Raw genomic sequence first — 1108925 nt, 5'->3', positions numbered from 1 at the left:
ATTTTTAGTTTAACAGCATAGCTGAAAAACGAAGAACCAACCAAACAACCAACCGTCCTCTACCCACTGAAAGGAAAGTAAAGGCGAATCAGGGAGCTTCCAAATCTGGTGAAGCAGCTTAAAACGCGAGAGGGGAGGGGGAAGGGGAGGCACACGACTGTTGAGAACGTAACACTCTAATGCACAAGGCCAAGGATCCTGACAAATTCTCAAAGTCTCAACATATACCAACAAGAACCGTATTATTAGAAATATAAAGGCACAGAGATATAAATGCATAGAGATATAAACTACATGGTATTAAAAACAGACCTTGCTACATAAACATATAGTAAGTAAATTTTATCGCTTTATGAGAATAACCATATAAGGAAAGAAACCAGAAGACCCCACTGCTGTCATCTTGCAAAGGATCAGAATTCAGCACCTAGAGGGCCCCACCCACCCTCCATGCTGTGTGTCTCTATAAGCAATAACATGCAATTTGCATATAATTAAACCCACAAGCGGCTCTGAATATGAGATCTAGGCAGAAAAAGTAGAAGCAAAGACAACAGCAGCTAGCATTTGGTAGAAAAGCAAGAAAAGATTTCTTTTTTTTTTTTTTTTGCGATACGTGGCCCTCTCACTGTGTGGCCTCTCCCACTGCGGAGCACAGGCCCCGACGTGCAGGCTCAGCGGCCATGGCCCGCAGGCCTAGCCGCTCCGCGGCATATGGGATCCCTGGAACTGGCACGAACCCGTGTCCCCTGCATCGGCAGGTGGACTCCCAACCGATGCGCCACCAGGGAAGCCCCAAGAGAAGATTTTTGAAAAGCTTCCAGTTCAAGTCAGAATTAAGGATAAATTTCAACAGCTTGGCATAGCTCTGGATATTTTGCTGTTCTCTGAAAAAAGAAGAAAATCTATCATAAGCATGTTCATGTGAGAAAAATACTGTGTGTGTTTAGGTTTTTTAGCCATGCCCAAGTGACTTTCAATTTTGTACACTGTTCAAGGGCAGAGTGTATATTGGTTAGCATGTGCTCATAGCTGGCGCATCTCCAAAAATGCTTCACAAAGGCTGCCAGCTCGTGGACATCTTCGATGGTGACAGCGTTATGCAGAGAGGCCCGAATGCCACCCACGGACCCAGAAGAACCACCGATGCAGCCGCTAAGAGCAGGAGCACCGGGTTGAGCATCACGACGACCCTCCTTCCCGTCAACAGCTCCTGCGAGGGTCGCAGCACCTGACACCACCGTGTCCAACCTCCCACCTGAAAGCCAACGCAGGTGGCCAGGAGCATCACACATCTCAGTCATTAGAAAATTCCTTCCTAACGCTCACAGGTAACCTAGGTTAGCTCAAGCCTTTGATGAGCCTGCCGTGCAGGGGACAGGGAGCGGGCAGCTATTCTCATGCGTGAGAACATACATCTTCCATGGGGCTTACAGAATTAACTACTCTCTCTGATGTTCAGGGGAGCAACAGTGTCTGTTCTTACACTGAACACGCTTGTGCCAGCTGCACCAGACATGGGATGGCACCCTTTGTGCTGTCAGAGCAGAGATTTTCAAAGGTAATTCTGACCAAAGCTCCTAGAAAGTGTGCCCCCCCATGCTCTCGGCCATGGAACCCTAAGCAGCAGCAGGAGAACCCCCGTAACAAATGGTCTTTCCCAACGAGTTACAGTACCTGCTACTCCAGGATGGGCAGCCTCCTACATGTGTTTCCTTCAGCGTCTGAAAACTAAACCAGTTCTCTGACAAGCTTCTGGATGGGACGTGTACTCACCAACTATGCCCTTTCAGGGAGATCATACTGAGTTCAAGAGCTTTGTCGAGAAATCTTTTTTCTAAAGGATCATCTCCTTTGGTGTTGCCAATGCGGAATGGAATATTCATCTTGCTTCTATTCTGGGGCACCACTGGACATCTGAAAAACATGTTTCTTGTTCCAGCTTTTTTTCTGTAATGTGCAACTGCCATTAACAAAGTAACAGAAAAGTTTTAAAAACCATTTTCCAGATGCAAACAAGAGATTAAAAAAAAGATCTGTGGCAGGACATTTATAATTTACATCGGGAGACCATTCTTGCATATGGAACAGTGAGCTAACATTCTCTTATTCGACTCATACTTAATTTCCAAGAGCCTCAGTTTCCTCATCTGAATATTGGGAATAATAATAATATCTCCAATTTATACTAGTTATGACAATTCAATGCTACAACATATATGAAGCTTCCAACCCATGGCAGTCACACAGCAATGTGAATGACCCTTTCTCTACAAGGCTGCAGAGAAAAACAATAAGTTGGTCCGAATAGTGGCTGTAAGCTTTAAAAATAATGAGCAGCAGCTGTCAAAGCACTTAAAACACTGTATTGTCCCGAGCTGTGTGACCTTGAACAGGTGACTCAATCTCTCTGTTGTGCCTCTCTGATGTGAGGACTAAATGGCCACAAATTCTCTGCAGCCCTCCCAGCAAGAGGTGGGGCCTAGTGCTCCACACCTTTTGAATCTGGGCTGGCCTTGCGGACTTGCCTTGACCAAGAGACTGCAACAGGAGTGATGCTGTGCAACTTCCAAGCTGAGGCCTCAAGGGGCATGCAGCTCCTCTACCTGCCCTCTGAAAATATCACTGCCATGTAAGCAAGCCCGAGCTAGCCTGCTGGAAATAACAGGCCCAGCCCACAGCCAGCACCAGCTGCCAGACAGATGAGGGGGGCCATTTAGACTCTAGGTGGATCACCAGATGACTTTGGTTGAATAAGTGATCTCAGATGAGACCAGCAGCAGAAACCACCCCACTAAGCCCAGCCCCACCTGCTGACTGAAAACAATCCTGAGCACAAGAAATGGCTGTGGTTTTCAGTCACTGTCTTGAAGTGTTCTGTGATGCAAAAGTAGATAACTGATAGAATTTAGAACAGTGTCTGGAACACATTCAATGCTATGTATGTATCTATTGAAGCCAATAAATCTGTCTCTTTATTCTCCACACCTTGCAAAGGCCTCATACAGACTCTCAAAAATGAATGGGTCACGTTTCACCTAGGGTATGTTTGTATTGGACTTCAGATTCTCATTTGGAAAGTAAGCAAGCCAAAATTATCTTCCACTGACAACCAAAGGAGACAAACAGAAGAAGAGCTGGCATGCTATTCTGGATTACAGGGAAAATATGTAATAACTCTCTAAATTTTCTCAAACACATCCTGTCATTCTTCCACTTCTACAGGGTGGATTCATTAAAAGTAAACAAGACAGAAAAGCAGTGTGATGAAGCCCCCGTTCAAAGCTATGCTCGCCCCTCAGGGCACACACATAATTCCTGTGAAAGTTAATAGGAGTCAAGTGCACATGGACAGAGAGAAGAGACACAAGCAGGGAAACCAACTATCTGGTAATAGGCTTTGAGCCTGAATTCTGGGCCCCCCTTGGCACAGCTAGTAGGTATCCTGGTTGACATTTACATTAAAAATTTAGTGTCTACACTCTTTGATATTCTGCTGCCTCAGACACCCCAGGTGACAGTCCAATGATAGAGCTGGAGCAGCTAAAAGGACACGTGATTTAAGGGGAAAACATATTACAAGGGGGAAGAATTAGGAACCTGCATTTACAAAGAATCTGTATTTACAGTCATCCCACACACATTTACCCATCCTACTGTGAACGTAGGTGGTACCATGACAGCAACAACGTCATAACAACTAGAAATTGAAGATTAACCTTGCACGGTACCCGAGAGCGTCCCTGGTGTGGGGCTGAGGGAAGAAAACGATGAAGGGGAATCAGCTGCTCACAACCTGGCAAAACGGCTGTGGAGGGAATTCAAAAGCCACAGGACCAGCGCTGTGGAAGCACAGAGCTGAGCAAGTAACTCTGCCAGACAGAAGGCTGAAGGTTTCAGAGGAAGGGAGGTGGGAGGGGCAGGACAGGGGGAGATGAAGGAAGGGCATCTGGCACAGAGCTGTCTCTGCCAAGGCACGGGGGACCCCAGCAAGTTCTCTGCAGCACCTGGGGTGCTGGGTGCCTGGCTGGGGGCAGGACTGCAGACCGCAGAGGGCCCTGCAGACACGCTCTCCTGGGAACTGGATCGATGGGATCAACGAGGAGCATGCAGGTCTGCACAACAAGGAGCTCTGTGTTTTCGAAAAAGCACTATGACCGACATAGGGGCTGGAGGTGGGGACCCTGGGGGAGAGGCCTGCTAGAAAGCTCCCACAAAGAACTTCTAGGTCCACAGAATCAGGGCTTGTGACCAAGACAGGGACGCTGGGGAGTTTCAAGCATGGGCAGTAAATGCAAATGTCAATAGGGACCCAAGGGTCATAGAAATGAGTATAACAGGCCCAACACGACAGACTCAGCACAAACTCCCTATGTTACCTGGTAACTGTGAGGGCCCGTTCTTTACTCCCACAGAGAAACAGAGTCTCCCTTTTACTTAAAACATATGGCCCTCCCAGTGTGTTTTTCCCACTTTCAGAGACACGGGGATTATGAAATAAGACATCTGCAGTTAAGTCATCTTCCCATGTTCCACTAAGGGGTCCAATTGTGTGTATTAAACCCTGTGAGCCACACGGAGCACTGCCGTGGGCTGTGCTGGGCCACCGCTCCCAGGCGTTATCACCAAATCCCAGAGCGGGGGCAGGGCCTGTGGCCTGAAGGAGTTGGGGGCAGGGAGAAGGTGCCAGGCTGACAGAGCGCCAGCACGGGGCCGGGTGGGCGTGGAAGCAGCGGGTAATCCTGGGACTATAAAGCTTCCAGGACAGAGTCTGAGCAGTGCTGCCCAGGGAGTCCATGATGGAAGCTGATGAGGATGGTTGTGACCGAAAAAGCAGTACCACAGTCAGTCTCAGAAATTTAGAAAATCCTGAATTAACAGGCCTACAAGGGTTTCTTGACTCAACTTCCTAGAGCGTCTCAAGAGCTCTGGTGAATCGTGAACTCCCAAGAGGATAATTCATACAGGAACACAGTTTTCCCCAAATGCATGTGGCTGAAAAACCCACTGCAGCTCTGGGATGAGTATTCTAGAATGCCCACTGAGAAACCCCGGGACTTCCCAAGGTACCAGAGGGGTGTGTGTGAGGGGAAAGGCTTCACCTCAGCAGGAAACAGCAGCTCACAAAGGTGGTGAGGGTTTAGAGGGCGCAAGAAAACCGCAGGCGGTTGGCAAGGGATGACAAGATGCTCCTTTCAGTGGTGTCTGCTGCAAAAGACAAACCAGAAACAAGAAAGGGTGTGAAGAGTGCATCCTGAGGTGAGAGAAGCCCACAAAAGAGTCACCAGGCCTCTCCTGACTGCCTAATTTTTTAAATAAAAAATTAAGTCTAAATTTGCACACGATTAGGAAAACTAGACTAAAAATACAAAGATCTATTCCCTTCCATTGAGGTGGTTGCCATTAATAGTCTTTTGTGCATTTTCAGGATCAGATACACAAATGTGTACACATGTATATATGCATGTTTCAATATGTACATATATACATATATAGTATTTACAAATACAAACACTGTGGGTTTCTAAGTGGAATAAGAGACATGTCCTTTTCTACACCTGCTCTTTTCCCTTTGGACCTGATGACGTATCAGGTCATCTTCCCAGCCTGCTCACAGGCTTTCCCCGAGCTCCACACACACGTTCCTCCCTACCACGGATGGATCCTCATTTCCTTCATCAGACCCCTCCCGAAGGACATCCAGGTTGTCGCTAGAGTTTCCCCATTACGTAAGTCTCCCTCATCGGACTTGCGGGTGCCTGTTTGATGCACGCTCTGTGCAAGGCAGAGTACTGGCAGAGGGCAGGTGCCTAGAAGTAAACGTCTTTGGTCAAAGAGCAAGAGAGTTTTGAACTTTGATGGATGCTGCAAGCCTCGCTCCAAATTTGAACACATTTGTTATACTTAACATACGCAAAGTGTGTTTGGTCCCTCGTCTACACCAGATGTTATCAGTCTTTATAATTTCTGCCCATCAGAGGGAAGAAAACCCCATGGTTTTAACCTGCATTTCCTAAAGAAGTTGGCCCCTCTTCATTTGTGTAGTAGCCAGCTGTGTTTCTTCTGAGTGGTTTGCTCATACAGTTAGAAACCACCCACTGCCTTTATAAAATTTGGTTATCCTTTTTCATTTATTGGTGGGTTCTTCTCTCTATCAACAGTCACCTTTATATGTTAATACACTACCAAACTTTTGTGTCTGTCATTTTGTTTTGTTTATGTCTTGAACTGTAGAAAAGTTTTAAATTTTCATGTAATTAAATATCTTTCAGTTTATGGCTTCCGAGTTTTATGGCTTACTTAGGAAGGCTTCTGTACTCCCTACACTTACACAGAAATTCTCTCCTGTATTGTGTATTTGCTTATTGCATTTAGCTGCATTTGCATCTTTTCGACTGACTAGAATTTGTGTATGCTGTGATGCCAATATCTAATTTCTGTTTAAATGAATTAGCAATGCTTCAATCAGTCAATTAGACAAAAAGTCAAGTTAGACTTTAAAATTGTCTAAGTTAAAATACAATTCTCAAGTAAACAGGGACCAGTTTCTGGACTTTTCCACCGATCTGTCTTTCCCTCTACCAGTGCCAGTGGCTTTATATGTTGATGGATCCTATGTTAACATTATATTTTATTAATGTTAACATGTATGTTTAAAATATTTCATCTATCCTTTTGCACTGACTTTTTCAGGTGAACACTGAACTGACTTCTAGATATTTACTAATTTTTGTGACTATTACGAATGGGATCTTTCCTTGTTTTCTATTGTTAATTCTGGCTTACGGGAAAGTAACTGACTTTTACATATTTAGAGACAACTGATCACAATTCTGAACATGATCATTTCTAGTTTTTCCACTGATTCGTATATTTGGAAAAAAAAAACCATCATTATCATCTGTGATTTTTGTTCTTTCTTTAGTAAATAAAGCCTCTGGAACCAGCCCCCGCCAACTCTCCGCATGTTCTTATCCTGCCTGATCCACTTCCCTGCTGTACCTGACCCTAATCTGTCTGCGGTGCTGTACAACACTGTCTGTTCACAGGGCTCTGATGACAAGAAAAGCTATTCATATCTGTAAAGCGCCAAGACCTCTGCCTGCTTTATTTTATTTTGGGGTTGTCACTAGGCACATCACATGCTTCCCTCTCTTTCCCAAGGCCTGCACCCCACGTGAAAGGGAGAAAAGGTGACCTCATATCTGGATATGGATTTTGTCACTTCACGAGCTTTATCATAGTAAAATTAATATCTAATACATATTAAACACTATGTGTCAGGAACATTCTAGGTGCATTCCATAAGAACCACAAATAATACTGACAGCTAACCATTCAGGAAATAATTAAACGTTGAGGCATAATAATTAAGGATGTTTTAATTTTAGCCCACCGGACATATAAGGGGTATACGTTCTAGTAGCATTAAAAAAAAAGAAAGAGTTGCCGATTCTAAGAGTAGCTTTTCCTTTTCGACCACCTCCCAAAATTATAGTTCTCTTTTTCTGTCTAGCAGCTTTGGATGGTTCCTTCACCGATGGAGAACTTATCCATTGGTACTGAGAGAGAAATGATAAATATGCCATTTAAGTTACAGGTAATTGAGGAGGGTTTGATCTTCACGGCAAATTAAGATATTTTAAGTTAATAAAAGGTCTTCAATCTGCATTTCTGGGAAGCTAAATTAAAGCATCACACACCATTTTCAAAAACAGAAAAGCCATTTCAGTTGAATAAAAACTTAGTTTTAAGATGGCAGATCCACCAGCCGTGGTTCACTAAAGACCACCTAGAGGGGTGGGATACGGAGGGTGGGAGGGAGGGTGACACAAGAGGGAAGAGATATGGGAACATATGTATATGTATAACTGATTCACTTTGTTGTAAAGGAGAAACTAACACACTATTGTAAAACAGTTATTCTCAAATAAAGATGTTATTAAAAATAAAAATAAAAATAAAAATAAAAACATAAGATGGCAGAAAGTACCTTGATAATTTTCTTTTAAGAAGGAAAGAAAAACAAGCCACTAAAGAGAAATTCTTGGGCTTCCCTGGTGGCACAGTGGTTGAGAGTCTGCCTGCCAATGCACGGGACACGGGCTCGTGCCCCAGTCCAGGAAGATCCCACATGCCACGGAGCAGCTAGGCCCGTGGCCCATGGCCACTGAGCCTGCGCGTCCAGAGCCGGTGCTCTGCAATGGGAGAGGCCACAACAGTGAGAGGCCAGCGTATCGCAAAAAATAAAATAAAATAAAATAAAACCAACAAAGAGAAATCCTTCTGAGAGAATTAAAACATGTTATATAGCTCTGATTTGGCACTCCTTCCATTCTGCAGACCTTTTTTCATAACTGCTTTCATCACAGAATGATTTAAAGTCAAATAAATTGAAATTAGAGTAATTATTTCCCAATGAGTGGCTATTTCCATTTAAAACCAAAAGCCAACTAATTATTGATTTCCCCATAAAATTAAATATGAAATCTACATTATGCACTTGTACACTTATTTCCTCCTTTGTGTATGCTAGTTTCTTCCTCAGAAACCTAAGATGACATACTGCAGACTGCCCACAGTGGCTATGATTTTGGCAGCAGCAAAGGTCAACTTTAAACATTTTGCATCTAAGGTGGCTTTGGATACCTTTGGATAGAAAGTAGAGTCTGAGCACTGTCCAGACACTTAGATACCTAAAGGGCATCTAAGAGAGCAAACCAAAGTTCTGATATTCCCGCAAAAGCTGCTCCTCCCATCGGCCCCCTTCTTCTAAGTGATACCACCCAGTTGCACACATAATCATCAATGACTTGTCTCCGTGTTACTATTTCCTTCATACCCCACATCCAATCTATCGGCAAGCCTTGTTAGCTATACCCTCAAAACACAACCTGAATTCAAGCACTTTTCACTTGCTCCAAACTTCCAACCGAAGCTAAGCCAGAAACATCTCTTATTTGGACCACTGTGATAGTCTCCCAACTGGTCTCCCTGTTTCTCTTCTTTATCCCCCCAAGTTCTTTCTCTCTACCAGCTCACCTTATTCAGATACTATTTGGATCATGCCTTTTTCCACTTCAATACCCACTACTCATTTAGAATAATCCAAATCTGTACTCTGGCCTTCGAGACGTTATAAGATCAGACCCCTGGCTAGCACCCTGACCTCACGTCATACCACACTCTTCTTCACTCAGTCTTCTGGCCATGTCGGCCTCCTTGCTTCTCCTGAAATACTCCACCCACCTACATGCCTGCACACTCACGGCCTCCTTGTCCTGGAATGTGCTTACCCCGGATCTTCCGTGGCTTGCTCCTCTCTTCATTCAGGTCTCCGTGCAAGTGCCACTTCTCCAGTGACGCTGTCCCCTAACACACCTATCCAATGGAGTCCTACCTGCCCCCCCTCACTCTCCTTACATTAAGATATTTCCGCACTTCCTACTATCTCAAATTATGTTACTTATCTGTTTATTCATTGCCATCTGAACTCCTTCACTAGGATGTAAGCTCCATGAGGGCAAGACTTTTGTCTGTCTGGTTCACTGCTTTAGCCCTAGTGCCTAAACCTGTATCAGGCACACAGAAGATATTAAAAAAAATACCTGTGAATCTGACAAATGAATAAAGTACTCCTTGCAAGAATTCAGAGGTTGCACAGGAAAGAAATAATGCTCTCGGTGGAAGCAGGCTTAGTATCTAGGGTCACCTCTATTCAGAGTAGAGATAAGAATTTACAAGTATAATTCACTTTAATTACAACATCATCTGCTAAAAACATAAGGGAAGTGCAACACTAGAAAAGTACAGTTGAAACTTGAACAACATGGGTTTGTACCTCGCGGGTCCATTGACACATGGATGTTTTTTTCAATAAATATGTACTATCGTCCTTCACGATCCAAGGTTGGTTGAATCCACAGATGCGGAACCACTGACTATAAACTTCTACCCAGATTTTCAACTGCGTAGGGGTCGGCACCCCTAACCCCATGTTGTTCAAGGGCCAACTGTATATGATGAGGAAAGTTGAACACAGTAAGTTTTAAAAACTGTCAATACGTGACCAAATTCTTTTTGTTTTGCTATGTGTTAATCAATTTTAAAAAGTGACCACAGACCAACCGGTGGATTTTTTCTTATTACCAGAACGAGCAGAGTTCTGTTGGTTTCAAGGGCCTTTAGTAAAGCCTATGCTCCTTCACTGGTGAGGCCACAGTGCTGCAGGTCAAGTGCTTTTGATGAAAGATAAAAGGTCACTTGCTAACTCTACAGATTTAACATATAGACAACTCTCAGTTTCTCACGTGTGGAAGAGTCCTGCACAACACAAGTCATGGCAGGCTTGTAATTTGGGGTATGGAAAAACAACAGAAACCTATACGCACACACATAATGCATAATCCAATTTAAAAACCTCTTCTTGGATGTGCAATGATAACCCTGGCTTTAGTACCAATAAATCACCCAACATAGTTTACAATTACAGAACTGTATAACTGTATACAGAAGAAGAACTGTATATAACCTATGAGCAAAAAGCATCACAAAATGAATCTCAGTTCATAATTAGCAAGGGCGGCAGTGGCACGTAAACCTCACGAGCAAAAACTGGTGGAGGTCAGAGATGCACGCCATTCTTTGGATCATGATCTTCAGCTCTAAATCACACTTGAAACTACTTAAAAGGAGAAAACAAAATAGAAGAAATGTAATAAGTGTTAGTTTTAGAGCAAAAAAGACAAGTCTAAGAGGATACAAATAATAACAAATTCAAACAATGTGTGAACAGACAATACATACTAAAAACCTATCATGAAAGCATGATGGTCAAGAACTCTCTCCATAAAGAGTCAGACAAAAACCAGAAAAACTGATCATGAGTTCTAGTCGTTCTGGGGCTGAACAAACTACTCATTTAAACCAAAGGGATCATCACCAAAGCACAGGTATTTAAAACTATTCCATGAAAGGAAACTATGGTGAGTCATTTTTAAGTGTTGTGTGGACTATCACGTTAAAGTAACTGGAGTCTTTCAACACCCCCATGACACACAGAAATAGCAAGTCAGACATACGGATCTGACAGGATATGATACAAGCCTTACAAGCTCTCACTACAGAAGAATGGACACACGCTCTAATTAACCAAATAGCCAGATTAATACAAACAGCCAGTAAACCTCACCAGTAAATCAAATGAATACAAAATAAAACAAAATGTGGTTATTCTCCTATCAGATTAAGCCAAGATTCTGTACGAAGAGCCTTGAAATAATGTCTATACCCTTTTGATCCAACAGCTCTCTTTCTAAGAATTTAACCAAAAGAAATAGTCAGAGATATAGGTAAGGATATATATCAGAGTACTATTTGTAAGTGAAAAACTCGACAAAGCTTATATACAGGAATGGATAAGCTATGTGCACTGTGGCATACTCACATAATGGAATACTGAACAATCACAAAAAACGATGCAGGAGATGCAAATTTACTGACTTGCCAAAATGCTCATACTAAATTAACTGAAAAAAGTTATAAAATTGGGAGTAATCCTACTGGCACAGAAAATGGAGAGGTACTCACTTCTGTAGTTTTACATTTTTTTACAAGTGCTACAAGCCAGTGTTTGTGAGAGTCAGGCTTCACGTCCACTGTTGGGGTGGACTACAAACTGGCATAGCATTTCTGGATGGTAACTCGGCGATGTGTATCAAAAGTCTTACAAGTATGTCACACTCAGGTCATTCCACTTCTAGTTCCTTACTCTACAGAAGTAATCCCGATGGACACAGAGATGTATATACAACGTATTCACAACGTTTCTGACAGGGAAAATCAAACTGTCTAAATCGAATGGTAAAGAACTGATTAAACTATGGGACATCAATAAGATGGAATACTACATGATACATCATTAAATGAAAAAAGCAGGAATATGAAATAGCAAGTATATTACAATTTTATTTTTTTTATCCCCAAGTGGACAAAATATATTTATAGAAAAAAAAAAAGACTGAAAGTATACACACCAAAATGAACAGTGATTATGTCTGCGTATTAAGATTATAGGTAATTGTTCTCTTGTAACTGTGCATTTTCTATAAAGAATATATGCAGGGCTTCCCTGGTGGCGTAGTGGTTGAGAATCCGCCTGCCGATTCAGGGGACACGGGTTCGTTCCCCGGTCCGGGAAGTTCCCACGTGCCGCGGAGCGGCTGGGCGCGTGAGCCATGGCCTCTGAGCCTGTGCGTCTGGAGCCTGTGCTCCGCAACGGGAGAGGCCACAACAGTGAGAGGCCCGCGTACCACAAAAAAAAAAAAAAAGAATATATGCAACTCGTAGAGAAAGTTTACGAGCAAAATAAAACCTATCAGAAAAATAAGGCTTTAAAAAAATCCTATCACAACAGTATCATGCCAAAAGCTAAGCATATATCATATTAAAAATTCAATAGTTTCAATTTTAGAATTGACCTCCAAGCCACAAATCCTCACTAAGAGATTCCGCAAAAGCACTTGCACCCAGTTTCTGTTGCAACTACTCAACCCCACTGGCGTAGGGTGAAAGTAGCCATAGCTACCATGTAAACAATGGGTGCAACTATGTTCCAAAAACACTTTCTAAACAATGGATGCGACTACGTTCCAAAAACACTTTCTCTACCAGGCGACGGGCTGGATCTGGCCCACCAGCCATACTTTGCCCATCCCTGATCTGCACCATCAAACTATTAAAAAGGCTTCGTGTCAAATTATTAAATAACTTTAGGCCTAAATACAGTCATTATAACCACTGTTAAGTTGTTAAGGCATTATTTTTAAAACTATATTTACAAATTGCTGATGTAGTGATTTTTATTAGCTTATAAACTACAGCAGCTGGTAAACACTTGATTCATTTAAGTCTTGAAGACTAGAATGGCATAATTTTTCACAGTATCACAATCAACGTTTTCAGTCAATAAAAATACATACAAATATTATGAGGTATTATATATTAAATCTCTTATTTCTAAAATTAAGTGGACTATCTTTACTAAATGGTAGAATCCCAAACTGAAAACTGGTCATATTCTTTCAACAAAATGAAAGCTGCACTCACATGTGTCAAAAGACAAAAATTAACTGCCATCTGTATCAATATATTAATGTGCGTCAATCACATATGTTTTCATGAAAGTTCAAACATAAAAAAAATCACCTTTAAGATCTTGGCCATGTGATCTGCTCCCTGCCATGTCACATTACACCCCATGAAGTTTACTGTCTTCAGAGAGATAGAGTTCTTTACACCTTGCCAAATAACTAAAAGGGAAAAACACACATACACACACACACAATATACATTTGTCAATCTTGACTCATTTGCTTTTCTTGAGTCAATTGGAGGTTTATAGCCACATTCTTAAAATCATTAACTGCAGTCTTCCCAAACAGGTAACTGATGAACAGATGCATTCTAAAACTTGTCAGTAACAAAGTGTTATTCCAGTTAACAGCAGCAGTTTAATTGTATTTAGATACTAAAACTGAATACACTGAACACTGCAAACTTTATTCCCAACCACTCAGTAAAATACTACATACCTTTTGAGACATAGGAAAAAAAAGAAATACCTAAAAATCTTAAGACTCTTCCTATTTTCATTTCCAATGATACTTCCCAATCTTGATGATCAATCAGCGATTTAAATGTCAATTATATAGCCAGTATTTTATTAGCTGCTATGCAGTATACTAGAGCCATAGAAGAGAGAGGACCTCAAACCCTATGCTCCCTCAAATTGAAAGGCAGGCTTCCTGACCCCTCCAGACCACTACTGGACACAGGGAACACACACTAATGTTTCAGGACTCCAACTAACAGTCACCTGCTTTGTGATTACTTCCATGACACACCCCCACTAACACCACTGAGTTTGCTGCTCTTATGCGACGTGACATATATTTCCTATTTTAAGACATACAACAGTGCGTTATAATCATGATTGCAGATACATGTTCTAACAATTTAAAGATCACGATGACTTTTTTGCGCTTTACATCTTGCTATTTCCCTTCCCATAATATTTCTTGAAGAGAAACATTAAAATACAGACAAACAGGGCTTCCCTGGTGGCGCAGTGGTTGAGAACCTGCCTGCCGATGCAGGGGGCACAGGTTAGTGTCCCGGTCCGGGAAGATCCCACACGCCTCGGAGCGGCTGGGCCCGTGAGCCATGGTCACTAAGCCTGCGCGTCCGGAGTCTGTGCTCCGCAACGGGAGAGGCCACAACAGTGAGAGGCCCGCGTACCGAAAAACAAAACAAAACAAACAAACAAAAAATACAGACAAACACAAAAAACAGAAAATATACAAAATGTGTGGTTTGTGGCTTAACAAGAAACTTAAGTAAAATCAGTTCTGACAGTAGCCAGCATGATAAACTTCCACGGTACAAAGGAGAATGGATCAAGATTTGAGCAGGCACAGGAGACACTCCAGGCATGAACAACACCAAGAAAAGGTACACAGGAAATAACGTGGTGTGTAGGAAATCACGAGACCAGTCTGATGAGAAGAGACTTAAACAAGACTGAAACTCAATTTCTAAACCTCCATCGCGGAGATGGCTTAAAGATGGCGGAAGAGTAAGACGCGGCGATCTCCTTCCTCCTCACACAGACAAGAGAAATACATCTACACGTGGAACTTCTCCTATAGAACACACACCGAACACTGGCGGAAGACCTCAGACCTCCCAAAAGGCAAGAAACTCCCCACCTACCTGGGTAGGGCAAAAGAAAAAAGAATAAACAGAGACAAAGAATAGGCACGGGACCTACACCAGTGGGAGGGAGCCGTGAAGGAGGAAAGATTCCCACACACTAGAAGCCCCTTTGCGGGCGGAGACTGCGGGTGGCGGAGGGGGAAGCTCCGGGGCCACGGAGGAGAGCGCAGCCACAGGGTGCGGAGGGCAAAGCGGGGAGATTACCGCAGCAGATCGGTGCTGACGGGCACTCACCAGCCCGAGAGGCTTGTCTGCTCCCCCGCCAGAGCGGGCGGGGCCTGGGAGCTGAGGCTCGGGCTTCAGTCGGATCCCAGGGAAAGGTATGGAGTTGGTAGAGTAAAAACAGCCTGAAGGGGTTAGTGCGCCACGGCTGGCCGGGAGGGAGTCCGGTTGAAGTGTGGAGCTTCCAAAGAGGCAAGAGACCTTTTCTTCCCTCTTTGCTTCCTGGGCGCGAGGAGAGGGGATTAAGCGCCCCGCTTAAAGGAGCCCCAGAAAAGGGCGCGGAGCTGCCGAAGAAACAAGAGACTATTTCTTGCCTTTTTGCTTCCTCGGGCGCGAGGAGAGGGGATTAAGAGCACCGTGTAAAGGAGCTCCAGAAACGGGCACGAGCCGCGGCTGTCAGCACGGACAGTAGAGACGGGTGTGGGACGCTAAGGTTGCTGCTCCCGCCAACAAGAGGCCTGTGTGTGAGCACAGGTCACTCTCCACACCGCCCCTCCCGGCAGCCCGTGCAGCCCGCCACTTCCGGGATCCCGGAATCCAGGGACAGCTTCCCCAGGAGAACGCACGGCAGGCCTCGGGCCGGTGCAGCGTCACGCCAGCCTCTGACGTCACAGGCTCGCCCCGCATCTGTGCCCCTCCCTCCCCCCTGCCTGAGTGAGCCGGAGCCCCCCAATCAGCTGCTCCTTTAACCCCGTCCTGTCTGAGCAAAGGGCAGATGCCCTCGGACGACCTACACGCAGAGGCGGGGCCAAGTCCAAAGCTGAACCCCAGGAGCTGTGTGAACAAAGAGGAGAGGGGGAGGTCTCTCCCAGCAGCCTCAGAAGCAGCGGATTAAAGCTCCACAATCAACTTGAAGTGCCCTGCATCTGTGGAAAACCTGAATAGACAGCGAATCATCCCAAGTTGAGGAGGTGGACTTTGGGAGCAAGATATACTATTATTTTACCCTTTTTACTTTCTGTGAGTGTGTATGGGTGTGCTGCTGTGTGAGATTTTGTCTGTATAGCTTTGCTCTCACCATTTGTCCTAGGGTTAGACTGACCCGTTTTTCTGTTTTTTATTAATAGAAATTTTTCTTCTTAATGATTATTTTTTTATTTTAATAACTATACTTTATCCTACTTTATTTGTCTTCTCCCTTTCTTTCTTCCTTTCTTCCTTCCTTTCATCCCTCCTTCCCTTTCTTCCTTCCTTCCTCCCTTTCTTCCTCTCCTCCTTCCTTCCTTCGTTTCTTGCTTTCTTCCTTCCTTCATCATTACCTTATTTCCTTCCTCCCTTCCTTTCTTCCTTTCTCCCTTCCCTCCCTCCCTCCTTCCTTCCTTCCTTCCTTCTTTCATTTCTATTTTTTCTCCCTTTTATTTTGAGCCGTGTGGATTAAAGGCTCTTGGCGCCCCTGCCAAGCACCAGGGCTGTGTCTCTGAAGTGGGAGAACCAACTTCAGGACACTGGTCCACAAGAGACCTCCCAGCTCCACGCAATGTCAAACGGTGAAAATCTCCCAGAGATCTCCATCTCAACACCAATACCCAGCTTCACTCAAGGACCAGCAACGAACACTGCTGGGCACCCCATCCCCAGCAAAGAGCAGGACAGATCTAAGGCCCCTTCCGCGGAGCGGCTGGGCCCTCTCTCCTTAGCAGAGAGGCTGCCTAAAATCATAATAAGGCTACCAACATCCCCAAACACACCACCAGACGTGGACCTGCCCACCAAAAAGACAAGATCCAGCCTCATCCACCGGAACAGAGCCACTAGTCCCCCCAACCAGGAAACCCAATCAACCCACTGAACCAACGTTCGCCACTGGGGACAGCCACCAAAAACAACGGGAACTATGAACCTGCAGTCTGCAAAAAGGAGACCCCAAACACACTAAGATACGCAAAATGAGAAGACAGAAAAACACACAGCAGATGAAGGAGCAAGATAAAAACCCACCAGTCCTAACAAATGCAGAGGAAATAGGCAGTCTACCTGAAAAAGAATTCAGAATAATGATAGTAAAAATGATTCAAAATCGTGGAAATAGAATAGACAAATTTCAAGAAACAGTTAACAAGGACCTAGATGAAATAAAGAGGAAGCAAGCAATGATGAGCAACACAATAAATGGAATGAAAAATACTCTAGATGGGATCAATAGCAGAATAACTGAGGCAGAAGGACGGATAAGTGACCTGGAAGATAAAACAGTGGCAATAACTACTGCACGGCAGAGTAAAGAAAAAAGAATGAAAAGAACTGAGGAGAGTCTCAGAGACCTCTGGGACAACATTAAACACACCAACATTCGAATTATAGGGGTGCCAGAAGAAGAAGAGAGAAAGAAAGGGACTGAGAAAATATTTGAAGAGATTAGAGTTGAAAACTTCCCTAGTATAGGAAAGGAAATAGTCAATCAAGTCCAGGAAGCACAGAGAGTCCCATACAGGATAAACCCAAGGATAAACATGCCAAGACACATAATAATCAAACTGTCAAAAATTAAGTACATAGAAAACATATTAAAAGCAGCAAGGGAAAAACAACAAATAACACAAAAGGGAATCCCCATAAGGTTAACATCTGATCTTTCAGCAGAAACTCTACAAGCCAGAAGGGAGTGGCAGGACATATTTAAAGTGATGAAGGAAAAAAAAAAAAACTACAAGCAAGATTACTCTACCCAGCAAGGATCTCATTCAGATTTGATGGAGAAATTAAAACCTTTACAGACAAGCAAAAGCTGAGAGAGTTCAGCACCACCAAACAAGGTCTACAACAAATGCTAAAGGAACTTCTCTAGGCAAGAAACACAAGAGAAGGGAAAGACCTACAAGAACAACCCGAAACAATTAAGTAAATCGTAACAGGAACATACATATCGATAACTACCTTAAATGTAAATGGATTAAATGCTCCCACCAAAAGACACAGACTGGATGAATGGATACAAAAACAAGACCCATATATATGCTGTCTACAAGAGACCCATTTCAAACCTAGGGACACATACAGACTGAAAGTAAGGGGATGGAAAAAGATATTCCATGCAAATGGAAATCAGAAGAAAGCTGGAGTAGCAATTCTCATATCAGACAAAATAGACTTTAAAATAAAAACTATTACAAGAGACAAAGAAGGACACTACATAATGATCAAGGGATCGAACTATTTATGCACCCAACATAGGAGCACCTCAATACATAAGGCAAATACTAACAACGTTAAAAGGGGAAATCGACACTAACACAATCATAGTAGGGGACTTTAACACCCCACTTTCACCAATGGACAGATCATCCAAAATGAAAATAAATAAGGAAACACAAGCTTTAAATGATACATTACACAAGATGGACCTAATTGATATTTATAGGACATTCCATCCAAAAACAACAGAATACACATTTTTCTCAAGTGCTCATGGAACATTCTCCAGGATCGATCATATATTGGGTCACAAATCTAGCCTTGGCAAATTTAAGAAAATTGAAATCGTATCAAGTATCTTTTCCGACCACAATGCTATGAGACTAGATATCAATTACAGGAAAAGATCTGTAAAAAATACAAACACATGGAGGCTAAACAATACACTACTTAATAACGAAGTGATCACTGAAGAAATCAAAGAGGAAATCAAAAAATACTTAGAAACAAATGACAATGGAGACACGACGACCCAAAACCTATGGGATACAGCAAAAGCAGTTCTAAGAGGGAAGTTTATAGCAATATAATCATACCTTAAGAAACAGGAAACATCTCGAATAAACAACCTAACTTTGCACTTAAAGCAATTAGAGAAAGAAGAACAAAAAACCCCCAAATTTAGCAGAAGGAAAGAAATCATAAAGATCAGATCAGAAATAAATGAAAAAGAAGTGAAGGAAACAATAGCAAAGATCAATCAAACTAAAAGCTGGTTCTTTGAGAAGATAAATAAAATTGATAAACCATTAGCCAGACTCATCAAGAAAAAAAGGGAGAAGACTCAAATCAATAGAATTAGAAATGGAAAAGGAGATGTAACAACTGACACTGCAGAAATACAAAAGATTATTAGAGATTACTACAAGCAACTCTATGCCAATAAAAAGGAAAACCTGGAAGAAATGGACAAATTCTTAGAAATGCACAACCTGCCGAGACTGAACCAGGAAGAAATAGAAAATATGAACAGACCAATCACAAGCACTGAAATTGAAACTGTGATTAAAAATCTTCCAACAAACAAAAGCCCAGGACCAGATGGCTTCACAGGCGAATTCTATCAAACATTTAGAAAAGAGCTAACAGCTATCCTTCTCATACTCTTCCAAAAGATAGAAGAGGGAGGAACACTCCCAAACTCATTCTATGAGGCCACCATCACCCTGATACCAAAACCAGACAAAGACGTCACAAAGAAAGAAAACTACAGGCCAATATCACTGATGAACATAGATGCAAAAATCCTCAACAAAATACTAGCAAACAGAATCCAACAGCACATTAAAAGGATCATACACCATGGTCAAGTGGGGTTTATTCCAGGAATGCAAGGATACTTCAATATACGCAAATCAATCAACGTGATACACCATATCAACAAACTGAAGGAGAAAAACCATATGATCATCTCAATAGATGCAGAGAAAGCTTTTGACAAAATTCAACACCCATTTATGATAAAAACCCTGCAGAAAGTAGGCATACAGGGAACTTTCCTCAACATAATAAAGGCCATATATGACAAACCCACAGCTAGCATCGTTCTCAATGGTGAAAAACTGAAACCATTTCCACTAAGATCAGGAACAAGACAAGGTGGCCCACTCTCACCACTCTTATTCAACCTAGCTTTGGAAGTTCTAGCCACAGCAATCAGAGAAGAAAAAGAAATAAAACGAATCCAAATAGGAAAAGAAGAAGTAAAGCTGTCACTGTTTGCAGATGACATGATACTATACATAGAGAATCCTAAGGATGCTACCAGAAAACTACTAGAGCTAATCAATGAATTTGGTAAAGTTGCAGGATACAAAATTAATGCACAGAAATCTCTGGCATTCTTATACAATAATGATGAAACATCTGAGAGTGAAATTAAGAAAACACTCCCATTTACGATTGCAACAAAAAGAATAAAATATCTAGGAATAAACCTACCTAAGGAGACAAAGACTTGTATGCAGAAAACTATAAGACACTGATGAAAGAAATTAAAGATGATACAAATAGGTGGAGAAATATACCATGTTCTTGGATTTGAAGAATCAACATTGTGAAAATGACTCTATTACCCAAAGCAATCTACAGATTCAATGCAATCCCTATCAAATTACCACTGGCATTTTTTACAGAACTAGAACAAAAAATTTCACAATTTGTATGGAAACACAAAAGACCCCAAATAGCCCAAGCAATCTTGAGAACGAAAAATGGAGCTGGAGGAATCAGGCTCCCTGACTTCAGACTAGACTACAAGGACTACAGTAATCAAGACAGTATGGTACTGGCACAAAAACAGAAATATAGATCAATGGAACAGGATAGAAAGCCCAGAGTTATACCCACACATATATGGTCACCTTATCTTTGATAAAGGAGGGAAGGATATACAGTGGAGAAAAGACAGCCTCTTCAATAAGTGGTGCTGGTAAAACTGGACAGGTATATGTAAAAGTATGAAATTAGAACACTCCCTAACACCATACACAAAAATAAACTCAAAATGGGTTAAAGACCTAAATGTAAGGCCAGACACTCTCAAACTCTTAGAGGAAAACATAGGCAGAACACTCTATGACATCAATCACAGCAAGATCCTTTTTGACCCATCTCCTAGAGAAATGGAAATAAAAACAAAAATAAACAAATGGCACCTAATGAAACTTAAAACCTTTTGCACAGCAAAGGATACCATAAACAAGACCAAAAGACAATCCTCAGAATGGGAGAAAATATTTGCAAATGAAGCAACTGACAAAGGATTAATATCCAAAATTTATAAGCAACTCATGCAGCTCAATAACAAAAAACAAACAACCCAATCCAAAAATGGGCAGAAGAACTAAATAGACATTTCTCCAAAGAAGATATACAGATTGCCAACAAACACATGAAAGGATGCTCAACATCATTAATCATTAGAGAAATGCAAATCAAAACTACAATGAGATATCATCTCACACCGGTCAGAATGGCCATCATCAAAAAATCTAGAAACAATAAATGCTGGAGAGGGTGTGGAGAAAAGGGAACCCTCTTGCACTGCTGGTGGGAATGTAAATTGATACAGCCACTATGGAGAACAGTATGGAGTTTCCTTAAAATACTACAAATAGAACTACCATACGGCCCCGCAATCCAACTACTGGTCATATACCCTGAGAAAACCATAATTCAAGAAGAGTCATGTACGAAAATGTTCATTGCAGCTCTATTTACGATAGCCAGGACATGGAAGCAACCTAAGTGTCCATCAACAGATGAATGGATAAAGATGTGGCACATATATACAATGGAATATTACTCAGCCATAAAAAGAAATGAAACTGAGTTATTTATAATGAGGTGGATAGACCTGGAGTCTGTCATACAGAGTGAAGTAAGTCAGAAGGAGAAAAAAAATACCGTATGCTAACACATATATATGGAATCTAAGGAAAAAATATCATGAAGAGATTAGTGATAGGATGGGAATAAAACACAGACCTACTAGAGCATGGACTTGAGGGTATGGGGAGGGGGAAGGGTAAGTGGTGACGATGTGAGAGAGTGGCAGGGACATATACACACTATCAAATGTAAATTAGATCGCTAGTGGGAAGCTGCCGCATAGCACAGGGAGATCACCTCTGTGCTTTGTGACCACCTAGAGGGGCGGGATAGGGAGGGTGCGAGGGAGGGTGATGCAAGAGGGAAGAGATATGGGAACATATGTATATGTATAACTGATTCATTTTGTTGTAAAGCAGAAACTATCACACCATTGTAAAACAGTTATACTCCAATAAAGATGTTAAAAAAATAAAGTTGGACAACTCAAAAAGAAGAAAATATTGCATATTTTTACATCAATTGTTAAGATGAACAGAATCCTACGTAAATATAATTATAAATAGCTATACATACTCATACGTGTAATGTATCATTAAAATATATATAGTTTTATATATGTATTATATTTATATTATATAATACAATTGTCTTATACTAATACATTATATATTGTGTTACATAGAATATATTAACTAGTGTACTATATCAGACAATAATTATTATATATTTATATATTATGATAGAATTGTTTTATAATCAATATTACAGGATATATCATATTAATATTATAAACATATTAATCATATAATTACATTTCATTACTCATATATTTTGTATATAATATATGCTAGACAAAAATATATATTAATATAATACATAATTGTTATAGATTAATATATATATTGGTATATTACCTTTACACATCATTATAATATTTAATATTGGTATATTCATATTATATTTAATATATACATAGCTAGTGCTCTTTAAAGCCATCTGCTACAAGTAGAATAAGACCAAGAGTATGGCAAAAGAAAATTCTAAAAATATTAGATTACTTATATTCATTTGTATGTCATTTTCCTGGAATCTGCATATGGCTATTAGAGAGCACACACAGCAAAATCAACAAAAAGTGCCCAGGAGGACATGGGATCCTTTATTCATTGGAACCTCAAAGGAAACACAGTGCTCTTCAGTCCCCCATCAAAGAGCCAAGAGCAAACCTTGAAGCACCCGGTAAAAGCCAATTCAAACAAAAAAGATTTTCCTCTTAAACTTGAAAAAGATAAGTTCCTAAGATACCCCCTACATCAACCACCGAAGCTCATTTGGCAGTAAAAACAATAATGTTCACCAAACAACCAGAAACCCAAAGCAATAGTTGTTTTATCAAAAACAAAAAACTGCATCTGATTACTGTCTTTCCTGTTGGAAAGAAGGGGGTGGGAAGTGGGCAGAAGACCTGAGAGGAAAGATAAAAAGAAAAGGAAAAGGAAAATAAAAGTTTCCAGTTTGACACTCAAGCTGTCTTCTGCATCCATTTCGTCAAGACCACCAAGCCAATGTGGAGGCTTTTTCCTCTTTCCCTTTTCTTTTCATGAGACTGATCACAACCAGCACAGCAGATTCCATCGAATTAAGGGATGCTGTTGCCTACGTGTGTGAATGTGCTGTGAGTAAAGTACTGGAGTAGAGAACACCTATGGAAACGTCCTCATGAATGTCCATGTGGCTGAGCAGGAAGGTAACCTGTCATAGATGTGCTAAAGAAGAAGAGCTGGGTTTTAGTTTATTTACTTTTCCCTGGACTCTGTTGAATGACTGTCATCTACAAGTTCAGGCTACTTTTGCTGAGGATTAATGCACTGGGAGAGCTGAGAGAAAACTGAATAGTAGAGCTGTCTTTTTCTGGACCAGTTCACCTTACTTTCCCAAACTCGAAGTCTTTCCCTAATTCTTTCTCCTTTTTATTGGAGTAAAATGAACATAACACAAAAGTCACCATTTTGATCATTTTACAATTCACTGTACCATTCAGGGGAAGTTAGTACTGTCACGATGCTGTGAAACTGTCACCACTGCCTAGCTGCAACACATTTTCATCACCCCAAGGAGGAAACATACACCCATTTTAAGGAGTCATTCCCTATTTCCCTCTGTTCCAAACCCCTGGCAAACACTAATGTATAATATTTTCCATGTGTATGGATTTGCCACTGCTGGACATTTTGTATAAATGGAACCATACAATGTGAAGCCTTTCGTGCCTAACTTCTTTCACTGAGTTGTATCCATGATGTAGCATGTATCAGTAATCAATTCACTTTTATGGCTGAATTCCCTGATCCTGTTTGCTTCATACTGTTTGAATACAAAATGAAAAATATGTTGAGGGCTTTCCTGGTGGCACAGTGGTTGAGAGTCCGCCTGCCGATGCAGGGGACACGGGTTCGTGTCCCCGTCCAGGAAGATCCCACATGCTGCGGAGCGGCTGGGCCCGTGAGCCATGGCCGCTGAGCCTGCGCATCCGGAGCCTGTGCTCCGCAACGGGAGAGGCCACAACAGTGAGAGGCCCGCGTACCGCAAAAAAAAAAAAAAAAAAAAAAAAAGTGTTGAGAGTGAAGCTCTGTTTTAATGGCACATCTATGAGGCCAATTCATTTAAAGAAGGTGAAAATGGAGATATTGTTGTGAAATGATAATCGTTGAGAAGCCTCAACCAATTGGATAATGAAAAGTTTGGGAAATGTTGCAAAAAATTATCTGCTTTATCTTAAAAGCCTTTTAAACAAGGATTCAGGAGACTGTCTTTTTCTTGCAGGTAACTTCAATGAGTCAGAAGGAAATAACTGCCCTTTAAAAGAGATTTTGAAAGGATTCTATTTATTCTTAATAGACGAATGGAGTACAGGTAGATCACATCCAATATGGACTCCCTGTCCAAACACTGTTTATCATTCTAGCCACCCCTATCGAATTATATTTCTTGAGAGTAAGGCAGCTGAATTCCTGCATACTACTTTTTAAAATTCATCTATGAAATCCATTAATACAGTATAAACAAGAGATGTTCATGTTTTCAGTGCAGTTCAAATATCAGGTATAAAGAACCCCAGTAAGAAAAAGAATCCTATATCTCTTGAGCGAATGTGGTCAGCTCTGGGGTGCTTAGCTAGCTGAAAGACACTTTCATTGTTAAGAGGATAGAGGCTGTTTAAGAGGAATGAGAGCCCCCAAAATTTTAACTACATGTATGTGTTAAGAACAGTTCTAGGTTATCTCATATTCTATATCAGTCAAGGCTCACCATTTTACATATGTGAAAAGCAAAGTTAAAAGTGTTTGAGTAGGGCTTCCCTGGTGGTGCAGTGGTTAAGAATCTGCCTGCCAGTGCGGGGGACATGGGTTTGAGCCCTAGTCCATGAAGATCCCACATGCCAGGGAGCAACTAAGACGATGTGCCACAACTACTGAGCCTGTGCTCTGGAGTCCATGAACCACAACTACTGAAGCCCACACACCTAGACCCCGTGCTCAGCAACAAAGAGAAGCCACCACAATAAGAAGCCTGCGCACCGTAACAAAGAGTAGCCCCCACTCACCGCAACAAAGAGTAGCCCCCACTCACCCCAACTAGAGAAAGCCTGCGCCTAGCAAGAAAGAGGCACGCAGCCAAAAATAAATAAATCTATTTTTTTAAAGTGTTTTAGGAACTTACTAAAAGGCACGTAATCAGTAAATCTGAGCAAGAATTCAGTCCCAAATCTGTCACACTGAAGTTTAAGCTAATACTTGAGATTAATAAAAACAGCACTAAATTAAAAGTTCAGAGATTTTTTTTAATTTCAGACTCTTTCACTAACGCTCTTTGGAGAGAAATCATTTCATTTATATGGGCCTTAGTTTTCACAACTATAATAGTTGGAAGCTTGACTAGGTGATCTGTATGTAGTCTTCCAATTCTAAAATCTTCCACTAATTTGGATTCCTACAATAATTGCCCTTGCAATACATGCATGCTGCCACCAAGTAGCAGTAGAGACTATTAGTTCCTTTTTTCTCCCTAGTGGGGAGTGCATTTTGACATCAGACATATCCATCAATAGTACAACCTGTTAATAGAACTATAAAATAACAAAATAATCTGGTATTATTTCCTGTAAAGCAGAAGCTTTACATTGTCTGGGAATCGTATCAGAATCACCAGTGGGTTTGTTTTGTTGTTGTTGTTTTTTAACATCTTTATTGGAGTATAATTGCTTTACAATGATGTGTTAAATTTCTGCTTTATAACACCTGTAGGTTTTTAAACAGAACCCATTGAATGAGAATCTTCAGAGACAGGACATGGGCATCTGGACTTTTGGGCTCCCATCATCTGTATATTTTATTTTATTTTATATTTTTCCTATGTACAATATTTGTCACATCCTCTTGAATCTTTAGAAGTTTCTTTTTGTTTTAAAATTTTAGAATATTCCGTCATTTTCACCTACTTTTCATAAGGTGTTATCTGTTATGCTTATTCGATCTTGTGCTTCTCCTGGTTAAGACTTCTTTTTTACCTTTTTTTTTGTTTTTGGGGCCCTGCCTCATGGCTTGCAGGATCTTAGTTCCCTGACCGGGAATTGGACCCCAGGGCCCCAGCAGTGAAAGCGCCAAGTTCTAACCACTGGACCATCAGGGAATTCCCAAGACTTCTGTTTTAAATGACTCTTTCTTCCAATCTAATTCATTCTTGGGATCAGCTTCATGTTTGAACATTAAACCAACCTTGCATTACAAGAATAAAACTACTATGATTGTGATATATGATTGTTTTACATATCATGGATACAGTTTGTGCTTCTGTTTACACATTTTGTATGCATGTTCAAAAGAGAAATTGGCCTGTGATTCTATTCTTGTAATATTCTTTTTAGTTTTGATCTGAAGCTTATGTTGGCCTTATAAATATTTTGAGCAATATATACTTTTCTGTTTCCTGGAAGATTTTTATGTAAGATTACCAATATTTCTTCCCTAAATATTTGGAAGAATTTACTTGGAAAGCCATTTATCCCTGGAAATCATTTTCTGTAAAGGTACTTAATTGTACAAACAACTTTTGGAGTAGCTATAGGTTTTTTAGATATTTTTTCTTTCTTGGGTTAGTCTTGTTAGCTTGCATTTTTAAAGAATTTGTCATTTTGGATGAATTTTGAAATTTATAAATATATAATCATCATAAGTTTAACAGCTTTATTGGGATGTAATTTACATACCATAATTTCAACACTTTAATGTATACAATTCAGTGGTTCTCAGTGTAACCACTAAAAGACTTGTGTAACCATCACAACAATCTAATTTTAGATTTCTGTCCCCTCACAAAAATCCCATTACACATTAACAAGGTTTATTCATTCTCCTCAACCCTCTCAGCCCTAGGCAACCACTAATCTACTTCCTGTCTCTACGATTTGCTACTCATTTACATTTAGTTTTTATTACTGATATGGTAGGATTTATTTATGTCTATCATTTTACCTTTGGTTTTCTACGTCTCATGTTTTTGTTTTTTTGTTATTGTTGTTCCTCCATTTTCCTTTTATAGTAAGTAGATATTTTCTACTGTCACATGTAATTCCTTTAATGATTTTTAACCACATTGCTTGAGTAATGGCTGTGCTAGGGCTTATGTAATACATCTCAGAATCTCTTCAGATTTTTACTAGCTTCATTTCAGTGAGAAACAGAAACTGTACTTTTAGAGAGCTGTATGCCTTCCCCTCTTTTTTGTTTTCCATTCCATTTATACATGTTACATACTTTACAACATATTATCATAATGATTACTTCTCACAAGCTTACTTTTTAAAGGAGCTTAGAGAAGAAAGTAGGGCAAATAAATATTTTTGAGTTTGTTGGGTTAATCTATTTACCAACTCTGGTTCTCTTCCTTTCTTCCTGCGGATTCAGCTTATGATCTACTGTCATTTTTATTCTAATACAGCTTTGTTCTCACTGCCTTCTTTCTGCCATATCATCAAATATATGATATTTCTTTATGTTATACACAGAACAATCCAAATATAGTCATATTGTTTATGCACTTACTTTTTAACTTAGTTAAGAGAAGAAAGGAGAAGAAATTTGAAATTACTTTATCTTTTATAATTCCCTACACAACTGCTCTAGTCAGCATTCTTTTTTTTGTTTTTATGGCTTGAGTTACTGTCTGCTATCATTTGAAGAACTTCCACTAGTATTGCTTGTGAAGCCCGTCTGCTAACAACGAATTCACTCAGTTTCTGTTTCTGTTTCTGTGTTATGGTACAGTATTGATGATAAGTTGTGGAGTGGTAGGAAAAACTAAAATGCGATGTACTGTATGATGTATGTTTTACTGAAGTGGCTTGGTCAAATTATAACGATTTATGATAGAAATCACATAAAGCAAGCATCACAATTCTCCAGGAATGTTCTGTAGAATGCTAATGTTAATGATGAATATGTGAATCCCAAATCTTTCATTTGTATTGACCTTATCTCATTAATTCTTCTCCCAACAATACCATAACTAGCGTTGAGTTCTAAAGTGTACCTTCCTCTTTTCCCATAGAAATGGTCCCACAAATTCAAAAAGTTCTCAAAGGTGAAAGCGGGCACACGACGTTTATCACGTTTGCAAATGCCAATGAAAATGCTCAGGTAACACTGTCCAAAATGCAATATTCTTCTGTGAGAGCAAACAAATACACATATTCTAAATACAGCTTAGATCTGTGACATGTTTTGGCCAATGAAGTGTGAGAAGACATGATGGCCTTAAATGAGCAGCAGAGGCCTTAAATGGGCTGGTGCGGTTGGACTCACCACTTATGTTTCAGTGAACTTTGTGAGAAGACAGGGCCTGGGAGCTGCGGCCTCACACTTGGGCTCCAGAAGCAGATGTGTGTGACAGACCTCAAACTGACCCGAAACACGGAGCAAAACCAGCCATCTAGAGGTCTAAAAGAGAGCCACTGCAGCTAGCCCATAAGTCCAAGAAAAATAAATTCTTGTTTATGTAACTGAGTTTAGTGCAATTTGTTCCAAAGCATTATCACAGCAAGAGCTGACTAACACAACATCCTCCAAATCATGGCTATGTAAATGGCTGCCACCATGCCTACACGTAAGGCAATTGTGTACTCAAATAGTGAGAATTCTTGAACTCTTGGTGCCTCTCCAACACAATGTACATGGCTAAATTTCCACAAATAAGTTCACTAATATACCACAAAGATCTCCCTGAACTTTTATTAAATGTAATGCAAAGTTCTTTCTTTTCATTTTCTGCTTCTACATCGTTAAAATGATTTTTATCAATGTAAAACGGCTCTTGATGTTTGGCTTTTGTCGTTAGAGTGTTTTGAACCCCTTGGCTTTTCAGCTGCTAGGCTGTAAGATTTCAATCAGCAAATGCCCCAAGGAGAAAAGCTGCACCAAATGTCAAACTTGCGTCTGTGTTTCCCTTCTCTCCAGAACTTGGCCCACATGTCTTGGTGTCTCTCTAACATTCAGATGCCAGCAAACAGATGTTTTCTTACTTTATCAGGTTTTCTAAAATTTCTTTAGACTTCACCTGATCTTATGTTATTATTCAACTATCATCTCAATTACCCCTAGGAAGAAAATTTACAATTTTTAGAGAAAAGGGAACCCTGGTACACTGTTGGTAGGAATGTAAACTGGTGCAGCCGCTGTGGAAAACAGTATGGAGGGTTCCTAAAAAACTAAAAATAGAACTAGCACATAACCTCGCAACTCCACTCCTGGGTATAAATCCAAAAAGAACAAAAACACGTGTTTTCAAAAACATGTATTTGAAAAGATACATGCACCCCAATGTTCAGATCCTCAGCATTTACAATTACCAAGATATGGAAGCAACCTAAGTGTCATCAAGAGATGAATGGATAAAGAAGATGCGGTACATATAACCAATGGCATACTACTCAGCCTTAACAAAGAACGAAATTTTGCCATTTGCAGTGACATAGATGGGCTTGGAGGGCATTGTGGTAAGTTAAATGAGTCAAACAAAAACAAACACTGTAGGATACCACCTATATATGGAATCTAAAAAATACAACAATCTACCAAATATAACAAAAAAGGTGAGTCACAGACACAGAGAACAAACTAATAGTTGCCAGTGCAGAGGGGGAGGAGGGGGCAATACAGGGGTGGGGAAGTGAGAGATGTAAACTACTGGGTGTACGATAGGCTCAACGATGTATTGTACAACACAGGGAATAGAGCCAAAATTTTGTAATAACTATAAATGTAAAATAACCTTTTAAAAGTATATAAAATATTTTTTAAAAAGAAATCATATTGAAAATTGGAAACAATTTAAATGTCCATCAACAGGAAAATGCACATATAAATTATTGTATTTCCCTACATGGGAATCCTACATAGTGAGGAAAGTACATGAACTAGACAGACCTTTACGTGTCAGCATGGATGAACCTAGCAAACATAACACTAAAAAAGCAAGTAACAAGAGAAAACATAGTAGAATACTATATGTGGTTTAAGAATACTTAAACATGTAGCCTAAATAGAAAGACATCCATGGCAGTGATGGAGACCAAGTTCAGAAGAGTGGTTGCCCAGGGTCAGCTGGGGAGTGGCTGTGTTTGGGAAAGTGGGTACAGCAGGCTGTTCAACAGGAATGGTAATGGTTCACTTCACACCCTGGCTGGAGGACGGATGAGTGTCTGCAATGTGATGTGAGCACGCTGCATGTAAAAGCCATTGCTGACCACATCTAGGGGATCTGATGTGCAGGAGATGGTAGTGGGTGGAGGCATCCAGAAGGTGGTGGTAGAAGAGGAACGTTGTACACGTAACGCCTAAGGCCTGACCAGAGGATGACCACTGTTCTAGAAACTGGACACAAATCCAACTTCTTCGGCCAATGTTAAAAGACAAACTGAGGCATATTTTAAATTTTAACACTTTATGTGCATAAAAATAGATTCAATTCAGGCATCACCAAAGCAGAAGTGGTGAGGAGCTCTCCAGCCACAGGAGCTGCAGGGATTTTTCTTTTAAAAGCGCAGAAGCAAAGCAAGGAAATGACTGACTTGCTATAGCTTTCAAGCCTAGTTGGTGGTTTGTGACTGGTTGTCCTCAGCGGTGTTCGTCACCCTGAGGCGTTGACAGCCTTAGATTTTGGTTGGTTTACCTAGGCGGCCGCATCACTAGAGCCACCGCAAGCTAAGGGCCTCCTTGCAGGGTTAATTTACTAACATCAATTGTCTGAGTCCTTCCTCTTACTCAGTCACTTCACTTCCTACGCCTCAGTTTCTCTTCTGTAAAGTGGATATTCAGTAGTAAATTATCTGTGGAGGTGTCAGTACAAAACAAAGTGATTATTAGTAACCACGATCATGTCCTGAATGCAGGAAACACGTCACCATTTGCCAGCCACTGTGTCAAGTCAGCAGAAACTACAGAAATTAAGAGCTCGCCGCAGAAATTCACGCAGCCTTGCACCAGGTAACGGACCACAGGCAGACGTTCACTCAGCCTTTCCTGTGTCCCTCCCGGAGTGCAAATTCTCTCCTGGGCGGGGCGAGCACAGACTCTTACCGGGAGTTTACTTTTAAAATGCGTTGATACGACCAGGTCTCACTTTTGTGTGGATGAGTCAGCAAACGCTTTTTGGAAACCCCAAATTCTCCACACCTCCGTCCTTTCGCGCTGCCCTAGTCTCGAAAATCCCGCACCTGCTCCTCAGTCCGAGTCACCGTGGGAGGCGGGGCTGCGTACGGACGCACGGCGAGCGGACAGACGTCCTCGAGCACGCTGGCTTAAACCCCAGCCACGCGGCGCGGAGGTCGTTGATGTCGGCGCCAACAGCAGGCCACGCGGGGTCGCGGGAGCGCGGCATGGAGGGGCTGGTCTAGCTGGTGCCCGTGGCCCAATGCCTTCTGGCTGCGACGCGGGTCCTGCGCACGCTGTGGGGCCGCAGCCGCCGGGCGGTGGGCGCACGAGGGGCCGGTAGGCGAGTCGGGGCCCCCAGGCAGGTGTGGGCATCGTGTCCGCAGCCAGCGTCCCCGAGGCCGCGCTCGGGCCATGATCACTCGTTGAAGCCACGCTGGGACAGCGCGGCCAACCTCTTCTCGCGCTGTGAGGACCTGTGCGTGCTGCAGGACTCGCTGCCTCTGCCCGCCATGCGCGCTTCCCTGCAGGAGGGCCTGCTGCAGTTAACGCCGACCACCTCCGCGGGGTGGACTGGGCGCCGCTCCTGAGCACCCTCTGCCCCTGATCTGTATCCAGAGCTTCTTACTGCCATGGCTTGGCGAGACAGGTTTGTACTTCCCGCTTACAGGGGCCTTCGTGTGGGCGCTGAGAAGCGGTGTTTTAGATGGTACCAGGTAGAGAGCGGGCACTCGAACCGGTGCCTAGTGCCTGGGTGTGCGTGCACTAGACGCTGCGTTCGGCCTAGGACTCCTGCCAGCTCGGTGACCCCGGCCTAGTGCCTTAAGGCTTCTAGGTCTCAGTGTTCTCATCTGTAGCATGGGCTTAACAGGACCCAGTCTCTATGGTGGTTACAGGGATGCACTGTGTTCATGCTTCTAGACTCTACAATGTACAACACTTAGCACAGTTTGGAGCATCGTTAATTGTTGCTCAGATGTTACCTGGTCTGTTGAATGATTTTGCCTGGTACACACCAAAGCGATTAGGAAATGGATATATCCCAGCTCCATTTCCTTTCCATTAAAACAGGGCTTAGGAAAAAAAGTCTTTTTTCAATAGTTGTATCATATAGTGCAAAGATCACGGGTGTAAAGGCAGCTTAGGGTTTAAATTCCAGGGCTTATGCTGTCTGTGGCCTGGGCAGGTTTCTTTTGCACTACAATCCCCACACTTGTAAAATGATACTAATAAGCACTCTTTCTGTGGGTTCTTAGAGTTAATTAAGCAGGTTATGTTTGTAAAGTATTCTGGCACTTGACTGAGTTGTCAGAACCAAGGGCTGCTGGAGGCGATGCTTCTGCCCTAGGTAATCTTCCCTTCTACTGGGTGGCAGGTAAACACAATCACAGTAGTCAGTGCTCTGGAAGAAGTGAGTTCTGGTGCTACAGAGCACAGAGTCTCGTTTTTCTTTAATTTAATTTTTATTTTATATTGGAGTATACTTGATTGACAATATTGTATTAGTTTCAGGTGTACAGCAAAGTGATTCAGTTACACATGTATCTATTTCTTTTCAGATTCTTTTCCCATACAGTTTATTACAGGATATGGAGTAGAGTTCCCTGTGCTATGAAGTAAGTCCTTGTTGATTATCTATTTTATATGTAGTCGTGTGTATATGTTAATGCCAAACTCCTAATTTATCCCCCCCATCTTTCCTCTTTGCAGAGCACAGAATCTTGGAAGGGAAAGTTCAGGGTAGGTTTCTTGAAGGAGGTGCCATCCTTTCTAAGGATATGTAGAAGCTCCTGGGGTGGCAGGAGAGAGCAGTGTGTGTTAAAGTTTGAGAAATATAAGCAAATATGGGAAAACTAATTACAGGACTAGAACGCCGGGTTTGGGAAAGAAATGAGAGTTGATCCTGGAAACGTAGTGGGGCCCAACACAAAGGGGCCTTGTTTGTCCTTTCAGAAGTTTGGATGTTTGTGCTGAAGGCTGTGGGAAACACCAAAGAACAGTGAAATGGAATTCTGGCTTAGAGGCTCACTTGGACCTCCATGTGGAAGGCAGTTGATGGGGGGTGCCGGGTGAATTGTAATCCAAGGGTCCCACTTAAGTTATAACAGGTGGGACTGGATTTTGCAGATCTGAGAGAGAATGGGTGAGGCCTGGTGACCAGTTAGAAAAGGGAGGGCAGCAAGTGTGGGTGACAGTTTACTGCTGCATCTTTTTGAGAGATACAGAGCACAGTAGAAAGGGGTTTGGGGTGGCGAGAGGATCTTACTTCATCTTCAGTGCTTTAGAGGGTCCTGGTAGACAGGTCTGGGCCCAAGGTACAGATTGGGGCTTTTTGGGAGGACAGGTGTTTGAAGGCATGGTAGATACTTAGGTGATCCACAAGAAGATCCAAAGAAATATAGGTCTGATAGTTTTTTAAGTGGGTATATTTGAGGATGTTTATAAACTGACAGAAAGTAGCCAGCAGAGAAAGGGTGTGAAGATCTAGGAGAGGACATGATTATTCATTTGTTTTCGAAAATCTGAATACTTATCGTGTGCCTGGCCCTTTTCTAGGATCTGGGGTTCACACCACCTGTTATCTCTTCTTCCAGGACAGTTCAATTCATCCCCTGGTGAAGAGGAGTCAGATTATTCTTTGCATCCCATTCAGGTGTAAGAACTGTTCTGTACCTCTGATGGGACTTTACCTAACCAGGGTAATAAGTTAGAAATCAAAAGAAATTAGATCTGGAAGGGACCTTAAAGGCCACTGTACTTAATTTTGCCTAATATTTTGCATTGACTGTAAGAAATATTTATTGTAGAGCCCATTCTCTTCAGAGTTCCTTCACTGAAGTTTCTTTTTGTCTTGCGTCCAGTGGGTCTATCTTGTAAAATTTGGCCTCCTCCTAAATTTGTTTCTTCATCCATATTACATTTTGCCCAGACTATGGCCGAAACTCCTGGGTGGTTTCGCGGCCCCTGGGCTCAGTTACTCTAAGTTCATCTGCCTACTCGAGTTAAGTAAAATCCTAAGATAAAAAGATATGCCTAAAATAATGCTGCTAATGGCTTGCCCACACAGAGTTAGTGCATACTACCTGCCCAGCGTGTGCTCTGCACAGAGGCCTGTAGTCTGAATTGTGTTCGGCCAAGCCTCATAGGGCTCTTTGCCCTGAGGAAGGGGAGCTTTTTGTGATCACTCCCTTTATCTAATCAGTCCTTCAGCAGCGGGGTGCCTTTTTCTAATCAGCGGAGGCACCCTTACTCAGCCAGTGGTAGCCCCAGTCCTCATCACCTGTGGGACACAGTCCATGCTCTCTCCTAGGCTTGCTTAGGCCAGCATCTCTATTTTCCTTTCTGTCTGTTCTCACAGTTGGACCCCTGGCCTTTAAGTCATCGCCACCTGCAGTATTTACTGTGCCCAGCAGTTGTCAGCCTTGAGTGTCTTTGCACAGATGCTCCCTGTGCAGTTAATGCACTTCTTACTCCAACTCTGCATGGTCTCATCTTTCTGCATTGTACTTCAGGGTTATCATGGAGCTGTCACTTAGACATAACTTTTTGCCTCCATAGGAACCTCTGTGCATAAAGGTTATGTTTCTTTATCTCATGTGATTGAAATTTTGAGTTTATACATCTCCCTCCTTAATGAAGGCTTTAAGGGCAGGAGTCGTTTCGAATCCTTAGCACAGAGCAGATGCTTCTTTTTAATTTAGATGCTTTTTAATGATGATAAAATATATGGTTTAAATCACTCATTTTACAATAATTTTGGTTTAGGTTTTGACAGAAATAAAGTTTACAGTAGTCATGTTCCTGCGATAAGAAATAAAGATGTGACCTTCTAGTTGTGTAAAGCTCTTAAATGCTGAGTAAGTGCGTCGGTGCACTAAGGAACGTGGAGCTACATGGCTAGTTGTGAGAGAGAGAGACTTAACTATGTTAACAAAGGTAAGCCTTCATTGTGTCCTGCCAACATTTGATAGTTGCTTTTGGGGCAAACTATAGCAATAAAATTTTAAACTTGTTCTCCCCATTAAAGGGAATGAATAAATCAGCCACTTTGGTGCACCTGTGTCTTGCGAATTGTCCACTTGGAGATAGAGGTTTAGCAAGTGAATTTCAGTCTTGTTTAAGTCCCTTCTCATTAGACAGGCCTCATGATTTCCTACACACCACGTTACTTCCTGTCTACCTTTTCTTGGTGTTGTTCATGCCTGGAGTGTCTCCTGTGCCTGCTCAAACCTTGGTCCATTCTCCTTTGTACCGTGGAAGTTTGTCATGCCGGATACTGTCAGAACTAATTTTACTTAAGTTTGTGGTAAGCCACATACCACCCATTTTGTATATTTTCTGTTTTTTGTTTTTGTTTGTATTTTTTGTTTGTTTGTTTTGTTTTGTTTTTCGGTATGCGGGCCTCTCCCTGTCGTGGCCTCTCCAGTTGCGGATCGCAGGCTCCGGACGCGCAGGCCCAGTGGCCATGGCTCACGGGCCCAGCCACTCCACGGCATGTGGGATCTTCCCAGCCCGGGGCACGAACCCGTGTCCCCTGCATCGGCAGGTGGATTCTCAACCACTGCACCACCAGGGAAGCCCTGTTTGTCTGTATTTTAATGTTTCTCTCCAAGAAATATTATGGGCAGGGAAATAGCAAGATGTAAAGAGCAAAAAAGTCATCATGACCTTTAAATTGTTAGAACATGTATCTGCAATCATAATTATAACACACTGTGGTGTGTGTTAAAATAGGAAATATATGTCACGTCCCATAAGAGCAGCAAACTCAGTGGTGTTAGTGGGGGTGTGTCATGGAAGTAATCACAAAGCAGGTGACTGTTAGTTGGAGTCCTGAAACATTAGTGTGTGTTCCCTGTGTCCAGTAGTGGTCTGGAGGGGTCAGGAAGCCTGCCTTTCAATTTGAGGGAGCAGAGGGTTTGAGGTCCTCTCTCTTCTATGGCTCTAGTATACTGCATAGCAGCTGATAAAATACTGGGTTTATAATTGACATTTAAATCGCTGATTGATCATCAAGATTGGGAAGTATCATTGGAAATGAAAATAGGAAGAGTCTTCAGATTTTTAGGTTTTTCTTTTTTTTCCTATGTCTCAAAAGGTATGTAGTATTTTACTGAGTGGTTGGGAATACAGTTTGCAGTGTTCAGTGTATTCAGTTTTAGTATCTAAATACAATTAAACTGCTGCTGTTAACTGGAATAACACTTTGTTACTGACAAGTTTTAGAATGCATCTGTTCATCAGTTACCTGTTTGGGAAGACTGTAGTTAATGATTTTAAGAATGTGGCTATAAACCTCCAATTGACTCAAGAAAAGCAAATGAGTCAAGATTGACAAATGTATATTGTGTGTGTGTGTGTGTGTGTGTGTTTTTCCCTTTTAGTTATTTGGCAAGGTGTAAAGAACTCTATCTCTCTGAAGACAGTAAACTTCATGGGGTGTAATCTGACATGGCAGGGAGCAGATCACATGGCCAAGATCTTAAAGGTGATTTTTTTATGTTTGAACTTTCATGAAAACATACGTGATTGAAGCACATTAATATATTGATACAGATGGCAGTTTATTTTTGTCTTTTGACACATGTGAGTGCAGCTTTCGTTGTGTTGAAAGAATATGACCAGTTTTCAGTTTGGGATTCTACCATTTAGTAAAGATAGTCCACTTAATTTTAGAAATAAGAGATTTAATATATAATGCATAATAATATTTTTATGTATTTTTATTTACTGAAAATGTTGATTGTGATACTGTGAAAAAATTATGCCATTTTAGTCTTCAAGACTTAAATGAATCAAGTGTTTACCAGCTGCTGTAGTTTATAAGCTAATAAAAATCTCTACATCAGCAATTTGTAAATATAGTTTTTAAAATAATGCCTTAACAACTTAACAGTGGTTATAATGACTGTATTTAGGGCTAAAGTTATTTAATAATTTGACACGAAGCCTTTTTAATAGTTTGATGGTGCAGATCAGGGATGGGCAAAGTATGGCTGGTGGGCCAGATCCAGCCCGTCGCCTGGTAGAGAAAGTGTTTTTGGAACGTAGTCGCATCCATTGTTTAGAAAGTGTTTTTGGAACATAGTTGCACCCATTGTTTACATGGTAGCTATGGCTACCTTCACCCTACGCCAGTGGGGTTGCGTAGTTGCAACAGATACTGTATAGCCCACAAGGCTGGAAATGTTTAAATTTAGATTTTAAAAATTGAAAAATTCTTTGATCCTATAGAGGGCAAGTCCAGTGACCCCTGGGATTGAAAACAGTCAAGAACACAGGTGCCGAAGCCAAATGGCCTAGGTTCCAGTTCCCTTTCTCCCATTTCATAGCTAGTGACCATGAACCAATCACTTAACCTCTGTGCCTCATTATGAGGTTGAAATGAACTAATTTGTATAAATAGTTTGTAATTGATTGCTGTTATTAGCAATCACTAATTTGTAAGTGATTGCTGTTATTTTTGCTTGGAGCTTTTAGAAGTTACTGTTAATAGAAAAATGACACTCATAATTTTCATTTTAGAGTGTCAAAGGCACTTTGAGTCCTTTATTTTCTCAAGAATGTGATAAGACTTTTTTCATTTAAACTCAGTGTTCCCTAATACCAAAATTTATTTTATGAATATAAAGAATTGAATGTCTTTAAGACAAGACTTGTGGTGAAATGTGAAACCATTATTTTCCCAAGGCACATCAAACTGGCTGTGCATAGTCCAGGCCTCTAAAGTCTGTGTGCATACCCTAGGAAGCATGTGAGATCCGTTTTGTAATACAGTTTTTAAAATAATGCCTTGGACTTCCCTGGTGGTCCAACAGTTAAGACTCTGCGCTCCCAGTGCAGGGGGCCCGTGTTTGATCCCTGCTCAAGGAACTGGATCCTACATGCATGCCATAACTAAGAGCCCGCATGCCACAAATAAAAGATCTGGCATGCCGCAACTAAAGATCCGACACAGCCAAATAAATAAATATTTAATAATAATAATAATAATAATAAAATGTCTTAGATTTAGGAAAAGAAAACATTAGAACTTATTTGCCTTTGTATCATTTTAAAAATATCTGTGTGGTTTATAATATACATACATTATATGTATAGAACTTTGTGTATATAATTTGTTAATAAATAAGATGCATATTAAAAAGTTTTCTTATGGGTTACCCTACCCAGTCAGGTGTTTGGAGACCATTGGAGGACAGAATGATGACATTTAGAGCCTCAGCAATCATAGAATTTAGGACCCATTCCCTGACTTAGAAGCTAAGGAAAATAATTCCTAGACTGTCATTGAGTTGTCCAGCTTTACATAACTGTTCAGAAACAGGTCATCCAGTGGCTGGAATCTAATCACTGACAGACTAGAATCTAGGTCACTGGACTCGTAAACCAGAATGACTTTTTAATTTCTCAGCTTGATTCCCCTGCCATATATGCTTGATATGTGTGTGTGTGTGATTCTCTGATGTAATAAGCCATACTCAGTAGGCACACCCTGTTTCCTTATTCAAGCATCTTAATTTCATCCCGTGAAATCTGTGAAGTATCAGACCACCAGAAGGCATGCAGACACCTGGGCTGAGAGTTTTCCTTCCAGGAGATCTGATCTTGACTGTATGGCTGGTTTGAGGTGCATCACTCTGAACTAAGACACGCTCATGGGTGACCTGGGTGCAAGTGCTTTTGCGGAATCTCTTAGTGAGGTTTTGTGGCTTGGAGGTCAATTCTAAAATTGAAAATATTGAACTTTTAATATGATATATGCTTAGCTTTTGGCATGATACTGTTGTGATAGGATTTTTTTTGTAAAGCCTCATTTTTCTGATAGGTTTTATTTTGCTTGTAAACTGTCTCTACAAGTTGCATATATTCTTTTTTTAACATCTTTATTGGACTCTAATTGCTTTACAATGGTGTGTTAGTTTCTGCTTTATAATAAAGTGAATCAGTTATACATATTCATATGATCCCGTATCTCTTCCATCTTGCATCACCCTCTCTCCCACCCTCCCTATCCCAGCCCTCTAGGTGGTCACAAAGCACAGAGGTGATCTCCCTGTGCTATGCGGCAGCTTCCCACTAGCGATCTAATTTACATTTGGTAGTGTATGTATGTCCATGCCACTCTCTCACTTTGTCACAGCTTACCCTTCCACCTCCCCATATCCTCAAGTCCATGCTCTATTGGGTCTGTGTTTTATTCCCCTCCTACCACTAGTCTCTTCATGACATTTTTTTTCTTAGATTCCATATATGTGTTAGCATACGGTATTTGTTTTTCTCCTTCTGGCTTACTTCACTTTGTATGACAGACTCCAGGTCCATCCACCTCATTAAAAATAACTCAGTTTCATTTCTTTTTATGGCTGAGTAATATTCCATTGTATATATGTGCCACATCTTTATCCATTCATCTCTTGATGGACACTTAGGTTGCTTCCATGTCCTGGCTATCGTAAATAGAGCTGCAATGAACATCTTGGTACATGACTCTTTTTTTTTTTTTTTTTCGGTACGTTGGCCTCTCACTGCTGTGGCGTCTCCCGTTGCGGAGCGCAGGCTCCAGACGCGCAGGCTCAGCGGCGATGGCTCCCGAGCCTAGCCGCTCCATGGCACGTGGGATCTCCCCGGACCGGGGCACGAACTCGTGTCCCCCGCATCGGCAGGCGGACTCTCAACCACTGCACCACCAGGGAAGCTCTCTTCTTTTATTTAACAGTTTTCAAAATAATGAGTTGATTCACAAATATCCTCCAGTGATGACCAATTTTTAAAAATTTATTTATTCATATCACCGTGGACTCCGTTACAGTTATTATTCTAAATGAGGCCCTGTTTTTGGCTAGTTGGAGCTTCTCAGTGACTCCTGAGTCCTTTTGATATGACATCAGTTGTTTTTAGACTTTTTCAGTGGTCAGAGCTGGGAGATATGTATGTTTGTTTTCAATATAAAATATGTCATAGGTTCGTACTGCTACTTTCCATTTAAATTCAGAACTACAGAATTTTTACTTATCCTTTTCTGTCTTCTATTGATAGTCGACTTTCTCCCACGCCGAGAATACCAGTTCTCAACAATGCCTGAAATTTTCTCTATTTCCTAATTTGAGTCCAAGTTCTTCTGACTCTATTATACTATTCTACTTAAATCACAGCCGCTTTGTGGCCCTTGAAATATAAGATAGAACATAAATGTAGGTAGAACTGTTTATATCCTTTTGAGTTACATGTACATTCATTCACATAGATTTGCTTTTCCTTTTGCATGCCTAGTAACTGTGATTTTTCTGCAGTTTCAATGAAAATCAAGTGATACTTACTGGTTAAAGCAGCTTTGGAAAAAATGGCTCTCATCAGAATGACTGACATACTAAGTTTAATGTACTCTCTTGGTTTATATTCTGCCTTCTCTAATTAAATTTTTATTCTTTCCTGACAAATGAAGCAATACATATTTTCATGGTTTTGCCTTAAAGGACTTACCAGAAACTATTCGTTATTTAAGAATTTGTACAATTGGGCATCAGGTGCCAGATGATGACACAATTTTTAAATTCCCATGTGCTATTAATGGTTTTGTGAAAGAAAATAAAGATAATGGTGAGTTGTTTCTGTTTTTTTTTCCTTTACCTGAACTTTGGTATGCATTTTGAGTGGGGTTGGGGATTTTTAACATTTTTAATAGTTCTGACATTAAGCCTGTTGTGTTTGGTAACAGTAAGGTGGAAATGTCTGAAGGTGCTGATAGGGTATGGTGTTTTTCCTGTTTATGGTCACAAACAATTTAGTTTAGTTTGGAAAGTGATTTTTGTGGAAATATGAACTGAAGTAGCTTACTTACCTCTTTTTTAAAAATTTGAATGGAAAATACATAAAAAGATAAAAATGTTTTTTGTCCTATTTATTGGTTGAGATGTGGAAGAAAAGGTTAAGCCTCTCAGGTTCTTAGCGTATATAAAAGAGAAAAGAAAAAGCAAAGGTTCAGAGTGGGACAGATCCGTAGAAGCAAAACAAAAGAGAGTGGACCAGAAGAGTGGCTTCCTTATCATGTGTTTAAGATATTTTTGCTGCTTTTACCCTTTGGGTACAAGTGAGGGAGAACACTACCACCTCTTGTCCGTATCTTCAGACAGGAAGAGCTGCAAAGGCTGGCGTTTTCTTGTTTCTGCTTTAAGATCTACTCTGTTGATAGTGGGTCTTAATACTGTCTCAATTGTAAGGCTCCGCCTGCCTTTTTCTAGCATCTAACTGTCAGAAGGAACATGGTATTTGCTGTGTTTTAAGACTGAGGAATCTTTCGTCTTTGGAACACCAGTGACCCACAGGAGAAGGTGTTCATCTTGTCCTCTTTCTAAATTTAGGCCGAGGAGTGTGCACTTTATTAAATAAACCTGACAGACAGTAAATATTCCATGTATATATAAAATGATGCACATATATACATAAAACAGGGAGTAGGGGAGAAGGAATAGAGATGGAGCTGGGAAGATAGGGGATAGGAGATGAGAGAGAGAAGGAGAGACTGGAATTTCAAGATAAATTTTCATTCTATAACCTGGATGCTTAATGCAGGTACTAGCTCTTAAACATCTTAAGACCTATACACAGATCTTCCCTGTACTTTAGCTTTAAAACTTGAGAGGCTTGTCCTTGCCCATGATAAGCAGGGTGTCTACAAAGGAGGCAAATTATCTGATTTGTGTAAACTGTAGTCACAGAAATGTTACCCCTTAAGATGTTAGGGTGCAGCTGCTGGCCCTCTCACTTCCTCCAGGCTCCTTTGTGTGTGTTCTGTCTGTTCCGCGTGGGCTAGAAGATCCTTACGAGTGCATGAGGACACGTTTGTAAACCTTGATTGTGCACATGTTATATATACCAAATGTAGTCCATTGCATATTCTGACTCGTGTGTGGGTGTTCTGCATGCAGTGGGCTAACTTCACCATGCTCTCTGCCATTGCAGTCTCAGGACCTTAGTTATGATCCGTTGGTGGTTTTCTCTGCTCTAAGCCCCTCCCACAGATGCCAGGCTCACTGATAAAGAGGAGGAGACTCTACTATCCACTCCCTAGAATTGGTAGAGACTCAGAAAATAAATTGTTTTAGTAAACACCGAGAGGCTTATAGGTTTGTTGTTAGGGCACGTGGATACAGAGGTGACTAGAAGTCTTTGTTCAGTAGCAACTTACAGTTATCTAGGAAGGTAAACATGTAGTGACTATAAAGTGGGTTAATTATAATAAAAGAATCAAGTGCAGCAGGAAAATAGAGGAAAAATCGAGGAAGGCCTGACCGAGGAGACATCATTTGAGCTGGGCTTGGGGGAAGAGGATTTTGCCTGAATGAGGAAAGGACAGCCCAGGTATTGGGAAAAGGTACTAAAGGCACAGGGCTTGAACTTGTGCTCTGGAGGGGCAGCCTCTGGTTTGACTAGAGTGTAGTGTGAAAGGGCAAATAATTCATACATTCATTTTCAGCAAATATTTGTATAACACCTTCTAAGTTGAAGGCACTGTTCTAGGAAGTAGGAAAAGAACAAAGTTCTTGCCCTTACGTACTTTACGTTCTAGTGGGGGAGAGAGATAAATAAATAAGTAAATATATGGAGTGTCAAGTGGTGCTAATTCATTGGAAAATAACAACACATGATGAAGAGGTGAGGGCATGTGGTAGGTGATCAGGGACACCTGTTTTATAGACAGACTTATTGGTATCCACTGTACCCATGGTTTAAACAGGACTGGCTACCTCATCTGCAGGTGAGTTGCCAACCCCAAGAGGCAGACCATGTTTAAATTGTTCTGTTTACAATAGTAATGCAAGCTAATGTAAGCTGAATGCAAAAACTGCAGTCAGAGAAATGTATGAAGTGGAAGGCAATTTTGCCTCCTACTCAGAGGTTGCCACCAGTCATAATTTAGCACATATGTTTTCAGACGTAAAAATGCAGATGTAACCATATACGATGCTCCCTTGTTATCTGCAGCGGGATTGGTTTTAGGACTCCCCATGGATGCCAAAATCCTCAGATGCTCATTTTTCCATATGTAAAATGGTGTAGTATAATTGGCCTTCCATATCTGCAGGATATGGAACCGTTGGATATACAGAACTGACTGTACATGTGATTGAATGGTATAGTATTCAGACATTTTGGTGTATAATTTAATATATGGTGGACAGCTTCCTAGGAAAATATTTGGAGATGTCATTATTTATTTATTATTATTTTTCCCTCCAAATTTGCTTTATGTAGTTGGATATAAATTAATGAACAAAAATTTCAGCAAGATACATGTAACAATTTAATAGAACCAGATATTCTAATTCTTTGAGTTTTTCTCAAACTCATCATGGGGTTATAAGAAAATTGACCAACATGCATACTACTACAATTAAATGTCAAATGTTTAAGTGCTTATGACATACTAAATTCTTGTATAATGAACTTATGAAGAACCCTTCAAGAGACTTGTGTTTTGTATGTAGAAAAGTGTTGAGTTAAATATTCAACTCAATATAAAATAATAAGAAACACTTCTGATTTGTTAGGTTGAGATTGCTTCTCCTTGTAGTAATGAAAAATTTTTTAGCTGTAGTATCACTGGGCTGAACAAATATGTCACCTTCGAGTACATAAGGAAAAATAAACACATGCTAAATGGGTAAAACATTACAACTCCATCTTTCCTAGACCATCTCTACTTCTAACACTTCAGAAGCTTAGAGATTCAGAGTGTTCTTACGTTAATTGCAAGAAAAATATAAAGGAGAAATTCCTTCTTTTTTGAGATCACAACTGTGAAGTCGTGATTATACAAATTCTGCATTTGTGTGCAAAAGGTGAAACACATTTATCTTAATTTTCCCTGCTTAGAATTGTCAGTCAACTAGCAGGACTTTCCTTCCAAGAAACAGAGACTGAGATGTGTTTTATAGGACTTCAGTAACCTCAGCACTACAATAAGAAAACATGCAGTATCCTTTTGCTGTGGTTCAAGACAACAGGGAAGGAGGTCACAGGAAAGAATAAGTCAAAATTGTTACAACTGAGAAACTTTTCTCAGTTTAACCATGGTGCCTCTTTCATTTTCACATAAGCATGGTGGCATAATTCAAGCTCAATAAATCAGAATTCTTAATGTTGAAAATTTACCTTGACTTTTAATTATCACCATATTAACAACCAAAATGATTAGATGAAACACATAAGAAAGGGTAATGTTAAACCCCCATTTACTAGAGTTAGTTTCTGGACACATTAACTCATTTTTTAATGAGAAGAGGAACCATGAATCTCAGTTTGCTTACAAGCTAGGAGATCACTTTGAATTCTGCCTTTCTTAACTGCCAGTAGATACAGCACTTGTAACAGGTTATAAATGAACTGGTTTTCAAGCACAGAGCCAGCCCCAACAGTAAGAGTACACTATTTAAGAAGACCTAAGGCAATGAATTCCATTTCCAATGGAAAAAAAGAATCATATGGTCTTGGACAAACAATTCTGAATGGTTTACTTAACAGTTCCTTAGTAGTTCTTCCTTGCTCATAGAACTTTATGATTTTTTGAGGAGTGAAGCATTCAGCTTTAGTGGATAAATCCTTGTTAGGCTGAGACAATCATTATTCTATCCCTCTTTGCCATGAATTGTCTTATGAATGGTCATATCAATCTGATTTGGCAAATGAGTAATTAGGGGAAGGCTGTTATTATGCTTATGAGAATGATATTTTTCTCTGAAAAAAGATAAATAATATGCATTAGGTAAATGAGCATTTGGGGTCTTTTTCTGCTCACTCCTTGTTTTGTGAGAATATGATTCTTGGTTTTACAGCAGCCATCTTGTAACCCTGAGATGATCATATGCCAATAATGGCAAATGGTAGATTAGAAAGAACCAGCAAAGACAGAAAACAGCAACATCAATAGTAACAACAATCACAGCCAAGGAACAATGGGACCTTAACTTGTGGAGTTCCTATAAAGTAAAAGATAAATGCTCTATGTTTATTCTAAAAAAAAGAACTATGCAAACAAGCTTAAAACTAGTTTTTTTGTGCCAGTGTTGTAAAATGTAGCTGTAAATAATACCTTGACCCAAATGCCAGTAACTTCAGAAAAGAATTTGGGTAGGGGGAAGAAGAAAGTTATCTCACTTAGGAAAAACAACTACTATCTTTATCCTAATCTTCGACACAGAAGTGAAATATATGTAGCTGCTGTAACAATTTACACAATTCCTATGTACTGGAGAAATAACAATATCTAAATACAATTATATTTTTAAACACTGGGTGATGGCTTTACATAGAAATAGCATCCTACTTTTCCCCCTAAATTTCTAAAAGATCACGTACTTATCCCCAACATCTGCAGCCGTTCAGGAATTTTTAGGAAACTTTCATGCATGATCTTAATTCCCAATCCGTGGCTCCTTGGGCTCAACGACAAAAGACGAAAACCACCAAAAATGATGGTTCCCTTGAAGTCAGGTGAGAGACACTGGCTCAGTTAGTCTTGTAGGACAGAAGCAGTGCTGCATCAACTGTCTCCATGCAGGAGGGGCACGTGAAGGGTCTCATCAGCCAGTCACCTGTACAGCCCAGGTGATCTGCATACACAGCAGTAATCCAATTGGGTTTGCATAAACAAAGTCCATCATACAGATCCCACACTCCCAGATCTTTTAAAAAAATATTTGTTTTATTTAATTCATTAATTTATTGGTTTGCACCGTGTCTTACTTGCAGCCGGTGGGCTCCTTAGTTGTGGCATGCCAACTCTTAGTTGCGGCATGCCTGTGGGATCTAGTTCCCTGACCAGGGAATGAACCCGGGCCCCCTGCTTGGGAGTGTGGAATCTTTACCCACTGCACCACCAGGGAAGTCCCCCGGATCCTTTCTTCTGATCCATTTCTTCCAGGGTCATAAACTCCTTCAGGCTGATGCTGTACGAAGCCTATTCTTTGAGCTATCCTAATTTGTTCCTCTCATCTGAGTGGCTGGGCATGTCTGGCTAGGTGTTGGATGATAGACCAAAACTGGAACTTGATCCAGATATGGCAGTAGCGGCTCCTGATCCAGCTCCGTCCCCTTGCCAAAGCTAGCCCAGTCAGACTGAGACTTGTGAGGCATGGAGATGTGATCCGAAGTGGGGGAATTAAGGCAGTTCCCCATCTTCCGGGGCTTGAGTGTGTGATCTGTTGTGTGCTGTTTTGACAGTCTCCCAACCTCATTCTTTTTTAAAAAATAATTAATTAATTTTATTTATTTATTTTTGAATTTTTAAAACTTATTTATTTTTTATACAGCAGGTTCTTATTAGTTATGTATTTTATACATATTAGTGTATATATGTCAATCCCAATCTCCCATTTCATCTCACCACCACCGACCCCCGCCCTGCCCCACTTTCCCCCCTTGGCGTCCATACGTTTGTTCTCTACATCTGAGTCTCTTTTCTGCCTTGCAAACCGGTTCATCTGTACCATTTTTCTAGATTCCACATATATGCATTAATATACAGTATTTTTTTCTCTTTCTGACTTACTTCACTCTGTATGACAGTCTCTAGGTCCATCCACGTCTCTACAAATGACCCAATTTCATTCTCTTTTTTTGTGGTACGCGGGTCTCTCACTGTTGTGGCCTGTCCTGTTCCGGAGCACAGGCTCCGCACGCACAGACTCAGCGGCCATGGCTCACAGGCCCAGCCGCTCTGTGCATCAGGGATCCTCCCAGACTGGGGCACGAACCCGTGTCCCCTGCATCGGCAGGCGGATTCTCAACCACTGCGCCACCAGGGAAGCCCCAATTTCATTCTTTTTTATCGCTGAGTAATATTCCATTGTGTATATGTACCACATCTTCTTTGTCCTTTCATCTGTCGATGGGCATTTAGGTTGCTTCCATGACCTAGCTATTGTGAATAGTGCTGCAATGAACATTGGGGTGCATATGTCTTTTTGAATTATGGTTTTCTCTGGGTATATGCCCAGTAGTGGGATTGTTGGATCATATGGTAATTCTATTTTTAGTTTTTAAGGAACCTCCATACTGTTCTCCATAGTGGCTGTATCAGTTTACATTCCCACCAGCAGTGCAAGAGGGTTCCCTTTCCTCACACCCTCACCAGCATTTGTTGTTTGTAGATTTTCTGATGATGCCCATTCTAACCGGTGTGAGGTGATACCTCATTGTATTTTTGATTTGCATTACTTTAATACTGAGTGATTTTGACCAGCTTTTCATGTGCCTCTTGGCCATCTGTATGTCTTCTTTGGAGAAATGTCTAGTTAGGTCTTCTGCCCATTTTTTGATTGGTTTGTTTGTTTTTTTAATAGTGAGCTGCATGACCTATTTATATATTTGGGAGATTAATCCTTTGTTGATTCATTTGCAAATATTTTCTCCCATTCTGAGGGTTGTCTTGTGGTCTTGTTCATAGTTTCCTCTGCTGTGCAAAAGCTTTTAAGTTTCATTAGGTCTCATTTGTTTATTTTTTTAAGGCTGCATTGTTCCTTTGGTTATTGATGAGCATATAAAAGTCAGAAGTTTTTGATATTATAAAACGTCCAAGTAGTGAACATTCCTGTGTGAACATCTTTGAATATATATGCTTTGTCTCAGTTAACTTCACTCAGAATTGAACTTCTGCATCAAAGAGTTTATGCCCTTATGCTTTTTGTGGATGTTGATACACTGTACCAATTTATGGTTGTTCATGCAGGAAATACTTATTGAGCATCTGTTATGTTTAAGCACTGTTCTGGGTGCTAGCAAAATGACTTGTGAAATTTTGTGAGTGAAGAGACTTGACCTGACCTTTGTGAATTCTAAGAGTGCAGAGAGGGAATAGATAGTCAAGAATCATACTCTGCATGTCGAATTACAACTCTGACAAGTGCCAAGGAGAGGGACATGGTACCATGAGAGCATATTTTAGGGAGCATTTGATCTCATCATGGAGTTTAGAGAAGGTTTATTCAGGGATGTTTCAGCTGATATCTGAAGGATGAGTCGGTATTAACCAGATAGGGACGTTGGGGAGGGATTTCTGAGCATAAGGAATAGCACAAGACCCTATAAGAGGAAAGCATATGCTGTGTGGGAGGAACTGGCCGGGATGGTGGGGCTGTTGGGGGAGCATGTCATGATGATGGAGCTGCAAGTGTGGGTAGGAGCTCGATCGTGCAGGCTTATGTTTAAGGTTTCAGACTTTAAGAGGAATAGAAAACCATTGAACTTTCTTGTGGACGGTGAGTGTGTGGAACATTACCAATTGCACTTTCAACCTGTCGTTTTGCTACCGAGTGGAGAATACACTGTGGGGAGAAAGAGTGGAAGCGAGGAAACAAGTTAGGAGACTTTTGTAGAAATTGGGCATAATGGTGGCTTGGACCAGGGTGTGGTGGTCATTTTGGTGGAAAGATGTGGACAGATGCTAGAGGTATGTAGGCAGTATCATTGTTAGCACTGGTTGTGGGTTGACGGTGAGGGTGAGGGAGAAATAGCTGTCAGTGACGGTGATTCCTAAGCTTCTGGCTCCTATGGTTGGTTAGATAGGGTTTTTTAGATATGATGTAAATCTTGATCCTAATTTGTCTTTTGTTATTTGTCGGTTCGTGATGAATACTCTGTCATATTAAGTCTCCTGTTTTGAGTGTACAAAGCATTTTGACTGAAACTGACTGTTGTATGTTATCAGATAACTTTTTAACATCTGCCAGTTTGGTCCTGTATTTTATTCTCTTTCATTTATTAATTAAATTGTTGTATTAATGTAAATAATTATATTAATAGATTGTCTAAAGTTGCATTATCCTTGCATCCTTGGAATAAAGCCTTTTTGTAGTCATGGTATATATCATTGTTTAATAATTATTGATTAGATGTGCTGATATTTTCTTAGGATTTTTATATCTATATTTGTAAAGCGAAATTGGACCATTTTTGCAAAAACTTGATTTTCTTTTCTTTTTATTTACAAATGACTTGAATTTTGTTGTTTTGTAGATATTTGATTGATGTAGAAGGCATGTGGCCAGATGATGCAATTGAATGTAAGTATCAGGGTTGTCACTACTTTTCCCTTTTTATAAAATATGAAGGTAGAAGTGTAGGAGAATGTCTCAAATTTTGGAAAAAGAGAAAAGTTTGTAATTCATTTGTCCTGACATAGCATAACCTTTTACCAAAAGTTGATAAAGGAATGTATCTGGAAAAAGCGAGATATAACAGCCTGAATAATTAGTCAGTGGATTTCAGCTTGTTTTTCTTTTATAAATTTTTTAAATTAATTTACTGAGTTTTGATATTATATCCACTGCATCACCAAGGAAGTCCCTTTTTCTTTCTTCCTTCCTTCCTTCCTTTCTTTCAAGCTGCAAGTCATTTTAAATACATGACTTCTTACTAAAAGTCTCCAGTTCATATAACCAAGGGATTTATAACTTCTCCTTTAAAAGATTTATTCCTGGGACTTCCCTGGTGGTCCAGTGGTTCAGACTCTGCACTTCCAGTGCAGCAGGCATGGGTTCAATCCCTAGTTGGGGAGCTAAGATCCCACATGCTGTGCAGACAAAGAAATTTTTTAAAAAAGTTATATTCCTGTATTATTGAATTTAGTGGTTTAGGTTTTGTTTGAATATTTAGAAGATTTCAATTTATTTACCAGGAACAAACAAAACATCATGTAAAAATAGTTTTCCAGAAAGTATTTCCATCATTCTCTTCTTCCCTTTCTCGTGCAGACTGGTGTTTTATCTTTACAAGTTCTGCGTCGTTCCATAAGAAAGCTGCTCTTCTTCTGGTTTCATAAGAGATGGTGAACAATGGTAAAATATCCAGTTTACCTAAATTTCTTGAGTCCACTTCGGGGAGCAAATGATGGGGTGGGATGTTGGGACAGAGTGAGAGCTACAGATTCTGGTGAGACTGAGAGTCAGTCACAAAAATTCCTGGGCTGTGGTGAAGGGAGAACAAATATAAATCAAGTTCCTGCTGGTGGACAGGAAGCCACAGTGAAGAAGAATGGTGTGTAGCTGGGCTGTGTAATTGGGCCCATAAGTGCTGTGTCTTCTGATGGTAATTATGAACAGAAACCAAATAATAATTCCTAATAACATGTAGGTGACCAATCTTTGAGAGCTGAGGCAGAGAGAAGGAGAGACGGCATTATACCTTGTCTCTGGTTCATTGAGTTTCCCAGGCTGATTTGTGACCAATCTTGGGTGAAATCATAACTAAATCATTTTTGCTAAGGTGATCAGCTTTCATGGGGTCCTTTGTCTGCACTCTGTCCAATGAAAAAGCCCACTGATGAAACAGCCATGAAGAACATGTTTCCTCATGGCCTCGCACCTCCATTTCAAAGTGCTTTAAAACTTCTTTTCATCCAAAAATCAATGACAGAAAAGGATTGGGATCAAATCCCGTACAGACGTAGTGAAAGAAAAAAGAGAATAAGGAGCAGAATAGCATCTCTTCAGACAATAAAATCAAGTTGGAAAAGACAGGTCCACAAACCAGATCAAAACTGTAACCTGGTATTTCACAGTGGGCTTTTAAAAGATGTTAGGAAAAAGAATGCAAAAGTTGAAAGAACATGGATTGAGGAGGGAATGGGAAGTTATTGTTTAATGGCTATAGAGTCCCTGTTGGGGATGGTGAAAAAGTTCTGGAAATGGTAAATGCTGATAAATGCCACCTTTGGGTGTTTGGTTTTAGTTGATCTTCTTCCATGTAAGGGTTTGGAGAGATTCAGAGACTGTGCGGCTGCCTCCATCTTTCTGAGGTCCTGCTCAATCTTTTTTGACATAATTATTTTGAAATTGGAGAGTGGTGATGTTTGCACAGCATTGTGAATGTATTTAATGTCACTGAATTGTATACTTGAAAATGGTTGAAATACTACATTTTGTTTTATGTGTATTTTACCATAATAAAAAAAGATGAAAGAACAGCATAAACCAGAATTAGGTAAGATGATAGAACTCAGGACAGAATTCAAAATAAAAGAAAAAAAATTCAGAAATGAAGACTACATTTAAAATAATACAAGAGTGGGTACTTCCCGGGTTGTCCAGTGGTTAAAAATCTGTCTTCCAGTGCAGGGAATACACGTTGGATCCCTGGTTGGGGAACTGACATCCCACATGCTGCAGGGCAAGTAAGCCCGCACGCAGTAACTACTGAGCCCACGTGCTCTGGAGCCCACGCGCCACAACTAGAGAGCCCACGAGGCACAGGGAAGACCCCATGCACTGCAATGAAGAGCCTGCGTGCTGCACCTAATACCTGACACCACAAAAACTAAACAAATAAATAAATTAAATAAATTAAATAAAATAATATGAGTGAATGAACATACTGGATAATGCCTTAAGAGAAACAAACAAGAAAAGGAAAAAAAAATTTAATCAAAAAGAAGATAAAAATAATTTTAGAGAAATGGCAAACATAAAACAGGCAAAAATAGGACAGCTCTGAAAAGAGTAATATAAATAGGTGTAAGAATCTATTATACCATAAAAGTGACATTTAAAATCAGTGGGACAGATTAGTCAATCAATTGTGATACATACATGTTGGGGTATAAATATTTCTCTGGAAGGATCCACAGCACGACAAAAGCAGATGTCTCTGAGGAGGGAAACGTGTGGCTGGGGAAAGTGGGACAAAGGGTGACTTTTCATTGAATTGTCTTGTGTATGTACCTTTTCTAATGTTCTGTCATGTGAATCTGTTACCTCTGAAGTTCGCTGAGTTCAAACCCCAGTTCCCCAAATTGCTAGCTCTTAATCCTGGGCAAACTCTTCACACTCTCCAAGCCTCTTTATCTGTGAAATAAGGTCAGTAACTTAGCCTGGTGCTGCCTGGCACAGAATAAACTCTCAATAAATGGAGTTTATTAGTGAAAAAACCCCAAATGCCCATCAGTGCAGGAATGGATTTTTTAAATGGGGTGTATATGTGAAATATACAGTCATGAAAAGGAATGAAGTACTGACACATGCTACAACATGGACGAACTTGAAAACATCATGTTAAGGGAAAGAAGCCAAACAACAGTGGTCATATGTGTATTATTTCATGAAATGTCCAGAAAAGGCAAAACCATAGTGACAGAAAGCAAATGAATGGTTGCAGGGACTGAAGGAGGAGGGGATGAAGAGGGCCTGCTGATGGTTACGGGGGCTTCTTTTTAGGGTGATGAAAACGTGATGGTTTAGATGACGCTGATGGTTGCATAGGCTTGTGAATGTACGAAATGACACTGAATTTGCAGTTTCAGAAGGTGAATTTTATGGCATGTGAGTGACATCTCAGAAAAATAATTTTGAAAATGAAAATTGCCAGATTTCCCATAGTTCCTATCCACTGTCTCCATCTCTCCCTTCTTCCCACTGCATTCCTTTTGACGCCCACCCCTGCCGCTCTCTCCCACCCTCACTCCCTCGAGCTGCCCCACGAGGCCTCCCAGGGAGCCCCTGAAACACTGGGCGCCTGCGTCCTGTGGCTGTTGGAGCGGCTGCCCAGTGTGTGTGCCCCCACCACTCTCACCCGTGAGAGTGGCCGCTTCCCTCGCATTCTTCTCGTGCGTTTCAGCTGATGGTGATGTTTACAGAAGGCAGCATGTGCCCTGTTCCATGGAGGAAGCCCCTCAACTTAATATTTAGGCCCGTCCAGAAGTTTAATCTCATCCACCAGTAACCTCAGGATGCTGTGCTCTGAAAGCCAGGTTGGCCACCTGCGGGCACTTGCAAATACTGAGGACTTCGGAGGCATTTGGGCCTCCAATTGAGGCCTTGTACCTCCACATGCAATGTGACCTCAGCCCTCTGCTGCACTTCTCTAAGGGAAGTGGCACAGGAATACTGACCTTGCCTGTTGTTGCCAGGATTAACTGAGTAGTGCATTGGCTGCCCTGGTGCTTAGGTGTTGAGTACATGGTGATGTACATACCAGGCCCTACTGGTGGGCCTCCTGATGCAGCAGTTCCCTTGGCTCTGCCCCTGTCGTCAGCTGCCCCTAGGATAACTCGGAGCCCGAGCCACTTCTCTGGTAGATTTCCCTATTCCCCCACTATGGTCACACCTGCATAAGGCAACTCAAACCTTTCAGAGATGTGTCCTGAACCTCTTCTTTCCATACATACCTATCTGGTGGTTGTGAGACTTAAGGCCAACCTCCCCAAGAGACTTTTTCTGTTTCTCCTAGTAAACCTAGACTCATCTTCTGTCATCTTCAACTCTACTCAAATTTTGTTCTTTCAACCCTGACCTCTGGCCCTGCTTTTTACTTCTGCCATTTCATCCTCACTCCTGCTTCCTTTCATAAATCCATAAATCTCTTGGCCTTCCTAGCCCTGGGCCAAGTTCCTTCCTCTTTCCTCAGTTTTCACCCCTTTCCTCCCGTTTCCTTCCTTCTCCCATCCAACTTTCAGTCCTTCCTTTCACATGCAGACTTTGATTCCAACCCCATCAAAAACATACACGTCACAGTTAGTAGCATCTCAAAATTCAAAAGGTTTATTACTCATCTATTAATCCTATTACATTTATTTCTTCAGTTTTATTGTTTTTAAATATATCAAAATAAATAGAGAAATTTATACCTATCTTATCTATATATGGAAGAACAGCTGGTACCCAAGGTGTCACCAACAATCCTAGCAGCTCTTACTGTACGTATCCGTAGTAGTCAGCAATTTCCATTTCTTTTTCCCTCTCAATGAAAAACATCAGTTTCCCCAGAGAGGTGTATTTCGCAGCATTCTCACGTTCTTGTTGAGCCGCCTCTTCATGGCCTCCCGCTCTGGCCTCTGCTCTTGTTCGATGGGCTTTGACATTACTGGCTCAGGAACATTGGGTTGCCTCCATTGAATTTGGTGCTTCCTGAAGTCTTGGAATAGAAATGGGGTTTGGAGCTCCGGTGGGGACTGGTGCTTAGTCAGAGCAGGGGGAACAGGCTCCCGCTTAGAGAAGTGGAAGGTGAAGTTTTGTACGGTGCAGGCCTCGGAGCAGCAGACGGACGGACACTAGGCTGGGTATGGTCGGTCCAACCCGCTTGGGTTGGGTTGGTCGCAGTTGGCTGAGCTGGTTTGGCGGGACCTGGCAAAGAGGCCGGAGGTGGCTGGGGTGAACTCACTGCAGCAGGTTGAGCTGGGTTAGTAGCAGCAGGCTGGGCACGGTCAGCCACAGCAGGCCGATGTGAGGCCAGAGACTGTGGCCTCCGAGGAGCAGGTCGAGCTTGAGGCTTGTCCCAGGCAGAAAAAGGCAGAGGCATCCAGTTGACCTTCCCAGGAGGAGGCAGCTCATACTGGGATGGAGATGGACACTCTTTTTCAGCACTGCTGTCTGGTTTCTGGGCTTGGCCTTGAGTTTTCTCAGGACCCTGACCCTCACGTGGGGTATGCCGCCATGGCTGGATCGCTGGGGGTGGCTGGCGGTCTTTAGGGTTGATTGAATTTCCCAAGACCCGACAGGAAGAGAGCCCAGTGTTCTTATCATTCTTCTTCCCCAGTGCGTGAAAAACCGTCACAGACTCCAGCATGCGCGTGGCTAGGGAGGTTCGAGGCTTTTTAAAGTTCTCTTGGATAAGCTCAGTTTGGTGTTTCTTTCGCTTTGTCTTGGGAATTGTTGGGTTCTCTTCTGCCTTGACTTTGTTCCCTGACTTTTTATTCTCTAATGTAACACATAAGGAAAAAAAAAAAACACGCTTTGTGAGACAGTCAGTGATTTGTCCAGAGTCACACAGATAGTAAATGTCAAAGTAAAACTGAACTTAGGTCTCCGGAATTCTAGTTCAATATTCTCCCTCATTATTCCATGCTATTTTGAATCTACTACTAAATTTAGGGGCAAAATAAATGTAATGAAAAACTTTAAAAAGTTTCTTTTCTTGGGCTTCCCTGGTGGCTCAGTGGTTTAGAGTCCACCTGCCGATGCAGGAGACAACGGGTTCGTGCCCCGGTCCGGGAAGATCCCACATGCCGCGGAGCAACTAAGCCCGTGAGCCATGGCTGCTGAGCCTGCACGTCCGGAGCCTGTGCTCTGCAACGGGAGAGGCCACAACAATGAGAGGTCCATGTACCACACACACACAAAAAAGTTTCTTTTCTTACCTGCCATGGTCAGAGAAGAAGAGGAAACATCAACTGCAGATACAAGGGATGAGGAGACAACACTAGAGGATGTCTGAGTGGCTGCAGCTGAACGGCACATGTGTCCAGTCCAAAGGTCACTGGTTACTGGTCACTGGTCACTTGTGATGATGCAAATTTGTTTACAAACAACTCCATGGAAACCCCAAGAGTCTACCAAGTGGTAGTAGGTTAGGTAGGAGAACGATGTCACAAAGCATGCAGTTTACAGGTATGAGATAGCTAATAGGGAGGTCCGATCCCCAACAGGAAGGTGGGATTGGGTGAAGAGAGTGTAGGAGAGCTAAAACAACACCTAAATTTCTGAGCTCCGGGAAGGAAATCCTAGAAGACAGATTTACCTTCCCCAGGCTCTCACATTAGGGAAATCATTGCAACATTTCTTACAGATGTTCATTAATATAATTAACTAACAGTTACAGAGGGAGAGACAGAGGGAGAGGGAGATGGAGGGAAAGTGAGAAGGAGGGAAAGTGATGGAGGGAGGTAGAGGGTGAGGGAGAGAAGGAGGAGAGAGGGAGAGGGAGGGAGGAAGAGACCTCTCTCTCCCTCTCTCCCCCCTCCCTCTCCCTCTGCCTCTCTCCCTCTCCCTTGTCTCTGCCTCTCCCTCCATCTCTCCCTTTCTTGGAGGTAGTGAGGGAGATGGAGAGATGGAGGGAGAAGGAGAGGGAGAGTTGGAGGGAGAGGGAGGGAGGGAAAGGGAAAGAGGGAGGGAGAGAGGGAGAGATGGAGGGAGGGAGAGACATCTTTCGCTCCCTCCCTCTATCCCTCTCTCCCTCTCCCTCCTCTCTCTTCCTCTCCCTCTCCCCCTCTCCCTCCCCCTCCTTCCCTCTTTAGAGAGGGAAGGAGGGGGAGGGAGAGGGGGAGAGGGAGGGAGGGAGGGAGAGACGTCTTTTGCTCCCTCTGTCTATCCCTCTCTCCCTCCCTCTCCTGCTCTCTCTCCCTCTCCCTCCACCTCCTTCCCTCTCCATAGAGGGAAGGAGGTGGAGGGAGAGGGAGAGGGATAGAGGGAGGGGGAGAGGGAAAGGGAACAAAATAGAGGGAGAGCGGAACAGAGAAGAGGGACAGGGAGAGAGTGACATGGAGAGAAGGAGAGGGAAGAGGGAGAGGGAAAGAGGGAGAAGAAAGAGGGAAAGGGAGAGGGACATGGAGAGGGAGAGGCAAGAGGGAGAGGGAGAGAGAGGGAGAGGGAGAGGGAAGTGGGAAAGGGAGATGGAAAGAGGGAGAGAGGGAGAGGGAAGTGGGAGAGAAAAGAGGGAGAGACAGAGAGGGAGGGGGGAGGGAGAGGGAGAGGCAGAGAGGGACAGGGAGCCAGGGAGGGAGAGACGGAGGAGAGGAAACAGGGAGAAAAGAGAGAAAGAACACACCATCTACATTTCTGTCAAATGACACCCGGGATCCTTACACAACCAGAAGAAAATAACACAGCGAGGCACTTTCTCAGCTGGAACCGGAACTGCACACAGGGCCAAACACCACCAGGCTAGCCACACATGTCCAGCTGCGCCCCATCCCCGTGAGTCCGGTCACCAGGGCTCTGAGTGTCTGCTCCTGGGAGCTGGGGTTCACCCTCTTGCCCAGGAGGCCGGGCCAAGACAGCAGGGCCCTGGGCTGGACACAAAGGGGGAAAAGCATCCCCACAGGACAGCTTGTGGGAGCAGATTCAGCTGCCAGATTCTGGAGGCCCGGGATCACCCTGTGGCCCGTGAAACCCAGGAGGCACGAGCGTCTTGCATCGCGATTCCTGTCCGTTGGACTGTAAAGTTTATGTAGGGAATCTTGGAAACAGTGGTAAGAAGACTGAATTCGAATGAGCTTTAGGCTATTATGGACCACTCTGCAGTGTGTGCGTTGCTAAAAACCCTCCCAGCTTCGCACTTGTTGAATGTGAAGATCCCCGAGATGCAGCCGATGTTGTCCAAGACCGTTGAATTAGGTCACAAGTCCCCTCTGTGATTGCTGTACATGAATACATAGCTCTTTGGAATATTTTTTGGAAATTGAGATGATCAATATACCAATGTCCTGCCAGATTAAGAGTAACTTGTAGAGCTGAATTTTGCGTTACTGTGCAATATTTTTTTCATGCTGTCATTTGTAATATGTTTTGTGAGAATCCTTGGGATTAAAGTTTTGGTTCTAAAAGAAAAAAAGAAAAGAATCCACCTGCCAATGCAGGGGACACGGGTTCAAGCCCTGGTCCGGGAAGATCCCACGTGCCACAGATCAACTAAGCCCGTGGGCCACAACTACTGAGCCTGCGCTCTAGATCCTGGGAGCCACAACTACTGAGCCCCCATGCCACAACTACAGAAGCCTGCACGTCTAGAGTCCGTGCTCTGAAACAAAAGAAGCCGCCCTAATGAGAAGCATGTGCCCACAACGAAGAGGAGCCCCCGCTCGCCACAACTAGAGAAAGCCCGCGTGCAGCAACGGAAACTGAACACAGCAAAAAAAAAAGAAAAAGAAAAAAAAAAGATGATACTGGCCAGGTTATCACGAGTAAAATCGTTTGTCAACAAGTCCTGTTGATGGTGTGTATCCTTGATGTGACCTGAGGAGAATGGCATTTTTATCTCTGTCTGAATCTTCCACCCCAAACCCCATAACTCCAGACCAACCATAAGAAAAACATCATAAAATAAAGAGACAAACAAATTGAGGGACCAAATACCTGACCAGTCCTCCTCCAAACTTTCAAGGTATCAAAACCCATCTGAGAAATGTCATAGCCCAGAGGAGACTGGGAGAGAAAAAAGATGTTAGGGGAAAACTAGGGAAATTCTAATAAAGTGTGGACTTTAGTTAATAATAATGTATCCATCTTGATTCCTTAGTTGGATAAACATGTCGTACTAACGTACTAACATGTTGGAAATAGGGGTACTGGGTCGGGGTCCACGGCACTCTGTACACTCTGTACAGATCTGCGCAACTTCTTTGTGACTCTAAGCTATTCTAAAATTAAGCAAGTACTAAACAGAGATAAGAAAGTGATTTCCCTGATTTGAACACGCCTGAGTTTCTTTTCATGGTCACATTTTTGCTCTCTGGATGTGTCTTGGAATCAGTAGCAAAGGAGAGTTGCCAGCCCCTGGGAAGATGTGGCTGGTTTGCAGGTGGCTTGCTCTGGAGCTGCAGACCACGGTGGGAAGTCTGCAGCCCTGGGCTGCACTTAGAACCATGGGAGGGGATGGGCCAGCTCAGTTAGGGATGGAACCTATAAATAAACCTTTTTTTCTTTTCCATTATGGCTTATCACAGGATATTGAATAGAGTTCCCTGTGCTAGACAGTAGGACCTTGTAGTTTATCCATCCTATATTTAATACTTTGCACCTGCTAACCCCAAACTCCCAATCCAACCCTCCCTCACTCTTTCTCCCCCTTGGCAACCACAAGTCTGTTCTCTATGTCTGTGAGTCTGTTTTTGTTTCATAGACGAGTTCATTTGTGTCGTATTTTAGATTTCACATATAAGTGAGATCATATGATATTTGTCTTTCTCTTCTGACTTACTTCACTTCGTAAGATAATATCTAGGTCCATCCACGTTGCTGCAAATAGCATTATTTCATTCTTTTTATGGCTGAATAATATTCCATTGTATGTATGTACCACATCTTCTTTATCCATTCATCCATCAGTGGACACTTAAGTAGCTTCCACGTCTTGGCTATTGTAAATAGTGCTGCAATGAACATTGGGGTGCATATATCTTTTCTTTCTTTTTTCTTTCTATTTCCCTTTCTTTCTTTCTTCTTTCCTTCCTTCCTTCTATCTCTTTCTTTCTCTCTCTCTCTCTCTCTCTCTCTCCCTCCCTCCCTCCCTCCCTCCCTCCCTCCCTCCCTCCCTCCCTCCCTCCCTCTCGCTCGCTCGCTCTCTCTCTCTCTCTCTCTCTCTCTCTCTCTCTCTCTCTCTCTCTCTCTCTCTCTCTCTCTTTCTTTTTTGTCACAAGGCATGTGGGATCTTAGTTCCCTGACCAGAGATGGAACCCATGCCCCCTGCACTGGAAACATGGAGTCGTAACCACTGGACCACCAGGGAAATCCCAGGGGTGTATGTATATTTTTTAATTAGAGTTTTCTCTGGATCTCTGCCCAGGAGTGGAATTGCGGGACCCTATGGCAGCTGTATATGTTCTCTGCAAGTCTCACATCGATCACCTGCACTCCAATCCTTGCTCTCAACGTCATCTTAGGGGAACCCAACCTGCGACAGGGACCTTGACAAGAAGAAATGGCTGAGGGAAAAGCTACCTGCACAGGGAGGAGATAGAGGCCATCGCCCCTGGGGTTCAGTGGGGAGAGTGTGCAGAGATTTGTCATTTCACCCCCGATACTCATCTCAGCCCTCCTGGCTGCCCCACTCTAGGTCACCTCGGGATACAGAGGTGACCCGGTTCGAGTCCCTGAGTGTGCAGGAATCTAGGGGCACCAGTGGGTCTGGATACTATTAGTGCAGGGTCTCCCCCACAGCACTGGGGTTATTTGGGGCAGGTCATCCTCTGCTGGTGGCCCCTCCTGGGCACTGTGTGGGGTTCAGCAGCATCCCTGGCCCCACCCATTTTATTCCAGGGGCCCCTCCCCGCCAGTTGTGACAAGCACAGATTTTCCCCAGACATCACCGAAGAACTGGGTGAGGCGGGGGCAGGATGGCCCTGGGGAAGGACAGCTGTGTTGAAGCAACCAGCCTGGCCCAGGGTAAGGTCTGCCCCAATCCCGTCAGCACATGCATTTAGAACTGCCCCTTCCCTCCCCACCTACCCTGCCCTGCAGTTGTCTCCGAGACATCATCCGCATGTAATAAATCACACCTCAGTTGACTGTTTGCTGCCCTCGCTAGAACGTGAGCTCTTTGAGGACAGGGATGCTGTTCCATCCCCAGCACCTAGAAGAGTGTCTGCTGTGTAGTAGATGCTTCCTAAATACTTGCTGAATAAAGGAGTTGAATAAAGGGATGAGTGGATGAATGAATGAAGGTTACAATGGAAGGAGCGGAGAGGTTCCCTTTCTGGTTCTTGGGGGTTGGGAGATCAAGTGAAAGGTCCGTCCTAAATAGGCTGACCAGCGTTCTGGGGTTCCCGGGGACTGAGGGTTTCCCCAGAGTTCCAGCGCTCAAACCTGAGCGGTCCTGGGCAAACTGGGGGCGGGTGTGGGTCACCCTCTCTAAACACAGTAACAATACCAACTGCAATAGCAAGGGCCAATGACCTCTACGGTCTTGCTGACCAGGGACAGTTCTTTACCTGGTGGGGAAGGGTGGGCCGGGATTGGAATTCTGGTGATCCAGGGCGGGTGAGGAGGGCACACCCCGGGCTTGTGTAGGGGAGTCCAGGAAGGTTCTGGAGGAAGTGACAGTGACACAGGAGGGAGGGAGGAGTCTAAGGAAAGACGTCGCACAGGATAACGTGTGTCAATGGCCCTGGGCCCAAGGTCACACCTGACCAGGGCTTGCTTTTTTCTTTTTTCTCATTTACTTTTTCCCACATGGATATGCAATTGTCCTAATGCCATTTATTGAAAAGTCCTTAATTTCCCCACTTTCTGTCATATCAAGTGCTCATATATCTGTTTCTGGACCTTTATGCTTTATACCATAGAGCTATGCATCCCATCCTTGCACCACTAGGGCTGTTTCATCACTATAACTTTATTTTTTATTCATTTATTCTTGGGGCCATGCTGTGCGGCATGTGGGATCTTATCTCCCTGACCAGGGATGGAACCCGCGCCCCCTGCAGTGGGAGCTTGGAGTCTTAATCACTGGACCTCCAGGGAAGTCCCCAGGGCTTGCTGTGACATCCATCGAATGGTGGCGGGTGGGAGCAGCTGTCTGTGAGCCATCCTGTGTAGAAATGCAGGGTGGAGGGGAGGACAGCGGGATCTGGATCGGGAGGGGAAGAGGTGGAGGAGGGAGAGAGGGTGGGCGGGTGAGAGACAGAGAGTTTCCAGAGACAGTAGCTCTGGCCATGTCCTAGGGCACGAACGCTGAAAATAGCTCCTAGTGCCCGGAGCCTTGGAGCGGGAGACTGGGAGCCAGGGTGACTGGCTCTCCTCCCTGGTGTGTGTGTGTGTGTGTGGGGGTGGCTCTGGGCTTCTCAGGCTGGGAATGGGGTGCACAGAGCAGGGACCCTTCTCTCTGGGACATCGCGGGCCATCCTTAGCTCACAAAGCTGAGCCACTCCTGGCCCGACGAGTGGGGGGCTTATCCTCCCTGTCCCCTGGGTCATACCCCCTCACACGCAGCTTCCCCTTGTGTGCTCCCAGGAACCAAGAGGATCTGTTTTTTAAAGATTTGGGGGAGGGGGTAAGCATACAAACAAGAGCAGAATGGATACTTTTTCAGAATGTGAATGGCTATGTGTAACCCCACCTCCACCAGGGTAACCAGTCCTGACCTCTAGCACCCTTGACGAGTCAGCCTTGGTCTGGGCTTGCGGACCCACAGAAGCTTCCTCATCCCCTCTTTCAGACCCCGTCTCTCCTTCAGTGTTTTTGTGAGAAGCACCCGGGGAAGTGGGACTGCTAGGCTGTACCGTTGCTAGAACTCCACCTGGGCTCCACCAGGCTCCAGCCCCCTGCCCTGTGCACCTCTCTGACCCTGAGGCACCTCAACTGGTAGGAGCGGCATCACCTTCCCTCCCTGGACTTGTGACACTTAAGGGAGACACCGAAAGGACAAGCGTTTGGCTCCCTGACTGGCAAAGAGCAGGTGCTCAATTGTCATAAGTGTCCGTATCAGTGAGGGTTCCCCAGACAAAAAGAATCCATAGGGTGTGTGTGTGTATACACACACACACAGACGTACATATGTACACGTATACAAAAATATACAGCTGTGTATATATGTAGTATGCATACACACACATACACATATAGTGTATACAATACACACATATATACACATATGTATAATGCATAGTTTGTATATATACAGTATGTATACACACATAATATATACAATACACACATACGTATACACCATACGTACACACATATAAAATGCATAGTTTGTATATATACAGGATGCACACATAAATATAACATGCAATATACACACCTAGGTACATATATATCATACACATATACACATACAAAGTTATTTAGGTGTGTATATACATACACTATACATATATACACATATAATATACACAATACATGCATGTACATACATATAGACACACATTCACATCTACATATAAAAGCATATAGCATAAAAATATACATGTACTGAATATATAAATTCATCATATATACATACATATATATAAGATATGTACACATACATATATACAATATATACCCACACATACACACCTATATGGAAATATGCGCCTGTACATACACATATAAATACATACGCAAGTGTGTATATATATAGTACATAATATATACATATAATACCTATACGACATATGCACATACAGGTATACAACATATAGACACACCTATATATATAAATATACACTGTATACATACATATATACAGTGTACATATACTGTATATATTCACACACCCATATATCAATATATGGGTGTGTGTATATATACAGCATGTTCACATTTATAATATGTATACTATATATAGATACACATACATGTATACAATATATACACACAAATATATAGGCTTGTATGTATACTGTATATAGTACTTACACATATACTACAAACGCATGCACATATAAACATGTGTATACATATATATATAACATGTATACACATATACAGATTAATAGGCTTGTATATATTCAGTATTTTTACATATGTAATTTTGTTTTAAGGAGTGGACTCATGTGACCTTGGGGCAGGCAAGTCAGGGCAGGACTCTGGGCTGGAGACACAGGGAAGAGCTGATGTCCCAAGCCCACTGGAGGAACAGCACCCTCTTCCTATGGAACCTCATTTTCCTCTCCCGTCCTTCAACTGATGCACGAGGCCCACCCACGCCGAGACATTGACAATCTCCTTTTCGCAAAGAGGACCAATTTCAGTGTGAATCTCTTCTGAAAAATACCTTCCTGGCCACATCTGGAATAATGTTTGTGGTTGCCGGGGCCCCACGCAGTGCGCACATGAGATTAACCATCGCCGTGCTGATGATGACACTTTATTTTCTCCCTTGACCATTGTCACTACTATTCCAATTAAAATGGCAGTGCCATGAGGGCAGGACATTTCCTTTTTTGCCAGTACTGAGCGTCCAGGGTCTGGTGCCTAGCACAGGCTAAATACACGGCATTTTTGTGAACAGACGCCGGGATTCCGGCTGTCATATTTAATGAGGAATTATAGTCTTATTTTGGGGCCGGGGGGGGGGGGTCACGGTACGTCAAGGGCGGGAGTCGAACCCGCCACTCCAGGCCCTGAGGGGTCTCGGGCCGGTGGGGGTGGACGGGGGCAGCCGAAGACGTGCGTGCGTGCGTGAGAGCGGGCGAGTCCACGGGGCGGGGCGCGCGCGCCGCGAGTGGTTCATCCAGGCCCTCGGCTCATTGTGCTCGCCTCACGCCGGCCCGAGTTCGCGGCAGCGCTGGAGGCCCCGGGCCTGTGACCACAAAGAGGGAGCCGGGGGCCAGAAGGGAGCGCGGCGGCGGCGGCGGCGGCTAAGGCCCAGGCCAGGCCCCCTCCCCTCAGCCTCCCGCCCGCCCGCCCTTCTGCCCCGCCTCCGCCGGCGGCGCCGCGGCCCTCTTCCTACCGCCAGACTAGCACGGTGCGGGGGCCGCGCGCGAAGACATGGCAGAGAAGCTGGAGCTGAGGTTGTAGTCGCCCGTGGGGACCGAGCCCGCTGTCTGCCCGTGGCCACTGCCGGTGTACGTAAGTGCCGCCCGTCCCCTCCTCCGGGACCCCCGCCCCTCTTCCCCCAGGGCACGCGCTGAGCCCACCGAGAAACGGAGCGAGTCGAGTCGCCAGACCCTCTTTGGAGCCCCCCTTCCTGCCCCGCCGTGGTTCTCCGCGGCCGCTTGCAGCCCCCGCGTGCAGGGTGGGCAGAGGGGAGCCGGCGCCGGCCGGGGGCGCGGAGTCGGCCGCGGGGACCCCCCGCTTCTGAGGGCCGCCCGAGCCTGGCTCCGGTTGGCTCTGCAGGCCTGGGGACCCTGGTCCTGGACTGCCGGCGGGGTGACCCTTATGTACTTTATGATCTGACATGTAGGCTTTGTTTTTCCTGGTAGTTTATTCTTGGCGCTGTCAACGTGCTTAGTTTTTTTTTTTTTTTTTTTTTTTAATTTTTGAGGACACGCTTTCCTCCCTCTCTCCAGTTTTTTGTGTTTTTGTTTTGTTTTAGTTAGGCATTTTGTCCCTGTGATCTTGAGTGGCCTTTGGAAAATGACATGCCAAACGGAAATTTACACAGGCGTCCAGTGGTTCCAGAAATGCAGGGTGTCCGGCCAGGTGGGCACCGGCCTCTCGTCCCCGGTGGCGGCGTGGTGCGCGTGTTCTTGTCTCAGGGTTTACGCTTGGGCCCTGCAGCCCACCTTCGGGATGGAAAGCGCAGCGGGCGCCTTGGGCCGGCGCCTTTGTGGCGCCCTTTGGTGCGCTTGGCCTGCAGGGGACCGGCCTCCAGGGGACCCGGCGGGGAAGCCCGCGCGACCCGCCCCTCGCGCGGGCTCCGTGTGTGTTAGTTTGTGGAAACTGTGTCGCAGCCGTGGGCGGGGTCGGGACGCTGGGACCGCCTGGGAGCCGATGTTGACTCCAGGCCCCTGTTCTCCCTCAGTTATCTGAGGTCCGAGGGTTTCCAGCCCGCCACTGCGCACTGGCGCGTTCTATTTTGCTCTTCCTGTGCCCGGAGGCGCGGCTGAGCCTGGGCTCTGGCTGTTCCGGTTGGGTAACTTCGGGTGGCCCGGGTGGGCGGCCTGAGCAGTGGGCAGGGCGCGGAGACATCCCAGGGGAGGGAAACTGAAAGTGGGGAGAACCTTCAGAACTCCAGCTGATCCACTTGCCTCGCCTCCCCGCCCCTCTTACTGCACTTGTCATGTATGGGTTGGCTGGCCGGCGCATTTTTCAAAATGTAATCATTTGTTTATCCTTCGTAGCCGTGAAGCATAGTTCACTTGTTCACAGTTGTAGCACTTTTGACAGATGATCGTCATCAGGTGGCAGAGCAATCCTGTCATCCCATTTGCTGCCCTTTGGCGCCAGCTTGCCTCTAGCCTCTTGGCCGCTAATCTCCTCTCTGTCCCTAAGGTTTTGGCTTTTCCAGAAAGTCGGGTAAAGGGAACAACAGAACGTAGCTTTTTGATTCTGGCTGCTTTGGCTCAGCAAAACCTATGCGAGATTCATGCCTGGTTGGTTTGTTGTTGTTGTTGTTGTTTTAAATATTTATTTAGTTAGTTATTTACTTGGCTGTGCCGGGTCTTAGTTGAGGCACATGGGATCTTCATTGCCGTGTGCAGTATCTTTTAATTGCGGTGTGTGGGATCTAGTTCCCTGAGCAGGGATGGACCCCGGGCCCCCTGCATTGGGAGCGCAGAGTCTTAGCCACTGGACCACCAGGGAAGTCCATCATCCCTGTTGTTGCAGGTATGAGACGCCACTCACTTTTCTGGCTGTGTTGTATTCCATTTTCTGTTTGTCCATTCGCCTGCGGGTGGCAGGACTTGTGGGATGTTTCCAGTTTTGAGCTGATCAGGAATCAAGCTGCTGTAAACATCCCAGGGCAGGTTTCCACGTGAACTTGGGTTTTACCTCACTTGAGAAAATACTCAGGAGTGGGACTGGGGTCTGTGCTAAGTGTATGTTTAACAACACTTGTGCATCTTAGAAATTGGTTATTTTTCAGTAGTGGAAGAGCTTAGAAATGGTGTGAAGTAGGGATCAAAGTTCATACTTTTGCATATGGCTATCTAGACACAATATCCATGTCCTACATGCTTCCAGCAGCATTTCTCAAGAAGACTATCCTTTCTCCTCAAAATTGGCTTTGCAGCTCTGTTGAAAAATCAATTGTCCTTATATGTGTGGATATGTTTCTGGGATCTATGTTCTATTTGATTGACTTCTTATATCTGACTCTTGGTTATAATATATTCTTTCACTGATTTCTTTTCACTTGCTCATGTAAATAGTCTCCCAGTAATATAGCCTTACCATTTTACTGGACATACCTAGGTATACCTGAAATGCATTTGATAAATCGATGGAACTTGCACTCAAACTAGGGTTACTTTCCAAAAACACTGAAAATGTTGAGGTGTAAACACGATGTCTTCTATAGCCTGCCTGCCTCAACCAAGTGTATGTTAACACATCCCCACAAGGTATTTTGCATATGTATGGCGCTGTTGAGTCTGGGGAGTATGAGAGTGGTATGTCCTGTCTATCCCAAAAGATGATCATAGGACACAAAGGAAACATTAAGGAAATAGATAGGAAGAGTCAAATGCCAAATGTTCAAATATTTCTCATGTGTTTTTATTATTTACATTGAGATAAATAAGCAAATTATTGTAAAATAAAATACAAAAATGTAGAGAATAATTCAAAATGCTCTCTGGACAGATGAACAAGATACTAGGAATAAATAGAGGAATTTTCTGGAACCAGCTTGTCTTTCCATTTTTTTAATCACCATTGAGTGATGGGGTTGTGTTTTATTCAGTCTATTGTACTTGTGGTTGTGAATAAGATGGAACTCCTCTCAAAAAGAGAAATGAGCACAGAATATATGTTGACAGCTTTTCTAAAACATTTTTTCACGTTCTGACTCATTTTTCTTTGTATTGGCATTTCAAGGGATTTTGATTTTTAATTTGACTCTTAAGAAACCTTGATAACTTCAGTGAAATCCCATGAAGATAATATAAACAACTGCAATGGAAAATGAAAAGATGATAATAGCAACCAGCACTGTGATATTTCTTGTCAGTGTTCTTTAGAATTTAGAATAGTAACAAATCCCATATTAATTTGACTTTTTGAACTTTGGCCTTTACTTTGGTGGAAGAAGTTCCTTTCACTTTGCTTATTATCTGTTTGCAGTTAAGAACAATTAATGACCATACTTTGATTTGATCATCTTAAAGTAGTATGGAGGGAGGATAGTTATGCAACTATTTATATATCTATGGGTTCAAGGAAGTTTAAAGGCTTGATATTTGAATGCTGTGGAATGTAGCCTCCTTTCCCAGAGGGAAATGAACATATACATGTGTACTTAATGTAGTTTAAAATAAAGCAACACCTGTTGGTAGAGGCATCTTCTATTCCAGGCATGTTTAGGTATAGGGAAGGGGAACAAGAGTTATAAAACATAATTCTTGTCTATAAGGAGTTTACAGTTTAGGGGGGCTGAGGGCACTCCATGACTCAACGAGGATGAGCCTGATGCAGGTGGCTACAAGGTCACCTTTGGATAAACTCTGCTTTAGGAAAGACCAGCCTACTCTTATTCTGTTAAACTCTTTAATGCGGTGTCCAATAAACCTGAATATCAAGCTCAAATGCCACTTTAGAAATGTTTCCAGGGGGGCTAACAGCCAACAAGTTAATATGATTCCTACACACTTGACACAACTCACCAGAGGTCTTGAATTCGGTGAGCATATGGACCTCCTTTAAGAAAGATCACCATTTAAACTTGGAATGCTAAGTTCTAAGAGAATGAAGTAAGTAATAAGTGATATTCAGGTTCAGAGGTGGAAGAGAAAAGAGGTCTCACCTTGAGTAGAACATTATGTTGGATTCTCCAAAGTGGCAAACAATAAGGAGAACACTAACCAAGTAAGACTCTGAAGAAGTTGAGAATTAAGATGAAAGCCTAAGATGGAGGTCAAAATGTCCCCTAGATTTAAGGGTACACTTAGGCTGAAAGGGAAACTATTGAAAAAGATGTAGAAAATGCTAAATATTTCACAAAAATTTATTAGAACTAATAAAACAACTTAGCAAAGTTTGTTTGCAGAATATGAAATCAACATATACTCATCACTTGCATTTCTGCACATTAGCAATGAACCATCCGAAAAAGAAATTAGGAGAACAATTCCATGTACAATAGCATCAAAAAGAATAAAATACTTAGGAAGAAGCTTAACCAAAGACATGATAGACTTGTACACTGAAAACCACAGCGTTATTGAAAGAAATTAAGGAAGACATAAATCAATGGAAAGACATCCCATGTTCATGAACTATTGTTTAAATGTCCATATTACACAAAACTACCTACAGATTTAATGCTATGCCTATCAAAATCCCCTATTTTTTGCAGAAATAAAGGAAACGACTCCAAACTTGATATGTAACCACAAAGGACCCTCCATAACCAAAGCAAGCTTGAAGACCTCACACTTTCTTTGGAAATGAAGTGTCCTTGTTATTGTGGGTTAAAAATCCAAAGTCCTAAAAGTCCATAAATTTTCCTCCTACATTTACATTTTGGTTCAGTCTCAGTGACAGGGCTTTCAGTGCCTGGGTGGCATTGAGGGATCCTTCAATATCTGTAGCTTGGACATCTGTCACTGACATGGTGTGGGTATCTCAGAGCCTGGGCTCTTTTACCAGTTGATCAAGTCCGGCATGAACCATGCTCAGGAGGGCCCCACGCTTGCTTGGTTTCATGCTCTGCTATTTCTGTCTTGAAATTCTTGATGATTTTATCTTTGAACTTACGTTTTGTAAGTAAAGTTTACGGGAGAATAAAATATACCCATGAGCAGAGGAGACATGTGCAATATGTGTGTGTCTACCACAATTCCAGCTGCCGTATTCACATCTAGTTTTTACCCTGCTTATGGTGTGCTTTCCATGACATGCTTATTTGGTACCCATTTGGAGTCTTACTGAGTTCCACCAGAATTCTGTGCTACTGGTCACATCCAAGACTAAGTGAAGGTGTTAACAGCTCCGCGAGGCATTCTTTCCATTTGAATCTGAACTTACTGCTAACACAGAAAGAAAGCAGTTGTGTTTTAAGAAACAAGAATGTCCAAGGAATCTTATCATATCCTTGCTTACTCGTTTTACTTCCCAATATTAGCCAAACACTTCTGCTGAAAAAGATGACATATATGAAAAAGAGAAGAGAGAACAACCCACAGAACCCATTTAGGGCTCACCCTAATCTAGCATGATGTCATCTTATCTCGATTCTATCTGAAAAGAGACTTGACTTGGGCACATTGACAGGTTCCAGGTGAACATGAATTTGGGGAGGACACTATGCACCCCAGTGCAAATACTTTCAACAACACTTTTTATTTGCAGTTTCAACAAGAGGCACTCTATTTTCATTTTGCACTGGAGCCCACAAACTATGTCACTTCTGACTGTTAGAGCCCGTGTTGGAAAATGGGGCTTCACGACATAGCCAAGTGAGTCTGTCAACTGAATGCTAGAATTATCCAGACTTACCCACTTTGTTGCAGCAAGGTGGTTCCCGGCAAACCCATGTGAGAGGGGCGTGTCCACAGTAGAGCAGAGAACTTTTGTCTCCTATCACCAGACTCACTCCCAAGATGAAGGAAAGAAGAGCTTAGCAAAGCATGGCCAGTTATTCTTCCCAACTTTGCCCGTCAAGTCGGTCACCTCACCTAGCCAGTGTCAGTGACTATAAGAGCAGGGAGGTTAAAAGTTATACTAATCAAATTCCCTTCCCATGGTGGTACTTACATGATACTAGTATGTGATGTGAGGCTAACAACTTACTAAATACCTGCAAGCCAGATCAGTATCTCATTTCTCTCTACTTCCATGGAAATCAAGGGACCCATAGCTACTGCAGGTTAGAGTGGGTGGTGTGAGATTGGGGGAAGCGTGGTAAGACACATTTTGGTATCAGTAAAATGTTGACCTGTTAAAATATTCAGTTCCAACATTCAATTCGATTTAGGCAAACCCTTAGTTAAGTTTTTGCTGGTTCCGAGCCTATGTAACCTATTTTCTCTCCCTAGTTCCAGCCATTTAACTTTAGCTTGCAGGTTCAGCATCATCTTAACCTCTAAAAGAATCTTACATGTAGGAGGAAGAAACTAAAGGGCTCTATTTCAACACTAAGGAACATCAGGCCCTACCCTGACCTAAACCTTGATTCTGATACTTAGGGTATTGTCTTGTCCCATATACCCACTTCCTGCATTTTGAACCCATCAGGTTAACCGAGACCTGTCTTGGTGTAACATTCCCAGTTCATCTACCCCTGAGGCTCTCCTGAATTCTTCCGATTGTGACATTGTGATTGATTTAAATACTGGAATCCCTCAAACCTTTGCATGGTTCCTGAGGCCCTATCAGATACTGGTAGATTTGGTTAGTGTCAAATACTTAGCTGTCTGATTCTCCAAATATCCTTTGCTCCTATATTTTCCATTCCAGCATACTACATACCCATGAAGGCATTGTTTTATCTCATGTTGGACCTACTCCCATCCAGAGACCTACACTTTGCTAGTTCCCATACTTTCTGGAAACCCTGTTATGGCCAGGTCTGGATTTTTTGGTGTTCCCCCCCAAAGCCTGTACCTTTTAGCAAGCTGGCTATAAGACCCACATAGATTTTCTAGTTTCTGATAGATTTATGTCACAATTTGTACATTGTCATGTGTGTAGATATTTGTATCATTTGTACTTTTTGGCCAGTACGTGCCTATTGGATATTTTTCATAAATTGCAAAAGAATATTATATGACTTAGCACCAAATTGAATGTGCCTAATTGTAAGTTTGTAAACTCTGTTGAGCTGACATGTATCTTTTCTTTATCCAAATAGTAATTTACTAATATTGTCCCATTTGTAATTATGTGGAAGTTTTCAGAATTGTAAATAAGTGCTTGTGGATTGAAACTTGGTTAGACGATGACTGTCCCAGATACGTTGAAGCTAGTGACCTTCTTACTCATTCATTCACTCATTCAATAATTGTGACCTTCCTGACTCCGTTTACCCAGCTCAAATGGTTGTGAAGGTTACTAACAGTGTATGTATGATACTTTCAGAAATTAGAAACTAAAAAGTAAAACTAACAGAAAACATTTCCTATTATAAATAACAATGGAATTTAGTATGCTATTATACCTTCAGACCCTACTGTAGGACATGCTGTTCTTTGCTGTTCCACTTGTGGCAGGATTCATAGTTTTTCTAAGGGGTACAGATCACTATGCCTGATACTGTGAGCAAATGTTATACGTTAGCTCCACTCTTGTCTCTCTCAGGCATTTTTTGGTATTGTGTAAAACGTAAATACATACTGTCAACCTCCTGAATGCTACCAGGCACATAATAGGAACCCAATAAATGTTTCACTGTGAGTGGAGTATAAGTTGATAGAATATTTTCGAATGTTGATTAGGCAGATTAGATTGATTGAAAATCTTTCAATATTTTATGTTTGCATCTCTTTCATTCCAGAAATTCTATGTCTAGAAATTTATATATAGCTATATACATGTATAAAGATGTTCACATTGCAGCCTATCTGTAACAGAGGACAGAAACAAACAAAAAACCCCCAACTGAAAACAACTAAAAGTCCATGAATGTTGGACTGGCCATGTAATGTTACGCAGCTATTAAAGAGAATAGAATGGATGTACACATAAATTGACTGGGAAAATCACTATCCAAGACAGATTGTAGACTATGTATAGGATGCTGCTCTTCTATAAAATACAGGATATCCATTACGTACAAATACTTACATACAAGATACAACAAGTGTGAATGTAAGCACTTGGGAAATATCTGAAAGAATCACACAAGAATCTGGGAGAGTGGGACAACTTTCCATGTCCCTTATGACTGGAATTCCGAAGGATACACACACGAACTAATAGACCTCTCCTGCCATCCTCCGGCTTCGCAGGGAATTGCAGGCGTCCGAGTCCTCTACTAATCAAACGTCTCAGTCGGCCGGTGTGATGACGTCATCGCGACTGGAAGTGGCGCATGCGCAGTAGAAGGCGGTCCGCGAGCTGCGTGTGTTTGTGCCTAGGCACCTGTGGTTCGGGGCCTTGTTCTGGCACCCGGGTCGCCGGGTTGGCGGCTTTGTCATTCGTGGCGTTGGGTGGGCGACATCTTGGGGGGTCACATGAGCCAGTGGCATCATGCCCGTGAGCGCTGGAGTCAGGATCGCGGCTTTTCCGGCCGGACGTTCATCGGCCAAGAGGAAGGGCGGAAAGGACATCCCGGAAAGGTAATACGCCTTGGCCCGTGGGCGTTGCGTGTAGAGCTCAGAGCCCCAGGGCCTGGGCTTCGTCTCTTGTGCTGTCTCCTGTCACTGTTGGCCCCGCGCGCTGCCCCGTCCGCGTCCGTGCTGTGCTAGGGGATTTTGGTCGTCTCGCGGCTCAGTTCACAGTAGCTGAAAGCGACAGTGTGTGATGTTCTGATTTGCCCCCATCGTTTTAAAAGGGAGGCTCTAGTCATTGCTCCTCGGGTAAAATGCAGAGGGACTGCTTTTGAAGATGGGACTGTCAGTGTTGCGGACACTCCTTAATTACCAAAATAGAATCCCCTTCAATTCCTCAAGCTGTGTTGTTTTGGCACAGAAAATGTGAGTAAGAGGAACTGGAAGTAAGTTTGAGTGAAAAAACGCACCGGTACCGCCGAATTTTCAATCAAAACAGTTGATCTGTGTTGTCTCTAGGAATTATAAAGGGCGTACTGTTGCTTCCTAACCGGTGTCATTTGAGAGATCTACCTCTGTACGTTCAAATGATTAATTTGGAGACTTTGCTCATGTGTGCAGTAAACCCTTTAATTCCCTAAGACCTTCCTTTCCTCCATGTCATACCCCATAAAGCCCGCTTCAGTTTATCTCCTGAATTTCTTTTGAATCTGTCAACTCTTCCTCAACATCTAATACTGAACTTGCCTGTCGGTTGCAATTAGGTCCTAACTAGCGTCCATATTTCTTGTTTCCTTCCAGTCCGTTCTTCACACAAGAAACCTTAACAGCAAGTTGGAGCATTGCTCATAACCATCGCTCCAAAACATTGTTGTGAGAATAGAAAACCAACTGTTGGCCTTCAAGTCTCTGCGTGGTCTAGAATCCTCTCTGCTTCTCTAGCCCCATCTTGTGCCACTTTTGTCCTCACTTTCTATGCTTCAGACACACTGAATTAACCTTAGTTCTAACTCATCTTACAGAACTCAGTTCAGATATTAGTTTTCACTGTGATTCCTAGCATTAAGGAATTTTGTTATCAGGTTTTGTATGAGGACTAAAAATAAACTGTGAAGTGGAAGAATTGAGTTTAAACTATTTCAGTCAACAGGCATGTATTCATGATACCTTAGAAGTCAACACCGGGCTAGGTTTTATCAGGGATACAGAAGTTCTGGCCGTCTCTGGTTTTAGATATCTCTTATTTGTTGAGACCTTTGCATTGTTTAGTTGCCTTTTATCTGTTTTCAAGACGGGAAAACAGGAACAAGGGAAGTATAGGTTATTACTGGGGGGGGGGGTTGAATAAGTGGAGCAGCACAATGCAAAGCAGAAAGAGGAGAGAGACCTAGTATAGAGGGATATGGTTTCCATTTTCAAGGCGCGTTCATCCTATGCAGGGAGACAGCCTAAGATAAAATTTGCCTAACAAACAATATATTATTAGGTGGAAAGAGTATCTCCCAGTGGGACAGCGGATGCCTGGGACTCGTTGCATTGTTTTCAAAGTTCCTTTAAAAAAGGTAAGCGAAAGTTAATACCGTATGCTTCCAGAAATCTGAATTCACCATATAGAGCCCTGGCTCTCAACCCTGTCATAGTCCATTTTCCCTTTTTATAGCAAATACTTTTTAATACCTCCTTTACTATCCAGAAATGGAATTCATAGATAAATACAGCCTACTTTTGTATTTAGTGTAAAAAAAAACCCAATGGAATGCCCTAACTATAAATAAAGAAGAAAATACTTTATAAGAAACTAATATGTTTCTCAGTATGTAAATGTTTGGGGATGACTATACTAGAAATAAAGAAATAGTCAGGTACTTGTACCATGAATGCAATAAACTATGGACTTTGATTGATAATGACGTGTCTGTGTTGGTTCACGAATTCTAAGAAATGAAGCACACTGGTATGGCACGTCGATAATGGGGAAGGCTGTGTGGGGTGAAGGAGAGAGGGTATAAGTGGGAACTGTGTGCTTTTTACTCAGTTTTGCTGTGAATCTCAAAGTGCTCTAAAAGTAGTCTACTAATTTAAAAAGAAAAGTGTGTTGCTGGCACTTGAATAACCAAACAGATCAATGGAACAGAGTACATATATAAGGCAAATACATAAAAGAATATTTAGCAGTGAAAGCCATCCTTCATATAGGTGGATATTCAAGAAGTGTTTATGTGTCTATTTACAGGCACTCTGCTTGGAGCTGGCGATACAGTGGTAGGCAAAATTGATGTGGTCCCTGCCTTCTGGGAGTTTACAGTCTGGTTAGGAGACCAACATGAAATAAACAAACAGAAGTAAATGTCTAGAAGTGAGCTTATTTTCTTGTGTCTAATCTCTCTGGAAGAAAGGATTGTAATATCGCTTGTAAATTCCAGAGCAGGAAACTTTACTTGGAATCTCATATGTTAGCATCACAGGGTTTGAATAAATGGATAATATAATAAAGGATTTTAAACACATGTTCTTTCTTATTTTATTCTTTCTGACAGAGTTTTGAAATGAATCTTGCTCCAAAATGTTTTTCCCGCTTGTTAAAAAATAACAAACTCCAAGAACAGAATGAAGAAATTGGGCTGATTATTGACTTAACATATACTCGCCGCTATTATAAGCCAGAAGTAAATGGAACCCGTAATTGAAAATGACCTTCTTTCTGATACTGTAATAATTCATAGTAATTCAGTACTTATCATCTTATGCTAAGGTGAATCCTGTTCTTCTTTCATGGGTTCAAAACAGGAAGCTAGTGGTTTCCTTAAATACACATTTCTAATTCCTGTTTCAAAATGAGATGAAAGATACGAATTGAACTATCGTATTTGGCAGTAGACTCTAGATGTGCTTAAGAAATTCTATAAGCTTCCATGTTCTATATTTTGAAAATGAAGTAAATTTTAGTAAGAATAGTAGTAGCCTGAAAGGAAAGAAAGGTATGTCCATTATGTCTTTAGCACTTATTTTCAGCAGTAGCCTGAGCATGTTTAAGCATCACAGTAAAAGACAATTGTTCTCTAAGTTTTATGCTTTCTTTTCCTAATACCTTCTGATACAGTACAGAAACCCATATATTCTCTTGGCCCATGTAGGACATACCAGTGCCAAAGAATTATCCTTCTTCTGACGTGTTCCATGGCCTTGGGAGACAGTAACACCTAATGTTTGTTAATATTTGTATAGCAGTTTGCCATTTAGAAAGTTGTTTCATATCCATTGACTTAGCTAATCTTCACAAGAATCCTTTGCTGTTGAAGTGGAAGTAGTACTGATATCTCCTACTGAGTGCTTACTCTGCACTAAGCTCAGAGGATAGACAACTACAATTACTAATTTTACAGACGACGAAACTGACTCTCAGAAAAGGAAGAATTGAAATTTCAACTCAGTTATTCCTCTATTTTTATTGTGGTAAAATATACGTAAATCCTATTTATTTTAACCATTTATAAATATGCAGTTCAGTGGCATTAACTACAGTCACAGTGTTGTGTAACCATCACCACTGTGTATAACCAAAACTTTTACATCATCCTCAACAAAAACTTTGTAACCATCAAACAGTAAGCACCCCGTTTTTCCTCCCACCAGCCCTTGGTAACCTCTATTCCATTTTCTGTCTCTATGAATTTGCCTGTTCTAGGTACCTCGTGTAAGTTGAATCTACAATATTTGTCCTTCTATGTCTGGCTTATTTCACTAAACCTAGTGTCTTCAAGGTTCATCCATCTTATAGCATGGAACAAAACGCCATTCCTTTTTTGGCGTAATAAATCCCACTGTGTGTATAATGTAGTTTGTTATTCATTGGTTGATTGACACTTGGGTTGTTGCCACCGTGTAATTATTGTGAATCAGGCTGCTATGATCATTGGTGTACAGATATTTGTTCAAATCCCTGCTTTCAGTTCTCTTAGATATGCAGTGTAGGTAGTAGCAGAGTTGTTGTATCATATGGTAGCTCTACGTTCAACCTTTGAGCCGCTTCCAAACTGTTTTCTACAGGGTCATCTTGTTTTTAAACAATGATCACAAATTTTAAACATCTACAAAAGTATACAAAATACTGTGAATGTTCCTTGTATACCCATGAACTCATCCAGCTTTAATATTTACCAACTGATGGCTGTCACATTTTATCTATACCCCCACCTGTTTCACCCTATTCCATAGTATCTTGAAGCAGCTCCAAGACAACATGTAATTACACGTATACATTTTTGGTATGTATATTTAAAATATAGGACTTGTATTCCTTAATATCATTTTTAATATTACATACCCAGTGAGTGCTCAAATTTGCAGTTGTCTCCTAAATGTCATAAAAAGTTGTTTTTAAGAATTTTGAATTAGATCCAAATAAGGTCCTCACTTTGCCGTTGATTGTTAGGTCTCTGAGGTCTTAGTTAATCTATAGGTTCTCCCTCCATGTCTCTCTCACTTTTTTTTTCCTCCTTGAATTTTATCTTTAAAGAAACCAGGTAATTTGTCCCATCTAGATTTGTTGATTACATTCCATGTGTTGTTAACATAACCTTCCATCCTTTTATTTTCTGTAAATTGGTTGTTGATCAGAATGAAGCTTGCATGTTTTGTTCTGGCAAGACAGTTTCATAGGTGGTGATGTGTTCTTCCATGGAGACATATAATTGTCTCTTTCTGTGATATTAGCAGTCACAGATGATTCATACCTCCATCCATTAATTCAGTTGAGGCTTCAAAAACTGGTGAATTCTGTTGTTCTTTTTTCACTTATTAGCTGGGTATATTTCTATCAGGAGAAGATTCCGTTCATCAACTACTTGGTTGCCCAGTTGTAGAGGCATAATTCCCTCTTTTTTTTTTCCAGTACGCAGGCCTCTCACCGTGGTGGCCCCTCCCGTTGCGGAGCACAGGCTTCCGACGCGCAGGCTCAGAGGCCATGGCTCACGGGGTCTAGTCGTTCCGCGGCATGTGGGATCTTCCCGGACCGGGGCACGAACCCGTGTCCCCTGCATCAGCAGGTGGACTCTCAACCACTGCACCACCAGGGAAGCCCTCTTCTTTTATTTAGCAGTTTTCAAAGTAATGAGTTGATTTACAAATATCCTCCAGTGGTGACCAATCTTTTTAAATGTATTTATTCATATCACCGTGGACTCCATTACAGTTATTATTCTGAATGAGGCCCTGTTTTTGGCTAGTTGGAGCTTCTCAGTGACTCCTGAGTCCTTTTGATATGACATCAGTTGTTTCTAGACTTTTTCAGTGGTCAGAGCTGGGAGATATGTATGTTTGTTATTAATATAAAATATGTCATAGGTACATACTGCTACTTTCCATTTAAATTCAGAACTACAGAATTTTTACTTATCCTTTTCTGTCTTCTATTGATAGTCTACTGTCTCCCACCCCGAGAATACCAGTTCTCAACAATGCCTGAAATTTGCTCTATTTCCTATTTCGAATCCAAGTTCTTCTGACTCTATTCTACTATTCTACTTAAATCACAGCCGCTTTGTGGCCCTTGAAATATAAGATAGAACATAAATGTAGGTGGAACTGTTTATATCCTTTTGAGTTACATGTGCATTCATTCACATAGATTTGCTTTTCCTTTTGCATGCCTAGTAACTGTCCATTCTGCAGTTTTAATGAAAATCAAGTGATACTTACTGGTTAAAGCAGCTTTGGAAAAAATGGCTCTCATCAGAATGACTGACATATTAAGTTTAATGTACTCTCTTGGTTTATATTCTGCCTTCTCTAATTAAATTTTTATTCTTTCCTGACAAATGAAGTAATACATATTTTCATGGTTTTGCCTTATAGGACTTACCAGAAACTATTCGTTATTTAAGAATTTGTACAATTGGGCTTCAGGTGCCAGATGATGACACTATTTTTAAATTCCCATGTGCTGTTAATGGGTTTTTGAAAGAAAATAAAGATAATGGTGAGTTGTTTCTGTTTTTTTTTCCTTTACCTGAACTTTGGTATGCATTTTGAGTGGGGTTGGGGATTTTTAACATTTTTAATAGTTCTGACATTAGGCCTGTTGTGTTTGGTAACATTAAGGTGGAAATGTCTGATGGTGCTGATAGGGTATGGTGTTTTTCCTGTTTATGGTCACAAACAACTTAGTTTAGTTTGGAAGGTGATTTGTGTGAGAAGTATGAACTGAAGTAGCTTACTTACTCTTTTTTAAAAATTTGAATGGAAAATACATAAAAAGATAAAAATGTTCTTTTGTCTTATTTATTGGTTGAGATGTGGAAGAAAAGGTTAAGCCTCTCAGGTTCTTAGCGTATATAAAAGAGAAAAGAAAAAGCAAAGGTTCGGCGTGGGACACATCCCTAGAAGCAAAACAAAAGAGAGTGGACCAGAAGAGTGGCTTCGTTATCATATGTGTTTAAGATATTTTTGCTGCTTTTACCCTTTGGGTGCAAGTGAGGGAGAACACTGCCACCTCTTGTACGTATCTTCAGACAGGAAGAGCTTAGAAGGCTGGTGTTTTCTTGTTTCTGCTTTAAGATCTACTCTGTTGTTAGTAGGTCTTAATAGCGTCTGAATTGTAAGGATCCGCCTGCCTTTTTCTAGCATCTAACTGTCAGAAGGAACATGGTATTGGCTGTGTTTTCAGACTGAGGAACCTTTCGTCTGTGGAACACCAGTGACCCACAGGAGAAGGTGTTCATCTTGTCCTCTTTCTAAATTTAGCCTGAGGAGTGTGCACTTTATTAAATAAACCTGACAGACAGTACATATTCCGTGTATTTATAAAATGATGCACATATATACATAAAACAGGGAGTAGGGGAGAAGGAATAGAGATGGAGGTGGGAAGATAGGGGATAGGAGTTGAGAGAGAGAAGGAGACACTGGAATTTCAAGATAAATTTTCATTCTGTAACCTGGTTGCTTAATGCAGGTACTAGCTCTTAAACATCTTTAGACCTATACACAGATCTTCCCTGTACTTTAGCTTTAAAACTTGAGAGGCTTGTCCTTGCCTGTGATAAGCAGGGTGTCAAGAAAGGAGGCAAATTATCTGATTTGTGTAAACTGTAGTCACAGAAATGTTACCCCTTAGGATGTTAGGGTACAGCTGCTGGACTTCTTACTTCCTCCAGGCTCCTTTGTGTGTGTTCTGTCTGTTCCACATGGGCTAGAAGATCCTTACGAGTGCCTGAGAACACGTTTGTAAACCTTGATTGTTCACATGTTATACCAAGTGTAGTCCATTGCATATGCTGACTCGTGTGTGGGTCTTCTGCATGCAGTGGGCTAACTTCACCATGCTCTCAGCCATTGCAGTCTCAGGACCTTAGTTATGATCCGTTGGTGGTTTCCTCTGCTCTAAGCCCCTCCCACAGATGCCAGCCTCACTGATAATGAGGAGGAGACTCTACTATCCACTCCCTAGAATTGGTAGAGACTCAGAAAATAAATTGTTTTAGTAAACACCGAGAGCCTTATAGGTTTGTTGTTAGGGCACGTGGATACAGAGGTGACTAGAAGTCTTTGTTCAGTAGCAACTTGCAGTTATCTACAAAGGTAAACATGTAGTGACTATAAATGGGTTACTTATCATAAAAGAATCAAGTGCAGCAGGAAACTAGAGGAAAAATCGAGGAAGGCCTTACCGAGGAGACATCATTTGAGCTGGGTTTGGGGGAAGAGGATTTTGCCGGAATGAGGAAAGGACAACCCAGGTATTGGGAACAGGTACAGAAGGCACAGGGCTTGAACTTGTGCTCTGGTGGGGCAGCCTCTGGTTTGACTAGAGGGTAGTGTGAAAGGGCAAAGAATTCATACATTCATTTTCAGCAAATATTTGTATAACACCTTCTAAGTTGAAGGCACTGTTCTAGGAAGTAGGAAAGTAGGAAAAGAACAAAGTTCTTTCCCTTATGTACTTTATGTTCTAGTGGGGGAGAGAGATAAATAAATAAGTAAATATATGGAGTGTCAAGTGGTGCTAAATTCATTGGAAAATAACAAAACGAGAGGAAGAGGTGAGGGCATGTGGTAGGTGATCAGGGACACCTGTTTTATAGACAGACTTATGGGTGTCCACTGTACCCATGGTTTAAACAGGACTGGCTACCTCATCTGCAGGTGAGTTGCCAACCCCAAGAGGCAGACCGTGTTTAAATTGTTCTGTTTCCAATAGAAATGTAAGCTAATGTAAGCTGAATGCAAAAACTGCAGTCAGAGAAATGTATGAAGTGGAAGGCAATTTTGCGCCCTACTCAGAGGTGACCACCAGTAATAATTTAGCACATATTTTTTCAGATGTAAAAATGCAGATGTAAGCATATACGATATTCCCTTGGTATCTGCAGGAGGATTGGTTTTAGGACTCCCCATGGATACCAAAATCCTCGGATGCTCACCTCCCGTATGTAAAATGGTGTAGTATAATTGGCCTTCCATATCTGCAGGATATGGTACCGTTGGATATACAGAACTGACTGTACATGTGATTGAATGGTATAGTATTCAGACATTTTGGTTTATAATTTAATATATGGTGGACATCTTCCTAGGAAAATATTTGGAGACATCATTCTTATTTATTTATTATTATTTTTCCCTCCAAATTTGCTTTATGTAGTTGGATATAAATTAATGAACAGTTAAATGTCAAATCTTTAAGTGCTTATGACATACTAAATTCTTGTATAATGAACTTATGAAGAACCCTTCAAGAGACTTGTGTTTTGTATGTAAGAAAGTGTTAAGAGTCAAATATTCAACTCAATATAAAATAATAAGAAACACTTCTGATTTGTTAGGTTGAGATTGCTTCTCCTTGTAGTAATGAATGATTTTTTTAGCTGTAGTATCACTGAGCTGAACAAATATGTCACCTTCGAGTACATAAGGAATAATACACACATGCTAAATGGGTAAAACATTACAACTCCATCTTTCCTAGACCATCTCTACTTCTAACACTTCAGAAGCTTAGAGATTCGGAGTGTTCTTACCTAAATTGCAAGAAAAATATAAAGGAGAAATTCCTTCTTTTTTGAGATCACAACTGTGAAGTCGTGATTATACAAATTCTGCATTTGTGTGCAAAACATGAAACACATTTATCTTCATTCTCCCTGCTTAGAATTGTCAGTCACCTAGTAGGACTTTCCTTCCAAGAAACAGAGACTGAGATGTGTTTTATATGACTTAAGTAACCTCAGCACTACAATAAGAAGACATGCAGTATCCTTTTGCTGTGGTTCAAAACAACAGGGAAGGAGGTCACAGGAAAGAATAAGTCAAAATTGTTACAACTGAGAAACTTTTCTCAGTTTAACCATGGTGCCTCTTTCATTTTTACATAAGCATGGTGGCATAATTCAAGCTCAATAAATCAGAATTCTTAATGTGGAAAATTTACCTTGACTTTTAATTATCACCATATTAACAACCAAAATAATTAGATGAAACACATAAGAAAGGGTACTGTTAAACCCGTTTACTAGAGTTAGTTTCTGGACACATTAACTCATTTTTTAATGAGAAGAGGGACAAAGAATCTCGGTTTGCTTACAAGCTAGGAGATCACTTTGAATTCTGCCTTTCTTAACTGCCAGTAGACATCGCACTTGTAACAGGTTATAAATAAACTGGTTTTCAAGCACAGAGCCAGCCCCAACAGTAAGAGTACACTATTTAAGAAGACCTAAGGCAATGAATTCCATTTCCAATGGAAAAAAAGAATCATATGGTCTTGGACAAACAATTCTGAATGGTTTACTTTAACAGTTCCTTAGTAGTTCTTCCTTGCTCATAGAACTTTATGATTTTTTGAGGAGTGAAGCATTCAGCTTCAGTGGATAAATCCTTCTTAGGCTGAGACAATCATTATCCTATCCCTCTTTGCCATGAATTGTCTTATGAATGGTCATATCAATCTGTTTTGGCAAATGAGTAATTAAGGGAAGGCTGTTATTGTTCTTATGAGAATGATATTTTTCTCTGTAAAAAGATAAATAATATGCATTTGGAAAATGAGTATTCAGACTCTTTTTCTGCTCCCTCCTTGTTTTGTGAGAATATGATTCTTGGTTTTACAGCAGCCATCTTGTGACCCTGAGATGATCATATGCCAATAATGGCAAATGGTAGATTAGAAAGAACCAGCAAAGACAGAAAACAGCAACCTCAATAGTAACAACAATCACAGCCAAAGAACAATGGGACCTTAACTTGTGGAGTTCCTATAAAGTAAAAAATAAATGCTCTATGTTTATTCAAAAAAAAGAAGTATGCAAACAAGCATAAAACTAGTTTTTTTGTGCCAGTGTTGTAAAATGTAGCTTTAAATAAAACCTTGACCCAAATGCCAGTAACTTCAGAAAGGAATTTGGGTAGGGGGAAGAAGAAAGTTATCTCACTTAGGAAAAACAACCACTATCTTTATTCTAATCTTCGACACACAAGTTAAACATATGTAGCTGCTGTAACACTTTACACAATTCCTATGTACTGGAGCAATAACAAGATCTAAATACAATTATATTTTTAAACACTGGGTGAAGGCTTTACATAAAAATAGCATCCTACTTTTCCCCCTAAATTTCTAAAATATCACATACTTTTCCCCAACATCTGCAACCGTTCAGGAATTTTTAGGAAACTTTCATGCATGATCTTAATTCCCAATCCCTGGCCCTTTGGGCTCAACGACAAAAGATCAAAACCAGCAAAAATGATAGTTCGCTTGAAGTCAGGTGAGAGACACTGGCTCAGTTAGTCTCGTAGGACAGAAGCAGTGCTGCATCAACTGTCTCCATGCAGGAGGGGCACGTGAAGGGTCTCATCAGCCAGTCACCTGTACAGCCCAGGTGATCTGCGTACACAGCAGTAATCAAATTGGGTTTGCATAAACAAAGTCCATCATACAGATCCCATACTCCCAGATCTTTAAAAAAAATATTTGTTTTATTTGATTAATTAATTTGTTTGCACCGTGTCTTACTTGCAGCCGGTGGGCTCCTTAGTTGTGGCATGCCAACTCTTAGTTGCGGCATGCCTGTGGGATCTAGTTCCCTGACCAGGGAATGAACCCGGACCCCCTGCTTGGGAGTGTGGAGTCTTTACCCACTGCACCACCAGGGAAGTCCCCCGGATCCTTTCTTCTGATCCATTTCTTCCAGGGTCATAAACTCCTTCAGGCTGATGCCGTATGAGGCCTATTCTTTGAGCTATCCTAATTTGTTCCTCTCAGCTGAGTGGCTAGGCATGTCTGGCTCGGTGTTGGATGATAAACCCAAACTGGAACTTGATCCAGATATGGCAGTAGCGGCTCCTGATCCAGCTCCGTCCCCTTGCCAAAGCTAGCCCAGTCAGACTGAGACTTGTGAGGCATGGAGATGTGATCCGAAGTGGGGGAATTAAGGCAGTTCCCCATCTTCCGGGGCTTGAGTGTGTGATCTGTTGTGTGCTGTTTTGATAGTCTTCCAACCTCATTCTTTTTTAAAAATAATTAATTAACTAATTAATTTTATTTATTTATTTTTGAATTTTTAAAACTTATTTATTTTTTATACAGCAGGTTCTTATTAGTTATCTATTTTATACATATTAGTGTATATATGTCAATCCCAATCTCCCATTTCATCTCACCACCACCGACCCCCACCCTGCCCCACTTTCCCCCCTTGGTGTCCATACGTTTGTTCTCTACATCTGAGTCTCTTTTCTGCCTTGCAAACCAGTTCACCTGTACCATTTTTCTAGATTCCACATATATGCATTAATATACAATATTTGTTTTTCTCTTTCTGACTTACTTCACTCTGTATGACAGTCTCTAGGTCCATCCACATCTCTACAAATGACCCAATTTCATTCTTTTTTTTTGTGGTACGCGGGCCTCTCACTGTTGTTGCCTCTCCCGTTGCGGAGCACAGGCTCCAGACGCACAGACTCAGCGGCCATGGCTCACAGGCCCAGCCGCTCTGTGCATCAGGGATCCTCCCAGACTGGGACACGAACCCGTGTCCCCTGCATCGGCAGGCGGACTCTCAACCACTGCGCCACCAGGGAAGCCCCAATTTCGTTCTTTTTTACCACTGAGTAATATTCCATTGTGTATATGTACCACATCTTCTTTGTCCTTTCATCTGTCGATGGGCATTTAGGTTGCTTCCATGACCTAGCTATTGTGAATAGTGCTGCAATGAACAATGGGGTGCATATGTCTTTTTGAATTATGGTTTTCTCTGGGTATATGCCCAGTAGTGGGATTGCTGGATCCTATGGTAATTCTATTTTTAGTTTTTAAGGAACCTCCATAGTGTTCTCCATAGTGGCTGTATCAGATTACATTCCCACCAGCAGTGCAAGAGGGTTCCCTTTCCTCACACCCTCTCCAGCATTTGTTGTTTGTAGATTTTCTGACGATGCCCATTCTAACCGGTGTGAGTTGATACCTCATTGTAGTTTTGATTTGCATTCCTTTAGTAATGAGTGATTGTTGAGCAGCTTTTCATGTGCCTCTTGGCCATCTGTATGTCTTCTTTGGAGAAATGTCTAGTTAGGTCTTCTGCCCATTTTTTGATTGGGTTGTTTGTTTTTTTAATAGTGAGCTGCATGACCTATTTATATATTTGGGAGATTAATCCTTTGTTGATTCATTTGCAAATATTTTCTCCCATTCTGAGAGTTGTCTTGTGGTCTTGTTCATAGTTTCCTCTGCTGTGCAAAAGCTTTTAAGTTTCATTAGGTCTCATTTGTTTATTTTTTTAAGGCTGCATTGTTCCTTTGCTTATTGATGAACATATAAAAGTCAGAAGTTTTTGATGTTATAAAACATCCAAGTAATGAACATTCCTGTGTGAACATCTTTGAATATATATGCTTTGTCTCAGTTAACTTCACTCAGAATTGGACTTCTGCATCAAAGAGTTTATGCCCTTATGCCTTTTGTGGATGTTGCTACCCTGTACCAATTTATGGTTGTTCATGCAGGAAATACTTATTGAGCATCTGTTATGTTTAAGCACTGTGCTGGGTGCTAGCAAAACGACTTGTGAAATTCTGTGAGTGAAGAGACTTGACCTGCCCTTTGTGAATTCTAACAGTGCAGAGAGGGAATAGATAGTCAAGAATCATACTCTGCATGTCGAATTACAACTCTGACAAGTGCCAAGGAGAGGGACATGGTACTATGAGAGCATATTTTAGGGAGCATTTGATCTCATCATGGAGTTTAGAGAAGGTTTATTCAGGGATGTTTCAGCTGATATCTGAAGGATGAGTAGGTATTAACCAGATAGGGACGTTTGAGAGAGATTTCTGAGCATAAGGAATAGCACAAGACCCTATAAGAGGAAAGCATATGCTGTGTGGGAGGAACTGGCCAGGGAGGTGGGGCTGTTGGGGGAGCATGTCATGATGATGGAGCTGCAAGTGTGGGTAGGAGCTCGATCGTGCAGGCTTATGTTTAAGGTTTCAGACTTTAAGAGGAATAGAAAACCATTGAACTTTCTTGTGGAAGGTGAGTGTGTGGAACATACCCAATTGCACTTTCAACCTGTCGTTTTGCTACCGAGTGGAGAATACACTGCGGGGAGAAAGAGTGGAAGCGAGGATACAAGTTAGGAGACTTTTGTAGAAATTGGGCATAATGGTGGCTTGGACCAGGGTATGATGGTCATTTTGGTGGAAAGATGTGGACAGATGCTAGAGGTATGTAGGCAGTATCATTGTTAACACTGTTGGTGGGTTGAGGATGAGGATGAGGGAGAAATAGCTGTCAGTGACGGTGATTCCTAAGCTTCTGGCTCCTATGGTTGGTTAGATAGGGTTTTTTAGATATGATGCTAATATTGATCCTAATTTGTTTTTTGTTATTTGTTGCTTCTTGATGAATACTCTGTCATATTAAGTCTCCTGTTTTGAGTGTACAAAGCATTTTGACTAAAACTGAGTGTTGTATGTTATCAGATAACTTTTTAACATCTGCCAGTTTGGTCCTGTATTTTATTCTCTTTCATTTATTAATTAAATTGTATTAATGTAAATAATTATATTAATAGATTGTCTAAAGTTGCATTATCCTTGCATCCTTGGAATAAAGCCTTTTTGTAGTCATGGTATATATCATTGTTTAATAATTATTGATTAGATGTGCTGATATTTTCTTAGGAGAAATTGGACCTTTTTTGAAAAAACTTGAGTTTCTTTTCTTTTTATTTACAAATGACTCGAATTTTGTTGTTTTGTAGATATTTGATTGATACAGAAGGCATGTGACCAGATGATGTAATTGAATGTAAGTATAACGGTTGTCACTACTTTTCCCTGTTTATAAAATTTGAAGATAGAAGTGTAGGGGAATTTCTCAAATTTTGGAAAAAGAGAAAAGTTTGTAATCCATTTGTCCTGACATAACATAAACTTTTACCAAAAGTTTATAAAGGGATATATCTGGAAATAGCGAGATATAACAGCCTGAATAATTAGTCAGTGGATTTCAGCATTTTTTTTTCTTTTTAACATTTTTAAAATTAATATACTGATTTTTGATATTATATCCACTTCACCAAGGAATCCCCTTTTTCTTTATGCCTTCCTTCTTTCTTTCCTTCCTTCCTTCCTTCCTTCCTTCTTCCTTCCTTTCTTTAAAGCTCCAAGTCATTTAAAATACATGACTTCTTACTAAATATCTCCAGTTCGTATAACCAAGGCATTTATAACTTTTCCTTTTATTCCTGGGACTTCCCTGGTGGTCCAGTGGTTCAGACTCTGCTCTTCCAGTGCAGCAGGCGTGGGTTCAATCCCTAGTTGGGGAGCTAAGGTCCCAAATGCTGTGCAGCCAAAGAATATTCTTTTAAAAAGTTATATTCCTGTATTATTGAATAGTGGTTTAGAATTTGTTTTAATGTTTAGAAGATTTCAATTTATTTATCAGGAATAAACAAAACATCATGTAAAAATAGTTTTCCAGAAGGTATTTCCATCATTCTCTTCTTTCCTTTCTCCTGCAGACTGGTGTTTTATCTTTACAAGTTGTCCATCATTCCATAAGAAAGCTGCTTTTTTTCTGGTTTCATAAGAGATGGTGAACAGTGGTAAAATATCCAGTTTACCTAAATTTCTTGAGTACACTTCAGGGAGCAAATGATGGGGTGGGATGTTGGGGCAGAGTGAGAGCTACAGATTCTGGTGAGACTGAGAGTCAGTCACAAAAATTCCTGGGCTGTGGTGAAGGGAGAACAAATATAAATCAAGTTCCTGCTGGTGGACAGGAAGCCACAGTGAAGAAGAATGGTGTGTAGCTGGGCTGTGTAATTGGGCCCATAAGTGCTGTGTCTTCTGATGGTAATTATGAACAGAAACCAAATAATAATTACTGCTAACATGTAGGTAACCCATCCTTGAGAGCTGAGGCAGAGAGAAGGAGAGACGGCATTATACCTTGTCTCTGGTTCATTGAGTTTCCCAGGCTGATTTGTGACCAATCTTGGGTGAAATCATAACTACATCATTTTTGCTAAGGTGGTCAGCTTCCGTGGGGTCCTTTCTCTGCACTCTGTCCAATGATAAAGCCCACTGGTTTGTGCCTCCTGGAAAACAGTTATTCCAAAACAGTATAACTGAAGCATTGATGGAACAGCCATGAAGAACGTGTTTCCACATGGCCTCACACCTCCGTTTCAAAGTGCTTTAAAACTTCTTTTCATCCAAAAATCAATCACAGAAAAGGATTGGGATCAAATCCCATACAGACGTAGTGAAAGAAAAAAGAGAATAAGGAGCAGAATAGCATCTCTTCAGACAATAAAATCAAGTTGGAAAAGACAGGTCAACAAACCAGATGAAAACTGTAACCTTTCAGAGTGGCCTTTGAAAAGATGTGAGGAAAAAGAATGCAAAAGTTGAAAGAACATGGATCGAGGAGGGAATGGGAAGTTATTGTTTAATGGCTATAGAGTCGCTGTTTGGGTTGGCGAAAAAGTTCTGGAAATGGTAAATGCTGATAAATGCCACCTATGGGTGTTTGGTTTTAGTTGATCTTCTTCCATGTAAGGGATTGGAGAGATTCAGAGACTATGCAGCTGCCTCCATCCTTCTGAGGTCCTGCTCAATCTTCTTTGACATAATTATTTTGAATTTGGAGAGTGGTGATGTTTGCACAGCACTGTGAATGTATTTAATGGCACTGAATTGTATACTTGAAAATGGTTGAAATACTAAATTTTGTTTTATGTGTATTTTACCATAATAAAAAAAAAAGATGAAAGAACAGCATAAACCAGAATTAGGTAAGATGATAGAACTCAGGACAGAATTCAAAATAAAAGAAAAAAAATCAGAAATGAAGACTAAATTTAAAATAATATAAGAGTGGGTACTTCCCTGGTTGTCCAGTGGTTAAAAATCTGCCTTCCAGTGCAGGGAATACACGTTCGATCCCTGGTTGGGGAACTGAGATCCTACATGCTGCAGGGCAACTAAGCCCGCACGCCGCAACTACTGAGCCCATGTGCTCTGGAGCCCACGCGCCACAACTAGAGAGCCCACGAGGCACAGGGAAGACCCCATGCACTGCAACGAAGAGCCTGTGTGCTGCACCTAATACTCGACACTGCCAAAAATAAATAAATTAATTAAATAAATTAAATAAAATAATACGATTGAATGAACTTAATGCATAATGCCTTAAGAGAAACAAAGAAGAAAAGGAATTTTTTTAATCAAAAAGAAGATAAAAAAATTTTTAGAGAAATGGCAAAGATAAAAGATAGGCAAAAAAGAGTCAGGACAGCACTGAAAAGAGTAATATAAATTGGTATAAGAATCTATTATACCATAAAAGTGACATTTAAAATTAGTGGGACAGATTAGTCAATCAGTTGTGATTACATACATGCTGGGGTATAAATATTTCTTTGGAAGGATCCACAGCACGACAAAAGCAGATGTCTCTGAGGAGGGAAACGTGTGGCTGGAGAACGTGGGGAAAAGGGTGACTTTTCATTGAATTCCCGTGTACCTTTTCTAAAGTTCTGTCACGTGCATCTGTTAACTCTGAAGTTTGCCTGAGTTCAAACCCCAGTTCCCCAGGTTGCTACCTGTTAATCTTGAACAAACTCTTCACACTCTCCAAGCCTCTTTTCATCTGTGAAGTAAGGTCTTAGTAACTTAGCCTGGTGCTGCCTGGCACAGAGTAAACTCTCAATAAATGGAGATTATTAGTGAAAAAAACCCAAATGCCCATCAGTGGATGAATGAATGTGTTTTTTTTTTTTTTTTTTTTTTTTTTTTTTTTTTGTTACGCGGGCCTCTCACTGCTGTGGCCTCTCCCATTGCGGAGCGCAGGCTCCGGACGCACAGGCTCAGTGGCCATGGCTCACGGGCCCAGCCGCTCCACGGCAGGTGGGATCTTCCTGGACCGGGGCACGAACCCGTGTCCCCTGCATCGGCAGGCGGACTCTCAACCACTGCGCCACCAGGGAAGCCCTGAATGAACGTTTTAAATGTGGTGTATATGTGAAATATTATACAGTCATAAAAAGGAATGACGTAATGACACATGCCACGACATGGATGAACTTGAAAACATTTTGCTAATGGAAGGAAGCCAGAAAAATGGTCACATTTGTATTATTTCATGAAATGTCCAGAAAAGGCAAAACCGTAGTGACAGAAAGCAAATGAATGGTTGCAGGGACGGAAGGAGGAGGGGATGAAGAGGGCCTGCTGATGGTTATGGGGGCTTCTTTTTCGGGTGATGAAAACATGATGGGTTAGATGATGGTGATGGTTGCATAGGCTTGTGAATGTACGAAATGACACTGAATTTGCAGTTTCAGAAGGTGAATTTTATGGCATGTGAATGACATCTCAAAAAATAATTTTGAAAATGAAAATTGCCAGAGTTCCCATAGTTCCTATCCACTGTCTCCATCTCTCCCTTCTCCCCACTGCATTCCTTTTGACGCCCACCCCTGCCGCTCTCTCCCATCCTCACTCCCTCGAGCTGCCCCACGAGGCCTCACAGGGAGCCCCTGAGACACTGGGCGCCTGCGTCCTATGGCTGTTGGAGTAGCTGCCCAGTGTGTGTGCCCCCACCACTCTCACCCGTGAGAGTGGCCGCTTCCCTCGCATTGTTCTCGTGCGTTTCAGCTGATGGTGATGTTTACAGAAGGCAGCACGTGCCCTGGTCCATGGAGGAAGCCCCTCAAGTTCATATTTAGGCCCGTCCAGAAGTTTAATCTCATCCACCAGTAACCTCAGTATGCTGTGCTCTGAAAGCCAGGTTGGCCACCTGCGGGCACTTGCAAATACTGAGGACTTCGGAGGCATTTGGGCCTCCAATTGAGGCCTTGTACCTCCACATGCGATGTGACCTCAGCCCTCTGCTGCACCTCTCTAAGTGAAGTGGCACAGGAATACTGACCTTGCCTGTTGTTGCCAGGATTAACTGAGTAGTGCATTGGCTGCCCTGGTGCTTAGGTGTTGAGTACATGGTGATGTACATACCAGGCCCTACTGGTGGGCCTCCTGATGCAGCAGTTCCCTTGGCTCTGCCTCTGTCGTCAGCTGCCCCTAGGATAACTCGGAGCCCGAGCCACTTCTCTGGTAGATTTCCCTATTCCCCCACTATGGTCACACCTGCATAAGGCAACTCAACCCTTTCAGAGATGTGTCCTGAACCTCTTCTTTCCATACATACCTATCTGGTGGTTGTGAGACTTAAGGCCAACCTCCCCAAGAGACTTTTTCTGTTTCTCCTAGGAAACCTAGACTCATTTTCTGTCATCTTCAACTCTACTCAAATTTTGTTCTTTCAACTCTGACCTCTGGCCCTGCTTTTTACTTCTGCCATTTCATCCTCACTCCTGCTTCCTTTCATAAATCCATAAATCTCTTTTGGCCTTCCTAGCCCTGGGCCATGTTCCTTCCTCTTTCCTCAGTTTTTATCCATTTTTTCCCCTTTCCTTGCCTCTCCCATCCAACTTTGAGCCCTTCCTTTCACATGCAGACTTTGATTGCAAACCCTTCCAAACAAAAACACGCCACAGTTAGCAGCATTTCAAAATTCAAAAGATGTATTACTCATCTATTAATTCGATTACATTTATTCAGTTTTATTGTTTTTAAATATATCAAAATAGAGAAATTTATACCTATCTTCTTTATCTATATATGGAAGAACAGGTGGTACCCAAGGTGTCACCAACAATCCTAGCAGCTCTTACTGTACGTATCCGTAGTAGTCAGCAATTTCCATTTCTTTTTCCCTCTCAGTGAAAAACGTCAGTTTCCCCAGAGAGGTGTATTTGGCAGCATTCTCACGTTCTTGTTGAGCCGCCTCTTCATGGCCTCCCGCTCTGGCCTCTGCTCTTGTTCGATGGGCTTTGACATTACTGGCTCAGGAACATTGGATTGCCTCCATTGAATTTGGTGCTTCCTGAAGTCTTGGAATAGAAATGGGGTTTGGAGCTCCGGTGGGGACTGGCGCTTAGTCAGAGCAGGGGGAACAGGCTCCCGCTGGAGAGAAGTGCAAGGTGAAGTTTTGTACGGTGCAGGCCTCGGAGCAGCAGACGGACGGACACTAGGCTGGGTATGGTCGGTCCAACCCGCTTGGGTTGGGTTGGTCGCAGTTGGCTGAGCTGGTTTGGCGGGACCTGGCAAAGAGGCAGGAGGTGGCTGGGGTGAACTCACTGCAGCAGGTTGAGCTGGGCTAGTAGCAGCAGGCTGGGCACGGTCAGCCACAGCAGGCCGATGTGAGGCCAGAGACTGTGGCCTCCGAGGAGCAGGTCGAGCTTGAGGCTTGTCCCAGGCAGAAAAAGGCAGAGGCATCCAGTTGACCTTCCCAGGAGGAGGCAGCTCATACTGGGATGGAGATGGACACTCTTTTTCAGCACTGCTGTCTGGTTTCTGGGCTTGGCCTTGAGTTTTCTCAGGACCCTGACCCTCACGTGGGGTATGCCGCCATGGCTGGATCGCTGGGGGTGGCTGGCGGTCTTTAGGGTTGATTGAATTTCCCAAGACCCGACAGGAAGAGAGCCCAGTGTTCTTATCATTCTTCTTCCCCAGTGAGTGAAAAACCGTCACAGACTCCAGCATGCGCGTGGCTAGGGACGTTCGAGGCTTTTTAAAGCTCTCTTGGATAACCTCAGTTTGGTGTTTCTTTCGCTTCGTCTTGGGAATTGTTGGCTTCTCTTCTGCCTTGACTTTCTTCCCTGACTTTTTATTCTCTAATGTAACAGATAAGGAAAAAAACACGCTTTGTGAGACAGTCAGTGATTTGTCCAACGTCACACAGATAGTAAATGTCAAAATCAAAACTGAACTTAGGTCTCCAGACTTCTAGTTCAATACTTTCCCTCATTATTCCATGCTATTTTGAATCCACTACTAAATGTAGGGGCAAAATAAATGTAATGAAAAACTTTCAAAAGTTTCTTTTCTCACCTGACATGGTCAGAGAAGAAGAGGAAACATCAACTGCAGATACAAGGGATGAGGAGACAACACTAGAGGATGTCTGAGTGGCTGCAGCTGAACGGCGCATGTGTCCAGTACAAAGGTCACTGGTTACTGGTCACTGGTCACTTGTGATGATCCAAATTTATTTACAAACAACTCCACAGAAACCCCAAGACTCTACCAAGTGGTAGTAGGTTTGGTAGGAGAGGGATGTCACAAAGCAGGCAGTTTACAGGTATGAGATAGCCAATAGGGAGGTCCGATCCCCAACAGGAAGGCAGGATTGGGTGAAGAGAGTGTAGGAGAGCTATAACAACACCTAAATTTCTGAGCTCCGGGGTGGAAATCCTAGAAGACAAATTTACCTCCCCCAGACTCTTAACATTAGGGAAATCATTGCAACATTTCTTACAGACGTTCATTGATATAATTAACAGTTACTTATATTCTACAGAGTATTATATTTTATGTATCATATACTTAGATATATATATGTATATTTATCATTAATATCCTTAGGAAGGAAAGAGCCATCAACTTTGAACTATTACAGTTGTTCTGAAATCATATCTGTCTAATTAGTGAACTTAGAGCAGTTTTTAAGGAGCAAAAGTAGGGATGAAGACGCTCTTTCTGTAACTTGGTTAAAGAGTAGGGTGAAGTTTGTTGAGTGTACCTTGTGGAGAATGTTGTGGTCCAAGGCTCTTTTAATTTCATCTCCTTGACTCCTACCTTCCTTGAGCTGGGCTAGGCTGGGCCCGGTGGGACTTGCGACTTACATTTCTCTTCTGCTTTCTTTTTTTTTTTTTTTTCATTATGGGCATTGTTTCTTGGACAAGCCTAGATCTTGCATTCTTACCTTCATGGATGTTACTTCCTGTCAACTTCCAGCAGCAGGAGTCTTCTTCTCAGTGCTTGATGCTTCACAAAATACACTCAGCCCGTTGGAAGCAAATACCAGAGAGCAAGGAAACAGAGCTGGTTGCAAACATTTCCTCTTCCAGCCTGTGGTTGCAATTCTTTTGCCCATAATTTGCTACCTCCAGTTCCTTGGGCCACACAAGTATCCTGCCATCCAGCTCTTTTATGTGTGAGAGACATTCTAAATACTGTCCCTTTTTCTTTGCACAGAAGTATATACAGTGTGGCAGTTACTGTAATCTCCTACCCCTTGCAAACAGCCACTCTAGAATCTCAGACCTCTAGGATTCTCCATCTTGCATGCTTGGGTGCAAGGCCAAGCAAAATGAAGAGGAGAATAATTAGAGAAAGAAGAGGACATTCGTGGAGAATTGGGAGCAGGTAAGGTGAAAAGGCACAGGAGAAAAGAGATTCGTGTAGATTTTTTGTTTTCTGTGGGAAACAAGTTGACACACTTTGGCCTCATTTTGTATTACCAGAACAGACAGTTATAGATATATTTAAGTAGCTCGATAGTGCAGCAACTGCCGTGAATTCTGTACACTAAAGAGAACAGTCTTACATATATTTTTCATTTTGTTTTATGTCATATTACCTTATTTATAGCATTCACTGGTATGTTTGTAAAATACAGATTTTTCTAAATGCTCTGGTTTTGTCTACAGGGTTATTTCCTTGTCATATTTTTAAGGACTTCAACATTGTAAGACATATTGCATGTTTTTCTCTTGACGATGGTTTATCTTGATGCATCATGAACTAACTTGACCTGTTGGATTTTGTGGAGAAACTGTAAAGAGGGTCTGTGAAAAAGGCATTGTGGTGAGTCGCATTATGCACCGAAGCATAAGGAGCTGATATGTGCCATCAGCCCAACTTGGCCTGGATTGCCTCTGTTTTAGTTGCCCTGGTTAGTGCTTTTCTCCCTCACCACGCTTGTGACTGTGATAGTGTCAGTAAGGGCTGAGTTGCTAATGATTTATATGTGAGGTAAGCTGGTTTGAGGGAGGAAATCTATGGATCTAGTCATTTTCGTTGGTGGTCAGCTTTCAGGGGTGTAAAGATTGATCTTTCTGGGGACTTTTCCAGTACCAGGAAGATATCCCATAGATGGGACCTCCAAAGACACACATTTAATTTTTAGGCCTGTTTTTCCTATTATGAGATATGAGTTTTTTCCCTGATGGGGATGATGCTTCTCTGAGAAGAAATTGTGAAAGGTATTGTAGTATAGAGATGTGGCTTAAGCTTTTAAGTTTTTCTCAGGGTTTTTCCCCTAAGCTTCCTACTTCAGAAGGCCTGTTTACATGATACTACTATGTGACCTGAGGCTAACAACTTACTAAATACCTGCAAGCCAGATCAGTGTCTCTTTTCTCTATATTTCCATGGACATCAAGGGACCCATAGCTACTGCAGGTTAGGGTGGGTGGTGTGAGATTGGGGCAAGTGTGGTATGACAAATTTTGGTATCACTCAAATGTTTGCCTATTAAAATACTCAGTTCCAACATTCAATTCGATGTAGGCAAACCCTTAGTTAGGCTTTCCTTGGTTCCAAGCCTATGTAACCTATTTTCTCTCCCTAGTTCCAGCCATTTAACTTTAGCTTGCAGGCTCAGCCTCATCTTAACCTCTAAAAGAATCTTACATGTAGGAGGAAGAAACTAAAGAGCTCTATTTCAACACTTAGGAACATCAAGCTCTACCCTGACCTAAACCTTTATTCTTATAGTTAGGGTACTGTCTTGTCCGGTATACCCACTTTCTGCATTTTAAACCCATCAACTTAACCGAGACCTGGCTTGGTGTAACATAGCCTGTTCATCTACCCCTGAGGCTGTCCTTAATTCTTCCCATTGTCACATTTTGATTTAATTAAATACTGGAATCCCTCAAACCCTTGCATGTTTCCTGATGCGGTATCAGATACTGGTCGATTTTGTTAGTGTCAAATACTTAGCTGTCTGATTCTCCAAATATGCCTTCCTCCTATATTTTCCATCCCAGCATACTACATACCCATGAAGGCATTGTTATATCTCATGTTGGACCCACTCCCATCCAGAGGCCTACTCTATGCTAGTTCCCATACTTTCTGGAAATCTTGTTATGGCCAGGTCTGGATTTTTTTGTGCTCCCACCCAAAGCCTGTATCTTTTAGCAAGCTGGAACTATAAGACCAACACAGATTTTCTAGTTTCTGATAGATTTATGTCACAATTTGTACATTGTCATGTGTGTAGATATTTGTATCATTTGTACTTTTTGGCCATTACATGCCTATTGGATATTTTTCATAAATTGCAAAAGAATATTATATGACTTAGCACCAAATTGAATGTGCCTAATTGTAAGTTTGTAAACTCTGTTGAGCTAGCATGTATCTTTTCTTTATCCAAATAGTAATTTACTAATATTGTCCCATTTGTAATTATGTGGAAGTTTTCAGAATTGTAAATAAATGCTTGTGGATTGAAACTTGGTTAGACGATGACTGTCCCAGATACGTTGAAGCTAGTGACCTTCTTACTCATTCATTCACTCATTCAATAATTGTGACCTTCCTGACTCCGTTTACCCAGCTCAAATGGTTGTGAAGGTTACTAACCGTGTATGTAAGATACTTTCAGAAATTAGAAACTAAAAAGTAAAACTAACAAAAAACATTTCCTATTATAAATAACAATGGAATTTAGTATGCTATTATACATTCAGACCCTACTGTAGGACATGCTGTTCTTTGCTGTTCCATTTGAGGCAGGATTCACAGTTTTTCTAACGGGTACAGATCACTATGCCTGATACTGTGAGCAAATGTTATACTTGAGCTCCACTCTTATCTCTCTCAGGCTTTTTTTGGTATTGTGTAACATGTAAATACATACTGTCAACCTCCAGCATGATACCAGGCACATAATGGAAACCCAATAAATGTTTCACTGTGAGTGGAGTATAAGTTGATAGAATATTTTCGAAGGTTGATTAGGCAGATTAGATTGATTGAAAATCTTTCAATATTTTTTACTTTTTTTTTCTTTTCTTTTTTTGTGGTATGCGGGCCTCTCACTGTTGTGGCCTCTCCCGTCGCAGAGCACAGGTTCCGGACGCACAGGCTCAGTGGCCATGGCTCACGGGCCCAGCCGATCCACGGCATGTGGGATGTTCCCGGACCGGGGCACGAACCCATGTCCCCTGCATCAGCAGGCGGAGTCTCAAACCCTGCGCCACCAGGGATGTCCCTACATTTATGAATTTTAAATGTGTTACATTTGTCTTGCAGAGGTCTTCTAGAATGCAGAGCCTGAGGCAAGGATTAAAATGCTGGTATTTTGGGGGGGTTGTATGTAAAAACAGAGTTGTGAGGGTGAGGAACAGGCTTCACAATGAGACAAAAAGACACACAGGTTGTTTGGTATATATGTTCACTCAGCAAGCTGGACTTTCTTTGGGAGGCTTGAAAGGAAAAACCATTCCTGAGAGTAATCCACAGAAGGGAGAAAGAAGCGGGAATTTGCTGCCAGGCTTCCTCCTGTCTTATGCATTTCATTAATCAATCAAGGCTCCTTCCATGGGAGACAACTGCTCTACACTTCTGTTCATCATCTCACCCTTCTCTAGCAGCTCAGAAAGCCAGAGTTGTGGCCTGATATGTAGCATCTCCTCCAACTCTAACATGGAGGGATGGCTGAGAATGGAGAGGGCTTGGTATGGAGGCCCGGAGTTTCACCTGGGCTCTAGTCAGCTCAGAGAGTGCTAATTAGGTTTGCTGGCAAAGGCAAAACAGGGGAGTGTGGTCCAGGGGGCAGATGGCACCTTCAGAGAGGGGGAGGAGGTTGAGGGAATCTGAGACCATTCTTAGAAGCTGTGTTTCCCATAACAGGAGCTATAAATGAAATAAATGCTAAATAGTGATACACGGTACCTTGTAGAAAAAGGAGTAATTCAGTAGGGGGGTAGGGTTGGGAGAGAAGGCTTTACTGAGGAGAGGGGGCTTCAAGAATGATTTGTGCACAGAGGCTATAGGAGAGCCATTGTAGCCAAGGGAACAACCTGAAAGAGAAAGATACTGCGGCATAAACATGTATAATGTTGTGGTCAAGAAATGGCCGGCACACTGAAGCATGGAGTGGAACACGGCAGAGGCTTTGAAAACTCAGCTGGGAGTCAGATCACACAGGGCCCTGACAAGGAGTTGGAAAGGGATTCTGAAGGCCGTAAGCCATTAAAGATTTCCCAGAGGGGAATAACATTAATGAGCTTGTTTTAGGACATAATTCTGGGGCAGTTGTTAGAATTACATTAGAAAGGTGGTTCAGACAGGATCTAGATAGGGCCTACCTCCAGAGCAGGAGTGTGTGTAGTTGATTTTGTGGGTCCAAATCATGACTTAGGGCACTGAATGGCCTGCACTCCTGGGACATGATGCATAAAAATCAAGCTTACCAGACTGAGGTTAAACCCAAAACCAATTTAATTGGCAAAGTCTCATTACACTGGCTAGACTGAACTCATGCCTATATCTCTACGCTTTACTCAAACCCTACCAAGAAGATAAGACACCTAAACATTAAGAACACAAGAGAATGGGAGGGATGATGAATGGTAGACACACACACACACACATACAAACACACACACAAACACACAGAGAGAGAGAGAGAGAGCGCAATAAAAATGTCAAAGATATTAACTCTCAGAATGGAGAAAAATAAAACCTCATTGTGTGCAGCAAGGGGAAACTAAACAAAAAAGTCAAGGTGATTGAGCACCTTACTACAAGTCTACCATACACTTCCATCAGCCCTGAGTGCCTCAATCTTAAGTACTAAATGACAGGCAAAGATCACCAGATATTTCAAGATCACATCTAAAAGGAGAGAAAGGCATCAACAAACAGGACAACACAAAAACAGCTGACAGGGAACAAAAGAAACTTAAAAATTGATAACTTTAGAGAGAGACAAGATAATGCATTCATTTAAAACAATAAAAGAATGAAATGCCTGGGAAAAAAACATTCAGAAAAGAAGAGCTAGCTCTTGGAGATTAAAAACATATAGCAGGGGGCTTCCCTGGTGGCAAGTGGTTAAGAATCCGCCTGCCAATGCAGGAGACATGGGTTTGAGCTCTGGTCCGGGAAGATCCCACATGCCGTGGAGCAGCTAAGCCCGTGCACCACAACTATTGAGCCTGCACTCTAGAGCCCACGAGCCACAACTACTGAGCCCATGGGCCACAACTACTGAGGCCCTCGTGCCCTAGAGCCCATGCTCGGCAACAAGAGAAGCCACCACAATGAGAAGCCCACGTGGCGCAACGAGGAGGAGCCCCCACTCCCTGCAACTAGAGAAAGCCTGCGTGCAGCAACAAAGACCCAATGCAGCCAAAATTAACTAAATAAATAAATTTATTTTAAAAAATATATAGCAGAAGAAATATGTATATAATATGTAGCAGAAAACCTAAACAATCAACAGAAGGGTGGAAATAAAGCTGAGAAAATTCTTCTGATTTAAAAAAAAGAAAGGAAAGATTAAAACTGGAAAATAAAAGAAAAAAATATAATTAACTTAGAGGTACATTTCAGAAAATCCAATAGTCCACCAGTAGAAGTTCCCCAAAAAGAAAATAGAAAAGATAAAGCGAAAAGAAAATTTCCCAGAACTGATGCACATAGCCTGCCAGACTGGAAGACCTCACTTAGTATCTAGCATTATGAATTTAAAAAATACCCACGCTAAGTCATAGCATGAACTTTCAGGACACCTGAAACAAAGATCCTAAAGTTGCAGAAAGAAAAATTACAGGTCACAAATAAAAGTTCTGCAATCGGAATAGCACAAGGCTTCAAACAGCAACAATGAACTCTGGAAAACAATGAATAAATGCATTTTAAAGTGCTTACCTACAATTGTTCAGTCTATCAAACTACTAGTGCAGTGGAAGAATAAAATAAACCCATTTCAGACATGCAAAAGCCTCAAAAATTTACATCCCATTAATCCTTGGGAAACCATGGAAGGATATGCTCCACCAAAGAGGGAAGTAAACCATGAACGCAGCCGCTGTGGATCCAGGACACAGAAGAGGGGCATAAGAAAGGAGCAGGGTGAAGGCAAAGAGAAATCTCAGGGCAAGAGCTACGGCTCAGGTGTAGAAAACAACCGACGTGCCTGTCACATGTTGAGCTGTGCTCCTGCGGAAGTCATATGTTGAAGTTATCCTAACCATCTGGACTTCAGAATGTGACCGTACTTGGAGATGGCATCTTTAAAGAGGTAAGTTTAGATGAGGTCATTAGGGTGGGCACTAATCCACTATGACTGGTATCCTTATAAGGAAAGGAAATCTGCACGTAGACACAGAGGGAAGACCATGTGAAGACCAAGGGAGAAGATGGCCATTTACAAGCCAAGGAGAGAGGCCTCAGAAGAAACCAGCCCTGCCAACACCTTGATCTTGGACTTCTGGCCTCCAGTACTGTGAGAAAATAAACATCTGTTATGTAAGCCACCCAGTCTGTGGTACTTTTTTATGGCAGCCCTGGCAAACTAAAAACAGTGCCCAACCTAGAACAGGTCAAGAACAAGTCCAATCAATCCAGGAAAGATTTCAAACAGAAAAGAATCTGATGTGTTTACCCTGTCCACACTGAGAAATGTGACAGTGGTGTTAGAGGTTTGGAGGATGAATTAGTGATAGGTTCAGAGGAAAAGACGCAAACAAAACTGAAAACGGTGTAAAGAATGGAGACATACTCGTACACGATGGTTCAGAGGTGAATGATACTTACCTAGCAAATAACATAAACTTAGAATACTGATTTCACCAAAAGTTGGGAAATAACTATCCTGAAAAGATGAGGGGAACAGAAGTGTGTACGTGGACAGATGATGGGAAAGAGCTAAATTCTCATCTTCCACAGTAGGAAGTCAATAGATAGTATCAGAAACTGAAAAATCAAGACGTGGTAATATAAGCCTAGTATTTAAATATGGAGGCAAATATTAGAAAATAATGCTAAAATACTTAAAGTGGTTGCCTTTGGGTAGAAAATAATGCAAAACTACTTAAAGTGATTGCCCTGGGGAGTGACAATCAGGGGATAGGGCAGGGGTGCTGATGGGAAGACTACTCTTTTTCACAGAAATCTCGGTAGAACTATTTGAATTTTAAACTATTGGGTTGGCCCAAAAGTTCGTTTGGGTTTTCCGTAGCATCCTGCAGAAAAACCCAAACAAACTTTTGGGCCAACCCAATACTTAACCTGTGGTTTTTTTAAATAAAAATAAAAAATTTAAAAGCTTAGACAGACCACTAAAGACCTTTCACAAAGGTTGCTCATCCCTTTAGCCAGAGGACTTTCAGTGGTGTGACGTGAGCAGAAGCCAGAAACACAGTGTGCTGAAGAGCAAATGAGACACGAGATGGCAAACAGAGACTGGTTTTCAATAAGCTGTGTTGATAAATGAAATGGGATGGGGACAGAGAGGACAACACGATCAAAGAAGGTTTTCAAAGGTGGCAGTGCTTAAGGTGACACTTGTGCTGGCAAAGTCCTCCTCAGAAACTGCTTGCCAAGGAACTCCTTAAAACTATTCGATTAGCTGGACTCCCATGCCTGTCCCTGGTGGCGCTTTTTTTTTTTTTGCCTCACCAGTTGTCTTGCTGCTCCAGTATCTTTCCAAGGGAGAGTTCACAATGTATGTGAAGGAACAATTCCACAGAGCAGCCTTCTGGCAAGAAGAACTCTTGTATCTCTGTTAAATGTGGCGGGCAGAAAAACACTTTCTGAGCCACCACCTAGATGAAAGGTAGCAACCTGACTGAGCTCATCAGACACAGACCAGGGAGTAGCTGAGTTAGAGCACTTCCTCAGGGTCAGGTTCCGCAGGATGTTCATTTATAACACAGAACAGAGAAAACAACTATCATATGCAGTATCAGACTTTCCATGATACAACGCTTCAAAATCAGAGACTTAAACAATGAAGCCAACTTGCCCAAGTATTCATCAAATATTTACCAAGGCTTATGATGTCATGACAGTTAGACCCTTTCTTGAGCAAACAAAGGTTTCTGGCTTCCTCTGCAACTAAAAATAATGAACAGCTCCCACGTGATCCAGCTGTGTGTTCCAGAGGTAAACTAGCAGAAGGGGCAACTTAGAAAAAGTCAAGGTCAAGGCACCATTCCGCTGTGAGAGGCAAGTGGAGAAAGACTGCAGCAGGTTACGTTCACCAAAGAAGCAACAACACGAGGAGCCATGCAGGTCTCCCCAGATATTCCAGGCTTCAAATGTCGCACCCTATTCTGTTCATCAAGCAACCTTTATAGTCTACAGAAGTTTTCAAGTTTTCTGAGTAGCTCCACCCAGTTCATAACAATTACCCTGCCAGGTAAATTACCCAGCATTGAGCATTTACGTTTGTCAATTGGTCTCTCCTCAATTGACAATCAATCCCTAAAAGTTTATCCAGTGTTAGATGGCATATCTGACAATTCAGTGAAAGGAAATTGGTCAAGTCCAACAATAGACTGCCAAAAGAAAGAAACAAATGTCTAATCACAAAACTACTACAACTAATTACAAATAGTGATTAGGTTCTAAAGAGATTATCTCCTAGGTAGATTTTAATAGAAATCTTGAACAGTTTTTTTGAGAGGGGTGAAGATACCCTGATGATTGGGTAATAACAGAACATGACAAAAACACTAAAAATTTTCTGCACACACAACACTAACATTACAAGTCTATTCAGAAGGAAATACACCAGAAGAGGAAGATAGAATTTTAAAAAATAATTTACAAGGGATGCTCTTTATTACTTTTTATCAGTTCTAAAATATCATCCTCCTTTAAAAAAATTTAAGACCGGAATGACAGATTATTTCCTTCACTGTTGTAAATACTGCAAATTTATCAGCCGAGCTAAGTATGAACATAATTTTTCCTTAAGCTCAAACACATAAGGGAGCACTAAAAGAGATTATAAACCTCATTTGACCTGATCTTATAAAAAGTCACTCTGGCTGTCTTCAGTCCTGTTCTGTATCTAGATAGGTTTCCACAGTAGGCTTGTGTCACTTGGTCCGTCTATAAGAGGTCGGATAGGGTAGTCTGTAGTAACCGCCAGGATACCACCTTCTGTTCTGCGCTGCTTGACTGGCATTTGGCTTTACATTCCAAGAGTACCTCCTGTGTAAACGGTCCTCTCCGTGGGGACCAGGAGGAGGAACATGGCCTCTCTGGTAAATGTTCTGATTCTGTGAAAATTTTCTTAAACAAAAGTAATACACCATTATTCGTTTTCATCAATATACATAACAAGTTTTATAAAATTATACATAGATACTCTGGTTCTACTGTTGTCTACCTGTGTGATTTTAGCAGATAAAATTGCTTAATTTTGGATTTTGTAGTTCTTTATAAAATAGAGCTAATAATACCTTCCATCTTCATGGATTGTTTTGAAGGTAAATTAAGATGCTATACTTCAGTTACCCACCACAATGCCTCGGCACACTGTAGGTTCCCAGAAGCCTTTCCACCTTTCCCTATAGAGATAAATGCGCATACTATTCTAATCAGATAAATTCTCTCCAAGTGTGGCAAGGTTGACAGGAAACAGAATAAGCTATTTATTTTTGAAACCAGGAGCCTAATTTCACTTTGTAACTAAATACATATATAAATTAATTATAACATGTAGAAATTCTAACCATGGCACATGCAACAAACTTGGAAAGTTAAAATTTAATTGTCTCAAAAGCAACATCAGTAAATCTAATATAATCATACAAAAGAAAATTTGGAAATCTGAGAAAAGTAAACACCCCCCAAAACCCCTCAATCCCACTTAATCTAAGTAAACTGGTTAATATTTACTTTTGGTCTTTTTCCCCCTAGCATCTTTTTTAGACTGCTGAATCATAACCTATTATTTTCACTTATCATAAGTAAGCTATCACTTTCAATGGCTTTATAAAATATCATACTATGGATATAATAATTTACTTAGCTATTCTTCATCGTTAGAAATGCAAACTGCTACCAATTTTTCCACTACTGTAAAAAATGCTGGGATTAACATCCCAGAACATATACAACTGTATCCGAAGCCCCTAGTCCAGGGTCTGATACATAGTAGGGAGTTTGAGGAATGTGCTGAATGATTAAATGCATGTAGATTTTTCCATATTTTTAAGTATTTCTGTAACCTCATGGCGGAATTACTAGGTATGAACATTTTTATGGCTATTACAGTTATGTTTCAAAAGGGCTATATCATTTTTCAGCGGCCCTGGCAACATAAGCAACACCTGTTTGAAATGTTTACATCTGCTAAAAATGCCAAACATCTTTTTGAAAACTGAAAGTTTACAATGTGCTAAAGTACTTTATTAACTCATGTAATAATCAACAACAATCCCAAGGTATATGTTATTAACATTTTACTTATAATATTATTAACATTTCCATCTAACTGGTAAGAAAATAGGAATTTAGAGATCTTACTCAAGACCACGTACAGGGTGAACAGCAGAGCCAGGAAGCACACCCAGGTCCAGCCGGACAATCAATACACTGGACTACCTTGTCAAACACTTGCTAAATTAATAGCCAAATAGCAAACACTGTTGTTGTTTTAATTGTATTGAGGTTTTTCCTGTTTCCCAAGTAAAAGTATGTTTGTGATTTATGTGTTCAACCCCTTTGCAAGTTTCTCTACTGGAATTTTACCATTTTCCCTATAATTTGTATTTACTCTTTAAATAAAGCAACCTTCTTTATTCTGAAGACTATACCACTATTAATGCAGCCTAAGAATGTAAGATCCTTTCTGACACTCACATCAAATTATTGGTTTAAACTAAGTTTCAGAATCAATGAAAATTTCTAAGTCCTCTTCCCAACTGCCTCTGAAAAATCACCTATTCCCCCTCCTACACTTGATTTTCCAGCCCTAAATGCAAACTATGGAACATACAATACCTCCTGGTTGACACTGATCAGCAAGAAAACACCAGTTCTTCACAGTATAATGTGTTTGCACTAATTTATAGTATTAATTTCTATTTCAATTCTAGAAAAAGGGAAAGCAGAGATACCTTTCTGATTGCTGCAAATCTTGGGTCTGGGTATGGAAATGCTGAGATGTTAGGTAACCTGGCGTCCGAGGTAGGTTATACTTCGGTCCTTGGTTAACAGAATTATTAGCTGTGTGAACTGGTTCCATCATGTGCTCTGAGTCTTCAAAACCACTTGCTCTGGATACACTGGAATCCCGATTCCTCAAACAGAATGTTTCCACAAAATATTACTGGTCTGCAAATTCAGTAGCCAATTTAGGACTATATTTTGGCCCGTGAAAATAACAATTCCATCCGCCCCCCCATTCCTATTTGTTTAGGTTTCCTCGAGCAAGGTACAAGAAGAAGGGATATGTGCAACTTAAATGATATAAGAATAGATCTTCCTAACCACAAATATCACATATAATATGCAACTTACTTTCTGATGGGACCATTCTGAAGGTCTTCAATGAAGTTTTGTCTTTCTAAGCGATGTCCACGGCTCCTATTGAATACTGAGGAGTGGATGAACTGTTAGAATAACTGTACAAAGAGCAAATCTTTCCCAGAGAGAGCAGTTCAAAGCTGAAATCCAGGGACTTCCCTGGTGGCGCAGTGGTTAAGAATCCGCCTGCCAGGGGGCTTCCCTGGTGGCGCAGTGGTTGAGAGTCTGCCTGCAGATGCAGGGGATACGGGTTCGTGCCCCCGTCCGGGAAGATCCCACATGCCGGCGAGCAGCTGGGCCCATGAGCCATGGCCGCTAAGCCTGCGTGTCTGGAGCCTGTGCTCCACAATGGGAGAAGCCACAACAGTGAGAGGCCCGCGTACCAGAAAAAAAAAAAAAAAAAAAAAAAAAAACCCCTGGGGAATATTAAGAGACCTAAAGGGAAGTAAAATTTTGAAACTTCACTTGAAGTAATAAAACACTGATTCCAGTAGGCTATGGTAAGTTACATATGTATAGTGTAATGCCAAAAGCAAGCACTAAGAAAACTATGCAAACAGCATACACAAATGATTATAAATAAATTAAATTAAAATGGACTTACTAAAAAATGTTTAAGTCACCCACAAGAAGGCAAAATAAGAGACAGACAGGATTGAGAAACTAAGGTAAAAGACAAAACAAAAAATAAAATGGTAGACCTAATCTTTAACATAGCAATAATTACATTAACTGTAAATGATCCAAATAACCAAATCAAAGACAGAGATTGGAAGAGTAGATTAAAAAATCACAAGCATGTTGCAACTATATACTGTCTATAAGAAGCTTACTTTAAACATCATGATATAGGTAGTTCAAAGTAAAAGGATGAAAATGATATATCATGTGAACGTTAATCAGAAAAAGCAGGAATGGCTATATTGATATCAGATAAAGTAGATTTCAGAGCAAAGGAAATTATTGGGGGCAGAGGGTCATTACATAAAGATAACAGGAATAATCCATAGATGACCTAGTGATACTAAATGTGTGTGCACCAAACAACAGAACTTCAAAATACATGAAGCAAACACTGAAAAAGGTAAAAGGAGAAAATTTTAAATCCACAATTATTATTTGAGACTTCAACACAGCAATTTATAGAACTATCAGAGAGAAAAATCAGCAAGGATATGGAAAAAATGAAAACATTGTCAATCAGCAGGATATAACTGATGTTTGAAGAACACACTCAATAAGAACAGAATACATATTCAAGTGTCCGTGGAACAGTCACTCATATACCATATACTGGGCGATAAAAAAACATGAGTAGAATTAAAAGAATTAAAATCATAGAGAGTATGTTCTCTAGCCATAATGGAATCAGACTACAAATCAGTAACAGAAAGACAACAGGAAAATCTTCAATCACATGAAAGCTAAACATCACAATTCCACATAGCTCCTGGGTGAAAAAGACAGCATCAAGGAAAAATTATTTAATGCATAGAATAAAAGAAAATGGAGATATAACAGATCAAAGTTTGTGGAATGAAGTGAAAGCAATGCTGAAAGAGGAGTCTATAGCACTAAATTGGGAAAGGAAATATTTCAAAGCAATAATCTAATTTTCTATATTAAAATAGTATAAAAGGAAGAGGAAAAACACTCAACAAGCAGAAAGAAGGAAATAATAAAGATGAGACAGAAATCCATGAAACTGAAAACATCGAAATAGAGGGGAAAATCAGTGAAACAAAAGGCTGGTTCTTTGAAATAAACAATCTAATCAATAAACATCTAGCAAGACTGATAAAGATAAAAAGAGAGATGGCACAAATCACATATATCAGAAATGCAACCAGGGATACCATGACATATCGTGCAGGTTAATAAGGGACAAGTTATTATGAACAAGTCTACACTATATATTCAAAAATGTAGATGAAATGGACCAATGCTTCTACACCCCAAACTACCAAAACTCAGCCAAGATGAAATAGATAATCTCAATTTTCCTGTAACCATTTGAAACACTGATTTTTCATTTAAAAACTCCCAAAAGAGATCACCTCTGTGCTTTGTGACCACCTAGAGGGGTGGGATAGGGAGGGTGGGAGAGAGGGTGATGCAAGAGGGAAGAGATATGGGAACATATGTATATGTATAACTGATTCACTTTGTTGTAAAGGAAAAACTAACACACTATTGTAAAACAGTTATACTCCAATAAAGATGTTTAAAAAAAAGACTCCCAAAAGAAATATTCAGGCTTAGATGTTTCACTTTTACCCAAGACTTAAAGAATTAACACCAATTTTACATGAGTAGATAAAAGACAGAAGTAGAGGGAACAGTTCCTAATTAATTTTATGAAGCCAGTATTACCTTGATACCAAAACCAGACAGGGATAGTATAGAAAGAAGAAAACTACAGACCAATATTTTTTTTATGAATTGGCTGCAAAAATCCTCAGCCAAATATTAGTAAATTAAATCCAGAAATATATAAAGAGAATAATATACCATGATCAAGTGGTATTTATTCCAGTTATGCAAAGTTGGTTAAGTATTTGAAAATCAAACAGTGTAATCCACCATATCCTATAGATTAAGGGGGGAAAGTCATGTGAGCCTATCCATTAATGCAGAGAAAGAATTTGACAAACTCCAATCCCATTCATGATTTTAAAGAAAGAAGAAAAAAAACTCCAAGCAAACTAGGAATAGTTTGAAACTCATAGAGATGATCTACAAACAACCTATACCAACATGATATTTAACTGTGAAAGACTGAATGCTTTCTCCGTCAGATCAGAAACAAGGCACCGATATCTGCTCTCACCACTTTTATTAAATATATTACTGGAGGGACTAGTAAGAAAATAAAGCAAAAATAAATAAATACATAAATTTAAAAGTTAAAGTTTTAAAAAGTTTATTTAAAAGAAAAAAGGACTATTCCTACTATGTAAAATAGGAAGGAATATATCCTACTGAATGTTGAATAGTAATATATCCTATTATATTGATTAAGGAAAAGTAAAACTGTCTCTATCTGAAGATGAGATGAAAATCTAAATGGAGAAAATGCCAAGGAAAACACAAAAAGCTGGAGAAATAATATTAGTTTGTCAATGTTTTAAGAGTACAAAATCAACAGAATTTTATCAAATTATATATTAATAACAAATGTGTAGAAGCTTAAATAAAAATATGTGATGCCATTTACAACTGACCAAAATAAATACTTAAATATAAGCCCAATAAGACATTTATAGGACCTGTATACTGAAAATTACAAAATGCTGATGAAGAAAAATTGAAAAGTCCCAAACAAATAGGGAGACATACTTTGTTCATGGATTAGAAAACACAACGTAATGAAGATGTCAATTCTCCCCAAGTTAAGAGGCTTAACACAATTACTCTTTAAATGCCCTCAAGGTTTCTGTGGATATAGACAAGCTTATTCTAAGATTTATATAGTAAGAAGAGGCTGAAGAATAGCTAAAACAATTTGTAAAGGAAGATTCAAATGGGAGGAATTAACCTATCCAATTTCAAGATTTTGCAGTAATGATGGAGGGTAGATACATAGATCAATGGAATGGAATAGAGAACCCAGAAATAGACTGACATAAATACATTTAACTTGTTTTTGACAGCAGTGCAAAAGCTATCAAGAAAGAATAGACTTTTCAAAAAATGGTACTGAAACAGTTGGATATCCCTCAACAAAAACAAACAAACAAAAAATGAACCTTAACCTAAACCTCCACACCTTACACAACAACTAAATCAAAGTGGATCATAATCGTAAATGTAAAAGCAGGACATTTTTAGGGAAAAAAAAGGAGAAAATCTTTGGCATCTAGAACTAGGTGAATAATTCTTAGACTTGACACGGAAAGTATGATCAATAAAAGCAAAAACTGATAAACTGGATCTCATCAAAATGAGTTAAAAATGCTTCCTAGAAGATCCTTTTAAGTGGATGAAAACTCAAATTACACAGTGGGAAAACATATTTGAAAATCCCATATGAGACAAATGACTTGTATACAAAGTCATTTGTCATATACATATATGTCATATACAAAGAACTCTCCAAACAACTTAAAAACATCCAACTAGAAAATAGGCAGAAGACAGGAACAGACATTTCATGGAAGAGAATATACACATGGCAAAGAAGCACATGAAAAGATGTTCAACATCATTAGCCATTAGGGAAATGCAAATTAAGACCATAATGACATATCAGAGAATAACTAAAATTAAAGTATAGTGACAATATCAAATGCTGGCGAGTACGTAGAAAAATTACATCACTGGTGGAAAAATAAAATGGTTTAGCCACTCTGAGAAACAGCTTGACAGTCTCTTTTCATCCTAAAAGTAGATTCACCCTACAACGCAGTAATTGTACTCTTGAGCATTTATCCAAAAGAAACAAAAACTTAATGAAGTTCCCACAGAAACTTACATAGAAATGTTCCTAGCAGTTTTATTTTTAATAGCCAAAAACTGGCAACTACCCAAATGTCTTTCAATGGATGAATGTGGAAACAATTTGTGATAAAATCTTACGATAGAATACTACCGAGCAACAAAAAGGAACAAATTATTAATATAGGCAAAAATTGAAATGAACTTCAAGGGAATGATGCCGAGGGAAAAATTTAAAAGGCCAATCTCCGAAGATTAAGTAATTGATGATTATGTTTACTTATTATTCTTAAAATAACAAAACTGTGGCGATGGAGAACAGATAAGAAGTTGCCAAGGGTTAGAGATGGGGGTAGAAGGTACAGCGGGGGAACTCTGTGAGGCTTTTGTGGTCCCAGGACAAATAATACAGCAATCTTGGTTTTAATCCCTAAAGATTTTTAAAAGCAATTCCTAATAAGAGGTGTCCAGATATTTAGCAATGGCAGCAGATCAGAGGTATAGCTCCCCAACATGACAACTTCAAAAGGGATCCTACGAATTCAATGCAGATGTTGATTTTAAAAAGGCCAGTCACAATACTTAAATGGTATATATCTTAACGCTATTATTCTAAGTATCCAGCTATACCAGATCGACTAGCAGGATTTTCTGTACATTCAATCTTATTTAAGACAGTAAATCTTATAAGACAGTGAAAAAAAGAAAAAGAAAACAACACAAACCTCAGCTACTGTTGGATATTCTCACAGGAAGATGAGGTGAAAATATGTAGCCGCGGTTCAAAAGCTTAAGCGGTGTCACCTAAATTTGGCTGCACATTAGAATCATCTGAAGCACTTTTTACAAACCCTCACACCGACGGTTGGTCATGCTAGAGCAATACAATCATTTTAAATCTCCCCAGACGACGCCAATGTCTAGCCAGAACTGAGAACCAGTGGACTAAGCAGAAGGGGATGTTTCCACAAAGATTTCTTAACAATAAGTCCTTTCACCCAATCAGATTTACCTCCCCACAAAGGGGCAAACAAGGCTAGATGTTGTCCATACTTGCTTAGCTTTAATTAGCACTTGTGACTTGCCCAGAAGCTAGATCCTGTTTCCCCTAAATTTCATGTTATTGCCTAAGTTTTTCAAACCCAGGGCTAAGGGCTTTGCCGGGATGAGATTTTAAGTGCTCACATAGGGGAAGTCCCTGGCAAACCAGGACAGCGGTCACTCTACATTGACATGTAAAGCATCCTCCATAACCCTGCCAGTGCTCCCAGATACTAGTCTGTGCCAACCAGTGGAGCAAAGGCGTTCTCCGTGACTACCACGGCACATGCTGCTGGACTTGCCTTGGCTGGTCCCGATCTTTTCCAGGCGCCGCTCCCCTTCCCCTGCTGGTGGACGCTTTGGCCAGCTGACAATGCAGATATGTTCAAACTTTAAGGTGAAGAAAAATCATCTGGAGGGCCTGTTATAACAGAGATCACTGAGCCCCACCAGAGTTGCTGATTCCATAGGGCTGGGACAGGGCCCTAAAACTGGAATATCGAACACATTATCAGGGGACGCTGCTAAAGCTGGTCAGGTTGTCACCGAATGCAGGTTCGTGTGTCTGAAGCACAGTGAGGCCAAACATACCTAAAGGTTGGAGTGTGGAGCAGAGACAGGTTTGTTGCAGCATCGAGCAAGGAGAGGGGTTGGCCCGTGTTCCAAAAAACCCTGAAATCTCCAAAGGATTTCAGCAAAGCATTTTTAAAGGCCAGGTGAGGGAGGGACGTCCCAGGGAATGTGATTACCTCATGCACAATCCTCTGACTGGTTGATGTTGAGGCCACAGGGCAGGTAACATTATCCATCCTTAGGTGCCAGAAGGTCTGGGGGCTACGTGCTCATGATCATCAAGGAGTTAATTTCTTCCATTGGGTGGTGGTTTTTAGCATCTGAAAACCCAAGAAATATGCCTGAGATACTATTGTCTGAGTACTTCAGAGAGGAACTACAGCAGAGGATATGGGGGATGGGTCTGTCCTAGGAAGGCCCCATAGGGTACTGCTTGCTTACAAGGGGACCATACTTTGAGAACCACTGCTCTACTGGCTTGGAATGTTAAGAAAGTAACGGAAGAATCCCTCCCCAGATCTAGATTCTAGTATCGCCAGCTATTCTGGTGGGGGGAAGGGTAAGTTTTGTCCTTGCTTGGACTTCTTGTTCATTTATATCGAAGCCTATTTGAGGCAGTGCGCTCGGCGGTCCTGCACAGCTGTCTTTTGCTTCAACGGTGTTTGCAATGAACAGACCCAGGGACGCTCCTTGCTCCAGCCCCCGACCACCCTCCTACCTTTCTTCCAGTTGCAACCTTTAGAATCAGCCACTCACCTATGCTCAGCCTCCAGGACAGGCCAACACCGTTTTGTGAGCTTAAATCCTTGTCACTGATCAACCACAAGTTCCCAGCTTCCTCAGAATTATTCCATCGAGGTGGAGGCCGCTGTCCACCGCCTGTTCAGCCTGCATCTGTGGACACTTACCTCTCTCTGAGCTTCTGTTTCGACAGCAGCAATGGGACTCTGGACAGTGTGGGCCACATTTGGCGCCAACTGGCTGAGGAGGAGTGCGAGGGCGCCCAGCGCCTCTTGAAAATGCAAAACCAGTGCTGCGGCCGCGCCCTCTTCCAGGATGCGCGGAAGCCTTCTCAACATGAGCGGGGTAGAACCCAGGACGCTGTGGAAGCCGCCATTCTTAGGGAGAAGAACCTGAACCAGGCACTATGGGATCTGCGCGCCCTGGGCTCTGCCCGCGCGGACTCCCACCTCTGTGACTTCCTGGAGAGCCGCTTCCTGGAGGAGCAGGTGAAACTCATCAAGAAGATGGGCGACCACCTACCTGACCAAGCTCCGCAGGCTGGCTGGTCCGCAGGTTGTGCTGGGCGAGCATCTCTTTGAAAGGCTCACCCTCGAGCACAAACAGGAGTCTCTGAAGTCCAGCGGCCTCTGAGGAGCCCCTCTGGCGTCACAGCTTCCGCCTGAAGCCCCGCTCTGCAGCCACGAGGCAGCTTTGTAACCGCCCTGGAGCCCTCTCCCAAGCCTTGGACCAAATGGAAACAATAAAGCTTTTTGCAGAAGAAAAAAACAGCCTATTTGAAACACAAACAGAATTATGAGAAAAAAAGAAATATATATATATATATATACACACACATATATTCACGTTCTCTTAACATATGAATTGCCCCACTTTATCTGTGTGAAATCAGTTTGTTCCCCTCATTGGGCTGGTTCTCAAGCTTTGCTGCTCATTTGAATTCCCTAAAGAGCTTTTAAGAAAAACATTGGCGTCTGGGTCCCAGCCCCAGAGATTTGGATTCAGGAGGTGTAGGGAGGAGCCTGGCACGGGGAGGTCTCAGAGGCCCCCAGGTGATTCTAATGTGCAGCAACTTTGTGAACCACCTCTTGGCTTCAAGCCAGCTAGCAATCAGATATTAAATCTAAGACACATGGGCTAGTGCGTGAGCTCCGTGGCTAGGTGTATTTCATTTTCTTCTTCCTGGAAGATTCGTGCCAGGGAAAATGATTGATAGTTGTAGTACTTCTCTGAAATGGATTGAAATTTCCAATTAGCGTGAACAGGGGACGGTGAGTGGGTGAATGCAATAAGGTGTATCATTTACGTATTGCCCTATGTGTATGGCTAGAAGCTTTTGCAACTGAGGTCTGCCCTGCTTTTCATGCTAATGGTAATGCTTGTCCTCCTAATGCAGCTGTAAACTTTCTAAGCCCATAGGTAGACAGCATCACAAAATATTTACCCCTCCCCACTGGCCCACTCTCAAGCTTCACTCCCCTTCCCCAATTCACAAATGTACATCAATGTGCTTGAGACCAATATCAACATATTGACCTTCAATTCTTCTACTTTGCAGCTTCCCTCTTATCAGGAGATGTCAGCATTTCGTGCAAGGACAAATGCTTGCCTCTTGGTGACTAATGTAGACAATGCCTCCAAGAGGCAAATAGCCCTTAGGGAGGGGGAAAAAGTCTTTCAAAAAGTTGACGCCCAGAGGAGGCATTTTCAGTCATCTCAGCTTAGAGGTCAAATATCCAAAAATTTTTTTAAAAGGTTAAAAAGAAGAAGAAGAAGAAAGCAAGGAAGAAAAGAAGGAAACAATTTTCTTATCTCATAGTAAAAAGGCAGTTTTCCTTAAAAAAAAGACTTAAGCCTTAAATTCTCTTTCCTAATCAAAATGTGCTTTTCCTTCTTTAGACCATTCCTCTTATATCCTGTATTATTCATGATGTTTAATTCTTGAAATAGCACGTGGCTGAAAACAGAAGCTCACGTCTTGTCCACTATGAATTAAATCTTTTCCTAGGACCCGTCTACAATGTACAATTTGGGGTCTGCCAACATAAGTATTTTCTCTGAAATAAGTTACAGCACTTTGCCTTTTCAATATATAGTGATACAATATATTGTTAACACAATATAGTTAATATAGTCAGTATAGTCAGTACAACTATAACGCACGTGATATGATGCCGCTTTGGTGATTTTCTTCATCCATGTAATTCTGAAATTTGACAGTATAGTTTTCATTTTCTAATGAGCTGAGTATTACCTTTGCAAGGACAGAAAAATAAAATAAATTCATAATATTCTTGTGTGGTTTGTCCCTGGGGTGGATTACCATAATGGGGGGATATCTGAGCCTTTCCCCAAGTCATTAAGAAACCTCCAGCGAGCAGCCCCTTGTCTTCTCCAGGGAGTGGGGGGAAAGGATCTTTAATCATCATAATCCTGGGAGGAGAAATCTCAGAAATAAGACAACTGCTTCTGTGCCTTGTTGTTTTGCAGAATAGCAATGATTGCTTTAGCAGCTTCTATTGCCGTATGTGTACAATAAGTAGATGAACATGAAACTGAATGAACGCATAATAGAAGGATAAACCCACCCAGCTTAACAAATCCACTCTCTCACCTGCTGTGCCCTGAAACATGAAAGAATCACGGGATCATAAGGATTAATAAAATAACAGTCTCTGTTAACAATATTGACAGGAGGTATAAGGATAATTTGTCCGATTTGGGACCAACAGCTTAACCGCTTAATTCTTTTTTTTAAGGGCAAATCATTCATGTATTGTTTAAAGATTGCAAGAGAACATCTGAATTTCGGGAGCACAATTTAAATGTTTTACTTTTTTGATGAAGCAGAGTATAATAGAAAAAACAATTAGTTTCCAGTAATATCTATATCTCTATGCAGAATTAAGTCTTCCACAGACATGTTACCTGGAAACAAAACCCTGTTACAATAAGCAAAGCTTCAACCAGAGCGGCTACTTTTCGGGCCAGGGGAAAGGTTCATCCCTATAGGAGGATGATGTGCTGTGTAAAATGGCTGCAAGGTCACAGCCTTGAGGGCGTTGGAAGCCTATTATCCTATTCCACATTAAGTAGTTTGGTGAACTTCAAACGTCCGTTCATCTGCAACCAAGCTGGCAACCTTTAACTGATATTTCAAGCAGGTAAAAAATAAATTAAAAGAAATCCCTACACTGATGTTCCTTCATTTACACTGTTAAATGGTTCATTAACATGTAATTCTGTTTAAGAATTACATTTGAGACTCCTTGCTCAGATTTTGGATCACAGTACAAATCTTTCAGAGATTCAAGTTCTGATTAATCAATAATTTGTCAGCTAGGATACATTCAGGCAACAGCTGCAACTACAGAACAGGTGCACTGCCTCAGCTCCTTGAAAAGACAAAATCTTGCGCAATACTAGCAGAAAAAGTATCTGTTACCAGACAGCATATGTGCAGTACAGCAAGACAAAAACATATATTCATATGTTGGCTTGTTTAAGCCTCAAGCCCTCGATCTTTGTTGAAATACAATAATTTCATTCCTATGGTTTTCAATACCAAAAACGCAACCTCCAGGAGGGCTAAAGTCTAATTTGTACTCCAAACCAAGTAGCAGTGCAGTTTGCTACTACTGAGGCTGAATCCATAAAGACTTCAAGACCACGTCCAGAAGACAAGTTATTATATATAATACCCTAAAAGTTCTGAAACATGATTATCATATACAGAGCTGGTCCTTCAGAGCTTTTTACCTATAACATGTTTTTTGGTGCCAGTTATTTAATGTACTGGAGATAACTGTGACTTACCGATCAAATAGTTGAATACTTAAACTTACCTGGGATTTCATTTCTGCTGAAAGAAAAAGGAAGAACAGGACTCACTTAAAAAAAACAAACTTTAGAAATGAAAGTAAAAATCTTACCACACACTGTCACTTTTGGAGGCAGCATACAGGGGCAGTGAACGGTAAAACACTGGTGAAACAGGTCAAAACTCTAGGCCCCAAATCCATTATTATTATCATCGGTGACAGTACCACCACTGCGCCCTTCATAATTACTCATCACTCCTAAGATTCTTCACTTGGCACCAGACGTTGTGTTTAAGAGAAACACTCTGGGAGGTTTTGAATGAGACTTGTTTTTTTGTTAGCCAAGTTACAGGACAATTTTTAACGTGGGGAGAAGGGAAGAAGGAAACGGACCAGAAAAAGAATTTAAGCCATCATCTAGAAACCAACAGAGCACCGATAGTTCCAAACATTATGCCAGACACTAAAATCACTGATCTAGGCTCAAGTGGTTTATAAAACCTATAAAAAGACTACACCAGCAAAGTCCCCATTTATCTGTAGAGCTCAGAAACTAAAACAAGGAATATTTTAGCTTAAAACCTTATCTCAAGAGAATCATATACACTTCACATGAAGAAAAATACCTGAAACCAAACATTTTTAAAAGCTCCAATACCCAAAATATAAGAAAAAAATAATTCAGAAGACTCAATCAATCCCTGATAATCACAAACGGCTGGGCAATCTCTATCTCCCTTCCACACTTACCATCCATCCCATGGAAGACCAAGGGAGATGAGACCTCCCAGACGTACGCAACACTTGGCCGCTGCAAAGTTCTCTGGAGACTCCTTGCGGAACAGCAGCTTCGCATCTCTTGTGTCTCTCCCTATCATGATCATGCAGGAAGCAAGGAGGCTATGCTACAAGGCTGTGCTATTTCTTATCATTGTCTGTCACCCATGTGCAACACGGGTGTTGCACAGAGAAGTAAAAAGTTGTACAGAGAAGTAAAAAGTAGTTCCCTTCCCCCGGAACGTTGAGGCTGACGTACAGGGGTAATCCTCCCATGCACACAGTCATTACTTAGGCCGACTCAGTGACTTCAACAGGCTTCATCATGTGATCAGGTTTGTTGCCAGCTGCATAATGCTCCCACATCTGTAGATAGAGCTGCTCTAGTTCCATTGTGTATTGTTTGGTGTTGAACAGAGGGCTAGATATTCTCTGCTTCCAGAATTTGCCACGAATTTTCTTCAGGTATTCTAGGTCAGTTCCCAGTTTCACAGCTATGTCTTCATAGTCTTGTCTATTTTTAGCAATAAGCTCAGGACAGCCTAAACAAGTGAGCTGGGAAGCTGCAACTCGGGAAGCGAGAGTCTCTCCTGGCATAGTCACCATGGGTGTCCCTGCCCAAAGGACATCCATCCCTGTGGTGTGTCCATTACAGAGTGGAGTGTCCAAGCAGACATCAGCCAGCTGGCCTCTGCGAACATGTTCCTCTTTAGGAGCAACAGGTGAAAAGATGATACGGTTCTGGGGAAGGCCCAGATTTTGTGCGTACCGTTGAATATTAGGTTCTCCTAGCGCTGGAAAACGCAACAGCCACAGTACACTATTGGGAACACGCTTCAGAATGCTTGCCCACATCTTCAAAGTAGATGGGTCAATTTTATATAACTGATTAAAGTTACAGTACACAATGGCATCTTCCGGTAACCCGTACTGAGAACGTGTGGTTACAATAATGGTACGGGGAACCTCCTCTCCAGTGGCAGCCTTATTGTTGATCTGGGGAGTTGCCAGTCCATTGCTAATACTGAATCCATTAATTGTTATCTGAATTTGTCCTCTGTTAATCATGTCAATAACTGCTTCTGCAATAGAATTCATAGAAATGACAGGCATATTAAGAGCCGTATTACTGCTGTCTGTGTTGTCTTCTCCATCAGGACATTTCATCTTGACTACTTTCACATCTGGTAGACTATCAAGAAATGCTTTGAGGTCGATGCCATTCAGCACAATCCGATTGTCATAAATGTGCCCATTGGACTTAAAATCGATGACCGCTTTTTTCTTCAGGTGAGGGAACATATTAGCGTGATCACCAATAAAGAAAGTACGGGGCATATAAGCCAGTTTCTCAGAATACTGCTCAGCAACTTCAGCAGGTGAAGTTTCCTGATCAGTGATGATATAATCCATGAAAAGCGCGCCACTAGTCCCAGGGTACCCCAGCCACATTGCCTGAATAGGAGCTGGCCTGAGAGCAAAGAGTTCATTTCGAGCACCCCTGGTATAACCATTCATATTTACAAGGATGTGTATACCATCTTGATGGATGCGATCAGCTGCTTTTCCATCGCATGGAATCTGAGAAAGATCAATGAAATGATGGGCTTCTGACATCACCTTCACTCGGAAGTTTGTGCCATCATCTGGGCTCAGGGCATAACAGAATACCTCAAATTTGTCAGAGTTGTGCATGCCTGGAATAGACTGCATAAGATGAGAAGTAGGATGATTCCCAAAGTCAGAACTCACGTATCCTACACGCAGTCGGCCACCACTGAGCCGCAAGTCTTTTGGATGTTCATACGGTGGTTTGTGAAGGACATTTATATTATCCAAGCAGGCGTTCCCATGCCTCTCAGCAATAGCCTTTCTGAAGCCATGAGAAAGAGGATACAGCATACTATGATGAGGTTGCACGGAAGGCAACCTGTTCTTCTCTAACTGGTCAGCCACAATGCCGACCAACTTCTTCATTCGCTCATCATAGTCTGTCCAATCACAGACAAGCTGCAGGCAATGAGCCAAATTACAATAAGCGTCAGGTAAATCAGGTTGAAGTTTCAGAGCGGTGCGATAAGAAGCAATTGCTTCTGGAATATTCCATGAATCCTTGTGAATGGCAGCCAGATTGCTGTGGGCATCCACAAATGCAGGGTTAATCTGAATGGCACGAATATAACACTGCAAGGCTCCCTGGACATCCTGCATCTCCATTAGAGTGTTTCCCATATTATAGTAGGCCTCAGAAAAGGTAGGACTGATTCGAATAGCCTCCTGATAATGCATCAGAGCTTCCTGCAGTTGTCCCTGCTGCTTCAATACACTTGCTAAATTTGAATGGGCAACAGCAAACTCTGGGAAGACTTCTAAGGCTTTATGATACAAGCGAAGTGCCTCTTCAATGTTTCCCTGTTCTCTTTTGATATTGGCTAGGTTATTCAGAGAGTCTGCATGGGTGGGGCACAGCCCGAGAGCTGTATTATAACAATCTTCTGCTTCGGCACCACTGCCCTTCTCTTTGAGAGCATTGGCTAGGTTGCAGTAAGCATCAGGGAAATGGGGTTGCAATTCAATAGCTCGCCTGTAGGTGTCTATTGCCAGATCTATCAGGCCTTGCTCATAGTATGCATAAGCCAGGTTGCCATGTACCCCTGCATGATTTGGGCTCAAGCTTAGAGCAAAAAGGTAAGCTGCCACAGCTCTGTCAAAAATCCGTGCCTCTTTGAAGGCATTTCCTAAATTGATATAAGCATCCAGAAAATGGGGGTCAAGGGTGACAGCCTTTTCAAAGTGATGAATTGCAAGCCAAATCTCCCCTTGTGCATTGAAAACACAGCCAAGATTACTCCAAGTTACTGCAAAGTTCGGTTGCGTCTCAATTGCTTTCAGATAACATGCCTTGGCTTCTTCCAAGCGACCCAGGGCTTTGAGCAGGTTCCCCAGGTCACTGAGAACACAGTACAAATCAGGATTGCACTGAAGAGCAGAGACGTAAGCTTGTGCTGCCCCTTCCAAGTCACCTGCTGCTACCAAAGCGGCTGCCAGGTTAATATAACCATCGATGAAATCTGGCTTGAGATGCACTGCATACCGGTAATGCTCAATTGCTTCCTGCAACTGCCTTCCTTCTCTGTACACATTCCCCAAATTCGAATAGGCTTCTGCCAGAAGAGGGTTCTGTTTGATTGCCAGAGTACTAAAGTGGGCAGATCTGTCCAGACTTCGACACTGGAAGTGTATAGATGAAAGTAATAAAAGTACATCAGTATTGTCTGGCTCTTGTCTCCAGAGCTGCATGCAGTATCTCTCAGCTGCCTCAAAATCTCCCGCCTGATATTCTCGATGTGCCAACTCAGCTAACCCTTGGAAGGTTAGTTTCGTTGGCTCTGTGCTGTCGGCCACGTTGCCCACGGAAGACGCCATCTGGAGCTTCTGGAGGGAGAGAGAAAAGGGGATCATTGAGTCCCGCTGCCGCCACTACTGGCAAGAGTGTTTCTAGAGGGAGCAAATACGAGGGCAGCAGCCATACCACTGCTTTGACAGGCTTAAGCAGCGGCAACAGTTACAGGCACCGAACCTTAGGAACTCTGGGTTGGCCATCTACCTCTCACGGTCTTGAAATCTTAATTCTTAACCCTGCCTTCTTCCACCATTTTTTCTCCTATTCAGGGAATAAAAATTACCTATCCACTTGCCTTAGAAGAAATCAAAAGTCAGTAGTAGTCCAAACACGTTTTAAAATTGTGTTTTCTGTCCAGTTGGAAATGAAATAGATGATTGAATTTTCTTCATCATTCATATAGTCAATGTGGAAAACATTAGTGCCGTGAATTTCAATACAGTAAGATGAAAAATTTTAAATTGGCCTTCCCAAACCAGTAATAAGTAACCGGTATTGTATATAATGCTAAAATCTTAGAGACTGAGCTTGATATTTATTTTATTTTTTTTTTTGCGGTATGCGGGCCTCTCACTGTTGTGGCCTCTCCCGTTGCGGAGCACAGGCTGTGGACGCACAGGCTCAGCGGCCATGGCTCATGGGCCCAGCCGCTCCGCGGCATGTGGGATCTTCCCGTACCGGGGCATGAACCCGTGTCCCCTGCGTCGGCAGGCGGACTCTCAACCACTGAGCCACCAGGGAAGCCCCTATTTATTTACTTTTATTTTGTCTGCGTTGGGTCTTCAGTGCTGCGTGCGGCTTTTCTCTAGTTGCGGTGAGCGGGGGCTACTCTTTGTTGCGGTGCATGGGCTTCTCATTACAGTAGCTTCTATTATTGTTCCACAACTCTATGGGTTGCTTTTTAGGTCCTATGAAGAACCCTAGAAATTAGTTCATGTAATTATAGGTTTTTGCAAAATTGTCAGAAGTGAGATATTTTAACTTCCATCAGGTAAGACCAGCGTCTCTTTCTTTGCCAATCTTTCTTCTATCATATTCAGCTACGTTGGATCATACTGGAATGGCCACAGGCTTTTTTGAAATCTGGCTAAGGAGATGTTTTAAGTGAGGCTATTATGTGATTTTCAGACACCACCATATGTCATTGACTATATACTATCCCATTACAGGAATAACTTCCAGTACTCTTACTGACTACTCGACTGACTTAACTAGCGCAAGACACAGAAGCATAAGGACAAAAACCACCTTACAGTACAGCCATGTCTTGCACTTCACAGCTCTCAAAGCATGTGCATTTGAAGAAAAAAAAAAGAACTGAAAAGTATAAAACCAGAAGCTTTTCTGTGGAAAATTATTTCAATCATCAGGCATGTGAAAGAGAAGTCAAAGATTCAGTTCTCATCAATGCTTCGTCAAAACGGAAATTTTCTTCTGTCAAGAATATACTCCAGGGGCTTCCCTGGTGGCACAGTGGTTAAGAAGTCGCCTGCCAATGCAGGGGACACGGGTTCGAGCCCTGGTCCGGGAAGATCCCACATGCCACGGAGCAACTAATCCCGTGCACCACAACTAGAGAGCCTGCGCTCTAGAGCCCGTGAGCCACAACTACTGAGCCTGTGAGCCACAATTACTGAAGCCTGAATGCCTAGAGCGCGTGCTCTGCAACAAGAGAAGCCACCTCAGTGAGAAGCCTGTGCACCACAACAAAGAGTAGCCCCCACTCACTGCAACTAGAGAAAGCCCGCACACAGCAACCAAGATCCAACACAGCCATAAATAATTAAATAAATAAAAGAATATACTCCATCAGTAATGTGTGTAATGGAATGGTGTGAATGAGTATTTTATCAGAATTCCTGTAATGCACAAACCTATAGCAGTACTGAAGTCAGTAATGCATTTATAATAGTAAATATTTATGAGGAAGTAATCCATAGAGATTTTCTCAAAGTTAACAATGAAAATTAATGTGACATTAACAATAATAAATTGTGAAGCTGAAATAAACTTTTCTAAACTATTAATAACTAAAAGCAAATTCTAATCAACCATGTTAAAAGTAATCTATGTCTATAAACAACAAAGTTTATTTCTTAAAGTTTTATTTCTAAAATACATAAATTGTCATATGAGGAGGCAGTAAAAGAATTTATAGCTAGGGCTTCCCTGGTGGTGCAGTGGTTGGGAATCCGCCTGCCGATGCAGGGGACACGGGTTCGTGCCCCGGTCTGGGAAGATCCCACATTCCGCGGAGTGGCTGGGCCCGTGAGCCACGGCCACTGAGCCTGCGCGTTCAGAGCCTGTGCTCCGCGGCGGGAGAGGCCACAACTGTGAGAGGCCCGCATATCACAAAAAGAAAAAAAAAAGAATTTATAGCTAAAAGAGTGGGGAAAAGTTTTATACAGACACATCTGGCAGTAGTTAACTTTTTTTTGTTTTGTGCGGTACGCGGGCCTCTCACTGTTGTGGCCTCTCCCGTTGCAGAGCACAGGCTCCAGATGCGCAGGCTCAGCGGCCACGGCTCACGGGCCCAGCCGCTCCGCAGCCTGTGGGATCTTCTCAGACTGGGGCACGAACCCGTGTCCCCTGCATCGGCAGGCGGACTCTCAATCACTGCGCCACCAGGGAAGCCCGGTAGTTAATTTTTAAATGTAATTTTTCTAGATTTTGTGACACCTATAGTATTGATATTTGAAAGCATTTAAAAAATTGTAATTTGAAGATTTGTTACTGCCAGGTAAAATAAAATAGTTTGAAGCAAAACAACGTTTCCACTGAGAAAAACAAAAAATGCCAAATAAAATAGACAGCCTTCAATCAAAAAGTTCTAGACATACCAAGAGATAGAATCATATGACAAAAATTTTAAGAAAAGAACAGATAATACAAAAATATTTATATAAGATACTGTGTATCTTTATCAGGAAAAGTCTTTATCAAGAAAAGACTTTAAAACCATCAGAAATAATATTATATTTTATTTATTTGTATATTTTATTTATATATAGACATTTATATATTTATATAAAGAACTTAAAGATAAAGCCCTAGTTAAGGCAGTGACAATAGCAGTAGCAGTGGGAGTGAAAAGAAATGCTTACATTCAAGCATATTTTGTCAGTAAAAGTCCAAGATCAAATGTCTGACTGCACACATGGGATGGATAGACAGAGTGGGAAAAATCAAAGTTAACTACAGAGGTTCTAGCGAAGATGGGGTTGCCATCACCCAACCCAAGGGGTTGCGATCATCCGCAAGGTCGAGGAGACTCAAAGGGAAGGTCATGCATGGTCAGAGGAAAAGTTAATTGGTGGGAAAATAAGACTCCCAGTCTCTCTATCTCCTTCTACCAGTTTTTTAAAACATCTTTATTGGAGTATAATTGCTTTACAATGGTGTGATAGTTTCTGCTTTATAACAAAGTAAATCAGTTATATGTATACATATGTCCCCATATCTCTTCCCTCTTGCATCTCCCTCCCTCCCACCCTCCCCATCCCACCCCTCTAGGTGGTCACAAAGCACCGAGCTGATTTCCCCGTGCTATGCGGCTGCTTCCCACTAGCTATCTATTCCTTACACCAGTTTTGTTTTCCTGCTCATATACATAGCAGCATTTCATTCAAAAGGAAAGTCATTGATCTGACTGGTCAAAATAAAAAACACAGTTCAAGGGCTTCCCTGGTGGTGCAGTGGTTGCGAGTCCGCCTGCCGATGCAGGGGACACGGGTTCGTGCCCCGGTCCGGGAGGATCCAACATGCCGCGGAGCGGCTGGGCCCGTGAGCCATGGCCGCTGAGCCTGCGCATCCGGAGCCTGTGCTCCACAACGGGAGAGGCCACAGAGGTGAGAGGCCCGTGTACCGCAAAAAAAAAAAAAAAAAAAAAAAAAACACAGTTCAAGGCACATTTACAGTGGTTAGTAATTTAGAATTACTAACCACAATTTAGAAAGTCATGTTCCCAGTTTCCCTCTTCCTACACCGTGGAACACATTGGCCATTTCTCCAAAGCTTCCACTCCATAGAGCGGACCAGAGATGACATTAGCCCAGAACTGAGAGCTTGGCACGACATGGTGTCAGCCCCACCTAGAGCTCTGGCATAATTTATAACCCAACCCAGCTCTACACACAGCTCTGCATGGAATCTTGGGACTAAACTCAGCCATCATAATGTGATTCTGTTTTGCATTTGGTTTTCTTCCTTGCTTCACTTTCCCTGGCCACTCTGACAAACAAACTGTCAGGCATTCCTGGGCCACTCACTAACTTTATTCCATGTAATGTCATCCAGATTCCCAAGAAAATTACTAACAATAAGGAGGGAAATTGGGAACATGGTGAGTTTCAGATGCCTGAAATATACAGGTAATTGAATCCAGTTAAGTAGCAAATTATTTGGATCTCTAATATGCCAGTAGAATAGCAGACTAAGCTCAATTTAATGTACTCTTACTGGAGACACACGTAAACTCTGGGTGAATTTTGAAAAAGTGAAAAGCACATAGCTGAGATTAAAAGAAAGAAAGGAACACCTGCATGTTTCAGAAAGTAACAGAGAACTTAAATCTAGAGAAATAAGAGCGGACTGATGTCTATGGGTTCTGTTCCTTAGTATAGGCCTTACGTAAATAGGGGCTGGAGCTAGAAATCTCACATTACCTTGAGGCCAGGAATTTAGACTGAGGAAGGAACAATATTGAGAAGTTGGTACAGATATCCTACAGAAAGTTCATGAGGAACTGCTTAGTCCATTAAGAGGGCCAAGGGAGGTGGTGAGGAAGACTGATATCTCTTTAAACCCTTCAGGTACAGAAAACATCAACACCTCTGAAAAGTAGGCCTGTCCTTCCCAGAGTTGTGATGGCCAGCTTGTCACTAACCTGTAGGGCCCTGTATGGATCAGAAACTGCAAGGAGAGTAATTCAAAGAAAAACAGATGCAGGATGGCTGTGGCAATAAATCCTAGGACCCTATCAGAAAGAAAATTAAAACCACTCTGAAGGGAAATTTTAACAAACCAGAGCAGATAGTATCCTAACCAGAATAGAATAATAATTCTGAGGAAGTTACTTGAGTTATTTAAGTAATAGTCAATGCATTTCCATGGCCAGGCCCTTTTGAAGAATTCTAAAACATATACAAACAATTCATTTACATCTTATATATCCCACCATCCAGAGCAAAATTCACTTCAGAACTGTACTGGTGGAAACTGGGCAGCACTATGGAGAAAATACAAAGGTGTTTACCATCAAAAACCGTGAAGGGAAGAAAGATAATGTCGAATTTTTAATTATTCTGTGGTTTATTTAAATCTTTTGGAAACCTAAAATAGAGAAAACCTAGGAGGAAATGAAGATTTACATATTTAGAGGTTTATCAACTCATCTATCAAAGCTTTATTAATCTCTTCTTTGAATAACATTCCCGAGAGGTATAAATGTGTCCAGTGATAGGGTTGAATAAGCCTGAGAGAACTTCAATTGTTTCCTATTCTTGGTCAGCTATTAAGACCTTTCAGGAGCATCTTGATTTTCATGGCATCATCCAACAAAAAGCAGGATAGTTTACAGAAAGTCCTGGTCCACTTTTTGGCTTGCTTTTGTGTTTATGTTTTTGTTTTTTTCACATTGGGCGGTTCCATTAGGCTACCTATTGCAGACTCCCTCATTCATGTATGCATTCATTCAAACAATATTTACTGAGTTGAGATATTTAATTAACACTCAATAAATGATGCTTAGATGAATGAATGCGCTTTTTATCAAAGTAAGTGTTAAGTACTGAGAAAAATTACAGAATGTATGATCCCAGACCCACAAAAGCTTATAACTGTGTTGAGGATATAACATATGCTGAGGAAATAAGTAATATATCATATTGGACAGTTTCTAAGTTCAAAAATGAGTTCTTACAAATAATCAGAGCCTAAGGAGGACAAAGAAGGGGCAGTTCATTATGGGTTGAATCTATCAATAAATGTACATTTCAGATGAGATTTGAGATTGACCTTAAAGAAAGAAGAGGACTCAGCTATAGGAACAGAGAACAAAAAAGGCATGGTGATAGCATGTGCATAGATAGTGTGGCCAACATTTATGTTCTTCATTAAAGATAGTCAGAGATAACCCAAACGTAACTGTTTCCATGGGTCCATTCTCAGTATCCAAACAAAACGGCAAATCCTATCTTAGCAAAACTACTGAAAAACACAGTCTTTAACAAAGAGATTGTGAAGGAAAGGGGGAGAGAAAGGCTTGCATCCCACACCACACAACAAAACTTATTTACTTATTTGTCTAATTTTCTCCCTCTAAAAATTTCCTCTCCCTCTCTCTGTACGTCTCTCTTCTCCCACATCTGGCCACACTCTACCAGCCATCTTTCCAGATCTTTCCAGAACTCTCTATCCTAGTTTCATTGTGCCACATTTTAAACATCTCACAGGTCTCCAGGATGAATCCCCATCACTTATTCCACAAAGACAAACAAAGGACACTTCTCAGGATCACATTTCTTTGAAGGAAGAGTCATGAGGAGTGATTATAAATAATATAAGGTGGAGAGTAGTGACGTAAAATACCATTTTTCTTCTTAGAATGTGAATACAGGGAACTTTGGGAAACTAGAAAATCTAGAAAGGATTCATTGATAATTATTTATTTTCAATGAATGAAATAAAATGTAATAATACAGCTACACTCTGACAGGTGAACTTTTTCAAAAGGTGCTTTCACACCTTCACTATTGGGATGTGTTTGATAAACACATGTTTCCTTCTTTACTTTCTTCTTTCTTTGCAGATACTGGCACCAAACTTTCAAACAATACGAACCTTCCCATAAGTCCCTTGCCAGGCAAGATTAAGGGAAAACAATCCAAACAGATTTTTGAAGAAGATAACTGGTTGAAAGCACAGGAAAAGTGTTGGGTTTCTCTTTTTCATCAGTCACATAAAGAGTAATGTGGGAACTGGTTTAAAAAGTCTCTCTCCATGAGGGGCTAAGGTTAAGATTAGAACTTCTGAGGGCAGAAGAGCAAAACAACCACAACAATCCACGTATTTTCAAGAGCTGCCCTTTGGATGTGAGGGATTCATTTTTTGCACTATTTTTTCAGCAACCCAACTGGTGTCTTTATTAAATGACATAAGAGAATACAGTGTGGCCAAGAAGACTTAGATTTCCTTAGCCCCAAGTCAGATATTCTCAATTGACTGTCCACTCAAATTAAAAAGAGAGGGCTTCCCTGGTGGTGCACTGGTTGAGAGTCTGCCTGCCGACGCAGAGGACATGGGTTTGTGTCCTGGTCCAGGAAGATCCCACATGCCGTGGAGCGGCTGGACCCGTGAGCCATGGCCACTGAGCCTGTGCGTCTGGAGCCTGTGCTCTGCAACGGGAGAGGCCACAACAGCGAGAGGCCCATGTAACGCAAAACAAACAAACAAAAAAACACATTTTTTCAGCAACGGCAATAACGCGGTGACTATACTGCTCAATTCCTCACAGTGTCAGCATTAAATACATTAAAAGGGTCAGTTAAAATATCTGTCTGATTGCTTCTGACATAACCCCGAGATCTCTTTTGTTTCTGTACTGCATCAATTATAATGTGGAACATTAAGACACATCATTTCTAAACACTAACAAGGAATGTAGCAACAAGTGGCAGACAATCAAGGGGAATTTTGCCATAGCATGGTACTTATTCTGTTACAAGCAGGAATGCAAACCCAAAGGATGTAATTTAGAGGAAACTCTGTCCTGTCTATTCTCTAGGAACTAGAACAAGGAGACTGAGAGAAGATGATTCTGGGTAAATCAAACCGTTTTCTCCTAATTACAGCTGAATAATAGGGAGCAAACTCCCATGAAAGGTTGTGATCTGCTTGAAGAAAGCTAGGAGGTTGCCCTAGTTAGGGTCTTCCATATACAGTTATTCAAGCTCAGACTTGATCATCTGTCAGGGATGCTACAGTAGGGAGAGTTTCGCCATAGCTGTGAGACTCGGCAAGATCACTTCCAACTCTGAAACCTACAGTTTTAATTTAATCACCAACACCAGCCGTCATTAAGAGCGACCTCAAATAACTCCAAATCTGTTCATCTACTCACATATTCTTTACACAGTCAGCAGACCTCGAGTGATTACTACATGCCAGACACAGTTCTAAGACCCAGAATAAGGGATAAGAAAGGTAACAACCTCTGTCACTGTGGGACTTGAGTTCTCTGTGAAGAAGTTCCTCTAAATACAGAGAGACACCAAATATAATATTTGTTTTTATTATTATTCTGGGAAAGAAGTAAGGTAATCTGATAAACTGGGACTAAGTTAGGCTAGTAGGACAATCAAGGAAAAATATCTTTAAGAGATGAGTGCCAAAGAATAGAAAGGAATCATTTATGGAAATATTTTCTGGAAATAATATTTCTAAAACATGGAACAGCAAATACAAAGGCTCTGAGGCAAGATGAAGCTTACCTACAATCAAGGAACAAAAAGAAGCTAAAAGGTTAGGTCAGGAGATAACCAAACAAATTTACACCAGCTGGTCCCTAACTTCAAGTCTACGTGGATATATTCTTGAGGTGAGTTAGACATATATATCATCCAAAAAACAAAAAATAGTTGACTCCAAAATTACCCTGGAAATTCTGAGTGAGACTCTTTACGAAGGCACAACCATATTAAAGATCACAACCATCATTCTCCAAACTCCACTCTGGCCATCACTTGCAGGCATTTAACGGGGGTGTTTCATATCCTCTCTAAACTATTGGGCAGGAAGAACAAACATCCCAGCACATCTGCACTGCGCACCTAGTGTCTCACAATTGAAAAGTAGCTGGAGCTCACCCTGCTGATGGCTTTGCCAGTTTTTTTTTTTTTTTTTTTTTTTTTTACCTTTTATTAAGAGTCCCATCTCTTTTAAGAACTGGGATATATTTTTTGAGGGAAATAGACTATAGGAAAATTCAACTGACAGAGATCATACTGTACTTGACTTTTCTGTTCTTTGCTACATTTATTTGTTGAGACAAATATCTCTTCTTAGCCTTTTTAAAATGGCTCTGTTCAATATAATGGACACACGGTACACTGCACATATTTAAAGAACACAATTTAAGTTCTAAAATATGCATATACCCATGGACCTGCCAACACAATCAAGAAAAGGAACATATCCATCACTTGCAAGTGTTTTTTTGTTTTTTTTTTTTTACGGTACGCGGGCCTGTCACTGTTGTGGCCTCTCCTGTTGCGGAGCACAGGCTCCAGACACGCAGGCTTAGCGGCCACGTCTCACGGGCCCAGCCACTCTGCGGTATGAGGGATCTTCACGGACCGGGGCACGAACCCGTGTCCCCTGCATCGTCAGGCGGACTCTCAACCACTGCACCACCAGGGAAGCCCATTTGCAAGTGTTTTTATGCCTCATTCATAAAGCCCCCTTTTTTCCCTCACATTCCACCCCTCCACATCCCCAAGTGACCACTGACTGATATGCTTTGTATCGTTAGAGATGTGTTTGCATTTTTCTAGAAATTTATATAAATGGATTCACACAGTGAGGACTCTTATCTAGCTTCTTTCACACAATGTAATTATTTTGAGAGTAATTCATATTTTTGTGGCTATCAATAGTTTATCTCTTTACTTTGCTGAGGAGTGTTTCACTGTATGAGTATACCACAGTACGTTTATTCATTAGCCTGTTGATGGGTGCTCGAGGTTGTTACAATTCTATTAAAAAATGAAGATGCTATGATGATCCATGTACAAGCCTTTGTATGAACATATGCTTTCATTTTTCTTGCATAAATATCTAGGTGCAGAAAGGCTGTATCATACAGTAGGTGTATGTTCAACTTATAAAGAAAGAGCCAGGGGCTTCCCTGGTGGCGCAGTGGTTGAGAGTCCACCTGCCGATGCAGGGGACACGGGTTCGTGCCCCGGTTCGGGAAGATCCCACGTGCTGCAGGGCGGTTGGGCCCGTGAGCCATGGCCGCTGAGCCTGTGTTCCGCAACAGGAGAGGCCACAACAGTGAGAGGCCTACATATCACAAAAAAAAGAAAGAAAGATCCAAACCGTTGACTGAAGTGACTGTACCATTTTCCTTCCCACTAGCAGTGTAAAAGACTTCCAGTTCCTACACTGCCTCACCAATACTTGGTGTGGTTGGACTTTCCTAATTTGAGCCATTCAATAGTTGTGTAGTGGTATCTCTTGGGGCTTTCATTTTCATTTAGCTAAAAATTGATTACATTGAGCAACTTCATGTGCTTATTTGCAAGTGTACACCTCCTTGGCAGAATCTCATTTTAAATAATTTACCCATATTGTTAATTTTAAAAAATTTTTCTAATTACTGAGTTTTGAGAGTTATATACGTGTTGGAGACACAAGTATTTTCAGGTATATAATTTGTAAATATTTTCTTCCAAACTGTGGCTTCTCTTTTATTAATAATGGCTTCCAAAGATGAAACCCAATTTATCACTTTTTTTCTTTTATGGATCTTGTTTTTGGTGTCATCTCTAGGAAATCTTTGCTTAACCCAAGGTCAAAAAGATTTTGTCCAGGGCTTCCCTGGTGGCGCAGTGGTTGAGAGTCCGCCTGCCGATGCAGGGGACACGGGTTCGTGCCCTGGTCCGGGAGGATCCCACGTGCCGCGGAGCGGCTGGGCCCGTGGGCCATGGCCGCTGAGCCTGTGCGTCCGGATCCTGTGCTCCGCGGCGGGAGAGGCCACGACAGTGAGAGGCCCGCATACCGCAAAAAAAAAAAAAAAAATTTTGTCCAAGTTTTTCGGTTTTGTTTTTTTTTGGTGGTATGCGGGCCTCTCACTGTTGTGGCCTCTCTCGTTGCGGAGCACAGGCTCTGGACGCGCAGGATCAGCGGCCATGACTCACGGGCCCAGCTTCTCCACGGCATGTGGGATCCTCCTGGACCGGGGCACGAACCCATGTCCCCTGCATCGGCAGGCAGACTCTCAACCACTGTGCCACCAGGGAAGCCCTGTCCAAGTTTTATTAGAGATTTATTTTTTGATCTACATTTAGTTAATTCTTTATATGGTGTGAAGTAGGGATCAAAGGTCATACTTTGGCATATGGCTATCTAGACACAATATCCATGTGCTATGTGCTTCCAGCAGCATTTCTCAAGAAGACTATCCTTTCTCCTCAAAATTGGCTTTGCAGCTCTGTTGAAAAATCAATTGTCCTTATATGTGTGGATATGTTTCTGGGATCTACATTCTATTTGATTGACTTACTATATCTGACTCTTGGTTATAATATATTCTTTCACTGATGTCTTTTCACTTGCTCATGTAAATAGTCTCCCAGTAATATAGCCTTACCATTTTACTGGACATACCTAGGTATACCTGAAATGAATTTGATAAATCGATGGAACTTGCACTCAAACTAGGGTTACTTTCCAAAAACACTGAAAATGTTGAGGTGTAAACACGATGTCTTCTATAGCCTGCCTGCCTCAACCAAGTGTATGTTAACACATCCCCACGAGGTATTTTGCATGTGTATGGCGCTATTGAGTCTGGGGAGTATGAGAGTGGTATGTCCTGTCTATCCCAAAAGATGATCATAGGACACAAAGGAAACATTAAGGAAATAGATAGGAAGAGTCAAATGCCAAATGTTCAAATATTTCTCATGTGTTTTTAATATTTACATTGAGATAAATAAGCAAATTATTGTAAAATAAAATACAAACATTTAGAGAATATTTCAAAATGCTCTTTTTTGCCAGATGCAACAAGATACTAGGAATAAATAGAGGAATTTTCTGGAACCAGCTTGTCTTTCCTTTTTTTATCACCATTGAGTGATGGGGTTGTATTTTATTCAGTCTATTGTACATGTGGGTGTGAAAAAGATACAACTTCTCTCAAAAAGAGAAACGAGCAAAGAATATATGTTGTCAACTTGTCTAAAACATTTCTTCATGTTCTGACTCATTTTTCTTTGTATTGGCATTTCAAGGGATTTTGTTTTTAAATTTGACTATTAAGAAACCTTGATAACTTCAGTGAAATACCATGAAGATAATATAAACAACTGTAATGGAAAATGCAAAGATGATCATAGCAACCAGCACTGATATTTCTTGTCAGTGTTCTTTACAATTTAGAATAGTACCAAATCCCATATTAATTTGACTTTTTGAACTTTGGCCTTTACTTTGGTGGAAGAAGTTCCTTTCACTTTGCCTATTATCTGTTTGGAATTAAAAACAATTTATGGGCTTCCCTGGTGGCGCAGTGGTTGAGAATCTGCCTGCCGATGCAGGGGACACGGGTTCGTGCCCCAGTCTGGGAAGATCCCACATGCCGCGGAGCGGCTGGGCCCTTGAGCCATGGCCGCTGAGCCTGTGCATCCGGAGCCTGTACTCCGCGCAATGGGAGAGGCCACAACAGTGAGAGGCCCGTGTACGACAAAAAACAAACAAACAAAAAAAACCAATTTATGACCATACTTTGATATGATCATCTTAGAGTTGTATCGAGGGAGGATAGTTATGCAAATACCTATATATCTGTGGGTTCAAGGAAGTGTAAAGGCTTGATATTTGAATCCTGTGGAATGTGGCCTCCTTTCCCAGAGGGAAATGAACATATATATGTACTTAATGTAGTTTAAAATAAAGCAACACCTGTTCGTAGAGGCATCTTCTATTCCAGGCATGTTTAGGTATAGGGAAGGGGAACAAGAGCTATAAAACATAATTCTTGTCTATAAGGAGTTTACAGTTTAGGGGGGCTGAGGGCACTCCATGACTCAACGAGGATCAGCCTGATGCAGGTGGCTACAAGGTCACCTTTGGATAAACTCTGCTTTAGGAAAGACCAGCCTACTCTTACTCTGTTAAACTCTTTAATGCGGTGTCCAATAAACCTGAATATCAAGCACAAATGCCACTTTAGAAATGTTTCCAGGGGGGCTAACAGCCAACAAGTTAATATGATTCCTACACACTTGACACAACTCACCAGAGGTCTTGAATTCGGTGAGCATATGGACCTCCTTTAAGAAAGATCACCAGTTAAACTTGGAATGTTAAGTTCTAAGAGAATGAAGTAAGTAATAAGTGATATTCAGGTTCAGAGGTGGAAGAGAAAAGAGGTCTCACCTTGAGTAGAACATTTTGTTGGATTCTCCAAAGTGGCAAACAATAAGGAGAACACTAACTAACTAAGACTCTGAATAAGTTGAGAAATAAGATGAAAGCCTAAGATGAGGGTCAAAATGTCCCCTAGATTTAAGGATACACTTAGGTTGAAAGGGAAACTATTGAAAAAGATGTAGAAAATGCTAAATATTTCACAAAATATTTATTAGAACAAAAACCTATTAGAATAAACCAACTTAGCAAAGTTTGTTTGCAGAATATGAAAGCAACATACACGCATCACTTGCATTTCTGTACATTAACAATGAACAATCCAGAAAAGAAATTAGGAGAACAATTCCATTACAAAACCATCAAAAAGAATAAAATACTTAGGGATAAGCTTAACCAAACACATGAAAGACTTGTACACTGAAAACTACAGCATTACTGACAGAAATTAAGGAAGACATAAAGAAATGGAGAGACATCCATGTTCATGAACTATTGTTAAAATGTCCATTTTACACAAAGCTATCTACAGATTTAATGCAATGCCTATCAAAATCCCCTAGTTTTGCAGAAATAGAAGAAACTACTCCAAAATTGATATGTAACCACGAAGGACCCTCAATAACCAAAGCAAACTTGAAGACCTCACACTTCCTTTTGAAATGAAGTTTTCTTGTTATTGTGGGTTAAAAATCCAAAGTCCTAAGTGTCCATAGATTATCCTCCTAAATTTATATTTAAATTTAAATTTATATTTAAAGCTCTGTCATTCTCAATGACAGGGCTTGCAGGGCCTGAGTGGCATTGAGGGCTCCTTCAATATCTGTAGCATGGACTCCTGTCACTGACATGCTGTGGGTATCTCACAGCCTTGGCTGTTTTACCAGTTTACCAAGTCCAGGATGAACCATGCTCAGAAAGGGCCCCATGCTTGCTTGGTTTCATGCTCTGCTATTGCTGTCTTGACATTCTTAATGATTTTATCTTTGAACTTACGTTTTGTAAGTAAAGTTTACGGGACAATAAAATATACCCATGAGCGGAGGAGACATGTGCAATATGTGTGTGTCTACCACAATTCCTGCTGCCCTATTCACATCTAGTTTTCACCCTGCTTACGGTGTGCTTTCCATGACATGCTTATCTGGTACCCATTTGGAGTCTTACTGAGTTCCACCAGAATTCTGTGCTACTGGTCACATCCAAGACTAAGTCAAGGTGTTAACAGCTCTGGAGGCCATGCTTTCCATTTGAATCTGAACTTACTTCTAACAGAAAGAAAGTAGTTGTTTTTTAAGAAACAAGAATGTCCAAGGAATCTGATCATATCCTTGCTTACTCGTTTTACTTCCCAATATTAGCCAAACACTTCTGCTGAAAAAGATGACATATATGAAAAAGAGAAGAGAGAACAACCCACAGAACCCATTTAGGGCTCACCCTAATCTAGCATGATGTCATCTTATCTCGATTCTATCTGAAAAGAGACTTGACTTGGGCACATTGACAGGTTCCAGGTGAACATGAATTTGGGGAGGACACTATGCACCCCAGTGCAAATACTTTCAACAACACTTTTTCTTTGCAGTTTCAACAAGAGGCACTCTATTTTCATTTTGCACTGGAGCCCACACATTATGTCACTTCTGACTGTTAGAGCCCGTGTTGCAAAATGGGGCTTCACGACATAGCCAAGTGAGTCTGTCAACTGAATGCTAGAATTATCCAGACTTACCCACTTTGTTGCAGCAAGGTGGTTCCAGGCAAACCCATGTGAGAGGGGCGTGTCCACAGTGGAGCAGAGAACTTTTGTCTCCTATCACCAGACTGACTCCCAAGATGAAGGAAAGAAGAGCTTAGCAAAGCATGGCCAGTTATTCTTCCTAACTTTGCCCGTCAAGTCGGTCACCTCACCTAGCCAGTGTCAGTGACTATAAGAGCAGGGAGGTTAAAAGTTATACTAATCAAATTCCCTTCACATGGTGGTACCATTAGGAACGAGAAGGGAAATTGTCACTAGTGGTCCCCTGTTTTTTTCAATCTCTTAACCCACTCAACGATGCCTTTAAGCCTGTAATTAACAGAATATGGCTCTCCCTTCAGGAAAAACAGACCTTTACCAGGACAGTCCTGCTCACACTTTTATGGGGCTACTCACTTGAGTGACCTCCTGGAACTGCTGGTGGACGACTTCGAGCTTCATCCCAAAAGTCTCTGATATGGGTGAGAAATTGCTTTAATTTAAATTAACTCCAAGGCTACTCATATCCAATGACCAGAAACAACTTTTTGTTCTACCAGCCATCCACATCACAGGTAACCAGAGACATCTGATGAGGTTAAATGACAAACTAAGATTAAATACATAAAAGCATCCAGTAGTACAATTCAGAAATCATAGAAATGTTGCAAATTTAAAAGTACACCTTTGCCAGTATCAAATTCTTCACAGAGAAATTAAAAGGGCTCACATTAAACGCTCTTATGAATTAAGGTCCCGAAGTATTAAAGCCCAAGCTTGAAATCAAGTGTCCTTGTTACTGTGGGTTGAAAATCCAAAGTCCTAAATGTCCATAAACCATCCTCCCAAATGTACATTTTGTTCATGCTCAGTGACAGGGCTTTCATTGCCTGAATGGGACTGAGGGCTCCTTCAGTATCTGTAGCTTGCACTTCCGTCACTGACACGGGTGTGGGTCTCGCAGGGCCTTGGCTGTTTTATCAGTTTATCAAGTCTCTCATGAACCGTGCTTTTAAAGAGTCTAAAGAGTTACTAAGATACAATCTGATTTTACAGCACTATCCCCAAAATTTAAAAACAATATCAAAAGAAAGCCAAACCCCCACTCCTAGAAGAGTGAAACTAGGCACATTTTTGTTCCCAGAATCCAGTACAGAATTTGACCAAAGAACATAGAAGAAACTCAATGGCATTTGGGACAAAGATAAAGTCTCTTTGGTTTTAGCCTCACTAGGATGTTCATTCGTTTATGCCATTTAACTGCAATTTCTGACCTGTGAACTTCGAACCAGGAGGAATCTTTTAGCCTGACGTTGGTTAGTCACTATGAATTTGCCACGTGCAGGCACAGCCCTGAGCATCTGTCACACATGGACTCTTGAGTTATCCTTCCTCTGTGATGACCCTGTGGTTCACACTGCAGTACTGAACTGATTATGGGTTCAGTCGAGTGACATTACACCTCCAGTTCTGATGCGTAGATTTGACAGACGTATGCCGCCATGGCCATTTTCACTGCCTCCTGCTACGGACCTGCATAGACCAAAGGCGGCTGCCTTTAAGAGAACCTTGCTTTCTCCAACATAATTGACAAATCCAGTGTCAGCTTGGGTCCACATGTAAAGGGAGTCACTTGAGCCTACGGTAGACCGTATGTGTCAATGCCGACAAGTTCTAGAAAACGTTTCCCTTACAATTGAGTCTTTGTCTCAGTCAAGCCTGCTTGGGAAAAACTGTACCTGAAGAGTAAGGCAAGGTGGACGGCTGCCTGAGACTTTCCTACCCTGTGAACTCCTGCACACTCTCAAGTCAAGTGCCAGGTAAAGGCTCTGTATACTAAAGACCCTCCAGGTGCCTTATTCATTCCGCTCCACGTATCGCTTGGTCACCTGCAACTCCCTAACGCCCTTTTCTGTCAGACCTTTACTTAAGTGGCTCGAAAGAAACAGCCACTCTCCCACGCCATAAGCTGCAGCCATCAGCCAAAATCAAAGTATCGTATGGCTGGTGTAGTGGGTTGGATGGTGGCCCCCCAAAGAATATATCCATGTCCTAATCCTTGACTGTTACCTCATTGGAAAATAAAGGTTTTGCAAATGTTATTAAGGACCTTGAGATGGGATTTCCATCCTATATTACCTGGATGGGTCCCAAACAGACTGACAATTGTCCTCATTATACAAGCAGGGCAGAGGGACACGTGAGACAGACAGAAGAGAACATACAGACACAGAACGGGGGATGTGAGGACAGAGACAAACACTGAGTGAGGTGGCCTCAAGCTGAGGAAGCTGGCAACCACCAGAAGCCGAGAGAGGCACGCGACAGAATCTCCCCTAGAGCATCTGTAGGGAGAGCAGCCTTGCTGACACCTTGATATCACACATCTGGCCTCTACAACTGTGAGATAGCAAATTTCTATTGTGTTAAGCCTCCAAGTTTATTAGTCTCCCAGCAAGCACGGGACACTTATACAGCAGGCATTAAACCTTTTCTAGGCTTCAGCAGTTTACTGCACAACCCTAAATATTTTCAAACAGTCAGAGGTCTCAACATCCCACCATACATTAAAGACCAGGGCACTAGACTACCTTCCTTAGCAGTACCAAAATATTTTCCACATGGACACTTTACTCTCCAAAATGTCTGCTCCTTTCTTTTTATTTCTCAGTGCTCCCAGGTAATGCACCAAATGTTAGGGTCTTCTAATGACCTTCCAGCAAGTACAATGCCTTAATTCCATTTGGTTTGGAATAAATTAGGAAATAAGAGAAAAGAGGGAGGGCCGGATATTCCTGTTACTGCTGATAACCCTGGCTTGAGAATCCAGTTTGAATGAAATGATCACATAACTGAACCCCAGAATTGGGCAGACTTACTAACTAGTAACACACAGAATGAGAGAAACAGAAGACACTCACTCACACTCTCAAGGGAGAGGACAGAATTAGTCAAGGCAAGCATGCTCACTGAATTCTTTTCAAGCTTTCTATATAAGTTACTTGATCATCCTGGGGCAGAGTCAGTAAAGAAGCAGGGCTGAGATGACCCTAGCAGCTCTCTTGACAGGACTGAAACATCAGGAGCAGGGAAGGAACATTCCCTCACTCCCCACCACCACCACCGCCAGCAGTAAAAAGTGATCATCCACATGGACCATGTAAAAGAAATCAGAAACTACGCTAACTCTGATTCACTCTTCGTATACCCACAGCTAATCAGGAGCCTTGTGCAAAAGCATCTTGAGTAGTTGCTAATAAAACTCTTTAGAAGCAGACCCCTCCGCATGCCTCAAAGGGAAGATGCAGACCTGTATGCTTCAGGATTTTCTCACCAAAACCCCACACAATTTCTGTACTACTCCAGCCACGTATGGCCTAGCCCTACCCTCATACCTGTTTTTCTTGGTTTATTAATAAAGAAACACAGGTGGAAATAAAGAAGAGATATCAGGTAGAAAGCTATAATAGTGGGGAAAATAATATAAGTGAAGTCAAGTACCACCACCATTTACTAGTAGTGAACTTTCAGCACCAACATTAACATGTTTTCCTGTTCTATCTGTAAATAATAACTAATATGTATATAACAATTTTCAATTTAATCAAATCTCATTTTTATAACTAACTACTTCACAACAAGTAACACGCTAAGGCAACATCAATAGATGAAAAAAGGTAGTCCCTGGCCCCAAGGAACGTTGCCCAGGGGAAAACAGAGTTATGTAAACATACAAATACAATACAGTGTAGCGAGTGCAACAATCAGGCATGCAGGAGTGCAAGGGTAGCAAAAAGGAGCGTGCGGTCACAACACTAAAAAGAAGACTGCACAGAAGACATAATACGTACATTGAGTTTTGAAAAATGAAGTGCGTTTCCCAGGTGCCCCATAGGGAGAAAGGAATTCTTGGAGGAGGGAAAAGGATAAAGGAAGGCAGTGAATTGTTCATAGAATCCAGAAGTGAAGTAGGCAATGGCAGGAGAAATGATTGGACACAGGCATCATGAATACTTGTGTGTCTGCATTTTAGCAAGTCCATTCTAAAGGAAACTTTGAGGATCAACTCGGGGGTGGGGGGCCGCGGGGGACAGAACTAGTCATTCCTGCCAGAAACACTGGAACCACTTTCTACCAAGCCACCAAATAAAACGACTTCAAAGGCAACATGGTATCACAGGAAGGGCTTGATTTTTTGTTTGTTTGTTTTTAGTTCATTAGGCCTCACTTAAAATTCTGATTCCACAATGCACTTGCTTTGGGATCTTGAACAACACTCATAACCTCTGCAAGTTTCAGTACCGTAAGTTTATGTGATTACCTTCATCTGTAATATCCCTGCGCTGCAATCTTAATGGAAATTCAAGTTCAGGTCAAAGACAAGTTTCTCTGTGACTTCTCCTCTGAATTGATTCAAAAGCCGTTCTCTCCTGTCCTCATTTGGCTTCTCTAATGTAATCTCATAAGAACTTCTATGACCTCTTTGGTTTTTTGTTGTTGTGGTTGTCTGTTGGTTGTTTTTTAATTGAAGTATGGTTGATTTACAATGTTGGGTTACTTTCAGGTGTACAGCACAGTGATTCCCTTTACACATTCTTTTCCCTTCTAAGTTATTACCAAATATTGAGTAGAGTTCGCTGTGCCATAGAGGAGATCCTTGCTGTATCTATTCTATGCCTTCTTTGAATGACATAGTACTTGTTGTCTGTATCATTTGTATGTCTGTGGTTGCTTTGTGACTGAAAATGAAATTTTTCTATTTGTTCATGTCCTGGCCCTTCCTTAAAAATATGTTCATTTATCTATTTCATATTCATTGACTACATCTTAGACACGGTGTTAACTTCTGCTTCTAGATGTTAATAAAATATAGACCTTCCTGCTCAAAAGGTCACAGTATTTGTGGGAAAACAAAAAAATGCACAACCTATGTCTCAAAGAGCTTTGTACTTCCCAAAGACAACACACCTAGTAGGTACAATAAATACACGTATCATACGTAAATGTATAAATAGTTAATGGGATTAAAAACTAGAAATAACTGCTTTTCGATTCTGAGGAAATGATGATTATATTTCACCAGGAGCTCAATACCACTCTGAGAATGAGGGCTTCACCCCCGTCCTGACTCAATGCATCGCTTTCCTATATAAAAATACACAAGTCTGTACATACGCTCTAGCAAAAGGCTTATCTGGCATGAATTTCAGATAGCAAGAAGAAAAATTCAAGAGGTTCAGAGAAGCATCCAGAAGCTCACATGATTACCTGGCACTAATGCAACTTGCTTGACAGGAAAATAGAGCTGGAAATCTCACAAAATTAGATGATCTTTGAAGAATTTCAAAACCGCTTGCTATTCACTGGAAATCCTAGAAGAACAGCTTCTTTTAAATGTACTGATAATATGCTTTACAGCTTAATATTCAGCAGCCTATGTTTTGGCTAAGTCAGCTTCAGGAAACTTGTCGTTTAGCTCCATTTACTTTGGAACCTCTGGTTCCAAACATCTACTTCTGTGCTCAGTCATCATCTGTAAAATGGAAGCAACTCTAAAAAAACATAGTTACAGAGATGTTGCACAGTTTCATGTGTCATTGTCTTCATTTGTTTCACAATACCAATAACATCTAAGCTACTACTGAAAGAGTGCTATGTTATTTGGGGTCATCTAGTGCAGCTCTGTCAAAGTAAAGAAAAGGAAAGGGGTCTAGAATAACTATAATTTTCCCAAGGGGACACAATTATTTTACGGTAAATCTGGGACAAGAACCCTGATCTCTTTGATCCCATTCCATTGTTCTTTCATTGGGTTCTGAACAAGCCAGAGAAATCAAGAGAAATAAAACTCCTATGGGCTATGTCCCTGGTACAGGACTTGGCAAGATTGGAATTGGAGCACTACATATTAAGAGGTATCTGGGAAATTCTTCCAACTAATTGAGATATACAGACCAGGTACATAGAAAACAGTACATTTTCTGAAGATGATTCTGTGGCATGAACAGAACTGGTAACCGAAGGGGTGTGTGTGCTGGAGTTCCAAACAGGATGGGTGAATTCTTGTTTTCTGGCACCTTGAAGACTCCACCCCAATATGCACATTAAAATAAAAATTAACATTTGAACTGTGTCATATTTAATCCTGCATGCTCGTGTAAGTCAACAAAATATTCTATATATCACTTAAGTTGTCACTTACTTTTTAACTAGATTTTTAATTTCTAAAAGTCTTTTCAAACACAAAACAGAGGTTGCAAAATGGTATATGGGAAGCTGCAGAGATGAAATAAACGTATTTCATTCAGCATAAAGATGAATATCCAAACAACTTCTTCAGAGCCAAAAGTGTCCAAATCCACTGTCTTCAGTTTGTAGTCAAGGCTTCCGAAAAAATATGCTAATGGATTCCTAATTACCCAAATGCCCCGTATCTGTTTCACTAAGTATCATTATATATCATGGAAAGTTTTCTCAGTGACAGAGAAAGACATCCTGGCTGAACATCCCCCTGCCCGTGACTCAGAGATGATGGTCTTCAAGCTACCTTGAAGGCGTTGGAGCCCACTTTATCCATTACTAATAGTAATGGAGGAAAACACTTAATATTCTGTTTGCTCTGTAGTTGTTAAATCACTTCTTCCCTTCATTAAAATGGATGGCCCATGGGCTTCCCTGGTGGCGCAGTGGTTGCGAGTCCGCCTGCCGATGCAGGGGACGCGGGTTCGTGCCCCGGTCCGGGAGGATCCCACATGCCGCGGAGCGGCTGGGCCCGTGGGCTGTGGCCGCTGAGGCTGCGCATCCGGAGCCTGTGCCCCGCAGTGGGAGAGGCCACAACAGTGAGAGGCCCGCGTACCGCAAAAAAAAAAAAAAAAAAAGGATGGCCCATAATTGAGTCAGTTTCCATAATTGGAAACTGAACAAATTTTGTTGGTTTTATTAATGTCATAGGTTTCTAGGGAGGGTCTACTCAATAACTAAGTCTAGTTTCAGTTACAAATAAATTATAATGTAACTTTGAATAAATTAAGCTCATCATAAAGGAAGGATACTGATAGTTGCTACTACCCCTTCACTGAGGGGCTCTTGTAAAACACTAAATAAAGTAACACAGGTGTATATGCGTGCATATATTTTCAATGATATTTGTACACATTTAAAAAGACCTCTACAGAATGCATTCTAAAACTCTTGAAGCTGTGTGTCCCTAGTTCCCAGGTCTCTCATTAAAACTACTTACATGAACAAAATCGTATCTATTAGGAGAGCTATCAGAGTGCTCCAAATACTACTTCTTGCACTACCTGTCCCAACCCGTTGCCTTCCTCTTCCCATTAGTCCTCAATTTAGAAACCCCGGAAATGTGTTCATTAATTTATGAACATATTTCTTCATTCAGCCAAGAAAACTGATTGATCCCTTCCCAAATTGCAGGCACCATTCTTCACTATGTTTCATAGGCATGTTCAGGAAACACAGCAGTGATGAACACAGATGAATAAACCCTCTCGAGCTGAGGGGGGAGACAAAAGTCAAGAAGCCAATATAAAATCATAAGTATACATATGTAAATAGAAATTAAATAAATGGATAGAATAACTAGTATATCAGGGAAGTGCTGGAGAAAAACAGCAAGCAGGGAAGGGAGATGGAGATTGTTAGCTGGTAGGAGGAGGCTGCGATCTGAAACGAAGTGATCCATGAGGGCTTTCTGGGAAAGATAAAATGTAAGCGGGAACTTCAGGTTGTGAGAGGGGGCAAGGAGCGCATGCACCTGGGAAGTGAAGAGTCCAAGCAGAGGGAACAGGCAGACGGAAAGGCAATGAGGAAAGGGTGGGCTTGGAGGATCCAAGCAGCAGAAAGGATGTCAGAGTGTGGAAAACACAGCGAGCAAAGTGGAGAGGAGAAGGAAATAGTCAGAGAGCAAACAGAGGTCCAGATTTCTAGGGCTGTGGAGGCACTTTGAGGACTTTGCTTTTTCTGTGAAGAAGCCATTGAAGAGATGTGAGTGACATGAACTGACTTATGTTTTAACAGGATCTCTCTGGATGCCATGTTGATTAGAGACTGTAGGAGAATAAGGACAAGCCCCAGAAGACCAATAGTTGAATCAAAGAAGTGATTACTCAAAAATGCGCTTCCTCCTCAGTGAGGACGCAGAGCAGGGATCCGCACATAATGGCCACAAATCACATCAGGCGCTCAGCCTGGATCTGTGGGACTGTGAGCTAATAATGGTTCTCACGCTTAGAAAGCTTGTTGAAGAAGAAAGAGGACGAGAAGTTACAGAAACTGTATATGGCTCACAAAGCCTAAGATATTTAAAATCCAGAAAATGCTTTCCAACACCTGATGTAAAGCATGTGGCTGGTAGGAGGCGCTCAACAAAATTTGGAAGAGGAATACATGAGTCAATTAGTGCCTGAAAACATTGTAAAGTGATAGGTGTCAAGAAACATTTATGCCTTCAACATTAACCTTCACAAATGATGCCATTTCCATTGAGCTTTTGAAAAATATATTCTGGCTTTCAAAACAATAAACCAGAAGGCATTTCCTCACATAAGCAAGGTCATAAACAACTGTCACGTAAAGTTGAAATAGCAACAAATCAAATAATAACAAAAACATTTTTATACATTTTTAAACCTTACAAAGGTTTATTTCATGTTCATTATCTAATTTAATCCTCAAATCAACGCCATGAGATAGTTATTACTTTCCCATTAGAAACAACCACATAGTAAATCCTTAGTGATTGCTCAAGAAAAGCTGAAATCTGGACTGTTACATCTATTAATGCCCAGGTTGGGTTTTTCCCATGGGAACATTGGATTCTAAAATCAACAGGGATTTTCAGATCCAGATGGCAGGCTAGGAAACATCTTTACTTTCTGTTCCTCCTGAAACCATATTGAAATAAAACTGTAGAAATACCAAAATTAATCAACCAATAAAAGCCAAGACACTTTGGAAGTCATCAACCACAGAAAGATGTCAACACACTTCGAGAAGGCAAACAGTGAAATGGAGGAGCCATGAATAAAATAATGAAGAAAAGACTACCCTAAGTAAGGTCTGCACAAAGCCAGTCAGCTTTTGCTGAGCTCTGGTTATAGTAAAGGGCAGAGGAAAGAAGAGGGGCTGAAAACAAGGAGAAAAAAGTCATTTTAGGAAAAAAAGTTCATTTAATGAGCTCCAGGCAACACTCAGCCTGCTGCCATACTAACTCGTGAATTACAATGCATTGTTGGTAAGCAAGACAAGAAAACAGGGAACAATCAAAACAAACAAAAATCAAGACACTGTTTCTTACTGAACTCTTCCCAAATGAGATCAAGGAATGATGGTTCAATGCCACAGCTGTAAATCATTTCTGCTCTTGGGGAGCTTAGAAAGGGCTTAGAATATTTACCCTTTCTTTTCAGACAGAATTTAGGTCTGAGCAAAAGCTTTTGTGGCCTCCAACCCCTACAGTGTATTGGGGATGGAAGTCCAAATTTGCTGTGACATACCATAAAAAGAATCTCATCAACAGAGGGTCACACTAATTTTGGAATATATGAATTATGCCCAGTGTTACTTTAAATAGATTTTAAACAAAAATATATAAATACATTTTTGCTCATCTATATGATTCTGGGTTCTGAAACTTCTACATGTCACATGTGTGATATATAACACACAATGTCAGCCCCAGGAGGCAGAAAACACTCCAGTGAAGCAAGGCAAAGAAATGAGTTTTAAACAAGGTAAAGTGCTGTGTAGACCAGGATTGTTCAATTCTTTCCTGTCATGCTGAAGCTTCCAGCTCCTGAATAACAACACATGTTTCCCTTGTCCTAGACACCCAAGAGTACGTCTCCTCTCTTGGGCATAAGAATTTCTAGAGTTACATATGTGTAGTCAAGGGTGGACCCAGCTGGCAGACTCACAATGACCAAATTGTGTTGATCGTACTTTAAACTTTCATAGCTCGACGCTCAAGTTGCAATAAATGATATATTTGCTTTCTAGACATGAATGAGATGCCTTACTGGATATACTCCAGGAAGGCCAGAGAAACTGGTTTCTAATCCAAACGGAAAAATTCACTGGTGAATTTCTTTCAGGATAGCCCATGATTTATCTAGAATATAATCTTTACATATCTGGATCCTTCAAACTAGACAAAGGGAAAATCCTAGCTTCAAGCCTCACTTAGAAATGTGGAATGGTGCTATGCTCACAACTGGTGGTCCCTGACCTGTATCTTCTGAGATTAGAACCCACTGTGATGGATAACCAAGTCATGCATTGAACAAAAGAAGACCTCCTACAGGGCAGTGTAGCTGTTCCTTACAGGTATGGCACTTAGGCCTAAGTACCATAAGGACTACAAGAAAAAAAGGAAAACAAGTAACACATGAAGCATATATGATAAGGAGGCGCCACAGTCCAGAGCACGAGCTCTGGAATCACACAGGCTTGGTTCGAATCCCGGCTAAGCCACTACCATCTGTATACCCTGAAGAACAGTCGAAGGTTTAAATGTTGTTTTACCAAACTTCAAAAAATAAGTGAAGAAAGAACCTATCTGCCAGGAAGGGACATTGTGGGGTGCAGCATCCAGTCAGGTCAGGCTCTGCATCCCCTGCTCAGAAACCTTCACCGCCTGGCTCATGGTGATGCTGGCAGCTGAGCAGCCCTGGAGGAGGTGCTCCAGACTCCAGGCCTCGCAGAGAAGCTGGGGAGGTCCCCGGAGGAGGCTGGCCACACCCTGGCAACTCTGGGTGCCTCCTGCCCTCAGCTCTGAGCAGGCTCTACTCTCTGGCCCCGTGGTGGGGAACGGCTGGCCGATACATACGCAGGGCTGAGGGGCCTGCAGATCTGGTGCCCAGGCAGGGTGAGCTCTGGACGAGAAGGCTTCCACAGTCCCCAACAGTCTCTGCACGGTGGCCCGTCTGGTGCTAAACACCTGCCACACACAGCGAGAAGTCCCAGACGCTAGAAAGTCCAGAAGGGGCCCCGCCCTTTGCCCTTGGGCCGGGGTTTCTCCAGGGGCTGGGTTTGCATGTGCTCCCCCACCCCCGCCTCACCCCCTGCCCCGCCCACCCTTTCTCTGTGATGCGTACAATGGACATGTCACAGAGCCAGGCTGAGCCTTCCAGTGTCCAGTGCGTGCTGGATCTTGAGAAGAGTTAGAAGCTAGGGAGAAGCTCTTCCACTTTTACTCTCTGCTCTCAGATCAGGCAGGCAGCAGCTCTGATATGGAAGCGATGGACACCACACCTCCTTCCCAGGCTATTATTTTCCATTCCGCTCCTGTTTTCCCCAGCACCCCATTTATGGCTTTGGCGGGCACCGATGCCTCAGCAGGCAGCATCTCTGACCCCGAACCTATGGACACCACACCTCCTTCCCAGGCTTTTATTTTCCATTCCGCTCCTGTTTTCCCCAGCACCCCATTTACAGCTTCGGCGGGCACCGATGCCTCAGCAGGCAGCACCTCTGACCCCGAACCTATGGACACCACACCTCCTTCCCAGGCTTTTATTTTCCATTCCGCTCCTGTTTTCCCCAGCACCCCATTTACGGCTTTGGCGGGCACCGATGCCTCAGCAGGCAGCACCTCTGACCCCGAACCTATGGACACCACACCTCCTTCCCAGGCTTTTATTTTCCATTCCGCTCCTGTTTTCCCCAGCACCCCACTTACGGCTTTGGCGGGCACCGATGCCTCAGCAGGCAGCACCTCTGACCCCGAACCTATGGACACCACACCTCCTTCCCAGGCTTTTATTTTCCATTCCACTCCTGTTTTCCCCAGCACCCCATTTACGGCTTAGGCCGGCACCGGTGCCTCAGCAGGCAGCACCTCTGACAGCAAAGCTATGGGCACCACACCTCCTTCCCAGGCTGTCATTTGCCAGTCTGCCCCGTCTCCAAGGAGAACCACTACCCATTTCACACCGCTGTTCCAAGATATGAGAACACACCACCCAGTGGTAGCAATGCCTCAGCCCATGCCTCGACTCATTTACCTGCAACACCGGACAACAGATAGACCAACACTTCAAAGTTATGACAGAAAGTTGAGTAAGTTATACACTTGCAACTTCATTGATTATTATTAACGAGCACAACTGTAGTGCTTAGACTGTAACAAGTACTATTCTAAGTGCTTAGCAAATATTAACTCACTTGCCTCATAATGGCAACCTTATAGCTAGGTACTATTCATAATATTCACCTTTTTGGGGGGAAACTGAGGCCCAGAGAGGCTGAATAGCTTGCTTAATGCCACACAGTAAGTTGGTGGCAAAAACCCAGGATTAAAACCAGACTGTCTAGACTTTCATCACTTTGCGGTGTCCCCTTCTTATAAGTTGTGGTTAGGGAAGGGACTAAATTGACAAGACTCTGAACTAAAAGGAGAAGGGAGAAATGAGAAAGTGAGTGATCCTAGAAACTAGAGAAGATTTAGCCTCAACGGTATTTAGTTCAATGGTATTATTCAGTCTACTACAAGGGAGATACTATTATCTTTCTCAGATGCAGGAAATGAAGTTTAAGGAAGAATTTGTCTTAGGTCTACAACTGCCAGAGTAGAGATTTAAATTCTGCCAGTGAGACTTTAGGACACACTCTAAACAACTTTAATCTGTGTCCTTAACTACTGCATAATCCTTGCTTAAGAGTCACACTTAAGTATCAAGACCCAATTGAATACAACACTATGTACTGTCTCCTCTTTCACTTTATTTGCCTGGTGTGTTCATGAATCTTGCCAGGAGCAGAAGAGTTCAGAAAATGGTTATGCACGTTTGCTAACAGAAAGCATTTACTGTTTGATGTGCACGGAATAACGGAAGGCTTTTTAAAATAAAATATGTCACCAAGTAGTCAAGTGTCACGACAGAGCTAGCCCCGTGGGAGTCATGAGGAGACTAAAATTATCTCCAGTTGTGCAGGTAAGAAAAGTTTAACTAAAGGCAGGTGTAGTTGAGCCAAGCCCTACAGCACAGAAGTAGGAATTTGGATATTCACGAATGGGACAAAAGACATTTGAGGCATGGGAAACAGTTTAATGCAGAATGGATGAGAAATATGCATTAGACCTATTCTACATCAACTGGCTTATTAACTCAGTAAATCAGATTTAGTCAGTCAAAGTAGCTTGAGCTGATTACTTATCCAGGGGATAGCTGTTCAGAGTAATTTTTGTCATAGAACAGGAAATAAAATTGTTGAACTACAGCTTTAGGCTTGCTAAGTGAAATAGATTGCTCTAGATGATTTTCAAGTGACTTACTTGGTACTATTCACAAAATTGGGGGTTAACAATTGCTTAAGAAAACAAAGAGAATTGATTTGAAATAGTACTTGAAGGAGTTACTGTGTAAAGTATCTGTTCAGTAGCTCATGGTAAATGGATGTTTATAATCTCCATTGGACAACCAACTACCTTTTTGCAAGTGGTAATGTGAATTGCTGTTGCATACACTATAGTAATGACCACCTATCTAATTTGCTGTCCAAACCAGAAATCTTCTAACAATACTGGTCTCCTAATAAAAATAAGCACGGAGGTAACACACACTGGGTGTCTCCCATGTGCCTGTGCATGCATCTATATCTCACTGAACCACCAGAACAGCCCCCAAGAGAGGGACTCCGAGTGTCCCCATGCTGCTGGTGGAGAAACAGGCACAGGAAGGTTCAATAGTCTATCTAGCTGAGATCACACAGAGGGTGGGAGAGCCCATTTTTAAACCATCTGCCTCCAATTCCAGGTGCCAGGAGCCAGACTCAGCCTACAGCTCTCTTCTGCTCGTCTGGAGGTGAAACCATGTGTCATGATTAGTCAAATCCTGTCTTCACTCATCAAAGTAGCTTGAACACTTGCACGTCTTTGCCCCAGTATTGTCCAGGAACTTGGAATCAGCTCTGCCTAGTTAGGCTGAGCCTGTTAATACTGGAGAGGACCACCGATCTTCCCCCTGGGCAAGTGCCTTTTGACCTCCTGCCATCAGAGGGCCGAAAACTCCAGCCAGAGAATGTGCTGAGCCCTGTTGCCTAGTTACGCCAGCTCAGAACGATGATGAGCACACCTTTTTCCAATCACCTTTCCTCATGCTCCCCATGCCTCATACTGCCCTGCCTCTTTATTCTTTGTCCCATAGATACCCCAAGCCCCTTGCCTTTGGGGAGGCGGATTTGAGACCTATTCTCACGTCACTTCCTCACTTGGTTGCCTGCCTCGTGAATAAAGCTCCTCTTTGCTGCAAACCTCAGCATCTCAGTATTTTGGCTTGCTGTGCCTCAGACAAAATGGTTGGGAGCAGTGGTAAAGGTCCCTTGCCTGCGAAGGAAACTGGTTACTAGTGGTCATGCTGCCGATGTTTTCTCCTCCCGGGGGGGCAGACGTCCTGCTATTCCGGAAAGGGAGGAAGGCAGGAGCTGGACCCTTGCTCTCAGTGTCACCGTCACGTAGGAGCTCGTTAGAAGCACAGAATCCAGGCCCCACCCAGAACTACTGAATAACAGCCTGCATTTAACAAAATCCACGAGAGGCATACCCATATTCAAGTTGGAGAGGCTCCAAAGCTGGAGTCCAAGGAGCTCACCCCTAGGGTCATCCCCTCCTCTGCAGCCAATGAAAACCAAGCAGAGATTCATCCCGAGTGTACTCTGCCTCAGTCACTTGGATATCACGTGAGCTCATTTAATCTTCCCCAGAACCTGCAAATGAGACTGAGGGTCAGAGTGGTCAAGCACCCAAGGTTCCATAAAAGAACATGACCAAGGCTCACTGGAGCCCAGACCTCCAAAGAAGAAGGCCCTTGGGCACAGCATGGCACCACAGCAGCCCAAACCGTGGGCCTGGAGGGTAGGCCATGGTCCCCATGCACAGTTCACACCATTCGACAGATGCCCACAGCAGACCACAAGGCAATATGAGAAGTAAGTTCTGATTGTGGAATGTCTGAATTTTGAGATTTAAAGAAAATCTCTGTTTTGGGGGGCTGGTTAAAACAGTTCTACAAAGGAGTAAAGAGAAGGAATCTCAAGGCCCCTTCTGGACTTAGAATTTAATGCCTATTTATTGAGAACCTCTCCGTGCATTTGCTCAGTCCTATGTCAAGACGAACGTCTCTGAGCCCTAGAAGCTTAGGTTCTAAAAAGGCCACAGAAATGGGTGAGACCTAAAAAAATGCGAGAACAATGCAACGGCCTTAATCAGACTGTCTTTGCTTTGCTTTGCTTATAAGTCACTGACTTTAAACTGAATATGGTGTCATGTCTTTATTTTTCTTGAAGTTTTTTTTTTAAAGATTTTCTTCCATGGTAAGACTTTTATATTGTATTTTTCTTAAAGTGGAGTGTGGTACATTTACCCTCCAACAGATGATTGCTTATAACTCACCTCGCTTTATTAAGTATACCGCTAGAGGCTTCTATGCCCCTACTAAGAAAAATGCATTTTCAGGCCCATTCAAACCAATGAAAATCCAAGTTTTCAGAGCACAAGGTAATGAAAATTCTCTCCATCGGCATCTTTTACTACTTTTAATCTGTTGACAGACCCTAAGTGTCTCAGAGGAAAGGTACTGTAGCGGGAATTGTCATCGTTAACAGCATTCCATACAGGTAACTCTTGATTGTTCCAATTTCCCCCAAATTTGGACACATTTACTCCCTCTATAACATCTCTAGGGTGTGCGAAAGAAAAAAAAGAGGCTTGTACAATTTATGTCTCAAAATATACACATAAATATTTTGCACATACAAACAGGGAAACCTTGTAAATAATGGATGGGGAGCAATGTAATGTCGATAATGGAACTACTCATTTCGAAAGAGAACACTGTCACCAAGTGTCCCCTCACCAAAACTGACTGGGAATGTTTAGGGGACGCCAAAGCAGAGGTGGAGATTTATAGGAACCTGGGATGTTTGAAAAATGGTTTTGTACGACCTCCTTGAGGAAGGCACCAAGCACCATCCAAAATTGCAAAAATGGCTCCAGGTTGACTCCTTGTGTCCTCACTCTTTGCAATGTGACATTCCAACTTCTCCCATCAAGAGGCAGAGTTGATTTCCCCACCCTTGAAGTTAGGTGATGTGCCATGGCCAATAGAAAGCAGCAGAAACAATGGTGGACCAGTTCAGAGCCAGGTCCCTCTGGGCTTCTACTCTCCCTCTCGGAGCCCTGCTGCCCCCGTGGGTACAAGCCCCAGTTACTAGCTGGGGCCTAAGAGGCATGTGGCCCAGTCAGGCCCCAGCTGCCCCCACAGATGTAGCAGCAATTCCAGCCATGATAAGCAGGGTTGTGAGGAAGAATTAAGAGCATAAGCCTATGCTAACATCTATAAACCACTCTGTCAACCTACGACATTATTTTTCAAAAGCATTTTTGTTATTTTGAATCCCTGCCTGGACATATTGAAAACAGCACTTCAATGACTGTTGGAGAGCAAAGGATGCAACCTGAAATTGAGAGTCAAAGATATTAGTTTATCCAGATTCACAAATTTGTATAAATTACTAGAAAATCATCTGAAGAAAAATAGACACGAATGAAAAAACAGTCCAAAGAACACGGGTGAAGAAACATCTGCATTTAACACCAACTAGTACATCAAAGATGTAATGGAAAGTATATGTTTGGTTCTCTGTATAATGCTGTATAATTTTCATCACAAAAGCATTACTTGATTTGTACATACTTGGAAGCAAACAAAGCATTAAGGTTATCTGCTGGGGTGCAAACTGGCCCCTATACACAGAGGACAACGAGAGACTGAAGAAAGAGGCAGCCCACTCCAGACTAGTCAGTGGCAGTTTCAACAAGCAAGGGAACCTGCTTACAAAGCTTGCCTTGGTCAGCTGAAAGACAAACAGATCTCAGCACCCACGCGCCAGAATCTTGAGTTTACACAGAGATCTTAACAGGGTTCAGTCACATATACTGTCCACATGGTCTCAAGAACACGTTCCTCTCTCAAGGCTGAGTTTTTGAAAAGGGTTCCCACTGTGGGAACGGTGGGCAGAATGTATATTCCAAGGTCGGGGGAGGGGGGGAGGAGTCTCTGATTGCCCGGGTCCAGCTCTCGGGTCAACTGGCAGTTATGCCCTCTCAGTGGCGTCCTCTGACATTTCAGCAAGGAAGGACGCCAGAAAAAGACAGCCTAGGGCAGAAACCACTCAACTTCTTGTCACGAATGCCAGGGCAACCCAAGCAAGTGGATATACAAGCCTACGTAGGGCCTGGAAGTAGGAAGCATTGGGGGACTACACCTGGGCCGGTACTGACCTCCCTCCCCAAAGGGACAAGGAGAGCAGAAACCTGGATGGAGTCAAGAGAGAGAACCAAGAAAGGCAAGGCTGGATATGGAGCAACATGTGGATTCAGGAGCATGTGTCTCACAACTGCCGGGGCTCTGCACACCAGCTGCATCCCCGTTCTCCTTGACCCTCATTGGTATAATTAACTCAGGGTGGGCTCATTCCGGCTGCCAAGTCACTTCCACCTGTCCATGGAGTTGACAGTTACTTGCTCACAGTGAACCAACCTCCCTGGACCTAACAGCTACCGCAGGAGGCGGTAGTGGAGAGCAAGGTGACGACAACGACCAGATGCGAAGGAGGAAGAGACGCTCATTGGACCGACTGGGGGGGTTGATGGTGTGGGGTTACGTCTGCAGAGCTAAAGGGGCCAGATGTAGAAAAGGGAAGGGGAATTGTGAGGATATAGTCAAGCCCCATCGTATGGATATTTCATCCATATGTTGTATACAAATTCCATTAAATTTGCTCTGAATGAAAAAGAGAGAAGAAAGTTATCCTTTCAACCGTGTCAGTGACTTCATTTACCATCTCATTGGATGAGCTCAGAGCCCAGGGTCAGAGGGAAATGGGAGCTGTGAGTCTGCCATCTCTCAGGAAGTCTCAGGCCTCAGAGCCAAACTACCTCACCTTTCGCACTTTGCAAGCAACGTTACTCCTAAGTGCGAGTCACCCTCTTCATCGGGTTCTCCAAGAAACAGCAATCTCTCCCAATGAGAGAGGAAAAATGGGCTACTTTGGCTTTTTGAGGCACAATATGTAGTTCTCCAAAATGGTACCTGCCTGGGGGGGTTTTCAAGAAAATTAACCGTCAGTAGTGATTTGTTTGTCATCACATAACGTACCCAGATGTGCTGAGAAAGAAGAAAGGACAAACGAATCAAGGGCAGCTGATCCAAGGAGGCAAGGGGCAACTTCCACAGCCTACGTGGAAAGCTAGAGAAAGGGAACGTCCAGCTGGTGGGAGCTGAAGACAGAGGCCAGTCCTCCTTGGGCTCGGGATGCCACCCTCTCTTCCTACATCTTCACGCTCTCCTTCTCTGTTGGCCCCTCCCAGCCAGAGTTAAAGAGCCACAAGGAAATGCCCTCCTCCACTCTATTCTCCTGTCCTTCTATCCACCCCTCCCTTCTTTCCCTTTGTCATCAATTTCTTGACTTGCCCCCCATTGCTCCCCTCCCATCTACACTGCGATCTGGTTTCTGCCCCACTACTCTCATGAAACGGATCTCCTTGAAGCCCCCAATGATTTCTCCGTTGACAAGTCCAGGGGACTACTTCTCAATCCTTATCTATGTGACCGCCAAGCCGAGTTATATCTTTATTTTATTCTATTCTATTTTATTTTATTTTTTTGCGGTACGCGGGCCCCTCACTGCTGCGCCCTCTCCCGTTGCAGAGCACAGCCTCCGGACGTGCAGGCTCAGCAGCCATGGCTCCCGGGCCCAGTCCCTCCGCGGCATGTGGGATCTTCCCGGACCAGGGCACGAACCCGTGTCCCCTGCATCGGCAGGCGGACTCTCAACCACTGCGCTGCCAGGGAAGCCCCCGACTTATATCTTAAACAACGTCTCTGTCTTGAAAATCTCTTCCCTTGGCTTCTGCGCCATCCAACCCTCCTGACCGTTTTCTGTCTCTTGGCACCCTCCCAGTCTCTTGTTGAGCTGATCTTCCTTGGGGTATTTCTCAGGGCTCTGCATTAGGCTCTCTGCTCTTCATCCTCTATGCCATCTCCCTCAAGGACCTCATCCTCTCCCCTAGTTTCCATCACCAGCTAAGTCTGTCTCCATCCAAGACCACTCTCTGCACCTTTCAATCTATATATGACTTCCTGTTAAACGTCTCCATTTAAATGTCTCATAAGGCACCTCAAATCCAACACGTCCATATTACTGAATGTCCACTCAGAAAAACAGCCCGTGACAGGTAGTTCAATACGACAAATTTCACATGGTGATGAAAAAGCTAAAAGGCCAAATGGGGGCTTCCCTGGTAGTGCAGTGGTTGAGAGTCCGCCTGCCAATGCAGGGCACACGGGTTCGTGCCCCGGTTCGGGAGGATCCCACATGCCGCGGATCGGCTGGGCCCGTGAGCCATGGCAGCTGAGCCTGCATGTCCGGAGCCTGTGCTCCATCCGCAACGGGAGAAGCCACGACAGTGAGGCCCGCCTACCGCAAGAAAAATTTAAAAAATAAATAAATAAAAGGCCAAATGGGATGGTGAGACATCCCAGAGTCACAGCAGAGGAAACCACGCCCACCCCACTGCTGGGCTGGGGGGCAAAGAAGGAAGTGGTGTTGCCACAGCTGCCAGGCAGGAGCTGGCAGCCCAGAGGGAGGGGCTGCCTGGTGGGGCAGCCACTCAGAGCACAGCGGCCACCAGCCCTGCTGCGGCTGCCCAAACAGAGAGCGGAGGGCGGAGGGCGAGGGAAAATACGTTGGCTTCTCCCATCGCCCTGCCCTCCAACCTCCGGCCAATGCTCTCCATTGGCTGAACCTACTTGGAAAAGAGCTGGTGAGGAAATCTGGGCGATGGGGTTTGCAGGATCAGCCCTGTGACACGGAGCAGAGCAGTGGACAGGCAGGGAGCCGGCCTGAGGCAAACAGGTAAAGGGCAGCGCAGTGCCCACTTCTCCTACCTCTCCTGTCCCACTGAGGGGAACCACCTTCATACACGACCTTTCTCTTCCCTCATCTCCCGCATCTACCCATCCCTCCTCTAAGTAGCGCATCCATTCCTCTCTCTCCCTCACAGCCACGGCCATCACTCACTCTCGTTACTGCAGCAGGGCACCGCTCTGCCTTCTCCTGTCTCCAGCCCCCCTCTTCGAATCAGTCACTACACTCCAGCCACAAGGAGTTTTCTCCAATGCGCACCTGACGTCACTCTGCCGCTTCAAGTCCTACAATGGCTGGCCCCTTGTGCTTAGGATCCAGTCCACATTCCATGGCAGGACTTCATCGCGTCTCCAGTCTCCCCTCCCCTGACATACTCCTCCACCCTCCATATTCCCACATCCTGAACCTCAGGCCCCTGAATTTCCTGGGGCACCTATCAAGTCAGGGCCTTCACACGTGCTATTCTGTCTTCACAGAGCCCTCCCCTATCCTCCACCTCTTCTGGCTTAACCCCTCTTGTGTTGGCCTCAATGGCAGTGCTTCTACGAAGACTTCCCTGGTCCTCCTCACCTGTGTTCCCTTGCACCCAACACTTTCCCCGGTGCTAGGGTTATCAGATTTAACACATACACCGTGCAAGTTTAACCGGGTGTCCTGTATTTTATCTGCAACCCTACCTGATAGGCACTTGTCCCAGAGTAGGACAACTGCATGTTGGCATTTTAATTTCCCTACTAGGCTCCAAATCGCTTAAGGACAATGATCTTGCCAATACGATTCCCCATTTCACTAACTAACTAGGTAAGGTTGGATGAATGGATCAGTGACTTGCGGATGGGAGTTTTTACTTGAAATCTTATACAACTAGACTTCAGCCCTAAACAGGAGAGATGCTTAAGAGACTAAAAGGAGGCTAATGACAATGACTCAGCCAAGTGGCGGCTCCTCGGTTAGTTCTGGGCCAGCCTCTCAGGGTGTAAGAGAAGAACCTGGAGGTGGAAACGGTACACTAAAGGGAAATGACCAGAAGGTATGACTGGAAATGCTTACTTAAAGCTTTCAGCCTGCACAAAGCTAACAGACTAACTTCAGCTGGTTTGGGGATGGCTCTAGCTCAGTTCTGAGTCCTTCACACAGCTGGAAAGTTTATGCTCCTGCTGCTGGGGTTAAAACAGTGGAGAAGGCCAGGAGCGTGGTGCCCAGGACCATCGTCCTCGTTTTACCTTGCAATGGTTTTCCAATAGAAAGCTCAAATCTCGCTATTTTCAGACCCGGGACCCCAGGGCAAGTAAGGAACAAATATGAAAACGGTAAGAAAGGTGGAAGAAAAGCAAATTAGAGCACACCATCTAAAGAGGCAGCCTCTACTGGCTGCAGACAAACCTCCATGCTGAAATGCAGGCCCACATTTTCTCCCCCTTCAAAAAAAGACAGGAATTAAGATGTTAACGCTTCACCTCATGAGTTTTGTTTTAACGTGCCCATTAAGTCAATAAGTATTACATGGTTCAAAAAGAGCACAACTATACGTTTATTACTCCGTGTGGGCTTCCAACACTGTACCGTGGAATCAACATGTGTCTCCAGGCTGAGATTCCCCTCAACCTGCAAACCTCAGGCAGATGCTGATTCAAATCCCAGAAGCCTCGAGTTGAAAATCACCATCTGAGATGCTCTGCGGAGTCTAGGGAAGCATTTGCTAATTTGCTCTGGGGCGAAATCTTCTATCAATATCAATCAGGCATGAATGCAGATAATTTTCCCATGCTATCAATATAGCCATCTATATGTTTAGTCAACATTTATTGAATATTGCATAGGGACGGTTTGGTGGTCAGTAAGTAGTGGAAAGAGGCCCGGAAAAAAAGGGGGTACACTCAGGCTTGAAATCCAGCAGGTACGTGCCTCTGCTGCCATACCAGTTATTGATATACTTATCTACGACTTCCATCCTAGTTGGTTAACAGTCTCCACCCCAGCCCTAACCCTGTGGGCCTCAGACCCCAGCAGTGGGCCACTCATCTGTGGCCACCTACAGCGAGCTGCTGCTTTCCTGCAGTCATCCTCTTTTGGCCACTTGTAATTTTGCCCTCTTCAGGGGACCATACTAGTTGTTCAATATTTTGAGCATCACACACCAACTCTCCTAAGAGAGAGTAAAGTGATAAATGTTCCCCCAAATGCTCACGTGGCCTTTGTCTCTCCCTAACCTCTTTTCTTGATTAACTCCTGCTCAACCATTCAGATCTCAACTCAAATGTCACTTCCCATTCCGCTGTCTGGACTGTGTCTCCCTGACATTTACTCTCACAGCTCTGTTCTTTCACTTCGTATCTTGTATCCATTTGCTTATTTGTTTGTCTGCCTCCCTGATGAAGCTGTAAGCTCCATAAAGGCCACAAAAAGCAGAACTTATTTGGCAAGCTGCACAGGCTCCTATATGGTTTAGGTGGGACTGGCCAGCTACCCAGCTCCAAGGATGGGTCCTGTTGTATTCCAGCCAGTTAGCATGTCCCTTCCTCCGGGTCCTACTCATGGGCACAGGGACGAGCACCTGACCTAAGGCAGCCCAAGCAGACTGAGGCTGGACACTCTGGTGAGGAAAGCAGAGCTACAGACCTGTTCTGAAGAGGCAATGTCACCAATGTGGTTATCCTGAAGCATGACACGAAGGAGGACAAAGACGCCGAGTCCTAGAAAGGAGGCTCCAAAGAATACACACCATGGGCCTCTGGAGTAAACCAGATCTGGGCTGGCCCTTGTCTTTGGACTGTTCAGTTACATCAACCAATAATTTTTGTTTGTTTGTTTGTTCACTTTAGCCAGTTGGGACCAAGGTTTCTATCTATTGTGACCAACAAAATCCTAACTGATACGTCTTGCCCCTGTATGCACAAGAACCTTGCTCATGGAAGACACCATATCTTGAACAATATGACATTGGGAGAACTGGAGATGGCTTAATGGGGGAGGCGACTGGGTAACATCAGCTGGAGCCTTAATTTGAACATAGTTCTTTAGAAAATATGTTAGACTGCCTAGATTTAAATTCATTAGAAATTCAGAAGTATTTTCCCCAGTGTGTTTTACAGCAGAATTGCTCCTACCCGAGGTTATTAACCTGCTCACCTGTCATTTCCTAAGAACTCCTAAAGATTTCTGCTTCAACCCCTGGACTTTCAACCTAAAGAACCTATGGTTTTAAACTGGAGGAAGGGAACAGGAAAGAATGATTCAGCCTCTAGCCGCTTTTTATTCTGCTGGATAAGATCATTATTTTTTTTCCCCCAGAATGACTTGTAACTTCCTACATTACTTACGTTTCAACTTCAAGTTTCATTTCTTGGGATGCCTACAGCTCTTCACCTGGCTAGATGGAAGCCAAGATTTTACTTTTCTCTTGGGGCCTATTCTGCTGGGCTAGAGTCATTAGAAGCAACTTTCACTTTAGATTGTTATAGATATATTTCACATCTTTTAAAGCATCATCAGGCTATGTGGTTCACGATCTGGTTATTAGATTAAAGGTCTGTGTGGCCAAAGGGCTGTACTTCTACAACTCTTGAGAAATCAACAACCTTGACTAGACAGGGAAGGAAAAGTCTGCAAGTTGGTCCCTATATCCCGATCAGGGGATTCTTTTCCTCCTTCCCTGATTCACCAAAAAGCACACTTGCCCCTACTGTTCACATTCTCAAAATATGTTTGTTACTCTCAGAGCTCCTGGAATATATGTCCTCCAACAGTTGCCTTTTGTCAATGAACTGTGCTGCACACCTCTGCTGCTTATATTTTAGGATTTTTTTTTCCTTCGGGAGAAAGAAGAGTGGCTTGTTAAAACTACTGGTGGGAAGTAAGCATTAAGAATCACTTCACCTTCTTCATCAAATAAATCCACCTGAATTACTGGTTCTATGAACCAGACATGTAAGTCAAAAGTTTGATGAAGAACAGAATACTTTGAGTCTCAAACTATCTCTCCATAAATTACTTATTAACTACAAAGGGACAAATAATAACTTGACAGTGGAGAAAGTTCATGGGCACCACCTTAACCAAGATGCTAATGAGACAGAGGGCCATCAGGTGGCTCCTGTAAGGATGCACAGAGAGACACACTGTCACCTCTGTGGACCCCCATCCAAAGCACATCACATGAAACATCCATGAGGAAACAGTGGACAAACCCAGACCAAGGATCATTCTACACAACAACCAGCCTATACTCGTCACAAACTCTCAATAATAGGAAGAACAAAGAGGCTGAAGAATTACTTCATACTTAGACCAAAGTGACATGAGAACTAAGTGCAGCGCATGATTGTAGACTGGTTCCTGGCCTGAAAAAATTAGCCATTAAGGGTGTTACTGGAATAAGTGGCAAAATTTGAATATGGACGGTACATCAGTCAACAGTATCAATGTTAAATTTCTGACTTAGACCACTGTGCTGTGGTTTGGTAAGAAAATTTTGTTTCATTTAGGAAGTAATCACTATTTCCAGGGAAAAGGGCACAATGTCTCCTTACCCTTAAGGGGTTCAGGAGAAAAAAAACATGTATATATGGAGAGACAGTGAATGCCAAAGCAAATAAAGCTAAATAGTAATAATTGGTGAATCTAGGTAAAGCACATACAACAGTTCTTTGTACTAATCTTGCAACTTTTCTTTATGTTTGAAAATATATCTATAAGTATATATCTACATCTATATAGATACATAAAATCAACACACACCATTCAAAATAAAATGCGTCAACCTAAAATCCAGCCTATTCTTCAGGGATTGTTGGCAATCGGAAGAGAAACAAAGGCTAGGATACCAAAAGGGATTGGGTCAGTAGATTCATTCATTAGGAGGACCCTGAGTACATTTCTACTAACTTAAATTATGCTTTCATTTGAATAAAACATTTTGGACTGCCTTCAACTTAGTGCCAATTACTTACACATTTAAACACTCAAAGTGTGAACTCCATACTTTTCCCCAAGTGAGGCGCAAGGCTGTCAGTATTCTCGTGTGCTAACAATTAAGCAAGGCCAATTTCTATAACCTAACTATAGGACTTCTGGGTACGTAAACTTTACTCAGATGCCCAGTTCCCTATTTTCTTAGAAAATCCAATTTGCTCTGGGATTTCAAACACCACAGGCTCTTGTTTTTGTCACAACAAATGAACTATTTTATTCTTTAGATTCTTAAAAAGAAATGCAATGAATCTTTGCTCACTGCTAGCTTTTCTACCTCTCTCCCAATATCTCTTTGATCAAGCTTTTCCACCCACTCTGGAATAATCCAGGGGTAATTAGAACTTCTTACCTCCTTTAGCCCAAAAGGAGCCAATTCATCACAAACTGTCATGGATTCTGATTCTAAATTACCAAGAGCACAATTTCTAACAGAGGCAGGGAATCTTCTTTGCAATTAAAGTGATTGATTTCTTTGCAGACACAGTAGCATTTCACTTTTTAGTTCTGTTCATTCGGATCAAATGTGAGAAAATTCTTCCTCATTTTATTTTCCTTCCAAAGAACACGATACAACAAACATTAATCCCAGAGTGATACAAGGCCAGACCTGCAAGGGACTTAGGCAGAGCTGGACAACTATCAATGGGTCTTGTCCATTTTACGGGGTCTCAGTGGCTCCTTAAGCTCTAAAGGGGAAAAAAGGGACTAATTATTTGTTACATCACATAGTTCACCTAAGGGCTTGCCAAACCTTCCAGCATCTGCTAAGTTGTGACGAGACAGCATTAGATGTTTAGGTAAACATAGACTAGCACGGAACAGAACAATTTTGTTTCTTGTGCAGGCAAAGAACAGAGCCACAGTGCTGGGGATGAAGCGGTGTGTGGAGGTAAACATAAGCAACGTGGGAGCAAATCTGTTCTTTCTCACTTAGGTGGTAGGATCATGATTATGTGCTGTCACATTGTGAAAGACAAAAATAGTCAAAAGCAGTTTGGGAGAAGGAGGAGGACACTGCGGAGGCTCTAAAGGAACGTGAGGCCACCAAGGCTGACACAGATCTCCCAAGGCCGGAAAGACCCCTGTCTGTCCACTTTGCTTTTACTCTTAAAGACTGGCCAGGGCTACCCTGGTGGCGCAGTGGTTGAGAATCCGCCTGCCGATGCAGGGGACACGGGTTCGTGCCCCGGTCCGGGAAGATCCCACATGCCACGGAGTGGCTGGGCCCATGAGCCATGGCCGCTGAGCCTGCACGTCCGGAGCCTCTGCTCCACAACGGGAGAAGCTACAACAGTGAGAGGCCCGCGTACCACAAAAAAAAAAAAAAAAAAAAAAAAAGACTGGCCAGTTGTGGCTCCCGCAGCCTGTTGACCTGGGGCCTGCATCCTTATCTCCCCTTCCCCTCTCTCCACGTGGTTAGCAGACTGCCGTCCGTTCACTCACTTGAGACATACAAAGGTCAAGGTTTTCGCTCCATGAGTACCTTCCAGCGATCCGTGCTCCAGACAACAGTGACTATCCTTTCTCCTGGTGTGAATGCAGTGGCTCACCGTTTTCCAAACACTTTCGCACATATGTAAAGAAGAGTCTGGGAGGCCTCCAAGATTTTAAATTTTAGTAAAGAATGAAATTACATAGTAAGCTTTTGAAAAATGAAAACATCCACGTATGTGAGATTGTACCTCTGCCTTTACTGCAGGCTGTTTGTGAAGTGCAGGAAGCCCTGCCTTTCCATTCATTAAACAGACAGTAGTTGAGCACCTTCTAAGGGCAAGGCAGGGTGCCAGGTGATGGAGGTGGAGAAACAGGGCTTAGTCCTTGCTCTGATGGGGAAGGCACGTAAGCAGACACCCTCGGCACAGGAAAACACAGAATGAAGGGGCTGTGATGAGATAAACGGGTCACGCTTATAAGAACAAAGGAAAAGAGCATCCTTCCAATGCAGGAGACACAAACAAGGGCAGGAGGTTGGCAGGTGTCTTGAAGGAACGTCAGTCTTGCTGAGTCGGGGCAGGAACTCCAGGCTTACCCGACGTAGCATGGGCATATATGCACGCCACATTCCAAGAACCAGAAACACAAGAAAGAAGCCAGACCAGACACCACAAAGTTGTGACTGGTAGGCTCAGAAGTCTGGGCTTTTTTACGCACCAAGGAGAAGCACGAAGGGGAAGTGACCGTCCAACGGGCTGTGCTGCTCGGGGCAGGGAGGGGCAGAGGAGGCTGCTGACATGATCCGCGGAGCACTGACAGAGCTGGCTGTGGCAACGGGAATGGAAATAAGCGGAGATTCAAGAGACTTGGGGCCGGTACAAACCACAGGGACTTGTGACCATCAGATGAATGGATGAGGAAGGAGGCAAAATAGACTCTGAGCACTATTATATGTGAACACTTGGATGGCGTCCATGGACTGTCCGGCTTTTGCTGTTGAAACATTTACTGTCTTTAAACAGTCACATCCTGCACTGAGCCCTTGTTTTCAGCTTTCAAACATCCCCGAGATAAGTCAGGGAGTTATTTCAATCCTCCTTTTTAGAGATGAGAGAACCAAGACTGGCAAGGTTGAGCCCTAAGCAGGAAACCCAACTAACCCAACCAATTGGTGCAGAGCTGGGACGAAAGATCAGTATAGTCCTCATTACACAATACAACGAAACACGAAGACAGCTCCAAACTGTCCTAGCGGCATGTTTCCAGCCTAAGTGGGACAAAGTTCATACAACTTTATACCGTGAGCTGTGTTGTAAGGTGGTTTGTTGACAATGTCCATTCGAAAAGCCAACGGAAAGCTACCAGTATGCTGAATCATTAAAACCATGGATGTATAGGATTCAAGTCTTACACCTTTCTGAACAAACTACCCTTCACAGACGCTATTTTTAGACTCACGTTTTCCCAACATAAAGTTCATAAAAGAACAATCTGTCTAAAAAGCATGTAAAGAAATTCATTCAAAAAGGTTTAGATGTTTTAGGACTTTAATGTCCTTCACACGGTCAACATAAAACACTGACAATGGATGAACAATAGGGGAAAAGACTCTTCAGCAAAGATCTTCCCGAACTCACGGCATCACTGGTCAAACACCACAAAGAGAACAGTCACATGAACAAACAGTAAGGGAGTTTAACAGAGATTTTTAGTTTAACAGCATAGCTGAAAAACGAAGAACCAACCAACCAACCGTTCTTCTACCCACTGAAAGGAAAGTAAAGGCGAATCAGGGAGCTTCCAAATCTGGTGAAGCAGCTTAAAACGTGAGAGGGGAGGGGGAAGGGGAGGCACACAGCTGTTGAGAACGTAATACAATAATGCACAAGGTCAAGGATCCTAACAAATTCTCAAAGTCTCAACATATACCAACAAGAACCGTATTATTAAAAATATAAAGGCACAGAGATATAAATGCATAGAGATATAAACTACATGGTATGAAAAACAGACCTTGCTATATAAACATATAGTAAGTCACTTTTATCGCTTTATGAGAATAACCATATAAAGAAAGAAACCAGAAGACCCCACTGCTGTCATCTTGCAAAGGATCAGAATTCAGCACCTAGAGGGCCCCACCCACCCTCCATGCTGTGTGTCTGTATGTCTCTATAAACAATAACCTGCAATTTGCATATAATTAAACCCACAGGGGGCTCTGAATATGAGACCTACGCAGAAAAAGTAGAAGCAAAGACAACTGCAGCTAGAATTTGGTAGAAAAGCAAGAAAAGATTTTTTTTTTTTTTTTGCGATACGTGGCCCTCTCACTGTTGTGGCCTCTCCCACTGCGGAGCACAGGCCCCGACGTGCAGGCTCAGAGGCCATGGCCCACAGGCCTAGCCGCTCCGCGACATATGGGATCCCCGGACCGGGGCACGAACCCGTGTCCCCTGAATCGGCAGACAGACTCCCAACCGCTGCGCCACCAGGGAAGCCCCAAGAGAAGTTTTTTTAAAAGCTTCCAGTTCAAGTCATAATTAAGGTTAAGTTTCAACAGTTTGGCATAGCTGTGGATGTTTTGCTGTTCTCTGAAAAAAGAAGAAAATCTATCATAAGCATGTTCATTCGAGAAAAATACTGTGTGTGTTTAGGTTTTGTAGCCATGCCCAAGTGACTTTCAATTTTGTACACTGTTCAAGGACAGAGTGTATATTGGTTAGCATGTGCTCATAGCTGGTGCATCTCCAAAAAATGCTTCACAAAGGCTGCCAGCTTCTGGACATCTTCGATGGTGACAGCGTTATGCAGAGAGGCCCGAATGCCTCCCACGGATCCAGAAGAACCACCGATGCAGCCGCTAAGAGCAGGAGCACCGGGTTGAGCATCACGACGACCCTCCTTCCCCTCAACAGCTCGTGCGAGGGTCGCAGCACCTGACACCACCGTGTCCAACCTCCCACCTGAAAGCCAACGCAGGTGGCCAGGAGCATCACACATCTCAGTCATTAGAAAATTCCTTCCTAACGCTCACAGGTAACCTAGGTTAGCTCAAGCCTTCGATGAGCCTGCCGTGCAGGGGGCAGGGAGCGGGCAGCTATTCTCATGTGTGAGAACATACATCTTCCATGGGGCTTACAGAATTAACTACTCTCTCTGATGTTCAGGGGAGCAACAGTGTCTGTTCTTACACTGAACCGGCTTCTGCCAGCTGCACCAGAGATGGGATGGCACCCTTTGTGCTCTCAGAGCAGAGATTTTCAAAGGTAATTCTGACCAAAGCTCCTAGAAAGTGTGGCCCCCCCATGCTCTCGGCCATGGAACCATATTAAGGGGTCTGTAACCAGCAGCAGGAGAACCCCCGTAACAAATGGTCTTTCCCAACGAGTTACAGTACCTGCTACTCCAGGATGGGCAGCCTCCTACATGTGTTTCCTTCAGCGTCTGAAAAGTAAACCAGTTCTCTGACAAGCTTCTGGATGGGACGTGTACTCACCAACTATGCCCTTTCAGGGAGATCATATTGAGTTCAAGAGCTTTGTCGAGAAATCTTTTTTCTAAAGAATCATCTCCTTTGGTGTTGCCAATGAGGAATGGAATATTCATCTTGCTTCTATTTTGGGGCGCCACTGGACATCTGAAAAAGATGTTTTTTGTTCCAGCTTTTTTTCTGTAATGTGCAACTGCCATTAATAAAGCAACAGAAAAGTTTTAAAAACCATTTTCAGATGCAAACAAGAGATTAAAAAAAACATCTGTGCCAGGACATTTATAATTTACATAGGGAGACCACTCTTGCATATGGAACAGTGAGCTAACATTCTCGTATTCGACTCATACTTAATTTCCAAGAGCCTCAGTTTCCTCATCTGAATATTGGGAATCATAATAATATCTCCATTTCATACTAGTTATGACAATTCAGTGCTACAACATAAATGAAGCTTCCAACCCATGGCACTCACACAGCAATGTGAATAACCCTTTCTCTCCAAGGCTGCAGAGAAAAACAATAAGTTGTTCCAAATAGTGGGTGTAAAATATAAAAATAACAAGCAGCGTCTTTCAAAGCACTTAAAACACTGTATTGTCCCAAGCTGTGTGACCTTGAACAGGTGACTCAATCTCTCTGTTGTGCCTCTCTGATGTGAGGACTAAATGGCCACAAATTCTCTGCAGCCCTCCCAGCAAGAGGTGGGGCCTAGTGCTCCACACCTTTTGAATCTGGGCTGGCCTTGCGGACTCACCTTGACCAAGAGACTGCAACAGGAGTGATGCTGTGCAACTTCCAAGCTGAGGCCTCAAGGGGCATGCAGCTCCTCTACCTGCCCTCTGAAAATATCACTGCCATGTAACCAAGCCCAAGCTAGCCTGCTGGAAATAACAGGCCCAACCCACAGCCAGCACCAGCTGCCAGACAGATGAGGGGAGCCATTTAGACTCTAGGTGGATCACCAGATGACTTTGGTTGAATAAGTGATCTCAGATGAGACCAGCAGCAGAAACCACCCCACTAAGCCCAGCCCCACCTGCTGACTGAAAAGAATCCTGAGCACAAGAAATGGCTGTGGTTTTCAGTCACTGTCTTGAAGTGTTCTGTGATGCAAAAGTAGATAACTGATAGAATTTAGAACAGTGTCTGGAACACATTCAATGCTAGGTACATATCTATTGAAGTCCATAAATCTGTCTCTTTATTCTCAGCACCTTGCACAGGGCTCATACAGACTCTGAAAAATGAATGGGTCACGTTTCTCCTCGGATACGTTTGTATTGGACTTCAGATTCTCATTTGGAAAGTAAGCAAGCCAAAATTATCTCCCACTGACAACCAAAGAAGACAAACAGAAGAAGAGCTGGCATGCTATTCTGGATTGCAGGGAAAATATGTAATAACTCTGTCCATTTTCTCAAACACATCCTGTCATTCTTCCACTTCTACAGGGTGGGATTCATTTAAAGTAAACAAGACAGAAAAGCAGTGTGAGGAAGCCCCCATTCAAAGCTATGCTCGCCCCTCAGGGCACACATATAATTCCTGTTAAAGTTAATAGGAGTCAAGTGCACGGCGACAGACAGAAGAGACACAAGCAGGGAAACCAACTATCTGCTAATAGGCTGTGAGCCTGAATTCTGGGCCCCCCTTTGCACAGCTAGTAGGTATCCTGGTTGACATTTACATTAAAAATTTAGTGTCTACCCTCTTTGATATTCTGCTGCCTCAGGCTCCCCAGGTGACAGTCCAATGATAGAGCTGGAGCAGCTAAAACGACACGTAATTTAAGGGGACAATATATTACAAGGGGGAAGAATTAGGAACCTGCATTTACAAAGAATCTGTATTTACAGTCATCCCCCACACATTTAGCCATCCTACTGTGAACGTAGGTGGTACCATGACAGCAACAACGTCATAACAACTAGAAATTGAAGATTAACTTTGCACGGTGCCCGAGAGCGTCCCTGGTGTGGGGCTGAGGGAAGAAAACGATGAAGGGGAATCAGCTGCTCACAACCTGGCAAAACGGCTGTGGAGGGAATTCAAAGGCCACAGGACCAGCGCTGTGGAAGCACAGAGCTGAGCAAGTAACTCTGCCAGACAGAAGGCTGAAGGTTTCAGAGGAAGGGAGGTGGGAGGGGCAGGACAGGGGGAGACGAAGGAAGGGCATCTGGCAGAGAGCTGTCTCTGCCAAGGCACGGGGCACCCCAGCAAGTTCTCTGCAGCACCTGGGGTGCAGGGTGCCTGGCTGGGGGCAGGACTGCAGACCACAGAGGGCCCTGCAGACACGCTCTCCTGGGAACTGGATCGATCGGATCAACGAGGAGCATGCAGGTCTGCACAACAAGGAGCTCTGTGTTTTCGAAAAAGCACTACGACCGCCATAGGGGCTGGAGGTGGGGACACTGGGGGAGAGGCCTGCTAGAAAGCTCCCACAAAGAACTTCTAGGTCCACAGAATCAGGGCTCGTGACTAAGACAGGGACGCTGGGGAGTTTCAAGCATGGGCAGTAAATGCAAATGTCAATAGGGACCCAAGGGTCATAGAAATGAGTATAACAGGCCCAACACGACAGACTCAGCACAAACTCCCTATGTTACCTGTTAGCTGTGAGGGACTGTTCTTTACTCCCACAGAGAAACAGAGTCTCCCTTTTACTTAAAACATATGGCCCTCCCAGTGTGTTTCTCCCACTTTCAGAGACACGGGGATTATGAAATAAGACACCTGCATTTAAATCATCTTCCCATGTTCCACTAAGGGCTCCAATTGTGTGTATTAACCCCTGTGAGCCACACGGAGCAACTCCGTGGGCTGTGCTGGGCCACCGCTCCCAGGCGTTATCACCAAATCCCAGAGCGGGGGCAGGGCCTGCGGCCTGAATGAGTTGGGGGCAGGGAGAAGGTGCCAGGCTGACAGAGTGACAGCACGGGGTCAGGTGGGCGTGGAAGCAGCGGGTAATCCTGGGACTGTAAAACTTCCAGGACAGAGTCTGAGCAGCGCTGCCCAGGGAGTCTATGATGGAAGCTGATGAGGATGGTTGTGACCGAAAAAGCAGTACCACAGTCAGTCACAGAAATTTAGGAAATCCTGAATTAACAGAGCTATAAGGGTTTCTTGACTCAACTTCCTAGACCGTCTCAAGAGCTCTGGTGAATCGTGGACTCCCAAGAGGATAATTCATATAGGAACACAGTTTTCCCCAAATGCATGTGGCTGAAAAACCCACTGCATCTCTGGGATGAGTATTCTAGAATGCCCACTGAGAAACCCCGGGACTTCCCAAGGTAGGGGAAAGGCACCACCTCAGCAGGAAACAGCAGCTCACAAAGGTGGTGAGGGTTTAGAGGGCGCAAGAAAACCGCAGGCGGTTGGCAAGGGATGACAAGATGCTACTTTCAGTGGTGTCTGCTGCAAAAGACAAACCAGAAACAAGAAAGGGCACGGAGAGTGCATCCTGAGGTGAGAGAAGCCCACAAAAGAGTCACGAGGCCTCTCCTGACTGCCTAATTTTTTACATAAAAATTTAACTCTAAATTTGCCCACGATTAGGAAAACTAGACTAAAAATACAAAGATCTATTCCCTTCCATAGAGGTGGTTGCCATTAACAGTCTTTTGTGCATTTTCAGGATCAGATACACAAATGTGTACACATGAATATATGCGTGTTTCAATATGTACATACATACATATATAGTATTTACAAATACACTGTGGGTTTCTAAGTGGAATAATAGACATGTCCTTTTCTACACCTGCTCTTTTTCCTTTGGACCTGATGACGTATCAGGCCATCTTCCCAGTCTGCTCACAGGCCTTCCCCGAGCTCCACACACACGTTCCTCCCTACCACGGATGGATCCTCATTTCCTTCATCAGACCCCCCCCGAAGGACATCAAGGTTGTCGCTAGAGTTTCCCCATTACGTAAGTCTCCCTCATCGGACTTGCGGGTGCCTGTTTGATGCACGCTCTGTGCAAGGCAGAGTACTGGCAGAGGGCAGGTGCCTAGAAGTAAAAGTCTTTGGTCAAAGAGCAAGAGAGTTTTGAACTTTGATGGATGCTGCAAGCCTCACTCCAAATTTGAACACATTTGTTATACTTAACATATGCAACGTGTGTTTGGTCCCTCGTCTACACCAGATGTTATCAGTCTTTAGAATTTCTGCCCATCAGAGGGAAGAAAATCCCATGGTTTTAACCTGCATTTCCTAAAGAAGTTGGCCCCTCTTCATCTGTCTAGTAGCCAGCTGTGTTTCTTCTGAGTGGTTTGCTCATACAGTTAGAAACCACCCACTGCCTTTATAAAATTTGGTTATCCTTTTGCATTTATTGGTGGGTTCTTCTCTGTATCAACAGTCACCATTATATGTTAATACACTACCAAACTTTTGTGTCTGTCATTTTGTTTTGTTTATGTCTTGAACTGTAGAAAAGTTTTACATTTTCATGTAATTAAATACCTTTGAGTTTATGGCTTCCGAGTTTTATGGCTTACTTAGGAAGGCTTCTGTACTCCCTACACTTACACAGAAATTCTCTCCTATATTGTGTATTTGCTTCTTGCATTTAGCTGCATTTGCATCTTTTCGACTGACTAGAATTTGTGTATGCTGTGATGCCAATAGCTAATTTCTGTTTAAATGAATTAGCAATGCTTCAATCAGTCAATTAAACAAAAAGTCAAGTTAGACTTTAAAATTGTCTAAGTTAAAATACAATTCTCAAGTAAACAGGGACCAGTTTCTGGACTTTTCCACCGATCTGTCTTTCCCTCTGCCAGTGCCAGTGGCTTTATATGTTGATGGATCATATGTTAACATTATATTTTATTAATGTTAACATGTATGTTTAAAATATTTCATCTATCCTTTTGCACTGACTTTTTCAGGTGAACACTGAACTGACTTCTAGATATTTACTAATTTTTGTGACTATTACGAATGGGATCTTTCCTCGTTTTTTATTGTTATTTCTGGCTTATGGGAAAGTAGCTGACTTTACATATTTAGACACAACTGATCACAATTCTGAACATGATCATTTCTAATTTTTCCACTGATTCGTATATTTGGGAAAAAAAAAGCCCATCATTATCATCTGTGATTTTTGTTGTTTCTTTAGTAAATAAAGCCTCTGGAACCAGCCCCCGCCAACTCTCCGCATGTTCTTATCCTGCCTGATCCACTTCCCCGCTGTACCTGACCCTAATCTGTCTGCGCTGCTGTACAACACTGTCTGTTCACAGGGCTCTGATGACAAGAAAAGCTATTCATATCTGTAAAGCGCCAAGGGCTCTGCCTGCTTTATTTTATTTTGGGGTTGTCACTAGACACATCACATGCTTCCCTCTCTTTCACAAGGCCTGCACCCCACGTGAAAGGGAGAAAAGGTGACCTCATATCTTGATATGGATTTTGTCACTTCAAGAGCTTTATCATAGTAGAATTAATATCTAATACATATTAAACACTATGTGTCAGGAACCTCCTAGGTGCGTTCCATAAGAACCACAAATAATACTGACAGCTAACCATTCAGGAAATAATTAAACATTGAGGCATAACAATTAAGGCTGTTTTAATTTTAGCCCACCGGACATATAAGGGGTATAAGTTCTAGTAGCATTAAAAAAAAAGAAAGAGTTGCCAATTCTAAGAGTAGCTTTTCCTTTTCGACCACTTCCCAAAATTATAGTTCTCTTTTTCTGTCTAGCAGCTTTGGATGGTTCCTTCACCGATGGAGAACTTATCCACTGGTACTGAGAGAGAAATGATAAATATGCCATTTAAGTTACAGGTAATTGAGGAGGGTTTGATCTTCACTGCAAATTAAGATATTTTAAGTTAATAAAAGGTCTTCAATCTGCATTTCTGGGAAGCTAAATTAAAGCATCACACACCATTTTCAAAAACAGAAAAGCCATTTCATTTGAATAAAAACTTAGTTTTAAGATGGCAGGAAGTAACTTGATAATTTTCTTTTAAGAAAGAAAGAAAAACAAGCCATTAAAGAGAAATTCTTCCGAGAGAATTAAAACATGTTATATAGCTCTGACTTGGCACTCCTTCCATTCTGCAGACCTTTTTACATAACTGCTTTCATCACAGAATGATTTAAAGTCAAATAAATTGAAATTAGAGTAATTATTTCCCAATGAGTGGCTATTTCCATTTAAAACAAAAAGCCAACTATTATTGCTTTTCTCATAAAATTAAATATGGAATCTACATTATGCAATTGTACACTTATTTCCTCCTTTGTGTATTCTAGTTTCTTCCTCACAAACTTAAGATGACATACTGCAGACTGCCCACAGTGGGTAAGATTTTGGCAGGAGCAAAGGTCAACTTTAAACATTTTGCATCTAAAGTGGCTTTGGATACCTTTGGATAGAAAGTACAGCCTGAGCACTGTCCAGACACTTAGATACCCAAAGGGCATCTAAGATAGCAAACCAAAGTCCTGATATTCCTGCAAAAGCTGCTCCTCCCATCGGCCCCCTCCTTCTAAGTGATACCACCCAGTTGCACACATAATCATCAACGACTTGTCTCCGTGTTACTATTTCCTTCATACCCCACATCCAATCTATCGGCAAGCCTTGTTAGCTACACCCTCAAATCACAACCTGAATTCAAGCGCTTTTCACTTGCTCCAAACTTCCGACCGAAGCTAAGCCAGAAACATCTCTTATTTGGGCCACTGTGATAGTCTCCCAACTGGTCTCCCTGTTTCTCTTCTTTTTCCCCCCAAGTCCATTCTCTCTACCAGCTCACCTTATTCATATACTATTTGGATCATGCCTTTTTCCAGTTCAATACCCACTACTCATTTAGAATAATCCAAATCTGTACTCTGGCCTTCGAGACGTTATAAGATCAGACCCCTGGCTAGCACCCTGACCTCATGTCATACCACACTCTTCTTCACTCAGTCCTCTGGCCATGTCGGCCTCCTTGCTTCTCCTGAAATACTCCACCCACCCACAAGCCTGCACACTCACGGCCTCCTTGTCCTGGAATGTGCTTACCCCGGATCTTCCGTGGCTTGCTCCTCTCTTCATTCAGGTCTCCGTGCAAGTGCCACTTCTCCAGTGACGCTGTCCCCTAACAGACCTATCCAATGGAGTCCTACCCGCCCCCCCTCACTCTCCTTACATTAAGATATTTAGGCACTTCCTACTATCTCAAATTATGTTACTTATCTGTTTATTCATTGCCATCTGAACTCCTTCACTAGGATGTAAGCTCCATGAGGGCAAGACTTTTGTCTGTCTGGTTCACTGCTTTAGCCCTAGTGCCTAAACCTGTATCTGGCACACAGAAGATATTAAAAAAAATTACCTGTGAATCTGACAAATGAACAAAGTACTCCTTGCAAGAATTCAGAGGTTGCACAGGAAAGAAATAATGCTCTCGGTGGAAGCAGGCTTAGTATCTAGGGTCACCTCTATTCAGAGTAGAGATAAGAATTTACAAGTATAATTCACTTTAATTACAACATCATCTGCTAAAAACATAAGGGAAGTGAAAAACTAGAAAAGTACAGTTGAAGCTTCAACAACATGGGTTTGTACCTCGCGGGTCCATTGACACACGGATGTTTTTTCAATAAATATGTACTATCGTCCTACACGATCCAAGGTTGGTTGAATCCACAGATGCGGAACCACTGACTATAAACTTCTACCCAGATTTTCAACTGCGTAGGGGTCGGCACCCCTAACCCCATGTTGTTCAAGGGCCAACTGTATATGATGAGGAAAGTTGATCACAGTAAGTTTTAAAAACTGTCAATACGTGAACAAATTCTTTTTGTTTTGCTATATGTTAATCAATTTTAAAACAGTGACCACATACCAACAGGTGGATTTTTTCTTATTACCAGAACAAGCAGAGTTCTGTTGGTTTCAAGGGCCTTTAGTAAAGCCTTTGCTCCTTCACTGGTGAGGCCACAGTGTTGCAGGTCAAGTGCTTTTGATGAAAGACAAAAGGTCACTGGCTAACTCTACAGATTTAACATATAGACAACTCTCAGTTTCTCACGTGTGGAAGAGTCCTGCACAACACAAGTCATGGCAGGATTGTAATTTGGGGTATGGAAAAACAACAGAAACCTATACGCACACACATAATGCATAATCCAATTTAAAAACCTCTTCTTGGATGTGCAATGATAACCCTGGCTTTAGTACCAATAAATCACCCAACATAGTTTACAATTACAGAACTGTATAACTGTATACAGAAGAACTGTATATAACCTATGAGCAAAAAGCATCACAAAATGAATCTCAGTTCATAATTAGCAAGGGCGGCACTGGCACGTAAACCTCACGAGCAAAAACTGGTGGAGCTCAGAGATGCACGGCATTCTTTGGATCATGATCTTCAGCTCTAAATCACACTTGAAACTACTTAAAAGGGGAAAACAAAATAGAAGAAATGTAATAAGTGTTAGTTTTAGAGCAAAAAAGACAAGTCTAAGAGGATACAAATAATAACAAATTCAAACAATGTGTGAACAGACAATCCATACTAAAAACCTATCATGAAAGCATGATGCTCAAGAACTCTCTCCATAAAAAGTCAGACAAAAACCAGAAAAACTGATCATGAGTTCTAGTCGTTCTGGGGCTGAACAAACTACTCATTTAAACCAAAGGGATCATCACCAAAGCACAGGTATTTAAAACTATTCCATGAAAGGAAACTATGGTGAGTCTTTTTTTAAGCGTTGTGTGGACCATCACGTTAAAGTAACTGGAGTCTTTCAACACCCCCATGACACACAGAAATAGCAAGTCAGACATACGGATCTGACAGGATATGATACAAGCCTTACAAGCTCTCACTACAGAAGAATGGACACACGCTCTAATTAACCAAATAGCCAGATTAATACAAACAGCCAGTAAACCTCACCAGTAAATCAAATGAATACAAAATAAAACAAAATGTGGTTATTCTCCTATCAGATTAAGCCAAGATTCTGTACGAAGAGCCTTGAAATAATGTCTATACCCTTTTGATCCAACAGCTCTCTTTCTAAGAATTTAACAAAAACAAATAGTCAGAGATATAGGTAAGGATATATATCAGAGTACTATTTGTAAGTGAAAAACTCGACAAAGCTTATATACAAGAATGGATAAGCTATGTGCACTGTGGCATACTCACATAATGGAATACTGAACAATCGCAAAAAACGATGCAGGAGATGCAAATTTACTGACATGCCAAAATGCTCATACTAAATTAACTGAAAAAAGTTACAAAATTGGGAGTAATCCTACTGGCACAGAAAATGGAGAGGTACTCACTTTTGTAGTTTTACATTTTTTTACAAGTGCTACAAGCCAGTGTTTGTGAGAGGCAGGCTTCACGTCCACTGTTGGGGTGGACTACAAACTGGCATAGCATTTCTGGATGGTAACTCGGCGATGTGTATCAAAAGTCTTACAAGTATGTCACACTCAGGTCATTCCACTTCTAGTTGCTTACTCTACAGAAGTAATCCCGATGGACACAGAGACGTATATACAACGTATTCACAATGTTTCTGACAGGGAAAAGCAAACTGTCTAAATCGAATGGCAAAGAACTGATTAAACTATGGGACATCAATATGATGGAATACTACGATACATCATTAAATGAAAAAAGCAGGAATATGAAATAGCAAGTATACTACAATTTTATTTTTTTATCCCCAAGTGGACAAAATATATTCATAGAAAAAAAAGACTGAAAGTATACCCACCAAAATGAACAGTGATTATGTCTGGGTATTAAGATTATAGGTAATTGTTCTCTTGTAACTCTGCATTTTCTATAAAGAATATATGCAACTCATAGAGAAAGTTTACGAGCAAAATAAAACCTATCAGAAAAATGAGGCTTTAAAAAAATCCTATCACAACAGTATCATGCCAAAAGCTAAGCATATATCATATTAAAAATTCAATATTTTCAATTTTAGAATTGACCTCCAAGCCACAAATCCTCACTAAGAGATTCCGTAAAAGCACTTGCACCCAGGTCACCCATGAGCGTGTTGTAGTTCAGAGTGACGTGCCTCAAACCAGCCATACAGTCAAAATCAGATCTCCTGGAAGGAAAACTCTCAGCCCAGGTGTCTGCATGCCTTCTGGTGGTCTGATACTTCACAGATTTCACGGGATGAAATTAAGATGCTTGAATAAGGAAACAGGGTGTGCCTACTGAGTATGGCTTATTACGTCAGAGATTTACACACACACACACATATCAAGCATATATGGCAGGGGAATCAAGCTGAGAAATTAAACAGTCAGTTCTGGTTTACGAGTCCAGTGACCCAGATTCTAGTCCGTCAGAGATTAGATTCCAGCCACTGGATGACCTGTTTCTGAACAGTTATGTAAAGCTGGACAACTCAATGACAGTCTAGGAATTATTTTCCTTAACTTCTAAGTCAGGGAATTGGTCCTAAATTCTATGACTGCTGAGGCTCTAAATGTCATCATTCTGTCCTCCAATGGTCTCCAAACACCGGACTGGATAGGGTAACCCATAAGAAAACTTTTTAATATGCATCTTATTTATTAACAAATTATATACACCAAGTTCTATACATATAATGTATGTACATTGTTTATAAACCACACAGATAGTTTTAAAATGATACAAAGGCAAATAGGTTCTAATATTTTCTTTTCCTAAATCTAAGGCATTATTTTAATATTATTTTAAAATATTTATTTGTTTATTTGGCTGTGCCAGATCTCCAGTTGCGGTATGCCAGATCTTTTAGTTGTGGCATGCGGGCTCTTAGTTACGGCATGCGTGTGGGATCCAGTTCCTCTGAGCAGGGATCGAACCTGGGCCTCCTGCATTGGGAGCGCAGAGTCTTAACTGTTGGACCACCAGGGAAGTCCAAGGCATTATTTTAAAAACTGTGTTACAAAACGGATCTCACGTGCTACCTAGGGTATGCACACAGACTTTAGAGGCCTGGACTATGCACAGCCAGTTTGATGTGCCTTGGGAAAAATAATGGTTTCACATTTCACCACAAGTCTTGTCTTAAAGACATTCAATTCTTTATATTCATAAAATAAATTTTGGTAATAGAGAACACTGACTGTAAATGAAAAAATCTTATCACATTCTTGAGAAAATAAAGGACTCAAAGTGCCTTTGACACTCTAAAACGAAAATTATGAGTGTCATTTTTCTATTAACAGTAACTTCTAAAAGCTCCAAGCAAAAATAACAACAATTACTTACAAATTAGTGATTGCTAATAACAGCAATCAATGATTGTAATTAATTACTGTAATAAATCAAAAACTATTTATACAAATTAGTTCATTTAAACCTCATAATGAGGCAGAGAGTTTAAGTGATTGGTTCATGGTCACTAGCTATGAAATGGGAGAAAGGGCACAGGAACCTAGGCCATTTGGCTTCGGCACCCATTCTCTTGACTGTTTTCAATCCCAGGGGTCAACGGACTTGCCCTCTATAGGATCAAAGAATTTTTCAATTTTTAAAATCTAAATTTAAACATTTCCAGCTTTGTGGGCTATACAGTTTCTGTTGCAACTACGCAACCCCACTGGCGTAGGGTGAAGGTAGCCATAGCTACCATGTAAACAACGGGTGCCACTATGTTGCAAAAACACTTTCTTTACCAGGTGACAGGCTGGATCTGGCCCACCAGCCATAGTTCGCCTATCCCTGATCTGCACCATCAAACTATTAAAAAGGCTTCGTGTCAAATTATTAAATAACTTTAGGCCTAAATACAGTCATTATAACCACTGTAAAGTTGTTAAGGCATTATTTAAAAAACTATATTTACAAATTGCTGATGTAGTGATTTTTATTAGCTTATAAACTACAGCAGCTGGTAAACACTTGATTCATTTAAGTCTTGAAGACTAGAATGGCATAATTTTTCACAGTATCACAATCAACGTTTTCAGTAAATAAAAATACATAAAAATATTATGATGTATTATATATTAAATCTCTTATTTCTAAAATTAAGTGGACTATCTTTACTAAATGGTAGAATCCCAAACTGAAAACTGGTCATATTCTTTCAACAAAATGAAAGCTGCACTCACATGTGCCAAAAGACAAAAATTAACTGCCATCTGTATCAATATATTAATGTGCTTCAATCACATATGTTTTCATGAAAGTTCAAACATAAAAAAATCACCTTTAAGTTCTTGGCCATGTGATCTGCTCCCTGCCATGTCACATTACACCCCATGAAGTTTACTGTCTTCAGAGAGATAGAGTTCTTTACACCTTTGCAAATAACTAAAAGGGAAAAACACACACACACACACACAATAAGATGAAGAGCCTATACATTTGTCAATCTTGACTTATTTGCTTTTCCTAAGTCTATTGGAGGTTTATAGCCACATTTGTAAAATCATTAACTGCAGTCTTCCCAAATAGGTAACTGATGAACAGATGCATTCTAAAATTGTCAGTAACAAAGTGTTCTTCCAGTTAACAGCAGCAGTTTAATTGTATTTAGATATTAAACCTGAATACACTGAATACTGCAAACTTTATTCCTAACCACTCAGTAAAACACTACATACCTTTTGAGACATAGGAAAAAAAAAGAAAAACCTAAAAATCTTAAGACTCTTCCTATTTTCATTTCCAATAATACTTCCCAATCTTGATGATCAATCAGTGATTTAAATGTCAACTATAAACCCAGTATTTTATTAGCTGCTATGCAGTATACTAGAGCCATAGAAGAGAGAGGACCTCAAACCCTCTGCTCCCTCAAATTGAAAGGCAGGCTTCCTGACCCCTCCAGACCACTACTGGACACAGGCAACACACACTAATGTTTCAGGACTCCAACTAACAGTCACCTGCTTTGTGATTACTTCCATGACACACCCCCACTAACACCACTGAGTTTGCTGCTCTTATGGGACGTGACATATATTTCCTATTTTAACACAAACCACAGTGCGTTATAATTATGATTGCAGATACATATTCTAACAATTTAAAGATCACGATGACATTTTTGCTCTTTACATCTTGCTATTTCCCTTCCCATAACATTTCTTGAAGAGAAACATTAAAATACAGACAAACAGGGCTTCCCTGGTGGCACAGTGGTTGAGAATCCGCCTGCCGATGAAGGGGACACAGGTTCCTGTCCCGGTCTGGGAAGATCCCACATGCCGCGGAGCGGCTGGGCCTGTGAGCCATGGCCGCTGAGCCTGCGCGTCCGGAGCCTGTGCTCCGCAGTGGGAGAGGCCACAACAGTGAGAGGCCCGCATACCGAAAAACAAAACAAAACAAACTAACAAACAAAAATACAGACAAACACAAAAAACAGAAAATATACAAAATGTGTGGTTTGTGGCTTAACAGAAACTTAAGTAAATCAGTTGTGACAGTAGCCAGCATGACAAACTTCCACGGTACAAAGGAGAATGGACCAAGGTTTTAGCAGGCACAGGAGACACTCCAGGCATGAACAACACCAAGAGAAGGTACACAGGAAGTAACGTGGTGTGTAGGAAATCATGAGGCCAGTCTAATGGGAAGGGACTTAAACAAGACTGAAATTCACTTTCTAAACCTCTATCTCCAAGTGGACAATTCGCAAGACACAGGTGCACCAAAGTGGCTGATTTATTCAATCCCTTTAATGGGGAGAACAAGTTTAAATTTTTATTGCTATAGTTTGCCCCAAAAGCAACTATCAAATGTTGGCAGGACACAATGAAGGCTTACCTTTGTTAACATAGTTAAGTCTCTCTCTCTCACAACTAGCCATGTAGCTCCATGTTCCTTAGCGCACCGACGCACTTACTCAGAATTTAAGAGCTTTACACAACTAGAAGGTCACATCTTTACTTCTTATCGCAGGAACATGACTTCTGTAAACTTTATTTCTGTCACAAGCTAAACCAAAACTATTGTAAAATGAGTGATTTAAACCATATATATTATCACCATTAAAAAGCATCTAAATAAAAAAAAAAGCATCTGCTCTGTGCTAAGGATTGGAAACGACTCCTGCCCTTAAACCTTCATTAAGGAGATGTATAAACTCAAAATTTCAATCACATGAGATAAAGTACCATAACCTTTATGCACAGAGGTTCCTATGGAGGCAAAAAGTTATATCTAAGGGACGGCTTCATGATAACCCTGAAGTACAATGCAGAAAGATGAGACCATGCAGAGTTGGAGTACAAGGTACATTAACTGCACAGGGAGCATCTGTGCAAAGACACTCAAGGCTGACACCTGCTGGGCACAGTAAATACTGCAGGTGGTGATGACTTAGAGGCCAGGGGTCCAACTGTGAGAACAGATAGAAAGGAAAATAGAGATGCTGGCCTAAGCAAGCCTGGGAGACAGCATGGACTGTATCCCACAGGTGATGAGGCCCGGGGCTACCAATGGCTGAGTAAGGGTGCCTCCGCTGATTAGAAAAAGGCACCCCGCTGCTGAAGGACTGATTACATAAAGGGAGTGATCACAAAAAGCTCCCCTTCCTCAGGGTCAAAGAGCCCCAGGAGGCTTAGCAGAGCACAGTTCAGACTACAGGCCTCTGTGCAGAGCACACGCTGGGCGGCTAGTATGCACTAACTCTGTGTGGGCAAGCCATTAGCAGCATTATTTTAAGCGTATCTTCTTACGTTAGAAGATCATTTAACCTGAGTAGGCAGATGAACTCAGAGGAACTGAGCCCAGGGGCCGTGAAACCACCCAGGAGCTTCTGCCATAGTCTGGGCAAAATGTAATATAGATGGAGAAGCAAATTTAGGAGGAGGCCAAAATCCACAAGCTAGACTCACTGGATGAAAAACATAAAGTTCAGTGAAGGACCTCTGAAGAGAATGGGCTCTGCAATCAACTTTTCTTACATTCAATATAAAATATTAGGCAAAATTAAGTACCGTGGCCTTTCAGGTCCCTTCCAGCTCTAACTTCTTTTAATTTCTAACTTATTTCTCTGGTTAAGTAAAGTCCCTTCAGAGGTACAGAACAGTTCCTACACCTGAATGGGATGCAAAGAATAATCTGACTTCTCTTCACCAGGGGATGAGTTGAACTGTCCTTGCAGAAGAGATAACAGATGGTATCTGTTATCTGGGTGTGAACAGATGTTATGTATAATCTGGGTGTGAACCCCAGATCCTAGAAAAGGGCCAGGCACACGACAAGTATTCAGCTTTCTGAAAACAAATGAACCATCATTTTCTCTCCTCAATCTTCACACCCTTCCTCTGCTGGCTACTTTCTCTCAACTTATAAACATCCTCAAATATACTCACTTAAAAAACTCTCAGACCTATGATTCTTTGTATCATCTTGTGGGTAACCTAAGAATCTCGCATGCCTTCAAACACCTGTCCTCGCAAAAAGCCCAGATCTGAACCTTGGGCCCAGACCCATCTATGAGGGCCCTCTAAAGCACGGAAGATGGAGTAAGATCCTCTCCCCACCCCCAATCCCTTCCTACTGAGCTCTGTATCGCACAAAAAGATGCAGCTGTAAACTGTCACCCACGTTTGCTGCCCTTCCTTTTCCAGCTGGTCACCAGGCCCCACCCATTCTCTCTCGGATCTCCAAAATCCAGTCCATCCTTTTATAACTTAAGTGGGACCCTTAGATTACAATTCACCCTGCACCCAATCAACTGCCTTCCACATGGAGGTCCGAGTGTGTTCTAAACCAGAAGTCCATCTCATTGTTCTTTAGGGTTTCCCACAGCCTTCAGGATAAACATCCAAACTTCCGACAGGACAGCCAAGGCCCCTTTCTGTTGGGCCCCACTAAGTTTCCAGTATCAACTCTCATTTCTTTCCCAAGCCCTGAGTTCCAGTCCAGTACATTAGTTTTGCCATATTTTTATATATTTCTCAACCTTTGACACACTGCTCCCTCCTGCCACCCCAGGAGGTTCTACTCTCCTTAGAAAGGATGCCACCTCCTCCAAGAAGCCTAACCTGAACTTTCCCTTTTAGGATTCTGTGCTCTGCCAAGGGGAAAGGTGGGGTGGAGGGATAAATTAGGAGTTTGGGATTAACATATACACACGGCTATATATAAAATACGTAATCAACAAGGGCCAACTGCATAGCACTGGGAACTCTACTCCACATCCTGTAATAACCTGCATGGGAAAAGAATCTGAAAAAGAATGGATATATGTATAACTGAATAACTTTGCTGTACACCTAAAACTAACACAATATTGTAAATCAACTACACCCCAACGTAAAATAAAAATTAAATTAAAAACAAAATGATTCTGTGCTCTGCAACACCAGAACTCACTTCTTCCAGGGCACTGACTACTATGCTTGTGTCTACCTGCTGCCCAGTAGAAGGGGAGATTACCTAGGGCAGAAGCATCGTCTCCAGCAGCCCTTGGTTCTGACAACTCAGTCAAGTGCCAGGATACTTTACACACATAACCTGCTTAATTAATTCTAAGAACACACAGAAAGAGTGGCTTTTAATGTCACTTTACAAGTGTGGGGATTGCAGTTCAAAAGTAACCTGCCCAGGCCACAGAGAGCATAAGCCCTTCAATTCAAACACTAAGCTTCCTTCACACTGGTGCTCTTTCTACTATATGATACGACTATTGAAAAAAAGATTTTTTTCCCTGAGCCTTGTTTTAATGGAAAGGGAATGAAGCTGGGATATATCCATTTCCTAATCGCTTTGGTCTGTACCAGACAAAGTCATTCAACAGACCAGGTAACATCTGTGCAACAATTAACGATGCTCCAAACTGTGCGAAGTGTTCTACATTGTAGAGCCTACAAGCATGAACACAGTGCATCCTTGTAACTGCCACAGAGACTAGGTCCTGTTCAGCCCATGCTACAGATGAGAACACTGAGACCTAGAAGCTTTAAGGCACTCGGCCGGCCGGGGTCACCGAGCTGGCAGGAGTCCTAGGCCGCACGCCCCGTCTAGTGCACGCACACCCGGGCACTGGGCACCGGTTCGAGTGCCCACCCTTCACCTTGCACCATCTAAAACCCCGCTCCGCAGCGCCCACACGAGAGCCCCTGGAAGCGGGAACTACAAACCTGTCTCGCCAAGCCGTGGCTGGAAGAAGCTCTGGATACAGATCAAGGGCAGACGGTGCCCAGGAGCGACGCCCAGTCCACCCCGCGGAGGCGGTCGGCTTTAAGTCCAGCAGGCCCTCCCGCAGGGAAGTGCACAGGGCGAGCAGAGGCAGCGAGTCCTGCAGCTCGCACAGGTCCTCACAGCGCGAGAAGAGATCGGCCACGCAGTTCCGGCGCACCTTCACCGAGTGGTCATGGCCCGAGCGCGGCCTCGGGGACGCTGGCTGCGGACACGATGCCCACACCCGCCTGGGGGCCCCGGCTCGCCTCCCGGCCCCTCGGGTGCCCACTGCCCGGCGGCTGCGGCCCCGCAGCGTGCGCAGGACCCGCGTCGCAGCCAGGCGACATAGGGCCACGGGCCGCAGCTATGCCAGCCCCTCCATGCCACGGCGCAGCGCAGGCCCATGGCGCCAGCCTCATCGCCCGACGTGCGCGCGCGGGGCTGCGTTCAAACCGGCGGGCGGCCCCGTGGGGGCGGGGCTCGTGGACGTCTGCGCGCTCGCCCTGCGTCTGCACGCATCCCCGCCTCCCATGGGGACCCGGCCTGAGGAGCAGGGGCGTGAGCTTTGAGACTAGGGCGGCCCGAAAGGTAGGCGATGTGGAGAATTTGGGGTTTCCAAAAAGCGTTTGCTGACTGATCCAAAGAAAAGTGAAACATGGTTGTATCAATGCATTTTAAAAGTAGTAAAACTCCCCATAAGTGTCTGTGCTCTCCCCGCCCAGGAGAGAGCGTGCACTCCGTGAGGGACACATGAAAGGCTGAATGAACGTCTGCCTGTGGTCCCTTACCTGGTGCACGAGTGTGTGAATTTCTGCGGAGAGCTCTTAATTTCTGTAGTTTCTGCTGACTTGACACGGTGGTTGGCAAGTGGTGACTTACTCCATGCATTCAGGACATGATCGTGGTTACTAATAATCACTTTGTTCTCTCTGCGCATGTCTGTGACTTAATATTTTCTTTTTGTAAAGACACCAGTCATATTGGACTAGAGCCCACACGTTTGACCTCATTTTACCTCAATTACCTATTTAAGGGCCTTATCTCCAAATACAGTCATATTAGGAGGTATTGGGGGTTAAGACTTCCACATATGAACTTGAGCAGGACACAATTCAGCTGACACTAGAAGGTGAGAGTACTTTAGCAAGTAAGTAACTATTTTTTAAAGTGAGTTGCTTAAAGATATGAATTTACTCAAGAAGAACAAGAAGAAATTACATAACACTGTACGTTATACAAAGATATTAAATTAATTATAATGACATCCCGTGAGATCCGCATTAAGTTAGACTAAGCAAGATGAAGCAACTTATCCAGAATTGTATAGTTAGTACTTTCCAGAATTTAAACCAGGTATTTTCCCAGTTCCATTCTCACATTATATTTTCGTTTCATTATTTGAAATGAATCTTGAGTCTTCATTTTGCTTAGTTTCTGAAGTTATATGGGGACAGAATGGAGTTGGATATTTTCAGTGACATTCACACATGGGGAAGGAAATTGAGTCCAGAAGCTTCCGCGATGTTTCCATGGAGAATGCTAACAACAGAACCAGAAACACCGTTATCCTTTTGGTTCAGTCATGTTTTGTAACACACTCCAAGAATTAATTTTAAGAGGCCCAATGTTTACCAAACTTTCACCAAAGGGCTTTTGTGGGGTCCTCTAGTAATATCTAAGAGACTTCTTACTTTCACATTCCAAGCCACTTAAGACCACGAGTTCTGATTGTTCTTTGTGAGAAAATCAAGTGACAATCATAGCTCGTAATTTAGGATGGTTTCTTCAGGGCCCAGGCAAAACCTAATACACAGTAATAATCATTGTTAATTGCATCTTTGACAATGATCAGTCGGGTATCAAAGAGGTGTATAAATTGGGAGAAATTATGAATCAAAGAGAAACATAGGCCACAGATATTTAATTAATGCTCAATTATGTATGAGTTTAACTTTGGTTAAGTTAATTTTCCTTCCTCTAGACAATTTCCAATTCATCTCCACAAAGAGACCAGAATAATCACCTTCCCATACAAGATTTATTCTGTTCCTTTAATTAAGAGCCTACAGTGACTTCTACATTCACTCCACCAAGTTTTGCTAGGAGAGAAAAGGAGCCATTATATTTTGTCTTGAATTAGATATGCCACCATACTTGACTTAGCTCATCTTACCGGAAGCACTTTGAGGGCAGATCCTACAGTCCTGTCCTACATCCTCTACAGAATCAAGCCAAGGGAGTCACACATAGTTACAGCTGGAAAAACACTTGTTCTGGGTTGATATTTTTAGCCTTTACCACCAAGACTTTATCACCAAGACCTATCTTTACAGTCTCTAAACAGAAGACCTTCTTGCCTTCCGTTTTCATATTGACTAGGAATGTAAAGGGAAGAACTGAGAAGTAGCCTTAGTCTGCTAGCAGCCAGCCCAGATAAGTCATCTGTGGAGGTACTGTTTCTTTCAAAAGATATAAACATAAGAGGAAGTCCTAGAGTTTGTAACAACTGTGCAAAATACAATTCCATGAAAACCTAGAAATCCAGATGCAGATCAGTAATATATTGGTTAAATAAGCTGTTATGTTCATGCAATGGACAAGTGTACAGACATTAAGAAGAACGAGATACTCTTTCCTATGAGATTCTCTTTTCACTGAACTCATCAGTGCCGCAAAAACGATGTTACATAATAGTTTTTCTTTAACATTATATCAGGCATCTTCATCTTGTCCTGCATTTATTGCCAGTGTTACTAAAGTTTATCATTTACCTCTTTCTCTTTTAGATATATAATTTCTTCTTACTGTGGAAGCATTCGTCAATCCCTATTTTACTATTTCTTTTAAATTAGAAATGAATATTGAATTTTATAAAATATCTTTGGGGGATGGATATTTCAAGTGATTGTACAGTTTTGTTCTCTTTTGACCTTGTTATATGGTAAATTATAATTTGTTATTTTATATTATGCTATTTATTATATATGGTATTATGTTTACTAATTACATTTATTATATTATAATTCCATTATAATTAAGGTAGCATTTTCCCTCAGATAGACAAAACAACCAGTGGAATAGGAAGCATCTTAAAATTAGATGCAAGAGCATAAGGGATTTGAGATGAAAGTAAAATTGACATTTTGTATCAGTAGCAAAACTTATTCAACAAAAGTGGGAAAATATGGCTATCATTAACAAATTCTAGATATAGCAACTAGTTGAAAGTAAAAAACATAATGGAACTAAAAGTATCAGAAACCTGGGAGACTTGACATGAATTATTCATGACGAACACCTTTCTAAGATACCAAGAGAAAAGGACACATTTAATTATATAAGAATTAAAATTTTCCTCATGGCACAATGCACTACAAAGGTCAGAAAACAAGCAACAGAAATTGGGAAATATATTTAGAAATGGATATGCTTTCTTGACAACTTTTGGGAGAAGCACATGTTTCTTTGTCCTTTAACCTGTTATGTGGGTATTAATGTATAACGTAAGTGCATGGTTCCTTTCCTTTAACCTGTCATGTGAGATTTAATCTGTATGGTAAGCGCATGGTTCCTTTCCTTTCATCTGTAATGTGAGTGTCAACGTGAGGCACTGTTTCCAAGCACAGACTTTGGATGTTCCTGTACTGGTCCCATCACTGACCATCCACAAAAACTTACAAATGTTGCTTTACTTTCCTGGGGGTTAGAGTCTTAGCTAAGAAATGGAAGCAAAATAGAACTTTCCCCCAGGGATGATAGAAGGTTTAAAGGAGTAAATATGTAAGAGACATAGCACAGTGCCTAGTACAAGAGAGATCAATGTAAGTACTTATCAATTTTTTAAAGAGACAGATGAAAGAAATAAAATGTGGTCATTTCAATCTATTGATATATATTCTTTTTTTTTTTTTTTTTTTTTTTGCGTTACGCGGGCCTCTCACTGTCGTGGCCTCTCCCGTTGCGGAGCACAGGCTCCGGACACGCAGGCTCAGCGGCCATGGCTCACGGGCGTAGCCGCTCCGCAGCATGTGGGATCTTCCTGGACCAGGGCATGAACCCGCGTCCCCTGCATCGGCAGGCGGACTCGCAACCACTGTGCCACCAGGGAAACCCTGATATATATTCTTGACATTAAACTGTGTTTTCATTCTTTGGATGACCTAACTTGCTCATGCTTTTTCTTACTCTAGTGAACTTAGGTAGCTAAAGTCATAGTTTAAAATTTTTGCTTTTATATTTACAAGTAACGTTGACCTGTAAATTTCTTTTTCCTTACAGTCCTAATCTATTTTCAGTATTAGGATTATATAGACTTCATAAGATGAATAAAGGAGCATTCTTCCTTTGCTACTCTCTAGAAGTTTTTCTTTTTTAATACTGATGTTATCTGTTTAATAGTAGTTTGATAGAACTCCCCACCCAAACGATCTGGGTGGGTCTGGTATTTTCTTGGTGAAAAATTGTCAACTACTGACTTTATTTCTTTACTGGTGAAAGAACTCCAGCTATGTATTTCCTCTTGTGGCAGTTTTGGTAAACTTTAGGAGCTAGGAAATTGTCCACTTTACAGAAATGTTCAAATTTACTGGCATTTCATATCTTCTCTGTTTGTATTCTCTGCTAGAACATCGTCCTGATTCTTTCTGTGTATTATTTACTTTTGGTTTTGTTTTGCTTAATCAAAGTGTGTTTTGAAAATCTTTTCAAAGAATATTCTTTTGACTTACTAAATCACCTCAATTTTATACTTTTTTCTGTTTTATTAATTTCTGCTCATATCTTTATTATCTATGTTCTCAGGGTTTATTGTTTGGCTCTTCTGATGTCAATTAAAACACTTGGTTATTAATTTTAAGAAATCGTTTTAGTTATAAATAGTTGAACTTTTTGAAGACTCCAGCTTAGTTGTAAGTATCTATGGGTCAGCACCTCCACATTGTTGCTGGCCTAAGCCTTAGTGCACCCTATAGCAATGTATATATTGACATTTTTCCCCCTCGACTTTCTGTGTTTTGCTACTTGTCACTTTTCTTTGGAGAGAAGCCCTGTGAAATAGCCTTTAGTTATTTTACAGCCAATAAGTGTTTAAAATATGTGTATTTTTTAAAGATAAATCGACTTACATAGTTACGCAGAAAATCTGATTTGCCATATTTTTAAAAACAGCATAATTTCACTCTTCTCCATGATTAATCTGCTGTTTTACACAACCTTTGAGTTTTTAGCTTTATCAATGACATGTACTTTACAAATGTTTTAAAGAGCCTACCCACTCTTTTAAAACATCCTGTTCCTTGTTTCAGTTCTATTATTGTGTCTATTTTCTGCCTTGCACCTGATAATTCCAACATCTGATGGATGGCCTTGGGAATCTAATTCTGGTATTGATTGTTTTTGCTGATTCTCTCCCATTGTAGCTGATTTCTTCATTATTGTGTAAATTTAGATCATAAGCTCAGCTTGAGCTAAACTTTATCTGTGGGAAGCTATAGGCCCGGGTTGAAGGTCTCCCTCTGCAGAGAGTGTTTAGTTCTGTGTTTGGGATACCACCGATCTGGGAGCATTTTACAGTAATTTCTTACCTTCTGTTCGCAAGACCACAGATAACTTTGCATCCCAAACACTGTGAACACAGATCTGGGGTTCACAATTCTCAAGATTTCCTACCTGTTTCCTACCCAGAGCGGAGGCCAAGAGAATTTGGTCTTAGTCTCCCTTTGCCAGCAGATTTTTTTTTTTTTTTTTTTTTACTGGCACTCCCTTTCATTAAAGGTGAAGCTAGGGATAGATAGGCTTAGTTCTAACTTCCCATCTAGTAGGGATGGAGTCTTATCTCCTGCCTCCCATGTGGTCATGGACACTTTAATCAAGAAGTCTCTATGTCAGGGCAGGGGTGTCATTAAACTATGGCCTGTATTCCAAATCCACACAGCCGCCTATTTTTTATGGCCTATGAGCTATGAATAATGTTCACATTTTAACTGGTAACATTTTAAATGGTTACTTAAGTACCTAAATAATATCCTCAATTTTGACTCTTTGGTCCACAAAGCCTAAAATATTTGCTATTTCGCTCTATAAAAACAGGATTTGCAGCTTCTGTTGTAAGCTACCAAGATCTACAATCCACTCTTAATATAGCTAGAACTCTCACACATGTACTCCCCTTCTTCCAGGGGTCCTGGAAATTTCTACTGCACACTTCAGAAATCACATATGCACTTAAAAATAAGTTGTGTACATTTAACCTAGCATACCTAACCCTTTTCTTTTAGGAGAGTTTTTCAAGTAATCTTGACCAGCGTATTCTTCAGAGCTTCATTAATGATGGCAAAAAAATAAAACAACTTAACATTCAACAAATGGGAATTGTTCATAACAATTATAGAAGCACATACAGTATAAAACTATAAACTGTTATTGAAACAGTTTAGAGACATAACTAGTTTTATTCCTCGAGAATTATGTTTATTTAGGTCTCTTTTGTTTAAATAAGAATATTTCTGTGTATGTATGTATATAATCATGTATTTATAGACACATACATTATTTATATGATATATTTATATAAATATGTGAAATACATACCTATACACATACTTTTTATTTATACTTGTATACATACACAGGAATATAATTATCTCTATCATATATTTATATACATTGAACTGAAAACTGGTAGTATACATATATATTGTGTATAAATGTGTGTATATGTGCATGTGTAGAAAAACAGGTTGAGAGATATGTAAGCATGATTTAGACAGGGTTCAAGATTTTAAAAGTCGTTATGTGTAGGTAGTGAGATTATGGCCCATTTGATTTAAAACATTGCATATTTTTACATCAACTGTTATGAACAGATTCCTATATAAATAAAATTATAAATAGTTATACATCCTTGTATGTGTAATGTATAATTAAAAATATATACTTTTATGTAAGTATTATATTTATATTATTAATATACTTGTCTTATAATAATACATTATATATTGTGTTATATAGAATACATTAAATATAACACATTATATCAGATAATTATATACTTATATGTTATGATAGAATTGTTTTATCATCTATTACATGATATACCATATTAATATTGTGAACATATTAAACATATAAATACATTGCATTAGTCATATATTTTGTGTACAATATATGCTATGCAAAATACATGTTAATATAATACATAATAGTTATACATTAATTTAAACAGTAATATATTACATGTATACAGCAACATAATATTTAATATTGGTATATATATTATAGTTAATATATACATAGCTAATGTTCTTTAAAGCCATATGCAACAAGAAGTAGAATGGGACCAGGAGTATGGCCAAAGCAGATTCTAAAAATATTAGATTATTTATATTCATTTATATGTCATTTTCCTGGAACTTGCATCTGGCTATTAGAGAGCACACACAGCAAAATCACGATAAAGTACCCAGGAGGACACGGGATCCTTTATTTACTGGGACCTTAAAGGAAACACAGTGCTATTCAGTCCCCCATCAAAGAGCTAAGAGCAAATCTTGAAGCACCCAGTAAAAGCCAATTCAAACACAAAGGCTTTTCCACTTAAACTTGAAAAAGTTAAGTTCCCAAGAGACCCCCTACATCAAGCATCGAAGCTCATTTGGCAGTAAAAACAATAACATTCAGCGAACAACAAGAAATCTAAAATAATAGTTGTTTTAACAACAACAACAACAAAATCCAGCAGCTAATAAGTGTCTTTCCTGTTTGAAAGAAGGCAGTGGGAAGTGGACAGAAGACCTGAGAGGAAAGATAAAAAGAAGAGGAAAAGGAAAATAAAAGTTTCCAGTTTAACAATCAAGCTGTCTTCTGCATCCATTTCATCCCAAGACCACCAAGTCAACTTGGAGGCTTTTTCCTCCTTCCCTTTTCATGAGACTGATCATAACCAGCACAGCAGATTCCATCAAATTAAGGGATGCTGTTGCCTACATGTGTGAATGTGCTGTGAGTAAAGTACTGGAGTAGAGGACACCTAAATGGAAACGGCCTCATGAATGTCCATGTGGCTGAACAGGAAGGTAACCTGTCATAGATGTGCTAAAGAAGAAGAGCTGGGTTTTAGTTTATTTACTTTTCCCTGGACTCTGTTGAATGACTGTCATCTACAAGTTCAGGCTACTTTTTGCTGAGGATTAATGCACTGGGAGAGCTGAGAGCAAACTGAATAGTAGAGCTGTCTTTTTCTGGGCCAGTTCACCTTACTTTCCCAAACTCGAAGTCTTTCCCTAATTCTTTCTCCTTTTTATTGTAGTAAAATGAACATAACACAAAATTTACCATTTTGATCATTTTACAATTCACTGTACAATTCAGTGGAATTTAGTACTGTCACAATGCTGTGAAACTGTCACCACTGCCTAGTTGCAACACATTTTCATCACCCCAAAAGGAAACCTACACCCATTTTAAGCAGTCATTCCCTATTTCCCTCTGTTCCAAACCCCTGGCAACCACTCATGTATAATATTTTCCGTTGTGTATGGATTTGCCACTGCTGGACATTTCGTATAAATGGAACCATACAATGTGTGGCATTTCATGTCTGATTTCTTTCACTTAGTTGCATCCATGATGTAACATGTATCAGTAATCCATTCACTTTTATGGCTGAATTCCCTGATCCTGTTTTCTTCATACTGTTTGATTACAAACTTGAAAATATGTTGAGGCTGAAGCTCTGTTTTAATGGCACATCTATGAGGCCAATTCATTTAAAGAAGGTGAAAATGGAGATATTGTTGTGAAATGATAATTGTTGAGAAGCCTCAGCTAATTTGATAATGAAAATTTGGGAAATGTTGCAAAAATTATTTGCTTTATATTAAAAACCTTTTAAACAAGGATTCAGGAGATTGTCTTTTTCTTGCAGGTAACTTAAATGAGGCAGAAGAAAATAACTGCCCTTTAAAACAGATTTTGAAAGGATTCTATTTATTCTTAATAGACGAATGAGAGTACAGGTAGTTCATATCCAATATGGACTCCCTGTCCAAACACTGTTTATCGTTCTAGCCACCACTATCGAATTATATTTCTTGAGAGTAAGGCAGCTGAATTCCTGCATACTACTTTTAAAAATTCATCTATGAAATCCATTAATACAGTATCAACAAGAGATGTTCATGTTTTCAGTGCAGTTCAAATATCAGGTATAAAGAACCCCCCAGTAAGGAAAAGAATCCTATATCTCTTGCCAGAATGTGGTCAGCTCTGGGGTGCTTTGCTAGCTGAAAGACACTTTTATTGTGAACAGAATAGAGGTTGTTTAAGAGGGATGAGTGGCAAAATCTTTTAAGTACTTGTTTGTGTTAAAAACAGTGCTAGGCTATCTCATACTCTATAAAAGTGAAGGCTCACCATTTTACATATGTGAAAAGCGAAGTTAAAAGCGTTTTAGTAACTTACTAAAAGGCACGCAACGACTAAATTCAAGCAAGAATTCAATCCCAAATCTGTCACACTGAAGGTTGAGCTAATATTGACATTAATAAAAATAGCTCTAAATTAAAAGTTCAGAGGTATTTTTTAATTTCGCACTCTTTCACTAACCCTCTTTGGAGATAAATCATTTCATTTATATGGGCCTTAGTTTTCACAACTATAATAGTTGGAAGTGTGACTAGGTGACCTCTATGTAGTCTTCCAATTCTAAAATGTTCCATTAATTTGGATTCCTAGAATAATTGCCCTTGCAATACATGCATGCTGCCACCAAGTTGCAGTAGAGAGTACTAGTTCCTTTTTTAACCCTAGTGGGGAGTGCATTTTGACCTCAGACTTATCTGTGAATAGTACAACCTGTTAATATAACTATAAAATAACAAAATAATATGGTAGTATTCCCTGTAAAGCAGAAGCTTTACACGGTGTCTATGAATCGTATCAGAATCACCTGTAGGTTTTTAAACATAGAGGAAATCCAGATCCCACTGAATGAGGATTTTCAGAGATGGGACTTGGGTTTCTGGAATTCGGGGCTCCCATCATTTGTATATTTTATTTTATTTTATTTTTTGCCTATGTACAACATTTGTCACATCCTCTTTTTTTAAATTGATTTGTGTGTGTGTCACATCCTCTTGAATCTTTAGCTATTTCTGTTTGTTTTAAAAGTTTCAAATATTCCATAATCTTCACCTACTTTTCATAAGGCGTTATCTGTTATGTTTATTCACTCTTGTGCTTCTCCTAGTTAAAACTTCTTTTTTTGGGGGGGCCCTGCCTCATGTCTTGCAGGGTCTTAGTTCCCTGACCGGGGATTGAACCCCAGGCCCCCAGCAGTGAAAGCGCCAAGTCCTAACCACTGGACCACCATGGAATTCCCAAGACTTCTTTTTTTTGTGTGTGTGTGTGGTACGCGGGCCTCTCACTGTTGTGGCCTCTCCCGTTGAGGAGCACAGGCTCTGGACGCACAGGCTCAGCGGCCATGGCTCATGGGCCCAGCTGCTCCATGGCATGTGGGATATTCCCGGACCGGGGCACGAACCCGTGTCCCCTGCATCGGCAGGCGGATTCTCAACCACTGCGCCACCAGGGAAGCCCAAGACTTCTTTTTTAAATGACTTTTTTCCCCACTCTAATTCATTCCTGGGATCAGTTTCATGTGGGAACATTAAACCAACCTTGCATTACTAGAAGAAAGCCACTTTGATTGTGATATATTACTGTTTTACATACCATGGATACAGTTTGTGCTTTTGTTTACAAATTTTGCATGCATGTTCAAAAGAGAAACTGGCCTATGATTCTCTTCTTGTAATATTTTTACTTTTGATCTGAAGCTTATGTTGGCCTTATAAAAATTTTGAGCAATATATTATTTTCTGTTTCCTGGAAGGGTTTTACCTAAGATTACTAATATTTCTTCCCTAAATATTTGGAAGAATTTACTTGGAAAGCCATTTATCCCTGGAAATCATTTTCTGTAAAGGTACTTAATTATACAAACAACTTTTGGAGTAGATATAGAAGTTTTTAGATATTTCTTTTCTTGGTTTAGTCTTGTTAGGTTGCCTGTTTTAAGAATTTGTAATTTTGGATGAATTTTCAAATTTATAAATATAAAAGTATAATTTTAACAGCTTTATTGGGATGTAATTTACATACCATAATTTAACCCTTTAATGAATACAATTCAGTGGTTCTTAGTGTAAGCACTAAAAGACGTGTGTAACCATCACAACAATCCAACTTTAGATTTCTGTCCCCCCACAAAGAAACCCATTACACATTAACAATGTGTTTTCATTCTCTCAACCCTCTCAGCTCTAGGCAACCACTAATCTCCTTTCTGTCTCTACAGATTTGCTTGTATGGGCATTTCATATAAATGGGACCATACAATATGTGATCTTTTGAGAATGGCTGCTTTTCTTTACATAATGCTTTCATGGTTCATCCATGTTGTAACATGGATCAATATTTCATTCCTTTTATAGCTGAATGCTATTCCATTGTACGGATATTCCACATTTTGTTTATTCATTTTTCAGATTGACATTTGAATTTTTTCCACCTTTTTTTTTAGAAATATGCTTCTACGAACATTCACGTACAAGCTTTTGTGCAGACATAAGTTTTTATTTCTCTTAGGTATATATTTAGTAGTGGAACTGCTGGGTCATAGGGTAACTCTATGTTTAACACCTGTAAGAACTGTCAAGCTGTTTTGTAAAATGGCCGCACATTAGGTCAAATGGCTCAGACTGTATTTTCTATCCAAAGGTATCCAAAGCTACTTTAGATGCAAAATGTTTCAAGTTGACCTTTGCTGCTGCCCAAATCGTAGCCACTGTGGGCAGTCTGCAAGATGGCATCTTAGGTTTCTGAGGAAGAAATTTGAATACACAAAGGGGGAAATAAGTGTACAATTGCATAATGTAGATTTCATATTTAATTTTAAGGGAAAAGCAATAATTACTTGGCTTTGGGTTTTAAATGGAAATAGCCACTCATTGGGAAATAATTACTCTAATTTCCATTTATTTGACTTTAAATCATTCTGTGATGAAAGCAGTTATGAAAAATGGTCTCCAAATTGGAAGGAGTGCCAAGTCAGAGGTATATAACATGTTTTAATTCTCTCAGAAGAATTTCTCTTTAATGGCTTGTGTTTTTCTTTCCTTCTTAAAAGAAAATTATCAAGGTACTTTCTGCCATCTTAAAACTAAGTTTTTATTCAAATGAAATGGCTTTTCTGTTTCTGAAAATGGTGTGTGATGCTTTAATGTAGGCTTCCCAGAAATGCAGATTGAAGAACTTTTATTAACTTAAAATATCCTTATTTTGAATGAAGATCAAACCCTCTCAATTACCTGTAACTAAAATGGGATATTTATCATTTCTCTCTCAGTACCAGTGGATAACTTCTCCATTGGTGAAGGAACCATCCAAAGCTGCTAGACACAAAAAGAACCATAATTTTGGAAAGTGGTCGCAAAGGAAAACCTACTATTAGAATTGGTAACTCTTTCTTTTCCTTAATGCTACTAGAACTTATACCCCTTATATTTTCCATTGTGCTCAAATTAAAACAGCCTTAATGGTTATTCCTTAACGGTTAACTGTCAATATTATTTGTGGTTCTTATGGAACGCACCTAGGAGGCTCCTGACACATAGTGTTTAATATGCATTAGATATTAATTTTACTATGATAAAGCTCTTGAAGTGACAAAATCCATATCCAGATATGCGGTCACCTTTTCTCCCTTTCACGTGGGGTGCAGGCCTTGTGAAAGAGAGGGAAGCATGTGATGTGTCTAGTGACAACCCCAAAATAAAATAAAGCAGGCAGATCCCTTGGCGCTTTACAGATATGAATAGCTTTTCTTGTCATCAGAGTCCTGTGAACAGACAGTGTTTTACAGCAGCGCAGACAGATTAGGGTCAGGTACAGCGGGGAAGTGGATCAGGCAGGATAAGAACATGCGGAGAGTTGGCGGGGGCTGGTTCCAGAGGAAGCAACAAAAATCACACATGATAATGATTGTTTTTTTTTCCAAATGCAGGAATCAGTGGATAAACTAGAAATGATCATGTTCAGAATTGTGATGAGTTGTGTCTAAATATGTAAAAGTCAGTTACTTTCCCGTAAGCCAGAACTAACAATAGAAAACAAGGAAAGATCCCATTCGTAATAGTCACAAAAATTAGTAAATATCTAGAAGTCAGTACAGTGTTCACCTGAAAAAGTCAGTGCAAAAGGGTAGATGAAATATTTTAAACATACATGTTAACATTAATAAAATATAATGTTAACATATGATCCATCAACATATAAAGCCACTGGCACTGGCAGAGGGAAAGACAGATCGGTGGAAAAGTCCAGAAACTGGTCCCTGTTTACTTAAGAATTGTATTTTAACTTAGACAATTTTAAAGTCTAACTTGACTTTTTGTTTAATTGACTGATTGAAGCATTGCTAATTCATTTAAACAGAAATTAGATATTGGCATCACAGCATACACAAATTCTAGTCAGTCGAAAAGATGCAAATGCAGCTAAATGCAAGAAGCAAATACACAATACAGGTGAGAATTTCTGTGTAAGTGTAGGGAGTACAGAAGCCTTCCTAAGTAAGCCATAAAACTCGGAAGCCATAAACTCAAAGGTATTTAATTACATGAAAATGGAAAACTTTTCTACAGTTCAAGACATAAACAAAACAAAATGACAGACACAAAAGTTTGGTAGTGTATTAACATATAATGGTGACTGTTGATACAGAGAAGAACCCACCAATAAATGCAAAAGGATAACCAAATTTTATAAAGGCAGTGGGTGGTTTCTAACTGTATGAGCAAACCACTCAGAAGAAACACAGCTGGCTACTAGACAGATGAAGAGGGGCCAACTTCTTTAGGAAATGCAGGTTAAAACCATGGGGTTTTCTTCCCTCTGATGGGCAGAAATTCTAAAGACTGATAACATCTGGTGTAGACGAGGGACCAAACACACGTTGCATATGTTAAGTATAACAAATGTGTTCAAATTTGGAGCGAGGCTTGCAGCATCCATCAAAGTTCAAAACTCTCTTGCTCTTTGACCAAAGACTTTTACTTCTAGGCACCTGCCCTCTGCCAGTACTCTGCCTTGCACAGAGCGTGCATCAAACAGGCACCCGCAAGTCCGATGAGGGAGACTTACGTAATGGGGAAACTCTAGCGACAACCTGGATGTCCTTCGGGGGGGGTCTGATGAAGGAAATGAGGATCCATCCGTGGTAGGGAGGAACGTGTGTGTGGAGCTCGGGGAAGGCCTGTGAGCAGACTGGGAAGATGCCCTGATACGTCATCAGGTCCAAAGGGAAAAGAGCAGGTGTAGAAAAGGACATGTCTATTATTCCACTTAGAAACCCACAGTGTTTGTATTTGTAAATACTATATATGTATATGTGTACATATTGAAACACACATATATGCATGTGTACACATTTGTGTATCTGAACCTGAAAGTGCACAAAAGACTGTTAATGGCAACCACCTCTATGGAAGGGAATAGATCTTTGTATTTTTAGTCTAGTTTTCCTAATCGTGGGCAAATTTAGAGTTAAATTTTTATGTAAAAAATTCGGCAGTCAGGAGAGGCCTAGTGACTCTTTTGTGGGCTTCTCTCACCTCAGGATGCACTCTTCGCGCCCTTTCTTGTTTCTGGTTTGTCTTTTGCAGCAGACACCACTGAAAGGAGCGTCTTGTCATCCCTTGCCAACCGCCTGCGGTTTTCTTGCGCCCTCTAAACCCTCACCACCTTTGTGAGCTGCTGTTTCCTGCTGAGGTGGTGCCTTTCCCCTCACACACACCCCTCTGGTACCTTGGGAAGTCCTGGGGTTTCTCAGTGGGCATTCTAGAATACTCATCCCAGAGATGCAGTGGGTTTTTCAGCCACATGCATTTCGGGAAAACTGTGTTCCTATATGAATTATCCTCTTGGGAGTTCACGATTCACCAGAGCACTTGAGATGCTCTAGGAAGTTGAGTCAAGAAACCCTTGTAGCCCTGTTAATTCAGGATTTCCTAAATTTCTATGACTGACTGTGGTACTGCTTTTTCGGTCACAACCATCCTCATCAGCTTCCATCATAGACTCCCTGGGGAGCGCTGCTCAGACTCTGTACTGGAAGCTTTACAGTCCCAGGATTACCCGCTGCTTCCACGCCCACCCGGCCCCGTGCTGGCGCTCTGTCAGCCTGGCACCTTCTCCCTGCCCCCAACTCATTCAGGCCACAGGCCCTGCCCCCGCTCTGGGATTTGGTGATAACGCCTGGGAGCGGTGGCCCAGCACAGCCCACGGCAGTGCTCCGTGTGGCTCACAGGGTTTAATACACACAATTGGAGCCCTTAGTGGAATATGGGAAGATGACTTAACTGCAGGTGTCTTATTTCATAATCCCCGTGTCTCTGAAAGTGGGAAAAACACACTGGGAGGGCCATATGTTTTAAGTAAAAGGGAGACTCTGTTTCTCTGTGGGAGTAAAGAACGGGCCCTCACAGTTACCAGGTAACATAGGGAGTTTGTGCTGAGTCTGTCGTGTTGGGCCTGTTATACTCATTTCTATGACCCTTGGGTCCCTATTGACATTTGCATTTACTGCCCATGCTTGAAACTTCCCAGCGTCCCTGTCTTGGTAAGGAGCCCTGATTCTGTGGACCTAGAAGTTCTTTGTGGGAGCTTTCTAGCAGGCCTCTCCCCCAGGTTCCCCACCTCCAGCCCCTATGTCGGTCATAGTGCTTTTTCGAAAACACAGAGCTCCTTGTTGTGCAGAACTGCATGCTCCTCGTTGATCCGATCGACCCAGTTCCCAGGAGAGCGTGTCTGCAGGGCCCTCTGTGGTCTGCAGTCCTGCCCCCAGCCAGGCACCCTGCACCCCAGGTGCTGCAGAGAACTTGCTGGGATCCCCCATGCCTTGGCAGAGACAGCTCTCTGCCAGATGCCCTTCCTTCGTCTCCCCCTGTCCTGCCCCTCCCACCTCCCTTCCTCTGAAACCTTCAGCCTTCTGTGTGGCAGAGTTACTTGCTCAGCTCTGTGCTTCCACAGCGCTTGTCGTGTGGCATTTGAATTCCCTCCACAGCCGTTTTGCCAGGTTGTGAGCAGCTGATTCCCCTTCATCGTTTTCTTCCCTCAGCCCCACACCAGGGACGCTCTCGGGCACCGTGCAAATTTAATCTTCAATTTCTAGTTGTTATGACATTGTTGCTGTCATGGTACCACCTACGTTCACAGTAGGATGGGTAAATGTGGGGGGGACGACTGTAAATACAGATTCTTTGTAAATGCAGGTTCCTAATTCTTCCCCCTTGTAATATGTTTTCCCCTTAAATCACGTGTCGTTTTAGCTGCTCCAGCTCCATCATTGGACTGTCACCTGGGGAGCCTGAGGCAGCAGAATATCAAAGAGGGTAGACACTACATTTTTAATGTAAATGTCAACCAGGATACCTCCTAGCTGTGCAAAGGGGGGCCCAGAATTCAGGCTCACAGCCTATTAGCAGATAGTTGGTTTCCCTGCTTGTGTCTCTTCTGTCTGTCCACGTGCACTTGACTCCTATTAACTTTCACAGGAATTATGTGTTTGCCCTGAGGGGCGAGCATATCTTTGAATGGGGGTTTCCTCACACTGCTTTTCTGTCTTGTTTACTTTTAATGAATCCCACCCTGTAGAAGTGGAAGAATGACAGGATGTGTTTGAGAAAATGGACAGAGTTATTACATATTTTCCCTGCAATCCAGAATAGCATGCCAGCTCTTCTTCTGTTTGTCTCCTTTGGTTGTCAGTGGAAGATAATTTTGGCTTGCTTACTTTCCAAATGAGAATCTGAAGTCCAATACAAACGTATCCGAGGAGAAACTTGACACATTCATTTTTGAGAGTCTGTATGAGGCCTGTGCAAGGTGCAGAGAATAAAGAGACAGGTTTATTGACTTCAGTAGATATGTACATAGCATTGAATGTGTTCCAGACACTGTTCTAAATTCTATCAGTTATCTACTTTTGCATCACAGAACACTTGAAGACAGTGACTGAAAACCACAGCCATTTCTTGTGCTCAGGATTGTTTTCAGTCAGCAGGTGGGGCTGGGCTTAGTGGGGTGGTTTCTGCTGCTGGTCTCATCTGAGATCACTTATTCAACCAAAGTCATCTGGTGATCCACCTAGAGTCTAAATGCCCCCCACCCCCCGTCATCTGTCTGGCAGCTGGTGCTGGCTGTGGGCTGGGCCTGTTATTTCCAGCAGGCTAGCTCGGGCTTGCTTACATGGCAGTGATATTTTCAGAGGGCAGGTAGAGGAGCTGCATGCCCATTGAGGCCTCAGCTTGGAAGTTGCACAGCATCACTCCTGTTGCAGTCTCTTGGTCAAGGCGAGTCCGCAAGGCCAGCCCAGATTCAAAAGGTGTGGAGCACTAGGCCCCACCTCTTGCTGGGAGGGCTGCAGAGAATTTGTGGCCATTTAGTCCTCACATCAAGAGAGGCACAACAGAGAGATTGAGTCACCTGTTCAAGGTCACACAGCTCGGGACAATACAGTGTTTTAAGTGCTTTGACAGCTGCTGCTCATTATTTTTAAATCTTACAGCCACTATTCGGACCAACTTATTGTTTTTCTCTGCAGCCTTATAGAGAAAGGGTCATTCACATTGCTGTGTGACGGCCGTGGGTTGGAAGCTTCATATATGTTGTAGCACTGAATTGTCATAACTAGTATGAAATGGAGATATTATTATTATTCCCGATATTCAGATGAGGAAACTGAGGCTCTTGGAAATTAAGTATGAGTCGAATAAGAGAATGTTAGTTAGCTCACTGTTCCAGATGCAAGAGTGGTCTCCCTATGTAAATTATAAATGTCCTGGCACAGACCTTTTCTTTAATCTCTTGTTTGCATCTGGAAAATGGTTTTTAAAACTTTTCTGTTGCTTTGTTAATGGCAGTTGCACATTACAGAAAAAAATCTGGAACAAAAAACATGTTTTCCAGATGTCCAGTGGCGCCCCAGAATAGAAGCAAGATGAATATTCCATTCCGCATTGGCAACACCAAAGGACATGATTCTTTAGAAAAAAGATTTCTCGACAAAGCTCTTGAACTCAATATGATCTCCCTGAAAAGGCATAGGTGGTGAGTACACGTCCCATCCAGAAGCTTGTCAGAGAATTGGTTTAGTTTTCAGACGCTGAAGGAAACACATGTAGGAGGCTGCCCATCCTGGAGTAGCAGGTACTGTAACTCGTTGCGAAAGACCATTTGTTACGGGGGTTCTCCTGCTGCTGCTTACAGACCCCTTAGCACGGTTCCACGGCTGAGAGCATGGGGGGCCACACCTTCTAGGAGCTTTGGTCAGAATTACCTTTGAAAATCTCTGCTCTGACAGCACAAAGGGTGCCATCCCATGTCTGGTGCAGCTGGCAGAAGCCGGTTCAGTGTAAGAACAGACACTGTTGCTCCCCTGAACATCAGAGAGAGTAGTTAATTCTGTAAGCCCCATGGAAGATGTATGTTCTCACGCATGAGAATAGCTGCCCGCTCCCTGCCCCCTGCACGGCAGGCTCATCGAAGGCTTGAGCTAACCTAGGTTACCTGTGAGCGTTAGAAAGGAATTTTCTAATGACTGAGATGTGTGATGCTCCTGGCCACCTGCGTTGGCTTTCAGGTGGGAGGTTGGACACGGTGGTGTCAGGTGCTGCGACCCTCGCAGGAGCTGTTGACGGGAAGGAGGGTCGTCGTGATGCTCAACCCGGTGCTCCTGCTCTTAGCGGCTGCATCGGTGGTTCTTCTGGGTCCGTGGGAGGCATTCGGGCCTCTCTGCATAACGCTGTCACCATCGAAGATGTCCAGAAGCTGGCAGCCTTTGTGAAGCATTTTTTGGAGATGCACCAGCTATGAGCACATGCTAACCAATATACACTCTGCCCTTGAACAGTGTACAAAATTGAAAGTCACTTGGGCATGGCTAAAAAACCTAAACACCCACAGTATTTTTCTCGAATGAACATGCTTATGATAGATTTTCTTCTTTTTTCAGAGAACAGCAGAACATCCACAGCTATGCCAAGCTGTTGAAACTTAACCTTAATTCTAACTTGAACTGGAAGCTTTTCAAAAATCTTCTCTTGGGGCTTCCCTGGTGGCGCATCGGTTGAGAGTCCACCTGCCGATGCAGGGGACACGGGTTCGTGCCCCGGTCCGGGGATCCCATATGCCGCGGAGCGGCTAGGCCTGCGGGCCATGGCCGCTGAGCCTGCACGTCGGGGCCTGTGCTCCGCAGTGGGAGAGGCCACAACAGTGAGAGGACCATGTTTTGCAAAAAAAAAAAAATATATATTTTCTTGCTTTTCTACCAAATTCTAGCTCCTGTTGTCTTTGCTTCTACATTTTCTGCCTAGATGTCATATTCAGAGCCGCCTGTGGGTTTAATTATATGCCCATTGCAGGTTATTGTGGGGCCCTCTAGGTGCTGAATTCTGATCCTTTGCAAGATGACAGCAGTGGGGTCTTCTGGTTTCTTTCCTTATATGGTTATTCTCATAAAGTAATAAAAGTGACTTACTATATGTTTATATGGCAAGGTCTGTTTTTCATACCATGTAGTTTATATCTCTATGCATTTATATCTCTGTGCCTTTATATTTCTAATAATACGGTTCTTGTTGGTATATGTTGAGACTTTGAGAATTTGTTAGGATCCTTGACCTTGTGCATTATAGTATTACGTTCTCAACAGCTGTGTGCCTCCCCTTCCCCCTCCCCTCTCGCGTTTTAAGCTGCTTCACCAGATTTGGAAGCTCCCTGATTCGCCTTTACTTTCCTTTCAGTGGGTAGAAGAACGGTTGGTTGGTTGGTTGGTTGGTTGGTTCTTCGTTTTTCAGCTATGCTATTAAACGAAAAATCTCTGTTAAACTCCCTTACTGTTTGTTCACGTGACTGTTCTCTTTCTGGTGTTTGACCAGTGATGCCCTGAGTTCGGGAAGATCTTTGCTGAAGAGTCTTTTCCCCTATTGTTCATCCATTGTCAGTGTTTTATGTTGACCATGTGAGGGACATTAAAGTCCTAAAACATCTAAACCTTTTTGAATGAATTTCTTTCCATGTTTTTTAGACAGATTGTTCTCTTATGAAATTTAGGTTGGGAAAACGTGAGTCTAAAAATAGCGTCTGTGAAGGGTAGTTTGTTCAGAAAGGTGTAAGACTTGAATCCTGTACATCCATGGTTTTAATGATTCAGCATACTGGTAGCTTTCCGTTGGCTTTTGGAATGGACATTGTCTACAAACCACCTTACAACACAGCTCACGGTATGAAGTTGTATGAACTTTGTCCCACTTAGGCTGGAAACATGCCGCTAGGACAGTTTGGAGCTGTCTTCGTGTTTCGTTGTATTGTGTAATGAGGACTATACTGATCTTTCGTCCCAGGTCTGCACCAATTGCTTGGGTTAGTTGGGTTTCCTGCTTAGGGCTCAACCTTGCCAGTCTTGGTTCTCTCATCTCTAAAAAGGAGGATTGAAATAACTCCCTGACTTATCTTGGGGATGTTTGAAAGCTGAAAACAAGGGCTCAGTGCAGGATGTGACTGTTTAAAGACAGTAAATGTTTCAACAGCAAAAGCCGGACAGTCCATGGACGCCATCCAAGTGTTCACATATAATAGTGCTCAGAGTCTATTTTGCCTCCTTCCTCATCCATTCATCTGATGGTCACAAGTCCCTGTGGTTTGTACCGGCCCCAAGTCTCTTGAATCTCCGCTTATTTCCATTCCCGTTGCCACAGCCAGCTCTGTCAGCGCTCCGCGGATCATGTCAGCAGCCTCCTCTGCCCCTCCCTGCCCCGAGCAGCACAGCCCGTTGGACGGTCACTTCCCCTTCGTGCTTCTCCTTGGTGCGTAAAAAAGCCCAGACTTCTGAGCCTAACAGTCACAGCTTTGTGGTGTCTGGTCTGGCTTCTTCTTTCTTGTGTTTCTGGTTCTTGGAATGTGGCGTGCATATATGCCCATGCTACGTCGGGTAAGCCTGGAGTTCCTGCCCCGACTCAGCAAGACTGACGTTCCTTCAAGACACCTGCCAACCTCCTGCCCTTGTTTGTGTCTCCTGCATTGGAAGGATGCTCTTTTCCTTTGTTCTTATAAGCGTGACCCGTTTATCTCATCACAGCCCCTTCATTCTGTGTTTTCCTGTGCCGAGGGTGTCTGCTTACGTGCCTTCCCCATCAGAGCAAGGACTAAGCCCTGTTTCTCCACCTCCATCACCTGGCACCCTGCCTTGCCCTTAGAAGGTGCTCAACTACTGTCTGTTTAATGAATGGAAAGGCAGGGCTTCCTGCACTTCACAAACAGCCTGCAGTAAAGGCAGAGGTACAATCTCACATACGTGGATGTTTTCATTTTTCAAAAGCTTACTATGTAATTTCATTCTTTACTAAAATTTAAAATCTTGGAGGCCTCCCAGACTCTTCTTTACATATGTGCGAAAGTGTTTGGAAAACGGTGAGCCACTGCATTCACACCAGGAGAAAGGATAGTCACTGTTGTCTGGAGCACGGATCGCTGGAAGGTACTCATGGAGCGAAAACCTTGACCTTTGTATGTCTCAAGTGAGTGAACGGATGCCAGTCTGCTGACCACGTGGAGAGAGGGGAAGGGGAGATAAGGATGCAGGCCCCAGGTCAACAGGCTGCGGGAGCCACAACTGGCCAGTCTTTAAGAGGAAAAGCAAAGTGGACAGACAGGTGTCTTTCCGGCCTTGGGAGATCTGTGTCAGCCTTGGTGGCCTCTCGTTCCTTTAGAGCCTCCGGAGTGTCCTCCTCCTTCTCCCAAACTGTTTTTGACTAGTTTTGTCTTTCACAATGTGACAGCACATAATCATGTTCCTACCACCGAAGTGAGAAAAAACAGATTTGTTCCCACGTTGCTTATGTTTACCTCCACACACCGCTTCATCCCTAGCACTGTGGCTCTGTTCTTTGCCTGCACAAGAAACAAAATTGTTCTGTTCCATGCTAGTCTATGTTTACCTAAACATCTAATGCTGTCTCGTCACAACTTAGCAGATGCTGGAAGGTTTGGCAAGCCCTTAGGTGAACTATGTGATGTAACAAATAATTAGTCGCTTTTTTCCCCTTTAGATCTTAAGGAGCCACTGAGACCCCGTAAAATGGACAAGATCCATTGATAGATGTCCAGCTCTGCCTAAGTCCCTTGCAGGTCTGGCCTTGTATCATTCTGGGATTAATGTTTGTTGTATCATGTTGTTTGGAAGGAAAATAAAATGAGGAAGAATTTTCTCACATTTGATCCGAATGAACAGAACTAAAAAGTGAAATGCTACTGCGTCTGCAAAGAAATCAATCACTTTAATTACAAAGAAGATTCCCTGCCTCTGTTAGAAATTGCGCTCTTGGTAATTTAGAATCAGAATCCATGACAGTTTGTGATGAATTGGCTCCTTTGGGGCTAAAGGAGGTAAGAAGTTCTAATTACCCCTGGATTATTCCAGAGTGGATAAAAAAAAGTAAAAAGTAAAACTAACAAAAAGCATTTCTTATATAAATAACAATGGAATTTAGTATGCTATTATACCTTCAGACCTACTGTAGGACATGCTGTTCTGTGCTGTTCCACTTGAGGCAGGATTCACAGTTTTTCTAACGGGTACAGATCACTATGCCTGATACTGTGAGCAAATGTTATACTTGAGCTCCACTCTTACCTTTATCAGGCTATTTTTGGTATTGTTTAAAGTGTAAATACATACTGTCAACCTCCAGCATGATACCAGGCACATATTAGAAACCCAATAAATGTTTCACTGTGAATGGAGTATAAGTTGATAGAATATTTTCGAAGGTTGATTAGGCAGATTAGATTGATTGAAAAATCTTTCAATATTTTTTTCTTTTTTCTTTCTTTCTTTATTTATTTGCGGTACACGGGCCTCTCACTGTTGTGGCCTCTCCCGTCGCGGAGCACAGGCTCTGGACGCGCAGGCTCAGCAGCCATGGCTCACGGGCCCAGCCGATCCACGGCATGTGGGATGTTCCCGGACCGGGGCACGAACCCATGTCCCCTGCATCGGCAGGCGGACTCTCAACCACTGTGCCACCAGGGAAGCCCCTGAAATCTTTCAATATTTTAAGTTTGCATCTCTTTCATTCCAGAAATTCTATGTCTACACATTTATATATAGCTATATACATTTCTAAAGAGGTTCACATTGCAGCCTATCTGTAACAGAGGAAAAAACCAAAAGAACCCCGAAGTGAAAACAACTAAAAGTCCATCAGTATTGCACTGGCCATGTAAATTATGTAATGTGACGCAGCTATTAAACAGAAGAGAATGGATGTACGCACAAATTGGGAAAATCACTATCCAAGACAGATTGTAGACTAGGTATAGTATGCTGCTCTTCTATAAAATACAGGCTATCCATTACGTAGAAATACTTACATACAAGATGCAACAAGTGTGAACGTAAGCACCTGGGAAATATCTGAAAGAACCACACAAGAAACTGGGAGAGTGGGACAACTTTCCATGTCCCTTATCATGGGAATTCTGAAGGATATACACACGAACTAATGGACCTCTGCTGCCATCGTCCGGCTAAGTGTGGAATTGCAGGCGTCCGAGTCCTCTTTACTAATCAAGCGTCTGAGTCGGCCGGCGTGATGATGTCATCTCTACGGGCGGTGGCGCATGCGCAGTAGAAGGAGGTGCGCAAGGTAAGTTGGCTTGTACCTAGGCGCCTGTGGTTCGGGTCCTTGTGCTGGCACTGGGGGCGCCGCCTTGACGACTTAGGCACTCTTGGTGTTGGGTGGGCGGCATGTTGAGCCAGTGGCATCATGCCCGAGGGCGCTGGGGTCAGGGTCGCGGCTTTTCCGGACGTTCGTCGGCCAAGAGGAAGGAAAGCACATCCCGGAAAGGTAATAGACCTTGGCCCCTGGGCGTTGCGGGTGGAGCTCAGAGCCCCTGGGCGTGGGCTTTGTCTCTTGTGCTGTCTGTCTGCTGTCACTGTTGCCCCCGCGCGCTGCCCCGTCCGCGCTGTGCTAGAGGGTATTGGTCGTCTCGCGGCTCACTTCACAGTAGCTGAAAGCGACGGTGTGTGATGTTCTGATTTCCCCCCATCGTTTTAAAAGGGAGGCTCTGGCCATTGCTCCTCGGGTAACATGCAGAGGGACTGCTTTTGAAGATGGGGCTGTCAGTGTTGCAGACACTCCTTAATTACCAAAATAGAATCCCCTTCAATTCCTCAAGCTGTGTTGTTTTGGCACAGAAAATGTGAGTAAGAGGAAGTGGAAGTAAGTTTGAGTGAAAAAACGCACCGGTACCGCCAAATTTTCCATCGAAACAGTTGATCTGTGTTGTCTCTAGGAATTATAAAGGGCGTACTGTTGCTTCCTAACCGGTGTCATTTGAGAGATCTACCTCTGTACGTGCAAAAGATTAATTTTGAGACTTTGCTCATGTGTGCAGTAAACCCTTTAATTCCCGAAGATTTTCCTTTCCTCCATGTCATACCCCATAAAGCCCGCTTCAGTTTATCTCCTGAATTTCTTTTGAATCTGTCAACTCTTCCTCAACATCTAATACTGAACTTGCCTGTCGGTTGCAATTAGGTCTTAACTAGCGTCCATATTTCTTGTTTCCTTCCAGTCCATTCTTCACACAAGAAACCTTAACAGCAAGTTGGAGCATTGCTCATAACCATCGCTCCAAAACATTCTTTTGAGAATAGAAAACCAACTGTTGACCTTCAGGTCTCTGCGTGGTCTAGAATCCTCTCTGCTTCTCTAGCACCATCTTGTGCCACTTTTGTCCTCACTTTCTATGCTTCAGACACACTGAATTAACCTTAGTTCTAACTCATCTTACAGAAGTCAGTTCAGATATTAGTTTTCACTGTGATTCCTAGCATTAAGGAATTTTGTTATCAGGTTTTGTATGAGGACTAAAAATAAACTGGGAAGTGGAAGAATTGAGTTTAAACTATTTCAGTCAACACGCATGCATTCATGATACCTTAGAAGTCAACACCGGGCTAGGTTTTATCAGGGATACAGAAGTTGTGGGCGTCTCTGGTTTTAGATATCCCTTATTTGTTGAGACCTTTGCATTGTTTAGTTGCCTTTTATCTGTTTTCAAGATGGGAAAACAGGAACAAGGGAAGTATAGGTTATTAGTAGGTGGGGTTGAATAAGTGGAGCAGCAAAATGCAAAGCAGAAAGAGGAGAGAGACCTAGTATAGAGGGATATGATTTCCATTTTCAAGGAGCGTTTATCCTATGCAGGGAGACAGCCTAAGATAAAATTTGCCTAACAAAAACTATATTATTAGGTGGAAAGACTGTCTCCCAGTGGGACAGTGGATGCCCTGGGACTCGTTGCATTGCTTTCAAAGTTCCTTTAAAAAAGGTAAGCGAAAGTTAATACCATATGCTTCCAGAAATCTGAATTTACCATATAGAGCCCTGGCTCTCAACTCTGTCGTAGTCCATTTTCCCTTTTTATAGCAAATACTTTTTAATACCTCCTTTACTATCCAGAAATGGAATTCATAGATAAATACAGCCTACTTTTGTATTTAATATAAAAAAAACCAATGGAATGCCCTAACTATAAATAAAGAACAAAATACTTTTTAAGAAAGTAATATGTATCTCAGTATGTAAATGTTTGGGGATGACTATACTAGAAATAAAGAAATAGTCAGTTACTTGTACCATGAATGCAATAAACTATGGACTTTGATTGATAATGACGTGTCTGTGTTGGTTCACGAATTCTAACAAATGAAGCACACTGGTATGGCACGTCGATAACGGGGAAGGTTGTGTGGGGTGAAGGAGAGAGGGTATAAGTGGGAACTGTGTACTTTTTACTCAGTTTTCTGTGAATCTGAAACTGCTCTAAAAGTAGTCTACTAATTTAAAAAGAAAAGTGTGTTGCTGGCACTTGAATAACCAAACAGATCAATGGAACAGAGTACATAAATAAGGCAAATACATAAAAAAATATTTAGCAGTGAAAGCCATCCTTCATATAGGTAGATATTCAGGAAGTATTTATGTGTCTATTTACAGGCACTCTGCTTGGAGCTGGCGATACAGTGGTAGGCAAAATTGATGGGGTCCCTGCCTTCTGGGAGTTTACAGTCTGGTTTGGAGACTAACATGAAATAAACAAACATAGAAATAAATGTCTAGAAGTGGGCTTATTTTTTTGTGTCTAATCTCTCTAGGGGAAAGGATTGAAATACCGCTTGTAAATTCCAGAGGAGGAAACTTTACTTTGAATCTCATATGTTAGCATCACAGGGTTTGAATAAATGGATAATATAATAAAGGATTTTAAACACATGTTCGTTCTTACTTTATTCTTTCTGACAGAGTTTTGAAAGGAATCTTGCTCCAGAATAATGTTTTTCCCCCTTGGATCTTTTTTTTACAAACTCCAAGAATAGAGTGAAGAACTTGGGCTGACTTAACATATACTCGCTGCTATTACAAGCCAGAGGTAAATGGAACCCTTAATTGAAAATGACCTTCTTTCTGATACTGTAATAATTCATAGTATTTCAGTGCTTATCATCTTATGGTAAGGTGAATCCTGGCCTTCTTTCATGGGTTCAAAAAGGGAAGCTAGTGTTTTCCTTAAATACACATTTCTAATTCCTGTTTCAAAATGAGATGAAAGGCATGAATTGAACTATAGTATTTGGCAGTAGGCTCTAGATATGCTTAAGAAATTCTATAAGCTTCCATGTTCTATATTTTGAAAATGAAGTGAACTTTTAGTAAGAATAGTAGTAGCCTGAAAGGAAAGAATGGTATGTCCATTATGTCTTTAGCACTTACTTTCAGCAGTTACCTGAGTATGTTTAAGCATCACAGTGAAAGACAATTGTTGTCTAAGTTTTATGCTTTCTTTTCCTAATACCTTCTGATATAGTACAGAAACCCATATATTCTCTTGGCCCATGTAGGACATGCCAGTGCAAAGGAATTATCCTTCTTCTGTCCTGTTCCATGGCCTTGGGAGAGAGTAACACCTAATGTTTGTTAATATTTGTATAGCAGTTTGCCATTTAGAAAGTTGTTTCATATCCACTGACTTAGTTAATCTTCACAAGAATCCTTTGCTGTTGAAGTGGAAGTAGTACTGATATCTCCTACTGTGTGCTTACTCTGCACTAAGCTCAGAGGATAGACAACTACAGTTACTAATTTTGCAGACGATGAAACTGACTCTTGGAAAAGGAAGAATTGAAATTTCAAATCAGTTATTCCTCATTTTTATTATTTTTTTTATTTTTATATATATATATATTTTGTGGTAGGCGGGCCTCTCACTGTTGTGGCCTCTCCCGTTGCGGAGCACAGGCTCCAGACGCGCAGGCTTAGCAGCCATGGATCACGGGCCCAGCCGCTCCGCGGCATGTGGGATCCTCCCGGACCGGGGCAGGAACCCGCGTCCCCCGCATCGGCAGGCAGACTCTCAACCACTGCGCCACCAGGGAAGCCCCCTCTTTTTTTATTGTGGTAAAATATACGTAAATCCTATTTATTTTAACCATTTATAAATATGCAGTTCAGTGGCATTAAATACAGTCACAGTGTTGTGTAACCATCACCACTGTCTACAACCCAAACTTTTTCATCATCCTCAACAAAAACTCTGTAACCACCAAACAGTAACAACCCCATTTTCCCTCCCACCAGCCTTTAGTCACCTCTATTCCATTTTCTGTCTGTATGAATTTGCCTGTTCTAGGTACCTCGTGTAAGTTGAATGTACAATACTTGTCCTTCTATGTCTGGCTTATTTCACTAAACCTAGTGTTTTCAAGGTTAATCCATGTTATAGCATGGAACAAAACGCCATTCCTTTTTGGGCTTAATAAATCCCACTGTGTGTATAATGTAGTTTGTTATTCATTGGTTGATTGACACGGGTTGTTTCCACCTTGTAGCTATTGTGAATCATGCTGCTCTGATCATTGGTGTACAGCTATTTGTTCAAATCCCTGCTTTCAGTTCTGTTAGATATGCAGTGTAGGTAGTAGCAGAGTTGTTGGATCATATGGTAGCTGTACATTTAACCTTTGAGAAACTGCCAAACTTTTCTACCGTGTCGTCTTGTTTTTAAACAATTATCACAAATTTTAAACATATACGAAAGTACACAAAATACTGTGAATGTTCCTTGTATACCCATGAACTCATCCAGCTTTAATATTTACCAACTGATGGCTGTCACATTTTATCTATACCCCCACCTGTTTCACCCTATTCCATAGTATCTTGAAGCAGCTCCGAGACAACATGTAATTACATCTATACATATTTGGTATGTATATTTAAAATATAGGACTTGTATTCCTTAATATAATTTTTTAGTATTAAATACCCAGTGAGTGCTCAAATTGGCAGTTGTCTCCTAAATGTCACAAAAAATGTTTTTAAGAATTTTGAATTAGATCCAAATAAGGTCCACACTTTGCTGTTGATTTTTAGCTCTCTGAAGTCTTATTTAATCTATAGGTTCTCCCTCCATGTCTCTCACTTTTTTTTCTTCCTTGAATTTTATATTTAAAGAAACCAGGTAATTTGTCCCATCTAGATTTTGATAATTACACTTCATGTGTGGTTACCATATTCTTCAATCCTTTTATTTCCTGTAAATTTGTCGTTGATCAGAATGAAGCTTGCATGTTTTGTTTTGTCAAGACAGTTTCATAGGTGGTGATGTGTTCTTCCATGGAGACATATAATTGTCTCTTTCTGTGATATTAGCAGTCACAGATGATTTATACCTCCATCCATTAATTCAGTTGAGGCTTCAAAAACTGGTGAATTCTGTTGTTCTTTTTTCACTTATTAGCTGGGTATATTTCTATCAGGAGAAGATTCCGTTCATCAACTACTTGGTTGCCCAGTTGTAGAGGCATGATTCTCTTTTTTTTTCCCGGTACATGGGCCTCTCACTTGTGGTCCCTCCCATTGCGGAGCACAGGCTCCGGACACACAGGCTCAGCGGCCATGGCTCACGGGCCTAGCCACTCCGCGGCATGTGGGATCTCCCCGGACAGGGGCACGAACCCGTGTCCCCTGCATCGGCAGGCGGACTCTCAACCACTGCGCCACCAGGGAAGCCCTCTTCTTTTATTTAACAGTTTTCAAAATAATTGATTCACAAATATCCTCCAGTGGTGGTGACCAATTTTTTAAAATTTATTTATTCATATCACCGTAGGCTCCGTTACAGTTATTATTCTGAATGAGGCCCTGTTTTTGGCTAGTTGGAGCTTCTCAGTGACTCCTGATTCCTTTTGATATGACATCAGTTGTTTCTAGACTTTTTCAGTGGTCAGAGCTGGGAGATATGTATGTTTGTTTTAAATATAAAATATGTCATAGGTTCATACTGCTACTTTCCATTTAAATTCAGAACTACAGAATTTTCATTTATCCTTTTCTGTCTTCTATTGATAGTCTACTTTCTCCCATCCCGAGAATACCAATTCTCAACAATGCCTGAAATTTGCTCTATTTCCTAATTTGAATCCAAGGTCTTCTGACTCTATTTTACTATTCTACTTAAATCGCAGCCGCTTTGTGGCCCTTGAAATGTAAGATAGAACATAAATGTGGGTAGAACTGTTTATATCCTTTTGAGTTACATGTGCATTCATCATTCACATAGATTTGCTTTTCCTTTTGCATGCCTAGTAACTGTCCATTCTGCAGTTTTAATGAAAATCAGGTGATACTTACTGGTTAAAGCAGCTTTGGAAAAAATGTCTCTCATCAGAATGACTGACATACTAAGTTTAATGTACTCTCTTGGTTTCTATTCTGCCTTCTCTGATTAATTATTTATTCTTTCATTACAAATGATGTAATACATATTTGCATGGTTTTGCCTTATAGGACTTACCAGAAACTAGTCCTTATTTAAGAATTTGTGCAATTGGGCATCAGGTGCCAAATGATGACACTATTTTTAAATTCCCATGTGCTGTTAATGGGTTTATGAAAGAAAATAACGATAATGGTGAGTTGTTTCTGTTTTTTCTTCTTTACCTGAACTTTGGTATGCATTTTGAGTGGGGTTGGGGATTTTTAACATTTTTAATAGTTCTGGCATTAGGCCTGTTGTGTTTGGTAACATTAAGGTGGGAATGTCTGATGGTGCTAATAGAGTATGGTGTTTTTCCTGTTTATGGTGACAAACAATTTAATTTAGTTTGGAAAGTGATTTTTGTGAAAAATATGAACTGAACTAGCTTACTTATCTCTTTTTTTAAAAAAAAAAGAGATAAGTATATATCTTCCATTTGAGATAAGTATGTATTTTCCATTTGAATGGAAAATACATAAAAAAGATTAAAATGTTCTTTTGTCCTATTTATTGGTTGAGAGGTGGAAGAAAAGGTTAAGACTCTCAGGTTCTCAGCGTATATTAAAGAGAAAACAAAAAGCAAAGGTTCAGAGTGGGACAGATCCCTAGAAGCAAAACAAAAGAGAGTGGACCAGAAGAGTGGCTTCCTCATCATATGCGTTTAAGATATTTTTGCTGCTTTGTAACTTTGGGTGCAAGTGAGGGAGAACACTACCACCTCTTGTACGTATCTTCAGACAGGAAGAGCTTAAAAGGCTGGTGTTTTCTTGTTTCCGCTTTAAGATCTACTCTGTTGTTAGTGGGTCTTAATAGCGTCTGAATTGTAAGGACCCACTTGCCTTTTTCTAGCATCTAACTGTCAGAAGGAACATGGTGTTTGCCGTGTTTTGAGACTGAGGAATCTTTCGTGTTTGGAACACCAGTGACTCACATGAGAAAGTGTTCATTTTGTCCTCTTTCTAAATTTAGCCTGAGGAGTGAGCACTTTATTAAATAAATCTAACAGACAGTAAGTATTCCGTGTATTTATAAAATGATGGACATATATACATAAAACAGGGAGTAGGGGAGAAGGAATAGAGATGGAGGTGGGAAGATAGGAGATAGGAGGTGAGATAGAGAGGGAGAGACTGGAATTTCAAGATAAATTTTCATTCTATAACCTGGATGCTTAATGCAGGTACTAGCTCTTAAACATCTTAAGACCTATACACAGATCTTCCCTGTACTTTAGCTTTAAAACTTGAGAGGCTTGTCCTTGCCCGTGATAAGCAGGGTGTCTACAAAGGAGGCAAATTATCTGATTTGTGTAAACTGTAGTCACAGATATGTTACCCCTTAAGATGTTAGGGTGCAGCTGCTGGCCCTCTCACTTCCTCCAGGCTCGTTTGTGTGTGTTCTGTCTGTTCCGCGTGGGCTAGAAGATCCTTACGAGTGCCTGAGAACACGTTTGTAAACCTTGATTGTGCACATGTTATACCAAGTGTAGTCCATTGCATATGCTGACTCATGTGTGGGTGTTCTGCATGCAGTGGGCTAACTTCACCATGCTCTCAGCCACTGCAGTCTCAGGACCTTAGTTATGATCCGTTGGTGGTTTCCTCTGCTCTAAGCCCTTCCCACAAATGCCAGGCTCACTGATAAAGAGGAGGAGACTCTACTATCCACTCCCTAGAATTGGTAGAGACTCCGAAAATAAATTGTTTTAGTAAACACCGAGAGGCTTATAGGTTTGTTGTTAGGGCACGGGAATACAGAGGTGACTAGAAGTCTTTGTTCAGTAGCAACTTACAGTTATCTAGGAAGGTAAACATGTAGTGACTATAAAGTAGGTTAATTATAATAAAAGATTCAACTGCAGCAGGAATATAGAGGAAAAATCGAGAAGGCCTGACCAAGGAGACATCATTTGAACTGGGCTTGGGGGAAGAGGATTTTGCCTGAATGAGGAAAGGACAGCCCAGGTATTGGGAAAAGGTACTAAAGGCACAGGGCTTGAACTTGTGCTCGGGAGGGGCAGCCTCTGGTGTGACTAGAGTGTAGTGTGAAAGGGCAAAGAATTCATACATTCATTTTCAGCAAATATTTGTATAACACCTTCTAAGTTGAATGCACTGTTCTAGGAAGTAGGAAAAGAACAAAGTTCTTGCCCTTACGTACTTTACGTTCTAGTGGGGGAGAGAGATAAATAAATAAGTAAATATATGGAGTGTCAAGTGGTGCTAAATTCATTGGAAAATAACACAACATGATGAAGCGGTGAGGGCATGTGGTAGGTGATCAGGGACACCTGTTTTATAGACAGACTTATTGGTGTCCACTGTACCCATGGTTTAAACAGGACTGGCTACCTCATCTGCAGGTGAGTTGCCAACCCCAAGAAGCAGACCATGGGGCTTCCCTGGTGGCGCAGTGGTTGAGAATCCGCCTGCCGATGCAGGGGACACGGGTTCGTGCCCTGGTCCGGGAAGATCCCACATGCCGCGGAGCAACTAAGCCCGTGAGCCATGGCTGCTAGGCCTGCGCATCCGGAGCCTGTGCTCCGCAATGGGAGAGGCCACAACAGTGAGAGGCCCGCATACCGCAAAAAAAAAAAAAAAAAAAAAAAAAAGCAGACCATGTTTAGATTGTTCTGTTTACAATAGTAATGTAAGCTAATGTAAGCTGAATGCAAAAACTGCAGTCAGAGAAATGTATGAAGTGGAAGGCAATTTTGCCTCCTACTCAGAGGCTGCCACGAGTAATAATTTAGCACATATGTTTTCAGATGTAAAAATGCAGATGTAAGCATATATGATGGTCCCTTGGTATCTGCAGGGGGATTGGTTTTAGGACTCCCCATGGATGCCAAAATCCTCAGATGCTCATTTTACCGTATGTAAAATGGTGTAGTATAATTGGCCTTCCATATCTGCAGGATATGGAACCGTTGGATATACAGAACTGACTGTACATGTGATTGAATGGTATAGTATTCAGACATTTTGGTTTATAATTTAATATATGGTGGACAGCTTCCTAGGAAAATATTTGGAGATGTCATTCTTATTTATTAATTATTATTTTTCCCTCCAGATTTGCTTTATGTAGTTGGATATAAATTAATGAACAAAAATTTCAGCAAGATACATGTAACAATTTAATAGAACCAGATATTCTAATTCTTTCAGTTTTTCTCAAACTCATCATGGGGTCGTAAGAAACTTAACCAACATGCATACTATTACAATTAAATGTCAAATCTGTAACTGCTTATGACATACTAAATTCTTGTATAATGAACTTATGAAGAATCCTTCAAGAGACTTGTGTTTTGTATGTAGAAGTGTGTTAAGAGTAAAATATTCAACTCAATATAAAATAATAAGAAACACTTCTGATTTTTTAGGTTGAGATTCCTTCTCCGTGTACTAATGAATGATTTTTTTAGCTGTAGTATCACTGAGCTGAACAAATATGTCACCTTCGAGTACATAAGGAAAAATACACACATGCTAAATGGGTAAAACATTACAACTCCATCTTTCCTAGACCATCTCTACTTCTAACACTTCAGAAGCTTAGAGATTCAGAGTGTTCTTACCTTAATTGCAAGAAAAATATAAAGGAGAAATTCCTTCTTTTTTGAGATCACAACTGTGAAGTCGTGATTATACAAATTCTGCATTTGTGTGCAAAAGGTGAAACACATTTATCTTAATTCTCCCTGCTTAGAATTGTCAGTCAACTAGCAGGACTTTCCTTCCAAGAAACAGAGACTGAGATATGTTTTATAGGACTTCAGTAAGCTCAGCACTACAATAAGAAGACATGCAGTATCCTTCTGCTGTGGTTCAAGACAACAGGGAAGGAGGTCACAGGAAAGAATAAGTCAAAATTGTTACAACTGAGAAACTTTTCTCAGTTTAACCATGGTGCCTCTTTCATTTTTACATAAGCATGGTGGCATAATTCAAGCTCAATAAATCAGAATTCTTAATGTGGAAAATTTACCTTGACTTTTAATTATCACCATATTAACAACCAAAATGATTAGATGAAACACATAAGAAAGGGTAATGTTAAACCCCAATTTACTAGAGGTGGTTTCTCGACAACATTAACTCATTTTTTTCATGAGAAGAGGGACAATGAATCTCGGTTTGCTTACAAGCTAGGAGATCACTTTGAATTCTGCCTTTCTTAACTGCCAGTGGATATCGCACTTGTAACAGGTTATAAATAAACTGGTTTTCAAGCACAGAGCCAGCCCCAACAGTAAGAGTACACTATTTAAGAAGACCTAAGGAAATGAATTCCATTTCCAATGGAAAAAAAGAATCATATGGTCTTGGACAAACAATTCTGAATGGTTTACTTAACAGTTCCTTAGTAGTTCTTCCTTGCTCATAGAACTTTATGATTTTTTGAGGAGTGAAGCATTCAGCTTTAGTGGATAAATCCTTGTTAGGCTGAGACAATCATTATCCTATCCCTCTTTGCCATGAATTGTCTTATGAATGGTCATATCAATCTGTTTTGGCAAATGAGTAATTAGGGGAAGGCTGTTATTGTGCTTATGAGAATGATATTTTTCTCTGAAAAAAGATAAATAATATGCATTAGGTAAATGAGCATTCAGGCTCTTTTTCTGCTCACTCCTTGTTTTCTGAGAATATGATTCTTGGTTTTACAGCAGCCATCTTGTGACCCTGAGATGATTATGTGCCAATAATGGCAAATGGTAGATTAGAAAGAACCAGCAAAGACAGAAAACAGCAACCTCAATAGTAACAACAATCACAGCCAAAGAACAATGGGACCTTAACTTGTGGAGTTCCTATAAAGTAAAAAATAAATGCTCTATATTTATTCTAAAAATAAAGAACTATGCAAACAAGCTTAAAACTAGTTTTTTTGTGCCAGTGTTGTAAACTGTAGCTTTAAATAAAACCTTGACCCAAATGCCAGTAACTTCAGAAAAGAATTTGGGTAGGGGGAAGAAGAAAGTTATCTCACTTAGGAAAAACAACCACTATCTTTATCCTAATCTTCGACACAGAAGTGAAACATATGTAGCTGCTGTAACACTTTACACAATTCCTATGTACTGGAGCAATAACAAGATCTAAATACAATTATATTTTTAAACACTGGGTGAAGGCTTTACATAGAAATAGCATCCTACTTTTCCCCCTAAATTTCTAAAAGATCACATACTTTTCCCCAACATCTGCAACCATTCAGGAATTTTTAGGAAACTTTCATGCATGATCTTAATTCCCAATCCGTGGCTCCTTGGGCTCAACGACAAAAGACCAAAACCACCACAAATGATGGTTCACTTGAAGTCAGGTGAGAGACACTGGCTCAGTTAGTCTCGTAGGACAGAAGCAGTGCTGCATCAACTGTCTCCATGCAGGAGGGGCACGTGAAGGGTCTCATCAGCCAGTCACCTGTACAGCCCAGGTGATCTGCATACACAGCAGTAATCAAATTGGGTTTGCATAAACAAAGTCCATCATACAGATCCAACACTCCCAGATCTTTTTTAAAAATATTTGTTTTATTTAATTAATTAATTTATTGGTTTGCACCGTGTCTTACTTGCAGCCGGTGGGCTCCTTAGTTGTGGCATGCAAACTCTTAGTTGCGGCATGCATGTGGGATCTAGTTCCCTGACCAGGGAATGAACCCGGGCCCCCTGCTTGGGAGTGTGGAGTCTTTACCCACTGCACCACCAGGGAAGTCCCCCGGATCCTTTCTTCTGATCCATTTCTTCCAGGGTCATAAACTCCTTCAGGCTGATGCTGTTTGAGGCCTATTCTTTGAGCTATCCTAATTTGTTCCTCTCATCTGAGTGGCTGGGCATGTCTGGCTAGGTGTTGGATGATAGACCCAAACTGGAACTTGATCCAGATATGGCAGTAGCGGCTCCTGATCCAGCTCCGTCCCCTTGCCAAAGCTAGCCCAGTCAGACTGAGACTTGTGAGGCATGGAGATGTGATCCGAAGTGGGGGAATTAAGGCAGTTCCCCATCTTCCGGGGCTTGAGTGTGTGATCTGTTGTGTGCTGTTTTGACAGTCTTCCAACCTCATTCTTTTTTAAAAATAATTAATTAACTAATTAATTTTATTTATTTATTTTTGAATTTTTAAAACTTATTTATTTTTTATACAGCAGGTTCTTATTAGTTATCTATTTTATACATATTAGTGTATATATGTCAATCCCAATCTCCCATTTCATCTCACCACCACCGACCCCCGCCCTGCCCCACTTTCCCCCCTTGGTGTCCATACGTTTGTTCTCTACATCTGAGTCTCTTTTCTGCCTTGCAAACCGGTTCACCTGTACCATTTTTCTAGATTCCACATATATGCATTAATATACAATATTTTTTTTCTCTTTCTGACTTACTTCACTCTGTATGACAGTCTCTAGGTCCATCCACATCTCTACAAATGACCCAATTTCATTCTCTTTTTTTTTGTGGTACGCGGGCCTCTCACTGTTGTGTCCTGTCCCGTTGCGGAGCACAGGCTTCGGACGCAAAGACTCAGCCGCCATGGCTCACAGGCCCAGCCGCTCTGCGCATCAGGGATCCTCCCAGACTGGGGCACGAACCCATGTCTCCTGCATCGGCAGGCGGATTCTCAACCACTGCGCCACCAGGGAAGCCCCAATTTCGTTCTTTTTCAGGTGCATATGTCTTTTTGAATTATGGTTTTCTCTGGGTATATGCCCAGTAGTGGGATTGCTGGATCATATGGTAATTCTATTTTTAGTTTTTAAGGAACCTCCATACTGTTCTCCATAGTGGCTGTATCAGATTACATTCCCACCAGCAGTGCAAGAGGGTTCCCTTTCCTCACACCCTCACCAGCATTTGTTGTTTGTAGATTTTCTGACGATGCCCATTCTAACCGGTGTGAGGTGATACCTCATTGTATTTTTTTTTTTTTTTTTTTTTTTTTTTTTTTTTTTTTTTTTGCTGTATGCGGGCCTCTCACTGCTGTGGCCTCTCCCGTTGCGGAGCACAGGCTCCGGACGCGCAGGCTCAGCGGCCATGGCTCACGGGCTTAGTTGCTCCGCGGCATGTGGGATCTTCCCGGACCAGGGCACGAACCCGTGACCCCTGCATCGGCAGGCGGATTCTCAACCACTGCGCCACCAGGGAAGCCCCTCATTGTATTTTTGATTTGCATTACTTTAATAATGAGTGATTTTGAGCAGCTTTTCATGTGCCTCTTGGCCATCTGTATGTCTTCTTTGAAGAAATGTCTATTTAGGTCTTCGGCCCATTTTTTGATTGGGTTGTTTGTTTTTTTAATAGTGAGCTGCATGACCTATTTATATATTTGGGAGATTATTCCTTTGTTGATTCATTTGCAAATATTTTCTCCCATTCTGAGGGTTGTCTTGTGGTCTTGTTCATAGTTTCCTCTGCTGTGCAAAAGCTTTTAAGTTTCATTAGGTCTCATTTATTTATTTTTTAAGGCTGCATTGTTCCTTTGCTTATTGATGAACATATAAAAGTCAGAAGTTTTTGATATTATAAAATGTCAAATTAGTGAACATTCCTGTGTGAACATCTTTGAATATATATGCTTTGTCTCAGTTAACTTCACTCAGAATTGGACTTCTGCATCAAAGAGTTTATGCCCTTATGCCTTTTGTGGATGTTGCTACCCTGTACCAGCTTATGGTTGTTCATGCAGGAAATACTTATTGAGCATCTGTTATGTTAAGCACTGTGCTGGGTGCTAGCAAAACGACTTGTGAAATTTTGTGAGTGAAGATACTTGACCTGCCCTTTGTGAATTCTAACAGTGCAGAGAGGGACTAGATAGTCAAGAATCATACTCTGCATGTCGAATTACAACTCTGACAAGTGCCAAGGAGAGGGACATGGTACCATGAGAGCATATTTTAGGGAGCATTTGATCTCATCATGGAGTTTAGAGAAGGTTTATTCAGGGATGTTTCAGCTGATATCTGAAGGATGAGTCGGTATTAACCAGATAGGGACGTTGGGGAGAGATTTCTGAGCATAAGGAATAGCACAAGACCCTATAAGAGGAAAGCATATGCTGTGTGGGAGGAACTGGCCGGGATGGTGGGGCTGTTGGGGGAGCATGTCATGATGATGGAGCTGCAAGTGTGGGTAGGAGCTCGATCGTGCAGGCTTATGTTTAAGGTTTCAGACTTTTAAGAGGAATAGAAAACCATTGAACTTTCTTGTGGAAGGTGAGTGTGTGGAACATACCCAATTGCACTTTCAACCTGTCGTTTTGCTACCGAGTGGAGAATACACTGCGGGGAAAAAGAGTGGAAGCGAGGAAACAAGTTAGGAGACTTTTGTAGAAATTGGGCATAATGGTGGCTTGGACCAGCGTATGGTGGTCATTTTGGTGTAAAGTTGTGGACTGATGCTAGAGGTATGTAGGCAGTATCACTGTTAGCACTGGTGGTGGGTTGACGGTGAGGGTGAGGGAGAAATATCTGTCAGTGACGGTGATTCCTAAGCTTCTGGCTCCTATGGTTGGTTAGCTAGGGTTTTTTAGATATGATGTTAATCTTGATCCTAATTTGTCTTTTGTTATTTGTTGGTTCGTGATGAATACTCTGTCATATTAAGTCTCCTGTTTTGAGTGTACAAAGCATTTTGACCGAAACTGACTGTTGTATGTTATCAGATAACTTTTTAACATCTGCCAGTTTGGTCCTGTATTTTATTCTCTTTCATTTATTAATTAAATTGTTGTATTAATGTAAATAATTATATTAATAGATTGTCTAAAGTTGCATTATCCTTGCATCCTTGGAATAAAGCCTTTTTGTAGTCATGGTATATATCATTCTTTAATAATTATTGATTAGATGTGCTGATATTTTCTTAGGATTTTTATATCTATATTTGTAAGCGAAATTGGACCATTTTTGCAAAAACTTGATTTTCTTTTCTTTTTATTTACAAATGACTTGAATTTTGTTGTTTTGTAGATATTTGATTGATGTAGAAGGCATGTGGCCAGATGATGCAATTGAATGTAAGTATCAGGGTTGTCACTACTTTTCCCTTTTTATAAAATATGAAGGTAGAAGTGTAGGAGAATTTCTCAAATTTTGGAAAAAGAGAAAAGTTTGTAATTCATTTGTCCTGACATAGCATAACCTTTTATCAAAAGTTGATAAAGGAATGTATCTGGAAAAAGCGAGATATAACAGCCTGAATAATTAGTCAGTGGATTTCAGCTTGTTTTTCTTTCTTAAATTTTTTAAATTAATTTACTGAGTTTTGATATTATATCCACTGCACCACCAAGAAAGTCCCTTTTTCTTTCTTCCTTCCTTCCTTCCTTTCTTTAAAGCTCCAAGTCATTTAAAATACATGACTTCTTACTAAAAATCTCCAGTTCATATAAGCAAGGGATTTATAACTTCTCCTTTAAAAGATTTATTCCTGGGACTTCCCTGGTGGTCCAGTGGTTCAGACTCTGCACTTCCAGTGCAGCAGGCGTGGGTTCAATCCCTAGTTGGGGAGCTAAGGTCCCACATGCTGTGCAGACAAAGAAATTTTTTTAAAAAGTTATATTCCTGTATTATTGAATTTAGTGGTTTAGGTTTTGTTTGAATATTTAGAAGATTTCAATTTATTTACCAGGAACAAACAAAACATCATGTAAAATTAGTTTTCCAGAAAGTATTTCCATCATTCTCTTCTTCCCTGTCTCGTGCAGACTGGTGTTTTATCTTTACAAGTTCTGCGTTGTTCCATCAGAAAGCTGCTCTTCTTTTGGTTTCACAAGAGATGGTGAACAATGGTAAAATATCCAGTTTACCTAAATTTCTAGAGTACACTTCAGGGAGCAAATGATGGGGTGGGATGTTGGGGCCGAGTGAGAGCTACAGATTCTGGTGAGACTGAGAGTCAGTCACAAAAATTCCTGGGCTGTGGTGAAGGGAGAACAAATATAAATCAGGTTCCTGCTGGTGGGCAGGAAGCCAAAGTGAAGAAGAACGGTGTGTAGCTGGGCTGTGTAATTGGGCCCATAAGTGCTGTGTCTTCTGATGGTAATTATGAACAGAAACCAAATAATAATTACTGCTAACATGTAGGTGACCAATCCTTGAGAGCTGAGGCAGAGAGAAGGAGAGACGGCATTATACCTTGTCTCTGGTTCATTGAGTTTCCCAGGCTGATTTGTGACCAATCTTGGGTGAAATCATAACTACATCATTTTTGCTAAGGTGATCAGCTTTCGTGGGGTCCTTTCTCTGCACTCTGTCCAATGAAAAAGCCCACTGGTTTGTGCCTCCTAGAAAACAGTTATTCCAAAACAGTATAAGTGAAGCACTGATGAAACAGCCATGAAGAACGTGTTTCCACATGGCCTCGCACCTCCATTTCAAAGTGCTTTAAAACTTCTTTTCATCCAAAAATCAATCACAGAAATGGATTGGGATCAAATCCCGTACAGACGTAGTGAAAGAAAAGAGAATAAGGAGCAGAATAGCATCTCTTCAGACAATAAAATCAAGTTGGAAAAGACAGGTCCACAAACCAGATCAAAACTGTAACCTGGTATTTCACAGTGGGCTTTTAAAAGATGTTAGGGAAAAGAATGCAAAAGTTGAAAGAACATGGATTGAGGAGGGAATGGGAAGTTATTGTTTAATAGCTATAGAGTCTCTGTTGGGGATGGTGAATAAGTTCTGGAAATGGTAAATGCTGATAAATGCCACCTTTGGGTGTTTGGTTTTAGTTGATCTTCTTCCATGTAAGGGTTTGGAGAGATTCAGAGACTATGCGGCTGCCTCCATCCTTCTGAGGTCCTGCTCAATCTTCTTTGACATAATTATTTTGAATTTGGAGAGTGGTGATGTTTGCACAGCATTGTGAATGTATTTAATGGCACTGAATTGTATACTTGAAAATGGTTGAAATACTACATTTCGTTTTATGTGTATTTTACCATAATAAAAAAAAGATGAAAGTGCAGCATAAACCAGAATTAGGTAAGATGATAGAACTCAGGACAGAATTCAAAATAAAAGAAAAAATTTCAGAAATGAGGACTAAATTTAAAATAATACAAGAGTGGGTACTTCCCTGGTTGTCCAGTGGTTAAAAATCTGCCTTCCAGTGCAGGGAATGCACGTTCGATCCCTGGTTGGGGAACTGAGATCCCACATGCTGCAGGGCAACTAAGCCCGCACGCCGCAACTCCTGAGCCCATGTGCTCTGGAGCCCACGCGCCACAAGTAGAGAGCCCACTAGCCGCAAGGAAGAGACCATGCACTGCAACGAACAGCCTGCGTGCTGCACCTAATACTCGACACTGCCAAAAATAAATAAATAAATTAATTAAATAAATTAAATTAAATAATACGATTGAATGAACATAATGCATAAAGCCTTAAGAGAAACAAAGAAGAAAAGGAATTTTTTTTAAATCAAAAAGAAGGTAAAAAAATTTTTAGAGAAATGGCAAAGATAAAAGATAGGCAAAAAAGAGTCAGGACAGCACTGAAAAGAGTAATATAAATAGGTATAAGAATCTATTATACCATAAAAGTGACATTTAAAATCAGTGGGACAGTGCTCGCTTCGGCAGCACATATACTAAAATCAGTGGGACAGATTAGTCAATCAATTGTGATACATACATGTTGGGGTATAAATATTTCTCTGGAAGGATCCACAGCATGACAAAAGCAGTTGTCTCTGAGGAGGGAAATGTGTGGCTGGGGAAAGTGGGAAAAAGGGTGACTTTTCATTGAATTGTCTTGTGTTCCTTTTCTAATGTTCTGTCATGTGAATCTGTTACCTCTGAAGTTCGCTGAGTTCAAACCCCAGTTCCCCAAATTGCTAGCTCTTAATCCTGGGCAAACTCTTCACACTCTCCAAGCCTCTTTATCTGTGAAATAAGGTCAGTAACTTAACCTGGTGCTGCCTGCCACAGAATAAACTCTCAACAAATGGAGATTATTAGGTAAAAACCCCAAATGCCCATCAGTGCAGGAATGGATTTTTTAAATGGGGTGTATATGTGAAATATTATACAGTCATGAAAAGGAATGAAGTACTGACACATGCTACGACATGGACGAACTTGAAAACATTATGCTAATTGAAAGAAGCCAAACACAGTGGTCATATGTGTATTATTTCATGAAATGTCCAGAAAAGGCAAAACCGTAGTGACAGAAAGCAAATGAATGGTTGCAGGGACTGAAGGAGGAGGGGATGAAGAGGGCCTGCTGATGGTTACGGGGGATTGTTTTTCCGGTGATAAAAACGTGATGGGTTAGATGACGCTGATGGTTGCATAGGCTTGTGAATGTACGAAATGACACTGAATTTGCAGTTTCCGCAGGTGAATTTTACGGCATGTGAATGACATCTCAGAAAAATAATTTTGAAAATGAAAATTGCCAGATTTCCCATAGTTCCTATCCACTGTCACCATCTCTCCCTTCTCCCCACTGCATTCCTTTTGACGCCCACCCCTGCCGCTCTCTCCCACCCTCACTCCCTCGAGCTGCCCCACGAGGCCTCCCAGGGAGCCCCTGAAGCACTGGGCGCCTGCCTCCTGTGGCTGTTGGAGCGGCTGCCCAGTGTGTGTGCCCCCACCACTCTCACCCGTGAGAGTGGCCGCTTCCCTCGCATTGTTCTCGTGCGTTTCAGCTGATGGTGATGTTCACAGAAGGCAGCACGTGCCCTGGTCCATGGAGGAAGCCCCTCAACTTAATATTTAGGCCCGTCCAGAAGTTTAATCTCATCCACCAGTAACCTCAGGATGCTGTGCTCTGAAAGCCAGGTTGGCCACCTGCGGGCACTTGCAAATACTGAGGACTTCGGAGGCATTTGGGCCTCCAATTGAGGCCTTGTACCTCCACATGCGATGTGACCTCAGCCCTCTGCTGCACCTCTCTAAGTGAAGTGGCACAGGAATACTGACCTTGCCTGTTGTTGCCAGGATTAACTGAGTAGTGCATTGGCTGCCCTGGTGCTTAGGTGTTGAGTACATGGTGATGTACATACCAGGCCCTACTGGTGGGCCTCCTGATGCAGCAGTTCCCTTGGCTCTGCCCCTGTCGTCAGCTGCCCCTAGGATAACTCGGAGCCCGAGCCACTTCTCTGGTAGATTTCCCTATTCCTCCACTATAGTCACAGCTGCATAAGGCAACTCAAACCTTTCAGAGATGTGTCCTGAACCTCTTCTTTCCATACATACCTATCTGGTGGTTGTGAGACTTAAGGCCAACCTCCCCAAGAGACTTTTTCTGTTTCTCCTAGGAAACCTAGACTCATCTTCTGTCATCTTCAACTCTACTCAAATTTTGTTCTTTCAACCCTGACCTCTGACCCTGCTTTTTACTTCTGCCATTTCATCCTCACTCCTGCTTCCTTTCATAAATCCATAAATCTCTTTTGGCCTTCCTAGCCCTGGGCCAAGTTCCTTCCTCTTTCCTCAGTTTTTACCCCTTTCCTCCCATTTCTTTCCTTCTCCCATCCAACTTTCAGTCCTTCCTTTCACATGCAGACTTTGATTCCAACCCCATCAAAAACATACACGTCACAGTTAGCAGCATCTCAAAATTCAAAAGGTTTATTACTCATCTATTAATCCTATTACATTCATTTCTTCAGTTTTATTGTTTTTAAATATATCAAAATAACTAGAGAAATTTATACCTATCTTATCTATATATGGAAGAACAGCTGGTACCCAAGGTGTCACCAACAATCCTAGCAGCTCTTACTGTACGTATCCGTAGTAGTCAGCAATTTCCAATTCTTTTTCCCTCTTAGTGAAAAATATCAGTTTCCCCAGAGAGATGTATTTGGCAGCATTCTCACGTTCTTGTTGAGCCGCCTCTTCATGGCCGCCTGCTCTGGCCTCTGCTCTTGTTCGATGGGCGTTGACATTACTGGCTCAGGAACATTGGGTTGCCTCCATTGAATTTGGTGCTTCCTGCAGTCTTGGAATAGAAATGGGGTTTGGAGCTCCGGTGGGGACTGGCGCTTAGTCAGAGCAGGGGGAACAGGCTCCCGCTGGAGAGAAGTGGAAGGTGAAGTTTTGTACGGTGCAGGCCTCGGAGCAGCAGACGGACGGACACTAGGCTGGGTATGGTCGGTCCAACCCGGTTGGGTTGGGTTGGTCGCAGTTGGCTGAGCTGGTTTGGCGGGACCTGGCAAAGAGGCAGGAGGTGGCTGGGGTGAACTCACTGCAGCAGGTTGAGCTGGGTTAGTAGCAGCAGGCTGGGCACGGTCAGCCACAGCAGGCCGATGTGAGGCCAGAGACTGTGGCCTCTGAGGAGCAGGTCGAGCTTGAGGCTTGTCCCAGGCAGAAAAAGGCAGAGGCATCCAGTTGACCTTCCCAGGAGGAGGCAGCTCATACTGGGATGGAGATGGACACTCTTTTTCAGCACTGCTGTCTGGTTTCTGGGCTTGGCCTTGAGTTCTCAGGACCCTGACCCTCACGTGGGGTATGCCGCCATGGCTGGATCGCTGGGGGTGGCTGGCGGTCTTTAGGGTTGATTGAATTTCCCAAGACCCGACAGGAAGAGAGCCCAGTTTTCTTATCATTCTTCTTCCCCAGTGCGTGAAAAACTGTCACAGACTCCAGCATGCGCGTGGCTAGGGAGGTTCGAGGCTTTTTAAAGCTCTCTTGGGTAAGCTCAGTTTGGTGTTTCTTTTGCTTCGTCTTGGGAATTGTTGGCTTCTCTTCTGCCTTGACTTTGTTCCCTGACTTTTTATTCTCTAATGTAACAGATAAGGAAAAAAAAACACGCTTTGTGAGACAGTCAGTGATTTGTCCAAAGTCACACAGATAGTAAATGTCAAAATCAAAACTGAACTTAGGTCTCCAGACTTCTAGTTCAATACTTTCCCTCATTATTCCATGCTATTTTGAATCCACTACTAAATGTAGGGGCAAAATAAATGTAATGAAAAACTTTCAAAAGTTTCTTTTCTCACCTGACATGGTCAGAGAAGAAGAGGAAACATCAACTGCAGATACAAGGGATGAGGAGACAACACTAGAGGATGTCTGAGTGGCTGCAGCTGAACGGCGCATGTGTCCAGTACAAAGGTCACTGGTTACTGGTCACTGGTCACTTGTGATGATCCAAATTTATTTACAAACAACTCCACGGAAACCCCAAGACTCTACCAAGTGGTAGTAGGTTTGGTAGGAGAGGGATGTCACAAAGCAGGCAGTTTACAGTTATGAGATAGCCAATAGGGAGGTCCGATCCCCAACAGGAAGGCGGGATTGGATGAAGAGAGTGTAGGAGAGCTATAACAACACCTAAATTTCTGAGCTCCAGGGAGGAAATCCTAGAAGACAAATTTACCTCCTCCAGGCTCTTAACATTAGGGAAATCATTGCAACATTTCTTACAGATGTTCATTGATATAATTAACAGTTACTTATATTCTACAGAGTATTATATTTTATGTATCATATACTTAGATATATATATATATATCTTATTAATATGCTTAGGAAGGAAATAGCCGTCAAGTTTGAACTGTTACAGTTGTTCTGAAATCATATCTGTCTAATTAGTGAACTTAGAGCAGTTTTCAAGGAGCAAAAGTAGGGATGAAGAAGCTCTTTCTGTAACTTGGTTAAAGAGTAGGGTGAAGTTTGTTGAGTGTACCTTGTGGAGAATGTTGTGGTCCAAGGCTTTTTTAGTTTCATCTCCTTGACTCCTACCTTCCTTGGGCTGGGCTAGGCTGGGCCCGGTGGGACGTGCCACCTACATTTCTCTTCTGCTTTCTTTTTTTTTTTTCATTATGGGCATTGTTTCTAGGACAAGCCTAGATCTTGCATTCTTACCTTCATGGATGTTACTTCCTGTCAACTTCCAGCAGCCAGGAGTCTTCTTTTCAGTGCTTGATGCTTCACAAAATAGACTCAGCCCGTTGGAAGCAAATACCAGAGAGCAAGGAAACAGAGCTGGTTGCAAACCTTTCCTCTTCCAGCCTTTGGTTGCAATTCTTTTGCCCATAATTTGCTACCTCCAGTTCCTTGGGCCACACAGGTATCCTGCCATCCACTCTTTTACGTGTGAGAGACATTCTAGATACTGTCCCTTTTTCTTTGCACAGAAGTATATACAGTGTGGCAGTTACTGTAATCTCCTACCCCTTGCAAACAGCCACTCTAGAATCTGGGACCTCTAGGATTCTCTGTCTTGCATCCTTGGGTGCAAGGCCAAACAAAATGAAGAGGAGAATAATTAGAGAAAGAAGAGGACATTCGTGGAGAATTGGGAGCAGGTAAGGTGAAAAGGCACAGGAGAAAAGAGATTCATGTGGATTTTTTGTTTTCTGTGGGAAACAAGTTGACACACTTTGGCCTCATTTTGTATTACCAGAACAGTTATAGATATATTTAAGTAGCTTGATAGTGCAGCAACTGCCGTGAATTCTGTACACTAAAGAGAACAGTCTTACATATATTTTTCATTTTGTTTTATGTCATATTACCTTATTTATAGCATTCACTGGTATGTTTGTAAAATACAGATTTTTTAAATGCTTTGGTTTTATCTACAGGGTTATTTCCATGTCATATTTTTAAGGACTTCAACATTGTGAGACATAATGTGTGTTTTTCTCTTGACGATGGTTTATGTTGAAGCATCATGAACTAACTTGACCTGTTGGATTTTGTGGAGAAACTGTAAAGAGAGTCTGTGAGAAAGGCATTGTGGTGAGTCGCCTTATGCACCCAAGCGTAAGGAGCTGATATGTGCCATCAGCCCAACTTGGCCTGGATTGCCTCTGTTTTAGTTGCCCTGGTTAGTGCTTTTCTCCCTCACCACGCTTGTGACTGTGATAGTGTCAGTAAGGGCTGAGTTGCTAATGATTTATATGTGAGGTAAGCTGGTTTGAGGGAGGAAATCTATGGATCTAGTCATTTTCCTTGGTGGTCAGCTTTCAGGGGTGCAAAGATTGATCTTTCTGGGGACTTTTCTAGTACCAGGAAGATATCCCATAGATGGGACCTCCAAAGACACACATTTAATTTTTAGGCCTGTTTTTCCTATTATGAGATATGAGTTTTTTCCCTGATGGGGATGATGCTTCTCTGAGAAGAAATTGTGAAAGGTATTGTAGTATAGAGATGTGGCTTAAGCTTTTAAGTTTTTCTCAGGGTTTTTCCCCTAAGCTTCCTACTTCAGAAGGCCTATTTACATGATACTACTATGTGACCTGAGGCTAACAACTTACTAAATACCTGCAAGCCAGATCAGTGTCTCTTTTCTCTATATTTCCATGGACATCAAGGGACCCATAGCTACTGCAGGTTAGGGTGGGTGGTGTGAGATTGGGGCAAGTGTGGTATGACAAATTTTGGTATCACTCAAATGTTTGCCTATTAAAATACTCAGTTCCAACATTCAATTCGATGTAGGCAAACCCTTAGTTAGGCTCTCCTTGGTTCCAAGCCTATGTAACCTATTTTCTCTCCCTAGTTCCAGCCATTTAACTTTAGCTTGCAGGCTCAGCCTCATCTTAACCTCTAAAAGAATCTTACATGTAGGAGGAAGAAACTAAAGAGCTCTATTTCAACACTTAGGAACATCAAGCTCTACCCTGACCTAAACCTTTATTCTTATAGTTAGGGTATTGTCTTGTCCGGTATACCCACTTCCTGCATTTTGAACCCATCAGGTTAACCGAGACCTGGCTTGGTGTAACATAGCCAGTTCATCTACCCCTGAGGCTGTCCTTAATTCTTCCCATTGTCACATTTTGATTTAATTAAATACTGGAATCCCTCAAACCCTTGCATGTTTCCTGATGCCGTAGATACTGGTCGATTTTGTTAGTGTCAAATACTTAGCTGTCTGATTCTCCAAATATGCCTTCCTCCTATATTTTCCATCCCAGCATACTACATACCCATGAAAGCATTGTTATATCTCATGTTGGACCCACTCCCATCCAGAGGCCTACTCTATGCTAGTTCCCATACTTTCTGGAAACCTTGTTATGGCCAGGTCTGGATTTTTTTGTGTTCCCACCCAAAGCCTGTATCTTTTAGCAAGCTGGAACTATAAGACCAACACAGATTTTCTAGTTTCTGATAGATTTATGTCACAATTTGTACATTGTCATTTGTGTAGATATTTGTATCATTTGTACTTTTTGTCCATTACATGCCTATTGGATATTTTTCATAAATTGCAAAAGAATATTATATGACTTAGCACCAAATTGAATGTGCCTAATTGTAAGTTTGTAAACTCTGTTGAGCTAGCATGTATCTTTTCTTTATCCAAATAGTAATTTACTAATATTGTCCCATTTGTAATTATGTGGAAGTTTTCAGAATTGTAAATAAATGCTTGTGGATTGAAACTTGGTTAGACGATGACTGTCCCAGATACGTTGAAGCTAGTGACCTTCTTACTCATTCATTCACTCATTGAATAATTGTGACCTTCCTGACTCCGTTTACCCAGCTCAAATGGTTGTGAAGGTTACTAACCGTGTATGTAAGATACTTTCAGAAATTAGAAACTAAAAAGTAAAACTAACAAAAAACATTTCCTATTATAAATAACAATGGAATTTAGTATGCTATTATACATTCAGACCTACTGTAGGACATGCTGTTCTTTGCTGTTCCATTTGAGGCAGGATTCACAGTTTTTCTAACGGGTACAGATCACTATGCCTGATACTGTGAGCAAATGTTATACTTGAGCTCCACTCTTATCTCTCTCAGGCTTTTTTTGGTATTGTGTAAAATGTAAATACATACTGTCAACCTCCAGCATGATACCAGGCACATAATGGAAACCCAATAAATGTTTCACTGTGAGTGGAGTATAAGTTGATAGAATATTTTCGAAGGTTGATTAGGCAGATTAGATTGATTGAAAATCTTTCAATATTTTTTACTTTTTTTTTCTTTTCTTTTTTTGTGGCATGCGGGCCTCTCACTGTTGTGGCCTCTCCCGTCGCGGAGCACAGGTTCCGGACGCACAGGCTCAGTGGCCATGGCTCACAGGCCCAGCCGATCCACGGCATGTGGGATGTTCCTGGACCGGGGCACGAACCCATGTCCCCTGCATCAGCAGGCGGAGTCTCAAACCCTGCGCCACCAGGGATGTCCCTACATTTATGAATTTTTAATGTGTTACATTTGTCTTGCAGAGGTCTTCTAGAATGCAGAGCCTGAGGCAAGGATTAAAATGCTGGTATTTTGGGGGGGTTGTATGTAAAAACAGAGTTGTGAGGGTGAGGAACAGGCTTCACAATGAGACAAAAAGACACACAGGTTGTTTGGTATATATGTTCACTCAGCAAGCTGGACTTTCTTTGGGAGGCTTGAAAGGAAAAACCATTCCTGAGAGTAATCCAAAGAAGGGAGAAAGAAGCAGGAATTTGCTGCCAGGCTTCCTCCTGTCTTATGCATTTCATTAATCAATCAAGCCTCCTTCCATGGGAGACAACTCCTCTACACTTCTGTTCATCATCTCACCCTTCTCTAGCAGCACAGAAAGCCAGAGTTGTGGCCTGATATGTAGCATCTCCTCCAACTCTAACATGGAGGGATGGCTGAGAATGGAGAGGGCTTGGTATGGAGGCCCGGAGTTTCACCTGGGCTCTAGTCAGCTCAGAGAGTGCTAATTAGGTTTGCTGGCAAAGGCAAAACAGGGGAGTGTGGTCCAGGGGGCAGATGGCACCTTCAGAGAGGGGGAGGAGGTTGAGGGAATCTGAGACCATTCTTAGAAGCTGTGTTTCCCATAACAGGAGCTATAAATGAAATAAATGCTAAATAGTGATACACGGTACCTTGTAGAAAAAGGAGTAATTCAGTAGGGGGGTAGGGTTGGGAGAGAAGGCTTTACTGAGGAGAGGGGGCTTCAAGAATGATTTGTGCACAGAGGCTATAGGAGAGCCATTGTAGCCAAGGGAACAACCTGAAAGAGAAAGATACTGCGGCATAAACATGTATAATGTTGTGGTCAAGAAATGGCCGGCACACTGAAGCATGGAGTGGAACACGGCAGAGGCTTTGAAAACTCAGCTGGGAGTCAGATCACACAGGGCCCTGACAAGGAGTTGGAAAGGGATTCTGAAGGCCGTAAGCCATTAAAGATTTCCCAGAGGGGAATAACATTAATGAGCTTGTTTTAGGACATAATTCTGGGGCAGTTGTTAGAATTACATTAGAAAGGTGGTTCAGACAGGATCTAGATAGGGCCTACCTCCAGAGCAGGAGTGTTTGTAGTTGATTTTGTGGGTCCAAATCATGACTTAGGGCACTGAATGGCCTACACTCCTGGGACATGATGCATAAAAATCAAGCTTACCAGACTGAGGTTAAACCCAAAACCAATTTAATTGGCAAAGTCTCATTACACTGGCTAGACTGAACTCATGCCTATATCTCTACGCTTTACTCAAACCCTACCAAGAAGATAGGACACCTAAACATTAAGAACACAAGAGAATGGGAGGGATGATGAATGGTAGACACACACACACACACACACAAACACACACACAGAGAGAGAGAGAGAGAGAGCAATAAAAATGTCAAAGATATTAACTCTCAGAATGGAGAAAAATAAAACCTCATTGTGTGCAGCAAGGGGAAACTAAACAAAAAAGTCAAGGTGACTGAGCACCTTACTACAAGTCTACCATACACTTCCATCAGCCCTGAGTGCCTCAATCTTAAGTACTAAATGACAGGCAAGGATCACCAGATATTTCAAGATCACATCTAAAAGGAGAGAAAGGCATCAACAAACAGGACAACACAAAAACAGCTGACAGGGAACAAAAGAAACTTAAAAATTGATAACTTTAGAGAGAGACAAGATAATGCATTCATTTAAAACAATAAAAGAATGAAATGCCTGGGAAAAAACATTCAGAAAATAAGAGCTAGCTCTTGGAGATTAAAAACATATAGCAGGGGGCTTCCCTGGTGGAACAGTGGTTAAGAATCCGCCTGCCAATGCAGGAGACATGGGTTTGAGCTCTGGTCCGGGAAGATCCCACATGCTGTGGAGCAACTAAGCCCGTGCACCACAACTACTGAGCCTGCGCTCTAGAGCCCACGAGCCACAACTACTGAGCCCATGGGCCACAACTACTGAGGCCCTCGTGCCCTAGAGCCCATGCTCGGCAACAAGAGAAGCCACCACAATGAGAAGCCCACGTGGTGCAACGAGGAGGAGCCCCCGCTCCCTGCAACTAGAGAAAGCCTGCGTGCAGCAACAAAGACCCAATGCAGCCAAAATTAACTAAATAAATAAATTTATTTTAAAAAATATATAGCAGAAGAAATATGTATATAATATGTAGCAGAAAACCTAAACAATCAACAGAAGGGTGGAAATAAAGCTGAGAAAATTCTTCTGATTTAAAAAAAAGAAAGGAAAGATTAAAACTGGAAAATAAAAGAAAAAAATATAATTAACTTAGAGGTACATTTCAGAAAATCCAATAGTCCACCAGTAGAAGTTCCCCAAAAAGAAAATAGAAAAGATAAAGCGAAAAGAAAATTTCCCAGAACTGATGCACATAGCCTGCCAGACTGGAAGACCTCACTTAGTATCTAGCATTATGAATTTAAAAAATACCCACGCTAAGTCATATCATGAACTTTCAGGACACCTGAAACAAAGATCCTAAAGTTGCAGAAAGAAAAATTACAGGTCACAAATAAAAGTTCTGGAATCGGAATAGCAGAAGGCTTCAAACGGCAACAATGAACTCTGGAAAACAATGAATAAATGCATTTTAAAGTGCTTACCTACAATTGTACAGTCTATCAAACTACTAGTGCAGTGGAAGAATAAAATAAACCCATTTCAGACATGCAAAAGCCTGAAAAATTTACATCCCATTAATCCTTGGGAAACCATGGAAGGATATGCTCCACCAAACAGGGAAGTAAACCATGAACGCAGCCGCTGTGGATCCAGGACACAGAAGAGGGGCATAAGAAAGGAGCAGGGTGAAGGCAAAGAGAAATCTCAGGGCAAGAGCTACGGCTCAGGTGTAGAAAACAACCGACGTGCCTGTCACATGTTGAGCTGTGCTCCTGCGGAAGACATATGTTGAAGTTATCCTAACCACCTGGACTTCAGAATGTGACTGTACTTGCAGATGGCATCTTTAAAGAGGTAAGTTTAGATGAGGTCATTAGGGTGGGCACTAATCCACTATGACTGGTATCCTTATAAGGAAAGGAAATCTGCACGTAGACACAGAGGGAAGACCATGTGAAGACCAAGGGAGAAGGTGGCCATTTACAAGCCAAGGAGAGAGGCCTCAGAAGAAACCAGCCCTGCCAACACCTTGATCTTGGACTTCTGGCCTCCAGTACTGTGAGAAAATGAACATCTGTTATGTAAGCCACCCAGTCTGTGGTACTTTTTAATGGCAGCCCTGGCAAACTAAAAACAGTGCCCAACCTAGAACAGGTCAAGAACAAGTCCAATCAATCCAGGAAAGATTTCAAACAGAAAAGAATCTGATGTGTTTACCCTGTCCACACTGAGAAATGTGACAGTGGTGTTAGAGGTTTGGAGGATGAATTAGTGATAGGTTCAGAGGAAAAGACGCAAACAAAACTGAAAACGGTGTAAAGAATGGAGACATACTCGTACACGATGGTTCAGAGGTGAATGATACTTACCTAGCAAATAACATAAACTTAGAATACTGATTTCACCAAAAGTTGGGAAATAACTATCCTGAAAAGATGAGGGGAACAGAAGTGTGTACGTGGACAGATGATGGGAAAGAGCTAAATTCTCATCTTCCACAGTAGGAAGTCAATAGATAGTATCAGAAACTGAAAAATCAAGACGTGGTAATATAAGCCTAGTATTTAAATATGGAGGCAAATATTAGAAAATAATGCTAAAATACTTAAAGTGGTTGCCTTTGGGTAGAAAATAATGCAAAACTACTTAAAGTGATTGCCCTGGGGAGTGACAATCAGGGGATAGGGCAGGGGTGCTGATGGGAAGACTACTCTTTTTCACAGAAATCTCGGTAGAACTATTTGAATTTTAAACTATTGGGTTGGCCCAAAAGTTCGTTTGGGTTTTCCGTAGCATCCTGCGGAAAAACCCAAACAAACTTTTGGGCCAACCCAATACTTAACCTGTGTTTTTTTTTAATAAAAATAAAAAATTTAAAAGCTTAGACAGACCACTAAAGACCTTTCACAAAGGTTGCTCGTCCCTTTAGCCAGAGGACTTTCAGTGGTGTGACGTGAGCAGAAGCCAGAAACACAGTGTGCTGAAGAGCAAATGAGACACGAGATGGCAAACGGAGACTGGTTTTCAATAAGCTGTGTTGATAAATGAAATGGGATGGGGACAGAGAGGACAACACGATCAAAGAAGGTTTTCAAAGGTGGCAGTGCTTAAGATGACACTGGTGCTGGCAAAGTCCTCCTCAGAAACTGCTTGCCAAGGAACTCCTTAAAACTATTCGATTAGCTAGACTCCCATGCCTGTCCCTGGTGGCGCTTTTTTTTTTTTTTGCCTCACCAGTTGTCTTGCTGCTCCAGTATCTTTCCAAGGGAGAGTTCACAATGTATGTGAAGGAACAATTCCACAGAGCAGCCTTCTGGCAAGAAGAACTCTTGTATCTCTGTTAAATGTGGCGGGCAGAAAAACACTTTCTGAGCCACCACCTAGATGAGAGGTAGCAACCTGACTGAGCTCATCAGACACAGACCAGGGAGTAGCTGAGTTAGAGCACTTCCTCAGGGTCAGGTTCCGCAGGATGTTCATTTATAACACAGAACAGAGAAAACAAGTATCATATGCAGTATCAGACTTTCCATGATACAACGCTTCAAAATCAGAGACTCAAACAATGAAGCCAACTTGCCCAAGTATTCATCAAATATTTACCAAGGCTTATGATGTCATGACAGTTAGACCCTTTCTTGAGCAAACAAAGGTTTCTGGCTTCCTCTGCAACTAAAAATAATGAACAGCTCCCACGTGATCCAGCTGTGTGTTCCAGAGGTAAACTAGCAGAAGGGGCAACTTAGAAAAAGTCAAGGTCAAGGCACCATTCCACTGTGAGAGGCAAGTGGAGAAAGACTGCAGCAGGTTACGTTCACCAAAGAAGCAACAACACGAGGAGCCATGCAGGTCTCCCCAGATATTCCAGGCTTCAAATGTCGCACCCTATTCTGTTCATCAAGCAACCTTTATAGTCTACAGAAGTTTTCAAGTTTTCTGAGTAGCTCCACCCAGTTCATAACAATTACCCTGCCAGGTAAATTACCCAGCATTGAGCATTTACGTTTGTCAATTGGTCTCTCCTCAATTGACAATCAATCCCTAAAAGTTTATCCAGTGTTAGATGGCATATCTGACAATTCAGTGAAAGGAAATTGGTCAAGTCCAACAATAGACTGCCAAAAGAAAGAAACAAATGTCTAATCACAAAACTACTACAACTAATTACAAATAGTGATTAGATTCTAAAGAGATTATCTCCTAGGTAGATTTTAATAGAAATCTTGAACAGTTTTTTTGGGAGGGGTGAAGATACCCTGATGATTGGGTAATAACAGAACATGACAAAAACACTAAAAATTTTCTGCACACACAACACTAACATTACAAGTCTATTCAGAAGGAAATACACCAGAAGAGGAAGATAGAATTTTAAAAAATAATTTACAAGGGATGCTCTTTATTACTTTTTATCAGTTCTAAAATATCATCCTCCTTTAAAAAAATTTAAGACCGGAATGACAGATTATTTCCTTCACTGTTGTAAATACTGCAAATTTATCAGCAGCGCTAAGTATCAACATAATTTTTCCTTAAGCTCAAACACATAAGGGAGCACTAAAAGAGATTATAAACCTCATTTGACCTGATCTTATAAAAAGTCACTCTGGCTGTCTTCAGTCCTGTTCTGTCTCTAGATAGGTTTCCACAGTAGGCTTGTGTCACTTGGTCCATCTATAAGAGGTCGGATAGGGTAGTCTGTAGTAACCGCCAGGATACCACCTTCTGTTCTGCGCTGCTTGACTGGCATTTGGCTTTACATTCCAAGAGTACCTCCTGTGTAAACGGTCCTCTCCGTGGGGACCAGGAGGAGGAATATGGCCTCTCTGGTAAATGTTCTGATTCTGTGAAAATTTTCTTAAACAAAAGTAATACACCATTATTCGTTTTCATCAATATACATAATAAGCTTTATAAAATTATACATAGATACTCTGGTTCTACTGTTGTCTACCTGTGTGATTTTAGCAGATAAAATTTCTTAGCTTTTGGATTTTGTAGTTCTTTATAAAATAGAGCTAATAATACCTTCCATCTTCATGGATTGTTTTGAAGGTAAATTATGATGATATACTTCAATTACCCACCACAATGCCTCGGCACACTGTAGGTTCCCAGAAGCCTTTCCACCTTTCCCTATAGAGATAAATGCGCATATACTATTCTAATCAGATACATTCTCTCCAAGTGTGGCAAGGTTGACATGAAACAGAATAAGCTATTTATTTTTGAAACCAGGAGCCTACTTTCACTTTGTAACTAAATACATATATAAATTAATTATAACATGTAGAAATTCTAACCATGGCATATGCAACAAACTTGGAAAGTTAAAATTTAATTGTTTCAAAAGCAACATCAGTAAATCTAATATAATCATACAAAAGAAAATTTGGAAATCTGAGAAAAGTAAACACCCCCCAAAACCCCTCAATCCCACTTAATCTAAGTAAACTGGTTAATATTTACTTTTGGTCTTTTTCCCCCTAGCATCTTGTTTAGACTGCTGAATCATAACCTATTATTTTCACTTATCATAATAAGTAAGCTATCACTTTCAATGGCTTTATAAAATATCATACTATGGATATAATAATTTACTTAGCTATTCTTCATCGTTAGAAATGCAAACTGCTACCAATTTTTCCACTACTGTAAAAAATGCTGGGATTAACATCCCAGAACATATACAACTGTATCCGAAGCCCCTAGTCCAGGGTCTGATACATAGTAGGGAGTTTGAGGAATGTGCTGAATGATTAAATGCATGTAGATTTTTCCATATTTTTAAGTATTTCTGTAACCTCATGGCGGAATTACTAGGTATGAACATTTTTATGGCTATTACAGTTATGTTTCAAAAGGGCTATATCATTTTTCAGCGCCCCTGGCAACATAAGCAACACCTGTTTGAAATGTTTACATCTGCTAAAAATGCCAAACATCTTTTTGAAAACTGAAAGTTTACAATGTGCTAAAGTACTTTATTAACTCATGTAATAATCAACAACAATCCCAAGGTATATGTTATTAAATTTTACTTATAATATTATTAACATTCCCATCTAACTGGTAAGAAAATAGGAATTTAGAGATCTTACTCAAGACCACATACAGGGTGAACAGCAGAGCCAGGATGCACACCCAGGTCCAGCCGGACAATCAATACACTGGACTACCTTGTCAAACACTTGCTAAATTAACAGCCAAATAGCAAACACTGTTGTTGTTTTAATTGTATTGAGGTTTTTCCTGTTTCCCAAGTAAAAGTATGTTTGTGATTTATGTGTTCAACCCCTTTGCAAGTTTCTCTACTGGAATTTTACCATTTTCCCTATAATTTGTTTTACTCTTTAAATAAAGCAACCTTCTTTATTCTGAAGACTATACCACTATTAATGCAGCCTAAGAATGTAAGATCCTTTCTGACACTCACATCAAATTATTGGTTTAAACTAAGTTTAAGAATCAATGAAAATTTCTAAGTGCTCTTCCCAACTGCCCTTGAAAAATCACCTATTCCCCCTCCTATACTTGATTTTCCAGCCCTAAATGCAAACTATGGAACATACAATACCTCCTGGTTGACACTGATCAGCAAGAAAACACCAGTTCTTCACGGTATAATGTGTTTGCACTAATTTATAGTATTAATTTCTATTTCAATTCTAGAAAAAGTGAAAGCAGAGATACCTTTCTGATTGCTGCAAATCTTGGGTCTGGGTATGGAAATGCCGAGATGTTAGGTAACCTGGGGTCCGAGGTAGGTTATACTTCGGTCCTTGGTTAACAGACTTATTAGCTGTGTGAACTGGTTCCATCATGTGCTCTGAGTCTTCAAAGCCACTTGTTCTGGATACACTGGAATCCCGATTCCTCAAACAGCATGTTTCCACAAAATATTACTGGTCTGCAAATTCAGTAGCCAATTTAGGACTATATTTTGGCCCGTGAAAATAACAATTCCATCCGCCCCCCCCCATTCCTATTTGTTTAGGTTTCCTCGAGCAAGTAAACAAGGTACAAGAAGAAGGGATATGTGCAACTTAAATGATATAAGAATAGATCTTCCTAACCACAAATATCACATATAATATGCAACTTACTTTCTGATGGGACCATTCTGAAGGTCTTCAATGAAGTTTTGTCTTTCTAAGCAATGTCCACGGCTCCTATTGAATACTGAGGAGTGGATGAACTGTTAGAATAACTGTACAAAGAGCAAATCTTTCCCAGAGAGAGCAGTTCAAAGCTGAAATCCAGGGACTTCCCTGGTGGCACAGTGGTTAAGAATCCGCCTGCCAGGGGGCTTCCCTGGTGGCGCAGTGGTTGAGAGTCTGCCTGCAGATGCAGGGGATACGGGTTCGTGCCCCGGTCCGGGAAGATCCCACATGCCGGCGAGCGGCTGGGACCATGAGCCATGGCCGCTAAGCCTGCGTGTCTGGAGCCTGTGCTCCACAATGGGAGAAGCCACAACAGTGAGAGGCCGCGTACCAGAAAAAAAAAAAAAAAACAGAAAAAAAACCCTGGGGAATATTAAGAGACCTAAAGGGAAGTAAAATTTTGAAACTTCACTTGAAGTAATAAAACACTGATTCCAGTAGGCTATGGTAAGTTACATATGTATAGTGTAATGCCAAAAGCAAGCACTAAGAAAACTATGCAAACAGCATACACAAATGATTATAAATAAATTAAGTTAAAATGGACTTACTAAAAAATGTTTAAGTCACCCACAAGAAGGCAAAATAAGAGAAAGACAGGATTGAGAAACTAATGTAAAAGACAAAACAAAAAATAAAATGGTAGACCTAATCTTTAACATAGCAATAATTACATTAACTGTAAATGATCCAAATAACCAAATCAAAGACAGAGATTGGAAGAGTAGATTAAAAAATCACAAGCATGTTGCAACTATATACTGTCTATAAGAAGCTTACTTTAAACATCATGATATAGGTAGTTCAAAGTAAAAGGATGAAAATGATATATCATGTGAACGTTAATCAGAAAAAGCAGGAATGGCTATATTGATATCAGATAAAGTAGATTTCAGAGCAAAGGAAATTATTGGGGGCAGAGGGTCATTACATAAAGATAACAGGAATAATCCATAGATGACCTAGTGATACTAAATGTGTGTGCACCAAACAACAGAACTTCAAAATACATGAAGCAAACACTGAAAAAGGTAAAAGGAGAAAATTTTAAATCCACAATTATTATTTGACACTTCAACACAGCAATTTATAGAACTATCAGAGAGAAAAATCAGCAAGGATATGGAAAAAATGAAAACATTGTCAATCAGCAGGATATAACTGATGTTTGAAGAACACACTCAATAAGAACAGAATACATATTCAAGTGTCCGTGGAACAGTCACTCATATACCATATACTGGGCAATAAAAAAACATGAGTAGAATTAAAAGAATTAAAATCATAGAGAGTATGTTCTCTAGCCATAATGGAATCAGACTACAAATCAGTAACAGAAAGACAACAGGAAAATCTTCAATCACATGAAAGCTAAACATCACAATTCCACATAGCTCCTGGGTGAAAAAGACAGCATCAAGGAAAAATTATTTAATGCATAGAATAAAAGAAAATGGAGATATAACAGATCAAATTTGTGGAATGAAGTGAAAGCAATGCTGAAAGAGGAGTCTATAGCACTAAATTGGGAAAGGAAATATTTCAAAGCAATAATCTAATTTTCTATATTAAAACAGTATAAAAGGAAGAGGAAAAACACTAAACAAGCAGAAAGAAGGAAATAATAGAGATGAGACAGAAATCCATGAAACTGAAAACATCGAAATAGAGGGGAAAATCAGTGAAACAAAAGGCTGGTTCTTTGAAATAAACAATCTAATCAATAAACATCTAGCAAGACTGATAAAGATAAAAAGAGAGATGGCACAAATCACATATATCAGAAATGCAACCAGGGATACCATGACATATCCTGCAGGTTAATAAGGGACAAGCTATTATGAACAAGTCTACACTATATATTCAAAAATGTAGATGAAATGGACCAATGCTTCTACACCCCAAACTACCAAAACTCAGCCAAGATGAAATAGATAATCTCAATTTTCCTGTAACCATTTGAAACACTGATTTTTCATTTAAAAACTCCCAAAAGAGATCACCTCTGTGCTTTGTGACCACCTAGAGGGGTGGGATAGGGAGGGTGGGAGAGAGGGTGATGCAAGAGGGAAGAGATATGGGAACATATGTATATGTATAACTGATTCACTTTGTTGTAAAGGAAAAACTAACACACCATTGTAAAACAGTTATACTCCAATAAAGATGTTTAAAAAAAAACTCCCAAAGAAATATTCAGGCTTAGATGTTTCACTTTTACCCAAGACTTAAAGAATTAACACCAATTTTACATGAGTAGATAAAAGACAGAAGTAGAGGGAACAGTTCCTAATGAATTTTATGAAGCCAGTATTACCTTGATACCAAAACCAGACAGGGATAGTATAGAAAGAAGAAAACTACAGACCAATATTTTTTATGAATTGGCTGCAAAAATCCTCATCCAAATATTAGTAAATTAAATCCAGAAATATATAAAGAGAATAATATACCATGATCAAGTGGTATTTATTCCAGTTATGCAAAGTTGGTTAAGTATTTGAAAATCAAACAGTGTAATCCACCATATCCTATAGATTAAGGGGGGAAAGTCATGTGAGCCTATCCATTAATGCAGAGAAAGCATTTGACAAACTCCAATCCCATTCATGATTTTAAAGAAAGAAGAAAAAAAACTCCAAGCAAACTAGGAATAGTTTGAAACTCATAGAGATGATCTACAAACAACCTATACCAACATTATATTTAACTGTGAAAGACTGAATGCTTTCTCTGTCAGATCAGAAACAAGGCACCGATATCTGCTCTCACCACTTTTATTAAATATATTACTGGAGGGTCTAGTAAGAAAATAAAGCAAAAATAAATAAATAAATACATAAATTTAAAAGTTAAAGTTTTAAAAAGTTTATTTAAAAGAAAAAAGGACTATTCCTACTATGTAAAATAGGAAGGAATATATCCTACTGAGTGTTGAATAGTAATATATCCTATTATATTGATTAAGGAAAAGTAAAACTGTCTCTATCTGAAGATGAGATGAAAATCTAAATGGAGAAAATGCCAAAGAAAACACAAAAAGCTTGAGAAATAATATTAGTTTGTCAATGTTTTAGAGTACAAAATCAACACAATTTTATCAAATTATATATTAATAACAAATGTGTAGAAGCTTAAATAAAAATATGTGATGCCATTTACAACTGACCTAAATAAATACTTAAATATAAGCCCAATAAGACATTTATAGGACCTGTATACTGAAGATTACAAAATGCTGATGAAGAAAAATTGAAAAGTCCCAAACAAATAGGGAGACATACCTTGTTCATGGATTAGAAAACACAACGTAATGAAGATGTCAATTCTCCCCAAGTTAAGAGGCTTAACACAATTACTGTTTAAATGCCCTCAAGGTTTCTGTGGATATAGACAAGCTTATTCTAAGATTTATATAGTAAGAAGAGGCTGAAGAATAGCTAAAACAATTTGTAAAGGAAGATTAAATTGGGAGGAATTAACCTACCCAATTTCAAGATTTTGCAGTAATGATGGAGGGTAGATACATAGATCAATGGAATGGAATAGAGAACCCAGAAATAGACTGACATAAATACATTTAATTTGTTTTTGACAGCAGTGCAAAAGCTATCAAGAAAGAATAGACTTTTCAAAAAATGGTACTGAAACAGTTGGATATCCCTCAACAAAAACAGACAAACAAAAAATGAACCTTAACCTAAACCTCCACACCTTACACAACAACTAAATCAAAGTGGATCATAATCGTAAATGTAAAAGCAGGACATTTTTAGGGAAAAAAAGGAGAAAATCTTTGGCGTCTAGAACTAGGTGAATAATTCTTAGACTTGACATGGAAAATATGATCAATAAAAGCAAAAACTGATAAACTGGATCTCATCAAAATGAGTTAAAAATGCTTCCTAGAAGATCCTTTTAAGTGGATGAAAACTCAAATTACACAGTGGGAAAACATATTTGAAAATCCGATATGAGACAAATGACTTGTATACAAAGTCATTTCTCATATACATATATGTCATATACAAAGAACTCTCCAAACAACTTAAAAACATCCAACTAGAAAAATAGGCAGAAGACAGGAACAGACATTTCATGGAAGAGAATATACACATGGCAAAGGAGCACATGAAAAGATGTTCAACATCATTAGCCATTAGGGAAATGCAAATTAAGACCATAATGACATATCAGAGAATAACTAAAATTAAAGTATAGTGACAATATCAAATGCTGGTGAGTACGTAGAAAAATTACATCACTGGTGGAAAAATAAAATGGTTTAGCCACTCTGAGAAACAGCTTGACAGTCTCTTTTCATCCTAAAAGTAGATTCACCCTACAACGCAGTAATTGTACTCTTGAGCATTTATCCAAAAGAAACAAAAACTTAATGAAGTTCCCACAGAAACTTACATAGAAATGTTCCTAGCAGTTTTATTTTTAATAGCCAAAAACTGGCAACTACCCAAATGTCTTTCAATGGATGAATGTGGAAACAATTTGTGATATGATAAAATCTTACGATAGAATACTACCGAGCAACAAAAAGGAACAAATTATTAATATAGGCAAAAATTGAAATGAACTTCAAGGGAATGATGCCGAGGGAAAAATTTAAAAGGCCAATCTCCGAAGATTAAGTAATTGATGATTATGTTTACTTATTATTCTTAAAATAACAAAACTGTGGTGATGGAGAACAGATAAGAAGTTGCCAAGGGTTAGAGATGGGGGTAGAAGGTACAGCGGGGGAACTCTGTGAGGCTTTTGTGGTCCCAGGACAAATAATACAGCAATCTTGGTTTTAATCCCTAAAGATTTTTAAAAGCAATTCCTAATAAGAGGTGTCCAGATATTTAGCAATGGCAGCAGATCAGAGGTATAGCTCCCCAACATGACAACTTCAAAAGGGATCCTACGAATTCAATGCAGATGTTGATTTTAAAAAGGCCAGTCACAATACTTAAATGGTATATATCTTAACGCTATTATTCTAAGTATCCAGCTATACCAGAAGGACTAGCAGGATTTTCTGTACATTCAATCTTATTTAAGACAGTAAATCTTATAAGACAGTGAAAAAAAGAAAAAGAAAACAACACAAACCTCAGCTACTGTTGGATATTCTCACAGGAAGATGAGGTGAAAATATGTAGCCGCGGTTCAAAAGCTTAAGCGGTGTCACCTAAATTTGGCTGCACATTAGAATCATCTGAAGCACTTTTTACAAACCCTCACACCGACGGTTGGTCATCCTAGAGCAATACAATCATTTTAAATCTCCCCAGACGACGCCAATGTCTAGCCAGAACTGAGAACCAGTGGACTAAGCAGAAGGGGATGTTTCCACAAAGATTTCTTAACAATAAGTCCTTTCACCCAATCAGATTTACCTCCCCACAAAGGGGCAAACAAGGCTAGATGTTGTCCATACTTGCTTAGCTTTAATTAGCACTTGTGACTTGCCCAGAACCTAGATCGTGTTTCCCCTAAATTTCATGTTATTGCCTAAGTTTTTCAAACCCAGGGCTAAGGGCTTTGCCGGGATGAGATTTTAAGTGCTCACACAGGGGAAGTCCCTGGCAAACCAGGACAGCGGTCACTCTACATTGACATGTAAAGCATCCTCCATAACCCTGCCAGTGCTCCCAGATACTAGTCTGTGCCAACCAGTGGAGCAAAGGCGTTCTCCGTTACTACCACGGCACATGCTGCTGGACTTGCCTTGGCTGGTCCCGATCTTTTCCAGGCGCCGCTCCCCTTCCCCTGCTGGTGGACGCTTTGGCCAGCTGACAATGCAGATATGTTCAAACTTTAAGGTGAAGAAAAATCATCTGGAGGGCCTGTTATAACAGAGATCACTGCGCCCCACCAGAGTTGCTGATTCCATAGGGCTGGGACAGGGCCCTAAAACTGGAATATCGAACACATTATCAGGGGACGCTGCTAAAGCTGGTCAGGTTGTCACCGAATGCAGGTTCGTGTGTCTGAAGCACAGTGAGGCCAAACATACCTAAAGGTTGGAGTGTGGAGCAGAGACAGGTTTGTTGCAGCATCGAGCAAGGAGAGGGGTTGGCCCGTGTTCCAAAAAACCCTGAAATCTCCAAAGGATTTCAGCAAAGCATTTTTAAAGGCCAGGTGAGGGAGGGACGTCCCAGGGAATGTGATTACCTCGTGCACAATCCTCTGACTGGTTGATGTTGAGGCCACAGGGCAGGTAACATTATCCATCCTTAGGTGCCAGAAGGTCTGGGGGCTACGTGCTCATGATCATCAAGGAGTTAATTTCTTCCATTGGGTGGTGGTTTTTAGCATCTGAAAACCCAAGAAATATGCCTGAGATACTATTGTCTGAGTACTTCAGAGAGGAACTACAGCAGAGGAGATGGGGGATGGGTCTGTCCTAGGAAGGCCCCATAGGGTACTGCTTGCTTACAAGGGGACCATACTTTGAGAACCACTGCTCTACTGGCTTGGAATGTTAAGAAAGTAACGGAATAATCCCTCCCCAGATCTAGATTCTAGTATCGCCAGCTATTCTGGTGGGGGGAAGGGTAAGTTTTGTCCTTGCTTGGACTTCTTGTTCATTTATATAGAAGCCTATTTGAGGCAGTGCGCTCGGCGGTCCTGCACAGCTGTCTTTTGCTTCAACGGTGTTTGCAATGAACAGACCCAGGGACACTCCTTGCTCCAGCCCCCGACCACCCTCCTACCTTTCTTCCAGTCGCAACCTTTAGAATCAGCCACTCACCTATGCTCAGCCTCCAGGACAGGCCAACACCGTTTTGTGAGCTTAAATCCTTGTCACTGATCAACCACAAGTTCCCAGCTTCCTCAGAATTATTCCATCGAGGTGGAGGCCGCTGTCCACCGCCTGTTCAGCCTGTATCTGTGGACACTTACTTCTCTCTGAGCTTCTGTTTCGACAGCAGCAATGGGACTCTGGACAGTGTGGGCCACATTTGGCGCCAACTGGCTGAGGAGGAGTGCGAGGGCGCCCAGCGCCTCTTGAAAATGCAAAACCAGTGCTGTGGCCGCGCCCTCTTCCAGGATGCGCGGAAGCCTTCTCAACATGAGCGGGGTAGAACCCAGGACGCTGTGGAAGCCGCCATTCTTAGGGAGAAGAACCTGAACCAGGCACTATGGGATCTGCGCGCCCTGGGCTCTGCCCGTGCGGACTCCCACCTCTGTGACTTCCTGGAGAGCCGCTTCCTGGAGGAGCAGGTGAAACTCATCAAGAAGATGGGCGACCACCTACCTGACCAAGCTCCGCAGGCTGGCTGGTCCACGCAGGTTGTGCTGGGCGAGCATCTCTTTGAAAGGCTCACCCTCGAGCACAAACAGGAGTCTCTGAAGTCCAGCGGCCTCTGAGGAGCCCCTCTGGCGTCAGAGCTTCCGCCTGAAGCCCCGCTCTGCAGCCACGAGGCAGCTTTGTAACCGCCCTGGAGCCCTCTCCCAAGCCTTGGACCAAATGGAAACAATAAAGCTTTTTGCAGAAGAAAAAAACAGCCTATTTGAAACACAAACAGAATTATGAGAAAAAAAGAAATATATATATATATATATACACACACATATATTCACGTTCTCTTAACATATGAATTGCCCCACTTTATCTGTGTGAAATCAGTTTGTTCCCCTCATTGGGCTGGTTCTCAAGCTTTGCTGCTCATTTGAATTCCCTAAAGAGCTTTTAAGAAAAACATTGGCGTCTGGGTCCCAGCCCCAGAGATTTGGATTCAGGAGGTGTAGGGAGGAGCCTGGCACGGGGAGGTCTCAGAGGCCCCCAGGTGATTCTAATGTGCAGCAACTTTGTGAACCACCTCTTGGCTTCAAGCCAGCTAGCAATCAGATATTAAATCTAAGACACATGGGCTAGTGCGTGAGCTCCGTGGCTAGGTGTATTTCATTTTCTTCTTCCTGGAAGATTCGTGCCAGGGAAAATGATTGATAGTTGTAGTACTTCTCTGAAATGGATTGAAATTTCCAATTAGCGTGAACAGGGGACGGTGAGTGGGTGAATGCAATAAGGTGTATCATTTACGTATTGCCCTATGTGTATGGCTAGAAGCTTTTGCAACTGAGGTCTGCCCTGCTTTTCATGCTAATGGTAATGCTTGTCCTCCTAATGCAGCTGTAAACTTTCTAAGCCCATAGGTAGACAGCATCACAAAATATTTACCCCTCCCCACTGGCCCACTCTCAAGCTTCACTCCCCTTCCCCAATTCACAAATGTACATCAATGTGCTTGAGACCAATATCAACATATTGACCTTCAATTCTTCTACTTTGCAGCTTCCCTCTTATCAGGAGATGTCAGCATTTCGTGCAAGGACAAATGCTTGCCTCTTGGTGACTAATGTAGACAATGCCTCCAAGAGGCAAATAGCCCTTAGGGAGGGGGAAAAAGTCTTTCAAAAAGTTGACGCCCAGAGGAGGCATTTTCAGTCATCTCAGCTTAGAGGTCAAATATCCAAAAATTTTTTTAAAAGGTTAAAAAGAAGAAGAAGAAGAAAGCAAGGAAGAAAAGAAGGAAACAATTTTCTTATCTCATAGTAAAAAGGCAGTTTTCCTTAAAAAAAAGACTTAAGCCTTAAATTCTCTTTCCTAATCAAAATGTGCTTTTCCTTCTTTAGACCATTCCTCTTATATCCTGTATTATTCATGATGTTTAATTCTTGAAATAGCACGTGGCTGAAAACAGAAGCTCACGTCTTGTCCACTATGAATTAAATCTTTTCCTAGGACCCGTCTACAATGTACAATTTGGGGTCTGCCAACATAAGTATTTTCTCTGAAATAAGTTACAGCATTTTGCCTTTGCAATATATAGTGATACAATATATTGTTAACACAATATAGTTAATATAGTCAGTATAGTCAGTACAACTATAACGCACGTGATATGATGCCGCTTTGGTGATTTTCTTCATCCATGTAATTCTGAAATTTGACAGTATAGTTTTCATTTTCTAATGAGCTGAGTATTACCTTTGCAAGGATAGAAAAATAAAATAAATTCATAATATTCTTGTGTGGTTTGTCCCTGGGGTGGATTACCATAATGGGGGGATATCTGAGCCTTTCCCCAAGTCATTAAGAAACCTCCAGCGAGCAGCCCCTTGTCTTCTCCAGGGAGTGGGGGGAAAGGATCTTTAATCATCATAATCCTGGGAGGAGAAATCTCAGAAATAAGACAACTGCTTCTGTGCCTTGTTGTTTTGCAGAATAGCAATGATTGCTTTAGCAGCTTCTATTGCCGTATGTGTACAATAAGTAGATGAACATGAAACTGAATGAACGCATAATAGAAGGATAAACCCACCCAGCTTAACAAATCCACTCTCTCACCTGCTGTGCCCTGAAACATGAAAGAATCACGGGATCATAAGGATTAATAAAATAACAGTCTCTGTTAACAATATTGACAGGAGGTATAAGGATAATTTGTCCGATTTGGGACCAACAGCTTAACCGCTTAATTCTTTTTTTTAAGGGCAAATCATTCATGTATTGTTTAAAGATTGCAAGAGAACATCTGAATTTCGGGAGCACAATTTAAATGTTTTACTTTTTTGATGAAGCAGAGTATAATAGAAAAAACAATTAGTTTCCAGTAATATCTATATCTCTATGCAGAATTAAGTCTTCCACAGACATGTTACCTGGAAACAAAACCCTGTTACAATAAGCAAAGCTTCAACCAGAGCGGCTACTTTTCGGGCCAGGGGAAAGGTTCATCCCTATAGGAGGATGATGTGCTGTGTAAAATGGCTGCAAGGTCACAGCCTTGAGGGCGTTGGAAGCCTATTATCCTATTCCACATTAAGTAGTTTGGTGAACTTCAAACGTCCGTTCATCTGCAACCAAGCTGGCAACCTTTAACTGATATTTCAAGCAGGTAAAAAATAAATTAAAAGAAATCCCTACACTGATGTTCCTTCATTTACACTGTTAAATGGTTCATTAACATGTAATTCTGTTTAAGAATTACATTTGAGACTCCTTGCTCAGATTTTGGATCACAGTACAAATCTTTCAGAGATTCAAGTTCTGATTAATCAATAATTTGTCAGCTAGGATACATTCAGGCAACAGCTGCAACTACAGAACAGGTGCACTGCCTCAGCTCCTTGAAAAGACAAAATCTTGCGCAATACTAGCAGAAAAAGTATCTGTTACCAGACAGCATATGTGCAGTACAGCAAGACAAAAACATATATTCATATGTTGGCTTGTTTAAGCCTCAAGCCCTCGATCTTTGTTGAAATACAATAATTTCATTCCTATGGTTTTCAATACCAAAAACGCAACCTCCAGGAGGGCTAAAGTCTAATTTGTACTCCAAACCAAGTAGCAGTGCAGTTTGCTACTACTGAGGCTGAATCCATAAAGACTTCAAGACCACGTCCAGAAGACAAGTTATTATATATAATACCCTAAAAGTTCTGAAACATGATTATCATATACAGAGCTGGTCCTTCAGAGCTTTTTACCTATAACATGTTTTTTGGTGACAGTTATTTAATGTACTGGAGATAACTGTGACTTACCGATCAAATAGTTGAATACTTAAACTTACCTGGGATTTCATTTCTGCTGAAAGAAAAAGGAAGAACAGGACTCACTTAAAAAAAACAAACTTTAGAAATGAAAGTAAAAATGTTACCACACACTGTCACTTTTGGAGGCAGCATACAGGGGCAGTCAACAGTAAAACACTGGTGAAACAGGTCAAAACTCTAGGCCCCAAATCCATTATTATTATCATCGGTGACAGTACCACCACTGCGCCCTTCATAATTACTCATCACTCCTAAGATTCTTCACTTGGCACCAGACGTTGTGTTTAAGAGAAACACTCTGGGAGGTTTTGAATCAGACTTGTTTTTTTGTTAGCCAAGTTACAGGACAATTTTTAACGTGGGGAGAAGGGAAGAAGGAAACGGACCAGAAAAAGAATTTAAGCCATCATCTAGAAACCAACAGAGCACCGATAGTTCCAAACATTATGTCAGACACTAAAATGACTGATCTAGGCTCAAGTGGTTTATAAAACCTATAAAAAGACTACACCAGCAAAGTCCCCATTTATCTGTAGAGCTCAGAAACTAAAACAAGGAATATTTTAGCTTAAAACCTTATCTCAAGAGAATCATATACACTTCACATGAAGAAAAATACCTGAAACCAAACATTTTTAAAAGCTCCAATACCCAAAATATAAGAAAAAATAATTCAGAAGACTCAATCAATCCCTGATAATCAAAAATGGCTGGGCAATCTCTATCTCCCTTCCACACTTACCATCCATCCCATGGAAGACCAAGGGAGATGAGACCTCCCAGACGTACGCAACACTTGGCCGCTGCAAAGTTCTCTGGAGACTCCTTGCGGAACAGCAGCTTCGCATCTCTTGTGTCTCTCCCTATCATGATCATGCAGGAAGCAAGGAGGCTATGCTACAAGGCTGTGCTATTTCTTATCATTGTCTGTCACCCATGTGCAACACGGGTGTTGCACAGAGAAGTAAAAAGTTGTACAGAGAAGTAAAAAGTAGTTCCCTTCCCCCGGAACGTTGAGGCTGACGTACAGGGGTAATTCTCCCATGCACACAGTCATTACTTAGGCCGACTCAGTGACTTCAACAGGCTTCATCATGTGATCAGGTTTGTTGCCAGCTGCATAATGCTCCCACATCTGTAGATAGAGCTGCTCTAGTTCCATTGTGTATTGTTTGGTGTTGAACAGAGGGCTAGATATTCTCTGCTTCCAGAATTTGCCACGAATTTTCTTCAGGTATTCTAGGTCAGTTCCCAGTTTCACAGCTATGTCTTCATAGTCTTGTCTATTTTTAGCAATAAGCTCAGGACAGCCTAAACAAGTGAGCTGGGAAGCTGCAACTCGGGAAGCGAGAGTCTCTCCTGGCATAGTCACCATGGGTGTCCCTGCCCAAAGGACATCCATCCCTGTGGTGTGTCCATTACAGAGTGGAGTGTCCAAGCAGACATCAGCCAGCTGGCCTCTGCGAACATGTTCCTCTTTAGGAGCAACAGGTGAAAAGATGATACGGTTCTGGGGAAGGCCCAGATTTTGTGCGTACCGTTGAATATTAGGTTCTCCTACTGCTGGAAAACGCAACAGCCACAGTACACTATTGGGAACACGCTTCAGAATACTTGCCCACATCTGCAAAGTAGGTGGGTCAATTTTATATAACTGATTAAAGTTACAGTACACAATGGCATCTTCCGGTAACCCGTACTGAGAACGTGTGGTTACAATAATGGTACGGGGAACCTCCTCTCCAGTGGCAGCCTTATTGTTGATCTGGGGAGTTGCCAGTCCATTGCTAATACTGAATCCATTAATTGTTATCTGAATTTGTCCTCTGTTAATCATGTCAATAACTGCTTCTGCAATAGAATTCATAGAAATGACAGGCATATTAAGAGCCGTATTACTGCTGTCTGTGTTGTCTTCTCCATCAGGACATTTCATCTTGACTACTTTCACATCTGGTAGACTATCAAGAAATGCTTTGAGGTCGATGCCATTCAGCACAATCCGATTGTCATAAATGTGCCCATTGGACTTAAAATCGATGACCGCTTTTTTCTTCAGGTGAGGGAACATATTAGCGTGATCACCAATAAAGAAAGTACGGGGCATATAAGCCAGTTTCTCAGAATACTGCTCAGCAACTTCAGCAGGTGAAGTTTCCTGATCAGTGATGATATAATCCATGAAAAGCGCGCCACTAGTCCCAGGGTACCCCAGCCACATTGCCTGAATAGGAGCTGGCCTGAGAGCAAAGAGTTCATTTCGAGCACCCCTGGTATAACCATTCATATTTACAAGGATGTGTATACCATCTTGATGGATGCGATCAGCTGCTTTTCCATCGCATGGAATCTGAGAAAGATCAATGAAATGATGGGCTTCTGACATCACCTTCACTCGGAAGTTTGTGCCATCATCTGGGCTCAGGGCATAACAGAATACCTCAAATTTGTCAGAGTTGTGCATGCCTGGAATAGACTGCATAAGATGAGAAGTAGGATGATTCCCAAAGTCAGAACTCACGTATCCTACACGCAGTCGGCCACCACTGAGCCGCAAGTCTTTTGGATGTTCATACGGTGGTTTGTGAAGGACATTTATATTATCCAAGCAGGCGTTCCCATGCCTCTCAGCGATAGCCTTTCTGAAGCCATGAGAAAGAGGATACAGCATACTATGATGAGGTTGCACGGAAGGCAACCTGTTCTTCTCTAACTGGTCAGCCACAATGCCGACCAACTTCTTCATTCGCTCATCATAGTCTGTCCAATCACAGACAAGCTGCAGGCAATGAGCCAAATTACAATAAGCGTCAGGTAAATCAGGTTGAAGTTTCAGAGCGGTGCGATAAGAAGCAATTGCTTCTGGAATATTCCATGAATCCTTGTGAATGGCAGCCAGATTGCTGTGGGCATCCACAAATGCAGGGTTAATCTGAATGGCACGAATATAACACTGCAAGGCTCCCTGGACATCCTGCATCTCCATTAGAGTGTTTCCCATATTATAGTAGGCCTCAGAAAAGGTAGGACTGATTCGAATAGCCTCCTGATAATGCATCAGAGCTTCCTGCAGTTGTCCCTGCTGCTTCAATACACTTGCTAAATTTGAATGGGCAACAGCAAACTCTGGGAAGACTTCTAAGGCTTTATGATACAAGCGAAGTGCCTCTTCAATGTTTCCCTGTTCTCTTTTGATATTGGCTAGGTTATTCAGAGAGTCTGCATGGGTGGGGCACAGCCCGAGAGCTGTATTATAACAATCTTCTGCTTCGGCACCACTGCCCTTCTCTTTGAGAGCGTTGGCTAGGTTGCAGTAAGCATCAGGGAAATGGGGTTGCAATTCAATAGCTCGCCTGTAGGTGTCTATTGCCAGATCTATCAGGCCTTGCTCATAGTATGCATAAGCCAGGTTGCCATGTACCCCTGCATGATTTGGGCTCAAGCTTAGAGCAAAAAGGTAAGCTGCCACAGCTCTGTCAAAAATCCGTGCCTCTTTGAAGGCATTTCCTAAATTGATATAAGCATCCAGAAAATGGGGGTCAAGGGTGACAGCCTTTTCAAAGTGATGAATTGCAAGCCAAATCTCCCCTTGTGCATTGAAAACACAGCCAAGATTACTCCAAGTTACTGCAAAGTTCGGTTGCGTCTCAATTGCTTTCAGATAACATGCCTTGGCTTCTTCCAAGCGACCCAGGGCTTTGAGCAGGTTCCCCAGGTCACTGAGAACACAGTACAAATCAGGATTGCACTGAAGAGCAGAGACGTAAGCTTGTGCTGCCCCTTCCAAGTCACCTGCTGCTACCAAAGCGGCTGCCAGGTTAATATAACCATCGATGAAATCTGGCTTGAGATGCACTGCATACCGGTAATGCTCAATTGCTTCCTGCAACTGCCTTCCTTCTCTGTACACATTCCCCAAATTCGAATAGGCTTCTGCCAGAAGAGGGTTCTGTTTGATTGCCAGAGTACTAAAGTGGGCAGATCTGTCCAGACTTCGACACTGGAAGTGTATAGATGAAAGTAATAAAAGTACATCAGTATTGTCTGGCTCTTGTCTCCAGAGCTGCATGCAGTATCTCTCAGCTGCCTCAAAATCTCCCGCCTGATATTCTCGATGTGCCAACTCAGCTAACCCTTGGAAGGTTAGTTTCGTTGGCTCTGTGCTGTCGGCCACGTTGCCCACGGAAGACGCCATCTGGAGCTTCTGGAGGGAGAGAGAAAAGGGGATCATTGAGTCCCGCTGCCGCCACTACTGGCAAGAGTGTTTCTAGAGGGAGCAAATACGAGGGCAGCAGCCATACCACTGCTTTGACAGGCTTAAGCAGCGGCAACAGTTACAGGCACCGAACCTTAGGAACTCTGGTTGGCCATCTACCTCTCACGGTCTTGAAATCTTAATTCTTAACCCTGCCTTCTTCCACCATTTTTTCTCCGATTCAGGGAATAAAAATTACCTATCCACTTGCCTTAGAAGAAATCAAAAGTCAGTAGTAGTCCAAACACGTTTTAAAATTGTGTTTTCTGTCCAGTTGGAAATGAAATAGATGATTGAATTTTCTTCATCATTCATATAGTCAATGTGGAAAACATTAGTGCCGTGAATTTCAATACAGTAAGATGAAAAATTTTAAATTGGCCTTCCCAAACCAGTAATAAGTAACCGGTATTGTATATAATGCTAAAATCTTAGAGACTGAGCTTGATATTTATTTTATTTTTTTTTTTTGCGGTATGCGGGCCTCTCACTGTTGTGGCCTCTCCCGTTGCGGAGCACAGGCTGTGGACGCACAGGCTCAGCGGCCATGGCTCATGGGCCCAGCCGCTCCGCGGCATGTGGGATCTTCCCGTACCGGGCATGAACCCGTGTCCCCTGCGTCGGCAGGCGGACTCTCAACCACTGAGCCACCAGGGAAGCCCCTATTTATTTACTTTTATTTTGTCTGCGTTGGGTCTTCAGTGCTGCGTGCGGCTTTTCTCTAGTTGCGGTGAGCGGGGGCTACTCTTTGTTGCGGTGCATGGGCTTCTCATTACAGTAGCTTCTATTATTGTTCCACAACTCTATGGGTTGCTTTTTAGGTCCTATGAAGAACCCTAGAAATTAGTTCATGTAATTATAGGTTTTTGCAAAATTGTCAGAAGTGAGATATTTTAACTTCCATCAGGTAAGACCAGCGTCTCTTTCTTTGCCAATCTTTCTTCTATCATATTCAGCTACGTTGGATCATACTGGAATGGCCACAGGCTTTTTTGAAATCTGGCTAAGGAGATGTTTTAAGTGAGGCTATTATGTGATTTTCAGACACCACCATATGTCATTGACTATATACTATCCCATTACAGGAATAACTTCCAGTACTCTTACTGACTACTCGACTGACTTAACTAGCGCAAGACACAGAAGCATAAGGACAAAAACCACCTTACAGTACAGCCATGTCTTGCACTTCACAGCTCTCAAAGCATGTGCATTTGAAGAAAAAAAAAAGAACTGAAAAGTATAAAACCAGAAGCTTTTCTGTGGAAAATTATTTCAATCATCAGGCATGTGAAAGAGAAGTCAAAGATTCAGTTCTCATCAATGCTTCGTCAAAACGGAAATTTTCTTCTGTCAAGAATATACTCCAGGGGCTTCCCTGGTGGCACAGTGGTTAAGAAGTCGCCTGCCAATGCAGGGGACACGGGTTCGAGCCCTGGTCCGGGAAGATCCCACATGCCACGGAGCAACTAATCCCGTGCACCACAACTAGAGAGCCTGCGCTCTAGAGCCCGTGAGCCACAACTACTGAGCCTGTGAGCCACAATTACTGAAGCCTGAATGCCTAGAGCGCGTGCTCTGCAACAAGAGAAGCCACCTCAGTGAGAAGCCTGTGCACCACAACAAAGAGTAGCCCCCACTCACTGCAACTAGAGAAAGCCCGCACACAGCAACCAAGATCCAACACAGCCATAAATAATTAAATAAATAAAAGAATATACTCCATCAGTAATGTGTGTAATGGAATGGTGTGAATGAGTATTTTATCAGAATTCCTGTAATGCACAAACCTATAGCAGTACTGAAGTCAGTAATGCATTTATAATAGTAAATATTTATGAGGAAGTAATCCATAGAGATTTTCTCAAAGTTAACAATGAAAATTAATGTGACATTAACAATAATAAATTGTGAAGCTGAAATAAACTTTTCTAAACTATTAATAACTAAAAGCAAATTCTAATCAACCATGTTAAAAGTAATCTATGTCTATAAACAACAAAGTTTATTTCTTAAAGTTTTATTTCTAAAATACATAAATTGTCATATGAGGAGGCAGTAAAAGAATTTATAGCTAGGGCTTCCCTGGTGGTGCAGTGGTTGGGAATCCGCCTGCCGATGCAGGGGACACGGGTTCGTGCCCCGGTCTGGGAAGATCCCACATTCCGCGGAGCGGCTGGGCCCGTGAGCCACGGCCACTGAGCCTGCGCGTTCAGAGCCTGTGCTCCGCGGCGGGAGAGGCCACAACTGTGAGAGGCCCGCATATCACAAAAAGAAAAAAAAAAAGAATTTATAGCTAAAAGAGTGGGGAAAAGTTTTATACAGACACATCTGGCAGTAGTTAACTTTTTTTTGTTTTGTGCGGTACGCGGGCCTCTCACTGTTGTGGCCTCTCCCGTTGCAGAGCACAGGCTCCAGATGCGCAGGCTCAGCGGCCACGGCTCACGGGCCCAGCCGCTCCGCAGCCTGTGGGATCTTCTCAGACTGGGGCACGAACCCGTGTCCCCTGCATCGGCAGGCGGACTCTCAATCACTGCGCCACCAGGGAAGCCCGGTAGTTAATTTTTAAATGTAATTTTTCTAGATTTTGTGACACCTATAGTATTGATATTTGAAAGCATTTAAAAAATTGTAATTTGAAGATTTGTTACTGCCAGGTAAAATAAAATAGTTTGAAGCAAAACAACGTTTCCACTGAGAAAAACAAAAAATGCCAAATAAAATAGACAGCCTTCAATCAAAAAGTTCTAGACATACCAAGAGATAGAATCATATGACAAAAATTTTAAGAAAAGAACAGATAATACAAAAATATTTATATAAGATACTGTGTATCTTTATCAGGAAAAGTCTTTATCAAGAAAAGACTTTAAAACCATCAGAAATAATATTATATTTTATTTATTTGTATATTTTATTTATATATAGACATTTATATATTTATATAAAGAACTTAAAGATAAAGCCCTAGTTAAGGCAGTGACAATAGCAGTAGCAGTGGGAGTGAAAAGAAATGCTTACATTCAAGCATATTTTGTCAGTAAAAGTCCAAGATCAAATGTCTGACTGCACACATGGGATGGATAGACAGAGTGGGAAAAATCAAAGTTAACTACAGAGGTTCTAGCGAAGATGGGGTTGCCATCACCCAACCCAAGGGGTTGCGATCATCCGCAAGGTCGAGGAGACTCAAAGGGAAGGTCATGCATGGTCAGAGGAAAAGTTAATTGGTGGGAAAATAAGACTCCCAGTCTCTCTATCTCCTTCTACCAGTTTTTTAAAACATCTTTATTGGAGTATAATTGCTTTACAATGGTGTGATAGTTTCTGCTTTATAACAAAGTAAATCAGTTATATGTATACATATGTCCCCATATCTCTTCCCTCTTGCATCTCCCTCCCTCCCACCCTCCCCATCCCACCCCTCTAGGTGGTCACAAAGCACCGAGCTGATTTCCCCGTGCTATGCGGCTGCTTCCCACTAGCTATCTATTCCTTACACCAGTTTTGTTTTCCTGCTCATATACATAGCAGCATTTCATTCAAAAGGAAAGTCATTGATCTGACTGGTCAAAATAAAAAACACAGTTCAAGGGCTTCCCTGGTGGTGCAGTGGTTGCGAGTCCGCCTGCCGATGCAGGGGACACGGGTTCGTGCCCCGGTCCGGGAGGATCCAACATGCCGCGGAGCGGCTGGGCCCGTGAGCCATGGCCGCTGAGCCTGCGCGTCCGGAGCCTGTGCTCCACAACGGGAGAGGCCACAGAGGTGAGAGGCCCGTGTACCGCAAAAAAAAAAAAAAAAAAAAACACAGTTCAAGGCACATTTACAGTGGTTAGTAATTTAGAATTACTAACCACAATTTAGAAAGTCATGTTCCCAGTTTCCCTCTTCCTACACCGTGGAACACATTGGCCATTTCTCCAAAGCTTCCACTCCATAGAGCGGACCAGAGATGACATTAGCCCAGAACTGAGAGCTTGGCACGACATGGTGTCAGCCCCACCTAGAGCTCTGGCATAATTTATAACCCAACCCAGCTCTACACACAGCTCTGCATGGAATCTTGGGACTAAACTCAGCCATCATAATGTGATTCTGTTTTGCATTTGGTTTTCTTCCTTGCTTCACTTTCCCTGGCCACTCTGACAAACAAACTGTCAGGCATTCCTGGGCCACTCACTAACTTTATTCCATGTAATGTCATCCAGATTCCCAAGAAAATTACTAACAATAAGGAGGGAAATTGGGAACATGGTGAGTTTCAGATGCCTGAAATATACAGGTAATTGAATCCAGTTAAGTAGCAAATTATTTGGATCTCTAATATGCCAGTAGAATAGCAGACTAAGCTCAATTTAATGTACTCTTACTGGAGACACACGTAAACTCTGGGTGAATTTTGAAAAAGTGAAAAGCACATAGCTGAGATTAAAAGAAAGAAAGGAACACCTGCATGTTTCAGAAAGTAACAGAGAACTTAAATCTAGAGAAATAAGAGCGGACTGATGTCTATGGGTTCTGTTCCTTAGTATAGGCCTTACGTAAATAGGGGCTGGAGCTAGAAATCTCACATTACCTTGAGGCCAGGAATTTAGACTGAGGAAGGAACAATATTGAGAAGTTGGTACAGATATCCTACAGAAAGTTCATGAGGAACTGCTTAGTCCATTAAGAGGGCCAAGGGAGGTGGTGAGGAAGACTGATATCTCTTTAAACCCTTCAGGTACAGAAAACATCAACACCTCTGAAAAGTAGGCCTGTCCTTCCCAGAGTTGTGATGGCCAGCTTGTCACTAACCTGTAGGGCCCTGTATGGATCAGAAACTGCAAGGAGAGTAATTCAAAGAAAAACAGATGCAGGATGGCTGTGGCAATAAATCCTAGGACCCTATCAGAAAGAAAATTAAAACCACTCTGAAGGGAAATTTTAACAAACCAGAGCAGATAGTATCCTAACCAGAATAGAATAATAATTCTGAGGAAGTTACTTGAGTTATTTAAGTAATAGTCAATGCATTTCCATGGCCAGGCCCTTTTGAAGAATTCTAAAACATATACAAACAATTCATTTACATCTTATATATCCCACCATCCAGAGCAAAATTCACTTCAGAACTGTACTGGTGGAAACTGGGCAGCACTATGGAGAAAATACAAAGGTGTTTACCATCAAAAACCGTGAAGGGAAGAAAGATAATGTCGAATTTTTAATTATCCTGTGGTTTATTTAAATCTTTTGGAAACCTAAAATAGAGAAAACCTAGGAGGAAATGAAGATTTACATATTTAGAGGTTTATCAACTCATCTATCAAAGCTTTATTAATCTCTTCTTTGAATAACATTCCCGAGAGGTATAAATGTGTCCAGTGATAGGGTTGAATAAGCCTGAGAGAACTTCAATTGTTTCCTATTCTTGGTCAGCTATTAAGACCTTTCAGGAGCATCTTGATTTTCATGGCATCATCCAACAAAAAGCAGGATAGTTTACAGAAAGTCCTGGTCCACTTTTTGGCTTGCTTTTGTGTTTATGTTTTTGTTTTTTTCACATTGGGCGGTTCCATTAGGCTACCTATTGCAGACTCCCTCATTCATGTATGCATTCATTCAAACAATATTTACTGAGTTGAGATATTTAATTAACACTCAATAAATGATGCTTAGATGAATGAATGCGCTTTTTATCAAAGTAAGTGTTAAGTACTGAGAAAAATTACAGAATGTATGATCCCAGACCCACAAAAGCTTATAACTGTGTTGAGGATATAACATATGCTGAGGAAATAAGTAATATATCATATTGGACAGTTTCTAAGTTCAAAAATGAGTTCTTACAAATAATCAGAGCCTAAGGAGGACAAAGAAGGGGCAGTTCATTATGGGTTGAATCTATCAATAAATGTACATTTCAGATGAGATTTGAGATTGACCTTAAAGAAAGAAGAGGACTCAGCTATAGGAACAGAGAACAAAAAAGGCATGGTGATAGCATGTGCATAGATAGTGTGGCCAACATTTATGTTCTTCATTAAAGATAGTCAGAGATAACCCAAACGTAACTGTTTCCATGGGTCCATTCTCAGTATCCAAACAAAACGGCAAATCCTATCTTAGCAAAACTACTGAAAAACACAGTCTTTAACAAAGAGATTGTGAAGGAAAGGGGGAGAGAAAGGCTTGCATCCCACACCACACAACAAAACTTATTTACTTATTTGTCTAATTTTCTCCCTCTAAAAATTTCCTCTCCCTCTCTCTGTACGTCTCTCTTCTCCCACATCTGGCCACACTCTACCAGCCATCTTTCCAGATCTTTCCAGAACTCTCTATCCTAGTTTCATTGTGCCACATTTTAAACATCTCACAGGTCTCCAGGATGAATCCCCATCACTTATTCCACAAAGACAAACAAAGGACACTTCTCAGGATCACATTTCTTTGAAGGAAGAGTCATGAGGAGTGATTATAAATAATATAAGGTGGAGAGTAGTGACGTAAAATACCATTTTTCTTCTTAGAATGTGAATACAGGGAACTTTGGGAAACTAGAAAATCTAGAAAGGATTCATTGATAATTATTTATTTTCAATGAATGAAATAAAATGTAATAATACAGCTACACTCTGACAGGTGAACTTTTTCAAAAGGTGCTTTCACACCTTCACTATTGGGATGTGTTTGATAAACACATGTTTCCTTCTTTACTTTCTTCTTTCTTTGCAGATACTGGCACCAAACTTTCAAACAATACGAACCTTCCCATAAGTCCCTTGCCAGGCAAGATTAAGGGAAAACAATCCAAACAGATTTTTGAAGAAGATAACTGGTTGAAAGCACAGGAAAAGTGTTGGGTTTCTCTTTTTCATCAGTCACATAAAGAGTAATGTGGGAACTGGTTTAAAAAGTCTCTCTCCATGAGGGGCTAAGGTTAAGATTAGAACTTCTGAGGGCAGAAGAGCAAAACAACCACAACAATCCACGTATTTTCAAGAGCTGCCCTTTGGATGTGAGGGATTCATTTTTTGCACTATTTTTTCAGCAACCCAACTGGTGTCTTTATTAAATGACATAAGAGAATACAGTGTGGCCAAGAAGACTTAGATTTCCTTAGCCCCAAGTCAGATATTCTCAATTGACTGTCCACTCAAATTAAAAAGAGAGGGCTTCCCTGGTGGTGCACTGGTTGAGAGTCTGCCTGCCGACGCAGAGGACATGGGTTTGTGTCCTGGTCCAGGAAGATCCCACATGCCGTGGAGCGGCTGGACCCGTGAGCCATGGCCACTGAGCCTGTGCGTCTGGAGCCTGTGCTCTGCAACGGGAGAGGCCACAACAGCGAGAGGCCCATGTAACGCAAAACAAACAAACAAAAAAACACATTTTTTCAGCAACGGCAATAACGCGGTGACTATACTGCTCAATTCCTCACAGTGTCAGCATTAAATACATTAAAAGGGTCAGTTAAAATATCTGTCTGATTGCTTCTGACATAACCCCGAGATCTCTTTTGTTTCTGTACTGCATCAATTATAATGTGGAACATTAAGACACATCATTTCTAAACACTAACAAGGAATGTAGCAACAAGTGGCAGACAATCAAGGGGAATTTTGCCATAGCATGGTACTTATTCTGTTACAAGCAGGAATGCAAACCCAAAGGATGTAATTTAGAGGAAACTCTGTCCTGTCTATTCTCTAGGAACTAGAACAAGGAGACTGAGAGAAGATGATTCTGGGTAAATCAAACCGTTTTCTCCTAATTACAGCTGAATAATAGGGAGCAAACTCCCATGAAAGGTTGTGATCTGCTTGAAGAAAGCTAGGAGGTTGCCCTAGTTAGGGTCTTCCATATACAGTTATTCAAGCTCAGACTTGATCATCTGTCAGGGATGCTACAGTAGGGAGAGTTTCGCCATAGCTGTGAGACTCGGCAAGATCACTTCCAACTCTGAAACCTACAGTTTTAATTTAATCACCAACACCAGCCGTCATTAAGAGCGACCTCAAATAACTCCAAATCTGTTCATCTACTCACATATTCTTTACACAGTCAGCAGACCTCGAGTGATTACTACATGCCAGACACAGTTCTAAGACCCAGAATAAGGGATAAGAAAGGTAACAACCTCTGTCACTGTGGGACTTGAGTTCTCTGTGAAGACGTTCCTCTAAATACAGAGAGACACCAAATATAATATTTGTTTTTATTATTATTCTGGGAAAGAAGTAAGGTAATCTGATAAACTGGGACTAAGTTAGGCTAGTAGGACAATCAAGGAAAAATATCTTTAAGAGATGAGTGCCAAAGAATAGAAAGGAATCATTTATGGAAATATTTTCTGGAAATAATATTTCTAAAACATGGAACAGCAAATACAAAGGCTCTGAGGCAAGATGAAGCTTACCTACAATCAAGGAACAAAAAGAAGCTAAAAGGTTAGGTCAGGAGATAACCAAACAAATTTACACCAGCTGGTCCCTAACTTCAAGTCTACGTGGATATATTCTTGAGGTGAGTTAGACATATATATCATCCAAAAAACAAAAAATAGTTGACTCCAAAATTACCCTGGAAATTCTGAGTGAGACTCTTTACGAAGGCACAACCATATTAAAGATCACAACCATCATTCTCCAAACTCCACTCTGGCCATCACTTGCAGGCATTTAACGGGGGTGTTTCATATCCTCTCTAAACTATTGGGCAGGAAGAACAAACATCCCAGCACATCTGCACTGCGCACCTAGTGTCTCACAATTGAAAAGTAGCTGGAGCTCACCCTGCTGATGGCTTTGCCAGTTTTTTTTTTTTTTTTTTTTTTTTTTTACCTTTTATTAAGAGTCCCATCTCTTTTAAGAACTGGGATATATTTTTTGAGGGAAATAGACTATAGGAAAATTCAACTGACAGAGATCATACTGTACTTGACTTTTCTGTTCTTTGCTTCATTTATTTGTTGAGACAAATATCTCTTCTTAGCCTTTTTAAAATGGCTCTGTTCAATATAATGGACACACGGTACACTGCACATATTTAAAGAACACAATTTAAGTTCTAAAATATGCATATACCCATGGACCTGCCAACACAATCAAGAAAAGGAACATATCCATCACTTGCAAGTGTTTTTTTGGTTTTTTTTTTTTACGGTACGCGGGCCTGTCACTGTTGTGGCCTCTCCTGTTGCGGAGCACAGGCTCCAGACGCGCAGGCTTAGCGGCCACATCTCACGGGCCCAGCCACTCTGCGGTATGTGGGATCTTCACGGACCGGGGCACGAACCCGTGTCCCCTGCATCGTCAGGCGAACTCTCAACCACTGCGCCACCAGGGAAGCCCATTTGCAAGTGTTTTTATGCCTCATTCATAAAGCCCCCTTTTTTCCCTCACATTCCACCCCTCCACATCCCCAAGTGACCACTGACTGATATGCTTTGTATCGTTAGAGATGTGTTTGCATTTTTCTAGAAATTTATATAAATGGATTCACACAGTGAGGACTCTTATCTAGCTTCTTTCACACAATGTAATTATTTTGAGAGTAATTCATATTTTTGTGGCTATCAATAGTTTATCTCTTTACTTTGCTGAGGAGTGTTTCACTGTATGAGTATACCACAGTACGTTTATTCATTAGCCTGTTGATGGGTGCTCGAGGTTGTTACAATTCTATTAAAAAATGAAGATGCTATGATGATCCATGTACAAGCCTTTGTATGAACATATGCTTTCATTTTTCTTGCATAAATATCTAGGTGCAGAAAGGCTGTATCATACAGTAGGTGTATGTTCAACTTATAAAGAAAGAGCCAGGGGCTTCCCTGGTGGCGCAGTGGTTGAGAGTCCACCTGCCGATGCAGGGGACACGGGTTCGTGCCCCGGTTCGGGAAGATCCCACGTGCTGCAGGGCGGTTGGGCCCATGAGCCATGGCCGCTGAGCCTGTGTTCCGCAACAGGAGAGGCCACAACAGTGAGAGGCCTACATATCACAAAAAAAAGAAAGAAAGATCCAAACCGTTGACTGAAGTGACTGTACCATTTTCCTTCCCACTAGCAGTGTAAAAGACTTCCAGTTCCTACACTGCCTCACCAATACTTGGTGTGGTTGGACTTTCCTAATTTGAGCCATTCAATAGATGTGTAGTGGTATCTCTTGGGGCTTTCATTTTCATTTAGCTAAAAATTGATTACATTGAGCAACTTCATGTGCTTATTTGCAAGTGTACACCTCCTTGGCAGAATCTCATTTTAAATAATTTACCCATATTGTTAATTTTAAAAAATTTTTCTAATTACTGAGTTTTGAGAGTTATATACGTGTTGGAGACACAAGTATTTTCAGGTATATAATTTGTAAATATTTTCTTCCAAACTGTGGCTTCTCTTTTATTAATAATGGCTTCCAAAGATGAAACCCAATTTATCACTTTTTTTCTTTTATGGATCTTGTTTTTGGTGTCATCTCTAGGAAATCTTTGCTTAACCCAAGGTCAAAAAGATTTTGTCCAGGGCTTCCCTGGTGGCGCAGTGGTTGAGAGTCCGCCTGCCGATGCAGGGGACACGGGTTCGTGCCCTGGTCCGGGAGGATCCCACGTGCCGCGGAGTGGCTGGGCCCGTGGGCCATGGCCGCTGAGCCTGTGCGTCCGGATCCTGTGCTCCGCGGCGGGAGAGGCCACGACAGTGAGAGGCCCGCATACCGAAAAAAAAAAAAAAAACAAAACAAAAAATTTGTCCAAGTTTTTCGGTTTTGTTTTTTTTTGGCGGTATGCGGGCCTCTCACTGTTGTGGCCTCTCTTGTTGCGGAGCACAGGCTCTGGACGCGCAGGATCAGCGGCCATGACTCACGGGCCCAGCTTCTCCACGGCATGTGGGATCCTCCTGGACCGGGGCACGAACCCGTGTCCCCTGCATCGTCAGGCAGACTCTCAACCACTGTGCCACCAGGGAAGCCCTGTCCAAGTTTTATTAGAGATTTATTTTTTGATCTACATTTAGTTAATTCTTTATATGGTGTGAAGTAGGGATCAAAGGTCATACTTTGGCATATGGCTATCTAGACACAATATCCATGTGCTATGTGCTTCCAGCAGCATTTCTCAAGAAGACTATCCTTTCTCCTCAAAATTGGCTTTGCAGCTCTGTTGAAAAATCAATTGTCCTTATATGTGTGGATATGTTTCTGGGATCTACATTCTATTTGATTGACTTACTATATCTGACTCTTGGTTATAATATATTCTTTCACTGATTTCTTTTCACTTGCTCATGTAAATAGTCTCCCAGTAATATAGCCTTACCATTTTACTGGACATACCTAGGTATACCTGAAATGCATTTGATAAATCGATGGAACTTGCACTCAAACTAGGGTTACTTTCCAAAAACACTGAAAATGTTGAGGTGTAAACACGATGTCTTCTATAGCCTGCCTGCCTCAACCAAGTGTATGTTAACACATCCCCACGAGGTATTTTGCATGTGTATGGCGCTGTTGAGTCTGGGGAGTATGAGAGTGGTATGTCCTGTCTATCCCAAAAGATGATCATAGGACACAAAGGAAACATTAAGGAAATAGATAGGAAGAGTCAAATGCCAAATGTTCAAATATTTCTCATGTGTTTTTAATATTTACATTGAGATAAATAAGCAAATTATTGTAAAATAAAATACAAACATTTAGAGAATATTTCAAAATGCTCTTTATGGCCAGATGAACAAGATACTAGAAATAAATAGTGGAATTTTCTGGAACCAGCTTGTCTTTCCATTTTTTTAATCACCATTGAGTGATGGGGTTGTGTTTTATTCAGTCTATTGTACATGTGGGTGTGAAAAAGATACAACTTCTCTCAAAAAGAGAAACGAGCAAAGAATATATGTTGTCAACTTGTCTAAAACATTTCTTCATGTTCTGACTCATTTTTCTTTGTATTGGCATTTCAAGGGATTTTGTTTTTAAATTTGACTATTAAGAAACCTTGATAACTTCAGTGAAATCCCATGAAGATAATATAAACAACTGTAATGGAAAATGCAAAGATGATCATAGCAACCAGCACTGATATTTCTTGTCAGTGTTCTTTACAATTTAGAATAGTAACAAATCCCATATTAATTTGACTTTTTGAACTTTGGCCTTTACTTTGGTGGAAGAAGTTCCTTTCACTTTGCTTATTATCTGTTTGCAATTAAAAACAATTTATGGGCTTCCCTGGTGGCGCAGTGGTTGAGAATCTGCCTGCCGATGCAGGGGACACGGGTTCGTGCCCCAGTCTGGGAAGATCCCACATGCCACGGAGCGGCTGGGCCCTTGAGCCATGGCCGCTGAGCCTGTGCATCCGGAGCCTGTACTCCGCGCAATGGGAGAGGCCACAACAGTGAGAGGCCCGTGTATGACAAAAAACAAACAAACAAAAAAAACCAATTTATGACCGTACTTTGATACGATCATCTTAGAGTTGTATCGAGGGAGGATAGTTATGCAAATACGTATATATCTGTGGGTTCAAGGAAGTTTAAAGGCTTGATACTTGAATCCTGTGGAATGTAGCCTCCTTTCCCAGAGGGAAATGAACATATATATGTACTTAATGTAGTTTAAAATAAAGCAACACCTGTTCGTAGAGGCATCTTCTATTCCAGGCATGTTTAGGTATAGGGAAGGGGAACAAGAGCTATAAAACATAATTCTTGTTTATAAGGAGTTTACAGTTTAGGGGGGCTGAGGGCACTCCATGACTCAACGAGGATCAGCCTGATGCAGGTGGCTACAAGGTCACCTTTGGATAAACTCGGCTTTAGGAAAGACCAGCCTACTCTTACTCTGTTAAACTCTTTAATGCGGTGTCCAATAAACCTGAATATCAAGCACAAATGCCACTTTAGAAATGTTTCCAGGGGGGCTAACAGCCAACAAGTTAATATGATTCCTACACACTTGACACAACTCACCAGAGGTCTTGAATTCGGTGAGCATATGGACCTCCTTTAAGAAAGATCACCAGTTAAACTTGGAATGCTAAGTTCTAAGAGAATGAAGTAAGTAATAAGTGATATTCAGGTTCAGAGGTGGAAGAGAAAAGAGGTCTCACCTTGAGTAGAACATTTTGTTGGATTCTCCAAAGTGGCAAACAATAAGGAGAACACTAACTAACTAAGACTCTGAATAAGTTGAGAAATAAGATGAAAGCCTAAGATGAGGGTCAAAATGTCCCCTAGATTTAAGGATACACTTAGGTTGAAAGGGAAACTATTGAAAAAGATGTAGAAAATGCTAAATATTTCACAAAATATTTATTAGAACAAAAACCTATTAGAATAAACCAACTTAGCAAAGTTTGTTTGCAGAATATGAAAGCAACATACACGCATCACTTGCATTTCTGTACATTAACAATGAACAATCCAGAAAAGAAATTAGGAGAACAATTCCATTACAAAACCATCAAAAAGAATAAAATACTTAGGGATAAGCTTAACCAAACACATGAAAGACTTGTACACTGAAAACTACAGCATTATTGACAGAAATTAAGGAAGACATAAAGAAATGGAGAGACATCCATGTTCATGAACTATTGTTAAAATGTCCATTTTACACAAAGCTATCTACAGATTTAATGCAATGCCTATCAAAATCCCCTAGTTTTGCAGAAATAGAAGAAACTACTCCAAAATTGATATGTAACCACGAAGGACCCTCAATAACCAAAGCAAACTTGAAGACCTCACACTTCCTTTTGAAATGAAGTTTTCTTGTTATTGTGGGTTAAAAATCCAAAGTCCTAAGTGTCCATAGATTATCCTCCTAAATTTATATTTAAATTTAAATTTATATTTAAAGCTCTGTCATTCTCAATGACAGGGCTTGCAGGGCCTGAGTGGCATTGAGGGCTCCTTCAATATCTGTAGCATGGACTCCTGTCACTGACATGCTGTGGGTATCTCACAGCCTTGGCTGTTTTACCAGTTTACCAAGTCCAGGGTGAACCATGCTCAGAAAGGGCCCCATGCTTGCTTGGTTTCATGCTCTGCTATTGCTGTCTTGACATCCTTAATGATTTTATCTTTGAACTTACGTTTTGTAAGTAAAGTTTACGGGACAATAAAATATACCCATGAGCGGAGGAGACATGTGCAATATGTGTGTGTCTACCACAATTCCTGCTGCCCTATTCACATCTAGTTTTCACCCTGCTTACGGTGTGCTTTCCATGACATGCTTATCTGATACCCATTTGGAGTCTTACTGAGTTCCACCAGAATTCTGTGCTACTGGTCACATCCAAGACTAAGTCAAGGTGTTAACAGCTCTGGAGGCCATGCTTTCCATTTGAATCTGAACTTACTTCTAACAGAAAGAAAGTAGTTGTTTTTTAAGAAACAAGAATGTCCAAGGAATCTGATCATATCCTTGCTTACTCGTTTTACTTCCCAATATTAGCCAAACACTTCTGCTGAAAAAGATGACATATATGAAAAAGAGAAGACACAACAACCCACAGAACCCATTTAGGGCTCACCCTCATCTAGTATGATGTCATCTTATCTCGATTGTATCTGAAAAAAGAATTTACTTGGGCACATTCACAGGTTCCAGGTGAACATGAATGTGGGGAGGACACTATGTACCCCAGTGCAAATACTTTCAACAACACTTTTTCTTTGCAGTTTCAACAAGAGGCACTCTATTTTCATTTTGCACTGGAGCCCACACATTATGTCACTTCTGACTGTTAGAGCCCGTGTTGCAAAATGGGGCTTCACGACATAGCCAAGTGAGTCTGTCAACTGAATGCTAGAATTATCCAGACTTACCCACTTTGTTGCAGCAAGGTGGTTCCAGGCAAACCCATGTGAGAGGGGCGTGTCCACAGTGGAGCAGAGAACTTTTGTCTCCTATCACCAGACTCACTCCCAAGATGAAGGAAAGAAGAGCTTAGCAAAGCATGGCCAGTTATTCTTCCTAACTTTGCCCGTCAAGTCGGTCACCTCACCTAGCCAGTGTCAGTGACTATAAGAGCAGGGAGGTTAAAAGTTATACTAATCAAATTCCCTTCACATGGTGGTACCATTAGGAACGAGAAGGGAAATTGTCACTAGTGGTCCCCTGTTTTTTTCAATCTCTTAACCCACTCAACGATGCCTTTAAGCCTGTAATTAACGGAATATGGCTCTCCCTTCAGGAAAAACAGACCTTTACCAGGACAGTCCTGCTCACACTTTTATGGGGCTACTCACTTGAGTGACCTCCTGGAACTGCTGGTGGATGACTTCGAGCTTCATCCCAAAAGTCTCTGATATGGGTGAGAAATTGCTTTAATTTAAATTAACTCCAAGGCTACTCATATCCAATGACCAGAAACAACTTTTTGTTCTACCAGCCATCCACATCACAGGTAACCAGAGACATCTGATGAGGTTAAATGACAAACTAAGATTAAATACATAAAAGCATCCAGTAGTACAATTCAGAAATCATAGAAATGTTGCAAATTTAAAAGTACACCTTTGCCAGTATCAAATTCTTCACAGAGAAATTAAAAGGGCTCACATTAAACGCTCTTATGAATTAAGGTCCCGAAGTATTAAAGCCCAAGCTTGAAATCAAGTGTCCTTGTTACTGTGGGTTGAAAATCCAAAGTCCTAAATGTTCATAAACCATCCTCCCAAATGTACATTTTGTTCATGCTCAGTGACAGGGCTTTCATTGCCTGAATGGGACTGAGGGCTCCTTCAGTATCTGTAGCTTGCACTTCCGTCACTGACACGGGTGTGGGTCTCGCAGGGCCTTGGCTGTTTTATCAGTTTATCAAGTCTCTCATGAACCGTGCTTTTAAAGAGTCTAAAGAGTTACTAAGATACAATCTGATTTTACAGCACTATCCCCAAAATTTAAAAACAATATCAAAAGAAATCCAATCCCCCACTCCTAGAAGAGTGAAACTAGGCACATTTTTGTTCCCAGAATCCAGTACAGAATTTGACCAAAGAACATAGAAGAAACTCAATGGCATTTGGGACAAAGATAAAGTCTCTTTGGTTTTAGCCTCACTAGGATGTTCATTCGTTTATGCCATTTAACTGCAATTTCTGACCTGTGAACTTCGAACCAGGAGGAATCTTTTAGCCTGACGTTGGTTTGTCACTATGAATTTGCCACGTGCAGGCACAGCCCTGAGCATCTGTCACACATGGACTCTTGAGTTATCCTTCCTCTGTGATGACCCTGTGGTTCACACTGCAGTACTGAACTGATTATGGGTTCAGTCGAGTGACATTACACCTCCAGTTCTGATGCGTAGATTTGACAGACGTATGCCGCCATGGCCATTTTCACTGCCTCCTGCTACGGACCTGCATAGACCAAAGGCGGCTGCCTTTAAGAGAACCTTGCTTTCTCCAACATAATTGACAAATCCAGTGTCAGCTTGGGTCCACATGTAAAGGGAGTCACTTGAGCCTACGGTAGACCGTATGTGTCAATGCCGACAAGTTCTAGAAAACGTTTCCCTTACAATTGAGTCTTTGTCTCAGTCAAGCCTGCTTGGGAAAAACTGTACCTGAAGAGTAAGGCAAGGTGGACGGCTGCCTGAGACTTTCCTACCCTGTGAACTCCTGCACACTCTCAAGTCAAGTGCCAGGTAAAGGCTCTGTATACTAAAGACCCTCCAGGTGCCTTATTCATTCCGCTCCACGTATCGCTTGGTCACCTGCAACTCCCTAACGCCCTTTTCTGTCAGACCTTTACTTAAGTGGCTCGAAAGAAACAGCCACTCTCCCACGCCATAAGCTGCAGCCATCAGCCAAAATCAAAGTATCGTATGGCTGGTGTAGTGGGTTGGATGGTGGCCCCCCAAAGTATATATCCATGTCCTAATCCTTGACTGTTACCTCATTGGAAAATAAAGGTTTTGCAAATGTTATTAAGGACCTTGAGATGGGATTTCCATCCTATATTACCTGGATGGGTCCCAAACAGACTGACAATTGTCCTCATTATACAAGCAGGGCAGAGGGACACGTGAGACAGACAGAAGAGAACATACAGACACAGAACGGGGGATGTGAGGACAGAGACAAACACTGAGTGAGGTGGCCTCAAGCCGAGGAAGCTGGCAACCACCAGAAGCCGAGAGAGGCACGCGACACAATCTCCCCTAGAGCATCTGTAGGGAGAGCAGCCTTGCTGACACCTTGATATCACACATCTGGCCTCTACAACTGTGAGATAGCAAATTTCTATTGTGTTAAGCCTCCAAGTTTATTAGTCTCCCAGCAAGCACGGGACACTTATACAGCATGCATTAAACCTTTTCTAGGCTTCAGCAGTTTACTGCACAACCCTAAATATTTTCAAACAGTCAGAGGTCTCAACATCCCACCATACATTAAAGACCAGGGCACTAGACTACCTTCCTTAGCAGTACCAAAATATTTTCCACATGGACACTTTACTCTCCAAAATGTCTGCTCCTTTCTTTTTATTTCTCAGTGCTCCCAGGTAATGCACCAAATGTTAGGGTCTTCTAATGACCTTCCAGCAAGTACAATGCCTTAATTCCATTTGGTTTGGAATAAATTAGGAAATAAGAGAAAAGAGGGAGGGCCGGATATTCCTGTTACTGCTGATAACCCTGGCTTGAGAATCCAGTTTGAATGAAATGATCACATAACTGAACCCCAGAATTGGGCAGACTTACTAACTAGTAACACACAGAATGAGAGAAACAGAAGACACTCACTCACACTCTCAAGGGAGACGACAGAATTAGTCAAGGCAAGCATGCTCACTGAATTCTTTTCAAGCTTTCTATATAAGTCACTTGATCATCCTGGGGCAGAGTCAGTAAAGAAGCAGGGCTGAGATGACCCTAGCAGCTCTCTTGACAGGACTGAAACATCAGGAGCAGGAAAGGAACATTCCCTCACTCCCCACCACCACCACCGCCAGCAGTAAAAAGTGATCATCCACATGGACAATGTAAAAGAAATCAGAAACTACGCTAACTCTGATTCACTCTTCGTATACCCACAGCTAAGCAGGAGCCTTGTGCAAAAGCATCTTGAGTAGTTGTTAATAAAACTCTTTAGAAGCAGACCCCTCCGCATGCCTCAAAGGGAAGATGCAGACCTGTATGCTTCAGGATTTTCTCACCAAAACCCCACACAATTTCTGTACTACTCCAGCCACGTATCGCCTAGCCCTACCCTCATACCTGTTTTTCTTGGTTTAGTAATAAAGAAACACAGATGGAAATAAAGAAGAGATATCAGGTAGAAAGCTATAATAGTGGGGAAAATAATATAAGTGAAGTCAAGTACCACCACCATTTACTAGTAGTGAACTTTCAGCACCAACATTAACATTTTTTCCTGTTCTATCTGTAAATAATAACTAATATGTATATAACAATTTTCAATTTAATCAAATCTCATTTTTATAACTAACTACTTCACAACAAGTAACACGCTAAGGCAACATCAATAGATGAAAATAGGTAGAAAATAGATGAAAAAAGGTAGTCCCTGGCCCCAAGGAACGTTGCCCAGGGGAAAACAGAGTTATGTAAACATACAATACAGTGTAGCGAGTGCAACAATCAGGCATGCAGGAGTGCAAGGGTAGCAAAAAGGAGCGTGCGGTCACAACACTAAAAAGAAGACTGCACAGAAGACATAATACGTACATTGAGTTTTGAAAAATGAAGTGCGTTTCCCAGGTGCCCCATAGGGAGAAAGGAATTCTTGGAGGAGGGAAAAGGATAAATGAAGGCACTGAATTGTTCATAGAATCGAGAAGTGAAGTAGGCAATGGCAGGAGAAATGATTGGACACAGGCATCATGAATACTTGTGTGTCTGCATTTTAGCAAGTCCATTCTAAAGGAAACTTTGAGGATCAACTCGGGGGTGGGGGGCCGTGGGGGGACAGAACTAGTCACTCCTGCCAGAAACACTGGAACCACTTTCTACCAAGCCACCAAATAAAACGACTTCAAAGGCAACATGGTATCACAGGAAAGGCTTGATTTTTTGTTTGTTTGTTTTTAGTTCATTAGGCCTCACTTAAAATTCTGATTCCACAATGCACTTGCTTTGGGATCTTGAACAACACTCATAACCTCTGCAAGTTTCAGTACCGTAAGTTTATGTGATTACCTTCATCTGTAATATCCCTGCGCTGCAATCTTAATGGAAATTCAAGTTCAGGTCAAAGACAAGTTTCTCTGTGACTTCTCCTCTGAATTGATTCAAAAGCCGTTCTCTCCTGTCCTCATTTGGCTTCTCTAATGGAATCTCATAAGAACTTCTATGACCTCTTTGTTTTTTTGTTGTTGTGGTTGTCTGTTGGTTGTTTTTTAATTGAAGTATGGTTGATTTACAATGTTGGGTTACTTTCAGGTGTACAGCACAGTGATTCCCTTTACACATTCTTTTCCCTTCTAAGTTATTACCAAATATTGAGTAGAGTTCGCTGTGCCATAGAGGAGATCCTTGCTGTATCTATTCTATGCCTTCTTTGAATGACATAGCACTTGTTGTCTGTATCATTTGTATGTCTGTGGTTGCTTTGTGACTGAAAATGAAATGTTTCTATTTGTTCATGTCCTGGCCCTTCCTTAAAAATATGTTCATTTATCTATTTCATATTCATTGACTACATCTTAGACACGGTGTTAACTTCTGCTTCTAGATGTTAGTAAAATATAGACCTTCCTGCTCAAAAGGTCACAGTATTTGTGGGAAAACAAAAAAAATGCACAACCTATGTCTCAAAGAGCTTTGTACTTCCCAAAGACAACACACGTAGTAGGTAAAATAAATACATGTATCATACGTAAATGTATAAATAGTTAATGGGATTAAAAACTAGAAATAACTGCTTTTCGATTCTGAGGAAATGATGATTATATTTCACCAGGAGCTCAATACCACTCTGAGAATGAGGGCTTAACCCCCGTCCTGACTCAATGCATCGCTTTCCTATATAAAAATACACAAGTCTGTACATACGCTCTAGCAAAAGGCTTATCTGGCATGAATTTCAGATAGCAAGAAGAAAAATTCAAGAGGTTCAGAGAAGCATCCAGAAGCTCACATGATTACCTGGCACTAATGCAACTTGCTTGACAGGAAAACAGAGCTGGAAATCTCACAAAATTAGATGATCTTTGAAGAATTTCAAAACCGCTTGCTATTCACTGGAAATCCTAGAAGAACAGCTTCTTTTAAATGTACTGATAATATGCTTTACAGCTTAATATTCAGCAGCCTATGTTTTGGCTAAGTCAGCTTCAGGAAAGAAGGAAACTTGTCGTTTAGCTCCATTTACTTTGGAACCTCTGGTTCCAAACATCTACTTCTGTGCTCAGTCATCATCTGTAAAATGGAAGCAACTCTAAAAAAACATAGTTACAGAGATGTTGCACAGTTTCATGTGTCATTGTCTTCATTTGTTTCACAATACCAATAACATCTAAGCTACTACTGAAAGAGTGCTATGTTATTTGGGGTCATCTAGTGCAGCTCTGTCAAAGTAAAGAAAAGGAAAGGGGTCTAGAATAACTATAATTTTCCCAAGGGGACACAATTATTTTACGGTAAATCTGGGACAAGAACCCTGATCTCTTTGATCCCATTCCATTGTTCTTTCATTGGGTTCTGAACAAGCCAGAGAAATCAAGAGAAATAAAACTCCTATGGCCTATGTCACTGGGACAGGACTTGGCAAGATTGGAATTGGAGCACTACATATTAAGAGGTATCTGGGAAATTCTTCCAACTAATTGAGATATACAGACCAGGTACATAGAAAACAGTACATTTTCTGAAGATGATTCTGTGGCATGAACAGAACTGGTAACCGAAGGGGTGTGTGTGCTGGAGTTCCAAACAGGATGGGTGAATTCTTGTTTTCTGGCACCTTGAAGACTCCACCCCAATATGCACATTAAAATAAAAATTAACATTTGAACTGTGTCATATTTAATCCTGCATGCTCGTGTAAGTCAACAAAATATTCTATATATCACTTAAGTTGTCACTTACTTTTTAACTAGATTTTTAATTTCTAAAAGTCTTTTCAAACACAAAACAGAGGTTGCAAAATGGTATATGGGAAGCTGCAGAGATGAAATAAACGTATTTCATTCAGCATAAAGATGAATATCCAAACAACTTCTTCAGAGCCGAAAGTGTCCAAATCCACTGTCTTCAGTTTGTAGTCAAGGCTTCCGAAAAAATATGCTAATGGATTCCTAATTACCCAAATGCCCCGTATCTGTTTCACTAAGTATCATTATATATCATGGAAAGTTTTCTCAGTGACAGAGAAAGACATCCTGGCTGAACATCCCCCTGCCCGTGACTCAAAGATGATGGTCTTCAAGCTACCTTGAAGGCGTTGGAGCCCACTTTATCCATTACTAATAGTAATGGAGGAAAACACTTAATATTCTGTTTGCTCTGTAGTTGTTAAATCACTTCTTCCCTTCATTAAAATGGATGGCCCATGGGCTTCCCTGGTGGCGCAGTGGTTGCGAGTCCGCCTGCCGATGCAGGGGACGCGGGTTCGTGCCCCGGTCCCGGAGGATCCCACATGCCGCGGAGCGGCTGGGCCCGTGGGCCGTGGCCGCTGAGCCTGCGCGTCCGGAGCCTGTGCTCCGCAGTGGGAGAGGCCACAACAGTGAGAGGCCCGCGTACCGCAAAAAAAAAAAAGGATGGCCCATAATTGAGTCAGTTTCCATAATTGGAAACTGAACAAATTTTGTTGGTTTTATTAATGTCATAGGTTTCTAGGGAGGGTCTACTCAATAACTAAGTCTAGTTTCAGTTACAAATAAATTATAATGTAACTTTGAATAAATTAAGCTCATCATAAAGGAAGGATACTGATAGTTGCTACTACCCCTTCACTGAGGGGCTCTTGTAAAACACTAAATAAAGTAACACAGGTGTATATGCGTGCATATATTTTCAATGATATTTGTACACATTTAAAAAGACCTCTACAGAATGCATTCTAAAACTCTTGAAGCTGTGTGTCCCTAGTTCCCAGGTCTCTCATTAAAACTACTTACATGAACAAAATCGTATCTATTAGGAGAGCTATCAGAGTGCTCCAAATACTACTTCTTGCACTACCTGTCCCAACCCGTTGCCTTCCTCTTCCCATTAGTCCTCAATTTAGAAACCCCGGAAATGTGTTCATTAATTTATGAACATATTTCTTCATTCAGCCAAGAAAACTGATTGATCCCTTCCCAAATTGCAGGCACCATTCTTCACTATGTTTCATAGGCATGTTCAGGAAACACAGCAGTGATGAACACAGATGAATAAACCCTCTCGAGCTGAGGGGGGAGACAAAAGTCAAGAAGCCAATATAAAATCATAAGTATACATATGTAAATAGAAATTAAATAAATGGATAGAATAACTAGTATATCAGGGAAGTGCTGGAGAAAAACAGCAAGCAGGGAAGGGAGATGGAGATTGTTAGCTGGTAGGAGGAGGCTGCGATCTGAAACGAAGTGATCCATGAGGGCTTTCTGGGAAAGATAAAATGTAAGCCGGAACTTCAGGTTGTGAGAGGGAGCAAGGAGCGCACGCACCTGGGAAGTGAAGGGTCCAAGCAGAGGGAACACGCAGACGGAAAGGCAATGAGGAAAGGGTGGGCTTGGAGGATCCAAGCAGCAGAAAGGATGTCAGAGTGTGGAAAACACAGCGAGCAAAGTGGAGAGGAGAAGGAAATAGTCAGAGAGCAAACAGAGGTCCAGATTTCTAGGGCTGTGGAGGCACTTTGAGGACTTTGCTTTTTCTGTGAAGAAGCCATTGAAGAGATGTGAGTGACATGAACTGACTTATGTTTTAACAGGATCTCTCTGGATGCCATGTTGATTAGAGACTGTAGGAGAATAAGGACAAGCCCCAGAAGACCAATAGTTGAATCAAAGAAGTGATTACTCAAAAATGCGCTTCCTCCTCAGTGAGGACGCAGAGCAGGGATCCGCACATAATGGCCACAAATCACATCAGGCGCTCAGCCTGGATCTGTGGGACTGTGAGCTAATAATGGTTCTCACGCTTAGAAAGCTTGTTGAAGAAGAAAGAGGACGAGAAGTTACAGAAACTGTATATGGCTCACAAAGCCTAAGATATTTAAAATCCAGAAAATGCTTTCCAACACCTGATGTAAAGCATGTGGCTGGTAGGAGGCGCTCAACAAAATTTGGAAGAGGAATACATGAGTCAATTAGTGCCTGAAAACATTGTAAAGTGATAGGTGTCAAGAAACATTTATGCCTTCAACATTAACCTTCACAAATGATGCCATTTCCATTGAGCTTTTGAAAAATATATTCTGGCTTTCAAAACAATAAACCAGAAGGCATTTCCTCACATAAGCAAGGTCATAAACAACTGTCACGTAAAGTTGAAATAGCAACACATCAAATAATAACAAAAACATTTTTATACATTTTTAAACCTTACAAAGGTTTATTTCATGTTCATTATCTAATTTAATCCTCAAATCAACGCCATGAGATAGTTATTACTTTCCCATTAGAAACAACCACATAGTAAATCCTTAGTGATTGCTCAAGAAAAGCTGAAATCTGGAGTGTTACATCTATTAATGCCCAGGTTGGGTTTTTCCCATGGGAACATTGGATTCTAAAATCAACAGGGATTTTCAGATCCAGATGGCAGGCTAGGAAACATCTTTACTTTCTGTTCCTCCTGAAACCATATTGAAATAAAACTGTAGAAATACCAAAATTAATCAACCAATAAAAGCCAAGACACTTTGGAAGTCATCAACCACAGAAAGATGTCAACACACTTCGAGAAGGCAAACAGTGAAATGGAGGAGCCATGAATAAAATAATGAAGAAAAGACTACCCTAAGTAAGGTCTGCACAAAGCCAGTCAGCTTTTGCTGAGCTCTGGTTATAGTAAAGGGCAGAGGAAAGAAGAGGGGCTGAAAACAAGGAGAAAAAAGTCATTTTAGGAAAAAAAGTTCATTTAACGAGCTCCAGGCAACACTCAGCCTGCTGCCATACTAACTCGTGAATTACAATGCATTGTTGGTAAGCAAGACAAGAAAACAGGGAACAATCAAAACAAACAAAAATCAAGACACTGTTTCTTACTGAACTCTTCCCAAATGAGATCAAGGAATGATGGTTCAATGCCACAGCTGTAAATCATTTCTGCTCTTGGGGAGCTTAGAAAGGGCTTAGAATATTTACCCTTTCTTTTCAGACAGAATTTAGGTCTGAGCAAAAGCGTTTGTGGCCTCCAACCCTACAGTTTATTGGGGATGGAAGTCCAAATTTGCTGTGACATACCATAAAAAGAATCTCATCAACAGAGGGTCACACTAATTTTGGAATATATGAATTATGCCCAGTGTTACTTTAAATAGATTTTAAACAAAAATATATAAATACATTTTTGCTCATCTATATGATTCTGGGTTCTGAAACTTCTACATGTCACATGTGTGATATATAACACACAATGTCAGCCCCAGGAGGCAGAAAACACTCCAGTGAAGCAAGGCAAAGAAATGAGTTTTAAACAAGGTAAAGTGCTGTGTAGACCAGGATTGTTCAATTCTTTCCTGTCATGCTGAAGCTTCCAGCTCCTGAATAACAACACGTTTCCCTTGTCCTAGACACCCAAGAGTACGTCTCCTCTCTTGGGCATAAGAATTTCTAGAGTTACATATGTGTAGTCAAGGGTGGACCCAGCTGGCAGACTCACAATGACCAAATTGTGTTGATCGTACTTTAAACTTTCATAGCTCGACGCTCAAGTTGCAATAAATGATATATTTGCTTTCTAGACATGAATGAGATGCCTTACTGGATATACTCCAGGAAGGCCAGAGAAACTGGTTTCTAATCCAAACGGAAAAATTCACTGGTGAATTTCTTTCAGGATAGCCCATGATTTATCTAGAATATAATCTTTACATATCTGGATCCTTCAAACTAGACAAAGGGAAAATCCTAGCTTCAATCCTCACTGAGAAATGTGGAATGGTGCTATGCTCACAACTGGTGGTCCCTGACCTGTATCTTCTGAGATTAGAACCCAGTGTGATGGATAACCAAGTCATGCATTGAACAAAAGAAGACCTCCTACAGGGCAGTGTAGCTGTTCCTTACAGGTATGGCACTTAGGCCTAAGTACCATAAGGACTACAAGAAAAAAAGGAAAACAAGTAACACATGAAGCATATATGATAAGGAGGCACCACAGTCCAGAGCACGAGCTCTGGAATCACACAGGCTTGGTTCGAATCCCGGCTAAGCCACTACCATCTGTATACCCTGAAGAACAGTCGAAGGTTTAAATGTTGTTTTACCAAATTTCAAAAAAGAAGTGAAGAAAGAACCTATCTGCCAGGAAGGGACATCGTGGGGTGCAGCATGCAGTCAGGTCAGGCTCTGCATCCCCTGCTCAGAAACCTTCACCGCCTGGCTCATGGTGATGCTGGCAGCTGAGCAGCCCTGGAGGAGGTGCTCCAGTCTCCAGGCCTCGCAGAGAAGCTGGGGAGGTCCCCGGAGGAGGCTGGCCACACCCTGGCAACTCTGGGTGCCTCCTGCCCTCAGCTCTGAGCAGGCTCTACTCTCTGGCCCCGTGGTGGGGAACGGCTGGCCGATACATACGCAGGGCTGAGGGGCCTGCAGATCTGGTGCCCAGGCAGGGTGAGCTCTGGACGAGAAGGCTTCCACAGTCCCCAACAGTCTCTGCACGGTGGCCCGTCTGGTGCTAAACACCTGCCACACACAGCGAGAAGTCCCAGACGCTAGAAAGTCCAGAAGGGGCCCCGCCCTTTGCCCTTGGGCCGGGGTTTCTCCAGGGGCTGGGTTTGCATGTGCTCCCCCACCCCCGCCTCACCCCCTGCCCCGCCCACCCTTTCTCTGTGATGCGTACAATGGACATGTCACAGAGCCAGGCTGAGCCTTCCAGTGTCCAGTGCGTGCTGGATCTTGAGAAGAGTTAGAAGCTAGGGAGAAGCTCTTCCACTTTTACTCTCTGCTCTCAGATCAGGCAGGCAGCAGCTCTGATATGGAAGCGATGGACACCACACCTCCTTCCCAGGCTATTATTTTCCATTCCGCTCCTGTTTTCCCCAGCACCCCATTTATGGCTTTGGCGGGCACCGATGCCTCAGCAGGCAGCATCTCTGACCCCGAACCTATGGACACCACACCTCCTTCCCAGGCTTTTATTTTCCATTCCGCTCCTGTTTTCCCCAGCACCCCATTTACAGCTTCGGCGGGCACCGATGCCTCAGCAGGCAGCACCTCTGACCCCGAACCTATGGACACCACACCTCCTTCCCAGGCTTTTATTTTCCATTCCGCTCCTGTTTTCCCCAGCACCCCATTTACGGCTTTGGCGGGCACCGATGCCTCAGCAGGCAGCACCTCTGACCCCGAACCTATGGACACCACACCTCCTTCCCAGGCTTTTATTTTCCATTCCGCTCCTGTTTTCCCCAGCACCCCATTTACGGCTTTGGCGGGCACCGATGCCTCAGCAGGCAGCACCTCTGACCCCGAACCTATGGACACCACACCTCCTTCCCAGGCTTTTATTTTCCATTCCGCTCCTGTTTTCCCCAGCACCCCATTTACGGCTTTGGCGGGCACCGATGCCTCAGCAGGCAGCACCTCTGACCCCGAACCTATGGACACCACACCTCCTTCCCAGGCTTTTATTTTCCATTCCACTCCTGTTTTCCCCAGCACCCCATTTACGGCTTAGGCCGGCACCGGTGCCTCAGCAGGCAGCACCTCTGACAGCAAAGCTATGGGCACCACACCTCCTTCCCAGGCTGTCATCTGCCAGTCTGCCCCGTCTCCAAGGAGAACCACTACCCATTTCACACCACTGTTCCAAGATATGAGAACACACCACCCAGTGGTAGCAATGCCTCAGCCCATGCCTCGACTCATTTACCTGCAACACCGGACAACAGATAGACCAACACTTCAAAGTTATGACAGAAAGTTGAGTAAGTTATACACTTGCAACTTCATTGATTATTATTAACGAGCACAACTGTAGTGCTTAGACTGTAACAAGTACTAATCTAAATGCTTAGCAAATATTAACTCACTTGCCTCATAATGGCAACCTTATAGGTAGGTACTATTCATAATATTCACCTTTTTGGGGGGAAACTGAGGCCCAGAGAGGCTGAATAGCTTGCTTAATGCCACACAGTAAGTTGGTGGCAAAAACCCAGGATTAAAACCAGACTGTCTAGACTTTCATCACTTTGCGGTGTCCCCTTCTTATAAGTTGTGGTTAGGGAAGGGACTAAATTGACAAGACTCTGAACTAAAAGGAGAAGGGAGAAATGAGAAAGTGAGTGATCCTAGAAACTAGAGAAGATTTAGCCTCAACGGTATTTAGTTCAATGGTATTATTCAGTCTACTACAAGGGAGATACTATTATCTTTCTCAGATGCAGGAAATGAAGTTTAAGGAAGAATTTGTCTTAGGTCTACAACTGCCAGAGTAGAGATTTAAATTCTGCCAGTGAGACTTTAGGACACACTCTAAACAACTTTAATCTGTGTCCTTAACTACTGCATAATCCTTGCTTAAGAGTCACACTTAAGTATCAAGACCCAATTGAATACAACACTATGTACTGTCTCCTCTTTCACTTTATTTGCCTGGTGTGTTCATGAATCTTGCCAGGAGCAGAAGAGTTCAGAAAATGGTTATGCACGTTTGCTAACAGAAAGCATTTACTGTTTGATGTGCACGGAATAACGGAAGGCTTTTTAAAATAAAATATGTCACCAAGTAGTCAAGTGTCACGACAGAGCTAGCCCCGTGGGAGTCATGAGGAGACTAAAATTATCTCCAGTTGTGCAGGTAAGAAAAGTTTAACTAAAGGCAGGTGTAGTTGAGCCAAGCCCTACAGCACAGAAGTAGGAATTTGGATATGCACGAATGGGACAAAAGACATTTGAGGCATGGGAAACAGTTTAATGCAGAATGGATGAGAAATATGCATTAGACCTATTCTACATCAACTGGCTTATTAACTCAGTAAATCAGATTTAGTCAGTCAAAGTAGCTTGAGCTGATTACTTATCCAGGGGATAGCTGTTCAGAGTAATTTTTGTCATAGAACAGGAAATAAAATTGTTGAACTACAGCTTTAGGCTTGCTAAGTGAAATAGATTGCTCTAGATGATTTTCAAGTGACTTACTTGGTATTATTCACAAAATTGGGGGTTAACAATTGCTTAAGAAAACAAAGAGAATTGATTTGAAATAGTACTTGAAGGAGTTACTGTGTAAAGTATCTGTTCAGTAGCTCATGGTAAATGGATGTTTATAATCTCCATTGGACAACCAACTACCTTTTTGCAAGTGGTAATGTGAATTGCTGTTGCATACACTATAGTAATGACCACCTATCTAATTTGCTGTCCAAACCAGAAATCTTCTAACAATACTGGTCTCCTAATAAAAATAAGCACGGAGGTAACACACACTGGGTGTCTCCCATGTGCCTGTGCATGCATCTATATCTCACTGAACCCCCAGAACAGCCCCCAAGAGAGGGACTCCGAGTGTCCCCATGCTGCTGGTGGAGAAACAGGCACAGGAAGGTTCAATAGTCTATCTAGCTGAGATCACACAGAGGGTGGGAGAGCCCATTTTTAAACCATCTGCCTCCAATTCCAGGTGCCAGGAGCCAGACTCAGCCTACAGCTCTCTTCTGCTCGTCTGGAGGTGAAACCATGTGTCATGATTAGTCAAATCCTGTCTTCACTCATCAAAGGAGCTTGAAAACTTGCACGTCTTTGCCCCAGTATTGTCCAGGAACTTGGAATCAGCTCTGCCTAGTTAGGCTGAGCCTGTTAAGACTGGAGAGGACCACCGATCTTCCCCCTGGGCAAGTGCCTTTTGACCTCCTGCCATCAGAGGGCCGAAAACTCCAGCCAGAGAATGTGCTGAGCCCTGTTGCCTAGTTACGCCAGCTCAGAACGATGATGAGCACACCTTTTTCCAATCACCTTTCCTCATGCTCCCCATGCCTCATACTGCCCTGCCTCTTTATTCTTTGTCCCATAGATACCCCAAGCCCCTTGCCTTTGGGGAGGCGGATTTGAGACCTATTCTCATGTCACTTCCTCACTTGGTTGGCTGCCTCGTGAATAAAGCTCCTCTTTGCTGCAAACCTCAGCATCTCAGTATTTTGGCTTGCTGTGCCTCAGACAAAATGGTTGGGAGCAGTGGTAAAGGTCCCTTGCCTGCGAAGGAAACTGGTTACTAGTGGTCATGCTGCCGATGTTTTCTCCTCCCGGGGGGGCAGACGTCCTGCTATTCCGGAAAGGGAGGAAGGCAGGAGCTGGACCCTTGCTCTCAGTGTCACCGTCACGTAGGAGCTCGTTAGAAGCACAGAATCCAGGCCCCACCCAGAACTACTGAATAACAGCCTGCATTTAACAAAATCCACGAGAGGCATACCCATATTCAAGTTGGAGAGGCTCCAAAGCTGGAGTCCAAGGAGCTCACCCCTAGGGTCATCCCCTCCTCTGCAGCCAATGAAAACCAAGCAGAGATTCATCCCGAGTGTACTCTGCCTCAGTCACTTGGATATCACGTGAGCTCATTTAATCCTCCCCAGAACCTGCAAATGAGACTGAGGGTCAGAGTGGTCAAGCACCCAAGGTTCCATAAAAGAACATGACCAAGGCTCACTGGAGCCCAGACCTCCAAAGAAGAAGGCCCTTGGGCACAGCATGGCACCACAGCAGCCCAAACCGTGGGCCTGGAGGGTAGGCCATGGTCCCCATGCACAGTTCACACCATTCGACAGATGCCCACAGCAGACCACAAGGCAATATGAGAAGTAAGTTCTGATTGTGGAATGTCTGAATTTTGAGATTTAAAGAAAATCTCTGTTTTGGGGGGCTGGTTAAAACAGTTCTACAAAGGAGTAAAGAGAAGGAATCTCAAGGCCCCTTCTGGACTTAGAATTTAATGCCTATTTATTGAGAACCTCTCCGTGCATTTGCTCAGTCCTACGTCAAGACGAACGTCTCTGAGCCCTAGAAGCTTAGGTTCTAAAAAGGCCACAGAAATGGGTGAGACCTAAAAAAATGCGAGAACAATGCAACGGCCTTAATCAGACTGGCTTTGCTTTGCTTTGCTTATAAGTCACTGACTTTAAACTGAATATGGTGTCATGTCTTTATTTTTCTTGAAGTGTTTTTTTAAAGATTTTCTTCCATGGTAAGACTTTTATATTGTATTTTTCTTAAAGTGGAGTGTGGTACATTTACCCTCCAACAGATGATTGCTTATAACTCACCTCGCTTTATTAAGTATACCGCTAGAGGCTTCTATGCCCCTACTAAGAAAAATGCATTTTCAGGCCCATTCAAACCAATGAAAATCCAAGTTTTCAGAGCACAAGGTAATGAAAATTCTCTCCATCAGCATCTTTTACTACTTTTAATCTGTTGACAGACCCTAAGTGTCTCAGAGGAAAGGTACTGTAGCGGGAATTGTCATCGTTAACAGCATTCCATACAGGTAACTCTTGACTGTTCCAATTTCCCCCAAATTTGGACACATTTACTCCCTCTATAACATCTCTAGGGTGTGCAAAAGAAAAAAAAGAGGCCTGTACAATTTATGTCTCAAAATATACACATAAATATTTTGCACATACAAACAGGGAAACCTTGTAAATAATGGATGGGGAGCAATGTAATGTCGATAATGGAACTACTCATTTCGAAAGAGAACACTGTCACCAAGTGTCCCCTCACCAAAACTGACTGGGAATTTTTAGGGGCCGCCAAAGCAGAGGTGGAGATTTATAGGAACCTGGGATGTTTGAAAAATGGTTTTGTACGACCTCCTTGAGGAAGGCACCAAGCACCATCCAAATTGCAAAAATGGCTCCAGGTTGACTCCTTGTGTCCTCACTCTTTGCAATGTGACATTCCAACTTCTCCCATCAAGAGGCAGAGTTGATTTCCCCACCCTTGAAGTTAGGTGATGTGCCATGGCCAATAGAAAGCAGCAGAAACAATGGTGGACCAGTTCAGAGCCAGGTCCCTCTGGGCTTCTACTCTCCCTCTCGGAGCCCTGCTGCCCCGTGGGTACAAGCCCCAGTTACTAGCTGGGGCCTAAGAGGCATGTGGCCCAGTCAGGCCCCAGCTGCCCCCACAGGTGTAGCAGCAATTCCAGCCATGATAAGCAGGGTTGTGAGGAAGAATTAAGAGCATAAGCCTATGCTATCATCTATAAACCACTCTGTCAACCTACGACATTATTTTTCAAAAGCATTTTTGTTATTTTGAATCCCTGCCTGGACATATTGAAAACAGCACTTCAATGACTGTTGGAGAGCAAAGGATGCAACCTGAAATTGAGAGTCAAAGATATTAGTTTTTCCAGATTCACAAATTTGTATAAATTACTAGAAAATCATCTGAAGAAAAATAGACATGAATGAAAAAACAGTCCAAAGAACACGGGTGAAGAAACATCTGCATTTAACACCAACTAGTACATCAAAGATGTAATGGAAAGTATATGTTTGGTTCTCTGTATAATGCTGTATAATTTTCATCACAAAAGCATTACTTGATTTGTACATACTTGGAAGCAAACAAAGCATTAAGGTTATCTGCTGGGGTGCAAACTGGTCCCTATACACAGAGGACAACGAGAGACTGAAGAAAGAGGCAGCCCACTCCAGACTAGTCAGTGGCAGTTTCAACAAGCAAGGGAACCTGCTTACAAAGCTTGCCTTGGTCAGCTGAAAGACAAACAGATCTCAGCACCCACGCGCCAGAATCTTGAGTTTACACAGAGATCTTAACAGGGTTCAGTCACATATACTGTCCACATGGTCTCAAGAACACGTTCCTCTCTCAAGGCTGAGTTTTTGAAAAGGGTTCCCACTGTGGGAACGGTGGGCAGAATGTATATTCCAAGGTCGGGGGAGGGGGGGAGGAGTCTCTGATTGCCCGGGTCCAGCTCTCGGGTCAACTGGCGGTTATGCCCTCTCAGTGGCGTCCTCTGACATTTCAGCAAGGAAGGACGCCAGAAAAAGACAGCCTAGGGCAGAAACCACTCAACTTCTTGTCACGAATGCCAGGGCAACCCAAGCAAGTGGATATACAAGCCTACGTAGGGCCTGGAAGTAGGAAGCATTGGGGGACTACACCTGGGCCGGTACTGACCTCCCTCCCCAAAGGGACAAGGAGAGCAGAAACCTGGATGGAGTCAAGAGAGAGAACCAAGAAAGGCAAGGCTGGATATGGAGCAACATGTGGATTCAGGAGCATGTGTCTCACAACTGCCGGGGCTCTGCACACCAGCTGCATCCCCGTTCTCCTTGACCCTCATTGGTATAATTAACTCAGGGTGGGCTCATTCCGGCTGCCAAGTCACTTCCACCTGTCCATGGAGTTGACAGTTACTTGCTCACAGTGAACCAACCTCCCTGGACCTAACAGCTACCGCAGGAGGCGGTAGTGGAGAGCAAGGTGACGACAACGACCAGATGCGAAGGAGGAAGAGACGCTCAGTGGACCGACTGGGGCGGTTGATGGTGTGGGGTTAAGTCTGCAGAGCTAAAGGGGCCAGATGTAGAAAAGGGAAGGGGAATTGTGAGGATATAGTCAAGCCCCATCGTATGGATATTTCATCCATATGTTGTATACAAATTCCATTAAATTTGCTCTGAATGAAAAAGAGAGAAGAAAGTTATCCTTTCAACCGTGTCAGTGACTTCATTTACCATCTCATTGGATGAGCTCAGAGCCCAGGGTCAGAGGGAAATGGGAGCTGTGAGTCTGCCATCTCTCAGGAAGTCTCAGGCCTCAGAGCCAAACTACCTCACCTTTCGCACTTTGCAAGCAACGTTACTCCTAAGTGCGAGTCACCCTCTTCATCGGGTTCTCCAAGAAACAGCAATCTCTCCCAATGAGAGAGGAAAAATGGGCTACTTTGGCTTTTTGAGGCACAATATGTAGTTCTCCAAAATGGTACCTGCCTGGGGGGGTTTTCAAGAAAATTAACCGTCAGTAGTGATTTGTTTGTCATCACATAACGTACCCAGATGTGCTGAGAAAGAAGAAAGGACAAACGAATCAAGGGCAGCTGATCCAAGGAGGCAAGGGGCAACTTCCACAGCCTACGTGGAAAGCTAGAGAAAGGGAACGTCCAGCTGGTGGGAGCTGAAGACAGAGGCCAGTCCTCCTTGGGCTCGGGATGCCACCCTCTCTTCCTACATCTTCACGCTCTCCTTCTCTGTTGGCCCCTCCCAGCCAGAGTTAAAGAGCCACAAGGAAATGCCCTCCTCCACTCTATTCTCCTGTCCTTCTATCCACCCCTCCCTTCTTTCCCTTTGCCATCAATTTCTTGACTTGCCCCCCATTGCTCCCCTCCCATCTACACTGCGATCTGGTTTCTGCCCCACTACTCTCATGAAACGGATCTCCTTGAAGCCCCCAATGATTTCTCCGTTGACAAGTCCAGGGGACTACTTCTCAATCCTTATCTATGTGACCGCCAAGCCGAGTTATATCTTTATTTTATTCTATTCTATTTTATTTTATTTTTTTGCGGTACGCGGGCCCCTCACTGCTGCGCCCTCTCCCGTTGCGGAGCACAGGCTCCGGACGTGCAGGCTCAGCAGCCATGGCTCCCGGGCCCAGTCCCTCCGCGGCATGTGGGATCTGCCCGGACCGGGGCACGAACCCGTGTCCCCTGCATCAGCAGGCGGACTCTCAACCACTGCGCTGCCAGGGAAGCCCCCGACTTATATCTTAAACAACGTCTCTGTCTTGAAAATCTCTTCCCTTGGCTTCTGCGCCATCCAACCCTCCTGACCGTTTTCTGTCTCTTGGCACCCTCCCAGTCTCTTGTTGAGCTGATCTTCCTTGGGGTATTTCTCAGGGCTCTGTATTAGGCTCTCTGCTCTTCATCCTCTATGCCATCTCCCTCAAGGACCTCATCCTCTCCCCTAGTTTCCATCACCAGCTAAGTCTGTCTCCATCCAAGACCACTCTCTGCACCTTTCAATCTATATATGACTTCCTGTTAAACGTCTCCATTTAAATGTCTCATAAGGCACCTCAAATCCAACACGTCCATATTACTGAATGTCCACTCAGAAAAACAGCCCGTGACAGGTAGTTCAATACGACAAATTTCACATGGTGATGAAAAAGCTAAAAGGCCAAATGGGGGCTTCCCTGGTAGTGCAGTGGTTGAGAGTCCGCCTGCCAATGCAGGGCACACGGGTTCGTGCCCCGGTTCGGGAGGATCCCACATGCCGCGGATCGGCTGGGCCCGTGAGCCATGGCAGCTGAGCCTGCATGTCCGGAGCCTGTGCTCCATCCGCAACGGGAGAAGCCACGACAGTGAGGCCCGCCTACCGCAAGAAAAATTTAAAAAATAAATAAATAAAAGGCCAAATGGGATGGTGAGACATCCCAGAGTCACAGCAGAGGAAACCACGCCCACCCCACTGCTGGGCTGGGGGGCAAAGAAGGAAGTGGTGTTGCCACAGCTGCCAGGCAGGAGCTGGCAGCCCAGAGGGAGGGGCTGCCTGGTGGGGCAGCCACTCAGAGCACAGCGGCCACCAGCCCTGCTGCGGCTGCCCAAACAGAGAGCGGAGGGCGGAGGGCGAGGGAAAATACGTTGGCTTCTCCCATCGCCCTGCCCTCCAACCTCCGGCCAATGCTCTCCATTGGCTGAACCTACTTGGAAAAGAGCTGGTGAGGAAATCTGGGCGATGGGGTTTGCAGGATCAGCCCTGTGACACGGAGCAGAGCAGTGGACAGGCAGGGAGCCGGCCTGAGGCAAACAGGTAAAGGGCAGCGCAGTGCCCACTTCTCCTACCTCTCCTGTCCCACTGAGGGGAACCACCTTCATACACGACCTTTCTCTTCCCTCATCTCCCGCATCTACCCATCCCTCCTCTAAGTAGCGCATCCATTCCTCTCTCTCCCTCACAGCCACGGCCATCACTCACTCTCGTTACTGCAGCAGGGCACCGCTCTGCCTTCTCCTGTCTCAAGCCCCCCTCTTCGAATCAGTCACTACACTCCAGCCACAAGGAGTTTTCTCCAATGTGTATCTGACGTCACTCTGCCGCTTCAAGTCCTACAATGGCTGGCCCCTTGTGCTTAGGATCCAGTCCACATTCCATGGCAGGACTTCATCGCGTCTCCAGTCTCCCCTCCCCTGACATACTCCTCCACCCTCCATATTCCCACATCCTGAACCTCAGGCCCCTGAATTTCCTGGGGCACCTATCAAGTCAGGGCCTTCACATGTGCTATTCTGTCTTCACAGAGCCCTCCCCTATCCTCCACCTCTTCTGGCTTAACCCCTCTCGTGTTGGCCTCAATGGCAGTGCTTCTACGAAGACTTCCCTGGTCCTCCTCACCTGTGTTCCCTTGCACCCAACACTTTCCCCGGTGCTAGGGTTATCAGATTTAACACATACACCGTGCAAGTTTAACCGGGTGTCCTGTATTTTATCTGCAACCCTACCTGATAGGCACTTGTCCCAGAGTAGGACAACTGCATGTTGGCATTTTAATTTCCCTACTAGGCTCCAAATCGCTTAAGGACAATGATCTTGCCAATACGATTCCCCATTTCACTAACTAACTAGGTAAGGTTGGATGAATGGATCAGTGACTTGCGGATGGGAGTTTTTACTTGAAATCTTATACAACTAGACTTCAGCCCTAAACAGGAGAGATGCTTAAGAGACTAAAAGGAGGCTAATGACAATGACTCACCCAAGTGGCGGCTCCTCGGTTAGTTCTGGGCCAGCCTCTCAGGGTGTAAGAGAAGAACCTGGAGGTGGAAACGGTACACTAAAGGGAAATGACCAGAAGGTATGACTGGAAATGCTTACTTAAAGCTTTCAGCCTGCACAAAGCTAACAGACTAACTTCAGCTGGTTTGGGGATGGCTCTAGCTCAGTTCTGAGTCCTTCACACAGCTGGAAAGTTTATGCTCCTGCTGCTGGGGTTAAAACAGTGGAGAAGGCCAGAAGCGTGGTGCCCAGGACCATCGTCCTCGTTTTACCTTGCAATGGTTTTCCAATAGAAAGCTCAAATCTCGCTAATTTCAGACCCGGGACCCCAGGGCAAGTAAGGAACAAATATGAAAACGGTGAGAAAGGTGGAAGAAAAGCAAATTAGAGCACATCATTTAAAGAGGCAGCCTCTACTGGCTGCAGACAAACCTCCATGCTGAAATGCAGGCCCACATTTTCTCCCCCTTCAAAAAAAGACAGGAATCAAGATGTTAACGCTTCACCTCATGAGTTTTGTTTAAACGTGCCCATTATGTCAATAAGTATTACATGGTTCAAAAAGAGCACAACTATACGTTTATTACTCCGTGTGGGCCTCCAACACTGTACCGTGGAATCAACATGTGTCTCCAGGCTGAGATTCCCCTCAACCTGCAAACCTCAGGCAGATGCTGATTCAAATCCCAGAAGCCTCGAGTTGAAAATCACCATCTGAGATGCTCTGCGGAGTCTAGGGAAGCATTTGCTAATTTGCTCTGGGGCGAAATCTTCTATCAATATCAATCAGGCATGAATGCAGATAATTTTCCCATGCTATCAATATAGCCATCTATATGTTTATTCATATATTCATGTTTATTCATGATATTCATTTATTGAATATCGCATAGGGACCGTTTGGTGGTCAGTAAGTAGTGGAAAGAGGCCCGGAAAAAAAGGGGGTACACTCAGGCTTGAAATCCAGCAGGTACGTGCCTCTGCTGCCATACCAGTTATTGATATACTTATCTACGACTTCCATCCTAGTTGGTTAACAGTCTCCGCCCCAGCCCTAACCCTGTGGGCCTCAGACCCCAGCAGTGGGCCACTCATCTGTGGCCACCTACAGCGAGCTGCTGCTTTCCTGCAGTCATCCTCTTTTGGCCACTTGTAATTTTGCCCTCTTCAGGGGACCATACTAGTTGTTCAATATTTTGAGCATCACACACCAACTCTCCTAAGAGAGAGTAAAGTGATAAATGTTCCCCCAAATGCTCACGTGGCCTTTGTCTCTCCCTAACCTCTTTTCTTGATTAACTCCTGCTCAACCATTCAGATCTCAACTCAAATGTCACTTCCCATTCCGCTGTCTGGACTGTGTCTCCCTGACATTTACTCTCACAGCTCTGTTCTTTCACTTCGTATCTTGTATCCATTTGCTTATTTGTTTGTCTGCCTCCCTGATGAAGCTGTAAGCTCCATAAAGGCAACAAAAAGCAGAACTTATTTGGCAAACTACACAGGCTCCTATATGGTTTAGGTGGGACTGGCCAGCTACCCAGCTCCAAGGATGGGTCCTGTTGTATTCCAGCCAGTTAGCATGTCCCTTCCTCCGGGTCCTACTCATGGGCACAGGGACGAGCACCTGACCTAAGGCACCCCAAGCAGAGTGAGGCTGGACACTCTGGCGAGGAAAGCAGAGCTACAGACCTGTTCTGAAGAGGCAATGTCACCAATGTGCTTATCCTGAAGCATGACACGAAGGAGGACAAAGACGCCGAGTCCTAGAAAGGAGGCTCCAAAGAATACACACCATGGGCCTCTGGAGTAAACCAGATCTGGGCTGGCCCTTGTCTTTGGACTGTTCAGTTACATCAACCAATAATTTTTGGTTGTTTGTTTGTTCACTTTAGCCAGTTGGGACCAAAGTTTCTATCTATTGTGACCAACAAAATCCTAACTGATATGTCTTGCCCCTGTATGCACAAGAACCTTGCTCATGGAAGACACCATATCTTGAACAATATGACATTGGGAGAACTGGAGATGGCTTAATGGGGGAGGCGACTGGGTAACATCAGCTGGAGCCTTAATTTGAACATAGTTCTTTAGAAAATATGTTAGACTGCCTAGATTTAAATTCATTAGAAATTCAGAAGTATTTTCCCCAGTGTCTTTTACAGCAGAATTGCTCCTACCCGAGGTTATTAACCTGCTCACCTGTCATTTCCTAAGAACTCCTAAAGATTTCTGCTTCAACCCCTGGACTTTCAACCTAAAGAACCTATGGTTTTAAACTGGAGGAAGGGAACAGGAAAGAATGATTCAGCCTCTAGCCGCTTTTTATTCTGCTGGATAAGATCATTATTTTTTTTCCCCCAGAATGACTTGTAACTTCCTACATTTCTTACGTTTCAACTTCAAGTTTCATTTCTTGGGATGCCTACAGCTCTTCACCTGGCTAGATGGAAGCCAAGATTTTACTTTTCTCTTGGGGCCTATTCTGCTGGGCTAGAGTCATTAGAAGCAACTTTCACTTTAGATTGTTATAGATATATTTCACATCTTTTAAAGCATCATCAGACTATGTGGTTCACGATCTGGTTATTAGATTAAAGGTCTGTGTGGCCAAAGGGCTGTCCTTCTACAACTCTTGAGAAATCAACAACCTTGACTAGACAGGGAAGGAAAAGTCTGCAAGTTGGTCCCTATATCCCGATCAGGGGATTCTTTTCCTCCTTCCCTGATTCACCAAAAAGCACACTTGCCCCTACTGTTCACATTCTCAAAATATGTTTGTTACTCTCAGAGCTCCTGGAATATATGTCCTCCAACAGTTGCCTTTTGTCAATGAACTGTGCTGCACACCTCTGCTGCTTATATTTTAGGATTTTTTTTTCCTTCGGGAGAAAGAAGAGTGGCTTGTTAAAACTACTAGTGGGAAGTAAGCATTAAGAATCACTTCACCTTCTTCATCAAATAAATCCACCTGAATTACTGGTTCTATGAACCAGATATGTAAGTCAAAAGTTTGATGAAGAACAGAATACTTTGAGTCTCAAACTATCTCTCCATAAATTACTTATTAACTACAAAGGGACAAATAATAACTTGACAGTGGAGAAAGTTCGTGGGCACCACCTTAACCAAGATGCTAATGAGACAGAGGGCCATCAGGGGGCTCCTGTAAGGATGCACAGAGAGACACACTGTCACCTCTGTGGACCCCCATCCAAAGCACATCACATGAAACATCCATGAGGAAACAGTGGACAAACCCAGACCAAGGATCATTCTACACAACAACCAGCCTATACTCGTCACAAACTCTCAATAATAGGAAGAACAAAGAGGCTGAAGAATTACTTCATACTTAGACCAAAGTGACATGAGAACTAAGTGCAGCGCATGATTGTAGACTGGTTCCTGGCCTGAAAAAATTAGCCATTAAGGGTGTTACTGGAATAAGTGGCAAAATTTGAATATGGACGGTACATCAGTCAACAGTATTAATGTTAAATTTCTGACTTAGACCACTGTGCTGTGGTTTGGTAAGAAAATTTTGTTTCATTTAGGAAGTAATCACTATTTCCAGGGAAAAGGGCACAATGTCTCCTTACCCTTAAGGGGTTCAGGAGAAAAAAAAAACATGTATATATGGAGAGACAGTGAATGCCAAAGCAAATAAAGCTAAATAGTAATAATTGGTGAATCTAGGTAAAGCACATACAACAGTTCTTTGTACTAATCTTGCAACTTTTCTTTAAGTTTGAAAATATATCTATAAGTATATATCTACATCTATATAGATACATAAAATCAACACACACCATTCAAAATAAAATGCGTCAACCTAAAATCCAGCCTATTCTTCAGGGATTGTTGGCAATCGGAAGAGAAACAAAGGCTAGGATACCAAAAGGGATTGGGTCAGTAGATTCATTCATTAGGAGGACCCTGAGTACATTTCTACTAACTTAAATTATGCTTTCATTTGAATAAAACATTTTGGACTGCCTTCAACTTAGTGCCAATTACTTACACATTTAAACACTCAAAGTGTGAACTCCATACTTTTCCCCAGTGAGGCGCAAGGCTGTCAGTATTCTCGTGTGCTAACAATTAAGCAAGGCCAATTTCTATAACCTAACTATAGGACTTCTGGGTACGTAAACTTTTCTCAGATGCCCAGTTCCCTATTTTCTTAGAAAATCCAATTTGCTTGGGGATTTCAAACACCACAGGCTCTTGTTTTTGTCACAACAAATGAACTATTTTATTCTTTAGATTCTTAAAAAGAAATGCAATGAATCTTTGCTCACTGCTAGTTTTTCTAGCTCTCTCCCAATATCTCTTTGATCAAGCTTTTCCACCCACTCTGGAATAATCCAGGGGTAATTAGAACTTCTTACCTCCTTTAGCCCAAAAGGAGCCAATTCATCACAAACTGTCATGGATTCTGATTCTAAATTACCAAGAGCACAATTTCTAACAGAGGCAGGGAATCTTCTTTGCAATTAAAGTGATTGATTTCTTTGCAGACACAGTAGCATTTCACTTTTTAGTTCTGTTCATTCGGATCAAATGTGAGGAAATTCTTCCTCATTTTATTTTCCTTCCAAAGAACACGATACAACAAACATTAATCCCAGAGTGATACAAGGCCAGACCTGCAAGGGACTTAGGCAGAGCTGGACAACTATCAATGGGTCTTGTCCATTTTACGGGGTCTCAGTGGCTCCTTAAGCTCTAAAGGGGAAAAAAGGGACTAATTATTTGTTACATCACATAGTTCACCTAAGGGCTTGCCAAACCTTCCAGCATCTGCTAAGTTGTGACGAGACAGCATTAGATGTTTAGGTAAACATAGACTAGCACAGAACAGAACAATTTTGTTTCTTGTGCAGGCAAAGAACAGAGCCACAGTGCTGGAGATGAAGCGGTGTGTGGAGGTAAACATAAACAACGTGGGAGCAAATCTGTTCTTTCTCACTTAGGTGGTAGGAACATGATTATGTGCTGTCACATTGTGAAAGACAAAAATAGTCAAAAGCAGTCTGGGAGAAGGAGGAGGACACTGCGGAGGCTCTAAAGGAACGTGAGGCCACCAAGGCTGACACAGATCTCCCAAGGCCGGAAAGACCCCTGTCTGTCCACTTTGCTTTTACTCTTAAAGACTGGCCAGGGCTTCCCTGGTGGCGCAGTGGTTGAGAATCCGCCTGCCGATGCAGGGGACACGGGTTCGTGTCCCGGTCCGGGAAGATCCCACATGCCGCGGAGTGGCTGGGCCCGTGAGCCATGGCCGCTAAGCCTGCGCGTCCGGAGCCTCTGCTCCGCAATGGGAGAAGCCACAACAGTGAGAGGCCCGCGTACCACAAAAAAAAAAAAAAAAAAAAAGACTGGCCAGTTGTGGCTCCCGCAGCCTGTTGATCTGGGGCCTGCATCCTTATCTCCCCTTCACCTCTCTCCACGTGGTCAGCAGACTGGCGTCCGTTCACTCACTTGAGACATACAAAGGTCAAGGTTTTCGCTCCATGAGTACCTTCCAGTGATCCGTGCTCCAGACAACAGTGACTATCCTTTGTCCTGGTGTGAATGCAGTGGCTCACCGTTTTCCAAACACTTTCGCACATATGGAAAGAAGAGTCTGGGAGCCCTCCAAGATTTTAAAGTTTTGTAAAAAATGAAATTACATAGTAAGCTTTTGAAAAATGAAAACATCCACGTATGTGAGATTGTACCTCTGCCTTTACTGCAGGCTGTTTGTGAAGTGCAGGAAGCCCTGCCTTTCCATTCATTAAACAGACAGTAGTTGAGCACCTTCTAAGGGCAAGGCAGGGTGCCAGGTGGTGGAGGTGGAGAAACAGGGCTTAGTCCTTGCTCTGATGGGGAAGGCACGTAAGCAGACACCCTCGGTACAGGAAAACACAGAATGAAGGGGCTGTGATGAGATAAACGGGTCACGCTTATAAGAACAAAGGAAAAGAGCATCCTTCCAATGCAGGAGACACAAACAAGGGCAGGAGGTTGGCAGGTGTCTTGAAGGAACGTCAGTCTTGCTCAGTCGGGGCAGGAACTCCAGGCTTACCCGACGTAGCATGGGCATATATGCACGCCACATTCCAAGAACCAGAAACACAAGAAAGAAGAAGCCAGACCAGACACCACAAAGCTGTGACTGTTAGGCTCAGAAGTCTGGGCTTTTTTACGCACCAAGGAGGAGCACGAAGGGGAAGTGACCGTCCAACGGGCTGTGCTGGTCGGGGCAGGGAGGGGCAGAGGAGGCTGCTGACATGATCCGCGGAGCGCTGACAGAGCTGGCTGTGGCAACGGGAATGGAAATAAGCGGAGATTCAAGAGACTTGGGGCCGGTACAAACCACAGGGACTTGTGACCATCAGATGAATGGATGAGGAAGGAGGCAAAATAGACTCTGAGCACTATTATATGTGAACACTTGGATGGCGTCCATGGACTGTCCGGCTTTTGCTGTTGAAACATTTACTGTGTTTAAACAGTCACATCCTGCACTGAGCCCTTGTTTTCAGCTTTCAAACATCCCCGAGATAAGTCAGGGAGTTATTTCAATCCTCCTTTTTAGAGATGAGAGAACCAAGACTGGCAAGGTTGAGCCCTAAGCAGGAAACCCAACTAACCCAACCAATTGGTGCAGAACTCCGACGAAAGATCAGTATAGTCCTCATTACACAATACAACGAAACACGAAGACAGCTCAAAACTGTCCTAGCGGCATGTTTCCAGCCTAAGTGGGACAAAGTTCATACAACTTTATACTGTGAGCTGTGTTGTAAGGTGGTTGGTAGACAATGTCCATTCCAAAAGCCAACGGAAAGCTACCAACCAGTATGCTGAATCTTTAAAAACATGGATATACAGGATTCAAGTCTTACACCTTTCTGAACAAAATACCCTTCACAGATGCTATTTTTAGACTCAAGTTTTCCCAACCTAAAGTTCATAAGAGAACAATTTGTCTAAAAAGCATGTAAAGAAATTCATTGACAAAGGTTTAGATGTTTTAGGACTTTAATGTCCTTCACACGGTCAACATAAAACACTGACAATAAATGAACAATAGGGGAAAAGACTCTTCAGCAAAGATCTTCCCGAACTCACAGCATCACTGGTCAAACACCAGAAAGAGAACAGTCACGTGAACAAACAGTAAGGGAGTTAAACAGAGATTTTTAGTTTAACAGCATAGCTGAAAAATGAAGAACCAACCAACCAACCAACCAACCAACCGTTCTTCTACCCACTGAAAGGAAAGTAAAGGCGAATCAGGGAGCTTCCAAATCTGGTGAAGCAGCTTAAAACGCGAGAGGGGAGGGGGAAGGGGAGGCACACAGCTGTTGAGAACGGAACACTCTAATGCACAAGGTCAAGGATCCTGACAAATTCTCAAAGTCTCAACATATACCAACAAGAACCGTATTATTAGAAATATAAAGGCACAGAGATATAAATGCATAGAGATATAAACTACATGGTATTAAAAATAGACCTTGCTACATAAACATATAGTAAGTCACTTTTATCGCTTTATGAGAATAACCATATAAGGAAAGAAACCAGAAGACCCCACTGCTGTCATCTTGCAAAGGATCAGAATTCAGCACCTAGAGGGCCCCACCCACCCTCCATGCTGTGTGTCTTTGTGTCTCTATAAACAGTAACCTGCAATTTGCATATAATTAAACCCACAGGAGGCTCTGAATATGAGACCTACGCAGAAAAAGTAGAAGCAAAGACAACTGCAGCTAGAATTTAGTAGAAAAGCAAGAAAAGATTTTTTTTTTTTTGCGATACGTGGCCCTCTCACTGTTGTGGCCTCTCCCACTGCGGAGCACAGGCTGCGGATGTGCAGGCTCAGCGGCCATGGCCCACAGGCCTAGCCGCTCCGCGACATATGGGATCGCCGGACCGGGCCACGAACCCGTGTCCCCTGAATCGGCAGGCAGACTCCCAACAACTGCGCCACCAGGAAAGCCCCAAGAGAAGTTTTTTTAAAAGCTTCCAGTTCAAGTCATAATTAAGGTTAAGTTTCAACAGCTTGGCATAGCTGTGGATGTTCTGCTGTTCTCTGAAAAAAGAAGAAAATCTATCATAAGCATGTTCGTTCGAGAAAAATACTGTGTGTGTTTAGGTTTTTTAGCCATGCCCAAGTGACTTTCAATTTTGTACACTGTTCAAGGGCAGAGTGTATATTGGTTAGCATGTGCTCATAGCTGGTGCATCTCCAAAAAATGCTTCACAAAGGCTGCCAGCTTCTGGACATCTTCGATGGTGACAGCGTTATGCAGAGAGGCCCGAATGCCTCCCACGGACCCAGAAGAACCACCGATGCAGCCGCTAAGAGCAGGAGCACCGGGTTGAGCATCACGACGACCCTCCTTCCTGTCAACAGCTCCTGCGAGGGTCGCAGCACCTGACACCACCGTGTCCAACCTCCCACCTGAAAGCCAACGCAGGTGGCCAGGAGCATCACACATCTCAGTCATTAGAAAATTCCTTCCTAACGCTCACAGGTAACCTAGGTTAGCTCAAGCCTTCGATGAGCCTGCCGTGCAGGGGACAGGGAGCGGGCAGCTATTCTCATGCGTGAGAACATACATCTTCCATGGGGCTTACAGAATTAACTACTCTCTCTGATGTTCAGGGGAGCAACAGTGTCTGTTCTTACACTGAACCGGCTTCTGCCAGCTGCACCAGAGATGGGATGGCACCCTTTGTGCTGTCAGAGCAGAGATTTTCAAAGGTAATTCTGACCAAAGCTCCTAGAAAGTGTGGCCCACCCCATGCTCTCGGCCATGGAACCGTATTAAGGGGTCTGTAAGCAGAAGCAGGAGAACCCCCGTAACAAATGGTCTTTCTCAACGAGTTACAGTACCTGCTACTCCAGGATGGGCAGCCTCCTACATGTGTTTCCTTCAGCGTCTGAAAACTAAACCAGTTCTCTGACAAGCTTCTGGATGGGACGTGTACTCACCAACTATGCCCTTTCAGGGAGATCATACTGAGTTCAAGAGCTTTGTCGAGAAATCTTTTTTCTAAAGAATCATCTCCTTTGGTGTTGCCAATGCGAAATGAATATTCATCTTGCTTCTATTCAGGGGCACCACTGGACATCTGGAAAACATGTTTCTTGTTCCAGCTTTTTTTCTGTAATGTGCAACTGCCATTAACAAAGTAACAGAAAAGTTTTAAAAACCATTTTCCAGATGCAAACAAGAGATTAAAAAAAGATCTGTGGCAGGACATTTATAATTTACATAGGGAGACCATTCTTGCATATGGAACAGTGAGCTAACATTCTCTTATTCGACTCATACTTAATTTCCAAGAGCCTCAGTTTCCTCATCTGAATATTGGGAATCATAATAATATCTCCATTTTATACTAGTTATGACAATTCAATGCTACAACATATATGAAGCTTCCAACCCATGGCAGTCACACAGCAATGTGAATGACCCTTTCTCTACAAGGCTGCAGAGAAAAACAATAAGTTGGTCCAAATAGTGGCTGTAAGCTATAAAAATAATGAGCAGCAGCTGTCAAAGCACTTAAAACACTGTATTGTCCCGAGCTGTGTGACCTTGAACAGGTTACTCAATCTCTCTGTTGTGCCTCTCTGATGTGAGGACTAAATGGCCACAAATTCTCTGCAGCCCTCCCAGCAAGAGGTGGGGCCTAGCGCTCCACACCTTTTGAATCTGGGCTGGCCTTGCGGACTCGCCTTGACCAAGAGACTGCAACAGGAGTGATGCTGTGCAACTTCCAAGCTGAGGCCTCAAGGGGCATGCAGCTCCTCTACCTGCCCTCTGAAAATATCACTGCCATGTAAGCAAGCCCGAGCTAGCCTGCTGGAAATAACAGGCCCAACCCACAGCCAGCACCAGCTGCCAGACAGATGAGGGGGGCCATTTAGACTCTAGGTGGATCACCAGATGACTTTGGTTGAATAAGTGATATCAGATGAGACCAGCAGCAGAAACCACCCCACTAAGCCCAGCCCCACCTGCTGACTGAAAACAATCCTGAGCACAAGAAATGGCTGTGGTTTTCAGTCACTGTCTTGAAGTGTTCTGTGATGCAAAAGTAGATAACTGATAGAATTTAGAACAGTGTCTGGAACACATTCAATGCTAGGTACATATCTATTGAAGTCCATAAATCTGTCTCTTTATTCTCCGCACCTTGCACAGGGCTCATACAGACTCTCAAAAAGGAATGGGTCACGTTTCTCCTTGGATACGTTTGTATTGGACTTCAGATTCTCATTTGGAAAGTAAGCAAGCCAAAATTATCTTCCACTGACAACCAAAGAAGACAAACAGAAGAAGAGCTGGCATGCTATTCTGGATTACAGGGAAAATATGTAATAACTCTGTCCATTTTCTCAAACACATCCTGTCATTCTTCCACTTCTACAGGTTGGGATTCATTAAAAATAAACAAGACAGAAAAGCAGTGTGAGGAAGCCCCCATTCAAAGCTATGCTCGCCCCTCAGGGCACACATATAATTCCTGTTAAAGTTAATAGGAGTCAAGTGCACGGCGACAGAGAGAAGAGACACAAGCAGGGAAACCAACTATCTGCTAATAGGCTTTGAGCCTGAATTCTGGGCCCCCCCTTGGCACAGCTAGTAGGTATCCTGGTTGACATTTACATTAAAAATTTAGTGTCTACCCTCTTTGATATTCTGCTGCCTCAGGCACCCCAGGTGACAGTCTAATGATAGACCTGGAGCAGCTAAAAGGACACGTGATTTAAGAGGAAAACATATTACAAGGGGGAAGAATTAGGAACCTGCATTTACAAAGAATCTGTATTTACAGTCGTCCCCCCCACATTTACCCATCCTACTGTGAACGTAGGTGGTACCATGACAGCAACAACGTCATAACAACTAGAAATTGAAGATTAAATTTGCACGGTGCCCGAGAGCGTCCCTGGTGTGGGGCTGAGGGAAGAAAACGATGAAGGGGAATCAGCTGCTCACAACCTGGCAAAACGGCTGTGGAGGGAATTCAAATGCCACACGACAAGCGCTGTGGAAGCACAGAGCTGAGCAAGTAACTCTGCCACACAGAAGGCTGAAGGTTTCAGAGGAAGGGAGGTGGGAGGGGCAGGACAGGGGGAGACGAAGGAAGGGCATCTGGCAGAGAGCTGTCTCTGCCAAGGCACGGGGCACCCCAGCAAGTTCTCTGCAGCACCTGGGGTGCAGGGTGCCTGGCTGGGGGCAGGACTGCAGACCGCAGAGGGCCCTGCAGACACGCTCTCCTGGGAACTGGATCGATCGGATCAACGAGGAGCATGCAGGTCTGCACAACAAGGAGCTCTGTGTTTTCGAAAAAGCACTACGACCGCCATAGGGGCTGGAGGTGGGGACACTGGGGGAGAGGCCTGCTAGAAAGCTCCCACAAAGAACTTCTAGGTCCACAGAATCAGGGCTCGTGACCAAGACAGGGACGCTGGGGAGTTTCAAGCATGGGCAGTAAATGCAAATGTCAATAGGGACCCAAGGGTCATAGAAATGAGTATAACAGGCCCAACACGACAGACTCAGCACAAACTCCCTATGTTACCTGGTAACTGTGAGGGACTGTTCTTTACTCCCACAGAGAAACAGAGTCTCCCTTTTACTTAAAACATATGGCCCTCCCAGTGTGTTTCTCCCACTTTCAGAGACACGGGGATTATGAAATAAGACACCTGCAGTTAAGTCATCTTCCCATGTTCCACTAAGGACTCCAATTGTGTGTATTAAACCCTGTGAGCCACACGGAGCACTGCTGTGGGCTGTGCTGGGCCACCGCTCCCAGGCGTTATCACCAAATCCCAGAGCGGGGGCAGGGCCTGTGGCCTGAATGAGTTAGGGGCAGGGGGAAGGTGCCAGGCTGACAGAGCGCCAGCACGGGGCCGGGTGGGCGTGGAAGCAGCGGGTAATCCTGGGACTGTAAAGCTTCCAGGACAGAGTCTGAGCAGCGCTGCCCAGGGAGTCTATGATGGAAGCTGATGAGGATGGTTGTGACCGAAAAAGCAGTACCACAGTCAGTCACAGAAATTTAGGAAATCCTGAATTAACAGGGCTACAAGGGTTTCTTGACTCAACTTCCTAGACCATCTCAAGAGCTCTGGTGAATCGTGGACTTCCAAGAGGATAATTCATATAGGAACACAGTTTTCCCCAAATGCATGTGGCTGAAAAACCCACTGCATCTCTGGGATGAGTATTCTAGAATGCCCACTGAGAAACCCCGGGACTTCCCAAGGTATCAGAGGGGTGTGTGTGAGGGGAAAGGCTCCACCTCAGCAGGAAACAGCAGCTCACAAAGGTGGTGAGGGTTTAGAGGGCGCAAGAATACCGCAGGCGGTAGGCAGCGGATGACAAGATGCTACTTTCAGTGGTGTCTGCTGCAAAAGACAAACCAGAAACAAGAAAGGGCACGGAGAGTGCATCCTGAGGTGAGAGAAGCCCACAAAAGAGTCACTAGGCCTCTCCTGACTGCCTAATTTTTACATAAAAATTTAACTCTAAATTTGCACACGATTAGGAAAACTAGACTAAAAATACAAAGATCTATTCCCTTCCATAGAGGTGGTTGCCATTAACAGTCTTTTGTGCACTTTCAGGATCAGATACACAAATGTGTACACATGTATATATGTGTGTTTCAATATGTACATATATACATATATAGTATTTACAAATACAAACACTGTGGGTTTCTAAGTGGAATAATAGACATGTCCTTTTCTACACCTGCTCTTTTCCCTTTGGACCTGATGACGTATCAGGCCGTCTTCCCAGTCTGCTCACAGGCCTTCCCCGAGCTCCACACACACGTTCCTCCCTACCACGGATGGATCCTCATTTCCTTGATCAGACGCCCCCCGAAGGACATCCAGGTTGTCGCTAGAGTTTCCCCATTAGGTAAGTCTCCCTCATCGGACTTGCGAGTGCCTGTTTGATGCACGCTTCTGTGCAAGGCAGAGTACTGGCAGAGGGCAGGTGCCTAGAAGTAAAAGTCTTTGGTCAAAGAGCAAGAGAGTTTTGAACTTTGATGGATGCTGCAAGCCTCGCTCCAAATTTGAACACATTTGTTATACTTAACATACGCAAAGTGTGTTTGGTCCCTCGTCTACACCAGATGTTATCAGTCTTTAGAATTTCTGCCCATCAGAGGGAAGAAAATCCCATGGTTTTAACCTGCATTTCCTAAAGAAGTTGGCCCCTCTTCATTTGTGTAGTAGCCAGCTGTGTTTCTTCTGAGTGGTTTGCTCATACAGTTAGAAACCACCCCCTGCCTTTATAAAATTTGGTTATCCTTTTTCATTTATTGGTGGGTTCTTCTCTGTATCAACAGTCACCATTATATGTTAATACACTACCAAACTTTTGTGTCTGTCATTTTGTTTTGTTTATGTCTCGAACTAACTGTAGAAAACTTTTAAATTTTCATGTAATTAAATATCGTTCAGTTTATGGCCTCCGAGTTTTATGGCTTACTTAGGAAGGCTTCTGTACTCCCTACACTTACACAGAAATTCTCTCCTGTATTGTGTATTTGCTTCTTGCATTTAGCTTCATTTGCATCTTTTCGACTGACTAGAATTTGTGTATGCTGTGATGCCAATATCTAATTTCTATTTAAATGAATTAGCAATGCTTCAATCAGTCAATTAGACAAAAAGTCAAGTTAGACTTTAAAATTGTCTAAGTTAAAATACAATTCTCAAGTAAACAGGGACCAGTTTCTGGACTTTTCCACTGATCTGTCTTTCCCTCTGCCAGTGGCTTTATATGTTGATGGGTAATAGGATAATATTATATTTTATTAATGTTAACACTTATGTTTAAAATATTTCATCTATCCTTTTGAACTGACTTTTTCAGGTGAACACTGAACTGACTTCTAGATATTTACTAATTTTTGTGACTATTACTAATGGGATCTTTCCTCGTTTTTTATTGTTATTTCTGGCTTATGGGAAAGTAGCTGACTTTACATATTTAGACACAACTGATCACAATTCTGAACATGATCATTTCTAATTTTTCCACTGATTCGTATATTTGGGAAAAAAAACCCCATCATTATCATCTGTGATTTTTGTTGTTTCTTTAGTAAATAAAGCCACTGGAACCAGCCCCCGCCAACTCTCCGCATGTTCTTATCCTGCCTGATCCACTTCCCTGCTGTACCTGACCCTAATCTGTCTGCGCTGCTGTACTACACTGTCTGTTTACAGGGCTCTGATGACAAGAAAAGCTATTCATATCTGTAAAGCGCCAAGACCTCTGCCTGCTTTATTTTATTTTGGGGTTGTCACTAGACACATCACATGCTTCCCTCTCTTTCCCAAGGCCTGCACCCCACGTGAAAGGGAGAAAAGGTGACCTAATATCTTGATATGGATTTTGTCACTTCAAGAGCTTTATCATAGTAGAATTAATATCTAATACATATTAAACACTATGTGTCAGGAACCTCCTAGGTGCGTTCCATAAGAACCACAAATAATACTGATAGCTAACCATTCAGGAAATAATTAAACGTTGAGGCATAACAATTAAGGCTGTTTTAATTTTAGCCCACCGGACATATAAGGGGTATAAGTTCTAGTAGCATTAAAAAAAAAGAAAGAGTTGCCAATTCTAAGAGTAGCTTTTCCTTTTCGACCACTTCCCAAAATTATAGTTCTCCTTTTCTGTCTAGCAGCTTTGGATGGTTCCTTCACCGATGGAGAACTTATCCACTGGTACTGAGAGAGAAATGATAAATATGCCATTTAAGTTACAGGTAATTGAGGAGGGTTTGATCTTCACTGCAAATTAAGACATTTTAAGTTAATAAAAGGTCTTCAATCTGCATTTCTGGGAAGCTAAATTAAAGCATCACACACCATTTTCAAAAACAGAAAAGCCATTTCATTTGAATAAAAACTTAGTTTTAAGATGGCAGGACGTACCTTGATAATTTTCTTTTAAGAAGGAAAGAAAAACAAGCCATTAAAGAGAAATTCTTCCGAGAGAATTAACACATGTTATATAGCTCTGACTTGGCACTCCTTCCATTCTGCAGACCTTTTTACATAACTGCTTTCATCACAGAATGATTTCAAGTCAAATAAATTGAAATTAGAGTAATTATTTCCCAATGAGTGGCTATTTCCATTTAAAACAAAAAGCCAACTATTATTGCTTTTCTCATAAAATTAAATATGGAATCTACATTATGCAATTGTACACTTATTTCCTCCTTTGTGTATTCTAGTTTCTTCCTCAGAAACCTAAGATGACATACTGCAGACTGCCCACAGTGGGTAAGATTTTGGCAGGAGCAAAGGTCAACTTTAAACATTTTGCATCTAAAGTGGCTTTGGATACCTTTGGATAGAAAGTAGAGTCTGAGCACTGTCCAGACACTTAGATACCTAAAGGGCATCTAAGATAGCAAACCAAAGTCCTGATATTCCCGCAAAAGCTGCTCCTCCCATTGGCCCCCTTCTTCTAAGTGATACCACCCAGTTGCACACATAATCATCAATGACTTGTCTCCGTGTTACTATTTCCTTCATACCCCACATCCAATCTATCGGCAAGCCTTGTTAGCTACACCCTCAAAACACAACCTGAATTCAAGCGCTTTTCACTTGCTCCAAACTTCCAACCGAAGCTAAGCCAGAAACATCTCTTATTTGGACCACTGCGATAGTCTCCCAACTGGTCTCCCTGTTTCTCTTCTTTATCCCCCCAAGTCCATTCTCTCTACCAGCTCACCTTATTCAGATACTATTTGGATCATGCCTCTTTCCAGTTCAATACCCACTACTCATTTAGAATAATCCAAATCTGTACTCTGGCCTTCGAGACGTTATAAGATCAGACCCCTGGCTAGCACCCTGACCTCATGTCATACCACACTCTTCTTCACTCAGTCCTCTGGCCATGTCGGCCTCCTTGCTTCTCCTGAAATACTCCACCCACCCACAAGCCTGCACACTCACGGCCTCCTTGTCCTGGAATGTGCTTACCCCGGATCTTCCGTGGCTTGCTCCTCTCTTCATTCAGGTCTCCGTGCAAGTGCCACTTCTCCAGTGACGCTGTCCCCTAACAGACCTATCCAATGGAGTCCTACCCGCCCCTCCTCACTCTCCTTACATTAAGATATTTAGGCACTTCCTACTATCTCAAATTATGTTACTTATCTGTTTATTCATTGCCATCTGAACTCCTTCACTAGGATGTAAGCTCCATGAGGGCAAGACTTTTGTCTGTCTGGTTCACTGCTTTAGCCCTAGTGCCTAAACCTGTATCTGGCACACAGAAGATATTAAAAAAAATTACCTGTGAATCTGACAAATGAACAAAGTACTCCTTGCAAGAATTCAGAGGTTGCAGAGGAAACAAATAATGCTCTCGGTGGAAGCAGGCTTAGTATCTAGGGTCACCTCTATTCAGAGTAGAGATAAGAAGAATTTACAAGTATAATTCACTTTAATCAGTACATCATCTGCTAAAAACATAAGGGAAGTGCAAAACTAGAAAAGTACAGTCGAAGCTTCAACAACATGGGTTTGTACCTCGCGGGTCCATTGACACACGGATGTTTTTTCAATAAATATGTACTATCGTCCTACACGATCCAAGGTTGGTTGAATCCACAGATGCGGAACCACTGACTATAAACTTCTACCCAGATTTTCAACTGCGTAGGGGTCGGCACCCCTAACCCCATGTTGTTCAAGGGCCAACTGTACATGATGAGGAAAGTTGAACACAGTAAGTTTTAAAAACTGTCAATACGTGAACAAATCTTTTTGTTTTGCTATATGTTAATCAATTTAAAAACAGTGACCACATACCAACAGGTGGATTTTTTCTTATTACCAGAACGAGCAGAGTTCTGCTGGTTTCAAGGGCCTTTAGTAAAGCCTTTGCTCCTTCACTGGTGAGGCCACAGTGTTGCAGGTCAAGTGCTTTTGATGAAAGACAAAAGGTCACTGGCTAACTCTACAGATTTAACATATAGACAACTCTCAGTTTCTCACGTGTGGAAGAGTCCTGCACAACACAAGTCATGGCAGGCTTGTAATTTGGGGTATGGAAAAACAACAGAAACCTATACGCACACACATAATGCATAATCCAATTTAAAAACCTCTTCTTGGATGTGCAATGATAACCCTGGCTTAGTACCAATAAATCACCCAACATAGTTTACAATTACAGAACTGTATAACTGTATACAGAAGAAGAACTGTATATAACCTATGAGCAAAAAGCATCACAAAATGAATCTCAGCTCATAATTAGCAAGGGCGGCAGTGGCATGTAAACCTCACGAGTAAAAACTGGTGGAGGTCAGAGATGCATGGCATTCTGTGGATCATGATCTTCAGCTCTAAATCACACTTGAAACTACTTAAAAGGGGAAAACAAAATAGAAGAAATGTAATAAGTGTTAGTTTTAGAGCAAAAAAGACAAGTCTAAGAGGATACAAATAATAACAAATTCAAACAATGTGTGAACAGACAATACATACTAAAAACCTATCATGAAAGCATGATGGTCAAGAACTCTCTCCATAAAAAGTCAGACAAAAACCAGAAAAACTGATCATGAGTTCTAGTCGTTCTGGGGCTGAACAAACTACTCATTTAAACCAAAGGGATCATCACCAAAGCACAGGTATTTAAAACTATTACATGAAAGGAAACTATGGTGAGTCTTTTTTTTAAGTGTTGTGCGGACCATCACATTAAAGTAACTGGAGTCTTTCAACACCCCCATGACACACAGAAATAGCAAGTCAGACATACGGATCTGACAGGATATGATACAAGCCTTACAAGCTCTCACTACAGAAGAATGGACACACGCTCTAATTAACCAAATAGCCAGATTAATACAAACAGCCAGTAAACCTCACCAGTAAATCAAATGAATACAAAATAAAACAAAATGTGGTTATTCTCCTATCAGATTAAGCCAAGATTCTGTACGAAGAGCCTTGAAATAATGTCTATACCCTTTTGATCCAACAGCTCTCTTTCTAAGAATTTAACCAAAAGAAATAGTCAGAGATATAGGTAAGGATATATATCAGAGTACTATTTGTAAGTGAAAAACTCGACAAAGCTTATATACAAGAATGGATAAGCTATGTGCACTGTGGCATACTCACATAATGGAATACTGAACAATCGCAAAAAACGATGCAGGAGATGCAAATTTACTGACATGCCAAAATGCTCATACTAAATTAACTGAAAAAAGTTACAAAATTGGGAGTAATCCTACTGGCACAGAAGATGGAGAGGTACTCACTTTTGTAGTTTTACATTTTTTTACAAGTGCTGCAAGCCAGTGTTTGTGAGAGGCAGGCTTCACATCCACTGTTGGGGTGGACTACAAACTGGCATAGCATTTCTGGATGGTAACTCGGCGATGTGTATCAAAAGTCTTACAAGTATGTCACACTCAGGTCATTCCTCTTCTAGTTCCTTACTCTACAGAAGTAATCCCGATGGACACAGAGACGTATATACAACGTATTCACAATGATTCTGACAGGGAAAAGCAAACTGTCTAAATCGAATGGCAAAGAACTGATTAAACTATGGGACATCAATAAGATGGAATACTACATGATACATCATTAAATGAAAAAAGCAGGAATATGAAATAGCAAGTATACTACAATTTTATTTTTGTTATCCCCAAGTGGACAAAATATATTCATAGAAAAAAAAGACTGAAAGTATACCCACCAAAATGAACAGTGATTATGTCTGGGTATTAAGATTATAGGTAATTGTACTCTTGTAACTCTGCATTTTCTATAAAGAATATATGCAACTCATAGGCAAAGTTTACGAGCAAAATAAAACCTAACGGAAAAATGAGGCTTTAAAACAATCCTATCACAACAGTATCATGCCAAATGCTAAGCATATATCATATTAAAAATTCAATAGTTTCAATTTTAGAATTGACCTCCAAGCCACAAATCCTCACTAAGAGATTCCGCAAAAGCTCTTGCACCCAGGTCACCAATGAGCGTGTTGTAGTTCAGAGTGACGTGCCTCAAACTAGCCATACAGTCAAGATCAGATCTCCTGGAAGGAAAACTCTCAGGCCAGGTGTCTGCATGCCTTCTGGTGGTCTGATACTTCACAGATTTCACGGGATGAAATTAAGATGCATGAATAAGGAAACAGGGTGTGCCTACTGAGTATGGCTTATTACGTCAGAGATTTACACACACACACATATCAAGCATATATGGAGGGGGAATCAAGCTGAGAAATTAAACAGTCATTCTGGTTTACGAGTCCAGTGACCCAGATTCTAGTCCGTCAGTGATTAGATTCCAGCCACTGGATGACCTGTTTCTGAACAGTTATATAAAGCTGGACAACTCAATGACAGTCTAGGAATTATCTTCCCTAACTTCTAAGTCAGGGAATTGGTCCTAAATTCTATGACTGCTGAGGCTCTAAATGTCATCATTCTGTCCTCCAATGGTCTCCAAACACCGGACTGGGTAGGGTAACCCATAAGAAAACTTTTTAATATGCATCTTATTTATTAACAAATTATATACACGAAGTTCTATACATATAATGTATGTACATTATAAACCACACAGATAGTTTGAAAATGATACAAAGGCAAATAGGTTCTAATATTTTCTTTTCCTAAATCTAAGGCATTATTTTAATATTATTTTAAAATATTTATTTATTTATTTGGCTGTGCCGGATCTCCAGTTGCGGCATGCCAGATCTTTTAGTTGTGGCATGCGGGCTCTTAGTTACGGCATGCGTGTGGGATCTAGTTCCTCTGAGCAGGGATCGAACCTGGGCCTCCTGCATTGGGAGCGCAGAGTCTTAACTGTTGGACCACCAGGGAAGTCCAAGGCATTATTTTAAAAACTGTGTTACAAAATGGATCTCACGTGCTACCTAGGGTATGCACACAGACTTTAGAGGCCTGGACTATGCACAGCCAGTTTGATGTGCCTTGGGAAAAATAATGGTTTCACATTTCACCACAAGTCTTGTCTTAAAGACATTCAATTCTTTATATTCATAAAATAAATTTTGGTAATAGAGAACACTGACTTTAAATGAAAAAATCTTATCACATTCTTGAGAAAATAAAGGACTCAAAGTGCCTTTGACACTCTAAAACGAAAATTATGAGTGTCATTTTTCTATTAACAGTAACTTCTAAAAGCTCCAAGCAAAAATAACAGCAATCACTTACACATTAGTGATTGCTAATAACAGCAATCAATGACTGTAATTAATTACTGTAATAAATCAAAAACTATTTATATAAATTAGTTCATTTAAACCTCATAATGAGGCACAGAGTTTAAGTGATTGGTTCATGGTCACTAGCTATGAAATGGGAGAAAGGGAACTGGAACCTAGGCCATTTGGCTTCGGCACCCGTGCTCTTGACTGTTTTCAATCCCAGGGGTCAACGGACTTGCCCTCTATAGGATCAAAGAATTTTTCAATTTTTAAAATCTAAATTTAAACATTTCCAGCTTTGTGGGCTATACAGTTTCTGTTGCAATTACGCAACCCCACTGGCGTAGGGTGAAGGTAGCCATAGCTACCATGTAAACAACGGGTGCCACTATGTTCCAAAAACACTTTCTTTACCAGGTGACAGGCTGGATCTGGCCCACCAGCCATAGTTCGCCCATCCCTGATCTGCACCATCAAACTATTAAAAAGGCTTCGTGTCAAATTATTAAATAACTTTAGTCCTAAATACAGTCATTATAACCACTGTAAAGTTGTTAAGGCATTATTTTTAAAACTATATTTACAAGTTGCTGATGTAGTGATTTTTATTAGCTTATAAACTACAGCAGCTGGTAAACACTTGATTGATTTAAGTCTTGAAGACTAGAATGGCATAATTTTTCACAGTATCACAATCAACATTTTCAGTAAATAAAAATACATAAAAATATTATGAGGTATTATATATTAAATCTCTTATTTCTAAAATTAAGTGGACTATCTTTACTAAATGGTAGAATCCCAAACTGAAAACTGGTCATATTCTTTCAACAAAATGAAAGCTGCACTCACATGTGTCAAAAGACAAAAATTAACTTCCATCTGTATCAATATATTAATGTGCTTCAATCACATATGTTTTCATGAAAGTTCAAACATAAAAAAATCACCTTTAAGTTCTTGGCCATGTGATCTGCTCCCTGCCATGTCATATTACACCCCATGAAGTTTACTGTCTTCAGAGAGATAGAGTTCTTTACATCTTTGCAAATAACTAAAAGGGAAAAACACACACACACACACAATAAGATGAAGAGCCTATACATTTGTCAATCTTGACTTATTTGCTTTTCTTGAGTCTATTGGAGGTTTATAGCCACATTCATAAAATCATTAACTACAGTCTTCCCAAATAGGTAACTGATGAACAGATGCATTCTAAAATTGTCAGTAACAAAGTGTTCTTCCAGTTAACAGCAGCAGTTTAATTGTATTTAGATATTAAACGTGAATACACTGAATACTGCAAACTTTATTCCCAACCACTCAGTAAAACACTACATACCTTTTGAGACATAGGAAAAAAAAAGAAAAACCTAAAAATCTTAAGACTCTTCCTATTTTCATTTCCAATGATACTTCCCAATCTTGATGATCAATCAGTGATTTAAATGTCAATTATAAACCCAGTATTTTATCACCTGCTATGAAGTATACTAGAGCCACAGAAGAGAGAGGACCTCAAACCCTCTGCTTCCTCAAATTGAAAGGCAGGCTTCCTGACCCCTCCAGACCACTACTGGACACAGGGAACACACACTAATGTTTCAGGAATCCAACTAACAGTCACCAGCTTTGTAATTACTTCCATGACACACCCCCACTAACACCACTGAGTTTGCTGCTCTTACGGGACATGACATATATTTCCTATTTTAACACATACCACAGTGTGTTATAATTATGATTGCAGATACATGTTCTAACAATTTAAAGATCACGATGACATTTTTGCTCTTTACATCTTGCTATTTCCCTTCCCATAACATTTCTTGAAGAGAAACATTAAAATACACACAAACAGGGCTTCCCTGGTGGCGCAGTGGTTGAGAATCCGCCTGTCGATGCAGGGGACACAGGTTTGTGTCCCGGTCTGGGAAGATCCCGCATGCCGTGGAGCGGCTGGGCCTGTGAGCCATGGCCACTGAGCCTGCGCGTCCGGAGCCTGTGCTCCGCAGTGGGAGAGGCCACAACAGTGAGAGGCCTGCATACCGAAAAACAAAACAAAACAAACAAACAAACAAAAATACAGACAAACACAAAATACAGAAAATATACAAAATGTGTGGTTTGTGGCTTAACAGAAACTTAAGTAAATCAGTTGTGACAGTAGCCAGCATGACAAACTTCCACGGTACAAAGGAGAATGGACCAAGTTTTGAGCAGGCACAGGAGACACTCCAGGCATGAACAACACCAAGAAAAGGTACACAGGAAATAATGTGGTGTGTAGGAAATCATGAGGCCAGTCTAATGAGAAGGGACTTAAACAAGACTGAAACTCACTTTCTAAACCTCTATCTCCAAGTGGACAATTCGCAAGACACAGGTGCACCAAAGTGGCTGATTTATTCAATCCCTTTAATGGGGAGAACAAGTTTAAAATTTTATTGCTATAGTTTGCCCCAAAAGCAACTATCAAATGTTGGCAGGACACAATGAAGGCTTACCTTTGTTAACATAGTTAAGTCTCTCTCTCTCACAACTAGCCATGTAGTTCCACGTTCCTTAGCGCACCGACGCACTTACTCAGAATTTAAGAGCTTTACACAACTAGAAGGTCACATCTTTACTTCTTATCGCAGGAACATGACTTCTGTAAACTTTATTTCTGTCACAACCTAAACCAAAATTATTGTAAAATGAGTGATTTAAACCATATATTTTATCACCATTAAAAAGCATCTAAATAAAAAAAAAAGCATCTGCTCTGTGCTAAGGATTGGAAACGACTCCTGCCCTTAAACCTTCATTAAGGAGATGTATAAACTCAAAATTTCAATCACATGAGATAAAGTACCATAACCTTTATGCACAGAGGTTCCTATGGAGGCAAAAAGTTATATCTAAGTGACGGCTTCATGATAATCCTGAAGTACAATGTAGAAAGATGAGACCATGCAGAGTTGGAGTACAAGGTACATTAACTGCACAGGGAGCATCTGTGCAAAGACACTCAAGGCTGACACCTGCTGGGCACAGTAAATACTGCAGGTGGCGATGACTTAAAGGCCAGGGGTCCAACTGTGAGAACAGACAGAAAGGAAAATAGAGATGCTGGCCTAAGCAAGCCTGGGAGACAGCATGGACTGTATCCCACAGGTGATGAGGCCCGGGGCTACCAATGGCTGAGTAAGGGTGCCCCGCTGCTGAAGGACTGATTAGATAAAGGGAGTGATCACAAAAAGCTCCCCTTCCTCAGGGTCAAAGAGCCCCAGGAGGCTTAGCAGAGCACAGTTCAGACTACAGGCCTCTGTGCAGAGCACACGCTGGGCGGCTAGTATGCACTAACTCTGTGTGGGTAAGCCATTAGCAGCATTATTTTAAGCGTATCTTCTTACGTTAGAAGATCACTCAACCTGAGTAGGCAGATGAACTCAGAGGAACTGAGCCCAGGGGCCGTGAAACCACCCAGGAGCTTCTGCCATAGTCCAGGCAAAATGTAATATGGATGAAGAAGCAAATTTAGGAGGAGGCCAAAATCCACAAGCTAGACTCACTGGATGAAAAACATAAAGTTCAGTGAAGGACCTCTGAAGAGAATGGGCTCTGCAATCAACTTTTCTTACATTCAATATAAAATATTAGGCAAAATTAAGTACCGTGGCCTTTCAGGTCCCTTCCAGCTCTAATTTCTTTTAATTTCTAACTTATTTCTCTGGTTAAGTAAAGTCCCTTCAGAGGTACAGAACAGTTCCTACACCTGAATGGGATGCAAAGAATAATCTGACTTCTCTTCACCAGGGGATGAGTTGAACTGTCCTTGCAGAAGAGATAACAGATGGTATCTGTTATATGGGTGTGAACAGATGTTACGTATGATCTGGGTGTGAACCCCAGATCCTAGAAAAGGGCCAGGCACACGACAAGTATTCAGCTTTCTGAAAACAAATGAACCATCATTTTCTCTCCTCAATCTTCACACCCTTCCTCTGCTCGCTACTTTCTCTCAACTTATAAACATCCTCAAATATACTCACTTAAAAAACTCTCAGACCTATGATTCTTTGTATCATCTTGTGGGTAACCTACGAATCTCGCATGCCTTCAAACACCTGTCCTCGCAAAAAGCCCAGATCTGAACCTTGGGCCCAGACCCATCTATGAGGGCCCTCTAAAGCACGGAAGATGGAGTAAGATCCTCTCCCCACCCCCAATCCCTTCCTACTGAGCTCTGTATCGCACAAAAAGATGCAGCTGTAAACTGTCACCCACGTTTGCTGCCCTTCCTTTTCCAGCTGGTCACCAGGCCCCACCCATTCTCTCTCGGATCTCCAAAATCCAGTCCATCCTTTTATAACTTAAGGGGACCCTTAGATTACAATTCACCCTGCACCCAATCAACTGCCTTCCACATGGAGGTCCGAGTGTGTTCTAAACCAGAAGTCCATCTCATTGTTCTTTAGGGTTTCCCACAGCCTTCAGGATAAACATCCAAACTTCCGACAGGACAGCCAAGGCCCCTTTCTGTTGGGCCCCACTAGGTTTCCAGTATCAACTCTCATTTCTTTCCCAAGCCCTGAGTTCCAGTCCAGTACATTAGTTTTGCCATATTTTTATATATTTCTCAACCTTTGACACACTGCTCCCTCCTGCCACCCCAGGAGGTTCTACTCTCCTTAGAAAGGATGCCACCTCCTCCAAGAAGCCTAACCTGAACTTTCCCTTTTAGAATTCTGTGCTCTGCCAAGGGGAAAGGTGGGGTGGAGGGATAAATTAGGAGTCTGGGATTAACATATACACACGGCTATATATAAAATAGGAAATCAGCAAGGGCTAACTGCATAGCACTGGGAACTCTACTCCATATCCTGTAATAACCTGCACGGGAAAAGAATCTGAAAAAGAATGGATATATGTATAACTGAATAACTTTGCTGTACACCTAAAACTAACACAATATTGTAAATCAACTACACCCCAATGTAAAATAAAAATTAAATTAAAAAACAAAATGATTCTGTGCTCTGCAACACCAGAACTCACTTCTTCCAGGGCACTGACTACTATGCTTGTGTCTACCTGCTGCCCAGTAGAAGGGGAGATTACCTAGGGCAGAAGCATCGTCTCCAGCAGCCCTCGGTTCTGACAACTCAGTCAAGTGCCAGGATACTTTACACACATAACCTGCTTAATTAATTCTAAGAACACACAGAAAGAGTGGCTTTTAATGTCACTTTACAAGTGTGGGGATTGCAGTTCAAAAGTAACCTGCCCAGGCCACAGAGAGCATAAGCCCTGGAATTCAAACACTAAGCTGCCTTCACACTGGTGCTCTTTCTACTATATGATACGACTACTGAAAAAAAGATTTTTTTTTCCCTGAGCCCTGTTTTAATGGAAAGGGAATGAAGCTGGGATATATCCATTTCCTAATCGCTTTGGTCTGTACCAGACAAAGTCATTCAACAGACCAGGTAACATCTGTGCAACAATTAACGATGCTCCAAACTGTGCGAAGTGTTCTACATTGTAGAGCCTACAAGCATGAACACAGTGCATCCCTGTAACCGCCACAGAGACTGGGTCCTGTTCAGCCCATGCTACAGATGAGAACACTGAGACCTAGAAGCCTTAAGGCACTCGGCCGACCGCGGTCACCGAGCTGGCAGGAGTCCTAGGCCGCACGGCCCGTCTAGTGCACGCACACCCGGGCACTGGGCACCGGTTCGAGTGCCCACCCTTCACCTTGCACCATCTAAAACCCCACTCCGCAGCGCCCACACGAGAGCCCCTGGAAGCGGGAACTACAAACCTGTCTCGCCAAACCGTGGCTGGAAGAAGCTCTGGATACAGATCAAGGGCAGACGGTGCCCAGGAGCGACGCCCAGTCCACCCCGCGGAGGCGGTCGGCTTTAAGTCCAGCAGGCCCTCCCGCAGGCAAGTGCACAGGGCGAGCAGAGACAGCGAGTCCTGCAGCTCGCACAGGTCCTCACAGCGCGAGAAGAGGTCGGCCGCGCACTTCCGGCGCACCTTCACCGAGTGGTCATGGCCCGAGCGCGGCCTCGGGGACGCTGGCTGCGGACACGATGCCCACACCCGCCTGGGGGCCCCGGCTCGCCTCCCGGCCCCTCGGGTGCCCACTGCCCGGCGGCTGCGGCCCCGCAGCGTGCGCAGGACCCGCGTCGCAGCCAGGCGACATAGGGCCACGGGCCGCAGCTATGCCAGCCCCTCCATGCCACGGCGCAGCGCAGGCCCATGGCGCCAGCCTCATCGCCCGACGTGCGCGCGCGGGGCTGCGTTCAAACCGGCGGGCGGCCCCGTGGGGGCGGGGCTCGTGGACGTCTGCGCGCTCGCCCTGCGTCTGCACGCAACCCCGCCTCCCATGGGGACCCGGCCTGAGGAGCAGGGGCGTGAGCTTTGAGTCTAGGGCGGCCCGAAAGGTAGGCGATGTGGAGAATTTGGGGTTTCCAAAAAGCGTTTGCTGACTGATCCAAAGAAAAGTGAAACATGGTTGTATCAATGCATTTTAAAAGTAGTAAAACTCCCCATAAGTGTCTGTGCTCTCCCCGCCCAGGAGAGAGCGTGCACTCCGTGAGGGACACATGAAAGGCTGAATGAACGTCTGCCTGTGGTCCCTTACCTGGTGCACGAGTGTGTGAATTTCTGCGGAGAGCTCTTAATTTCTGTAGTTTCTGCTGACTTGACACGGTGGTTGGCAAGTGGTGACTTACTCCATGCATTCAGGACATGATCGTGGTTACTAATAATCACTTTGTTCTCTCTGCGCATGTCTGTGACTTAATATTTTCTTTTTGTAAAGACACCAGTCATATTGGACTAGAGCCCACACGTTTGACCTCATTTTACCTCAATTACCTATTTAAGGGCCTTATCTCCAAATACAGTCATATTAGGAGGTATTGGGGGTTAAGACTTCCACATATGAACTTGAGCAGGACACAATTCAGCTGACACTAGAAGGTGAGAGTACTTTAGCAAGTAAGTAACTATTTTTTAAAGTGAGTTGCTTAAAGATATGAATTTACTCAAGAAGAACAAGAAGAAATTACATAACACTGTACGTTATACAAAGATATTAAATTAATTTTAATGACATCCCGTGAGATCCGCATTAAGTTAGACTAAGCAAGATGAAGCAACTTATCCAGAATTGTATAGTTAGTACTTTCCAGAATTTAAACCAGGTATTTTCCCAGTTCCATTCTCATATTATATTTTCATTTCATTATTTGAAATGAATCTTGAGTCTTCATTTTGCTTAGTTTCTGAAGTAATATGGGGACAGAATGGAGTTGGATATTTTCAGTGACATTCACACATGGGGAAGGAAATTGAGTCCAGAAGCTTCCGCGATGTTTCCATGGAGAATGCTAACAACAGAACCAGAAACACCGTTATCCTTTTGGTTCAGTCATGTTTCGTAACACACTCCAAGAATTAATTTTAAGAGGCCGAATGTTTTCCAAACTTTCACCAAAGGGCTTTTGTGGGGTCCTCGAGTAATATCTAAGAGACTTCTTACTTTCACATTCCAAGCCACTTAAGACCACGAGTTCTGATTGTTCTTTGTGAGAAAATCAAGTGACAATCATAGCTCGTAATTTAGGATGGTTTCTTCAGGGCCCAGGCAAAACCTAATACACAGTAATAATCATTGTTAATTGCATCTTTGACAATGATCAGTCGGGTATCAAAGAGGTGTATAAATTGGGAGAAATTATGAATCAAAGAGAAACATAGGCCACAGATATTTAATTAATGCTCAATTATGTATGAGTTTAACTTTGGTTAAGCTAATTTTCCTTCCTCTAGACAATTTCCAATTCATCTCCACAAAGAGACCAGAATAATCACCTTCCAATACAAGATTTATTCTGTTCCTTTAATTAAGAGCCTACAGTGACTTCTACATTCACTCCACGAAGTTTTACTAGGAGAGAAAAGGAGCCATTATATTTTGTCTTGAATTAGATATGCCACCATACTTGACTTAGCTCATCTTACCGGAAGCACTTTGAGGGCAGATCCTACAGTCCTGTCTTACATCCTCTACAGAATCAAGCCAAGGGAATCACACATAGTTACAGCTGGAAAAACACTTGTTCTGGGTTGATATTTTTAGCCTTTGCCACCAAGACTTTATCACCAAGACCTATCTTTACAGTCTCTAAACAGAAGACCTTCTTGCCTTCCGTTTTCATATTGACTAGGAATGTAAAGGGAAGAACTGAGAAGTAGCCTTAGTCTGCTAGCAGCCAGCCCAGATAAGTCATCTGTGGAGATACTGTTTCTTTCAAAAGATATAAACATAAGAGGAAGTCCTAGAGTTTGTAACAACTGTGCAAAATACAATTCCACGAAAACCTAGAAGTCCAGATGCAGATCAGTAACATATTGGTTAAATAAGCTGTTATGTTCATGCAGTGGACAAGTGTACAGACATTAAGAAGAACGAAATACTTTTCTATGACATTCTCTTTTCACTGAACTCATCAGTGCCACAAAAACGATGTTACATCATAGTTTTTCTTTAACATTATATCAGGCATCTTCATCTTGTCCTGCATTTATTGCCAGTGTTACTAAAGTTTATCATTTACCTCTTTCTCTTTTAGATATATAATTTCTTCTTACTGTGGAAGCATTCGTCAATCCCTATTTTACTATTTCTTTTAAATTAGAAATGAATATTGAATTTTATAAAATATCTTTGGGGGATGGATATTTCAAGTGATTGTACAGTTTTGTTCTCTTTTGACCTTGTTATATGGTAAATTATAATTTGTTATTTTATATTATGCTATTTATTATATATGGTATTATGTTTACTAATTACATTTATTATATTATAATTCCATTATAATTAAGGTAGCATTTTCCCTCAGATAGACAAAACAACCAGTGGAATAGGAAGCATCTTAAAATTAGATGCAAGAGCATAAGGGATTTGAGATGAAAGTAAAATTGACATTTTGGATCAGTAGCAAAACTTATTCAACAAAAGTGGGAAAATATGGCTATCATTAACAAATTCTAGATATAGCAACTAGTTGAAAGTAAAAAACATAATGGAACTAAAAGTATCAGAAACCTGGGAGACTTGACATGAATTATTCATGACGAACACCTTTCTAAGATACCAAGAGAAAAGGACACATTTAATTATATAAGAATTAAAATTTTCCTCATGGCACAATGCACTACAAAGGTCAGAAAACAAGCAACAGAAATTGGGAAATATATTTAGAAATGGATATGCTTTCTTGACAACTTTTGGGAGAAGCACATGTTTCTTTGTCCTTTAACCTGTTATGTGGGTATTAATGTATAACGTAAGTGCATGGTTCCTTTCCTTTAACCTGTCATGTGAGATTTAATCTGTATGGTAAGCGCATGGTTCCTTTCCTTTCATCTGTAATGTGAGTGTCAACGTGAGGCACTGTTTCCAAGCACAGACTTTGGATGTTCCTGTACTGGTCCCATCACTGACCATCCACAAAAACTTACAAATGTTGCTTTACTTTCCTGGGGGTTAGAGTCTTAGCTAAGAAATGGAAGCAAAATAGAACTTTCCCCCAGGGATGATAGAAGGTTTAAAGGAGTAAATATGTAAGAGACTTAGCACAGTGCCTAGTACAAGAGAGATCAATGTAAGTACTTATCAATTTTTCAAAGAGACAGATGAAAGAAATAAAATGTGGTGATTTCAATCTATTGATATATATTCTTGACATTAAATTGCGTTTTCATTCTTTGGATGACCTAACTTGCTCATGCTTTTTCTTACTCTAGTGAACTTGGGTAGCTAAAATCATAGTTTAAAATTTTTGCTTTTATATTTACAAGTAACTTTGACCTGTAAATTTCTTTTTCCTTACAGTCCTAATGTATTTTCAGTATTAGGATTATATAGACTTCATAAGATGAATAAAGGAGCATTCTTCCTTTGCTACTCTCTAGAAGTTTTTCTTTTTTAATACTGATGTTATCTGTTTAATAGTAGTTTGATAGAACTCCCCACCCAAACGATCTGGGTGGGTCTGGTATTTTCTTCGTGAAAAATTGTCAACTACTGACTTTATTTCTTTACTGGTGAAAGAACTCCAGCTATGTATTTCCTCTTGTGGCAGTTTTGGTAAACTTTAGGAGCTAGGAAATTGTCCACTTTACAGAAATGTTCAAATTTACTGGCATTTCATATCTTCTCTGTTTGTATTCTCTGCTAGAACATCGTCCTGATTCTTTCTGTGTATTATTTACTTTTGTTTTTGTTTTGCTTAATCAAAGTGTGTTTTGAAAATCTTTTCAAAGAATATTCTTTTGACTTACTAAATCACCTCAATTTTACACTTTTTTCTGTTTTATTAAGTTCTGCTCATATCTTTATTATCTAGTTTATCTATGTTCTCAGGGTTTATTGTTTGGCTCTTCTGATGTCAATTAAAACACTTGGTTATTAATTTTAAGAAATCGTTTTAGTTATAAATAGTTGAACTTTTTGAAGACTCCAGCTTAGTTGTAAGTATCTATGGGTCGGCACCTCCACATTGTTGCTGGCCTAAGCCTTAGTGCACCCTATAGCAATGTATATATTGACATTTTTCCCCCTGGACTTTCTGTGTTTTGCTACTTGTCACTTTTCTTTGGAGAGAAGCCCTGTGAAATAGCCTTTAGTTATTTTACAGCCAATAAGTGTTTAAAATATGTGTATTTTTTAAAGATAAATCGACTTATATAATTAGGCAGAAAATCTGATTTGCCATATTTTTAAAAACAGCATAATTTCACTCTTCTCCATGATTAATCTGCTGTTTTACACAACCTTTGAGTTTTTAGCTTTATCAATGACATGTACTTTACAAATGTTTTAAAGAGCCTACCCACTCTTTTAAAACATCCTGTTCATTGTTTCAGTTCTATTATTGTGTCTATTTTCTGCCTTGCAACTGATAATTCCAACATTGAATGGATGGCCTTGGGAATCTAACTCTGGTATTGATTGTTTTTGCTGAATCTCTCCCATTGTAGCTGATTTCTTCATTATTGTGTAAATTTAGATCATAAGCTCAGCTTGAGCTAAACTTTATCTGTGGGAAGCTATAGGCCCGGGTTGAAGGTCTCCCTCTGCAGAGAGTGTTTAGTTCTGTGTTTGGGATACCACCGATCTGGGAGCATTTTACGGTAATTTCTTACCTTCTGTTCGCAAGACCACAGATAACTTTGCATCCCAAACACTGTGAACACATATCTGGGGTTCAGAATTCTCAAGATTTCCTACCTGTTTCCTACCCAGAGCGGAGGCCAAGAGAATTTGGTCTTAGTCTCCCTTTGCAAGCAGATATATATATATTTTTTTTACTGGCACACCCTTTCATTAAAGGTGAAGCTGGGGATAGATAGGCTTAGTTCTAACTTCCCATCTAGTAGGGATGGAGACTTATCTCCTGCCTCCCATGTGGTCATGGACACTTTAACAAGAAGTCTCTATGTCAGGGCAGGTGTGTCATTAAACTATGGCCTGTATTCCAAATCCAGACAGCTGCCTATTTTTTATGGCCTATGAGCTATGAATAATGTTCACATTTTAACTGGTAATATTTTAACTGGTTACTTAAGTACCTAAATAATTTCCTCAATTTTGACTCTTTGGTCCACAAAGCCTAAAATATTTGCTATTTCGCTCCATAAAAACAGGATTTCCAGCTTCTGTTGTAAGCTATCAAGATCTACAATCCACTCCTAATATAGCTAGAACTCTGACACATGTACTCCCCTTCTTCCAGCGGTCCTGGAAATTTCTGCTGCACACTTCAAAAATCACACATGCACTTAAAAATAAGTTGTGTACATTTAACCTAGCATACCTAACCCTTTTCTTTTAGGAGAGTTTTTCAAGTAATCTTGCCCACCATATTCTTCAGAGCTTCATTAATAATGGCAAAAAATGGAAACAACTAAACATTCAACAAATGGGAATTGTTCATAACAATTATAGAAGCACATACAGTAGAAAACTATAAACTGTTATTGAAACAGTGAGACATAACTAGTTTTATTCCTCGAGAATTATGTTTATTTAGGTCTCTTTTGTTTAAATAAGAATATTTCTGTGTATGTATGTATATAATCATGTATTTATATACACATACATTATTTACATGATATATTTATATTAATATGTGAAATACATACCTATACACATACTTTTTATTTATACTTGTATACATACACAGGAATATAATTATCTATATCATATATTTATATACATTGAACTGAAAACTGGTAGTATACATATATATTGTGTATAAATGTGTGTATATGTGCATGTGTAGAAAAACAGGTTGAGAGATATGTAAGCATGATTTAGACAGGGTTCAAGATTTTAAAAGTCATTATGTGTAGGTAGTGAGATTATGGCCCATTTGATTTAAAACATTGCATATTTTTACATCAACTGTTATGAACAGATTCCTATATAAATAAAATTATAAATAGTTATACATACTTGTATGTGTAATGTATAATTAAAAAATATATACTTTTATGTAAGTATTATATTTATATTATTAATATACTTGTCTTACAATAATACATTATATATTGTGTTATATAGAATACATTAAATATAACACATTATATCAGATAATTATATACTTATATGTTATGATAGAATTGTTTTATCATCTATTACATGATATATCATATTAATATTGTGACCATATTAAACATATAAATACATTGCATTAGTCATATATTTTGTGTACAATATATGCTATGGAAAATACACGTTAATATTATACATAATGGTTATACATTAATTTAAACAGTAATATATTACATGTATACAGCAACATAATATTTAATATTGGTATATATATTATAGTTAATATATACATAGCTAATGCTCTTTAAAGCCATATGCAACAAAAAGTAGAATGGGACCAGGAGTATGGCCAAAGCAAATTCTAAAAATATTAGATTATTTATATTCATTTAAATGTCATTTTCCTGGAACTTGCATCTGGCTATTAGAGAGCACACACAGCAAAATCACGATAAAGTACCCAGGAGGACACGGGATCCTTTATTTACTGGGACCTTAAAGGAAACACAGTGCTATTCAGTCCCCCATCAAAGAGCTAAGAGCAAATCTTGAAGCACCCAGTAAAAGCCAATTCAAACACAAAGGCTTTTCCACTTAAACTTGAAAAAAAGTTAAGTTCCCAAGAGACCCCCTACATCAAGCACCGAAGCTCATTTGGCAGGAAAAACAATAACATTCAGCGAACAACAAGAAATCTAAAACAATGGTTGTTTTAACAACAACAAAAAAAAATCCAGCAGCTAATTAGTGTCTTTCCTGTTTGAAAGAAGGGGGTGAGAAGTGGACAGAAGACCTGATAGGAAAGATAAAAAGAAGAGGAAAAGGAAAGTAAAAGTTTCCAGTTTGACAATCAAGGTGTCTTCTGCATCCGTTTCATCCCAAGACCACCAAGTCAACGTGGAGGCTTTTTCCTCCTTCCCTTTTCATGAGACTGATCATAACCAGCACAGCAGATTCCATCGAATTAAGGGATGCTGTTGCCTACATGTGTGAATGTGCTGTGAGTAAAGTACTGGAGTAGAGGACACCTAAATGGAAACGGCCTCATGAATGTCCATGTGGCTGAACAGGAAGGTAACCTGTCATAGATGTGCTAAAGAAGAAGAGCTGGGTTTTAGTTTATTTACTTTCCCCTGGACTCTGTTGAATGACTGTCATCTACAAGTTCAGGCTACTTTTTGCTGAGGATTGATGCACTGGGAGAGCTGAGAGAAAACTGAATAGTAGAACTGTCTTTTTCTGGGCCAGTTCACCTTACTTTCCCAAACTCGAAGTCTTTCCCTATTTCTTTCTCCTTTTTATTGTAGTAAAATGAACATAACATAAAATTTACCATTTTGATCATTTTACAATTCACTGGACAATTCAGTGGAATTTAGTACTGTCACAATGCTGTGAAACTGTCACCACTGCCTAGTTGCAACACATTTTCATCACCCCAAAAGGAAACCTACACCCATTTTAAGCAGTCATTCCCTATTTCCCTCTCTTCCAAACCCCTGGCAAACACTCATGTATAATATTTTTCGTTGTGTATGGATTTGCCACTGCTGGACATTTAGTATAAATGGAACCATACAATGTGTGGCATTTCATGTCTGATTTCTTTCACTTAGTTGCATCCATGATGTAACATGTATCAGTAATCCATTCACTTTTATGGCTGAATTCCCTGATCCTGTTTTCTTCATACTGTTTGATTACAAACTTGAAAATATGTTGAGGCTGAAGCTCTGTTTTAATGGCTCATCTATGAGGCCAATTCATTTAAAGAAGGTGAAAATGGAGATATTGTTGTGAAATGATAATTGTTGAGAAGCCTCAGCTAATTTGATAATGAAAATTTGGGAAATGTTGCAAAAATTATTTGCTTTATATTAAAAACCTTTTAAACAAGGATTCAGGAGATTGTCTTTTTCTTGCAGGTAACTTAAATGAGGCAGAAGAAAATAACTGCCCTTTAAAACAGATTTTGAAAGGATTCTATTTATTCTTAATAGACGAATGAGAGTACAGGTAGTTCATATCCAATATGGACTCCCTGTCCAAACACTGTTTATCGTTCTAGCCACCACTATCGAATTATATTTCTTGAGAGTAAGGCAGCTGAATTCCTGCATACTACTTTTAAAAATTCATCTATGAAATCCATTAATACAGTATCAACAAGAGATGTTCATGTTTTCAGTGCAGTTCAAATATCAGGTATAAAGAACCCCCCAGTAAGGAAAAGAATCCTATATCTCTTGCCAGAATGTGGTCAGCTCTGGGGTGCTTTGCTAGCTGAAAGACACTTTTATTGTGAACAGAATAGAGGTTGTTTAAGAGGGATGAGTGGCAAAATCTTTTAAGTACTTGTTTGTGTTAAAAACAGTGCTAGGCTATCTCATACTCTATAAAAGTGAAGGCTCACCATTTTACGTATGTGAAAAGTGAAGTTAAAAGCGTTTTAGTAACTTACTAAAAGGCACACAACCACTAAATTCAAGCAAGAATTCAATCCCAAATCTGTCACACTGAAGGTTGAACTAATATTGACATTAATAAAAATAGTTCTAAATTAAAAGTTCAGAGGTATTTTTAAATTTCGCACTCTTTCACTAACCCTCTTTGGAGATAAATCATTTCATTTATATGGGCCTTAGTTTTCACAACTATAATAGTTGGAAGCTTGACTAGATGATCTGTATGTAGTCTTCCGATTCTAAAATCTTCCACTAATTTGGATTCCTACAATAATTGCCCTTGCAATACATGCATGCTGCCACCAAGTAGCAGTAGAGAGTACTAGTTCCTTTTTTAACCCTAGTGGGGAGTGCATTTTGACCTCAGACTTATCTGTGAATAGTACAACAATAGAACTATAAAATAACAAAATAATATGGTAGTATTCCCTGTAAAGCAGAAGCTTTACACTGTGTCTATGAATCGTATCAGAATCACCTGTAGGTTTTTAAACATAGAGGAAATCCAGATCCCACTGAATGAGGATTTTCAGAGATGGGACTTGGGTTTCTGGAATTTGGGGCTCCCATCATTTGTATATTTTATTTTATTTTATTTTTTCCTATGTACAACATTTGTCACATCCTCTTTTTTTAAATTGATTTGTGTGTGTGTCACATCCTGTTGAATCTTTAGCTATTTCTGTTTGTTTTAAAAGTTTCAAATATTCCATAATCTTCACCTACTTTTCATAAGCCGTTGCCTGTTATGTTTATTCACTCTTGTGCTTCTCCTAGTTAAAACTTCTTTTTTTCTGGGGGCCCTGCCTCATGTCTTGCAGGGTCTTAGTTCCCTGACCGGGGATTGAACCCCAGGCCCCCAGCAGTGAAAGCGCCAAGTCCTAACCACTGGACCACCATGGAATTCCCAAGACTTCTTTTTTAAATGACTTTTTTCCCCACTCTAATTCATTCCTGGGATCAGTTTCATGTGGGAACATTAAACCAACCTTGCATTACTAGAAGAAAGCCACTTTGATTGTGATAGATTACTGTTTTACATACATACATGGATACTGTTTGTGCTTTTGTTTACAAATTTTGCATGCATGTTCAAAGGAGAAACTGGCCTATGATTCTCTTCTTGTAATATTTTTACTTTTGATCTGAAGCTTATGTTGGCCTTATAAAAATTTTGAGCAATATATTATTTTCTGTTTCCTGGAAGGGTTTTACCTAAGATTACTAATATTTCTTCCCTAAATATTTGGAAGAATTTACTTGGAAAGCCATTTATCCCTGGAAATCATTTTCTGAAAAGGTACTTAATTATACAAACAACTTTTGGAGTAGATATAGAAGTTTTTAGATATTTCTTTTCTTGGTTTAGTCTTGTTAGGTTGCCCGTTTTAAGAATTTGTAATTTTGGATGAATTTTCAAATTTATAAATATAAAAGTATAATTTTAACAGCTTTATTGGGATGTAATTTACATACCATAATTTAACCCTTTAATGAATACAATTCAGTGGTTCTTAGTGTAAGCACTAAAAGACGTGTGTAACCATCACAACAATCCAACTTTAGATTTCTGTCCCCCCACAAAGAAACCCATTACACATTAACAATGTGTTTTCATTCTCTCAACCCTCTCAGCTCTAGGCAACCACTAATCTCCTTTCTGTCTCTACAGATTTGCTCGTATGGGCATTTCATATAAATGGGACCATACAATATGTGATCTTTTGAGAATGGCTGCTTTTCTTTACATAATGCTTTCATGGTTCATCCATGTTGTAACATGGATCAATATTTCATTCCTTTTATAGCTGAATGCTATTCTATTGTACGGATATTCCACATTTTGTTTATTCATTTTTCAGATTGACATTTGAATTTTTTCCACCTTTTTTTTAGAAATATGCTTCTACGAACATTCACATACAAGCTTTTGTGCAGACATAAGTTTTTATTTCTCTTAGGTATATATTTAGTAATGGAACTGCTGGGTCATAGGGTAACTCTATGTTTAACACCGGTAGGAACTGTCGAGCTGTTTTGTAAAATGGCCGCACAGTAGGTCAAATGGCTCAGACTGTATTTTCTATCCAAAGGTATCCAAAGCTACTTTAGATGCAAAATGTTTCAAGTTGACCTTTGCTGCTGCCCAAATCGTAGCCACTGTGGGCAGTCTGCAAGATGGCATCTTAGGTTTCTGAGGAAGAAATTTGAATACACAAAGGGGGAAATAAGTGTACAATTGCATAATGTAGATTTCATATTTAATTTTAAGGGAAAAGCAATAATTACTTGGCTTTGGGTTTTAAATGGAAATAGCCACTCATTGGGAAATAATTACTCTAATTTCAATTTATTTTACTTGAAATCATTCTGTGATGAAAGCAGTTATGAAAAAAGGTCTCCAAAATGGAAGGAGTGCCAAGTCAGAGGTATATAACATGTTTTAATTCTCTCAGAAGAATTTCTCTTTAATGACTTGATTTTCTTTCTTCTTAAAAGAAAATTATTAAGGTACTTTCTGCCATCTTAAAACTAAGTTTTTATTCAAATGAAATGGCTTTTCTGTTTCTGAAAATGGTGTGTGATGCTTTAATGTAGGCTTCCCAGAAATGCAGATTGAAGACCTTTTATTAACTTAAAATATCTTTATTTTGAATGAAGATCAAACCCTCCTCAGTTACCTGTGACTAAAATGGGATATTTATCATTTCTCTCTCAGAAGCAGTGGATAACTTCTCCATCGGTGAAGGAACCATCCAAAGCTGCTAGACACAAAAAGAACCATAATTTTGGAAAGTGGTCGCAAAGGAAAAACTACTATTAGAATTGGTAACTCTTTCTTTTCCTTAATGCTACTAGAACTTATACCCCTTATATTTTCCATTGTGCTCAAATTAAAACAGCCTTAATGGTTATTCCTTAACGGTTAGCTGTCAGTATTGTTTGTGGTTCTTATGGAACGCACCTAGGAGGTTCCTGACACATAGTGTTTAATATGTACTATATATTAATTTTACTGTGATAAAGTTCTTGAAGTGACAAAATCCATATCCAGATATGAGGTCACCTTTTCTCCCTTTCACGTGGGGTGCAGGCCTTGGGAAAGAGAGGGAAGCATGTGATGTGTCTAGTGACAACCCCAAAATAAAATAAAGCAGGCAGAGCCCTTGGCGCTTTACAGATATGAATAGCTTTTCTTGTCATCAGAGCCCTGTGAACAGACAGTGTTGTACAGCAGCGCACACAGGTTAGGGTCAGGTACAGCGGGGAAGTGGATCAGGCAGGATAAGAACATGCGGAGAGTCGGCGGGGGCTGGTTCCAGAGGCTTTATTTACTAAAGAAACAACAAAAATCACAGATGATAATGATGGGTTTTTTTCAGAAATATACGTATCAGTGGAAAAACTAGAAATGATCATGTTCAGAATTGTGATCAGTTGTGTCTAAATATGTAAAAGTCAGTTACTTTCCCGTAAGCCAGAAATAAAAATAAAAAACAAGGAAAGATCCCATTCGTAATAGTCACAAAAATTAGTAAATATCTAGAAGTCAGTTCAGTGTTCACCTGAAAAAGTCAGTGCAAAAGGATAGATGAAATATTTTAAACATACATGTTAACATTAATAAAATATAATGTTAACATATGATCCATCAACATATAAAGCCACTGGCACTGGCAGAGGGAAAGACAGATCGGTGGAAAACTCCAGAAACTGGTCCCTGTTTCCTTGAGAATTGTATTTTAACTTAGACAATTTTAAAGTCTAACTTGACTTTTTGTCTAATTGACTGATTGAAGCATTGCTAATTCATTTAAACAGAAATTAGATATTGGCATCACAGCATACACAAATTCTAGTCAGTCGAAAAGATGCCAATGCAGCTAAATGCAAGAAGCAAATACACAATACAGGAGACAATTTCTGTGTAAGTGTAGGGAGTACAGAAGGCTTCCTAAGTAAGCCATAAAACTCGGAAGCCATAAACTAAAAGGTATTTAATTACATGAAAATGTAAAACTTTTGTACAGTTCAAGACATAAACAAAACAAAATGACAGACACAAAAGTTTGGTAGTGTATTAACATATAATGGTGACTGTTGATACAGAGAAGAACCCACCAATAAATGAAAAAGGATAACCAAATTTTATAAAGGCAGGGGGTGGTTTCTAACTGTATGAGCAAACCACTCAGAAGAAACACAGCTGGCTACTACACAGATGAAGAGGGGCCAACTTCTTTAGGAAATGCAGGTTAAAACCATGGGATTTTCTTCCCCTCTGATGGGCAGAAATTCTAAAGACTGATAACATCTGGTGTAGACGAGGGACCAAACACACTTTGCGTATGTTAAGTATAACAAATGTGTTCAAATTTGGAGCGAGGCTTGCAGCATCCATCAAAGTTCAAAACTCTCTTGCTCTTTGACCAAAGACTTTTACTTCTAGGCACCTGCCCTCTGCCAGTACTCTGCCTTGCACAGAAGCGTGCATCAAACAGGCACCCGCAAGTCCGATGAGGGAGACTTACGTAATGGGGAAACTCTAGCGACAACCTGGATGTCCTTCGGGGGGGTCTGATGAAGGAAATGAGGATCCATCCGTGGTAGGGAGGAACGTGTGTGTGGAGCTCGGGGAAGGCCTGTGAGCAGACTGGGAAGATGGCCTGATACGTCATCAGGTCCAAAGGGAAAAGAGCAGGTGTAGAAAAGGACATGTCTCTTATTCCACTTAGAAACCCACAGTGTTTGTATTTGAAATACTATATATGTATATATGTACATATTGAAACACGCATATATACATGTGTACACATTTGTGTATCTGATCCTGAAAGTGCACAAAAGACTGTTAATGGCAACCACCTCTATGGAAGGGAATAGATCTTTGTATTTTTAGTCTAGTTTTCCTAATCGTGTGCAAATTTAGAGTTAAATTTTTATGTAAAAAATTAGGCAGTCAGGAGAGGCCTCGTGACTCTTTTGTGGGCTTCTCTCACCTCAGGATGCACTCTTCACGCCCTTTCTTGTTTCTGGTTTGTCTTTTGCAGCAGACACCACTGAAAGTAGCATCTTGTCATCCCTTGCCAACCGCCTGCGTTTTTCTTGCGCCCTCTAAACCCTCACCACCTTTGTGAGCTGCTGTTTCCTGCTGAGGTGGTGCCTTTCCCCTCACACACACCCCTCTGGTACCTTGGGAAGTCCCGGGGTTTCTCAGTGGGCATTCTAGAATACTCATCCCAGAGATGCAGTGGGTTTTTCAGCCACATGCATTTGGGGAAAACTGTGTTCCTATATGAATTATCCTCTTGGGAGTTCACGATTCACCAGAGCACTTGAGATGCTCTAGGAAGTTGAGTCAAGAAATCCTTGTAGGCCTGTTAATTCAGGATTTCCTAAATTTCTATGACTGACTGTGGTACTGCTTTTTCGGTCACAACCATCCTCATCAGCTTCCATCATAGACTCCCTGGGCAGCGCTGCTCAGACTCTGTCCTGGAAGCTTTATAGTCCCAGGATTACCCGCTGCTTCCACGCCCACCCGGCCCCGTGCTGGCGCTCTGTCAGCCTGGCACCTTCTCCCTGCCCCCAACTCGTTCAGGCCACAGGCCCTGCCCCCGCTCTGGGATTTGGTGATAACGCCTGGGAGCGGTGGCCCAGCACAGCCCACGGCAGTGCTCCGTGTGGCTCACAGGGTTCAATACACACAATTGGACCCCTTAGTGGAACATGGGAAGATGACTTAACTGCAGGTGTCTTATTTCATAATCCCCGTGTCTCTGAAACTGGGAAAAACACACTGGGAGGGCCATATGTTTTAAGTAAAAGGGAGACTCTGTTTCTCTGTGGGAGTAAAGAACGGGCCCTCACAGTTAACAGGTAACATAGGGAGTTTGTGCTGAGTCTGTCGTGTTGGGCCTGTTATACTCATTTCTATGACCCTTGGGTCCCTGTTGACATTTGCATTTACTGCCCATGCTTGAAACTCCCCACCGTCCCTGTCTTGGTCATGAGCCCTGATTCTGTGGACCTAGAAGTTCTTTGTGGGAGCTTTCTAGCAGCCCTCTCCCCCAGGGTCCCCACCTCCAGCCCCTATGGCAGTCGTAGTGCTTTTTCGAAAACACAGAGCTCCTTGTTGTGCAGACCTGCATGCTCCTCGTTGATCCGATCGATCCAGTTCCCAGGAGAGCGTGTCTGCAGGGCCCTCTGCGGTCTGCAGTCCTGCCCCCAGCCAGGCACCCAGCACCCCAGGTGCTGCAGAGAACTTGCTGGGGTGCCCCGTGCCTTGGCAGAGACAGCTCTCTGCCAGATGCCCTTCCTTCGTCTCCCCCTGTCCTGCCCCTCCCACCTCCCTTCCTCTGAAACCTTCAGCCTTCTGTGTGGCAGAGTTACTTGCTCAGCTCTGTGCTTCCACAGCGCTTGTCGTGTGGCATTTGAATTCCCTCCACAGCCGTTTTGCCAGGTTGTGAGCAGCTGATTCCCCTTCATCGTTTTCTTCCTTCACTCAGACCCACACCAGGGACGCTCTCGGGCACCGTGCAAATTTAATCTTCAATTTCTAGTTGTTATGACATTGTTGCTGTCATGGTACCACCTACGTTCACAGTAGGATGGGTAAATGTGGGGGGGATGACTGTAAATACAGATTCTTTGTAAATGCAGGTTCCTAATTCTTCCCCCTTGTAATATGTTTTCCCCTTAAATCACGTGTCGTTTTAGCTGCTCCAGCTCTATCATTGGACTGTCACCTGGGGTGCCTGAGGCAGCAGAATATCAAAGAGGGTAGACACTACATTTTTAATGTAAATGTCAACCAGGATACCTACTAGCTGTGCAATAGGTACTAGCTGGGCCCAGAATTCAGACTCAAAGCCTATTACCAGATAGTTGGTTTCCCTGCTTGTGTCTCTTCTGTCTGTCGACGTGCACTTGACTCCTATTAACTTTAACAGGAATTATATGTGTGCCCTGAGGGGCGAGCATAGCTTTGAATGGGGGCTTCCACACACTGCTTTTCTGTCTTGTTTACTTTTAATGAATCCCACCCTGTAGAAGTGGAAGAATGACAGGATGTGTTTGAGAAAATGGAGAGAGTTATTACATGTTTTCCCTGTAATCCAGAATAGCATGCCAGCTCTTCTTCTGTTTGTCTCCTTTGGTTGTCAGTGGAAGATAATTTTGGCTTGCTTACTTTCCAAATGAGAATCTGAAGTCCAATACAAACGTATCTGAGGAGAAACGTGACCCATTCATTTTTGAGCGTCTGTATGAGCCCTGTGCAAGGTGCGGAGAATAAAGAGACAGATTTATTGACTTCAATAGATATGTACATAGCACTGAATGTGTTCCAGACACTGTTCTAAATTCTATCAGTTATCTACTTTTGCATCACAGAACACTTCAAGACAGTGACTGAAAACCACAGCCATTTCTTGTGCTCAGGATTGTTTTCAGTCAGCAGGTGGGGCTGAGCTTAGTGGGGTGGTTTCTGCTGCTGGTCTCATCTGAGATCACTTATTCAACCAAAGTCATCTGGTGATCCACCTAGAGTCTAAATGCCCCGCACCCCCCCGTCATCTGTCTGGCAGCTGGTGCTGGCTGTGGGTTGGGCCTGTTATTTCCAGCAGGCTAGCTCGGGCTTGCTTACATGGCAGTGATATTTTCAGAGGGCAGGTAGAGGAGCTGCATGCCCCTTGAGGCCTCAGCTTGGAAGTTGCACAGCATCACTCCTGTTGCAGTCTCTTGGTCAAGGCGAGTCCGCAAGGCCAGCCCAGATTCAAAAGGTGTGGAGCACTAGGCCCCACCTCTTGCTGGGAGGGCTGCAGAGAATTTGTGGCCATTTAGTCCTCACATCAGAGAGGCACAACAGAGAGATGAGTAACCTGTTCAAGGTCACACAGCTCGGGACAATACAGTGTTTTAAGTGCTTTGACAGTTGCTGCTCATTATCTTTAAATCTTACAGCCACTATTCGGACCAACTTATTGTTTTTCTCTGCATCCTTGTAGAGAAAGGGTCATTCACATTGCTGTGTGACTGCCATGGGTTGGAAGCTTCATATATGTTGTAGCACTGAATTGTCATAACTAGTATGAAATGGAGATATTATTATGATTCCCAATATTCAGATGAGGAAACTGAGGCTCTTGGAAATTAAGTATGAGTCGAATAAGAGAATGTTAGCTCACTGTTCCATATGCAAGAGTGGTCTCCCTATGTAAATTATAAATGTCCTGGCACAGACCTTTTTTTTAATCTCTTGTTTGCATCTGGAAAATGGTTTTTAAAACTTTTCTGTTGCTTTGTTAATGGCAGTTGCACATTACAGAAAAAAATCTGGAACAAAAAACATGTTTTCCAGATGTCCAGTGGCGCCCCAGAATAGAAGCAAGATGAATATTCCATTCCGCATTGGCAACACCTAAGGAGATGATTCCTTAGAAAAAAGATTTCTCGACAAAGCTCTTGAACTCAGTATGATCTCCCTGAAAGCGCATAGTTGGTGAGTACACGTCCCATCCAGAAGCTTGTCAGAGAACTGGTTTAGTTTTCAGACGCTGAAGGAAACACATGTAGGAAGCTGCCCATCCTGGAGTAGCAGGTACTGTAACTTGTTGGGAAAGACCATTTGTTACGGGGGTTCTCCTGCTGCTGCTTACAGACCCCTTAGCACGGTTCCACGGCCGAGAGCATGGGGGGGGCCACACCTTCTAGGAACTTTGGTCAGAATTACCTTTGAAAATCTCTGCTCTGACAGCACAAAGGGTGCCATCCCATCTCTGGTGCAGCTGGCAGAAGCCGGTTCAGTGTAAGAACAGACACTGTTGCTCCCCTGAACATCAGAGAGAGTAGTTAATTCTGTAAGCCCCATGGAAGATGTATGTTCTCACGCATGAGAATAGCTGCCCGCTCCCTGCCCCCTGCACGGCAGGCTCATCGAAGGCTTGAGCTAACCTAGGTTACCTGTGAGCGTTAGAAAGGAATTTTCTAATGACTGAGATGTGTGATGCTCCTGGCCACCTGCGTTGGCTTTCAGGTGGGAGGTTGGACACGGTGGTGTCAGGTGCTGCGACCCTCGCAGGAGCTGTTGACGGGAAGGAGGGTCGTCGTGATGCTCAACCCGGTGCTCCTGCTCTTAACGGCTGCATCAGTGGTTCTTCTGGGTCCGTGGGAGGCATTCGGGCCTCTCTGCATAACGCTGTCACCATCGAAGATGTCCAGAAGCTGGCAGCCTTTGTGAAGCATTTTTTGGAGATGCACCAGCTATGAGCACATGCTAACCAATATACACTCTGCCCTTGAACAGTGTACAAAATTGAAAGTCACTTGGGCATGGCTAAAAAACCTAAACACCCACAGTATTTTTCTCGAATGAACATGCTTATGATAGATTTTCTTCTTTTTTCAGAGAACAGCAGAACATCCACAGCTATGCCAAGCTGTTGAAACTTAACCTTAATTCTAACTTGAACTGGAAGCTTTTCAAAAATCTTCTCTAGGGGCTTCCCTGGTGGCGCATCGGTTGGGAGTCCACCTGCCGATGCAGGGGAAACGGGTTCGTGCCCCGGTCCGGGGATCCCATATGCCGCTGAGCGGCTAGGCCTGTGGGCCACGGCTGCTGAGCCTGCACGTCGGGGCCTGTGCTCCGCAGTGGGAGAGGCCACAACAGTGAGAGGGCCACGTATCGCAAAAAAAAAAAAAGAAATCTTTTCTTGCTTTTCTACCAAATTCTAGCTGCTGTTGTCTTTGCTTCTACTTTATCTGCCTAGATCTCATATTCAGAGCCACCTGTGGGTTTAATTATATGCCCATTGCAGGTTATTGTGGGGCCCTCTAGGTGCTGAATTCTGATCCTTTGCAAGATGACAGCAGTGGGGTCTTCTGGTTTCTTTCCTTATATGGTTATTCTCATAAAGCGATAAAAGTGACTTACTATATGTTTATGTAGCAAGGTCTGTTTTTAATACCATGTAGTTTATATCTCTATGCATTTATATCTCTGTGCCTTTATATTTCTAATAATACGGTTCTTGTTGGTATATGTTGAGACTTTGAGAATTTGTCAGGATCCTTGACCTTGTGCATTAGAGTGTTCCGTTCTCAACAGCTGTGTGCCTCCCCTTCCCCCTCCCCTCTCGCGTTTTAAGCTGCTTCACCAGATTTGGAAGCTCCCTGATTCGCCTTTACTTTCCTTTCAGTGGGTAGAAGAACGGTTGGTTGGTTGGTTGGTTGGTTGGTTCTTCATTTTTCAGCTATGCTGTTAAACTAAAAATCTCTGTTTAACTCCCTTACTGTTTGTTCACGTGACTGTTCTCTTTCTGGTGTTTGACCAGTGATGCTGTGAGTTCGGGAAGATCTCTGCTGAAGAGTCTTTTCCCCTATTGTTCATTTATTGTCAGTGTTTTATGTTGACCGTGTGAAGGACATTAAAGTCCTAAAACATCTAAACCTTTGTCAATGAATTTCTTTACATGCTTTTTAGACAAATTGTTCTCTTATGAACTTTAGGTTGGGAAAACTTGAGTCTAAAAATAGCATCTGTGAAGGGTATTTTGTTCAGAAAGGTGTAAGACTTGAATCCTGTATATCCATGTTTTTAAAGATTCAGCATACTGGTTGGTAGCTTTCCGTTGGCTTTTGGAATGGACATTGTCTACCAACCACCTTACAACACAGCTCACAGTATAAAGTTGTATGAACTTTGTCCCACTTAGGCTGGAAACATGCCGCTAGGACAGTTTTGAGCTGTCTTCGTGTTTCGTTGTATTGTGTAATGAGGACTATACTGATCTTTCGTCCCAGCTCTGCACCAATTGGTTGGGTTAGTTGCGTTTGTTGCTTAGGGCTCAACCTTGCCAGTCTTGGTTCTCTCATCTCTAAAAAGGAGGATTGAAATAACTCCCTGACTTATCTCGGGGATGTTTGAAAGCTGAAAACAAGGGCTCAGTGCAGGATGTGACTGTTTAAACACAGTAAATGTTTCAACAGCAAAAGCCGGACAGTCCATGGACGCCATCCAAGTGTTCACATATAATAGTGCTCAGAGTCTATTTTGCCTCCTTCCTCATCCATTCATCTGATGGTCACAAGTCCCTGTGGTTTGTACCGGCCCCAAGTCTCTTGAATCTCCGCTTATTTCCATTCCCGTTGCCACAGCCAGCTCTGTCAGCGCTCCGCGGATCATGTCAGCAGCCTCCTCTGCCCCTCCCTGCCCCGACCAGCACAGCCCGTTGGACGGTCACTTCCCCTTCGTGCTCCTCCTTGGTGCGTAAAAAAGCCCAGACTTCTGAGCCTAACAGTCACAGCTTTGTGGTGTCTGGTCTGGCTTCTTCTTTCTTGTGTTTCTGGTTCTTGGAATGTGGCGTGCATATATGCCCATGCTACGTCAGGTAAGCCTGGAGTTCCTGCCCCGACTGAGCAAGACTGACGTTCCTTCAAGACACCTGCCAACCTCCTGCCCTTGTTTGTGTCTCCTGCATTGGAAGGATGCTCTTTTCCTTTGTTCTTATAAGCGTGACCCGTTTATCTCATCACAGCCCCTTCATTCTGTGTTTTCCTGTGCCGAGGGTGTCTGCTTACGTGCCTTCCCCATCAGAGCAAGGACTAAGCCCTGTTTCTCCACCTCCAGGACCTGGCACCCTGCCTTGCCCTTAGAAGGTGCTCAAATACTGTTTGTTTAATGAATGGAAAGGCAGGGCTTCCTGAATTTCACAAACAGCCTGCAGTAAAGGCAGAGGTACAATCTCACATACGTGGATGTTTTAATTTTTCAAAAGCTTACTATGTAATTTCATTTTTTACTAAAATTTAAAATCTTGGAGGGCTCCCAGACTCTTCTTTACATATGTGCGAAAGTGTTTGGAAAACGGTGAGCCACTGCATTCACACCAGTAGAAAGGAGAGTCACTGTTGTCTGGAGCACGGCTCGCTGGGAGGTACTCATGGAGCGAAAACCTTGACCTTTGTATGTCTCAAGTGAGTGAACGGACGCCAGTCTGCTGACCACGTGGAGAGAGGGGAAGGGGAGATAAGGATGCAGGCCCCAGGTCAACGGGCTGGGGGAGCCACAACTGGCCAGTCTTTAAGATGAAAAGCAAAGTGGACAGACAGGTGTTTTTCCGGCCTTGGGAGATCTGTGTCAGCCTTGGTGGCCTCACATTCCTTTAGAGCCTCCAGAGTGTCCTCCTCCTTCTCCCAAACTGCTTTTGACTATTTTTGTCTTTCACAATGTGTCAGCACATAATCATGTTCCTACCACCTAAGTGAGAAAGAACAGATTTGCTCCCACGTTGCTTATGTTTACCTCCACACACCGCTTCATCCCCAGCACTGTGGCTCTGTTCTTTGCCTGCACAAGAAACAAAATTGTTCTGTTCCGCGCTAGTCTATGTTTATCTAAACATCTAATGCTGTCTCGTCACAACTTAGCAGATGCTGGAAGGTTTGGCAAGCCCTTAGGTGAACTATGTGATGTGACAAATAATTAGTCCCTTTTTTCCCCTTTAGAGCTTAAGGAGCCGCTGAGACCCCGTAAAATGGACAAGACCCATTGATAGATGTCTAGCTCTGCCTAAGGCCCTTGCAGGTCTGGTCTTGTATCACTCTGGGATTAATGTTTGTTGTATCGTGTTCTTTGGAAGGAAAATAAAATGAGGAAGAATTTTCTCACATTTGATCCGAATGAACAGAACTAAAAAGTGAAATGCTACTGCATCTGAGAAGAAGTCAATCACTTTAATTGCAAAGAAGATTCCCTGCCTCTGTTAGAAATTGCGCTCTTGGTAATTTAGAATCAGAATCCATGACAGTTTGTGATGAATTGGCTCCTTTTGGGCTAAAGAAGGTAAGAAGTTCTGATTACCCCTGGATTATTCCAGAGTGGGTAAAAAAAAGTTAAAAGTAAAACTAACAAAAAGCATTTCCTATTATAAATAACAATGGAATTTAGTATGCTATTATACCTTCAGACCTACTGTAGGACATGCTGTTCTTTGCTGTTCCACTTGAGGCAGGATTCACAGTTTTTCTAAAGGGTACAGATCACTATGCCTGATACTGTGAGCAAATGCTATACTTGAGCTCCACTCTTGTCTCTCTCAGGCTTTTTTTGGTATTGTGTAACATGTAAATACATACTGTCAACCTCCAGCATGATACCAGGCACATAATAGAAACCCAATAAATGTTTCACTGTGAGTGGAATATAAGTTGATAGAATATTTTCGAAGGTTGATTAGGCAGATTAGATTGATTGAAAATCTTTCAATATATATATATTTTTTGGTGGTACGCGGGCGTCTCATTGTTGTGGCCTCTCCCGTCGCGGAGCACAGGCTCTGGACGCGCAGGCTCAGAGGCCATGGCTCACGGGTCTAGCTGCTCCGCGGTATGTGGGATCTTCCCAGACAGGGGCACGAACCCATGTCCCCTGCATCGGCAGGCGGACTCTCAACCACTGTGCCAGGGAAGTCCCTGAAAACAGGGAAGTCCCTGAAATATTTCAATATTTTAAGTTTTCATCTCTTTCATTCCAGAAATTCTATGTCTAGAAATTTATATATAGCTATATACATTTATAAAGAGGTTCACATTGCAGCCTTTCTGTAACAGAGGAAAAAACGAAAAAAACCCCGAACTGAAAACAACTAAAAGTCCATCAGTATTGCACTGGCCATGTAAATTATGTAATGTGACACAGCTATTAAACAGAAAAGAATGGATGTACGCACAAATTGGGAAAATCACTATCCAAGAGAGATTGTAGACTATGTATAGTATGCTGCTCTTCTATAAAATACAGGCTATCCATTACGTAGAAATACTTACATACAAGATGCAACAAGTGTGAACGTAAGCACCTGGGAAATATCTGAAAGAACCACACAAGAAACTGGGAGAGTGGAACAACTTTCCATGTCCTTTATCATGGGAATTCAGAAGGGTACACACACGAACTAATGGGCCTCTGCTGCCATCGTCCGCTTAAGGGGGGAATTGCAGGCGTCCGAGTCCTCTTTACTAATCAAGCGTCTGAGTCGGCCGGCGTGATGACGTCATCCCGAGGGGCGGTGGCGCATGCGCAGTAGAAGGAGGTCCGCGAGGTACGCGGGCTTCAACCTAGGCGCCTGTGGTTCGGTTCCTTGTGCTGACACTGGGGGCGCCGGGTTGACGACTTAGGCACTCTTGGTGTTGGGTGGGCGGCATGTTGAGGGTCACATGAGCCAGTGGCATCATGCCCGAGGGCGGTGGGGTCAGGTTCGCGGCTTTTCCGGACGTTCGTCGGCCAAGAGGAAAGAACGCACATCCCGGAAAGGTAATACACTTGGCCCCTGGGCGTTGCGGGTGGAGCTCAGAGGCCCTGGGCCTGGGCTTTGTCTTTTCTCTCTCCTGTCACTGTTGCCCCGCGCGCTGACCCGTCCGCGCTCTGCTAGAGGGTATTGGTCGTCTCCCGGCTCAGTTCACAGTAGCTGAAAGCGACGGTGTGTGATGTTCTGATTTCCCCCCATCGTTTTAAAAGGGAGGCTCTGGCCATTGCTCCTCGGGTAACATGCAGAGGGACTGCTTTTGAAGATGGGACTGTCAGTGTTGCGGACACTCCTTAATTACCAAAATAGAATTCCCTCAATTCCTCAAGCTGTGTTGTTTTGGCACAGAAAATGTGAGTAAGAGGAACTGGAAGTAAGTTTGAGTGAAAAAACGCGCCGGTACCGCCGAATTTTCCATCGAAACAGTTGATCTGTGTTGTCTCTAGGAATTATAAAGGGCGTACTGTTGCTTCCTAACCGGTGTCATTTGAGAGATCTACCTCTGTACGTTCAAATGATTCATTTGGAGACTTTGCTCGTGTGTGCAGTAAACCCTTTAATTCCCTAAGACCTTCCTTTCCTCCATGTCATACCCCATAAAGCCCGCTTCAGTTTATCTCCTGAATTTCTTTTGAATCTGTCAACTCTTCCTCAACATCTAATACTGAACTTGCCTGTCGGTTGCAATTAGGTCTTAACTAGCGTCCATATTTCTTGTTTCCTTCCAGTCCATTCTTCACACAAGAAACCTTAACAGCAAGTTGGAGCATTGCTCATAACCATCGCTCCAAAACATTGTTTTGAGAATAGAAAACCAACTGTTGGCCTTCAAGTCTCTGCGTGGTCTAGAATCCTCTCTGCTTCTCTAGCCCCATCTTGTGCCACTTTTGCCCTCACTTTCTATGCTTCAGACACACTGAATTAACCTTAGTTCTAACTCATCTTACAGAACTCAGTTCAGATACTAGTTTTCACTGTGAATCCTAGCATTAAGGAATTTTGTTATCAGGTTTTGTATGAGGACTAAAAATAAACTGGGAAGTGGAAGAATTGAGTTTAAACTATTTCAGTCAACACGCGTGTATTCATGATACCTTAGTAGTCAACACCGGGCTAGGTTTTATCAGGGATACAGAAGTTCTGGGCGTCTCTGGTTTTAGATATCCCTTATTTGTTGAGACCTTTGCATTGTTCAGTTGCCTTTTATCTGTTGTCAAGACGGGAAAACAGGAACAAGGGAAGTATAGGTTATTACTGGGGGGGGGGGTTGAATAAGTGGAGCAGCACAATGCAAAGCAGAAAGAGGAGAGAGACCTAGTATAGAGGGATATGATTTCCATTTTCAAGGCGCGTTCATCCTATGCAGGGAGACAGCCTAAGATAAAATTTGCCTAACAAACAATATATTATTAGGTGGAAAGAGTATCTCCCAGTGGGACAGCGGATGCCTGGGACTCGTTGCATTGCTTTCAAAGTTCCTTTAAAAAAGGTAAGTGAAAGTTAATACCGTATGCTTCCAGAAATCTGAATTCACCATATAGAGCCCTGGCTCTCAACCCTGTCGTAGTCCATTTTCCCTTTTTATAGCAAATACTTTTTAATACCTCCTTTAGTATCCAGAAATGGAATTCATAGATAAATACAGCCTACTTTTGTATTTAGTGTTAAAAAAAAACCCAATGGAATGCCCTAACTATAAATAAAGAAGAAAATACTTTATAAGAAAGTAATATGTACCTCAGTATGTAAATGTTTGGGGATGAATATACTAGAAATAAAGAAATAGTCAGGTACTTGTACCATGAATGCAATAAACTATGGACTTTGATTGATAATGACGTGTCAGTGTTGGTTCACGAATTCTAAGAAATGAAGCACACTGGTATGGCACGTCGATAATGGGGAAGGCTGTGTGGGGTGAAGGAGAGAGGGTATAAGTGGGAACTGTGTGCTTTTTACTCAGTTTTGCTGTGAATCTCAAAGTGCTCTAAAAGTAGTCTACTAATTTAAAAAGAAAAGTGTGTTGCTGGCACTTGAATAACCAAACAGATCAATGGAACAGAGTACATAAATAAGGCAAATACATAAAAGAATACTTAGCAGTGAAAGCCATCCTTCATATAGGTAGATATTCAAGAAGTGTTTATGTGTCTATTTACAGGCACTCTGCTTGGAGCTGGCGATACAGTGGTAGGCAAAATTGATGTGGTCCCTGCCTTCTGGGAGTTTACAGTCTGGTTAGGAGACCAACATGAAATAAACAAACATAGAAGTAAATGTCTAGAAGTGAGCTTATTTTCTTGTGTCTAATCTCTCTGGAAGAAAGGATTGTAATATCGCTTGTAAATTCCAGAGGAGGAAACTTTACTTTGAATCTCATATGTTAGCATCACAGGGTTTGAATAAATGGATAATATAATAAAGGATTTTAAACACATGTTCTTTCTTATTTTATTCTTTCTGACAGAGTTTTGAAGTGAATCTTGCTCCAGAATGCTTTTCCTGCTTGGATCTTTTTTAACAAACACCAAGAACAGAATGAAGAACTTGGGCTGATTATTGACTTAACATATACTCGCCGCTATTATAAGCCAGAGGTAAATGGAACCCGTAATTGAAAATGACCTTCTTTCTGATACTGTAATAATTCATAGTAATTCAGTACTTATCATCTTATGCTAAGGTGAATCCTGTTCTTCTTTCATGGGTTCAAAACAGGAAGCTAGTGGTTTCCTTAAATACACATTTCTAATTCCTGTTTCAAAATGAGATGAAAGATATGAATTGAACTATCGTATTTGGCAGTAGACTCTAGATATGCTTAAGAAATTCTATAAGCTTCCATGTTCTATGTTTTGAAAATGAAGTAAATTTTAGTAAGAATAGTAGTAGCCTGAAAGGAAAGAAAGGTATGTCCATTATGTCTTTAGCACTTATTTTCAGCAGTAGCCTGAGCATGTTTAAGCATCACAGTAAAAGACAATTGTTCTCTAAGTTTTATGCTTTCTTTTCCTAATACCTTCTGATACAGTACAGAAACCCATATATTCTCTTGGCCCATGTAGGACATACCAGTGCAAAGGAATTATCCTTCTTCTGACCTGTTCCATGGCCTTGGGAGACAGTAACACCTAATGTTTGTTAATATTTGTATAGCAGTTTGCCATTTAGAAAGTTGTTTCATATCCACTGACTTCGCTAATCTTCACAAGAATCCTTTGCTGTTGAAGTGGAAGTAGTACTGATATCTCCTACTGAGTGCTTACTCTGCACTAAGCTCAGAGGATAGACAACTACAGTTACTAATTTTACAGACGACGAAACTGACTCTCAGAAAAGGAAGAATTGAAATTTCAACTCAGTTATTCCTCTATTTTTATTGTGGTAAAATATACGTAAATCCTATTTATTTTAACCATTTATAAATATGCAGTTCAGTGGCATTAACTACAGTCACAGTGTTGTGTAACCATCACCACCGTGTATAACCAAAAGTTTTACATCATCCTCAACAAAAACTCTGTAACCATCAAACAGTAAGCACCCCGTTTTTCCTCCCACCAGCCCTTGGTAACCTCTATTCCATTTTCTGTCTCTATGAATTTGCCTGTTCTAGGTACCTCGTGTAAGTGGAATCTACAATATTTGTCCTTCTATGTCTGGCTTATTTCACTAAACCTAGTGTCTTCAAGGTTCATCCATCTTATAGCATGGAACAAAACGCCATTCCTTTTTTGGCGTAATAAATCCCACTGTGTGTATAATGTAGTTTGTTATTCATTGGTTGATTGACACTTGGGTTGTTGCCACCGTGTAATTATTGTGAATCAGCCTGCTATGATCATTGGTGTACAGATATTTGTTCAAATCCCTGCTTTCAGTTCTCTTAGATATGCAGTGTAGGTAGTAGCAGAGTTGTTGTATCATATGGTAGCTCTACGTTCAACCTTTGAGCCACTTCCAAACTGTTTTCTACAGGGTCATCTTGTTTTTAAACAATGATCACAAATTTTAAACATCTACAAAAGTATACAAAATACTGTGAATGTTCCTTGTATACCCATGAACTCATCCAGCTTTAATATTTACCAACTGATGGCTGTCACATTTTATCTATACCCCCACCTGTTTCACCCTATTCCATAGTATCTTGAAGCAGCTCCAAGACAACATGTAATTACACCTATACATTTTTGGTATGTATATTTAAAATATAGGACTTGTATTCCTTAATATCATTTTTAATATTACATACCCAGTGAGTGCTCAAATTTGCAGTTTTCTCCTAAATGTCATAAAAAGTTGTTTTTAAGAATTTTGAATTAGATCCAAATAAGGTCCTCACTTTGCCGTTGATTGTTAGGTCTCTGAGGTCTTAGTTAATCTATAGGTTCTCCCTCCATGTCTCTCTCACTTTTTTTTTCCTCCTTGAATTTTATCTTTAAAGAAACCAGGTAATTTGTCCCATCTAGATTTGTTGATTACATTCCATGTGTTGTTAACATAACCTTCCATCCTTTTATTTTCTGTAAATTGGTTGTTGATCAGAATGAAGCTTGCATGTTTTGTTCTGGCAAGACAGTTTCATAGGTGGTGATGTGTTCTTCCATGGAGACATATAATTGTCTCTTTCTGTGATATTAGCAGTCACAGATGATTCATACCTCCATCCATTAATTCAGTTGAGGCTTCAAAAACTGGTGAATTCTGTTGTTCTTTTTTCACTTATTAGCTGGGTATATTTCTATCAGGAGAAGATTCCGTTCATCAACTACTTGGTTGCCCAGTTGTAGAGGCATAATTCCCTCTTTTTTTTTTCCAGTACGCAGGCCTCTCACCGTGGTGGCCCCTCCCGTTGCGGAGCACAGGCTCCCGACGCGCAGGCTCAGAGGCCATGGCTCACGGGGTCTAGTCGTTCCGCGGCATGTGGGATCTTCCCGGACCGGGGCACGAACCCGTGTCCCCTGCATCAGCAGGTGGACTCTCAACCACTGCACCACCAGGGAAGCCCTCTTCTTTTATTTAGCAGTTTTCAAAGTAATGAGTTGATTTACAAATATCCTCCAGTGGTGACCAATCTTTTTAAATGTATTTATTCATATCACCGTGGACTCCATTACAGTTATTATTCTGAATGAGGCCCTGTTTTTGGCTAGTTGGAGCTTCTCAGTGACTCCTGAGTCCTTTTGATATGACATCAGTTGTTTCTAGACTTTTTCAGTGGTCAGAGCTGGGAGATATGTATGTTTGTTATTAATATAAAATATGTCATAGGTACATACTGCTACTTTCCATTTAAATTCAGAACTACAGAATTTTCACTTATCCTTTTCTGTCTTCTATTGATAGTCTACTGTCTCCCACCCCGAGAATACCAGTTCTCAACAATGCCTGAAATTTGCTCTATTTCCTATTTCGAATCCAAGTTCTTCTGACTCTATTCTACTATTCTACTTTAATCACAGCCGCTTTGTGGCCCTTGAAATATAAGATAGAACATAAATGTAGGTGGAACTGTTTATATCTTTTTGAGTTACATGTGCATTCATTCACATAGATTTGCTTTTCCTTTTGCATGCCTAGTAACTGTCCATTCTGCAGTTTTAATGAAAATCAAGTGATACTTACTGGTTAAAGCAGCTTTGGAAAAAATGGCTCTCATCAGAATGACTGACATATTAAGTTTAATGTACTCTCTTGGTTTATATTCTGCCTTCTCTAATTAAATTTTTATTCTTTCCTGACAAATGAAGTAATACATATTTTCATGGTTTTGCCTTATAGGACTTACCAGAAACTATTCGTTATTTAAGAATTTGTACAATTGGGCTTCAGGTGCCAGATGATGACACTATTTTTAAATTCCCATGTGCTGTTAATGGGTTTTTGAAAGAAAATAAAGATAATGGTGAGTTGTTTCTGTTTTTTTTTCCTTTACCTGAACTTTGGTATGCATTTTGAGTGGGGTTGGGGATTTTTAACATTTTTAATAGTTCTGACATTAGGCCTGTTGTGTTTGGTAACATTAAGGTGGAAATGTCTGAAGGTGCTGATAGGGTATGGTGTTTTTCCTGTTTATGGTCACAAACAACTTAGTTTAGTTTGGAAGGTGATTTGTGTGAGAAGTATGAACTGAAGTAGCTTACTTACTCTTTTTAAAAAATTTGAATGGAAAATACATAAAAAGATAAAAATGTTCTTTTGTCTTATTTATTGGTTGAGATGTGGAAGAAAAGGTTAAGCCTCTCAGGTTCTTAGCGTATATAAAAGAGAAAAGAAAAAGCAAAGGTTCGGCGTGGGACACATCCCTAGAAGCAAAACAAAAGAGAGTGGACCAGAAGAGTGGCTTCGTTATCATATGTGTTTAAGATATTTTTGCTGCTTTTACCCTTTGGGTGCAAGTGAGGGAGAACACTGCCACCTCTTGTACGTATCTTCAGACAGGAAGAGCTTAGAAGGCTGGTGTTTTCTTGTTTCTGCTTTAAGATCTACTCTGTTGTTAGTAGGTCTTAATAGCGTCTGAATTGTAAGGATCCGCCTGCCTTTTTCTAGCATCTAACTGTCAGAAGGAACATGGTATTGGCTGTGTTTTCAGACTGAGGAACCTTTCGTCTGTGGAACACCAGTGACCCACAGGAGAAGGTGTTCATCTTGTCCTCTTTCTAAATTTAGCCTGAGGAGTGTGCACTTTATTAAATAAACCTGACAGAGAGTAAATATTCCGTGTATATATAAAATGATGCACATATATACATAAAACAGGGAGTAGGGGAGAAGGAATAGAGACGGAGGTGGGAAGATAGGGGATAGGAGTTGAGAGAGAGAAGGAGACACTGGAATTTCAAGATAAATTTTCATTCTGTAACCTGGTTGCTTAATGCAGGTACTAGCTCTTAAACATCTTTAGACCTATACACAGATCTTCCCTGTACTTTAGCTTTAAAACTTGAGAGGCTTGTCCTTGCCTGTGATAAGCAGGGTGTCAAGAAAGGAGGCAAATTATCTGATTTGTGTAAACTGTAGTCACAGAAATGTTACCCCTTAGGATGTTAGGGTACAGCTGCTGGACTTCTTACTTCCTCCAGGCTCCTTTGTGTGTGTTCTGTCTGTTCCACGTGGGCTAGAAGATCCTTACGAGTGCCTGAGAACACGTTTGTAAACCTTGATTGTTCACATGTTATACCAAGTGTAGTCCATTGCATATGCTGACTCGTGTGTGGGTCTTCTGCATGCAGTGGGCTAACTTCACCATGCTCTCTGCCATTGCAGTCTCAGGACCTTAGTTATGATCCGTTGGTGGTTTCCTCTGCTCTAAGCCCCTCCCACAGATGCCAGCCTCACTGATAATGAGGAGGAGACTCTACTATCCACTCCCTAGAATTGGTAGAGACTCAGAAAATAAATTGTTTTAGTAAACACCGAGAGCCTTATAGGTTTGTTGTTAGGGCACGTGGATACAGAGGTGACTAGAAGTCTTTGTTCAGTAGCAACTTGCAGTTATCTACAAAGGTAAACATGTAGTGACTATAAATGGGTTACTTATCATAAAAGAATCAAGTGCAGCAGGAAACTAGAGGAAAAATCGAGGAAGGCCTTACCGAGGAGACATCATTTGAGCTGGGTTTGGGGGAAGAGGATTTTGCCGGAATGAGGAAAGGACAACCCAGGTATTGGGAACAGGTACAGAAGGCACAGGGCTTGAACGTGTGCTCTGGAGGGGCAGCCTCTGGTTTGACTAGAGGGTAGTGTGAAAGGGCAAAGAATTCATACATTCATTTTCAGCAAATATTTGTATAACACCTTCTAAGTTGAAGGCACTGTTCTAGGAAGTAGGAAAGTAGGAAAAGAACAAAGTTCTTTCCCTTACGTACTTTATGTTCTAGTGGGGGAGAGAGATAAATAAATAAGTAAATATATGGAGTGTCAAGTGGTGCTAAATTCATTGGAAAATAACAAAACGGGAGGAAGAGTTGAGGGCATGTGGTAGGTGATCAGGGACACCTGTTTTATAGACAGACTTATTGGTGTCCACTGTACCCATGGTTTAAACAGGACTGGCTACCTCATCTGCAGGTGAGTTGCCAACCCCAAGAGGCAGACCATGTTTAAATTGTTCTGTTTCCAATAGAAATGTAAGCTAACGTAAGCTGAATGCAAAAAATAGAGTCAGAGAAATGTATGAAGTGGAAGGCAATTTTGCGCCCTACTCAGAGGTGACCACCAGTAATAATTTAGCACATATTTTTTCAGATTTAAAAATGCAGATGTAAGCATATACGATATTCCCTTGGTATCTGCAGGAGGATTGGTTTTAGGACTCCCCATGGATACCAAAATCCTCGGATGCTCACCTCCCGTATGTAAAATGGTGTAGTATAATTGGCCTTCCATATCTGCAGGATATGGAACCGTTGGATATACAGAACTGACTGTACATGTGATTGAATGGTATAGTATTCAGACATTTTGGTTTATAATTTAATATATGGTGGACATCTTCCTAGGAAAATATTTGGAGACATCATTCTTTCTTATTTAATTATTAATTTTCCCTCCAAATTTGCTTTATGTAGTTGGATATAAATTAATGAACAGTTAAATGTCAAATCTTTAAGTGCTTATGACATACTAAATTCTTGTATAATGAACTTATGAAGAACCCTTCAAGAGACTTGTGTTTTGTATGTAAGAAAGTGTTAAGAGTCAAATATTCAACTCAATATAAAATAATAAGAAACACTTCTGATTAGTTAGGTTGAGATTGCTTCTCCGTGTAGTAATGAATGATTTTTTTAGCTGTAGTATCACTGAGCTGAACAAATATGTCACCTTCAAGTACATAAGGAAAAATACACACATGCTAAATGGGTAAAACATTACAACTCCATCTTTCCTAGACCATCTCTACTTCTAACACTTCAGAAGCTTAGAGATACAGAGTGTTCTTACCTTAATTGCAAGAAAAATATAAAGGAGAAATTCCTTCTTTTTTGAGGTCACAACTGTGAAGTCGTGATTATACAAATTCTGCGTTTGTGTGCAAAACATGAAACACATTTATCTTCATTCTCCCTGCTTAGAATTGTCAGTCACCTAGTAGGACTTTCCTTCCAAGAAACAGAGACTGAGATGTGTTGTATATGACTTCAGTAAGCTCAGCACTACAATAAGAAGACATGCAGTATCCTTTTGCTGTGGTTCAAGACAGCAGGGAAGGAGGTCACAGGAAAGAATAAGTCAAAATTGTTACAACTGAGAAACTTTTCTCAGTTTAACCATGGTGCCTCTTTCATTTTTACATAAGCATGGTGGCATAATTCAAGCTCAATAAATCAGAATTCTTAATGTTGAAAATTTACCTTGACTTTTAATTATCACCATATTAACAACCAAAATGATTAGATGAAACACATAAGAAAGGGTAATGTTAAACCCGTTTACCAGAGTTAGTTTCTGGACACAGTAACTCATTTTTTCATGAGAAGAGGGACAATGAATCTCGGTTTGCTTACAAGCTAGGAGATCACTTTGAATTCTGCCTTTCTTAACTGCCAGTAGATATCGCACTTGTAACAGGTTATAAATAAACTGGTTTTCAAGCACAGAGCCAGCCCCAACAGTAAGAGTACACTATTTAAGAAGACCTAAGGCAATGAATTCCATTTCCAATGGAAAAAAAGAATCATATGGTCTTGGACAAACAATTCTGAATGGTTTGCTTTAACAGTTCCTTAGTAGTTCTTCCTTGCTCATAGAACTTTATGATTTTTTGAGGAGTGAAGCATTCAGCTTTAGTGGATAAATCCTTGTTAGGCTGAGACAATCATTATCCTATCCCTCTTTGCCATGAATTGTCTTATGAATGGTGATATCAATCTGTTTTGGCAAATGAGTAATTAGGGGAAGGCTGTTATTGTGCTTATGAGAATGATATTTTTCTCTGAAAAAAGATAAATAATATGCATTTGGAAAATGAGTATTCAGACTCTTTTTCTGCTCCCTCCTTGTTTTGTGAGAATATGATTCTTGGTTTTACAGCAGCCATCTTGTGACCCTGAGATGATCATATGCCAATAATGGCAAATGGTAGATTAGAAAGAACCAGCAAAGACAGAAAACAGCAACCTCAATAGTAACAACAATCACAGCCAAAGAACAATGGGACCTTAACTTGTGGAGTTCCTATAAAGTAAAAAATAAATGCTCTATGTTTATTCTAAAAAAAAGAACTATGCAAACAAGCTTAAAACTAGTTTTTTTGTGCCAGTGTTATAAAATGTAGCTTTAAATAAAACCTTGACCCAAATGCCAGTAACTTCAGAAAAGAATTTGGGTAGGGGGAAGAAGAAAGTTATCTCACTTAGGAAAAACAACCACTATCTTTATCCTAATCTTCCACACACGAGTGAAACATATGTAGCTGCTGTAACACTTTACACAATTCCTATGTACTGGAGCAATAACAAGATCTAAATACAATTATATTTTTAAACACTGGGTGAAGACTTTACATAAAAATAGCATCCTACTTTTCACCCTAAATTTCTAAAAGATCACATACTTTTCCCCAACATCTGCAGCTGTTCAGGAGTTTTTAGGACAGTTTCATGCATGATCTTAATTCCCAGTCCCTGGCTCTTTGGGCTCAACGACAAAAGATCAAAACCACCAAAAATGATGGTTCACTTGAAGTCGGGTGAGAGACACTGGCTCACTTAGTCTCGTAGGACAGAAGCAGTGCTGCATCAACTGTCTCCATGCAGGAGGGGCATGTGAAGGCTCTCATCAGCCAGTCGCCTGTACAGCCCAGGTGATCTGCATACACAGCAGTAATCAAATTGGGTTTGCATAAACAAAGTCCATCATACAGATCCCACACTCCCAGATCTTTAAAAAAAATATTTGTTTTATTTAATTCATTAATTTATTGGTTTGCACCGTGTCTTACTTGCAGCCGGTGGGCTCCTTAGTTGTGGCATGCAAACTCTTAGTTGCGGCATGCCTGTGGGATCTAGTTCCCTGACCAGGGAATGAACCCGGGCCCCCTGCTTGGGAGTGTGGAGTCTTTACCCACTGCACCACCAGGGAAGTCCCCCGGATCCTTTCTTCTGATCCATTTCTTCCAGGGTCATAAACTCCTTCAGGCTGATGCTGTTTGAGGCCTATTCTTTGAGCTATCCTAATTTGTTCCTCTCAGCTGAGTGGCTGGGCATGTCTGGCTAGGTGTTGGATGATAGACCCAAACTGGAACTTGATCCAGATGTGGCAGCAGCGGCTCCTGATCCAGCTCCGTCCCCTTGCCAAAGCTAGCCCAGTCAGACTGAGACTTGTGAGGCATGGAGATGTGATCCGAAGTGGGGGAATTAAGGCAGTTCCCCATCTTCCGGGGCTTGAGTGTGTGATCTGTTGTGTGCTGTTTTGACAGTCTTCCAACCTCATTCTTTTTTAAAAATAATTAATTAACTAATTAATTTTATTTATTTATTTTTGAATTTTTAAAACTTATTTATTTTTTATACAGCAGGTTCTTTTTTTTGCGGTATGCGGGCCTCTCACTGTTGTGGCCTGTCCCGTTGCAGAGCACAGGCTCCAGACGCGCACGCTCAGCGGCCATTGCTCACGGGCCCAGCTGCTCCACGGCATGCGGGATCTTCCCGGACCGGGGCACGAACCCGTGTCCTCTGCATCGGCAGGCGGATTCTCAACCACTGCGCCACCGGAGAAGCCCCAGGTTCTTATTAGTTATCTATTTTATACATATTAGTGTATATATGTCAATCCCAATCTTCCATTTCATCTCACCACCACCGACCCCCTTCCTGCCCCACTTTCCCCCCTTGGTGTCCATACGTTTGTTCTCTACATCTGTGTCTCTTTTCTGCCTTGCAAACCTGTTCACCTGTACCATTTTTCTAGATTCCACATATATGCATTAATATACAATATTTGTTTTTCTCTTTCTGACTTACTTCACTCTGTATGACAATCTCTTGGTCCATCCACGTCTCTACAAATGACCCAATTTCGTTCATTTTTTTTGTGTGCTATGCGGGCCTCTCACTGTTGTGGCCTGTCCCGTTGCGGAGCACAGGCTTCGGACGCACAGACTCAGCGGCCATGGCTCACAGGCCCAGCCGCTCTGTGCATCAGGGATCCTCCCAGACTGGGGCACGAACCCGTGTCCCCTGCATCGGCAGGTGGATTCTCAACCACTGCGCCACCAGGGAAGCCCCAATTTCGTTCTTTTTTTATCGCTGAGTAATATTCCATTGTGTATATGTACCACATCTTCTTTGTCCTTTCATCTGTCGATGGGCATTTAGGTTGCTTCCATGACCTAGCTATTGTGAATAGTGCTGCAGTGAACATTGGGGTGCATATGTCTTTTTGAATTATGGTTTTCTCTGGGTATATGCCCAGTAGTGGGATTGCTGGATCATATGGTAATTCTATTTTTAGTTTTTAAGTAACCTCCATACTGTTCTCCATAGTGGCTGTATCAGTTTACATTCCCACCAGCAGTGCAAGAGGGTTCCCTTTCCTCACACCCTCTCCAACATTTGTTGTTTGTAGATTTTCTGATGATGCCCATTCTAACCGGTGTGAGGTGATACCTTGTTGTAGTTTTGATTTGCATTACTTTAATAATGAGTGATGTTGAGCAGCTTTTCATGTGCCTCTTGGCCATCTGTACGTCTTCTTTGGAGAAATGTCTATTTAGGTCTTCTGCCCATTTTTTGATTGGGTTGTTTGTTTTTTTAATAGTGAGCTGCCTGACCTATTTATATATTTGGGAGATTAATCCTTTGTTGATTCATTTGCAAATATTTTCTCCTATTCTGAGGGTTGTCTTTTGGTCTTGTTTATAGTTTCCTTTGCTGTGCAAAAGCTTTTAAGTTTCATTAGGTCTCATTTGTTTATTTTTTTAAGGCTGCATTGTTCCTTTGCTTATTGATGAACATATAAAAGTCAGAAGTTTTTGGTGTTATAAAACGTCCAAGTAATGAATATTCCTGTGTGAACATCTTTGAATATATATGCTTTGTCTCAGTTAACTTCACTCAGAATTGGACTTCTGCATCAAAGTGTTTATGCCCTTATGCTTTTTGTGGATGTTGCTACACTGTACCAATTTATGGTTGTTCATGCAGGAAATACTTATTGAGCATCTGTTATGTTAAGCACTGTGCTGGGTGCTAGCAAAACGACTTGTGAAATTTTGTGAGTGAAGAGACTTGATCTGCCCTTTGTGAATTCTAACAGTGCAGAGAGGGAATAGATAGTCAAGAATCATACTCTGCATGTCGAATTACAACTCTGACAAGTGCCAAGGAGAGGGACATGCTACCATGAGAGCATATTTTAGGGACCATTTGATCTCAACATGGAGTTTAGAGAAGGTTTATTCAGGGATGTTTCAGCTGATATCTGAAGGATGAGTCGGTATTAACCAGATAGGGATGTTGGGGAGAGATTTCTGAGCATAAGGAATAGCACAAGACCCTATAAGAGGAAAGCATATGGTGTGTGGGAGGAACTGGCCGGGAAGGTGGGGCTGTTGGGGGAGCATGTCATGATGATGGAGCTGCAAGTGTGGGTAGGAGCTCGATCGTGCAGGCTTATGTTTAAGGTTTCAGACTTTAAGAGGAATAGAAAACCATTGAACTTTCTTGTGGAAGGTGAGTGTGTGGAACATACCCAATTGCACTTTCAACCTGTCGTTTTGCTACCGAATGGAGAATACACTGCGGGGAGAAAGAGTGGAAGCGAGGAAACAAGTTAGGAGACTTTTGTAGAAATTGGGCATAATGGTGGCTTGGAGCAGGGTGTGGTGGTCATTTTGGTGGAAAGATGTGGACAGATGCTAGAAGTATGTAGGCAGTATCACTGTTAGCACTGGTGGTGGGTTGACGGTGAGGGTGAGGGAGAAATAGCTGTCAGTGACGGTGATTCCTAAGCTTCTGGCTCCTATGGTTGGTTAGCTAGGGTTTTTTAGATAGGATGTTAATCTTGATCCTAATTTGTCTTTTGTTATTTGTTGGTTCGTGATGAATACTCTGTCATATTAAGTCTCCTGTTTTGAGTGTACAAAGCATTTTGACTGAAACTGACTGTTGTATGTTATCAGATAACTTTTTAACATCTGCCAGTTTGGTCCTGTATTTTATTCTCTTTCATTTATTAATTAAATTGTTGTATTAATGTAAATAATTATATTAATAGATTGTCTAAAGTTGCATTATCCTTGCATCCTTGGAATAAAGCCTTTTTGTAGTCATGGTATATATCATTGTTTAATAATTATTGATTAGATGTGCTGATATTTTCTTAGGATTTTTATATCTATATTTGTAAAGCGAAATTGGACCATTTTTGCAAAAACTTGATTTTCTTTTCTTTTTATTTACAAATGGCTTGAATTTTGTTGTTTTGTAGGTATTTGATTGATGTAGAAGGCATGTGGCCAGATGATGCAATTGAATGTAAGTATCAGGGTTGTCACTACTTTTCCCTTTTTATAAAATATGAAGGTAGAAGTGTAGGGGAATTTCTCAAATTTTGGAAAAAGAGAAAAGTTTGTAATTCATTTGTCCTGACATAGCATAACCTTTTACCAAAAGTTGATAAAGGAATGTATCTGGAAATAGCGAGATATAACAGCCTGAATAATTAGTCAGTGGACTTCAGCTTTTTTTCTTTTTTAAATTTTTAAAATTAATTTACTGAGTTTTGATATTATATCCACTGCACCACCAAGGAAGTCCCTTTTTCTTTCTTCCTTCCTTCCTTCTTTTCTTTCAAGCTCCAAGTCATTTAAAATACATGACTTCTTACTAAAAATCTCCAGTTCATATGACCAAGGGATTTATAACTTCTCCTTTAAAAGATTTATTCCTGGGACTTCCCTGGTAGTCCAGTGCTTCAGACTCTGCACTTCCAGTGCAGCAGGCGTGGGTTCAATCCCTAGTTGGGGAGCTAAGATCCCACATGCTGTGCAGCCAAAGAATTTTTTTTAAAAAGTTATATTCCTGTATTATTGAATTTAGTGGTTTAGGTTTTGTTTGAACATTTAGAAGATTTCAATTTATTTACCAGGAACAAACAAAACATCATGTAAAATAGTTTTCCAGAAAGTATTTCCATCATTCTCTTCTTCCCTTTCTCGTGCAGACTGGTGTTTTATCCTGACAAGCTCTGCGTCATTCCATAAGAAAGCTGCTCTTCTTTTGGTTTCACAAGAGATGGTGAACAATGGTAAAATATCCAGTTTACCTAAGTTTCTAGAGTACACTTCAGGGAGCAAATGATGGGGTGGGATGTTGGGGCAGAGTGAGAGCTACAGATTCTGGTGAGACTGAGAGTCAGTCACAAAAATTACTGGGCTGTGGTGAAGGGAGAACAAATATAAATCAAGTTCCTGCTGGTGGACAGGAAGCCACAGTGAAGAAGAATGGTGTGTAGCTGGGCTGTGTAATTGGGCCCATAAGTGCTGTGTCTTCTGATGGTAATTATGAACAGAAACCAAATAATAATTACTGCTAACATGTAGGTGACCAATCCTTGAGAGCTGAGGCAGAGAGAAGGAGAGATGGCATTATACCTTGTCTCTGGTTCATTGAGTTTCCCAGGCTGATTTGTGACCAATCTTGGGTGAAATCATAACTACATCATTTTTGCTAAGGTGATCAGCTTTCGTGGGGTCCTTTCTCTGCACTCTGTCCAATGATAAAGCCCACTGGTTTGTGCCTCCTGGAAAACAGTTATTCCAAAACAGTATAACTGAAGCATTGATGGAACAGCCGTGAAGAACGTGTTTCCACATGGCCTCACACCTGCGTTTCAAAGTGCTTTAAAACTTTTTTCATCCAAAAATCAATAACAGGAAAGGATTGGGATCAAATCCCGTACAGACGTAGTGAAAGAAAAAAGAGAATAAGGAGCAGAATAGCATCTCTTCAGACAATAAAATCAAGTTGGAAAAGACAGGTCCACAAACCAGATCAAAACTGTAACCTGTTATTTCACAGTGGGCTTTTAAAAGATGTTAGGAAAAAGAATGCAAAAGTTGAAAGAACATGGATTGAGGAGGGAATGGGAAGTTATTGTTTAATGGCTATAGAGTCTCTGTTGGGGATGGTGAAAAAGTTCTGGAAATGCTAAATGCTGATAAATACAACCTATGGGTGTTTGGTTTTAGTTGATCTTCTTCCATGTAAGGGTTTGGAGAGATTCAGAGACTATGCGGCTGCCTCCATCTTTCTGAGGTCCTGCTCAATCTTTTTTGACATAATTATTTTGAATTTGGAGAGTGGTGATGTTTGCACAGCACTGTGAATGTATTTAATGGCACTGAATTGTATACTTGAAAATGGTTGAAATACTACATTTTGTTTTATGTGTATTTTACCATAATAAAAAAAGATGAAAGAACAGCATAAACCAGAATTAGGTGAGATGATAGAACTCAGGACAGAATTCAAAGTAAAAGAAAAATAATTCAGAAATGAAGACTACATTTATAATAATACATAGTGGGTACTTCCCGGGTTGTCCAGTGGTTAAAAATCTGTCTTCCAGTGTAGGGAATACATGTTGGATCCCCGGTTGGGAAACTGACATCCCACATGCTGCAGGGCAAGTAAGCCTGCACGCCGCAACTACTGAGCCCACGTGCTCTGGAGCCCACGCGCCACAACTAGAGAGCCCACGAGGCACAGGGAAGACCCCATGCACTGCAACGAAGAGCCTGCGTGCTGCACCTAATACCTGACAACACAAAAACTAAACAAATAAATTAATTAAATAAATTAAATAAAATAATACGAGTGAATGAACATAATGGATAATGCCTTAAGAGAAACAAACAAGAAAAGGAAAAAAAAATTTAATCAAAAAGAAGATAAAAAGAATTTTATAGAAATGGCAAACATAAAACAGGCAAAAATAGGACAGCTCTGAAAAGAGTAATATAAATAGGTGTAAGAATCTATTATACCATAAAAGTGACATTTAAAATCAGTGGGACAGATTAGTCAATCAATTGTGATACATACATGTTGGGGTATAAATATTTCTCTGGAAGGATCCACAGCATGACAAAAGCAGATGTCTCTGAGGAGGGAAACGTGTGGCTGGGGAAAGTGGGAAAAAGGGTGACTTTTCATTGAATTGTCTTGTGTATGTACCTTTTCTAATGTTCTGTCATGTGAATCTGTTACCTCTGAAGTTCGCTGAGTTCAAACCCCAGTTCCCCAAATTGCTAGCTCTTAATCCTGGGCAAACTCTTCACACTCTCCAAGCCTCTTTATCTGTGAAATAAGGTCAGTAACTTAGCCTGGTGCTGCCTGGCACAGAATAAACTCTCAATAAATGGAGTTTATTAGTGAAAAAACCCCAAATGCCCATCAGTGCAGGAATGGATTTTTTAAATGGGGTGTATATGTGAAATATACAGTCATGAAAAGGAATGAAGTACTGACACGTGCTACGACATGGACGAACTTGAAAACATTATGTTAAGGGAAAGAAGCCAAACACAGTGGTCATATGTGTATTATTTCATGAAATGTCCAGAAAAGCCAAAACCGTAGTGACAGAAAGCAAATGAATGGTTGCAGGGACTGAAGGAGGATGGGATTAAGAGGGCCTTCTGATGGTTACGGGGGCTTGTTTTTCCGGTGATGAAAACGTGATGGGTTAGATGACGCTGATGGTTGCATAGGCTTGTGAATGTACGAACTGACACTGAATTTGCAGTTTCAGAAGGTGAATTTTATGGCATGTGAATGACATCTCAGAAAAATAATTTTGAAAATGAAAATTGCCAGATTTCCCATAGTCACTATCCACTGTCTCCATCTCTCCCTTCTCCCCACTGCATTCCTTTTGACGCCCACCCCTGCCACTCTCTCCCACCCTCACTCCCTCGAGCTGCCCCACGAGGCCTCCCAGGGAGCCCCTGAAGCGCTGGGTGCCTGCGTCCTGTGGCTGTTGGAGCGGCTGCCCAGTGTGTGTGCCCCCACCACTCTCACCCGTGAGAGTGGCCGCTTCCCTCGCATTCTTCTCGTGCGTTTCAGCCGCGGGTGATGTTTACAGAAGGCAGCATGTGCCCTGGTCCATGGAGGAAGCCCCTCAACTTAATATTTAGGCCCATCCAGAAGTTTAATCTCATCCACCAGTAACCTCAGGATGCTGTGCTCTGAAAGCCAGGTTGGCCACCTGCGGGCACTTGCAAATACTGAGGACTTCGGAGGCATTTGGGCCTCCAATTGAGGCCTTGTACCTCCACATGCGATGTGACCTCAGCGCTCTGCTGCACCTCTCTAAGTGAAGTGGCACAGGAATACTGACCTTGTCTGTTGTTGCCAGGATTAACTGAGTAGTGCATTGGCTGCCCTGGTGCTTAGGTGTTGAGTACATGGTGATGTACATACCAGGCCCTATTGGTGGGCCTCCTGATGCAGCAGTTCCCTTGGCTCTGCCCCTGTCGTCAGCTGCCCCTAGGATAACTCGGAGCCCGAGCCACTTCTCTGGTAGATTTCCCTATTCCCCCACTATGGTCACACCTGCATAAGGCAACTCAAACCTTTCAGAGATGTGTCCTGAACCTCTTCTTTTCATAAATACCTATCTGGTGGTTGTGAGACTTAAGGCCAACCTCCCCAAGAGACTTTTTCTGTTTCTCCTAGGAAGCCTAGACTCATCTTCTGTCATCTTCAACTCTACTCAAATTTTGTTCTTTCAACCCTGACCTCTGACCCTGCTTACTTCTGCCATTTCATCCTCACTCCTGCTTCCTTTCATAAATCCATAAATCTCTTTTGGCCTTCCTACCCCTGGGCCAAGTTCCTTCCTCTTTCCTCAGTTTTTACCCCTTTCTTCCCGTTTCCTTCCTTCTCCCATCCAACTTTCAGTCCTTCCTTTCACATGCAGACTTTGATTCTAACCCCATCAAAAACATACACGTCACAGTTAGCAGCATCTCAAAATTCAAAAGGTTTATTACTCATCTATTAATTCTATTACATTTATTTCTTCAGTTTTATTGTTTTTAAATATATCAAAATAAATAGAGAAATTTATACCTATCTTATCTATATATGGAAGAACAGCTGGTACCCAAGGTGTCACCAACAATCCTAGCAGCTCTTACTGTACGTATCCGTAGTAGTCAGCAATTTCCATTTCTTTTTCCCTCTCAATGAAAAACGTCAGTTTCCCCAGAGAGGTGTATTTGGCAGCATTCTCACGTTCTTGTTGAGCCGCCTCTTCATGGCCGCCCGCTCTGGCCTCTGCTCTTGTTCGATGGGCGTTGACATTACTGGCTCAGGAACATTGGGTTGCCTCCACTGAATTTGGTGCTTCCTGAAGTCTTGGAATAGAAATGGGGTTTGGAGCTCCGGTGAGGACTGGTGCTTAGTCAGAGCAGGGGGAAGAGGCTCCTGCTGGAGAGAAGTGCAAGGTGAAGTTTTGTACGGTGCAGGCCTCGGAGCAGCAGACGGACGGACACTAGGCTGGGTATGGTTGGTCCAACCCGGTTGGGTTGGGTTGGTCGCAGTTGGCTGAGCTGGTTTGGCGGGACCTGGCAAAGAGGCAGGAGGTGGCTGGGGTGAACTCACTGCAGCAGGTTGAGCTGGGTTAGTAGAAGCAGGCTGGGCACGGTCAGCCACAGCAGGCTGATGTGAGGCCAGAGACTGTGGCCTCCGAGGAGCAGGTCGAGCTTGAGGCTTGTCCCAGGCAGAAAAAGGCAGAGGCATCCAGTTGACCTTCCCAGGAGGAGGCAGCTCATACTGGGATGGAGATGGACACTCTTTTTCAGCACTGCTGTCTGGTTTCTGGGCTTGGCCTTGAGTTTTCTCAGGACCCTGACCCTCACGTGGGGTATGCCGCCATGGCTGGATCGCTGGGGGTGGCTGGCGGTCTTTAGGGTTGATTGAATTTCCCAAGACCCGACAGGAAGAGAGCTCAGTGTTCTTATCATTCTTCTTCCCCAGTGCATGAAAAACCGTCACAGACTCCAGCATGCGCGTGGCTAGGGAGGTTCGAGGCTTTTTAAAGCTCTCTTGTGTAAGCTCAGTTTGGTGTTTCTTTCGCTTTGTCTTGGGAATTATTGGCTTCTCTTCTGCCTTGACTTTGTTCCCTGACTTTTTATTCTCTAATGTAACAGATAAGGAAAAAAAACACGCTTTGTGAGACAGTCAGTGATTTGTCCAAAGTCACACAGATAGTAAATGTCAAAATCAAAACTGAACTTAGGTCTCCAGACTTCTAGTTCAATACTTTCCCTCATTATTCCATGCTATTTTGAATCCACTACTAAATGTAGGGGCAAAATAAATGTAATGAAAAACTTTCAAAAGTTTCTTTTCTCACCTGACATGGTCAGAGAAGAAGAGGAAACATCAACTGCAGATACAAGGGATGAGGAGACAACACTAGAGGATGTCTGAGTGGCTGCAGCTGAACAGCGCATGTGTCCAGTACAAAGGTCACTGGTTACTGGTCACTGGTCACTTGTGACGATCCAAATTTATTTACAAACAACTCCACGGAAACCCCAAGACTCTAACAAGTGGTAGTAGGTTTGGTAGGAGAGGGATGTCACAAAGCATGCGGTTTAAAGGTATGAGATAGCCAATAGGGAGGTCCGATCCCCAACAGGAAGGCAGGATTGGGTGAAGAGAGTGTAGGAGAGCTATAACAACACCTAAATTTCTGAGCTCCGGGGCGGAAATCCTAGAAGACAAATATACCTCCCCCAGGCTCTTAACATTAGGGAAATCATTGCAACATTTCTTACAGACGTTCATTGATATAATTAACAGTTACTTATATTCCACAGAGTATTATATTTTATGTATCATATACTTATATATATATATATATATATCTATATCATTAATATCCTTAGGAAGGAAAGAGCCATCAACTTTGAACTATTACAGTTGTTCTGAAATCATATCTGTCTAATTAGTGAACTTAGAGCAGTTTTTCAGGAGCAAAAGTAGGGATGAAGAAGCTCTTCCTGTAACTTGGTTAAAGAGTAGGGTGAAGTTTGTTGAGTGTACCTTGTGGAGAATGTTGTGGTCCAAGGCTCTTTTAGTTTCATCCCCTTGACTCCTACCTTCCTTGGGCTGGGCTAGGCTGGGCCCGGTGGGACTTGCGACTTACATTTCTCTTCTGCTTTCTTTTTTTTTTTCATTATGGGCATTGTTTCTAGGACAAGCCTAGATCTTGCATTCTTACCTTCATGGATGTTACTTCCTGTCAACTTCCAGCAGCAGGAGTCTTCTTTTCAGTGCTTGATGCTTCACAAAATACACTCAGCCCGTTGGAAGCAAATACCAGAGAGCAAGGAAACAGAGCTGGTTGCAAACCTTTCCTCTTCCAGCCTTTGGTTGCAATTCTTTTGCCCATAATTTGCTACCTCCAGTTCCTTGGGCCACACAAGTATCCTGCCATCCAGCTCTTTTATGTGTGAGAGACATTCTAAATACTGTCCCTTTTTCTTTGCACAGAAGTATATACAGTGTGGCAGTTACTGTAATCTCCTACCCCTTGCAAACAGCCACTCTAGAATCTCAGACCTCTAGGATTCTCCATCTTGCATGCTTGGGTGCAAGGCCAAACAAAATGAAGAGGAGAATAATTAGAGAAAGAAGAGGACATTCGTGGAGAATTGGGAGCAGGTAAGGTGAAAGGGCACAGGAGAAAAGAGATTCATGTAGATTTTTTGTTTTCTGTGGGAAACAAGTTGACACACTTGGCCTCATTTTGTATTACCAGAACAGACAGTTATAGATATATTTAAGTAGCTTGATAGTGCAGCAACTGCCGTGAATTCTGTACACTAAGGAGAACAGTCTTACATATATTTTTCATTTTGTTTTATGTCATATTACCTTATTGATAGCATTCACTGGTATGTTTGTAAAATACAGATTTTTCTAAATGCTCTGGTTTTGTCTACAGGGTTATTTCCTTGTCATATTTTTAAGCACTCCAACATTGTAAGACATACTGCATGTTTTTCTCTTGACGATGGCTTATCTTGACGCATCATGAACTAACTTGACCTGTTGAATTTTGTGGAGAAACTTTAAAGAGGGTCTGTGAAAAAGGCATCGTGGTGAGTCGCATTATGCACCCAAGCGTAAGGAGCTGATATGTGCCATCAGCCCAACTTGGCCTGGATTGCCTCTGTTTTAGTTGCCCTGGTTAGTGCTTTTCTCCCTCACCACGCTTGTGACTGTGATAGTGTCAGTAAGGGCTGAGTTGCTAATGATTTATATGTGAGGTAAGCTGGTTTGAGGGAGGAAATCTATGGATGTAGTCATTTTCCTTGGTGGTCAGCTTTCAGGGGTGCAAAGATTGATCTTTCTGGGGACTTTTCCAGTACCAGGAAGATATCCCATAGATGGGACCTCCAAAGACACACATTTAATTTTTAGGCCTGTTTTTCCTATTATGAGATATGAGTTTTTTCCCTGATGGGGATGATGCTTCTCTGAGAAGAAATTGTGAAAGGTGTTGTAGTATAGAGATGTGGCTTAAGCTTTTAAGTTTTTCTCAGGGTTTTTCCCCTAAGCTTCCTACTTCAGAAGGCCTATTTACATGATACTACTATGTGACCTGAGGCTAACAACTTACTAAATACCTGCAAGCCAGATCAGTGTCTCTTTTCTCTATATTTCCATGGAGATCAAGGGACCCATAGCTACTGCAGGTTAGGGTGGGTGGTGTGAGATTGGGGCAAGTGTGGTATGACAAATTTTGGTATCACTCAAATGTTTGCCTATTAAAATACTCAGTTCCAACATTCAATTCGATGTAGGCAAACCCTTAGTTAAGCTTTCCTTGGTTCCAAGCCTATGCAACCTATTTTCTCTCCCTAGTTCCAGCCATTTAACTTTAGCTTGCAGGCTCAGCCTCATCTTAACCTCTAAAAGAATCTTACATGTAGGAGGAAGAAACTACAGAGCTCTATTTCAACACTTAGGAACATCAAGCTCTACCCTGACCTAAACCTTTATTCTTATAGTTAGGGTATTGTCTTGTCCGGTATACCCACTTTCTGCATTTTGAACCCATCAAGTTAACCGAGACTTGGCTTGGTGTAACATAGCCAGTTCATCTACCCCTGAGGCTGTCCTTAATTCTTCCCATTGTCACATTTTGATTTAATTAAATACTGGAATCCCTCAAACCCTTGCATGTGTCCTGATGCCGTATCAGATACTGGTCGATTTTGTTAGTGTCAAAAACTTAGCTGTCTGATTCTCCAAATATGCCTTCCTCCTATATTTTCCATCCCAGCATACTACATACCCATGAAGGCATTGTTATATCTCATGTTGGACCCACTCCCATCCAGAGGCCTACTCTATGCTAGTTCCCATACTTTCTGGAAACCTTGTTATGGCCAGGTCTTGATTTTTTTGTGCTCCCACCCAAAGCCTGTATCTTTTAGCAAGCTGGAACTATAAGACCAACACAGATTTTCTAGTTTCTGATAGATTTATGTCACAATTTGTACATTGTCATTTGTGTAGATATTTGTATCATTTGTACTTTTTGACCATTACATGCCTATTGGATATTTTTCATAAATTGCAAAAGAATATTATATGACTTAGCACCAAATTGAATGTGCCTAATTGTAAGTTTGTAAACTCTGTTGAGCTAGCATGTATCTTTTCTTTATCCAAATAGTAATTTACTAATATTGTCCCATTTGTAATTATGTGGAAGTTTTCAGAATTGTAAATAAATGCTTGTGGATTGAAACTTGGTTAGACTATGACTGTCCCAGATACACTAAAGCTAGTGATCTTTTTACTCATTCATTCATTCATTCAATAATTGTGACCTTCCTGACTCCGTTTACCCAGCTCAAATGGTTGTGAAGGTTACTAACCGTGTATGTAAGATACTTTCAGAAATTAGAAACTAAAAAGTAAAACTAACAAAAAACATTTCCTATTATAAATAACAATGGAATTTAGTATGCTATTATACATTCAGACCTACTGTAGGACATGCTGTTCTTTGCTGTTCCATTTGAGGCAGGATTCACAGTTTTTCTAACGGGTACAGATCACTATGCCTGATACTGTGAGCAAATGTTATACTTGAGCTCCACTCTTATCTCTCTCAGGCTTTTTTTGGTATTGTGTAAAATGTAAATACATACTGTCAACCTCCAGCATACCAGGCACATAATGGAAACCCAATAAATGTTTCACTGTGAGTGGAGTATAAGTTGATAGAATATTTTCGAAGGTTGATTAGGCAGATTAGATTGATTGAAAATCTTTCAATATTTTTTACTTTTTTTTTCTTTTCTTTTTTTGTGGTATGCGGGCCTCTCACTGTTGTGGCCTCTCCCGTCGCGGAGCACAGGTTCCGGATGCACAGGCTCAGTGGCCATGGCTCACGGGCCCAGCCGATCCACGGCATGTGGGATGTTCCCGGACCGGGGCACGAACCCATGTCCCCTGCATCAGCAGGCGGAGTCTCAAACCCTGCGCCACCAGGGATGTCCCTACATTTATGAATTTTAAATGTGTTTCATTTGTCTTGCAGAGGTCTTCTAGAATGCAGAGCCTGAGGCAAGGATTAAAATGCTGGTATTTTGGGGGGGTTGTATGTAAGAACAGAGTTGTGAGGGTGGGGAACAGGCTTCACAATGAGACAAAAAGACACACAGGTTGTTTGGTATATATGTTCACTCAGCAAGCTGGACTTACTTTGGGAGGCTTGAAAGGAAAAACCATTCCTGAGAGTAATCCACAGAAGGGAGAAAGAAGCGGGAATTTGCTGCCAGGCTTCCTCCTGTCTTATGCATTTCATTAATCAATCAAGGCTCCTTCCATGGGAGACAACTCCTCTACACTTCTGTTCATCATCTCACCCTTCTCTAGCAGCTCAGAAAGCCAGAGTTGTGGCCTGATATGTAGCATTTCCTCCAACTCTAACATGGAGGGATGGCTGAGAATGGAGAGGGCTTGGTATGGAGGCCCGGAGTTTCACCTGGGCTCTAGTCAGCTCAGAGAGTGCTAATTAGGTTTGCTGGCAAAGGCAAAACAGGGGAGTGTGGTCCAGGGGGCAGATGGCACCTTCAGGGAGGGGGAGGAGGTTGAGGGAATCTGAGACCATTCTTAGAAGCTGTGTTTCCCATAACAGGAGCTATGAATGAAATAAATGCTAAATAGTGATACACGGTACCTTGTAGAAAAAGGAGTAATTCAGTAGGGGGGTAGGGTTGGGAGAGAAGGCTTTACTGAGGAGAGGGGGCTTCAAGAATGATTTGTGCACAGAGGCTATAGGAGAGCCATTGTAGCCAAGGGAACAACCTGAAAGACAAAGATACTGCGGCATAAACATGTATAATGTTGTGGTCAAGAAATGGCCGGCACACTGAAGCATGGAGTGGAACACGGCAGAGGCTTTGAAAACTCAGCTGGGAGTCAGATCACACAGGGCCCTGACAAGGAGTTGGAAATGGATTCTGAAGGCCGTAAGCCATTAAAGGTTTCCAACAGGGGAATAACATTAATGAGCTTGTTTTAGGACATAATTCTGGGGCAGTGGTTAGAATTACATTAGAAAGGTGGTTCAGACAGGATCTAGATAGGGCCTACCTCCAGAGCAGGAGTGTGTGTAGTTGATTTTGTGGGTCCAAATCATGACTTAGGGCACTGAATGGCCTGCACTCCTGGGACATGATGCATAAAAATCAAGCTTACCAGACTGAGGTTAAACCCAAAACCAATTTAATTGGCAAAGTCTCATTACACTGGCTAGACTGAACTCATGTCTATATCTCTACGCTTTACTCAAACCCTACCAAGAAGATAAGACACCTAAACATTAAGAACACAACAGAATGGGAGGGATGATGAATGGTAGACACACACACACACAGACACAAACACACAGAGAGAGAGAGAGAGAGAGAGCAATAAAAATGTCAAAGATATTAACTCTCAGGATGGAGAAAAATAAAACCTCATTGTGTGCAGCAAGGGGAAACTAAACAAAAAAGTCAAGGTGACTGAGCACCTTACTACAAGTCTACCATACACTTTCATCAGCCCTGAGTGCCTCAATCTTAAGTACTAAATGACAGGCAAAGATCACCAGATATTTCAAGATCACATCTAAAAGGAGAGAAAGGCATCAACAAACAGGACAACACAAAAACAGCTGACAGGGAACCAAAGAAACTTAAAAATTGATAACTTTAGAGAGAGACAAGATAATGCATTCATTAAAAAAAATAAAAAATGAAATGCCTGGGAAAAAACATTGCGAAAAGAAGAGCTAGCTCTTGGGGATTAAAAACATATAGCAGGGGACCTCCCTGGTGGCAAGTGGTTAAGAATCCGCCTGCCAATGCAGGAGACATGGGTTTGAGCTCTGGTCCGTGAAGATCCCACATGCCGTGGAGCAACTAAGCCCGTGCACCACAACTATTGAGCCTGCGCTCTAGAGCCCACGAGCCACAACTACTGAGGCCCATGGGCCACAACTACTGAGGCCCTCGTGCCCTAGAGCCCGTGCTCAGCAACAAGAGAAGCCACCACAATGAGAAGCACACGTGGTGCAATGAGGAGGAGCCCCCGCTCCCTGCAACTAGAGAAAGCCCGCGTGCAGCAACAAAGACCCAATGCAGCCAACATTAAATAAATACATAAATTTATTTTAAAAAATATATAGAAGAAATATGTATATAATATCTAGCAGAAAACCTAAATAATCAACAGAAGGGTGGAAATCTGAGAAAATTTTTGTGATTTAAAAAAAGAAAGGAAAGATTAAAACTGGAAAATAAAAGAAAAAATATAATTAACTTAGAGGTACATTTCAGAAAATCCAATCGTCAACTAATAGAAGTTCCCCAAAAAGAAAATAGAAAAGATAAAGCGAAAAGAAAATTTCCCAGAACTGATGCACATAGCCTGCCAGACTGGAAGACCTCACTTAGTATCTAGCATTATGAATTTTAAAAATACCCACACTAAGTCATATCATGAACTTTCAGGACACCTGAAACAGAGATCCTAAAGTTGCAGAAAGAAAAATTACAGGTCACAAACAAAAGTTCTGGAATCGGAATAGCACAAGGCTTCAAACGGCAACAATGAACTCTGGAAAACAATGAATAAATGCATTTTAAAGTGCTTACCTACAATTGTACAGTCTATCAAACTACTAGTGCAGTGGAAGAATAAAATAAACCCGTTTCAGACATGCAAAAGCCTCAAAAATTTACATCCCATTAATCCTTGGGAAACCATGGAAGGATATGCTCCACCAAAGAGGGAAGTAAACCATGAACGCAGCCGCTGTGGATCCAGGACACAGAAGAGGGGCATAAGAAAGGAGCAGGGTGAAGGCAAAGAGAAATCTCAGGGCAAGAGCTACGGCTCAGGTGTAGAAAACAACCGACGTGCCTGTCACATGTTGAACTGTGCTCCTGCGGAAGTCATATGTTGAAGTTATCCTAACCACCTGGACTTCAGAATGTGACCGTACTTGGAGATGGCATCTTTAAAGAGGTAAGTTTAGATGAGGTCATTAGGGTGGGCACTAATCCACTATGACTGGTATCCTTATAAGGAAAGGAAATCTGCACGTAGACACAGAGGGAAGACCATGTGAAGACCAAGGGAGAAGATGGCCATTTACAAGCCAAGGAGAGAGGCCTCAGAAGAAACCAGCCCTGCCAACACCTTGATCTTGGACTTCTGGCCTCCAGTACTGTGAGAAAATAAACATCTGTTATGTAAGCCATCCAGTCTGTGGTACTTTTTTATGGCAGCCCTGGCAAACTAAAAACAGTGCCCAACCTAGAACAGGTCAAGAACAAGTCCAATCAATCCAGGAAAGATTTCAAACAAAAAAGCATCTGATGTATTTACCCTATCCACACTGAGAAATGTGACAGTGGTGTTAGAGGTTTGGAGGATGATTAGTGATAGGTTCAGAGGAAAAGACGCAAACAAAACTGAAGGGGACAAAACGGTGTAAAGAATGGAGACATACTCATACACGATGGTTCAGAGGTGAATGATACTTACCTAGCAAATAACATAAACTTAGAATACTGATTTCACCAAAAGTTGGGAAATAACTATCCTGAAAAGATGAGGGGAACAGAAGTGTGTACGTGGACAGATGATGGGAAAGAGCTAAATTCTCATCTTCCACGGTAGGAAGTCAATAGATAGTATCAGAAACTGAAAAATCAAGACGTGGTAATATAAGCCTAGTATTTAAATATGGAGGCAAATATTAGAAAATAATGCTAAAATACTTAAAGTGGTTGCCTTTGGGTAGAAAATAATGCAAAACTACTTAAAGTGATTGCCCTGGGGAGTGACAATCAGGGGATAGGGCAGGGGTGCTGATGGGAAGACTACTCTTTTTCACAGAAATCTCCGTAGAACTATTTGCATTTTAAACTGTTGGGTTGGCCCAAAAGTTCGTTTGGGTTTTCCGTAGCATCCTGCGGAAAAACCCAAACAAACTTTTGGGCCAACCCAATACTTAACCTGTGTTTTTTTTAAATAAAAATAAAAAATTTAAAAGCTTACACAGACCACTAAAGACCTTTCACAAAGGTTGCTCGTCCCTTTAGCCAGAGGACTTTCAGTGGTGTGACGTGAGCAGAAGCCAGAAACACAGTGTGCTGAAGAGCAAATGAGACACGAGATGGCAAACGGAGACTGGTTTTCAATAAGCTGTGTTGATAAATGAAATGGGATGGGGACAGAGAGGACAACACGATCAAAGAAGGTTTTCAAAGGTGGCAGTGCTTAAGATGACGCTTGTGCTGGCAAAGTCCTCCTCAGAAACTGCTTGCCAAGGAACTCCTTAAAACTATTCGATTAGCTGGACTCCCATGCCTGTCCCTGGTGGCGCTTTTTTTTTTTTTGCCTCACCAGTTGTCTTGCTGCTCCACTATCTTTCCAAGGGAGAGTTCACGATGTATGTGAAGGAACAATTCCACAGAGCAGCCTTCTGGCAAGAAGAACTCTTGTATCTCTGTTAAATGTGGCGGGCAGAAAAAAACTTTCTGAGCCACCACCTAGATGAAAGGTAGCAACCTGACTGAGCCCATCAGACACAGACCAGGGAGTAGCTGAGTTAGAGCACTTCCTCAGGGTCAGGTTCCGCAGGATGTTCATTTATAACACAGAACAGAGAAAACAACTATCATATGCAGTATCAGACTTTCCATGATACAATGGTTCAAAATCAGAGACTCAAACAATGAAGCCAACTTGCCCAAGTATTCATCAAATATTTACCAAGGCTTATGATGTCATGACAGTTAGACCCTTTCTTGAGCAAACAAAGGTTTCTGGCTTCCTCTGCAACTAAAAATAATGAACAGCTCCCACGTGATCCAGCTGTGTGTTCCAGAGGTAAACTAGCAGAAGGGGCAACTTAGAAAAAGTCAAGGTCAAGGCACCATTCCGCTGTGAGAGGCAAGTGGAGAAAGACTGCAGCAGGTTACGTTCACCAAAGAAGCAACAACACGAGGAGCCATGCAGGTCTCCCCAGATATTCCAGGCTTCAAATGTCGCACCCTATTCTGTTCATCAAGCAACCTTTATAGTCTACAGAAGTTTTCAAGTTTTCTGAGTAGCTCCACCCAGTTGGTAACAATTACCCCGCCAGGTAAATTACCCAGCATTGAGCATTTACGTTTGTCAATTGGTCTCTCCTGCTCAATTGACAATCAATCCCTAAAAGTTTATCCAGTATTAGATGGCATATCTGACAATTCAGTGAAAGGAAATTGGTCAAATCCAACAATAGGCAGCCAAAAGAAAGAAAGAAATGTCTAATCACAAAAATACTACAACTAATTACAAATAGTGATTAGGTTCTAAAGAGATTATCTCCTAGGTAGATTTTAATAGAAATCTTGAACAGTTTTTTTGGGAGGGGTGAAGATACCCTGATGATTGGGTAAAGCAGAACATGACAAAAACACTAAAAATTTTCTGCACACACACACACTAACATTACAAGTCTATTCAGAAGGAAATACACCAAAAGAGGAAGATAGAATTTTTAAAAATAATTTACAAGGGATGCCCTTTATTACTTTTTATCAGTTCTAAAATATCATCCTCCTTTAAAAAAATTTAAGACCGGAATGACAGATTATTTCCTTCACTGTTGGAAATACTGCAAATTTATCAGCGGAGCTAAGTATCAATATAAGTTTTCCTTAAGCTCGAACACATAAGGGAGCACTAAAATAGATTATAAACCTCATTTGACCTGATCTTATAAAAAGTCACTCTGGCTGTCTTCAGTCCTGTTCTGTCTCTAGATAGATTTCCACGGTAGGCTTGTGTCACTTGGTCCGTCTATAAGAGGTCGGATAGGGTAGTCTGTAGTAACCGCCAGGATACCACCTTCTGTTCTCAGCTGCTTGACTGGCATTTGGCTTTACATTCCAAGAGTACCTCCTGTGTAAACGGTCCTCTCCGTGGGGACCAGGAGGAGAAAAATGGCCTCTCTGGTAAATGTTCTGATTCTGTGAAAATTTTCTTAAACAAAAGTAATACACCATTATTCGTTTTAATCAATATACATAATAAGCTTTATAAAATTATACATAGATACTCTGGTTCTACTGTTTTCTACCTGTGTGATTTTAGCAGATAAAATTGCTTAATTTTGGATTTTGTAGTTCTTTATAAAATAGAGCTAATAATACCTTCCATCTTCATGGATTGTTTTGAAGGTAAATTAAGATGCTATACTTCAGTTACCCACCACAATGCCTCGGCACACTGTAGGTTCCCAGAAGCCTTTCCACCTTTCCCTATAGAGATAAATGCGCATACTATTCTAATCAGATACATTCTCTCCAAGTGTGGCAAGGTTGACAGGAAACAGAATAAGCTATTTATTTTTGAAACCAGGAGCCTACTTTCACTTTGTAACTAAATACATATATAAATTAATTATAACATGTAGAAATTCTAACCATGGCACATGCAACAAACTTGGAAAGTTAAAATTTAATTGTCTCAAAAGCAACATCAGTAAATCTAATATAATCATACAAAAGAAAATTTGGAAATCTGAGAAAAGTAAACACCCCCCAAAACCCCTCAATCCCACTTAATCTAAGTAAACTGGTTAATATTTACTTTTGGTCTTTTTCCCCCTAGCATCTTTTTTAGACTGCTGAATCATAACCTATTATTTTCACTTATCATAAGTAAGCTATCACTTTCAATGGCTTTATAAAATATCATACTATGGATATAATAATTTACTTAGCTATTCTTCATCGTTAGAAATGCAAACTGCTACCAATTTTTCCACTACTGTAAAAAATGCTGGGATTAACATCCCAGAACATATACAACTGTATCCGAAGCCCCTAGTCCAGGGTCTGATACATAGTAGGGAGTTTGAGGAATGTGCTGAATGATTAAATGCATGTAGATTTTTCCATATTTTTAAGTATTTCTGTAACCTCATGGCAGAATTACTAGGTATGAACATTTTTATGGCTATTACAGTTATGTTTCAAAAGGGCTATATCATTTTTCAGTGCCCCTGGCAACACAAGCAACACCTTTTTGAAATGTTTACATCTGCTAAAAATGCCAAACATCTTTTTGAAAACTGAAAGTTTACAATGTGCTAAAGTACTTTATTAACTCATGTAATAATCAACAACAATCCCAAGGTATATGTTATTAACATTTTACTTATAATATTATTAACATTTCCATCTAACTGGTAAGAAAATAGGAATTTAGAGATCTTACTCAAGACCACGTACAGGGTGAACAGCAGAGCCAGGATGCACACCCAGGTCCAGCCGGACAATCAATACACTGGACTACCTTGTCAAACACTTGCTAAATTAATAGCCAAATAGCAAACACTGTTGTTGTTTTAATTGTATTGAGGTTTTTCCTGTTTCCCAAGTAAAAGTATGTTTGTGATTTATGTGTTCAACCCCTTTGCAAGTTTCTCTACTGGAATTTTACCATTTTCCCTATAATTTGTATTTACTCTTTAAATAAAGCAACCTTCTTTATTCTGAAGACTATACCACTATTAATGCAGCCTAAGAATGTAAGATCCTTTCTGACACTCACATCAAATTATTGGTTTAAACTAAGTTTAAGAATCAATGAAAATTTCTAAGTCCTCTTCCCAACTGCCCTTGAAAAATCACCTATTCCCCCTCCTATACTTGATTTTCCAGCCCTAAATGCAAACTATGGAACATACAATACCTCCTGGTTGACACTGATCAGCAAGAAAACACCAGTTCTTCACAGTATAATGTGTTTGCACTAATTTATAGTATTAATTTCTATTTCAATTCTAGAAAAAGGGAAAGCAGAGATACCTTTCTGATTGCTGCAAACCTTGGGTCTGGGTATGGAAGTGCCGAGATGTTAGGTAACCTGGGGTCCGAGGTAGGTTATACTTTGGTCCTTGGTTAACAGACTTATTAGCTGTGTGAACTGGTTCCATCATGTGCTCTGAGTCTTCAAAGCCACTTGTTCTGGATACACTGGAATCCCGATTCCTCAAACAGCATGTTTCCACAAAATATTACTGGTCTGCAAATTCAGTAGCCAATTTAGGACTATATTTTGGCCCGTGAAAATAACAATTCCATCCGCCCCCCCCATTCCTATTTGTTTAGGTTTCCTCGAGCAAGTAAACAAGGTACAAGAAGAAGGGATATGTGCAACTTAAATGATATAAGAATAGATCTTCCTAACCACAAATATCACATATAATATGCAACTTACTTTCTGATGGGACCATTCTGAAGGTCTTCAATGAAGTTTTGTCTTTCTAAGCAATGTCCACGGCTCCTATTGAATACTGAGGAGTGGATGAACTGTTAGAATAACTGTACAAAGAGCAAATCTTTCCCAGAGAGAGCAGTTCAAAGCTGAAATCCAGGGACTTCCCTGGTGGCACAGTGGTTAAGAATCCGCCTGCCAGGGGGCTTCCCTGGTGGCGCAGTGGTTGAGAGTCTGCCTGCAGATGCAGGGGATACGGGTTCGTGCCCCGGTCCGGGAAGATCCCACATGCCGGCGAGCGGCTGGGACCATGAGCCATGGCCGCTAAGCCTGCGTGTCCGGAGCCTGTGCTCCACAATGGGAGAAGCCACAACAGTGAGAGGCCGCGTACCAGAAAAAAAAAAAAAAAAAAAAAAAAAAAAAAAAAAAAAAAAAACAGAAAAAAAACCCTGGGGAATATTAAGAGACCTAAAGGGAAGTAAAATTTTGAAACTTCACTTGAAGTAATAAAACACTGATTCCAGTAGGCTATGGTAAGTTACATATGTATAGTGTAATGCCAAAAGCAAGCACTAAGAAAACTATGCAAACAGCATACACAAATGATTATAAATAAATTAAGTTAAAATGGACTTACTAAAAAATGTTTAAGTCACCCACAAGAAGGCAAAATAAGAGAAAGACAGGATTGAGAAACTAATGTAAAAGACAAAACAAAAAATAAAATGGTAGACCTAATCTTTAACATAGCAATAATTACATTAACTGTAAATGATCCAAATAACCAAATCAAAGACAGAGATTGGAAGAGTAGATTAAAAAATCACAAGCATGTTGCAACTATATACTGTCTATAAGAAGCTTACTTTAAACATCATGATATAGGTAGTTCAAAGTAAAAGGATGAAAATGATATATCATGTGAACGTTAATCAGAAAAAGCAGGAATGGCTATATTGATATCAGATAAAGTAGATTTCAGAGCAAAGGAAATTATTCGGGCAGAGGGTCATTACATGAAGATAACAGGAATAATCCACCTAGATGACCTAGTGATACTAAATGTGTGTGCACCAAACAACAGAACTTCAAAATACATGAAGCAAACACTGAAAAAGGTAAAAGGAGAAAATTTTAAATCCACAATTATTATTTGACACTTCAACACAGCAATTTATAGAACTATCAGAGAGAAAAATCAGCAAGGATATGGAAAAAATGAAAACATTGTCAATCAGCAGGATATAACTGATGTTTGAAGAACACACTCAATAAGAACAGAATACATATTCAAGTGTCCGTGGAACAGTCACTCATATACCATATACTGGGCGATAAAAAACATGAGTAGATTTAAAAGAATTAAAATCAGAGAGAGTATGTTCTCTAGCCATAATGGAATCAGACTACAAATCAGTAACAGAAAGACAACAGGAAAATCTTCAATCACATGAAAGCTAAACATCACAATTCCACATAGCTCCTGGGTGAAAAAGACAGCATCAAGGAAAAATTATTTAATGCATAGAATAAAAGAAAAAGGAGATATAACAGATCAAAGTTTGTGGAATGAAGTGAAAGCAATGCTGAAAGAGGAGTCTATAGCACTAAATTGGGAAAGGAAATATTTCAAAGCAATAATCTAATTTTCTATATTAAAATAGTATAAAAGGAAGAGGAAAAACACTCAACAAGCAGAAAGAAGGAAATAATAAAGATGAGACAGAAATCCATGAAACTGAAAACATCGAAATAGAGGGGAAAATCAGTGAAACAAAAGGCTGGTTCTTTGAAATAAACAATCTAATCAATAAACATCTAGCAAGACTGATAAAGATAAAAAGAGAGATGGCACAAATCACATATATCAGAAATGCAACCAGGGATACCATGACATATCGTGCAGGTTAATAAGGGACAAGTTATTATGAACAAGTCTACACTATATATTCAAAAATGTAGATGAAATGGACCAATGCTTCTACACCCCAAACTACCAAAACTCAGCCAAGATGAAATAGATAATCTCAATTTTCCTGTAACCATTTGAAACACTGATTTTTCATTTAAAAACTCCCAAAAGAGATCACCTCTGTGCTTTGTGACCACCTAGAGGGGTGGGATAGGGAGGGTGGGAGAGAGGGTGATGCAAGAGGGAAGAGATATGGGAACATATGTATATGTATAACTGATTCACTTTGTTGTAAAGGAAAAACTAACACACTATTGTAAAACAGTTATACTCCAATAAAGATGTTTAAAAAAAAGACTCCCAAAAGAAATATTCAGGCTTAGATGTTTCACTTTTACCCAAGACTTAAAGAATTAACACCAATTTTACATGAGTAGATAAAAGACAGAAGTAGAGGGAACAGTTCCTAATTAATTTTATGAAGCCAGTATTACCTTGATACCAAAACCAGACAGGGATAGTATAGAAAGAAGAAAACTACGGACCAATATTTTTTATGAATTGGCTGCAAAAATCCTCAGCCAAATATTAGTAAATTAAATCCAGAAATATATAAAGAGAATAATATACCATGATCAAGTGGTATTTATTCCAGTTATGCAAAGTTGGTTAAGTATTTGAAAATCAAACAGTGTAATCCACCATATCCTATAGATTAAGGGGGAAAAGTCATGTGAGCCTATCCATTAATGCAGAGAAAGCATTTGACAAACTCCAATCCCATTCATGATTTTAAAGAAAGAAGAAAAAAAACTCCAAGCAAACTAGGAATAGTTTGAAACTCATAGAGATGACCTACAAACAACCTATACCAACATAATATTTAACTGTGAAAGACTGAATGCTTTCTCTGTCAGATCAGAAACAAGGCACCGATATCTGCTCTCACCACTTTTATTAAATATATTACTGGAGGGTCTAGTAAGAAAATAAAGCAAAAATAAATAAATAAATACATAAATTTAAAAGTTAAAGTTTTAAAAAGTTTATTTAAAAGAAAAAAGGACTATTCCTACTATGTAAAATAGGAAGGAATATATCCTACTGAATGTTGAATAGTAATATATCCTATTATATTGATTAAGGAAAAGTAAAAATGTCTCTATCTGAAGATGAGATGAAAATCTAAATGGAGAAAATGCCAAAGAACACACAAAAAGCTTGAGAAATAATATTAGTTTGTCAATGTTTTAGAGTACAAAATCAACAGAATTTTATCAAATTATATATTAATAACAAATGTGTAGAAGCTTAAATAAAAATATGTGATGCCATTTACAATTGACCTAAATAAATACTTAAATAATAAGCCCAATAAGACATTTATAGGACCTGTATACTGAAAATTACAAAATGCTGATGAAGAAAAATTGAAAAGTCCCAAACAAATAGGGAGACATACCTTGTTCATGGATTAGAAAACACAACGTAATGAAGATGTCAATTCTCCCCAAGTTAAGAGGCTTAACACAATTACTCTTTAAATGCCCTCAAGGTTTCTGTGGATATAGACAAGCTTATTCTAAGATTTATATAGTAAGAAGAGGCTGAAGAATAGCTAAAACAATTTGTAAAGGAAGATTAAAATGGGAGGAATTAACCTACCCAATTTCAAGATTTTGCAGTAATGATGGAGGGTAGATACATAGATCAATGGAATGGAATAGAGAACCCAGAAATAGACTGACATAAATACATTTAACTTGTTTTTGACAGCAGTGCAAAAGCTATCAAGAAAGAATAGACTTTTCAAAAAATGGTACTGAAACAGTTGGATATCCCTCAACAAAAACAAACAAACAAAAAATGAACCTTAACCTAAACCTCCACACCTTACACAACAACTAAATCAAAGTGGATCATAATCGTAAATGTAAAAGCAGGACTTTTTTAGGGAAAAAAAGGAGAAAATCTTTGGCATCTAGAACTAGGTGAATAATTCTTAGACTTGACACGGAAAGTATGATCAATAAAAGCAAAAACTGATAAACTGGATCTCATCAAAATGAGTTAAAAATGCTTCCTAGAAGATCCTTTTAAGTGGATGAAAACTCAAATTACACAGTGGGAAAACATATTTGAAAATCCCATATGAGACAAATGACTTGTATACAAAGTCATTTGTCATATACATATATGTCATATACAAAGAACTCTCCAAACAACTTAAAAACATCCAACTAGAAAATAGGCAGAAGACAGGAACAGACATTTCATGGAAGAGAATATACACATGGCAAAGAAGCACATGAAAAGATGTTCAACATCATTAGCCATTAGGGAAATGCAAATTAAGACCATAATGACATATCAGAGAATAACTAAAATTAAAGTATAGTGACAATATCAAATGCTGGCGAGTACGTAGAAAAATTACATCACTGGTGGAAAAATAAAATGGTTTAGCCACTCTGAGAAACAGCTTGACAGTCTCTTTTCATCCTAAAAGTAGATTCACCCTACAACGCAGTAATTGTACTCTTGAGCATTTATCCAAAAGAAACAAAAACTTAATGAAGTTCCCACAGAAACTTACATAGAAATGTTCCTAGCAGTTTTATTTTTAATAGCCAAAAACTGGCAACTACCCAAATGTCTTTCAATGGATGAATGTGGAAACAATATGTGATATGATAAAATCTTACGATAGAATACTACCGAGCAACAAAAAGGAACAAATTATTAATATAGGCAAAAATTGAAATGAACTTCAAGGGAATGATGCCGAGGGAAAAATTTTAAAGGCCAATCTCTGAAGATTAAGTAATTGATGATTATGTTTACTTATTATTCTTAAAATAACAAAACTGTGGCGATGGAGAACAAATAAGAAGTTGCCAAGGCTTAGAGATGGGGGTAGAAGGTACAGCGGGGGAACTTTGTGAGGTTTTTGTGGTCCCAGGACAAATAATACAGCAATCTTGGTTTTAATCCCTAAAGATTTTTAAAAGCAATTCCTAATAAGAGGTGTCCAGATATTTAGCAATGGCAGCAGATCAGAGGTATAGCTCCCCAACATGACAACTTCAAAAGGGATCCTACGAATTCAATGCAGATGTTGATTTTAAAAAGGCCAGTCACAATAGTTAAATGGTATATATCTTAGCGCTATTATTCTAAGTATCCAGCTATACCAGAAGGACTAGCAGGATTTTCTGTACATTCAATCTTATTTAAGACAGTAAATCTTATAATAAGACAGTGAAAAAAAGAAAAAGAAAACAACACAAACCTCAGCTACTGTTGGATACTCTCACAGGAAGATGAGGTGAAAATATGTAGCAGCGGCTCAAAAGCTTAAGCGGTGGCCCCTAAATTTGGCTGCACATTAGAATCATCTGAAGCACTTTTTACAAACCCTCACACCGACGGTTGGTCATCCTAGACCAATAAAATCATTTTAAATCTCCCCAGACGACGCCAATGTCTAGCCAGAACTGAGAACCAGCGGACTAAGCAGAAGGGGATGTTTCCACAAAGATTTCTTAACAATAAGTCCTTTCACCCAATCAGATTTACCTCCCCGCAAAGGGGCAAAGAAGGCTAGATGTTGTCCATCCTTGCTTAGCTTTAATTAGCACTTGTGACTTGCCCAAAACCTAGATCGTGTTTCCCCTAAATTTCATGTTATTGCCTACGTTTTTCAAACCCAGGGCTAAGGGCTTTGCCGGGATGAGATTTTAAGTGCTCACACAGGGAAGTCCCTGGCAAACCAGGACAGCGGTCACTCTACATTGACATGTAAAGCATCCTCCATAACCCTGCCAGTGCTCCCAGATACTAGTCTGTGCCAACCAGTGGAGCAAAGGCGTTCTCCGTTACTACCACGGCACATGCTGCTGGACTTGCCTTGGCTGGTCCCGATCTTTTCCAGGCGCCGCTCCCCTTCCCCTGCTGGTGGACGCTTTGGCCAGCTGACAATGCAGATATGTTCAAACTTTAAGGTGAAGAAAAATCATCTGGAGGGCCTGTTATAACAGAGATCACTGAGCCCCACCAGAGTTGCTGATTCCATAGGGCTGGGACAGGGCCCTTCAACTGGAATATCGAACACATTATCAGGGGACGCTGCTAAAGCTGGTCAGGTTGTCACCGAATGCAGGTTCGTGTGTCTGAAGCACAGGGAGGCCCAACATACCTAAAGGTTGGAGTGTGGAGCAGAGACAGGTTTGTTGCAGGATCGAGCAAGGAGAGGGGTTGGCCCGTGTTCCAAAAAACCCTGAAATCGCCAAAGGATTTCAGCAAAGGATTTTTAAAGGCCAGGTGAGGGAGGGACGTCCCAGGGAATGTGATTACCTCGTGCACAATCCTCTGACTGGTTGATGTTGAGGCCACAGGGCAGGTAACATTATCCATCCTTAGGTGCCAGAAGGTCTGGGGGCTACGTGCTCATGATCATCAAGGAGTTAATTTCTTCCATTGGGTGGTGGTTTTTAGCATCTGAAAACCCAAGAAATATGCCTGAGATACTATTGTCTGAGTACTTCAGAGAGGAACTACAGCAGAGGAGATGGGGGATGGGTCTGTCCTAGGAAGGCCCCATAGGGTACTGCTTGCTTACAAGGGGACCATACTTTGAGAACCACTGCTCTACTGGCTTGGAATGTTAAGAAAGTAACGGAAGAATCCCTCCCCAGATCTAGATTCTAGTATCGCCAGCTATTCTGGTGGGGGGAAGGGTAAGTTTTGTCCTTGCTTGGACTTCTTGTTCATTTATATCGAAGCCTATTGGAGGCAGTGCGCTCGGCGGTCCTGCACAGCTGTCTTTTGCTTCAACGGTGTTTGCAATGAACAGACCCAGGGACGCTCCTTGCTCCAGCCCCCGACCACCCTCCTACCTTTCTTCCAGTCGCAACCTTTAGAATCAGCCACTCACCTATGCTCAGCCTCCAGGACAGGCCAGCACCGTTTTGTGAGCTTAAATCCTTGTCACTGATCAACCACAAGTTCCCAGCTTCCTCAGAATTATTCCATCGAGGTGGAGGCCGCCGTCCACCGCCTGTTCAGCCTGTATCTGTGGACACTTACCTCTCTCTGAGCTTCTGTTTCGACAGCAACAATGGGACTCTGGACAGTGTGGGCCACATTTGGCGCCAACTGGCTGAGGAGGAGTGCGAGGGCGCCCAGCGCCTCTTGAAAATGCAAAACCAGTGCTGCGGCCGCGCCCTCTTCCAGGATGCGCAGAAGCCTTCTCAACATGAGCGGGGTAGAACCCAGGACGCTGTGGAAGCCGCCATTCTTAGGGAGAAGAACCTGAACCAGGCACTATGGGATCTGCGCGCCCTGGGCTCTGCCCGCGCGGACTCCCACCTCTGTGACTTCCTGGAGAGCCGCTTCCTGGAGGAGCAGGTGAAACTCATCAAGAAGATGGGCGACCACCTACCTGACCAAGCTCCGCAGGCTGGCTGGTCCGCAGGCTGTGCTGGGCGAGCATCTCTTTGAAACGCTCACCCTCGAGCACAAACAGGAGTCTCTGAAGTCCAGCGGCCTCTGAGGAGCCCCTCTGGCGTCAGAGCTTCCGCCTGAAGCCCCGCTCTGCAGCCACGAGGCAGCTTTGTAACCGCCCTGGAGCCCTCTCCCAAGCCTTGGACCAAATGGAAACAATAAAGCTTTTTGCAGAAGAAAAAAACAGCCTATTTGAAACACAAACAGAATTAGGAGAAAAAAAGAAATATATATATATATATATATACGTATATATTCACGTTCTCTTAACATATGAATTGCCCCACTTTATCTGTGTGAAATCAGTTTGTTCCCCTCATTGGGCTGGTTCTCAAGCTTTGCTGCTCATTTGAATTCCCTAAAGAGCTTTTAAGAAAAACATTGGCGTCTGGGTCCCAGCCCCAGAGATTTTGATTCAGGAGGTGTAGGGAGGAGCCTGGCACGGGGAGGTCTCAGAGGCCCCCAGGTGATTCTAATGTGCAGCAACTTTGTGAACCACCTCTTGGCTTCAAGCCAGCTAGCGATCAGATATTAAATCTAAGACACATGGGCTAGTGCGTGAGCTCCGTGGCTAGGTGTATTTCATTTTCTTCTTCCTGGAAGATTCGTGCCAGGGAAAATGATTGATAGTTGTAGTACTTCTCTGAAATGGATTGAAATTTCCAATTAGCGTGAACAGGGGAGGGTGAGTGGGTGAATGCAATAAGGTGTATCATTTACGTATTGCCCTATGTGTATGGCTAGAAGCTTTTGCAACTGAGGTCTGCCCTGCTTTTCATGCTAATGGTAATGCTTGTCCTCCTAATGCAGCTGTAAACTTTCTAAACCCATAGGTAGACAGCATCACAAAATATTTACCCCTCCCCACTGGCCCACTCTCAAGCTTCACTCCCCTTCCCCAATTCACAAATGTACATCAATGCTCTTGAGACCAATATCAACATATTGACCTTCAATTCTTCTACTTTGCAGCTTCCCTCTTATCAGGAGGTGTCAGCATTTCGTGCAAGGACAAATGCTTGCCTCTTGGTGACTAATGTAGACAATGCCTCCAAGAGGCAAATAGCCCTTAGGGAGGGGGAAAAAGTCTTTCAAAAAGTTGACGCCCAGAGGAGGCATTTTCAGTCATCTCAGCTTAGAGGTCAAATATCCAAAAATTTTTTTAAAAGGTTAAAAAGAAGAAGAAGAAGAAAGCAAGGAAGAAAAGAAGGAAACAATTTTCTTATCTCATAGTAAAAAGGCAGTTTTCCTTAAAAAAAAGACTTAAGCCTTAAATTCTCTTTCCTAATCAAAATGTGCTTTTCCTTCTTTAGACCATTCCTCTTATATCCTGTATTATTCATGATGTTTAATTCTTGAAATAGCACGTGGCTGAAAACAGAAGCTCACGTCTTGTCCACTATGAATTAAATCTTTTCCTAGGACCCGTCTACAATGTACAATTTGGGGTCTGCCAACATAAGTATTTTCTCTGAAATAAGTTACAGCATTTTGCCTTTGCAATATATAGGGATACAATATATTGTTAACACAATATAGTTAATATAGTCAGTATAGTCAGTACAACTATAACGCACGTGATATGATGCCGCTTTGGTGATTTTCTTCATCCATGTAATTCTGAAATTTGACAGTATAGTTTTCATTTTCTAATGAGCTGAGTATTACCTTTGCAAGGATAGAAAAATAAAATAAATTCATAATATTCTTGTGTGGTTTGTCCCTGGGGTGGATTACCATAATGGGAGGTTATCTGAGCCTTTCCCCAAGTCATTAAGAAACCTCCAGCGAGCAGCCCCTTGTCCTCTCCAGGGAGTGGGGGGAAAGGATCTTTAATCATCATAATCCTGGGAGGAGAAATCTCAGAAATAAGACATCTGCTTCTGTGCCTTGTTGTTTTGCAGAATAGCAATGATTGCTTTAGCAGCTTCTATTGCCGTATGTGTACAATAAGTAGATGAACATAAAACTGAATGAACACATAACAGAAGGATAAACCCACCCAGCTTAACAAATCCACTCTCTCACCTGCTGTGCCCTGAAACATGAAAGAATCACGGGATCATAAGGATTAATAAAATAACAGTCTCTGTTAACAATATTGACAGGAGGTATAAGGATAATTTGTCCGATTTGGGACCAAGAGCTTAACTGCTTAATTCTTTTTTTTAAGGGCAAATCATTCATGTATTGTTTAAAGATTGCAAGACAACATCTGAATTTCGGGAGCACAATTTAAATTTTTACTTTTTGGATAAAGCAGAGTATAATAGAAAAAACAATTAGTTTCCAGTAATATCTATATCTCTATGCAGAATTAAGTCTTCCACAGACATGTTACCTGGAAACAAAACCCTGTTACAATAAGCAAAGCTTCAACCAGAGCGGCTACTTTTCGGGCCAGGGGAAAGGTTCATCCCTATAGGAGGATGATGTGCTGTGTAAAATGGCTGCAAGGTCACAGCCTTGAGGGCGCTGGAAGCCTATTATTCTATTCCACATTAAGTAGTTTGGTGAACTTCAAACGTCCGTTCATCTGCAACCAAGCTGGCAACCTTTAACTGATATTTCAAGCAGGTAAAAAATAAATTAAAAGAAATCCCTACACTGATGTTCCTTGATTTACACTGTTAAATGGCTCATTAACATGTAATTCGGTTTAAGAATTACATTTGAGACTCCTTGCTCAGATTTTGGTTCCCAGTACAAATCTTTCAGAGATTCAAGTTCTGATTAATCAATAATTTGTCAGCTAGGATACATTCAGGCAACAGCTGCAACTACAGAACAGGTGCACTGCCTCAGCGCCTTGGAAAGACATAATCTTGCGCACTACTAGCAGAAAAAGTATCGGTTACCAGACAGCATATGTGCAGTACAGCAAGACAAAAACATATATTCATATGTTGGCTTGTTTAAGCCTCAAGCCCTCGATCTTTGTTGAAATAGAATAATTTCATTCCTATGGTTTTCAATACCAAAAACTCAACGTCCAGGAGGGCTAAAGTCTAATTTGTACTCCAAACCAAGTAGCAGTGCAGTTTGCTACTACTGAGGCTGAATCCATAAAGACTTCAAGACCATGTCCAGAAGACAAGTTCTTATATATAATACCCTAAAAGTTCTGAAACATAATTATCATATACATAGCTGGTCCTTCAGAGCTTTTTACCTATAACATGTTTTTTGGTGCCAGTTATTTAATGTACTGGAGATAACTGTGACTTACCGATCAAATAGTTGAATACTTATACTTACTTGGGATTTCATTTCTGCTGAACGACAAAGGAAGAACAGGACTCAATTAAAAAAGACAAACTTTAGAAATGAAAGTAAAAATCTTACCACACACTGTCACTTTTGGAGGCAGCATAGAGGGGCAGTCAACGGTAAAACACTGGTGAAACAGGTCAAAACTCTAGGCCCAAAATCCATTATTATTATCATCGGTGACAGTACCACCACTGCGCCCTTCATAATTACTCATCACTCCTAAGATTCTTCATTTGGCACCACACGTTGTGTTTAAGAGAAACACTCTGGGAGGTTTTGAATGAGACTTGTTTTTTTGTTAGCCAAGTTACAGGACAATTTTTAACGTGGGGAGAAGGGAAGAAGGAAACGGACCAGAAAAAGAATTTAAGCCATCATCTAGAAACCAACAGAGCACTGATAGTTCCAAACATTATGTCAGACACTAAAATCACTGATCTAGGCTCAAGTGGTTTATAAAACCTATAAAAAGACTACATCAGCAAAGTCCCCATTTATCTGTAGAGCTCAGAAACTAAAACAAGGAATATTTTAGCTTAAAACCTTATCTCAAGAGAATCATATACACTTCACATGAAGAAAAATACCTGAAACCAAACATTTTTAAAAGCTCCAATACCCAAAATATAAGAAAAAATAATAATTCAGAAGACTCGATCAATCCCTGATAATCACAAACGGCTGGGCAATCTCTATCTCCCTTCCACACTTACCATCCATCCCATGGAAGACCAAGGGAGATGAGACCTCCCAGACTTACGCAAGAGCTGGCTGCTGCAAAGTTCTCTGGAGACTCCTTGTGGAACAGCAGCTTCGCATCTCTTGTGTCTCTCCCTATCATGATCATGCAGGAAGCAAGGCTGGCTGTGCTATTTCTTATCATTGTCTGTCACCCATGTGCAACATGGGTGTTGCACAGAGAAGTAAAAAGTTGTACAGAGAAGTAAAAAGTAGTTCCCTTTCCCCCAGAACGTTGAGGCTGACGTACAGGGGTAATTCTCCCATGCACACAGTCATTATTTAGGCCGACTCAGTGACTTCAACAGGCTTCATCATGTGATCAGGTTTGTTGCCAGCTGCATAATGCTCCCACATCTGTAGATAGAGCTGCTCTAGTTCCATTGTGTATTGTTTGGTGTTGAACAGAGGGCTAGATATTCTCTGCTTCCAGAATTTGCCACGAATTTTCTTCAGGTATTCTAGGTCAGTTCCCAGTTTCACAGCTATGTCTTCATAGTCTTGTCTATTTTTAGCAATAAGCTCAGGACAGCCTAAACAAGTGAGCTGGGAAGCTGCAACTCGGGAAGCGAGAGTCTCTCCTGGCATAGTCACCATGGGTGTCCCTGCCCAAAGGACATCCATCCCTGTGGTGTGTCCATTACAGAGTGGAGTGTCCAAGCAGACATCAGCCAGCTGGCCTCTGCGAACATGTTCCTCTTTAGGAGCAACAGGTGAAAAGATGATACGGTTCTGGGGAAGGCCCAGATTTTGTGCGTACCGTTGAATATTAGGTTCTCCTACTGCTGGAAAACGCAACAGCCACAGTACACTATTGGGAACACGCTTCAGAATACTTGCCCACATCTGCAAAGTAGGTGGGTCAATTTTATATAACTGATTAAAGTTACAGTACACAATGGCATCTTCCGGTAACCCGTACTGAGAACGTGTGGTTACAATAATGGTACGGGGTACCTCCTCTCCAGTGGCAGCCTTATTGTTGATCTGGGGAGTTGCCAGTCCATTGCTAATACTGAATCCATTAATTGTTATCTGAATTTGTCCTCTGTTAATCATGTCAATAACTGCTTCTGCAATAGAATTCATAGAAATGACAGGCATATTAAGAGCCGTATTACTGCTGTCTGTGTTGTCTTCTCCATCAGGACATTTCATCTTGACTACTTTCACATCTGGTAGACTATCAAGAAATGCTTTGAGGTCGATGCCATTCAGCACAATCCGATTGTCATAAATGTGCCCATTGGACTTAAAATCGATGACCGCTTTTTTCTTCAGGTGAGGGAACATATTAGCGTGATCACCAATAAAGAAAGTACGGGGCATATAAGCCAGTTTCTCAGAATACTGCTCAGCAACTTCAGCAGGTGAAGTTTCCTGATCAGTGATGATATAATCCATGAAAAGCGCGCCACTAGTCCCAGGGTACCCCAGCCACATTGCCTGAATAGGAGCTGGCCTGAGAGCAAAGAGTTCATTTCGAGCACCCCTGGTATAACCATTCATATTTACAAGGATGTGTATACCATCTTGATGGATGCGATCAGCTGCTTTTCCATCGCATGGAATCTGAGAAAGATCAATGAAATGATGGGCTTCTGACATCACCTTCACTCGGAAGTTTGTGCCATCATCTGGGCTCAGGGCATAACAGAATACCTCAAACTTGTCAGAGTTGTGCATGCCTGGAATAGACTGCATAAGATGAGAAGTAGGATGATTCCCAAAGTCAGAACTCACGTATCCTACACGCAGTCGGCCACCACTGAGCCGCAAGTCTTTTGGATGTTCATACGGTGGTTTGTGAAGGACATTTATATTATCCAAGCAGGCGTTCCCATGCCTCTCAGCAATAGCCTTTCTGAAGCCATGAGAAAGAGGATACAGCATACTATGATGAGGTTGCACGGAAGGCAACCTGTTCTTCTCTAACTGGTCAGCCACAATGCCGACCAACTTCTTCATTCGCTCATCATAGTCTGTCCAATCACAGACAAGCTGCAGGCAATGAGCCAAATTACAATAAGCGTCAGGTAAATCAGGTTGAAGCTTCAGAGCGGTGCGATAAGAAGCAATTGCTTCTGGAATATTCCATGAATCCTTGTGAATGGCAGCCAGATTGCTGTGGGCATCCACAAATGCAGGGTTAATCTGAATGGCACGAATATAACACTGCAAGGCTCCCTGGACATCCTGCATCTCCATTAGAGTGTTTCCCATATTATAGTCGGCCTCAGAAAAGGTAGGACTGATTCGAATAGCCTCCTGATAATGCATCAGAGCTTCCTGCAGTTGTCCCTGCTGCTTCAATACACTTGCTAAATTTGAATGGGCAACAGCAAACTCTGGGAAGACTTCTAAGGCTTTATGATACAAGCGAAGTGCCTCTTCAATGTTTCCCTGTTCTCTTTTGATATTGGCTAGGTTATTCAGAGAGTCTGCATGGGTGGGGCACAGCCCGAGAGCTGTATTATAACAATCTTCTGCTTCGGCACCACTGCCCTTCTCTTTGAGAGCATTGGCTAGGTTGCAGTAAGCATCAGGGAAATGGGGTTGCAATTCAATAGCTCGCCTGTAGGTGTCTATTGCCAGATCTATCAGGCCTTGCTCATAGTATGCATAAGCCAGGTTGCCATGTACCCCTGCATGATTTGGGCTCAAGCTTAGAGCAAAAAGGTAAGCTGCCACAGCTCTGTCAAAAATCCGTGCCTCTTTGAAGGCATTTCCTAAATTGATATAAGCATCCAGAAAATGGGGGTCAAGGGTGACAGCCTTTTCAAAGTGATGAATTGCAAGCCAAATCTCCCCTTGTGCATTGAAAACACAGCCAAGATTACTCCAAGTTACTGCAAAGTTCGGTTGCGTCTCAATTGCTTTCAGATAACATGCCTTGGCTTCTTCCAAGCGACCCAGGGCTTTGAGCAGGTTCCCCAGGTCACTGAGAACACAGTACAAATCAGGATTGCACTGAAGAGCAGAGACGTAAGCTTGTGCTGCCCCTTCCAAGTCACCTGCTGCTACCAAAGCGGCTGCCAGGTTAATATAACCATCGATGAAATCTGGCTTGAGATGCACTGCATACCGGTAATGCTCAATTGCTTCCTGCAACTGCCTTCCTTCTCTGTACACATTCCCCAAATTCGAATAGGCTTCTGCCAGAAGAGGGTTCTGTTTGATTGCCAGAGTACTAAAGTGGGCAGATCTGTCCAGACTTCGACACTGGAAGTGTATAGATGAAAGTAATAAAAGTACATCAGTATTGTCTGGCTCTTGTCTCCAGAGCTGCATGCAGTATCTCTCAGCTGCCTCAAAATCTCCCGCCTGATATTCTCGATGTGCCAACTCAGCTAACCCTTGGAAGGTTAGTTTCCTTGGCTCTGTGCTGTCGGCCACGTTGCCCACGGAAGACGCCATCTGGAGCTTCTGGAGGGAGAGAGAAAAGGGGATCACTGAGTCCCGCTGCCGCCACTACTGGCAAGAGTGTTTCTAGAGGGAGCAAATACGAGGGCAGCAGCCATACCACTGCTTTGACAGGCTTAAGCAGCGGCAACAGTTACAGGCACCGAACCTTAGGAACTCTGGGTTGGCCATCTACCTCTCACGGTCTTGAAATCTTAATTCTTAACCCTGCCTTCTTCCACCATATTTTCTCTATTCAGGGAATAAAAATTACCTATACACTTGCCTTAGAAGAAATCAAAAGTCAGTAGTAGTCCAAACACTTTTTAAAATTGTGTTTTCTGTCCAGTTGGAAATGAAATAGATGATTGAATTTTCTTCATCATTCATATAGTCAATGTGGAAAACATTAGGGCCGTGAATTTCAATACAGTAAGATCAAAAATTTTAAATTGGCCTTCCCAAACCAGTAATAAGTAACCGATATTGTATATAATGCTAAAATCTTAGAGACTGAGCTTGATATTTATAAACTTGTGAAAACATTAGCTAATTTCTCCTCATATTTCTCATGCCTCAAACCTGAGTATTACTTTTTTAAAAATAAATTTATTTACTTTCTTGTGTGTGGTACGCAGGCCTCTCACCACTGTGGCCTCTCCCGTTGCGGAGCACAGGCTGCGGACGCACAGGCTCAGCGGCCATGGCTCATGGGCCCAGCCACTCCGCGGCATGTGGGATCTTCCCGTACCGGGGCATGAACCCGTGTCCCCTGCGTCGGCAGGCGGACTCTCAACCACTGAGCCACCAGGGAAGCCCCTATTTATTTACTTTTATTTTGTCTGCGTTGGGTCTTCAGTGCTGCGTGCGGCTTTTCTCTAGTTGCGGTGAGCGGGGGCTACTCTTTGTTGCGGTGCATGGGCTTCTCATTACAGTAGCTTCTATTATTGTTCCACAACTCTATGGGTTGCTTTTTAGGTCCTATGAAGAACCCTAGAAATTAGTTCATGTAATTATAGGTTTTTGCAAAATTGTCAGAAGTGAGATATTTTAACTTCCATCAGGTAAGACCAGCGTCTCTTTCTTTGCCAATCTTTCTTCTATCATATTCAGCTACGTTGGATCATATTGGAATGGCCACAGGCTTTTTTGAAATCTGGCTAAAGAGATGTTTTAAGTGAGGCTATTATGTGATTTTCAGACACCACCATATGTCATTGACTATATACTATCCCATTACAGGAATAACTTCCAGTACTCTTACTGACTACTCGACTGACTTAACTAGCGCAAGACACAGAAGCATAAGGACAAAAACCACCTTACAGTACAGCCATGTCTTGCACTTCACAGCTCTGAAAGCATGTGCATTTGAAGAAAAAAAAAAGAACTGAAAAGTATAAAACCAGAAGCTTTTCTGTGGAAAATTATTTCAATCATTAGGCATGTGAAAGAGAAGTCAAAGATTCAGTTCTCATCAATGCTCCGTCAAAACGGAAATTTTCTTCTGTCAAGAATATACTCCAGGGGCTTCCCTGGTGGCACAGTGGTTAAGAAGTCGCCTGCCAATGCAGGGGACACGGGTTCGAGCCCTGGTCCGGGAAGATCCCACATGCCGCGGAGCAACTAAGCCCGTGCGCCACAACTACAGAGCCTGCGCTCTAGAGCCCGTGAGCCACAACTACTGAGCCTGTGAGCCACAATTACTGAAGCCTGAATGCCTAGAGCGCGTGCTCTTCAACAAGAGAAGCCACCTCAGTGAGAAGCCTGTGCACCACAACAAAGACTAGCCCCCACTCACTGCAACTAGAGAAAGCCCGCACACAGCAACCAAGATCCAACACAGCCATAAATAATTAAATAAATAAAAGAATAGACTCCATCAGTAATGTGTGTAATGGAATGGTGTGAATGAGTATTTTATCAGAATTCCTGTAATGCACAAACCTATAGCAGTACTGAAATCAGTAATGCATTTATAATAGTAAATATTTATGAGGAAGTAGTCCATAGAGATTTTCTCAAAGTTAACAATGAAAATTAATGTGACATTATCAATAATAAATTGTGAAGCTGAAATAAACTTTTCTAAACTATTAATAACTAAAAGAAAATTCTAATCAACCATGTTAAAAGTAATCTATGTCTATAAACTACAAAGTTTATTTCTTAAAATTTTATTTCTAAAATACATAAATTGTCATATGAGGCGGCAGTAAAAGAATTTATAGCTAAAAGAGTGGGGAAAAGTTTTATACAGACACATCTGGCAGTAGTTAACTTTTTTTTGTTTTGTGCGGTACGCGGGCCTCTCACTGTTGTGGCCTCTCCCGTTGCAGAGCACAGGCTCCAGATGCGCAGGCTCAGCGGCCACGGCTCACGGGCCCAGCCGCTCCGCAGCCTGTGGGATCTTCTCAGACTGGGGCACGAACCCGTGTCCCCTGCATCAGCAGGCGGACTCTCAATCACTGCGCCACCAGGGAAGCCCGGTAGTTAATTTTTAAATGTAATTTTTCTAGATTTTGTGACACCTATAGTATTGATATTTGAAAGCATTTAAAAAATTGTAATTTGAAGATTTGTTACTTCCAGGTAAAATAAAATAGTTTGAAGCAAAACAACGTTTCCACTGAGAAAAACAAAAAATGCCAAATAAAATAGACAGCCTTCAATCAAAAAGTTCTAGACATACCAAGAGATAGAATCATATGACAAAAATTTTAAGAAAAGAACAGATAATACAAAAATATTTATATAAGATACTGTGTATCTTTATCAGGAAAAGTCTTTATCAATAAAAAACTTTAAAACCATCAGAAATAATATTATATTTTATTTACTTGTGTATTTTATTTATATATAGACATTTATATATTTATATAAAGAACTTAAAGATAAAGCCCTAGTTAAGGCAGTGACAATAGCAGTAGCAGTGGGAGTGAAAAGAAATGCTAATATTCAAGCATATTTTGTCAGTAAAAGTCCAAGATCAAATGTCTGACTGCACACATGGGATGGATAGACAGAGTGGGAAAAATCAAAGTTAACTACAGAGGTTCTAGCGAACATGGGGTTGCCATCACCCAACCCAAGGGGTTGCGATCATCCTCAAGGTCGAGGAGACTCAAAGGGAAGGTCATGCATGGTCAGAGGAAAAGTTAATTGGTGGGAAAATAAGACTCCCGGTCTCTCTATCTCTTTCTACCAGTTTTTTAAACATCTTTATTGGAGTATAATTGCTTTACAATGGTGTGATAGTTTCTGCTTTATAACAAAGTAAATCAGTTATACGTATACATATGTCCCCATATCTCTTCCCTCTTGCATCTCCCTCCCTCCCACCCTCCCCATCCCACCCCTCTAGGTGGTCACAAAGCACCCAGCTGATCTCCCCATGCTATGCGGCTGCTTCCCACTAGCTATCTATTCCTTACACCAGTTTTGTTTTTCTGCTCATATACATAGCAGCATTTCATTCAAGAGGAAAGTCATTGATCTGACTGGTCAAATTAAAAAACACAGTTCAAGGCACATTTACAGTGGTTAGTAATTTAGAATTAATAACCACAATTTAGAAAGTCATGTTCCCAGTTTCCCTCTTCCTACACCGTGGAACACATTGACCATTTCTCCAAAGTTTCCACTCCATAGAGCGGACCAGAGATGACATTAGCCCAGAACTGAGAGCTTGGCACGAGATGGTGTCAGCCCCACCTAGAGCTCTGGCATAATTTATAACCCAACCCAGCTCTACACACAGCTCTGCATGGAATCTTGGGACTAAACTCAGCCATCATAATGTGATTCTGTTTTGCATTTGGTTTTCTTCCTTGCTTCACTTTCCCTGGCCACTCTGACAAACAAACTGTCAGGCATTCCTGGGCCACTCACTAACTTTATTCCATGTAATGTCATCCAGATTCCCAAGAAAATTACTAACAATAAGGAGGGAAATTGGGAACATGGTGAGTTTCAGATGCCTGAAATATACAGGTAATTGAATCCAGTTAAGTAGCAAATTATTTGGATCTCTAATATGCCAGTAGAATAGCAGACTAAGCTCAATTCAATGTACTCTTACTGGAGACACATGTAAACTCTGGGTGAATTTTGAAAAAGTGAAAAGCACATAGCTGAGATTAAAAGAAAGAAAGGAACACCTGCATGTTTCAGAAAGTAACAGAGAACTTAAATCTAGAGAAATAAGAGCGGACTGATGTCTATGGGTTCTGTTCCTTAGTATAGGCCTTACGTAAATAGGGGCTGGAGCTAGAAATCTCACATTACCTTGAGGCCAGGAATTTAGACTGAGGAAGGAACAATATTGAGAAGTTGGTACAGATATCCTACAGAAAGTTCATGAGGAACTGCTTAGTCCATTAAGAGGGCCAAGGGAGGTGGTGAGGAAGACTGATATCTCTTTAAACCCTTCAGGTACAGAAAACATCAACACCTCTGAAAAGTAGGCCTGTCCTTCCCAGAGTTGTGATGGCCAGCTTGTCACTAACCTGTAGGGCCCTGTATGGATCAGAAACTGCAAGGAGAGTAATTCAAAGAAAAACAGATGCAGGATGGCTGTGGCAATAAATCCTAGGACCCTATCAGAAAGAAAATTAAAACCACTCTGAAGGGAAATTTTAACAAACCAGAGCAGATAGTATCCTAACCAGAATAGAATAATAATTCTGAGGAAGTTACTTGAGTTATTTAAGTAATAGTCAATGCATTTCCATGGCCAGGCCCTTTTGAAGAATTCTAAAACATATACAAACAATTCATTTACATCTTATATATCCCACCATCCAGAGCAAAATTCACTTCAGAACTGTACTGGTGGAAACTGGGCAGCACTATGGAGAAAATACAAAGGTGTTTACCATCAAAAACCGTGAAGGGAAGAAAGATAATGTCGAATTTTTAATTATTCTGTGGTTTATTTAAATCTTTTGGAAACCTAAAATAGAGAAAACCTAGGAGGAAATGAAGATTTACATATTTAGAGGTTTATCAACTCATCTATCAAAGCTTTATTAATCTCTTCTTTGAATAACATTCCCGAGAGGTATAAATGTGTCCAGTGATAGGGTTGAATAAGCCTGAGAGAACTTCAATTGTTTCCTATTCTTGGTCAGCTATTAAGACCTTTCAGGAGCATCTTGATTTTCATGGCATCATCCAACAAAAAGCAGGATAGTTTACAGAAAGTCCTGGTCCACTTTTTGGCTTGCTTTTGTGTTTATGTTTTTGTTTTTTTCACATTGGGCGGTTCCATTAGGCTACCTATTGCAGACTCCCTCATTCATGTATGCATTCATTCAAACAATATTTACTGAGTTGAGATATTTAATTAACACTCAATAAATGATGCTTAGATGAATGAATGCGCTTTTTATCAAAGTAAGTGTTAAGTACTGAGAAAAATTACAGAATGTATGATCCCAGACCCACAAAAGCTTATAACTGTGTTGAGGATATAACATATGCTGAGGAAATAAGTAATATATCATATTGGACAGTTTCTAAGTTCAAAAATGAGTTCTTACAAATAATCAGAGCCTAAGGAGGACAAAGAAGGGGCAGTTCATTATGGGTTGAATCTATCAATAAATGTACCTTTCAGATGAGATTTGAGATTGACCTTAAAGAAAGAAGAGGACTCAGCTATAGGAACAGAGAACAAAAAAGGCATGGTGATAGCATGTGCATAGATAGTGTGGCCAACATTTATGTTCTTCATTAAAGATAGTCAGAGATAACCCAAACGTAACTGTTTCCATGGGTCCATTCTCAGTATCCAAACAAAACGGCAAATCCTATCTTAGCAAAACTACTGAAAAACACAGTCTTTAACAAAGAGATTGTGAAGGAAAGGGGGAGAGAAAGGCTTGCATCCCACACCACACAACAAAACTTATTTACTTATTTGTTTAATTTTCTCCCTCTAAAAATTTCCTCTCCCTCTCTCTGTACGTCTCTCTTCTCCCACATCTGGCCACACTCTACCAGCCATCTTTCCAGATCTTTCCAGAACTCTCTATCCTAGTTTCATTGTGCCACATTTTAAACATCTCACAGGTCTCCAGGATGAATCCCCATCACTTATTCCACAAAGACAAACAAAGGACACTTCTCAGGATCACATTTCTTTGAAGGAAGAGTCATGAGGAGTGATTATAAATAATATAAGGTGGAGAGTAGTGACGTAAAATACCATTTTTCTTCTTAGAATGTGAATACAGGGAACTTTGGGAAACTAGAAAATCTAGAAAGGATTCATTGATAATTATTTATTTTCAATGAATGAAATAAAATGTAATAATACAGCTACACTCTGACAGGTGAACTTTTTCAAAAGGTGCTTTCACACCTTCACTATTGGGATGTGTTTGAGAAACACATGTTTCCTTCTTTACTTTCTTCTTTCTTTGCAGATACTGGCACCAAACTTTCAAACAATACGAACCTTCCCATAAGTCCCTTGCCAGGCAAGATTAAGGTAAAACAATCCAAACAGATTTTTGAAGAAGATAACTGGTTGAAAGCACAGGAAAAGTGTTGGGTTTCTCTTTTTCATCAGTCACATAAAGAGTAATGTGGGAACTGGTTTAAAAAGTCTCTCTCCATGAGGGGCTAAGGTTAAGATTAGAACTTCTGAGGGCAGAAGAGCAAAACAACCACAACAATCCACGTATTTTCAAGAGCTGCCCTTTGGATGTGAGGGATTCATTTTTTGCACTATTTTTTCAGCAACCCAACTGGTGTCTTTATTAAATGACATAAGAGAATACAGTGTGGCCAAGAAGACTTAGATTTCCTTAGCCCCAAGTCAGATATTCTCAATTGACTGTCCACTCAAATTAAAAAGAGAGGGCTTCCCTGGTGGTGCACTGGTTGAGAGTCTGCCTGCCGACGCAGAGGACATGGGTTTGTGTCCTTGTCCAGGAAGATCCCACATGCCGTGGAGCGGCTGGACCCGTGAGCCGTGGCCACTGAGCCTGTGCGTCTGGAGCCTGTGCTCTGCAACGGGAGAGGCCACAACAGCGAGAGGCCCATGTAACGCAAAACAAACAAACAAAAAAACACATTTTTTCAGCAACGGCAATAACGCGGTGACTATACTGCTCAATTCCTCACAGTGTCAGCATTAAATACATTAAAAGGGTCAGTTAAAATATCTGTCTGATTGCTTCTGACATAACCCCAAGATCTCTTTTGTTTCTGTACTGCATCAATTATAATGTGGAACATTAAGACACGTCATTTCTAAACACTAACAAGGAATGTAGCAACAAGTGGCAGACAATCAAGGGGAATTTTGCCATAGCATGGTACTTATTTTGTTACAAGCAGGAATGCAAACCCAAAGGATGTAATTTAGAGGAAACTCTGTCCTGTCTATTCTCTAGGAACTAGAACAAGGAGACTGAGAGAAGATGATTCTGGGTAAATCAAACCGTTTTCTCCTAATTACAGCTGAATAATAGGGAGCAAACTCCCATGAAAGGTTGTGATCTGCTTGAAGAAAGCTAGGAGGTTGCCCTAGTTAGGGTCTTCCATATACAGTTATTCAAGCTCAGACTTGATCATCTGTCAGGGATGCTACAGTAGGGAGAGTTTCGCCATAGCTGTGAGACTCGGCAAGATCACTTCCAACTCTGAAACCTACAGTTTTAATTTAATCACCAACACCAGCCGTCATTAAGAGCGACCTCAAATAACTCCAAATCTGTTCATCTACTCACATATTCTTTACACAGTCAGCAGACCTCGAGTGATTACTACATGCCAGACACAGTTCTAAGACCCAGAATAAGGGATAAGAAAGGTAACAACCTCTGTCACTGTGGGACTTGAGTTCTCTGTGAAGAAGTTCCTCTAAATACAGAGAGACACCAAATATAATATTTGTTTTTATTATTATTCTGGGAAAGAAGTAAGGTAATCTGATAAACTGGGACTAAGTTAGGCTAGTAGGACAATCAAGGAAAAATATCTTTAAGAGATGAGTGCCAAAGAATAGAAAGGAATCATTTATGGAAATATTTTCTGGAAATAATATTTCTAAAACATGGAACAGCAAATACAAAGGCTCTGAGGCAAGATGAAGCTTACCTACAATCAAGGAACAAAAAGAAGCTAAAAGGTTAGGTCAGGAGATAACCAAACAAATTTACACCAGCTGGTCCCTAACTTCAAGTCTACGTGGATATATTCTTGAGGTGAGTTAGACATATATATCATCCAAAAAACAAAAAATAGTTGACTCCAAAATTACCCTGGAAATTCTGAGTGAGACTCTTTACGAAGGCACAACCATATTAAAGATCACAACCATCATTCTCCAAACTCCACTCTGGCCATCACTTGCAGGCATTTAACGGGGGTGTTTCATATCCTCTCTAAACTATTGGGCAGGAAGAACAAACATCCCAGCACATCTGCACTGCGCACCTAGTGTCTCACAATTGAAAAGTAGCTGGAGCTCACCCTGCTGATGGCTTTGCCAGTTTTTTTTTTTTTTTTTTTTTTACCTTTTATTAAGAGTCCCATCTCTTTTAAGAACTGGGATATATTTTTTGAGGGAAATAGACTATAGGAAAATTCAACTGACAGAGATCATACTGTACTTGACTTTTCTGTTCTTTGCTACATTTATTTGTTGAGACAAATATCTCTTCTTAGCCTTTTTAAAATGGCTCTGTTCAATATAATGGACACACGGTACACTGCACATATTTAAAGAACACAATTTAAGTTCTAAAATATGCATATACCCATGGACCTGCCAACACAATCAAGAAAAGGAACATATCCATCACTTGCAAGTGTTTTTTTGGTTTTTTTTTTTTGCGGTACGCGGGCCTGTCACTGTTGTGGCCTCTCCTGTTGCAGAGCACAGGCTCCAGACGCGCAGGCTTAGCGGCCACGTCTCACGGGCCCAGCCACTCTGCGGTATGTGGGATCTTCACGGACCGGGGCACGAACCCGTGTCCCCTGCATCGTCAGGCGAACTCTCAACCACTGCGCCACCAGGGAAGCCCATTTGCAAGTGTTTTTATGCCTCATTCATAAAGCCCCCTTTTTTCCCTCACATTCCACCCCTCCACATCCCCAAGTGACCACTGACTGATATGCTTTGTATCGTTAGAGATGTGTTTGCATTTTTCTAGAAATTTATATAAATGGATTCACACAGTGAGGACTCTTATCTAGCTTCTTTCACACAATGTAATTATTTTGAGAGTAATTCATATTTTTGTGGCTATCAATAGTTTATCTCTTTACTTTGCTGAGGAGTGTTTCACTGTATGAGTATACCACAGTACGTTTATTCATTAGCCTGTTGATGGGTGCTCGAGGTTGTTACAATTCTATTAAAAAATGAAGATGCTATGATGATCCATGTACAAGCCTTTGTATGAACATATGCTTTCATTTTTCTTGCATAAATATCTAGGTGCAGAAAGGCTGTATCATACAGTAGGTGTATGTTCAACTTATAAAGAAAGAGCCAGGGGCTTCCCTGGTGGCGCAGTGGTTGAGAGTCCACCTGCCGATGCAGGGGACACGGGTTCGTGCCCCGGTTCGGGAAGATCCCACGTGCTGCAGGGCGGTTGGGCCCGTGAGCCATGGCCGCTGAGCCTGTGTTCCGCAACAGGAGAGGCCACAACAGTGAGAGGCCTACATATCACAAAAAAAAGAAAGAAAGATCCAAACCGTTGACTGAAGTGACTGTACCATTTTCCTTCCCACTAGCAGTGTAAAAGACTTCCAGTTCCTACACTGCCTCACCAATACTTGGTGTGGTTGGACTTTCCTAATTTGAGCCATTCAATAGATGTGTAGTGGTATCTCTTGGGGCTTTCATTTTCATTTAGCTAAAAATTGATTACATTGAGCAACTTCATGTGCTTATTTGCAAGTGTACACCTCCTTGGCAGAATCTCATTTTAAATAATTTACCCATATTGTTAATTTTAAAAAATTTTTCTAATTACTGAGTTTTGAGAGTTATATACGTGTTGGAGACACAAGTATTTTCAGGTATATAATTTGTAAATATTTTCTTCCAAACTGTGGCTTCTCTTTTATTAATAATGGCTTCCAAAGATGAAACCCAATTTATCACTTTTTTTCTTTTATGGATCTTGTTTTTGGTGTCATCTCTAGGAAATCTTTGCTTAACCCAAGGTCAAAAAGATTTTGTCCAGGGCTTCCCTGGTGGCGCAGTGGTTGAGAGTCCGCCTGCCGATGCAGGGGACACGGGTTCGTGCCCTGGTCCGGGAGGATCCCACGTGCCGCGGAGTGGCTGGGCCCGTGGGCCATGGCCGCTGAGCCTGTGCGTCCGGATCCTGTGCTCCGCGGCGGGAGAGGCCACGACAGTGAGAGGCCCGCATACCGAAAAAAAAAAAAAAAACAAAACAAAAAATTTGTCCAAGTTTTTCGGTTTTGTTTTTTTTTGGCGGTATGCGGGCCTCTCACTGTTGTGGCCTCTCTTGTTGCGGAGCACAGGCTCTGGACGCGCAGGATCAGCGGCCATGACTCACGGGCCCAGCTTCTCCACGGCATGTGGGATCCTCCTGGACCGGGGCACGAACCCGTGTCCCCTGCATCGTCAGGCAGACTCTCAACCACTGTGCCACCAGGGAAGCCCTGTCCAAGTTTTATTAGAGATTTATTTTTTGATCTACATTTAGTTAATTCTTTATATGGTGTGAAGTAGGGATCAAAGGTCATACTTTGGCATATGGCTATCTAGACACAATATCCATGTGCTATGTGCTTCCAGCAGCATTTCTCAAGAAGACTATCCTTTCTCCTCAAAATTGGCTTTGCAGCTCTGTTGAAAAATCAATTGTCCTTATATGTGTGGATATGTTTCTGGGATCTACATTCTATTTGATTGACTTACTATATCTGACTCTTGGTTATAATATATTCTTTCACTGATTTCTTTTCACTTGCTCATGTAAATAGTCTCCCAGTAATATAGCCTTACCATTTTACTGGACATACCTAGGTATACCTGAAATGCATTTGATAAATCGATGGAACTTGCACTCAAACTAGGGTTACTTTCCAAAAACACTGAAAATGTTGAGGTGTAAACACGATGTCTTCTATAGCCTGCCTGCCTCAACCAAGTGTATGTTAACACATCCCCACGAGGTATTTTGCATGTGTATGGCGCTGTTGAGTCTGGGGAGTATGAGAGTGGTATGTCCTGTCTATCCCAAAAGATGATCATAGGACACAAAGGAAACATTAAGGAAATAGATAGGAAGAGTCAAATGCCAAATGTTCAAATATTTCTCATGTGTTTTTAATATTTACATTGAGATAAATAAGCAAATTATTGTAAAATAAAATACAAAAATTTAGAGAATATTTCAAAATGCTCTTTATGGCCAGATGAACAAGATACTAGAAATAAATAGTGGAATTTTCTGGAACCAGCTTGTCTTTCCATTTTTTTAATCACCATTGAGTGATGGGGTTGTGTTTTATTCAGTCTATTGTACATGTGGGTGTGAAAAAGATACAACTTCTCTCAAAAAGAGAAACGAGCAAAGAATATATGTTGTCAACTTGTCTAAAACATTTCTTCATGTTCTGACTCATTTTTCTTTGTATTGGCATTTCAAGGGATTTTGTTTTTAAATTTGACTATTAAGAAACCTTGATAACTTCAGTGAAATCCCATGAAGATAATATAAACAACTGTAATGGAAAATGCAAAGATGATCATAGCAACCAGCACTGATATTTCTTGTCAGTGTTCTTTACAATTTAGAATAGTAACAAATCCCATATTAATTTGACTTTTTGAACTTCGGCCTTTACTTTGGTGGAAGAAGTTCCTTTCACTTTGCTTATTATCTGTTTGCAATTAAAAACAATTTATGGGCTTCCCTGGTGGCGCAGTGGTTGAGAATCTGCCTGCCGATGCAGGGGACACGGGTTCGTGCCCCAGTCTGGGAAGATCCCACATGCCACGGAGCGGCTGGGCCCTTGAGCCATGGCCGCTGAGCCTGTGCATCCGGAGCCTGTACTCCGCGCAATGGGAGAGGCCACAACAGTGAGAGGCCCGTGTATGACAAAAAACAAACAAACAAAAAAAACCAATTTATGACCGTACTTTGATATGATCATCTTAGAGTTGTATCGAGGGAGGATAGTTATGCAAATACCTATATATCTGTGGGTTCAAGGAAGTTTAAAGGCTTGATACTTGAATCCTGTGGAATGTAGCCTCCTTTCCCAGAGGGAAATGAACATATGTATGTACTTAATGTAGTTTAAAATAAAGCAACACCTGTTCGTAGAGGCATCTTCTATTCCAGGCATGTTTAGGTATAGGGAAGGGGAACAAGAGCTATAAAACATAATTCTTGTTTATAAGGAGTTTACAGTTTAGGGGGGCTGAGGGCACTCCATGACTCAACGAGGATCAGCCTGATGCAGGTGGCTACAAGGTCACCTTTGGATAAACTCTGCTTTAGGAAAGACCAGCCTACTCTTACTCTGTTAAACTCTTTAATGCGGTGTCCAATAAACCTGAATATCAAGCACAAATGCCACTTTAGAAATGTTTCCAGGGGGGCTAACAGCCAACAAGTTAATATGATTCCTCCACACTTGACACAACTCACCAGAGGTCTTGAATTCGGTGAGCATATGGACCTCCTTTAAGAAAGATCACCAGTTAAACTTGGAATGCTAAGTTCTAAGAGAATGAAGTAAGTAATAAGTGATATTCAGGTTCAGAGGTGGAAGAGAAAAGAGGTCTCACCTTGAGTAGAACATTATGTTGGATTCTCCAAAGTGGCAAACAATAAGGAGAACACTAACTAACTTAAGACTCTGAATAAGTTGAGAAATAAGATGAAAGCCTAAGATGAGGGTCAAAATGTCCCCTAGATTTAAGGATACACTTAGGTTGAAAGGGAAACTATTGAAAAAGATGTAGAAAATGCTAAATATTTCACAAAATATTTATTAGAACAAAAACCTATTAGAATAAACCAACTTAGCAAAGTTTGTTTGCAGAATATGAAAGCAACATACACGCATCACTTGCATTTCTGTACATTAACAATGAACAATCCAGAAAAGAAATTAGGAGAACAATTCCATTACAAAACCATCAAAAAGAATAAAATACTTAGGGATAAGCTTAACCAAACACATGAAAGACTTGTACACTGAAAACTACAGCATTATTGACAGAAATTAAGGAAGACATAAAGAAATGGAGAGACATCCATGTTCATGAACTATTGTTAAAATGTCCATTTTACACAAAGCTATCTACAGATTTAATGCAATGCCTATCAAAATCCCCTAGTTTTGCAGAAATAGAAGAAACTACTCCAAAATTGATATGTAACCACGAAGGACCCTCAATAACCAAAGCAAACTTGAAGACCTCACACTTCCTTTTGAAATGAAGTTTTCTTGTTATTGTGGGTTAAAAATCCAAAGTCCTAAGTGTCCATAGATTATCCTCCTAAATTTATATTTAAATTTAAATTTATATTTAAAGCTCTGTCATTCTCAATGACAGGGCTTGCAGGGCCTGAGTGGCATTGAGGGCTCCTTCAATATCTGTAGCATGGACTCCTGTCACTGACATGCTGTGGGTATCTCACAGCCTTGGCTGTTTTACCAGTTTACCAAGTCCAGGGTGAACCATGCTCAGAAAGGGCCCCATGCTTGCTTGGTTTCATGCTCTGCTATTGCTGTCTTGACATCCTTAATGATTTTATCTTTGAACTTACGTTTTGTAAGTAAAGTTTACGGGAAAATAAAATATACCCATGAGCGGAGGAGACATGTGCAATATGTGTGTGTCTACCACAATTCCTGCTGCCCTATTCACATCTAGTTTTCACCCTGCTTACGGTGTGCTTTCCATGACATGCTTATCTGATACCCATTTGGAGTCTTACTGAGTTCCACCAGAATTCTGTGCTACTGGTCACATCCAAGACTAAGTCAAGGTGTTAACAGCTCTGGAGGCCATGGTTTCCATTTGAATCTGAACTTACTTCTAACAGAAAGAAAGTAGTTGTTTTTTAAGAAACAAGAATGTCCAAGGAATCTGATCATATCCTTGCTTACTCGTTTTACTTCCCAATATTAGCCAAACACTTCTGCTGAAAAAGATGACATATATGAAAAAGAGAAGACACAACAACCCACAGAACACATTTAGGGCTCACCCTCATCTAGTATGATGTCATCTTATCTCGATTGTATCTGAAAAAAGAATTTACTTGGGCACATTCACAGGTTCCAGGTGAACATGAATGTGGGGAGGACACTATGTACCCCAGTGCAAATACTTTCAACAACACTTTTTCTTTGCAGTTTCAACAAGAGGCACTCTATTTTCATTTTGCACTGGAGCCCACACATTATGTCACTTCTGACTGTTAGAGCCCGTGTTGGAAAATGGGGCTTCACGACATAGCCAAGTGAGTCTGTCAACTGAATGCTAGAATTATCCAGACTTACCCACTTTGTTGCAGCAAGGTGGTTCCAGGCAAACCCATGTGAGAGGGGCGTGTCCACAGTGGAGCAGAGAACTTTTGTCTCCTATCACCAGACTCACTCCCAAGATGAAGGAAAGAAGAGCTTAGCAAAGCATGGCCAGTTATTCTTCCTAACTTTGCCCGTCAAGTCGGTCACCTCACCTAGCCAGTGTCAGTGACTATAAGATCAGGGAGGTTAAAAGTTATACTAATCAAATTCCCTTCACATGGTGGTACCATTAGGAACGAGAAGGGAAATTGTCACTAGTGGTCCCCTGTTTTTTTCAATCTCTTAACCCACTCAACGATGCCTTTAAGCCTGTAATTAACGGAATATGGCTCTCCCTTCAGGAAAAACAGACCTTTACCAGGACAGTCCTGCTCACACTTTTATGGGGCTACTCACTTGAGTGACCTCCTGGAACTGCTGGTGGATGACTTCGAGCTTCATCCCAAAAGTCTCTGATATGGGTGAGAAATTGCTTTAATTTAAATTAACTCCAAGGCTACTCATATCCAATGACCAGAAACAACTTTTTGTTCTACCAGCCATCCACATCACAGGTAACCAGAGACATCTGATGAGGTTAAATGACAAACTAAGATTAAATACATAAAAGCATCCAGTAGTACAATTCAGAAATCATAGAAATGTTGCAAATTTAAAAGTACACCTTTGCCAGTATCAAATTCTTCACAGAGAAATTAAAAGGGCTCACATTAAACGCTCTTATGAATTAAGGTCCCGAAGTATTAAAGCCCAAGCTTGAAATCAAGTGTCCTTGTTACTGTGGGTTGAAAATCCAAAGTCCTAAATGTCCATAAACCATCCTCCCAAATGTACATTTTGTTCATGCTCAGTGACAGGGCTTTCATTGCCTGAATGGGACTGAGGGCTCCTTCAGTATCTGTAGCTTGCACTTCCGTCACTGACACGGGTGTGGGTCTCGCAGGGCCTTGGCTGTTTTATCAGTTTATCAAGTCTCTCATGAACCGTGCTTTTAAAGAGTCTAAAGAGTTACTAAGATACAATCTGATTTTACAGCACTATCCCCAAAATTTAAAAACAATATCAAAAGAAAGCCAATCCCCCACTCCTAGAAGAGTGAAACTAGGTACATTTTTGTTCCCAGAATCCAGTACAGAATTTGACCAAAGAACATAGAAGAAACTCAATGGCATTTGGGACAAAGATAAAGTCTCTTTGGTTTTAGCCTCACTAGGATGTTCATTCGTTTATGCCATTTAACTGCAATTTCTGACCTGTGAACTTCGAACCAGGAGGAATCTTTTAGCCTGACGTTGGTTTGTCACTATGAATTTGCCACGTGCAGGCACAGCCCTGAGCATCTGTCACACATGGACTCTTGAGTTATCCTTCCTCTGTGATGACCCTGTGGTTCACACTGCAGTACTGAACTGATTATGGGTTCAGTCGAGTGACATTACACCTCCAGTTCTGATGCGTAGATTTGACAGACGTATGCCGCCATGGCCATTTTCACTGCCTCCTGCTACGGACCTGCATAGACCAAAGGCGGCTGCCTTTAAGAGAACCTTGCTTTCTCCAACATAATTGACAAATCCAGTGTCAGCTTGGGTCCACATGTAAAGGGAGTCACTTGAGCCTACGGTAGACCGTATGTGTCAATGCCGACAAGTTCTAGAAAACGTTTCCCTTACAATTGAGTCTTTGTCTCAGTCAAGCCTGCTTGGGAAAAACTGTACCTGAAGAGTAAGGCAAGGTGGACGGCTGCCTGAGACTTTCCTACCCTGTGAACTCCTGCACACTCTCAAGTCAAGTGCCAGGTAAAGGCTCTGTATACTAAAGACCCTCCAGGTGCCTTATTCATTCCGCTCCACGTATCGCTTGGTCACCTGCAACTCCCTAACGCCCTTTTCTGTCAGACCTTTACTTAAGTGGCTCGAAAGAAACAGCCACTCTCCCATGCCATAAGCTGCAGCCATCAGCCAAAATCAAAGTATCGTATGGCTGGTGTAGTGGGTTGGATGGTGGCCCCCCAAAGTATATATCCATGTCCTAATCCTTGACTGTTACCTCATTGGAAAATAAAGGTTTTGCAAATGTTATTAAGGACCTTGAGATGGGATTTCCATCCTATATTACCTGGATGGGTCCCAAACAGACTGACAATTGTCCTCATTATACAAGCAGGGCAGAGGGACACGTGAGACAGACAGAAGAGAACATACAGACACAGAACGGGGGATGTGAGGACAGAGACAAACACTGAGTGAGGTGGCCTCAAGCCGAGGAAGCTGGCAACCACCAGAAGCCGAGAGAGGCACGCGACAGAATCTCCCCTAGAGCATCTGTAGGGAGAGCAGCCTTGCTGACACCTTGATATCACACATCTGGCCTCTACAACTGTGAGATAGCAAATTTCTATTGTGTTAAGCCTCCAAGTTTATTAGTCTCCCAGCAAGCACGGGACACTTATACAGCATGCATTAAACCTTTTCTAGGCTTCAGCAGTTTACTGCACAAACCTAAATATTTTCAAACAGTCAGAGGTCTCAACATCCCACCATACATTAAAGACCAGGGCACTAGACTACCTTCCTTAGCAGTACCAAAATATTTTCCACATGGACACTTTCCTCTCCAAAATGTCTGCTCCTTTCTTTTTATTTCTCAGTGCTCCCAGGTAATGCACCAAATGTTAGGGTCTTCTAATGACCTTCCAGCAAGTACAATGCCTTAATTCCATTTGGTTTGGAATAAATTAGGAAATAAGAGAAAAGAGGGAGGGCCGGATATTCCTGTTACTGCTGATAACCCTGGCTTGAGAATCCAGTTTGAATGAAATGATCACATAACTGAACCCCAGAATTGGGCAGACTTACTAACTAGTAACACACAGAATGAGAGAAACAGAAGACACTCACTCACACTCTCAAGGGAGACGACAGAATTAGTCAAGGCAAGCATGCTCACTGAATTCTTTTCAAGCTTTCTATATAAGTCACTTGATCATCCTGGGGCAGAGTCAGTAAAGAAGCAGGGCTGAGATGACCCTAGCAGCTCTCTTGACAGGACTGAAACATCAGGAGCAGGAAAGGAACATTCCCTCACTCCCCACCACCACCACCGCCAGCAGTAAAAAGTGATCATCCACATGGACAATGTAAAAGAAATCAGAAACTACGCTAACTCTGATTCACTCTTCGTATACCCACAGCTAATCAGGAGCCTTGTGCAAAAGCATCTTGAGTAGTTGCTAATAAAACTCTTTAGAAGCAGACCCCTCCGCATGCCTCAAAGGGAAGATGCAGACCTGTATGCTTCAGGATTTTCTCACCAAAACCCCACACAATTTCTGTACTACTCCAGCCACGTATCGCCTAGCCCTACCCTCATACCTGTTTTTCTTGGTTTAGTAATAAAGAAACACAGGTGGAAATAAAGAAGAGATATCAGGTAGAAAGCTATAATAGTGGGGAAAATAATATAAGTGAAGTCAAGTACCACCACCATTTACTAGTAGTGAACTTTCAGCACCAACATTAACATTTTTTCCTGTTCTATCTGTAAATAATAACTAATATGTATATAACAATTTTCAATTTAATCAAATCTCATTTTTATAACTAACTACTTCACAACAAGTAACACGCTAAGGCAACATCAATAGATGAAAATAGGTAGAAAATAGATGAAAAAAGGTAGTCCCTGGCCCCAAGGAACGTTGCCCAGGGGAAAACAGAGTTATGTAAACATACAATACAGTGTAGCGAGTGCAACAATCAGGCATGCAGGAGTGCAAGGGTAGCAAAAAGGAGCGTGCGGTCACACCACTAAAAAGAAGACTGCACAGAAGACATAATACGTACATTGAGTTTTGAAAAATGAAGTGCGTTTCCCAGGTGCCCCATAGGGAGAAAGGAATTCTTGGAGGAGGGAAAAGGATAAATGAAGGCACTGAATTGTTCATAGAATCGAGAAGTGAAGTAGGCAATGGCAGGAGAAATGATTGGACACAGGCATCATGAATACTAGTGTGTCTGCATTTTAGCAAGTCCATTCTAAAGGAAACTTTGAGGATCAACTCGGGGGTGGGGGGCCGTGGGGGGACAGAACTAGTCACTCCTGCCAGAAACACTGGAACCACTTTCTACCAAGCCACCAAATAAAACGACTTCAAAGGCAACATGGTATCACAGGAAAGGCTTGATTTTTTGTTTGTTTGTTTTTAGTTCATTAGGCCTCACTTAAAATTCTGATTCCACAATGCACTTGCTTTGGGATCTTGAACAACACTCATAACCTCTGCAAGTTTCAGTACCGTAAGTTTATGTGATTACCTTCATCTGTAATATCCCTGCGCTGCAATCTTAATGGAAATTCAAGTTCAGGTCAAAGACAAGTTTCTCTGTGACTTCTCCTCTGAATTGATTCAAAAGCCGTTCTCTCCTGTCCTCATTTGGCTTCTCTAATGGAATCTCATAAGAACTTCTATGACCTCTTTGTTTTTTTGTTGTTGTGGTTGTCTGTTGGTTGTTTTTTAATTGAAGTATGGTTGATTTACAATGTTGGGTTACTTTCAGGTGTACAGCACAGTGATTCCCTTTACACATTCTTTTCCCTTCTAAGTTATTACCAAATATTGAGTAGAGTTCGCTGTGCCATAGAGGAGATCCTTGCTGTATCTATTCTATGCCTTCTTTGAATGACATAGCACTTGTTGTCTGTATCATTTGTATGTCTGTGGTTGCTTTGTGACTGAAAATGAAATGTTTCTATTTGTTCATGTCCTGGCCCTTCCTTAAAAATATGTTCATTTATCTATTTCATATTCATTGACTACATCTTAGACACGGTGTTAACTTCTGCTTCTAGATGTTAGTAAAATATAGACCTTCCTGCTCAAAAGGTCACAGTATTTGTGGGAAAACAAAAAAAATGCACAACCTATGTCTCAAAGAGCTTTGTACTTCCCAAAGACAACACACGTAGTAGGTACAATAAATACATGTATCATACGTAAATGTATAAATAGTTAATGGGATTAAAAACTAGAGATAACTGCTTTTCGATTCTGAGGAAATGATGATTATATTTCACCAGGAGCTCAATACCACTCTGAGAATGAGGGCTTCACCCCCGTCCTGACTCAATGCATCGCTTTCCTATATAAAAATACACAAGTCTGTACATACGCTCTAGCAAAAGGCTTATCTGGCATGAATTTCAGATAGCAAGAAGAAAAATTCAAGAGGTTCAGAGAAGCATCCAGAAGCTCACATGATTACCTGGCACTAATGCAACTTGCTTGACAGGAAAACAGAGCTGGAAATCTCACAAAATTAGATGATCTTTGAAGAATTTCAAAACCGCTTGCTATTCACTGGAAATCCTAGAAGAACAGCTTCTTTTAAATGTACTGATAATATGCTTTACAGCTTAATATTCAGCAGCCTATGTTTTGGCTAAGTCAGCTTCAGGAAAGAAGGAAACTTGTCGTTTAGCTCCATTTACTTTGGAACCTCTGGTTCCAAACATCTACTTCTGTGCTCAGTCATCATCTGTAAAATGGAAGCAACTCTAAAAAAACAGTTACAGAGATGTTGCACAGTTTCATGTGTCATTGTCTTCATTTGTTTCACAATACCAATAACATCTAAGCTACTACTGAAAGAGTGCTATGTTATTTGGGGTCATCTAGTGCAGCTCTGTCAAAGTAAAGAAAAGGAAAGGGGTCTAGAATAACTATAATTTTCCCAAGGGGACACAATTATTTTACGGTAAATCTGGGACAAGAACCCTGATCTCTTTGATCCCATTCCATTGTTCTTTCATTGGGTTCTGAACAAGCCAGAGAAATCAAGAGAAATAAAACTCCTATGGGCTATGTCACTGGGACAGGACTTGGCAAGATTGGAATTGGAGCACTACATATTAAGAGGTATCTGGGAAATTCTTCCAACTAATTGAGATATACAGACCAGGTACATAGAAAACAGTACATTTTCTGAAGATGATTCTGTGGCATGAACAGAACTGGTAACCGAAGGGGTGTGTGTGCTGGAGTTCCAAACAGGATGGGTGAATTCTTGTTTTCTGGCACCTTGAAGACTCCACCCCAATATGCACATTAAAATAAAAATTAACATTTGAACTGTGTCATATTTAATCCTGCATGCTCGTGTAAGTCAACAAAATATTCTATATATCACTTAAGTTGTCACTTACTTTTTAACTAGATTTTTAATTTCTAAAAGTCTTTTCAAACACAAAACAGAGGTTGCAAAATGGTATATGGGAAGCTGCAGAGATGAAATAAACGTATTTCATTCAGCATAAAGATGAATATCCAAACAACTTCTTCAGAGCCGAAAGTGTCCAAATCCACTGTCTTCAGTTTGTAGTCAAGGCTTCCGAAAAAATATGCTAATGGATTCCTAATTACCCAAATGCCCCGTATCTGTTTCACTAAGTATCATTATATATCATGGAAAGTTTTCTCAGTGACAGAGAAAGACATCCTGGCTGAACATCCCCCTGCCCGTGACTCAAAGATGATGGTCTTCAAGCTACCTTGAAGGCGTTGGAGCCCACTTTATCCATTACTAATAGTAATGGAGGAAAACACTTAATATTCTGTTTGCTCTGTAGTTGTTAAATCACTTCTTCCCTTCATTAAAATGGATGGCCCATGGGCTTCCCTGGTGGCGCAGTGGTTGCGAGTCCGCCTGCCGATGCAGGGGACGCGGGTTCGTGCCCCGGTCCCGGAGGATCCCACATGCCGCGGAGCGGCTGGGCCCGTGGGCCGTGGCCGCTGAGCCTGCGCGTCCGGAGCCTGTGCTCCGCAGTGGGAGAGGCCACAACAGTGAGAGGCCCGCGTACCGCAAAAAAAAAAAAGGATGGCCCATAATTGAGTCAGTTTCCATAATTGGAAACTGAACAAATTTTGTTGGTTTTATTAATGTCATAGGTTTCTAGGGAGGGTCTACTCAATAACTAAGTCTAGTTTCAGTTACAAATAAATTATAATGTAACTTTGAATAAATTAAGCTCATCATAAAGGAAGGATACTGATAGTTGCTACTACCCCTTCACTGAGGGGCTCTTGTAAAACACTAAATAAAGTAACACAGGTGTATATGCGTGCATATATTTTCAATGATATTTGTACACATTTAAAAAGACCTCTACAGAATGCATTCTAAAACTCTTGAAGCTGTGTGTCCCTAGTTCCCAGGTCTCTCATTAAAACTACTTACATGAACAAAATCGTATCTATTAGGAGAGCTATCAGAGTGCTCCAAATACTACTTCTTGCACTACCTGTCCCAACCCGTTGCCTTCCTCTTCCCATTAGTCCTCAATTTAGAAACCCCGGAAATGTGTTCATTAATTTATGAACATATTTCTTCATTCAGCCAAGAAAACTGATTGATCCCTTCCCAAATTGCAGGCACCATTCTTCACTATGTTTCATAGGCATGTTCAGGAAACACAGCAGTGATGAACACAGATGAATAAACCCTCTCGAGCTGAGGGGGGTGACAAAAGTCAAGAAGCCAATATAAAATCATAAGTATACATATGTAAATAGAAATGAAATAAATGGATAGAATAACTAGTATATCAGGGAAGTGCTGGAGAAAAACAGCAAGCAGGGAAGGGAGATGGAGATTGTTAGCTGGTAGGAGGAGGCTGCGATCTGAAACGAAGTGATCCATGAGGGCTTTCTGGGGAAGATAAAATGTAAGCCGGAACTTCAGGTTGTGAGAGGGAGCAAGGAGCGCACGCACCTGGGAAGTGAAGGGTCCAAGCAGAGGGAACAGGCAGACGGAAAGGCAATGAGGAAAGGGTGGGCTTGGAGGATCCGAGCAGCAGAAAGGATGTCAGAGTGTGGAAAACACAGCGAGCAAAGTGGAGAGGAGAAGGAAATAGTCAGAGAGCAAACAGAGGTCCAGATTTCTAGGGCTGTGGAGGCACTTTGAGGACTTTGCTTTTTCTGTGAAGAAGCCATTGAAGAGATGTGAGTGACATGAACTGACTTATGTTTTAACAGGATCTCTCTGGATGCCATGTTGATTAGAGACTGTAGGAGAATAAGGACCAGCCCCAGAAGACCAATAGTTGAATCAAAGAAGTGATTACTCAAAAATGCGCTTCCTCCTCAGTGAGGACGCAGAGCAGGGATCCGCACATAATGGCCACAAATCACATCAGGCGCTCAGCCTGGATCTGTGGGACTGTGAGCTAATAATGGTTCTCACGCTTAGAAAGCTTGTTGAAGAAGAAAGAGGACGAGAAGTTACAGAAACTGTATATGGCTCACAAAGCCTAAGATATTTAAAATCCAGAAAATGCTTTCCAACACCTGATGTAAAGCATGTGGCTGGTAGGAGGCGCTCAACAAAATTTGGAAGAGGAATACATGAGTCAATTAGTGCCTGAAAACATTGTAAAGTGATAGATGTCAAGAAACATTTATGCCTTCAACATTAACCTTCACAAATGATGCCATTTCCATTGAGATTTTGAAAAATATATTCTGGCTTTCAAAACAATAAACCAGAAGGCATTTCCTCACATAAGCAAGGTCATAAACAACTGTCACGTAAAGTTGAAATAGCAACAAATCAAATAATAACAAAAACATTTTTATACATTTTTAAACCTTACAAAGGTTTATTTCATGTTCATTATCTAATTTAATCCTCAAATCAACGCCATGAGATAGTTATTACTTTCCCATTAGAAACAACCACATAGTAAATCCTTAGTGATTGCTCAAGAAAAGCTGAAATCTGGAGTGTTACATCTATTAATGCCCAGGTTGGGTTTTTCCCATGGGAACATTGGATTCTAAAATCAACAGGGATTTTCAGATCCAGATGGCAGGCTAGGAAACATCTTTACTTTCTGTTCCTCCTGAAACCATATTGAAATAAAACTGTAGAAATACCAAAATTAATCAACCAATAAAAGCCAAGACACTTTGGAAGTCATCAACCACAGAAAGATGTCAACACACTTCGAGAAGGCAAACAGTGAAATGGAGGAGCCATGAATAAAATAATGAAGAAAAGACTACCCTAAGTAAGGTCTGCACAAAGCCAGTCAGCTTTTGCTGAGCTCTGGTTATAGTAAAGGGCAGAGGAAAGAAGAGGGGCTGAAAACAAGGAGAAAAAAGTCATTTTAGGAAAAAAAGTTCATTTAATGAGCTCCAGGCAACACTCAGCCTGCTGCCATACTAACTCGTGAATTACAATGGATTGTTGGTAAGCAAGACAAGAAAACAGGGAACAATCAAAACAAACAAAAATCAAGACACTGTTTCTTACTGAACTCTTCCCAAATGAGATCAAGGAATGATGGTTCAATGCCACAGCTGTAAATCATTTCTGCTCTTGGGGAGCTTAGAAAGGGCTTAGAATATTTACCCTTTCTTTTCAGACAGAATTTAGGTCTGAGCAAAAGCGTTTGTGGCCTCCAACCCTACAGTTTATTGGGGATGGAAGTCCAAATTTGCTGTGACATACCATAAAAAGAATCTCATCAACAGAGGGTCACACTAATTTTGGAATATATGAATTATGCCCAGTGTTACTTTAAATAGATTTTAAACAAAAATATATAAATACATTTTTGCTCATCTATATGATTCTGGGTTCTGAAACTTCTACATGTCACATGTGTGATATATAACACACAATGTCAGCCCCAGGAGGCAGAAAACACTCCAGTGAAGCAAGGCAAAGAAATGAGTTTTAAACAAGGTAAAGTGCTGTGTAGACCAGGATTGTTCAATTCTTTCCTGTCATGCTGAAGCTTCCAGCTCCTGAATAACAACACGTTTCCCTTGTCCTAGACACCCAAGAGTACGTCTCCTCTCTTGGGCATAAGAATTTCTAGAGTTACATATGTGTAGTCAAGGGTGGACCCAGCTGGCAGACTCACAATGACCAAATTGTGTTGATCGTACTTTAAACTTTCATAGCTCGACGCTCAAGTTGCAATAAATGATATATTTGCTTTCTAGACATGAATGAGATGCCTTACTGGATATACTCCAGGAAGGCCAGAGAAACTGGTTTCTAATCCAAACGGAAAAATTCACTGGTGAATTTCTTTCAGGATAGCCCATGATTTATCTAGAATATAATCTTTACATATCTGGATCCTTCAAACTAGACAAAGGGAAAATCCTAGCTTCAAGCCTCACTTAGAAATGTGGAATGGTGCTATGCTCACAACTGGTGGTCCCTGACCTGTATCTTCTGAGATTAGAACCCAGTGTGATGGATAACCAAGTCATGCATTGAACAAAAGAAGACCTCCTACAGGGCAGTGTAGCTGTTCCTTACAGGTATGGCACTTAGGCCTAAGTACCATAAGGACTACAAGAAAAAAAGGAAAACAAGTAACACATGAAGCATATATGATAAGGAGGCACCACAGTCCAGAGCACGAGCTCTGGAATCACACAGGCTTGGTTCGAATCCCGGCTAAGCCACTACCATCTGTATACCCTGAAGAACAGTCGAAGGTTTAAATGTTGTTTTACCAAATGTCAAAAAAGAAGTGAAGAAAGAACCTATCTGCCAGGAAGGGACATCGTGGGGTGCAGCATGCAGTCAGGTCAGGCTCTGCATCCCCTGCTCAGAAACCTTCACCGCCTGGCTCATGGTGATGCTGGCAGCTGAGCAGCCCTGGAGGAGGTGCTCCAGTCTCCAGGCCTCGCAGAGAAGCTGGGGAGGTCCCCGGAGGAGGCTGGCCACACCCTGGCAACTCTGGGTGCCTCCTGCCCTCAGCTCTGAGCAGGCTCTACTCTCTGGCCCCGTGGTGGGGAACGGCTGGCCGATACATACGCAGGGCTGAGGGGCCTGCAGATCTGGTGCCCAGGCAGGGTGAGCTCTGGACGAGAAGGCTTCCACAGTCCCCAACAGTCTCTGCACGGTGGCCCGTCTGGTGCTTAACACCTGCCACACACAGCGAGAAGTCCCAGACGCTAGAAAGTCCAGAAGGGGCCCCGCCCTTTGCCCTTGGGCCGGGGTTTCTCCAGGGGCTGGGTTTGCATGTGCTCCCCCACCCCCGCCTCACCCCCTGCCCCGCCCACCCTTTCTCTGTGATGCGTACAATGGACATGTCACAGAGCCAGGCTGAGCCTTCCAGTGTCCAGTGCGTGCTGGATCTTGAGAAGAGTTAGAAGCTAGGGAGAAGCTCTTCCACTTTTACTCTCTGCTCTCAGATCAGGCAGGCAGCAGCTCTGATATGGAAGCGATGGACACCACACCTCCTTCCCAGGCTATTATTTTCCATTCCGCTCCTGTTTTCCCCAGCACCCCATTTACGGCTTTGGCGGGCACCGATGCCTCAGCAGGCAGCACCTCTGACCCCGAACCTATGGACACCACACCTCCTTCCCAGGCTATTATTTTCCATTCCGCTCCTGTTTTCCCCAGCACCCCATTTATGGCTTTGGCGGGCACCGATGCCTCAGCAGGCAGCATCTCTGACCCCGAACCTATGGACACCACACCTCCTTCCCAGGCTTTTATTTTCCATTCCGCTCCTGTTTTCCCCAGCACCCCATTTATGGCTTTGGCGGGCACCGATGCCTCAGCAGGCAGCACCTCTGACCCCGAACCTATGGACACCACACCTCCTTCCCAGGCTTTTATTTTCCATTCCGCTCCTGTTTTCCCCAGCACCCCATTTACGGCTTTGGCGGGCACCGATGCCTCAGCAGGCAGCACCTCTGACCCCGAACCTATGGACACCACACCTCCTTCCCAGGCTTTTATTTTCCATTCCGCTCCTGTTTTCCCCAGCACCCCATTTACGGCTTCGGCGGGCACCGATGCCTCAGCAGGCAGCACCTCTGACCCCGAACCTATGGACACCACACCTCCTTCCCAGGCTTTTATTTTCCATTCCACTCCTGTTTTCCCCAGCACCCCATTTATGGCTTAGGCCGGCACCGGTGCCTCAGCAGGCAGCACCTCTGACAGCAAAGCTATGGGCACCACACCTCCTTCCCAGGCTGTCATCTGCCAGTCTGCCCCGTCTCCAAGGAGAACCACTACCCATTTCACACCACTGTTCCAAGATATGAGAACACACCACCCAGTGGTAGCAATGCCTCAGCCCATGCCTCGACTCATTTACCTGCAACACCGGCCAACAGATAGACCAACACTTCAAAGTTATGACAGAAAGTTGAGTAAGTTATACACTTGCAACTTCATTGATTATTATTAACGAGCACAACTGTAGTGCTTAGACTGTAACAAGTACTATTCTAAGTGCTTAGCAAATATTAACTCACTTGCCTCATAATGGCAACCTTATAGCTAGGTACTATTCATAATATTCACCTTTTTGGGGGGAAACTGAGGCCCAGACAGGCTGAATAGCTTGCTTAATGCCACACAGTAAGTTGGTGGCAAAAACCCAGGATTAAAACCAGACTGTCTAGACTTTCATCACTTTGCGGTGTCCCCTTCTTATAAGTTGTGGTTAGGGAAGGGACTAAATTGAAAAGACTCTGAACTAAAAGGAGAAGGGAGAAATGAGAAAGTGAGTGATCCTAGAAACTAGAGAAGATTTAGCCTCAACGGTATTTAGTTCAATGGTATTATTCAGTCTACTACAAGGGAGATACTATTATCTTTCTCAGATGCAGGAAATGAAGTTTAAGGAAGAATTTGTCTTAGGTCTACAACTTCCAGAGTAGAGATTTAAATTCTGCCAGTGAGACTTTAGGACACACTCTAAACAACTTTAATCTGTGTCCTTAACTACTGCATAATCCTTGGTTAAGAGTCACACTTAAGTATCAAGACCCAATTGAATACAACACTATGTACTGTCTCCTCTTTCACTTTATTTGCCTGGTGTGTTCATGAATCTTGCCAGGAGCAGAAGAGTTCAGAAAATGGTTATGCACGTTTGCTAACAGAAAGCATTTACTGTTTGATGTGCACGGAATAACGGAAGGCTTTTTAAAATAAAATATGTCACCAAGTAGTCAAGTGTCACGACAGAGCTAGCCCCGTGGGAGTCATGAGGAGACTAAAATTATCTCCAGTTGTGCAGGTAAGAAAAGTTTAACTAAAGGCAGGTGTAGTTGAGCCAAGCCCTACAGCACAGAAGTAGGAATTTGGATATGCACGAATGGGACAAAAGACATTTGAGGCATGGGAAACAGTTTAATGCAGAATGGATGAGAAATATGCATTAGACCTATTCTACATCAACTGGCTTATTAACTCAGTAAATCAGATTTAGTCAGTCAAAGTAGCTTGAGCTGATTACTTATCCAGGGGATAGCTGTTCAGAGTAATTTTTGTCATAGAACAGGAAATAAAATTGTTGAACTACAGCTTTAGGCTTGCTAAGTGAAACAGATTGCTCTAGATGATTTTCAAGTGACTTACTTGGTATTATTCACAAAATTGGGGGTTAACAATTGCTTAAGAAAACAAAGAGAATTGATTTGAAATAGTACTTGAAGGAGTTACTGTGTAAAGTATCTGTTCAGTAGCTCATGGTAAATGGATGTTTATAATCTCCATTGGACAACCAACTACCTTTTTGCAAGTGGTAATGTGAATTGCTGTTGCATACACTATAGTAATGACCACCTATCTAATTTGCTGTCCAAACCAGAAATCTTCTAACAATACTGGTCTCCTAATAAAAATAAGCACGGAGGTAACACACACTGGGTGTCTCCCATGTGCCTGTGCATGCATCTATATCTCACTGAACCCCCAGAACAGCCCCCAAGAGAGGGACTCCGAGTGTCCCCATGCTGCTGGTGGAGAAACAGGCACAGGAAGGTTCAATAGTCTATCTAGCTGAGATCACACAGAGGGTGGGAGAGCCCATTTTTAAACCATCTGCCTCCAATTCCAGGTGCCAGGAGCCAGACTCAGCCTACAGCTCTCTTCTGCTCGTCTGGAGGTGAAACCATGTGTCATGATTAGTCAAATCCTGTCTTCACTCATCAAAGGAGCTTGAAAACTTGCACGTCTTTGCCCCAGTATTGTCCAGGAACTTGGAATCAGCTCTGCCTAGTTAGGCTGAGCCTGTTAATACTGGAGAGGACCACCGATCTTCCCCCTGGGCAAGTGCCTTTTGACCTCCTGCCATCAGAGGGCCGAAAACTCCAGCCAGAGAATGTGCTGAGCCCTGTTGCCTAGTTACGCCAGCTCAGAACGATGATGAGCACACCTTTTTCCAATCACCTTTCCTCATGCTCCCCATGCCTCATACTGCCCTGCCTCTTTATTCTTTGTCCCATAGATACCCCAAGCCCCTTGCCTTTGGGGAGGCGGATTTGAGACCTATTCTCATGTCACTTCCTCACTTGGTTGGCTGCCTCGTGAATAAAGCTCCTCTTTGCTGCAAACCTCAGCATCTCAGTAGTTTGGCTTGCTGTGCCTCAGACAAAATGGTTGGGAGCAGTGGTAAAGGTCCCTTGCCTGCGAAGGAAACTGGTTACTAGTGGTCATGCTGCCGATGTTTTCTCCTCCCGGGGGGGCAGACGTCCTGCTATTCCGGAAAGGGAGGAAGGCAGGAGCTGGACCCTTGCTCTCAGTGTCACCGTCACGTAGGAGCTCGTTAGAAGCACAGAATCCAGGCCCCACCCAGAACTACTGAATAACAGCCTGCATTTAACAAAATCCGCGAGAGGCATACCCATATTCAAGTTGGAGAGGCTCCAAAGCTGGAGTCCAAGGAGCTCACCCCTAGGGTCATCCCCTCCTCTGCAGCCAATGAAAACCAAGCAGAGATTCATCCCGAGTGTACTCTGCCTCAGTCACTTGGATATCACGTGAGCTCATTTAATCCTCCCCAGAACCTGCAAATGAGACTGAGGGTCAGAGTGGTCGAGTACCCAAGGTTCCATAAAAGAACATGACCAAGGCTCACTGGAGCCCAGACCTCCAAAGAAGAAGGCCCTTGGGCACAGCATGGCACCACAGCAGCCCAAACCGTGGGCCTGGAGGGTAGGCCATGGTCCCCATGCACAGTTCACACCATTCGACAGATGCCCACAGCAGACCACAAGGCAATATGAGAAGTAAGTTCTGATTGTGGAATGTCTGAATTTTGAGATTTAAAGAAAATCTCTGTTTTGGGGGGCTGGTTAAAACAGTTCTACAAAGGAGTAAAGAGAAGGAATCTCAAGGCCCCTTCTGGACTTAGCATTTAATGCCTATTTATTGAGAACCTCTCCGTGCATTTGCTCAGTCCTACGTCAAGACGAACGTCTCTGAGCCCTAGAAGCTTAGGTTCTAAAAAGGCCACAGAAATGGGTGAGACCTAAAAAAATGCGAGAACAATGCAACGGCCTTAATCAGACTGGCTTTGCTTTGCTTTGCTTATAAGTCACTGACTTTAAACTGAATATGGTGTCATGTCTTTATTTTTCTTGAAGTTTTTTTTTAAAGATCATATAAAGATTTTCTTCCATGGTAAGACTTTTATATTGTATTTTTCTTAAAGTGGAGTGTGGTACATTTACCCTCCAACAGATGATTGCTTATAACTCACCTCGCTTTATTAAGTATACCGCTAGAGGCTTCTATGCCCCTACTAAGAAAAATGCATTTTCAGGCCCATTCAAACCAATGAAAATCCAAGTTTTCAGAGCACAAGGTAATGAAAATTCTCTCCATCGGCATCTTTTACTACTTTTAATCTGTTGACAGACCCTAAGTGTCTCAGAGGAAAGGTACTGTAGCGGGAATTGTCATCGTGAACAGCATTCCATACAGGTAACTCTTGATTGTTCCAATTTCCCCCAAATTTGGACACATTTACTCCCTCTATAACATCTCTAGGGTGTGCAAAAGAAAAAAAAGAGGCCTGTACAATTTATGTCTCAAAATATACACATAAATATTTTGCACATACAAACAGGGAAACCTTGTAAATAATGGATGGGGAGCAATGTAATGTCGATAATGGAACTACTCATTTCGAAAGAGAACACTGTCACCAAGTGTCCCCTCACCAAAACTGACTGGGAATTTTTAGGGGCCGCCAAAGCAGAGGTGGAGATTTATAGGAACCTGGGATGTTTGAAAAATGGTTTTGTACGACCTCCTTGAGGAAGGCACCAAGCACCATCCAAATTGCAAAAATGGCTCCAGGTTGACTCCTTGTGTCCTCACTCTTTGCAATGTGACATTCCAACTTCTCCCATCAAGAGGCAGAGTTGATTTCCCCACCCTTGAAGTTAGGTGATGTGCCATGGCCAATAGAAAGCAGCAGAAACAATGGTGGACCAGTTCAGAGCCAGGTCCCTCTGGGCTTCTACTCTCCCTCTCGGAGCCCTGCTGCCCCCGTGGGTACAAGCCCCAGTTACTAGCTGGGGCCTAAGAGGCATGTGGCCCAGTCAGGCCCCAGCTGCCCCCACAGGTGTAGCAGCAATTCCAGCCATGATAAGCAGGGTTGTGAGGAAGAATTAAGAGCATAAGCCTATGCTATCATCTATAAACCACTCTGTCAACCTACGACATTATTTTTCAAAAGCATTTTTGTTATTTTGAATCCCTGCCTGGACATATTGAAAACAGCACTTCAATGACTGTTGGAGAGCAAAGGATGCAACCTGAAATTGAGAGTCAAAGATATTAGTTTATCCAGATTCACAAATTTGTATAAATTACTAGAAAATCATCTGAAGAAAAATAGACATGAATGAAAAAACAGTCCAAAGAACACGGGTGAAGAAACATCTGCATTTAACACCAACTAGTACATCAAAGATGTAATGGAAAGTATATGTTTGGTTCTCTGTATAATGCTGTATAATTTTCATCACAAAAGCATTACTTGATTTGTACATACTTGGAAGCAAACAAAGCATTAAGATTATCTGCTGGGGTGCAACCTGGCCCCTATACACAGAGGACAACGAGAGACTGAAGAAAGAGGCAGCCCACTCCAGACTAGTCAGTGGCAGTTTCAACAAGCAAGGGAACCTGCTTACAAAGCTTGCCTTGGTCAGCTGAAAGACAAACAGATCTCAGCACCCACGCGCCAGAATCTTGAGTTTACACAGAGATCTTAACAGGGTTCAGTCACATATACTGTCCACATGGTCTCAAGAACACGTTCCTCTCTCAAGGCTGAGTTTTTGAAAAGGGTTCCCACTGTGGGAACGGTGGGCAGAATGTATATTCCAAGGTCGGGGGAGGGGGTGAGGAGTCTCTGATTGCCCGGGTCCAGCTCTCGGGTCAACTGGCGGTTATGCCCTCTCAGTGGCGTCCTCTGACATTTCAGCAAGGAAGGACGCCAGAAAAAGAGAGCCTAGGGCAGAAACCACTCAACTTCTTGTCACGAATGCCAGGGCAACCCAAGCAAGTGGATATACAAGCCTACGTAGGGCCTGGAAGTAGGAAGCATTGGGGGACTACACCTGGGCCGGTACTGACCTCCCTCCCCAAAGGGACAAGGAGAGCAGAAACCTGGATGGAGTCAAGAGAGAGAACCAAGAAAGGCAAGGCTGGATATGGAGCAACATGTGGATTCAGGAGCATGTGTCTCACAACTGCCGGGGCTCTGCACACCAGCTGCATCCCCGTTCTCCTTGACCCTCATTGGTATAATTAACTCAGGGTGGGCTCATTCCGGCTGCCAAGTCACTTCCACCTGTCCATGGAGTTGACAGTTACTTGCTCACAGTGAACCAACCTCCCTGGACCTAACAGCTACCGCAGGAGGCGGTAGTGGAGAGCAAGGTGACGACAACGACCAGATGCGAAGGAGGAAGAGACGCTCAGTGGACCGACTGGGGCGGTTGATGGTGTGGGGTTAAGTCTGCAGAGCTAAAGGGGCCAGATGTAGAAAAGGGAAGGGGAATTGTGAGGATATAGTCAAGCCCCATCGTATGGATATTTCATCCATATGTTGTATACAAATTCCATTAAATTTGCTCTGAATGAAAAAGAGAGAAGAAAGTTATCCTTTCAACCGTGTCAGTGACTTCATTTACCATCTCATTGGATGAGCTCAGAGCCCAGGGTCAGAGGGAAATGGGAGCTGTGAGTCTGCCATCTCTCAGGAAGTCTCAGGCCTCAGAGCCAAACTACCTCACCTTTCGCACTTTGCAAGCAACGTTACTCCTAAGTGCGAGTCACCCTCTTCATCGGGTTCTCCAAGAAACAGCAATCTCTCCCAATGAGAGAGGAAAAATGGGCTACTTTGGCTTTTTGAGGCACAATATGTAGTTCTCCAAAATGGTACCTGCCTGGGGGGGTTTTCAAGAAAATTAACCGTCAGTAGTGATTTGTTTGTCATCACATAACGTACCCAGATGTGCTGAGAAAGAAGAAAGGACAAACGAATCAAGGGCAGCTGATCCAAGGAGGCAAGGGGCAACTTCCACAGCCTACGTGGAAAGCTAGAGAAAGGGAACGTCCAGCTGGTGGGAGCTGAAGACAGAGGCCAGTCCTCCTTGGGCTCGGGATGCCACCCTCTCTTCCTACATCTTCACGCTCTCCTTCTCTGTTGGCCCCTCCCAGCCAGAGTTAAAGAGCCACAAGGAAATGCCCTCCTCCACTCTATTCTCCTGTCCTTCTATCCACCCCTCCCTTCTTTCCCTTTGCCATCAATTTCTTGACTTGCCCCCCATTGCTCCCCTCCCATCTACACTGCGATCTGGTTTCTGCCCCACTACTCTCATGAAACGGATCTCCTTGAAGCCCCCAATGATTTCTCCGTTGACAAGTCCAGGGGACTACTTCTCAATCCTTATCTATGTGACCGCCAAGCCGAGTTATATCTTTATTTTATTCTATTCTATTTTATTTTATTTTTTTGCGGTACGCGGGCCCCTCACTGCTGCGCCCTCTCCCGTTGCGGAGCACAGGCTCCGGACGTGCAGGCTCAGCAGCCATGGCTCCCGGGCCCAGTCCCTCCGCGGCATGTGGGATCTGCCCGGACCAGGGCACGAACCCGTGTCCCCTGCATCAGCAGGCGGACTCTCAACCACTGCGCTGCCAGGGAAGCCCCCGACTTATATCTTAAACAACGTCTCTGTCTTGAAAATCTCTTCCCTTGGCTTCTGCGCCATCCAACCCTCCTGACCGTTTTCTGTCTCTTGGCACCCTCCCAGTCTCTTGTTGAGCTGATCTTCCTTGGGGTATTTCTCAGGGCTCTGTATTAGGCTCTCTGCTCTTCATCCTCTATGCCATCTCCCTCAAGGACCTCATCCTCTCCCCTAGTTTCCATCACCAGCTAAGTCTGTCTCCATCCAAGACCACTCTCTGCACCTTTCAATCTATATATGACTTCCTGTTAAACGTCTCCATTTAAATGTCTCATAAGGCACCTCAAATCCAACACGTCCATATTACTGAATGTCCACTCAGAAAAACAGCCCGTGACAGGTAGTTCAATACGACAAATTTCACATGGTGATGAAAAAGCTAAAAGGCCAAATGGGGGCTTCCCTGGTAGTGCAGTGGTTGAGAGTCCGCCTGCCAATGCAGGGCACACGGGTTCGTGCCCCGGTTCAGGAGGATCCCACATGCCGCGGATCGGCTGGGCCCGTGAGCCATGGCAGCTGAGCCTGCATGTCCGGAGCCTGTGCTCCATCCGCAACGGGAGAAGCCACGACAGTGAGGCCCGCCTACCGCAAGAAAAATTTAAAAAATAAATAAATAAAAGGCCAAATGGGATGGTGAGACATCCCAGAGTCACAGCAGAGGAAACCACGCCCACCCCACTGCTGGGCTGGGGGGCAAAGAAGGAAGTGGTGTTGCCACAGCTGCCAGGCAGGAGCTGGCAGCCCAGAGGGAGGGGCTGCCTGGTGGGGCAGCCACTCAGAGCACAGCGGCCACCAGCCCTGCTGCGGCTGCCCAAACAGAGAGTGGAGGGCGGAGGGCGAGGGAAAATACGTTGGCTTCTCCCATCGCCCTGCCCTCCAACCTCCGGCCAATGCTCTCCATTGGCTGAACCTACTTGGAAAAGAGCTGGTGAGGAAATCTGGGCGATGGGGTTTGCAGGATCAGCCCTGTGACACGGAGCAGAGCAGTGGACAGGCAGGGAGCCGGCCTGAGGCAAACAGGTAAAGGGCAGCGCAGTGCCCACTTCTCCTACCTCTCCTGTCCCACTGAGGGGAACCACCTTCATACACGACCTTTCTCTTCCCTCATCTCCCGCATCTACCCATCCCTCCTCTAAGTAGCGCATCCATTCCTCTCTCTCCCTCACAGCCACGGCCATCACTCACTCTCGTTACTGCAGCAGGGCACAGCTCTGCCGTCTCCTGTCTCCAGCCCCCCTCTTCGAATCAGTCACTACACTCCAGCCACAAGGAGTTTTCTCCAATGTGTATCTGACGTCACTCTGCCGCTTCAAGTCCTACAATGGCTGGCCCCTTGTGCTTAGGATCCAGTCCACATTCCATGGCAGGACTTCATCGCGTCTCCAGTCTCCCCTCCCCTGACATACTCCTCCACCCTCCATATTCCCACATCCTGAACCTCAGGCCCCTGAATTTCCTGGGGCACCTATCAAGTCAGGGCCTTCACATGTGCTATTCTGTCTTCACAGAGCCCTCCCCTATCCTCCACCTCTTCTGGCTTAACCCCTCTCGTGTTGGCCTCAATGGCAGTGCTTCTACGAAGACTTCCCTGGTCCTCCTCACCTGTGTTCCCTTGCACCCAACACTTTCCCCGGTGCTAGGGTTATCAGATTTAACACATACACCGTGCAAGTTTAACCGGGTGTCCTGTATTTTATCTGCAACCCTACCTGATAGGCACTTGTCCCAGAGTAGGACAACTGCATGTTGGCATTTTAATTTCCCTACTAGGCTCCAAATCGCTTAAGGACAATGATCTTGCCAATACGATTCCCCATTTCACTAACTAACTAGGTAAGGTTGGATGAATGGATCAGTGACTTGCGGATGGGAGTTTTTACTTGAAATCTTATACAACTAGACTTCAGCCCTAAACAGGAGAGATGCTTAAGAGACTAAAAGGAGGCTAATGACAATGACTCACCCAAGTGGCGGCTCCTCGGTTAGTTCTGGGCCAGCCTCTCAGGGTGTAAGAGAAGAACCTGGAGGTGGAAACGGTACACTAAAGGGAAATGACCAGAAGGTATGACTGGAAATGCTTACTTAAAGCTTTCAGCCTGCACAAAGCTAACAGACTAACTTCAGCTGGTTTGGGGATGGCTCTAGCTCAGTTCTGAGTCCTTCACACAGCTGGAAAGTTTATGCTCCTGCTGCTGGGGTTAAAACAGTGGAGAAGGCCAGGAGCGTGGTGCCCAGGACCATCGTCCTCGTTTTACCTTGCAATGGTTTTCCAATAGAAAGCTCAAATCTCGCTATTTTCAGACCCGGGACCCCAGGGCAAGTAAGGAACAAATATGAAAACGGTGAGAAAGGTGGAAGAAAAGCAAATTAGAGCACATCATTTAAAGAGGCAGCCTCTACTGGCTGCAGACAAACCTCCATGCTGAAATGCAGGCCCACATTTTCTCCCCCTTCAAAAAAAGACAGGAATCAAGATGTTAACGCTTCACCTCATGAGTTTTGTTTAAACGTGCCCATTATGTCAATAAGTATTACATGGTTCAAAAAGAGCACAACTATACGTTTATTACTCCGTGTGGGCCTCCAACACTGTACCGTGGAATCAACATGTGTCTCCAGGCTGAGATTCCCCTCAACCTGCAAACCTCAGGCAGATGCTGATTCAAATCCCAGAAGCCTCGAGTTGAAAATCACCATCTGAGATGCTCTGCGGAATCTAGGGAAGCATTTGCTAATTTGCTCTGGGGCGAAATCTTCTATCAATATCAATCAGGCATGAATGCAGATAATTTTCCCATGCTATCAATATAGCCATCTATATGTTTATTCATATATTCATGTTTATTCATGATATTCATTTATTGAATATCGCATAGGGACCGTTTGGTGGTCAGTAAGTAGTGGAAAGAGGCCCGGAAAAAAAGGGGGTACACTCAGGCTTGAAATCCAGCAGGTACGTGCCTCTGCTGCCATACCAGTTATTGATATACTTATCTACGACTTCCATCCTAGTTGGTTAACAGTCTCCACCCCAGCCCTAACCCTGTGGGCCTCAGACCCCAGCAGTGGGCCACTCATCTGTGGCCACCTACAGCGAGCTGCTGCTTTCCTGCAGTCATCCTCTTTTGGCCACTTGTAATTTTGCCCTCTTCAGGGGACCATACTAGTTGTTCAATATTTTGAGCATCACACACCAACTCTCCTAAGAGAGAGTAAAGTGATAAATGTTCCCCCAAATGCTCACGTGGCCTTTGTCTCTCCCTAACCTCTTTTCTTGATTAACTCCTGCTCAACCATTCAGATCTCAACTCAAATGTCACTTCCCATTCCGCTGTCTGGACTCTGTCTCCCTGACATTTACTCTCACAGCTCTGTTCTTTCACTTCGTATCTTGTATCCATTTGCTTATTTGTTTGTCTGCCTCCCTGATGAAGCTGTAAGCTCCATAAAGGCAACAAAAAGCAGAACTTATTTGGCAAGCTGCACAGGCTCCTATATGGTTTAGGTGGGACTGGCCAGCTACCCAGCTCCAAGGATGGGTCCTGTTGTATTCCAGCCAGTTAGCATGTCCCTTCCTCTGGGTCCTACTCATGGGCACAGGGACGAGCACCTGACCTAAGGCACCCCAAGCAGAGTGAGGCTGGACACTCTGGCGAGGAAAGCAGAGCTACAGACCTGTTCTGAAGAGGCAATGTCACCAATGTGCTTATCCTGAAGCATGACACGAAGGAGGACAAAGACGCCGAGTCCTAGAAAGGAGGCTCCAAAGAATACACACCATGGGCCTCTGGAGTAAACCAGATCTGGGCTGGCCCTTGTCTTTGGACTGTTCAGTTACATCAACCAATAATTTTTGGTTGTTTGTTTGTTCACTTTAGCCAGTTGGGACCAAGGTTTCTATCTATTGTGACCAACAAAATCCTAACTGATATGTCTTGCCCCTGTATGCACAAGAACCTTGCTCATGGAAGACACCATATCTTGAACAATATGACATTGGGAGAACTGGAGATGGCTTAATGGGGGAGGCGACTGGGTAACATCAGCTGGAGCCTTAATTTGAACATAGTTCTTTAGAAAATATGTTAGACTGCCTAGATTTAAATCCATTAGAAATTCAGAAGTATTTTCCCCAGTGTGTTTTACAGCAGAATTGCTCCTACCCGAGGTTATTAACCTGCTCACCTGTCATTTCCTAAGAACTCCTAAAGATTTCTGCTTCAACCCCTGGACTTTCAACCTAAAGAACCTATGGTTTTAAACTGGAGGAAGGGAACAGGAAAGAATGATTCAGCCTCTAGCCGCTTTTTATTCTGCTGGATAAGATCATTATTTTTTTTCCCCCAGAATGACTTGTAACTTCCTACATTTCTTACGTTTCAACTTCAAGTTTCATTTCTTGGGATGCCTACAGCTCTTCACCTGGCTAGATGGAAGCCAAGATTTTACTTTTCTCTTGGGGCCTATTCTGCTGGGCTAGAGTCATTAGAAGCAACTTTCACTTTAGATTGTTATAGATATATTTCACATCTTTTAAAGCATCATCAGGCTATGTGGTTCACGATCTGGTTATTAGATTAAAGGTCTGTGTGGCCAAAGGGCTGTCCTTCTACAACTCTTGAGAAATCAACAACCTTGACTAGACAGGGAAGGAAAAGTCTGCAAGTTGGTCCCTATATCCCGATCAGGGGATTCTTTTCCTCCTTCCCTGATTCACCAAAAAGCACACTTGCCCCTACTGTTCACATTCTCAAAATATGTTTGTTACTCTCAGAGCTCCTGGAATATATGTCCTCCAACAGTTGCCTTTTGTCAATGAACTGTGCTGCACACCTCTGCTGCTTATATTTTAGGATTTTTTTTTCCTTCGGGAGAAAGAAGAGTGGCTTGTTAAAACTACTAGTGGGAAGTAAGCATTAAGAATCACTTCACCTTCTTCATCAAATAAATCCACCTGAATTACTGGTTCTATGAACCAGATATGTAAGTCAAAAGTTTGATGAAGAACAGAATACTTTGAGTCTCAAACTATCTCTCCATAAATTACTTATTAACTACAAAGGGACAAATAATAACTTGACAGTGGAGAAAGTTCGTGGGCACCACCTTAACCAAGATGCTAATGAGACAGAGGGCCATCAGGTGGCTCCTGTAAGGATGCACAGAGAGACACACTGTCACCTCTGTGGACCCCCATCCAAAGCACATCACATGAAACATCCATGAGGAAACAGTGGACAAACCCAGACCAAGGATCATTCTACACAACAACCAGCCTATACTCGTCACAAACTCTCAATAATAGGAAGAACAAGGAGGCTGAAGAATTACTTCATACTTAGACCAAAGTGACATGAGAACTAAGTGCAGCGCATGATTGTAGACTGGTTCCTGGCCTGAAAAAATTAGCCATTAAGGGTGTTACTGGAATAAGTGGCAAAATTTGAATATGGACGGTACATCAGTCAACAGTATCAATGTTAAATTTCTGACTTAGACCACTGTGCTGTGGTTTGGTAAGAAAATTTTGTTTCATTTAGGAAGTAATCACTATTTCCAGGGAAAAGGGCACAATGTCTCCTTACCCTTAAGGGGTTCAGGAGAAAAAAAAAACATGTATATATGGAGAGACAGTGAATGCCAAAGCAAATAAAGCTAAATAGTAATAATTGGTGAATCTAGGTAAAGCACATACAACAGTTCTTTGTACTAATCTTGCAACTTTTCTTTAAGTTTGAAAATATATCTATAAGTATATATCTACATCTATATAGATACATAAAATCAACACACACCATTCAAAATAAAATGCGTCAACCTAAAATCCAGCCTATTCTTCAGGGATTGTTGGCAATCGGAAGAGAAACAAAGGCTAGGATACCAAAAGGGATTGGGTCAGTAGATTCATTCATTAGGAGGACCCTGAGTACATTTCTACTAACTTAAATTATGCTTTCATTTGAATAAAACATTTTGGACTGCCTTCAACTTAGTGCCAATTACTTACACATTTAAACACTCAAAGTGTGAACTCCATACTTTTCCCCAGTGAGGCGCAAGGCTGTCAGTATTCTCGTGTGCTAACAATTAAGCAAGGCCAATTTCTATAACCTAACTATAGGACTTCTGGGTACGTAAACTTTTCTCAGATGCCCAGTTCCCTATTTTCTTAGAAAATCCAATTTGCTCTGGGATTTCAAACACCACAGGCTCTTGTTTTTGTCACAACAAATGAACTATTTTATTCTTTAGATTCTTAAAAAGAAATGCAATGAATCTTTGCTCACTGCTAGCTTTTCTAGCTCTCTCCCAATATCTCTTTGATCAAGCTTTTCCACCCACTCTGGAATAATCCAGGGGTAATTAGAACTTCTTACCTCCTTTAGCCCAAAAGGAGCCAATTCATCACAAACTGTCATGGATTCTGATTCTAAATTACCAAGAGCACAATTTCTAACAGAGGCAGGGAATCTTCTTTGCAATTAAAGTGATTGATTTCTTTGCAGACACAGTAGCATTTCACTTTTTAGTTCTGTTCATTCGGATCAAATGTGAGGAAATTCTTCCTCATTTTATTTTCCTTCCAAAGAACACGATACAACAAACATTAATCCCAGAGTGATACAAGGCCAGACCTGCAAGGGACTTAGGCAGAGCTGGACAACTATCAATGGGTCTTGTCCATTTTACGGGGTCTCAGTGGCTCCTTAAGCTCTAAAGGGGAAAAAAGGGACTAATTATTTGTTACATCACATAGTTCACCTAAGGGCTTGCCAAACCTTCCAGCATCTGCTAAGTTGTGACGAGACAGCATTAGATGTTTAGGTAAACATAGACTAGCACGGAACAGAACAATTTTGTTTCTTGTGCAGGCAAAGAACAGAGCCACAGTGCTGGGGATGAAGCGGTGTGTGGAGGTAAACATAAACAACGTGGGAGCAAATCTGTTCTTTCTCACTTAGGTGGTAGGAACATGATTATGTGCTGTCACATTGTGAAAGACAAAAATAGTCAAAAGCAGTCTGGGAGAAGGAGGAGGACACTGCGGAGGCTCTAAAGGAACGTGAGGCCACCAAGGCTGACACAGATCTCCCAAGGCCGGAAAGACCCCTGTCTGTCCACTTTGCTTTTACTCTTAAAGACTGGCCAGGGCTTCCCTGGTGGCGCAGTGGTTGAGAATCCGCCTGCCGATGCAGGGGACACGGGTTCGTGCCCCGGTCCGGGAAGATCCCACATGCCGCGGAGTGGCTGGGCCCGTGAGCCATGGCCGCTGAGCCTGCGCGTCCGGAGCCTCTGCTCCGCAATGGGAGAAGCCACAACAGTGAGAGGCCCGCGTACCACAAAAAAAAAAAAAAAAAAAAAAAAAAGACTGGCCAGTTGTGGCTCCCGCAGCCTGTTGATCTGGGGCCTGCATCCTTATCTCCCCTTCCCCTCTCTCCACGTGGTCAGCAGACTGGCGTCCGTTCACTCACTTGAGACATACAAAGGTCAAGGTTTTCGCTCCATGAGTACCTTCCAGTGATCCGTGCTCCAGACAACAGTGACTATCCTTTGTCCTGGTGTGAATGCAGTGGCTCACCGTTTTCCAAACACTTTCGCACATATGTAAAGAAGAGTCTGGGAGCCCTCCAAGATTTTAAAGTTTTGTAAAAAATGAAATTACATAGTAAGCTTTTGAAAAATGAAAACATCCACGTATGTGAGATTGTACCTCTGCCTTTACTGCAGGCTGTTTGTGAAGTGCAGGAAGCCCTGCCTTTCCATTCATTAAACAGACAGTAGTTGAGCACCTTCTAAGGGCAAGGCAGGGTGCCAGGTGATGGAGGTGGAGAAACAGGGCTTAGTCCTTGCTCTGATGGGGAAGGCACGTAAGCAGACACCCTCGGTACAGGAAAACACAGAATGAAGGGGCTGTGATGAGATAAACGGGTCACGCTTATAAGAACAAAGGAAAAGAGCATCCTTCCAATGCAGGAGACACAAACAAGGGCAGGAGGTTGGCAGGTGTCTTGAAGGAACGTCAGTCTTGCTCAGTCGGGGCAGGAACTCCAGGCTTACCCGACGTAGCATGGGCATATATGCACGCCACATTCCAAGAACCAGAAACACAAGAAAGAAGAAGCCAGACCAGACACCACAAAGCTGTGACTGTCAGGCTCAGAAGTCTGGGCTTTTTTACGCACCAAGGAGGAGCACGAAGGGGAAGTGACCGTCCAACGGGCTGTGCTGGTCGGGGCAGGGAGGGGCAGAGGAGGCTGCTGACATGATCCGCGGAGCGCTGACAGAGCTGGCTGTGGCAACGGGAATGGAAATAAGCGGAGATTCAAGAGACTTGGGGCCGGTACAAACCACAGGGACTTGTGACCATCAGATGAATGGATGAGGAAGGAGGCAAAATAGACTCTGAGCACTATTATATGTGAACACTTGGATGGCGTCCATGGACTGTCCGGCTTTTGCTGTTGAAACATTTACTGTGTTTAAACAGTCACATCCTGCACTGAGCCCTTGTTTTCAGCTTTCAAACATCCCCGAGATAAGTCAGGGAGTTATTTCAATCCTCCTTTTTAGAGATGAGAGAACCAAGACTGGCAAGGTTGAGCCCTAAGCAACAAACGCAACTAACCCAACCAATTGGTGCAGAACTCCGACGAAAGATCAGTATAGTCCTCATTACACAATACAACGAAACACGAAGACAGCTCAAAACTGTCCTAGCGGCATGTTTCCAGCCTAAGTGGGACAAAGTTCATACAACTTTATACCGTGAGCTGTGTTGTAAGGTGGTTTGTGGACAATGTCCATTCCAAAAGCCAACGGAAAGCTACCAGTATGCTGAATCTTTAAAACCATGGATGTACAGGATTCAAGTCTTACACCTTTCCGAACAAACTACCCTTCACAGACGCTATATTTAGACTCACATTTTCCCAACATAAAGTTCATAAAAGAACAATCTGTCTAAAAAGCATGTAAAGAAATTCACTGACTAAGGTTTAGATGTTTTAGGACTTTAATGTCCTTCACAGGGTCAACATAAAACACTGACAATGGATGAACAATAGGGGAAAAGACTCTTCAGCAAACATCTTCCCGAACTCAGGGCATCACTGGTCAAACACCAGAAAGAGAACAGTCACATGAACAAACAGTAAGGGAGTTTAACAGAGATTTTTAGTTTAACAGCATAGCTGAAAAACGAAGAACCAACCAACCAACCAACCAACCGTTCTTCTACCCACTGAAAGGAAAGTAAAGGCGAATCAGGGAGCTTCCAAATCTGGTGAAGCAGCTTAAAACGCGAGAGGGGAGGGGGAAGGGGAGGCACACAGCTGTTGAGAACGGAACACTCTAATGCACAAGGTCAAGGATCCTGACAAATTCTCAAAGTCTCAACATATACCAACAAGAACCGTATTATTAGAAATATAAAGGCACAGAGATATAAATGCATAGAGATATAAACTACATGGTATTAAAAACAGACCTTGCTACATAAACATATAGTAAGTCACTTTTATCGCTTTATGAGAATAACCATATAAGGAAAGAAACCAGAAGACCCCACTGCTGTCATCTTGCAAAGGATCAGAATTCAGCACCTAGAGGGCCCCACAATAACCTGCAATGGGCATATAATTAAACCCACAGGCGGCTCTGAATATGAGATCTAGGCAGATAAAGTAGAAGCAAAGACAACAGCAGCTAGAATTTGGTAGAAAAGCAAGAAAAGATTTCTTTTTTTTTTGCGATACGTGGCCCTCTCACTGTTGTGGCCTCTCCCACTGCGGAGCACAGGCCCGGACGTGCAGGCTCAGCGGCCATGGCCCACAGGCCTAGCCGCTCCGCGACATATGGGATCGCCGGACCGGGGCACGAACCCGTGTCCCCTGAATCGGCAGGCAAACACCCAACCACTGCGCCACCAGGAAAGCCCCAAGAGAAGTTTCTTTAAAAGCTTCCAGTTCAAGTCATAATTAAGGTTAAGTTTCAACAGCTTGGCATAGCTGTGTATGTTTTGCTGTTCTCTGAAAAACGAAGAAAATCTATCATAAGCATGTTCATTCGAGAAAAATACTGTGTGTGTTTAGGTTTTTTAGCCATGCCCAAGTGACTTTCAATTTTGTACACTGTTCAAGGGCAGAGTGTATATTGGTTAGCATGTGCTCATAGCTGGTGCATCTCCAAAAAATGCTTCACAAAGGCTGCCAGCTTCTGGACATCTTCGATGGTGACAGCGTTATGCAGAGAGGCCCAAATGCCTCCCACGGACCCAGAAGAACCACCGATGCAGCCGCTAAGAGCAGGAGCACCGGGTTGAGCATCACGACGACCCTCCTTCCCGTCAACAGCTCCTGCGAGGGTCGCAGCACCTGACACCACCGTGTCCAACCTCCCACCTGAAAGCCAACGCAGGTGGCCAGGAGCATCACACATCTCAGTCATTAGAAAATTCCTTCCTAACGCTCACAGGTAACCTAGGTTAGCTCAAGCCTTCGATGAGCCTGCCGTGCAGGGGGCAGGGAGCGGGCAGCTATTCTCATGCGTGAGAACATACATCTTCCATGGGGCTTACAGAATTAACTACTCTCTCTGATGTTCAGGGGAGCAACAGTGTCTGTTCTTACACTGAACCGGCTTCTGCCAGCTGCACCAGAGATGGGATGGCACCCTTTGTGCTGTCAGAGCAGAGATTTTCAAAGGTAATTCTGACCAAAGCTCCTAGAAAGTGTGGCCACGCCATGCTCTTCGCCATGGAACCGTATTAAGGGGTCTGTAAGCAGAAGCAGGAGAACCCCCGTAACAAATGGTCTTTCCCAACAAGTTACAGTACCTGCTACTCCAGGATGGGCAGCCTCCTAGATGTGTTTCCTTCAGCGTCTGGAAACTAAACCAGTTCTCTGACAAGCTTCTGGATGGGACGTGTACTCACCAACTATGCCCTTTCAGGGAGATCATATTGAGTTCAAGAGCTTTGTCGAGAAATCTTTTTTCTAAAGAATCATCTCCTTTGGTGTTGCCAATGCGAAATGGAATATTCATCTTGCTTCTATTCTGGGGCGCCACTGGACATCTGAAAAACATGTTTTTTGTTCCAGCTTTTTTTCTGTAATGTGCAACTGCCATTAATAAAGCAACAGAAAAGTTTTAAAAACCATTTTAAGATGCAAACAAGAGATTAAAAAAAAGATCTGTGCCAAGACATTTATAATTTACATAGGGAGACCACTCTTGCATATGGAACAGTGAGCTAACATTCTCTTATTCGAATCATACTTAATTTCCAAGAGCCTCAGTTTCCTCATCTGAATATTGGGAATCATAATAATATCTCCATTTCATACTAGTTATGACAATTCAGTGCTACAACATAAATGAAGCTTCCAACCCATGGCAGTCACACAGCAATGTGAATGACCCTTTCTCTACAAGGATGCAGAGAAAAACAATAAGTTGGTCCGAATAGTGGCTGTAAGATTTAAAAATAATGAGCAGCAGCTGTCAAAGCACTTAAAACACTGTATTGTCCCGAGCTGTGTGACCTTGAACAGGTTACTCAATCTCTCTGTTGTGCCTCTCTTGATGTGAGGACTAAATGGCCATAAATTCTCTGCAGCCCTCCCAGCAAGAGGTGGGGCCTAGTGCTCCACACCTTTTGAATCTGGGCTGGCCTTGCGGACTTGCATTGACCAAGAGACTGCAACAGGAGTGATGCTGTGCAACTTCCAAGCTGAGGCCTCAAGGGGCATGCAGCTCCTCTACCTGCCCTCTGAAAATATCACTGCCATGTAAGCAAGCCCGAGCTAGCCTGCTGGAAATAACAGGCCCAACCCACAGCCAGCACCAGCTGCCAGATAGATGAGGGGGGCCATTTAGACTCTAGGTGGATCACCAGATGACTTTGGTTGAATAAGTGATCTCAGATGAGACCAGCAGCAGAAACCACCCCACTAAGCTCAGCCCCACCTGCTGACTGAAAACAATCCTGAGCACAAGAAATGGCTGTGGTTTTCAGTCACTGTCTTGAACTGTTCTGTGATGCAAAAGTAGATAACTGATAGAATTTAGAACAGTGTCTGGAACACATTCAATGCTAGGTACATATCTATTGAAGTCAATAAATCTGTCTCTTTATTCTCCGCACCTTGCACAGGGCTCATACAGACGCTCAAAAATGAATGGGTCACGTTTCTCCTTGGATACGTTTGTATTGGACTTCAGATTCTCATTTGGAAAGTAAGCAAGCCAAAATTATCTTCCACTGACAACCAAAGGAGACAAACAGAAGAAGAGCTGGCATGCTATTCTGGATTACAGGGAAAACATGTAATAACTCTCTCCATTTTCTCAAACACATCCTGTCATTCTTCCACTTCTACAGGGTGGGATTCATTAAAAATAAACAAGACAGAAAAGCAGTGTGAGGAAGCCCCCATTCAAAGCTATGCTCAGCCCTCAGGGCACACATATAATTCCTGTTAAAGTTAACAGGAGTCAAGTGCACGGCGACAGACAGAAGAGACACAAGCAGGGAAACCAACTATCTGGTAATAGGCTTTGAGCCTGAATTCTGGGCCCCCCTTGGCACAGCTAGTAGGTATCCTGGTTGACATTTACATTAAAAATGTAGTGTCTACCCTCTTTGATATTCTGCTGCCTCAGGCACCCCAGGTGACAGTCCAATGATAGAGCTGGAGCAGCTAAAAGGACACGTGATTTAAGGGGAAAACATATTACAAGGGGGAAGAATTAGGAACCTGCATTTACAAAGAATCTGTATTTACAGTAGTCCCCCACACATTTACCCATCCTACTGTGAACGTAGGTGGTACCATGACAGCAACAACGTCATAACAACTAGAAATTGAAGATTAACTTTGCACGGTGCCCGAGAGTGTCCCTGGTGTGGGGCTGAGGGAAGAAAACGATGAAGGGGAATCAGCTGCTCACAACCTGGCAAAACGGCTGTGGAGGGAATTCAAAAGCCACAGGACCAGCGCTGTGGAAGCACAGAGCTGAGCAAGTAACTCTGCCAGACAGAAGGCTGAAGGTTTCAGAGGAAGGGAGGTGGGAGGGGCAGGACAGGGGGAGACGAAGGAAGGGCATCTGGCAGAGAGCTGTCTCTGCCAAGGCACGGGGCACCCCAGCAAGTTCTCTGCAGCACCTGGGGTGCTGGGTGCCTGGCTGGGGGCACGACTGCAGACCGCAGAGGGCCCTGCAGACACGCTCTCCTGGGAACTGGATCGATCGGATCAACGAGGAGCATGCAGGTCTGCACAACAAGGAGCTCTGTGTTTTCGAAAAAGCACTACGACCGCCATAGGGGCTGGAGGTGGGGACACTGGGGGAAAGGCCTGCTAGAAAGCTCCCACAAAGAACTTCTAGGTCCACAGAATCAGGGCTCCTAACCAAGACAGGGACGCTGGGGAGTTTCAAGCATGGGCAGTAAATGCAAATGTCAATAGGGACCCAAGGGTCATAGAAATGAGTATAACAGGCCCAACACGACAGACTCAGCACAAACTCCCTATGTTACCTGGTAACTGTGAGGGACTGTTCTTTACTCCCACAGAGAAACAGAGTCTCCCTTTTACTTAAAACATATGGCCCTCCCAGTGTGTTTCTCCCACTTTCAGAGACACAGGGATTATGAAATAAGACACCTGCAGTTAAGTCATCTTCCCATGTTCCACTAAGGGGTCCAATTGTGTGTATTAAACCCTGTGAGCCACACGGAGCACTGCCGTGGGCTGTGCTGGGCCACCGCTCCCAGGCGTTATCACCAAATCCCAGAGCGGGGGCAGGGCCTGTGGCCTGAAGGAGTTGGGGGCAGGGAGAAGGTGCCAGGCTGACAGAGCGCCAGCACGGGGCCGGGTGGGCGTGGAAGCAGCGGGTAATCCTGGGACTATAAAGCTTCCAGGACAGAGTCTGAGCAGCGCTGCCCAGGGAGTCTATGATGGAAGCTGATGAGGATGGTTGTGACCGAAAAAGCAGTACCACAGTCAGTCACAGAAATTTAGGAAATCCTGAATTAACAGGGCTACAAGGGTTTCTTGACTCAACTTCCTAGACCGTCTCAAGAGCTCTGGTGAATCGTGGACTTCCAAGAGGATAATTCATATAGGAACACAGTTTTTCCCAAATGCATGTGGCTGAAAAACCCACTGCATCTCTGGGATGAGTATTCTAGAATGCCCACTGAGAAACCCCGGGACTTCCGAAGGTATCAGAGGGGTGTGTGTGAGGGGAAAGGCACCACCTCAGCAGGAAACAGCAGCTCACAAAGGTGGTGAGGGTTTAGAGGGCACAAGAAAACCGCAGGCGGTTGGCAAGGGATGACAAGATGCTACTTTCAGTGGTGTCTGCTGCAAAAGACAAACCAGAAACAAGAAAGGGCACGGAGAGTGCATCCTGAGGTGAGAGAAGCCCACAAAAGAGTCACGAGGCCTCTCCTGACTGCCTAATTTTTTACATAAAAATTTAACTCTAAATTTGCACACGATTAGGAAAACTAGACTAAAAATACAAAGATCTATTCCCTTCCATAGAGGTGGTTGCCATTAACAGTCTTTTGTGCACTTTCAGGATCAGATACACAAATGTGTACACATGTATATATGTGTGTTTCAATATGTACATATATACATATATAGTATTTACAAATACAAACACTGTGGGTTTCTAAGTGGAATAAGAGACATGTCCTTTTCTACACCTGCTCTTTTCCCTTTGGACCTGATGACGTATCAGGCCATCTTCCCAGTCTGCTCACAGGCCTTCCCCGAGCTCCACACACACGTTCCTCCCTAGCACGGATGGATCCTCATTTCCTTCATCAGACCCCTCCCGAAGGACATCCAGGTTGTCGCTAGAGTTTCCCCATTACGTAAGTCTCCCTCATCGGACTTGCGGGTGCCTGTTTGATGCACGCTCTGTGCAAGGCAGAGTACTGGCAGAGGGCAGGTGCCTAGAAGTAAAAGTCTTTGGTCAAAGAGCAAGAGAGTTTTGAACTTTGATGGATGCTGCAAGCCTCGCTCCAAATTTGAACACATTTGTTATACTTAACATACGCAAAGTGTGTTTGGTCCCTCGTCTACACCAGATGTTATCAGTCTTTAGAATTTCTGCCCATCAGAGGGAAGAAAATCCCATGGTTTTAACCTGCATTTCCTAAAGAAGTTGGCCCCTCTTCATTTGTGTAGTAGCCAGCTGTGTTTCTTCTGAGTGGTTTGCTCATACAGTTAGAAAGCACCCCCTGCCTTTATAAAATTTGGTTACCCTTTTTCATTTATTGGTGGGTTCTTCTCTCTATAAACAGTCACCATTATATGTTAATACACTACCAAACTTTTGTGTCTGTCATTTTGTTTTGTTTATGTCTCGAACTAACTGTAGAAAACTTTTAAATTTTCATGTAATTAAATATTGTTCAGTTTATGGCCTCCGAGTTTTATGGCTTACTTAGGAAGGCTTCTGTACTCCCTACACTTACACAGAAATTCTCTCCTGTATTGTGTATTTGCTTCTTGCATTTAGCTGCATTTGCATCTTTTCGACTGACTAGAATTTGTGTATGCTGTGATGCCAATATCTAATTTCTGTTTAAATGAATTAGCAATGCTTCAATCAGTCAATTAGACAAAAAGTCAAGTTAGACTTTAAAATTGTCTAAGTTAAAATACAATTCTCAAGTAAACAGGGACCAGTTTCTGGACTTTTCCACCGATCTGTCTTTCCCTCTGCCAGTGGCTTTATATGTTGATGGGTAATAGGATAATATTATATTTTATTAATGTTAACACGTATGTTTAAAATATTTCATCTATCCTTTTGCACTGACTTTTTCAGGTGAACACTGAACTGACTTCTAGATATTTACTAATTTTTGTGACTATTACAAATGGGATCTTTCCTCGTTTTTTATTGTTATTTCTGGCTTATGGGAAAGTAGCTGACTTTACATATTTAGACACAACTGATCACAATTCTGAACATGATCATTTCTAATTTTTCCACTGATTCGTATATTTGGGGAAAAAAAACCCATCATTATCATCTGTGATTTTTGTTGTTTCTTTAGTAAATAAAGCCACTGGAACCAGCCCCCGCCAACTCTCCGCATGTTCTTATCCTGCCTGATCCACTTCCCGGCTGTACCTGACCCTAATCTGTCTGCGCTGCTGTACTACACTGTCTGTTCACAGGGCTCTGATGACAAGAAAAGCTATTCATATCTGTAAAGCGCCAAGACCTCTGCCTGCTTTATTTTATTTTGGGGTTGTCACTAGACACATCACATGCTTCCCTCTCTTTCCCAAGGCCTGCACCCCACGTGAAAGGGAGAAAAGGTGACCTAATATCTTGATATGGATTTTGTCACTTCAAGAGCTTTATCATAGTAGAATTAATATCTAATACATATTAAACACTATGTGTCAGGAACCTCCTAGGTGCATTCCATAAGAACCACAAATAATACTGACAGCTAACCATTCAGGAAATAATTAAACGTTGAGGCATAACAATTAAGGCTGTTTTAATTTTAGCACACCGGACATATAAGGGGTATAAGTTCTAGTAGCATTAAAAAAAAAGAAAGAGTTGCCAATTCTAAGAATAGCTTTTCCTTTTCGACCACTTCCCAAAATTATAGTTCTCTTTTTCTGTCTAGCAGCTTTGGATGGTTCCTTCACCGATGGAGAACTTATCCATTGGTACTGAGAGAGAAATGATAAATATGCCATTTAAGTTACAGGTAATTGAGGAGGGTTTGATCTTCACTGCAAATTAAGATATTTTAAGTTAATAAAAGGTCTTCAATCTGCATTTCTGGGAAGCTAAATTAAAGCATCACACACCATTTTCAAAAACAGAAAAGCCATTTCATTTGAATAAAAACTTAGTTTTAAGATGGCAGGACGTACCTTGATAATTTTCTTTTAAGAAGGAAAGAAAAACAAGCCATTAAAGAGAAATTCTTCTGAGAGAATTAACACATGTTATATAGCTCTGACTTGGCACTCCTTCCATTCTGCAGACCTTTTTACATAACTGCTTTCATCACAGAATGATTTCAAGTCAAATAAATTGAAATTAGAGTAATTATTTCCCAATGAGTGGCTATTTCCATTTAAAACAAAAAGCCAACTATTATTGCTTTTCTCATAAAATTAAATATGGAATCTACATTATGCAATTGTACACTTATTTCCTCCTTTGTGTATTCTAGTTTCTTCCTCAGAAACCTAAGATGACATACTGCAGACTGCCCACAGTGGGTAAGATTTTGGCAGGAGCAAAGTTCAACTTTAAACATTTTGCATCTAAAGTGGCTTTGGATACCTTTGGATAGAAAGTACAGCCTGAGCACTGTCCAGACACTTAGATACCTAAAGGGCATCTAAGATAGCAAACCAAAGTCCTGATATTCCCGCAAAAGCTGCTCCTCCCATTGGCCCCCTTCTTCTAAGTGATACCACCCAGTTGCACACATAATCATCAATGACTTGTCTCCGTGTTACTATTTCCTTCATACCCCACATCCAATCTATCGGCAAGCCTTGTTAGCTACACCCTCAAAACACAACCTGAATTCAAGCGCTTTTCACTTGCTCCAAACTTCCAACCGAAGCTAAGCCAGAAACATCTCTTATTTGGACCACTGCGATAGTCTCCCAACTGGTCTCCCTGTTTCTCTTCTTTATCCCCCCAAGTCCATTCTCTCTACCAGCTCACCTTATTCAGATACTATTTGGATCATGCCTCTTTCCAGTTCAATACCCACTACTCATTTAGAATAATCCAAATCTGTACTCTGGCCTTCGAGACGTTATAAGATCAGACCCCTGGCTAGCACCCTGACCTCATGTCATACCACACTCTTCTTCACTCAGTCCTCTGGCCATGTCGGCCTCCTTGCTTCTCCTGAAATACTCCACCCACCCACAAGCCTGCACACTCACGGCCTCCTTGTCCTGGAATGTGCTTACCCCGGATCTTCCGTGGCTTGCTCCTCTCTTCATTCAGGTCTCCGTGCAAGTGCCACTTCTCCAGTGATGCTGTCCCCTAACAGACCTATCCAATGGAGTCCTACCCGCCCCTCCTCACTCTCCTTACATTAAGATATTTAGGCACTTCCTACTATCTCAAATTATGTTACTTATCTGTTTATTCATTGCCATCTGAACTCCTTCACTAGGATGTAAGCTCCATGAGGGCAAGACTTTTGTCTGTCTGGTTCACTGCTTTAGCCCTAGTGCCTAAACCTGTATCTGGCACACAGAAGATATTAAAAAAAATTACCTGTGAATCTGACAAATGAACAAAGTACTCCTTGCAAGAATTCAGAGGTTGCAGAGGAAACAAATAATGCTCTCGGTGGAAGCAGGCTTAGTATCTAGGGTCACCTCTATTCAGAGTAGAGATAAGAAGAATTTACAAGTATAATTCACTTTAATCAGTACATCATCTGCTAAAAACATAAGGGAAGTGCAAAACTAGAAAAGTACAGTCAAAGCTTCAACAACATGGGTTTGTACCTCGCGGGTCCATTGACACACGGATGTTTTTTCAATAAATATGTACTATCGTCCTACACGATCCAAGGTTGGTTGAATCCACAGATGCGGAACCACTGACTATAAACTTCTACCCAGATTTTCAACTGCGTAGGGGTCGGCACCCCTAACCCCATGTTGTTCAAGGGCCAACTGTACATGATGAGGAAAGTTGAACACAGTAAGTTTTAAAAACTGTCAATACGTGAACAAATCTTTTTGTTTTGCTATATGTTAATCAATTTAAAAACAGTGACCACATACCAACAGGTGGATTTTTTCTTATTACCAGAACGAGCAGAGTTCTGCTGGTTTCAAGGGCCTTTAGTAAAGCCTTTGCTCCTTCACTGGTGAGGCCACAGTGTTGCAGGTCAAGTGCTTTTGATGAAAGACAAAAGGTCACTGGCTAACTCTACAGATTTAACATATAGACAACTCTCAGTTTCTCACGTGTGGAAGAGTCCTGCACAACACAAGTCATGGCAGGATTGTAATTTGGGGTATGGAAAAACAACAGAAACCTATACGCACACACATAATGCATAATCCAATTTAAAAACCTCTTCTTGGATGTGCAATGATAACCCTGGCTTAGTACCAATAAATCACCCAACATAGTTTACAATTACAGAACTGTATAACTGTATACAGAAGAAGAACTGTATATAACCTATGAGCAAAAAGCATCACAAAATGAATCTCAGTTCATAATTAGCAAGGGCGGCAGTGGCATGTAAACCTCACGAGTAAAAACTGGTGGAGCTCAGAGATGCATGGCATTCTGTGGATCATGATCTTCAGCTCTAAATCACACTTGAAACTACTTAAAAGGGGAAAACAAAATAGAAGAAATGTAATAAGTGTTAGTTTTAGAGCAAAAAAGACAAGTCTAAGAGGATACAAATAATAACAAATTCAAACAATGTGCGAGCAGACAATCCATACTAAAAACCTATCATGAAAGCATGATGGTCAAGAACTCTCTCCATAAAAAGTCAGACAAAAACCAGAAAAACTGATCATGAGTTCTAGTCGTTCTGGGGCTGAACAAACTACTCATTTAAACCAAAGGGATCATCACCAAAGCACAGGTATTTAAAACTATTACATGAAAGGAAACTATGGTGAGTCTTTTTTTTAAGTGTTGTGCGGACCATCACATTAAAGTAACTGGAGTCTTTCAACACCCCCATGACACACAGAAATAGCAAGTCAGACATACGGATCTGACAGGATATGATACAAGCCTTACAAGCTCTCACTACAGAAGACTGGACACACGCTCTAATTAACCAAATAGCCAGATTAATACAAACAGCCAGTAAACCTCACCAGTAAATCAAATGAATACAAAATAAAACAAAATGTGGTTATTCTCCTATCAGATTAAGCCAAGATTCTGTACGAAGAGCCTTGAAATAATGTCTATACCCTTTTGATCCAACAGCTCTCTTTCTAAGAATTTAACCAAAAGAAATAGTCAGAGATATAGGTAAGGATATATATCAGAGTACTATTTGTAAGTGAAAAACTCGACAAAGCTTATATACAAGAATGGATAAGCTATGTGCACTGTGGCATACTCACATAATGGAATACTGAACAATCGCAAAAAACGATGCAGGAGATGCAAATTTACTGACATGCCAAAATGCTCATACTAAATTAACTGAAAAAAGTTACAAAATTGGGAGTAATCCTACTGGCACAGAAAATGGAGAGGTACTCACTTTTGTAGTTTTACATTTTTTTACAAGTGCTGCAAGCCAGTGTTTGTGAGAGGCAGGCTTCACGTCCACTGTTGGGGTGGACTACAAACTGGCATAGCATTTCTGGATGGTAACTCGGCGATGTGTATCAAAAGTCTTACAAGTATGTCACACTCAGGTCATTCCTCTTCTAGTTCCTTACTCTACAGAAGTAATCCCGATGGACACAGAGACGTATATACAACGTATTCACAATGATTCTGACAGGGAAAAGCAAACTGTCTAAATCGAATGGCAAAGAACTGATTAAACTATGGGACATCAATATGATGGAATACTACATGATACATCATTAAATGAAAAAAGCAGGAATATGAAATAGCAAGTATACTACAATTTTATTTTTGTTATCCCCAAGTGGACAAAATATATTCATAGAAAAAAAAGACTGAAAGTATACCCACCAAAATGAACAGTGATTATGTCTGGGTATTAAGATTATAGGTAATTGTACTCTTGTAACTCTGCATTTTCTATAAAGAATATATGCAACTCATAGGCAAAGTTTACGAGCAAAATAAAACCTAACGGAAAAATGAGGCTTTAAAACAATCCTATCACAACAGTATCATGCCAAATGCTAAGCATATATCATATTAAAAATTCAATAGTTTCAATTTTAGAATTGACCTCCAAGCCACAAATCCTCACTAAGAGATTCCGCAAAAGCACTTGCACCCAGGTCACCCATGAGCGTGTTGTAGTTCAGAGTGACGTGCCTCAAACTAGCCATACAGTCAAGATCAGATCTCCTGGAAGGAAAACTCTCAGGCCAGGTGTCTGCATGCCTTCTGGTGGTCTGATACTTCACAGATTTCACGGGATGAAATTAAGATGCATGAATAAGGAAACAGGGTGTGCCTACTGAGTATGGCTTATTACATCAGAGATTTACACACACACACATATCAAGCATATATGGAGGGGGAATCAAGCTGAGAAATTAAACAGTCATTCTGGTTTACGAGTCCAGTGACCCAGATTCTAGTCCGTCAGTGATTAGATTCCAGCCACTGGATGACCTGTTTCTGAACAGTTATATAAAGCTGGACAACTCAATGACAGTCTAGGAATTATCTTCCCTAACTTCTAAGTCAGGGAATTGGTCCTAAATTCTATGACTGCTGAGGCTCTAAATGTCATCATTCTGTCCTCCAATGGTCTCCAAACACCGGACTGGGTAGGGTAACCCATAAGAAAACTTTTTAATATGCATCTTATTTATTAACAAATTATATACACGAAGTTCTATACATATAATGTATGTACATTATAAACCACACAGATAGTTTGAAAATGATACAAAGGCAAATAGGTTCTAATATTTTCTTTTCCTAAATCTAAGGCATTATTTTAATATTATTTTAAAATATTTATTTATTTATTTGGCTGTGCCGGATCTCCAGTTGCGGCATGCCAGATCTTTTAGTTGTGGCATGCGGGCTCTTAGTTACGGCATGCGTGTGGGATCTAGTTCCTCTGAGCAGGGATCGAACCTGGGCCTCCTGCATTGGGAGCGCAGAGTCTTAACTGTTGGACCACCAGGGAAGTCCAAGGCATTATTTTAAAAACTGTGTTACAAAATGGATCTCACGTGCTACCTAGGGTATGCACACAGACTTTAGAGGCCTGGACTATGCACAGCCAGTTTGATGTGCCTTGGGACATTTCACCACAAGTCTTGTCTTAAAGACATTCAATTCTTTATATTCATAAAATAAATTTTGGTAATAGAGAACACTGACTTTAAATGAAAAAATCTTATCACATTCTTGAGAAAATAAAGGACTCAAAGTGCCTTTGACACTCTAAAACGAAAATTATGAGTGTCATTTTTCTATTAACAGTAACTTCTAAAAGCTCCAAGCAAAAATAACAGCAATCACTTACACATTAGTGATTGCTAATAACAGCAATCAATGACTGTAATTAATTACTGTAATAAATCAAAAACTATTTATATAAATTAGTTCATTTAAACCTCATAATGAGGCACAGAGTTTAAGTGATTGGTTCATGGTCACTAGCTATGAAATGGGAGAAAGGGAACTGGAACCTAGGCCATTTGGCTTCGGCACCCGTGCTCTTGACTGTTTTCAATCCCAGGGGTCAACGGACTTGCCCTCTATAGGATCAAAGAATTTTTCAATTTTTAAAATCTAAATTTAAACATTTCCAGCTTTGTGGGCTATACAGTTTCTGTTGCAATTACGCAACCCCACTGGCGTAGGGTGAAGGTAGCCATAGCTACCATGTAAACAACGGGTGCCACTATGTTCCAAAAACACTTTCTTTACCAGGTGACAGGCTGGATCTGGCCCACCAGCCATAGTTCGCCCATCCCTGATCTGCACCATCAAACTATTAAAAAGGCTTCGTGTCAAATTATTAAATAACTTTAGTCCTAAATACAGTCATTATAACCACTGTAAAGTTGTTAAGGCATTATTTAAAAAACTATATTTACAAATTGCTGATGTAGTGATTTTTATTAGCTTATAAACTACAGCAGCTGGTAAACACTTGATTCATTTAAGTCTTGAAGACTAGAATGGCATAATTTTTCACAGTATCACAATCAACGTTTTCAGTAAATAAAAATACATAAAAATACTATGATGTATTATATATTAAATCTCTTATTTCTAAAATTAAGTGGACTATCTTTACTAAATGGTAGAATACCAAACTGAAAACTGGTCATATTCTTTCAACAAAATGAAAGCTGCACTCACATGTGCCAAAAGACAAAAATTAACTGCCATCTGTATCAATATATTAATGTGCTTCAATCACATATGTTTTCATGAAAGTTCAAACATAAAAAAATCACCTTTAAGTTCTTGGCCATGTGATCTGCTCCCTGCCATGTCACATTACACCCCATGAAGTTTACTGTCTTCAGAGAGATAGAGTTCTTTACACCTTTGCAAATAACTAAAAGGGAAACACACACACACACACACAATAAGATGAAGAGCCTATACATTTGTCAATCTTGATTTATTTGCTTTTCTTGAGTCTATTGGAGGTTTATAGCCACATTCATAAAATCATTAACTACAGTCTTCCCTAATAGGTAACTGATGAACAGATGCATTCTACAATTTTCAGTAACAAAGTGTTATTCCAGTTAACAGCAGCAGTTTAATTGTATTTAGATATTAAACCTGAATACACTGAATACTGCAAACTTTATTCCCAACCACTCAGTAAAACACTACATACCTTTTGAGACATAGGAAAAAAAAAGAAAAACCTAAAAATCTGAAGACTCTTCCTATTTTCATTTCCAATGATACTTCCCAATCTTGATGATCAATCAGTGATTTAAATGTCAACTATAAACCCAGTATTTTATTAGCTGCTATGCAGTATACTAGAGCCATAGAAAAGAGAGGACCTCAAACCCTCTGCTCCCTCAAATTGAAAGGCAGGCTTCCTGACCCCTCCAGACCACTACTGGACACAGGGAACACACACTAATGTTTCAGGACTCCGACTAACAGTCACCTGCTTTGTGATTACTTCCATGACACACCCCCACTAACACCACTGAGTTTGCTGCTCTTATGGGACGTGACATATATTTCCTATTTTAACACATACCACAGTGCGTTATGATTGCAGATACATGTTCTAACAATTTAAAGATCACTATGACATTTTTGCTCTTTACATCTTGCTATTTCCCTTCCCATAACATTTCTTGAAGAGAAACATTAAAATACACACAAACAGGGCTTCCCTGGTGGCGCAGTGGTTGAGAATCCGCCTGTCGATGCAGGGGACACAGGTTTGTGTCCCGGTCTGGGAAGATCCCACACGCCGTGGAGCGGCTGGGCCTGTGAGCCATGGCCACTGAGCCTGCGCGTCCGGAGCCTGTGCTCCGCAGTGGGAGAGGCCACAACAGTGAGAGGCCCGCATACCGAAAAACAAAACAAAACAAACAAACAAACAAAAATACAGACAAACACAAAATACAGAAAATATACAAAATGTGTGGTTTGTGGCTTAACAGAAACTTAAGTAAATCAGTTGTGACAGTAGCCAGCATGACAAACTTCCACGGTACAAAGGAGAATGGACCAAGTTTTGAGCAGGCACAGGAGACACTCCAGGCATGAACAACACCAAGAAAAGGTACACAGGAAATAATGTGGTGTGTAGGAAATCATGAGGCCAGTCTAATGAGAAGGGACTTAAACAAGACTGAAACTCACTTTCTAAACCTCTATCTCCAAGTGGACAATTCGCAAGACACAGGTGCACCAAAGTGGCTGATTTATTCAATCCCTTTAATGGGGAGAACAAGTTTAAAATTTTAGTGCTATAGTTTGCCCCAAAAGCAACTATCAAATGTTGGCAGGACACAATGAAGGCTTACCTTTGTTAACATAGTTAAGTCTCTCTCTCTCACAACTAGCCATGTAGTTCCACGTTCCTTAGCGCACCGACGCACTTACTCAGAATTTAAGAGCTTTACACAACTAGAAGGTCACATCTTTACTTCTTATCGCAGGAACATGACTTCTGTAAACTTTATTTCTGTCACAACCTAAACCAAAATTATTGTAAAATGAGTGATTTAAACCATATATTTTATCACCATTAAAAAGCATCTAAATAAAAAAAAAAGCATCTGCTCTGTGCTAAGGATTGGAAACGACTCCTGCCCTTAAACCTTCATTAAGGAGATGTATAAACTCAAAATTTCAATCACATGAGATAAAGTACCATAACCTTTATGCACAGAGGTTCCTATGGAGGCAAAAAGTTATATCTAAGGGACGGCTTCATGATAACCCTGAAGTACAATGTAGAAAGATGAGACCATGCAGAGTTGGAGTACAAGGTACATTAACTGCACAGGGAGCATCTGTGCAAAGACACTCAAGGCTGACACCTGCTGGGCACAGTAAATACTGCAGGTGGCGATGACTTAAAGGCCAGGGGTCCAACTGTGAGAACAGACAGAAAGGAAAATAGAGATGCTGGCCTAAGCAAGCCTGGGAGACAGCATGGACTGTATCCCACAGGTGATGAGGCCCGGGGCTACCAATGGCTGAGTAAGGGTGCCTCCGCTGATTAGAAAAAGGCACCCTGCTGCTGAAGGACTGATTAGATAAAGGGAGTGATCACAAAAAGCTCCCCTTCCTCAGGGTCAAAGAGCCCCAGGAGGCTTAGCAGAGCACAGTTCAGACTACAGGCCTCTGTGCAGAGCACACGCTGGGCGGCTAGTATGCACTAACTCTGTGTGGGTAAGCCATTAGCAGCATTATTTTAAGCGTATCTTCTTACGTTAGAAGATCACTCAACCTGAGTAGGCAGATGAACTCAGAGGAACTGAGGCCAGGGGCCGTGAAACCACCCAGGAGCTTCTGCCATAGTCCAGGCAAAATGTAATATGGATGAAGAAGCAAATTTAGGAGGAGGCCAAAATCCACAAGCTAGACTCACTGGATGAAAAACATAAAGTTCAGTGAAGGACCTCTGAAGAGAATGGGCTCTGCAATCAACTTTTCTTACATTCAATATAAAATATTAGGCAAAATTAAGTACCGTGGCCTTTCAGGTCCCTTCCAGCTCTAATTTCTTTTAATTTCTAACTTATTTCTCTGGTTAAGTAAAGTCCCTTCAGAGGTACAGAACAGTTCCTACACCTGAATGGGATGCAAAGAATAATCTGACTTCTCTTCACCAGGGGATGAGTTGAACTGTCCTTGCAGAAGAGATAACAGATGGTATCTGTTATATGGGTGTGAACAGATGTTACGTATGATCTGGGTGTGAACCCCAGATCCTAGAAAAGGGCCAGGCACACGACAAGTATTCAGCTTTCTGAAAACAAATGAACCATCATTTTCTCTCCTCAATCTTCACACCCTTCCTCTGCTCGCTACTTTCTCTCAACTTATAAACATCCTCAAATATACTCACTTAAAAAACTCTCAGACCTATGATTCTTTGTATCATCTTGTGGGTAACCTAAGAATCTCGCATGCCTTCAAACACCTGTCCTCGCAAAAAGCCCAGATCTGAACCTTGGGCCCAGACCCATCTATGAGGGCCCTCTAAAGCACGGAAGATGGAGTAAGATCCTCTCCCCACCCCCAATCCCTTCCTACTGAGCTCTGTATCGCACAAAAAGATGCAGCTGTGAACTGTCACCCACGTTTGCTGCCCTTCCTTTTCCAGCTGGTCACCAGGCCCCACCCATTCTCTCTCGGATCTCCAAAATCCAGTCCATCCTTTTATAACTTAAGGGGACCCTTAGATTACAATTCACCCTGCACCCAATCAACTGCCTTCCACATGGAGGTCCGAGTGTGTTCTAAACCAGAAGTCCATCTCATTGTTCTTTAGGGTTTCCCACAGCCTTCAGGATAAACATCCAAACTTCCGACAGGACAGCCAAGGCCCCTTTCTGTTGGGCCCCACTAGGTTTCCAGTATCAACTCTCATTTCTTTCCCAAGCCCTGAGTTCCAGTCCAGTACATTAGTTTTGCCATATTTTTATATATTTCTCAACCTTTGACACACTGCTCCCTCCTGCCACCCCAGGAGGTTCTACTCTCCTTAGAAAGGATGCCACCTCCTCCAAGAAGCCTAACCTGAACTTTCCCTTTTAGGATTCTGTGCTCTGCCAAGGGGAAAGGTGGGGTGGAGGGATAAATTAGGAGTCTGGGATTAACATATACACACGGCTATATATAAAATAGGAAATCAGCAAGGGCTAACTGCATAGCACTGGGAACTCTACTCCATATCCTGTAATAACCTGCACGGGAAAAGAATCTGAAAAAGAATGGATATATGTATAACTGAATAACTTTGCTGTACACCTAAAACTAACACAATATTGTAAATCAACTACACCCCAATGTAAAATAAAAATTAAATTAAAAAACAAAATGATTCTGTGCTCTGCAACACCAGAACTCACTTCTTCCAGGGCACTGACTACTATGCTTGTGTCTACCTGCTGCCCAGTAGAAGGGGAGATTACCTAGGGCAGAAGCATCGTCTCCAGCAGCCCTTGGTTCTGACAACTCAGTCAAGTGCCAGGATACTTTACACACATAACCTGCTTAATTAATTCTAAGAACACACAGAAAGAGTGGCTTTTAATGTCACTTTACAAGTGTGGGGATTGCAGTTCAAAAGTAACCTGCCCAGGCCACAGAGAGCATAAGCCCTTCAATTCAAACACTAAGCTGCCTTCACACTGGTGCTCTTTCTACTATATGATACGACTATTGAAAAAAAGATTTTTTTTTCCCTGAGCCCTGTTTTAATGGAAAGGGAATGAAGCTGGGATATATCCATTTCCTAATCGCTTTGGTCTGTACCAGACAAAGTCATTCAACAGACCAGGTAACATCTGTGCAACAATTAACGATGCTCCAAACTGTGCGAAGTGTTCTACATTGTAGAGCCTACAAGCATGAACACAGTGCATCCCTGTAACCGCCACAGAGACTGGGTCCTGTTCAGCCCATGCTACAGATGAGAACACTGAGACCTAGAAGCCTTAAGGCACTCGGCCGACCGGGGTCACCGAGCTGGCCCGAGTCCTAGGCCGCACGGCCCGTCTAGTGCACGCACACCCGGGCACTGGGCACCGGTTCGAGTGCCCACCCTTCACCTTGCACCATCTAAAACCCCGCTCCGCAGCGCCCACACGAGAGCCCCTGGAAGCGGGAACTACAAACCTGTCTCGCCAAGCCGTGGCTGGAAGAAGCTCTGGATACAGATCAAGGGCAGACGGTGCCCAGGAGCGACGCCCAGTCCACCCCGCGGAGGCGGTCGGCTTTAAGTCCAGCAGGCCCTCCCGCAGGGAAGTGCACAGGGCGAGCAGAGACAGCGAGTCCTGCAGCTTGCACAGGTCCTCACAGCGCGAGAAGAGGTCGGCCGCGCACTTCCGGCGCACCTTCACCGAGTGGTCATGGCCCGAGCGCGGCCTCGGGGACGCTGGCTGCGGACACGATGCCCACACCCGCCTGGGGGCCCCGGCTCGCCTCCCGGCCCCTCGGGTGCCCACTGCCCGGCGGCTGCGGCCCCGCAGCGTGCGCAGGACCCGCGTCGCAGCCAGGCGACATAGGGCCACGGGCCGCAGCTATGCCAGCCCCTCCATGCCACGGCGCAGCGCAGGCCCATGGCGCCAGCCTCATCGCCCGACGTGCGCGCGCGGGGTTGCGTTCAAACCGGCGGGCGGCCCCGTGGGGGCGGGGCTCGTGGACGTCTGCGCGCTCGCCCTGCGTCTGCACGCAACCCCGCCTCCCATGGGGACCCGGCCTGAGGAGCAGGGGCGTGAGCTTTGAGTCTAGGGCGGCCCGAAAGGTAGGCGATGTGGAGAATTTGGGGTTTCCAAAAAGCGTTTGCTGACTGATCCAAAGAAAAGTGAAACATGGTTGTATCAATGCATTTTAAAAGTAGTAAAACTCCCCATAAGTGTCTGTGCTCTCCCCGCCCAGGAGAGAGCGTGCACTCCGTGAGGGACACATGAAAGGCTGAATGAACGTCTGCCTGTGGTCCCTTACCTGGTGCACGAGTGTGTGAATTTCTGCGGAGAGCTCTTAATTTCTGTAGTTTCTGCTGACTTGACACGGTGGTTGGCAAGTGGTGACTTACTCCATGCATTCAGGACATGATCGTGGTTACTAATAATCACTTTGTTCTCTCTGCGCATGTCTGTGACTTAATATTTTCTTTTTGTAAAGACACCAGTCATATTGGACTAGAGCCCACACGTTTGACCTCATTTTACCTCAATTACCTATTTAAGGGCCTTATCTCCAAATACAGTCATATTAGGAGGTATTGGGGGTTAAGACTTCCACATATGAACTTGAGCAGGACACAATTCAGCTGACACTAGAAGGTGAGAGTACTTTAGCAAGTAAGTAACTATTTTTTAAAGTGAGTTGCTTAAAGATATGAATTTACTCAAGAAGAACAAGAAGAAATTACATAACACTGTACGTTATACAAAGATATTAAATTAATTATAATGACATCCCGTGAGATCCGCATTAAGTTAGACTAAGCAAGATGAAGCAACTTATCCAGAATTGTATAGTTAGTACTTTCCAGAATTTAAACCAGGTATTTTCCCAGTTCCATTCTCATATTATATTTTCATTTCATTATTTGAAATGAATCTTGAGTCTTCATTTTGCTTAGTTTCTGAAGTAATATGGGGACAGAATGGAGTTGGATATTTTCAGTGACATTCACACATGGGGAAGGAAATTGAGTCCAGAAGCTTCCGCGATGTTTCCATGGAGAATGCTAACAACAGAACCAGAAACACCGTTATCCTTTTGGTTCAGTCATGTTTCGTAACACACTCCAAGAATTAATTTTAAGAGGCCGAATGTTTTCCAAACTTTCACCAAAGGGCTTTTGTGGGGTCCTCGAGTAATATCTAAGAGACTTCTTACTTTCACATTCCAAGCCACTTAAGACCACGAGTTCTGATTGTTCTTTGTGAGAAAATCAAGTGACAATCATAGCTCGTAATTTAGGATGGTTTCTTCAGGGCCCAGGCAAAACCTAATACACAGTAATAATCATTGTTAATTGCATCTTTGACAATGATCAGTCGGGTATCAAAGAGGTGTATAAATTGGGAGAAATTATGAATCAAAGAGAAACATAGGCCACAGATATTTAATTAATGCTCAATTATGTATGAGTTTAACTTTGGTTAAGCTAATTTTCCTTCCTCTAGACAATTTCCAATTCATCTCCACAAAGAGACCAGAATAATCACCTTCCAATACAAGATTTATTCTGTTCCTTTAATTAAGAGCCTACAGTGACTTCTACATTCACTCCACGAAGTTTTACTAGGAGAGAAAAGGAGCCATTATATTTTGTCTTGAATTAGATATGCCACCATACTTGACTTAGCTCATCTTACCGGAAGCACTTTGAGGGCAGATCCTACAGTCCTGTCTTACATCCTCTACAGAATCAAGCCAAGGGAATCACACATAGTTACAGCTGGAAAAACACTTGTTCTGGGTTGATATTTTTAGCCTTTGCCACCAAGACTTTATCACCAAGACCTATCTTTACAGTCTCTAAACAGAAGACCTTCTTGCCTTCCGTTTTCATATTGACTAGGAATGTAAAGGGAAGAACTGAGAAGTAGCCTCAGTCTGCTAGCAGCCAGCCCAGATAAGTCATCTGTGGAGATACTGTTTCTTTCAAAAGATATAAACATAAGAGGAAGTCCTAGAGTTTGTAACAACTGTGCAAAATACAATTCCACGAAAACCTAGAAATCCAGATGCAGATCAGTAACATATTGGTTAAATAAGCTGTTATGTTCATGCAGTGGACAAGTGTACAGACATTAAGAAGAACGAAATACTTTTCTATGACATTCTCTTTTCACTGAACTCATCAGTGCCACAAAAACGATGTTACATCATAGTTTTTCTTTAACATTATATCAGGCATCTTCATCTTGTCCTGCATTTATTGCCAGTGTTACTAAAGTTTATTATTTACCTCTTTCTCTTTTAGATATATAATTTCTTCTTACTGTGGAAGCATTCGTCAATCCCTATTTTACTATTTCTTTTAAATTAGAAATGAATATTGAATTTTATAAAATATCTTTGGGGGATGGATATTTCAAGTGATTGTACAGTTTTGTTCTCTTTTGACCTTGTTATATGGTAAATTATAATTTGTTATTTTATATTATGCTATTTATTATATATGGTATTATGTTTACTAATTACATTTATTATATTATAATTCCATTATAATTAAGGTAGCATTTTCCCTCAGATAGACAAAACAACCAGTGGAATAGGAAGCATCTTAAAATTAGATGCAAGAGCATAAGGGATTTGAGATGAAAGTAAAATTGACATTTTGGATCAGTAGCAAAACTTATTCAACAAAAGTGGGAAAATATGGCTATCATTAACAAATTCTAGATATAGCAACTAGTTGAAAGTAAAAAACATAATGGAACTAAAAGTATCAGAAACCTGGGAGACTTGACATGAATTATTCATGACGAACACCTTTCTAAGATACCAAGAGAAAAGGACACATTTAATTATATAAGAATTAAAATTTTCCTCATGGCACAATGCACTACAAAGGTCAGAAAACAAGCAACAGAAATTGGGAAATATATTTAGAAATGGATATGCTTTCTTGACAACTTTTGGGAGAAGCACATGTTTCTTTGTCCTTTAACCTGTTATGTGGGTATTAATGTATAACGTAAGTGCATGGTTCCTTTCCTTTAACCTGTCATGTGAGATTTAATCTGTATGGTAAGCGCATGGTTCCTTTCCTTTCATCTGTAATGTGAGTGTCAACGTGAGGCACTGTTTCCAAGCACAGACTTTGGATGTTCCTGTACTGGTCCCATCACTGACCATCCACAAAAACTTACAAATGTTGCTTTACTTTCCTGGGGGTTAGAGTCTTAGCTAAGAAATGGAAGCAAAATAGAACTTTCCCCCAGGGATGATAGAAGGTTTAAAGGAGTAAATATGTAAGAGACTTAGCACAGTGCCTAGTACAAGAGAGATCAATGTAAGTACTTATCAATTTTTCAAAGAGACAGATGAAAGAAATAAAATGTGGTGATTTCAATCTATTGATATATATTCTTGACATTAAATTGCGTTTTCATTCTTTGGATGACCTAACTTGCTCATGCTTTTTCTTACTCTAGTGAACTTGGGTAGCTAAAATCATAGTTTAAAATTTTTGCTTTTATATTTACAAGTAACTTTGACCTGTAAATTTCTTTTTCCTTACAGTCCTAATGTATTTTCAGTATTAGGATTATATAGACTTCATAAGATGAATAAAGGAGCATTCTTCCTTTGCTACTCTCTAGAAGTTTTTCTTTTTTAATACTGATGTTATCTGTTTAATAGTAGTTTGATAGAACTCCCCACCCAAACGATCTGGGTGGGTCTGGTATTTTCTTGGTGAAAAATTGTCAACTACTGACTTTATTTCTTTACTGGTGAAAGAACTCCAGCTATGTATTTCCTCTTGTGGCAGTTTTGGTAAACTTTAGGAGCTAGGAAATTGTCCACTTTACAGAAATGTTCAAATTTACTGGCATTTCATATCTTCTCTGTTTGTATTCTCTGCTAGAACATCGTCCTGATTCTTTCTGTGTATTATTTACTTTTGTTTTTGTTTTGCTTAATCAAAGTGTGTTTTGAAAATCTTTTCAAAGAATATTCTTTTGACTTACTAAATCACCTCAATTTTACACTTTTTTCTGTTTTATTAAGTTCTGCTCATATCTTTATTATCTAGTTTATCTATGTTCTCAGGGTTTATTGTTTGGCTCTTCTGATGTCAATTAAAACACTTGGTTATTAATTTTAAGAAATCGTTTTAGTTATAAATAGTTGAACTTTTTGAAGACTCCAGCTTAGTTGTAAGTATCTATGGGTCGGCACCTCCACATTGTTGCTGGCCTAAGCCTTAGTGCACCCTATAGCAATGTATATATTGACATTTTTCCCCCTGGACTTGCTGTGTTTTGCTACTTGTCACTTTTCTTTGGAGAGAAGCCCTGTGAAATAGCCTTTAGTTATTTTACAGCCAATAAGTGTTTAAAATATGTGTATTTTTTAAAGATAAATCGACTTATATAATTAGGCAGAAAATCTGATTTGCCATATTTTTAAAAACAGCATAATTTCACTCTTCTCCATGATTAATCTGCTGTTTTACACAACCTTTGAGTTTTTAGCTTTATCAATGACATGTACTTTACAAATGTTTTAAAGAGCCTACCCACTCTTTTAAAACATCCTGTTCATTGTTTCAGTTCTATTATTGTGTCTATTTTCTGCCTTGCAACTGATAATTCCAACATTGAATGGATGGCCTTGGGAATCTAACTCTGGTATTGATTGTTTTTGCTGATTCTCTCCCATTGTAGCTGATTTCTTCATTATTGTGTAAATTTAGATCATAAGCTCAGCTTGAGCTAAACTTTATCTGTGGGAAGCTATAGGCCCGGGTTGAAGGTCTCCCTCTGCAGAGAGTGTTTAGTTCTGTGTTTGGGATACCACCGATCTGGGAGCATTTTACGGTAATTTCTTACCTTCTGTTCGCAAGACCACAGATAACTTTGCATCCCAAACACTGTGAACACATATCTGGGGTTCAGAATTCTCAAGATTTCCTACCTGTTTCCTACCCAGAGCGGAGGCCAAGAGAATTTGGTCTTAGTCTCCCTTTGCAAGCAGATATATATATATTTTTTTTACTGGCACACCCTTTCATTAAAGGTGAAGCTGGGGATAGATAGGCTTAGTTCTAACTTCCCATCTAGTAGGGATGGAGACTTATCTCCTGCCTCCCATGTGGTCATGGACACTTTAACAAGAAGTCTCTATGTCAGGGCAGGTGTGTCATTAAACTATGGCCTGTATTCCAAATCCAGACAGCTGCCTATTTTTTATGGCCTATGAGCTATGAATAATGTTCACATTTTAACTGGTAATATTTTAACTGGTTACTTAAGTACCTAAATAATTTCCTCAATTTTGACTCTTTGGTCCACAAAGCCTAAAATATTTGCTATTTCGCTCCATAAAAACAGGATTTCCAGCTTCTGTTGTAAGCTATCAAGATCTACAATCCACTCCTAATATAGCTAGAACTCTGACACATGTACTCCCCTTCTTCCAGCGGTCCTGGAAATTTCTGCTGCACACTTCAAAAATCACACATGCACTTAAAAATAAGTTGTGTACATTTAACCTAGCATACCTAACCCTTTTCTTTTAGGAGAGTTTTTCAAGTAATCTTGCCCACCATATTCTTCAGAGCTTCATTAATAATGGCAAAAAATGGAAACAACTAAACATTCAACAAATGGGAATTGTTCATAACAATTATAGAAGCACATACAGTAGAAAACTATAAACTGTTATTGAAACAGTGAGACATAACTAGTTTTATTCCTCGAGAATTATGTTTATTTAGGTCTCTTTTGTTTAAATAAGAATATTTCTGTGTATGTATGTATATAATCATGTATTTATATACACATACATTATTTACATGATATATTTATATTAATATGTGAAATACATACCTATACACATACTTTTTATTTATACTTGTATACATACACAGGAATATAATTATCTATATCATATATTTATATACATTGAACTGAAAACTGGTAGTATACATATATATTGTGTATAAATGTGTGTATATGTGCATGTGTAGAAAAACAGGTTGAGAGATATGTAAGCATGATTTAGACAGGGTTCAAGATTTTAAAAGTCATTATGTGTAGGTAGTGAGATTATGGCCCATTTGATTTAAAACATTGCATATTTTTACATCAACTGTTATGAACAGATTCCTATATAAATAAAATTATAAATAGTTATACATACTTGTATGTGTAATGTATAATTAAAATATATATACTTTTATGTAAGTAATATATTTATATTATTAATATACTTGTCTTATAATAATACATTATATATTGTGTTATATAGAATACATTAAATATAACACATTATATCAGATAATTATATACTTATATGTTATGATAGAATTGTTTTATCATCTATTACATGATATATCATATTAATATTGTGACCATATTAAACATATAAATACATTGCATTAGTCATATATTTTGTGTACAATATATGCTATGGAAAATACACGTTAATATTATACATAATGGTTATACATTAATTTAAACAGTAATATATTACATGTATACAGCAACATAATATTTAATATTGGTATATATATTATAGTTAATATATACATAGCTAATGCTCTTTAAAGCCATATGCAACAAAAAGTAGAATGGGACCAGGAGTATGGCCAAAGCAAATTCTAAAAATATTAGATTATTTATATTCATTTAAATGTCATTTTCCTGGAACTTGCATCTGGCTATTAGAGAGCACACACAGCAAAATCACGATAAAGTACCCAGGAGGACACGGGATCCTTTATTTACTGGGACCTTAAAGGAAACACAGTGCTATTCAGTCCCCCATCAAAGAGCTAAGAGCAAATCTTGAAGCACCCAGTAAAAGCCAATTCAAACACAAAGGCTTTTCCACTTAAACTTGAAAAAAAGTTAAGTTCCCAAGAGACCCCCTACATCAAGCACCGAAGCTCATTTGGCAGGAAAAACAATAACATTCAGCGAACAACAAGAAATCTAAAACAATGGTTGTTTTAACAACAACAACAAAAAATCCAGCAGCTAATTAGTGTCTTTCCTGTTTGAAAGAAGGGGGTGGGAAGTGGACAGAAGACCTGATAGGAAAGATAAAAAGAAGAGGAAAAGGAAAGTAAAAGTTTCCAGTTTGACAATCAAGGTGTCTTCTGCATCCGTTTCATCCCAAGACCACCAAGTCAACGTGGAGGCTTTTTCCTCCTTCCCTTTTCATGAGACTGATCATAACCAGCACAGCAGATTCCATCGAATTAAGGGATGCTGTTGCCTACATGTGTGAATGTGCTGTGAGTAAAGTACTGGAGTAGAGGACACCTAAATGGAAACGTCCTCATGAATGTCCATGTGGCTGAGCAGGAAGGTAACCTGTCATAGATGTGCTAAAGAAGAAGAGCTGGGTTTTAGTTTATTTACTTTTCCCTGGACTCTGTTGAATGACTGTCATCTACAAGTTCAGGCTACTTTTTGCTGAGGATTGATGCACTGGGAGAGCTGAGAGAAAACTGAATAGTAGAACTGTCTTTTTCTGGGCCAGTTCACCTTACTTTCCCAAACTCGAAGTCTTTCCCTATTTCTTTCTCCTTTTTATTGTAGTAAAATGAACATAACATAAAATTTACCATTTTGATCATTTTACAATTCACTGGACAATTCAGTGGAATTTAGTACTGTCACAATGCTGTGAAACTGTCACCACTGCCTAGTTGCAACACATTTTCATCACCCCAAAAGGAAACCTACACCCATTTTAAGCAGTCATTCCCTATTTCCCTCTCTTCCAAACCCCTGGCAAACACTCATGTATAATATTTTTCGTTGTGTATGGATTTGCCACTGCTGGACATTTAGTATAAATGGAACCATACAATATGTGGCCTTTCATGTCTGATTTCTTTCACTTGCATCCATGATGTAACATGTATCAGTAATCCATTCACTTTTATGGCTGAATTCCCTGATCCTGTTTTCTTCATACTGTTTGATTACAAACTTGAAAATATGTTGAGGCTGAAGCTCTGTTTTAATGGCTCATCTATGAGGCCAATTCATTTAAAGAAGGTGAAAATGGAGATATTGTTGTGAAATGATAATTGTTGAGAAGCCTCAGCTAATTTGATAATGAAAATTTGGGAAATGTTGCAAAAATTATTTGCTTTATATTAAAAACCTTTTAAACAAGGATTCAGGAGATTGTCTTTTTCTTGCAGGTAACTTAAATGAGGCAGAAGAAAATAACTGCCCTTTAAAACAGATTTTGAAAGGATTCTATTTATTCTTAATAGACGAATGAGAGTACAGGTAGTTCATATCCAATATGGACTCCCTGTCCAAACACTGTTTATCGTTCTAGCCACCACTATCGAATTATATTTCTTGAGAGTAAGGCAGCTGAATTCCTGCATACTGCTTTTAAAAAGTCATCTATGAAATCCATTAATACAGTATCAACAAGAGATGTTCATGTTTTCAGTGCAGTTCAAATATCAGGTATAAAGAACCCCCCAGTAAGGAAAAGAATCCTATATCTCTTGCCAGAATGTGGTCAGCTCTGGGGTGCTTTGCTAGCTGAAAGACACTTTTATTGTGAACAGAATAGAGGTTGTTTAAGAGGGATGAGTGGCAAAATCTTTTAAGTACTTGTTTGTGTTAAAAACAGTGCTAGGCTATCTCATACTCTATAAAAGTGAAGGCTCACCATTTTACGTATGTGAAAAGTGAAGTTAAAAGCGTTTTAGTAACTTACTAAAAGGCACACAACCACTAAATTCAAGCAAGAATTCAATCCCAAATCTGTCACACTGAAGGTTGAACTAATATTGACATTAATAAAAATAGTTCTAAATTAAAAGTTCAGAGGTATTTTTAAATTTCGCACTCTTTCACTAACCCTCTTTGGAGATAAATCATTTCATTTATATGGGCCTTAGTTTTCACAACTATAATAGTTGGAAGCTTGACTAGATGATCTGTATGTAGTCTTCCGATTCTAAAATCTTCCACTAATTTGGATTCCTACAATAATTGCCCTTGCAATACATGCATGCTGCCACCAAGTAGCAGTAGAGAGTACTAGTTCCTTTTTTAACCCTAGTGGGGAGTGCATTTTGACCTCAGACTTATCTGTGAATAGTACAACAATAGAACTATAAAATAACAAAATAATATGGTAGTATTCCCTGTAAAGCAGAAGCTTTACACTGTGTCTATGAATCGTATCAGAATCACCTGTAGGTTTTTAAACATAGAGGAAATCCAGATCCCACTGAATGAGGATTTTCAGAGATGGGACTTGGGTTTCTGGAATTTGGGGCTCCCATCATTTGTATATTTTATTTTATTTTATTTTTTCCTATGTACAACATTTGTCACATCCTCTTTTTTTAAATTGATTTGTGTGTGTGTCACATCCTGTTGAATCTTTAGCTATTTCTGTTTGTTTTAAAAGTTTCAAATATTCCATAATCTTCACCTACTTTTCATAAGCCGTTGTCTGTTATGTTTATTCACTCTTGTGCTTCTCCTAGTTAAAACTTCTTTTTTTCTGGGGGCCCTGCCTCATGTCTTGCAGGGTCTTAGTTCCCTGACCGGGGATTGAACCCCAGGCCCCCAGCAGTGAAAGCGCCAAGTCCTAACCACTGGACCACCATGGAATTCCCAAGACTTCTTTTTTAAATGACTTTTTTCCCCACTCTAATTCATTCCTGGGATCAGTTTCATGTGGGAACATTAAACCAACCTTGCATTACTAGAAGAAAGCCACTTTGATTGTGATAGATTACTGTTTTACATACATACATGGATACTGTTTGTGCTTTTGTTTACAAATTTTGCATGCATGTTCAAAGGAGAAACTGGCCTATGATTCTCTTCTTGTAATATTTTTACTTTTGATCTGAAGCTTATGTTGGCCTTATAAAAATTTTGAGCAATATATTATTTTCTGTTTCCTGGAAGGGTTTTACCTAAGATTACTAATATTTCTTCCCTAAATATTTGGAAGAATTTACTTGGAAAGCCATCTATCCCTGGAAATCATTTTCTGAAAAGGTACTTAATTATACAAACAACTTTTGGAGTAGATATAGAAGTTTTTAGATATTTCTTTTCTTGGTTTAGTCTTGTTAGGTTGCCCGTTTTAAGAATTTGTAATTTTGGATGAATTTTCAAATTTATAAATATAAAAGTATAATTTTAACAGCTTTATTGGGATGTAATTTACATACCATAATTTAACCCTTTAATGAATACAATTCAGTGGTTCTTAGTGTAAGCACTAAAAGACGTGTGTAACCATCACAACAATCCAACTTTAGATTTCTGTCCCCCCACAAAGAAACCCATTACACATTAACAATGTGTTTTCATTCTCTCAACCCTCTCAGCTCTAGGCAACCACTAATCTCCTTTCTGTCTCTACAGATTTGCTCGTATGGGCATTTCATATAAATGGGACCATACAATATGTGATCTTTTGAGAATGGCTGCTTTTCTTTACATAATGCTTTCATGGTTCATCCATGTTGTAACATGGATCAATATTTCATTCCTTTTATAGCTGAATGCTATTCTATTGTACGGATATTCCACATTTTGTTTATTCATTTTTCAGATTGACATTTGAATTTTTTCCACCTTTTTTTTAGAAATATGCTTCTACGAACATTCACATACAAGCTTTTGTGCAGACATAAGTTTTTATTTCTCTTAGGTATATATTTAGTAATGGAACTGCTGGGTCATAGGGTAACTCTATGTTTAACACCTGTAGGAACTGTCGAGCTGTTTTGTAAAATGGCCGCACAGTAGGTCAAATGGCTCAGACTGTATTTTCTATCCAAAGGTATCCAAAGCTACTTTAGATGCAAAATGTTTCAAGTTGACCTTTGCTGCTGCCCAAATCGTAGCCACTGTGGGCAGTCTGCAAGATGGCATCTTAGGTTTCTGAGGAAGAAATTTGAATACACAAAGGGGGAAATAAGTGTACAATTGCATAATGTAGATTTCATATTTAATTTTAAGGGAAAAGCAATAATTACTTGGCTTTGGGTTTTAAATGGAAATAGCCACTCATTGGGAAATAATTACTCTAATTTCAATTTATTTTACTTGAAATCATTCTGTGATGAAAGCAGTTATGAAAAAAGGTCTCCAAAATGGAAGGAGTGCCAAGTCAGAGGTATATAACATGTTTTAATTCTCTCAGAAGAATTTCTCTTTAATGACTTGATTTTCTTTCTTCTTAAAAGAAAATTATTAAGGTACTTTCTGCCATCTTAAAACTAAGTTTTTATTCAAATGAAATGGCTTTTCTGTTTCTGAAAATGGTGTGTGATGCTTTAATGTAGGCTTCCCAGAAATGCAGATTGAAGACCTTTTATTAACTTAAAATATCTTTATTTTGAATGAAGATCAAACCCTCCTCAGTTACCTGTGACTAAAATGGGATATTTATCATTTCTCTCTCAGAAGCAGTGGATAACTTCTCCATCGGTGAAGGAACCATCCAAAGCTGCTAGACACAAAAAGAACCATAATTTTGGAAAGTGGTCGCAAAGGAAAAACTACTATTAGAATTGGTAACTCTTTCTTTTCCTTAATGCTACTAGAACTTATACCCCTTATATTTTCCATTGTGCTCAAATTAAAACAGCCTTAATGGTTATTCCTTAATGGTTAGCTGTCAGTATTGTTTGTGGTTCTTATGGAACGCACCTAGGAGGTTCCTGACACATAGTGTTTAATATGTACTATATATTAATTTTACTGTGATAAAGTTCTTGAAGTGACAAAATCCATATCCAGATATGAGGTCACCTTTTCTCCCTTTCACGTGGGGTGCAGGCCTTGGGAAAGAGAGGGAAGCATGTGATGTGTCTAGTGACAACCCCAAAATAAAATAAAGCAGGCAGAGCCCTTGGCGCTTTACAGATATGAATAGCTTTTCTTGTCATCAGAGCCCTGTGAACAGACAGTGTTATACAGCAGCGCACACAGGTTAGGGTCAGGTACAGCGGGGAAGTGGATCAGGCAGGATAAGAACATGCGGAGAGTCAGCGGGGGCTGGTTCCAGAGGCTTTATTTACTAAAGAAACAACAAAAATCACAGATGATAATGATGGGTTTTTTTCAGAAATATACGTATCAGTGGAAAAACTAGAAATGATCATGTTCAGAATTGTGATCAGTTGTGTCTAAATATGTAAAAGTCAGTTACTTTCCCGTAAGCCAGAAATAAAAATAAAAAACAAGGAAAGATCCCATTCGTAATAGTCACAAAAATTAGTAAATATCTAGAAGTCAGTTCAGTGTTCACCTGAAAAAGTCAGTGCAAAAGGATAGATGAAATATTTTAAACATACATGTTAACATTAATAAAATATAATGTTAACATATGATCCATCAACATATAAAGCCACTGGCACTGGCAGAGGGAAAGACAGATCGGTGGAAAACTCCAGAAACTGGTCCCTGTTTCCTTGAGAATTGTATTTTAACTTAGACAATTTTAAAGTCTAACTTGACTTTTTGTCTAATTGACTGATTGAAGCATTGCTAATTCATTTAAACAGAAATTAGATATTGGCATCACAGCATACACAAATTCTAGTCAGTCGAAAAGATGCCAATGCAGCTAAATGCAAGAAGCAAATACACAATACAGGAGACAATTTCTGTGTAAGTGTAGGGAGTACAGAAGGCTTCCTAAGTAAGCCATAAAACTCGGAAGCCATAAACTAAAAGGTATTTAATTACATGAAAATGTAAAACTTTTGTACAGTTCAAGACATAAACAAAACAAAATGACAGACACAAAAGTTTGGTAGTGTATTAACATATAATGGTGACTGTTGATACAGAGAAGAACCCACCAATAAATGAAAAAGGATAACCAAATTTTATAAAGGCAGGGGGTGGTTTCTAACTGTATGAGCAAACCACTCAGAAGAAACACAGCTGGCTACTACACAGATGAAGAGGGGCCAACTTCTTTAGGAAATGCAGGTTAAAACCATGGGATTTTCTTCCCCTCTGATGGGCAGAAATTCTAAAGACTGATAACATCTGGTGTAGACGAGGGACCAAACACACTTTGCGTATGTTAAGTATAACAAATGTGTTCAAATTTGGAGCGAGGCTTGCAGCATCCATCAAAGTTCAAAACTCTCTTGCTCTTTGACCAAAGACTTTTACTTCTAGGCACCTGCCCTCTGCCAGTACTCTGCCTTGCACAGAAGCGTGCATCAAACAGGCACCCGCAAGTCCGATGAGGGAGACTTACGTAATGGGGAAACTCTAGCGACAACCTGGATGTCCTTCGGGGGGGTCTGATGAAGGAAATGAGGATCCATCCGTGGTAGGGAGGAACGTGTGTGTGGAGCTCGGGGAAGGCCTGTGAGCAGACTGGGAAGATGGCCTGATACGTCATCAGGTCCAAAGGGAAAAGAGCAGGTGTAGAAAAGGACATGTCTCTTATTCCACTTAGAAACCCACAGTGTTTGTATTTGAAATACTATATATGTATATATGTACATATTGAAACACGCATATATACATGTGTACACATTTGTGTATCTGATCCTGAAAGTGCACAAAAGACTGTTAATGGCAACCACCTCTATGGAAGGGAATAGATCTTTGTATTTTTAGTCTAGTTTTCCTAATCGTGTGCAAATTTAGAGTTAAATTTTTATGTAAAAAATTAGGCAGTCAGGAGAGGCCTCGTGACTCTTTTGTGGGCTTCTCTCACCTCAGGATGCACTCTTCACGCCCTTTCTTGTTTCTGGTTTGTCTTTTGCAGCAGACACCACTGAAAGTAGCATCTTGTCATCCCTTGCCAACCGCCTGCGGTTTTCTTGCGCCCTCTAAACCCTCACCACCTTTGTGAGCTGCTGTTTCCTGCTGAGGTGGTGCCTTTCCCCTCACACACACCCCTCTGGTACCTTGGGAAGTCCCGGGGTTTCTCAGTGGGCATTCTAGAATACTCATCCCAGAGATGCAGTGGGTTTTTCAGCCACATGCATTTGGGGAAAACTGTGTTCCTATATGAATTATCCTCTTGGGAGTTCACGATTCACCAGAGCACTTGAGATGCTCTAGGAAGTTGAGTCAAGAAATCCTTGTAGCCCTGTTAATTCAGGATTTCCTAAATTTCTATGACTGACTGTGGTACTGCTTTTTCGGTCACAACCATCCTCATCAGCTTCCATCATAGACTCCCTGGGCAGCGCTGCTCAGACTCTGTCCTGGAAGCTTTATAGTCCCAGGATTACCCGCTGCTTCCACGCCCACCCGGCCCCGTGCTGGCGCTCTGTCAGCCTGGCACCTTCTCCCTGCCCCCAACTCCTTCAGGCCACAGGCCCTGCCCCTGCTCTGGGATTTGGTGATAACGCCTGGGAGCGGTGGCCCAGCACAGCCCACGGCAGTGCTCCGTGTGGCTCACAGGGTTCAATACACACAATTGGACCCCTTAGTGGAACATGGGAAGATGACTTAACTGCAGGTGTCTTATTTCATAATCCCCGTGTCTCTGAAACTGGGAAAAACACACTGGGAGGGCCATATGTTTTAAGTAAAAGGGAGACTCTGTTTCTCTGTGGGAGTAAAGAACGGGCCCTCACAGTTAACAGGTAACATAGGGAGTTTGTGCTGAGTCTGTCGTGTTGGGCCTGTTATACTCATTTCTATGACCCTTGGGTCCCTGTTGACATTTGCATTTACTGCCCATGCTTGAAACTCCCCACCGTCCCTGTCTTGGTCATGAGCCCTGATTCTGTGGACCTAGAAGTTCTTTGTGGGAGCTTTCTAGCAGCCCTCTCCCCCAGGGTCCCCACCTCCAGCCCCTATGGCAGTCGTAGTGCTTTTTCGAAAACACAGAGCTCCTTGTTGTGCAGACCTGCATGCTCCTCGTTGATCCGATCGATCCAGTTCCCAGGAGAGCGTGTCTGCAGGGCCCTCTGCGGTCTGCAGTCCTGCCCCCAGCCAGGCACCCAGCACCCCAGGTGCTGCAGAGAACTTGCTGGGGTGCCCCGTGCCTTGGCAGAGACAGCTCTCTGCCAGATGCCCTTCCTTCGTCTCCCCCTGTCCTGCCCCTCCCACCTCCCTTCCTCTGAAACCTTCAGCCTTCTGTGTGGCAGAGTTACTTGCTCAGCTCTGTGCTTCCACAGCGCTGGTCCTGTGGCTTTTGAATTCCCTCCACAGCCGTTTTGCCACGTTGTGAGCAGCTGATTCCCCTTCATCGTTTTCTTCCTTCACTCAGACCCACACCAGGGACGCTCTCGGGCACCGTGCAAATGTAATCTTCAATTTCTAGTTGTTATGACATTGTTGCTGTCATGGTACCACCTACGTTCACAGTAGGATGGGTAAATGTGTGGGGGACGACTGTAAATACAGATTCTTTGTAAATGCAGGTTCCTAATTCTTCCCCCTTGTAATATGTTTTCCCCTTAAATCACGTGTCGTTTTAGCTGCTCCAGCTCTATCATTGGACTGTCACCTGGGGTGCCTGAGGCAGCAGAATATCAAAGAGGGTAGACACTACATTTTTAATGTAAATGTCAACCAGGATACCTACTAGCTGTGCAATAGGTACTAGCTGGGCCCAGAATTCAGACTCAAAGCCTATTACCAGATAGTTGGTTTCCCTGCTTGTGTCTCTTCTGTCTGTCGATGTGCACTTGACTCCTATTAACTTTAACAGGAATTATATGTGTGCCCTGAGGGGCGAGCATAGCTTTGAATGGGGGCTTCCACACACTGCTTTTCTGTCTTGTTTACTTTTAATGAATCCCACCCTGTAGAAGTGGAAGAATGACAGGATGTGTTTGAGAAAATGGAGAGAGTTATTACATGTTTTCCCTGTAATCCAGAATAGCATGCCAGCTCTTCTTCTGTTTGTCTCCTTTGGTTGTCAGTGGAAGATAATTTTGGCTTGCTTACTTTCCAAATGAGAATCTGAAGTCCAATACAAACGTATCTGAGGAGAAACGTGACCCATTCATTTTTGAGCGTCTGTATGAGCCCTGTGCAAGGTGCGGAGAATAAAGAGACAGATTTATTGACTTCAATAGATATGTACATAGCACTGAATGTGTTCCAGACACTGTTCTAAATTCTATCAGTTATCTACTTTTGCATCACAGAACACTTCAAGACAGTGACTGAAAACCACAGCCATTTCTTGTGCTCAGGATTGTTTTCAGTCAGCAGGTGGGGCTGAGCTTAGTGGGGTGGTTTCTGCTGCTGGTCTCATCTGAGATCACTTATTCAACCAAAGTCATCTGGTGATCCACCTAGAGTCTAAATGCCCCCCACCCCCCCGTCATCTGTCTGGCAGCTGGTGCTGGCTGTGGGTTGGGCCTGTTATTTCCAGCAGGCTAGCTCGGGCTTGCTTACATGGCAGTGATATTTTCAGAGGGCAGGTAGAGGAGCTGCATGCCCCTTGAGGCCTCAGCTTGGAAGTTGCACAGCATCACTCCTGTTGCAGTCTCTTGGTCAAGGCGAGTCCGCAAGGCCAGCCCAGATTCAAAAGGTGTGGAGCACTAGGCCCCACCTCTTGCTGGGAGGGCTGCAGAGAATTTGTGGCCATTTAGTCCTCACATCAGAGAGGCACAACAGAGAGATGAGTAACCTGTTCAAGGTCACACAGCTCGGGACAATACAGTGTTTTAAGTGCTTTGACAGTTGCTGCTCATTATCTTTAAAGCTTACAGCCACTATTCGGACCAACTTATTGTTTTTCTCTGCATCCTTGTAGAGAAAGGGTCATTCACATTGCTGTGTGACTGCCATGGGTTGGAAGCTTCATATATGTTGTAGCACTGAATTGTCATAACTAGTATGAAATGGAGATATTATTATGATTCCCAATATTCAGATGAGGAAACTGAGGCTCTTGGAAATTAAGTATGATTCGAATACGAGAATGTTAGCTCACTGTTCCATATGCAAGAGTGGTCTCCCTATGTAAATTATAAATGTCCTGGCACAGACCTTTTCTTTAATCTCTTGTTTGCATCTGGAAAATGGTTTTTAAAACTTTTCTGTTGCTTTGTTAATGGCAGTTGCACATTACAGAAAAAAAGCTGGAACAAAACACATGTTTTCCAGATGTCCAGTGGCGCCCCAGAATAGAAGCAAGATGAATATTCCATTCCGCATTGGCAACACCTAAGGAGATGATTCCTTAGAAAAAAGATTTCTCGACAAAGCTCTTGAACTCAGTATGATCTCCCTGAAAGGGCATAGTTGGTGAGTACACGTCCCATCCAGAAGCTTGTCAGAGAACTGGTTTAGTTTTCAGACGCTGAAGGAAACACATGTAGGAGGCTGCCCATCCTGGAGTAGCAGGTACTGTAACTTGTTGGGAAAGACCATTTGTTACGGGGGTTCTCCTGCTGCTGCTTACAGACCCCTTAGCACGGTTCCACGGCCGAGAGCATGGGGGGGGCCACACCTTCTAGGAACTTTGGTCAGAATTACCTTTGAAAATCTCTGCTCTGACAGCACAAAGGGTGCCATCCCATCTCTGGTGCAGCTGGCAGAAGCCGGTTCAGTGTAAGAACAGACACTGTTGCTCCCCTGAACATCAGAGAGAGTAGTTAATTCTGTAAGCCCCATGGAAGATGTATGTTCTCACGCATGAGAATAGCTGCCCGCTCCCTGCCCCCTGCACGGCAGGCTCATCGAAGGCTTGAGCTAACCTAGGTTACCTGTGAGCGTTAGAAAGGAATTTTCTAATGACTGAGATGTGTGATGCTCCTGGCCACCTGCGTTGGCTTTCAGGTGGGAGGTTGGACACGGTGGTGTCAGGTGCTGCGACCCTCGCAGGAGCTGTTGACGGGAAGGAGGGTCGTCGTGATGCTCAACCCGGTGCTCCTGCTCTTAGCGGCTGCATCGGTGGTTCTTCTGGGTCCGTGGGAGGCATTCGGGCCTCTCTGCATAACGCTGTCACCATCGAAGATGTCCAGAAGCTGGCAGCCTTTGTGAAGCATTTTTTGGAGATGCACCAGCTATGAGCACATGCTAACCAATATACACTCTGCCCTTGAACAGTGTACAAAATTGAAAGTCACTTGGGCATGGCTAAAAAACCTAAACACCCACAGTATTTTTCTCGAATGAACATGCTTATGATAGATTTTCTTCTTTTTTCAGAGAACAGCAGAACATCCACAGCTATGCCAAGCTGTTGAAACTTAACCTTAATTCTGACTTGAACTGGAAGCTTTTCAAAAATCTTCTCTTGGGGCTTCCCTGGTGGCGCATCGGTTGGGAGTCCACCTGCCGATGCAGGGGAAACGGGTTCGTGCCCCGGTCCGGGGATCCCATATGCCGCGGAGCGGCTAGGCCTGTGGGCCACGGCTGCTGAGCCTGCACGTCGGGGCCTGTGCTCCGCAGTGGGAGAGGCCACAACAGTGAGAGGGCCACGTATCGCAAAAAAAAAAAGAAATCTTTTCTTGCTTTTCTACCAAATTCTAGCTGCTGTTGTCTTTGCTTCTACTTTATCTGCCTAGATCTCATATTCAGAGCCACCTGTGGGTTTAATTATATGCCCATTGCAGGTTATTGTGGGGCCCTCTAGGTGCTGAATTCTGATCCTTTGCAAGATGACAGCAGTGGGGTCTTCTGGTTTCTTTCCTTATATGGTTATTCTCATAAAGCGATAAAAGTGACTTACTATATGTTTATGTAGCAAGGTCTGTTTTTAATACCATGTAGTTTATATCTCTATGCATTTATATCTCTGTGCCTTTATATTTCTAATAATACGGTTCTTGTTGGTATATGTTGAGACTTTGAGAATTTGTCAGGATCCTTGACCTTGTGCATTAGAGTGTTCCGTTCTCAACAGTTGTGTGCCTCCCCTTCCCCCTCCCCTCTCGCGTTTTAAGCTGCTTCACCAGATTTGGAAGCTCCCTGATTCGCCTTTACTTTCCTTTCAGTGGGTAGAAGAACGGTTGGTTGGTTGGTTGGTTGGTTGGTTCTTCATTTTTCAGCTATGCTGTTAAACTAAAAATCTCTGTTTAACTCCCTTACTGTTTGTTCACGTGACTGTTCTCTTTCTGGTGTTTGACCAGTGATGCTGTGAGTTCGGGAAGATCTCTGCTGAAGAGTCTTTTCCCCTATTGTTCATTTATTGTCAGTGTTTTATGTTGACCGTGTGAAGGACATTAAAGTCCTAAAACATCTAAACCTTTGTCAATGAATTTCTTTACATGCTTTTTAGACAAATTGTTCTCTTATGAACTTTAGGTTGGGAAAACTTGAGTCTAAAAATAGCATCTGTGAAGGGTATTTTGTTCAGAAAGGTGTAAGACTTGAATCCTGTATATCCATGTTTTTAAAGATTCAGCATACTGGTTGGTAGCTTTCCGTTGGCTTTTGGAATGGACATTGTCTACCAACCACCTTACAACACAGCTCACAGTATAAAGTTGTATGAACTTTGTCCCACTTAGGCTGGAAACATGCCGCTAGGACAGTTTTGAGCTGTCTTCGTGTTTCATTGTATTGTGTAATGAGGACTATACTGATCTTTCGTCGGAGTTCTGCACCAATTGGTTGGGTTAGTTGGGTTTCCTGCTTAGGGCTCAACCTTGCCAGTCTTGGTTCTCTCATCTCTAAAAAGGAGGATTGAAATAACTCCCTGACTTATCTCGGGGATGTTTGAAAGCTGAAAACAAGGGCTCAGTGCAGGATGTGACTGTTTAAAGACAGTAAATGTTTCAACAGCAAAAGCCGGACAGTCCATGGATGCCATCCAAGTGTTCACATATAATAGTGCTCAGAGTCTATTTTGCCTCCTTCCTCATCCATTCATCTGATGGTCACAAGTCCCTGTGGTTTGTACCGGCCCCAAGTCTCTTGAATCTCCACTTATTTCCATTCCCGTTGCCACAGCCAGCTCTGTCAGCGCTCCGCGGATCATGTCAGCAGCCTCCTCTGCCCCTCCCTGCCCCGACCAGCACAGCCCGTTGGACGGTCACTTCCCCTTCGTGCTCCTCCTTGGTGCGTAAAAAAGCCCAGACTTCTGAGCCTAACAGTCACAGCTTTGTGGTGTCTGGTCTGGCTTCTTCTTTCTTGTGTTTCTGGTTCTTGGAATGTGGCGTGCATATATGCCCATGCTACGTCGGGTAAGCCTGGAGTTCCTGCCCCGACTGAGCAAGACTGACGTTCCTTCAAGACACCTGCCAACCTCCTGCCCTTGTTTGTGTCTCCTGCATTGGAAGGATGCTCTTTTCCTTTGTTCTTATAAGCGTGACCCGTTTATCTCATCACAGCCCCTTCATTCTGTGTTTTCCTGTGCCGAGGGTGTCTGCTTACGTGCCTTCCCCATCAGAGCAAGGACTAAGCCCTGTTTCTCCACCTCCACCACCTGGCACCCTGCCTTGCCCTTAGAAGGTGCTCAACCACTGTCTGTTTAATGAATGGAAAGGCAGGGCTTCCTGCACTTCACAAACAGCCTGCAGTAAAGGCAGAGGTACAATCTCACATACGTGGATGTTTTCATTTTTCAAAAGCTTACTATGTAATTTCATTTTTTACTAAAATTTAAAATCTTGGAGGGCTCCCAGACTCTTCTTTACATATGTGCGAAAGTGTTTGGAAAACGGTGAGCCACTGCATTCACACCAGGACAAAGGAGAGTCACTGTTGTCTGGAGCACGGCTCGCTGGGAGGTACTCATGGAGCGAAAACCTTGACCTTTGTATGTCTCAAGTGAGTGAACGGACGCCAGTCTGCTGACCACGTGGAGAGAGGGGAAGGGGAGATAAGGATGCAGGCCCCAGGTCAACGGGCTGTGGGAGCCACAACTGGCCAATCTTTAAGATGAAAAGCAAAGTGGACAGACAGGTGTTTTTCCGGCCTTGGGAGATCTGTGTCAGCCTTGGTGGCCTCACATTCCTTTAGAGCCTCCAGAGTGTCCTCCTCCTTCTCCCAAACTGCTTTTGACTATTTTTGTCTTTCACAATGTGTCAGCACATAATCATGTTCCTACCACCTAAGTGAGAAAGAACAGATTTGCTCCCACGTTGCTTATGTTTACCTCCACACACCGCTTCATCCCCAGCACTGTGGCTCTGTTCTTTGCCTGCACAAGAAACAAAATTGTTCTGTTCCGCGCTAGTCTATGTTTATCTAAACATCTAATGCTGTCTCGTCACAACTTAGCAGATGCTGGAAGGTTTGGCAAGCCCTTAGGTGAACTATGTGATGTGACAAATAATTAGTCCCTTTTTTCCCCTTTAGAGCTTAAGGAGCCGCTGAGACCCCGTAAAATGGACAAGACCCATTGATAGATGTCTAGCTCTGCCTAAGGCCCTTGCAGGTCTGGTCTTGTATCACTCTGGGATTAATGTTTGTTGTATCGTGTTCTTTGGAAGGAAAATAAAATGAGGAAGAATTTTCTCACATTTGATCCGAATGAACAGAACTAAAAAGTGAAATGCTACTGCATCTGAGAAGAAGTCAATCACTTTAATTGCAAAGAAGATTCCCTGCCTCTGTTAGAAATTGCGCTCTTGGTAATTTAGAATCAGAATCCATGACAGTTTGTGATGAATTGGCTCCTTTTGGGCTAAAGAAGGTAAGAAGTTCTGATTACCCCTGGATTATTCCAGAGTGGGTAAAAAAAAGTTAAAAGTAAAACTAACAAAAAGCATTTCCTATTATAAATAACAATGGAATTTAGTATGCTATTATACCTTCAGACCTACTGTAGGACATGCTGTTCTTTGCTGTTCCACTTGAGGCAGGATTCACAGTTTTTCTAAAGGGTACAGATCACTATGCCTGATACTGTGAGCAAATGCTATACTTGAGCTCCACTCTTGTCTCTCTCAGGCTTTTTTTGGTATTGTGTAACATGTAAATACATACTGTCAACCTCCAGCATGATACCAGGCACATAATAGAAACCCAATAAATGTTTCACTGTGAGTGGAATATAAGTTGATAGAATATTTTCGAAGGTTGATTAGGCAGATTAGATTGATTGAAAATCTTTCAATATATATATATTTTTTGGTGGTACGCGGGCGTCTCATTGTTGTGGCCTCTCCCGTCGCGGAGCACAGGCTCTGGACGCGCAGGCTCAGAGGCCATGGCTCACGGGTCTAGCTGCTCCGCGGTATGTGGGATCTTCCCAGACAGGGGCACGAACCCATGTCCCCTGCCTCGGCAGGCGGACTCTCAACCACTGTGCCAGGGAAGTCCCTGAAAACAGGGAAGTCCCTGAAATATTTCAATATTTTAAGTTTTCATCTCTTTCATTCCAGAAATTCTATGTCTAGAAATTTATATATAGCTATATACATTTATAAAGAGGTTCACATTGCAGCCTTTCTGTAACAGAGGAAAAAACGAAAAAAACCCCGAACTGAAAACAACTAAAAGTCCATCAGTATTGCACTGGCCATGTAAATTATGTAATGTGACACAGCTATTAAACAGAAAAGAATGGATGTACGCACAAATTGGGAAAATCACTATCCAAGAGAGATTGTAGACTATGTATAGTATGCTGCTCTTCTATAAAATACAGGCTATCCATTACGTAGAAATACTTACATACAAGATGCAACAAGTGTGAACGTAAGCACCTGGGAAATATCTGAAAGAACCACACAAGAAACTGGGAGAGTGGAACAACTTTCCATGTCCTTTATCATGGGAATTCGGAAGGGTACACACACGAACTAATGGGCCTCTGCTGCCATCGTCCGGTTAAGGGGGGAATTGCAGGCGTCCGAGTCCTCTTTACTAATCAAGCGTCTGAGTCGGCCGGCGTGATGACGTCATCCCGAGGGGCGGTGGCGCATGCGCAGTAGAAGGAGGTCCGCGAGGTACGCGGGCTTCAACCTAGGCGCCTGTGGTTCGGTTCCTTGTGCTGACACTGGGGGCGCCGGGTTGACGACTTAGGCACTCTTGGTGTTGGGTGGGCGGCATGTTGAGGGTCACATGAGCCAGTGGCATCATGCCCGAGGGCGGTGGGGTCAGGTTCGCGGCTTTTCCGGACGTTCGTCGGCCAAGAGGAAAGAACGCACATCCCGGAAAGGTAATACACTTGGCCCCTGGGCGTTGCGGGTGGAGCTCAGAGGCCCTGGGCCTGGGCTTTGTCTTTTCTCTCTCCTGTCACTGTTGCCCCGCGCGCTGACCCGTCCGCGCTCTGCTAGAGGGTATTGGTCGTCTCCCGGCTCAGTTCACAGTAGCTGAAAGCGACGGTGTGTGATGTTCTGATTTCCCCCCATCGTTTTAAAAGGGAGGCTCTGGCCATTGCTCCTCGGGTAACATGCAGAGGGACTGCTTTTGAAGATGGGACTGTCAGTGTTGCGGACACTCCTTAATTACCAAAATAGAATTCCCTCAATTCCTCAAGCTGTGTTGTTTTGGCACAGAAAATGTGAGTAAGAGGAACTGGAAGTAAGTTTGAGTGAAAAAACGCGCCGGTACCGCCGAATTTTCCATCGAAACAGTTGATCTGTGTTGTCTCTAGGAATTATAAAGGGCGTACTGTTGCTTCCTAACCGGTGTCATTTGAGAGATCTACCTCTGTACGTTCAAATGATTAATTTGGAGACTTTGCTCATGTGTGCAGTAAACCCTTTAATTCCCTAAGACCTTCCTTTCCTCCATGTCATACCCCATAAAGCCCGCTTCAGTTTATCTCCTGAATTTCTTTTGAATCTGTCAACTCTTCCTCAACATCTAATACTGAACTTGCCTGTCGGTTGCAATTAGGTCTTAACTAGCGTCCATATTTCTTGTTTCCTTCCAGTCCATTCTTCACACAAGAAACCTTAACAGCAAGTTGGAGCATTGCTCATAACCATCGCTCCAAAACATTGTTTTGAGAATAGAAAACCAACTGTTGGCCTTCAAGTCTCTGCGTGGTCTAGAATCCTCTCTGCTTCTGTAGCCGCATCTTGTGCCACTTTTGCCCTCACTTTCTATGCTTCAGACACACTGAATTAACCTTAGTTCTAACTCATCTTACAGAAGTCAGTTCAGATACTAGTTTTCACTGTGAATCCTAGCATTAAGGAATTTTGTTATCAGGTTTTGTATGAGGACTAAAAATAAACTGGGAAGTGGAAGAATTGAGTTTAAACTATTTCAGTCAACACGCGTGTATTCATGATACCTTAGTAGTCAACACCGGGCTAGGTTTTATCAGGGATACAGAAGTTCTGGGCGTCTCTGGTTTTAGATATCCCTTATTTGTTGAGACCTTTGCATTGTTCAGTTGCCTTTTATCTGTTGTCAAGACGGGAAAACAGGAACAAGGGAAGTATAGGTTATTACTGGGGGGGGGGTTGAATAAGTGGAGCAGCACAATGCAAAGCAGAAAGAGGAGAGAGACCTAGTATAGAGGGATATGATTTCCATTTTCAAGGCGCGTTCATCCTATGCAGGGAGACAGCCTAAGATAAAATTTGCCTAACAGACAATATATTATTAGGTGGAAAGAGTATCTCCCAGTGGGACAGCGGATGCCTGGGACTCGTTGCATTGCTTTCAAAGTTCCTTTAAAAAAGGTAAGTGAAAGTTAATACCGTATGCTTCCAGAAATCTGAATTCACCATATAGAGCCCTGGCTCTCAACCCTGTCGTAGTCCATTTTCCCTTTTTATAGCAAATACTTTTTAATACCTCCTTTAGTATCCAGAAATGGAATTCATAGATAAATACAGCCTACTTTTGTATTTAGTGTAAAAAAAAACCCAATGGAATGCCCTAACTATAAATAAAGAAGAAAATACTTTATAAGAAAGTAATATGTATCTCAGTATGTAAATGTTTGGGGATGACTATACTAGAAATAAAGAAATAGTCAGGTACTTGTACCATGAATGCAATAAACTATGGACTTTGATTGATAATGACGTGTCAGTGTTGGTTCACGAATTCTAAGAAATGAAGCACACTGGTATGGCACGTCGATAATGGGGAAGGCTGTGTGGGGTGAAGGAGAGAGGGTATAAGTGTGAACTGTGTGCTTTTTACTCAGTTTTGCTGTGAATCTCAAAGTGCTCTAAAAGTAGTCTACTAATTTAAAAAGAAAAGTGTGTTGCTGGCACTTGAATAACCAAACAGATCAATGGAACAGAGTACATAAATAAGGCAAATACATAAAAGAATACTTAGCAGTGAAAGCCATCCTTCATATAGGTAGATATTCAAGAAGTGTTTATGTGTCTATTTACAGGCACTCTGCTTGGAGCTGGCGATACAGTGGTAGGCAAAATTGATGTGGTCCCTGCCTTCTGGGAGTTTACAGTCTGGTTAGGAGACCAACATGAAATAAACAAACATAGAAGTAAATGTCTAGAAGTGAGCTTATTTTCTTGTGTCTAATCTCTCTGGAAGAAAGGATTGTAATATCGCTTGTAAATTCCAGAGGAGGAAACTTTACTTTGAATCTCATATGTTAGCATCACAGGGTTTGAATAAATGGATAATATAATAAAGGATTTTAAACACATGTTCTTTCTTATTTTATTCTTTCTGACAGAGTTTTGAAGTGAATCTTGCTCCAGAATGCTTTTCCTGCTTGGATCTTTTTTAACAAACACCAAGAACAGAATGAAGAACTTGGGCTGATTATTGACTTAACATATACTCGCCGCTATTATAAGCCAGAGGTAAATGGAACCCGTAATTGAAAATGACCTTCTTTCTGATACTGTAATAATTCATAGTAATTCAGTACTTATCATCTTATGCTAAGGTGAATCCTGTTCTTCTTTCATGGGTTCAAAACAGGAAGCTAGTGGTTTCCTTAAATACACATTTCTAATTCCTGTTTCAAAATGAGATGAAAGATATGAATTGAACTATCGTATTTGGCAGTAGACTCTAGATATGCTTCAGAAATTCTATAAGCTTCCATGTTCTATATTTTGAAAATGAAGTAAATTTTAGTAAGAATAGTAGTAGCCTGAAAGGAAAGAAAGGTATGTCCATTATGTCTTTAGCACTTATTTTCAGCAGTAGCCTGAGCATGTTTAAGCATCACAGTAAAAGACAATTGTTCTCTAAGTTTTATGCTTTCTTTTCCTAATACCTTCTGATACAGTACAGAAACCCATATATTCTCTTGGCCCATGTAGGACATACCAGTGCCAAGGAATTATCCTTCTTCTGACCTGTTCCATGGCCTTGGGAGACAGTAACACCTAATGTTTGTTAATATTTGTATAGCAGTTTGCCATTTAGAAAGTTGTTTCATATCCACTGACTTCGCTAATCTTCACAAGAATCCTTTGCTGTTGAAGTGGAAGTAGTACTGATATCTCCTACTGAGTGCTTACTCTGCACTAAGCTCAGAGGATAGACAACTACAGTTACTAATTTTACAGACGACGAAACTGACTCTCAGAAAAGGAAGAATTGAAATTTCAACTCAGTTATTCCTCTATTTTTATTGTGGTAAAATATACGTAAATCCTATTTATTTTAACCATTTATAAATATGCAGTTCAGTGGCATTAACTACAGTCACAGTGTTGTGTAACCATCACCACCGTGTATAACCAAAACTTTTACATCATCCTCAACAAAAACTCTGTAACCATCAAACAGTAAGCACCCCGTTTTTCCTCCCACCAGCCCTTGGTAACCTCTATTCCATTTTCTGTCTCTATGAATTTGCCTGTTCTAGGTACCTCGTGTAAGTGGAATCTACAATATTTGTCCTTCTATGTCTGGCTTATTTCACTAAACCTAGTGTCTTCAAGGTTCATCCATCTTATAGCATGGAACAAAACGCCATTCCTTTTTTGGCGTAATAAATCCCACTGTGTGTATAATGTAGTTTGTTATTCATTGGTTGATTGACACTTGGGTTGTTGCCACCGTGTAATTATTGTGAATCAGCCTGCTATGATCATTGGTGTACAGATATTTGTTCAAATCCCTGCTTTCAGTTCTCTTAGATATGCAGTGTAGGTAGTAGCAGAGTTGTTGTATCATATGGTAGCTCTACGTTCAACCTTTGAGCCACTTCCAAACTGTTTTCTACAGGGTCATCTTGTTTTTAAACAATGATCACGAATTTTAAACATCTACAAAAGTATACAAAATACTGTGAATGTTCCTTGTATACCCATGAACTCATCCAGCTTTAATATTTACCAACTGATGGCTGTCACATTTTATCTATACCCCCACCTGTTTCACCCTATTCCATAGTATCTTGAAGCAGCTCCAAGACAACATGTAATTACACGTATACATTTTTGGTATGTATATTTAAAATATAGGACTTGTATTCCTTAATATCATTTTTAATATTACATACCCAGTGAGTGCTCAAATTTGCAGTTGTCTCCTAAATGTCATAAAAAGTTGTTTTTAAGAATTTTGAATTAGATCCAAATAAGGTCCTCACTTTGCCGTTGATTGTTAGGTCTCTGAGGTCTTAGTTAATCTATAGGTTCTCCCTCCATGTCTCTCTCACTTTTTTTTTCCTCCTTGAATTTTATCTTTAAAGAAACCAGGTAATTTGTCCCATCTAGATTTGTTGATTACATTCCATGTGTTGTTAACATAACCTTCCATCCTTTTATTTCCTGTAAATTGGTCGTTGATCAGAATGAAGCTTGCATGTTTTATTCTGGCAAGACGTTTCATAGGTGGTGATGTGTTCTTCCATGGAGACATATAATTGTCTCTTTCTGTGATATTAGCAGTCACAGATGATTCATACCTCCATCCATTCATTCAGTTGAGGCTTCAAAAACTGGTGAATTCTGTTGTTCTTTTTTCACTTATCAGCTGGGTATATTTCTATCAGGAGAAGATTCCGTTCATCAACTACTTGGTTGCCCAGTTGTAGAGGCATAATTCCTTTTTTTTTTTTTTCCAGTACGCAGGCCTCTCACCGTGGTGGCCCCTCCCGTTGCGGAGCACAGGCTCCCGACGCGCAGGCTCAGAGGCCATGGCTCACGGGGTCTAGTCGTTCCGCGGCATGTGGGATCTTCCCGGACCGGGGCACGAACCCGTGTCCCCTGCATCAGCAGGTGGACTCTCAACCACTGCACCACCAGGGAAGCCCTCTTCTTTTATTTAGCAGTTTTCAAAGTAATGAGTTGATTTACAAATATCCTCCAGTGGTGACCAATCTTTTTAAATGTATTTATTCATATCACCGTGGACTCCATTACAGTTATTATTCTGAATGAGGCCCTGTTTTTGGCTAGTTGGAGCTTCTCAGTGACTGCTGAGTCCTTTTGATATGACATCAGTTGTTTCTAGACTTTTTCAGTGGTCAGAGCTGGGAGATATGTATGTTTGTTTTTAATATAAAATATGTCATAGGTACATACTGCTACTTTCCATTTAAATTCAGAACTACAGAATTTTCACTTATCCTTTTGTGTCTTCTATTGATAGTCTACTTTCTCCCACCCCGAGAATACCAGTTCTCAACAATGCCTGAAATTTGCTCTATTTCCTATTTCGAATCCAAGTTCTTCTGACTCTATTCTACTATTCTACTTAAATCACAGCCGCTTTGTGGCCCTTGAAATATAAGATAGAACATAAATGTAGGTGGAACTGTTTATATCCTTTTGAGTTACATGTGCATTCATTCACATAGATTTGCTTTTCCTTTTGCATGCCTAGTAACTGTCCATTCTGCAGTTTTAATGAAAATCAGGTTATATTTACTGGTTAAAGCAGCTTTGGAAAAAATGGCTCTCATCAGAATGACTGACATATTAAGTTTAATGTACTCTCTTGGTTTATATTCTGCCTTCTCTAATTGAATTTTTATTCTTTCCTGACAAATGAAGTAATACATATTTTCATGGTTTTGCCTTATAGGACTTACCAGAAACTATGCGTTATTTAAGAATTTGTACAATTGGGCTTCAGGTGCCAGATGATGACGCCATTTTTAAATTCCCATGTGCTGTTAATGGGTTTTTGAAAGAAAATAAAGACAATGGTGAGTTGTTTCTGTTTTTTTTTTCCTTTACCTGAACTTTGGTATGCATTTTGAGTGGGGTTGGGGATTTTTAACATTTTTAATAGTTCTGACATTAGGCCTGTTGTGTTTGGTAACATTAAGGTGGAAATGTCTGATGGTGCTGATAGGGTATGGTGTTTTTCCTGTTTATGGTCACAAACAACTTAGTTTAGTTTGGAAGGTGATTTATGTGAGAAGTATGAACTGAAGTAGCTTACTTACTCTTTTTAAAAAATTTGAATGGAAAATACATAAAAAGATAAAAATGTTCTTTTGTCCTATTTATTGGTTGAGATGTGGAAGAAAAGGTTAAGCCTCTCAGGTTCTTAGCGTATATAAAAGAGAAAAGAAAAAGCAAAGGTTCGGCGTGGGACTCATCCCTAGAAGCAAAACAAAAGAGAGTGGACCAGAAGAGTGGCTTCGTTATCATATGTGTTTAAGATATTTTTGCTGCTTTTACCCTTTGGGTGCAAGTGAGGGAGAACACTGCCACCTCTTGTATGTATCTTCAGACAGGAAGAGCTGCAAAGGCTGGTGTTTTCTTGTTTCTGCTTTAAGATCTACTCTGTTGTTAGTAGGTCTTAATAGCGTCTGAATTGTAAGGATCCGCCTGCCTTTTTCTAGCATCTAACTGTCAGAAGGAACATGGTATTTGCCGTGTTTTCAGACTGAGGAACCTTTCATCTGTGGAACACCGGTGACCCACAGGAGAAGGTGTTCATCTTGTCCTCTTTCTAAATTTAGCCTGAGGAGTGTGCACTTTATTAAATAAACCTGACAGACAGTACATATTCCGTGTAGTTATAAAATGATGCACATATATACATAAAACAGGGAGTAGGGGAGAAGGAATAGAGATGGAGGTGGGAAGATAGGGGATAGGAGTTGAGAGAGAGAAGGAGACACTGGAATTTCAAGATAAATTTTCATTCTGTAACCTGGTTGCTTAATGCAGGTACTAGCTCTTAAACATCTTTAGACCTATACACAGATCTTCCCTGTACTTTAGCTTTAAAACTTGAGAGGCTTGTCCTTGCCTGTGATAAGCAGGGTGTCAAGAAAGGAGGCAAATTATCTGATTTGTGTAAACTGTAGTCACAGAAATGTTACCCCTTAAGATGTTAGGGTGCAGCTGCTGGCCCTCTCACTTCCTCCAGGCTCGTTTGTGTGTGTTCTGTCTGTTCCACGTGGGCTAGAAGATCCTTACGAGTGCATGAGAACACATTTGTAAACCTTGATTGTGCACATGTATACCAAATGTAGTCCATTGCATATGCTGGCTCATGTGTGGGTGTTCTGCATGCAGTGGGCTAACTTCACCATGCTCTCTGCCATTGCAGTCTCAGGACCTTAGTTATGATCCGTTGGTGGTTTCCTCTGCTCTAAGCCCCTCCCACAGATGCCAGCCTCACTGATAATGAGGAGGAGACTCTACTATCCACTCCCTAGAATTGGTAGAGACTCAGAAAATAAATTGTTTTAGTAAACACCGAGAGCCTTATAGGTTTGTTGTTAGGGCACGTGGATACAGAGGTGACTAGAAGTCTTTGTTCAGTAGCAACTTGCAGTTATCTACAAAGGTAAACATGTAGTGACTATAAATGGGTTACTTATCATAAAAGAATCAAGTGCAGCAGGAAACTAGAGGAAAAATCGAGGAAGGCCTTACCGAGGAGACATCATTTGAGCTGGGTTTTGGGGAAGAGGATTTTGCCGGAATGAGGAAAGGACAACCCAGGTATTGGGAACAGGTACAGAAGGCACAGGGCTTGAACGTGTGCTCTGGAGGGGCAGCCTCTGGTTTGACTAGAGGGTAGTGTGAAAGGGCAAAGAATTCATACATTCATTTTCACCAAATATTTGTATAACACCTTCTAAGTTGAAGGCACTGTTCTAGGAAGTAGGAAAGTAGGAAAAGAACAAAGTTCTTTCCCTTACGTACTTTATGTTCTAGTGGGGGAGAGAGATAAATAAATAAGTAAATATATGGAGTGTCAAGTGGTGCTAAATTCATTGGAAAATAACAAAACGAGAGGAAGAGGTGAGGGCATGTGGTAGGTGATCAGGGATACCTGTTTTATAGACAGACTTATGGGTGTCCACTGTACCCATGGTTTAAACAGGACTGGCTACCTCATCTGCAGGTGAGTTGCCAACCCCAAGAGGCAGACCATGTTTAAATTGTTCTGTTTCCAATAGAAATGTAAGCTAATGTAAGCGGAATGCAAAAAATGCAGTCAGAGAAATGTATGAAGTGGAAGGCAATTTTGCGCCCTACTCAGAGGTGACCACCAGTAATAATTTAGCACATATTTTTTCAGATGTAAAAATGCAGATGTAAGCATATACGATATTCCCTTGGTATCTGCAGGAGGATTGGTTTTAGGACTCCCCATGGATACCAAAATCCTCGGATGCTCACCTCCCGTATGTAAAATGGTGTAGTATAATTGGCCTTCCATATCTGCAGGATATGGAACCATTGGATATACAGAACTGACTGTACATGTGATTGAATGGTATAGTATTCAGACATTTTGGTTTATAATTTAATATATGGTGGACATCTTCCTAGGAAAATATTTGGAGACATCATTCTTATTTATTTATTATTATTTTTCCCTCCAAATTTGCTTTATGTAGTTGGATATAAATTAATGAACAGTTAAATGTCAAATCTTTAAGTGCTTATGACATACTAAATTCTTGTATAATGAACTTATGAAGAACCCTTCAAGAGACTTGTGTTTTGTATGTAGAAGTGTGTTAAGAGTCAAATATTCAACTCAATATAAAATAATAAGAAACACTTCTGATTTGTTAGGTTGAGATTGCTTCTCCTTGTAGTAATGAATGATTTTTTTAGCTGTAGTATCACTGAGCTGAACAAATATGTCACCTTCGAGTACATAAGGAAAAATAAACACATGCTAAATGGGTAAAACATTACAACTCCATCTTTCCTAGACCATCTCTACTTCTAACACTTCAGAAGCTTAGAGATTCAGAGTGTTCTTACCTTAATTGCAAGAAAAATATAAAGGAGAAATTCCTTCTTTTTTGAGATCACAACTGTGAAGTTGTGATTATACAAATTCTGCATTTGTGTGCAAAACATGAAACACATTTATCTTCATTCTCCCTGCTTAGAATTGTCAGTCAACTAGCAGGACTTTCCTTCCAAGAAACAGAGACTGAGATGTGTTGTATATGACTTCAGTAAGCTCAGCACTACAATAAGAAGACATGCAGTATCCTTTTGCTGTGGTTCAAGACAGCAGGGAAGGAGGTCACAGGAAAGAATAAGTCAAAATTGTTACAACTGAGAAACTTTTCTCAGTTTAACCATGGTGCCTCTTTCATTTTTACATAAGCATGGTGGCATAATTCAAGCTCAATAAATCAGAATTCTTAATGTGGAAAATTTACCTTGACTTTTAATTATCACCATATTAACAACCAAAATGATTAGATGAAACACATAAGAAAGGGTAATGTTAAACCCGTTTACTAGAGTTAGTTTCTGGACACAGTAACTCATTTTTTTCATGAGAAGAGGGACAATGAATCTCGGTTTGCTTACAAGCTAGGAGATCACTTTGAATTCTGCCTTTCTTAACTGCCAGTAGATATCGCACTTGTAACAGGTTATAAATAAACTGGTTTTCAAGCACAGAGCAAGCCCCAACACTAAGAGTACACTATTTAGGAAGACCTAAGGCAATGAATTCCATTTCCAATGGAAAAAAAGAATCATATGGTCTTAGACAAACAGTTCTGAATGGTTTACTTAACAGTCCCTTAGTAGTTCTTCCCTGCTCATAGAACTTTATGATTTGTTGAGGAGTGAAGCATTCAGCTTCAGTGGATAAATCCTTGTTAGGCTGAGACAATCATTATCCTATCCCTCTTTGCCATGAATTGTCTTATGAATGGTCATATCAATCTGTTTTGGCAAATGAGTAATTAGGGGAAGGCTGTTATTGTGCTTATGAGAATGATATTTTTCTCTGAAAAAAGATAAATAATATGCATTAGGTAAAAGAGCATTTGGGCTCTTTTTCTGCTCACTCCTTGTTTTGTGAGAATATGATTCTTGGTTTTACAGCAGCCATCTTGTGACCCTGAGATGATCATGTGCCAATAATGGCAAATGGTAGATTAGAAAGAACCAGCAAAGACAGAAAACAGCAACCTCAATAGTAACAACAATCACAGCCAAAGAACAATGGGACCTTAACTTGTGGAGTTCCTATAAAGTAAAAAATAAATGCTCTATATTTATTCTAAAAAAAAAGAACTATGCAAACAAGCTTAAAACTAGTTTTTTTGTGCCAGTGTTGTAAACTGTAGCTTTAAATAAAACCTTGACCCAAATGCCAGTAACTTCAGAAAAGAACTTGGGTAGGGGGAAGAAGAAAGTTATCTCACTTAGGAAAAACAACCACTATCTTTATCCTAATCTTCGACACAGAAGTGAAACATATGTAGCTGCTGTAACACTTTACACAATTCCAATGTACTGGAGCAATAACAAGATCTAAATACAATTATATTTTTAAACACTGGGTGAAGGCTTTACATAGAAATAGCATCCTACTTTTCCCCCTAAATTTCTAAAAGATGACGTACTTTTCCCCAACATCTGCAGCCGTTCACGAATTTTTAGGAAACTTTCATGCATGATCTTAATTCCCAATCCGTGGCTCCTTGGGCTCAACGACAAAAGACCAAAACCACCAAAAATGATGGTTCACTTGAAGTCAGGTGAGAGACACTGGCTCAGTTAGTCTCGTAGGACAGAAGCAGTGCTGCATCAACTGTCTCCATGCAGGAGGGGCACGTGAAGGGTCTCATCAGCCAGTCACCTGTACAGCCCAGGTGATCTGCATACACAGCAGTAATCCAATTGGGTTTGCATAAACAAAGTCCATCATACAGATCCCACACTCCCAGATCTTTTTAAAAAATATTTGTTTTATTTAATTCATTAATTTATTGGTTTGCACCGTGTCTTACTTGCAGCCGGTGGGCTCCTTAGTTGTGGCATGCAAACTCTTAGTTGCGGCATGCCTGTGGGATCTAGTTCCCTGACCAGGGAATGAACCCGGGCCCCCTGCTTGGGAGTGTGGAGTCTTTACCCACTGCACCACCAGGGAAGTCCCCCGGATCCTTTCTTCTGATCCATTTCTTCCAGGGTCATAAACTCCTTCAGGCTGATGCTGTATGAGGCGTATTCTTTGAGCTATCCTAATTTGTTCCTCTCAGCTGAGTGGCTAGGCATGTCTGGCTAGGTGTTGGATGATAGACCAAAACTGGAACTTGATCCAGATATGGCAGTAGCGGCTCCTGATCCAGCTCCATCCCCTTGCCAAAGCTAGCCCAGTCAGACTGAGATTTGTGAGGCATGGAGATGTGATCTGAAGTGGCGGAATTAAGGCAGTTCCCCATCTTCCGGGGCTTGAGTGTGTGATCTGTTGTGTGCTGTTTTGACAGTCTTCCAACCTCATTCCTTTTTTAAAATAATTAATGAATTAATTTTATTTATTTATTTTTGAATTTTTAAAACTTATTTATTTTTATACAGCAGGTTCTTATTAGTTATCTATTTTATACATATTAGTGTATATATGTCAATCCCAATCTCCCATTTCGTCTCACCACCACCGACCCCCTCCTGCCCCACTTTCCCCCTTGCTGTCCATACGTTTGTTCTCTACATCTGAGTCTCTTTTCTGCCTTGCAAACCGGTTCATCAGTACCATTTTTCTAGATTCCACATATATGCATTAATATACAATATTTGTTTTTCTCTTTCTGACTTACTTCACTCTGTATGACAATCTCTAGGTCCATCCACGTCTCTACAAATGACCCAATTTCATTCCTTTTTTTTGTGGTACGCGGGCCTCTCACTGTTGTGGCCTGTCCCGTTGCGGAGCACAGGCTCCAGACGCACAGACTCAGCGGCCATGCCTCACAGGCCCAGCCGCTCTGTGCATCAGGGATCCTCCCAGACTGGGGCACGAACCCGTGTCCCCTGCATCGGCAGGCAGATTCTCAACCACTGCGCCACCAGGGAAGCCCCAATTTCGTTCTTTTTTACCACTGAGTAATATTCCATTGTGTATATGTACCACATCTTCTTTGTCCTTTCATCTGTCGATGGGCATTTAGGTTGCTTCCATGACCTAGGTATTGTGAATAGTGCTGCAATGAACATTGGGGTGCATATGTCTTTTTGAATTATGGTTTTCTCTGGGTATATGCCCAGTAGTGGGATTGCTGGATCATATGGTAATTCTATTTTTAGTTTTTAAGTAACCTCCATACTGTTCTCCATAGTGGCTGTATCAGATTACATTCCCACCAGCAGTGCAAGAGGGTTCCCTTTCCTCACACCCTCTCCAGCATTTGTTGTTTGTAGATTTTCTGATGACGCCCATTCTAACCGGTGTGAGGTGATACCTCATTGTAGTTTTGATTTGCATTACTTTAGTAATGAGTGATGTTGAGCAGCTTTCCATGTGCCTCTTGACCATCTGTATGTCTTCTTTGGAGAAATGTCTAGTTAGGTCTTCTGCCCATTTTTTGATTGGGTTGTTTGTTTTTTTAATAGTGAGCTGCATGACCTATTTATATATTTGGGAGATTAATCCTTTGTTGATTCATTTGCAAATATTTTCTCCCATTCTGAGGGTTGTCTTGTGGTCTTGTTCATAGTTTCCTCTGCTGTGCAAAAGCTTTTAAGTTTCATTAGGTCTCATTTGTTTATTTTTTTAAGGCTGCATTGTTCCTTTGCTTATTGATGAACATATAAAAGTCAGAAGTTTTTGATGTCATAAAACATCCAAGTAATGAACATTCCTGTGTGAACATCTTTGAATATATATGCTTTGTCTCAGTTAACTTCACTCAGAATTGGACTTCTGCATCAAAGAGTTTATGCCCTTATGCCTTTTGTGGATGTTGCTACACTGTACCAGTTTATGGTTGTTCATGCAGGAAATACTTATTGAGCATCTGTTATGTTAAGCACTGTGCTGGGTGCTAGCAAAACGACTTGTGAAATTCTGTGAGTGAAGAGACTTGACCTGCCCTTTGTGAATTCTAACAGTGCAGAGAGGGAATAGATAGTCAAGAATCATACTCTGCGTGTCGAATTACAACTCTGACAAGTGCCAAGGAGAGGGACATGGTACCATGAGAGCATATTTTAGGGAGCATTTGATCTCATCATGGAGTTTAGAGAAGGTTTATTCAGGGATGTTTCAGCTGATATCTGAAGGATGAGTCGGTATTAACCAGATAGGGACGTTGGGGAGAGATTTCTGAGCATAAGGAATAGCACAAGACCCTATAAGAGGAAAGCATATGCTGTGTGGGAGGAACTGGCCAGGGAGGTGGGGCTGTTGGGGGAGCATGTCATGATGATGGAGCTGCAAGTGTGGGTAGGAGCTCGATCGTGCAGGCTTATGTTTAAGATTTCAGACTTTAAGAGGAATAGAAAACCATTGAACTTTCTTGTGGAAGGTGAGTGGGTGGAACATACCCAATTGCACTTTCAACCTATCGTTTTGCTACCGAGTGGAGAATACACTGCGGGGAGAAAGAGTGGAAGCGAGGAAACAAGTTAGGAGACTTTTGTAGAAATTGGGCATAATGGTGGCTTGGACCAGGGTATGGTGGTCATTTTGGTGGAAAGATGTGGACAGTTGCTAGAGGTATGTAGGCAGTATCATTGTTAGCACTGGTTGTGGGTTGAGGATGAGGATGAGGGAGAAATAGCTGTCAGTGTCGGTGATTCCTAAGCTTCTGGCTCCTATGGTTGGTTAGATAGGGTTTTTTAGATATGATGCTAATATTGATCCTAAGTGTTTTTTTGTTATTTGTTGCTTCTTGATGAATACTCTGTCATATTAAGTCTCCTGTTTTGAGTGTACAAAGCATTTTGACTAAAACTGAGTGTTGTATGTTATCAGATAACTTTTTAACATCTGCCAGTTTGGTCCTGTATTTTATTCTCTTTCATTTATTAATTAAATTATATTAATGTAAATAATTATATTAATAGATTGTCTAAAGTTGCATTATCCTTGCATCCTTGGAATAAAGCCTTTTTGTAGTCATGGTATATATCATTCTTTAATAATTATTGATTAGATGTGCTGATATTTTCTTAGGATTTTTATATCTATATTTGTAAAGCGAAATTGGACCTTTTTTGCAAAAACTTGAGTTTCTTTTCTTTTTATTTACAAATGACTCGAATTTTGTTGTTTCGTAGATATTTGATTGATACAGAAGGCATGTGACCAGATGATGTAATTGAATGTAAGTATAAGGGTTGTCACTACATTTCCCTGTTTATAAAATTTGAAGGTAGAAGTGTAGGGGAATTTCTCAAATTTTGGAAAAAGAGAAAAGTTTATTTGTCCTGACATAACATAAACTTTTACCGAAAGTTTATAAAGGGATGTATCTGGAAATAGCGAGATATAACAGCCTGAATAATTGGTCAGTGGATTTCAGCATTTTTTTTCTTTTTAAAATTTTTAAAATTAATTTACTGATTTTTGATATTATATCCACTTCACCAAGGAATCCCCTTTTTCTTTATTCCTTCCTTCTTTCTTTCCTTCCTTCCTTCCTTCCTTCTTCCTTCCTTTCTTTAAAGCTCCAAGTCATTTAAAATACATGACTTCTTACTAAAACTCTCCAGTTCGTATAACCAAGGCATTTGTAACTTTTCCTTTTATTCCTGGGACTTCCCTGGTGGTCCAGTGGTTTCAGACTCTGCACTTCCAGTGCAGCAGGCGTGGGTTCAATCCCTAGTTGGGGAGCTAAGGTCCCACATGCTGTGCAGACAAAGAAATTTTTTTTAAAAGTTATATTCCTGTATTATTGAATTTAGTGGTTTAGGTTTTGTTTGAATATTTAGAAGATTTCAATTTATTTACCAGGAACAAACAAAACATCATGTAAAAATAGTTTTCCAGAAAGTATTTCCATCATTCTCTTCTTCCCTTTCTCGTGCAGACTGGTGTTTTATCCTGACAAGCTCTGCGTCATTCCATAAGAAAGCTGCTCTTCTTTTGGTTTCACAAGAGATGGTGAACAATGGTAAAATATCCAGTTTACCTAAGTTTCTAGAGTACACTTCAGGGAGCAAATGATGGGGTGGGATGTTGGGGCAGAGTGAGAGCTACAGATTCTGGTGAGACTGAGAGTCAGTCACAAAAATTACTGGGCTGTGGTGAAAGGAGAACAAAAATAAATCAGGTTCCTGCTGGTGGACAGGAAGCCACAGTGAAGAAGAATGGTGTGTAGCTGGGCTGTGTAATTGGGCCCATAAGTGCTGTGTCTTCTGATGGTAATTATGAACAGAAACCAAATAATAATTCCTAATAACATGTAGGTGACCAATCCTTGAGAGCTGAGGTAGAGAGAAGGAGAGACGGCATTATACCTTGTCTCTGGTTCATTGAGTTTCCCAGGCTGATTTGTGACCAATCTTGGGTGAAATCATAACTAAATCATTTTTGCTAAGGTGATCAGCTTTCGTGGGGTCGTTTCTCTGCACTCTGTCCAATGATAAAGCCCACTGGTTTGTGCCTCCTGGAAAACAGTTATTCCAAAACAGTATAAGTGAAGCATTGATGGAACAGCCATGAAGAACATGTTTCCACATGGCCTCACACCTGCGTTTCAAAGTGCTTTAAAACTTTTTTCATCCAAACATCAATAACAGAAAAGGATTGGGATCAAATCCCGTACAGACGTAGCAAAAGAGAAAAGAGAATAAGGAGCAGAGTAGCATCTCTTCAGACAATAAAATCAAGTTGGAAAAGACAGGTCCACAAACCAGATCAAAACTGTCACCTGTTATTTCACAGTGGGCTTTGAAAAGATGTGAGGAAAAAGAATGCAAAAGTTGAAAGAATATGGATAGAGGAGGGAATGGGAAGTTATTGTTTAATGGCTATAGAGTCGCTGTTTGGGTTGGCGAAAAATTTCTGGAAATGGTAAATGCTGATAAATGCCACCTATGGGTGTTTGGTTTTAGTTGATCTTCTTCCATGTAAGGGTTTGGAGAGATTCAGAGACTGCGGCTGCCTCCATCTTTCTGAGGTCCTGCTCAATCTTTTTTGACATAATTATTTTGAATTTGGAGAGTGGTGATGTTTGCACAGCACTGTGAATGTATTTAATGGCACTGAATTGTATACTTGAAAATGGTTGAAATACTACATTTTGTTTTATGTGTATTTTACCATAATAAAAAAAAAAGATGAAAGAACAGCATAAACCAGAATTAGGTAAGATGATAGAACTCAGGACAGAATTCAAAATAAAAGAAAAAAATTCAGAAATGAAGACTAAATTTAAAATAATACAAGAGTGGGTACTTCCCTGGTTGTCCAGTGGTTAAAAATCTGCCTTCCAGTGCAGGGAATGCACGTTGATCCCTGGTTGGGGAACTGAGATCCTACATGCTGCAGGGCAACTAAGCCCGCACGCCGCAACTACTGAGCCCATGTGCTCTGGAGCCCACGCGCCAAAACTAGAGAGCCCACTAGCCGCAAGGAAGAGCCCATGCACTGCAACGAACAGCCTGCGTGCTGCACCTAATACTCGACACTGCCAAAAATAAATAAATTAATTAAATAAATTAAATAAAATAATACGATTGAATGACCATAATGCATAATGCCTTAAGAGAAACAAAGAAGAAAAGGAATTTTTTTAATCAAAAAGAAGATAAAAAAATTTTTAGAGAAATGGCAAAGATAAAAGATAGGCAAAAAAGAGTCAGGACAGCACTGAAAAGAGTAATATAAATTGGAATAAGAATCTATTATACCATAAAAGTGACATTTAAAATTAGTGGGACAGATTAGTCAATCAGTTGTGATTACATACATGCCGGGGTATAAATATTTCTTTGGAAGGATCCACAGCACGACAAAAGCAGATGTCTCTGAGGAGGGAAACGTGTGGCTGGGGAACGTGGGGAAAAGGGTGACTTTTCATTGAATTCCCGTGTACCTTTTCTAAAGTTCTGTCACGTGCATCTATTAACTCTGAAGTTTGCCTGAGTTCAAACCCCAGTTCCCCAGGTTGCTACCTGTTAATCTTGAACAAACTCTTCACACTCTCCAAGCCTCTTTTCATCTGTGAAATAAGGTCTTAGTAACTTAGCCTGGTGCTGCCTGGCACAGAGTAAACTCTCAATAAATGGAGATTATTAGTGAAAAAAACCCAAATGCCCATCAGTGGATGAATGAATGTTTTCAATGTGGTGTATATGTGAAATATTATACAGTCATAAAAAGGAATGAAGTAATGACATGCCAGGACATGGACGAACTTGAAAACATTATGCTAATGCAAGGAAGCCAGAAAAATGGTCACATTTGTATTATTTCATGAAATGTCCAGAAAAGGCAAAACCGTAGTGACAGAAAGCAAATGAATGGTTGCAGGGACTGAAGGAGGAGGGGATGAAGAGGGCCTGCTGATGGTTACGGGGGCTTCTTTTTCGGGTGATGAAAACATGATGGGTTCGATGACGGTGATGGTTGCATAGGCTTGTGAATGTACGAAATGACACTGAATTTGCATTTTCAGAAGGTAAATTTTATGGCATGTGAATGACATCTCAAAAAATAATTTTGAAAATGAAAATTGCCAGATTTCCCATAGTCACTATCCACTGTCTCCATCTCTCCCTTCTCCCCACTGCATTCCTTTTGACGACCACCCCTGCCGCTCTCTCCCATCCTCACTCCCTCGAGCTGCCCCACGAGGCCTCCCAGGGAGCCCCTGAAGCGCTGGGCGCCTGCGTCCTGTGGCTGTTGGAGCGGCTGCCCAGTGTGTGTGCCCCCACCACTCTCACCCGTGAGAGTGGCCGCTTCCCTCGCATTTTTCTCGTGCGTTTCAGCTGCTGGTGATGTTTACAGAAGGCAGCACGTGCCCTGGTCCATGGAGGAAGCCCCTCAAGTTCATATTTAGGGCCGTCCAGAAGTTTGATTTCATCCTCCAGTAACCTCAGGATGCTGTGCTCTGAAAGCCAGGTTGGCCACCTGCGGGCACTTGCAAATACTGAGGACTTCGGAGGCATTTGGGCCTCCAATTGAGGCCTTGTACCTCCACATGTGATGTGACCTCAGCCCTCTGCTGCACCTCTCTAAGTGAAGTGGCACAGGAATACTGACCTTGCCTGTTGTTGCCAGGATTAACTGAGTAGTGCATTGGCTGCCCTGGTGCTTAGGTGTTGAGTACATGGTGATGTACATACCAGGCCCTATTGGTGGGCTTCCTGATGCAGCAGTTCCCTTGGCTCTGCCCCTGTCGTCAGCTGCCCCTAGGATAACTCGGAGCCCGAGCCACTTCTCTGGTAGATTTCCCTATTCCCCCACTATAGTCACACCTGCATAAGGCAACTCAAACCTTTCAGAGATGTGTCCTGAACCTCTTCTTTTCATAAATACCTTTCTGGTGGTTGTGAGACTTAAGGCCAACCTCCCCAAGAGACTTTTTCTGTTTCTCCTAGGAAACCTAGACTCATCTTCTGTCATCTTCAACTCTACTCAAATTTTGTTCTTTCAACCCTGACCTCTGACCCTGCTTTTTACTTCTGCCATTTCATCCTCACTCCTGCTTTCTTTCATAAATCCAAAAATCTCTTTTGGCCTTCCTAGCCCTGGGCCAAGTTCCTTCCTCTTTCCTCAGTTTTTACCCATTTCTTCCCCTTTCCTTGCTTCTCCCATCCAACTTTCAGTCCTTCCTTTCACATGCAGACTTTGATTGCAAACCCGTCCAAAAAAAAAAAAACACGCCACAGTTAGCAGCATCTCAAAATTCAAAAGATTTATTACTCATCTATTAATTCTATTATATTTATTCAGTTTTATTGTTTTTAAATATATCAAAATAAATAGAGAAATTTATACCTATCTTATCTATATATGGAAGAACAGCTGGTACCCAAGGTGTCACCAACAATCCTAGCAGCTCTTACTGTACGTATCCGTAGTAGTCAGCAATTTCCATTTCTTTTTCCCTCTCAGTGAAAAACGTCAGTTTCCCCAGAGAGGTGTATTTGGCAGCATTCTCACGTTCTTGTTGAACCGCCTCTTCATGGCCGCCCGCTATGGCCTCTGCTCTTGTTCGATGGGCTTTGACATTACTGGCTCAGGAACATTGGGTTGCCTCCATTGAATTTGGTGCTTGCTGAAGTCTTGGAATAGAAATGGGGTTTGGAGCTCCGGTGGGGACTGGTGCTTAGTCAGAGCAGGGGGAGCTGGAGAGAAGTGCAAGGTGAAGTTTTGTTCGGTGCAGGCCTCGGGGCAGCAGACGGACGGACACTAGGCTGGGTATGGTCGGTCCAACCCGGTTGGGTTGGGTTGGTCGCAGTTGGCTGAGCTGGTTTGGCGGGACCTGGCAAAGAGGCAGGAGGTGGCTGGGGTGAACTCACTGCAGCAGGTTGAGCTGGGTTAGTAGCAGCAGGCTGGGCACGGTCAGCCACAGCAGGCCGATGTGAGGCCAGAGACTGTGGCCTCCGAGGAGCAGGTCGAGCTTGAGGCTTGTCCCAGGCAGAAAAAGGCAGAGACATCCAGTTGACCTTCCCAGGAGGAGGCAGCTCATACTGGGATGGAGATGGACACTCTTTTTCAGCACTGCTGTCTGGTTTCTGGGCTTGGCCTTGAGTTTTCTCAGGACCCTGACCCTCACGTGGGGTATGCCGCCATGGCTGGATCGCTGGGGGTGGCTGGCGGTCTTTAGGGTTGATTGAATTTCCCAAGACCCGACAGGAAGAGAGCCCAGTTTTCTTATCATTCTTCTTCCCCAGTGCGTGAAAAACTGTCACAGACTCCAGCATGCGCATGCCTAGGGGGGTTCGAGTCTTTTTAAAGCTCTCTTGGGTAAGCTCAGTTTGGTGTTTCTTTCGCTTCGTCTTGGGAATTGTTGGTTTCTCTTCTGCCTTGACTTTGTTCCCTGACTTTTTATTCTCTAATGTAACAGATAAGGAAAAAAAAACACGCTTTGTGAGACAGTGATTTGTCCAAAGTCACACAGATAGTAAATGTCAAAATCAAAACTGAACTTAGGTCTCCACACTTGTAGTTCAATACTTTCCCTCATTATTCCATGCTATTTTGAATCCACTACTAAATGTAGGGGCAAAATAAATGTAATGAAAAACTTTCAAAAGTTTCTTTTCTCACCTGACATGGTCAGAGAAGAAGAGGAAACATCAACTGCAGATACAAGGGATGAGGAGACAACACTAGAGGATGTCTGAGTGGCTGCAGCTGAACGGCGCATGTGTCCAGTACAAAGGTCACTGGTTACTGGTCACTGGTCACTTGTCATCTTTTCCTAGGATGGAAGGTTATGTTAACAACACATGGAATGTAATCAACAAATCTAGATGGGACAAATTACCTGGTTTCTTTAAAGATAAAATTCAAGGAGGAAAAAAAAAGTGAGAGAGACATGGAGGGAGAACCTATAGATTAACTAAGACCTCAGAGACCTAACAATCAACGGCAAAGTGAGGACCTTATTTGGATCTAATTCAAAATTCTTAAAAACAACTTTTTATGACATTTAGGAGACAACTGCAAATTTGAGCACTCACTGGGTATGTAATATTAAAAATGATATTAAGGAATACAAGTCCTATATTTTAAATATACATACCAAAAATGTATACGTGTAATTACATGTTGTCTTGGAGCTGCTTCAAGATACTATGGAATAGGGTGAAACAGGTGGGGGTATAGATAAAATGTGACAGCCATCAGTTGGTAAATATTAAAGCTGGATGAGTTCATGGGTATACAAGGAACATTCACAGTATTTTGTATACTTTTGTAGATGTTTAAAATTCGTGATCATTGTTTAAAAACAAGATGACCCTGTAGAAAACAGTTTGGAAGTGGCTCAAAGGTTGAACGTAGAGCTACCATATGATACAACAACTCTGCTACTACCTACACTGCATATCTAAGAGAACTGAAAGCAGGGATTTGAACAAATATCTGTACACCAATGATCATAGCAGGCTGATTCACAATAATTACACGGTGGCAACAACCCAAGTGTCAATCAACCAATGAATAACAAACTACATTATACACACAGTGGGATTTATTACGCCAAAAAAGGAATGGCGTTTTGTTCCATGCTATAAGATGGATGAACCTTGAAGACACTAGGTTTAGTGAAATAAGCCAGACATAGAAGGACAAATATTGTAGATTCCACTTACACGAGGTACCTAGAACAGGCAAATTCATAGAGACAGAAAATGGAATAGAGGTTACCAAGGGCTGGTGGGAGGAAAAACGGGGTGCTTACTGTTTGATGGTTACAGAGTTTTTGTTGAGGATGATGTAAAAGTTTTGGTTATACACGGTGGTGATGGTTACACAACACTGTGACTGTAGTTAATGCCACTGAACTGCATATTTATAAATGGTTAAAATAAATAGGATTTACGTATATTTTACCACAATAAAAATAGAGGAATAACTGAGTTGAAATTTCAATTCTTCCTTTTCTGAGAGTCAGTTTCGTCGTCTGTAAAATTAGTAACTGTAGTTGTCTATCCTCTGAGCTTAGTGCAGAGTAAGCACTCAGTAGGAGATATCAGTACTACTTCCACTTCAACAGCAAAGGATTCTTGTGAAGATTAGCGAAGTCAGTGGATATGAAACAACTTTCTAAATGGCAAACTGCTATACAAATATTAACAAACATTAGGTGTTACTGTCTCCCAAGGCCATGGAACAGGTCAGAAGAAGGATAATTCCTTGGCACTGGTATGTCCTACATGGGCCAAGAGAATATATGGGTTTCTGTACTGTATCAGAAGGTATTAGGAAAAGAAAGCATAAAACTTAGAGAACAATTGTCTTTTACTGTGATGCTTAAACATGCTCAGGCTACTGCTGAAAATAAGTGCTAAAGACATAATGGACATACCTTTCTTTCCTTTCAGGCTACTACTATTCTTACTAAAATTTACTTCATTTTCAAAATATAGAACATGGAAGCTTATAGAATTTCTGAAGCATATCTAGAGTCTACTGCCAAATACGATAGTTCAATTCATATCTTTCATCTCATTTTGAAACAGGAATTAGAAATGTGTATTTAAGGAAACCACTAGCTTCCTGTTTTGAACCCATGAAAGAAGAACAGGATTCACCTTAGCATAAGATGATAAGTACTGAATTACTATGAATTATTACAGTATCAGAAAGAAGGTCATTTTCAATTACGGGTTCCATTTACCTCTGGCTTATAATAGCGGCGAGTATATGTTAAGTCAATAATCAGCCCAAGTTCTTCATTCTGTTCTTGGTGTTTGTTAAAAAAGATCCAAGCAGGAAAAGCATTCTGGAGCAAGATTCACTTCAAAACTCTGTCAGAAAGAATAAAATAAGAAAGAACATGTGTTTAAAATCCTTTATTATATTATCCATTTATTCAAACCCTGTGATGCTAACATATGAGATTCAAAGTAAAGTTTCCTCCTCTGGAATTTACAAGCGATATTACAATCCTTTCTTCCAGAGAGATTAGACACAAGAAAATAAGCTCACTTCTAGACATTTACTTCTATGTTTGTTTATTTCATGTTGGTCTCCTAACCAGACTGTAAACTCCCAGAAGGCAGGGACCACATCAATTTTGCCTACCACTGTATCGCCAGCTCCAAGCAGAGTGCCTGTAAATAGACACATAAACACTTCTTGAATATCTACCTATATGAAGGATGGCTTTCACTGCTAAGTATTCTTTTATGTATTTGCCTTATTTATGTACTCTGTTCCATTGATCTGTTTGGTTATTCAAGTGCCAGCAACACACTTTTCTTTTTAAATTAGTAGACTACTTTTAGAGCACTTTGAGATTCACAGCAAAACTGAGTAAAAAGCACACAGTTCACACTTATACCCTCTCTCCTTCACCCCACACAGCCTTCCCCATTATCGACGTGCCATACCAGTGTGCTTCATTTCTTAGAATTCGTGAACCAACACTGACACGTCATTATCAATCAAAGTCCATAGTTTATTGCATTCATGGTACAAGTACCTGACTATTTCTTTATTTCTAGTATAGTCATCCCCAAACATTTACATACTGAGATACATATTACTTTCTTATAAAGTATTTTCTTCTTTATTTATAGTTAGGGCATTCCATTGGGTTTTTTTTTACACTAAATACAAAAGTAGGCTGTATTTATCTATGAATTCCATTTCTGGATACTAAAGGAGGTATTAAAAAGTATTTGCTATAAAAAGGGAAAATGGACTACGACAGGGTTGAGAGCCAGGGCTCTATATGGTGAATTCAGATTTCTGGAAGCATACGGTATTAACTTTCACTTACCTTTTTTAAAGGAACTTTGAAAGCAATGCAACGAGTCCCAGGCATCCGCTGTCCCACTGGGAGATACTCTTTCCACCTAATAATATATTGTCTGTTAGGCAAATTTTATCTTAGGCTGTCTCCCTGCATAGGATGAACGCGCCTTGAAAATGGAAATCATATCCCTCTATACTAGGTCTCTCTCCTCTTTCTGCTTTGCATTGTGCTGCTCCACTTATTCAACCCCCCCCCCCAGTAATAACCTATACTTCCCTTGTTCCTGTTTTCCCGTCTTGACAACAGATAAAAGGCAACTGAACAATGCAAAGGTCTCAACAAATAAGGGATATCTAAAACCAGAGACGCCCAGAACTTCTGTATCCCTGATAAAACCTAGCCCGGTGTTGACTACTAAGGTATCATGAATACACGCGTGTTGACTGAAATAGTTTAAACTCAATTCTTCCACTTCCCAGTTTATTTTTAGTCCTCATACAAAACCTGATAACAAAATTCCTTAATGCTAGGATTCACAGTGAAAACTAGTATCTGAACTGACTTCTGTAAGATGAGTTAGAACTAAGGTTAATTCAGTGTGTCTGAAGCATAGAAAGTGAGGGCAAAAGTGGCACAAGATGCGGCTACAGAAGCAGAGAGGATTCTAGACCACGCAGAGACTTGAAGGCCAACAGTTGGTTTTCTATTCTCAAAACAATGTTTTGGAGCGATGGTTATGAGCAATGCTCCAACTTGCTGTTAAGGTTTCTTGTGTGAAGAATGGACTGGAAGGAAACAAGAAATATGGACGCTAGTTAAGACCTAATTGCAACCGACAGGCAAGTTCAGTATTAGATGTTGAGGAAGAGTTGACAGATTCAAAAGAAATTCAGGAGATAAACTGAAGCGGGCTTTATGGGGTATGACATGGAGGAAAGGAAGGTCTTAGGGAATTAAAGGGTTTACTGCACACATGAGCAAAGTCTCCAAATTAATCATTTGAACGTACAGAGGTAGATCTCTCAAATGACACCGGTTAGGAAGCAACAGTACGCCCTTTATAATTCCTAGAGACAACACAGATCAACTGTTTCGATGGAAAATTCGGCGGTACCGGCGCGTTTTTTCACTCAAACTTACTTCCAGTTCCTCTTACTCACATTTTCTGTGCCAAAACAACACAGCTTGAGGAATTGAGGGAATTCTATTTTGGTAATTAAGGAGTGTCCGCAACACTGACAGTCCCATCTTCAAAAGCAGTCCCTCTGCATGTTACCCGAGGAGCAATGGCCAGAGCCTCCCTTTTAAAACGATGGGGGGAAATCAGAACATCACACACCGTCGCTTTCAGCTACTGTGAACTGAGCCGGGAGACGACCAATACCCTCTAGCAGAGCGCGGACGGGTCAGCGCGCGGGGCAACAGTGACAGGAGAGAGAAAAGACAAAGCCCAGGCCCAGGGCCTCTGAGCTCCACCCGCAACGCCCAGGGGCCAAGTGTATTACCTTTCCGGGATGTGCGTTCTTTCCTCTTGGCCGACGAACGTCCGGAAAAGCCGCGAACCTGACCCCACCGCCCTCGGGCATGATGCCACTGGCTCATGTGACCCTCAACATGCCGCCCACCCAACACCAAGAGTGCCTAAGTCGTCAACCCGGCGCCCCCAGTGTCAGCACAAGGAACCGAACCACAGGCGCCTAGGTTGAAGCCCGCGTACCTCGCGGACCTCCTTCTACTGCGCATGCGCCACCGCCCCTCGGGATGACGTCATCACGCCGGCCGACTCAGACGCTTGATTAGTAAAGAGGACTCGGACGCCTGCAATTCCCCCCTTAACCGGACGATGGCAGCAGAGGCCCATTAGTTCGTGTGTGTACCCTTCCGAATTCCCATGATAAAGGACATGGAAAGTTGTTCCACTCTCCCAGTTTCTTGTGTGGTTCTTTCAGATATTTCCCAGGTGCTTACGTTCACACTTGTTGCATCTTGTATGTAAGTATTTCTACGTAATGGATAGCCTGTATTTTATAGAAGAGCAGCATACTATACATAGTCTACAATCTCTCTTGGATAGTGATTTTCCCAATTTGTGCGTACATCCATTCTTTTCTGTTTAATAGCTGTGTCACATTACATAATTTACATGGCCAGTGCAATACTGATGGACTTTTAGTTGTTTTCAGTTCGGGGTTTTTTTCGTTTTTTCCTCTGTTACAGAAAGGCTGCAATGTGAACCTCTTTATAAATGTATATAGCTATATATAAATTTCTAGACATAGAATTTCTGGAATGAAAGAGATGAAAACTTAAAATATTGAAATATTTCAGGGACTTCCCTGTTTTCAGGGACTTCCCTGGCACAGTGGTTGAGAGTCCGCCTGCCGATGCAGGGGACATGGGTTCGTGCCCCTGTCTGGGAAGATCCCACATACCGCGGAGCAGCTAGACCCGTGAGCCATGGCCTCTGAGCCTGCGCGTCCAGAGCCTGTGCTCCGCGACGGGAGAGGCCACAACAATGAGACGCCCGCGTACCACCAAAAAAATATATATATATTGAAAGATTTTCAATCAATCTAATCTGCCTAATCAACCTTCGAAAATATTCTATCAACTTATATTCCACTCACAGTGAAACATTTATTGGGTTTCTATTATATGCCTGGTATCATGCTGGAGGTTGACAGTATGTATTTACATGTTACACAATACCAAAAAAAGCCTGAGAGAGACAAGAGTGGAGCTCAAGTATAGCATTTGCTCACAGTATCAGGCATAGTATTCTGTACCCTTTAGAAAAACTGTGAATCCTGCCTCAAGTGGAACAGCAAAGAACAGCATGTCCTACAGTAGGTCTGAAGGTATAATAGCATACTAAATTCCATTGTTATTTATAATAGGAAATGCTTTTTGTTAGTTTTACTTTTAACTTTTTTTTACCCACTCTGGAATAATCCAGGGGTAATCAGAACTTCTTACCTTCTTTAGCCCAAAAGGAGCCAATTCATCACAAACTGTCATGGATTCTGATTCTAAATTACCAAGAGCGCAATTTCTAACAGAGGCAGGGAATCTTCTTTGCAATTAAAGTGATTGACTTCTTCTCAGATGCAGTAGCATTTCACTTTTTAGTTCTGTTCATTCGGATCAAATGTGAGAAAATTCTTCCTCATTTTATTTTCCTTCCAAAGAACACGATACAACAAACATTAATCCCAGAGTGATACAAGACCAGACCTGCAAGGGCCTTAGGCAGAGCTAGACATCTATCAATGGGTCTTGTCCATTTTACGGGGTCTCAGCGGCTCCTTAAGCTCTAAAGGGGAAAAAAGGGACTAATTATTTGTCACATCACATAGTTCACCTAAGGGCTTGCCAAACCTTCCAGCATCTGCTAAGTTGTGACGAGACAGCATTAGATGTTTAGATAAACATAGACTAGCGCGGAACAGAACAATTTTGTTTCTTGTGCAGGCAAAGAACAGAGCCACAGTGCTGGGGATGAAGCGGTGTGTGGAGGTAAACATAAGCAACGTGGGAGCAAATCTGTTCTTTCTCACTTAGGTGGTAGGAACATGATTATGTGCTGACACATTGTGAAAGACAAAAATAGTCAAAAGCAGTTTGGGAGAAGGAGGAGGACACTCTGGAGGCTCTAAAGGAATGTGAGGCCACCAAGGCTGACACAGATCTCCCAAGGCCGGAAAAACACCTGTCTGTCCACTTTGCTTTTCATCTTAAAGATTGGCCAGTTGTGGCTCCCACAGCCCGTTGACCTGGGGCCTGCATCCTTATCTCCCCTTCCCCTCTCTCCACGTGGTCAGCAGACTGGCGTCCGTTCACTCACTTGAGACATACAAAGGTCAAGGTTTTCGCTCCATGAGTACCTCCCAGCGAGCCGTGCTCCAGACAACAGTGACTCTCCTTTGTCCTGGTGTGAATGCAGTGGCTCACCGTTTTCCAAACACTTTCGCACATATGTAAAGAAGAGTCTGGGAGCCCTCCAAGATTTTAAATTTTAGTAAAAAATGAAATTACATAGTAAGCTTTTGAAAAATGAAAACATCCACGTATGTGAGATTGTACCTCTGCCTTTACTGCAGGCTGTTTGTGAAGTGCAGGAAGCCCTGCCTTTCCATTCATTAAACAGACAGTGGTTGAGCACCTTCTAAGGGCAAGGCAGGGTGCCAGGTGGTGGAGGTGGAGAAACAGGGCTTAGTCCTTGCTCTGATGGGGAAGGCACGTAAGCAGACACCCTCGGCACAGGAAAACACAGAATGAAGGGGCTGTGATGAGATAAACGGGTCACGCTTATAAGAACAAAGGAAAAGAGCATCCTTCCAATGCAGGAGACACAAACAAGGGCAGGAGGTTGGCAGGTGTCTTGAAGGAACGTCAGTCTTGCTCAGTCGGGGCAGGAACTCCAGGCTTACCCGACGTAGCATGGGCATATATGCACGCCACATTCCAAGAACCAGAAACACAAGAAAGAAGAAGCCAGACCAGACACCACAAAGCTGTGACTGTTAGGCTCAGAAGTCTGGGCTTTTTTACGCACCAAGGAGGAGCACGAAGGGGAAGTGACCGTCCAACGGGCTGTGCTGGTCGGGGCAGGGAGGGGCAGAGGAGGCTGCTGACATGATCCGCGGAGCGCTGACAGAGCTGGCTGTGGCAACGGGAATGGAAATAAGCGGAGATTCAAGAGACTTGGGGCCGGTACAAACCACAGGGACTTGTGACCATCAGATGAATGGATGAGGAAGGAGGCAAAATAGACTCTGAGCACTATTATATGTGAACACTTGGATGGCGTCCATGGACTGTCCGGCTTTTGCTGTTGAAACATTTACTGTGTTTAAACAGTCACATCCTGCACTGAGCCCTTGTTTTCAGCTTTCAAACATCCCCGAGATAAGTCAGGGAGTTATTTCAATCCTCCTTTTTAGAGATGAGAGAACCAAGACTGGCAAGGTTGAGCCCTAAGCAGGAAACCCAACTAACCCAACCAATTGGTGCAGAACTCCGACGAAAGATCAGTATAGTCCTCATTACACAATACAATGAAACACGAAGACAGCTCAAAACTGTCCTAGCGGCATGTTTCCAGCCTAAGTGGGACAAAGTTCATACAACTTTATACTGTGAGCTGTGTTGTAAGGTGGTTGGTAGACAATGTCCATTCCAAAAGCCAACGGAAAGCTACCAACCAGTATGCTGAATCTTTAAAAACATGGATATATAGGATTCAAGTCTTACACCTTTCTGAACAAAATACCCTTCACAGATGCTATTTTTAGACTCAAGTTTTCCCAACCTAAAGTTCATAAGAGAACAATTTGTCTAAAAAGCATGTAAAGAAATTCACTGACTAAGGTTTAGATGTTTTAGGACTTTAATGTCCTTCACAGGGTCAACATAAAACACTGACAATGGATGAACAATAGGGGAAAAGACTCTTCAGCAAACATCTTCCCGAACTCAGGGCATCACTGGTCAAACACCAGAAAGAGAACAGTCACATGAACAAACAGTAAGGGAGTTTAACAGAGATTTTTAGTTTAACAGCATAGCTGAAAAACGAAGAACCAACCAACCAACCAACCAACCAACCGTTCTTCTACCCACTGAAAGGAAAGTAAAGGCGAATCAGGGAGCTTCCAAATCTGGTGAAGCAGCTTAAAACGCGAGAGGGGAGGGGGAAGGGGAGGCACACAGCTGTTGAGAACGGAACACTCTAATGCACAAGGTCAAGGATCCTGACAAATTCTCAAAGTCTCAACATATACCAACAAGAACCGTATTATTAGAAATATAAAGGCACAGAGATATAAATGCATAGAGATATAAACTACATGGTATTAAAAACAGACCTTGCTACATAAACATATAGTAAGTCACTTTTATCGCTTTATGAGAATAACCATATAAGGAAAGAAACCAGAAGACCCCACTGCTGTCATCTTGCAAAGGATCAGAATTCAGCACCTAGAGGGCCCCACAATAACCTGCAATGGGCATATAATTAAACCCACAGGCGGCTCTGAATATGAGATCTAGGCAGATAAAGTAGAAGCAAAGACAACAGCAGCTAGAATTTGGTAGAAAAGCAAGAAAAGATTTCTTTTTTTTTTGCGATACGTGGCCCTCTCACTGTTGTGGCCTCTCCCACTGCGGAGCACAGGCCCGGACGTGCAGGCTCAGCGGCCATGGCCCACAGGCCTAGCCGCTCCGCGACATATGGGATCGCCGGACCGGGGCACGAACCCGTGTCCCCTGAATCGGCAGGCAAACACCCAACCACTGCGCCACCAGGAAAGCCCCAAGAGAAGTTTCTTTAAAAGCTTCCAGTTCAAGTCATAATTAAGGTTAAGTTTCAACAGCTTGGCATAGCTGTGTATGTTTTGCTGTTCTCTGAAAAACGAAGAAAATCTATCATAAGCATGTTCATTCGAGAAAAATACTGTGTGTGTTTAGGTTTTTTAGCCATGCCCAAGTGACTTTCAATTTTGTACACTGTTCAAGGGCAGAGTGTATATTGGTTAGCATGTGCTCATAGCTGGTGCATCTCCAAAAAATGCTTCACAAAGGCTGCCAGCTTCTGGACATCTTCGATGGTGACAGCGTTATGCAGAGAGGCCCAAATGCCTCCCACGGACCCAGAAGAACCACCGATGCAGCCGCTAAGAGCAGGAGCACCGGGTTGAGCATCACGACGACCCTCCTTCCCGTCAACAGCTCCTGCGAGGGTCGCAGCACCTGACACCACCGTGTCCAACCTCCCACCTGAAAGCCAACGCAGGTGGCCAGGAGCATCACACATCTCAGTCATTAGAAAATTCCTTCCTAACGCTCACAGGTAACCTAGGTTAGCTCAAGCCTTCGATGAGCCTGCCGTGCAGGGGGCAGGGAGCGGGCAGCTATTCTCATGCGTGAGAACATACATCTTCCATGGGGCTTACAGAATTAACTACTCTCTCTGATGTTCAGGGGAGCAACAGTGTCTGTTCTTACACTGAACCGGCTTCTGCCAGCTGCACCAGAGATGGGATGGCACCCTTTGTGCTGTCAGAGCAGAGATTTTCAAAGGTAATTCTGACCAAAGTTCCTAGAAGGTGTGGCCCCCCCCATGCTCTCGGCCGTGGAACCGTGCTAAGGGGTCTGTAAGCAGCAGCAGGAGAACCCCCGTAACAAATGGTCTTTCCCAACAAGTTACAGTACCTGCTACTCCAGGATGGGCAGCCTCCTACATGTGTTTCCTTCAGCGTCTGAAAACTAAACCAGTTCTCTGACAAGCTTCTGGATGGGACGTGTACTCACCAACTATGCCCTTTCAGGGAGATCATACTGAGTTCAAGAGCTTTGTCGAGAAATCTTTTTTCTAAGGAATCATCTCCTTAGGTGTTGCCAATGCGGAATGGAATATTCATCTTGCTTCTATTCTGGGGCGCCACTGGACATCTGGAAAACATGTGTTTTGTTCCAGCTTTTTTTCTGTAATGTGCAACTGCCATTAACAAAGCAACAGAAAAGTTTTAAAAACCATTTTCCAGATGCAAACAAGAGATTAAAGAAAAGGTCTGTGCCAGGACATTTATAATTTACATAGGGAGACCACTCTTGCATATGGAACAGTGAGCTAACATTCTCGTATTCGAATCATACTTAATTTCCAAGAGCCTCAGTTTCCTCATCTGAATATTGGGAATCATAATAATATCTCCATTTCATACTAGTTATGACAATTCAGTGCTACAACATATATGAAGCTTCCAACCCATGGCAGTCACACAGCAATGTGAATGACCCTTTCTCTACAAGGATGCAGAGAAAAACAATAAGTTGGTCCGAATAGTGGCTGTAAGCTTTAAAGATAATGAGCAGCAACTGTCAAAGCACTTAAAACACTGTATTGTCCCGAGCTGTGTGACCTTGAACAGGTTACTCATCTCTCTGTTGTGCCTCTCTGATGTGAGGACTAAATGGCCACAAATTCTCTGCAGCCCTCCCAGCAAGAGGTGGGGCCTAGTGCTCCACACCTTTTGAATCTGGGCTGGCCTTGCGGACTCGCCTTGACCAAGAGACTGCAACAGGAGTGATGCTGTGCAACTTCCAAGCTGAGGCCTCAAGGGGCATGCAGCTCCTCTACCTGCCCTCTGAAAATATCACTGCCATGTAAGCAAGCCCGAGCTAGCCTGCTGGAAATAACAGGCCCAACCCACAGCCAGCACCAGCTGCCAGACAGATGACGGGGGGGTGGGGGGCATTTAGACTCTAGGTGGATCACCAGATGACTTTGGTTGAATAAGTGATCTCAGATGAGACCAGCAGCAGAAACCACCCCACTAAGCTCAGCCCCACCTGCTGACTGAAAACAATCCTGAGCACAAGAAATGGCTGTGGTTTTCAGTCACTGTCTTGAAGTGTTCTGTGATGCAAAAGTAGATAACTGATAGAATTTAGAACAGTGTCTGGAACACATTCAGTGCTATGTACATATCTATTGAAGTCAATAAATCTGTCTCTTTATTCTCCGCACCTTGCACAGGGCTCATACAGACGCTCAAAAATGAATGGGTCACGTTTCTCCTCAGATACGTTTGTATTGGACTTCAGATTCTCATTTGGAAAGTAAGCAAGCCAAAATTATCTTCCACTGACAACCAAAGGAGACAAACAGAAGAAGAGCTGGCATGCTATTCTGGATTACAGGGAAAACATGTAATAACTCTCTCCATTTTCTCAAACACATCCTGTCATTCTTCCACTTCTACAGGGTGGGATTCATTAAAAGTAAACAAGACAGAAAAGCAGTGTGTGGAAGCCCCCATTCAAAGCTATGCTCGCCCCTCAGGGCACACATATAATTCCTGTTAAAGTTAATAGGAGTCAAGTGCACGTCGACAGACAGAAGAGACACAAGCAGGGAAACCAACTATCTGGTAATAGGCTTTGAGTCTGAATTCTGGGCCCAGCTAGTACCTATTGCACAGCTAGTAGGTATCCTGGTTGACATTTACATTAAAAATGTAGTGTCTACCCTCTTTGATATTCTGCTGCCTCAGGCACCCCAGGTGACAGTCCAATGATAGAGCTGGAGCAGCTAAAACGACACGTGATTTAAGGGGAAAACATATTACAAGGGGGAAGAATTAGGAACCTGCATTTACAAAGAATCTGTATTTACAGTCGTCCCCCACACATTTACCCATCCTACTGTGAACGTAGGTGGTACCATGACAGCAACAATGTCATAACAACTAGAAATTGAAGATTACATTTGCACGGTGCCCGAGAGCGTCCCTGGTGTGGGTCTGAGTGAAGGAAGAAAACGATGAAGGGGAATCAGCTGCTCACAACGTGGCAAAACGGCTGTGGAGGGAATTCAAAAGCCACAGGACCAGCGCTGTGGAAGCACAGAGCTGAGCAAGTAACTCTGCCACACAGAAGGCTGAAGGTTTCAGAGGAAGGGAGGTGGGAGGGGCAGGACAGGGGGAGACGAAGGAAGGGCATCTGGCAGAGAGCTGTCTCTGCCAAGGCACGGGGCACCCCAGCAAGTTCTCTGCAGCACCTGGGGTGCTGGGTGCCTGGCTGGGGGCAGGACTGCAGACCGCAGAGGGCCCTGCAGACACGCTCTCCTGGGAACTGGATCGATCGGATCAACGAGGAGCATGCAGGTCTGCACAACAAGGAGCTCTGTGTTTTCGAAAAAGCACTACGACTGCCATAGGGGCTGGAGGTGGGGACCCTGGGGGAGAGGGCTGCTAGAAAGCTCCCACAAAGAACTTCTAGGTCCACAGAATCAGGGCTCATGACCAAGACAGGGACGGTGGGGAGTTTCAAGCATGGGCAGTAAATGCAAATGTCAACAGGGACCCAAGGGTCATAGAAATGAGTATAACAGGCCCAACACGACAGACTCAGCACAAACTCCCTATGTTACCTGTTAACTGTGAGGGCCCGTTCTTTACTCCCACAGAGAAACAGAGTCTCCCTTTTACTTAAAACATATGGCCCTCCCAGTGTGTTTTTCCCAGTTTCAGAGACACGGGGATTATGAAATAAGACACCTGCAGTTAAGTCATCTTCCCATGTTCCACTAAGGGGTCCAATTGTGTGTATTGAACCCTGTGAGCCACACGGAGCACTGCCGTGGGCTGTGCTGGGCCACCGCTCCCAGGCGTTATCACCAAATCCCAGAGCGGGGGCAGGGCCTGTGGCCTGAAGGAGTTGGGGGCAGGGAGAAGGTGCCAGGCTGACAGAGCGCCAGCACGGGGCCGGGTGGGCGTGGAAGCAGCGGGTAATCCTGGGACTATAAAGCTTCCAGGACAGAGTCTGAGCAGCGCTGCCCAGGGAGTCTATGATGGAAGCTGATGAGGATGGTTGTGACCGAAAAAGCAGTACCACAGTCAGTCATAGAAATTTAGGAAATCCTGAATTAACAGGGCTACAAGGATTTCTTGACTCAACTTCCTAGAGCATCTCAAGTGCTCTGGTGAATCGTGAACTCCCAAGAGGATAATTCATATAGGAACACAGTTTTCCCCAAATGCATGTGGCTGAAAAACCCACTGCATCTCTGGGATGAGTATTCTAGAATGCCCACTGAGAAACCCCGGGACTTCCCAAGGTACCAGAGGGGTGTGTGTGAGGGGAAAGGCACCACCTCAGCAGGAAACAGCAGCTCACAAAGGTGGTGAGGGTTTAGAGGGCGCAAGAAAACCGCAGGCGGTTGGCAAGGGATGACAAGAAGCTCTTTTCAGTGGTGTCTGCTGCAAAAGACAAACCAGAAACAAGAAAGGGCGTGAAGAGTGCATCCTGAGGTGAGAGAAGCCCACAAAAGAGTCACGAGGCCTCTCCTGACTGCCTAATTTTTTACATAAAAATTTAACTCTAAATTTGCACACGATTAGGAAAACTAGACTAAAAATACAAAGATCTATTCCCTTCCATAGAGGTGGTTGCCATTAACAGTCTTTTGTGCACTTTCAGGATCAGATACACAAATGTGTACACATGTATATATGCGTGTTTCAATATGTACATATATACATATATAGTATTTACTGTGGGTTTCTAAGTGGAATAAGAGACATGTCCTTTTCTACACCTGCTCTTTTCCCTTTGGACCTGATGACGTATCAGGCCATCTTCCCAGCCTGCTCACAGGCCTTCCCCGAGCTCCACACACACGTTCCTCCCTACCACGGATGGATCCTCATTTCCTTCATCAGACCCCCCCGAAGGACATCCAGGTTGTCGCTAGAGTTTCCCCATTACGTAAGTCTCCCTCATCGGACTTGCGGGTGCCTGTTTGATGCACGCTTCTGTGCAAGGCAGAGTACTGGCAGAGGGCAGGTGCCTAGAAGTAAAAGTCTTTGGTCAAAGAGCAAGAGAGTTTTGAACTTTGATGGATGCTGTAAGCCTCGCTCCAAATTTGAACACATTTGTTATACTTAACATACGCAAAGTGTGTTTGGTCCCTCGTCTACACCAGATGTTATCAGTCTTTAGAATTTCTGCCCATCAGAGGGAAGAAAATCCCATGGTTTTAACCTGCATTTCCTAAAGAAGTTGGCCCCTCTTCATCTGTGTAGTAGCCAGCTGTGTTTCTTCTGAGTGGTTTGCTCATACAGTTAGAAACCACCCCCTGCCTTTATAAAATTTGGTTATCCTTTTTCATTTATTGGTGGGTTCTTCTCTGTATCAACAGTCACCATTATATGTTAATACACTACCAAACTTTTGTGTCTGTCATTTTGTTTTGTTTATGTCTTGAACTGTACAAAAGTTTTACATTTTCATGTAATTAAATACCTTTTAGTTTATGGCTTCCGAGTTTTATGGCTTACTTAGGAAGCCTTCTGTACTCCCTACACTTACACAGAAATTGTCTCCTGTATTGTGTATTTGCTTCTTGCATTTAGCTGCATTGGCATCTTTTCGACTGACTAGAATTTGTGTATGCTGTGATGCCAATATCTAATTTCTGTTTAAATGAATTAGCAATGCTTCAATCAGTCAATTAGACAAAAAGTCAAGTTAGACTTTAAAATTGTCTAAGTTAAAATACAATTCTCAAGGAAACAGGGACCAGTTTCTGGAGTTTTCCACCGATCTGTCTTTCCCTCTGCCAGTGCCAGTGGCTTTATATGTTGATGGATCATATGTTAACATTATATTTTATTAATGTTAACATGTATGTTTAAAATATTTCATCTATCCTTTTGCACTGACTTTTTCAGGTGAACACTGAACTGACTTCTAGATATTTACTAATTTTTGTGACTATTACGAATGGGATCTTTCCTTGTTTTTTATTTTTATTTCTGGCTTACGGGAAAGTAACTGACTTTTACATATTTAGACACAACTGATCACAATTCTGAACATGATCATTTCTAGTTTTTCCACTGATACGTATATTTCTGAAAAAAACCCATCATTATCATCTGTGATTTTTGTTGTTTCTTTAGTAAATAAAGCCTCTGGAACCAGCCCCCGCTGACTCTCCGCATGTTCTTATCCTGCCTGATCCACTTCCCCGCTGTACCTGACCCTAACCTGTGTGCGCTGCTGTATAACACTGTCTGTTCACAGGGCTCTGATGACAAGAAAAGCTATTCATATCTGTAAAGCGCCAAGGGCTCTGCCTGCTTTATTTTATTTTGGGGTTGTCACTAGACACATCACATGCTTCCCTCTCTTTCCCAAGGCCTGCACCCCACGTGAAAGGGAGAAAAGGTGACCTCATATCTGGATATGGATTTTGTCACTTCAAGAACTTTATCACAGTAAAATTAATATATAGTACATATTAAACACTATGTGTCAGGAACCTCCTAGGTGCGTTCCATAAGAACCACAAACAATACTGACAGCTAACCATTAAGGAATAACCATTAAGGCTGTTTTAATTTGAGCACAATGGAAAATATAAGGGGTATAAGTTCTAGTAGCATTAAGGAAAAGAAAGAGTTACCAATTCTAATAGTAGTTTTTCCTTTGCGACCACTTTCCAAAATTATGGTTCTTTTTGTGTCTAGCAGCTTTGGATGGTTCCTTCACCGATGGAGAAGTTATCCACTGCTTCTGAGAGAGAAATGATAAATATCCCATTTTAGTCACAGGTAACTGAGGAGGGTTTGATCTTCATTCAAAATAAAGATATTTTAAGTTAATAAAAGGTCTTCAATCTGCATTTCTGGGAAGCCTACATTAAAGCATCACACACCATTTTCAGAAACAGAAAAGCCATTTCATTTGAATAAAAACTTAGTTTTAAGATGGCAGAAAGTACCTTAATAATTTTCTTTTAAGAAGAAAGAAAATCAAGTCATTAAAGAGAAATTCTTCTGAGAGAATTAAAACATGTTATATACCTCTGACTTGGCACTCCTTCCATTTTGGAGACCTTTTTTCATAACTGCTTTCATCACAGAATGATTTCAAGTAAAATAAATTGAAATTAGAGTAATTATTTCCCAATGAGTGGCTATTTCCATTTAAAACCCAAAGCCAAGTAATTATTGCTTTTCCCTTAAAATTAAATATGAAATCTACATTATGCAATTGTACACTTATTTCCCCCTTTGTGTATTCAAATTTCTTCCTCAGAAACCTAAGATGCCATCTTGCAGACTGCCCACAGTGGCTACGATTTGGGCAGCAGCAAAGGTCAACTTGAAACATTTTGCATCTAAAGTAGCTTTGGATACCTTTGGATAGAAAATACAGTCTGAGCCATTTGACCTAATGTGCGGCCATTTTACAAAACAGCTCGACAGTTCCTACAGGTGTTAAACATAGAGTTACCCTATGACCCAGCAGTTCCACTACTAAATATATACCTAAGAGAAATAAAAACTTATGTCTGCACAAAAGCTTGTACGTGAATGTTCGTAGAAGCATATTTCTAAAAAAAAGGTGGAAAAAATTCAAATGTCAATCTGAAAAATGAATAAACAAAATGTGGAATATCCGTACAATAGAATAGCATTCAGCTATAAAAGGAATGAAATATTGATCCATGTTACAACATGGATGAACCATGAAAGCATTATGTAAAGAAAAGCAGCCATTCTCAAAAGATCACATATTGTATGGTCCCATTTATATGAAATGCCCATACGAGCAAATCTGTAGAGACAGAAAGGAGATTAGTGGTTGCCTAGAGCTGAGAGGGTTGAGAGAATGAAAACACATTGTTAATGTGTAATGGGTTTCTTTGTGGGGGGACAGAAATCTAAAGTTGGATTGTTGTGATGGTTACACACGTCTTTTAGTGCTTACACTAAGAACCACTGAATTGTATACATTAAAGGGTTAAATTATGGTATGTAAATTACATCCCAATAAAGCTGTTAAAATTATACTTTTATATTTATAAATTTGAAAATTCATCCAAAATTACAAATTCTTAAAACGGGCAACCTAACAAGACTAAACCAAGAAAAGAAATATCTAAAAACTTCTATATCTACTCCAAAAGTTGTTTGTATAATTAAGTACCTTTTCAGAAAATGATTTCCAGGGATAAATGGCTTTCCAAGTAAATTCCTCCAAATATTTAGGGAAGAAATATTAGTAATCTTAGGTAAAACCCTTCCAGGAAACAGAAAATAATATATTGCTCAAAATTTTTATAAGGCCAACATAAGCTTCAGATCAAAATTAAAAATATTACAAGAAGAGAATCATAGGCCAGTTTCTCCTTTGAACATGCATGCAAAATTTGTAAACAAAAGCACAAACAGTATCCATGTATGTATGTAAAACAGTAATATATCACAATCAAAGTGGCTTTCTTCTAGTAATGCAAGGTTGGTTTAATGTTCCCACATGAAACTGATCCCAGGAATGAATTAGAGTGGGGAAAAAAGTCATTTAAAAAAGAAGTCTTGGGAATTCCATGGTGGTCCAGTGGTTAGGACTTGGTGCTTTCACTGCTGGGGGCCTGGGGTTCAATCCCCGGTCAGGGAACTAAGACCCTGCAAGACATGACGCAGGGCCCCCAGAAAAAAAGAAGTTTTAACTAGGAGAAGCACAAGAGTGAATAAACATAACAGACAACGGCTTATGAAAAGTAGGTGAAGATTATGGAATATTTGAAACTTTTAAAACAAACAGAAATAGCTAAAGATTCAACAGGATGTGACACACACACAAATCAATTTTAAAAAAGAGGATGTGACAAATGTTGTACATAGGAAAAAATAAAATAAAATAAAATATACAAATGATGGGAGCCCCAAATTCCAGAAACCCAAGTCCCATCTCTGAAAATCCTCATTCAGTGGGATCTGGATTTCCTCTATGTTTAAAAACCTACAGGTGATTCTGATACGATTCATAGACACAGTGTAAAGCTTCTGCTTTACAGGGAATACTACCATATTATTTTGTTATTTATAGTTCTATTGTTGTACTATTCACAGATAAGTCTGAGGTCAAAATGCACTCCCCACTAGGGTTAAAAAAGGAACTAGTACTCTCTACTGCTACTTGGTGGCAGCATGCATGTATTGCAAGGGCAATTATTGTAGGAATCCAAATTAGTGGAAGATTTTAGAATTGGAAGACTACATACAGATCATCTAGTCAAGCTTCCAACTATTATAGTTGTGAAAACTAAGGCCCATATAAATGAAATGATTTATCTCCAAAGAGGGTTAGTGAAAGAGTGCGAAATTTAAAAATACCTCTGAACTTTTAATTTAGAGCTATTTTTATTAATGTCAATATTAGTTCAACCTTCAGTGTGACAGATTTGGGATTGAATTCTTGCTTGAATTTAGTGGTTGTGTGCCTTTTAGTAAGTTACTAAAATGCTTTTAACTTCACTTTTCACATACGTAAAATGGTGAGCCTTCACTTTTATAGAGTATGAGATAGCCTAGCACTGTTTTTAACACAAACAAGTACTTAAAAGATTTTGCCACTCATCCCTCTTAAACAACCTCTATTCTGTTCACAATAAAAGTGTCTTTCAGCTAGCAAAGCACCCCAGAGCTGACCACATTCTGGCAAGAGATATAGGATTCTTTTCCTTACTGGGGGGTTCTTTATACCTGATATTTGAACTGCACTGAAAACATGAACATCTCTTGTTGATACTGTATTAATGGATTTCATAGATGAATTTTTAAAAGTAGTATGCAGGAATTCAGCTGCCTTACTCTCAAGAAATATAATTCGATAGTGGTGGCTAGAACGATAAACAGTGTTTGGACAGGGAGTCCATATTGGATATGAACTACCTGTACTCTCATTCGTCTATTAAGAATAAATAGAATCCTTTCAAAATCTGTTTTAAAGGGCAGTTATTTTCTTCTGCCTCATTTAAGTTACCTGCAAGAAAAAGACAATCTCCTGAATCCTTGTTTAAAAGGTTTTTAATATAAAGCAAATAATTTTTGCAACATTTCCCAAATTTTCATTATCAAATTAGCTGAGGCTTCTCAACAATTATCATTTCACAACAATATCTCCATTTTCACCTTCTTTAAATGAATTGGCCTCATAGATGAGCCATTAAAACAGAGCTTCAGCCTCAACATATTTTCAAGTTTGTAATCAAACAGTATGAAGAAAACAGGATCAGGGAATTCAGCCATAAAAGTGAATGGATTACTGATACATGTTACATCATGGATGCAAGTGAAAGAAATCAGACATGAAAGGCCACATATTGTATGGTTCCATTTATACTAAATGTCCAGCAGTGGCAAATCCATACACAACGAAAAATATTATACATGAGTGTTTGCCAGGGGTTTGGAAGAGAGGGAAATAGGGAATGACTGCTTAAAATGGGTGTAGGTTTCCTTTTGGGGTGATGAAAATGTGTTGCAACTAGGCAGTGGTGACAGTTTCACAGCATTGTGACAGTACTAAATTCCACTGAATTGTCCAGTGAATTGTAAAATGATCAAAATGGTAAATTTTATGTTATGTTCATTTTACTACAATAAAAAGGAGAAAGAAATAGGGAAAGACTTCGAGTTTGGGAAAGTAAGGTGAACTGGCCCAGAAAAAGACAGTTCTACTATTCAGTTTTCTCTCAGCTCTCCCAGTGCATCAATCCTCAGCAAAAAGTAGCCTGAACTTGTAGATGACAGTCATTCAACAGAGTCCAGGGAAAAGTAAATAAACTAAAACCCAGCTCTTCTTCTTTAGCACATCTATGACAGGTTACCTTCCTGCTCAGCCACATGGACATTCATGAGGACGTTTCCATTTAGGTGTCCTCTACTCCAGTACTTTACTCACAGCACATTCACACATGTAGGCAACAGCATCCCTTAATTCGATGGAATCTGCTGTGCTGGTTATGATCAGTCTCATGAAAAGGGAAGGAGGAAAAAGCCTCCAAGTTGACTTGGTGTTCTTGGGATGAAATGGATGCAGAAGACACCTTGATTGTCAAACTGGAAACTTTTACTTTCCTTTTCCTCTTCTTTTTATCTTTCCTATCAGGTCTTCTGTCCACTTCCCACCCCCTTCTTTCAAACAGGAAAGACACTAATTAGCTGCTGGATTTTTTGTTGTTGTTGTTAAAACAACCATTGTTTTAGATTTCTTGTTGTTCGCTGAATGTTATTGTTTTTCCTGACAAATGAGCTTCGGTGCTTGATGTAGGGGGTCTCTTGGGAACTTAACTTTTTTTCAAGTTTAAGTGGAAAAGCCTTTGTGTTTGAATTGGCTTTTACTGGGTGCTTCAAGATTTGCTCTTAGCTCTTTGATGGGGGACTGAATAGCACTGTGTTTCCTTTAAGGTCCCAGTAAATAAAGGATCCCGTGTCCTCCTGGGCACTTTATCGTGATTTTGCTGTGTGTGCTCTCTAATAGCCAGATGCAAGTTCCAGGAAAATGACATATAAATGAATATAAATAATCTAATATTTTTAGAATTTGCTTTGGCCATACTCCTGGTCCCATTCTACTTTTTGTTGCATATGGCTTTAAAGAGCATTAGCTATGTATATATTAACTATAATATATATACCAATATTAAATATTATGTTGCTGTATACATGTAATATATTACTGTTTAAATTAATGTATAACCATTATGTATTATATTAACATGTATTTTGCATAGCATATATTGTACACAAAATATATGACTAATGCAATGTATTTAATGTGTTCACAATATTAATATGATATATCATGTAATAGATGATAAAACAATTCTATCATAACATAGAAATATATAATTATCTGATATAATGTGTTATATTTAATGTATTCTATATAACACAATATATAATGTATTATTATAAGACAAGTATATTAATAATATAAATATAATACTTACATAAAAGTATATATATTTTAATTATACATTACACATACAAGTATGTATAACTATTTATAATTTTATTTACGTAGGAATCTGTTCCTAACAGTTGATGTAAAAATATGCAATGTTTTAAATCAAATGGGCCATAATCTCACTACCTACACATAATGACTTTTAAAATCTTGAACCTGTCTAAATCATGCTTACATATCTCTCAACCTGTTTTTCTACACATGCACATATACACACATTTATACACAATATATATGTATACTACCAGTTTTCAGTTCAATGTATATAAATATATGATATAGATAATTATATTCCTGTGTATGTATACAAATATAAATAAAAGGTATGTGTATAGGTATGTATTTCACATATTAATATAAATATATCATGTAAATAATGTATGTGTATATAAATACATGATTACACACATACATACACAGAAATATTCTTATTTAAAGAAAAGAGACCTAAATAAACATAATTCTCGAGGAATAAAACTAGTTATGTCTCACTGTTTCAATAACAGTTTATAGTTTTCTACTGTATGTGCTTCTATAATTGTTATGAACAATTCCCATTTGTTGAATGTTTAGTTGTTTCCATTTTTTGCCATTATTAATGAAGCTCTGAAGAATATGGTGGGCAAGATTACTTGAAAAACTCTCCTAAAAGAAAAGGGTTAGTTAGGTATGCTAGGTTAAATGTACACAACTTATTTTTAAGTGCATGTGTGATTTTTGAAGTGTGCAGCAGAAATTTCCAGGACCGCTGGAAGAAGGGGAGTACATGTGTCAGAGTTCTAGCTATATTAGGAGTGGATTGTAGATCTTGATAGCTTACAACAGAAGCTGGAAATCCTGTTTTTATGGAGCGAAATAGCAAATATTTTAGGCTTTGTGGACCAAAGAGTCAAAATTGAGGAAATTATTTAGGTACTTAAGTAACCAGTTAAAATATTACCAGTTAAAATGTGAACATTATTCATAGCTCATAGGCCATTAAAAATAGGCAGCTGTCTGGATTTGGAATACAGGCCATAGTTTAATGACACACCTGCCCTGACATAGAGACTTCTTGTTAAAGTGTCCATGACCACATGGGAAGCAGGAGGTAAGTCTCCATCCCTACTAGATGGGAAGTTAGAACTAAGCCTATCTATCCCCAGCTTCACCTTTAATGAAAGGGTGTGCCAGTAAAAATATATATATATATCTGCTGGCAAAGGGAGACTAAGACCAAATTCTCTTGGCCTCCGCTCTGGGTAGGAAACAGGTAGGAAATCTTGAGAATTCTGAACCCCAGATATGTGTTCACAGTGTTTGGGATGCAAAGTTATCTGTGGTCTTGCGAACAGAAGGTAAGAAATTACCGTAAAATGCTCCCAGATCGGTGGTATCCCAAACACAGAACTAAACACTCTCTGCAGAGGGAGACCTTCAACCCGGGCCTATAGCTTCCCACAGATAAAGTTTAGCTCAAGCTGAGCTTATGATCTAAATTTACACAATAATGAAGAAATCAGCTACAATGGGAGAGAATCAGCAAAAACAATCAATACCAGAATTAGATTCCCAAGGCCATCCATTCAATGTTGGAATTATCAGTTGCAAGGCAGAAAATAGACACAATAATAGAACTGAAACAATGAACAGGATGTTTTAAAAGAGTGGGTAGGCTCTTTAAAACATTTGTAAAGTACATGTCATTGATAAAGCTAAAAACTCAAAGGTTGTGTAAAACAGCAGATTAATCATGGAGAAGAGTGAAATTATGCTGTTTTTAAAAATATGGCAAATCAGATTTTCTGCCTAATTATATAAGTCGATTTATCTTTAAAAAATACACATATTTTAAACACTTATTGGCTGTAAAATAACTAAAGGCTATTTCACAGGGCTTCTCTCCAAAGAAAAGTGACAAGTAGCAAAACACAGCAAGTCCAGGGGGAAAAATGTCAATATATACATTGCTATAGGGTGCACTAAGGCTTAGGCCAGCAACAATGTGGAGGTGCCGACCCATAGATACTTACAACTAAGCTGGAGTCTTCAAAAAGTTCAACTATTTATAACTAAAACGATTTCTTAAAATTAATAACCAAGTGTTTTAATTGACATCAGAAGAGCCAAACAATAAACCCTGAGAACATAGATAAACTAGATAATAAAGATATGAGCAGAACTTAATAAAACAGAAAAAAGTGTAAAATTGAGGTGATTTAGTAAGTCAAAAGAATATTCTTTGAAAAGATTTTCAAAACACACTTTGATTAAGCAAAACAAAAACAAAAGTAAATAATACACAGAAAGAATCAGGACGATGTTCTAGCAGAGAATACAAACAGAGAAGATATGAAATGCCAGTAAATTTGAACATTTCTGTAAAGTGGACAATTTCCTAGCTCCTAAAGTTTACCAAAACTGCCACAAGAGGAAATACATAGCTGGAGTTCTTTCACCAGTAAAGAAATAAAGTCAGTAGTTGACAATTTTTCACCAAGAAAATACCAGACCCACCCAGATCGTTTGGGTGGGGAGTTCTATCAAACTACTATTAAACAGATAACATCAGTATTAAAAAAAGAAAAACTTCTAGAGAGTAGCAAAGGAAGAATGCTCCTTTATTCATCTTATGAAGTCTATATAATCCTAATACTGAAAATACATTAGGACTGTAAGGAAAAAGAAATTTACAGGTCAAAGTTACTTGTAAATATAAAAGCAAAAATTTTAAACTATGATTTTAGCTACCCAAGTTCACTAGAGTAAGAAAAAGCATGAGCAAGTTAGGTCATCCAAAGAATGAAAACGCAATTTAATGTCAAGAATATATATCAATAGGTTGAAATCACCACATTTTATTTCTTTCATCTGTCTCTTTGAAAAATTGATAAGTACTTACATTGATCTCTCTTGTACTAGGCACTGTGCTAAGTCTCTTACATATTTACTCCTTTAAACCTTCTATCATCCCTGGGGGAAAGTTCTATTTTGCTTCCATTTCTTAGCTAAGACTCTAACCCCCAGGAAAGTAAAGCAACATTTGTAAGTTTTTGTGGATGGTCAGTGATGGGACCAGTACAGGAACATCCAAAGTCTGTGCTTGGAAACAGTGCCTCACGTTGACACTCACATTACAGATGAAAGGAAAGGAACCATGCGCTTACCATACAGATTAAATCTCACATGACAGGTTAAAGGAAAGGAACCATGCACTTACGTTATACATTAATACCCACATAACAGGTTAAAGGACAAAGAAACATGTGCTTCTCCCAAAAGTTGTCAAGAAAGCATATCCATTTCTAAATATATTTCCCAATTTCTGTTGCTTGTTTTCTGACCTTTGTAGTGCATTGTGCCATGAGGAAAATTTTAATTCTTATATAATTAAATGTGTCCTTTTCTCTTGGTATCTTAGAAAGGTGTTCGTCATGAATAATTCATGTCAAGTCTCCCAGGTTTCTGATACTTTTAGTTCCATTATGTTTTTTACTTTCAACTAGTTGCTATATCTAGAATTTGTTAATGATAGCCATATTTTCCCACTTTTGTTGAATAAGTTTTGCTACTGATCCAAAATGTCAATTTTACTTTCATCTCAAATCCCTTATGCTCTTGCATCTAATTTTAAGATGCTTCCTATTCCACTGGTTGTTTTGTCTATCTGAGGGAAAATGCTACCTTAATTATAATGGAATTATAATATAATAAATGTAATTAGTAAACATAATACCATATATAATAAATAGCATAATATAAATAACAAATTATAATTTACCATATAACAAGGTCAAAAGAGAACAAAAATGTACAATCACTTGAAATATCCATCCCCCAAAGATATTTTATAAAATTCAATATTCATTTCTAATTTAAAAGAAATAGTAAAATAGGGATTGATGAATGCTTCCACAGTAAGAAGAAATTATATGTCTAAAAGAGAAAGAGGTAAATGATAAACTTTAGTAACACTGGCAATAAATGCAGGACAAGATGAAGATGCCTGATATAATGTTAAAGAAAAACTATTATGTAACATCGTTTTTGCGGCACTGATGAGTTCAGTGAAAAGAGAATCTCATAGGAAAGAGTATCTCGTTCTTATTAATGTCTGTACACTTGTCCATTGCATGAACATAACAGCTTATTTAACCAATATATTACTGATCTGCATCTGGATTTCTAGGTTTTCATGGAATTGTATTTTGCACAGTTGTTACAAACTCTAGGACTTCCTCTTATGTTTATATCTTTTGAAAGAAACAGTATATCCACAGATGACTTATCTGGGCTGGCTGCTAGCAGACTGAGGCTACTTCTCAGTTCTTCCCTTTACATTCCTAGTCAATATGAAAACGGAAGGCAAGAAGGTCTTCTGTTTAGAGACTGTAAAGATAGGTCTTGGTGATAAAGTCTTGGTGGTAAAGGCTAAAAATATCAACCCAGAACAAGTGTTTTTCCAGCTGTAACTATGTGTGATTCCTTTGGCTTGATTCTGTAGAGGATGTAAGACAGGACTGTAGGATCTGCACTCAAAGTGCTTCCGGTAAGATGAGCTAAGTCAAGTATGGTGGCATATCTAATTCAAGACAAAATATAATGGCTCCTTTTCTCTCCTAGCAAAACTTGGTGGAGTGAATGTAGAAGTCACTGTAGGCTCTTAATTAAAGGAACAGAATAAATCTTGTATTGGAAGGTGATTATTCTGGTCTCTTTGTGGAGATGAATTGGAAATTGTCTAGAGGAAGGAAAATTAACTTAACCAAAGTTAAACTCATACATAATTGAGCATTAATTAAATATCTGTGGCCTATATTTCTCTTTGATTCATAATTTCTCCCAATTTATACACCTCTTTGATACCCGACTGATCATTGTCAAAGATACAATTAACAATGATTATTACTGTGTATTAGGTTTTGCCTGGGCCCTGAAGAAACCATCCTAAATTACGAGCTATGATTGTCACTTGATTTTCTCACAAAGAACAATCAGAACTCGTGGTCTTAAGTGGCTTGGAATGTGAAAGTAAGAAGTCTCTTAGATATTACTCGAGGTCCCCACAAAAGCCCTTTGGTGAAAGTTTGGAAAACATTCGGCCTCTTAAAATTAATTCTTGGAGTGTGTTACGAAACATGACTGAACCAAAAGGATAACGGTGTTTCTGGTTCTGTTGTTAGCATTCTCCATGGAAACATCGCGGAAGCTTCTGGACTCAATTTCCTTCCCCATGTGTGAATGTCACTGAAAATATCCAACTCCATTCTGTCCCCATATTACTTCAGAAACTAAGCAAAATGAAGACTCAAGATTCATTTCAAATAATGAAATGAAAATATAATGTGAGAATGGAACTGGGAAAATACCTGGTTTAAATTCTGGAAAGTACTAACTATACAATTCTGGATAAGTTGCTTCATCTTGCTTAGTCTAACTTAATGCGGATCTCACGGGATGTCATTATAATTAATTTAATATCTTTGTATAACGTACAGTGTTATGTAATTTCTTCTTGTTCTTCTTGAGTAAATTCATATCTTTAAGCAACTCACTTTAAAAAATAGTTACTTACTTGCTAAAGTACTCTCACCTTCTAGTGTCAGCTGAATTGTGTCCTGCTCAAGTTCATATGTGGAAGTCTTAACCCCCAATACCTCCTAATATGACTGTATTTGGAGATAAGGCCCTTAAATAGGTAACTGAGGTAAAATGAGGTCAAACGTGTGGGCTCTAGTCCAATATGACTGGTGTCTTTACAAAAAGAAAATATTAAGTCACAGACATGCGCAGAGAGAACAAAGTGATTATTAGTAACCACGATCATGTCCTGAATGCATGGAGTAAGTCACCACTTGCCAACCACCGTGTCAAGTCAGCAGAAACTACAGAAATTAAGAGCTCTCCGCAGAAATTCACACACTCGTGCACCAGGTAAGGGACCACAGGCACACGTTCATTCAGCCTTTCATGTGTCCCTCACGGAGTGCACGCTCTCTCCTGGGCGGGGAGAGCACAGACACTTATGGGGAGTTTTACTACTTTTAAAATGCATTGATACAACCATGTTTCACTTTTCTTTGGATCAGTCAGCAAACGCTTTTTGGAAACCCCAAATTCTCCACATCGCCTACCTTTCGGGCCGCCCTAGTCTCAAAGCTCACGCCCCTGCTCCTCAGGCCTGGTCCCCATGGGAGGCGGGGTTGCGTGCAGACGGAGGGCGAGCGCGCAGACGTCCACGAGCCCCGCCCCCACGGGGCCGCCCGCCGGTTTGAACGCAGCCCCGCGCGCGCACGTCGGGCGATGAGGCTGGCGCCATGGGCCTGCGCTGCGCCGTGGCATGGAGGGGCTGGCATAGCTGCGGCCCGTGGCCCTATGTCGCCTGGCTGCGACGCGGGTCCTGCGCACGCTGCGGGGCCGCAGCCGCCGGGCAGTGGGCACCCGAGGGGCCGGGAGGCGAGCCGGGGCCCCCAGGCGGGTGTGGGCATCGTGTCCGCAGCCAGCGTCCCCGAGGCCGCGCTCGGGCCATGACCACTCGGTGAAGGTGCGCCGGAAGTGCGCTGCCGACCTCTTCTCGCGCTGTGAGGACCTGTGCGAGCTGCAGGACTCGCTGTCTCTGCTCGCCCTGTGCACTTGCCTGCGGGAGGGCCTGCTGGACTTAAAGCCGACCGCCTCCGCGGGGTGGACTGGGCGTCGCTCCTGGGCACCGTCTGCCCTTGATCTGTATCCAGAGCTTCTTCCAGCCACGGCTTGGCGAGACAGGTTTGTAGTTCCCGCTTCCAGGGGCTCTCGTGTGGGCGCTGCGGAGCGGGGTTTTAGATGGTGCAAGGTGAAGGGTGGGCACTCGAACCGGTGCCCAGTGCCCGGGTGTGCGTGCACTAGACGGGCCGTGCGGCCTAGGACTCGGGCCAGCTCGGTGACCCCGGTCGGCCGAGTGCCTTAAGGCTTCTAGGTCTCAGTGTTCTCATCTGTAGCATGGGCTGAACAGGACCCAGTCTCTGTGGCGGTTACAGGGATGCACTGTGTTCATGCTTGTAGGCTCTACAATGTAGAACACTTCGCACAGTTTGGAGCATCGTTAATTGTTGCACAGATGTTACCTGGTCTGTTGAATGACTTTGTCTGGTACAGACCAAAGCGATTAGGAAATGGATATATCCCAGCTTCATTCCCTTTCCATTAAAACAGGGCTCAGGGAAAAAAAAATCTTTTTTTCAATAGTCGTATCATGTAGTAGAATGAGCACCAGTGTGAAGGCAGCTTAGTGTTTGAATTCCAGGGCTTATGCTCTCTGTGGCCTGGGCAGGTTACTTTTGAACTGCAATCCCCACACTTGTAAAGTGACATTAAAAGCCACTCTTTCTGTGTGTTCTTAGAATTAATTAAGCAGGTTATGTGTGTAAAGTATCCTGGCACTTGACTGAGTTGTCAGAACCAAGGGCTGCTGGAGACGATGCTTCTGCCCTAGGTAATCTCCCCTTCTACTGGGCAGCAGGTAGACACAAGCATAGTAGTCAGTGCCCTGGAAGAAGTGAGTTCTGGTGTTGCAGAGCACAGAATCATTTTGTTTTTTAATTTAATTTTTATTTTACGTTGGGGTGTAGTTGATTTACAATATTGTGTTAGTTTTAGGTGTACAGCAAAGTTATTCAGTTATACATATATCCATTCTTTTTCAGATTCTTTTCCCGTGCAGGTTATTACAGGATATGGAGTAGAGTTCCCAGTGCTATGCAGTTAGCCCTTGCTGATTACCTATTTTATATATAGCCGTGTGTATATGTTAATCCCAAACTCCTAATTTATCCCTCCACCCCACCTTTCCCCTTGGCAGAGCACAGAATCCTAAAAGGGAATGTTCAGGTTAGGCTTCTTGGAGGAGGTGGCATCCTTTCTAAGGAGAGTAGAACCTCCTGGGGTGGCAGGAGGGAGCAGTGTGTCAAAGGTTGAGAAATATAAGAAAATATGGCAAAACTAATGTACTGGACTGGAACTCAGGGCTTGGGAAAGAAATGAGAGTTGATACTGGAAACCTAGTGGGGCCCAACAGAAAGGGGCCTTGGCTGTCCTGTCGGAAGTTTGGATGTTTATCCTGAAGGCTGTGGGAAACCCTAAAGAACAATGAGATGGACTTCTGGTTTAGAACACACTCGGACCTCCATGTGGAAGGCAGTTGATTGGGTGCAGGGTGAATTGTAATCTAAGGGTCCCCTTAAGTTATAAAAGGATGGACTGGATTTTGGAGATCCGAGAGAGAATGGGTGGGGCCTGGTGACCAGCTGGAAAAGGAAGGGCAGCAAACGTGGGTGACAGTTTACAGCTGCATCTTTTTGTGCGATACAGAGCTCAGTAGGAAGGGATTGGGGGTGGGGAGAGGATCTTACTCCATCTTCCGTGCTTTAGAGGGCCCTCATAGATGGGTCTGGGCCCAAGGTTCAGATCTGGGCTTTTTGCGAGGACAGGTGTTTGAAGGCATGCGAGATTCTTAGGTTACCCACAAGATGATACAAAGAATCATAGGTCTGAGAGTTTTTTAAGTGAGTATATTTGAGGATGTTTATAAGTTGAGAGAAAGTAGCCAGCAGAGGAAGGGTGTGAAGATTGAGGAGAGAAAATGATGGTTCATTTGTTTTCAGAAAGCTGAATACTTGTCGTGTGCCTGGCCCTTTTCTAGGATCTGGGGTTCACACCCAGATCATACGTAACATCTGTTCACACCCAGATAACAGATACCATCTGTTATCTCTTCTGCAAGGACAGTTCAACTCATCCCCTGGTGAAGAGAAGTCAGATTATTCTTTGCATCCCATTCAGGTGTAGGAACTGTTCTGTACCTCTGAAGGGACTTTACTTAACCAGAGAAATAAGTTAGAAATTAAAAGAAATTAGAGCTGGAAGGGACCTGAAAGGCCACGGTACTTAATTTTGCCTAATATTTTATATTGAATGTAAGAAAAGTTGATTGCAGAGCCCATTCTCTTCAGAGGTCCTTCACTGAACTTTATGTTTTTCATCCAGTGAGTCTAGCTTGTGGATTTTGGCCTCCTCCTAAATTTGCTTCTTCATCCATATTACATTTTGCCTGGACTATGGCAGAAGCTCCTGGGTGGTTTCACGGCCCCTGGCCTCAGTTCCTCTGAGTTCATCTGCCTACTCAGGTTGAGTGATCTTCTAACGTAAGAAGATACGCTTAAAATAATGCTGCTAATGGCTTACCCACACAGAGTTAGTGCATACTAGCCGCCCAGCGTGTGCTCTGCACAGAGGCCTGTAGTCTGAACTGTGCTCTGCTAAGCCTCCTGGGGCTCTTTGACCCTGAGGAAGGGGAGCTTTTTGTGATCACTCCCTTTATCTAATCAGTCCTTCAGCAGCGGGGTGCCTTTTTCTAATCAGCGGAGGCACCCTTACTCAGCCATTGGTAGCCCCGGGCCTCATCACCTGTGGGATACAGTCCATGCTGTCTCCCAGGCTTGCTTAGGCCAGCATCTCTATTTTCCTTTCTGTCTGTTCTCACAGTTGGACCCCTGGCCTTTAAGTCATCGCCACCTGCAGTATTTACTGTGCCCAGCAGGTGTCAGCCTTGAGTGTCTTTGCACAGATGCTCCCTGTGCAGTTAATGTACCTTGTACTCCAACTCTGCATGGTCTCATCTTTCTACATTGTACTTCAGGGTTATCATGAAGCCGTCACTTAGATATAACTTTTTGCCTCCATAGGAAACTCTGTGCATAAAGGTTATGGTACTTTATCTCATGTGATTGAAATTTTGAGTTTATACATCTCCTTAATGAAGGTTTAAGGGCAGGAGTCGTTTCCAATCCTTAGCACAGAGCAGATGCTTTTTTTTTATTTAGATGCTTTTTAATGGTGATAAAATATATGGTTTAAATCACTCATTTTACAATAATTTTGGTTTAGGTTGTGACAGAAATAAAGTTTACAGAAGTCATGTTCCTGCGATAAGAAGTAAAGATGTGACCTTCTAGTTGTGTAAAGCTCTTAAATTCTGAGTAAGTGCGTCGGTGCGCTAAGGAACGTGGAACTACATGGCTAGTTGTGAGAGAGAGAGACTTAACTATGTTAACAAAGGTAAGCCTTCATTGTGTCCTGCCAACATTTGATAGTTGCTTTTGGGGCAAACTATAGCACTAAAATTTTAAACTTGTTCTCCCCATTAAAGGGATTGAATAAATCAGCCACTTTGGTGGACCTGTGTCTTGCGAATTGTCCACTTGAAGATAGAGGTTTAGAAAGTGAGTTTCAGTCTTGTTTAAGTCCCTTCTCATTAGACTGGCCTCATGATTTCCTACACACCACATTACTTCCTGTGTACCTTTTCTTGGTGTTGTTCATGCCTGGAGTGTCTCCTGTGCCTGCTCAAAACTTGGTCCATTCTCCTTTGTACCGTGGAAGTTTGTCATGCTGGCTACTGTCACAACTGATTTACTTAAGTTTCTGTTAAGCCACAAACCACACATTTTGTATATTTTCTGTATTTTGTGTTTGTCTGTATTTTTGTTTGTTTGTTTGTTTTGTTTTGTTTTTCGGTATGCGGGCCTCTCACTGTTGTGGCCTCTCCCACTGCGGAGCACAGGCTCCGGACGCGCAGGCTCAGTGGCCATGGCTCACAGGCCCAGCCGCTCCACGGCATGTGGGATCTTCCCAGACCGGGACACAAACCTGTGTCCCCTGCATCGGCAGGCGGATTCTCAACCACTGCGCCACCAGGGAAGCCCTGTTTGTGTGTATTTTAATGTTTCTCTTCAAGAAATGTTATGGGAAGGGAAATAGCAAGATGTAAAGAGCAAAAATGTCATCGTGATCTTTAAATTGTTAGAACATGTATCTGCAATCATAATTATAACACACTGTGGTATGTGTTGAAATAGGAAATACATGTCATGTCCCGTAAGAGCAGCAAACTCAGTGGTGTTAGTGGGGGTGTGTCATGGAAGTAATCACAAAGCTGGTGACTGTTAGTTGGATTCCTGAAACATTAGTGTGTGTTCCCTGTGTCCCGTAGTGGTCTGGAGGGGTCAGGAAGCCTGCCTTTCAATTTGAGGGAGCAGAGGGTTTGAGGTCCTCTCTCTTCTGTGGCTCTAGTATACTGCATAGCAGGTGATAAAATACTGGGTTTATAATTGACATTTAAATCACTGATTGATCATCAAGATTGGGAAGTATCATTGGAAATGAAAATAGGAAGAGTCTTCAGATTTTTAGGTTTTTCTTTTTTTTTCCTATGTCTCAAAAGGTATGTAGTGTTTTACTGAGTGGTTGGGAATAAAGTTTGCAGTATTCAGTGTATTCAGGTTTAATATCTAAATACAATTAAACTGCTGCTGTTAACTGGAATAACACTTTGTTACTGACAATTTTAGAATGCATCTGTTCATCAGTTACCTATTTGGGAAGACTGCAGTTAATGATTTTACGAATGTGGCTATAAACCTCCAATAGACTCAAGAAAAGCAAATAAGTCAAGATTGACAAATGTATAGGCTCTTCATCTTATTGTGTGTGTGTGTGTGTTTTTCCCTTTTAGTTATTTGCAAAGATGTAAAGAACTCTATCTCTCTGAAGACAGTAAACTTCATGGGGTGTAATATGACATGGCAGGGAGCAGATCACATGGCCAAGAACTTAAAGGTGATTTTTTTATGTTTGAACTTTCATGAAAACATATGTGATTGAAGCACATTAATATATTGATACAGATGGAAGTTAATTTTTGTCTTTTGACACATGTGAGTGCAGCTTTCATTTTGTTGAAAGAATATGACCAGTTTTCAGTTTGGGATTCTACCATTTAGTAAAGATAGTCCACTTAATTTTAGAAATAAGAGATTTAATATATAATACCTCATAATATTTTTATGTATTTTTATTTACTGAAAATGTTGATTGTGATACTGTGAAAAATTATGCCATTCTAGTCTTCAAGACTTAAATCAATCAAGTGTTTACCAGCTGCTGTAGTTTATAAGCTAATAAAAATCACTACATCAGCAATTTGTAAATATAGTTTTAAAAATAATGCCTTAACAACTTTACAGTGGTTATAATGACTGTATTTAGGACTAAAGTTATTTAATAATTTGACACGAAGCCTTTTTAATAGTTTGATGGTGCAGATCAGGGATGGGCAAACTATGGCTGGTGGGCCAGATCCAGCCCATCGCCTGGTAGAGAAAGTGTTTTTGGAACGTAGTCGCATCCATTGTTTACATGGTAGCTATGGCTACCTTCACCCTACGCCAGTGGGGTTGCGTAGTTGCAACAGAAACTGTATAGCCCACAAAGCTGGAAATGTTTAAATTTAGATTTTAAAAATTGAAAAATTCTTTGATCCTATAGAGGGCAAGTCCGTTGACCCCTGGGATTGAAAACAGTCAAGAGCACGGGTGCCGAAGCCAAATGGCCTAGGTTCCAGTGCCCTTTCTCCCATTTCATAGCTAGTGACCATGAACCAATCACTTAAACTCTGTGCCTCATTATGAGGTTGAAATGAACTAATTTGTATAAATAGTTTTTGATTTATTACAGTAATTAATTACAGTCATTGATTGCTGTTATTAGCAATCACTAATTTGTAAGTGATTGCTGTTATTTTTGCTTGGAGCTTTTAGAAGTTACTGTTAATAGAAAAATGACACTCATAATTTTCGTTTTAGAGTGTCAAAGGCACTTTGAGTCCTTTATTTCCTCAAGAATGTGATAAGACTTTTTTCATTTAAACTCAGTGTTCCCTAATACCAAAATTTATTTTATGAATATAAAGAATTGAATGTCTTTAAGACAAGACTTGTGGTGAAATGTGAAACGATTATTTTCCCAAGGCACATCAAACTGGCTGTGCATAGTCCAGGCCTCTAAAGTCTGTGTGCATACCCTAGGTAGCATGTGAGATCCGTTTTGTAATATAGTTTTTAAAATAATGCCTTGGACTTCCCTGGTGGTCCAACAGTTAAGACTCTGCGCTCCCAGTGGAGGGGGCCCGTGTTTGATCCCTGCTCAAGGAACTGGATCCTACATGCATGCCATAACTAAGAGCCCACATGCCACAAATAAAAGATCTGGCATGCCACAACTAAAGATCCGACACAGCCAAATAAATAAATAAATAAATATTTAATAATAATAAAATAATGTCTTAGGTTTAGGAAAAGAAAATATTAGAACTTATTTTCCTTTGTATCATTTTAAAAATATCTGTGTGGTTTATAATATACATACATTATATGTATAGAACTTTGTGTATATAATTTGTTAATAAATAAGATGCATATTAAAAAGTTTTCTTATGGGTTACCCTACCCAGTCAGGTGTTTGGAGACCATTGGAGGACAGAATGATGACATTTAGAGCCTCAGCAATCATAGAATTTAGGACCCATTCCCTGACTTAGAAGCTAAGGAAAATAATTCCTAGACTGTCATTGAGTTGTCCAGCTTTACATAACTGTTCAGAAACAGGTCATCCAGTGGCTGGAATCTAATCACTGACGGACTAGAATCTGGGTCACTGGACTCGTAAACCAGAATGACTGTTTAATTTCTCAGCTTGATTCCCCTGCCATATATGCTTGATATGTGTGTGTGTGTGATTCTCTGATGTAATAAGCCATACTCAGTAGGCACACCCTGTTTCCTTATTCAAGCATCTTAATTTCATCCCGTGAAATCTGTGAAGTATCAGACCACCAGAAGGCATGCAGACACCTGGGCTGAGAGTTTTCCTTCCAGGAGATCTGATCTTGACTGTATGGCTAGTTTGAGGCACGTCACTCTGAACTACAACATGCTCATTGGTGACCTGGGTGCAAGTGCTTTTGCGGAATCTCTTAGTGAGGATTTGTGGCTTGGAGGTCAATTCTAAAATTGAAACTATTGAATTTTTAATATGATATATGCTTAGCTTTTGGCATGATACTGTTGTGATAGGATTTTTTTAAAGCCTCATTTTTCTGTTAGGTTTTATTTTGCTCGTAAACTTTGTCTATGAGTTGCATATATTCTTTATAGAAAATGCAGAGTTACAAGAGAACAATTACCTATAATCTTAATACCCAGACATAATCACTGTTCATTTTGGTGGGTATACTTTCAGTCTTTTTTTTCTATGAATATATTTTGTCCACTTGGGGATAACAAAAATAAAATTGTAATATACTTGCTATTTCATATTCCTGCTTTTTTCATTTAATGATGTATCATGTAGTATTCCATCATATTGATGTCCCATAGTTTAATCAGTTCTTTGCCATTCGATTTAGACAGTTTGCTTTTCCCTGTCAGAAACATTTTGAATACGTTGTATATACGTCTCTGTGTCCATCGGGATTACTTCTGTAGAGTAAGCAACTATTAGTGGAATGACCTGAGTGTGACATACTTGTAAGACTTTTGATACACATCGCCGAGTTACCAGCCAGAAATGCTATGCCAGTTTGTAGTCCACCCCAACAGTGGACGTGAAGCCTGCCTCTCACAAACACTGGCTTGCAGCACTTGTAAAAAAATGTAAAACTACAAAAGTGAGTACCTCTCCATTTTCTGTGCCAGTAGGATTACTCCCAATTTTGTAACTTTTTTCAGTTAATTTAGTATGAGCATTTTGGCATGTCAGTAAATTTGCATCTCCTGCATCGTTTTTTGCGATTGTTCAGTATTCCATTATGTGAGTATGCCACAGTGCACATAGCTTATCCATTCTTGTATATAAGCTTTGTCGAGTTTTTCACTTACAAATAGTACTCTGATATATATCCTTACCTATATCTCTGACTATTTCTTTTGGTTAAATTCTTAGAAAGAGAGCTGTTGGATCAAAAGGGTATAGACATTATTTCAAGGCTCTTCGTACAGAATCTTGGCTTAATCTGATAGGAGAATAACCACATTTTGTTTTATTTTGTATTCATTTGATTTACTGGTGAGGTTTACTGGCTGTTTGTATTAATCTGGCTATTTGGTTAATTAGAGCGTGTGTCCATTCTTCTGTAGTGAGAGCTTGTAAGGCTTGTATCATATCCTGTCAGATCCGTATGTCTGACTTGCTATTTCTGTGTGTCATGGGGGTGTTGAAAGACTCCAGTTACTTTAATGTGATGGTCCGCACAACACTTAAAAAAAAGACTCACCATAGTTTCCTTTCATGTAATAGTTTTAAATACCTGTGCTTTGGTGATGATCCCTTTGGTTTAAATGAGTAGTTTGTTCAGCCCCAGAACGACTAGAACTCATGATCAGTTTTTCTGGTTTTTGTCTGACTTTTTATGGAGAGAGTTCTTGACCATCATGCTTTCATGATAGGTTTTTAGTATGTATTGTCTGTTCACACATTGTTTGAATTTGTTATTATTTGTATCCTCTTAGACTTGTCTTTTTTGCTCTAAAACTAACACTTATTACATTTCTTCTATTTTGTTTTCCCCTTTTAAGTAGTTTCAAGTGTGATTTAGAGCTGAAGATCATGATCCACAGAATGCCATGCATCTCTGACCTCCACCAGTTTTTACTCGTGAGGTTTACATGCCACTGCCGCCCTTGCTAATTATGAGCTGAGATTCATTTTGTGATGCTTTTTGCTCATAGGTTATATACAGTTCTTCTTCTGTATACAGTTATACAGTTCTGTAATTGTAAACTATGTTGGGTGATTTATTGGTACTAAGCCAGGGTTATCATTGCACATCCAAGAAGAGGTTTTTAAATTGGATTATGCATTATGTGTGTGCGTATAGGTTTCTGTTGTTTTTCCATACCCCAAATTACAAGCCTGCCATGACTTGTGTTGTGCAGGACTCTTCCACACGTGAGAAACTGAGAGTTGTCTATATGTTAAATCTGTAGAGTTAGCCAGTGACCTTTTGTCTTTCATCAAAAGCACTTGACCTGCAACACTGTGGCCTCACCAGTGAAGGAGCAAAGGCTTTACTAAAGGCCCTTGAAACCAGCAGAACTCTGCTCGTTCTGGTAATAAGAAAAAATCCACCTGTTGGTATGTGGTCACTGTTTTTAAATTGATTAACATATAGCAAAACAAAAAGATTTGTTCACGTATTGACAGTTTTTAAAACTTACTGTGTTCAACTTTCCTCATCATGTACAGTTGGCCCTTGAACAACATGGGGTTAGGGGTGCCGACCCCTACGCAGTTGAAAATCTGGGTAGAAGTTTATAGTCAGTGGTTCCGCATCTGTGGATTCAACCAACCTTGGATCGTGTAGGACGATAGTACATATTTATTGAAAAAACATCCGTGTGTCAATGGACCCGCGAGGTACAAACCCATGTTGTTGAAGCTTCGACTGTACTTTTCTAGTTTTGCACTTCCCTTATGTTTTTAGCAGATGATGTACTGATTAAAGTGAATTATACTTGTAAATTCTTCTTATCTCTACTCTGAATAGAGGTGACCCTAGATACTAAGCCTGCTTCCACCGAGAGCATTATTTGTTTCCTCTGCAACCTCTGAATTCTTGCAAGGAGTACTTTGTTCATTTGTCAGATTCACAGGTAATTTTTTTTAATATCTTCTGTGTGCCAGATACAGGTTTAGGCACTAGGGCTAAAGCAGTGAACCAGACAGACAAAAGTCTTGCCCTCATGGAGCTTACATCCTAGTGAAGGAGTTCAGATGGCAATGAATAAACAGATAAGTAACATAATTTGAGATAGTAGGAAGTGCCTAAATATCTTAATGTAAGGAGAGTGAGGAGGGGCGGGTAGGACTCCATTGGATAGGTCTGTTAGGGGACAGCGTCACTGGAGAAGTGGCACTTGCACGGAGACCTGAATGAAGAGAGGAGCAAGCCACGGAAGATCCGGGGTAAGCACATTCCAGGACAAGGAGGCCGTGAGTGTGCAGGCTTGTGGGTGGGTGGAGTATTTCAGGAGAAGCAAGGAGGCCGACATGGCCAGAGGACTGAGTGAAGAAGAGTGTGGTATGACATGAGGTCAGGGTGCTAGCCAGGGGTCTGATCTTATAACGTCTCGAAGGCCAGAGTACAGATTTGGATTATTCTAAATGAGTAGTGGGTATTGAACTGGAAAGAGGCATGATCCAAATAGTATCTGAATAAGGTGAGCTGGTAGAGAGAATGGACTTGGGGGGATAAAGAAGAGAAACAGGGAGACCAGTTGGGAGACTATCGCAGTGGTCCAAATAAGAGATGTTTCTGGCTTAGCTTCGGTTGGAAGTTTGGAGCAAGTGAAAAGCGCTTGAATTCAGGTTGTGTTTTGAGGGTGTAGCTAACAAGGCTTGCCGATAGATTGGATGTGGGGTATGAAGGAAATAGTAACACGGAGACAAGTCATTGATGATTATGTGTGCAACTGGGTGGTATCACTTAGAAGAAGGGGGCCAATGGGAGGAGCAGCTTTTGCGGGAATATCAGGACTTTGGTTTGCTATCTTAGATGCCCTTTAGGTATCTAAGTGTCTGGACAGTGCTCAGACTCTACTTTCTATCCAAAGGTATCCAAAGCCACTTTAGATGCAAAATGTTTAAAGTTGACCTTTGCTCCTGCCAAAATCTTACCCACTGTGGGCAGTCTGCAGTATGTCATCTTAGGTTTCTGAGGAAGAAACTAGAATACACAAAGGAGGAAATAAGTGTACAATTGCATAATGTAGATTCCATATTTAATTTTATGAGAAAAGCAATAATAGTTGGCTTTTTGTTTTAAATGGAAATAGCCACTCATTGGGAAATAATTACTCTAATTTCAATTTATTTGACTTGAAATCATTCTGTGATGAAAGCAGTTATGTAAAAAGGTCTGCAGAATGGAAGGAGTGCCAAGTCAGAGCTATATAACATGTGTTAATTCTCTCGGAAGAATTTCTCTTTAATGGCTTGTTTTTCTTTCCTTCTTAAAAGAAAATTATCAAGGTACGTCCTGCCATCTTAAAACTAAGTTTTTATTCAAATGAAATGGCTTTTCTGTTTTTGAAAATGGTGTGTGATGCTTTAATTTAGCTTCCCAGAAATGCAGATTGAAGACCTTTTATTAACTTAAAATGTCTTAATTTGCAGTGAAGATCAAACCCTCCTCAATTACCTGTAACTTAAATGGCATATTTATCATTTCTCTCTCAGTACCAGTGGATAAGTTCTCCATCGGTGAAGGAACCATCCAAAGCTGCTAGACAGAAAAGGAGAACTATAATTTTGGGAAGTGGTCGAAAAGGAAAAGCTACTCTTAGAATTGGCAACTCTTTCTTTTTTTTTAATGCTACTAGAACTTATACCCCTTATATGTCCGGTGGGCTAAAATTAAAACAGCCTTAATTGTTATGCCTCAACGTTTAATTATTTCCTGAATGGTTAGCTATCAGTATTATTTGTGGTTCTTATGGAACGCACCTAGGAGGTTCCTGACACATAGTGTTTAATATGTACTATATATTAATTTTACTGTGATAAAGTTCTTGAAGTGACAAAATCCATATCCAGATATGAGGTCACCTTTTCTCCCTTTCACGTGGGGTGCAGGCCTTGGGAAAGAGAGGGAAGCATGTGATGTGTCTAGTGACAACCCCAAAATAAAATAAAGCAGGCAGAGCCCTTGGCGCTTTACAGATATGAATAGCTTTTCTTGTCATCAGAGCCCTGTGAACAGACAGTGTAGTACAGCAGCGCAGACAGATTAGGGTCAGGTACAGCCGGGAAGTGGATCAGGCAGGATAAGAACATGCGGAGAGTTGGCGGGGGCTGGTTCCAGTGGCTTTATTTACTAAAGAAACAACAAAAATCACAGATGATAATGATGGGTTTTTTTTCCCCAAATATACGAATCAGTGGAAAAACTAGAAATGATCATGTTCAGAATTGTGATCAGTTGTGTCTAAATATGTAAAGTCAGCTACTTTCCCATAAGCCAGAAATAACAATAAAAAACGAGGAAAGATCCCATTTGTAATAGTCACAAAAATTAGTAAATATCTAGAAGTCAGTTCAGTGTTCACCTGAAAAAGTCAGTGCAAAAGGATAGATGAAATATTTTAAACATACGTGTTAACATTAATAAAATATAATATTATCCTATTACCCATCAACATATAAAGCCACTGGCAGAGGGAAAGACAGATCGGTGGAAAAGTCCAGAAACTGGTCCCTGTTTACTTGAGAATTGTATTTTAACTTAGACAATTTTAAAGTCTAACTTGACTTTTTGTCTAATTGACTGATTGAAGCATTGCTAATTCATTTAAACAGAAATTAGATATTGGCATCACAGCATACACAAATTCTAGTCAGTCGAAAAGATGCAAATGCAGCTAAATGCAAGAAGCAAATACACAATACAGGAGAGAATTTCTGTGTAAGTGTAGGGAGTACAGAAGCCTTCCTAAGTAAGCCATAAAACTCGGAGGCCATAAACTGAACAATATTTAATTACATGAAAATTTAAAAGTTTTCTACAGTTAGTTCGAGACATAAACAAAACAAAATGACAGACACAAAAGTTTGGTAGTGTATTAACATATAATGGTGACTGTTTATAGAGAGAAGAACCCACCAATAAATGAAAAAGGGTAACCAAATTTTATAAAGGCAGGGGGTGGTTTCTAACTGTATGAGCAAACCACTCAGAAGAAACACAGCTGGCTACTACACAAATGAAGAGGGGCCAACTTCTTTAGGAAATGCAGGTTAAAACCATGGGATTTTCTTCCCTCTGATGGGCAGAAATTCTAAAGACTGATAACATCTGGTGTAGACGAGGGACCAAACACACTTTGCGTATGTTAAGTATAACAAATGTGTTCAAATTTGGAGCGAGGCTTGCAGCATCCATCAAAGTTCAAAACTCTCTTGCTCTTTGACCAAAGACTTTTACTTCTAGGCACCTGCCCTCTGCCAGTACTCTGCCTTGCACAGAGCGTGCATCAAACAGGCACCCGCAAGTCCGATGAGGGAGACTTACGTAATGGGGAAACTCTAGCGACAACCTGGATGTCCTTCGGGAGGGGTCTGATGAAGGAAATGAGGATCCATCCGTGCTAGGGAGGAACGTGTGTGTGGAGCTCGGGGAAGGCCTGTGAGCAGACTGTGAAGATGGCCTGATACGTCATCAGGTCCAAAGGGAAAAGAGCAGGTGTAGAAAAGGACATGTCTCTTATTCCACTTAGAAACCCACAGTGTTTGTATTTGTAAATACTATATATGTATATATGTACATATTGAAACACACATATATACATGTGTACACATTTGTGTATCTGATCCTGAAAGTGCACAAAAGACTGTTAATGGCAACCACCTCTATGGAAGGGAATAGATCTTTGTATTTTTAGTCTAGTTTTCCTAATCGTGTGCAAATTTAGAGTTAAATTTTTATGTAAAAAATTAGGCAGTCAGGAGAGGCCTCGTGACTCTTTTGTGGGCTTCTCTCACCTCAGGATGCACTCTCCGTGCCCTTTCTTGTTTCTGGTTTGTCTTTTGCAGCAGACACCACTGAAAGTAGCATCTTGTCATCCCTTGCCAACCGCCTGCGGTTTTCTTGTGCCCTCTAAACCCTCACCACCTTTGTGAGCTGCTGTTTCCTGCTGAGGTGGTGCCTTTCCCCTCACACACACCCCTCTGATACCTTCGGAAGTCCCGGGGTTTCTCAGTGGGCATTCTAGAATACTCATCCCAGAGATGCAGTGGGTTTTTCAGCCACATGCATTTGGGAAAAACTGTGTTCCTATATGAATTATCCTCTTGGAAGTCCACGATTCACCAGAGCTCTTGAGACGGTCTAGGAAGTTGAGTCAAGAAACCCTTGTAGCCCTGTTAATTCAGGATTTCCTAAATTTCTGTGACTGACTGTGGTACTGCTTTTTCGGTCACAACCATCCTCATCAGCTTCCATCATAGACTCCCTGGGCAGCGCTGCTCAGACTCTGTCCTGGAAGCTTTATAGTCCCAGGATTACCCGCTGCTTCCACGCCCACCCGGCCCCGTGCTGGCGCTCTGTCAGCCTGGCACCTTCTCCCTGCCCCCAACTCATTCAGGCCACAGGCCCTGCCCCCGCTCTGGGATTTGGTGATAACGCCTGGGAGCGGTGGCCCAGCACAGCCCACGGCAGTGCTCCGTGTGGCTCACAGGGTTTAATACACACAATTGGACCCCTTAGTGGAACATGGGAAGATGACTTAACTGCAGGTGTCTTATTTCATAATCCCTGTGTCTCTGAAAGTGGGAGAAACACACTGGGAGGGCCATATGTTTTAAGTAAAAGGGAGACTCTGTTTCTCTGTGGGAGTAAAGAACAGTCCCTCACAGTTACCAGGTAACATAGGGAGTTTGTGCTGAGTCTGTCGTGTTGGGCCTGTTATACTCATTTCTATGACCCTTGGGTCCCTATTGACATTTGCATTTACTGCCCATGCTTGAAACTCCCCAGCGTCCCTGTCTTGGTTAGGAGCCCTGATTCTGTGGACCTAGAAGTTCTTTGTGGGAGCTTTCTAGCAGGCCTTTCCCCCAGTGTCCCCACCTCCAGCCCCTATGGCGGTCGTAGTGCTTTTTCGAAAACACAGAGCTCCTTGTTGTGCAGACCTGCATGCTCCTCGTTGATCCGATCGATCCAGTTCCCAGGAGAGCGTGTCTGCAGGGCCCTCTGCGGTCTGCAGTCGTGCCCCCAGCCAGGCACCCAGCACCCCAGGTGCTGCAGAGAACTTGCTGGGGTGCCCCGTGCCTTGGCAGAGACAGCTCTCTGCCAGATGCCCTTCCTTCGTCTCCCCCTGTCCTGCCCCTCCCACCTCCCTTCCTCTGAAACCTTCAGCCTTCTGTCTGGCAGAGTTACTTGCTCAGCTCTGTGCTTCCACAGCGCTGGTCCTGTGGCTTTTGAATTCCCTCCACAGCCGTTTTGCCAGGTTGTGAGCAGCTGATTCCCCTTCATCGTTTTCTTCCCTCAGCCCCACACCAGGGACACTCTCGGGCACCGTGCAAAGTTAATCTTCAATTTCTAGTTGTTATGACGTTGTTGCTGTCATGGTACCACCTACGTTCACAGTAGGATGGGTAAATGTGTGGGGGACTACTGTAAATACAGATTCTTTGTAAATGCAGGTTCCTAATTCTTCCCCCTTGTAATATGTTTTCCCCTTAAATCACGTGTCCTTTTAGCTGCTCCAGCTCTATCATTGGACTGTCACCTGGGGTGCCTGAGGCAGCAGAATATCAAAGAGGGTAGACACTAAATTTTTAATGTAAATGTCAACCAGGATACCTACTAGCTGTGCCAAGGGGGGCCCAGAATTCAGGCTCAAAGCCTATTACCAGATAGTTGGTTTCCCTGCTTGTGTCTCTTCTGTCTGTCGCCGTGCACTTGACTCCTGTTAACTTTAACAGGAATTATATGTGTGCCCTGAGGGCCGAGCATAGCTTTGAATGGGGGCTTCCTCACACTGCTTTTCTGTCTTGTTTATTTTTAATGAATCCCACCCTGTAGAAGTGGAAGAATGACAGGATGTGTTTGAGAAAATGGAGAGAGTTATTACATGTTTTCCCTGTAATCCAGAATAGCATGCCAGCTCTTCTTCTGTTTGTCTCCTTTGGTTGTCAGTGGAAGATAATTTTGGCTTGCTTACTTTCCAAATGAGAATCTGAAGTCCAATACAAACGTATCCAAGGAGAAACGTGACCCATTCATTTTTGAGCGTCTGTATGAGCCCTGTGCAAGGTGCGGAGAATAAAGAGACAGATTTATTGACTTCAATAGATATGTACCTAGCATTGAATGTGTTCCAGACACTGTTCTAAATTCTATCAGTTATCTACTTTTGCATCACAGAACAGTTCAAGACAGTGACTGAAAACCACAGCCATTTCTTGTGCTCAGGATTGTTTTCAGTCAGCAGGTGGGGCTGAGCTTAGTGGGGTGGTTTCTGCTGCTGGTCTCATCTGAGATCACTTATTCAACCAAAGTCATCTGGTGATCCACCTAGAGTCTAAATGGCCCCCCTCATCTATCTGGCAGCTGGTGCTGGCTGTGGGTTGGGCCTGTTATTTCCAGCAGGCTAGCTCGGGCTTGCTTACATGGCAGTGATATTTTCAGAGGGCAGGTAGAGGAGCTGCATGCCCCTTGAGGCCTCAGCTTGGAAGTTGCACAGCATCACTCCTGTTGCAGTCTCTTGGTCAATGCAAGTCCGCAAGGCCAGCCCAGATTCAAAAGGTGTGGAGCACTAGGCCCCACCTCTTGCTGGGAGGGCTGCAGAGAATTTATGGCCATTTAGTCCTCACATCAAGAGAGGCACAACAGAGAGATTGAGTAACCTGTTCAAGGTCACACAGCTCGGGACAATACAGTGTTTTAAGTGCTTTGACAGCTGCTGCTCATTATTTTTAAATCTTACAGCCACTATTCGGACCAACTTATTGTTTTTCTCTGCATCCTTGTAGAGAAAGGGTCATTCACATTGCTGTGTGACTGCCATGGGTTGGAAGCTTCATTTATGTTGTAGCACTGAATTGTCATAACTAGTATGAAATGGAGATATTATTATGATTCCCAATATTCAGATGAGGAAACTGAGGCTCTTGGAAATTAAGTATGATTCGAATAAGAGAATGTTAGCTCACTGTTCCATATGCAAGAGTGGTCTCCCTATGTAAATTATAAATGTCTTGGCACAGATCTTTTTTTTAATCTCTTGTTTGCATCTTAAAATGGTTTTTAAAACTTTTCTGTTGCTTTATTAATGGCAGTTGCACATTACAGAAAAAAAGCTGGAACAAAAAACATGTTTTTAAGATGTCCAGTGGCGCCCCAGAATAGAAGCAAGATGAATATTCCATTTCGCATTGGCAACACCAAAGGAGATGATTCTTTAGAAAAAAGATTTCTCGACAAAGCTCTTGAACTCAATATGATCTCCCTGAAAGGGCATAGTTGGTGAGTACACGTCCCATCCAGAAGCTTGTCAGAGAACTGGTTTAGTTTCCAGACGCTGAAGGAAACACATCTAGGAGGCTGCCCATCCTGGAGTAGCAGGTACTGTAACTTGTTGGGAAAGACCATTTGTTACGGGGGTTCTCCTGCTTCTGCTTACAGACCCCTTAATACGGTTCCATGGCGAAGAGCATGGCGTGGCCACACTTTCTAGGAGCTTTGGTCAGAATTACCTTTGAAAATCTCTGCTCTGACAGCACAAAGGGTGCCATCCCATCTCTGGTGCAGCTGGCAGAAGCCGGTTCAGTGTAAGAACAGACACTGTTGCTCCCCTGAACATCAGAGAGAGTAGTTAATTCTGTAAGCCCCATGGAAGATGTATGTTCTCACGCATGAGAATAGCTGCCCGCTCCCTGCCCCCTGCACGGCAGGCTCATCGAAGGCTTGAGCTAACCTAGGTTACCTGTGAGCGTTAGGAAGGAATTTTCTAATGACTGAGATGTGTGATGCTCCTGGCCACCTGCGTTGGCTTTCAGGTGGGAGGTTGGACACGGTGGTGTCAGGTGCTGCGACCCTCGCAGGAGCTGTTGACGGGAAGGAGGGTCGTCGTGATGCTCAACCCGGTGCTCCTGCTCTTAGCGGCTGCATCGGTGGTTCTTCTGGGTCCGTGGGAGGCATTTGGGCCTCTCTGCATAACGCTGTCACCATCGAAGATGTCCAGAAGCTGGCAGCCTTTGTGAAGCATTTTTTGGAGATGCACCAGCTATGAGCACATGCTAACCAATATACACTCTGCCCTTGAACAGTGTACAAAATTGAAAGTCACTTGGGCATGGCTAAAAAACCTAAACACACACAGTATTTTTCTCGAATGAACATGCTTATGATAGATTTTCTTCGTTTTTCAGAGAACAGCAAAACATACACAGCTATGCCAAGCTGTTGAAACTTAACCTTAATTATGACTTGAACTGGAAGCTTTTAAAGAAACTTCTCTTGGGGCTTTCCTGGTGGCGCAGTGGTTGGGTGTTTGCCTGCCGATTCAGGGGACACGGGTTCGTGCCCCGGTCCGGCGATCCCATATGTCGCGGAGCGGCTAGGCCTGTGGGCCATGGCCGCTGAGCCTGCACGTCCGGGCCTGTGCTCCGCAGTGGGAGAGGCCACAACAGTGAGAGGGCCACGTATCGCAAAAAAAAAAGAAATCTTTTCTTGCTTTTCTACCAAATTCTAGCTGCTGTTGTCTTTGCTTCTACTTTATCTGCCTAGATCTCATATTCAGAGCCGCCTGTGGGTTTAATTATATGCCCATTGCAGGTTATTGTGGGGCCCTCTAGGTGCTGAATTCTGATCCTTTGCAAGATGACAGCAGTGGGGTCTTCTGGTTTCTTTCCTTATATGGTTATTCTCATAAAGCGATAAAAGTGACTTACTATATGTTTATGTAGCAAGGTCTGTTTTTAATACCATGTAGTTTATATCTCTATGCATTTATATCTCTGTGCCTTTATATTTCTAATAATACGGTTCTTGTTGGTATATGTTGAGACTTTGAGAATTTGTCAGGATCCTTGACCTTGTGCATTAGAGTGTTCCGTTCTCAACAGCTGTGTGCCTCCCCTTCCCCCTCCCCTCTCGCGTTTTAAGCTGCTTCACCAGATTTGGAAGCTCCCTGATTCGCCTTTACTTTCCTTTCAGTGGGTAGAAGAACGGTTGGTTGGTTGGTTGGTTGGTTCTTCGTTTTTCAGCTATGCTGTTAAACTAAAAATCTCTGTTAAACTCCCTTACTGTTTGTTCATGTGACTGTTCTCTTTCTGGTGTTTGACCAGTGATGCCCTGAGTTCGGGAAGATGTTTGCTGAAGAGTCTTTTCCCCTATTGTTCATCCATTGTCAGTGTTTTATGTTGACCCTGTGAAGGACATTAAAGTCCTAAAACATCTAAACCTTAGTCAGTGAATTTCTTTACATGCTTTTTAGACAGATTGTTCTTTTATGAACTTTATGTTGGGAAAATGTGAGTCTAAATATAGCGTCTGTGAAGGGTAGTTTGTTCGGAAAGGTGTAAGACTTGAATCCTGTACATCCATGGTTTTAAAGATTCAGCATACTGGTAGCTTTCCGTTGGCTTTTGGAATGGACATTGTCCACAAACCACCTTACAACACAGCTCACGGTATAAAGTTGTATGAACTTTGTCCCACTTAGGCTGGAAACATGCCGCTAGGACAGTTTTGAGCTGTCTTCGTGTTTCGTTGTATTGTGTAATGAGGACTATACTGATCTTTCGTCGGAGTTCTGCACCAATTGGTTGGGTTAGTTGCGTTTGTTGCTTAGGGCTCAACCTTGCCAGTCTTGGTTCTCTCATCTCTAAAAAGGAGGATTGAAATAACTCCCTGACTTATCTCGGGGATGTTTGAAAGCTGAAAACAAGGGCTCAGTGCAGGATGTGACTGTTTAAACACAGTAAATGTTTCAACAGCAAAAGCCGGACAGTCCATGGACGCCATCCAAGTGTTCACATATAATAGTGCTCAGAGTCTATTTTGCCTCCTTCCTCATCCATTCATCTGATGGTCACAAGTCCCTGTGGTTTGTACCGGCCCCAAGTCTCTTGAATCTCCGCTTATTTCCATTCCCGTTGCCACAGCCAGCTCTGTCAGCGCTCCGCGGATCATGTCAGCAGCCTCCTCTGCCCCTCCCTGCCCCGACCAGCACAGCCCGTTGGACGGTCACTTCCCCTTCGTGCTCCTCCTTGGTGCGTAAAAAAGCCCAGACTTCTGAGCCTGACAGTCACAGCTTTGTGGTGTCTGGTCTGGCTTCTTCTTTCTTGTGTTTCTGGTTCTTGGAATGTGGCGTGCATATATGCCCATGCTACGTCGGGTAAGCCTGGAGTTCCTGCCCCGACTGAGCAAGACTGACGTTCCTTCAAGACACCTGCCAACCTCCTGCCCTTGTTTGTGTCTCCTGCATTGGAAGGATGCTCTTTTCCTTTGTTCTTATAAGCGTGACCCGTTTATCTCATCACAGCCCCTTCATTCTGTGTTTTCCTGTACCGAGGGTGTCTGCTTACGTGCCTTCCCCATCAGAGCAAGGACTAAGCCCTGTTTCTCCACCTCCATCACCTGGCACCCTGCCTTGCCCTTAGAAGGTGCTCAACTACTGTCTGTTTAATGAATGGAAAGGCAGGGCTTCCTGCACTTCACAAACAGCCTGCAGTAAAGGCAGAGGTACAATCTCACATACGTGGATGTTTTCATTTTTCAAAAGCTTACTATGTAATTTCATTTTTTACAAAACTTTAAAATCTTGGAGGGCTCCCAGACTCTTCTTTACATATGTGCGAAAGTGTTTGGAAAACGGTGAGCCACTGCATTCACACCAGGACAAAGGATAGTCACTGTTGTCTGGAGCACGGATCACTGGAAGGTACTCATGGAGCGAAAACCTTGACCTTTGTATGTCTCAAGTGAGTGAACGGACGCCAGTCTGCTGACCACGTGGAGAGAGGGGAAGGGGAGATAAGGATGCAGGCCCCAGATCAACAGGCTGCGGGAGCCACAACTGGCCAGTCTTTTTTTTTTTTTTTTTTTTTTTTTGTGGTACGCGGGCCTCTCACTGTTGTGGCTTCTCCCATTGCGGAGCAGAGGCTCCGGACGCGCAGGCTCAGCGGCCATGGCTCACGGGCCCAGCCACTCCGCGGCATGTGGGATCTTCCCGGACCGGGGCACGAACCCGTGTCCCCTGCATCGGCAGGCGGATTCTCAACCACTGCGCCACCAGGGAAGCCCTGGCCAGTCTTTAAGAGTAAAAGCAAAGTGGACAGACAGGGGTCTTTCCGGCCTTGGGAGATCTGTGTCAGCCTTGGTGGCCTCACGTTCCTTTAGAGCCTCAGCAGTGTCCTCCTCCTTCTCCCAGACTGCTTTTGACTATTTTTGTCTTTCACAATGTGACAGCACATAATCATGTTCCTACGACCTAAGTGAGAAAGAACAGATTTGCTCCCACGTTGTTTATGTTTACCTCCACACACCGCTTCATCCCCAGCACTGTGGCTCTGTTCTTTGCCTGCACAAGAAACAAAATTGTTCTGTTCCGTGCTAGTCTATGTTTACCTAAACATCTAATGCTGTCTCGTCACAACTTAGCAGATGCTGGAAGGTTTGGCAAGCCCTTAGGTGAACTATGTGATGTAACAAATAATTAGTCCCTTTTTTCCCCTTTAGAGCTTAAGGAGCCACTGAGACCCCGTAAAATGGACAAGACCCATTGATAGTTGTCCAGCTCTGCCTAAGTCCCTTGCAGGTCTGGCCTTGTATCACTCTGGGATTAATGTTTGTTGTATCGTGTTCTTTGGAAGGAAAATAAAATGAGGAAGAATTTCCTCACATTTGATCCGAATGAACAGAACTAAAAAGTGAAATGCTACTGTGTCTGCAAAGAAATCAATCACTTTAATTGCAAAGAAGATTCCCTGCCTCTGTTAGAAATTGTGCTCTTGGTAATTTAGAATCAGAATCCATGACAGTTTGTGATGAATTGGCTCCTTTTGGGCTAAAGGAGGTAAGAAGTTCTAATTACCCCTGGATTATTCCAGAGTGGGTGGAAAAGCTTGATCAAAGAGATATTGGGAGAGAGCTAGAAAAGCTAGCAGTGAGCAAAGATTCATTGCATTTCTTTTTAAGAATCTAAAGAATAAAATAGTTCATTTGTTGTGACAAAAACAAGAGCCTGTGGTGTTTGAAATCCCAGAGCAAATTGGATTTTCTAAGAAAATAGGGAACTGGGCATCTGAGAAAAGTTTACGTACCCAGAAGTCCTATAGTTAGGTTATAGAAATTGGCCTTGCTTAATTGTTAGCACACGAGAATACTGACAGCCTTGCGCCTCACTGGGGAAAAGTATGGAGTTCACACTTTGAGTGTTTAAATGTGTAAGTAATTGGCACTAAGTTGAAGGCAGTCCAAAATGTTTTATTCAAATGAAAGCATAATTTAAGTTAGTAGAAATGTACTCAGGGTCCTCCTAATGAATGAATCTACTGACCCAATCCCTTTTGGTATCCTAGCCTTTGTTTCTCTTCCGATTGCCAACAATCCCTGAAGAATAGGCTGGATTTTAGGTTGACGCATTTTATTTTGAATGGTGTGTGTTGATTTTATGTATCTATATAGATGTAGATATATACTTATAGATATATTTTCAAACTTAAAGAAAAGTTGCAAGATTAGTACAAAGAACTGTTGTATGTGCTTTACCTAGATTCACCAATTATTACTATTTAGCTTTATTTGCTTTGGCATTCACTGTCTCTCCATATATACATGTTTTTTTTTTCTCCTGAACCCCTTAAGGGTAAGGAGACATTGTGCCCTTTTCCCTGGAAATAGTGATTACTTCCTAAATGAAACAAAATTTTCTTACCAAACCACAGCACAGTGGTCTAAGTCAGAAATTTAACATTGATACTGTTGACTGATGTACCGTCCATATTCAAATTTTGCCACTTATTCCAGTAACACCCTTAATGGCTAATTTTTTCAGGCCAGGAACCAGTCTACAATCATGCGCTGCACTTAGTTCTCATGTCACTTTGGTCTAAGTATGAAGTAATTCTTCAGCCTCCTTGTTCTTCCTATTATTGAGAGTTTGTGACGAGTATAGGCTGGTTGTTGTGTAGAATGATCCTTGGTCTGGGTTCGTCCACTGTTTCCTCATGGATGTTTCATGTGATGTGCTTTGGATGGGGGTCCACAGAGGTGACAGTGTGTCTCTCTGTGCATCCTTACAGGAGCCACCTGATGGCCCTCTGTCTCATTAGCATCTTGGTTAAGGTGGTGCCCACGAACTTTCTCCACTGTCAAGTTATTATTTGTCCCTTTGTAGTTAATAAGTAATTTATGGAGAGATAGTTTGAGACTCAAAGTATTCTGTTCTTCATCAAACTTTTGACTTACATATCTGGTTCATAGAACCAGTAATTCAGGTGGATTTATTTGATGAAGAAGGTGAAGTGATTCTTAATGCTTACTTCCCACTAGTAGTTTTAACAAGCCACTCTTCTTTCTCCCGAAGGAAAAAAAAATCCTAAAATATAAGCAGCAGAGGTGTGCAGCACAGTTCATTGACAAAAGGCAACTGTTGGAGGACATATATTCCAGGAGCTCTGAGAGTAACAAACATATTTTGAGAATGTGAACAGTAGGGGCAAGTGTGCTTTTTGGTGAATCAGGGAAGGAGGAAAAGAATCCCCTGATCGGGATATAGGGACCAACTTGCAGACTTTTCCTTCCCTGTCTAGTCAAGGTTGTTGATTTCTCAAGAGTTGTAGAAGGACAGCCCTTTGGCCACACAGACCTTTAATCTAATAACCAGATCGTGAACCACATAGCCTGATGATGCTTTAAAAGATGTGAAATATATCTATAACAATCTAAAGTGAAAGTTGCTTCTAATGACTCTAGCCCAGCAGAATAGGCCCCAAGAGAAAAGTAAAATCTTGGCTTCCATCTAGCCAGGTGAAAAGCTGTAGGCATCCCAAGAAATGAAACTTGAAGTTGAGACGTAAGAAATGTAGGAAGTTACAAGTCATTCTGGGGGGAAAAAAAATAATGATCTTATCCAGCAGAATAAAAAGCGGCTAGAGGCTGAATCATTCTTTCCTGTTCCCTTCCTCCAGTTTAAAACCATAGGTTCTTTAGGTTGAAAGTCCAGGGGTTGAAGCAGAAATCTTTAGGAGTTCTTAGGAAATGACAGGTGAGCAGGTTAATAACCTCGGGTAGGAGCAATTCTGCTGTAAAACACACTGGGGAAAATACTTCTGAATTTCGAATGCATTTAAATCTAGGCAGTCTAACATATTTTCTAAAGAACTATGTTCAAATTAAGGCTCCAGCTGATGTTACCCACTCGCCTCCCCCATTAAGCCCTCTCCAGTTCTCCCAATGTCATATTGTTCAAGATATGGTGTCTTCCATGAGCAAGGTTCTTGTGCATACAGGGGCAAGACATATCAGTTAGGATTTTGTTGGTCACAATAGATAGAAACCTTGGTCCCAACTGGCTAAAGTGAACAAACAAACAACCAAAAATTATTGGTTGATGTAACTGAACAGTCCAAAGACAAGGGCCAGCCCAGATCTGGTTTACTCCAGAGGCCCATGGTGTGTATTCTTTGGAGCCTCCTTTCTAGGACTCGGCGTCCTTGTCCTCCTTCGTGTCATGCTTCAGGATAACCACATTGGTGACATTGCCTCTTCAGAACAGGTCTGTAGCTCTGCTTTCCTCGCCAGAGTATCCAGCCTCACTCTGCTTGGGCTGCCTTAGGTCAGGTGCTCGTCCCTGTGCCCATGAGTAGGACCCGGAGGAAGGGACATGCTAACTGGCTGGAATACAACAGGACCCATCCTTGGAGTTGGGTAGCTGGCCAGTCCCACCTAAACCATATAGGAGCCTGTGCAGCTTGCCAAATAAGTTCTGCTTTTTGTGGCCTTTATGGAGCTTACAGCTTCATCAGGGAGGCAGACAAACAAATAAGCAAATGGATACAAGATACGAAGTGAAAGAACAGAGCTGTGAGAGTAAATGTCAGGGAGACACAGTCCAGACAGCGGAATGGGAAGTGACATTTGAGTTGAGATCTGAATGGTTGAGCAGGAGTTAATCAAGAAAAGAGGTTAGGGAGAGACAAAGGCCACGTGAGCATTTGGGGGAACATTTATCACTTTACTCTCTCTTAGGAGAGTTGGTGTGTGATGCTCAAAATATTGAACAACTAGTATGGTCCCCTAAAGAGGGCAAAATTACAAGTGGCCAAAAGAGGATGACTGCAGGAAAGCAGCAGCTCGCTGTAGGTGGCCACAGATGAGTGGCCCACTGCTGGGGTCTGAGGCCCACAGGGTTAGGGCTGGGGCGGAGACTGTTAACCAACTAGGATGGAAGTCGTAGATAAGTATATCAATAACTGGTATGGCAGCAGAGGCACGTACCTGCTGGATTTCAAGCCTGAGTGTACCCCCTTTTTTCCGGGCCTCTTTCCACTACTTACTGACCACCAAACCGTCCCTATGCGATATTCAATAAATGTTGACTAAACATATAGATGGCTATATTGATAGCATGGGAAAATTATCTGTATTCATGCCTGATTGATATTGATAGAAGATTTCGCCCCAGAGCAAATTAGCAAATGCTTCCCTAGATTCCGCAGAGCATCTCAGATGGTGATTTTCAACTCGAGGCTTCTGGGATTTGAATCAGCATCTGCCTGAGGTTTGCAGGTTGAGGGGAATCTCAGCCTGGAGACACATGTTGATTCCACGGTACAGTGTTGGAAGCCCACACGGAGTAATAAACGTATAGTTGTGCTCTTTTTGAACCATGTAATACTTATTGACTTAATGGGCACGTTAAAACAAAACTCATGAGGTGAAGCGTTAACATCTTGATTCCTGTCTTTTCTTGAAGGGGGAGAAAATGTGGGCCTGCATTTCAGCATGGAGGTTTGTCTGCAGCCAGTAGAGGCTGCCTCTTTAGATGGTGTGCTCTAATTTGCTTTTCTTCCACCTTTCTCACCGTTTTCATATTTGTTCCTTACTTGCCCTGGGGTCCCGGGTCTGAAAATAGCGAGATTTGAGCTTTCTATTGGAAAACCATTGCAAGGTAAAACGAGGACGATGGTCCTGGGCACCACGCTTCTGGCCTTCTCCACTGTTTTAACCCCAGCAGCAGGAGCATAAACTTTCCAGCTGTGTGAAGGACTCAGAACTGAGCTAGAGCCATCCCCAAACCAGCTGAAGTTAGTCTGTTAGCTTTGTGCAGGCTGAAAGCTTTAAGTAAGCATTTCCAGTCATACCTTCTGGTCATTTCCCTTTAGTGTACCGTTTCCACCTCCAGGTTCTTCTCTTACACCCTGAGAGGCTGGCCCAGAACTAACCGAGGAGCCGCCACTTGGCTGAGTCATTGTCATTAGCCTCCTTTTAGTCTCTTAAGCATCTCTCCTGTTTAGGGCTGAAGTCTAGTTGTATAAGATTTCAAGTAAAAACTCCCATCCGCAAGTCACTGATCCATTCATCCAACCTTACCTAGTTAGTTAGCGAAATGGGGAATCGTATTGGCAAGATCATTGTCCTTAAGCGATTTGGAGCCTAGTAGGGAAATTAAAATGCCAACATGCAGTTGTCCTACTCTGGGACAAGTGCCTATCAGCTAGGGTTGCAGATAAAATACAGGACACCCGGTTAAACTTGCACGGTGTATGTGTTAAATCTGATAACCCTAGCACCGGGGAAAGTGTTGGGTGCAAGGGAACACAGGTGAGGAGGACCAGGGAAGTCTTCGTAGAAGCACTGCCATTGAGGCCAACATGAGAGGGGTTAAGCCAGAAGAGGTGGAGGATAGGGGAGGGCTCTGTGAAGACAGAATAGCACGTGTGAAGGCCCTGACTTGATAGGTGCCCCAGGAAATTCAGGGGCCTGAGGTTCAGGATGTGGGAATATGGAGGGTGGAGGAGTATGTCAGGGGAGGGGAGACTGGAGACGCGATGAAGTCCTGCCATGGAATGTGGACTGGATCCTAAGCACAAGGGGCCAGCCATTGTAGGACTTGAAGCGGCAGAGTGACGTCAGGTGCGCATTGGAGAAAACTCCTTGTGGCTGGAGTGTAGTGACTGATTCGAAGAGGGGGGCTGGAGACAGGAGAAGGCAGAGCGGTGCCCTGCTGCAGTAACGAGAGTGAGTGATGGCCGTGGCTGTGAGGGAGAGAGAGGAATGGATGCGCTACTTAGAGGAGGGATGGGTAGATGCGGGAGATGAGGGAAGAGAAAGGTCGCGTATGAAGGTGGTTCCCCTCAGTGGGACAGGAGAGGTAGGAGAAGTGGGCACTGCGCTGCCCTTTACCTGTTTGCCTCAGGCCGGCTCCCTGCCTGTCCACTGCTCTGCTCCGTGTCACAGGGCTGATCCTGCAAACCCCATCGCCCAGATTTCCTCACCAGCTCTTTTCCAAGTAGGTTCAGCCAATGGAGAGCATTGGCCGGAGGTTGGAGGGCAGGGCGATGGGAGAAGCCAATGTATTTTCCCTCGCCCTCTGCCCTCCGCTCTCTGTTCGGGCAGGCGCAGCAGGGCTGGTGGCCGCTGTGCTCTGAGTGGCTGCCCCACCAGGCAGCCCCTCCCTCTGGGCTGCCAGCTCCTGCCTGGCAGCTGTGGCAACACCACTTCCTTCTTTGCCCCCCAGCCCAGCAGTGGGGTGGGCGTGGTTTCCTCTGCTGTGACTCTGGGATGTCTCACCATCCCATCTGGCCTTTTATTTATTTATTTTTTTAATTTTTCTTGCGGTAGGCGGGCCTCACTGTCGTGGCTTCTCCCGTGGCGGAGCACAGGCTCCGGACGCGCAGGCTCAGCTGCCATGGCTCACGGGCCCAGCCGATCCGCGGCATGTGGGATCCTCCCGAACCGGGGCACGAACCCGTGTGCCCTGCATTGGCAGGCGGACTCTCAACCACTGCACCACCAGGGAAGCCCCCATTTGGCCTTTTAGCTTTTTCATCACCATGTGAAATTTGTCGTATTGAACTACCTGTCACGGGCTGTTTTTCTGAGTGGACATTCAGTAATATGGACGTGTTGGATTTGAGGTGCCTTATGAGACATTTAAATGAAGACGTTTAACAGGAAGTCATATATAGACTGAAAGGTGCAGAGAGTGGTCTTGGATGGAGACAGACTTAGCTGGTGATGGAAACTAGGGGAGAGGATGAGGTTCTTGAGGGAGATGGCATAGAGGATGAAGAGCAGAGAGCCTAATACAGAGCCCTGAGAAATACCCCAAGGAAGATCAGCTCAACAAGAGACTGGGAGGGTGCCAAGAGACAGAAAATGGTCAGGAGGGTTGGATGGCGCAGAAGCCAAGGGAAGAGATTTTCAAGACAGAGACGTTGTTTAAGATATAAGTCGGGGGCTTCCCTGGCAGCGCAGTGGTTGAGAGTCCGCCTGCTGACGCAGGGGACACGGGTTCGTGCCCCGGTCCGGGAAGATCCCACATGCCGCGGAGGGACTGGGCCCGGGAGCCATGGCTGCTGAGCCTGCACGTCCGGAGCCTGTGCTCCGCAACGGGAGAGGGCGCAGCAGTGAGGGGCCCGCGTACCGCAAAAAAATAAAATAAAATAGAATAGAATAAAATAAAGATATAACTCGGCTTGGCGGTCACATAGATAAGGATTGAGAAGTAGTCCCCTGGACTTGTCAACGGAGAAATCATTGGGGGCTTCAAGGAGATCCGTTTCATGAGAGTAGTGGGGCAGAAACCAGATCGCAGTGTAGATGGGAGGGGAGCAATGGGGGGCAAGTCAAGAAATTGATGGCAAAGGGAAAGAAGGGAGGGGTGGATAGAAGGACAGGAGAATAGAGTGGAGGAGGGTATTTCCTTGTGGCTCTTTAACTCTGGCTGGGAGGGGCCAACAGAGAAGGAGAGCGTGAAGATGTAGGAAGAGAGGGTGGCATCCCGAGCCCAAGGAGGACTGGCCTCTGTCTTCAGCTCCCACCAGCTGGACGTTCCCTTTCTCTAGCTTTCCACGTAGGCTGTGGAAGTTGCCCCTTGCCTCCTTGGATCAGCTGCCCTTGATTCGTTCGTCCTTTCTTCTTTCTCAGCACATCTGGGTCATACGTTATGTGAAGACAAACAAATCACTACTGACGGTTAATTTTCTTGAAAACCCCCCCAGGCAGGTACCATTTTGGAGAACTACATATTGTGCCTCAAAAAGCCAAAGTAGCCCATTTTTCCTCTCTCATTGGGAGAGATTGCTGTTTCTTGGAGAACCCGATGAAGAGGGTGACTCGCACTTAGGAGTAACGTTGCTTGCAAAGTGCGAAAGGTGAGGTAGTTTGGCTCTGAGGCCTGAGACTTCCTGAGAGATGGCAGACTCACAGCTCCCATTTCCCTCTGACCCTGGGCTCTGAGCTCATCCAATGAGATGGTAAATAAAGTCACTGACACGGTTGAAAGGATAACTTTCTTCTCTCTTTTTCATTCAGAGCAAATTTAATGGAATTTGCATACAACATATGGATGAAATATCCATACGATGGGGCTTGACTATATCCTCACAATTCCCCTTCCCTTTTCTACATCTGGCCCCTTTAGCTCTGCAGACGTAACCCCACACCATCAACCCCCCCAGTCGGTCCACTGAGCGTCTCTTCCTCCTTTGCATCTGGTCGTTGTCGTCACCTTGCTCTCCACTACCGCCTCCTGCAGTAGCTGTTAGGTCCAGGGAGGTTGGTTCACTGTGAGCAAGTAACCGTCAACTCCATGGACAGGTGGAAGTGACTTGGCAGCCGGAATGAGCCCACCCTGAGTTAATTATACCAATGAGGGTCAAGGAGAACGGGGATGCAGCTGGTGTGCAGAGCCCCGGCAGTTGTGAGACACATGCTCCTGAATCCACATGTTGCTCCATATCCAGCCTTGCCTTTCTTGGTTCTCTCTCTTGACTCCATCCAGGTTTCTGCTCTCCTTGTCCCTTTGGGGAGGGAGGTCAGTACCGGCCCAGGTGTAGTCCCCCAATGCTTCCTACTTCCAGGCCCTACGTAGGCTTGTATATCCACTTGCTTGGGTTGCCCTGGCATTCGTGACAAGAAGTTGAGTGGTTTCTGCCCTAGGCTCTCTTTTTCTGGCGTCCTTCCATGCTGAAATGTCAGAGGACGCCACTGAGAGGGCATAACCGCCGTTTGACCCGAGAGCTGGACCCGGGCAATCAGAGACTCCTCACCCCCTCCCCCGACCTTGGAATATACATTCTGCCCACCGTTCCCACAGTGGGAACCCTTTTCAAAAACTCAGCCTTGAGAGAGGAACGTGTTCTTGAGACCATGTGGACAGTATATGTGACTGAACCCTGTTAAGGTCTCGGTGTAAACTCAACATTCTGGCGCGTGGGTGCTGAGATCTGTTTGTCTTTCAGCTGACCAAGGCAAGCTTTGTAAGCAGGTTCCCTTGCTTGTTGAAACTGCCACTGACTTGTCTGGCGTGGGCTGCCTCTTTCTTCAGTCTCTCGTTGTCCTCTGTGTATAGGGGGCCAGTTTGCACCCCAGCAGATAATCTTAATGCTTTGTTTGCTTCCAAGTATGTACAAATCAAGTAATGCTTTTGTGATGAAAATTATACAGCATTATACAGAGAACCAAACATATACTTTCCATTACATCTTTGATGTACTAGTTGGTGTTACATGCACATGTTTCTTCACCCGTGTTCTTTGGACTGTTTTTTTTCATTCGTGTCTATTTTTCTTCAGATGATTTTCTAGTAATTTATACAAATTTGTGAATCTGGATAAACTAATATCTTTGACTCTCAATTTCAGGTTGCATCCTTTGCTCTCCAACAGTCATTGAAGTGCTGTTTTCAATATGTCCAGGCAGGGATTCAAAATAACGAAAATGCTTTTGAAAAATAATGTCGTAGGTTGACAGAGTGGTTGATAGATGATAGCATAGGCTTATGCTCTTAATTCTTCCTCACAACCCTGCTTATCGTGGCTGGAATTGCTGCTACACCTGTGGGGGCAGCTGGGGCCTGACTGGGCCACATGCCTCTTATGCCCCAGCTAGTAACTGGGGCTTGTACTCACGGGGGCAGCAGGGCTCCGAGAGGGAGAGTAGAAGCCCAGAGGGACCTGGCTCTGAACTGGTCCACCATTGTTTCTGCTGCTTTCTATTGGCCATGGCACATCACCTAACTTCAAGGGTGGGGAAATCAACTCTGCCTCTTGATGGGAGAAGTTGGAATGTCACATTGCAAAGAGTGAGGACACAAGGAGTCAACCTGGAGCCATTTTTGCAATTTTGGATGGTGCTTGGTGCCTTCCTCAAGGAGGTCGTACAAAACCATTTTTCAAACATCCCAGGTTCCTATAAATCTCCACCTCTGCTTTGGCGGCCCCTAAAAATTCCCAGTCAGTTTTGGTGAGGGGACACTTGGTGACAGTGTTCTCTTTCGAAATGAGTAGTTCCGTTATCGACATTACATTGCTCCCCATCCATCATTTACAAGGTTTCCCTGTTTGTATGTGCAAAATATTTATGTGTATATTTTGAGACATAAATTGTACAGGCCTCTTTTTTTTCTTTCGCACACCCTAGAGATGTTATAGAGGGAGTAAATGTGTCCAAATTTGGGGGAAATTGGAACAGTCAAGAGTTACCTGTATGGAATGCTGTTAACGATGACAATTCCCGCTACAGCACCTTTCCTCTGAGACACTTAGGGTCTGTCAACAGATTAAAAGTAGTAAAAGATGCCGATGGAGAGAATTTTCATTACCTTGTGCTCTGAAAACTTGGATTTTCATTGGTTTGAATGGGCCTGAAAATGCATTTTTCTTAGTAGGGGCATAGAAGCCTCTAGCGGTATACTTAATAAAGCGAGGTGAGTTATAAGCAATCATCTGTTGGAGGGTAAATGTACCACACTCCACTTTAAGAAAAATACAATATAAAAGTCTTACCATGGAAGAAAATCTTTAAAAAAACACTTCAAGAAAAATAAAGACATGACACCATATTCAGTTTAAAGTCAGTGACTTATAAGCAAAGCAAAGCAAAGACAGTCTGATTAAGGCCGTTGCATTGTTCTCGCATTTTTTTAGGTCTCACCCATTTCTGTGGCCTTTTTAGAACCTAAGCTTCTAGGGCTCAGAGACGTTCGTCTTGACATAGGACTGAGCAAATGCACGGAGAGGTTCTCAATAAATAGGCATTAAATTCTAAGTCCAGAAGGGGCCTTGAGATTCCTTCTCTTTACTCCTTTGTAGAACTGTTTTAACCAGCCCCCCAAAACAGAGATTTTCTTTAAATCTCAAAATTCAGACATTCCACAATCAGAACTTACTTCTCATATTGCCTTGTGGTCTGCTGTGGGCATCTGTCGAATGGTGTGAACTGTGCATGGGGACCATGGCCTACCCTCCAGGCCCACGGTTTGGGCTGCTGTGGTGCCATGCTGTGCCCAAGGGCCTTCTTCTTTGGAGGTCTGGGCTCCAGTGAGCCTTGGTCATGTTCTTTTATGGAACCTTGGGTGCTCGACCACTCTGACCCTCAGTCTCATTTGCAGGTTCTGGGGAGGATTAAATGAGCTCACGTGATATCCAAGTGACTGAGGCAGAGTACACTCGGGATGAATCTCTGCTTGGTTTTCATTGGCTGCAGAGGAGGGGATGACCCTAGGGGTGAGCTCCTTGGACTCCAGCTTTGGAGCCTCTCCAACTTGAATATGGGTATGCCTCTCGTGGATTTTGTTAAATGCACGCTGTTATTCAGTAGTTCTGGGTGGGGCCTGGATTCTGTGCTTCTAACGAGCTCCTACGTGACGGTGACACTGAGAGCAAGGGTCCAGCTCCTGCCTTCCTCCCTTTCCGGAATAGCAGGACGTCTGCTCCCCCGGGAGGAGAAAACATCGGCAACGTGACCACTAGTAACCAGTTTCCTTCGCAGGCAAGGGACCTTTACCACTGCTCCCAACCATTTTGTCTGAGGCACAGCAAGCCAAAATACTGAGATGCTGAGGTTTGCAGCAAAGAGGAGCTTTATTCACGAGGCAGCCAAGTGAGGAAGTGACGTGAGAATAGGTCTCAAATCCGCCTCCCCAAAGGCAAGGGGCTTGGGGTATCTCTGGGACAAAGAATAAAGAGGCAGGGCAGCATGAGGCATGGGGAGCATGAGGAAAGGTGATTGGAAAAAGGTGTGCTCATCATCGTTCTGAGCTGGCGTAACTAGGCAACAGGGCTCAGCACATTCTCTGGCTGGAGTTTTCGGCCCTCTGATGGCAGGAGGTCAAAAGGCACTTGCCCAGGGGGAAGATCGGTGGTCCTCTCCAGTATTAACAGGCTCAGCCTAACTAGGCAGAGCTGATTCCAAGTTCCTGGACAATACTGGGGCAAACATCTTATTGCTTATGCTACATGCTACTTGGAGGACGTGCAAGTGTTCAAGCTCCTTTGATGAGTGAAGACAGGATTTGACTAATCATGACACATGGTTTCACCTCCAGACGAGCAGAAGAGAGCTGTAGGCTGAGTCTGGCTCCTGGCACCTGGAATTGGAGGCAGATGGTTTAAAAACGGGCTCTCCCACCCTCTGTGTGATCTCAGCTAGATAGACTATTGAACCTTCCTGTGCCTGTTTCTCCACCAGCAGCATGGGGACACTCGGAGTCCCTCTCTTGGGGGCTGTTCAGTGAGGTATAGATGCATGCACAGGCACATGGGAGACACCCAGTGTGTGTTACCTCCGTGCTTATTTTTATTAGGAGACCAGTATTGTTAGAAGATTTCTGGTTTGGACAGCAAATTAGATAGGTGGTCATTACTATAGTGTATGCAACAGCAATTCACATTACCACTTGCAAAAAGGTAGTTGGTTGTCCAATGGAGATTATAAACATCCATTTACCATGAGCTACTGAACAGATACTTTACACAGTTACTCCTTCAAGTACTATTTCAAATCAATTCTCTTTGTTTTCTTAAGCAATTGTTAACCCCCAATTTTGTGAATAGTACCAAGTAAGTCACTTGAAAATCATCTAGAGCAATCTATTTCACTTAGCAAGCCTAAAGCTGTAGTTCAACAATTTTATTTCCTGTTCTATGACAAAAATTACTCTGAACAGCTATCCCCTGGATAAGTAATCAGCTCAAGCTACTTTGACTGACTAAACTGATTTACTGAGTTAATAAGCCCGTTGATGTAGAATAGGTCTAATGCATATTTCTCATCCATTCTGCATTAAACTGTTTCCCATGCCTCAAATGTCTTTTGTCCCATTCGTGCATATCCAAATTCCTACTTCTGTGCTGTAGGGCTTGGCTCAACTACACCTGCCTTTAGTTAAACTTTTCTTACCTGCACAACTGGAGATAATTTTAGTCTCCTCATGACTCCCACGGGGCTAGCTCTGTCGTGACACTTGACTACTTGGTGGCATATTTTATTTTAAAAAGCCTTCCGTTATTCCGTGCACATCAAACAGTAAATGCTTTCTGTTAGCAAACGTGCATAACCATTTTCTGAACTCTTCTGCTCCTGGCAAGATTCATGAACACACCAGGCACATAAAGTGAAAGAGGAGACAGTACATCGTGTTGTATTCAATTGGGTCTTGATACCTAAGTGTGACTCTTAACCAAGGATTATGCAGTAGTTAAGGACACAGATTAAAGTTGTTTAGAGTGTGTCCTAAAGTCTCACTGACAGAATTTAAATCTCTACTCTGGCAGTTGTAGACCTAAGACAAATTCTTCCTTAAATTTCATTTCCTGCATCTGAGAAAGATAATAGTATCTCCCTTGTAGTAGACTGAATAATACCATTGAACTAAATACCGTTGAGGCTAAATCTTCTCTAGTTTCTAGGATCACTCACTTTCTCATTTCTCCCTTCTCCTTTTAGTTCAGAGTCTTGTCAATTTAGTCCCTTCCCTAACCACAACTTATAAGAAGGGGACACCGCAAAGTGATGAAAGTCTAGACGGTCTGGTTTTAATCCTGGGTTTTTGCCACCAACTTACTGTGTGGCATTAAGCAAGCTATTCAGCCTGTCTGGGCCTCAGTTTCCCCCCAAAAAGGTGAATATTATGAATAGTACCTACCTATAAGGTTGCCATTATGAGGCAAGTGAGTTAATATTTGCTAAGCACTTAGAATAGTACTTGTTACAGTCTAAGCACTACAGTTGTGCTCGTTAATAATAATCAATGAAGTTGCAAGTGTATAACTTACTCAACTTTCTGTCATAACTTTGAAGTGTTGGTCTATCTGTTGTCCGGTGTTGCAGGTAAATGAGTCGAGGCATGGGCTGAGGCATTGCTACCACTGGGTGGTGTGTTCTCATATCTTGGAACAGCGGTGTGAAATGGGTAGTGGTTCTCCTTGGAGACGGGGCAGACTGGCAAATGACAGCCTGGGAAGGAGGTGTGGTGCCCATAGCTTTGCTGTCAGAGGTGCTGCCTGCTGAGGCACCGGTGCCGGCCTACGCCGTAAATGGGGTGCTGGGGAAAACAGGAGTGGAATGGAAAATAAAAGCCTGGGAAGGAGGTGTGGTGTCCATAGGTTCGGGGTCAGAGGTGCTGCCTGCTGAGGCATCGGTGCCCGCCGAAGCCGTAAATGGGGTGCTGGGGAAAACAGGAGCGGAATGGAAAATAAAAGCCTGGGAAGGAGGTGTGGTGTCCATAGGTTCGGGGTCAGAGGTGCTGCCTGCTGAGGCATCGGTGCCCGCCAAAGCCGTAAATGGGGTGCTGGGGAAAACAGGAGTGGAATGGAAAATAAAAGCCTGGGAAGGAGGTGTGGTGTCCATAGGTTCGGGGTCAGAGGTGCTGCCTGCTGAGGCATCGGTGCCCGCCAAAGCCGTAAATGGGGTGCTGGGGAAAACAGGAGCGGAATGGAAAATAATAGCCTGGGAAGGAGGTGTGGTGTCCATAGGTTCGGGGTCAGAGGTGCTGCCTGCTGAGGCATCGGTGCCCGCCAAAGCCGTAAATGGGGTGCTGGGGAAAACAGGAGCGGAATGGAAAATAATAGCCTGGGAAGGAGGTGTGGTGTCCATCGCTTCCATATCAGAGCTGCTGCCTGCCTGATCTGAGAGCAGAGAGTAAAAGTGGAAGAGCTTCTCCCTAGCTTCTAACTCTTCTCAAGATCCAGCACGCACTGGACACTGGAAGGCTCAGCCTGGCTCTGTGACATGTCCATTGTACGCATCACAGAGAAAGGGTGGGCGGGGCAGGGGGTGAGGCGGGGGTGGGGGAGCACATGCAAACCCAGCCCCTGGAGAAATCCCGGCCCAAGGGCAAAGGGCGGGGCCCCTTCTGGACTTTCTAGCGGCTGGGACTTCTCGCTGTGGGTGGCAGGTGTTTAGCACCGGACGGGCCACCGTGCAGAGACTGTTGGGGACTGTGGAAGCCTTCTCGTCCAGAGCTCACCCTGCCTGGGCACCAGATCTGCAGGCCCCTCAGCCCTGCGTATGTATCGGCCAGCCATTCCCCACCATGGGGCCAGAGACTAGAGCCTGCTCAGAGCTGAGGGCAGGAGGCACCCAGAGTTGCCAGGGTGTGGCCAGCCTCCTCCGGGGACCTCCCCAGCTTCTCTGCGAGGCCTGGAGACTGGAGCACCTCCTCCAGGGCTGCTCAGCTGCCAGCATCACCATGAGCCAGGCGGTGAAGGTTTCTGAGCAGGGGATGCAGAGCCTGACCTGACTGGATGCAGCACCCCACGATGTCCCTTCCTGGCAGATAGGTTCTTTCTTCACTTCTTTTTTGAAATTTGGTAAAACAACATTTAAACCTTCGACTGTTCTTCAGGGTATACAGATGGTAGTGGCTTAGCCGGGATTCGAACCAAGCCTGTGTGATTCCAGAGCTCGTGCTCTGGACTGTGGTGCCTCCTTATCATATATGCTTCATGTGTTACTTGTTTTCCTTTTTTTCTTGTAGTCCTTATGGTACTTAGCCCTAAGTGCCATACCTGTAAGGAACAGCTACACTGCCCTGTAGGAGGTCTTCTTTTGTTCAATGCATGACTTGGTTATCCATCACACTGGGTTCTAATCTCAGAAGATACAGGTCAGGGACCACCAGTTGTGAGCATAGCACCATTCCACATTTCTAAGTGAGGATTGAAGCTAGGATTTTTCCCTTTGTCTAGTTTGAAGGATCCAGATATGTAAAGATTATATTCTAGATAAATCATGGGCTATCCTGAAAGAAATTCACCAGTGAATTTTTCCGTTTGGATTAGAAACCAGTTTCTCTGGCCTTCCTGGAGTATATCCAGTAAGGCATCTCATTCATGTCTAGAAAGCAAATATATCATTTATTGCAACTTGAGCGTCGAGCTATGAAAGTTTAAAGTACGATCAACACAATTTGGTCATTGTGAGTCTGCCAGCTGGGTCCACCCTTGACTACACATATGTAACTCTAGAAATTCTTATGCCCAAGAGAGGAGACGTACTCTTGGGTGTCTAGGACAAGGGAAACATGTGTTGTTATTCAGGAGCTGGAAGCTTCAGCATGACAGGAAAGAATTGAACAATCCTGGTCTACACAGCACTTTACCTTGTTTAAAACTCATTTCTTTGCCTTGCTTCACTGGAGTGTTTTCTGCCTCCTGGGGCTGACATTGTGTGTTATATATCACACATGTGACATGTAGAAGTTTCAGAACCCAGAATCATATAGATGAGCAAAAATGTATTTATATATTTTTGTTTAAAATCTATTTAAAGTAACACTGGGCATAATTCATATATTCCAAAATTAGTGTGACCCTCTGTTGATGAGATTCTTTTTATGGTATGTCACAGCAAATTTGGACTTCCATCCCCAATAAACTGTAGGGTTGGAGGCCACAAAAGCTTTTGCTCAGACCTAAATTCTGTCTGAAAAGAAAGGGTAAATATTCTAAGCCCTTTCTAAGCTCCCCAAGAGCAGAAATGATTTACAGCTGTGGCATTGAACCATCATTCCTTGATCTCATTTGGGAAGAGTTCAGTAAGAAACAGTGTCTTGATTTTTGTTTGTTTTGTTTGTTCCCTGTTTTCTTGTCTTGCTTACCAACAATGCATTGTAATTCACGAGTTAGTATGGCAGCAGGCTGAGTGTTGCCTGGAGCTCATTAAATGAACTTTTTTTCCTAAAATGACTTTTTTCTCCTTGTTTTCAGCCCCTCTTCTTTCCTCTGCCCTTTACTATAACCAGAGCTCAGCAAAAGCTGACTGGCTTTGTGCAGACCTTACTTAGGGTAGTCTTTTCTTCATTATTTTATTCATGGCTCCTCCATTTCACTGTTTGCCTTCTCGAAGTGTGTTGACATCTTTCTGTGGTTGATGACTTCCAAAGTGTCTTGGCTTTTATTGGTTGATTAATTTTGGTATTTCTACAGTTTTATTTCAATATGGTTTCAGGAGGAACAGAAAGTAAAGATGTTTCCTAGCCTGCCATCTGGATCTGAAAATCCCTGTTGATTTTAGAATCCAATGTTCCCATGGGAAAAACCCAACCTGGGCATTAATAGATGTAACACTCCAGATTTCAGCTTTTCTTGAGCAATCACTAAGGATTTACTATGTGGTTGTTTCTAATGGGAAAGTAATAACTATCTCATGGCATTGATTTGAGGACTAAATTAGATAATGAACATGAAATAAACCTTTGTAAGGTTTAAAAATGTATAAAAGTGTTTTTGTTATTATTTGATTTGTTGCTATTTCAACTTTACGTGACAGTTGTTTATGACCTTGCTTATGTGAGGAAATGCCTTCTGGTTTATTGTTTTGAAAGCCAGAATATATTTTTCAAAAGCTCAATGGAAATGGCATCATTTGTGAAGGTTAATGTTGAAGGCATAAATGTTTCTTGACACCTATCACTTTACAATGTTTTCAGGCACTAATTGACTCATGTATTCCTCTTCCGAATTTTGTTGAGCGCCTCCTACCAGCCACATGCTTTACATCAGGTGTTGGAAAGCATTTTCTGGATTTTAAATATCTTAGGCTTTGTGAGCCATATACAGTTTCTGTAACTTCTCGTCCTCTTTCTTCTTCAACAAGCTTTCTAAGCGTGAGAACCATTATTAGCTCACAGTCCCACAGATCCAGGCTGAGCGCCTGATGTGATTTGTGGCCATTATGTGCGGATCCCTGCTCTGCGTCCTCACTGAGGAGGAAGCGCATTTTTGAGTAATCACTTCTTTGATTCAACTATTGGTCTTCTGGGGCTGGTCCTTATTCTCCTACAGTCTCTAATCAACATGGCATCCAGAGAGATCCTGTTAAAACATAAGTCAGTTCATGTCACTCACATCTCTTCAATGGCTTCTTCACAGAAAAAGCAAAGTCCTCAAGGTGCCTCCACAGCCCTAGAAATCTGGACCTCTGTTTCCTCTCTGACTATTTCCTTCTCCCACTTTGCTCGCTGTGTTTTCCACACTCTGACATCCTTTCTGCTGCTTGGATCCTCCAAGCCCACCCTTTCCTCATTGCCTTTCCATCTGCGTGTTCCCTCTGCTTGGACCCTTCACTTCCCAGGTGCATGCGCTCCTTGCTCCCTCTCACAACCTGAAGTTCCCGCTTACATTTTATCTTCCCCAGAAAGCCCTCATGGGTCACTTCGTTTCAGATCGCAGCCTCCTCCTACCAGCTAACAATCTCCATCTCCCTTCCCTGCTTGCTGTTTTTCTCCAGCACTTCCCTGATATACTAGTTATTCTATCCATTTATTTAATTTCTATTTACATATGTATACTTATGATTTTTATATTGGCTTCTTGACTTTTGTCTCCCCCCTCAGCTCGAGAGGGTTTATTCATCTGTGTTCATCACTGCTGTGTTTCCTGAACATGCCTATGAAACATAGTGAAGAATGGTGCCTGCAATTTGGGAAGGGATCAATCAGTTTTCTTGGCTGAATGAAGAAATATGTTCATAAATTAATGAACACATTTCCGGGGTTTCTAAATTGAGGACTAATGGGAAGAGGAAGGCAACGGGTTGGGACAGGTAGTGCAAGAAGTAGTATTTGGAGCACTCTGATAGCTCTCCTAATAGATACGATTTTGTTCATGTAAGTAGTTTTAATGAGAGACCTGGGAACTAGGGACACACAGCTTCAAGAGTTTTAGAATGCATTCTGTAGAGGTCTTTTTAAATGTGTACAAATATCATTGAAAATATATGCACGCATATACACCTCTGTTACTTTATTTAGTGTTTTACAAGAGCCCCTCAGTGAAGGGGTAGTAGCAACTATCAGTATCTTTCCTTTATGATGAGCTTAATTTATTCAAAGTTACATTATAATTTATTTGTAACTGAAACTAGACTTAGTTATTGAGTAGACCCTCCCTAGAAACCTATGACATTAATAAAACCAACAAAATTTGTTCAGTTTCCAATTATGGAAACTGACTCAATTATGGGCCATCCTTTTTTTTTTTTTCGGCCACAGCCCACGGGCCCAGCCGCTCCGCGGCATGTGGGATCCTCCGGGACCGGGGCACGAACCCGCGTCCCCTGCATCGGCAGGCGGACTCGCAACCACTGCGCCACCAGGGAAGCCCATGGGCCATCCATTTTAATGAAGGGAAGAAGTGATTTAACAACTACAGAGCAAACAGAATATTAAGTGTTTTCCTCCATTACTATTAGTAATGGATAAAGTGGGCTCCAACGCCTTCAAGGTAGCTTGAAGACCATCATCTCTGAGTCACGGGCAGGGGTATGTTCAGCCAGGATGTCTTTCTCTGTCACTGAGAAAACTTTCCATGATATATAATGATACTTAGTGAAACAGATACGGGGCATTTGGGTAATTAGGAATCCATTAGCATATTTTTTCGGAAGCCTTGACTACAAACTGAAGACAGTGGATTTGGACACTTTAGGCTCTGAAGAAGTTGTTTGAATATTCATCTTTATGCTGAATGAAATACGTTTATTTCATCTCTGCAGCTTCCCATATACCATTTTGCAACCTCTGTTTTGTGTTTGAAAAGACTTTTAGAAATTAAAAATCTAGTTAAAAAGTAAGTGACAACTTAAGTGATATATAGAATATTTTGTTGACTTACACGAGCATGCATGATTAAATATGACACAGTTCAAATGTTAATTTTTATTTTAATGTGCATATTGGGGTGGAGTCTTCAAGGTGCCAGAAAACAAGAATTCACCCATCCTGTTTGGAACTCCAGCACACACACCCCTTCGGTTACCAGTTCTGTTCATGCCACAGAATCATCTTCAGAAAATGTACTGTTTTCTATGTACCTGGTCTGTATATCTCAATTAGTTGGAAGAATTTCCCAGATACCTCTTAATATGTAGTGCTCCAATTCCAATCTTGCCAAGTCCTGTACCAGGGACATAGCCCATAGGAGTTTTATTTCTCTTGATTTCTCTGGCTTGTTCAGAACCCAATGAAAGAACAATGGAATGGGATCAAAGAGATCAGGGTTCTTGTCCCAGATTTACCGTAAAATAATTGTGTCCCCTTGGGAAAATTATAGTTATTCTAGACCCCTTTCCTTTTCTTTACTTTGACAGAGCTGCACTAGATGACCCCAAATAACATAGCACTCTTTCAGTAGTAGCTTAGATGTTATTGGTATTGTGAAACAAATGAAGACAATGACACATGAAACTGTGCAACATCTCTGTAACTATGTGTTTTTAGAGTTGCTTCCATTTTACAGATGATGACTGAGCACAGAAGTAGATGTTTGGAACCAGAGGTTCCAAAGTAAATGGAGCTAAACAACAAGTTTCCTTCTTTCCTGAAGCTGACTTAGCCAAAACATAGGCTGCTGAATATTAAGCTGTAAAGCATATTATCAGTACATTTAAAAGAAGCTGTTCTTCTAGGATTTCCAGTGAATAGCAAGCGGTTTTGAAATTCTTCAAAGATCATCTAATTTTGTGAGTTTTCCAGCTCTATTTTCCTGTCAAGCAAGTTGCATTAGTGCCAGGTAATCATGTGAGCTTCTGGATGCTTCTCTGAACCTCTTGAATTTTTCTTCTTGCTATCTGAAATTCATGCCAGATAAGCCTTTTGCTAGAGCGTATGTACAGACTTGTGTATTTTTATATAGGAAAGCGATGCATGGAGTCAGGACGGGGGTTAAGCCCTCATTCTCAGAGTGGTATTGAGCTCCTGGTGAAATATAATCATCATTTCCTCAGAATCGAAAAGCAGTTATCTCTAGTTTTTAATCCCATTAACTATTTATACATTTACGTATGATACGTGTATTTATTGTACCTACTAGGTGTGTTGTCTTTGGGAAGTACAAAGCTCTTTGAGACATAGGTTGTGCATTTTTTTTGTTTTCCCACAAATACTGTGACCTTTTGAGCAGGAAGGTCTATATTTTACTAACATCTAGAAGCAGAAGTTAACACCGTGTCTAAGATGTAGTCAATGAATATGAAATAGATAAATGAACATATTTTTAAGGAAGGGCCAGGACATGAACAAATAGAAACATTTCATTTTCCGTCACAAAGCAACCACAGACATACAAATGATACAGACAACAAGTGCTATGTCATTCAAAGAAGGCATAGAATAGATACAGCAAGGATCTCCTCTATGGCACAGCGAACTCTACTCAATATTTGGTAACAACTTAGAAGGGAAAAGAATGTGTAAAGGGAATCACTGTGCTGTACACCTGAAAGTAACCCAACATTGTAAATCAACCATACTTCAATTAAAAAACAACCAACAGACAACCACAACAACAAAAAACCAAAGAGGTCATAGAAGTTCTTATGAGATTCCATTAGAGAAGCCAAATGAGGACAGGAGAGAACGGCTTTTGAATCAATTCAGAGGAGAAGTCACAGAGAAACTTGTCTTTGACCTGAACTTGAATTTCCATTAAGATTGCAGCACAGGGATATTACAGATGAAGGTAATCACATAAACTTACAGTACTGAAACTTGCAGAGGTTATGAGTGTTGTTCAAGATCCCAAAGCAAGTGCATTGTGGAATCAGCATTTTAAGTGAGGCCTAATGAACTAAAAACAAACAAACAAAAAATCAAGCCCTTCCTGTGATACCATGTTGCCTTTGAAGTCGTTTTATTTGGTGGCTTGGTAGAAAGTGGTTCCAGTGTTTCTGGCAGGAATGACTAGTTCTGTCCCCCCGCGGCCCCCCACCCCGCGAGTTGATCCTCAAGGTTTCCTTTAGAATGGACTTGCTAAAATGAAGACACACTAGTATTCATGATGCCTGTGTCCAATCATTTCTCCTGCCATTGCCTACTTCACTTCTGGATTCTATGAACAATTCACTGCCTTCCTTTATCCTTTTCCCTCCTCCAAGAAATCCTTTCTCCCTATGGGGCACCTGGGAAACGCACTTCATTTTTCAAAACTCAATGTACGTGTTATGTCTTCTGTGCAGTCTTCTTATTAGTGTTGTGACCGCACGCTCCTTTTTGCTACCCTTGCACTCCTGCATGCCTGATTGTTGCACTCGCTACACTGTATTGTATTTGTATGTTTACATAACTCTGTTTTCCCCTGGGCAACGTTCCTTGGGGCCAGGGACTACCTTTTTTCATCTATTGATGTTGCCTTAGCGTGTTACTTGTTGTGAAGTAGTTAGTTATAAAAATGAGATTTGATTAAATTGAAAATTGTTATATACATATTAGTTATTATTTACAGATAGAACAGGAAAAAATGTTAATGTTGGTGCTGAAAGTTCACTACTAGTAAATGGTGGTGGTACTTGACTTCACTTATATTATTTTCCCCACTATTATAGCTTTCTACCTGATATCTCTTCTTTATTTCCACCTGTGTTTCTTTATTAATAAACCAAGAAAAACAGGTATGAGGATAGGGCTAGGCCATACGTGGCTGGAGTAGTACAGAAATTGTGTGGGGTTTTGGTGAGAAAATCCTGAAGCATACAGGTCTGCATCTTCCCTTTGAGGCATGCGGAGAGGTCTGCTTCTAAAGAGTTTTATTAGCAACTACTCAAGATGCTTTTGCACAAGGCTCCTGATTAGCTGTGGGTATACGAAGAGTGAATCAGAGTTAGCGTAGTTTCTGATTTCTTTTACATTGTCCATGTGGATGATCACTTTTTACTGCTGGCGGTGGTGGTGGTGGGGAGTGAGGGAATGTTCCTTTCCTGCTCCTGATGTTTCAGTCCTGTCAAGAGAGCTGCTAGGGTCATCTCAGCCCTGCTTCTTTACTGACTCTGCCCCAGGATGATCAAGTGACTTATATAGAAAGCTTGAAAAGAATTCAGTGAGCATGCTTGCCTTGACTAATTCTGTCCTCTCCCTTGAGAGTGTGAGTGAGTGTCTTCTGTTTCTCTCATTCTGTGTGTTACTAGTTAGTAAGTCTGCCCAATTCTGGGGTTCAGTTATGTGATCATTTCATTCAAACTGGATTCTCAAGCCAGGGTTATCAGCAGTAACGGGAATATTCGGCCCTCCCTCTTTTCTCTTATTTCCTAATTTATTCCAAACCAAATGGAATTAAGGCATTGTACTTGCTGGAAGGTCATTAGAAGACCCTAACATTTGGTGCATTACCTGGGAGCACTGAGAAATAAAAAGAAAGGAGCAGACATTTTGGAGAGGAAAGTGTCCATGTGGAAAATATTTTGGTACTGCTAAGGAAGGTATTCTAGTGCCCTGGTCTTTAATGTATGGTGGGATGTTGAGACCTCTGACTGTTTGAAAATATTTAGGGTTGTGCAGTAAACTGCTGAAGCCTAGAAAAGGTTTAATGCCTGCTGTATAAGTGTCCCGTGCTTGCTGGGAGACTAATAAACTTGGAGGCTTAACACAATAGAAATTTGCTATCTCACAGTAGTAGAGGCCAGATGTGTGATATCAAGGTGTCAGCAAGGCTGCTCTCCCTACAGATGCTCTAGGGGAGATTCTGTCGCGTGCCTCTCTCAGCTTCTGGTGGTTGCCAGCTTCCTCGGCTTGAGGCTACCTCACTCAGTGTTTGTCTCTGTCCTCACATCCCCCGTTCTGTGTCTGTATGTTCTCTTCTGTCTGTCTCACGTGTCCCTCTGCCCTGCTTGTATAATGAGGACAATTGTCAGTCTGTTTGGGACCCATCCAGGTAATATAGGATGGAAATCCCATCTCAAGGTCCTTAATAACATTTGCAAAACCTTTATTTTCAAATGAGGTAACAGTCAAGGATTAGGACATGGATATATTCTTTGGGGGGCCACCATCCAACCCACTACACCAGCCATACGATACTTTGATTTTGGCTGATGGCTGCAGCTTATGGCGTGGGAGAGTGGCTGTTTCTTTCGAGCCACTTAAGTAAAGGTCTGACAGAAAAGGGCGTTAGGGAGTTGCAGGTGACCAAGCGATACGTGGAGCGGAATGAATAAGGCACCTGGAGGGTCTTTAGTATACAGAGCCTTTACCTGGCACTTGACTTGAGAGTGTGCAGGAGTTCACAGGGTAGGAAAGTCTCAGGCAGCCGTCCACCTTGCCTTACTCTTCAGGTACAGTTTTTCCCAAGCAGGCTTGACTGAGACAAAGACTCAATTGTAAGGGAAACGTTTCCTAGAACTTGTCGGCATTGACACATACGGTCTACCGTAGGCTCAAGTGACTCCCTTTACATGTGGACCCAAGCTGACACTGGATTTTCTCCAATTATGTTGGAGAAAGCAAGGTTCTCTTAAAGGCAGCCGCCTTTGGTCTATGCAGGTCCGTAGCAGGAGGCAGTGAAAATGGCCATGGCGGCATACGGCTGTCAAATCTACGCATCAGAACTGGAGGTGTAATGTCACTCGACTGAACCCATAATCAGTTCAGTACTGCAGTGTGAACCACAGGGTCATCACAGAGGAAGGATAACTCAAGAGTCCATGTGTGACAGATGCTCAGGGCTGGGCCTGCACGTGGCAAATTCATAGTGACAAACCAACATCAGGCTAAAAGATTCCTCCTGGTTCGAAGTTCACAGGTCAGAAATTGCAGTTAAATGGCATAAACGAATGAACATCCTAGTGAGGCTAAAACCAAAGAGACTTTATCTTTGTCCCAAATGCCATTGAGTTTCTTCTATGTTCTTTGGTCAAATTCTGTACTGGATTCTGGGAACAAAAATGTGCCTAGTTTCACTCTTCTAGGAGTGGGGGATTGGATTTCTTTTGATATTGTTTTTAAATTTTGGGGATAGTGCTGTAAAATCAGATTGTATCTTAGTAACTCTTTAGACTCTTTAAAAGCACGGTTCATGAGAGACTTGATAAACTGATAAAACAGCCAAGGCCCTGCGAGACCCACACCCGTGTCAGTGACGGAAGTGCAAGCTACAGATACTGAAGGAGCCCTCAGTCCCATTCAGGCAATGAAAGCCCTGTCACTGAGCATGAACAAAATGTACCTTTGGGAGGATGGTTTATGGACATTTAGGACTTTGGATTTTCAACCCACAGTAACAAGGGCACTTGATTTCAAGCTTGGGCTTTAATACTTCGGGACCTTAATTCATAAGAGCGTTTAATGTGAGCCCTTTTAATTTCTCTGTGAAGAATTTGATACTGGCAAAGGTGTACTTTTAAATTTGCAACATTTCTATGATTTCTGAATTGTACTACTGGATGCTTTTATGTATTTAATCTTAGTTTGTCATTTAACCTCATCAGATGTCTCTGGTTAGCTGTGATGTGGATGGCTGGTAGAACAAAAAGTTGTTTCTGGTCATTGGATATGAGTAGCCTTGGAGTTAATTTAAATTAAAGCAATTTCTCACCCATATCAGAGACTTTTGGGATGAAGCTCGAAGTCGTCCACCAGCAGTTCCAGGAGGCCACTCAAGTGAGTAGCCCCATAAAAATGTGAGCAGGACTGTCCTGGTAAAGGTCTGTTTTTCCTGAAGGGAGAGCCATATTCCGTTAATTACAGGCTTAAAGGCATCGTTGAGTGGGTTAAGAGATTGAAAAAAACAGGGGACCACTAGTGACAATTTCCCTTCTCGTTCCTAATGGTACCACCATGGGAAGGGAATTTGATTAGTATAACTTTTAACCTCCCTGCTCTTATAGTCACTGACACTGGCTAGGTGAGGTGACCGACTTGACGGGCAAAGTTGGGAAGAATAACTGGCCATGCTTTGCTAAGCTCTTCTTTCCTTCATCTTGGGAGTGAGTCTGGTGGTAGAGAGACAAAAGTTCTCTGCTCCACTGTGGACACGCCCCTCTCACATGGGTTTGCCTGGAACCACCTTGCTGCAACAAAGTGGGTAAGTCTGGATAATTGTAGCATTCAGTTGACAGACTCACTTGGCTATGTCGTGAAGCCCCATTTTCCAACACGGGCTCTAACAGTCAGAAGTGACATATGTGTGGGCTCCAGTGCAAAATGAAAATAGAGTGCCTCTTGTTGAAACTGCAAAGAAAAAGTGTTGTTGAAAGTATTTGCACTGGGGTACATAGTGTCCTCCCCACATTCATGTTCACCTGGAACCTGTGAATGTGCCCAAGTAAATTCTTTTTTCAGTACAATCGAGATAAGATGACATCATACTAGATGAGGGTGAGCCCTAAATGGGTTCTGTGGGTTGTTGTGTCTTCCCTTTTTCATATATGTCATCTTTTTCTGCAGAAGTGTTTGGCTAATATTGGGAAGTAAAACGAGTAAGCAAGGATATGATCAGATTCCTTGGACATTCTTGTTTCTTAAAACACAACTACTTTCTTTCTGTTAGAAGTAAGTTCAGATTCAAATGGAAAGCATGGCCTCCAGAGCTGTTAACACCTTGACTTAGTCTTGGATGTGACCAGTAGCACAGAATTCTGGTGGAACTCAGTAAGACTCCAAATGGCTATCAGATAAGCATGTCATGGAAAGCACACCGTAAGCAGGGTGAAAACTAGATGTGAATAGGGCAGCAGGAATTGTGGTAGACACACACATATTGCACATGTCTCCTCTGCTCATGGGTATATTTTATTGTCCCGTAAACTTTACTTACAAAACGTAAGTTCAAAGATAAAATCATTAAGAATGTCAAGACAGCAATAGCAGAGCATGAAACCAAGCAAGCATGGGGCCCTTTCTGAGCATGGTTCATCCTGGACTTGGTAAACTGGTAAAACAGCCAAGGCTGTGAGATACCCACAGCATGTCAGTGACAGGAGTCCATGCTACAGATATTGAAGGAGCCCTCAATGCCACTCAGGCCCTGCAAGCCCTGTCATTGAGAATGACAGAGCTTTAAATATAAATTTAAATTTAAATATAAATTTAGGAGGATAATCTATGGACACTTAGGACTTTGGATTTTTAACCCACAATAACAAGAAAACTTCATTTCAAAAGGAAGTGTGAGGTCTTCAAGTTTGCTTTGGTTATTGAGGGTCCTTCGTGGTTACATATCAATTTTGGAGTAGTTTCTTCTATTTCTGCAAAACTAGGGGATTTTGATAGGCATTGCATTAAATCTGTAGATAGCTTTGTGTAAAATGGACATTTTAACAATAGTTCATGAACATGGATGTCTCTCCATTTCTTTATGTCTTCCTTAATTTCTGTCAATAATGCTGTAGTTTTCAGTGTACAAGTCTTTCATGTGTTTGGTTAAGCTTATCCCTAAGTATTTTATTCTTTTTGATGGTTTTGTAATGGAATTGTTCTCCTAATTTCTTTTCTGGATTGTTCATTGTTAATGTACAGAAATGCAAGTGATGCGTGTATGTTGCTTTCATATTCTGCAAACAAACTTTGCTAAGTTGGTTTATTCTAATAGATTTTTGTTCTAATAAATATTTTGTGAAATATTTAGCATTTTCTACATCTTTTTCAATAGTTTCCCTTTCAACCTAAGTGTATCCTTAAATCTAGGGGACATTTTGACCCTCATCTTAGGCTTTCATCTTATTTCTCAACTTATTCAGAGTCTTAGTTAGTTAGTGTTCTCCTTATTGTTTGCCACTTTGGAGAATCCAACAAAATGTTCTACTCAAGGTGAGACCTCTTTTCTCTTCCACCTCTGAACCTGAATATCACTTATTACTTACTTCATTCTCTTAGAACTTAGCATTCCAAGTTTAACTGGTGATCTTTCTTAAAGGAGGTCCATATGCTCACCGAATTCAAGACCTCTGGTGAGTTGTGTCAAGTGTGGAGGAATCATATTAACTTGTTGGCTGTTAGCCCCCCTGGAAACATTTCTAAAGTGGCATTTGTGCTTGATATTCAGGTTTATTGGACACCGCATTAAAGAGTTTAACAGAGTAAGAGTAGGCTGGTCTTTCCTAAAGCAGAGTTTATCCAAAGGTGACCGTGTAGCCACCTGCATCAGGCTCATCCTCGTTGAGTCATGGAGTGCCCTCAGCCCCCCTAAACTGTAAACTCCTTATAGACAAGAATTATGTTTTATAGCTCTTGTTCCCCTTCCCTATACCTAAACATGCCTGGAATAGAAGATGCCTCTACGAACAGGTGTTGCTTTATTTTAAACTACATTAAGTACATACATATATTCATTTCCCTCTGGGAAAGGAGGCCACATTCCACAGGATTCAAATATCAAGCCTTTAAACTTCCTTGAACCCACAGATATATAGGTACTTGCATAACTATCCTCCCTCGATACAACTCTAAGATGATCATATCAAAGTATGGTCATAAATTGGTTTTTTTTGTTTGTTTTTTGTGGTACACAGGCCTCTCACTGTTGTGGCCTCTCCCATTGCGCGGAGTACAGGCTCCGGATGCACAGGCTCAGCGGCCATGGCTCACGGGCCCAGCCACTCCACGGCATGTGGGATCTTCCCAGACTGGGGCACGACCCCGTGTCCCCTGCATTGGCAGGCAGATTCTCAACCACTGCGCCACCAGGGAAGCCCATAAAATGTTTTTAATTGCAAACAGATAATAAGCAAACTGAAAGGAACTTCTTCCACCAAAGTAAAGGCCAAAGTTCAAAAAGTCAAATTAATATGGGATTTGTTACTATTCTAAATTCTAAAGAACACTGACAAGAAATATCACAGTGCTGGTTGCTATTATCATCTTTTCATTTTCCATTGCAGTTGTTTATATTATCTTCATGGGATTTCACTGAAGTTATCAAGGTTTCTTAAGAGTCAAATTAAAAATCAAAATCCCTTGAAATGCCAATACAAAGAAAAATGAGTCAGAACGTGAAAAAATGTTTTAGAAAAGCTGTCAACATATATTCTGTGCTCATTTCTCTTTTTGAGAGGAGTTCCATCTTATTCACAACCACATGTACAATAGACTGAATAAAACACAACCCCATCACTCAATGGTGATTAAAAAAATGGAAAGACAAGCTGGTTCCAGAAAATTCCACTATTTTTTCCTAGTATCTTGTTCATCTGGCCATAAAGAGCATTTTGAAATATTCTCTAAATTTTTGTATTTTATTTTACAATAATTTGCTTATTTATCTCAATGTAAATATTAAAAACACATGAGAAATATTTGAACATTTGGCATTTGACTCTTCCTATCTATTTCCTTAATGTTTCCTTTGTGTCCTATGATCATCTCTTGGGATAGACAGGACATACCACTCTCATACTCCCCAGACTCAACAGCGCCATACACATGCAAAATACCTCGTGGGGGTGTGTTAACATACACTTGGTTGAGGCAGGCAGGCTATAGAGGACATCGTGTTTACACCTCAATATTTTCAGTGTTTTTGGAAAGTAACCCTAGTTTGAGTGCAAGTTCCATCGATTTATCAAATGCATTTCAGGGATACCTAGGTATGTCCAGTAAAATGGTAAGGCTATATTACTGGGAGACTATTTACATGAGCAAGTGAAAAGAAATCAGTGAAAGAATATATTATAACCAAGAGTCAGATATAAGAAGTCAATCAAATAGAACGTAGATCCCAGAAACATATCCACACATATAAGGACAACTGATTTTTCAACAGAGCTGCAAAGCCAATTTTGAGGAGAAAGGATAGTCTTCTTGAGAAATGCTGCTGGAAGCATGTAGGACATGGATATTGTGTCTAGATAGCCATACGCAAAAGTATGAACTTTGATCCCTACTTCACACCATTTCTAAGCTCTTCCACTACTGAAAAATAACCAATTTCTAAGATGCACAAGGGTTGTTAAACATACACTTAGCACAGACCCCAGTCCCACTCCTGAGTATTTTCTCAAGTGAGGTAAAACCCAAGTTCACATGGAAACCTGCCCTGGGATGTTTACAGCAGCTTGATTCCTGATCCCCTCAAAACTGGAAACATCCCACAAGTCCTGCCACCCGCAGGCGAATGGACAAACAGAAAATGGAATACAACACAGCCAGAAAAGTGAGTGGCGTCTCATACCTGCAACAACAGGGATGATGGACTTCCCTGGTGGTCCAGTGGCTAAGACTCTGCGCTCCCAATGCAGGGGGCCCGGGGTCCATCCCTGCTCAGGGAACTAGATCCCACACACCGCAATCAAAAGATACTGCACACGGCAATGAAGATCCCATGTGCCTCAACTAAGACCCGGCACAGCCAAGTAAATAACTAAATAAATAAATATTTAAAACAACAACAACAAACCAACCAGGCATGAATCTCGCATAGGTTTTGCTGAGCCAAAGCAGCCAGAATCAAAAAGCTACATGCTGTTGTTCCCTTTACCTGACTTTCTGGAAAAGCCAAAACCTTAGGGACAGAGAGGAGATTAGCGGCCAAGAGGCTAGAGGCAAGCTGGCGCCAAAGGGCAGCAAATGGGATGACAGGATTGCTCTGCCACCTGACGACGATCATCTGTCAAAACTGCTACAACTGTGAACAAGTGAACTATGCTTCACGGCTACGAAGGATAAACAAATGATTACATTTTGAAAAATGCGCCGGCCAGCCAACCCATACATGACAAGTGCAGTAAGAGGGGCGGGGAGGCGAGGCGAGTGGATCAGCTGGAGTTCTGAAGGTTCTCCCCACTTTCAGTTTCCCTCCCCTGGGATGTCTCCCCGCCCTGCCCACTGCTCAGGCCGCTCACCCGGGCCACCCGGAGTTACCCAAAACAGCCAGAGCCCAGGCTCAGCCGCGCCTCCGGGCACAGGAAGAGCAAAATAGAACGTGCCAGTGCGCAGTGGCGGGCTGGAAACCCTCGGACCTCAGATAAGTGCGGAGAACCCGGCCCGGAGTCAACATCGGCTCCCAGGCGGTCCCAGAGTCCCGACCCCGCCCACGGCTGCGACACAGTTTCCACAAACTAACACACACGGAGCCCGCGCGAGGGGCGGGTCGCGCGGGCTTCCCCGCCGGGTCCCCTGGAGGCCAGTCCCCTGCAGGCCAAGCGCACCAAAGGGCGCCACAAAGGCGCCGGCCCAAGGCGCCCGCTGCGCTTTCCCTCCCGAAGGTGGGCTGCGGGGCCCAAGCGTAAACCCTGAGACAAGAACACGCGCACCACGCCGCCACCGGGGACGAGAGGCCGGTGCCCACCTGGCCGGACACCCTGCATTTCTGGAATCACCGGACGCCTGTGTAAATTTCCGTTTGGCATGTCATTTTCCAAAGGCCACTCAAGATCACAGGGACAAAATGCCTAACTAAAACAAAACAAAAACACAAAAAACTGGAGAGAGGGAGGAAAGCGTGTCCTCAAAAAGAAATTTTTTTTAAAATATAAGCAGAAAAATAGGGTTGTATTTTTTTTTAACATCTTTATTGGAGTATAATTGTTTTACAATACTGTGTTAGTTTTTCCTTTACAACAAACTGAATCAGTTATACATATACATATGTTCCCATATCTCTTCCTCCTCAAAAATTAAAAAAAAAAAAAAAAACTAAGCACGTTGACAGCGCCAAGAATAAACTACCAGGAAAAACAAAGCCTACATGTCAGATCATAAAGTACAGAAGGGTCACCCCGCCGGCAGTCCAGGACCAGGGTCCCCAGGCCTGCAGAGCCAACCGGAGCCAGGCTCGGGCGGCCCTCGCAAGCGGGGGGTCCCCGCGGCCGAGTCCGCGCCCCCGGCCGGCGCCGGCTCCCCTCTGCCCACCCTGCACGCGGGGGCTGGAAGCGGCCGCGGAGAACCACGGCGGGGCAGGAAGGGGGGCTCCAAAGAGGGTCTGGCGACTCGACTCCCTCCGTTTCTCGGTGGGCTCAGCGCGTGCCCTGGGGGAAGAGGGGCGGGGGTCCCGGAGGAGGGGACGGGCGGCACTTACGTACACCGGCAGTGGTCACGGGCAGACGGCGGGCTCGGTCCCCACGGGCGACTACAGTCTCAGCTCCAGCTTCTCTACCATGTCTTCGCGCGCGGCTCCCGTACCGTGCTAGTCTGGCGGTAGGAAGAGGGGCGCGGCGCCGCCGGCGGAGGCGGGGCAGAAGGGCGGGCGGGGGGGCGGGAGGCTGAGGGGAGGGGGCCTGGCCTGGGCCTTAGCCGCTGCCGCCGCCGCCGCGCTCCCGTCCGGCCCCCGGCTCACTCTTTGTGGTCACAGGCCCGGGGCCTCCAGTGCTGCCGCGAACTGGGGCCGGCGTGAGGCGAGCACAATGAGCCGAGGGCCTGGATGAACCACTCGCGGCGCGCGCGCCCCGCCCCGTGGACTCGCCCGCTCTCACGCACGCACGCACGTCTTCGGCTGCCCCCGGCCACCCCCACCGGCCCGAGACCCCTCGGGGCCTGGAGTGGCGGGTTCGACTCCCGCCCTTGACGTACCGTGACTCCCCCCCCCCGGCCCCAAAATAAGACTATAATTCCTCATTAAATATGACAGCCGGAATCCCGGCGTCTGTTCACAAAAATGCCGTGTATTTAGCCTGTGCTAGGCACCAGACCCTGGACGCTCAGTACTGGCAAAAAAGGAAATGCCCTGCCCTCATGGCACTGCCATTTTAATTGGAATAGTAGTGACAATGGTCAAGGGAGAAAATAAAGTGTCATCATCAGCAGGGCGATGGTTAATCTCATGTGCGCACTGCGTGGGGCCCCGGCAAACACAAACATTATTCCAGATGTGGCCAGGAAGGTATTTTTCAGAAGAGATTCACACTGAAATTGGTCCTCTTTGCGAAAAGGAGATTGTCAATGTCTCGGCGTGGGTGGGCCTCGTGCATCAGTTGAAGGACGGGAGAGGAAAATGAGGTTCCATAGGAAGAGGTTGCTGTTCCTCCAGTGGGCTTGGGACATCAGCTCTTCCCTGTGTCTCCAGCCCAGAGTCCTGCCCTGACTTGCCTGCCTCAAGGTCACATGAGTCCACTCCTTAAAACAAAATTATATATGTAAAAATACTGAATATATACAAGCCTATTAATCTGTATATGTGTATACATGTTATATATATGTATACACATGTTTATATGTGCATGCATTTGTAGTATATGTGTAAGTACTATATACAGTATACATACAAGCCTATATATTTGTGTGTATATATTGTATACATGTATGTATGTGTATATATATAGTATACATCTTATAAATGTGAACATGCTGTATATATACACACACCCATATATTGATATATGGGTGTGTGAATATATACAGTATATGTACACTGTATATATGTATGTATACAGTGTATATTTATATATAGGTGTGTCTATATGTTGTATACCTGTATGTGCATATGTCGTATAGGTATTATATGTATATATTATGTACTATATATATACACACTTGCGTATGTATTTATATGTGTATGTACAGGCGCATATTTCCATATAGGTGTGTATGTGTGGGTATATATTGTATATATATATGTGTACATATCTTATATATATGTATGTATATATATGATGAATTTATATATACAGTACATGTATATTTTTATGCTATATGCTTTTATATGTAGATGTGAATGTGTCTATATGTATGTACATGCATGTATTGTGTATATTATGTGTATATATGTATAGTGTATGTATATACACACCTAAATAACTTTGTATGTGTATATGTGTATGATATATATGTACCTAGGTGTGTATATTGCATGTTATATGTATGTGTGCATCCTGTATATATACAAACTATGCATTTTATATGTGTGTACGTATTGTGTATATGCATGTGTGTATTGTATATATTATGTGTGTATACATACTGTATATATACAAACTATGCATTATACATATGTGTATATATGTGTGTATTGTATACACTATATGTGTATGTGTGTGTATGCATACTGCATATATACACAGCTGTATATTTTTGTATGCGTGTACATATGTACGTGTGTGTGTGTGTGTGTGTGTATACACACACACACCCTATGGATTCTGTTTGTCTGGAGAACCCTCACTGATACGGACACTTATGACAATTGAGCACCTGCTCTTTGCCAGTCAGGGAGCCAAACGCTTGTCCTTTCGGTGTCTCCCTTAAGTGTCACAAGTCCAGGGAGGGAAGGTGATGCCGCTCCTACCAGTTGAGGTGCCTCAGGGTCAGAGAGGTGCACAGGGCAGGGGGCTGGAGCCTGGTGGAGCCCAGGTGGAGTCCTAGCAACGGTACAGCCTAGCAGTCCCACTTCCCCGGGTGCTTCTCACAAAAACACTGAAGGAGAGACGGGGTCTGAAAGAGGGGATGAGGAAGCTTCTGTGGGTCCGCAAGCCCAGACCAAGGCTGACTCGTCAAGGGTGCTAGAGGTCAGGACTGGTTACCCTGGTGGAGGTGGGGTTACACAGAGCCATTCACATTCTGAAAAAGTATCCATTCTGCTCTTGTTTGTATGCTTACCCCCTCCCCCAAATCTTTAAAAAACAGATCCTCTTGGTTCCTGGGAGCACACAAGGGGAAGCTGTGTGTGAGGGGGTATGACCCAGGGGACAGGGAGGATAGGCCCCCCACTCGTTGGGCCAGGAGTGGCTCAGCTTTGTGAGCTAAGGATGGCCCGCGAGGTCCCAGAGAGAAGGGTCCCTGCTCTGTGCACCCCATTCCCAGCCTGAGAAGCCCAGAGCCCCCCCCCCCCAAACACTCACACACCAGGGAGGAGAGCCAGTCACCCTGGCTCCCAGTCTCCCGCTCCAAGGCTCCCGGCACTAGGAGCTATTTTCAGCGTTCGTGCCCTAGGACATGGCCAGAGCTACTGTCTCTGGAAACTCTCTGTCTCTCACCCGCCCTCCCGCTCTCCCTCCTCCACCTCTTCCCCTCCCTATCCAGATCCAGCTGTCCTCCCCTCCACCCTGCATTTCTACACAGGATGGCTCACAGACAGCTGCTCCCACCCGCCACCATTCGATGGATGTCACAGCAAGCCCTGGGGACTTCCCTGGAGGTCCAGTGATTAAGACTCCAAGCTCCCACTGCAGGGGGCGCGGGTTCCATCCCTGGTCAGGGAGATAAGATCCCACATGCCGCACAGCATGGCCCCAAGAATAAATGAATAAAAAATAAAGTTATAGTGATGAAACAGCCCTAGTGGTGCAAGGATGGGATGCATAGCTCTATGGTATAAAGCATAAAGGTCCAGAAACAGATATATGAGCACTTGATATGACAGAAAGTGGGGAAATTAAGGACTTTTCAATAAATGGCATTAGGACAATTGCATATCCATGTGGGAAAAAGTAAATGAGAAAAAAGAAAAAAGCAAGCCCTGGTCAGGTGTGACCTTGGGCCCAGGGCCATTGACACACGTTATCCTGTGCGACGTCCTTCCTTAGACTCCTCCCTCCCTCCTGTGTCACTGTCACTCCCTCCAGAACCTTCCTGGACTCCCCTACACAAGCCCGGGGTGTGCCCTCCTCACCCGCCCTGGATCACCAGAATTCCAATCCCGGCCCACCCTTCCCCGCCAGGTAAAGAACTGTCCCTGGTCAGCAAGACCATAGAGGTCATTGGCCCTTGCTATTGCAGTTGGTATTGTTACTGTGTTTAGAGAGGGTGACCCACACCCGCCCCCAGTTTGCCCAGGACCGCTCAGGTTTGAGCGCTGGAACTCCGGGGAAACCCCCGGTCCCCGGGAACCCCAGAACGCTGGTCAGCCTATTTAGGACGGACCTTTCACTTGATCTCCCAACCCCCGAGAACCAGAAAGGGAACCTCTCCGCTCCTTCCATTGTAACCTTCATTCATTCCTCCACTCATCCCTTTATTCAACTCCTTTATTCAGCAAGTATTTAGGAAGCATCTACTACACAGCAGACACTCTTCTAGGTGCTGGGGATGGAACAGCATCCCTGTCCTCAAAGAGCTCACGTTCTAGCGAGGGCAGCAGTCAACTGAGGTGTGATTTATTACATGCGGATGATGTCTCGGAGACCACTGCAGGGCAGGGTAGATGGGGAGGGAAGGGGCAGTTCTAAATGCAGGTGCTGACGGGATTGGGGCAGACCTTGCCCTGGGCCAGGCTGGTTGCTTCAACACAGCTGTCCTTCCCCAGGGCCATCCTGCCCCCGCCTCACCCAGTTCTTCGGTGATGTCTGGGGAAAATCTGTGCTTGTCACAACTGGCGGGGAGGGGCCCCTGGAATAAAATGGGTGGGGCCAGGGATGCTGCTGAACCCCACACAGTGCCCAGGAGGGGCCCCCAGCAGAGGATGACCTGCCCCGAATAACCCCAGTGCTGTGGGGGAGACCCTGCACTAATAGTATCCAGACCCGCTGGTGCCCCTAGATTCCTGCACACTCAGGGACTCGAACCGGGTCACCTCTGTATCCCGAGGTGACCTAGAGTGGGGCAGCCAGGAGGGCTGAGATGAGTATCGGGGGTGAAATGACAAATCTCTGCCCACTCTCCCCACTGCACCCCAGGGGCGATGGCCTCTATCTCCTCCCTGTGCAGGTAGCTTTTCCCGCAGCCATTTCTTCTTGTCAAGGTCCCTGTCGCAGGTTGGGTTCCCCGAAGATGACGTTGAGAGCAAGGATTGGAGTGCAGGTGATCGATGTGAGACTTGCAGAGAACATATACAGCTGCCATAGGGTCCCGCAATTCCACTCCTGGGCAGAGATCTGGAGAAAACTCTAATTAAAAAATATACATACACCCCTGGGATTTCCCTGGAGGTCCAGTGGTTACGACTCCGTGTTTCCAGTGCAGGGGGCATGGGTTCCATCTCTGGTCAGGGAACTAAGATCCCACATGCCTTGTGACAAAAAAAGAAAGAGAGGGGGGGGGGGAGGGAGGGAGAGAGAGAGAGAGAGAGAGAGAGAGAGAGAGAGAAAGAGAGAGAAAGAAAGAAAGAAAGAGAAAGATAGAAGGAAGGAAAGAAAGAAGACAGAAAGAAAGGGAAAGAGAAAGAAAAAAGAAAGAAAAGATATATGCACCCCAATGTTCATTGCAGCACTATTTACAATAGCCAAGACGTGGAAGCTACTTAAGTGTCCACTGATGGATGAATGGATAAAGAAGATGTGGTACATATATACAATGGAATATTATTCAGCCATAAAAAGAATGAAATAATGCTATTTGCAGCAACGTGGATGGACCTAGATATTATCTTACGAAGTGAAGTAAGTCAGAAGAGAAAGACAAATATCATATGATCTCACTTATATGTGAAATCTAAAATACGACACAAATGAACTCGTCTATGAAACAAAAACAGACTCACAGACATAGAGAACAGACTTGTGGTTGCCAAGGGGGAGAAAGAGTGAGGGAGGGTTGGATTGGGAGTTTGGGGTTAGCAGGTGCAAAGTATTAAATATAGGATGGATAAACTACAAGGTCCTACTGTCTAGCACAGGGAACTCTATTCAATATCCTGTGATAAGCCATAATGGAAAAGAAAAAAAGGTTTATTTATAGGTTCCATCCCTAACTGAGCTGGCCCATCCCCTCCCATGGTTCTAAGTGCAGCCCAGGGCTGCAGACTTCCCACCGTGGTCTGCAGCTCCAGAGCAAGCCACCTGCAAACCAGCCACATCTTCCCAGGGGCTGGCAACTCTCCTTTGCTACTGATTCCAAGACACATCCAGAGAGCAAAAATGTGACCATGAAAAGAAACTCAGGCGTGTTCAAATCAGGGAAATCACTTTCTTATCTCTGTTTAGTACTCGCTTAATTTTAGAATAGCTTAGAGTCACAAAGAAGTTGCACAGATCTGTACAGCGTGTACAGAGTGCCGTGGACCCCGACCCAGTACCCTTATTTCCAACATGTTAGTACGTTAGTACGACATGTTTATCCAACTAAAGAATCAAGATGGATACATTATTATTAACTAAAGTCCACACCTTATTAGAATTTCCCTAGTTTTCCCCTAACATCTTTTTTCTCTCCCAGTCTTCTCTGGGCTATGACATTTCTCAGATGAGCCTGGGTTTTGATACCTTGAAAGTTTGGAGGAGGACTGGTCAGGTATTTGGTCCCTCAATTTGTTTGTCTCTTTATTTTATGATGTTTTTCTTATGGTTGGTCTGGAGTTATGGGGTTTGGGGTGGAAGATTCAGACAGAGATAAAAATACCATTCTCCTCAGGTCACATCAAGGATACACACCATCAACGGGACTTGTGACAAACGATTTTACTCGTGATCACCTGGCCAGTATCGTCTTTTTTTTTTTTTTTTTTTTGCTGCGTTCAGTTTTCGTTGCTGCACGCGGGCTTTCTCTAGTTGTGGCGAGCGGGGGCTCCTCTTCGTTGTGGGCACATGCTTCTCATTAGGGCGGCTTCTTTTGTTTCAGAGCACGGACTCTAGACGTGTGGGCTTCTGTAGTTGTGACATGGGGGCTCAGTAGTTGTGGCTCCCAGGATCTAGAGCGCAGGCTCAGTAGTTGTGGCCCACGGGCTTAGTTGATCTGCGGCACGTGGGATCTTCCAGGACCAGGGCTTGAACCCGTGTCCCCTGCATTGGCAGGTGGATTCTTTTCTTTTTTTCTTTTAGAACCAAAACTTTAATCCCAAGGATTCTCACAAAACATATTACAAATGACAGCATGAAAAAAATATTGCACAGTAACGCAAAATTCAGCTCTACAAGTTACTCTTAATCTGGCAGGACATTGGTATATTGATCATCTCAATTTCCAAAAAATATTCCAAAGAGCTATGTATTCATGTACAGCAATCACAGAGGGGACTTGTGACCTAATTCAACGGTCTTGGACAACATCGGCTGCATCTCGGGGATCTTCACATTCAACAAGTGCGAAGCTGGGAGGGTTTTTAGCAACGCACACACTGCAGAGTGGTCCATAATAGCCTAAAGCTCATTCGAACTCAGTCTTCTTACCACTGTTTCCAAGATTCCCTACATAAACTTTAGAGTCCAACGGACAGGAATCACGATGCAAGACACTCCTGCCTCCTGGGTTTCACGGGCCACAGGGTGATCCCGGGCCTCCAGAATCTGGCAGCTGAATCTGCTCCCACAAGCTGTCCTGTGGGGATGCTTTTCCCCCTTTGTGTCCAGCCCAGGGCCCTGCTGTCTTGGCCCGGCCTCCTGGGCAAGAGGGTGAACCCCAGCTCCCAGGAGCAGACACTCAGAGCCCTGGTGACCGGACTCACGGGGATGGGGCGCAGCTGGACATGTGTGGCTAGCCTGGTGGTGTTTGGCCCTGTGTGCAGTTCCGGTTCCAGCTGAGAAAGTGCCTCGCTGTGTTATTTTCTTCTGGTTGTGTAAGGATCCCAGGTGTCATTTGATAGAAATGTAGATGGTGTATTCTTTCTCTCTTTTCTCCCTGCTTCCTCTCCTCTGTCTCTCCCTCCCTGGCTCCCTGTCTCTCTCTGCCTCTCCCTCTCCCTCCCCCCTCCCTCTCTGTCTCTCCCTCTGTCTCTCCCTCTTTTCTCTCCCACTTCCCTCTCCCTCTCCCTCTCTTTCTCTCTCCCTCTCCCTCTTGCCTCTCCCTCTCCATGTCCCTCTCCCTTTCCCTCTTTCTTCTCCCTCTTTCCCTCTCCCTCTTCCCTTTCCTTCTCTCCATGTCACTCTCTCCCTGTCCCTGTTTCCCTGTCCCTCTTTCCCTGTTCTGCTCTCCCTCTATTTTGTTCCCTTTCCCTCTCCCCCTCCCTCTCCTACTCTCTCTCCCTCTCCCTCCACCTCCTTCCCTCTCCATAGAGGGAAGGAGGTGGAGGGAGAGGGAGAGGGATAGAGGGAGGGGGAGAGGGAGAGAGGGATAGATAGAGGGAGCAAAAGATGTCTCTCCCTCCCTCCCTCCCTCTCTCCCTCTCCCTCCACCTCCTTCCCTCTTTAGAGAGGGAAGGAGGTGGAGGGAGAGGGGGATAGGGAGAGGAAGAGAGAGGAGGGAGAGGGAGAGAGGGATAGAGGGAGGGAGCGAAAGATGACTCTCCCTCCCTCCATCTCTCCCTCTCTCCCTCCCTCTTTCCCTTTCCCTCCCTCCATCTCCCTCAATCTCTCCATCTCCCTCACTACCTCCAAGAGAGGGAGAGATGGAGGGAGAGGCAGAGACAAGGGAGAGGGAGAGAGGGAGAGGGAGAGGGAGGGGGGAGAGAGGGAGAGAGAGGTCTCTTCCTCCCTCCCTCTCCCTCTCTCCTCCTTCTCTCCCTCACCCTCTACCTCCCTCCATCACTTCCCCTCCTTCTCACTTTCCCTCCATCTCCCTCTCCCTCTATCTCTCCCTCTGTAACTGTTAGTTAATTATATTAATGAACATCTGTAAGAAATGTTGCAATGATTTCCCTAATGTGAGAGCCTGGGGAAGGTAAATCTGTCTTCTAGGATTTCCTACCCGGAGCTCAGAAATTTAGGTGTTGTTTTAGCTCTCCTACACTCTCTTCACCCAATCCCACCTTCCTGTTGGGGATCGGACCTCCCTATTAGCTATCTCATACCTGTAAACTGCCTGCTTTGTGACATCGTTCTCCTACCTAACCTACTACCACTTGGTAGACTCTTGGGGTTTCCATGGAGTTGTTTGTAAACAAATTTGCATCATCACAAGTGACCAGTGACCAGTAACCAGTGACCTTTGGACTGGACACATGTGCCGTTCAGCTGCAGCCACTCAGACATCCTCTAGTGTTGTCTCCTCATCTCTTGTATCTGCAGTTGATGTTTCCTCTTCTTCTCTGACCATGGCAGGTAAGAAAAGAAACTTTTTTGTGTGTGTGTGGTACACGGACCTCTCACTATTGTGGCCTCTCCCGTTGCGGAGCACAGGCTCCGGACGCGCAGGCCCAGTGGCCATGGCTCACGGGCTTAGTTGCTCCGCGGCATGTGGGATCTTCCCGGACCAGGGCACGAACCCGTGTCCCCTGCATCGGCAGGCAGACTCTCAACCACTGCGCCACCAGGGAAGCCCAAGAAAAGAAACTTTTTAAAGTTTTTCATTAGATTTATTTTGCCCCTAAATTTAGTAGTAGATTCAAAGTAGCACGGAATAATGAGGGAGACTATTGAACTAGAATTCCGGAGACCTAAGTTCAGTTTTACTTTGACATTTACTATCTGTGTGACTTTGGACAAATCACTGACTGTCTCACAAAGCGTGTTTTTTTCCTTATCTGTTACATTAGAGAATAAAAAGTCAGGGAACAAAGTCAAGGCAGAAGAGAAGCCAACAATTCCCAAGACAAAGCGAAAGAAACACCAAACTGAGCTTATCCAAGAGAGCTTTAAAAAGCCTCGAACCTCCCTAGCCACGCGCATGCTGGAGTCTGTGACAGTTTTTCACGCACTGGGGAAGAAGAATGATAAGAAAACTGGGCTCTCTTCCTGTCGGGTCTTGGGAAATTCAATCAACCCTAAAGACCGCCAGCCACCCCCAGCGATCCAGCCATGGCGGCACACCCCACGTGAGGGTCAGGGTCCTGAGAAAACTCAAGGCCAAGCCCAGAAACCAGACAGCAGTGCTGAAAAAGAGTGTCCATCTCCATCCCAGTATGAGCTGCCTCCTCCTGGGAAGGTCAACTGGATGCCTCTGCCTTTTTCTGCCTGGGACAAGCCTCAAGCTCGACCTGCTCCTCGGAGGCCACAGTCTCTGGCCTCACATCGGCCTGCTGTGGCTGACCGTGCCCAGCCCGCTGCTACTAACCCAGCTCAACCTGCTGCAGTGAGTTCACCCCAGCCACCTCCTGCCTCTTTGCCAGGTCCCGCCAAACCAGCTCAGCCAACTGCGACCAACCCAACCCAACCGGGTTGGACCGACCATACCCAGCCTAGTGTCCGTCCGTCTGCTGCTCCGAGGCCTGCACCGTAGAAAACTTCACCTTCCACTTCTCTAAGCGGGAGCCTGTTCCCCCTGCTCTGACTAAGCGCCAGTCCCCACCGGAGCTCCAAACCCCATTTCTATTCCAAGACTTCAGCAAGCACCAAATTCAATGGAGGCAACCCAATGTTCCTGAGCCAGTAATGTCAAAGCCCATCGAACAAGAGCAGAGGCCAGAGCGGGCGGCCATGAAGAGGCGGCTCAACAAGAACGTGAGAATGCTGCCAAATACACCTCTCTGGGGAAACTGACGTTTTTCACTGAGAGGGAAAAAGAAATGGAAATTGCTGACTACTACGGATACGTACAGTAAGAGCTGCTAGGATTGTTGGTGCCACCTTGGGTACCAGCTGTTCTTCCATATATAGATAAGATAGGTATAAATTTCTCTATTTATTTTGATATATTTAAAAACAATTAAACTGAAGAAATAAATGTAATAGGATTAATAGATGAGTAATAAACCTTTTGAATTTTGAGATGCTGCCAACTGTGACATGGTTTTGTTTTGATGGGGCTGGAATCAAAGTCTGCATGTGAAAGGAAGGACTGAAAGTTGGATGGGAGAAGGAAGGAAACGGGAGGAAAGGGGTGAAAACTGAGGAAAGAGGAAGGAACTTGGCCCAGGGCTAGGAAGGCCAAGAGATTTATGGATTTATGAAAGGAAGCAGGAGTGAGGATGAAATGGCAGAAGTAAAAAGCAGGGTCAGAGGTCAGGGTTGAAAGAACAAAATTTGAGTAGAGTTGAAGATGACAGAAGATGAGTCTAGGTTTCCTAGGAGAAACAGAAAAAGTCTCTTTGGGAGGTTGGCCTTAAGTCTCACAACCACCAGATAGGTATGTATGGAAAGAAGAGGTTCAGGACACATCTCTGAAAGGTTTGAGTTGCCTTATGCAGGTGTGACCATAGTGGGGGAATAGGGAAATCTACCAGAGAGGTGGCTAGGGCTCCGAGTTATCCTAGGGGCAGCTGACGACAGGGGCAGAGCCAAGGGAACTGCTGCATCAGGAGGCCCACCAATAGGGCCTGGTATGTACATCACCATGTACTCAACACCTAAGCACCAGGGCAGCCAATGCACTACTCAGTTAATCCTGGCAACAACAGGCAAGGTCATTATTCCTGTGCCACTTCACTTAGAGAGGTGCAGCAGAGGGCTGAGGTCACATCACATGTGGAGGTACAAGGCCTCAATTGGAGGCTCAAATGCCTCCGAAGTCCTCAGTATTTGCAAGTGCCCGCAGGTGGCCAACCTGGCTTTCAGAGCACAGCATCCTGAGGTTACTGGTGGATGAGATTAAACTTCTGGACGGGCCTAAATATTAAGTTGAGGGGCTTCCTCCATGGACCAGGGCACATGCTGCCTTCTGTAAACATCACCATCAGCTGAAACGCACGAGAAAAATGCGAGGGAAGCGGCCACTCTCACGGGTGAGAGTGGTGGGGGCACACACACTGGGCAGCCGCTCCAACAGCCACAGGATGCAGGCGCCCAGTGTTTCAGGGGCTCCCTGGGAGGCCTCGTGGGGCAGCTCGAGGGACTGAGGGTGGGAGAGAGCGGCAGTGGTGGGCGTCAAAAGGAATGCAGTGGGGAGAAAGGAGAGATGGAGACAGTGGATAGTGACTATGGGAATTCTGGCAATTTTCATTTTCAAAATTATTTTTCTGAGATGTCATTCACATGCCATAAAATTCACCTTCTGAAAATGCAAATTCATTGTCATTTCGTACATTCACAAGCCTATGCAACCATCAGCGTCATCTAACCCATCACGTTTTCATCACCCTAAAAAGAAGCCCCCGTAACCATCAGCAGGCCCTCTTCATCCCCTCCTCCTTCAGTCCCTGCAACCATTCATTTGCTTTCTGTCACTACGGTTTTGCCTTTTCTGGACATTTCATGAAATAATACACATATGACCACTGTGTTTGGCTTCTTTCCCTTAACATAATGTTTTCAAGTTCGTCCATGTCGTAGCATGTGTCAGTACTTCATTCCTCTTCATGACTGTGTATTTCACATATACACCCCATTTAAAAAATCCATTCCTGCACTGATGGCCATTTGGGGTTTTTTCACTAATAAACTCCATTTATTGAGAGTTTATTCTGTGCCAGGCAGCACCAGGCTAAGTTACTGACCTTATTTCACAGATAAAGAGGCTTGGAGAGTGTGAAGAGTTTGCCCAGGATTAAGAGCTAGCAATTTGGAGAACTGGGGTTTGAACTCAGCGAACTTCAGAGGTAACAGATTCACACGACAGAACATTAGAAAAGGTACATACACAAGACAATTCAATGAAAAGTCACCCTTTTTCCCACTTTCCCCAGCCACACGTTTCCCTCCTCAGAGACATCTGCTTTTGTCGTGCTGTGGATCCTTCCAGAGAAATATTTATACCCTAACATGTATGTATCACAATTGATTGACTAATCTGTCCCACTGATTTTAAATGTCACTTTTATGGTATAATAGATTCTTACACCTATTTATATTACTCTTTTCAGAGCTGTCCTATTTTTGCCTGTTTTATGTTTGCCATTTCAATAAATTCTTTTTATCTTCTTTTAGATTAAATTTTTTTCCTTTTCTTTTTTGTTTCTCTTAAGGCATTATCCATTATGTTCATTCACTCGTATTATTTTATTTAATTTATTTAATTAATTTATTTGTTTAGTTTTTGTGGTGTCAGGTATTAGGTGCAGCACGCAGGCTCTTCGTTGCAGTGCATGGGGTCTTCCCTGTGCCTCGTGGGCTCTCTAGTTGTGGCGTGTGGGCTCCAGAGCACGTGGGCTCAGTAGTTACGGCGTGCGGGCTTACTTGCCGTGCAGCATGTGGGATGTCAGTTCCCTAACCAGGGATCGAACGTGTATTCCCTGCACTGGAAGACAGATTTTTAACCACTGGACAACCAGGGAAGTACCCACTCTTGTATTATTTTAAATGTAGTCTTCATTTCTGAATTATTTTTCTTTTATTTTGAATTCTGTCCTGAGTTCTATCATCTTACCTAATTCTGGTTTATGCTGTTCTTTCATCTTTTTATTATGGTAAAATACACATAAAACAAAATGTATTTCAACCATTTTCAAGTATACAATTCAGTGCCATTAAATACATTCACAATGCTGTGCAAACATCACCACTCTCCAAATTCAAAATAATTATGTCAGAAAAGATTGAGCAGGACCTCAGAAAGATGGAGGCAGCCGCACAGTCTCTGAATCTCTCCAAACCCTGACATGGAAGAAGATCAACTAAAACCAAACACCCATAGGTGGCATTTATCAGCATTTACCATTTCCAGAACTTTTTCACCATCCCCAACAGGGACTCTATAGCCATTAAACAATAACTTCCCATTCCCTCCTCAATCCATGTTCTTTCAACTTTTGCATTCTTTTTCCTAACATCTTTTAAAAGCCCACTGTGAAATACCAGGTTACAGTTTTGATCTGGTTTGTGGACCTGTCTTTTCCAACTTGATTTTATTGTCTGAAGAGATGCTATTCTGCTCCTTATTCTCTTTTTTCTTTCACTACGTCTGTACGGGATTTGATCCCAATCCTTTCCTGTTATTGATTTTTGGATGAAAAAAGTTTTAAAGCACTTTGAAATAGAGGTGTGAGGCCCTGTGGAAACACGTTCTTCATGGCTGTTCCATCAATGCTTCAGTTATACTGTTTTGGAATAACTGTTTTCCAGGAGGCACAAACCAGTGGGCTTTATCATTGGACAGAGTGCACAGAAAGGACCCCATGAAAGCTGATCACCTTAGCAAAAATGATTTAGTTATGATTTCACCCAAGATTGGTCACAAATCAGCCTGGGAAACTCAATGAACCAGAGACAAGGTATAATGCCATCTCTCCTTCTCTCTGCCTCAGCTCTCAAGGATTGGTCACCTACATGTTATTAGGAATTATTATTTGGTTTCTGTTCATAATTACCATCAGAAGACACAGCACTTATGGGCCCAATTACACAGCCCAGCTACACACCATTCTTCTTCACTGTGGCTTCCTGTCCACCAGCAGGAACTTGATTTATATTTGTTCTCCCTTCACCACAGCCCAGGAATTTTTGTGACTGACTCTCAGTCTCACCAGAATCTGTAGCTCTCACTCTGTCCCAACATCCCACCCCATCATTTGCTCCCCGAAGTGTACTCAAGAAATTTAGGTAAACTGGATATTTTACCATTGTTCACCATCTCTTATGAAACCAGAAGAAGAGCAGCTTTCTTATGGAACGACGCAGAACTTGTAAAGATAAAACACCAGTCTGCACGAGAAAGGGAAGAAGAGAATGATGGAAATGCTTTCTGGAAAACTATTTTTACATGATGTTTTGTTTGTTCCTGGTAAATAAATTGAAATCTTCTAAATATTCAAACAAAACCTAAACCGCTAAATTCAATAATACAGGAATATAACTTTTTAAAAAAATTTCTTTGGCTGCACAGCATGTGGGACCTTAGCTCCCCAACTAGGGATTGAACCCACGCCTGCTGCACTGGAAGTGCAGAGTCTGAACCACTGGACCACCAGGGAAGTCCCAGGAATAAATCTTTTAAAGGAGAAGTTATAAATCCCTTGCTTATATGAACTGGAGACTTTTAGTAAGAAGTCATGTATTTAAAATGACTTGCAGCTTGAAAGAAAGGAAGGAAGGAAGGAAGCAAGAAAAAGGGACTTCCTTGGTGGTGCAGTGGATATAATATCAAAACTCAGTAAATTAATTTAAAAAATTTATGAAAGAAAAACAAGCTGAAATCCACTGACTAATTATTCAGGCTGTTATATCTCGCTATTTCCAGATACATTCCTTTATCAACTTTTGGTAAAAGGTTATGCTATGTCAGGACAAATGAATTACAAACTTTTCTCTTTTTCCAAAATTTGAGAAATTCTCCTACACTTCTACCTTCATATTTTATAAAAAGGGAAAAGTAGTGACAACCCTGATACTTACATTCAATTGCATCATCTGGCCACATGCCTTCTACATCAATCAAATATCTACAAAACAACAAAATTCAAGTCATTTGTAAATAAAAAGAAAAGAAAATCAAGTTTTTGCAAAAATGGTCCAATTTCACTTTACAAATATAGATATAAAAATCCTAAGAAAATATCAGCACATCTAATCAATAATTATTAAAGAATGATATATACCATGACTACAAAAAGGCTTTATTCCAAGGATGCAAGGATAATGCAACTTTAGAAAATCTATTAATATAATTATTTACATTAATACAACAATTTAATTAATAAATGAAAGAGAATAAAATACAGGACCAAACTGGCAGGTTTTAAAAAGTTATCTGATAACATACAACAGTCAGTTTCAGTCAAAATGCTTTGTACACTCAAAACAGGAGACTTAATATGACAGAGTATTCATCACGAACCAACAAATAACAAAAGACAAATTAGGATCAAGATTAACAGCATATCTAAAAAACCCTATCTAACCAACCATAGGAGCCAGAAGCTTAGGAATTACCATCACTGACAGCTATTTCTCCCTCACCCTCACCGTCAACCCACCACCAGTGCTAACAATGATACTGCCTACATACCTCTAGCATCTGTCCACATCTTTCCACCAAAATGACCACCACACCCTGGTCCAAGCCACCATTATGCCCAATTTCTACAAAAGTCTCCTAACTTGTTTCCTCGCTTCCACTCTTTCTCCCCGCAGTGTATTCTCCACTCGGTAGCAAAACAATAGGTTGAACGTGCAATTGGGTATGTTCCACACACTCACCTTCCACAAGAAAGTTCAATGGTTTTCTATTCCTCTTAAAGTCTGAAACCTTAAACATAAGCCTGCACGATCGAGCTCCTACCCACACTTGCAGCTCCATCATCATGACATGCTCCCCCAACAGCCCCACCTTCCCGGCCAGTTCCTCCCACACAGCATATGCTTTCCTCTTATAGGGTCTTGTGCTATTCCTTATGCTCAGAAATCTCTCCCCAACGTCCCTATCTGGTTAATACCGACTCATCCTTCAGATATCAGCTGAAACATCCCTGAATAAACCTTCTCTAAACTCCATGATGAGATCAAATGCTCCCTAAAATATGCTCTCATGGTACCATGTCCCTATCCTTGGCACTTGTCAGAGTTGTAATTCGACATGCAGAGTATGATTCTTGACTATCTATTCCCTCTCTGCACTGTTAGAATTCACAAAGGGCAGGTCAAGTCTCTTCACTCACAAAATTTCACAAGTCGTTTTGCTAGCACCCAGCACAGTGCTTAAACATAACAGATGCTCAATAAGTATTTCCTGCATGAACAACCATAAATTGGTACAGTGTATCAACATCCACAAAAAGCATAAGGGCATAAACTCTTTGATGCAGAAGTCCAATTCTGAGTGAAGGTAACTGAGACAAAGCATATATATTCAAAGATGTTCACACAGGAATGTTCACTACTTGGACGTTTTATAATATCAAAAACTTCTGACTTTTTTATGCTCATCAATAACCAAAGGAACAATGCAGCCTTAAAAAATAAACAAATGAGACCTAATGAAACTTAAAAACTTTTGCACAGCAGAGGAAACTATGACCAAGACCACAAGACAACCCTCAGAATGGGAGAAAATATTTGCAAATGAATCAACAAAGGATTAATCTCCCAAATATATAAATAGGTCATGCAGCTCACTATTAAAAAAACAAACAACCCAATCAAAAAATGGGCAGAAGACCTAACTAGACATTTCTCCAAAGAAGACATACAGATGGCCAAGAGGCACATGAAAAGCTGCTCAAAATCACTCATTATTAAAGTAATGCAAATCAAAAATACAATGAGGTATCACCTCACACCGGTTAGAATGGGCATCATCAGAAAATCTACAAACAACAAATGCTGGAGAGGGTGTGAGAAAAGGGAACCCTCTTGCACTGCTGGTGGGAATGCTAAAAATAGAATTACCATATGATCCAGCAATCCCACTACTGGGCATATACCCAGAGAAAACCATAATTCAAAAAGACATATGCACCCCAATGTTCACTGCAGCACTATTCACAATAGCTAGGTCATGGAAGCAACCTAAATGCCCATCGACAGATGAAAGGACAAAGAAGATGTGGTACATATACACAATGGAATATTACTCAGCGATAAAAAAGAACGAAATTGGGGCTTCCCTGGTGGTGCAGTGGTTGAGAATCCGCCTGCCGATGCAGGGGACACGGGTTCGTGCCCCAGTCTGGGAGGATCCCTGATGTACAGAGCAGCTGGGCCTGTGAGCCATGGCCGCTGAGTCTGTGCGTCCGGAGCCTGTGCTCCGCAGCGGGACAGGCCACAACACTAAGAGGCCCGCATACCACAAAAAAAAGAGAATGAAATTGGGTCATTTGTAGAGACGTGGATGGACCTAGAGACTGTCATAGAGAGTAAAGTAAGTCAGAAAGAGAAAAAAATATTGTATATTAATGCATATATGTGGAATCTAGAAAAATGGTACAGGTGAACCGGTTTGCAAGGCAGAAAAGAGACTCAGATGTAGAGAACAAACGTATGGACACCAAGGGGGGTAAGTGGGGCAGGGCGGGGGTCGGTGGTGGTGAGATGAAATGGGAGATTGGGATTGACATATATACACTAATATGTATAAAATACATAACTAATAAGAACCTGCTGTATAAAAATAAATAAGTTTTAAAAATTCAAAAATAAATAAATAAAATTAATTCATTAATTAATTATTTTTTAAAAAAGAATGAGGTTGGAAGACTGTCAAAACAGCACACAACAGATCACACACTCAAGCCCCGGAAGATGGGGAACTGCCTTAATTCCCCCACTTCGGATCACATCTCCATGCCTCACAAGTCTCAGTCTGACTGGGCTAGCTTTGGCAAGGGGACGGAGCTGGATCAGGAGCCGCTGCTGCCATATCTGGATCAAGTTCCAGTTTTGGTCTATCATCCAACACCTAGCCAGACATGCCCAGCCACTCAGATGAGAGGAACAAATTAGGATAGCTCAAAGGATAGGCTTCGTACAGCATCAGCCTGAAGGAGTTTGTGACCCTGGAAGAAATGGATCAGAAGAAAGGATCCGGGGGACTTCCCTGGTGGTGCAGTGGGTAAAGACTCCACACTCCCAAGCAGGGGGCCCGGGTTCATTCCCTGGTCAGGGAATTAGATCCCACACGCATGCCGCAACTAAGAGTTTGCATGCCACAACTAAGGAGCCCACCGGCTGCAAGTAAGACACGGTGCAAACCAATAAATTAATTAATTAAATAAAACAAATATTTTTTTTAAAGATCTGGGAGTGTGGGATCTGTATGATGGACTTTGTTTATGCAAACCCAATTTGATTACTGCTGTGTATGCAGATCACCTGGGCTGTACAGGTGACTGGCTGATGAGACCCTTCACGTGCCCCTCCTGCATGGAGACAGTTGATGCAGCACTGCTTCTGTCCTACGAGACTAACTGAGCCAGTGTCTCTCACCTGACTTCAAGTGAACCATCATTTGTGGTGGTTTTGATCTTTTGTCGTTGAGCCCAAGGAGCCACGGATTGGGAATTAAGATCATGCATGAAAGTTTCCTAAAAATTCCTGAACGGCTGCCGATGTTGGGGATAAGTCCGTGATCTTTTAGAAATTTAGGGGGAAAAGTACGATGCTATTTCTATGTAAAGCCATCACCCAGTGTTTAAAAATATAACTGTATTTAGATATTGTTATTTCTCCAGTACATAGGAATTGTGTAAATTGTTACAGGAGCTACATATATTTCACTTGTGTGTCGAAGATTAGGATAAAGATAGTGGTTGTTTTTCCTAAGTGAGATAACTTTCTTCTTCCCCCTACCCAAATTCTTTTCTGAAGTTACTGGCATTTGGGTCAAGGTTTTATTTAAAGCTACATTTTACAACACTGGCACAAAAAAACTAGTTTTAAGCTTGTTTGCATAGTTCTTTTTTTTTAGAATAAACATAGAGCATTTATTTTTTACCTTATAGGAACTCCACAAGTTAAGGTCGCATTGTTCTTTGGCTGTGATTGTTGTTACTATTGAGGTTGCTGTTTTCTGTCTTTGCTGGTTCTTTCTAATCTACCATTTGCCATTATTGGCATATGATCATCTCAGGGTCACAAGATGGCTGCTGTAAAACCAAGAATCATATTCTCAAAAAACAAGGAGTGAGCAGAAAAAGAGCCCAAATGCTCATTTACCTAATGCATATTATTTATCTTTTTTCAGAGAAAAATATCATTCTCATAAGAACAATAACAGCCTTCCCATAATTACTCATTTGCCAAAACAGATTGATATGACCATTCATAAGACAATTCATGGCAAAGAGGGATAGAATAATGATTGTCTCAGCCTAACAAGGATTTATCCACTAAAGCTGAATGCTTCACTCCTCAAAAAATCATAAAGTTCTATGAGCAAGGAAGAACTACTAAGGGACTGTTAAGTAAACCATTCAGAATTGTTTGTCCAAGACCATATGATTCTTTTTTTCCATTGGAAATGGAATTCATTGCCTTAGGTCTTCTTAAATAGTGTTCTCTTACTGTTGGAGCTGGCTCTGTGCTTGATAACCAGTTCATTTATAACCTGTTACAAGTGCGATATCTACTGGCAGTTAAGAAAGGCAGAATTCAAAGTGATCTCCTACCTTGTAAGCAAACTGAGATTCAAGGTTCCTCTTCTCATTAAAAAATGAGTAAATGTGTCCAGAAACTAACTCTAGTAAATGGGGATTTAACATTACCCTTTCTTATGTGTTTCATCTAATCATTTTGGTTGTTAATATGGTGATAATTAAAAGTCAAGGTAAATTTTCCACATTAAGAATTCTGATTTATTGAGCTTGAATTATGCCACCATGCTTATGTAAAAATGAAAGAGGCACCATGGTTAAACTGAGAAAAGTTTCTCAGTTGTAACAATTTTGACTTAGTCTTTCCTGTGACCTCCTTCCCTGTTGTCTTGAACCACAGCAAAAGGATACTGCATGTTTTCTTATTGTAGTGCTGAGGTTACTGAAGTCCTATAAAACACATCTCAGTCTCTGTTTCTTGGAAGGAAAGTCCTGCTAGTTGACAGACAATTCTAAGCAGGGAGAATGAAGATAAATGTGTTTCATGTTTTGCACACAAATGCAGAATTTGTATAATCACGACTTCACAGTTGTGATCTCAAAAAAGAAGGAATTTCTCCTTTATATTTTTCTTGCAATTAACGTAAGAACACTCTGAATCTCTAAGCTTCTGAAGTGTTAGAAGTAGAGATGGTCTAGGAAAGATGGAGTTGTAATGTTTTACCCATTTAGCATGTGCTTATTTTTCCTTATGTACTCGAAGGTGACATATTTGTTCAGCCCAGTGATACTACAGCTAACAAATCTTTCATTACTACAAGGAGAAGCAATCTCAACCTAACAAATCAGAAGTGTTTCTTATTATTTTATATTGAGTTGAATATTTAACTCAACACTTTTCTACATACAAAACACAAGTCTCTTGAAGGGTTCTTCATAAGTTCATTATACAAGAATTTAGTATGTCATAAGCACTTAAACATTTGACGTTTAATTGTAGTAGTATGCATGTTGGTTAATTTTCTTATGACCCCATGATGAGTTTGAGAAAAACTCAAAGAATTAGAATATCTGGTTCTATTAAATCCTTACATGTATCTTGCTGAAATTTTTGTTCATTAATTTATATCCAACTACATAAAGCAAATTTGGAGGGAAAAATAATAATAAATAAATAATAACATCTCCAAATATTTTCCTAGGAAGCTGTCCACCATATATTAAATTATAAACCAAAATGTCTGAATACTATACCATTGAATCACATGTACAGTCAGTTCTGTATATCGAACGGTTCCATATCCTGCAGATATGGAAGGCCAATTATACTACACCATTTTACATACGGTAAAATGAGCATCTGAGGATTTTGGCATCCATGGGGAGTCCTAAAACCAATCCCGCTGCAGATAACAAGGGACCATCATATATGCTTACATCTGCATTTTTACGTCTGAAAACATATGTGCTAAATTATTACTGGTGGCAACCTCTGAGTAGGGGGCAAAATTGCCTTCCACTTCATACATTTCTCTGACTGCAGTTTTTGCATTCAGCTTACATTAGCTTGCATTACTATTGTAAACAGAACAATTTAAACATGGTCTGCCTCTTGGGGCTGGCAACTCACCTGCAGATGAGGTAGCCAGTCCTGTTTAAACCATGGGTAGAGTGGACACCCATAAGTCTGTCTATAAAACAGGTGTCCCTGATCACCTACCACATTCCCTCACCTCTTCATCATGTTGTGTTATTTTCCAATGAATTTAGCACCACTTGACACTCCATATATTTACTTATTTATTTATCTCTCTCCCCCACTAGAACGTAAAGTATGTAAGGGCAAGAACTTTGTTCTTTTCCTACTTCCTAGAACAGTGCCTTCAACTTAGAAGGTGTTATACAAATATTTGCTGAAAATGAATGTATGAATTCTTTGCCCTTTCACACTACACTCTAGTCACACTAGAGGCTGCCCCTCCAGAGCACAAGTTCAAGCCCTGTGCCTTTAGTACCTTTTCCCAATACCTGGGCTGTCCTTTCCTCATTCAGGCAAAATCCTCTTCCCCCAAGCCCAGTTCAAATGATGTCTCCTCGGTCAGGCCTTCCTCGATTTTTCCTCTATTTTCCTGCTGCACTTGATTCTTTTATTATAATTAACCCACTTTATAGTCACTACATGTTTACCTTCCTAGATAACTGTAAGTTGCTACTGAACAAAGACTTCTAGTCACCTCTGTATCCCCGTGCCGTAACAACAAACCTATAAGCCTCTCGGTGTTTACTAAAACAATTTATTTTCTGAGTCTCTGCCAAACTAGGGAGTGGATAGTATAGTCTCCTCCTCTTTATCAGTGAGCCTGGCATCTGTGGGAGGGGCTTAGAGCAGAGAAAACCACCAACGGATCATAACTAAGGTCCTGAGACTGCAATGGCAGAGAGCATGGTGAAGTTAGCCCACTGCATGCAGAACACCCACACACGAGTCAGCATATGCAATGGACTACACTTGGTATAACATGTGCACAATCAAGGTTTACAAATGTGTTCTCATGCACTCGTAAGGATCTTCTAGCCCACGCGGAACAGACAGAACACACACAAACGAGCCTGGAGGAAGTGAGAGGGCCAGCAGCTGCACCCTAACATCTTAAGGGGTAACATTTCTGTGACTACAGTTTACACAAATCAGATAATTTGCCTCCTTTCTTGACACCCTGCTTATCACGGGTAAGGACAAGCCTCTCAAGTTTTAAAGCTAAAGTATAGGGAAGATCTGTGTATAGGTCTTAAGATGTTTAAGAGCTAGTACCTGCATTAAGCATCCAGGTTATAGAATGAAAATTTATCTTGAAATTCCAGTCTCTCCTTCTCTCTCTCACCTCCTATCCCCTATCTTCCCAGCTCCATCTCTATTCCTTCTCCCCTACTCCCTGTTTTATGTATATATGTGCATCATTTTATATATACACGGAATATTTACTGTCTGTCAGGTTTATTTAATAAAGTGCACACTCCTCAGGCTAAATTTAGAAAGAGGACAAGATGAATACCTTCTCCTGTGGGTCACTGGTGTTCCAAAGACGAAAGATTCCTCAGTCTTAAAACACAGCAAATACCATGTTCCTTCTGACAGTTAGATGCTAGAAAAAGGCAGGCGGATCCTTACAATTCAGACGGTATTAAGACCCACTATCAACAGAGTAGATCCTAAAGCAGAAACAAGAAAACACCAGCCTTCTAAGCTCTTCCTGTCTGAAGATACGTACAAGAGGTGGCAGTGTTCTCCCTCACTTGCACCCAAAGGGTAAAAGCAGCAAAAATATCTTAAACACATGATAACAAAGCCACTCTTCTGGTCCACTCTCTTTTGTTTTGCTTCTAGGGATGTGTCCCACGCAGAACCTTTGCTTTTTCTTTTCTCTTTTATATACGCTAAGAACCTGAGAGGCTTAACCTTTTCTTCCACATCTCAACCAATAAATAGGACAAAAGAACATTTTTATCTTTTTATGTATTTTCCATTCAAATTTTTTAAAAAGAGGTAAGTAAGCTACTTCAGTTCATACTTCTCACACAAATCACCTTCCAAACTAAACTAAGTTGTTTGTGACCATAAACAGGAAAAACACCATACCCTATCAGCACCTTCAGACATTTCCACCTTAATGTTACGAAACACAACAGGCCTAATGTCAGAACTATTAAAAATGTTAAAAATCCCCAACCCCACTCAAAATGCATACCAAAGTTCAGGTAAAGGAAAAAAAAAAAACAGAAACAACTCACCATTATCTTTATTTTCTTTCAAAAACCCATTAACAGCACATGGGAATTTAAAAATAGTGTCATCATCTGGCACCTGATGCCCAATTGTACAAATTCTTAAATAACGAATAGTTTCTGGTAAGTCCTATAAGGCAAAACCATGAAAATATGTATTACTTCATTTGTAAGGAAAGAATAAAAATTTAATTAGAGAAGGCAGAATATAAACCAAGAGAGTACATTAAACTTAGTATGTCAGTCATTCTGATGAGAGCCATTTTTTCCAAAGCTGCTTTAACCAGTAAGTATCACCTGATTTTCATTAAAACTGCAGAAAAATCACAGTTACTAGGCATGCAAAAGGAAAAGCAAATCTATATGAATGAATGCACATGTAACTCAAAAGGATATAAACAGTTCTACCTACATTTATGTTCTATCTTATATTTCAAGGGCCACAAAGCGTCTGTGATTTAAGTAGAATAGTAGAATAGAGTCTGAAGAACTTGGATTCAAATTAGGAAATAGAGCAAATTTCAGGCATTGTTGAGAACTGGTATTCTCGGCGTGGGAGAAAGTAGACTATCAATAGAAGACAGAAAAGGATAAGTAAAAATTCTGTAGATCTGAATTTAAATGGAAAGTAGCAGTACGAACCTATGACATATTTTATATTGAAAACAAACATACATATCTCCCAGCTCTGACCACTGAAAAAGTCTAAAAACAACTGATGTCATATCAAAAGGACTCAGGAGTCACTGAGAAGCTCCAACTAGCCAATAACAGGGCCTCATTTAGAATAATAACTGTAACGGAGTCCACGGTGATATGAATAAATAAATTTTTAAAAATTGGTCACCACTGGAGGATATTTGTGAATCAACTCATTATTTTGAAAACTGTTAAATAAAAGAAGAGGGCTTCCCTGGTGGTGCAGTGGTTGAGAGTCCGCCTGCCGATGCAGGGGACACGAGTTCGTGCCCCGGTCCGGGAAGATCCCACATGCCATGGAGTGGCTAGGCTCGGGAGCCATGGCCACTGAGCCTGCGCATCTGGAGCCTGTGCTCTGCAATGGGAGAGGCCACAGCAGTGAGAGGCCAACGTACCGAAAAAAAAAAAAAAAAAGAATCATGTACCAAAATGTTCATTGCAGCTCTATTTACCATAGCCAGGACATGGAAGCAACCTAAGTGTCCATCAAGAGATGAATGGATAAAGATGTGGCACATATATACAATGGAATATTACTCAGCCATAAAAAGAAATGAAACTGAGTTATTTGTAATGAGGTGGATGGACCTGGAGTCTGTCATACAAAGTGAAGTAAGCCAGAAGGAGAAAAACATTGTTTTTCTTAGATTCCATATATGCTAACACATATATGGAATCTAAGAAAAAAAATGTCATGAAGAGACTAGTGGTAGGAGGGGAATAAAACACAGACCCAATAGAGCATGGACTTCAGGATATGGGGAGGTGGAAGGGTAAGCTGTGACAAAGTGAGAGAGTGGCATGGACATATATACACTATCAAATGTAAATTAGATAGCTAGTGGGAAGCTGCCGCATAGCACAGGGAGATCACCTCTGTGCTTTGTGACCACCTAGAGGGCTGGGATAGGGAGGGTGGGAAAGAGGGTGATGCAAGAGGGAAGAGATATGGGATCATATGTATATGTATAACTGATTCACTTTATTATAAAGCAGAAACTAACACACCATTGTAAAGCAATTAGAGTCCAATAAAGATGTTAAAAAAAGAATATATGCAACTCGTAGAGACAGTTTACAAGCAAAATAAAACCTATCAGAAAAATGAGGCTTTACAAAAAAAATCCTATCACAACAGTATCATGCCAAAAGCTAAGCATATATCATATTAAAAGTTCAATATTTTCAATTTTAGAATTGACCTCCAAGCCACAAATCCTCACTAAGAGATTCCGCAAAAGCACTTGCACCCAGGTCACCCATGAGCATGTCTTAGTTCAGAGTGATGCACCTCAAATCAGCCATACAGTCAAGATCACATCTCCTGGAAGGAAAACTCTCAGCCCAGGTGTCTGCATGCCTTGTGGTGGTCTGATACTTCACAGATTTCACGGGATGAAATTAAGATGCTTGAATAAGGAAACAGGGTGTGCCTACTGAGTATGGCTTATTACATCAGAGATTCACACACACACACATATCAAGCATATATGGCAGGGGAATCAAGCTGAGAAATTAAAAAGTCATTCTGGTTTACGAGTCCAGTGACCCAGATTCTAGTCCGTCAGTGATTAGATTCCAGCCACTGGATGACCTGTTTCTGAACAGTTATGTAAAGTTGGACAACTCAATGACACTCTATGAATTATTTTCCTTAGCTTCTAAGTCAGGGAATGGGTCCTAAATTCTATGATTGCTGAGGCTCTAAATGTCATCATTCTGTCCTCCAATGGTCTCCAAACAGCTGACTGGGTAGGGTAACCCATAAGAAAACTTTTTAATATGCATCTTAATTATTAACAAATTATATACACAAAGTTCTATACATATAATGTATGTATATTATAAACCACACATTTTTTAAATGATACAAAGGAAAATAAGTTCTAATATTTTCTTTTCCTAAATCTAAGACATTATTTTATTATTATTATTATTAAATATTTATTTATTTGGCTGTGTCGGATCTTTAGTTGCGGCATGCCAGATCTTTTATTTGTGGCATGCGGGCTCTTAGTTATGGCATGCATGTAGGATCCAGTTCCTTGAGCAGGGATCAAACACGGGCCCCCTGCACTGGGAGCGCAGAGCCTTAACTGTTGGACCACCAGGGAAGTCCAAGGCATTATTTTAAAAACTGTATTACAAAACGGATCTCACATTCTACCTAGGGTATGCACACAGACTTTAGAGGCCTGGACTATGCACAGCCAGTTTGATGTGCCTTGGGAAAAATAATGGTTTCACATTTCACCACAAGTCTTGTCTTAAAGACATTCAATTCTTTATATTCATAAAATAAATTTTGGTAATAGAGAACACTGACTTTAAATGAAAAAATCTTATCACATTCTTGAGAAAATAAAGGACTCAAAGTGCCTTTGACACTCTAAAACGAAAATTATGAGTGTCATTTTTCTATTAACAGTAACTTCTAAAAGCTCCAAGCAAAAATAACAGCAATCACTTACAAATTAGTGATTGCTAATAACAGCAATCAATGACTGTAATTAATTACTGTAATAAATCAAAAACTATTTATACAAATTAGTTCATTTCAACCTCATAATGAGGCACAGAGGTTAAGTGACTGGTTCATGGTCACTAGCTATGAAATGGGAGAAAGGGAATTGGAACCTAGGCCATTTGGCTTTGGCACCTGTGTTCTTGACTATTTTCAATCCCAGGGGTCACTGGACTTGCCCTCTATAGGATCAAAGAATTTTTCAATTTTTAAAATCTAAATTTAAACATTTCCAGCTTTGTGGGCTATACAGTATCTGTTGCAACTACGCAACCCCACTGGCGTAGGGTGAAGGTAGCCATAGCTACCATGTAAACAATGGGTGCAACTATGTTCCAAAAACACTTTCTAAACAATGGATGCGACTACGTTCCAAAAACACTTTCTCTACCAGGCGATGGGCTGGATCTGGCCCACCAGCCATAGTTTGCCCATCCCTGATCTGCACCATCAAACTATTAAAAAGGCTTCGTGTCAAATTATTAAATAACTTTAGCCCTAAATACAGTCATTATAACCACTGTTAAGTTGTTAAGGCATTATTTTTAAAACTATATTTACAAATTGCTGATGTAGAGATTTTTATTAGCTTATAAACTACAGCAGCTGGTAAACACTTGATTCATTTAAGTCTTGAAGACTAAAATGGCATAATTTTTTCACAGTATCACAATCAACGTTTTCAGTAAATAAAAATACATAAAAATATTATTATGTATTATATATTAAATCTCTTATTTCTAAAATTAAGTGGACTATCTTTACTAAATGGTAGAATCCCAAACTGAAAACTGGTCATATTCTTTCAACACAACGAAAGCTGCACTCACATGTGTCAAAAGACAAAAATAAACTGCCATCTGTATCAATATATTAATGTGCTTCAATCACGTATGTTTTCATGAAAGTTCAAACATAAAAAAATCACCTTTAAGATCTTGGCCATGTGATCTGCTCCCTGCCATGTCAGATTACACCCCATGAAGTTTACTGTCTTCAGAGAGATAGAGTTCTTTACACCTTGCCAAATAACTAAAAGGGAAACACACACACACACACACACACACAATATACATGTGTCAATCTTGACTCATTTGCTTTACTTGAGTCAATTGGAGGTTTATAGCCACATTCTTAAAATCATTAACTACAGTCTTCCCAAACAGGTAACTGATGAACAGATGCATTCTAAAACTTGTCAGTAACAAAGTGTTATTCCAGTTAACAGCAGCAGTTTAATTGTATTTAGATATTAAACCTGAATACACTGAATACTGCAAACTTTATTCCCAACCACTCAGTAAAACACTACATACCTTTTGAGACATAGGAAAAAAAGAAAAACCTAAAAATCTGAAGACTCTTCCTATTTTCATTTCCAATGATACTTCCCAATCTTGATGATCAATCAGCGATTTAAATGTCAATTATAAACCCAGTATTTTATTAGCTGCTATGCAGTATACTAGAGCCATAGAAGAGAGAGGACCTCAAACCCTCTGCTCCCTCAAATTGAAAGGCAGGCTTCCTGACCCCTCCAGACCACTACTGGACACAGGGAACACACACTAATGTTTCAGGACTCCAACTAACAGTCACCAGCTTTGTGATTACTTCCATGACACACCCCCACTAACACCACTGAGTTTGCTGCTCTTATGCGACGTGACATATATTTCCTATTTTAACACATACCACAGTGCGTTATAATTATGATTGCAGATACATGTTCTAACAATTTAAAGATCACGATGACTTTTTTGCTCTTTACATCTTGCTATTTCCCTTCCCATAATATTTCTTGAAGAGAAACATTAAAATACAGACAAACAGGGCTTCCCTGGTGGCGCAGTGGTTGAGAATCCGCCTGCCGATGCAGGGGACACAGGTTCGTGTCCCGGTCCGGGAAGATCCCACATGCCGCGGAGTGGCTGGGCCCGTGAGCCATGGTCACTAAGCCTGCGCGTCCGGAGTCTGTGCTCCGCAATGGGAGAGGCCACAACAGTGAGAGGCTCACGTACCGAAAAACAGAACAAAACACGAAAAACAGAACAAAACAAAGAGACAAAAAATACAGACAAACACAAAAAACAGAAAATATACAAAATGTGTGGTTTGTGGCTTAACAAGAAACTTAAGTAAAATCAGTTCTGACAGTAGCCAGCATGACAAACTTCCACGGTACAAAGGAGAATGGATCAAGATTTGAGCAGGCACAGGAGACACTCCAGGCATGAACAACACCAAGAAAAGGTACACAGGAAGTAACGTGGTGTGTAGGAAATCACGAGACCAGTCTGATGAGAAGAGACTTAAACAAGACTGAAACTCAATTTCTAAACCTCCATCTTGGAGATGGCTTAAAGATGGCGGAAGAGTAAGACGCGGCGATCTCCTTCCTCCTCACAGAGACAACAGAAATACATCTACACGTGGAACTTCTCCTATAGAACACACACCGAACACTGGCAGAAGACCTCAGACCTCCCAAAAGGCAAGAAACTCCCCACCTACCTGGGTAGGGCAAAAGAAAAAAGAATAAACAGAGACAAAGAATAGGCACGGGACCTACACCAGTGGGAGGGAGCCGTGAAGGAGGAAAGATTCCCACACACTACAAGCCCCTTTGCGGGCGGAGACTGCAGGTGGCGGAGGGGGAAGCTCCGAAGCCGCGGAGGAGAGCGCAGCCACAGGGTGCGGAGGGCAAAGCGGGGAGATTACCGCAGCAGATCGGTGCTGACGGGCACTCACCAGCCCGAGAGGCTTGTCGGCTCCCCTGCCGGAGCGGGCGGGGGCTGGGAGCTGAGGCTCGGGCTTCAGTCGGATCCCAGGAAAAGGTCTGGAGTTGGCAGAGTGAAAACAGCCTGAAGGGGTTAGTGCGCCACGGCTGGCCGGGAGGGAGTCCGGTTGAAGTGTGGAGCTTCCGAAGAGGCAAGAGACCTTTTCTTCCCTCTTTGCTTCCTGGGCGCGAGGAGAGGGGATTAAGCGCCCCGCTTAAAGGAGCCCCAGAAAAGGGCGCGGAGCTGCCGAAGAAACAAGAGACTTTTTCTTGCCTCTTTGCTTCCTCGGGCGCGAGGAGAGGGGATTAAGAGCACCGTGTAAAGGAGCTCCAGAAACGGGCGCGAGCCGCGGCTGTCAGCACGGACAGTAGAGACGGGTGTGGGACGCTAAGGTTGCTGCTCCCGCCAACAAGAGGCCTGTGTGTGAGCACAGGTCACTCTCCACACCGCCCCTCCCGGGAGCCCGTGCAGCCCGCCACTTCCGGGGTCCCGGAATCCAGGGACAGCTTCCCCAGGAGAACGCACGGCGGGACTCGGGCCGGTGCAGCGTCACGCCGGCCTCTGACGTCACAGGCTCGCCCCGCATCTGTGCCCCTCCCTCCCCCCTGCCTGAGTGAGCCGGAGCCCCCCAATCGGCTGCTCCTTTAACCCCGTCCTGTCTGAGCAAAGGGCAGATGCCCTCGGACAACCTACACGCAGAGGCGGGGCCAAGTCCAAAGCTGAACCCCAGGAGCTGTGTGAACAAAGAGGAGAGGGGGCGGTCTCTCCCAGCAGCCTCAGAAGCAGCGGATTAAAGCTCCACAATCAACTTGAAGTGCCCTGCATCTGTGGAAAACCTGAATAGACAACGAATCATCCCAAGTTGAGGAGGTGGACTTTGGGAGCAAGATATACTATTATTTTACCCTTTTTTCTTTCTGTGAGTGTGTATGGGTGTGCTGCTGTGTGAGATTTTGTCTGTATAGCTTTGCTTTCACCATTTGTCCTAGGGTTAGACTGACCCGTTTTTCTGGTTTTTTTTTTAATAGAAATTTTTCTTCTTAATAATTATTTTTTATTTTAATAACTATACTTTATCCTACTTTATTTTGTCTTCTCCCTTTCTTCCTTCCATCCCTCCTTCCCTTTCTTCCTTTCTTCCTCCCTTCCTTCCTCTCTTCCTTCCTCTCTTCCTTCCTCCCTTTCTTCCTCTCCTCCTTCCTTCCTTCCTTTCTTGCTTTCTTCCTTCATTATTACCTTACTTCCTTCCTCCGTTCCTTTCATCCTTCCTCCCTTCACTACCTCCCTCCCTCCTTCATTCCTTCCTTCTTTCCTTTCTATTTTTTCTCCCTTTTATTTTGAGCCGTGTGGATTAAAGGCTCTTGGCGCCCCAGCCAGGCACCAGGGCTGTGTCTCTGAGGTGGGAGAACCAACTGCAGGACACTGGTCCCCAAGAGACCTCCCAGCTCCACGCAATGTCAAACGGTGAAAATCTCCCAGAGACCTCCATCTCAATACCAATACCCAGCTTCACTCAAGGACCAGCAATGAACACTGCTGGGCACCCTATCCCCAACAAAGAGCAAGACAGGTCTACAGCCCCATCCCTTAGCAGAGAGGCTGCCTAAAATCATAATAAGGCTACCAACATCCCCAAACACACCACCAGACGTGGACCTGCCCACCAAAAAGACAAGATCCAGGCTCATTCACCAGAACAGAGCCACTAGTCCCCCCAACCAGGAAACCTACTCAACCCACTGAACCAACCTTAGCCACTGGGGACAGCCACCAAAAACAACGGGAACTATGAACCTGCAGTCTGCAAAAAGGAGACCCCAACACAGTAAGATAAGCAAAATGAGAAGACAGAAAAACACACAGCAGATGAAGGAGCAAGATAAAAACCCACCAGTCCTAACAAATGCAGAGGAAATAGGCAGTCTACCTGAAAAAGAATTCAGAATAATGATAGTAAAGATGATTCAAAATCGTGGAAATAGAATAGGCAAATTTCAAGAAACAGTTAACAAGGACCTAGATGAAATGAAGAGGAAGCAAGCAATGATGAGCAACAAAATAAATGAAATGAAAAATACTCTAGATGGGATCAATAGCAGAATAACTGAGGCAGAAGGACGGATAAGTGACCTGGAAGATAAAATAGTGGAAATAACTACTGCACGGCAGAGTAAAGAAAAAAGAATGAAAAGAACTGAGGAGAGTCTCAGAGACCTCTGGGACAACATTAAATGCACCAACATTCAAATTATAGGGGTCCGAGTAGAAGAAGAGAGAAAGAAAGGGACTGAGAAAATATTTGAAGAGATTATAGTTGAAAACTTCCCTAGTATAGGAAAGGATATAGTCAATCAAGTCCAGGAAGCACAGAGAGTCCCATACAGGATAAACCCAAGGATAAACACGCCAAGACACATAATAATCAAACTGTCAAAAATTAAATACAAAGAAAACATATTAAAAGCAGCAAGGGCAAAACAACAAATAACACACAAGGGAATCCCCATAAGGTTAACATCTGATCTTTCAGCAGAAACCCTACAAGCCAGAAGGGAGTGGCAGGACATATTTAAAGTGATGAAGGAGAAGAACCTACAAGCAAGATTACTCTACCCAGCAAGGATCTCATTCAGATTTGATGGAGAAATTAAAACCTTTACAGACAAGCAAAAGCTGAGAGAGTTCAGCACCACCAAACCAGCTCTACAACAAATGCTAAAGGAACTTCTCTAGGCAAGAAACACAAGAGAAGGGAAAGACCTACAAGAACAACCCGAAACAATTAAGTAAATGGTGATAGGAACATACATATCGATAACTACCTTAAATGTAAATGGATTAAATCCTCCCACCAAAAGACACAGACTGGCTGAATGGATACAAAAACAAGACCCATATATATGCTGTCTACAAGACACCCACTTCAAACCTAGGGACACATACAGACTGAAAGTAAGGGGATGGAAAAAGATATTCCATGCAAATGGAAATCAGAAGAAAGCTGGAGTAGCAATTCTCATATCAGACAAAATAGACTTTAAAATAAAAACTATTACAGGAGACAAAGAAGGACACTACATAATGATCAAGGGATCGATCCATGAAGAAGATATAACAATTGTAAATATTTATGCACCCAACATAGGAGCACCTCAATACATAAGGCAAATACTAACAACCTTAACAGGGGAAATCAACACTAACACAATCATAGTAGGGGACTTTAACACCCCACTGTCACCAATGGACAGATCATCCAAAATGAAAATAAATAAGGAAACACAAGCTTTAAATGATACATTACACAAGATGGACCTAATTGATATTTATAGGACATTCCATCCAAAAACAACAGAATACACATTTTTCTCAAGTGCTCAGGGAACATTCTCCAGGATCGATCATATATTGGGTCACAAATCTAGCCATGGCAAATTTAAGAAAATTGAAATCATATCAAATATCTTTTCCGACCACAATGCTATGAGACTAGATATCAATTACAGGAAAAGATCTGTAAAAAATACAAAGACATGGAGACTAAACAATACACTACTTAATAGTGAAGTGATCACTGAAGAAATCAAAGAGGAAATCAAAAAATACTTAGAGACAAATGACAATGGAGACACGATGACCCAAAACCTATGGGATACAGCAAAAGCAGTTCTAAGAGGGAAGTTTATAGCAATACAATCCTACCTTAAGAAACAGGAAACATCTCGAATAAACAACCTAAGTTTGCACTAAAAGAATTAGAGAAAGAAGAACAAAAAAACCCCAAATTTAGCAGAAGGAAAGAAATCATAAAGATCAGATCAGAAATAAATGAAAAAGAAATGAAGGAAACATTAGCAAAGATCAATAAAAGTAAAAGCTGGTTCTTTGAGAAGAAAAATAAAATTGATAAACCATTAGCCAGACTCATCAAGAATAAAAGGGAGAAGACGCAAATCAATAAAATTAGAAATGGAAAAGGAGATGTAACAACTGACACTGCAGAAATACAAATGATTATTAGAGATTACTACAAGCAACTGTATGCCAATGAAATGAACAACCTGAAAGAAATGGACAAATTCTTAGAAATGCACAAGCTGCCGAGACTGAACCAGGAAGAAATAGAAAATATGAACAGACCAATCACAAGAACTGAAATTGAAATTGTTATTAAAAATCTTCCAACAAACAAAAGCCCAGGACCAGATGGCTTCACAGGCCAATTCTATCAAACATTTAGAGAAGAGCTAACAGCTATTCTTCTCAAACTCTTCCAAAAGATAGCAGAGGAAGGAACACTCACAAACTCATTCTATGAGGCCACCATCACCCTGATACCAAAACCAGACAAACACGTCACAAAGAAAGAAAACTACAGGCCAATAACACTGATGAACATAGATCCAAAAATCCTCAACAAAATACTAGCAAACAGAATCCAACAGCACATTAAAAGGATCATATACCATGATCAAGTGGGGTTTATTCCAGGAATGCAAGGATTCTTCAATATACGCAAATCAATCAACGTGATACACCATATCAACAAACTGAAGGAGAAAAACCATATGATCATCTCAATAGATGCAGAGAAAGCTTTTGACAAAATTCAACACTCATTTATGATAAAAACCCTGCAGAAAGTAGGCATACAGGGAACTTGCCTCAACATAATAAAGGCCATATATGACAAACCCACAGTCAGCATTGTTCTCAATGGTGAAATACTGAAACCATTTCCACTAAGATCAGGAACAAGACAAGGTTGCCCACTCTCACCACTCTTATTCAACCTAGTTTTGGAAGTTCTAGCCACAGCAATCAGAGAAGAAAAAGAAATAAAAGGAATCCAAATAGGAAAAGAAGAAGTAAAGCTGTCACTGTTTGCAGATTACATGATACTATACATAGAGAATCCTAAGGATACTACCAGAAAACTACTAGAGCTAATCAATGAATTTGGTAAAGTTGCAGGATACAAAATTAATGCACAGAAATCTCTGGCATTCTTATATACTAATGATGAAAAATCTGAGAGTGAAATTAAGAAAACACTCCCATTTACCATCACAACAAAAAGAATAAAATATCTAGGAATAAACCTACCTAAGGAGACAAAAGACTTGTATGCAGAAAACTATACGACACTGATGAAAGAAATTAAAGATGATACAAATAGGTGGAGAGGTATACAATGTTCTTGGATTGGAAGAATCAACATTGTGAAAATGACTATACTACCCAAAGCAATCTACCGATTCAATGCAATCCCTATCAAATTACCACTGGCATTCTTTACAGAACTAGAACAAAAAATTTCACAATTTGTATGGAAACACAAAAGACCCCGAATAGGCAAAGCAATCTTGAGAACGAAAAATGGAGCTGGAGGAATCAGGATCCCTGACTTCAGACTAGACTACAAGGCTACAGTAATCAAGACAGTATGGTACTGGCAAAAACCAGAAATATAGATCAATGGAACAGGACAGAAAGCCCAGAGATAAACCCACACACATATGGTCACCTTATCTTTGATAAAGGATGGAAGGATATACAGTGGAGAAAAGACAGCCTCTTCAATAAGTGGTGCTGGGAAAACTGGACAGCTACCTGTAAAAGTATGAAATTAGAACACTCCCTAACACCACACACAAAAATAAAATCAAAATGCGTTAAAGACCTAAATGTAAGGCCAGACACTATCAAACTCTTAGAGGAAAACATAGGCGGAACACTCTATGACATAAATCACAGCAAGATCCTCTTTGACCCATCTCCTAGAGAAATGGAAATAAAAACAAAAATAAACAAATGGCACCTAATGAAACTTAAAAGCTTTTGCACAGCAAAAGATACCATAAACAAGACCAAAAGACAACCCTCAGAATGGGAGAAAATATTTGCAAATGAAGCAACGGACAAAGGATTAATATCCAAAATTTATAAGCAACTCAGGCAGCTCAATAACAAAAAATCAAACAATCCAATCCAAAAATGGGCAGAAGAACTAAATAGACATTTCTAAAAGAAGATATACAGATTGACAACAAACATGAAAGAATGCTCAACATCATTAATCATTACAGAAATGCAAATCAAAACTACAATGAGATATCACCTCACACCGGTCAGATTGGCCATCATCAAAAAATCTAGAAACAATAAATGCTGGAGAGGGTGTGGAGAAAAGGGAACACTCTTGCACTGCTGGTGGGAATGTAAATTGATACAGCCACTATGGAGAACAGTATGGAGGTTCCTTAAAAAACTACAAATAGAACTACCATATGACCCCACAATCCCACTACCAGGCATATACCCTGAGAAAACCATAATTCAAAAAGAGTCATGTACCAAAATGTTCATTGCAGCTCTATTTACAATAGCCAGGACATGGAAGCAACCTAAGTTTCCATCAACAGATGAATAGATAAAGAAGATGTGACACATATATACAATGGAATATTACTCAGCCATAAAAAGAAATGAAACTGATGAGGTGGATAGACCTGGAGTCTGTCATACAGAGTGAAGTAAGTCAGAAGGAGAAAAACAAATACCGTATGCTAACACATATATGTGGAATCTAAGAAAAAATATGTCATGGAGAGATTAGTGGTAGGACGGGAATAAAACATAGACCTACTAGAGCATGGACTTGAGGATATGGGGAGGGGGAAGGGTAAGCTGTGACGATGTGAGAGAGTGGCAGGGACATATACACACTGCCAAATGGAAATTAGATAGCTGGTGGGAAGCTGCTGCATAGCACAGGGAGATCACCTCTGTGTTTTGTGACCACCTAGAGCGGTGGGATAGGGAGGGTGCGAGGGAGGGTGATGCAAGAGGGAAGAGATATGGGAACATATGTATATGTATAACAGATTCACTTTGTTTCAAAGGAAAAACTAGCACACTATTGTAAAACAGTTATACTCCAATAAAGATGTTTACAAAAAAAAAAAAAAACCTCCATCTCCAAGTGGATGATTCAAAGGACACATGTGCACCAAAGTGGCCGATTTATTCAATCCCTTTAATGGGGAGAACAAGTTTAAAATTGTATTGCTATAGTTTGCCCCAAAAGCAACTACCAAATGTTGGCAGGACACAATGAAGGCTTACCTTTGTTAACATAGTTAAGTCTCTCTCTCTAACAACTAGCCCATTTAGCTCCACGTTCCTTAGCGCACCGACGCACTTACTCAGCATTTAAGAGCTTTACACAACTAGAAGGTCACATCTTTATTTCTTATCGCAGGAACATGACTTCTGTAAACTTTATTTCTGTCACAACCTAAACCAAAATTATTGTAAAATGAGTGATTTAAACCATATATTTTATCATCATTAAAAAGCATCTAAATTAAAAAGAAGCATCTGCTCTGTGCTAAGGATTGGAAACGACTCCTGTCCTTAAAGCCTTCATTAAGGAGGGAGATGTATAAACTCAAAATTTCAATCACATGAGATAAAGAAACATAACCTTTATGCACAGAGGTTCCTATGGAGGCAAAAAGTTATATCTAAGTGACGGCTTCATGATAACCCCGAAGTACAATGTAGAAAGATGAGACCATGCAGAGTTGGAGTACAAAGTGCATTAACTGCTCAGGGAGCATCTGTACAAAGACACTCAAGGCTGACACCTGCTGGGCACAGTAAATACTGCAGGTGGCGAAGACTTAAAGGCCAGGGGTCCAACTGTGAGAACAGACAGAAAGGAAAATAGAGATGCTGGCCTAAGCAAGCCTGGGAGAGAGCATGGACTGTGTCTCACAGGTGATGAGGACTGGGGCTACCACTGGCTGAGTAAGGGTGCCTCCGCTGATTAGAAAAAGGCACCCCGCTGCTGAAGGACTGATTAGATAAAGGGAGTGATCACAAAAAGCTCCCCTTCCTCAGGGCAAAGAGCCCTATGAGGCTTGGCCGAACACAGTTCAGACTACACGCCTCTGTGCAGAGCACACGCTGGACGGCTAGTAAGCACTAACTCTGTGTGGGCAAGCCATTAGCAGCATTATTTTAGGCATATCTTTTTATCTTAGGATTTTACTTAACTCGAGTAGGCAGATGAACTTAGAGGAACTGAGCCCAGGGGCCGCAAAACCACCCAGGAGTTTCGGCCATAGTCTGGGCAAAATGTAATATGGATGAAGAAACAAATTTAGGAGGAGGCCAAATTTTACAAGATAGACCCACTGGATATGCAAGACAAAAAGAAAGTTCAGTGAAGGAACTCTGAAGAGAATGGGCTCTACAATAAATATTTCTTATATTCAGTGTAAAATATTAGGCAAAATTAAGTACAGTGGCCTTTAAGGTCCCTTCCAGCTCTAATTTCTTTTGATTTCTAACTTATTACCCTGGTTAGTCCCATCAGAGGTACAGAACAGTTCTTACACCTGAATGGGATGCAAAGAATAATCTGACTCCTCTTCACCAGGGGATGAATTGAACTGTCCTGGAAGAAGAGATAACAGGTGGTGTGAACCCCAGATCCTAGAAAAGGGCCAGGCACACGATAAGTATTCCGATTTTTGAAAACAAATGAATAATCATTTCCTCTCCTAGATCTTCACACCCTTTCTCTGCTGGCTACTTTCTGTCAGCTTATAAACATCCTCAAATATACCCACTTAAAAAACTCTCAGACCTATATTGCTTTGGATCTTCTTGTGGATAAACTAAGTCTCTAGCATGCCTTCAAACACCTGTCCTCCCAGAAAGCCCAGATCTGTACCTTGGGCCCAGACCTGTCTACCAGGCCCCTCTAAAGCACTGAAGATGAAGTAAGATCCTCTCGCCACCCCCAACCCCTTTCTACTGTGCTCTGTATCTCTCAAAAAGATGCAGCAGTAAACTGTCACCCACACTTGCTGCCCTCCCTTTTCTAACTGGTCACCAGGCCTCACCCATTCTCTCTCAGATCTGCAAAATCCAGTCCCACCTGTTATAACTTAAGTGGGACCCTTGGATTACAATTCACCCAGCACCCCATCAACTGCCTTCCACATGGAGGTCCAAGTGAGCCTCTAAGCCAGAATTCCATTTCACTGTTCTTTGGTGTTTCCCACAGCTTTCACCATAAACATCCAAACTTCTGACAGGACAAACAAGGCCCCTTTGTGTTGGGCCCCACTACGTTTCCAGGATCAACTCTCATTTCCTTCCCAAACCCTGCGTTTCAGTCCTGTACATTAGTTTTCCCATATTTGCTTATATTTCTCAAACTTTAACACACACTGCTCTCTCCTGCCACCCCAGGAGCTTCTACATATCCTTAGAAAGGATGGCACCTCCTTCAAGAAACCTGCCCTGAACTTTCCCTTCCAAGAGTCTGTGCTCTGCAAAGGGGAAAGATGGGGGGGATAAATTAGGAGTTTGGCATTAACATATATACACGACTACATATAAAATAGATAATCAACAAGGACCTACTTCATAGCACAGGGAACTCTACTCCATATCCTGTAACAAACTGTATGGGAAAAAGAGTCTGAAAAGAAATAGATACATGTATAACTGAATCACTTTGCTGTACACCTGAAACTAATACAATATTGTCAATCAAGTATACTCCAATATAAAATAAAAATTAAATTAAAGAAAAAAGAGACTCTGTGCTCTGTAGCACCAGAACTCACTTCTTCCAGAGCACGGACTACTGTGATTGTGTTTACCTGCCACCCAGTAGAAGGGAAGATTACCTAGGGCAGAAGCATCGCCTCCAGCAGCCCTTGGTTCTGACAAATCATTCAAGTGCCAGAATACTTTACAAACATAACCTGCTTAATTAACTCTAAGAACCCACAGAAAGAGTGCTTATTAATATCATTTTACAAGTGTGGGGATTGTAGTGCAAAAGAAACCTGCCCAGGCCACAGACAGCATAAGTCCTGGAATTCAAACCCTAAGCTGTCTTCACACCGGGGCTCTTTGCACTATATGATACAACTATCGAAAAAAGACTTTTTTCCCCTAAGCCCTGTTTTAATGGAAAGGAAATGGAGCTGGGATATATCCATTTCCTAATCGCTTTGGTGTGTACCAGGCAAAATCATTCAACAGACCAGGTAACATCTGTGCAACAATTAACGATGCTCCAAACTGTGCTAAGTGTTCTACATTGTAGAGTCTAGAAGCATGAACACAGTGCATCCCTGTAACCGCCACAGAGACTGGGTCCTGTTAAGCCCATGCTACAGATGAGAACACTGAGACCTAGAAGCCTTAAGGCACTAGGCCGAGGTCACCGAGCTGGCAGGAGTCCTAGGCCGAACGCACCGTCTAGTGCACGCACACCCGGGCACTAGGCACCAATTCGAGTGCCCACTCTCTATCTGGTACCATCTAAAACACCGCTTCGCAGCGCCCACACGAAGGCCCCTGGAAGCGGGAAGTACAAACCTGTCTCGCCAAGCCGTGGCAGTAAGAAGCTCTGGAGACAGATCAGGGGCAGAGGGTGCTCAGGAGCGGCACCCAGTCCACCCCACGGAGGCGGTCGGCGTTAACTGCAGCAGGCCCTCCTGCAGGGAAGCGCGCAAGGCGGGCAGAGGCAGCGAGTCCTGCAGCGCGCACAGGTCCTCGCAGCGCGAGAAGAGGTTGGCCGCGCTGTCCCAGCAAGGCTTCACCTAGTGATCATGGCCCGAGCGCGGCCTTGGGGACGCTGGCTACGGACACGATGCCCACACCTGCCTGGGGGCCCCGACTCGCCTACCGGCCCCTCGTGCGCCCACCGCCCGGCGGCTGCAGCCCCACAGCGTGCGCAGGACCCGCGTCGCAGCCAGAAGGCATAGGGCCACGGGCCCCAGCTAGGCCGGCCCCTCCATGCCGCGCTCCCGCGACCCCGCGTGGCCTACTGTTGGTACCGACATCAACGACCTCCGCGCCGCGTGGCGGGGGTTTAAGCCAGCGTGCTCGAGGACGTCTGTCCGCTCGCTGTGCGTCCGTACGCAGCCCCGCCTCCCACGACTCGGACTGAGGAGCAGGTGCGGGATTCTCGAGACTAGGGCAGCGCGAAAGGACGGAGGTGTGGAGAATTTGGGGTTTCCAAAAAGCGTTTGCTGACTCATCCACACAAAAGTGAGACCTGGTTGTATCAACGCATTTGAAAAGTAAACTCCCGGTATGTGTCTGTGCTCGCCCCGCCCAGGAGAGAACTTGCACTCCGGGAGGGACACAGGAAAGGCTGAGTGAACGTCTGCCTGTGGTCTGTTACCTGGTGCAAGGCTGCGTGAATTTCTGCGGCGAGCTCTTAATTTCTGTAGTTTCTGCTGACTTGACACGGTGGTTGGCAAATGGTGACGTGTTTCCTGCATTCAGGACATGATCGTGGTTACTAATAATCACTTTGTTTTGTACTGACACCTCCACAGATAATTTACTACTGAATATCCACTTTACAGAAGAGAAACTGAGGCATAGGAAGTGAAGTGACTGAGTAAGAGGAAGGACTCAGACAATTGGTGTTAGTAAATTAACCCTGCAAGGAGGCCCTTAGCCTGTGGTGGCTCTAGTGATGCGGCCACCTAGGTAAACCAACCAACATCTAAGGCTGTCAACGCCTCAGGGTGACGAACACCGCTGAGGACAACCAGTCACAAACCACCAACTAGGCTTGAAAGCTATAGCAAGTCAGTCATTTCCTTGCTTTGCTTCTGCGCTTTTAAAAGAAAAATGCCTGCAGCTCCTGTGGCTGGAGAGCTCCTCACCACTTCTGCTTTGGTGATGCCTGAATTGAATCTATTTTTATGCACATAAAGTGTTAAAATTTAAAATATGCCTCAGTTTGTCTTTTAACATTGGCCGAAGAAGTTGGATTTGTGTCCAGTTTCTAGAACAGTGGTCATCCTCTGGTCAGGCCTTAGGCGTTACGTGTACAACGTACCTCTTCTACCACCACCTTCTGGATGCCTCCACCCACTACCATCTCCTGCACATCAGATCCCCTAGATGTGGTCAGCAATGGCTTTTACATGCAGCGTGCTCACATAACATTGCAGACACTCATCCGTCCTCCAGCCAGGGTGTGAAGTGAACCATTACCATTCCTGTTGAACAGCCTGCTGTAACCACTTTCCCAAACACAGCCACTCCCCAGCTGACCCTGGGCAACCACTCTTCTGAACTTGGTCTCCATCACTGCCATGGATGTCTTTCTATTTAGGCTACATGTTTAAGTATTCTTAAACCACATATAGTATTCTACTATGTTTTCTCTTGTTACTTGCTTTTTTAGTGTTATGTTTGCTAGGTTCATCCACGCTGACACGTAAAGGTCTGTCTAGTTCATGTACTTTCCTCACTATGTAGGATTCCCATGTAGGGAAATACAATAATTTATATGTGCATTTTCCTGTTGATGGACATTTAAATTGTTTCCAATTTTCAATATGATTTCTTTTTAAAAAATATTTTATATACTTTTAAAAGGTTATTTTATATTTATAGTTATTACAAAATTTTGGCTCTATTCCCTGTGTTGTACAATACATCGTTGAGCCTATCGTACACCCAGTAGTTTACGTCTCTCACTTCCCCACCCCTGTATTGCCCCCTCCTCCCCCTCCGCACTGGCAACCATTAGTTTGTTCTCTGTGTCTGTGACTCTCCTTTTTTGTTATATTCGGTAGATTGTTGTATTTTTTAGATTCCATATATAGGTGATACCCTACAGTGTTTGTTTTTGTTTGACTCATTTAACTTACCAGAATGCCCTCCAAGTCCATCTATGTCGCTGCAAATGGCAAAATTTCGTTCTTTGTTAAGGCTGAGTAGTATGCCATTGGTTATATGTACCGCATCTTCTTTATCCATTCATCTCTTGATGACACTTAGGTTGCTTCCATATCTTGGTAATTGTAAATGCTGAGGATCTGAACATTGGGGTGCATGTATCTTTTCAAATACATGTTTTTGAAAACACATGTTTTTGTTCTTTTTGGATTTATACCCAGGAGTGGAGTTGCGAGGTCATGTGCTAGTTCTATTTTTAGTTTTTTAGGAACCCTCCATACTGTTTTCCACAGCAGCTGCACCAGTTTACATTCCTACCAACAGTGTACCAGGGTTCCCTTTTCTCTAAAAATTGTAAATTTTCTTCCTAGGGGTAATTGAGATGACAGTTGAATAATAACATAAGATCAGGTGAAGTCTAAAGAAATTTTAGAAAACCTGATAAAGTAAGAAAACATCTGTTTGCTGGCATCTGAATGTTAGAGAGACACCAAGACATGTGGGCCAAGTTCTGGAGAGAAGGGAAACACAGACGCAAGTTTGACATTTGGTGCAGCTTTTCTCCTTGGGGCATTTGCTGATTGAAATCTTACAGCCTAGCAGCTGAAAATCAAAGGGGTTCAGAAGACTCTAACGACAAAAGCCAAACGTCAAGAGCTGTTTTACATTGATAAAAAGCATTTTAACGATGTAGAAGCAGAAAATGAAAAGAAAGAACTTTGCATTACATTTAATAAAAGTTTAGGGAGATCTTTGTGGTATATTAGTGAACTTATTTGTGGAAATTTACCCATGTACATTGTGTTGGAGAGGCACCGAGAGTTCAAGAATTCTCACCATTTGAGTACACAATTGCCTTACATGTAGGCATGGTGGCAGCCATTTACATAGCAATGATTTGGAGGATGTTGTGTTAGTCAGCTCTTGCTGTGATAATGCTTTGGAACAAATTGCACTAAACTCAGTTACATAAACAAGAATTTATTTTTCTTGGACCTATGGGCTAGCTGCAGTGGCTCTCTTTTAGACCTCTAGATGGCTGGTTCTGCTCCGTGTTTTGGGTCAGTTTGAGGTCTATCACACACATCTGCTTCTGGAGCCCAAGTGTGAGGCTGCAGCTCCCAGGCCCTGTCTTCTCACAAAGTTCACTGAAACATAAGTGGTGAGTCCAACCGCACCAGCCCATTTAAGGCCTCTGCTGCTCATTTAAGGCCATCATGTCTTCTCACACTTCACTGGCCAAAACATGTCACAGATCTAAGCTGTATTTAGAATATGTGTATTTGTTTAAAGTTGGGTGCTCTCACAGAAGAATATTGCATTTTGGACAGTGTTGCCTGAGCATTTTCATTGGCATTTGCAAACGTGATAAACGTCGTGTGCCCATTTTCACCTTTGAGAACTTTTTGAATTTGTGGGACCATTTCTATGGGAAAAGAGGAAGGTACACTTTAGAACTCAACGCTAGTTATGGTATTGTTGGGAGAAGAATTAATGAGATAAGGTCAATACAAATGAAAGATTTGGGATTCACATATTCATCATTAACATTAGCATTCTACAGAACATTCCTGGAGAATTGTGATGCTTGCTTTATGTGATTTCTATCATAAATCGTTATAATTTGACCAAGCCACTTCAGTAAAACATACATCATACAGTACATCGCATTTTAGTTTTTCCTACCACTCCACAACTTATCATCAATACTGTACCATAACACAGAAACAGAAACAGAAACTGAGTGAATTCATTGTTAGCAGACGGGCTTCACAAGCAATACTAGTGGAAGTTCTTCAAATGATAGCAGACAGTAACTCAAGCCATAAAAACAAAAAAAAGAATGCTGACTAGAGCAGTTGTGTAGGGAATTATAAAAGATAATGTAATTTCAAATTTCGTCTCCTTTCTTCTCTTAACTAAGTTAAAAAGTAAGTGCATAAACAATATGACTATATTTGGATTGTTCTGTGTATAACATAAAGAAATATCATATATTTGATGATATGGCAGAAAGAAGGCAGTGAGAACAAAGCTGTATTAGAATAAAAATGACAGTAGATCATAAGCTGAATCCGCAGGAAGAAAGGAAGAGAACCAGAATTGGTAAATAGATTAACCCAACAAACTCAAAAATATTTATTTGCTCTACTTTCTTCTCTAAGCTCCTTTAAAAAATAAGCTTGTGAGAAGTAATCATTATGATAGTATGTTGTTAAGTATGTAACATGTATAAATGTAATGGAAAACAAAAAAGAGGGGAAGGCATACAGCTCTCTAAAAGTACAGTTTCTGTTTCTCACTGAAATGAAGCTAGTAAAAATCTGAAGAGATTCTGAGATGTATTACATAAGCCCTAGCGCAGCCATTACTCAAGCAATGTGGTTAAAAATCATTAAAGGAATTACATGTGACAGTAGAAAATATCTACTTACTATAAAAGGAAAATGGAGGAACAACAATAACAAAAAAACAAAAACATGAGACGTAGAAAACCAAAGGTAAAATGATAGACATAAATAAATCCTACCATATCAATAATAAAAACTAAATGTAAATGAGTAGCAAATCGTAGAGACAGGAAGTAGATTAGTGGTTGCCTAGAGCTGAGAGGGTTGAGGAGAATGAAAAAACCTTGCTAATGTGTAATGGGATTTTTGTGAGGGGACAGAAATCTAAAATTGGATTGTTGTGATGGTTACACAAGTCTTTTAGTGGTTACACTGAGAACCACTGAATTGTATACATTAGAGTGTTGAAATTATGGTATGTAAATTACATCCCAATAAAGCTGTTAAACTTACGATGATTATATATTTATAAATTTGAAAATTCATCCAAAATGACAAATTCTTTAAAAATGCAAGCTAACAAGACTAACCCAAGAAAGAGAAAATATCTAAAAAACCTATATCTACTCCAAAAGTTGTTTGTACAATTAAGTACCTTTACAGAAAATGATTTCCAGGGATAAATGGCTTTCCAATAAATTCTTCCAAATATTTAGGGAAGAAATATTGGTAATCTTACATAAAAATCTTCCAGGAAACAGAAAAGTATATATTGCTCAAAATATTTATAAGGCCAACATAAGCTTCAGATCAAAACTAAAAAGAATATTACAAGAATAGAATCACAGTCCAGTTTCTCTTTTGAACATGCATACAAAATGTGTAAACAGAAGCACAAACTGTATCCATGATATGTAAAACAATCATATATCACAATCATAGTAGTTTTATTCTTGTAATGCAAGGTTGGTTTAATGTTCAAACATGAAGCTGATCCCAAGAATGAATTAGATTGGAAGAAAAAGTCATTTAGAACAGAAGTCTTGGGAATTCCCTGCTGGTCCAGTGGTTAGAACTTGGCGCTTCACTGCTGGGGCCCTGGGGTCCAATTCCCGGTCAGGGAACTAAGATCCTGCAAGTCATGAGGCAGGGCCCCGAAAACAAAAAAAAGGTAAAAAAGAAGTTTTAACCAGGAGAAGCACAAGATCGAATAAGCATAACAGATAACACCTTATGAAAAGTAGGTGAAAATGACGGAATATTCTAAAATTTTAAAACAAAAAGAAACTTTTAAAGATTCAAGAGGATGTGACAAATATTGTACATACGAAAAATATAAAATAAAATAAAATATACAGATGATGGGACCCCAAAAGTCCAGATGCCCATGTCCTGTCTCTGAAGATTCTCATTCAATGGGTGCTAGATTTCCTCTATGTTTAAAAACCTACAGGTGTTATAAAGCAGAAACTTAACACATCATTGTAAAGCAATTATACTCCAATAAAGATGTTAAACAACAACAACAAAACAAACCCACTTGTGATTCTGATACGACTCACAGACAATGTGAAGCTTCTGCTTTACAGGAAATAATACCAGATTATTTTGTTATTTTATAGTTCTATTAACAGGTTGTACTATTGATGGATATGTCTGATGTCAAAATGCACTCCCCACTAGGGAGAAAAAAGGAACTAATAGTCTCTACTGCTACTTGGTGGCAGCATGCATGTATTGCAAGGGCAATTATTGTAGGAATCCAAATTAGTGGAAAATTTTAGAATTGGAAGACTACATACAGATCACCTAGTCAAGCTTCCAACTATTATAGTTGTGAAAACTAAGGCCCATATAAATGAAATGATTTATCTCCAAAGAGCGTTAGTGAAAGAATCTGAAATAAAGGTCTCTGAACTTTTAATTTAGTGCTGTTTTTATTAATCTCAAGTATGAGCTTAAACTTCAGTGTGACAGATTTGGGACTGAATTCTTGCTGAGATTTACTGATTACGTGCCTTTTAGTAAGTTCCTAAAACACTTTTAAAAAAAAATAGATTTATTTATTTTTGGCTGCGTGCCTCTTCCTTGCTAGGCGCAGACTTTCTCTAGTTGGGGTGAGTGGGGGCTACTCTTTGTTATGGTGCGCAGGCTTCTCATTGTGGTGGCTTCTCTTTGTTGCTGAGCACAGGGTCTAGGTGTGTGGCCTTCAGTAGTTGTGGTTCATGGACTCTAGAGCACAGGCTCAGTAGTTGTGGCACATGATCTTAGTTGCTCCGTGGCATGTGGGATCTTCCTGGACTAGGGCTCAAACCCGTGTCCCCCGCACTGGCAGGCAGATTCTGAACCACTGCGCCACCAGGGAAGCCCTACTCAAACACTTTTAACTTCGCTTTTCACATATGTAAAATGGTGAGCCTTGACTGATATAGAATATGAGATAACCTAGAACTGTTCTTAACAGATACATGTAGTTAAAATTTGGGGGCTCTCATTCCTCTTAAACAGCCTCTATCCTCTTACAATGAAAGTGTCTTTCAGCTAGCAAAGCACCCCAGAGCTGACCACATTCGCTCAAGAGATATAGGATTCTTTTTCTTACCGGGGGTTCTTTATACCTGATATTTGAACTGCACTGAAAACATGAACATCTCTTGTTTATACTGTATTAATGGATTTCATAGATGAATTTTAAAAAGTAGTATGCAGGAATTCAGCTGCCTTACTCTCAAGAAATATAATTCGATAGGGGTGGCTAGAATGATAAACAGTGTTTGGACAGGGAGTCCATATTGGATGTGATCTACCTGTACTCCCATTCGTCTATTAAGAATAAATAGAATCCTTTCAAAATCTCTTTTAAAGGGCAGTTATTTCCTTCTGACTCATTGAAGTTACCTGCAAGAAAAAGACAGTCTCCTGAATCCTTGTTTAAAAGGCTTTTAAGATAAAGCAGATAATTTTTTGCAACATTTCCCAAACTTTTCATTATCCAATTGGCTGAGGCTTCTCAATGATTATCATTTCACAACAATATCTACATTTTCACCTTCTTTAAATGAATTGGCCTCATAGATGTGCCATTAAAACACAGCTTCACTCTCAACACTTTTTTTTTTTTTTTTTGCGATACGCGGGCCTCTCACTGTTGTGGCCTCTCCCGTTGCGGAGCACAGGCTCCGGATGCGCAGGCTCAGCGGCCATGGCTCACGGGCCCAGCCGCTCCGCAGCATGTGGGATCTTCCCGGGCCGGGACAGGAACCCGTGTCCCCTGCATCGGCAGGCCGACTCTCAACCACTGTGCCACCAGGAAAGCCCTCAACATATTTTAAATTTTGTATTCAAACAGTATGAAGAAAACAGGATCAGGGAATTCAGCCATAAAAGTGAATGGATTACTGATACATGCTACATCATGGATGCAACTAAGTGAAAGAAGTTGGCACGAAAGGCTTCACATTGTATGGTTCCATTTATACAAAATGTCCAGCAGTGGCAAATCCATACACACGGAAAATATTATACATTAGTGTTTGCCAGGGGTTTGGAACAGAGGAAAACAGGGAATGACTCCTTAAAATGGGTGTATGTTTCCTCCTTGGGGTGATGAAAATGTGTTGCAGCTAGGCAGTGGTGACAGTTTCACAGCATTGTGACAGTACTAACTTCCCCTGAATGGTACAGTGAATTGTAAAATGATCAAAATGGTGACTTTTTTGTTATGTTCATTTTACTCCAATAAAAAGGAGAAAGAGTTAGGGAAAGACTTCGAGTTTGGGAAAGTAAGGTGAACTGGTCCAGAAGAAGACAGCTGTACTATTCAGTTTTCTATCAGCTCTCCCAGTGCATTAATCCTCAGCAAAAAGTAGCCTGAGCTTGTAGATGACAGTCATTCAACAGAGTCCAGGGTAAAGTAAATAAACAAACCCAGCTCTTCTTCTTTAGCACATCTATGACAGGTTACCTTCCTGCTCAGCCACATGGACATTCATGAGGACGTTTCCATTTAGGTGTCCTCTACTTCAGTACTTTACTCACAGCACATTCACACACGTAGGCAACAGCATCCCTTAATTCGATGGAATCTGCTGTGCTGGTTGTGATCAGTCTCATGAAAAGAAAAGGGAAAGAGGAAAAAGCCTCCACATTGGCTTGGTGGTCTTGACGAAATGGATGCAGAAGACAGCTTGAGTGTCAAACTTGAAACTTTTATTTTCCTTTTCCTTTTCTTTTTATCTTTCCTCTCAGGTCTTCTGCCCACTTCCCACCCCCTTCTTTCCAACAGGAAAGACACTAATCAGATGCAGTTTTTTGTTTTTGGTAAAACAACTATTGCTTTGGCTTTCTGGTTGTTTGGTGAACATTATTGTTTTTACTGCCAAATGAGCTTCGGTGGTTGATGTAGGGGGTATCTTGGGAACTTAACTTTTTCAAGTTTAAGAGGAAAGTCTTTTTTGTTTGAATTGGCTTTTACTGAGTGCTTCAAGGTTTGCTCTTGGCTCTTTGATGGGGGACTGAAGAGCACTGTGTTTCCTTTGAGCTTGCAATAAATAAAGGATCCCATGTCCTCCTGGGCACTTTTTGTTGATTTTGCTGTGTGTGCTCTCTAATAGCCAGATGCAGATTCCAGGAAAATCACATATAAATGAATATAAGTAATCTAATATTTTTAGAATTTTCTTTTGCCATACTCTTGGTCTTATTCTACTTGTAGCAGATGGCTTTAAAGAGCACTAGCTATGTATATATTAAATATAATATGAATATACCAATATTAAATATTATAATGATGTGTAAAGGTGATATACTAATATATATATTAATGTATAACAATTATGTATTATATTAATATATATTTTTGTCTAGCATATATTATATACAAAATTTTGAGTAATGAAATGTAATTATATGATTAATATGTTTATAATATTAATGTGATATATCCTGTAATATTGATTATAAAACAATTCTATCATAATATATAAATATATAATAATTATTGTCTGATATACTACACTAGTTAATATATTCTATGTAACACAATATATAATGTATTATTATAAGACAATTGTATTATATAATATAAATATAATACATATATAAAACTATATATATTTTAATGATACATTACACATACGAGTATGTATAGCTATGTATAATTATATTAACGTAGGAATCTATTCATCTTAACAACTGATGTAAAAATATGCCATATTTTCTTTTTTTTGAGTTGTCCAACTTTATTTATTTTTTTAACATCTTTATTGGAGTATAACTGTTTTACAATGGTGTGTTAGTTTCTCCTTTACAACAAAGTGAATCAGTTATACATATACATATGTTCCCATATCTCTTCCCTCTTGCGTCACCCTCCCTCCCACCCTCCCTATCCCACCCCTCTAGGTGGTCACAAAGCACAGAGGTGAACTCCCTGTGCTATGCGGCAGCTTCCCACTAGCTATCTAGTTTACATTTGGTAGTGTATATATGTCCATGCCACTCTCTCACTTCGTCACAGCTTACCCTTTCCCCTCCCCATATCCTCAAATCCATGCTCTAGTAGGTCTGTGTTTTATTCCAGTCCTATCACTAATCTCTTCATGACACTTTTTTTCTTAGATTCCATATATATGTGTTAGCATACGGTATTTGTTTTTCTCCTTCTGACTTCACTCTGTATGACAGACTCCAGGTTTATCCAACTCATTATAAATAACTCAGATTCATTTCTTTTTATGGCTGAGTAATATTCCATTGTATATATGTGCCACATCTTTATCCATTCATCTGTTGATGGACACTTAGGTTGCTTCCATGTCCTCGCTATCGTAAATAGAGCTGCAATGAACATTTTGATACATGACTCTTTTTGAATTATGGTTTTCTCAGGGTATATGCCCAGTAGTGGGATTGCGGGGTCGTATGGTTGTTCTATTTGTAGTTTTTTAAGGAACCTCCATACTGTTCTCCATAGTGGCTGTATCAGTGTACATTCCCACCAGCAGTGCAAGAGTGTTCCCTTTTCTCCACACCCTCTCCAGCATTTATTTATTTATTTATTTATTTTTGCATTATGCAGGCGTCTCACTGTTGTGGCCTCTCCCTCTGCAGAGCAACAGGCACTGGACGCGCAGGCTCAGCGGCCATGGCTCACAGGCCTAGCCGCTCTGCGGCATGTGGGATCTTCCCGGATTGGGGCACGAACACACGTCCCCTGCATCGTCAGGCGGACTCTCAACCACTGCGCCACCAGGGAAGCCCTGCATTTATTTTTTCTAGAGTTTTTCATGATGGCCATTCTGACCGGTGTGAGATGATACCTCATTGTAGTTTTGATTTGCATTTCTCTAATGATTAATGATGTTGAGCATTCTTTCATGTGTTTGTTGGCAAGCTGTATATCTTCTTCGGAGAAATGTCTATTTAGTTCTGCCCATTTTTGGATTGGGTTGTTTGTTTTTTTTGTTGTTATTGAGCTGCATGAGTTGCTTATAAATTTTGGATATTAATCTTTTGTCAGTTGCTTCATTTGCAAATATTTTCTCCCATTCTGAGGGTTGTCTTTTGGTCTTGTTTATGGTATCTTTTGCTGTGCAAAAGGTTTTAAGTTTCATTAGGTGCCATTTGTTTATTTTTGTTTTTATTTCCATTTCTCTAGGAGATGGGTCAAAGAGGATCTTGCTGTGATTTATGTCATAGAGTGTTCTGCCTATGTTTTCCTCTAAGAGTTTGATAGTGTCTGGCCTTACATTTAGGTCTTTAACGCATTTTGCATTTATTTTTGTGTATGGTGTTAGGGAGTGTTCTAAATTCATACTTCTACAGGTACCTGTCCAGTTTTCCCAGCACCACTTATTGAAGAGGCTGTCTTTTCTCCACTGTATATCCTTCCATCCTTTATTAAAGATAAGGTGACCATATGTGTGTGAGTTTATCTCTGGGCTTTCTATCCTGTTCCGTTGATCTATATCTCTGTTTTTGTGCCGGTACCATACTGTCTTGATTATTGTAGCCTTGTAGTCTAGTCTGAAGTCAGGGATCCTGATTCCTCCAGCTCCATTTTTCGTTCTCAAGATTGTTTTGGCAATTCGGGGTCTTTTGTGTTTCCATACAAACTGTGAAATTTTTTGTTCTAGTTCTGTAAAAAATGCCAGTGGTAATTTGATAGGGATTGCATTGAATCTGTAGATTGCTTTGGGTAGTAGAGTCATTTTCACAATGTTGATTCTTCCAATCCAAGAACATGGTATATTTCTCCACCTATTTGTATCATCTTTAATTTCTTTTATCAGTGTCTTATAGTTTTCTGCATACAAGTCTTTTGTCTCCTTAGGTAGGTTTATTCCTAGATATTTTATTCCCTTTGTTGCAATGGTAAATGGGAGTGTTTTCTTAATTTCACTCTCAGATGTACATCATTAGTGTATAAGAATGCCAGAGATTTCTGTGCATCAATTTTGTATCCTGCTACTTTACCAAATTCATTGATTACCTCTAGTACTTTACTGGTAGCATCCTTAGTATTCTCTATGTATAATATCATGGTATCGGCAAACAGTGACAGCTTTACTTCTTCTTTTCCTATTTGGATTCCTTTTATTTCTTTATTTTCTCTGATTGCCGTGGCTAGAACTTCCAAAATTAGGTTGAATAAGAGTGGTGAGAGTGGGCAACATTGTCTTGTTCCTGATCTTAGTGGAAATGGTTTCAGTTTTTCACCATTGAGAACAATGCTGGCTGTGGGTTTGTCATATATGGCCTTTATTATGTTGAGGAAAGTTCCCTCTATGCCTACTTTCTGCAGGTTTTTTATCATAAATGGGTGTTGAATTTTGTCAAAAGCTTTCTCTGCATCTATTGAGATGATCATATGGTTTTTCTCCTTCAGTTTGTTGATATGGTGTATCACGTTGATTGATTTGCGTATATTGAAGAATCCTTGCATTCCTGGGATAAACTCCACTTGATCATGGTGTATGATCCTTTTAATGTGCTGTTGGATTCTGTTTGCTAGTATTTTGTTGAGGATTTTTTCATCTACGTTCATCAGTGATATTGGCCTGTAGTTTTCTTTCTTTGTGACGTGTTTGTCTGGTTTTGGTATCAGGCTGATGGTGGCCTCATAGAATGAGTTTGGGAGTGTTTCTCCCTCTGCTATCTTTTGGAAGAGTGTGAGAAGGATAGCTGTTAGCTCTTCTCTATGTGTTTGAGAGAATTCACCTGTGAAGCCATGTGGTCCTGGGCTTTTGTTTGTTGGAAGATTTTTAATCACAGTTTCAATTTCAGTGCTTGTGATTGCTCTGCTTATATTTTCTATTTCTTCCTGGTTCAGTCTCAGCAGCTTGTGCATTTCTAAAAATTTGTCCATTTCTTCCAGGTTGTCTATTTGATTGGCATATGGTTGCTTGTAGTAATCTCTAATACTCTTTTGTATTTCTGCAGTGTCAGTTGTTACATCTCCTTTTTCATTTCTAATTCTTTTTAAATTTTTTTTTTAATTTTTATTTTTTTATACAGCAGGTTCTTATTAGTCACCAATTTTTTAAACATCCTTATTTGAGTATCATTGTTTTACAATAGTGTGTTAGTTTCTCCTTTACAACAAAGTGAATCAGTTATACATAGACATATGTTCCCATATCTCTTCCCTCTTGCATCACCCTCCCTCCCACTCTCCCTATCCCACCCCTATAGGTGGTCACAAAGCACAGAGGTGAACTCCCTGTGCTATGCGGCAGCTTCCCACTAGCTATCTAATTTACATTTGGTAGTGTGTATATGTCCCTGTCACTCTCTCACATCGTCACCACTTACCCTTCCTCCTCCCCATATCCTCAAGTCCATGCTCTAGTAGGTCTGTGTTTTATTCCCGTCCTACCACTCATCTCTTCATGACATTTTTTATTCTTTGATTCCATATATATGTGTTAGCATATGGTATTTGTTTTTCTCCTTCTGACTTACTTCACTCTGTATGACAGACTCCAGGTCTATCCACCTCATTACAAATAACTCAGTTTCATTTTTTTTTTTTTTTGGCTGAGTAATATTGCATTGTATATATGTGCCACATCTTCTTTATCCATTCATCTGTTGATGGACACTTAGGTTGCTTCCATGTCCTGGCTATTGTAAATAGAGCTGCAATAAACATTTTGGTACATGACTCTTTTTGAATTATGGTTTTCTCAGGGTATATGCCTAGTAGTGGGATTGTGGGGTCATATGGTAGTTGTATTTGCAGTCTTTTAAGGAACCTCCATACTGTTCTCCATAGTGGCTGTATCAATTTACATTCCCACCAGCAGTGCAAGAGTGTTCCCTTTTCTCCACACCCTCTCCAGCATTTATTGTTTCTAGAGTTTTTGATGATGGCCAATCTGACCGGTGTGAGGTGATATCTCATTGTAGTTTTGATTTGCATTTCTCTAATGATTAATGATGTTGAGCATTCTTTCATGTGTTTGTTGGCAATCTGTATATCTTCTTCGGAGAAATGTCTATTTAGTTCTGCCCATTTTTGGATTGGGTTGTTTGTTTTTTTGTTGTTATTGAGCTGCATGAGTTGCTTATAAATTTTGGATATTAATCCTTTGTCCACTGCTTCATTTGCAAATATTTTCTCCCATTCTGAGGGTTGTCTTTTGGTCTTGTTTATGGTATCTTTTGCTGTGCAAAAGCTTTTAAGTTTCATTAGGTGCCATTTGTTTATTTTTGTTTTTATTTCCATTTCTCTAGGAGATGGGTCAAAAAGGATCTTGCTGTGATTTATGTCATAGAGTGTTCTGCCTATGTTTTCCTCTAAGAGTTTGATAGTGTCTGGCCTTACATTTTGGTCTTTAACGCATTTTGCGTTTATTTTTGTGTATGGTGTTAGGGAGTGTTCTAAATTCATACTTTTACAGCTACCTGTCCAGCTTTCCCAGCACCACTTATTGAAGAGGCTGTCTTTTCTCCACTGTGTATCCTTCCATCCTTTATCAAAGATAAGGCGACCATATGTGTGTGGGTTTATCTCTGGGCTTTCTATCCTGTTCCACTGATCTATATTTCTGTTTTTGTGCCAGTACCATACTGTCTTGATTACTGTAGTCCTTGTAGCCTACTCTGAAGTCAGGGAGCCTGATTCCTCCAGCTCCATTTTTCGTTCTCAAGATTGCTTTGGCTATTCAGGGTCTTTTGTGTTTCCATACAAACTGTGAAATTTTTTGTTCTAATTCTGTAAAAAATGCCAGTGGTAATTTGATAGGGATTGCATTGAATCTGTAGATTGCTTTGGGTAGTAGAGTCATTTTCACAATGTTGATTTTTCAAATCCAAGAACATGGTATATCTCTCCACCTATTTGTATCATCTTTAATTTCTTTCATCAGTGTCTTATAATTTTCTGCATAAAGTCTTTTGTCTCCTTAGGTAGCTTTATTCCTAGATATTTTATTCTTTTTGTTGCAATGGTAAATGGGAGTGTTTTCTTAATTTCACTCTCAGATTTTTCATCATTAGTGTATAAGAATGCCAGAGATTTCTGTGCATTAATTTTGTATCCTGCTACTTTACCAAATTCATTGATTAGTTCTAGTACTTTACTGGTAGCATCCTTAGTATTCTCTATGTATAGTATCATAATATCTGCAAACAGTGACAGCTTTACTTCTTCTTTTCCTATTTGGATTCCTTTTATTTCTTTATTTTCTCTGATTGCCGTGGCTAGAACTTCCAAAACTAGGTTGAATAAGAGTGGTGAGAGTGGGCAACCTTGTCTTGTTCCTGATCTTAGTGGAAATGGTTTCAGTTTTTCACCATTGAGAACAATGCTGGCTGTGGGTTTGTCATATATGGCCTTTATTATGTTGAGGAAAGTTCCCTCTATGCCTACTTTCTGCAGGTTTTTTATCATAAATGGGTGTTGAATTTTGTCAAAAGCTTTCTCTGCATCTATTGAGATGATCATATGGTTTTTCTCCTTCAGTTTGTTGATATGGTGTATCACGTTGATTGATTTGTGTATATTGAAGAATCCTTGCATTCCTGGGATAAACCCCACTTGATCATGGTGTATGATCCTTTTAATGTGCTGTTGGATTCTGTTTGCTAGTATTTTGTTGAGGATTTTTTCATCTACGTTCATCAGTGATATTGGCCTGTAGTTTTCTTTCTTTGTGACGTGTTTGTCTGGTTTTGGTATCAGGCTGATGGTGGCCTCATAGAATGAGTTTGGGAGTGTTCCTCCCTCTGCTATCTTTTGGAAGAGTGTGAGAAGGATAGCTGTTAGCTCTTCTCTATGTGTTTGAGAGAATTCACCTGTGAAGCCATGTGGTCCTGGGCTTTTGTTTGTTGGAAGATTTTTAATCACAGTTTCAATTTCAGTGCTTGTGATTGCTCTGCTCATATTTTCTATTTCTTCCTGGTTCAGTCTCAGCAGCTTGTGCATTTCTAAAAATTTGTCCATTTCTTCCAGGTTGTCTATTTGATTGGCATATGGTTGCTTGTAGTAATCTCTAATACTCTTTTGTATTTCTGCAGTGTCAGTTGTTACATCTCCTTTTTCATTTCTAATTCTATTGATTTGAGTCTTCTCCCTTTTTTTCTTGATGAGTCTGGCTAATGGTTTATCAATTTTATTTCTCTTCTCAAAGAACCAGCTTTTAGTTTGATTGATCTTTGCTATTGTTTCCTTCATTTCTTTTTTATTTATTTCTGATCTGATCGTTCTGATTTCTTTCCTTCTGCTAAATTTGGGGTTTTTTGTTCTTCCTTCTCTAATTGCTTTAGGTGCAAAGTTAGGTTGTTTATTTGAGATGTTTCCTGTTTCTTAAGGTAGGATTGTATTGCTATAAACTTCCCTTAGAACTGCTTTTGCTGTATCCCATAGGTTTTGGGTTGTCGTGTCTCCATTGTCATTTGTTTCTAAGTATTTTTGATTTCCTCTTTGATTTCTTCAGTGATCACTTCGTTATTAAGTAGTGTATTGTTTAGCCTCCATGTCTTTGTATTTTTTACCGATCTTTTCCCTTAATTGATATCTAGTCTCATAGCATTGTGGTCGGAAAATATACTTGATACGATTTCAGTTTTCTTAAATTTACCAAGGCTAGCTTTGTGACCCAATACATGATCTATCCTGGAGAATGTTCCATGAGCACTTGAGAGAAATGTGTATTCTGTTGTTTTGGGATGCTATGTCCTATACATATCGATTAAGTCCATCTTGTGTAATGTACCATTTGAAGCTTGTGTTTCCTTATTTATTTTCATTTTGGATGCTCTGTCCATTGGTGACAGTGGGGTGTTAAAGTCCCCTACTATGATTGTGTTACTGTCGATTTCCCCTTTTATGGCTGTTAGTATTTGCCTTATCTATTGAGGTGCTCCTATGTTGGGTGCATAAATATTTACAATTGTTATATCTTCTTCATGGATCGATCCCTTGATCATTATGTAGTGTCCTTCTTTGTCTCTTGTAAGGGTTTTTATCTTAAAGTCTATTTTGTCTGATATGAGAATTGCTACTCCAGCTTTCTTTTGATTTCCATTTGCATGGAATATCTTTTTCCATCCCCTCACTTTCAGTCTGTATGTGTCCCTAGGTTTGAAGTGGGTCTCTTGTAGACAGCATATATATGAGTCTTGTTCTTGTATCCATGCAGCCACTCTGTATCTTTTGGTGGGAGCATTTAATCCATTTACACTTAAGGTAATTATCGATATGTATGTTCCTATTCCCATTTTCTTTATTTTTTGGGGTCTTTTCCTTCTCTTGTGTTTGTTGCCTAGAGAAGTTCCTTTAGCATTTGCTGTAAAGCGGTTTGGTGGTGCTGAACTCTCTCAGCTTTTGCTTGTTTGTTAAGGTTTTAATTTCTCCATCAAATCTGTATGAGATCCTTGCTGGGTAGAGTAATCTTGGTAGCAGTTTTTTTTTTTCCTTCATCACTTTAAATATGTCCTGCCACTCCCTTCTGGCTTGTAGAGTTTCTGCTGAAAGATCAGATGTTCACCTTATGGGGCTTCCCTTGTGTGTTATTTGTTGTTTTTCCCTTGCTGCTTTTTATATGGTTTTTTTGTATTTAATTTTTGACAGTTTGATTATTATGTGACTTGGCGTGTTTATCCTTGGGTTTATCCTGTATGGGACTCTCTGTGCTTCCTGGACTTGATTGACTATTTCCTTTCCTATACTAGGGAAGTTTTCAACTCTAATCTCTTCAAATATTTTCTCAGTCCCTTTCTTTCTCTCTTCTTCTTCTGGGACCCCTATAATTCGAATGTTGGTGCATTTAATGTTGTCCCAGAGATCTCTGAGACTCTCCTCAGTTCTTTTCATTCTTTTATCTTTATTCTGCCATGCACTAGTTATTTCCACTATTTTATCTTCCACGTCACTTATCCATTCTTCTGCCTCAGTTATTCTGCTATTGATGCCATCTAGAGTATTTTTCATTTCATTTATTTTGTTGCTCATCATTGCTTGCTTCCTCTTCATTTCATCTAGGTCCTTGTTAACTGTTTCTTGAAATTTGTCTATTCTATTTCCACGATTTTGAATCATCTTTACTATCATTATTCTGAATTCTTTTTCAGGTAGACTGCCTATTTCCTCTGCATTTGTTAGGACTGGTGGGTTTTTATCTTGCTCCTTCATCTGCTGTGTGTTTTTCTGTCTTCTCATTTTGCTTATCTTACTGTGTTGGGGTCTCCTTTTTGCAGACTGCAGGTTCATAGTTCCCGTTGTTTTTGGTGGCTGTCCCCAGTGGCTAAGGTTGGTTCAGTGGGTTGAGTAGGTTTCCTGGTTGGGGGTGACTAGTGCCTCTGTTCTGGTGAATGAGGCTGGATCTTGTCTTTCTGGTTGGCAGGTCCACGTCTGTTGGTGTGTTTGGGGATGTTGGTAGCCTTATTATGATTTTAGGCAGCCTCTCTGCTAACGGATGGGGCTGTAGTCTTGTCTTGCTTTTTGTTGGGCATAGGGTGTCCAGCACTGTTCGTTGCTGGTCCTTGAGTGAAGCTGGGTCTTGGTGTTGAGATGGAGATCTCTGGGAGATTTTTGCCATTTGACATTGCGTGGAGCTGGGAGGTCTCTTGTGGACCAGTGTTCTGAGGTTGGTTCTCCCACTTCAGAGACACAGCCCTGATGCCTGCCTGGAGCACCAAGAGCCTTTAATCCACACGGCTCAAAATAAAAGGGAGAAAAAATAGAAAGGAAAGAAAGAAAGGAAGGAAGGAAGAAATGAGGGAAGAAAGAAAGGAAGGGAGGAAGGAAAAAAGGAAGGAAGGGAGAAAGGAAGAAAGCAAGAAAGGAAGGAAGAGAGGAAGAAAGGGAGGAAGAGAGGAAGGAAGGGAGGAAGAAAGGGAGGAAGGAAGGGAGGAAGGAAGGGAGAAAGGAGGGAAGAAAGGAAGCAAGACAGGAAGAAGACAAAATAAAGTAGGATAAAATATAGTTATTAAAATAAAAAATACTTATTATGAAGAAAAATTTCTATTAAAAAAAAAAAACAGGTCGGTTTAACCCTAGGACAAATGGTGAAAGCAAAGCTATACGGACAAAATCTCACACAGCAGCACACACATACACACTCACAAAAAGAAAAAAAGGGGAAAATAATAGTATATCTTGCTCCCAAAGTCCACCTCCTCAACGTGGGCTATTTCGCTGTCTATTCAGGTTTTCCACAGATGCAGGGCACTTCAAGTTGATTGTGGAGTTTTATCCGCTGCTTCTGAGGCTGCTGGGAGAGACCTCCCCCTCTCCTCTGTGTTCGCACAGCTCCTGGGGTTCAGCTTTGGACGTGGCCCCACCTCTGCCCGTAGGTCGTCCGAGGGCGTCTGCCCTTCGCTTAGACAGGACGGGGTTAAAGGAGCAGCTGATTCGGGGCCTCTGGCACAGGCCGGGGGGGAGGGAGGGGCACGGATGCGGGGCGAGCCCGTGGCGGCAGAGACCGGCGTGACGCTGCACCGGCCTGAGGCGCGCCGCGCGTCCTCCCGGGGAAGCTGTCCCTGGATCCCGGGACCCTCGCAGTGGCGGGCTGCACGGGCTCCCGGGAGGGGTGGTGTGGAGAGTGACCTGTGCTCGCACACAGGCCTCTTGGTGGCGGCAGCAGCAACCCTAGCGTCCCACACCCGTCTCTGTTGTCCGTGCCGACAGCCGCGGCTCGCGCCCGTTTCTGGAGCTCCTTTACGCGGTGCCCTTAATCCCCTCTCCTCTCGCACCAGGAAACAAAGAGGCAAGAAAAAGTCTCTTTTCTCTTTGGTAGCTCCGCGCCAGTTTCTGGAGCTCCTTTAAGAGGCGCGCTTAAACCCCTCTCCTTGCGCACCAGGAAGCAAAGAGGAAAGAAAAGGTCTCTTGCCTCTTCGGCAGCTCCAGACTTCAACCGGACTCCCCCCTGGCCAGCCGTGGCGCACTAACCCCTTCAGGCTGTCTTCACTCTGCCAACTCCAGACCTTTCCCTGGGATCCGACTGAAGCCCGAGGCTCATCTCCCTGCCCCTGCCCGCCCCGGCGGGTGAGCAGACAAGTCTCTCGCGCTGGTGAGTGCCGGTCGGCATCGATCCTCTATGCGGGAATCTCCCCGCTTTGCCCTCCGCACCCTGTGCTGTGCTCTCCTCCGCGGCTCCGGAGCTTCCCCCTCAGCCACCCGCAGTCTCTGCCCGCAAAGGGGCTTCTAGTGTGTGGGAATCTTTCCTCCTTCACGGCTCCCTCCCACTGGTGCAGGTCCCGTCCCTATTCTTTGTCTCTGTTTGTTCTTTTTTTCTTTTGCCCTACCCAGGTAGGTGGAGAGTTTCTTGCCTTTTGGGAGGTCTGAGGTCTTCTGCCAGCGTTCGGTGCGTGTTCTATAGGAGAAGTTCCACGTGTAGATGTATTTCTGATGTATCTGTGAGGAGGAAAGTGATCTCCGCGTCTTACTCTTCCGCCATCTTCTCGCACCCCTGCAATATTTTCAATCAAATGGGCCTTAACCTCACTACCTACACATAACTACTTTTATAATCTTGAACCCTAACTCATGCTTACATATCTCTCAACCTGCTTTTCTACACATGCATATATACACACATTTATACACGATATATATGTATACTACCAGTTTTCAGTTCAATGTATATAAATATATAATATATATAATTATATTCCTGTGTATGTATACAAATATAAATCAGAGGTATGTGTATAGGTATGTATTTCATATGTTTATATAAATATATCATACATATAATGTATGTGTAAATAAATACATGACTATATACATACATACACAGAAATATACTTATATAAACAAAAGGGACCTAAATAAACATAGTTCTCTGAGAATAAAACTAGTTATGTCTTACTGTTTCAATAACAGCTTATAGTTTTCTACTGTATGTGCTTCTATAATTGTTATGAACAATTCCCATTTGTTGAATGTAAAGTTGTTTTATTTTTTTGCCATTATTAATGAAGCTCTGAAGAATACGGTGGTCAAGATTACTTGAAAAACTCTCCTAAAAGAAAAGGGTTAGGTATGCGAGGTTAAATGTACACAACATATTTTTAAGTGTGTGGTTGATTTTTGAAGTGTGCAGTAGAAATTTCCAGGACCCATGAAAGAAGGGTGGTACATGTGTGAGAGTTCTAGCTATATTAAGAGTGGATTGAAGATCTTGATAGCTTACAACAGAAGCTGAAAATCCTGTTTTTATGGAGCCCAATGGCAAATATTTTAGGCTGTGTGGACCCAAGAGGCAAAATTGAGGATATTATTTAAGTACTTAGGTAACCATTTAAAATGTTAGCAGTTAAAATGTGAAAATAATTCATAGCTCATAGGCCATAAAAAATAGGCAGCTGTCTGGATTTGGAATACAGGCCATAGTTTAATGACACACCTGACACAGAGACTTGTTTTTAAATGGCCATGACCACATGGGAGGCAGGAGATAAGACTCCATCCCTACTAGATGGGAAGTTAGAACTAAGCCTATCTATCCCTAGCTTCACCTTTAATGAAAGGGTGTGCTGGGAGAAAAAATATCTGCTTGCAAAGGGAGACTAAGACCAAATTCTCTTGGCCTCCGCTCTGGGTAGGAAACAGGTAGGAAATCTTGAGAATTCTGAACCCCAGATCTGTGTTCACAGTGTTTGGGTTGCAAATTTATTTGCGGTCTTGTGAGCAAAAGCTAAGAAGTTAACTTAAAATGCTCCCAAATCAGAGGTATTCCAAACACAAAACTAAACCCTTTCTGGAGAGGTAGACCTTCAACACAGGCCTATAACGTTCCCACAGATAAAGTTTAGCTCAAGGTGAGCTCATGATCTAAATGTACACAATAATGAAGAAATCAGCTACAATGGGAGAGAATCAGCAAAAGCAATCAATACCAGAATTAGATTCCCAAGGCCATCCATCAGATGTTGGAATCATCAGGTGCAAGTCAGAAAATATACATACAACTAGAACTGAAACAAGGAACAAGGATCGAAGGTCGTGTAATACAGCAGATTAATCATGGAGAGGAGTGCTGTTTTTTAATATATGGTAGATTAGATTTTCTGCCTAATTATATAAGTACATTTATCTTAAAAAACAGATTATTTTGAAGTCTTATTGGCTGTAAAATAAGTTAAGGGTATTTCAAAGGGCTTCTCTCCAAAGAAAAGGGAGAAGTAGCAAAACACAGAAATTCTAGGGGAAAAATGTCAATAGATACATTGCTATAGGGTGAACTAAGCCTTCGGCCAGCAACAATGGGGAGGAGCTGACCCTTAGATACTTACAACTAAGCTGACATTTTCAAAAAGGTTCAACTATTTATAACTAAAAAGATTTCTTAAAATGAGTAACCAAGGGTTTCAATTGACATCACAATAGCAAAACAATAAACCCTGACAACAAAGAAAAATAGATAATAAAGATATGAGCAGAACTTAATAAAACAGAAAAGAGTATAAAATTGAGGTGACTTAGTAAGTCAAAAGAATATTCTTTGAAAAGATTTTAAAAACACACTTTGATTAAGCAAAACAAAGCATAAGTAAATAATATGCAGAAAGAATCAGGAAAATGTTATAGCAGAGAGTACAAACAGAAAATATATGAAATGCCAGTAAATTTGAACATTTCTGTAAAGTGGACAATTTCCTAGCTCCTAAAGTTTACCAAAACTGCCACAAGAGGAAATACATAGCTGGAGTTCTTTCACCAGTAAAGCAATTAAGTCAATAGTTTACAGTCTTTCACCCAGAAAATACCAGACCCAGCCTGATCATTTGGGAGGTGAATTCTATCAAACTTCTATTAAACAGATAACATCAATAATAACAAAGAAAAACTTCTAGAGAGTAGCGAAGGAAGAATGCTCCTTTATTCATCTTATGAAGCCTATATAATCCTAATACTGAAAATACATTAGGACTGTAAGGAAAAAGAAATTTACAGGTCAAATTTACTTGTAAATATAAAAGCAAAAATTTTAGACTATGATATTAGCTACCCAAGTTCACTAGAGTAAGAAAAAGCATGAGCAAGTTAGGTCATGCAATGAATGAAAAGATAGTTTAATGTCAAGAATATATATGAATAGATTGAAATGACCACATTTTATTTCCTTCATCTGTCTCTTTAAAAAATTGATAAGTACTTATATTGACCTCTCTTGTACTAGGCACTGAGCTAAGTCACTTACATATTTACTCCTTTAAACCTTCTATCATCCCTGGGGGAAAGTTCTATTTAGCTTCCATTTCTTAGCTAAGACTCTAACCCCCAGGAAAGTAAAGCAACATTTGTAAGTTTTTGTGGATGGTCAGTGATGGGACCAGTACAGGAACATCCAAAGTCTATGCTTGGAAACAGTGCCCCATGTTGACACTCACATTACAGATGAAAGGAAAGGAACCATGCACTTGCCATATAGATTAAATCTCACATGACAGGTGAAAGGAAAGGAACCATGCACTTGTATTATAGATTAATATCCACGTAACAGGTTAAAGGACAAAGAAACATATGCTTCTCTAAAAAGTTGTCAAGAAAGCATATCCATTTGTAAATATATTTCCCAATTTCTTTTGCTTGTTTTCTGACCTTTGTAGTGCATTTTGCCATGAGGAAAAATTTAATTCTTATATAATTAAATGTACCCTTTTTTCTTTGTATCTTTTTATTTATTTATTTTGTGGTACGCGGGCTGCTCTCGTTGCGGAGCACAGGCTCCGGAGGCGCAGGCTCAGCGGCCATGGTTTCCGGGCCCAGCCGCTCCGAGGCATGTGGGACCTTCCTGGACTGGGGCACGAACCCGCATCCCCTGCATCGGCAGGCGGACTCTCAACCACTGCGCCACCAGGGAAGCCCCTCTTTATATCTTAGAAAGGTATTCCTCATGAATAATTTATTTCAAGTCTCCCAGGTTTCTGATACTTTTACAGTTTCATTATTTTTTAACTTTTAACTAGTTGCTCTATCTAGAAGTTAGTAATGATAGCCATATCTTCCCACTTGTGTTGAATAATTTTTGCTACTGATCCAAAATGTGAATTTTATTTTAATCCCAATTCCGTTATGCTCTTGCATCTAATTTTAAGATGCTTCCTATTCCACTGGTTGTTTTGTCTATCTGAAACAAAATGCTACCTTAACTATAATGTAATTATAATAAATGTAATTAGTAAACATAATACAATATATAATAAATTACATAATGTAAAATAACAAAATATAATTTACCATATCACGAGGTCAAAGGAGAGCAGAACTGTACAATCACTTGAAATATCCCCCAAAAGATATTTTATAAAATTCAATATTCATTGGTAATTTAAAAGAAAGAGTAAAATAGGGATTGATGAATTCTTCCAAAATAAGAAGAAATTATCTGTCTAAAAGTGAAAGAGGTAAATGATAAACTTTAGTAACACTGGCAATAAATGCAGGACAAGATGAAGATGCCTGATATAATGTTAAAGAAAAACTATTATGTAACATTGTTTTTGCAGCACTGATGAGTTCAGTGAAAAGAGAATCTCATAGGAAAGAGTATCTCGTTCTTCTTAATGTCTGTACACTTGTCCATTGCATGAACATAACAGCTTATTTAACCAATATGTTACTGATCTGCATCTGGATTTCTAGGTTTTCATGGAATTTTATTATGCACAATTGTTTCAAACACTAGGACTTCCTCTTATGTTTATATCTTTTGAAAGAAACAATATCTCCACAGATGATTCATCTGTGCTGGCTGCAAGCTGACTTTGGGTACTTCTCAGTTCTTCCCTTTACCTTCCTAGTCAATATGAAAATGGAAGGCAAGAAGGTCTCCTGTTCAGATACTGTAAAGATAGATCTTGGTGATACAGTCTTGGTGGTAAAGGCTAAAAGGATCAACCCAGAACAAGTGTTTTTCCAGCTGTAACTATGCGTGATTCCCTTAGCTTGATTCCATAGAGGATGTAAGACAAGACTGTAGAATCTGTGTCTTCTTGTTTCTCTTGAGTAAATTCATTTCCTTAAGCAACTCACCGTAAACAATAGTTACTTACTTGCTTAAATTACTCTTCTATTATCAGCTGAATTGTGTCCTGCTCAAGTAAATATGTGGAAGTCTTAACCCCCAATACCTCGTAATAGGACTGTATTTGGAGATAAGGCCCTTCAATAGGGAATTGAAAGAAAATGAGGCCAAATGGGTGGGCGCTAATCCAATATGACTGGTGTCCTTATAAAAAGACAGTATTAGGACACAGCCATGCACAGAGAGAAGAGCATGTGAAGACAAAAGGAAAACATGGCAACTACAAACCAAGAAGAGATAGCTCAGAAGAAATCCATCCTGTTGACACCTTATCTCAGATGTCTAGCCTCTAGACCTGTGAGTAAGTAAATTTCTGTTGTTTAACCTCCTCAGTCTCTGGTACTTTGTCATGGCAGCTCTAGGAAACAAATACAACTTTCTATGGCCTCCTTGCCTCAAGTTGAAAGTTCAATATTTGACATCATAGCTAGGAAACAAAAATATCATCTACATTCCTTGTTATAGTCTTGCTTCCCCATTCTCATTGCTAGTAATTTCCATATTTGGGTCTGTTTTCTGTATGTTGTAAACAGAACGTTACGCTCATTTCTAGTCTTACTGCTAATATACAATAAATGTGCAGATACTGAATAGATTTTGGAGAAGTGCAACCTATAGTTGGTACATGTGTGGATGTGTGTATATTTATATAATTTATACTTTTTCTATATTTTCTTCCTTTGTTGTGAGCTAGGATTCTCTGCTTTAGTGACTAGTACTCCTGAATACTAATCCCTGAATTTAATTCACCAAAAATTGTCAAAAATAATCATAATATGGGGAAAGAGAGAGTGATAGATGGAGAAGAACAAACAATCAGGCAAGGGCAGTACTGTGAATGATTAGGGTCTTATTAATGAGATTATGTTAGTCTAGAGGAAATGACCGTAAATATCATCAGTGAGCCCAGTTGGTCTTTACTGACTGCTAGACATATCCCTGAGGTCTGTTCTTAGACTCCAACTGTATGATTACTAGTGCCTGAAAGTATTATTTCAACAACTAAAGTCACTTAATGGAAAAGGAATATGCCTTTAGAGAATCAACAGTAATTTTTCTGTCTGATTAAAAAGCAATGCTGACTGTCTGGAAACCTCAGTCATATTTGTAAGCAGGAAAGCATTGGCTATTAAAAGTGGGTGGTGTAAGACTTACTAGAGCATAGACTTGAGGATATGGGGAGGGGGAAGGGTGGGCTGTGACCAACTGAGAGAGTGGCAGGGACATATATACACTATCAAATGTAAATTAGATAGCTAGTGGGAAGCTGCTGCATAGCACAGGGAGATCACCTCTGTGCTTTGTGACCACCTAGAGGGCTGGGATAGGGAGGGTGGGAGAGAGGGTGATGCAAGAGGGAAGAGATATGGGAACATATGTATATGTATAACTGATACACTTTGTTGTAAAGGAAAAACTAACACACTATTGTAAAACAATTATACTCCAATAAAGATGTTTAAAAAAAAAAAGTGGGTGGTGTAAAGAGATGAGCAGAAACTTTGGCGATAGGTATACCTGGATTTAATTCTCACTTCTGCCACTTGGCTGCTGGATAGCTTTAGGCAAGTTTCATACCTCCCTGAAATTCACTTAATTCAGTCTGTAAAATGGCATAATAACTTATTATAGCATCCTTTTAGGAATTTTAAATCAGTTATTGAAATAAAAGTACACAATGTATAGACAAGTATGGATTCCTCACTAGGTGTTTGACCTTTCATTTCTCCAGTATCCCACCCCCATCAAATAAAGAAAAATACTTTTTAAAATTTATGAATATTTCCTTGTTCTAAAGTTAAAGCCATAACAATAAAAATAATCAAATGGCCTACTATCATACCATTAGATGAACAAAAAAATAGGTGTTCATGAGAGTTCCAAATTAGAATACAAGTTTTCATTAGGCACCTGTTTATGTATGCTATTGTGCTCTTTACAATAAATAATTAAATTTAAAAGACTTAATTCCTCACTTTTAAGACTTTATTAGTTTACAAGTTACATATTGACCTACGCTAAATTTCATACCGACCCATGCTAATGAATTCAGTACAGTAAACAAAAAACACTGCACTCAAGCAAACTACATATATATATGGATGACTTCAATGCATTTCTATCCTACCATGTCTCATACAGCATTGTGGTAACTCACCAGAATACACACAATCAAATATAATGGGAAAAGTGCATAATATAAACAGGGCCAAGGAAACATAGACAGAAGATGAAGAAAAGATGAGCGAAATGTGAACAGGAGGAAGTGTAGTTAATCGAGTTGTATGTTTTGACTTTAAGATTCTCTGTGTAGGGACTTCCCTGGTGGCACAGTGGTTGGGAATCCGCCTGCCAGTGCAGGGGACATGGGTTCAAGCCCTGGTCCGGGAAGATCCCACATGCCATGGAGCAACTAAGCGTGTGTGCCACAACTACTGAGCCTGTGCTCTAGGGCCCATGAGCCACAACTACTGAAGCCCACGTGCCACAAGTACTGAAGCCCCAGTGCCGAGAGCCCATGCTCCACAACAAGAAAAGCCACAGCAATGAGGAGCCTGCACACCACCACGAAGAGTAACCCCTGCTCACCCCAAGAGAAAGCCCGTGTGCAGCACCAAAGACCCAACACAGCCAAAAATAAATAAATTTATCTAAAAAAAGATTCTCTGTGGATAAAACAATCTGTAAATAATTGGTTACAAAGCCACATTATTTGAAGTTGCCAGGCTGCACATTAACAGTCTGATGCAAAGGGACAGCACAGGAAAACTATTCAAAGATAAAGATTTTTAAATCTTTGCAGTTTGAAACATTTTAGAGCAAGTATAATGAGCTTGACACACATTTCAACACTCAACATGTTAATCACATGGTCAATGTATGCCTCAAAGTCATTGGAAATAGTTGCTGTCTCTGTCCCTGATATCTAAAACTGATCTCTGATGTGTAAAACTCAGGAGGTATTGATATCCACTTTTTGGCATCTGAACAGGAAACAAAGCTCTTTCGCAGTGATACTACAGAATGAAGTAAATGCAAAAGGATACAAAAGACAAAGTACTGAGGGAATGTATTAACAAAAGGAATCAAACTAAATTTTGGTGACCTGGGGCCTACGATTGTACACACTCCATGGAAATACCCCAGCCTAAATACTGGTATAGGAGAAAGGGTACTGCAAAGCCCATCACAGTATAATGCTTTTAAATGTCCCTTTCAAGGTTGGCTCCACTCAACACTGAGTATAGGAAATCTTCCCATCAGGCAGAAACACCAGCTGCCCAATGATTGACCAAGAAATTAACACACTAATGAATAAACGATGCTAATTTATTTCTATCCCTGTCAACAGGAAACAGCACACACTCTGTGTCAATGGTATGTCCTCTTTCCCACTTCTCTAAATGGTGAATTATGTTTTTTCCTTTATTGCTTTATATCAGGTGTGGCAGGCATGATGGGAAATGGCTACCAATGGTTCTGTTATTGATTTCTACCTTCATTTCACTGTGGCTAAAGAAGATACTTTGTATGATTTCCATTTCTTAAAAATGTATTGGTACTTGTATTGTGGCCTAACATATGGTCTATCCTGGAGAATGTTCCATGTGTACTTGAGAAAAATGTGTATCCTTCTGTTGTTGAGTGGAGTGATCTATATATGGCTGTTAGGTTTAGTTGGTTAAATGTGTTATTCAGTCCCCCTACCTCTCTACTGATCTTCTGTCTAGATGTGTTATCCATTATTGAAAGCAAGGTATTGATCTCCAACTATTATTTTAGAGCTATCTAGTTCTTCCTTCAATTCTGTCAATGTTTGCTTCACATATTTGGGGGTTGTTTGGTACATATATGTTTATAGTTGTTATATCTTCTTGATAGATTGAACTTGTTATCAACGTACAGTGGCCTCCTTATCCTCTTGTGATAGTTTTTGATTTAAAGTTTCTTTTGTGTGATATTAACATAGCCATCCCAGATCTGTCTTCCTTCCTTCCTTCCTTCCTTCTTTCCTTTCTCTCTCTCTCTTTCTTTCTGTCTTTTTTGTTACTATTGGCATGGGATATTTTATTCTATGCTTTAACTTTCAACCAACTTGTGTCTTTAGAAATCAAGCGAGTTTTTTGTGGACAGCATATACTTGGATTATGGTTGTTTTTAAACTCCTTTCTGCCAATGTTTATCTTTTTATTGGAGAGCTTAATCCACTTACTTTTTCAAAAATTACTGATGAGGAAGAACTTAATTCTTTCTGTTTCCTGCTTGTTTTCTGTATGTCATATGCATTTTTTGCCCCTCATTTACTCCATGACCGACTTCTTCTGTGCTTAGCCGATTTTCTTGTAGTGAACTCTTGATTCCCTTTTCATTTCTTTTTGCATATCGTCTATTGATATTTTCTTTGTGGTTATCAAGAAGATTACATTTACCATTCTAAAGTTAAAACAATATAATTTGAATTGAAACCAATTTCAATAGCACACAGAAACTCTGTTGCTCTACAGTTCCATTTCTCCTCTTTACATTATTGTTGTCAAAAAATACACCTTTATACTTTGTGAGCCCAATAAGATGGGTTTATGATTATTTTATGCATTTGTTTTCTCAATCATGTAAGAAATAAAAAGTAGAGTTACAAGCCAGTAACACAATACTGGCTTTAGTGTTTGCCCATGTATTTATCTTTACTGGAGATTTCTATTTCTTTATACAGCTTCGAGTTGCTGTCTAATGTCCTTTCATTTCAACCTGAAGGTTCAATTGAGCATTTCTCCTAGGGCAGTGGTAGGAAGTTGTAAAACAACCGTCCTCAGCTTCTGTTCATCCGGGAATATGTTAATTTCTCCCTAAGTTTTGAAACCAGTTTGACCAAATATAGAATTCTTGGTGGACAGCTTTTCTCTTTCAGCACTTTAATATGTCTGGCCTTTTGCTTCTGTGGTTTCAGATAGGAAATTAGCTATTAATCTTTTTGAGGATCCCTGTTTTGCAACAAATTTCCTTTTTCTTTCTCCTCTGGGAGAAAAGATTCTTTCTCTGTCTTTTGGCTTCTGAGAGTGTGATGATACTGTTTCTTGTTGTGGGGTTCTTTGAGTTTCTCTTTGTCCTGAAATCAGCCAAAGATTTCCAGTAACCAAACACATACTGAACCAGGGAAGAGGCAATTTGAAAATGGCAGGAAAGCTTTGTGGCATTTTTATTTTCCCTTGCCCCATCCACTGTTAGTGTAGTGATGGTCTTAAAGTGGTGGAGTCTTAATGCAATGACAGTCTTAAAATAGCAGCAGACCATTCCTAGTATGGGACCCTCAATCCTGCTTCCGGAGGGAGCAGAAGAGACCGTACTCTCAGATTATTATGTGTATCTGTTCTCACCTGTCTGGGAGCTACCTGAAGGACTGACACAAGATGCTTATCTCTGTCTTACCTAACTTGGAACACAGTCTGGAAAAGCAGCGGTCATTGCTCAAAAAAAGTGCAAGGTGAACTAACAAAGCACAGATGGCTGGGGCAGAAGACTGTGCATTGAAATACAATAGACCACATAAGATCCAGAGCAAAAGTTGGGGGAGATTCTTTGGGAAATTAGAACATACAAAAAGTACACATGTGTCCAGAGAGATTAAGAAAGCCACATGCATACTCAAGATAAGAGGCATGTTCTGAAAACACCAGAGGAGTCTCTAAGCTTTTACCATGGGCTGAGCCCTGAACTCAATGCAGGTCAGCTAAATGTTGAACAAGTGATCCAGCAATCTGCACAATGGGAAGAGGTGTGTGCTTTTGAGTGTGCATGTGGATGTGCTTGTGTATATTTGTTTTTGTTTGTTTTAGGTGCAGGAATTCAAGGAAATCTCTGTCAAAACATTAGCTAAGCATGAACGAAAGGAACAGAGACTTCAGTGCCTACATACGATAAGGAATTCAATCATTGCAAAAATAGTTTGGAAAGGTCTCTAAACAAACAGACTACTACAGACTTCAACAATCAAAAGCCCAGAAAACCCTGGGAAAGTGGGAGAATCTGATTTCCATAGACACCACATTATAATATTTGAAAGGCAAATTTTCAACCAAAAAAATCACAAGGTATACAAAGACATGGAAAGTATGGTCCATTGAAGAAAACAAATTAATTGATGAAACCATCCCTAAGGAAGCCCAGACTTTTCTGCATTGCATATTCTTGCCTCCTTTGTCATAGATTCATTGACCATAAGTGCATGGGTTTCTTCCTGGGCTCTCTATTCTGTTCCAGTGATCAATGTTTTTGTGCCAGTACCATACTGTTTTGATTACTGTAGGTTTGTAGCACAGTCTGAAGCCAGGGAGCATGATTCCTCCAGTTGTGTTCTTCTTTCTCAAGACTGTTTTAGCTATTCAGGATCTTTTGTGTTTCCATACAAAGTTTAAAATTATTTGTTCTAGGTCTGTGGAAAATGCCCTTGATATTTTGATACAGACTGCATTGAATCCATAGATTTCCTTGGGTATGATGGTTATTTTAACAATATTAATTCTTCCAATCTGTGACCATGGTATATCTTTCCAGCTGTTAGTGTCATCTTTAATTTCTTTTATCAGTGTCGTATAGTTTCCTGGGTACAGGTCTTTTACCTCCTGAGGCAGGTTTATTCTTATGTATTTTATTCTTTTGCATGCAGTTGTAAATGGGATTGTTTCCTTAATTTCTCTTTCTGATAGTTCACCATCAGTGTATAGAAATACAGTAGATTTCTATATATTAATTTTGTATCCTGCAAATTTACCAAGTTCGTTTTTGAGCTCTAATAGTTTTTTGATGGTGTCTTTAGGATTTTTATGTATCATGCCATCTGCAAACAGTGACAGTTTTACTTTTTCCTTTTCATTTTGGAGTCCTTTAATTTATTTATTTATTTTTGTCTGATTCCTGTGGCTAGGACTTCCAAAGCTACGTTCAATAAAAGTGGTGGTGAAAAAAAAAAAAGTGGTGAGAGTGGGCATCCTTGACTTGTTCCTGATCTTAGGAGAAATGCTTTCAGCTTTTCACCATTGAGTATGTTAGCTATGGGCTTATCATATATGGCCTTTATTATGTTGAGGTATGTTCCCTCTATGCCCACTTTCTGGAGAGTTTTTACCATGAATGGATATGGAATTTTTTTTCAAAAGCATTTTCTGCATCTATTGAGATGATCATATGGTTTTCAGTCTTCAATTTGTTACTGTGATGATAAGAGACCTAAGACAGCTACACAGGCTAAGTGACATTTCCTTCCCTGAATGGGTAGGTATTCTTGTTCTACCTTCTAATTGAGTTAGTATCTAAGTAAAGAACTGCCAGGTGTCATTTAGTTCACACTACACTGCTGTGGCAATATAGAAATGAATTTGCCTAAATCATTTGGCTTTTCTAAATTATAGTAAATGAATATACTGAATGAATACTTCAACTTAAGGCAATGTTCTTAAAAACATATTAATGTAGGCACTTCAGAGAAGAATTGAAAACTAAACAAAAAATTCAGGTAAAGGTTGAAATAAAAGTACACTCAGTTGTATCCAGCTTCCTCTTGTAAATCTCTCTTTTTAATTTGTTTTTTATCTGTTTTGATTTTGTTTTTTTTTTTGGTTTTTTTGCGTTACATAGGCCTCTCGATGTTGTGGCCTCTCCTGTGGCAGAGCACAGGCTCCAGACGCACAGGCTCAGTGGCCATGGCTCACGGGTCCAGCCGCTCCACGGCATGTGGGATCTTCCTGGACCAGGACACAAACCCATGTCCTCTGCGTCGGCAGGCAGACTCGCAACCAGTGCACCACCAGGGAAGCCCTCTCTTTTTAATTTGAGTGGACAGTCAATTGAGAATATCTGACTTGGGGCTAAGGAAATCTAAGTCTTCTTGGCCACACTGTATTCTCTTATGTCATTTAATAAAGACACCAGTTGGGTTGCTGAAAAAATAGTGGGAAAAATGAATCCCTCACATCCAAAGGGCAGCTCTTGAAAATATGTGGATTGTTGTGGTTGTTTTGCTCTTCTGCCCTCAGAAGTTCTAATCTTAGCCTTAGCCCCTCATGGAGAGAGACTTTTTAAACCAGTTCCCACATTATTCTTTATGTGACCGATGAAAAGAGAAACCCAACACTTTTCCTGTGCTTTCAACCAGTTATCTTCTTCAAAAATCTGTTTGGATTGTTTTCCCTTAATCTTGCCTGGCAAGGGACTTATGGGAAGGTTCGTATTGTTTGAAAGTTTGGTGCCAGTATCTGCAAAGAAAGAAGAAAGTAAAGAAGGAAACATGTGTTTATCAAACACATCCCAATAGCGAAGGTGTGAAAGCACCTTTTGAAAAAGTTCACCTGTCAGAGTTTAGCTGTATTATTACATTTTATTTCATTCATTGAAAATAAATAATTATCAGTGAATCCTTTCTAGATTTTCTAGTTTCCCAAAGTTCCCTGTATTCACATTCTAAGAGGAAAAATGGTATTTTACGTCACTGCTCTCCACCTTATATTATTTATAATCACTCCTCATGAACTCTTCCTTCAAAGAAACGTGATCCTGAGAAGTGTCCTTCGTTTGTCTTTGTGGAATAAGTGATGGGGATTCATCCTGGAGACCTGTGAGATGTTTAAAATGAGGCATAATGAAACTAGGATAGAGAGTTCTGGAAAGATCTGGAAAGATGGCTGGTAGAGTGTGGCCAGACGTGGGAGAAGAGAGACGTACCGAGAGAGGGAGAGGAAATTTTTAGAGGGAGAAAATTAAACAAATAAGTAAATAAGTTTTGTTGTGTGGTGTGGGATGCAAGCCTTTCTCTCCCCCTTTCCTTCACAATCTCTTTGTTAAAGACTGTGTTTTTCAGTAGTTTTGCTAAGATAGGATTTGCCGTTTTGTTTGGATACTGAGAATGGACCCATGGAAACAGTTACATTTGGGTTATCTCTGACTATCTTTAATGAAGAACATAAATGTTGGCTACACTATCTATGCACATGCTATCACCATGCCTTTTTTGTGCTCTGTTCCTATATCTGAGTCGTCTTCTTTCTTTAAGGTCAATCTCAAATCTCATCTGAAAGGTACATTTATTGATAGATTCAACCCATAATGAACTGTCCCTTCTTTGTCCTCCTTAGGCTCTGATTATTTATAAGAACTCATTTTTGAACTTAGAAACTGTCCAATATGATATATTACTTATTTCCTCAGCATATGTTATATCCTCAACACAGTTATAAGCTTTTGTGGGTCTGGGATCATACATTTTGTAATTTTTCTCAGTACTTAACACTTACTTTGATAAAAAGCACATTCATTCATCTAAGCATCATTTATTGAGTGTTAATTAAATATCTCAACTCAGTAAATATTGTTTGAATGAATGCATACGTGAATGAGGGAGTCTGCAATAGGGAGCCTAATGGAACCGCCCAATGTGAAAAAAACAAAAACATAAACACAAAAGCACGCCAAAAAGTGGACCAGGACTTTCTGTAAACTATCCTGCTTTTTGTTGGATGATGCCATGAAAATCAAGATGCTCCTGAAAGGTCTTAATAGCTGACCAAGAATAGGAAACAATTGAAATTCTCTCAGGCTTATTCAACCCTATCACTGGACACATTTATACCTCTCGGGAATGTTATTCAAAGAAGAGATTAATAAAGGTTTGATAGATGAGTTGATAAACCTCTAAATATGTAAATCTTCATTTCCTCCTAGGTTTTCTCTATTTTGGGTTTCCAAAAGATTTAAATAAACCACAGGATAATTAAAAATTCGACATTATCTTTCTTCCCTTCACGTTTTTTGATGGTAAACACCTTTGTATTTTCTCCATAGTGCTGCCCAGTTTCCACCAGTACAGTTCTGAAGTGAATTTTGCTCTGGATGGTGGGATATATAAGATGTAAATGAATTGTTTGTATATGTTTTAGAATTCTTCAAAAGGGCCTGGCCATGGAAATGCATTGACTATTACTTAAATAACTCAAGTAACTTCCTCAGAATTATTATTCTATTCTGGTTAGGATACTATCTGCTCTGGTTTGTTAAAATTTCCCTTCAGAGTGGTTTTAATTTTCTTTCTGATAGGGTCCTAGGATTTATTGCCACAGCCATCCTGCATCTGTTTTTCTTTGAATTACTCTCCTTGCAGTTTCTGATCCATACAGGGCCCTACAGGTTAGTGACAAGCTGGCCATCACAACTCTGGGAAGGACAGGCCTACTTTTCAGAGGTGTTGATGTTTTCTGTACCTGAAGGGTTTAAAGAGATATCAGTCTTCCTCACCACCTCCCTTGGCCCTCTTAATGGACTAAGCAGTTCCTCATGAACTTTCTGTAGGATATCTGTACCAACTTCTCAATATTGTTCCTTCCTGAGTCTAAATTCCTGGCCTCAAGGTAATGTGAGATTTCTAGCTCCAGCCCCTATTTACATAAGGCCTATACTAAGGAACAGAACCCATAGACATCAGTCCGCTCTTATTTCTCTAGATTTAAGTTCTCTGTTACTTTCTGAAACATGCAGGTGTTCCTTTCTTTCTTTTAATCTCAGCTATGTGCTTTTCACTTTTTCAAAATTCACCCAGAGTTTACGTGTGTCTCCAGTAAGAGTACATTAAATTGAGCTTAGTCTGCTATTCTACTGGCATATTAGAGATCCAAATAATTTGCTACTTAACTGGATTCAATTACCTGTATATTTCAGGCATCTGAAACTCACCATGTTCCCAATTTCCCTCCTTATTGTTAGTAATTTTCTTGGGAATCTGGATGACATTACATGGAATAAAGTTAGTGAGTGGCCCAGGAATGCCTGACAGTTTGTTTGTCAGAGTGGCCAGGGAAAGTTAAGCAAGGAAGAAAACCAAATGCAAAACAGAATCGCATTATTATGGCTGAGTTTAGTCCCAAGATTCCATGCAGAACTGTGTGTAGAGCTGGGTTGGGTTATAAATTATGCCAGAGCTCTAGGTGGGGCTGACACCATCTCGTGCCAAGCTCTCAGTTCTGGGCTAATGTCATCTCTGGTCCGCTCTATGGAGTGGAAACTTTGGAGAAATGGCCAATGTGTTCCACGGTGTAGGAAGAGGGAAACTGGGAACATGACTTTCTAAATTGTGGTTAGTAATTCTAAATTACTAACCACTGTAAATGTGCCTTGAACTGTGGTTTTTTTTTTTTTTTTTTTTTTTTTTTTTTGCGGTACACGGGCCTCTCACCACTGTGGCCTCTCCCGTTGTGGAGCACAGGCTCCGGACGCGCAGGCTCAGCGGCCATGGCTCACGGGCCCAGCCGCTCCGCGGCATGTTGGATCCTCCCGGACCGGGGCATGAACCCGTGTCCCCTGCATCGGCAGGCGGACTCGCAACCACTGCACCACCAGGGAAGCCCTTGAACTGTGTTTTTTAGTTTGACCAGTCAGATCAATGACTTTCCTTTTGAATGAAATGCTGCTATGTATATGTGCAGGAAAACAAAACTGGTGTAAGGAATAGATAGCTAGTGGGAAGCAGCTGCATAGCATGGGGAGATCAGTTGGGTGCTTTGTGACCACCTAGAGGGGTGGGATGGGGAGGGTGGGAGGGAGGGAGATGCAAGAGGGAAGAGATATGGGGACATATGTATACGTATAACTGATTTACTTTGTTATAAAGCAGAAACTATCACACCATTGTAAAGCAATTATACTCCAATAAAGATGTTTTTAAAAACTGGTAGAAAGAGATAGAGAGACTGGGAGACTTATTTTCCCACCAATTAACTTTTCCTCTGACCATGCATGACCTTCCCTTTGAGTCTCCTCGACCTTGCGGATGATCGCAACCCCTTGGGTTGGGTGATGGCAACCCCATCTTCGCTAGAACCTCTATAGTTAACTTTGATTTTTCCCACTCTGTCTATCCATCCCATGTGTGCAGTCAGACATTTGATCTTGGACTTTTACTGACAAAATATGCTTGAATGTAAGCATTTCTTTTCACTCCCACTGCTACTGCTATTGTCACTGCCTTAACTAGGGCTTTACCTTTAAGTTCTTTATATAAATATATAAATGTCTATATATAAATAAAATATACAAATAAATAAAATATAATATTATTTCTGATGGTTTTAAAGTCTTTTCTTGATAAAGACTTTTCCTGATAAAGATACACAGTATCTTATATAAATATTTTTGTATTATCTGTTCTTTTCTTAAAATTTTTGTCATATGGTTCTATCTCTTGGTATGTCTAGAACTTTTTGATTGAAGGCTGTCTATTTTATTTGGCATTTTTTGTTTTTCTCAGTGGAAACGTCGTTTTGCTTCAAACTATTTTATTTTACCTGGAAGTAACAAATCTTCAAATTACAATTTTTTAAATGCTTTCAAATATCAATACTATAGGTGTCACAAAATCTAGAAAAATTACATTTAAAAATTAACTACCGGGCTTCCCTGGTGGCGCAGTGATTGAGAGTCCGCCTACCGATGCAGGGGACACGGGTTCGTGCCCCAGTCTGAGAAGATCCCACAGGCTGCGGAGCGGCTGGGCCCGTGAGCCGTGGCCGCTGAGCCTGCGCATCTGGAGCCTGTGCTCTGCAACGGGAGAGGCCACAACAGTGAGAGGCCCGCGTACCGCACAAAACAAAAAAAAGTTAACTACTGCCAGATGTGTCTGTATAAAACTTTTCCCCACTCTTTTAGCTATAAATTCTTTTTTTTTTCCTTTTTGTGATATGCGGGCCTCTCACAGTTGTGGCCTCTCCCGCCGCGGAGCACAGGCTCTGAACGCGCAGGCTCAGTGGCCGTGGCTCACGGGCCCAGCCGTTCCGCGGCATGTGGGATCTTCCCAGACCGGGGCACGAACCCGTGTCCCCTGCATCGGCAGGCGGATTCCCAACCAGTGCGCCACCAGGGAAGCCCTAGCTATAAATTCTTTTACTGCCTCCTCATATGACAATTTATGTATTTTAGAAATAAAATTTTAAGAAATAAACTTTGTAGTTTATAGACATAGATTACTTTTAACATGGTTGATTAGAATTTTCTTTTAGTTATTAATAGTTTAGAAAAGTTTATTTCAGCTTCACAATTTATTATTGTTAATGTCACATTAATTTTCATTGGTAACTTTGAGAAAATCTCTATGGATTACTTCCTCATAAATATTTACTATTATAAATGCATTACTGACTTCAGTACTGCTATAGGTTTGTGCATTACAGGAATTCTGATAAAATACTCATTCACACCATTCCATTACACACATTACTGATGGAGTATATTCTTTTATTTATTTAATTATTTATGGCTGTGTTGGATCTTGGTTGCTGTGTGCGGGCTTTCTCTAGTTGCAGTGAGTGGGGGCTACTCTTTGTTGTGGTGCACAGGCTTCTCACTGAGGTGGCTTCTCTTGTTGCAGAGCACGCGCTCTAGGCATTCAGGCTTCAGTAATTGTGGCTCACAGGCTCAGTAGTTGTGGCTCACGGGCTCTAGAGCGCAGGCTCTCTAGTTGTGGTGCACGGGATTAGTTGCTCCGTGGCATGTGGGATCTTCCCGGACCAGGGCTCGAACCCGTGTCCCCTGCATTGGCAGGCGACTTCTTAACCACTGTGCCACCAGGGAAGCCCCTGGAGTATATTCTTGACAGAAGAAAATTTCCGTTTTGACGAAGCATTGATGAGAACTGAATCTTTGACTTCTCTTTCACATGCCTGATGATTGAAATAATTTTCCACAGAAAAGCTTCTGGTTTTATACTTTTCAGTTCTTTTTTTTTTTCTTCAAATGCACATGCTTTGAGAGCTGTGAAGTGCAAGACAAGGCTGTACTGTAAGGTGGTTTTTGTCCTTATGCTTCTGTGTCTTGCGCTAGTTAAGTCAGTCGAGTAGTCAGTAAGAGTACTGGAAGTTATTCCTGTAATGGGATAGTATATAGTCAATGACATATGGTGGTGTCTGAAAATCACATAATAGCCTCACTTAAAACATCTCCTTAGCCAGATTTCAAAAAAGCCTGTGGCCATTCCAGTATGATCCAACGTAGCTGAATATGATAGAAGAAAGATTGGCAAAGAAAGAGACGCTGGTCTTACCTGATGGAAGTTAAAATATCTCACTTCTGACAATTTTGCAAAAACCTATAATTACATGAACTAATTTCTAGGGTTCTTCATAGGACCTAAAAAGCAACCCATAGAGTTGTGGAACAATAATAGAAGCTACTGTAATGAGAAGCCCATGCACCACAACAAAGAGTAGCCCCCGCTCACCGCAACTAGAGAAAAGCCGCACGCAGCACTGAAGACCCAACGCAGACAAAATAAAAGTAAATAAATAGGGGCTTCCCTGGTGGCTCAGTGGTTGAGAGTCCGCCTGCCTACGCAGGGGACACGGGTTCATGCCCCGGTATGGGAAGATCCCACATGCCGCGGAGCGGCTGGGCCCATGAGCCATGGCCGCTGAGCCTGTGCGTCCGCAGCCTGTGCTCCGCAACGGCAGAGGCCACAGTGGTGAGAGGCCTGCGTACCACACACAAAAAAGTAAATAAATAAATTTAATTTTAAAAAAGTAATACTCAGGTTTGAGGCATGAGAAATATGAGGAGAAATTAGCTAATGTTTTCACAAGTTTATAAATATCAAGTTCAGGGCTTCCCTGGTGGCACAGTGGTTGAGAATCCGCCTGCCGATGCAGGAGACATGGGTTCGTGCCCTGGTCCGGGAAGATCCCACATGCCGCGGAGCAACTAAGCCTGTGAGCCATGGCCGCTAGGCCTGCGCGTCCGGAGCCTGTGCTCCGCAACGGGAGAGGCCACAACAGTGAGAGGCCCGCATACCGCAAAAAAAATAAAATAAATATCAAGCTCAGTCTCTAAGATTTTAGCATTATATACAATACCGGTTACTTATTACTGGTTTGGGAAGGCCAATTTAAAGTTTTCTGATCTTACTGTATTGAAATTCACGGCCCTAATGTTTTCCACATTGACTATATGAATGATGAAGAAAATTCAATCATCGATTTCATTTCCAACTGGACAGAAAACACAATTTTAAAAAGTGTTTGGACTACTACTGACTTTTGATTTCTTCTAAGGCAAGTGTATAGGTAATTTTTATTCCCTGAATAGGAGAAAAAATGGTGGAAGAAGGCAGGGTTAAGAATTAAGATTTCAAGACCGTGAGAGGTAGATGGCCAACCAGAGTTCCTAAGGTTCGGTGCCTGTAACTGTTGCCGCTGCTTAAGCCTGTCAAAGCAGTGGTATGGCTGCTGCCCTCGTATTTGCTCCCTCTAGAAACACTCTTGCCAGTAGTGGCGGCAGCGGGACTCAATGATCCCCTTTTCTCTCTCCCTCCAGAAGCTCCAGATGGCGTCTTCCATGGGCAACGTGGCCGACAGCACGGAGCCAACGAAACTAACCTTCCAAGGGTTAGCTGAGTTGGCACATCGAGAATATCAGGCGGGAGATTTTGAGGCAGCTGAGAGATACTGCATGCAGCTCTGGAGACAAGAGCCAGACAATACTGATGTACTTTTATTACTTTCATCTATACACTTCCAGTGTCGAAGTCTGGACAGATCTGCCCACTTTAGTACTCTGGCAATCAAACAGAACCCTCTTCTGGCAGAAGCCTATTCGAATTTGGGGAATGTGTACAGAGAAGGAAGGCAGTTGCAGGAAGCAATTGAGCATTACCGGTATGCAGTGCATCTCAAGCCAGATTTCATCGATGGTTATATTAACCTGGCAGCCGCTTTGGTAGCAGCAGGTGACTTGGAAGGGGCAGCACAAGCTTACGTCTCTGCTCTTCAGTGCAATCCTGATTTGTACTGTGTTCTCAGTGACCTGGGGAACCTGCTCAAAGCCCTGGGTCGCTTGGAAGAAGCCAAGGCATGTTATCTGAAAGCAATTGAGACGCAACCGAACTTTGCAGTAACTTGGAGTAATCTTGGCTGTGTTTTCAATGCACAAGGGGAGATTTGGCTTGCAATTCATCACTTTGAAAAGGCTGTCACCCTTGACCCCCATTTTCTGGATGCTTATATCAATTTAGGAAATGTCTTCAAAGAGGCACGGATTTTTGACAGAGCTGTGGCAGCTTACCTTTTTGCTCTAAGCTTGAGCCCAAATCATGCAGGGGTACATGGCAACCTGGCTTATGCATACTATGAGCAAGGCCTGATAGATCTGGCAATAGACACCTACAGGCGAGCTATTGAATTGCAACCCCATTTCCCTGATGCTTACTGCAACCTAGCCAACGCTCTCAAAGAGAAGGGCAGTGGTGCCGAAGCAGAAGATTGTTATAATGCAGCTCTCGGGCTGTGCCCCACCCATGCAGACTCTCTGAATAACCTAGCCAATATCAAAAGAGAACAGGGAAACATTGAAGAGGCACTTCGCTTGTATCAGAAAGCCTTAGAAGTCTTCCCAGAGTTTGCTGTTGCCCATTCAAATTTAGCAAGTGTATTGAAGCAGCAGGGACAACTGCAGGAAGCTCTGATGCATTATCAGGAGGCTATTCGAATCAGTCCTACCTTTTCTGAGGCCTACTATAATATGGGAAACACTCTAATGGAGATGCAGGATGTCCAGGGAGCCTTGCAGTGTTATATTCGTGCCATTCAGATTAACCCTGCATTTGTGGATGCCCACAGCAATCTGGCTGCCATTCACAAGGATTCATGGAATATTCCAGAAGCAATTGCTTCTTATCGCACCGCTCTGAAGCTTCAACCTGATTTACCTGACGCTTATTGTAATTTGGCTCATTGCCTGCAGCTTGTCTGTGATTGGACAGACTATGATGAGCGAATGAAGAAGTTGGTCGGCATTGTGGCTGACCAGTTAGAGAAGAACAGGTTGCCTTCCGTGCAACCTCATCATAGTATGCTGTATCCTCTTTCTCATGGCTTCAGAAAGGCTATTGCTGAGAGGCATGGGAACGCCTGCTTGGATAATATAAATGTCCTTCACAAACCACCGTATGAACATCCAAAAGACTTGCGGCTCAGTGGTGGCCGACTGCGTGTAGGATACGTGAGTTCTGACTTTGGGAATCATCCTACTTCTCATCTTATGCAGTCTATTCCAGGCATGCACAACTCTGACAAATTTGAGGTATTCTGTTATGCCCTGAGCCCAGATGATGGCACAAACTTCCGAGTGAAGGTGATGTCAGAAGCCCATCATTTCATTGATCTTTCTCAGATTCCATGCGATGGAAAAGCAGCTGATCGCATCCATCAAGATGGTATACACATCCTTGTAAATATGAATGGTTATACCAGGGGTGCTCGAAATGAACTCTTTGCTCTCAGGCCAGCTCCTATTCAGGCAATGTGGCTGGGGTACCCTGGGACTAGTGGCGCGCTTTTCATGGATTATATCATCACTGATCAGGAAACTTCACCTGCTGAAGCTGCTGAGCAGTATTCTGAGAAACTGGCTTATATGCCCCGTACTTTCTTTATTGGTGATCACGCTAATATGTTCCCTCACCTGAAGAAAAAAGCGGTCATCGATTTTAAGTCCAATGGGCACATTTATGACAATCGGATTGTGCTGAATGGCATCGACCTCAAAGCATTTCTTGATAGTCTACCAGATGTGAAAGTAGTCAAGATGAAATGTCCTGATGGAGAAGACAACACAGACAGCAGTAATACGGCTCTTAATATGCCTGTCATTTCTATGAATTCTATTGCAGAAGCAGTTATTGACATGATTAACAGAGGACAAATTCAGATAACAATTAATGGATTCAGTATTAGCAATGGACTGGCAACTCCCCAGATCAACAATAAGGCTGCCACTGGAGAGGAGGTTCCCCGTACCATTATTGTAACCACACGTTCTCAGTACGGGTTACCGGAAGATGCCATTGTGTACTGTAACTTTAATCAGTTATATAAAATTGACCCACCTACTTTGCAGATGTGGGCAAGCATTCTGAAGCGTGTTCCCAATAGTGTACTGTGGCTGTTGCGTTTTCCAGCGGTAGGAGAACCTAATATTCAATGGTACGCACAAAATCTGGGCCTTCCCCAGAACCGTATCATCTTTTCACCTGTTGCTCCTAAAGAGGAACATGTTCGCAGAGGCCAGCTGGCTGATGTCTGCTTGGACACTCCACTCTGTAATGGACACACCACAGGGATGGATGTGCTTTGGGCAGGGACACCCATGGTGACTATGCCAGGAGAGACTCTCGCTTCCCGAGTTGCAGCTTCCCAGCTCACTTGTTTAGGCTGTCCTGAGCTTATTGCTAAAAATAGACAAGACTATGAAGACATAGCTGTGAAACTGGGAACTGACCTAGAATACCTGAAGAAAATTCGTGGCAAATTCTGGAAGCAGAGAATATCTAGCCCTCTGTTCAACACCAAACAATACACAATGGAACTAGAGCAGCTCTATCTACAGATGTGGGAGCATTATGCAGCTGGCAACAAACCTGATCACATGATGAAGCCTGTTGAAGTCACTGAGTCGGCCTAAATAATGACTGTGTGCATGGGAGAATTACCCCTGTACGTCAGCCTCAACGTTCTGGGGGAAAGGGAACTACTTTTTACTTCTCTGTACAACTTTTTACTTCTCTGTGCAACACCCGTGTTGCACATGGGTGACAGACAATGATAAGAAATAGCACAGCCTTGTAGCATAGCCTCCTTGCTTCCTGCATGATCATGATAGGGAGAGACACAAGAGATGCGAAGCTGCTGTTCCGCAAGGAGTCTCCAGAGAACTTTGCAGCAGCCAGGTGTTGCGTACGTCTGGGAGGTCTCATCTCCCTTGGTCTTCCATGGGATGGATGGTAAGTGTGGAAGGGAGATAGAGATTGCCCAGCCATTTTTGATTATCAGGGATTGATTGAGTCTTCTGAATTATTTTTTTCTTATATTTTGGGTATTGGAGCTTTAAAAAGTGTTTGGTTTCAGGTATTTTTCTTCATGTGAAGTGTATATGATTCTCTTGAGATAAGGTTTTAAGCTAAAATATTCCTTGTTTTAGTTTCTGAGCTCTACAGATAAATGGGGACTTTGCTGGTGTAGTCTTTTTATAGGTTTTATAAACCACTTGAGCCTAGATCAGTCATTTTAGTGTCTGGCATAATGTTTGGAACTATCGGTGCTCTGTTGGTTTCTAGATGATGGCTTAAATTCTTTTTCTGGTCCGTTTCCTTCTTCCCTTCTCCCCACGTTAAAAATTGTCCTGTAACTTGGCTAACAAAAAACCAAGTCTCATTCAAAACCTCCCAGAGTGTTTCTCTTAAACACAATGTCTGGTGCCAAATGAAGAATCTTAGGAGTGATGATTAATTATGAAGGGCACAGTCGTGGTACTGTCACCGATGATAATAATAATGGATTTTGGGCCTAGAGTTTTGACCTGTTTCACCAGTGTTTTACTGTTGACTGCCCCTCTATGCTGCCTCCAAAAGTGACAGTGTGTGATAAGATTTTTACTTTCATTTCTAAAGTTTGTTTTTTTTAAGTGAGTCCTGTTCTTCCTTTTTCTTTCAGCAGAAATGAAATCCCAAGTAAGTATAAGTATTCAACTATTTGATCGGTAAGTCACAGTTATCTCCAGTACATTAAATAACTGTCACCAAAAAACATGTTATAGGTAAAAAGCTCTGAAGGACCAGCTCTGTATATGATAATCATGTTTCAGAACTTTTAGGGTATTATATATAATAACTTGTCTTCTGGACGTGGTCTTGAAGTCTTTATGGATTCAGCCTCAGTAGTAGCAAACTGCACTGCTACTTGGTTTGGAGTACAAATTAGACTTTAGCCCTCCTGGAGGTTGAGTTTTTGGTATTGAAAACCATAGGAATGAAATTATTGTATTTCAGCAAAGATCGAGGGCTTGAGGCTTAAACAAGCCAACATATGAATATATGTTTTTGTCTTGCTGTACTGCACATATGCTGTCTGGTAACCGATACTTTTTCTGCTAGTAGTGCACAAGATTATGTCTTTCCAAGGCGCTGAGGCAGTGCACCTGTTCTGTAGTTGCAGCTGTTGCCTGAATGTATCCTAGCTGACAAATTATTGATTAATAAAAACTTGAATCTCTGAAAGATTTGTACTGTGAACCAAAATCTGAGCAAGGAGTCTCAAATGTAATTCTTAAACAGAATTACATGTTAATGAACCATTTAACAGTGTAAATGAAGGAACATCAGTGTAGGGATTTCTTTTAATTTATTTTTTACCTGCTTGAAATATCAGTTAAAGGTTGCCAGCTTGGTTGCAGATGAACGGACGTTTGAAGTTCACCAAACTACTTAATGTGGAATAGGATAATAGGCTTCCAACGCCCTCAAGGCTGTGACCTTGCAGCCATTTTACACAGCACATCATCCTCCTATAGGGATGAACCTTTCCCCTGGCCCGAAAAGTAGCCGCTCTGGTTGAAGCTTTGCTTATTGTAACAGGGTTTTGTTTCCAGGTAACATGTCTGTGGAAGACTTAATTCTGCATAGAGATATAGATATTACTGGAAACTAATTGTTTTTTCTATTATACTCTGCTTCATCAAAAAAGTAAAACATTTAAATTGTGCTCCCGAAATTCAGATGTTCTCTTGCAATCTTTAAACAATACATGAATGATTTGCCCTTAAAAAAAAGAATTAAGCAGTTAAGCTCTTGGTCCCAAATCGGACAAATTATCCTTATACCTCCTGTCAATATTGTTAACAGAGACTGTTATTTTATTAATCCTTATGATCCCGTGATTCTTTCATGTTTCAGGGCACAGCAGGTGAGAGAGTGGATTTGTTAAGCTGGGTGGGTTTATCCTTCTGTTATGTGTTCATTCAGTTTTATGTTCATCTACTTATTGTACACATACGGCAATAGAAGCTGCTAAAGCAATCATTGCTATTCTGCAAAACAACAAGGCACAGAAGCAGATGTCTTATTTCTGAGATTTCTCCTCCCAGGATTATGATGATTAAAGATCCTTTCCCCCCACTCCCTGGAGAGGACAAGGGGCTGCTCGCTGGAGGTTTCTTAATGACTTGGGGAAAGGCTCAGATATCCCCCCATTATGGTAATCCACCCCAGGGACAAACCACACAAGAATATTATGAATTTATTTTATTTTTCTATCCTTGCAAAGGTAATACTCAGCTCATTAGAAAATGAAAACTATACCGGCAAATTTCAGAATTACATGGATTAAGAAAATCACCAAAGCGGCATCATATCACGTGCATTATAGTTGTACTGACTATACTGACTATATTAACTATATTGTGTTAACAATATATTGTATCACTATATATTGAAAAGGCAAAATGCTATAACTTATTTCAGAGAAAATACTTATGTTGGCAGACCCCAAATTGTACATTGTAGACGGGTCCTAGGAAAAGAAGATTTAATTCATAGTGGACAAGACGTGAGCTTCTGTTTTCAGCCACGTGCTATTTCAAGAATTAAACATCATGAATAATACAGGATATAAGAGGAATGGTCTAAAGATGGAAAAGCACATTATGATTAGGAAAGAGAATTTAAGGCTTAAGTCTTTTTTTTAAGGAAAACTGCCTTTTTACTATGAGATAAGAAAATTGTTTCCTTCTTTTCTTCCTTGCTTTCTTCTTCTTCTTTTTTTTAACCTTTTTTTAAATTTTGGATATTTGACCTCTAAGCTGAGATGACTGAAAATGCCTCCTCTGGGCGTCAACTTTTTGAAAGACTTTTTCCCCCTCCCTAAGGGCTATTTGCCTCTTGGAGGCATTGTCTACATTACTCACCAAGAGGCAAGCATTTGTCCTTGCACGAAATGCTGACATCTCCTGATAAGAGGGAAGCTGCAAAGTAGAAGAATTGAAGGTCAATATGTTGATATTGGTCTCAAGCGCATTGATGTACATTTGTGAATTGGGGAAGGGGAGTGAAGCTTGAGAGTGGGCCAGTGGGGAGGGGTAAATATTTTGTGATGCTGTCTACCTATGGGCTTAGAAAGTTTACAGCTGCATTAGGAGGACAAGCATTACCATTAGCATGAAAAGCAGGGCAGACCTCAGTTGCAAAAGCTTCTAGCCATACACATAGGGCAATACGTAAATGATACACCTTATTGCATTCACCCACTCACCCTCCCCTGTTCACGCTAATTGGAAATTTCAATCCATTTCAGAGAAGTACTACAACTATCAATCATTTTCCCTGGCACGAATCTTCCAGGAAGAAGAAAATGAAATACACCTAGCCACGGAGCTCACGCACTAGCCCATGTGTCTTAGATTTAATATCTGATCGCTAGCTGGCTTGAAGCCAAGAGGTGGTTCACAAAGTTGCTGCACATTAGAATCACCTGGGGGCCTCTGAGACCTCCCCGTGCCAGGCTCCTCCCTACACCTCCTGAATCAAAATCTCTGGGGCTGGGACCCAGACGCCAATGTTTTTCTTAAAAGCTCTTTAGGGAATTCAAATGAGCAGCAAAGTTTGAGAACCAGCCCAATGAGGGGAACAAACTGATTTCACACAGATAAAGTGGGGCAATTCATATGTTAAGAGAACGTGAATATATATGTGTGTATATATATATATATATTTCTTTTTTTCTCCTAATTCTGTTTGTGTTTCAAATAGGCTGTTTTTTTCTTCTGCAAAAAGCTTTATTGTTTCCATTTGGTCCAAGGCTTGGGAGAGGGCTCCAGGGCGGTTACAAAGCTGCCTCGTGGCTGCAGAGCGGGGCTTCAGGTGGAAGCTCTGACGCCAGAGGGGCTCTTCAGAGGCCGCTGGACTTCAGAGACTCCTGTTTGTGCTCGCGGGTGAGCCTTTCAAAGAGATGCTCGCCCAGCACAACCTGAGGACCAGCCAGCCTGCGGAGCTTGGTCAGGTAGGTGGTCGCCCATCTTCTTGATGAGTTTCACCTGCTCCTCCAGGAAGCGGCTCTCCAGGAAGTCACAGAGGTGGGAGTCCGCGCGGGCAGAGCCCAGGGCGCGCAGATCCCATAGTGCCTGGTTCAGGTTCTTCTCCCTAAGAATGGCGGCTTCCACAGCGTCCTGGGTTCTACCCCGCTCATGTTGAGAAGGCTTCCGCGCATCCTGGAAGAGGGCGCGGCCGCAGCACTGGTTTTGCATTTTCAAGAGGCGCTGGGCGCCCTCGCACTCCTCCTCAGCCAGTTGGCGCCAAATGTGGCCCACACTGTCCAGAGTCCCATTGCTGCTGTCGAAACAGAAGCTCAGAGAGAGGTAAGTGTCCACAGATGCAGGTTGCACAGGCGGTGGACGGCGGCCTCCACCTCGATGGAATAATTCTGACGAAGCTGGGAACTTGTGGTTGATCAGTGACAAGGATTTAAGCTCACAAAACGGTGTTGGCCTGTCCTGGAGGCTGAGCATAGGTGAGTGGCTGATTCTAAAGGTTGCGACTGGAAGAAAGGTAGGAGGGTGGTCGGGGGCTGGAGCAAGGAGCGTCCCTGGGTCTGTTCATTGCAAACACCGTTGAAGCAAAAGACAGCTGTGCAGGACCGCCGAGCGCACTGCCTCAAATAGGCTTCGATATAAATGAACAAGAAGTCCAAGCAAGGACAAAATTTACCCTTCCCCCCACCAGAATAGCTGGCGATACTAGAATCTAGATCTGGGGAGGGATTCTTCCGTTACTTTCTTAACATTCCAAGCCAGTAGAGCAGTGGTTCTCAAAGTATGGTCCCCTTGTAAGCAAGCAGTACCCTATGGGGCCTTCCTAGGACAGACCCATCCCCCATCTCCTCTGCTGTAGTTCCTCTCTGAAGTACTCAGACAATAGTATCTCAGGCATATTTCTTGGGTTTTCAGATGCTAAAAACCACCACCGAATGGAAGAAATTAACTCCTTGATGATCATGAGCACTGTAGCCCCCAGACCTTCTGGCACCTAAGGATGGATAATGTTACCTGCCCTGTGGCCTCAACATCAACCAGTCAGAGGATTGTGCACGAGGTAATCACATTCCCTGGGACGTCCCTCCCTCACCTGGCCTTTAAAAATGCTTTGCTGAAATCCTTTGGCGATTTCAGGGTTTTTTGGAACACGGGCCAACCCCTCTCCTTGCTCGATCCTGCAACAAACCTGTCTCTGCTCCACACTCCAACCTTTAGGTATGTTGGGCCTCACTGTGCTTCAGACACACGAACCTGCATTCGGTGACAACCTGACCAGCTTTAGCAGCGTCCCCTGATAATGTGTTCGATATTCCAGTTGTAGGGCCCTGTCCCAGCCCTATGGAATCAGCAACTCTGGTGGGGCTCAGTGATCTCTGTTATAACAGGCCCTCCAGATGATTTTTCTTCACCTTAAAGTTTGGACATATCTGCATTGTCAGCTGGCCAAAGCGTCCACCAGCAGGGGAAGGGGAGCGGCGCCTGGAAAAGATCGGGACCAGCCAAGGCAAGTCCAGCAGCATGTGCCGTGGTAGTCACGGAGAACGCCTTTGCTCCACTGGTTGGCACAGACTAGTATCTGGGAGCACTGGCAGGGTTATGGAGGATGCTTTACATGTCAATGTAGAGTGACCGCTGTCCTGGTTTGCCAGGGACTTCCCCTGTGTGAGCACTTAAAATCTCATCCCGGCAAAGCCCTTAGCCCTGGGTTTGAAAAACTTAGGCAATAACATGAAATTTAGGGGAAACAGGATCCAGGTTTTGGGCAAGTCACAAGTGCTAATTAAAGCTAAGCAAGGATGGACAACATCTAGCCTTCTTTGCCCCTTTGCGGGGAGGTAAATCTGATTGGGTGAAAGGACTTATTGTTAAGAAATCTTTGTGGAAACATCCCCTTCTGCTTAGTCCGCTGGTTCTCAGTTCTGGCTAGACATTGGCGTCGTCTGGGGAGATTTAAAATGATTGTATTGGTCTAGGATGACCAACCGTCGGTGTGAGGGTTTGTAAAAAGTGCTTCAGATGATTCTAATGTGCAGCCAAATTTAGGGGCCACCGCTTAAGCTTTTGAGCCGCGGCTACATATTTTCACCTCATCTTCCTGTGAGAGTATCCAACAGTAGCTGAGGTTTGTGTTGTTTTCTTTTTCTTTTTTTCACTGTCTTATTATAAGATTTACTGTCTTAAATAAGATTGAATGTACAGAAAATCCTGCTAGTCCTTCTGGTATAGCTGGATACTTAGAATAATAGCGTTAAGATATATACCATTTAAGTATTGTGACTGGCCTTTTTAAAATCAACATCTGCATTGAATTAGTAGGATCCCTTTTGAAGTTGTCATGTTGGGGAGCTATACCTCTGATCTGCTGCCATTGCTAAATATCTGGACACCTCTTATTAGGAATTGCTTTTAAAAATCTTTAGGGATTAAAACCAAGATTGCTGTATTATTTGTCCTGGGACCACAAAAACCTCACAAAGTTCCCCCGCTGTACCTTCTACCCCCATCTCTAAGCCTTGGTAACTTCTTATCTGTTCTCCATCGCCACAGTTTTGTTATTTTAAGAATAATAAGTAAACATAATCATCAATTACTTAATCTTCGGAGATTGGCCTTTTAAATTTTTCCCTCGGCATCATTCCCTTGAAGTTCATTTCAATTTTTGCCTATATTAATAATTTGTTCCTTTTTGTTGCTTGGTAGTATTCTATCGTAAGATTTTATCACAAATTGTTTCCACATTCATCCATTGAAAGACATTTGGGTAGTTGCCAGTTTTTGGCTATTAAAAATAAAACTGCTAGGAACATTTCTATGTAAGTTTCTGTGGGAACTTCATTAAGTTTTTGTTTCTTTTGGATAAATGCTCAAGAGTACAATTACTGCGTTGTAGGGTGAATCTACTTTTAGGATGAAAAGAGACTGTCAAGCTGTTTCTCAGAGTGGCTAAACCATTTTATTTTTCCACCAGTGATGTAATTTTTCTACGTACTCGCCAGCATTTGATATTGTCACTATACTTTAATTTTAGTTATTCTCTGATATGTCATTATGGTCTTAATTTGCATTTCCCTAATGGCTAAGATGTTGAACATCTTTTCATGTGCTTCTTTGCCATGTGTATATTCTCTTCCATGAAATGTCTGTTCCTGTCTTCTGCCTATTTTCTAGTTGGATGTTTTTAAGTTGTTTGGAGAGTTCTTTGTATATTATAGATACAAGTCATTTGTCTCATATGGGATTTTCAAATATGTTTTCCCACTGTGTAATTTGAGTTTTCATCCACTTAAAAGGATCTTCTAGGAAGCATTTTTAACTCATTTTGATGAGATCCAATTTATCAGTTTTTGCTTTTATTGATCATACTTTCGGTGTCAAGTCTAAGAATTATTCACCTAGTTCTAGATGCCAAAGATTTTCTCCCTTTTTTATTCTAAAAATGTCCTGCTTTTACATTTACGATTATGATCCACTTTGATTTAATTGTTGTGTAAGGTGTGGAGGTTTAGGTTAAGGTTCATTTTTTGTTTGTTTGTTTTTGTGGAGGGATATCCAACTGTTTCAGTACCATTTTTTGAAAAGTCTATTCTTTCTTGATAGCTTTTGCACTGCTGTCAAAAACAAGTTAAATGTATTTATGTCAGTCTATTTCTGGGTTCTCTATTCCATTCCATTGATCTATGTATCTACCCTCCATCATTACTGCAAAATCTTGAAATTGGGTAGGTTAATTCCTCCCATTTTAATCTTCCTTTGCAAATTGTTTTAGCTATTCTTCAGCCTCTTCTTACTATATAAATCTTAGAATAAGCTTATCTATATACACAGAAACCTTGAGGGCATTTAAAGAGTAATTGTGTTAAGCCTCTTAACTTGGGGAGAATTGACATCTTCATTACGTTGTGTTTTCTAATCCATGAACAAGGTATGTCTCCCTATTTGTTTGGGACTTTTCAATTTTTCTTCATCAGCATTTTGTAATTTTCAGTATACAGGTCCTATAAATGTCTTATTGGGCTTATATTTAAGTATTTATTTAGGTCAGTTGTATATGGCATCACATATTTTTATTTAAGCTTCTACACATTTGTTATTAATATATAATTTGATAAAATTCTGTTGATTTTGTACTCTTAAAACATTTACAAACTAATATTATTTCTCAAGCTTTTTGTGTTTTCCTTGGCATTTTCTCCATTTAGATTTTCATCTCATCTTCAGATACAGACAGTTTTACTTTTCCTTAATCAATATAATAGGATATATTACTATTCAACATTCAGTAGGATATATTCCTTCCTATTCTACATAGTAGGAATAGTCCTTTTTTCTTTTAAATAAACTTTTTAAACATTTAACTTTTAAATTTATGTATTTATTTATTTTTGCTTTATTTTCTTACTAGACCCTCCAGTAATATATTTAATAAAAGTGGTGAGAGCAGATATCGGTGCCTTGTTTCTGATCTGACAGAGAAAGCATTCAGTCTTTCACAGTTAAATATCATTTTGGTATAGGTTGTTTGTAGATCATCTTTATGAGTTTCAAACTATTCCTAGTTTGCTTGGAGTGTTTTTTCTTCTTTCTTTAAAATCATGAATGGGATTGGAGTTTGTCAAATGCTTTCTCTGCATTAATGGATAGGCTCACATGACTTTTCCCCCTTAATCTATAGGATATGGTGGATTACATTGTTTGATTTTCAAATACTTAACCAACTTTGCATAACTGGAATAAATACCACTTGATCATGGTATATTATTCTCTTTATATATTTCTGGATTTAATTTACTAATATTTGGCTGAGGATTTTTGCAGCCAATTCATAAAAAATATTGGTCTGTAGTTTTCTTCTTTCTATACTATCCCTGTCTGGTTTTGGTATCAAGGTAATACTGGCTTCATAAAATTAATTAGGAACTGCTCCCTCTACTTCTTTTTCTTATCTAATCATGTAAAATTGGTGTTAATTCTTTAAGTCTTGGGTAAAAGTGAAACATCTAAGCCTGAATATTTCTTTTGGGAGTTTTGTTTTTAAACATCTTTATTGGAGTATAACTGTTTTACAATGGTGTGTTAGTTTTTCCTTTACAACAAAGTGAATCAGTTATACATATACATATGTTCCCATATCTCTTCCCTCTTGCATCACCCTCTCTCCCACCCTCCCTATCCCACCCCTCTAGGTGCTCACAAAGCACAGAGGTGATCTCTTTTGGGAGTTTTTAAATGAAAAATCAGTGTTTCAAATGGTTACAGGAAAATTGAGATTATCTATTTCATCTTGGCTGAGTTTTGGTAGTTTGGCCTGTAGAAGCATTGGTCCATTTCATCTACATTTTTCAATATATAGTGTAGACTTGTTCATAATAACTTGTCCCTTATTAACCTGCACGATATGTCATGGTATCCCTGGTTGCATTTCTGATATATGTGATTTGTGCCATCTCTCTTTTTATCTTTATCAATCTTGCTAGATGTTTATTGATTAGATTATTTATTTCAAAGAACCAGCCTTTTGTTTCACTGATTTCCCCCCCTATTTTGATGTTTTCAGTTTTATGCATTTCTGTCTCATCTTTATTATTTCCTTCTTTCTGCTTGTTTAGTGTTTTTCCTCTTCCTTTTATACTATTTTAATAGAGAAAATTAGATTATTGCTTTGAAATATTTTCTTTCCCAATTTAGTGCTATAGACTCCTCTTTCAGCATTGCTTTCACTTCATTCCACAAACTTTGATCTGTTATATCTCCATTTTCTTTTATTGTATGCATTAAATAATTTTTCCTTGATGCTGTCTTTTTTACCCAGGAGCTATTTGGAATTGAGATGTTTAGTTTTCATGTGATGGAAGATTTTCCTGTTGTCTTTCTGTTATTGATTTGTAGTCTGATTCCATTATGCCTAGAGAACATACTCTCTGTAATTTTAATTCTTTTAAATCTACTCATGTTTTTTATCGCCCAGTATATGGTATATGAGTGACTGTTCCACGGACACTTGAATATGTATTCTGTTCTTATTGAGTGTGTTCTTTAAATGTCAGTTATATCCTGTTGATTGACGATGTTTTCATTTTTTCCATATCCTTGTTGATTTTTCCCTCTGATAGTTCTATAAATTGCTGTGTTGAAGTCTCAAATAATAATTGTGGATTTAAAATTTTCCCCTTTTACCTTTTTCAGTGTTTGCTTCATGTAGTTTGAAGTTCTGTTGTTTGGTGCACACACATTTAGTATCACTAGGTCATCTAGGTGGATTATTCCTGTTATCTTTATGTAATGACCCTCTGCCCCCAATAATTTCCTTTGCTCTGAAATGTACTTTATCTGATATCAATATAGCCATTCCTGCTTTTTCTGATTAACGTTCACATGATATATCATTTTCATCCTTTTACTTTGAACTACCTATATCATGATGTTTAAAGTAAGCTTCTTATAGACAGTATATAGTTGCAACATGCTTGTGATTTTTTAATCTACTCTTCCAATCTCTGTCTTTGATATGGTTATTTGGATGATTTACAGTTAATGTAATTATTGCTATGTTAAAGATTAGGTCTACCATTTTATTTTTTGTTTTGTCTATTACCTTAGTTTCTCAGTCCTGCGTTTCTCTTATTTGCCTTCTTGTGGGTGACTTAAACATTTTTTAATAAGTCCATTTTAATTTAATTTATTTATAATCATTTGTGTATGCTGTTTGCATAGTTTTCTTAGTGGTTGCTTTTGGCATTACACTCTACATATGTAACTTATCATAGCCTACTGGAATCAGTGTTTTATTACTTCAAGTGAAGTTTCAAAATTTTACTTCCCTTTAGGTCTCTTAATATTCCCCAGGGTTTTTGTTTTGTTTGTTTTTTGGGATTTTTTTTTTCTGGTATGCGGGCCTCTCACTGTTGTGGCCTCTCCCATTGTGGAGCACAGGCTCCGGACACGCAGACTCAGCGGCCATGGCTCACGGGCCCAGCCGCTCTGCGGCATGTGGGATCTTCCCGGACCGGAGCACGAACCCATATCCCCTGCATCGGCAGGCAGACTCTCAACCACTGCGCCACCAGGGAAGCCCCCTGGCAGGCGGATTCTTAACCACTGCGCCACCAGGGAATTCCCTGGATTTCAGCTTAGATCTGCTCTCTCTGGGAAAGATTTGCTTTTTGTACAGTTATTCTAACAGTTCATCCACTCCTCAGTATTCAATAGGAGCCGTGGACATTGCTTAGAAAGACAAAACCTCATTGACGACCTTCAGAATGGTCCCATCAGAAACTAAGTTGCATATTATATGTGATATTTGTGGTTAGGAAGATCTATTCTTATATCATTTAAGTTGCACATATCCCTTCTTCTTGTACCTTGTTTACTTGCTCGAGGAAACCTAAACAAATAGGAATGGGGGGCGTGGATGCAATTGTTATTTTCACGGGCCAAAATATAGTCCTAAATTCGCTACTGAATTTGCAGACCAGTAATATTTTGTGGAAACATTCTGTTTGAGGAATCGGGATTCCAGTGTATCCAGAACAAGTGGTTTTGAAGACTCAGAGCACATGATGGAACCAGTTCACACAGCTAATAAATCTGTTAACCAAGGACCGAAGTATAACCTACCTCGGACGCCAGGTTACCTAACATCTCGGCATTTCCATACCCAGACCCAAGATTTGCAGCAATCAGAAAGGTATCTCTGCTTTCACTTTTTCTAGAATTGAAATAGAAATTAATACTATAAATTAGTGCAAACACATTATACTGTGAAGAACTGGTGTGTTCTTGCTGATCAGTGTCAACCAGGAGGTATTGTATGTTCCATAGTTTGCATTTAGGGCTGGAAAATCAAGTTTAGGAGGGGGAATAGGTGATTTTTCAGAGGCAGTTGGGAAGAGGACTTAGAAATTTTCATTGATTCTTAAACTTAGTTGAAAGCAATAATCTGATGTGAGTGTCAGAAAGGATCTTACATTCTTAGGCTGCATTAATAGTGGTATAGTCTTCAGAATAAAGAAGGTTGCTTTATTTAAAGAGTAAATACAAATTATAGGGAAAATGGTAAAATTCCAGTAGAGAAACTTGCAAAGGGGTTGAACACATAAACCACAAACATACTTTTACTTGGGAAACAGGAAAAACCTCAATACAATTAAAACAACAACAGTGTTTGCTATTTGGCTATTAATTTAGCAAGTGTTTGACAAGGTAGTCCAGTGTATTGATTGTCCGGCTGGACCTGGGTGTGCATCCTGGCTCTGCTGTTCACCCTCTTTGTGATCTTGAGTAAGATCTCTAAATTCCTATTTTCTTACCAGTTAGATGGACATGTTAATAATATTATAAGTAAAATGTTAATAACATATACCTTGGGATTGTTGATTATTACATGAGTTAATAAAGTACTTTAGCACATTGTAAACTTTCAGTTTTCAAAAAGATGTTTGGCATTTTTAGCAGATGTAAACATTTCAAACAGGTATTGCTTGTGTTGCCAGGGGCGCTGAAAAATGATATAGCCCTTTTGAAACATAACTGTAATAGCCATAAAAATGTTCATACCTAGTAAATCCGCCATGAGGTTACAGAAATACTTAAAAATATGGAAAAATCTACATGCATTTAATCATTCAGCACATTCCTCAAACTCCCTACTATGTATCAGACCCTGGACTAGGGGCTTCGGATACAGTTGTATATGTTCTGGGATGTTAATCCCAGCATTTTTTACAGTAGTGGAAAAATTGGTAGCAGTTTGCATTTCTAACGATGAAGAATAGCTAAGTAAATTATTATATCCATAGTATGATATTTTATAAAGCCATTGAAAGTGATAGCTTACTTATTATGATAAGTGAAAATAATAGGTTATGATTCAGCAGTCTAAAAAAAGATGCTAGGGGGAAAAAGACCAAAAGTAAATATTAACCAGTTTACTTAGATTAAGTGGGATTGAGGGGTTTTGGGGGGTGTTTACTTTTCTCAGATTTCCAAATTTTCTTTTGTATGATTATATTAGATTTACTGATGTTGCTTTTGAGACAATTAAATTTTAACTTTCCAAGTTTGTTGCATGTGCCATGGTTAGAATTTCTACATGTTATAATTAATTTATATATGTATTTAGTTACAAAGTGAAAGTAGGCTCCTGGTTTCAAAAATAAATAGCTTATTCTGTTTCATGTCAACCTTGCCACACTTGGAGAGAATGTATCTGATTAGAATAGTATATGCACATTTATCTCTATAGGGAAAGGTGGAAAGGCTTCTGGGAACCTACAGTGTGCCCAGGCATTGTGGTGGGTAATTGAAGTATATCATCTTAATTTACCTTCAAAACAATCCATGAAGATGGAAGGTATTATTAGCTCTATTTTATAAAGAACTACAAAATCCAAAAGCTAAGAAATTTTATCTGCTAAAATCACACAGGTAGACAACAGTAGAACCAGAGTATCTATGTATAATTTTATAAAGCTTATTATGTATATTGATGAAAACGAATAATGGTGTATTACTTTTGTTTAAGAAAATTTTCACAGAATCAGAACATTTACCAGAGAGGCCATATTCCTCCTCCTGGTCCCCACGGAGAGGACCGTTTACACAGGAGGTACTCTTGGAATGTAAAGCCAAATGCCAGTCAAGCAGCGCAGGACAGAAGGTGGTATCCTGGCGGTTACTACAGACTACCCTATCCGACCTCTTATAGACGGACCAAGTGACACAAGCCTACTGTGGAAATCTATCTAGAGACAGAACAGGACTGAAGACAGCCAGAGTGACTTTTTATAAGATCAGGTCAAATGAGGTTTATAATCTCTTTTAGTGCTCCCTTATGTGTTCGAGCTTAAGGAAAACTTATATTGATACTTAGCTCCGCTGATAAATTTGCAGTATTTCCAACAGTGAAGGAAATAATCTGTCATTCCGGTCTTAAATTTTTTTAAAGGAGGATGATATTTTAGAACTGATAAAAAGTAATAAAGGGCATCCTTTGTAAATTATTTTTTTAAAATTCTATCTTCCTCTTCTGGTGTATTTCCTTCTGCATAGACTTGTAATGTTAGTGTTGTGTGTGCAGAAAATTTTTAGTGTTTTTGTCATGTGCTGTTATTACCCAATCATCAGGGTATCTTCACCCCTCCCCCCAAAACTGTTCAAGATTTCTATTAAACTCTACCTAGGAGATAATCTCTTTAGAACCTAATCACTATTTGTAATTAGTTGTAGTATTTTTGTGATTAGACATTTCTTTCTTTCTTTTGGCAGCCTATTGTTGGATTTGACCAATTTCCTTTCACTGAGTTGTCAGATATGCCATCTAACACTGGATAAACTTTTAGGGATTGATTGTCAATTGAGGAGAGACCAATTGACAAACGTAAATGCTCAATGCTGGGTAATTTACCTGGCAGGGTAATTGTTATGAACTGGGTGGAGCTACTCAGAAAACTTGAAAACTTCTGTAGACTATAAAGGTTGCTTGATGAACAGAATAGGGTGCGACATTTGAAGCCTGGAATATCTGGGGAGACCTGCATGGCTCCTCGTGTTGTTGCTTCTTTGGTGAACGTAACCTGCTGCAGTCTTTTTCCACTTGCCTCTCACAGCAGAATGGTGCCTTGACCTTGACTTTTTCTAAGTTGCCCCTTCTGCTAGTTTACCTCTGGAACACACAGCTGGATCACGTGGGAGCTGTTCATTATTTTTAGTTGCAGAGGAAGCCAGAAACCTTTGTTTGCTCAAGAAAGGGTCTAACTGTCATGACATCATAAGCCTTGGTAAATATTTGATGAATACTTGGGCAAGTTGGCTTCATTGTTTGAGTCTCTGATTTTGAAGCGTTGTATCATGGAAAGTCTGATACTGCATATGATAGTTGTTTTCTCTGTTCTGTGTTATAAATGAACATCCTGCGGAACCTGACCCTGAGGAAGTGCTCTAACTCAGCTACTCCCTGGTCTGTGTCTGATGAGCTCAGTCAGGTTGCTACCTCTCATCTAGGTGGTGGCTCAGAAAGTGTTTTTCTGCCCGCCACATTTAACAGAGATACAAGAGTTCTTCTTGCCAGAAGGCTGCGCTGTGGAATTGTTCCTTCACATACATTGTGAACTCTCCCTTGGAAAGATACTGGAGCAGCAAGACAACTGGAGAGGCAAAAAAAAAAAAAAAAAGCGCCACCAGGGACAGGCATGGGAGTCCAGCTAATCGAATAGTTTTAAGGAGTTCCTTGGCAAGCAGTTTCTGAGGAGGACTTTGCCAGCACAAGTGTCATCTTAAGCACTGCCACCTTTGAAAACCTTCTTTGATCGTGTTGTCCTCTCTGTCCCCATCCCATTTCATTTATCAACACAGCTTATTGAAAACCAGTCTCCGTTTGCCATCTCGTGTCTCATTTGCTCTTCAGCACACTGTGTTTCTGGCTTCTGCTCACGTCACACCACTGAAAGTCCTCTGGCTAAAGGGACGAGCAACCTTTGTGAAAGGTCTTTAGTGGTCTGTCTAAGCTTTTAAATTGTTTATTTTTATTAAAAAAAAAACACAGGTTAAGTATTGGGTTGGCCCAAAAGTTTGTTTGGGTTTTTCCGCAGGATGCTACGGAAAACCCAAACGAACTTTTGGGCCAACCCAACAGTTTAAAAATCAAATAGTTCTACCGAGATTTTTGTGAAAAAAGAGTAGTCTTCCCATCAGCACCCCTGCCCTATCCCCTGATTCTCACTCCCCAGGGCAATCACTTTAAGTAGTTTTGCATTATTTTCTACCCAAAGGCAACCACTTTAAGTATTTTAGCATCATTTTCTAATATTTGCCTCCATATTTAAATACTAGGCTTATATTACCACGTCTTGATTTTTCAGTTTCTGATACTATCTATTGACTTCCTACTGTGGAAGATGAGAATTTAGCTCTTTCCCATCATCTGTCCACGTACACACTTCTGTTCCCCTCATCTTTTCAGGATAGTTATTTCCCAACTTTTGGTGAAATCAGTATTCTAAGTTTATGTTATTTGCTAGGTAAGTATCATTCACCTCTGAACCATCGTGTACGATGAGTATGTCTCCATTCTTTACACCGTTTTGTCCCCTTCAGTTTTGTTTGCGTCTTTTCCTCTGAACCTATCACTAATCATCCTCCAAACCTCTAACACCACTGTCACATTTCTCAGTGTGGACAGGGTAAATACATCAGATTCTTTTTTGTTTGAAATCTTTCCTGGATTGATTGGACTTGTTCTTGACCTGTTCTAGGTTGGGCACTGTTTTTAGTTTGCCAGGGCTGCCATAAAAAAGTACCACAGACTGGGTGGCTTACATAACAGATGTTTATTTTCTCACAGTACTGGAGGCCAGAAGTCCAAGATCAAGGTGTTGGCAGGGCTGGTTTCTTCTGAGGCCTCTCTCCTTGGCTTGTAAATGGCCCATCTTCTCCCTTGGTCTTCACATGGTCTTCCCTCTGTGTCTACGTGCAGATTTCCTTTTCTTATAAGGATACCAGTCATAGTGGATTAGTGCCCACCCTAATGACCTCATCTAAACTTACCTCTTTAAAGATGCCATCTCCAAGTACGGTCACATTCTGAAGTCCAGGTGGTTAGGATAACTTCAAAATATGACTTCCGCAGGAGCACAGCTCAACATGTGACAGGCACGTCGGTTGTTTCCTACACCTGAGCCGTAGCTCTTGCCCTGAGATTTCTCTTTGCCTTCACCCTGCTCCTTTCTTATGCCCCTCTTCTGTGTCCTGGATCCACAGCGGCTGCGTTCATGGTTTACTTCCCTCTTTGGTGGAGCATATCCTTCCATGGTTTCCCAAGGATTAATGGGATGTAAATTTTTTGAGGCTTTTGCATGTCTGAAATGGGTTTATTTTATTCTTCCACTGCACTGATAGTTTGATAGACTGTACAATTGTAGGTAAGCACTTTAAAATGCATTTATTCATTGTTTTCCAGAGTTCACTGTTGCTGTTTGAAGCCTTGTGCTATTCCGATTGCAGAACTTTTATTTGTGACCTGTAATTTTTCTGTATGCAACTTTAGGATCTTTGTTTCAAGTGTCCTGTAAGTTCATGATATGACTTAGCGTGGGTATTTTTTAAATTCATAATGCTAGATACTAACTGAGGTCTTCCAGTCTGGCAGCCTATGTGCATCAGTTCTGGGAAATTTTCTTTTCGCTTTATCTTTTCTATTTTTTGGGGGGAACTTCTATTAGTTGACTATTGGATTTTCTGAAATGTACCTCTAAGTTAATTATATTTTTTCTTTTATTTTCCAGTTTTAATCTTTCCTTTCTTTTTTTAAATCATAAAAATTTTCTCAGATTTCCACCCTTCTGTTGATTGTTTAGGTTTTCTGCTAGATATTATATACATATTTCTTCTATATATTTTTAAAATAAATTTATGTATTTATTTAATTTTGGCTGCATTGGGTCTTTGTTGCTGCACGCGGGCTTTCTCTAGTTGCAGGGAGCGGGGGCTCCTCCTCGTTGCACCACGTGGGCTTCTCATTGTGGTGGCTTCTCTTGTTGCTGAGCACGGGCTCTAGGGCACGAGGGCTTCAGTAGTTGCGGCGCATGGGCTCAGTAGTTGTGGCTCGTGGGCTCTGGAGCGCAGGCTCAGTAGTTGTGGTGCACGGGCTTAGTTGCTCCACGGCATGTGGGATCTTCCCGGACCAGAGCTCGAACCCATGTCTCCTGCATTGGCAGGCGGATTCTTAACCACTTGCCACCAGGGAAGCCCCCTGCTATATGTTTTTAATCCCCAAGAGCTAGCTCTTCTTTTCTGAATGTTTTTTCCCAGGCATTTCATTCTTTTATTGTTTTAAATGAATGCATTATCTTGTCTCTCTCTAAAGTTATCAATTTTTAAGTTTCTTTTGTTCCCTGTCAGCTGTTTTTGTGTTGTCCTGTTTGTTGATGCCTTTCTCTCCTTTTAGATGTGATCTTGAAATATCTGGTGATCTTTGTCTGTCATTTAGTACTTAAGATTGAGGCACTCAGGGCTGATGGAAGTGTATGGTAGACTTGTAGTAAGGTGCTCAGTCACCTTGATTTTTTTGTTTAGTTTCCCCTTGCTGCACACAATGAGGTTTTATTTTTCTCCATTCTGAGAGTTAATATCTTTGACATTTTTATTGCTCTCTCTCTCTCTCTCTCTCTCTCTCTCTCTGTGTGTGTGTGTTTGTGTGTGTGTTTGTATGTGTGTGTGTGTGTGTGTCTACCATTCATCATCCCTCCCATTCTCTTGTGTTCTTAATGTTTAGGTGTCTTATCTCCTTGGTAGGGTTTGAGTAAAGCGTAGAGATATAGGCATGAGTTCAGTCTAGCCAGTGTAATGAGACTTTGCCAATTAAATTGGTTTTGGGTTTAACCTCAGTCTGGTAAGCTTGATTTTTATGCATCATGTCCCAGGAGTGTAGGCCATTCAGTGCCCTAAGTCATGATTTGGACCCACAAAATCAACTACACACACTCCTGCTCTGGAGGTAGGCCCTATCTACATCCTGTCTGAACCACCTTTCTAATGTAATTCTAACAACTGCCCCAGAATTATGTCCTAAAACAAGCTCATTAATGTTATTCCCCTGTTGGAAATCTTTAATGGCTTACGGCCTTCAGAATCCATTTCCAACTCCTTGTCAGGGCCCTGTGTGATCTGACTCCCAGCTGAGTTTTCAAAGCCTCTGCCGTGTTCCACTCCATGCTTCAGTGTGCCGGCCATTTCTTGACCACAACATTATACATGTTTATGCCGCAGTATCTTTCTCTTTCAGGTTGTTCCCTTGGCTATAATGGCTCTCCTATAGCCTCTGTGAACAAATCATTCTTGAAGCCCCCTCTCCTCAGTAAAGCCTTCTCTCCCAACCCTACCCCCCTACTGAATTACTCCTTTTTCTACAAGGTACCGTGTATCACTATTTAGCATTTATTTCATTCATAGCTCCTCTTATGTGAAACACAGCTTCTAAGAATGGTCTCAGATTCCCTCAACCTCCTCCCCCTCCCTGAAGGCGCCATATGCCCCCTGGACCACACTCCCCTGTTTTGCCTTTGCCAGCAAACCTAATTAGCACTCTCTGAGCTGACTAGAGCCCAGGTGAAACTCCGGGCCTCCATACCAAGCCCTCTCCATTCTCAGCCATCCCTCCATGTTAGAGTTGGAGGAAATGCTACATATCAGGCCACAACTCTGGCTTTCTGAGCTGCTAGAGAAGGGTGAGATGATGAACAGAAGTGTAGAGGAGTTGTCTCGCATGGAAGGAGCCTTGATTGATTAATGAAATGCGTAAGACAGGAGGAAGCCTGGCAGCAAATTCCTGCTTCTTTCTCCCTTCTTTGGATTACTCTCAGGAATGGTTTTTCCTTTCAAGCCTCCCAAAGAAAGTCCAGCTTGCTGAGTGAACATATATACCAAACAACCTGTGTGTCTTTTTGTCTCATTGTGAAGCCTGTTCCTCACCCTCACAACTCTGTTTTTACATACAACCCCCCCAAAATACCAGCATTTTAATCCTTGCCTCAGGCTCTGCATTCTAGAAGACCTCTGCAAGACAAATGTAACACATTAAAAATTCATAAATGTAGGGACATCCCTGGTGGCGCAGGGTTTGAGACTCCGCCTGCTGATGCAGGGGACATGGGTTCGTGCCCCGGTCCAGGAACTTCCCACATGCCGTGGATCGGCTGGGCCTGGGAGCCATGGCCACTGAGCCTGTGCGTCCGGAACCTGTGCTCCGCGACGGGAGAGGCCACAACAGTGAGAGGCCCGCATACCACAAAAAAAGAAAAGAAAAAAAAAGTAAAAAATATTGAAAGATTTTCAATCAATCTAATCTGCCTAATCAACCTTCGAAAATATTCTATCAACTTATACTCCACTCACAGTGAAACATTTATTGGGTTTCCATTATGTGCCTGGTATCATGCTGGAGGTTGACAGTATGTATTTACATTTTACACAATACCAAAAAAAGCCTGAGAGAGATAAGAGTGGAGCTCAAGTATAACATTTGCTCACAGTATCAGGCATAGTGATCTGTACCCGTTAGAAAAACTGTGAATCCTGCCTCAAATGGAACAGCAAAGAACAGCATGTCCTACAGTAGGGTCTGAAGGTATAATAGCATACTAAATTCCATTGTTATTTATAATAGGAAATGTTTTCTGTTAGTTTTACTTTTTAGTTTCTAATTTCTGAAAGTATCATACATACACTGTTAGTAACCTTCACAACCATTTGAGCTGGGTAAACGGAGTCAGGAAGGTCACAATTATTGAATGAGTGAATGAATGAGTAAGAAGGTCACTAGCTTCAACGTATCTGGGACAGTCATCGTCTAACCAAGTTTCAATCCACAAGCATTTATTTACAATTCTGAAAACTTCCACATAATTACAAATGGGACAATATTAGTAAATTACTATTTGGATAAAGAAAAGATACATGCTAGCTCAACAGAGTTTACAAACTTACAATTAGGCACATTCAATTTGGTGCTAAGTCATATAATATTCTTTTGCAATTTATGAAAAATATCCAATAGGCATGTAATGGCCAAAAAGTACAAATGATACAAATATCTACACACATGACAATGTACAAATTGTGACATAAATCTATCAGAAACTAGAAAATCTGTGTTGGTCTTATAGTTCCAGCTTGCTAAAAGATACAGGCTTTGGGTGGGAACACAAAAAAATCCAGACCTGGCCATAACAAGGTTTCCAGAAAGTATGGGAACTAGCAAAGAGTAGGCCTCTGGATGGGAGTGGGTCCAACATGAGATAAAACAATGCCTTCATGGGTATGTAGTATGCTGGGATGGAAAATATAGGAGGAAGGCATATTTGGAGAATCAGACAGCTAAGTATTTGACACTAACAAAATCGACCAGTATCTGATACGGCATCAGGAAACATGCAAGTGTTTGAGGGATTCCAGTATTTAATTAAATCAAAATGTGACAATGGGAAGAATTAAGGACAGCCTCAGGGGTAGATGAACTGGCTATGTTACACCAAGCCAGGTCTCGGTTAACCTGATGGGTTCAAAATGCAGGAAGTGGGTATACCAGACAAGACAATACCCTAACTATAAGAATAAAGGTTTAGGTCAGGGTAGAGCTTGATGTTCCTAAGTGTTGAAATAGAGCTCTGTAGTTTCTTCCTCCTACATGTAAGATTCTTTTAGAGGTTAAGATGAGGCTGAGCCTGCAAGCTAAAGTTAAATGGCTGGAACTAGGGAGAGAAAATAGGTTACATAGGCTTGGAACCAAGGAGAGCCTAACTAAGGGTTTGCCTACATCGAATTGAATGTTGGAACTGAGTATTTTAATAGGCAAACATTTGAGTGATACCAAAATTTGTCATACCACACTTGCCCCAATCTCACACCACCCACCCTAACCTGCAGTAGCTATGGGTCCCTTGATCTCCATGGAAATATAGAGAAAAGAGACACTGATCTGGCTTGCAGGTATTTAGTAAGTTGTTAGCCTCAGGTCACATAGTAGTATCATGTAAATAGGCCTTCTGAAGTAGGAAGCTTAGGGGAAAAACCCTGAGAAAAACTTAAAAGCTTAAGCCACATCTCTATACTACAATACCTTTCACAATTTCTTCTCAGATAAGCATCATCCCCATCAGGGAAAAAACTCATATCTCATAATAGGAAAAACAGGCCTAAAAATTAAATGTGTGTCTTTGGAGGTCCCATCTATGGGATATCTTCCTGGTACTGGAAAAGTCCCCAGAAAGATCAATCTTTGCACCCCTGAAAGCTGACCACCAAGGAAAATGACTAGATCCATAGATTTCCTCCCTCAAACCAGCTTACCTCACATATAAATCATTAGCAACTCAGCCCTTACTGACACTATCACAGTCACAAGCGTGGTGAGGGAGAAAAGCACTAACCAGGGCAACTAAAACAGAGGCAATCCAGGCCAAGTTGGGCTGATGGCACATATCAGCTCCTTACGCTTGGGTGCATAAGGCGACTCACCACGATGCCTTTTTCACAGACCCTCTTTACAGTTTCTCCACAAAATCCAACAGGTCAAGTTAGTTCATGATGCTTCAACATAAACCATCGTCAAGAGAAAAACACGCATTATGTCTTACAATGTTGAAGTCCTTAAAAATATGACATGGAAATAACCCTGTAGATAAAACCAAAGCATTTAAAAAATCTGTATTTTACAAACATACCAGTGAATGCTATAAATAAGGTAATATGACATAAAACAAAATGAAAAATATATGTAAGACTGTTCTCTTTAGTGTACAGAATTCACGGCAGTTGCTGCACTATCAAGCTACTTAAATATATCTATAACTGTTCTGGTAATACAAAATGAGGCCAAAGTGTGTCAACTTGTTTCCCACAGAAAACAAAAAATCCACATGAATCTCTTTTCTCCTGTGCCTTTTCACCTTACCTGCTTCCAATTCTCCACGAATGTCCTCTTCTTTCTCTAATTATTCTCCTCTTTATTTTGTTTGGCCTTGCACCCAAGGATGCAAGATGGAGAATCCTAGAGGTCTGAGATTCTAGAGTGGCTGTTTGCAAGGGGTAGGAGATTACAGTAACTGCCACACTGTATATACTTCTGTGCAAAGAAAAAGGGACAGTATCTAGAATGTCTCTCACACGTAAAAGAGTGGATGGCAGGATACCTGTGTGGCCCAAGGAACTGGAGGTAGCAAATTATGGGCAAAAGAATTGCAACCAAAGGCTGGAAGAGGAAAGGTTTGCAACCAGCTCTGTTTCCTTGCTCTCTGGTATTTGCTTCCAACGGGCTGAGTCTATTTTGTGAAGCATCAAGCACTGAAAAGAAGACTCCTGGCTGCTGGAAGTTGACAGGAAGTAACATCCATGAAGGTAAGAATGCAAGATCTAGGCTTGTCCTAGAAACAATGCCCATAATGAAAAAAAAAAAGAAAGCAGAAGAGAAATGTAGGTGGCACGTCCCACCGGGCCCAGCCTAGCCCAGCCCAAGGAAGGTAGGAGTCAAGGAGATGAAACTAAAAAAGCCTTGGACCACAACATTCTCCACAAGGTACACTCAACAAACTTCACCCTACTCTTTAACCAAGTTACAGAAAGAGCTTCTTCATCCCTACTTTTGCTCCTTGAAAACTGCTCTAAGTTCACTAATTAGACAGATATAATTTCAGAACAACTGTAACAGTTCAAACTTGACGGCTATTTCCTTCCTAAGCATATTAATAAGATATATATATATATATATCTAAGTATATGATACATAAAATATAATACTCTGTAGAATATAAGTAACTGTTAATTATATCAATGAACATCTGTAAGAAATGTTGCAATGATTTCCCTAATGTTAAGAGCCTGGAGGAGGTAAATTTGTCTTCTAGGATTTCCTCCCCGGAGCTCAGAAATTTAGGTGTTGTTATAGCTCTCCTACACTCTCTTCACCCAATCCTGCCTTCCTGTTGGGGATCGGACCTCCCTATTGGCTATCTCATAACTGTAAACTGCCTGCTTTGTGACATCCCTCTCCTACCAAACCTACTACCACTTGGTAGAGTCTTGGGGTTTCCGTGGAGTTGTTTGTAAATAAATTTGGGTCATCACAAGTGACCAGTGACCAGTAACCAGTGACCTTTGTACTGGACACATGCGCCGTTCAGCTGCAGCCACTCAGACATCCTCTAGTGTTGTCTCCTCATCCCTTGTATCTGCAGTTGATGTTTCCTCTTCTTCTCTGACCATGTCAGGTGAGAAAAGAAACTTTTGAAAGTTTTTCATTACATTTATTTTGCCCCTACATTTAGTAGTGGATTCAAAATAGCATGGAATAATGAGGGGAAGTATTGAACTAGAAGTCTGGAGACCTAAGTTCAGTTTTGATTTTGACATTTACTATCTGTGTGACGTTGGACAAATCACTGACTGTCTCACAAAGCGTGTTTTTTTTCCTTATCTGTTACATTAGAGAATAAAAAGTCAGGGAACAAAGTCAAGGCAGAAGAGAAGCCAACAATTCCCAAGACGAAGCAAAAGAAACACCAAACTGAGCTTATCCAAGAGAGCTTTAAAAAGCCTCGAACCTCCCTAGGCATGCGCATGCTGGAGTCTGTGACAGTTTTTCACGCACTGGGGAAGAAGAATGATAAGAAAACTGGGCTCTCTTCCTGTCGGGTCTTGGGAAATTCAATCAACCCTAAAGACCGCCAGCCACCCCCAGCGATCCAGCCATGGCGGCATACCCCACGTGAGGGTCAGGGTCCTGAGAAAACTCAAGGCCAAGCCCAGAAACCAGACAGCAGTGCTGAAAAAGAGTGTCCATCTCCATCCCAGTATGAGCTGCCTCCTCCTGGGAAGGTCAACTGGATGCCTCTGCCTTTTTCTGCCTGGGACAAGCCTCAAGCTCGACCTGCTCCTCAGAGGCCACAGTCTCTGGCCTCACATCGGCCTGCTGTGGCTGACCGTGCCCAGCCTGCTGCTACTAACCCAGCTCAACCTGCTGCAGTGAGTTCACCCCAGCCACCTCCTGCCTCTTTGCCAGGTCCCGCCAAACCAGCTCAGCCAACTGCGACCAACCCAACGCAAGCGGGTTGGACCGACCATACCCAGCCTAGTGTCCGTCCGTCTGCTGCTCCGAGGCCTGCACCGTACAAAACTTCACCTTCCACTTCTCTCCAGCGGGAGCCTGTTCCCCCTGCTCTGACTAAGCGCCTGTCCCCACCGGAGCTCCAAACCCCATTTCTATTCCAAGACTGCAGGAAGCACCAAATTCAATGGAGGCAACCCAATGTTCCTGAGCCAGTAATGTCAACGCCCATCGAACAAGAGCAGAGGCCAGAGCGGGCGGCCATGAAGAGGCGGCTCAACAAGAACGTGAGAATGCTGCCAAATACATCTCTCTGGGGAAACTGATATTTTTCACTAAGAGGGAAAAAGAATTGGAAATTGCTGACTACTACGGATACGTACAGTAAGAGCTGCTAGGATTGTTGGTGACACCTTGGGTACCAGCTGTTCTTCCATATATAGATAAGATAGGTATAAATTTCTCTATTTATTTTGATATATTTAAAAACAATAAAACTGAAGAAATGAATGTAATAGGATTAATAGATGAGTAATAAACCTTTTGAATTTTGAGATGCTGCTAACTGTGACGTGTATGTTTTTGATGGGGTTGGAATCAAAGTCTGCATGTGAAAGGAAGGACTGAAAGTTGGATGGGAGAAGGAAAGAAATGGGAGGAAAGGGGTAAAAACTGAGGAAAGAGGAAGGAACTTGGCCCAGGGCTAGGAAGGCCAAAAGAGATTTATGGATTTATGAAAGGAAGCAGGAGTGAGGATGAAATGGCAGAAGTAAAAAGCAGGGTCAGAGGTCAGGGTTGAAAGAACAAAATTTGAGTAGAGTTGAAGATGACAGAAGATGAGTCTAGGTTTCCTAGGAGAAACAGAAAAAGTCTCTTGGGGAGGTTGGCCTTAAGTCTCACAACCACCAGATAGGTATTTATGAAAAGAAGAGGTTCAGGACACATCTCTGAAAGGTTTGAGTTGCCTTATGCAGCTGTGACTATAGTGGAGGAATAGGGAAATCTACCAGAGAAGTGGCTCGGGCTCCGAGTTATCCTAGGGGCAGCTGACGACAGGGGCAGAGCCAAGGGAACTGCTGCATCAGGAGGCCCACCAGTAGGGCCTGGTATGTACATCACCATGTACTCAACACCTAAGCACCAGGGCAGCCAATGCACTACTCAGTTAATCCTGGCAACAACAGGCAAGGTCAGTATTCCTGTGCCACTTCACTTAGAGAGGTGCAGCAGAGGGCTGAGGTCACATCGCATGTGGAGGTACAAGGCCTCAATTGGAGGCCCAAATGCCTCCGAAGTCCTCAGTATTTGCAAGTGCCCGCAGGTGGCCAACCTGGCTTTCAGAGCACAGCATCCTGAGGTTACTGGTGGATGAGATTACACTTCTGGACGGGCCTAAATATTAAGTTGAGGGGCTTCCTCCATGGACCAGGGCACGTGCTGCCTTCTGTGAACATCACCATCAGCTGAAACACACGAGAACAATGCGAGGGAAGCGGCCACTCTCACGGGTGAGAGTGGTAGGGGCACACACACTGGGCAGCCGCTCCAACAGCCACAGGACGCAGGCGCCCAGTGCTTCAGGGGCTCCCTGGGAGGCCTCGTGGGGCAGCTCGAGGGAGTGAGGGTGGGAGAGAGCGGCAGGGGTGGGCGTCAAAAGGAATGCAGTGGGGAGAAGGGAGAGATGGTGACAGTGGATAGGAACTATGGGAAATCTGGCAATTTTCATTTTCAAAATTATTTTTCTGAGATGTCATTCACATGCCGTAAAATTCACCTGCGGAAACTGCAAATTCAGTGTCATTTCGTACATTCACAAGCCTATGCAACCATCAGCGTCATCTAACCCATCACGTTTTTATCACCGGAAAAACAATCCCCCGTAACCATCAGCAGGCCCTCTTCATCCCCTCCTCCTTCAGTCCCTGCAACCATTCATTTGCTTTCTGTCACTACGGTTTTGCCTTTTCTGGACATTTCATGAAATAATACACATATGACCACTGTGTTTGGCTTCTTTCAATTAGCATAATGTTTTCAAGTTCGTCCATGTCGTAGCATGTGTCAGTACTTCATTCCTTTTCATGACTGTATAATATTTCACATATACACCCCATTTAAAAAATCCATTCCTGCACTGATGGGCATTTGGGGTTTTTACCTAATAATCTCCATTTGTTGAGAGTTTATTCTGTGGCAGGCAGCACCAGGCTAAGTTACTGACCTTATTTCACAGATAAAGAGGCTTGGAGAGTGTGAAGAGTTTGCCCAGGATTAAGAGCTAGCAATTTGGGGAACTGGGGTTTGAACTCAGCGAACTTCAGAGGTAACAGATTCACATGACAGAACATTAGAAAAGGAACACAAGACAATTCAATGAAAAGTCACCCTTTTTCCCACTTTCCCCAGCCACACATTTCCCTCCTCAGAGACAACTGCTTTTGTCATGCTGTGGATCCTTCCAGAGAAATATTTATACCCCAACATGTATGTATCACAATTGATTGACTAATCTGTCCCACTGATTTTAAATGTCACTTTTATGGTATAATAGATTCTTATACCTATTTATATTACTCTTTTCAGTGCTGTCCTGACTCTTTTTTGCCTATCTTTTATCTTTGCCATTTCTCTAAAAATTTTTTTACCTTCTTTTTGATTTAAAAAAAATTCCTTTTCTTCTTTGTTTCTCTTAAGGCTTTATGCATTATGTTCATTCAATCGTATTATTTAATTTAATTTATTTAATTTATTTATTTATTTATTTTGGGCAGTGTCGAGTATTAGGTGCAGCACGCAGGCTGTTCGTTGCAGTGCATGGTCTCTTCCTTGCGGCTAGTGGGCTCTCTACTTGTGGCGCGTGGGCTCCAGAGCACATGGGCTCAGGAGTTGCGGCGTGCGGGCTTAGTTGCCCTGCAGCATGTGGGATCTCAGTTCCCCAACCAGGGATCGAACGTGCATTCCCTGCACTGGAAGGCAGATTTTTAACCACTGGACAACCAGGGAAGTACCCACTCTTGTATTATTTTAAATTTAGTCCTCATTTCTGAAATTTTTTCTTTTATTTTGAATTCTGTCCTGAGTTCTATCATCTTACCTAATTCTGGTTTATGCTGCACTTTCATCTTTTTTTTTATTATGGTAAAATACACATAAAACGAAATGTAGTATTTCAACCATTTTCAAGTATACAATTCAGTGCCATTAAATACATTCACAATGCTGTGCAAACATCACCACTCTCCAAATTCAAAACAATGATGTCAAAAAAGATTGAGCAGGACCTCAGAAAGATGGAGCCAGCCGCATAGTCTCTGAATCTCTCCAAACCCTGACATGGAAGAAGATCAACTAAAACCAAACACCCAAAGGTGGCATTTATCAGCATTTACCATTTCCAGAACTTTTTCACCATCCCCAACAGAGACTCTATAGCCATTAAACAATAACTTCCCATTCCCTCCTCAATCCATGTTCTTTCAACTTTTGCATTCTTTTTCCTAACATCTTTTAAAAGCCCCCTGTGAAATACCAGGTTACAGTTTTGATCTGGTTTGTGGACCTGTCTTTTCCAACTTGATTTTATTGTCTGAAGAGATGCTATTCTGCTCCTTATTCTCTTTTCTTTCACTACGTCTGTACGGGATTTGATCCCAATCCATTTCTGTGATTGATTTTTGGATGAAAAGAAGTTTTAAAGCACTTTGAAATGGAGGTGCGAGGCCATGTGGAAACACGTTCTTCATGGCTGTTTCATCAGTGCTTCACTTATACTGTTTTGGAATAACTGTTTTCTAGGAGGCACAAACCAGTGGGCTTTTTCATTGGACAGAGTGCAGAGAAAGGACCCCACGAAAGCTGATCACCTTAGCAAAAATGATGTAGTTATGATTTCACCCAAGATTGGTCACAAATCAGCCTGGGAAACTCAATGAACCAGAGCCAAGGTATAATGCCGTCTCTCCTTCTCTCTGCCTCAGCTCTCAAGGATTGGTCACCTACATGTTAGCAGTAATTATTATTTGGTTTCTGTTCATAATTACCATCAGAAGACACAGCACTTATGGGCCCAATTACACAGCCCAGCTACACACCGTTCTTCTTCACTTTGGCTTCCTGCCCACCAGCAGGAACCTGATTTATATTTGTTCTCCCTTCACCACAGCCCAGGAATTTTTGTGACTGACTCTCAGTCTCACCAGAATCTGTAGCTCTCACTCGGCCCCAACATCCCACCCCATCATTTGCTCCCTGAAGTGTACTCTAGAAATTTAGGTAAACTGGATATTTTACCATTGTTCACCATCTCTTATGAAACCAAAAGAAGAGCAGCTTTCTGATGGAACAACGCAGAACTTGTAAAGATAAAACACCAGTCTGCACGAGACAGGGAAGAAGAGAATGATGGAAATACTTTCTGGAAAACTAATTTTACATGATGTTTTGTTTGTTCCTGGTAAATAAATTGAAATCTTCTAAATATTCAAACAAAACCTAAACCACTAAATTCAATAATACAGGAATATAACTTTTTAAAAAAATTTCTTTGGCTGCACAGCATGTGGGACCTTAGCTCCCCAACTAGGGATTGAACCCACGCCTGCTGCACTGGAAGTGCAGAGTCTGAACCACTGGACCACCAGGGAAGTCCCAGGAATAAATCTTTTAAAGGAGAAGTTATAAATCCCTTGTTTATATGAACTGGAGATTTTTAGTAAGAAGTCATGTATTTTAAATGACTTGGAGCTTTAAAGAAAGGAAGGAAGGAAGGAAGAAAGAAAAAGGGACTTTCTTGGTGGTGCAGTGGATATAATATCAAAACTCAGTAAATTAATTTAAAAAATTTAAGAAAGAAAAACAAGCTGAAATCCACTGACTAATTATTCAGGCTGTTATATCTCGCTTTTTCCAGATACATTCCTTTATCAACTTTTGATAAAAGGTTATGCTATGTCAGGACAAATGAATTACAAACTTTTCTCTTTTTCCAAAATTTGAGAAATTCCACTACACTTCTACCTTCATATTTTATAAAAAGGGAAAAGTAGTGACAACCCTGATACTTACATTCAATTGCATCATCTGGCCACATGCCTTCTACATCAATCAAATATCTACAAAACAACAAAATTCAAGTCATTTGTAAATAAAAAGAAGAGAAAATCAAGTTTTTGCAAAAATGGTCCAATTTCGCTTACAAATATAGATATAAAAATCCTAAGAAAATATCAGCACATCTAATCAATAATTATTAAAGAATGATATATACCATGACTACAAAAAGGCTTTATTCCAAGGATGCAAGGATAATGCAACTTTAGACAATCTATTAATATAATTATTTACATTAATACAACAATTTAATTCATAAATGAAAGAGAATAAAATACAGGACCAAACTGGCAGATGTTAAAAAGTTATCTGATAACATACAACAGTCAGTTTCGGTCAAAATGCTTTGTACACGCAAAACAGGAGACTTAATATGACAGAGTATTCATCACGAACCAACAAATAACAAAAGACAAATTAGGATCAAGATTAACAGCATATCTAAAAAACCCTATCTAACCAACCATAGGAGCCAGAAGCTTAGGAATCACCGTCACTGACAGCTATTTCTCCCTCACCCTCACCGTCAACCCACCACCAGTGCTAACAGTGATACTGCCTACATACCTCTAGCATCAGTCCACAACTTTACACCAAAATGACCACCATACGCTGGTCCAAGCCACCATTATGCCCAATTTCTACAAAAGTCTCCTAACTTGTTTCCTCGCTTCCACTCTTTCTCCCCGCAGTGTATTCTCCACTCGGTAGCAAAACGACAGGTTGAAAGTGCAATTGGGTATGTTCCACACACTCACCTTCCACAAGAAAGTTCAATGGTTTTCTATTCCTCTTAAAAGTCTGAAACCTTAAACATAAGCCTGCACGATCGAGCTCCTACCCACACTTGCAGCTCCATCATCATGACATGCTCCCCCAACAGCCCCACCATCCCGGCCAGTTCCTCCCACACAGCATATGCTTTCCTCTTATAGGGTCTTGTGCTATTCCTTATGCTCAGAAATCTCTCCCCAACGTCCCTATCTGGTTAATACCGACTCATCCTTCAGATATCAGCTGAAATATCCCTGAATAAACCTTCTCTAAACTCCATGATGAGATCAAATGCTCCCTAAAATATGCTCTCATGGTACCATGTCCCTCTCCTTGGCACTTGTCAGAGTTGTAATTCGACACGCAGAGTATGATTCTTGACTATCTAGTCCCTCTCTGCACTGTTAGAATTCACAAAGGGCAGGTCAAGTCTCTTCACTCACAAAATTTCACAAGTCGTTTTGCTAGCACCCAGCACAGTGCTTAACATAACAGATGCTCAATAAGTATTTCCTGCATGAACAACCATAAGCTGGTACAGGGTAGCAACATCCACAAAAGGCATAAGGGCATAAACTCTTTGATGCAGAAGTCCAATTCTGAGTGAAGTTAACTGAGACAAAGCATATATATTCAAAGATGTTCACACAGGAATGTTCACTACTTTGACATTTTATAATATCAAAAACTTCTGACTTTTATATGTTCATCAATAAGCAAAGGAACAATGCAGCCTTAAGAAATAAATAAATGAGACCTAATGAAACTTAAAAGCTTTTGCACAGCAGAGGAAACTATGAACAAGACCACAAGACAACCCTCAGAATGGGAGAAAATATTTGCAAATGAATCAACAAAGGATTAATCTCCCAAATATATAAATAGGTCATGCAGCTCACTATTAAAAAAACAAACAACCCAATCAAAAAATGGGCCAAAGACCTAAATAGACATTTCTTCAAAGAAGACATACAGATGGCCAAGAGGCACATGAAAAGCTGCTCAAAATCACTCATTATTAAAGTAATGCAAATCAAAAATACAATGAGGTATCACCTCACACCGGTTAGAATGGGCATCGTCAGAAAATCTACAAACAACAAATGCTGGTGAGGGTGTGAGGAAAGGGAACCCTCTTGCACTGCTGGTGGTTATGTAATCTGATACAGCCACTATGGAGAACAGTATGGAGGTTCCTTAAAAACTAAAAATAGAATTACCATATGATCCAGCAATCCCACTACTGGGCATATACCCAGAGAAAACCATAATTCAAAAAGACATATGCACCTGAAAAAGAACGAAATTGGGGCTTCCCTGGTGGCGCAGTGGTTGAGAATCCGCCTGCCGATGCAGGAGACATGGGTTCGTGCCCCAGTCTGGGAGGATCCCTGATGCACAGAGCGGCTGGGCCTGTGAGCCATGGCGGCTGAGTCTGTGCGTCCGAAGCCTGTGCTCCGCAACGGGACAGGCCACAACAGTGAGAGGCCCGCGTACCACAAAAAAAAAGAGAATGAAATTGGGTCATTTGTAGAGATGTGGATGGACCTAGAGACTGTCATACAGAGTGAAGTAAGTCAGAAAGAGGAAAAAATATTGTATATTAATGCATATATGTGGAATCTAGAAAAATGGTACAGGTGAACCGGTTTGCAAGGCAGAAAAGAGACTCAGATGTAGAGAACAAACGTATGGACACCAAGGGGGGAAAGTGGGGCAGGGAGGGGGTCGGTGGTGGTGAGATGAAATGGGAGATTGGGATTGACATATATACACTAATATGTACAAAATAGATAACTAATAAGAACCTGCTGTATAAAAAATAAATAAGGTTTAAAAATTCAAAAATAAATAAATAAAATTAATTAGTTAATTAATTATTTTTAAAAAAGAATGAGGTTGGAAGACTGTCAAAACAGCACACAACAGATCACACACTCAAGCCCCGGAAGATGGGGAACTGCCTTAATTCCCCCACTTCGGATCACATCTCCATGCCTCACAAGTCTCAGTCTGACTGGGCTAGCTTTAGCAAGGGGACGGAGCTGGATCAGGAGCCGCTACTGCCATATCTGGATCAAGTTCCAGTTTGGGTCTATCATCCAACACCTAGCCAGACATGCCTAGCGACTCAGCTGAGAGGAACAAATTAGGATAGCCTAAAGAATAGGCCTCATACAGCATCAGCCTGAAGGAGTTTATGACCCTGGAAGAAATGGATCAGAAGAAAGGATCCGGGGGACTTCCCTGGTGGTGCAGTGGGTAAAGACTCCACACTCCCAAGCAGGGGGCCCGGGTTCATTCCCTGGTCAGGGAACTAGATCCCACAGGCATGCCGCAACTAAGAGTTTGCATGCCACAACTAAGGAGCCCACCGGCTGCAAGTAAGACACGGTGCAAACCAATAAATTAATTAATTAAATAAAACAAATATTTTTTAAAAAGATCTGGGAGTGTGGGATCTGTATGATGGACTTTGTTTATGCAAACCCAATTTGATTACTGCTGTGTATGCAGATCACCTGGGCTGTACAGGTGACTGGCTGATGAGACCCTTCACGTGCCCCTCCTGCATGGAGACAGTTGATGCAGCACTGCTTCTGTCCTACGAGACTAACTGAGCCAGTGTCTCTCACCTGACTTCAAGTGAACCATCATTTGTGGTGGTTTTGGTCTTTTGTCGTTGAGCCCAAGGAGCCACGGATTGGGAATTAAGATCATGCATGAAAGTTTCCTAAAAATTCCTGAACGGTTGCAGATGTTGGGGAAAAGTATGTGATCTTTTAGAAATTTAGGGGGGAAAGTAGGATGCTATTTCTATGTAAAGCCTTCACCCAGTGTTTAAAAATATAATTGTATTTAGATCTTGTTATTGCTCCAGTACATAGGAATTGTGTAAAGTGTTACAGCAGCTACATATGTTTCACTTCTGTGTCGAAGATTAGGATAAAGATAGTGGTTGTTTTTCCTAAGTGAGATAACTTTCTTCTTCCCCCTACCCAAATTCTTTTCTGAAGTTACTGGCATTTGGGTCAAGGTTTTATTTAAAGCTACAGTTTACAACACTGGCACAAAAAAACTAGTTTTAAGCTTGTTTGCATAGTTCTTTATTTTTAGAATAAATATAGAGCATTTATTTTTTACTTTATAGGAACTCCACAAGTTAAGGTCCCATTGTTCTTTGGCTGTGATTGTTGTTACTATTGAGGTTGCTGTTTTCTGTCTTTGCTGGTTCTTTCTAATCTACCATTTGCCATTATTGGCACATAATCATCTCAGGGTCACAAGATGGCTGCTGTAAAACCAAGAATCATATTCTCAGAAAACAAGGAGTGAGCAGAAAAAGAGCCTGAATGCTCATTTACCTAATGCATATTATTTATCTTTTTTCAGAGAAAAATATCATTCTCATAAGCACAATAACAGCCTTCCCCTAATTACTCATTTGCCAAAACAGATTGATATGACCATTCATAAGACAATTCATGGCAAAGAGGGATAGGATAATGATTGTCTCAGCCTAACAAGGATTTATCCACTAAAGCTGAATGCTTCACTCCTCAAAAAATCATAAAGTTCTATGAGCAAGGAAGAACTACTAAGGGACTGTTAAGTAAACCATTCAGAATTGTTTGTCCAAGACCATATGATTCTTTTTTTCCATTGGAAATGGAATTCATTTCCTTAGGTCTTCTTAAATAGTGTTCTCTTACTGTTGGGGCTGGCTCTGTGCTTGAAAACCAGTTTATTTATAACCTGTTACAAGTGCGATATCTACTGGCAGTTAAGAAAGGCAGAATTCAAAGTGATCTCCTAGCTTGTAAGCAAACCGAGATTCATTGTCCCTCTTCTCATGAAAAAGATGAGTTAATGTGTCGAGAAACCACCTCTAGTAAATTGGGGTTTAACATTACCCTTTCTTATGTGTTTCATCTAATCATTTTGGTTGTTAATATGGTGATAATTAAAAGTCAAGGTAAATTTTCCACATTAAGAATTCTGATTTATTGAGCTTGAATTATGCCACCATGCTTATGTAAAAATGAAAGAGGCACCATGGTTAAACTGAGAAAAGTTTCTCAGTTGTAACAATTTTGACTTATTCTTTCCTGTGACCTCCTTCCCTGTTGTCTTGAACCACAGCAAAAGGATACTGCATGTCTTCTTATTGTAGTGCTGAGCTTACTGAAGTCCTATAAAACACATCTCAGTCTCTGTTTCTTGGAAGGAAAGTCCTGCTAGTTGACTGACAATTCTAAGCAGGGAGAATTAAGATAAATGTGTTTCACCTTTTGCACACAAATGCAGAATTTGTATAATCACGACTTCACAGTTGTGATCTCAAAAAAGAAGGAATTTCTCCTTTATATTTTTCTTGCAATTAAGGTAAGAACACTCTGAATCTCTAAGCTTCTGAAGTGTTAGAAGTAGAGATGGTCTAGGAAAGATGGAGTTGTAATGTTTTACCCATTTAGCATGTGTGTATTTTTCCTTATGTACTCGAAGGTGACATATTTGTTCAGCTCAGTGATACTACAGCTAAAAAAATCATTCATTAGTACACGGAGAAGGAATCTCAACCTAAAAAATCAGAAGTGTTTCTTATTATTTTATATTGAGTTGAATATTTTACTCTTAACACACTTCTACATACAAAACACAAGTCTCTTGAAGGATTCTTCATAAGTTCATTATACAAGAATTTAGTATGTCATAAGCAGTTACAGATTTGACATTTAATTGTAATAGTATGCATGTTGGTTAAGTTTCTTACGACCCCATGATGAGTTTGAGAAAAACTGAAAGAATTAGAATATCTGGTTCTATTAAATTGTTACATGTATCTTGCTGAAATTTTTGTTCATTAATTTATATCCAACTACATAAAGCAAATCTGGAGGGAAAAATAATAATTAATAAATAAGAATGACATCTCCAAATATTTTCCTAGGAAGCTGTCCACCATATATTAAATTATAAACCAAAATGTCTGAATACTATACCATTCAATCACATGTACAGTCAGTTCTGTATATCCAACGGTTCCATATCCTGCAGATATGGAAGGCCAATTATACTACACCATTTTACATACGGTAAAATGAGCATCTGAGGATTTTGGCATCCATGGGGAGTCCTAAAACCAATCCCCCTGCAGATACCAAGGGACCATCATATATGCTTACATCTGCATTTTTACATCTGAAAACATATGTGCTAAATTATTACTCGTGGCAGCCTCTGAGTAGGAGGCAAAATTGCCTTCCACTTCATACATTTCTCTGACTGCAGTTTTTGCATTCAGCTTACATTAGCTTGCATTACTATTGTAAACAGAACAATCTAAACATGGTCTGCTTCTTGGGGTTGGCAACTCACCTGCAGATGAGGTAGCCAGTCCTGTTTAAACCATGGGTAGAGTGGACACCAATAAGTCTGTCTATAAAACAGGTGTCCCTGATCACCTACCACATGCCCTCACCTCTTCATCATGTGTTGTTATTTTCCAATGAATTAGCACCACTTGACACTCCATATATTTACTTATTTATTTATCTCTCTCCCCCACTAGAACGTAAAGTACGTAAGGGCAAGAACTTTGTTCTTTTCCTACTTCCTAGAACAGTGCCTTCAACTTAGAAGGTGTTATACAAATATTTGCTGAAAATGAATGTATGAATTCTTTGCCCTTTCACACTACACTCTAGTCACACCAGAGGCTGCCCCTCCCGAGCACAAGTTCAAGCCCTGTGCCTTTAGTACCTTTTCCCAATACCTGGGCTGTCCTTTCCTCATTCAGGCAAAATCCTCTTCCCCCAAGCCCAGTTCAAATGATGTCTCCTTGGTCAGGCCTTCTCGATTTTTCCTCTATATTCCTGCTGCAGTTGAATCTTTTATTATAATTAACCTACTTTATAGTCACTACATGTTTACCTTCCTAGATAACTGTAAGTTGCTACTGAACAAAGACTTCTAGTCACCTCTGTATTCCCGTGCCCTAACAACAAACCTATAAGCCTCTCGGTGTTTACTAAAACAATTTATTTTCTGAGTCTCTACCAATTCTAGGGAGTGGATAGTAGAGTCTCCTCCTCTTTATCAGTGAGCCTGGCATTTGTGGGAAGGGCTTCGAGCAGAGGAAACCACCAACGGATCATAACTAAGGTCCTGAGACTGCAGTGGCTGAGAGCATGGTGAAGTTAGCCCACTGCATGCAGAACACCCACACACGAGTCAGCATATGCAATGGACTACACTTGGTATAACATGTGCACAATCAAGGTTTACAAACGTGTTCTCAGGCACTCGTAAGGATCTTCTAGCCCATGCGGAACAGACAGAACACACACAAACGAGCCTGGAGGAAGTGAGAGGGCCAGCAGCTGCACCCTAACATCTTAAGGGGTAACATATCTGTGACTACAGTTTACACAAATCAGATAATTTGCCTCCTTTGTAGACACCCTGCTTATCACGGGCAAGGACAAGCCTCTCAAGTTTTAAAGCTAAAGTACAGGGAAGATCTGTGTATAGGTCTTAAGATGTTTAAGAGCTAGTACCTGCATTAAGCATCCAGGTTATAGAATGAAAATTTATCTTGAAATTCCAGTCTCTCCCTCTCTATCTCACCTCCTATCTCCTATCTTCCCACCTCCATCTCTATTCCTTCTCCCCTACTCCCTGTTTTATGTATATATGTCCATCATTTTATAAATACACGGAATACTTACTGTCTGTTAGATTTATTTAATAAAGTGCTCACTCCTCAGGCTAAATTTAGAAAGAGGACAAAATGAACACTTTCTCATGTGAGTCACTGGTGTTCCAAAGACGAAAGATTCCTCAGTCTCAAAACACGGCAAACACCATGTTCCTTCTGACAGTTAGATGCTAGAAAAAGGCAAGTGGGTCCTTACAATTCAGACGCTATTAAGACCCACTAACAACAGAGTAGATCTTAAAGCGGAAACAAGAAAACACCAGCCTTTTAAGCTCTTCCTGTCTGAAGATACGTACAAGAGGTGGTAGTGTTCTCCCTCACTTGCACCCAAAGTTACAAAGCAGCAAAAATATCTTAAACGCATATGATGAGGAAGCCACTCTTCTGGTCCACTCTCTTTTGTTTTGCTTCTAGGGATCTGTCCCACTCTGAACCTTTGCTTTTTGTTTTCTCTTTAATATACGCTGAGAACCTGAGAGTCTTAACCTTTTCTTCCACCTCTCAACCAATAAATAGGACAAAAGAACATTTTAATCTTTTTTATGTATTTTCCATTCAAATGGAAAATACATACTTATCTCAAATGGAAGATATATACTTATCTCTTTTTTTAAAAAAAAAGAGATAAGTAAGCTAGTTCAGTTCATATTTTTCACAAAAATCACTTTCCAAACTAAATTAAATTGTTTGTCACCATAAACAGGAAAAACACCATACTCTATTAGCACCATCAGACATTCCCACCTTAATGTTACCAAACACAACAGGCCTAATGCCAGAACTATTAAAAATGTTAAAAATCCCCAACCCCACTCAAAATGCATACCAAAGTTCAGGTAAAGAAGAAAAAACAGAAACAACTCACCATTATCGTTATTTTCTTTCAAAAACCCATTAACAGCACATGGGAATTTAAAAATAGTGTCATCATTTGGCACCTGATGCCCAATTGCACAAATTCTTAAATAAGGACTAGTTTCTGGTAAGTCCTATAAGGCAAAACCATGCAAATATGTATTACATCATTTGTAATGAAAGAATAAATAATTAATCAGAGAAGGCAGAATATAAACCAAGAGAGTACATTAAACTTAGTATGTCAGTCATTCTGATGAGAGACATTTTTTCCAAAGCTGCTTTAACCAGTAAGTATCACCTGATTTTCATTAAAACTGCAGAATGGACAGTTACTAGGCATGCAAAAGGAAAAGCAAATCTATGTGAATGATGAATGCACATGTAACTCAAAAGGATATAAACAGTTCTACCCACATTTATGTTCTATCTTACATTTCAAGGGCCACAAAGCGGCTGCGATTTAAGTAGAATAGTAAAATAGAGTCAGAAGACCTTGGATTCAAATTAGGAAATAGAGCAAATTTCAGGCATTGTTGAGAATTGGTATTCTCGGGATGGGAGAAAGTAGACTATCAATAGAAGACAGAAAAGGATAAATGAAAATTCTGTAGTTCTGAATTTAAATGGAAAGTAGCAGTATGAACCTATGACATATTTTATATTAAAAACAAACACACATATCTCCCAGCTCTGACCACTGAAAAAGTCTAGAAACAACTGATGTCATATCAAAACGAATCAGGAGTCACTGAGAAGCTCCAACTAGCCAAAAACAGGGCCTCATTCAGAATAATAACTGTAACGGAGCCTACGGTGATATGAATAAATAAATTTTAAAAAATTGGTCACCACCACTGGAGGATATTTGTGAATCAATTATTTTGAAAACTGTTAAATAAAAGAAGAGGGCTTCCCTGGTGGCGCAGTGGTTGAGAGTCCGCCTGCCGATGCAGGGGACACGGGTTCGTGCCCCTGTCCGGGGAGATCCCACATGCCGCGGAGCGGCTAGGCCCGTGAGCCATAGCCGCTGAGCCTGTGTGTCCGGAGCCTGTGCTCCGCAATGGGAGGGACCACAAGTGAGAGGCCCATGTACCGGGAAAAAAAAAGAGAATCATGCCTCTACAACTGGGCAACCAAGTAGTTGATGAACGGAATCTTCTCCTGATAGAAATATACCCAGCTAATAAGTGAAAAAAGAACAACAGAATTCACCAGTTTTTGAAGCCTCAACTGAATTAATGGATGGAGGTATAAATCATCTGTGACTGCTAATATCACAGAAAGAGACAATTATATGTCTCCATGGAAGAACACATCACCACCTATGAAACTGTCTTGACAAAACAAAACATGCAAGCTTCATTCTGATCAACGACAAATTTACAGGAAATAAAAGGATTGAAGAATATGGTAACCACACATGAAGTGTAATTATCAGAATCTAGATGGGACAAATTACCTGGTTTCTTTAAATATAAAATTCAAGGAAGAAAAAAAAGTGAGAGACATGGAGGGAGAACCTATAGATTAAATAAGACTTCAGAGAGCTAAAAATCAACGGCAAAGTGTGGACCTTATTTGGATCTAATTCAAAATTCTTAAAAACATTTTTTGTGACATTTAGGAGACAACTGCCAATTTGAGCACTCACTGGGTATTTAATACTAAAAAATTATATTAAGGAATACAAGTCCTATATTTTAAATATACATACCAAATATGTATAGATGTAATTACATGTTGTCTCGGAGCTGCTTCAAGATACTATGGAATAGGGTGAAACAGGTGGGGGTATAGATAAAATGTGACAGCCATCAGTTGGTAAATATTAAAGCTGGATGAGTTCATGGGTATACAAGGAACATTCACAGTATTTTGTGTACTTTCGTATATGTTTAAAATTTGTGATAATTGTTTAAAAACAAGACGACACGGTAGAAAAGTTTGGCAGTTTCTCAAAGGTTAAATGTACAGCTACCATATGATCCAACAACTCTGCTACTACCTACACTGCATATCTAACAGAACTGAAAGCAGGGATTTGAACAAATAGCTGTACACCAATGATCAGAGCAGCATGATTCACAATAGCTACAAGGTGGAAACAACCCGTGTCAATCAACCAATGAATAACAAACTACATTATACACACAGTGGGATTTATTAAGCCCCAAAAGGAATGGCGTTTTGTTCCATGCTATAACATGGATAAACCTTGAAAACACTAGGTTTAGTGAAATAAGCCAGACATAGAAGGACAAGTATTGTACATTCAACTTACACGAGGTACCTAGAACAGGCAAATTCATACAGACAGAAAATGGAATAGAGGTGACTAAAGGCTGGTGGGAGGGAAAATGGGGTTGTTACTGTTTGGTGGTTACAGAGTTTTTGTTGAGGATGATGAAAAAGTTTGAGTTGTAGACAGTGGTGATGGTTACACAACACTGTGACTGTATTTAATGCCACTGAACTGCATATTTATAAATGGTTAAAATAAATAGGATTTACGTATATTTTACCACAATAAAAAAAAGAGGGGGCTTCCCTGGTGGCGCAGTGGTTGAGAGTCTGCCTGCCGATGCGGGGGACGCGGGTTCCTGCCCCGGTCCGGGAGGATCCCACATGCCGCGGAGCGGCTGGGCCCGTGATCCATGGCTGCTAAGCCTGCGCGTCTGGAGCCTGTGCTCCGCAACGGGAGAGGCCACAACAGTGAGAGGCCCGCCTACCACAAAATATATATATATAAAAATAAAAAAATAATAATAAAAATGAGGAATAACTGATTTGAAATTTCAATTCTTCCTTTTCCAAGAGTCAGTTTCATCGTCTGCAAAATTAGTAACTGTAGTTGTCTATCCTCTGAGCTTAGTGCAGAGTAAGCACTCAGTAGGAGATATCAGTACTACTTCCACTTCAACAGCAAAGGATTCCTGTGAAGATTAACTAAGTCAGTGGATATGAAACAACTTTCTAAATGGCAAACTGCTATACAAATATTAAGAAACATTAGGTGTTACTCTCTCCCAAGGCCATGGAACAGGACAGAAGAAGGATAATTCCTTTGCACTGGCATGTCCTACATGGGCCAAGAGAATATATGGGTTTCTGTACTATATCAGAAGGTATTAGGAAAAGAAAGCATAAAACTTAGACAACAATTGTCTTTCACTGTGATGCTTAAACATACTCAGGTAACTGCTGAAAGTAAGTGCTAAAGACATAATGGACATACCATTCTTTCCTTTCAGGCTACTACTATTCTTACTAAAAGTTTACTTCATTTTCAAAATATAGAACATGGAAGCTTATAGAATTTCTTAAGCATATCTAGAGCCTACTGCCAAATACTATAGTTCAATTCATACCTTTCATCTCATTTTGAAACAGGAATTAGAAATGTGTATTTAAGGAAAACACTAGCTTCCCTTTTTGAACCCATGAAAGAAGGCCAGGATTCACCTTACCATAAGATGATAAGCACTGAAATACTATGAATTATTACAGTATCAGAAAGAAGGTCATTTTCAATTAAGGGTTCCATTTACCTCTGGCTTGTAATAGCAGCGAGTATATGTTAAGTCAGCCCAAGTTCTTCACTCTATTCTTGGAGTTTGTAAAAAAAAGATCCAAGGGGGAAAAACATTATTCTGGAGCAAGATTCCTTTCAAAACTCTGTCAGAAAGAATAAAGTAAGAACGAACATGTGTTTAAAATCCTTTATTATATTATCCATTTATTCAAACCCTGTGATCCTAACATATGAGATTCAAAGTAAAGTTTCCTCCTCTGGAATTTACAAGCGGTATTTCAATCCTTTCCCCTAGAGAGATTAGACACAAAAAAATAAGCCCACTTCTAGACATTTATTTCTATGTTTGTTTATTTCATGTTAGTCTCCAAACCAGACTGTAAACTCCCAGAAGGCAGGGACCCCATCAATTTTGCCTACCACTGTATCGCCAGCTCCAAGCAGAGTGCCTGTAAATAGACACATAAATACTTCCTGAATATCTACCTATATGAAGGATGGCTTTCACTGCTAAATATTTTTTTATGTATTTGCCTTATTTATGTACTCTGTTCCATTGATCTGTTTGGTTATTCAAGTGCCAGCAACACACTTTTCTTTTTAAATTAGTAGACTACTTTTAGAGCAGTTTCAGATTCACAGAAAACTGAGTAAAAAGTACACAGTTCCCACTTATACCCTCTCTCCTTCACCCCACACAACCTTCCCCGTTATCGACGTGCCATACCAGTGTGCTTCATTTGTTAGAATTCGTGAACCAACACAGACACGTCATTATCAATCAAAGTCCATAGTTTATTGCATTCATGGTACAAGTAACTGACTATTTCTTTATTTCTAGTATAGTCATCCCCAAACATTTACATACTGAGATACATATTACTTTCTTAAAAAGTATTTTGTTCTTTATTTATAGTTAGGGCATTCCATTGGTTTTTTTTATATTAAATACAAAAGTAGGCTGTATTTATCTATGAATTCCATTTCTGGATAGTAAAGGAGGTATTAAAAAGTATTTGCTATAAAAAGGGAAAATGGACTACGACAGAGTTGAGAGCCAGGGCTCTATATGGTAAATTCAGATTTCTGGAAGCATATGGTATTAACTTTCGCTTACCTTTTTTAAAGGAACTTTGAAAGCAATGCAACGAGTCCCAGGGCATCCACTGTCCCACTGGGAGATAGTCTTTCCACCTAATAATATAGTTTTTGTTAGGCAAATTTTATCTTAGGCTGTCTCCCTGCATAGGATAAACGCTCCTTGAAAATGGAAATCATATCCCTCTATACTAGGTCTCTCTCCTCTTTCTGCTTTGCATTTTGCTGCTCCACTTATTCAACCCCACCTACTAATAACCTATACTTCCCTTGTTCCTGTTTTCCCATCTTGAAAACAGATAAAAGGCAACTAAACAATGCAAAGGTCTCAACAAATAAGGGATATCTAAAACCAGAGACGCCCACAACTTCTGTATCCCTGATAAAACCTAGCCCGGTGTTGACTTCTAAGGTATCATGAATGCATGCGTGTTGACTGAAATAGTTTAAACTCAATTCTTCCACTTCCCAGTTTATTTTTAGTCCTCATACAAAACCTGATAACAAAATTCCTTAATGCTAGGAATCACAGTGAAAACTAATATCTGAACTGACTTCTGTAAGATGAGTTAGAACTAAGGTTAATTCAGTGTGTCTGAAGCATAGAAAGTGAGGACAAAAGTGGCACAAGATGGTGCTAGAGAAGCAGAGAGGATTCTAGACCACGCAGAGACCTGAAGGTCAACAGTTGGTTTTCTATTCTCAAAAGAATGTTTTGGAGCGATGGTTATGAGCAATGCTCCAACTTGCTGTTAAGGTTTCTTGTGTGAAGAATGGACTGGAAGGAAACAAGAAATATGGACGCTAGTTAAGACCTAATTGCAACAGGCAAGTTCAGTATTAGGATGTTGAGGAAGAGTTGACAGATTCAAAAGAAATTCAGGAGATAAACTGAAGCGGGCTTTATGGGGTATGACATGGAGGAAAGGAAAGTCTTCGGGAATTAAAGGGTTTACTGCACACATGAGCAAAGTCTCAAAATTAATCTTTTGCACGTACAGAGGTAGATCTCTCAAATGACACCGGTTAGGAAGCAACAGTACGCCCTTTATAATTCCTAGAGACAACACAGATCAACTGTTTCGATGGAAAATTCGGCGGTACCGGTGCGTTTTTTCACTCAAACTTACTTCCACTTCCTCTTACTCACATTTTCTGTGCCAAAACAACACAGCTTGAGGAATTGAAGGGGATTCTATTTTGGTAATTAAGGAGTGTCTGCAACACTGACAGCCCCATCTTCAAAAGCAGTCCCTCTGCATGTTACCCGAGGAGCAATGGCCAGAGCCTCCCTTTTAAAACGATGGGGGGAAATCAGAACATCACACACCGTCGCTTTCAGCTACTGTGAAGTGAGCCGCGATACGACCAATACCCTCTAGCACAGCGCGGACGGGGCAGCGCGCGGGGGCAAAAGTGACAGGAGACAGACAGCACAAGAGACAAAGCCCACGCCCAGGGGCTCTGAGCTCCACCCGCAACGCCCAGGGGCCAAGGTCTATTACCTTTCCGGGATGTGCTTTCCTTCCTCTTGGCCGACGAACGTCCGGAAAAGCCGCGACCCTGACCCCAGCGCCCTCGGGCATGATGCCACTGGCTCAACATGCCGCCCACCCAACACCAAGAGTGCCTAAGTCGTCAAGGCGGCGCCCCCAGTGCCAGCACAAGGACCCGAACCACAGGCGCCTAGGTACAAGCCAACTTACCTCGCGGACCTCCTTCTACTGCGCATGCGCCACCGCCCGTAGAGATGACATCATCACGCCGGCCGACTCAGAGGCTTGATTAGTAAAGAGGACTCGGACGCCTGCAATTCCACACGTAGCCGGACGATGGCAGCAGAGGTCCATTAGTTCGTGTGTATATCCTTCAGAATTCCCATGATAAGGGACATGGAAAGTTGTCCCACTCTCCCAGTTTCTTGTGTGGTTCTTTCAGATATTTCCCAGGTGCTTACGTTCACACTTGTTGCATCTTGTATGTAAGTATTTCTACGTAATGGATAGCCTGTATTTTATAGAAGAGCAGCATACTATACCTAGTCTACAATCTGTCTTGGATAGTGATTTTCCCAATTTGTGCGTACATCCATTCTCTTCTGTTTAATAGCTGCGTCACATTACATAATTTACATGGCCAGTGCAATACTGATGGACTTTTAGTTGTTTTCACTTCGGGGTTCTTTTGGTTTTTTCCTCTGTTACAGATAGGCTGCAATGTGAACCTCTTTAGAAATGTATATAGCTATATATAAATGTGTAGACATAGAATTTCTGGAATGAAAGAGATGCAAACTTAAAATATTGAAAGATTTCAGGGGCTTCCCTGGTGGCACAGTGGTTGAGAGTCCGCCTGCCGATGCAGGGGACATGGGTTCGTGCCCCGGTCCGGGAACATCCCACATGCCGTGGATCAGCTGGGCCCGTGAGCCATGGCTGCTGAGCCTGCGCGTCCAGAGCCTGTGCTCCGCGACGGGAGAGGCCACAACAGTGAGAGGCCCGTGTACCGCAAATAAATAAAGAAAGAAAGAAAAAAGAAAAAAATATTGAAAGATTTTTCAATCAATCTAATCTGCCTAATCAACCTTCGAAAATATTCTATCAACTTATACTCCATTCACAGTGAAACATTTATTGGGTTTCTAATATGTGCCTGGTATCATGCTGGAGGTTGACAGTATGTATTTACATTTTACACAATACCAAAAATAGCCTGAGAAAGGTAAGAGTGGAGCTCAAGTATAACATTTGCTCACAGTATCAGGCATAGTGATCTGTACCCGTTAGAAAAACTGTGAATCCTGCCTCAAGTGGAACAGCACAGAACAGCATGTCCTACAGTAGGTCTGAAGGTATAATAGCATACCAAATTCCATTGTTATTTATAATAAGAAATGCTTTTTGTTAGTTTTACTTTTTACTTTTTTTTATCCACTCTGGAATAATCCAGGGGTAATTAGAACTTCTTACCTCCTTTAGCCCCAAAGGAGCCAATTCATCACAAACTGTCATGGATTCTGATTCTAAATTACCAAGAGCGCAATTTCTAACAGAGGCAGGGAATCTTCTTTGTAATTAAAGTGATTGACTTCTTTGCAGACGCAGTAGCATTTCACTTTTTAGTTCTGTTCATTCGGATCAAATGTGAGAAAATTCTTCCTCATTTTATTTTCCTTCCAAACAACATGATACAACAAACATTAATCCCAGAATGATACAAGGCCAGACCTGCAAGGGACTTAGGCAGAGCTGGACATCTATCAATGGATCTTGTCCATTTTACGGGGTCTCAGTGGCTCCTTAAGATCTAAAGGGGAAAAAAGCGACTAATTATTTGTTACATCACATAGTTCACCTAAGGGCTTGCCAAACCTTCCAGCATCTGCTAAGTTGTGACGAGACAGCATTAGATGTTTAGGTAAACATAGACTAGCATGGAACAGAACAATTTTGTTTCTTGTGCAGGCAAAGAACAGAGCCACAGTGCTAGGGATGAAGCGGTGTGTGGAGGTAAACATAAGCAACGTGGGAACAAATCTGTTTTTTCTCACTTCGGTGGTAGGAACATGATTATGTGCTGTCACATTGTGAAAGACAAAACTAGTCAAAAACAGTTTGGGAGAAGGAGGAGGACACTCCGGAGGCTCTAAAGGAACGAGAGGCCACCAAGGCTGACACAGATCTCCCAAGGCCGGAAAGACACCTGTCTGTCCACTTTGCTTTTCCTCTTAAAGACTGGCCAGTTGTGGCTCCCGCAGCCTGTTGACCTGGGGCCTGCATCCTTATCTCCCCTTCCCCTCTCTCCACGTGGTCAGCAGACTGGCATCCGTTCACTCACTTGAGACATACAAAGGTCAAGGTTTTCGCTCCATGAGTACCTTCCAGCGATCCGTGCTCCAGACAACAGTGACTATCCTTTGTCCTGGTGTGAATGCAGTGGCTCACCGTTTTCCAAACACTTTCGCACATATGTAAAGAAGAGTCTGGGAGGCCTCCACGATTTTAAATTTTAGTAAAAAATGAAATTACATAGTAAGCTTTTGAAAAATGAAAACATCCACGTATGTGAGATTGTACCTCTGCCTTTACTGCAGGCTGTTTGTGAAGTGCAGGAAGCCCTGCCTTTCCATTCATTAAACAGACAGTGGTTGAGCACCTTCTAAGGGCAAGGCAGGGTGCCAGGTGATGGAGGTGGAGAAACAGGGCTTAGTCCTTGCTCTGATGGGGAAGGCACGTAAGCAGACACCCTCGGCACAGGAAAACACAGAATGAAGGGGCTGTGATGAGATAAACGGGTCACGCTTATAAGAACAAAGGAAAAGAGCATCCTTCCAATGCAGGAGACACAAACAAGGGCAGGAGGTTGGCAGGTGTCTTGAAGGAACGTCAGTCTTGCTGAGCCGGGACAGGATCTCCAGGCTTACCCGACGTAGCATGGGCATATATGCACGCCACATTCCAAGAACCAGAAACACAAGAAAGAAGAAGCCAGACCAGACACCACAAAGCTGTGACTGTTAGGCTCAGAAGTCTGGGCTTTTTTACGCACCAAGGAGAAGCACGAAGGGGAAGTGACCGTCCAACGGGCTGTGCTGGTCGGGGCAGGGAGGGGCAGAGGAGGCTGCTGACATGATCCGCGGAGCACTGACAGAGCTGGCTGTGGCAACGGGAATGGAAATAAGCGGAGATTCAAGAGACTTGGGGCCGGTACAAACCACAGGGACTTGTGACCATCAGATGAATGGATGAGGAAGGAGGCAAAATAGACTCTGAGCACTATTATATGTGAACACTTGGATGGCGTCCATGGACTGACCGGCTTTTGCTGTTGAAACATTTACTGTGTTTAAACAGTCACATCCTGCACTGAGCCCTTGTTTTCAGCTTTCAAACATCCCCGAGATAAGTCAGGGAGTTATTTCAATCCTCCTTTTTAGAGATGAGAGAACCAAGACTGGCAAGTTGAGCCCTAAGCAGGAAACCCAACTAACCCAACCAATTGGTGCAGAACTCCGACGAAAGATCAGTATAGTCCTCATTACACAATACAACGAAACATGAAGACAGCTCAAAACTGTCCTAGCGGCATGTTTCCAGCCTAAGTGGGACAAAGTTCATACAACTTCAAACCGTGAGCTGTGTTGTAAGGTGGTTGGTAGACAATGTCCATTCCAAAAGCCAACGGAAAGCTACCAGTATGCTGAATCATTAAAACCATGGATGTACAGGATTCAAGTCTTACACCTTTCTGAACAAACTACCCTTCACAGACGCTATTTTTAGACTCACGTTTTCCCAACCTAAATTTCATAAGAGAACAATCTGTCTAAAAAACATGGAAAGAAATTCATTCAAAAAGGTTTAGATGTTTTAGGACTTTAATGTCCCTCACATGGTCAACATAAAACACTGACAATGGATGAACAATAGGGGAAAAGACTCTTCAGCAAAGATCTTCCCGAACTCAGGGCATCACTGGTCAAACACCAGAAAGAGAACAGTCACGTGAACAAACAGTAAGGGAGTTTAACAGAGATTTTTCGTTTAACAGCATAGCTGAAAAACGAAGAACCAACCAACCACCAACCAACCAACCAACCGTTCTTCTACCCACTGAAAGGAAAGTAAAGGCGAATCAGGGAGCTTCCAAATCTGGTGAAGCAGCTTAAAACGCGAGAGGGGAGGGGGAAGGGGAGGCACACAGCTGTTGAGAACGTAATACTATAATGCACAAGGTCAAGGATCCTAACAAATTCTCAAAGTCTCAACATATACCAACAAGAACCGTATTATTAGAAATATAAAGGCACAGAGATATAAATGCATAGAGATATAAACTACATGGTATGAAAAACAGACCTTGCCATATAAACATATAGTAAGTCACTTTTATTACTTTATGAGAATAACCATATAAGGAAAGAAACCAGAAGACCCCACTGCTGTCATCTTGCAAAGGATCAGAATTCAGCACCTAGAGGGCCCCACAATAACCTGCAATGGGCATATAATTAAACCCACAGGCGGCTCTGAATATGAGATCTAGGCAGAAAATGTAGAAGCAAAGACAACAGGAGCTAGAATTTGGTAGAAAAGCAAGAAAAGATTTTTTTTTTTTTTTTTTGGCAAAACATGGTCCTCTCACTGTTGTGGCCTCTCCCACTGCGGAGCACAGGCCCCGACGTGCAGGCTCAGCGGCCATGGCCCGCAGGCCTAGCCGCTCTGCGGCATATGGGATCCCCGGACCGGGGCACGAACCCGTGTCCCCTGCATCGGCAGGTGGACTCCCAACCGATGCGCCACCAGGGAAGCCCAAAGAGAAGATTTTTTAAAAGCTTCCAGTTCAAGTCATAATTAAGGTTAAGTTTCAACAGCTTGGCATAGCTGTGGATGTTTTGCTGTTCTCTGAAAAACTAAGAAAATCTATCATAAGCATGTTCATTCGAGAAAAATACTGTGTGTGTTTAGGTTTTTTAGCCATGCCCAAGTGACTTTCAATTTTGTACACTGTTCAAGGGCAGAGTGTATATTGGTTAGGATGTGCTCATAGCTGGTGCATCTCCAAAAAATGCTTCACAAAGGCTGCCAGCTTCTGGACATCTTCGATGGTGACAGCGTTATGCAGAGAGGCCCGAATGCCTCCCACGGACCCAGAAGAACCACCGATGCAGCCGCTAAGAGCAGGAGCACCGGGTTGAGCATCACGACGACCCTCCTTCCCGTCAACAGCTCCTGCGAGGGTCGCAGCACCTGACACCACCGTGTCCAACCTCCCACCTGAAAGCCAACGCAGGTGGCCAGGAGCATCACACATCTCAGTCATTAGAAAATTCCTTCCTAACGCTCACAGGTAACCTAGGTTAGCTCAAGCCTTCGATGAGCCTGCCGTGCAGGGGGCAGGGAGCGGGCAGCTATTCTCATGCGTGAGAACATACATCTTCCATGGAGCTTACAGAATTAACTACTCTCTCTGATGTTCAGGGGAGCAACAGTGTCTGTTCTTACACTGAACCGGCTTCTGCCAGCTGCACCAGACATGGGATGGCACCCTTTGTGCTGTCAGAGCAGAGATTTTCAAAGGTAATTCTGACCAAAGCTCCTAGAAGGTGTGGCCCCCCCATGCTCTCAGCCGTGGAACCATGCTAAGGGGTCTGTAAGCAGCAGCAGGAGAACCCCCGTAACAAATGGTCTTTCCCAACGAGTTACAGTACCTGCTACTCCAGGATGGGCAGCCTCCTACATGTGTTTCCTTCAGCGTCTGAAAACTAAACCAATTCTCTGACAAGCTTCTGGATGGGACGTGTACTCACCACCCATGCCCTTTCAGGGAGATCATACTGAGTTCAAGAGCTTTGTCGAGAAATCTTTTTTCTAAAGAATCATGTCCTTTGGTGTTGCCAATGCGGAATGGAATATTCATCTTGCTTCTATTCTGGGGCGCCACTGGACATCTGGAAAACATGTTTTTTGTTCCAGATTTTTTTCTGTAATGTGCAACTGCCATTAACAAAGCAACAGAAAAGTTTTAAAAACCATTTTCCAGATGCAAACAAGAGATTAAAAAAAAGGTCTGTGCCAGGACATTTATAATTTACATAGGGAGACCACTCTTGCATCTGGAACAGTGAGCTAACTAACATTCTCTTATTTGACTCATACTTAATTTCCAAGAGCCTCAGTTTCCTCATCTGAATATCGGGAATAATAATAATATCTCCATTTCATACTAGTTATGACAATTCAGTGCTACAACATATATGAAGCTTCCAACCCACGGCCGTCACACAGCAATGTGAATGACCCTTTCTCTATAAGGCTGCAGACAAAAACAATAAGTTGGTCCGAATAGTGGCTGTAAGATTTAAAAATAATGAGCAGCAGCTGTCAAAGCACTTAAAACACTGTATTGTCCCGAGCTGTGTGACCTTGAACAGGTGACTCAATCTCTCTGTTGTGCCTCTCTTGATGTGAGGACTAAATGGCCACAAATTCTCTGCAGCCCTCCCAGCAAGAGGTGGGGCCTAGTGCTCCACACCTTTTGAATCTGGGCTGGCCTTGCGGACTCGCCTTGACCAAGAGACTGCAACAGGAGTGATGCTGTGCAACTTCCAAGCTGAGGCCTCAATGGGCATGCAGCTCCTCTACCTGCCCTCTGAAAATATCACTGCCATGTAAGCAAGCCCGAGCTAGCCTGCTGGAAATAACAGGCCCAGCCCACAGCCAGCACCAGCTGCCAGACAGATGACGGGGGGTGGGGGGCATTTAGACTCTAGGTGGATCACCAGATGACTTTGGTTGAATAAGTGATCTCAGATGAGACCAGCAGCAGAAACCACCCCACTAAGCCCAGCCCCACCTGCTGACTGAAAACAATCCTGAGCACAAGAAATGGCTGTGGTTTTCAGTCACTGTCTTCAAGTGTTCTGTGATGCAAAAGTAGATAACTGATAGAATTTAGAACAGTGTCTGGAACACATTCAATGCTATGTACATATCTACTGAAGTCAATAAACCTGTCTCTTTATTCTCTGCACCTTGCACAGGCCTCATACAGACTCTCAAAAATGAATGTGTCAAGTTTCTCCTCGGATACGTTTGTATTGGACTTCAGATTCTCATTTGGAAAGTAAGCAAGCCAAAATTATCTTCCACTGACAACCAAAGGAGACAAACAGAAGAAGAGCTGGCATGCTATTCTGGATTACAGGGAAAATATGTAATAACTCTGTCCATTTTCTCAAACACATCCTGTCATTCTTCCACTTCTACAGGGTGGGATTCATTAAAAGTAAACAAGAAAGAAAAGCAGTGTGAGGAAACCCCCATTCAAAGATATGCTCGCCCCTCAGGGCACACACATAATTCCTGTGAAAGTTAATAGGAGTCAAGTGCACGTGGACAGACAGAAGAGACACAAGCAGGGAAAGCAACTATCTGCTAATAGGCTGTGAGCCTGAATTCTGGGCCCCCCTTTGCACAGCTAGGAGGTATCCTGGTTGACATTTACATTAAAAATGTAGTGTCTACCCTCTTTGATATTCTGCTGCCTCAGGCTCCCCAGGTGACAGTCCAATGATGGAGCTGGAGCAGCTAAAAGGACACGTGATTTAAGGGGAAAACATATTACAAGGGGGAAGAATTAGGAACCTGCATTTACAAAGAATCTGTATTTACAGTCGTCCCCCACACATTTACCCATCCTACTGTGAACGTAGGTGGTACCATGACAGCAACAATGTCATAACAACTAGAAATTGAAGATTAAATTTGCACGGTGCCCGAGAGCGTCCCTGGTGTGGGGCTGAGGGAAGAAAACGATGAAGGGGAATCAGCTGCTCACAACCTGGCAAAACGGCTGTGGAGGGAATTCAAATGCCACAGGACAAGCGCTGTGGAAGCACAGAGCTGAGCAAGTAACTCTGCCACACAGAAGGCTGAAGGTTTCAGAGGAAGGGAGGTGGGAGGGGCAGGACAGGGGGAGACGAAGGAAGGGCATCTGGCAGAGAGCTGTCTCTGCCAAGGCACGGGGGATCCCAGCAAGTTCTCTGCAGCACCTGGGGTGCAGGGTGCCTGGCTGGGGGCAGGACTGCAGACCACAGAGGGCCCTGCAGACACGCTCTCCTGGGAACTGGGTCGATCGGATCAACGAGGAGCATGCAGGTCTGCACAACAAGGAGCTCTGTGTTTTCGAAAAAGCACTATGACCGACATAGGGGCTGGAGGTGGGGAACCTGGGGGAGAGGCCTGCTAGAAAGCTCCCACAAAGAACTTCTAGGTCCACAGAATCAGGGCTCGTGGCCAAGACAGGGACACTGGGGAGTTTCAAGCATGGGCAGTAAATGCAAATGTCAACAGGGACCCAAGGGTCATAGAAATGAGTATAACAGGCCCAACACGACAGACTCAGCACAAACTCCCTATGTTACCTGTTAACTGTGAGGGCCCGTTCTTTACTCCCACAGAGAAACAGAGTCTCCCTTTTACTTAAAACATATGGCCCTCCCAGTGTGTTTTTCCCACTTTCAGAGACACGGGGATTATGAAATAAGACACCTGCAGTTAAGTCATCTTCCCATATTCCACTAAGGGCTCCAATTGTGTGTATTAAACCCTGTGAGCCACACGGAGCACTGCCGTGGGCTGTGCTGGGCCACCGCTCCCAGGCGTTATCACCAAATCCCAGAGCGGGGGCAGGGCCTGTGGCCTGAATGAGTTGGGGGCAGGGAGAAGGTGCCAGGCTGACAGAGCGCCAGCACGGGGCCGGGTGGGCGTGGAAGCAGCGGGTAATCCTGGGACTGTAAAGCTTCCAGTACGGAGTCTGAGCAGCGCTCCCCAGGGCGTCTATGATGGAAGCTGATGAGGATGGTTGTGACCGAAAAGGCAGTACCACAGTCAGTCATAGAAATTTAGGAAATCCTGAATTAACAGGGCTACAAGGGTTTCTTGACTCAACTTCCTAGAGCATCTCAAGTGCTCTGGTGAATCGTGAACTCCCAAGAGGATAATTCATATAGGAACACAGTTTTCCCGAAATGCATGTGGCTGAAAAACCCACTGCATCTCTGGGATGAGTATTCTAGAATGCCCACTGAGAAACCCCGGGACTTCCCAAGGTACCAGAGGGGTGTGTGTGAGGGGAAAGGCACCACCTCAGCAGGAAACAGCAGCTCACAAAGGTGGTGAGGGTTTAGAGGGCGCAAGATAACCGCAGGCGGTTGGCAAGGGATGACAAGACGCTCCTTTCAGTGGTGTCTGCTGCAAAAGACAAACCAGAAACAAGAAAGGGCACGGAGAGTGCATCCTGAGGTGAGAGAAGCCCACAAAAGAGTCACTAGGCCTCTCCTGACTGCCGAATTTTTTACATAAAAATTTAACTCTAAATTTGCCCACGATTAGGAAAACTAGACTAAAAATACAAAGATCTATTCCCTTCCATAGAGGTGGTTGCCATTAACAGTCTTTTGTGCACTTTCAGGTTCAGATACACAAATGTGTACACATGCATATATGTGTGTTTCAATATGTACATATATACATATATAGTATTTACAAATACAAACACTGTGGGTTTCTAAGTAGAATAATAGACATGTCCTTTTCTACACCTGCTCTTTTCCCTTTGGACCTGATGACGTATCAGGGCATCTTCCCAGCCTGCTCACAGGCCTTCCCCGAGCTCCACACACACGTTCCTCCCTACCACGGATGGATCCTCATTTCCTTCATCAGACTCCCCCCCCCGAAGGACATCCAGGTTGTCGCTAGAGTTTCCCCATTACGTAAGTCTCCCTCATCGGACTTGCGGGTGCCTGATTTGATGCACGCTTCTGTGCAAGGCAGAGTACTGGCAGAGGGCAGGTGCCTAGAAGTAAAAGTCTTTGGTCAAAGAGCAAGAGAGTTTTGAACTTTGATGGATGCTGCAAGCCTCGCTCCAAATTTGAACACATTTGTTATACTTAACATATGCAACGTGTGTTTGGTCCCTCGTCTACACCAGATGTTATCAGTCTTTAGAATTTCTGCCCATCAGAGGGAAGAAAATCCCATGGTTTTAACCTGCATTTCCTAAAGAAGTTGGCCCCTCTTCATCTGTCTAGTAGCCAGCTGTGTTTCTTCTGAGTGGTTTGCTCATACAGTTAGAAACCACCCACTGCCTTTATAAAATTTGGTTATCCTTTTGCATTTATTGGTGGGTTCTTCTCTGTATCAACAGTCACCATTATATGTTAATACACTACCAAACTTTTGTGTCTGTCATTTTGTTTTGTTTATGTCTTGAACTGTAGAAAAGTTTTACATTTTCATGTAATTAAATACCTTTGAGTTTATGGCCTCCGAGTTTTATGGCTTACTTAGGAAGGCTTCTGTACTCCCTACACTTACACAGAAATTCTCTCCTGTATTGTGTATTTGCTTCTTGCATTTAGCTGCATTTGCATCTTTTCGACTGACTAGAATTTGTGTATGCTGTGATGCCAATATCTAATTTCTGTTTAAATGAATTAGCAATGCTTCAATCAGTCAATTAAACAAAAAGTCAAGTTAGACTTTAAAATTGTCTAAGTTAAAATACAATTCTCAAGTAAACAGGGACCAGTTTCTGGACTTTTCCACCGATCTGTCTTTCCCTCTGCCAGTGCCAGTGGCTTTATATGTTGATGGATCATATGTTAACATTATATTTTATTAATGTTAACATGTATGTTTAAAATATTTCATCTACCCTTTTGCACTGACTTTTTCAGGTGAACACTGTACTGACTTCTAGATATTTACTAATTTTTGTGACTATTACGAATGGGATCTTTCCTTGTTTTCTATTGTTAGTTCTGGCTTACGGGAAAGTAACTGACTTTTACATATTTAGACACAACTCATCACAATTCTGAACATGATCATTTCTAGTTTATCCACTGATTCCTGCATTTGGAAAAAAAACAATCATTATCATGTGTGATTTTTGTTGCTTCCTCTGGAACCAGCCCCCGCCAACTCTCCGCATGTTCTTATCCTGCCTGATCCACTTCCCCGCTGTACCTGACCCTAATCTGTCTGCGCTGCTGTAAAACACTGTCTGTTCACAGGACTCTGATGACAAGAAAAGCTATTCATATCTGTAAAGCGCCAAGGGCTCTGCCTGCTTTATTTTATTTTGGGGTTGTCACTAGACACATCACATGCTTCCCTCTCTTTCACAAGGCCTGCACCCCACGTGAAAGGGAGAAAAGGTGACCGCATATCTGGATATGGATTTTGTCACTTCAAGAGCTTTATCATAGTAAAATTAATATCTAATGCATATTAAACACTATGTGTCAGGAGCCTCCTAGGTGCGTTCCATATGAACCACAAATAATATTGACAGTTAACCGTTAAGGAATAAACATTAAGGCTGTTTTAATTTGAGCACAATGGAAAATATAAGGGGTATAAGTTCTAGTAGCATTAAGGAAAAGAAAGAGTTACCAATTCTAATAGTAGGTTTTCCTTTGCGACCACTTTCCAAAATTATGGTTCTTTTTGTGTCTAGCAGCTTTGGATGGTTCCTTCACCGATGGAGAAGTTATCCACTGGTACTGAGAGAGAAATGATAAATATCCCATTTTAGTTACAGGTAATTGAGAGGGTTTGATCTTCATTCAAAATAAGGATATTTTAAGTTAATAAAAGGTCTTCAATCTGCATTTCTGGGAAGCCTACATTAAAGCATCACACACCATTTTCAGAAACAGAAAAGCCATTTCATTTGAATAAAAACTTAGTTTTAAGATGGCAGAAAGTACCTTGATAATTTTCTTTTAAGAAGGAAAGAAAAACACAAGCCATTAAAGAGAAATTCTTCTGAGAGAATTAAAACATGTTATATACCTCTGACTTGGCACTCCTTCCAATTTGGAGACCATTTTTCATAACTGCTTTCATCACAGAATGATTTAAAGTCAAATAAATTGAAATTAGAGTAATTATTTCCCAATGAGTGGCTATTTCCATTTAAAACCCAAAGCCAAGTAATTATTGCTTTTCCCTTAAAATTAAATATGAAATCTACATTATGCAATTGTACACTTATTTCCCCCTTTGTGTATTCAAATTTCTTCCTCAGAAACCTAAGATGCCATCTTGCAGACTGCCCACAGTGGCTACGATTTGGGCAGCAGCAAAGGTCAACTTGAAACATTTTGCATCTAAAGTAGCTTTGGATACCTTTGGATAGAAAATACAGTCTGAGCCATTTGACCTAATGTGCGGCCATTTTACAAAACAGCTCGACAGTTCTTACAGGTGTTAAACATAGAGTTACCCTATGACCCAGCAGTTCCACTACTAAATATATACCTAAGAGAAATAAAAACTTATGTCTGCACAAAAGCTTGTACGTGAATGTTCGTAGAAGCATATTTCTAAAAAAAAAGGTGGAAAAAATTCAAATGTCAATCTGAAAAATGAATAAACAAAATGTGGAATATCCGTACAATAGAATAGCATTCAGCTATAAAAGGAATGAAATATTGATCCATGTTACAACATGGATGAACCATGAAAGCATTATGTAAAGAAAAGCAGCCATTCTCAAAAGATCACATATTGTATGGTCCCATTTATATGAAATGCCCATACAAGCAAATCTGTAGAGACAGAAAGGAGATTAGTGGTTGCCTAGAGCTGAGAGGGTTGAGAGAATGAAAACACATTGTTAATGTGTAATGGGTTTCTTTGTGGGGGGACAGAAATCTAAAGTTGGATTGTTGTGATGGTTACACACGTCTTTTAGTGCTTACACTAAGAACCACTGAATTGTATTCATTAAAGGGTTAAATTATGGTATGTAAATTACATCCCAATAAAGCTGTTAAAATTATACTTTTATATTTATAAATTTGAAAATTCATCCAAAATTACAAATTCTTAAAACAGGCAACCTAACAAGACTAAACCAAGAAAAGAAATATCTAAAAACTTCTATATCTACTCCAAAAGTTGTTTGTATAATTAAGTACCTTTACAGAAAATGATTTCCAGGGATAAATGGCTTTCCAAGTAAATTCTTCCAAATATTTAGGGAAGAAATATTAGTAATCTTAGGTAAAACCCTTCCAGGAAACAGAAAATAATATATTGCTCAAAATTTTTATAAGGCCAACATAAGCTTCAGATCAAAAGTAAAAATATTACAAGAAGAGAATCATAGGCCAGTTTCTCTTTTGAACATGCATGCAAAATTTGTAAACAAAAGCACAAACTGTATCCATGGTATGTAAAACAGTAATATATCACAATCAAAGTGGCTTTCTTCTAGTAATGCAAGGTTGGTTTAATGTTCCCACATGAAACTGATCCCAGGAATGAATTAGAGTGGGGAAAAAAGTCATTTAAAAAAGAAGTCTTGGGCTTCCCTGGTGGCGCAGTGGTTGAGAATCCGCCTGCCGATGCAGGGGACACGGGTTCGTGCCCCGGTCCGGGAATATCCCACATGCCATGGAGCAGCTGGGCCCATGAGCCATGGCCGCTGAGCCTGTGCGTCCAGAGCCTGTGCTCCTCAACGGGAGAGGCCACAACAGTGAGAGGCCCGCGTACCACACACACACACAAAAAAAAGAAGTCTTGGGAATTCCATGGTGGTCCAGTGGTTAGGACTTGGCGCTTTCACTGCTGGGGGCCTGGGGTTCAATCCCCGGTCAGGGAACTAAGACCCTGCAAGACATGAGGCAGGGCCCCCCCAAAAAAAGAAGTTTTAACTAGGAGAAGCACAAGAGTGAATAAACATAACAGATAACGCCTTATGAAAAGTAGGTGAAGATTATGGAATATTTGAAACTTTTAAAACAAACAGAAATAGCTAAAGATTCAAGAGGATGTGACACACACACAAATCAATTTAAAAAAAGAGGATGTGACAAATGTTGTACATAGGCAAAAAATAAAATAAAATAAAATATACAAATGATGGGAGCCCCGAATTCCAGAAACCCAAGTCCCATCTCTGAAAATCCTCATTCAGTGGGATCTGGATTTCCTCTATGTTTAAAAACCTACAGGTGATTCTGATACGATTCATAGACACCGTGTAAAGCTTCTGCTTTACAGGGAATACTACCATATTATTTTGTTATTTTATAGTTATATTAACAGGTTGTACTATTCACAGATAAGTCTGAGGTCAAAATGCACTCCCCACTAGGGTTAAAAAAGGAACTAGTACTCTCTACTGCAACTTGGTGGCAGCATGCATGTATTGCAAGGGCAATTATTCTAGGAATCCAAATTAATGGAACATTTTAGAATTGGAAGACTACATAGAGGTCACCTAGTCACACTTCCAACTATTATAGTTGTGAAAACTAAGGCCCATATAAATGAAATGATTTATCTCCAAAGAGGGTTAGTGAAAGAGTGCGAAATTAAAAAATACCTCTGAACTTTTAATTTAGAGCTATTTTTATTAATGTCAATATTAGCTCAACCTTCAGTGTGACAGATTTGGGATTGAATTCTTGCTTGAATTTAGTCGTTGCGTGCCTTTTAGTAAGTTACTAAAACGCTTTTAACTTCGCTTTTCACATATGTAAAATGGTGAGCCTTCACTTTTATAGAGTATGAGATAGCCTAGCACTGTTTTTAACACAAACAAGTACTTAAAAGATTTTGCCTCTCATCCCTCTTAAACAACCTCTATTCTGTTCACAATAAAAGTGTCTTTCAGCTAGCAAAGCACCCCAGAGCTGACCACATTCTGGCAAGAGATATAGGATTCTTTTCCTTACTGGGGGGTTCTTTATACCTGATATTTGAACTGCACTGAAAACATGAACATCTCTTGTTGATACTGTATTAATGGATTGCATAGATGAATTTTTAAAAGTAGTATGCAGGAATTCAGCTGCCTTACTCTCAAGAAATATAATTCGATAGTGGTGGCTAGAACGATAAACAGTGTTTGGACAGGGAGTCCATATTGGATATGAACTACCTGTACTCTCATTCGTCTATTAAGAATAAATAGAATCCTTTCAAAATCTGTTTTAAAGGGCAGTTATTTTCTTCTGCCTCATTTAAGTTACCTGCAAGAAAAAGACAATCTCCTGAATCCTTGTTTAAAAGGTTTTTAATATAAAGCAAATAATTTTTGCAACATTTCCCAAATTTTCATTATCAAATTAGCTGAGGCTTCTCAACAATTATCATTTCACAACAATATCTCCATTTTCACCTTCTTTAAATGAATTGGCCTCATAGATGAGCCATTAAAACAGAGCTTCAGCCTCAACATATTTTCAAGTTTGTAATCAAACAGTATGAAGAAAACAGGATCAGGGAATTCAGCCATAAAAGTGAATGGATTACTGATACATGTTACATCATGGATGCAACTAAGTGAAAGAAATCAGACATGAAATGCCACACATTGTATGGTTCCATTTATACGAAATGTCCAGCAGTGGCAAATCCATACACAACGGAAAATATTATACATGAGTGGTTGCCAGGGGTTTGGAACAGAGGGAAATAGGGAATGACTGCTTAAAATGGGTGTAGGTTTCCTTTTGGGGTGATGAAAATGTGTTGCAACTAGGCAGTGGTGACAGTTTCACAGCATTGTGACGGTACTAAATTCCACTGAATTGTACAGTGAATTGTAAAATGATCAAAATGGTAAATTTTGTGTTATGTTCATTTTACTACAATAAAAAGGAGAAAGAATTAGGGAAAGACTTCGAGTTTGGGAAAGTAAGGTGAACTGGCCCAGAAAAAGACAGCTCTACTATTCAGTTTGCTCTCAGCTCTCCCAGTGCATTAATCCTCAGCAAAAAGTAGCCTGAACTTGTAGATGACAGTCATTCAACAGAGTCCAGGGGAAAGTAAATAAACTAAAACCCAGCTCTTCTTCTTTAGCACATCTATGACAGGTTACCTTCCTGCTCAGCCACATGGACATTCATGAGGACGTTTCCATTTAGGTGTCCTCTACTCCAGTACTTTACTCACAGCACATTCCCACATGTAGGCAACAGCATCCCTTAATTCGATGGAATCTGCAGTGCTGGTTATGATCAGTCTCATGAAAAGGGAAGGAGGAAAAAGCCTCCAAGTTGACTTGGTGGTCTTGGGATGAAATGGATGCAGAAGACAGCTTGATTGTTAAACTGGAAACTTTTATTTTCCTTTTCCTCTTCTTTTTATCTTTCCTCTCAGGTCTTCTGTCCACTTCCCACTGCCTTCTTTCAAACAGGAAAGACACTTATTAGCTGCTGGATTTTGTTGTTGTTGTTGTTAAAACAACTATTATTTTAGATTTCTTGTTGTTCGCTGAATGTTATTGTTTTTACTGCCAAATGAGCTTCGGTGCTTGATGTAGGGGGTCTCTTGGGAACTTAACTTTTTCAAGTTTAAGTGGAAAAGCCTTTGTGTTTGAATTGGCTTTTACTGGGTGCTTCAAGATTTGCTCTTAGCTCTTTGATGGGGGACTGAATAGCACTGTGTTTCCTTTAAGGTCCCAGTAAATAAAGGATCCCGTGTCCTCCTGGGTACTTTATCGTGATTTTGCTGTGTGTGCTCTCTAATAGCCAGATGCAAGTTCCAGGAAAATGACATATAAATGAATATAAATAATCTAATATTTTTAGAATCTGCTTTGGCCATACTCCTGGTCCCATTCTACTTCTTGTTGCATATGGCTTTAAAGAACATTAGCTATGTATATATTAACTATAATATATATACCAATATTAAATATTATGTTGCTGTATACATGTAATATATTACTGTTTAAATTAATGTATAACCATTATGTATTATATTAACATGTATTTTGCATAGCATATATTGTACACAAAATATATGACTAGTGCAATGTATTTATATGTTTAATATGTTCACAATATTAATATGGTATATCATGTAATAGATGATAAAACAATTCTATCATAACATATAAGTATATAATTATCTGATATAATGTGTTATAGTTAATGTATTCTATATAACACAATATATAATGTATTATTATAAGACAAGTATATTAATAATATAAATATAATACTTACATAAAAGTATATATTTTTAATTATACATTACACATACAAGTATGTATAACTATTTATAATTTTATTTATATAGGAATCTGTTCATAACAGTTGATGTAAAAATATGCAATGTTTTAAATCAAATGGGCCATAATCTCACTACCTACACATAACGACTTTTAAAATCTTGAACCCTGTCTAAATCATGCTTACATATCTCTCAACCTGTTTTTCTACACATGCACATATACACACATTTATACACAATATATATGTATACTACCAGTTTTCAGTTCAATGTATATAAATATATTATATAGATAATTATATTCCTGTGTATGTATACAAGTATAAATAAAAAGTATGTGTATAGGTATGTATTTCACATATTTATATAAATATATCATATAAATAATGTATGTGTCTATAAATACATGATTATATATGTACATACACAGAAATATTCTTATTTAAACAAAAGAGACCTAAATAAACATAATTCTCGAGGAATAAAACTAGTTATGTCTCTAAACTGTTTCAATAACAGTTTATAGTTTTATACTGTATGTGCTTCTATAATTGTTATGAACAATTCCCATTTGTTGAATGTTAAGTTGTTTTATTTTTTTGCCATCATTAATGAAGCTCTGAAGAATACGGTGGTCAAGATTACTTGAAAAACTCTCCTAAAAGAAAAGGGTTAGGTATGCTAGGTTAAATGTACACAACTTATTTTTAAGTGCATATGTGATTTCTGAAGTGTGCAGTAGAAATTTCCAGGACCCCTGGAAGAAGGGGAGTACATGTGTGAGAGTTCTAGCTATATTAAGAGTGGATTGTAGATCTTGGTAGCTTACAACAGAAGCTGCAAATCCTGTTTTTATAGAGCAAAATAGCAAATATTTTAGGCTTTGTGGACCAAAGAGTCAAAATTGAGGAAATTATTTAGGTACTTAAGTAACCATTTAAAATGTTACCAGTTAAAATGTGAACATTATTCATAGCTCATAGGCCATAAAAAATAGGCGGCTGTGTGGATTTGGAATACAGGCCATAGTTTAATGACACCCCTGCCCTGACATAGAGACTTCTTGATTAAAGTGTCCATGACCACATGGGAGGCAGGAGATAAGACTCCATCCCTACTAGATGGGAAGTTAGAACTAAGCCTATCTATCCCTAGCTTCACCTTTAATGAAAGGGAGTGCCAGTAAAAAAAAAAAAAAAAAAAAAATCTGCTGGCAAAGGGAGACTAAGACCAAATTCTCTTGGCCTCCGCTCTGGGTAGGAAACAGGTAGGAAATCTTGAGAATTGTGAACCCCAGATCTGTGTTCACAGTGTTTGGGATGCAAAGTTATCTGTGGTCTTGCGAACAGAAGGTAAGAAATTACCGTAAAATGCTCCCAGATCGGTGGTATCCCAAACACAGAACTAAACACTCTCTGCAGAGGGAGACCTTCAACCCGGGCCTATAGCTTCCCACAGATAAAGTTTAGCTCAAGCTGAGCTTATGATCTAAATTTACACAATAATGAAGAAATCAGCTACAATGGGAGAGAATCAGCAAAAACAATCAATACCAGAATTAGATTCCCAAGGCCATCCATCAGATGTTGGAATTATCAGGTGCAAGGCAGAAAATAGACATAATAATAGAACTGAAACAAGGAACAGGATGTTTTAAAAGAGTGGGTAGGCTCTTTAAAACATTTGTAAAGTACATGTCATTGATAAAGCTAAAAACTCAAAGGTTGTGTAAAACAGCAGATTAATCATGGAGAAGAGTGAAATTATGCTGTTTTTAAAAATATGGCAAATCAGATTTTCTGCGTAACTATGTAAGTCGATTTATCTTTAAAAAATACACATATTTTAAACACTTATTGGCTGTAAAATAACTAAAGGCTATTTCACAGGGCTTCTCTCCAAAGAAAAGTGACAAGTAGCAAAACACAGAAAGTCGAGGGGGAAAAATGTCAATATATACATTGCTATAGGGTGCACTAAGGCTTAGGCCAGCAACAATGTGGAGGTGCTGACCCATAGATACTTACAACTAAGCTGGAGTCTTCAAAAAGTTCAACTATTTATAACTAAAACGATTTCTTAAAATTAATAACCAAGTGTTTTAATTGACATCAGAAGAGCCAAACAATAAACCCTGAGAACATAGATAATAAAGATATGAGCAGAAATTAATAAAACAGAAAAAAGTATAAAATTGAGGTGATTTAGTAAGTCAAAAGAATATTCTTTGAAAAGATTTTCAAAACACACTTTGATTAAGCAAAACAAAAACAAAAGTAAATAATACACAGAAAGAATCAGGACGATGTTCTAGCAGAGAATACAAACAGAGAAGATATGAAATGCCAGTAAATTTGAACATTTCTGTAAAGTGGACAATTTCCTAGCTCCTAAAGTTTACCAAAACTGCCACAAGAGGAAATACATAGCTGGAGTTCTTTCACCAGTAAAGAAATAAAGTCAGTAGTTGACAATTTTTCACCAAGAAAATACCAGACCCACCCAGATCGTTTGGGTGGGGAGTTCTATCAAACTACTATTAAACAGATAACATCAGTATTAAAAAAGAAAAACTTCTAGAGAGTAGCAAAGGAAGAATGCTCCTTTATTCATCTTATGAAGTCTATATAATCCTAATACTGAAAATACATTAGGACTGTAAGGAAAAAGAAATTTACAGGTCAACGTTACTTGTAAATATAAAAGCAAAAATTTTAAACTATGACTTTAGCTACCTAAGTTCACTAGAGTAAGAAAAAGCATGAGCAAGTTAGGTCATCCAAAGAATGAAAACACAGTTTAATGTCAAGAATATATATCAGGGTTTCCCTGGTGGCGCAGTGGTTGCGAGTCCGCCTGCCGATGCAGGGGACGCGGGTTCATGCCCTGGTCCAGGAAGATCCCACATGCTGCGGAGCGGCTACGCCCGTGAGCCATGGCCGCTGAGCCTGCGTGTCCGGAGCCTGTGCTCCGCAACGGGAGAGGCCACGACAGTGAGAGGCCCGCGTAACGCAAAAAAAAAAAAAAAAAAAAAAAAAAAAAGAATATATATCAATAGATTGAAATGACCACATTTTATTTCTTTCATCTGTCTCTTTAAAAAATTGATAAGTACTTACATTGATCTCTCTTGTACTAGGCACTGTGCTAAGTCTCTTACATATTTACTCCTTTAAACCTTCTATCATCCCTGGGGGAAAGTTCTATTTTGCTTCCATTTCTTAGCTAAGACTCTAACCCCCAGGAAAGTAAAGCAACATTTGTAAGTTTTTGTGGATGGTCAGTGATGGGACCAGTACAGGAACATCCAAAGTCTGTGCTTGGAAACAGTGCCTCACGTTGACACTCACATTACAGATGAAAGGAAAGGAACCATGCGCTTACCATACAGATTAAATGTCACATGACAGGTTAAAGGAAAGGAACCATGCACTTACGTTATACATTAATACCCACATAACAGGTTAAAGGACAAAGAAACATGTGCTTCTCCCAAAAGTTGTCAAGAAAGCATATCCATTTCTAAATATATTTCCCAATTTCTGTTGCTTGTTTTCTGACCTTTGTAGTGCATTGTGCCATGAGGAAAATTTTAATTCTTATATAATTAAATGTGTCCTTTTCTCTTGGTATCTTAGAAAGGTGTTCGTAATGAATAATTCATGTCAAGTCTCCCAGGTTTCTGATACTTTTAGTTCCATTATGTTTTTTACTTTCAACTGGTTGCTATATCTAGAATTTGTTAATGATAGCCATATTTTCCCACTTTTGTTGAATAAGTTTTGCTACTGATCCAAAATGTCAATTTTACTTTCATCTCAAATCCCTTATGCTCTTGCATCTAATTTTAAGATGCTTCCTATTCCACTGGTTGTTTTGTCTATCTGAGGGAAAATGCTACCTTAATTATAATGGAATTATAATATAATAAATGTAATTAGTAAACATAATACCATATATAATAAATAGCATAATATAAATAACAAATTATAATTTACCATATAACAAGGTCAAAAGAGAACAAAAATGTACAATCACTTGAAATATCCATCCCCCAAAGATATTTTATAAAATTCAATATTCATTTCTAATTTAAAAGAAATAGTAAAATAGGGATTGACGAATGCTTCCACAGTAAGAAGAAATTATATATCTAAAAGAGAAAGAGGTAAATGATAAACTTTAGTAACACTGGCAATAAATGCAGGACAAGATGAAGATGCCTGATATAATGTTAAAGAAAAACTATTATGTAACATCGTTTTTGCGGCACTGATGAGTTCAGTGAAAAGAGAATCTCATAGGAAAGAGTATCTCGTTCTTCTTAATGTCTGTACACTTGTCCATTGCATGAACATAACAGCTTATTTAACCAATATATTACTGATCTGCATCTGGATTTCTAGGTTTTCATGGAATTGTATTTTGCACAGTTGTTACAAACTCTAGGACTTCCTCTTATGTTTATATCTTTTGAAAGAAACAGTACCTCCACAGATGACTTATCTGGGCTGGCTGCTAGCAGACTAAGGCTACTTCTCAGTTCTTCCCTTTACATTCCTAGTCAATATGAAAACGGAAGGCAAGAAGGTCTTCTGTTTAGAGACTGTAAAGATAGGTCTTGGTGATAAAGTCTTCGTGGTAAAGGCTAAAAATATCAACCCAGAACAAGTGTTTTTCCAGCTGTAACTATGTGTGACTCCCTTGGCTTGATTCTGTAGAGGATGTAAGACAGGACTGTAGGATCTGCCCTCAAAGTGCTTCCGGTAAGATGAGCTAAGTCAAGTATGGTGGCATATCTAATTCAAGACAAAATATAATGGCTCCTTTTCTCTCCTAGCAAAACTTGGTGGAGTGAATGTAGAAGTCACTGTAGGCTCTTAATTAAAGGAACAGAATAAATCTTGTATTGGAAGGTGATTATTCTGGTCTCTTTGTGGAGATGAATTGGAAATTGTCTAGAGGAAGGAAAATTAACTTAACCAAAGTTAAACTCATACATAATTGAGCATTAATTAAATATCTGTGGCCTATGTTTCTCTTTGATTCATAATTTCTCCCAATTTATACACCTCTTTGATACCCGACTGATCATTGTCAAAGATGCAATTAACAATGATTATTACTGTGTATTAGGTTTTGCCTGGGCCCTGAAGAAACCATCCTAAATTACGAGCTATGATTGTCACTTGATTTTCTCACAAAGAACAATCAGAACTCGTGGTCTTAAGTGGCTTGGAATGTGAAAGTAAGAAGTCTCTTAGATATTACTCGAGGACCCCACAAAAGCCCTTTGGTGAAAGTTTGGTAAACATTGGGCCTCTTAAAATTAATTCTTGGAGTGTGTTACGAAACATGACTGAACCAAAAGGATAACGGTGTTTCTGGTTCTGTTGTTAGCATTCTCCATGGAAACATCGCGGAAGCTTCTGGACTCAATTTCCTTCCCCATGTGTGAATGTCACTGAAAATATCCAACTCCATTCTGTCCCCATATTACTTCAGAAACTAAGCAAAATGAAGACTCAAGATTCTTTTCAAATAATGAAATGAAAATATAATGTGAGAATGGAACTGGGAAAATACCTGGTTTAAATTCTGGAAAGTACTAACTATACAATTCTGGATAAGTTGCTTCATCTTGCTTAGTCTAACTTAATGCGGATCTCACGGGATGTCATTATAATTAATTTAATATCTTTGTATAACGTACAGTGTTATGTAATTTCTTCTTGTTCTTCTTGAGTAAATTCATATCTTTAAGCAACTCACTTTAAAAAATAGTTACTTACTTGCTAAAGTACTCTCACCTTCTAGTGTCAGCTGAATTGTGTCCTGCTCAAGTTCATATGTGGAAGTCTTAACCCCCAATACCTCCTAATATGACTGTATTTGGAGATAAGGCCCTTAAATAGGTAACTGAGGTAAAATGAGGTCAAACGTGTGGGCTCTAGTCCAATATGACTGGTGTCTTTACAAAAAGAAAATATTAAGTCACAGACATGCGCAGAGAGAACAAAGTGATTATTAGTAACCACGATCATGTCCTGAATGCATGGAGTAAGTCACCACTTGCCAACCACCGTGTCAAGTCAGCAGAAACTACAGAAATTAAGAGCTCTCCGCAGAAATTCACACACTCGTGCACCAGGTAAGGGACCACAGGCACACGTTCATTCAGCCTTTCATGTGTCCCTCACGGAGTGCACGCTCTCTCCTGGGCGGGGAGAGCACAGACACTTATGGGGAGTTTTACTACTTTTAAAATGCATTGATACAACCATGTTTCACTTTTCTTTGGATCAGTCAGCAAACGCTTTTTGGAAACCCCAAATTCTCCACATCGCCTACCTTTCGGGCCGCCCTAGTCTCAAAGCTCACGCCCCTGCTCCTCAGGCCGGGTCCCCATGGGAGGCGGGGTTGCGTGCAGACGCAGGGCGAGCGCGCAGACGTCCACGAGCCCCGCCCCCACGGGGCCGCCCGGCGGTTTGAACGCAGCCCCGCGCGCGCACGTCGGGCGGTGAGGCTGGCGCCATGGGCCTGCGCTGCGCCGTGGCATGGAGGGGCTGGCATAGCTGCGGCCCGTGGCCCTATGTCGCCTGGCTGCGACGCGGGTCCTGCGCACGCTGCGGGGCCGCAGCCGCCGGGCAGTGGGCACCCGAGGGGCCGGGAGGCGAGCCGGGGCCCCCAGGCGGGTGTGGGCATCGTGTCCGCAGCCAGCGTCCCCGAGGCCGCGCTCGGGCCATGACCACTCGGTGAAGGTGCGCCGGAAGTGCGCTGCCGACCTCTTCTCGCGCTGTGAGGACCTGTGCGAGCTGCAGGACTCGCTGTCTCTGCTCGCCCTGTGCACTTCGCTGCGGGAGGGCCTGCTGGACTTAAAGCCGACCGCCTCCACGGGATGGACTGGGCGTCGCTCCTGGGCACCGTCTGCCCTTGATCTGTATCCAGAGCTTCTTCCAGCCACGGCTTGGCGAGACAGGTTTGTAGTTCCCGCTTCCAGGGGCTCTCGTGTGGGCGCTGCGGAGCGGGGTTTTAGATGGTGCAAGGTGAAGGGTGGTCACTCGAACCGGTGCCCAGTGCCCGGGTGTGCGTGCACTAGACGGGCCGTGCGGCCTAGGACTCCTGCCAGCTCGGTGACCGCGGTCGGCCGAGTGCCTTAAGGCTTCTAGGTCTCAGTGTTCTCATCTGTAGCATGGGCTGAACAGGACCCAGTCTCTGTGGCGGTTACAGGGATGCACTGTGTTCATGCTTGTAGGCTCTACAATGTAGAACACTTCGCACAGTTTGGAGCATCGTTAATTGTTGCACAGATGTTACCTGGTCTGTTGAATGACTTTGTCTGGTACAGACCAAAGCGATTAGGAAATGGATATATCCCAGCTTCATTCCCTTTCCATTAAAACAGGGCTCAGGGAAAAAAAAATCTTTTTTTCAATAGTCGTATCATATAGTAGAAAGAGCACCAGTGTGAAGGCAGCTTAGTGTTTGAATTCCAGGGCTTATGCTCTCTGTGGCCTGGGCAGGTTACTTTTGAACTGCAATCCCCACACTTGTAAAGTGACATTAAAAGCCACTCTTTCTGTGTGTTCTTAGAATTAATTAAGTAGGTTATGTGTGTAAAGTATCCTGGCACTTGACTGAGTTGTCAGAACCAAGGGCTGCTGGAGACGATGCTTCTGCCCTAGGTAATCTCCCCTTCTACTGGGCAGCAGGTAGACACAAGCATAGTAGTCAGTGCCCTGGAAGAAGTGAGTTCTGGTGTTGCAGAGCACAGAATCATTTTGTTTTTTAATTTAATTTTTATATTACATTGGGGTGTAGTTGATTTACAATATTGTGTTAGTTTTAGGTGTACAGCAAAGTTATTCAGTTATACATATATCCATTCTTTTTCAGATTCTTTTCCCGTGCAGGTTATTACAGGATATGGAGTAGAGTTCCCAGTGCTATGCAGTTAGCCCTTGCTGATTACCTATTTTATATATAGCCGTGTGTATATGTTAATCCCAAACTCCTAATTTATCCCTCCACCCCACCTTTCCCCTTGGCAGAGCACAGAATCCTAAAAGGGAATGTTCAGGTTAGGCTTCTTGGAGGAGGTGGCATCCTTTCTAAGGAGAGTAGAACCTCCTGGGGTGGCAGGAGGGAGCAGTGTGTCAAAGGTTGAGAAATATAAGAAAATATGGCAAAACTAATGTACTGGACTGGAACTCAGGGCTTGGGAAAGAAATGAGAGTTGATACTGGAAACCTAGTGGGGCCCAACAGAAAGGGGCCTTGGCTGTCCTGTCGGAAGTTTGGATGTTTATCCTGAAGGCTGTGGGAAACCCTAAAGAACAATGAGATGGACTTCTGGTTTAGAACACACTCGGACCTCCATGTGGAAGGCAGTTGATTGGGTGCAGGGTGAATTGTAATCTAAGGGTCCCCTTAAGTTATAAAAGGATGGACTGGATTTTGGAGATCCGAGAGAGAATGGGTGGGGCCTGGTGACCAGCTGGAAAAGGAAGGGCAGCAAACGTGGGTGACAGTTTACAGCTGCATCTTTTTGTGCGATACAGAGCTCAGTAGGAAGGGATTGGGGGTGGGGAGAGGATCTTACTCCATCTTCCGTGCTTTAGAGGGCCCTCATAGATGGGTCTGGGCCCAAGGTTCAGATCTGGGCTTTTTGCGAGGACAGGTGTTTGAAGGCATGCGAGATTCGTAGGTTACCCACAAGATGATACAAAGAATCATAGGTCTGAGAGTTTTTTAAGTGAGTATATTTGAGGATGTTTATAAGTTGAGAGAAAGTAGCGAGCAGAGGAAGGGTGTGAAGATTGAGGAGAGAAAATGATGGTTCATTTGTTTTCAGAAAGCTGAATACTTGTCGTGTGCCTGGCCCTTTTCTAGGATCTGGGGTTCACACCCAGATCATACGTAACATCTGTTCACACCCAGATAACAGATACCATCTGTTATCTCTTCTGCAAGGACAGTTCAACTCATCCCCTGGTGAAGAGAAGTCAGATTATTCTTTGCATCCCATTCAGGTGTAGGAACTGTTCTGTACCTCTGAAGGGACTTTACTTAACCAGAGAAATAAGTTAGAAATTAAAAGAAATTAGAGCTGGAAGGGACCTGAAAGGCCACGGTACTTAATTTTGCCTAATATTTTATATTGAATGTAAGAAAAGTTGATTGCAGAGCCCATTCTCTTCAGAGGTCCTTCACTGAACTTTATGTTTTTCATCCAGTGAGTCTAGCTTGTGGATTTTGGCCTCCTCCTAAATTTGCTTCTTCATCCATATTACATTTTGCCTGGACTATGGCAGAAGCTCCTGGGTGGTTTCACGGCCCCTGGGCTCAGTTCCTCTGAGTTCATCTGCCTACTCAGGTTGAGTGATCTTCTAACGTAAGAAGATACGCTTAAAATAATGCTGCTAATGGCTTGCCCACACAGAGTTAGTGCATACTAGCCGCCCAGCGTGTGCTCTGCACAGAGGCCTGTAGTCTGAACTGTGCTCTGCTAAGCCTCCTGGGGCTCTTTGACCCTGAGGAAGGGGAGCTTTTTGTGATCACTCCCTTTATCTAATCAGTCCTTCAGCAGCGGGGTGCCTTTTTCTAATCAGCGGAGGCACCCTTACTCAGCCATTGGTAGCCCCGGGCCTCATCACCTGTGGGATACAGTCCATGCTGTCTCCCAGGCTTGCTTAGGCCAGCATCTCTATTTTCCTTTCTGTCTGTTCTCACAGTTGGACCCCTGGCCTTTAAGTCATCGCCACCTGCAGTATTTACTGTGCCCAGCAGGTGTCAGCCTTGAGTGTCTTTGCACAGATGCTCCCTGTGCAGTTAATGTACCTTGTACTCCAACTCTGCATGGTCTCATCTTTCTACATTGTACTTCAGGGTTATCATGAAGCCGTCCCTTAGATATAACTTTTTGCCTCCATAGGAACCTCTGTGCATAAAGGTTATGGTACTTTATCTCATGTGATTGAAATTTTGAGTTTATACATCTCCTTAATGAAGGTTTAAGGGCAGGAGTCGTTTCCAATCCTTAGCACAGAGCAGATGCTTTTTTTTTATTTAGATGCTTTTTAATGGTGATAAAATATATGGTTTAAATCACTCATTTTACAATAATTTTGGTTTAGGTTGTGACAGAAATAAAGTTTACAGAAGTCATGTTCCTGCGATAAGAAGTAAAGATGTGACCTTCTAGTTGTGTAAAGCTCTTAAATTCTGAGTAAGTGCGTCGGTGCGCTAAGGAACATGGAACTACATGGCTAGTTGTGAGAGAGAGAGAAACTTAACTATGTTAACAAAGGTAAGCCTTCATTGTGTCCTGCCAACATTTGATAGTTGCTTTTGGGGCAAACTATAGCAATAAAATTTTAAACTTGTTCTCCCCATTAAAGGGATTGAATAAATCAGCCACTTTGGTGGACCTGTGTCTTGCGAATTGTCCACTTGGAGATAGAGGTTTAGAAAGTGAGTTTCAGTCTTGTTTAAGTCCCTTCTCATTAGACTGGCCTCATGATTTCCTACACACCACATTACTTCCTGTGTACCTTTTCTTGGTGTTGTTCATGCCTGGAGTGTCTCCTGTGCCTGCTCAAAACTTGGTCCATTCTCCTTTGTACCGTGGAAGTTTGTCATGCTGGCTACTGTCACAACTGATTTACTTAAGTTTCTGTTAAGCCACAAACCACACATTTTGTATATTTTCTGTATTTTGTGTTTGTCTGTATTTTTGTTTGTTTGTTTGTTTTGTTTTGTTTTTCGGTATGCGGGCCTCTCACTGTTGTGGCCTCTCCCACTGCGGAGCACAGGCTCCGGACGCGCAGGCTCAGTGGCCATGGCTCACAGGCCCAGCCGCTCCACGGCATGTGGGATCTTCCCAGACCGGGACACAAACCTGTGTCCCCTGCATCGGCAGGCGGATTCTCAATCACTGCGCCACCGGGGAAGCCCTGTTTGTCTGTATTTTAATGTTTCTCTTCAAGAAATGTTATGGGAAGGGAAATAGCAAGATGTAAAGAGCAAAAATGTCATCGTGATCTTTAAATTGTTAGAACATGTATCTGCAATCATAATTATAACACACTGTGGTATGTGTTAAAATAGGAAATATATGTCATGTCCCGTAAGAGCAGCAAACTCAGTGGTGTTAGTGGGGGTGTGTCATGGAAGTAATTACAAAGCTGGTGACTGTTAGTTGGATTCCTGAAACATTAGTGTGTGTTCCCTGTGTCCCGTAGTGGTCTGGAGGGGTCAGGAAGCCTGCCTTTCAATTTGAGGGAGCAGAGGGTTTGAGGTCCTCTCTCTTCTGTGGCTCTAGTATACTTCATAGCAGGTGATAAAATACTGGGTTTATAATTGACATTTAAATCACTGATTGATCATCAAGATTGGGAAGTATCATTGGAAATGAAAATAGGAAGAGTCTTCAGATTTTTAGGTTTTTCTTTTTTTTTCCTATGTCTCAAAAGGTATGTAGTATTTTACTGAGTGGTTGGGAATAAAGTTTGCAGTATTCAGTGTATTCAGGTTTAATATCTAAATACAATTAAACTGCTGCTGTTAACTGGAAGAACACTTTGTTACTGACAATTTTAGAATGCATCTGTTCATTTGGGAAGACTGTAGTTAATGATTTTATGAATGTGGCTATAAACCTCCAATAGACTCAAGAAAAGTAAATAAGTCAAGATTGACAAATGTATAGGCTCTTCATCTTATTGTGTGTGTGTGTGTGTTTTTCCCTTTTAGTTATTTGCAAAGATGTAAAGAACTCTATCTCTCTGAAGACAGTAAACTTCATGGGGTGTAATATGACATGGCAGGGAGCAGATCACATGGCCAAGAACTTAAAGGTGATTTTTTTATGTTTGAACTTTCATGAAAACATATGTGATTGAAGCACATTAATATATTGATACAGATGGCAGTTAATTTTTGTCTTTTGACACATGTGAGTGCAGCTTTCATTTTGTTGAAAGAATATGACCAGTTTTCAGTTTGGGATTCTACCATTTAGTAAAGATAGTCCACTTAATTTTAGAAATAAGAGATTTAATATATAATACCTCATAATATTTTTATGTATTTTTATTTACTGAAAATGTTGATTGTGATACTGTGAAAAATTATGCCATTCTAGTCTTCAAGACTTAAATCAATCAAGTGTTTACCAGCTGCTGTAGTTTATAAGCTAATAAAAATCACTACATCAGCAATTTGTAAATATAGTTTTTTAAATAATGCCTTAACAACTTTACAGTGGTTATAATGACTGTATTTAGGCCTAAAGTTATTTAATAATTTGACACGAAGCCTTTTTAATAGTTTGATGGTGCAGATCAGGGATGGGCGAACTATGGCTGGTGGGCTAGATCCAGCCTGTCACCTGGTAAAGAAAGTGTTTTTGGAACATAGTGGCACCCGTTGTTTACATGGTAGCTATGGCTACCTTCACCCTACGCCAGTGGGGTTGCGTAATTGCAACATAAACTGTATAGCCCACAAAGCTGGAAATGTTTAAATTTAGATTTTAAAAATTGAAAAATTCTTTGATCATATAGAGGGCAAGTCCGTTGACCCCTGGGATTGAAAACAGTCAAGAGCACGGGTGCCGAAGCCAAATGGCCTAGGTTCCAGTTCCCTTTCTCCCATTTCATAGCTAGTGACCATGAACCAATCACTTAAACTCTGTGCCTCATTATGAGGTTTAAATGAACTAATTTATATAAATAGTTTTTGATTTATTACAGTAATTATTTACAGTCATTGATTGCTGTTATTAGCAATCACTAATGTGTAAGTGATTGCTGTTATTTTTGCTTGGAGCTTTTAGAAGTTACTGTTAATAGAAAAATGACACTCATAATTTTCATTTTAGAGTGTCAAAGGCACTTTGAGTCCTTTATTTTCTCAAGAATGTGATAAGATTTTTTCATTTAAAGTCAGTGTTCTCTATTACCAAAATTTATTATATGAATATAAAGAATTGAATGTCTTTAAGACAAGACTTGTGGTGAAATGTGAAACCATTATTTTTCCCAAGGCACATCAAACTGGCTGTGCATAGTCCAGGCCTCTAAAGTCTGTGTGCATACCCTAGGTAGCACGTGAGATCCATTTTGTAACACAGTTTTTAAAATAATGCCTTGGACTTCCCTGGTGGTCCAACAGTTAAGACTCTGCGCTCCCAATGCAGGAGGCCCAGGTTCGATCCCTGCTCAGAGGAACTAGATCCCACACGCATGCCGTAACTAAGAGCCCGCATGCCACAACTAAAAGATCTGGCATGCCGCAACTGGAGATCCGGCACAGCCAAATAAATAAATAAATATTTTAAAATAATATTAAAATAATGCCTTAGATTTAGGAAAAGAAAATATTAGAACCTATTTGCCTTTGTATCATTTTCAAACTATCTGTGTGGTTTATAATGTACATACATTATATGTATAGAACTTCGTGTATATAATTTGTTAATAAATAAGATGCATATTAAAAAGTTTTCTTATGGGTTACCCTACCCAGTCAGGTGTTTGGAGACCATTGGAGGACAGAATGATGACATTTAGAGCCTCAGCAGTCATAGAATTTAGGACCAATTCCCTGACTTAGAAGTTAGGGAAGATAATTCCTAGACTGTCATTGAGTTGTCCAGCTTTATATAACTGTTCAGAAACAGGTCATCCAGTGGCTGGAATCTAATCACTGACGGACTAGAATCTGGGTCACTGGACTCGTAAACCAGAATGACTGTTTAATTTCTCAGCTTGATTCCCCCGCCATATATGCTTGATATGTGTGTGTGTGTAAATCTCTGACGTAATAAGCCATACTCAGTAGGCACACCCTGTTTCCTTATTCATGCATCTTAATTTCATCCCGTGAAATCTGTGAAGTATCAGACCACCAGAAGGCATGCAGACACCTGGCCTGAGAGTTTTCCTTCCAGGAGATCTGATCTTGACTGTATGGCTAGTTTGAGGCACGTCACTCTGAACTACAACACGCTCATTGGTGACCTGGGTGCAAGTGCTTTTGCGGAATCTCTTAGTGAGGATTTGTGGCTTGGAGGTCAATTCTAAAATTGAAACTATTGAATTTTTAATATGATATATGCTTAGCATTTGGCATGATACTGTTGTGATAGGATTGTTTTAAAGCCTCATTTTTCCGTTAGGTTTTATTTTGCTCGTAAACTTTGCCTATGAGTTGCATATATTCTTTATAGAAAATGCAGAGTTACAAGAGAACAATTACCTATAATCTTAATACCCAGACATAATCACTGTTCATTTTGGTGGGTATACTTTCAGTCTTTTTTTTCTATGAATATATTTTGTCCACTTGGGGATAACAAAAATAAAATTGTAGTATACTTGCTATTTCATATTCCTGCTTTTTTCATTTAATGATGTATCATGTAGTATTCCATCTTATTGATGTCCCATAGTTTAATCAGTTCTTTGCCATTCGATTTAGACAGTTTGCTTTTCCCTGTCAGAATCATTGTGAATACGTTGTATATACGTCTCTGTGTCCATCGGGATTACTTCTGTAGAGTAAGGAACTAGAAGTGGAATGACCTGAGTGTGACATACTTGTAAGACTTTTGATACACATCGCCGAGTTACCATCCAGAAATGCTATGCCAGTTTGTAGTCCACCCCAACAGTGGACGTGAAGCCTGCCTCTCACAAACACTGGCTTGTAGCACTTGTAAAAAAATGTAAAACTACAAAAGTGAGTACCTCTCCATTTTCTGTGCCAGTAGGATTACTCCCAATTTTGTAACTTTTTTCAGTTAATTTAGTATGAGCATTTTGGCATGTCAGTAAATTTGCATCTCCTGCATCGTTTTTTGCGATTGTTCAGTATTCCATTATGTGAGTATGCCACAGTGCACATAGCTTATCCATTCTTGTATATAAGCTTTGTCGAGTTTTTCACTTACAAATAGTACTCTGATATATATCCTTACCTATATCTCTGACTATTTCTTTTGGTTAAATTCTTAGAAAGAGAGCTGTTGGATCAAAAGGGTATAGACATGATTTCAAGGCTCTTCGTACAGAATCTTGGCTTAATCTGATAGGAGAATAACCACATTTTGTTTTATTTTGTATTCATTTGATTTACTGGTGAGGTTTACTGGCTGTTTGTATTAATCTGGCTATTTGGTTAATTAGAGCGTGTGTCCATTCTTCTGTAGTGAGAGCTTGTAAGGCTTGTATCATATCCTGTCAGATCCGTATGTCTGACTTGCTATTTCTGTGTGTCATGGGGGTGTTGAAAGATTCCAGTTACTTTAATGTGATGGTCCGCACAACACTTAAAAAAAAGACTCACCATAGTTTCCTTTCATGTAATAGTTTTAAATACCTGTGCTTTGGTGATGATCCCTTTGGTTTAAATGAGTAGTTTGTTCAGCCCCAGAACGACTAGAACTCATGATCAGTTTTTCTGGTTTTTGTCTGACTTTTTATGGAGAGAGTTCTTGACCATCATGCTTTCATGATAGGTTTTTAGTATGTATTGTCTGTTCACACATTGTTTGAATTTGTTATTATTTGTATCCTCTTAGACTTGTCTTTTTTGCTCTGAAACTAACACTTATTACATTTCTTCTATTTTGTTTTCCCCTTTTAAGTAGTTTCAAGTATGATTTAGAGCTGAAGATCATGATCCACAGAATGCCGTGCATCTCTGACCTCCACCAGTTTTTGCTCGTGAGGTTTACATGCCACTGCCGCCCTTGCTAATTATGAACTGAGATTCATTTTGTGATGCGTTTTGCTCATAGGTTATATACAGTTCTTCTTCTGTATACAGTTATACAGTTCTGTAATTGTAAACTATGTTGGGTGATTTATTGGTACTAAAGCCAGGGTTATCATTGCACATCCAAGAAGAGGTTTTTAAATTGGATTATGCATTATGTGTGTGCGTATAGGTTTCTGTTGTTTTTCCATACCCCAAATTACAAGCCTGCCATGACTTGTGTTGTGCAGGACTCTTCCACACGTGAGAAACTGAGAGTTGTCTATATGTTAAATCTGTAGAGTTAGCCAGTGACCTTTTGTCTTTCATCAAAAGCACTTGACCTGCAACACTGTGGCCTCACCAGTGAAGGAGCAAAGGCTTTACTAAAGGCCCTTGAAACCAGCAGAACTCTGCTCGTTCTGGTAATAAGAAAAAATCCACCTGTTGGTATGTGGTCACTGTTTTTAAATTGATTAACATATAGCAAAACAAAAAGATTTGTTCACGTATTGACAGTTTTTAAAACTTACTGTGTTCAACTTTCCTCATCATGTACAGTTGGCCCTTGAACAACATGGGGTTAGGGGTGCCGACCCCTACGCAGTTGAAAATCTGGGTAGAAGTTTATAGTCAGTGGTTCCACATCTGTGGATTCAACCAACCTTGGATCGTGTAGGACGATAGTACATATTTATTGAAAAAACATCCGTGTGTCAATGGACCCGCGAGGTACAAACCCATGTTGTTGAAGCTTCAACTGTACTTTTCTAGTTTTGCACTTCCCTTATGTTTTTAGCAGATGATGTACTGATTAAAGTGAATTATACTTGTAAATTCTTCTTATCTCTACTCTGAATAGAGGTGACTCTAGATACTAAGCCTGCTTCCACCGAGAGCATTATTTGTTTCCTCTGCAACCTCTGAATTCTTGCAAGGAGTACTTTGTTCATTTGTCAGATTCACAGGTAATTTTTTTTAATATCTTCTGTGTGCCAGATACAGGTTTAGGCACTAGGGCTAAAGCAGTGAACCAGACAGACAAAAGTCTTGCCCTCATGGAGCTTACATCCTAGTGAAGGAGTTCAGATGGCAATGAATAAACAGATAAGTAACATAATTTGAGATAGTAGGAAGTGCAGAAATATCTTAATGTAAGGAGAGTGAGGAGGGGCGGGTAGGACTCCATTGGATAGGTCTGTTAGGGGACAGCGTCACTGGAGAAGTGGCACTTGCACGGAGACCTGAATGAAGAGAGGAGCAAGCCACGGAAGATCCGGGGTAAGCACATTCCAGGACAAGGAGGCCGTGAGTGTGCAGGCTTGTGGGTGGGTGGAGTATTTCAGGAGAAGCAAGGAGGCCGACATGGCCAGAGGACTGAGTGAAGAAGAGTGTGGTATGACATGAGGTCAGGGTGCTAGCCAGGGGTCTGATCTTATAACGTCTCGAAGGCCAGAGTACAGATTTGGATTATTCTAAATGAGTAGTGGGTATTGAACTGGAAAGAGGCATGATCCAAATAGTATCTGAATAAGGTGAGCTGGTAGAGAGAATGGACTTGGGGGGATAAAGAAGAGAAACAGGGAGACCAGTTGGGAGACTATCGCAGTGGTCCAAATAAGAGATGTTTCTGGCTTAGCTTCGGTTGGAAGTTTGGAGCAAGTGAAAAGCGCTTGAATTCAGGTTGTGTTTTGAGGGTGTAGCTAACAAGGCTTGCCGATAGATTGGATGTGGGGTATGAAGGAAATAGTAACACGGAGACAAGTCATTGATGATTATGTGTGCAACTGGGTGGTATCACTTAGAAGAAGGGGGCCGATGGGAGGAGCAGCTTTTGCGGGAATATCAGGACTTTGGTTTGCTATCTTAGATGCCCTTTAGGTATCTAAGTGTCTGGACAGTGCTCAGGCTGTACTTTCTATCCAAAGGTATCCAAAGCCACTTTAGATGCAAAATGTTTAAAGTTGACCTTTGCTCCTGCCAAAATCTTACCCACTGTGGGCAGTCTGCAGTATGTCATCTTAGGTTTCTGAGGAAGAAACTAGAATACACAAAGGAGGAAATAAGTGTACAATTGCATAATGTAGATTCCATATTTAATTTTATGAGAAAAGCAATAATAGTTGGCTTTTTGTTTTAAATGGAAATAGCCACTCATTGGGAAATAATTACTCTAATTTCAATTTATTTGACTTTAAATCATTCTGTGATGAAAGCAGTTATGTAAAAAGGTCTGCAGAATGGAAGGAGTGCCAAGTCAGAGCTATATAACATGTGTTAATTCTCTCAGAAGAATTTCTCTTTGTTGGTTTTATTTTATTTTATTTTATTTTTTGCGATACGCTGGCCTCTCACTGTTGTGGCCTCTCCCATTGCAGAGCACCGGCTCTGGACGCGCAGGCTCAGTGGCCATGGGCCACGGGCCTAGCTGCTCCGTGGCATGTGGGATCTTCCTGGACCGGGGCACGAGCCCGTGTCCCGTGCATTTGCAGGCGGACTCTCAACCACTGTGCCACCAGGGAAGCCCAAGAATTTCTCTTTAGTGGCTTGTTTTTCTTTCCTTCTTAAAAGATAATTATCAAGGTACGTCCTGCCATCTTAAAACTAAGTTTTTATTCAAATGAAATGGCTTTTCTGTTTTTGAAAATGGTGTGTGATGCTTTAATTTAGCTTCCCAGAAATGCAGATTGAAGACCTTTTATTAACTTAAAATATCTTAATTTGCAGTGAAGATCAAACCCTCCTCAATTACCTGTAACTTAAATGGCATATTTATCATTTCTCTCTCAGTACCAGTGGATAAGTTCTCCATCGGTGAAGGAACCATCCAAAGCTGCTAGACAGAAAAAGAGAACTATAATTTTGGGAAGTGGTCGAAAAGGAAAAGCTACTCTTAGAATTGGCAACTCTTTCTTTTTTTTTAATGCTACTAGAACTTATACCCCTTATATGTCCGGTGGGCTAAAATTAAAACAGCCTTAATTGTTATGCCTCAACGTTTAATTATTTCCTGAATGGTTAGCTATCAGTATTATTTGTGGTTCTTATGGAACGCACCTAGGAGGTTCCTGACACATAGTGTTTAATATGTATTAGATATTAATTCTACTATGATAAAGCTCTTGAAGTGACAAAATCCATATCCAGATATGAGGTCACCTTTTCTCCCTTTCACGTGGGGTGCAGGCCTTGGGAAAGAGAGGGAAGCATGTGATGTGTCTAGTGACAACCCCAAAATAAAATAAAGCAGGCAGAGGTCTTGGCGCTTTACAGATATGAATAGCTTTTCTTGTCATCAGAGCCCTGTAAACAGACAGTGTAGTACAGCAGCGCAGACAGATTAGGGTCAGGTACAGCGGGGAAGTGGATCAGGCAGGATAAGAACATGCGGAGAGTTGGCGGGGGCTGGTTCCAGTGGCTTTATTTACTAAAGAAACAACAAAAATCACAGATGATAATGATGGGTTTTTTTTCCCAAATATACGAATCAGTGGAAAAATTAGAAATGATCATGTTCAGAATTGTGATCAGTTGTGTCTAAATATGTAAAAGTCAGCTACTTTCCCATAAGCCAGAAATAACAATAAAAAACGAGGAAAGATCCCATTCGTAATAGTCACAAAAATTAGTAAATATCTAGAAGTCAGTTCAGTGTTCACCTGAAAAAGTCAGTTCAAAAGGATAGATGAAATATTTTAAACATACGTGTTAACATTAATAAAATATAATATTATCCTATTACCCATCAACATATAAAGCCACTGGCAGAGGGAAAGACAGATCGGTGGAAAAGTCCAGAAACTGGTCCCTGTTTACTTGAGAATTGTATTTTAACTTAGACAATTTTAAAGTCTAACTTGACTTTTTGTCTAATTGACTGATTGAAGCATTGCTAATTCATTTAAACAGAAATTAGATATTGGCATCACAGCATACACAAATTCTAGTCAGTCGAAAAGATGCAAATGCAGCTAAATGCAAGAAGCAAATACACAATACAGGAGAGAATTTCTGTGTAAGTGTAGGGAGTACAGAAGCCTTCCTAAGTAAGCCATAAAACTCGGAGGCCATAAACTGAACGATATTTAATTACATAAAAATTTAAAAGTTTTCTACAGTTAGTTCGAGACATAAACAAAACAAAATGACAGACACAAAAGTTTGGTAGTGTATTAACATATAATGGTGACTGTTGATACAGAGAAGAACCCACCAATAAATGAAAAAGGATAACCAAATTTTATAAAGGCAGGGGGTGGTTTCTAACTGTATGAGCAAACCACTCAGAAGAAACACAGCTGGCTACTACACAAATGAAGAGGGGCCAACTTCTTTAGGAAATGCAGGTTAAAACCATGGGATTTTCTTCCCTCTGATGGGCAGAAATTCTAAAGACTGATAACATCTGGTGTAGACGAGGGACCAAACACACTTTGCGTATGTTAAGTATAACAAATGTGTTCAAATTTGGAGCGAGGCTTGCAGCATCCATCAAAGTTCAAAACTCTCTTGCTCTTTGACCAAAGACTTTTACTTCTAGGCACCTGCCCTCTGCCAGTACTCTGCCTTGCACAGAGCGTGCATCAAACAGGCACCCGCAAGTCCGATGAGGGAGACTTACGTAATGGGGAAACTCTAGCGACAACCTGGATGTCCTTCGGGAGGGGTCTGATGAAGGAAATGAGGATCCATCCGTGGTAGGGAGGAACGTGTGTGTGGAGCTCGGGGAAGGCCTGTGAGCAGACTGGGAAGATGGCCTGATACGTCATCAGGTCCAAAGGGAAAAGAGCAGGTGTAGAAAAGGACATGTCTCTTATTCCACTTAGAAACCCACAGTGTTTGTATTTGTAAATACTATATATGTATATATGTACATATTGAAACACACATATATACATGTGTACACATTTGTGTATCTGATCCTGAAAGTGCACAAAAGACTGTTAATGGCAACCACCTCTATGGAAGGGAATAGATCTTTGTATTTTTAGTCTAGTTTTCCTAATCGTGTGCAAATTTAGAGTTAAATTTTTATGTAAAAAATTAGGCAGTCAGGAGAGGCCTCGTGACTCTTTTGTGGGCTTCTCTCACCTCAGGATGCACTCTCCGTGCCCTTTCTTGTTTCTGGTTTGTCTTTTGCAGCAGACACCACTGAAAGTAGCATCTTGTCATCCCTTGCCAACCGCCTGCGGTTTTCTTGTGCCCTCTAAACCCTCACCACCTTTGTGAGCTGCTGTTTCCTGCTGAGGTGGAGCCTTTCCCCTCACATACACCCCTCTGATACCTTGGGAAGTCCCGGGGTTTCTCAGTGGGCATTCTAGAATACTCATCCCAGAGATGCAGTGGGTTTTTCAGCCACATGCATTTGGGGAAAACTGTGTTCCTATATGAATTATCCTCTTGGAAGTCCACGATTCACCAGAGCTCTTGAGACGGTCTAGGAAGTTGAGTCAAGAAACCCTTGTAGCCCTGTTAATTCAGGATTTCCTAAATTTCTGTGACTGACTGTGGTACTGCTTTTTCGGTCACAACCATCCTCATCAGCTTCCATCATAGACTCCCTGGGCAGCGCTGCTCAGACTCTGTCCTGGAAGCTTTATAGTCCCAGGATTACCCGCTGCTTCCACGCCCACCCGGCCCCGTGCTGGCGCTCTGTCAGCCTGGCACCTTCTCCCTGCCCCCAACTCATTCAGGCCACAGGCCCTGCCCCCGCTCTGGGATTTGGTGATAACGCCTGGGAGCGGTGGCCCAGCACAGCCCACGGCAGTGCTCCGTGTGGCTCACAGGGTTTAATACACACAATTGGACCCCTTAGTGGAACATGGGAAGATGACTTAACTGCAGGTGTCTTATTTCATAATCCCCGTGTCTCTGAAAGTGGGAGAAACACACTGGGAGGGCCATATGTTTTAAGTAAAAGGGAGACTCTGTTTCTCTGTGGGAGTAAAGAACGGGCCCTCACAGTTACCAGGTAACATAGGGAGTTTGTGCTGAGTCTGTCGTGTTGGGCCTGTTATACTCATTTCTATGACCCTTGGGTCCCTATTGACATTTGCATTTACTGCCCATGCTTGAAACTCCCCAGCGTCCCTGTCTTGGCCACGAGCCCTGATTCTGTGGACCTAGAAGTTCTTTGTGGGAGCTTTCTAGCAGGCCTTTCCCCCAGTGTCCCCACCTCCAGCCCCTATGGCGGTCGTAGTGCTTTTTCGAAAACACAGAGCTCCTTGTTGTGCAGACCTGCATGCTCCTCGTTGATCCGATCGATCCAGTTCCCAGGAGAGCGTGTCTGCAGGGCCCTCTGCGGTCTGCAGTCGTGCCGCCAGCCAGGCACCCAGCACCCCAGGTGCTGCAGAGAACTTGCTGGGGTGCCCCGTGCCTTGGCAGAGACAGCTCTCTGCCAGATGCCCTTCCTTCGTCTCCCCCTGTCCTGCCCCTCCCACCTCCCTTCCTCTGAAACCTTCAGCCTTCTGTCTGGCAGAGTTACTTGCTCAGCTCTGTGCTTCCACAGCGCTGGTCCTGTGGCTTTTGAATTCCCTCCACAGCCGTTTTGCCAGGTTGTGAGCAGCTGATTCCCCTTCATCGTTTTCTTCCCTCAGCCCCACACCAGGGACGCTCTCGGGCACCGTGCAAAGTTAATCTTCAATTTCTAGTTGTTATGACGTTGTTGCTGTCATGGTACCACCTACGTTCACAGTAGGATGGGTAAATGTGTGGGGGACGACTGTAAATACAGATTCTTTGTAAATGCAGGTTCCTAATTCTTCCCCCTTGTAATATGTTTTCCCCTTAAATCACGTGTCCTTTTAGCTGCTCCAGCTCTATCATTGGACTGTCACCTGGGGTGCCTGAGGCAGCAGAATATCAAAGAGGGTAGACACTAAATTTTTAATGTAAATGTCAACCAGGATACCTACTAGCTGTGCCAAGGGGGGCCCAGAATTCAGGCTCAAAGCCTATTACCAGATAGTTGGTTTCCCTGCTTGTGTCTCTTCTGTCTGTCGCCGTGCACTTGACTCCTATTAACTTTAACAGGAATTATATGTGTGCCCTGAGGGCCGAGCATAGCTTTGAATGGGGGCTTCCTCACACTGCTTTTCTGTCTTGTTTATTTTTAATGAATCCCACCCTGTAGAAGTGGAAGAATGACAGGATGTGTTTGAGAAAATGGACAGAGGTATTACATGTTTTCCCTGTAATCCAGAATAGCATGCCAGCTCTTCTTCTGTTTGTCTCCTTTGGTTGTCAGTGGAAGATAATTTTGGCTTGCTTACTTTCCAAATGAGAATCTGAAGTCCAATACAAACGTATCTGAGGAGAAACGTGACCCATTCATTTTTGAGCGTCTGTATGAGCCCTGTGCAAGGTGCGGAGAATAAAGAGACAGATTTATTGACTTCAATAGATATGTACATAGCACTGAATGTGTTCCAGACACTGTTCTAAATTCTATCAGTTATCTACTTTTGCATCACAGAACAGTTCAAGACAGTGACTGAAAACCACAGCCATTTCTTGTGCTCAGGATTGTTTTCAGTCAGCAGGTGGGGCTGAGCTTAGTGGGGTGGTTTCTGCTGCTGGTCTCATCTGAGATCACTTATTCAACCAAAGTCATCTGGTGATCCACCTAGAGTCTAAATGGCCCCCCTCATCTGTCTGGCAGCTGGTGCTGGCTGTGGGTTGGGCCTGTTATTTCCAGCAGGCTAGCTCGGGCTTGCTTACATTGCAGTGATATTTTCAGAGGGCAGGTAGAGGAGCTGCATGCCCCTTGAGGCCTCCGCTTGGAAGTTGCACAGCATCACTCCTGTTGCAGTCTCTTGGTCAAGGCGAGTCCGCAAGGCCAGCCCAGATTCAAAAGGTGTGGAGCACTAGGCCCCACCTCTTGCTGGGAGGGCTGCAGAGAATTTGTGGCCATTTAGTCCTCACATCAGAGAGGCACAACAGAGAGATTGAGTAACCTGTTCAAGGTCACACAGCTCGGGACAATACAGTGTTTTAAGTGCTTTGACAGTTGCTGCTCATTATCTTTAAATCTTACAGCCACTATTCGGACCAACTTATTGTTTTTCTCTGCATCCTTGTAGAGAAAGGGTCATTCACATTGCTGTGTGAGTGCCATGGGTTGGAAGCTTCATTTATGTTGTAGCACTGAATTGTCATAACTAGTATGAAATGGAGATATTATTATGATTCCCAATATTCAGATGAGGAAACTGAGGCTCTTGGAAATTAAGTATGATTCGAATACGAGAATGTTAGCTCACTGTTCCATATGCAAGAGTGGTCTCCCTATGTAAATTATAAATGTCTTGGCACAGATCTGTTTTTTAATCTCTTGTTTGCATCTTAAAATGGTTTTTAAAACTTTTCTGTTGCTTTATTAATGGCAGTTGCACATTACAGAAAAAAAGCTGGAACAAAAAACATGTTTTTCAGATGTCCAGTGGTGCCCCAGAATAGAATCAAGACGAATATTCCATTCCGCATTGGCAACACCAAAGGAGATGATTCTTTAGAAAAAAGATTTCTCGACAAAGCTCTTGAACTCAATATGATCTCCCTGAAAGGGCATAGTTGGTGAGTACACGTCCCATCCAGAAGCTGGTCAGAGAACTGGTTTAGTTTCCAGACGCTGAAGGAAACACATCTTGGAGGCTGCCCATCCTGGAGTAGCAGGTACTGTAACTCGTTGGGAAAGACCATTTGTTACGGGGGTTCTCCTGCTTCTGCTTACAGACCCCTTAATACGGTTCCATGGCGAAGAGCATGGCGTGACCACACTTTCTAGGAGCTTTGGTCAGAATTACCTTTGAAAATCTCTGCTCTGACAGCACAAAGGGTGCCATCCCATCTCTGGTGCAGCTGGCAGAAGCCGGTTCAGTGTAAGAACAGACACTGTTGCTCCCCTGAACATCAGAGAGAGTAGTTAATTCTGTAAGCCCCATGGAAGATGTATGTTCTCACGCATGAGAATAGCTGCCCGCTCCCTGCCCCCTGCACGGCAGGCTCATCGAAGGCTTGAGCTAACCTAGGTTACCTTTGAGCGTTAGGAAGGAATTTTCTAATGACTGAGATGTGTGATGCTCCTGGCCACCTGCGTTGGCTTTCAGGTGGGAGGTTGGACACGGTGGTGTCAGGTGCTGCGACCCTCGCAGGAGCTGTTGACGGGAAGGAGGGTCGTCGTGATGCTCAACCCGGTGCTCCTGCTCTTAGCGGCTGCATCGGTGGTTCTTCTGGGTCCGTGGGAGGCATTCGGGCCTCTCTGCATAACGCTGTCACCATCGAAGATGTCCAGAAGCTGGCAGCCTTTGTGAAGCAGTTTTTGGAGATGCACCAGCTATGAGCACATGCTAACCAATATACACTCTGCCCTTGAACAGTGTACAAAATTGAAAGTCACTTGGGCATGGCTAAAAAACCTAAACACACACAGTATTTTTCTCGAATGAACATGCTTATGATAGATTTTCTTCGTTTTTCAGAGAACAGCAAAACATACACAGCTATGCCAAGCTGTTGAAACTTAACCTTAATTATGACTTGAACTGGAAGCTTTTAAAGAAACTTCTCTTGGGGCTTTCCTGGTGGCACAGTGGTTGGGTGTCTGCCTGCCGATTCAGGGGACACGGGTTCATGCCCCGGTCCGGCGATCCCATATGTCGCGGAGCGGCTAGGCCTGTGGGCCATGGCCGCTGAGCCTGCACGTCGGGGCCTGTGCTCCGCAGTGGGAGAGGCCACAACAGTGAGAGGGCCACGTATCGCAAAAAAAAAAAAAAAAAATCTTTTCTTGCTTTTCTGCCAAATTCTAGCTGCAGTTGTCTTTGCTTCTACTTTTTCTGCGTAGGTCTCATATTCAGAGCCGCCTGTGGGTTTAATTATATGCAAATTGCAGGTTATTGTTTATAGAGACATACAGACACACAGCATGGAGGGTGGATGGGGCCCTCTAGGTGCTGAATTCTGATCCTTTGCAAGATGACAGCAGTGGGGTCTTCTGGTTTCTTTCTTTATATGGTTATTCTCATAAAGCGATAAAAGTGACTTACTATATGTTTATATAGCAAGGTCTGTTTTTAATACCATGTAGTTTATATCTCTATGCATTTATATCTCTGTGCCTTTATATTTCTAATAATACGGTTCTTGTTGGTATATGTTGAGACTTTGAGAATTTGTCAGGATCCTTGACCTTGTGCATTAGAGTGTTCCGTTCTCCACAGTCGTGTGCCTCCCCTTCCCCCTCCCCTCTCGCGTTTTAAGCTGCTTCACCAGATTTGGAAGCTCCCTGATTCGCCTTTACTTTCCTTTCAGTGGGTAGAAGAACGGTTGGTTGGTTGGTTGTTTGGTTGGTTCTTCGTTTTTCAGCTATGCTGTTAAACTAAAAATCTCTGTTAAACTCCCTTACTGTTTGTTCATGTGACTGTTCTCTTTCTGGTGTTTGACCAGTGATGCCCTGAGTTCGGGAAGATGTTTGCTGAAGAGTCTTTTCCCCTATTGTTCATCCATTGTCAGTGTTTTATGTTGACCCTGTGAAGGACATTAAAGTCCTAAAACATCTAAACCTTAGTCAGTGAATTTCTTTACATGCTTTTTAGACAGATTGTTCTTTTATGAACTTTATGTTGGGAAAATGTGAGTCTAAATATAGCGTCTCTGAAGGGTAGTTTGTTCAGAAAGGTGTAAGACTTGAATCCTGTACATCCATGGTTTTAATGATTCAGCATACTGGTAGCTTTCCGTTGGCTTTTGGAATGGACATTGTCCACAAACCACCTTACAACACAGCTCACGGTATAAAGTTGTATGAACTTTGTCCCACTTAGGCTGGAAACATGCCGCTAGGACAGTTTTGAGCTGTCTTCGTGTTTCGTTGTATTGTGTAATGAGGACTATACTGATCTTTCGTCGGAGTTCTGCACCAATTGGTTGGGTTAGTTGCGTTTCTTGCTTAGGGCTCAACCTTGCCAGTCTTGGTTCTCTCATCTCTAAAAAGGAGGATTGAAATAACTCCCTGACTGATCTCGGGGATGTTTGAAAGCTGAAAACAAGGGCTCAGTGCAGGATGTGACTGTTTAAACACAGTAAATGTTTCAACAGCAAAAGCCGGACAGTCCATGGACGCCATCCAAGTGTTCACATATAATAGTGCTCAGAGTCTATTTTGCCTCCTTCCTCATCCATTCATCTGATGGTCACAAGTCCCTGTGGTTTGTACCGGCCCCAAGTCTCTTGAATCTCCGCTTATTTCCATTCCCGTTGCCACAGCCAGCTCTGTCAGCGCTTCGCGGATCATGTCAGCAGCCTCCTCTGCCCCTCCCTGCCCCGACCAGCACAGCCCGTTGGACGGTCACTTCCCCTTCGTGCTCCTCCTTGGTGCGTAAAAAAGCCCAGACTTCTGAGCCTAACAGTCACAGCTTTGTGGTGTCTGGTCTGGCTTCTTCTTTCTTGTGTTTCTGGTTCTTGGAATGTGGCGTGCATATATGCCCATGCTACGTCGGGTAAGCCTGGAGTTCCTGCCCCGACTCAGCAAGACTGACGTTCCTTCAAGACACCTGCCAACCTCTTGCCCTTGTTTGTGTCTCCTGCATTGGAAGGATGCTCTTTTCCTTTGTTCTTATAAGCGTGACCCGTTTATCTCATCACAGCCCCTTCATTCTGTGTTTTCCTGTGCCGAGGGTGTCTGCTTACGTGCCTTCCCCATCAGAGCAAGGACTAAGCCCTGTTTCTCCACCTCCATCACCTGGCACCCTGCCTTGCCCGAAACTGCTCAACTACTGTTTGTTTAATGAATGGAAAGGCAGGGCTTCCTGAATTTCACAAACAGCCTGCAGTAAAGGCAGAGGTACAATCTCACATACGTGGATGTTTTAATTTTTCAAAAGCTTACTATGTAATTTCATTTTTTACTAAAATTTAAAATCATGGAGGGCTCCCATACTCTTCTTTACATATGTGCGAAAGTGTTTGGAAAACGGTGAGCCACTGCATTCACACCAGGACAAAGGATAGTCACTGTTGTCTGGAGCACGGCTCGCTGGGAGGTACTCATGGAGCGAAAACCTTGACCTTTGTATGTCTCAAGTGAGTGAATGGACGCCAGTCTGCTGACCACGTGGAGAGAGGGGAAGGGGAGATAAGGATGCAGGCCCCAGGTCAACAGGCTGCGGGAGCCACAACTGGCCAGTCTTTTTTTTTTTTTTTTTTTTTGTGGTACACGGGCCTCTCACTGTTGTGGCTTCTCCCATTGCGGAGCAGAGGCTCCGGACGCGCAGGCTCAGCGGCCATGGCTCACGGGCCCAGCCACTCCGCGGCATGTGGGATCTTCCCGGACCGGGGCACGAACCCGTGTCCCCTGCATCGGCAGGCGGATTCTCAACCACTGCGCCACTAGGGAAGCCCTGGCCAGTCTTTAAGAGTAAAAGCAAAGTGGACAGACAGGGGTCTTTCTGGCCTTGGGAGATCTGTGTAAGCCTTGGTGGCCTCACGTTCCTTTAGAGCCTCCGCAGTGTCCTCCTCCTTCTCCCAAACTGCTTTTGACTATTTTTGTCTTTCACAATGTGACAGCACATAATCATGATCCTACCACCTAAGTGAGAAAGAACAGATTTGCTCCCACGTTGCTTATGTTTACCTCCACACACCGCTTCATCCCCAGCACTGTGGCTCTGTTCTTTGCCTGCACAAGAAACAAAATTGTTCTGTTCTGTGCTAGTCTATGTTTACCTAAACATCTAATGCTGTCTCGTCACAACTTAGCAGATGCTGGAAGGTTTGGCAAGCCCTTAGGTGAACTATGTGATGTAACAAATAATTAGTCCCTTTTTTCCCCTTTAGAGCTTAAGGAGCCACTGAGACCCCATAAAATGGACAAGACCCATTGATAGTTGTCCAGCTCTGCCTAAGTCCCTTGCAGGTCTGGCCTTGTATCACTCTGGGATTAATGTTTGTTGTATCATGTTGTTTGGAAGGAAAATAAAATGAGGAAGAATTTTCTCACATTTGATCCGAATGAACAGAACTAAAAAGTGAAATGCTACTGCGTCTGCAAAGAAATCAATCACTTTAATTGCAAAGAAGATTCCCTGCCTCTGTTAGAAATTGTGCTCTTGGTAATTTAGAATCAGAATCCATGACAGTTTGTGATGAATTGGCTCCTTTTGGGCTAAAGGAGGTAAGAAGTTCTAATTACCCCTGGATTATTCCAGAGTGGGTGGAAAAGCTTGATCAAAGAGATATTGGGAGAGAGCTAGAAAAGCTAGCAGTGAGCAAAGATTCATTGCATTTCTTTTTAAGAATCTAAAGAATAAAATAGTTCATTTGTTGTGACAAAAACAAGAGCCTGTGGTGTTTGAAATCCCCGAGCAAATTGGATTTTCTAAGAAAATAGGGAACTGGGCATCTGAGAAAAGTTTACGTACCCAGAAGTCCTATAGTTAGGTTATAGAAATTGGCCTTGCTTAATTGTTAGCACACGAGAATACTGACAGCCTTGCGCCTCACTGGGGAAAAGTATGGAGTTCACACTTTGAGTGTTTAAATGTGTAAGTAATTGGCACTAAGTTGAAGGCAGTCCAAAATGTTTTATTCAAATGAAAGCATAATTTAAGTTAGTAGAAATGTACTCAGGGTCCTCCTAATGAATGAATCTACTGACCCAATCCCTTTTGGTATCCTAGCCTTTGTTTCTCTTCCGATTGCCAACAATCCCTGAAGAATAGGCTGGATTTTAGGTTGACGCATTTTATTTTGAATGGTGTGTGTTGATTTTATGTATCTATATAGATGTAGATATATACTTATAGATATATTTTCAAACTTAAAGAAAAGTTGCAAGATTAGTACAAAGAACTGTTCTATGTGCTTTACCTAGATTCACCAATTATTACTATTTAGCTTTATTTGCTTTGGCATTCACTGTCTCTCCATATATACATGTTTTTTTTTTTTCTCCTGAACCCCTTAAGGGTAAGGAGACATTGTGCCCTTTTCCCTGGAAATAGTGATTACTTCCTAAATGAAACAAAATTTTCTTACCAAACCACAGCACAGTGGTCTAAGTCAGAAATTTAACATTGATACTGTTGACTGATGTACCGTCCATATTCAAATTTTGCCACTTATTCCAGTAACACCCTTAATGGCTAATTTTTTCAGGCCAGGAACCAGTCTACAATCATGCGCTGCACTTAGTTCTCATGTCACTTTGGTCTAAGTATGAAGTAATTCTTCAGCCTCTTTGTTCTTCCTATTATTGAGAGTTTGTGACGAGTATAGGCTGGTTGTTGTGTAGAATGATCCTTGGTCTGGGTTTGTCCACTGTTTCCTCATGGATGTTTCATGTGATGTGCTTTGGATGGGGGTCCACAGAGGTGACAGTGTGTCTCTCTGTGCATCCTTACAGGAGCCACCTGATGGCCCTCTGTCTCATTAGCATCTTGGTTAAGGTGGTGCCCACGAACTTTCTCCACTGTCAAGTTATTATTTGTCCCTTTGTAGTTAATAAGTAATTTATGGAGAGATAGTTTGAGACTCAAAGTATTCTGTTCTTCATCAAACTTTTGACTTACATATCTGGTTCATAGAACCAGTAATTCAGGTGGATTTATTTGATGAAGAAGGTGAAGTGATTCTTAATGCTTACTTCCCACCAGTAGTTTTAACAAGCCACTCTTCTTTCTCCCGAAGGAAAAAAAAATCCTAAAATATAAGCAGCAGAGGTGTGCAGCACAGTTCATTGACAAAAGGCAACTGTTGGAGGACATATATTCCAGGAGCTCTGAGAGTAACAAACATATTTTGAGAATGTGAACAGTAGGGGCAAGTGTGCTTTTTGGTGAATCAGGGAAGGAGGAAAAGAATCCCCTGATCGGGATATAGGGACCAACTTGCAGACTTTTCCTTCCCTGTCTAGTCAAGGTTGTTGATTTCTCAAGAGTTGTAGAAGGACAGCCCTTTGGCCACACAGACCTTTAATCTAATAACCAGATCGTGAACCACATAGCCTGATGATGCTTTAAAAGATGTGATATATATCTATAACAATCTAAAGTGAAAGTTGCTTCTAATGACTCTAGCCCAGCAGAATAGGCCCCAAGAGAAAAGTAAAATCTTGGCTTCCATCTAGCCAGGTGAAAAGCTGTAGGCATCCCAAGAAATGAAACTTGAAGTTGAGACGTAAGAAATGTAGGAAGTTACAAGTCATTCTGGGGGGAAAAAAAATAATGATCTTATCCAGCAGAATAAAAAGCGGCTAGAGGCTGAATCATTCTTTCCTGTTCCCTTCCTCCAGTTTAAAACCATAGGTTCTTTAGGTTGAAAGTCCAGGGGTTGAAGCAGAAATCTTTAGGAGTTCTTAGGAAATGACAGGTGAGCAGGTTAATAACCTCGGGTAGGAGCAATTCTGCTGTAAAACACACTGGGGAAAATACTTCTGAATTTCTAATGGATTTAAATCTAGGCAGTCTAACATATTTTCTAAAGAACTATGTTCAAATTAAGGCTCCAGCTGATGTTACCCAGTCGCCTCCCCCATTAAGCCATCTCCAGTTCTCCCAATGTCATATTGTTCAAGATATGGTGTCTTCCATGAGCAAGGTTCTTGTGCATACAGGGGCAAGACATATCAGTTAGGATTTTGTTGGTCACAATAGATAGAAACCTTGGTCCCAACTGGCTAAAGTGAACAAACAAACAAACAAAAATTATTGGTTGATGTAACTGAACAGTCCAAAGACAAGGGCCAGCCCAGATCTGGTTTACTCCAGAGGCCCATGTTGTGTATTCTTTGGAGCCTCCTTTCTAGGACTCGGCGTCCTTGTCCTCCTTCGTGTCATGCTTCAGGATAACCACATTGGTGATATTGCCTCTTCAGAACAGGTCTGTAGCTCTGCTTTCCTCGCCAGAGTATCCAGCCTCACTCTGCTTGGGCTGCCTTAGGTCAGGTGCTCGTCCCTGTGCCCATGAGTAGGACCCGGAGGAAGGGACATGCTAACTGGCTGGAATACAACAGGACCCATCCTTGGAGCTGGGTAGCTGGCCAGTCCCACCTAAACCATATAGGAGCCTGTGCAGCTTGCCAAATAAGTTCTGCTTTTTGTGGCCTTTATGGAGCTTACAGCTTCATCAGGGAGGCAGACAAACAAATAAGCAAATGGATACAAGATACGAAGTGAAAGAACAGAGCTGTGAGAGTAAATGTCAGGGAGACACAGTCCAGACAGCGGAATGGGAAGTGACATTTGAGTTGAGATCTGAATGGTTGAGCAGGAGTTAATCAAGAAAAGAGGTTAGGGAGAGACAAAGGCCACGTGAGCATTTGGGGGAACATTTATCACTTTACTCTCTCTTAGGAGAGTTGGTGTGTGATGCTCAAAATATTGAACAACTAGTATGGTCCCCTGAAGAGGGCAAAATTACAAGTGGCCAAAAGAGGATGACTGCAGGAAAGCAGCAGCTCGCTGTAGGTGGCCACAGATGAGTGGCCCACTGCTGGGGTCTGAGGCCCACAGGGTTAGGGCTGGGGCAGAGACTTAACCAACTAGGATGGAAGTCTTAGATAAGTATATCAATAACTGGTATGGCAGCAGAGGCATGTACCTGCTGGATTTCAAGCCTGAGTGTACCCCCTTTTTTTCCGGGCCTCTTTCCACTACTTACTGACCACCAAACCGTCCCTATGCGATATTCAATAAATGTTGACTAAACATATAGATGGCTATATTGATAGCATGGGAAAATTATCTGCATTCATGCCTGATTGATATTGATAGAAGATTTCGCCCCAGAGCAAACTAGCAAATGCTTCCCTAGACTCCGCAGAGCATCTCAGATGGTGATTTTCAACTCGAGGCTTCTGGGATTTGAATCAGCATCTGCCTGAGGTTTGCAGGTTGAGGGGAATCTCAGCCTGGAGACACATGTTGATTCCACGGTACAGTGTTGGAAGCCCACACGGAGTAATAAACGTATAGTTGTGCTCTTTTTGAACCATGTAATACTTATTGACTTAATGGGGACGTTAAAACAAAAATCATGAGGTGAAGCGTTAACATCTCGATTCCTGTCTTTTCTTGAAGGGGGAGAAAATGTGGGCCTGCATTTCAGCATGGAGGTTTGTCTGCAGCCAGTAGAGGCTGCCTCTTTAGATGGTGTGCTCTAATTTGCTTTTCTTCCACCTTTCTCACCGTTTTCATATTTGTTCCTTACTTGCCCTGGGGTCCCGGGTCTGAAAAGAGCGAGATTTGAGCTTTCTATTGGAAAACCATTGCAAGGTAAAACGAGGACGATGGTCCTGGGCACCACGCTTCTGGCCTTCTCCACTGTTTTAACCCCAGCAGCAGGAGCATAAACTTTCCAGCTGTGTGAAGGACTCAGAACTGAGCTAGAGCCATCCCCAAACCAGCTGAAGTTAGTCTGTTAGCTTTGTGCAGGCTGAAAGCTTTAAGTAAGCATTTCCAGTCATACCTTCTGGTCATTTCCCTTTAGTGTACCGTTTCCACCTCCAGGTTCTTCTCTTACACCCTGAGAGGCTGGCCCAGAACTAACCGAGGAGCCGCCACTTGGCTGAGTCATTGTCATTAGCCTCCTTTTAGTCTCTTAAGCATCTCTCCTGTTTAGGGCTGAAGTCTAGTTGTATAAGATTTCAAGTAAAAACTCCCATCCGCAAGTCACTGATCCATTCATCCAACCTTACCTAGTTAGTTAGCGAAATGGGGAATCGTATTGGCAAGATCATTGTCCTTAAGCGATTTGGAGCCTAGTAGGGAAATTAAAATGCCAACATGCAGTTGTCCTACTCTGGGACAAGTGCCTATCAGGTAGGGTTGCAGATAAAATACAGGACACCCGGTTAAACTTGCACGGTGTATGTGTTAAATCTGATAACCTTAGCACCGGGGAAAGTGTTGGGTGCAAGGGAACACAGGTGAGGAGGACCAGGGAAGTCTTCGTAGAAGCACTGCCATTGAGGCCAACATGAGAGGGGTTAAGCCAGAAGAGGTGGAGGATAGGGGAGGGCTCTGTGAAGACAGAATAGCACGTGTGAAGGCCCTGACTTGATAGGTGCCCCAGGAAATTCAGGGGCCTGAGGTTCAGGATGTGGGAATATGGAGGGTGGAGGAGTATGTCAGGGGAGGGGAGACTGGAGACGCGATGAAGTCCTGCCATGGAATGTGGACTGGATCCTAAGCACAAGGGGCCAGCCATTGTAGGACTTGAAGCGGCAGAGTGACGTCAGGTGCGCATTGGAGAAAACTCCTTGTGGCTGGAGTGTAGTGACTGATTCGAAGAGGGGGGCTGGAGACAGGAGAAGGCAGAGCGGTGCCCTGCTGCAGTAACGATAGTGAGTGATGGCCGTGGCTGTGAGGGAGAGAGAGGAATGGATGCGCTACTTAGAGGAGGGATGGGTAGATGCGGGAGATGAGGGAAGAGAAAGGGCGTGTATGAAGGTGGTTCCCCTCAGTGAGACAGGAGAGGTAGGAGAAGTGGGCACTGTGCTGCCCTTTACCTGTTTGCCTCAGGCGGGCTCCCTGCCTGTCCACTGCTCTGCTCCGTGTCACAGGGCTGATCCTGCAAACCCCATCGCCCAGATTTCCTCACCAGCTTTTTTCCAAGTAGGTTCAGCCAATGGAGAGCATTGGCCGGAGGTTGGAGGGCAGGGCGATGGGAGAAGCCAATGTATTTTCCCTCGCCCTCCGCCCTCCGCTCTCTGTTCGGGCAGCCGCAGCAGGGCTGGTGGCCGCTGTGCTCTGAGTGGCTGCCCCACCAGGCAGCCCCTCCCTCTGGGCTGCCAGCTCCTGCCTGGCAGCTGTGGCAACACCACTTCCTTCTTTGCCCCCCAGCCCAGCAGTGGGGTGGGCGTGGTTTCCTCTGCTGTGACTCTGGGATGTCTCACCATCCCATTTGGCCTTTTATTTATTTTTTTTAAATTTTTCTTGCGGTAGGCGGGCCTCACTGTCGTGGCTTCTCCCGTTGCGGAGCACAGGCTCCGGACGCGCAGGCTCAGCTGCCATGGCTCACGGGCCCAGCCGATCCGCGGCATGTGGGATTCTCCCGAACTGGGGCACGAACCCGTGTGCCCTGCATTGGCAGGCGGACTCTCAACCACTGCACCACCAGGGAAGCCCCCATTTGGCCTTTTAGCTTTTTCATCACCATGTGAAATTTGTCGTATTGAACTACCTGTCACGGGCTGTTTTTCTGAGTGGACATTCAGTAATATGGACGTGTTGGATTTGAGGTGCCTTATGAGACATTTAAATGGAGACGTTTAACAGGAAGTCATATATAGATTGAAAGGTGCAGAGAGTGGTCTTGGATGGAGACAGACTTAGCTGGTGATGGAAACTAGGGGAGAGGATGAGGTCCTTGAGGGAGATGGCATAGAGGATGAAGAGCAAAGAGCCTAATACAGAGCCCTGAGAAATACCCCAAGGAAGATCAGCTCAACAAGAGACTGGGAGGGTGCCAAGAGACAGAAAACGGTCAGGAGGGTTGGATGGCGCAGAAGCCAAGGGAAGAGATTTTCAAGACAGAGACGTTGTTTAACATATAAGTTGGGGGCTTCCCTGGCAGCGCAGTGGTTGAGAGTCCGCCTGCCAATGCAGGGGACACGGGTTCGTGCCCCGGTCCGGGAAGATCCCACATGCCGCGGAGGGACTGGGCCCGGGAGCCATGGCTGCTGAGCCTGCACGTCCGGAGCCTGTGCTCCGCAACGGGAGAGGGCGCAGCAGTGAGGGGCCTGCGTACCGCAAAAAAATAAAATAAAATAGAATAGAATAAAATAAAGATATAACTCGGCTTGGCGGTCACATAGATAAGGATTGAGAAGTAGTCCCCTGGACTTGTCAACGGAGAAATCATTGGGGGCTTCAAGGAGATCCGTTTCATGAGAGTAGTGGGGCAGAAACCAGATCGCAGTGTAGATGGGAGGGGAGCAATGGGGGGCAAGTCAAGAAATTGATGGCAAAGGGAAAGAAGGGAGGGGTGGATAGAAGGACAGGAGAATAGAGTGGAGGAGGGCATTTCCTTGTGGCTCTTTAACTCTGGCTGGGAGGGGCCAACAGAGAAGGAGAGCGTGAAGATGTAGGAAGAGAGGGTGGCATCCCGAGCCCAAGGAGGACTGGCCTCTGTCTTCAGCTCCCACCAGCTGGACGTTCCCTTTCTCTAGCTTTCCACGTAGGCTGTGGAAGTTGCCCCTTGCCTCCTTGGATCAGCTGCCCTTGATTCGTTCGTCCTTTCTTCTTTCTCAGCACATCTGGGTCATACGTTATGTGAAGACAAACAAATCATTACTGACGGTTAATTTTCTTGAAAACCCCCCCAGGCAGGTACCATTTTGGAGAACTACATATTGTGCCTCAAAAAGCCAAAGTAGCCCATTTTTCCTCTCTCATTGGGAGAGATTGCTGTTTCTTGGAGAACCCGATGAAGAGGGTGACTCGCACTTAGGAGTAACGTTGCTTGCAAAGTGCGAAAGGTGAGGTAGTTTGGCTCTGAGGCCTGAGACTTCCTGAGAGATGGCAGACTCACAGCTCCCATTTCCCTCTGACCCTGGGCTCTGAGCTCATCCAATGAGATGGTAAATAAAGTCACTGACACAGTTGAAAGGATAACTTTCTTCTCTCTTTTTCATTCAGAGCAAATTTAATGGAATTTGCATACAACATATGGATGAAATATCCATAGGATGGGGCTTGACTATATCCTCACAATTCCCCTTCCCTTTTCTACATCTGGCCCCTTTAGCTCTGCAGACGTAACCCCACACCATCAACCCCCCCAGTCGGTCCACTGAGCGTCTCTTCCTCCTTCGCATCTGGTCGTTGTCGTCACCTTGCTCTCCACTACCGCCTCCTGCGGTAGCTGTTAGGTCCAGGGAGGTTGGTTCACTGTGAGCAAGTAACCGTCAACTCCATGGACAGGTGGAAGTGACTTGGCAGCCGGAATGAGCCCACCCTGAGTTAATTATACCAATGAGGGTCAAGGAGAACGGGGATGCAGCTGGTGTGCAGAGCCCCGGCAGTTGTGAGACACATGCTCCTGAATCCACATGTTGCTCCATATCCAGCCTTGCCTTTCTTGGTTCTCTCTCTTGACTCCATCCAGGTTTCTGCTCTCCTTGTCCCTTTGGGGAGGGAGGTCAGTACCGGCCCAGGTGTAGTCCCCCAATGCTTCCTACTTCCAGGCCCTACGTAGGCTTGTATATCCACTTGCTTGGGTTGCCCTGGCATTCGTGACAAGAAGTTGAGTGGTTTCTGCCCTAGGCTCTCTTTTTCTGGCGTCCTTCCTTGCTGAAATGTCAGAGGACGCCACTGAGAGGGCATAACCGCCGTTTGACCCGAGAGCTGGACCCGGGCAATCAGAGACTCCTCACCCCCTCCCCCGACCTTGGAATATACATTCTGCCCACCGTTCCCACAGTGGGAACCCTTTTCAAAAACTCAGCCTTGAGAGAGGAACGTGTTCTTGAGACCATGTGGACAGTATATGTGACTGAACCCTGTTAAGGTCTCTGTGTAAACTCAAGATTCTGGCGCGTGGGTGCTGAGATCTGTTTGTCTTTCAGCTGACCAAGGCAAGCTTTGTAAGCAGGTTCCCTTGCTTGTTGAAACTGCCACTGACTTGTCTGGCGTGGGCTGCCTCTTTCTTCAGTCTCTCGTTGTCCTCTGTGTATAGGGGCCAGTTTGCACCCCAGCAGATAATCTTAATGCTTTGTTTGCTTCCAAGTATGTACAAATCAAGTAATGCTTTTGTGATGAAAATTATACAGCATTATACAGAGAACCAAACATATACTTTCCATTACATCTTTGATGTACTAGTTGGTGTTACATGCACATGTTTCTTCACCCGTGTTCTTTGGACTGTTTTTTTCATTCGTGTCTATTTTTCTTCAGATGATTTTCTAGTAATTTTTACAAATTTGTGAATCTGGATAAACTAATATCTTTGACTCTCAATTTCAGGTTGCATCCTTTGCTCTCCAACAGTCATTGAAGTGCTGTTTTCAATATGTCCAGGCAGGGATTCAAAATAACGAAAATGCTTTTGAAAAATAATGTCGTAGGTTGACAGAGTGGTTTATACATGATAGCATAGGCTTATGCTCTTAATTCTTCCTCACAACCCTGCTTATCGTGGCTGGAATTGCTGCTACACCTGTGGGGGCAGCTGGGGCCTGACTGGGCCACATGCCTCTTAGGCCCCAGCTAGTAACTGGGGCTTGTACTCACGGGGGCAGCAGGGCTCCGAGAGGGAGAGTAGAAGCCCAGAGGGACCTGGCTCTGAACTGGTCCACCATTGTTTCTGCTGCTTTCTATTGGCCATGGCACATCACCTAACTTCAAGGGTGGGGAAATCAACTCTGCCTCTTGATGGGAGAAGTTGGAATGTCACATTGCAAAGAGTGAGGACACAAGGAGTCAACCTGGAGCCATTTTTGCAATTTTGGATGGTGCTTGGTGCCTTCCTCAAGGAGGTCGTACAAAACCATTTTTCAAACATCCCAGGTTCCTATAAATCTCCACCTCTGCTTTGGCGTCCCCTAAAAATTCCCAGTCAGTTTTGGTGAGGGGACACTTGGTGACAGTGTTCTCTTTCGAAATGAGTAGTTCCGTTATCGACATTACATTGCTCCCCATCCATTATTTACAAGGTTTCCCTGTTTGTATGTGCAAAATATTTATGTGTATATTTTGAGACATAAATTGTACAGGCCTCTTTTTTTTCTTTCGCACACCCTAGAGATGTTATAGAGGGAGTAAATGTGTCCAAATTTGGGGGAAATTGGAACAGTCAAGAGTTACCTGTATGGAATGCTGTTAACGATGACAATTCCCACTACAGTACCTTTCCTCTGAGACACTTAGGGTCTGTCAACAGATTAAAAGTAGTAAAAGATGCCGATGGAGAGAATTTTCATTACCTTGTGCTCTGAAAACTTGGATTTTCATTGGTTTGAATGGGCCTGAAAATGCATTTTTCTTAGTAGGGGCATAGAAGCCTCTAGCGGTATACTTAATAAAGCGAGGTGAGTTATAAGCAATCATCTGTTGGAGGGTAAATGTACCACACTCCACTTTAAGAAAAATACAATATAAAAGTCTTACCATGGAAGAAAATCTTTAAAAAAACACTTCAAGAAAAATAAAGACATGACACCATATTCAGTTTAAAGTCAGTGACTTATAAGCAAAGCAAAGCAAAGCCAGTCTGATTAAGGCCGTTGCATTGTTCTCGCATTTTTTTAGGTCTCACCCATTTCTGTGGCCTTTTTAGAACCTAAGCTTCTAGGGCTCAGAGACGTTTGTCTTGATGTAGGACTGAGCAAATGCACGGAGAGGTTCTCAATAAATAGGCATTAAATTCTAAGTCCAGAAGGGGCCTTGAGATTCCTTCTCTTTACTCCTTTGTAGAACTGTTTTAACCAGCCCCCCAAAACAGAGATTTTCTTTAAATCTCAAAATTCAGACATTCCACAATCAGAACTTACTTCTCATATTGCCTTGTGGTCTGCTGTGGGCATCTGTCGAATGGTGTGAACTGTGCATGGGGACCATGGCCTACCCTCCAGGCCCACGGTTTGGGCTGCTGTGGTGCCATGCTGTGCCCAAGGGCCTTCTTCTTTGGAGGTCTGGGCTCCAGTGAGCCTTGGTCATGTTCTTTTATGGAACCTTGGGTGCTCGACCACTCTGACCCTCAGTCTCATTTGCAGGTTCTGGGGAGGATTAAATGAGCTCACGTGATATCCAAGTGACTGAGGCAGAGTACACTCGGGATGAATCTCTGCTTGGTTTTCATTGGCTGCAGAGGAGGGGATGACCCTAGGGGTGAGCTCCTTGGACTCCAGCTTTGGAGCCTCTCCAACTTGAATATGGGTATGCCTCTCGTGGATTTTGTTAAATGCACGCTGTTATTCAGTAGTTCTGGGTGGGGCCTGGATTCTGTGCTTCTAACGAGCTCCTATGTGACGGTGACACTGAGAGCAAGGGTCCAGCTCCTGCCTTCCTCCCTTTCCGGAATAGCAGGACGTCTGCTCCCCCGGGAGGAGAAAACATCGGCAACGTGACCACTAGTAACCAGTTTCCTTCGCAGGCAAGGGACCTTTACCACTGCTCCCAACCATTTTGTCTGAGGCACAGCAAGCCAAAATACTGAGATGCTGAGGTTTGCAGCAAAGAGGAGCTTTATTCACGAGGCAGCCAAGTGAGGAAGTGACGTGAGAATAGGTCTCAAATCCGCCTCCCCAAAGGCAAGGGGCTTGGGGTATCTCTGGGACAAAGAATAAAGAGGCAGGGCAGCATGAGGCATGGGGAGCATGAGGAAAGGTGATTGGAAAAAGGTGTGCTCATCATCGTTCTGAGCTGGCGTAACTAGGCAACAGGGCTCAGCACATTCTCTGGCTGGAGTTTTCGGCCCTCTGATGGCAGGAGGTCAAAAGGCACTTGCCCAGGGGGAAGATCGGTGGTCCTCTCCAGTCTTAACAGGCTCAGCCTAACTAGGCAGAGCTGATTCCAAGTTCCTGGACAATACTGGGGCAAACATCTTCTTGCTTATGCTACATGCTACTTGGAGGACGTGCAAGTGTTCAAGCTCCTTTGATGAGTGAAGACAGGATTTGACTAATCATGACACATGGTTTCACCTCCAGACGAGCAGAAGAGAGCTGTAGGCTGAGTCTGGCTCCTGGCACCTGGAATTGGAGGCAGATGGTTTAAAAACGGGCTCTCCCACCCTCTGTGTGATCTCAGCTAGATAGACTATTGAACCTTCCTGTGCCTGTTTCTCCACCAGCAGCATGGGGACACTCGGAGTCCCTCTCTTGGGGGCTGTTCAGTGAGATATAGATGCATGCACAGGCACATGGGAGACACCCAGTGTGTGTTACCTCCGTGCTTATTTTTATTAGGAGACCAGTATTGTTAGAAGATTTCTGGTTTGGACAGCAAATTAGATAGGTGGTCATTACTATAGTGTATGCAACAGCAATTCACATTACCACTTGCAAAAAGGTAGTTGGTTGTCCAATGCAGATTATAAACATCCATTTACCATGAGCTACTGAACAGATACTTTACACAGTAACTCCTTCAAGTACTATTTCAAATCAATTCTCTTTGTTTTCTTAAGCAATTGTTAACCCCCAATTTTGTGAATAGTACCAAGTAAGTCACTTGAAAATCATCTAGAGCAATCTATTTCACTTAGCAAGCCTAAAGCTGTAGTTCAACAATTTTATTTCCTGTTCTATGACAAAAATTACTCTGAACAGCTATCCCCTGGATAAGTAATCAGCTCAAGCTACTTTGACTGACTAAATCTGATTTACTGAGTTAATAAGCCAGTTGATGTAGAATAGGTCTAATGCATATTTCTCATCCATTCTGCATTAAACTGTTTCCCATGCCTCAAATGTCTTTTGTCCCATTCGTGCATATCCAAATTCCTACTTCTGTGCTGTAGGGCTTGGCTCAACTACACCTGCCTTTAGTTAAACTTTTCTTACCTGCACAACTGGAGATAATTTTAGTCTCCTCATGACTCCCACGGGGCTAGCTCTGTCGTGACACTTGACTACTTGGTGGCATATTTTATTTTAAAAAGCCTTCCGTTATTCCGTGCACATCAAACAGTAAATGCTTTCTGTTAGCAAACGTGCATAACCATTTTCTGAACTCTTCTGCTCCTGGCAAGATTCATGAACACACCAGGCAAATAAAGTGAAAGAGGAGACAGTACATAGTGTTGTATTCAATTGGGTCTTGATACCTAAGTGTGACTCTTAACCAAGGATTATGCAGTAGTTAAGGACACAGATTAAAGTTGTTTAGAGTGTGTCCTAAAGTCTCACTGGCAGAATTTAAATCTCTACTCTGGCAGTTGTAGACCTAAGACAAATTCTTCCTTAAACTTCATTTCCTGCATCTGAGAAAGATAATAGTATCTCCCTTGTAGTAGACTGAATAATACCATTGAACTAAATACCGTTGAGGCTAAATCTTCTCTAGTTTCTAGGATCACTCACTTTCTCATTTCTCCCTTCTCCTTTTAGTTCAGAGTCTTTTCAATTTAGTCCCTTCCCTAACCACAACTTATAAGAAGGGGACACCGCAAAGTGATGAAAGTCTAGACGGTCTGGTTTTAATCCTGGGTTTTTGCCACCAACTTACTGTGTGGCATTAAGCAAGCTATTCAGCCTGTCTGGGCCTCAGTTTCCCCCAAAAAAGGTGAATATTATGAATAGTACCTACCTATAAGGTTGCCATTATGAGGCAAGTGAGTTAATATTTGCTAAGCACTTAGAATAGTACTTGTTACAGTCTAAGCACTACAGTTGTGCTCGTTAATAATAATCAATGAAGTTGCAAGTGTATAACTTACTCAACTTTCTGTCATAACTTTGAAGTGTTGGTCTATCTGTTGTCCGGTGTTGCAGGTAAATGAGTCGAGGCATGGGCTGAGGCATTGCTACCACTGGGTGGTGTGTTCTCATATCTTGGAACAGCGGTGTGAAATGGGTAGTGGTTCTCCTTGGAGACGGGGCAGACTGGCAAATGACAGCCTGGGAAGGAGGTGTGGTGCCCATAGCTTTGCTGTCAGAGGTGCTGCCTGCTGAGGCACCGGTGCCGGCCTAAGCCATAAATGGGATGCTGGGGAAAACAGGAGTGGAATGGAAAATAAAAGCCTGGGAAGGAGGTGTGGTGTCCATAGGTTCGGGGTCACAGGCGCTGCCTGCTGAGGCATCGGTGCCCGCCGAAGCCGTAAATGGGGTGCTGGGGAAAACAGGAGCGGAATGGAAAATAAAAGCCTGGGAAGGCGGTGTGGTGTCCATAGGTTCGGGGTCAGAGGTGCTGCCTGCTGAGGCATCGGTGCCCGCCAAAGCCGTAAATGGGGTGCTGGGGAAAACAGGAGTGGAATGGAAAATAAAAGCCTGGGAAGGAGGTGTGGTGTCCATAGGTTCGGGGTCAGAGGTGCTGCCTGCTGAGGCATTGGTGCCCGCCAAAGCCATAAATGGGGTGCTGGGGAAAACAGGAGCGGAATGGAAAATAAAAGCCTGGGAAGGAGGTGTGGTGTCCATAGGTTCGGGGTCAGAGGTGCTGCCTGCTGAGGCATCGGTGCCCGCCAAAGCCGTAAATGGGGTGCTGGGGAAAACAGGAGCGGAATGGAAAATAATAGCCTGGGAAGGAGGTGTGGTGTCCATCGCTTCCATATCAGAGCTGCTGCCTGCCTGATCTGAGAGCAGAGAGTAAAAGTGGAAGAGCTTCTCCCTAGCTTCTAACTCTTCTCAAGATCCAGCACGCACTGGACACTGGAAGGCTCAGCCTGGCTCTGTGACATGTCCATTGTACGCATCACAGAGAAAGGGTGGGCGGGGCAGGGGGTGAGGCGGGGGTGGGGGAGCACATGCAAACCCAGCCCCTGGAGAAACCCGGGCCCAAGGGCAAAGGGCGGGTCCCCTTCTGGACTTTCTAGCGGCTGGGACTTCTCGCTGTGGGTGGCAGGTGTTTAGCACCGGACGGGCCACCGTGCAGAGACTTTTGGGGACTGTGGAAGCCTTCTCGTCCAGAGCTCACCCTGCCTGGGCACCAGATCTGCAGGCCCCTCAGCCCTGCGTATGTATCGGCCAGCCGTTCCCCACCACGGGGCCAGAGAGTAGAGCCTGCTCAGAGCTGAGGGCAGGAGGCACCCAGAGTTGCCAGGGTGTGGCCAGCCTCCTCCGGAGACCTCCCCAGCTTCTCTGCGAGGCCTGGAGACTGGAGCACCTCCTCCAGGGCTGCTCAGCTGCCAGCATCACCATGAGCCAGGCGGTGAAGGTTTCTGAGCAGGGGATGCAGAGCCTGACCTGACTGGATGCAGCACCCCACGATGTCCCTTCCTGGCAGATAGGTTCTTTCTTCACTTCTTTTTTGAAATTTGGTAAAACAACTTTTAAACCTTCGACTGTTCTTCAGGGTATACAGATGGTAGTGGCTTAGCCGGGATTCGAACCAAGCCTGTGTGATTCCAGAGCTCGTGCTCTGGACTGTGGTGCCTCCTTATCATATATGCTTCATGTGTTACTTGTTTTCCTTTTTTTCTTGTAGTCCTTATGGTACTTAGCCCTAAGTGCCATACCTGTAAGGAACAGCTACACTGCCCTGTAGGAGGTCTTCTTTTGTTCAATGCATGACTTGGTTATCCATCACAGTGGGTTCTAATCTCAGAAGATACAGGTCAGGGACCACCAGTTGTGAGCATAGCACCATTCCACATTTCTAAGTGAGGATTGAAGCTAGGATTTTCCCTTTGTCTAGTTTGAAGGATCCAGATATGTAAAGATTATATTCTAGATAAATCATGGGCTATCCTGAAAGAAATTCACCAGTGAATTTTTCCGTTTGGATTAGAAACCAGTTTCTCTGGCCTTCCTGGAGTATATCCAGTAAGGCATCTCGTTCATGTCTAGAAAGCAAATATATCATTTATTGCAACTTGAGCGTCGAGCTATGAAAGTTTAAAGTACGATCAACACAATTTGGTCATTGTGAGTCTGCCAGCTGGGTCCACCCTTGACTACACATATGTAACTCTAGAAATTCTTATGCCCAAGAGAGGAGACGTACTCTTGGGTGTCTAGGACAAGGGAAACGTGTTGTTATTCAGGAGCTGGAAGCTTCAGCATGACAGGAAAGAATTGAACAATCCTGGTCTACACAGCACTTTACCTTGTTTAAAACTCATTTCTTTGCCTTGCTTCACTGGGGTGTTTTCTGCCTCCTGGGGCTGACATTGTGTGTTATATATCACACATGTGACATGTAGAAGTTTCAGAACCCAGAATCATATAGATGAGCAAAAATGTATTTATATATTTTTGTTTAAAATCTATTTAAAGTAACACTGGGCATAATTCATATATTCCAAAATTAGTGTGACCCTCTGTTGATGAGATTCTTTTTATGGTATGTCACAGCAAATTTGGACTTCCATCCCCAATAAACTGTAGGGTTGGAGGCCACAAAAGCTTTTGCTCAGACCTAAATTCTGTCTGAAAAGAAAGGGTAAATATTCTAAGCCCTTTCTAAGCTCCCCAAGAGCAGAAATGATTTACAGCTGTGGCATTGAACCATCATTCCTTGATCTCATTTGGGAAGAGTTCAGTAAGAAACAGTGTCTTGATTTTTGTTTGTTTTGTTTGTTCCCTGTTTTCTTGTCTTGCTTACCAACAATGCATTGTAATTCACGAGTTAGTATGGCAGCAGGCTGAGTGTTGCCTGGAGCTCATTAAATGAACTTTTTTTCCTAAAATGACTTTTTTCTCCTTGTTTTCAGCCCCTCTTCTTTCCTCTGCCCTTTACTATAACCAGAGCTCAGCAAAAGCTGACTGGCTTTGTGCAGACCTTACTTAGGGTAGTCTTTTCTTCATTATTTTATTCATGGCTCCTCCATTTCACTGTTTGCCTTCTCGAAGTGTGTTGACATCTTTCTGTGGTTGATGACTTCCAAAGTGTCTTGGCTTTTATTGGTTGATTAATTTTGCTATTTCTACAGTTTTATTTTAATATGGTTTCAGGAGGAACAGAAAGTAAAGATGTTTCCTAGCCTGCCATCTGGATCTGAAAATCCCTGTTGATTTTAGAATCCAATGTTCCCATGGGAAAAACCCAACCTGGGCATTAATAGATGTAACACTCCAGATTTCAGCTTTTCTTGAGCAATCACTAAGGATTTACTATGTGGTTGTTTCTAATGGGAAAGTAATAACTATCTCATGGCATTGATTTGAGGATTAAATTAGATAATGAACATGAAATAAACCTTTGTAAGGTTTAAAAATGTATAAAAGTGTTTTTGTTATTATTTGATTTGTTGCTATTTCAACTTTACGTGACAGTTGTTTATGACCTTGCTTATGTGAGGAAATGCCTTCTGGTTTATTGTTTTGAAAGCCAGAATATATTTTTCAAAAGCTCAATGGAAATGGCATCATTTGTGAAGGTTAATGTTGAAGGCATAAATGTTTCTTGACACCTATCACTTTACAATGTTTTCAGGCACTAATTGACTCATGTATTCCTCTTCCAAATTTTGTTGAGCGCCTCCTACCAGCCACATGCTTTACATCAGGTGTTGGAAAGCATTTTCTGGATTTTAAATATCTTAGGCTTTGTGAGCCATATACAGTTTCTGTAACTTCTCATCCTCTTTCTTCTTCAACAAGCTTTCTAAGCGTGAGAACCATTATTAGCTCACAGTCCCACAGATCCAGGCTGAGCGCCTGATGTGATTTGTGGCCATTATGTGCGGATCCCTGCTCTGCGTCCTCACTGAGGAGGAAGCGCATTTTTGAGTAATCACTTCTTTGATTCAACTATTGGTCTTCTGGGGCTGGTCCTTATTCTCCTACAGTCTCTAATCAACATGGCATCCAGAGAGATCCTGTTAAAACATAAGTCAGTTCATGTCACTCACATCTCTTCAATGGCTTCTTCACAGAAAAAGCAAAGTCCTCAAGGTGCCTCCACAGCCCTAGAAATCTGGACCTCTGTTTCCTCTCTGACTATTTCCTTCTCCCACTTTGCTCGCTGTGTTTTCCACACTCTGACATCCTTTCTGCTGCTTGGATCCTCCAAGCCCACCCTTTCCTCATTGCCTTTCCGTCTGCCTGTTCCCTCTGCTTGGACCCTTCACTTCCCAGGTGCATGCGCTCCTTGCCCCCTCTCACAACCTGAAGTTCCCGCTTACATTTTATCTTCCCCAGAAAGCCCTCATGGATCACTTCGTTTCAGATCGCAGCCTCCTCCTACCAGCTAACAATCTCCATCTCCCTTCCCTGCTTGCTGTTTTTCTCCAGCACTTCCCTGATATACTAGTTATTCTATCCATTTATTTCATTTCTATTTACATATGTATACTTATGATTTTTATATTGGCTTCTTGACTTTTGTCTCCCCCCTCAGCTCGAGAGAGTTTATTCATCTGTGTTCATCACTGCTGTGTTTCCTGAACATGCCTATGAAACATAGTGAAGAATGGTGCCTGCAATTTGGGAAGGGATCAATCAGTTTTCTTGGCTGAATGAAGAAATATGTTCATAAATTAATGAACACATTTCCGGGGTTTCTAAATTGAGGACTAATGGGAAGAGGAAGGCAACGGGTTGGGACAGGTAGTGCAAGAAGTAGTATTTGGAGCACTCTGATAGCTCTCCTAATAGATACGATTTTGTTCATGTAAGTAGTTTTAATGAGAGACCTGGGAACTAGGGACACACAGCTTCAAGAGTTTTAGAATGCATTCTGTAGAGGTCTTTTTAAATGTGTACAAATATCATTGAAAATATATGCACGCATATACACCTCTGTTACTTTATTTAGTGTTTTACAAGAGCCCCTCAGTGAAGGGGTAGTAGCAACTATCAGTATCCTTCCTTTATGATGAGCTTAATTTATTCAAAGTTACATTATAATTTATTTGTAACTGAAACTAGACTTAGTTATTGAGTAGACCCTCCCTAGAAACCTATGACATTAATAAAACCAACAAAATTTGTTCAGTTTCCAATTATGGAAACTGACTCAATTATGGGCCATCCTTTTTTTTTTTTTTTTTTTTTGCGGTACGCGGGCCTCTCACTGTTGTGGCCTCTCCCACTGCGGAGCACAGGCTCCGGATGCGCAGCCTCAGCGGCCACAGCCCACGGGCCCAGCCGCTCCGCGGCATGTGGGATCCTCCGGGACCGGGGCACAAACCCGCGTCCCCTGCATCGGCAGGCGGACTCGCAACCACTGCGCCACCAGGGAAGCCCATGGGCCATCCATTTTAATGAAGGGAAGAAGTGATTTAACAACTACAGAGCAAACAGAATATTAAGTGTTTTCCTCCATTACTATTAGTAATGGATAAAGTGGGCTCCAACGCCTTCAAGGTAGCTTGAAGACCATCATCTTTGAGTCACGGGCAGGGGTATGTTCAGCCAGGATGTCTTTCTCTGTCACTGAGAAAACTTTCCATGATATATAATGATACGTAGTGAAACAGATACGGGGCATTTGGGTAATTAGGAAACCATTAGCATATTTTTTCGGAAGCCTTGACTACAAACTGAAGACAGTGGATTTGGACACTTTCGGCTCTGAAGAAGTTGTTTGGATATTCATCTTTATGCTGAATGAAATACGTTTATTTCATCTCTGCAGCTTCCCATATACCATTTTGCAACCTCTGTTTTGTGTTTGAAAAGACTTTTAGAAATTAAAAATCTAGTTTAAAAGTAAGTGACAACTTAAGTGATATATAGAATATTTTGTTGACTTACACGAGCATGCAGGATTAAATATGACACAGTTCAAATGTTAATTTTTATTTGAATGTGCATATTGGGGTGGAGTCTTCAAGGTGCCAGAAAACAAGAATTCACCCATCCTGTTTGGAACTCCAGCACACACACCCCTTCGGTTACCAGTTCTGTTCATGCCACAGAATCATCTTCAGAAAATGTACTGTTTTCTATGTACCTGGTCTGTATATCTCAATTAGTTGGAAGAATTTCCCAGATACCTCTTAATATGTAGTGCTCCAATTCCAATCTTGCCAAGTCCTGTACCAGGGACATAGCCCATAGGAGTTTTATTTCTCTTGATTTCTCTGGCTTGTTCAGAACCCAATGAAAGAACAATGGAATGGGATCAAAGAGATCAGGGTTCTTGTCCCAGATTTACCGTAAAATAATTGTGTCCCCTTGGGAAAATTATAGTTATTCTAGACCCCTTTCCTTTTCTTTACTTTGACAGAGCTGCACTAGATGACCCCAAATAACATAGCACTCTTTCAGTAGTAGCTTAGATGTTATTGGTATTGTGAAACAAATGAAGACAATGACACATGAAACTGTGCAACATCTCTGTAACTGTTTTTTTAGAGTTGCTTCCATTTTACAGATGATGACTGAGCACAGAAGTAGATGTTTGGAACCAGAGGTTCCAAAGTAAATGGAGCTAAACGACAAGTTTCCTTCTTTCCTGAAGCTGACTTAGCCAAAACATAGGCTGCTGAATATTAAGCTGTAAAGCATATTATCAGTACATTTAAAAGAAGCTGTTCTTCTAGGATTTCCAGTGAATAGCAAGAGGTTTTGAAATTCTTCAAAGATCATCTAATTTTGTGAGATTTCCAGCTCTATTTTCCTGTCAAGCAAGTTGCATTAGTGCCAGGTAATCATGTGAGCTTCTGGATGCTTCTCTGAACCTCTTGAATTTTTCTTCTTGCTATCTGAAATTCATGCCAGATAAGCCTTTTGCTAGAGCGTATGTACAGACTTGTGTATTTTTATATAGGAAAGCGATGCATTGAGCCAGGACGGGGGTTAAGCCCTCATTCTCAGAGTGGTATTGAGCTCCTGGTGAAATATAATCATCATTTCCTCAGAATCGAAAAGCAGTTATCTCTAGTTTTTAATCCCATTAACTATTTATACATTTACGTATGATACGTGTATTTATTGTACCTACTAGGTGTGTTGTCTTTGGGAAGTACAAAGCTCTTTGAGACATAGGTTGTGCATTTTTTTTGTTTTCCCACAAATACTGTGACCTTTTGAGCAGGAAGGTCTATATTTTACTAACATCTAGAAGCAGAAGTTAACACCGTGTCTAAGATGTAGTCAATGAATATGAAATAGATAAATGAACATATTTTTAAGGAAGGGCCAGGACATGAACAAATAGAAACATTTCATTTTCCGTCACAAAGCAACCACAGACATACAAATGATACAGACAACAAGTGCTATGTCATTCAAAGAAGGCATAGAATAGATACAGCAAGGATCTCCTCTATGGCACAGCGAACTCTACTCAATATTTGGTAACAACTTAGAAGGGAAAAGAATGTGTAAAGGGAATCACTGTGCTGTACACCTGAAAGTAACCCAACATTGTAAATCAACCATACTTCAATTAAAAAACAACCAACAGACAACCACAACAACAAAAAACCAAAGAGGTCATAGAAGTTCTTATGAGATTCCATTAGAGAGCCAAATGAGGACAGGAGAGAACAGCTTTTGAATCAATTCAGAGGAGAAGTCACAGAGAAACTTGTCTTTGACCTGAACTTGAATTTCCATTAAGATTGCAGCACAGGGATATTACAGATGAAGGTAATCACATAAACCTACTGTACTGAAACTTGCAGAGGTTATGAGTGTTGTTCAAGATCCCAAAGCAAGTGCATTGTGGAATCAGCATTTTAAGTGAGGCCTAATGAACTAAAAACAAACAAACAAAAAATCAAGCCCTTCCTGTGATACCATGTTGCCTTTGAAGGCGTTTTATTTGGTGGCTTGGTAGAAAGTGGTTCTGGTGTTTCTGGCAGGAGTGACTAGTTCTGTCCCCCCATGGCCCCCCACCCCGCGAGTTGATCCTCAAAGTTTCCTTTAGAATGGACTTGCTAAAATGCAGACACACAAGTATTCATGATGCCTGTGTCCAATCATTTCTCCTGCCATTGCCTACTTCACTTCTGGATTCTATGAACAATTCACTGCCTTCCTTTATCCTTTTCCCTCCTCCAAGAATTCCTTTCTCCCTATGGGGCACCTGGGAAACGCACTTCATTTTTCAAAACTCAATGTACGTGTTATGTCTTCTGTGCAGTCTTCTTTTTAGTGTTGTGACCGCACGCTCCTTTTTGCTACCCTTGCACTCCTGCATGCCTGATTGTTGCACTCGCTACACTGTATTGTATTTGTATGTTTACATAACTCTGTTTTCCCCTGGGCAACGTTCCTTGGGGCCAGGGACTACCTTTTTTCATCTATTGATGTTGCCTTAGCGTGTTACTTGTTGTGAAGTAGTTAGTTATAAAAATGAGATTTGATTAAATTGAAAATTGTTATATACATATTAGTTATTATTTACAGATAAAACAGGAAAAAATGTTAATGTTGGTGCTGAAAGTTCACTACTAGTAAATGGTGGTGGTACTTGACTTCACTTATATTATTTTCCCCACTATTATAGCTTTCTACCTGATATCTCTTCTTTATTTCCACCTGTGTTTCTTTATTAATAAACCAAGAAAAACAGGTATGAGGGTAGGGCTAGGCCATACGTGGCTGGAGTAGTACAGAAATTGTGTGGGGTTTTGGTGAGAAAATCCTGAAGCATACAGGTCTGCATCTTCCCTTTGAGGCATGCGGAGAGGTCTGCTTCTAAAGAGTTTTATTAGCAACTACTCAAGATGCTTTTGCACAAGGCTCCTGATTAGCTGTGGGTATACGAAGAGTGAATCAGAGTTAGCGTAGTTTCTGATTTCTTTTACATTGTCCATGTGGATGATCACTTTTTACTGCTGGCGGTGGTGGTGGTGGGGAGTGAGGGAATGTTCCTTTCCTGCTCCTGATGTTTCAGTCCTGTCAAGAGAGCTGCTAGGGTCATCTCAGCCCTGCTTCTTTACTGACTCTGCCCCAGGATGATCAAGTGACTTATATAGAAAGCTTGAAAAGAATTCAGTGAGCATGCTTGCCTTGACTAATTCTGTCCTCTCCCTTGAGAGTGTGAGTGAGTGTCTTCTGTTTCTCTCATTCTGTGTGTTACTAGTTAGTAAGTCTGCCCAATTCTGGGGTTCAGTTATGTGATCATTTCATTCAAACTGGATTCTCAAGCCAGGGTTATCAGCAGTAAAAGGAATATCCAGCCCTCCCTCTTTTCTCTTATTTCCTAATTTATTCCAAACCAAATGGAATTAAGGCATTGTACTTGCTGGAAGGTCATTAGAAGACCCTAACATTTGGTGCATTACCTGGGAGCACTGAGAAATAAAAAGAAAGGAGCAGACATTTTGGAGAGGAAAGTGTCCATGTGGAAAATATTTTGGTACTGCTAAGGAAGGTAGTCTAGTGCCCTGGTCTTTAATGTATGGTGGGATGTTGAGACCTCTGACTGTTTGAAAATATTTAGGGTTGTGCAGTAAACTGCTGAAGCCTAGAAAAGGTTTAATGCCTGCTGTATAAGTGTCCCGTGCTTGCTGGGAGACTAATAAACTTGGAGGCTTAACACAATAGAAATTTGCTATCTCGCAGTTGTAGAGGCCAGATGTGTGATATCAAGGTGTCAGCAAGGCTGCTCTCCCTACAGATGCTCTAGGGGAGATTCTGTCGCGTGCCTCTCTCAGCTTCTGGTGGTTGCCAGCTTCCTCGGCTTGAGGCTACCTCACTCAGTGTTTGTCTCTGTCCTCACATCCCCCGTTCTGTGTCTGTATGTTCTCTTCTGTCTGTCTCACGTGTCCCTCTGCCCTGCTTGTATAATGAGGACAATTGTCAGTCTGTTTGGGACCCATCCAGGTAATATAGGATGGAAATCCCATCTCAAGGTCCTTAATAACATTTGCAAAACCTTTATTTTCAAATGAGGTAACAGTCAAGGATTAGGACATGGATATATTCTTTGGGGGGCCACCATCCAACCCACTACACCAGCCATACGATACTTTGATTTTGGCTGATGGCTGCAGCTTATGGCGTGGGAGAGTGGCTGTTTCTTTCAAGCCACTTAAGTAAAGGTCTGACAGAAAAGGGCGTTAGGGAGTTGCAGGTGACCAAGCGATACGTGGAGCGGAATGAATAAGGCACCTGGAGGGTCTTTAGTATACAGAGCCTTTACCTGGCACTTGACTTGAGAGTGTGCAGGAGTTCACAGGGTAGGAAAGTCTCAGGCAGCCGTCCACCTTGCCTTACTCTTCAGGTACAGTTTTTCCCAAGCAGGCTTGACTGAGACAAAGACTCAATTGTAAGGGAAACGTTTCCTAGAACTTGTCGGCATTGACACATACGGTCTACCGTAGGCTCAAGTGACTCCCTTTACATGTGGACCCAAGCTGACACTGGATTTTCTCCAATTATGTTGGAGAAAGCAAGGTTCTCTTAAAGGCAGCCGCCTTTGGTCTATGCAGGTCCGTAGCAGGAGGCAGTGAAAATGGCCATGGCGGCATACGGCTGTCAAATCTACGCATCAGAACTGGAGGTGTAATGTCACTCGACTGAACCCATAATCAGTTCAGTACTGCAGTGTGAACCACAGGGTCATCACAGAGGAAGGATAACTCAAGAGTCCATGTGTGACAGATGCTCAGGGCTGTGCCTGCACGTGGCAAATTCATAGTGACAAACCAACGTCAGGCTAAAAGATTCCTCCTGGTTCGAAGTTCACAGGTCAGAAATTGCAGTTAAATGGCATAAATGAATGAACATCCTAGTGAGGCTAAAACCAAAGAGACTTTATCTTTGTCCCAAATGCCATTGAGTTTCTTCTATGTTCTTTGGTCAAATTCTGTACTGGATTCTGGGAACAAAAATGTGCCTAGTTTCACTCTTCTAGGAGTGGGGGATTGGATTTCTTTTGATATTGTTTTTAAATTTTGGGGATAGTGCTGTAAAATCAGATTGTATCTTAGTAACTCTTTAGACTCTTTAAAAGCACGGTTCATGAGAGACTTGATAAACTGATAAAACAGCCAAGGCCCTGCGAGACCCACACCTGTGTCAGTGACGGAAGTGCAAGCTACAGATACTGAAGGAGCCCTCAGTCCCATTCAGGCAATGAAAGCCCTGTCACTGAGCATGAACAAAATGTACATTTGGGAGGATGGTTTATGGACATTTAGGACTTTGGATTTTCAACCCACAGTAACAAGGACACTTGATTTCAAGCTTGGGCTTTAATACTTCGGGACCTTAATTCATAAGAGCGTTTAATGTGAGCCCTTTTAATTTCTCTGTGAAGAATTTGATACTGGCAAAGGTGTACTTTTAAATTTGCAACATTTCTATGATTTCTGAATTGTACTACTGGATGCTTTTATGTATTTAATCTTAGTTTGTCATTTAACCTCATCAGATGTCTCTGGTTAGCTGTGATGTGGATGGCTGGTAGAACAAAAAGTTGTTTCTGCTCATTGGATATGAGTAGCCTTGGAGTTAATTTAAATTAAAGCAACTTCTCACCCATATCAGAGACTTTTCGGATGAAGCTCGAAGTCGTCCACCAGCAGTTCCAGGAGGCCACTCAAGTGAGTAGCCCCATAAAAGTGTGAGCAGGACTGTCCTGGTAAAGGTCTGTTTTTCCTGAAGGGAGAGCCATATTCTGTTAATTACAGGCTTAAAGGCATCGTTGAGTGGGTTAAGAGATTGAAAAAAACAGGGGACCACTAGTGACAATTTCCCTTCTCGTTCCTAATGGTACCACCATGTGAAGGGAATTTGATTAGTATAACTTTTAACCTCCCTGCTCTTATAGTCACTGACACTGGCTAGGTGAGGTGACTGACTTGACGGGCAAAGTTGGGAAGAATAACTGGCCATGCTTTGCTAAGCTCTTCTTTCCTTCATCTTGGGAGTGAGTCTGGTGGTAGAGAGACAAAAGTTCTCTGCTCCACTGTGGACACGCCCCTCTCACATGGGTTTGCCTGGAACCACCTTGCTGCAACAAAGTGGGTAAGTCTGGATAATTCTAGCATTCAGTTGACAGACTCACTTGGCTATGTCGTGAAGCCCCATTTTCCAACACGGGCTCTAACAGTCAGAAGTGACATAATGTGTGGGCTCCAGTGCAAAATGAAAATAGAGTGCCTCTTGTTGAAACTGCAAAGAAAAAGTGTTGTTGAAAGTATTTGCACTGGGGTACATAGTGTCCTCCCCACATTCATGTTCACCTGGAACCTGTGAATGTGCCCAAGTAAATTCTTTTTTCAGATACAATCGAGATAAGATGACATCATACTAGATGAGGGTGAGCCCTAAATGGGTTCTGTGGGTTGTTGTGTCTTCCCTTTTTCATATATGTCATCTTTTTCAGCAGAAGTGTTTGGCTAATATTGGGAAGTAAAACGAGTAAGCAAGGATATGATCAGATTCCTTGGACATTCTTGTTTCTTAAAACACAACTACTTTCTTTCTGTTAGAAGTAAGTTCAGATTCAAATGGAAAGCATGGCCTCCAGAGCTGTTAACACCTTGACTTAGTCTTGGATGTGACCAGTAGCACAGAATTCTGGTGGAACTCAGTAAGACTCCAAATGGCTATCAGATAAGCATGTCATGGAAAGCACACCGTAAGCAGGGTGAAAACTAGATGTGAATAGGGCAGCAGGAATTGTGGTAGACACACACATATTGCACATGTCTCCTCTGCTCATGGGTATATTTTATTGTCCCGTAAACTTTACTTACAAAACGTAAGTTCAAAGATAAAATCATTAAGAATGTCAAGACAGCAATAGCAGAGCATGAAACCAAGCAAGCATGGGGCCCTTTCTGAGCATGGTTCATCCTGGACTTGGTAAACTGGTAAAACAGCCAAGGCTGTGAGATACCCACAGCATGTCAGTGACAGGAGTCCATGCTACAGATATTGAAGGAGCCCTCAATGCCACTCAGGCCCTGCAAGCCCTGTCATTGAGAATGACAGAGCTTTAAATATAAATTTAAATTTAAATATCAATTTAGGAGGATAATCTATGGACACTTAGGACTTTGGATTTTTAACCCACAATAACAAGAAAACTTCATTTCAAAAGGAAGTGTGAGGTCTTCAAGTTTGCTTTGGTTATTGAGGGTCCTTCGTGGTTACATATCAATTTTGGAGTAGTTTCTTCTATTTCTGCAAAACTAGGGGATTTTGATAGGCATTGCATTAAATCTGTAGATAGCTTTGTGTAAAATGGACATTTTAACAATAGTTCATGAACATGGATGTCTCTCCATTTCTTTATGTCTTCCTTAATTTCTGTCAATAATGCTGTAGTTTTCAGTGTACAAGTCTTTCATGTGTTTGGTTAAGCTTATCCCTAAGTATTTTATTCTTTTTGATGGTTTTGTAATGGAATTGTACTCCTAATTTCTTTTCTGGATTGTTCATTGTTAATGTACAGAAATGCAAGTGATGCGTGTATGTTGCTTTCATATTCTGCAAACAAACTTTGCTAAGTTGGTTTATTCTAATAGATTTTTGTTCTAATAAATATTTTGTGAAATATTTAGCATTTTCTACATCTTTTTCAATAGTTTCCCTTTCAACCTAAGTGTATCCTTAAATCTAGGGGACATTTTGACCCTCATCTTAGGCTTTCATCTTATTTCTCAACTTATTCAGAGTCTTAGTTAGTTAGTGTTCTCCTTATTGTTTGCCACTTTGGAGAATCCAACAAAATGTTCTACTCAAGGTGAGACCTCTTTTCTCTTCCACCTCTGAACCTGAATATCACTTATTACTTACTTCATTCTCTTAGAACTTAGCATTCCAAGTTTAACTGGTGATCTTTCTTAAAGGAGGTCCATATGCTCACCGAATTCAAGACCTCTGGTGAGTTGTGTCAAGTGTGTAGGAATCATATTAACTTATTGGCTGTTAGCCCCCCTGGAAACATTTCTAAAGTGGCATTTGTGCTTGATATTCAGGTTTATTGGACACCGCATTAAAGAGTTTAACAGAGTAAGAGTAGGCTGGTCTTTCCTAAAGCAGAGTTTATCCAAAGGTGACCTTGTAGCCACCTGCATCAGGCTCATCCTCGTTGAGTCATGGAGTGCCCTCAGCCCCCCTAAAGTGTAAACTGCTTATAGACAAGAATTATGTTTTATAGCTCTTGTTCCCCTTCCCTATACCTAAACATGCCTGGAATAGAAGATGTCTCTACGAACAGGTGTTGCTTTATTTTAAACTACATTAAGTACATACATATGTTCATTTCCCTCTGGGAAAGGAGGCCACATTCCACAGGATTCAAATATCAAGCCTTTAAACTTCCTTGAACCCACAGATATATAGGTATTTGCATAACTATCCTCCCTCGATACAACTCTAAGATGATCATATCAAAGTATGGTCATAAATTGGTTTTTTTTGTTTGTTTTTTGTGGTACACAGGCCTCTCACTGTTGTGGCCTCTCCCATTGCGCGGAGTACAGGCTCCGGATGCACAGGCTCAGCGGCCATGGCTCACGGGCCCAGCCGCTCCACGGCATGTGGGATCTTCCCAGACTGGGGCACAACCCCGTGTCCCCTGCATTGGCAGGCAGATTCTCAACCACTGCGCCACCAGGGAAGCCCATAAATTGTTTTTAATTGCAAACAGATAATAAGCAAACTGAAAGGAACTTCTTCCACCAAAGTAAAGGCCAAAGTTCAAAAAGTCAAATTAATATGGGATTTGTTACTATTCTAAATTCTAAAGAACACTGACAAGAAATATCACAGTGCTGGTTGCTATTATCATCTTTTCATTTTCCATTGCAGTTGTTTATATTATCTTCATGGGATTTCACTGAAGTTATCAAGGTTTCTTAAGAGTCAAATTAAAAATCAAAATCCCTTGAAACGCCAATACAAAGAAAAATGAGTCAGAACGTGAAAAAATGTTTTAGAAAAGCTGTCAACATATATTCTGTGCTCATTTCTCTTTTTGAGAGGAGTTCCATCTTATTCACAACCACATGTACAATAGACTGAATAAAACACAACCCCATCACTCAATGGTGATTAAAAAAATGGAAAGACAAGCTGGTTCCAGAAAATTCCACTATTTTTTCCTAGTATCTTGTTCATCTGGCCAGAGAGCATTTTGAAATATTCTCTAAATTTTTGTATTTTATTTTACAATAATTTGCTTATTTATCTCAATGTAAATATTAAAAACACATGAGAAATATTTGAACATTTGGCATTTGACTCTTCCTATCTATTTCCTTAATGTTTCCTTTGTGTCCTATGATCATCTCTTGGGATAGACAGGACATACCACTCTCATACTCCCCAGACTCAACAGCGCCATACACATGCAAAATACCTCGTGGGGGTGTGTTAACATACACTTGGTTGAGGCAGGCAGGCTATAGAAGACATCGTGTCTACACCTCAATATTTTCAGTGTTTTTGGAAAGTAACCCTAGTTTGAGTGCAAGTTCCATCGATTTATCAAATGCATTTCAGGTATACCTAGGTATGTCCAGTAAAATGGTAAGGCTATATTACTGGGAGACTATTTACATGAGCAAGTGAAAAGAAATCAGTGAAAGAATATATTATAACCAAGAGTCAGATATAAGAAGTCAATCAAATAGAACGTAGATCCCAGAAACATATCCACACATATAAGAACAATTGATTTTTCAACAGAGCTGCAAAGCCAATTTTGAGGAGAAAGGATAGTCTTCTTGAGGAATGCTGCTGGAAGCATGTAGGACATGGATATTGTGTCTAGATAGCCATACGCAAAAGTATGAACTTTGATCCCTACTTCACACCATTTCTAAGCTCTTCCACTACTGAAAAATAACCAATTTCTAAGATGCACAAGGGGGCTTCCCTGGTGGCGCAGTGGTTGAGAATCCGCCTGCCGATGCAGGAGACACGGGTTCGTGCCCTGGTCCGGGAAGATCCCACATGCCGCGGAGCAACTAAGCCCGTGAGCCATGGCCGCTGGGCCTGCGCGTCCGGAGCCTGTGCTCCGCAACGGGAGAGGCCACAACAGTGAGAGGCCCGCATACCGCAAAAAAAAAAAAAAAAAAGATGCACAAGGGTTGTTAAACATACACTTAGCACAGACCCCAGTCCCACTCCTGAGTATTTTCTCAAGTGAGGTAAAACCCAAGTTCACATGGAAACCTGCCCTGGGATGTTTACAGCAGCTTGATTCCTGATCCCCTCAAAACTGGAAACATCCCACAAGTCCTGCCACCCGCAGGCGAATGGACAAACAGAAAATGGAATACAACACAGCCAGAAAAGTGAGTGGCGTCTCATACCTGCAACAACAGGGATGATGGACTTCCCTGGTGGTCCAGTGGCTAAGACTCTGCGCTCCCAATGCAGGGGGCCCGGGGTCCATCCCTGCTCAGGGAACTAGATCCCACACACCGCAATCAAAAGATACTGCACACGGCAATGAAGATCCCATGTGCCTCAACTAAGACCCGGCACAGCCAAGTAAATAACTAAATAAATAAATATTTAAAACAACAACAACAACAACAAACCAACCAGGCATGAATCTCGCATAGGTTTTGCTGAGCCAAAGCAGCCAGAATCAAAAAGCTACGTGCTGTTGTTCCCTTTACCCGACTTTCTGGAAAAGCCAAAACCTTAGGGACAGAGAGGAGATTAGCGGCCAAGAGGCTAGAGGCAAGCTGGCGCCAAAGGGCAGCAAATGGGATGACAGGATTGCTCTGCCACCTGACGACGATCATCTGTCAAAACTGCTACAACTGTGAACAAGTGAACTATGCTTCACGGCTACGAAGGATAAACAAATGATTACATTTTGAAAAATGCGCCGGCCAGCCAACCCATACATGACAAGTGCAGTAAGAGGGGCGGGGAGGCGAGGCGAGTGGATCAGCTGGAGTTCTGAAGGTTCTCCCCACTTTCAGTTTCCCTCCCCTGGGATGTCTCCGCGCCCTGCCCACTGCTCAGGCCGCTCACCCGGGCCACCCAGAGTTACCCAACCGGAACAGCCAGAGCCCAGGCTCAGCCGCGCCTCCGGGCACAGGAAGAGCAAAATAGAACGCGCCAGTGCTCAGTGGCGGGCTGGAAACCCTCGGACCTCAGATAAGTGCGGAGAACCCGGGCCCGGAGTCAACATCGGCTCCCAGGCGGTCCCAGCGTCCCGACCCCGCCCACGGCTGCGACACAGTTTCCACAAACTAACACACACGGAGCCCGCGCGAGGGGCGGGTCGCGCGGGCTTCCCCGCCGGGTCCCCTGGAGGCCGGTCCCCTGCAGGCCAAGCGCACCAAAGGGCGCCACAAAGGCGCCGGCCCAAGGCGCCCGCTGCGCTTTCCCTCCCGAAGGTGGGCTGCGGGGCCCAAGCGTAAACCCTGAGACAAGAACACGCGCACCACGCCGCCACCAGGGACGAGAGGCCGGTGCCCACCTGGCCGGACACCCTGCATTTCTGGAATCACCGGACGCCTGTGTAAATTTCCGTTTGGCATGTCATTTTCCAAAGGCCACTCAAGATCACAGGGACAAAATGCCTAACTAAAACAAAACAAAAACACAAAAAACTGGAGAGAGGGAGGAAAGCGTGTCCTCAAAAAAAATTTTTTTTTTAAATATAAGCAGAAAAATAGGGTTGTATTTTTTTTTAACATCTTTATTGGAGTATAATTGTTTTACAATACTGTGTTAGTTTTTCCTTTACAACAAACTGAATCAGTTATACATATACATATGTTCCCATATCTCTTCCTCCTCAAAAATTAAAAAAAAAAACAACTAAGCACGTTGACAGCGCCAAGAATAAACTACCAGGAAAAACAAAGCCTACATGTCAGATCATAAAGTACAGAAGGGTCACCCCGCCGGCAGTCCAGGACCAGGGTCCCCAGGCCTGCAGAGCCAACCGGAGCCAGGCTCGGGCGGCCCTCGCAAGCGGGGGGTCCCCGCGGCCGAGTCCGCGCCCCCGGCCGGCGCCGGCTCCCCTCTGCCCACCCTGCACGCGGGGGCTGGAAGCGGCCGCGGAGAACCACGGCGGGCAGGAAGGGGGGCTCCAAAGAGGGTCTGGTGACTCGACTCGCTCCGTTTCTCGGTGGGCTCAGCGCGTGCCCTGGGGGAAGAGGGGCGGGGGTCCCGGAGGAGGGGACGGGCGGCACTTACGTACACCGGCAGTGGTCACGGGCAGACGGCGGGCTCGGTCCCCACGGGCGACTACAGCCTCAGCTCCAGCTTCTCTACCATGTCTTCGCGCGCGGCTCCCGTACCGTGCTAGTCTGGCGGTAGGAAGAGGGCCGCGGCGCCGCCGGCGGAGGCGGGGCAGAAGGGCGGGCGGGGGGGCGGGAGGCTGAGGGGAGGGGGCCTGGCCTGGGCCTTAGCCGCCGCCGCCGCCGCCGCGCTCCAATCCGGCCCCCGGCTCCCTCTTTGTGGTCACAGGCCCGGGGCCTCCAGTGCTGCCGCGAACTCGGGCCGGCGTGAGGCGAGCACAATGAGCCGAGGGCCTGGATGAACCACTCGCGGCGCGCGCGCCCCGCCCCGTGGACTCGCCCGCTCTCACGCACGCACGCACGTCTTCGGCTGCCCCCGGCCACCCCCACCGGCCCGAGACCCCTCGGGGCCTGGAGTGGCGGGTTCGACTCCCGTCTTTGATGTACCGTGACTCCCCCTCCCCGGCCACAAAATAAGACTATAATTCCTCATTAAATATGACAGCCGGAATCCCGGCGTCTGTTCACAAAAATGCCGTGTATTTAGCCTGTGCTACGCACCAGACCCTGGACGCTCAGTACTGGCAAAAAAGGAAATGCCCTGCCCTCATGGCACTGCCATTTTAATTGGAATAGTAGTGACAATGGTCAAGGGAGAAAATAAAGTGTCATCATCAGCACGGCGATGGTTAATCTCATGTGCGCACTGCGTGGGGCCCCGGCAAACACAAACATTATTCCAGATGTGGCCAGGAAGGTATTTTTCAGAAGAGATTCACACTGAAATTGGTCCTCTTTGCGAAAAGGAGATTGTCAATGTCTCGGCGTGGGTGGGCCTCGTGCATCAATTGAAGGACGGGAGAGAAAAATGAGGTTCCATAGGAAGAGGTTGCTGTTCCTCCAGTGGGCTTGGGACATCAGCTCTTCCCTGTGTCTCCAGCCCAGAGTCCTGCCCTGACTTGCCTGCCTCAAGGTCACATGAGTCCACTCCTTAAAACAAAATTATATATGTAAAAATACTGAATATATACAAGCCTATTAATCTGTATATGTGTATACATGTTATATATATGTATACACATGTTTATATGTGCATGCGTTTGTAGTATATGTGTAAGTACTATATACAGTATACATACAAGCCTATATATTTGTGTGTATATATTGTATACATGTATGTATGTGTATATATATATAGTATACATCTTATAAATGTGAACATGCTGTATATATACACACACCCATATATTGATATATGGGTGTGTGAATATATACAGTATATGTACACTGTATATATGTATGTATACAGTGTATATTTATATATAGGTGTGTCTATATGTTGTATACCTGTATGTGCATATGTCGTATAGGTATTATATGTATATATTATGTACTATATATATACACACTTGCGTATGTATTTATATGTGTATGTACAGGCGCATATTTCCATATAGGTGTGTATGTGTGGGTATATATTGTATATATGTATGTGTATATATCTTATATATGTATGTATATATAAGATGAATATATATACAGTACATGTACATTTTTATATGCTTTTATATGTAGATGTGAATGTGTGTCTATATGTATGTACATGCATGTATTGTGTATATTATATGTGTATATATGTATAGTGTATGTATATACACACCTAAATAACTTTGTATGTGTATATGTGTATGATATATATGTACCTAGGTGTGTATATTGCATGTTATATGTATGTGTGCATCCTGTATATATACAAACTATGCATTTTATATGTGTACGTATTGTGTATATGCATGTGTGTATTGTATATATTATGTGTGTATACATACTGTATATATACAAACTGCATTATACATATGTGTATATATGTGTGTATTGTATACACTATATGTGTATGTGTGTGTATGCATACTGCATATATACACAGCTGTATATTTTTGTATGCGTGTACATATGTACGTGTGTGTGTGTGTGTGTATACACACACACACCCTATGGATTCTGTTTGTCTGGAGAACCCTCACTGATACGGACACTTATGACAATTGAGCACCTGCTCTTTGCCAGTCAGGGAGCCAAACGCTTGTCCTTTCGGTGTCTCCCTTAAGTGTCACAAGTCCAGGGAGGGAAGGTGATGCCGCTCCTACCAGTTGAGGTGCCTCAGGGTCAGAGAGGTGTACAGGGCAGGGGGCTGGAGCCTGGTGGAGCCCAGGTGGAGTCCTAGCAACGGTACAGCCTAGCAGTCCCACTTCCCCGGGTGCTTCTCACAAAAACACTGAAGGAGAGACGGGGTCTGAAAGAGGGGATGAGGAAGCTTCTGTGGGTCCGCAAGCCCAGACCAAGGCTGACTCGTCAAGGGTGCTAGAGGTCAGGACTGGTTACCCTGGTGGAGGTGGGGTTACACAGAGCCATTCACATTCTGAAAAAGTATCCATTCTGCTCTTGTTTGTATGCTTACCCCCTCCCACAAATCTTTAAAAAACAGATCCTCTTGGTTCCTGGGAGCACACAAGGGGAAGCTGTGTGTGAGGGGGTATGACACAGGGGACAGGGAGGATAGGCCCCCCACTCGTCGGGCCAGGAGTGGCTCAGCTTTGTGAGCTAAGGATGGCCCGCGAGGTCCCAGAGAGAAGGGTCCCTGCTCTGTGCACCCCATTCCCAGCCTGAGAAGCCCAGAGCCCCCCCCCACACACACACACACCAGGGAGGAGAGCCAGTCACCCTGGCTCCCAGTCTTCCGCTCCAAGGCTCCCGGCACTAGGAGCTATTTTCAGCGTTCGTGCCCTAGGACATGGCCAGAGCTACTGTCTCTGGAAACTCTCTGTCTCTCACCCGCCCTCCCGCTCTCCCTCCTCCACCTCTTCCCCTCCCGATCCAGATCCAGCTGTCCTCCCCTCCACCCTGCATTTCTACACAGGATGGCTCACAGACAGCTGCTCCCACCCGCCACCATTCGATGGATGTCACAGCAAGCCCTGGGGACTTCCCTGGAGGTCCAGTGATTAAGACTCCAAGCTCCCACTGCAGGGGGCGCGGGTTCCATCCCTGGTCAAGGAGATAAGATCCCACATGCCGCACAGCATGGCCCCAAGAATAAATGAATAAAAAATAAAGTTATAGTGATGAAACAGCCCTAGTGGTGCAAGGATGGGATGCATAGCTCTATGGTATAAAGCATAAAGGTCCAGAAACAGATATATGAGCACTTGATATGACAGAAAGTGGGGAAATTAAGGACTTTTCAATAAATGGCATTAGGACAATTGCATATCCATGTGGGAAAAAGTAAATGAGAAAAAAGAAAAAAGCAAGCCCTGGTCAGGTGTGACCTTGGGCCCAGGGCCATTGACACACGTTATCCTGTGCGACGTCCTTCCTTAGACTCCTCCCTCCCTCCTGTGTCACTGTCACTCCCTCCAGAACCTTCCTGGACTCCCCTACACAAGCCCGGGGTGTGCCCTCCTCACCCGCCCTGGATCACCAGAATTCCAATCCCGGCCCACCCTTCCCCGCCAGGTAAAGAACTGTCCCTGGTCAGCAAGACCATAGAGGTCATTGGCCCTTGCTATTGCAGTTGGTATTGTTACTGTGTTTAGAGAGGGTGACCCACACCCGCCCCCAGTTTGCCCAGGACCGCTCAGGTTTGAGCGCTGGAACTCTGGGGAAACCCCCGGTCCCCGGGAACCCCAGAACGCTGGTCAGCCTATTTAGGACGGACCTTTCACTTGATCTCCCAACCCCCGAGAACCAGAAAGGGAACCTCTCTGCTCCTTCCATTGTAACCTTCATTCATTCCTCCACTCATCCCTTTATTCAACTCCTTTATTCAGCAAGTATTTAGGAAGCATCTACTACACAGCAGACACTCTTCTAGGTGCTGGGGATGGAACAGCATCCCTGTCCTGAAAGAGCTCACGTTCTAGCGAGGGCAGCAGTCAACTGAGGTGTGATTTATTACATGCGGATGATGTCTCGGAGACCACTGCAGGGCAGGGTAGATGGGGAGGGAAGGGGCAGTTCTAAATGCAGGTGCTGACGGGATTGGGGCAGACCTTGCCCTGGGCCAGGCTGGTTGCTTCAACACAGCTGTCCTTCCCCAGGGCCATCCTGCCCCCACCTCACCCAGTTCTTCGGTGATGTCTGGGGAAAATCTGTGCTTGTCACAACTGGCGGGGAGGGGCCCCTGGAATAACATGGGTGGGGCCAGGGATGCTGCTGAACCCCACACAGTGCCCAGGAGGGGCCCCCAGCAGAGGATGACCTGCCCCGAATAACCCCAGTGCTGTGGGGGAGACCCTGCACTAATAGTATCCAGACCCGCTAGTGCCCCTAGATTCCTGCACACTCAGGGACTCGAACCGGGTCACCTCTGTATCCCGAGGTGACCTAGAGTGGGGCAGCCAGGAGGGCTGAGATGAGTATCGGGGGTGAAATGACAAATCTCTGCCCACTCTCCCCACTGCACCCCAGGGGCGATGGCCTCTATCTCCTCCCTGTGCAGGTAGCTTTTCCCTCAGCCATTTCTTCTTGTCAAGGTCCCTGTCGCAGGTTGGGTTCCCCGAAGATGACGTTGAGAGCAAGGATTGGAGTGCAGGTGATCGATGTGAGACTTGCAGAGAACATATACAGCTGCCATAGGGTCCCGCAATTCCACTCCTGGGCAGAGATCTGGAGAAAACTCTAATTAAAAAATATACATACACCCCTGGGATTTCCCTGGAGGTCCAGTGGTTACGACTCCGTGTTTCCAGTGCAGGGGGCATGGGTTCCATCTCTGGTCAGGGAACTAAGATCCCACATGCCTTGTGACAAAAAAAGAAAGAGAGAGAGGGGGCGGGGGAGGGAGAGAGAGAGAGAGAGAGAGAGAGAAAGAGAGAGAAAGAAAGAAAGAAAGAGAAAGATAGAAGGAAGGAAAGAAAGAAGACAGAAAGAAAGGGAAAGAGAAAGAAAAAAGAAAGAAAAGATATATGCACCCCAATGTTCATTGCAGCACTATTTACAATAGCCAAGACGTGGAAGCTACTTAAGTGTCCACTGATGGATGAATGGATAAAGAAGATGTGGTACATATATACAATGGAATATTATTCAGCCATAAAAAGAATGAAATAATGCTATTTGCAGCAACGTGGATGGACCTAGATATTATCTTACGAAGTGAAGTAAGTCAGAAGAGAAAGACAAATATCATATGATCTCACTTATATGTGAAATCTAAAATACGACACAAATGAACTCGTCTATGAAACAAAAACAGACTCACAGACATAGAGAACAGACTTGTGGTTGCCAAGGGGGAGAAAGAGTGAGGGAGGGTTGGATTGGGAGTTTGGGGTTAGCAGGTGCAAAGTATTAAATATAGGATGGATAAACTACAAGGTCCTACTGTCTAGCACAGGGAACTCTATTCAATATCCTGTGATAAGCCATAATGGAAAAGAAAAAAAGGTTTATTTATAGGTTCCATCCCTAACTGAGCTGGCCCATCCCCTCCCATGGTTCTAAGTGCAGCCCAGGGCTGCAGACTTCCCACCGTGGTCTGCAGCTCCAGAGCAAGCCACCTGCAAACCAGCCACATCTTCCCAGGGGCTGGCAACTCTCCTTTGCTACTGATTCCAAGACACATCCAGAGAGCAAAAATGTGACCATGAAAAGAAACTCAGGCGTGTTCAAATCAGGGAAATCACTTTCTTATCTCTGTTTAGTACTCGCTTAATTTTAGAATAGCTTAGAGTCACAAAGAAGTTGCACAGATCTGTACAGAGTGTACAGAGTGCCGTGGACCCCGACCCAGTACCCCTATTTCCAACATGTTAGTACGTTAGTACGACATGTTTATCCAACTAAAGAATCAAGATGGATACATTATTATTAACTAAAGTCCACACCTTATTAGAATTTCCCTAGTTTTCCCCTAACATCTTTTTTCTCTCCCAGTCTCCTCTGGGCTATGACATTTCTCAGATGAGCCTGGGTTTTGATACCTTGAAAGTTTGGAGGAGGACTGGTCAGGTATTTTGTCCCTCAATTTGTTTGTCTCTTTATTTTATGATGTTTTTCTTATGGTTGGTCTGGAGTTATGGGGTTTGGGGTGGAAGATTCAGACAGAGATAAAAATACCATTCTCCTCAGGTCACATCAAGGATACACACCATCAACAGGACTTGTGACAAACGATTTTACTCGTGATCACCTGGCCAGTATCGTCTTTTTTTTTTTTTTTTTTTTTTGTTGCTGCATTCAGTCTTCGTTGCTGCACGCGGGCTTTCTCTACTTGTGGCGAGCGGGGGCTCCTCTTCGTTGTGGGCACATGCTTCTCATTAGGGCGGCTTCTTTTGTTTCAGAGCACGGACTCTAGACGTGTGGGCTTCTGTAGTTGTGACATGGGGGCTCAGTAGTTGTGGCTCCCAGGATCTAGAGCGCAGGCTCAGTAGTTGTGGCCCACGGGCTTAGTTGATCTGCGGCACGTGGGATCTTCCCGGACCAGGGCTTGAACCCGTGTCCCCTGCATTGGCAGGGGGATTCTTTTCTTTTTTTCTTTTAGAACCAAAACTTTAATCCCAAGGATTCTCACAAAACATATTACAAATGACAGCATGAAAAAAAATATTGCACAGTAACGCAAAATTCAGCTCTACAAGTTACTCTTAATCTGGCAGGACATTGGTATATTGATCATCTCAATTTCCAAAAAATATTCCAAAGAGCTATTTATTCATGTACAGCAATCACAGAGGGGACTTGTGACCTAATTCAACGGTCTTGGACAACATCGGCTGCATCTCGGGGATCTTCACATTCAACAAGTGCGAAGCTGGGAGGGTTTTTAGCAACGCACACACTGCAGAGTGGTCCATAATAGCCTAAAGCTCATTCGAATTCAGTCTTCTTACCACTGTTTCCAAGATTCCCTACATAAAATTTACAGTCCAACGGACAGGAATCACGATGCAAGACGCTCGTGCCTCCGGGGTTTCACGGGCCACAGGGTGATCCCGGGCCTCCAGAATCTGGCAGCTGAATCTGCTCCCACAAGCTGTCCTGTGGGGATGCTTTCCCCCCTTTGTGTCCAGCCCAGGGCCCTGCTGTCTTGGCCCGGCCTCCTGGGCAAGAGGGTGAACCCCAGCTCCCAGGAGCAGACACTCAGAGCCCTGGTGACCGGACTCACGGGGATGGGGCGCAGCTGGACACGTGTGGCTAGCCTGGTGGTGTTTGGCCCTGTGTGCAGTTCCGGTTCCAGCTGAGAAAGTGCCTCGCTGTGTTATTTTCTTCTGGTTGTGTAAGGATCCCGGGTGTCATTTGACAGAAATGTAGATGGTGTGTTCTTTCTCTCTTTTCTCCCTGCTTCCTCTCCTCCGTCTCTCCCTCCCTGGCTCCCTGTCCCTCTCTGCCTCTCCCTCTCCCTCCCCCCTCCCTCTCTGTCTCTCCCTCTGTCTCTCCCTCTTTTCTCTCCCACTTCCCTCTCCCTCTCTCCCTCTTTCCATCTCCCTTTCCCACTTCCCACTCCCTCTCCCTCTCTTTCTCTCTCCCTCTCCCTCTTGCCTCTCCCTCTCCATGTCCCTCTCCCTTTCCCTCTTTCTTCTCCCTCTTTCCCTCTCCCTCTTCCCTCTCCTTCTCTCCATGTCACTCTCTCCCTGTCCCTCTTCTCTGTTCCGCTCTCCCTCTATTTTGTTCCCTTTCCCTCTCCCCCTCCCTCTATCCCTCTCCCTCTCCCTCCACCTCCTTCCCTCTATGGAGAGGGAAGGAGGTGGAGGGAGAGGGAGAGAGAGCAGGAGAGGGAGGGAGAGAGGGATAGACAGAGGGAGCAAAAGACGTCACTCCCTCCCTCCCTCCCTCTCCCCCTCTCCCTCCCCCTCTCTAAAGAGGGAAGGAGGGGGAGGGAGAGGGGGAGAGGGAGAGGAAGAGAGAGGAGAGGGAGAGAGGGATAGAGGGAGGGAGCGAAAGATGTCTCTCCCTCCCTCCATCTCTCCCTCTCTCCCTCCCTCTTTCCCTTTCCTTCCCTCCCTCTCCCTCCATCTCTCCATCTCCCTCACTACCTCCAAGAGAGGGAGAGATGGAGGGAGAGGCAGAGACAAGGGAGAGGGAGAGAGGGAAAGGGAGAGGGAGGGGGGAGAGAGGGAGAGAGAGGTCTCTTCCTCCCTCCCTCTCCCTCTCTCCTCCTTCTCTCCCTCACCCTCTACCTCCCTCCATCACTTCCCCTCCTTCTCACTTTCCCTCCATCTCCCTCTCCCTCTGTCTCTCCCTCTGTAACTGTTAGTTAATTATATTAATGAACATCTGTAAGAAATGTTGCAATGATTTCCCTAATGTGAGAGCCTGGGGAAGGTAAATCTGTCTTCTAGGATTTCCTACCTGGAGCTCAGAAATTTAGGTGTTGTTTTAGCTCTCCTACACTCTCTTCACCCAATCCCACCTTCCTGTTGGGGATCGGACCTCCCTATTGGCTATCTCATACCTGTAAACTGCCTGCTTTGTGACATCCCTCTCCTACCTAACCTACTACCACTTGGTAGACTCTTGGGGTTTCCATGGAGTTGTTTGTAAACAAATTTGCATCATCACAAGTGACCAGTGACCAGTAACCAGTGACCTTTGGACTGGACACATGTGCCGTTCAGCTGCAGCCACTCAGACATCCTCTAGTGTTGTCTCCTCATCTCTTGTATCTGCAGTTGATGTTTCCTCTTCTTCTCTGACCATGGCAGGTAAGAAAAGAAACTTTTTTGTGTGTGTGTGGTACACGGACCTCTCACTATTGTGGCCTCTCCCGTTGCGGAGCACAGGCTCCGGACGCACAGGCCCAGTGGCCATGGCTCACGGGCTTAGTTGCTCCGCGGCATGTGGGATCTTCCCGGACCAGGGCACGAACCCGTGTCCCCTGCATTGGCAGGCAGACTCTCAACCACTGTGCCACCAGGGAAGCCCAAGAAAAGAAACTTTTTCATTAGATTTATTTTGCCCCTAAATTTAGTAGTAGATTCAAAGTAGCATGGAATAATGAGGGAGACTATTGAACTAGAATTCTGGAGACCTAAGTTCAGTTTTACTTTGACATTTACTATCTGTGTGACTTTGGACAAATCACTGACTGTCTCACAAAGCGTGTTTTTTTCCTTATCTGTTACATTAGAGAATAAAAAGTCAGGGAAGAAAGTCAAGGCAGAAGAGAAGCCAACAATTCCCAAGACGAAGCGAAAGAAACACCAAACTGAGCTTATCCACGAGAGCTTTAAAAAGACTCGAACCCCGCTAGGCATGCGCATGCTGGAGTCTGTGACAGTTTTTCACGCACTGGGGAAGAAGAATGATAAGAAAACTGGGCTCTCTTCCTGTCGGGTCTTGGGAAATTCAATCAACCCTAAAGACCGCCAGCCACCCCCAGAGATCCAGCCATGGCGGCACACCCCACGTGAGGTTCAGGGTCCTGAGAAAACTCAAGGCCAAGCCCAGAAACCAGACAGCAGTGCTGAAAAAGAGTGTCCATCTCCATCCCAGTATGAGCTGCCTCCTCCTGGGAAGGTCAACTGGATGCCTCTGCCTTTTTCTGCCTGGGACAAGCCTCAAGCTCGACCTGCTCCTCGGAGGCCACAGTCTCTGGCCTCACATCGGCCTGCTGTGGCTGACCGTGCCCAGCCTGCTGCTACTAACCCAGCTCAACCTGCTGCAGTGAGTTCACCCCAGCCACCTCCTGCCTCTTTGCCAGGTCCCGCCAAACCAGCTCAGCCAACTGCGACCAACCCAACCCAAGCGGGTTGGACCGACCATACCCAGCCTAGTGTCCGTCCGTCTGCTGCTCCGAGGCCTGCACCGTACAAAACTTCACCTTCCACTTCTCTCCAGCGGGAGCCTGTTCCCCCTGCTCTGACTAAGCACCAGTCCCCACCGGAGCTCCAAACCCCATTTCTATTCCAAGACTTCAGGAAGCACCAAATTCAATGGAGGCAACCCAATGTTCCTGAGCCAGTAATGTCAACGCCCATCGAACAAGAGCAGAGGCCAGAGCGGGAGGCCATGAAGAGGAGGCTCAACAAGAACGTGAGAATGCTGCCAAATACACTTCTCTGGGGAAACTGATGTTTTTCACTGAGAGGGAAAAAGAAATGGAAATTGCTGACTACTACAGATACGTACAGTAAGAGCTGCTAGGATTGTTGGTGACACCTTGGGTACCAGCTGTTCTTCCATATATAGATAAGATAGGTATAAATTTCTCTATTTATTTTGATATATTTAAAAACAATAAAACTGAAGAAATAAATGTAATAGGATTAATAGATGAGTAATAAACCTTTTGAATTTTGAGATGCTGCTAACTGTGACGTGTATGTTTTTGATGGGGTTGGAATCAAAGTCTGCATGTGAAAGGAAGGACTGAAAGTTGGAAGGGAGAAGGAAGGAAACGGGAGGAAAGGGGTGAAAACTGAGGAAAGAGGAAGGAACTTGGCCCAGGGGTAGGAAGGCCAAAAGAGATTTATGGATTTATGAAAGGAAGCAGGAGTGAGGACGAAATGGCAGAAGTAAAAAGCAGGGCCAGAGGTCAGGGTTGAAAGAACAAAATTTGAGTAGAGTTGAAGATGACAGAAGATGAGTCTAGGTTTCCTAGGAGAAACTGAAAAAGTCTCTTGGGGAGGTTGGCCTTAAGTCTCACAACCACCAGAAAGGTATTTATGAAAAGAAGAGGTTCAGGACACATCTCTGAAAGGTTTGAGTTGCCTTATGCAGGTGTGACCATAGTGGGGGAATAGGGAAATCTACCAGAGAAGTGGCTCGGGCTCCGAGTTATCCTAGGGGCAGCTGACGACAGGGGCAGAGCCAAGGGAACTGCTGCATCAGGAGGCCCACCAATAGGGCCTGGTATGTACATCACCATGTACTCAACACCTAAGCACCAGGGGAGCCAATGCACTACTCAGTTAATCCTGGCAACAACAGGCAAGGTCAGTATTCCTGTGCCACTTCACTTAGGTGCGGCAGAGGGCTGAGGTCACATCACATGTGGAGGTACAAGGCCTCAATTGGAGGCCCAAATGCCTCCGAAGTCCTCAGTATTTGCAAGTGCCCGCAGGTGGCCAACCTGGCTTTCAGAGCACAGCATCCTGAGGTTACTGGTGGATGAGATTAAACTTCTGGACGGGCCTAAATATTAAGTTGAGGGGCTTCCTCCATGGACCAGGGCACGTGCTGCCTTCTGTGAACATCACCATCAGCTGAAACGCACGAGAAAAATGCGAGGGAAGCGGCCACTCTCACGGGTGAGAGTGGTGGGGGCACACACACTGGGCAGCCGCTCCAACAGCAATAGGACGCAGGCGCCCACTGTCTCAGGGGCTCCCTGGGAGGCCTCGTGGGGCAGCTCGAGGGACTGAGGATGGGAGAGAGCAGCAGGGGTGGGCGTCAAAAGGAATGCAGTCGGGAGAAGGGAGAGATGGAGACAGTGGATAGTGACTATGGGAACTCTGGCAATTTTCATTTTCAAAATTATTTTTTGAGATGTCATTCACCTGCCATAAAATTCACCTTCTGAAACTGCAAATTCAGTGTCATTTCGTACATTCACAAGCCTATGCAACCATCAGCGTCATCTAACCCATCACGTTTTCATCACCCGAAAAAGAAGCCCCCGTAACCATCAGCAGGCCCTCTTCATCCCCTCCTCCTTCAGTCCCTGCAACCATTCATTTGCTTTCTGTCACTACGGTTTTGCTTTTTCTGGACATTTCATGAAATAATACACATATGACCACTGTGTTTGGCTTCTTTCCCTTAACATAATGTTTTCAAGTTCGTCCATGTCGTAGCATGTGTCAGTACTTCATTCCTTTTAATGACTGTATATTTCACATATACACCCCATTTAAAAAATCCATTCCTGCACTGATGGGCATTTGGGGTTTTTTCCCTAATGATCTCCATTTGTTGAGAGTTTATTCTGTGCCAGGCAGCACCAGGCTAAGTTACTGACCTTATTTCACAGATAAAGAGGCTTGGAGAGTGTGAAGAGTTTGCCCAGGATTAAGAGCTAGCAATTTGGGGAACTGGGGTTTGAACTCAGCGAACTTCAGAGGTAACAGATTCACATGACAGAACATTAGAAAAGGTACATACACAAGACAATTCAATGAAAAGTCACCCTTTTTCCCACTTTCCCCAGCCACACGTTTCCCTCCTCAGAGATATCTGCTTTTGTTGTGCTGTGGATCCTTCCAGAGAAATATTTATACCCCAACATGTATGTATCACAATTGATTGACTAATCTGTCCCACTGATTTTAAATGTCACTTTTATGGTATAATAGATTCTTACACCTATTTATATTACTCTTTTCAGAGCTGTCCTATTTTTGCCTGTTTTATGTTTGCCATTTCTATAAAATTCTTTTTATCTTCTTTTTGATTAATTTTTTTTTCCTTTTCTTGTTTGTTTCTCTTAAGGCATTATCCATTATGTTCTTTCACTCATATTATTTTATTTAATTTATTTAATTAATTTATTTGTTTAGTTTTTGTGGTGTCAGGTATTAGGTGCAGCACGCAGGCTCTTCGTTGCAGTGCATGGGGTCTTACCTGTGCCTCGTGGGTTCTCTAGTTGTGGCGCATGGGCTCCAGAGCATGTCGGCTCAGTAGTTACGGCGTGCGGGCTTACTTGCCCTGCAGCATGTGGGATGTCAGTTCCCCAACCAGGAATCCAACATGTATTCCCTGCACTGGAAGACAGATTTTTAACCACTGGACAACCCGGGAAGTACCCACTCTTGTATTATTTTAAATGTAGTCTTCATTTCTGAATTATTTTTCTTTTATTTTGAATTCTGTCCTGAGTTCTATCATCTTACCTAATTCTGGTTTATGCTGTTCTTTCATCTTTTTTTATTATGGTAAAATACACATAAAACAAAATGTAGTATTTCAACCATTTTCAAGTATACAATTCAGTGCCATTAAATACATTCACAGTGCTGTGCAAACATCACCACTCTCCAAATTCAAAATAATTATGTCAAAAAAGATTGAGCAGAACCTCAGAAAGATGGAGGCAGCCGCACAGTCTCTGAATCTCTCCAAACCCTGACATGAAAGAAGATCAACTAAAACCAAACACCCATAGGTGGCATTTATCAGCATTTACCATTTCCAGAACTTTTTCACCATCCCCAACAGGGACTCTACAGCCATTAAACAATAACTTCCCATTCCCTCCTCAATCCATGTTCTTTCAACTTTTGCATTCTTTTTCCTAACATCTTTTAAAAGCCCACTGTGAAATACCAGGTTACAGTTTTGATCTGGTTTGTGGACCTGTCTTTTCCAACTTGATTTTATTGTCTGAAGAGATGCTACTCTGCTCCTTATTCTCTTTTTTCTTTCACTACGTCTGTACGGGATTTGATCCCAATCCTTTCCTCTTATTGATTTTTGGATGAAAAAAGTTTTAAAGCACTTTGAAACAGAGGTGTGAGGCCATGTGGAAACACGTTCTTCATGGCTGTTCCATCAATGCGTCAGTTACACTGTTTTGGAATAACTGTTTTCCAGGAGGCACATACCAGTGGGCTTTATCATTGGACAGAGTGCAGAGAAAGGACCCCACGGAAGCTGACCACCTTAGCAAAAATGATTTAGTTATGATTTCACCCAAGATTGCTCACAAATCAGCCTGGGAAACTCAATGAACCAGAGACAAGGTATAATGCTGTCTCTCCTTCTCTCTGCCTCAGCTCTCAAGGATTGGTCACCTACATGTTAGCAGTAATTATTATTTGGTTTCTGTTCATAATTACCATCAGAAGACACAGCACTTATGGGCCCAATTACACATCCCAGCTACACACCATTCTTCTTCACTGTGGCTTCCTGTCCACCAGCAGGAACTTGATTTATATTTGTTCTCCCTTCACCACAGCCCAGGAATTTTTGTGACTGACTCTCAGTCTCACCAGAATCTGTAGCTCTCACTCTGCCCCAACATCCCACCCCATCATTTGCTCCCTGAAGTGTACTCTAGAAACTTAGGTAAACTGGATATTTTAACATTGTTCACCATCTCTTGTGAAACCAAAAGAAGAGCAGCTTTCTTATGGAATGACGCAGAGCTTGTCAGGATAAAACACCAGTCTGCACGAGAAAGGGAAGAAGAGAATGATGGAAATACTTTCTGGAAAACTATTTTACATGATGCTTTGTTTGTTCCTGGTAAATAAATTGAAATCTTCTAAATGTTCAAACAAAACCTAAACCACTAAATTCAATAATACAGGAATATAACTTTTTAAAAAAATTTCTTTGGCTGCACAGCATGTGGGATCTTAGCTCCCCATCTAGGGATTGAACCCACGCCTGCTGCACTGGAAGTGCAGAGTCTGAAGCACTGGACTACCAGGGAAGTCCCAGGAATAAATCTTTTAAAGGAGAAGTTATAAATCCCTTGCTTATATGAACTGGAGATTTTTAGTAAGAAGTCATGTATTTTAAATGATTTGGAGCTTTAAAGAAAAGAAGGAAGGAAGGAAGAAAGAAAAAGGGACTTCCTTGGTGGTGCAGTGGATATAATATCAAAACTCAGTAAATTAATTTTAAAAATTTATAAAAGAAAAACAAGCTGAAATCCACTGACTAATTATTCAGGCTGTTATATCTCGCTATTTCCAGATACATTCCTTTATAAACTTTTGGTAAAAGGTTATGCTATGTCAGGACAAATGAATTACAAACTTTTCTCTTTTTCCAAAATTTGAGAAATTCCCCTACACTTCTACCTTCATATTTTATAAAAAGGGAAAAGTAGTGACAACCCTGATACTTACATTCAATTGCATCATCTGGCCACATGCCTTCTACATCAATCAAATATCTACAAAACAACAAAGTTCAAGCCATTTGTAAATAAAAAGAAAAGAAAATCAAGTTTTTGCAAAAATGGTCCAATTTCGCTTTACAAATATAGATATAAAAATCCTAAGAAAATATCAGCACATCTAATCAATAATTATTAAAGAATGATATATACCATGACTACAAAAAGGCTTTATTCCAAGGATGCAAGGATAATGCAACTTTAGAAAATCTATTAATATAATTATTTACATTAATACAACAATTTAATTAATAAATGAAAGAGAATAAAATACAGGACCAAACTGGCAGATGTTAAAAAGTTATCTGATAACATACAACAGTCAGTTTCAGTCAAAATGCTTTGTACACTCAAAACAGGAGACTTAATATGACAGAGTATTCATCACGAACCAACAAATAACAAAAGACAAATTAGGATCAATATTAACATCATATCTAAAAAACCCTATCTAACCAACCACAGGAGCCAGAAGCTTAGGAATCACCGTCACTGACAGCTATTTCTCCCTCACCCTCACCGTCAACCCACCCCCAGTGCTAACAATGATACTGCCTACATATCTCTAGCATCTGTCCACATCTTTCCACCAAAATGACCACCATACCCTGGTCCAAGCCACCATTATGCCCAATTTCTACAAAAGTCTCCTAACTTGTTTCCTCGCTTCCACTCTTTCTCCCCGCAGTGTATTCTCCACTCGGTAGCAAAACGACAGGTTGAAAGTGCAATTGGGTATGTTCCACACACTCACCTTCCACAAGAAAGTTCAATGGTTTTCTATTCCTCTTAAAGTCTGAAACCTTAAACATAAGCCTGCACGATCAAGCTCCTACCCACACTTGCAGCTCCATCATCATGACATGCTCCCCCAACAGCCCCACCTTCCCGGCCAGTTCCTCCCACACAGCATATGCTTTCCTCTTATAGGGTCTTGTGCTATTCCTTATGCTCAGAAATCTCTCCCCAACATCCCTATCTGGTTAATACCTACTCATCCTTCAGATATCAGCTGAAACATCCCTGAATAAACCTTCTCTAAACTCCATGATGAGATCAAATGCTTCCTAAAATATGCTCTCATGGTACCATGTCCCTCTCCTTGGCACTTGTCAGAGTTGTAATTCGACATGCAGAGTATGATTCTTGACTATCTATTCCCTCTCTGCACTGTTAGAATTCACAAAGGGCAGGTCAAGTCTCTTCACTCACAAAATTTCACAAGTCGTTTTGCTAGCACCCAGCACAGTGCTTAACATAACAGATGCTCAATAAGTATTTCCTGCATGAACAACCATAAATTGGTACAGGGTAGCAACATCCACAAAAGGCATAAGGGCATAAACTCTTTGATGCAGAAGTCCAATTCTGAGTGAAGTTAACTGAGACAAAGCATATATATTCAAAGATGTTCACACAGGAATATTCATTACTTGGACGTTTTATAACATCAAAAACTTCTGACTTTTATATGTTCATCAATAAGCAAAGGAACAATGTAGCCTTAAAAAAATAAACAAATGAGACCTAATGAAACTTAAAAGCTTTTGCACAGCAAAGGGAACTATAAACAAGACCACAAGACAACCCTCAGAATAGGAGAAAATATTTGCAAATGAATCAACAAAGGATTAATCTCCCAAATATATAAATAGGTCATGCAGCTCACTATTAAAAAAACAAACAACCCAATCAAAAAATGGGCAGAAGACCTAAATAGACATTTCTCCAAAGAAGACGTACAGATGGCCAAGAGGCACATGAAAAGCTGCTCAACATCACTCATTATTAAAGTAATGCAAATCAAAACTACAATGAGGTATCACCTCACACCGGTTAGAATGGGCATCATCAGAAAATCTACAAACAACAAATGTTGGAGAGGGTGTGAGGAAAGGGAACCCTCTTGCACTGCTGGTGGGAATGTAAACTGATACAGCCACTATGGAGAACAGTATGGAGGTTACTTAAAAACTAAAAATAGAATTACCATATGATCCAGCAATCCCACTACTGGGCATATACCCAGAGAAAACCATAATTCAAAAAGACACATGCACCCCAATGTTCATTGCAGCACTATTCACAATAGCTAGGTCATGGAAGCAACCTAAATGCCCATCGACAGATGAAAGGACAAAGAAGATGTGGTACATATACACAATGGAATATTACTCAGCGATAAAAAAAGAACGAAATTGGGGCTTCCCTGGTGGCGCAGTGGTTGAGAATCCGCCTGCCGATGCAGGGGACACGGGTTCGTGCCCCAGTCTGGGAGGATCCCTGATGCACAGAGCGGCTGGGCCTGTGAGCCATGGCCGCTGAGTCTGTGCGTCCGGAGCCTGTGCTCCGCAACGGGAGAGGCCACAACAGTGAGAGGCCCGCATACCACAAAAAAAAAAGGAACGAAATTGGGTCATTTGTAGAGACGTGGATGGACCTAGAGACTGTCATACAGAGTGAAGTAAGTCAGAAAGAGAAAAACAAATATTGTATATTAATGCATATATGTGGAATCTAGAAAAATGGTACAGGTGAACAGGTTTGCAAGGCAGAAAAGAGACACAGATGTAGAGAACAAACGTATGGACACCAAGGGGGGAAAGTGGGGCAGGAAGGTGGTCGGTGGTGGTGAGATGAAATGGAAGATTGGGATTCACATATATACACTAATATGTATAAAATAGATAACTAATAAGAACCTGGGGCTTCTCTGGTGGCGCAGTGGTTGAGAATCCGCCTGCCGATGCAGAGGACACGGGTTCGTGCCCCGGTCCGGGAAGATCCCACATGCCGTGGAGTAGCTGGGCCCTTGAGCAATGGCCACTGAGCGTGCGCGTCTGGAGCCTGTGCTCTGCAACGGGACAGGCCACAACAGTGAGAGGCCCGAGTACCGCAAAAAAAAGAACCTGCTGTATAAAAAATAAATAAGTTTTAAAAATTCAAAAATAAATAAATAAAATTAATTAGTTAATTAATTATTTTTAAAAAAGAATGAGGTTGGAAGACTGTCAAAACAGCACACAACAGATCACACACTCAAGCCCCGGAAGATGGGGAACTGCCTTAATTCCCCCACTTCGGATCACATCTCCATGCCTCACAAGTCTCAGTCTGACTGGGCTAGCTTTGGCAAGGTGACGGAGCTGGATCAGGAGCCGCTGCTGCCATATCTGGATCAAGTTCCAGTTTTGGTCTATCATCCAACACCTAGCCAGACATGCCCAGCCACTCAGCTGAGAGGAACAAATTAGGATAGCTCAAAGAATAGGCCTCATACAGCATCAGCCTGAAGGAGTTTATGACCCTGGAAGAAATGGATCAGAAGAAAGGATCCAGGGGACTTCCCTGGTGGTGCAGTGGGTAAAGACTCCACACTCCCAAGCAGGGGGCCCGGGTTCATTCCCTGGTCAGGGAACTAGATCCCACAGGCATGCCGCAACTAAGAGTTTGCATGCCACAACTAAGGAGCCCACCGGCTGCAAATAAGACATGGTGCAAACAAATAAATTAATTAACTAAATAAAACAAATATTTTTTTAAAAGATCTGGGAGTGTGGGATCTGTATGATGGACTTTGTTTATGCAAACCCAATTTGATTACTGCTGTGTATGCAGATCACCTGGGCTGTACAGGTGACTGGCTGATGAGACCCTTCACGTGCCCCTCCTGCATGGAGACAGTTGATGCAGCACTGCTTCTGTCCTACGAGACTAAGTGAGCCAGTGTCTCTCACCCGACTTCAAGTGAACCATCATTTTTGGTGGTTTTGATCTTTTGTTGTTGAGCCCAAGGAGCCACGGATTGGGAATTAAGATCATGCATAAAACTGTCCTAAAAACTCCTAAACAGCTGCAGATGTTGGGGAAAAGTATGTGATCTTTTAGAAATTTAGGGGCAAAAGTAGGATGCTATTTTTATGTAAAGCCTTCACCCAGTGTTTAAAAATATAATTGTATTTAGATCTTGTTATTGCTCCAGTACATAGGAATTGTGTAAAGTGTTATAGCAGCTACATATGTTTCACTCGTGTGTGGAAGATTACGATAAAGATAGTGGTTGTTTTTCCTAAGTGAGATAACTTTCTTCTTCCCCCTACCCAAATTCTTTTCTGAAGTTACTGGCATTTGGGTCAAGGTTTTATTTAAAGCTACATTTTATAACACTGGCACAAAAAAACTAGTTTTAAGCTTGTTTGCATAGTTCTTTTTTTTTAGAATAAACATAGAGCATTTATTTTTTACTTTATAGGAACTCCACAAGTTAAGGTCCCATTGTTCTTTGGCTGTGATTGTTGTTACTATTGAGGTTGCTGTTTTCTGTCTTTGCTGGTCCTTTCTAATCTACCATTTGCCATTATTGGCATATGATCATCTCAGGGTCACAAGATGGCTGCTGTAAAACCAAGAATCATATTCTCAAAAAACAAGGAGTGAGCAGAAAAAGAGTCTGAATACTCATTTTCCAAATGCATATTATTTATCTTTTTTCAGAGAAAAATATCATTCTCATAAGAACAATAACAGCCTTCCCCTAATTACTCATTTGCCAAAACAGATTGATATGACCATTCATAAGACAACTCATAGCAAAGAGGGATAGGATAATGATTGTCTCAGCCTAACAAGGATTTATCCACTGAAGCTGAATGCTTCACTCCTCAAAAAATCATAAAGTTCTATGAGCAGGGAAGAACTACTAAGGGACTGTTAAGTAAACCATTCAGAACTGTTTGTCTAAGACCATATGATTCTTTTTTTCCATTGGAAATGGAATTCATTGCCTTAGGTCTTCCTAAATAGTATTCTCTTACTGTTGGGGCTGGCTCTGTGCTTGAAAACCAGTTTATTTATAACCTGTTACAAGTGCGATATCCACTGGCAGTTAAGAAAGGCAGAATTCAAAGTGATCTCCTAGCTTGTAAGCAAACCGAGATTCATTGTCCCTCTTCTCATGAAAAAAATGAGTTAATGTTGTCGAGAAACCACCTCTAGTAAATTGGGGTTTAACATTACCCTTTCTTATGTGTTTCATCTAATCATTTTGGTTGTTAATATGGTGATAATTAAAAGTCAAGGTAAATTTTCAACATTAAGAATTCTGATTTATTGAGCTTGAATTATGCCACCATGCTTATGTAAAAATGAAAGAGGCACCATGGTTAAACTGAGAAAAGTTTCTCAGTTGTAAGAATTTTGACTTATTCTTTCCTGTGACCTCCTTCCCTGTTGTCTTGAACCACAGCAAAAGGATACTGCATGTCTTCTTATTGTAGTGCTGAGCTTACTGAAGTCATATACAACACATCTCAGTCTCTGTTTCTTGGAAGGAAAGTCCTGCTAGTTGACTGACAATTCTAAGCAGGGAGAATGAAGATAAATGTGTTTCATGTTTTGCACACAAATGCAGAATTTGTATAATCACGACTTCACAGTTGTGACCTCAAAAAAGAAGGAATTTCTCCTTTATATTTTTCTTGCAATTTAGGTAAGAATACTCCGAATCTCTAAGCTTCTGAAGTGTTAGAAGTAGAGATGGTCTAGGAAAGATGGAGTTGTAATGTTTTACCCATTTAGCATGTGTGTATTTTTCCTTATGTACTCGAAGGTGACATATTTGTTCAGCTCAGTGATACTACAGCTAAAAAAATCATTCATTACTACAAGGAGAAGCAATCTCAACCTAACTAATCAGAAGTGTTTCTTATTATTTTATATTGAGTTGAATATTTGACTCTTAACACTTTCCTACATACAAAACACAAGTCTCTTGAAGGGTTCTTCATAAGTTCATTATACAAGAATTTAGTATGTCATAAGCACTTAAAGGTTTGACATTTAACTGTTAATTAATTTATATCCAACTACATAAAGCAAATTTGGAGGGAAAAATAATAATAAATAAATAAGAATGATGTCTCCAAATATTTTCCTAGGAAGATGTCCACCATATATTAAATTATACACCAAAATATCTGAATACTATACCATTCAATCACATGTACAGTCAGTTCTGTATATCCAACGGTTCCATATCCTGCAGATATGGAAGGCCAATTATACTGCACCATTTTACATACGGGAGGTGAGCATCCGAGGATTTTGGTATCCATGGGGAGTCCTAAAACCAATCCTCCTGCAGATACCAAGGGAATATCGTATATGCTTACATCTGCATTTTTACATCTGAAAAAATATGTGCTAAATTATTACTGGTGGCAACCTCTGAGTAGGGCGCAAAATTGCCTTCCACTTCATACATTTCTCTGACTGCAGTTTTTGCATTCAGCTTACATTAGCTTACATTACTATTGTAAACAGAACAATTTAAACATGGTCTGCCTCTTGGGGTTGGCAACTCACCTGCAGATGAGGTAGCCAGTCCTGTTTAAACCATGGGTACAGTGGACACCCATAAGTCTGTCTATAAAACAGGTGTCCCTGATCACCTACCACATGCCCTCACCTCTTCCTCTCATTTTGTTATTTTCCAATGAATTTAGCACCACTTGACACTCCATATATTTACTTATTTATGTATCTCTCTCCCCCACTAGAACGTAAAGTACGTAAGGGCAAGAACTTTGTTCTTTTCCTACTTCCTAGAACAATGCCTTCAACTTAGAAGGTGTTATACAAATATTTGCTGAAAATGAATGTATGAATTCTTTGCCCTTTCACACTACCCTCTAGTCAAACCAGAGGCTGCCCCTCCAGAGCACACGTTCAAGCCCTGTGCCTTCTGTACCTGTTCCCAATACCTGGGTTGTCCTTTCCTCATTCTGGCAAAATCCTCTTCCCCCAAGCCCAGCTCAAATGATGTCTCCTCGGTCAGGCCTTCCTCGATTTTTCCTCTATTTTCCTGCTGCACTTGATTCTTTTATGATAAGTAACCCATTTATAGTCACTACATGTTTACCTTCATAGATAACTGCAAGTTGCTTCTGAACAAAGACTTCTAGTCACCTCTGTATCCACGTGCCCTAACAACAAACCTATAAGGCTCTCGGTGTTTACTAAAACAATTTATTTTCTGAGTCTCTACCAATTCTAGGGAGTGGATACTAGAGTCTCCTCCTCTTTATCAGTGAGCCTGGCATCTGTGGGAGGGGCTTATAGGAGAGGAAGCTACCAACAGATCATAACTAAGGTCCTGAGACTGCAATGGCAGAGAGCATGGTGAAGTTAGCCCACTGCATGCAGAACACCCACAGACGAGTCAGCATATGCAATGGACTACACTTGGTATAACATGTGAACAATCAAGGTTTACAAACGTGTTCTCAGGCACTCGTAAGGATCTTCTAGCCCATGCGGAACAGACAGAACACACACAAACGAGCCTGGAGGAAGTAAGAAGGCCAGCAGCTGCACCCTAACATCCTAAGGGGTAACATTTCTGTGACTACAGTTTACACAAATCAGATAATTGGCCTCCTTTCTTGACACCCTGGTTATCACAGGCAAGGACAAGCCTCTCAAGTTTTAAAGCTAAAGTACAGGGAAGATCTGTGTATAGGTCTTAAGATGTTTAAGAGCTAGTACCTGCATTAAGCAACCAGGTTACAGAATGAAAATTTATCTTGAAATTCCAGTGTCTCCTTCTCTCTCTCAACTCCTATCCCCTATCTTCCCACCTCCGTCTCTATTCCTTCTCCCCTACTCCCTGTTTTATGTATATATGTGCATCATTTTATATATACACGGAATATGTAGTGTCTGTCAGGTTTATTTAATAAAGTGCACACTCCTCAGGCTAAATTTAGAAAGAGGACAAGATGAACACCTTCTCCTGTGGGTCACTGGTGTTCCACAGACGAAAGGTTCCTCAGTCTGAAAACACGGCAAATACCATGTTCCTTCTGACAGTTAGATGCTAGAAAAAGGCAGGCAGATCCTTACAATTCAGACGCTATTAAGACCTACTAACAACAGAGTAGATCTTAAAGCAGAAACAAGAAAACACCAGCCTTTGAAGCTCTTCCTTTCTGAAGATACGTACAAGAGGTGGCAGTGTTCTCCCTCACTTGCACCCAAAGGGTAAAAGCAGCAAAAATATCTTAAACACATATGATAACGAAGCCACTCTTCTGGTCCACTCTCTTTTGTTTTGCTTCTAGGGATGTGTCCCACGCTGAACCTTTGCTTTTTCTTTTCTCTTTTATATACGCTAAGAACCTGAGAGGCTTAACCTTTTCTTCCACATCTCAACCAATAAATAGGACAAAAGAACATTTTTATCTTTTTATATATTTTCCATTCAAATTTTTTAAAAAGAGGTAAGTAAGCTACTTCAGTTCATACTTCTCACACAAATCACCTTCCAAACTATACTAAGTTGTTTGTGACCATAAACAGGAAAAACACCATACCCTATCAGCACCTTCAGACATTTCCACCTTAATGTTACCAAACACAACAGGCCTAAATGTCAGAACTATTAAAAATGTTAAAAATCCCCAACCCCACTCAAAATGCATACCAAAGTTCAGGTAAAGGAAAAAAAAACAGAAACAACTCACCATTATCTTTATTTTCTTTCAAAAACCCATTAACAGCACATGGGAATTTAAAAATAGTGTCATCATCTGGCACCTGATGCCCAATTGTACAAATTCTTAAATAACGAATAGTTTCTGGTAAGTCCTATAAGGCAAAACCATGAAAATATGTATTACTTCATTTGTCAGGAAAGAATAAAAATTTAATTAGAGAAGGCAGAATATAAACCAAGAGAGTACATTAAACTTAGTATGTCAGTCATTCTGATGAGAGCCATTTTTTCCAAAGCTGCTTTAACCAGTAACTATCACCTGATTTTCATTAAAACTGCAGAATGGACAGTTACTAGGCATGCAAAAGGAAAAGCAAATCTATGTGAATGAATGCACATGTAACTCAAAAGGATATAAAGAGTTCCACCTACATTTATGTTCTATCTTATATTTCAAGGGCCACAAAGCGGCTGTGATTTAAGTAGAATAGTAGAATAGAGTCAGAAGAACTTGGATTCGAAATAGGAAATAGAGCAAATTTCAGGCATTGTTGAGAACTGGTATTCTCGGGGTGGGAGAAAGTAGACTATCAATAGAAGACAGAAAAGGATAAGTGAAAATTCTGTAGTTCTGAATTTAAATGGAAAGTAGCAGTATGTACCTATGACATATTTTATATTAAAAACAAACATACATATCTCCCAGCTCTGACCACTGAAAAAGTCTAGAAACAACTGATGTCATATCAAAAGGACTCAGCAGTCACTGAGAAGCTCCAACTAGCCAAAAACAGGGCCTCATTCAGAATAATAACTGTAATGGAGTCCACGGTGATATGAATAAATACATTTAAAAAGATTGGTCACCACTGGAGGATATTTGTGAATCAACTCATTATTTTGAAAACTGCTAAATAAAAGAAGAGGGCTTCCCTGGTGGTGCAGTGGTTGAGAGTCCACCTGCTGATGCAGGGGACACGGGTTCGTGCCCCGGTCCAGGAAGATCCCACATGCCGCGGAACGACTAGACCCCGTGAGCCATGGCCTCTGAGCCTGCGCGTCGGGAGCCTGTGCTCCGCAACGGGAGGGGCCACCACGGTGAGAGGCCTGCGTACTGGAAAAAAAAAAAAAGAGGGAATTATGCCTCTACAACTGGGCAACCAAGTAGTTGATGAACGGAATCTTCTCCTGATAGAAATATACCCAGCTAATAAGTGAAAAAAGAACAACAGAATTCACCAGTTTTTGAAGCCTCAACTGAATGAATGGATGGAGGTATGAATCATCTGTGACTGCTAATATCACAGAAAGAGACAATTATATGTCTCCATGGAAGAACACATCACCACCTATGAAACTGTCTTGCCAGAACAAAACATGCAAGCTTCATTCTGATCAACGACCAATTTACAGGAAATAAAAGGATGGAAGGTTATGTTAACAACACATGGAATGTAATCATCAAAATCTAGATGGGACAAATTACCTGGTTTCTTTAAAGATAAAATTCAAGGAGGAAAAAAAAAAGTGAGAGAGACATGGAGGGAGAACCTATAGATTAACTAAGACCTCAGAGACCTAACAATCAACGGCAAAGTGAGGACCTTATTTGGATCTAATTCAAAATTCTTAAAAACAACTTTTTATGACATTTAGGAGACAACTGCAAATTTGAGCACTCACTGGGTATGTAATATTAAAAATGATATTAAGGAATACAAGTCCTATATTTTAAATATACATACCAAAAATGTATAGGTGTAATTACATGTTGTCTTGGAGCTGCTTCAAGATACTATGGAATAGGGTGAAATAGGTGGGGGTATAGATAAAATGTGACAGCCATCAGTTGATAAATATTAAAGCTGGATGAGTTCATGGGTATACAAGGAACATTCACAGTATTTTGTATACTTTTGTAGATGTTTAAAATTTGTGATCATTGTTTAAAAACAAGATGACCCTGTAGAAAACAGTTTGGAAGTGGCTCAAAGGTTGAACGTAGAGCTACCATATGATACAACAACTCTGCTACTACCTACACTGCATATCTAAGAGAACTGAAAGCAGGGATTTGAACAAATATCTGTACACCAATGATCATAGCAGGCTGATTCACAATAATTACACGGTGGCAACAACCCAAGTGTCAATCAACCAATGAATAACAAACTACATTATACACACAGTGGGATTTATTACGCCAAAAAAGGAATGGCGTTTTGTTCCATGCTATAAGATGGATGAACCTTGAAGACACTAGGTTTAGTGAAATAAGCCAGACATAGAAGGACAAATATTATAGATTCCACTTACACGAGGTACCTAGAACAGGCAAATTCATAGAGACAGAAAATGGAATAGAGGTTACCAAGGGCTGGTGGGAGGAGAAACGGGGTGCTTACTGTTTGATGGTTACAGAGTTTTTGTTGAGGATGATGTAAAAGTTTTGGTTATACACGGTGGTGATGGTTACACAACACTGTGACTGTAGTTAATGCCACTGAACTGCATATTTATAAATGGTTAAAATAAATAGGATTTACGTATATTTTACCACAATAAAAATAGAGGAATAACTGAGTTGAAATTTCAATTCTTCCTTTTCTGAGAGTCAGTTTCGTCGTCTGTAAAATTAGTAACTGTAGTTGTCTATCCTCTGAGCTTAGTGCAGAGTAAGCACTCAGTAGGAGATATCAGTACTACTTCCACTTCAACAGCAAAGGATTCTTGTGAAGATTAGCGAAGTCAATGGATATGAAACAACTTTCTAAATGGCAAACTGCTATACAAATATTAACAAACATTAGGTGTTACTGTCTCCCAAGGCCATGGAACAGGTCAGAAGAAGGATAATTCTTTGGCACTGGTATGTCCTACATGGGCCAAGAGAATATATGGGTTTCTGTACTGTATCAGAAGGTATTAGGAAAAGAAAGCATAAAACTTAGAGAACAATTGTCTTTTACTGTGATGCTTAAACATGCTCAGGCTACTGCTGAAAATAAGTGCTAAAGACATAATGGACATACCTTTCTTTCCTTTCAGGCTACTACTATTCTTACTAAAATTTACTTCATTTTCAAAATATAGAACATGGAAGCTTATAGAATTTCTTAAGCACATCTAGAGTCTACTGCCAAATACGATAGTTCAATCCATATCTTTCATCTCATTTTGAAACAGGAATTAGAAATGTGTATTTAAGGAAACCACTAGCTTCCTGTTTTGAACCCATGAAAGAAGAACAGGATTCACCTTAGCATAAGATGATAAGTACTGAATTACTATGAATTATTACAGTATCAGAAAGAAGGTCATTTTCAATTACGGGTTCCATTTACTTCTGGCTTATAATAGCGGCAATTATATGTTAAGTCAATAATCAGCCCAAGTTCTTCATTCTGTTCTTGGAGTTTGTTAAAAAAGATCCAAGCGGGAAAAACATTTTGGAGCAAGATTCATTTCAAAACTGTCAGAAAGAATAAAATAAGAAAGAACATGTGTTTAAAATCCTTTATTATATTATCCATTTATTCAAACCCTGTGATGCTAACATATGAGATTCCAAGTAAAGTTTCCTGCTCTGGAATTTACAAGCGATATTACAATCCTTTCTTCCAGAGAGATTAGACACAAGAAAATAAGCTCACTTCTAGACATTTACTTCTATGTTTGTTTATTTCATGTTGGTCTCCTAACCAGACTGTAAACTCCCAGAAGGCAGGGACCACATCAATTTTGCCTACCACTGTATCGCCAGCTCCAAGCAGAGTGCCTGTAAATAGACACATAAACACTTCTTGAATATCCACCTATATGAAGGATGGCTTTCACTGCTAAATATTCTTTTATGTATTTGCCTTATATATGTACTCTGTTCCATTGATCTGTTTGGTTATTCAAGTGCCAGCAACACACTTTTCTTTTTAAATTAGTAGACTACTTTTAGAGCACTTTGAGATTCACAGCAAAACTGAGTAAAAAGCACACAGTTCCCACTTATACCCTCTCTCCTTCACCCCACACAGCCTTCCCCATTATCGACGTGCCATACCAGTGTGCTTCATTTCTTAGAATTCGTGAACCAACACTGACACGTCATTATCAATCAAAGTCCATAGTTTATTGCATTCATGGTACAAGTACCTGACTATTTCTTTATTTCTAGTATAGTCATCCCCAAACATTTACATACTGAGATACATATTACTTTCTTATAAAGTATTTTCTTCTTTATTTATAGTTAGGGCATTCCATTGGGTTTTTTTTTACACTAAATACAAAAGTAGGCTGTATTTATCTATGAATTCCATTTCTGGATAGTAAAGGAGGTATTAAAAAGTATTTGCTATAAAAAGGGAAAATGGACTACGACAGGGTTGAGAGCCAGGGCTCTATATGGTGAATTCAGATTTCTGGAAGCATACGGTATTAACTTTCGCTTACCTTTTTTAAAGGAACTTTGAAAGCAATGCAACGAGTTCCAGGGCATCCACTGTCCAACTGGAAGATACTCTTTCCACCTAATAATATAGTTTTTGTTAGGCAAATTTTATCTTAGGCTGTCTCCCTGCATAGGATGATCGCGCCTTGAAAATGGATATCATATCCCTCTATACTAGGTCTCTCTCCTCTTTCTGCTTTGCATTTTGCTGCTCCACTTATTCAACCCCCCCCCCAGTAATAACCTATACTTCCCTTGTTCCTGTTTTCCCATCATGAAAACAGATAAAAGGCAACTAAACAATGCAAAGGTCTCAACAAATAAGGGATATCTAAAACCAGAGACGCCCACAACTTCTGTATCCCTGATAAAACCTAGCCCGCTGTTGACTACTAAGGTATCATGAATACACGCGTGTTGACTGAAATAGTTTAAACTCAATTCTTCCACTTCCCAGTTTATTTTTAGTCCTCATACAAAACCTAATAACAAAATTCCTTAATGCTAGGAATCACAGTGAAAACTAATATCTGAAGTGACTTCTGTAAGATGAGTTAGAACTAAGGTTAATTCAGTGTGTCTGAAGCATAGAAAGTGAGGACAAAAGTGGCACAAGATGGGGCTAGAGAAGCAGAGAAGATTCTAGACCACGCAGAGACTTGAAGGCCAACAGTTGGTTTTCTATTCTCAAAACAATGTTTTGGAGCGATGGTTATGAGCAATGCTCCAACTTGCTGTTAAGGTTTCTTTTGTGAAGAACGGACTGGAAGGAAACAAGAAATATGGACGCTAGTTAGGACCTAATTGCAACCGACAGGCAAGTTCAGTATTAGATGTTGAGGAAGAGTTGACAGATTCAAAAGAAATTCAGGAGATAAACTGAAGCGGGCTTTATGGGGTATGACATGGAGGAAAGGAAGGTCTTAGGGAATTAAAGGGTTTACTGCACACATGAGCAAAGTCTCCAAATGAATCATTTGAACGTACAGAGGTAGATCTCTCAAATGACACCGGTTAGGAAGCAACAGTACGCCCTTTATAATTCCTAGAGACAACACAGATCAACTGTTTTGATGGAAAATTCGGCGGTACCGGTGCGTTTTTTCACTCAAACTTACTTCCAGTTCCTCTTACTCACATTTTCTGTGCCAAAACAACACAGCTTGAGGAATTGAAGGGGATTCTATTTTGGTAATTAAGGAGTGTCCGCAACACTGACAGTCCCATCTTCAAAAGCAGTCCCTCTGCATTTTACCCGAGGAGCAATGACTAGAGCCTCCCTTTTAAAACGATGGGGGCAAATCAGAACATCACACACTGTCGCTTTCAGCTACTGTGAACTGAGCCGCGCGCGAGACGACCAAAATCCCCTAGCACAGCACGGACGCGGACGGGGCAGCGCGCGGGGCCAACAGTGACAGGAGACAGCACAAGAGACGAAGCCCAGGCCCTGGGGCTCTGAGCTCTACACGCAACGCCCACGGGCCAAGGCGTATTACCTTTCCGGGATGTCCTTTCCGCCCTTCCTCTTGGCCGATGAACGTCCGGCCGGAAAAGCCGCGATCCTGACTCCAGCGCTCACGGGCATGATGCCACTGGCTCATGTGACCCCCCAAGATGCCGCCCACCCAACGCCACGAATGACAAAGCCGCCAACCCGGCGACCCGGGTGCCAGAACAAGGCCCCGAACCACAGGTGCCTAGGCACAAACACGCAGCTCGCGGACCGCCTTCTACTGCGCATGCGCCACTGCCAGTCGCGATGACGTCATCACACCGGCCGACTGAGACGTTTGATTAGTAGAGGACTCGGACGCCTGCAATTCCCTGCTAAGCCGGAGGATGGCAGGAGAGGTCTATTAGTTCGTGTGTGTATCCTTCGGAATTCCAGTCATAAGGGACATGGAAAGTTGTCCCACTCTCCCAGATTCTTGTGTGGTTCTTTCAGATATTTCTCAAGTGCTTACATTCACACTTGTCGTATCTTGTATGTAAGTATTTGTACGTAATGGATATCCTGTATTTTATAGAAGAGCAGCATCCTATACATAGTCTACAATCTGTCTTGGATAGTGATTTTCCCAGTCAATTTATGTGTACATCCATTCTATTCTCTTTAATAGCTGCGTAACATTACATAATTTACATGGCCAGTCCAACATTCATGGACTTTTAGTTGTTTTCAGTTGGGGGTTTTTTGTTTGTTTCTGTCCTCTGTTACAGATAGGCTGCAACGTGAACATCTTTATACATGTATATAGCTATATATAAATTTCTAGACATAGAATTTCTGGAATGAAAGAGATGCAAACATAAAATATTGAAAGATTTTCAATCAATCTAATCTGCCTAATCAACATTCGAAAATATTCTATCAACTTATACTCCACTCACAGTGAAACATTTATTGGGTTCCTATTATGTGCCTGGTAGCATTCAGGAGGTTGACAGTATGTATTTACGTTTTACACAATACCAAAAAATGCCTGAGAGAGACAAGAGTGGAGCTAACGTATAACATTTGCTCACAGTATCAGGCATAGTGATCTGTACCCCTTAGAAAAACTATGAATCCTGCCACAAGTGGAACAGCAAAGAACAGCATGTCCTACAGTAGGGTCTGAAGGTATAATAGCATACTAAATTCCATTGTTATTTATAATAGGAAATGTTTTCTGTTAGTTTTACTTTTTAGTTTCTAATTTCTGAAAGTATCATACATACACTGTTAGTAACCTTCACAACCATTTGAGCTGGGTAAACGGAGTCAGGAAGGTCACAATTATTGAATGAGTGAATGAATGAGTAAGAAGGTCACTAGCTTCAACGTATCTGGGACAGTCATCGTCTAACCAAGTTTCAATCCACAAGCATTTATTTACAATTCTGAAAACTTCCACATAATTACAAATGGGACAATATTAGTAAATTACTATTTGAATAAAGAAAAGATACATGTCAGCTCAACAGAGTTTACAAACTTACAATTAGGCACATTCAATTTGGTGCTAAGTCATATAATATTCTTTTGCAATTTATGAAAAATATCCAATAGGCACGTACTGGCCAAAAAGTACAGATGATACAAATATCTACACACATGACAATGTACAAATTGTGACATAAATCTCTTAGAAACTAGAAAATCTATGTGGGTCTTATAGCCAGCTTGCTAAAAGGTACAGGCTTTGCAGAGGAACGCCAAAAAATCCAGACCTGGCCATAACAGGGTTTCCAGAAAGTATGGGAACTAGCAAAGTGAAGGCCTCTGGATGGGAGTAGGTCCAACATGAGATAAAACAATGCCTTCATGGGTATGTAGTATGCTGGGATGGAAAATATAGGAGCAAAGGATATTTGGAGAATCAGACAGCTAAGTATTTGACACTAACCAAATCTACCAGTATCTGAGAGGGCCTCAGGAACCATGCAAAGGTTTGAGGGATTCCAGTATTTAAATCAATCACAATGTCACAATCGGAAGAATTCAGGAGAGCCTCAGGGGTAGATGAACTGGGAATGTTACACCAAGACAGGTCTCGGTTAACCTGATGGGTTCAAAATGCAGGAAGTGGGTATACGGGACAAGACAATACCCTAAGTATCAGAATCAAGGTTTAGGTCAGGGTAGGGCCTGATGTTCCTAAGTGTTGAAATAGAGCTCTTTAGTTTCTTCCTCCTACATGTAAGATTCTTTTAGAGGTTAAGATGATGCTGAGCCTGCAAGCTAAAGTTAAATGGCTGGAACTAGGGAGAGAAAATAGGTTACATAGGCTCGGAACCAGCAAAAACTTAACTAAGGGTTTGCCTAAATCGAATTGAATGTTGGAACTGAATATTTTAACAGGTCAACATTTTACTGATACCAAAATGTGTCTTACCACGCTTCCCCCAATCTCACACCACCCACTCTAACCTGCAGTAGCTATGGGTCCCTTGATTTCCATGGAAGTAGAGAGAAATGAGATACTGATCTGGCTTGCAGGTATTTAGTAAGTTGTTAGCCTCACATCACATACTAGTATCATGTAAGTACCACCATGGGAAGGGAATTTGATTAGTATAACTTTTAACCTCCCTGCTCTTATATTCACTGACACTGGCTAGGTGAGGTGACCGACTTGACGGGCAAAGTTGGGGAGAATAACTGGCCATGCTTTGCTAAGGTCTTCTCTCCTTCATCTTGGGAGTGAGTCTGGTGATAGGAGACAAAAGTTCTCTGCTCCACTGTGGACACGCCCCTCTCACATGGGTTTGCCTGGAACCAACTTGCTGCAACAAAGTGGGTAAGTCTGGATAATTCTAGAATTCAGTTGACAGACTCACTTGGCTGTCTCATGAAACCCCCTTTTCCCACATGGGCTCTAACAGTCAAAAGTGACATAGTGTGTGGGCTCCAGTGCAAACTGAAAATAGAGCGCCTCTTGTTCAAACTGCAAACAAAAAGTGTTGTTGAAAGTATTTGCACTGGGGTGCATAGTGTACTCCCCAAATTCATGTTCACCTGGAACCTGTGAATGTGCCCAAGTAAAGTCTCTTTTCAGATAGAATCGAGATAAGATGACATCATGCTAGATTAGGGTGAGCCCTAAATGGGTTCTGTGGGTTGTTCTCTCTTCTCTTTTTCATATATGTCATCTTTTTCAGCAGAAGTCTTTGGCTAATATTGGGAAGTAACACGAGTAAGAAAGGATATGATAAGATTCCTTGGACATTCTTGTTTCTTAAAACACAACTGCTTTCTTTCTGTGTTAGCAGTAAGTTCAGATTCAAATGGAAAGCATGGCCTCGCGGAGCTGTTAACACCTTCACTTAGTCTTGGATGTGACCAGTAGCACAGAATTCTGGTGGAACTCAGTAAGACTCCAAATGGGTACCAAATAAGCATGTCATGGAAAGCACACCATAAGCAGGGTAAAAACTAGATGTGAATACGGCAGCAGGAATTGTGGTAGACACACACATATTGCACATGTCTCCTCTGCTCATGGGTATATTTTATTCTCCCGTAAACTTTACTTACAAAACGTAAGTTCAAAGATAAAATCATCAAGAATTTCAAGACAGAAATAGCAGAGCATGAAACCAAGCATGCGTGGGGCCCTCCTGAGCATGGTTCATGCCAGAATTGATCAACTGGTAAAAGAGCCCAGGCTCTGAGATACCCACACCATGTCAGTGACAGATGTCCAAGCTACAGATATTGAAGGATCCCTCAATGCCACCCAGGCACTGAAAGCCCTGTCACTGAGACTGAACCAAAATGTAAATGTAGGAGGAAAATTTATGGACTTTTAGGACTTTGGATTTTTAACCCACAATAACAAGGACACTTCATTTCCAAAGAAAGTGTGAGGTCTTCAAGCTTGCTTTGGTTATGGAGGGTCCTTTGTGGTTACATATCAAGTTTGGAGTCGTTTCTTTTATTTCTGCAAAAAATAGGGGATTTTGATAGGCATAGCATTAAATCTGTAGGTAGCTTTGTGTAATATGGACATTTAAACAATAGTTCATGAACATGGGATGTCCTTCCATTGATTTATGTCTTCCTTAATTTCTTTCAATAACGCTGTGGTTTTCAGTGTACAAGTCTATCATGTCTTTGGTTAAGCTTCTTCCTAAGTATTTTATTCTTTTTGATGCTATTGTACATGGAATTGTTCTCCTAATTTCTTTTTCGGATGGTTCATTGCTAATGTGCAGAAATGCAAGTGATGAGTATATGTTGATTTCATATTCTGCAAACAAACTTTGCTAAGTTGTTTTATTAGTTCTAATAAATTTTTGTGAAATATTTAGCATTTTCTACATCTTTTTCAATAGTTTCCCTTTCAGCCTAAGTGTACCCTTAAATCTAGGGGACATTTTGACCCTCATCTTAGGCTTTCATCTTAATTCTCAACTTCTTCAGAGTCTTACTTGGTTAGTGTTCTCCTTATTGTTTGCCACTTTGGAGAATCCAACATAATGTTCTACTCAAGGTGAGACCTCTTTTCTCTTCCACCTCTGAACCTGAATATCACTTATTACTTACTTCATTCTCTTAGAACTTAGCATTCCAAGTTTAAATGGTGATCTTTCTTAAAGGAGGTCCATATGCTCACCGAATTCAAGACCTCTGGTGAGTTGTGTCAAGTGTGTAGGAATCATATTAACTTGTTGGCTGTTAGCCCCCCTGGAAACATTTCTAAAGTGGCATTTGAGCTTGATATTCAGGTTTATTGGACACCGCATTAAAGAGTTTAACAGAATAAGAGTAGGCTGGTCTTTCCTAAAGCAGAGTTTATCCAAAGGTGACCTTGTAGCCACCTGCATCAGGCTCATCCTCGTTGAGTCATGGAGTGCCCTCAGCCCCCCTAAACTGTAAACTCCTTATAGACAAGAATTATGTTTTATAGCTCTTGTTCCCCTTCCCTATACCTAAACATGCCTGGAATAGAAGATGCCTCTACCAACAGGTGTTGCTTTATTTTAAACTACATTAAGTACACATGTATATGTTCATTTCCCTCTGGGAAAGGAGGCTACATTCCACAGCATTCAAATATCAAGCCTTTAAACTTCCTTGAACCCATAGATATATAAATAGTTGCATAACTATCTTCCCTCGATACTACTTTAAGATGATCAAATCAAAGTATGGTCATTAATTGTTCTTAACTGCAAACAGATAATAAGCAAAGTGAAAGGAACCTCTTCCACCAAAGTAAAGGCCAAAGTTCAAAAAGTCAAATTAATATGGGATTTGTTACTATTCTAAATTCTAAAGAACACTGACAAGAAATATCACAGTGCTGGTTGCTATTATCATCTTTTCATTTTCCATTGCAGTTGTTTATATTATCTTCATGGGATTTCACTGAAGTTATCAAGGTTTCTTAAGAGTCAAATTAAAAATCAAAATCCCTTGAAATGCCAATACAAAGAAAAATGAGTCAGAACGTGAAAAAATGTTTTAGAAAAGCTGTCAACATATATTCTGTGCTCATTTCTCTTTTTGAGAGGAGTTCCATCTTATTCACAACCACATGTACAATAGACTGAATAAAACACAACCCCATCACTCAATGGTGATTAAAAAAATGGAAAGACAAGCTGGTTCCAGAAAATTCCTCTATTTATTCCTAGTATCTTGTTCATCTGGCCAGAGAGCATTTTGAATTATTCTCTACATTTTTGTATTTTATTTTACAATAATTTGCTTATTTATCTCAATGTAAATATTAAAAACACATGAGAAATATTTGAACATTTGGCATTTGACTCTTCCTATCTATTTCCTTAATGTTTCCTTTGTGTCCTATGATCATCTTTTGGGATAGACAGGACATACCACTCTCATACTCCCCAGACTCAACAGCGCCATACACATGCAAAATACCTCGTGGGGGTGTGTTAACATACACTTGGTTGAGGCAGGCAGGCTATAGAAGACATCGTGTTTACACCTCAACATTTTCAGTGTTTTTGGAAAGTAACCCTAGTTTGAGTGCAAGTTCCATCGATTTATCAAATGCATTTCAGGTATACCTAGGTATGTCCAGTAAAATGGTAAGGCTATATTACTGGGAGACTATTTACATGAGCAAGTGAAAAGAAATCAGTGAAAGAATATATTATAACCAAGAGTCAGATATAAGAAGTCAATCAAATAGAACGTAGATCCCAGAAACATATCCACACATATAAGGACAATTGATTTTTCAACAGAGCTGCAAAGCCAATTTTGAGGAGAAAGGATAGTCTTCTTGAGAAATGCTGCTGGAAGCATGTAGGACATGGATATTGTGTCTAGATAGCCATATGCTAAACTATGAACTTTGATCCCTACTTCACACCATTTCTAAGCTCTTCCACTACTGAAAAATAACCAATTTCTAAGATGCACAAGGGTTGTTAAACATACACTTAGCACAGACCCCAGTCCCACTCCTGAGTATTTTCTCAAGTGTGGTAAAACCCAAGTTCACATGGAAACCTGCCCTGGGATGTTTACAGCAGCTTGATTCCTGATCCGCTCAAAACTGGAAACATCCCACAAGTCCTGCCACCCGCAGGCGAATGGACAAACAGAAAATGGAATACAACACAGCCAGAAAAGTGAGTGGCGTCTCATACCTGCAACAACAGGGATGATGGACTTCCCTGGTGGTCCAGTGGCTAAGACTCTGCGCTCCCAATGCAGGGGGCCCGGGGTCCATCCCTGCTCAGGGAACTAGATCCCACACACCGCAATTAAAAGATACTGCACACGGCAATGAAGATCCCATGTGCCGCAACTAAGACCCGGCACAGCCAAGTAAATAACTAACTAAATAAATATTTAAAACAACAACAACAACAACAACAACAACAAACCAACCAGGCATGAATCTCGCATAGGTTTTGCTGAGCCAAAGCAGCCAGAATCAAAAAGCTACGTGCTGTTGTTCCCTTTACCTGACTTTCTGGAAAAGCCAAAACCTTAGGGACAGAGAGATTAGCGGCCAAGAGGCTAGAGGCAAGCTGGCGCCAAAGGGCAGCAAATGGGATGACAGGATTGCTCTGCCACCTGACGACGATCATCTGTCAAAACTGCTACAACTGTGAACAAGTGAACTATGCTTCACGGCTACGAAGGATAAACAAATGATTACATTTTGAAAAATGCGCCGGCCAGCCAACCCATACATGACAAGTGCAGTAAGAGGGGCGGGGAGGCGAGGCGAGTGGATCAGCTGGAGTTCTGAAGGTTCTCCCCACTTTCAGTTTCCCTCCCCTGGGATGTCTCCGCGCCCTGCCCACTGCTCAGGCCGCCCACCCTGGCCACCCGGAGTTACCCAACCGGAACAGCCAGAGCCCAGGCTCAGCCGCGCCTCCGGGCACAGGAAGAGCAAAATAGAACGCGCCAGTGCGCAGTGGCGGGCTGGAAACGCCCGGACCTCAGGTAAGTGCGGAGAACCCGGGCCCGGAGTCAACATCGGCTCCCAGGCGGTCCCAGCGTCCCGACCCCGCCCACGGCTGCGACACAGTTTCCACAAACGAACACACACGGAGCCCGCGCGAGGGGCGGGTCGCGCGGGCTTCCCCGTCGGGTCCCCTGGAGGCCGGTCCCCTGCAGGCCAAGCGCACCAAAGGGCGCCACAAAGGCGCCGGCCCAAGGCGCCCGCTGCGCTTTCCCTCCGGAAGGTGGGCTGCGGGGCCCAAGCGTAAACCCTGAGACAAGAACACGCGCACCACGCCGCCACCGGGGACGAGAGGCCGGTGCCCACCTGGCCGGACACCCTGCATTTCTGGAATCACCGGACGCCTGTGTAAATTTCCGTTTGGCATGTCATTTTCCAAAGGCCACTCAAGATCACAGGGACAAAATGCCTAACTAAAACAAAACAAAAACACAAAAAACTGGAGAGAGGGAGGAAAGCGTGTCCTCAAAAATTAAAAAAAAAAAAAAAAAAACTAAGCACGTTGACAGCGCCAAGAATAAACTACCAGGAAAAACAAAGCCTACATGTCAGATCATAAAGTACAGAAGGGTCACCCCGCCGGCAGTCCAGGACCAGGGTCCCCAGGCCTGCAGAGCCAACCGGAGCCAGGCTCGGGCGGCCCTCGGAAGCGGGGGGTCCCCGCGGCCGACTCCGCGCCCCCGGCCGGCGCCGGCTCCCCTCTGCCCACCCTGCACGCGGGGGCTGGAAGCGGCCGCGGAGAACCACGGCGGGGCAGGAAGGGGGGCTCCAAAGAGGGTCTGGCGACTCGACTCGCTCCGTTTCTCGGTGGGCTCAGCGCGTGCCCTGGGGGAAGAGGGGCGGGGGTCCCGGAGGAGGGGACGGGCGGCACTTACGTACACCGGCAGTGGCCACGGGCAGACGGCGGGCTCGGTCTCCACGGGCGACTACAGCCTCAGCTCCAGCTTCTCTGCCATGTCTTCGCGCGCGGCCCCCGCACCGTGCTAGTCTGGCGGTAGGAAGAGGGCCGCGGCGCCGCCGGCGGAGGCGGGGCAGAAGGGCGGGCGGGCGGGAGGCTGAGGGGAGGGGGCCTGGCCTTGGCCTTAGCCGCCGCCGCCGCCGCCGCGCTCCCGTCCGGCCCCCGGCTCCCTCTTTGTGGTCACAGGCCCGGGGCCTCCAGCGCTGCCGCGAACTCGGGCCTGCGTGAGGCGAGCACAATGAGCCGGGGGCCTGGATGAACCACTCGCGGCGCGCGCGCCCCGCCCCGTGGACTCGCCCGCTCTCACGCACGCACGCACGTCTTCGGCTGCCCCCGGCCACCCCCACCGGCCCGAGACCCCTCGGGGCCTGGAGTGGCGGGTTCGACTCCCGCCCTTGACGTACCGTGACCCCCCCCCCCGGCCCCCAAATAAGACTATAATTCCTCATTAAATATGACAGCCGGAATCCCGGCGTCTGTTCACAAAAATGCCGTGTATTTAGCCTGTGCTAGGCACCAGACCCTGGACGCTCAGTACTGGCAAAAAAGGAAATGCCCTGCCCTCATGGCACTGCCATTTTAATTGGAATAGTAGTGACAATGGTCAAGGGAGAAAATAAAGTGTCATCATCAGCACGGCGATGGTTAATCTCATGTGCGCACTGCGTGGGGCCCCGGCAACCACAAACATTATTCCAGATGTGGCCAGGAAGGTATTTTTCAGAAGAGATTCATACTGAAATTGGTCCTCTTTGTGAAAAGGAGATTGTCAATGTCTCGGCGTGGGTGGGCCTCGTGCATCAGGTGAAGGACGGGAGAGAAAAATGAGGTTCCACAGGAAGAGGGTGCTGTTCCTCCAGTGGGCTTGGGACATCAGCTCTTCCCTGTGTCTCCAGCCCAGAGTCCTGCCCTGACTTGCCTGCCTCAAGGTCACATGAGTCCACTCCTTAAAACAAAATTATATATGTAAAAATACTGAATATATACAAGCCTATTAATCTGTATATGTGTATACATGTTATATATATATGTATACACATGTTTATATCTGCATGCGTTTGTAGTATATGTGTAAGTACTATATACAGTATACATACAAGCCTATGTATTTGTGTGTATATATTGTATATATGTTTGTATGTGTATCTATATATAGTATACATATTATAAATGTGAACATGCTGTATATATACACACACCCATATATTGATATATGGGTGTGTGAATATATACAGTATATGTACACTGTATATATGTATGTATACAGTGTATATTTATATATATAGGTGTGTCTATATGTTGTATACCTGTATGTGCATATGTCATATAGGTATTATATGTATATATTATGTACTATATATATACACACTTGCGTATGTATTTATATGTGTATGTACAGGCGCATATTTCCATATAGGTGTGTATGTGTGGGTATATATTGTATATATGTATGTGTACATATCTTATATATATGTATGTATATATATGATGAATTTATATATACAGTACATGTATATTTTTATGCTATATGCTTTTATATGTAGATGTGAATGTGTCTATATGTATGTACATGCATGTATTGTGTATATTATATGTGTATATATGTATAGTGTATGTATATACACACCTAAATAACTGTGTATATGTGTATCATATATATATATGTACCTAGGTGTGTATATTGCATGTTATATGTATGTGTGCATCCTGTATATATACAAACTATGCATTTTATATGTGTGTACGTATGGTGTATATGTATGTGTGTATTGTATATATTATGTGTGTATACATACTGTATATATAAAAACTATGCATTATACATATGTGTATATATGTGTGTATTGTATACACTATATGTGTATGTGTGTGTATGTATACTACATATATACACAGCTGTATATTTTTGTATACGTGTACATATGTACGTCTGTGTGTGTGTGTATACACACACACACCCTATGGATTCTGTTTGTCTGGGGAACCCTCACTGATACGGACACTTATGACAATTGAGCACCTGCTCTTTGCCAGTCAGGGAGCCAAACGCTTGTCCTTTCGGTGTCTCCCTTAAGTGTCACAAGTCCAGGGAGGGAAGGTGATGCCGCTCCTACCAGTTGAGGTGCCTCAGGGTCAGAGAGGTGCACAGGGCAGGGGGCTGGAGCCTGGTGGAGCCCAGGTGGAGTTCTAGCAACGGTACAGCCTAGCAGTCCCACTTCCCCGGGTGCTTCTCACAAAAACACTGAAGGAGAGACGGGGTCTGAAAGAGGGGATGAGGAAGCTTCTGTGGGTCCGCAAGCCCAGACCAAGGCTGACTCGTCAAGGGTGCTAGAGGTCAGGACTGGTTACCCTGGTGGAGGTGGGGTTACACAGAGCCATTCACATTCTGAAAAAGTATCCATTCTGCTCTTGTTTGTATGCTTACCCCCTCCCACAAATCTTTAAAAAAACAGATCCTCTTGGTTCCTGGGAGCACACAAGGGGAAGCTGTGTGTGAGGGGGTATGACCCAGGGGACAGGGAGGATAAGCCCCCCACTCGTCGGGCCAGGAGTGGCTCAGCTTTGTGAGCTAAGGATGGCCCGCGATGTCCCAGAGAGAAGGGTCCCTGCTCTGTGCACCCCATTCCCAGCCTGAGAAGCCCAGAGCCACCCCCCCCACACACACACACACCAGGGAGGAGAGCCAGTCACCCTGGCTCCCAGTCTCCCACTCCAAGGCTCCCGGCACTAGGAGCTATTTTCAGCGTTCGTGCCCTAGGACATGGCCAGAGCTACTGTCTCTGGAAACTCTCTGTCTCTCACCCGCCCTCCCGCTCTCCCTCCTCCACCTCTTCCCCTCCCGATCCAGATCCAGCTGTCCTCCCCTCCACCCTGCATTTCTACACAGGATGGCTCACAGACAGCTGCTCCCACCCGCCACCATTCGATGGATGTCACAGCAAGCCCTGGGGACTTCCCTGGAGGTCCAGTGATTAAGACTCCAAGCTCCCACTGCAGGGGGCGCGGGTTCCATCCCTGGTCAGGGAGATAAGATCCCACATGCCGCACAGCATGGCCCCAAGAATAAATGAATAAAAAATAAAGTTATAGTGATGAAACAGCCCTAGTGGTGCAAGGATGGGATGCATAGCTCTATGGTATAAAGCATAAAGGTCCAGAAACAGATATATGAGCACTTGATATGACAGAAAGTGGGGAAATTAAGGACTTTTCAATAAATGGCATTAGGACAATTGCATATCCATGTGGGAAAAAGTAAATGAGAAAAAAGAAAAAAGCAAGCCCTGGTCAGGTGTGACCTTGGGCCCAGGGCCATTGACACACGTTATCCTGTGCGACGTCCTTCCTTAGACTCTTCCCTCCCTCCTGTGTCACTGTCACTTCCTCCAGAACCTTCCTGGACTCCCCTACACAAGCCCGGGGTGTGCCCTCCTCACCCGCCCTGGATCACCAGAATTCCAATCCCGGCCCACCCTTCCCCGCCAGGTAAAGAACTGTCCCTGGTCAGCAAGACCGTAGAGGTCATTGGCCCTTGCTATTGCAGTTGGTATTGTTACTGTGTTTAGAGAGGGTGACCCACACCCGCCCCCAGTTTGCCCAGGACCGCTCAGGTTTGAGCGCTGGAACTCTGGGGAAACCCTCAGTCCCCGGGAACCCCAGGACGCTGGTCAGCCTATTTAGGACGGACCTTTCACTTGATCTCCCAACCCCCGAGAACCAGAAAGGGAACCTCTCCGCTCCTTCCATTGTAACCTTCATTCATTCCTCCACTCATCCCTTTATTCAACTCCTTTATTCAGCAAGTATTTAGGAAGCATCTACTACACAGCAGACACTCTTTTAGGTGCTGGGGATGGAACAGCATCCCTGTCCTCAAAGAGCTCACGTTCTAGCGAGGGCAGCAGTCAACTGAGGTGTGATTTATTACATGCGGATGATGTCTCGGAGACCACTGCAGGGCAGGGTAGGTGGGGAGGGAAGGGGCAGTTCTAAATGCAGGTGCTGACGGGATTGGGGCAGACCTTGCCCTGGGCCAGGCTGGTTGCTTCAACACAGCTGTCCTTCCCCAGGGCCATCCTGCCCCCGCCTCACCCAGTTCTTCGGTGATGTCTGGGGAAAATCTGTGCTTGTCACAACTGGCGGGGAGGGGCCCCTGGAATAAAATGGGTGGGGCCAGGGATGCTGCTGAACCCCACACAGTGCCCAGGAGGGGCCCCCAGCAGAGGATGACCTGCCCCGAATAACCCCAGTGCTTGTGGGGGAGACCCTGCACTAATAGTATCCAGACCCGCTAGTGCCCCTAGATTCCTGCACACTCAGGGACTCGAACCGGGTCACCTCTGTATCCCGAGGTGACCTAGAGTGGGGCAGCCAGGAGGGCTGAGATGAGTATCGGGGGTGAAATGACAAATCTCTGCCCACTCTCCCCACTGCACCCCAGGGGCGATGGCCTCTATCTCCTCCCTGTGCAGGTAGCTTTTCCCTCAGCCATTTCTTCTTGTCAAGGTCCTGTCGCAGGTTGGGTTCCCCGAAGATGACGTTGAGAGCAAGGATTGGAGTGCAGGTGATCGATGTGAGACTTGCAGAGAACATATACAGCTGCCATAGGGTCCCGCAATTCCACTCCTGGGCAGAGATCCGGAGAAAACTCTAATTAAAAAATATACATACACCCCTGGGATTTCCTGGTGGTCCAGTGGTTACGACTCCATGTTTCCAGTGCAGGGGGCATGGGTTCCATCTCTGGTCAGGGAACTAAGATCCCACATGCCTTGTGACAAAAAAAGAAAGAGGGGCGGGAGGGAGAGAGGGAGAGAGGGAGGGAGGGAGGGAGGGAGGGAGGGAGGGAAAGAGAGAGAGAGAGAGAGAGAGAGAGAGAGAGAGAGAGAGAGAGAGAGAGAGAGAGAGAGGGAGGGAGGGAGGGAGGGAGAGAGGGAGGGAGGGAGGGAGGGAGGGAGAGAGAGAGAAAGAGAGAGAGAGAGAAAGAGAGAGAGAGAAAGAAAGAAAGAAAGAAGGAAGAAGGAAGGAAGGAAGGAAGGAAGGAAGGAAGGAAGGAAGGAAGGAAGGAAGAAGAAAGAAAGAAGAAAGAAAGAGATAGAAGGAAGGAAGGAAAGAAGAAAGAAAGAAAGGGAAAGAGAAAGCAAAAAGAAAGAAAAGATATATGCACCCCAATGTTCATTGCAGCACTATTTACAATAGCCAAGACGTGGAAGCTACTTAAGTGTCCACTGATGGATGAATGGATAAAGAAGATGTGGTACATACATACAATGGAATATTATTCAGCCATAAAAAGAATGAAATAATGCTATTTGCAGCAACGTGGATGGACCTAGATATTATCTTACGAAGTGAAGTAAGTCAGAAGAGAAAGACAAATATCATATGATCTCACTTATATGTGAAATCTAAAATACGACACAAATGAACTCGTCTATGAGACAAAAACAGACTCACAGACATAGAGAACAGACTTGTGGTTGCCAAGGGGGAGAAAGAGTGAGGGAGGGTTGGATTGGGAGTTTGGGGTTAGCAGGTGCAAAGTATTAAATATAGGATGGATAAACTACAAGGTCCTACTGTCTAGCACAGGGAACTCTATTCAATATCCTGTGATAAGCCATAATGGAAAAGAAAAAAAGGTTTATTTATAGGTTCCATCCCTAACTGAGCTGGCCCATCCCCTCCCATGGTTCTAAGTGCAGCCCAGGGCTGCAGACTTCCCACCGTGGTCTGCAGCTCCAGAGCAAGCCACCTGCAAACCAGCCACATCTTCCCAGGGGCTGGCAACTCTCCTTTGCTACTGATTCCAAGACACATCCAGAGAGCAAAAATGTGACCATGAAAAGAAACTCAGGCGTGTTCAAATCAGGGAAATCACTTTCTTATCTCTGTTTAGTACTTGCTTAATTTTAGAATAGCTTAGAGTCACAAAGAAGTTGCGCAGATCTGTACAGAGTGTACAGAGTGCCGTGGACCCCGACCCAGTACCCTTATTTCCAACATGTTAGTACGTTAGTACGACATGTTTATCCAACTAAGGAATCAAGATGGATACATTATTATTAACTAAAGTCCACACTTTATTAGAATTTCCCTAGTTTTCCCCTAACATCTTTTTTCTCTCCCAGTCTCCTCTGGGTTATGACATTTCTCAGATGAGCCTGGGTTTTGATACCTTGAAAGTTTGGAGGAGGACTGGTCAGGTATTTTGTCCCTCAATTTGTTTGTCTCTTTATTTTATGATGTTTTTCTTATGGTTGGTCTGGAGTTATGGGGTTTGGGGTGGAAGATTCAGACAAAGATAAAAATGCCATTCTCCTCAGGTCACATCAAGGATACACACCATCAACGGGACTTGTTGACAAACGATTTTACTCGTGATCACCTGGCCAGTATCGTCTTTTTTTTTTCTTTTCTTTTTTTTTTTTTTTTTGCTGCGTTCAGTTTTCGTTGCTGCACGCGGGCTTTCTCTAGTTGTGGCGAGCGGGGGCTCCTCTTCGTTGTGGGCACATGCTTCTCATTAGGGCGGCTTCTTTTGTTTCAGAGCACGGACTCTAGACGTGCAGGCTTCTGTAGTTGTGGCATGGGGGCTCAGTAGTTGTGGCTCCCAGGATCTAGAGCGCAGGCTCAGTAGTTGTGGCCCACGGGCTTAGTTGATCTGTGGCACGTGGGATCTTCCCGGACCAGGGCTTGAACCCGTGTCCCCTGCATTGGCAGGTGGATTCTTTTCTTTTTTTCTTTTAGAACCAAAACTTTAATCCCAAGGATTCTCACAAAACATATTACAAATGACAGCATGAAAAAAATATTGCACAGTAACGCAAAATTCAGCTCTACAAGTTACTCTTAATCTGGCAGGACATTGGTATATTGATCATCTCAATTTCCAAAAAAATATTCCAAAGAGCTATGTATTCATGTACAGCAATCACAGAGGGGACTTGTGACCTAATTCAACAGTCTTGGACAACATCGGCTGCATCTCGGGGATCTTCACATTCAACAAGTGCGAAGCTGGGAGGGTTTTTAGCAACGCACTCACTGCCTAGTGGTCCATAATAGCCTAAAGCTCATTCGAATTCAGTCTTCTTACCACTGTTTCCAAGATTCCCTACATAAACTTTACAGTCCAACGGACAGGAATCACGATGCAAGACGCTCGTGCCTCCTGGGTTTCACGGGCCACAGGGTGATCCCGGGCCTCCAGAATCTGGCAGCTGAATCTGCTCCCATAAGCTGTCCTGTGGGGATGCTTTTCCCCCTTTGTGTCCAGCCCAGGGCCCTGCTGTCTTGGCCCGGCCTCCTGGGCAAGAGGGTGAACCCCAGCTCCCAGGAGCAGACACTCAGAGCCCTGGTGACCGGACTCACGGGGATGGGGCGCAGCTGGACATGTGTGGCTAGCCTGGTGGTGTTTGGCCCTGTGTGCAGTTCCGGTTCCAGCTGAGAAAGTGCCTCGCTGTGTTATTTTCTTCTGGTTGTGTAAGGATCCCGGGTGTCATTTGACAGAAATGTAGATGGTGTGTTCTTTCTCTCTTTTCTCCCTGCTTCCTCTCCTCCGTCTCTCCCTCCCTGGCTCCCTGTCCCTCTCTGCCTCTCCCTCTCCCTCCCCCCTCCCTCTCTGTCTCTCCCTCTTTTCTCTCCCACTTCCCTCTCCCTCTCTCCCTCTTTCCATCTCCCTTTCCCACTTCCCTCTCCCTCTCCCTCTCTCTCTCTCTCCCTCTCCCTCTTGCCTCTCCCTCTCCATATCCCTCTCCCTTTCCCTCTTTCTTCTCCCTCTTTCCCTCTCCCTCTTCCCTCTCCTTCTCTCCATGTCACTCTCTCCCTGTCCCTCTTCTCTGTTCCGCTCTCCCTCTATTTTGTTCCCTTTCCCTCTCCCCCTCCCTCTATCCTTCTCCCTCTCCCTCCACCTCCTTCCCTCTATGGCGAGGGAAGGAGGTGGAGGGAGAGGGAGAGAGAGCAGGAGAGGGAGGGAGAGAGGGATAGACAGAGGGAGCAAAAGACGTCTCTCCCTCCCTCCCTCCCTCTCCCCCTCTCCCCCCCCCCTCTCTAAAGAGAGAGGAGGGAGAGGGAGAGAGGGATGGAGGGAGGGAGCGAAAGATGTCTCTCTCTCCCTCCATCTCTCCCTCTCTCCCTCCCTCTTTCCCTTTCCCTCCCTCCCTCTCCCTCCATCTCTCCATCTCCCTCACTACCTCCAAGAGAGGGAGAGATGGAGGGAGAGGCAGAGACAAGGGAGAGGGAGAGAGGGAGAGGGAGAGGGAGGGGGGAGAGAGGGAGAGAGAGGTCTCTTCCTCCCTCCCTCTCCCTCTCTCCTCCTTCTCTCCCTCACCCTCTACCTCCCTCCATCACTTTCCCTCCTTCTCACTTTCCCTCCATCTCCCTCTCCCTCTGTCTCTCCCTCTGTAACTGTTAGTTAATTATATTAATGAACATCTGTAAGAAATGTTGCAATGATTTCCCTAATGTGAGAGCCTGGGGAAGGTAAATCTGTCTTCTAGGATTTCCTACCCGGAGCTCAGAAATTTAGGTGTTGTTTTAGCTCTCCTACACTCTCTTCACCCAAGCCCACCTTCCTGTTGGGGATCGGACCTCCCTATTGGCTATCTCATACCTGTAAACTGCCTGCTTTGTGACATCATTCTCCTACCTAACCTACTACCACTTGGTAGACTCTTGGGGTTTCCATGGAGTTGTTTGTAAACAAATTTGCATCATCACAAGTGACCAGTGACCAGTAACCAGTGACCTTTGGACTGAACACATGTGCCGTTCAGCTGCAGCCACTCAGACATCCTCTAGTGTTGTCTCCTCATCTCTTGTATCTGCAGTTGATGTTTCCTCTTCTTCTCTGACCATGGCAGGTAAGAAAAGAAACCTTTTTGTGTGTGTGTGGTACACGGACCTCTCACTGTTGTGGCCTCTCCCGTTGCGGAGCACAGGCTCCGGACGCGCAGGCCCAGTGGCCATGGCTCACGGGCTTAGTTGCTCCGCGGCATGTGGGATCTTCCCGGACCAGGGCACGAACCCGTGTCCCCTGCATCGGCAGGCAGACTCTCAACCACTGCGCCACCAGGGAAGCCCAAGAAAAGAAACTTTTTAAAGTTTTTCATTAGATTTATTTTGCCCCTAAATTTAGTAGTAGATTCAAAGTAGCATGGAATAATGAGGGAGACTATTGAACTAGAATTCCTGAGACCTAAGTTCAGTTTTACTTTGACATTTACTATCTGTGTGACTTTGGACAAATCACTGACTGTCTCACAAAGCGTGTTTTTTTCCTTATCTGTTACATTAGAGAATAAAAAGTCAGGGAACAAAGTCAAGGCAGAAGAGAAGCCAACAATTCCCAAGACGAAGCGAAAGAAACACCAAACTGAGCTTATCCAAGAGAACTTTAAAAAGCCTCGAACCGCCCTAGCCACGCGCATGCTGGAGTCTGTGACAGTTTTTCACGCACTGGGGAAGAACAATAATAAGAAAACTGGGCTCTCTTCCTGTCGGGTCTTGGGAAATTCAATCAACCCTAAAGACCGCCAGCCACCCCCAGCGATCCAGCCATGTCGGCATACCCCACGTGAGGGTCAGGGTCCTGAGAAAACTCAAGGCCAAGCCCAGAAACCAGACAGCAGTGCTGAAAAAGAGTGTCCATCTCCATCCCAGTATGAGCTGCCTCCTCCTGGGAAGGTCAACTGGATGCCTCTGCCTTTTTCTGCCTGGGACAAGCCTCAAGCTCGACCTGCTCCTCGGAGGCCACAGTCTCTGGCCTCACATCGGCCTGCTGTGGCTGACCGTGCCCAGCCTGCTGCTACTAACCCAGCTCAACCTGCTGCAGTGAGTTCACCCCAGCCACCTCCTGCCTCTTTGCCAGGTCCCGCCAAACCAGCTCAGCCAACTGCGACCAACCCAACCCAAGCAGGTTGGACCGACCATACCCAGCCTAGTGTCCGTCCGTCTGCTGCTCCGAGGCCTGCACCGAACAGAACTTCACCTTCCACTTCTCTCCAGCGGGAGCCTGTTCCCCCTGCTCTGACTAAGCGCCAGTCCCCACCGGAGCTCCAAACCCCATTTCTATTCCAAGACTTCAGGAAGCACCAAATTCAATGGAGGCAACCCAATGTTCCTGAGCCAGTAATGTCAAAGCCCATCGAACAAGAGCAGAGGCCAGAGCGGGAGGCCATGAAGAGGCGGGCTCAACAAGAACGTGAGAATGCTGCCAAATACACCTCTCTGGGGAAACTGACGTTTTTCACTGAGAGGGAAAAAGAAATGGAAATTGCTGACTACTACGGATATGTACAGTAAGAGCTGCTAGGATTGTTGGTGACACCTTGGGTACCAGCTGTTCTTCCATATATAGATAAGATAGGTATAAATTTCTCTATTTATTTTGATATATTTAAAAACAATTAAACTGAAGAAATAAATGTAATAGGATTAATAGATGAGTAATAAACCTTTTGAATTTTGAGATGCTGCCAACTGTGACATGGTTTTGTTTTGATGGGGCTGGAATCAAAGTCTGCATGTGAAAGGAAGGACTGAAAGTTGGATGGGAGAAGGAAGGAAACGGGAGGAAAGGGGTGAAAACTGAGGAAAGAGGAAGGAACTTGGCCCAGGGCTAGGAAGGCCAAGAGATTTATGGATTTATGAAAGGAAGCAGGAGTGAGGATGAAATGGCAGAAGTAAAAAGCAGGGTCAGAGGTCAGGGTTGAAAGAACAAAATTTGAGTAGAGTTGAAGATGACAGAAGATGAGTCTAGGCTTCCTAGGAGAAACAGAAAAAGTCTCTTGGGGAGGTTGGCCTTAAGTCTCACAACCACCAGATAGGTATTTATGAAAAGAAGAGGTTCAGGACACATCTCTGAAAGGTTTGAGTTGCCTTATGCAGGTGTGACCATAGTGGGGGAATAGGGAAATCTACCAGAGAAGTGGCTAGGGCTCAGAGTTATCCTAGGGGCAGCTGACGACAGGGGCAGAGCCAAGGGAACTGCTGCATCAGGAGGCCCACCAATAGGGCCTGGTATGTACATCACCATGTACTCAACACCTAAGCACCAGGGCAGCCAATGCACTACTCAGTTAATCCTGGCAACAACAGGCAAGGTCAGTATTCCTGTGCCACTTCACTTAGAGAGGTGCAGCAGAGGGCTGAGGTCACATCGCATGTGGAGGTACAAGGCCTCAATTGGAGGCCCAAATGCCTCCGAAGTCCTCAGTATTTGCAAGTGCCCGCAGGTGGCCAACCTGGCTTTCAGAGCACAGCATCCTGAGGTTACTGGAGGATGAAATCAAACTTCTGGACGGGCCTAAATATGAACTTGAGGGACTTCCTCCATTGACCACGGCACATGCTGCCTTCTGTAAACATCACCAGTGGCTGAAACGCACGAGAAAAATGCGAGGGAAGCGGCCACTCTCACGGGTGAGAGTGGTGGGGGCACACACACTGGGCAGCCGCTCCAACAGCCACAGGACGCAGGCGCCCAGCGCTTCAGGGGCTCCCTGGGAGGCCTCGTGGGGCAGCCTGAGGGAGTGAGGGTGGGAGAGAGCGGCAGTGGTGGGCGTCAAAAGGAATGCAGTGGGGAGAAGGGAGAGATGGAGACAGTGGATAGTGACTATGGGAAATCTGGCAATTTTCATTTTCAAAATTATTTTTCTGAGATGTCATTCACATGCCATAAAATTCACCTTCTGAAACTGCAAATTCAGTGTCAGTTCGTACATTCACAAGCCTATGCAACCATCAGCGTCATCTAACCCATCACGTTTTCATCACCCTAAAAAGAAGCCCCCGTAACCATCAGCAGGCCCTCTTCATCCCCTCCTCCTTCAGTCCCTGCAACCATTCATTTGCTTTCTGTCACTACGGTTTTGCCTTTTCTGGACATTTCATGAAATAATACACATATGACCACTGTGTTTGGCTTCTTTCAATTAGCATAATGTTTTCACGTTCGTCCATGTTGTAGCATGTGTCAGTACTTCATTACTTTTCATGACTGTATATTTCACATATACACCCCATTTAAAAAATCCATTCCTGCACTGATGGGCATTTGGGGTTTTTTCACTAATAATCTCCATTTGTTGAGAGTTTATTCTGTGCCAGGCAGCACCAGGCTAAGTTACTGACCTTATTTCACAGATAAAGAGGCTTGGAGAGTGTGAAGAGTTTGCCCAGGATTAAGAGCTAGCAATTTGGGGAACTGGGGTTTGAACTCAGCGAACTTCAGAGGTAACAGATTCACATGACAGAACATTAGAAAAGGTACATACACAAGACAATTCAATGAAAAGTCACAAGTCACCCTTTTTCCCACTTTCCCCAGCCACACGTTTCCCTCCTCAGAGACATCTGCTTTTGTCGTGCTGTGGATCCTTCCAGAGAAATATTTATACCCCAACATGTATGTATCACAATTGATTGACTAATCTGTCCCACTGATTTTAAATGTCACTTTTATGGTATAATAGATTCTTACACCTATTTATATTACTCTTTTCAGAGCTGTCCTATTTTTGCCTGTTTTATGTTTGCCATTTCTCTAAAATTCTTATCTTCTTTTTGATTAAATTTTTTTTCCTTTTCTTGTTTGTTTCTCTTAAGGCATTATCCATTATGTTCATTCACTCGTATTATTTTATTTAATTAATTTAATTAATTTATTTGTTTAGTTTTTGTGGTGTCAGGTATTAGGTGCAGCACGCAGGCTCTTAGTTGCAGTGCATGGGGTCTTCCCTGTGCCTCGTGGGCTCTCTAGTTGTGGCGCGTGGGCTCCAGAGCACGTGGGCTCAGTAGTTGCGGCGTGCAGGCTTACTTTCCCTGCAGCATGTGGGATGTCAGTTCCCCAACCAGGGATCGAACGTGTGTTCCCTGCACTGGAAGACAGATTTTTAACCACTGGACAACCCGGGAAGTACCCACTCTTGTATTATTTTAAATGTAGTCTTCATTTCTGAATTATTATTCTTTTATTTTGAATTCTGTCCTGAGTTCTATCATCTTACCTAATTCTGGTTTATGCTGTTCTTTCATCTTTTTTTATTATGGTAAAATACACATAAAACAAAATGTAGTATTTCAACCATTTTCAAGTACACAATTCAGTGCCATTAAATACATTCACAATGCTGTGCAAACATCACCACTCTCCAAATTCAAAATAATTATGTCAAAAAAGATTGAGCAGGACCTCAGAAAGATGGAGGCAGCCGCACAGTCTCTGAATCTCTCCAAACCCTGACATGGAAGAAGATCAACTAAAACCAAACACCCATAGGTGGCATTTGTCAGCATTTACCATTTCCAGAACTTTTTCACCATCCCCAACAGAGACTCTATAGCCATTAAACAATAACTTCCCATTCCCTCCTCAATCCATGTTCTTTCAACTTTTGCATTCTTTTTCCTAACATCTTTTAAAAGCCCACTGTGAAATAACAGGTTACAGTTTTGATCTGGTTTGTGGACCTGTCTTTTCCAACTTGATTTTATTGTCTGAAGAGATGCTATTCTGCTCCTTATTCTCTTTTTTTCTTTCACTACGTCTGTATGGGATTTGATCCCAATCCTTTTCTGTTATTGATTTTTGGATGAAAAGAAGTTTTAAAGCACTTTGAAATGGAGGTGCGAGGCCATGTGGAAACACGTTCTCCATGGCTGTTTCATCAGTGGGCTTTTTCATTGGACAAAGTGCAGAGAAAGGACCCCATGAAAGCTGATCACCATAGCAGAAATGATTTAGTTATGATTTCACCCAAGATTGGTCACAAATCAGCCTGGGAAACTCAATGAACCAGAGACAAGGTATAATGCCATCTCTCCTTCTCTCTGCCTCAGCTCTCAAGGATGGGTCACCTACATGTTATTAGGAATTATTATTTGGTTTCTGTTCATAATTACCATCAGAAGACACAGCACTTATGGGCCCAATTACACAGCCCAGCTACACACCATTCTTCTTCACTGTGGCTTCCTGTCCACCAGCAGGAACTTGATTTATATTTGTTCTCCCTTCACCACAGCCCAGGAATTTTTGTGACTGACTCTCAGTCTCACCAGAATCTGTAGCTCTCACTCGGCCCCAACATCCCACCCCATCATTTGCTCCCTGAAGTGTACTCAAGAAATTTAGGTAAACTGGATATTTTACCATTGTTCACCATCTCTTATGAAACCAAAAGAAGAGCAGCTTTCTTATGGAACGACGCAGAACTTGTAAAGATAAAACACCAGTCTGCACGAGAAAGGGAAGAAGAGAATGATGGAAATACTTTCTGGAAAACTATTTTTACATGATGTTTTGTTTGTTCCTGGTAAATAAATTGAAATCTTCTAAATATTCAAACAAAACCTAAACCACTAAATTCAATAATACAGGAATATAACTTTTTAAAAAAATTTCTTTGGCTGCACAGCATGTGGGACCTTAGCTCCCCAACTAGGGATTGAACCCACGCCTGCTGCACTGGAAGTGCAGAGTCTGAACCACTGGACCACCAGGGAAGTCCCAGGAATAAATCTTTTAAAGGAGAAGTTATAAATCCCTTGGTTATATGAACTGGAGACTTTTAGTAAGAAGTCATGTATTTAAAATGACTTGCAGCTTGAAAGAAAGGAAGGAAGGAAGGAAGGAAGGAAGGAAGAAAAAGGGACTTCCTTGGTGGTGCAGTGGATATAATATCAAAACTCAGTAAATTAATTTAAAAAATTTAAGAAAGAAAAACAAGCTGAAATCCACTGACTAATTATTCAGGCTGTTATATCTTGCTATTTCCAGATACATTCCTTTATAAACTTTTGGTAAAAGGTTATGCTATGTCAGGACAAATGAATTACAAACTTTTCTCTTTTTCCAAAATTTGAGAAATTCTCCTACACTTCTACCTTCATATTTTATAAAAAGGGAAAAGTACTGACAACCCTGATACTTACATTCAATTGCATCATCTGGCCACATGCCTTCTACATCAATCAAATATCTACAAAACAACAAAATTCAAGTCATTTGTAAATAAAAAGAAAATCAAGTTTTTGCAAAAATGGTCCAATTTCACTTTACAAATATAGATATAAAAATCCTAAGAAAATATCAGCACATCTAATCAATAATTATTAAAGAATGATATATACCATGACTACAAAAAGGCTTTATTCCAAGGATGCAAGGATAATGCAACTTTAGAAAATCTATTAATATAATTATTTACATTAATACAACAATTTAATTAATAAATGAAAGAGAATAAAATACAGGACCAAACTGGCAGATGTTAAAAAGTTATCTGATAACATACAACAGTCAGTTTCAGTCAAAATGCTTTGTACACTCAAAACAGGAGACTTAATATGACAGAGTATTCATCACGAACCAACAAATAACAAAAGACAAATTAGGATCAAGATTAACATCATATCTAAAAAACCCTATCTAACCAACCATAGGAGCCAGAAGCTTAGGAATCACCGACACTGACAGCTATTTCTCCCTCACCCTCACCGTCAACCCACAACCAGTGCTAACAATGATACTGCCTACATACCTCTAGCATCTGTCCACATCTTTCCACCAAAATGACCACCACACCCTGGTCCAAGCCACCATTATGCCCAATTTTTACAAAAGTCCCCTAACTTGTTTCCTCACTTCCACTCTTTCTCTCCACAGTGTATTCTGCACTCGGTAGCAAAACGATAGGTTGAAAGTGCAATTGGGTATGTTCCAAACACTCACCTTCCACAAGAAAGTTCAATGGTTTTCTATTCCTCTTAAAGTCTGAAACCTTAAACATAAGCCTGCACGATCGAGCTCCTACCCACACTTGCAGCTCCATCATCATGACATGCTCCCCCAACAGCCCCACCATCCCGGCCAGTTCCTCCCACACAGCATATGCTTTCCTCTTATAGGGTCTTGTGCTATTCCTTATGCTCAGAAATCTCTCCCCAACGTCCCTATCTGGTTAATACCAACTCATCCTTCAGATATCAGCTGAAACATCCCTGAATAAACCTTCTCTAAACTCCATGATGAGATCAAATGCTCCCTAAAATATGCTCTCATGGTACCATGTCCCTCTCCTTGGCACTTGTCAGAGTTGTAATTCGACATGCAGAGTATGATTCTTGACTATCTATTCCCTCTCTGCACTGTTAGAATTCACAAAGGGCAGGTCAAGTCTCTTCACTCACAAAATTTCACAAGTCGTTTTGCTAGCACCCAGCACAGTGCTTAACATAACAGATGCTCCATAAGTATTTCCTGCATGAACAACCATAAATTGGTACAGTGTAGCAACATCCACAAAAGGCATAAGGGCATAAACTCTTTGATGCAGAAGTCCAATTCTGAGTGAAGTTAACTGAGACAAAGCATATATATTCAAAGATGTTCACACAGGAATGTTCACTACTTTGACGTTTTATAATATCAAAAACTTCTGACTTTTATATGTTCATCAATAAGCAAATGAACAATGCAGCCTTAAAAAATAATCAAATGAGACCTAATGAAACTTAAAAGCTTTTGCACAGCAGAGGAAACTATGAACAAGACCACAAGACAACCCTCAGAATGGGGGAAAATATTTGCAAATGAATCAAAAAGGATTAATCTCCCAAATATATAAATAGGTCATGCATCTCACTATTAAAAAAACAAACAACCCAATCAAAAAATGGGCAGAAGACCTAACTAGACATTTCTCCAAAGAAGACATACAGATGGCCAAGAGGCACATGAAAAGCTGCTCAACATCACTCATTATTAAAGTAATGCAAATCAAAACTACAATGAGGTATCACCTCACACCGGTTAGAATGGGCATCATCAGAAAATCTACAAACAACAAATGCTGGAGAGGGTGTGAGGAAAGGGAACCCTCTTGCACTGCTGGTGGGAATGTAAACTGATACAGCCACTATGGAGAACAGTATGGAGGTTACTTAAAAACTAAAAATAGAATTACCATATGATCCAGCAATCCCACTACTGGGCATATACCCAGAGAAAACCATAATTCAAAAAGACATATGCAGCCCAATGTTCATTGCAGCACTATTCACAATAGCTAGGACATGGAAGCAACCTAAATGCCCATCGACAGATGAAAGGACAAAGAAGATGTGGTACATATACACAATGGAATATTACTCAGCGATAAAAAAGAACGAAATTGGGGCTTCCCTGGTGGTGCAGTGGTTGAGAATCCGCCTGCCGATGCAGGGGACACGGGTTCATGCCCCAGTCTGGGAGGATCCCTGATGCACAGAGCAGCTGGGCCTGTGAGCCATGGCCGCTGAGTCTGTGCGTCCGGAGCCTGTGCTCCGCAACGGGAGAGGCAACAACAGTGAGAGGCCCGCGTACCACAAAAAAAAGAGAATGAAATTGGGTCATTTGTAGAGACGTGGATGGACCTAGAGACTGTCATACAGAGTGAAGTAAGTCAGAAAGAGAAAAAAATATTGTATATTAATGCATATATGTGGAATCTAGAAAAATGGTACAGGTGAACTGGTTTGCAAGGCAGAAAAGAGACTCAGATGTAGAGAACAAACGTATGGACACCAAGGGGGGAAAGTGGGGCAGGGTGGGGGTCGGTGGTGGTGAGATGAAATGGGAGATTGGGATTGACATATATACACCAATATGTATAAAATAGATAACTAATAAGAACCTGCTGTATAAAAACTAAATGTTTTAAAAATTCAAAAATAAATAAATAAAATTAATTAATTATTTATTTATTTTTTAAAAAAGAATGAGGTTGGAAGACTGTCAAAACAGCACACAACAGATCACACACTCAAGCCCTGGAAGATGGGGAACTGCCTTAATTCCCCCACTTCGGATCACATCTCCATGCCTCACAAGTCTCAGTCTGACTGGGCTAGCTTTGGCAAGGGGATGGAGCTGGATCAGGAGCCGCTGCTGCCATATCTGGATCAAGTTCCAGTTTTGGTCTATCATCCAACACCTAGCCAGACATGCCCAGCCACTCAGATGAGAGGAACAAATTAGGATAGCTCAAAGAATAGGCCTCAAACAGCATCAGCCTGAAAGAGTTTATGACCCTGGAAGAAATGGATCAGAAGAAAGGATCCGGGGGACTTCCCTGGTGGTGCAGTGGGTAAGACTCCACACTTCCAAGCAGGGGGCCCGGGTTCATTCCCTGGTCAGGGAACTAGATCCCACAGGCATGCCGCAACTAAGAGTTTGCATGCCACAACTAAGGAGCCCACCAGCTGCAAGTAAGACACGGTGCAAACAAATAAATAAATTAATTAAATAAAACAAATATTTTTTAAAAAGATCTGGGAGTGTGGGATCTGTATGATGGACTTTGTTTATGCAAATCCAATTTGATTACTGCTGTGTATGCAGATCACCTGGGCTGTACAGGTGACTGGCTGATGAGACCCTTCACGTGCCCCTCCTGCATGGAGACAGTTGATGCAGCACTGCTTCTGTCCTACGAGACTAACTGAGCCAGTGTCTCTCACCTGACTTCAAGTGAACCATCATTTGTGGTGGTTTTGATCTTTTGTCATTGAGCCCAAGGAGCCACGGATTGGGAATTAAGATCATGCATGAAAGTTTCCTAAAAATTCCTGAACGGCTGCAGATGTTGGGGAAAAGTATGTGATCTTTTAGAAATTTAGGGGGAAACGTAGGATGCTATTTCTATGTAAAGCCTTCACCCAGTGTTTAAAAATATAATTGTGTTTAGATCTTGTTATTTCTCCAGTACATAGGAATTGTGTAAGTGTTACAGCAGCTACATATGTTTCACTCGTGTGTGGAAGATTAGGATAAAGATAGTGGTTGTTTTTCCTAAGTGAGATAACTTTCTTCTTCCCCCTACCCAAATTCTTTTCTGAAGTTACTGGCATTTGGGTCAAGGTTTTATTTAAAGCTACATTTTACAACACTGGCACAAAAAAACTAGTTTTAAGCTTGTTTGCATAGTTCTTTTTTTTAAGAATAAACATAGAGCATTTATTTTTTACTTTATAGGAACTCCACAAGTTAAGGTCCCATTGTTCTTTGGCTGTGATTGTTGTTACTATTGATGTTGCTGTTTTCTGTCTTTGCTGGTTCTTTCTAATCTACCATTTGCCATTATTGGCATATGATCATCTCAGGGTCACAAGATGGCTGCTGTAAAGCCAAGAATCATATTCTCACAAAACAAGGAGTGAGCAGAAAAAGAGCCCAAATGCTCATTTACCTAATGCATATTATTTATCTTTTTTCAGAGAAAAATATCATTCTCATAAGCACAATAACAGCCTTCTCCTAATTACTCATTTGCCAAAACAGATTGATATGACCATTCATAAGACAATTCATGGCAAAGAGGGATAGGATAATGATTGTCTCAGCCTAACAAGGATTTATCCACTAAAGCTGAATGCTTCACTCCTCAAAAAATCATAAAGTTCTATGAGCAAGGAAGAACTACTAAGGAACTGTTAAGTAAACCATTCAGAATTGTTTGTCCAAGACCATATGAATCTTTTTTTCCATTGGAAATGGAATTCATTGCCTTAGGTCTTCTTAAATAGTGTACTCTTAGTGTTGGGGCTGGCTCTGTGCTTGAAAACCAGTTTATTTATAACCTGTTACAAGTGCGATATCTACTGGCAGTTAAGAAAGGCAGAATTCAAAGTGATCTCCTAGCTTGTAAGCAAACCAAGATTCATTGTCCCTCTTCTCATGAAAAAAATGAGTTAATGTTGTCGAGAAACCACCTCTAGTAAATTGGGGTTTAACATTACCCTTTCTTATGTGTTTCATCTAATCATTTTGGTTGTTAATTTGGTGATAATTAAAAGTCAAGGTAAATTTTCCACATTAAGAATTCTGATTTATTGAGCTTGAATTATGCCACCATGCTTATGTAAAAATGAAAGAGGCACCATGGTTAAACTGAGAAAAGTTTCTCAGTTGTAACAATTTTGACTTATTCTTTCCTGTGACCTCCTTCCCTGTTGTCTTGAACCACAGCAAAAGGATACTGCATGTCTTCTTATTGTAGTGCTGAGGTTACTGAAGTCATATACAACACATCTCAGTCTCTGTTTCTTGGAAGGGAAGTCCTGCTAGTTGACTGACAATTCTAAGCAGGGAGAATTAAGATAAATGTGTTTCATGTTTTACACACAAATGCAGAATTTGTATAATCACGACTTCACAGTTGTGATCTCAAAAAAGAAGGAATTTCTCCTTTATATATTTCTTGCAATTAACGTAAGAACACTCTGAATCTCTAAGCTTCTGAAGTGTTAGAAGTAGAGATGGTCTAGGAAAGATGGAGTTGTAATGTTTTACCCATTTAGCATGTGTGTATTTTTCCTTATGTACTCGAAGGTGACATATTTGTTCAGCTCAGTGATACTACAGTAGCTAAAAAAATCACTCATTACTACAAGGAGAAGCAATCTCAACCTAACAAATCAGAAGTGTTTCTTATTATTTTATATTGAGTTGAATATTTAACTCAACACTTTTCTACATACAAAACACAAGTCTCTTGAAGGGTTCTTCATAAGTTCATTATACAAGAATTTAGTATGTCATAAGCACTTAAACATTTGACATTTAATTGTAGTAGTATGCATGTTGGTTAATTTTCTTATGACCCCATGATGAGTTTGAGAAAAACTCAAAGAATTAGAATATCTGGTTCTATTAAATTCTTACATGTATCTTGCTGAAATTTTTGTTCATTAATTTATATCCAACTACATAAAGCAAATTTGGAGGGAAAAATAATAATAAATAAATAATGACATCTCCAAATATTTTCCTAGGAAGCTGTCCACCATATATTAAATTATACACCAAAATGTCTGAATACTATACCATTCAATCACATGTACAGTCAGTTCTGTATATCCAACGGTTCCATATCCTGCAGATATGGAAGGCCAATTATACTACACCATTTTACATACGGTAAAATGAGCATCTGAGGATTTTGGCATCCATGGGGAGTCCTAAAACCAATCCCGCTGCAGATAACAAGGGAACATCGTATATGCTTACATCTGCATTTTTACGTCTGAAAACATATGTGCTAAATTATGACTGGTGGCAACCTCTGAGTAGGAGGCAAAATTGCCTTCCACTTCATACATTTCTCTGACTGCAGTTTTTGCATTCAGCTTACATTAGCTTGCATTACTATTGTAAACAGAACAATTTAAACATGGTCTGCCTCTTGGGGTTGGCAACTCACCTGCAGATGAGGTAGCCAGTCCTGTTTAAACCATGGGTACAGTGGACACCCATAAGTCTGTCTATAAAACAGGTGTCCCTGATCACCTACCACATTCCCTCACCGCTTCATCATGTTGTGTTATTTTCCAATGAATTTAGCACCACTTGACACTCCATATATTTACTTATTTATTTATCTCTCTCCCCCACTAGAACGTAAAGTATGTAAGGGCAAGAACTTTGTTCTTTTCCTACTTCCTAGAACAGTGCCTTCAACTTAGAAGGTGTTATACAAATATTTGCTGAAAATGAATGTATGAATTCTTTGCCCTTTCACACTACACTCTAGTCACACTAGAGGCTGCCCCTCCAGAGCACAAGTTCAAGCCCTGTGCCTTCTGTACCTGTTCCCAATACCTGGGTTGTCCTTTCCTCATTCAGGCAAAATCGTCTTCCCCCAAGCCCAGCTCAAATGATGTCTCCTCGGTCAGGCCTTCCTCGATTTTTCCTCTATTTTCCTGCTGCACTTGATCCTTTTATTATAATTAACCCACTTTATAGTCACTACGTTTACCTTTCTAGATAACTGTAAGTTGCTACTGAACACAGACTTCTAGTCACTTCTGTATCCCCGTGCCGTAACAACAAACCTATAAGCCTCTCGGTGTTTACTAAAACAATTTATTTTCTGAGTCTCTGCCAAACTAGGGAGTGGATAGTATAGTCTCCTCCTCTTTATCAGTGAGCCTGGCATCTGAGGGAGGGGCTTAGAGCAGAGAAAACCAGATTTTTAAAAAGAGGTAAGTAAGCTACTTCAGTTCATACTTCTCACACAAATCACCTTCCAAACTAAACTAAGTTGTTTGTGACCATAAACAGGAAAAACACCATACCCTATCAGCACCTTCAGACATTTCCACCTTAATGTTATGAAACACAACAGGCCTAATGTCAGAACTATTAAAAATGTTAAAAATCCCCAACCCCACTCAAAATGCATACCAAAGTTCAGGTAAAGGAAAAAAAAAAAACAGAAACAACTCACCATTATCTTTATTTTCTTTCAAAAACCCATTAACAGCACATGGGAATTTAAAAATAGTGTCATCATCTGGCACCTGATGCCCAATTGTACAAATTCTTAAATAACGAATAGTTTCTGGTAAGTCCTATAAGGCAAAACCATGAAAATATGTATTACTTCATTTGTAAGGAAAGAATAAAAATTTAATTAGAGAAGGCAGAATATAAACCAAGAGAGTACATTAAACTTAGTATGTCAGTCATTCTGATGAGAGCCATTTTTTCCAAAGCTGCTTTAACCAGTAAGTATCACTTGATTTTCATTGAAACTGCAGAAAAATCACAGTTACTAGGCATGCAAAAGGAAAAGCAAATCTATATGAATGAATGCACATGTAACTCAAAAGGATATAAACAGTTCTACCTACATTTATGTTCTATCTTATATTTCAAGGGCCACAAAGCGGCTGTGATTTAAGTAGAATAGTAGAATAGAGTCTGAAGAACTTGGATTCAAATTAGGAAATAGAGCAAATTTCAGGCATTGTTGAGAACTGGTATTCTCGGCGTGGGAGAAAGTAGACTATCAATAGAAGACAGAAAAGGATAAGTAAAAATTTTGTAGTTCTGAATTTAAATGGAAAGTAGCAGTACGAACCTATGACATATTTTATATTGAAAACAAACATACATATCTCCCAGCTCTGACCACTGAAAAAGTCTAAAAACAACTGATGTCATATCAAAAGGACTCAGGAGTCACTGAGAAGCTCCAACTAGCCAAAAACAGGGCCTCATTTAGAATAATAACTGTAACAGAGTCCACGGTGATATGAATAAATAAATTTTTAAAAATTGGTCACCACTGGAGGATATTTGTGAATCAACTAATTATTTTGAAAACTGTTAAATAAAAGAAGAGGGCTTCCCTGGTGGTGCAGTGGTTGAGAGTCCGCCTGCCGATGCAGGGGACACGAGTTCGTGCCCCGGTCCGGGAAGATCCCACATGCCATGGAGCGGCTAGGCTCGGGAGCCATGGCCACTGAGCCTGCGCATCTGGAGCCTGTGCTCTGCAATGGGAGAGGCCACAGCAGTGAGAGGCCAACGTACCGAAAAAAAAAAGAAAAAAGAATCATGTACCAAAATGTTCATTGCAGCTCTATTTACCATAGCCAAGACATGGAAGCAACCTAAGTGTCCATCAAGAGATGAATGGATAAAGATGTGGCACATATATACAATGGAATATTACTCAGCCATAAAAAGAAATGAAACTGAGTTATTTTTAATGAGGTGGATGGACCTGGAGTCTGTCATACAAAGTGAAGTAAGCCAGAAGGAGAAAAACAAATACCGTATGCTAACACATATATGGAATCTAAGAAATAAAATGTCATGAAGAGACTAGTGGTAGGAGGGGAATAAAACACAGACCCAATAGAGCATGGACTTCAGGATATGGGGAGGTGGAAGGGTAAGCTGTGACAAAGTGAGAGAGTGACATGGACATATATACACTATCAAATGTAAATTAGATAGCTAGTGGGAAGCTGCCGCATAGCACAGGGAGATCACCTCTGTGCTTTGTGACCACCTAGAGGGCTGGGATAGGGAGGGTGGGAAAGAGGGTGATGCAAGAGGGAAGAGATATGGGATCATATGTATATGTATAACTGATTCACTTTATTATAAAGCAGAAACTAACACACCATTGTAAAGCAATTAGAGTCCAATAAAGATGTTAAAAAAAGAATATATGCAACTCGTAGAGACAGTTTACAAGCAAAATAAAACCTATCAGAAAAATGAGGGTTTACAAAAAAAATCCTATCACAACAGTATCATGCCAAAAGCTAAGCATATATCATATTAAAAGTTCAATATTTTCAATTTTAGAATTGACCTCCAAGCCACAAATCCTCACTAAGAGATTCCGCAAAAGCACTTGCACCCAGGTCACCCATGAGCGTGTCTTAGTTCAGAGTGATGCACCTCAAATCAGCCATACAGTCAAGATCACATCTCCTGGAAGGAAGACTCTCAGCCCAGGTGTCTGCATGCCTTCTGGTGGTCTGATACTTCACAGATTTCACGGGATGAAATTAAGATGCTTGAATAAGGAAACAGGGTGTGCCTACTGAGTATGGCTTATTACATCAGAGATTCACACACACACACATATCAAGCATATATGGCAGGGGAATCAAGCTGAGAAATTAAAAAGTCATTCTGGTTTACGAGTCCAGTGACCCAGATTCTAGTCTGTCAGTGATTAGATTCCAGCCACTGGATGACCTGTTTCTGAACAGTTATGTAAAGCTGGACAACTCAATGACAGTCTAGGAATTATTTTCCTTAGCTTCTAAGTCAGGGAATGGGTCCTAAATTCTATGATTGCTGAGGCTCTAAATGTCATCATTCTGTCCTCCAATGGTCTCCAAACACCTGACTGGGTAGGGTAACCCATAAGAAAACTTTTTAATATGCATCTTATTTATTAACAAATTATATACACAAAGTTCTATACATATAATGTATGTATATTATAAACCACACAGATATTTTTTAAATTATACAAAGGAAAATAAGTTGTAATATTTTCTTTTCCTAAATCTAAGACATTATTTTATTATTATTATTATTAAATATTTATTTATTTATTTATTTGGCTGTGTCGGATCTTTAGTTGCGGCATGCCAGATCTTTTATTTGTGGCATGCGGGCTCTTAGTTATGGCATGCATGTAGGATCCAGTTCCTTGAGCAGGGATCAAACACGGGCCCCCTGCACTGGGAGCGCAGAGCCTTAACTGTTGGACCACCAGGGAAGTCCAAGGCATTATTTTAAAAACTGTATTACAAAACGGATCTCACATGCTACCTAGGGTATGCACACAGACTTTAGAGGCCTGGACTATGCACAGCCAGTTTGATGTGCCTTGGGAAAAATAATGGTTTCACATTTCACCACAAGTCTTGTCTTAAAGACATTCAATTCTTTATATTCATAAAATAAATTTTGGTAATAGAGAACACTGACTTTAAATGAAAAAAATCTTATCACACTCTTGAGAAAATAAAGGACTCAAAGTGCCTTTGACACTCTAAAACGAAAATTATGAGTGTCATTTTTCTATTAACAGTAACTTCTAAAAGCTCCAAGCAAAAATAACAGCAATCACTTACAAATTAGTGATTGCTAATAACAGCAATCAATGACTGTAATTAATTACTGTAATAAATCAAAAACTATTTATACAAATTAGTTCATTTCAACCTCATAATGAGGCACAGAGGTTAAGTGACTGCTTCATGGTCACTAGCTATGAAATGGGAGAAAGGGAATTGGAACCTAGGCCATTTGGCTTTGGCACCTGTGTTCTTGACTGTTTTCAATCCCAGGGGTCACTGGACTTGCCCTCTATAGGATCAAAGAATTTTTCAATTTTTAAAATCTAAATTTAAACATTTCCAGCTTTGTGGGCTATACAGTATCTGTTGCAACTACCCAACCCCACTGGCGTAGGGTGAAGGTAGCCATAGCTACCATGTAAACAATGGGTGCAACTATGTTCCAAAAACACTTTCTAAACAATGGATGCGACTACGTTCCAAAAACACTTTCTCTACCAGGCGATGGGCTGGATCTGGCCCACCAGCCATACTTTGCCCACCCCTGATCTGCACCATCAAACTATTAAAAAGGCTTCGTGTCAAATTATTAAATACCTTTAGCCCTAAATACAGTCATTATAACCACTGTTAAGTTGTTAAGGCATTATTTTAAAAACTATATTTACAAATTGCTGATGTAGAGATTTTTATTAGCTTATAAACTACAGCAGCTGGTAAACACTTGATTCATTTAAGTCTTGAAGACTAAAATGGCATAATTTTTTCACAGTATCACAATCAACGTTTTCAGTAAATAAAAACACTTAAAAATATTATTATGTATTATATATTAAATCTCTTATTTCTAAAATTAAGTGGACTATCTTTACTAAATGGTAGAATCCCAAACTGAAAACTGGTCATATTCTTTCAACAAAATAAAAGCTGCACTCACATGTGTCAAAAGACAAAAATAAACTGCCATCTGTATCAATATATTAATGTGCTTCAATCACGTATGTTTTCATGAAAGTTCAAACATAAAAAAATCACCTTTAAGATCTTGGCCATGTGATCTGCTCCCTGCCATGTCAGATTACACCCCATGAAGTTTACTGTCTTCAGAGAGATACAGTTCTTTACACCTTGCCAAATAACTAAAAGGGAAAAACACACACACACACACACACACAATATACATTTGTCAATCTTGACTCATTTGCTTTACTTGAGTCAATTGGAGGTTTATAGCCACATTCTTAAAATCATTAACTACGGTCTTCCCAAACAGGTAACTGATGAACAGATGCATTCTAAAACTTGTCAGTAACAAAGTGTTATTCCAGTTAACAGCAGCAGTTTAATTGTATTTAGATACTAAAACTGAATACACTGAATCCTGCAAACTGTATTCCCAACCACTCAGTAAAATACTACATACCTTTTGAGACATAGGAAAAAAAAGAAATACCTAAAAATCTTAAGACTCTTCCTATTTTCATTTCCAATGATACTTCCCAATCTTGATGATCAATCAGCGATTTAAATGTCAATTATAAACCCAGTATTTTATTAGCTGCTATGCAGTATACTAGAGCCATAGAGGAGAGAGGACCTCAAACCCTCTGCTCCCTCAAATTGAAAGGCAGGCTTCCTGACCCCTCCAGACCACTACTGGACACAGGGAACACACACTAATGTTTCAGGACTCCAACTAACAGTCACCTGCTTTGTGATTACTTCCATGACACACCCCCACTAACATCACTGAGTTTGCTGCTCTTATACGACGTGACATATATTTCCTATTTTAACACATACCACAGTGCGTTATAATTATGATTGCAGATACATGTTCTAACAATTTAAAGATCACGATGACTTTTTTGCTCTTTACATCTTGCTATTTCCCTTCCCATAATATTTCTTGAAGAGAAACATTAAAATACAGACAAACAGGGCTTCCCTGGTGGCGCAGTGGTTGAGAATCCGCCTGCCAATGCAGGGGACACAGGTTCGTGTCCCGGTCCGGGAAGATCCCACATGCCGCGGAGCGGCTGGGCCCGTGAGCCATGGTCACTAAGCCTGTGCGTCCAGAGTCTGTGCTCCACAACGGGAGAGGCCACGACAGTGAGAGGCTTGTGTACCGAAAAACAAAACAAACAAACAAAAAATACAGACAAACACATAAAACAGAAAATATACAAAATGTGTGGTTTGTGGCTTAACAAGAAACTTAAGTAAAATCAGTTCTGACAGTAGCCAGCATGACAAACTTCCACGGTACAAAGGAGAATGGATCAAGATTTGAGCAGGCACAGGAGACACTCCAGGCATGAACAACACCAAGAAAAGGTACACAGGAAGTAACGTGGTGTGTAGGAAATCACGAGACCAGTCTGATGAGAAGAGACTTAAACAAGACTGAAACTCAATTTCTAAACCTCCATCTTGGAGATGGCTTAAAGATGGCGGAAGAGTAAGACGCGGCGATCTCCTTCCTCCTCACAGAGACAACAGAAATACATCTACACGTGGAACTTCTTCTATAGAACACACACCGAACACTGGCAGAAAACCTCAGACCTCCCAAAAGGCAAGAAACTCCCCACCTACCTGGGTAGGGCAAAAGAAAAAAGAATAAACAGAGACAAAGAATAGGGACGGGACCTACACCAGTGGGAGGGAGCCGTAAAGGAGGAAAGATTCCCACACATAGAAGCCCCTTTGCGGGCGGAGACTGCGGGTGGCGGAGGTGGAAGCTCCGGAGCCGCGGAGGAGAGCGCAGCCACAGGGTGCGGAGGGCAAAGCGGGGAGATTCCCGCAGCAGATCGGTGCTGACGGGCACTCACCAGCCCGAGAGGCTTGTCTGCTCCCCCGCCGGAGCGGGCGGGGGCAGGGAGATGAGCCTCGGGCTTCAGTCGGATCCCAGGGAAAGGTCTGGAGTTGGCAGAGTGAAAACAGCCTGAAGGGGTTAGTGCGCCACGGCTGGCCGGGAGGGAGTCAGGTTGAAGTGTGGAGCTTCCGAAGAGGCAAGAGACCTTTTCTTCCCTCTTTGCTTCCTGGGCACGAGGAGAGGGGATTAAGCGCCCCGCTTAAAGGAGCCCCAGAAAAGGGCGCAGAGCTGCCGAAGAAACAAGAGACTTTTTCTTGCCTCTTTGCTTCCTCGGGCGCGAGGAGAGGGGATTAAGAGCACCGTGTAAAGGAGCTCCAGAAACGGGCGCCCGCCGCGGCTGTCAGCACGGACAGTAGAGACGGGTGTGGGACGCTAAGGTTGCTGCTCCTGCCAACAAGAGGCCTGTGTGTGAGCACAGGTCACTCTCCACACCGCCCCTACTGGGAGCCCGTGCAGCCCGCCACTTCCGGGGTCCCGGAATCCAGGGACAGCTTCCCCGGGAGAACGCATGGCGGGCCTCGGGCCGGTGCAGCGTCACGCCGGCCTCTGACATCACAGGCTCGCCCAGCATCTGTGCTCCTCCCTCCCCCCTGCCTGAGTGAGCCGGAGCCCCCCAATCAGCTGCTCCTTTAACCCCGTCCTGTCTGAGCAAAGGGCAGATGCCCTCGGACGACCTACACGCAGAGGCGGGGCCAAGTCCAAAGCTGAACCCCAGGAGCTGTGTGAACAAAGAGGAGAGGCGGAGGTCTCTCCCAGCAGCCTCAGAAGCAGCGGATTAAAGCTCCACAATCAACTTGAAGTGCCCTGCATCTGTGGAAAACCTGAATAGACAACGAATCATCCCAAGTTGAGGAGGTGGACTTTGGGAGCAAGATATACTATTATTTTACCCTTTTTTCTTTCTGTGAGTGTGTATGGGTGTGCTGCTGTGTGAGATTTTGTCTGTATAGCTTTGCTTTCACCATTTGTCCTAGGGTTAGACTGACCCGTTTTTCTGGGCTTTTTTAATAGAAATTTCTCTTCTTGATAATTATTTTTTATTTTAATAACTATACTTTATCCTACTTTATTTTGTCTTCTCCCTTTCTTTCTTCCTTCCATCCCTCCTTCCCTTTCTTCCTTCCTTCCTCCCTTCCTTCCTCTCTTCCTTCCTCCCTTTCTTGCTCTCCTCCTTCCTTCCTTCCTTTCTTGCTTTCTTCCTTCATTATTACCTTACTTCCTTCCTCCCTTCCTTTCTTCCTTCCTCCCTTCCCTCCCTCCCTCCCTCCTCCTTCCTTCCTTCTTTCCTTTCTATTTTTTCTCCCTTTTATTTTGAGCCATGTGGATTAAAGGCTCTTGGCGCCCCAGCCAGGCACCAGGGCTGTGTCTCTGAGGTGGGAGAACCAACTTCAGGACACTGGTCCACAAGAGACCTCCCAGCTCCACGCAATGTCAAACGGCGAAAATCTCCCAGAGACCTCCATCTCAACACCAATACCCAGCTTCACTCAAGGACCAGCAATGAACACTGCTGGGCACCCTATCCCCAACAAAGAGCAAGACAGGTCTACAGCCCCATCCCTTAGCAGAGAGGCTGCCTAAAATCATAATAAGGCTACCAACATCCCCAAACACACCACCAGACGTGGACCTGCCCACCAAAAAGACAAGATCCAGGCTCATTCACCAGAACAGAGCCACTAGTCCCCCCAACCAGGAAACCTACTCAACCCACTGAACCAACCTTAGCCACTGGGGACAGCCACCAAAAACAACGGGAACTATGAACCTGCAGTCTGCAAAAAGGAGACCCCAAACACAGTAAGATAAGCAAAATGAGAAGACAGAAAAACACACAGCAGATGAAGGAGCAAGATAAAAACCCACCAGTCCTAACAAATGAAGAGGAAATAGGCAGTCTACCTGAAAAAGAATTCAGAATAATGATAGTAAAAATGATTCAAAATCGTGGAAATAGAATAGACAAATTTCAAGAAACAGTTAACAAGGACCTAGATGAAATAAAGAGGAAGCAAGCAATGATGAGCAACACAATAAATGAAATGAAAAATACTCTAGATGGGATCAATAGCAGAATAACTGAGGCAGAAGGACGGATAAGTGACCTGGAAGATAAAATAGTGGAAATAACTACTGCACGGCAGAGTAAAGAAAAAAGAATGAAAAGAACTGAGGAGAGTCTCAGAGACCTCTGGGACAACATTAAACGCACCAACATTCGAATTATAGGGGTCCCAGAAGAAGAAGAGAGAAAGAAAGGGACTGAGAAAATATTTGAAGAGATTAGAGTTGAAAACTTCCCTAATATAGGAAAGGAAATAGTCAATCAAGTCCAGGAAGCACAGAGAGTCCCATACAGGATAAACCCAAGGATAAACACACCAAGACACATAATAATCAAACTGTCAAAAATTAAATACAAAGAAAACATATTAAAAGCAGCAAGGGAAAAACAACAAATAACACACAAGGGAATCCCCATAAGGTTAACGTCTGATCTTTCAGCAGAAACCCTACAAGCCAGAAGGGAGTGGCAGGACATATTTAAAGTGATGAAGGAGAAGAACCTACAAGCAAGATTACTCTACCCAGCAAGGATCTCATTCAGATTTGATGGAGAAATTAAAACCTTTACAGACAAGCAAAAGCTGAGAGAGTTCAGCACCACCAAACCAGCTCTACAACAAATGCTAAAGGAACGTCTCTAGGCAAGAAACACAAGAGAAGGGAAAGACCTACAAGAACAACCCGAAACAATTAAGTAAATGGTAATAGGAACATACATATCAATAACTACCTTAAATGTAAATGGATTAAATGCTCCCACCAAAAGACACAGACTGGATGAATGGATACAAAAACAAGACCCATATATATGCTGTCTACAAGAGACCCACTTCAAACCTAGGGACACATACAGACTGAAAGTAAGGGGATGGAAAAAGATATTCCATGCCAATGGAAATCAGAAGAAAGCTGGAGTAGCAATTCTCATATCAGACAAAATAGACTTTAAAATAAAAACTATTACAAGAGACAAAGAAGGACACTACATAATGATCAGGGGATCGATCCATGAAGAAGATATAACAATTGTAAATATTTATGCACCCAACATAGGAGCACCTCAATACATAAGGCAAATACTAACAACCTTAAAAGGGGAAATCGACACTAACACAATCATAGTAGGGGACTTTAACACCCCACTGTCACCAATGGACAGATCATCCAAAATGAAAATAAATAAGGAAACACAAGCTTTAAATGATACATTACACAAGATGGACCTAATTGATATTTATAGGACATTCCATCCAAAAACAACAGAATACACATTTTTCTCAAGTGCTCATGGAACATTCTCCAGGATCAATCATATATTGGGTCACAAATCTAGCCATGGCAAATTTAAGAAAATTGAAATCATATCAAATATCTTTTCTGACCACAATGTTATGAGACTAGATATCAATTACGGGAAAAGATCTGTAAAAAATACAAAGACATGGAGGCTAAACAATACACTACTTAATAGTGAAGTGATCACTGAAGAAATCAAAGAGGAAATCAAAAAATACTTAGAAACAAATGACAATGGAGACACAATGACCCAAAACCTATGGGATACAGCAAAAGCAGTTCTAAGAGGGAAGTTTATAGCAATACAATCATACCTTAAGAAAAGGGAAACATCTCGAATAAACAACCTACGTTTGCATTAAAAGAATTAGAGAAAGAAGAACAAAAAAACCCCCAAATTTAGCAGAAGGAAAGAAATCATAAAGATCAGATCAGAAATAAATGAAAAAGAAATGAAGGAAACATTAGCAAAGATCAATAAAAGTAAAAGCTGGTTCTTTGAGAGGAAAAATAAAATTGATAAACCATTAGCCAGACTCATCAAGAATAAAAGGGAGAAGACTCAAATCAATAAAATTAGAAATGGAAAAGGAGATGTAACAACTGACACTGCAGAAATACAAATGATTATTAGAGATTACTACAAGCAACTGTATGCCAATAAAATGAACAACCTGAAAGAAATGGACAAATTCTTAGAAATGCACAAGCTGCCGAGACTGAACCAGGAAGAAATAGAAAATATGAACAGACCAATCACAAGAACTGAAATTGAAATTGTAATTAAAAATCTTCCAACAAACAAAAGCCCGGGACCAGAGGGCTTCACAGGCGAATTCTATCAAATATTTAGAGAAGAGCTAACAGCTATCCTTCTCACACTCTTCCAAAAGATAGCAGAGGAAGGAACACTCCCAAACTCATTCTATGAGGCCACCATCAGCCTGATACCAAAACCAGACAAACACGTCACAAAGAAAGAAAACTACAGGCCAATATCACTGATGAACATAGATGCAAAAATCCTCAACAAAATATTAGCAAACGGAATCCAACAGCACATTAAAAGGATCATACACCATGATCAAGTGGGGTATATTCCAGGAATGCAAGGATTCTTCAATATACGCAAATCAATCAACGTGATACACCATATCAACAAACTGAAGGAGAAAAACCATATGATCATCTCAATAGATGCAGAGAAAGTTTTTGACAAAATTAAACACTCATTTATGATAAAAACCCTGCAGAAAGTAGGCATACAGGGAACTTGCCTCAACATAATAAAGGCCATATATGACAAACCCACAGTCAGCATCGTTCTCAATGGTGAAAAACTGAAACCATTTCCACTAACATCAGGAACAAGACAAGGTTGTCCACTCTCACCACTCTTATTCAACCTAGTTTTGGAAGTTCTAGCCACAGCAATCAGAGAAGAAAAAGAAATAAAAGGAATCCAAATAGGAAAAGAAGAAGTAAAGCTGTCACTGTTTGCAGATTACATGATACTATACATAGAGAATCCTAAGGATACTACCAGAAAACTACTAGGGCTAATCAATGAATTTGGTAAAGTTGCAGGATACAAAATTAATGCACAGAAATCTCTGGCATTCTTATACACTAATGATGAAACATCTGAGAGTGAAATTAAGAAAACACTCCCATTTACCATCACAACAAAAAGAATAAAACATCTAGGAATAAAGCTACCTAAGGAGACAAAAGACTTGTATGCAGAAAACTATAAGACACTGATGAAAGAAATTAAAGATGATACAAATAGGTGGAGAGATATACCATGTTCTTGGATTGGAAGAATCAACATTGTGAAAATGACTCTACTACCCAAAGCAATCTACAGATTCAATGCAATCCGTATCAAATTACCACTGGCATTCTTTACAGAACTAGAACAAAAAATTTCACAATTTGTATGGAAACACAAAAGACCCCGAATAGGCAAAGCAATCTTGAGAACGAAAAATGGAGCTGGAGGAATCAGGATCCCTGACTTCAGACTAGACTACAAGGCTACAGTAATCAAGACAGTATGGTACTGGCACAAAAACAGAAATATAGATCAATGGAACAGGACAGAAAGCCCAGAGATAAACCCACACACATATGGTCACCTTATCTTTGATAAAGGAGGGAAGGATATACAGTGGAGAAAAGATGGCCTCTTCAATAAGTGGTGCTGGGAAAACTGGACAGCTACCTGTAAAAGTATGAAATTAGAACACTCCCTAACACCACACACAAAAATAAACGCAAAATGGGTTAAAGACCTAAATGTAAGGCCAGACACTATCAAACTCTTAGAGGAAAACATAGGCGGAACACTCTATGACATAAATCACAGCAAGATCCTCTTTGACCCATCTCCTAGAGAAATGGAAATAAAAACAAAAATAAACAAATGGCACCTAATGAAACTTAAAACCTTTTGCACAGCAAAAGATACCATAAACAAGACCAAAAGACAACCCTCAGAATGGGAGAAAATATTTGCAAATGAAGCAACGGACAAAGGATTAATATCCAAAATTTATAAGCAACTCAGGCAGCTCAATAACAAAAAAACAAACAATCCAATCCAAAAATGGGCAGAAGAACTAAATAGACATTTCTAAAAGAAGATATACAGATTGACAACAAACATGAAAGAATGCTCAACATCATTAATCATTACAGAAATGCAAATCAAAACTACAATGAGATATCACCTCACACCGGTCAGATTGGCCATCATCAAAAACTCTAGAAACAATAAATGCTGGAGAGGGTGTGGAGAAAAGGGAACACTCTTGCACTGCTGGTGGGAATGTAAATTGATACAGCCACTATGGAGAACAGTATGGAGGTTCCTTAAAAAACTACAAATAGAACTACCATATGACCCCACAATCCCACTACTAGGCATATACCCTGAGAAAACCATAATTCAAAAAGAGTCATGTACCAAAATGTTCATTGCAGCTCTATTTACGATAGCCAGGACATGGAAGCAACCTAAGTTTCCATCAACAGATGAATGGATAAAGAAGATGTGACACATATATACAATGGAATATTACTCAGCCATAAAAAGAAATGAAACTGATGAGGTGGATAGACCTGGAGTCTGTCATACAGAGTGAAGTAAGTCAGAAGGAGAAAAACAAATACCGTATGCTAACACATATATGTGCAATCTAAGAAAAAAAATGTCATGGAGAGATTAGTGGTAGGACGGGAATAAAACATAGACCTACTAGAGCATGGACTTGAGGATGGGGGGCGGGAGGGTAAGCTGTGACGATGTGAGAGAGTGGCAGGGACATATACACACTGCCAAATGTAAATTAGATAGCTGGTGGAAGCTGCCGCATAGCACAAGGAGATCACCTCTGTGTTTTGTGACCACCTAGAGGGGTGGGATAGGGAGGGTGGGAGGGAGGGTGATGCAAGAGGGAAGAGATATGGGAACATATGTATATGTATAACTGATTCACTTTGTTGCAAAGGAAAAACTAGCACACTATTGTAAAACAGTTATACTCCAATATAGATGTTTAAAAAAAAAAAAAAAACCTCCATCTCCAAGTGGACCATTCGAAGGACACATGTGCACCAAAGTGGCCGATTTATTCAATCCCTTTAATGGGGAGAACAAGTTTAAAATTGTATTGCTATAGTTTGCCCCAAAAGCAACTATCAAATGTTGGCAGGACACAATGAAGGCTTACCTTTGTTAACATAGTTAAGTCTCTCTCTCTCACAACTAGCCCATTTAGCTCCATGTTCCTTAGCGCACCGACGCACTTACTCAGCATTTAAGAGCTTTACACAACTAGAAGGTCACATCTTTATTTCTTATCGCAGGAACATGACTTCTGTAAACTTTATTTCTGTCACAACCGAAACCAAAATTATTGTAAAATGAGTGATTTAAACCATATATTTTATCATCATTAAAAAGCATCTAAATTTAAAAGAAGCATCTGCTCTGTGCTAAGGATTGGAAACGACTCCTGTCCTTAAAGCCTTCATTAAGGAGGGAGATGTATAAACTCAAAATTTCAATCACATGAGATAAAGAAACATAACCTTTATGTACAGAGGTTCCTATGGAGGCAAAAAGTTATATCTAAGTGACGGCTTCATGATAACCCCGAAGTACAATGTAGAAAGATGAGACCATGCAGAGTTGGAGTACAAAGTGCATTAACTGCTCAGGGAGCATCTGTACAAAGACACTCAAGGCTGACACCTGCTGGGCACAGTAAATACTGCAGGTGGCGAAGACTTAAAGGCCAGGGGTCCAACTGTGAGAACAGACAGAAAGGAAAATAGAGATGCTGGCCTAAGCAAGCCTGGGAGAGAGCATGGACTGTGTCTCACAGGTGATGAGGACTGGGGCTACCACTGGCTGAGTAAGGGTGCCTCCGCTGATTAGAAAAAGGCACCCCGCTGCTGAAGGACTGATTAGATAAAGGGAGTGATCACAAAAAGCTCCCCTTCCTCAGGGCAAAGAGCCCTATGAGGCTTGGCCGAACACAGTTCAGACTACACGCCTCTGTGCAGAGCACACGCTGGGCGGCTAGTATGCACTAACTCTGTGTGGGCAAGCCATTAGCAGCATTATTTTAGGCATATCTTTTTATCTTAGGATTTTACTTAACTCGAGTAGGCAGATGAACTTAGAGGAACTGAGCCCAGGGGCCGCAAAACCACCCAGGAGTTTCTGCCATAGTCTGGGCAAAATGTAATATGGATGAAGAAACAAATTTAGGAGGAGGCCAAATTTTACAAGATAGACCCACTGGATATGCAAGACAAAAAGAAAGTTCAGGGCTTCCCTGGTGGCGCAGTGGTTGAGAGTCCGCCTGCCGATGCAGGGGACATGGGTTCGTGCCCTGGTCCGGGAGGATCCCACGTGCCGTGGAGCGGCTGGGCCCGTGAGCCATGGCCGCTGGGCCTGCGCGTCCGGAGCCTGTGCTCCGCAACGGGAGAGGCCACAGCAGTGAGAGGCCCGCATACCGCAAAAAAAAAAAAAAAAAGAAAGTTCAGTGAAGGAACTCTGAAGAGAATGGGCTCTACAATAAATATTTCTTACATTCAGTGTAAAATATTAGGCAAAATTAAGTACAGTGGCCTTTAAGGTCCCTTCCAGCTCTAATTTCTTTTGATTTCTAACTTATTACCCTGGTTAGGTAAAGTCCCATCAGAGGTACATAACAGTTCTTACACCTGAATGGGATGCAAAGAATAATCTGACTCCTCTTCACCAGGGGATGAATTGAACTGTCCTGGAAGAAGAGATAACACGTGGTGTGAAGCCCAGATCCTAGAAAAGGGCCAGGCACACGATAAGTATTCAGATTTTTGAAAACAAATGAATAATCATTTCCTCTCCTAGATCTTCACACCCTTTCTCTGCTGGCTACTTTCTGTCAGCTTATAAACATCCTCAAATATACCCACTTAAAAAACTCTCAGACCTATATTGCTTTGGATCTTCTTGTGGATAAACTAAGTCTCTACCATGCCTTCAAACACCTGTCCTCCCAGAAAGCCCAGATCTGTACCTTGGGCCCAGACCTGTCTACCAGGCCCCTCTAAAGCACTGAAGATGAAGTAAGATCCTCTCGCCACCCCCAACCCCTTTCTACTGTGCTCTGTATTTCTCAAAAAGATGCAGCAGTAAACTGTCACCCACGCTTGCTGCCCTCCCTGTTCTAACTGGTCACCAGGCCTCACCCATTCTCTCTCAGATCTGCAAAATCCAGTCCCACCTGTTATAACTTAAGTGGGACCCTTGGATTACAATTCACCCGGCACCCCATCAACTGCCTTCCACATGGAGGTCCAAGTGAGCCTCTAAGCCAGAATTCCATTTCACTGTTCTTTGGTGTTTCCCACAGCTTTCAGCATAAACATCCAAACTTCTGACAGGACAAACAAGGCCCCTTTGTGTTGGGCCCCACTACGTTTCCAGGATCAACTCTCATTTCTTTCCCAAACCCTGCGTTTCAGTCCTGTACATTAGTTTTCCCATATTTGCTTATATTTCTCAAACTTTAACACACACTGCTCTCTCCTGCCACCCCAGGAGCCTCTACATATCCTTAGAAAGGATGGCACCTCCTTCAAGAAACCTACCCTGAACTTTCCCTTCCAAGATTCTGTGCTCTGCAAAGGGGAAAGATGGGGGGGATAAATTAGGAGTTTGGCATTAACATATATACACGACTACATATAAAATAGATAATCAACAAGGACCTACTTCATAGCACAGGGAACTCTACTCCATATCCTGTAACAAACTGTATGGGAAAAAGAGTCTGAAAAGAAATAGATACATGTATAACTGAATCACTTTGCTGTACACCTGAAACTAATACAATATTGTCAATCAAGTATACTCCAATATAAAATAAAAATTAAATTAAAGAAAAAAGAGACTCTGTGCTCTGTAGCACCAGAACTCACTTCTTCCAGAGCACGGACTACTGTGATTGTGTTTACCTGCCACCCAGTAGAAGGGAAGATTACCTAGGGCAGAAGCATCGCCTCCAGCAGCCCTTGGTTCTGACAACTCATTCAAGTGCCAGAATACTTTACAAACATAACCTGCTTAATTAACTCTAAGAACCCACAGAAAGAGTGCTTATTAGTATCATTTTACAAGTGTGGGGATTGTAGTGCAAAAGAAACCTGCCCACGCCACAGACAGCATAAGCCCTGGAATTCAAACCCTAAGCTGCCTTCACACCGGTGCTCTTTGCACTATATGATACAACTATTGAAAAAAGACTTTTTTTCCCTAAGCCCTGTTTTAATGGAAAGGAAATGGAGCTGGGATATATCCATTTCCTAATCGCTTTGGTGTGTACCAGGCAAAATCATTCAACAGACCAGGTAACATCTGTGCCACAATGAACGATGCTCCAAACTGTGCTAAGTGTTCTACATTGTAGAGTCTAGAAGCATGAACACAGTGCATACCTGTAACCGCCACAGAGACTGGGTCCTGTTAAGCCCATGCTACAGATGAGAACACTGAGACCTAGAAGCCTTAAGGCACTAGGCCGGGGTCACCGAGCTGGCAGGAGTCCTAGGCCGAACGCACCGTCTAGTGCACGCACACCCGGGCACTAGGCACCAGTTCGAGTGCCCACTCTCTATCTGGTACCATCTAAAACACCAATTCGCAGCGCCCACACGAAGGCCCCTGGAAGCGGGAAGTACAAACCTGTCTCGCCAAGCCGTGGCAGTAAGAAGCTCTGGAGACAGATCAGGGGCAGAGGGTGCTCAGGAGCGGCACCCAGTCCACCCCACGGAGGCGGTCGGCGTTAACTGCAGCAGGCCCTCCTGCAGGGAAGCGCGCAAGGCGGGCAGAGGCAGCGAGTCCTGCAGCGCGCACAGGTCCTCGCAGCGCGAGAAGAGGTTGGCCGCGCTGTCCCAGCAAGGCTTCACCTAGTGATCATGGCCCGAGCGCGGCCTTGGGGACGCTGGCTACGGACACGATGCCCACACCTGCCTGGGGGCCCCGACTCGCCTACCGGTCCCTCGTGCGCCCACCGCCCGGCGGCTGCAGCCCCACAGCGTGCGCAGGACCCGCGTCGCAGCCAGAAGGCATAGGGCCACGGGCCCCAGCCAGGCCGGCCCCTCCATGCCGTGCTCCCGCGACCCCGCGTGGCCTACTGTTGGCGCCGACATCAACGACCTCCGCGCCGCGTGGCGGGGGTTTAAGCCAGCGTGCTCGAGGACGTCTGTCCGCTCGCCGTGCGTCCGTACGCAGCCCCGCCTCCCACGGTGACTCGGACTGAGGAGCAGGTGCGGGATTTTCGAGACTAGGGCAGCGCGAAAGGACGGAGGTGTGGAGAATTTGGGGTTTCCAAAAAGCGTTTGCTGACTCATCCACACAAAAGTGAGACCTGGTTGTATCAACGCATTTGAAAAGTAAACTCCCGGTAAGTGTCTGTGCTCGCCCCGCCCAGGAGAGAACTTGCACTCCGGGAGGGACACAGGAAAGGCTGAGTGAACGTCTGCCTGTGGTCCGTTACCTGGTGCAAGGCTGCGTGAATTTCTGCGGCGAGCTCTTAATTTCTGTAGTTTCTGCTGACTTGAGACAGTGGTTGGCAAATGGTGACGTGTTTCCTGCATTCAGGACATGATCGTGGTTACTAATAATCACTTTGTTTTGTACTGACACCTCCACAGATAATTTACTACTGAATATCCACTTTACAGAAGAGAAACAGAGGCATAGGAAGTGAAGTAACTGAGTAAGAGGAAGGACTCAAACAATTGGTGTTAGTAAATTAACCCTGCAAGGAGGCCCTTAGCCTGTGGTGGCTCTAGTGATGCGGCCGCCTAGGTAAACCAACCAAAATCTAAGGCTGTCAACGCCTCAGGGTGACGAACACCGCTGAGGACAACCAGTCACAAACCACCAACTAGGCTTGAAAGCTATAGCAAGTCAGTCATTTCCTTGCTTTGCTTCTGCCCCTTTAAAAGAAAAATCCCTGCAGCTCCTGTGGCTGGAGAGCTCCTCACCACTTCTGCTTTGGTGATGCCTGAATTGAATCTATTTTTATGCACATAAAGTGTTAAAATTTAAAATATGCCTCAGTTTGTCTTTTAACATTGGCCGAAGAAGTTGGATTTGTGTCCAGTTTCTAGAACAGTGGTCATCCTCTGGTCAGGCCTTAGGCGTTACGTGTACAACGTACCTCTTCTACCACCACCTTCTGGATGCCTCCACCCACTACCATCTCCTGCACATCAGATCCCCTAGATGTGGTCAGCAATGGCTTTTACATGCAGCGTGCTCACATTATCACGTTGCAGACACTCCTCCGTCCTCCAGCCAGGGTGTGAAGTGAACCATTACCATTCCTGTTGAACAGCCTGCTGTACCCACTTTCCCAAACACAGCCACTCCCCAGCTGACCCTGGGCAACCACTCTTCTGAACTTGGACTCCATCACTGCCATGGATGTCTTTCTATTTAGGCTACATGTTTAAGTATTCTTAAACCACATATAGTATTCTACTATGTTTTCTCTTGTTACTTGCTTTTTTAGTGTTATGTTTGCTAGGTTCATCCATGCTGACACGTAAAGGTCTGTCTAGTTCATGTACTTTCCTCACTATGTAGGATTCCCATGTAGGGAAATACAATAATTTATATGTGCATTTTCCTGTTGATGGACATTTAAATTGTTTCCAATTTTCAATATGATTTCTTTTTAAAAAATATTTTATATACTTTTCAAAGGTTATTTTACATTTATAGTTATTACAAAATTTTGGCTCTATTCCCTGTGTTGTACAATACATCGTTGAGCCTATCGTACACCCAGTAGTTTACATCTCTCACTTCCCCACCTCATCCCCCTCCGCACTGGCAACCATTAGTTTGTTCTCTGTGTCTGTGACTCTCCTTTTTTGTTATATTCGGTAGATTGTTGTACTTTTTAGATTCCATATATAGGTGATACCCTACAGTGTTTGTTTTTGTTTGACTCATTTAACTTACCAGAATGCCCTCCAAGTCCATCTATGTCGCTGCAAATGGCAAAATTTCGTTCTTTGTTAAGGCTGAGTAGTATGCCATTGGTTATATGTACCGCATCTTCTTTATCCATTCATCTCTTGATGACACTTAGGTTGCTTCCATATCTTGGTAATTGTAAATGCTGAGGATCTGAACATTGGGGTGCATGTATCTTTTCAAATACATGTTTTTGAAAACACATGTTTTTGTTCTTTTTGGATTTATACCCAGGAGTGGAGTTGCGAGGTCATGTGCTAGTTCTATTTTTAGTTTTTTAGGAACCCTCCATACTGTTTTCCACAGCAGCTGCACCAGTTTACATTCCTACCAACAGTGTACCAGGGTTCCCTTTTCTCTAAAAATTGTAAATTTTCTTCCTAGGGGTAATTGAGATGACAGTTGAATAATAACATAAGATCAGGTGAAGTCTAAAGAAATTTTAGAAAACCTGATAAAGTAAGAAAACATCTGTTTGCTGGCATCTGAATGTTAGAGAGACACCAAGACATGTGGGCCAAGTTCTGGAGAGAAGGGAAACACAGACGCAAGTTTGACATTTGGTGCAGCTTTTCTCCTTGGGGCATTTGCTGATTGAAATCTTACAGCCTAGCAGCTGAAAATCAAAGGGGTTCAGAAGACTCTAACGACAAAAGCCAAACGTCAAGAGCTGTTTTACATTGATAAAAAGCATTTTAACGATGTAGAAGCAGAAAATGAAAAGAAAGAACTTTGCATTACATTTAATAAAAGTTTAGGGAGATCTTTGTGGTATATTAGTGAACTTATTTGTGGAAATTTACCCATGTACATTGTGTTGGAGAGGCACCGAGAGTTCAAGAATTCTCACCATTTGAGTACACAATTGCCTTACATGTAGGCATGGTGGCAGCCATTTACATAGCAATGATTTGGAGGATGTTGTGTTAGTCAGCTCTTGCTGTGATAATGCTTTGGAACAAATTGCACTAAACTCAGTTACATAAACAAGAATTTATTTTTCTTGGACCTATGGGCTAGCTGCAGTGGCTCTCTTTTAGACCTCTAGATGGCTGGTTCTGCTCCGTGTTTTGGGTCAGTTTGAGGTCTATCACACACATCTGCTTCTGGAGCCCAAGTGTGAGGCTGCAGCTCCCAGGCCCTGTCTTCTCACAAAGTTCACTGAAACATAAGTGGTGAGTCCAACCGCACCAGCCCATTTAAGGCCTCTGCTGCTCATTTAAGGCCATCATGTCTTCTCACACTTCATTGGCCAAAACATGTCACAGATCTAAGCTGTATTTAGAATATGTGTATTTGTTTAAAGTTGGGTGCTCTCACAGAAGAATATTGCATTTTGGACAGTGTTGCCTGAGCATTTTCATTGGCATTTGCAAACGTGATAAACGTCGTGTGCCCGTTTTCACCTTTGAGAACTTTTTGAATTTGTGGGACCATTTCTATGGGAAAAGAGGAAGGTACACTTTAGAACTCAACGCTAGTTATGGTATTGTTGGGAGAAGAATTAATGAGATAAGGTCAATACAAATGAAAGATTTGGGATTCACATATTCATCATTAACATTAGCATTCTACAGAACATTCCTGGAGAATTGTGATGCTTGCTTTATGTGATTTCTATCATAAATCGTTATAATTTGACCAAGCCACTTCAGTAAAACATACATCATACAGTACATTGCATTTTAGTTTTTTCCTACCACTCCACAACTTATCATCAATACTGTACCATAACACAGAAACAGAAACAGAAACTGAGTGAATTCATTGTTAGCAGACGGGCGTCACAAGTAATACTAGTGGAAGTCTTCAAATGATAGCAGACAGTAACTCAAGCCATAAAAACAAAATAAAGAATGCTGACTAGAGCAGTTGTGTAGGGAATTATAAAAGATAATGTAATTTCAAATTTCTTCTCCTTTCTTCTCTTAACTAAGTTAAAAAGTAAGTGCATAAACAATATGACTATATTTGGATTGTTCTGTGTATAACATAAAGAAATATCATATATTTGATGATATGGCAGAAAGAAGGCAGTGAGAACAAAGCTGTATTAGAATAAAAATGACAGTAGATCATAAGCTGAATCCGCAGGAAGAAAGGAAGAGATCCAGAGTTGGTAAATAGATTAACCCAACAAACTCAAAAATATTTATTTGCTCTACTTTCTTCTCTAAGCTCCTTTAAAAAATAAGCTTGTGAGAAGTAATCATTATGATAATATGTTGTAAAGTATGTAACATGTATAAATGTAATGGAAAACAAAAAAGAGGGGTAGGCATACAGCTCTCTAAAAGTACAGTTTCTGTTTCTCACTGAAATGAAGCTAGTAAAAATCTGAAGAGATTCTGAGATGTATTACATAAGCCCTAGCGCAGCCATTACTCAAGCAATGTGGTTAAAAATCATTAAAGGAATTACATGTGACAGTAGAAAATATCTACTTACTATAAAAGGAAAATGGAGGAACAACAATAACAAAATACAAAAACATGAGACGTAGAAAACCAAAGGTAAAATGATAGACATAAATAAATCCTACCATATCAATAATAAAAACTAAATGTAAATGAGTCGCAAATCGTAGAGACAGGAAGTAGATTAGTGGTTGCCTAGAGCTGAGAGGGTTGAGGAGAATGAAAAAACCTTGTTAATGTGTAATGGGATTTTTGTGAGGGGACAGAAATCTAAAATTGGATTGTTGTGATGGTTACACAAGTCTTTTAGTGGTTACACTGAGAACCACTGAATTGTATACATTAGAGTGTTGAAATTATGGTATGTAAATTACATCCCAATAAAGCTGTTAAAATTATGATGATGAAAATTCATCCAAAATGACAAATTCTTAAAAAATGCAAGCTAACAAGACTAACCCACGAAAGAGAAAATATCTAAAAAACCTATATCTACTCCAAAAGTTGTTTGTACAATTAAGTACCTTTACAGAAAATGATTTCCAGGGATAAATGGCTTTCCAATAAATTCCTCCAAATATTTAGGGAAGAAATATTGGTAATCTTACATAAAAATCTTCCAGGAAACAGAAAAGTATATATTGCTCAAAATATTTATAAGGCCAACATAAGCTTCAGATCAAAACTAAAAAGAATATTACAAGAATAGAATCACAGGCCAGTTTCTCTTTTGAACATGCATTCAAAATGTGTAAACAGAAGCACAAACTGTATCCATGATATGTAAAACAATCATATATCACAATCATAGTAGTTTTATTCTTGTAATGCAAGGTTGGCTTAATGTTCAAACATGAAGCTGATCCCAAGAATGAATTAGATTGGAAGAAAAAGTCATTTAGACCAGAAGTCTTGGGAATTCCCTGCTGGTCCAGTGGTTAGAACTTGGCGCTTTCACTGCTGGGGCCCTGGGGTCCAATTCCCGGTCAGGGAACTAAGATCCTGCAAGTCATGAGGCAGGGCCCCGAAAACAAAAAAAAAGGTAAAAAAGAAGTTTTAACCAGGAGAAGCACAAGATCGAATAAGCATAACAGATAACACCTTATGAAAAGTAGGTGAAAATGACGGATTATTCTAAAATTTTAAAACAAAAAGAAACTTTTAAAGATTCAAGAGGATGTGACAAATATTGTACATAGGAAAAATATAAAATAAAATAAAATATACAGATGATGGGAGCCCAAAAGTCCAGATGCCCATGTCCTGTCTCTGAAGATTCTCATTCAATGGGTGCTAGATTTCCTCTATGTTTAAAAACCTACAGGTGTTATAAAGCAGAAACTTAACACATCATTGTAAAGCAATTATACTCCAATAAAGATGTTAAACAACAACAACAAAACAAACCCACTGGTGATTCTGATACGACTCACAGACAATGTGAAGCTTCTGCTTTACAGGAAATAATACCAGATTATTTTGTTATTTTATAGTTCTATTAACAGGTTGTACTATTGATGGATATGTCTGATGTCAAAATGCACTCCCCACTAGGGATAAAAAAGGAACTAATAGTCTCTACTGCTACTTGGTGGCAGCATGCATGTATTGCAAGGGCAATTATTGTAGGAATCCAAATTAGTGGAAGATTTTAGAATTGGAAGACTACATACAGATCACCTAGTCAAGCTTCCAACTATTATAGTTGTGAAAACTAAGGCCCATATAAATGAAATGATTTCTCTCCAAGGAGCGTTAGTGAAAGAGTCTGAAATAAAAAAATCTCTGAACTTTTAATTTAGTGCTGTTTTTATTAATCTCAAGTATGAGCTTAAACTTCAGTGTGACAGATTTGGGACTGAATTCTTGCTCAGATTTACTGATTACGTGCCTTTTAGTAAGTTCCTAAAACACTTTTAAAAAAAATAGATTTATTTATTTTTGGCTGCGTGCCTCTTCCTTGCTAGGCGCGGGCTTTCTCTAGTTGGGGTGAGTGGGGGCTACTCTTTGTTACGGTGCGCGGGCTTCTCATTGTGGTGGCTTCTCTTTGTTGCTGAGCACAGGGTCTAGGTGTGTGGGCTTCAGTAGTTGTGGTTCATGGACTCCAGAGCACAGCCTCAGTAGTTGTGGCACATGATCTTAGTTGCTCCGTGGCATGTGGGATCTTCCTGGACTAGGGCTCAAACCCGTGTCCCCCGCACTGGCAGGTAGATTCTGAACCACTGCGCCACCAGGGAAGCCCTACTCAAACACTTTTAACTTCGCTTTTCACATATGTAAAATGGTGAGCCTTGACTGATATAGAATATGAGATAACCTAGAACTGTTCTTAACAGATACATGTAGTTAAAATTTGGGGGCTCTCATTCCTCTTAAACAGCCTCTATCCTCTTACAATGAAAGTGTCTTTCAGCTAGCAAAGCACCCCAGAGCTGACCACATTCGCTCAAGAGATATAGGATTCTTTTTCTTACTGGGGGTTCTTTATACCTGATATTTGAACTGCACTGAAAACATGAACATCTCTTGTTGATACTGTATTAATGGATTTCATAGATGAATTTTTTAAAGTAGTATGCAGGAATTCAGCTGCCTTACTCTCAAGAAATATAATTCGATAGGGGTGGCTAGAATGATAAACAGTGTTTGGACAGGGAGTCCATATGGGATGTGATCTACCTGTACTCCCATTCGTCTATTAAGAATAAATAGAATCCTTTCAAAATCTCTTTTAAAGGGCAGTTATTTCCTTCTGACTCATTTAAGTTACCTGCAAGAAAAAGACAGTCTCCTGAATCCTTGTTTAAAAGGCTTTTAAGATAAAGCAGATAATTTTTTTGCAACATTTCCCAAACTTCTCATTATCCAATTGGCTGAGGCTTCTCAACGATTATCATTTCACAACAATATCTCCATTTTCACCTTCTTTAAATGAATTGGCCTCATAGATGTGCCATTAAAACAGAGCTTCACTCTCAACACTTTTTTTTTTTTTTTTTTTTTTTTTTTTGCGGTACGCGGGCCTCTCACTGTTGTGGCCTCTCCCGTTGCGGAGCACAGGCTCCGGATGCGCAGGCTCAGCGGCCATGGCTCGCGGGCCCAGCCGCTCCGCAGCATGTGGGATCTTCCCGGGCCGGGACAGGAACCCGTGTCCCCTGCATCGGCAGGCAGACTCTCAACCACTGCGCCACCAAGAAAGCCCTCAACATATTTTAAATTTTGTATTCAAACATTATGAAGCAAACAGGATCAGGGAATTCAGCCATAAAAGTGAATGGATTACTGATACATGCTACATCATGGATGCAACTAAGTGAAAGAAGTTGGCACGAAAGGCTTCACATTGTATGGTTCCATTTATACAAAATGTCCAGCAGTGGCAAATCCATACACACGGAAAATATTATACATTAGTGTTTGCCAGGGGTTTGGAACAGAGGGAAACAGGGAATGACTCCTTAAAATGGGTGTATGTTTCCTCCTTGGGGTGATGAAAATGTGTTGCAGCTAGGCAGTGGTGACAGTTTCACAGCATTGTGACAGTACTAACTTCCCCTGAATGGTACAGTGAATTGTAAAATGATCAAAATGGTGACTTTTGTGTTATGTTCATTTTACTCCAATAAAAAGGAGAAAGAGTTAGGGAAAGACTTCGAGTTTGGGAAAGTAAGGTGAACTGGTCCAGAAAATGACAGCTCTACTATTCAGTTTTCTCTCAGCTCTCCCAGTGCATTAATCCTCAGCAAAAAGTAGCCTGAACTTGTAGATGACAGTCATTCAACAGAGTCCAGGGAAAAGTAAATAAACAAACCCAGCTCTTCTTCTTTAGCACATCTATGACAGGTTACCTTCCTGCTCAGCCACATGGACATTCATGAGGACGTTTCCATTTAGGTGTCCTCTATTTCAGTACTTTACTCACAGCACATTCACACACGTAGGCAACAGCATCCCTTAATTCGATGGAATCTGCTGTGCTGGTTGTGATCAGTCTCATGAAAAGAAAAGGGAAAGAGGAAAAAGCCTCCACATTGGCTTGGTGGTCTTGACGAAATGGATGCAGAAGACAGCTTGAGTGTCAAACTGGAAACTTTTATTTTCCTTTTCCTTTTCTTTTTATCTTTCCTCTCAGGTCTTCTGCCCACTTCCCACCCCCTTCTTTCCAACAGGAAAGACACTAATCAGATGCAGTTTTTTGTTTTTGGTAAAACAACTATTGCTTTGGCTTTCTGGTTGTTTGGTGAACATTATTGTTTTTACTGCCAAATGAGCTTCGGTGGTTGATGTAGGGGGTATCTTGGGAACTTAACTTTTTCAAGTTTAAGAGGATAGTCTTTTTTGTTTGAATTGGCTTTTACTGAGTGCTTCAAGGTTTGCTCTTGGCTCTTTGATGGGGGACTGAAGAGCACTGTGTTTCCTTTGAGGTTGCAATAAATAAAGGATCCCATGTCCTCCTGGGCACTTTTTGTTGATTTTGCTGTGTGTGTTCTCTAATAGCCAGATGCAGATTCCAGGAAAATGACATATAAATGAATATAAGTAATCTAATATTTTTAGAATTTTCTTTTGCCATACTCTTGGTCTTATTCTACTTGTAGCAGATGGCTTTAAAGAGCACTAGCTATGTATATATTAAATATAATATGAATATACCCATATTAAATATTATAATGATGTATAAAGGTAATATACTAATATATATATTAATGTATAACAATTATGTATTATATTAATATATATTTTTGTCTAGCATATATTATATACAAAATTTTCAGTAATGAAATGTAATTATATGATTAATATGTTTATAATATTAATATGATATATCCTGTAATATTGATTATAAGACAATTCTATCATAATATATAAATATATAATAATTATTGTCTGATATACTACACTAGTTAATATATTCTATGTAACACAATATATAATGTATTAGTATAAGACAATTGTATTATATAATATAAATATAATACATATATAAAACTATATATATTTTAATGATACATTACACATACGAGTATGTATAGCTATTTATAATTATATTTACGTAGGAATCTGTTCATCTTAACAACTGATGTAAAAATATGCCATATTTTCTTTTTTTTGAGTTGTCCAACTTTATTTATTTTTTAACATCTTTATTGGAGTATAACTGTTTTACAATGGTGTGTTAGTTTCTCCTTTACAACAAAGTGAATCAGTTATACATATACATATGTTCCCATATCTCTTCCCTCTTGCGTCACCCTCCCTCCCACCCTTCCTATCCCACCCCTCTAGGTGGTCACAAAGCACAGAGGTGAACTCCCTGTGCTATGCGGCAGCTTCCCACTAGCTATCTAATTTACATTTGGTAGTGTATATATGTCCATGCCACTCTCTCAATTCGTCACAGCTTACCCTTTCCCCTCCCCATATCCTCATAATCCATGCTCTAGTAGGTCTGTGTTTTATTCCAGTCCTATCACTAATCTCTTCATGACACTTTTTTTCTTAGATTCCATATATATGTGTTAGCATATGGTATTTGTTTTTCTCCTTCTGACTTCACTCTGTATGACAGACTCCAGGTCTATCCAACTCATTATAAATAACTCAGATTCATTTCTTTTTATGGATGAGTAATATTCCATTGTATATATGTGCCACATCTTTATCCATTCATCTGTTGATGGACACTTAGGTTGCTTCCATGTCCTGGCTATCGTAAATAGAGCTGCAATGAACATTTTGGTACATGACTCTTTTTGAATTATGGTTTTCTCAGGGTATATGCCTAGTAGTGGGATTGTGGGGTCATATGGTAGTTCTATTTGTAGTTTTTTAAGGAACCTCCATACTGTTCTCCATAGTGGCTGTATCAGTGTACATTCCCACCAGCAGTGCAAGAGTGTTCCCTTTTCTCCACACACTCTCCAGCATTTATTTTTTCTAGAGTTTTTCATGATGGCCATTCTGACCGGTGTGAGATGATACCTCATTGTAGTTTTGATTTGCATTTCTCTAATGATTAATGATGTTGAGCATTCTTTCATGTGTTTGTTGGCAAGCTGTATATCTTCTTTGGAGGAATGTCTATTTAGTTCTGCCCATTTTTGGATTGGGTTGTTTGTTTTTTTGTTGTTATTGAGCTGCATGAGTTGCTTATAAATTTTGGATATTAATCTTTTGTCAGTTGCTTCATTTGCAAATATTTTCTCCCATTCTGAGGGTTGTCTTTTGGTCTTGTTTATGGTATCTTTTGCTGTGCAAAAGGTTTTAAGTTTCATTAGGTGCCATTTGTTTATTTTTGTTTTTATTTCCATTTCTCTAGGAGATGGGTCAAAAAGGATCTTGCTGTGATTTATGTCATAGAGTGTTCCGCCTATGTTTTCCTCTAAGAGTTTGATAGTGTCTGGCCTTACATTTAGGTCTTTAACGCATTTTGCATTTATTTTTGTGTATGGTGTTAGGGAGTGTTCTAAATTCATACTTCTACAGGTAGCTGTCCAGTTTTCCCAGCACCACTTATTGAAGAGGCCGTCTTTTCTCCACTGTATATCCTTCCCTCCTTTATCAAAGATAAGGTGACCATATGTGTGTGGGTTTATCTCTGGGCTTTCTATCCTGTTCCGTTGATCTATATCTCTGTTTTTGTGCCAGTACCATACTGTCTTGATTATTGTAGCCTTGTAGTCTAATCTGAAGTCAGGGATCCTGATTCCTCCAGCTCCATTTTTCGTTCTCAAGATTGCTTTGGCAATTCGGGGTCTTTTGTGTTTCCATACAAACTGTGAAATTTTTTGTTCTAGTTCTGTAAAAAATGCCAGTGGTAATGTGATAGGGATTGCATTGAATCTGTAGATTGCTTTGGGTAGTAGAGTCATTTTCACAATGTTGATTCTTCCAATCCAAGAACATGGTATATCTCTCCACCTATTTGTATCATCTTTAATTTCTTTCATCAGTGTCTTATAGTTTTCTGCATACAAGTCTTTTGTCTCCTTAGCTAGGTTTATTCCTAGATATTTTATTCCCTTTGTTTAATGGTAAATGGGAGTGTTTTCTTAATTTCACTCTCAGATGTACATCATTAGTGTATAAGAATGCCAGAGATTTCTGTGCATTAATTTTGTATCCTGCTACTTTACCAAATTCATTGATTACCTCTAGTACTTTACTGGTAGCATCCTTAGTATTCTCTATGAATAATATCATGGTATCTGCAAACAGTGACAGCTTTACTTCTTCTTTTCCTATTTGGATTCCTTTTATTTCTTTTTCTTCTCTGATTGCTGTGGCTAGAACTTCCAAAACTAGGTTGAATAAGAGTGGTGAGAGTGGGCAACCTTGTCTTGTTCCTGATCTTAGTGGAAATGGTTTCAGTTTTTCACCATTGAGAACAATGCTGGCTGTGGGTTTGTCATATATGGCCTTTATTATGTTGAGGAAAGTTCCCTCTATGCCTACTTTCTGCAGGTTTTTTATCATAAATGGGTGTTGAATTTTGTCAAAAGCTTTCTCTGCATCTATTGAGATGATCATTTGGTTTTTCTCCTTCAGTTTGTTGATATGGTGTATCACGTTGATTGATTTGCATATATTGAAGAATCCTTGCATTCCTGGAATAAACCCCACTTGATCATGGTGTATGATCCTTTTACTGTGCTGTTGGATTCTGTTTGCTAATATTTTGTTGAGGATTTTTGCATCTATGTTCATCAGTGATATTGGCCTGTAGTTTTCTTTCTTTGTGACGTGTTTGTCTGGTTTTGGTATCAGGCTGATGGTGGCCTCATAGAATGAGTTTGGGAGTGTTCCTCCCTCTGTTATCTTTTGGAAGAGTGTGAGAAGGATAGCTGTTAGCTCTTCTCTATGTGTTTGAGAGAATTCACCTGTGAAGCCATCTGGTCCTGGGCTTTTGTTTGTTGGAAGATTTTAAATCACAGTTTCAATTTCAGTTCTTGTGATTGGTCTGTTCATATTTTCTATTTCTTCCTGGTTCAGTCTCGGCAGCTCGTACATTTCGAAGAATTTGTCCATTTCTTCCAGGTTGTCCATTTTATTGGCATACGGTTGCTTGTAGTAATCTCTAATACTGTTTTGTATTTCTGCAGTGTCAGTTGTTACATCTCCTTTTTCATTTCTAATTCTATTGATTTGAGTCTTCTCCCTTTTATTCTTGATGAGTCTGGCTAATGGTTTATCAATTTTATTTATCTTCTCAAAGAACCAGCTTTTAGTTTGATTGATCTTTGCTATTGTGTCCTTCATTTCTTTTTTATTTATTTCTGATCTGATCGTTCTGATTTCTTTCCTTCTGTTAAATTTGGGGTTTTTTTGTTCTTCCTTCTCTAATTGCTTTAGGTGCAAAGTTAGGTTGTTTATTTGAGATGTTTCCTGTTTCTTAAGGTAGGATTGTATTGCTATAAACTTCCCTTAGAACTGCTTTTGCTGTATCCCATAGGTTTTGGGTTGTCGTGTCTCCATTGTCATTTGTTTCTAAGTATTTTTGATTTCCTCTTTGATTTCTTCAGTGATCACTTCGTTATTAAGTAGTGTATTGTTTAGCCTCCATGTCTTTGTATTTTTTACAGATCTTTTCCCTTAATTGATATCTAGTCTCATAGCATTGTGGTCGGAAAATGTACTTGATACGATTTCAGTTTCCTTAAATTTACCAAGGCTAGCTTTGTGACCCAATACATGATCTATCCTGGAGAATGTTCCATGAGCACTTGAGAGAAATGTGTATTCTGTTGTTTTGGGATGCTATGTCCTATACATATCAATTAAGTCCATCTTGTGTAATGTACCATTTAAAGCTTGTGTTTCCTTATTTATTTTCATTTTGGATGATCTGTCCATTGGTGACAGTGGGGTGTTAAAGTCCCCTACTATGATTGTGTTACTGTCGATTTCCCCTTTTATGGCTGTTAGTATTTGCCTTATCTATTGAGGTGCTCCTATGTTGGGTGCATAAATATTTACAATTGTTATATCTTCTTCATGGATCGATCCCCTGATCATTATGTAGTGTCCTTCTTTGTCTCTTGTAATAGTTTTTATTTTAAAGTCTATTTTGTCTGATATGAGAATTGCTACTCCAGCTTTCTTTTGATTTCCATTTGCATGGAATATCTTTTTCCATCCCCTTACTTTCAGTCTGTATGTGTCCCTAGGTTTGAAGTGGGTCTCTTGTAGACAGCATATATATGAGTCTTGTTCTTGTATCCATGCAGCCACTCTGTATCTTTTGGTGGGAGCATTTAATCCATTTACACTTAAGGTAATTATCGATATGTATGTTCCTATTCCCATTTTCTTTATTTTTTTGGGTCTTTTCCTTCTCTTGTGTTTGTTGCCTAGAGAAGTTCCTTTAGCATTTGCTGTAAAGCGGTTTGTTGGTGCTGAACTCTCTCAGCTTTTGCTTGTTTGTTAAGGTTTTAATTTCTCCATCAAATTTGAATGAGATCCTTGCTGGGTAGAGTAATCTTGGTTGCAGTTTTTTTTTTTTCCTTCATCACTTTAAATATGTCCTGCCACTCCCTTCTGGCTTGTAGAGTTTCTGCTGAAAGATCAGACGTTAACCATATGGGGATTCCCTTGTGTGTTATTTGTTGTTTTTCCCTTGCTGCTTTTTATATGTTTTCTTAGTATTTAATTTTTGACAGTTTGATTATTATGTGTCTTGGCGTGTTTCTCTTTGGGTTTATCCTGTATGGAACTCTCTGTGCTTCCTGGACTTGATTGATTATTTCCTTTCCTATATTAGTGAAGTTTTCAACTATAATCTCTTCAAATATTTTCTCACTCCCTTTCTTTTTCTCTTCTTCTTCTGGGACCCCTATAATTCGAATGTTGGTGCGTTTAATGTTGTCCCAGAGGTCTCTGAGACTGTCCTCAGTTCTTTTCATTCTTTTTTCTTTCTTCTGCTCTGCAGTAGTTATTTCCACTATTTTATCTTCCAGGTCACTTATCCGTCCTTCTGCCTCAGTTATTCTGCTATTGATCCCATCTAGAGTATTTTTAATTTCATTTATTGGGTTGCTCATCATTGCTTGCTTCCTCTTTATTTCTTCTAGGTCCTTGTTAAATGTTTCTTGAAATTTGTCTATTCTATTTCCAAGATTTTGGATCGTCTTTACTATCATTATTCTGAATTCTTTTTCAGGTAGACTGCGTATTTCCTCTTCATTTGTTAGGTCTGCTGGGTTTTTACCTTGCTCCTTCATCTGCTGTGTGTTTTTCTGTCTTCTCATTTTGCTTATCTTACTGTGTTTGGGGTCTCCTTTTTGCAGGCTGCAGGCTCGTAGTTCCCATTGTTTTTGGTGGCTGTCCCCAGTGGCTAAGGTTGGTTCAGTGGGTTGAGTAGGTTTCCTGGTTGGGGGGGACTAGTGCCTCTGTTCTGGTGAATGAGGCTGGATCTTGTCTTTCTGGTGGACAGGTCCACGTCTGTTGGTGTGTTTGGGGATATTGGTAGCCTTATTATGATTTTAGGCAGCCTCTCTGCTAACGGATGGGGCCGTAGTCTTGTCTTGCTTTTTGTTGGGCATAGGGTGTCCAGCAGTGTTCGTTGCTGGTCCTTGAGTGAAGCTTGGTCTTGGTGTTGAGATGGAGATCTCTGGGAGATTTTCGCCATTTGACATTGCGTGGAGGTGGAAGGTCTCTTGTGGACCAGTGTTCTGAGGTTGGTTCTCCCACTTCAGAGACACAGCCCTGATGCCTGCCTGGAGCACCAAGAGCCTTTAATCCACATGGCTCAAAATAAAAGGGAGAAAAAATAGAAAGGAAAGAAAGAAAGGAAGGAAGGAAGAAAGGAGGGAAGAAAGAAAGGAAGGAAGAAAGGAAGGAAGGGAGAAAGGAAGAAAGCAAGAAAGGAAGGAAGAGAGGAAGAAAGGGAGGAAGAGAGGAAGGAAGAGAGGAAGAAAGGGAGGAAGGAAGGGAGGAAGGAAGGGAGAAAGGAGGGAAGAAAGGAAGCAAGACAGGAAGAAGACAAAATAAAGTAGGATAAATATAGTTATTATAATAAAAAATACTTATTATGAAGAAAAATTTCTATTAAAAAAAAAACAGGTCGGTTTAACCCTAGGACAAATGGTGAACGCAAAGCTATACGGACAAAATCTCACACAGCAGCACACCCATACACACTCACAGAAAGAAAAAAGGGTAAAATAATAGTATATCTTGCTCCCAAAGTCCACCTCCTCAACGTGGGCTATTTCGCTGTCTATTCAGGTTTTCCACAGATGCAGGGCACTTCAAGTTGATTGTGGAGTTTTATCCGCTGCTTCTGAGGCTGCTGGGAGAGACCTCCCCCTCTCCTCTGTGTTCGCACAGCTCCTGGGGTTCAGCTTTGGACGTGGCCCCGCCTCTGCCCGTAGGTCGTCCGAGGGCGTCTGCCCTTCGCTTAGACAGGACGGGGTTAAAGGAGCAGCTGATTCGGGGGCTCTGGCACAGGCCGGGGGGGAGGGAGGGGCACGGATGCGGGGCGAGCCCGCGGCGGCAGAGACCGGCGTGACGCTGCACCGGCCCGAGGCGCGCCGCGCATCCTCCCGGGGAAGCTGTCCCTGGATCCCGGGACCCTCGCAGTGGCGGGCTGCACGGGCTCCCGGGAGGGGTGGTGTGGAGAGTGACCTGTGCTCGCACACAGGCCTCTTGGTGGCGGCATCAGCAACCCTAGCTCCCACACCCGTCTCTGTTGTCCATGCCGACAGCCGCGGCTCGCGCCCGTTTCTGGAGCTCCTTTACGCGGTGCCCTTAATCCCCTCTCCTCTCGCACCAGGAAACAAAGAGGCAAGAAAAAGTCTCTTTTCTCTTTGGTAGCTCCGCGCCAGTTTCTGGAGCTCCTTTAAGAGGTGCGCTTAAACCCCTCTCCTTGCGCACCAGGAAGCAAAGAGGGAAGAAAAGGTCTCTTGTCTCTTCGGCAGCTCCAGACTTCAACTGGTCTCCCCCCCGGGCAGCCGTGGCGCACTAACCCCTTCAGGCTGTTTTCACTCTGCCAACTCCAGACCTTTCCCTGGGATCCGACTGAAGCCCGAGGCTCATCTCCCTGCCCCTGCCCGCCCCGGCGGGTGAGCAGACAAGTCTCTCGGGCTGGTGAGTGCCGGTCGGCATCGATCCTCTGTGCGGGAATCTCCCCGCTTTGCCCTCCGCACCCTGTGCTGCGCTCTCCTCCGCGGCTCCAGAGCTTCCCCCTCAGCCACCCGCAGTCTCCGCCCGCAAAGGGGCTTCTAGTGTGTGGGAATCTTTCCTCCTTCACGGCTCCCTCCCACTGGTGCAGGTCCCGTCCCTATTCTTTGTCTCTGTTTGTTCTTTTTTTCTTTTGCCCTACCCAGGTAGGTGGAGAGTTTCTTGCCTCTTGGGAGGTCTGAGGTCTTCTGCCAGCGTTCGGTGGGTGTTCTATAGGAGAAGTTCCACGTGTAGATGTATTTCTGATGTATCTGTGAGGAGGAAAGTGATGTCCGCGTCTTACTCTTCCGCCATCTTCTCGCACCCCTGCAATATTTTCAATTAAATGGGCCTTAACCTCACTACCTACACATAACTACTTTTATAATCTTGAACCCTAACTCATGCTTACATATCTCTCAACCGGCTTTTCTACACATGCATATATACACACATTTATACACGATATATATGTATACTACCAGTTTTCAGTTCAATGTATATAAATATATAATATATATAATTATATTCCTGTGTATGTATACAAATATAAATCAGAGGTATGTGTATAGGTATGTATTTCATATGTTTATATAAATATACATATAATGTATGTGTAAATAAATCCATGACTATATACATACATACACAGAAATATACTTATATAAACAAAAGGGACCTAAATAAACATAGTTCTCTGAGAATAAAACTAGTTATGTCTCACTGTTTCAATAACAGTTTATAGTTTTCTACTGTATGTGCTTCTATAATTGTTATGAACAATTCCCATTTGTTGAATGTTAAGTTGTTTTATTTTTTTGCCATTATTAATGAAGCTCTGAAGAATACGGTGGTCAAGATTACTTGAAAAACTCTCCTAAAATAAAAGGGTTAGGTATGCGAGGTTAAATGTACACAACATATTTTTAAGTGTGTGGTTGATTTTTGAAGTGTGCAGTAGAAATTTCCAGGACCCATGAAAGAAGGGTGGTACATGTGTGAGAGTTCTAGCTATATTAAGAGTGGATTGAAGATCTTGATAGCTTACAACAGAAGCTGAAAATCCTGTTTTTATGGAGCCCAATGGCAAATATTTTAGGCTGTGTGGACCAAAGAGGCAAAATTGAGGATATTATTTAAGTACTTAGGTAACCATTTAAAATGTTACCAGTTAAAATGTGAAAATAATTCATAGCTCATAGGCCATAAAACATAGGCAGCTGTCTGGATTTGGAATACAGGCCATAGTTTAATGACACACCTGACACAGAGACTTGTTTTTAAATGGCCATGACCACATGGGAGGCAGGAGATAAGACTCCATCCCTACTAGATGGGAAGTTAGAACTAAACCTATCTATCCCTAGCTTCACCTTTAATGAAAGGGTGTGCTGGGAGAAAAAATATCTGCTTGCAAAGGGAGACTAAGACCAAATTCTCTTGGCCTCCGCTCTGGGTAGGAAACAGGTAGGAAATCTTGAGAATTCTGAACCCCAGATCTGTGTTCACAGTGTTTGGGTTGCAAATTTATTTGTGGTCTTGTGAGCAAAAGCTAAGAAGTTAACTTAAAATGCTCCCAAATCAGTGGTATTCCAAACACAAAACTAAACCCTTTCTGGAGAGGTAGACCTTCAACACAGGCCTATAACGTTCCCACAGATAAAGTTTAGCTCAAGGTGAGCTCATGATCTAAATGTACACAATAATGAAGAAATCAGCTACAATGGGAGAGAATCAGCAAAAGCAATCAATACCAGAATTAGATTCCCAAGGCCATCCATCAGATGTTGGAATCATCAGGTGCAAGTCAGAAAATATACATACAACTAGAACTGAAACAAGGAACAAGGATCGAAGGTCGTGTAATACAGCAGATTAATCATGGAGAGGAGTGCTGTTTTTTAATATATGGTAGATTAGATTTTCTGCCTAATTATATAAGTACATTTATCTTAAAAAACACATTATTTTGAAGTCTTATTGGCTGTAAAATAAGTTAAGGGTATTTCAAAGGGCTTCTCTCCAAAGAAAAGGGAGAAGTAGCAAAACACAGAAATTCTAGGGGAAAAATGTCAATAGATACATTGCTATAGGGTGAACTAAGCCTTCGGCCAGCAACAATGGGGAGGAGGTGACCCTTAGATACTTACAAGTAAGCTGACATTTTCAAAAAGGTTCAACTATTTATAACTAAAAAGATTTCTTAAAATGAGTAACCAAGGGTTTCAATTGACATCACAATAGCAAAACAATAAACCCTGAGAACAAAGAAAAATAGATAATAAAGATATGAGCAGAACTTAATAAAACAGAAAAGAGTATAAAATTAAGGTGATTTAATAAGTCAAAAGAATATTCTTTGAAAAGATTTTAAAAACACACTTTGATTAAGCAAAACAAAGCATAAGTAAATAATATGCAGAAAGAATCAGGAAAATGTTATAGCAGAGAGTACAAACAGAAAATATATGAAATGCCAGTAAATTTGAACATTTCTGTAAAGTGGACAATTTCCTAGCTCCTAAAGTTTACCAAAACTGCCACAAGAGGAAATTTATAGCTGAGTTCTTTCACCAGTAAAGCAATTAAGTCAATAGTTTACAGTCTTTCACCAAGAAAATACCAGACCCAGCCTGATCATGTGGGAGGTGAATTCTATCAAACTTCTATTAAACAGATAACATCACTAATAACAAAGAAAAACTTCTAGAGAGTAGCGAAGGAAGAATGCTCCTTTATTCATCTTATGAAGCCTATATAATCCTAATACTGAAAATACATTAGGACTGTAAGGAAAAAGAAATTTACAGGTCAAAGTTACTTGTAAATATAAAAGCAAAAATTTTAGACTATGATATTAGCTACCCAAGTTCACTAGAGTAAGAAAAAGCATGAGCAAGTTAGGTCATGCAATGAATGAAAAGATAGTTTAATGTCAAGAATATATATGAATAGATTGAAATGACCACATTTTATTTCCTTCATCTGTCTCTTTAAAAAATTGATAAGTACTTATATTGACCTCTCTTGTACTAGGCACTGAGCTAAGTCACTTACATATTTACTCCTTTAAACCTTCTATCATCCCTGGGGGAAAGTTCTATTTAGCTTCCATTTCTTAGCTAAGACTCTAACCCCCAGGAAAGTAAAGCAACATTTGTAAGTTTTTGTGGATGGTCAGTGATGGGACCAGTACAGGAACATCCAAAGTCTATGCTTGGAAACAGTGCCCCATGTTGACACTCACATTACAGATGAAAGGAAAGGAACCATGCACTTGCCATATAGATTAAATCTCACATGACAGGTGAAAGGAAAGGAACCATGCACTTGTATTATAGATTAATATCCACGTAACAGGTTAAAGGACAAAGAAACATATGCTTCTCTAAAAAGTTGTCAAGAAAGCATATCCATTTGTAAATATATTTCCCAATTTCTTTTGCTTGTTTTCTGACCTTTGTAGTGCATTTTGCCATGAGGAAAAATTTAATTGTTATATAATTAAATGTATCCTTTTTTCTTTGTATCTTTTTATTTATTTATTTTGTGGTACGCGGGCCGCTCTCGTTGCGGAGCACAGGCTCCGGAGGCGCAGGCTCAGCGGCCATGGCTTCCAGGCCCAGCCGCTCCGAGGCATGTGGGACCTTCCTGGACTGGGGCACGAACCCGAATCCCCTGCATCGGCAGGTGGACTCTCAACCACTGCGCCACCAGGGAAGCCCCTCTTTATATCTTAGAAAGGTATTCCTCATGAATAATTTATTTCAAGTCTCCCAGGTTTCTGATACTTTTACAGTTTCATTATTTTTTAACTTTTAACTAGTTGCTCTATCTAGAAGTTAGTAATGATAGCCATATCTTCCCACTTGTGTTGAATAATTTTTGCTACTGATCCAAAATGTGAATTTTATTTTAATCCCAATTCCGTTATGCTCTTGCATCTAATTTTAAGATGCTTCCTATTCCACTGGTTGTTTTGTCTATCTGAAACAAAATGCTACCTTAACTATAATGTAATTATAATAAATGTAATTAGTAAACATAATACAATATATAATAAATTACATAATATAAAATAACAAAATACAATTTACCATATCACGAGGTCAAAGGAGAGCAGAACTGTACAATCACTTGAAATATCCCCCAAAAGATATTTTATAAAATTCAATATTCATTGGTAATTTAAAAGAAAGAGTAAAATAGGGATTGGTGAATGCTTCCAAAATAAGAAGAAATTATATGTCTAAAAGAGAAAGAGGTAAATGATAAACTTTAGTAACACTGGCAATAAATGCAGGACAAGATGAAGATGCCTGATATAATGTTAAAGAAAAACTATTATGTAACATTGTTTTTGCAGCACTGATGAGTTCAGTGAAAAGAGAATCTCATAGGAAAGAGTATCTCGTTCTTCTTAATGTCTGTACACTTGTCCATTGCATGAACATAACAGCTTATTTAACCAATATGTTACTGATCTGCATCTGGATTTCTAGGTTTTCATGGAATTGTATTTTGCACAGTTGTTACAAACTCTAGGACTTCCTCTTATGTTTATATCTTTTGAAAGAAACAATATCTCCACAGATGATTCATCTGTGCTGGCTGCTAGCTGACTTTGGGTACTTCTCAGTTCTTCCCTTTACCTTCCTAGTCAATATGAAAACGGAAGGCAAGAAGGTCTCCTGTTCAGATACTGTAAAGATAGATCTTGGTGATACAGTCTTGGTGGTAAAGGCTAAAAGTATCAACCCAGAACAAGTGTTTTTCCAGCTGTAACTATGCGTGATTCCCTTAGCTTGATTCCATAGAGGATGTAAGACAAGACTGTAGAATCTGCCGTCAAAGTGCTTCCGGTAGGATGAGCTAAGTCAACTGTGGAGCCGTATCTAATTCAAGACAAAATATAAGGTCTCCTTTTCTCTCCTAGCAAAACTTGGTGGAGTGAATGTAGAAGTCACTGTATGCTTTTAATTAAAGGAACACAGTAAATCTTGTATTGGAAGGTGATTATTCTGGTCTCTTTGTGGAGATGAATTGGAAATTGTCTAGAAGAAGGAAAATTAGGTTAACCAAAGTGAAACTTGTAAATAATTGAGCATAAATTAAATATCTGTGGTCTCTGTTTCTCTTTGATCATAATTACTCCCAATTTGTAGACCTCTTTGATACCTGATTAATCGTTGTCAAAGATTCAGTTAACAATGATTATTGCTGTGTATTAGGTTTTGCCTGGGCCCTGCAGAAACTATCCTAAATTACCAGCTATGGTTGTCACTTGATTTCCTCACAGAGAACAATCAGAACTCCTTGTCTTAAGTGGCTTGGAATGTGAAACTAGTTAGTCTCTTAGATATTGTTAGAGGACCCTACAGAGCCCATTGGTGAAAGTTTGGAAAACATCGGGCTTCTTAAAATTGATTCTTGTAGTGCTTTAGGAAAGATCACTGAACCAAAAGAATAACGGTGTTTCTGGCTCTGTTGTTAGCATTCTCCATGGAAACATTGCTGAAGCTTCTGGACTCAATTTCCTTCCCCATGTGTGAATGTCACTGAAAATATCCAACTCCATTCTATCCCCATATAACTTCAGAAACTAAGCAAAATGAACACTCAAAATTCATTTCAAATAATAAAATGAATATATAACATAGAATGGAACTGGGAAAATACCTGGTTTAAATTCTGGAAAGTACCAACTATACGGTTCTGGATAAGTTGCTTAATCTTGCTTAGTCTAATTTAATGCCCATCTCACAGGATGTTATGATGATTAACTTAATATCTTTGTATAATGTACAGTGTTATGTAATGTCTTCTTGTTTCTCTTGAGTAAATTCATTTCCTTAAGCAACTCACCGTAAACAATAGTTACTTACTTGCTTAAATTACTCTTCTATTATCAGCTGAATTGTGTCCTGCTCAAGTAAATATGTGGAAGTCTTAACCCCCAATACCTCGTAATAGGACTGTATTTGGAGATAAGGCCCTTCAATAGGGAATTGAAAGAAAATGAGGCCAAATGGGTGGGCTTTAATCCAATATGACTGGTGTCCTTATAAAAAGACAATATTAGGACACAGCCATGCACAGAGAGAAGAGCATGTGAAGACAAAAGGAAAACATGGCAACTACAAACCAAGAAGAGATAGCTCAGAAGAAATCCATCCTGTTGACACCTTATCTCAGATGTCTAGCCTCTAGACCTGTGAGTAAGTAAATTTCTGTTGTTTAACCTCCTCAGTCTCTGGTACTTTGTCATGGCAGCTCTAGGAAACAAATACAACTTTCTATGGCCTCCTTGCCTCAAGTTGAAAGTTCAATATTTGGCATCATAGCTAGGAAACAAAAATATCATCTACATTCCTTGTTATAGTCTTGCTTCCCCATTCTCATTGCTAGTAATTTCCATATTTGGGTCTGTTTTCTGTATGTTGTAAACAGAACGTTACGCTCATTTCTAGTCTTACTGCTAATATACAATAAATGTGCAGATACTGAATAGATTTTGGAGAAGTGCAACCTATAGTTGGTACATGTGTGGATGTGTGTATATTTATATAATTTATACTTTTTCTCTATTTTCTTCCTTTGGTGTGAGCTAGGATTCTCTGCTTTTGTGACTAGTACTCCTGAATACTAATCCCTGAATTTAATTCACCAAAAATTGTCAAAAATAATCATAATATGGGGAAAGAGAGAGTGATAGATGGAGAAGAACAAACAATCAGGCAAGGGCAGTACTGTGAATGATTAGGGTCTTATTAATGAGATTATGTTAGTCTAGAGGAAATGACCGTAAATATCATCAGTGAGCCCAGTTGGTCTTTACTGACTGCTAGACATATCCCTGAGGTCTGTTCTTAGACTCCAACTGTATGATTACTAGTGCCTGAAAGTATTATTTCAACAACTAAAGTCACTTAATGGAAAAGGAATATGCCTTTAGAGAATCAACAGTAATTTTTCTGTCTGATTCAAAAGCAATGCTGACTGTCTGGAAACCTCAGTCATATTTGTAAGCAGGAAAGCATTGGCTATTAAAAGTGGGTGGTGTAAGACTTACTAGAGCATAGACTTGAGGATATGGGGAGGGGGAAGGGTGGGCTGTGACCAACTGAGAGAGTGGCAGGGACATATATACACTATCAAATGTAAATTAGATAGCTAGTGGGAAGCTGCTGCATAGCACAGGGAGATCACCTCTGTGCTTTGTGACCACCTAGAGGGGTGGGATAGGGAGGGTGGGAGAGAGGGTGATGCAAGAGGGAAGAGATATGGGAACATACGTATATGTATAACTGATACACTTTGTTGTAAAGGAAAAACGAACACACTATTGTAAAACAATTATACTCCAATAAAGATGTTTTAAAAAAAAAAGTGGGTGGTGTAAAGAGATGAGCAGAAACTTTGGCGATAGGTATACCTGGATTTAATTCTCACTTCTGCCACTTGGCTGCTGGATAGCTTTAGGCAAGTTTCATACCTCCCTGAAATTCACTTAATTCAGTCTGTAAAATGGCATAATAACTTATTATAGCATCCTTTTAGGAATTTTAAATCAGTTATTGAAATAAAAGTACACAATGTATAGACAAGTATGGATTCCTCACGAGGTGTTTGACCTTTCATTTCTCCAGTATCCCACCCCCATCAAATAAAGAAAAATACTTTTTAAAATTTATGAATATTTCCTTGTTCTAAAGTTAAAGCCATAACAATAAAAATAATCAAATGGCCTACTATCATACCATTAGATGAACAAAAAAATAGGTGTTCATGAGAGTTCCAAATTAGAATACAAGTTTTCATTAGGCACCTGTTTATGTATGCTATTGTGCTCTTTACAATAAATAATTAAATTTAAAAGACTTAATTCCTCACTTTTAAGACTTTATTAGTTTACAAGTTACATATTGACCTACGCTAAATTTCATACTGACCCATGCTAATGCATTCAGCACAGAAAACAAAAAACACTGCACTCAAGCAAACTACATATATATGGATGACTTCAATGCATTTCTATCCTACCGTGTCTCATACAGCATTGTGGTAACTCACCAGAATACACACAATCAAATATAATGGGAAAAGCGCATAATATAAACAGGGCCAAGGAAACATAGACAGAAGATGAAGAAAAGATGAGCGAAATGTGAACAGGAGGAAGTGTAGTTAATCGAGTTGTATGTTTTGACTTTAAGATTCTCTGTGTAGGGACTTCCCTGGTGGCACAGTGGTTGGGAATCCGCCTGCCAGTGCAGGGGACATGGGTTCAAGCCCTGGTCCGGGAAGATCCCACATGCCATGGAGCAACTAAGCGTGTGTGCCACAACTACTGAGCCTGTGCTCTAGGGCCCATGAGCCACAACTACTGAAGCCCGCGTGCCACAAGTACTGAAGCCCCAGTGCCGAGAGCCCATGCTCCACAACAAGAAAAGCCACAGCAATGAGGAGCCTGCACACCACCACGAAGAGTAACCCCTGCTCACCCCAACTAGAGAAAGCCCGTGTGCAGCACCAAAGACCCAACACAGCCAAAAATAAATAAATTTATCTAAAAAAAGATTCTCTGTGGATAAAACAATCTGTAAATAATTGGTTACAAAGCCACATTATTTGAAGTTGCCAGGCTGCACATTAACAGTCTGATGCAAAGGGACAGCACAGGAAAACTATTCAAAGATAAAGATTTTTAAATCTTTGCAGTTTGAAACATTTTAGAGCAAGTATAATGAGCTTGACACACATTTCAACACTCAACATGTTAATTACATGGTCAATGTATGCCTCAAAGTCATTGGAAATAGTTGCTGTCTCTGTCCCTGATATCTAAAACTGATCTCTGATGTGTAAAACTCAGGAGGTATTGATATCCACTTTTTGGCATCTGAACAGGAAACAAAGCTCTTTCGCAGTGATACTACAGATGAAGTAAATGCAAAAGGATACAAAAGACAAAGTACTGAGGGAATGTATTAACAAAAGGAATCAAACTAAATTTTGGTGACCTGGGGCCTACGATTGTACACACTCCATGGAAATACCCCAACCTAAATACTGGTATAGGAGAAAGGGTACTGCAAAGCCCATCACAGTATAATGCTTTTAAATGTCCCTTTCAAGGTTGGCTCCACTCAACACTGAGTATAGGAAATCTTCCCATCAGGCAGAAACACCAGCTGCCCAATGATTGACCAAGGAATTAACACACTAATGAATAAACGATGCTAATTTATTTCTATCCCTGACAACAGGAAACAGCACACACTCTGTGTCAATGGTATGTCCTCTTTCCCACTTCTCTAAATGGTGAATTATGTTTTTTCCTTTATTGCTTTATATCATGTGTGGCAGGCATAATGGGAAATGGCTACCAATGGTTCTGTTATTGATTTCTACCTTCATTTCACTGTGGCTAAAGAAGATACTTTGTATGATTTCCATTTCTTAAAAATGTATTGGTACTTGTATTGTGGCCTAACATATGGTCTATCCTGGAGAATGTTCCATGTGTACTTGAGAAAAATGTGTATCCTTCTGTTGTTGAGTGGAGTGATCGATATATGGCTGTTAGGTTTAGTTGGTTAAATGTGTTATTCAGTCCCCCTACCTCTCTACTGATCTTCTGTCTAGATGTGTTATCCATTATTGAAAGCAAGGTATTGATCTCCAACTATTATTTTAGAGCTATCTAGTTCTTCCTTCAATTCTGTCAATGTTTGCTTCACATATTTGGGGGTTGTTTGGTACATATATGTTTATAGTTGTTATATCTTCTTGATAGATTGAACTTGTTATCAACGTACAGTGGCCTCCTTATCCTCTTGTGATAGTTTTTGATTTAAAGTTTCTTTTGTGTGATATTAACATAGCCATCCCAGATCTGTCTTCCTTCCTTCCTTCCTTCCTTCCTTCTTTCCTTTCTCTCTCTCTCTTTCTTTCTTTCTTTTTTGTTACTATTGGCATGGGATATTTTATTCTATGCTTTAACTTTCAACCAACTTGTGTCTTTAGAAATCAAGCGAGTTTTTTGTGGACAGCATATACTTGGATTATGGTTGTTTTTAAACTCCTTTCTGCCAATGTTTATCTTTTTATTGGAGAGCTTAATCCACTTACTTTTGCAAAACTTACTGATGAGGAAGAACTTAATTCTTTCTGTTTCCTGCTTGTTTTCTGTATGTCATATGCATTTTTTGCCCCTCATTTACTCCATGACCGACTTCTTCTGTGCTTAGCCGATTTTCTTGTAGTGAACTCTTGATTCCCTTTTCATTTCCTTTTGCATATAGTCTATTGATATTTTCTTTGTGGTTATCAATAAGATTACATTTACCATTCTAAAGTTAAAACAATATAATTTGAAATAAACCAATTTCAATAGCACACAGAAACTCTGTTGCTGTACAGTTCCATTTCTCCTCTTTACATTATTGTTGTCAAAAAATACACCTTTATACTTTGTGAGCCCAATAACATGGGTTTATGATTATTTTATGCATTTGTTTTCTCAATCATGTAAGAAATAAAAAGTAGAGTTACAAGCCAGTAACACAATACTGGCTTTAGTGTTTGCCCATGCATTTATCTTTACTGGAGATTTCTATTTCTTTATACAGCTTCGAGTTGCTGTCTAATGTCCTTTCATTTCAACCTGAAGGTTCAATTGAGCATTTCTCCTAGGGCAGTGGTAGGAAGTTGTAAAACAACCGTCCTCAGCTTCTGTTCATCCGGGAATATGTTAATTTCTCCCTAAGTTTTGAAACCAGTTTGACCAAATATAGAATTCTTGGTGGACAGCTTTTCTCTTTCAGCACTTTAATATGTCTGGCCTTTTGCTTCTGTGGTTTCAGATAGGAAATTAGCAATTAATCTTTTTGAGGATCCCTGTTTTGCAACAAATTTCCTTTTTCTTTCTCCTCTGGGAGAAAAGATTCTTTCTCTGTCTTTTGGCTTCTGAGAGTGTGATGATACTGTTTCTTGTTGTGGGGTTCTTTGAGTTTCTCTTTGTCCTGAAATCAGCCAAAGATTTCCAGTAACCAAACACATACTGAACCAGGGAAGAGGCAATTTGAAAATGGCAGGAAAGCTTTGTGGCATTTTTATTTTCCCTTGCCCCATCCACTGTTAGTGTAGTGATGGTCTTAAAGTGGTGGAGTCTTAATGCAATGACAGTCTTAAAATAGCAGCAGACCATTCCTAGTATGGGACCCTCAATCCTGCTTCCGGAGGGAGCAGAAGAGACCGTACTCTCAGATTATTATGTGTATCTGTTCTCACCTGTCTGGGAGCTACCTGAAGGACTGACACAAGATGCTTATCTCTGTCTTACCTAACTTGGAACACAGTCTGGAAAAGCAGCGGTCATTGCTCAAAAAAAGTGCAAGGTGAACTAACAAAAAACAGATGGCTGGGGCAGAAGACTGTGCATTGAAATACAATAGACCACATAAGATCCAGGAGCAAAAGTTGGGGGAGATTCTTTGGGAAATTAGAACATACAAAAAGTACACATGTGTCCAGAGAGATTAAGAAAGCCACATGCATACTCAAGATAAGAGGCATGTTCTGAAAACACCAGAGGAGTCTCTAAGCTTTTACCATGGGCTGAGCCCTGAACTCAATGCAGGTCAGCTAAATGTTGAAGAAGTGATCCAGCAATCTGCACAATGGGAAGAGGTGTGTGCTTTTGAGTGTGCATGTGGATGTGCTTGTGTATATTTGTTTTTGTTTGTTTTAGGTGCAGGAATTCAAGGAAATCTCTGTCAAAACATTAGCTAAGCATGAACGAAAGGAACAGAGACTTCAGTGCCTACATACGATAAGGAATTCAATCATTGCAAAAATAGTTTGGAAAGGTCTCTAAACAAACAGACTACTACAGACTTCAACAATCAAAAGCCCAGAAAACCCTGGGAAAGTGGGAGAATCTGATTTCCATAGACACCACATTATAATATTTGAAAGGCAAATTTTCAACCAAAAAAATCACAAGGTATACAAAGACATGGAAAGTATGGTCCATTGAAGAAAACAAATTAATTGATGAAACCATCCCTAAGGAAGCCCAGACTTTTCTGCATTGCATATTCTTGCCTCCTTTGTCATAGATTCATTGACCATAAGTGCATGGGTTTCTTCCTGGGCTCTCTATTCTGTTCCAGTGATCAATGTTTTTGTGCCAGTACCATACTGTTTTGATTACTGTAGGTTTGTAGCACAGTCTGAAGCCAGGGAGCATGATTCCTCCAGTTGTGTTCTTCTTTCTCAAGACTGTTTTAGCTATTCAGGATCTTTTGTGTTTCCATACAAAGTTTAAAATTATTTGTTCTAGGTCTGTGGAAAATGCCCTTGATATTTTGATACAGACTGCATTGAATCCATAGATTTCCTTGGGTATGATGGTTATTTTAACAATATTAATTCTTCCAATCTGTGACCATGGTATATCTTTCCAGCTGTTAGTGTCATCTTTAATTTCTTTTATCAGTGTCGTATAGTTTCCTGGGTACAGGTCTTTTACCTCCTGAGGCAGGTTTATTCTTATGTATTTTATTCTTTTGCATGCAGTTGTAAATGGGATTGTTTCCTTAATTTCTCTTTCTGATAGTTCACCGTTAGTGTATAGAAATACAGTAGATTTCTATATATTAATTTTGTATCCTGCAAATTTACCAAGTTCGTTTTTGAGCTCTAATAGTTTTTTGATGGTGTCTTTAGGATTTTTATGTATCATGCCATCTGCAAACAGTGACAGTTTTACTTTTTCCTTTTCATTTTGGAGTCCTTTAATTTATTTATTTATTTTTGTCTGATTCCTGTGGCTAGGACTTCCAAAGCTACGTTCAATAAAAGTGGTGGTGAAAAAAAAAAAAAAGTGGTGAGAGTGGGCATCCTTGACTTGTTCCTGATCTTAGGAGAAATGCTTTCAGCTTTTCACCATTGAGTATGTTAGCTATGGGCTTATCATATATGGCCTTTATTATGTTGAGGTATGTTCCCTCTATGCCCACTTTCTGGAGAGTTTTTACCATGAATGGATATGGAATTTTTTTTCAAAAGCATTTTCTGCATCTATTGAGATGATCATATGGTTTTCAGTCTTCAATTTGTTACTGTGATGATAAGAGACCTAAGACAGCTACACAGGCTAAGTGACATTTCCTTCCCTGAATGGGTAGGTATCCTTGTTCTACCTTCTAATTGAGTTAGTATCTAAGTAAAGAACTGCCAGGTGTCATTTAGTTCACACTACACTGCTGTGGCAATATAGAAATGAATTTGCCTAAATCATTTGGCTTTTCTAAATTATAGTAAATGAATATACTGAATGAATACTTCAACTTAAGGCAATGTTCTTAAAAACATATTAATGTAGGCACTTCAGAGAAGAATTGAAAACTAAACAAAAAATTCAGGTAAAGGTTGAAATAAAAGTACACTCAGTTGTATCCAGTTTCCTCTTGTAAATCTCTCTTTTTAATTTGTTTTTTATCTGTTTTGATTTTGTTTTTTTTTTGGTTTTTTTTGCGTTACATGGGCCTCTCAATGTTGTGGGCTCTCCTGTGGCAGAGCACAGGCTCCAGACGCACAGGCTCAGTGGCCATGGCTCACGGGTCCAGCCGCTCCACGGCATGTGGGATCTTCCTGGACCAGGACACAAACCCATGTCCTCTGCGTCGGCAGGCAGACTCGCAACCAGTGCACCACCAGGGAAGCCCTCTCTTTTTAATTTGAGTGGACAGTCAATTGAGAATATCTGACTTGGGGCTAAGGAAATCTAAGTCTTCTTGGCCACACTGTATTCTCTTATGTCATTTAATAAAGACAGCAGTTGGGTTGCTGAAAAAATAGTGGGAAAAATGAATCCCTCACATCCAAAGGGCAGCTCTTGAAAATATGTGGATTGTTGTGGTTGTTTTGCTCTTCTGCCCTCAGAAGTTCTAATCTTAGCCTTAGCCCCTCATGGAGAGAGACTTTTTAAACCAGTTCCCACATTACTCTTTATGTGACTGATGAAAAGAGAAACCCAACACTTTTCCTGTGCTTTCAACCAGTTATCTTCTTCAAAAATCTGTTTGGATTGTTTTCCCTTAATCTTGCCTGGCAAGGGACTTATGGGAAGGTTCGTATTGTTTGAAAGTTTGGTGCCAGTATCTGCAAAGAAAGAAGAAAGTAAAGAAGGAAACATGTGTTTATCAAACACATCCCAATAGTGAAGGTGTGAAAGCACCTTTTGAAAAAGTTCACCGGTCAGAGTTTAGCTGTATTATTACATTTTATTTCATTCATTGAAAATAAATAATTATCAGTGAATCCTTTCTAGATTTTCTAGTTTCCCAAAGTTCCCTGTATTCACATTCTAAGAGGAAAAATGGTATTTTACGTCACTGCTCTCCACCTTATATTATTTATAATCACTCCTCATGACCTCTTCCTTCAAAGAAACGTGATCCTGAGAAGTGTCCTTCGTTTGTCTTTGTGGAATAAGTGATGGGGATTCATCCTGGAGACCTGTGAGATGTTTAAAATGAGGCATAATGAAACTAGGATAGAGAGTTCTGGAAAGATCTGGAAAGATGGCTGGTAGAGTGTGGCCAGACGTGGGAGAAGAGAGACGTACAGAGAGAGGGAGAGGAAATTTTTAGAGGGAGAAAATTAAACAAATAAGTAAATAAGTTTTGTTGTGTGGTGTGGGATGCAAGCCTTTCTCTCCCCCTTTCCTTCACAATCTCTTTGTTAAAGACTGTGTTTTTCAGTAGTTTTGCTAAGATAGGATTTGCCGTTTTGTTTGGATACTGAGAATGGACCCATGGAAACAGTTACATTTGGGTTATCTCTGACTATCTTTAATGAAGAACATAAATGTTGGCTACACTATCTATGCACATGCTATCACCATGACTTTTTTGTGCTCTGTTCCTATATCTGAGTCGTCTTCTTTCTTTAAGGTCAATCTCAAATCTCATCTGAAAGGTACATTTATTGATAGATTCAACCCATAATGAACTGTCCCTTCTTTGTCCTCCTTAGGCTCTGATTATTTATAAGAACTCATTTTTGAACTTAGAAACTGTCCAATATGATATATTACTTATTTCCTCAGCATATGTTATATCCTCAACACAGTTATAAGCTTTTGTGGGTCTGGGATCATACATTTTGTAATTTTTCTCAGTACTTAACACTTACTTTGATAAAAAGCACATTCATTCATCTAAGCATCATTTATTGAGTGTTAATTAAATATCTCAACTCTGTAAATATTGTTTGAATGAATGCATACGTGAATGAGGGAGTCTGCAATAGGGAGCCTAATGGAACCGCCCAATGTGAAAAAAACAAAAACATAAACACAAAAGCAAGCCAAAAAGTGGACCAGGACTTTCTGTAAACTATCCTGCTTTTTGTTGGATGATGCCATGAAAATCAAGATGCTCCTGAAAGGTCTTAATAGCTGACCAAGAATAGGAAACAATTGAAATTCTCTCAGGCTTATTCAACCCTATCACTGGACACATTTATACCTCTCGGGAATGTTATTCAAAGAAGAGATTAATAAAGCTTTGATAGATGAGTTGATAAACCTCTAAATATGTAAATCTTCATTTCCTCCTAGGTTTTCTCTATTTTGGGTTTCCAAAAGATTTAAATAAACCACAGGATAATTAAAAATTCGACATTATCTTTCTTCCCTTCACGTTTTTTGATGGTAAACACCTTTGTATTTTCTCCATAGTGCTGCCCAGTTTCCACCAGTACAGTTCTGAAGTGAATTTTGCTCTGGATGGTGGGATATATAAGATGTAAATGAATTGTTTGTATATGTTTTAGAATTCTTCAAAAGGGCCTGGCCATGGAAATGCATTGACTATTACTTAAATAACTCAAGTAACTTCCTCAGAATTATTATTCTATTCTGGTTAGGATACTATCTGCTCTGGTTTGTTAAAATTTCCCTTCAGAGTGGTTTTAATTTTCTTTCTGATAGGGTCCTAGGATTTATTGCCACAGCCATCCTGCATCTGTTTTTCTTTGAATTACTCTCCTTGCAGTTTCTGATCCATACAGGGCCCTACAGGTTAGTGACAAGCTGGCCATCACAACTCTGGGAAGGACAGGCCTACTTTTCAGAGGTGTTGATGTTTTCTGTACCTGAAGGGTTTAAAGAGATATCAGTCTTCCTCACCACCTCCCTTGGCCCTCTTAATGGACTAAGCAGTTCCTCATGAACTTTCTGTAGGATATCTGTACCAACTTCTCAATATTGTTCCTTCCTGAGTCTAAATTCCTGGCCTCAAGGTAATGTGAGATTTCTAGCTCCAGCCCCTATTTACGTAAGGCCTATACTAAGGAACAGAACCCATAGACATCAGTCCGCTCTTATTTCTCTAGATTTAAGTTCTCTGTTACTTTCTGAAACATGCAGGTGTTCCTTTCTTTCTTTTAATCTCAGCTATGTGCTTTTCACTTTTTCAAAATTCACCCAGAGTTTACGTGTGTTTCCAGTAAGAGTACATTAAATTGAGCTTAGTCTGCTATTCTACTGGCATATTAGAGATCCAAATAATTTGCTACTTAACTGGATTCAATTACCTGTATATTTCAGGCATATGAAACTCACCATGTTCCCAATTTCCCTCCTTATTGTTAGTAATTTTCTTGGGAATCTGGATGACATTACATGGAATAAAGTTTGTGAGTGGCCCAGGAATGCCTGACAGTTTGTTTGTCAGAGTGGCCAGGGAAAGTAAAGCAAGGAAGAAAACCAAATGCAAAACAGAATCGCATTATTATGGCTGAGTTTAGTCCCAAGATTCCATGCAGAACTGTGTGTAGAGCTGGGTTGGGTTATAAATTATGCCAGAGCTCTAGGTGGGGCTGACACCATCTCGTGCCAAGCTCTCAGTTCTGGGCTAATGTCATCTCTGGTCCGCTCTATGGAGTGGAAACTTTGGAGAAATGGCCAATGTGTTCCATGGTGTAGGAAGAGGGAAACTGGGAACATGACTTTCTAAATTGTGGTTAGTAATTCTAAATTACTAACCACTGTAAATGTGCCTTGAACTGTTTTTTTTTTTTTTTTTTTTTTTTTTGCGGTACACGGGCCTCTCACCTCTGTGGCCTCTCCCGTTGTGGAGCACAGGCTCCGGACGCGCAGGCTCAGCGGCCATGGCTCACGGGCCCAGCCGCTCCGCGGCATGTTGGATCCTCCCGGACCGGGGCATGAACCCGTGTCCCCTGCATCGGCAGGCGGACTCGCAACCACTGCACCACCAGGGAAGCCCTTGAACTGTGTTTTTTAGTTTGACCAGTCAGATCAATGACTTTCCTTTTGAATGAAATGCTGCTATGTATATGAGCAGGAAAACAAAACTGGTGTAAGGAATAGATAGCTAGTGGGAAGCAGCCGCATAGCATGGGGAGATCAGCTGGGTGCTTTGTGACCACCTAGAGGGGTGGGATGGGGAGGGTGGGAGGGAGGGAGATGCAAGAGGGAAGAGATATGGGGACATATGTATACGTATAACTGATTTACTTTGTTATAAAGCAGAAACTATCACACCATTGTAAAGCAATTATACTCCAATAAAGATGTTTTTAAAAACTGGTAGAAAGAGATAGAGAGACTGGGAGACTTATTTTCCCACCAATTAACTTTTCCTCTGACCATGCATGACCTTCCCTTTGAGTCTCCTCGACCTTGCGGATGATCGCAACCCCTTGGGTTGGGTGATGGCAACCCCATCTTCGCTAGAACCTCTATAGTTAACTTTGATTTTTCCCACTCTGTCTATCCATCCCATGTGTGCAGTCAGACATTTGATCTTGGACTTTTACTGACAAAATATGCTTGAATGTAAGCATTTCTTTTCACTCCCACTGCTACTGCTATTGTCACTGCCTTAACTAGGGCTTTACCTTTAAGTTCTTTATATAAATATATAAATGTCTATATATAAATAAAATATACAAATAAATAAAATATAATATTATTTCTGATGGTTTTAAAGTCTTTTCTTGATAAAGACTTTTCCTGATAAAGATACACAGTATCTTATGTAAATATTTTTGTATTATTTGTTCTTTTCTTAAAATTTTTGTCATATGGTTCTATCTCTTGGTATGTCTAGAACTTTTTGATTGAAGGCTGTCTATTTTATTTGGCATTTTTTGTTTTTCTCAGTGGAAACGTCGTTTTGCTTCAAACTATTTTATTTTACCTGGAAGTAACAAATCTTCAAATTACAATTTTTTAAATGCTTTCAAATATCAATACTATAGGTGTCACAAAATCTAGAAAAATTACATTTAAAAATTAACTACCGGGCTTCCCTGGTGGCGCAGTGATTGAGAGTCCGCCTACCGATGCAGGGGACCCGGGTTCATGCCCCAGTCTGAGAAGATCCCACAGGCTGCGGAGCGGCTGGGCCCGTGAGCCGTGGCCGCTGAGCCTGCGCATCTGGAGCCTGTGCTCTGCAACGGGAGAGGCCACAACAGTGAGAGGCCCACGTACCGCACAAAACAAAAAAAAGTTAACTACTGCCAGATGTGTCTGTATAAAACTTTTCCCCACTCTTTTAGCTATAAATTCTTTTTTTTTTCCCTTTTTGTGATATGCGGGCCTCTCACAGTTGTGGCCTCTCCCGCCGCGGAGCACAGGCTCTGAACGCGCAGGCTCAGTGGCCGTGGCTCACGGGCCCAGCCGTTCCGTGGCATGTGGGATCTTCCCAGACCGGGGCACGAACCCGTGTCCCCTGCATCGGCAGGCGGATTGCCAACCAGTGCGCCACCAGGAAAGCCCTAGCTATAAATTCTTTTACTGCCTCCTCATATGACAATTTATGTATTTTAGAAATAAAATTTTAAGAAATAAACTTTGTAGTTTATAGACATAGATTACTTTTAACATGGTTGATTAGAATTTTCTTTTAGTTATTAATAGTTTAGAAAAGTTTATTTCAGCTTCACAATTTATTATTGTTAATGTCACATTAATTTTCATTGTTAACTTTGAGAAAATCTCTATGGATTACTTCCTCATAAATATTTACTATTATAAATGCATTACTGACTTCAGTACTGCTATAGGTTTGTGCATTACAGGAATTCTGATAAAATACTCATTCACACCATTCCATTACACACATTACTGATGGAGTATATTCTTTTATTTATTTAATTATTTATGGCTGTGTTGGATCTTCGTTGCTGTGTGCGGGCTTTCTCTAGTTGCAGTGAGTGGGGGCTACTCTTTGTTGTGGTGCACAGGCTTCTCACTGAGGTGGCTTCTCTTGTTGCAGAGCACGCGCTCTAGGCATTCAGGCTTCAGTAATTGTGGCTCACAGGCTCAGGAGTTGTGGCTCACGGGCTCTAGAGCGCAGGCTCTGTAGTTGTGGTGCACGGGATTAGTTGCTCCGTGGCATGTGGGATCTTCCCGGACCAGGGCTCGAACCCGTGTCCCCTGCATTGGCAGGCGAATTCTTAACCACTGTGCCACCAGGGAAGCCCCTGGAGTATATTCTTGACAGAAGAAAATTTCCGTTTTGACTAAGCATTGATGAGAACTGAATCTTTGACTTCTCTTTCACATGCTTGATGATTGAAATAATTTTTCACAGAAAAGCTTCTGGTTTTATACTTTTCAGTTCTTTTTTTTTTCTTCAAATGCACATGCTTTGAGAGCTGTGAAGTGCAAGACAAGGCTGTACTGTAAGGTGGTTTTTGTCCTTATGCTTCTGTGTCTTGCGCTAGTTAAGTCAGTCGAGTAGTCAGTAAGAGTACTGGAAGTTATTCCTGTAATGGGATAGTATATAGTCAATGACATATGGTGGTGTCTGAAAATCACATAATAGCCTCACTTAAAACATCTCCTTAGCCAGATTTCAAAAAAGCCTGTGGCCATTCCAGTATGATCCAACGTAGCTGAATATGATAGAAGAAAGATTGGCAAAGAAAGAGACGCTGGTCTTACCTGATGGAAGTTAAAATATCTCACTTCTGACAATTTTGCAAAAACCTATAATTACATGAACTAATTTCTAGGGTTCTTCATAGGACCTAAAAAGCAACCCATAGAGTTGTGGAACAATAATAGAAGCTACTGTAATGAGAAGCCCATGCACCGCAACAAAGAGTAGCCCCCGCTCACCGCAACTAGAGAAAAGCCGCACGCAGCACTGAAGACCCAACGCAGACAAAATAAAAGTAAATAAATAGGGGCTTCCCTGGTGGCTCAGTGGTTGAGCGTCCGCCTGCAGACGCAGGGGACACGGGTTCATGCCCCGGTACGGGAAGATCCCACATGCTGAGGAGTGGCTGGCCCCATGAGCCATAGCCGCTGAGCCTGTGCGTCCGCAGCCTGTGCTCCGCAACGGGAGAGGCCACAGTGGTGAGAGGCCTGCGTACCACACACAAAAAAGTAAATAAATAAATTTATTTTTAAAAAAGTAATACTCAGGTTTGAGGCATGAGAAATATGAGGAGAAATTAGCTAATGTTTTCACAAGTTTATAAATATCAAGCTCAGTCTCTAAGATTTTAGCATTATATACAATATTGGTTACTTATTACTGGTTTGGGAAGGCCAATTTAAAGTTTTCTGATCTTACTGTATTGAAATTCACGGCCCTAATGTTTTCCACATTGACTATATGAATGATGAAGAAAATTCAATCATCTATTTCATTTCCAACTGGACAGAAAACACAATTTTAAAAAGTGTTTGGACTACTACTGACTTTTGATTTCTTCTAAGGCAAGTGTATAGGTAATTTTTATTCCCTGAATAGGAGAAAAAATGGTGGAAGAAGGCAGGGTTAAGAATTAAGATTTCAAGACCGTGAGAGGTAGATGGCCAACCAGAGTTCCTAAGGTTCGGTGCCTGTAACTGTTGCCGCTGCTTAAGCCTGTCAAAGCAGTGGTATGGCTGCTGCCCTCGTATTTGCTCCCTCTAGAAACACTCTTGCCAGTAGTGGCGGCAGCGGGACTCAATGATCCCCTTTTCTCTCTCCCTCCAGAAGCTCCAGATGGCGTCTTCCGTGGGCAACGTGGCCGACAGCACGGAGCCAACGAAACTAAACTTCCAAGGGTTAGCTGAGTTGGCACATCGAGAATATCAGGCGGGAGATTTTGAGGCAGCTGAGAGATACTGCATGCAGCTCTGGAGACAAGAGCCAGACAATAGTGATGTACTTTTATTACTTTCATCTATACACTTCCAGTGTCGAAGGCTGGACAGATCTGCCCACTTTAGTACTCTGGCAATCAAACAGAACCCTCTTCTGGCAGAAGCCTATTCGAATTTGGGGAATGTGTACAGAGAAGGAAGGCAGTTGCAGGAAGCAATTGAGCATTACCGGTATGCAGTGCATCTCAAGCCAGATTTCATCGATGGTTATATTAACCTGGCAGCCGCTTTGGTAGCAGCAGGTGACTTGGAAGGGGCAGCACAAGCTTACGTCTGTGCTCTTCAGTGCAATCCTGATTTGTACTGTGTTCTCAGTGACCTGGGGAACCTGCTCAAAGCCCTGGGTCGCTTGGAAGAAGCCAAGGCATGTTATCTGAAAGCAATTGAGACGCAACCGAACTTTGCAGTAACTTGGAGTAATCTTGGCTGTGTTTTCAATGCACAAGGGGAGATTTGGCTTGCAATTCATCACTTTGAAAAGGCTGTCACCCTTGACCCCCATTTTCTGGATGCTTATATCAATTTAGGAAATGTCTTCAAAGAGGCACGGATTTTTGACAGAGCTGTGGCAGCTTACCTTTTTGCTCTAAGCTTGAGCCCAAATCATGCAGGGGTACATGGCAACCTGGCTTATGCATACTATGAGCAAGGCCTGATAGATCTGGCAATAGACACCTACAGGCGAGCTATTGAATTGCAACCCCATTTCCCTGATGCTTACTGCAACCTAGCCAACGCTCTCAAAGAGAAGGGCAGTGGTGCCGAAGCAGAAGATTGTTATAATGCAGCTCTCGGGCTGTGCCCCACCCATGCAGACTCTCTGAATAACCTAGCCAATATCAAAAGAGAACAGGGAAACATTGAAGAGGCACTTCGCTTGTATCATAAAGCCTTAGAAGTCTTCCCAGAGTTTGCTGTTGCCCATTCAAATTTAGCAAGTGTATTGAAGCAGCAGGGACAACTGCAGGAAGCTCTGATGCATTATCAGGAGGCTATTCGAATCAGTCCTACCTTTTCTGAGGCCTACTATAATATGGGAAACACTCTAATGGAGATGCAGGATGTCCAGGGAGCCTTGCAGTGTTATATTCGTGCCATTCAGATTAACCCTGCATTTGTGGATGCCCACAGCAATCTGGCTGCCATTCACAAGGATTCATGGAATATTCCAGAAGCAATTGCTTCTTATCGCACCGCTCTGAAGCTTCAACCTGATTTACCTGACGCTTATTGTAATTTGGCTCATTGCCTGCAGCTTGTCTGTGATTGGACAGACTATGATGAGCGAATGAAGAAGTTGGTCGGCATTGTGGCTGACCAGTTAGAGAAGAACAGGTTGCCTTCCGTGCAACCTCATCATAGTATGCTGTATCCTCTTTCTCATGGCTTCAGAAAGGCTATTGCTGAGAGGCATGGGAACGCCTGCTTGGATAATATAAATGTCCTTCACAAACCACCGTATGAACATCCAAAAGACTTGCGGCTCAGTGGTGGCCGACTGCGTGTAGGATACGTGAGTTCTGACTTTGGGAATCATCCTACTTCTCATCTTATGCAGTCTATTCCAGGCATGCACAACTCTGACAAATTTGAGGTATTCTGTTATGCCCTGAGCCCAGATGATGGCACAAACTTCCGAGTGAAGGTGATGTCAGAAGCCCATCATTTCATTGATCTTTCTCAGATTCCATGCGATGGAAAAGCAGCTGATCGCATCCATCAAGATGGTATACACATCCTTGTAAATATGAATGGTTATACCAGGGGTGCTCGAAATGAACTCTTTGCTCTCAGGCCAGCTCCTATTCAGGCAATGTGGCTGGGGTACCCTGGGACTAGTGGCGCGCTTTTCATGGATTATATCATCACTGATCAGGAAACTTCACCTGCTGAAGTTGCTGAGCAGTATTCTGAGAAACTGGCTTATATGCCCCGTACTTTCTTTATTGGTGATCACGCTAATATGTTCCCTCACCTGAAGAAAAAAGCGGTCATCGATTTTAAGTCCAATGGGCACATTTATGACAATCGGATTGTGCTGAATGGCATCGACCTCAAAGCATTTCTGGATAGTCTACCAGATGTGAAAGTAGTCAAGATGAAATGTCCTGGTGGAGAAGACAACACAGACAGCAGTAATACGGCTCTTAATATGCCTGTCATTTCTATGAATTCTATTGCAGAAGCAGTTATTGACATGATTAACAGAGGACAAATTCAGATAACAATTAATGGATTCAGTATTAGCAATGGACTGGCAACTCCCCAGATCAACAATAAGGCTGCCACTGGAGAGGAGGTTCCCCGTACCATTATTGTAACCACACGTTCTCAGTACGGGTTACCGGAAGATGCCATTGTGTACTGTAACTTTAATCAGTTATATAAAATTGACCCACCTACTTTGCAGATGTGGGCAAGCATTCTGAAGCGTGTTCCCAATAGTGTACTGTGGCTGTTGCGTTTTCCAGCGGTAGGAGAACCTAATATTCAATGGTACGCACAAAATATGGGCCTTCCCCAGAACCGTATCATCTTTTCACCTGTTGCTCCTAAAGAGGAACATGTTCGCAGAGGCCAGCTGGCTGATGTCTGCTTGGACACTCCACTCTGTAATGGACACACCACAGGGATGGATGTGCTTTGGGCAGGGACACCCATGGTGACTATGCCAGGAGAGACTCTCGCTTCCCGAGTTGCAGCTTCCCAGCTCACTTGTTTAGGCTGTCCTGAGCTTATTGCTAAAAATAGACAAGACTATGAAGACATAGCTGTGAAACTGGGAACTGACCTAGAATACCTGAAGAAAATTCGTGGCAAATTCTGGAAGCAGAGAATATCTAGCCCTCTGTTCAACACCAAACAATACACAATGGAACTAGAGCAGCTCTATCTACAGATGTGGGAGCATTATGCAGCTGGCAACAAACCTGATCACATGATGAAGCCTGTTGAAGTCACTGAGTCGGCCTAAATAATGACTGTGTGCATGGGAGAATTACCCCTGTACGTCAGCCTCAACGTTCTGGGGGAAAGGGAACTACTTTTTACTTCTCTGTACAACTTTTTACTTCTCTGTGCAACACCCATGTTGCACATGGGTGACAGACAATGATAAGAAATAGCACAGCCAGCCTTGCTTCCTGCATGATCATGATAGGGAGAGACACAAGAGATACGAAGCTGCTGTTCCGCAAGGAGTCTCCAGAGAACTTTGCAGCAGCCAGGTGTTGCGTACGTCTGGGAGGTCTCATCTCCCTTGGTCTTCCATGGGATGGATGGTAAGTGTGGAAGGGAGATAGAGATTGCCCAGCCGTTTGTGATTATCAGGGATTGATTGAGTCTTGTGAGTTATTTTTTTCTTATATTTTGGGTATTGGAGCTTTTAAAAATGTTTGGTTTCAGGTATTTTTCTTCATGTGAAGTGTATATGATTCTCTTGAGATAAGGTTTTAAGCTAAAATATTCCTTGTTTTAGTTTCTGAGCTCTACAGATAAATGGGGACTTTGCTGGTGTAGTCTTTTTATAGGTTTTATAAACCACTTGAGCCTAGATCAGTGATTTTAGTGTCTGACATAATGTTTGGAACTATCGGTGCTCTGTTGGTTTCTAGATGATGGCTTAAATTCTTTTTCTGGTCCGTTTCCTTCTTCCCTTCTCCCCACGTTAAAAATTGTCCTGTAACTTGGCTAACAAAAAAACAAGTCTGATTCAAAACCTCCCAGAGTGTTTCTCTTAAACACAACGTGTGGTGCCAAGTGAAGAATCTTAGGAGTGATGAGTAATTATGAAGGGCGCAGTGGTGGTACTGTCACCGATGATAATAATAATGGATTTTGGGCCTAGAATTTTGACCTGTTTCACCAGTGTTTTACTGTTGACTGCCCCTGTATGCTGCCTCCCAAAGTGACAGTGTGTGGTAAGATTTTTACTTTCATTTCTAAAGTTTGTTTTTTTTAAGTGAGTCCTGTTCTTCCTTTTTCTTTCAGCAGAAATGAAATCCCAGGTAAGTTTAAGTATTCAACTATTTGATCGGTAAGTCACAGTTATCTCCAGTACATTAAATAACTGTCACCAAAAAACATGTTATAGGTAAAAAGCTCTGAAGGACCAGCTCTGTATATGATAATCATGTTTCAGAACTTTTAGGGTATTATATATAATAACTTGTCTTCTGGACGTGGTCTTGAAGTCTTTATGGATTCAGCCTCAGTAGTAGCAAACTGCACTGCTACTTGGTTTGGAGTACAAATTAGACTTTAGCCCTCCTGGAGGTTGAGTTTTTGGTATTGAAAACCATAGGAATGAAATTATTGTATTTCAACAAAGATGGAGGGCTTGAGGCTTAAACAAGCCAACATATGAATATATGTTTTTGTCTTGCTGTACTGCACATATGCTGTCTGGTAACAGATACTTTTTCTGCTAGTATTGCGCAAGATTTTGTCTTTTCAAGGAGCTGAGGCAGTGCACCTGTTCTGTAGTTGCAGCTGTTGCCTGAATGTATCCTAGCTGACAAATTATTGATTAATCAGAACTTGAATCTCTGAAAGATTTGTACTGTGAACCAAAATCTGAGCAAGGAGTCTCAAATGTAATTCTTAAACAGAATTACATGTTAATGAACCATTTAACAGTGTAAATGAAGGAACATCAGTGTAGGGATTTCTTTTAATTTATTTTTTACCTGCTTGAAATATCAGTTAAAGGTTGCCAGCTTGGTTGCAGATGAACGGACGTTTGAAGTTCACCAAACTACTTAATGTGGAATAGGATAATAGGCTTCCAACGCCCTCAAGGCTGTGACCTTGCAGCCATTTTACACAGCACATCATCCTCCTATAGGGATGAACCTTTCCCCTGGCCCGAAAAGTAGCCGCTCTGGTTGAAGCTTTGCTTATTGTAACAGGGTTTTGTTTCCAGGTAACATGTCTGTGGAAGACTTAATTCTGCATAGAGATATAGATATTACTGGAAACTAATTGTTTTTTCTATTATACTCTGCTTCATCAAAAAAGTAAAACATTTAAATTGTGCTCCCGAAATTCAGATGTTGTCTTGCAATCTTTAAACAATACATGAATGATTTGCCCTTAAAAAAAAGAATTAAGCAGTTAAGCTGTTGGTCCCAAATCAGACAAATTATCCTTATACCTCCTGTCAATATTGTTAACAGAGACTGTTATTTTATTAATCCTTATGATCCCGTGATTCTTTCATGTTTCAGGGCACAGCAGGTGAGAGAGTGGATTTGTTAAGCTGGGTGGGTTTATCCTTCTGTTATGTGTTCATTCAGTTTTATGTTCATCTACTTATTGTACACATACGGCAATAGAAGCTGCTAAAGCAATCATTGCTATTCTGCAAAACAACAAGGCACAGAAGCAGATGTCTTATTTCTGAGATTTCTCCTCCCAGGATTATGATGATTAAAGATGCTTTCCCCCCACTCCCTGGAGAGGACAAGGGGCTGCTCGCTGGAAGTTTCTTAATGACTTGGGGAAAGGCTCAGATATCCCCCCATTATGGTAATCCACCCCAGGGACAAACCACACAAGAATATTATGAATTTATTTTATTTTTCTGTCCTTACAAAGGTAATACTCAGCTCATTAGAAAATGAAAACTGTACTGTCAAATTTCAGAATTACATGGATGAAGAAAATCACCAAAGCGGCATCATATCACGTGCGTTATAGTTGTACTGACTATACTGACTATATTAACTATATTGTGTTAACAATATATTGTATCACTATATATTGAAAAGGCAAAGTGCTGTAACTTATTTCAGAGAAAATACTTATGTTGGCAGACCCCAAATTGTACATTGTAGACGGGTCCTAGGAAAAGAAGATTTAATTCATAGTGGACAAGACATGAGCTTCTGTTTTCAGCCACGTGCTATTTCAAGAATTAAACATCATGAATAATACAGGATATAAGAGGAATAGTCTAAAGAAGGAAAAGCACATTTTGATTAGGAAAGAGAATTTAAGGCTTAAGTCTTTTTTTAAGGAAAACTGCCTTTTTACTATGAGATAAGAAAATTGTTTCCTTCTTTTCTTCCTTGCTTTCTTCTTCTTCTTTTTTTTAACCTTTTTTTAAATTTTGGATATTTGACCTCTAAGCTGAGATGACTGAAAATGCCTCCTCTGGGCGTCAACTTTTTGAAAGACTTTTTCCCCCTCCCTAAGGGCTATTTGTCTCTTGGAGGCATTGTCTACATTAGTCAGCAAGAGGCAAGCATTTGTCCTTGCATGAAATGCTGACATCTCCTGATAAGAGGGAAGCTGCAAAGTAGAAGAATTGAAGGTCAATATGTTGATATTGGTCTCAAGCGCATTGATGTACATTTGTGAATTGGGGAAGGGGAGTGAAGCTTGAGAGTGGGCCAGTGGGGAGGGGTAAATATTTTGTGATGCTGTCTACCTATGGGCTTAGAAAGTTTACAGCTGCATTAGGAGGACAAGCATTACCATTAGCATGAAAAGCAGGGCAGACCTCAGTTGCAAAAGCTTCTAGCCATACACATAGGGCAATACGTAAATGATACACCTTATTGCATTCACCCACTCACAGTCCCCTGTTCACGCTAATTGGAAATTTCAATCCATTTCAGAGAAGTACTACAACTATCAATCATTTTCCCTGGCACGAATCTTCCAGGAAGAAGAAAATGAAATACACCTAGCCACGGAGCTCACGCACTAGCCCGTGTGTCTTAGATTTAATATCTGATCGCTAGCTGGCTTGAAGCCAAGAGGTGGTTCACAAAGTTGCTGCACATTAGAATCACCTGGGGGCCTCTGAGACCTCCCCGTGCCAGGCTCCTCCCTACACCTCCTGAATCCAAATCTCTGGGGCTGGGACCCAGACGCCAATGTTTTTCTTAAAAGCTCTTTAGGGAATTCAAATGAGCAGCAAAGCTTGAGAACCAGCCCAATGACAGGAACAAACTGATTTCACACAGATAAAGTGGGGCAATTCATATGTTAAGAGAACGTGAATATATGTGTGTGTATATATATATATATATATATATATATATATATTTCTTTTTTTCTCCTAATTCTGTTTGTGTTTCAAATAGGCTTATTTTTTCTTCTGCAAAAAGCTTTATTGTTTCCATTTGGTCCAAGGCTTGGGAGAGGGCTCCAGGGCGGTTACAAAGCTGCCTCGTGGCTGCAGAGCGGGGCTTCAGGCGGAAGCTCTGACGCCAGAGGGGCTCCTCAGAGGCCGCTGGACTTCAGAGACTCCTGTTTGTGCTCGAGGGTGAGCCTTTCAAAGAGATGCTCGCCCAGCACACCCTGCGGACCAGCCAGCCTGCGGAGCTTGGTCAGGTAGGTGGTCGCCCATCTTCTTGATGAGTTTCACCTGCTCCTCCAGGAAGCGGCTCTCCAGGAAGTCACAGAGGTGGGAGTCCGCGCGGGCAGAGCCCAGGGCGCGCAGATCCCATAGTGCCTGGTTCAGGTTCTTCTCCCTAAGAATGGCGGCTTCCACAGCGTCCTGGGTTCTACCCCGCTCATGTTGAGAAGGCTTCCACGCATCCTGGAAGAGGGCGCAGCCTCAGCACTGGTTTTGCATTTTCAAGAGGCGCTGGGCGCCCTCGCACTCCTCCTCAGCCAGTTGGCGCCAAATGTGGCCCACACTGTCCAGAGTCCCATTGCTGCTGTCGAAACAGAAGCTCAGAGAGAGGTAAGTGTCCACAGATGCAGGTTGCACAGGCGGTGGACGGCGGCCTCCACCTCGATGGAATAATTCTGACGAAGCTGGGAACTTGTGGTTGATCAGTGACAAGGATTTAAGCTCACAAAACGGTGCTGGCCTGTCCTGGAGGCTGAGCATAGGTGAGTGGCTGATTCTAAAGGTTGCGACTGGAAGAAAGGTAGGAGGGTGGTCGGGGGCTGGAGCAAGGAGCGTCCCTGGGTCTGTTCATTGCAAACACCGTTGAAGCAAAAGACAGCTGTGCAGGACCGCCGGGCGCACTGCCTCAAATAGGCTTCGATATAAATGAACAAGAAGTCCAAGCAAGGACAATACTTACCCTTCCCCCCACCAAAATAGCTGGCAATACTAGAATCTAGATCTGGGGAGGGATTCTTCCGTTACTTTCTTAACATTCCAAGCCAGTAGAGCAGTGATTCTCAAAGTATGGTCCCCTTGTAAGCAAGCAGTACCCTATGGGGCCTTCCTAGGACAGACCCATCCCCCATCTCCTCTGCTGTAGTTCCTCTCTGAAGTACTCAGACAATAGTATCTCAGGCATATTTCTTGGGTTTTCAGATGCTAAAAACCACCACCGAATGGAAGAAATTAACTCCTTGATGATCATGAGCACTGTAGCCCCCAGACCTTCTGGCACCTAAGGATGGATAATGTTACCTGCCCTGTGGCCTCAACATCAACCAGTCAGAGGATTGTGCACGAGGTAATCACATTCCCTGGGACGTCCCTCCCTCACCTGGCCTTTAAAAATGCTTTGCTGAAATCCTTTGGCGATTTCAGGGTTTTTTGGAACACGGGCCAACCCCTCTCCTTGCTCGATCCTGCAACAAACCTGTCTCTGCTCCACACTCCAACCTTTAGGTATGTTGGGCATCCCTGTGCTTCAGACACACGAACCTGCATTCGGTGACAACCTGACCAGCTTTAGCAGCGTCCCCTGATAATGTGTTCGATATTCCAGTTGTAGGGCCCTGTCCCAGCCCTATGGAATCAGCAACTCTGGTGGGGCTCAGTGATCTCTGTTATAACAGGCCCTCCAGATGATTCTTATTCACCTTAAAGTTTGAACATACCTGCATTGTCAGCTGGCCAAAGCGTCCACCAGCAGGGGAAGGGGAGCGGCACCTGGAAAAGATCGGGACCAGCCAAGGCAAGTCCAGCAGCATGTGCCGTGGTAGTAACGGAGAACGCCTTTGCTCCACTGGTTGGCACAGACTAGTATCTGGGAGCACTGGCAGGGTTATGGAGGATGCTTTACATGTCAATGTAGAGTGACCGCTGTCCTGGTTTGCCAGGGACTTCCCCTGTGTGAGCACTTAAAATCTCATCCCGGCAAAGCCCTTAGCCCTGGGTTTGAAAAACTTAGGCAATAACATGAAATTTAGGGGAAACAGGATCTAGGTTTTGGGCAAGTCACAAGTGCTAATTAAAGCTAAGCAAGTATGGACAACATCTAGCCTTGTTTGCCCCTTTGTGGGGAGGTAAATCTGATTGGGTGAAAGGACTTATTGTTAAGAAATCTTTGTGGAAACATCCCCTTCTGCTTAGTCCACTGGTTCTCAGTTCTGGCTAGACATTGGCGTCGTCTGGGGAGATTTAAAATGATTTTATTGCTCTAGGATGACCAACCGTCGGTGTGAGGGTTTGTAAAAAGTGCTTCAGATGATTCTAATGTGCAGCCAAATTTAGGTGCCACCGCTTAAGCTTTTGAACCGCGGCTACATATTTTCACCTCATCTTCCTGTGAGAATATCCAACAGTAGCTGAGGTTTGTGTTGTTTTCTTTTTTTCACTGTCTTATTATAAGATTTACTGTCTTAAATAAGATTGAATGTACAGAAAATCCTGCTAGTCGATCTGGTATAGCTGGATACTTAGAATAATAGTGTTAAGATATATACCATTTAAGTATTGTGACTGGCCTTTTTAAAATCAACATCTGCATTGAATTCGTAGGATCCCTTTTGAAGTTGTCATGTTGGGGAGCTATACCTCTGATCTGCTGCCATTGCTAAATATCTGGACACCTCTTATTAGGAATTGCTTTTAAAAATCTTTAGGGATTAAAACCAAGATTGCTGTATTATTTGTCCTGGGACCACAAAAGCCTCACAGAGTTCCCCCGCTGTACCTTCTACCCCCATCTCTGAGCCTTGGCAACTTCTTATCTGTTCTCCATCGCCACAGTTTTGTTATTTTAAGAATAATAAGTAAACATAATCATCAATTACTTAATCTTCGGAGATTGGCCTTTTAAATTTTTCCCTCGGCATCATTCCCTTGAACTTCATTTCAATTTTTGCCTATATTAATAATTTGTTCCTTTTTGTTGCTCGGTAGGATTCTATCGTAAGATTTTATCATATCACAAATTGTTTCCACATTCATCCATTGAAAGACATTTGGGTAGTTGCCAGTTTTTGGCTATTAAAAATAAAACTGCTAGGAACATTTCTATGTAAGTTTCTGTGGGAACTTCATTAAGTTTTTGTTTCTTTTGGATAAATGCTCAAGAGTACAATTACTGCGTTGTAGGGTGAATCTACTTTTAGGATGAAAAGAGACTGTCAAGCTGTTTCTCAGAGTGGCTAAACCATTTTATTTTTCCACCAGTGATGTAATTTTTCTACGTACTCGCCAGCATTTGATATTGTCACTATACTTTAATTTTAGTTATTCTCTGATATGTCATTATGGTCTTAATTTGCATTTCCCTAATGGCTAATGATGTTGAACATCTTTTCATGTGCTCCTTTGCCATGTGTATATTCTCTTCCATGAAATGTCTGTTCCTGTCTTCTGCCTATTTTCTAGTTGGATGTTTTTAAGTTGTTTGGAGAGTTCTTTGTATATGACATATATGTATATGACAAATGACTTTGTATACAAGTCATTTGTCTCATATGGGATTTTCAAATATGTTTTCCCACTGTGTAATTTGAGTTTTCATCCACTTAAAAGGATCTTCTAGGAAGCATTTTTAACTCATTTTGATGAGATCCAGTTTATCAGTTTTTGCTTTTATTGATCATACTTTCCGTGTCAAGTCTAAGAATTATTCACCTAGTTCTAGATGCCAAAGATTTTCTCCTTTTTTTCCCTAAAAATGTCCTGCTTTTACATTTACGATTATGATCCACTTTGATTTAGTTGTTGTGTAAGGTGTGGAGGTTTAGGTTAAGGTTCAATTTTTTTTTGTTGTTTTGTTTTGTTTTTTTGTTTGTTTTTTGTTTTTTTTTTGCGGTATGCGGGCCTCTCACTGTTGTGGCCTCTCCCGTTGCGGAGCACAGGCTCCGGACGCGCAGGCCTAGCGGCCATGGCTCACGGGCTTAGTTGCTCCGCGGCATGTCGGATCTTCCCGGACCAGGGCACGGACCCGTGTCTCCTGCATCGGCAGGCGGATTCTCAACCACTGCGCCACCAGGGAAGCCCTGTTTGTTTGTTTTTGTTGAGGGATATCCAACTGTTTCAGTACCATTTTTTGAAAAGTCTATTCTTTCTTGATAGCTTTTGCACTGCTGTCAAAAACAAGTTAAATGTATTTATGTCAGTCTATTTCTGGGTTCTCTATTCCGTTCCATTGATCTATGTATCTACCCTCCATCATTACTGCAAAATCTTGAAATTGGGTAGGTTAATTCCTCCCATTTTAATCTTCCTTTACAAATTGTTTTAGCTATTCTTCAGCCTCTTCTTACTATATAAATCTTAGAATAAGCTTGTCTATATCCACAGAAACCTTGAGGGCATTTAAAGAGTAATTGTGTTAAGCCTCTTAACTTGGGGAGAATTGACATCTTCATTACGTTGTGTTTTCTAATCCATGAACAAAGTATGTCTCCCTATTTGTTTGGGACTTTTCAATTTTTCTTCATCAGCATTTTGTAATTTTCAGTATACAGGTCCTATAAATGTCTTATTGGGCTTATATTTAAGTATTTATTTTGGTCAGTTGTAAATGGCATCACATATTTTTATTTAAGCTTCTACACATTTGTTATTAATATATAATTTGATAAAATTGTGTTGATTTTGTACTCTTAAAACATTGACAAACTAATATTATTTCTCCAGCTTTTTGTGTTTTCCTTGGCATTTTCTCCATTTAGATTTTCATCTCATCTTCAGATAGAGACAGTTTTACTTTTCCTTAATCAATATAATAGGATATATTACTATTCAACATTCAGTAGGATATATTCCTTCCTATTTTACATAGTAGGAATAGTCCTTTTTTCTTTTAAATAAACTTTTTAAAACTTTAACTTTTAAATTTATGTATTTATTTATTTTTGCTTTATTTTCTTACTAGTCCCTCCAGTAATATATTTAATAAAAGTGGTGAGAGCAGATATCGGTGCCTTGTTTCTGATCTGACAGAGAAAGCATTCAGTCTTTCACAGTTAAATATAATGTTGGTATAGGTTGTTTGTAGATCATCTCTATGAGTTTCAAACTATTCCTAGTTTGCTTGGAGTTTTTTTTCTTCTTTCTTTAAAATCATGAATGGGATTGGAGTTTGTCAAATGCTTTCTCTGCATTAATGGATAGGCTCACATGACTTTTCCCCCTTAATCTATAGGATATGGTGGATTACACTGTTTGATTTTCAAATACTTAACCAACTTTGCATAACTGGAATAAATACCACTTGATCATGGTATATTATTCTCTTTATATATTTCTGGATTTAATTTACTAATATTTGGCTGAGGATTTTTGCAGCCAATTCATAAAAAAAATATTGGTCTGTAGTTTTCTTCTTTCTATACTATCCCTGTCTGGTTTTGGTATCAAGGTAATACTGGCTTCATAAAATTAATTAGGAACTGTTCCCTCTACTTCTGTCTTTTATCTACTCATGTAAAATTGGTGTTAATTTTTTAAGTCTTGGGTAAAAGTGAAACATCTAAGCCTGAATATTTCTTTTGGGAGTCTTTTTTTTAAACATCTTTATTGGAGTATAACTGTTTTACAATAGTGTGTTAGTTTTTCCTTTACAACAAAGTGAATCAGTTATACATATACATATGTTCCCATATCTCTTCCCTCTTGCATCACCCTCTCTCCCACCCTCCCTATCCCACCCCTCTAGGTGCTCACAAAGCACAGAGGTGATCTCTTTGGGGAGTTTTTAAATGAAAAATCAGTGTTTCAAATGGTTACAGGAAAATTGAGATTATCTATTTCATCTTGGCTGAGTTTTGGTAGTTTGGGGTGTAGAAGCATTGGTCCATTTCATCTACATTTTTCAATATATAGTGTAGACTTGTTCATAATAACTTGTCCCTTATTAACCTGCAGGTTATGTCATGGTATCCCTGGTTGCATTTCTGATATATGTGATTTGTGCCATCTCTCTTTTTATCTTTATCAGTCTTGCTAGATGTTTATTGATTAGATTGTTTATTTCAAAGAACCAGCCTTTTGTTTCACTGATTTTCCCCTCTATTTTGATGTTTTCAGTTTCATGGATTTCTGTCTCATCTTTATTATTTTCTTCTTTCTGCTTGTTTAGTGTTTTTCCTCTTCCTTTTATACTATTTTAATAGAGAAAATTAGATTATTGCTTTGAAATATTTCCTTTCCCAATTTAGTGCTATAGACTCCTCTTTCAGCATTGCTTTCACTTCATTCCACAAACTTTGATCTGTTATATCTCCATTTTCTTTTATTCTATGCATTAAATAATTTTTCCTTGATGCTGTCTTTTTCACCCAGGAGCTATGTGGAATTGTGATGTTTAGCTTTCATGTGATTGAAGATTTTCCTGTTGTCTTTCTGTTACTGATTTGTAGTCTGATTCCATTATGGCTAGAGAACATACTCTCTATGATTTTAATTCTTTTAATTCTACTCATGTTTTTTTATCGCCCAGTATATGGTATATGAGTGACTGTTCCACGGACACTTGAATATGTATTCTGTTCTTATTGAGTGTGTTCTTCAAACATCAGTTATATCCTGCTGATTGACAATGTTTTCATTTTTTCCATATCCTTGCTGATTTTTCTCTCTGATAGTTCTATAAATTGCTGTGTTGAAGTCTCAAATAATAATTGTGGATTTAAAATTTTCTCCTTTTACCTTTTTCAGTGTTTGCTTCATGTATTTTGAAGTTCTGTTGTTTGGTGCACACACATTTAGTATCACTAGGTTATCTAGGTGGATTATTCCTGTTATCTTTATGTAATGACCCTCTGCCCCCAATAATTTCCTTTGCTCTGAAATCTACTTTATCTGATATCAATATAGCCATTCCTGCTTTTTCTGATTAACGTTCACATGATATATCATTTTCATCCTTTTACTTTGAACTACCTATATCATGATGTTTAAAGTAAGCTTCTTATAGACAGTATATAGTTGCAACATGCTTGTGATTTTTTAATCTACTCTTCCAATCTCTGTCTTTGAGTTGGTTATTTGGATCATTTACAGTTAATGTAATTACTGCTATGTTAAAGATTAGGTCTACCATTTTATTTTTTGTTTTGTCTTTTACCTTAGTTTCTCAATCCTGTCTTTCTCTTATTTTGCCTTCTTGTGGGTGACTTAAACATTTTTTAGTAAGTCCATTTTAATTTAATTTATTTATAATCATTTGTGTATGCTGTTTGCATAGTTTTCTTAGTGCTTGCTTTTGGCATTACACTATACATATGTAACTTACCATAGCCTACTGGAATCAGTGTTTTATTACTTCAAGTGAAGTTTCAAAATTTTACTTCCCTTTAGGTCTCTTAATATTCCCCAGGGGTTTTTTTTCTGTTTTTTTTTTTTTTTCTGGTATGCGGGCCTCTCACTGTTGTGGCTTCTCCCATTGTGGAGCACAGGCTCCAGACACGCAGGCTTAGCGGCCATGGCTCATGGGCCCAGCTGCTCGCCGGCATGTGGGATCTTCCCGGACCGGGGCACGAACCCGTATCCCCTGCATCTGCAGGCAGACTCTCAACCACTGCGCCACCAGGGAAGCCCCCTGGCAGGCGGATTCTTAACCACTGCGCCACCAGGGAAGTCCCTGGATTTCAGCTTTGAACTGCTCTCTCTGGGAAAGATTTGCTCTTTGTACAGTTATTCTAACAGTTCATCCACTCCTCAGTATTCAATAGGAGCCGTGGACATCGCTTAGAAAGACAAAACTTCATTGAAGACCTTCAGAATGGTCCCATCAGAAAGTAAGTTGCATATTATATGTGATCTTTGTGGTTAGGAAGATCTATTCTTATATCATTTAAGTTGCACATATCCCTTCTTCTTGTACCTTGCTCGAGGAAACCTAAACAAATAGGAATGGGGGGGCGGATGGAATTGTTATTTTCACGGGCCAAAATATAGTCCTAAATTGGCTACTGAATTTGCAGACCAGTAATATTTTGTGGAAACATTCTGTTTGAGGAATCGGGATTCCAGTGTATCCAGAGCAAGTGGTTTTGAAGACTCAGAGCACATGATGGAACCAGTTCACACAGCTAATAAGTCTGTTAACCAAGGACCGAAGTATAACCTACCTCGGACGCCAGGTTACCTAACATCTCGGCATTTCCATACCCAGACCCAAGATTTGCAGCAATCAGAAAGGTATCTCTGCTTTCCCTTTTTCTAGAATTGAAATAGAAATTAATACTATAAATTAGTGCAAACACATTATACTGTGAAGAACTGGTGTTTTCTTGCTGATCAGTGTCAACCAGGAGGTATTGTATGTTCCATAGTTTGCATTTAGGGCAGGAAAATCAAGTATAGGAGGGGGAATAGGTGATTTTTCAGAGGCAGTTGGGAAGAGGACTTAGAAATTTTCATTGATTCTTAAACTTAGTTTAAACCAATAATTTGATGTGAGTGTCAGAAAGGATCTTACATTCTTAGGCTGCATTAATAGTGGTATAGTCTTCAGAATAAAGAAGGTTGCTTTATTTAAAGAGTAAATACAAATTATAGGGAAAATGGTAAAATTCCAGTAGAGAAACTTGCAAAGGGGTTGAACACATAAATCACAAACATACTTTTACTTGGGAAACAGGAAAAACCTCAATACAATTAAAACAACAACAGTGTTTGCTATTTGGCTATTAATTTAGCAAGTGTTTGACAAGGTAGTCCAGTGTATTGATTGTCCGGCTGGACCTGGGTGTGCATCCTGGCTCTGCTGTTCACCCTGTATGTGGTCTCGAGTAAGATCTCTAAATTCCTATTTTCTTACCAGTTAGATGGAAATGTTAATAATATTATAAGTAAAATTTTAATAACATATACCTTGGGATTGTTGTTGATTATTACATGAGTTAATAAAGTACTTTAGCACATTGTAAACTTTCAGTTTTCAAAAAGATGTTTGGCATTTTTAGCAGATGTAAACATTTCAAACAGGTGTTGCTTATGTTGCCAGGGCCGCTGAAAAATGATATAGCCCTTTTGAAACATAACTGTAATAGCCATAAAAATGTTCATACCTAGTAATTCCGCCATGAGGTTACAGAAATACTTAAAAATATGGAAAAATCTACATGCATTTAATCATTCAGCACATTCCTCAAACTCCCTACTATGTATCAGACCCTGGACTAGGGGCTTCGGATACAGTTGTATATGTTCTGGGATGTTAATCCCAGCATTTTTTACAGTAGTGGAAAAATTGGTAGCAGTTTGCATTTCTAACGATGAAGAATAGCTAAGTAAATTATTATATCCATAGTATGATATTTTATAAAGCCATTGAAAGTGATAGCTTACTTATGATAAGTGAAAATAATAGGTTATGATTCAGCAGTCTAAAAAAGATGCTAGGGGGAAAAAGACCAAAAGTAAATATTAACCAGTTTACTTAGATTAAGTGGGATTGAGGGGTTTTGGGGGGTGTTTACTTTTCTCAGATTTCCAAATTTTCTTTTGTATGATTATATTAGATTTACTGATGTCGCTTTTGAGACAATTAAATTTTAACTTTCCAAGTTTGTTGCATGTGCCATGGTTAGAATTTCTACATGTTATAATTAATTTATATATGTATTTAGTTACAAAGTGAAAGTAGGCTCCTGGTTTCAAAAATAAATAGCTTATTCTGTTTCCTGTCAACCTTGCCACACTTGGAGAGAATGTATCTGATTAGAATAGTATGTGCATTTATCTCTATAGGGAAAGGTGGAAAGGCTTCTGGGAACCTACAGTGTGCCGAGGCATTGTGGTGGGTAACTGAAGTATAGCATCTTAATTTACCTTCAAAACAATCCATGAAGATGGAAGGTATTATTAGCTCTATTTTATAAAGAACTACAAAATCCAAAATTAAGCAATTTTATCTGCTAAAATCACACAGGTAGAAAACAGTAGAACCAGAGTATCTATGTATAATTTTATAAAACTTGTTATGTATATTGATGAAAACGAATAATGGTGTATTCCTTTTGTTTAAGAAAATTTTCACAGAATCAGAACATTTACCAGAGAGGCCATGTTCCTCCTCCTGGTCCCCACGGAGAGGACCGTTTACACAGGAGGTACTCTTGGAATGTAAAGCCAAATGCCAGTCAAGCAGCGCAGAACAGAAGGTGGTATCCTGGCGGTTACTACAGACTACCCTATCCGACCTCTTATAGACGGACCAAGTGACACAAGCCTACTGTGGAAACCTATCTAGATACAGAACAGGACTGAAGACAGCCAGAGTGACTTTTTATAAGATCAGGTCAAATGAGGTTTATAATCTCTTTTAGTGCTCCCTTATGTGTTTGAGCTTAAGGAAAAATTATGTTGATACTTAGCTCGGCTGATAAATTTGCAGTATTTACAACAGTGAAGGAAATAATCTGTCATTCCGGTCTTAAATTTTTTTAAAGGAGGATGATATTTTAGAACTGATAAAAAGTAATAAAGAGCATCCCTTGTAAATTATTTTTTAAAATTCTATCTTCCTCTTCTGGTGTATTTCCTTCTGAATAGACTTGTAATGTTAGTGTTGTGTGTGCAGAAAATTTTTAGTGTTTTTGTCATGTTCTGTTATTACCCAATCATCAGGGTATCTTCACCCCTCCCAAAAAAACTGTTCAAGATTTCTATTAAAATCTACCTAGGAGATAATCTCTTTAGAACCTAATCACTATTTGTAATTAGTTGTAGTAGTTTTGTGATTAGACATTTGTTTCTTTCTTTTGGCAGTCTATTGTTGGACTTGACCAATTTCCTTTCACTGAATTGTCAGATATGCCATCTAACACTGCATAAACTTTTAGGGATTGATTGTCAATTGAGGAGAGACCAATTGACAAACGTAAATGCTCAATGCTGGGTAATTTACCTGGCAGGGTAATTGTTATGAACTGGGTGGAGCTACTCAGAAAACTTGAAAACTTCTGTAGACTATAAAGGTTGCTTGATGAACAGAATAGGGTGCGACATTTGAAGCCTGGAATATCTGGGGAGACCTGCATGGCTCCTCGTGTTGTTGCTTCTTTGGTGAACGTAACCTGCTGCAGTCTTTTTCCACTTGCCTCTCACAGCGGAATGGTGCCTTGACCTTGACTTTTTCTAAGTTGCCCCTTCTGCTAGTTTACCTCTGGAACACACAGCTGGATCACGTGGGAGCTGTTCATTATTTTTAGTTGCAGAGGAAGCCAGAAACCTTTGTTTGCTCAAGAAAGGGTCTAACTGTCATGACATCATAAGCCTTGGTAAATATTTGATGAATACTTGGGCAAGTTGGCTTCATTGTTTGAGTCTCTGATTTTGAAGCGTTGTATCATGGAAAGTCTGATACTGCATATGATACTTGTTTTCTCTGTTCTGTGTTATAAATGAGCATCCTGCGGAACCTGACCCTGAGGAAGTGCTCTAACTCAGCTACTCCCTGGTCTGTGTCTGATGAGCTCAGTCAGGTTGCTACCTCTCATCTAGGTGGTGGCTCAGAAAGTGTTTTTCTGCCCGCCACATTTAACAGAGATACAAGAGTTCTTCTTGCCAGAAGGCTGCTCTGTGGAATTGTTCCTTCACATACATCGTGAACTCTCCCTTGGAAAGATACTGGAGCAGCAAGACAACTGGTGAGGCAAAAAAAAAAAAGTGCCACCAGGGACAGGCATGGGAGTCCAGCTAATCGAATAGTTTTAAGGAGTTCCTTGGCAAGCAGTTTCTGAGGAGGACTTTGCCAGCACAAGTGTCATCTTAAGCACTGCCACCTTTGAAAACCTTCTTTGATCGTGTTGTCCTCTCTGTCCCCATCCCATTTCATTTATCAACACAGCTTATTGAAAACCAGTCTCCGTTTGCCATCTCCTGTCTCATTTGCTCTTCAGCACACTGTGTTTCTGGCTTCTGCTCACGTCACACCACTGAAAGTCCTCTGGCTAAAGGGACGAGCAACCTTTGTGAAAGGTCTTTAGTGGTCTGTCTAAGCTTTTAAATTTTTTATTTTTATTAAAAAAAAACACAGGTTAAGTATTGGGTTGGCCCAAAAGTTTGTTTGGGTTTTTCTGCAGGATGCTACGGAAAACCCAAACGAACTTTTGGGCCAACCCAATAGTTTAAAATTCAAATAGTTCTACCGAGATTTCTGTGAAAAAGAGTAGTCTTCCCATCAGCACCCCTGCCCTATCCCCTGATTGTCACTCCCCAGGGCAATCCCTTTAAGTAGTTTTGCATTATTTTCTACCCAAAGGCAACCACTTTAAGTATTTTAGCATTATTTTCTAATATTTGCCTCCATATTTAAATACTAGGCTTATATTACCACGTCTTGATTTCTCAGTTTCTGATACTATCTATTGACTTCCTACTGTGGAAGATGAGAATTTAGCTCTTTCCCATCATCTGTCCACGTACACACTTCTGTTCCCCTCATCTTTTCAGGATAGTTATTTCCCAACTTTTGGTGAAATCAGTATTCTAAGTTTATGTTATTTGCTAGGTAAGTATCATTCACCTCTGAACCATCATGTACGAGTATGTCTCCATTCTTTACACCATTTTCAGTTTTGTTTGCGTCTTTTCCTCTGAACCTATCACTAATTCATCCTCCAAACCTCTAACACCACTGTCACATTTCTCAGTGTGGACAGGGTAAACACATCAGATTCTTTTCTGTTTGAAATCTTTCCTGGATTGATTGGACTTGTTCTTGACCTGTTCTAGGTTGGGCACTGTTTTTAGTTTGCCAGGGCTGCCATTAAAAAGTACCACAGACTGGGTGGCTTACATAACAGATGTTCATTTTCTCACAGTACTGGAGGCCAGAAGTCCAAGATCAAGGTGTTGGCAGGGCTGGTTTCTTCTGAGGCCTCTCTCCTTGGCTTGTAAATGGCCACCTTCTCCCTTGGTCTTCACATGGTCTTCCCTCTGTGTCTACGTACAGATTTCCTTTCCTTATAAGGATACCAGTCATAGTGGATTAGTGCCCACCCTAATGACCTCATCTAAACTTACCTCTTTAAAGATGCCATCTGCAAGTACAGTCACATTCTGAAGTCCAGGTGGTTAGGATAACTTCAACATATGACTTCCGCAGGAGCACAGCTCAACATGTGACAGGCACGTCGGTTGTTTTCTACACCTGAGCCGTAGCTCTTGCCCTGAGATTTCTCTTTGCCTTCACCCTGCTCCTTTCTTATGCCCCTCTTCTGTGTCCTGGATCCACAGCGGCTGCGTTCATGGTTTACTTCCCTGTTTGGTGGAGCATATCCTTCCATGGTTTCCCAAGGATTAATGGGATGTAAATTTTTGAGGCTTTTGCATGTCTGAAATGGGTTTATTTTATTCTTCCACTGCACTAGTAGTTTGATAGACTGAACAATTGTAGGTAAGCACTTTAAAATGCATTTATTCATTGTTTTCCAGAGTTCATTGTTGCTGTTTGAAGCCTTGTGCTATTCCGATTGCAGAACTTTTATTTGTGACCTGTAATTTTTCTTTCTGCAACTTTAGGATCTTTGTTTCAGGTGTCCTGAAAGTTCATGATATGACTTAGCGTGGGTATTTTTTAAATTCATAATGCTAGATACTAAGTGAGGTCTTCCAGTCTGGCAGGCTATGTGCATCAGTTCTGGGAAATTTTCTTTTCGCTTTATCTTTTCTATTTTCTTTTTGGGGAACTTCTACTGGTGGACTATTGGATTTTCTGAAATGTACCTCTAAGTTAAGTATATTTTTTTCTTTTATTTTCCAGTTTTAATCTTTCCTTTCTTTTTTTTAAATCAGAAGAATTTTCTCAGCTTTATTTCCACCCTTCTGTTGATTGTTTAGGTTTTCTGCTACATATTATATACATATTTCTTCTGCTATATATTTTTTAAAATAAATTTATTTATTTAGTTAATTTTGGCTGCATTGGTCTTTGTTGCTGCACGCAGGCTTTCTCTAGTTGCAGGGAGCGGGGGCTCCTCCTCGTTGCACCACGTGGGCTTCTCATTGTGGTGGCTTCTCTTGTTGCCGAGCATGGGCTCTAGGGCACGAGGGCCTCAGTAGTTGTGGCCCATGGGCTCAGTAGTTGTGGCTCGTGGGCTCTAGAGTGCAGGCTCAATAGTTGTGGTGCACGGGCTTAGCTGCTCCACGGCATGTGGGATCTTCCCGGACCAGAGCTCAAACCCATGTCTCCTGCATTGGCAGGCGGATTCTTAACCACTTGCCACCAGGGAAGCCCCCTGCTATATGTTTTTAATCTCCAAGAGCTAGCTCTTATTTTCTGAATGTTTTTTCCCAGGCATTTCATTCTTTTATTGTTTTAAATGAATGCATTATCTTGTCTCTCTCTAAAGTTATCAATTTTTAAGTTTCTTTTGTTCCCTGTCAGCTGTTTTTGTGTTGTCCTGTTTGTTGATGCCTTTCTCTCCTTTTAGATGTGATCTTGAAATATCTGGTGATCTTTGCCTGTCATTTAGTACTTAAGATTGAGGCACTCAGGGCTGATGGAAGTGTATGGTAGACTTGTAGTAAGGTGCTCAATCACCTTGACTTTTTTCTTTAGTTTCCCCTTGCTGCACACAATGAGGTTTTATTTTTCTCCATTCTGAGAGTTAATATCTTTGACATTTTTATTGCGCTCTCTCTCTCTCTCTCTCTCTCTCTCTGTGTGTTTGTGTGTGTGTTTGTATGTGTGTGTGTGTGTCTACCATTCATCATCCCTCCCATTCTCTTGTGTTCTTAATGTTTAGGTGTCTTATCTTCTTGGTAGGGTTTGAGTAAAGCATAGAGATATAGGCATGAGTTCAGTCTAGCCAGTGTAATGAGACTTTGCCAATTAAATTGGTTTTGGGTTTAACCTCGGTCTGGTAAGCTTGATTTTTATGCATCATGTCCCAGGAGTGCAGGCCATTCAGTGCCCTAAGTCATGATTTGGACCCACAAAATCAACTACAAACACTCCTGCTCTGGAGGTAGGCCCTATCTAGATCCTGTCTGAACCACCTTTCTAATGTAATTCTAACAACTGCCCCAGAATTATGTCCTAAAACAAGCTCATTAATGTTATTCCCCTCTTGGAAATCTTTAATGGCTTACGGCCTTCAGAATCCCTTTCCAACTCCTTGTCAGGGCCCTGTGTGATCTGACTCCCAGCTGAGTTTTCAAAGCCTCTGCCGTGTTCCACTCCATGCTTCAGTGTGCCGGCCATTTCTTGACCACAACATTATACATGTTTATGCCGCAGTATCTTTCTCTTTCAGGTTGTTCCCTTGGCTACAATGGCTCTCCTATAGCCTCTGTGCACAAATCATTCTTGAAGCCCCCTCTCCTCAGTAAAGCCTTCTCTCCCAACCCTACCCCCCTACTGAATTACTCCTTTTTCTACAAGGTACCGTATATCACAATTTAGCATTTATTTCATTTATAGCTCCTGTTATGGGAAACACAGCTTCTAAGAATGGTCTCAGATTCCCTCAACCTCCTCCCCCTCTCTGAAGGTGCCATCTGCCCCCTGGACCACACTCCCCTGTTTTGCCTTTGCCAGCAAACCTAATTAGCACTCTCTGAGCTGACTAGAGCCCAGGTGAAACTCCGGGCCTCCATACCAAGCCCTCTCCATTCTCAGCCATCCCTCCATGTTAGAGTTGGAGGAGATGCTACATATCAGGCCACAACTCTGGCTTTCTGAGCTGCTAGAGAAGGGTGAGATGATGAACAGAAGTGTAGAGCAGTTGTCTCCCATGGAAGGAGCCTTGATTGATTAATGAAATGCATAAGACAGGAGGAAGCCTGGCAGCAAATTCCTGCTTCTTTCTCCCTTCTGTGGATTACTCTCAGGAATGGTTTTTCCTTTCAAGCCTCCCAAAGAAAGTCCAGCTTGCTGAGTGAACATATATACCAAACAACCTGTGTGTCTTTTTGTCTCATTGTGAAGCCTGTTCCTCACCCTCACAACTCTGTTTTTACATACAACCCCCCCAAAATACCAGCATTTTAATCCTTGCCTCAGGCTCTGCATTCTAGAAGACCTCTGCAAGACAAATGTAACACATTTAAAATTCATAAATGTAGGGACATCCCTGGTGGCGCAGGGTTTGAGACTCCGCCTGCTGATGCAGGGGACATGGGTTCGTGCCCCGGTCCGGGAACATCCCACATGCCGTGGATCGGCTGGGCCCGTGAGCCATGGCCACTGAGCCTGTGCGTCCGGAACCTGTGCTCTGCGACAGGAGAGGCCACAACAGTGAGAGGCCCGCATACCACAAAAAAAGAAAAGAAAAAAAAAGTAAAAAATATTGAAAGATTTTCAATCAATCTAATCTGCCTAATCAACCTTCGAAAATATTCTATCAACTTATACTCCACTCACAGTGAAACATTTATTGGGTTTCCATTATGTGCCTGGTATCATGCTGGAGGTTGACAGTATGTATTTACATGTTACACAATACCAAAAAAAGCCTGAGAGAGATAAGAGTGGAGCTCAAGTATAACATTTGCTCACAGTATCAGGCATAGTGATCTGTACCCGTTAGAAAAACTGTGAATCCTGCCTCAAATGGAACAGCAAAGAACAGCATGTCCTACAGTAGGGTCTGAATGTATAATAGCATACTAAATTCCATTGTTATTTATAATAGGAAATGTTTTTTGTTAGTTTTACTTTTTAGTTTCTAATTTCTGAAAGTATCTTACATACACGGTTAGTAACCTTCACAACCATTTGAGCTGGGTAAACGGAGTCAGGAAGGTCACAATTATTCAATGAGTGAATGAATGAGTAAGAAGGTCACTAGCTTCAACGTATCTGGGACAGTCATCGTCTAACCAAGTTTCAATCCACAAGCATTTATTTACAATTCTGAAAACTTCCACATAATTACAAATGGGACAATATTAGTAAATTACTATTTGGATAAAGAAAAGATACATGCTAGCTCAACAGAGTTTACAAACTTACAATTAGGCACATTCAAGTTGGTGCTAAGTCATATAATATTCTTTTGCAATTTATGAAAAATATCCAATAGGCATGTAATGGCCAAAAAGTACAAATGATACAAGTATCTACACACATGACAATGTACAAATTGTGACATAAATCTATCAGAAACTAGAAAATCTGTGTTGGTCTTATAGTTCCAGCTTGCTAAAAGATACAGGCTTTGGGTGGGAGCACAAAAAAATCAAGACCTGGCCATAACAAGGTTTCCAGAAAGTATGGGAACTAGCATAGAGTAGGCCTCTGGATGGGAGTGGGTCCAACATGAGATATAACAATGCCTTCATGGGTATGTAGTATGCTGGGATGGAAACTATAGGAGGAAGGCATATTTGGAGAATCAGACAGCTAAGTATTTGACACTAACAAAATCGACCAGTATCTGATACGGCATCAGGAAACATGCAAGGGTTTGAGGGATTCCAGTATTTAATTAAATCAAAATGTGACAATGGGAAGAATTAAGGACAGCCTCAGGGGTAGATGAACAGGCTATGTTACACCAAGCCAGGTCTCGGTTAAGTTGATGGGTTTAAAATGCAGAAAGTGGGTATACCGGACAAGACAGTACCCTAACTATAAGAATAAAGGTTTAGGTCAGGGTAGAGCTTGATGTTCCTAAGTGTTGAAATAGAGCTCTTTAGTTTCTTCCTCCTACATGTAAGATTCTTTTAGAGGTTAAGATGAGGCTGAGCCTGCAAGCTAAAGTTAAATGGCTGGAACTAGGGAGAGAAAATAGGTCACATAGGCTTGGAACCAAGGAAAGCCTAACTAAGGGTTTGCCTACATCGAATTGAATGTTGGAACTGAGTATTTTAATAGGCAAACATTTGAGTGATACCAAAATTTGTCATACCACACTTGCCCCAATCTCACACCACCCACCCTAACCTGCAGTAGCTATGGGTCCCTTGATGTCCATGGAAATATAGAGAAAAGAGACACTGATCTGGCTTGCAGGTATTTAGTAAGTTGTTAGCCTCAGGTCACATAGTAGTATCATGTAAACAGGCCTTCTGAAGTAGGAAGCTTAGGGGAAAAACCCTGAGAAAAACTTAAAAGCTTAAGCCACATCTCTATACTACAACACCTTTCACAATTTCTTCTCAGATAAGCATCATCCCCATCAGGGAAAAAACTCATATCTCATAATAGGAAAAACAGGCCTAAAAATTAAATATGTGTCTTTGGAGGTCCCATCTATGGGATATCTTCCTGGTACTGGAAAAGTCCCCAGAAAGATCAATCTTTGCACCCCTGAAAGCTGACCACCAAGGAAAATGACTACATCCATAGATTTCCTCCCTCAAACCAGCTTACCTCACATATAAATCATTAGCAACTCAGCCCTTACTGACACTATCACAGTCACAAGCGTGGTGAGGGAGAAAAGCACTAACCAGGGCAACTAAAACAGAGGCAATCCAGGCCAAGTTGGGCTGATGGCACATATCAGCTCCTTACGCTTGGGTGCATAATGCGACTCACCACAATGCCTTTTTCACAGACCCTCTTTACAGTTTCTCCACAAAATCCAACAGGTCAAGTTAGTTCATGATGCGTCAAGATAAACCATCGTCAAGAGAAAAACATGCAATATGTCTTACAATGTTGGAGTCCTTAAAAATATGACAAGGAAATAACCCTGTAGACAAAACCAGAGCATTTAGAAAAATCTGTATTTTACAAACATACCAGTGAATGCTATAAATAAGGTAATATGACATAAAACAAAATGAAAAATATATGTAAGACTGTTCTCTTTAGTGTACAGAATTCACGGCAGTTGCTGCACTATCGAGCTACTTAAATATATCTGTAACTGTCTGTTCTGGTAATACAAAATGAGGCCAAAGTGTGTCAACTTGTTTCCCACAGAAAACAAAAAATCTACACGAATCTCTTTTCTCCTGTGCCTTTTCACCTTACCTGCTCCCAATTCTCCACGAATGTCCTCTTCTTTCTCTAATTATTCTCCTCTTCATTTTGCTTGGCCTTGCACCCAAGCATGCAAGATGGAGAATCCTAGAGGTCTGAGATTCTAGAGTGGCTGTTTGCAAGGGGTAGGAGATTACAGTAACTGCCACACTGTATATACTTCTGTGCAAAGAAAAAGGGACAGTATTTAGAATGTCTCTCACACATAAAAGAGCTGGATGGCAGGATACTTGTGTGGCCCAAGGAACTGGAGGTAGCAAATTATGGGCAAAAGAATTGCAACCACAGGCTGGAAGAGGAAAGGTTTGCAACCAGCTCTGTTTCCTTGCTCTCTGGTATTTGCTTCCAACGGGCTGAGTGTATTTTGTGAAGCATCAAGCACTGAGAAGAAGACTCCTGCTGCTGGAAGTTGACAGGAAGTAACATCCATGAAGGTAAGAATGCAAGATCTAGGCTTGTCCAAGAAACAATGCCCATAATGAAAAAAAAAAAAAAGAAAGCAGAAGAGAAATGTAAGTCGCAAGTCCCACCGGGCCCAGCCTAGCCCAGCCCAAGGAAGGTAGGAGTCAAGGAGATGAAATTAAAAGAGCCTTGGACCACAACATTCTCCACAAGGTACACTCAACAAACTTCACCCTACTCTTTAACCAAGTTACAGAAAGAGCGTCTTCATCCCTACTTTTGCTCCTTAAAAACTGCTCTAAGTTCACTAATTAGACAGATATGATTTCAGAACAACTGTAATAGTTCAAAGTTGATGGCTCTTTCCTTCCTAAGGATATTAATGATAAATATACATATATATATCTAAGTATATGATACATAAAATATAATACTCTGTAGAATATAAGTAACTGTTAATTATATCAATGAACGTCTGTAAGAAATGTTGCAATGATTTCCCTAATGTTAAGAGTCTGGGGGAGGTAAATTTGTCTTCTAGGATTTCCTCCCCGGAGCTCAGAAATTTAGGTGTTGTTATAGCTCTCCTACACTCTCTTCACCCAATCCTGCCTTCCTGTTGGGGATCGGACCTCCCTATTGGCTATCTCATACCTGTAAACTGCCTGCTTTGTGACATCCCTCTCCTACCAAACCTACTACCACTTGGTAGAGTCTTGGGGTTTCTGTGGAGTTGTTTGTAAATAAATTTGGATCATCACAAGTGACCAGTGACCAGTAACCAGTGACCTTTGTACTGGACACATGCGCCGTTCAGCTGCAGCCACTCAGACATCCTCTAGTGTTGTCTCCTCATCCCTTGTATCTGCAGTTGATGTTTCCTCTTCTTCTCTGACCATGTCAGGTGAGAAAAGAAACTTTTGAAAGTTTTTCATTACATTTATTTTGCCCCTACATTTAGTAGTGGATTCAAAATAGCATGGAATAATGAGGGAAAGTATTGAACTAGAAGTCTGGAGACCTAAGTTCAGTTTTGATTTTGACATTTACTATCTGTGTGACTTTGGACAAATCACTGACGGTCTCACAAAGCGTGTTTTTTTTCCTTATCTGTTACATTAGAGAATAAAAAGTCAGGGAACAAAGTCAAGGCAGAAGAGAAGCCAATAATTCCCAAGACAAAGCGAAAGAAACACCAAACTGAGCTTACACAAGAGAGCTTTAAAAAGCCTCGAACCTCCCTAGCCACGCGCATGCTGGAGTCTGTGACGGTTTTTCATGCACTGGGGAAGAAGAATGATAAGAACACTGGGCTCTCTTCCTGTCGGGTCTTGGGAAATTCAATCAACCCTAAAGACCGCCAGCCACCCCCAGCGATCCAGCCATGGCGGCACACCCCACGTGAGGGTCAGGGTCCTGAGAAAACTCAAGGCCAAGCCCAGAAACCAGACAGCAGTGCTGAAAAAGAGTGTCCATCTCCATCCCAGTATGAGCTGCCTCCTCCTGGGAAGGTCAACTGGATGCCTCTGCCTTTTTCTGCCTGGGACAAGCCTCAAGCTCGACCTGCTCCTCGGAGGCCACAGTCTCTGGCCTCACATCGGCCTGCTGTGGCTGACCGTGCCCAGCCTGCTGCTACTAACCCAGCTCAACCTGCTGCAGTGAGTTCACCCCAGCCACCTCCTGCCTCTTTGCCAGGTCCCGCCAAACCAGCTCAGCCAACTGCGACCAACCCAACCCAACCGGGTTGGACCAACCATACCCAGCCTAGTGTCCGTCCGTCTGCTGCTCCGAGGCCTGCACCGTACAAAACTTCACCTTGCACTTCTCTCCAGCAGGAGCCTCTTCCCCCTGCTCTGACTAAGCGCCAGTCCTCACCGGAGCTCCAAACACCATTTCTATTCCAAGACTTCAGGAAGCACCAAATTCAGTGGAGGCAACCCAATGTTCCTGAGCCAGTAATGTCAACGCCCATCGAACAAGAGCAGAGGCCAGAGCGGGCGGCCATGAAGAGGCGGCTCAACAAGAACGTGAGAATGCTGCCAAATACACCTCTCTGGGGAAACTGACGTTTTTCATTGAGAGGGAAAAAGAAATGGAAATTGCTGACTACTACGGATACGTACAGTAAGAGCTGCTAGGATTGTTGGTGACACCTTGGGTACCACCTGTTCTTCCATATATAGATAAAGAAGATAGGTATAAATTTCTCTATTTTGATATATTTAAAAACAATAAAACTGAATAAATGTAATAGAATTAATAGATGAGTAATACATCTTTTGAATTTTGAAATGCTGCTAACTGTGGCGTGTTTTTGTTTGGACGGGTTTGCAATCAAAGTCTGCATGTGAAAGGAAGGGCTCAAAGTTGGATGGGAGAGGCAAGGAAAGGGGAAAAAATGGATAAAAACTGAGGAAAGAGGAAGGAACATGGCCCAGGGCTAGGAAGGCCAAAAGAGATTTATGGATTTATGAAAGGAAGCAGGAGTGAGGATGAAATGGCAGAAGTAAAAAGCAGGGCCAGAGGTCAGGGTTGAAAGAACAAAATTTGAGTAGAGTTGAAGATGACAGAAAATGAGTCTAGGTTTCCTAGGAGAAACAGAAAAAGTCTCTTGGGGAGGTTGGCCTTAAGTCTCACAACCACCATATAGGTATGTATGGAAAGAAGAGGTTCAGGACACATCTCTGAAAGGGTTGAGTTGCCTTATGCAGGTGTGACCATAGTGGGGGAATAGGGAAATCTACCAGAGAAGTGGCTCGGTCTCCGAGTTATCCTAGGGGCAGCTGACGACAGGGGCAGAGCCAAGGGAACTGCTGCATCAGGAGGCCCACCAGTAGGGCCTGGTATGTACATCACCATGTACTCAACACCTAAGCACCAGGGCAGCCAATGCACTACTCAGTTAATCCTGGCAACAACAGGCAAGGTCAGTATTCCTGTGCCACTTCACTTAGAGAGGTGCGGCAGAGGGCTGAGGTCACATCGCATGTGGAGGTACAAGGCCTCAATTGGAGGCCCAAATGCCTCCGAAGTCCTCAGTATTTGCAAGTGCCCGCAGGTGGCCAACCTGGCTTTCAGAGCACAGCATCCTGAGGTTACTGGTGGATGAGATTAAACTTCTGGACGGGCCTAAATATGAACTTGAGGGGCTTCCTCCATGGACCAGGGCACGTGCTGCCTCCTGTAAACATCACCATCAGCTGAAACGCACGAGAACAATGCGAGGGAAGCGGCCACTCTCACGGGTGAGAGTGGTGGGGGCACACACACTGGGCAGCCGCTCCAACAGCCATAGGACGCAGGCGCCCACTGTCTCAGGGGCTCCCTGTGAGGCCTCGTGGGGCAGCTCGAGGGACTGAGGATGGGAGAGAGCAGCAGGGGTGGGCGTCAAAAGGAATGCAGTGGGGAGAAGGGAGAGATGGAGACAGTGGATAGGAACTATGGGAACTCTGGCAATTTTCATTTTCAAAATTATTTTTTGAGATGTCATTCACATGCCATAAAATTCACCTTCTGAAACTGCAAATTCAGTGTCATTTCGTACATTCACAAGCCTATGCAACCATCACCATCATCTAACCCATCATGTTTTCATCACCCGAAAAAGAAGCCCCCGTAACCATCAGCAGGCCCTCTTCATCCCCTCCTCCTTCCATCCCTGCAACCATTCATTTGCTTTCTGTCACTACGGTTTTGCCTTTTCTGGACATTTCATGAAATAATACAAATGTGACCATTTTTCTGGCTTCCTTCCATTAGCAAAATGTTTTCAAGTTCATCCATGTCGTGGCATGTGTCATTACGTCATTCCTTTTTATGACTGTATAATATTTCACATATACACCACATTTAAAACGTTCATTCAGGGCTTCCCTGGTGGCGCAGTGGTTGAGAGTCCGCCTGCCGATGCAGGCGACACGGGTTCGTGCCCCGGTCCAGGAAGATCCCACCTGCCGTGGAGCGGCTGGGCCCGTGAGCCATGGCCACTGAGCCTGTGCGTCCGGAGCCTGCGCTCCGCAATGGGAGAGGCCACAGCAGTGAGAGGCCCGCGTAACAAAAAAAAAAAAAAAAAAAAAAAAAAAAACATTCATTCATCCACTGATGGGCATTTGGGTTTTTTTCACTAATAATCTCCATTTATTGAGAGTTTACTCTGTGCCAGGCAGCACCAGGCTAAGTTACTAAGACCTTACTTCACAGATGAAAAGAGGCTTGGAGAGTGTGAAGAGTTTGTTCAAGATTAACAGGTAGCAACCTGGGGAACTGGGGTTTGAACTCAGGCAAACTTCAGAGTTAATAGATGCACGTGACAGAACTTTAGAAAAGGTACACGGGAATTCAATGAAAAGTCACCCTTTTCCCCACGTTCCCCAGCCACACGTTTCCCTCCTCAGAGACATCTGCTTTTGTCGTGCTGTGGATCCTTCCAAAGAAATATTTATACCCCAGCATGTATGTAATCACAACTGATTGACTAATCTGTCCCACTAATTTTAAATGTCACTTTTATGGTATAATAGATTCTTATACCAATTTATATTACTCTTTTCAGTGCTGTCCTGACTCTTCTTTGCCTATCTTTTATCTTTGCCATTTCTCTAAAAAATTTTTTATCTTCTTTTTGATTAAAAAAATTCCTTTTCTTCTTTGTTTCTCTTAAGGCATTATGCATTAAGTTCATTCAATCGTATTATTTTATTTAATTTATTTAATTAATTTATTTATTTTTGGCAGTGTCGAGTATTAGGTGCAGCACACAGGCTCTTCGTTGCAGTGCATGGGGTCTTCCCTGTGCCTCGTGGGCTCTCTAGTTGTGGCGCGTGGGCTCCAGAGCACATGGGCTCAGTAGTTGCGGCGTGCGGGCTTAGTTGCCCTGCAGCATGTAGGATCTCAGTTCCCCAACCAGGGATCGAACGTGTATTCCCTGCACTGGAAGGCAGATTTTTAACCACTGGACAACCAGGGAAGTACCCACTCTTATATTATTTTAAATTTAGTCTTCATTTCTGAATTTTTTTCTTTTATTTTGAATTCTGTCCTGAGTTCTATCATCTTACCTAATTCTGGTTTATGCTGTTCTTTCATCTTTTTTTTTTATTATGGTAAAATACACATAAAACAAAATTTAGTATTTCAACCATTTTCACGTATACAATTCAGTGCCATTAAATACATTCACAGTGCTGTGCAAACATCACCACTCACCAAATTCAAAATAATTATGTCAAAGAAGATTGAGCAGGACCTCAGAAGGATGGAGGCAGCTGCATAGTGTCTGAATCTCTCCAATCCCTTACATGGAAGAAGATCAACTAAAACCAAACACCCATAGGTGGCATTTATCAGCATTTACCATTTCCAGAACTTTTTCGCCAACCCAAACAGCGACTCTATAGCCATTAAACAATAACTTCCCATTCCCTCCTCGATCCATGTTCTTTCAACTTTTGCATTCTTTTTCCTCACATCTTTTCAAAGGCCACTCTGAAAGGTTACAGTTTTCATCTGGTTTGTTGACCTGTCTTTTCCAACTTGATTTTATTGTCTGAAGAGATGCTATTCTGCTCCTTATTCTCTTTTTTCTTTCACTACGTCTGTATGGGATTTGATCCCAATCCTTTTCTGTGATTGATTTTTGGATGAAAAGAAGTTTTAAAGCACTTTGAAACGGAGGTGTGAGGCCATGTGGAAACACGTTCTTCATGGCTGTTCCATCAATGCTTCAGTTATACTGTTTTGGAATAACTGTTTTCCAGGAGGCACAAACCAGTGGGCTTTATCATTGGACAGAGTGCAGAGAAAGGACCCCACGGAAGCTGACCACCTTAGCAAAAATGATGTAGTTATGATTTCACCCAAGATTGGTCACAAATCAGCCTGGGAAACTCAATGAACCAGAGACAAGGTATAATGCCATCTCTCCTTCTCTCTGCCTCAGCTCTCAAGGATGGGTCACCTACATGTTAGCAGTAATTATTATTTGGTTTCTGTTCATAATTACCATCAGAAGACACAGCACTTATGGGCCCAATTACACATCCCAGCTACACACCATTCTTCTTCACTGTGGCTTCCTGTCCACCAGCAGGAACTTGATTTATATTTGTTCTCCCTTCACCACAGCCCAGGAATTTTTGTGACTGACTCTCAGTCTCACCAGAATCTGTAGCTCTCACTCTGCCCCAACATCCCACCCCATCATTTGCTCCCTGAAGTGTACTCTAGAAATTTAGGTAAACTGGATAATTTACCACTGTTCACCATCTCTTATGAAACCAGAAAAAAAGCAGCTTTCTTATGGAATGATGGACAACTTGTAAAGATAAAACACCAGTCTGCAGGAGAAAGGAAAGAAGAGAATGATGGAAATACCTTCTGGAAAACTATTTTTACATGATGTTTTGTTTGTTCCTGATAAATAAATTGAAATCTTCTAAACATTAAAACAAATTCTAAACCACTACATTCAATAATACAGGAATATAACTTTTTAAAAGAATATTCTTTGGCTGCACAGCATTTGGGACCTTAGCTCCCCAACTAGGGATTGAACCCACGCCTGCTGCACTGGAAGAGCAGAGTCTGAACCACTGGACCACCAGGGAAGTCCCAGGAATAAAAGGAAAAGTTATAAATGCCTTGGTTATACGAACTGGAGATATTTAGTAAGAAGTCATGTATTTTAAATGACTTGGAGCTTTAAAGAAAGGAAGAAAGAAGGAAGGAAGGAAGGAAGGAAGGAAGGAAGGAAGGAAGGAAAGAAAGAAGGAAGGCATAAAGAAAAAGGGGATTCCTTGGTGAAGTGGATATAATATCAAAAATCAGTAAATTAATTTTAAAAATGTTAAAAAGAAAAAAAATGCTGAAATCCACTGACTAATTATTCAGGCTGTTGTATCTCGCTATTTCCAGATACATCCCTTTATAAACTTTTGGTAAAAGTTTATGTTATGTCAGGACAAATGGATTACAAACTTTTCTCTTTTTCCAAAATTTGAGAAATTCCCCTACACTTCTACCTTCAAATTTTATAAACAGGGAAAAGTAGTGACAACCCTTATACTTACATTTAATTACATCATCTGGTCACATGCCTTCTGTATCAATCAAATATCTACAAAACAACAAAATTCGAGCCATTTGTAAATAAAAAGAAAAGAAACTCAAGTTTTTGCAAAAAAGGTCCAATTTCTCCTAAGAAAATATCAGCACATCTAATCAATAATTATTAAAGAATGATATATACCATGACTACAAAAAGGCTTTATTCCAAGGATGCAAGGATAATGCAACTTTAGACAATCTATTAATATAATTATTTACATTAATACAATTTAATTAATAAATGAAAGAGAATAAACTACAGGACCAAACTGGCAGATGTTAAAAAGTTATCTGATAACATACAACACTCAGTTTTAGTCAAAATGCTTTGTACACTCAAAACAGGAGACTTAATATGACAGAGTATTCATCAAGAAGCAACAAATAACAAAAAACAAATTAGGATCAATATTAGCATCATATCTAAAAAACCCTATCTAACCAACCATAGGAGCCAGAAGCTTAGGAATCACCGTCACTGACAGCTATTTCTCCCTCATCCTCATCCTCAACCCACCACCAGTGTTAACAATGATACTGCCTACATACCTCTAGCATCTGTCCACATCTTTCCACCAAAATGACCATCATAACCCTGGTCCAAGCCACCATTATGCCCAATTTCTACAAAAGTCTCCTAACTTGTATCCTCGCTTCCACTCTTTCTCCCCGCAGTGTATTCTCCACTCGGTAGCAAAACGACAGGTTGAAAGTGCAATTGGGTATGTTCCACACACTCACCTTCCACAAGAAAGTTCAATGGTTTTCTATTCCTCTTAAAGTCTGAAACCTTAAACAAGCCTGCACGATCGAGCTCCTACCCACACTTGCAGCTCCATCATCATGACATGCTCCCCCAACAGCCCCACCTCCCTGGCCAGTTCCTCCCACACAGCATATGCTTTCCTCTTATAGGGTCTTGTGCTATTCCTTATGCTCAGAAATCTCTCTCAAACGTCCCTATCTGGTTAATACCTACTCATCCTTCAGATATCAGCTGAAACATCCCTGAATAAACCTTCTCTAAACTCCATGATGAGATCAAATGCTCCCTAAAATATGCTCTCATGGTACCATGTCCCTCTCCTTGGCACTTGTCAGAGTTGTAATTCGACATGCAGAGTATGATTCTTGACTATCTATTCCCTCTCTGCACTGTTAGAATTCACAAAGGGCAGGTCAAGTCTCTTCACTCACAGAATTTCACAAGTCGTTTTGCTAGCACCCACCACAGTGCTTAAACATAACAGATGCTCAATAAGTATTTCCTGCATGAACAACCATAAATTGGTACAGGGTAGCAACATCCACAAAAGGCATAAGGGCATAAACTCTTTGATGCAGAAGTCCAATTCTGAGTGAAGTTAACTGAGACAAAGCATATATATTCAAAGATGTTCACACAGGAATGTTCATTACTTGGATGTTTTATAACATCAAAAACTTCTGACTTTTATATGTTCATCAATAAGCAAAGGAACAATGCAGCCTTAAAAAATAAACAAATGAGACCTAATGAAACTTAAAAGCTTTTGCACAGCAGAGGAAACTATGAACAAGACCACAAGACAACTCTCAGAATGGGAGAAAATATTTGCAAATGAATCAACAAAGGATTAATCTCCCAAATATATGCAGCTCACTATTAAAAAAACAAACAACCCAATCAAAAAATGGGCAGAAGACCTAACTAGACATTTCTCCAAAGAAGACATACAGATGGCCAAGAGGCACATGAAAAGCTGCTCAACAATCACTCATTACTAAAGGAATGCAAATCAAAACTACAATGAGGTATCACCTCACACCGGTTAGAATGGGCATCGTCAGAAAATCTACAAACAACAAATGCTGGAGAGGGTGTGAGGAAAGGGAACCCTCTTGCACTGCTGGTGGGAATGTAATCTGATACAGCCACTATGGAGAACACTATGGAGGTTCCTTAAAAACTAAAAATAGAATTACCATAGGATCCAGCAATCCCACTACTGGGCATATACCCAGAGAAAACCATAATTCAAAAAGACATATGCACCCCATTGTTCATTGCAGCACTATTCACAATAGCTAGGTCATGGAAGCAACCTAAATGCCCATCGACAGATGAAAGGACAAAGAAGATGTGGTACATATACACAATGGAATATTACTCAGCGATAAAAAAGAACGAAATTGGGGCTTCTCTGGTGGCGCAGTGGTTGAGAGTCCGCCTGCCGATGCAGGGGACACGGGTTCCTGTCCCAGTCTGGGAGGATCCCTGATGCACAGAGCGGCTGGGCCTGTGAGCCATGGCCGCTGAGTCTGTGCGTCTGGAGCCTGTGCTCCGCAACGGGAGAGGCAACAACAGTGAGAGGCCCGCGTACCACAAAAAAAAAGAATGAAATTGGGTCATTTGTAGAGATGTGGATGGACCTAGAGACTGTCATACAGAGTGAAGTAAGTCAGAAAGAGAAAAACAAATATTGTATATTAATGCATATATGTGGAATCTAGAAAAATGGTACAGGTGAACTGGTTTGCAAGGCAGAAAAGAGACTCAGATGTAGAGAACAAACGTATGGACACCAAGGGGGGAAAGTGGGGCAAGGTGGGGGTCGGTGGTGGTGAGATGAAATGGGAGATTGGGATTGACATATATACACTAATATGTATAAAATAGATAACTAATAAGAACCTGCTGTATAAAAAATAAATAAGTTTTAAAAATTCAAAAATAAATAAATAAAATTAATTAGTTAATTAATTATTTTTAAAAAAAGAATGAGGGGCTTCCCTGGTGGCGCAGTGGTTGAGAATCCGCCTGCCGATGCAGGAGACACGGGTTCGTGCCCTGGTCCGGGAAGATCCCACATGCCGCGGAGCAACTGAGCCCGTGAGCCATGGCCGCTGGGCCTGCGCGTCCGGAGCCTGTGCTCCGCAACGGGAGAGGCCACAACAGTGAGAGGCCCGCATACCGCAAAAAAAAAAAAAAAAAAAAAAGAATGAGGTTGGAAGACTGTCAAAACAGCACACAACAGATCACACACTCAAGCCCCGGAAGATGGGGAACTGCCTTAATTCCCCCACTTCGGATCACATCTCCATGCCTCACAAGTCTCAGTCTGACTGGGCTAGCTTTGGCAAGGGGACGGAGCTGGATCAGGAGCCGCTACTGCCATATCTGGATCAAGTTCCAGTTTGGGTCTATCATCCAACACCTAGCCAGACATGCCTAGCCACTCAGCTGAGAGGAACAAATTAGGATAGCTCAAAGAATAGGCCTCATACAGCATCAGCCTGAAGGAGTTTATGACCCTGGAAGAAATGGATCAGAAGAAAGGATCCGGGGGACTTCCCTGGTGGTGCAGTGGGTAAAGACTCCACACTCCCAAGCAGGGGGCCCGGGTTCATTCCCTGGTCAGGGAACTAGATCCCACAGGCATGCCGCAACTAAGAGTTTGCATGCCACAACTAAGGAGCCCACCGGCTGCAAGTAAGACACGGTGCAAACAAATTAATTAATCAAATAAAACAAATATTTTTTTTAAAGATCTGGGAGTGTGGGATCTGTATGATGGACTTTGTTTATGCAAACCCAATTTGATTACTGCTGTGTACGCAGATCACCTGGGCTGTACAGGTGACTGGCTGATGAGACCCTTCACGTGCCCCTCCTGCATGGAGACAGTTGATGCAGCACTGCTTCTGTCCTACGAGACTAACTGAGCCAGTGTCTCTCACCTGACTTCAAGCGAACTATCATTTTTGCTGGTTTTGATCTTTTGTCGTTGAGCCCAAAGGGCCAGGGATTGGGAATTAAGATCATGCATGAAAGTTTCCTAAAAATTCCTGAACGGTTGCAGATGTTGGGGAAAAGTATGTGATATTTTAGAAATTTAGGGGGAAAAGTAGGATGCTATTTTTATGTAAAGCCTTCACCCAGTGTTTAAAAATATAATTGTATTTAGATCTTGTTATTGCTCCAGTACATAGGAATTGTGTAAAGTGTTACAGCAGCTACATATGTTTAACTTGTGTGTCGAAGATTAGAATAAAGATAGTGGTTGTTTTTCCTAAGTGAGATAACTTTCTTCTTCCCCCTACCCAAATTCCTTTCTGAAGTTACTGGCATTTGGGTCAAGGTTTTATTTAAAGCTACATTTTACAACACTGGCACAAAAAAACTAGTTTTATGCTTGTTTGTATACTTCTTTTTTTTGAATAAACATAGAGCATTTATTTTTTACTTTATAGGAACTCCACAAGTTAAGGTCCCATTGTTCTTTGGCTGTGATTGTTGTTACTATTGAGGTTGCTGTTTTCTGTCTTTGCTGGTTCTTTCTAATCTACCATTTGCCATTATTGGCATATGATCATCTCAGGGTCACAAGATGGCTGCTGTAAAACCAAGAATCATATTCTCACAAAACAAGGAGGGAGCAGAAAAAGAGTCTGAATACTCATTTTCCAAATGCATATTATTTATCTTTTTTCAGAGAAAAATATCATTCTCATAAGAACAATAACAGCCTTCCCCTAATTACTCATTTGCCAAAACAGATTGATATGACCATTCATAAGACAATTCATGGCAAAGAGGGATAGGATAATGATTGTCTCAGCCTAAGAAGGATTTATCCACTGAAGCTGAATGCTTCACTCCTCAAAAAATCATAAAGTTCTATGAGCAAGGAAGAACTACTAAGGAACTGTTAAAGTAAACCATTCAGAATTGTTTGTCCAAGACCATATGATTCTTTTTTTCCATTGGAAATGGAATTCATTGCCTTAGGTCTTCTTAAATAGTGTTCTCTTACTGTTGGGGCTGGCTCTGTGCTTGAAAACCAGTTTATTTATAACCTGTTACAAGTGCGATATCTACTGGCAGTTAAGAAAGGCAGAATTCAAAGTGATCTCCTAGCTTGTAAGCAAACCGAGATTCTTTGTCCCTCTTCTCATTAAAAAATGAGTTAATGTGTCCAGAAACTAACTCTAGTAAACGGGTTTAACATTACCCTTTCTTATGTGTTTCATCTAATTATTTTGGTTGTTAATATGGTGATAATTAAAAGTCAAGGTAAATTTTCCACATTAAGAATTCTGATTTATTGAGCTTGAATTATGCCACCATGCTTATGTAAAAATGAAAGAGGCACCATGGTTAAACTGAGAAAAGTTTCTCAGTTGTAACAATTTTGACTTATTCTTTCCTGTGACCTCCTTCCCTGTTGTCTTGAACCACAGCAAAAGGATACTGCATGTCTTCTTATTGTAGTGCTGAGCTTACTGAAGTCATATAAAACACATCTCAGTCTCTGTTTCTTAGAAGGAAAGTCCTACTAGGTGACTGACAATTCTAAGCAGGGAGAATGAAGATAAATGTGTTTCATGTTTTGCACACAAATGCAGAATTTGTATAATCACGACTTCACAGTTGTGATCTCAAAAAAGAAGGAATTTCTCCTTTATATTTTTCTTGCAATTAAGGTAAGAACACTCTGAATCTCTAAGCTTCTGAAGTGTTAGAAGTAGAGATGGTCTAGGAAAGATGGAGTTGTAATGTTTTACCCATTTAGCATGTGTGTATTATTCCTTATGTACTCGAAGGTGACATATTTGTTCAGCTCAGTGATACTACAGCTAAAAAAATCATTCATTACTACAAGGAGAAGCAATCTCAACCTAACAAATCAGAAGTGTTTCTTATTATTTTATATTGAGTTGAATATTTGACTCTTAACACTTTCTTACATACAAAACACAAGTCTCTTGAAGGGTTCTTCATAAGTTCATTATACAAGAATTTAGTATGTCATAAGCACTTAAAGATTTGACATTTAACTGTTCATTAATTTATATCCAACTACATAAAGCAAATTTGGAGGGAAAAATAATAATAAATAAATAAGAATGATGTCTCCAAATATTTTCCTAGGAAGATGTCCACCATATATTAAATTATAAACCAAAATGTCTGAATACTATACCATTCAATCACATGTACAGTCAGTTCTGTATATCCAACGGTTCCATATCCTGCAGATATGGAAGGCCAATTATACTACACCATTTTACATACGGGAGGTGAGCATCCGAGGATTTTGGTATCCATGGGGAGTCCTAAAACCAATCCTCCTGCAGATACCAAGGGAATATTGTATATGCTTACATCTGCATTTTTACATCTGAAAAAATATGTGCTAAATTATTACTGGTGGTCACCTCTGAGTAGGGCGCAAAATTGCCTTCCACTTCATACATTTCTCTGACTGCAGTTTTTGCATTCAGCTTACATTAGCTTACATTTCTATTGGAAACAGAACAATTTAAACACGGTCTGCCTCTTGGGGTTGGCAACTCACCTGCAGATGAGGTAGCCAGTCCTGTTTAAACCATGGGTACAGTGGACACCCATAAGTCTGTCTATAAAACAGGTGTCCCTGATCACCTACCACATGCCCTCACCTCTTCCTCTCGTTTTGTTATTTTCCAATGAATTTAGCACCACTTGACACTCCATATATTTACTTATTTATTTATCTCTCTCCCCCACTAGAACATAAAGTACGTAAGGGAAAGAACTTTGTTCTTTTCCTACTTTCCTACTTCCTAGAACAGTGCCTTCAACTTAGAAGGTGTTATACAAATATTTGCTGAAAATGAATGTATGAATTCTTTGCCCTTTCACACTACACTCTAGTCAAACCAGAGGCTGCCCCTCCAGAGCACAAGTTCAAGCCCTGTGCCTTCTGTACCTGTTCCCAATACCTGGGTTGTCCTTTCCTCATTCCGGCAAAATCCTCTTCCCCCAAACCCAGCTCAAATGATGTCTCCTCGGTAAGGCCTTCCTCGATTTTTCCTCTAGTTTCCTGCTGCACTTGATTCTTTTATGATAAGTAACCCATTTATAGTCACTACATGTTTACCTTCGTAGATAACTGTAAGTTGCTACTGAACAAAGACTTCTAGTCACCTCTGTATCCACGTGCCCTAACAACAAACTTATAAGGCTCTCGGTGTTTACTAAAACAATTTATTTTCTGAGTCTCTACCAATTCTAGGGAGTGGATAGTAGAGTCTCCTCCTCATTATCAGTGAGGCTGGCATCTGTGGGAGGGGCTTAGAGCAGAGGAAACCACCAACGGATCATAACTAAGGTCCTGAGACTGCAATGGCAGAGAGCATGGTGAAGTTAGCCCACTGCATGCAGAACACCCACACACGAGTCAGCATATGCAATGGACTACACTTGGTATAACATGTGAACAATCAAGGTTTACAAACGTGTTCTCAGGCACTCGTAAGGATCTTCTAGCCCACGCGGAACAGACAGAACACACACAAAGGAGCCTGGAGGAAGTAAGAAGTCCAGCAGCTGTATCCTAACATCCTAAGGGGTAACATTTCTGTGACTACAGTTTACACAAATCAGATAATTTGCCTCCTTTCTTGACACCCTGGTTATCACAGGCAAGGACAAGCCTCTCAAGTTTTAAAGCTAAAGTACAGGGAAGATCTGTGTATAGGTCTAAAGATGTTTAAGAGCTAGTACCTGCATTAAGCAACCAGGTTACAGAATGAAAATTTATCTTGAAATTCCAGTGTCTCCTTCTCTCTCTCAACTCCTATCCCCTATCTTCCCACCTCCATCTCTATTCCTTCTCCCCTACTCCCTGTTTTATGTATATATGTGTATCATTTTATAAATACATGGAATATGTACTGTCTGTCAGGTTTATTTAATAAAGTGCACACTCCTCAGGCTAAATTTAGAAAGAGGACAAGATGAACACATTCTCCTGTGGGTCACTGGTGTTCCACAGACGAAAGGTTCCTCAGTCTGAAAACACGGCAAATACCATGTTCCTTCTGACAGTTAGATGCTAGAAAAAGGCAGGCGGATCCTTACAATTCAGACGCTATTAAGACCTACTAACAACAGAGTAGATCTTAAAGCAGAAACAAGAAAACACCAGCCTTCTAAGCTCTTCCTGTCTGAAGATACGTACAAGAGGTGGCAGTGTTCTCCCTCACTTGCACCCAAAGGGTAAAAGCAGCAAAAATATCTTAAACACATATGAATACGAAGCCACTCTTCTGGTCCACTCTCTTTTGTTTTGCTTCTAGGGATGTGTCCCACGCCGAACCTTTGCTTTTTCTTTTCTCTTTTATATACGCTAAGAACCTGAGAGGCTTAACCTTTTCTTCCACATCTCAACCAATAAATAGGACAAAAGAACATTTTTATCTTTTTATGTATTTTCCATTCAAATTTTTTAAAAAGAGTAAGTAAGCTACTTCAGTTCATACTTCTCACACAAGTCACCTTCCAAACTAAACTAAGTTGTTTGTGACCATAAACAGGAAAAACACCATACCCTATCAGCACCTTCAGACATTTCCACCTTAATGTTACCAAACACAACAGGCCTAATGTCAGAACTATTAAAAATGTTAAAAATCCCCAACCCCACTCAAAATGCATACCAAAGTTCAGGTAAAGGAAAAAAAAACAGAAACAACTCACCATTATCTTTATTTTCTTTCAAAAACCCATTAACAGCACATGGGAATTTAAAAATAGTGTCATCATCTGGCACCTGATGCCCAATTGTACAAATTCTTAAATAACGAATAGTTTCTGGTAAGTCCTATAAGGCAAAACCATGAAAATATGTATTACTTCATTTGTCAGGAAAGAATAAAAATTTAATTAGAGAAGGCAGAATATAAACCAAAAGAGTACATTAAACTTAGTATGTCAGTCATTCTGATGAGAGCCATTTTTTCCAAAGCTGCTTTAACCAGTAAGTATCACTTGATTTTCATTAAAACTGCAGAATGGACAGTTACTAGGCATGCAAAAGGAAAAGCAAATCTATGTGAATGAATGCACATGTAACTCAAAAGGATATAAACAGTTCCACCTACATTTATGTTCTATCTTATATTTCAAGGGCCACAAAGCGGCTGTGATTTAAGTAGAATAGTAGAATAGAGTCAGAAGAACTTGGATTCGAAATAGGAAATAGAGCAAATTTCAGGCATTGTTGAGAACTGGTATTCTCGGGGTGGGAGAAAGTAGACTATCAATAGAAGACACAAAAGGATAAGTGAAAATTCTGTAGTTCTGAATTTAAATGGAAAGTAGCAGTATGTACCTATGACATATTTTATATTAATAACAAACATACATATCTCCCAGCTCTGACCACTGAAAAAGTCTAGAAACAACTGATGTCATATCAAAAGGACTCAGGAGTCTCTGAGAAGCTCCAACTAGCCAAAAACAGGGCCTCATTCAGAATAATAACTGTAATGGAGTCCACGGTGATATGAATAAATACATTTTAAAAGATTGGTCACCACTGGAGGATATTTGTCAATCAACTCATTACTTTGAAAACTGTTAAATAAAAGAAGAGGGCTTCCCTGGCGGCGCAGTGGTTGAGAGTCCGCCTGCTGATGCAGCGGACACGGGTTCGTGCACCGGTCCGGGAAGATCCCACATGCCGCGGAACGACTAGACCCCGTGAGCCCGGTCGGGAGCCTGTGCTCCACAACGGGAGGGGCCACCGCGGTGAGAGGCCTGCGTACTGGAAAAAAAAAAAGAGGGAATTATGCCTCTACAACTGGGCAACCAAGTAGTTGATGAACGGAATCTTCTCCTGATAGAAATATACCCAGCTAATAAGTGAAAAAAGAACAACAGAATTCACCAGTTTTTGAAGCCTCAACTGAATTAATGGATGGAGGTATGAATCATCTGTGACTGCTAATATCACAGAAAGAGACAATTATATGTCTCCATGGAAGAACACATCACCACCTATGAAACTGTCTTGCCAGAACAAAACATGCAAGCTTCATTCTGATCAACGACCAATTTACAGGAAATAAAAGGATGGAAGGTTACGTTAACAACACATGGAATGTAATCAACAAATCTAGATGGGACAAATTACCTGGTTTCTTTAAAGATAAAATTCAAGGAGGAAAAAAAAAGTGAGAGAGACATGGAGGGAGAACCTATAGATTAACTAAGACCTCAGAGACCTAACAATCAACGGCAAAGTGAGGACCTTATTTGGATCTAATTCAAAATTCTTAAAAACAACTTTTTATGACATTTAGGAGACAACTGCAAATTTGAGCACTCACTGGGTATGTAATATTAAAAATGATATTAAGGAATACAAGTCCTATATTTTAAATATACATACCAAAAATGTATACGTGTAATTACATGTTGTCTTGGAGCTGCTTCAAGATACTATGGAATAGGGTGAAACAGGTGGGGGTATAGATAAAATGTGACAGCCATCAGTTGGTAAATATTAAAGCTGGATGAGTTCATGGGTATACAAGGAACATTCACAGTATTTTGTATACTTTTGTAGATGTTTAAAATTTGTGATCATTGTTTAAAAACAAGATGACCCTGTAGAAAACAGTTTGGAAGTGGCTCAAAGGTTGAACGTAGAGCTACCATATGATACAACAACTCTGCTACTACCTACACTGCATATCTAAGAGAACTGAAAGCAGGGATTTGAACAAATATCTGTACACCAATGATCATAGCAGGCTGATTCACAATAATTACACGGTGGCAACAACCCAAGTGTCAATCAACCAATGAATAACAAACTACATTATACACACAGTGGGATTTATTACGCCAAAAAAGGAATGGCGTTTTGTTCCATGCTATAAGATGGATGAACCTTGAAGACACTAGGTTTAGTGAAATAAGCCAGACATAGAAGGACAAACATTGTAGATTCCACTTACACGAGGTACCTAGAACAGGCAAATTCATAGAGACAGAAAATGGAATAGAGGTTACCAAGGGCTGGTGGGAGGAAAAACGGGGTGCTTACTGTTTGATGGTTACAGAGTTTTTGTTGAGGATGATGTAAAAGTTTTGGTTATACACAGTGGTGATGGTTACACAACACTGTGACTGTAGTTAATGCCACTGAACTGCATATTTATAAATGGTTAAAATAAATAGGATTTACGTATATTTTACCACAAAAAAAGTAGAGGAATAACTGAGTTGAAATTTCAATTCTTCCTTTTCCGAGAGTCAGTTTCGTCATTTGTAAAATTAGTAATTGTAGTTGTCTATCCTCTGAGCTTAGTGCAGAGTAAGCACTCAGTAGGAGATATCAGTACTACTTCCACTTCAACAGCAAAGGATTCTTGTGAAGATTAGCTAAGTCAGTGGATATGAAACAACTTTCTAAATGGCAAACTGCTATACAAATATTAACAAACATTAGGTGTTACTGTCTCCCAAGGCCATGGAACAGGTCAGAAGAAGGATAATTCCTTTGCACTGGTATGTCCTACATGGGCCAAGAGAATATATGGGTTTCTGTACTGTATCAGAAGGTATTAGGAAAAGAAAGCATAAAACTTAGAGAACAATTGTCTTTTACTGTGATGCTTAAACATGCTCAGGCTACTGCTGAAAATAAGTGCTAAAGACATAATGGACATACCATTCTTTCCTTTCAGGCTACTACTATTCTTACTAAAATTTACTTCATTTTCAAAATATAGAACATGGAAGCTTATAGAATTTCTTAAGCATATCTAGAGTCTACTGCCAAATACGATAGTTCAATTCATATCTTTCATCTCATTTTGAAACAGGAATTAGAAATGTGTATTTAAGGAAACCACTAGCTTCCTGTTTTGAACCCATGAAAGAAGAACAGGATTCACCTTAGCATAAGATGATAAGTACTGAATTACTATGAATTATTACAGTATCAGAAAGAAGGTCATTTTCAATTACGGGTTCCATTTACCTCTGGCTTATAATAGCGGCGAGTATATGTTAAGTCAATAATCAGCCCAAGTTCTTCATTCTGTTCTTGGAGTTTGTTAAAAAAGATCCAAGCAGGAAAAACATTCTGGAGCAAGATTCATTTCAAAACTCTGTCAGAACGAATAAAATAAGAAAGAACATGTGTTTAAAATCCTTTATTATATTATCCATTTATTCAAACCCTGTGATGCTAACATATGAGATTCAAAGTAAAGTTTCCTGCTCTGGAATTTACAAGCGATATTACAATCCTTTCTTCCAGAGAGATTAGACACAAGAAAATAAGCTCACTTCTAGACATTTACTTCTATGTTTGTTTATTTCATGTTGGTCTCCTAACCAGACTGTAAACTCCCAGAAGGCAGGGACCACATCAATTTTGCCTACCACTGTATCGCCAGCTCCAAGCAGAGTGCCTGTAAATAGACACATAAACACTTCTTGAATATCTACCTATATGAAGGATGGCTTTCACTGCTAAATATTCTTTTATGTATTTGCCTTATTTATGTACTCTGTTCCATTGATCTGTTTGGTTATTCAAGTGCCAGCAACACACTTTTCTTTTTAAATTAGTAGACTACTTTTAGAGCACTTTGAGATTCACAGCAAAACTGAGTAAAAAGCACACAGTTCCCACTTATACCCTCTCTCCTTCACCCCACACAGCCTTCCCCATTATCGACGTGCCATACCAGTGTGCTTCATTTCTTAGAATTCGTGAACCAACACTGACACGTCATTATCAATCAAAGTCCATAGTTTATTGCATTCATGGTACAAGTAACTGACTATTTCTTTATTTCTAGTATAGTCATCCCCAAACATTTACATACTGAGATACATATTACTTTCTTATAAAGTATTTTCTTCTTTATTTATAGTTAGGGCATTCCATTGGGTTTTTTTTTACACTAAATACAAAAGTAGGATGTACTTATCTATGAATTCCATTTCTGGATACTAAAGGAGGTATTAAAAAGTATTTGCTATAAAAAGGGAAAATGGAGTACGACAGGGTTGAGAGCCAGGGCTCTATATGGTGAATTCAGATTTCTGGAAGCATATGGTATTAACTTTCACTTACCTTTTTTAAAGGAACTTTGAAAACAATGCAACGAGTCCCAGGCATCCGCTGTCCCACTGGGAGATACTCTTTCCACCTAATAATATATTGTTTGTTAGGCAAATTTTATCTTAGGCTGTCTCCCTGCATAGGATGAACGCGCCTTGAAAATGGAAAGCATATCCCTCTATACTAGGTCTCTCTCCTCTTTCTGCTTTGCATTGTGCTGCTCCACTTATTCACCCCCCCCAGTAATAACCTATACTTCCCTTGTTCCTGTTTTCCCGTCTTGAAAACAGATAAAAGGCAACTAAACAATGCAAAGGTCTCAACAAATAAGGGATATCTAAAACCAGAGACGCCCACAACTTCTGTATCCCTGATAAAACCTAGCCCGCTGTTGACTTCTAAGGAATCATGAATACATGCGTGTTGACTGAAATAGTTTAAACTCAATTCGTCCACTTCCCAGTTTATTTTTAGTCCTCATACAAATCCTGATAACAAAATTCCTTAATGCTAGGAATCACAGTGAAAACTAATATCTGAACTGAGTTCTGTAAGATGAGTTAGAACTAAGGTTAATTCAGTGTGTCTGAAGCATAGAAAGTGAGGACAAAAGTGGCACAAGATGGGGCTAGAGAAGCAGAGAGGATTCTAGACCACGCAGAGACTTGAAGGCCAACAGTTGGTTTTCTATTCTCAAAACAATGTTTTGGAGCGATGGTTATGAGCAATGCTCCAACTTGCTGTTAAGGTTTCTTGTGTGAAGAATGGACTGGAAGGAAACAAGAAATATGGACGCTAGTTAGGACCTAATTGCAACCGACAGGCAAGTTCAGTATTAGATGTTGAGGAAGAGTTGACAGATTCAAAAGAAATTCAGGAGATAAACTGAAGCGGGCTTTATGGGGTATGACATGGAGGAAAGGAAGGTCTTAGGGAATTAAAGGGTTTACTGCACACACGAGCAAAGTCTCCAAATTAATCATTTGAACGTACAGAGGTAGATCTCTCAAATGACACCGGTTAGGAAGCAACAGTACGCCCTTTATAATTCCTAGAGACAACACAGATCAACTGTTTCGATGGAAAATTCGGCGGTACCGGTGCGTTTTTTCACTCAAACTTACTTCCAGTTCCTCTTACTCACATTTTCTGTGCCAAAACAACACAGCTTGAGGAATTGAAGGGGATTCTATTTTGGTAATTAAGGAGTGTCCGCAACACTGACAGTCCCATCTTCAAAAGCAGTCCCTCTGCATTTTACCCGAGAAGCAATGACTAGAGCCTCCCTTTTAAAACGATGGGGGCAAATCAGAACATCACACACTGTCGCTTTCAGCTACTGTGAACTGAGCCGCGAGACGACCAAAATCCCCTAGCACAGCACGGACGCGGACGGGGCAGCGCGCGGGGCCAAGAGTGAGAGGAGACAGCACAAGAGACGAAGCCCAGGCCCTGGGGCTCTGAGCTCTACACGCAATGCCCACGGGCCAAGGCGTATTACCTTTCCGGGATGTCCTTTCCGCCCTTCCTCTTGGCCGATGAACGTCCGGCCGGAAAAGCCGCGATCCTGACTCCAGCGCTCACGGGCATGATGCCACTGGCTCATGTGACCCCCCAAGATGCCGCCCACCCAACGCCACGAATGACAAAGCCGCCAACCCGGCGACCCGGGTGCCAGAACAAGGCCCCGAACCACAGGCGCCTAGGCACAAACACACGCAGCTCGCGGACCGCCTTCTACTGCGCATGCGCCACTGCCAGTCGCGAGACGTCATCACACCGGCCGACTGAGACATTTGATTACTAGAGGACTCGGACGCCTGCAATTCCCTGCTAAGCCGGAGGATGGCAGGAGAGGTCTATTAGTTCGTGTGTGTATCCTTCGGAATTCCAGTCATAAGGGACCTGGAAAGTTGTCTCACTCTCCCAGATTCTTGTGTGGTTCTTTCAGATATTTCCCAAGTGCTTACATTCACACTTGTTGTATCTTGTATGTAAGTATTTGTACGTAATGGATATCCTGTATTTTATAGAAGAGCAGCATCCTATACATAGTCTACAATCTGTCTTGGATAGTGATTTTCCCAGTCAATTTATGTGTACATCCATTCTATTCTCTTTAATAGCTGCGTAACATTACATAATTTACATGGCCAGTCCAACATTCATGGACTTTTAGTTGTTTTCAGTTGGGGGTTTTTTGTTTGTTTTTGTCCTCTGTTACAGATAGGCTGCAATGTGAACATCTTTATACATGTATATAGCTATATATAAATTTCTAGACATAGAATTTCTGGAATGAAAGAGATGCAAACATAAAATATTGAAAGATTTTCAATCAATCTAATCTGCCTAATCAACCTTCGAAAATATTCTATCAACTTATACTCCAGTCACAGTGAAACATTTATTGGCTTCCTATTATATGCCTGGTAGCATTCAGGAGGTTGACAGTACATATTTACATTTTACAGAATACCAAAAAATGCCTGAGAGAGACAAGAGTGGAGCTAACGTATAACATTTGCTCACAGTATCAGGCATAGTGATCTGTACCCCTTAGAAAAACTATGAATCCTGCCACAAGTGGAACAGCAAAGAACAGCATGTCCTACAGTAGGGTCTGAAGGTATAATAGCATACTAAATTCCATTGTTATTTATAATAGGAAATGTTTTCTGTTAGTTTTACTTTTTAGTTTCTAATTTCTGAAAGTATCATACATACACTGTTAGTAACCTTCACAACCATTTGAGCTGGGTAAACGGAGTCAGGAAGGTCACAATTATTGAATGAGTGAATGAATGAGTAAGAAGGTCACTAGCTTCAACGTATCTGGGACAGTCATCGTCTAACCAAGTTTCAATCCACAAGCATTTATTTACAATTCTGAAAACTTCCACATAATTACAAATGGGACAATATTAGTAAATTACTATTTGGATAAAGAAAAGATACATGTCAGCTCAACAGAGTTTACAAACTTACAATTAGGCACATTCAAGTTGGTGCTAAGTCATATAATATTCTTTTGCAATTTATGAAAAATATCCAATAGGCACGTACTGGCCAAAAAGTACAAATGATACAAATATCTACACACATGACAATGTACAAATTGTGACATAAATCTATCAGAAACTAGAAAATCTATGTGGGTCTTATAGCCAGCTTGCTAAAAGGTACAGGCTTTGGGGGGGAACGCCAAAAAATCCAGACCTGGCCATAACAGGGTTTCCAGAAAGTATGGGAACTAGCAAAGTGTAGGTCTCTGGATGGGAGTAGGTCCAACATGAGATAAAACAATGCCTTCATGGGTATGTAGTATGCTGGGATGGAAAATATAGGAGCAAAGGATGTTTGGAGAATCAGACAGCTAAGTATTTGACACTAACCAAATCTACCAGTATCTGAGAGGGCCTCAGGAACCATGCAAAGGTTTGAGGGATTCCAGTATTTAAATCAATCACAATGTCACAATCGGAAGAATTCAGGAGAGCCTCAGGGGTAGATGAACTGGGAATGTTACACCAAGACAGGTCTCGGTTAACCTGATGGGTTCAAAATGCAGGAAGTGGGTATACGGGACAAGACAATACCCTAAGTATCAGAATCAAGGTTTAGGTCAGGGTAGGGCCTGATGTTCCTTAGTGTTGAAATAGAGCTCTTTAGTTTCTTCCTCCTACATGTAAGATTCTTTTAGAGGTTAAGATGATGCTGAGCCTGCAAGCTAAAGTTAAATGGCTGGAACTAGGGAGAGAAAATAGGTTACATAGGCTCGGAACCAGCAAAAACTTAACTAAGGGTTTGCCTAAATCGAATTGAATGTTGGAACTGAATATTTTAACAGGTCAACATTTTACTGATACCAAAATGTGTCTTACCACGCTTCCCCCAATCTCACACCACCCACTCTAACCTGCAGTAGCTATGGGTCCCTTGATTTCCATGGAAGTAGAGAGAAATGAGATACTGATCTGGCTTGCAGGTATTTAGTAAGTTGTTAGCCTCACATCACATACTAGTATCATGTAAGTACCACCATGGGAAGGGAATTTGATTAGTATAACTTTTAACCTCCCTGCTCTTATATTCACTGACACTGGCTAGGTGAGGTGACCGACTTGACGGGCAAAGTTGGGGAGAATAACTGGCCATGCTTTGCTAAGCTCTTCTTTCCTTCATCTTGGGAGTGAGTCTGGTGAGAGGAGACAAAAGTTCTCTGCTCCACTGTGGACACGCCCCTCTCACATGGGTTTGCCGGGAACCACCTTGCTGCAACAAAGTGGGTAAGTCTGGATAATTCTAGCATTCAGTTGACAGACTCACTTGGTTATGTCGTGAAGCCCCATTTTCCAACACGGGCTCTAACAGTCAGAAGTGACATAGGGTGTGGGCTCCAGTGCAAAATGAAAATAGAGTGCCTCTTGTTGAAACTGCAAACAAAAAGTGTTGTTGAAAGTATTTACACTGGGGTGCATAGTGTCCTCCCCAAATTCATGTTCACCTGGAACCTGTCAATGTGCCCAAGTCAAGTCTCTTTTCAGATAGAATCGAGATAAGATGACATCATGCTAGATTAGGGTGAGCCCTAAATGGGTTCTGTGGGTTGTTCTCTCTTCTCTTTTTCATATATGTCATCTTTTTCAGCAGAAGTGTTTGGCTAATATTGGGAAGTAAAACGAGTAAGCAAGGATATGATAAGATTCCTTGGACATTCTTGTTTCTTAAAACACAACTGCTTTCTTTCTGTGTTAGCAGTAAGTTCAGATTCAAATGGAAAGCATGGCCTCGCGGAGCTGTTAACACCTTCACTTAGTCTTGGATGTGACCAGTAGCACAGAATTCTGGTGGAACTCAGTAAGACTCCAAATGGGTACCAAATAAGCATGTCATGGAAAGCACACCATAAGCAGGGTAAAAACTAGATGTGAATACGGCAGCTGGAATTGTGGTAGACACACACATATTGCACATGTCTCCTCTGCTCATGGGTATATTTTATTCTCCCGTAAACTTTACTTACAAAACGTAAGTTCAAAGATAAAATCATCAAGAATTTCAAGACAGAAATAGCAGAGCATGAAACCAAGCAAGCGTGGGGCCCTCCTGAGCATGGTTCATGCCGGACTTGATCAACTGGTAAAAGAGCCCAGGCTCTGAGATACCCACACCATGTCAGTGACAGATGTCCAAGCTACAGATATTGAAGGAGCCCTCAATGCCACCCAGGCACTGAAAGCCCTGTCACTGAGACTGAACCAAAATGTAAATGTAGGAGGAAAATTTATGGACTTTTAGGACTTTGGATTTTTAACCCACAATAACAAGGACACTTCATTTCCAAAGAAAGTGTGAGGTCTTCAAGCTTGCTTTGGTTATGGAGGGTCCTTTGTGGTTACATATCAAGTTTGGAGTCGTTTCTTTTATTTCTGCAAAAAATAGGAGATTTTGATAGGCATAGCATTAAATCTGTAGGTAGCTTTGTGTAATATGGACATTTAAACAATAGTTCATGAACATGGGATGTCTTTCCATTGATTTATGTCTTCCTTAATTTCTTTCAATAACGCTGTGGTTTTCAGTGTACAAGTCTATCATGTCTTTGGTTAAGCTTCTTCCTAAGTATTTTATTCTTTTTGATGCTATTGTACATGGAATTGTTCTCCTAATTTCTTTTTCGGATGGTTCATTGCTAATGTGCAGAAATGCAAGTGATGAGTATATGTTGATTTCATATTCTGCAAACAAACTTTGCTAAGTTGTTTTATTAGTTCTAATAAATTTTTGTGAAATATTTAGCATTTTCTACATCTTTTTCAATAGTTTCCCTTTCAGCCTAAGTGTACCCTTAAATCTAGGGGACATTTTGACCTCCATCTTAGGCTTTCATCTTAATTCTCAACTTCTTCAGAGTCTTACTTGGTTAGTGTTCTCCTTATTGTTTGCCACTTTGGAGAATCCAACATAATGTTCTACTCAAGGTGAGACCTCTTTTCTCTTCCACCTCTGAACCTGAATATCACTTATTACTTACTTCATTCTCTTAGAACTTAGCATTCCAAGTTTAAATGGTGATCTTTCTTAAAGGAGGTCCATATGCTCACCGAATTCAAGACCTCTGGTGAGTTGTGTCAAGTGTGTAGGAATCATATTAACTTGTTGGCTGTTAGCCCCCCTGGAAACATTTCTAAAGTGGCATTTGAGCTTGATATTCAGGTTTATTGGACACCGCATTAAAGAGTTTAACAGAATAAGAGTAGGCTGGTCTTTCCTAAAGCAGAGTTTATCCAAAGGTGACCTTGTAGCCACCTGCATCAGGCTCATCCTCGTTGAGTCATGGAGTGCCCTCAGCCCCCCTAAACTGTAAACTCCTTATAGACAAGAATTATGTTTTATAGCTCTTGTTCCCCTTCCCTATACCTAAACATGCCTGGAATAGAAGATGCCTCTACCAACAGGTGTTGCTTTATTTTAAACTACATTAAGTACACATGTATATGTTCATTTCCCTCTGGGAAAGGAGGCTACATTCCACAGCATTCAAATATCAAGCCTTTAAACTTCCTTGAACCCATAGATATATAAATAGTTGCATAACTATCTTCCCTCGATACTACTTTAAGATGATCAAATCGAAGTATGGTCATTAATTGTTCTTAACTGCAAACAGATAATAAGCAAAGTGAAAGGAACCTCTTCCACCAAAGTAAAGGCCAAAGTTCAAAAAGTCAAATTAATATGGGATTTGTTACTATTTTAAATTCTAAAGAACACTGACAAGAAATATCACAGTGCTGGTTGCTATTATCATCTTTTCATTTTCCATTGCAGTTGTTTATATTATCTTCATGGGATTTCACTGAAGTTATCAAGGTTTCTTAAGAGTCAAATTAAAAATCAAAATCCCTTGAAATGCCAATACAAAGAAAAATGAGTCAGAACGTGAAAAAATGTTTTAGAAAAGCTGTCAACATATATTCTGTGCTCATTTCTCTTTTTGAGAGGAGTTCCATCTTATTCACAACCACAAGTACAATAGACTGAATAAAACACAACCCCATCACTCAATGGTGATTAAAAAAATGGAAAGACAAGCTGGTTCCAGAAAATTCCTCTATTTATTCCTAGTATCTTGTTCATCTGGCCAGAGAGCATTTTGAATTATTCTCTACATTTTTGTATTTTATTTTACAATAATTTGCTTATTTATCTCAATGTAAATATTAAAAACACATGAGAAATATTTGAACATTTGGCATTTGACTCTTCCTATCTATTTCCTTAATGTTTCCTTTGTGTCCTATGATCATCTTTTGGGATAGACAGGACATACCACTCTCATACTCCCCAGACTCAACAGCGCCATACACATGCAAAATACCTCGTGGGGATGTGTTAACATACACTTGGTTGAGGCAGGCAGGCTATAGAAGACATCGTGTTTACACCTCAACATTTTCAGTGTTTTTGGAAAGTAACCCTAGTTTGAGTGCAAGTTCCATCGATTTATCAAATGCATTTCAGGTATACCTTAGGTATGTCCAGTAAAATGGTAAGGCTATATTACTGGGAGACTATTTACATGAGCAAGTGAAAAGAAATCAGTGAAAGAATATATTATAACCAAGAGTCAGATATAAGAAGTCAATCAAATAGAACGTAGATCCCAGAAACATATCCACACATATAAGGACAATTGATTTTTCAACAGAGCTGCAAAGCCAATTTTGAGGAAAAAGGATAGTCTTCTTGAGAAATGCTGCTGGAAGCATGTAGGACATGGATATTGTGTCTAGATAGCCATATGCAAAACTATGAACTTTGATCCCTACTTCACACCATTTCTAAGCTCTTCCACTACTGAAAAATAACCAATTTCTAAGATGCACAAGGGTTGTTAAACATACACTTAGCACAGACCCCAGTCCCACTCCTGAGTATTTTCTCAAGTGAGGTAAAACCCAAGTTCACATGGAAACCTGCCCTGGGATGTTTACAGCAGCTTGATTCCTGATCCGCTCAAAACTGGAAACATCCCACAAGTCCTGCCACCCGCAGGCGAATGGACAAACAGAAAATGGAATACAACACAGCCAGAAAAGTGAGTGGCGTCTCATACCTGCAACAACAGGGATGATGGACTTCCCTGGTGGTCCAGTGGCTAAGACTCTGCGCTCCCAATGCAGGGGGCCCGGGGTCCATCCCTGCTCAGGGAACTAGATCCCACACACCGCAATTAAAAGATACTGCACACGGCAATGAAGATCCCATGTGCCGCAACTAAGACCCGGCACAGCCAAGTAAATAACTAAATAAATAAATATTTAAAACAACAACAACAACAACAAACCAACCAGGCATGAATCTCGCATAGGTTTTGCTGAGCCAAAGCAGCCAGAATCAAAAAGCTACGTGCTGTTGTTCCCTTTACCCGACTTTCTGGAAAAGCCAAAACCTTAGGGACAGAGAGGAGATTAGCGGCCAAGAGGCTAGAGGCAAGCTGGCGCCAAAGGGCAGCAAATGGGATGACAGGATTGCTCTGCCACCTGACGACGATCATCTGTCAAAACTGCTACAACTGTGAACAAGTGAACTATGCTTCACGGCTACGAAGGATAAACAAATGATTACATTTTGAAAAATGCGCCGGCCAGCCAACCCATACATGACAAGTGCAGTAAGAGGGGCGGGGAGGCGAGGCGAGTGGATCAGCTGGAGTTCTGAAGGTTCTCCCCACTTTCAGTTTCCCTCCCCTGGGATGTCTCCGCGCCCTGCCCACTGCTCAGGCCGCCCACCCTGGCCACCCGGAGTTACCCAACCGGAACAGCCAGAGCCCAGGCTCAGCCGCGCCTCCGGGCACAGGAAGAGCAAAATAGAACGCGCCAGTGCGCAGTGGCGGGCTGGAAACGCCCGGACCTCAGGTAAGTGCGGAGAACCCGGGCCCGGAGTCAACATCGGCTCCCAGGCGGTCCCAGCGTCCCGACCCCGCCCACGGCTGCGACACAGTTTCCACAAACTAACACACACGGAGCCCGCGCGAGGGGCGGGTCGCGCGGGCTTCCCCGCCGGGTCCCCTGGAGGCCGGTCCCCTGCAGGCCAAGCGCACCAAAGGGCGCCACAAAGGCGCCGGCCCAAGGCGCCCGCTGCGCTTTCCCTCCCGAAGGTGGGCTGCGGGGCCCAAGCGTAAACCCTGAGACAAGAACACGCGCACCACGCCGCCACCGGGGACGAGAGGCCGGTGCCCACCTGGCCGGACACCCTGCATTTCTGGAATCACCGGACGCCTGTGTAAATTTCCGTTTGGCATGTCATTTTCCAAAGGCCACTCAAGATCACACGGACAAAATGCCTAACTAAAACAAAACAAAAACACAAAAAACTGGAGAGAGGGAGGAAAGCGTGTCCTCAAAAATTAAAAAAAAAAAAAAAAAAAACTAAGCACATTGACAGCGCCAAGAATAAACTACCAGGAAAAACAAAGCCTACATGTCAGATCATAAAGTACAGAAGGGTCACCCCGCCGGCAGTCCAGGACCAGGGTCCCCAGGCCTGCAGAGCCAACCGGAGCCAGGCTCGGGCGGCCCTCGGAAGCGGGGGGTCCCCGCGGTCGAGTCCGCGCCCCCGGCCGGCGCCGGCTCCCGTCTGCCCACCCTGCACGCGGGGGCTGGAAGCGGCCGCGGAGAACCACGGCGGGGCAGGAAGGGGGGCTCCAAAGAGGGTCTGGCGACTCGACTCGCTCCGTTTCTCGGTGGGCTCAGCGCGTGCCCTGGGGGAAGAGGGGCGGGGGTCCCGGAGGAGGGGACGGGCGGCACTTACGTACACCGGCAGTGGCCACGGGCAGACGGCGGGCTCGGTCCCCACGGGCGACTACAGCCTCAGCTCCAGCTTCTCTGCCATGTCTTCGCGCGCGGCCCCCGCACCGTGCTAGTCTGGCGGTAGGAAGAGGGGCGCGGCGCCGCCGGCGGAGGCGGGGCAGAAGGGCGGGCGGGCGGGAGGCTGAGGGGAGGGGGCCTGGCCTGGGCCTTAGCCGCCGCCGCCGCCGCCGCGCTCCCGTCCGGCCCCCGGCTCCCTCTTTGTGGTCACAGGCCCGGGGCCTCCAGCGCTGCCGCGAACTCGGGCCGGCGTGAGGCGAGCACAATGAGCCGGGGGCCTGGATGAACCACTCGCGGCGCGCGCGCCCCGCCCCGTGGACTCGCCCGCTCTCACGCACGCACGCACGTCTTCGGCTGCCCCCGGCCACCCCCACCGGCCCGAGACCCCTCGGGGCCTGGAGTGGCGGGTTCGACTCCCGCCCTTGACATACCGTGACCCCCCCCCCCGGCCCCAAAATAAGACTATAATTCCTCATTAAATATGACAGCCGGAATCCCGGCGTCTGTTCACAAAAATGCCGTGTATTTAGCCTGTGCTAGGCACCAGACCCTGGACGCTCAGTACTGGCAAAAAAGGAAATGCCCTGCCCTCATGGCACTGCCATTTTAATTGGAATAGTAGTGACAATGGTCAAGGGAGAAAATAAAGTGTCATCATCAGCACGGCGATGGTTAATCTCATGTGCGCACTGCGTGGGGCCCCGGCAACCACAAACATTATTCCAGATGTGGCCAGGAAGGTATTTTTCAGAAGAGATTCACACTGAAATTGGTCCTCTTTGCGAAAAGGAGATTGTCAATGTCTCGGCGTGGGTGGGCCTCGTGCATCAGGTGAAGGACGGGAGAGAAAAATGAGGTTCCATAGGAAGAGGGTGCTGTTCCTCCAGTGGGCTTGGGACATCAGCTCTTCTCTGTGTCTCCAGCCCAGAGTCCTGCCCTGACTTGCCTGCCTCAAGGTCACATGAGTCCACTCCTTAAAACAAAATTATATATGTAAAAATACTGAATATATACAAGCCTATTAATCTGTATATGTGTATACATGTTATATATATGTATACACATGTTTATATCTGCATGCGTTTGTAGTATATGTGTAAGTACTATATACAGTATACATACAAGCCTATATATTTGTGTGTATATATTGTATATATGTATGTATGTGTATCTATATATAGTATACATATTATAAATGTGAACATGCTGTATATATACACACACCCATATATTGATATATGGGTGTGTGAATATATACAGTATATGTACACTGTATATATGTATGTATACAGTGTATATTTATATATATAGGTGTGTCTATATGTTGTATACCTGTATGTGCATATGTCATATAGGTATTATATGTATATATTATGTACTATATATATACACACTTGCGTATGTATTTATATGTGTATGTACAGGCACATATTTCCATATAGGTGTGTATGTGTGGGTATATATTGTATATATGTATGTGTACATATCTTATATATATGTATGTATATATATGATGAATTTATATATACAGTACATGTATATTTTTATGCTATATGCTTTTATATGTAGATGTGAATGTGTGTCTATATGTATGTACATGCATGTATTGTGTATATTATATGTGTATATATGTATAGTGTATGTATATACACACCTAAATAACTGTGTATATGTGTATCATATATATATGTACCTAGGTGTGTATATTGCATGTTATATGTATGTGTGCATCCTGTATATATACAAACTATGCATTTTATATGTGTGTACGTATGGTGTATATGTATGTGTGTATTGTATATATTATGTGTGTATACATACTGTATATATACAAACTATGCATTATACATATGTGTATATATGTGTGTATTGTATACACTATATGTGTATGTGTGTGTATGCATACTACATATATACACAGCTGTATATTTTTGTATACGTGTACATATGTACGTCTGTGTGTGTGTGTATACACACACACACCCTATGGATTCTGTTTGTCTGGGGAACCCTCACTGATATGGACACTTATGACAATTGAGCACCTGCTCTTTGCCAGTCAGGGAGCCAAAAGCTTGTCCTTTCGGTGTCTCCCTTAAGTGTCACAAGTCCAGGGAGGGAAGGTGATGCTGCTCCTACCAGTTGAGGTGCCTCAGGGTCAGAGAGGTGCACAGGGCAGGGGGCTGGAGCCTCGTGGAGCCCAGGTGGAGTTCTAGCAACGGTACAGCCTAGCAGTCCCACTTCCCCAGGTGCTTCTCACAAAAACACTGAAGGAGAGACGGGGTCTGAAAGAGGGGATGAGGAAGCTTCTGTGGGTCCACAAGCCCAGACCAAGGCTGACTCGTCAAGGGTGCTAGAGGTCAGGACTGGTTACCCTGGTGGAGGTGGGGTTACACAGAGCCATTCACATTCTGAAAAAGTATCCATTCTGCTCTTGTTTGTATGCTTACCCCCTCCCCCAAATCTTTAAAAAACAGATCCTCTTGGTTCCTGGGAGCACAGAAGGGGAAGCTGTGTGTGAGGGGGTATGACCCAGGGGACAGGTAGGATAAGCCCCCCACTCGTCAGGCCAGGAGTGGCTCAGCTTTGTGAGCTAAGGATGGCCCACGAGGTCCCAGAGAGAAGGGTCCCTGCTCTGTGCACCCCATTCCAAGCCTGTGAAGCCCAGAGCCACCCCCCCACACACACACACACCAGAGAGGAGAGCCAGTCACCCTGGCTCCCAGTCTCCCGCTCCAAGTCTCCCGGCACTAGGAGCTATTTTCAGCGTTCGTGCCCTAGGACATGGCCAGAGCTACTGTCTCTGGAAACTCTCTGTCTGTCTCTCACCCGCCCTCCCTCTCTCCCTCCTCCACCTCTTCCCCTCCCGATCCAGATCCAGCTGTCCTCCCCTCCACCCTGCATTCTACACAGGATGGCTCACAGACAGCTGCTCCCACCCGCCACCATTCGATGGATGTCACAGCAAGCCCTGGGGACTTCCCTGGAGGTCCAGTGATTAAGACTCCAAGCTCCCACTGCAGGGGGCGCGGGTTCCATCCCTGGTCAGGGAGATAAGATCCCACATGCCGCACAGCATGGCCCCAAAAATAAATGAATAAAAAATAAAGTTATAGTGATGAAACAGCCCTAGTGGTGCAAGGATGGGATGCATAGCTCTATGGTATAAAGCATAAAGGTCCAGAAACAGATATATGAGCACTTGATATGACAGAAAGTGGGGAAATTAAGGACTTTTCAATAAATGGCATTAGGACAATTGCATATCCATGTGGGAAAAAGTAAATGAGAAAAAAGAAAAAAGCAAGCCCTGGTCAGGTGTGACCTTGGGCCCAGGGCCATTGACACACGTTATCCTGTGCGACGTCCTTCCTTAGACTCCTCCCTCCCTCCTGTGTCACTGTCACTCCCTCCAGAACCTTCCTGGACTCCCCTACACAAGCCCGGGGTGTGCCCTCACCCGCCCTGGATCACCAGAATTCCAATCCCGGCCCACCCTTCCCCGCCAGGTAAAGAACTGTCCCTGGTCAGCAAGACCGTAGAGGTCATTGGCCCTTGCTATTGCAGTTGGTATTGTTACTGTGTTTAGAGAGGGTGACCCACACCCGCCCCCAGTTTGCCCAGGACCGCTCAGGTTTGAGCGCTGGAACTCTGGGGAAACCCCCAGTCCCCGGGAACCCCAGAACGCTGGTCAGCCTATTTAGGACGGACCTTTCACTTGATCTCCCAACCCCCGAGAACCAGAAAGGGAACCTCTCTGCTCCTTCCATTGTAACCTTCATTCATTCATCCACTCATCCCTTTATTCAACTCCTTTATTCAGCAAGTATTTAGGAAGCATCTACTACACAGCAGACACTCTTCTAGGTGCTGGGGATGGAACAGCATCCCTGTCCTCAAAGAGCTCACGTTCTAGCGAGGGCAGCAAACAGTCAACTGAGGTGTGTTTTATTACATGCGGATGATGTCTCGGAGACCACTGCAGGGCAGGGTAGGTGGGGAGGGAAGGGGCAGTTCTAAATGCATGTGCTGACGGGATTGGGGCAGACCTTACCCTGGGCCAGGCTGGTTGCTTCAACACAGCTGTCCTTCCCCAGGGCCATCCTGCCCCCGCCTCACCCAGTTCTTCGGTGATGTCTGGGGAAAATCTGTGCTTGTCACAACTGGTGGGGAGGGGCCCCTGGAATAAAATGGGTGGGGCCAGGGATGCTGCTGAACCCCACACAGTGCCCAGGAGGGGCCACCAGCAGAGGATGACCTGCCCCGAATAACCCCAGTGCTGTGGGGGAGACCCTGCACTAATAGTATCCAGACCCACTGGTGCCCCTAGATTCCTGCACACTCAGGGACTCGAACCGGGTCACCTCTGTATCCCGAGGTGACCTAGAGTGGGGCAGCCAGGAGGGCTGAGATGAGCATCGGGGGTGAAATGACAAATCTCTGCCCACTCTCCCCACTGCACCCCAGGGGCGATGGCCTCTATCTCCTCCCTGTGCAGGTAGCTTTTCCCTCAGCCATTTCTTCTTGTCAAGGTCCCTGTCGCAGGTTGGGTTCCCCGAAGATGACGTTGAGAGCAAGGATTGGAGTGCAGGTGATCGATGTGAGACTTGCAGAGAACATATACAGCTGCCATAGGGTCCCGCAATTCCACTCCTGGGCAGAGATCCGGAGAAAACTCTAATTAAAAAATATACATACACCCCTGGGATTTCCCTGGTGGTCCAGTGGTTACGACTCCGTGTTTCCAGTGCAGGGGGCATGGGTTCCATCTCTGGTCAGGAAACTAAGATCCCACATGCCTTGTGACAAAAAAAGAAAGAGAGAGAGAGAGAGAGAGAGAGAGAGAGAGAGAGAGAGAGAGAAAGAAAAAGAAAGAGATAGAAGGAAGGAAGGAAAGAAGAAAGAAAGAAAGGGAAAGAGAAAGAAAAAAGAAAGAAAAGATATATGCACCCCAATGTTCATTGCAGCACTATTTACAATAGCCAAGACGTGGAAGCTACTTAAGTGTCCACTGATGGATGAATGGATAAAGAAGATGTGGTACATATATACAATGGAATATTATTCAGCCATAAAAAGAATGAAATAATGCTATTTGCAGCAACGTGGATGGACCTAGATATTATCTTACGAAGTGAAGTAAGTCAGAAGAGAAAGACAAATATCATATGATCTCACTTATATGTGAAATCTAAAATACGACACAAATGAACTCGTCTATGAGACAAAAACAGACTCACAGACATAGAGAACAGACTTGTGGTTGCCAAGGGGGAGAAAGAGTGAGGGAGGGTTGGATTGGGAGTTTGGGGTTAGCAGGTGCAAAGTATTAAATATAGGATGGATAAACTACAAGGTCCTACTGTCTAGCACAGGGAACTCTATTCAATATCCTGTGATAAGCCATAATGGAAAAGAAAAAAAGGTTTATTTATAGGTTCCATCCCTAACTGAGCTGGCCCATCCCCTCCCATGGTTCTAAGTGCAGCCCAGGGCTGCAGACTTCCCACCGTGGTCTGCAGCTCCAGAGCAAGCCACCTGCAAACCAGCCACATCTTCCCAGGGGCTGGCAACTCTCCTTTGCTACTGATTCCAAGACACATCCAGAGAGCAAAAATGTGACCATGAAAAGAAACTCAGGCGTGTTCAAATCAGGGAAATCACTTTCTTATCTCTGTTTAGTACTCGCTTAATTTTAGAATAGCTTAGAGTCACAAAGAAGTTGCGCAGATCTGTACAGAGTGTACAGAGTGCCGTGGACCCCGACCCAGTACCCCTATTTCCAACATGTTAGTACGTTAGTACGACATGTTTATCCAACTAAGGAATCAAGATGGATACATTATTATTAACTAAAGTCCACACTTTATTAGAATTTCCCTAGTTTTCCCCTAACATCTTTTTTCTCTCCCAGTCTCCTCTGGGTTATGACATTTCTCAGATGAGCCTGGGTTTTGATACCTTGAAAGTTTGGAGGAGGACTGGTCAGATATTTTGTCCCTCAATTTGTTTATTTATTTTATGATGTTTTTCTTATGGTTGGTCTGGAGTTATGGGGTTTGGGGTGGAAGATTCAGACAGAGATAAAAATGCCATTCTCCTCAGGTCACGTCAAGGATACACACCATCAACAGGACTTGTTGACAAACGATTTTACTCGTGATCACCTGGCCAGTATCATCTTTTTTTTTTCTTTTTCTTTTTTTTTTGCTGCGTTCAGTTTTCGTTGCTGCACGCGGGCTTTCTCTAGTTGTGGCGAGCAGGGGCTCCTCTTCGTTGTGGGCACATGCTTCTCATTAGGGCGGCTTCTTTTGTTTCAGAGCACGGACTCTAGACGTGCAGGCTTCTGTAGTTGTGGCATGGGGGCTCAGTAGTTGTGGCTCCCAGGATCTAGAGCGCAGGCTCAGTAGTTGTGGCCCACGGGCTTAGTTGATCTGTGGCACGTGGGATCTTCCCGGACCAGGGCTTGAACCCGTGTCCCCTGCATTGGCAGGTGGATTCTTTTCTTTTTTTCTTTTAGAACCAAAACTTTAATCCCAAGGATTCTCACAAAACATATTACAAATGACAGCATGAAAAAAATATTGCACAGTAACGCAAAATTCAGCTCTACAAGTTACTCTTAATCTGGCAGGACATTGGTATATTGATCATCTCAATTTCCAAAAAATATTCCAAAGAGCTATGTATTCATGTACAGCAATCACAGAGGGGACTTGTGACCTAATTCAACGGTCTTGGACAACATCGGCTGCATCTCGGGGATCTTCACATTCAACAAGTGCGAAGCTGGGAGGGTTTTTAGCAACGCACACACTGCCGAGTGGTCCATAATAGCCTAAAGCTCATTCGAATTCAGTCTTCTTACCACTGTTTCCAAGATTCCCTACATAAACTTTACAGTCCAACGGACAGGAATCACGATGCAAGACGCTCGTGCCTCCTGGGTTTCACGGGCCACAGGGTGATCCCGGGCCTCCAGAATCTGGCAGCTGAATCTGCTCCCACAAGCTGTCCTGTGGGGATGCTTTTCCCCCTTTGTGTCCAGCCCAGGGCCCTGCTGTCTTGGCCCGGCCTCCTGGGCAAGAGGGTGAACCCCAGCTCCCAGGAGCAGACACTCAGAGCCCTGGTGACCGGACTCACGGGGATGGGGCGCAGCTGGACATGTGTGGCTAGCCTGGTGGTGTTTGGCCCTGTGTGCAGTTCCGGTTCCAGCTGAGAAAGTGCCTCGCTGTGTTATTTTCTTCTGGTTGTGTAAGGATCCCGGGTGTCATTTGACAGAAATGTAGATGGTGTGTTCTTTCTCTCTTTTCTCCCTGCTTCCTCTCCTCCGTCTCTCCCTCCCTGGCTCCCTGTCCCTCTCTGCCTCTCCCTCTCCCTTCCCCCTCCCTCTCTGTCTCTCCCTCTTTTCTCTCCCACTTCCCTCTCCCTCTCTCCCTCTTTCCATCTCCCTTTCCCACTTCCCTCTCCCTCTCTTTCTCTCTCCCTCTCCCTCTTGCCTCTCCCTCTCCATGTCCCTCTCCCTTTCCCTCTTTCTTCTCCCTCTTTCCCTCTCCCTCTTCCCTCTCCTTCTCTCCATGTCACTCTCTCCCTGTCCCTCTTCTCTGTTCCGCTCTCCCTCTATTTTGTTCCCTTTCCCTCTCCCCCTCCCTCTATCCCTCTCCCTCTCCCTCCACCTCCTTCCCTCTATGGAGAGGGAAGGAGGTGGAGGGAGAGGGAGAGAGAGCAGGAGAGGGAGGGAGAGAGGGATAGACAGAGGGAGCAAAAGACGTCTCTCCCTCCCTCCCTCCCTCTCTCCCCCTCCCTCCCCCTCCTTCCCTCTTTAGAGAGGGAAGGAGGGGGAGGGAGGGGGAGAGGGAGAGGAAGAGAGAGGAGGGAGAGGGAGAGAGGGATAGAGGGAGGGAGCGAAAGATGTCTCTCCCTCCCTCCATCTCTCCCTCTCTCCCTCCCTCTTTCCCTTTCCCTCCCTCCCTCTCCCTCCAACTCTCCCTCTCCTTCTCCCTCCATCTCTCCATCTCCCTCACTACCTCCAAGAGAGGGAGAGATGGAGGGAGAGGCAGAGACAAGGGAGAGGGAGAGAGGGAGAGGGAGAGGGAGGGGGAAGAGAGGGAGAGAGAGGTCTCTTCCTCCCTCCCTCTCCCTCTCTCCTCCTTCTCTCCCTCACCCTCTACCTCCCTCCATCACTTTCCCTCCTTCTCACTTTCCCTCCATCTCCCTCTCCCTCTGTCTCTCCCTCTGTAACTGTTAGTTAATTATATTAATGAACATCTGTAAGAAATGTTGCAATGATTTCCCTAATGTGAGAGCCTGGGGAAGGTAAATCTGTCTTCTAGGATCTCCTACCCGGAGCTCAGAAATTTAGGTGTTGTTTTAGCTCTCCTACACTCTCTTCACCCAATCCCACCTTCCTGTTGGGGATCGGACCTCCCTATTGGCTATCTCATACCTGTAAACTGCATGCTTTGTGACATCATTCTCCTACCTAACCTACTACCACTTGGTAGACTCTTGGGGTTTCCATGGAGTTGTTTGTAAACAAATTTGCATCATCACAAGTGAACAGTGACCAGTAACCAGTGACCTTTGGACTGGACACATGTGCCGTTCAGCTGCAGCCACTCAGACATCCTCTAGTGTTGTCTCCTCATCCCTTGTATCTGCAGTTGATGTTTCCTCTTCTTCTCTGACCATGGCAGGTAAGAAAAGAAACTTTTTTGTGTGTGTGTGGTACATGGACCTCTCATTGTTGTGGCCTCTCCCGTTGCGGAGCACAGGCTCCGGACATGCAGGCTCAGCAGCCATGGCTCACGCGCTTAGTTGCTCCGCGGCATGTGGGATCTTCCCGGACCGGGGCACGAACCCGTTGTCTCCTCCATCGGCGGGTGGACTCTCAACCACTGAGCCACCAGGGAAGCCCAAGAAAAGAAACTTTTAAAAGTTTTTCATTAAATTTATTTTGCCCCTAAATTTAGTAGTAGATTCAAAATAGCATGGAATAATGAGGGAGACTATTGAACTAGAATTCCGGAGACCTAAGTTCAGTTTTACTTTGACATTTACTATCTGCGTGACTTTGGACAAATCACTGACTGTCTCACAAAGCGTGTTTTTTCCCTTCTGTTACATTAGAGAATAAAAAGTCAGGGAACAAAGTCAAGGCAGAAGAGAAGCCAACAATTCCCAAGACAAAGCGAAAGAAACACCAAACTGAGCTTATCCAAGAGAACTTTAAAAAGCCTCGAACCTCCCTAGCCACGCGCATGCTGGAGTCTGTGATGGTTTTTCATGCACTGGGGAAGAAGAATGATAAGAAAACTGGGCTCTCTTCCTGTCGGGTCTTGGGAAATTCAATCAACCCTAAAGACCGCCAGCCACCCCCAGCGATCCAGCCATGGCGGCATACCCCACGTGAGGGTCAGGGTCCTGAGAAAACTCAAGGCCAAGCCCAGAAACCAGACAGCAGTGCTGAAAAAGAGTGTCCATCTCCATCCCAGTATGAGCTGCCTCCTCCTGGGAAGGTCAACTGGGTGCCTCTGCCTTTTTCTGCCTGGGACAAGCCTCAAGCTCGACCTGCTCCTCAGAGGCCACAGTCTCTGGCCTCACATTGGCCTGCTGTGGCTGACCGTGCCCAGCCTGCTGCTACTAACCCAGCTCAACCTGCTGCAGTGAGTTCACCCCAGCCACCTCCTGCCTCTTTGCCAGGTCCCGCCAAACCAGCTCAGCCAACTGCGACCAACCCAACCCAACCGGGTTGGACCGACCATACCCAGCCTAGTGTCCGTCCGTCTGCTGCTCCGAGGCCTGCACCGTACAAAACTTCACCTTCCACTTCTCTAAGCGGGAGACTGTTCCCCCTGCTCTGACTAAGCACCAGTCCCCACCGGAGCTCCCAACCCCATTTCTATTCCAAGACTTCAGGAAGCACCAAATTCAATGGAGGCAACCCAATGTTCCTGAGCCAGTAATGTCAACGCCCATCGAACAAGAGCAGAGGCCAGAGCGGGAGGCCATGAAGAGGCGGCTCAACAAGAACGTGAGAATGCTGCCAAATACACCTCTCTGGGGAAACTGATGTTTTTCATTGAGAGGGAAAAAGAAATGGAAATTGCTGACTACTACGGATACCTACAGTAAGAGCTGCTAGGATTGTTGGTGACACCATGGGTACCAGCTGTTCTTCCATATATAGATAAGATAGGTATAAATTTCTCTATTTATTTTGATATATTTAAAAACAATAAAACTGAAGAAATAAATGTAATAGGATTAATAGATGAGTAATAAACCTTTTGAATTTTGAGATGCTACTAACTGTGACGTGTATGTTTTTGATGGGGTTGGAATCAAAGTCTGCATGTGAAAGGAAGGACTGAAAGTTGGATGGGAGAAGGAAGGAAACGGGAGGAAAGGGGTGAAAACTGAGGAAAGAGGAAGGAACTTGGCCCAGGGCTAGGAAGGCCAAAAGAGATTTATGGATTTATGAAAGGAAGCAGGAGTGAGGATGAAATGGCAGAAGTAAAAAGCAGGGTCAGAGGTCAGGGTTGAAAGAACAAAATTTGAGTAGAGTTGAAGATGACAGAAGATGAGTCTAGGTTTCCTAGGAGAAACAGAAAAAGTCTCTTGGGGAGGTTGGCCTTAAGTCTCACAACCACCAGATAGGTATGTATGGAAAGAAGAGGTTCAGGACACATCTCTGAAAGGTTTGAGTTGCCTTATGCAGGTGTGACCATAGTGGGGGAATAGGGAAATCTACCAGAGAAGTGGCTCGGTCTCCGAGTTATCCTAGGGGCAGCTGACGACAGGGGCAGAGCCAAGGGAACTGCTGCATCAGGAGGCCCACCAGTAGGGCCTGGTATGTACATCACCATGTACTCAACACCTAAGCACCAGGGCAGCCAATGCACTACTCAGTTAATCCTGGCAACAACAGGCAAGGTCAGTATTCCTGTGCCACTTCACTTAGAGAGGTGCGGCAGAGGGCTGAGGTCACATCGCATGTGGAGGTACAAGGCCTCAATTGGAGGCCCAAATGCCTCCGAAGTCCTCAGTATTTGCAAGTGCCCGCAGGTGGCCAACCTGGCTTTCAGAGCACAGCATCCTGAGGTTACTGGTGGATGAGATTAAACTTCTGGACGGGCCTAAATATTAAGTTGAGGGGCTTCCTCCATGGAACAGGGCACATGCTGCCTTCTGTAAACATCACCATCAGCTGAAACGCACGAGAAGAATGCGAGGGAAGCGGCCACTCTCACGGGTGAGAGTGGTGGGGGCACACACACTGGGCAGCCGCTCCAACAGCCACAGGACGCAGGCGCCCAGCGCTTCAGGGGCTCCCTGGGAGGCCTCGTGGGGCAGCTCGAGGGAGTGATGGTGGGAGAGAGCGGCAGGGGTGGGCGTCAAAAGGAATGCAGTGGGGAGAAGGAAGAGATGGAGACAGTGGATAGGAACTATGGGAAATCTGGCAATTTTCATTTTCAAAATTATTTTTCTGAGATGTCACTCACATGCCATAAAATTAACCTTCTGAAACTGCAAATTCAGTGTCATTTCATACATTCACAAGCCTATGCAACCATCAGCGTCATCTAACCCATCACGTTTTCATCACCCTAAAGAGAAGCCCCCGTAACCATCAGCAGGCCCTCTTCATCCCCTCCTCCTTCAGTCCCTGCAACCATTCATTTGCTTTCTGTCACTACGGTTTTGCCTTTTCTGGACATTTCATGAAATAATACACATATGACCACTGTGTTTGGCTTCTTTCAATTAGCATAATGTTTTCAAGTTCGTCCATGTCGTAGCATGTGTCAGTACTTCATTCCTTTTCATGACTGTATATTTCACATATACACCCCATTTAAAAAATCCATTCCTGCACTGATGGGCATTTGGGGTTTTTTCACTAATAAACTCCATTTATTGAGAGTTTATTCTGTGCCAGGCAGCACCAGGCTAAGTTACTGACCTTATTTCACAGATAAAGAGGCTTGGAGAGTGTGAAGAGTTTGCCCAGGATTAAGAGCTAGCAATTTGGGGAACTGGGGTTTGAACTCAGCGAACTTCAGAGGTAACAGATTCACATGACAGAACATTAGAAAAGGTACATACACAAGACAATTCAATGAAAAGTCACCCTTTTTCCCACTTTCCCCAGCCACACGTTTCCCTCCTCAGAGACATCTGCTTTTGTCGTGCTGTGGATCCTTCCAGAGAAATATTTATACCCCAACATGTATGTATCACAATTGATTGACTAATCTGTCCCACTGATTTTAAATGTCACTTTTATGGTATAATAGATTCTTACACCTATTTATATTACTCTTTTCAGAGCTGTCCTATTTTTGCCTGTTTTATGTTTGCCATTTCTCTAAAATTCTTTTTATCTTCTTTTTGATTAAAATTTTTTTTCCTTTTCTTGTTTGTTTCTCTTAAGGCATTATCCAGTATGTTCATTCACTCGTATTATTTTATTTAATTTATTTAATTAATTTATTTGTTTAGTTTTTGTGGTGTCAGGTATTAGGTGCAGCACGCAGGCTCTTCATTGCAGTGCATGGGGTCTTCCCTGTGCCTCGTGGGCTCTCTAGTTGTGGCGCGTGGGCTCCAGAGCACGTGGGCTCAGTAGTTACTGCGTGCGGGCTTACTTGCCCTGCAGCATGTGGGATGTCAGTTCCCCAACCAGGGATCCAACGTGTATTCCCTGCACTGGAGGACAGATTTTTAACCACTGGACAACCCAGGAAGTACCCACTCTTGTATTATTTTAAATGTAGTCTTCATTTCTGAAATTTTTTTCTTTTACTTTGAATTCTGTCCTGAGTTCTATCATCTTACCTAATTCTGGTTTATGCTGTTCTTTCATCTTTTTTTATTATGGTAAAATACACATAAAACAAAATTTAGTATTTCAACCATTTTCAAGTATACAATTCAGTGCCATTAAATACATTCACAATGCTGTGCAAACATCACCACTCTCCAAATTCAAAATAATTATGTCAAAAAAGATTGAGCAGGACCTCAGAAAGATGGAGGCAGCCGCGCAGTCTCTGAATCTCTCCAAACCCTTACATGGAAGAAGATCAACTAAAACCAAACACCCAAAGGTGGCATTTATCAGCATTTACCATTTCCAGAACTTTTTCACCATCCCCAACAGAGACTCTATAGCCATTAAACAATAACTTCCCATTCCCTCCTCAATCCATGTTCTTTCAACTTTTGCATTCTTTTTCCTAACATCATTTAAAAGCCCACTGTGAAATACTAGGTTACACTTTTGATCTGGTTTGTGGACCTGTCTTTTCCAACTTCATTTTATTGTCTGAAGAGATGCTATTCTGCTCCTTATTCTCTTTTTTCTTTCACTACGTCTGTACGGGATTTGATCCCAATCCTTTTCTGTCATTGATTTTTGGATGAAAAGAAGTTTTAAAGCACTTTGAAATGGAGGTGCGAGGCCATGAGGAAACATGTTCTTCATGGCTGTTTCATCAGTGGGCTTTTTCATTGGACAGAGTGCAGAGAAAGGACCCCATGAAAGCTGATCACCTTAGCAAAAATGATTTAGTTATGATTTCACCCAAGATTGGTCACAAATCAGCCTGGGAAACTCAATGAACCAGAGACAAGGTATAATGCCGTCTCTCCTTCTCTCTGCCTCAGCTCTCAAGGATTGGTCACCTACATGTTATTAGGAATTATTATTTGGTTTCTGTTCATAATTACCATCAGAAGACACAGCACTTATGGGCCCAATTACACAGCCCAGCTACACACCATTCTTCTTCACTGTGGCTTCCTGTCCACCAGCAGGAACTTGATTTATATTTGTTCTCCCTTCACCACAGCCCAGGAATTTTTGTGACTGACTCTCAGTCTCACCAGAATCTGTAGCTCTCACTCTGTCCCAACATCCCACCCCATCATTTGCTCCCCGAAGTGTACTCAAGAAATTTAGGTAAACTGGATATTTTACCATTGTTCACCATCTCTTATGAAACCAGAAGAAGAGCAGCTTTCTTATGGAACGACGCAGAACTTGTAAAGATAAAACACCAGTCTGCACGAGAAAGGGAAGAAGAGAATGATGGAAATACTTTCTGGAAAACTATTTTTACATGATGTTTTGTTTGTACCTGGTAAATAAATTGAAATCTTCTAAATATTCAAACAAAACCTAAACCACTAAATTCAATAATACAGGAATATAACTTTTTAAAAAAATTTCTTTGTCTGCACAGCATGTGGGATCTTAGCTCCCCAACTAGGGATTGAACCGACGCCTGCTGCACTGGAAGTGCAGAGTCTGAACCACTGGACCACCAGGGAAGTCCCAGGAATAAATCTTTTAAAGGAGAAGTTATAAATCCCTTGGTTATATGAACTGGAGACTTTTAGTAAGAAGTCATGTATTTAAAATGACTTGCAGCTTGAAAGAAAGGAAGGAAGGAAGGAAGAAAGAAAAAGGGACTTCCTTGGTGATGCAGTGGATATAATATCAAAACTCAGTAAATTAATTTAAAAAATTTAAGAAAGAAAAACAAGCTGAAATCGACTGACTAATTATTCAGGCTGTTATATCTCGCTATTTCCAGATACATTCCTTTATCAACTTTTGGTAAAAGGTTATGCTATGTCAGGACAAATGAATTACAAACTTTTCTCTTTTTCCAAAATTTGAGACATTCTCCTACACTTCTACCTTCATATTTTATAAAAAGGGAAAAGTAGTGACAACCCTGATACTTACATTCAATTGCATCATCTGGCCACATGCCTTCTACATCAATCAAATATCTACAAAACAACAAAATTCAAGCCATTTGTAAATAAAAAGAAAAGAAAATCAAGTTTTTGCAAAAATGGTCCAATTTCGCTTTACAAATATAGATATAAAAATCCTAAGAAAATATCAGCACATCTAATCAATAATTATTAAACAATAATATATACCATGACTACAAAAAGTCTTTATTCCAAGGATGCAAGGATAATGCAACTTTAGAAAATCTATTAATATAATTATTTACATTAATACAACAATTTAATTAATAAATGAAAGAGAATAAAATACAGGACCAAACTGGCAGATGTTTAAAAGTTATCTGATAACATACAACAGTCAGTTTCAGTCAAAATGCTTTGTACACTCAAAACAGGAGACTTAATATGACAGAGTATTCATCAAGAAGCAACAAATAACAAAAGACAAATTAGGATCAAGATTAACATCATATCTAAAAACCCCTATCTAACCAACCATAGGAGCCAGAAGCTTAGGAATCATCGTCACTGACAGCTATTTCTCCCTCACCCTCACCGTCAACCCACAACCAGTGCTAACAATGATACTGCCTACATACCTCTAGCATCTGTCCACATCTTTCCACCAAAATGACCACCACACCCTGGTCCAAGCCACCATTATGCCCAATTTCTACAAAAGTCTCCTAACTTGTTTCCTCACTTCCACTCTTTCTCCCCACAGTGTATTCTACACTCGGTAGCAAAACGACAGGTTGAAAGTGCAATTGGTTATGTTCCACACACTCACCTTCCACAAGAAATTTCAATGGTTTTCTATTCCTCTTAAAGTCTGAAACCTTAAACATAAGCCTGCACGATCGAGCTCCTACCCACACTTGCAGCTCCATCATCATGACATGCTCCCCCAACAGCCCCACCATCCAGGCCAGTTCCTCCCACACAGCATATGCTTTCCTCTTATAGGGTCTTGTGCTGTTCCTTATGCTCAGAAATCTCTCCCCAACGTCCCTATCTGGTTAATACCGACTCATCCTTCAGATATCAGCTGAAACATCCCTGAATAAACCTTCTCTAAACTCCATGATGAGATCAAAAACTCCCTAAAATATGCTCTCATGGTACCATGTCCCTCTCCTTGGCACTTGTCAGAGTTGTAATTCGACATGCAGAGTATGATTCTTGACTATCTATTCCCTCTCTGCACTGTTAGAATTCACAAAGGGCAGGTCAAGTCTCTTCACTCACAAAATTTCACAAGTCGTTTTGCTAGCACCCAGAACAGTGCTTAAACATAACAGATGCTCAATAAGTATTTCCTGCATGAACAACCATAAATTGGTACAGTGTATCAACATCCACAAAAAGCATAAGGGCATAAACTCTTTGATGCAGAAGTCCAATTCTGAGTGAAGTTAACTGAGACAAAGCATATATATTCAAAGATGTTCACACAGGAATGTTCACTACTTGGACGTTTTATAATATCAAAAACTTCTGACTTTTATATGCTCATCAATAACCAAAGGAACAATGCAGCCTTAAAAAATAAACAAATGAGACCTAATGAAACTTAAAAGCTTTTGCACAGCAGAGGAAACTATGAACAAGACCACAAGACAACCCTCAGAATGGGAGAAAATATTTGCAAATGAATCAACAAAGGATTAATCTCCCAAATATATAAATAGGTCATGCAGCTCACTATTAAAAAAACAAACAACCCAATCAAAAAATGGGCAGAAGACCTAACTAGACATTTCTCCAAAGAAGACATACAGATGGCCAAGAGGCACATGAAAAGCTGCTCAAAATCACTCAGTATTAAAGTAATGCAAATCAAAAATACAATGAGGTATCACCTCACACCGGTTAGAATGGGCATCATCAGAAAATCTACAAACAACAAATGCTGGTGAGGGTGTGAGGAAAGGGAACCCTCTTGCACTGCTAGTGGGAATGTAATCTGATACAGCCACTATGGAGAACAGTATGGAGGTTCCTTAAAAACTAAAAATAGAATTACCATAGGATCCAGCAATCCCACTACTGGGCATATACCCAGAGAAAACCATAATTCAAAAAGACATATGCACCCCAATGTTCATTGCAGCACTATTCACAATAGCTAGGTCATGGAAGCAACCTAAATGCCCATCGACAGATGAAAGGACAAAGAAGATGTGGTACATATACACAATGGAATATTACTCAGCGATAAAAAAGAACGAAATTGGGGCTTCCCTGGTGGCGGAGTGGTTGAGAATCCGCCTGCCGATGCAGGGGACACGGGTTCGTGCCCCAGTCTGGGAGGATCCCTGATGCACAGAGTGGCTGGGCCTGTGAGCCATGGCCGCTGAGTCTGTGCGTGCGGAGCCTGTGCTCCGGAACGGGACAGGCCACAACAGGGAGAGGCCCGCGTACCACAAAAAAAGAGAATGAAATTGGGTCATTTGTAGAGACGTGGATGGACCTAGAGACTGTCATACAGAGTGAAGTAAGTTAGAAAGAGAAAAAAATACTGTATATTAATGCATATATGTGGAATCTAGAAAAATGGTACAGATGAACCGGTTTGCAAGGCAGAAAAGAGACTCAGATGTAGAGAACAAACGTATGGACACCAAGGGGGGAAAGTGGGGCAGGGCGGGGGTCGGTGGTGGTGAGATGAAATGGGAGATTGGGATTGACATATATACACTAATATGTATAAAATAGATAACTAATAAGAACCTGCTGTATAAAAAATAAAGAAGTTTTAAAAATTCAAAAATAGGGGCTTCCCTGGTGGCACAGTGGTTGAGAATCCGCCTGCCGATGCAGGGGACACGGGTTCGTGCCCCGGTCCGGGAAGATCCCACATGCCGCGGAGCGGCTGGGCCCGTGAGCCATGGCCGCTGAGCCTGCGCGTCCGGAGCCTGTGCTCCGCAACGGGAGAGGCCACAACAGTGAGGCCCGCATACCACAAAAAAAAAAAAAAAAAAAAAAAAAAAAAAAAAAAATCAAAAATAAATAAATAAAATTAATTAATTAATTAATTATTTTTTAAAAAAGAATGAGGTTGGAAGACTGTCAAAACAGCACACAACAGATCACACACTCAAGCCCCGGAAGATGGGGAACTGCCTTAATTCCCCCACTTCGGATCACATCTCCATGCCTCACAAGTCTCAGTCTGACTGGGCTAGCTTTGGCAAGGGGACGGAGCTGGATCAGGAGCCGCTGCTGCCATATCTGGATCAAGTTCCAGTTTTGGTCTATCATCCAACACCTAGGCAGACATGCCCAGCCACTCAGCTGAGAGGAACAAATTAGGATAGCTCAAAGAATAGGCTTCGTACAGCATCAGCCTGAAGGAGTTTATGACCCTGGAAGAAATGGATCAGAAGAAAGGATCCGGGGGACTTCCCTGGTGGTGCAGTGGGTAAAGACTCCACACTCCCAAGCAGGGGGCCCGGGTTCATTCCCTGGTCAGGGAACTAGATCCCACAGGCATGCCGCAACTAAGAGTTTGCATGCCACAACTAAGGAGCCCACCGGCTGCAAGTAAGACACGGTGCAAACCAATAAATTAATTAATTAAATAAAACAAATATTTTTTAAAAAGATCTGGGAGTGTGGGATCTGTATGATGGACTTTGTTTATGCAAATCCAATTTGATTACTGCTGTTTATGCAGATCACCTGGGCTGTACAGGTGACTGGCTGATGAGACCCTTCACGTGCCCCTCCTGCATGGAGACAGTTGATGCAGCACTGCTTCTGTCCTACGAGACTAACTGAGCCAGTGTCTCTCACCTGACTTCAAGTGAACCATCATTTTTGGTGGTTTTGGTCTTTTGTCGTTGAGCCCAAGGAGCCACGGATTGGGAATTAAGATCATGCATGAAAGTTTCCTAAAAATTCCTGAACGGCTGCCGATGTTGGGGATAAGTACGTGATCTTTTAGAAATTTAGGGGGAAAAGTAGGATGCTATTTCTATGTAAAGCCATCACCCAGTGTTTAAAAATATAATTGTATTTAGATATTGTTATTTCTCCAGTACATAGGAATTGTGTAAATTGTTACAGCAGCTACATATATTTCACATCTGTGTCGAAGATTAGGATAAAGATAGTAGTTGTTTTTCCTAAGTGAGATAACTTTCTTCTTCCCCCTACCCAAATTCTTTTCTGAAGTTACTGGCATTTGGGTCAAGGTGTTATTTAAAGCTACATTTTACAACACTGGCACAAAAAAAACTAGTTTTAAGCTTGTTTGCATAGTTCTTTTTTTTAGAATAAAAATAGAGCATTTATTTTTTACCTTATAGGAACTCCACAAGTTAAGGTCCCATTGTTCTTTGGCTGTGATTGTTGTTACTATTGATGTTGCTGTTTTCTGTGTTTGCTGGTTCTTTCTAATCTACCATTTGCCATTATTGGCATATGATCATCTCAGAGTTACAAGATGGCTGCTGTAAAACCAAGAATCATATTCTCACAAAACAAGGAGTGAACAGAAAAAGACCCCAAATGCTCATTTACCTAATGCATATTATTTATCTTTTTTCAGAGAAAAATATCATTCTCATAAGCACAATAACAGCCTTCCCCTAATTACTCATTTGCCAAAACAGATTGATATGACCATTCATAAGACAATTCATGGCAAAGAGAGATAGAATAATGATTGTCTCAGCCTAACAAGGATTTATCCACTAAAGCTGAATGCTTCACTCCTCAAAAAATCATAAAGTTCTATGAGCAAGGAAGAACTACTAAGGAACTGTTAAGTAAACCATTCAGAATTGTTTGTCCAAGACCATATGATTCTTTTTTTCCATTGGAAATGGAATTCATTGCCTTAGGTCTTCTTAAATAGTGTTCTCTTACTGTTGTGGCTTGCTCTGTGCTTTAAAACCAGTTTATTTATAACCTGTTACAAGTGCGATATCTACTGGCAGTTAAGAAAGGCAGAATTCAAAGTGATCTCCTACCTTGTAAGCAAACTGAGATTCATGGTTCCTCTTCTCATTAAAAAGTGAGTTACTGTGTCCAGAAACTAACTCTAGTAAATGGGGATTTAACATTACCCATTCTTATGTGTTTCATCTAATCATTTTGGTTGTTAATATGGTGATAATTAAAAGTCAAGGTAAATTTTCCACATTAAGAATTCTGATTTATTGAGCTTGAATTATGCCACCATGCTTATGTAAAAATGAAAGAGGCACCATGGTTAAACTGAGGAAAGTTTCTCAGTTGTAACAATTTTGACTTATTCTTTCCTGTGACCTCCTTCCCTGTTGTCTTGAACCACAGCAAAAGGATACTGCATGTTTTCTTATTGTAGTGCTGAGGTTACTGAAGTCATATACAACACATCTCAGTCTCTGTTTCTTGGAAGGAAAGTCCTGCTAGTTGACTGACAATTCTAAGCAGGGAGAATTAAGATAAATGTGTTTCATGTTTTACACACAAATGCAGAATTTGTATAATCACGACTTCACAGTTGTGATCTCAAAAAAGAAGGAATTTCTCCTTTATATATTTCTTGCAATTAACGTAAGAATACTCTGAATCTCTAAGCTTCTGAAGTGTTAGAAGTAGAGATGGTCTAGGAAAGATGGAGTTGTAAAGTTTTACCCATTTAGCATGTGTTTATTTTTCCTTATGTACTCGAAGGTGACATATTTGTTCAGCCCAGTGATACTACAGCTAAAAAATCTTTCATTACTACAAGGAGAAGCAATCTCAACCTAACAAATCAGAAGTGTTTCTGACTATTTTATATTGAGTTGAATATTTAACTCAACACTTTTCTACATACAAAACACAAGTCTCTTGAAGGGTTCTTCATAAGTTCATTATACAAGAATTTAGTATGTCATAAGCACTTAAACATTTGACATTTAACTGTAGTAGTATGCATGTTGGTTAATTTTCTTATAACCCCATGATGAGTTTGAGAAAAACTCAAAGAATTAGAATATCTGGTTCTATTAAATTCTTACATGTATCTTGCTGAAATTTTTGTTCATTAATTTATATCCAACTACATAAAGCAAATTTGGAGGGAAAAATAATAATAAATAAATAATGACATCTCCAAATATTTTCCTAGGAAGCTGTCCATCATATATTAAATTATAAACCAAAATGTCTGAATACTATACCATTCAATCACATGTACAGTTAGTTCTGTATATCCAACGGTTCCATATCCTGCAGATATGGAAGGCCAATTATACTACACCATTTTACATATGGAAAAATGAGCATCTGAGGATTTTGGCATCCATGGGGAGTCCTAAAACCAATCCCGCTGCAGATAACAAGGGAGCATCGTATATGGTTACATCTGCATTTTTACGTCTGAAAACATATGTGCTAAATTATGACTGGTGGCAACCTCTGAGTAGGAGGCAAAATTGCCTTCCACTTCATACATTTCTCTGACTGCAGTTTTTGCATTCAGCTTACATTAGCTTGCATTACTATTGTAAACAGAACAATTTAAACATGGTCTGCCTCTTGGGGTTGGCAACTCACCTGCAGATGAGGTAGCCAGTCCTGTTTAAACCATGGATACAGTGGACACCCATAAGTCTGTCTATAAAACAGGTGTCCCTGATCACCTACCACATGCCCTCACCTCTTCATCATGTGTTGTTATATTCCAATGAATTAGCACCACTTGACACTCCATATATTTACTTATTTATTTATCTCTCTCCCCCACTAGAACGTAAAGTACGTAAGGGAAAGAACTTTGTTCTTTTCCTACTTCCTAGAACAGTGCCTTCAACTTAGAAGGTGTTATACAAATATTTGCTGAAAATGAATGTATGAATTCTTTGCCCTTTCACACTACACTCTAGTCACACTAGAGGCTGCCCCTCCCGAGCACAAGTTCAAGCCCTGTGCCTTTAGTACCTTTTCCCAATACCTGGGCTGTCCTTTCCTCATTCCGGCAAAATCCTCTTCCCCCAAACCCAGCTCAAATGATGTCTCCTCAGTCAGGCCTTCCTCAATTTTTCCTCTATTTTCCTGCTGCACTTGATTCTTTTATTATAATTAACCCACTTTATAGTCACTACATGTTTACCTTCGTAGATAACTGCAAGTTGCTACTGAACAAAGACTTCTAGTCACCTCTGTATCCATGTGCCCTAACAACAAACCTATAAGGCTCTCGGTGTTTACTAAAACAATTTATTTTCTGAGTCTCTACCAATTCTAGGGAGTGGATAGTAGAGTCTCCTCCTCTTTATCAGTGAGCCTGGCATCTGTGGGAGGGGCTTAGAGCAGAGGAAACCACCAACGGATCATAACTAAGGTCCTGAGACTGCAATGGCAGAGAGCATGGTGAAGTTAGCCCACTGCATGCAGAAGACCCACACACGAGTCAGCATATGAAATGGACTACATTTGGTATAACATGTGAACAATCAAGGTTTACAAACGTGTTCTCAGGCACTCGTAGGGATCTTCTAGCCCACGCGGAACAGACAGAACACACACAAACGAGCCTGGAGGAAGTGAGAGGGCCAGCAGCTGCACCCTAACATCTTAAGGGGTAACATTTCTGTGACTACAGTTTACACAAATCAGATAATTTGCCTCCTTTGTAGATACCCTGCTTATCATGGGCAAGGACAAGCCTCTCAAGTTTTAAAGCTAAAGTACAGGGAAGATCTGTGTATAGGTCTTAAGATGTTTAAGAGCTAGTACCTGCATTAAGCATCCAGGTTATAGAATGAAAATTTATCTTGAAATTCCAGTCTCTCCTTCTCTCTCTCACCTCCTATCCCCTATCTTCCCAGCTCCATCTCTATTCCTTCTCCCCTACTCCCTGTTTTATGTATATATGTGCATCATTTTATATATACACGGAATATTTACTGTCTGTCAGGTTTATTTAATAAAGTGCACACTCCTCAGCCTAAATTTAGAAAGAGGACAAGATGAACACCTTCTCCTGTGGGTCACTGGTGTTCCAAAGATGAAAGATTCCTCAGTCTTAAAACACAGCAAATACCATGTTCCTTCTGACAGTTAGCTGCTAGAAAAAGGCAGGCGGAGCCTTACAATTCAGACAGTATTAAGACCCACTATCAACAGAGTAGATCTTAAAGCAGAAACAAGAAAACACCACCCTTTGCAGCTCTTCCTGTCTGAAGATACGGACAAGAGGTGGTAGTGTTCTCCCTCACTTGCACCCAAAGGGTAAAAGCAGCAAAAATATCTTAAACACATGATAAGGAAGCCACTCTACTGGTCCACTCTCTTTTGTTTTGCTTCTACGGATCTGTCCCACTCTGAACCTTTGCTTTTTCTTTTCTCTTTTATATACGCTAAGAACCTGAGAGTCTTAACCTTTTCTTCCACATCTCAACCAATAAATAGGACAAAAAACATTTTTATCTTTTTATGTGTTTTCCATTCAAATTTTTTAAAAAGAGGTAAGTAAGCTACTTCAGTTCATATTTCCACGAAAATCACTTTCCAAACTAAACTAAATTGTTTGTGACCATAAACAGGAAAAACACCATACCCTATCAGCACCTTCAGACATTTCCACCTTACTGTTACCAAACACAACAGGCTTAATGTCAGAACTATTAAAAATGTTAAAAATCCCCAACCCCACTCAAAATGCATATCAAAGTTCAGGTAAAAAAAAAAAACAGAAACAACTCACCATTATCTTTATTTTCTTTCAAAAACCCATTAATAGCACATGGGAATTTTAAAATTGTGTCATCATCTGGCACCTGATGCCTAATTGTACAAATTCTTAAATAACGAATAGTTTCTGGTAAGTCCTATAAGGCAAAACCATGAAAATATGTATTACTTCATTTGTCAGGAAAGAATAAAAATTTAATTAGAGAAGGCAGAATATAAACCAAGAGAGTACATTAAACTTAGTATGTCAGTCATTCTGATGAGAGCCATTTTTTCCAAAGCTGCTTTAACCAATAAGTATCACTTGATTTTCATTGAAACTGCAGAAAAATCACAGTTACTAGGCATGCAAAAGGAAAAGCAAATCTATGTGAATGAATGCACATGTAACTCAAAAGGATATAAACAGTTCTACCCACATTTATGTTCTATCTTACATTTCAAGGGCCACAAAGCAGCTGTGATTTAAGTAGAATAGTAGAATACAGTCAGAAGAACTTGGATTCAAATTAGGAAATAGAGCAAATTTCAGGCATTGTTGAGAACTGGTATTCTCGGGGTGGGAGGAAGAAGACTATCAATAGAAGACAGAAAAGGATAAGTGAGAATTCTGTAGTTCTGAATTTAAATGGAAAGTAGCAGTATGAACCTATGACATATTTTATATTTAAAACAAACATACATATCTCCCAGCTCTGACCACTGAAAAAGTCTACAAACAACTGATGTCATATCAAAAGGACTCAGGAGTCACTGAGAAGCTCCAACTAGCCAAAAACAGGGCCTCATTTAGAATAATAACTGTAATGGAGTCCACGGTGATATGAATAAATAAATTTTTAAAAATTGGTCATCACTGGAGGATATTTGTGAATCAACTCATTATTTTGAAAACTGTTAAATAAAAGAAGAGAGCTTCCCTGGTGGTGCAGTGGTTGAGAGTCCGCCTGCCGATGCAGGGGACACGAGTTCGTGCCCCGGTCCGGGGAGATCCCACGTGCCATGGAGCGGCTAGGCTCGGGAGCCATCGCCGCTGAGCCTGCGCGTCTGGAGCCTGTGCTCCGCAACGGGAGAGGCCATAGCAGTGAGAGGCCAACGTACCGAAAAAAAAAAAAAAAAAAAGAGTCATGTACCAAAATGTTCATTGCAGCTCTATTTACGATAGCCAGGACATGGAAGCAACCTAAGTGTCCATCAAGAGATGAATGGATAAAGATGTGGCACATATATACAATGGAATATTACTCAGCCATAAAAAGAAATGAAACTGAGTTATTTGTAATGAGGTGGATGGACCTGGAGTCTGTCATACAAAGTGAAGTAAGCCAGAAGGAGAAAAACAAATACCGTATGCTAACACATATATGGAATCTAAGAAAAAAAATGTCATGAAGAGACTAGTGGTAGAACGGGAATAAAACACAGACCCAATAGAGCATGGACTTGAGGATATGGGGAGGTGGAAGGGTAAGCTGTGACAAAGTGAGAGAGTGGCATGGACATACATACACTACCAAATGTAAATTAGATCGCTAGTGGGAAGCTGCCGCATAGCACAGGGAGATCACCTCTGTGCTTTGTGACCACCTAGAGGGCTGGGATAGGGAGGGTGGGAGAGAGCATGATGCAAGATGGAAGAGATATGGGATCATATGTATATGTATAACTGATTCACTTTATTATAAAGCAGAAACTAACACACCATTGTAAAGCAATTAGAGTCCAATAAAGATGTTAAAAAAATAATATATGCAACTTGTAGAGACAGTTTACAAGCAAAATAAAACCTATCAGAAAAATGAGGCTTTACAAAAAAAAATCCTATCACAACAGTATCATGCCAAAAGCTAAGCATATATCATATTAAAAGTTCAATATTTTCAATTTTAGAATTGACCTCCAAGCCACAAAACCTCACTAAGAGATTCTGCAAATGCACTTGCACCCAGGTCACCCATGAGCGTGTCTTATTTCAGAGTGATGCACCTCAAACCAGCCATACAGTCAAGATCAGATCTCCTGGAAGGAAGACTCTCAGCCCAGGTGTCTGCATGCCTTCTGGTGGTCTGATACTTCACAGATTTCACGGGATGAAATTAAGATGCTTGAATAAAGAAACAGGGTGTGCCTACTGAGTATGGCTTATTACATCAGAGATTCACACACACACACATATCAAGCATATATGGCAGGGGAATCAAGCTGAGAAATTAAAAAGTCATTCTGGTTTACGAGTCCAGTGACCTAGATTCTAGTCTGTCAGTGATTAGATTCCAGCCACTGGATGACCTGTTTCTGAACAGTTATGTAAAGCTGGACAACTCAATGACAGTCTAGGAATTATTTTCCTTAGCTTCTAAGTCAGGGAATGGGTCCTAAATTCTATGATTGCTGAGGCTCTAAATGTCATCATTCTGTCCTCCAATGGTCTCCAAACACCTGACTGGGTAGGGTAACCCATAAGAAAACTTTTTAATATGCATCTTATTTATTAACAAATTATATACACAAAGTTCTATACATATAATGTATGTATATTATAAACCACACAGATATTTTTAAAATGATACAAAGGCAAATAAGTTCTAATGTTTTCTTTTCCTAAATCTAAGACATTTTATTATTATTATTATTATTATTATTAAATATTTATTTATTTTTTTATTTGGCTGTGTCGGATCTTTAGTTGCGGCATGCCAGATCTTTTATTTGTGGCATGCGGGCTCTTAGTTATGGCATGCATGTAGGATCCAGTTCCTTGAGCAGGGATCAAACACGGGCCCCCTGCACTGGGAGCGCAGAGTCTTAACTGTTGGACCACCAGGGAAGTCCAAGGCATTATTTTAAAAACTGGATTACAAAACGGATCTCACATGCTTCCTAGGGTATGCACACAGACTTTAGAGGCCTGGACTATGCACAGCCAGTTTGATGTGCCTTGGGAAAATAATGGTTTCACATTTCACCACAAGTCTTGTCTTAAAGACATTCAATTCTTTATATTCATAAAATAAATTTTGGTATTAGGGAACACTGAGTTTAAATGAAACAAGTCTTATCACATTCTTGAGAAAATAAAGGACTCAAAGTGCCTTTGACACTCTAAAACGAAAATTATGAGTGTCATTTTTCTATTAACAGTAACTTCTAAAAGCTCCAAGCAAAAATAACAGCAATCGGGGGGGAGCGAGAAGATGGCGGAAGAGTAAGACGCGGGGATCACTCTTCCTCCTCACAGATACATCAGAAATACATCTACACGTGGAACTTCTCCTATAGAACACCCACCGAACGCTGGCAGAAGACCTCAGACCTCAGACCTCAGGCAAGAAACCCCCCCACGTACCTTGTTAGGGCAAAAGAAAAAAGAATAAACAGAGACAAAAGAATAGGGACGGGACCTGCACCAGTGGGAGGGAGCCGAGAGGGAGGAAAGGTTCCCGCACACTAGAAGCCCCTTCGCGGGCGGAGACTGCGGGTGGCGGAGTGGGAAGCTTCAGAGCCGCGGAGGAGACCACAGCCAACAGGGTGCGGAGGGCAAAGCGGAGAGATTCCCGCACGGAGGATCGGTGCCGATCAGCACTCACCAGCCCGAGAGGCTTGTCTGCTCGTCCGCCGCGGCGGGCGGGGCTTGGAACCGAGCCTCGGGCGGATCCCAGGGAAAGGTCTGGAGTTGGCAGAGCGAAAACAGCCTGAAGGGGTTACCGCACCACGGCGGGCCGGGAGGGAGTTCGGGAGGTCTGGAGCTGCCGAAGAGGCAAGAGACCTTTTCTTCCCTCTTTACCTCCTGCTGCGCGAGGAGAGGGGTTTAAGCGCGCCGCTTAAAGGAGCTCCAGAAACGGGCGCGGAGCTGCCGAAGAGACAAGAGACTTTTTCTTGCCTCTTCGCTTCCTGGGGCGCGAGGAAAGGGAATTAAGGGTACCGCGTAAAGGAGCTCCAGAAACGGGCGTGAGCTGCGGCTGTCGGCGCGGACAACAGAGACGGGTGTGGGGCGCTGCGGTTGCTGCTGCCGCCACCAAGAGGCCTGTGTGCGAGCGCAGGTCACTCTCCACACCGCCCCTTCCGGGAGCCTGTGCAGCCCGCCAGCGCCGGGGTCCCGGGATCCTGGGACTGCTTCCCCGGGAAAACGCGCGGCGCGCCTCGGGCCGGTGCACTGTCACGCCGGCCTCTGCCGCCGCGGAATCACCCCACATCCGTGCCCCCCCACCCACCGCCTGAGTGAGCCAGAGACCACGAATCAGCTGCTCCGTTAACGCTGCTCCTTTGACCCCGCCCTCTCTGAGCGAAGGGCAGACGCCCTCGGACGACCTGCGCGCAGAGGCGGGGCCAGTTCCAGGGCTGAGCCCCAGGAGCTGTGCGAACAAAGAGAGGGGATGGTCCCTCCCAGCAGCCTCAGAAACAGCAGGTTAAAGCTCCACAGTCAGCTTGAAGTGCCCTGCATCTGTGGAAAACCTGAATAGACAGCGAAATATCCCAGGTTGAGGAAGTGGACTTTGGGAGCAAAATATACTATTATTTTCCCCTTTTTTCTTTTTGTGAGTGTGTATGTGGATGCTGCTGTGTGAGATTTTGTCTGTGTAGCTTTGTTTTCACCATTTGTCCTGGGGTTAGAACGACCTTTTTTTTTTTTTCTTTAATAGAATTTTTCTTCTTAATAATTATTTTGTTATTTTAATAACTGTATTTTACCCTACTTTATTTTGTCTTCTCCCCTTTCTCTCTTCCTTTCTTCCCTCCTTTTCCTATTTCCCTCCTTCCTTCCTTCCTCCCTTTCTTCCTTCCTTCCTCCCTTCCTTCCTTTATTCCCTCCTTCCTTCCTCCCTTTCTTCCTTCCTTCCTCCCTTCCTTCCTTTATTCCCTCCTTCCTTCCTCCCTTCCTTTCTTTATTCCCTCCTTCCTTCCTCCCTTCCTTTCTTCCTCCCTCCCTTCCTTTCTTCCTCCCTCTCTTCCTTTCTTCCTCCCTCCCTTCCTTTCTTTATTCCCTCCTTCCTTCTTCCCTTCCTTTCTTCCTCCCTCCCTTCCTTTCTTTATTCCCTCCTTCCTTCCTCCCTTCCTTTCTTCCTCCCTCCCTTCCTTTCTTTATTCCCTCCTTCCTTCCTCCCTTCCTTTCTTCCTCCCTCCCTTCCTTCCTTTATTCCCTCCTTCCTTCCTCCCTTCCTTTCTTCCTCCCTCCCTTCCTTCCTTTATTCCCTCCTTCCTTCCTCCCTTCCTTTCTTCCTCCCTCCCTTCCTTCCTTTATTCCCTCCTTCCTTCCTCCCTCCCTTCCTTTCTTCCTCCCTCCCTTCCTTTCTTTATTCCCTCCTACCTTCCTCCCTCCCTTCCTTTCTTTATTCCCTCCTTCCTTCCTCCCTTCCTTTCTTCCTCCCTCCCTTTCTTCCTCCCTCTCTTCCTTTCTTCCTCCCTCCCTTCCTTTCTTTATTCCCTCCTTCCTTCCTCCCTTCCTTTCTTCCTCCCAACCTTCCTTTCTTTATTCCCTCCTTCCTTCCTCCCTTCCTTTCTTCCTCCCTCCCTTCCTTTTATTCCCTCCTTCCTTCCTCCCTTCCTTTCTTCCTCCCTCCCTTCCTTTCTTTATTCCCTCCTTCCTTCCTCCCTTCCTTTCTTCCTCCCTCCCTTCCTTTCTTCCTTCCTTCCCTCCCTTCCTCCTTTCTTCCTTCCTTTCTTGACTTTCTACTTTTTTCTCCCTTTTGTTTTGAGCCGTGTGGATTAAAGGCTCTTGGCACTCCAGCCAGGTGTCAAGGCTGTGTCTCTGAGGTGGGAGAACTAACCTCAGGACACTGGTCCACAAAAGACCTCTCAGCTCCACGTAATATCAAACGGCGAAAATCTCCCAGAGATTTCCATCTCAACACCAAGACCCAGATTCACTCAAGGACCAACAACGAACAGTGCTGGACACCCTATCCCCAACAAAGAGCGAGACAGGTCTACAGGCCCATCCATTAGCAGAGAGGCGGCCTAGAATCACAGTAAGGCTACCGACATCCCCATACACGCCCCCAGACGTGGACCTACCCACCAGGGAGACGGGATCCAGCCTCATCCACCAGAACAGGGGAACTGGTCCCCCCAACCAGGAAACCTGCTCAACCCACTGAACCAACCTCAGCCACTGGGGACAGCCACCAAAAATAGATAGAAATTCAAACCTGCAGCCTGCAAAAGGGAGACCCCAAACACAGTAAGATAAGCAAAATGAGAAGACAGAAAAACACACAGCAGATGAAGGAACAAGATAAAAACACACCAGACCTAACAGATGAAGAGGTAATAGCCAATCTACCTGAAAGAGAATTTAGAATAATGATGGTGAAGATGATGCAAAATCTTGGAAATAGAATAGACAAATTGCAAGAATCAGTTAACAAGGACCTAGAAGAAATAAAGAGGAAGCAAGTAACGATGAGCAACACAATAAATGAAATGAAAAATACTCTAGACGGGATCAGTAGCAGAATAACTGAGGCAGAAGGACGGATAAGTGACGTGGAAGATAAAATAGTGGAAATAACTACTGCAGAGCAGAAGAAAGAAAAAAGAATGAAAAGAACTGAGGACAGTCTCAGAGATCTCTAGGACAACATTAAACGCACCAACATTCGAATCATAGGGGTCCCAGAAGAAGAAGAGAAAAAGAAAGGGACTGAGAAAATATTTGAAGAGATTATAGTTGAAAACTTCCCTAATATAGGAAAGGAAATAGTCAACCAAGTCCAGGAAGCACAGAGAGTCCCATACAGGATAAACCCAAGGATAAACACGCCGAGACACATAATAATCAAACTGTCAAAAATTAAGTACAAAGAAAACATATTAAAAGCAGCAAGGGAAAAACAACAAATAACACACAAGGGAATCCCCATAAGGCTAACATCTGATCTTTCAGCAGAAACTCTACAAGCCAGAAGGGAGTGGCAGGACATATTTAAAGTGATGAAGGAAAAAAACCTACAACCAAGACTACTCTACCCAGCAAGGATCTCATTCAGATTTGATGGAGAAATTAAAACCTTTACAGACAAGCGAAAGCTGAGAGAGTACAGCACCACCAAACCAGCTTTACAACAAATGCTAAAGGAACTTCTCTAAGCAAGAAACATAAGAGAAGGAAAAGACCTACAAGAACAACCTGAAACAATTAAGTAAATGGTAATAGGAACGCACATATCAATAATTACCTTAAATGTAAATGGATTAAATGCTCCCACCAAAAGACACAGACTGGCTGAATGGATACAAAAACAGGACCCATATATATGCTGTCTACAAGAGACCCACTTGAGACCTAGGGACACTTACAGGCTGAAAGTGAGGGGATGGAAAAAGATATTCCATGCAAATGGAAATCAGAAGAAAGCTGGAGTAGCAATTCTCATATCAGACAAAATAGACTTTAAAATAAATACTATTACAAGAGACAAAGAAGGACACTATATAATGATCAAGGGATCGATCCATGAAGAAGATATAACAATTGTAAATATTTATGCACCCAACATAGGCGCACCTCAATACATAAGGCAAATACTAACAGCCATAAAAGGGGAAATCGACAGTAACACAATCATAGTAGGGGACTTTAACACCCCACTTTCACCAATGGACAGATCATCCAAAATGAAAATAAATAAAGAAACACAAGCTTTAAATGATACATTATACAAGAAGGATTTACTTGATATTTATAGGACATTCCATCCAAAAACAACAGAATACACATTTTTCTCAAGTGCCCATGGAACATTCTCCAGGATAGATCATATCTTGGGTCACAAATCTAGCCTTGGCAAATTTAAGAAAATTGAAATCATATCAAGTATCTTTTCTGACCACAACGCTATGAGACTAAATATCAATTACAGGAAAAGATCTGTAAAAAATACAAGCACATGGAGGCTAAACAATACACTACTTAATAACGAAGTGATCACTGAAGAAATCAAAGAGGAAATCAAAAAGTACTTAGAAACAAATGACAATGGAGACACGACGACCCAAAACCTATGGGATACAGCAAAAGCAGTTCTAAGAGGGAAGTTTATAGCAATACAATCATACCTTAAGAAACAGGAAGCATCTCGAATAAACAACTTAACTTTGCACCTAAAGCAATTAGAGAAGGAAGAACAAAAAAACCCCAAATTTAGCAGAAGGAAAGAAATCATAAAGATAAGATCAGAAATAAATGAAAAAGAAGTGAAGGAAACAATAGCAAAGATCAATCAAACTAAAAGCTGGTTCTTTGAGAAGATAAATAAAATTGATAAACCATTAGCCAGACTCATCAAGAAAAAAAGGGAGAAGACTCAAATCAATAGAATTAGAAATGAAAAAGGAGATGTAACAACTGACTCTGCAGAAATACAAAAGATTATTAGAGATTACTACAAGCAACTCTATGCTAATAAAATGGACAACTTGGAAGAAATGGACAAATTCTTAGAAATGCACAACCTGCCAAGACTGAACCAGGAAGAAATAGAAAACATGAACAGACCAATCACAAGCACTGAAATTGAAACTGTGATTAAAAATCTTCCAACAAACAAAAGCCCAGGACCAGATGGCTTCACAGGCGAATTCTATCAAACATTTAGAAAAGAGCTAACACCTATCCTTCTCAAACTCTTCCAAAAGATAGCAGAGGTAGGAACACTCCCAAACTCATTCTACGAGGCCACCATCACCCTGATACCAAAACCAGACAAAGATGTCACAAAGAAAGAAAACTATAGGCCAATATCACTGATGAACATAGATGCAAAAATCCTCAACCAAATACTAGCAAACAGAATCCAACAGCACATTAAAAGGATCATACACCATGATCAAGTGGGGTTTATTCCAGGAATGCAAGGATTCTTCAATATACGCAAATCAATCAACGTGATACACCATATCAACAAACTGAAGGAGAAAAACCATATGATCATCTCAATAGATGCAGAGAAAGCTTTTGACAAAATTCAACACCCATTTATGATAAAAACCCTGAAGAAAGTAGGCATACAGGGAACTTTCCTCAATATAATAAAGGCAATATATGACAAACCCACAGCCAGCATTGTTCTCAATGGTGAAAAACTGAAACCATTTCCACTAAGATCAGGAACAAGACAAGGTTGCCCACTCTCACCACTCTTATTCAACATAGTTTTGGAAGTTCTAGCCACAGCAATTAGAGAAAATAAAGAAATAAAAGGAATCCAAATAGGAAAAGAAGAAGTAAAGCTGTCACTGTTTGCAGATGACATGATACTATATATAGAGAATACTAAGGATGCTACCAGAAAACTACTAGAACTAATCAATGAATTTGGTAAAGTAGCAGGATACAAAGTTAATGCACAGAAATCTCTGGCATTCTTATACACTAATGATGAAACATCTGAGAATGAAATTAAGAAAACACTCCCATTTACCATTGCAACAAAAAGAATAAAATATCTAGGAATAAACCTACCTAAGGAGACAAAAGACTTGTATGCAGAAAACTATAAGACACTGATGAAAGAAATTAAAGATGATACAAATAGGTGGAGAAATATACCATGTTCTTGGATTGGAAGAATCAACATTGTGAAAATGACTGTATTACCCAAAGCAATATACAGATTCAATGCAATCCCTATCAAATTGCCACTGGCATTTTTTACAGAACTAGAAAAAAGAATTTCACAATTTGTATGGAAACACAAAAGACCCTGAATAGCCAAAGCAATCTTGAGAACGAAAAATGGAGCTGGAGGAATCAGGCTCCCTGACTTCATACTATACTACAAGGCCACAGTAATCAAGACAGTATGGTACTGGCACAAAAACAGAAATATAGATCAATGGAACAGGATAGAAAGCCCAGAGATAAACCCACACACATATGGTCACCTTATCTTTGATAAAGGAGGCAAGAATATACATTGGAGAAAAGACAGCCTCTTCAATAAGTGGTGCTGGGAAAACTGGACAGCTACCTGTAGAAGTATGAAATTAGAACACTCCCTAACACCATACACAAAAATAACTCAAAATGGGTTAAAGACCTAAATGTAAGGCCAGACACTATCAAACTCTTAGAGGAAAACATAGGCAGAACACTCTATGACATCAATCACAGCAAGATCCTTTTTGACCCATCTCCTAGAGAAATGGAAATAAAAACAAAAATAAACAAATGGGATCTAATGAAACTTAAAAGCTTTTGCACAGCAAAGGATACCATAAACAAGACCAAAAGACAACCCTCAGAATGGGAGAAAATATTTGCAAATGAAGCAACTGACAAAGGATTAATATCCAAAATTTATAAGCAACTCATGCAGCTCAATAACAAAAAAACAAACAGCCCAATCCAAAAATGGGCAGAAGAATTAAATAGACATTTCTCCAAAGAAGATATACAGATTGCCAACAAACACATGAAAGAATGCTCAACATCATTAATCATTAGAGAAATGCAAATCAAAACTACAATGAGATATCATCTCACACCGGCCAGATTGGCCATCATCAAAAACTCTAGAAACAATAAATGCTGGAGAGGGTGTGGAGAAAAAGGAACACTCTTGCACTGCTGGTGGGAATGTAAAATGATACAGCCACTATGGAGAACAGTATGGAGGTTCCTTAAAAAACTACAAATAGAACTACCATATGACCCAGCAATCCCACTACTGGGCATATACCCTGAGGAAACCATAATTCAAAAAGAGTCATGTACCAAAATGTTTATTGCAGCTCTATTTACGATAGCCAGGACATGGAAGCAATCTAAGTGCCCATCAACAGATGAATGGATAAGGAAGATGTGGCACATATATACAATGGAATATTACTCAGCCATAAAAAGAAATGAAACTGAGTTATTTGTAATGAGGTGGATAGACCTGGAATCTGTCATACAGAGTGAAGTAAGTCAGAAGGACAAAAACAAATACCGTATGCTAACACATATATATGGAATGTAAAAAAAAAAAAAAAGTCATGAAGAGATTAGTGGTAGGAGGGAATAAAACACAGACCTACTAGAGCATGGACTTGAGGATATGGGGAGGGGGAAGGGTAAGCTGTGACGATGTGAGAGAGTGGCAGGGACACATACACACTACCAAATGTAAATTAGATAGCTAGTGGGAAGCTACAGCATAGCACAGGGAGTTCACCTCTGTACTTAGTGACCACCTAGAGGGGTGGGATAGGGAGGGTAGGAGGGAGGGTGACAAAAGAGGGAAGAGTTATGGGAACATATGTATATGTATAACTGATTCACTTTGTTGTAAAAGAGAAACTAACACACTATTGTAAAACAGTTATACTCAAATAAAGATGTTAAAAAAAAAACAGCAATCACTTACAACTTAGTGATTGCTAATAACAGCAATCAATTACAAACTATTTATACAAATTAGTTCATTTCAACCTCATAATGAGGCACAGAGGTTAAGTGATTGGTTCATGGTCACTAGCTATGAAATGGGAGAAAGGGAATTAGAACCTAGGCCATTTGGCTTCGGCACCCGTGTTCTTGACTGTTTTCAATCCCAGTGGTCAACGGACTTGCCCTCTATAGGATCAAAGAATTTTTCAATTTTTAAAATCTAAATTTAAACATTTCCAGCTTTGTGGGCTATACAGTTTCTGTTGCAACTACTCAACCCCACTGGCGTAGGGTGAAGGTAGCCATAGCTACCATGTAAACAATGGGTGCAACTATGTTCCCAAAACACTTTCTGAACAATGGATGCGACTACGTTCCAAAAACACTTTCTCTACCAGGCGACGGGCTGGATCTGGCCCACCAGCCATACTTTGCCCATCCCTGATCTGCACCATCAAACTATTAAAAAGGCTTCGTGTCAAATTATTAAATAACTTTAGGCCTAAATACAGTCATTATAACCACTGTAAAGTTGTTAAGGCATTATTTTAAAAACTATATTTACAAATTGCTGAAGTAGTGATTTGTATTAGCTTATAAACTACAGCAGCTGGTAAACACTTGATTCATTTAAGTCTTGAAGACTAAAATGGCATAATTTTTTCACAGTATCACAATCAACGTTTTCAGTAAATAAAAATACATAAAAATATTATTATGCATTATATATTAAATCTCTTATTTCTAAAATTAAGTGGACTATCTTTACTAAATGGTAGAATCCCAAACTGAAAACTGGTCATATTCTTTCAACACAATGAAAGCTGCACTCACATGTGTCAAAAGACAAAAATTAACTGCCATCTGTATCAATATATTAATGTGCGTCAATCACATATGTTTTCATGAAAGTTCAAACATAAAAAAATCACCTTTAAGATCTTGGCCATGTGATCTGCTCCCTGCCATGTCACATTACACCCCATGAAGTTTACTGTCTTCAGAGAGATAGAGTTCTTTACAGCTTGCCAAATAACTAAAAGGGAAAAACACACACACACACACAATATACATCTGTCAATCTTGACTCATTTGTTTTACTTGAGTCAATTGGAGGTTTATAGCCACATTCTTAAAATCATTAACTACAGTCTTCCCAAACAGGTAACTGATGAACAGATGCATTCTAAAACTTGTCAGTAACAAAGTGTTATTCCAGTTAACAGCAGCAGTTTAATTGTATTTAGATACTAAAACTGAATACACTGAATACTGCAAACTGTATTCCCAACCACTCAGTAAAATACTACATACCTTTTGAGACATAGGAAAAAAAAGAAAAACCTAAAAATCTGAAGACTCTTCCTATTTTCATTTCCAATGACACTTCCCAATCTTGATGATCAATCAGCGATTTAAATGTCAACTATAAACCCAGTATTTTATTAGCTGCTATGCAGTATACTAGAGCCATAGAAGAGAGAGGACCTCAAACCCTCTGCTCCCTCAAATTGAAAGGCAGGCTTCCTGACCCCTCCAGACCACTACTGGACACAGGGAACACACACTAATGTTTCAGGACTCCAACTAACAGTCACCTGCTTTGTGATTACTTCCATGACACACCCCCACTAACACCACTGAGTTTGCTGCTCTTACGGGACATGACATATATTTCCTATTTTAACACATACCACAGTGCGTTATAATTATGATTGCAGATACATGTTCTAACAATTTAAAGGTCATGATGACTTATTTGCTCTTTACATCTTGCTATTTCCCTTCCCATAATATTTCTTGGAGAGAAACATTAAAATACAGACAAACAGGGCTTCCCTGGTGGTGCAGTGGTTGAGAATCCACCTGCCGATGCAGGGGACACGGGTTCGTGCCCCGGTCTGGGAAGATCTCACATGCCGTGGAGTGGCTGGGCCTGTGAGCCATGGCCACTGGGCCTGCGCGTCCGGAGCCTGCGCTCCGCAACCAGAGAGGCCACGACAGGGAGAGGCCCGCATACCGAAAAACAAAACAAAACAAACAAACAAAAAATACAAACAAAAACAAAAAACAGAAAATATACAAAATGGGTGGTATGTGGCTTAACAGAAACTTAAGTAAATCAGTTGTGACAGTAGCCAGCATGACAAACTTCCACGGTACAAAGGAGAATCGACCAACGTTTGAGCAGGCACAGGAGACACTCCAGGCATGAACAACACCAAGAAAAGGTACACAGGAAGTAACGTGGTGTGTAGGAAATCATGAGGCCAGTCTAATGAGAAGGGACTTAAACAAGACTGAAATTCACTTTCTAAACCTCTATCTCCAAGTGGACAATTCGCAAGACACAGGTGCACCAAAGTGGCTGATTTACTCATTCCCTTTAATGGGGAGAACAAGTTTAAAATTTTATTGCTATAGTTTGCCCCAAAAGCAACTATCAAATGTTGGCAGGACACAATGAAGGCTTACCTTTGTTAACATAGTTAAGTTTCTCTCTCTCACAACTAGCCATGTAGCTCCACGTTCCTTAGCGCACCGACGCACTTACTCAGCATTTAAGAGCTTTACACAACTAGAAGGTCACATCTTTATTTCTTATCGCAGGAACATGACTACTGTAAACTTTATTTCTGTCAAAACCTAAACCAAAATTATTGTAAAATGAGTGATTTAAACCATATATTTTATCATCATTAAAAAGCATCTAAATTAAAAAGAAGCATCTGCTCTGTGCTAAGGATTCGAAACGACTCCTGCCCTTAAAGCCTTCATTAAGGAGGGAGATGTATAAACTCAAAATTTCAATCACATGAGATAAAGAAACATAACCTTTATGCACAGAGGTTCCTATGGAGGCAAAAAGTTATGTCTAAGTGACGGCTTCATGATAACCCTGAATTACAATGCAGAAAGATGAGACCATGCAGAGTTGGAGTAAGAAGTGCATTAACTGCACAGGGAGCATCTGTGCAAAGGCACTCAAGGCTGACACCTGCTGGGCACAGTAAATACTGCAGGTGGCGATGACTTAAAGGCCAGGGGTCCAACTGTGAGAACAGACAGAAAGGAAAATAGAGATGCTGGCCTAAGCAAGCCTGGGAGAGAGCATGGACTGTGTCCCACAGGTGATGAGGACTGGGGCTACCACTGGCTGAGTAAGGGTGCCTCCGCTGATTAGAAAAAGGCACCCCGCTGCTGAAGGACTGATTAGATAAAGGGAGTGATCACAAAAAGCTCCCCTTCCTCAGGGCAAAGAGCCCTATGAGGCTTGGCCGAACACAGTTCAGACTACACGCCTCTGTGCAGAGCACACGCTGGGCGGCTAGTATGCACTAACTCTGTGTGGGCAAGCCATTAGCAGCATTATTTTAGGCATATCTTTTTATCTTAGGATTTTACTTAACTCGAGTAGGCAGATGAACTTAGAGGAACTGAGCCCAGGGGCCGCGAAACCACCCAGGAGTTTCGGCCATAGTCTGGGCAAAATGTAATATGGATGAAGAAACAAATTTAGGAGGAGGCCAAATTTTACAAGATAGACCCACTGGACGCAAGACAAAAAGAAACTTCAGTGAAGGAACTCTGAAGAGAATGGGCTCTACAATAAATATTTCTTACAGTCAATGCAAAATATTAGGCAAAATTAAGTACAGTGGCCTTTAAGGTCCCTTCCAGATCTAATTTCTTTTGATTTCTAACTTATTACCCTGGTTAGGTAAAGTCCCTTCAGAGGTACAGAACAGTTCTTACACCTGAATGGGATGCAAAGAATATTCTGACTTCTCTTCACCAGGGGATGAACTGAACTGTCCTGGCAGTAGAGATAACAGATGGTGTGAACCCCAGATCCTAGAAAAGGGCCAGGCACACGATAAGTATTCAGATTTTCGAAAACAAATGAATAATCATGTCCTCTCCTAGATCTTCACACCCTTTCTCTGCTGGCTACTTTCTGTCAGTTTATAAACATCCTCAAATATACCCACTTAAAAAACTATCAGACCTATATTTCTTTGGATCTTCTTGTGGATCACCTAAGTATCTACCATGCCTTCAAACACCTGTCCTCCCAAAAAGCCCCAATCTGTACCTTGGGCCCAGACCTGTCTACCAGGACCCTCTAAAGCACTGAAGATGAAGTAAGATCCTCTCGCCACCCCAAACCCCTTTCTACTGTGCTCTGTATCTCTCAAAAAGATGCAGCAGTAAACTGTCACCCACACTTGCTGCCCTCCCTTTTCTAACTGGTCACCAGGCCTCACCCATTCTCTCTCAGATCTGCAAAATCCAGTCCCACCTGTTATAACTTAAGTGGGACCCTTGGATTACAATTCACCCGGCACCCCATCAACTGCCTTCCACATGGAGGTCCAAGTGAGCCTCTAAGCCAGAATTCCATTTCACTGTTCTTTGGTGTTTCCCACAGCCTTCAGCACAAACATCCAAACTTCTGACAGGACAAACAAGGCCCCTTTGTGTTGGGCCCCACTACGTTTCCAGGATCAACTCTCATTTCTTTCCCAAACCCGGCATTCTAGTCCTGAAATTAGTTTTCCCATATTTGCTTATATTTCTCAAACTTTAACACACACTGCTCTCTCCTGCCACCCCAGGAGCTTCTACATATCCTCAGAAAGGATGGCACCTCCTTCAAGAAACCTACCCTGAACTTTCCCTTCCAAGATTCTGTGCTCTGCAAAGAGGAAAGATGGGGGGGATAAATTAGGAGTTTGGCATTAACATATACACACGACTACATATAAAATAGATAATCAACAAGGACTTACTTCATAGCACAGGGAACTCTACTCCATATCCTGTAACAAACTGTATGGGAAAAGAATCTGAAAAGAAATAGATACATGTGTAACTGAATCACTTTGCTGTACACCTGAAACTAATACAATATTGTCAATCAAGTATACTCCAATATAAAATAAAAATTAAATTAAAGAAAAAAGAGACTCTGTGCTCTGTAGCACCAGAACTCACTTCTTCCAGAGCACTGACTACTGTGATTGTGTTTACCTGCCACCCAGTAGAAGGGAAGATTACCTAGGGCAGAAGCATCGCCTCCAGCAGCCCTTGGTTCTGACAACTCAGTCAAGTGCCAGAATACTTTACAAACATAACCTGCTTAATTAACTCTAAGAACCCACAGAAAGAGTGCTTATTAGTATCATTTTACAAGTGTGGGGATTGTAGTGCAAAAGAAACCTGCCCAGGCCACAGACAGCATAAGCCCTGGAATTCAAACCCTAAGCTGCCTTTACACCCGTGATCTTTGCACTATATGATACAACTATTGAAAAAAGACTTTTTTTCCTAAGCCCTGTTTTAATGGAAAGGAAATGGAGCTCGGATATATCCGTTTCCTAATAGCTTTGGTGTGTACCAGGCAAAATCATTCAACAGACCAGGTAACATCTGAGCAACAATTAACGATGTTCCAAACTGTGCTAAGTGTTGTACATTGTAGAGTCTAGAAGCATGAACACAGTGCATCCCTGTAACCACCATAGAGACTGGGTCCTGTTAAGCCCATGCTACAGATGAGAACACTGAGACCTAGAAGCCTTAAGGCACTAGGCCGGGGTCACCGAGCTGGCAGGAGTCCTAGGCCGAACGCACCGTCTAGTGCACACAAACCCAGGCACTAGGCACCGGTTCGAGTGCCCACTCTCTACCTGGTACCATCTAAAACACCGCTTCTCAGCGCCCACACGAAGGCCCCTGTAAGCGGGAAGTACAAACCTGTCTCGCCAAGCCATGGCAGTAAGAAGCTCTGGATACAGATCAGGGGCAGAGGGTGCTCAGGAGCGGCGCCCAGTCCACCCCGCGGAGGCGGTCGGCGTTAACTGCAGCAGGCCCTCCTGCAGGGAAGCGCGCATGGCGGGCAGAGGCAGCGAGTCCTGCAGCACGCACAGGTCCTCACAGCGCGAGAAGAGGTTGGCCGCGCTGTCCCAGCAAGGCTTCACCTAGTGATCATGGCCCGAGCGCGGCCTCGGGGACGCTGGCTGCGGACACGATGCCCACAGCTGCCTGTGGGCCCCGACTCGCCTCCCGGCCCCTCGTGCGCCCACCGCCCGGCGGCTGCGGCCCCACAGCGTGCGCAGGACCCGCGTCGCAGCCAGAAGGCATTGGGCCACGGGGACCAGCTAGACCAGCCCCTCCATGCCGCGCTCCCGCGACCCCGCGTGGCCTGCTGTTGGCGCCGACATCAACGACCTCCGCGCCGCGTGGCTGGGGTTTAAGCCAGCGTGCTCGAGGACGTCTGAACGCTCGCCGTGCGTCCGTACGCAGCCCCGCTTCCCACGGTGACTGGGACTGAGGAGCAGGTGCGGGATTTTCGAGACTAGGGCAGCGCGAAAGGACGGAGGTGTGGAGAATTTGGGGTTTCCAAAAAGCGTTTGCTGACTCATCCACACAAAAGTGAGACCTGGTCGTATCAACGCATTTTAAAAGTAAACTCCCGGTAAGTGTCTGTGCTCGCCCCGCCCAGGAGAGAATTTGCTCTCTGGGAGGGACACAGGAAAGGCTGAGTGAACGTCTGCCTGTGGTCCGTTACCTGGTGCAAGGCTGCGTGAATTTCTGCGGCGAGCTGTTAATTTCTGTAGTTTCTGCTGACTTGACACAGTGGCTGGCAAATGGTGACGTGTTTCCTGCATTCAGGACATGATCGTGGTTACTAATAATCACTTTGTTTTGTACTGACACCTCCACAGATAATTTACTACTGAATATCCACTTTACAGAAGAGAAACTGAGGCGTAGGAAGTGAAGTGACTGAGTAAGAGGAAGGACTCAGACAATTGATGTTAGTAAATTAACCCTGCAAGGAGGCCCTTAGCCTGTGGTGGCTCTAGTGATGCGGCCGCCTAGGTAAACCAACCAAAATCTAAGGCTGTCAATGCCTCAGGGTGACGAACACCGCTGAGGACAACCAGTCACAAACCACCAACTAGGCTTGAAAGCTATAGCAAGTCAGTCATTTCCTTGCTTTGCTTCTGTGCTTTTAAAAGAAAAATCCCTGCAGCTCCTGTGGCTGGAGAGCTCCTCACCACTTCTGCTTTGGTGATGCCTGAATTGAATCTATTTTTATGCACATAAAGTGTTAAAATTTAAAATATGCCTCATTTTGTCTTTTAACATTGGCCAAAGAAGTTGGATTTGTGTCCAGTTTCTAGAACAGTGGTCATCCTCTGGTCAGGCCTTAGGCGTTACGTGTACAACGTTCCTCTTCTACCACCACCTTCTGGATGCGTCCACCCACTACCATCTCCTGCACATCAGATCCCCTAGATGTGGTCAGCAATGGCTTTTACATGCAGCATGCTCACATCACATTGCAGACACTCCTCCGTCCTCCAGCCAGGGTGTGAAGTGAACCATTACCATTCCTGTTGAACAGCCTGCTGTACCCACTTTCCCAAACACAGCCACTCCCCAGCTGACCCTGGGCAACCACTCTTCTGAACTTGGTCTCCATCACTGCCATGGATGTCTTTCTATTTAGGCTACATGTTTAAGTATTCTTAAACCACATATAGTATTCTACTATGTTTTCTCTTGTTACTTGCTTTTTTAGTGTTATGTTTGCTAGGTTCATCCATGCTGACACGTAAAGGTCTGTCTAGTTCATGTACTTTCCTCACTATGTAGGATTCCCATGGAGGGAAATACAATAATTTATATGTGCATTTTCCTGTTGATGGACATTTAAATTGTTTCCAATTTTCAATATGATTTCTTTTTAAAAAATATTTATATACTTTTAAAGGTTATTTTACATTTATAGTTATTACAAAATTTTGGCTCTATTCCCTGTGTTGTACAATACATCGTTGAGCCTATCGTACACCCAGTAGTTTACATCTCTCACTTCCCCACCCCTGTATTGCCCCCTCCTCCCCCTCTGCACTGGCAACTATTAGTTTGTTCTCTGTGTCTGTGACTCACCTTTTTTGTTATATTTGGTAGATTGTTGTATTTTTTAGATTCCATATATAGGTGGTATCCTACAGTGTTTGTTTTTGTTTGACTCATTTAACTTACCACAATGCCCTCCAAGTCCATCTATGTCGCTGCAAATGGCAAAATTTCGTTCTTTGTTAAGGCTGAGTAGTATGCCATTGGTTATATGTACCGCATCTTCTTTATCCATTCATCTCTTGATGACACTTAGGTTGCTTCCATATCTTGGTAATTGTAAATGCTGAGGATCTGAACATTGGGGTGCATGTATCTTTTCAAATACATGTTTTTGAAAACACGTGTTTTTGTTCTTTTTGGATTTATACCCAGGAGTGGAGTTGCGAGGTCATGTGCTAGTTCTATTTTTAGTTTTTTAGGAACCCTCCATACTGTTTTCCACAGCAGCTGCACCAGTTTACATTCCTACCAACAGTGTACCAGGGTTCCCTTTTCTCTAAAAATTGTAAATTTTCTTCCTAGGGGTAATTGAGATGATAGTTGAATAATAACATAAGATCAGGTGAAGTCTAAAGAAATTTTAGAAAACCTGATAAAGTAAGAAAACATCTGTTTGCTGGCATCTGAATGTTAGAGAGACACCAAGACATGTGGGCCAAGTTCTGGAGAGAAGGGAAACACAGACGCAAGTTTGACATTTGGTGCAGCTTTTCTCCTTGGGGCATTTGCTGATTGAAATCTTACAGCCTAGCAGCTGAAAAGCCAAGGGGTTCAAAACACTCTAACGACAAAAGCCAAACATCAAGAGCCGTTTTACATTGATAAAAATCATTTTAACGATGTAGAAGCAGAAAATGAAAAGAAAGAACTTTGCATTACATTTAATAAAAGTTCAGGGAGATCTTTGTGGTATATTAGTGAACTTATATGTGGAAATTTACCCATGTACATTGTGTTGGAGAGGCACAAAGAGTTCAAGAATTCTCACTATTTGAGTACACAATTGCCATACGTGTAGGCATGGTGGCAGCCATTTACATAGCCATGATTTGGAGGATGTTGTGTTAGTCAGCTCTTGCTGTGATAATGCTTTGGAACAAATTGCACTAAACTCAGTTACATAAACAAGAATTTATTTTTCTTGGACTTATGGGCTAGCTGCAGTGGCTCTCTTTTAGACCTCTAGATGGCTGGTTTTGCTCCGTGTTTCAGGTCAGTTTGAGGTCTGTCACACACATGTGCTTCTGGAGCCCAAGTGTGAGGCCGCAGCTCCCAGGCCCTGTCTTCTCACAAAGTTCACTGAAACATAAGTGGTGAGTCCAACCGCACCAGCCCATTTAAGGCCTCTGCTGCTCATTTAAGGCCATCATGTCTTCTCACACTTCATTGGCCAAAACATGTCACAGATCTAAGCTGTATTTAGAATATGTGTATTTGTTTGCTCTCACAGAAGAATATTGCATTTTGGACAGTGTTACCTGAGCATTTTCATTGGCATTTGCAAACGTGATAAACGTCGTGTGCCCGTTTTCACCTTTGAGAACTTTTTGAATTTGTGGGACCATTTCTATGGGAAAAGAGGAAGGTACACTTTAGAACTCAACGCTAATTATGGTATTGTTGGGAGAAGAATTAATGAGATAAGGTCAATACAAATGAAAGATTTGGGATTCACATATTCATCATTAACATTAGCATTCTACAGAACATTCCTGGAGAATTGTGATGCTTGCTTTATGTGATTTCTATCATAAATCGTTATAATTTGACCAAGCCACTTCAGTAAAACATACATCATACAGTACATCGCATTTTAGTTTTTCCTACCACTCCACAACTTATCATCAATACTGTACCATAACACAGAAACAGAAACAGAAACTGAGTGAATTCGTTGTTAGCAGACGGGCTTCACAAGCAATACTAGTGGAAGTTCTTCAAATGATAGCAGACAGTAACTCAAGCTATAAAAACAAAAAAAAGAATGCTGACTAGAGCAGTTGTGTAGGGAATTATAAAAGATAATGTAATTTCAAATTTCTTCTCCTTTCTTCTCTTAACTAAGTTAAAAAGTAAGTGCATAAACAATATGACTATATTTGGATTGTTCTGTGTATAACATAAAGAAATATCATATATTTGATGATATGGCAGAAAGAAGGCAGTGAGAACAAAGCTGTATTAGAATAAAAATGACAGTAGATCATAAGCTGAATCTGCAGGAAGAAAGGAAGAGAACCAGAAATGGTAAATAGATGAACCCAACAAACTCAAAAATATTTATTTGCTCTACTTTCTTCTCTAAGCTCCTTTAAAAAATAAGCTTGTGAGAAGTAATCATTATGATAATATGTTGTAAAGTATGTAACATGTATAAATGTAATGGAAAACAAAAAAGAGGGGAAGGCATACAGCTCTCTAAAAGTACAGTTTCTGTTTCTCACTGAAATGAAGCTAGTAAAAGTCTGAAGAGATTCTGAGATGTATTACATAAGCCCTAGTGCAGCCATTACTCAAACAATGTGGTTAAAAATCATTAAAGGAATTACATGTGACAGTAGAAAATATCTACTTACTATAAAAGGAAAATGGAGGAACAACAATAACAAAAAAACAAAATCATGAGACATGTAGAAAACCAAAGGTAAAATGATAGACATAAATAAATCCTACCATATCAATAATAAAAACTAAATGTAAATGAGTAGCAAATTGTAGAGACAGGGAGTAGATTAGTGGTTGCCTAGGGCTGAGAGGGTTGAGGAGAATGAATAAACCTTGTTAATGTGTAATGGGATTTTTGTGAGGGGACAGAAATCTAAAATTAGATTGTTGTGATGGTTACACAAGTCTTTTAGTGGTTACACTGAGAACCACTGAATTGTATACATTAAAGTGTTGAAATTATGGTATGTAAATTACATCCCAATAAAGCTGTTAAACTTATGATGATCATATATTTATAAATTTCAAAATTCATCCAAAATGACAAATTCTTAAAAAATGCAAGCTAACAAGACTAACCCAAGAAAGAAAAAATATCTAAAAAACCTATATCTACTCCAAAAGTTGTTTGTACAATTAAGTACCTTTACAGAAAACGATTTCCAGGGATAAATGGCTTTCCAAGTAAATTCTTCCAAATATTTAGGGAAGAAATATTGGTAATCTTACATAAAAATCTTCCAGGAAACAGAAAATTATATATTGCTCAAAATATTTATAAGGCCAACATAAGCTTCAGATCAAAACTAAAAAGAATATTACAAGAATAGAATCACAGGCCAGTTTCTCTTTTGAACATGCATACAAAATGTGTAAACAGAAGCACAAACTGTATCCATGATATGTAAAACAATCATATATCACAATCATAGTAGTTTTATTCTTGTAATGCAAGGTTGGTTTAATGTTCAAACATGAAGCTGATCCCAAGAATGAATTAGATTGGAAGAAAAAGTCATTTAGAACAGAAGTCTTGGGAATTCCCTGCTGGTCCAGTGGTTAGAACTTGGCGCTTTCACTGCTGGGGCCCTGGGGTCCAATTCCCGGTCAGGGAACTTAGATCCTGCAAGTCATGAGGCAGGGCCCCGAAAACAAAAAAAAAAGTAAAAAAGAAGTTTTAACCAGGAGAAGCACAAGATCGAATAAGCATAACAGATAACACCTTATGAAAAGTAGGTGAAAATGACGGAATATTCTAAAATTTTAAAACAAAAAGAAACTTCTAAAGATTCAAGAGGATGTGACAAATATTGTACATAGGAAAAATATAAAATAAAATAAAATATACAGATGATGGGAGCCCAAAAGTCCAGATGCCCATGTCCTGTCTCTGAAGATTCTCATTCAATGGGTGCTAGATTTCCTCTATGTTTAAAAACCTACAGGTGTTATAAAGCAGAAACTTAACACATCATTGTAAAGCAATTATACTCCAATAAAGATGTTAAACAACAACAACAAAACAAACCCACTGGTGATTCTGATACGACTCACAGACAATGTGAAGCTTCTGCTTTACAGGAAATAATACCAGATTATTTTGTTATTTTATAGTTCTATTAACAGGTTGTACTATTGATGGATATGTCTGATGTCAAAATGCACTCCGCACTAGGGAGAAAAAAGGAACTAATAGTCTCTACTGCTACTTGGTGGCAGCATGCATGTATTGCAAGGGCAATTATTGTAGGAATCCAAATTAGTGGAAGATTTTAGAATTGGAAGACTACATACAGATCACCTAGTCAAGCTTCCAACTATTATAGTTGTGAAAACTAAGGCCCATATAAATGAAATGATTTATCTCCAAAGAGCGTTAGTGAAAGAGTCTGAAATAAAAAAAATCTCTGAACTTTTAATTTAGTGCTGTTTTTATTAATCTCAAGTATTAGCTTAAACTTCAGTGTGACAGATTTGGGACTGAATTCTTGCTCAAATTTACTGATTACATGCCTTTTAGTAATTTCCTAAAACACTTTAAAAAAAAAATAGATTTATTTATTTATTTTTGGCTGCGTTGGCTCTTCCTTGCTAGGCGCTGGCTTTCTCTAGTTGCGGTGAGTGGGGGCTACTCTTTGTTGCGGTGAGTGGGGGCTACTCTTTGTTACGGTGTGCGGGCTTCTTATTGTGGTGGCTTCTCTTTGTTGCTGAGCACGGGGTCTAGGTGTGTGGGCTTCAGTAGTTGTGGTTCATGGACTCTAGAGCACAGGCTCAGTAGTTGTGGCACATGGTCTTAGTTGCTCCCTGGCATGTGGGATCTTCATGGACTACGGCTCAAACCCATGTCCCCCGCACCGGCAGGCAGATTCTTAACCACTGCACCACCAGGGAAGCCCTACTCAAACACTTTTAACTTTGCTTTTCACATATGTAAAATGGTGAGCCTTGACTGATATAGAATATGAGATAACCTAGAACTGTTCTTAACACATACATGTAGTTAAAATTTTGGGGGCTCTCATTCCTCTTAAACAGCCTCTATCCTCTTAACAATGAAAGTGTCTTTCAGCTAGCTAAGCACCCCAGAGCTGACCACATTCGTTCAAGAGATATAGGATTCTTTTTCTTACTGGGGTTCTTTATACCTGATATTTGAACTGCGCTGAAAACATGAACATCTCTTGTTTATACTGTATTAATGGATTTCATAGATGAATTTTAAAAAGTAGTATGCAGGAATTCAGCTGCCTTACTCTCAAGAAATATAATTCGATAGGGGTGGCTAGAATGATAAACAGTGTTTGGACAGGGAGTCCATATTGGATGTGATCTACCTGTACTCCATTCGTCTATTAAGAATAAATAGAATCCTTTCAAAATCTCTTTTAAAGGGCAGTTATTTCCTTCTGACTCATTGAAGTTACCTGCAAGAAAAAGACAGTCTACTGAATCCTTGTTTAAAAGGCTTTTAAGATAAAGCAGATAATTTTTTGCAACATTTCCCAAACTTTTCATTATCCAATTGGCTGAGGCTTCTCAACGATTATCATTTCACAACAATATCTCCATTTTCACCTTCTTTAAATGAATTGGCCTCATAGATGTGCCATTAAAACAGAGCTTCACTCTCAACACTTCTCTTTTTTTTTGCGGTACGCGGGCCTCTCACTGTTGTGGCCTCTCCCGTTGCGGAGCACAGGCTCCGGATGCGCAGGCTCAGCGGCCATGGCTCACGGGCCCAGCCGCTCCGCAGCATGTGGGATCTTCCTGGACGGGGACACGAACCCGTGTCCCCTGCATCGGCAGGCGGACTCTCAACCACTGTGCCACCAGGAAAGCCCTCAACATATTTTTCATTTTGTATTCAAACAGTATGAAGCAAACAGGATCAGGGAATTCAGCCATAAAAGTGAATTGATTACTGATACATGCTACATCATGGATACAACTCAGTGAAAGAAGTTAGGCACGAAAGGCTTCACATTGTATGGTTCCATTTATACAAAATGTCCAGCAGTGGCAAATCCATACACATGGAAAATATTATACATTAGTGTTTGCCAGGGGTTTGGAACAGAGAGAAATAGGGAATGACTCCTTAAAATGGGTGTATGTTTCCTCCTTGGGGTGATGAAAATGTGTTGCAGCTAGGCAGTGGTGACAGTTTCACAACATTGTGACAGTACTAACTTCCCCTGAATGGTACAGTGAATTGTAAAATGATCAAAATGGTGACTTTTGTGTTATGTTCATTTTACTCCAATAAAAAGGAGAAAGAATTAGGGAAAGACTTCGAGTTTGGGAAAGTAAGGTGAACTGGTCCAGAAGAAGACAGCTCTACTATTCAGTTTTCTCTCAGCTCTCCCAGTGCATTAATCCTCAGCAAAAAGTAGCCTGAACTTGTAGATGACAGTCATTCAACAGAGTCCAGGGAAAAGTAAATAAACTAAAACCCAGCTCTTCTTCTTTAGCACATCTATGACAGGTTACCTTCCTGCTCAGCCACATGGACATTCATGAGGACGTTTCCATTTAGGTGTCCTCTACTCCAGTACTTTACTCACAGCACATTCACACACGTAGGCAACAGCATCCCTTAATTCGATGGAATCTGCTGTGCTGGTTGTGATCAGTCTCATGAAAAGAAAAGGGAAAGAGGAAAAAGCCTCCACATTGGCTTGGTGGTCTTGACGAAATGGATGCAGAAGACAGCTTGAGTGTCAAACTGGAAACTTTTATTTTCCTTTTCCTTTTCTTTTTATCTTTCCTCTCAGGTCTTCTGCCCACTTCCCACCCCCTTCTTTCCAACAGGAAAGACAGTAATCAGATGCAGTTTTTTTGTTTTTGGTAAAACAACTATTGCTTTGGGTTTCTGGTTGTTTGGTGAACATTATTGTTTTTACTGCCAAATGAGCTTCGGTGGTTGATGTAGGGGGTATCTTAGTAACTTATCTTTTTCAAGTTTAAGAGGAAAATCTTTTTTGTTTGAATTGGCTTTTACCGGGTGCTTCAAGGTTTGCTCTTGGCTCTTTGATGGGGGACTGAAGAGCACTGTGTTTCCTTTGAGGTTCCAATGAATAAAGGATCCCATGTCCTCCTGGGCACTTTTTGTTGATTTTGCTGTGTGTGCTCTCTAATAGCCAAATGCAGATTCCAGGAAAACGACATACAAATGAATATAAGTAATCTAATATTTTTAGAATTTTCTTTTGCCATACTCTTGGTCTTATTCTACTTGTAGCAGATGGCTTTAAAGAGCACTAGCTATGTATATATTAAATATAATATGAATATACCAATATTAAATATTATAATGATGTGTAAAGGTAATATACCAATATATATATTAATGTATAACAATTATGTATTATATTAATATATATTTTTGTCTAGCATATATTATATACAAAATATATGAGTAATGAAATGTAATTATATGATTAATATGTTTATAATATTAATATGATATATCCTGTAATATTGATTATAAAACAATTCTATCATAATATATAAATATATAATAATTGTCTGATATAGTACACTAGTTAATATATTCTATGTAACACAATATATAATGTATTAGTATAAGACAATTGTATTATATAATATAAATATAATACATATATAAAACTATATATATTTTAATGATACATTACACGTATGAGTATGTATAGCTATTTATAATTATATTTACGTAGGATTCTGTTCATCTTAACAATTGATGTAAAAATATGCAATATTTTCTTCTTTTTGAGTTGTCCAACTTTATTTTTTTAACATCTTTATTGGAGTATAACTGTTTTACAATGGTGTGTTAGTTTCTGCTTTACAACAAAATGAATCAGTTATACATATACATATGTTCCCATATCTCTTCCCTCTTGCATCACCCTCCCTCCCACCCTCCCTATCCCACCCCTCTAGGTGGTCACAAAGCACAGAGGTGATCTCCCTGTGCTATGCGGCAGCTTCCCACTAGCGATCTAATTTACATTTGATAGTGTGTATATGTCCTTGCCACTCTCTCACATCGTCACCACTTACCCTTCCCCCTCCCCATACCCTCAAGTCCATGCTCTAGTAGGTCTGTGTTTTATTCCCGTCCTACCACTAATCTCTTCATGATATTTTTTCCTTAGATTCCATATATATGTGTTAGCATACGGTATTTTTTTTCTCCTTCTGACTTACTTCACTCTGTATGACAGACTCGAGGTTATCCACCTCATTATAAATAACTCAGTTTCATTTCTTTTTATGGCTGAGTAATATTCCATTGTATATATGTGCCACATCTTTATCCATTCATCTGTTGATGGACACTTAGGTTGCTTCCATGTCCTGGCTATCGTAAATAGAGCTGCAATGAACATTTTCGTACATGACTCTTCTTGAATTATTGTTTTCTCAGGGTATATGACCAGTAGTGGGATTGCAGGGCCGTATGGTAGTTCTATTTGTAGTTTTTTAAGGAACCTCCATACTGTTCTCCATAGTGGCTGTATCAATTTACATTCCCACCAGCAGTGCAAGAGTGTTCCCTTTTCTCCACACCCTCTCCAGCATTTATTGTTTCTAGATTTTTTGATGATGGCCATTCTGACCGGTGTGAGATGATATCTCATTGTAGTTTTGATTTGCATTTCTCTAATGATTAATGATGTTGAGCATCCTTTCATGTGTTTGTTGGCAATCTGTATATCTTCTTTGGAGAAATGTCTATTTAGTTCTTCTGCCCATTTTTGGATTGGGTTGTTTGGTTTTTGTTATTGAGCTGCATGAGTTGCTTATAAATTTTGGATATTAATCCTTTGTCAGTTGCTTCATTTGCAAATATTTTCTCCCATTCTGAGGATTGTCTTTTGGTCTTGTTTATGGTATCCTTTGCTGTGCAAAAGGTTTTAAGTTTCATTAGGTGCCATTTGTTTATTTTTGTTTTTATTTCCATTTCTCTAGGAGATGGGTCAAAAAGGATCTTGCTGTGATTTATGTCATAGAGTGTTCTGCCTATGTTTTCCTCTAAGAGTTTGAGAGTGTCTGGCCTTACATTTAGGTCTTTAACCCATTTTGAGTTTATTTTTGTATATGGTGTTAGGGAGTGTTCTAATTTCATACTTTTACATATACCTGTCCAGTTTTACCAGCACCACTTATTGAAGAGGCTGTCTTTTCTCCACTGTATATCCTTCCCTCCTTTATCAAAGAAAAGGTGACCATATATGTGTGGGTATAACTCTGGGCTTTCTATCCTGTTCCATTGATCTATATTTCTGTTTTTGTGCCAGTATCATACTGTCTTGATTACTGTAGTCCTTGTAGTCTAGTCTGAAGTCAGGGAGCCTGATTCCTCCAGCTCCATTTTTCGTTCTCAAGATTGCTTTGGCTATTTGGGGTCTTTTGTGTTTCCATACAAATTGTGAAATTTTTTGTTCTAGTTCTGTAAAAAATGCCAGTGGTAATTTGATAGGGATTGCATTGAATCTGTAGATTGCTTTGGGTAATAGAGTCATTTTCACTATGTTGATTCTTCCAATCCAAGAACATGGTATATTTCTCCACCTATTTGTATCATCTTTAATTTCCTTCATCAGTGTCTTATAGTTTTCTGCATACAAGTCTTTTGTCTCCTTAGGTAGGTTTATTCCTAGATATTTTATTCTTTTTGTTGCAATCGTAAATGGGAGTGTTTTCTTAATTTCACTCTCAGATGTTTCATCATTATTGTATAAGAATGCCAGAGATTTCTGTGCATTAATTTTGTATCCTGCAACTTTACCAAATTCATTGATTAGCTCTAGTAGTTTTCTGGTAGCATCCTTAGGATTCTCTATGTATAGTATCATGTCATCTGCAAACAGTGACAGCTTTACTTCTTCTTTTCCTATTTGGATTCCTTTTATTTCTTTTTCTTCTCTGATTGCTGTGGCTAGAACTTCCAAAACTAGGTTGAATAAGAGTGGTGAGAGTGGGCAACCTTGTCTTGTTCCTGATCTTAGTGGAAATGGTTTCAGTTTTTCACCACTGAGAATGATGCTAGCTGTGGGTTTGTCATATATGGCCTTTATTATGTTGAGGAAAGTTCCCTGTATGCCTACTTTCTGCAGGGTTTTTATCATAAATGGGTGTTGAATTTTGTCAAAAGCTTTCTCTGCATCTATTGAGATGATCATATGGTTTTTCTCCTTCAGTTTGTTGATATGGTGTATCACGTTGATTTATTTGCGTATATTGAAGTATCCTTGCATTCCTGGAATAAACCCCACTTGATCATGGTGTATGATCCTTTTAATGTGCTGTTGGATTCTGTTTGCTAGTATTTGGTTGAGGATTTTTGCATCTATGTTCATCAGTGATATTGGCCTGTAGTTTTCTTTCTTTGTGACGTGTTTGTCTGGTTTTGGTATCAGGGTGATGGTGGCCTCATAGAATGAGTTTGGGAGTGTTCCTCCCTCTTCTATCTTTTGGAAGAGTGTGAGAAGGATAGCTGTTAGCTCTTTTCTAAATGTTTGATAGAATTCGCCTGTGAAGCCATCTGGTCCTGGGCTTTTGTTTGTTGGAAGATTTTTAATCACAGTTTCAATTTCAGTGCTTGTGATTGGTCTGTTCATATTTTCTATTTCTTCCTGGTTCAGTCTCGGCAGGTTGTGCATTTCTAAGAATTTGTCCATTTCTTCCAGGTTTTCCTTTTTATTGGCATAGAGTTGCTTGTAGTAATCTCTAATAATCTTTTGTATTTCTGCAGTGTCAGTTGTTACATCTCCTTTTCCATTTCTAATTCTATTGATTTGAGTCTTCTCCCTTTTTTTCTTGATGAGTCTGGCTAATGGTTTATCAATTTTATTTATCTTCTCAAAGAACCAGCTTTTAGTTTGATTGATCTTTGCTATTGTTTCCTTCACTTCTTTTTCATTTATTTCTGATCTTATCTTTATGATTTCTTTCCTTCTGCTAAATTTGGGGTTTTTTTGTTCTTCTTTCTCTAATTGCTTTACGTGCAAAGTTAGGTTGTTTATTCGAGATGTTTCCTGTTTCTTAAGGTATGATTATATTGCTATAAACTTCCCTCTTAGAACTGCTTTTGCTGTATCCCATAGGTTTTGGGTCATTGTGTCTCCATTGTCATTTGTTTCTAAGTATTTTTTGATTTCCTCTTTGATTTCTTCAGTGATCACTTCACTATTAAGTAGTGTATTGTTTAGCCTCCATGTGTTTGTATTTTTTACAGATCTTTTCCTGTAATTGATATCTAGTCTCATAGCATTGTGGTCGGAAAAGATACTTGATACGATTTCAATTTTCTTAAATTTGCCAAGGCTAGATTTGTGACCCAATATATGATCGATCCTGGAGAATGTTCCATGAGCACTTGAGAAAAATGTGTATTCTCTTGTTTTTGGATGGAATGTCCTATAAATATCAATTAGGTCCATCTTGTGTAATGTATCATTTAAAGCTTGTGTTTCCTTATTTATTTTCATTTTGGATGATCTGTCCATTGGTGAAAGTGGAGTGTTAAAGTCCCCTACTATGATTGTGTTAGTGTCGATTTCCCCTTTTAAGGTTGTTAGTATTTGCCTTATGTATTGAGGTGCTCCTATGTTGGGTGCATAAATAGTTCGATCCCTTGATCATTATGTAGTGTCCTTCTTTGTCTCTTGTAATAGTTTTTATTTTAAGTCTATTTTGTCTGATATGAGAATTGCTACTCTAGCTTTCTTCTGATTTCCATTTGCATGGAATATCTTTTTCCATCCCCTTACTTTCAGTCTGTATGTGTCCCTAGGTTTGAAGTGGGTCTCTTGTAGACAGCATATATATGGGTCTTGTTTTTGTATCCATTCAGCCAGTCCTTGTCTTTTGGTGGGAGCATTTAATCCATTTACATTTAAGGTAGTTATCGATATGTATGTTCCTGTTACGATTTACTTAATTGTTTCGGGTTGTTTTTGTAGGTCTTTCCCTTCTCTTGTGTTTCTTGCCTAGAGAAGTTCCTTTAGCATTCGTTGTAGAGCTGGTTTGGTGGTGCTGAACTCTCTCAGCTTTTGCTTGTCTGTAAAGGTTTTAATTTCTCCATCAAATCTGAATGAGATCCTTGCTGGGTAGAGTAATCTTGGTTGTAGTTTTTTTTTTTTTCCTTCATCACTTTAAATATGTCCTGCCACTCCCTTCTGGCTTGTAGAGTTTCTGCTGAAAGATCAGATGTTAACCTTATGGGGATTCCCTTGTGTGTTATTTGTTGTTTTTCCCTTGCTGCTTTTAATATGTTTTCTTTGTACTTAATTTTTGACAGTTTGATTATTATGTGTCTTGGCATGTTTATCCTTGGGTTTATCCTGTATGGGACTCTCTGTGCTTCCTGGACTTGATTGACTATTTCCTTTCCTATACTAGGGAAGTTTTCAACTATAATCTCTTCAAATATTTTCTCAGTCCCTTTCTTTCTCTCTTCTTCTTCTGGCACCCCTATAATTCGAATGTTGGTGTGTTTAATGTTGTCCCAGAGGTCTCTGAGACTCTCCTCAGTTCTTTTCATTCTTTTTTCTTTACTCTGCCGTGCAGTAGTTATTGCCACTGTTTTATCTTCCAGGTCACTTATCCGTCCTTCTGCCTCAGTTATTCTGCTATTGATCCCATCTAGAGTATTTTTCATTCCATTTATTGTGTTGCTCATCATTGCTTGCTTCCTCTTTATTTCATCTAGGTCCTTGTTAACTGTTTCTTGAAATTTGTCTATTCTATTTCCACGATTTTGAATCATTTTTACTATCATTATTCTGAATTCTTTTTCAGGTAGACTGCCTATTTCCTCTTCATTTGTTAGGACTGGTGGGTTTTTATCTTGCTCCTTCATCTGCTGTGTGTTTTTCTGTCTTCTCATTTTGCTTATCTTAGTGTGTTTGGGGTCTCCTTTTTGCAGACTGCAGGTTCATAGTTCCCGTTGTTTTTGGTGGCTGTCCCCAGTGGCGAACGTTGGTTCAGTGGGTTGAGTAGGTTTCCTGGTTGGGGGGACTAGTGGCTCTGTTCTGGTGGATGAGGCTGGATCTTGTCTTTTTGGTGGGCAGGTCCACGTCTGGTGGTGTGTTTGGGGATGTTGGTAGCCTTATTATGATTTTAGGCAGCCTCTCTGCTAAGGAGAGAGGGCCCAGCCGCTCCGCGGATGGGGCTGTAGACCTGTCCTGCTCTTTGCTGGGGATAGGGTGCTCAGCAGTGTTCGTTGCTGGTCCTTCAGTGAAGCTGGGTATTGGTGTTGAGATGGAGATCTCTGGGAGATTTTCACCGTTTGACATTGCGTGGAGCTGGGAGGTCTCTTGTGGACCAGTGTCCTGAAGTTGGTTCTCCCACTTCAGAGACACAGCCCTGGTGCTTGGCAGGGGCGCCAAGAGCCTTTAATCCACACGGCTCAAAATAAAAGGGAGAAAAAATAGAAATGAAAGAAGGAAGGAAGGAAGGAGGGAGGGAGGGAAGGGAGAAAGGAAGAAAGGAAGGGAGGAAGGAAGGAAGGTAATAATGAAGGAAGGAAGAAAGCAAGAAACGAAGGAAGGAAGGAGGAGAGGAAGAAAGGGAGGAAGGAAGAGAGGAAGGAAGGGAGGAAGGAAGGAAGAAAGGGAAGGAGGGATGAAAGGAAGGAAGAAAGGAAGAAAGAAAGGGAGAAGACAAAATAAAGTAGGATAAAGTATAGTTATTAAAATAAAAAAATAATTATTAAGAAGAAAAATTTCTATTAATAAAAAACAGAAAAACGGGTCAGTGTAACCCTAGGACAAATGGTGAGAGCAAAGCTATACAGACAAAATCTCACACAGCAGCACACCCATACACACTCACAGAAAGTAAAAAGGGTAAAATAATAGTATATCTTGCTCCCAAAGTCCACCTCCTCAACTTGGGATGATTCGTTGTCTATTCAGGTTTTCCACAGATGCAGGGCACTTCAAGTTGATTGTGGAGCTTTAATCCGCTGCTTCTGAGGCTGCTGGGAGAGACCTCCCCCTCTCCTCTTTGTTCACACAGCTCCTGGGGTTCAGCTTTGGACTTGGCCCCGCCTCTGCGTGTAGGTCGTCCGAGGGCATCTGCCCTTTGCTCAGACAGGACGGGGTTAAAGGAGCAGCTGATTGGGGGGCTCCGGCTCACTCAGGCAGGGGGGAGGGAGGGGCACAGATGCGGGGCGAGCCTGTGACGTCAGAGGCCGGCGTGACGCTGCACCGGCCCGAGGCCCGCCGTGCGTTCTCCTGGGGAAGCTATCCCTGGATTCCGCGACCCCGGAAGTGGCGGGCTGCACGGGCTCCCGGGAGGGGCGGTGTGGAGAGTGACCTGTGCTCACAAACAGGCCTCTTGTTGGCGGGAGCAGCAACCTTAGCGTCCCACACCCGTCTCTACTGTTCGTGCTGACAGCCGCGGCTCGTGCCCGTTTCTGGAGCTCCTTTACACGGTGCTCTTAATCCCCTCTCCTCGCGCCCGAGGAAGCAAAAAGGCAAGAAATAGTCTCTTGTTTCTTCGGCAGCTCCGCGCCCTTTTCTGGGGCTCCTTTAAGCGGGGCGCTTAATCCCCTCTCCTCGTGCCCAGGAAGCAAAGAGGGAAGAAAAGGTCTCTTGCCTCTTCGGAAGCTCCACACTTCAACCGGACTCCCTCCCGGCCAGCCGTGGCGCACTAACCCCTTCAGGCTGTTTTCACTCTGCCAACTCCAGACCTTTCCCTGGGATCCGACTGAAGCCCGAGCCTCAGCTCCCAGCCCCCACCCGCTCTGGCGGGGGAGCAGACAAGCCTCTCGGGCTGGTGAGTGCCCGTCAGCACCGATCTGCTGCGGGAATCTCCCCGCTTTGCCCTCCGCACCCTGTGGCTGCGCTCTCCTCCGCGGCTCCGGAGCTTCCCCCTCCGCCACCCGCAGTCTCCGCCCGCAAAGGGGCTTCTAGTGTGTGGGAATCTTTCCTCCTTCACGGCTCCCTCCCACCGGTGTAGGTCCCGTGCCTATTCTTTGTCTCTGTTTATTCTTTTTTCTTTTGCCCTACCCAGGTAGGTGGGGAGTTTCTTGCCTTTTGGGAGGTCTGAGGTCTTCTGCCAGTGTTCGGTGTGTGTTCTATAGGAGAAGTTCCACGTGTAGATGTATTTCTCTTGTCTGTGTGGGGAGGAAGGAGATCGCCGTCTTACTCTTCCGCCATCTTTAAGCCATCTCCGAGATGGAGGTTTAGAAATTGAGTTTCAGTCTTGTTTAAGTCTCTTCTCATCAGACTGGTCTCGTGATTTCCTACACACCACGTTACTTCCTGTGTACCTTTTCTTGGTGTTGTTCATGCCTGGAGTGTCTCCTGTGCCTGCTCAAATCTTGATCCATTCTCCTTTGTACTGTGGAAGTTTGTCATGCTGGCTACTGTCAGAACTGATTTTACTTAAGTTTCTTGTTAAGCCACAAACCACACATTTTGTATATTTTCTGTTTTTTGTGTTTGTCTGTATTTTTTGTTTGTTTGTTTTGTTTTGTTTTTCGGTACGCGGGCCTCTCACTGTCGTGGCCTCTCCCGTTGCGGAGCACAGACTCCGGACGCGCAGGCTTAGTGACCATGGCTCACGGGCCCAGCCGCTCCGAGGCGTGTGGGATCTTCCCGGACCGGGACACGAACCTGTGTCCCCTGCATCGGCAGGCGGATTCTCAACCACTGCGCCCCCAGGGAAGCCCTGTTTGTCTGTATTTTAATGTTTCTCTTCAAGAAATATTATGGGAAGGGAAATAGCCAGATGTAAAGAGCAAAAAAGTCATCGTGATCTTTAAATTGTTAGAACATGTATCTGCAATCATGATTATAACGCACTGTGGTATGTCTTAAAATAGGAAATATATGTCCCTTCGCATAAGAGCAGCAAACTCAGTGGTGTTAGTGGGCGTGTGTCATGGAAGTAATCACAAAGCAGGTGACTGTTAGTTGGAGTCCTGAAACATTAGTGTGTGTTCCCTGTGTCCAGTAGTGGTCTGGAGGGGTCAGGAAGCCTGCCTTTCAATTTGAGGGAGCAGAGGGTTTGAGGTCCTCTCTCTTCTATGGCTCTAGTATACTGCATAGGAGCTAATAAAATACTGGGTTTATAATTGACATTTAAATCGCTGATTGATCATCAAGATTGGGAAGTATCATTGGAAATGAAAATAGGAAGAGTCTTCAGATTTTTAGGTTTTTCTTTTTTTTCCTATGTCTCAAAAGGTATGTAGTATTTTACTGAGTGGTTGGGAATACAGTTTGCAGTATTCAGTGTATTCAGTTTTAGTATCTAAAGACAATTAAACTGCTGCTGTTAACTGGAGTAACACTTTGTTACTGACAAGTTTTAGAATGCATCTGTTCATCAGTTACCTGTTTGGGAAGACTGCAGTTAATGATTTTAAGAATGTGGCTATAAACCTCCAATTGACTCAAGAAAAGCAAATGAGTCAAGATTGACAAATGTATATTGTGTGTGTGTGTGTATGTGTGTTTTTCCCTTTTAGTTATTTGGCAAGCTGTAAAGAACTCTATCTCTCTGAAGACAGTAAACTTCATGGGGTGTAATGTGACATGGCAGGGAGCAGATCACATGGCCAAGATCTTAAAGGTGATTTTTTTTATGTTTGAACTTTCATGAAAACATACGTGATTGACGCACATTAATATATTGATACAGATGGCAGTTAATTTTTGTCTTTTGACACATGTGAGTGCAGCTTTCGTTGTGTTGAAAGAATATGACCAGTTTTCAGTTTGGGATTCTACCATTTAGTAAAGATAGTCCACTTAATTTTAGAAATAAGAGATTTAATATATAATACATAATAATATTTTTATGTATTATTTACTGAAAACGTTGATTGTGATACTGTGAAAAATTATGCCATTCTAGTCTTCAAGACTTAAATGAATCAAGTGTTTACCAGCTGCTGTAGTTTATAAGCTAATAAAAATCACTACATCACCAATTTGTAAATATAGTTTTTAAAATAATGCCTTAACAACTTTACAGTGGTTATAATGACTGTATTTAGGCCTAAAGTTATTTAATAATTTGACACGAAGCCTTTTTAATAGTTTGATGGTGCAGATCAGGGATGGGCAAAGTATGGCTGGTGGGCCAGATCCAGCCCGTCGCCTGGTAGAGAAAGTGTTTTTGGAACGTAGTCCCATCCATTGTTTAGAAAGTGTTTTGGGAACATAGTTGCACCCATTGTTTACATGGTAGCTATGGCTACCTTCACCCTACGCCAGTGGGGTTGAGTAGTTGCAACAGAAACTGTATAGCCCACAAAGCTGGAAATGTTTAAATTTAGATTTTAAAAATTGAAAAATTCTTTGATCCTATAGAGGGCAAGTCCGTTGACCACTGAGATTGAAAACAGTCAAGAACACGGGTGCCGAAGCCAAATGGCCTAGGTTCCAATTCCCTTTCTCCCATTTCATAGCTAGTGACCATGAACCAATCACTTAACCTCTGTGCCTCATTATGAGGTTGAAATGAACTAATTTGTATAAATAGTTTGTAATTGATTGCTGTTATTAGCAATCACTAATTTGTAAGTGATTGCTGTTATTTTTGCTTGGAGCTTTTAGAAGTTATTATTAATAGAAAAATGACACTCATGATTTTCGTTGTAGAGTGTCAAAGGCACTTTGAGTCCTTTATTTTTTCAAGAATGTAATAAGACTTTTTTCATTTAAAGTCACTGTTCCATATTACCAAAATTTATTTTATGAATATAAAGAATTGAATGTCTTTAAGACAAGACTTGTGGTGAAATGTGAAACCATTATTTTCCCAAGGCACATCAAACTTGCTGTGCATAGTCCAGGCCTCTAAAGTCTGTGTGCATACCCTAGGTAGCACGTGAGATCCATTTTATAATACACTTTTTAAAATAATGCCTTGGACTTCCCTAGCGGTCCAACAGTTAAGACACTGCGCTCCCAATGCAGGGGGCCCAGGTTCGATCCCTGCTCAAGGAACTGGATCCCACACACATGCCGTAACTAAGAGCCCACATGCCACAACTAAAAGATCTGGCATGTCGCAACTGAAGATCCGGCACAGCCAAATAAATAAATAAATATTTTAAAATAATAATAAAATAATGCCTTGGATTTAGGAAAAGAAAATATTAGAACCTATTTGCCTTTGTATCATTTTAAAACTATCTGTGTGGAGTATAATGTACATACATTATATGTATAGAACTTTGTGTATATAATTTGTTAATAAATAAGATGCATATTAAAAAGTTTTCTTATGGGTTACCCTACCCAGTCAGGTGTTTGGAGACCATTGGAGGACAGAATGATGACATTTAGAGCCTCAGCAATCATAGAATTTAGGACCAATTCCCTGACTTAGAAGCTAAGGAAAATAATTCATAGACTGTCATTGAGTTGTCCAACTTTACAGAACTGTTCAGAAACAGGTCATCCAGTGGCTGGCATCTAATCAGTGACGGACTAGGATCTGGGTCACTGGACTCGTAAACCAGAATGACTTTTTAATTTCTCAGCTTGATTCCCCTGCCATATATGCTTGATATGTGTGTGTGAGTGAATCTCTGATGTAATAAGCCATACTCAGTAGGCACACCCTGTTTCCTTATTCAAGCATCTTAATTTCATCCCGTGAAATCTGTGAAGTATCAGACCACCAGAAGGCATGCAGACACCTGGGCTGAGAGTCTTCCTTCCAGGAGATCTGATCTTGACTGTATGGCTGGTTTGAGGAGCATCACTCTGAACTACAACACGCTCATTGGTGACCTGGGTGCAAGTGCTTTTGTGGAATCTCTTAGTGAGGATTTGTGGCTTGGAGGTCAATTCTAAAATTGAAACTATTGAATTTTTAATATGATATATGCTTAGCTTTTGGCATGATACTGTTGTGATAGGATTTTTTTAAAGCCTTATTTTTCTGATAGGTTTTATTTTGCTCGTAAACTTTCTCTACGAGTTGCATATATTCTTTTTTTTTCTTTTTTTTGTGGTACGCGGGCCTCTCACTGTTGTGGCCTCTCCCGTTGCGGAGCACAGGCTCCGGACGCGCAGGCTCAGAGGCCATGGCTCATGCGCCCAGCTGCTCCGCGGCACGTGGGATCTTCCCGGACCGGGGAACGAACCCGTGTCCCCTGAATCGGCAGGCGGATTCTCAACCACTGCGCCACCAGGGAAGCCCTGCATATATTCTTTATAGAAAATGCAGAGTTACAAGAGAACAATTACCTATAATCTTAATACGCAGACATAATCACTGTTCATCTTCGTGTGTATACTTTCAGTCTTTTTTTTTCTATGAATATATTTTGTCCACTTGGGGATAACAAAAATAAAATTGTAATATACTTGCTATTTCATATTCCTGCTTTTTTCATTTAATGATGTATCATGTAGTATTCCATCTTATTGATGTCCAATAGTTTAATCAGTTCTTTGCCATTAGATTTAGACAGTTTGCTTTTCCCTGTCAGAAACATTGTGAATACGTTGTATATACGTCTCTGTGTCCATTGGGATTACTTCTGTAGAGTAAGGAACTAGAAGTGGAATGACCTGAGTGTGACATACTTGTAAGACTTTTGATACACATCGCCGAGTTACCATCCAGAAATGCTATGCCAGTTTGTAGTCCACCCCAACAGTGGACGTGAAGCCTGCCTCTCACAAACACTGGCTTGTAGCACTTGTAAAAAAATGTAAAACTACAAAAGTGAGTACCTCTCCATTTTCTGTGCCAGTAGGATTACTCCCAATTTTATAACTTTTTTCAGTTAATTTAGTATGAGCATTTTGGCAAGTCAGTAAATTTGCATCTCCTGCATCGTTTTTTGTGATTGTTCAGTATTCCATTATGTGAGTATGCCACAGTGCACATAGCTTATCCATTCTTGTATATAAGCTTTGTCGAGTTTCTCACTTACAAATAGTACTCTGATATATATCCTTACCTATATCTCTGACTATTTCTTTTGGTTAAATTCTTAGAAAGAGAGCTGTTGGATCAAAAGGGTATAGACATGATTTAAAGGCTCTTCTTACAGAATCTTGGCTTAATCTGATAGGAGAATAACCACATTTTGTTTTATTTTGTATTCATTTGATTTACTGGTGAGGTTTACTGGCTGTTTGTATTAATCTGGCTATTTGGTTAATTAGAGCGTGTGTCCATTCTTCTGTAGTGAGAGCTTGTAAGGCTTGTATCATATCCTGTCAGATCCGTATGTCTGACTTGCTATTTCTGTGTGTCATGGGGGTGTTGAAAGACTCCAGTTACTTTAACGTGATGGTCCGCACAACACTTAAAAAAAGACTCACCATAGTTTCCTTTCATGGAATAGTTTTAAATACCTGTGCTTTGGTGATGATACCTTTGGTTTAAATGAGTAGTTTGTTCAGCCCCAGAACGACTGGAATTCATGATCAGTTTATCTGGGTTTTGTCTGACTTTTTATGGAGAGAGTTCTTGACCATCATGCTTTCATGATAGGTTTTTAGTATGTATTGTCTGTTCACACATTGTTTGAATTTGTTATTATTTGTATCCTCTTAGACTTGTCTTTTTTGCTCTAAAACTAACACTTATTACATTTCTTCTATTTTGTTTTCTCCTTTTAAGTAGTTTCAAGTGTGATTTAGAGCTGAAGATCATGATCCAAAGAATGCCGTGCATCTCTGACCTCCACCAGTTTTTGCTCGTGAGGTTTACGTGCCACTGCCGCCCTTGCTAATTATGAACTGAGATTCATTTTGTGATGCTTTTTGCTCATAGGTTATATACAGTTCTTCTTCTGTATACAGTTATACAGTTCTGTAATTGTAAACTATGTTGGGTGATTTATTGGTACTAAAGCCAGGGTTATCATTGCACATCCAAGAAGAGGTTTTTAAATTGGATTATGCATTATGTGTGTGCGTATAGGTTTCTGTTGTTTTTCCATACCCCAAATTACAAGCCTGCCATGACTTGTGTTGTGCAGGACTCTTCCACACGTGAGAAACTGAGAGTTGTCTATATGTTAAATCTGTAGAGTTAGCCAGTGACCTTTTGTCTTTCATCAAAAGCACTTGACCTGCAGCACTGTGGCCTCACCAGTGAAGGAGCAAAGGCTTTACTAAAGGCCCTTGAAACCAACAGAACTCTGCTCATTCTGGTAATAAGAAAAAATCCACCGGTTGGTATGTGGTCACTTTTTAAAATTGATTAACACATAGCAAAACAAAAAGAATTTGTTCACGTATTGACAGTTTTTAAAACTTACTGTGTTCAACTTTCCTCATCATATACAGTTGGCCCTTGAACAACATGGGGTTAGGGGTGCCGACCCCTACGCAGTTGAAAATCTGGGTAGAAGTTTATAGTCAGTGGTTCCGCATCTGTGGATTCAACCAACCTTGGATCGTGAAGGACGATAGTACATATTTATTGAAAAAAAATCCATGTGTCAATGGACCCGCGAGGTACAAACCCATGTTGTTCAAGTTTCAACTGTACTTTTCTAGTGTTGCACTTCCCTTATGTTTTTAGCAGATGATGTTGTAATTAAAGTGAATTATACTTGTAAATTCTTATCTCTACTCTGAATAGAAGTGACCCTAGATACTAAGCCTGCTTCCACCAAGAGCATTATTTCTTTCCTGTGCAACCTCTGAATTCTTGCAAGGAGTACTTTATTCATTTGTCAGATTCACAGGTAATTTTTTTTAATATCTTCTGTGTGCCAGATACAGGTTTAGGCACTAGGGCTAAAGCAGTGAACCAGACAGACAAAAGTCTTGCCCTCATGGAGCTTACATCCTAGTGAAGGAGTTCAGATGGCAATGAATAAACAGATAAGTAACATAATTTGAGATAGTAGGAAGTGCAGAAATATCTTAATGTAAGGAGAGTGAGGGGGGGCGGGTAGGACTCCATTGGATAGGTTTGTTAGGGGACAGCGTCACTGTACAAGTGGCATTTGCATGGAGACCTGAATGAAGAGAGGAGCAAGCCACGGAAGATCCGGTGTAAGCACATTCCAGGACAAGGAGGCCGTGAGTGTGCAGACATGTAGGTGGGTGGAGTATTTCAGGAGAAGCAAGGAGGCCGACATGGCCAGAGGACTGAGTGAAGTAGAGTGTGGTATGACATGAGGTCAGGGTGCTAGCCAGGGGTCTGATCTTATAACGTCTCGAAGGCCAGAGTACAGATTTGGATTATTCTAAATGAGTAGTGGGTATTGAACTGGAAAAAGGCATGATCCAAATAGTATCTGAATAAGGTGAGCTGGTAGAGAGAATGGACTTGGGGGGATAAAGAAGAGAAACAGGGAGACCAGTTGGGAGACTATCACAGTGGTCCAAATAAGAGATGTTTCTGGCTTAGCTTCGGTTGAAAGTTTGGAGCAAGTGAAAAGCGCTTGAATTCAGGTTGTGTTTTGAGGGTATAGCTAACAAGGCTTGCCGATAGATTGGATGTGGGGTATGAAGGAAATAGTAACACGGAGACAAGTCATTGATGATTATGTGTGCAACTGGGTGGTATCACTTAGAAGAAGGGGGCCGATGGGAGGAGCAGCTTTTGCGGGAATATCAGAACTTTGGTTTGCTCTCTTAGATGCCCTTTAGGTATCTAAGTGTCTGGACAGTGCTCAGACTCTACTTTCTATCCAAAGGTATCCAAAGCCACTTTAGATGCAAAATGTTTAAAGTTGACCTTTGCTCCTGCCAAAATCTTACCCACTGTGGGCAGTCTGCAGTATGTCATCTTAGGTTTCTGAGGAAGAAACTAGCATACACAAAGGAGGAAATAAGTGTACAAGTGCATAATGTAGATTTCATATTTAATTTTATGGGGAAAGCAATAATTAGTTGGCTTTTGGTTTTAAATGGAAATAGCCACTCATTGGGAAATAATTACTCTAATTTCAATTTATTTGACTTTAAATCATTCTGTGATGAAAGCAGTTATGAAAAAAGGTCTGCAGAATGGAAGGAGTGCCAAGTCAGAGCTATATAACATGTTTTAATTCTCTCAGAAGAATTTCTCTTTGTTGGTTTTATTTTATTTTATTTTATTTTTTGCGATACGCTGGCCTCTCACTGTTGTGGCATCTCCCATTGCAGAGCACCGGCTCTGGACGCACAGGCTCAGTGGCCATGGGCCATGGGCCTAGCTGCTCCGTGGCATGTGGGATCTTCCTGGACCGGGGCACGAGCCCGTGTCCCGTGCATTGGCAGGCGGACTCTCAACCACTGTGCCACCAGGGGAGCCCAAGAATTTCTCTTTAATGGCTTGTTTTTCTTTCCTTCTTAAAAGAAAATTATCAAGGTACTTTCTGCCATCTTATGTTTTTATTTTTTTTTATTTTTAATAACATCTTTATTTGAGTATAACTGTTTTACAATAGTGTGTTCGTTTCTCCTTTACAACAAAGTGAATCAGTTATACATATACATATGTTCCCATATCTCTTCCCTCTTGTGTCACCCTCCCTCCCACCCTCCCTAACCCACCCCTCTAGGTGGTCTTTAGTGCACCACGGCTGGTGGATCTGCCATCTTAAAACTAAGTTTTTATTCAAATGAAATGGCTTTTCTGTTTTTGAAAATGGTGTGTGATGCTTTAATTTAGCTTCCCAGAAATGCAGATTGAAGACCTTTTATTAACTTAAAATATCTTAATTTGCAGTGAAGATCAAACCCTCCTCAATTACCTGTAACTTAAATGGCATATTTATCATTTCTCTCTCAGTACCAATGGATAAGTTCTCCATCGGTGAAGGAACCATCCAAAGCTGCTAGACAGAAAAAGAGAACTATAATTTTGGGAAGTGGTCGAAAAGGAAAAGCTACTCTTAGAATTGGCAACTCTTTCTTTTTTTTTAATGCTACTAGAACTTATACCCATTATATGTCCGGTGGGCTAAAATTAAAACAGCCTTAATTGTTATGCCTCAACGTTTAATTATTTCCTGAATGGTTAGCTGTCAGTATTATTTGTGGTTCTTATGGAATGCACCTAGGAGGTTCCTGACACATAGTGTTTAATATGTATTAGATATTAATTTTACTATGATAAAGCTCGTGAAGTGACAAAATCCATATCCAGATATGAGGTCACCTTTTCTCCCTTTCACGTGGGGTGCAGGCCTTGGGAAAGAGAGGGAAGCATGTGATGTGCCTAGTGACAACCCCAAAATAAAATAAAGCAGGCAGAGCCCTTGGCGCTTTACAGATATGAATAGCTTTTCTTGTCATCAGAGCCCTGTGAACAGACAGTGTTGTACAGCAGCACAGGCAGATTAGGGTCAGGTACAGCAGGGAAGTGGATCAGGCAGGATAAGAACATGCGGAGAGTTGGCGGGGGCTGGTTCCAGAGGCTTTATTTACTAAAGAAACAACAAAAATCACAGATGATAATGATGGTTTTTTTTTTCCAAATATACGAATCAGTGGAAAAACTAGAAATGATCATGTTCAGAATTGTGATCAGTTGTGTCTAAATATGTAAAAGTCAGTTACTTTCCCGTAAGCCAGAAATAACAATAGAAAACAAGGAAAGATCCCATTCATAATAGTCACAAAAATTAGTAAATATCTAGAAGTCAGTTCAGTGTTCACCTGAAAAAGTCAGTGCAAAAGGATAGATGAAATATTTTAAACATACATGTTAACATTAATAAAATATAATGTTAACATATGATCCATCAACATATAAAGCCACTGGCACTGGCAGAGGGAAAGACAGATCGGTGGAAAAGTCCAGAAACTGGTCCCTGTTTACTTGAGAATTGTATTTTAACTTAGACAATTTTAAAGTCTAACTTGACTTTTTGTCTAATTGACTGATTGAAGCATTGCTAATTCATTTAAACAGAAATTAGATATTGGCATCACAGCATACACAAATTCTAGTCAGTCGAAAAGATGCAAATGCAGCTAAATGCAAGAAGCAAATACACAATACAGGAGAGAATTTCTGTGTAACTGTAGGGAGTACAGAAGCCTTCCTAAGGAAGCCATAAAACTCAGAGGCCATAAACTGAAAGATATTTAATTACATGAAAATTTAAAACTTTTCTACAGTTCAAGACATAAACAAAACAAAATGACAGACACAAAAGTTTGGTAGTGTATTAACATATAAAGGTGACTGTTGATACAGAGAAGAACCCACCAATAAATGAAAAAGGATAACCAAATTTTATAAAGGCAGGGGGTGGTTTCTAACTGTATGAGCAAACAACTCAGAAGAAACACAGCTGGCTACTAGACAGATGAAGAGGGGCCAACTTCTTTAGGAAATGCAGGTTAAAACCATGGGATTTTCTTCCCCTCTGATGGGCAGAAATTCTAAAGACTGATAACATCTGGTGTAGACAGGGGACCAAACACACTTTGAGTATGTTAAGTATAACAAATGTGTTCAAATTTGGAGCGAGGCTTGCAGCATCCATCAAAGTTCAAAACTCTCTTGCTCTTTGACCAAAGACTTTTACTTCTAGGCACCTGCCCTCTGCCAGTACTCTGCCTTGCACAGAGCGTGCATCAAACAGGCACCCGCAAGTCCGATGTGGGAGACTTACGTAATGGGGAAACTCTAGCGACAACCTGGATGTCCTTCGGGAGGGGTCTGATGAAGGAAATGAGGATCCATCCGTGGTAGGGAGGAACGTGTGTGTGGAGCTCGGGGAAGGCCTGTGAGCAGACTGGGAAGATGGCCTGATACGTCATCAGGTCCAAAGGGAAAAGAGCAGGTGTAGAAAAGGACATGTCTATTATTCCACTTAGAAACCCACAGTGTTTGTATTTGTAAATACTATATATGTATATATGTACATATTGAAACACGCATATATACATGTGTACACATTTGTGTATCTGATCCTGAAAATGCACAAAAGACTGTTAATGGCAACCACCTCAATGGAAGGGAATAGATCTTTGTATTTTTAGTCTAGTTTTCCTAATCGTGTGCAAATTTAGACTTAATTTTTTATTTAAAAAATTAGGCAGTCAGGAGAGGCCTGGTGACTCTTTTGTGGGCTTCTCTCACCTCAGGATGCACTCTTCACACCCTTTCTTGTTTCTGGTTTGTCTTTTGCAGCAGACACCACTGAAAGGAGCGTCTTGTCATCCCTTGCCAACCGCCTGCGGTTTTCTTGCGCCCTCTAAACCCTCACCACCTTTGTGAGCTGCTGTTTCCTGCTGAGGTGAAGCCTTTGCCCTCACACACACCCCTCTGGTACCTTGGGAAGTCCCGGGGTTTCTCAGTGGGCATTCTAGAATACTCATCCCAGAGATGCAGTGGGTTTTTCAGCCACATGCATTTGGGGAAAACTGTGTTCCTATATGAATTATCCTCTTGGGAGTTCACGATTCACCAGAGCTCTTGAGACGCTCTAGGAAGTTGAGTCAAGAAACCCTTGTAGCCCTGTTAATTCAGGATTTCCTAAATTTCTGTGACTGACTGTGGTACTGCTTTTTCGGTCACAACCATCCTCATCAGCTTCCATCATAGACTCCCTGGGCAGCGCTGCTCAGACTCTGTCCTGGAAGCTTTACAGTCCCAGGATTACCCGCTGCTTCCACGCCCAGCCGGCCCCGTGCTGGCGCTCTGTCAGCCTGGCACCTTCTCCCTGCCCCCAACTCATTCAGGCCGCAGGCCCTGCCCCCGCTCTGGGATTTGGTGATAACACCTAGGATCGGTGGCCCAGCACAGCCCACGGCAGTGCTCCGTGTGGCTCACAGGGTTTAATACACACAATTGGACCCCTTAGTGGAAAATGGGATGATGACTTAACTGCAGGTGTCTTATTTCATAATCCCCGTGTCTCTGAAAGTGGGAAAAACACACTGGGAGGGCCATATGTTTTAAGTAAAAGGGAGACTCTGTTTCTCTGTGGGAGTAAAGAAAGGGCCCTCACAGTTAACAGGTAACATAGGGAGTTTGTGCTGAGTCTGTCGTGTTGGGCCTGTTATACTCATTTCTATGAACCTTGGGTCCCTATTGACATTTGCATTTACTGCCCATGCTTGAAACTCCCCAGCGTCCCTGTCTTGGTCAGGAGCCCTGATTCTGTGGACCTAGAAGTTCTTTGTGGGAGCTTTCTAGCAGGCCTCTCCCCCAGGGTCCCCACCTCCAGCCCCTATGTCGGGCATAGTGCTTTTTCGAAAACACAGAGCTCCTTGTTGTGCAGACCTGCATGCTCCTCGTTGATCCGATCGATCCAGTTCCCAGGAGAGCGTGTCTGCAGGGCCCTCTGCGGTCTGCAGTCCTGCCCCCAGCCAGGCACCCAGCACCCCAGGTGCTGCAGAGAACTTGCTGGGGTCCCCAGTGCCTTGGCAGAGACAGCTCTCTGCCAGATGCCCTTCCTTCGTCTCCCCCTGTCCTGCCCCTCCCACCTCCCTTCCTCTGAAACCTTCAGCCTTCTGTCTGGCAGAGTTACTTGCTCAGCTCTGTGCTTCCACAGCGCTTGTCGTGTGGCCTTTGAATTCCCTCCACAGCCGTTTTGCCAGGTTGCAAGCAGCTGATTCCCCTCATCGTTTTCTTCCCTCAGCCCCACACCAGGGATGCTCTCGGGCACCGTGCAAATTTAATCTTCAATTTCTAGTTGTTATGACATTGTTGCTGTCATGGTACCACCTACGTTCACAGTAGGATGGGTAAATGTGTGGGGGATGACTGTAAAAACAGATTCTTTGTAAATGCAGGTTCCTAATTCTTCCCCCTTGTAATATGTTTTCCCCTTAAATCACGTGTCCTTTTAGCTGCTCCAGCTCTATCATTGGACTGTCACCTGGGGAGCCTGAGGCAGCAGAATATCAAAGAGGGTGGACCTACATTTTTAATGTAAATGTCAACCCGGATACCTACTAGCTGTGCAACGGGGGGCCCAGAATTCCGGCTCAAAGCCTATTAGCAGATAGTTGGTTTCCCTGCTTGCGTATCTTCTGTCTGTCGCCGTGCACTTGACTCTTATTAACTTTCACAGGAATTATGTGTGTGCCGTGAGGGGTGAGCATAGCTTTGAATGGGGGCTTCCTCACACTGCTTTTCTGTCTTGTTTATTTTTAATGAATCCACCCTGTAGAAGTGGAAGAATGACAGGATGTGTTTGAGAAAATGGAGAGAGTTATTACATATTTTCCCTGTAATCCAGAATAGCATGCCAGCTCTTCTTCTGTTTGTCTCCTTTGGTTGTCAGTGGAAGATAATTTTGGCTTGCTGACTTTCCAAATGAGAATCTGAAGTCCAATACAAACATACCCTAGGTGAAACGTGACCCATTCATTTTTGAGAGTCTGTATGAAGCCTTTCCAAGGTGTGGAGAATAAAGAGACAGATTTATTGGCTTCAATAGATACATACATAGCATTGAATGTGTTCCAGACACTGTTCTAAATTCTATCAGTTATCTACTTTTGCATCACAGAACACTTCAAGACAGTGACTGAAAACCACAGCCATTTCTTGTGCTCAGGATTGTTTTCAGTCAGCAGGTGGGGCTGGGCTTAGTGGGGTGGTTTCTGCTGCTGGTCTCATCTGAGATCACTTATTCAACCAAAGTCATCTGGTGATCCACCTAGAGTCTAAATGCCCCCCACCCCCCGTCATCTGTCTGGCAGCTGGTGCTGGCTGTGGGCTGGGCCTGTTACTTCCAGCAGGCTAGCTCGGGCTTGCTTACATGGCAGTGATATTTTCAGAGGGCAGGTAGAGGAGCTGCATGCCCCTTGAGGCCTCAGCTTGGAAGTTGCACAGCATCACTCCTGTTGCAGTCTCTTGGTCAAGGCAAGTCCGCAAGGCCAGCCCAGATTCAAAAGGTGTGGAGCACTAGGCCCCACCTCTTGCTGGGAGGGCTGCAGAGAATTTGTGGCCATTTAGTCCTCACATCAGAGAGGCACAACAGAGAGATTGAGTCACCTGTTCAAGGTCACACAGCTCGGGACATTACAGTGTTTTAAGTGCTTTGAAAGCTGCTGCTCATTATTTTTAAATTTTACAGCCACTATGCGGACGAACTTATTGTTTTTCTCTGCAGCCTTGTAGAGAAAGGGTCATTCACATTGCTGTGTGACTGCCATGGGTTGGAAGCTTCATATATGTTGTAGCATTGAATTGTCATAACTAGTATGAAATGGAGATATTATTATGATTCCCAATATTCAGATGAGGAAACTGAGGCTCTTGGAAATTAAGTATGAGTCGAATAAGAGACTGTTAGCTCACTGTTCCATATGCAAGAATGGTCTCCCTATGTAAATTATAAATGTCTTGGCACAGATCTGTTTTTTAATCTCTTGTTTGCATCTGAAAAATGGTTTTTTAAACTTTTCTGTCGCTTTGTTAATGGCAGTTGCACATTACAGAAAAAAAGCTGGAACAAAAAACATGTTTTCCAGATGTCCAGTGGTGCCCCAGAATAGAAGCAAGATGAATATTCCATTCCGCATTGGCAACACCAAACGAGATGATTCTTTAGAAAAAAGATTTCTCGACAAAGCTCTTGAACTCAATATGATCTCCCTGAAAGGGCATAGTTGGTGAGTACACCTCCCATCCAGAAGCTTGTCAGAGAACTGGTTTAGTTTTCAGACGCTGAAGGAAACACATGTAGGAGGCTTCCCATCCTGGAGTAGCAGGTACTGTAACTCGTTGGGAAAGACCATTTGTTACGGGGGTTCTCCTGCTGCTGCTTACAGACCCCTTAATACAGTTCCATGGCCGAGAGCATGGGGGGGCCACACTTTCTAGGAGCTTTGGTCAGAATTACCTTTGAAAATCTCTGCTCTGACAGCACAAAGGGTGCCATCCCATGTCTGGTGCAGCTGGCACAAGCCTGTTCAGTGTAAGAACAGACACTGTTGCTCCCCTGAACATCAGAGAGAGTAGTTAATTCTGTAAGCTCCATGGAAGATGTATGTTCTCACGCATGAGAATAGCTGCCCGCTCCCTGCCCCCTGCACGGCAGGCTCATCGAAGGCTTGAGCTAACCTAGGTTACCTGTGAGCGTTAGGAAGGAATTTTCTAATGACTGAGATGTGTGATGCTCCTGGCCACCTGCGTTGGCTTTCAGGTGGGAGGTTGGACACGGTGGTGTCAGGTGCTGCGACCCTCGCACGAGCTGTTGAGGGGAAGGAGGGTCGTCGTGATGCTCAACCCGGTGCTCCTGCTCTTAGCGGCTGCATCGGTGGTTCTTCTGGGTCCGTGGGAGGCATTCGGGCCTCTCTGCATAACGCTGTCACCATCGAAGATGTCCAGAAGCTGGCAGCCTTTGTGAAGCATTTTTTGGAAATGCACCCGCTATGAGCACATGCTAACCAATATACACTCTGCCCTTGAACAGTGTACAAAATTGAAAGTCACTTGGGCATGGCTAAAAAACCTAAACACACACAGTATTTTTCTCGAATGAACATGCTTATGATAGATTTTCTTCGTTTTTCAGAGAACAGCAAAACATCCACAGCTATGCCAAGCTGTTGAAACTTAACCTTAATTATGACTTGAACTGGAAGCTTTTAAAAAAACTTCTCTTGGGGCTTCCCTGGTGGCGCAGCGGTTGGGAGTCTGCCTGCCGATTCAGGGGGCACGGGTTCGTGCCCCGGTCCGGGGATCCCATATGTCACGGAGCGGCTAGGCCTGTGGGCCATGGCCGCTGAGCCTGCACGTCGGGGCCGGTGCTCCGCAGTGGGAGAGGCCACAACAGTGAGAGGGCCACGTATCGCAAAAAAAAAAAAAAAAAAAAAAAATCTTTTCTTGCTTTTCTACCAAATTCTAGCTCCTGTTGTCTTTGCTTCTACTTTTTCTGCGTAGGTCTCATATTCATAGCCGCCTGTGGGTTTAATTATATGCAAATTGCAGGTTATTGTTTATAGAGACATACAGACACACAGCATGGAGGGTGGGTTGGGCCTTCTAGGTGCTGAATTCTGATCCTTTGCAAGATGACAGCAGTGGGGTCTTCTGGTTTCTTTCCTTATATGGTTATGCTCATAGAGCGATAAAAGTGACTTACTATATGTTTATATAGCAAGGTCTGTTTTTCATACCATGTAGTTTATATCTCTATGCATTTATATCTCTGTGCCTTTATATTTCTAATAATACGGTTATTGTTGGTATATGTTGAGACTTTGAGAATTTGTCAGGATCCTTGACCTTGTGCATTAGAGTGTTATGTTCTCAACAGTCGTGTGCCTCCCCTTCCCCCTCCCCTCTCGCGTTTTAAGCTGCTTCACCAGATTTGGAAGCTCCCTGATTCGCCTTTACTTTCCTTTCAGTGGGTAGAAGAACGGTTGGTTGGTTGGTTGGTTGGTTCTTCATTTTTCAGCTATGCTGTTAAACTAAAAATCTCTGTTAAACTCCCTTACTGTTTGTTCATGTGACTGTTCTCTTTCTTGTGTTTGACCAGTGATGCCCTGAGTTCGGGAAGATCTTTGCTGAAGAGTCTTTTCCCCTATTGTTCATCCATTGTCAGTGTTTTATGTTGACCCTGTGAAGGACATTAAAGTCCTAAAACATCTAAACCTTTTTGAATGAATTTCTTTACATGCTTTTTAGACAGATTGTTCTCTTACGAACTTTAGGTTGGGAAAACTTGAGTCTAAAAATAGCATCTGTGAAGGGTATTTTGTTCAGAAAGGTATAAGACTTGAATCCTGTATATCCATGTTTTTAAAGATTTAGCATACTGGTTGGTAGCTTTCCATTGTCTTTTGGAATGGACATTGTCTACAAACCACCTTACAACACAGCTCACAGTATAAAGTTGTATGAACTTTGTCCCACTTAGGCTGGAAACATGCCGCTAGGACAGTTTTGAGCTGTCTTCGTGTTTCGTTGTATTGTGTAATGAGGACTATACTGATCTTTCGTCCGAGCTCTGCACCAATTGGTTGGGTTAGTTGGGTTTCCTGCTTAGGGCTCAACCTTGCCAGTCTTGGTTCTCTCATCTCTAAAAAGGAGGATTGAAATAACTCCCTGACTTATCTCGGGGATGTTTGAAAGCTGAAAACAAGGGCTCAGTGCAGGATGTGACTGTTTAAACACAGTAAATGTTTCAACAGCAAAAGCCGGACAGTCCATGGACGCCATCCAAGTGTTCACATATAATAGTGCTCAGAGTCTATTTTGCCTCCTTCCTCATCCATTCATCTGATGGTCACAAGTCCCTGTGGTTTGTACCGGCCCCAAGTCTCTTGAATCTCCGCTTATTTCCATTCCCGTTGCCACAGCCAGCTCTGTCAGCGCTCCGCGGATCATGTCAGCAGCCTCCTCTGCCCCTCCCTGCCCCGACCAGCACAGCCCGTTGGACGGTCACTTCCCCTTCGTGCTCCTCCTTGGTGCGTAAAAAAGCCCAGACTTCTGAGCCTAACAGTCACAGCTTTGTGGTGTCTGGTCTGGCTTCTTCTTTCTTGTGTTTCTGGTTCTTGGAATGTGGCGTGCATATATGCCCATGCTACGTCGGGTAAGCCTGGAGTTCCTGCCCCGACTGAGCAAGACTGACGTTCCTTCAAGACACCTGCCAACCTCCTGCCCTTGTTTGTGTCTCCTGCATTGGAAGGATGCTCTTTTCCTTTGTTCTTATAAGCGTGACCCGTTTATCTCATCACAGCCCCTTCATTCTGTGTTTTCCTGTGCCGAGGGTGTCTGCTTACGTGCCTTCCCCATCAGAGCAAGGACTAAGCCCTGTTTCTCCACCTCCACCACCTGGCACCCTGCCTTGCCCTTAGAAGGTGCTCAACCACTGTCTGTTTAATGAATGGAAAGGCAGGGCTTCCTGAATTTCACAAACAGCCTGCAGTAAAGGCAGAGGTACAATCTCACATACGTGGATGTTTTAATTTTTCAAAAACTTACTATGTAATTTCATGTTTTACTAAAATTTGAAATCTTGGAGGGCTCCCAGACTCTTCTTTACATATGTGCGAAAGTGTTTGGAAAACGGTGAGCCACTGCATTCACACCAGGACAAAGGATAGTCACTGTTGTCTGGAGCACGGATAGCTGGGAGGTACTCATGGAGCGAAAACCTTGACCTTTGTATGTCTCAAGTGAGTGAGCGGACGCCAGTCTGCTGACCACGTGGAGAGAGGGGAAGGGGAGATAAGGATGCAGGCCCCAGGTCAACAGGCTACGGGAGCCACAACTGGCCAATCTTTTTTTTTTTGTGTGTGTGTGTGTGTGTGTGTGTGTGTGTGTGTGTCGTACGCGGGCATCTCACTGTTGTGGCTTCTTCCGTTGCGGAGCAGAGGCTCCGGACGCGCAGGCTCAGCGGCCATGGCTCACGGGCCCAGCCACTCCGCGGCATGTGGGATCTTCCCGGACCGGGGCACGAACCCGTGTCCCCTGCATCGGCAGGCGGATTCTCAACCACTGCGCCACCAGGGAAGCCCTGGCCAGTCTTTAAGAGTAAAAGCAAAGTGGACAGACAGGGGTCTTTCCGGCCTTGGGAGATCTGTGTATGCCTTGGTGGCCTCACGTTCCTTTAGAGCCTCCGCAGTGTCCTCCTCCTTCTCCCAAACTGCTTTTGACTATTTTTGTCTTTCACAATGTGACAGCACATAATCATTTTCCTACCACCTAAAGTGAGAAAGAACAGATTTGTTCCCACGTTGCTTATGTTTACCTCCACACACCGCTTCATCCCCAGCACTGTGGCTCTGTTCTTTGCCTGCACAAGAAACAAAATTGTTCTGTTCCGTGCTAGTCTATGTTTACCTAAACATCTAATGCTGTCTCGTCACAACTTAGCAGATGCTGGAAGGTTTGGCAAGCCCTTAGGTGAACTATGTGATGTAACAAATAATTAGTCCCTTTTTTCCCCTTTAGAGCTTAAGGAGCCACTGAGACCCCGTAAAATGGACAAGACCCATTGATAATTGTCCAGCTCTGCCTAACTCCCTTGCAGGTCTGGCCTTGTATCACTCTGGGATTAATGTTTGTTGTATCGTGTTGTCTGGAAGGAAAATAAAATGAGGAAGAATTTTCTCACATTTGATCCGAATGAACAGAACTAAAAAGTGAAATGCTACTGTGTCTGCAAAGAAATCAATCACTTTAATTGCAAAGAAGATTCTCTGCCTCTGTTAGAAATTGTGCTCTTGGTAATTTAGAATCAGAATCCATGACAGTTTGTGATGAATTGGCTCCTTTTGGGCTAAAGGAGGTAAGAAGTTCTAATTACCCCTGGATTATTCCAGAGTGGGTGGAAAAGCTTGATCAAAGAGATATTGGGAGCGAGCTAGTAAAACTAGCAGTGAGCAAAGATTCATTGCATTTCTTTTTAAGAATCTAAAGAATAAAATAGTTCATTGGTTCTGACAAAAACAAGAGCCTGTGGTGTTTGAAATCCCCGAGCAAATTGGATTTTCTAAGAAAATAGGGAACTGGGCATCTGAGAAAAGTTTACGTACCCAGAAGTCCTATAGTTAGGTTATAGAAATTGGCCTTGCTTAATTGTTAGCACACGAGAATACTGACAGCCTTGCGCCTCACTTGGGGAAAAGTATGGAGTTCACACTTTGAGTGTTTAAATGTGTAAGTAATTGGCACTAAGTTGAAGGCAGTCCAAAATGTTTTATTCAAATGAAAGCATAATTTAAGTTAGTAGAAATGTACTCAGGGTCCTCCTAATGAATGAATCTACTGACCCAATCCCTTTTGGTATCCTAGCCTTTGTTTCTCTTCCGATTGCCAACAATACCTGAAGAATAGGCTGGATTTTAGGTTGACGCATTTTATTTTGAATGGTGTGTGTTGATTTTATGTATCTATATAGATGTAGATATATAGTTATAGATATATTTTCAAACTTAAAGAAAAGGTGCAAGATTAGTACAAAGAACTGTTGTATGTGCTTTACCTAGATTCACCAATTATTACTATTTAGCTTTATTTGCTTTGGCATTCACTGTCTCTCCATATATACATGTTTTTTTTTTCTCCTGAACCCCTTAAGGGTAAGGAGACATTGTGCCCTTTTCCCTGGAAATAGTGATTACTTCCTAAATGAAACAAAATTTTCTTACCAAACCACAGCACAGTGGTCTAAGTCAGAAATTTAACATTGATACTGTTGACTGATGTACCGTGCATATTCAAATTTTGCCACTTATTCCAGTAACACCCTTAATGGCTAATTTTTTCAGGCCAGGAACCAGTCTACAACCATGCGTTGCACTTAGTTCTCATGTCACTTTGGTCTAAGTATGAAGTAATTCTTCAGCCTCTTTGTTCTTCCTATTATTGAGAGTTTGTGACGAGTATAGGCTGGTTGTTGTGTAGAATGATCCTTGGTCTGGGTTTGTCCACTGTTTCCTCATGGATGTTTCATGTGATGTGCTTTGGATGGGGGTCCACAGAGGTGACAGTGTGTCTCTCTGTGCATCCTTACAGGAGCCACCTGATGGCCATCTGTCTCATTAGCATCTTGGTTAAGGTGGTGCCCACGAACTTTCTCCACTGTCAAGTTATTATTTGTCCCTTTGTAGTTAATAAGTAATTTATGGAGAGATAGTTTGAGACTCAAAGTATTCTGTTCTTCATCAAACTTTTGACTTACATATCTGGTTCATAGAACCAGTAATTCAGGTGGATTTATTTGATGAAGAAGGTGAAGTGATTCTTAATGCTTACTTCCCACTAGTAGTTTTAACAAGCCACTCTTCTTTCTCCCGAAGGAAAAAAAAATCCTAAAATATAAGCAGCAGAGGTGTGCAGCACAGTTCATTGACAAAAGGCAACTGTTGGAGGACATATATTCCAGGAGCTCTGAGAGTAACAAACATATTTTGAGAATGTGAACAGTAGGGGCAAGTGTGCTTTTTGGTGAATCAGGGAAGGAGGAAAAGAATCCCCTGATCGGGATATAGGGACCAACTTGCAGACTTTTCCTTCCCTGTCTAGTCAAGGTTGTTGATTTCTCAAGAGTTGTAGAAGTACAGCCCTTTGGCCACACAGACCTTTAATCTAATAACCAGATCGTGAACCACATAGCCTGATGATGCTTTAAAAGATGTGAAATATATCTATAACAATCTAAAGTGAAAGTTGCTTCTAATGACTCTAGCCCAGCAGAATAGGCCCCAAGAGAAAAGTAAAATCTTGGCTTCCATCTAGCCAGGTGAAAAGCTGTAGGCATCCCAAGAAATGAAACTTGAAGTTGAGACGTAAGAAATGTAGGAAGTTACAAGTCATTCTGGGGGAAAAAAAAATAATGATCTTATCCAGCAGAATAAAAAGCAGCTAGAGGCTGACTCATTCTTTCCTGTTCCCTTCCTCCAGTTTAAAACCATAGGTTCTTTAGGTTGAAAGTCCAGGGGTTGAAGCAGAAATCTTTAGGAGTTCTTAGGAAATGACAGGTGAGCAGGTTAATAACCTCGGATAGGAGCAATTCTGCTGTAAAACACACTGGGGAAAATACTTCTGAATTTCTAATGGATTTAAATCTAGGCAGTCTAACATATTTTCTAAAGAACTATGTTCAAATTAAGGCTCCAGCTGATGTTACCCAGTCGCCTCCCCCATTAAGCCCTCTCCAGTTCTCCCAATGTCATATTGTTCAAGATATGGTGTCTTCCATGAGCAAGGTTCTTGTGCATACAGGGGCAAGACATATCAGTTAGGATTTTGTTGGTCACAATAGATAGAAACCTTGGTCCCAACTGGCTAAAGTGAACAAACAAACAACCAAAAATTATTGGTTGATGTAACTGAACAGTCCAAAGACAAGGGCCAGCCCAGATCTGGTTTACTCCAGAGGCCCATGGTGTGTATTCTTTGGAGCCTCCTTTCTAGGACTCGGCGTCTTTGTCCTCCTTCGTGTCATGCTTCAGGATAACCACATTGGTGACATTGCCTCTTCAGAACAGGTCTGTAGCTCTGCTTTCCTCACCAGAGTGTCCAGCCTCAGTCTGCTTGGGCTGCCTTAGGTCAGGTGCTCGTCCCTGTGCCCATGAGTAGGACCCGGAGGAAGGGACATGCTAACTGGCTGGAATACAACAGGACCCATCCTTGGAGCTGGGTAGCTGGCCAGTCCCACCTAAACCATATAGGAGCCTGTGCAGCTTGCCAAATAAGTTCTGCTTTTTGTTGCCTTTATGGAGCTTACAGCTTCATCAGGGAGGCAGACAAACAAATAAGCAAATGGATACAAGATACGAAGTGAAAGAACAGAGCTGTGAGAGTAAATGTCAGGGAGACACAGTCCAGACAGCGGAATGGGAAGTGACATTTGAATTGAGATCTGAATGGTTGAGCAGGAGTTAATCAAGAAAAGAGGTTAGGGAGAGACAAAGGCCACGTGAGCATTTGGGGGAACATTTATCACTTTACTCTCTCTTAGGAGAGTTGGTGTGTGATGCTCAAAATATTGAACAACTAGTATGGTCCCCTAAAGAGGGCAAAATTACAAGTGGCCAAAAGAGGATGACTGCAGGAAAGCAGCAGCTCGCTGTAGGTGGCCACAGATGAGTGGCCCACTGCTGGGGTCTGAGGCCCACAGGGTTAGGGCTGGGGCGGAGACTGTTAACCAACTAGGATGGAAGTCGTAGATAAGTATATCAATAACTGGTATGGCAGCAGAGGCATGTACCTGCTGGATTTCAAGCCTGAGTGTACCCCCTTTTTTTCCGGGCCTCTTTCCACTACTTACTGACCACCAAACCGTCCCTATGCGATATTCAATAAATGTTGACTAAACATATAGATGGCTATATTGATAGCATGGGAAAATTTTCTGCATTCATGCCTGATTGATATTGATAGAAGATTTCGCCCCAGAGCAAATTAGCAAATGCTTCCCTAGATTCCGCAGAGCATCTCAGATGGTGATTTTCAACTCGAGGCTTCTGGGATTTGAATCAGTATCTGCCTGAGGTTTGCAGGTTGAGGGGAATCTCAGCCTGGAGACACATGTTGATTCCACGGTACAGTGTTGGAAGCCCACACGGAGTAATAAACATATAGTTGTGCTCTTTTTGAACCATGTAATACTTATTGACTTAATGGGCACGTTAAAACAAAAATCATGAGGTGAAGCGTTAACATCTTGATTCCTGTCTTTTCTTGAAGGGGGAGAAAATGTGGGCCTGCATTTCAGCATGGAGGTTTGTCTGCAGCCAGTAGAGGCCGCCTCTTTAGATGGTGTGCTCTAATTTGCTTTTCTTCCACCTTTCTCACCGTTTTCATATTTGTTCCTTACTTGCCCTTGGGTCCCGGTTCTGAAAATAGCGAGATTTGAGCTTTCTATTGCAAAACCATTGCAAGGTAAAACGAGGACGATGATCCTGGAAACCATGCTTCTGGCCTTCTCCACTGTTTTAACCCCAGCAGCAGGAGCATAAACTTTCCAGCTGTGTGAAGGACTCAGAACTGAGCTAGAGCCATCCCCAAACCAGCTGAAGTTAGTCTGTTAGCTTTGTGCAGGCTGAAAGCTTTAAGTAAGCATTTCCAGTCATACCTTCTGGTCATTTCCCTTTAGTGTACCGTTTCCACCTCCAGGTTCTTCTCTTACACCCTGAGAGGCTGGCCCAGAACTAACCGAGGAGCCGCCACTTGGGTGAGTCATTGTCGTTAGCCTCCTTTTAGTCTCTTAAGCATCTCTCCTGTTTAGGGCTGAAGTCTAGTTGTATAAGATTTCAAGTAAAAACTCCCATCCGCAAGTCACTGATCCATTCATCCAACCTTACCTAGTTAGTTAGCGAAATGGGGAATCGTATTGGCAAGATCATTGTCCTTAAGCGATTTGGAGCCTAGTAGGGAAATTAAAATGCCAACATGCAGTTGTCATACTCTGGGACAAGTGCCTATCAGGTAGGGTTGCAGATAAAATACAGGACACCCGGTTAAACTTGCATGGTGTATGTGTTAAATCTGATAACCCTAGCACCGGGGAAAGTGTTGGGTGCAAGGGAACACAGGTGAGGAGGACCAGGGAAGTCTTCGTAGAAGCACTGCCATTGAGGCCAACACGAGAGGGGTTAAGCCAGCAGAGGTGGAGGATAGGGGAGGGCTCTGTGAAGACAGAATAGCACGTGTGAAGGCCCTGACTTGATAGGTGCCTCAGGAAATTCAGGGGCCTGAGGTTCAGGATGTGGGAATATGGAGGGTGGAGGAGTATGTCAGGGGAGGGGAGACTGGAGACGCGATGAAGTCCTGCCATGGAATGTGGACTGGATCCTAAGCACAACGGGCCAGCCATTGTAGGACTTGAAGCGGCAGAGTGACGTCAGATACGCATTGGAGAAAACTCCTTGTGGCTGGAGTGTAGTGACTGATTCGAAGAGGGGGGCTGGAGACAGGAGAAGGCAGAGCGGTGCCCTGCTGCAGTAACGAGAGTGAGTGATGGCCGTGGCTGTGAGGGAGAGAGAGGAATGGATGCGCTACTTAGAGGAGGGATGGGTAGATGCGGGAGATGAGGGAAGAGAAAGGTCGCGTATGAAGGTGGTTTCCCTCAGTGGGACAGGAGACGTAGGAGAAGTGGGCACTGCGCTGCCCTTTACCTGTTTGCCTCAGGCCGGCTCCCTGCCTGTCCACTGCTCTGCTCCGTGTCACAGGGCTGATCCTGCAAACCCCATCGCCCAGATTTCCTCACCAGCTCTTTTCCAAGTAGGTTCAGCCAATGGAGAGCATTGGCCGGAGGTTGGAGGGCAGGGCAATGGGAGAAGCCAACGTATTTTCCCTCGCCCTCCGCCCTCCGCTCTCTGTTCGGGCAGCCGCAGCAGGGCTGGTGGCCGCTGTGCTCTGAGTGGCTGCCCCACCAGGCAGCCCCTCCCTCTGGGCTGCCAGCTCCTGCCTGGCAGCTGTGGCAACACCACTTCCTTCTTTGCCCCCCAGCCCAGCAGTGGGGTGGGCGTGGTTTCCTCTGCTGTGACTCTGGGATGTTTCACCATCCCATCTGGCCTTTTATTTATTTATTTTTTTTATTTTTCTTGCCGTAGGTGGGCCTCACTATCGTGGCTTCTCCCGTGGCGGAGCACAGGCTCCGGACGCGCAGGCTCACGGGCCCAGCTGATCCGCGGCATGTGGGATCCTCCCGAACCGGGGCACGAACCCGTGTGCCCTGCATTGGCAGGCGGACTCTCAACCACTGCACCACCAGGGAAGCCCCCATTTGGCCTTTTAGCTTTTTCATCACCATGTGAAATTTGTCGTATTGAACTACCTGTCACGGGCTGTTTTTCTGAGTGGACATTCAGTAATATGGACGTGTTGGATTTGAGGTGCCTTATGAGACATTTAAATGGAGACGTTTAACAGGAAGTCATATATAGATTGAAAGGTGCAGAGAGTGGTCTTGGATGGAGACAGACTTAGCTGGTGATGGAAACTAGGGGAGAGGATGAGGTCCTTGAGGGAGATGGCATAGAGGATGAAGAGCAGAGAGCCTAATACAGAGCCCTGAGAAATACCCCAAGGAAGATCAGCTCAACAAGAGACTGGGAGGGTGCCAAGAGACAGAAAACGGTCAGGAGGGTTGGATGGCGCAGAAGCCAAGGGAAGAGATTTTCAAGACAGAGACGTTGTTTAACATATAAGTCGGGGGCTTCCCTGGCAGCGCAGTGGTTGAGAGTCCGCCTGCCGATGCAGGGGACACGGGTTCGTGCCCCGGTCCGGGAAGATCCCACATGCCGCAGAGGGACTGGACCCGGGAGCCATGGCTGCTGAGCCTGCGCGTCCGGAGCCTGTGCTCCACAACGGGAGAGGGCGCAGCAGTGAGGGGCCCGCGTACCGCAAAAAAATAAAATAAAATAGAATAGAATAAAATAAAGATATAACTCGGCTTGGCGGTCACATAGATAAGGATTGAGAAGTAGTCCCCTGGACTTGTCAATGGAGAAATCATTGGGGGCTTCAAGGAGATCCGTTTCATGAGAGTAGTGGGGCAGAAACCAGATCGCAGTGTAGATGGGAGGGGAGCAATGGGGGGCAAGTCAAGAAATTGATGACAAAGGGAAAGAAGGGAGGGGTGGATAGAAGGACAGGAGAATAGAGTGGAGGAGGGCATTTCCTTGTGGCTCTTTAACTCTGGCTGGGAGGGGCCAACAGAGAAGGAGAGCGTGAAGATGTAGGAAGAGAGGGTGACATCCCGAGCCCAAGGAGGACTGGCCTCTGTCTTCAGCTCCCACCAGCTGGACGTTCCCTTTCTCTAGCTTTCCACGTAGGCTGTGGAAGTTGCCCCTTGCCTCCTTGGATCAGCTGCCCTTGATTCGTTCGTCCTTTCTTCTTTTTCAGCACATCTGGGTCATACGTTATGTGAAGACAAACAAATCACTACTGACGGTTAATTTTCTTGAAAACCCCCCCAGGCAGGTACCATTTTGGAGAACTACATATTGTGCCTCAAAAAGCCAAAGTAGCCCATTTTTCCTCTCTCATTGGGAGAGATTGCTGTTTCTTGGAGAACCCGATGAAGAGGGTGACTCGCACTTAGGAGTAACGTTGCTTGCAAAGTGCGAAAGGTGAGGTAGTTTGGCTCTGAGGCCTGAGACTTCCTGAGAGATGGCAGACTCACAGCTCCCATTTCCCTCTGACCCTGGGCTCTGAGCTCATCCAATGAGATGGTAAATAAAGTCACTGACACGGTTGAAAGGATAACTTTCTTCTCTCTTTTTCATTCAGAGCAAATTTAATGGAATTTGTATACAACATATGGATGAAATATCCATACGATGGGGCTTGACTATATCCTCACAATTCCCCTTCCCTTTTCTACATCTGGCCCCTTTAGCTCTGCAGACGTAACCCCACACCATCAACCCCCCCAGTCGGTCCACTGAGCGTCTCTTCCTCCTTCGCATCTGGTCGTTGTCGTCACCTTGCTCTCCACTACCGCCTCCTGCGGTAGCTGTTAGGTCCAGGGAGGTTGGTTCACTGTGAGCAAGTAACTGTCAACTCCATGGACAGGTGGAAGTGACTTGGCAGCCGGAATGAGCCCACCCTGAGTTAATTATACCAATGAGGGTCAAGGAGAACGGGGATGCAGCTGGTCTGCAGAGCCCCGGCAGTTGTGAGACACATGCTCCTGAATCCACATGTTGCTCCATATCCAGCCTTGCCTTTCTTGGTTCTCTCTCTTGACTCCATCCAGGTTTCTGCTCTCCTTGTCCCTTTGGGGAGGGAGGTCAGTACCGGCCCAGGTGTAGTCCCCCAATGCTTCCTACTTCCAGGCCCTACGTAGGCTTGTATATCCACTTGCTTGGGTTGCCCTGGCATTCGTGACAAGAAGTTGAGTGGTTTCTGCCCTAGGCTCTCTTTTTCTGGCGTCCTTCCTTGCTGAAATGTCAGAGGACGCCACTGAGAGGGCATAACCGCCGGTTGACCCGAGAGCTGGACCCGGGCAGAGACTCCTCACCCCCTCCCCCGACCTTGGAATATGCATTCTGCCCACCGTTCCTACAGTGGGAACCCTTTTCAAAAACTCAGCCTTGAGAGCGGAACGTGTTCTTGAGACCATGTGGACAGTATATGTGACTGAACCCTGTTAAGGTCTCTGTGTAAACTCAAGATTCTGGCGCGTGGGTGCTGAGAGCTGTTTGCCTTTCAGCTGACCAAGGCAAGCTTTGTAAGCAGGTTCCCTTGCTTTTTGAAACTGCCACTGACTAGTCTGGAGTGGGCTACCTCTTTCTTCAGTCTCTCGTTGTCCTCTGTGTATAGGGGCCAGTTTGCACCCCAGCAGATAATCTTAATGCTTTGTTTGCTTCCAAGTATGTACAAATCAAGTAATGCTTTTGTGATGAAAATTATACAGCATTATACAGAGAACCAAACATATACTTTCCATTACATCTTTGATGTACTAGTTGGTGTTAAATGCACATGTTTCTTCACCCGTGTTCTTTGGACTGTTTTTTTCATTCGTGTCTATTTTTCTTCTGATGATTTTCTACTAATTTATACAAATTTGTGAATCTGGATAAACTAATATCTTTGACTCTCAATTTCAGGTTGCATCCTTTGCTCTCCAACAGTCATTGAAGTGCTGTTTTCAATATGTCCAGGCAGGGATTCAAAATAACGAAAATGCTTTTGAAAAATAATGTCGTAGGTTGACAGAGTGGTTTATAGATGATAGCATAGGCTTATGGTCTTAATTCTTCTTCATAACCCTGCTTATCATGGCTGGAATTGCTGCCACATCTGTGGAGGCAGCTGGGGCCTGACTGGGCCACATGCCTCTTAGGCCCCAGCTAGTAACTGGGGCTTGTACTCACGGGGGCAGCAGGGCTCCGAGAGGGAGAGTAGAAGCCCAGAGGGACCTGGCTCTGAACTGGTCCACCATTGTTTCTGCTGCTTTCTATTGGCCATGGCACATCACCTAACTTCAAGGGTGGGGAAATCAACTCTGCCTCTTGATGGGAGAAGTTGGAATGTCACATTGCAAAGAGTGAGGACACAAGGAGTCAACCTGGAGCCATTTTTGCAATTTTGGATGGTGCTTGGTGCCTTACTCAAGGAGGTCGTACAAAACCATTTTTCAAACATCCCAGGTTCCTATAAATCTCCACCTCTGCTTTGGCGGCCCCTAAAAATTCCCAGTCAGTTTTGGTGAGGGGACACTTGGTGACAGTGTTCTCTTTCGAAATGAGTAGTTCCGTTATCGACATTACATTGCTCCCCATCCATTATTTATAAGGTTTCCCTGTTTGTATGTGCAAAATATTTATGTGTATATTTTGAGACATAAATTGTACAGGCCTCTTTTTTTTCTTTCGCACACCCTAGAGATGTTATAGAGGGAGTAAATGTGTCCAAATTTGGGGGAAATTGGAACAATCAAGAGTTACCTGTATGGAATGCTCTTAACGATGACAATTCCCGCTACAGTACCTTTCCTCTGAGACACTTAGGGTCTGTCAACAGATTAAAAGTAGTAAAAGATGCCGATGGAGAGAATTTTCATTACCTTGTGCTCTGAAAACTTGGATTTTCATTGGTTTGAATGGGCCTGAAAATGCATTTTTCTTAGTAGGGGCATAGAAGCTTCTAGCGGTATACTTAATAAAGCGAGGTGAGTTATAAGCAATCATCTGTTGGAGGGTAAATGTACCACACTCCACTTTAAGAAAAATACAATATAAAAGTCTTACCGTGGAAGAAAATCTTTAAAAAAACACTTCAAGAAAAATAAAGACATGACACCATATTCAGTTTAAAGTCAGTGACTTATAAGCAAAGCAAAGCAAAGACAGTCTGATTAAGGCCATTGCATTGTTCTCGCATTTTTTTAGGTCTCACCCATTTCTGTGGCCTTTTTAGAACCTAAGCTTCTAGGGCTCAGAGACGTTCGTCTTGACATAGGACTGAGCAAATGCACGGAGAGGTTCTCAATAAATAGGCATTAAATTCTAAGTCCAGAAGGGGCCTTGAGATTCCTTCTCTTTACTCCTTTGTAGAACTGTTTTAACCAGCCCCCCAAAACAGAGATTTTCTTTAAATCTCAAAATTCAGACATTCCACAATCAGAACTTACTTCTCATATTGCCTTGTGGTCTGCTGTGGGCATCTGTCGAATGGTGTGAACTGTGCATGGGGACCATGGCCTACCCTCCAGGCCCACGGTTTGGGCTGCTGTGGTGCCATGCTGTGCCCAAGGGCCTTCTTCTTTGGAGGTCTGGGCTCCAGTGAGCCTTGGTCATGTTCTTTTATGGAACCTTGGGTGCTTGACCACTCTGACCCTCAGTCTCATTTGCAGGTTCTGGGGAGGATTAAATGAGCTCACGTGATATCCAAGTGACTGAGGCAGAGTACACTCGGGATGAATCTCTGCTTGGTTTTCATTGGCTGCAGAGGAGGGGATGACCCTAGGGGTGAGCTCCTTGGACTCCAGCTTTGGAGCCTCTCCAACTTGAATATGGGTATGCCTCTCGTGGATTTTGTTAAATGCAGGCTGTTATTCAGTAGTTCTGGGTGGGGCCTGGATTCTGTGCTTCTAACGAGCTCCTACGTGAAGGTGACACTGAGAGCAAGGGTCCAGCTCCTGCCTTCCCCCCTTTCCGGAATAGCAGGACGTCTGCCCCCCCGGGAGGAGAAAACATCGGCAACGTGACCACTAGTAACCAGTTTCCTTCACAGGCAAGGGACCTTTACCACTGCTCCCAACCATTTTGTCTGAGGCACAGCAAGCCAAAATACTGAGATGCTGAGGTTTGCAGCAAAGAGGAGCTTTATTCACTAGGCAGCCAAGCGAGGAAGTGACGTGAGAATAGGTCTCAAATCCGCCTCCCCAAAGGCAAGGGGCTTGGGATATCTATGGGACAAAGAATAAAGAGGCAGGGCAGCATGAGGCATGGGGAGCATGAGGAAAGGTGATTGGAAAAAGGTGTGCTCATCATCGTTCTGAGCTGGCGTAACTAGGCAACAGGGCTCAGCACATTCTCTGGCTGGAGTTTTCGGCCCTCTGATGGCAGGAGGTCAAAAGGCACTTGCCCAGGGGGAAGATCGGTGGTCCTCTCCAGTCTTAACAGGCTCAGCCTAACTAGGCAGAGCTGATTCCAAGTTCCTGGACAATACTGGGGCAAACATCTTATTGCTTATGCTACATGCTACTTGGAGGACGTGCAAGTGTTCAAGCTCCTTTGATGAGTGAAGACAGGATTTGACTAATCATGACACATGGTTTCACCTCCAGACGAGCAGAAGAGAGCTGTAGGCTGAGTCTGGCTCCTGGCACCTGGAATTGGAGGCAGATGGTTTAAAAATGGGCTCTCCCACCCTCTGTGTGATCTCAGCTAGATAGACTATTGAACCTTCCTGTGCCTGTTTCTCCACCAGCAGCATGGGGACACTCGGAGTCCCTCTCTTGGGGTCTGTTCAGTGAGATATAGATGCATGCACAGGCACATGGGAGACACCCAGTGTGTGTTACCTCCGTGCTTATTTTTATTAGGAGACCAGTATTGTTAGAAGATTTCTGGTTTGGACAGCAAATTAGATAGGTGGTCATTACTATAGTGTATGCAACAGCAATTCACATTACCACTTGCAAAAAGGTAGTTGGTTGTCCAATGGAGATTATAAACATCCATTTACCATGAGCTACTGAACAGATACTTTACACAGTAACTCCTTCAAGTACTATTTCAAATCAATTCTCTTTGTTTTCTTAAGCAATTGTTAACCCCCAATTTTGTGAATAGTACCAAGTAAGTCACTTGAAAATCATCTAGAGCAATCTATTTCACTTAGCAAGCCTAAAGCTGTAGTTCAACAATTTTATTTCCTGTTCTATGACAAAAATTACTCTGAACAGCTATCCCCTGGATAAGTAATCAGCTCAAGCTACTTTGACTGACTAAATCTGATTTACTGAGTTAATAAGCCAGTTGATGTAGAATAGGTCTAATGCATATTTCTCATCCATTCTGCATTAAACTGTTTCCCATGCCTCAAATGTCTTTTGTCCCATTCGTGCATATCCAAATTCCTACTTCTGTGCTGTAGGGCTTGGCTCAACTACACCTGCCTTTAGTTAAACTTTTCTTACCTGCACAACTGGAGATAATTTTAGTCTCCTCATGACTCCCACGGGGCTAGCTCTGTCGTGACACTTGACTACTTGGTGGCATATTTAATTTTAAAAAGCCTTCCGTTACTCCGTGCACATCAAACAGTAAATGCTTTCTGTTAGCAAACGTGCATAACCATTTTCTGAACTCTTCTGCTCCTGGCAAGATTCATGAACACACCAGGCAAATAAAGTGAAAGAGGAGACAGTACATAGTGTTGTATTCAATTGGGTCTTGATACCTAAGTGTGACTCTTAACCAAGGATTATGCAGTAGTTAAGGACACAGATTAAAGTTGTTTAGAGTGTGTCCTAAAGTCTCACTGGCAGAATTTAAATCTCTACTCTGGCAGTTGTAGACCTAAGATAAATTCTTCCTTAAACTTCATTTCCTGCATCTGAGAAAGATAATAGTATCTCCCTTGTAGTAGACTGAATAATACCATTGAACTAAATACCGTTGAGGCTAAATCTTCTCTAGTTTCTAGGATCACTCACTTTCTCATTTCTCCCTTCTCCTTTTAGTTCAGAGTCTTGTCAATTTAGTCCCTTCCCTAACCACAACTTAAAAGAAGGGGACACCGCAAAGTGATGAAAGTCTAGACGGTCTGGTTTTAATCCTGGGTTTTTGCCACCAACTTACTGTGTGGCATTAAGCAAGATATTCAGCCTGTCTGGGCCTCAGTTTCCCCCCAAAAAGGTGAACATTATGAATAGTACCTACCTATAAGGTTGCCATTATGAGGCAAGTGAGTTAATATTTGCTAAGCACTTAGAATAGTACTTGTTACAGTCTAAGCACTACAGTTGTGCTCGTTAATAATAATCAATGAAGTTGCAAGTGTATAACTTACCCAACTTTCTGTCATAACTTTGAAGTGTTGGTCTATCTGTTGTCCGGTGTTGCAGGTAAATGAGTCGAGGCATGGGCTGAGGCATTGCTACCACTGGGTGGTGTGTTCTCATATCTTGGAACAGCGGTGTGAAATGGGTAGTGGTTCTCCTTGGAGACGGGGCAGACTGGCAAATGACAGCCTGGGAAGGAGGTGTGGTGCCCATAGCTTTGCTGTCAGAGGTGCTGCCTGCTGAGGCACCGGTGCCGGCCTAAGCCGTAAATGGGGTGCTGGGGAAAACAGGAGTGGAATGGAAAATGAAAGCCTGGGAAGGAGGTGTGGTGTCCATAGGTTCGGGGTCAGAGGTGCTGCCTGCTGAGGCATCGGTGCCCGCCAAAGCCGTAAATGGGGTGCTGGGGAAAACAGGAGCGGAATGGAAAATAAAAGCCTGGGAAGGAGGTGTGGTGTCCATAGGTTCTGGGTCAGAGGTTCTGCCTGCTGAGGCATCGGTGCCCGCCAAAGCCGTAAATGGGGTGCTGGGGAAAACAGGAGCGGAATGGAAAATAAAAGCCTGGGAAGGAGGTGTGGTGTCCATAGGTTCTGGGTCAGAGGTGCTGCCTGCTGAGGCATCGGTGCCCGCCAAAGCCGTAAATGGGGTGCTGGGGAAAACAGGAGCGGAATGGAAAATAATAGCCTGGGAAGGAGGTGTGGTGTCCATCGCTTCCATATCAGAGCTGCTGCCTGCCTGATCTGAGAGCAGAGAGTAAAAGTGGAAGAGCTTCTCCCTAGCTTCTAACTCTTCTCAAGATCCAGCACGCACTGGACACTGGAAGGCTCAGCCTGGCTCTGTGACATGTCCATTGTACGCATCACAGAGAAAGGGTGGGCGGGGCAGGGGGTGAGGCAGGGGTGGGGGAGCACATGCAAACCCAGCCCCTGGAGAAACCCCGGCCCAAGGGCAAAGAGAGGGTCCCCTTCTGGACTTTCTAGCGTCTGGGACTTCTCGCTGTGGGTGGCAGGTGTTTAGCACCGGACGGGCCACCGTGCGGAGATTGTTCGGGACTGTGGAAGCCTTCTCGTCCAGAGCTCACCCTGCCTGGGCACCAGATCTGCAGGCCCCTCAGCCCTGCGTATGTATCGGCCAGCCGTTCCCCACCACGGGGCCAGAGAGTAGAGCCTGCTCAGAGCTGAGGGCAGGAGGCACCCAGAGTTGCCAGGGTGTGGCTAGCCTCCTCCGGGGACCTCCCCAGCTGCTCTATGAGGCCTGGAGACTGGAGCACCTCCTCCAGGGCTGCTCAGCTGGCAGCATCACCATGAGCCAGGCGGTGAAGGTTTCTGAGCAGGGGATGCAGAGCCTGACCTGACTGCATGCTGCACCCCACGATGTCCCTTCCTGGCAGATAGGTTCTTTCTTCACTTCTTTTTTGACATTTGGTAAAACAACATTTAAACCTTCGACTGTTCTTCAGGGTATACAGATGGTAGTGGCTTAGCCGGGATTCGAACCAAGCCTGTGTGATTCCAGAGCTCGTGCTCTGGACTGTGGTGCCTCCTTATCATATATGCTTCATGTGTTACTTGTTTTCCTTTTTTTCTTGTAGTCCTTATGGTACTTAGCCCTAAGTGCCATACCTGTAAGGAACAGCTACACTGCCCTGTAGGAGGTCTTCTTTTGTTCAATGCATGACTTGGTTATCCATCACACTGGGTTCTAATCTCAGAAGATACAGGTCAGGGACCACCAGTTGTGAGCATAGCACCATTCCACATTTCTAAGTGAGGATTGAAGCTAGGATTTTCCCTTTGTCTAGTTTGAAGGATCCAGATATGTAAAGATTATATTCTAGATAAATCATGGGCTATCCTGAAAGAAATTCACCAGTGAATTTTTCCGTTTGGATTAGAAACCAGTTTCTCTGGCCTTCCTGGAGTATATCCAGTAAGGCATCTCATTCATGTCTAGAAAGCAAATATATCATTTATTGCAACTTGAGCGTCGAGCTATGAAAGTTTAAAGTACGATCAACACAATTTGGTCATTGTGAGTCTGCCAGCTGGGTCCACCCTTGACTACACATATGTAACTCTAGAAATTCTTATGCCCAAGAGAGGAGACGTACTCTTGGGTGTCTAGGACAAGGGAAACATGTGTTGTTATTCAGGAGCTGGGAGCTTCAGCATGACAGGAAAGAATTGAACAATCCTGGTCTACACAGCACTTTACCTTGTTTAAAACTCATTTCTTTGCCTTGCTTCACTGGAGTGTTTTCTGCCTCCTGGGGCTGACATTGTGTGTTATATATCACACATGTGACATGTAGAAGTTTCAGAACCCAGAATCATATAGATGAGCAAAAATGTATTTATATATTTTTGTTTAAAATCTATTTAAAGTAACACTGGGCATAATTCATATATTCCAAAATTAGTGTGACCCTCTGTTGATGAGATTCTTTTTATGGTATGTCACAGCAAATTTGGACTTCCATCCCCAATAAACTGTAGGGTTGGAGGCCACAAAAGCTTTTGCTCAGACCTAAATTCTGTCTGAAAAGAAAGGGTAAATATTCTAAGCCCTTTCTAAGCTCCCCAAGAGCAGAAATGATTTACAGCTGTGGCATTGAACCATCATTCCTTGATCTCATTTGGGAAGAGTTCAGTAAGAAACAGTGTCTTGATTTTTGTTTGTTTTGTTTGTTCCCTGTTTTCTTGTCTTGCTTACCAACAATGCATTGTAATTCACGAGTTAGTATGGCAGCAGGCTGAGTGTTGCCTGGAGCTCATTAAATGAACTTTTTTTCCTAAAATGACTTTTTTCTCCTTGTTTTCAGCCCCTCTTCTTTCCTCTGCCCTTTACTATAACCAGAGCTCAGCAAAAGCTGACTGGCTTTGTGCAGACCTTACTTAGGGTAGTCTTTTCTTCATTATTTTATTCATGGCTCCTCCATTTCACTGTTTGCCTTCTCGAAGTGTGTTGACATCTTTCTGTGGTTGATGACTTCCAAAGTGTCTTGGCTTTTATTGGTTGATTAATTTTGGTATTTCTACAGTTTTATTTCAATATGGTTTCAGGAGGAACAGAAAGTAAAGATGTTTCCTAGCCTGCCATCTGGATCTGAAAATCCCTGTTGATTTTAGAATCCAATGTTCCCATGGGAAAAACCCAACCTGGGCATTAATAGATGTAACAGTCCAGATTTCAGCTTTTCTTGAGCAATCACTAAGGATTTACTATGTGGTTGTTTCTAATGGGAAAGTAATAACTATCTCATGGCGTTGATTTGAGGATTAAATTAGATAATGAACATGAAATAAACCTTTGTAAGGTTTAAAAATGTATAAAAATGTTTTTCTTATTATTTGATTTGTTGCTATTTCAACTTTACGTGACAATTGTTTATGACCTTGCTTATGTGAGGAAATGCCTTCTGGTTTATTGTTTTGAAAGCCAGAATATATTTTTCAAAAGCTCAATGGAAATGGCATCATTTGTGAAGGTTAATGTTGAAGGCATAAATGTTTCTTGACACCTATCACTTTACAATGTTTTCAGGCACTAATTGACTCATGTATTCCTCTTCCGAATTTTGTTGAGCGCCTCCTACCAGCCACATGCTTTACATCAGGTGTTGGAAAGCATTTTCTGGATTTTAAATATCTTAGGCTTTGTGAGCCATATACAGTTTCTGTAACTTCTCGTCCTCTTTCTTCTTCAACAACCTTTCTAAGCGTGAGAACCATTATTAGCTCACAGTCCCACAGATCCAGGCTGAGCGCCTGATGTGATTTGTGGCCATTATGTGCGGATCCCTGCTCTGCGTCCTCACTGAGGAGGAAGCGCATTTTTGAGTAATCACTTCTTTGATCCAACTATTGGTCTTCTGGGACTTGTCCTTATTCTCCTACAGTCTCTAATCAACATGGCATCCAGAGAGATCCTGTTAAAACATAAGTCAGTTCATGTCACTCACATCTCTTCAATGGCTTCTTCACAGAAAAAGCAAAGTCCTCAAAGTGCCTCCACAGCCCTAGAAATCTGGACCTCTGTTTGCTCTCTGACTATTTCCTTCTCCTCTCCACTTTGCTCGCTGTGTTTTCCACACTCTGACATCCTTTCTGCTGCTTGGATCCTCCAAGCCCACCCTTTCCTCATTGCCTTTCCGTCTGCCTGTTCCCTCTGCTTGGACTCTTCACTTCCCAGGTGCATGCGCTCCTTGCCCCCTCTCACAAACTGAAGTTCCCGCTTACATTTTATCTTCCCCAGAAAGCCCTCATGGATCACTTCGTTTCAGATCGCAGCCTCCTCCTACCAGCTAACAATCTCCATCTCCCTTCCCTGCTTGCTGTTTTTCTCCAGCACTTCCCTGATATACTAGTTATTCTATCCATTTATTTAATTTCTATTTACATATGTATACTTATGATTTTATATTGGCTTCTTGACTTTTGTCTCCCCCCTCAGCTCGAGAGGGTTTATTCATCTGTGTTCATCACTGCTGTGTTTCCTGAACATGCCTATGAAACATACTGAAGAATAGTGCCTGCAATTTGGGAAGGGATCAATCAGTTTTCTTGGCTGAATGAAGAAATATGTTCATAAATTAATGAACACATTTCCGGGGTTTCTAAATTGAGGACTAATGGGAAGAGGAAGGCAACGGGTTGGGACAGGTAGTGCAAGAAGTAGTATTTGGAGCACTCTGATAGCTCTCCTAATAGATACGATTTTGTTCATGTAAGTAGTTTTAATGAGAGACCTGGGAACTAGGGACACACAGCTTCAAGAGTTTTAGAATGCATTCTGTAGAGGTCTTTTAAAATGTGTACAAATATCATTGAAAATATATGCACGCATATACACCTCTGTTACTTTATTTAGTGTTTTACAAGAGCCCCTCAGTGAAGGGGTAGTAGCAACTATCAGTATCCTTCCTTTATGATGAGCTTAATTTATTCAAAGTTACATTATAATTTATTTGTAACTGAAACTAGACTTAGTTATTGAGTAGACCCTCCCTAGAAACCTATGACATTAATAAAACCAACAAAATTTGTTCAGTTTCCAATTATGGAAACTGACTCAATTATGGGCCATCCTTGGGCCTCTCACTGTTGTGGCCTCTCCCGTTGCGGAGCACAGGCTCCGGACGCGCAGATTCAGCGGCCACAGTCCACGGGCCCAGCCTCTCCGCGGCATGTGGGATCCTCCCGGACCGGGGCACGAACCTGCGTCCCCTGCATCGGCAGGCGGACTCGCAACCACTGCGCCACCAGGGAAGCCCATGGGCCATCCATTTTAATGAAGGGAAGAAGTGATTTAACAACTACAGAGCAAACAGAATATTAAGTGTTTTCCTCCATTACTATTAGTAATGGATAAAGTGGGCTCCAACGCCTTCAAGGTAGCTTGAAGACCATCATCTCTGAGTCACGGGCAGGGGGATGTTCAGCCAGGATGTCTTTCTCTGTCACTGAGAAAACTTTCCATGATATATAATGATACTTAGTGAAACAGATACGGGGCATTTGGGTAATTAGGAATCCATTCGCATATTTTTTCGGAAGCCTTGACTACAAACTGAAGACAGTGGATTTGGATACTTTCGGCTCTGAAGAAGTTGTTTGGATATTCATCTTTATGCTGAATGAAATACGTTTATTTCATCTCTGCAGCTTCCCATATACCATTTTGCAACCTCTGTTTTGTGTTTGAAAAGACTTTTAGAAGTTAAAAATCTAGTTAAAAAGTAAGTGACAACTTAAGTGATATATAGAATATTTTGTTGACTTACACGAGCATGCAGGATTAAATATGATACAGTTCAAATGTTAATTTTATTTTAATGTGCATATTGGGGTGGAGTCTTCAAGGTGCCAGAAAACAAGAATTCACCCATCCTGTTTGGAACTCCAGCACACACACCCCTTCGGTTACCAGTTCTGTTCATGCCACAGAATCATCTTCAGAAAATGTACTGTTTTCTATGTACCTGGTCTGTATATCTCAATTAGTTGGAAGAATTTCCCAGATACCTCTTAATATGTAGTGCTCCAATTCCAATCTTGCCAAGTCCTGTCCCAGTGACATAGCCCATAGGAGTTTTATTTCTCTTGATTTCTCTGGCTTGTTCAGAACCCAATGAAAGAACAATGGAATGGGATCAAAGAGATCAGGGTTCTTGTCCCAGATTTACCGTAAAATAATTGTGTCCCCTTGGGAAAATTATAGTTATTCTAGACCCCTTTCCTTTGCTTTACTTTGACAGAGCTGCACTAGATGACCCCAAATAACATAGCACTCTTTCAGTAGTAGCTTAGATGTTATTGGTATTGTGAAACAAATGAAGACAATGACACATGAAACTGTGCAACATCTCTGTAACTATGTTTTTTTAGAGTTGCTTCCATTTTACAGATGATGACTGAGCACAGAAGTAGATGTTTGGAACCAGAGGGTCCAAAGTAAATGGAGCTAAACGACAAGTTTCCTTCTTTCCTGAAGCTGACTTAGCCAAAATATAGGCTGGTGAATATTAAGCTGTAAAGCATATTATCAGTACATTTAAAAGAAGCTGTTCTTCTAGGATTTCCAGTGAATAGCAAGAGGTTTTGAAATTCTTCAAAGATCATCTAATTTTGTGAGATTTCCAGCTCTATTTTCCTGTCAAGCAAGTTGCATTAGTGCCAGGTAATCATGTGAGCTTCTGGATGCTTCTCTGAACCTCTTGAATTTTTCTTCTTGCTATCTGAAATTCATGCCAGATAAGCCTTTTGCTAGAGCGTATGTACAGACTTGTGTATTTTTATATAGGAAAGCGATGCATTGAGTCAGGACGGGGGTTAAGCCCTCATTCTCAGAGTGGTATTGAGCTCCTGGTGAAATATAATCATCATTTCCTCAGAATCGAAAAGCAGTTATTTCTAGTTTTTAATCCCATTAACTATTTATACATTTACGTATGATACGTGTATTTATTGTACCTACTAGGTGTGTTGTCTTTGGGAAGTACAAAGCTCTTTGAGACATAGGTTGTGCATTTTTTTGTTTTCCCACAAATACTGTGACCTTTTGAGCAGGAAGGTGTATATTTTACTAACATCTAGAAGCAGAAGTTAACACCGTGTCTAAGATGCAGTCAATGAATATGAAATAGATAAATGAACATATTTTTAAGGAAGGGCCAGGACATGAACAAATAGAAAAATTTCATTTTCAGTCACAAAGCAACCACAGACATACAAATGATACAGACAACAAGTACTATGTCATTCAAAGAAGGCATAGAATAGATACAGCAAGGATCTCCTCTATGGCACAGCGAACTCTACTCAATATTTGGTAATAACTTAGAAGGGAAAAGAATGTGTAAAGGGAATCACTGTGCTGTACACCTGAAAGTAACCCAACGTTGTAAATCAACCATACTTCAATTAAAAAACAACCAACAGACAACCACAACAACAAAAAACCAAAGAGGTCATAGAAGTTCTTATGAGATTCCATTAGAGAAGCCAAATGAGGACAGGAGAGAACGGCTTTTGAATCAATTCAGAGGAGAAGTCACAGAGAAACTTGTCTTTGACCTGAACTTGAATTTCCATTAAGATTGTAGCGCAGGGATATTACAGATGAAGGTAATCACATAAACTTACAGTACTGAAACTTGCAGAGGTTATGAGTGTTGTTCAAGATCCCAAAGCAAGTGCATTGTGGAATCAGAATTTTAAGTGAGGCCTAATGAACTAAAAACAAACAAACAAAAAATCAAGCCCTTCCTGGGATACCATGTTGCCTTTGAAGTCGTTTTATTTGGTGGCTTGGTAGAAAGTGGTTCCAGTGTTTCTGGCAGGAGTGACTAGTTCTGTCCCCCCACGGCCCCCCACCCCCGAGTTGATCCTCAAAGTTTCCTTTAGAATGGACTTGCTAAAATGCAGACACACTAGTATTCATGATGCCTGTGTCCAATCATTTCTCCTGCCATTGCCTACTTCACTTCTCGATTCTATGAACAATTCAGTGCCTTCATTTATCCTTTTCCCTCCTCCAAGAATTCCTTTCTCCCTATGGGGCACCTGGGAAACGCACTTCATTTTTCAAAACTCAATGTACGTATTATGTCTTCTGTGCAGTCTTCTTTTTAGTGTTGTGACCGCACGCTCCTTTTTGCTACCCTTGCACTCCTGCATGCCTGATTGTTGCACTCGCTACACTGTATTGTATTTGTATTTTTACATAACTCTGTTTTCCCCTGGGCAACGTTCCTTGGGGCCAGGGACTACCTTTTTTCATCTATTGATGTTGCCTTAGCGTGTTACTTGTTAGGAAGTAGTTAGTTATAAAAATGAGATTTGATTAAATTGAAAATTGTTATATACATATTAGTTATTATTTACAGAGAGAACAGGAAAAAATATTAATGTTGGTGCTGAAAGTTCACTACTAGTAAATGGTGGTGGTATTTGACTTCACTTATATTATTTTCCCCACTATTATAGCTTTCTACCTGATATCTCTTCTTTATTTCCACCTGTGTTTCTTTATTAATAAACCAAGAAAAACAGGTATGAGGGTAGGGCTAGGCCATACGTGGCTGGAGTAGTACAGAAATTGTGTGGGGTTTTGGTGAGAAAATCCTGAAGCATACAGGTCTGCATCTTCCCTTTGAGGCATGCGGAGGGGTCTGCTTCTAAAGAGTTTTATTAGCAACTACTCAAGATGCTTTTGCACAAGGCTCTGATTAGCTGTGGGCATACGAAGAGTGAATCAGAGTTAGCGTAGTTTCTGATTTCTTTTACATTGTCCATGTGGATGATCACTTTTTACTGCTGGCGGTGGTGGTGGTGGGGAGTGAGGGAATGTTCCTTTCCTGCTCCTGATGTTTCAGTCCTGTCAAGAGAGCTACTAGGGTCATCTCAGCCCTGCTTCTGACTCTGCCCCAGGATGATCAAGTGACTTATATAGAAAGCTTGAAAAGAATTCAGTGAGAATGCTTGCCTTGACTAATTCTGTCGTCTCCCTTGAGAGTGTGAGTGAGTGTCTTCTGTTTCTCTCATTCTGTGTGTTACTAGTTAGTAAGTCTGCCCAATTCTGGGGTTCAGTTATGTGATCGTTTCATTCAAACTGGATTCTCAAGCCAGGGTTATCAGCAGTAACAGGAATATCCGGCCCTCCCTCTTTTCTCTTTTCTCTTATTTCCTAATTTATTCCAAACCAAATGGAATTAAGGCATTGTACTTGCTGGAAGGTCATTAGAAGACCCTAACATTTGGTGCATTACCTGGGAGCACTGAGAAATAAAAAGAAAGGAGCAGACATTTTGGAGAGGAAAGTGTCCATGTGGAAAATATTTTGGTACTGCTAAGGAAGGTAGTCTAGTGCCCTGGTCTTTAATGTATGGTGGGATGTTGAGACCTCTGACTATTTGAAAATATTTAGGGTTGTGCAGTAAACTGCTGAAGCCTAGAAAAGGTTTAATGCCTGCTGTATAAGTGTCCCGTGCTTGCTGGGAGACTAATAAACTTGGAGGCTTAACACAATAGAAATTTGCTATCTCACAGTTGTAGAGGCCAGATGTGTGATATCAAGGTGTCAGCAAGGCTGCTCTCCCTACAGATGCTCTAGGGGAGATTCTGTCGCGTGCCTCTCTCGGCTTCTGGTGGTTGCCAGCTTCCTCGGCTTGAGGCTGCCTCACTCAGTGTTTGTCTCTGTCCTCACATCCCCCGTTCTGTGTCTGTATGTTCTCTTCTGTCTGTCTCACGTGTCCCTCTGCCCTGCTTGTATAATGAGGACAATTGTCAGTCTGTTTGGGACCCATCCAGATAATATAGGATGGAAATCCCATCTCAAGGTCCTTAATAACATTTGCAAAACCTTTATTTTCAAATGAGGTAACAGTCAAGGATTAGGACATGGATATATTCTTTGGGGGGCCACCATCCAACCCACTACACCAGCCATACGATACTTTGATTTTGGCTGATGGCTGCAGCTTATGGCGTGGGAGAGTGGCTGTTTCTTTCGAGCCACTTAAGTAAAGGTCTGACAGAAAAGGACGTTAGGGAGTTGCAGGTGACCAAGCGATACGTGGAGCGGAATGAATAAGGCACCTGGAGGGTCTTTAGTATACAGAGCCTTTACCTGGCACTTGACTTGAGAGTGTGCAGGAGTTCACAGGGTAGGAAAGTCTCAGGCAGCCGTCCACCTTGCCTTACTCTTCAGGTACAGTTTTTCCCAAGCAGGCTTGACTGAGACAAAGACTCAATTGTAAGGAAAACGTTTTCTAGAACTTGTCGGCATTGACACATATGGTCTACCGTAGGCTCAAGTGACTCCCTTTACATGTGGACCCAAGCTGACACTGGATTTGTCAGTTATGTTGGAGAAAGCAAGGTTCTCTTAAAGGCAGCTGCCTTTGGTCTATGCAGGTCCGTAGCAGGAGGCAGTGAAAATGGCTATGGCGGCATACGGCTGTCAAATCTACGCATCAGAACTGGAGGTGTAATGTCACTCGACTGAACCCATAATCAGTTCAGTACTGCAGTGTGAACCACAGGGTCATCACAGAGGAAGGATAACTCAAGAGTCCATGTGTGACAGATGCTCAGGGCTGTGCCTGCACGTGGCAAATTCATAGTGACAAACCAACGTCAGGCTAAAAGATTCCTCCTGGTTCGAAGTTCACAGGTCAGAAATTGCAGTTAAATGGCATAAACGAATGAACATCCTAGTGAGGCTAAAACCAAAGAGACTTTATCTTTGTCCCAAATGCCATTGAGTTTCTTCTATGTTCTTTGGTCAAATTCTGTACTGGATTCTGGGAACAAAAATGTGCCTAGTTTCACTCTTCTAGGAGTGGGGGATCGGCTTTCTTTTGATATTGTTTTTAAATTTTGGGGATAGTAAAATCAGATTGTATCTTAGTAACTCTTTAGACTCTTTAAAAGCATGGTTCATGAGAGACTTGATAAACTGATAAAACAGCCAAGGCCCTGCGAGACCCACACCCGTGTCAGTGACGGAAGTGCAAGCTACAGATACTGAAGGAGCCCTCAGTCCCATTCAGGCAATGAAAGCCCTGTCACTGAGCATGAACAAAATGTACCTTTGGGAGGATGGTTTATGGACATTTAGGACTTTGGATTTTCAACCCACAGTAACAAGGACACTTGATTTCAAGCTTGGGTTTTAATACTTCAGGACCTTAATTCATAAGAGCGTTTAATGTGTGCCCTTTTAATTTCTCTGTGAAGAATTTGATACTGGCAAAGGTGTACTTTTAAATTTGCAACATTTCTATGATTTCTGAATTGTATTACTGGATGCTTTTATGTATTTAATCTTAGTTTTTCATTTAACCTCATCAGATGTCTCTGGTTAGCTGTGATGTGGATGGCTGGTAGAACAAAAAGTTGTTTCTGGTCATTGGATATGAGTAGCCTTGGAGTTAATTTAAATTAAAGCAACTTCTCACCCATATCAGAGACTTTTGGGATGAAGCTTGAAGTCGTCCACCAGCAGTTCCAGGAGGCCACTCAAGTGAGTAGCCCCATAAAAGTGTGAGCAGGACTGTCCTGGTAAAGGTCTGTTTTTCCTGAAGGGAGAGCCATATTCCGTTAATTACAGGCTTAAAGGCATCGTTGAGTGGGTTAAGAGATTGAAAAAAACAGGGGACCACTAGTGACAATTTCCCTTCTCATTCCTAATGGTACCACCATGTGAAGGGAATTTGATTAGTATAACTTTTAACCTCCCTGCTCTTATATTCACTGACACTGGCTAGGTGAGGTGACCGACTTGACGGGCAAAGTTGGGAAGAATAACTGGCCATGCTTTGCTAAGCTCTTCTTTCCTTCATCTTCGGAGTGAGTCTGGTGGTAGAGAGACAAAAGTTCTCTGCTCCACTGTGGACACGCCCCTCTCACATGGGTTTGCCTGGAACCAACTTGCTGCAACAAAGTGGGTAAGTCTGGATAATTCTAGCATTCAGTTGACAGACTCACTTGGCTATGTCGTGAAGCCCCATTTTCCAACACGGGCTCTAACAGTCAGAAGTGACATAATGTGTGGGCTGCAGTGCAAAATGAAAATAGAGTGCCTCTTGTTGAAACTACAAAGAAAAAGTGTTGTTGAAAGTATTTGCACTGGGGTACATAGTGTCCTCCCCACATTCATGTTCACCTGGAACCTGTGAATGTGCCCAAGTAAATTCTTTTTTCAGATACAATCGAGATAAGATGACATCATACTAGATGAGGGTGAGCCCTAAATGGGTTCTGTGGGTTGTTGTGTCTTCTCTTTTTCATATATGTCATCTTTTTCAGCAGAAGTGTTTGGCTAATATTGGGAAGTAAAACGAGTAAGCCAAGGATATGATCAGATTCCTTGGACATTCTTGTTTCTTAAAAAACAACTACTTTCTTTCTGTTAGAAGTAAGTTCAGATTCAAATGGAAAGCATGGCCTCCAGAGCTGTTAACACCTTGACTTACTCTTCGATGTGACCAGTAGCACAGAATTCTGGTGGAACTCAGTAAGACTCCAAATGGGTATCAGATAAGCATGTCATGGAAAGCACACCGTAAGCAGGGTGAAAACTAGATGTGAATAGGGCAGCAGGAATTGTGGTAGACACACACATATTGCACATGTCTCCTCCGCTCATGGGTATATTTTATTGTCCCGTAAACTTTACTTACAAAACGTAAGTTCAAAGATAAAATCATTAAGAATGTCAAGACAGCAATAGCAGAGCATGAAACCAAGCAAGCATGGGGCCCTTTCTGAGCATGGTTCATCCTGGACTTGGTAAACTGGTAAAACAGCCAAGGCTGTGAGATACCCACAGCATGTCAGTGACAGGAGTCCATGCTACAGATATTGAAGGAGCCCTCAATGCCACTCAGGCCCTGCAAGCCCTGTCATTGAGAATGACAGAGCTTTAAATATAAATTTAAATTTAAATATAAATTTAGGAGGATAATCTATGGACACTTAGGACTTTGGATTTTTAACCCACAATAACAAGAAAACTTCATTTCAAAAGGAAGTGTGAGGTCTTCAAGTTTGCTTTGGTTATTGAGGGTCCTTCGTGGTTACATATCAATTTTGGAGTAGTTTCTTCTATTTCTGCAAAACTAGGGGATTTTGATAGGCATTGCATTAAATCTGTAGATAGCTTTGTGTAAAATGGACATTTTAACAATAGTTCATGAACATGGATGTCTCTCCATTTCTTTATGTCTTCCTTAATTTCTGTCAGTAATGCTGTAGTTTTCAGTGTACAAGTCTTTCATGTGTTTGGTTAAGCTTATCCCTAAGTATTTTATTCTTTTTGATGGTTTTGTAATGGAATTGTTCTCCTAATTTCTTTTCTGGATTGTTCATTGTTAATGTACAGAAATGCAAGTGATGCGTGTATGTTGCTTTCATATTCTGCAAACAAACTTTGCTAAGTTGGTTTATTCTAATAGATTTTTGTTCTAATAAATATTTTGTGAAATATTTAGCATTTTCTACATCTTTTTCAATAGTTTCCCTTTCAACCTAAGTGTATCCTTAAATCTAGGGGACATTTTGACCCTCATCTTAGGCTTTCATCTTATTTCTCAACTTATTCAGAGTCTTAGTTAGTTAGTGTTCTCCTTATTGTTTGCCACTTTGGAGAATCCAACAAAATGTTCTACTCAAGGTGAGACCTCTTTTCTCTTCCACCTCTGAACCTGAATATCACTTATTACTTACTTCATTCTCTTAGAACTTAGCATTCCAAGTTTAAATGGTGATCTTTCTTAAAGGAGGTCCATATGCTCACCGAATTCAAGACCTCTGGTGAGTTGTGTCAAGTGTGAAGGAATCATATTAACTTGTTGGCTGTTAGCCCCCCTGGAAACATTTCTAAAGTGGCATTTGTGCTTGATATTCAGGTTTATTGGACACCGCATTAAAGAGTTTAACAGAGTAAGAGTAGGCTGGTCTTTCCTAAAGCCGAGTTTATCCAAAGGTGACCTTGTAGCCACCTGCATCAGGCTGATCCTCGTTGAGTCATGGAGTGCCCTCAGCCCCCCTAAACTGTAAACTCCTTATAGACAAGAATTATGTTTTATAGCTCTTGTTCCCCTTCCCTATACCTAAACATGCCTGGAATAGAAGATGCCTCTACGAACAGGTGTTGCTTTATTTTAAACTACATTAAGTACATACATATGTTCATTTCCCTCTGGGAAAGGAGGCCACATTCCACAGGATTCAAATATCAAGCCTTTAAACTTCCTTGAACCCACAGATATATAGGTATTTGCATAACTATCCTTCCTCGATACAACTCTAAGATGATCATATCAAAGTATGGTCATAAATTGGTTTTTTTTGTTTGTTTGTTTTTTGTGGTACACGGGCCTCTCACTGTTGTGGCCTCTCCCATTGCACGGAGTACAGGCTCCGGATGCACAGGCTCAGCGGCCATGGCTCACGGGCCCAGGTGCTCCGCGGCATGTGGGATCTTCCCAGACTGGGGCACAAACCCGTGTCCCCTGCATCGGCAGGCAGATTCTCAACCACTGCGCCACCAGGGAAGCCCATAAATTGTTTTTAATTGCAAACAGATAATAAGCAAAGTGAAAGGAACTTCTTCCACCAAAGTAAAGGCCAAAGTTCAAAAAGTCAAATTAATATGGGATTTGTTACTATTCTAAATTCTAAAGAACACTGACAAGAAATATCACAGTGCTGGTTGCTATTATCATCTTTTCATTTTCCATTGCAGTTGTTTATATTATCTTCATGGGATTTCACTGAAGTTATCAAGGTTTCTTAAGAGTCAAATTAAAAATCAAAATCCCTTGAAATGCCAATACAAAGAAAAATGAGTCAGAACGTGAAAAAATGTTTTAGAAAAGCTGTCAACATATAATCTGTCCTCATTTCTCTTTTTGAGAGGAGTTCCATCTTATTCACAACCACATGTACAATAGACTGAATAAAACACAACCCCATCACTCAATAGTGATTAAAAAAATGGAAAGACAAGCTGGTTCCAGAAAATTCCTCTATTTATTCCTAGTATCTTGTTCATCTGGCCAGAAAGAGCATTTTGAAATATTCTCTAAATTTTTGTATTTTATTTTACAATAATTTGCTTATTTATCTCAATGTAAATATTAAAAACACATGAGAAATATTTGAACATTTGGCATTTGACTCTTCCTATCTATTTCCTTAATGTTTCCTTTGTGTCCTATGATCATCTTTTGGGATAGACAGGACATACCACTCTCATACTCCCCAGACTCAACAGTGCCATACACATGCAAAATACCTCGTGGGGGTGTGTTAACATACACTTGGTTGAGGCAGGCAGGCTATAGAAGACATCGTGTTTACACCTCAATATTTTCAGTGTTTTTGGACAGTAACCCTAGTTTGAGTGCAAGTTCCATCGATTTATCAAATGCATTTCAGGTATACCTAGGTATGTCCAGTAAAATGGTAAGGCTATATTACTGGGAGACTATTTACATGAGCAAGTGAAAAGAAATCAGTGAAAGAATATATTATAACCAAGAGTCAGATATAAGAAGTCAATCAAATAGAATGTAGATCCCAGAAACATATCCACACATATAAGGACAATTGATTTTTCAACAGAGCTGCAAAGCCAATTTTGAGGAGAAAGGATAGTCTTCTTGAGAAATGCTGCTGGAAGCATGTAGGACATGGATATTGTGTCTAGATAGCCATACGCAAAAGTATGAACTTTGATCCCTACTTCACACCATTTCTAAGCTCTTCCACTACTGAAAAATAACCAATTTCTAAGATGCACAAGGGTTGTTAAACATACACTTAGCACAGACCCCAGTCCCACTCCTGAGTATTTTCTCAAGTGGGGTAAAACCCAAGTTCACATGGAAACCTGCCCTGGGATGTTTACAGCAGCTTGATTCCTGATCCCCTCAAAGCTGGAAACATCCCACAAGTCCTGCCACCCGCAGGCGAATGGACAAACAGAAAATGGAATACAACACAGCCAGAAAAGTGAGTGGCGTCTCATACCTGCAACAACAGGGATGATGGACTTCCCTGGTGGTCCAGTGGCTAAGACTCTGCGCTCCCAATGCAGGGGGCCCGGGGTCCATCCCTGCTCAGGGAACTAGATCCCACACACCGCAATTAAAAGATACTGCACACGGCAATGAAGATCCCATGTGCCGCAACTAAGACCCGGCACAGCCAAGTAAATAACTAAATAAATAAATACTTAAAACAACAACAACAACAAACCAACCAGGCATGAATCTCGCATAGGTTTTGCTGAGCCAAAGCAGCCAGAATCAAAAAGCTACGTGCTGTTGTTCCCTTTACCCGACTTTCTGGAAAAGCCAAAACCTTAGGGACAGAGAGGAGATTAGCGGCCAAGAGGCTAGAGGCAAGCTGGCGCCAAAGGGCAGCAAATGGGATGACAGGATTGCTCTGCCACCTGACGACGATCATCTGTCAAAACTGCTACAACTGTGAACAAGTGAACTATGCTTCACGGCTACGAAGGATAAACAAATGATTACATTTTGAAAAATGCGCCGGCCAGCCAACCCATACATGACAAGTGCAGTAAGAAGGGCGGGGAGGCGAGGCAAGTGGATCAGCTGGAGTTCTGAAGGTTCTCCCCACTTTCAGTTTCCCTCCCCTGGGATGTCTCCGCGCCCTGCCCACTGCTCAGGCCGCCCACCCGGGCCACCCGGAGTTACCCAACCAGAACAGCCAGAGCCCAGGCTCAGCCGGGCCTCCGGGCACAGGAAGAGCAAAATAGAACGCGCCAGTGCGCAGTGGCGGGCTGGAAACCCCCGGACCTCAGATAAGTGCGGCGAACCCGGGCCCAGAGTCAACATCGGCTCCCAGGCGGTCCCAGCGTCCCGACCCCGCCCACGGCTGCGACACAGTTTCCACAAACTAACACACACGGAGCCCGCGCGAGGGGCGGGTCGCGCGGGCTTCCCCGCCGGGTCCCCTGGAGGCCGGTCCCCTGCAGGCCAAGCGCACCAAAGGGCGCCACAAAGGCGCCGGCCCAAGGCGCCCGCTGCGCTTTCCCTCCCGAAGGTGGGCTGCGGGGCCCAAGCGTAAACCCTGAGACAAGAACACGCGCACCACGCCGCCACCGGGGACGAGAGGCCGGTGCCCACCTGGCCGGACACCCTGCATTTCTGGAATCACCGGACGCCTGTGTAAATTTCCGTTTGGCATGTCATTTTCCAAAGGCCACTCAAGATCACAGGGACAAAATGCCTAACTAAAACAAAACAAAAACACAAAAAACTGGAGAGAGGGAGGAAAGCGTGTCCTCAAAAATTAAAAAAAAAAAAAAAAAAAAAAAAACTAAGCACGTTGACAGCGCCAAGAATAAACTACCAGGAAAAACAAAGCCTACATGTCAGATCATAAAGTACAGAAGGGTCACCCCGCCGGCAGTCCAGGACCAGGGTCCCCAGGCCTGCAGAGCCAACCAGAGCCAGGCTCGGGCGGCCCTCGGAAGCGGGGGGTCACCGCGGCCGAGTTCGCGCCCCCGGCCGGCGCCGGCTCCCCTCTGCCCACCCTGCACGCGGGGGCTGCAAGCGGCCGCGGAGAACCACGGCGGGGCAGGAAGGGGGGCTCCAAAGAGGGTCTGGCGACTTGACTCGCTCCGTTTCTCGGTGGGCTCAGCGCGTGCCGTGGGGGAAGAGGGGCGGGGGTCCCGGAGGAGGGGACGGGCGGCACTTACGTACACCGGCAGTGGCCACGGGCAGATGGCGGGCTCGGTCGCCACGGGCGACTACAGCCTCAGCTCCAGCTTCTCTGCCATGTCTTCGCGCGCGGCCCCCGCACCTTGCTAGTCTGGCGGTAGGAAGAGGGCCGCGGCGCCGCCGGCGGAGGCGGGGCAGAAGGGCGGGCGGGCGGGAGGCTGAGGGGAGGGGGCCTGGCCTGGGCCTTAGCCGCCGCCGCCACCGCCGCGCTCCCGTCCGGCCCGGGGCTCCCTCTTTGTGGTCACAGGCCCGGGGCCTCCAGCGCTGCCGCGAACTCGGGCCGGCGTGAGGCGAGCACAATGAGTCGGGGGCCAGGATGAACCACTCGCGGCGCGCGCGCCCCGCCCCGTGGACTCGCCCGCTCTCACGCACGCACGCACGTCTTCGGCTGCCCCCGGCCACCCCCACCGGCCCGAGACCCCTCGGGGCCTGGAGTGGCGGGTTCGACTCCCGCCCTTGACGTACCGTGACCCCGCCCCCGGCCCCAAAATAAGACTATAATTCCTCATTAAATATGACAACCGGAATCCCGGCGTCTGTTCACAAAAATGCCGTGTATTTAGCCTGTGCTAGGCACCAGACCCTGGACGCTCAGTACTGGCAAAATAGGAAATGCCCTGCCCTCATGGCACTGCCATTTTAATTGGAATAGTAGTGACAATGGTCAAGGGAGAAAATAAAGTGTCATCATCAGCACGGCGATGGTTAATCTCGTGTGCACTGCGTGGGGCCCCGGCAACCACAAACATTATTCCAGATGTGGCCAGGAAGGTATTTTTCAGAACAGATTCACACTGAAATTGGTCCACTTTGCGAAAAGGAGATTGTCAATGTCTCAGCGTAGGTGGGCCTCGTCCATCAGGTGAAGGACGGGAGAGAAAAATGAGGTTCCATAGGAAGAGGGTGCTGTTCCTCCAGTGGGCTTGGGACATCAGCTCTTCCCTGTGTCTCCAGCCCAGAGTCCTGCCCTGACTTGCCTGCCTCAAGGTCACATGAGTCAACTCCTTAAAACAAAATTATATATGTAAAAATACTGAATATATACAAGCCTATTAATCTGTATATGTGTATACATGTTATATATATGTATACACATGTTTATATGTGCATGCGTTTGTAGTATATGTGTAAGTACTATATACAGTATGCATACAAGCCTATATATTTGTGTGTATATATTGTATACATGTATGTATGTGTATCTATATATAGTATACATATTATAAATGTGAACATGCTGTATATATACACACACCCATATATTGATATATGGGTGTGTGAATATATACAGTATATGTACACTGTATATATGTATGTATACAGTGTATATTTATATATAGGTGTGTCTATATGTTGTATACCTGTATGTGCATATGTCGTATAGGTATTATATGTATATATTATGTACTATATATATACACACACTTGCGTATTTATTTATATGTGTATGTACAGGCGCATATTTCCATATAGGTGTGTATGTGTGGGTATATATTGTATATATGTATGTGTATATATCTTATATATATGTATGTATATATATGATGAATTTATATATACAGTACATGTATATTTTATGCTATATGCTTTTATATGTAGATGTGAATGTGTGTCTATATGTATGTACATGCATGTATTGTGTATATGTGTATATATGTATAGTGTATGTATATACACACCTAAATAACTTTGTATGTGTATATGTGTATGATATATATGTACCTAGGTGTGTATATTGCATGTTATATGTATGTGTGCATCCTGTATATATACAAACTATGCATTTTATATGTGTGTACGTATGGTGTATATGTATGTGTGTATTGTATATATTATGTGTGTATACATACTGTATATATACAAACCATGCATTATACATGTGTGTATTGTATACACTATATGTGTATGTGTGTGTATGCATACTGCATATATACACGTGTGTGTGTGTGTATACACACACACACACCCTATGGATTCTGTTTGTCTGGAGAACCCTCACTGATAGGGACACTTATGACAATTGAGCACCTGCTCTTTGCCAGTCAGGGAGCCAAACGCTTGTCCTTTCGGTGTCTCCCTTAAGTGTCACAAGTCCAGGGAGGGAAGGTGATGCCGCTCCTACCAGTTGAGGTGCCTCAGGGTCAGAGAGGTGCACAGGGCAGGGGGCTGGAGCCTGGTGGAGCCCAGGTGGAGTTCTAGCAACGGTACAGCCTAGCAGTCCCACTTCCCCGGGTGCTTCTCACAAAAACACTGAAGGAGAGACGGGGTCTGAAAGAGGGGATGAGGAAGCTTCTGTGGGTCCGCAAGCCCAGACCAAGGCTGACTCGTCAAGGGTGCTAGAGGTCAGGACTGGTTACCCTGGTGGAGGTGGGGTTACACAGAGCCGTTCACATTCTGAAAAAGTATCCATTCTGCTCTTGTTTGTATGCTTACCCCCTCCCCCAAATCTTTAAAAAACAGATCCTCTTGGTTCCTGGGAGCACACAAGGGGAAGCTGTGTGTGAGGGGGTATGACCCAGGGGACAGGGAGGATAAGCCCCCCACTTGTCGGGCCAGGAGTGGCTCAGCTTTGTGAGCTAAGGATGGCCCGCGAGGTCCCAGAGAGAAGGGTCCCTGCTCTGTGCACCCCATTCCCAGCCTGAGAAGCCCAGAGCCACCCCCCACACACACACACCAGGGAGGAGAGCCAGTCACCCTGGCTCCCAGTCTCCCGCTCCAAGGCTCCCGGCACTAGGAGCTATTTTCAGCGTTCGTGCCCTAGGACATGGCCAGAGCTACTGTCTCTGGAAACTCTCTGTCTGTCTCTCACCCGCCCTCCCTCTCTCCCTCCTCCACCTCTTCCCCTCCTGATCCAGATCCAGCTGTCCTCCCCTCCACCCTGCATTTCTACACAGGATGGCTCACAGACAGCTGCTCCCACCCGCCACCATTCGATGGATGTCACAGCAAGCCCTGGGGACTTCCCTGGAGGTCCAGTGATTAAGACTCCAAGCTCCCACTGCAGGGGGCGTGGGTTCCATCCCTGGTCAGGGAGATAAGATCCCACATGCCGCACAGCATGGCCCCAAGAATAAATGAATAAAAAATAAAGTTATAGTGATGAAACAGCCCTAGTGGTGCAAGGATGGGATGCATAGCTCTATGGTATAAAGCATAAAGGTCCAGAAACAGATATATGAGCACTTGATATGACAGAAAGTGGGGAAATTAAGGACTTTTCAATAAATGGCATTAGGACAATTGCATATCCATGTGGGAAAAAGTAAATGAGAAAAAAGCAAGCCCTGGTCAGGTGTGACCTTGGGCCCAGGGCCATTGACACACGTTATCCTGTGCGACGTCCTTCCTTAGACTCCTCCCTCCCTCCTGTGTCACTGTCACTTCCTCCAGAACCTTCCTGGACTCCCCTACACAAGCCCGGGGTGTGCCCTCACCCGCCCTGGATCACCAGAATTCCAATCCCGGCCCACCCTTCCCCGCCAGGTAAAGAACTGTCCCTGGTCAGCAAGACCGTAGAGGTCATTGGCCCTTGCTATTGCAGTTGGTATTGTTACTGTGTTTAGAGAGGGTGACCCACACCCGCCCCCAGTTTGCCCAGGACTGCTCAGGTTTGAGCGCTGGAACTCTGGGGAAACCCTCAGTCCCCGGGAACCCCAGAACGCTGGTCAGCCTATTTAGGACGGACCTTTCACTTGATCTCCCAACCCCCAAGAACCAGAAAGGGAACCTCTCTGCTCCTTCCATTGTAACCTTCATTCATCCATCCACTCATCCCTTTATTCAACTCCTTTATTCAGCAAGTATTTAGGAAGCATCTACTACACAGCAGACACTCTTCTAGGTGCTGGGGATGGAACAGCATCCCTGTCCTCAAAGAGCTCACGTTCTAGCGAGGGCAGCAGTCAACTGAGGTGTGATTTATTACATGCGGATGATGTCTCGGAGACCACTGCAGGGCAGGGTAGGTGGGGAGGGAAGGGGCAGTTCTAAATGCAGGTGCTGACGGGATTGGGGCAGACCTTGCCCTGGGCCAGGCTGGTTGCTTCAACACAGCTGTCCTTCCCCAGGGCCATCCTGCCCCCGCCTCACCCAGTTCTTCAGTGATGTCTGGGGAAAAATCTGTGCTTGTCACAACTGGCGGGGAGGGGCCCCTGGAATAAAATGGGTGGGCCCAGGGATGTTGCTGAACCCCACACAGTGCCCAGGAGGGGCCCCCAGCAGAGGATGACCTGCCCCGAATAACCCCAGTGCTGTGGGGGAGACCCTGCACTAATAGTATCCAGACCCACTGGTGCCCCTAGATTCCTACACACTCAGGGACTCGAACCGGGTCACCTCTGTATCCCGAGGTGACCTAGAGTGGGGCAGCCAGGAGGGCTGAGATGAGTATCGGGGGTGAAATGACAAATCTCTGCCCACTCTCCCCACTGCACCCCAGGGGCGATGGCCTCTATCTCCTCCCTGTGCAGGTAGCTTTTCCCTCAGCCATTTCTTCTTGTCAAGGTCCCTGTCGCAGGTTGGGTTCCCCTAAGATGACGTTGAGAGCAAGGATTGGAGTGCAGGTGATCGATGTGAGACTTGCAGAGAACATATACAGCTGCCATAGGGTCCCGCAATTCCACTCCTGGGCAGAGATCCGGAGAAAACTCTAATTAAAAAATATACATACACCCCTGGGATTTCCCTGGAGGTCCAGTGGTTACGACTCCGTGTTTCCAGTGCAGGGGGCATGGGTTCCATCTCTGGTCAGGGAACTAAGATCCCACATGCCTTGTGACAACGAAAGAAAGAAAGAGAGAGAGAGAGAGAGAGAGAGAGAGAGAGAGAGAGAGAGAGAGAGAGAGAGAGAGAGAGAGAGACAGAGAGACAGAGAGAGAGAGAGAGAGAGAGAGAGAGAGAGAGAGAGAGAGAGAGAGAGACAGAGAGACAGAGAGAGAGAGAGAGAGAGAGAGAGAGAGAGAGAGAGAGAGAGAGAAAGATAGAAGGAAGGAAAGAAAGAAGAAAGAAAGAAAGGGAAAGAGAAAGAAAAAAGAAAGAAAAGATATATGCACCCCAATGTTCATTGCAGCACTATTTACAATAGCCAAGACGTGGAAGCTACTTAAGTGTCCACTGATGGATGAATGGATAAAGAAGATGTGGTACATATATACAATGGAATATTATTCAGCCATAAAAAGAATGAAATAATGCTATTTGCAGCAACGTGGATGGACCTAGATATTATCTTACGAAGTGAAGTAAGTCAGAAGAGAAAGACAAATATCATATGATCTCACTTATATGTGAAATCTAAAATACGACACAAATGAACTCGTCTATGAAACAAAAACAGACTCACAGACATAGAGAACAGACTTGTGGTTGCCAAGGGGGAGAAAGAGTGAGGGAGGGTTGGATTGGGAGTTTGGGGTTAGCAGGTGCAAAGTATTAAATATAGGATGGATAAACTACAAGGTCCTACTGTCTAGCACAGGGAACTCTATTCAATACCCTGTGATAAGCCATAATGGAAAAGAAAAAAAGGTTTATTTATAGGTTCCATCCCTAACTGAGCTGGCCCATCCCCTCCCATGGTTCTAAGTGCAGCCCAGGGCTGCAGACTTCCCACCGTGGTCTGCAGCTCCAGAGCAAGCCACCTGCAAACCAGCCACATCTTCCCAGGGGCTGGCAACTCTCCTTTGCTACTGATTCCAAGACACATCCAGAGAGCAAAAATGTGACCATGAAAAGAAACTCAGGTGTGTTCAAATCAGGGAAATCACTTTCTTATCTCTGTTTAGTACTCGCTTAATTTTAGAATAGCTTAGAGTCACAAAGAAGTTGCACAGATCTGTACAGAGTGTACAGAGTGCCGTGGACCCCGACCCAGTACCCCTATTTCCAACATGTTAGTACGTTAGTACGACATGTTTATCCAACTTAGGAATCAAGATGGATACATTATTATTAACTAAAGTCCACACCTTATTAGAATTTCCCTAGTTTTCCCCTAACATCTTTTTTCTCTCCCAGTCTTCTCTGGGCTATGACATTTCTCAGATGAGCCTGGGTTTTGATACCTTGAAAGTTTGGAGGAGGACTGGTCAGGTATTTGGTCCCTCAATTTGTTTGTCTATTTATTTTATGATGTTTTTCTTATGGTTGGTCTGGAGTTATGGGGTTTGGGGTGGAAGATTCAGACAGAGATAAAAATACCATTCTCCTCAGGTCACATCAAGGATACACACCATCAACGGGACTTGTGACAAACGATTTTACTCGTGATCACCTGGCCAGTATCGTCTTTTTTTTTTTTTTTTTTTTGCTGCGTTCAGTCTTCGTTGCTGCACGCGGGCTTTCTCTAGTTGTGGCGAGCGGGGGCTCCTCTTCGTTGTGGGCACATGCTTCTCATTAGGGCGACTTCTTTTGTTTCAGAGCACGGACTCTAGACGTGTGGGCTTCTGTAGTTGTGACATGGGGGCTCAGTAGTTGTGGCTCCCAGGATCTAGAGCGCAGGCTCAGTAGTTGTGGCCCACGGGCTTAGTTGATCTGCGGCACGTGGGATCTTCCCGGACCAGGGCTTGAACCTGTGTCCCCTGCATTGGCAAGTGGATTCTTTTCTTTTTTTCTTTTAGAACCAAAACTTTAATCCCAAGGATTCTCACAAAACATATTACAAATGACAGCATGAAAAAAAATATTGCACAGTAACGCAAAATTCAGCTCTACAAGTTACTCTTAATCTGGCAGGACATTGGTATATTGATCATCTCAATTTCCAAAAAATATTCCAAAGAGCTATGTATTCATGTACAGCAATCACAGAGGGGACTTGTGACCTAATTCAACGGTCTTGGACAACATCGGCTGCATCTCGGGGATCTTCACATTCAACAAGTGCGAAGCTGGGAGGGTTTTTAGCAACGCACACACTGCAGAGTGGTCCATAATAGCCTAAAGCTCATTCGAATTCAGTCTTCTTACCACTGTTTCCAAGATTCCCTACATAAACTTTAGAGTCCAACGGACAGGAATCACGATGCAAGACGCTCGTGCCTCCTGGGTTTCACGGGCCACAGGGTGATCCCGGGCCTCCAGAATCTGGCAGCTGAATCTGCTCCCACAAGCTGTCCTGTGGGGATGCTTTTCCCCCTTTGTGTCCAGCCCAGGGCCCTGCTGTCTTGGCCCGGCCTCCTGGGCAAGAGGGTGAACCCCAGCTCCCAGGAGCAGACACTCAGAGCCCTGGTGACCGGACTCACGGGGATGGGGCGCAGCTGGACATGTGTGGCTAGCCTGGTGGTGTTTGGCCCTGTGTGCAGTTCCGGTTCCAGCTGAGAAAGTGCCTCGCTGTGTTATTTTCTTCTGGTTGTGTAAGGATCCCGGGTGTCATTTGAAAGAAATGTAGATGGTGTGTTCTTTCTCTCTTTTCTCCCTGCTTCCTCTCCTCCGTCTCTCCCTCCCTGGCTCCCTGTCCCTCTCTGCCTCTCCCTCTCCCTCCCCCTCCCTCTCCCCCTCCCTCTCTGTCTCTCCCTCTTTTCTCTCCCACTTCCCTCTCCCTCTCCCTCTCTTTCTCTCTCCCTCTCCCTCTTGCCTCTCCCTCTCCATGTCCCTCTCCCTTTCCCTCTTTCTTCTCCCTCTTTCCCTCTCCCTCTTCCCTTTCCTTCTCTCCATGTCACTCTCTCCCTGTCCCTGTTTCCCTGTCCCTCTTTCGCTGTTCTGCTCTCCCTCTATTTTGTTCCCTTTCCCTCTCCCCCTCCCTCTCCTACTCTCTCTCCCTCTCCCTCCACCTCCTTCCCTCTCCATAGAGGGAAGGAGGTGGAGGGAGAGGGAGAGGGATAGAGGGAGGGGGAGAGGGAGAGAGGGATAGATAGAGGGAGCAAAAGACGTCTCTCCCTCCCTCCCTCCCTCCCTCTCTCCCTCTCCCTCCACCTCCTTCCCTCTTTAGAGAGGGAAGGAGGTGGAGGGAGAGGGGGATAGGGAGAGGAAGAGAGAGGAGGGAGAGGGAGAGAGGGATAGAGGGAGGGAGCAAAAGATGACTCTCCCTCCCTCCATCTCTCCCTCCCTCTTTCCCTTTCCCTCCCTCCATCTCCCTCCATCTCTCCATCTCCCTCACTACCTCCAAGAGAGGGAGAGATGGAGGGAGAGGCAGAGACAAGGGAGAGTGAGAGAGGGAGAGGGAGAGGGAGAGGGAGGGGGAGAGAGGGAGAGAGAGGTCTCTTCCTCCCTCCCTCTCCCTCTCTCCTCCTTCTCTCCCTCACCCTCTACCTCCCTCCATCACTTTCCCTCCTTCTCACTTTCCCTCCATCTCCCTCTCCCTCTGTCTCTCCCTCTGTAACTGTTAGTGAATTATATTAATGAACATCTGTAAGAAATGTTGCAATGATTTCCCTAATGTGAGAGCCTGGGGAAGGTAAATCTGTCTTCTAGGATTTCCTACCCGGAGCTCAGAAATTTAGGTGTTGTTTTAGCTCTCCTACACTCTCTTCACCCAATCCCACCTTCCTGTTGGGGATCGGACCTCCCTATTAGCTATCTCATACCTGTAAACTGCCTGCTTTGTGACATCGTTCTCCTACCTAACCTACTACCACTTGGTAGAGTCTTGGGGTTTCCATGGAGTTGTTTGTAAACAAATTTGCATCATCACAGGTGACCAGTGACCAGTAACCAGTGACCTTTGGACTGGACACATGTGCCGTTCAGCTGCAGCCACTCAGACATCCTCTAGTGTTGTCTCCTCATCTCTTGTATCTACAGTTGATGTTTCCTCTTCTTCTCTGACCATGGCAGGTAAGAAAAGAAACTTTTTTGTGTGTGTGTGGTACACGGACCTCTCACTGTTGTGGCCTCTCCCGTTGCGGAGCACAGGCTCCGGACGCGCAGGCCCAGTGGCCATGGCTCACGGGCTTAGTTGCTCCGCGGCATGTGGGATCTTCCCGGACCGGGGCACGAACCCGTGTCCCCTGCATCGGCAGGCAGACTCTCAACCACTGCGCCACCAGGGAAGCCCAAGAAAAGAAACTTTTTAAAGTTTTTCATGAGATTTATTTTGCCCCTAAATTTAGTAGTAGATTCAAAGTAGCATGAAATAATGAGGGACACTATTGAACTAGAATTCCGGAGACCTCAGTTCATTTTTACTTTGACATTTACTATCTGTGTGACTTTGGACAAATCACTGACTGTCTCACAAAGCGTGTTTTTTTCCTTATCTGTTACATTAGAGAATAAAAAGTCAGGGAACAAAGTCAAGGCAGAAGAGAAGCCAACAATTCCCAAGACGAAGCGAAAGAAACACCAAACTGAGCTTACCCAAGAGAGCTTTAAAAAGCCTCGAAGGGCTTCCCTGGGGGCGCAGTGGTTGAGAACCCGCCTGCCAATGCAGGGGACACGGGTTCGTGCCCTGGTCCGGGAAGATCCCACATGCCGGGGAGCGGCTGGGCTTGTGAGCCAAGGCCGCTGAGCCAGCGCGTCCGGAGCCTGCGCTCCCCAACGGAAGAGGCCACAACAGTGAGAAGCCCGCGTATGGCAAAAAAAAAAAAAAAAAAAAAAGCCTGGAACCTCCCTAGGCATGCGCATGCTGGAGTCTGTGACAGTTTTTCACGCACTGGGGAAGAAGAATGATAAGAAAACTGGGCTCTCTTCCTGTCAGGTCTTGGGAAATTCAATCAACCCTAAAGACCGCCAGCCACCCCCAGCGATCCAGCCATGGCGGCATACCCCACGTGAGGGTCAGGGTCCTGAGAAAACTCAAGGCCAAGCCCAGAAACCAGACAGCAGTGCTGAAAAAGAGTGTCCATCTCCATCCCAGTATGAGCTGCCTCCTCCTGGGAAGGTCAACTGGATGCCTCTGCCTTTTTCTGCCTGGGACAAGCCTCAAGCTCGACCTGCTCCTCGGAGGCCACAGTCTCTGGCCTCACATCGGCCTGCTGTGGCTGACCGTGCCCAGCCTGCTTCTACTAACCCAGCTCAACCTGCTGCAGTGAGTTCACCCCAGCCACCTCCTGCCTCTTTGCCAGGTCCCTCCAAACCAGCTCAGCCAACTGCGACCAACCCAACCCAAGCAGGTTGGACCGACCATACCCAGCCTAGTGTCCGTCCGTCTGCTGCTCCGAGGCCTGCACCGTACAAAACTTCACCTTGCACTTCTCTCCAGCGGGAGCCTGTTCCCCCTGCTCTAAGCGCCAGTCCCCACCGGAGCTCCAAACCCCATTTCTATTCCAAGACTTCAGGAAGCACCAAATTCAATGGAGGCAACCCAATGTTCCTGAGCCAGTAATGTCAAAGCCCATCGAACAAGAGCAGAGGCCAGAGCGGGAGGCCATGAAGAGGCGGCTCAACAAGAACGTGAGAATGCTGCCAAATACACCTCTCTGGGGAAACTGACGTTTTTCACTGAGAGGGAAAAAGAAATGGAAATTGCTGACTACTACGGATACGTAGTGTAAGAGCTGCTAGGACAGTTGGTGCCACCTTGGGTACCAGCTGTTCTTCCATATATAGATAAGATAGGTATAAATTTCTCTATTTATTTTGATATATTTAAAAACAATTAAACTGAAGAAATAAATGTAATAGGATTAATAGATGAGTAATAAACCTTTTGAATTTTGAGATGCTGCCAACTGTGACATGGTTTTGTTTTGATGGGGCTGGAATCAAAGTCTGCATGTGAAAGGAAGGACTGAAAGTTGGATGGGAGAAGGAAGGAAATGGGAGGAAAGGGGTGAAAACTGAGGAAAGAGGAAGGAACTTGGCCCAGGGCTAGGAAGGCCAAAAGAGATTTATGGATTTATGAAAGGAAGCAGGAGTGAGGATGAAATGGCAGAAGTAAAAAGCAGGGTCAGAGGTCAGGGTTGAAAGAACAAAATTTGAGTAGAGTTGAAGATGACAGAAGATGAGTCTAGGTTTCCTAGGAGAAACAGAAAAAGTCTCTTGGGGAGGTTGGCCTTAAGTCTCACAACCACCAGATAGGTATGTATGAAAAGAAGAGGTTCAGGACACATCTCTGAAAGGTTTGAGTTGCCTTATGCAGGTGTGACCATAGTGGGGGAATACGGAAATCTACCAGAGAAGTGGCTCGGGCTCCGAGTTATCCTAGGGGCAGCTGACGACAGGGGCAGAGCCAAGGGAACTGCTGCATCAGGAGGCCCACCAATAGGGCCTGGTATGTACATCACCATGTACTCAACACCTAAGCACCAGGGCAGCCAATGCACTACTCAGTTAATCCTGGCAACAACAGGCAAGGTCATTATTCCTGTGCCGCTTCACTTAGAGAGGTGCAGCAGAGGGCTGAGGTCACATCGCATGTGGAGGTACAAGGCCTCAATTGGAGGCCCAAATGCCTCCGAAGTCCTCAGTATTTGCAAGTGCCCGCAGGTGGCCAACCTGGCTTTCAGAGCACAGCATCCTGAGGTTACTGGAGGATGAAATCAAACTTCTGGACGGGCCTAAATATGAACTTGAGGGACTTCCTCCATGGACCACGGCACATGCTGCCTTCTGTAAACATCACCCGCGGCTGAAACGCACGAGAAAAATGCGAGGGAAGCGGCCACTCTCACGGGTGAGAGTGGTGGGGGCACACACACTGGGCAGCCGCTCCAACAGCCACAGGACGCAGGCGCCCAGCGCTTCAGGGGCTCCCTGAGAGGCCTCGTGGGGCAGCTCGAGGGAGTGAGGGTGGGAGAGAGCGGCAGGGGTGGGCGTCAAAAGGAATGCAGTGGGGAGAAGGGAGAGATGGAGACAGTGGATAGTGACTATGGGAAATCTGGCAATTTTCATTTTCAAAATTATTTTTCTGAGATGTCATTCACATGCCATAAAATTCACCTTCTGAAACTGCAAATTCAGTGTCAGTTCGTACATTCACAAGCCTATGCAACCATCAGCGTCATCTAACCCATCACGTTTTCATCACCGGAAAAACAAGCCCCCATAACCATCAGCAGGCCCTCTTCATCCCCTCCTCCTTCAGTCCCTGCAACCATTCATTTGCTTTCTGTCACTACGGTTTTGCCTTTTCTGGACATTTCATGAAATAATACACATATGACCACTGTGTTTGGCTTCTTTCCCTTAACATAATGTTTTCAAGTTCGTCCATGTCGTAGCACGTGTCAGTACTTCATTCCTTTTCATGACTGTATATTTCACATATACACCCCATTTAAAAAATCCATTCCTGCACTGATGGGCATTTGGGGTTTTTTCACTAATAAACTCCATTTATTGAGAGTTTATTCTGTGCCAGGCAGCACCAGGCTAAGTTACTGACCTTATTTCACAGATAAAGAGGCTTGGAGAGTGTGAAGAGTTTGCCCAGGATTAAGAGCTAGCAATTTGGGGAACTGGGGTTTGAACTCAGCGAACTTCAGAGGTAACAGATTCACATGACAGAACATTAGAAAAGGTACATACACAAGACAATTCAATGAAAAGTCACCCTTTTTCCCACTTTCCCCAGCCACACGTTTCCCTCCTCAGAGACATCTGCTTTTGTCGTGCTGTGGATCCTTCCAGAGAAATATTTATACCCCAACATGTATGTATCACAATTGATTGACTAATCTGTCCCACTGATTTTAAATGTCACTTTTATGGTATAATAGATTCTTACACCTATTTATATTACTCTTTTCAGAGCTGTCCTATTTTTGCCTGTTTTATGTTTGCCATTTCTATAAAATTCTTTTTATCTTCTTTTTGATTAAAATTTTTTTTCCTTTTCTTGTTTGTTTCTCTTAAGGCATTATCCATTATGTTCATTCACTCGTATTATTTTATTTAATTTATTTAATTAATTTATTTGTTTAGTTTTTGTGTTGTCAGGTATTAGGTGCAGCACGCAGGCTCTTCGTTGCAGTGCATGGGGTCTTCCCTGTGCCTCGTGGGCTCTCTAGTTGTGGCGCGTGGGCTCCAGAGCACGTGGGCTCAGTAGTTGCGGCGTGCGGGCTTACTTGCCCTGCAGCATGTGGGATGTCAGTTCCCCAACCAGGGATCGAACGTGTATTCCCTGCACTGGAAGACAGATTTTTAACCACTGGACAACCAGGGAAGTACCCACTCTTGTATTATTTTAAATGTAGTCTTCATTTCTGAAATTTTTTTCTTTTACTTTGAATTCTGTCCTGAGTTCCATCATCTTACCTAATTCTGGTTTATGCTGTTCTTTCATCTTTTTTTTATTATGGTAAAATACACATAAAACAAAATGTAGTATTTCAACCATTTTCAAGTATACAATTCAGTGACATTAAATACATTCACAATGCTGTGCAAACATCACCACTCTCCAAATTCAAAATAATTATGTCAGAAAAGATTGAGCAGGACCTCAGAAAGATGGAGGCAGCCGCACAGTCTCTGAATCTCTCCAAACCCTGACATGGAAGAAGATCAACTAAAACCAAACACCCATAGGTGGCATTTATCAGCATTTACCATTTCCAGAACTTTTTCACCATCCCCAACAGAGACTCTATAGCCATTAAACAATAACTTCCCATTCCCTCCTCGATCCATGTTCTTTCAACTTTTGCATTCTTTTTCCTAACATCTTTTAAAAGCCCACTGTGAAATAACAGGTTACAGTTTTGATCTGGTTTGTGGACCTGTCTTTTCCAACTTGATTTTATTGTCTGAAGAGATGCTATTCTTCTCCTTATTCTCTTTTTTCTTTCACTACGTCTGTACGGGATTTGATCCCAATCCTTTTCTGTCATTGATTTTTGGATGAAAAGAAGTTTTAAAGCACTTTGAAATGGAGGTGCGAGGCCATGAGGAAACACGTTCTTCATGGCTGTTTCATTAGTGGGCTTTTTCATTGGACAGAGTGCAGAGAAAGGACCCCATGAAAGCTGATCACCTTAGCAAAAATGATTTAGTTATGATTTCACCCAAGATTGGTCACAAATCAGCCTGGGAAACTCAATGAACCAGAGACAAGGTATAATGCCGTCTCTCCTTCTCTGTGCCTCAGCTCTCAAGGATTGGTCACCTACATGTTATTAGGAATTATTATTTGGTTTCTGTTCATAATTACCATCAGAAGACACAGCACTTATGGGCCCAATTACACAGCCCAGCTACACACCATTCTTCTTCACTGTGGCTTCCTGTCCACCAGCAGGAACTTGATTTATATTTGTTCTCCCTTCAACACAGCCCAGTAATTTTTGTGACTGACTCTCAGTCTCACCAGAATCTGTAGCTCTCACTCGGCCCCAACATCCCACCCCATCATTTGCTCCCTGAAGTGTACTCTAGAAATTTAGGTAAACTGGATATTTTACCATTGTTCACCATCTCTTATGAAACCAGAAGAACAGCAGCTTTCTTATGGAACGACGCAGAACTTGTAAAGATAAAACACCAGTCTGCACGAGAAAGGGACGAAGAGAATGATGGAAATACTTTCTGGAAAACTATTTTTACATGATGTTTTGTTTGTTCCTGGTAAATAAATTGAAATCTTCTAAATATTCAAACAAAACCTAAACCACTAAATTCAATAATACAATATAATATCAAAACTCAGTAAATTAATTTTAAAAATTTAAAAAAGAAAAAAAGCTGAAGTCCACTGACTAATTATTCAGGCTGTTATATCTCGCTATTTCCAGATACATTCCTTTATCAACTTTTGGTAAAAGGTTATGCTATGTCAGGACAAATGAATTACAAACTTTTCTCTTTTTCCAAAATTTGAGAAATTCCCCTACACTTCTACCTTCATATTTTATAAAAAGGGAAAAGTAGTGACAACCCTGATACTTACATTCAATTGCATCATCTGGCCACATGCCTTCTACATCAATCAAATATCTACAAAACAACAAAATTCAAGTGATTTGTAAATAAAAAGAAAAGAAAATCAAGTTTTTGCAAAAATGGTCCAATTTCGCTTTACAAATATAGATATAAAAATCCTAAGAAAATATCAGCACATCTAATCAATAATTATTAAAGAATGATATATACCATGACTACATAAAGGCTTTATTCCAAGGTTGCAAGGATAATGCAACTTTAGAAAATCTATTAATATAATTATTTACATTAATACAACAATTTAATTAATAAATGAAAGAGAATAAAATACAGGACGAAACTGGCAGATGTTAAAAAGTTATCTGATAACATACAACAGTCAGTTTCAGTCAAAATGCTTTGTACACTCAAAACAGGAGACTTAATATGACAGAGTATTCATCACGAACCAACAAATAACAAAAGACAAATTAGGATCAAGATTAACATCATATCTAAAAAACCCTAGCTAACCAACCATAGGAGCCAGAAGCTTAGGAATCACCGTCACTGACAGCTATTTCTCCCTCACCCTCACCGTCAACCCACCACCAGTGCTAACAGTGATACTGCCTACATACCTCTAGCATCTGTCCACATCTTTCCACCAAAATGACCACCACACCCTGCTCCAAGCCACCATTATGCCCAATTTCTACAAAAGTCTCCTAACTTGTTTCCTCGCTTCCACTCTTTCTCCCCGCAGTGTATTCTCCACTCGGTAGCAAAACGACAGGTTGAAAGTGCAATTGAGTATGTTCCACACACTCACCTTCCACAAGAAAGTTCAATGGTTTTCTATTCCTCTTAAAGTCTGAAACCTTAAACATAAGCCTGCACGATCGAGCTCCTACCCACACTTGCAGCTCCATCATCATGACATGCTCCCCCAACAGCCCCACCATCCCGGCCAGTTCCTCCCACACAGCATATGCTTTCCTCTTATAGGGTCTTGTGCTATTCCTTATGCTCAGAAATCTCTCCCCAACGTCCCTATCTGGTTAATACCGACTCATCCTTCAGATATCAGCTCAAACATCCCTGAATAAACCTTCTCTAAACTCCATGATGAGATCAAATGCTCCCTAAAATATGCTCTCATGGTACCATGTCCCTCTCCTTGGCACTTGTCAGAGTTGTAATTCGACATGCAGAGTATGATTCTTGACTATCTATTCCCTCTCTGCACTGTTAGAATTCACAAAGGGCAGGTCAAGTCTCTTCACTCACAAAATTTCACAAGTCGTTTTGCTAGCACCCAGCACAGTGCTTAACATAACAGATGCTCAATAAGTATTTCCTGCATGAACAACCATAAACTGGTACAGTGTAGCAAAATCCACAAAAAGCATAAGGGCATAAACTCTTTGATGCAGAAGTCCAATTCTGAGTGAAGTTAACTGAGACAAAGCATATATACTCAAAGATGTTCACACAGGAATGTTCACTACTTTGACGTTTTATAATATCAAAAACTTCTGACTTTTATATGTTTATCAATAAGCAAAGGAACAATGCAGCCTTAAAAAATAATCAAATGAGACCTAATGAAACTTAAAAGCTTTTGCACAGCAGAGGAAACTATGAACAAGACCACAAGACAACCCTCAGAATGGGAGAAAATATTTGCAAATGAATCAACAAAGGATTAATCTCCCAAATATATAAATAGGTCATGCAGCTCACTATTAAAAAAACAAACAACCCAATCAAAAAATGGGCAGAAAACCTAACTAGACATTTCTCCAAAGAAGACATACAGATGGCCAAGAGGCACATGAAAAGCTGCTCAACATCACTCATTATTAAAGTAATGCAAATCAAAACTATAATGAGGTATCAACTCACACCGGTTAGAATGGGCATCATCAGAAAATCTACAAACAACAAATGCTGGAGAGGGTGTGAGGAAAGGGAACCCTCTTGCACTGCTGGTGGGAATGTAAACTGATACAGCCACTATGGAGAACAGTATGGAGGTTCCTTAAAATCTAAAAATAGAATTACCATATGATCCAGCAATCCCACTACTGGGCATATACCCAGAGAAAACCATAATTCAAAAAGACATATGCAGCCCAATGTTCATTGCAGCACTATTCACAATAGCTAGGTCATGGAAGCAACCTAAATGCCGATCGACAGATGAAAGGACAAAGAAGATGTGGTACATATACACAATGGAATATTACTCAGCGATAAAAAAGAACGAAATTGGGGCTTCCCTGGTGGTGCAGTGGTTGAGAATCCGCCTGCCGATGCAGGGGACACGGGTTCGTGCCCCAGTCTGGGAGGATCCCTGATGCACAGAGCAGCTGGGCCCGTGAGCCATGGCCGCTGAGTCTGTGCGTCCGGAGCCTGTGCTCCGCAACGGGACAGGCCACAACAGTGAGAGGCCCGCGTACCACAAAAAAAAGAGAATGAAATTGGGTCATTTGTAGAGACGTGGATGGACATAGAGACTGTCATACAGAGTGAAGTAAGTCAGAAAGAGAAAAAAATATTGTATATTAATGCATATATGTGGAATCTAGAAAAATGGTACAGGTGAACCGGTTTGCAAGGCAGAAAAGAGACTCAGATGTAGAGAACAAACGTATGGACACCAAGGGGGGAAAGTGCGGCAGGGCGGGGGTCGGTGGTGGTGAGATGAAATGGGAGATTGGGATTGACATATATACACTAATATGTATAAAATAGATAACTAATAAGAACCTGCTGTATAAAAAATAAATAAGTTTTAAAATTTCAATAATAAATCAATAAAATTAATTAATTATTTTTTAAAAAAGAATGAGGTTGGAAGACTGTCAAAACAGCACACAACAGATCACACACTCAAGCCCCGGAAGATGGGGAACTGCCTTAATTCCCCCACTTCGGATCACATCTCCATGCCTCACACGTCTCAGTCTGACTGGGCTAACTTTGGCAAGGGGACGGAGCTGGATCAGGAGCCGCTGCTGCCATATCTGGATCAAGTTCCAGTTTGGGTCTATCATCCAACACCTAGCCAGACATGCCCAGCCACTCAGATGAGAGGAACAAATTAGGATAGCTCAAAGAATAGGCCTCAAACAGCATCAGCCTGAAGGAGTTTATGACCCTGGAAGAAATGGATCAGAAGAAAGGATCCGGGGGACTTCCCTGGTGGTGCAGTGGGTAAAGACTCCACACTCCCAAGCAGGGGGCCCGGGTTCATTCCCTGGTCAGGGAACTAGATCCCACAGGCATGCCGCAACTAAGAGTTTGCATGCCACAACTAAGGAGCCCACCGGCTGCAAGTAAGACACGGTGCAAACCAATAAATTAATTAAACAAATATTTTTTTTAAAGATCTGGGAGTGTGGGATCTGTATGATGGACTTTGTTTATGCAAACCCAATTTGATTACTGCTGTGTATGCAGATCACCTGGGCTGTACAGGTGACTGGCTGATGAGACCCTTCACGTGCCCCTCCTGCATGGAAACAGTTGATGCACCACTGCTTCTGTCCTACGAGACCAACTGAGCCAGTGTCTCTCACCTGACTTCAAGTGAACCATCATTTGTGGTGGTTTTGATCTTTTGTCGTTGAGCCCAAGGAGCCACGGATTGGGAATTAAGATCATGCATGAAAGTTTCCTAAAAATTCCTGAACGGCTGCAGATGTTGGGGATAAGTACGTGATCTTTTAGAAATTTAGGGGGAAAAGTAGGATGCTATTTTTATGTAAAGTCTTCACCCAGTGTTTAAAAATATAATTGTATTTAGATCTTGTTATTGCTCCAGTACATATGAATTGTGTAAGTGTTACAGCAGCTACATATATTTCACTTGTGTGTCGAAGATTAGGATAAATATAGTGGTTGTTTTTCCTAAGTGAGATAACTTTCTTCTTCCCCCTACCCAAATTCTTTTCTGAAGTTACTGGCATTTGGGTCAAGGTTTTATTTAAAGCTACAGTTTACAACACTGGCACAAAAAAACTAGTTTTAAGCTTGTTTGCATACTTCTTTTTTTAAAAAAATAAACATATAGCATTTACTTTTTACTTTATAGGAACTCCACAAGTTAAGGTCCCATTGTTCTTTGGCTGTGATTGTTGTTACTATTGAGGTTGCTGTTTTCTGTCTTTGCTGGTTCTTTCTAATCTACCATTTGCCATTATTGGCATATGATCATCTCAGGGTCACAAGATGGCTGCTGTAAAGCCAAGAATCATATTCTCACAATACAAGGAGTGAGCAGAAAAAGAGCCCAAATGCTCATTTACCTAATGCATATTATTTTTCTTTTTTCAGAGAAAAATATCATTCTCATAAGCACAATAACAGCCTTCCCCTAATTACTCATTTGCCAAAACAGATTGATATGACCATTCATAAGACAATTCATGGCAAAGAGGGATAGAATAATGATTGTCTCAGCCTAACAAGGATTTATCCACTAAAGCTGAATGCTTCACTCCTCAAAAAATCATAAAGTTCTATGAGCAAGGAAGAACTACTAAGGAACTGTTAAGTAAACCATTCAGAATTGTTTGTCCAAGACCATATGATTCTTTTTTTCCATTGGAAATGGAATTCATTGCCTTAGGTCTTCTTAAATAGTGTTCTCTTACTGTTGGGGCTGGCTCTGTGCTTGATAACCAGTTCATTTATAACCTGTTACAAGTGCGATATCTACTGGCAGTTAAGAAAGGCAGAATTCAAAGTGATCTCCTAGCTTGTAAGCAAACCGAGATTCTTTGTCCCTCTTCTCATTAAAAAATGAGTTACTGTGTCCAGAAACTAACTCTAGTAAATGGGTTTAACATTACCCATTCTTATGTGTTTCATCTAATCATTTTGGTTGTTAATATGGTGATAATTAAAAGTCAAGGTAAATTTTCAACATTAAGAATTCTGATTTATTGAGCTTGAATTATGCCACCATGCTTATGTAAAAATGAAAGAGGCACCATGGTTAAACTCAGAAAAGTTTCTCAGTTGTAAGAATTTTGACTTATTCTTTCCTGTGACCTCCTTCCCTGTTGTCTTGAACCACAGCAAAAGGATACTGCATGTCTTCTTATTGTAGTGCTGAGCTTACTGAAGTCATATACAACACATCTCAGTCTCTGTTTCTTGGAAGGAAAGTCCTGCTAGTTGACTGACAATTCTAAGCAGGGAGAATTAAGATAAATGTGTTTCATGTTTTACACACAAATGCAGAATTTGTATAATCACGACTTCACAGTTGTGATCTCAAAAAAGAAGGAATTTCTCCTTTATATTTTTCTTGCAATTAAGGTAAGAACACTCCGAATCTCGAAGCTTCTGAAGTGTTAGAAGTAGAGATGGTCTAGGAAAGATGGAGTTGTAATGTTTTACCCATTTAGCATGTGTGTATTTTTCCTTATGTACTCGAAGGTGACATATTTGTTCAGCTCAGTGATACTACAGTAGCTAAAAAAATCACTCATTACTACAAGGAGAAGCAATCTCAACCTAACAAATCAGAAGTGTTTCTTATTATTTTATATTGAGTTGAATATTTAACTCAACACTTTTCTACATACAAAACACAAGTCTCTTGAAGGGTTCTTCATAAGTTCATTATACAAGAATTTAGTATGTCATAAGCTTAAACATTTGACATTTAATTGTAGTAGTATGCATGTTGGTTAATTTTCTTATGACCCCATGATGAGTTTGAGAAAAACTCAAAGAATTAGAATATCTGGTTCTATTAAATTCTTACATGTATCTTGCTGAAATTTTTGTTCATTAATTTATATCCAACTACATAAAGCAAATTTGGAGGGAAAAATAATAATAAATAAATAATGACATCTCCAAATATTTTCCTAGGAAGCTGTCCACCATATATTAAATTATAAACCAAAATGTCTGAATACTATACCATTCAATCACATGTACAGTCAGTTCTGTATATCCAACGGTTCCATATCCTGCAGATATGGAAGGACAATTATACTACACCATTTTACATATGGTAAAATGAGCATCTGAGGATTTGGGCATCCATGGGGAGTCCTAAAACCAATCCCGCTGCAGATAACAAGGGAGCATCGTATATGCTTACATCTGCATTTTTACGTCTGAAAACATATGTGCTAAATTATGACTGGTGGCAACCTCTGAGTAGGAGGCAAAATTGCCTTCCACTTCATACATTTCTCTGACTGCAGTTTTTGCATTCAGCTTACATTAGCTTGCATTACTATTGTAAACAGAACAATTTAAACATGGTCTGCCTCTTGGGGCTGGCAACTCACCTGCAGATGAGGTAGCCAGTCCTGTTTAAACCATGGGTACAGTGGACACCCATAAGTCTGTCTATAAAACAGGTGTCCCTGATCACCTACCACATTCCCTCACCGCTTCATCATGTTGTGTTATTTTCCAATGAATTTAGCACCACTTGACACTCCATATATTTACTTATTTATTTATCTCTCTCCCCCACTAGAACGTAAAGTACGTAAGGGCAAGAACTTTGTTCTTTTCCTACTTCCTAGAACAGTGCCTTCAACTTAGAAGGTGTTATACAAATATTTGCTGAAAATGAATGTATGAATTCTTTGCCCTTTCACACTACACTCTAGTCACAGCAGAGGCTGCCCCTCCAGAGCACAAGTTCAAGCCCTGTGCCTTTAGTCCCTTTTCCCAATACCTGGGCTGTCCTTTCCTCATTCAGGCAAAATCGTCTTCCCCCAAGCCCAGCTCAAATGATGTCTCCTCGGTCAGGCCTTCCTCGATTTTTCCTCTATTTTCCTGCTGCACTTGATCCTTTTATTATAATTAACCCACTTTATAGTCACTACATGTTTACCTTTGTAGATAACTGTAAGTTGCTACTGAACACAGACTTCTAGTCACCTCTGTATCCCCGTGCCGTAACAACAAACCTATAAGCCTCTCGGTGTTTACTAAAACAATTTATTTTCTGAGTCTCTGCCAAACTAGGGAGTGGATAGTAGAGTCTCCTCCTCTTTATCAGTGAGCCTGGCATCTGTGGGAGGGGCTTAGAGCAGAGAAAACCACCAACGGATCATAACTAAGGTCCTGAGACTGCAATGGCAGAGAGCATGGTGAAGTTAGCCCACTGCATGCAGAACACCCACACACGAGTCAGCATATGCAATGGACTACACTTGGTATAACATGTGCACAATCAAGGTTTACAAATGTGTTCTCATGCACTCGTAAGGATCTTCTAGCCCACGCGGAACAGACAGAACACACACAAAGGAGCCTGGAGGAAGTGAGAGGGCCAGCAGCTGCACCCTAACATCTTAAGGGGTAACATTTCTGTGACTACAGTTTACACAAATCAGATAATTTGCCTCCTTTCTTGACACCCTGCTTATCACGGGCAAGGACAAGCCTCTCAAGTTTTAAAGCTAAAGTACAGGGAAGATCTGTGTATAGGTCTTAAGATGTTTAAGAGCTAGTACCTGCATTAAGCATCCAGGTTATAGAATGAAAATTTATCTTGAAATTCCAGTCTCTCCTTCTCTCTCTCACCTCCTATCCCCTATCTTCCCAGCTCCATCTCTATTCCTTCTCCCCTACTCCCTGTTTTATGTATATATGTGCATCATTTTATATATACACGGAATATTTACTCTCTGTCAGGTTTATTTAATAAAGTGCACACTCCTCAGCCTAAATTTAGAAAGAGGACAAGATAAACACCTTCTCCTGTGGGTCACTGGTGTTCCAAAGACGAAAGATTCCTCAGTCTTAAAACACAGCAAATACCATGTTCCTTCTGACAGTTAGATGCTAGAAAAAGGCAGGCGGATCCTTACAATTCAGACAGTATTAAGACCCACTAACAACAGAGTAGATCTTAAAGCAGAAACAAGAAAACCTTAGCCTTTGAAGCTCTTCCTGTCTGAAGATACATACAAGAGGTGGCAGTGTTCTCCCTCACTTGCACCCAAAGGGTAAAAGCAGCAAAAATATCTTAAACACATATGATAACAAAGCCACTCTTCTGGTCCACTCTCTTTTGTTTTGCTTCTAGGGATGTGTCCCACGCTGAACCTTTGCTTTTTCTTTTCTCTTTTATATACGCTAAGAACCTGAGAGGCTTAACCTTTTCTTCCACATCTCAACCAATAAATAGGACAAAAGAACATTTTTATCTTTTTATGTATTTTCCATTCAAATTTTTTAAAAAGAGGTAAGTAAGCTACTTCAGTTCATACTTCTCACACAAATCACCTTCCAAACTAAACTAAGTTGTTTGTGACCATAAACAGGAAAAACACCATACCCTATCAGCACCTTCAGACATTTCCACCTTAATGTTACCAAACACAACAGGCCTAATGTCAGAACTATTTAAAATGTTAAAAATCCCCAACCCCACTCAAAATGCATACCAAAGTTCAGGTAAAGGAAAAAAAAAACAGAAACAACTCACCATTATCTTTATTTTCTTTCAAAAACCCATTAACAGCACATGGGAATTTAAAAATAGTGTCATCATCTGGCACCTGATGCCCAATTGTACAAATTCTTAAATAACGAATAGTTTCTGATAAGTCCTATAAGGCAAAACCATGAAAATATGTATTACTTCATTTGTCAGGAAAGAATAAAAATTTAATCAGAGAAGGCAGAATAGAAACCAAGAGAGTACATTAAACTTAGTATGTCAGTCATTCTGATGAGAGCCATTTTTTCCAAAGCTGCTTTAACCAGTAAGTATCACTTGATTTTCATTGAAACTGCAGAAAAATCACAGTTACTAGGCATGCAAAAGGAAAAGCAAATCTATATGAATGAATGCACATGTAACTCAAAAGGATATAAACAGTTCTACCTACATTTATGTTCTATCTTATATTTCAAGGGCCACAAAGCGGCTGTGATTTAAGTAGAATAGTAGAATAGAGTCTGAAGAACTTGGATTCAAATTAGGAAATAGAGCAAATTTCAGGCATTGTTGAGAACTGGTATTCTCGGGGTGGGAGAAAGTAGACTATCAATAGAAGACAGAAAAGGATAAGTAAAAATTCTGTAGTTCTGAATTTAAATGGAAAGTAGCAGTACGAACCTATGACATATTTTATATTGAAAACAAACATACATATCTCCCATCTCTGACCACTGAAAAAGTCTAAAAACAACTGATGTCATATCAAAAGGACTCAGGAGTCACTGAGAAGCTCCAACTAGCCAAAAACAGGGCCTCATTTAGAATAATAACTGTAACGGAGTCCACGGTGATATGAATAAATAAATTTTTAAAAATTGGTCACCACTGGAGGATATTTGTGAATCAACTCATTATTTTGAAAACTGTTAAATAAAAGAAGAGGGCTTCCCTGGTGGTGCAGTGGTTGAGAGTCCGCCTGCCGATGCAGGGGACACGAGTTCGTGCCCCGGTCCGGGAAGATCCCACATGCCATGGAGCGGCTAGGCTCGGGAGCCATGGCCACTGAGCCTGCGCGTCTGGAGCCTGTGCTCTGCAATGGGAGAGGCCACAGCAGTGAGAGGCCAACGTACCGAAAAAAAAAAAAAAGAATCATGTACCAAAATGTTCATTGCAGCTCTATTTTCCATAGCCAGGAGATGGAAGCAACCTAAGTGTCCATCAAGAGATGAATGGATAAAGATGTGGCACATATATGCAATGGAATATTACTCAGCCATAAAAAGAAATGAAACTGAGTTATTTTTAATGAGGTGGATGGACCTGGAGTCTGTCATACAAAGTGAAGTAAGCCAGAAGGAGAAAAACATTTTTTTTCTTAGATTCCATATATGCTAACACATATATGGAATCTAAGAAAAAAAATGTCATGAAGAGACTAGTGGTAGGAGGGGAATAAAACACAGACCCAATAGAGCATGGACTTCAGGATATGGGGAGGTGGAAGGGTAAGCTGTGACAAAGTAAGAGAGTGGCATGGACATATATACACTATCAAATGTAAATTAGATCGCTAGTGGGAAGCTGCCCCATAGCACAGGGAGATCACCTCTGTGCTTTGTGACCACCTAGAGGGCTGGGATAGGGAGGGTGGGAAAGAAGGTGATGCAAGAGGGAAGAGATATGGAATCATATGTATATGTATAACTGATTCACTTTATTATAAAGCAGAAACTAACACACCATTGTAAAGCAATTAGAGTCCAATAAAGATGTTAAAAAAAGAATATATGCAACTCATAGAGACAGTTTACAAGCAAAATAAAACCTATCAGAAAAATGAGGCTTTACAAAAAAAATCCTATCACAACAGTATCATGCCAAAAGCTAAGCATATATCATATTAAAAGTTCAATAGTTTCAATTTTAGAATTGACCTCCAAGCCACAAATCCTCACTAAGAGATTCCGCAAAAGCACTTGCACCCAGGTCACCCATGAGCGTGTCTTAGTTCAGAGTGATGCACCTGAAACCAGCCATACAGTCAAGATCACATCTCCTGGAAGGAAAACTCTCAGCCCAGGTGTCTGCATGCCTTCTGGTGGTCTGATACTTCACAGATTTCACGGGATGAAATTAAGATGCTTGAATAAGGAAACAGGGTGTGCCTACTGAGTATGGCTTATTACATCAGAGATTCACACACACACACATATCAAACATATATGGCAGGGGAATCAAGCTGAGAAATTAAAAAGTCATTCTGGTTTACGAGTCCAGTGACCCAGATTCTAGTCCGTAAGTGATTAGATTCCAGCCACTGGATGACCTGTTTCTCAACAGTTATGTAAAGTTGGACAACTCAATGACAGTCTATGAATTATTTTCCTTAGCTTCTAAGTCAGGGAATGGGTCCTAAATTCTATGATTGCTGAGGCTCTAAATGTCATCATTCTGTCCTCCAATGGTCTCCAAACACCTGACTGGGTAGGGTAACCCATAAGAAAACTTTTTAATATGCATCTTATTTATTAACAAATTATATACACAAAGTTCTATACATATAATGTATGTATATTATAAACCACACAGATATTTTTAAAATGATACAAAGGCAAATAAGTTCTAATGTTTTCTTTTCCTAAATCTAAGACATTTTATTATTATTATTATTATTAAATATTTATTTATTTATTTATTTGGCTGTGTCGGATCTTTAGTTGCGGCATGCCAGATCTTTTATTTGTGGCATGCGGGCTCTTAGTTATGGCATGCATGTAGGATCCAGTTCCTTGAGCAGGGATCAAACACGGGCCCCCTGCACTGGGAGCGCAGAGCCTTAACTGTTGGACCACCAGGGAAGTCCAAGGCATTATTTTAAAAACTGTATTACAAAACGGATCTCACATGCTACCTAGGGTATGCACACAGACTTTAGAGGCCTGGACTATGCACAGGCAGTTTGATGTGCCTTGGGAAAATAATGGTTTCACATTTCACCACAAGTCTTGTCTTAAAGACATTCAATTCTTTATATTCATAAAATAAATTTTGGTATTAGGGAACACTGAGTTTAAGTGAAAAAAGTCTTATCACATTCTTGAGAAAATAAAGGACTCAAAGTGCCTTTGACACTCTAAAACGAAAATTATGAGTGTCATTTTTCTATTAACAGTAACTTCTAAAAGCTCCAAGCAAAAATAACAGCAATCACTTACAAATTAGTGATTGCTAATAACAGCAATCAATGACTGTAATTAATTACTGTAATAAATCAAAAACTATTTATACAAATTAGTTCATTTCAACCTCATAATGAGGCACAGAGGTTAAGTGACTGGTTCATGGTCACTAGCTATGAAATGGGAGAAAGGGAATTGGAACCTAGGCCATTTGGCTTTGGCACCTGTGTTCTTGACTGTTTTCAATCCCAGGGGTCACTGGACTTGCCCTCTATAGGATCAAAGAATTTTTCAATTTTTAAAATCTAAATTTAAACGTTTCCAGCTTTGTGGGCTATACAGTTTCTGTTGCAACTACTCAACCCCACTGGCGTAGGGTGAAAGTAGCCATAGCTACCATGTAAACAATGGGTGCAACTATGTTCCAAAAACACTTTCTAAACAATGGATGTGACTACGTTCCAAAAACACTTTCTCTACCAGGCGACGGGCTGGATCTGGCCCACCAGCCATAGTTTGCCCATCCCTGATCTGCACCATCAAACTATTAAAAAGGCTTCATGTCAAATTATTAAATAACTTTAGGCCTAAATACAGTCATTATAACCACTGTAAATTTGTTAAGGCATTATTTTTAAAACTATATTTACAAATTGCTGATGTAGTGATTTTTATTAGCTTATAAACTACAGCAGCTGGTAAACACTTGATTCATTTAAGTCTTGAAGACTAGAATGGCATAATTTTTCACAGTATCACAATCAACGTTTTCAGTAAATAAAAATACATAAAAATATTATTATGTATTATATATTAAATCTCTTATTTCTAAAATTAAGTGGACTATCTTTACTAAATGGTAGAATCCCAAACTGAAAACTGGTCATATTCTTTCAACAAAATAAAAGCTGCACTCACATGTGTCAAAAGACAAAAATTAACTGCCATCTGTATCAATATATTAATGTGCGTCAATCACATATGTTTTCATGAAAGTTCAAACATAAAAAAAATCACCTTTAAGATCTTGGCCATGTGATCTGCTCCCTGCCATGTCACATTACACCCCATGAAGTTTACTGTCTTCAGAGAGATAGAGTTCTTTACACCTTGACAAATAACTAAAAGGGAAACACACACACACACACACAATATACATTTGTCAATCTTGACTCATTTGCTTTTCTTGAGTCAATTGGAGGTTTATAGCCACATTCTTAAAATCATTAACTGCAGTCTTCCCAAACAGGTAACTGATGAACAGATGCATTCTAAAACTTGTCAGTAACAAAGTGTTACTCCAGTTAACAGCAGCAGTTTAATTGTCTTTAGATACTAAAACTGAATACACTGAATACTGCAAACTGTATTCCCAACCACTCAGTAAAATACTACATACCTTTTGAGACATAGGAAAAAAAAGAAAAACCTAAAAATCTGAAGACTCTTCCTATTTTCATTTCCAATGATACTTCCCAATCTTGATGATCAATCAGCGATTTAAATGTCAATTATAAAGCCAGTATTTTATTAGCTGCTATGCAGTATACTAGAGCCATAGAAGAGAGAGGACCTCAAACCCTATGCTCCCTCAAATTGAAAGGCAGGCTTCCTGACCCCTCCAGACCACTACTGGACACAGGGAACACACACTAATGTTTCAGGACTCCAACTAACAGTCACCTGCTTTGTGATTACTTCCATGACACACGCCCACTAACACCACTGAGTTTGCTGTTCTTATGCGAAGTGACATATATTTCCTATTTTAAGACATACCACAGTGCGTTATAATCATGATTGCAGATACATGTTCTAACAATTTAAAGATCACGATGACTTTTTTGCTCTTTACATCTTGCTATTTCCCTTCCCATAATATTTCTTGAAGAGAAACATTAAAATACAGACAAACAGGGCTTCCCTGGTGGCGCAGTGGTTGAGAATCCGCCTGCCCATGCAGGGGACACAGGTTCGTGTCCCGGTCCGGGAAGATCCCACATGCCGCGGAGCGGCTGGGCCCGTGAGCCATGGTCACTAAGCCTGCGCGTCCAGAGTCTGTGCTCCGCAACGGGAGAGGCCACAACAGTGAGAGGCCCGCGTACCGAAAAACAAAACAAAACAAACAAACAAAAAATACAGACAAACACAAAAAACAGAAAATATACAAAATGTGTGGTTTGTGGCTTAACAAGAAACTTAAGTAAAATCAGTTCTGACAGTAGCCAGCATGACAAACTTCCACGATACAAAGGAGAATGGATCAAGATTTGAGCAGGCACAGGAGACACTCCAGGCATGAACAACACCAAGAAAAGGTACACAGGAAGTAACGTGGTGTGTAGGAAATCACGAGACCAGTCTGATGAGAAGAGACTTAAACAAGACTGAAACTCAATTTCTAAACCTCCATCTCGGAGATGGCTTAAAGATGGCGGAAGAGTAAGACGCGGCGATCTCCTTCCTCCTCACAGAGACAACAGAAATACATCTACACGTGGAACTTCTCCTATAGAACACCCACTGAACACTGGCAGAAGACCTCAGACCTCCCAAAAGGCAAGAAACTCCCCACCTACCTGGGTAGGGCAAAAGAAAAAAGAATAAACAGAGACAAAGAATAGGCACGGGACCTACACCAGTGGGAGGGAGCCGTGAAGGAGGAAAGATTCCCACACACTAGAAGCCCCTTTGTGGGCGGAGACTGCGGGTGGCGGAGGGGGAAGCTCCGGAGCCGCGGAGGAGAGCGCAGCCACAGGGTGCGGAGGGCAAAGCGGGGAGATTACCGCAGCAGATCGGTGCTGACGGGCACTCACCAGCCCGAGAGGCTTGTCTGCTACCCCGCCGGAGCGGGCAGGGGCTGGGAGCTGAGGCTCGGGCTTCAGTCGGATCCAAGGGAAAGGTCTGGAGTTGGCAGAGTGAAAACAGCCTGAAGGGGTTAGTGCGCCACGGCTGGCCGGGAGGGAGTCCGGTTGAAGTGTGGAGCTTCTGAAGAGGCAAGAGACCTTTTCTTCCCTCTTTGCTTCCTGGGCGCGAGGAGAGGGGATTAAGCGCCCCGCTTAAAGAAGCCCCAGAACAGGGCGTGGAGCTGCCGAAGAAACAAGAGACTATTTCTTGCCTCTTTGCTTCCTCGGGTGTGAGGAGAGGGGATTAAGAGCACCATGTAAAGGAGCTCCAGAAATGGGCACGAGCCGCGGCTGTCAGCACGGACAGTAGAGACGGGTGTGGGACGCTAAGGTTGCTGCTCCCGCCAACAAGAGGCCTGTGTGTGAGCACAGGTCACTCTCCACACCGCCCCTCCTGGGAGCCCGTGCAGCCCGCCACTTCCGGGGTCGCGGAATCCAGGGACAGCTTCCCCAGGAGAACGCACGGCGGGCCTCGGGCCGGTGCAGCGTCACGCCGGCCTCTGACGTCACAGGCTCGCCCCGCATCTGTGCCCCTCCCTCCCCCCTGCCTGAGTGAGCCGGAGCCCCCCAATCAGCTGCTCCTTTAACCCCGTCCTGTCTGAGCAAAGGGCAGATGCCCTCGGACGACCTACACGCAGAGGCGGGGCCAAGTCCAAAGCTGAACCCCAGGAGCTGTGTGAACAAAGAGGAGAGGGGGAGGTCTCTCCCAGCAGCCTCAGAAGCAGCGGATTAAAGCTCCACAATCAACTTGAAGTGCCCTGCATCTGTGGAAAACCTGAATAGACAACGAATCATCCCAAGTTGAGGAGGTGGACTTTGGGAGCAAGATATACTATTATTTTACCCTTTTTTCTTTCTGTGAGTGTGTATGGGTGTGCTGCTGTGTGAGATTTTGTCTGTACAGCTTTGCTTTCACCATTTGTCCTAGGGTTAGACTGACCCGTTTTTCTGAGTTTTTTTAATAGAAATTTTTCTTCTTAATAATTATTTTTTATTTTAATAACTATACTTTATCCTACTTTATTTTGTCTTCTCCCTTTCTTTCTTCCTTCCATCCCTCCTTCCCTTTCTTCCTTCCTTCCTCCCTTCCTTCCTTTCTTCCTTCCTCCCTTTCTTCCTCTCCTCCTTCCTTCCTTCCTTTCTTGCTTTCTTCCTTCATTATTACCTTACTTCCTTCCTCCCTTCCTTTCTTCCTTCCTCCCTTCCCTCCCTCCCTCCCTCCTTCCTTCCTTCCTTCTTTCCTTTCTATTTTTTCTCCCTTTTATTTTGAGCCATGTGGATTAAAGGCTCTTTGCGCCCCAGCCAGGCACCAGGGCTGTGTCTCTGAGGTGGGAGAACCAACTTCAGGACACTGGTCCCCAAGAGACCTCCCAGCTCCACGCAATGTCAAACAGCGAAAATCTCCCAGAGACCTCCATCTCAACACCAAGACCAAGCTTCACTCAAGGACCAGCAATGAACACTGCTGGGCACCCTATCCCCAACAAAGAGCAAGACAGGTCTACAGCCCCATCCCTTAGCAGAGAGGCTGCCTAAAATCATAATAAGGCTACCAACATCCCCAAACACACCACCAGACGTGGACCTGCCCACCAAAAAGACAAGATCCAGGCTCATTCACCAGAACAGAGCCACTAGTCCCCCCAACCAGGAAACCTACTCAACCCACTGAACCAACCTTAGCCACTGGGGACAGCCACCAAAAACAACGGGAACTATGAACCTGCAGTCTGCAAAAAGGAGACCCCAAACACAGTAAGATAAGCAAAATGAGAAGACAGAAAAACACACAGCAGATGAAGGAGCAAGATAAAAACCCACCAGTCCTAACAAATGCAGAGGAAATAGGCAGTCTACCTGAAAAAGAATTCAGAATAATGATAGTAAAAATGATTCAAAATCGTGGAAATAGAATAGACAAATTTCAAGAAACAGTTAACAAGGACCTAGATGAAATAAAGAGGAAGCAAGCAATGATGAGCAACACAATAAATGGAATGAAAAATACTCTAGATGGGATCAATAGCAGAATAACTGAGGCAGAAGGACGGATAAGTGACCTGGAAGATAAAACAGTGGCAATAACTACTGCACGGCAGAGTAAAGAAAAAAGAATGAAAAGAACTGAGGAGAGTCTCAGAGACCTCTGGGACAACATTAAACGCACCAACATTCGAATTATAGGGGTCCCAGAAGAAGAAGAGAGAAAGAAAGGGACTGAGAAAATATTTGAAGAGATTAGAGTTGAAAACTTCCCTAATATAGGAAAGGAAATAGTCAATCAAGTCCAGGAAGCACAGAGAGTCCCATACAGGATAAACCCAAGGATAAACACGCCAAGACACATAATAATCAAACTGTCAAAAATTAAATACAAAGAAAACATATTAAAAGCAGCAAGGGAAAAACAACAAATAACACACAAGGGAATCCCCATAAGGTTAACGTCTGATCTTTCAGCAGAAACCCTACAAGCCAGAAGGGAGTGGCAGGACATATTTAAAGTGATGAAGGAAAAAAACCTACAACCAAGATTACTCTACCCAGCAAGGATCTCATTCAGATTTGATGGAGAAATTAAAACCTTTACAGACAAGCAAAAGCTGAGAGAGTTCAGCACCACCAAACCAGCTCTACAACAAATGCTAAAGGAACTTCTCTAGGCAAGAAACACAAGAGAAGGGAAAGACCTACAAGAACAACCCGAAACAATTAAGTAAATGGTGATAGGAACATACATATCGATAACTACCTTAAATGTAAATAGATTAAATGCTCCCACCAAAAGACACAGACTGGATGAATGGATACAAAAACAAGACCCATATATATGCTGTCTACAAGAGACCCACTTCAAACCTAGGGAAACATACAGACTGAAAGTAAGGGGATGGAAAAAGATATTCCATGCAAATGGAAATCAGAAGAAAGCTGGAGTAGCAATTCTCATATCAGACAAAATAGACTTTAAAATAAAAACTATTACAAGAGACAAAGAAGGACACTACATAATGATCAAGGGATCGATCCATGAAGAAGATATAACAATTGTAAATATTTATGCACCCAACATAGGAGCACCTCAATACATAAGGCAAATACTAACAACCTTAAAAGGGGAAATCGACAGTAACACAATCATAGTAGGGGACTTTAACACCCCACTGTCACCAATGGACAGATCATCCAAACTGAAAATAAATAAGGAAACACAAGCTTTAAATGATACATTACACAAGATGGACCTAATTGATATTTATAGGACATTCCATCCAAAAACAACAGAATACACATTTCTCTCAAGTGCTCATGGAACATTCTCCAGGATCGATCATATATTGGGTCACAAATCTAGCCATGGCAAATTTAAGAAAATTGAAATCATATCAAATATCTTTTCTGACCACAATGCTATGAGATTAGATATCAATTACGGGAAAAGATCTGTAAAAAATACAAAGACATGGAGGCTAAACAATACACTACTTAATAGTGAAGTGATCACTGAAGAAATCAAAGAGGAAATCAAAAAATACTTAGAAACAAATGACAATGGAGATACGATGACCCAAAACCTATGGGATACAGCAAAAGCAGTTCTAAGAGGGAAGTTTATAGCAATACAATCATACCTTAAGAAAAGGGAAACATCTCGAATAAACAACCTAAGATTGCATTAAAAGAATTAGAGAAAGAAGAACAAAAAACCCCCAAATTTAGCAGAAGGAAAGAAATCATAAAGATCAGATCAGAAATAAATGAAAAAGAAATGAAGGGAACAATAGCAAAGATCAATAAAAGTAAAAGCTGGTTCTTTGAGAAGATAAATAAAATTGATAAACCATTAGCCAGACTCATCAAGAAAAAAAGGGAGAAGACTCAAATCAATAGAATTAGAAATGGAAAAGGAGATGTAACAACTGACACTGCAGAAATACAAATGATTATTAGAGATTACTACAAGCAACTGTATGTCAATAAAATGAACAACCTGAAAGAAATGGACAAATTCTTAGAAATGCACAAGCTGCCGAGACTGAACCAGGAAGAAATAGAAAATATGAACAGACCAATCACAAGAACTGAAATTGAAATTGTAATTAAAAATCTTCCAACAAACAAAAGCCCAGGACCAGATGGCTTCACAGGCGAATTCTATCAAACATTTAGAGAAGAGCTAACAGCTATCCTTCTCACACTCTTCCAAAAGATAGCAGAGGAAGGAACACTCCCAAACTCATTCTATGAGGCCACCATCACCCTGATACCAAAACCAGACAAAGACGTCACAAAGAAAGAAAACTACAGGCCAATATCACTGATGAACATAGATGCAAAAATCCTCAACAAAATACTAGCAAACAGAATCCAACAGCACATTAAAAGGATCATACACCATGATCAAGTGGGGTTTATTCCAGGAATGCAAGGATTCTTCAATATACGCAAATCAATCAATGTGATACACCATATCAACAAACTGAAGGAGAAAAACCATATGATCATCTCAATAGATGCAGAGAAAGTTTTTGACAAAATTCAACACTCATTTATGATAAAAACCCTGCAGAAAGTAGGCATACAGGGAACTTGCCTCAACATAATAAAGGCCATATATGACAAACCGACAGCCAGCATTGTTCTCAATGGTGAAAAACTGAAACCATTTCCACTAAGATCAGGAACAAGACAAGGTTGCCCACTCTCACCACTCTTATTCAACCTAGTTTTGGAAGTTCTAGCCACAGCAATCAGAGAAGAAAAAGAAATAAAAGGAATCCAAATAGGAAAAGAAGAAGTAAAGCTGTCACTGTTTGCAGATGACATGATACTATACATAGAGAATCCTAAGGATGCTACCAGAAAACTACTAGAGCTAATCAATGAATTTGGTAAAGTTGCAGGATACAAAATTAATGCACAGAAATCTCTGGCATTCTTATACACTAATGATGAAAAATCTGAGAGTGAAATTAAGAAAACACTCCCATTTACCATCACAACAAAAAGAATAAAATATCTAGGAATAAACCTACCTAAGGAGACAAAAGACTTGTATGCAGAAAACTATAAGGCACTGATGAAAGAAATTAAAGATGATACAAATAGGTGGAGAAATATACCATGTTCTTGGATTGGAAGAATCAACATTGTGAAAATGACTCTACTACCCAAAGCAATCTACAGATTCAATGCAATCCGTATCAAATTACCACTGGCATTCTTTACAGAACTAGAACAAAAAATTTCACAATTTGTATGGAAACACAAAAGACCCCGAATAGGCAAAGCAATCTTGAGAACGAAAAATGGAGCTGGAGGAATCAGGCTCCCTGACTTCAGACTAGACTACAAGGCTACAGTAATCAAGACAGTATGGTACTGGCACAAAAACAGAAATATAGATCAATGGAACAGGACAGAAAGCCCAGAGATAAACCCACACACATATGGTCACCTTATCTTTGATAAAGGAGGGAAGGATATACAGTGGAGAAAAGATGGCCTCTTCAATAAGTGGTGCTGGGAAAACTGGACAGCTACCTGTAAAAGTATGAAATTAGAACACTCCCTAACACCACACACAAAAATAAACTCAAAATGGGTTAAAGACCTAAATGTAAGGCCAGACACTATCAAACTCTTAGAGGAAAACATAGGCAGAACACTCTATGACATAAATCACAGCAAGATCCTTTTTGACCCATCTCCTAGAGAAATGGAAATAAAAACAAAAATAAACAAATGGCACCTAATGAAACTTAAAAGCTTTTGCACAGCAAAAGATACCATAAACAAGACCAAAAGACAACCCTCAGAATGGGAGAAAATATTTGCAAATGAAGCAACGGACAAAGGATTAATATCCAAAATTTATAAGCAACTCAGGCAGCTCAATAACAAAAAAACAAACAATCCAATCCAAAAATGGGCAGAAGAACTAAATAGACATTTCTAAAAGAAGATATACAGATTGACAACAAACATGAAAGAATGCTCAACATCATTAATCATTAGAGAAATGCAAATCAAAACTACAATGAGATATCACCTCACACTGGTCAGATTGGCCATCATCAAAAACTCTAGAAACAATAAATGCTGGAGAGGGTGTGGAGAAAAGGGAACACTCTTGCACTGCTGGTGGGAATGTAAATTGATACAGCCACTATGGAGAACAGTATGGAGGTTCCTTAAAAAACTACAAATAGAACTACCATATGACCCCACATTCCCACTACTAGGCATATACCCTGAGAAAACCATAATTCAAAAAGAGTCATGTACCAAAATGTTCATTGAAGCTCTATTTACGATAGCCAGGACATGGAAGCAACCTAAGTTTCCATCAACAGATGAATGGATAAAGAAGATGTGACACATATATACAATGGAATATTACTCAGCCATAAAAAGAAATGAAACTGATGAGGTGGACAGACCTGGAGTCTGTCATACAGAGTGAAGTAAGTCAGAAGGAGAAAAACAAATACCGTATGCTAACACATATATGTGGAATCTAAGAAAAAAAATGTCATGGAGAGATTAGTGGTAGGATGGGAATAAAACATAGACCTACTAGAGCATGGACTTGAGGATATGGGGAGTGGGAAGGGTAAGCTGTGACGATGTGAGAGAGTGGCAGGGACATATACACACTGCCAAATGTAAATTAGATAGCTGGTGGGAAGCTGCCGCATAGCACAAGGAGATCACCTCTGTGTTTTGTGACCACCTAGAGAGGTGGGATAGGGAGGGTGGGAGGGAGGGTGACAAAAGAGGGAAGAGATATGGGAACATATGTATATGTATAACTGATTCACTTTGTTGCAAAGGAAAAACTAGCGCACTATTGTAAAACAGTTATACTCCAATATAGATGTTTTAAAAAAAAAAAAAAAAAAAACTCCATCTCCAAGTGGACGATTCGAAGGACACATGTGCACCAAAGTGGCCGATTTATTCAATCCCTTTAATGGGGAGAACAAGTTTAAAATTGTATTGCTATAGTTTGCCCCAAAAGCAACTATCAAATGTTGGCAGGACACAATGAAGGCTTACCTTTGTTAACATAGTTAAGTCTCTCTCTCTCACAACTAGCCCATTTAGCTCCACGTTCCTTAGCGCACCGACGCACTTAACTCAGCATTTAAGAGCTTTACACAACTAGAAGGTCACATCTTTATTTCTTATCGCAGGAACATGACTTCTGTAAACTTTATTTCTGTCACAACCTAAACCAAAATTATTGTAAAATGAGTGATTTAAACCATATATTTTATCATCATTAAAAAGCATCTAAATTAAAAAGAAGCATCTGCTCTGTGCTAAGGATTGGAAATGACTCCTGTCCTTAAAGCCTTCATTAATGAGGGAGATGTATAAACTCAAAATTTCAATCACATGAGATAAAGAAACATAACCTTTATGCACAGAGGTTCCTATGGAGGCAAAAAGTTATATCTAAGTGACGGCTTCATGATAACCCCGAAGTACAATGTAGAAAGATGAGACCATGCAGAGTTGGAGTACAAAGTGCATTAACTGCTCAGGGAGCATCTGTACAAAGACACTCAAGGCTGACACCTGCTGGGCACAGTAAATACTGCAGGTGGCGAAGACTTAAAGGCCAGGGGTCCAACTGTGAGAACAGACAGAAAGGAAAATAGAGATGCTGGCCTAAGCAAGCCTGGGAGAGAGCATGGACTGTGTCTCACAGGTGATGAGGACTGGGGCTACCACTGGCTGAGTAAGGGTGCCTCCGCTGATTAGAAAAAGGCACCCCGCTGCTGAAGGACTGATTAGATAAAGGGAGTGATCACAAAAAGCTCCCCTTCCTCAGGGCAAAGAGCCCTATGAGGCTTGGCCGAACACAGTTCAGACTACACGCCTCTGTGCAGAGCACACGCTGGGCGGCTAGTATGCACTAACTCTGTGGGCAAGCCATTTGCAGCATTATTTTAGGCATATCTTTTTTTTTTTTTTTTTTTTTTTTTTTTGTGGTATGCGGGCCTCTCACTGTTGTGGCCTCTCCCGTTGCGGAGCACAGGCTCCGGACGCGCAGGCCCAGCGGCCATGGCTCACGGGCTCAGCTGCTCCGCGGCACGTGGGATCTTCCCGGACCAGGGCACGAACCCGTGTCTCCTGCATTGGCAGGCGGACTCTCAACCACTGCGCCACCAGGGAAGCCCTTTGGGCATATATTTTTATCTTAGGATTTTACTTAACTCAAGTAGGCAGATGAACTTAGAGGAACTGAGCCCAGGGGCCGCAAAACCACCCAGGAGTTTCTGCCATATTCTGGGCAAAATGTAATATGGATGAAGAAACAAATTTAGGAGGAGGCCAAATTTTACAAGATAGACCCACTGGATATGCAAGACAAAAAGAAAGTTCAGTGAAGGAACTCTAAAGAGAATGGGCTCTACAATAAATATTTCTTACATTCAGTGTAAAATATTAGGCAAAATTAAGTACAGTGGCCTTTAAGGTCCCTTCCAGCTCTAATTTCTTTTGATTTCTAACTTATTACCCTGGTTAGTCCCATCAGAGGTACAGAACAGTTCTTACACCTGAATGGGATGCAAAGAATAATCTGACTCCTCTTCACCAGGGGATGAATTGAACTGTCCTGGAAGAAGAGATAACAGGTGGTGTGAACCCCAGATCCTAGAAAAGGGCCAGGCACACGATAAGTATTCAGATTTTTGAAAACAAATGAATAATCATTTCCTCTCCTAGATCTTCACACCCTTTCTCTGCTGGCTACTTTCTGTCAGCTTATAAACATCCTCAAATATACCCACTTAAAAAACTCTCAGACCTATATTGCTTTGGATCTTCTTGTGGATAAACTAAGTCTCTAGCATGCCTTCAAACACCTGTCCTCCCAGAAAGCCCAGATCTGTACCTTGGGCCCAGACCTGTCTACCAGGACCCTCTAAAGCACTGAAGATGAAGTAAGATCCTCTCACCACCCCCAACCCCTTTCTACTGTGCTCTGTATCTCTCAAAAAGATGCAGCAGTAAACTGTCACCCATGCTTGCTGCCCTCCCTGTTCTAACTGGTCACCAGGCCTCACCCATTCTCTCTCAGATCTGCAAAATCCAGTCCCACCTGTTATAACTTAAGTGGGACCCTTGGATTACAATTCACCCAGCACCCCATCAACTGCCTTCCACATGGAGGTCCAAGTGAGCCTCTAAGCCAGAATTCCATTTCACTGTTCTTTGGTGTTTCCCACAGCTTTCAGCATAAACATCCAAACTTCTGACAGGACAAACAAGGCCCCTTTGTGTTGGGCCCCACTACGTTTCCAGGATCAACTCTCATTTCTTTCCCAAACCCTGTGTTTCAGTCCTGTACATTAGTTTTCCCACATTTGCTTATATTTCTGAAACTTTAACACACACTGCTCTCTCCTGCCACCCCAGGAGCTTCTACATATCCTTAGAAAGGATGGCACCTCCTTCAAGAAACCTACCCTGAACTTTCCCTTCCAAGAGTCTGTGCTCTGCAAAGGGGAAAGATGGGGGGGATAAATTAGGAGTTTGGCATTAACATATATACACGACTACATATAAAATAGATAATCAACAAGGACCTACTTCATAGCACAGGGAACTCTACTCCATATCCTGTAACAAACTGTATGGGAAAAAGAGTCTGAAAAGAAATAGATACATGTATAACTGAATCACTTTGCTGTACACCTGAAACTAATACAATATTGTCAATCAAGTATACTCCAATATAAAATAAAAATTAAATTAAAGAAAAAAGAGACTCTGTGCTCTGTAGCACCAGAACTCACTTCTTCCAGAGCACGGACTACTGTGATTGTGTTTACCTGCCACCCAGTAGAAGGGAAGATTACCTAGGGCAGAAGCATCGCCCCCAGCAGCCCTTGGTTCTGACAACTCATTCAAGTGCCAGAATACTTTACAAACATAACCTGCTTAATTAACTCTAAGAACCCACAGAAAGAGTGCTTATTAATATCATTTTACAAGTGTGGGGATTGTAGTGCAAAAGAAACCTGCCCAGGCCACAGACAGCATAAGCCCTGGAATTCAAACCCTAAGCTGTCTTCACACCGGTGCTCTTTGCACTATATGATACAACTATTGAAAAAAGACTTTTTTTCCCTAAGCCCTGTTTTAATGGAAAGGAAATGGAGCTGGGATATATTCATTTCCTAATCGCTTTGGTGTGTACCAGGCAAAATCATTCAACAGACCAGGTAACATCTGTGCAACAATTAACGATGCTCCAAACTGTGCGAAGTGTTCTACATTGTAGAGTCTAGAAGCATGAACACAGTGCATCCCTGTAACCGCCACAGAGACTGGGTCCTGTTAAGCCCATGCTACAGATGAGAACACTGAGACCTAGAAGCCTTAAGGCACTAGGCCGAGGTCACCGAGCTGGCAGGAGTCCTAGGCCGAACGCACCGACTAGTGCACGCACACCCGGGCACTAGGCACCAATTCGAGTGCCCACTCTCTATCTGGTACCATCTAAAACACCAATTCGCAGCGCCCACACGAAGGCCCCTGGAAGCAGGAAGTACAAACCTGTCTCGCCAAGCCGTGGCAGTAAGAAGCTCTGGAGACAGATCAGGGGCAGAGGGTGCTCAGGAGCGGCACCCACTCCACCCCGCGGAGGCGGTCGGCGTTAACTGCAGCAGGCCCTCCTGCAGGGAAGCGCGCAAGGCGGGCAGAGGCAGCGAGTCCTGCAGCGCGCACAGGTCCTCACAGCGCGAGAAGAGGTTGGCCGCGCTGTCCCAGCAAGGCTTCACCTAGTGATCATGGCCCGAGAGCGGCCTCGGGGACGCTGGCTACGGACACGATGCCCACACCTGCCTGGGGGCCCCGACTCACCTCCCGGCCCCTCGTGCGCCCACCGCCCGGCGGCTGCAGCCCCACAGCGTGCGCAGCACCCGCGTCGCAGCCAGAAGGCATAGGGCCACGGGCCCCAGCTAGGCCGGCCCCTCCATGCCGCGCTCCCGCGACCCCGCGTGGCCTACTGTTGGCGCCGACATCAACGACCTCCGCGCCGCGTGGCGGGGGTTTAAGCCAGCGTGCTCGAGGACGTCTGTCCGCTCGCCGTGCGTCCGTACGCAGCCCCGCCTCCCACGGTGACTCGGACTGAGGAGCAGGTGCGGGATTTTCGAGACTAGGGCAGCGCGAAAGGACGGAGGTGTGGAGAATTTGGGGTTTCCAAAAAGCGTTTGCTGACTCATCCACACAAAAGTGAGACCTGGTTGTATCAACGCATTTGAAAAGTAAACTCCCGGTAAGTGTCTGTACTCGCCCCGCCCAGGAGAGAACTTGCACTCCGGGAGGGACACAGGAAAGGCTGAGTGAACGTCTGCCTGTGGTCCGTTACCTGGTGCAAGGCTGCGTGAATTTCTGCGGTGAGCTCTTAATTTCTGTAGTTTCTGCTGACTTGAGACGGTGGTTGGCAAATGGTGACGTGTTTCCTGCATTCAGGACATGATCGTGGTTACTAATAATCACTTGGTTTTCTACTGACACCTCCACAGATAATTTACTACTGAATATCCACTTTACAGAAGAGAAACTGAGGCATAGGAAGTGAAGTGACTGAGTAAGAGGAAGGACTGAGACAATTGGTGTTAGTAAATTAACCCTGCAAGGAGGCCCTTAGCCTGTGGTGGCTCTAGTGATGCGGCCGCCTAGGTAAACCAACCAACATCTAAGGCTGTCAACGCCTCAGGGTGACGATCACCGCTGAGGACAACCAGTCACAAACCACCAACTAGGCTTGAAAGCTATAGCAAGTTAGTCATTTCCTTGCTTTGCTTCTGCCCTTGTAAAAGAAAAATGCCTGCAGCTCCTGTGGCTGGAGAGCTCCTCACCACTTCTGCTTTGGTGATGCCTGAATTGAATCTATTTTTATGCACATAAAGTGTTAAAATTTAAAATATGCCTCAGTTTGTCTTTTAACATTGGCCGAAGAAGTTGGATTTGTGTCCAGTTTCTAGAACAGTGGTCATCCTCTGGTCAGGCCTTAGGCGTTACGTGTACAACGTACCTCTTCTACCACCACCTTCTGGATGCCTCCACCCACTACCATCTCCTGCACATCAGATCCCCTAGATGTGGTCAGCAATGGCTTTTACATGCAGCGTGCTCACATTATCACATTGCAGACACTCCTCCGTCCTCCAGCCAGGGTGTGAAGTGAACCATTACCATTCCTGTTGAACAGCCTGCTGTACCCACTTTCCCAAACACAGCCACTCCCCAGCTGACCCTGGGCAACCACTCTTCTGAACTTGGACTCCATCACTGCCATGGATGTCTTTCTATTTAGGCTACATGTTTAAGTATTCTTAAACCACATATAGTATTCTACTATGTTTTCTCTTGTTACTTGCTTTTTTAGTGTTATGTTTGCTAGGTTCATCCATGCTGACACGTAAAGGTCTGTCTAGTTCATGTACTTTCCTCACTATGTAGGATTCCCATGGAGGGAAATACAATAATTTATATGTGCATTTTCCTGTTGATGGACATTTAAATTGTTTCCAATTTTCAATATGATTTCTTTTTAAAAAATATTTTATATACTTTTAAAAGGTTATTTTATATTTATAGTTATTACAAAATTTTGGCTCTATTCCCTGTGTTGTACAATACATCGTTGAGCCTATCGTACACCCAGTAGTTTACATCTCTCACTTCCCCACCCCTGTATTGCCCCCTCCTCCCCCTCTGCACTGGCAACTATTAGTTTGTTCTCTGTGTCTGTGACTCACCTTTTTTGTTATATTTGGTAGATTGTTGTATTTTTTAGATTCCATATATAGGTGGTATCCTACAGTGTTTGTTTTTGTTTGACTCATTTAACTTACCACAATGCCCTCCAAGTCCATCTATGTCGCTGCAAATGGCAAAATTTCGTTCTTTGTTAAGGCTGAGTAGTATGCCATTGGTTATATGTACCGCATCTTCTTTATCCATTCATCTCTTGATGACACTTAGGTTGCTTCCATATCTTGGTAATTGTAAATGCTGAGGATCTGAACATTGGGGTGCATGTATCTTTTCAAATACATGTTTTTGAAAACACGTGTTTTTGTTCTTTTTGGATTTATACCCAGGAGTGGAGTTGCGAGGTCATGTGCTAGTTCTATTTTTAGTTTTTTAGGAACCCTCCATACTGTTTTCCACAGCAGCTGCACCAGTTTACATTCCTACCAACAGTGTACCAGGGTTCCCTTTTCTCTAAAAATTGTAAATTTTCTTCCTAGGGGTAATTGAGATGATAGTTGAATAATAACATAAGATCAGGTGAAGTCTAAAGAAATTTTAGAAAACCTGATAAAGTAAGAAAACATCTGTTTGCTGGCATCTGAATGTTAGAGAGACACCAAGACATGTGGGCCAAGTTCTGGAGAGAAGGGAAACACAGACGCAAGTTTGACATTTGGTGCAGCTTTTCTCCTTGGGGCATTTGCTGATTGAAATCTTACAGCCTAGCAGCTGAAAAGCCAAGGGGTTCAAAACACTCTAACGACAAAAGCCAAACATCAAGAGCCGTTTTACATTGATAAAAATCATTTTAACGATGTAGAAGCAGAAAATGAAAAGAAAGAACTTTGCATTACATTTAATAAAAGTTCAGGGAGATCTTTGTGGTATATTAGTGAACTTATATGTGGAAATTTACCCATGTACATTGTGTTGGAGAGGCACAAAGAGTTCAAGAATTCTCACTATTTGAGTACACAATTGCCTTACATGTAGGCATGGTGGCAGCCATTTACATAGCCATGATTTGGAGGATGTTGTGTTAGTCAGCTCTTGCTGTGATAATGCTTTGGAACAAATTGCACTAAACTCAGTTACATAAACAAGAATTTATTTTTCTTGGACTTATGGGCTAGCTGCAGTGGCTCTCTTTTAGACCTCTAGATGGCTGGTTTTGCTCCGTGTTTCGGGTCAGTTTGAGGTCTGTCACACACATGTGCTTCTGGGGCCCAAGTGTGAGGCCACAGCTTCCAGGCCCTGTCTTCTCACAAAGTTCACTGAAACATAAGTGGTGAGTCCAACCGCACCAGCCCATTTAAGGCCTCTGCTGCTCATTTAAGGCCATCATGTCTTCTCACACTTCATTGGCCAAAACATGTCACAGATCTAAGCTGTATTTAGAATATGTGTATTTGTTTGCTCTCACAGAAGAATATTGCATTTTGGACAGTGTTACCTGAGCATTTTCATTGGCATTTGCAAACGTGATAAACGTCGTGTGCCCGTTTTCACCTTTGAGAACTTTTTGAATTTGTGGGACCATTTCTATGGGAAAAGAGGAAGGTACACTTTAGAACTCAACGCTAGTTATGGTATTGTTGGGAGAAGAATTAATGAGATAAGGTCAATACAAATGAAAGATTTGGGATTCACATATTCATCATTAACATTAGCATTCTACAGAACATTCCTGGAGAATTGTGATGCTTGCTTTATGTGATTTCTATCATAAATCGTTATAATTTGACCAAGCCACTTCAGTAAAACATACATCATACAGTACATCGCATTTTAGTTTTTCCTACCACTCCACAAGTTGTCATCAATACTGTACCATAACACAGAAACAGAAACAGAAACTGAGTGAATTCATTGTTAGCAGACGGGCTTCACAAGCAATACTAGTGGAAGTTCTTCAAATGATAGCAGACAGTAACTCAAGCTATAAAAACAAAAAAAAGAATGCTGACTAGAGCAGTTGTGTAGGGAATTATAAAAGATAATGTAATTTAAAATTTCTTCTCCTTTCTTCTCTTAACTAAGTTAAAAAGTTAAGTGCATAAACAATATGACTATATTTGGATTGTTCTGTGTATAACATAAAGAAATATCATATATTTGATGATATGGCAGAAAGAAGGCAGTGAGAACAAAGCTGTATTAGAATAAAAATGACAGTAGATCATAAGCTGAATCTGCAGGAAGAAAGGAAGAGAACCAGAAATGGTAAATAGATGAACCCAACAAACTCAAAAATATTTATTTGCTCTACTTTCTTCTCTAAGCTCCTTTAAAAAATAAGCTTGTGAGAAGTAATCATTATGATAATATGTTGTAAAGTATGTAACATGTATAAATGGAATGGAAAACAAAAAAGAGGGGAAGGCATACAGCTCTCTAAAAGTACAGTTTCTGTTTCTCACTGAAATGAAGCTAGTAAAAGTCTGAAGAGATTCTGAGATGTATTACATAAGCCCTAGTGCAGCCATTACTCAAACAATGTGGTTAAAAATCATTAAAGGAATTACATGTGACAGTAGAAAATATCTACTTACTATAAAAGGAAAATGGAGGAACAACAATAACCAAAAAACAAAATCATGAGACATGTAGAAAACCAAAGGTAAAATGATAGACATAAATAAATCCTACCATATCAATAATAAAAACTAAATGTAAATGAGTAGCAAATTGTAGAGACAGGGAGTAGATTAGTGGTTGCCTAGGGCTGAGAGGGTTGAGGAGAATGAATAAACCTTGTTAATGTGTAATGGGATTTTTGTGAGGGGACAGAAATCTAAAATTAGATTGTTGTGATGGTTACACAAGTCTTTTAGTGGTTACACTGAGAACCACTGAATTGTATACATTAAAGTGTTGAAATTATGGTATGTAAATTACATCCCAATAAAGCTGTTAAACTTATGATGATTATATATTTATAAATTTCAAAATTCATCCAAAATGACAAATTCTTAAAAAATGCAAGCTAACAAGACTAACCCAAGAAAGAAAAAATATCTAAAAAACCTATATCTACTCCAAAAGTTGTTTGTACAATTAAGTACCTTTACAGAAAACGATTTCCAGGGATAAATGGCTTTCCAAGTAAATTCTTCCAAATATTTAGGGAAGAAATATTGGTAATCTTACATAAAAATCTTCCAGGAAACAGAAAATTATATATTGCTCAAAATATTTATAAGGCCAACATAAGCTTCAGATCAAAACTAAAAAGAATATTACAAGAATAGAATCACAGGCCAGTTTCTCTTTTGAACATGCATACAAAATGTGTAAACAGAAGCACAAACTGTATCCATGATATGTAAAACAATCATATATCACAATCATAGTAGTTTTATTCTTGTAATGCAAGGTTGGTTTAATGTTCAAACATGAAGCTGATCCCAAGAATGAATTAGATTGGAAGAAAAAGTCATTTAGAACAGAAGTCTTGGGAATTCCCTGCTGGTCCAGTGGTTAGAACTTGGCGCTTTCACTGCTGGGGCCCTGGGGTCCAATTCCCGGTCAGGGAACTTAGATCCTGCAAGTCATGAGGCAGGGCCCCGAAAACAAAAAAAAAAGTAAAAAAGAAGTTTTAACCAGGAGAAGCACAAGATCGAATAAGCATAACAGATAACACCTTATGAAAAGTAGGTGAAAATGATGGAATATTCTAAAATTTTAAAACAAAAAGAAACTTCTAAAGATTCAAGAGGATGTGACAAATATTGTACATAGGAAAAATATAAAATAAAATAAAATATACAGATGATGGGAGCCCAAAAGTCCAGATGCCCATGTCCTGTCTCTGAAGATTCTCATTCAATGGGTTCTGTTTAAAAACCTACAGGTGTTATAAAGCAGAAATTTAACACATCATTGTAAAGCAATTATACTCCAATAAAGATGTTAAAAAACAACAACAACAAAACAAACCCACTGGTGATTCTGATACGATTCCCAGACAATGTAAAGCTTCTGCTTTACAGGAAATAATACCAGATTATTTTGTTATTTTATAGTTCTATTAACAGGTTGTACTATTGATGGATATGTCTGATGTCAAAATGCACTCCCCACTAGGGAGAAAAAAGGAACTAATAGTCTCTACTGCTACTTGGTGGCAGCATGCATGTATTGCAAGGGCAATTATTGTAGGAATCCAAATTAGTGGAAGATTTTAGAATTGGAAGACTACATACAGATCACCTAGTCAAGCTTCCAACTATTATAGTTGTGAAAACTAAGGCCCATATAAATGAAATGATTTATCTCCAAAGAGCGTTAGTGAAAGAGTCTGAAATAAAAAAAATCTCTGAACTTTTAATTTAGTGCTGTTTTTATTAATCTCAAGTATTAGCTTAAACTTCAGTGTGACAGATTTGGGACTGAATTCTTGCTCAAATTTACTGATTACATGCCTTTTAGTAATTTCCTAAAACACTTTTTAAAAAAAAATAGATTTATTTATTTATTTTTGGCTGCGTTGGCTCTTCCTTGCTAGGCGCTGGCTTTCTCTAGTTGCGGTGAGTGGGGGCTACTCTTTGTTGTGGTGAGTGGGGGCTACTCTTTGTTACGGTGCGCGGGCTTCTTATTGTGGTGGCTTCTCTTTGTTGCTGAGCACGGGGTCTAGGTGTGTGGGCTTCAGTAGTTGTGGTTCATGGACTCTAGAGCACAGGCTCAGTAGTTGTGGCACATCGTCTTAGTTGCTCCCTGGCATGTGGGATCTTCATGGACTACGGCTCAAACCCATGTCCCCCGCACTGGCAGGCAGATTCTTAACCACTGCACCACCAGGGAAGCCCTACTCAAACACTTTTAACTTTGCTTTTCACATATGTAAAATGGTGAGCCTTGACTGATATAGAATATGAGATAACCTAGAACTGTTCTTAACACATACATGTAGTTAAAATTTTGGGGGCTCTCATTCCTCTTAAACAGCCTCTATCCTCTTAACAATGAAAGTGTCTTTCAGCTAGCTAAGCACCCCAGAGCTGACCACATTCGCTCAAGAGATATAGCATTCTTTTTCTTACTGGGGTTCTTTATACCTGATATTTGAACTGCGCTGAAAACATGAACATCTCTTGTTTATACTGTATTAATGGATTTCATAGATGAATTTTTAAAAGTAGTATGCAGGAATTCAGCTGCCTTACTCTCAAGAAATATAATTCGATAGTGGTGGCTAGAATGATAAACAGTGTTTGGACAGGGAGTCCATATTGGATGTGATCTACCTGTACTCCATTCGTCTATTAAGAATAAATAGAATCCTTTCAAAATCTCTTTTAAAGGGCAGTTATTTCCTTCTGACTCATTGAAGTTACCTGCAAGAAAAAGACAGTCTCCTGAATCCTTGTTTAAAAGGCTTTTAAGATAAAGCAGATAATTTTTTGCAACATTTCCCAAACTTTTCATTATCCAATTGGCTGAGGCTTCTCAACGATTATCATTTCACAACAATATCTCCATTTTCACCTTCTTTAAATGAATTGGCCTCATAGATGTGCCATTAAAACAGAGCTTCACTCTCAACACTTCTCTTTTTTTTTTGCGGTACGCGGGCCTCTCACTGTTGTGGCCTCTCCCGTTGCGGAGCACAGGCTCCGGATGCGCAGGCTCAGCGGCCATGGCTCACGGGCCCAGCCGCTCCGCAGCATGTGGGATCTTCCTGGACGGGGACACGAACCCGTGTCCCCTGCATCGGCAGGCGGACTCTCAACCACTGTGCCACCAGGAAAGCCCTCAACATATTTTTCATTTTGTATTCAAACAGTATGAAGCAAACAGGATCAGGGAATTCAGCCATAAAAGTGAATGGATTACTGATACATGCTACATCATGGATACAACTCAGTGAAAGAAGTTAGGCACGAAAGGCTTCACATTGTATGGTTCCATTTATACAAAATGTCCAGCAGTGGCAAATCCATACACATGGAAAATATTATACATTAGTGTTTGCCAGGGGTTTGGAACAGAGAGAAATAGGGAATGACTCCTTAAAATGGGTGTATGTTTCCTCCTTGGGGTGATGAAAATGTGTTGCAGCTAGGCAGTGGTGACAGTTTCACAGCATTGTGACAGTACTAACTTCCCCTGAATGGTACAGTGAATTGTAAAATGATCAAAATGGTGACTTTTGTGTTATGTTCACTTTACTCCAATAAAAAGGAGAAAGAATTAGGGAAAGACTTCGAGTTTGGGAAAGTAAGGTGAACTGGTCCAGAAAAAGACAGCTCTACTATTCAGTTTTCTCTCAGCTCTCCCAGTGCATTAATCCTCAGCAAAAAGTAGCCTGAACTTGTAGATGACAGTCATTCAACAGAGTCCAGGGAAAAGTAAATAAACTAAAACCCAGCTCTTCTTCTTTAGCACATCTATGACAGGTTACCTTCCTGCTCAGCCACATGGACATTCATGAGGACGTTTCCATTTAGGTGTCCTCTACTCCAGTACTTTACTCACAGCACATTCACACACGTAGGCAACAGCATCCCTTAATTCGATGGAATCTGCTGTGCTGGTTGTGATCAGTCTCATGAAAAGAAAAGGGAAAGAGGAAAAAGCCTCCACATTGGCTTGGTGGTCTTGACGAAATGGATGCGGAAGATAGCTTGAGTGTCAAACTGGAAACTTTTATTTTCCTTTTCCTTTTCTTTTTATCTTTCCTCTCAGGTCTTCTGCCCACTTCCCACCCCCTTCTTTCCAACAGGAAAGACACTAATCAGATGCAGTTTTTTGTTTTTGGTAAAACAACTATTGCTTTGGGTTTCTGGTTGTTTGGTGAACATTATTGTTTTTACTGCCAAATGAGCTTCGGTGGTTGATGTAGGGGGTATCTTAGTAACTTATCTTTTTCAAGTTTAAGAGGAAAATCTTTTTTGTTTGAATTGGCTTTTACCGGGTGCTTCAAGGTTTGCTCTTGGCTCTTTGATGGGGGACTGAAGAGCACTGTGTTTCCTTTGAGGTTCCAATGAATAAAGGATCCCATGTCCTCCTGGGCACTTTTTGTTGATTTTGCTGTGTGTGCTCTCTAATAGCCAAATGCAGATTCCAGGAAAATGACATACAAATGAATATAAGTAATCTAATATTTTTAGAATTTTCTTTTGCCATACTCTTGGTCTTATTCTACTTGTAGCAGATGGATTTAAAGAGCACTAGCTATGTATATATTAAATATAATATGAATATACCAATATTAAATATTATAATGATGTGTAAAGGTAATATACCAATATATATATTAATGTATAACAATTATGTATTATATTAATATATATTTTTGTCTAGCATATATTATATACAAAATATATGAGTAATGAAATGTAATTATATGATTAATATGTTTATAATATTAATATGATATATCCTGTAATATTGATTATAAAACAATTCTATCATAATATATAAATATATAATAATTATTGTCTGATATAGTACACTAGTTAATATATTCTATATAACACAATATATAATGTATTAGTATAAGACAATTGTATTATATAATATAAATATAATACATATATAAAACTATATATATTTTAATGATACATTACACATATGAGTATGTATAGCTATTTATAATTATATTTACGTAGGATTCTGTTCATCTTAACAATTGATGTAAAAATATGCAATATTTTCTTCTTTTTGAGTTGTCCAACTTTATTTTTTTAACATCTTTATTGGAGTATAACTCTTTTACAATGGTGTGTTAGTTTCTGCTTTACAACAAAATGAATCAGTTATACATATACATATGTTCCCATATCTCTTCCCTCTTGCATCACCCTCCCTCCCACCCTCCCTATCCCACCCCTCTAGGTGGTCACAAAGCACAGAGGTGATCTCCCTGTGCTATGCGGCAGCTTCCCACTAGCGATCTAATTTACATTTGATAGTGTGTATATGTCCCTGCCACTCTCTCACATCGTCACCACTTACCCTTCCCCTTCCCCATACCCTCAAGTCCATGCTCTAGTAGGTCAGTGTTTTATTCCCGTCCTACCACTAATCTCTTCATGATATTTTTTCCTTAGATTCCATATATATGTGTTAGCATACGGTATTTTTTTTCTCCTTCTGACTTACTTCACTCTGTATGACAGACTCGAGGTTATCCACCTCATTATAAATAACTCAGTTTCATTTCTTTTTATGGCTGAGTAATATTCCATTGTATATATGTGCCACATCTTTATCCATTCATCTGTTGATGGACACTTAGGTTGCTTCCATGTCCTGGCTATCGTAAATAGAGCTGCAATGAACATTTTCGTACATGACTCTTCTTGAATTATTGTTTTCTCAGGGTATATGACCAGTAGTGGGATTGCAGGGCCGTATGGTAGTTCTATTTGTAGTTTTTTAAGGAACCTCCATACTGTTCTCCATAGTGGCTGTATCAATTTACATTCCCACCAGCAGTGCAAGAGTGTTCCCTTTTCTCCACACCCTCTCCAGCATTTATTGTTTCTAGATTTTTTGATGATGGCCATTCTGACCGGTGTGAGATGATATCTCATTGTAGTTTTGATTTGCATTTCTCTAATGATTAATGATGTTGAGCATCCTTTCATGTGTTTGTTGGCAATCTGTATATCTTCTTTGGAGAAATGTCTATTTAGTTCTTCTGCCCATTTTTGGATTGGGTTGTTTGGTTTTTGTTATTGAGCTGCATGAGTTGCTTATAAATTTTGGATATTAATCCTTTGTCAGTTGCTTCATTTGCAAATATTTTCTCCCATTCTGAGGATTGTCTTTTGGTCTTGTTTATGGTATCCTTTGCTGTGCAA

The 1108925-nt window shown here is 41.9% G+C and overlaps 5 protein-coding genes, 7 long non-coding RNA genes and 19 pseudogenes across 28 annotated transcripts; 14 read left to right on the top strand and 17 right to left on the bottom strand.

The window, feature by feature from the left end:
* Nucleotides 1-45737: 45737 nt before the first annotated feature.
* LOC131755479 (RING finger protein 11-like) lies at nucleotides 45738-46406 on the bottom strand (annotated as a pseudogene).
* A 25884-nt stretch (nucleotides 46407-72290) lies between these two features.
* LOC131755776 (RNA/RNP complex-1-interacting phosphatase-like) lies at nucleotides 72291-149262 on the top strand. 2 transcript variants are annotated; one of them, XM_067032162.1, is made up of 5 exons: nucleotides 72291-72522; nucleotides 73940-74015; nucleotides 78307-78430; nucleotides 86718-86764; nucleotides 148840-149262. In XM_067032162.1, exons 1-4 carry the CDS (start codon nucleotides 72434-72436, stop codon nucleotides 86723-86725), a joined length of 297 nt encoding a protein of 98 aa, XP_066888263.1. In that variant the 5' UTR covers nucleotides 72291-72433; the 3' UTR covers nucleotides 86726-86764; nucleotides 148840-149262. The 2 variants fall into 2 exon arrangements, with proteins under 2 accessions (XP_066888263.1, XP_066888262.1); XM_067032161.1 differs by lacking the exon at nucleotides 148840-149262 and adding an exon at nucleotides 121338-121993.
* On the bottom strand, nucleotides 83232-83896 carry LOC131755493 (RING finger protein 11-like; annotated as a pseudogene).
* LOC136794081 (uncharacterized) lies at nucleotides 102908-105447 on the bottom strand. Its single transcript, XR_010840376.1, has 3 exons — nucleotides 105370-105447; nucleotides 104967-105149; nucleotides 102908-103134 (listed from the first exon to the last, which is right to left on the bottom strand). It is a non-coding gene; the product is annotated as an uncharacterized lncRNA (long non-coding RNA).
* On the bottom strand, nucleotides 116734-120195 carry LOC131755442 (UDP-N-acetylglucosamine--peptide N-acetylglucosaminyltransferase 110 kDa subunit pseudogene; annotated as a pseudogene).
* Nucleotides 149263-164149: 14887 nt separating the features above from the next.
* Nucleotides 164150-182720, bottom strand: LOC131755775 (centrosomal protein of 78 kDa-like; annotated as a pseudogene).
* Nucleotides 182721-205782: 23062 nt separating this feature from the next.
* On the top strand, nucleotides 205783-256047 carry LOC131755486 (uncharacterized). 2 transcript variants are annotated; one of them, XR_010840353.1, is made up of 7 exons: nucleotides 205783-205828; nucleotides 207442-207518; nucleotides 208493-208619; nucleotides 212036-212159; nucleotides 218528-218687; nucleotides 220992-221038; nucleotides 255392-256047. It is a non-coding gene; the product is annotated as an uncharacterized lncRNA (long non-coding RNA). The 2 variants fall into 2 exon arrangements; XR_010840354.1 differs by lacking the exon at nucleotides 255392-256047 and adding an exon at nucleotides 228568-230383 and having other exon boundaries at nucleotides 205805-205828.
* On the bottom strand, nucleotides 217356-218024 carry LOC131755477 (RING finger protein 11-like; annotated as a pseudogene).
* On the bottom strand, nucleotides 236754-245494 carry LOC131755504 (uncharacterized). The gene is made up of 4 exons (XR_010840372.1): nucleotides 245210-245494; nucleotides 239423-239498; nucleotides 239010-239226; nucleotides 236754-237173 (listed from the first exon to the last, which is right to left on the bottom strand). It is a non-coding gene; the product is annotated as an uncharacterized lncRNA (long non-coding RNA).
* Nucleotides 249973-316704, bottom strand: LOC131755773 (UDP-N-acetylglucosamine--peptide N-acetylglucosaminyltransferase 110 kDa subunit-like). 5 transcript variants are annotated; one of them, XR_010840327.1, is made up of 3 exons: nucleotides 311391-311480; nucleotides 250794-254255; nucleotides 249973-250082 (listed from the first exon to the last, which is right to left on the bottom strand). XR_010840327.1 is itself a non-coding variant. In XM_067032150.1 (2 exons), the coding sequence occupies exons 1-2, from the start codon at nucleotides 312960-312962 to the stop codon at nucleotides 251112-251114; spliced, it is 3156 nt and encodes a 1051-aa protein (XP_066888251.1). In that variant the 5' UTR covers nucleotides 312963-313086; the 3' UTR covers nucleotides 250727-251111. The 5 variants fall into 5 exon arrangements, 3 of the variants coding, with proteins under 3 accessions (XP_066888251.1, XP_066888250.1, XP_066888252.1); XR_010840328.1 differs by having other exon boundaries at nucleotides 250074-250085; XM_067032150.1 differs by lacking the exons at nucleotides 249973-250082; nucleotides 311391-311480 and adding an exon at nucleotides 312951-313086 and having other exon boundaries at nucleotides 250727-254255.
* A 22907-nt stretch (nucleotides 316705-339611) lies between these two features.
* LOC131755772 (RNA/RNP complex-1-interacting phosphatase-like) lies at nucleotides 339612-356801 on the top strand (annotated as a pseudogene).
* On the bottom strand, nucleotides 350551-351219 carry LOC136794032 (RING finger protein 11 pseudogene; annotated as a pseudogene).
* A 13237-nt stretch (nucleotides 356802-370038) lies between the features above and the next one.
* Nucleotides 370039-942133, bottom strand: LOC131755466 (RNA/RNP complex-1-interacting phosphatase-like; annotated as a pseudogene).
* Nucleotides 383938-445928, bottom strand: LOC131755446 (UDP-N-acetylglucosamine--peptide N-acetylglucosaminyltransferase 110 kDa subunit-like). 2 transcript variants are annotated; one of them, XM_059061967.2, is made up of 2 exons: nucleotides 445785-445926; nucleotides 383938-387509 (listed from the first exon to the last, which is right to left on the bottom strand). In XM_059061967.2, exons 1-2 carry the CDS (start codon nucleotides 445794-445796, stop codon nucleotides 384366-384368), a joined length of 3156 nt encoding a protein of 1051 aa, XP_058917950.2. In that variant the 5' UTR covers nucleotides 445797-445926; the 3' UTR covers nucleotides 383938-384365. The 2 variants fall into 2 exon arrangements, 1 of the variants encoding a protein (XP_058917950.2); XR_010840329.1 differs by lacking the exon at nucleotides 383938-387509 and adding an exon at nucleotides 432081-432145 and having other exon boundaries at nucleotides 445785-445928.
* On the top strand, nucleotides 472456-494160 carry LOC131755484 (uncharacterized). 3 transcript variants are annotated; one of them, XR_010840334.1, is made up of 7 exons: nucleotides 472463-472698; nucleotides 474103-474178; nucleotides 475156-475285; nucleotides 478473-478596; nucleotides 486905-486951; nucleotides 487657-487740; nucleotides 492862-494160. It is a non-coding gene; the product is annotated as an uncharacterized lncRNA (long non-coding RNA). The 3 variants fall into 3 exon arrangements; XR_010840335.1 differs by lacking the exon at nucleotides 492862-494160 and adding an exon at nucleotides 489065-489554; XR_010840333.1 differs by lacking the exon at nucleotides 492862-494160 and having other exon boundaries at nucleotides 472456-472698; nucleotides 487657-492096.
* On the bottom strand, nucleotides 483400-484068 carry LOC131755499 (RING finger protein 11-like; annotated as a pseudogene).
* Nucleotides 491465-497764, bottom strand: LOC136791968 (uncharacterized protein C2orf78-like). Its single transcript, XM_067032158.1, has 5 exons — nucleotides 497514-497764; nucleotides 496033-496108; nucleotides 494926-495055; nucleotides 492849-493002; nucleotides 491465-492633 (listed from the first exon to the last, which is right to left on the bottom strand). Exons 4-5 carry the CDS (start codon nucleotides 492946-492948, stop codon nucleotides 491909-491911), a joined length of 825 nt encoding a protein of 274 aa, XP_066888259.1. The 5' UTR covers nucleotides 492949-493002; nucleotides 494926-495055; nucleotides 496033-496108; nucleotides 497514-497764; the 3' UTR covers nucleotides 491465-491908.
* Nucleotides 502556-615139, bottom strand: LOC136794029 (centrosomal protein of 78 kDa-like; annotated as a pseudogene).
* Nucleotides 518673-532617, top strand: LOC136794030 (centrosomal protein of 78 kDa-like; annotated as a pseudogene).
* Nucleotides 553764-556216, bottom strand: LOC136794083 (uncharacterized). The gene is made up of 2 exons (XR_010840380.1): nucleotides 555976-556216; nucleotides 553764-554288 (listed from the first exon to the last, which is right to left on the bottom strand). It is a non-coding gene; the product is annotated as an uncharacterized lncRNA (long non-coding RNA).
* Nucleotides 591629-592297, top strand: LOC131755481 (RING finger protein 11-like; annotated as a pseudogene).
* On the bottom strand, nucleotides 619194-702602 carry LOC131755511 (uncharacterized). Of its 8 annotated transcripts, none has more exons than XR_010840348.1 (8): nucleotides 701845-702054; nucleotides 700359-700435; nucleotides 699258-699384; nucleotides 695717-695840; nucleotides 689421-689580; nucleotides 687312-687358; nucleotides 660536-660592; nucleotides 619194-619368 (listed from the first exon to the last, which is right to left on the bottom strand). It is a non-coding gene; the product is annotated as an uncharacterized lncRNA (long non-coding RNA). The 8 variants fall into 8 exon arrangements; XR_010840350.1 differs by lacking the exon at nucleotides 619194-619368 and adding an exon at nucleotides 652016-652672; XR_010840352.1 differs by lacking the exon at nucleotides 689421-689580 and having other exon boundaries at nucleotides 702046-702602.
* Nucleotides 654125-657516, top strand: LOC131755452 (UDP-N-acetylglucosamine--peptide N-acetylglucosaminyltransferase 110 kDa subunit pseudogene; annotated as a pseudogene).
* Nucleotides 690083-690751, top strand: LOC131755482 (RING finger protein 11-like; annotated as a pseudogene).
* On the top strand, nucleotides 724890-739858 carry LOC136794028 (centrosomal protein of 78 kDa-like; annotated as a pseudogene).
* On the bottom strand, nucleotides 758812-779405 carry LOC136794080 (uncharacterized). The gene is made up of 2 exons (XR_010840375.1): nucleotides 779272-779405; nucleotides 758812-759336 (listed from the first exon to the last, which is right to left on the bottom strand). It is a non-coding gene; the product is annotated as an uncharacterized lncRNA (long non-coding RNA).
* On the top strand, nucleotides 797220-797888 carry LOC136794025 (RING finger protein 11-like; annotated as a pseudogene).
* On the top strand, nucleotides 893802-897114 carry LOC131755449 (UDP-N-acetylglucosamine--peptide N-acetylglucosaminyltransferase 110 kDa subunit pseudogene; annotated as a pseudogene).
* Nucleotides 930566-931230, top strand: LOC131755491 (RING finger protein 11-like; annotated as a pseudogene).
* Nucleotides 942134-968179: 26046 nt separating the features above from the next.
* Nucleotides 968180-968848, top strand: LOC136794183 (RING finger protein 11-like; annotated as a pseudogene).
* A 39933-nt stretch (nucleotides 968849-1008781) lies between these two features.
* LOC131755771 (centrosomal protein of 78 kDa-like) lies at nucleotides 1008782-1023263 on the top strand. Its single transcript, XM_059062397.1, has 8 exons — nucleotides 1008782-1008800; nucleotides 1009465-1009568; nucleotides 1011620-1011794; nucleotides 1014038-1014151; nucleotides 1015898-1015960; nucleotides 1016704-1016817; nucleotides 1022311-1022497; nucleotides 1023134-1023263. The coding sequence occupies exons 1-8, from the start codon at nucleotides 1008782-1008784 to the stop codon at nucleotides 1023261-1023263; spliced, it is 906 nt and encodes a 301-aa protein (XP_058918380.1).
* Nucleotides 1023264-1108925: the final 85662 nt, after the last annotated feature.

The sequence above is a fragment of the Kogia breviceps genome, chromosome 4 (genome assembly GCF_026419965.1).
Source record: "Kogia breviceps isolate mKogBre1 chromosome 4, mKogBre1 haplotype 1, whole genome shotgun sequence".
Taxonomy (NCBI): Eukaryota; Metazoa; Chordata; class Mammalia; order Artiodactyla; family Physeteridae; genus Kogia; species Kogia breviceps.
This window is presented reverse-complemented; position numbering and strand designations above follow the sequence as displayed.

What these genes read in the sequence shown, in the direction of transcription:
- LOC131755771 (XM_059062397.1), top strand. An exon ending in ACATGGCCAAGATCTTAAAG is followed by an intron (nt 1,009,569 to 1,011,619) that starts GTGATTTTTTTT and finishes AAATCTGTGAAG; the next exon opens with TATCAGACCACCAGAAGGCA. An exon ending in AAGAAAAAATCCACCGGTTG is followed by an intron (nt 1,014,152 to 1,015,897) that starts GTATGTGGTCAC and finishes ATTTGACTTTAA; the next exon opens with ATCATTCTGTGATGAAAGCA.
- LOC136791968 (XM_067032158.1), bottom strand. Translation starts at nt 492,948, where the DNA reads ATGCGCCGTTCAGCTGCAGCCACTCAGACATCCTCTAGTGTTGTCTCC. An exon ending in TTCTTCTCTGACCATGTCAG is followed by an intron (nt 492,634 to 492,848) that starts GTGAGAAAAGAA and finishes CTGTTACATTAG; the next exon opens with AGAATAAAAAGTCAGGGAAC.
- LOC131755773 (XM_067032149.1), bottom strand. Translation starts at nt 311,444, where the DNA reads ATGGGGTGTAATATGACATGGCAGGGAGCAGATCACATGGCCAAGAAC. An exon ending in ACATGGCCAAGAACTTAAAG is followed by an intron (nt 254,256 to 311,390) that starts GTGATTTTTTTA and finishes CTCTCCCTCCAG; the next exon opens with AAGCTCCAGATGGCGTCTTC.
- LOC131755776 (XM_067032162.1), top strand. Translation starts at nt 72,434, where the DNA reads ATGCCCGTGAGCGCTGGAGTCAGGATCGCGGCTTTTCCGGCCGGACGT. An exon ending in GGAAAGGACATCCCGGAAAG is followed by an intron (nt 72,523 to 73,939) that starts GTAATACGCCTT and finishes ATATATTATTAG; the next exon opens with GTGGAAAGAGTATCTCCCAG. An exon ending in TCAAAGTTCCTTTAAAAAAG is followed by an intron (nt 74,016 to 78,306) that starts GTAAGCGAAAGT and finishes TTTGCCTTATAG; the next exon opens with GACTTACCAGAAACTATTCG.